Genomic DNA, 1,153,433 nt, shown 5'->3' on the forward strand with positions numbered 1-1,153,433 from the left:
GGTTTATAAATATGGGTTCAGATATTTCATTTCCAATAAACAAAGCAGGGATGTCTCACTATTAAATTAAGATCTAATTTTGACTTATGAAATGAGTTCTAGGTATTATTTTTCAAAGTAAATATATTTATTATGTTACTGACATAAGTAAGGATGAGGGTAATTTTGATAGTTTTAGTAATAGTACTACCACTAATAATAAACCCTGAAAGTTCATGTTAAATGATTCAGAATTTGTCATATGCTGTACTTATGCAAAAGGAAATAACAAAATTCAAACATTGTATTCAACAGTTTATTTCTGATGCCAAGGATGGGTTTTAATAATATAATGATTTTTCCTTAAAAGGGTAGTAACACTTATGTTTTCAATTTTTATACAATTATTAGTTGAAAGCTGATCACTTTACTTTTCATCTAGAAAATCACAGACTGCATGTTTCAGAGGTACTAAGAATACAAAGAAATTGCTTTTATTCTAAAATTTAGTAATCAAGCATTTAGGATTATTATATAAGATCAAAAGTAAATTTCTTCTCTTCAATATTAATTTGAATATATTCTCAATACTATTTACATTAGTCCAATATATAATTCATTAAAATCACCTCATTTTCATATATATTTAAGAAATAATACTTTTCAAAATTTTTGCAATAATGCTAATACATACAAGTGTACCATGTTACAAAGCCTCTTGGAAATATTCATACATCTGTACTCATTATTTTGAAGCAATATGCCAATTGTGTAAACTATATAGAACAACAAACATTCTAAAGAGAAGTATTATTCAAATCAGCCATATTTAATTTTTTTTTTCTGCACACAAGTCAGAAAAAAAGTAGTGTAATTAAGATATTAGATTAAATAGGGGAGAGAAGGATGACAACAGTATTTTTGAATATATATATATCTAAGGAGTTAATATTAACTAGTACTAGAGATAAGCTTAGGTTGCAACAAAATAAATATCATATAGTATGATTAAAAGCAGCCATGCAATCATATTTTCTATGTATATCTACTGACAAATTAGGTTTCAGCTTCAGTTAGAAAGTTGGCAAACAACATGAGAAAAATATCTAAAGATATTTTTGGATACTTATGTCTGGATATCCATTACATCTCACATGAGGAAATGATCATTAATGATAGGAAAATAGTGTGAGATTTTCAAGCAATCAAAAAGTTTTCTGGAAAAGGATATAAATGCTTTTGTAATGACTTGTAAAGATGATCAAAATTATACCTAGAATAAATGCTGGTTGTATTATATATTTAAATTGATGGAAGAAATAATATAAGACAAGGAAACAAAATTTTGTCTCATATCAAGGACAGTTCAAATTCATTACAGAAGTGTTAATATTTTAATATTTTATCAGATGATTGTGTTAATTTTAACTCTGGCAAGCTTAGCCCTGTTTCTTTTATTGACTAAGTTGCCAAAAGAAAATTTCTATACAACAATAAATATGTAGTAGTCTGTTACTCTATAATGAAACAGATCCTAACAATTAAAACTAAGTATAATAATGTATCCAGTATAATAGAGGCTATTTTTGTTTATTGTACACATGTCACAGTTAATTATTATTGTTATACAGGTATCTCCATGGAGTAAACACTAATCAAGGAAGACCCACATTAACCATTATACAATGCTTATCATACCTCTCCTTAAAGTTATTCACTATTGGGGCACTCACAACTACCTCCAACAATCCAATTATTTGCCTCTCCAAGCAAAGAACCTAGTCCATACACCCTTACACAACTTCTCTTGCTCTCCTCCACCTGTCCACCCACAAACCTTCAATCTATTCTCATAGATAGCATTCCACAGACCTGTCACAAGCTTGATTCCTCATCTCTGAATCCTCTCCACTACTTCTCGATCTCAGGAGGTGGTGGAGAGGACAAGTAGCCAATTTGTTATTCAAACTGATTCTCACACTGAAATTGAACATGAGAGAGTGAGATCTTTAAGGAGCGTGAAATAACGTTCAAAATCCTGATCCATATTAAAGATGCTGATGAAATTATTCTCATCCTTATTGAAGAATAAGATGGAAAGTGTACAGTCAGCAGAGCCATGGATAGGATTTTAGGTTAAGATTATGCCAGAATGAGTTTCCTCTAAACTATGCATTTTTGTTTTCTGTTCAGTATGCTATTGAAATTACCACATTATACCATGAAATATTCTAATTCAGTAAAAACTGGTGTCTGTATCTTTTATGTTGTGTCTTCTAATCACACTGTTGGTATACTGTGTTGATAAAAAACAAAACTGCTTAATTCAGCTTTTTAATTGTGATATGTGAAATTAAACACCAATGGAAATATTTCCATTATATAAATATATAAGTAATGGGGTGGCTAAAGGGTCAAAGCCAAATAATTGCAAGGAGACCTCCACATTGCCCTTCAAGAATGCAGGGAACTGACTGGGGCTTCTAACCTTATGTCCAATCTTCACCTTCATGTTGTGAGCCCTGTTAGTAGGTATCTACTGGGTACTGAACGAACAAGGATGGGCTGGCAATTTGGGACTTAGCTGACCAAATTGCAAATTGCTTTTTATTGGCTTAAACCATAAATGCATATAATGGTACAACATGAGATTTCATGTCAGCTGGGGGTGTCATCCAGTTAAACAAGGCCCCATTGTTTTTTGTCAGGAACCCAGGGTGAAAAGTCAGCTACTGGAACAAGCTCCAACTCAACATCTAAAAGAAGAAGAATAAACCCAACATCAGAAGAACTGAAGATAGGAACCATCAATACAAGGAATATTAATGGAAAGGAAATCGAACTTGCAAAAAAATTGGAAAAGTACCACATGGACATAATTGGCATTACTGAGACAAAAAAAAAAGACAAAAAACAGGTGAGATATTACTAAATAATAAAGTATAAGATGCTATTTTCAGGCAATAATGATCAAGGAAAGGAAGGAGTAGCAATAGCATTCAAAACTAAACATGAAGATAAATTTCCTGATTGGAAAGCAGTTTCAAGTAGAATTATGTGGGCAAATTTCAAAATGGGGAAATGAACAATGAAACTTATTTGTGCCTATGGTCACACAGAAGGTTCTTCTAAGGAAGAAGTGGAGGAGTTGTTTTTTTAGTCCTTAGAATAGGAAGCTGACAAAGAAAATGAAAAATGTGGTACTTGTTGGAGACCTGAACAGCAGAATAGGAAATGAATCTCACCAGGCATGTAGGAACATTTTGGGAAATTTTGAAGAAAAGGGCAAAGCTAATAATAATAATGGTAGGTATTTGCTGGACATCTGCTCAGGGCATGGACTAGTCATTATTAACACCATACATAGATATGTGCACAAGTTCACATGGAGAGAAGACAAAAAAATAAGAAAAGCCTCATTGACTACGTCATCAGTGATAGTGATATCATAAAGCTGGTTCAGGATACAAGAGTGTACAGTGGATTCGAAATCGGAAGTGACCATTACTTTGTACCAAGCAGGATAAAAATGGATATCACATTGAAAAGAATAGTATATAAGAAAGTTTTAAAAAGAAATAAAGATGAGTAGCTTTTACAGGTAAGTAAACTCAACTATGTAAACATTTTTGTAGCAGTTTCAAAACAAGAAAGCATACAAAAGTTTCTTGCAAATAAGCCAGCAGATGCCCTAAAAGAATACAGGGAAAAATGTAAGTGAGCTAAGCTATGTGTAAGAGTATCTAAACAAAGTCATGGGAAGACTTGCGTTAGAGTATGGAAAATAAATATCAGGAGGGTGGCAAAATGTTATGGAGGCCATTGAAGAAGCTAAGAAATGGAGGAAAGAGTACTGTAAAAGGAATCAAAGATGATAAAGGTGACATGAAAACTAAAGATAAGGATATTGTAGATGTCTAGAGTAATTACTTTGAAAGACTGTTAAACAAACCAAGCAGTGACAGAACCATACTAAAAAATTTTCAAGAAGAGTACATATCAATACTGAGGTAGAAAAAGCTGTCAAAAACTTAAAATGTGAAAAGGTAGCTGGAGTAGATGATATTCAACCAAAAATACTCAAGTATGGAGGTTTAAAAGTTTTGCAGTGGCTACACTGCATAATTCAGAGGGCTTGGACAGAAGGTCAAATTACTAATGATTGGAGTAGAGCTCTCATCTATAAAAAAAAAAAAGGGAATAAAGCTGAATATGAGAATTACAGAGGAATTTCTCAACCTCTTTTCAAGTATGCAAGCAATACTTGAAAAGAGGTTGGGAAAGATCGCAGAAGAACTTGGAGAATTATAAAACAGGGTTCAGGCCGAATAGAAGTTGTCAAGATCAGATATTCAGTTTAAGACAAATAGTTGAGAAATCATGTACATGTAATCATATGACAAGGATCTGAACTTAAGTTTTGTAGATCTGGAATAAGTATATGACAAGGCGCCTAGAGAAAAGTTTTTCAAAACACTACAATTATATGGAGTGAATGGAACATTATACAGAGCAATCCATAGTCTATATTTAAGTTGTCAGTCAGCAGTTAAAATTGAAGGAGATACAGGAAGATGGTTTGATGTTAAATCAGGGGTAAGAGAAGGATGAACATTATCTCCACTCTTATTTATCATCACATTATGAAAAAAAAAGTGGCATTAGGCTTGATATTAGAATTGGAGATATCAAACTTAGCTCTTTGCTTTATGCAGATGATGTACTCCTAAACACATCTAGTGCAAGTCTCCAGGATTTGCTAACTAAATTGAATAACAGCTATAATAAATTTGGCATAAAAATCAGCAATAAAAAGACCAAAACTATGAAAATAGGCAGGAACATAGAAAACTTAAGCTGCATTGAATTATGAATGAAGATTAAACAAGTAAAATATTTCAGCTGTTTAGGCACAGTTTTGAGTGAATATGGCAGGTTAAATCTCTGGAAATAAACAACAGAATTAGCAAAGCTGGTATGGTGGGTAGCCATCTGAATAAATTTATATGGAATGAGAACTTAGCCAAAACACCAAACTAGCAGTATACAAGCCCGTGTTCAAACCAGTTTTAAGTTATGGATCTGAGAATTGGGTTAGAAATAAAGCACTCAGATATGAGGGCTCTGAGAAATTTTAAGGAGTGAACCGATTGCATCATTAGCAGAATCATATTAATAATGAAGATATTAGAAAGGAACTTGACATTATTAGCATTCAAGAATGTGTCAGCAGAGCTAATCTAAGGTGAGAAAAGGTTAGCAAAATAGGTGTTCCAAGATGGCAGGAAAGAGATCCAGAGGAAGACCAAGGTCTAGGTGGATTGATTCAGTCAGAACTGCCTTAGAGGAACGAAATGTTAGATATGACAATATCAGGGTACTTAGAAGTAATAGACTAATTTGGAGGAAAATTGATGGTAGTGTAAACTTAACTATGTAGTGCTGTCATAGTGATCTGAACATCCCTTGGGAGCATATATCCACCAACTTGATATATATCGAGTTGGTGGATAGGGAGCACATTGCAAAAGTAGCTAAATCGGCTCACTTGGTTATTGAAAAATACCTTGATGAGCAGAGACAAGCAATTTATTGTACCTCTGTACCGAGCCTTGATAAGACCTCATCTCGACTTCTGTGCCCAGATTTGGTCACCTTGGTTCCTTCTTGATGGGGAGGAGGTGGAGAGGATCCAGAGGCGAGTGACTAAGATGATAACAGGTCTATGGAATGAACCATATGAGAACAGGTTGAAGATTTGTGGGTTGCAGAAACTAGTTGATAGGTGGAAAAGGGGAGATATGATTGAGACATTCAAATTGCTAAAGGGATTCTATAGGATTAATTCAGAGGATATTTTTGAGATCAGGACTGGTGGTGGGAGAACTAGGGGACACCTATGGAAGCTGGGCAAGAGTGTGGTTAGCAGGGGTGTTAGAGCTGGGTTCTTTACTTTTAGAGTGGTAAACGAGTGGAATAAGATGCCAGAGTCTGTTGTGGGTGCTATGATGGTGAACAAGTTCAAGGCAAGGTATGATAGATACTGTGAGAATGAAATCGCATAGTTGTGTGGACATGATGTTTAGGGCCTCCCTCGATGAGTCTAAGGACTCCTGGAGTCGCCCGAAATAATAACAATAATAATAATATATCAAGATATTGATGATATAATTAAGTGAGAGTACTGAGAAGTAGATTAGTGCAAAGGATGAATTTAAGTGGTATAGATATATCAAAAATGGAAAAGGTCTGTGAATACAATACTCGCATGTATGCTTGCCAAGATGTATATGTTGAGGATATCTTGGTGGAGAGGACCGAGAGGATTACTAGGCGACATGAGAAAGTGCAAGTGTGTAACATGCTCTAACTATGTAGATCGAGAATATAGCTATGGAAGAAAGCAGGGCTAATAATGTGGTAGCAGAAAGTAACTGATGAGATGAAAGCAGAGTTGGTGATGAGGCAAACAAAGTATATATAAGGAGTGATATGAGGAGAATTATGGAGTTGGTGAGGAAGAATGGGATGAGAGATAGGCATTCAAAATAGTTTTAGAATTATTTGAAAGTAGCACTGTATGGGGATTCAATTATTAGAGGTGTGAAAAGGTGCACAAGGTTTGTTTCTCTGGAGGGAGAATGAATAGAGTGAAGTATTGAATGAGGAGTAAGCAAGCAAAAGAGTTGGTGGTAGTAGGCATAGGTGATTTGGTTGGTAATAAGGAGAATGTAAGGATGGATATGAGGAGGTTACTGAGGACAGTAAAAGATAAGTGTTGTAGGAAAGGTAGTCAGTGCATTGCCCATGTATGAATGATATGCTAGTGGAGTTTTGCAAAGAGAGAGGATTTCATTTTGTAAATGTGCAAGAAGAATTTGATGAATGGATGGAGCTGTATAAAAAGAGAGGCTACTATATTTAGATCGATATGGTGTGGGTCAACTGAAGAAAGTGTCGCTACAAAATAAAGTAATGACAGAGGCGAATAGAAGATCTGAAGAAGAGCAAGAAAGTAGGGTAGGAGAGCTTGTGAATGGAAGGCATAAAGGAGTACAAGAAAGGATTGAGGTGACAAAGAATGTGGGGGGGGGCAACATTTAGGTCTAGGGAAGACCAGTGATGTTACAGAGGAATGGTCAAGGGTGGAAGGTGATATCTGAGTAGTGGGGACTTGTCGAATGCCAGAAGTATTTGAAATAAGGGGAATGAAATTATAGTGTTGATAAATTCATAAAATCATTTGCCCCAAAATAGTCAGAATATGTGAGATGTGGTTGGGATGACATTTTGACAGGAATAATAATAAATAAATATATTATTATTTTGTAAAGACAGGGCAGAAAGGGAGGAGTTGTGCCCATCTAAGGTGCATCTTTTCTTATTATTACCCATACTAAGAAAAGGGGTGATCATTATGGGTAATTTTAATTATGGCAATATAAATTGGGATGGAGGGGAAAAGAGAATTAATTTATTGAGTTTTTGAGGAATAACTATCTCAGGCAGTGTGAACAGAAGGTACATGAGGATCAAGGGTCTTATGTTTGATTACCTCATCAGAGGATGTTACAGCAAAGGTATCAAATCTTTCTCCAGTTGGTGAACATGACTATTAAGTGATTGCTTGGGTAGTGGTCAGCCAGATCAGACCTTCTGTGAGAAAGGGATATAAGTGAAACTACACGCTTGGTGATTATGACAAACTCAGGAGATGGTTTGCAGCTAGATCATGGAAGGAGATTGATGTTGCTTGGTTTCCACTCAGGTGCTATTTGGCAGAAGAAGTTATATAAGGTAAGTGTGAAATAGTTGACTGAAGAGATAAAGCATACCATCTGGAGAAAAAAGGAATTGTGGAGGCAGCACAAAATGAGTAGCAATAATCAGTTGCATGAGGAATAAAAAGAGCAAGAAAGGCAACTTGATTGGTAAGAGAAGTAAAAGTGCAGTATGAGCACAGCAGCTAGCTAATGAGGTCAAAAGAAACCCCCAGGGAATTTTTTGATACATGGACAAAATGGAAGAAACTACTGAGGAGGATATAGTTGAGACATTAAATAAACATTTCATAAAGCTATTTCATTCTTACATAACATCAGAGTAGTGGGGAGGACTGTAGGATTTGATGGTATATCACCACATATGTATCTTGAGAGAATGTTTCAAGTATTGGCAAGTTGTGTATGGGGTGGGGGGGAGAGCAATATCAAACAAGAGGAAAGTCACTAGAAGTGTGCTTCAAGGGTCTGTTTTAGGACCATTGTTTAATTTGAACATAAATGACATTGGAAAGAGTTTGAATGGTAACATACAGTTGTTTGCAGATGATGTGAAGAACTATGAGGAGTAGAATGGATGTTGTAGCCTTACAAGAGGACTTGAAGACACGGCAAATGAGTGAAGTAACAGTTCAATGTAGTAAAGTATAAGGTTTTAAGATTTAAAAGGCAAAGATGAGATGCAGAATATAAGATTGGTGGGGATATCTTATGAAATTTTGAGACATTTTTCTAAAATTGTGAAGGCAGTACAACAGATTATAGCAATGATGTGTAGGACACTGATGTAGAAGTAAGGATGTTAGAATTCCATTGTATAAGGTGTTGATCAGACCACACACGATTACTGTGTGGTGTAATCACAGATTTGGTCACCTGGTTTTCAAATGAAGAAATGATCAAGACATAAGTTGGTAAGGTGAGTAGTAGATTTTTTTTGCATGGACAGTAGCTGATTGGAATGTATTGCCTGAAAGTATGTATGGTGAGTGCAAGTCATGGTGTGAATGTAGGACTTTGCATGGAGGTCTGATGATAATAATAAATCATGAATTTATTATACATGCTGACTTGCATTGTTTACAGCCTGCAGAACAAGAAAATATCACTGCTGACATTGGGAGTCTGAAAATTAACACCACTACTCTTAAGCATAGCCAAAACATAACTTTCAACACCTTTTAGAGTGATTCTGTAAGTGTCTACATTCAAACTCCATTCATGGCAAAAAATCATCTGAGTATGTTTTCAATATTCCGTGTTCTTGACTCAGAAGATATATTCATGTAACAACAAGTACTGTACATTTTGAAGAGTGAAAATATAGACCTAATTTATTTTTTATGTATCATGTAAATTTTTTTTTTATGTCTCTTCCACCCATAAACAGTTGTAAACTTATGTATTAGCACTGTTGGCAATATATGGCATTTTGTATTTTTTCCATAGTTAGAAAACCCAGCTCATGAGATGAAACTTTTTCAAGTCACTTCAGACCTCCAACAGCAAGTAGAATGATGTTGCACTAGTCAATGAAATTCAGCTATTACCTAAAGACAAGTATTCAAATTCATAGCTTGTTGGTGGGCGAGCAGATGCATTAACCACTTATTAAGTATCTCTTTCTCTGTTAATTTTTTTAATGTTTTCCTGAAATGAAAATAACTTTGTCATACTAAATGGACTTCATTCTTATATATGGGGGGGGTCCAAAATTCTTTGAGCTTCTTCTTTTAACATTGGTTACAGTTAAACCTGAAGGTTGCTATATAAAATTATGCTCGCATCATTAATGTGAAAGAAAATCACTTTAAATGACTCATCACAGGAGACCCAAAGTATCTGCACAACATCTATCATACTTCTTGAACCCATTAACAGACAAAGCACTTACAACTGTCTCTGGCAACCCATTCCATTCATTCACCACTCTCCAAGCAAAAAGTCTAGTCCTCACACCCCCTACTAACTACACTTTTACTCAGCTTCCAGAGATGATTTGTTCTTCCCCACTCCCATAGCCAAGTGCTGAAACACTTACTCTGCAGTAATTCCATAAAACCATTTAAGTAACTTACATTTTTCTATCAATTTTTGCATCCTCAACCTATCCTCATAGAGAACAATCCACACACCACTCACTTCACTTGTCTCTGCATCCTCTCTACTGTTTCTTCATCCCCTAGAAATCACAGGTGACTAGATCTGAGTGCAATAATCTAGAGATAGATGTAACAAGGCCTTATAAAGAGGAATAACAACTTCCTTATCTCTGTTTTAAGTGTATTCTTCAATAGCCAAAAAAAATGGTATGAGCTACCTTAGCCATATGCCCTGTACCCTACTACCACCCCCAAAATCCCTAGTTTCATCTTTCCTGGACACAGTTTCCTCAGTGCAGTACACAGCTTGTTATCTATTTATCCCAATATGCATAATTTTATATTTCTCTATATTAAACTGATACCCATTATCTTTGGCCCATATGATTGTTAAATAGCCTATTTAAAGTATCCTGCAAACTTTCCACATTCACAGTTAAGTGTCCAATTTTGTCCTTATGTCACCTTTTTCCTTATATTCTCTCTACAACAATTTCTTTTTTTTACAGCTCATGCTTAATAACACTACTCATCCAATTACTACCTGATTAACCTCCGGACCTTGGGTATACAATCAGATACTGCTTCCTCCAGATGCCCTTTAACTATCTCCCATGCACTACAAGCATCCTTCCCTTGCAGGTTTTTATGTCATGGCAGAGCTTCAAGCTTATCATAATCATCTGTCTTGTAGTCATTTTTCACAGATTATTCCTTGGGATATTTTACAACATCCCAAGCCAGATTGCATGGTCAGTCTCCCCAACAGAAGGCAATGTGACTGCCTTGTTATGGATAGCGCTTCTGATCCTATTAGCAAATCATCTTTGAGTATGTGTATAAATTCCATTCCTTCCTGCTATGTGATCCTTCTTTCTTTAATCTATATCTCCATAACTACAGTTGCCCATAATAATAATTACTCAACCCGCACTCATTGTACTAATTTGTTGATGCATGTGTTCTTAATCATTTTGGAAACCTCTAGCAATCAACCATATATTTTGTCTTATTGACCTCAATCTCACACTAGACTGCTTCAAAAGAACAGCCATCCTCCTGCCTGTCTGCTATTCTTTATGGCTACAGTTCATCTACTATCATCAGCAGCATCCCTCAGCCCATCCTATCTTCTCTATTCTACCTGAAAATACTAAACCCTTCACATTCTATCCCTGTAACTGCATCATTTGCTGTTAGTGAAGTCTCACTAATGCTTATAACTTTTGGTGAGTCTGCACTAACCAATGCCAAAAATTCCTCCTTGTTCCTAATACTTCTTGCATTACTATACAGAAATTGTAGCATCACTTTAGGCCCCCCCCCCATCCACTTTCACATCCTATATTGATTACCATATTCGATATAAGAGACTAGATTCTGCATTTGTTGGTCATTCTCGCACTCACTCACTTACCTTGTGGTTTTCACACACGCATGTGCTCCAACTGTTTAAGTTTTCCTGACTTTGTGCTTCAGCACTCTCAGTAAATAAACCTCTATACACACACCTTAATGAATAAATATATATTTCTGTATAATAAATTGATATATTTGATCCATATGCATGTTGGTGTGGTTAAGTTAGATGATGATCCATCCAAATGACGAAGCACTGAAATTCCTCTCCCAACAAAAGATATGCACAAACATTCATCCCACAGTGAGATTTTGAATTCGCATACTACTGGTTTAATAGCAAATGTGCTATTCATTTTATCAACTGTGGTTATTCTAAAATGATCCACATAATATTTAGTAGTATCAGACAGTGGCAGATCCAAGAGTGGTGCTATCACATCTTCCTCAGAAATTATAAGGGGAAAAAGAAAAATAATAATAAACTATTGTAAATTTTAGATAAACACATAAACTAAATGTGTTCATATATTATTATTATTTTTTAAAATTATAATAAATTCAACACAAAATACGAGGCTAATCTTCTTGAATGGCAGTCAGTCTCAAGTAGAGTAATGTGGGCAAATATGACAATGGGGAACTGGACAATGAGACTTATTTGTGCCTATTGTCCCACCGAAGGTTCTACTAAGATAGAAGTGGAGGAATTTTTTGATGCTTTAGAAAAGCAACTGACACGATGAAAAAGGAAAAGCTGATCCTTGTCGGGGATCTAAATAGCAGAGTAGGAAATGATTGTGAGACATACAAAAATATTTTGGGAAAATTTGGAGAAAAGAGCAAAGTTAATAATAATGGCAAATATTTGTTGGATTTCTGCTCAGGACATGGACTGGTTATTACTAACACCGTGTTCCAACATAAAAGTGTGCACAAATTCACATGGAGAGAAGAGGCAAGGAATAAGAAAAGTCTCATCGACTATGTTATTGTTGATAGTGATGTTTTCTCCCTGGTGCAGGACAGAGTGTACAGAGGATTTGAAATCGGAAGTGATCACTATTTAGTCCTGAGCAGGATAAAATTGAATTTCATATTGAAAAGAATAATATGTAAGAAAGTTTTAAAGCAAATAAAAGTTGAGCAGCTCTCAGATGTGAACTGTAGACTAAAATACACAAACATTATTGAAAAAAAAATGAAAGAGTTTGATAACAGTATTCAAACCTTGGAGATTCAGTGGCAAGCCTTGAAGAAAGCCCTGATTGATTCAGCTAGAGAGGAATGTACTGAAGTTGTCTGCAAGGTTAGAAAAATTAGCACTCCATGGTGGACACAGGAAGTTAAAGAGGCAGTGAAGGAAAAGAAGAAAGCCTATCAAAAGTTCCTGGCAAATAAGTCAGCTCGTGCTCTTAGAGAATACAGAGACAAATGCAAGAATGCTAAACACTGTGTAAAACTAGCTAAAAAAAGTAATGCGAGGACTTTGGCAAGAATATAGAAAATAAATATTGAAAGGTGGCAAAATATTCTGGAGGTTGTTGAAGAAGCTTAGTAATGGAGGAAAGAGTGCGGTAAAAGGAGTTAGAGATGATGAAGGTGACATGAAAATGGGAGAAAAAGATATCGTTGAAGTATGGAGTAATTACTTTGAAAAACTGCTAAATGAAGCAAGCAGTGATGACAGCACAGTGGTAAGAAACACTGACCAGGCATGCAGTCAGGAATACATATCCATACTTGAAGTAGAAAAAGCCATCAAAGGCTTGAAATGTGGAAAGGCAGCAGGAGTAGATGAAATTCAACTAGAAATGCTGAAGTATGGTGGTATAAAAGTCTTACAGTGGCTGCACTGCATGGTTCAGAAAGCCTGAACAGAGGGACGAATTCCTGATGATTGGAGTAGATCTCTCATAGTACCCATATATAAAATGGGAAATAAAACTGAATGTGAGAATTACAGAGGTATTTCCCTACTGAATGTTCCTGGCAAGATCTATGCAAGTATACTTGAGAAACGGTTGAGAATAATTGTGGAAGTAAAACTGGGTGAAGAACAAGCTGGATTCAGGCCAAATAGAGGCTGTCAAGATCAGATCTTCACTTTACGACAAATAGTTGAGAAATCATGGGAATATAACAAAGATCTGTATTTAAGTTTTGTTGATCTGTAAAAGGCATATGACAAGGTGCAAAGAGAGAAGCAATTCAATACGCTACAGTTATATGGTATCAATGGGGCATTATATCAAGCAATATGTAGTCTTTATTTGAGTTGTAAGTTAGCAGTTAGAATTGAAGTACAGGAAGATGGTTTAATGTTAAATCTGGTGTGAGACAAGGATGTACATTATCCCCCCTGTTATTCATTATCTATATGGATCACATTATGAAGGAAAGTGGTATTAAACATGATATCAAAATTGGAGATGTTAATGTCAGCTCTTTGCTTTGTGTGGACGATGTTATACTTCTAAATAAATCCACTACAAGTCTGCAAGATTCCCTGACTAAATTGAATAACTGTTGTAGTAGATATGGTATGAAGGTCAGCAATAAAAAGACAAAGACAATGAAAATAGGCAGAATCATTGAAAATGTCAACTGTGTTGTGAATGGAAAACCTGTGGAACAAGTAAAACATTTCAGCTACTTAGGCACGATTTTTAGTGAAGATGGTAAATTAAATATAGAAATAGACAACAGAATCAGCAAAGCTGGTATGGTGGGAAGTCAATTTAATAAATTGATATGGAATAAGAGAGAAATTAGTCAGAACACTAAATTAGCTGTATACATGACAGTGTTCAAACCAGTTTTAACTTATGGATCTGAGAGTTGGGTCAGAAGTAAAACACTTGACCAAAGACTAGAGACCGCAGATATGAGTCATTAGAAAGATTATAGGCCTGAACAGATGGCATCAATGGCAATATCATATTAAAAACAAGGATATTAGGAAAGAACTTGACATTGTCATCATCCAGGAATGCGTTAGCAGAGCAAATCTCAGATGGTATGGTCATTTGAACAGAATGGGAGAAGAAAGATTAGCAAAACAAGTGTTCTCTGTCAGGTTGGCAGCAAAACGACCCAGAAGAAGACCAAGATATAGGTGGATTGATAGGGTACAAAGTGCCTTAGACGATAGAAATATAACATCTGATAATGTTGGAGTCTTGACAAGTAACAGACTGATTTGGAGGAAAATTGTGGATAGGAAGTTAGTAATGATGTAATTTTTTTTTTCATGTAGTACTATCATATCCTGTACACGGCAGGAATCTGATGATGATGAAATAAATGTTCTTCATGAAAATCAAATTACATTATTTAAGAATCATATGTCAGTCCACCCAAGTAAAAAGGAAGTTGCATAACATGTTATGAGTATTTTGGATTTTTTTTTTTTTATTGTTAATTTTCATTTTATTTGTGTACTTTTGATTTCATTGCCATAACTTATAATTTAGTTATTTATTGTAAAACATTATTTTACAAATTTATCAAAATTTTGCTTCTCCTTCTCATGATGTATTCAGCTATGACTCAATTACTGTCTGGGGAGCACCCTAACTTATGAACATTTGTGCAGAAGTGTTCTGCAGCTAGAAACATTAACAGCTGTCATGGAACATGCTGTAGAAAGAGCCCATCTCTGTGTAGTCAAAAATGGAATGCATTTAGTGATGTGGTTTTTCATAACTAATAAAAATAAATCTCCAAGTTTCGTATTTCATTATAACAACAAGAAAAAAATAATTCTTAAACCCCTTTGTGACTTACAGGCCACCCTATATAAAAAAAAAAGTCCATACATGTTCCACAATAATAAGAGAATGCAGGACAGTTTCTAATATATGAAAAAGTCAGTCCATTTACATTTGTGGAACATCTGTTTGCATCTCCCATGTCCAGTCCTGATCCAGTTAAATGTAGACCTCAGGTGTCTTAAAAAATCAAAGGCCTTCAGTCTGGTAGTTAGAAATGTGCCCAATCAGTAAAGTTTTCAGGCTAATGTGATATCAAAGGCCTCATACAACATTTGCAAAGTACTTCTGCAGACAAGAGAAGTCACTGTTCCCAATAATTTCCTCCATAATGAAGAAAAAGGGTTTTTATGCAACTTGTTTAAAATTAAGAGTTGGATGCCTTTACAGTGGTTGACATTATTCCAGAGATAAATCTCAGGCTTGATTGAGAACATTAACTAGTGAAGTGCGAGTACTCGTAAGCCACAATGGGGTATACTGCTGTGGAATCTACTAATGCTAGAGCTGTTGTGCATAATGTGCTGATATCACATCTAGGGCCTACTAGTTTTTGAAGATGTTACTGTGAAGTTTTCATTTGTCAGTAATCTTACAACAATAGGAAGAATAGAAACTGTTTCACATCTTATTTAAGAATTTATTTTTAGATGTAAGATTTTAAATATACGATAGCATATAAAGATATGGTAAGACAAAGAAATTGAACTCAATCAGAACAACCATTTATATTTGATCCCCCCACCTTCCATAAAATATTTCTGTATATAATCAATCCCTTGTCCAAGTTGTTTTCATAGTAGAGCAACATTCAAACATTCTTGGCCTTGTGTCTTCTGGCATTACAAGGTTGATAAATGAATGATTCTAACTTCTCCTTTACATGGCCCAATATTACTGATTCTGTTCTGAAAACTATGCTGCAAACTCATTCCCTATTCAAATGAAAGCTGAGGTTTCTGATCCCTCGTCAAGACTTTTTTTTTTTTGGGTGCAACTTTTGCCAATCTATGTTTCCACTCACATCTATGTCTATGTGGCACTATTGTAACACAATAAGGATGCACTGATGATCAAAGTGAAGTACCCCCCCCCCCCCCGCTTTACCAAGGGCTACTCACCTGATGCTACTGCTAAGTTGTACTTAGACACCAAGTCATATGGATCTGATATTACCTCCCCATGTCACTCCCATCCCTATTGTGCCAAAGACCTGCACTCCAGAATTAACACCTATCCTGTATATTGCCTCTTCAATCTTTCTGCTCAACTAGCATCTAATATACATACAGCATAGAAACAAGCTTGCATTCAGCTCATTCCAAAAAAAGTAATGTCAGCCAACAAACTACTGACCAATTGCTATTACTTCAGTTCTCTCAAAAAACCACGGAGAAGATTATCAATGGCCTACTTTACCTAGAGGTTCAACAGCCAGTTAGTAACTGGTAATATGGATTCTGCCATTTTGATTCCACTAGCTTTTACTGTCCACCTTTGAACACAGGGTGTGGAAAAACACACATTGCTGCTCTTGACATTTCCAGGGTATTTGATCTGGTCTGGCTTCTGTGCCAGACCTCACCAAATACCCTAATTAGCACATCAAATTATCATTCTATGACCTGCATTCTACCTTTTGCAAATGAGTTGCCAGGTTTCATTTTGGCTATTCACTGCATGTCATGTTAGGTGGTTTTCCTCTTCCCACTGCCAGCCTGGTTGGCCAAGCAGTTAGCATATCCACTCTCCAGTCAAGGGAATGGATGGTTGTGATTGTCCTACTAACCAATTACTATATGTACTGCTGCAGTATGACCCTTGATGTCTTTGTGCAAAAAAACACCTCTCTCCACTAATGACAGAGCTTAATATTCTCACTCACTCTCTTTTTCCTATAATCTACTTTCACTGACTTGAAATCACATTCATAGCTTTGCTGATGAGAGTACATTCCATTCCTCTTTTGACCAACAATGTAGTTCATTCACTAGAAGCCTCAGCATCTTCTATAACCAATGGTGTCCGAATTCATTTGATTTCTTTTTATTGAAATACAGAGGGAGCGTGTACTGATGCCATGTCATGTTACCATTGCTCTTATATCCAGATGGGTATCATAGTGACATGGCATCCCAAGATAAGGCTGACTTACTTACATCACTATTCTCCTCCAATTCTTGCCCAGATTATAAAGCACTGTCCACTTTATCAAGAACTGCTCAATCCAAGCTTCCTCTGCCTTTCAATAGAAAGACAGATGAATTCTGGATAGCTTGGACATCAACAATTATCTGGTCCTGATGGTAAACTCTTGCTATACTAATAACTTGTACTCCAGAACTAGCACCACTCTTATATTGCCTCTTCAATCTTTCAATACTTGACTGGCATCATATACCCTTAGCATGGAAACAAGCATACATTCAGTCCCTTCCAAAAAAGTATTAAAAGTCAACTTAAAAACTACTGTTCCACTGCTTTTATTTTAATTCACTCAAAAAACCCACGAAGAAGGTCATCAACAGTCCAGTTCTTCACCACAGGAAGGCCCATTAACTAAATGGTGACTATCAAAATGGATTTCACCACCCTCAACCTGATTATCTACTTTCACTTTTGGAAACTCAGTTGATTGCTCTTGACATGTCTAAGGTATCTGATTGGATCTGGGCCTGCTTAGCGCTGTACATCCCATCATCTGCCTTTTATCCTTTGTTGAGTCAGCAGCTGATGTCATGGTAGATGGATTTCTCTCCTCATATTTTCCTACTTATGTAGGAGCATCCCAGGGCTCGTATTCTCACCCATTCTCTTCTTCCTTTATGTAAACAATCTTCTCTCACTGACTTTAAATCATATTCGTTACTTTGTTGATGACAGCACATTCCATTACTCTTCCTCGTTTGACGAATCTTATAGTGCTATCCATAGAAGCCTCAACATCTTATGTCCCCTAAATTCTGATATCCTTGCGAGCCATCCCATCTAATTTCCTGTAAAAAAAATCTTGCTAACTTCTGATAACGTTGAAATCTCCAAACATGATCAGATTGCAATGTTTACTGGCACAAACAGATCTCAGCCAGCCATAGCTTCTACAGTCTACAAAAAACTGGGTGTCTTTTTCTGCTCAAGACACTACTTCTAACCTGTACAACTTCTCACACTGTAGAAATCCCCAATCCATTCAAACATGGAATAAATATTGCTAATGCATTTGGGGTGGTGCACCCAAAACCTCTCAAGACTGCTTGATGTTTATAAGCATCATACAGAAGAAGGCACAATTCATTTAGTATTGGTTTCTTTTGTTCCATCTAAAGAGATTAAATTATAATTTAGAAATAAATTGATGGCCATCATTCCACCTCCTCCTCTTTCTTCCAAGACTGTAATAAGAAACAGTTACTAGTCTATATCCAATTTACTTTTAGCTCTAAACTTACTGGATTTCTTCTGCCTCTTTACCAATTACATCTGTGCTTTGAAACAGCTTTCCTCATTATGTCTTCTCCAAAGAATACACCCTTCAGCTGTCTGACACATGTCAATCAATTCCTTCTTTTTTCTTACCATCCTTCCTGCACCTGCCACTGATGTGCTATAGGTCCTGTGACCCTTTGTGTGTAGTTCAGATACATCTAATAGAAGCAAACAAAAACACTTGTATCAGCAACATCTTCAGATGAGAGTCTACTTAGAATAATTTGGTGTGGGTAAACACAATTCCAAATTTCTAAATTATAATTTAATCTCTTTAGATAGAACAAAAGAAATCTCCAATAAATAGGATCAGAGATTAGTTTACAACAATTAGCTACAAAATGAACCTTCATATTCTTACTCAAGAAAATAGCAAAGAGTAGTGATGGTGGAATAACATTAGTAGTCTATTTTCAATATCATGTTAAAGTTATTATCAATTATAAAAATGCATCGCATAAATACAGACTAAACCTGAGCATCAATAATGAATGATACACCTGCATCAGGTGTATCAGAATTAAAGAAATGTTGTTTTAGAAAAAGGAACTCTGCTTAAATTGTTTGTTGGTGCTTAAAATTAGACTTTAAATTTCATTTATTTCCAATTCATTTTTGTATTAATATTAATGCACAACCTGTTCAGTTTAATATATGACAATGAATGGAAACTTTACAGTAAACACTGTAAAGGAAAGTTTATTGCTGATAGTCATGTTTTGAGGAAATCAAAGGCTCATCTTACAAAATGGAGAAGCTATTTGCAGCAACCTACTTATGCAGTGTTAGCAATTTGTTGGTAAATAATATAATTCCAGGAAATAAAACAAAACGTATTAAACTCTTTTCTAATTTTGATAGGTTGGGTTATCCATGAATCCTATCTTAGATTAGATTCAGATTTCATTTATGATCCAAAGACCTCATATGCTAATGAGGAAATAAGCTAGTTCAAAAAATTAACATAAGTTTAAAGAGCGATGAACAACACAGACTGTATGAACATATTATGGTAGCTGATGAAGCAGAGTAATTTAAAACTGTTGATTCAACATTAGTAGATATAACAATCCAAACCAAATTATACCTTTTTTTTTTTAAGAGTTAAAGTGACTATGGTACTGTTACACCTGATATCTTAGGAATATAGTATTCTCAGCTATCATGGTGTAACATGAAGAATAAATATAAATTAAAACCCCTGCATAAAAAAATGAATTATTTAATGAAAAATTTCTTGCATCCAGTAAAATGTATAAAACGTAAGGGTTGTTGTTAAAGTAGCTGATAAAGGAAGGAATGTATTAATATTGTAATATGACTTAAAATAAGGAATTCTAACTAAATAAGTAGCTAACAAAGGAAAGTATAGATTAATATTGTAATACGATTAAAAATGAGAGAGTTAAGTAAATAAGTAGAAAGAGGAGAGTCATAAAATACGTTATGTGAGAGATTAAGTTATTAAGTAGAATTCATAGAAAAAGTTTGAAAGGAGATTAAGTCAGGCTAGCACAAGAAAAGCAAAGCTATCGCTTAGGGCCGATCCCCGGATTGAAACATTGAGAACGGGCTTGCCGATCAAATGACGTTTGGCGGGAAAACGCCACCCTAATTGGTCGATGATTAAAAAACAAGTAGAAGGAGGAGAAAGGAAGTAAGAAAAAGGTGCCGTTAGGGGAGCAGCTATAAAAGGGTTGGTAACCCCCCCCCCCACACAAGGACCCTTTTGGATAGTCGCTTTTGGCCTTGGAGTTTGGTTTTGGTTCCGGTGGAGTTCACGGGGTTTTCCTGAGTGGCGACAGGGGTGATATCTCCTCGTCACAACATGGAAACGAAAGTGAGCGGGATTCCGATTCCCGTTTTCCTGAGTAGGAAGCAAAGGAAAAATTGCCAAAGAGTCCTAGAAAAGGAGGGATCTTCTTCGTTTTGACGCTAGTGATAACTACACAAAGCAGACAGCTGTAAAGAGATCGATGCCCTCGTTGCTGATAGTAGAGCAAATATATGTGTGTTAAAGTATTCCAGAGTTACGAGAAGTTATACCAGAGGTTCGTTTGGAAAAGAATAAAGGCCCATACAAAAAGCTCAAGAAAGGTACTGTAAATGATAACCTATGTTAGCTAGAAATTTGTCTGTGAAAAGTATCGTGATTCCAATACAGAACTGTTAAAGTTATACTAGGACTTTAGTATATGATAGAATGTGTTATGTGTAGATTGACCAGTGTTAAAGATTTATGAATGGTTAAGAGTCCTAAGGTATTTTTGCATGTCTATTATATTGCACAAGATATTTAAATGACATAATTGTGTGTTAGTGCATTTAACGGTATAACGGAATAGTGTGAATTAAATAATTACGTATCCTAAGAATTGAATGCCTAATGTAATGTATAAAATAATTGAAATGTCACAAGTATGTGTTAGCAGTGAATAATTTGTTAATCTACTTCAGTATGAATAATCAGATAGTGTGAATTGATCTAATTTGTTCATATCAGGTGAATTTATGAATTAATGTGTATGGCGGCATAATCACAAATAGCCATATTGCTTGTAATAATTTAATGTTAGTCTACTATTTGAATTGTACCATGTTTAGAAACTTAATAAACCTTTTGTTCAGTGATAAAAGAGTTGTCTGATGTTGCTAATCCAATGCACCGCTTAAAATCATCGTACCTAATCACGCGAGAAAATTTAATGTTGAGGAAAGAGATTAAGAGTCACAACTGCAATAATATTTAAATACTAAGAGATGACTTTCTCCCTATTTATGACAACATAAATGGTGCAGTTGATTTCCACTTGAAAATATTGTACTTAGTCACGTGGAAAATTTAAGTTGAGAATCGAGTTAAGTGTCACGACTGCAATAGTTACACTTTCAGATATATTTGAGTTCTTTCTCCTTGTTTATGTATGTAATATCCTAAACTAAATATCCCAAAAGGCGCAGTATAAATACAAATATTAGGGGTACTATGGGGAACAATAACTTAGATATTGGTATAAGTTTTGGGCATAGAAGTTTGAAGAATATAGATAAAAGGAATTTGTAAGATTAGAGTAGAAATCGTAAATTGGGACACAACAGTACTATCATTTTTCAGTGATTATATATATATATATATAAATAAAGATACACAGGATATATATTACTATTAGGTTCTTTTCCCCAACATTTCACATTGGAACACATCAAATATAAAATAGTTATTCTTATAGTTTTTAAAGCAGCTCAAGCCAAATTACTTTTCTTTTTTTTTTTGAAGTTTATTTCTCTCATGTTAGTAACTGTTTCAATATGGAATGAAAAGTAATACATTTTGAAGAATAATGAAGATGATAATGATAGAACGAGAATGCAAGATGGACAGCTGAAACAGAGACAGTATAAGGAGAGTGGATGTGTGTATGGGGATGGCCTGGGATGTAGGGGCATAGTTGACTCTGAAGAGATAGATAGGGTAAGTGGTTATAAAGACAATTGGGAATGGTTGGGTGTGGGGCAATCACAACCTACAAGTGCCATGGGTAGGTCTGGTCATAGACCTAGATGTGAATTGCTGTGTTTACAAATGCCAGGAGCATCAGAAATAAGGGATATGAAATGGTTTTGTTGATCGAGTTTATTTGAAGCAAAATTGTTGGAATAAGTGAAACACAGTTGGATAAGGATGATATCCTGACAGGAATAGAAATAGAAGGGTATGATATTTTCTGTGAGGATAGAAATGACAAGAAAGAAAGGGGTGTTGATGATAGGACAAATTATGTCTACACAAAGTGGAGATGCGAGATGTAAATAGTTGCAGTTTTGAGTCAGTATGGTGCGAGGTGGAAGTTGACAGGAAGAAATATTTAGTCAGATGCTGATATAGGCCAGGGAATGTGGAAGATCATGATGATGAAACATATAAGCAACTCTGGTTAGGGAATAAGGGAAGGGTAATTTTAATTATGGCAGTATAGATTGGAATGAAAATACAGCATTTCTGAATAAGGAAAATGAATTTCTTGAGAGATAACTATCTCAGGCAATATGTAAAGGAGGGCACATGAGGATTAAGAGTTTTAGATCTGATCATTTCATCAGAGGATGTAATTGTGAGTGGGATTTTGCATTTTCCTCCAGGTGGTGAGAGTGATCATGAAGTGATCACCTGGGTTATGGCTAGCCATATGAAGACTTCTGTGAGGAAAGGATATATGAGGAATTAGAAGGCTGGTGAATTATGAAAAGTTTGGAACTATAGCATGGAAGAAGTCATCATAAAGTCAAATGATGAATAAAGGGATTAAGCATAAAATTTGAAAGAAGAGGATACTGTGGACACAGAGCACAAGATGAATAATGGTAGCAATCGATTGCATGAGTATAAAGAGCAAGCCAAAAGTTGATTCAGAACAGCAAAACTACAGTATGAGCAGAAATTAGCAAATCAGGCCAAGAAAAACCCTAGAGTTTTTCAGATATGTAGCAAGAATCGGAATGACTTTTAATGGGATTATATTGATCAAGTGCATATAATAAACAACTATGTTATACCAACTAAGGTTGTTGACATCTTCAGGGTACATAACTGATGTAAGGCACTAAAAAGTAAAAAACTGTTACAAACTATAATCAACCGATTCCAATTATATTAAACAAAGAACAGAGTGCGTACAATACATGCATAGAGCATGCATGATGTCACTTATTATTTAGGAACGTTCTATAGTTGGCAATGTAATTCAGTTCTGGCGAGTTGAGAGATCTAATAAGGGTCTTCCAGATCACGGGCAAGATTAGTCCTTGGTTCCTGTTAAGGTTTTGTATACAGCGGGCAACTGTTGTGGCATCTTTAAAAATTCAAAAATGGAGTTTATAACATACTCTGCTCATGCGGCTTGAATTACCTCAGCCAAACTTCAAGGAGCCTTGAAATTAGGCAAAAAGAACACATAAGTGACGTCAATAATAACAGAGAAGAAAAATCAGGGTTAGCTTTTCATTTCTCAAGAACGAACCATACCATAGAGTGGGACAGAAGCACAATTCCTCACATAGAGGAGGACTTCCACTCCCGAATTTTTAAAGAGGCCACAACAGCTGTATACAAAACCTTAACAGGAACCAAGGACTAATCTTACCTGTGATCTGGAAGACCCTTATTAGATCTCTCAACTTGCCAGAACTGAATTACAGTGCCAACTATAGAACGTTCCTAAATAACAACAAGTGACATCATGCACGCTCTATGCATGTATTGTACGCACTCTGTTCTTTGTTTAATATAATTGGAATTGGTTGATTATAGTTTGTAACAATTTTTTACTTTTTAGTGCCTTACATCAGTTATGTACCCTGAAGATGCCAACAAACTTAGTTGGTGAAACCAGTTGGTATAACATAGGCTGTTTATTATATGCACTTTGTCAATATAATCCCTGTAAGGACTTTTGTAATGACTGCTTGTGAACTCTCTTCCAATTGTGCACTGGCGGCGAGGAGGCGCGGCTGACGTCATTTGTTTTTGCGGAGGGGAGCGTCGGTGAGAAGGAAAGATATAAACAGTTAGAGTTTTTCTGTAAGAAGAGTGCGGAGTGTGCGGGCTCTATAGTATGGCTACGTTTAGTTGTGAATGTATTTTCATTTTTTTTTTATCCGTTTGTACTGTGCTGCTATGTGTTTCATGTCAATAAAGGGTTAGTAGCTAATCTCAGTGAGCATTCATTCTGCGTAATGATTAGCACTTTCACCAGCTTTACCACTCACCACGAGTTTTACTGGCACAGTCGGTAGGATCTACAAGGTGAGAGCAATTCGTTATGTAAATACATGCTATGCTCCCATACTTTAAAGTTCTATTTTGATTGTTTAGGCGAAAATCTGTTTTAATACAAAAAAAATGGTGTTCAGAGGTTGTTCCATCCTGGAACAGTAGTAGTTTTGATTTCTTGCCAGAGAAAGAATACATCAGCATTCAAGTTTTGTTCCATCCTGGAACAGTAGCACAATAGAAAAAAGGATAATAGAAAAACACGCCAGTGTTCAAGCTATATTTTCGTCCCAGATAATTCAGAATAGTTGTTTTTTTTTTTTTCATTTTAAATTTATTTTGTTCTGTTTTGCATGTTTGTTCTATCTTGGAACAGTCAGTACTTTTGATTTCTTGCCAGAGAAAGAACACAACAGTGTTATCATAGTTAATTTTTGCATACTGTTTTGAGATTTAAGTTATTATATAGTAGTGGTGTAAAATCGAAACTGTTTTTTTTTTTTGGTTTTGGTTTTATATATCCACACACATATATATTTGTGTATTTGAAATTGTATAGTTGAAGTTTTATCTGATAATATTGTAAGATTTATCTATGTGTTTAGAAATGATATGTTGAATTTAATTACGAGTCCCATAATCGCCAAATATATACATCTCTATTTGGGCATTTAAAAAAAAAAAATTTTTTTTTTTTTTTTTTTGCAATTGATTTTTTTTTTTTATTATCAGTAAAGAGGGTTATTGTTAAGCACCATGGCTTATTTAACCAACGGTAGAAAGGAAGATTTACGTAAATTGGCTGAAGAATTGGAAGAGAAGCCAACTGTTGAAATGAAAGTGATAGATCTTAAAATGATTATTACGGAAAGTAAATTTTATGAAGAAGAATTTGTTAAAGGGATGTTAGAGACTATTATTAGTACCAGACTCGAGGAAGAAAGAAGAATTAGAAGCCCAATGCTGGAAAGATGAATTGGGAGCCCAAAAGAAAAGAGAACAAATGGAGTTCGAGTTGAAGAAACTGGAAATTGAAGCGCATGTTCAACCAACCTCAACTCCAGTATCCAGTGACAATAAACCATATTGCCTTGAACTAATTAAGCTAATGCCTAGGTTTAGATTACAAGAGGATGACATTGTGATATACCTACCTCTGTTTGAAAGACAAGCTAAGAGAACCAAAATAGATGTTAAAGACTGGATATCATGTCTCTTGACTTTGTTACCATTTGAGATATTATCCAGTTAATTGGTAGAGAGTCAGAAGAAAATTGCAAAGATTATGAATATATTAAAACAATTCTACTAAAGAGATTTAAACTGAATCCTGAAAGTTTCAGAAAAAAGTTTGTGATGCACCAAAAGGTTGCTGAAAAATCTTGGAGGGATTTCTGTTATGAAATAACTAATTATTTCGAAGAGTGGATTGGTGGCCTTGATATCAAGGATTTTGAAGGGTTAAAAGATCTAATTATTACGGATCAACTGAAGAAGAAAGTACCACATGAAGTGAGAGAACATCTCTTAGACGACTGAGCAAAATTCGTTTCTCCAACCAAGTTAGCGGACAGACTGGACAAACACAACAGTGTTCGTAGTACATTGAAGAAGCCCATCGGAGCTATTCCGAAAGACAAAGTTACTGAAAAGTTTAGACCTTATACTCCACCTCCTGAATGAACATTCAAGAATAAGTCATTATCTCCCTCTCAAAGTCCACCGAAATGATACCAACCGCGGCGAAATGATGATTCATACAAGCCTCACTACAAACCAACTTGTTTTACTTGTAGAAAGGAGGGTCATATTGCCAAGTTTTGTATGAAAAATAGTCAATCAAAAGGTACTCCTGCTACAGCACGCAGTAATCTAGTCCAGACGTCTACCACTGGGGATGACGATAAATCAGGTATGTTGACTGCCAAAATTTCCGTTCCAGTATCCAAATCAGTGGACATTGATCAAAACGTAGATGATTTGAAGGTCGTCAAAATCAAATGTGGAAGTAGGGTTTTAAATGGAATAATAGATACGGGAGCGCATGAAGATTTAGTGGTAGATACGCCTCATGATGGAGAAAGTAAGATAGAAATATCTTCTGCTTTCAGAGAAAATGAAACAACACTCCTAAGGATTTTTGAAATGAAAATTGATGATAATTTATATGGTAATGTTCCAGTCACCTGCCGTCTCAAGAAGACTGGTTACCAATCTGCTACTGAGCTCCTCTGCCTATGAAATGCTGGTCGAAAGTGTCGAGCTACATGAGAGTAATCACCACTGGGAGACACCGGTTTTGAAATCCAAAGATTTAAGTGATAAATGGTCAGAAGATGAAGACGAAGACATGCCTTCGAAAATAACCAGTACAGTATTGGCAGTAAGTATGATAGAGTCTTAACCAGGTGCAGAAAATGAGTGTATACCAGATAAAACAAAATTCGAATTCGGCAAACTTCAAAAGGATGATGAGATGCTTCGAAGGTGTTTTTAATGGGCAGAAAGGCAGGAAAATTCTTATGCATTTGACAATGGTGTTCTGCTTCATAACGAACATATTTGTGGCGAGAATATTAGACAAGTAGTGCTACCGTGTGTGAAACAAGAAAATGTCTTAAAGATGGCACATGAAATCCCGCTTGCTAGCCATCTCGGCAAAAAGAAAACCCGTCAGCGAATCAAGTACTCATTCTTTTGGCCTACCATTAAACAAGATGTGAAAAAATACTGCGAAAGTTGCAAAGAATGTCAAATGAGAAGGACTGCTAGATATAGAGATAGAATCTCCATACGACCTATCGTCAGACCAGAAACTCTGATTGAGGTATGGAGCGTGGATTGTATCGGACTGTTAGAACCTCCATCGGGAAGAGGACATCGATTCATAATATGTGCTGTTGATATATGCACTAGATGGGCTGAAGCCATATCTGTCAATGAAATAAGTGCTAAAACTACATGTAACGTTCTGATGAGGATTTTTACTCAGACTGGATTTCCTAAAATAGTCTGTACCTACCAAGGTACGAATTTTACATCTAAACTCACTCAAGCTTTTGAAGATCTGCTAGGCATAGCTCCACGTTTTTCCACTCCAGGACATCCTGAGAGTATGGGCGCTGTTGAACGTTGGAACAGAACTTTAAAAGAGACGATGAATAAGAATATACAGGAACATGGAAGAAACTGGGATTTACATCTTCTATTTGCATACCGAGAAGTACCACATAGCACTACTGAGTTATCACCTTTCCAGTTGGTATATGGAAGATTACCTCCAGGCCCCTTATCTTTGTTAAAGGAAATTTGGACCGATGAACAAGGCATCCCAACCGCTGCCTCTTGCTCGATTGAAAATTATTTACAAGAGCTCATGAAATTGCATCCGAGAATGCCAAAGGGTCTCAAGAACAATAGTCCTCCAGATATAATCTTCGTTCCAAAGAAAAATTCTTCATTGTTGGTGAAAAGGTTTTAGTATCGTTACCTTCATCCTCTCATAAGCTTCTAAATACTTGGACAGGACCTGCTACAGTCGTCCAACTTACTAGACCACATTCTGCGAAGGTTGAGACGGAGGATGGAAGTATCAGGGAGCTCCACATAAATAAGCTTTGACCATATATTCAAAGAATTAATCATGTCGGTCTAGTTTTCGAACTACATGAAGATTTCTGAACACTCCACTATGCACCCGCTGACAAAATGAATAAATCAGTTGAAGATATTAGGAAACACCTTAAGGATATGAAAGCTCTCTTGATGGGAGAACAAAAACAAGAACTTTTTGACATCCTCCGGAAATATGTAGATGTTTTTAGTTCCAAACCAGATCATGCCAAAGTTGACGGATACTCCAAAGTTACAGAGAACTGTTCGCCTAAAAGACTCAAACACTATATGGTGCCAATCACTCTACAAAAGTAGATCGACAAATCAAAGAACTGTTAGATATGGGTCTCATTTAACCAAGTGTCAGTGAATGGGCTCACCCCGTGGTTTGTGTGGCTAAGAAAAATGGAAGTGTCAGACTATGCACTGACTTTAGATTGCTAAATAGTTTTACTATTCCAGATGCTTATCCAATGAAAATAGCTAGAGATTTATTATTTGAGGTAGGACATTTATCACTGTAGTTGACCTCACCAAGGGATATTGGCAAATCCCTATGGAAAAGGAAGCAAAGCCCTTCACTGCATTCGTGACGCATTCTGGTCACTATCAATGGAACGTATTACCATTTGGAATGATAATGATTTCTGGAATAATCTTTATCTAATGATTTCTGGAATTTACACATTCCAGAAATCATTAGATAAAGCACTAGCCCCTCATAAGGCATACTGCCAATCTTATATCGACGATTTGGCTATATTTTCTAAAACATGGCCTGAACATCTCATCCATATCGATGAAGTCTTCAAAACATTAAGAGAGGTGGGTTTAACAGTAAACCTAGAAAAATGTGAATTCGGGAAAAATCAAGTGAAATTCTTAGGTCATTTGATTGGATCTGGTCAACATTCCCCGGACCCAGAGAAGGTTGAGGTTATAAAAGGTTTAGTGAAACCAGCTACAAAGAAGAAAGTAAGAAGTCTACTTGGGCTGGCTAGCTACTACCGTGACTACAAGCCACGATTCTCCCAAATTGTATTACCGCTGACAAATCTGACCAAGAAAAGTGTCCCAAACAATATTCCTTGGACTACTGATGCTGATGAAGCATTTATGAAACTCAAGGAAGAGCTTATAAAAATGCCTTCTTTGCATACTCCAGATCTCGACAAACCGTTCCAGTTGTATACGGATGCATCAGCAACAGCAATTGGCGCATGCTTAGCTCAAAACAACGAACAAGGGAAAGAATTGCCCATTGCTTTCTTCAGTAAGAAACAGTCAACCATTGAAAGGAAAGCTTTTTGCGTCTTGTAAGCGTTGAAAAAGTTTGACACATGGGTATTTGGTGCTGAAATACAGATAATTTCAGATCATAACCCTCTGACCTATCTAACTAAAAGTGCCCCTCATGGTGCCAAGTTGTCCCGATGGGCTTAAGCCCCACAACGTTATAACATGACCATTACATATAGAAAAGGTAGTCGTCATGGTAACGCCGATGCCCTTTCCAGATTAAAAACTGACATAATTAATTAATGTTATTGACTTGTTTCTTAATAATGACTGTATATTTTCTTGATGTTTAGTTAATGATGATTATATAGTTTTTTTTTTGGAGCGGCATCACACCATGAAGCTCTCACCTCATTTCTTGTATTTTAGAGTCAATTACTCGCCCTGAGTTTTCTTTTAGATGCAACATCGACACTCCTGTGACAGATGTGCTTCCCCCAAAGGGAGTTGTAAGGACTTTTGTAACGACTGCTTCCGAACTCTCTGCCAATTGTGCACCGGCGGCGAGGAGGTGCAGCTGACGTCATTTGTTTTTGCGGAGGGGAGAGTCGGTGAGAAGGAAAGATATAAACAGTTAGAGAGGTTTTCTGTAAGAAGAGTGCAGAGTGTGCGGGCTCTGTAGTATGGCGACATTTAGTTGTGAATGTATTTTCATTTTTTTTATCCGTTTGTTCTGTGCTGCTATGTGTTTCATGTCAATAAAGGGTTAGCAGTGTTGGATTCTGATTATATAGAGATTAGAGTAATTATTATTTGGTTCAGAATCCAACATGATCTTCCATCATAAAGGCTAGACTTGTAAATATTATTTAATGTAAACAACTTATTTTACAATTTAATATTCATATAACTACTTTAATTTTGTCTAATATCTAATTATTTAATCAAAGATATATGTATTAATAATGATAAGACTGTATTAAATATTATTAAGCTATTTTAAATATTACTATGTTAATATTATAAGAACTTGTATTTGATAATTTAACTGCACATTATTTGAAATGTAAATATTCTCTATTTATTCCTGTTTGTAAAGTTTAACGTTATGTAATAGCTCAACTTTATTATATTTTGTTTTGTTGTCATGGAAACGTATGTAAGTGAGCGAGCACGTTTTGGAACACCACGTGAGGTTTATTGAAAAGAGTTTTAGAAAGAAATCATGAGACGAACTTAGGCGGGAAGAATGGATATAAAAAGGGAAGAACGCTGAAATTATTTATTATATTAGAGATTTATAAGAGAGAGATTGGCATTAGGTTGGAATCGGAGCATTTGGGAATCACAGTGCGATAATAGCGAGTCGGCAAGTCACTCAAGCAGCTAAATAAAGTCTACTAGTCGAGAGGCGGTTAGCTAATAAGTTGTAGAATAACAATTATAGCTACGGAAAACAGCTGAGTGACTACTAAATAGACTAGCAATACTTGAGTTGAGATTTAATTTCAGGGCCGACCTTTCAAGGACACACGGAAACTTGAAGCATAGCACGAAGTAACTAGAGAATAATTAGAGGCAACAAAGTTGAGTTTAATGATAGCGGTGTTAAGAATTATGGTACCTAAAGGATTAAATTGATGTCGAAGGAGTAGGCAACTGTGCATATTAAACTTCAAGTTAAGGAATGTGTGTTACCTTAGTACAAGAATTGTTAGTAGAACACTGAATTAGTTAAGTGATATCAAATGTAGTGCAAGCGGTTTGATCTATGCAAGAACGTTTGATTGTGTGTGTATCGTGACCGTTAATTAATCCAGTTATTTCTAAGATTTTTTTTTTAAATGAGTGCCGTTAATTGATTAAAGCGTATACAGTTACAAAAGTGTTCGCACATAAGTATATGAAGAAGGAAAATTGTCGGTAAGAATATTCCAACCATTAATATTCCTATGCAGAGATATGAGTGCGTTTCTTCCTAGAATATCCCTATACTAACAGTAACTGTTGTGGAGGTTAGCTGAAGCGTAGATTTAAAAGTGTAAGCTTGTGAAAAAGTATTGCCACCAATAAATTGTATTTGAAACTAAAAAAAATTATGAGATGTTAATGTGAATGATCATTAAGGAATTTTATGACATTAAGCTTTATTAAGTGTTAAGTGAACTGTGTGAAGACTGTATTTCAGATAACTGACCAATGCCTGAGTTTGTATGACTGTATCATCAGAAGAGCTAAAGCGTTTGTAATATCTTAATTACTGATTTGAATTTAAGTGTAAAATTTATGATTCTAAAATTAAATGTTTGTTTTTGTTAATCAAAAGATGCATTTTGCCTGAATCTCTTTTACTGCACCATTCATAAAATATTCAAACCAAAGCGGGTAAATTAAGTAAGATAAATATTCTCAGCCAGTGTATATATAATATTAACACCTAAAAGGAGAGATAGTTGTGAGTTGGTTTATCTTCAATTCTTGAACTAATTCAGATATAAAGTGGCACAGTCTTTAAATATAAATTTTCTTTATATTTGAATTAGAAATCAACTAGCAACCTTCTATTTTGTTCAAGAACACCATAGTAAATAACATGTCAGATCCAAGATAGATTAAGACGAAGTAGGATCCAACAGCAGCTAATCTCAGCGAGCATTCATTCTGCATAATGATTAGCACTTTCACCAGCTTTACCACTCACCACGAGTCCCGAGTTTTACTATCCCATTAAAAGTCATTCCAGAGCTTTTTTGATCAAGAAAATTAAACGTTTTTTTAACATGAGTAGAAAGAATGATTATGGTAAGATGATGTTAATGGTAGAATAGTAACTGCTGCAAAAGACATCGTTGAGATATTCAGCGAACAATTTATAAGGATTTTTCATTCTCATCAGGGTGAAATCATGACAAAGTCAAGTGTAGAGGAGATAGGAAAGAATGGCTTAATTGTGTGCAGGAGGTGTATGAAGAAATATATAGCTTGATGAACATATCACCACGTGTCTTAAGGGAATGTTCCAGGGAATTTTCAGTAGCATTGGCATGCCTTTTTTAAATAAGTTTTACAACAGCACAAGTTCCAAGTGGGTGGAAAGAAGGTAATTGTTTCACTGCATAAAGATGGTGATAAGGCTGTGGATACAAATTATAGCCAATCTGTATATCCAGAGTTATGGTTAAGGTACTGGAGAGATTGATGAGAAGTAGGATACAGAAACAGGTTGATAACAGCAGCAATCTCTGGGCTTGTAAGCATAGGTTTGTTAAAGAGAGATCATGCTTTACTAACTTACTTACGTACTTAAACAAAATGACATGTCTTGGACAAGGGAGATGCATGTGCAGACGTACACTTAGATTTTGCAAAAGCTTTTGATAGACTGCCACATGACATGCTGTTAAATAAACTGAAACAGATGGGATTGGATAACAGACTAGTGTGCTGGATCTGCAACTGGCTGTTACATAAGTATCAGAAAGTTGTATGTGGGGGTGCAGTATCATGAAAGAGGAAAGTCACTTGTGGTGTGCCACAGGAATCTTGTATTGGGGCCCATTGTTGTTCTACTTGTATATTAATGATATTGGGACAGGTTTACCTGGAGATGATGCAAAATTGGCAAGAACAATGCAGAGTCAAGCACATGTTGTAACTTTACAGGAGGACTTGAATAGCTGTATGGATAGGCAGGTAATCGGAACTGTCAGTTCAGTGTTGCAAAGTGTAAGATTTTGAAATATGGGAAGCAAGGATAGGATGCAAAGTATACATTTCATGAGGAAACTTAATTGGAGGTAGAAGAGATGAGAGATCTGGGAGTGATGGTGATTCAGGGGCCACATTCCATAAACTGTGAAGTGGTCACATTGAATAATGGCAATGATGCAGAGGACCTCGACCTACAGAAATAAGGAGATTATGATTCCATTGTATAAGGCTCCATATGGATAATTGTGCACAGATTTAGTCACCAGGCTTTCATGGTAATGAAGGTAATCCAAAATGTGGTAACAGGTCATTGGAATGTTGGATATGAAAACAGATAAAGGGAATGCAATTTGCAAAGCCTTATGAAGAAGAGGAGGAGGAGGGAGATATGATTGAGACTATTAGTCAGAGGTTGTCAGGTTAACATGGAAGAAATTTTTCACAGACTGGAAGTGGGGGAGTGGAACAAGAAGCCATCCCTGAAAACTGTTAAGGAGGTATGAGCAGAGGAGTGCAGTATAGGTTCTTTGCATGTGGAATGCATTGCCTTAGTGTCATGAATATAGACACGGCGAATCAATTTAAGGCAAGGTTGAATGAGTTTTGTGTCTGACGGTGTGTACTTCCCATGATGGGTCTGAGACTCCGTGGAAGTCAGATGCTAATAAAAAGACATATAATAACTGCCCTTTGGCTAATGAGATTCACAAGTAGGTTGCTGTTATTCATGAATAATCCCACCAACCAAAGGTAATCCATTATATGTCTTTGTCTTTTTTTTGCGATTCCTTATTAAAAGATAATACTGATAAGGAAGCTGAATGAAAACTAAATGATTTTGCAAGACCCACTTGCTAAAACCCTTGAAAAAAAAATTTCTGTTTGTAGATTATTATAAGAAAAAACAACACAAATGCAACATTCAGAAAAGGTGAAGATTTTTATCACTGTTTAAACCCCACATGAGCAGAGACCTTCTAATTTATCAGTTTTGTAAAATTAAGAGCTAAGAGGATGGACAGCCATAACCACTATGAGTGAATGCTTCTTAAAACACTGATACCAAACAGAGACAAATCATTTCATGTTGTACTTATATATAGGATGGGACAATGTTGTTTTATATTTTCTGTTTACAGTCTATTTGGATAGAAAGGTTTCTTACTGAAACACCAAAGCAAGACAGAAGGAAAAGAAATAATTAAACAAATTTTCACAACATTAACTATCAGCACACAAACAATAATACTGTTTGTGTACTACCTACAAGTTCACTATGGTAAAAGTTGATTATCCCTAAAAACTTACAAGATTTTTTGTATATGAGTAAACTACTATAGGATGAAATCAATATGCATTTATTATGATCATTCAGGAACAGAAAATATGAGGAGAGGGATTCAATGTACAAAAAAAATAATCATATCAATATGCAGAAGAGCAAATATAGATGAAAGATGATTCATCTATGTGATATAAATTGTGTATGTGTTGGTAAGACACATACACAATTAATGCATAACTCAAAACATTTAGTTGGGGAGTTTATTTACAAGAACATGCTAACCGTTTGATCTTATTTTTGAAAATCATCTACAGTAGAAGAATGGTAAAAATAAGGAATCTTAAATCTATGAAAATCTGAATTTTGAAACTAGTTAATGCACACCAGAGAGTAAAATTTGACAAAAAAATTCTCGTTAATGTCACAGAAAATTTTGAATTTCATTGAATTTTTGTTATGTTAAAAAAAAAACCAGGTATAATAGGGAAACAATAGTAACTGTGTTTGCACATAATGTTTCATTCACATTTGATGGTTATATTGGGAAGGGATAGGAAAGGAACATGTCCCCTGAGTTTACTGTTTGTAATGAACAGCTTATTGAAAAAAGGGACTATTGCAATGGTTATCAGTTCTCTCTCTTAACTGTATTTGAACATCATCATATAATTAAAAATTGTAGTCTTTCTATGCATATGTAGGTATTTTTTACTAGGTGAAATAGGGAAACAATAGTAACTGTGTTTGCACATAATGTTTCATTCACATTTGATGGTTATATTGGGAAGGGATAGGAAAGGAACATGTCCCCTGAGTTTACTGTTTGTAATGAGCAGCTTATTGAAAAAAGGGACTGTTGCAATGGTTATCAGTTCTCTCTCTTAACTGTATTTGAACATCATCATATAATTAAAAATTGTAGTCTTTCTATGCATATGTAGGTATTTTTTACTAGGTGTGCAAAAAAGATTCCAATAATAAAATATTTTAAAGATTAAATAGCGTTTTTAATTACTTGAAATATTGCATTATTTTTGTGACAGTTTTCTAAGAAAATAAATCATTCAGATTTTTTCAAAAACATTCATTAAATACATGAAAATGCTATTAAAAAAAAGTGAAATGGGTTTTTATGAATGTTCACAAATTTGCAAAAATAAGCCTACCTGATACAGAATGTGGTTAAGGAAGCTCCCACCTTTTGGGGAATTTACAACCTGGCATGAATATGTTAAGAAACATCTCGTTAAAAAATCTTATTTTAATCAATGAAACGTTTTTGATTGTATTAGCAGCTCACATACAGAAAAATACTAATACATTTTATGCAGCCATATTAATTTGTTTGTAGAGCACTGCAATATTAATGAGTAATGACAATGATTTACAGCCACATATCAGATACAAGAATGCTTAAAAAATCATCATAAAACTGTTCATAACAGAGGATTTTATATATATATTTACTTAAACTAATTGGAATATTGCTTCTCTGTAATCATAATCATGTGATGATAAACTTTAATAGTGTATTATTGAAATTTGTAGCAAAACTGTTGCAGATAATGCAGAAATTATATTTTCTTTAAATACAGCCATTTACAAAATTCATTCATTTACTTAGCACTTTGTGGGAGAACCAAAATTTTACAGAAGAAAATTCCTCTGTATGATGTGATTTAACAATTTGAATTGAAAACATTCATATACAGGTGCCATGTACATATATACAAATTTTGTGTGCGCGTGCACACACTAAAATTTTCACCCATTCACCAATCTTGATATACAAAGGTACAGCAAAGGTTTGAAAATGAAAATGATCTAACATCAACTGCATCTGAATAAGAATGATGTACTCAGTTGTGAAAAAAGTGAATCTAATGCACTACACATAAGGAGCATAATTTACAAATGACATCAGAATAAATATACAACATATGTAAAACTCTCTCACTCACACACACACACACACATGTGCACAGGGAGAAAGCGAAAGAGTTAAAATGAACACTGTGTGTGTATGTGTGGGTGGGTTGGTGTGTAATGAACAGCACACAAGTATTTAACAGCACACAAGTAAAATATATTGCTCTTGCCCAACAAATAGCTTTTACATTAAAGTTGGTTGCATTTTACTGAATGCTAACCATTCCCTGGCTACTTTAACAGGTCACATCACATACAGGGAGAAAAAAAACAAAGAGAAAGAGCACAGTATAGAAGTGTCAAGAAAGGAACTAATTCTGCAAGTCACAGAAAGCCCTCTAGCAAGGCACATCTGTACACCATTCCACCAGGAAAGCTTGTGCATGCAACAGAAGCACAATTACGTCTGTGCTAAGCTGCTTCAGAGTATAAATGAGGCACATTATAGTGTAACATTTTATAAGCCATGGTGCACGTACACACACAGAGAGCTCTTTTGCAGGCTTAAGGAAGATTCCCAGTCACGTGGGGGAGGGAAAAATATAACATCTCAAAATGAACATTAATTGTATCAAGTAATAGAAAAAAAACATTCCAACTGTTCATCAGGGAGGTTATAGAAAACCTGGCTAATGTTGAAGGACTTGCGGATTGCCACGAGGTCATCAATGCTAACAGGATGTCCTTTTGCTGACCACACAGCCAGGGAACTATTAGGAACTTGAAATAATAGTCTCTGCATTTCAGGAATGGAGTACTTTAATAAAGATGCATACACAGGAAATATGACAGGTTGCATAAGTGTATACTCTTTAATAAGGGCCACCATGCGATCTATCATTTCACGGGTATACCTAAAAAAAAAAAAAGTACATAAAGTAAGCAGAATTAATAGTTTAACTCAGAAATATTTTTCTCTTTAAAACTGAGAATACTACATTTAAATCTTTCGAAAAAAGCATTCAATATCACACACACACACACACGAGGTTAATGACATACAATTATTATTATTATCTGAGACCTCCAGGGAGTCAAGGACTCTTCAAGGGACATTAAATTACCCATCCCAGCTATCATACCTTCCCTTAAATTCATATACACTAGATGCACTCACTACCCCTAAGGGCAAATTATTCCACTCACTGCTCTCTGGGAGAAAAATCTAGCTCTTACCCCTTTCTTGACTGAGAGCAACCATAACTTCCATGGATGCCCCTGTGTTCTCTCTATATATTTTTGTTTTATGCATGGCAGGAAGTTGTTTAATCCTTTATCAAAGTGTAAGCAAACTTAGTTTGTGCATGAAGAATCTTCATGACTAGGTTACTTGCATATAGATGCTAGTGACTTCACATTAATCGCCTTAGTATCCCATAATGTGGTAAGAAAAGCAAAAATGGATTACGAAAGAACATTGGCGATGCAGGCTAAAGACAATCCTAAACAGTTTTTCGATTTGTTGCAAGTAGAAGAAAAAATGTATATGGCAGAATGATTTTAAAGAATGCTGATGGTAGGGAGGTAACTGAATCAGTTGATATAGTTGAATTACTGAGCGAGCACTTTGCAAGAGTATATCATCCAGGTGGTGACATTGCAGAAATGAATGAACCAAAAGTTTATATGGGAATTGTGGTGAATGAGGTGGAGGCGAGTAATCTATTACAAAAACCTCAATATCAATACATCTGTGGGATGGGATGGTATACCAGCTCGTGTCGTACGTGAAGCGGCTAAAGAATTGTCAGTACCCTTGACCATTCTGTTTAATCTGAGTCCCGAGGGGGGTGGAAAGAGGGGAAAATAGTTCCACTGCATAAAGGAGGTTCCAAGACTGCTGTTGTAAATTACTGACCAATTAGCATATCAGGAATCGTTGTCAAGAGAAGAATACAGGATTGGATAGATGAAAATGGGATACTGTATGGGGGACAACATGGTTTTGTGAAGGGTAGATCATGCCTCAGTAATTTGCTCACGTTTTATAACACAGTAACAACTGAACTGGATAAGGGTAATGGGTTTTCAGTGATTCTACTGGACCTTGCCTCAGTAATTTGCTCACGTTTTATAACACAGTAACAACTGAACTGGATAAGGGTAATGGGTTTTCAGTGATTCTACTGGACCTTGCCAAGGCCTTTGATAGGATACCACATGAAACACTAATCAGTAAACTGGAGCAGATGGGGATGGATAGGAGGGCAGTTGATGGAAAGATACCAAAGAGTGATTTATTCAGGAGTGGAGTCCAAAAGATGGCTTGTGACTAGTGGTGTGCCGCAGGGTTCTGTTCTTGGACCACCACTTTTCAATTTGTTCATTAACGATATAGGAAAGGATCTGAGAGAAAGTGTTCACATGTTTGCTGATGATGATGCAAAGTTGGGTAGAGCAATAGTGAGTGCACAGGATGTCAAAATTTTGCAGGATGATTTGGATAGTTTGGAGGACTGGGCTAAGGAAAATGGATGTCAATTTAATGTGGCAAAGTGTAAGGTTATGCATTTTGTAGTGAAAAGATTAGCAGCAGTATATCACGTTGGTGGAACCATACTCAAGGAGATTGTTGAGGCTAGGGATTCGGGATTTGGTTACTGAAAAATACTTTAACGAGCAGAGACAAACAAGTTATTGTTCCTCTATATCGAGCCCTGATAAGACCCCATCTGGACTACTGTGCCCAGATATGGGCACCAGGGTTTCTTCTTGATGGGGAGAATCCAGAGACGAGTGACCAAGATGGTGGCAAGTCTGTGATATGAACCTTATGAGAAAAGATTGAAGATTTGTGGGTTGCAAAAATTGGTGAAAAAGGGATGAAATGATTGAGACATTCGAATTACTGAAGAGTTTCTATAAGATTAATCTAGAAGATATTTTTGAGATTAGAGCTGGGAGGACTAGGGGCCATACATGGAAGCTGGGCAAAAATGTGGTTAACAGGGGTGTTAGAACTAGGTTCTTTACTCGGAGGGTGGTAAACGAGTGGAATAAGCTGCCAGAGTCTGTTGTGGATGATATGACCGTGAATGAGTTTAAGGCGAGGTATGATAGATACTGTGTGAAAGACGAATAGTTGTTCTTGACATGATGTTAGGGCCTCCCTCGATTTTAATTATTATTAATTAAATTATTAATTAATAATTACAGGCAACAAGGAGTTGCCTGTAATAATAATCATAATAAATAATAATAATAATGCAAAGCACACATCCTCTTGGGTGTGTAAGATGCTATGTATTATTGGAGGGATCACCATCCAGACCAGTTTCAACCTTTATTGAGGTACTATTCAGGTGCAAGGTGATACCTCTTTTCAAAAACTCTGATGATTTAAAAGATCACTCCTAAACTCATCAAAATCTCATCTCTACTCAGTGATAAGCAAAAACTATCAGCAAGCAGAACCGCTCTGCTTCCTGGAATCAAGTCCAAAGACAAACATTATTAAAATGTTATCAGTGGGAGCCTGACCTAGAAGAGATACCCAAGTAATGCAGAAGTCATATTTTCCATATAAAAGTAGCAAAAAGGTGTCATACCTTAGTCTTGTTGTCCTTTATCCAAGTATAAGCAAACATAGTTCAATGTGAGGTCACTAGCCTCTAAACACAAGTAGCCTAGTTGTGAAGATGCTTCATGCAGAAACTTTGTTTGCTTACACTTGGTTAAAGGATTAAACAAGAACGTAATTCTTTGGCATCTTTAATTTAATTAGATTTGCATTAATTTGCTAAAACTTGGGGATGGTCATTTTATGATCAATTGCAATCCAAAACTTCCATGTATGGAATGTTAAATACCACTAAGTTAGGACTTGGGATTTTGTCCATTACAATCTAAATTATGACAAACTCATGAGAATACTATCTTTAATGAATAGGAAGATCAGCAGTGTGTGTGTGTGGGGGGGGGGGGGGGGGGGGAATATGTTTAAATAATGTGGCATCTGAATATGTCCTAGAGTTCAAAGAACAATTAGGATGTGAGTGAAATGGATGTACAACAACCTTATTAAGCAAGACATTCATAAGATGCATGGGAGGAATATTGTAAAACAAGAAAGAGAAGAGTTATGAAATATATAAAGCATAGTCACATGTACGGTATGTAAAGGCTAAAAACAACCCAACAGCATTTATCATGATACTGCAAGTAAAAGAAAAAAATGAATGTGGAAGAATATCTTTACTCAATGCAGACAACACCTTTGTGTCAGAAGAATAGACTTACTAAAGGGAGGTCATGTACTATATCCTTTTTCACTAATGTCAACAATTTCAGGTCACATTGTATTCACCAAAGCAATGAACTCAACTCCTTGTTCCTATGCTTTGGTGTATAGAAATAAATTACCACCCAGTTTTATCTAATACTCAAATCTACAGCCTGCTTGGCCCAGTTGGCAAACTTTCTTTGTGCTCCTTAGATACACTCAAAAAGTTCTAACCCGAAGTTCATATTTCCACCCCTTTACCATATACATAATGCTCAGTGACATTCATATCATTATCATGTTTGCATACCATAGCTGAACTTACACACACATACATTTTCACCATTCCTCCCATGATGATTAAATTTCCTTGACTTTCTGCAGGGGGTGCTTAAGGGTCAAAGCTGTATAACTGAGACGAGACCTCCACATAGCCTTTAAAGGAATGCGGAGAACTGACCAGGGCTTCTAACCTAATGTCCAATCCTCACCTTCTCGTGGTGCACCCTGTTGGATATCTACTTGGATACTGAACAAACAAGGATAGGCTGGCAATTTGGGATTTACCCAACCAAATTGTATTCTAATTGGTTAAACCAAAATGAAAAATGATGGTACAACATGAGAAAATTTCATGCCGGCTGGGGCATCGCCTGGATAAACAAGGCCCCAGTTGTTTTCACCAGGGAACCTGGGCATACAGCGAAAAATCAGCTACTGGAACAAATCTGAAAACACATCCCCAACTCAACATCACCAGAGTTAAAGATCAGTACTATCAACATAAGAAGCCTGAATGGCAAAGAAATGGAGCTAGCTGAGGAATTGGATAAGTAGCAGATCGACATAATAGGAGTGACTGAAACCAAAAAGACAAAAACTGGTGAGATCTTTCTGAGCAATAAATATAAAATGTTATATTCAGGCAATGACAATCAAGGAAAAGAAGGAGTAGCCATAGTATTCAACACAAAATACGAGGCTAATCTTCTTGAATGGCAGACAGTCTCAAGTAGAGTAATGTGGGAAAATATGAGAATGGGGAACTGGACAATTTTGTGCCTATGGTCCCACAGAAGGTTCTACTAAGGTAGAAGTGGAAGAACTTTTGAAGCTTTAGAAAAAGCAACTGACACAATGAAAAAGGAAAAGTTGGTCCTTGTTGGGATCTAAATAGCAGAGTAGGAAATGATTGTATGACATACAAAAATATTTTGGGATAATTTGGAGAAAAGAGCAAAGCTAATAATAATGGCAAATATTCGTTGGATTTCTGCTCAGGACATGGACTGGTTATAACTAACACCATGTTCCAACATAAAAATGTGCACAAATTCACATAGAAAGAAGAGGCAAGGAATAAGAAAAGTCTCATTGACTATGTTATTGTTGATAGTGATGTTTTCTCCCTGGTGCAGGACACCAGAGTGTACAGAGGATTTGAAATTAGAAGTGATCACTATTTAGACTTGAGTAAGATAAAATTAAATTTCATATTGAAAAGAATAACATGTAAGAAAGTTTTAAAGCGAATAAAAGTTGAGCAGCTCTCAGATGTGAATTGTAGACTAAAATACACAAAGATTATTGAAGAAAAAATGAAAGAGTTTGAGAACAGGAATCAAACCTTGGAGATTCAGTGGCAAGCCTTGAAGAAAGCCCTGATTGATTCAGCTAGGGAGGCATGTCGTGAAGTTGTCTGCAAGGACAGAAAAATTAGAACTCCATGATGGACACAGGAAGTTAAAGAGGCAGCGAAGGAAAAGAAGAAAGCCTATGAAAAGTACCTGACAAATAAGTCGGCTTGTGCTCTTAGAGAATACAGAGACAAATGCAAGAATGCTAAACACTGTGTAAAACTAGCTAAACAAACGTCATGGGAGGACTTTGGCAAGAATATAGAAAATAAATATCAAGAAGCTGGCAAAATATTTTGGAGGTTATTGAAGAAGCTTATGAATGGAGGAAAGAGTGCTGTAAAAGGAGTTAGAGATGATAAAGGTGACATGAAAACAGGAGAAAAAGATATCCTTGAAGTATGGAGTAATTACTTTGAAAAACTGCTAAATTAAGCAAGCAGTGATGACAGCACAGTGGTAAAAAACACTGACCATTCATGCAGTCAGGAATACATATCCATACTTTAAGTAGAAAAAGCCATCAGAGTCTTGAAATGCGGAAAGGCAGCAGGAATAGATGATATTCGACCAGAAATGCTGAAGTATGGTGGTATAAAAGTCTTACAGTGGCTGCACTGCATGGTTCAGAAAGCCTGAACAGAGGGACGAATTCCTGATGATTGGAGTAGATCTCTCATAGTACCCATATATAAAAAGGGAAATAAAACTGAATGTGAGAATTACAGAGGTATTTCCGTACTGAGTGTTCCTGGCATGATCTATGCAAGTATACTTGAGAAACGGTTGAGAAGAATTGTGGAAGAAAAGTTGGGTGAAGAACAAGTTGGATTCAGGCCAAATAGAGGCTTTCAGGATCAGATCTTCACTTTACGACAAATAGTGCAGAAATAATGGGAATATAACAAAGATCTGTATTTAAGTTTTGTCGATTTGGAAAAGGCATATGACAAGGTGCCAAGAGAGAAGCTATTCAATATGCTACAGTTATATGGTGTCAATGGGGCATTATATCAAACAATACTTAGTCTTTATTTCAGTTGTAAGTCAGCAGTTAGAATTAAAGGAAGTACAGGAAGGTGGTTTAATGTTAAATCTGGTGTGAGACAAGGATGTACATTATCCCCTCTGTTATTCATTATCTATATGGATCACATTATGAAGGAAAGTGGTATTAAACATAATATCAAAATTGGAGATGTTAATGTCAGCTCTTTGCTTTATGCAGATGATGTTATACTTCTAAATAAATCCGCTACAAGTCTGAAAGGTTCTCTGACTAAATTGAATAACTGTTGTAATAGATATGGTATGAAGGTTAGCAATAAAAAGACAAAGGCAATGAAAATAGGCAGAATCATTGAAAATGTCAACTGTGTTGTGAATGGAGAACCTATGGAACAAGTAAAACATTTCAGCTACTTAGTCACGATTTTTACTGAAGATGGTAAATTAAATATAGAAATAGACAACAGAATCAGCAAAGCTGGTATGATGGGAAGTCAACTGAATAAATTCATATGTAATAAGAGAGAAATTAGTTGGAACACTAAATTAGCTGTATACATGACAGTGTTCAAACCAGTTTTAACTTATGGATCTGAGAGCTGAGTCAGAAGTAAAACTCTTGACCAAAGACTAGAGACCACAGATATGAGCGTCCTGAGAAAGATTATAGGCGTGAACAGATGGCATCAATGGCAATATCATATTAAAAATGAGGATATTCGGAAAGAACTTACATTGTCAACATCCAGGAATGCGTTAGCAAGCTAATCTCAGGTGGTATGGTCTCTTAAACAGAATGGGTGAAGAAAGATTAGTAAACAAGTGTTCTCTGCTAGGTTGGCAGCAAAACGACCCAGAGGAAGACCAAGATATAGGTGGATTGATACAGTACAAAGTGCCTTAGACGATAGAAATATAAGATCTGATAATGTTGGAGTTTTGACAAGTAACAGACTGATTTGGAGGAAAATTGTAGATAGGAAGTTAGCAATGATGTAAATTTTTTCATGTAGTACTGTCATATTCTGTATACCCCTTGAGGGTGCATGGCAGGAATTTGATGATGATGATGATGATGACTTTCTGCAGATCTCACTTACAATAAATAATTTCTGCAGGCTCCTAATGTCAAAACCTCATTCAAGTGTAGGCTGAAATGTCTTTATAATTTGATTCTCGGTTCAGGAAAGATGCCACAATAATGGAAAGAATGGATGATAATTCTAATGCACAAGGGTGGTGCAAAAACTGATGTGTCTGACTACCGACATATCAATATGTCCTGAGTGGTGAAGATTTTAGGTATGTTGGTAAGAGGTTGCATGGCTGAACAAACAAGCTATATTTTGCAATGTACATCATAGATGTACTAAAGGGAAGTCATGTAATAATGTTACAGCTGAGTTGGATAAAGTGAATGGATACACTATGATACTGTTGAACTTTGCAAAGGAATTTGATAGGATACCACGTGAAAAGCTTTTGCATAAACTGGAAGAATATCGGATTGGAATATAAATTCCTGACTTAGATAAGCAGATGATTGATGGACAAGCATCAGAGAGTGGTACATGGTGGGGAATCAGCTAGCTTTAAGATAACCAGTGGTGTGCAGAGATCACTCCTTGGACTGTTGTTTAATCTATATCTTAATGAGAGTATGAATGGCCTGATAGGATATTTTCAATTGTTTGCTAATAATGCAAAGATAAGCTACTAATAATGGCCTATTATTTCTAGCCACTTTATCACCAATTTTATGCAGTGGAACAATTTTACCCCCCCCCCCAGGACCAGTGCTATTGTAAGACATATTACATAAGCATGTCAATGCCCACTGCCAACTTCCTGGAACATTCCCTTAAGACCTATGGATACATTTATTAAATCCTATTGCTTTACTGGCATCAGGCTTATTTAATCCTCATACACCTCCTTCTCACTAACAATTAAGCCATCCTGATGAGAATGAAACACCCTTATAAATTGCTTGCAGAATACCTCAATCACATCCTCTGCAGCAGTTACCATTCCACCATCTTTATCCTAACATCATCTTACTATAGTCATTCTTCTTTCTACTTGCAACATAACAGAAAAAACCATCTAGGATTTTTCTTGGCCTGATTTGTTAATTTATGTTCGTACAGCACTTTTGCTGTCCTTATCAAATGAGTCACCTTCCTGGCCTGCTATTTATACTCCTGATGCAATTGATTGTTACCATTATTCATCATGTGCTGCCTCCACAGTATCCTTTACCACCTTTTGCACTTAATCCCTTTATTCATACATTTGACACCTATCTTATTCAGTCTTTTGACCACTGGAATACATTTCCACATCGATGTGAAATATCTCTTAGTCAGTTCCCACACAGCATTTATCTCCCTCCTGTTTATTTCCTCATTCCATGCTATAGCTCCAAGCTGCTTTCCTAAGCTTCTCATAATCACCATCCTTGTAGTTCACCATATATGTAACTGACCACATATAGTATGTGTGTGTAACTAATGAAATAAAGCATTTATTTACATCAGTTATGCAAATGAAAAATTTAGAATAATTTTTGCAAACAAACATTTTTGGTGAAATGAATTTCTCCCTTTTAGTAATGATTGTCACACTTACAGATAACTATAATACCAAAAGCATAGAGGTTGCCCCTCAAAGGACTTGAGGCTTAAAATAAATTTTTTTTTCACTTGTTGTGTGTGTTATTACAGTTTTAATATTTATTCCTGAAAATGTCTCTGTGATAGAGATGAATATTGTTTAATTATGGAATTTAGGTAGCTAATTAATTTTTTTTTTTTTCAATAACCTTTGATTTCATTTCTGTTACCTCCTTTAAATAATGGAAGAACAGAAGCAAACTAAGTGTTCTACAAATTTCCTGTGTTCAAAAGATTTATATATAGCAGGTGTAAATAACTTAAACTTATGTTTAATTATAGTATGTAGTTTTTTGACATTTATGATCACATTCCATTCTTTTTAATCTGATTATAACCCTCTTTACCTCATATAGATACATCGATTATATCTCTTTTAGTTTAATTGTGACCAAGGGTCATAATTAGACTAAAAGAGCACTTTCTTGGAGTGCCGCACTGCCAAAATATCTTTGCTTTTAAATTTAATTTGATATTAAAGGATTAGAAGCATCATGATAACTTATATTAATACATTGTTTCTTTGCCATTTCAATACTCCTTTTCTTAGGCTATCTTAAAATTTATATTTCTTCTACATACTCCACAAGAAACTACACTGAGTTTGTTGTTTCCTGCTACTTGCACAAACCAATGTCAACAGTAATATACCAATATGATTTTAAAATATTACAAGCAGAAACTACATATACAATTTTTAAAGAAATGCCTTTCACGTAATGTTATACAGAAATTTGATAGAGTACAGTGTCATAAATCCATTCCTGGTAATAAATTTGCTACCATGTTTTCTAATCTAATTAAACAGGTGCTACATACAACATAAAAGCACAAACAAATAACTATATCAGGAATAAAAATAGTCCAAAACATATTTTAGATTTGGAGGAATGGCAAAATTTCTTCAACAGATTACAATTATTAATTAGCAGGAATTCCTACAGAATAGAAGAGCATCATAATAATAAAAAATGGAAAAATCTTACAAACAACCATATCCCACCTTCACTTACTCCATACCCAAAGAGAGTAAATATAACAATTTTGGCTCTATGTTTCTTTGCTTTCTCTATAAGAAATGGACATTTTAAACAAATGTTTAAATTATACTATTTCCCTTTAAGGATTTTCTTAGAAAATGATCCTAAGAAAATGTTTTTCAAAAAGATATCAGAAATAGTAAAATAATTCCAATACCTAATCTCTCACCACAGCTTTCACATGCTATAAAAAGATTACAAAACAACCCCAGCATTATTATCATTGTAAAGTTGATATTACAGTAATAGTAAACAAAACTGATTATTATAATAAAATTCTATACTTTGTTGATGATTCTCATACTTACAAAATAATACTGAAGACATATACTAGAAGAAATATAATTCATATTTCTTCTACCACACAACACAACAGTCCCTTTATCCAAATTTATCTCATTACTATTACAACTATTCCTAAAATATTCAAAATTTATGAAAAAAAATACAATTAACTCTTCCAACATATCAAACAAACCACCATATTAATTAGTGATATTTTATCACTTCTTTAGATGCCTCTTTATTTTATTATTATTCTGTGACCCCCTCCAAGGACTCATCGTGGAAAGACACTCCACTCTACTCCGCTGCACACATCTCTCCATCTCCCCTACTACTTAACTTTCCACCTACACACAATGACACTACTACCACCACCAACATTATTTTTTGTCCATAAATTGTGTGTTCTCATGGCCGAGTTGTCTGTATGTGGGATGAAAAACCTAAGTTTCTGGGAGGGAAAAAACTATGCTACCTCCATATGGGATTAGCTAACTCACCTTCAATTGAAAAAGCCATATAAAGATTCCCTTGTCAAGCCGAGAATCAAACCCAGGTCTTTTTCAATCAAAGGTCGCAATGATTTCTTCTGTTGTTCTTCCAGTTGTGCTACGGAAGCATTACCTTCATCTATACTAATGATGATGTGCCCAAAACCCTAGACATTGTCCATGATACACTGCTTATAAATAACTAGAGCCTATTTGAACATACAAAATTATCTCCTACTGATATCCTTTCACTAACACAATTAATAATCTCAGTTAATTTCTTTAAATGATGATAGCTTTTATGAACAAATTTTTGGTCTTCTGATGAGCCAAAACATTAACAGTATACTTGCTGAACTTTTTCTAGCCCAACATGGAAGTAGAACTCCTACAGCCCCCACCCACCTCTATACCTATTGGCATCTCTAACTATGGTAGATATGGGGACAATGTTCTGGGCATTAGAAATGCGAATGCCATACAATGGTTATTTCAAAATACCAATTAACTATTCCAACATATCAAACAAACTACCATATTGCCTAGTAATATTCTCTCGTCTTTAGATGCTAAATTTAGAAACATATCAGATTAAAATTCTCCACTGAAGAAAATAATTTACCTTCTATCATCCTTATTGTATCAAAAAATCTGTCATATTTGCACAATTCATTAATGTCTACAAATACTCATCTTCTGTTATGGCTTTAAACTAAGAAATTATTTGTCTGAAAGAGTTCTTCCACTTCTTGACAGTATCATGAACAACTCACAAAGTATGTTATTCACTCAGCCCAAAATCATGTACCATCTTAAAACCACGTATCAAATCATATATAGTACTAAAATTTCCATATATCCAAAACATTTCTGAAGTCATAAAGCAAATCTTTAAATATTAAAATTATAAAATTGTTCCCATTGCCAGAAACAAACTACAAAATCTACTAAAACACAGAATCACAATAGCTCAGTCTGATGTGTTACTATGCCATAATGCTCTTTATAAGTTTAACTGACAGTCAGAATGCAATATTTATTATACTGAATCTACCATAAAGTCAAGCTTAATCAAACATTATCAAGATTGCAATATTCCCATACCAGACTACTTACTTTCTACAACAAAGAAAAAACTCAAACAAAAACATACCAGCAAAACAAAACTTCCACCACTGAGATTTCCTTACATTATTATTATTATTACGGGCAACTCCAGGGAGTCATTAGACTCATCGAGGGAGGCCCCAAATCATATTCATCACAACTATTCGACATTCATACAGTATCTATTTTACCTCGCCTTAAACTCATTCACTGTCACAGCATCCACCACAGACTCTGGCAGCCCATTCCACTCATTCACCACTCTAAAAGTAAAGAACCCAGCTCTAACACCTTTACTAACCACACTTTTGCCCAGTTTCCATGGATGTCCCCTAGTCCTCCCACAACCAGCCCTGTTCTCAAAAATATCTTCTGAATTAATTTTATAGAAACCCTTCAGTAATTTGAATGTCTCAATCATATCTCTCCTCCTCCGCCTATCAACCAATTTTGGCAACTCACAAATCCTCAACCTGTTCTCATAAGGTTCATTCCACAGACCTGCTATCAACTTGGTCACTTGCCTCTGGATCCTCTCAACCTCCTCCCCATCAAGAAGAAACTTAGGTGACTAAATCTGTCACCTAAGTTTCTGAGAGGAACAATAACCTGCTTGTCAACGTATTCTTCAGCAACCAAGTGATTTGATGAGCTGATTTAGCCACTTTTGCAATGTGCCCCCCTAAACTTCAACTCCTTATCCACCAACACTCCTAAATCTTGTGCCTCATCAATTTCCTGGAGTAGAGTTCCACCGATGTAGTAAACTGCTACTAATCTTTATACCCCAAAATGTATAACTTTACATTTTGCCACATTAAATTGACATCCATTCTCCATAGCCCAGACCTCCAATCTATCCAAATCATCCTGCAAAATTTTGACATCATCTGCATTCACTATTGCCCTACCCAACTTTGCATCATCCGCAAACAAATGAACTGTTCCTCTCAGATCCTTTCCTATATCATTAATGAACAAATTAAACAGCAGTGGTCCAAGAACAGATCCTTGTGGATCTGTTCAAGCACCACTAGTCACAGGCCAGCTTGTGGACTCTACTCCTGAATAAACCACTCTCTGATATCTCTCCATCAACCACCCCCTCCTATCCATCTCACCAACCCTATATCCATCCCCATATGCTGCAATTTACTGATTAGAATTCCATGTGGTATCCTGTCAAAGGCCTTAGCAAGGTCCAGTAGAATCACTGTAAACCCATTACCCTTATCCAGTTCAGCCATCACTGTGTTATAATATGTGAGCAAGTTATTGAGGCATGACCTACCCTTCACAAAGCCATGCTGTCCCCGATACAGTATCCCATTTTCTTCTATCCAATCTTGTATTTTTCTCGACTATTTTCTCCAATCTTGATAATGATTCCTGTTATGATGATTGGCCGGTAATTTTCAACAGCAGCCTTGGAACCACCTTTATGCAGCGGAACTATTTTCCCCTCCCTCCATCCCCTTGGGACTGACCCAGACCCGAGGCTCAAATTAAACAAAATGGTCAAGGGCACTGACAATTCTTTAGCTGCTTCACGTACGACACGAGCTGGTATACCATCCAATCCCACAGATGTATTGACATTGAGGTTCTGTAATAGACTAGTTACCTCTACTTCATTCATTACAATTCCATAAGCTGTTGGTTCTTCCATTCCTGCAATGTCACCACCTGGATGATATACTCTTGCAAAGTGCTCGCTCAGTAATTCCACTATATCAACTGATTCGGTTACCTCCCTACCCTCAGCATTTTTTAAGCTCATTCTGCATGAATATTTTTCCTTTTACTTGCAACATATTGAAAAAACTGTTTGGGATTCTCTTTAGCCTGCATGGCCAATTTTCTTTTGTAATCCGCTTCTGCTTTTCTTACCACCCTTGTTACCATCTTGGCCTGAGCTTTATACTGTTCCTGTGCCTGCTGGTCACCTTTCTCCTTAAATTCCATCCACAATTGTTTCTTTTTTTGCAGCTCAAGCTTAATAGTGTTATTCATCCATTTAACCCCTACTTGATTTATTATTCAGACTCCTGGTATACAGTCAACCATTGCCTCCTGCAAATACTTCTTAACCACCTCCCATGCACTATCACAACATCCAGCCCTTGCAGTTTTACATGCTATGGCACTGAGCCAAGAACACACCTAAGCTTGTCATACTTACCAGCCCGGTAATTCCACATGTACCCTGTCTTAATTGTAAATTCCACTTCCTTTAACCACCTCCCAAGTCATGACCTTATGGTCACTCTCACCAATTGGTGGCAACATGGTCATGTTCGTTACAGCCACATTCTCAGTTGCAATTACTAGGCCAAGCACTCTCTGCCCCCCTGGTATTTTCCACTACATGCTGCCGCAGATAGTCGTCCCTTAATAATCGCATAAAATCCAATTCCTTCCTCCCATGTGCCCTCTTCTCTTTCCAGTCAATGTTACCATAATTGAAATCACCCATAATAATTATCCACCTTCCACTCATTTCTGCACCATAAACACAAAAAGACCCTATTTATTGTCCTTCTGGCAATTAAACAAAATAAATTACTCCCAACTACTCTCGAACCAACCAAACTCCTCTTAATATGTTGTTTCATAAATACCATGTGGCAAGCTCATGGTGATATTTTAAATGAAATGTCTAGAATCTGTCAGGTTGCTGGCTTGTTGTGTATGTATAACAGATTTTTGTCCTTTTTTTTTCGTTATTTGGTTTTATTCATATTTTTTGACTATTTCATATGTAATTCTGTGCTTGGTTATTGGTTCCTTATGTTCAGCACTTTGTTTTTTTTATTAAAAATAAATTACTCCCAACTACTCTCGAACCAACCAAACTCCTCTTAATATGTTGCCACATGGTATTTATTTCATAAATACAATGTGGCAAGCTCATGGTGACATTTTAAATGAAATGGCTAGAATCTGTCAGGTTGCTGGCTTGTTGTGTATGTATAACAGATTTTTGTCCTTTTTTTTCAGTTCTTTTGCATTCATAGTTTGTATAATTCCTTTTTTTTTTTTTTTTTTCGTTTTTGGTTTTATTCATATTTTTTGACTGTTTCATATGTAATTCTGTGCTTGGTTATTGGTTCTTTATGTTGAGCACTTTGTTTTTTTTAAATAAAAAGCCAAAGTTTATAAACTCAAGGAGCTATACAAGCTTGTCCAGAGCAGACTTTACAAACATTCATGCCTACAGTGGAATATGAACCCACAACCTGTTGGTTAGAGAGTGGTAATGCTAATTACTTAGCCTTCTAATTATATATCATCTCAGCTAATTATATTAATCTAATTTTGTATATCTAATTTATATATTAATTTTAATTATCTACTGATCTAATGTAATCTAATCATATATCACCTATACTTCTAATTATATATTATCTAGCTTTGGTCAAATCTCATACCAAGTTATTTACCATCTTTACCTTCAAAAAATGTCAAATTAATAATCCTTTAATTATATCCTTTTTAACCTAACTGTGACCAAGGAACTACTCCATTGCCAAAATAGCTTTGCTTTTAAATTTAATTTAAAGTTCCTTATTATCCCTAGATATGTATTTTTCCTCCAAACAACATGACCTTGATTTATGGATTCATGTTAATCCAGTGTATAAGCTTCTTCTAAATACATTTGTGAGATATTCTGGTGTTTGTTTTCTAGTATTTCCCTTCCTTTTATCCCAATACTTTCTTTTATAATAATATGACAATTATTTAATATATATAAGCATACCCAGTCTTTAAGTAACTTCCTGGAATGATATCAGTGGTCCAACCAATTGAAATGATTGACTTGGGAAACCTTGTCCTACACAGGGTAAGGAATGTCCATGCATCCACTGGTAGCAATGATGGGTTGTTAGGACCAGGTAAGATGTCAGCATTCAGAACAATCGGCCCCCGCAACTAAAATACAATATATAAAACTTCATTCTCTTACGATTCAAAGAAAAATACATTTTATTTCATTTTAAGTTGTCTTTAAACTTGTATTTATGAAATAACAAATGAGGTAGATATTTTATGGTAAAATGAATTTTTAACATCAAGTCAAAATCATTCATTTGGAATTGATGACTAGGGTAGAAAATTTTAATATTTAAGAACTGATTCAGAGTGAAAAATCTGATTTTTAAATTTTGCCTCAAAATCTTATATATCTTAAGCATTTATTATTATTATTACCCCAAGACCTCATGGAGTCAAACACTCATCTGGGAGGTCCTTTTATCACACACACACACACACAGCTCATCATACCATGTTTTAAACACATTCAAACTCTTTGCAGACACCACACTCTCAGACAAGGCATTCAAATCATTCACAGCTCTGCATGAAAAAACCTCCCTCTCACACCCTCTTTATACAGTTTCCAACCCCTTAATAACTTGTAGGTCCCTATCATATCTCCCCTCTTCCTCCTATCCACCAGACTCTACAATTTGCATCTTCTCAATCTTTTCTCATACTCGACATTCCAGAGGTCAGAAACTACCTTAGTCAATCGCCTCTGGACCCTTTCCAACATCTCTTCATCCTTCTGAAAATCAGGTGACCAAATCTGGGCACAATAGTCCATGTCAAAGTCATAGTCATGTCATAGTCCTAATCAAAGCCTTATACAATGGAACAAGAATCTCCCTACTTCTACAAGTCAATGTCCTCTGCATCATTCACAGAAGCCTTTGTGTTGTCTTCACAATTTTGGCTATGTGTCCCCTAAATTTCAGATCCTTATCCACTATCACCTCCAGATCTCTTATTTCTTCCATCTCCAACAATATATCCTCACCAAACATAAACTCTGCATTCCATCTTTGTTTTCCAAATTTTAAAACCTTACATTTTGCAACATTGAACTCACATCCCTATTTCCGTGCTCAATTACTCAATTTATTCAAGTCTTCTTGTAAGGCCACAACACACAACATCTTCACTACTCTTCATGGTTCATCCCAACTTTCCATCATCTGTAAACAACTGAATATCTCCATCCAAATCTTCACCTATATCGTTAATATACCAGTTAAACAGTAATGGCCCCAAAACAGACCCCTGAGGCACTCCACTAGTGACTTCCCTTTTTCTGGATATTGCTCCCCCATACACAACTTGTTGATACCTATCAGATAGCCAGTCTCCAATCCAATGCACTAATCTAATATCCAACCCCACCTGCTCTAGTTTGACTATCAATTTATCATGAGGTACTCTATCAACAGCTTTTGCAAAATCCAAGTATATTACTGTGTATCCTTCTCCTCTGTCCAAGGAAGCAGTCACTTTATTGTAATAAGTAAGTAGATTACTAAACCATGACCTCCCTTTAGCAAATCCATGCTGTCCATCAAAGATAATACCATTGTTGTCAACCCAACTCTGGATCCTAGTTTTCACAAGCTTCTCCAACAACTTAACCACAACATCTGACACACAGATAGGCCTGTAGTTTGATGCTCGAGTTCACTCACCTCCTTTATGAAGTGGCACAATCTTGCCCTCCTTAGGGACTTGACTGAGTGCAAGACTCGTATTAAAAAATGTCAAGACAGGTGTCAACTCCCTGGCACATTCCTTCAGAATACGTGGCGATATATTATCAAGTCCCACAGTCTTATTAACATCTTATTATCAAAGTCACATTCACAAGATTGAAAGACCTTTATGAAATGCTCATTAAGTATCTCCACCACACATTCTGCAACAGCTGTCTTTATACCATTTTCTGCAATCAATGTCATCCTTCCATAATCATTTTTTCTTTTGCATGGATAGTCAACCATGCAAAAAAGACAAAAAGACATTGCATCTACTAGATAGTTTTCAAAAATCCCCAAGCTGCATTGATCTCTTTTCCAGCTAACTCCTCATTCCATGTTACACTCGCAAGCTGTCTCCTGAACTCTCGATAATCACCTCCCTTGTAGTTCCACATATACCCTTTTCTCACAGAGGTCCTCACACTGCTGGCAACAACCCAGGTAATCACCTCATGGTCACTCTCACCAATTGGTGGATGATTTGACACCTCATTTATAATTACATCCTCTGATGAGATGACCAAATCCAAGACCCTGAATCCTCGTGTTGTGCTCTCTGTTACATACTGTCTGAGGTAGTTATCCCTCAAAAACTCATTTTCTTTACCACCATATTGAAAGAACTCCTTAGGATTCTTTTTGGCTTCATTAGCTAACTGCTGTTCATACCTCTCTTTAGCTACTCTCACCAACCAAGTCACCCTCTTTGCTTGTTCTTTGTAGACCTCATAGAATAGGTTATTTCCACTTCTCTTATGCTGCCTCCACAATGCCCTCTTTCTCTGTATCGCATGCTTAATCTCTTTATTCATCCATCTCACACCTACCTTATTTAACCTTCTCACCCTTGGAATACACTTAGACATTGCATCTACTAGATAGTTTTCAAAAATCCCCAAGCTGCATTGATCTCTTTTCCAGCTAACTCCTCATTCCATGTTACACTCGCAAGCTGTCTCCTGAACTCTAGATAATCACCTCCCTTGTAGTTCCACATATACCCTTTTCTCACAGAGGTCCTCACACTGCTGGCAACAACCCAGGTAATCACCTCATGGTCACTCTCACCAATTGGTGGATGATTTGACACCTCATTTATAATTACATCCTCTGATGAGATGACCAAATCCAAGACCCTGAATCCTCGTGTTGTGCCCTCTGTTACATACTGTCTGAGGTAGTTATCCCTCAAAAACTCATTTTCTTTACTTCCAGTTGCTATCTCATCATTCCAGTCTATATTGTCATAATTAAAATCGCCCATTATGATCACCCTTTTCTTATTTGCTTGACTAATTTGATTATACAGTTCATTATCACCACCATTCACATTACCTGGTCTATAACAACATCCATCCAAGTATTTGATTCCATTCACCTCTATCTCACACCATACTGCCTCAAAACCACTGGCACTATTTCCCTCTTGCATCTCTATTTTGTATGGACATAATTCTTTCTCTATCATCAACAGCATTCCCCCTATTTATTATAAAACTTTGTATATAAATGAATATGATACAGCCAACCCTCACTATAGCAGTATAGTGAAATCACTCACTAACAAACTGGTGAGAAATCTTGCTTGAAACATCAGCAATGAATGCTATGGTAAAGGGAAGTTACAATCTCTATGTATATTTAACTTCCAAATTCAAGACATAAAATATTTTTGCTATATTTGAAGCTACTACTGAACAGTTTTGATGACTATAAAATTATTTTCTAATTCACAGCATCATAACAAAATATATCCTTCCAACAATAATATTCAAGTTGTTAAATTTCAAGCAGTTTAACAAAAATGTTCAAGTAAATAAATGTGACCAGGCTGTATCATAAGCAATAAAAAAAACAGTTCTACTTAAACCAGGTAAATTCAAAAAACTTATTTTTTGGATACCATTTCTACTCCAGAAATGCTGGCCAAATTATTGCATTCTAGTTACTCGATTATCGGTTTTTAGCATATAAAAGTAAGGATATGATCATACACAATCAAGAAACAAGTGTATTTCATAATTACATTTTTGTATAGCAATATCATTTACTGTAGACATAATTTAATTTTAATTAATTTTTTTACTAAACAAGATGGAATTATTGTGATAAAAAAATTACTTCAAATCGTTTTGCTAATAAAAATTGAATTAAAACCTTTCTGCAAGCAGCAGCTTTGAACCAAGAATTAATTTAGTAAGGAAAACAGCTACCCATTATCATATTCATTCTGCTGCACTAATGCTCACATTATAATACTTCTTGCAATTGTTTATATATACAATGCATATATTACTGATATTCCAATTGTTTTTGCAAGAACAGTTCTCTGTTAAGTGGTGGCAGATCTTTTGCAAAAAAAGTCACAAGTGTGTGTGTGTGAAAGTTATATGTGTATGACACATCAGTCCATTTTAAGGTCTATGTATTTTAGACAATTTTATTCTGCAAAAGTTTGATAACAAATGGTCTAACTATAACTAAAATGGAGATGATTTAACAAATTTCATTAAATTCCATTCAGCCAGTGAGGAATATCTGTGAAAGATGTGACTTTCACTGATATCATTACACTTCATTCCAGCAGCAATCTTCCCAAATGACTCACTCCAGATGCATTCCATCACTCTTATCCAGTTCCATTTGTCCCTCAGACTCGTCCCACATGCTCACAAGTTGCATTCCTTTCTCTTCACACATTTCTGCTATTCCATTCTGCTTCACACATTTCATTCAAGATCTTTGTTCTCTGCCACAACTCATCATTACCATACCTGGGCAACACACAAACTATTCTTCCTACCACACTGTTGTCTTTCATTCTCCTCAATAATCTTGTGATATCCAATCACACATTCTCCCTATGTCTAACTAAATAATTTGCTCCAACCATAACCACTAACTCTCTCACATGCTTACTTTTCATATCCAGTACCTCAATCACACTTCATTTACTAGGTGAGACTGAGGTGGTTATAAATGGAGAACAGAATGTGAGAACAGGAATGCAAGTTGGATAGGTAAATGTGGTAGGCCAAGGAGACACGGTGTAATGAGAGAGAATTTGGAAGTGGTAATGAATGCACATATGTAGATGGTCAGCATAGGAATGGAATGGTCTGGAATAAACATATGGAGTTGGATCTGAGGGGGGGGGGGGCAGAAGATGAGCAAACAAGAGAGGTCACAGATGGGGTGACAGCATGAGTAGGTCTGGTTATAGACCAAGAAATAATTGTTTATTTCTAAATGCCAGGAGTATCAGAAATAAGAAATAAATTGTCGCATTGATTGGGCCTGAAATAGTTGGAATAAGTGAAATATGGCAGGATGAGAATGACATTTTGACGGGAATAAAAATGGAGGGATTTTTCGTGAAGATAGGAACGGCAAGAAGGGAGGGGAGTGCTGCTGATGACAGCAGGGGAATTATGTCTGTGTAAGGTTGAGATACATGAAGAAAAAGTGGCAGTAGTTTTGAAGCAGTTCTTGGTGTGAAGATTGATATCATGATATATTTGGTGGGGTGTTGCTACAGGCCAGGGAATGAGGAAAGCGGAGGCAAAGAAATGTATAGGCAACTTGGCTTAGTGAGTTAAGCAAAGGGTGATCATTATGGATGATTTAAACTATGACAATATCGATTGGAATGAAGGATAGCATCAGGGAATAAGGAGAATGAATTTCTGGAGTTCTTAAGAGACAACAATCTTAGGTGGCATGTAACAAAGGGTACATGATGGCTAAATGTCTTCGATCTGGTAATATTATCAGAGAATGTGACTGTGAATGGAGTGTCTCTTCCCCCATTTTAGGGAGGGTGACCATGAAGTGATCACCTGAGTTGCAACCAGTTACATGAGAACTTCTATATATATATATATATATATATATATATATATATACACACACTGTCCAACCACAGAACCGAGACCCTGGTCTGACAACGTGCCAAGAAGAGTCAAGTCATGTTGAAGGGGAAAAAGAAATAAGCTGATGTATGAATTGGTCACCAACATGCAAAATTACGTGCTTTATATATAAAATTTTCCAACTATTGTTACAAGCAAAATATTTACCACTTTAAAAATTACAATGTTCAGAAAAGAAAAGTTAATTTTATGATGTGTAATAATAAACAACTCATCCCACAAGATGGATTGATTACCCCTATTATCAGAATGGATTCTCCTTCTTCTGACATGTGCACAAGTGTCAAAGGGTCTCATATCTGTGGGCGTACAGTATGTATGTGTATATATATATATAAATAAATAAAAGGATATATGTGGAACTACAAGGCTGGTGATTATGAAAAGCTTAGGAAACAACAGAGAGCTATAGCATGGAAAGAGGAGTTGAGAGAGGGTGGTGAGCACTAGGATTTAGAAGTGGGTTGATAATAGCAGAATTTTTTATGATGGTCTGCATGGGTTTGTTAGGGCGAGGTCATGCTTCAGCAATATGCTTACGCATTATGAGGTGCAAATTCACTCGATAAAAGAGATGCATATATGGTGGTGTACTTGGATTTTTCAAAGGCCTTTGATAGACTGCCAAATGACAAGCTAGTAACTAAACTAAAACAGATGGGATTAGATAACAGACTAGACAAGATGCATAGCTGATTGGCTGTCAGACAAGTATCAGCAGGTTGTATATGGAGGAGTGGCATCCCAAAAGAGGAAAGTCATAGTGGAGTGACACAGGGATTTGTTTTGGGGCCATTATTGTTTAACTTGTACGTTAATGACATTTGAACCGGCTTAACTGGAGATATGCAGCTGTTTCCAACTTTGCATCACCAATGCTATTATGCAGAGTATACAACTGGAGAAATTTTGGGAGAGGCAGAGGATATGAGAGATCTGGGAGTGATGGTGGATAGATATTTGAAGTTTAGGGGTCACCTTGCTAAAATTGTAAGAACATTCCAACAGATTATAGCAATAATGAGGACACTGACATGAAGGAGCAAAGAGGGTTATGGTTCCTTCATATAAGGGCTTTGATCAGACCACATATGGACTATTGTGCACAGATTTAGTCACCTGGTTTTTAGGGGTGATGAGGATGTATTGGAGAGGATTCAGAGAAGGTTTATTAATTTAGTGTCAGGTCTATAGAATGCCAGATATGAGGAGAAAGAGAGATTGAGTGAATGCAATTTAGGGCATTTTTTTTTTTTTATAAAATGAAAAAACAATTTACAAAGCCTTGTGAATAGAAGAAGAGAGGATATGACTGAGACATACACTACTTGGAAAGAAGTCAATGAACACCATGCATAAGATAAACAAGTTTTATGATGTGTAATAATAAACAACTCATCCCACAAGATGGATTGATTACCCCTATTATCAGAATGGATTCTCCTTCTTCTGACATGTGCACAAGTGTCAAAGGGTCTCGTATCTGTGGGCATACAGTATGTATGTGTATATATATATAAATAAATACAAGGATATATGTGGAACTACAAGGCTGGTGATTATGGAAAGCTTAGGAAACAACAGAGAGCTATAGCATGGATATGACTGAGACATACACTACTTGGAAAGAAGTCAATGAACACCATGCATAAGATAAACAAGTATATCAAGCAGAACCACATTGTTCTAGTTGCTTATCTTCAAGCGACCATTAAATCTGGTGGATTAGGAATTCCTGCAATGAGATGGATGGTTCCTTGCTTAAAGTATCTAAGGTTAAATAAACTCCAACATTCATCTTCACCTTTTACCACAGCTGCCTTTAGAACTCTTGATTCAACAAGAATTAATTAAAACACTATGTTGGACCTTTGATAATGGATTGCACATTGTTTCTAACTCTCTTGAAAGGAAGAGACGGGAAAGATTTCTATATCTTTGCAGTTGACAGGAAGCTCTTCAGTGGCTTGGAGAGGTTTCCATCTTAACATCTTTGGATCTATGAAGTATACAGATCTGGTTAGGGCTTGGATAAATGTCCTTCCTACCATGACTTGTATACCCATAATGTAGCCCTACATGTAAGGCTGGATGTGGGTTCAGAGAAACTATGACATATCTCAATGCTGTTTTAGAACCCACAACATTAAAGTTAAAAGACATGATGCAATATGTGCCTTCATAAAGAACTGACTAGAACAGAAAAGATGGTTAGTCAGTTATAGGTATATAGACATTATGGTTAATACCAGGACTGAGGTAGGCATAAGAAAGCCTAATCTTCATGCATCAAGCAATGGTAGTGTTATTATCCTGGATATCCAAGTTTGTGGGTTGAATTGAGATCCTGATTGGATGAATGAAGATAAGATCGATTATTATGCTTTAAACTGGGTATTAAAAGACAATAATTTAGAAGAATATGGCTCACTACAGGCTTTTTTGCTATAACCATCTCAAATAGAGGTGTGTGTGTGTGTGTGTGTGTGTGTGTGTGTGTGTGTGTGTGTGTGTGTGTGTGTAAAGTCCAATAAAGATGCACAGGTGTTAGGTCTTAGTGCCCAAGACATTAAAATATTTTCTCTCCAAGCCCTTCAATAAACACTGGTTGCATGGAGGATGCATCAGCAAATGACGAACAAGATATCTAGGAAAGATGTTGGTCATGCTTTGACATATATTTGTAAAGCATGCAGTTGATGTGTGCTAGTTATTGCCTTAGCATTAGGGTACAGTAACACAAAGAATAAAAAATAGAAATAAAAGAATCCAAGTTAACAGCACAAACATGGAACTATTTGCTGTTGAAATTGAGGAAGGTGGAAGAGAGGAATGGATAATCAGTGGATAGCTTATACAAAGATGACTGGCTGACAGAAGCCAGTGAGTTGAGTCCCAACAGTGAAAGAGGACAGGCAGGGAGGCACAGATTTTGTCCTTTAGCTGCTGTTGTTTAATTTATATACTCCTGATATAATTCAAGGTTTTAAAGAGATATTAGGTTATCTGCTGATGGTAACTTGCATAGGACAATGTCCAGAAGTTCTGATGTGACTGGTGCTTTAAGATGAATGGAAATAGCAGTTTAATGCTGCTAAGTGTAAAATTGGCACGTACTCACCAGAGAATATGGAATGAGGCATATTAGAGGAATTTTCCTCTAGGAGAGAAGGCAAGGTAGATGGGATTATGATGGATACAGAACTGAAGTTAAGGGTTACATTGCAGAAACTGTAAAGGTTTTGCAAAAAAAACTGCTGCCATAATATGAAGGACATCAACAAGTAGGGATAAGGAGATGAGAGTTCCAACTGTACAAGGCATCCATTAACACATTCACTGCCAATTGCGCGATGCGAGTTCTCACCAAACGGCCGATCACGCGTTATCGTGTGGACGTCACTAACTAAATTAAAAAATAAAAAAAATTTGGCCACCACACGAAATTCCAATTTTCAGCTTGGCAATGCACGATATCGCGCGATCACACGATGCGAGTTCTCACCAAACGGCAGACCACGCGTTATCGCGTGGACATCGCTAACTAAATAAAAAAATTGGCCACCACACGAAATTCCAATTTTCAGCTTGGCAATGAAATCATACCACATTAGAGGGGCACAAAAGTGAGTGACTAAGACTATCTTATGCCTCTGAAATATTGATAATGAGGGAATATACTCTGCTGAGTTTGATGGATAGAAGAAGAGGAGATAAAAAAAATTAATACACGAGTTGTAGAGAGGAGTCTATCAATTAGATACAGTGAAATATTGCATATAGTGCAATAATGAAACATAAATACTGACAGTGACACTGTAACTAAAATAAATCGCCATCAAAAACCAATCCCAACAAAAATACAGACAATCATGCCAGAATCCTCACAAAAAAAACTCGCTTCTGCATCCACTTTACCAAATTCAGTGACATAAACACCTACACAAATGATGTTCACCATTACTTACTGTGTTATCCATACCAGACCACCTACTTTGGCAGAAATCCAAATTACAACTACCTTCACTGTCCAAATTACACAATTCCTTTTGCAAAAAGGATGGCACCTGTGCCTTTGTAAGATTATCTGAATTTGAGACAGTGGCTAATTTAGAATCCCCTTGCTTTTGACCTCCTCTGACTGAAGGTTTCCATGCCCCATTTAGTATCATTCATTTGCTGTATTTACTGGTCTCGACACTCCAGAAACCACTCTGACCTCTTCACCTTCCTCTCCATGAAGCTTGAACATCTGCAATTAGCTATCCAAATAGTGGTCACCCTCCTAGGTGACCTTAATGTCCAAAACTCCAACTAGCTCCCCTTTTCAGCCACCATTGACCAAGCTGGATGAGATGCTGAAGTTTTTGCTTTATGCAATGAAATAATGTAAATTGTTCATCTACTAAATCTGAATTTTTGATTATCCTGTTTACTCTCCTAACACTAGATATCTTTTTAACCAGTTCTCCTTTCAGATATACTGTAGAAATCACCTCACCACTCTCATAGAATGCATTTCCTCCAACCACTTCCAACCTTATGTCCTTTGCTGCTACAAAGATACTAAATGGGATGACCTCAAGAATTTCTACTATTGCTTCTGCTCTTCTGACCCAAACACCTTCTCTGAGCGAATCACAGAAATCTCCCTCACTGGTAGGAATGCTTTTTCATTTCCAGTTTTACCAAGCCCTGGTTCAAAGAAGTTGGAAAAAAAAAAAGTTTATTGCAGGTGGATTATATCAAGAACTTAACCATCATACTCAGCCTATGCTGAAGCATGCTATTAATGCAAAACAATCATCACTAAATCTAAATCTGACTTCATAAAGTCCAACTCCTATCCAAATGGAAGTTGTGCCTGCCAGTTTCTTCCCAAGGTGATCAGATGCAAGTTCTGCTAACCTGTAATTCCACTTCTCTCTCATTCAGATGGCACCAGTTACAGAACCCAAAGATAAAACTGACCTCCTGGCATCACTCTTTTCCTCAAACTCTTGCACACATGACCAAGCACATCTCCTACCATATCAGAATCTGAGCACCATATTCCTCCTCCTGCAGTTTTTGAGAGGAAAGAGATATCAGAAGAACATTAACAACTTGGACACTAAAATATCTTCTGGTCTTGATGGCATCTCTTCAACTGTACTCCAAGATTGTGTTCCAGAGCTAACACTTGTTCTGTATTGTCTCTACAATCTTCTATACTCAGCTAGCACATATCCTGAAGCAATCATATATCCAGCCTATTTCAAAAAAAAAAAAGGAAAAAGAAAGCTAATGTCAAACTACCGACCAACTGTCATCACCTTAATTCTCTCCAAAATAATGGAGGAAGTCATCAATCAACTTCACCACCACTACCCACAGACACAACAGTTAATTGGTAACCACCAGTATGGATTTCATGGTCGACTTCCTAGTCTACATCATCCACCAGGACACATCATGGAAAGGTTTAGAGCAAGATATGCTGTTCTTGACATTTCCAGAGCTTCTGATCCCATCTGGCATCAAGGCCTATTAAAAAAATCGCCATCTTTTGGTCTGTATACCACCCTCTGTAATCTCTCTCTGCCTGAACTGACATTTACTTCCATCCTCTGTAGTATAAACATATCACATCGATAGTTCCCTCAGCATCTCAATAAGAAGGCATTCTCTTCTGCTCAAGATGCTATTTTTCACTCAGACAGAGAAGCAGGTTCAGTGTAATTGCAAACACATGAACCTGCTGCTACTCTTTTATTCATCTACCGCTGTTGTCTGGAACAGCCCTACTCACAAAGTATTTCCAAACAATTACAGCCTGCAACTCAACAAGGAAAATATCAATAAACTTCTTTCTCAATTCCCTCTCCCCAGCACTGATGTGCTTAATGTTTTCCTTTGATGACACCAGCAAAATTTTGCTCATGATTGTTTACTGATGATTTTCCCTTCAAATATTTTTATGTATAAATTAAAGCTGTACAATCACAAAGCCTCTTAGACATACTAGTAGTCACTTGCTTTCTCCTGAATTTTAGTCTTCCATATACTGCTCTCTGGTATCTGTCCTTATCACCAGTTTCACATCCATCCCCATTTGTTCCAATTTTCATAAAAGTTTTATGTGGTTTCCTGACAAGTTCCTTTGCAAAATCCAGCAGTATTATCATGCAGCCATTCTGTTTATCCAACCCAGCTGTCATTGTATTACAAAAAGTTAATAAATTATTAAGGCATGTCCTATTTATCCTTCACATAGCCATGCTGCTCCCATCCCCAATAGATCATCATATTCTTATCAAACCATTCTTAAATACTGTCTTTGACCAACTTTTCCAATACTTTTACCATCACCCAAGATACTGATTGGGCTATATAATTTGCTACTGAAGTTTTTGAATCTCCTTTGTGCAACAGAACTACAGGGTGATCCAGAAGTTGCACACACACACACATCAAAGTGTTTCAATTCTAATTATCTGTTTTATCTACAGATGGCACCCTAGGACTACTGGCTACTATTGTGTAATCTATCTGCCACGTGTTGGGTTTTGGGCATCTATTGCATACTAAAAACACATGTAACTACAGTAATGACAATTTAATTCGTAAATATTTCATCCCAAGTATCTTGGGACATCATCAGTATAGTAGTTCAAACAATACTAGGAATAACATACAGTTAGGGTGCATGATTACAATAGAATCTCAATATGCATGCAGTAACGAGTTATAGAAGTAAATTAAATATAACTTGGGAAAAAAAAAAATATATATATATATGTAATTATTGACTTCTATTTGGTTGTTTTGATACATTTTAAAAAAGATTTAATGACTTAAACCGAGATAACTTATAAAGTTTTAATGAGAATAATACAACTAGTTTCGGTTTATAACAGCCTTCATTAGGTATTCATTAAAGGAAGAGTATAGTAATAAACATTGAAGTATCTAAAAGACTGGGAATTACAGGTAAAAATTGCCACATATAATTGAAACAAAAACGTTGTATTTTTAAGTTGTTCTAACTGGCGCACTATTGTTTATTGCGTGTAAGCATGCAGGCCCTTGTGAACTTTCATTCTCTCACCAAAATTTATCCCTAAAGAATCTTTTCTTACAAAAATAGAAAAAACAAGTTCGCTCATTCCTAATCATTTAGCAAAACTTCTCCGTATTGAATCGATTTTCATTATCAATAATGCTAAACCTCCAACAGATAATATTTTGCTTTATTAAAACATTGCATTCATTCTGGTTACTTTCGATATTGGGATTCTATTTACCAACAAAACCAAGGCCTGGCAATGGGCAACCCATTGTCCCCAGTTGTAGCTAACAATTTCCTAGAAGATTTTGAAACGAAAGCTATATATTCCTTCTCATTTAAACCAAAACTTTGGAAACGTTATGTTGATATTTTCATTATATGGAGTCACGGACGCACATCTCTCATGGATTTTCTTCATCATCTTAACAACCAACATCCTAATATAAAATTTACTGCTGATCTAGAACAAAATAACTCCTTACCATTCCTGGATGTAATGATTACACAATGCTCTGAAAGATTAAAAATCTCTATATATATACAGAAAACCCACTCATACCAATAGATATCTAGATAGTCATTCTCATCATTTCCCACCACAGAAGCTTGCAACTATATCTACCTTAGGACACAGAGCACGTTCTCTTTTGAATGAACCAGATGAACTCCAGAAAGAAATAAATCACCTCTCTCTTATCTTTAAACAAAATGGATACTCCGAAAAAACAATTAAGAAATTTCTTCTGGATCCTCCTAGGCAGTGCACCACAGAAACTATTAATTTTAAAGGTAACATCTCAATTCCTTACATTAGCACAGTCTCTAACAAATTGGCTAAAGTCCTTAAAAAATACATCAAGACATTCTTCACCACACTTCCAAAAATCTGTTCTCTTATCAGTCATCCAAAACCTATTCATCACAACCTAAAATATCCAGGTGTATATAAATTATGGTGCGATTGCAATATCCCTTATTTTGGACAAACCAACAAATCTATTGAACAACGTATAGAGGAGCATAAGAGCGACATCTCCTATAAAAGATCACGTGCAACTGCGTTGTCCAGTCATGTTCTTTTTTCAAACATTCCTAATGATGATCTCCAAAGTCACTCAGTTTGCTGGGATAAATCAGAAAATATTTTTCGCTGTGGTGATGAGTTTGAGAGAAAAATTGTAGAATCAAGGGAAATCATCCTGAATCCTGAACATTTAAACAGCAATTTGAGTTATAACATCCCAGATAACCATACTGCAGTTATTCAGTATTGGCGTTCACGAGGGCCTGCACGCTTACACGCAATAAACAATAGCATGCCAGTTAGACCAACTTAAAAATACAACTTTTTTGTGTCAATTATGTGTGGCAATTTTTACCTGTAATTCCCAGTCTTTTAGATACTTCAATGTTTTTATTACTATACTCTTCCTTTAATGAATACCTGATGAAGGCTGTTATAAGCTGAAACTAGTTGTATTATTCTCATTAAAACTTTATAAGTTATCTCGGTTTAAGTCATTAAATCTTTTTTAAAATATATATATGTAAAGATTATTTTGCACAATTTTGTATGACAATTTCCCATACTTTAGGAATAGTAAGAACATCATTGCGGTTTAAATTTGGTCTGTGTAGTAGGGCTTCAGCACTTTCTTTATATAAAGCCTTCATATTTATATAAAGATCTGTGTAAAAGTTTCAACTTCTCCCAATGGATCCTATGGTTAGGATTTTCAACTCCGTGTTGGGAGAGACCATATTTTCTGCGGTAATCTGGTCTCTCCCAGATCTACTTTTACACAGATCTTTATATAAATATGAACGTTTATAAAAGAAAGTGTTGAAGCACTACTACACAGACCAAATTTAAACCACAACAATGTTCTTACTGTTCCTAAAGTATGAGAAATTGTCATACAAAACTGTGAAAATAATCTTTATCATAATCTTCCTTATACCCTCTTTTACTATGCGGTGTCGAGGGTCCATTGATCATCGGACCTCACTCCGTTTACAGGATAAGGTGGTCAGCCTTATGCCCCGGTGTATCCTATGGCCTGTAATATTGAGTTCTCAAGGCCAGTTTGCCTGCTTTGCGGGATTAAAACCCCCAGAATAAACTGGGGAAAAAACCCTGCTGTCCACGCCCAAGACTGGCTAACTTGGCTATGGCTGAGGAAGATCCTTCAGCTCCTCACGTCGCTGATGGGAATCGAACCTAGGACACTCCTTCACCAGGCATATGGTTGCGAAGAGCATAGCCACTAGGCTAACCGCACGGATCTTTATCTTTATAATCTATATTATATAATCTATAATCTTTATAATCTTTATATATATATATCTTTTTCCAGTTATATTTGATTTACGTCTATAACACGTTACTGCACGCATATTGCGATTCCATTGTAATCATGCGCCCTAACTGTATGTTATTCTTAGTATTGTTTCAACTACTGTACTGATGATGTCCCAAGATACTCGGGATGAAATATTGACGAATTAAATAGTCATCACCACAGGTTTCGTTATATATATATATAAAAATCTATTGCATAGTTCTGTTTATGAGGAAAGCAAAATAGTACTATCCAGGAGCAATGAGTTATTTTGCCTGTCTTTCTTATGCAAATGTTGTGAATGAGTTTCACCTGAAGCATCCTAACTCTGTTGTTCCTCAAAATTTGACAATTATGAGATTAATCAAATGCTTTTGAGAAACTGGACCAGTTGCAGACAAACTACAGCATGGAAAACCTTCCATTTTGACTGAGGCTAAAGTGACTGCAGTACATAATGTGTTGCAACATTCACCTTCAAAGAGTCTTAGAAAACTCTCTGCATAGACAAGTACGTCATACGGCAGTACTTGAAGAGCACCAAACAATTAAAGCTTCATAGTGTATTTACTCAGTTCAGGAATTGAAGCCACTGGTAAGGAAAAAAGTTGTGTTCTTTAGATGGTTTCGATCATTTGTTGAAGAAAATGGAGTTCACAAGCTGGACAATGTTTTCTTCAGTGATGAAGCATGGTTCCACCTAAGTGAATACATCAGTAGGTGAAATAACATAATTTGGTCATCAGAAAATCCTCATGTTTTCCATGAAATGCTCTTGCATTCTCTGAAAATCAGAGTGGTGTGCAATACATGCTGTTGAATTGTCGGAGACCAATTTTCTTTGAGACAACATTGAACACTGCACTGTACCAAGACATCATCACCCAGTTTGTGGTTCTCCTCGAGACTGAAGAACATGATTGCTCAAGGAGAGCCACAAAATGAAACAATGCAATTTTAGCAACAGACTGATTTCTACAGGATTCTGGCCCCCAAGATCGTCAGGTTTTACACCTACAGATTTCTTCTTATGGGGTTACCTGAAAGGTAAGGTATATAAAAATAATCCTCACACGATGAACAAAACAAACATCACTGAAGCAATCAGTAATTCCATGTTTTGAAGAGCTGCCCCAATTTGGTAAAAAGATCACGTGCCTGCTTTCAAGAGCGAGGCACCATTTTTAACATTTGCTTTAGTCATATTATTTATTTTTGCCTTTGTAAAAATATAGTTATAAGCTTTGTTTGTAGCAATTTAGCTCTATAAAGCTTGTCACTAATATTGAAATCAAGTTTATTTTACAATGTGTGCAACTTTTGGATCACCCTGTATTTTGTCCCCTTCCGCTTACTTGGATGACAGATCCTTCCAAAGTGGTCGCTTGCTCGATAACTCAACTATTTTATCTACTTCTGTCACATCCCTACTGTCAGCACTTATTAAAGTTATCCTTTCAGAATCATTCTTCCTTTTACTTACCACACGGCAAAAAGAACTTTTTTGGGAAATTCCATTTGTCTGCTTGGCTAATTTCTTTTCATAATCTGATTTTGCTTCCCTTACCATGCTGGTCACCTTTCTTGCACGAGTCTTGTATGGCTCGTGTTATAAAGCAGCTCTTGCTTTATAACAATATTACTCATCCATCTAACTCCTACCTTCTTTATCCTCCTGACTTTATACAGCCTGATACCACTTTTATTCCCTTGAATATATCGCATATCACTGCTAACTTACTTTCCATGCAGATTCTTTTGTCATGGCACTGCTCAAGCTGCTTCCTAAGCTTGTCACAAACAAATATGTGGAACTGCCCTGCAGTTCCACATATTCCCCTTCTTAACTGAACATTCCAAGTTTCACAACTTTCCAAGTCAAGACTGCACAATCACCTTCCCATTTGGATGCAAGGTGATCACTTTGGTAATGGACAGATCTAACACTTGCTAACCCTAAGTCCTCTCTACCACATACTATTCAAGTATGTGAATGGCATGCGATTTCCCTCCCACCATAATAATAATTACTCAACCTGCACTCATTGTGCTAATTTGCTGATGCATGTCTTCCACATCAACTCTTTACCCTCCCCCATTCTCCCCAGCCTATAGCAGGAAGCAATTGTATATTTTATTCCTATTGCCTTCTATCTCACACCAGATTTCTTCCAATGAACTGCCAACTGCATGTCTATCTTCCTGATCTACTCTTTTTGTCTACAATTCATCTGCTGATAGCAGCAGATGAATTGTAGACAAATTGTAGCTATCAGCAGCACCTTTCACCTGCCCTATTTTCTCTCTCCTGTCTGAAAATGCCATACCCCCCCCCCCATTCTAAACCCTGTAACTGATCCTTTAGGTACTCCAACCACCTTCACATTCCAGCTTGTATTTCTATGATTAATTTTATTATTTCGAGTTAATCAATGTTCCAAGATATCTGATGGAAGTGGCACTTTTAAATTTCAGATTATCAATCGTAAACTGGTTATTTTCCCCTTGGCTGTGATTTCTGCATACTTCTAAATATTCAGATTTATTTTGGTTGATTTGTAATCCTAGTTTTTCATCAGTAGTTCTGAGTTTTCTAAATGTTATTCTTATGTCTTCAGCATTTCCTCCAACTAGGCAAATATCACCTGCATATCCCAATATCACTGTTGTTTCTCAGATACATTTTTCTAAAGCTAAATCACAAAGTATCGGCAAAAGGGCATTGACTTACTTCAATCCTGTGTAATATCAAAAGGCTCATATCTAATTCCATTAGTCAACACCATGCTCGGGTGTCAGTGGTGCAAATTTTGATTAAACACATTATCTTATGAGGTATTTCCAGTTCATCTAATATTACCTAAAAGCCTTCTCTATGAATGCTGTCATATGCTTTTCTAGAATCAATGAAGAAAATATAAACTTGCTGATTACATTATCTTTTTTTCTTTTCTAATATCTGTCATCATCATCAAATTCATGCCATGTACCCTCAAGCGGGGGGTGTACAGGATAAATGATAGTACTACATGAAAAAATTACATCATTACTAACTGCCTATCTACAATTTTCCTCCAAATCACTCTGTTACTTGTTAAGACTTCAACATTATCAGATCATATATTTCTATCGTCTAAGGTACTTTGTACCGTATCAATCCACCTATATCTTGGTCTTCCTCTAGGTCGTTTTGATGCCAACCTGGCAGAGAACACTTCTTTACTAATCTTTCTTCACCCATTCTGTTTAAGAGACCATACCACCTGAGATTAGCTTGCTAACGCATTCCTGGATGTTGACAATGTAAGTTCTTTCCGAATATCCTCATTTTTAATATGATATTGCCATTGATGCCATCTGTTCACGCCTATAATCTTTCTCAGGAAGCTCATATCTGCGGTCTCTAGTCTTTGGTCAAGTGTTTTACTTCTGACCCAGCTCTCAGATTCATAAGTTAAAACTGGTTTGAACACTGTCTTGCATACAGCTAATTTAGTGTTCCGATTAATTTCTCTCTTATTCCATTGAATTTATTCAATTGACTTCCCACCATACCAGCTTTGCTGATTCTGTTGTCTATTTCTATATTTAATTTACCATCTTCATTAAAAATCGTGCCTAAGTAGCTGAAATGTTTTACTCGTTCCACAGGTTCTCCATTCACAACACAGTTAAATTTTCAATGATTCTGCCTATTTTCATTGTCTTTATCTTTTTATTGCTGATCTTCATACCATATCTGTTACAAGTTATTCAATTTAGTCAGAATATCTTGCAGACCTGTAGCAGATTTATTTAGAAGTTTAACATCATCCGCATAAAGCAAAGAGCTGACATTAACATCTCCAATTTTGATATCATGTTTAATACCACTTTCCTTCATAATGTGATCCATATAGATAATGAATAACACAGGGGATAATGTACATCCTTGTCTCACACCAGATTTAACATTAAACCATCTTCCTGTACTTCCTTCACTTCTAACTGCTAATTTACAACTCAAATAAAGACTAAGTATTGCTTGATATAATGCCCCATTGACACCATATAACTGCAGCGTATTGAATAGCTTCACTCTTGGCACCTTATCATATGCCTTTTCCAAATCAACAAAACTTAAATACAGATCTTTGTTATATTCCCATGCTTTCTCGACTATTTGTCATAAAGTAAAGATCTGATCGTGACATCCTCTGTTTGGCCTGAATCCAGCTTGTTCTTCACCATGCTTTTCTTCCACAATTTTTTTCAACCGTTTCTCAAGTATACTTGCATAGATCTTGCCAGGAACACTCAGTAGGGAAATACCTCTGTAATTCTCACATTCAGTTTTATATCCCTTTTTATATATGGGTACTATGAGAGCTCTACTCCAATCATCGGGAATTCGTCCCTCTGTCCAGGCTTTCTGAACTATGCAGTGCAGCCACTGTAAGACTCTTATACCACCATACTTCAGCATTTCTGGTCGAATATCATCTACTCCAGCTGCCTTTCCACATTTCAAGCCTTTGATGGCTTTTTCTACTTCAAGTATGGATATGTATTCCTGACTGCATGCCTCTTCAGTGTTTTTTACCGCTGTGCTGTCATCACTGCTTGTTTCATTTAGCAGTTTTTCAAAGTAACTAATATCTGTCTTAGTGTAAAAATGTGGTCAACTGCAGACTTATTTCCTTGGAATCTTCCTTCATATTCACTATATTTTCTTCAGCTATAAAGTAAGAGTCTTTTTAGTATAATATTAGATAAAATTTTGTAGATTACTGACTAGAGAGATATCCTTCTGTAATTTCCACATTCATTTTAGTTTCCCTTTTTATATATTGGAATGATTAATGCTTCTTTCCATTCTGACAGTATCTCTTCTTTTTCCCAAATTATTTACATGTGTAGTTAATTCACTATCACCATATTTGATAAGTTCAATTACTATTTCATCAGTACTGATGCTTTGTTTTGAGCTGCTTTATACTTTCTTTTGCTTTGGCTAGTGAAGATTTTGAATATTTGTTAGTGATAGGTATGATAAATATTTAGTTTAAAAGTCTCTACAGGTTCATCACAGCTAGGAGTTTGTTAAGGTAAACCCTCCATCTGTTTGCTGTTTCATCTCTAGTAGCTAATATATCTATCCATTACAACTGCTATTATTGTTGTCTTCATGTGTAGACCTGTTTTTTGGTTCCTAATTTCATAGAAAAAAATTTTAAGGTTATTTAACAAAGTACTGTATTCAGATTTCTTCAATCTGTTCATGTAAAAATTTACTTTCTGTATGAATACAGGCTTCCTTATTGCTCTGTTTGAATCGTTGAGCAGCAGGAATATCAACTGGGTTATTAAGCCAAATGCTTTTTTGTTCTTTTTCTTTACGGCCAGTTTACATTCTTCATTAAATCACTTTTTTCCTACATTTTACTTTGAATTCCAATCAAGTTTTCTGCTAGTTCAGAAGGCCTGGACAGAGGGACCAATTCCAGATAATTGGAGTAGAGCTCTCATAGTACCCATATATAAAAAGGGAAATAAAGCTGAATGTGAGAATTATAGAGGTATTTCCCTACTGAGTGTTCCTGGTAAGATATATGTAATTATACTTGAGAAACAGTTGAGAAGTATCGTGGAAGAGAAGCTTGGTGAAGAACAAGCTGGATTCAGGCCAAATAGAGGCTGTCAGGATCAGATTTTAACTTTACGACAGATAGTTGAGAAAGCATGGGAATATAACAAAGATCTGTATTTAAGTTTTGTTGATTTGGAAAAGGCATATGACAAGTGCCAAGAGAAAAGCAATTCAAAACGCTACAGTTATATGGTGTCAGTGGGGCATTATATCAAACAATACTTAGTCTTCATTTCAGTTGTAAGTCAACAGTTAGAACTGAGGGAAGTACAGGAAGGTGGTTTAATGTTAAATCTGGTGTCAGACAAGGATGTACATTATCCCCTCTGTTATTCATTATCTATATGAAAATCACATTATGAAGGAAAGTGGTATTAAACCTGATATCAAAATTGGGGATATTAATGTCAGCTCTTTGCTTTATGCAGATGATGTTACACGTTATACTTCTAAAGAAATCCGCTATAAGTCTGCAAGATTCTCTGACTAAATTGAATAACTGTTGTAATAGATATGGTCACGGCCGGACTAAGACAATTTTGTGCCCCGGGCAAACTCCTTCTTTGGCACTCACATTTTTTTTTTTTTTTAAATATTTAATACTTCCTGATTGTAGGTAGGTATAGGTTTTCTCAAATGATTAATAATTTCATAACTTCAAGATTTCTACTTATTTCTATTCACTAACAAAAAAATTACTAAATTATTGGTTATTAAAAATATTATGGATTTTACACTTTGATTTTATCAATTATAATTTACATATACATTTTACTTGATTTTAAATCTGCAAAAGTTTTTATTCTTTCACTAATGTCAATTTTCTGAACTGCATTTTCAATAGATAGTAAGGCTAAAGAATTTAATCTCTCACTCCGCATTGTTGATCGTAAATACGTTTTGATAAGTTTCAATTTGCTGAAACTTCTCTCAGCTGTTGCTACTGTAATAGGAATCGTCAGCAGAATTCTCGATGCAACCCACGTATTTGGAATTATATTCTGCAAATTATTTGCTTTTCTATGATTAAAAAAAAAATTGAATTAACAATAAAATGCACCGCGTCGTACCAATATTCAACCTTTTGCATACACTTCCACCTCGCCTACTGAATATTATGTACATTTTTTATTTGTTTGCTAAACTTTTATAATTCAAGCTTCAATTAAAACAACTTTATAGTACATGGCATTTTTAATTTAATTTCTTTGCAATCCATCCTATCTTAAAGATTAAAAAAAAAACACAAAATGAATAGTGATGATGACTGTTATAAAAAGAAGTCCCTGCTATATAGCGGTGGTTTATTTTACTCTTGCTATCAATACTTTCTTTACTCTCCCACTATCCCTATGGACTTTTAATAAGAAATAAGACCCTACTTCGCCTTTTCAAAGTTGCATAGATATAAGACTCTATTGCTGGCCTTAGTTTTGGCATGCCGAGCAGCTGCCCAGTCAGCCCGCCCCTTAATCCAGCACTGGATATGGTATGAAGGTCAGCATTACAAAGACAAAGACAATGAAAATAGGCAGAAACATTGAAAATATCAACTGCATTGTGAATGGAGAACTTATAGAACAAGTAAAACATTTCAGCTGCTTAGGCATGATTTTTAGTGAAGATTAGTGTACAAGCTATGGAAATTTTAACGAAGGGCTCGCATCAAAAAAAAGAGCTGTATTTCACACAAAAACTTTTATTAATACAGCTTGTGTACAAATGCCAATCAAAAAGTATGAGGGGGCAATCAACATGTAAAGGCTATAATTTTTAAACAAATATTTCATGATCTAAACATGAAATATCTGCACACAGTCAACTGTGCTAATTTATCTTACATAAGAAAAACATTTTTTAACTATAAAAATATAATAAGAATAAAACCTTTTATAATCACACATATGCAATAATCTGCATTTTTTATAAACAAAATAATTTTGTTTTGTTTGATATAGAAGTTTTTATGACAAACAATCTATAAATAATAAATAAATATTATCTAAACACAATAATATTGAAATAAGCTATATTTCTCTTTTGTTTTTATACTTCAAGTGATATCAACAGTACCAATCAAGGGGCATTATTTTATAGTCCTATTGATTTATATGTGATTACCAAAAGTGAATTCTTATTTGTAAAATGATAGTAACAGTAGTATAATATTTTATTTAATAAAATCACTTTGTTAGGTTACCGTACGAGTTTGTCGCTTAATATATTTCAAAAAATAATGTTTTTTTTTTTTGTTTGCTAAAAAACTTCTAACCTAACAATAAGAACAAGGGGCTCACCAATTTTAGAAAAAATTAACAAAGGGCTCACACGAGCCCCTTATAGCTCACCACTGGTGAAGATGGTAAATTAAATATGGAAATAGACAAAAGAATCAACAAAGCTAGTATGGTAGGAAGTCAAATGAATAAATTTATGTGGAATAAGAGAGAAATTAGCCAAAACACTAAATTAGCTGTATACAAGACAGTGTTCAAACCAATTTTAACTTATGGATCTGAGAGCTGGGTTAGAAGTAAAACACTTGACCCAAAGACTAGAGACAGCAGATATGAGAGTCCTGAGAAAGATTAGGGGGTGTGAACAGATGGCATCAATGGCAATATCATATTAAAAACGAAGATATCAGAAAAGAACTTGATGTTGTCAGCATCCAGGAATGCATTAGCAGAGCTATACTCAGGTGGTATGGTCACTTAAACAGAACAGGTGAGGAAAGATTAGCAAAACAAGTGTTCTCTGCCAGGTTGGCAGGAAAAAGACCCAGAGGAAGACCAAGATATAGGTGGATCGATACAGTAAAAAGTGCCTTAGAAGGCAGAAATATAAGATCTGATAATATTGGAGTCTTGACAGGTAATAGACTGATTTGGAGGAAAATTGTCGATAGGAAGTTAGTAATCATGTAAATTTTTCATGTAATACTATCATATCCTGTACACCCTTTTAGGCTATAAATATCAGGAATTTGATGATGATGATTGAGTTTTATGCTGCTATGTTTATGCTATCCTCGATATGGTTTCACCAGATGTTTTCAATATACAACTTATCAGGGTATAACACTTATTTTATAAATAAGTGTTATACTCTGATAAGTTAGAAACATGAGATATTTCATCTTATCATTGTATAACAGAGCGAAAAAAAAAAAAAAAAAGAAACATTATAACATGCTTGTCTCTAGGTATTAAAATACTGCTTTGTAGATAAATATTTCAAACTAAAAGAAAACAAATAGTTATTTATATAATATTTCAACAAGGGATCACTCACTAGTTAGTATAAATAATAGTGGAAGTGTAAACATTTAACATTTTGTTAGAGCAATAAGTACTAGAAATTATAGAATGACTTGCACAAATTCTAAGGGGGATGTAAGTCCAAAGGTCAGGAAGAGTAACGCGAGGGGAGCGCTTTGCCTCGGGCATTCGCGTGCCGACAGCGCACGAAAAACGTAGCGGAGAAGCCTGGACACTATGATGTCGACCTACATGAAAGTGCGAAGTGCGAGAATCGCCAGGAACTAAGGCAAAATATAAGGGTCAAGCACCCCCCCCCCACATACACACACAAGGCTTTTTTGGTGTCGTGAGCGGGTGGAGGGTGGCAGCGTAATAGACTGATCTGCATCACATTAAGAGCTCATCAGGAATCAGTCTCTCCTTAATCGAAATATCCATGGGTTTCGATAGAGGCATCGCCAGAACTAGAAGGTCGTATCTCCGCGGAATGCCCGGCCACCCACAGAAAGCCAGATAGGAACCCATAGATATTTCGATTAAGGAGAGACTGATTCCTGATGAGCTCTTAATGTGATGCAGTTCAAGATAGATAAGTAGACTTTATAGTATTTGTTAACTATGAATGAAAAGATTTGTACCACGCTGAATCTAAGAAAGGAACATTAATAATATTATATAGAACTGAACTGCAGTGATCCCGAGAAAATTATCGTATATTAACTGTCGCTTACTATGATCGAATTATATGTTAAAAGAGGTTATGATAAAGTTCAGAGTAAAGAATTGCTATTAATGACAAGATTGAAAAGAGATAGATGCTATTTTGTGTGGTTTGATTGAAAATGATTTAGAAAAGAATTACTGATATTGTTATGCATAATTTAAGTGTTTTAATGTTGATAAGATTTATACTGAGTAATTAACAATAGTCAGTCTGAGTATCCTTGTGAAATTGGAATGTTTTAATATTAACCTGATTGTCAAACAATCTAACTCTCTTAGATTGTTAAGTTTACATGTACTGTATGTATATAATTATAGTATCTAATAAACCTTGCTTTTGAATACAATTAAGTCTATCTGTGATTTTGGAATCGGATGCACCGCTTATAAAAACTAACACGAACCTAGGTGGGAAATTAGAAGGAAGAGGTTTTGGCCACGTCTGCAAAGGTCAAGGTATCGCTAAAATACTATCTAGAGATCGCCTCTTGATTGATATTATTATTTAATCTAAAAGCGCTAAGTGACACAGCAAAAAAATTAATTTCTTAGCATTTCATGAGAGGTTGATCTCAGATACTCTAGTATTGGCTCGACCCTGGGACAATTCCATTGTTATACAGGGGTACCACGTGATACCTGAGAGAGAGCTGAACGAGAATTTGAATAAAAGACTAAAAAGAGTAATTATATTAGAGATAGAGACACATCATAAGCAATTAAAGCAATACATATTTTACTTGAATAATGTTCAAGAAATACATATATGGAACATTGATCAGTATCCTTTTCTGTAGGGGGGGGAATGGAGGATACTCAATGTTCTCTTGAATTTTTCTCTTATTTTATGCATATGCTTTCTGTCAAAAACAAGTCATAAGAAATTATATATTTGGTTTAATCCTTTATCCAAGTGTAAGCAAACAAAATTTGCACCTGAAGTATTTTCAGGACTGGGGCAACATTAAGGTCTTATCATTAAGACCTTAATAAAGTTCGAAACCGGTCTAGGTAGTGACCCTTCCCTTAATGCACTGCATTATACATGTCCGCAAGGATATGTGCTTTGCATTATGGGATACTAAGGCAAGTGATGAGAACTTATACCACCTTTGCCATGAGTTGCCCCAGTCCTGAAAATACTTCAGGTGCAAACTTTGTTTGCTTACACTTGGATAAAGGATTAAACCAAATATATATATAGGGGTGCTTAAGGGTTAAAGCTGTATAACTGAGAGGAGACCTCCACATATCCTTTAAAGGAAAGCGGAGAACCGACCAGGGCTTCTGACCTAATGTCCAATCCTCACCTTCTCGTGGTGTGCACCATGTTGGGTATCTACTTTGATACTGAACGAACGAGGATGGGCTGGCAATTTGGGATTTAGCCGACCAAATTGTATTCTTTTGGTTAAACCAAAATAAAAAATGATGGTACAACATGACAAAATTTCATGCCGGCTGGGGCGTCGCCCAGTTAAACAAGGCCAACATTGGCCAACGGGAACCAAGGCAAACAGCGAAAAGTCAGCTACTGGAACAAATCTGAAAACAAACCCCAACTCAACATCACCAGAGTTAAAGATCAGTACTATCAACGTAAGAAGCCTGAATGGCAAAGAAATGGAGCTAGCTGAGGAATTAGATAAGTACCAGATCGACATAATAGGGGTGACTGAAACAAAAAAGACCAAAACTGGTGAGATCTTTCTGAGCAATAAATACAAAATGTTATATTCAGGCAATGACAATCAAGGAAAAGAAGGAGTAGCCATAGTATTCAACACAAAATACGAGGCTAATCTTCTTGAATGGCAGACAGTCTCAAGTAGAGTAATGTGGGCAAATATGAGAATGGGGAACTGGACAATGAGACTTATTTGTGATTATGGTCCCACAGAAGGTTCTACTAAGGTAGAAGTGGAGGAACTTTTGAAGCTTTAGAAAAAGCAACTGACACAATGAAAATGGAAAAGTTGGTCCTTGTTGGGGATCTAAATAGCAGAGTAGGAAATGATTGTGAGACATACAAAAATATTTTGGGAAAATTTGGAGAAAAGAGCAAAGCTAATGATAATGGCAAATATCTGTGGGATTTCTGCTCAGGACATGGACTGGTTATTACTAACACCATGTTCCAACATAAAAATGTGCACAAATTCACATGGAGAGAGAAGAGGCTAGGAATAAGAAAAGTCTCATCGACTATGTTATTGTTGATAGTGATGTTTTCTCCCTGGTGCAGGACACCAGAGTGTACAGAGGATTTGAAATTGGAAGTGATCACTATTTAGTCTTGAGCAGGATAAAATTGAATTTCATATTGAAAAGAATAACATGTAAGAAAGTTTTAAAGCGAATAAAAGTTGAGCAGCTATCAGATGTGAGCTGTAGACTAAAATACAGAAAGATTATTGAAAAGAAAATGAAAGAGTTTGAGAACAGGAATCAAACCTCGGAGATTCAGTGGCAAACTCTGAAGAAAACATTGATTGATTCTGCCAGAGAGGCATGTGGTGAGGTTGTGTGCAAGGATAAAAAAATCCGAACTCCCTGGTGGACACAAGAAGTTAAAGAGGCAGTGAAGGAAAAGAAGAAAGCATATCAAAAGTTCTTGGCAAATAAGTCAGCTTTTACTCTTACAGAATACAGATACAATTTGTAAGAAAGCTAAACAGTGTGTAAAACTAGCTAAACAAAAGTCATGGGAGGACTTTGGCAAGAATATAGAAAATAAATATCAAGAAGGTGGCAAAATATTCTGGAGGTTGTTGAAGAAGCTTAGGAATGGAGGAAAGAGTGCTGTAAAAGGAGTTAGAGATGATAAAGGTGACACGAAAACAGGAGAAAAAGATATCCTTGAAGTATGGAGTAATTACTTTGAAAAACTGCTAAATTAAGCAAGCAGTGATGACAGCAGAGCGGTAAAAAACACTGAAGAGGCATGCAGTCAGGAATACATATCCATACTTGAAGTAGAAAAAGCTATCAAAGGCTTGAAATGTGGAAAGGCAGCTGGAGTAGATGATATTCGACCAGAAATGCTGAAGTATGGTGGTATAAGAGTCTTACAGTGGCTGCACTGCATAGTTCAGAAAGCCTGGACAGAGGGACGAATTCCCGATGATTGGAGTAGAGCTCTCATAGTACCCATATATAAAAAGGGATATAAAACTGAATGTGAGAATTACAGAGGTATTTCCCTACTGAGTGTTCCTGGCAAGATCTATGCAAGTATACTTGAGAAACGGTTGAAAAAAATTGTGGAAGAAAAGCATGGTGAAGAACAAGCTGGATTCAGGCCAAACAGAGGATGTCACGATCAGATCTTTACTTTATGACAAATAGTCGAGAAAGCATGGGAATATAACAAAGATCCGTATTTAAGTTTTGTTGATTTGGAAAAGGCATATGATAAGGTGCCAAGAAAGAAGCTATTCAATATGCTGCCGTTATATGGTGTCAATGGGGCATTATATCAAGCAATACTTAGTCTTTATCTGAGTTGTAAGTAAGCAGTTAGAATTGAAGGAAGTACAGGAAGATGGTTTCATGTTAAATCTGGTGTGAGACAAGGATGTACATTATCCCCTCTGTTATTCATTATCTATATGGATCACATTATGAAGGAAAGTATTAAACCTGATATCAAAATTGGAGATGTTAATGTCAGCTCTTTGCTTTATGCGGATGATGTTATACTTCTAAATAAATCCACTACAAGTCTGCAAGATTTTCTGACTAAATTGAATAGCTGTTGTAACAGATATGGTATGAAGGTCAGCAATAAAAAGACAAAGACAATGAAAATAGGCAGAATCATTGAAAATGTCAACTGTGTTGTGAATGGAGAACCTGTGGAACAAGTAAAACATTTCAGCTACTTAGGCACGATTTTTAGTGAAGATGGTAAATTAAATATAGAAATAGACAACAGAATCAGCAAAGCTGGTATGGTGGGAAGTCAATTGAATAAATTCATATGGAATAAGAGAGAAATTAGTCGGAACACTAAATTAGCTGTATACAAGACAGTGTTCAAACCAGTTTTAACTTATGGATCTGAGAGCTGGGTCAGAAGTAAAACACTTGACCAAAGACTAGAGACCGCAGATATGAGAGTCCTGAGAAAGATTATAGGTGTGAACAGATGGCATCAATGGCAATATCATATTAAAAAACGAGGATATTAGGAAAGAACTTGACATTGTCAGCATCCAGAAATGTGTTAGCAGAGCTAATCTCAGGTGGTATGGTCACTTAAACAGAATGGGCGAGGAAAGATTAGCAAAACAAGTGTTCTCTGCCAGGTTGGCAGGAAAACGACCCAGAGGAAGACCAAGATATAGGTGGATTGATATGGTACAAAGTGCCTTAGACGATAGAAATATAAGATCTGATAATGTTGGAGTTTTGACAAGTAACAGACTGATTTGGAGGAAAATTGTAGGTAGGAAGTTAGTAATGATGTAATTTTTTCATGTAGTACTGTCATATCCTGTACACCCCTTGAGGGTACATGGCAGGAATTTGATGATGATGACCAAATATATAACTGATAGCATAGCCAAATGAAAAGACTTCCATCAAGTCCTAAGAAACTTTGCCCCATCATGTGTTAAAGAGTGCATTTTCAGTAAAGGTAGACACCGACACTTTTGTCTACTAAAAACCTGAACCCATTATTAAGAGCTCACGAAGATATATGATCAATTGCTTGCCGAAGATGTCTTTTAGCGACTTGTTTTATAGAAATGACAGAAAATGGTAATGTCATCAACATAAAAAGAACTGTCCATAGTGGAAGAAAATTATTCTAATGATGGGACCTCCCTTAATGAGTTTTGGACTCATCAAAGGAGGCCCCATGTTTTCAGGGAGAGATACATACAGGGTGTTCGGGATAAATTTGACATATTTATAACTAATTATATTTTTCCGTAAGTTACATGTATTAACACACACTTCTCTTCATTTAAAAGTTTGGACCCTTCTTCATTCATATACAAGATGTCAGAAAGGATGGATAGCTGGAACCCACCTGAATCATGGAAGAGAATAACTTGTATCATGATGATTCGTGCCCGCCATCAAAATAAGGATATTACGACTGCTGCCCAATGCTCCCTGAATACAGTAAAAACAATCAGGCATGAACTAGAGACTTGCAATGGTGACTACGAGGATGCAGCAAGAAGAAAGATCCCTAGCAGACGATCTGATTGCGTTCGTACAGCAGAATTCCTCGCAAATCTGCAGGAACAGGTGTTGAAGACCCCTGGCATTGGAATTCGGGCTTTGTTCGTGGAGTTGCTAACTGTAGTCAAGCCCTGGATAACAAGGGTAGCCAATGGTAGGCCGTATGTATGGCAGCAGGATTCGGCCCCTTGCCCCACCTCTGGGAAAAGTCAAAAATGGTTGTCTGAAAATTTCTACGACTTCACCAGTCCAAATGTTTGGCCTCCAAACTCCCCAGACCTTAACCCCATGGATTATTTTGTATGGGGCGCAGTTGAAAAAGACACCAATCGCACTTCCAGTAATACAAAAGCCCAGTTAATGGATAAAATTAAAACAGTTTTTGCGGCCCTTCCCAGGGAGACTGTAGCATCAGCTTGTTCGAGGTTTCGAAGCAGAATTGAAGCTGTGATCGATGCTAATGGTGGTTATTTTGAGTAAATCTTGTTGATAGTATTGTAATTAACTCTGCCTGTAATGTTTTTTTGTCAATTCATTAAATTTAATAGATACAAAGAAGATTTTCTTTTTCCTTACGAAACTGTCAAATTTATCCCGAACACCCTGTATATCTCTCCCTGAAAACATTTACTGAAGAGGCAGACACAGCATGTAATTACCTATTCCACAGACCAGAAAAAAGAGGAATTTGGACCTCATCTGTTTACTAACAACACCCCTAGCCAGTTACCATGGATGATCATAAGTTCTACATCCATAAAGTATGTTCCAAAAGTTCCTAACAGAATATCTTTGCTTTCTTGCTGAACTAGAATGACTGTTTCCTTACCAAAAATTTCGAAAGTCTAATAATTATTATTTAAAAAAAAAAAAAAAATTTAAAAAAAATGTAAAGCTGTATCAAAATATATATATTTACTGTACTATATAACTCGAGGACATGAGATTTATCTCTTTTGAAATCCACTGTTGATATTCTACCTTTTTGAATCATCAGGATAATATTTAAATTGAAATAATTAGATATATATCATATTAATAAACTTTATGTCTAGGTGTTCCTATATTGATTCTGCAATCATTCTGACGTTTTTTTTTTGGAAGTACTTCATTCTAATTTCATATGGAGAAATTATTTTTATGCAATTTTTCCCTATGAAATTTAAAAAAGCATTTCTTTCCTAATGAAACAACCTTTTCTATTAATTACACTAACTAGATTTTTTTTTCTCCTTTGTTTTGTTCCCTTAGCCACTTTTGTTCCTTAAGAACATACTGATATTCAGCTATTTGAATCTCACATATCTGTTCCCGTGATTCAAAGAGACCAATGATGAGGCAGAAGCTTCACTTAAGTTCAGAACAACATATGTTATTATTTATTATTATCCGAGACCTCCAGAGGTTTAAAATGAGGAAGGCCATACCATACATCAATCACAACGGCTGTCATGCCTTCTCTTAAACTCATTCAACACTAGATGTACTCACCATTTCAACATGCCAGTTGTTCCACCAACTACTCTGCAAGAGAAAAATCTAGCTCTTACCCTTTTCTCAACTGTTACACAAACTTTTCCTGTTTACCAGTATTTACACAATTCACATACTTTCAAACTGTCCTATAATCTAAATAACATAATCCTGATGTCATTTTTGTTACTCTTCCTTGTACCCTTTTCACATATTCTTTATTTCCTCTGAAATCAGGAGTGCAAATCTGCACATGGTAGTCCAAGTGCAGTCTTATAAACAGGCAAAATGACTTCCTTATCCTTATACGATAACACATGACATCACAGTTATTACCCGAGTTGTATTTGCTACTTGACCTTTGAACTTCAAATTCCTATCCACTATAACTCCAAGATTTATCAGTTTCTTGCAGCATAATTCACCAATATAATGTCATTCAAAATCTCATCAGGCCAAAGTGCATAACTTTATGCTTATAACATTAAATCGACAGCCATTATCATTTGCTACAGTTCCAGCCTACTCAATTCATTCTGTAAATGTTGTATATCAGTCACATCCCTGATTTCTCTGCCTACCTTTGCATTATCATCACTAAAAACAGAACATCTCCTGTCAGATCCTTCTCAATATCATTATGTATAGACAGAACAACAATGGTCCAAAGACTATTCCCTAAGGTACACCACTGCTCATCTTAAATTGGGTGGATTCGCACTTGCCATGTCCAACTTTCATATACCTCTTTGTCAACCACCCACTCACCCAAGTCAAATAGTTTATATTCCCATCTCATATTCTCCAGTGTAGGCAACGGCCTTTAATATGGTATTTATCAAATGTCTTAGCAAGGTCCAAGAGTACCATAGTATAACCATTCCCTTTATCCAAGTCAGTCATTATACAATATGAGCAAACTACTAAAAGATGACTTCCCTGTAATAAACCCATGCTGTTCTTATAAAGCACAGCTTATCTGTCAACCCATTTTTGTATATGAATTCATACTAACTTCTCTAATATCTTCACCACCACTCCAGACAGTGGTTACATAAACTGATTTCTGCACCACAACAAAATTGCATTCTTTCCATTCCTATGGGATTCCTGTGCTGAGACTCAAATTATAAAAACATGTCAAACCAATTCTGATGTGCATTCCTTTAGCAACATGCTGATATCTATCTGTTGCTATTGCTGAATTGTTTTTCAGGTTATGCAATAGCTCTTTATCTTATTCACATACACTTCTATCTCTTCATCCTATGTAGTGGTAGTACTGTGCACAATGTTACAAACACCTGATCGATAGACCACAGCAAGGTTAGCACACGTTATTTGAATGATCTCATCTTCTACTGACACAAAGGTGCTATCTGCATTCACTTAAGTTATCCTTCTACATTCATTTTTTTCTTTTACTTAGATACACTGCTTGAGAAAGTTGTCTTGCAACAGCTGAATAAAAATCTCAATTCTTCTCTTGTGATTTTTCTTACTTACTTAACTTAATCCTCTTCACTCCATCTGGGAGCATAGGTCTTCCACCACCATTTTCCACCGGACTCTGTTTTTTGCTTCTGCTTTTATTTGGTTCCAGTTTTTATTAATATTTGTTATTTCTTTCGGTATTGTTCTTTTCCATGTTTCTCTTGGCCTTCTTCGTCTTCTTTTACCCTGTGGGTTCCAATCTAGAGCATGTTTTACTATTATTTTATCTTCTATCTTCAACACATGCACCAACTATCTCCATTTCCTTTCACGTATCTATTGCAACATGGGTTTCTGGTTTGTTCTCTGCCATAGTTCTTCGTTTAATATTTGTTTTGGCCAATATATTTCCAGTATCATTCTTAAACACTTGTTTAGGAAGACCTGGGCACTGTTAACTATCTTTTTGTTTAACATCCAAGTTTCTGATCCATACATTAGTATTGCCTTTACATTTGAGTTAAATATTCTCATTTTAGTTTTTATAGACAAATTCTTGTTTTTCCAAATATTTCTAAGTTGGTTGAAAGTTGAATAAGCCAGCTGTTTCCTTCTATTTATATCTTCAGTGGTTCCTCCTTTTATTGATACTATTGAACCAAGGTATATGAATTGTTCTACTTCTTTAAGCGATATTTCTTCTATTGTTATTTATTTATTTTGCTTTGCATTTATTTTCATCAACATTGTTTTATTTTTATTTATCCTAAGACCAATATTTTTTGGCTGTTTCTACAAGTGTTGTTGTTTTTTGTTCTATACGTTGGTGCTTCTGTGAAAGTAAGCAGATATCATCTGCAAAATCAAGATCACGGAGTTGGTTTTGAAGTAACCATTGTAATCCTGTATTTCCATGAGATACTTTTCTCATCACCAAGTCTACGACAATTAAAAACATAGTAGGGGAGGTATACAACCTTGCCTTACTCCTGTCTTTGTTTTAAATGGTTCTGAGAGGGTATTTCCATGTATTACTTCAATTTCAAAATCTTCATACATTTTTTAATTATTCTTATTTTTTCTAGGAGTCCATAACTTCTAAGTAATTTCCATATGGAAGATCTGTTTATACTGTCGAAAGCTTGTACAAAATTGATAAAATTTAAATATAAGCTTGCTTACCATTCCAATGATTGTTTCATGATAATTCGTAAAGTAGCAATGTGGTCAGTGCATGATTTATTGGCTCTAAATCCTGCCTGTTCTGGTCTTAGTTGTTTTTCTATTTCTATTTTGATTCTTTCTAGTATTATCCTTATAACACTCAGCAATGTTATATCTCTCCAATTTTTGTATCCAGATAGGTTCCCTTTTTTTGGGGGTAATTTAACCAGTAATCCAGTATTCCATTCCTTGGGCCACTCTTCTTTCTGCCATATCTCATTTAGTAAGGGATATAATATCTCTGCTATAAGTTTTGGATTTGCTTTTAGTATATCGCCTGTTGTCTGCTTCCGGTGCTTTACCTGTTTTGATCTGAGTTATTGCTTTTGCAATTTCGTTCAAATTTATATCTAATGATGCATTTTGTTCATTTAATTCTAGGCTCTGGTCACCATCAGTCATTTCTTGAAATTTCTCTAAGAAGAATTCCACCCATCTATTTATCTGTTCTTTTTCATTTAATAATAGTTTCCTTCTTTATTGTATATAGGAACTATCCATTTGTTTCTTTTTCCACTTAATTTCCTTGTAATATCATACAACTTTCTAGTATCATTTGTATATGTAGCATCCTCTGCCTCTTAGTTGCTAGATTCTCTATGTATTTTCTTTTATCATTTCTTGCACTTCTTTTTATTTCTTTGTTAATTGTTCTATATCTTTCTGCTTGTTCTTGTTCAGCATTTTCGCCAATCTGTAACAGTTTCTCTTTTATTCTATCTCTCTCCTCTATTTTTAATTTGGTGTTTTCTGATATCTATTCCTTGTCTGTATTAGTTCGAAATCCCAATATCTTTTCTGATGTGCTTATTAGTATGTCTTTAATCTTAGTCCATTTTCCCTCTATGTTATCTCCTCTTTTTTCCACGTTTATCCCATTTATCCTGTAGAGTTGTTATAAATTTATTTCTAATCTCTTTGCTTTTGAGTTTTTCAATTCTAAACCTCTTCCTATTGTGCACTGTTTGTTTATTTTTAAATATTTTTACTTTCATGGTAGCTATTAGGAGAAAGTGATCTGAATATGCCTCGGCTCCTCTTTTAACTCTGACATCCAGGAGTGATTTCCTCCAATTCTTTGATATAAGTACATGGTCTATTTGATTCTTTGTCTTTCTATCTGGTGCTATCCATGTCCACTTGTGTATTTTTTTATGTTGGAAGAGACTCCCTCCTATTACAAGCTGATTGAACATACAAAAGTCTATAAATAATTCTCCATTTTCATTTATTTCTCCTTCTGCATACTTTCCCATAATAGTTTCTTTATTAGTATTATCATTTCCAACCTTAGCATTAAAGCCTCCAATTATAAGTTGCATATCTTTTTTATTTGTTGTTTCTATACTTCTCTGTAGCATGTTATAAAAATTATCCTTTTTCTTCCTGGATCGCATCATTTGTTGTTGCATATATAGCAATTATTGTGATGTTCTGCTTGCCAGCTTTAAACCTAGCATTTAGTATTCTTTCAGATATTGGGTTCCACTCCATTAGTGCACCATGAGCTTTCTTTGTCATCATTAGTGCAACTCCCTTTGTGTGGTCATTTGTATTTTGGTTCCTAGAATAGATTAAGTAGTGACCAGAGTTTAATTTGATTTTTCCAGTTCCTATCCATCTCGTTTCACTTAATCCCATTATTTCTAGTCTGTATTTTTCTAGAACTCTCGAGACTTGGTATGTCTTCCCAGTTTCAAACATGGTTTTAACATTCCAACATCCCAGTCTAAGCTTGTCTTTTGGTAAGGTGTCTGTCAGTTTCTTCTGCACCTCTGCTTCCCCAGAAGGGCTTTCGCACAGTTGCCTCGTGTTCGTGGCAGTTCGTGTGTTCTATTTTCTTCATCCGGTATCACATTTTGGAAGGTTTCTGTTTGCATAGCAAAGATTTTTTTCTGAGACTGGGTTGCTAGCCCTGTGCTCAACCTTGCCCATTTATCCGGGCTTGGGACAGGCATGTCAAGTTTTCACTAAGCATGGCTGGGTTTGTGATTTTTCTACTACCCAAATAATGTTCAACCATAATGATTACTCATTCAGTACCCATCACGGTAGTTTGCCAATGCATTTCAACATCCACAGAAGTTGAACCTCCAGATCTGTAGCAATGTCTCACCATATACTGCATCTTGTTAGCTTTAACTTCATGCCAGTTCATCTCAAACTTACTGCTACATGGAACATTGTCAGTATAATTGCTTTCATGAGGTTCTATTCTAACTCAACCAAAATCATCAAATATCATCAGTAGTATTCCTCCTTCCTATCTCTTCTGTCCTTCCTAAGAATACCATATTCTTTGCACTTGATTCCAGTTACTACATCTGGCTCAGAGTCAGGTTTCACTAATGGCAATAATCTTAGGCGCAAACATATTCACCAAGGCAATGAACTCAATCCTTTGTTTCTGTGCTCCTGGAATTTGTGTATAAACATAACAAGTTACCTCTGGCTTTTCACTTTAATTACATCTATAGTCTGTTTGGCCAACTTTCTCTTTTTCATTCTCAGACACTCAAAAAGTCTCAACCCTTCCAATCTTTTTCACTCCTTCACCAGATTCATAACCATGCTCAATGACATTTATATGATTATCATATTTGCATACCATATATTTTTATGTTTTTATTTTTAGTATGATCTACACCTTTTGTCCAAAAAGAAACCAAACTTTTGATAGAAAATAAAGCACAGGCAAATTATAATTATTCAAATAATTAATTTCAATCAATATACTCTCCCTCAGCTTCGATACAGCATTTGGCATGGTCAATTAATTCGTTAAATGAGGTTATATATATCGGTTTTTGGGATACTGTTAAGGATTGTGGTTACTGCCACTTGAACATTTTCAATGGTGTCATATTGCTTTCCTTTCATTGGCAAATGAAGTCGGGGAAGAGAAAGAAGTCACAGGGTGATAAATCAGGTGAATACGACCAGTGATCCAACAAACAAACTTGGTTTTTGCTCAAAAACTGTCTAGATGTTCTAACGATGATATGGTGAATTATAGTGCTATACGCCACGAATTCTTGTTATCAATCACTTCAAACTTTGAGATAAAACTCACCATTGACCGTTTGGCCAGTCTGAACAAATTCTTTGTGGACTGGAATCATAGAAACAAACCAGCATTGTCTTTACTTTTGACTTCTCCAAGCGACTTTTTTCAGATGCCCCTCTTCTGGTGGTCTCCACTCAGCACTCTGTTTCAGGCTCATACACAAAACACCATGTTTTGTCACCAGTAACGATCATTTCAAGGAAGTTTGAGTCCTTCCAAGCAGTTTTAATGAGGTCCTTGCAGTTTGATACATTTTTTGGTTGTTGGTCAACTTGTGGGGAACAAATCGCGAATTCAATTTACAAAGGCCCAAACTCTCAGTCAAAATGTTGTACACAGTTTATTTTGGAATCCCCCAATTCATCTTCAATCAATCTCATGGATGATTTCGGGTTTTCTTTGATGAAATCACGCACTTTTTGGATGTTAACTTCGCTCACTCCAGTTTTTGGATGGCTCGGCTTTATGTCATCCTCAAGTGTCTCATGACCACTTTGAAATTGCTTAAACCACTCGTCAACTTGAGTACGGATAAGCATTCATCACCATATGCTTTTTGAAGTATTTCAGTAAAACATTTACCAAGTTTAACAAAAAAGTCAATCGCAGCTCTGTTTGAAACTAATTTTCCGACCGTTTATCAAAACACACTGTCACTCTTGGCACTATAACTCAGCTTCTAATGAAACAAATGTCAAACAGTTGATACAACACTAAGGAAGGTTGCCGCTTTCGACAACAAAAAGATACAACAGGTGGCCACTAGTTTCTTCTATTTTTAAAAAGTTTGGTTTCTTTTTGGACAGAGGGTGTTTTTCAAAGCTTTTGCTCATACGTTTCTCTTACTCTTCCACTTCATGCTTCTACTCTCATACTAACATTCTTCCTAATGAGGGCTCGTTATTTAAAACTTTTTATCTGTCTCTTTTCTTACTTACTAACCCTAGGAAATGGTCCTCCATTCTCCCTGAAGCTATTAGAGTATTCGAGGGTAGGGTTGTTTCCTCCTCTTTCAACTAACCACTAACATTCCTAGTAGTGGGCAGCAGTGCTACTAGTATTAACCTTTGTAGCATGCCTGCTACAATACTGCAATGTGGTAGGCAAGGGGGAACCACCACATTATATTCCCAAGTAAAAGCAGCAATGGAAATTAAAAAGGAAGTCAAGATCGGCGATGGAACCATCACTGGAGGAGCGCCTGGCAGGAGAAGTAACCAGGATTCTCAGGTCAACAGCTAATGAAATCCTGGTACTTATTCAAAAATGAAGAGAAGAAATAAACTGAATATTGGAACAGGGAATGCAAGAACACTTACTAGAATCAGGTAAAATATAACACGTGAAAAAAGAAATGGAAAGACTTAAAATAGACATTCTGGGCATTAGTGAGACGAGATGGTGAGATGTTGCAATAGTGCTTCAGAAAAAAGTTGGAAATTTAACTACAATAATTAACCACAGTGACAGAATCATGGCTATGAGTATTCAAAATGAACCAGTAAACCTCAATATTATAATGGTCTACATTACAACATAGTGATGAAGAAATAGAAGAAATTTATGAACACATAGAAGAAATCTAGAAAAGCTTTAAAGACAGAGACAATACAATAATAATGGAAGATTGGAATGCTATAGTGGAAGAAGAGGGTAATGATAATGTTTCAGGAAGATTTGATCTTGGACATAGGAATGAAAGAGGAAAGCAATTCAAGAATTTTGTACATAAAACAGTTAATTATAGCAAATACACTATTTCAAGTTCCAAAAAGAAGAAGATACACCTGGAAGGCACCAGGGGATTCAAATAGATTATATATTCATTAAGAAAAGATACAGAAACCAAATAAGAAAATTGCAAAAGCTATCCAGGTGCCAACATTAGTAGTGACCATAACCTTGTTTTAATGAAAAAAAAAAAACTTAAACATAGGAAACAAATCCCAAGAGACAAACCAATAAGATAGAAGCTTGAAAAATTAACGAGTAAAGAAGTAAAGAGAAGGTACCAAGAGGCAACTGATCACAACATTCCAGAAAACATAAACAGTAAGAATAATATTGAAAACCAATGGAATATGATTAAAGAGACTATTACAAATGCATCAAATCAGTTATTGAAAAATACAGAAAAAGAAAAAAGAAAACATCGGATAACAGACGAAATATTTTGCCTTATGGGTGAAAGAAGAAAATATAAAAATGATGTTAAAGAAAAAGATGTGGCCAAATACAAATATCTTAAAAATCAAATTACAAGGAAATGTAGACAAGCTAAAAAAGAATACCTGGAAGAACAGTGTAATGACATAGATGAATTATTTAAAAAAGATAACATAGAGAGAGCCTATAAAGAAATTAACAATTTGATTTTCAAATTTAATAAGATTAGCAAAAACAATGCCATCAAAGACAAAAATGGAAACTTACTCATAGAATCTGAGGATATATTAATGGAATGGAAGAATTATCTTGAAAATCTCTATAATGGCAACAAATGGCAGCAATATTAGCATAGAAAATCAAAATGAAGATAATCTAGGACACCCAATAATGCGAGAAGAATTTGATAAAGCACTATCCGAAATGAGTAAGGGAAAAAGTCCAGGTGTAGACAATATTCCTATAGAACTACTATAAAATCTAGGTGATGAGACAAAAACCTTACTCCATCAATTAATAGCCCAAATCGATGATAAAGGAGAAATACCAAAGGAGTTCATGAAATCAACTATAATACCAATACCCGAAAAGAATAATGCTAATAAATGCAGCCAATTCAGAACAATAGCTTTAATCCCACATGTTAGCAAAATTCTACTAAAAATTATTCAAAATAGAATTTATTCAAAAATAGATTGTCTACTGAATGAAGATGAATTTGGATTCAGACAAAATAAAGGAACAAGAGAGAGAATACTCTGTTTAAGAACAATAATAGAGAGAAGAGTAGTAAAAGCATTTACATTTGCTTCCTTGGTTTAGACAAAGCATTTGATAAAGTAGACCAGCAAATACTCCTAAACTGTCTAAATAATATTGACATAGACTTGAGGAATAGGAAAATACTTTATCAAATTTATAAAAATAAAAATGGACTGATTAAAATCAATGATAAGGAGAAAATAATAAATATAAGGAGTGGAATAAGACAAGGATGTATACTTTCACCACTTTAATTTATATATTGAAAATGACATTCAGGAAAACTAAAGATAAAATAAATAGCAGCATAAAGATAAATGGTGAGCAAGCACGTGTATGAGATTTGGTGATGACATAGCCCTTGTAGCAGAAAACAGAAGAACGGTAAAAACAATACTAGACTTATTAAATAATATCCTTGAAAAATATAAAATGAAAATCAACACAGATAAGACTAAAATCCTTACTACAGGCAAAACCCCTATAATATAGAGTACATAGACATCAATGGGAAACAAATAAAACAAGTAAAAAGCTTTAAATACTTAGGAAGCCTAATAACAGAAGATGGCAGAACAAGAGAAGACATAAGGTTAAGAATAAACAATGCAAAAGCCCAATTCTCTAAGATGAAAAACATTTTAACAAGAAACCTCAACCTACAATTGAAAAAAAAATTAATAAAGACATTGATATGGAGCATCGCACTGTATGGATGTGAAACCTGGATTCTAGGCAGAGAAGACATAAGAAGATTGGAGGCTTTTGAAATGTGGCGCTGGCGTCGCATGAACATAATAAAATGGACAGAGAAAAAATCAAATGAACAAATCCTGAGAGAGAAGCGAAATAAGAAGTATAATTAGATCGATCAAAATGAGAAGGGATAGGTGGTATGGACATATACTTCGGCATGATGGACTTGTGAAAAGAATAACTGAAGGCAAAATGGCAGGGAAAAGAAGAAGAGGCAGACCAAGGAAAAGCTTTGTTGACCAAGTCAAAGAAAGCACGGGCCTGAGGAGCTACCAGGAGATTAAGAAGAAAGCCAATGGCAGGACGGAATGGAGGAAATTGTTGCTGAGCTACCAGTCCCAAGACTGATGCAACTGATTATATTTTTATCTGTTCTGATTATCATCACCTTTTACTCAAACTTGCATGTTATTGACTCAGTTTTATTAAAGAAACAGAACTTTTTTTTTTATTTTATATGCACTTGAATTATTTATGATTTTCAAATATTTTTATGTGGTTCAGTTGCAGATGTTAAGAAAGACATTAAGATTTTTAAAAACAGTTTTATTAATTTTTTGACATCCTTGAAATTGACTTTGATACATGGCTTGTAAACCAAGTGGATACAGAAATTGCTTGTGTTATTATTTTTTTTACTCAAGTCATTTCTGATTGTTTTTGTACAAAAACAATTTCTGTTTTTGTTTCTAGTACTGTATTGTATCAAACTGTATGATTCCAGAAACACACATGCTTAAATTAAACTTAAAAAGTCACTTACATGATCAGCTATTCGAGCAAGAACTCGGCATGCAGGTTCCACAACCTCAGTTGATTTAAAGTCTAATTGAATGCCCTTGTTATTATGATGTAAAACTTCATGAAGCCATTCCTCAAGTGTGACATCACTTGTAATTGCTGGAGGCTGAGCCATAATAGGCACAGGAAATCGGCTATTGCAAGACATACTAATATCTCCCTCTAGAATCATTGCAGGGCCTACAAAAGAAAGCTCAAAATTTCTCTTTACGTATGCATCATTATGTATTGATAAACATAAAAATAATAATATAAAAATTAAACTTGGCTAATTAATAATTTCATAAAATTATATTCCTGAAATCACCTAGTAACAAATCAAATTAAAGATTAAGTTATAAGGGACGTGATTAGTCAAAATTTTCAAAATAACTAAGGCTTTATTTTAGTATAGTGAAATTAGAAATTAGAAATTTTAAATTCATGTTATTTAACTAGGAATAATGGTTAGTATCCATTACAATACTGATATTGTAATGGATACTAACCATGGAACTAGGCAAATCTTGATAATTTGAAATATAAACTTATAATTCACTCGAAACAGTTAAAATATATATGATTAATTTATGGAGCAAGAGCATGTGGTATACCTAAATATCTATTAAATACTATGTTATCACAATGGAAGTCCCTAGAGAATGTGCAAGGGGGTGAGAGAGAGAGAGCAAGAGATACCTCTAACTTTCATTCAACAGCATATAACATGACAGTAATTATGTGTTGAAGTTAGAAGTGATAAAAACATGCCTCTCCCAAACTAAAGTTAGTTAAATTTTCTTTGACTTGGCGAAGGCATTTGACAGGGTGCCACATGATAAGCTGATATTTAAGTTACAGCACATGGGTCTGGATGTCAGATTGGTCAACTGGATTCAGGATTGGCTGTCTGATAGGTATCAGAGAGTTGTGTATGGTGGAGCAGTTTCCAGGAGGCAGAGGGTTACAAGTGGGGTCCCACAGGGCTCAGTACTAGGACCTATATTGTTTAACCTTTATATCAATGACATAGCCAGTGGATTGCAGGGGGATATTCAGTTGTTTGCAGATGATGCGAAGCTTGGAAGGATTATTAGTAATAGTGCAGATGTGGTAGCCCTGCAAGAGGATTTAAATAAGCTAGATAGATGGGCAAATGAATGGGGGTGTCAGTTTAATGCAGCAAAATGTAAGGTCTTGAGGTTTGGGAAACATCGATGGGATGCTGCATACTCTATGGGAGGAGTTATACTGGAGGAAGTAGGGGAGACAAGAGATCTGGGGTTGATGATTGATAGAAACCTGAAGTTTAGGGGACATATTGCAAAGGTGGTGAAGGTAACACAGAGGATTGCTGCTATTATGAGAAGGACACTGACCTGCAGAGATAAGAGGGTTATCATTCCGTTGTATAAGTCTCTGATCAGACCACACTTGGACTATTGTTCTCAGATTTGGTCCCCAGGATTTGAAGGGGATAAATTAACCGTGGAAAGGATACAAAGACGGATGACAAAGATGGTTTCAGGACTGTACAAGGATAGTTATGAGGATCGGCTGAGAGAATGTGGACTGCAGAGTTTGGTGGATAGAAGAAGGAGAGGTGATATGATTGAGACTTTTAAACTGTTGAGAGGTGGTTACAGGGTTGACACTGGGGAGTTCTTTCGCTTGGTTGATCAGCGGGAAGGAGTGATGACAAGAGGCCATCCCTGGAAGTTACGAAAGGAAACTGTGAGCAAGAGGGTAAGGAGTGGTTTCTTTGTGTGGAGGGTGGTTGAGCCGTGGAATGCATTGCCTGATGGAGTGGTGGGAGTGAGAACGGTCAGTGGGTTTAAGGAGTGGTATGATAAACTTTGTGTTTCTCAGGGGGGGACTTCCCCTCGATGAGTCTTGACAGACTTTATGTCTTAGAAAGGACCTCCCTCGATGAGTCTTTTGACTCCTTGGAGGCCTGAATAATAATAATAATAATAATAATAATAAATTAAGTTTAACTCATTCCATTCCAGGAAGTATGTCAACATATAATGTAACTATATTTTAAGAAATTACTTTAAGCTGGCTAGGCAAATCATTACAGAGAAGCTAAGCATAATTTAAATCCTATATTAATGATTTCCATTAAAAAAAAAAAAATTATGCATTTGGCTCAATGACAAATTACAATAAAGTGATTTTATGTCTTATAAAGCCAATTTTTAGTGACATGATGATTAATCCTCTCTCTCTCTCTGTTTTTCAAAGTATATATTCTCTGCTTGGTTTGTCCATTTTGCAGAGGAGAAAACTAAAGTTTCTAGAAGGAACACCATACAACCTAAAACAATGAGAGCTAACTCACTGTCATGAATTAACTTCTTCACGGTACAAACAGCACCAGAAGAATGAAATTTATTGACGTTATTGAGCGCTAGTTACGAATGTAGCATTTAATTAGGCTGCTGTAAAGTCAATTCAAGTAACAACTGAAAAGAAACTAATTCTCTAAACTTAGAGAATTTATAAAAACAAAGTTAATTCAGAGAAGTCAGGCTTTTGTCATATACATCATCTAGGTAGCCTAGCTAGACTGTTGATTTATGTGTAGCAGAGCTTGGTTTTCTAGAAATTCCACAGAGAAACTGACTGGTGAGAGGCCCACTGCAGTCCCATCTAGCTGCTCATGAAAAATAACCTCAATATGGTGAATTTGAATAATTCAAATATGGCAGGGGAGAAATGTGGTCAATGGTACTATATTTGCAATACTTTTTTAGTCAATGTTACATGGCTCGCAAAATGTATCAAAACCTAAGAAGAAAAAAAAAGCAACAACTTTCATTTAGTGATAAAATGGCAAGGTTTTGGGTATAACATGAGAATGCAAACTTTCCTCAAACTACTTCAGTATCACTATTTAAAACCATACACAAAGGCGTTTTGCAAGTAATGCTTTAATCGTTGATAGCTACCTATCCAAAAGAGATATGTCAAGGAAATAATAAACAGATAGTTTGAAGTCTCACTTTATTTTCATACACTACCTCTCATTATAATCACCCTCAGTTCAATATATTTTCTCCACTGCATGACAAGTTTTTCAAAGCCAATGGTTTTGGAGCCATTTTCTTACCTCTAGTTTAAAAATTTGATTATGGAATACAGTATATTCTTGATTTAAAGGACCATCCAGTTTTAACAGATGAAATTTTCCATTGGATACTGTTGGGCATGTCTGAGGTAAAGATACTTTATATATTTAGTATGTAAATAAATATGCTGTGATATCTGTATATTGTTACTCAACTTAATTAGGTTGTAACAACAATTTTTGGCTTAAAGGAATCATCAAAATATGAGAAATACTGTGGTAATGCATAAAGTGGAAACTAGCAGCATATATGTAGGTTGGTATTTCCTCATTACATGTATGACAGAATATATGTCTGCCACTGGGTATGATACTGTAATCGTAAGACAGTTACAGTAGGTTTGTATACATATGTAAATTCTTGTATTTAGTCTGTTCTGTGTTTTTTTTTTAATCAGTCCATGAGGAATAGTCAAATGCCTTCTTTTCCTTTGTCTATTCGTCATGGACTATATCCGGAGTAACTGCCCTGCATGCTTGAAGAATAGGGATGTGGAAACAAATTGTGACAAATATTTACAAAGCTCAAGATCAATTAAAACAGTAAAAGTAATGCAATATTATGATTATGTACTGTGTAATGAAGTAGATATATTATGCAATATCTGTGTATTACATATAGTGAAATTTGTTTTGCACATAAACAAGGACAATGCTGTGTATCAAATTATACCTATGGACCTCTGATTTCACATAGATGACAATTTTTTTCAGCAGACTTTTTGATTTTATGGATATTCCATCCCATAAATTAATCCATTATGTTGAGGATATGCCATATCACTATCCTACTTCATTAAGGAACAAAAGATTTTTCTAAAGGCCACTTGACTTAATCACAGTTCTAGTTATATCTTAAATAAGATACATCTTAATTGTGAGCATTTTGAAATTGATAAAGCAGATGTGAGAAGATGGCTCAACTGCCTATAGAGCTTTACTGTGATGGCTATGAGATATTTATCAACAAAAATCTTGAGTGAGGTAGGATTTCACCATATAGTCCTGGTGAATGATGCAAAGGCATTCACTAGGATTATGATCACTTAATCCTAGTGAGCACTTAGCATGCTTTCCAGCAGAAGGTTGAGTTGTGAACTTTTTGATCATGGTGAGATAGGATAGTAAATACAGTATATTCGTGTAACAGACTAACTGGGTGAAGAGGGTGTTCATAAAGTCAAGGATATACGGTATCACCATCTTACCTCACTCAACTTTCTGTCAGAAAGTGCACTATGACTGTATATCCCTTTTGCCCAGTTCTAGACCTTTTCTTAACCAGTTCCTCTTTCAAATACACTGTTGAGATGACCTCTCTTCTTCTTCACTGACACATCTCTTATGTGAGGCATTACATTCAGAATACCTCTCATATTATTAACTATTTTGAAACATTTTAAGATTTAGTAAAAATCCCAAACTAATGCATTCTATCATATCAACCAGGCAATATATGCAAAAGAGAATGGTTGCCAGTTTAATGTGTCAAAATGCAAGGTTCTGCATTTTGGGATGAAAAGATTACTAGCTCTATACCACACTGATGGAACTGTACTCTAAGAAAATGATGAATAAGAGATTTGCAAGTGTTGGAAGACAGGGAGTTGAAATTCTGAGAACATATTGCAGAAGTGGCCAGAACAGCTCAAAGAATTGATATGATGGAGATTACTTAATGGTTTTTATAGGCTTGATGCATAGGATATTTTACAGGACTTCATTTCTATAAGTTGTAGCATTCATGGTTCCACTAGGAAGCACATAAAAGTTGGTACATCCACCCAATGAGATGCCTCCTCCAACCATCTTGCTACCTCTACCATAAGCATCTCTTTCAAGGATATTATAGAGTCAATAATGTGTCCCTGGTTCTCTCCAGATCACAGCATGCTTGGTATCACTTTGTAGAGCAAATGACTCATCTGTAAACAGTACCAACTTCCCATTTGTCTTAGGTTCAGCTGATGTGGAGCCTGGCCCATTTCAAAAGGTCTCTTCTGAGGTTAGCTAAATGCAAAATACCTCATCTAGCATGCAGACCAACTTTGTGAAGCCGTCTGTGCACAGTGGAAGCAGATACCGATATTCCTGTAGCCAATGCAAAATCAGATCATAGCTGATTTAGTGTAGCACTCCTGTTTCAGCGAACAGATAATTGGAGATAGTCACCTGCCTCTGGTTTTGGCCCATAGACTTCTCTCAATGCATCTCCAGGGATGTTGTCTGTGACTGCTGAAATTGGTTTCACAATCTGTGAACCACAGTACGACTTGCATGCAACCATCTGACTATTTACAGCACCTCCATAGTGCAATTGGAAGAATGACGGTATGTTGCGCCATTCGATTGGAAAAGGTCTGAGTTCAATTCTTGTCATGACGGGAGGAATCTTTATATGGACTTTTTCAATCGAAGGTGACTTACCCAAACTCATACGGAGGTAGCAGAGTTTTCCCTCTCGAAACTTGGATTTTTCATCCTGCATACAGACAAATTGGCCCTTCAGAACACACACAATTTACAGACAAAAAATACTAGCTGTGGTGGTGGATAGTAGATGATTGGTAGTAGAGGATCGGTGTAGTGGTGGAGACAGAGAGTTGTACAATAGGTGTCCTCCCGTGACGAGTCTTTGGACTCCTTGGAGGTGTCAAGAATAATAATCATCATCAAATTCCTGCCATCTACCCTCAAGGGGTGTACAGGATATGATAGTACTACATGAAAAAAATTATATCATTATTACCTTCCTATCTACAATTTTCCTCCAAATCAGTCTGTTACTTGTCAAAACTCCAACATTATCAGATCTTATTCTATCATCTAATGCACTTTGTACCGTATCAATCCACCTATATCTTGGTCTTCCTCTGGGTCGTTTTCCTGCCAACCTGGCAAAGAACACTTGCTTTGCTGATCTTTCTTTGCCCATTCTGTTTAAGCGATCAAACCATGAGATTAGCTCTGCTAACGCATTCCTGGATGCTGACAATGTCAAGTTCTTTCCTAATATCCTTGTTTTTAATATGATATTGCCATTGATGCCATCTGTTCACGCCTATAATCTTTCTCAGGACTCTCATATGTGCGGTCTCTAGTCTTTGGTCAAGGGTTTTACTTCTGACCCAGCTCTCAGATCCATAAGTTAACACTGGTTTGAACACTGTCTTGTATACAGCTAATTTAGTGTTCTGACTAATTTCTCTCTTATTCCATATGAATTTATTCAATTGACTTCCCATCATACCAGCTTTGCTGATTCTGTTGTCTATTTCTATATTTAATTTACCATCTTCACTAAAAATCGTGCCTAAGTAGCTGAAATGTTTTACTTGTTCCACAGGTTCTCCATTCACAACACAGTTGACATTTTCAACAAATCTACCTATTTTCATTGTCTTTGTCTTATAAATGCTCACCTTCATACCATATGTATTACAACAGTTATTCAATTTAGTCAGGGAATCTTGCAAACTCGTAGCGGATTTATTCAGAAGTATAACATCGTCTGCATAAAGCAAAGAGCTGACTTTAACATCTCCAATTCTGATATCATGTTTAATACCACTTTCCTTCATGATGTGATCCATATAGATAATGAATAAAAGAGGGGGATAATATACATCCTTGTCTCACACCAGATTTAACATTCAACCGTCTTCCTGTACATCCTTCAATTCTAACTGCCAACTTACAACTCAAATACAGACTAGGTATTGCTTGATATAATGCCCCATTGACACCATATAACTGTAGCATATTGAATAGCTTCTCTCTTGGCACCTTGTCATATGCCTTTTCCAAATCGACAAACGTAAATACAGATCTTTGTTATATTCACATGCTTTCTCCACTATTTGTCGTAAAGTGAAGATCTGATCCTGACAGCCTCTATTTGGCCTGAATCCAGCTTGCTCTTCATCAAGCTTTTCTTCCACAATTCTTCTCACCCGTTTCTCAAGTATACTTGCATAGATCTTGCCAGGAACACTCAGTAGGGAAATACCGCTGTAATTCTCACATTCGGTTTTATTTCCCTTTTTATATATGGGTACTATGAGAACTGTACTCCAATCATCAGGAATTCGTCCCTCTGTCCAGGCTTTCTGAACTATGCAGTGCAGCCACTGTAAGACTCTTATACCACCATACTTCAGCATTTCTGGTCGAATATCATCTACTCCTGCTGCCTTTCCACATTTCAAGCCTTTGATGGCTTTTTCTACTTCAAGTATGGATAAGTATTCCTGACTGCATGCCTGGTCAGTGTTTTTTACCACTGTGTGCTGTCATCACTGCTTGTTTCATTTAGCAGTTTTTCAAAGTAATTACTCCATACTTCAAGGATATCTTTTTCTTCCGTTTTCTTGTCACCTTTATCATCTCTAACTCCTTTTACAGTACTCTTTCCTCTATTCCTAAGCTGCTTCAACAACGTCCAGAATATTTTGCCATCTTCTTGATATTTATTTTCTATATTCTTGCCAAAGTCCTCCCATGACTTTTGTTTAGCTAGTTTTACACAGTGTTTAGCATTCTTGCATTTGTCTCTGTATTCTCTAAGAGCACAAGCTGACTTATTTGCCAGGAACTTTTGATATGCTTTCTTCTTTTCCTTCAGCGCCTCTTTAACTTCCTGTGTCCACCACGAAGTTCTAATTTTTCTATCCTTGCAGACAACTTCACGACATGCCTCTCTAGCTGAATCAATCAGGGCTTTCTTCAAGGCTTGCCACTGAATCTTCAAGGTTTGATTCCTGTTCTCAAGCTCTTTCATTTTTTCTTCAATAATCTTTGTGTATTTTAGTCTACAATTCACATCTGAGAGCTGCTCAACTCTTATTCGCTTTAAAACTTTCTTACATGTTATTCTTTTCAATGTGAAATTCCATTTATCTTGCTCAAGACTAAATAGTGATCACTTCCAATTTCAAATCCTCTGTACACTCTGGTGTCCTGCACCAGGGAGAAAACATCACTATCAACAATAACATAGTTAATGAGACTTTTCTTATTCCTTGCCTCTTCTCTCCATGTGAATTTGTGCCCACTTTTATGTTGGAACATGGTGTTAGTAATAACCAGTCCATGTCCTGAGCAGAAATCCAACAGATATTTGCCATTATTATTAGCTCTGCTCTTTTCTCCAAATTTTCCCAAAATATTTTTGTATGTCTCAATCATTTCCTACTCTGCTATTTAGATCCCTAACAAGGACCAACAAACGAATAATAATAATAATATAACTCCATCTGACTTTGGTTGGCCTCTAGTTTTATGATGGCTCATGACCTGAATTCATTGGTTAAATACTGTCTTGAAGCCATATTCAAGAATTTTGATATCACAGTCTTTTTTTCACTTCAGACACAAAATGGAAAACCACTCCAAAACACCCGCTTTTATGCCAGGGCTCATTTGCATATACCGATGACAGCAGTAGTAATTTGTATGTGATGTGTCGCTTTTTACATGATGTACTTGACATACACCCCTCCCTCAGTTATTGATATTTTTCTCTTTGTTCATTTATTTATGGAAATCAGTGGAGCTAGAGTTCTATGGTTGAATGTTCTCAGTTGAACATTAAAAGAACAGTCAACATTAAATGTTGAATGTTCTTTAAATGTTTAAAGAACATTAAAAACTTGACTTTTGGGAGGACAAAACCTACTTGCTGGGTCAAAAAAAAAGGATCAGAGGTTAGAATCAAGCCTATAACAATCTTCTAGTGGTCTAGCAAATTGCGAAACCAGTAATGTTGCAATAAAGCTACACAAGCCTAAGTAGATCAAAATCTAAATAATTTATATTCTTGAAAAGTAATATTAGAATATCAAACAATTATAAATCTACAAAGAATATTTAAAACATAACTTGCTAATATAGTTTATTTAGTTGTAAGTTTTACCTCTCAATGATGCAGTAAGTCTTGCCTTACTGTTAATTGTTCTTGCCCAGGATACACGCAGTCCATCGCCTTTTGCTTCTGGGAAATAGTCTAGCAGGTTTGGAACCATGATTACTCTACATGAGGAGAGCAAGAGAGAAACTTATTAACTGATGTTTAGTAGATTTTGAAACTATATATATTGTATAAGAATGCAGTCCATTCACTTCCACTATATATTTGGAATCATATTCTAACATTCCATTCCTCTAGAAGAGAGTACTCCCAATGCCAAAGCTGATTATTCGGTTGTTGGCAAACCAAGAAGGCAATAATTTTAATTTTATTCACACCTAAAAGATCCCAATGTTATTATTATATGAGGATCTCCATGAAGTCCAGAGCCTCATAGGAAATATGAAACTGACAAAAAAAATGAGAATATAAACAGATTTAATAAATATTAAAGGTGACATTTTTATGTTATCATCAGGCTCAGTGAAAAAACCTGAAACGGGAAAAAAAAAAAAAATACTGAATGAATCAGGAACAAAAGCACATGAGTGATGATTTAAAACAAATCATTCATCTCCCAAACAGGATCCACCTCCACACACTCAATAATGGATCTTATCTTAACCAGTTTTCCTTCCAGGTACACTTTGAAGGGGACTGTTCCTCTTGATAATTCAGATCACAATCTCATCCTCTCATCTATAACTTTGAGTAGCTTGGCATTACAACAATACCAAGTGGAAAGATCTCCATGAGTTTAACTCCTTTCTATGGTCAAGACCACTGTTTCCATTTTTCAGATCCAAATCTTGTTAATGAAATTATCTATGTCAGGGCTGGATTAAGACCCATAGAGGCCCTAAGCACTTAAAAGATTTTGGTGCCCCATATATATGTAATTAAATTCAAACTATAAACAATAATAAACCATAAAATAAATTTTTATTTTTCAAAATGAAACAAAACTATAGTAAGATGGAAAATAATGTTTATTTTTGTATACTACAACTTTATTTAGATTTGAAAAGTTTTCTCCTACTTTTTTTAATTGCAAAGTTTTTGATCAGATCCTCAAAATTAATCTTACGTAACACATCTGCTTCTATACTTAGTAGAGATAAGGCATTCAACCTGCCTTGTTGCATAGTTGTTCTGATGGGATTTTTAATATACTTCAACTGAGAAAAATGGAAGTTCAGCTGAGCAATTTGTGATCATTAATGTTAAAAATATACCAAAGGCAATGTCTACATTTGGAAAGACACACTCGATATTGTCTTCTACAATTATTTTATAAAGTTCAGAATGACAATCTTGTTTTTACATTTTTTTTTGCACTGAAATTATGGCACACATATGAGTGAAACTCTCAAGCTCAGCTGAGAAATTAGTGTTCAAGTCCTCTGGGTAAGCATCAATCAGCTTTTGACAACACTGAGAATACCTTTCAATTTCAGTAGATGATGAAGTCACTGAAGTAGCATTATGTAGCACATAACTTAGAAAAGAAAATTTCTCTCTCTGATATTTCTTTGTATATCTCTCCTCTTCTTCTCATCTCAGTTTCAAGTTTGTCAACAATTGTGTAAAAGGTGGTGATACAAAATTTATCTCTGGCATTCAGATATACTTCTGGAGCATCTCCATCATTAGGTACCTTCTTTCTGATATGTTGCGAGTTTGAGCTGCCTTGTAATCAACATCTGGTAGCACTTCCTTTGTAGCTGCTTCATATCTTTCCAATTCATTGCGTGAAGTGCACAACTGGTCAGCTAATGATCCATACAGATCTGCACGTTTTTAAGTTGACATCCTCATTCTGTAGAACTTGGCTTACTCTATGAAAATTTTGCAAAATCTCATCCAAAAATTCAACATAAAAATGAATTCTAGCTCTTGCATCTTATTTGCAATATTATCTGCTTCTCTTCTCGTGTCTCCCTTTTGTGACTGGTCTTCAGCTATACAGTCTAATGCTTCTAAAATTTGAAGGAAAGATTTCAAAATTGCTGCTGTTGCCATAGCATGTGCCTCCCATCTGGTATCAGAGAGGGATTTTAAGACATTTTAATTTCCAATACAACCTTTAACAATTGTTCACTGGCTGGTTGAGGCTGAAAAAAAGGTATAGAGCAACCACACTGTAGAGAAGAAATTAACCGTCTCTTGACAGCAGTCAACAGCACTTCGGCCTACCGAATTTAGTGAATGAGCTGCACAGGGCACATACATATAGCAAACTTGTTTCTAAAATTTTTTGCTGCATCCCCTTATAACGTCCAGACATGTTAGCAGTGTTGTCATAAGACTGACCCCTACATTTTGAAAAGTTTAGCTGACAAACTTTACGTAAGTACTGCAACACCTGATTTGCCATTTCCTCACTGGTATGGCTTTTCATTTCCAGAAAGGTTAAAAAGTGTTCAATAGGCTGTCCATCTTTTGAGTACCTAAGTACAATACTTAATTGGAAGATTTTACTTTTATCAATACGTGGACCTTTTTAGCCATCAGTTGAATGAGTTCCTCACAGGCGGCTTTGGACAGATAAGAAGGATTTCCTTTGCCACAATTTCCATATTTCGCAATGTGACCTGCTAAAAATGGATCAAACTGACTTATGAGCTCAAGCAGCCCTAAAAAGTTCCCATTTTGCAATGATCCAAATCTTTCTTCTTTTCCTCAAAAAGCCAAGCCATGTTCAGCTAACGTACAAATAACAGCTACGACACGCCTCAGGCATGTTCTCAGTAATCACACTCTTCCTGAATTTGTTTTTCCAACTGTTGTCCCAACTCTACACCTTGTCTGCGAGTTAAGTATGTTAGCATAGAGTCTCGGTGAGTAGTGCTTTTTTCATGTTGATCAATTACAATAGTATTTCGCCAGTCACTGAACCCTTCTCTTGTGACAAAATGTGAGAAATTTTTAGGAGCAAAGAGTTTACAAACAAAACAATAAACTGATCCCGTTGATGGTGAATACAATAACCACTTTCTTTTGTATTCCTCACCATTGGCTTTTGTCCCAACAAAAAGTTGGGACAAAAGCCAGTGAACAGTATCTTACTGGTTTGCCACTACTGAAATGTCGGTAAGACTTGTCAAATGGCCCATTGTGGTGTTGACAGTCACTGGGCCCACTAGCAGTCCAATAAGCCACGTCATCAGCAGAGAAATCAAGCCATAACCCTGGATCTTTTGCTATATTTACTTCATCGTTTGCAGACTGAATCATTTCACCACCATCACCATGGCCCACTAAACTTTCATTTCCAGCAATTATTTCAACCTCAGAATGTTTTGTAAAGCAACTTACATCAACATTTGCAGTAGAGATATCATGAGAATTCACAGACAAAGTGAGGTCAGTAGTGAGACATGTGCTAGATGAATCTGCTTGTGACACCTTTATGATTCCAACATTATCATATTTTGATTTTGAAGTGATCAAAGTTGTGTGCACTTCTGATGACGGAGATTGGCTCTGATCAGGAATTGGTATATAATGTTGTGGAACTTGTGTGAAGAAATCAGTCAGCTTTGCAGTCTTGGAATCTAATTCCAAAGTCTCCTCTTGTTTCTTTTTTGATAGTTTTCGCTTTTGTGCACCACTTAACTGAACACGTTTCATCTTGGTTCTTGGGATCTGTTAAATACAGAAATAAAAAGATTATTTTGTTGAATATTAGGTGGCAATCAACACAGTTACACATATAACAGGCAAAATTATATGAACAATTTAATTTTCGGCTTACAGCTGAATCTTGTGCTTTCGTGCTTTAATTAACTCTTATTTTACTGAAGTCGCACTTCTGTGACAGCTAGGCCTTTTACTCAGAAATGGAGGCGCATTTCTGAGACAACCACATGATTTGTTTTATATTTGCTTCTGGAGCCTTTTATAAGACATAATTTATTAAAACAAGACCTTAAACAGACAGGAAAATAAAAAATAAAATGGTTACATTAATTATAAAAAATTAGGGCTTTAGGGCTGCCTCATTTGTCGCAATGGTAGTGCCAGAAAGCGTCATGAGCGATAATACGGTGTAAACGAACTGTCATGCACGTGGTTAGTTTTATTAGGCCTTCTACACGTTATTATTTATTGAAACAAAGTAGATAACAGTAAGAAAAGATAAAAACAATGAAAAACTAATTTAAAGTTAATTTAAATTAAATTTGTCATCTAACTAAAGCAGAAATTCTGTGGTGCCCTCCTTTCCATGATGCCCTAAACACATGCTTATTTTGCTTAATGGTTAATCCAGCCCTGATCTATGTTGGAATAGAGGTTTTATTCCTCACTCTGTTCAGAATTCCCACCCTATATCTAAACCATAGGTGGCCAACAGCAGGCAAGTGGGCCGCATGCAGCCCACAACATGATTTTATGGCCCACGGCAGGATAAAAACTATATTAAATTATATGTATTATCAATTTAGCCATTAGTTTCGACCACAGATTTTCTGATTGACATACTAGTTATATTCATTATTTCTGATGACGGAAACAATTTATATTCTCAACACGGAATCAAAATTGCTTTAAAAAGATTACTCAATTTATAAAATCTACTGTTTCTCTGTGCGAGTTGTAGTAGTGGGAGTGGTAGATTTCTATGTGCTCCAGAGTAACGCATCGTTGAAAGTCACTTGCTCTGCTCTGGTTACAGTGACCAGTTTCAGAGACTTAGTTTCAAGTATTTTTTATTGTTCTCCCAGTAGTAAAATGATTTAACAAATATAGTAATTCAATACATATAACTATTGCCTTGAAAAAATGCAGTTTATTTTTATTTAAGTTCTGTCTAAAAGTATGCGGCCTGTGACGCTACCACTCATCATATATTGGCCCTCGTATAGAATGAAGTTGGACACGCCTGATCTAAGCCATGCTTTTTCAAAAAAAGCATGCTAGGGTGGTCTAAGAAAAGAAAGCAACTTATCAGGTGTAGCTTGAGACAAAGACTGTGCTAATGCCAGCTATGCCTTCCGATCTTTTACGAAAATCATTGGGCATAACTTTTATCCATCTGTGCTTCCACCTCTTTCTCATTAAAATGCCACTGCAATGTCACCTAAAAGAAAAGGTGACCTCTGGCAACATTCTTCTCATCCAACTCCTATGTAGATGAAGGCAAATCACCTCCTGGAACATTGCAACACATGCCTCCTGCCAGAAAGACATCAAAGATTCTTTAACCTGGATTAAAAAAGGTTCTGATGGAATTCCATCAGTTGTGTTCAAGAAATGTGCTACTTAACACCTATTCTTTATCATCTATATACTACATTATACTTAGCTGGCATCCACCCTATAGCATAGAAGCAAGTCCACAGATATTCCATTCCAAAAAAGGAATGTGTCTGCCATCCAACTATCGACATATTGCTCTCACCTCAGTACTGACCAAAGCAATGAAGATGGTAATCAGCAGTCAACTTTTTGATATCTGGAGAATTGTCAACTAATCAACAATGACTAATATGAAATTTGTCAATCAAGATCCACAGTAGACTGCCTGGCCTACACCACTTACTTCTGGATATGTGCCATCGAAAAGTCTGAAGAAACCTGTGCTGTTGGCCTGGACATTTGCAAAGCATTTTGATAGGGTCTTGGCATCAAGGGCATCTTAACAAATCATCTTATGGTCCACTTTCCTCCCTATGTAATTAGATTGCCACTTTTCTCTCAGGTCATTCACAATGTATAATGCCAGAAACTGTTCTTTCTTTTCAGATTTTCATCGAGGTTCTGTTATTTCACCAACCCATTTCTGCATATATATATATATATATATATATATATATATATACACACGAGGGTGGTCTGAAAATTTCTCGGTCTTGACCATAGATGGCAACAGTTTTTATAAGTTGGTGCATCTGTCATAAGCATCCATGTGAAATTACAAGTCATTCTATCAAGTAGTTTGTTTTATACAGCTGTTTGAAGCAAAAGTGTTGTCTGAACCTCTTCAAATAGATAAAATTGAGTATCGTGAGTTTATAAAATTCTTTGTAAAAGAAGGTTTAACGCCAAAAGGAATTCATTCTAAGTTCATAAGAGTTTATGGGTACTCTTCTCCTTCATTTTCAACAGTTAAGAAATGGACTGCCGAGTTTAAACATGGCCGAACTAGCCTTAAAGATGATCCACGTGAAGGACGTCCAAAAAAGTGTAACACCACCAGAAATCATTGATTCAAATCAATGATTTCTGGTGGTGAGTCAAAGTGAATGAAATTGCTGAGACTATAGGCATTTCAAAAGAATGTGTAGGATATGGAGATGTGAGTTCAATCGACAAATATGCAAATGGGGATGCAAGTTCAATGTTGCAAAATGTAAGGTTTTAAAATTTGGAAAACAAAGATGGGATGCAGAATTTATGCTTGGTGAGAATATATTGTTGGAAGTAGAGGAAATAAGAGATCTGGGAGTGATAGTGGATAAGGATCTAAAATTGAGGGGACACATCACCAAAATTGTGAAGACAACACAAAGACTTCTGGGAATGATGTGGAGGACACTGACGTGTAGAAGTAGGGAGATTCTTGTTCCATTGTATAAGGCTTTGATTAGGCCACATGGACTATTGTGCCCAGATTTGGTCACCAGGTTTTCAGAAGGATGAAGAGATGTTGGAAAGGGTCAAAAGGTGACTGACTAAGGTAGTTTCTGACCTCTGGAATGTTGAGTATGAGGAAAGATTGAGAAGATGTAATTTGTAGAGTCTGGTGGAGAAAAGGAAGAGGGGAAATATGATAGACCTACAAGTTGGTAAGGGGTTGTTATAAGATCAATGGTGGAGAAGTTCTACAGAGAATAGTGGGATATCAGGGGAGAACCAGAGGTCATCCCTGGAAACTGTATAAAGAGGGTGTGAGAGGCAGGTTTTTTTCATGCAGTCGTGAATGATTGGAATGCCTTGCCCTGAGAGTGTGGTGTTTGCAAGGAGTTTGAGTGTGTTTAAGACATGGTATGATGAGATGTGTGTGTGATAAAAGGATCTCCCAGATGAGTCTTTGACTCCATGAGGTCTTGTTTAATAATAATAATATATTTTGCATGAAGAATTGCAAATGAAAAAGCTTTGCGCAAGATGGGCGCTGCACTTTCTCACAGCAGATCAAAAACACACTCGCATGAAAATCTCTGAACAGTGCTTGGAGCATTTTAGCAAGAATAAAACTGATTTTGTGCATTGATTTATTACTATGGATGACACTTGGATTTATCATTACACACCAGAATCCAAACAGTGGACAGAAGCCGGTTGTTCAGTGCTAAAGAAGACAAAGTCGGTTCCATCAGGAAAGGTAATGGCATTGGTGTTTTGGGATGTAAAGGCATTTTGTTTATGAATTATCTTGAAATGGGTAAAATAATAACTAGGGAATATTATTCCAATCTTTTAACCAGAAAAAAATTCAATAAGAAAAGACCCAGTTTGCAGAAGGAAAAAAAAATCATCTTTAATCAGGACAATGCACCTGACCACAAAGGTGTTTTGGCAATGAAAATTAAGGGATCTGTACTATGAATTGTTGGACCATCCACCCTATTTCCCAGATTTGGCTCCCTCTGACTTCCCAAAACTAAAACTCTTCCTTGCTGGTCGGCGTTTTTCTTCGAATCAAGAGGTGATGACTGCAGCTGTAGAGGGAGTATTCTACAGATCTTACTGAGAACCACTACAGGGATGGGATAATGGCACAGGAGCATCGCTGGAATAAATGTATTAGTCTTAAGGGAGATTATGTTAAAAAAAAATAAAAATAATTTTGAAATTATAAATTCATTTTTTCATTGTTAGGTCAAGAACTTTTCAGACCATCTTTGTACATATATAGATGATCTGCTCTTACTGACAACAAACCCTTATTCACCTTCACACCATCCTGCAATGAGGCAACAATAACCTTATCAATTCTTCCAGAAAATTTGGCATGCATTTTTACTCAAAATGTGACCTCCCCATTGTCCAGCTGCTTACTCTATACACATCTCAAATTTGTCCAACCTTGAAATATTGCTCTCACATTTGAAGTGATGCACCTAAGACTTCTCTAAAAATTCTTCATGCAGTTCAGAAAAGGATGGCTTGATTGACTGCTTACCCCCAGACTCTCTTCAGCCCACCATCTCAGACAGTTTCTACATTATATCTCTTCTACAGATATTTCCATGTTCAATGTTCAGCAGAAAAAAAAAATATCGACAGATTACTTCACTCCTGACACCAGCCTACACAAGGTGTTTATTTCTATAGGCCTTGTAGCTTCTCTTGTGTGAGAGGGATATAAAGAAATAATTTTTAAAAAATGTGGTGAAGTTGTCTGCAAGAAAAGAAAATTCTGAACTTCATGGTGAAGCGAAGAGGTCCTGAAGAGGGGGGGGGGAGAAAGAAAGAAAGCTAAGCATGTAGCTTTGATAGAAGGCAGCAAAATGTTTTGGAGGATACTGAAAAAGTTTAGAAATAGGAAAGAACTGGACATGATAAAGGAGATATAAAAGTGGAAGAGATGGATATTCTGGATGTTTAAAGTAATTACCTTGAAAAATTATTAAATGAAATATTCATTAGGAGTACAGTCATATGTTTCAATACCAGAGGTCAAAAATCAGTCAAAATTTTGAAAGTGGGGAAATGCTCAAATAAAATATTATCAGAACTCCATGGAGGCATGGACCCTGGGATGTCCTCACTGTTACACAGAAGACTCATCAAATCATGCTTAAAATTTGATACTCACTCTTCTACTCACATCCATTTTATAGAACTGTCAGTTCTATTCCTGTTGCACTTCATTATATGAAACATCTCTTCCATGTTAATTTAATAAAAATCTCTCTCTCCAATTCAGATATCTAAATCATTCCTCCTCCTCCACCACATACCACCAACCAGGACAGGGAGGAGGAATGATATAAATGAAGTTCTTCAAATGGTATTTTATCGATATGTGCTAATATCATTAGAGATACCTAACATCATCTTAGTGACTCTTTCCTGAAACCGTTCTAAAATACTTTCATACCGTGAAAACCAGGTGACCTAATCTGTGCACAGTAGTCCATATTTGGTGTGATCAAGGCCATAAAGAGTGGAGCTATAATCCTTGCTTCTACATATTAATATCCTCATCATTACCATATCTGTTGTGCTATCCTTGTGATTACTGTAATATGGTCCTTAAATTTGACTCCTGTACAGGTGGTCCCTTATTTCCTTCACCTGTTTCAACAAATTTCCATGAGACAGGTATAAAGTATCTCATTATCATCCTTTGCAACCATGAAATGGCAGTTCCACTAACTTTTCTATCTCACTGTTATCCTTCCTTTTCTTGAATACTCTAATATCCATCTCAACATCCTCCTTCTATCCATCTGTTCCCACAACAACCACTAACTGTCTCACTTTCACTCTATAATCCTCTTACAGTCACACTATTCATTTCATTCCTCATAGTTCTCAACATTCCATCATCTGCAAAGTTGTGGAGAACTATTATCTTTTCCCAAATCCAACCACCAAAAATGTATCCTAGACCTTCCTTTTTATGCTCACTATCCTCAGCATCCATTCTTCTTATATGTCCCTGTCAAAATCACTTATTCAATCTCACCTAACTCATTTTTCTGTTCTTTCATATCTCCTTTTATTTCCACAAATGTCTACATCCATCTTTGGTTTTCAATACCATCCAACAACGGCATTTCCAGACTCCATTCAAATATAATTCACTGATCATTCCTTTGTTCAAATTCATTCCATTCACAAACTGCACATCTTCTCCTTCAACAGTTCAGCCAACATACTATTCATCATTGTTATACCTGGTTAGTGTGCGTCCCAGGTATAACACCTTTCTATCCCACTGTTACCTTTTTCCTAGAATAATCATGACCTCTGGTTCTCAGGGGAGAACCAGAGGTCATCCCTGAAAACTGTATAAAGAGGGTGTGAGAAGCAGGTTTTTTTCATGCAGAGTTATGATTGGAATGCCTTGCCTGAGAGTGTGGTATCTGTAGAGAATTTGAGTGTGTTTAAAGCACGGTATGATGAGCTGTGTGTATGATAAAATGACCTCCTAGATGAGTCTTTGACTCCATGAGGTCTTGGGTAATAGTAATAATAATAATAATAATCTACTGATATCCATCCCAACTTTCTCCTTCTGTCCATTTGTTCCTGCAACAACCACTAACTCTCTCTCTCACTTTTTATTTCTCATATGCAAAACTTCTATCACTACTTTGCTCATCTTTCCTCCTGGAAAATAAACCTTGTGCAACCTCCCATTTATCATATTTCGATTAATGGAAAACTCCATAGAGTAGTGCTCTTGAATCATTCATTATATCTATCCCATGGCTATCTTTAACTTAGTTCTTTCAAGCCCATCATTTATATCCACCAAGTGTCTGATTTCATATGCTTCATCTCATCTTTCATCATTATCAACTACTTTCAAGTTTAAATTATGTCCCTACATTCTGACTCATGCTTATTGCATGTCATGCCCTCTTACTGGCAGAGATACAGAGGAATAAGTTTTGCATATACACTGCATAATTGGATGAGTGAAGTCAAGTTGTCGTGGTACCCGCCTATAAAACTGATTTTTTTTTTTTTTTTTAATATTATTCCACACACAAGAGACTATAAGGCCTATAGCATATCATTGCTAAGTGGGCAGAGGTGAAGGGAAAAGCAATTTTGCTGATATTCTTTTTGAAGAGTCAGAAGTTGTAGTCCTTGAAGAATACTTAATGGGTAAGGCTGTTCCATAGAATAGAGGCAGGAGTGAAAGAAAAATGGAAGTAACAAGTCTGATAAATCAGCGATTCAAATGTAATTGGAATTGCTGATTTATCTGCAATATCTAGCTGGTGAACTGCAGGTTTACCAGCCAGAAATGAAGGCATGATGGATACCAGTACTGCTGAATAACACTTGTGGAAATATCTATGAATGAGGCACTGCGTGGAACCTGATTGGAGTGAGGTCGTCGGAGAGGACCACCAATTAGGCAAATTGTCCTCTCCTAGACATCAAGAAATTTTAGAGGTTTCTGGTGCACCATCCATAATGCAAAAGCAGTATTCCAAGATGACTAGGTTGTTACTATCCCACTGAAGGATGATATGAAGATCAGTTTTAGGAGTTACTAACAGTGGATGATCTTGAAGCTTGAGATGTCTGAACATGGAGCATTCTATTGCAAAATTATAAGAGATGTGAGAGAGAGGTTGTTTATGTATATGAGAAAGAGAGTGAGTGAAATAACTGAGCCCTGAAGAATATCTGCATTAATAACTTAAAGATCTGACAGAAAACTAGCAATCCAATTACAAAAGATGAAGAGCAAACCATAAGACTGCCATGCCCTCAATGCTAAACACTATCCAATGCCCTGAAAATGCAACAGCAGAGGTTTCTCTAATTCTTTCCATAGCATGTTGAGTGGTGGCTGATAGTGAAAAGATCTGCTGTCAGTTTTCCAGGTGTTGAAGAAGTTGACCACAGGAAAACATTCTTCATCACTTCAGACAGCACTGATGAGAGAAATAGCATTGCCCCTGCCCTTTTTTTTTGAATGGGCTTGTACATGTTTTACTCAGTGTAGATGAGTAAAATACAGATGTTAAAGGACAGCTATTAGTTCAGGAGCACATCTCTGCAGCACAATTGGTGGATACCATCAGGACCAGAAGACTTTCTGGGATTCAGATTGATCAAGATTCTTATGATGCTCTTCTGGCTATGGTACAAGAGATAAGCAGTGCAGTGTTCCAGACAAGGGTAAGATGATTTGCCTTAGTCATCCATGCAAGTGTGAAATAAAAAAAGATGCCAGTCAGCTTTATCTTGAGGTAATTTGCAATACTGCCATTTATAGTTCAGGCAGAGGGACAGGAGCACAAATGAACAGAATCTGTTACTTACAGCTTTTGCTAGAGACCAGAAGGAATGACTGCCATTGGTCTAACAAGTGAGTTTACTACATTTTGTGCTTTCAAACTCACACTTAACCATGTTGATCAATGTTATCAGGGGTTGTTTGCATCAGGTAAGCTGTGAATGAAGCTGGAATTTTTTTCTCAAGCCACTTATGATATACTATTTATTTTTCATGGACCAACTTGCTACAATTATGTTCAAAACATGGCATGGAGAGGATGGGAATTTTGAACAGAGTGGTAAAACAAAGGCCTTCCAATATGAATTTCTGTAACAGTTCCAAAAAAAAAAAAAGTATCTGAATACGTCCAGAAAGTAAGGTCCATTCACAATTTAGTGCCAAATAAGATATGTGAGGGGGAGGGGGGTCACGTATATGTCATAGCATAGAGTGACTCATTAGCTAGCTGTTGGCCATTTTACTTTTGTCGTGTTATCATTTGTTGTCTTCTACGAATAATTTTATTGAATGCTGTAATAAAAAAGAGGTTCATGGTGTGATATAGTTTTTGTTGACAGAAAACAATAGTGCTGCAGAAATTCATGATGACTGTGTAAGGTTTATGGGCCTAACATAATGAGTGACAGTAAGTTTAGGCAATGTAGTCATGTTTTAATGAATAGCACAATAGTGTTCACAATGAAGAATGCAGTGCCAGCCAAGTGTGGTGACAGACAATTTTATGGAAAGAGTAAACATGAAAGTTGGTGAGGATTGTTGTTTTACAATTACGGAACTTTCTTTTGAATTCCCAGAAGTTTCATGCTCAGTTATTCATGAAATTGTGACAGTAATGAGTGGAATCTGCTCAAAAATTTTTGGAGCATTACAAAAATGAAGGAAGTGAACTTTTTTCTTATATCATGGCTGGTGACAAAACATGGATTTCGTGTATAAACTTCAAATCAAAACAACAATCAATGCAGTGGCACCACTTATCATCTCTGGGGAAAAAAAAAAAAAAAAATCAAACAGAAGAAACTTAGACAAGCAATTCCAACAAATTCAGAAGTTTAGGTGGGAACTTTTGACTACCCCCCCTCCCTCACACACACACACACACACACAGCCCTGACCTCGCACCCAGTGACTACCTCTTCTTCCTGCAACAGCATGACTCAGTGGTTGAACTCATTGGTGATAGACTTTTTTTTTTTTTTTTTGATGGTATGAGATGTTGGTGCCACAATACCAACAATGCCTGGAAGTCAATGGTGACTACGTGGAAAAATAAAGTATATATTTAGGTATTTTAGTGTATAATAAAACTTTTTCTTCTCTACCAGTTTCTTTCTTAATTCTTGACCGGACCTTACTTTCTGGATGTGCCTTGTATCATAACAAAGAAAGAAAAAGAGAAGTAAGATCTCACTTGGCATTGTTGTAATGCAATGGATATGGCACTGCAAATGCTCAAGGAGAGGGAATTTCACTACAGACAAAACTTGTATGAGATTATGGTGTGAGTTAAGAAGAAGAGAGGTCACCTCGACAGTGTATTTGAAAGGGGAACTGGTTAAGAAAAGGTCTAGAACACTGGACAGAATTGTCTAGTTTGTAGATGAACAATTTGTTTTAGGTCACTGCCAACACCAAATATTTCAGCCTCTCTGTCTTCCAACTTGGTCAATTGAATTAGAAAAAGGAAACCAGTTGAAGTTGTAGACATTAAAGTCACTAAGAAAGATGATATCAATTTTAGGGTGGCAGGAGACCATGTCTCAAGAAGTTAAAGAGCTCTTAAATGATTTTCAGAATTGATGGTAAGTGGGAAATACAATACATGAATGATACATGAGGCAAGGAAATCTTAAGCACCACAGTGGTCAAGATAAGGTCCAAGATTGGGTATCCTGTGGATATCCAATGGCATTTATGCCATGAATGTTGGTAAAGTGGATGTGAAAGAAATTTTTACTGTAAGGTTTTTTAGATTATTTTATTTTATTTTATTTATTTTTTTGAAGTAGGTTTTACAGTGACACTATAGTTAATTCAGGTTGTTGTCATGTTGATAATAGTGGTAAAAAGAAAAAGAGAAGGGGAAGATGCAACTGGAGGAGATAAGCTCTTAGCCATACTGCCATCATGAAGTCTCTATATGATAATGTGCTTCAGTAGTGTCCACCATATCACTACACACCCTCCCACAAGCACACAATAGAAATGTAGAAGGCGGCAAGATTATGAGCCTGCTAATTCGGAAGGCTTCTAAACGAGTTGCCATCATGTTAAATACCACATACTATCTGGTTGGCAGCCTCTGGAATTGCTTTACTGCTGTACCTTTGAAGATGGATGGGAACTTTGGATTTTTTTTTATGTTGAGACCATACATAAGAGGTTGGTTAATCAACCTATAGTACATTAGTACTGTGTATGGGTAATGGGTTTGGTAAGGAGAAACTTGTTTACATTTGATTTAAAAGCCTGTATATTGTATTCCTTGGGAAACACATAAGGGGGACAACTGGTCCACAATATAGCAGGGATGAAGGAGGAGAAAAAGAAACTTGTTCTGTGGGTTTCAGGGTGTACTGTGAAGGGATGTTGGATGGCAACTGCATGTGTTCTAATGGCCTTAGTATGCCATGGAAATATTTATAGAATACACACACACATATACTGCACAAATCAAATGCCTGTGTGAAAGTGGGAGGAGTGAGTTGGTAAGAGATGGCTTATTAATCAACTTAATTGCCCTCTTCTGTATTGAGTCAAGCATTTTGAGGGAGCTCTTAGGAGTCCTGCTCCAAATGTGAGAGCAGCATTCAACAGCTGGGCAGATTTGTATAAGGTTAACGGCTATTCAGAGCTGAACTAACATCTTGAGCAAAAGAGAAATCCTAGTTTTTTAGAAGCTGAGGATGAAATGGTTGTGATGTCTTTATGTCAGGAGAGGCTTGATGTCAGGGTGATTTCAAGAAGAGAAATCTCATCTTGCCTGGAAATTTGAGTGTTGTCAAAGGTAATACTGGAAAAAATGGTTCTTTTTTTTTATATGAGAAATAGGGCAGAACTGGGTTTTGCTAGCATTGAAATTGATGAGGTTATCTGGTTATAATTGAAGGATGACTTGTAAAGGTGAGAGAACAGAACCTTGTGGAACCCCACATTAGTGAATGGTGAGAGGATAAGGTACCATCACACATAGTGTGTCTAGACAGAAAGCTGGCAATCCAAATGCAGAAGGCCTGAGACAGACCAAATGATGGGAGTTTGTTTAGTTAACCTTTGTGCCAGACCTAGTTAAAAACATGGGAAATATCTAGTGCAACCACTTGAGATTCACCAAACTTCTCCATGGCATCTGTCCAGATGGGTGATATATGTGAATAGATTTCCTGTTGATCAGCAGCGATGGACTCCATACTGGTGGTCATTTATTAGCTGGGTACCTTCGAGGTAATGTAGGAGTTGAGAATTGATGGTTCTCTCCATTACTTTAGACAGCACTGAGGTGAGTGAGATAGGGTGGTAGTTTGATGGCAGTGATTTGTCACCCTTCTTGGGAATGGGTTGAACATAGGCCAATTTCAAGGCTGTGGGATAGATACTAGTGAAGAAAGAGAGCACATACAGGTGACATAGGATAGGAGTCAGTTCTGGTGCACAATTGGAGGTTTGTCATCAGGGCCAGGAGACTTTTTTGTGTCTAATTAGGACAATATTTTTCTGATCTCTTTCTGACGAAAGGATATAGGTGGCATTGCATATTTGGCATCTGGAATGGTTGGGGGACATTTACCAAGGTCAGTTATGAATGCATTGGTGGCAAAGTGTGAAGCCAGGAGATTGGCTTTTTCTGTGGGTGATGATGCAATAGAGCTATCTGGGTATGATAGGGGTGGGAATAGTGTTGGGCAAAATTTATGACCAACTTCTTTGGCAAGAAACCAAAAGGCTCAGCTGCCATTTGGACAGGCTGCAAGTTTCCTGCTTTTTGCAGCTATTTTAGGCTTGAGTATAAGCACTATAATAGTATAAGAGTATAAGGATGATAGAGGATTGTCAAAGAATGTGTGGCATGCTCTTGAAATCACAATGTAGTGCATGTTAGAAGATTTCAGGTTGTAGGTGTTTCGGAATACTTCTTGCAGAAGGCTGTTCCAAAGGCAGATGGAATAAAATAGGAGAAGTAGGTTCAATGTGCTTGCAGATGCATAGTGAAGAGGTGCTAAGCAGCTGCTGCTCTTGTATTAATAAGTGCAAATAGAAAGTGGAGGAATAATGGTTGGCAATTCAGTGGAGAAATGACCACTGAAGTACCCGCAAAATATACACGGTGCTAAAATATTGTGTCTGTGAGACAGAGGTTGAAGTGTAAGAGAGGGCTCACCTATGAACTGAACTGCTATCCTCTAGAAAGTGTTAATTTTTAGAGTTTTAGTTACACTAACCCAAACATGAGAGCAGTATTCTAAGGATGGGCAGATTTGGAATTTGTATAAAGTTAACGGTTGGTTTAAAATAGCATCTTATATGACAGAGGATGTCTAGTATTTTGGATACTGAGGAAGTTATTGATGTGATATTTTTATGCCAGGAGAGACTGGAGGTAAGTGTAAGTCCAAGCATTGAGAGTTCTGATCTTGTCTGGTGATTTATGTTTTGCAAGAGAGGAGACAAGACTATATTTTGAAAGTTTATTTTTCACTTGGTTAGAGTATAATAAATTTAGTTTAATCCTTTATCCAAGTGTGAGCAAACAAAGTTTGCACCTGAAAGTATATTCAGGACTGGGGTAAGGTGGTACAATACCAGGGCAACTCATTGTAAAGGCAAAGCAAGCTACCAACACTCCTGTCTCAGTATCTCCAATAATGCAAAACACATCTCCTTGCGGATATGTCTAATGTTATGCATTAAGCGAAGGGCCACTACCCAGACTAGTTTCGACCTTTATTGAGGTCTCTTCAGTGGGAGCCAGGCCCAAGCTGAGATACCAGGCAGAAGCATTCGCAGGTCATCTCTACCTATAGGAGTTGCCAAATGGTGTGCCACCCTTTTTTAATGAATTACTCTGGATTTAGAGAAAGATGTTGAAAGTTTATTTTTCACTTGGTTAGAGTACAATAAATTTAGTTTAATCCTTTATCCAAGTGTGAGCAAACAAAGTTTGCACCTGAAAGTATCTTCAGGACTGGGGTAAGGTGGTACAACACCAGGACAACTCGTTGCAAAGGTGGAGCAAGCTACCAACACTTCTGTCTCAGTATCTCCAATAATGCAAAACACATCTCCTTGCGGATATGTCTAATGTTATGCATTAAGGGAAGGGCCACTACCCAGACTAGTTTCGACCTTTATTGAGGTCTCTTCAGTGGGAGCCAGGCCCATTTGGATAAAGGATTAAACTAAATTTATTATACTCTAACCAAGTGAAAAATAAACTTTCAACACCTTTCTCTAAATCCAGAGTAATTCATTAAAAAAGGGTGGCACACCATTTGGCAACTCCTATAGGTAGAGATGACCTGCGAATGCTTCTGCTTGGTATCTCAAGCTTCGGCCTGGCTCCCACTGAAGAGACCTCAATAAAGGTCGAAACTAGTCTGGGTAGGCCCTTCCCTTAATGCATAACATTTTGGAGATACTGAGACAGGAGTGTTGGTAGCTTGCTTCGCCTCTGCAACGAGTTGCCCTGGTGTTGTACCACCTTACCCTAGTCCTGAAGATACTTTCAGGCGCAAACTTTGTTTGCTCACACTTGGATAAAGGATTAAACTAAATTTATTATGACTATATTTTGGTAGCATTGAAGGTAGACCAGATTGTCCATGCTCCATTGAAGGACAGTATGTAAATCAGATGATCTTGTAGCTGAGGATGTAAAAGTACTGTGCAGTTGTCAAATGAATAGAGAGTAGTATTGTCTGTAAAGCTGCAGAGAGGATTAGTGGCAATTGAGAGTAGGCCATTTATGTGTACAGGAGAAAGAAAGTAGGTGACAGGACAGAGCCCTGAGGTACTCCTGCATTGGTAATGAAGCTCGGAGAGAGGAAGTAACCATGACACACAGTGAATGACCAGCGAGGAAATTGGCAACCCAATTATAGAGGGTGGCAAGTAGACCAAAGAATGGCAATTTATTCAGCATGTCTCGATGCTTAATTCAGTCAAAAGCTCTGGAAATGTTGAGAGTGACAGCACAATTTCTTGCAGACATCCAGTGGTGGGCAACAGCTGTGGATCTTGAATGGTAGAATCCATTCTGGTGGGCCTCTAGATAGTGGAGCAGTTGGCTATTGATGACTTTTTCCATTATTTTGAAGAGGACTGAGGTGATGGCAATTGGTTGGTAGTTTGATGGAAGATGTCTCCCTGTTTTAGAACAGGTTCGATATGTAATTGCTTCCACACATTCCTCTTCAACCTTTTGGTTCTGTCCACTGCTGGACGAAGGTCTCCCCCATGATTTTCTGCCTCTCCCATCGATCTCACTCCTACACCTTCTTCTCGGTTTTCCTTTTTTGTCTTGCTAAATCCATTGGTCTCCACTCTGTTGTTTTTCTAGTCCATCTCGAATCACTGCATCTACCAATATGGCTAGCCCATCTCCACTTAGCCTGTTTAATGTATTTTATAATATCCATGACACCTGTTTGAGATCTTATCCGGGTATTTGTCTTCCTATCTCTTAATGTTATTTTTAGCATACTTTTCTCCATGCGATGTTGTGTTGTTCTCAGCTTTTTGTTTAGGGCTTTTGTTAAAGTCCATGTTTCTCTTCCATATGTTAGGACAGGAAGTATGCATTGGTCTAAAGCTTTCCTTTTGGGACTCATAGGGATGTCACTTCTGGATGTCTCTCATTTTCCCATAAGCCATCCATCCAAGGTGAATTCAATCTCTTTTCTTTGGCAATCCTCAAAGGATATAACAATTGGCCCAAATATACATATGAAGTAACTTGTTCTATTTCATGGTTTTCAACTTTGAAAGTTCTATGGTTTATGGATTTATTCATCATTATTTTTGTTTTTTCTCTATTTATTTTTAATCCAATTACTCTGGAGGCTTCATTTAGCTGATTTAGCCTTTCTTCCAGCTTCAAGATTATCTGCTATTAGGACAATATCATCTGCAAATTTCAGATGATGCATTCTTTCTCCATTTATGTTTATTTCCCAATCAAAGCTTCTAAAGACTTCATCTAGTGCAGCTGTAAATAATTTGGGAGATATGGTGGTGTTGCCTTGCCGGATGCCTTTTTGTATTGGGAACTTTTCATTGTTTTTATATAATTTAATTAGAGAAGTTGCATTATTATAAATATGTTTTAGTGTTTCAATATATGGTTTCTCAGTTTCCTGGGTTTCAAGTGCTTTTAGTTTTGCAGATGTTTTAACTGAATCAAATGCTTTTCCATAGTCTATATAGGCCAGACATAAGGGTTTATTGTATTCAATTGATTTTTCAGTGAGCTGTCTATGTGTGAATATGGTCCAAACTATTGTAATTCTTTCTAAATCCAGCTTGTTCACAGGATTGCATTCCCTCTAGTCTAGATTTTATTCTATTTATAATTTTTGTGAAGACTTTATATATGGTCGGGAGTAGGCTTATAGGTCTGTAGTTTTTAATTTCTTCCTTATTGCCCTTTTTTAAAAAATTAATATTAGAAGTGAATCGTTCCAATTTTTTTGGAATTTTTCTCTGTTTTAGGCATTTATTAAAGAGTTTAGTCAGCTGGTTGATGACAGGGTTTCCACCCAGTTTTAAGAAGTCTACCACAATTTCATCTTCTCCTGGAGCCTTTCCATTCTTCATTTCCTGCAGTGCCATTTCACTTTGCAAGATCTCAGGGGCATCATGTTCTTCCTCACCCGAGTTATCAATAGATGATTCTTGGATGTCTCGGTCTTTGTCTTCATAGAGTTCAGTATAAAATTCTTGAATTCTTTTGATTATTGCATCTCTATTTTTTTTTTTTTTATAAGTTCACCATTTTTTCCTCATACAGCAGCTATTTCCTTTGTTCCAACTGATAATGTCCATCTTAGGACCTTTATATTACATTCGTTTTCTATTGTTTCGTTAATTTTCCTAGTATTATACGATCTAATTTCATGTTTCATCTTTTACGTATAGTTTAAGAAATTTCCGCATATTCTATTTTATTGGTGTCATTCAAATCTCTTCTTTTCATATCAGAGTTTCATATCAGAATTTTCTAAGGTTTCCTGTCATAGTTTTTCCTCTTTGGTGCCTTTTTACACCTCCTATTTGTATTACTTTGGTATTATTTATTATATATCTTTACTATAAATCCACTTTGGTATTATTTATTATATATCTTCTGTTGGAGAGGATGAAGTCTATTTCATTGTAAGTTTATCCTTTTGGGCTTCTCCAAGTCCATTTTCGGTTGATTTTCTTCTTGAAAAAGCTGTTCATAATAAAGAGATTATTTTCTTCTGCAAATTCAATAAGTCTTTCTCCTCTGTCCAAATCCAAATTTACCAATGGAGTTCTGATGGTCATCTCTGCTTCCAATCTTGGCATTAAAATCACTCATTATAATTATGTAGAATTCTTTAGAATTATTTAATGTGCATTCTAATGTTTCATAGAAATCTTCTATCTCTTCATCTGGATGGTCCGTAGTTGGGGCATATATTTGTATAATTTTCAGTTGATATCTTTTATTTATGAAGAGACTTAGTTCAGCTATTCTTGATATTATTTTATTAACAAACAGGACATTGTCCTTGATTTGAGATTTTTGAGTTTCTGACACATTCACAGTGGTAGAGTAGATGACCATCTTTTAATCGCATGAGAGTTTCTTCTTTCCTTCTTATCTCTGAAAGGTCCACAACATCCCCATTTTATATGGTCCAATTCTTTCATCAGTTCTTCTAATCTATCATCATCACATAGAGATCTGCAGTTATATGTTCCTACTAATATTTTTCTATCATTGTGCACTGTAGGTGGACTCATTGTAGCTAGTGGAGATTGTAGCATATTTTTCGACCTAGACCCTCTGCCTAAGTCCAGGACACGTCCCTTTTTATGCTGGGCGACAGATGAGCCAGTGTGTAATTTTCCTACTTTATTCATCATTCCACACATTGGGATAGTATAATAGATCATTGAGATAATACAGGACAGGTGTTAGTATGGAGCACAATGTTTGAAAACAATTGAAGAGATGTCATCAGGACCAGAAGACTTTTCAGTGTCCAAGTTATTTAGTAATTTTCTGATGTCTTTTTTGTCAAAAATCTACAGGAAGCACTCAGTGCTCCGATTCCAGTAAGGCAGGAGGCAATTTCCCTTAGTTATCTATGTAGGAGTTTGAGGAAAATAGTGATGTTAGGAGGTCAGCTTTATCTTTGGGTGAAGTAAAAGTGGTGCCATCAGGATGAATGTGTGTGTGAGAGAGAGAGGAGGTGGGGTGGAAGTGCAGGTGAGCAGAAGGAATAGCTTCCATTTGGATAGGAGCCAAGTTTTCTGAGGTCATCCATCTGCCTCCAGAAAAGCATATGAAATGACCACCTGGCAAGGACTGGTGTAGCACATCACTAAAGAATGGAGTGACCATAAGGTATCTCAGGATATCAATTAATAGATGAATGGATGATTGTTTTGCAATTGTTGCATGCTTTGGTATAGGTAGAATATGAAGTTGGGGGATTTTGATGTGAGTCAACTGTGACTACTTTGATACTTTCACTATTGAACCAGGGCTTGGAAAGTGAATGAAGACTTTGGGTAGAATGGGGGATGAAAGACTTCATGCCGCTGAGGATAATTTCTGTGACTCATTATTCAGAACAGGTGTCAGGATAAGATTAGCAGAAGTAATAGTCAAATCAAGGAAAGGAGTAGAAATTCCAGAGGTTATCCTATTTAGCACTTATGTGGTGCCAGAGAATGCGAGGTTGGGAAGGGTTTGAAAGGCATTCTGCGAGAGAGAGAGAAGATTGCACAAGATTATAGTTTGAGTTGCTGAGAGAAGAGGTGACCTCTATGGTATATTTGGAAGTAGAACTGGTGAAAAGAGATCCAGAGTACTGGGAGAGTGAAAAAGGTTTATAAAGAATTTATGTAGGTAGATGTACAAGCATTAGGTCATTGCTTATAACAAAAACTTCTGCATGCTAATCAGCTTGGTCAAAGGTGTTGGAAAAGGAAAGCAAGTTGGAACTGTGGATGTTGAGGAATTCTAGGAAGATGACCTCACTATCTGGATGGCAGGACTGCAGATGGTTGAGTTTGATGAAAAGTAATGTGATGAGGTCTGAGTAGTTATCAGAGTTTGGGAATGATAAATACATCAGATGAATATTACTAAATGAGATAAGGAAGACAGAAGAAAGTGAAAGCAGGGGATTCTAAATTTGCCACTCTCTTGTATGTAATGTCTGATCTCACAAAGGCACAGGTGCCACCCTTGTGGCAAAAGGAATGTGAAGTGTGTAATTTAAACATTGGAGATGGATATTAGTGGATGCAAATGCTATTTAAGGTTTCTGTCAAGAATAGGCGGTACGGTCTGGATGACTAAGTGATGGTAAATGGCATTTATGTTAGTGTTAATGTCACAGATTGTGAGTTTATAATGAGGAGATTCCGTATGTTGATTGGTTGTTGTGGAAATAATTTATAAGGGGGAGTCCTCTTTGTCGCAGTGTTACTATTATTGTTTTTAAGATCTGTCTGTTCATTTGTGGTTAGATGGCAAAATAGAGTGGAGATGTGCAGTGAGAGGAGACATGACATCCATACAGAGAGTGACCAGTCTCTTGGCCATAATGTGGCCTCAAGCATTATCTACTACCTAGTAGGTTTAGCATTTCTTCCAATTAGGATATATTCCTCACAGAAATCTCACTCAGTCCTTGATTGGCATTTTGCTTTCAGCTCTGAAAGTGAAGCACCTGTCTAATTTATTATATTGTCTATCCAGTTTATTCTAGGTCTTCCCCTTTTTTAAGCTCCTGGAATAAGTCCTTCAAGAACTTGCAGTGACAGACCATTCGATCTGCTAATATAACCAGGTCCCATAAGCTGTTTCTTTTCAATCTTAGTTATGATGTTATCACTTGGATTAGCAGAAGAACTGATTATTTATTATTATTCATGCCTCTATGGAGTCAAGAGACTCATCATGGGAGGTCCTTCTTAGGAAACACAAAGTCTATCATACCACTCCTTGACCATTCTTGCTCTAACCACCCTCTCAGGCATGTCTATTCATCTTCCAAGTCAAAACCACATGGTCACTCTCTCCAACTGGTGGGAGAAATGTCATTTCACTTATTATCAGCTCTTCTGATGCTATGACCAAATCCAAAATTCTTGAACTTCTTGTTCCCTCTATTACATGTTGCCTAAGACATTTGTCCATCAAGAATTCTAGAAATTCTATCCCCTTATAACTACATACATTTCCCTCTTCCCAGCTTATACTGCTATAGTTAAAATCTCCCATAAACAATCATTCTTCTTGCACTTGCAAAGCTCAACTGCCAAAACATCTCCTGCTCCCAACCTCTGTGCTCCTTGGTTTGTAACAACACCCCCACTAAACATCCTGTCTTGGCCACTTCTACCTCACACCATATACTTTCAAAACCATTGGTGTCACAGCCTTCCAAGAGCCTCCACTCTTAGAGGACATAAGTTATAGCTTATCATAAGCAGTACTCCACCACCACATTTTCCTTTCCTATCCTGCTGAAAAATGCTGTACCCTGCTACTTCAATTGTGTTATTATATCATCCTCCATCAACTACGTTTCAGAGATCCCAATAATCTTTGGCCAGGCTGATGCTATCAGCACCACTAATTCATCTCCTTTATTTCAGATACTCCTGGCATTAGTATAAAGCATAAAAATGTCACTGCTTCTATACCTATCATTATCCCCTCTCGACCACACTGCACTCAGTGTTACCTGATGTCCCTCCTTCCCCCAAGAGGTCACCCCCTGCTACCATCTACCCTGGGAATTCTGGTTTCCCTGTATTAACACACTGACTCGTTCAGAAAACAGCAATCTCTCCAGATGTCTTCGTTCTTCCTCGTTCAAATGCAAGCGGTCTCTTTTGTCCTCAAATGCCCTCCAAGCATCCACATATTCCAATCCAATCCTCTCTTCTGATATATTCTGGCTATTATGTTATTCAGTATTACTGCTCTCTTGTCACTATCATACCTGGGCAACACGCACACACAATCTTTCCTCTCTGCGTTTTCTTTTGCACAACCTCAAGCAAAAATCTCAGATCTCTCGCCACCCGATTTACATAGCCTCTCAAGTCATTCGTGCCCACCATCACAATCATTTCATCCACCCTTTCACCCCTCTTAATTGCCATAGCCACACTTTCTATTGTCCCTCCAGGCAAACACTCCTCTGGCATCCTATCTTACAGTCCACAAAGCCTCATTTGCCTTACTTCAAAATATGTGATGTGGTCAGTGTAAAAAAGCAGTCTTGTGACCACTTATAAGCTGCACAAAAAGTTAGCTTTTTTGTGCAGTTTATAAGGAAGTAATCTAATATCCTTATCTGTCCCCAAAAGACCAGCTACAACCTCTGGATTTACCTGGAGTATACCAGGTAGCCTGCAGCTGCACCCATTCATACTATGGATAAACAGGTAGGGCTGCCAACATCTGTATATCAGGGCACCAGGATTACAACCATTTCCACTACACTATGGCCACTCAGGATTAGCAGACCATTCCCTAGATACCAAGCACAGGATCTACTTTAGCAAATTTAAATTTGAGAGCATTTCCTGAAATCTGCTGCAGCTCTTACCAACTATCACAACCTAAACAAACATGGTTTATCAACCTACCTCTCATATGGGAAACCCTCATTGGCAGACAGTCAGCCAAGAACACCCAAACAAAGCCAATAGATGGCATAATTATAGGACTTTAGTACATCCTGAATCTCTCCTATTCCATTTTTGTTACCGAAGTGTGCCTGCATGCATGTGTTTAATACCAGTGTATTAATCGCTAAGGATGCTGATTTAACTTCAGTAAAATATAGGAAGCAATAATTAAATATTTTTAGTTTTCTAGTCTAGGTTGTTAATTTCTTGAAACAACATGATGCTAGAGAATTTATGTATAAATCTAAATACCAGGATTAAAGAACTCCAATATTTAAAAATCATTTTTGCACAAAATAGCTATAATCTTGGGGAGCTACAAACCTAAGATATAATGTAGGGACAGGGGATATTGACAGTGTTGCAATGTGCTTTAACTTCAACAGCTTCTGATATTCTTAACTTTGTTTCATTTTTGGAAGTTAAGAATGCTTCCTTTTTTCTATTTGTGAAATGTGATTGTAATCTATTGTATATGCTGCTATATATGTACTTGAAGCTTTTCAGGTTTGGTTAGTTTGTTTTTTGGTTTTCTTTTAGTAAAAATCAGGTATGGGTATACTGCTCATACAAATGGAATGAAGTGGTCTGATTGTAGACCTAGCATAGGTGACAATGCAATTTGGTTGGCAAGGGAAGTGATAAAAACATTGCAACACTGTAAAATGTCATGAATCTAACAGCAAAAATAAGAGCTACCAACCCTTGGGAGAAAATAAATATTTCCTATAATAAAATTTCCATATATACAAAATATATATAAAGCTATAAAACATATATTCAACCATTCTGATTACAAAATTATTTTTATCAGTGACTCTAAATTATAAAATCAACAAAGAATAACAGAAAAGAAAACGATCCACAGTTTTATCGTTTTTTAATTTTTATAACATCATCTTGCAGATGATGATGCAGAGTTGAGAAGAACTATGAGGAGTATAGCAGATGTTATGACCTAACAAAAAAAAACTTGAATGAGGATGCTATTTCAATTGCAAAGTATAAGGTTTTAAAATTTGGAAAACAAATATGGGACAAAGAGTTTACACACTTGATGAGGATATACTGTTGGAGGTGGAGGAAATAAGAGATCTTGGGGTGATGGTGGATGAGGATCCAAATTTTAGAGGAGACATTGCCAAAATTGTTAAGATAACATAATGAATTCTGGCAATGATGCGGAGGACGCTGACTTGTAGAAGTAAGGAGATTCTGGTTCTATTGTAATCTTAGTGTTCTTCTAATACAATCTTGACACTATTATAATTATATGGAGATAGAGAGATCACATATTGGCTTATATTAATTAGCCTGGCTTTCTCTGGCTTCTGTTATTTGTTCAGTTAAAAAGAAAGTGTAAATAAAGAAATGTGGTATAAAGTATAAAATGTGTAATTTCCCATAATATAAGCATTATGAAATGATATATTTATATTATTTTATTTATTTTTTTAATTATCCAAGCTATAAAATGACAGCAGCATCCATGGTTGAAGTGAAACCTGGAGTCCTGGTGCAGTCTTATCAAGGGCTTGTAAAGAGGCAAAATAACTTCATTATCCTTACATGTCAAGGTTCATTTCAACAATGCAATTATCCTGTAAGTTGTATTTGCAATTTTTGCTATGTGACCTTTGAACTTCAAATTCCTATCCACCATAATGACTTATGGGAAGAAAGATTCTATAAAGTTTAGGGAAGTAACCTTGCAAAAATATCCTGACCACTGTGGTGTTGGAGTATTTCACACATTTTTTATGTGTCTGTTACAACTGAGTTTAGTATGTTTTTTTAATTTTTACTTTGAGAGCTAATGGTATTCAGACTGAGCTCTCCTTATACTTGTAACACCTCATATTCGTAACACAAGCGTTCTCGTATATTAATCGCTATTCTCGTCTCTTTTTAAACCTTGCTGTTTTGAAAATCGTCATGAAACACGGCTTTAACTTCTGCTTATAATTAAAATTTATGTAAGTTTGTCCCTTTTAATTGTTATTATTATACATGGGAATTGTGACGAAATATATACTGAGTGTTGTACAATTATCATCGCCAAAATTTTTAAAGTTAAAAAAAATGTAAAAAATGAGTATGTTAATAACTGAGTTGTAAATGGCAGTAATTTTAAAACACTGGAAAAAATGGTCCTCCCCCCATTCCCTTACACAATATGTGTGTGCGTGTGTGTTATTATAAATTGAAGGGTCATTCAACTCTGATCCAGTTACTGAATGCAACTTTAGACCCAAGTTTTGTAGAGGGGGGAAAAATAATACAAGTTTATAAATATTTAAAAGAATCTATAAATCTTAATACATTAATGCGCTATTATCATGAAACTATTAAAATATTATTACCTGTTTTCAAAATTCCGCTTAGTAGTTCTTGATCGAAAATATCCCTGCAGACTGGAAAAACAAAATTGTTTTGATTTACTGACCGTTTGTACTTTTGTTAATAAAACCTTAAAACAGCTGAAAAACGACTAAGGAAACATAGCCAAATTATAAAACAGTATTTTCATTTAAAATCCATTTCAACAACCTCTAGGGTGCAATAACCAGAGTAGTGCAAACAGCTATACTACTGATCAGTGATCGAGAGGTCATTGACACGAAGAGTGCTTACGGTGATAGGACTTGTAACAACGTTAGAGACACTGTATATACTAAACAGAGAAAATATAGCAGTACTAGTCATATTCCTCAAATAATATCGCTAGAATCTATTGAATAGTTTATCTACGCAACACTAAACTATATCTATTCTTCCACGTAAGTTCTTCTTGACAGAACCACAAGTTGGCTCGACGAACTCAGCGATAACATTAACAATATTTTGTCGGTGCATTGCCCTCTCGGTTGTAAGATGATTTCCGCAAACTAGGGAGCGCTACTATCGCCACAATGAAAAAATATCCATGCTAATAGAGGGCGCCAAAGTTCTTGATTGAAATTTCATTGATATTTCAAGATTATTAAACGGCCTTTGGTGCAGTAATGTTTGTTTCTGTTTGTGCGTGTTTGGACGATGTGGGATGTCATTTTGAATATTTTTCGTTTTCAGTTTAAATTAGCAGTTTTTATTTTTTTGGGGTGCTTTTTTACAATAAAGTGATAATGCTGTGTAGTCAGTGAATTAAGAGAATTTTTTTAAAAAAAATATTAGTACCTTTGTCACTGTACGGCATCATTGCCGATTGTATTAATTCAAAAATTAATCCTTAGAATGCCCCTAGATTTTAGTGTTGCTACAGTCGAGAGGGTAAGTTGTTTTGTGTATTTGTATATCTTTGAACTTGAAGTTTTGACTGTAGATAAAATACCTTCACGCTTGATTCCTGTTTGAATATTATTTAGACATATTTACTAGTTTTGTTAACTCTGGAGAAACTAACACCTCGAATAAAATGATTTTTGTGTCCGTACATAGTCATAGAATAACAAACCCGATCACCTTTACTAGATTTCACCTGATACAGTCACAACAAACAAGCCATGCTTTCAAAGGGTTTCAGTCATTCGAATGAAAAATAACCAAGAAGATGGCACCTGAAAAAATAGTATAAAGACGTGTATGGAAAGTTACTGTTTGCTTGGAGCAGATGTGGGTATTTCAATCGCTGAACGGAAAACGAAAAATTTATTTCGCATGCCAGGCTTAATTTCCTACTGCGGCCAAGTCACATGGCATTTAATCAGATGCCAAGATAGGATAGTTAGTCCCATCTGCATATGGCTCTCAGTTGCCCGTTTTGCTGAATGAAAAACGTTTTTTCCCCCGGAGACCTGAGGGAGGGAGGATCCTTCCACACTCCTCCAAGACCGGCTAACTTACCCAACTGAAAAGCTATGATTAGGGTTTTCATCCTGGACAGGATTTGAGCCAATTAAAAGGACTCGTTGAAACTGACTAATGGAGACTTGAATAGTCTTAATTTTGTATTATATTTTAAATTATAATACAAAATATTTGAAATATATTCCTACCTGTTAAATTATGTCAGAAATATTAAAAAACTAAGTATTTGTCAAATCCCCCTCCTCCACACACAGATAAACATCCTTTGGACATGTTTACATAAATGGCTCTTTTGGCATACCTGAATGAAAATGAATATTAGGTAATTAAGGAAATGCCATAGTTGAAGAAAATCACTTTTTTACAGGGAACACTTCATGTAATTCTTTTATTCATGAAGAAGTGCACAAGCAGTGTTGCAATATGGTGAAAGTGGTATTTTGACAGTAAAATAGTTATAATGTATAGGTTGATTTATACTACTTCTAGTTTTTTGGAAATTCTTTCACATTTATGTGTTTAGTTTTGGGTGGCCTTAACCTGTCTCTGTCGGTTCCTGTGGTCACTGTTGATAGTATGGTTATCCAGACTCCATTTGCCATATCTTCATTTTTATGAGTATTAAGTTTATAGCATCCAACATCGACAGAATCAATGCTTGTTAGTAATAAAAGTAAAAAGTACTAGTTTTGTTTATTCCTGGGTTGGATAGGCATACCAAATTGTGGGATGAATGTGGACCTTGACTTTTTGATTGATTTAAACATGTTCTGATATCATGCATTTCAGCAATCCCTTTAATGTATAATAATGTAACATAACTTTTAGAATGACAGAAAAGCTTTCTTTTATTCAATCTGCATGACCAGCATTGTTCATCAAAGAATTTGCTAAAATTTTATATTAATGATTTAATAGTTAATTGTTAGAGCAGATGTTGTTGGTACTAGCTGTTGGGATGCTAACCATACTGTCGTTTTTAGGCAAAAATGATGGTGAGCATAACTTCATGCAGCCTATGGTGTTTTATATTCAGGGTGTACTAAAAGTCTGGCCCCAAAGACAGTTTATTATATAAATTACATTAAATGTCCAAATTCATTGCTATTTACTTCGAAACACTTTCTTTATTTGATGCAAGAGCTTTGAATATTTGTAAGTAGCATTTTCTCTGATTTGCTAGTGTGATGGGGCTTTAAATTGCTTATTGTTGTGGATCGATTGACATAAGCCACAATTTAAGATGGCCCTATAAGAAATCATCCAAAGGGGTTTAGCCTTGGAGACCTTACATGGGCATTCACTGGGCCTACATTGTCCAATCCATTTCAGTGGAAATATTCCTAGCAAAAAAATTGGACGTTAATTGAAAAATGAAGCTCCCCATCTTGATGAAACAACATAGCTACTCATTTTGACAATGGGATCTCATCCAATTCAAGCATCAGAAATGTTGTTATTGAGTCCATTGAAGAGCTTCTAGATATGACTGTGAGCCTGTAGAACTGCTTTGACAGTCTGTTGAACTTTGGCATAGAGCTTTTCTATAGGGTTATTAAGTTTCTGTAGAACAGCGGCAATTGTTGGACAAGAATAGATATGAACAGGTGTTAGTTCAACTCCTGGCCAGTTCTTGCTTATTTCATAGCTTCTAGTACTACCATCCAAATGCATTTTCATGGCTTTAAAATGTTCCGTCCTTAGTCTAGTGATGATTGTGGTTATTTCTCTATTTTCATTAATTTTGCTGGTTTCATGCTTCTTCTTGATAGTTTGTTTTAACGATCTCATTTTTGCAACAATCAGCATCAGTTAGTGATAGTGGGTGTAATTTTTGAGGTGAGTATCTTGCTTCTTTGGCTAGTCTGTCTGCTCTCTCATTGGCTTCAGTATTTGCATGGTCTGGTATCCATTGCAGTGTATAGTTATTTTTCAAATTTAAAGTTGCTAAATGTTCATTAATTTCCTTTGTCAGTTTTGTTTTTCCATTTTTTAATGCTTCAAGTGCAGATTTTGAGTCACTGTAGATGGCTATTCCTTTTGTAATGTTTATTACTCGATTAGGGAGATAGAACTTTATAGCTGTTAATTCACAAGGGAAGTTTGAAGCTAATTTGCCATCTGGGATTTGATTTGCATTTCCTTGCCTCCAGGTAGAATTAACAAAAAATCCCCGCTCCTCCTCGATTAGCCCAATAAGTTCATCAGTGTAGGCAATGACATGGTTTAGATTATTTAAGTGATGTATAGTGTGTCCTTTTCTTTTATTTTAATGTTGTGAATCCTTTTTTCGAACAAGGTTCTAGGAGATTTAAGTTACTTGTGTTTTGTAGTGGTATAGTGGGAAAGAATGTCTCTTTGCTTATTTCAATAGACAAGTGCTAAGTCGATCTGTTTTCTAATTTCATGATCATATTGTAAAGTAGATTTCTTTAGTCTCTAGATTTTCCTATCCAGTCATCGAAAATCCTGACTGAGATGTGATCCTGTTGTTGGCTCCTGATTCTGTTAGAAAACAGAAGAAATTTTCTTCTGTCTTTTAGCATGTGAAGTCCACATTCTTGTTGAGCTTTTCAATCAGGCATCAGAAATGTTTTTCAGCATATAAAAGTATGTTTTGCCTGTTACCATGTTGGGAAAGAAATGAACATATAATTTACTAACAGTTCTATGATCAATCGGAAGCTTATCAGGATGCTTGGAATTAAACTCATAAACAACTGAGTGTTGTGTGATGCCACCTTTTGGATACATAAAACCAATCTGTTCTTTTTTTCTTTCATTAATTTAGGTTCCATGATACAACAAATCTAAAAAAATATTAATAAAACATATTGTCATTGGCTTATGAGCACTGACCAAAAGTCAGTGCTTATAGGTGTATGTATACACATACAGTTCAGTGTATGTGTATACATACACCCTGTATGTATACACATACACTGAATTGTTGTACTCTGTGGGTGCATAAGGCATTGTTATTGTTTACTTTTCAGATATAAATTTGATATAGCTATTCCAGTTATTTAAGTAATTAATATAAAAAGAAACATGTTTAGAACTGTGACGTAAAATGAAAGATGCCATATATTGATCAAATGAAAAGCCTCTTTCATTCTTGGTGTGAGAAATTATGTTGATTCTCTCTCATCAAATCATGATGTGCAACACACACCTGAACGAAGAGTCACAGCATATCTTTGCCTTAAAAACATGCCATAATCAGCACCTTTTGTTAGCAGCATTTGTTTTTACCTTTAGAATCAAAAATATTTGCACAAAGTCATTAAAAAGATAACCCACTATGTTATGAAAGCTAGCTCATATTATTAATGTTTCAGGTACAACTATTACTATTTAGTCACACCCTCCAAGGACTCACTGAGGGAGGATTTTCTACTCCACTATACAACTTGTTGTCTTCACTGCTTGCTTAATCCACCAACTACACATGGCATCTGTTCTAATTATATTCTTGGCATCTTTAATTTATAGTATAACCAAGTGGAAAAACTTTCAATATCTTTCTCTAATCCAGAATATTTCAATAATAAGGTATGACACCTTTTGACAACCTGTATATGGAAAAGTGACTTCTGCATTACTTCAACCTTCTTATCACCTCTGGGTCTGGATTCCACTGAGACTTCAATAAAGGGAGAAACCGGTATAGATAGTGACCCTTCCCATAATGTATAGCACTATACATGTCCATAAGGATATGTGCTTTGCATTGTGGGATACTAAGGTAAATGATGTGAAGTCATTAGTCTATATATGAGTTGCCCAGTCGTGAAGTTACTTCACATGCAAACTTTGTGTGCTTACACTTGGATAAAGGATTAAACCAAGAATATAATTTTTTGGCATCTTTAATTTATTTTTACATTGGATTAAGTTTTCCAAGGGAGTGGAAAGAAGGCAGGATTGTACTGGTTCATAAGAGAGGTGACAGAACTCTAATTCAAATTATAGGCTAATCTGTCTGTCAGGTGTTGTTGTTGAAGTGTTGGAGAGACTAATGAGAACTAGGATCACTGGTTAAATTCAGCCAGGGCCTCTCTGGGGCCCAGCCCTGGAACTTTTTTATGCACAGGGCCTGGACAAGGAACATTTTTCTATTTTTGTGACTTTTCTCCCTTTACGGTAATTAAACCTAACACGAAACAGACAGCAATGGTAGGTTATTAAGATGTGCATGTGATTAGTGCATTATTTACAAAAGATCATGCAACCAAAAGATAAAAGCGTAGCTGACAATTGAGTTGAAATGCTAACTCTCTTCAACCGGATTTCATATGTGAAACTGCCATAACAACATTCACTATATATATATATTTCTTAGTTTTAACATGTTCGATTGACTTTTATTGCTGCTTTGATGCATGCAAACTCACACGCATCTAATTAATAACAATAGTTTTTAGTTAGATACTGTGTTTCCCTGGCAACATATGGTTTTGCTTGAGTCTATACAGCATAGTTTCTGTATGAGGGGACATGTGATTCATTAGTCTTTTTTTTATTCCAGTTGTCTCTAATTGCACTATTTGTTGAGAAATATATTACACAGAGTACTTGTACTTTCTTCACTGACATGATAAAAGTACTTGTTTTTCTTGCCTCTGCAGTATAGTGGCTATTGGAGAAGGAGTGTTAACCACGGAAGCAAGTTACTATTGCCCTGACGTGAATGTGTTTAGTCTTTTTTTCATGTGCGAGGTATATATATGCAAAATTTTTTAATTTCTTTTTTCGAAAAGTAAAATCAGGGGGGTGAGTTATATTCGAGTAAATATGGTATTTCAACTATGGATAAGTACATTGGTACCTTCTTTAAACAAGAAAATAGCTCGGATGACAGTGATAATACAAAATGAGTTTGTAATAACAGTTTGTGTGTAGTTTCTGTCTGTAAGGAATCCACAGAAACACAGAATTCCCATCAGTTGCAATGCAATAATATTAATACACTGAATGAAAGGAAAGATTTCCTGACTTGCTGGACACTTGACCAGTGGATCACCTTCAAAGGTAAATACAATTGATTTTTGTAGGAACATTTTTCTGTTTTGTGACTTTTCTCCCTTTATGGTAATTATGTCTTCATTATTGTGTTATTATTCAACAGTTATTTACAGTTTTGAATGTGTATATAAAGTCAATATCAACAGTCACCCGATTACAAACGCTTGATGAAAAGGACGGGGAGGTTTGGAGCTTCCCCGGATAGCATCCAAAGGTAAATACAATTGGTTATTTTGTATAGGGCCCCGGAACTTATTCGTTTAGAGTTTAACCACTGACTAGGATACAGAATTGAGTTGATACCGAATGGTATTATCTTTGATGGACAGCACAGATATCTACAGGGAGATCATGTTTTAGTAATCTACTTACTTATTACAATAAGGTGGCAGCTGCATTAAATGAGGGAGATGGATACACAGTGGTATACTTATATTTTGCAAAGGCTTTTAATAAATAACTGCATGATAAGTTGATAGTCAAACTAGAGTGGATGGGGTTGGATATTAGACTAGTGCAGATTGGCTATCTGATAGGTATAAGCAAGTTGTGTAGGGGGGGGGGGAATATCTCAGAAGTGAGAAGTTGCTAGTGGTGTGTCTCACAGATCTGTTTTAGGGCTATTGCTGTTCAGCCTGTATGTTAACGGTATTGGGGAAGATTTGAATGGAGATATTTGGTTGTTTTTCAGATGATACAAACTTGCGAAGAACTATGAGGAGTACAGATGTGGCCTTACAAGTAGACTTGAATAGACTGAGTAAATGGGCACGAGAGTGGGGATACAAGTTCAGTGTTACGAAATGTAATATTTTAAAATTTGGGAAACAAAGATGGGATGTAGAATTTACTTTTGATGGGGGTATATTGTTGGGGATGATGGTGGATAGGGATCTAAAATGTAGAGGACACCTTGCCAAAATTGTGAATAGAACAACGAATTCTGGTGATGATTTGGAGCACACTGACTTGTAGAAGTAAGGAGATTTTGGCTACATTGTAGAAAGCCTTTATTAAGCCACATATGGATTACTGTGCACAGATTTGGTCACCTGATTTTCAAAAGGAGGAAGAGATATTTAAAAGGTTCAGAGGTGGTTGACTAAGATGATTTCTAGAATGACGAATACATCTGTACCCCCCCCTCTCTCTCTCTCTCTCCCAGCATTAGGTCTGTTATTGTGGTATAGGAAATAGTTCCTGAGCTTTGTGTTGTCAGTTGGTCAAAGATACATTTTGTTTACATGGATTGCCTCGACACTATAGTGTCGTAAATTCTTTTAGTTTGTGCATTTTGTTTCCCAGACCATTAGCTTTTCAGAACATAATCTGTAGAGAGTTTAGCTTTCAATGTTTGTTGACCAGTGCAGGAATGATTTGTGTATGTCTCACAAACTTCTTTGTGGAGTCCTGGCTGAACTCGATTAACATTTCACTTAGAGTGGCTGCTACAACCACAGATTTGTTGGATGGAGTTGCACATTCGAGTTTTGTTTTGTCACTTTTAAAGCCATCGTACTGCATGTGAGACATGCTTCAGTGGTTGTACTGTTGGGGTGTTATTGGTATTTGCTGTTAATGGGGCTCTTCGGTTTTGTTTTATTGATTTTTGGGTGGCCAAGAATTGCTTGCACCCTCTGTAGTTGATGGGATGTGGTCTGCTGCATTTGGTGTATGTAGCTGGCTCTGTTTTTTATTTTTATTTTTTTTATTTATTTATTTTTTTATTTATTTATTTTTTTTTTTTGCAAAGAGGTTTTCTGAAGAAGGGAGAAAAAAAAAACAGAGCCAGCTAAATGTACCAATGCATGGTTTTCTCTACATTAAACACAGAGATACCAAGGTTGAAGTAATGCAAATGTCACATATCTACCATATAAAAATATTGAAAAGGTGTAAGTCATTATTAAAATAAGGAGTTACACCTTTAATAAAATATAAAAGTAGCAAAAAAGGTGTTACACCATTTCGCTACTTTTATATGGTAGACATAGACTTCTGCATTACTTCCAACTTGGTATCTCTTCTAGGTCTGGCTCTCACTGATGAGACTTCAGTAAAGGTTAAAACTACTCTGGTAGTGGCTCTTACCATAATGCATAGCATTATAGACACCTGAAAGGATGTATGCTTCCCATTATTGGAATACTAAGGTAGGGTGACCAGAAGTCCCTTTTTTAACGGGATTGTCCCGTTTTTTAGACTCTGGTCCCGTTGTCCCGACAAAACCTTGATGGGATGCTAACTGTCCCTTTTTTTTTTTTGAATTAGTGGCATGACTTCATTCTTGTGTGTTCAAATATGGAAAAGATAATGTCTCTGATGGTGACTTGATAGCTTGAGATTGAAAACATGCATGCTATGATTATTATCAACCATTATGAATGCATTCTCTCTGCGATAGGATGAAAATGCTGCAACCAGTGGCAGCACTGCTGCATCATGGCGGTAACAAGGTTACTTTGTCTACCATACCATTGTTTTGCTCTTATGCTGGTTTGTTAGTAATTGTGACAGTTAAAGTGAGTATATATATTGTGAGTGGTGATATTTCATCCAGATTTTATCATGCTGAAAAGGAATTGTAGTTTCACTCGGGATATAAAAGAAGAATATCCCTTCTTGAAAGATGATGAAATAACAAAACAAGTTGTAATGTACTGTGTGTCGTTTGGTTTTTCATTTGAACATGGAGGCCATTCTGATACAAAACAGCATTTGACAAAACAAAAACATAAATTGGCAGCTGCTGCTCACAGTTCAAGTCAAGATGTTACATGATTTTTCACAAAAAATTCAAATGGGAAATTAACTGATGAAGTAAATGTCTTGCATCTCAAGGTTTGTTTGCATTTCAGGCAGCGAAACATTGCCTTTCTTTGAGGTCAATGGATTGCACCTCTGCAATAGTGAGAAATTTATTTCAAAACAAATTTACATGTGGGCTAACAAAGTGCCAATCGGTGAATGTCCTGGCACCTTATGTGTTAGTTATAGATACATCAAACCAGAGATTTGAAGTTGGTGCCTGTCCTTGTTAGGTACTTCATCCTGAATAAAGGTATTTTGGTTAAAGTGATAGATTTTCAGAACATAACAGGAGAAACAGCAGCTGACTGAGAAAATTATTGCATTTTCTGCAAATAACTGCAACACCAACTTCAGTGGATACAAACGAGGTGGTTCCAACAATGTATTCTGAAGATTCAACTAAGAGTTAAAAATGAACATTCATGCTATTGGTTGTGTTGCTCATTATGGTGTATGGACAAGTGCTCATATTTTGCCTATTGATATCGAAACAAATGTAAATAAAATATTTCAGTATTTACACCGTGAGAGTAGAGGAATTGAAAAATTTCTGCACATTTACAGAAATTGAATACAAGCGTGTTCTAGGTAGTGTACAAACAAGATGGTTATCGTTACTACCAGCTGTGAATAGGATTATTGACATGTATGATGGACTCAGATCTTACTTTTTATCACAAGATAAATGCCCTACATTGTTGAAATCATTTTTCAGTAACCAACAATCAATACTTTGGCTCCATTTCATACAAAGCCAGCTGAAAATATTCTCAGCAACAATAATGAAAATAGAAAGGGAGAATATTTTTGCAACTGAAGTGGTAGAAGAATTGGAATTGCTCAGATAGAAAATTACAAACAAATAGGAAAGCTGAAAATTTTCAAACATTTAAAATGTCATCAATTATTTCAGAGTTCAAAGATGAGGGCATCTCTTTGATGAAAAAGAATTTTTAGACACTACAAATTTATTTTATGATATGTTCCTTGAATATTTAAGCAAATGGACTTATCGTTTCCAGCCATTGAAAGCATTTCACTGGATTAAGTTGCAAACTCCATTAACCTGGGCTGAAGTTGCAAGCAGCCTAAAAGCAATGAGTGATGTTGACAGCAAAATATTCAATGTTGTTGATGAAGATGAATTATTTGAAGTCAGTCATATAAATAATGTTGTGAACTCCAAGATGGAAGAATGAAAGGACACAAAAGGTGAAGTGGAGGAAAAGTCGTGTGACCGGTCTAAGGTGCTCCAAGAAAAAAACATCCACTACAAAAGCATACTGCCAGTTGTTGTGTTTGTTATGGCAATCCCAGGAACAAATGCAGCTGTAGAGAGAATTTTTTTTCTCATGAGTTCTTTGTGGTCTGATGAAAAGAACCACTTCAATACCAAGACTGTAAAAGCAATAATTGTGATCAAGACATACTTTGACATTTTATTAGTGCATCTTGAAAGAACCAATACATTTTGGAGGAAATAATGTCTTCATATAAATATAATGATAATGCTGATATTCCATAATTATAATGCACACTTCATTCCTGTGTACTGTAATTATATTATTCCATTTTTATGTAGAGCATACCAGAAGTATCCTGTTTTTGTCCCTTTTTTTTAATTGCTGAAAAATTCATTTTTTTTTTTGTTTTGAAAATCTGGTCACCCTAAACTAAGGCAATTAATGTGAAGTCATAAGCCTCTATACACAAGTAGCCTAGTCATCAAGAAACTTCACATGCAAACTTTGCTTACATTTGAATAAAGGATTAAACAAGAATATTTTTTTTTTTTTGCATCTTTAATTTAATTAAAAAAAATTCAGCAGTGAGGTAATGTTTCACACTTTTCTTTATAAATATGTTCTGCAAGGAACTTGTCTTGTTCCGGTGAATTTTGTTTAGTGGAGATGGCATGTTCAGTAAGTACTGACTGTTCAGGCTCATGATGTTTAATTCAGAGTGATTGTGAAGTCGTTCAACTTAGAAATAACAGAGATCTGTTTCTAGGTTAATTACAAGTATATGAAAAATGAAACAGCTACAGATACAGGTTATAATTGGACCTTTATAACAAAAGAATAGGGACCTCATTGTAACATATGTTGAAAGTGGCCACCTCCTTTGTGAATGTAAACTCGCGCTCTTTTCACCAGGTTTGATGCCACCTTGTGAAGCACTTGTACACTATTTTCAATCGCTGTTGAAATGTTTTTTTTTTTTAATTTATCCAGTGTGTGAGGATTATTCCGATAAACAACGCTGTGGAGATACTCCCAAAGTAAAAAATCTGGTGATGATCTTGGAGGCCATAATTCCTTCAAGATGATAGTCACCAAAAATTCTTGCAAAAAATGTGCGGTGCTATTCGACATGTGGCACTGTCTTGCTAGAACCAACAATGGCGTTTGCTGACATCAAGGAGTGCCACGAACTGTGTGATGTCTTGGTAGCAGAATTATTCACCATTGTTTCGAAGTGTATGGGTCCCACTATATGATGTTGTGATATTGCACACAAAATTCCAATTTTTTGAGAATGCAAAACTTTTTCATGAAAAGCATGTGGATTTTCACATCGCCAAATCCTATTGTTTTGACTTTTCAAATACCTACTGAGGTATTATTAAAACTCTAACCAATAGAGCCCACAATCTTTGTTTCAGTGAAACCACCCTTTCAACTGAACTTAAACACATACACAACACCTTCCTTTCCGATGGCTACAGTGATTACAGAATCGAAAAATAATCACTTCCTTTCCCATTCCCCGACCATCTATTCAGAAACGCCCTCACCATACTTTACATCCGTGGCACATCAGAAAAAATAGCCAGGTTGTTAAAGTACAACCTCCATACAGTGTTTAAGCTTGTGGTCCCTAATTCTAACACTGTTTACTATCTGAAATAGTGTTGGTTCTACAGTTGACTTTCTTGAGTTTACGTGACAAAAAAAAAGTTTCCAGGAGCGAAAAACCTTCTGGCCCATGCTAGCATTCCACTAAAATGGGAACTGGTCGAAGAATCGTTTGGAAAAGATTACTCTAATCAGTGACTAGATTCGAACTGAGGATGCTGTTTCTTCAAGCAGCCTGGTACTATAGATGCACAAGGCACTTCCACTGAGCTAAACAGGCTGAAAAAAAATTTTCACATCTAACAAGTTATGACTATTCGTAGAAGCAACAAAAACAGAATGACTATACTAAAGTGTTATTATAGGCTGTACTAAGTTTTAGAATGAATCAGTGAACTTCCAAAGTAGTCTTTTACAGAACTTAAAATGAAGCTGCAGATAGCATTGAAAACCTGAATGATTGTTCATGTGCTGCTCAATTATCAGGAAAGTGCAGTCAGTTTGTGTGTAATACCAATTTCCAAGTTAGGAAAGTAATTTCTCTTAATACCCAGATAAAGAGATATGGATATGAAAATAAATGTATACGCAACTTGTTAGCTCATTTAATGAAGAATTTTACATTCTTAAGCATGGATCTTGTAACAGTAAAAATAAAACAAAATTAACACAGGAAGAAAGTTTTTTGAAATTTCAAGTTCTGGATGCCAGGGATTTGTTGATAGGTTAAGGTGATAATAAATACAGTGCATATTCATGATTTAGAATTCTAAAAAAAAATATATTTTTTGGTATAGCACAGTAAATTGTCAAGATCTGAAAAGTGGGGGAGAGGGAATAATAAAATAGTAGTGAGGCCAATGAGATTGGAACATTTAATGAGCTTTCAACCAAATCAGCAGCACATTTTTTGCTGGTGAAATCTGTTTCCATAAATGGAACTCTGATGGACACTGTATCGCTACAATATAAAAGCATAATCTCCCTAATTAGTTACTAACTACATCCCTAAGTGGTGGATGATTTCATGTAATGAATTTTCATCTGAAATTAAGTTAGCTGATACAACTGTGGCAGGATTTTTCATCCTGCAAAACATGTAATTAACAGTCACAATACATTAACTTCACATCCTTAGTTGCCTTGGCTGTAGTTAATCCAAACCAAATCCATTGCACATTGAAACACTACCAATAATGTTGGTGACTTGAAGTGGTGATTTGTAAACAGAATGTGATTCTTTGTGGTTTACATACTTGCAGATGGAAAAGAACCTTCTCCATTTGAAGGTATAGCAGTAAAGTAATTCTGCAGGCCAGCTGCTAAACAATGATTATTGTTATTATTATTAATATATAGCTTATTGGAGGCCTGAAGTAGCCATGGTATTGAAAACATACCATGTTTGTAGAACAGTTTCCAGATTAATAAATAAAAATATTTTTAAAAAATATTAAAAATAAAAAAAAATCCTTAACTGCATACGATACTAACATACTATAGGTATACAGTTTTTCATTAGCCTGTCTTATTAACTGTCTCCAATGATACAGATTGGTCTGTAATTGGAAGTTTATATTCATGGGACTGAACCTGATGATGCATTTAGAATGCTTCCAGATTAACTAGAAAATCTTATTGTCATTTACTCCTTCATTGTCTTCCTGGAGATGTCCATGTATAAGGGGGGACCGGAAAGTAATCAATTATTTTTAATAGGTCATTTTTAGCCAATTGTTTATTTTCTTAAATAACACATAAATTATTAAATTTGATTTTTATCTAAATATTAGCATTACTTTTCTATTTAAAAAAATCTGTTTTTTTTTTAATATGGCGGACTTTAAAGTTGAAGAGCACCATTTACGTCATTGTATGCTGTTTTTGTTTCGCCAAGGAAAGAATGCTACCGAGGCTACCAAAAGCATTTGCTCAACTTATGGAGACGTATTGAAGGTTAACAAATGTCAGCGATGGTTTAGGAGATTTGCAGAAAAAAAATTTTGATCTCTCTGATTGTCCTTGATCTGGAAGACCTCTTGCTCTAGATGATGATGCTCTTAAGACTCTCGTTGAATCGGATCCAAAACAAACCATACAAGAATTAGCAGAGAAACTTAATTCATGATGGTCAACTATCCAAGAGCACTTACATAAGAGTGGCAAGGTTCTTAAACATGGTGTATGAGTACCGCATGAACTGTCAGAAAACAATAAAGCACAGAGACGGGCAATTTGCAATTCATTGTTGACCAGACAACAAAATGACCCCTTTTTGGAATGAGTTATAACTGGTGATGAAATATGGGTGCTGTATAAGAATAATAAATGCAAAAAACAGTGGCTTTCTCCAAATCAAACTCCAATTCCAATACCTAAAGATGGACTTCATCCACAAAAGATTCTGTTGTGTGTTTGGTGGGATTCATGGAATTATTCATTACAAACTCATGGAACAAGGTAAGACTATCACAGCAGCCATCTACTGTGAACAATTAGAGCGACTACATCAAGCATTGTTAATCAAACGTCCTGCGCTTGTCAATCGAAAAGGGGTAATTTTACAACAAGATAATGCAAAACCAAATTCTGCAAGAATGACTCAAGAAAAAGTTAGGCAGTTAGGATGGGAACTTCTACCACATCCTCCATATTCGCTGGATATTGCCCCTAGTGACTATCACTTATTCAGGTCCTTAGAACACAGCATAAGAAATAAAACCTTCCGTTCGCAAGATGATGTCCAAAGGAGTTTGATATCATTTTTTGCCTCCAAAGAAAAACTTTTTTCAAAAAAAGAATTCTAAACTTAGTAGATTGTTGGAATAAGATTATAATTAACGATGACGATTATAGAATTGAATAATTTTAATTTGTTCTTTAATAAAATTTATATTAAAAAGGTAGTTCAAAAAATTGATTACTTTCCTGTCCCCCTTATAGATTAGCATATGTGTGTGTGGAGGGGGCAGAAAGAGGATACTGTTGACATGATATTTATTATGTTCATGAGACTGGATGCTTTCTGTATGGGGGATTGTGGTGAGTCTGTCATCCTCCTTTAGGATGTGTATAATTGCTGTGCATTATGCAAATAGTCACTAACTAGACTGGCTTTTGACCTCAACAAAGGTACTGTTAAAGTGCAGGGAGTACCTCTCCCAAAACTGAGCGATCTATATCATCAATCTAAATCTCGCTGAGTGACCCTAAAGGATCACTACCGAACTCACCGCTCCTAACCTGAATCACTCCAGGACAGGGAATGCAGTGGTGACTCCACTCTGTAACAGGCAGAAACCTGCCACTGAGCAGAGCCACTCTACTCCCCAGGAAGCAAGTCGAGAGACAAACATTATTAAATGCCACCAGTAGGAGCCAGACCAAGAAAAATACCAGGCTGAATTTATGAAAAAATCATATTTTCCATATACAGATAGCGAAAAAACGTATCACCTTATGCTCTGAATCAGAGATGGCCGTAAAAAAAAAAAAAAAAAAAAAAAAGTTTTCTTCACTTGGTTACAACATAAATCATACTTGTTGAGAAATTCTATTCTTGCTTAATTCTTTATCTAAGTGTAAGCAATTACCTCAGTATCTCATAATACTATATGCACTTCCTTTTAGACATGTACACTGCTATGCATTATATGAAGGGTCACTCAGATCAGTATCCCACATCCCAGTAAAAGTGAAAACTGGTCTGAGTGACCCTTCACATAATGCATAGCAGTATACACGTCTAAAAGGAAGTGTATATAGTATTATGAGATATTGAGGTAATTGGTGTGAAGTCAACAACCTCTATAGTGCAAGTAGTCTAGTTGTGAAGATACTTTTTTTGTAAGCAAAGCATGTTTGCTTACATGTAGATAAAAGGTTCAACAAGAATATAATTTCTTGGCAAGTATAATACACAACCTGTAGTTTTTTTGTTTTTTTTTTCCCGTCCTGAAATGCATAACTTTGTACTTTGACTCATTGAATTGGTAGTCATTAACCTTTGCTTGAACTACCAATCTATTTAGATCATCCTGCAGGATCTTTACATTATTTTTATTAACTGTTGCTCTTCCTCAGTGTAGTGTCATTGGCAAACAACTGGATATTCTTCATGAAATCAATTCATATTGATCAAATCATGTTACAACTTAAAATCTCCATCCCTATTTGCTCCAGTTTGTGTGTGTGTTCATCATTTATATCATATCTACATTGTTTATCAATATTTACATCAGTTAAATCATTGGAATGCCACACATGCATGTGTGCGAACAAATTTCATGCATGTCCGTGCGTGAATTCCTTATATTGGAACATTTGAAAATAGTCTGGGAAAAATACCATCTGAAACTGAAAATTATGGAAGAGAGATATTTTCTTAATTTGGAGCTCACTGATAGCCTTTTTTGTTTTGTTTTCAACAATCAACATAAGATTCACCTATTAAGTAGTCTAACTGTTCACATCCGTTTTTGGATTTAAACCTTACCAAAGAATCTGATTTATTGAGAATTTATTTTCAGAGAATAAACTCATACAGATATTTACATTAGACCTCAAAAACTGGGCAATGTTTCGATGCTAGAAGCATGAGCCTATTTTCTCATTATTGATGAAAGAACTAGCCAAAGAACTCCAATTTCTAAAAAAAAAAAACGAAAAAAAAAAACACTTTTTAAGAAACTTTTTTTTCTGGTTGAAAAATTTGCAGTAATAAAATTACTATATACACTTGTGAATACATGTGCATAATAAATATTATAATGGCACAAGTGCCATTAAAAATTAGTTTATGAAAACTAAAGCTGTTAGGGTAGATGCAGGTGTGTGTGTGCGTACACGCACGTATACATGCACATGCAGACACTTATGAGGCAAGTGAGTGCAGGAATGACCAACAAAAAATATAGAAGCTAGTCTCTCCAGCAACAATATGCAGAGTCAGTGAAGAGCTAGATTATTATGATTGTAGTAACCACCACAGGCTCACTCATCCTGGAATGTCCACTCACCTAGCAACATGTCTATCACATTGAACCTTGAAATCATTTACACCTGCATTCACTGTGCGCTCTGGCAGTGTTATTGGTGAGTTCCACTCACCAATAACTCTCAGTGTAAAAAAATCTACTTTTTGCACTGTTCTTCATATCTTTATACAACTTCTAATGGCTTCTCATTCTTCCTATCTTATCTCGTGCTCTTTTAGTAATTCATTCTCTATTAGTCTGGGCTATATTAATGATGAAAATGTGCTTAATAATGGAGGTGATTATGTTGAAAGAGTGATTCTGTGTTCATTTGGTCTGGACTTTAAGGTGTCATGTAGACCACAGAGGAGAGTATTCAAAATAGCATAGAGATAACTTATGTCTGTACACAAATGTTTGAGTATAAGGGAAAAAAGTATTGAGTTTGTTACCTTAGTACATATGTTATCTCGGATATTGGTATTAGATAAGACCTGCCTTTCAGAGGCACATGTAATAACTAATATTGACTGCAAAAGGTTCACTATTTTTAGAAAGGGTAAGCAAGATAGGAGAGGAGGGGGATGATGCAAATAATATCAGATGATTTGAGTCCTGTTAGAGTAGATAGCTCTGATTGCAATATTAATAACAGTTTTCCATGTAGCAGCGAGTCAGATGCTGTTTGGTGCGATGTGGGGTCTAACAATATCAAATAAAGGGTGATGTGTTGTTACGTACCTAGTGGATCAGCTTTTAGTGACAATTAAATGAGTCTCCAAATAAACCTAATGGGTATTAAATGATTAATCATCTTAGGTGACTTCAATTATCTTAATATTGAGTACCAGTGAAATTTCATGAAAAGAATGAAGTTTGAATTTATTCATCTGTTGTGTGACATCTTCATTAAGCAGCATGTGACAGAAGGAACTTGAGGTCAAAGAATATACACTTTATTATAATGCTGCCTCCCACATTAGTAAAGCATGATTGCAACAATGCGTTACTAATGTGGGAAGCAGTTAAGTGTGTAGATATTCCATGTAGAAAAGGTTAAATGATGAACTTCAAACCAGTAAATAATGATCAACTGAGGAGAATAGTAGGTTTGATCCCATGATATCAGTTGCTAGATGGGAAAAATATTGGCAGTGCATGGGAAGTACTTTGAAAATTAAATCAATAATGCAGTATTGAAATGTGTCCCTAAAGTTCTAAGCATAAACAGGTTGGTAGTGAAATGGATATGCAATCTTATTAAGAGATTATTAAAAAGATGTGAATGGTATTCCCACATCTTTTTTCTTCCTGTACTGAGACAAATTATATAGCCAGGTCAATGGAACAGACTTCTTATATGACTAATGATCTTTGTTTTAGCTTAACCTTGTGATTATGTTGATATGATGTACTGATGATGACCACTTGGTTTCTGGCAAAAAATTTGCATTAATAAAGTTATTTCTCGCCTTAAAATAATTAATTTTAATAACTTTATTAATACAAATTTTTGGCCAGAAACTAAGTGGTCATCATCAGTACATCATATCGGCATAATCACAAAGTGAAGCTAGAACAAAGATCATCAGTCATGTTTCCAGAACTGAGTAATATGCTGTAGTGCCACCATACGGGTGGTTAGAAAAGAAAATGAGATTCCAATTAAAAAATAAAACTAAAATTAAAATAATTAACTTTGAAATACAACAAAATAACAAAAATTAGAAATTTAAAAAAAAAACGGGAGAGTAAGAAGGGAACTACACTATTGCTTATCATTTATGATGATCAGACTCTCCCAAATCTTTGCAATAGATTGATTTAGTTGGTTGGTTTATAGTTTATTTGGCACAAAAACTACAAAGGTCATACTGTGCCATACTAAGGTTACAACTATACATAAGCGGTTAAAGAAAATTGTAAACAATATGCCTGTACAAAAATTAGGTTCCACAAAGCAGCATCTACATAGAAAGAGAACTGCTGCAGAGGCCACAGCAACACACAAGGTTAAAGGTTATAGTAGTACAAAAATTGTCAACAATACAAGTTAAATAAACAAAATGTGTGTACAAGCCAAGGAATGCAGTATCTACATATAGTTAAAATTATAACAGATGTTTTTATAGCCATATATAAATAGGCAAAAAGGAATTATTATACAATATGCATGCATAAAAATAAAATTTGGCAATGTGGTATCTACACATAAACAAAATTACAAGAAGGTTACACAAATATACAAGGTGTCCTACAGCAATACATAATTAGTCAAAAAAATTAGTAAATAATATGTATGCACAAAAGTTAAGCTGGGCAATGCAGTTTCTACATATAAACAAACTTACTGCAACATTTAAAGCTGTACATAATTAGACAACAATATAAGTTAATAAACAAAATGCATGTACAACACCAAGCCAAGGAATGCAGTATCTACATATAAGATTACAACAAATGTTATTACAGTAATACATAGAGTTAAAGAGGAATTATTATACATTATGTATACATAAAAATTAAGTTTAGCAGTGTGGTATTTATATGTTGACAAAATTACAACAAGGCTACAGAAACACGTGATTGGTCAGAAATTAACCTAATGAATAATATATACATTAGTACTCAACTCTTGCACATATACATTAAATATTTCGTAATATATACGTACAAAAGTGAAGTGAAGCAATACAGTATTTACATATAAACAAAAATTAGTCAAATGTATTTGTGTAAATTCTTTGTAAAAAATTAAAAACATCGTGCAGTCTGCCTGAGTGTATATGGTCTTGCCAGGTAGGTAAAAAAGTGCTGGCACTCTACCAGTATATGATAAATAGTGATGTGTATTGCATTTTTCACACATGGGAGGGTCATTAGCTCTCAGTAAATAAGAATGCGTAAGATGACTGTGACCTATGTGGAGCCTAGTGAGAACAACATCCTCTCTTCTCTTTATTCGTTGACTAGAATGGCAGTGCTTAATTTCAGGTTTAATGTCATGTAATTTGTTTGTTAATGCTTCTTGCCATGATGACTGTCATTGAGCAATTAGCTTTGATCATATAAACCATCTGTAGTCTGTATATGGTACTGTCAAACAGTACGTGGAGAAAGTTTGAGCTGATTTAGCAGCTGCGTCACAGCCTAATTTCTCTTAATTCCAATGTGGCTGGGAATCCAGCACAACTGAACATCAAAATTAAGGATTTTCATTTTGTGAAACAGGTGTAACACCTCAAAAAGTACTGGATGTGGATTATGCATAGGAGAGGAGATAGACTTTAAAGAGCTCAATGAGTCTGTATAAATTATACACTTTTGGTCAGTTTTCTTTTATATGAACAAATGCAAGCTGAATGGCACGTAACTCTGCTGTATAATTACTGCAATCAGGTGGGATCTAGTTGAAGATAATATCAGGAAGCACAGCCAACAGAGGTATTAATTCTTGAACTGTCAGTATAGATAGGCAAGAAATCAGAGTGTACTGCTCTGTGCATTAAACAATTGAAGGTAGACAGATGATGGAGTATGAGATTTCTGTAGCTGACAAAGTGAGAGTTTGCAGGATGGTGTGCAAACCTGCCATGGAGGGATGTGTTATGTTTAGTGTAGGCATTGTTGTCAACATTTATACCAAGAGCTTGCATAGTCTCTTTAATATGCATACCAGAAGAACGTATGGCAGTTTGAAGTGTGTGGTATTGAGCTTTTCAGTGCAGAGAAAAGAGACTAGTCCATGTAGGATGATCTGGGAGAGACTTTATCTTTAGGGCATAATTAAGAGACAACCGTTTCTGTCGAAGTGATAGAGCTGGTTCATTGCTTCAACATAAAGACTCTGAGTGGGTGATGTGCGAAAGGCACCAGTAGCTATCCATATACCCTGATGATGGATGGAATCCAACTATTGCAGGTTACTCTGTGTTGCAGAACCATATACCCTGATGATGGATGGAATCCAACTATTGCAGGTTACTCTGTGTTGCAGAACCATATACCCTGATGATGGATGGAATCCAACTATCACAGGTTACTCTGTGTTGCAGAACCATAGACTTGAGACTATAATCCAGCTTTTGAACGTACAAGTGCACGATAAAGATGGAGCAATGAAGCTCGATCAGCACCCCACTCAGTAGAGAATAGAGTTAGAAGGTTCAATGCTCTTTTGCACTTTTCTCTTAGTTGATGAATGTGTGCTAGAAATATAAGTTTACTGTCAAAGATCAGCCCTAAGAATTTGGCTTCTGTAGCTACTAGAATAATAGTGCATCCCATTCTTAATTCAGGATCTGGGTGAAGAGTGCATTTTCGACAGAAGTGTACACAAACACTTTTTTTTTTCTGTTGAAAACCTAAACCCATTACTAAGAGCCTGCAGAGAAGCATGATCAATTGCTTTCTGAAGTTGTCTTTCAATTACCCCCATGTTACGGGAGTGGCAGTAAATTGTGAAGTCATCAACATATAGAGCATTGCCTACAGTGGGAGGAAGTTAATTCGGCGATAGAATTAATTTTAACAGCGAAAAGTGTCGCACAGATCCTTGGGAACACCCTGTTCTTAATGATATGATTGAGATAACATATTTCCCACTCTGACTTGGAAGAAAGCTTTTAATAAATACAGGAAGATGTCCTTTAAGACCCAGGTTATAGAGTGTCATAAGCTTTTTCCATGTCAAAATAAACTGAAACAAGGTGTTCTTTCTTCAGAAATGCATCTTTTATACAAGTTTCTAAACTAGCCAAATGGTCTAAAGTTGAGCGATGTCTACAGAACCCACATTGTGTATTGGAGAGAAGATTGTTGCTTTCTAAATACCAGAGAAGTCCGGCATTAACCATTTTCTCTAATATCTTACAAAGACAGCATGTCAGAGCAATGGGTCGATAATTATTTACTTCCGTTGGATCTTTTCCTAGTTTTAGGATAGCAGTGACAATTGCCTTATGCCAAGAATTTGGAAACTCTTCCTCTGCAAGTATTCTATTGTATAGTAAGAGAAGGAGATCCATAGAAGATGATGGTAGATGTTTTATCATTTCATAATGGATGTCATCAGGCTCCTACTGCACTAGGGTGAGATAGGAGAGCTCTCTTTAGTTCCTCCTTGACAAATGGTTGATTGTATGACTCAAGAACATTGGTAGAAAAATTTAGCCTTTGTTTCTCTTGCTGTTCTTTCAGAATTAAAAATTCAGGAGGATATGAAGCTTTTGCTGAGATTCTGGCAAAATTTTCTCCCAGAGCGTCTGTAATGGCTTGGGATCAGCAATAACACTTCCATTATGGTCTAAGGTAGACAAACAATGTGTGCTATATCTGCCTTTCATTTTCTGGATTTTATTCCATACAATTTTTGGATGGAATAAAATCTGGTCATTCGATTAATTGATATAGTAACTTGGATCCACAATTGTTTTTGACTCTGATGCCTCACATAGAATGCTTTGGCTCAAGCACCTGATGGAAAGGAATATGACTGCCCACTAGGATAGCTTCTCCATGAGCAGGACCACCTCCAGTTCTGTCCTTGCATACAACAGTGAAATTCCTAAAGGTAGGGTCCTCATTGGGTCTTAAGTACGTCTCCTGTAGATAGAAACAGAAAGGTTTGTTTCTGCAACAAAATCTTGACATCATCGATATTCTGTCAAAATCCATGAAAGCTCCATTGTACAAATTTTCAGGAGGTTGAGGGCTTACCTTTTGTCATATTTATATTTATCAATTGTTTTGGGGAAGTATCGACGGCCAGTGTCCATCTCTTCCTCTGGTAGAGTATTCAATATGTCTGATGTGTTAGGGTTAGTTGGTAAGTTTAGTTTACTTTCACTGGGTATTGAAGTATCCATTTTTTCTGTGGGAGTATCTGATGTTTTATCTTTAAGTGATATCTTTGCCATAATTTTTTTGACTAGTGGGTTTTTCATCGAGTGGGATCATTTTTGGAGTTGTCTCTGGAATAAGGTCATAGGTCATGTGAGTGTGCTCAACAGAGAAGTACCTGTGATCATAAAGTGCAGGTATGGTGAAATTAGGATACCAACTATCTGGAGGCATGCCAAAGTGGTGGCCTTTCTGAAACCAGGGAAAACTCCAACAGAAGTAAAAAAAATTACAGATGTATATCACTACTCAGCAACCTTTTTTAAACTCTATGAACGATTAATTTTGAATAAGCTACAACCCCTAATCGACCCCCATCTTATTGCTGAGTAGGCTGGTTTTAGACCAGGCAAATCCTGCACATCACAAATTCTCAACCTCACTTAATATATAGAAAATGGTTATGAGCAAAAACTAGCCCCAGAGCAGTCTTTGTACATCTAACTGCAGCATATGATACCATAAGCCATCTCACACTCAGAAATAAAATACACAGAATAACTAGACTATCGCCTTGTCCTTCTGATCCAATCACTCTTAGAAAACAGACACTTTTACGTGGACCTGGGGGGGGTAGGAAGAGCCACTGGCAACTTCAAAAAATTAGCCGTCTCCAGGGAAGTGTGTTATCACTTACTTTTCAACATCTACTTCAATGATCTCCCCATTTTTCCAGGAACTAGAAATTTTATATATGCTGATGACCTTTTTCACCTTAACAATAAGGAAGCCAACAGGAAGCTACAGATTTCTGGGAAGGCTCTAATATAGAACATTCCTGGAACCCAATCTACCTCGGTGTGACTGTTGATCGCACCCTCTAATATAAAACACACATAGAAAAAACAAAGGCAAAAGTGAATGCGAGAAACAATATACTAAGAAAGCTTATCTCTTCCAAATGGGGGTGCAGACCCTAGCACACTGAGATCTTCTGCCTTGGCCCTTTGCTATTCTTCTGCTGAATATGTCTGCCCAATATGGTCCAGATCCTGCCATGCTGAAAAACTTGACCCAGCATTGAATGAAAGCTGCTGCTTAATTGCAGGATGCCTGAAACCAACACCACTAAAAGACCTGTATACTTTGGCTGGTATTGCACCCACTTCAATTCGAAGATCTGCATTCTCAGCTAACGAAAGAAGCAGATGAATGATGAATGCCACCCACTATTCGGCCATACTGCAGTGCTCCGAAGACTAAGATCCTGACATAGAATTGCCAGAAAGACATAGTTTCCTGGCAACTGTTGAACCACCTAAAAACCTGGGTAAGTGTTATAAGAATAACACTTTCCCAGAGACAAGACTTCAACAGTGGTCTGCACTATATCCTGAAAATAATACTGGTATTCCAACTGCCGAACATCTTCCATGTGGTGCCCACTTGGACTGGAATACTTAGAAAAGCCTCAACAGACTTCGAATGACAGGATGCTGCAAACAAAACCTCATCAAATGGGGCTACCTCACTGGCCCAGATAACTGTGAGTGTGGGACAATCCAGTCCATGGAACACCTTTTTCTTGTCCCTTTTTTCCATCACCTTGCACAAAAGATTACCTTATATCCTGCACAGAAAGAGCAGTTGATTGTGCAAGATACTGGAGGAACATCTGACCATATTTATTGTATATAAGTTATGTATAGTTACATTTTTCATATTTAATTATTATTTCCTGTATAATTCACCTACCAAATTTAAGCTGTTCTCATTTGTAATGTATCCTAATTTGTTGTAAATAATGTTGTACCACTTACTTAGTACTGTACCACTTGTGTTTGGATACAAAATAAATAAATTAGGGACACAAAACACACGTGTTGAAAAGATTATTTTACTGATTAATAATAAAATAACTTTATGTTTTGACCCCTGTATTGAGGTCATCTTCAGAAGGATTCATTCAGAAGTATAAGAACAAGCTACATGCTGTTGCACTCTATACAAGTAAATTACATCTACGTTGTTAACTAATCTTTTTTTCTAAGCCTGCCCTCTAGTGGAAAAAAATAAAAATAAAATAATACCTCCACTTTGGAAAAACCGGCCTTTCTGACCATGCACTCCAAACATACCACAGAATTGACTGGAAAGGTACCAAGTCCCTAGACCGCACCAACACCTGGTTCGAGCGGAAATTCAAGGAAGCATGTGAAATGCTCAAACATGATCGGAATAAAAATGGTCTAACAATTCCAAGAATGTGGAGGACTCATCTACAACCTTCATTGCAACCACGAAGAAAAATCTCAATACAAGACCTAGTGAAGCGTTTTTCTTGAACATTCAATAGCAACCTGTACTGTACAAATCCAGAAGATAATCGTAATATAACTGTATAATTCCAGAAGAATCTTAGTATGCGAGGACTTTAGCAGAGTTTATTGTAGTTTTTATTTTATTTTTGTTTATTTTATTTTATTTATTTATTTATTTTATTTTATTGTTTTTTCCACTAGAGGGCAGGCTAAGAAAAAAGATTAGTTAACAACGTAGATGTAATTTACTTGTATAGAGTGCAACAGCATGTAGCCTGTACTTATACTTCTGAATGTATCCTTCTGAAGATGACCTCAACACAGGGGTCTAAACGTAAAGTTATTATTTTATTATTAATCAGTAAAATAATCTTTTCAACACGTGCGTTTTGTGTCCCTAATTTAACAAATATGAATGCTGATCACCGTCTAACAGATAAGGCGTTGATGGTTATTCATGACTTATTTTTCACGGTATTAACAACACCACAAACACTTATATCAACAAGGATGTTTTATTAACGCTAATATTTCGCTGATTTTCAACTCGGCATCATCAGAGCACAACACACATGTAAACGCGACAGTGAGTGAGTGAAACAATATATGTACGTGTAACCTTAAAAGAAAAAATAAATAAATGGTGGAACAGACAAGTTTGAGTTGCTACTGTCACCTTCTTAATTGTTACCTTCTCAGCATAAGAGGATCTCAGAGCAGGTGTGATAGTGGCTGGCTTTCTTTTTGCATCCTGGTATGTTAGGTTTTGCTCTGTTTTCATTCTTTGTATTTCTTTTTCATCTTTCCATTTCTGACATGCACGAGAGTAAACTGGATGATCTCGCTGACAGTTGATGCATTTAGCTTTTCTTGCACAGCAAGATTTGTTATCATGCTCTTTATTACCACATCGAGCACAGGTAGTAGAACCACGACAGGCAGTTTGGGCAAGTCCATATCTCTGACATTTAAAGCATCTCAGTGGGTTAGGGATGTACATTCTAACAGGATAGCTGAGATACTCTGCTTTTACAGATGTTGGACACTTAGGTGTATCAAAAGTAAGGATGATGTTCTTGGTTGGAGCTAGGCGACCATCCCTACGTATCAGGATGCGCTTCACACCTGTCACTCCTTGATCTTTAAGTTCTGAATATCTCCTCATCAGGAACATCAAGGAGATCCCATTCTGGTATCACTCCTCTACAGGAGTTATGAGGTGTTACTGTAATTGTTGTTCCACCCAACTTAAGAAATTGCATTCTGGTGACGTCCTTGTGGAAACATTATGTCAGCCACCAGAATGCAATTTCTTAAGTTTTGGGAGGTCCTGCCAGTTTTTCTAAACTTTTTTGAATAAAGAAGGATGACGTTTCCCTATTGGTTTTTCACCTGTAGCATGAATGATTAAAAATGTTGGTACATTAAAGTTGGCATCATGTTTCTTAATTCTGTTTCCATATGCTGTATCTATGGTATCAGTAGATACAGCATATGGAAACAGAAGTAAGAAACAAAAGACATATGCTGTATCTACGGTATCAGTACTTGTTTGGGACTTTGTTACAGCCTCTGAAACATTTGAGGATGAAGGATTCGTGATTCCTGGGATGGATACCTTAAATCATGCAGACAACACACACATCTTCCATACACCACTTTATGATATCGGCCACTCAATTATCCTCTTATCGAAATTAAGAATTTAAAATCCAATCCCATAACCTTCCCAACTTATGCAACAGCCTTCCATGCATGAATCCTGTCAAAAGCTTGAGCAAAGGCCAAAATTATCATGGTGTTTCGTTTTCCCTTGTCTAACTCAACCGTGACATTATTATGAAATGTGAGCTAGTTACTCACACATAACCTTACCTTAGTAAACCCATTCTGTTCACTGAAAAGCATAGATTCTCTGTCAGCCCCTTTCTGTGTACGATATCTTAGTAACTTTTCCAAAATCTTCAACACCATTCCAGAGATACTGATAGGGTGATAATTAGACATATCAGTCTTTGCACTACCCTTGTACAATGGGATTACCATGCATTCTTTCCACTCCTATGGAATGTTTCCTGTAATGAGACATTATACAACCAGGTCAAAGGAACAGACTGCTCTCCTGAACACTTGTGTTTAGTATTTATAATGAACTATTATGTATCCGTAGTGCAATTGGAAGAATGACAGTACGTTGTGCCCTTCGATTGGAAAAGGCCTAAGTTCGATTCTTGTTGTGACAGGAGGAATCTTTATATGGACTTTTTCAATCAAAGATGAGTTAGCCGATCTCATACGGTAGCAGAGTTTTTTCTCCTGGAAACTCGGGAGAAAAATTTGTCTGTATGCAGGTTTTTCATCCTGCATACAGACAAATCGGCCCTTCACAACACATGCAATTTACAGACAAAAAATACTAGTTGTGGAGGATGGCATTGATGTGGATGATTGGTGGTGGAAGTTCGGCGTGGTGGTGGAGACAGAGTTGTACAGTGGGTGTCCTCCTGCGATGAGTCTTCGGACTCCTTGGAGGTGTAAAGAATAATAATAAAAATATATTATTTATACAATATGAGCAGTCTGTTAGTTGAACAATCTCTTATGCATCTGCACTGACAAGAGTTATTCTTTCACATTCATTCTGACATTTATTTGCAACATAACAGAATTCTTTTGGGTTGTTTTTAACTTGCAGACCTAGATTCTTTTCATACTTGCACTTAGCTTTCCATACACTAGTTGTAACTCTTCTGGCCTGAGCATTTTAATTTTCATAACTGACATCCTTATGCACATGGGATACCATGTTCCCTCTAAGCTGTGCACACACAGGTCAAAAAAGCAGCACACATGCATACACAAAAGATTTGCTTTCAGAATTTCTAATTTAGTCAATTTTTGAACATACTATAAAAGCAAATATAACAATAAATCATACTTTTTATTTTATTTAGTAATTTCTCCAATGTCTATTCCAATATTATTCTGACTCATTCCAACTTAATACGTTCTAACTGGTTACTTTTACCCTGTACTGTGTGCGCAAACTAACAATAACATCAGTTAGCAAAGTTGCAGGAGCATATTTGTTAAGAGTGTCCACTGCCCAAGACTTGGACAGTCACTTGAATTCATAAAAGATGGATTTTTGTAGCTACTCAGATTTAAGTGAATTAATTTAGTACTCACAATTTTACAGGTTGTAGCTAGACAAAAAGGGAAACATTAATATGAGAAATATTACATTCGCATGTTAAAAGTTTTAGTATGTTAAAACTGCTATTATGGCAATCCCAGGAACAAATGCAGCTGTAGAGAGAATTTTTTCTCTCATGAGTTCTTTGTGGTCTGAATAAAAGAACTATTTCAACACCAAGACTGTTTAATAACTTTATGTAAAAGGAATTTTACATAAAGTTATTAAAATTAATTATTTTAAGGTGAGAAATAACTTTATTAATGCAAATTTTTGGCCAGAAACTAAGTGGTCATCATTAGTACATCATATCGGCATAATCACAAGCCCATGTGCACATGAAAAACATTTTATATGCAAGTTTCCATTCTCAGATAGTGTGTGCGCCTGTGCATGTTTTTTTTTTTTTTTTTTTTTATATTGGCATCGCTGTTTCAGCACATGTCCAGTCCTTGTACAATGAGATTACCATACATTCTTTGCAATCCTACGGAATGTTTCCTGTACTGAAACAAATTATATAGCCAGGTCAAAGGAACAGAACTGCTCATCTGAAACTCGTTTAACATTTATACTGAACTATTGTATATGCAATGAGAAAAGAGTTGTTAGAAGCAAAAATGAAGAGTAAGAAATAAGAAATATGATAGAATTGAGAAGGGTCTTCAGAAGATTGCAGCAGGAATGGTGTGCAGGTTATAGATGTGTGGAGTTAATTATAAATTTTGGATGTAAGGACCTGTATGTGCCTGATGTACTGCACTTAAATGGTTTTGGAGTGGAGAAAATGTTCAGTGAGTTTGGAAGTTCAAAACCAGGGAAACTAGAGATTTTTTTTGGCGGGGAGAAAGCAATGAAGCATGTGGCTAGCCACATAAGATAAGTATGAGTGCAGAAATGATTATGAAGAGCTGGGAGCACTTTCCCAGGTTTCAAATCTGAATGGGCTTGTAGTGACTTGATGTAAGGATAACTGGTCCCAGAGGATGTTGAAATGCATGTACACAAATGCCCCAAATATCAGAAATAAAGAAGTTTTTAGTATTGTCCAAAAATTATTGGCATCTCAATGATGTCAAAAATAATTTTCTGGTTGTCAGAGAATGATGTAGTTATAGGGATGCAATGTAAAGGATATTCTATTTTCAGAGAAGATAGAAGAAATAGGACAGGAGGAGGGGTATTAGTAATGATAGCTAAGAACTTCAACCAACAAAAATAGAAGTTAAGGAAGATGGTAGATCTGATGGAAATGGTTCATTTGAGGCTGTCTGGTGTGAGATAGAGGCCAATAGGACAAATATTGTTGGTTGCTGCTATAGACTTGGGGGTCCAGAAGTAGCACAATGATTGCAGACTGAGCAATTATCATGGGCTTCAACTATGGCGATATAGATTGGAAGGAGGAAAGGGCACGTGGCAAATTGAAAATGAAATTTATGTAGTTACTAAGGGATAATTACCTAAAACAGTACATGATGGAAGGAACAAGGGGGTTTCAGAGTGTTGGATCTGGTAATAGCATCAGAAGATCTATCTATAACTGCAGTAGAAACTGATCAGGGAAAGTGATCATTCAGTCTTGTCCTTGGAGGTTGCTCAACATGTGGAAATTTCAGTCAAGAAAGGGTTTATGTAGAACAAAGCTGGCAATTATGACAAACTTAGGGGGGTACTTGGAGCAGTGTTGTGCCATAAAAAACTACATGGAATGAATGTTATTAGTCCATGAGTCAAGATTGTTTGAGGCAGAATTAGAGTGCATACCCAGGATCAGGAGGATAAACAGAGTAGGGATTAAGTGGATGACTAGCAATATAAAGCTGGAGCTGCAAAAAACGAAAAGAAAAAAAAATAAATAGAGCATCGTGGAAGGAATATAAACAAGGTGATCAGCATGTCCATGAGAAGTATAAAGACAAGCAAGAAGGGTACCTATTAGTAAAGATTGCTAAATCATATTTCAAGAGAAAATAGATTTGAGAGGAATTAGAGACAAGTGATCAAGCTGGTGACACATATAACGTTGCCTATGAGAATAGATTGAGGGTGTGTAGATTGCAGAGTTTAGATGACAGACAAAGAGAGGGAATATTATAACTTATAAGTTACTAAAAAGAAATTATAAGATTGACACAGAAGAAATTTTTTAATACATGGGGAGTAGGTGGAAAACAAGGGGGGGCACACTTGGAAGCTGTCTAAGAGTGTCATTAGTAAGGGTGTGCAGACTAGGTTCTTTGCTTGGAGAGTAGTGAATGAGTGGAATGGATTCTAGAAGTGGTTGTCAGTGCCCTAACAGTGAATAGGTGTAAGATATATGATAAATGTTGTGTTTATGGGTAGAGTAGGTCTCCCACAATGAGTCTTTTGACTCTATGCATTGCTCTTATAAATAAGAATAATCTTTATTCTTGTGAATTGTCTAATAATCCTATGTAAATTTTATTTTGCTTTGTGTTTTTTTTTCCTGTAAAATTGCTAAGTAATTTCCATAAAACTTAATTATCATTGTTTTGTATATGAATTTAATTTCTTTCTTTCTTGCAGACTTTACAACAGTTCTATTTTGATGTTCATTCTCAGTCTCAGGCCAATCATTATTTAACTGTTGCTCAGGTATCCCCTGAGGCTTGGAATTTTGCATGGGAACTTTTAAATCCTTCCAAAGTAGGTATAATGAAGAATTTTTCATACCTATTTATTGCAACTTTAATTAAATTATTTAAAATATTATTAGTAGTATTAGCGCTGGGGTTAATTTTTGGTGACCACAGAGAAGGCTTTCTGTGGGACGTTGCCCTCTGGTTAATTTATTGTCTGTCTTAAATTCATTCAATGCTCTGCTCTAGTATATTTACTATTACTGCTTTTGTCTTCACCTAAGATGATTTATTCTCTTGGTATTTTTCCATAACTAAAATAGAGGTAAAATATCTCCTCTGTTTCTGTTATGGCAGAGTTTGTTTTGCTAACTTAAGTCTAAATCATGTGATGCCATTTTCTTCTATTTTTCCAAGCTCTGTAATTAGCCTTCTTTCAGTGTATCTTCATAATTCTGTTGATACTGCTTTAGTCTCTAAATCCTCTCAAGCATTATTTTATCTCTTTCCAAAATAGTCAAATATATGTACAGTAGTCTTTAGATGTAAGAGTAATCATTACTTGACACATTAGAACCAGTTCTTTATCTTTTTTGTGAATCTGTTCATGATGGGATTTAAACTTATATTGTACATTAATATTAGTATGTCAACAGGTTAAAGGAGAGATAATTTGGAAACTCTCCTCTAGAGTACAAACAGGAAACTTTTCCAAGAAATTCTTTGAAGTGCACATCTAGTATATTTAGGTATGATTTTTACAGTAATACTGAAAAATCAGGTATATTTAAGTTATATATAACTTTAATTATCTGATCAAAACATCTGTACTTTATCAAGAATGATAGAAAAATACCTGTGATATGTCACTTTATGTAATAAGTCAAAATGTTTTTTTTTTTTTCCTTCCCAGGTATTGTCCTTGCATGGTAATAGTGTAGTATAGGTTCCAGAACTGTGTCAGTGAGTTTCTGTGTGTGTGTGTGTGTGTGTGTGTGTGCGTGTGTGTGCACACGCATCATCAAATTCCTGATATATATCCTCAAGGGGTGTATAGGATATTATGATAACACTACATGAAGAACTTACATCATCACTCACTTTCTATCAACAAGTTTCCTCCACATCAATCTGTTATCTATCAAAACTGCAACATTATCAGATCTTATATTTCTGTCTTCTAAGGCAGTTTTTACTGTATCAATCCACCGATATCATGGTCTTCCACTGGGTCTTTTCCTGCCAACCTGGCAGAGAACACTTGTTTTGCTAATCTTTCCTCTTCCATTTTCTGCTTAAGTGACCTTACCACCTGAGGTTACTTCTGCTAACACATTTCTGAATGCTAACAATGTCAAGTTCTTTCCTAATATTCTCATTTTTAATATAATATTGCCATTGATTGCATTTGTTCATGCACCTAATCTTTCTCAGATTCTCATATCTGTGGTCTCTAGACTTCGGTCAAGTGTTTTATTTCTAACCCAGCTCTTGCATCCATAAGTTAAAATTGGTTTGAACACTGTCTTATACACAGCTAATTTAGTGTTTTGACTAATTTTTCTCTTATTCCATATAAATTTATTCAGTTGACTTCCTACTATACCTGCTTTGTTGATTCTATTGCCTATTTCCATATTTAATTTACCCTCTTTACTAAAAAATTGTGTCTAAGTAGCTGAAATGTTTTACTTGTTCTATAGATTTTCCATTCACGATGCAGTTGATATTTTCTATGTTTCTCCATATTTTCATTGTCTTTAATTTATTATTGCTGATTTTCATACAAAATTTTGTACAACAGTTATTCAGTTTAGTCAAGGAATCTTGCAGACTTATAGAAGAATTGCAGAAGTATAACATCATCTCCATAAAGTAGAGAGTAGAGATTCACAGCTCCAATTTTGTTATCAATACTGCTTTTATTCATAATATGGATGCTTCATTACATTTCCTTCATTGCCTGTATGGATCATATGTGATCCATATAGGTAATGAATAACAGAAGAGATAATGTTCATCCTTGTCTGACACCAGATTTAATATTTAACTATCTTTCTGTACTTCAATTCTAACTGCTGACTTATTCGAATAATGCCCCATTCACACCATACAACTATAGCCCTATTTTTTAGTGTATTAATGACCCCTTAATACACTAAAAAACAGAGCTTTGAAGATTTGCTCCAATGAACAAGCACTTAAAGATGGATTAAAAGCTATCAGCAATACCATCCTAAAAAATGGTTACAGCCAAAATGCCATCAACAGAATTCTGTCAAAGACCTCACTTAAAAACAAAAATAAACTATACTACGATAAAACTGTAACCATTCCATACATTAAAGGGATGTCAAAGAAAATAAACAGAATACTACAAAAATACAACCTCAGTGCCACCTTTTAAACCTCCTGCAAAAAACTTACTCAACTCATCCAAGGTTCCACTGGCCCACCCTGGAGTATACCATACTCATTGCACCTGTAATTTGCCCTATATAGGGGAGACAGGATCCACAATTCCTATTAGAAAAAAGGAACATAAACAACATATTAAATATAATAACTATTGTCAAACTGGTCTTTCTGATCATGCCCTGAACTTTACATAGAATTGACTGGAAAAGCACCTATTGTTTACATCACACCAAAACATGGTATGAACATAAATTTAAGCAGTGCTGTGAGATTCTCATCAATCACCCTAATCTTAACAATAATGATGGTCTAAAAATTCCAAACATATGGAAGACACATTCTACCCACTTAACCTTTTTCCCTAAGAGTTAATTTTAAATAGAACCATAGGTAATCCAGGATCACCTAATCTAATGTAACAATTGTCATGTTAAATTAGGACATCATTTTTACTGTAAAAAAACTATATGAAAGAATGTTCGTTTCTCTGATGTTGTCTTAAATAGAATATAGCTTTGATGTAGTTACTTTATTTTATTTCATTTACTTAAATATAAAGAGCTAATAAGCTTCATTTCAGTGATATAAACATTATTTAAATTAAGGGGATATTAAATCCCACATTGTTTTAAAACTGAATAAGAAACTCAAAGATTGAAATCAGAGAGTTTCATGCCAAATATAGTAAACTATAAAGTATCGGCGACCACTAGGTGAGCTAATGCAAGTGACACTAGTACATAATACAATACCGGAGAACTCGCAGCAAATCAGAACTTTACCGACTTTGCTGCGAGTTCTCCGGTATTGTATTATGTACTAGTGTCACTTGCATTAGCTCACCTAGTGGTCGCCGATACTTTATAGTTTACTATATTCGGCATGAAACTCTCTGATTCCAATCTTTGAGTTTCTCATTCGGTTTTAAAACAATGTGGGATTTAATATCCCCTTAATTTAAATAATTATTTCATTTATTTATTGCAATTTTATTTTATTTTCACTAGAGATCAGACCAGTAGAATAAACATTGATCAAATCATTGTCTCTTCAGCATACTATATGAAATGCAATTTAGCTCGTCTCTGTATATATACATGTGCATACTTCAGATGATGACCTTAATATGAAGGACGAAATGTCAGGAAATTAAAATAATTATTTATAACATAGTTGTGGAGTCCATAATTTGCATAAAATGAATGCTGATCACCTTGTAACACTAAAGGAAATGATTCAATTTTATCCTGCTCAAGACTAAATGGTGATCACTTCCAATTTCAAATCCTCTGTTCACTCTAGTGTCCTGCACAAGTGAAAAAACATCACTATCAACAATAACATAGTCAATGAGATTTTCTTATTTCTTGTCTCTTCTCTCCATGTGAATTTATGCACATTTTTATTTTGGAACATTGTGTTAGTAATAACCAATCCATGTCGTGAGCATAAATCCAACAGGTATTTGTCATTATTATTAGCTTTGCTCTTTTCTCCCAATTTCCCCAAAATATTTTTGTATGTCTGACAATCATTTCCTGCTTTGCTATTTAGATCCCCAACAAGGACCAACTTTTCCTTTTTCATTGTGTCAGTTGCTTTCTCTAAACCCTCAAAAAATTTCTCCATTCCTTAGTGGAATCTTTTGTGGGATCATAGACACAAATAAGTCTCATTGTCCAGTTCCCCATTCTGATATTTGCCCCCATCAATTTATTTGATATTGCCTGCTATTCAAAAAGATTAGTCTTGTATTTAGTGTCGAATACTATAGTTACTCCTTCTTTTCTCTGATTTTTATTGTCTGAACAGTTTGTATTATTGCTTAGAAAGATCATCAGTTTTTGTCTTTTTTGTTTCAGTCACCCCTATTATGTCGATCTGGTACTTATTCAATTCCTCAGCCAGCTCTATTTCTTCTTCCTTTGTTGATAGTACCAATCTTGAACTCTGGTAATGTTGAGTTGGAGTGTGTTTCAGGATTTGTTCCAGTAGCTGACTTTCGCTGTTTGCTCTATTTCCCTGGCGAAAACAACGGGAGGCCTTGTTTAACTGAGCGATGCCCCACTGTCATGACATACCATGAAATACCATCATTTTATTTGTGGTATAAGAATACAAGTTGGTTGGCAAATTCCCAAATTGCAAGGGTTAGTTAATTGAAGATTTATTGTTTGAAGGTTGGATAAACAGTAGATTACTATATACAAATGCAGTGCATATCTAATAGTGTTCATATATATCCAGAGTCCCTCTTCTCCCCTACCTCATTTTTTTTATATAAGCATGAATCCTATGCATGCAAATGGAGCTTTTGTATGAATCTTGATATAATTACAGTTAAACTTTCCAGATGTTAAAATTTTTCTACTAACATTTTCTTTTACACACATTTATTTCATTCGATTCACATTTAGTGAATGCTTTTACATTGTAGATGTGATGTTTAATGTGCATAGAGTAATAAAAAAAAAAGAATATATTTGAAGTTTATTTTTTAATATAGCCTCATGAGATTCAGTTTTTTGGAGCAAGCACACTTCAAGTGAAAATCTCCCGATTTTGGCACGAACTACCTAGTGATCAGCATGAATCACTCAGAAACAGGCTGTTGGAAGCAATTATTACTTATGCTGGAGGTCCAAAAATTGTTTTAACCCGTCTTTGCATTGCTGTAAGTTGTAATAAACGCTACATTATATATAACCTGAGTTTTTATTTACTTTTTAAATTTAAAGTATTTGTACTATGTTTTCCTGGAGGTAGAATGAGTAGAGTGATTGAGACATTTGATATGAGAGGTAAGCCAGCAAAGGAGTTAGTAGTTGTAATTTGGGACAAATGACTTGACTGGGAACAAAGAACACGTTAGATTGGATATCAGGTGGTTGTTGAGACAGATAAAAGACAATAGTGTGATAGGAAAGGTAGTAAGTGTGTTGCCCAGGTATAACAGTGGTGAGATTAGGCAGAGAGCAAGGATTACAAGCAAGCACCTCGTATTTTGAAGGAATTTGCCAGGGAGTTGGCATCTGCCTTGATGTATTTTTTTAAAATATGAGTCTTGCACTAGTTCAAGTTCTAAAGGAGTGGAAGGAGGGCAAGATTGTGCTGCTTCATAAGGGAGGTGATAGAATTTAAGCACCATATTATAGGCCTATCTGTGTGTCAGATGTGGTTAAGGTGTTGGAGAGGCTGGTGAGAACCAGCATCCAGAATCGGTATTATCTTTTGATGGACAACATGGATTTGCTAAAGGGAGGTCATGTTGTAAGATAATGGCTTCATTGGACAGAAGAGAGGGATACACAGTAGTATACTTAGATTTTACAAAGGCTTTTGATAGATTACTGCATGATAAGTTGGTCAAACTAGAGAAGATGGGTTGGATAATAGATTAGTGCATTGGATAGGAGACTGACTATCTGATAGGTATAAGCAAGTTGTGTATGGGGAGGGGGGGCACCTGTGGTGTGACTCAGGGAGGGTCTGTTTTAGGGCCATTGCTGTATACCTGTATGTTAATGATATTGGCAAAGATTTGGATGGGGATATTCAGTTGTCACATGATGCAAAGTTGGGATGAACTGTGGCATTACAAGAAGACTTGAGTAGATTGAGTGAATGGGCACAGGAATGGGGAATGGCAGTTCAATGTTACAAAATGTAAGGTTTTAAAATTTGGGAAAAAAAGATGGGATGTAGAATTTGCATTTGGTGGGAATATATTGTTGGAGGCGGAGGAAATAGATCTTATTTTGGGGTGATAGTGGATAAAGATTTGAAATTTAGGGGACACATTGCTAAAATTGTGAGGACAACACAATGAATTCTTGGAATAATGTGTAGGATACTGACTGGTGGAAGTAAGCAGATTCTTGTTCCATTGTATAAGGCTCTGATTAGGCCACATGTGGACTGTTGTGCACAGATTTGGTCACCTGGTTTTCAAAAGGATGAAGAGATGTTAGAAAGGGTCTGGAGATAATTGACTTAGGTATTTTCTGATCTGGAATGTTGAATATGAAGAAAGGTTGAAAAGATTCAATTTACAGAATTTAGTGGATAGGAGGAAGAGGGATGATAGTGACCTACAAGTTACGGGGGTTGTTATAGTAAGGGGTTATAGGATCAATGTTGAAGAGGTTTTACAGAAAACGGTGGAAGATCAGTGGAGAACCAGAGGTCATACTTTTGGAAGTTGTATAAGGAAGGTGTGAGCAGAGGAATGAGAAGCAGGTTTTTTGCATTTGGAGTTGTGAATGATTGTAATTCCTTGCCTGAGAGGGTGGTATCTGCATAGAATTTGAGTGTGTTTATGGTGCCGTATGTATGACAAAATGATCTCCTAGATGAGTTTGATTCCATGAGTCTTAGGTTAATAATACTATACAGTATTATTATTTTAGTCATAGTCTAAAAATGCTTAAAATACAGTAATGAATTTTTTGGATTTGTGTGTATTTTTATTCAAGTTTTTAAAGTTATATATTAATAAGTTTTTCTGTTAAAGAAATAATGAGAATTTATTATTCCATATCAAAATTCAAGAATGAAAGTTAGTATATTAATCTAGAGCTGAAGATTTTCATGGTTATCTCTTCATTGTTAATAAATTTAAAAAATGCATTCATTTTAATATGTAAAGCCTATTATCTTTTAACAATAATTAATATTTGTATTATATGAAGTTGTTAAAAATTGCAAGTTATAAAAAAAATCTTATTTTTATGATTTACTTCAGTTATCATCCTATATTCTTTATTCAATTTCTGCGACTTGGCCAACAGCAATAAATGATGTAATATCTACATTACAGCCGGCAAATGTTCCGACAGTATCTGTAAGTACATATTTTTAGTGCTAAAGATAATTTGTCTTCAGAAAATTGAAATATGTGTACTATTTCTTAAATCATATCCTTTCATTTTAACTTTTTACGCATAGTACTTATCACTCGACTATGTCCACTGTGAGAGTTTGATAATATTACAGTGATAATCCATGATTACTTGTGCTTTCTTAAGGTACTTGGATTACCCTGTCTGGTTACCTATTCAGATTTTTAATGCTTTTAAAATGAGTAAAAAAGATTATCTACTATAGTCTTAAGTTTTAGAGATCTTTGTTGTTTGGAACACTGAATTTTAATTGAAATGACTGACTGTATGTCTTTCTCCAACTTTTGACAGATAGCCTTGTCCAATTAGCTTGTTGGTCTTTCATAATCCTTCTCCCCAAGATATGTTATTGTTTGTTGTACTGTGAGATATTTCTTTGGATGTTTTTTTATTTTTTATTTTCCCCTTCAGTGAAGTGTATTTAACCTGGAAGAATACAGTGACAAATTATTATTCTTCATAATCAAAGAGGAATTGAGAGGTACACACATTGTTATAACTTGAAACACAAATGAGACAGAACTGATAATGAGAAGAGTTAGTCCTTCTTCCAACCTAGCATTAACACATTCACCCCAGGTGATTTATCACATGCTTCCCTCAAGCGGGAACTTGCTTGATGGCTCTGCACCATTACCTTGTTAATAGCATATTGTAATTGAAGTTTTGAAAGTGTACTCCTCCAAGGAAAATGTACTCTGAAGCATTGAGAAATGCTGATGCTGCTAGAATTTCCTAGGATCAATTGATCAGATGTTATGAAACAGCTAGCTTTCAAGATTGTGATATAGAAAGTGTGTAGTGTGACTAGTCACTGTTTTAGTGGCTAGAAATGAAAACAGAATTATTTGAACAGTGAGGCAATGCAGTTAATTGCTGAAAGAGGTTGGAGCAGCATCCAGATAATGAGACTAAGGTACAAGAAAATTAATAAACAGATTAAAAAAACAGCTGAAAATAGATAAACACCTGGTTTAAGACTTCAAGAGAATGCAGCTAGAGAAAATAATCAAAGGACTCATCATCATCATCATCATCAAATTCCTGCCATGTACCCTCAAGGGGTGTACAGGATATGATAGTACTACATGAAAAAATTACATCATTATTAATTTCCTATCTACAATTTTCCTCCAAATCAGTCTGTTACTTGTCAAGACGCCAACATTATCAGATCTTATATTTCTATCTTCTAAAGCACTTTGTACAGTATCAATCCACCTATATCTTGGTCTTCCTCTAGGTTGTTTTGTTGCCAACCTGGCAGAGAACACTTGTTTTGCTAATCTTTCCTTGCCCATTCTGTTTAAGTGACCATACCACCTGAGATTAGCTCTGCTAACACATTCCTGGATGCTGACAATGTCAAGTTCTTTCCTAATATCCTCGTTTTTAATATTATATTGCCATTGATGCCATCTGTTCACGCCTATAATCTTTCTCAGGACTCTCATATCTGTGGTCTCTAGTCTTTGGTCAAGTGTTTTACTTCTGACCCAGCTCTCAGATCCATAAGTTAAAACTGGTTTGAACACTGTCTTGTACACAGCTAATTTAGTGTTCTGACTAATTTCTCTCTTATTCCATATGAATATATTCAATTGACTTCCCACCATACCAGCTTTGCTTATTCTGTTGTCTATTTCTATATTTAATTTACCATCTTCAGTAAAAATTGTGCCTAAATAGCTGAAATGTTTTACTTGTTCCACAGGTTCTCCATTCACAACACAGTTGACATTTTCAATGATTCTGCCTATTTTCATTGTCTTTGTCTTTTTATTGCTGACCTTCATACCATATCTATTACAACAGCTATTCAATTTAATCAGAGAATCTTGCTGACTTGTAGCGGATTTATTTAGAAGTATAACATCATCCGCATAAAGCAAAGAGCTGACATTAAAATCTCCAATTATGATATCATGTTTAATACCACTTTCCTTCATAATGTGATCCATATAGATAATGAATAACAGAGGGGATAATGTACATCCTTGTCTCAGACCAGATTTAACATTAAACCATCTTCCTGTACTTCCTTCAATTCTAACTGCTGACTTACAACTCAGATAAAGACTAAGTATTGCTTGATATAATTCCCCATTGACACCATATAACCGCAGCGTATTGAATAGCTTCTCTCTTGGCACCTTGTCATATGCCTTTTCCAGATCGACAAAACTTAAATACATATCTTTGTTATATTCCCATGCTTTCTCAACTATTTGTCGTAAAGTGAAGATCTGATCCTGATAGCCTCTATTTGGCCTGAATCCAGCTTGTTCTTCACCAAGCTTTTCTTCCACAATTCTTCTCAACCGTTTCTCAAGTATACTTGCATAGATCTTGCCATGAACACTCAGTAGGGAAATACCTCTGTAATTCTCACACGCAGTTTTATTTCCCTTTTTTTATATATGGGTACTATGAGAGCTCTACTCCAGTCATCGGAAATTCGTCCCTCTGTCCAGGCTTTCTGAACTATGCAGTGCAGCCACTGTAAGACTCTTATACCACCATACTTCAGCATTTCTGGTCGAATATCATCTACTCCTGCTGCCTTTCCACATTTCAAGCCTTTGATGGCTTTTTCTACTTCTAGTATGGATATGTATTTCTGACTGCATTCCTGGTCAGTGTTTTTTACCACTGTGCTGTCATCACTGCTTGTTTCATTTAGCAGTTTTTCAAAGTAATTACTCCATACTTCAAGAATATCTTTCTCTCACGTTTTCATGTCACCTTTATCATCTCTAATTCCTTTTAGAGCACTCTTTCCTCCATTCTTAAGCTTCTTCAACAACCTCCAGAATATTTTGCCACCTTCTTGATATTTATTTTCTATATTCTTGCCAAAGTCCTCCCATGACTTTTGTTTAGCTAGTTTTACAGTGTTTAGCATTCTTGCATTTGTCTCTATATTCTCTAAGAGCACAAGCTGACTTATTTGACAGGAACTTTTGGTATGCTTTCTTCTTTTCCTTCACTGCCTCTTTTAACTTCCTGTGTCCACCAGGGAGTTCTGATTTTTTTATCCTTACAGATAACCTCACCACATGCCTATCTGGCAGAATCAATCAATGTTTTCTTCAGAGTTTGCCACTGAATCTCCAAGGTTTGATTCCTGTTCTGAAGCTCTTTCATTTTTTCTTCAATAATCTTTGTGTATTTTAGCCTACAGTTCACATCTGAGAGCTGCTAAACTTTTATTCGCTTTATAACTTTCTTACATTTTATTCTTTTCAATATGAAATTCAATTTTATCCTGCTCAAGACTAAATAGTGATCACTTCCAATTTCAAATCCTCTGTACACTCTGGTGTCCTGCACCAGGGAGAAAACATCACTATCAACAATAACATAGTCAATGAGACTTTTCTTATTCCTAGTCTTTTCTCTCCATGTGAATTTGTGCACATTTTTATGTTGGAACATGGTGTTAGTAATAACCAGTCCATGTCCTGAGCAGAAATCCAAGAGATATTTGCCATTATTATTAGCTTTACTCTTTTCTCCAAATTTTCCCAAAATATTTTTGTATGTCTCACAATCATTTCCTATTTTGCTATTTAGATCCCCAACAAGGACCAACTTTTCATTTTTCATTGTGTCAGTTGCTTTTTCTAAAGCGTCAAAAAATTCCTCCACTTCTACCTTAGTAGAACCTTCTGTGGGACCATAGGCACAAATAAGTCTCATTGTCCAGTTCCCCATTCTCATATTTGCCCACATTACTCTACTTGAGACTGACTGCCATTCAAGAAGATTAGCCTCGTATTTTGTGTTGAATACTATGGCTACTCCTTCTTTTCCTTGATTGTCATTGCCTAAATATAACATTTTGTATTTATTGCTCAGAAAGATCTCACTAGTTTTGGTCTTTTTTGTTTCAGTCACCCCTATTATGTCGATCTGGTACTTATCTAATTCTTCAGCTAGCTCCATTTCTTTGCCATTCAGGCTTCTTACGTTGATAGTAGCGATCTTTAACTCTGGTGATGTTGAGTTGGGGTTTGTTTTCAGATTTGTTCCAGTAGTTGACTTTTCGCTGTTCGCCCTTGTTCCCTGGCGAAAACAACAGGGGCCTTGTTTAACCGGGCGACGCCCCAGCCGGCATGAAATTTTGTCATGTTGTACCATCATTCTATATTTTGGTTAACCAATAAGAATACAATTTGGTCGGCTAAATTCCAAATTGCCAGCCCATCCTCGTCCGTTCAGGACTATATAAAGTTATTAATAAGATATATAGTCCTTTTGATTTTCTCTGTGTTGAGTGGGTGCATTTTTGCAAAGTTTTCAACATATTCAACATACTAGTTCAAGTGTTTTTTGGTTAAATTTTATTTGTGAAATTGGTATTTGTGAACAGTCTGTTTTTCTATGATATAGAAAATATCAAATAAAACTTAATAATCCTATCTTTTTATAAGAAAAGGACTGTATCTGGTAATCTTCAACAAAATATCAGCATAGACATGACATCCTTTAAAACTCATAAAATAATATGAATTTTTAACATAAAATGTCTGCATGAAAACAAATTATTTATGTATATATTGCATAAAGAAAGTGTACACTGATCATAACAATGCTACTGGATTGAAGAAAATTCTTTCTTAGAAAACAAATGCAAATGAAAATAAAATCTGTAGTCATTTACTAAACTACCAGTTTTATACAGGCCCTGTTTATTACTGGATAGTTATTCAATTTTTTAATTATGCCCATCATAAATGCAATTGTGCATGTCTAGAGATTATTTGATGACATAATTTGTTTATGTAACTGTAAATTATTAGTAATTTATATGTCTCTAATGAAAGTATTTCTGTTCACAATTGTTCTTTTCCTCCCTTATGTATGTCGGCCATTCTCAGATGGCTCACATCCTGTTAATGTTAGTTCACATATTTATAGCTTCTAGCAATTCAAAGGTCATAAGGGATGATCAAGTGCGAAATATAGCCTCTCTTGGCCAGTTTCCAACTCTGCCTTCCAGTGGTATCACCTGTTATCACAAAAGAGGCTATAGTGACTCAATATTCTCAGTATTAAGTATAACATCTGTTAGGAGGAAATGCCAACTACCATCTACTATTGATATACTCTGCTGAGGGGTGGTTAATTTCACAGGGATCTGGCCAGACCAATTAAACTGACTGAATTTGATTAAGATTTTGAATTTGGATATGGAATAAACATTGTTGCACTGATAGGCCTTTGTGAAAAGACTGTGTCCTTCTGTTTGCTTGGGCTACCCAATCCTGATATACAGGATACTTAACATCAGCTAGTGACTAATTTGGAGCAGAGGTCATTACAAGTACCTTGACTCCATTGCTTCTAGAAACATTATCTAAAGTGTCATTACATGTCTTAAGCTGAAGACATGTAATGACACATTAGGTTTATCTACCTTAAGTTGAAGAGAGTTGAAAGATAGGTAATTTCCCCATGTTTGCAATTATAGAGGCGATTTTGCTGTGACCTGAAACAAATGAGAAGTAATTTTTCTACAGACTTCGTGAAACTTTTTCTTTCTATGAGAACTTGGAGCATAGGGGTACTGAACAAAGACTTTTTGCTTGGTATGGTATCCCTATGTCGTCACTGATTTCACAGGTGCAAGTTGAAAATTCTTGCTCTCCAAGAAATAAGATGTATAGGAAAAGGTGACATTCAGAAGAGTAGCACTTGATTTATATACTCAGGATGGGAGAGTGGCAAACATATGTAAACTGACTTAATAGAAATGCAAGTAATACTTTTCTTGTATATAATTATTAATGCAAGGCTCCTAACTGCTAAATTTAAAACTGAGATTAAATCTCTTAGTGTAGTTAGTGGCTATGCTCCTACTGAAGATTCAGAAAATGAAGCTGGTTAAAGAATGCTTCTTTAACCAGCTAGAAGACTATGCAGTTTTAGGAAAGGTGATATGATTAATTATTTTAAGGTTTGAAGGCTAAGGTTGGCATTGATTCCAGTTAATGGGCAGGAATAATTATACCATTTGAAATTGGTAATGTAGTGACAATGGCAAGAGACTTCTCTAGTTATGGAAGCTAAATGAGCTGAGAATAATCAATGCTATTTCAAGCATAGGAATATTTCTACAAGAACATGATTATATTCTAATTAATAGCAAATGGGCAAGTTCTGTATAGTATATTAGGACACAGAAGTGTAGAGATAAGCTCTGCACCATTACCTTGTTAGTAGCACATTGCAATTAAAGTTTTGAAAATGTACTCCAAGACCTCCAAGGAAAATGTATTCTGAAGCATTGAGAGATGCTGATACTGCTAGAATTTCCTAGGATGAGTTGATCAGATGTTATGAAACAGCTAGCTTTCAAGATTGTGATGTAGAAAGTGTATAGCATGATTACCCACTGTTTTAGTGGTTAAAAATGAAAAAAGAATTATTTGAACAGTGAAGCAATGCAGTTAATTGCTTAAAGAGGCTGGAGCAGCATCCAGATAATAAGACTAAGGTACAGGAAAATTAAAACAGATTAAAAGAACAGTTGAAAATAGATAAACACCTGGTTTAAGACTTCACAGAGAATGCAGCTAGAGAAAATAATCAAAAGACTACATAAAGTTCTAAATAAAATGTATAGTCCTTTGCTTATTTTCTCTAGCTGCATTTTCTGCCATGTTGTTGATCATCGTCATCACATCTTGGTGATTTATGAAGTTTTAATTTAATTATGATCAATGTGAGCTGAGTAATCTTCAAAATCTTTCTAAGCAACAAATACAAGATGTTATATTTAGGAAATAAAAATCTAATATCACAATGGGAAACTGGACAATGAGACTTATGCTTTTAGTCCTAAAGAAGATTCTACTAAGGAAGAAGTGGAGGAATTTTTGAGGCATTAGAGAAGGCAGCTGAACACAACGAAAAAAGAAAAGTTGGTCTTTCTTGGAAATCTAAACATCAGAGTAGGAAATGAGTAATTAAAATGTTTGGGGAAGATTCTGAGAAAAGAACAAAGCTAATAAGTAAGTGCCTGCTAGATTTTTGCTAGGACATGGACTGTTTATTACTAACACCATGTGCCAACATAAAAATGTGTACAAATTCACATTGAGAGAAGATGCAAGGAATAAGAAGTCCCATTGACTGTTATTGTCGACAGTAATGCTTTCCCACTGGTTCAGGGTACAAGAGTATACAACAGAGGATTTGAAAGAGTACATGATCACCATTTAGTGTTGAGCAAGATAAAATTAAACTTCATATTGAAAAGAAGGGTGTGTAAGAAAGTTTTGAAATGAATCAAAGTTGAATACCTATCAGATGTGAACTGCAGGCTCAAATATGTAAACATTATTGAAGAAAAACTGAAAGAATTTGAAAACAAGAACCAGACACTTGGAGATTCAGTGGCAAACCCTAAAGAAAATGCTGATTCAGCCAGAGAAACATGTCGTCAGGTTGTCTGTGAGGATAGAAAAATCAGAACTCCATGGTGAATTCTGGAAGCTAGAGGCAGTGAAGGTAAAGAAGAAGCATATTGAAAGTTCCGTGCAAGTAAGTCAGCTTGTGAACTTAGGGAATATAGAGGAAAATGTAAGAAAGCAAATCATTATGTGAGATTTGCTAAACAAAAGTTGGGAAGGCTATGGTAAGAACATAGAAAATAAATATCAGGAAGGTGGTAAAATATTCTGAAGGCTATTGAAAAAAGCTCAGAAATGGAGAAATTGGAGATGGTAAAGAGGACGTGACAACTGAGGATAAAGATTTTCTTTGTGTATGGAATAATTACTTTGAAAGATTGCAAAATGAAACAAGCAGTTGACAGCATTGTGCTAGAAAGCACTCAACAGAAAATCTATCTTGAATATATATATCTGTACTTGAAGTAGAAAAAGCTATCATGAACTTGAAATGTGAAAAGGCACCAGGAGCAGATGATTCAGCCAGAAATGTTAAAATATGGGGGTATAAGTTTGTGGCAACACTACATAAAACAGAAATCCTGATCAGAGGATTGAGTTACAGATGATTGTAGTAGAGCACTCCTAGCACTTATCTATTTAAAAAAAAAAAAAAAAAAAGGAATAAAACAATGTCAGAACTGCTGAGTTTTTTGCAAATACTCTTGAGAAACTGCTAAGAAAAATGGTGGAGGAGAAGAACAAGCTGGGTTCAGGCTTATTCTTCAAATGGAGGTTGTCAGGATCATATTTTCATATTAAGGCAAATAGTTGAGAAATCCCATGAAAATAACAAGAATCTGTATTTAAGCTTTTAGATCTGGGAAAGACATATGACAAGGTGCCAACAGAAAGTTGTTCAAAATGCTCCAGTTATGTAGTGTAAATGGGATATTACATCAAGTGATATCAGATTGAGACTATGTAAATAGGATATTACATAGTCTCAATCCGAGTTGTAAATCAGCAGTTAGAATTAAAGGAAGTACAGGAAGATAAGTCAAGTGTGTGACAAGAATGTGTTATCTCCACTGTTATTCATCATATATATGGATCGCATTATAAAGGCAAGCAGTATTAAACCCGATATAAAAATTGGAGATGTTAATCTCAGCTCTTTACTTTATGCAAATGATGTTATTCTAAATAAATCCAGGACAAGTTTGCAGGATTTCCTGAACAAATTGAATAACTGCAATAATAAATTTTTGAAAATCAACATTAAAAAGACAAACTGTGAAAATTGGCAGAAACATTGAAAACATCAACTCCATTCTGAATGTTGAACCTATAGATCAAGTGAAACATTTCAGCTATTTAGGCATGATTTTTAGTGTAGTTAGGAAATTTGTCAAATTAGTTAAAACACTAAACTAGCTGTATACAAGAGTGTTCAAACCAATTTTAACTTATGGATCTGAGAGATGGGTTAGAAATAACTGTTGATCAAAGACTAGAGACCACAGACTCCTGAGAAAGATTAGAGCATGAACAGATGGCATCAATGGCAATATATTATTAAAAATGAGAATATTAGAAAAGAACTTGCCATTGTTGGCATTCAGGAATGTGTTAGCAGATCTTATCTCAGGTGGTATGGTCACTTAAACAGAATTAAATATAATATGATTTTGATGACAGGATTTTTTTAACCAGGTTTAAATAATTCTTTTCTTAATGACATAATTTCATTTACCTCATAATAGTTAATAAAGGTAATCCTGCAGAACAATTTAAATAGATAGGCAGTTTAAGCTAAGAACAATGTTGCCAGTACTTGTAGTGCTTAAATGGAAACCAGCTACAAGAAATTGGTGAGACAAGGAATATGTAGTTATGGTGGAAATATTGAAATAAAAGTAGTCAGAAGCGCTCAAAGGATTTCTTCAATATCAAATAATATTTACAATCAGGGATAAGGAATTTATGCTCCCCCCCACACACACAAAGCTTTAACTTCATCTGGTAGGTAAATTTGGTTGCCAGGGTTTTTTTGGAGATGGAAAGTGATCCAGAGGCAAGCAACAAGTGTGGTGACAGATTTGTGGAATGCTCCCTGTGGAACTGTGGAACATTTGTGGGTTGCAAAATTTAGTTGATAGGCAGAAAAGGAGGATATAATAGAAACAATTTACTAAAGGGATTTTATATGATAGGCAAAGAAACTTTTTAATTCATTAGAGGAACAAGAACAAAGTATCACTCCTGAAAATTGTGTAAGAGTAAGGTTGGCAAGGGGCTTTTTTCTTGAAGAGTGTTGAATGAGTGGAATTGATTGCCAGAAGTACTTTGCAAGGTATATGCATCATGCAAATAATGGTTAGTATGGACTTCTTGCAGTCAGTCTTTGGACATTCACGAAGATGTCCAAGTTAATAATATTTAATTTAAAAATGAAGTAAATTATCAGTAATTAAGTCCAAATTTCCATGGTGGACCTATTGTTTCATTCTGGGTGTCTCCACGAATGCAGGTTGCAAAGTTTCCAGCGATGGCAATCTTGAGCCATTCTTAATTTGTTTCCTATCACTTGGTTAGAGGGTCTTCCCATCCAGTTGAAGGTCTACTGAGTTCTTTCTTAGTTGATCTTGGATGCCAATTTGAGACATGGTAGGTCCACCTGTTGTTGAGTCTTACAATATAACCTGCCCAATGTGCCTTGTTGTCATATATGGTTTTCACTATTTCTTTTACTCTGGTTAATTTTCTGATAGTTGTATTTTGTGATGTGGTCTTTTTTACTTATCCCTAAGATACTTTTTTCTATGGCATGCTAGGTGATTTATAGACTAAGTTCTTTTCTGTATGATGCTCCAAGTTTCAGAGAGTAAGTTACAGATAGAAGGACATAGCTGTTGAACATGATAGCTCTTATTTTGATATCTAGCTTAGGATCTGTGATTATGGATTTGATACAATTAAAGGACGCCTGCAGCTCTTTTTCTTTTTGATATTTCTTCAGAAATATCATCCATGTTTATTGTTTGACCAAGGCATGTATAGGATTCTACACTTTCTATGGTGAGATTATTTAATTGGATGGTGTGGTAGTAGCATTTGTTTTTCATCCATTTGGTTTTGTCAAGGTTAATTTTTAGGCCTATTTTATTACAGGCATGATGCACTTGATGAAGCATTGTTTCAAGTTGCAGAGGGTCTTGAGTTATGAGTAGTATATCATCTGCAAACATTAATATTTGGAGCAGCTCTCCATAGATGTTTATGCCACCTTTTAAGTCGATTTTTCCCTGAGATGTTCCAGAGTACACATAAATAGGTTTGGTGATATGATATCTCCTTATTGCATACCTCGGTGTATGGTGATAAATATAGGGTCATCAAATAAGGTTATTTGTGTAGAGCTACCAGTGTTAATTTCTTTAATTAGATTGATGTAGACTGGATCGATGCCTTGTTCTAGTAGCACCTGTAAAACTGTATGTTCTGTGGTGTCGAAGGCCTTTTTTAAAGTTGATAAATAGAAAGCAAAGAGGGATTTAGTATTCTTTGCATCATTCACTAAGTTGGGTGACTACTTGTATGTGATCTATTGTAGAATAACCTTTTCTGAATTTTGCTTGTCCTTTACTATTATTTTCTTGAAGGGTGGCTTTGATTCTGTTTGATATAATTTTTGTCATTAACTTATCTATGTGATAGCAGACATATAGAACAGTAATTCTTGATGTCTTCTATGTTTGCTTTTTTTGAAGAGAAGAATTGTTTCTGATATCTCCCATTTTGATATTTTTCCTGCTTTTAGGTACCAAGTAAATCTTTTGAGCATGAACACAAGTAATGATCCAGAGCTTTATAAATTTGTGGTCCTCCTTGTTGAATATCCTCAGTTTTTATCTGATCGATGCTGAGAGCTGTATTTCATGTTTTTGAGTGCATATTCTATTTTGTCTGGGAGCACCTCGGGTACATCTTATATATAACCCTTTACAGAAACCAAAACTTGGTTTCGGTAAAGGGTATTTTGATTCAAAAAGATCATTGTAGAAGTCATGTACTAACTTTACCATTTTTGTTCTGTTTGTGTGTCTTTTTCCCATCTTGATCTAGTAGTGCTGTTGGGATTGGTCATAGTTCATTCACTTTCAACTCTTTTTAGATTGTGGTGTTTCCCAGTCATTTTTTCCCTGTAAGTTTGATAGTCCTCTAGGATCTTCTTAATATAATAATATAAAGAAGATCCCAGAGGACTATCAAACTTCCAAGGAAAAAAAGACTGCGAAACGCCACAATCTAAAAAGAGTTGAAAGTGAATGAACTATGAACCAATCCCAACAGCACTACTAGATCAAGATGGAAAAAGACACACAAACAGAACAAAAATGGAAAAACTTAGTACATGACTTCTACAATGATCTTTTTGAATCAAAATATATATTTAATTTTTAAATTCAAGTTGTCAGTTTGGTTTATCCTTTAGTTTTCTTCTCTTTTTTTTTTTTTAGTAAATTCAAAGTTTACATGGAGAGTCTTTCTTTAAATAAATAATTTAATTTTAACTTTAAATCTCAAAGCTGTATAACTGAGAGGAGACCTCTACATAGTCTTTAAAGGAATGCGGAGAACCGACCAGGGCTTCTGACCTAATGTTCAATCTTCACCTTCTTGTGGTGCACCCTGTTGGGTATCTACCTGGATACTGAACGAATGAGGATGGGCTGGCAATTTGGGATTTAGCCGACCAAATTGTATTCTTATTGGCTTAAACCAATATAGAAAATGATGGTACAACATGACAAAATTTCATGCCGGCTGGGGCGTTGCCGATTAAACAAGGCACTTATTGTTTTTGCTAGGGAACCAGGATGAACAGCGAAAAGTCAGCTACTGGAACAAATCTGAAAGCACACCCCAACTCAACATCACCAGAGTAAAAGATCGGTACTATCAACATAAGAAGCCTGAATGGCAAAGAAATGGTGCTAGCTGAAGAATTAGATAAGTACCAGATCAACATAATAGGGGTGACTGAAACAAAAAAGACAAACACTGGTGAGATCTTTCTGAGCAATAAATACAAAATGTTATATTCAGGCAATGACAATCAAGGAAAAGGAGAAGCCATAGTGTTCAACACAAAATAAGAGTCTAATCTTCTTGAATGGCAGGCAGTCTCAAGTAGAGTGATGTGGGCAAATATCAGAATGGGGAATTGGACAATGAGACTTATTTGTGCCTATGGTCCCACAGACGGTTCTACTAAGGTAGAAGTGGAGAAATTTTTTGATGCTTTAGAAAAGCAACTGACACAATGAAAAAGGAAAAGTTGGTCCTTGTTGGGGATCTAAGTAGCAGAGTAGGAAATGATTGTGAGACATACAAAAATATTTTGGGAAAATTTGGAAAAAAGAGCAAAGCTAATAATAATGGCAGATATCTGTTAGATTTCTGCTCAGGACATGGACTGGTTATTACTAACACAATGTTCCAACATAAAAATGTGCACAAATTCACATGGAGAGAAGAGGCAAGGAATAAGAAAAGTCTCATTGACTATGTTATTGTTGATAGTGATGTTTTCTCTCTGGTGCAGGACACCAGAGTGTACAGAGTATTTGAAATTGGAAGTGATCACTATTTAGTCTTGAGCAGGATAAAATTGAATTTCATATTGAAAAGAATAACATGTAAGAAAGTTTTAAAGCGAATAAAAGATGAGCAGCTCTCAGATGTGAACTGTAGACTAAAACACAAAGATTATCGAAGAAAAAATTGATGAGTTTGAGAATAGGAACCAAACCTTGGAGACTCAGTGGCAAGCCTTGAAGAAAATCCTGATTGATTCAGCCAGAGAGGCATGTGGTGAGGTTGTCTGCAAGGATAGAAAAATCAGAACTCCATGGTGGACACAGGAAGTTAGAGGCAGTGAAGGAAAAGAAGAAAGCATATCAAAAGATCCTGGCAAATAAGTCAGCTTTTGCTCTTAGAGAATACAGAAACAAATTCAAGAATGCTAAACACTGTGTAAAACTAGCCAAACTAAAGTCATGGGAGGACTTTGTCAAGAACATAGAAAATAAATATTCTGGAGGTGGTTGAAGAAGCTTAGAAATGGAGGAAAGAGTGCTGTAAAAGGAATTAGAGATGATAAAGGTGACATGAAAACAGGAGAAAAAGATATCCTTGAAGTATGAAGTAATTACTACAAAAAATTGCTAAATGAAACAAGCAGTGATAGCACAGTGGTAAAAAACACTCAACAGGCATACAGTCAGGAATACATATCCATACTTGAAGTAGAAAAAGCCATCAAAGGCTTGAGATGTGGAAAAGCAGCTGGAGTAGATGATATTCGACCAGAAATGCTGAAGTATGGTGGTATAAAAGTCTTACAGTGGCTGTACTGAATAGTTCAGGAAGCCTGGACAGAGGGATGAATTCCTGATGATTGGAGTAGAACTCTAATAGTACCCATATATAAAAAGGGAAATAGAACTGATTGTGAGAATTAGAAGTATTTCCCTACTGAGTGTTCCTGGCAAGATCTATGAAAGTATACTTGAGAAACGGTTGAGAAGAATTGTGGAAGAAAAGCTTGGTGAAGAACAAGCTGGATTCAGGCCAAATAGAGGCTGTCAGGATCAGATCTTCACTTTACGACAAATAGTTGAGAAAGCATGGGAATATAACAAAGATCTGTATTTAAGTTTTGTCGATCTGGAAAAGGCATATGACAAGGTGCCAAGAGAGAAGCTATTCAATACGCTGCGGTTATATGGTGTCAATGGGGAATTATATCAAGCAATACTTAGTCTTTATTTGAGTTGTAAGTCAGCAGTGAGAATTGAAGGAAGTACAGGAAGATGGTTTAATGTTAAATCTGGTGTAAGACAAGGATGTACATTATCCCCTCTGTTATCCATTATCTATATGGATCACATTATGAAGGAAAGTGGTATTAAACATGATAACTGAATTGGACATGTTAATGTCTGCCCTTTGCTTTAAGCAGATAATGTTATACTTCTAAATAAATCTCTCACAAGTTTGCAAGATTCCCTGACTAAATTGAATAACTGTTGTAATAGATATGATATGAAGGTCGGCAATAAAAAGATAAAGACAATGAAAATAGGCAGAATCGTTGAAAATCTCAACTGCATTGTGAATGGAGAACCTATAGAACAAGTGAAACATTTCAGGTACTTAGGCTTGATTTTTAGTGAAGATGGTAAATTAAATATGGAAATAGACAACAGAATCAACATAGCTTTTATGGTAGGCAGTCAGTTGAATAAATTCATATGGAATAAGAGAGAAATTTGTCAGAACACTAAATTAGCTGTATACAAGACAGTGTTCAAACCAGTTTTAACTTATGGATTTAAGAGCTGGGTCAGAAGTAAAATGCTTGACCAAAGACTAGAGACCACAGATATGAGAGTCCTGAGAAAGATTAGAGGCATGAACCGATGGCATCAAAGGAAATATCATATTAAAAACGAGGATGTTAGGAAAGAACTTGACATTGTCAGCATCCAGGAATGCATTAACAGAGCTAATCTTAGGTGGTATGGTCACATAAACAGAATGGGCAAAGAAAGATTAGCAAAACAAGTGTTCTCTGCCAGGTTGGCAGGAAAACGACCCAGAGGAAGACCAAGATATAGGTGGGTTGATATGGTACAAAGTGCCTTAGACGATAGAAATATAAAATCTGATAATGTTGGAGTCTAGACAAGCAACAGAATGATTTGGAGGAAAATTGTAGATAGGAAGTTAGTAATGATGTAAATTTTTCATGTAGTACTATCATATCCTGTACACCACTTGAGGGTATATGTCAGGAATTTGATGATGATAAATTAATTAAATCCAAATGAAACATGAAATTAAAAAAAAATTAAAGTTTGTTGTACATCTGCTAAAATGGCATTTTTTAACTCTCCCTCAAAAGGTTACAAACCTATAGTACATTGATATTTTGTTGAGGTAGGGATTTTTTCCTATTTTTATTTTTAATTTGTTCAAAGTATTATAAATAATTAAAGATATTGCTATATCTTTAAAAAAATTTTAAGTGAAAGAGAAACCTATCTTTAGGGGTTGGGGTGTTGAAGTTGCTGAATAAGTAGAAACATCAAAAACATGAACCACATCCTGAATGGAGAACTCTATAAAACAAGTAAAACATTTTGGCTATTTAAGCATAATTTTTTTTATAAAGATAGGAATTAAATATGGAACTAAACAGAATTAGCAAAGCTGGTGCGATGGAAAGTCAACTGAATAAAGTATGGAATGGAGTTTTGATAGAAGATAAAAAAAAATCCAGATTTTAAATTTCTTGAGAATTTTAGGTAACTTGAGTGAAATGAAGCTGATATATAGTAGAGATATAAAGCCTTTATATCTCTATTGTTTAGAGAAGAGATATAAGGCCTTTTACATCAGTACAGTGAGCTCTGGATTAAATAGTAACTTATGAACAGTCTGTTTAGGATAGCCATTTTTCTGAAAGGTTGTAAGAAGAAACAGTAATTCTTTGCTGATCTCTTTTTCTTACTGAGGAATAAGAAATCACCTAATGCAGAATGATGCTAAGCTTTTGTGGCAGATGATGAGATAGCGCATGTATCTGTTGGTATATGTGGGTTTTCTATAAATAGAGATCTTCAGTTTTATCTGACACATGAGTGAGGTTGACATCCAGGAATGGGATGGAACCATTAACTTCCATTTCCAAGGTAAACTGTATTTTTTGATGTTGATTGTTAAGATGGTTCTGGAACTTCTTTAAAGAATCTGGTCCCTGGCTCCAAATTAAGAAAACTTCATCAATATAACTTTTCCATAACCTTGACTTTAATGGGAAAGAATTGACTGCTTTTTCCTCAAAGGTTTCTAAATATAAATGTGCTGATATAGGAGACAGTGGATTGGCCATGGCCAAGCCAAAGTTCTGTGTATAAATAGTATTTTTAAAAAGATAGTAACCAGAATTTATGCAGTGGGTCAGGAGTGACATAACTTTTTTGATAACTTATCTTTTATAAGAATTAAAGCTACTTCTGTGTAGACACATTAGTAAAGAGATGAAAAACATCGAAACTTTTCATAATATCTTTTTGAAGATGAATGTCTTTAATAATGGAAACAAAGTGTTCAGAATTCTTCAGAAAGGAGATGGTTGTGCCTATTAAACTTTTTAAATCTTTGGTCAAATGTTTTGAAAGCTTGTGTGTGGGAGAATCAATGTTTACTCTGATGGATTTTAGTGAAGTGTGTTTTTGTTATGTATTTTAGACAACCATATAATTGTGGAATGATAAGATGAAGTGAACAAAGAGAATTTTACATTTCTAGGAAAATCTGTAGTGGTTCTCAGTCTTGTTAGTACGATTATACGAAGTTCATGAGTTGGACCCCTTTCATTTCCTGAAAGGGGTCCAAGTCTTCTAAGAAGATGAAACTAGTTGAGTTCAAATATTTTTTTCTATTTTGGTATCTCTTGTCTTCTAGCTAATAAATATCTTTAATTATGTCATATGGACAAGTACATAATCAGCTAGATGAACTAAATAATCAAGTGTATATTGGTCTTTTTCAAGGAAAAAACATATCCAGGCAATCTACCAGAAATTAGAATTGTATACCAGAATATGCATAAAACCAGGTCATTTTACCTGCTAACTAATTCCTTGTGTACGAAAGAAAGGAAATCCAAACGACTAAGAGGTGAAGATAAAAATAGCAAAATACTTGAGAACAATTTTGAATAATTATGAATAACTCACCAGTGAACTTTGTTACGGATGCTTTATCAAAAAGAATAATCCATAAAAGAACTTTCATTGAGTGTAACAGTTTTATAATATGTGATGAGAATTCGAAAGTGCACCAGTATTGAATGGTATAATGATTGGGGAAAAGAGTTTTACAAACAGTTACTAAAATATCTGTAGCATAGCTCTAGCTACATCCAAATTGAGGAATGGCCTAGTAATACCGGTATTCAGGGAGGGTCATCTCCTAAATAATCCAGAAAATTATGAGTCACTCCAGAAAATTAGAGGAGTTACAACTTCCTACCACACTACTTTCATGCCTTGTGGGAATAGAATTCTTCTAAACTGAATTGAACCATATACCATATTTGCTCAAAAATCAAGTAGGTTGCTTGAAAAACAGGTTGAGCATATCCATTGCTTGTAAAGCAGTGGATATGCTCAAAAGGAGCAAAAGATAAAGCCTTCTTTAATCTTCATAGATTTCTCCAAAGCCTTTTTAATGCAGTTAATAGACAGATGTTCAAAACTCAGTTATTATGGCATACCCTTTCAAATAAGTGAAGCAATTGCAGAACTATCATGCAAGGTCACTGGAGAAATATTTGAGAGCTTTTCTGTTTCCACTGAGTTTTTCAGAAAAAATCTTTTGCATGCCTTTTTATTATTACCCTTGACTACATTCAGGCTTGTAGGTAATAGGTACAGAATAACTCTTGAAGATTCAACAGGAATGTACATAAGCAGTCTTTGCTTTGCAGATGATTTTACATGTATATATACAGGGTGGTTCAAAATTCCACGTACAAACTTTGAGGGAAGGTAGAGAACATCAAAATCAACCATTAGAAATATATACACGTTTACACAAGAATAATGTTTAATTTGCCAAATATTTCAAAAAGGAATTCAAGAGCATCAATCATCAATTCAACACAACAAACCCTAGAAATCTGGATTAGCTCAGCATGGATATTAGAAACAAGCCACAACATCCTTTGGTCCAAGACTCTCCTCCTACACAGATGTCGCTACAAATTTGAATGTTTATTTAAAGAAAGTGTAGAAGCCTTACTTCAACGTCCTAACTTGAATTGTAATGATTGTATATCTATATCAAAAATTTGGGAAAGTTTAATTAGGATAACACAATAAATTTTTTTTAATTTATTTTATTTTTATTTTTAATTTCCTTTATTAGTCTAATGTTATTTAAGATTATATGAATTGCTGAATTAATATCTTTAATTTTGACTTTAAAAATGTTTACTCTTCTAATACTTAGCGATATGACATTGCGCAGCTCGTTCTATGTGTGAATGATCAATTGTTCGTATTCCACCTTGTTTTTTAAAACCATTCCTATGTAGCCACTGAAGATGGTCTGTAATATTCAGACCGAAATATTTGGCAAATTAAACATTCTTGTGTAAACGTGTATATATTTCTAATCATTATGTCACAAGTATCGTTAAAAAAATCAACCATATTCACATAGGAAAGCATGACTAGAAATGCCACCTGAATGTGATAGGTGGCACTGTTTGCCAGCACTTTAAGTGAGCAATTATGGCTTCCTCATTCAAGCTTTCGGCGAAGAGCACGTCGTTTTACAAATGCTGAGATGGCAGACATGCACCTCGTTTACCATATTATGTATCCAACTACTATTGAACTGTTCAGTTATGCCTATTAAAGTTTTTTTTTAAACTACTTGCTGCCTTGTGTTATTTCTGTATCTTTGTGTCCCTGTTAGTACCATCCGGGGTATTTCCGGTCATGCTTTCCTATATAATATATAGTGAATAGAAATTGCAAACCTCTTCAGTTTCATAACAGCCGAACTAATATCAGGAAATCTAAAGTTGTCATCAAAAACATGAGAATTTGTCTGCACAGTACCACCACTCGAGCCATATTTACATAAAACTCTTAAACCACCACTACTCAGTGTGTGTGCAGTTAATTTATTAATAGCTTTGGGACAACATAGTTTCAATCAATATTAGGATAGATGTGACAGTGTTGGGGATATGGCAAGACATTTCTCCCAACATTTTCATCCTTGAAGAAAGCTGGCAGATATCTGTAATAGAAGCAATTCAGATACGTCAACTAAGGCGGCTGGCACACCAATTTAAACATCCATTCTCACCTGTGTTCACTGTCCTTGCTTTCCTGCAGACCAAATAAGGGGAAAGAAAGAGTGAGGTCAAGCAAACAGTTTTGGCAATACATAGTTTTTTTGAAGATGAACTCATGTGCCAACAGACATTTATTTGTACATTTTTGTATATGTTTTCCTATTCACACCTGAATAAATTGATGTGGAAGATGCTAAAATTATTAATTTATCATGCATAAACTTGCAATTTTGTATTTATCCATGCTTAATGTATGACCCGATTGTTTCTGTTGGAAGTTATTGCTAAAGACATACCTAATGTAAGGCAATGCAAACTATATTACTAATCTGTTTTAAATGTTAGTGAAATCATAATAATGTTATCATGTATAAAACTTTTTTTTTGCACAGGCATTAGCACAATAATATTCTAAAAAACCAGTAGCAGCATCTAGATCTATTCAAAGTACCCTTGTGCTCAATGTTTTGTGGTTTCATCATCATATCTGCACCCTAACTTGAGGAATGAATATAAGGTAGCTACTTGATCATGGATTGGAAATTCAGATGTGGCTTTAATTCCTCCACCATTTTTTTTCATAACAAAACTGGATTATAATATGCTCATTCTCTGGCCAAATTACTTATTTCTTTTCACTGAAAAAAAAAAAAAAAAAACTTATCTGAAGAATAATTGGAACAGTCAAGTTTTCTTTACTACTTCATCATTCTATGAGGTGGTATCAAAAAGTTTCGTGACTAGCTCTGTTTATGAGAAATTACTTTATTTATCTACGTTTACACACTATCACCTTAAAATAGTCTCCTTGCATATCAATACAGCGCTCCCAGCATTCTTTCCACTTCTGGAATGTGTCCTGGAAGTCTTCTTTTTGAAGCATGTCACGCACCTTCTGCGATTTGTGCTGGATCTCCGCAGTGATGTCAAAACTGTGACCTCTGAGCTGGATCATCTTCGGGAAGAGGGCGAAGTCTGCAGGAGCCAAATCTGGCGAGTATGGTGGGTGCGGAAGTGAGATCATGTTGTTTCTGGCGAGAAACTCGTGTGTGAGGAGAGCTCAGCGACAGGGTGCATTGTCATTGTGGAGCATCCAGTTTTTCGTGCACCACAGATCTGGTTGCTTTCGCTGAATGTCCTCCCTCAGACGCCTTAAAACCTGGCAGTAGAACTCGCTATTGACAGTCTGGCCCCTGAGGACGAATTCTCGATGCACAGTGCGGCGAATGTTGAAAAAGATGATGAGTATGCACTTGGTCGAGCTGTGGACCTGCCTCGTCTTTTTCGGTCATGGAGATGATGGGCTCTTCCACTGTGAAGACTGTTGTTTCGTCTCAGGGTCGTACCCCATACACCCAAATTTTGTCACCGGTAACGATCCTCGACATGGATGGGTCATCCATGACACACAGTCGAAGTTCTTGGATGACTTCGACACGGTGTTCCTTCTGCTCCTGGGTCAGCAGCCTGGGGACGAACTTGGCAGCAACACGGTGCATGTTCAAATCACACGTGAGGATTGCCTGGACTGTTCCGTATGACACGCCGACAATGGTAGCAATGTTGTGGAGTGTTCTCCGACGATCCTTATGCACAAGTTGCTGAATGATTTCGACAATTTTGGGGGTTGAGCTCGTTGAAGGTCTTCCTGATCTCTCATCATCTTCCAGTGATGTTCTTCCGCTCTTGAAGCATGTGTGCTACTCAAAACACCTCAAACGACTCATTGTAGCATTGCCGAATCATGTCAAATGTCTCTGTGGCAGATTTGTCCAGTTTTGTGCAGAATTTCACGTTTGCTCTTTGTTCTAACTTGCTGTCCATGATGAAATCGCAAGTGGTCAGAATAGCATCAGTTGCACAACTCCCGATGTACATGTCTTTTGGCACACTGACTTATGAAGGTAGGTGCTCCCTGTGACTGTGCGTGCAGCCTTTTGCTGCCATCTGTTGGCGTGTTACAAACCTAGTCTGGAAACATTTTGATACCACCTCGTATGTTATTGAACCTTTGTTGACATTTGTTACTGGCTTATACTGTTGATATTTTTTCAGATTAATAAATTGGTATCTTTTAAATATAAATGCTGTTGCACTTCTTTTGTTTCTTTACAGTCTGATCAAGTTATGCATGTTTTGCTGGAGCTGTTAACTGTGCTTCCTGAAGAAGTAAGTGATAACCAGATAAGTGAACATCAACCAGGCAAGAGAATTTTTATATATATATCCGTTTTTGTTTAATTCCATTAATTCTAATTTCAATAGCTGGCAAAATTTCTCCTCTCTCCTAGTTGTAAAAATCATTTATTACCATTGAGTGTGGATTTCATAGTACAACTCTAGCGTCTTGCCAATGCTTTGGACCTTTTATTTGGGAACTAGTAAACTATGAAAAATTCTCACTTGTTACAGAAGACAGTATGCTGAGAATAGCAGAAAACAACCAAAAGGTAATAAAATGTATTAACGTTTATGACAGTCCTTCGCTAATCTCATGTTTAGAGAATAATACCTGAAAGTCAGCATTCCTCTTATTTCTGTTATAACATGATCACAGAAAAATACAAAGAAAAAAACCTAACAGGAAAAAATATGAAACCATTTCTGTGGTTAAATGAATTTTGTTTGGTTGATTTTTAAATAGTGACTGTTGGAGACTTATTGGCTCATGCTATCTTTGCAAGTGTGCTCTTGACAGTACTTATATAAACTGATTGCATGAAGTTCCAATTCTTTGCATTGTAGGAAGATAAACAAGTAGTCTAAAAGCTGTTTGGTAAAAATTCATCCAGAATATCTTATTTTCCTTCCATATGTTAAGCTCAGTAGTCTGTCATGGTCAGGTAACTTGGCTTGAACAGAAACCTAATTAATTATTATTATTATTACATGACACCTCCAGGGAGTCCAAAGACTCATTGAGGGAGGACACCTACTCTACAACTCTCCGTCTCCACCATTCAATCCCCCAACTAGAACTAACCACAACTACACCATCTACCCTGGAATGACTTCTGATGGGACTATATTGATAAAGTACATATAATAAACAACTATGTTATACCAACTAAGGCTGTTGGCATCTTCAGGGTACATAACTGATGTAAGGCACTAAAAAGTAAAAAACTCTTACAAACTATAATCAACCGATTCCCATTATATTAGACAAAGAACAGAGCACATACAGTACATGCATAGAGCGTACATGATCTCACTTGTTATTTAGGAACGTTCTATAGTTGTCACTGTAATTCAGTTCTGGTGAGTTAAGAGATCTAATAAGGGTCTTCCAGATCACGGGCAAGATTAGTCGTCAGCCACCACCACTAGTATTTCCACAAACAATCGCAAACATCCATGCCCACGCATGGATTCGAACCTGTAGCCTTTTGGCTGAAGAGCAGATATGCTAACTGCTTGTCCAACCAGGCCGGCTAATTAGTGATAATAGAGTAGTTAATTGTTTCTGTATTTTCTGAGAGGAAAAATCCACATCTTTACGAGCCTGCCCAACTCACCTTCATTTTAAAGGCCATTAGAAAGGTTTGGAAAACTCTCATATTATCCAGGAAGAAAGTTAGTTCTCTTAGATAATTCTAGGATGGATTTTGTCATGAAAACATACTAAGAAATTCAGTGAAGTCATAAAAACGTTGGCTATATACGGATCTACTGCAAATGACATGAATGTAGAGCTTTGGCTAGGGATAATCTGAGGAACAAAGCACCTAAATCTGTACTGTGGTTGTCTGGGCAGTAGCTGAATTGGAGCCTAGGATATTGGAAACCTGTTCTAGATGGAAACTGATTACGAAACCATGAATAGGAACCTGAGGTAGGAAAATGCCTAGGTTACTGATTGTGGCACCTAATCAAGGACTACTTCAGTATCCTCCCATTCAGTAATCAGGTATGTTTTGACTTTTGACCATAGTAAACTCAAAGGGACCACAGAAATAGTTTGTTATAAAGGATAAGTTGCTATAGTGAATTTTATTTAGAATTGTGTGTGTGTATGGAACTTTGGCTAGTATGTTGTGGCAGTTTGTTATAGTGAGTAACTTAGTTATGATGCTGTTTTTCATAGTGATCTTCAAGGACTACTTTCCTTTTGTACATTAGGCTAGAAATTTTGTGTTTCTGTCTTTCATTGGCTCTTGGCCTTGCCTGTGTCAACATTATTTACTTTGTACAAATGCTCTCTACTTGTTTACTTAAAGTTTGGTTCTTGGCCTTGGTTTTTTAACAAGGGTGCCAACCATCTTCAAGATAGGAATAAGCCATATCTAGAGGCCAAATATATATCTGCCATTTATTTCTATGGTGAAGGGTGACAATATTTGCAAACTCATTAACAATGTATTAAAAACTGACTTTAAAAGCACAAAGTGGAAACAAATGTCCAGATGACGACAATGCTTTCTGGTCCCTTTCCAAATCTATTTAGATATCAGTTTTTAACCTGTTTCCACTTTTTTGCACAAACCACTCTTCTATGTTATTACTTCTATAAATCCCTCTGTCAGTGATTTATTTTTGCCTTGTTTGATCTTCAAAAAGATAAATATTAGATTCCTGTTTATTAGTCCAGATACCAGTCTCCTTATTTTGAGGCTTTTCTCTGATTATTCTCAGTGTTTTGTGTTCCAGAGTTGACTAATTTGCATCACCCTTTTACATTCTTCTAATCCATCAGAACTAATCCTGTTAGCATCCATCCCTCTTCTTAGGAAGTGCAACAAATCATTAATATCCAATTACTCCCACCTGAATTCTTTCTTGAGTAATGGAGAAATCCTTTAAGTCAATATCTGGAAAACTTTCAGCTAATGCTTTTTTTTTTTTTTTTAGCATGGATTCTGCAACCTTTTGGTGATAATTAAACAATTTAATATGATTCAGTTGCCAATTAAAATGCTTATTTAGCCAATAGCTTGTTCTTGCTTGTGCAAGAATTCTTGTTTATATCCTCACATTTCTTGCTTATGTCCTCATAGTACCAATCTATAAAAAGGCAAATAAAGCTGATTGTGAGAAGTACAGAGGATTTCCCTATTGAGTGTTCCTGGTAAGATTTATGCAAGTATACTTGAGAAACATGGCTGAGAAAAATTGTGGAGGGGAATCTTGGAGAAGAACAAGCTGCGGTCCAAATCGAGGTTTCCAGCATCGGCATTTAACTTAGACCAATAATTGAGAAATTATGGTAAATACAACAAGGATCTGTATTTAAGTTTTGTAGATCTGAACAATATACTTCCACTCATAAGATTAGAGAATGCAGATATGAGAGTCCTGAGAAAGATTAGAGGCATGAACAGATGGCATCAATGGCAATATCATATTAAAAACGAGGATATTAGGAAAGAACTTGACATTGTCAGCATCCAGGAATGCGTTAGCAGAGCTAATCTCAGGTGGTATGGTCACTTAAATGGAATGGATGACGAAAGATTAGCAAAAACAAGTGTTCTTTGCCAGGTTGGCAGGAAAACGACCCAGAGGAAGACCAAGAATTAGGTGGATTGATACGGTACAAAGTGCCTTAGACGATAGAAATATACAGACTGATTTGGAGGAAAATTGTAGATATGAAGTTAGTAATGATGTAAATTTTTCATGTAGCACTATCATATCCTGTATACTACTTGAGGGTACATGCCAGGAATTTGACTACAGAATTATCTGTTGAAATGTACAGGATAAAGATTCTATTCATCATGTTATTAGAGAGAAAATTAGTATCTTTCAAGTATTTCTGTCTGATTTATTTGTTGTGTCTATTGCTCCCTTAATACTACCAACCATTTTGAACTTTTTGATTTCTTTTCTTAAATGTTCATTATCTCTAGTCCAGCTCTCCTAACAGTGAGGTTATCTTCTTTGGAGAATTTAATGTTCTCGACTCTAGCTGGATTTTTTAACTGCACAGATCAAGCAAGTAGAGCTGAGACATTTGCTATCACCAGTGATCTTATGCATATACTGGTCTGGTTGGCAGAGTGGTTAGCATACCCTCTCTCCAGCCAAAAAGGCTGCAGGTACGAATCCTGCTATGGATGTTTGCGATTGTCTGTGAAAATAGTAGTTGTGGTAGGCAGTAGATGCCATCGGTGTAGATAATGCAGTTTGCTGTAGTTGGTGGATTGAGTAGTGGAGATGTAGAGTAGGTACCCTCTCTCAACAAGTCTTTGGACTCCCTGGAGGTGTCACATAATAATAATAATGTTCACATGCCTACCAGTTTACCTAATCATTTTCCAAATACTCTAGATCTCTCCTTATATAGTGACTTCTACATATACTGTGGATTTTTTTTTTTTCCCCCTAGGTAATTGTCTACAGTTGAGTGATTTCTTTTTCTATAGGAGTAACTTGCACTCACTCGCATTCATGTATCTGGTATTATAAGATGCCAAGTGTATGATTTCTGTGACTGCAATGCCTCATTTTTTTGGTTGGATTTTTGTCATTTCTCATCCCTTGTTTGAGCCTTGATTCCCCAAAATGCCAGTATTCTGGTTCTTTGCTCGCCTCTAATTCTTGCATAGATGAGATTGGTAAATGCCTTTCTACCACTCCAAATCCACATTCATTCTCCCCCTCCCCCTGGATTTTCTCCAGAAAAGTGATCAGAAGAAATCTTGCCCAGACTGGATACCAGAATGTCTATTTCCTGATGGTATTTCTCCAGTTGTACTGAAGGTTTGTTTACTAGAATTGACTCCTGTTCTGTTCTTCTCTTATTCCATTGTTATCTGTTCTGCAACATGGAAGTTAGCTCATATTCAATCTATTAGTAAAAAGGCAACAAATCCTTGCTATATATTGCTATCCATTTTCACTTAGAGTGAAACATGCTGCTTGATATTTCCTGACTTCTGCAACTGGGTTGTCAGTTTTTCTCTAGATGCACATTATGTTTAATGGATATTTCTCTTCAAACTTTGTTACTAATGCTAGTATTCCACGACTGTTCTTTCACCTAGTCTCTTCCTTCTGTACATCATCGACCTTCACAGTTGACTTGCCATCCCAATAAACAGATTTGTTGATCATGGTACATTGCACTTCTCATTTGACAAACCTTGCATGACACAAATCTCAAAAAATTTCAGAATATTAATATCTGCAGTCTTAAATTCCGATCTCCAAAGCATTCTTCAATGGGTTTCTAATCTTTAATTTCAGTCGTAAAACTCAATCCTGTTTTTTGGAAATAAGAACTTTTTTTCTTCTAATTCTAATCACTCTTTGGAAACACCCAAATCTCTAGACAAGATGAGATTTTTTTTCATGTAATACTCTGACTTCAAATCTCTGCATAAACATGTTACAAATATTGCCTCATCATCATCCAAAGATGTAGGTTTACTCTTTAGTTCAAGTTCTTACTTTACCTACCAACAAGGAGAGTTTATTTTATTTTTTTATTTGCTTTTTATTTATATTAAATATTTAAAAAAATTTTTTCTATTTGCTTTTTATTTTTATTTATATTAAATATTATTATTTTTATTGAACTATAAAAATTTCAAATCCGTCCTATTATTGAATATTGTTCTGACATTTGGGGTGGTTCACAGAAGAATTCTATAAAAATATTTGACTCAATACAGAAGAGAGCAGTTAGTTCATTAATGATTGCTCTGTTTCATAGAAATGTTTGATTTCTGCCATTTCCATTTTCTACAAATATTTCTGCAGACACCATTCGTCAGAATTGACATTGATAATTTCCCACTTGCATTCTAAAATGCATGCAGCAGCTATTTCAGTAACCTTTTACAGTTGAACCCTAATATAACAGCTTTCTTATTTTATTCACACCTCTCTAACCCTTCATAGTACTAATGTTCTATAGTTGAACAATCTCTTGTGGGATTATCATTAAAAAAAGAAAAAATTCCCACACTGTTTTAAGATAATCTGCAACTTCTAACTCATCATAGAAGAAAGTTTTCTTCTTCTTTGTTCATTACTTCTACTGATCTCCTTTGTAAAACCTTCTCTTCCATTACATTTCCTAAAAATGCATAATTTGTCGAGTTTCAAATCTAATGTTAACAAGTTTATTCTGTATTTTGTGCATTGGTATTGTTATACTATAGATAATATAACATTGTCTGAATCACTAATTGAGGAAAGAAAGAAAAAACTTATTATTTTATGTTTATTTTTTCTCTCTCTGAAATTCAGAATGTATTCTTGCAGAATATTTGCAACTCTGTGGTCATTTTCAACAAATAAGTACAATGATATGTTAGCACTCATTAAAGATCTTACTGTACATATCCATTCTAACTCGATGTTAGACTGCGTATATAGTCTAGCCTTACTACTAGTCCATCTAGTTAAATATATGAGACACTTTTTTTTTTTTTGGAAATGATTTAGTTGACAAACTTTGGCTTAATTTCATCTATGTATGAATCTACTGTCACCCTAAGTTTCATGGGTTTGGCGTATTTCTGATTCAGTGGAATTGGTTCTCTTCGCTTTCTGGTTATTTAAACATTGTACACAAGGAAAAATTTGTTCGCTGCACATAAATCTTAGCACTTTATAGTGGGGAATGTATTTTGCTTATGTAAAAAGTCGGTTTGGTTGTTGCTTAGCTTTTTACAAGCATATCTCTAGCATATATTCCATAATTATTAATTATAGACTTTTTATCTGATATGTATAGCTAACAGTATTTGTAATGAGCTCTTTATTTCACTTAACAAGGTTTTGGTTTTCTATTACAAACATATAAAAGTAACTAAGGATTTGCAAATAAAATAAACTCTCCTTATTCCTCATAAATAATATTTGATTTATGTATACTGGGTTTCAAAGCTTACACTCCTTTCCAGCCAGTAATTCTGTCTTTTCTTTGTTTTTCAAGTGAAAATTAGCCTTAGAAAAGGATAATGACTAATATTTTAAACAGTGGAAATTTGTACTGAGAAAGAGTATTGAGGCTCAAGTGCTCTAAGAAAAGTTATCATGCTCCATCATAGTAAATACAAATTTGAAAGACTTTTTTTTTTTTTTAATCAGTAGCAGATTTAAAAAACCAGCCTAATCTTAATAAATATGGTTATCTTAAACTATGCAAGATTTGGGAAACTTTAATTCTTAGGCCTCTCACTCAGCATTTATGGCTAGCCAACAGCACCTGTGGAGGACACTCCTCATATGACTTTAGTCTTCATTTAGTATAATTTCATTTCTTCTGCTTATTTCTTGCGTGTTTTTGTGTGTAATGTTAACATTGTATTCCTAATGATGTCTCTGTGACAGAGACGAAATATTGAAATGATTAAACCTACTCATTAATTATTTTTGTGCTGTAATTATTCCATTATATTATATTATAGTGTAAACTAGCTCCTAATCCTAAATACTCCTTCCATTTTTCCCTCCTTTACCTTGCAGTGTTGAGGTTTTTCTATTCATTTAACCACAAAATACTTGTTTATTAATTCTGCATGGAGATATAGCATACAAAGCTAAACAGTATGGTAAATGGAAGCCATGTTTATCCCAGAAACTTAATGGCTAGTCTTCCTTAAAAAGTGTATGTATAATGGAATTATATGTACCAGTGTTAAGTTTAAAGCTAATTTTCACTTTCAGCTGTGCTTTACTTTGTGAACAAATCACCACTACTTGCATAAATTATCTACTATTAATACTTCGATTAGCTCTCTTCAAGTTGAACTTTACTCTATTCTTAACCTGGAACTTTGAAAAATTCTGTTTGATAGTTATGAGAAATCTGCCCATAAAGAAGATAAGAGATCAACATTAAAAAATTTATTCATCTTCATAGTTCTTCATAGTTCTTCTTTTCAGTTGCAAAGTAAGCCACTAAAATTTGTTGTTAATCTGTTATCAAAAAGACTCGAAACGGTCGTTAGTGTACTTAGCCTTGGTCACAACTTTGCAGTAGTGCCTCAGTTCCTAGATTAGAAATCATGTGGCATGTGCAACATGCCTCCTAATATTACTAACATCTTATTACCAACGTCGCCTCAAAAAAGAAATCTCTCCAATAGCCTTAATGGCTGGCCTTCCTTAAAAGGTGTATGTATAATGGAATTATACGCATTCCCATGCACTACATAAACTGCAAAGGCAATAGTGTAATCATTAATAGAGCCAACAAAGGTGATGCTACTGTTTTCCTTAATGCCAGTGATTATAATCAGAAAATGAATGTTCTGCTCAGTGACTGCACCACTCACACTGCTAGATTATGATCCTACAAAGTCTCAGGAAAAAAATGTTAAAAATCTTCTAAAAGGTTTGCATTTTTTTTTTTAAGGCCAAGATGTAATCCCCCCCCCCCTTCCCTGATATACAGATTGTCAAAAATTCATAAACCCAATTACTCTCTCTGTCCCATAGCAAACATTATTGACCCCCCATCTTTAATTCCATTTACTGGCCACATCTCCTATATAAAAACTACCACACCTTTTAAATCCTTAATTCATTATTTAGTTTTAAACAGAGATATCATGGTGAGCTTTGATGTCACCTCTTTATTCACAAATGTTCTGACACTCTACTAGAAATGTTTTTTTCCCTTGATATTATTGCTTTTTTTAATTTTGTTGTCCATACTGGTTACTTCTCTTGGAAGGATGCCGTATATATATATAAACAACAGACGGTACTTCCATAGGATCCCTTCTCCTCCTCCTCTTCCCCCCCCCCCCCCCCCGGCCAAGTTCTATATGGAGCAATTTGAAAAACATGCTCTTGATTCTACCAGTCTCAAATCGTTAAGATATTTTCATACATGTTCTCTATTTGGCAACATGGCTCAGAACACATTACTCTTTCTTCCTCCACCTCAGCAGCCAGTACCCCAGAATCTAGTTCACTGTTGAAAAAGAAAATGGTTACTTTTTTTAGATATGCTAATCACACATCTGCCTAATGGCACCATTTCTTTTGCAATTTACTTTACATAAATGATATAAGAAATAACCTGAAAGGAAATATTCAGTTAATGTAAATAACTATTTGGGAACATTGATCAAATGTAATGGATAAGTATTTTAATACTGACTAGTGCTTCACCAAACTTAAGCTGTTGGCATCATCAGGGTACAAGTACTGAGGTTAAAACATATTACAAAATAGATCTTAACTGTAAATTCTAAAAATTATAGTTACTTGAGTTTGTAACTATAATTTTTAGAATTTACAGTTAAGATTTATTTTGTGATATGTTTTAACCTCAGTGCTTGAACCTTGACGATGCCAACGGCTTAAGTTTGGTGAAACTAGTTGGTATTAAAATACTTATCCGTTACTCTTGATCAGTGTTCCCAAATAGTTATTTACATTAGTTCTGTGATCAAGAAAATACACGCTCATTATGAAATATTCAGTTATTTTTTGATGATGCAAAATTCATCATCAAATTCCTCATATATACCCTCAAGAGGTGTACAGGATACGATAGTACTACATGAAAAAAATTGCATCATTATTAATTTCCTATCTACAATTTTCCTCCAAATCAGTCTGTTACCTGTCAAGACTCCTTATCGAGTCTTATATTTCTGTCTTCTAAGGCACTTTTTACTGTATCAATCCACTTATATCTTCCTCTGTGTCTTTTTCTTGCCAACCTGGCAGAGAACACTTCTTTTGCTAATCTTTCCTCACCCATTCTGTTTAGGTGACCATACCACCTGAGATTAACTCTGCTAACGCATTCCTGGATGCAGACAACAAGTTATTTCCTAATATCCTTATTTTTAATATATTGCCATTGATGTCATCTGTTCATGTCCCTAATCTTTCTCAGGACTCTCATATCTGAGGTCTTTGGTCAAGTATTTCACTTCTAACCCAGCTCTCAGATCCGTAAGTTAAAATTGGTTTAAACACTGTCTTCTATACAGCTAATTTAGTGTTTGGGCTAATTTCTCTCTAATTCGACACAAATTTATTCAATTGACTGCCTACCATACCAGCTTTGTTGATTCTGTTGTCTCTTTCCATACTTAATTTACCATCTTCAGTAAAAATCGTACCTAAGTAGCTGAAATGTTTTACTTGTTCCACAGGTTTCCCGTTCACAACACAGTTGATATTTTCAACAATTCTAAATATTTTCATTGTCTTTATCTTTTTAATGCTGACCTTCATACCATATCTATTACAACAGTTATTCAATTTAGTCAGGGTATCTTGCAGACTTGTAGCAGATTTATTCAGAAGCATAACATAATCCACATGAAGTAAAGAGCTCAGATTAACACCTCCAATTTGATATCAGGTTTAATACCACTTTCCTTCATAATGTGATCCATATAGATAATGAATAAGAGAAGGAATAATGTAGTTCTTTCAATTCTAACTGCTGACTTACAACTCAAATAAAGACTAAGTATTGCTTGATATAATGCCCCATTAACACCATATAACTGTAACGTATTGAATAGCTTCTCTTTTGGCACCTTGTCATATGCCTTTTCCAGATCGACAAAACTTAAATACAGATCTTTGTTACATTCCCATGCTTTTTCAACTGTTTGTCGTAACTTGAAGATCTGATCCTAACAGCCTCTATTTCACCTGAATCCAGCTTGTTCTTCCACATTCCTAGCTTTTCTTCCACACACTTTCTCAAGTATACTTGCATGTATCTTACCAGGAACACTCAGTAATGAAATGCCTCTGTAATTCTCACATTCAGTTTTATTTCCCTTTTTATATATGGGTACTATGAGAGCTCTACTCCAATCATCTGGAAGTCGTACCTCTGTCCAGGCCTTCTGAACTATGCATTGCAGCCACTGTAAACTCTTATACCACCATACTTGAGCATTTCTGGTCAAATATCATCTACTCCTGCTGCGTTTCCACATTTCAGGCTTTTGATGGCTTTCTCTACTTCAAGTATGGATATGTATTCCTAACTGCATGCCTGTTGAGTGTTTTTTTACCACAGTGCTGTCATCACTGCTTGTTTCATATAGCAGTTTTTCAAAGTAATTACTCCATACTTCAAGGATATCTTTTTCTCCTGTTTTCATGTCATCTTTATCATCTCTAATTCCTTTTACAGCACCTCTTTCCTTTATTTCTGTCCTCTTCAACAACCCCCAGAATATCTTGCTACCCTCTTGATATTTGTTTTCTATGTTCTTGCCAAAGTCTTCCCATGACTTTTATTTAGCCAGTTTTACACAGTGTTTAGCTTTTTTACATTTGTCTCTGTATTCTCTAAGAGCACAAGCTGACTTATTTGCCAGGATATTTTGATATGCTTTCTTCTTTTCCTTCACTGCCTCTTTAACTTCCTGTGTCCACCATGGAGTTCTGATTTTTTTTCTATCTTTGCACACAACCTTGCCACATGTCTCTCTGGCTGAATCAAACAGTGTTTTCTTCAGGGCTTGTCACTGAATCTCCAAGGTTTGTTTCCTGCTCTCAAACTCTTTTTGTTTTCTTGAATAATATTTGTGTATTTTAGTCTACAGTTAACATCTGAGAGCTGCTTAACTTTTATTCTCTTTAAAACTTTCTTACATGTTCTTCTTTTCAATATGAAATTCAATTTTATCCTGCTCAAGACTAAATGGTTATCACTTCCAATTTCAAATCCTCTGTGCACTCTGGAGTCCTGCACCAGTGGGAAAACATCGCTATCAACAATAACATAGTCAATGAGACTTTTCTTATTCCTTGCCTCTTCTCTCCATGTGAATTTGTGCATATTTTTATGTTGGAACATTGTGTAAGTAATAACCAGTCCATGTCCTGAGCAGAAATCCAACAGGTATTTGCCATTATTATTAACTTTGCTCTTTTCTTCAAATTTTCCCAAAATATTTTTGAATGTTTGACAATCATTTTCTACTCTGCTATTTAGATCCCCCAACAAGGACCAACTTTTCCTTTTTCATTGTGACAATTGCTTTCTCTAAAGCCTCAAAAAAATTCCTCCACTTCTACCTCAGTAGAACAGTTTATGAGACCATAGGCACAAATAAGTCTCTTTGTTCAGTTCCCATTCTGATATTTGCTTACATCACTCTATTAGACTGCCTGCTATTCAAGAAGATTAGCCTTGTATTTAGTGTTGAATACTATGGCTACTCCTTCTTTTCCTTGATTGTCATTGCCTGAATATAACATTTTGTATTGGTTGCTCAGAAAGATCTCACCAGTTTTGGTCTTTTTTGTTTCAGTCACCCCTATTATGTCGATCTGGTACTTATCGTGTTCTAAATCTATCTAGTCACTTTTGACTGTCCAGTTTCCTTTTATCTGATTACGGCATTAACCTTTCTTCATAACAACAGCCGATTTCGCCTATAATATTAGGCCTTATGATTCACTACTTATTGGTTCACTTCCGAACACTATTTTCATAAATTCCTGCCCTAAGGATTCTATAATCTTCTTTTACTCCTTTACTTGTACGCTACTTTCCTACTGGTTCCGCAAAACTCTCTCCTCCCTCGCTTAATAATAATTCCTCTCTTCCTTCCCTCTGTCTTATCTATCTATGACCTTCCTTCTCCTTTTTGTTTCTATCTCTGACCTTCACTCCCACCTTACGTTCGAACGCCACGCTCTACTCCACTCGTGGTTGTTTACGCGTGCGTCTCCATGACAACAGACTAAACGTAAACATTTCGCTAATGTATTGTATGCTCTCTTACTACTACTACAGTGATTACATAACATTAAATATTTCACAAATAAGAACAACAAAATATTTAAGCTACTTCAACTTTTTGATTACGTATACAGTTAAATATAAAATAACACTTTACGTTACACCATATATATTTGGTTATACAAAATTCTATACATTTTAATATTTTATAAAATTAATAGTAGGTCAGGTTTTGAATAAATATTTAATTGGTAATTCTTAATTAAGGAATAACAAATAATTTTATATAAGCCATGATTAATATTTAATAAGCAATGTTAAATGTGAATGAAAAAAAATAAATTACATAACATAGCTTCATTCACAATTTAACATAGGCTCACCCTTTCTTTGAAAAATTTTTATTATAAGAAAAATTTTTCTTTTTACACTAGGCTCCTTTAAAAAAAACTTGATTACATATTTCCTTTTCGATTTCTCAAGCAATACCAAGTTTTACTGAATCTTGGTTCCTTATTATGTTTTGTGCCTTTATTCTCTTCCACATCATCATCAATTCTCTTATTACTATTATCATCAATTTCTGTATGTCTTCTAAGTTTGTAGTATAGGATTCTCTCTTTTGAATTAAATTCACGTTTTCCATTATTAGAATTAAGTTTTTGTTGTCTCAAAACTTGGTGGTTTCTTCTACGATATAGATTAGACATTTTACCAAAATTGACTTCAACCTTTAGTTCACTATTAGTGGTAACTTCTGATTTGGGTTTTGTCACTACTACTTTTTGTTCATCAGTAAGAAAAGGAGTATCAGATTGAATGTGTACATGAGAGTTATCATCACTATCTCTATTAGATGATTGATTCACAGCTGATTTTTCTTCAGTAGATGGTCCTGATTCAAGTGGCAATCTAAACCGTTTTGTTTGATACTTAGTCTTAATACAATCATGAATTTCATTTCTTCTGATATATCTCCTTTTGTTCATCAGGGTTATTTCTTTCTTAGAAAAGTCAGAAGAAAATTGATATCTTGCTAGGAAGTTTGTTCCCAAGATAATGTGAGAATCTAGATTGGAATTAGTGGGGACAACAAGTAGGTCTTGCCACACATACAGTCCAAATTCTGGTAGGTATATTCTTGCTCGAAGCTTTTCATATGCCACAAAGTTTGAGTCTGAGAGAGAAGTAATCCTTACAGGTTGTCTCAGCTTGGCAGTGCTCTTCCACAGTTTGTTTTTTAATGTTAGGAAATAATCCATCCTGATGGTAGAGGCATTGCATCCTGTATCTAATAAGATGTCACATTTAGAACCCAGGATTTCTCCTCTAACTGTCATCATTCTTTCATTAGGTGCCTGGTGTTTCTGAATTCCATTATTTCTTCTGTGGTTCACATATCCAAATTTTGAATTCCATCTGTTGTTATAGTAGTTTTCTTTGTTATGGAAGCAGTTCCTGGCATAATGTCCAACTTTGTTGCAATTGTAACACCTAAGAGGATTTCTTTGCTTTATCTCTGTCTTGGATTGAGGAATAGCAGACATTTGTTGTCTAACATCATTTAATCCACGCATTACCCTATCTAGACGACTTAAAATAGGTTGACTTTGTTGTTCAACTTGATGTTTGATCATCTCATCAATTTTATTTGTAGTGGGATTTTGATTTTCTTGAGATTTCAGAGTAATAGCTGATAACTGTCTCACAACTTCATTAAGACTATCCATTATAGGCTGATTTAACTTATTCACTTCTTGGTGAATTAAAGTTTTTACTTCTGTCATCAGTTTCCTGTCCAATTGCTCTTTACTCTCTGTCACGTAGTTTACACTACTCGAATTTTCTCCAGTATTCTTTGCTTTTTCCTTTTTAACTTTACTTCTCCTTTCTATTTCTGATTGGTTGAATGAACTATCAGTTTTATTCACGACATTCACAAGACTTGCATTAGTTGAGGGATAAAGGTCTCCTAGTATTTGTTCTTTTTCCTTAACACTTTTGAGACACTCTTCTAAAGTAGAAATTTTCTTCTTGTAGGCTGTTTCTCTTAATTCTTGCCTAACACCTTGTCTAAATTGTTGGAACACAGCCCAATCTAAGTGAGGTTTATCTTCACCAGTAACATTCAAACTGTTGGCCAATGTTAATAACCTATTGTAAAAATCAGTAACAGTCTCTTTATCCTTTTGAACAATTTTCTGTAATTTCCACAAGTTAGGACCTACACTTCTAAGTTTACAAAATTGAGACAATAAGGTGTCTTTAAATTTGGAATACTCAAAAGTTTCTCGAAGTATTGGAGAAGAATGCAAAAATGTTTTTGCTTTACCTACCAATTTACTTCTAATCAGAACTAGCAATTGAAAATCAGTCCAACCTGCAATTTCTCTAAGTTTTTCAACATAGGTAAAGAAAAATAGTACATCATCTGATTCTTCACCTGAATATTGGGGAAAAACCTGTTGCGGGTTTACCGTACGAAAGAATTCACTGTCATTCATTTCAGAGCTTGATGTGACAGCCATAGTGATTAATAAATTACTATCTCAATTAATTCAATCTTTTTACTTTAAAATTAACCTTTATCTTTGCCTGAGTCCAAATTATAACCAGATCACTGTGATTTAATTATTTCACTTTCTAAAATTTTAGGGAGTAATTCTATGATTATTATCACTAAACTTAAATTCAATTTCTTATCTTATAGTTGTCAAATTTAATTCCTACCTATTAAATCACATCCTGCCGATTAAATCACATCCTGTCGGCTGCGCCATTTGTCGTGACGGACCTTTTCTGTCGTGTTCTAAATCTATCTAGTCACTTTTATGAATAATATAACTAATTGCGAAATGATCACCGATCCAAAAGTAGGGAAATTTATATTTATACTGCGCCACCCTATTCTTAGATTAGTCTATATAAATAGTAGGATCAGTTCTAAATTAAGTTAGCAGTCATCTCATTAGGCCGAATCATCTATTATCATTTTTACTTGGGGTTCCCGCAAGATTTGAATGTTTATGAACGGTGCAATAATAAGGAATTCAGGCAAACACAATATTTAGATCAACAAAATAAAACATTTAATATATGATATGGTTAACAAATACAAGAACTCTATTTTAAAATGGAACTATACAATTAACTTAACACATCTTCTTAGGTCACTGATGCTAATTCAATGTTCTAACCTTCATATACTATTCACAGTCTCAAAAAAACAAATCTTCTTATCTCAAGTTAATATATCAATTTCACATTTAATCAGTCTTCACAAATCTATCAGTTCAATGTTTATATTCACAGCAGGCAATACTCTATGTAAGCAATATTCCAAACAAATATATTCCGGTCCTTGAGCATCAGAGATATATCACAGTTAATGCTAGAATAGACAAACTTATACAACTACTCTTACCAGACAAATCTTCAATACATCAAATTATTGAGAGAGCACTTATGAATTAACTTAATTAACATTAGCGGAACACACATGATAAAAATTCTCTAAGTTTAAACTGTACTAGTGTTAGTCGTACTTCACTATTCCAAACAACAGTAATTAGGTACTGATATCTTCTCTTGTTCACTTTTCTCCAAGTAATCAATATAATCTTTTTCTAGGGCAACATAGAATTAAATCGTAATCCAGATTAACTGGAAATAATCAGAATTTTCGCATTGACTGTCCAGTTTCCTTTTATCTGATTACGGCATTAACCTTTCTTCATAACAACAGCCGATTTCGCCTATAATATTAGGCCTTATGATTCACTACTTATTGGTTCACTTCCGAACACTATTTTCATAAATTCCTGCCCTAAGGATTCTATAATCTTCTTTTACTCCTTTACTTGTACTCTACTTTCCTACTGGTTCCGCAAAACTCTCTCCTCCCTCGCTTAATAATAATTCCTCTCTTCCTTCCCTCTGTCTTATCTATCTATGACCTTCCTTCTCCTTTTTGTTTCTATCTCTGACCTTCACTCCCACCTTACGTTCGAACGCCACGCTCTACTCCACTCGTGGTTGTTTACGCGTGCGTCTCCATGACAACAGACTAAACGTAAACATTTCGCTAATGTATTGTATGCTCTCTTACTACTACTACAGTGATTACATAGCATTAAATATTTCACAAATAAGAACAACAAAATATTTAAGCTACTTCTTCAACTTTTTGATTACGTATACAGTTAAATATAAAATAACACTTTACGTTACACCATATATATTTGGTTATACAAAATTCTATACATTTTAATATTTTATAAAATTAATAGTAGGTCAGGTTTTGAATAAATATTTAATTGGTAATTCTTAATTAAGGAATAACAAATAATTTTATATAAGCCATGATTAATATTTAATAAGCAATGTTAAATGTGAATGAAAAAAAATAAATTACATAACATAGCTTCATTCACAATTTAACAATCTGGTACTTATCCAATTCCTCAGCTAGCTCCATTTCTTTGCCATTCAGGCTTCTTATGTTGATAGTACCGATCTTGAACTCTCGTAATGTTGAGTTTGGGTGGGTTTTAGGATTTGTTCCAGTAGCTGACCTTTCACTGTTTACCCTTGTTTCCTTGGCAAAAACAACGTGGATATTGTTTAACCGGTGACGTCCCAGCCGGTATGAAATTCTGTCATGTTATACCATCATTTGAAATTTTGGTTTAAGCCAATAAGAATACAATTTGGTCAGCTAAATCCCAAATTGCAAGCCCATCCTCGTCCGTTCAGTATCTAGGTAGATATCTAATAGGGTGCACACCACGAGAAGGTGAGGATTGGAGCTTAGGTCAGAAGCTCTGGTCGGTTCTTTGCATTCCTTTTGAAGGCTACGTCGAGATCCCTCAGTTATATAGTTTTGACCCTTAAGCACCCCGGATGCAAAATTAGGTAGATTAATTGTTAATCAAGGTAATGTGGAGAGCTTGCAGGACGATTTAAATAGGTTGTCATTATAAGCAATAGATAATGGGTGTCAGTTTAAGGTGGAGAAATGTATTTTGGGATGAATAGATTGCAAGTTGTGTATCACATTGATTGCACTATACTCCAGGAATTTTAAAGGACATATTGGTAAAGTAGTCCATAAGATTACTTTGCTATTGAAGAACACCATTAACAAGTAGGGATAAGGAAGTTGTTAAATCTTTTTATAAGGCCTTGATACATCCACACCTGGAAGGTGGATGTATAAGGCTTTGAAACCAGATAAAGATCCTCACATCATCAACTGGAATCGAACCCAGGTCTTTCTGATCAAAGTGTTCATCTATACTGACTGAGCTGTGGGGACTCAGGTGATATGATAGAAATATATAAGTTGTTTAAAGTATTTTATAATTGATGTAGGAAAATATTTCAGCATGAAATATTTTCTTTAAAATAAAGCCTTAGCTGGAGGGATGAGAACAAGGGCTCATACCTAGATGTTGAATAAAGGTATGGTTAGTAGGGGTGTAAGGACTAGATTTTTTTGCTTAGAGAATTGTGAATAATTGGAATGGGTTGCCAGAAACAGTTGTGAATGCTTTATCTGTTAATGGGTTCAAGGAGCGGTATTCATAGATTGTGGGGATAGTTTGGGTCTCCTGCGATGAATAATAGCAATGCTATAACCTTTCCTATATCCAGAGCACTTCAGAAAAAGCCAGAACTTTCAAGGAATATAATCTCTGCACTGCTTTCAAACCTCAGGTTGCTTCCCTTCACTTTCCTGAAGACACTCTTCCTCACCTCTCTGTTCGAGGTCTTTACATGGTTCCTTGTTCTTGCAACTTATCATATTTTGGTCAAACTGGGAGATCTGCTAACCTAGATGAACACAAGAAATATATATGTGGCAGTCTGCTGCCAAAACTATGGGTAGTCAGGTTTAGTAGACCACACTTTGGATACCTTGCACCGAATTAGATGGAAAAAATTGTCATGCTCCATGACAGTAAATTCAAACTTGAAACACTATTTTTAGAATCAGTAGCAGATTTTTTAAAATTTTATTTTTTATTTTAAACTAGTCTGTTCTTAATAATTCTGATTGTATTAAGCTTCCCAAGATTTGAGGATAGCCAACAGCACCCATCGAGGGCACCCATCTTCATTTAGTTTTATTCCATTTCTTCCATTTATTTATTTTTTTTTTTGTGTATTATAATTTTAAAGTCGTGTTCTTGAAGATGTATCTGTGGCTGAGATGAAATATCGAAACGATTAAACCTGCTGGTTAATTATTTCTATTTGTGCTGTAATTATTCCATTAAATTGTATCATGAGTTGCACTAGAAATGTGAAAATGTAAATGAAGTCCCGAGACAGTGCAGAAATGAATTTCAAATAGAATCTCCAATGCAAATTACAATTTCACATGTTCACAATAAATTTCAAACTGATGTGCTGTGCATAATGTATACAAACAATCTGGAATTTCTCAAGTATCTATGAGCTCAGGAAGTCAAGAGGCAATAATTCCCCCAGTTGCCAAGGAAATCTGTCTGACAAGCTGCTTATGAAACATGAATTTCAAAATCAAGTGTTTATTACATTTTAAAGCCTGCAAAATTCAAAAGCTACATTCCAAAATTAGTGCATGCCCTGAACAAAGATGACCTTGATTATAAGGTTAAATTTTGTGAGTGGTTTCTATAAATTTACAGAGAATCCCCTGTTTATCAATAGGATCATTTGGAGTGATGGAGCAACAATAAAGTTGAATGGTATAGTTAAATGTTCACAGTTGTACATACTGGTCACAGAGAATCTACACATTACTGTGGAAAGGCATGTAAGTTTATCGGGTCTTACAGTGAAGTGTGGATTATCGTCCATGATTGGACCTTTCTTTTTTGTTCAAGCAGTTTCTGGTCTGTTGTACCAAATTCGTCAGTTATTTAAGGATGAGGAGGATTTTTATTTCCAATGGGGCACCAAAAATGTGGTGTAATCACAGAAATATATCTTTTGAGCCACTAATACATTTTATAGCTCAGTTAAAAACTACAGGGAGAGGTTAATCCAGTGAACTATTAATGTTGATCAGGTGATTCATTTAGGTACAGTAGGAATACATATAGTTTGATGGAGCAACAAATCATCTCATAAAATTTGTTATATATGTGTAATGTATATCTATAGTTTATCTTTATTTTGCTTAGTTTTCTAAGAATTTTCTTTTGTGTATTGAGACTCAGTATACATTTTATGCAATAATAGGATACATAATATCCAATTATTATCGTAATTATTCACACTTTCGGGAATCCTACATTCATTAGTTTTATTTCTTTTATTTTTTTTATTTAGTGTCATTTAGGCTCTTCTGTCTTATCACTAGTCAATAATAGCTATCTCTTGCATGCTAATATTTTCATTCATTTTTATTCAGGAATAGATAAGTTTTTACATCTGTTTCCAAAAACTACAATAAAAATGTTCCTATACCATTAATAAAAACTTTCCAACCACAACAGATGCTATACTGCACAAGCAAAAAAAAAAAAAAGACAAGTTGCTTTGTTTGTTACTAAATACAGTAAACAGACATTTAAAATCGGTATACTATATTTAAGAACATTTAATGTAATTAGAGACAACTTGAATGACACACTCTGATCCCATAGACTGCTGCATGCATACAAACAACAGATTTATTGTAGCAGTAAACATAGCAGCTAACTAAACATATTTGTCCATTTTGGAATTTTCAATTCCAGAAAATGCATAACAGCTGTTTTTAATACAGTTATTGGAAAATGAAAGTGCTCAATTCATGAGAAAAAAAAATATGTAAAACTTGAAATCAGTTTGAATTTCATTTGAGATATCACAGACACTTAAATGTGTTTAGTTAGCTGCTATGTTTACTGCTACAATAAATCTGTTGTTTGTGTGCATGCAGCAGTCTATGGGATCAGAGTGTGTCATTCAAGTTGTCTCTAACTATCATGCCATATAACATCTTTAACCACATCAGATATAGCTCTAATGATATCATTTTGAAATGTGGAGGAAGTTCCTTGAAATACAGTTGAATCCTTTAAATCGGGTCAGCAACCTTTTCTGACTCGCGGGCCACATTCAACTTTATTTTTAATAATCGAGCCACAAGCGTTTAATTAGGAGAAAATAGTGAGTGAAAAAATACTTCACTTATCAATTTTTAATATATCACTCTTAAAAAACACAGAAATATTTAAAGTATGAGATATGAAACAAGTATGAAAATGAAACTTATTGAAAACTTATTATCATGTAAAAACAAAGTAATATAGTTTATGCATCACAATGTGTCTCCCTGCTTAATGTGCCTTTTGTGATTGTTTTCCATTAACCAAATTATCTATATTCACTTTATAACCTGATGTGCAAATGTTCATCAGTCAGTCGAGGAGAAAATTTACTTTTCTAAACCACATGGCAGAAAATGCTTGTTCGCAAATGTGTGTGCTTCCAAATGTGACCATCATCTTCTTTTCGAAACTGATTAATCCTTCAAATTTGTTTGCTTAGTATCGACAAAATTTTTCGACATTTTCTAACGAAAATGCGTTCTTCAATGTTTCATTCTGTTCCAAAACTTCCATCTTTAGTTGGTTTGATACGTCATCGATGTCGACATTAAAAAGGTTCAAAAATAATTGCATTTCGATGCTATTTTTATGAAAATCCACATATCTTGTTGAAAATTCCATTTGTAAATCTTCAATAATACCAAAAAGTTTCCTTTTGTGTTTGCCATCCAATTGTAGATGCAGGTTTGCAACATATATACTGCTGTAGATTTTCTTCCATCAAATGTTTCTTCAACAGACATAGTTTGCCCTTGAAAAGCTTTTACGTCAGAAAACAGTTCAACTAGTAATTTACCTTGGCCCTACAGGTTCACATTAATTTCATTAAGGTACGTTGTAATATCTACCATAAATGCAGGAGACATAATCCATTTTTTATCCGATAGTCGTGAGCAGTATTTTCATGTTCTCTCATGAAAATATCTATTTCTTAATGTAAATTAAAAATTGTTTTTAGCACAGCACCTCTACTTAACCATCTAACAGCTGAGTAGTAGATAACGTCCTAACACTGATTCTATTTCTGTCAAGAATTCTTGAAATTGGCGGTGTTTCAGACCGTTGCGTTGGATGTATTTTACAGTTGTATCATGATGTCCATAACATGTTTCATTGATAGAAATAGAATATCCCCATTTTCAATAAAGAAATACTTGCTGTTCTATTTATCATTGAACCTTCTTCCTACATCTGCAATTTTTTTTACTTGAACCCATTTTTGAAATTATTTTTGACAAATATACATTCTCTGAAAATAATAGTTGATGTTATTGAATTACATTAAAAGACGGACCAGGAACATGACTGCAAAAGTGCCCCAAAATCTCTGTTGTCGTCTTTGTTATCACCACTCATGATGACTCACACGGTTGACTTGCACCAAGTTGCACGGCGATATCACGAAGTATAGGTATAAAATTATTTTTAATTTATTCATATTATAAAATGTATAGTTTAAATAATTCAACATGCAGGCCACATGCCATGTAAGTATGGTCAACCTATTATGAGCTACCAAAAATGCACGTTTGGGCTGTATGCAGGCCATCGGTTGCTAACCCCTGCTTTAAATGACTGTCTAAAAGCGGATCATACCCATGGAGCACATTTAAAAATTCTATATACAGGTATCCCTTGATACATGCAGTTTTGATTAGTGCACAAAAAATTACTGTGACCATAAACTTGATATATGCGGCATCAAATTTGATTAGTGCGGCCCAAAAAGTTTGAAGCGTTAGACTTGGTCAATGAAACCGATCAGATCATGTGGTATGAGTCGTGCTCCAACGTTAGTAACTCACTCTCGGCCTCAGTCCCAGTGCTTCAATTTATCAGCAGAGTGTGGCACTTACAGATGTATATGTGTATGTATACTGTGTACGCTTACAGCCTATTCGCATATCACGTAATTTTCAAATTATGTAAAATGTTATTACCCTTCATAATCATGGCCTCGAAAAAGAGTAATAAACGAAAACTTATTACTTTAGATACTAAAATTGACATTATTGAAAGGTTTGATAATGGAGAAAGCAAAACAAACATTGGAAGAGTTCTAGGCTTTGGTGAATCAATTATACAAGTTGAATAAATACGAAAAAAATACGATTAAATAAAGCAACTGAGTACCGCGAACAAGGCAAAGTGGCATCTGCATCTTTGAGTATGCAGAGTAAAATCATGGAGGAGGAAAAAAAGCTACCACTGTTCAATTTACGTTAGATAAGTTTTTTTATAAAAAATAAATATTTAGATAAGTTTTTATATAACAAATATGTATAAATAAAATATAAATACATGTCACCTTATAAAATAAATGTTTAAATTTTTATATTTTGCAGGATTCATTATAATTATTCCCATTAATTCTTAACATTGAATAATGCGGTTTTGATATATGCAGTGTCCATAGAGGATTAATTAACCGCATATATCAAGGAATACATGTAATTTCTTTGATTAGCTGAATCCTCACTCATCATGACCTCTCATAGGGGAAGCTCTTGCTTAGCCAAATAGCATACAGCATCAAATAATCTTTATAAAATGTCTTTATTTTTCTTTACCTGTTCATTATGATTGGTAACTTTTTCTACATTTTTATTTGTTTGGAAGTTAATGATAATTTCTTGTTTTCCAAAGAGCTTAAGATTTAAAAATGACTGAACATGTGATTGGAAGTGTTTTTGCACTGCTGCTGTTAAATGATTAAGGTTGGAATGTCTATGCTTATTCCAAATGCCTTTTTCTGAAGAATAATAAACAAAGCCAACAATGAGGTCTTGACCACACTTCACATCCAGTTAATCATTCTACTGCATTGTATTGTGAAATAGAGAGGTACCATATTTACCGACTTATAAGACGTACCCCCCTTTTTTGTACACATTTTTTAGGGAAAAAACTTTATCACTGAATATTATAATGAATTTACAGTATTTCAACTTTCAACAAATACCTAATCTAACTAGGAAAGAGTACCCACCTTTTAATCTTCTTCATGAAAACCCAGAAATTCATCTCCAGAGCTAAATAAGAGACACTTGAAACCTCTTCTAAATCAGAATCTGAGTCCTCATACAACAAATTGTCCTCTGTACCAACCAGTGCATTACTAATGCCACACTTCATAAATGATTTAACCACTGTCTCAGTTTTCACAGCATCCCATGAAGCTTTGACCCACTCACAAACTTGCGAAATACTAGGCTTCTTCCTGATGACGTAACCTCAAAATCTGAAGACTGCATCCAGCAATCTTCTGGATGCAGTGTTCCACTTCTCCTTCATAAATCCCTTAAATGGTTTATTAATACAGATATCTAAAGGTTGAAGCTGACTAGTTAAGACCTCCTGGAATTATAACTAACTGAGTTTTCAATTCCTTGAGTTTATTTTTAACATCTTCTGATCTGTGAGAACAAAACTGATCCCCTACTAGCAGGACAGGCTTCTTCAACAGTCTGCCAAAGCACCTAGACCAAATGTTATCTATCCATAACTGGAATACTAGAATGTATTCCAATAACAGGAATACATAACTGGAACACATAACTAACGTAACCGGAATGTTCTCACACACACTGCAAGGAAGCAAGAAAGAAATCACGTAACTCGGAACAGAGAAAATTTCCAGAAATGAAAGTAATAAAAAAACTGAGTATCGGCATGTAAGATGCACCCTGTTTTTCAGACCTATTTTCAAAGAAAAAAAGTGCGTCTTATACGCCGGCAAATACAGTACTTAGTTTTTTTCCATCATTTGCTTGCTCAATAAATTTGGAAGAGGAAACAAGGCTTCATCAAACAGGACATTCATTAGATCATCAGCATTGTTTCCCACTGTAAATATGGGAAAAAAGTTATACATTTATAGAAAATTATATATTAGAAACGTGTCTACATATATATATATATATAAATTTGCCTACTATGTTCTCAAGGCCAGTTTGCCCGCAAGGAGGCAAACTGGCCTTGAGAACTCAACGCTACAGGCCATAGGATACACCGGGGCATAAGGCTGACCACCTTATCCTGTAAACGGAGTGAGGTCTGATGATCAATGGATCCTCGACACTGCAAGGTAAAAGAGGGTATAAGGAAGAAGATAAATTTGCCTACCATGTCAGTTCACACTTCATGCATGCAAAACAAATGAAACTCGGAAAACAAAAACAGCAACTCATGACATGAGAACAGCCACTGATTTCTAGGTGCTAGTGTCTCAGCACTCACCTTCTGGGCGGTTTTAAAACCATTGGAATACTAAGAATTTGACCTGCTGTATGTCTGATCAAAGGGCTCAAAGGTGTATGTATTTTGAACATGTCAGGCTATTAATGCAAATGTGATTCAATATTTATGTATCAAAGTATCCTCTTCATGAAGCATTAGTATAGTGTGTTTTAATGTAGGAATCACACAAAGCCAGGAAAATTAGGTGAGTCTTTAGCAGGAATAAATGCAAAAATATAATATCAGTGATATTGATATTCCACCGGTGTGCATTGTACATCTAGCACACCCAGAACGTTTACTCCAATATATATAAAATGTGTGTGTATTATTTTCCCTTTAATATAGCCTTAGTGCCCTGTTGAAGCCAAGTACCAAGGAACTTGGCTTCTTAGAAACCCAATGCAGTTTATGATAGGGTGATTACTCTTGTCTGTGTATATGTATATATATATATATATATATATATATATATATATAGCCATCCCTCGATTTATGTCTGTTCGAAGATACGTGGGTGGTCTGAAAAGTTTTCGGCCTCGACCATAAATGGCAATGCTCTCAGCAAGATTTTTTTTGTTCTAAATTGGTACATCTGTCATAAGCATCAATGCAAGTCATTCTATCAAGTAGTTTTTATTTTGGATGACCGGCGAGTCAAAGTGCATAAAATTTCTGAGAACATAGACATTTCAAAAGAACATGTGTGATAGATTTTGGATGAAGAATTGCAAATGAAAAAGCTTTACGCAAGTTGGGTGCTGCGCAGATCAAAAACTCACTCGCATGAAAATCTGAACAGTGCTTGGAGCATTTTAACAAGAATAAAACATTTTGTGCATTGATTTATTACTACGGTTGGGACTTGGATTCACCATTACACACCAGAATCCAAACAGTGGACAGAAGCCGGTTGTTCAGCGCCAAAGAAGACCAAGTCGGTTCCATCAGCAGGAAAGGTCTGGCAACGGTGTTTTGGGATGCGCATTTTGTTTATTAATTATCTTGAAAAGGGGTAAAACAATAACTGGGGAATATTATTCGACCTTTTAACCAGACTAGACGAAAAAATGCATGAGAAAAGACCAGGTTTGCAGAAGGGAAAAAAAAAATCATTGTTCATCAGGACAATGCAAAAGGGAAAATTAAGGGATCTACACTATGAATTGTTTGAACATCCACCCTATTCGCCAGATTTTGCTCCCTCTGACCTATCTCTTCCCAAAAGTAAAACTCTTCCTTGCTGGTCAGCGTTTTTCTTTGAATCAAGAGGTGATTGCAGTTGTAGAGGGGTATTTTGCAGATCTTACTAAGAACTACTACAGGGACGGGATAATGGCACTGGAATGAATGATGTATTAGTCTTGAGGGAGATTATATCGAAAAATAAAAATAATCAAAATCATAAATTTGTTGTTTCATTGTTAGTCAGAGATTTTTTCAGACCACCCATTTACGTCCATGAACCCATAAGGGAATAAATAACATTTTTGACTATGCTTTCGAACAAGACACAAGCAAGTGTAGAGTAAAAAGGTTTCTATTTAGCAACAATTCATCATGCGCAGTGGCTACAACGCATTCAGCGGAAGGTTCAGTCAGGAAATCGGCACTCATCTTCAGCAGTTCCTCTGTTGATTTTGTTTGAGAAATAGGTCATTTCTGTGTTTATCATTAAATATTTTGTGCAACATGGCCCCCTACATGCCAAATCAAAAAACCTAGTGAAGAATTGCAGAAAAAGAGGCAAACAATTGATCTTGAAACAAATTTGGAAGTTATAAAGCAACATGAAGCTGGTAAGCCCATCAATGTGATCACACATAACTTTGGTTGGTCTCATTCTATAATGACTGCCATTTTGAAAAATAAGGATAAAATCGTAGAGGCTATTAAGGGATCTGCTGCCATTACATCTACAATAATGATGAAGCAATGACAAGGTCCTATTGGTGATATGGAAAAGCTACTTGCAGCATGGATAGAGGACCTGAACCTAAGGCACTAAATCTCTTCAACATTTTGAAGGAAAAAGCAGGGCTAGATTATGACTATGAATTCAATGCTTCTTCCAATTGATTCATGAGATTCAAGCAGAGTTTTGTGTTGCATAATGTGAAAATGTATGACGAATCTGTAAGTGTCGATGAAAAGCCTGCCAAGGAGTTTGTGGAGAAATTCATCATCATCATCAAATTCCTGCCATGTACCCTCAAGGGGTGTACAGGATATGACAGTACTACATGAAAAAATTACATCATTACTAACTTCCTATCTACAATTTTCCTCCAAATCAGTCTGTTACTTGTCGAGACTCCAACATTATCAGATCTTATATTTCTATCGTCTAAGGCACTTTGTACCGTATCAATCCACCTATATCTTGGTCTTCCTCTGGGTCGTTTTCCTGCCAACCTGGCAGAGAACACTTGTTTTGCTAATCTTTCCTCTCCCATTCTATTTAAGTGACCATACCATCTGAGATTAGCTCTGCTAACGCATTCCTGGATGCTGACAATGTCAAGTTCTTTCCTAATATCCTCATTTTTAATATGATATTGCCATTGATGCCACCTGTTCACCACTATAATCTTTCTCAGCACTCTCATATCTGCAGTCTCTAGTCTTCGGTCAAGTGTTTTACATCTGACCCAACTCTCATCTGAGCCATAAGTTAAAATTGGTTTGAACAGTGTCTTGTATACAGCTAATTTAGTGTTCCGACAAATGTCTCTCTTATTCCATATGAATTTATTCAATTGACTTCCTACCATACCAGCTTTGTTGATTCTGTTATCTATTTCCTTATTTAATTTATCATCTTCACTAAAAATCATGCCTAAGTAGCTGAAATGTTTTACTTGTTCCACAGGTTCTCCATTCACAACACAGTTGACATTTTCAATGATTCTGCCTATTTTCATTGTCTTTGTCTTTTTATTGCTGACCTTCATACCATATCTATTACAACAGCTATTCAATTTAGTCAGAGAATCTTGCAGACTTGTAGCGGATTTATTTAGAAGTATAACATCATCCGCATAAAGCAAAGAGCTGACATTAACATCTCCAATTTTGATATCAGGTTTAATACCACATTCCTTCATAATGTGATCCATATAGATAATGAATAACAGAGGGGATAATGTACATCCTTGTGTCACACCAGATTTAACATTAAACCATCTTCCTGTACTTCCTTCAATTCTAACTGCTGACTCACAACTCAAATAAAGACTAAGTATTGCTTGATATAATGCCCCATTGACACCATATAACTGCAGCGTATTGAATAGCTTCTCTCTTGGCACCTTGTCATATGCCTTTTCCAAATCGACAAAACTTAAATACAGATCTTTGTTATGTTCCCATGCTTTCTCGACTATTTGTCGTAAAGTGAAGATCTGATCCTGACAGCCTTTATTTGGCCTGAATCTAGCTTGTTCTTCACCAAGCTTTTCTTCCACAATTCTTCTCAACCGTTTCTCAAGTATACTTGCATAGATCTTGCCAGGAACACTCAGTAGGGAAATACCTCTGTAATTCTCACATTCAGTTTTATTTCCCTTTTTATATATGGGTACTATGAGAGCTCTACTCCAATCATCGGGAATTCGTCCCTCTGTCCAGGCTTTCTGAACTATGCAGTGCAGCCACTGTAAGACTCTTATACCACCATACTTCAGCATTTCTGGTCGAATATCATCTACTCCTGCTGCCTTTCCACATTTCAAGCCTTTGATCGCTTTTTCTACTTCAAGTATGGATATGTATTCCTGACTGCATGCCTGGTCAGTGTTTTTTTACCACTGTGCTATCACTGCTTGTTTCATTTAGCAATTTTTTGTAGTAATTACTCCATACTTCAAGGATATCTTTTTCTCCTGTTTTCATTTCACCTTTATCATCTCTAATTCCTTTTACAGCACTCTTTCCTTCATTCTTAAGCTTCTTCAACAACCTCCAGAATATTTTGCCACCTTCTTGATATTTATTTTCTATATTCTTGCCAAAGTCCTCCCATGACTTTTGTTTAGCTAGTTTTACACACTGTTTAGCTTTCTTACATTTGTCTCTGTATTCTGTAAGAGTAAAAGCTGACTTATTTGCCAGGAGCTTTTGATATGCTTTCTTCTTTTCCTTCACTGCCTCTTTAACTTCCTGTGTCCACCAGGGAGTTCTGATTTTTTTATCCTTGCACACAACCTCACCACATGCCTCTCTGGCAGAATCAATCAATGTTTCCTTCAGAGTTTGCCAGTGAATCTCCAAGGTTTGATTCCTGTTCTCAAACTCTTTCATTTTCTTTTCAATAATATTTCTGTATTTTAGTCTACAGTTCACATCTGAGAGCTGCTCAACTTTTATTCGCTTTAAAACTTTCTTGCATGTTATTCTTTTCAATATGAAATTCAATTTTATCCTGCTCAAGACTAAATAGTGATCACTTCCAATTTCAAATCCTCTGTACACTCTGGTGTCCTGCACCAGGGAGAAAACATCACTATCAACAATAACATAGTCAATGAGACTTTTCTTATTCCTAGCCTCTTCTCATAATGTGAAAATGTATGAAGAATCTGTAAGTGTCGATGAGAAGCCTGCCAAGGAGTTTGTGGAGAAATTGGATAAAATTATTATGGGGGCAAATTATTTGCCACAGCAAATATTTAATATGGATGAGGCTTCCTTGTTTTGGAAAATTTTCAAGTGGACATTCATCCCAAAAGCTAAAATCTTTGCCTGGTTTCAAGCTCTTAAAGACCATATTACAATTCTGCTACGAGGTATAAACTGAAACCATTTTTGATATGGCACAGTGAGAATCCACGAGTCTTCAAAAACATTAGGTTCATTATTGGAGCAATAAGAAGTCGTGGATGACTCAAAAATTGTTTGAGGGTGCCTTAATCAACTTTTATGCAAGTGAAATGGAAAGCTATTGTGGGAAAGAAAATGCAGAATTTAAAATTTTATTAATTCTAGATAATGTTTCAGGTCATCCACCTTACATTGGCGATCTTCAACCAAAGATCAAGGTTATGTTTCTCCCTCCAAACACTATTTCATTGACCGATGGAACAGAGAACTTTTCACAAGCCATTTCTGCTGCTGAAGGAAATGATCATACTCTCATGCAATTCTGCAAAGCATTCAATATTTATCATGCTATTAAAAATATTGATGTAGGTTGGGATGAACTGACCTCTCAGTGTGTGAGTGGCATATGGAAAATAATCTTAAAAATGTTTGTGCATGATTTTGGAAGTTTTGAAAAAAAAAAAAAAATGAAAACCTTTGTAAATTGAGTGAAGAAATAGTGGGTGTAACAAACAACCTGAATCTCAAAGTGAATGATGACATAGTTCCACTCAGAAAGTGCTTATGAAGAGTTGACCAGTGAAGAACTGAAGGAACAATGAAGAAAAGGAAGAGGGAAAAACAGAAACAAGAAGAGGTAGTTAAACAATTCACAGTGAAGGGTCTTGCAGAAATGTTCTCAAAATGGCTGGTGACATGGACTCCAATGTTGAATGCTGCTTATTAGTAGAAAGGAAAGTATATGATGTTTGTTTGCTATAAACAAGTTTATGATGAAAAGAAGAAGAGGAATAAGCAAAGCACATTGGGCATTTTCATCAAAAAACAAAAGGTTACACCAGAAGAGCTGCAGCCTGGTCCTTAACATAGGGAAGGTAATGAAGATGCGATTGTGGAGGAAGAGTTGGGTGATTATTCTCCTGTTTTATAGTGGCAGTAATGCACATTACAGTTTTATAAGGTTTAAAAATTAAAACTACAGTATACTTATTACAGTTGAGTCCCTTGCCCCTATAACTCTGTTTTGATTTAATGTATCGACTTACGTCCTGCTGGATGGAACGGAACCTCGATGTAAGTCGAGGGGATGACTGTGTTTGTGTGGATATATATATAATCTTATTATTGTGTTCTGCCTTATAAACTCTTAGTCACATACTCATGAACCAGCAAAGTCTACATACTTATATACTAGGGGGATACCCAAAATTAACTGAATCTGAATTTGGTTTATGCGCATTTTCTAGTTATGGATGATGCCACTAGGCATTGTGAGCATGCAGTTTTCCCTGCCAGTCTGGCAAGTGGTATTATCTTGTGTGAACTGGCTGCTTTTTGGTTAGTGCTTGCCAGCAAGTTTGCTGATTTTATGATGGTTGACCACAAGGAACGGTGTGCATGAATTTTTTTCTTTTGGGTAAAATGCAGCTGAAACTATTGTAGGCTTTGGCAACCCTTTAAGGACAATGCTTTTGGGAAAATGAAGTCTACGAATCTGGTCAACTTCAACAAGCAGAAATGATGAGAACATCGAAAAGGTTTGCCAATAGCAATGAGCGAAGATCATTGAAAGGCCATTGAGCAAGTTTCTTAAGAGACAAATTTGTCATGTAGTTCGTGCAAGTGAATTTTAACAGATTTTTTGTCAAAGTGCAGGAGGGCCTTTATTGGGTGTGAAAAGCTAAACCAGATTTGTTTTTCTTGACATTTTTAAGATATTCTGACATGCAGATTCCTCTGGAACAACGTCTTTGACCAGCATAGCAAATGTACATGAGGAGGGAAATCTTGTAGATACCTCCCTTCTTAAGGGGAAGGGTGATATTTCTGAAGCTCTAAGAATCTGAATATCTCATTTAACATGACTCCTAAGCAACAGAGAAATTTTGTCCATAATATTGCAGATGTAAGGAAAGGTGACTGTACTTTTGAGGCCTTGTTTATTAGTCTTGTATGTAGGAGTGGGGAGATTGCATAATTTTGTTGATTGTCTTGCACCCATATCCATTAAGTTAAAGAGTGTATGTAAGGTAACTAAGCTCTTGATTGATTTCTCTTCTGTTCTCTGTTGTTGGAGATCTAGTTGAGTATTTTAGGTTTAAGGAAGTTTTCTTTATATAAATTCTTGTAATGTGGTCTTACTTGTAATTTGAAGAAAGTTTTTACAACCATTAAAGTCTAAAAATTTCAGATATATGGTATTTTGGCTAAGCTATGTTAAACAGGCAGCCTACTTACATTTGTGGACTTGCAGTTAATATTCTAGAATACAGTTCAGGGGAACCTTTCACTTTTAGATGTCCTTATTAATAATGATTCAAATGGCTACCTTTTAATTATTTATCAAATTTGGGCCAATAGATACATAATTTTTATCATTGCTTATAATAGGAATTCTTCTTCAACCCATCCATTCCCTAGTTTAGTCTCCTTATTAGGGGTCCCAGCGAATTAATACAGCAGACATACCACTCTTCATTATCTAAGAAAAAGTATTTATACTTGTAGATTTGTGTTCATAGAAATGTTTTTCCTGTTTTGAGTGAAAAACTAATGTTTCTGAGAGAACTCCCCTACCTCTGTACAATACTGGCTAATTGACACTTGGATTAAGAAGACCTGATAGATTCCTCATGTCATAGACAGGATTTGAACTTGGGGTTTTCCTAACCAAAAGACTCATCTATACCTGAGCCAGGGACTTTTCATAACAGAAATTAAGAGTCATTAAAACCATTGTTCACAGAGCTAGAATGTTTGTTTTGAAGATTATCTATATAAAAATACTTCACATGTAATGTATCATAATCAAGGATACCTCTCAGAAATGGAATGTTATCTCCCATCACATCTGTATTCAAAGAAGTTTGAATACAGAACAATTATAGATAATCTTCGTTTTACATGGGTAGATATTTCAAGAAATCCATGTAAAGCAGACGTCTTAGAACACATTTTTCACATCTTTTTACTGTTTTTATTGATTTATTTTTCTATTTTTTTACAGATAGAGCTTTATTTTTTATGATTTGTGTGTTGATGGGTGTTGACTTTTGATTTAAATTTTCATTTTCTATGCAATTAACAATGTTTTCAACTCTGGGAAGTTTCACTCCTAGAATGGGTACTTTTCTTTCATGAGAAGGGAGTAGGAGTTTCACCTGTTTCTCTGATTTTATTCTTATTTTTAAAGATCGTATTGTTGACACACTTAATTTAAATTCATGTGGGACATCAACAATCTTAAAACAAGACTTATTTGTTTTTTTAATGACTTAACGTTGTATCCAAATTGATAACGATATACCTCTTTTTATGTGCTAGCATATCCTCATTGTTGTTTCCTTTGCTAATCTTATTGACTTGTTTAATAAAGCTGCAAATAAAACCTATCATAAATTATGTGTGTGTGGAATCAATAACATTGAGTGTAAATTAAAGATACCAAGAAATTATATACTTAGTTTAATCCATTATCCAAGTGTATAAACAAACAAAGCTTGCACCTGAAGTATCTTTCAGGACTGGGGCAACTCTATTGGATACTAAGGAAAGTGGTGTGAACTCGTACCTCCTTTGCCACGAGTTGCCCTAGTCCTGAAAGATACTTCAGGCACAAACTTTGTTTGCTTACACTTGGATTAAACGAAGTATATAATTTCTTGGTATCTTTAATTTATAATATAACCAAGTGAAAAACTTTCAACAAACATTGGCATATCGAACCAATCTGCTTTTAAAGGCCCTTCTTCATCCAGACCATAGGTTCACAAACTTTTTCTGGTCACCGCCCACTTTGCAAGACATAAATTTTGTAACGCCCTCCCATTATAACAGTTTTTCGCGTTTTTACTCGTAATATTAAATTATATAAAATTGGGTTTATTTTTGTACAAATCAATTAGAAAAGTGGTTTTATATATTTTATATATATTTTGAAATGAAATATAATGAATATGTTTGCTACTGTAAACATAACCTATTATACACACATATATACATGTTCTATTTTCTCATTGACATAGAAAATTGACATCTATTTCTATATGACATGGTAAATTTTCAACTGATTAAATAATTGAAATAGAAAATTGATTTAAAAAATTGATTGTGTAAGATGGGCATAAGATGAATTAAAATGCAATATTTAAATTTTAAATGGTTATCTAATCGCAAAATCACAAATAATTAATTTTTAAATATATATTAATTTCTATAAAGAGCCATCGACCACTAGAGCACCTGAATGCCCTCCAAATGCTTCTGATCCCACTATAGCCCCCCTAGAAGGCTTCACTGCCCACTTTGGGAACCTATGATCTAGACCTTTCCAATGTTATGATGTCTGATAAAGGAATATTAGTAAATAATGAACACAATATCTAAGGTCTGATTGAATTCTTCCAAGAAGAATTTCCATCATATATTGTTAACTATGGTCAAACTTGGTAATAAGGAGTACCAGGGGACAGACAAAAATTTCTCACTATATCATCAGTGATGTATTAAATCTACCTTATGTGTGTGTGTATATATATATATATATATATATATATATATATTTTTTTTTTTTTTTTAATTTAATTCTCAGTGATTCCATAAACAATTGATACAAAAAAAAAGTATGAGAGGGAATAAAAAAATTGCATAGATATTTTACCATTCACTATGAGTAGATTTGCTTGATTGATAATTACCAGGTTTTTAAACTTGTATACAATTGTTTGTATATACTACTTTTTTTTCTACATGTTTTGCTGTCTATATGGCTAACAGCATCATCTGGAGATTGCTTAACATAAGTAAAAAATGACAAAAATTAAATGTCTTCCAACAGCAGTTAATATCTGTAAGTTGAAATGGCTGGAATGATACAAAAAACAACAACAAAAAAATACAATGGAATGATAGTTTAATCATGAGTATCATTAGGCATGTTATGCGCATTCTCTCTATTGTTGTGCAAACTCGGCATGTGATTGATGGCATAGGAGAGGCCTTTAATGCTACATATGTTAATTAATGACTTCTGGATGTTGTGTAGTGTGCCTTTTGAGTGAATGACCTTGGAGGACTCCTTGAACAACCTGTTCAAGTAATTTTCTTCTAAGTAGGATATGGAGGATTCTTGCCAATTTATTATGTGATGTTCTTTAAGGATGTGTGCTACGAGTCTGCCTTTTTCTTCCAGTTTGTTTTCAATATTGCCTATATATTCTTTGTGGATTTTGAAACTTCTCCCAGTCTAATCTACATATCTATCCACAAGAGCACAGAATCTTGTATATACGGATGTTTATAAAATGGAAGAAGTTTCAGTTTGTGTTTAGTGTAGAAAGTTTCGTGAGGTGTTGACTGGTTTGAAGGCTATTCTGATGTTTGATTGCCTTTAATATTTTAGCTGTTTTTCTTGATACATTGCAATGTATGCAATAGACACTGTGCCTTTTTGTAATTAATTTCTGGGTTATCACAGGATGGTTCATCAGAAAATAAAAGTTTCTTTAGTACCTTTTTTTTTTTTTTTTTTGAGTATCCATTTTAGAGGAACTGATGAAAGAAATGGGAAGAAAAAATAAGATTCATAGCACACATCCTCAAGGAAAATACATGGTAAATTGGCAAGCATCCTCCCTGCCCTACTTTGAAGAGAATTACTTCGACAGATTGTTCAAGGGTCCTCAAAGGTCATTCGCTCAAAACACCATAGAACGATCCGCCATCTGGAAGTCATTAATTAGCACTTGTAACATTAAAGATCTTTCTCTCCTATGCAGCAGAGAAACATAACAGAATTTACACAACAATGGAGACACTTCACATAACATGTCTGGAATGATAGTTTAATCATGAGTATCATTAGTCTTTTTAACTTATAGATATTAACTGCTGTTACAAAACGTTTTTTTTTTTTGTCCTTTTTTTAATTATGTTAAGCAGCCTCCCACTGATACTGTTAGTCATATATAATGGCTAACAGCATCATTGGGAGGTGAAATATATATAGAGAAAAAAATCTAGTATAAATAAACAATTGTACAATGAGTTAAACTTGGCGATTATCAATCAAGCAAATCTGCTCGTAGTGAATTGCAAAAAATGTAGCATCTTGACTGGGAGAGATAGTTAGATATTACTTGTATGAATATGCTACATTATACAAAATAATGTAGCATGCATTATTTTGTATGCGCTGCCTACAAAATTGTGAGCTCGTTTCCATTGCTGGCACTGCACAGCCAACATTCATGTATTTATCAGTAGAGGGAGTGGGGGTTGTCTAGCTGTATGGGTTAACATGCAGTGGGGAGATTATGAGAACAATGTAGCTGTAATTGCACTTCACAAGGTTAAAGTGCAACAATCTGTTATTTTTAACATGCTAAAAACACTTGGGATCAGCAGGATGTTTATGTATTGGACTATTAATTGTTACAATAATAATACAGGTGACATCTGACCTCCAAAGAACTGAAAGTCGACCATGTTGTATCAGGATACAACAGCTTGTAAGGGCTGGGAAAGCATGCTTTCCACCATAATCCTATGAGAACACAAAGTAACGATTTACTGATAGGTTATAGGTTTATGTGCTGTTCAAGTTGTAACAGTATTTCTGACTAGACTAGGTAAATTATAATATTTAACACTTTATTTGTCCACAATTTTAAAACCACATACTCAATATTAAACAGTTTATTTCTCTATAATTAAAAACAATACTAATAAACACAATCTCATTTATCTAGTCAACTGTTTTTACATACAAAATCATTGCTTCCAAATTGTTTTGCAAATTTTTCTGCTTGAGTCTTCAAGATCAGACCGTCCATTGAGAATCCAGCACTTCTTTGTGTAGCGAACTTTTGAAGCAATGCATAATTGAAGTTTGTAAGTTTTCACTTTCTAAATTGTTTGTTTTGATTATGTTTTTCAGTGCCAGTATGTAAACATCTTTATTCTTTCACAATGTTGATATTGTTGAAGAGTACAAAGAAAACTTTTTACAAACTTCAAGATTTTTTGCAGTGTGTTCTAACTTGCAAATAATTTCAACTTTTTTTTCAAACAGAGTGATGCTTTCTTTTAGTAGCTTGTTTCTAATAGAAGGGTTAGTTTATAACTGATTTTAGTCATGGCAATGTTTGGGTAAAGTGAGAGCGGGAGAGGATGCTGCAAGTTAGACACTGACGAGAGAGAGAGAGAGAGAGAGATATGTAGAGTTAGGATGGTTCCTAAGAGTAAGATTAGGTTGTAGGCTGGCCCATAATCTGATGCATGTGGTTGTAAAAGCTAAGTCACTTTTTTCGGTTTTGTTTTTTCCAAGAACAACCTGAGCAATTAAGTATTTACATAGTTACCAAAATTTGCATGCTATATCCATGTAGTATACTTGTCATACTACATGACAAATAAAAGTGAGTAATTGTATTAGAATATGCATAAATTAAAATCATAATGCCTTTAGCTCATTACAGCCATGATCTTACTATTTCTGTGCTTGTTACAACCATGCTCTACTGTATTTGATTTTGTTATACACTCTGGTTATTTCAACTTTCAAAACAAATTATATCAGCAGCTGTTGATATAATTTGTTGTGGGCAGTCCTATTTTTCAACCATTGCCAACTTCTTCATGGAACACTTTGAACAATGTCATGTTTTATGTTTCATCTAGACCTATACATTCATACAGATATGCAGATGATATTTTTGTAATTTGGGATGCTTTTCCCTCTGAGTTACAGAAGTTTCTTGCCAAATTAAATGCACTTCATCCTAGGATTCTTATCTTTTAAAAAGAAATAGTTAACCAAGTGGCCTTTTTAGATCTATTAATTCTTTGTAAACTACATGGCAGTTTACAATTTTTCAGTTTTTAGGAAGAAGACTCATAGAATGTTATATCTATGTTGAATTTTACCACTATCCTAGTCAAAAGGCTGGGACTTTCAAGACCTTATTACATCTTGCCAGTAGCGCACTCAGGATTTAATCTTGGGGGGTGCCCGATTTGAGAATACACACTATGTATCGCATAGTAGAAAGTGAGCATCTGCGATGATCGCTAATTCATAAGTAGTATAGACATAGAAAACGTGATACATCATAAATTTAAAAAAAAAAAAAATAAGTAGTATAGACATAGAAAACGTGATACATCATAAATTTAAAAAAAAAAAAAAATGAATTTTAATTAGGAAAAGATTTTTAGAAAATTTTTCAGTGTTTTTTCTTTGGAGTTATTCTTTGTTTTACTTTTACAGAAAGAATTACAACATATTAAATCCATCCAGGCATCTACCTAATTCTTTGTTCTTGCAGCTCTGCTGCTGGTTTACATTTGTCCTATTTATGGGAGATGGTACATCTTTCGTATCTTATATATATAATTTTTTTTTTTTTTAGTTTAGAAAATATTAACCTTTAAGTTATCTAACATTAGCTACTGAAGTGACACTTTTTTGTATTAATCTTTGAATGCCATTCTGTAGTGAAGGTGTCTAAGAAGAAACTTATTCTACAAATAAGTTTTAAAGTGAGTTTTCCTTAGTTTTATGGTTTTATTATGCCAATTCATAGAATTCCACATTGAAACAAACATGGTGTTTCCATCATAGTAATAATGGAAACACCATGCAATACTATCGTAGATCTTCTTCATCAGTTGTCAACTATCTTCTACATAATGACTCCATTGTCAGGTCGTGCCTTGTGTGTAGTTCATTTCACATTGATGAGATATACACACTTACGTGGGTTGGAGCTAGTGTAAAATTGCATTATTTTTTGACATAATGATTTTTGTTTCAAGACCTTACTATTTATATATTGATGGCTTATTTCATTTGCAGAGTAAAAAAAAAAAAACCTCATTCCTAAATATGAACGCTTGTTTTATGTTTTAAATTAAAAAAAAAAAAAAAGATATTACTCAATATTCTGTGTCTCAGGTTGTAATTTTTGTCTATTAAGAGTTAAATAATAAGTCTTCCTATTTATAAATCATGCATGAATTGAAGTAAATGAAAAATTCTGTAAGTAAATATGTAGGCATACTGAAAATTAATGTCTCCACTTTTATTTTTTCTATAACAAATCTATGTAATAATGCTAACTACTACATGGATTTGTAGAAGTCTCTGAAATCATAGCAGTGAAAACAGTGTAAATGAATGTTTGTACAGATGAAAGACCATTCCATGTTTTTCTTTTTGTATGTTGACCACATAGGTAATGTTGAGAAATCGTATAAAATTTTAGGAATAAATTTTCAGCATGCTCCCAAATAATTCTGTGTTAATGTAAATTAATCATAATACCACAGCAGAAAAGTATAACACTATTTGGTTCCTTAGTTTCAGACTGTTCACTTAGCAAGTTCTCAGCGGGGAATTGTTCGAAATGCTCTTCAGTCTTCACTTCGTCAAGTAATCAACTTGAGTCACCACATCCTATCTCAACCAGATACAACTAAATCTCATAGTTTACATCAAATGGCTCTAAAATGTTACTCTAGTTGGTCACAGTTAAGTTCTTCAGTGTTGGAATATGAACCAATGTTGCTGTGCATATTGAATGCAGTATATAATCTTGAGTTGTGTCAAACTGCATTGGAAACTCTTACTAATGTTGCAACCCACCCTGATTCACACAAGTAAGTCACTTTAATAAATTAGTTTTCTTTTGAGATAAGTTCACTTATTTTGAGAGAATTTTTCCTTCAAGAAATTTATATGTAAACAGTTACTAAAATAAAGAGCCAAAAGGCTTCAGTTTGGCGATGTAAAATTATATGTCAAGTGGATATTAGATCCAACATTATTTCAGAGCCTAATGTGGAAACTATGATAGTTTCATATAAGTTGCTCTCTTAAGGTTTCAGTTCAAAACAGCTGTCAGGTCAGTTAAACCTTATCAAAATGGACCAATAAAAGGTGAATATATAGACACTTCGGCTGCCCTTATGTCTTCTATATGGCCCATGCTAAGACAACTCATGAATGCTGGTGAATGTATTCCTGTAAGCTCTCTGGTCAACTTACCTTACAAAACTGTCATAGTTTCTACATTTAGCTTTGCAATAATGTTGGATCTAATATCCAATCAACTTCTACAATGTAAACAGTTGGTTCCTTTCAACTTTCTCAGAAAATAATATAGTTAATAGCTATTTAGTCATTGCTTAGACACATTTTTTATTTAAAGTTAAAAAAATGAATTGGTGATAAGTTTTTCTTGCACCTTAGTTTTCAGGTCTTTGGTTTGGAGTGTAGAAAGGTAATTATTTTTTGTAAGAACAACTATTAGTAGTAGTGCTGACGAGCAGTTGAGGGTGCCTCCATAGTGCATTCAGGAAGAATAGCAAAAGTTCTGTTAAGGTCTAGGTTTGAATGTTGTCTTTATTTAATGGCATTTCCACTCACAGAAGGGTTGTACTGTGGGTGGGCTAAGGATTAGATCTTCTGGAGACCAAACATGGAGCTTTTGAAACATTCCATGTCTGGTCTCCAGGAATTTCAGTTCAAGGTACAAAAAAATCAGTAAGTTATGATTTGCCAATGATAGTCTGTTGAAGACAATGAAGAACAGTGCTGAAGTTAAGTGAAGAAGGAATGAGATATAGATTGATATGACATTGAAAAAAAAACTAAAATAATATTCAGATTGAAAAGGATAAAGTTCAAGGGCACAAACTGAAGAGGTTAGTTTCATGTACAACATGCTGCATGATTTAGACTGTAAAAAAAGAGATAAGATCTTGTATTACAGAAGCAAAAGTAAACATACAGGTAATGAAATTATATGTAAAAGGAAATCGGTGAGCCTTGCCACAAAGCAGACACTACTGGAAGCATGCATATTCACAAGTGCTCTCTGCTGTTGTGAGACATGGGAAATGGTTAAAGACTGAGATGAATGTTGGCATTCATCTCAGTCTTTAACCATTCATAAGAACATGTTATAGAAAGTTCTATGAATTGGTTGGATGTAAAATGTAATGAACAAAGAACTGTATAGAACAGTAAACAGCAAAGATAATCTAATGAAGGAAATAATTCAAAGGAAACTTAAACTTTTTGGACATATCTGCAGGATGGATAAAAGCAGGAAGATCATAGCTTTAGCATTTGGCACAACAGATGATATAAATAGAAGATGATGGCTATGAGAATAGGTAAAGGAGTGGTGTAGAAAGAGTTTGCAGAATTTGAGTGACCTGGCAGTAAACAGAGGAATAGCAAAGAATGGTTAAAAACTGCATCAGGCATAATGAATATGAATGAACTGGCAATTTGGGACTTAGCCAGCAAACACGAAGTTTGCATTGGATTAAACCAAAGACAAATATACTATGTTGTGATCATATATTATGCTGGCTGGATATCTCAGTTATATAAGTCCCTTACTGTTTTAGTCAAGGAACCAGGATGAACATTGAAAGTCAGCTGCTGAAACTTGCCATCTTCAGAATTGAAGATAGATACCATCAGCATGCTTGTATTAGAAAAGTATTGTGTTTCTGTACTTGATGGTGCTGAAATAAAAGAAGACTAAAATTACTAAGATATTGCTAAATAATAAATACTTGTTGTACAGGGTGATCATACAGTTGTGCAACCCAGAAATAACACACACCTGTTTCAAGATTAATTACAAGTATATGAAAAATGAAACAAGTATATAATTGAACCTTTATAACAACAGAAGAAGAATAGGAACCTCATTATAACATGTTGAAAGTGGCCACCTCCTTTGTGAATGCAAACTCTTGTGAAGCACCTGCACACTGATGTTTTCAATTGCTGTTGAAATGTTTTTTTTTTTAGTTTATCCAGTGCATGAGGATTATTCTGATAAACAACAACTTTGAGGTACCCCCAAAGGAAAAAAAAAATCTGGTAATCTTGGAGGACAGTTCTCAGATGAGACTGCCACCAAAAAATTCTTGTAAAAAAAATGTATGGTACTATTTGACATATGGCACATCGTACTGTCTTGCTGGAACCAACAATGGCATTCGCTGATATCAGGGAACACCACGAACTGTGTGATGTCTTGGTAGACAGAACTATTCACCATCGTTTCAAAGAAAATGGTTCCACTATATGACCACTTGATATTGCACACCCAAACTCCACTTTTTAGAGAATGCATGACTTTTTCATGAAAAGCTTGTGGATTTTTACATGGCCAAATCCTATTGTTTTGACTATCCACATACCCACTGAGGTGAAACCAGTCCTAGTCACTGAAGAAAACTGTATCAAGCATCTCTATACCACATTCTTCAATGATTGAGCATAACCATCTGCAAAAGATTATTCATTTACAGATTATCCAGGTCATTCATTTCATAGACTGAGTGCACACGATATGGATGAAGGTGTAACAATCTTACAATTTTCTGAGTAGTACTGTATAACGTTGATGTATGCATGCCAAGTTTCCTGAGGCTTCTTGTTGGGAACTGCTGCAGTGGCATGCCCGGACAATTCATGGGGGGGAAATTGATTGCCGACAATTCTTCATGGATATAATATATGTGGAGAAAAAAAAGATATTTTAAATAAAATATTTCTTTTAAAAATTCTAAGAAATATTTCATATATTTAATATTCAGATTATATTTAGCTTTCTGAAAATTTTTATTTCGTATACAGTTATCAATATTCTTTCTTACTACAGGCTCTGTAGCTGGAATTATAATTGCTACAGAACTGGGATAGGATGGTTAGGGAGAAAGATCACCATATTTAAGAATATTTAGGGAGAATAATTATATCCAACTAATATTTATAGTTAACTATTTACATATTCCTATTAACTATTCTATTAATAGTTAGAATAGTTATTAGGGAGAATAAAATATTTAAGAATAGTTAAGGAGAACGAGCACAATATTTAAGAATATTTATTTGTCTAACCGTTCACTATTTTTCTGTTCTGCGCATTTAGACATCCATCCACGTGTGATATATTTTTTATCGGAATTAAGGAAAAGTAAGGAGATATTTTTATGGTGATACTGTGATAAGAGTAGTAGTTAATGAGATCTTGACTAAATTTTGTTTTAGTTTTGTTTCACTCCCTGGTGTGAAAATGAATAACATATTTGAGAAACTATCAAGATACAAAATGAAAAAAAAAAAGTTGAAAGAGTTGATTATTTTGACAGACATTAATAATTTAAAAGGTGAAAACATTGTATCAGTGAAGACATGAGTTATTAAAGGAAGTGAACAGAATGAGAGAGAGAGAGCAAAGATTATCAGCCTACTGTCATATGCTAGAGCCCAGTTAAAGAAGAGAACAATGATTGCAAATGAATCAACATAAAGGTTGTTCCTTTTTTTTTTTTTTTATACATCTCTTGAACCAGGGCTTGGAAAGTCAGTGAGAACTTTGGGTAGAATAAAGGATGAAGGCCTCCATCCCAGTACAGATGATTTCTGTGACTCTTTCAGTTTAGGTGTCTGGATTAGAAGAGCAGAATCAATAGTCATGCCATGGAAAGGAAAAATAGTAATTGTGAAAGTCATCCCTGTTGTTACCTTTGTAGTATCACGAGGTGATCTGCTAAGAGGACAGGTGACCTTGTGTATCTGGAATCTATCTGTAGTGTATTTGGAAGGTGAACTAGTTTAAAAAAAAAATCCAAGGATATTGGAAAAGTTGAGGGGATTATTGGGAATTTAGGTAGGTAGATGTATGATTTGCATTAGTCATCAGTTATAGCAAAGATCTCCACATTATGTCAAGCTTGATTAGTAGTGTTGGAGAAGGGGATACAATTGGAGTCATGGATATATAGCACCTAGGAAGATGATTTCATTGTTTGGATAGCTGAATTGAAGATCGTCAGATTTCATGGATAGGAAGGTGAAGAAGTTCCAGTGGTTTTAGAGTTTGGATATATGTAAATACAGCAGATGAATGTTACTAAGTAGGGCAAGGAAATTTTGAGACAGAGGATGCCAAAAGCAGAGGATTCTAAATTTAGTATTCTCTAGTACGCAATGTCAGATTGGGCAAAACGAATTGTGAAGAGTATAATTTGAACATGCATTGAAGATGAACTGTAGACGTGACTGCATTTTGGGGTTCTTTTAAAAGTAGATGGTCTTGGATGGATGTCTGTAAGTGATGATGAACATCATTCATGTTGAAATTTGCGCCACAGATGTTTGTAAAGTGGATGCAGAAGTGATTTTGAGTAAGGATTCTGGTATCTTTGGAATAAGCTTTGTTTGATTTGTTTGGATGACTTGGTTGTTGAGGGAGATTTATTTTGATTGCAGCATTGCCATCACTGTACGATTTTATTTTTGGTTTATTGTTAAATTACTGACAGGTTCTGGCCTGTATACTGCATGTCAGCTGGCCTGCAATACCATCATTTTAACTGATATACCGTCAAAATGGAGGAAGTTCTAGGTCTATAAATCGGATAAAAATCAGAACTCCATGGTGGACACAGGAAGTTAGAGGCAGTGAAGGAAAAGAAGAAAGCATATCGAAAGTTCCTGGCAAATAAGTCAGCCTTGTGCTCTTAGAGAATATAGAGATAAAAGTAAGAAAGCTAAGCATTGTGTAAAACCAGCTAAACAAAAGTCATGGGAAGACTTTGGTAAGAACATAGATAATAAATATCAGGAAGGTGGCAAAATATTCTGATGGCTGTTGAAGAAGCTCAGAAATGGGGGAAAGAATGCTGTAAAAGGAATTAGAAATGTTAAAGGTGAAATGAAAACTGGAGAAAAAGATATCCTTGATGTAGAGTAATTACTTTGAAAAATTGCTAAATGAAACAAGTAGTGACAGCATAGTAGTAAAAACACTCAATAGGCATGTAATCAGGAATACCTATCTATACTTGGAGTAGAAAATGCCATCAAAAGCCTGAAATGTGGAAAGACAGAAGGAATAGATGATATTTGACCATAAATGCTCGAGTAGCACTGCATAGTTCAGAAGGCTCGGACAAAGGGACAAATTCCAGGTGATTGGAGTAGAGCTCTCATAATACCCATATGCAAAAAGGGAAAATAAAACAATAAAACTACTGAGTGTTCCTGATAAGATTTATGCAATTATACTTTAGAAATGGTTGAGAAGGATTGTGGAAGGGAAACTTGGTATAGAACAAGCTGGATTCAGGCCAAATAGAGACTGTCAGGATCACATTTTCACTTTACAATAGATAGTTGAGAAATCATGGGAATATAACAAAGTTCTCTATTTAAGTTTTGTAGGCCTGCAGAAAGCATGACAAGGTGCCAAGAGAAAAGCTATTCAAAACGCCTACAGTTATATGGTGTCAATGGGACATTATTCGAGTAAGTCAGTAGTTAGAATGGAAGGAAGTACAGGAAGATGGTTAAATATTAAATTGGGTGTCAGACAAGGATGTACATTATCCCTTCTGTTATTCATTATCTATATGGATCATATGTGATCCATATTGATAATGAAGGATCCATATTATTGTTGGATTCTGAATGAAGAGAAATTAAAATTATTAATACTCCCTTCAGAATCCAACATAATCCACCATATCATAGGCTACATTTGTAGATATTATTTAATGTAAATCTCTTATTATAAACTATTATTCATATAATTATCTTTGAGTTTTTTTTATTTAATTCATTAATCTAAGATATGTATTAATAATAGAAAGGACTCTGTATAAAAATAATGTTCAGATTGTTTTAATTATTCCTATATTGATAGTAGAAGAATTTGTGTTCATCATAATTAATTATATATTAATTGAGTTGAAAAATTCCTTTTATTTAGTTTCTGTATATAAAGGTATAATGTTATGTAATGCTTATGCACTGCTCTAATTGTTGTCATGGAGACGGAGTTAAAAATAGAAGGCGCGAGCGTGTAGCGCGTGAGTTATGGACGTGAGATGGAATTGATATGAGCTAGACGGTGAAAACATGTTTTGGTGGGATAAAGGAGTGAAGGTATGAAAACGGAAAGCGAGAGAAAAAAGAGAGGATACAACAGTCAGTCAGTATAGCACTGGAACTAGGGACTGAGTACAATTGGAGCACTCAGCACAGTAACTACACTGAGAACAGTACAATAGAGATGAGGAAATAATTTAATAGCAGCATGGAGTTAAGAGGCTGTAGTACAAAGAATTAAGTACTGTAATCAGATTACGAAGGATCGAGATGTAAATTGACAACTCAGAATATTGATATGGAATTCTGAAGTTAATGTTGTATTCCAGAGCTTTCAAGGAAGATTAGTGGAAAGCTGATTCTATTGAAAAGTAGTATGTGAGGAATAAGTGAATTTTCTAGTGCAAGTGTGTCTGCATATGTGATGTGCTGAAATTAAAGATTAAGTTAGTTTAAAGAAGATTACTTTTAAAATGTGTAGCTCCAGTGTGATAATTATCTAAAGTATTATGTGTGCCTCAGTGAATAAAATGCGCAAAGATTTATTCCGGTAAGAACAGTTGTACTTTATAGCATTTTAGAGTGAAGTTATAAGAAATTATCTCCTTCTGTTAAATCCTAACATTAACTGTGGTGTTTATGTTGAAATTAGCCAAAGCTAGAAGATTAATAGTCCCCCCCACCCCTTAAAGTGATAGCTATCTCTAGACTGAACTATGTGATTTCTGACTAAGGGATAGATAAAGAATATAATTGTTAAAATATTTGCTGTGAATTTCAGTGGTAATGAACTTTAGAACTATCTTTGCCTATTTGGGAGAAATTAGATTTTGAAGCTCAGTGTTTAATACCAAAAGTTAAGTGAATGTTATGTATAGTTGAACTGAGTTAATTTTGCATTATCTTGTATCCAAAGTATGCTTATGTATATATTATATAACCTTGAATTAAATGTTTTGTTTTATTGATTTCAATTTTTTGTTAGCCTGATTCTTTTCCACTGCACCGTTCATAAAATTATTGGACCTAGTGGGAACCTCAAATGTTAATCTAAAATTCGGCCTATATATAAACATTAGACTGCTAAAGTTAATTAATATTTGATTACACTATTTTGCATAGACTAATCTGAATATAGGGTGGCGCAGTATAATAGAAATTTCCCTATATTTGGATTAGTAATCAACATACAATTCATCATCATCATCATCATCATCATCAAATTCCTGCCATGTACCCTCAAGGGGTGTACAGGATATGACATTACTACATGAAAAAATTACATCATTACTAACTTCCTATCTACAATTTTCCTCCAAATCAGTCTGTTACTTGTCAAGACTCCAACATTATCAGATCTTATATTTCTATCGTCTAAGGCACTTTGTACCATATCAATCCACCTATATCTTGGTCTTCCTCTGGGTCGTTTTCCTGCCAACCTGTCAGAGAACACTTGTTTTGCTAATCTTTCCTCTCCCATTATATTTAAGTGACCATACCATCTGAGATTAGCTCTGCTAACGCATTCCTGGATGCTGACAATGTCAAGTTCTTTCCTAATATCCTCATTTTTAATATGATATTGCCATTGATGCCATCTGTTCACGCCTCTAATCTTTCTCAGGACTCTCATATCTGCGGTCTCTAGTCTTTGGTCAAGTGTTTTACTTCTGACCCAGCTCTCAGATCCATAAGTTAAAATTGGTTTGAACACTGTCTTGTATACAGCTAATTTAGTGTTTCGACTAATTTCTTTCTTATTCCATATGAATTTATTCAATTGACTTCCCACAATACCAGCTTTGCTGATTCTGTTGTCTATTTCTATATTTAGTTTACCATCTTCAGTAAAAATTGTGCCTAAGTAGCTGAAATGTTTTACTTGTTCCACAGGTTCTCCATTCACAACACAGTTGACATTTTCAATGATTCTGCCTATTTTCATTGTCTTTGTCTTTTTATTGCTGACCTTCATACCATATCTATTACAACAGCTATTCAATTTAGTCAGAGAATCTCGCAGACTTGTAGCGGATTTATTTAGAAGTATAACATCATCCGCATAAAGCAAAGAGCTGACATTAACATCTCCAATTTTGATATCAGGTTTAATACCACATTCCTTCATAATGTGATCCATATAGATAATGAATAACAGAGGGGATAATGTACATCCTTGTGTCACACCAGATTTAACATTAAACCATCTTCCTGTACTTCCTTCAATTCTAACTGCTGACTCACAACTCAAATAAAGACTAAGTATTGCTTGATATAATGCCCCATTGACACCATATAACTGCAGCGTATTGAATAGTTTCTCTCTTGACACCTTGTCATAAGCCTTTTCCAGATCGACAAAACTTAAATACAGATCTTTGTTATATTCCCATGCTTTCTCGACTATTTGTCGTAAAGTGAAGATCTGATCCTGACAGCCTCTATTTGGCCTGAATCCAGCTTGTTCTTCACCAAGCTTTTCTTCCACAATTCTTCTCAACCGTTTCTCAAGTATACTTGCATAGATCTTGCCAGGAACACTCAGTAGGGAAATACCTCTGTAATTCTCACATTCAGTTTTATTTCCCTTTTTATATATGGGTACTATGAGAGCTCTACTCCAATCATCGGGAATTCGTCCCTCTGTCCAGGCTTTCTGAACTATGCAGTGCAGCCACTGTAAGACTCTTATACCACCATACTTCAGCATTTCTGGTCGAATATCATCTACTCCTGCTGCCTTTCCACATTTCAAGCCTTTTCATGGCTTTTTCTACTTCAAGTATGGATATGTATTCCTGACTGCATGCCTGGTCAGTGTTTTTTACCACTATGCTGTCATCACTGCTTGTTTCATTTAGCAGTTTTTCAAAGTAATTACTCCATACTTCAAGGATATCTTTTTCTCCTGTTTTCATTTCACCTTTATCATCTCTAATTCCTTTTACAGCACTCTTTCCTCCATTCCTAAGCTTCTTCAACAACCTCCAGAATATTTTGCCACCTTCTTGATATTTATTTTCTATATTCTTGCCAAAGTCCTCCCATGACTTTTGTTTAGCTAGTTTTACACTGTTTAGCTTTCTTACATTTGTCTCTGTATTCTGTAAGAGTAAAAGCTGACTTATTTGCCAGGAACTTTTGATATGCTTTCTTCTTTTCCTTCACTGCCTCTTTAACTTCCTGTGTCCACCAGGGAGTTCTGATTTTTTTATCCTTGCACACAACCTCACCACATGCCTCTCTGGCAGAATCAATCAATGTTTCCTTCAGAGTTTGCCAGTGAATCTCCAAGGTTTGATTCCTGTTCTCAAACTCTTTCATTTTCTTTTCAATAATATTTCTGTATTTTAGTCTACAGTTCACATCTGAGAGCTGCTCAACTTTTATTCACTTTAAAACTTTCTTACATGTTATTCTTTTCAATATGAAATTCAATTTTATCCTGCTCAAGACTAAATAGTGATTACTTCCAATTTCAAATCCTCTGTACACTCTGGTGTCCTGCACCAGGGAGAAAACATCACTATCAACAATAACATAGTCAATGAGACTTTTCTTATTCCTAGCCTCTTCTCTCCATGTGAATTTGTGCACATTTTTATGTTGGAACATGGTGTTAGTAATAACCAGTCCATGTCCTGAGCAGAAATCCAACAGATATTTGCCATTATTATTAGCTTTGCTCTTTTCTCCAAATTTTCCCAAAATATTTTTGTATGTCTCACAATCATTTCCTACTCTACTATTTAGATCCCCAACAAGGACCAACTTTTCCTTTTTCATTGTGTCAGTTGCTTTTTCTAAAGCCTCAAAAAATTCCTCCACTTCTACCTTAGTAGAACCTTCTGTGGGACCATAGGCACAAATAAGTCTCATTGTCCAGTTCCCCATTCTCATATTTGCCCACATTACTCTACTTGAGACTGACTGCCATTCAAGAAGATTAACCTCGTATTTTGTGTTGAATACTATGGCTACTCCTTCTTTTCCTTGATTATCATTGCCTGAATATAACATTTTGTATTTATTGCTCAGAAAGATCTCACCAGTTTTGGTCTTTTTTGTTTCAGTCACCCCTATTATGTCGATCTGGTACTTATCTAATTCCTCAGCTAGCTCCATTTCTTTGCCATTCAGGCTTCTTACGTTGATAGTACCGATCTTTAACTCTGGTAATGTTGAGTTGGGGTTTGTTTTCAGATTTGTTCCAGTGGCTGACTTTTCGTTGTTCACCCTGGTTCCCTGGCGAAAACAACGGGGGCCTTGTTTAACCGGGCGACGCCCCAGCCGGCATGAAATTTTGTCATGTTGTACCATCATTTTTTATTTTGGTTTAACCAATAAGAATACAATTTGGTCGGCTAAATCCCAAATTGCCAGCCCATCCTCGTTCGTTCAGTATCAAAGTAGATACCCAACATACAATTAATTAACCTTAATCAGAACAATGTTAAAGCGAGATGGCGAATCAAAAGACAGGAAGGACGATCCAACATTATGAAGGAAAGCGATATTAAACCTGATATCAAAATTGGAGATGTTTAATCTAACTCTTTACTTTATGCTTCTAAAGAAATTCAGTACAAGTCTGCAAGATTCTCTGACTACAATTGAATAACAATTGTCGTAGATTTGGTATTGAAGGTTAGCAATAACAATGATGAAAATAAGCAGAAACATTGAAAATATCAACTGCATTGAGAATGGAGAACCTATAGAACAAGTGAAACATTTCAGCTGCTTAGGCATGATTTTTAGTGAAGATGGTAAATTAAATATGGAAAATAGACAACAGAATCAACAAAGCTTGTATGGTAGGAAGTCTGCTGAATAAATTTATATGGAATAAGAGAGAAATCAGTCAAAATACTAAATTAGCTGTATACAAAACAGTGTTGAAACCAATTTTAACTTCTGAGAGCTGGGTTAGAAATAAAGCACTTGACCAAACACTAGACTATCTAGGAATGTGTTAGCAGAGTTAATCTCGGGTGATATGGTCACTTAAACAGAGTGAAAGAGCAAATATTAGCAAAAGAAATGTTCTCTGCCAGGTTGGCAGGAAAAAGATCAAGATGTATTGTGTATTGATAGACTATTGATAGAAGACTGAAATATGAGATCTGATGTTAGTCCTGACAGGTAACAAATTGATTTTGAGGAAAATTGTAGATAGGAAGTTAGTAATGATGTAAGTTTTTCATCTAGTACCATCATATCCTGTACATCCCTTGAGGGTATATGTCAGGAATTTGATGATGAGTTGTTCATGGAGATATTGAATGTGTTAAGTGTTTCTTTGGATTCTGGCCAGATGAAACATATCAACATAATGTAGCCATATTTTAGCTTATTGTGGTATTTTTTTATGAGCTCATTCTTAGTTCTTGCTACTGATAGCCTAAGTATCTTTGAGTTAAAAAAAAAAAAAAAAAAAAGGTTTTACCTAGAAATTATCTGAAAGAGTTGTGGGGTCTTGCTCTTTTCATTGGACTTTTGTTCCTTCTCTGGATACATTGTCTACACTTGTTAATGTCTTTAGAATCTAGACGAGTATACTTTATTTTGGTAATGAAGTGTGTTGAGTGAATGGCAAAGATATGTTGATATTTTTTTTTATCATCTGGCATGATACTATTGCCCAGTTAGAAGATTTCATTATCCACCTGAACAGTATTCATTCTTATAATAAATTCACTGTTGAATTAGAAAGAAACAGGTCATATTTTTAGATAGACTAGTTGAGGTACCCAAACAAAACCTACTTAACTTCTCAGTCTATAGGAAACCAACCAACACAAGACATTACCTACATGCAACTTCTCATCACCACCAATTGCAAAAAATAGGCATAATCCATTTGTTATACAATAGATCTATCCTATAGGATTTCCACCAACATAGATAAAAGAAATCAACAGCTACAGTATCTTAGTTCATTCCTTCCAAAAAATGGCTACAATCAAACGTTATTAAAAAATAATTCTATTTCATCCTCAAAGCAATCAGAAGAATAAACACACCAAGACTATAAAGGAGCAGTGAATCACCCCCCCCCCCACACACACACACACATACACACAATCAGTCACAAATGAAATAGCAAGATTGCTTAGCTAATATAACTTAGTCACCTTCTATCCAATCAACAAAATCCCTAATAAAATAAAAAGGTGACACACCTTTTGGCAACTCATATAGGTAAAGATGACCTCGCTATTGCTTCTGCCTAGTATCTTTACGTCTGGGCCTGGCTCCCGCTGAAGAGACCTCAATAAAGGTCAAAACTAGTCTGGGTAATGGCCCTTCCCTTAATGCATAACATTATACATATCTGCAAGGAGATGCATTTTGCATTATGGGAGATCCTGAGATAGGAGTGATGTTAGCTTGGTCCACCTTTACAATGGGTTTCCCAGTGTTGTACTACCTTACCCCCAGTCCTGAAGATACTTTCAGGCGCAAACTTTGTTTGCTCACACTTGGATAAAGGATTAAACTAAATTTATTAAAATCCCTAATCATCTGAAACCTCTACATCTGGCACTTAAACCAGGTGCCTATTGAGTTGAGGTCTACTCTATCCAGTTCAGGTCTACACTACATAAGTAGTGTAGACCTGAACTGGATAGAGTAGATTTGTAGGTCCAATTGTGACCTACACTACATAAGTAGTGTAGATCACAATTGGACAGGCAGATCTGAAGAGTTATGGCAATGGGAACAATTCAAGGACATTGAGAATGAAAGAAATTGCAAATCAGGGTTAGCAGTGCATACAACAGAAACAAAACAAGTAGAGAGCAGCAAACTAAAATGCTCCACATAGATGGTTTTATGTCTGTGTGGAGAATCAGCTGAAAGGTGAAGCATCCTCTAGTGCAGTGTTTCCCAACCTTTTTGAAGTCGCATATCCCCTGCAGTGAATGTTCATATGTCGTGGATCCCCCGTAGCGAATGTTAATTCAGCACGGCCCATAAAATCCAAAATGGAAATTTTTTATATTTTACATATAAAGATGAAGTAATAAATTACAATTTTACAACACTAAATGTGTCATTTATGACAATGTAATACTGTTATAAATGGAGATATTCGGAAGAATATGAACATATCAATTAGGCCAGGTGTGAGCAACATGATAAGATAAAGTTTAATGAAAATAAACTATCCTGTGGACCCCCCTTTGAATTACTCGCAGACCCCAGGTTGGGAAACACTGCTCTAGCGTAACAAACAAATAAATACAAGGGATGATTTTGCATCAAGTTTGGAATTTTAATCCATCGGGCACTCTCAGATCCACCAGTAGTATACAGCAGCCCAAGTATCAGCAGTCAGCATAATAGTAAATGCACATATTCCATTGTTTAAGTTAAAATATTTTTCATGAGAGATGGTAAATGATTTTTATTTGCTTTCTAGTTTTTTAGTTTATTCATGTTATTTCCTGCGAAGTGAAAATATTTCACAAAACTATTCAAAATAAAAAGATAGTTTCTGTTTGACATTTTTGTTTATGGTTAAATACCAGATAAAATATTTCTAGATAAGTTTTTACCTTCATACTCATAAATGGTTATATTAAAATTATTATGATCAGTACAGCAATCCTGTCTTATTACTCAGAATAATGATCCTAAGTTACTCTCTCTAACTTTTCATAGGGTTTTAATTTTGAGTCAGGCTCCTAATGTTTCTACCATTTCCATATACATTCAGATAAAGTAGCCTAAATCCTTCTATGGGACTACACTTTCTCAAGAATTTATAAAAACACAAATTGCATTTGGCCTATATCTCTACACAGTCCAATTTGAAAAGCAAGCTAAAACAGTTTTCTCCATTTTTATTTAATTAAACAAAAAAAAAAGTTATGGCATTCTCTAAGGATTAAATTCTTTAGCTGTTTAAGACACATTCATGAATAATAAATTAATAGTTTTTCTATAATATGTGATTTACTTTTTTGTTGTTAATCTTGTTAAATTGTTTTAGGTTTTGTGCACATTTGAAAAATACTATATTGTTTAATCTCTGTAAACTATATTGCTTTTGAGCAATATAATTTCACTAAAATTAATTTATAAATTATGTTCTTGGGGGGGAAAAAAAGCAATTTATAGAATTTGAGCATGCCTATTTTCAGATATCCAAATTGTGTCTTTAAGTTAATTAAGCAGTTTGTCAAATTAGAAGATTTCCTTTCAAAAGCAATTCAAGGAAAAGATTTGGTAAGTTTCTTTCAACTTTAAAGTAGGACAGTAAATGATAAGACCAATCTTATAGAAATTTAGAACGTGTATGAAGTGATAGAAAAGGTAGCAAAAATGAGCAAATATCGGTATTTATTCACCAATTTTCCCATTTCCTCCAAGATACATGCTGAAATAAGTCTACATACAGTTTCCATATCTTTTTCAAGCGCTGAGATATTAGCCATTTTTCCAAAATATTCAGCTGTTTCCAGTTTAGTGTTTGCCTGCTCTTTAATTATTTGTGGGGATTTATACATGTTATGGTGTCTGCTTTCCTAAAATTCATTCACTTGTTTTTACCACTAGTTTCAGCAATTACAAATATTCATTACTAGTTTATTCTTTTAATTGATAAGGTTGCCTGTTTTCTTTCCATTATTGTTTAATCATTTTTATCGTTCGTATTTTTAATGAGTTTTATGATATTTTCTAAGTTATCTTCGCTCCATTACCAGTTGAATATTTTTCCATATTGATTCTTTCTTTGTTGCCTTGATGTCAACATTACCTTCACTTCATTCCTTTGGAAAGAATTAGAATACATATTAATCATTCCCTTGGAAAGAATTAGAATACATATTAATTGCATAAGCCATTCAAATCACATGAGTGCTTGTTTGGCTGTATGCTTTTCTGTAATTATTTCCATTGTATTTTCTATATACTCCATGTTTATAATATAAATTATTCATAATATTTTTCTCTCTCCATCTTCTACCTATTAAACTTGAGTGATTCACCATGACAGTTGCTAGTTTTTTTTTAATTTTTTTTATTTATTTATTTTTTTATTTTAAACATTCCTGTCTACCAAAGATTGAAAATATGTAGCCCATTACTATCATAGGTGGACCAGATTAGATAAATCAGGAATTCTGTACTTGAATCTGAAGATGGTCTTTTTCATGCCAACGATAATCTTTCATCCAATGAACTTGCAGACATTCATGCCCATATGGAATTTAGACCTGCAGCAAAGCAGAGACACTTTCATTTGACCATCAAGAGTGGCAAATCTGTTTGGATATATTACTGTGCATTACTTAGGAGAAATAATGATAATACAATTAGAAATATAGTCTTATCCCCTCAATTTAAAAATATAATATATTTTTAATTATGTCAATTCGTGTATTTGTTCTATGATGCCTAGTTTATCTGCATTGCAAGAGACTCCTTTCCTGAAAGCCTCAGGAATTTGCATTTACTTCCAGACAGTGGTTAATTGAACTGTCAGTCTGTATATAGTTTTGCTCAGTAATTTATTGTATTTCCCCCAATACGCTTAAAAAATTGTTTTTAAGCAGTCACGTACTTGGCATAAATAATGTAAATAAAGCACTTAACTTAAACCATTTTGGCAATAAAACTGTTGCATTTACAGATAACTGTAAGGTTAGCACTTTACGCTTCACTTACAACTTTCTCTGTTTTTTAACAATTCTAATAACAGAAATGTGACCTCTGGTTGGATACACTATTGTGACTAAATTTAATTTTAATCTTAGCATATAATTAATTATGTCTTCTTTTCACTGAAGCAATAGCTCCCTTACTTTGAATTTTATTTGCCATTAGTAATAGCAATAAAATAATACTTCTAAACTTCTTTTATAATAAATAAATAATACAACTAATCTTCTTTTATAATTCACTGCAAAACACCAACACATTGAAAGATGTAGTGAACAATGACAGAAATAAACTGAGTTTATTTATGTCAAACACTGTATGTCAGTTGATACATGACAGCATCATATTTCTGCAACTGTCGTAAAGTTAATCGTAAGGCAGAGTATTAATTTATACTGAAGTAGAAAGATAAGCATTGCATTAAAATTTTGGAATTAATATTGCGCATGAGGTGACAGTCCATTTTGAAAGATTAAAGACATGTAAATCATAAAATTGTGGGATATTCATTTTTAAATGTATAAGAAAAATACTTAGAATCTAAGTACAGTGTTTAGTTTTCCCATCCAAAAAAAAAAGAGCTTATAGATGTTTAAGCAGCTGTGCTGAGATGTAAATAAAAGAATTGAAAGTTTACATGAGGGAACTTCACTCTTATTGATATCACAAAGATGCCTTGATTGGTTGGTTGGAAAATGGAATGGTATTTCACTTTGTTTAGTTGTCAGACTAACAAGATTATATAGGATCTCGGAGTTTAATGCGCTAAAATCTGTTCAGAAACTCTCACCATATCCTTGATCTGAAAACCGAAATCTTGAGCTGAAAAACCTAGTAATAGGTCATCATCACCAATATCCCAAGATATGTGAACTACTCTCTCATCTTTTTATTCAAACTTGACAAGAAAAGAATTCATTTATACATTGCTGTTACTTACTACTTGAGATAGAAAAATTCATTAGAAACATCGAAATGCAGCAAGGCAACTGGAGTAGATTACACACTACCTGCAGTGGGAGAGGCCTTCACCCTGTAGTAGGTAGAAAACAGGAAGACATCATCAGAAATATTCCCATATAAAAGTAAAAAAAAAAAAAAAATCTTTTAAAGAGGTTACCATATATAATTCAAAATGCCTGGGTAGAAGGTAGAATTCTAGATGACTGGAGTAGAGCTCTCATGGCACCCACATACAAAAAGAAAATACATCTGAATTTCAGAATTATAATGGAATTTCTCTAATGGGTGTTTCAAATAAGATATAAGATTTCGACAAGCATACTTGTGAGAAGGCTAAGAAAAATTGCAAAAAAAAAAAAAAAACTTGAACAAGCTGAATGCTTCACAATAGGGATGTGAAGATTAGTTAGGAAATAATGAGAATATAACACATTCAGGAAATCATGGAAATATAACAAGGATATTTCCATGTCCATTATTATTAGACCTTCAGTGAATCGAGGACTCGAGAGGTCATACCTTATCTACATTAGCTATCTTAAACTCATTCACACTCATGCATTTACTACTTCAACAGGCAAACTGTTCCACTCACTCACTCATGCTTCTGCAAAATAAAAATCTAGCACTAACCCCTGTCTTAAATCCCGTTTGCTTCCACTTAACACCAGATAGCTTCAAATTCATTAGTGCACAAGACATTACCATTATTGCTTTCATATATTTCTGTCCTAACTGGACTTAAGCCACCTGATTATAATTAGTAGTACTCTCCTATTTCTTCTGTCATTCCTAAAAATGTCTATACACAATTTTAGGAATTTATATATAGGCAAGTTACCTCCTTGCTTTTTCTTATATTTAAATCTTGGCTCAGTTGGACATCTCTTCAGCAGATTTGTGAACTCTCTTTTTATGAAAGAATGAATTCATAATAAGAAATGTTATCTTCAGTAAATTCCAGCAGTCTTTCTCCTCTCGTTTCTCCTTCCCTTTGAATTCGGTGATATTGGACAGTGAGAACTTAATTGTGCATATGCAGAAGGAAGAAGTGGAGGAATTTTTCAGGTCATTAGAAACATAGCAAATGAAATAGGAAAAGGTTACCCTTCTTTGAGATCTAATATACATGGAATAATCATCACTAACACCATGTTCCAACATGAAGAAAGGCACAGATTCATATGCTAAGCAGACCCAAAAAATGGGTCTCATTGACTATGTTATTGTTAATGGTTGTATCCTCGTACTGATTCAGGACACAAGGAAACAGAAAAGTAATCACTATTCCATAATTCCACATTATTTTGGTACCATGCAGAACTATAAATGACTAGGGTTCAATAAATTATGCCAAATCCTACTCACCATGCAAAAAATTTACACATCCAAATTGCCCAGTATTTTAATGACATGTCCCAAAAATGTCAATAAGAGTTCTACACAATGATTAATAGTGCTGTACTGTGGTTGGAGAAGTTATTTATTAAATAACAAATATTATATTTTGTTCATTCTGTAGCTAGTTGTTAGCTAGCATAATCTACTTGCCAAAGGCAAGTGCATTTGTTGAGCCCTGCAGATGACAGTTGATTTTTATGTGAATTTGGAATTTGGACATAACTGCTTCCTTGCACTGAAGAAGTAATGCACATTACAAAATATTTTTTAATGTTAATTAATAAATTTTAATTTTTCCATGGTGGCATGGTTATAAGTGAATTTTTCCATAACCAAATTTAACTATCTTATCAGCAAAAAATGCTTTCATTTTCGCAGAATAAGAAAAGGTGATGTTGGAATCGATGGAGCAAGTCATTAAACAATAGATAATTTTTTAATCATTGAATAGAACTATTTATTAACTTCATAATTGTGCTATCTCTGTTATTTTGGATTTTACTAAAATGTTGTGTATGTGAATAGTACTTCTACTTTTTTTTAACAGGATGTATGCTGTAGTATTTACAACCTGTTCATTTCAGTAGCAGAAGCCCATTCAAGAATGTTGTTGAATTTAGTTCTTGAAACACCATCTCGTAAAAAGACTGTTCTTAAATTAATGGGATTAATACTAGTAAGTATTATATTACTGACATTGCTATATTTCTCTTTAGTACTTAGATTGCTGACTATGAGATGATTTTTAGTTAGTCATTTGTCATACTGAACTACAAGATGATTTATAACAGATACAGGTATTTCAAATGGAAAGGGGGTGGGCTTGAATACAAAGTATCAAAAAATTGAACTAAATACTTTTTGCAAATGAATAAATGGAAGAAGTAACACAACAGACATGTAACACAAATACATCAATTGCAATATTACCAAAGCTGTACTAACACATTTTTGGAGCATGCATGCATGTTTATATTGCTGGTTTGTTTCTAAATTTATGGGGAATGGCGTGTTCAGCTCATTAAAAGCAAGTGGTATCAAGATCTCACTAACATAACACACATGCATCATATGCTGCTTATCATTTTTATAGGCATAAACTAATTTTCCTTCAAGAGCCTTATATACAAGATAATTTGGAAAATTGTATGCTAGGTTAAAAATATATTCTTATTACCAGAGACCGGCAGGAAGTCAGGGACTCATTCATGGAGGCCATATATGTCATACCTTTACTTGAATTCATTTACACTACCTGCACTAATCACCAAAGACAATCCATTCCAATCATGCACCACTCTGAGAGAGAGAGAGAGAGAGATTCCTCTCTCTTGACTGCACTCATTCTCAATTTTCTTGGATGCTCTTTTGTTCTTTCCTCACTTTCCATAAAATTAAAAATTCCATCTTAGACCATTTTAGAAGTTTGTAGGCATCTAGCATATCATCTCCTTTCTCCTGTTTGCTGGTGTCTGCAGTCTACAAATTCTCAATCCATCCTCATAATCTATGTTTCACAATCCCAATATCATTTTTAACATTCTCCTTTTCACTTTCTCACTGAATCTGATCACCATAAAATCAGGAAACCAGATCATATTCACAATATGAGATTATATCAAGGACTTGTAAAAAGGCAAAATGACTTTCTTATCCTTACATTGCAAGGTTCATATCAGCATTGCAGTCATCCTCTCAGTTGTATTTGCAATCTTTCCTGTATGGCCATTGAACTTCAACTTCCATTTTATTAAAACTTTAACATCCTTTACATGATCAGTTTCTTCTAGCAAATCCCACCAATATGATACATCATTTGATATTACACCAAAGTTGCTTAGCTGTACATTTATTAACATTGAACTGATATTCATCTTCACATGGCCAAAATTCTAACCTATTCAAATTACTCTGTAAGTGATGAATGTCGCTCACCTTCCTGATTGCCATGGTACACCCTGGTAGCTTTAAGTCTTACTCTCACTCCCTATATACCATTTTTTGATATGTCAGATAATTATCTTATCCATGCCAGTAGTTTCTAATCAAATCCCAAATCCTCTAACTTATGCAACAGCCTTCCATGCTGTATCCTGTCAAAAGCCTTTGCAGAGTCTAAAAGTATCATGGTGTATCTGCTATCCTTGTCTAACTCAACTGTAATGTTATTGTAAAATGAGAGCAGTTACTCAAACATGACCTTCCCTTAGTAAATCCATGCTCTTCTTAACAAAGTATAGATTCTCTGTCAACCTCTTTTTTGCATGTGAATTCTTACCAGATTTTCCAAAATCTTCACCATCACCACTCCTGAAATACTGACTGATGTGTAACTAGGTCAATAATTACAAATCAGTCTTTGCACCACCTTAGTGTAATGGAATTATCATACATTCTTTTCATTCCTGCACAACTTGCCAGGTCTATGACTCATATAATCCAGTCAAAGGCACAGCTAGCTCAACTGCATTCTCTTAGCATCTGTGCTGATATCCCATCAGCCTTTATTGCTAAATTTTATGCTTTATACAAAAGAACCAGTTTCTTTCCTATTCTGACTTAGCTTTCTGCACAATACTTGGAATTTTTCTGGCCAGTGCAATATAATTTTACAGTTGGTATCATCCTTAAGCATACACTATTCCTTCCACATATTCTTTTTCTTAAGATCTCCTACTTAATAAGATTACACATCCATTTCACTCTTACTTTATTTATTCTCCAAACTCTAGGGACACATGCCAATATTATATTATTATTATTAAGAGACCTTCAGGGAGTCAGGGACTCATCAAGAGAGGCCTCATGCTACATGCACCAGCTATCATACTTGTTCTTGAATTCATTCACACTCCTTGTACACCATTGCTCACACCATTTCTCCTGTACAATCTGTGCATTGACTCATTTGCAAGTATAGCTCTCCATTTGCTTGCCTCTACTATACTGTGGCAACAGACTCGCAACTTTTACTTTCTCACTCTTTCATGTCTTCTTGCATCCACCTGCTAGATCATGAAAGATGTTTATTTTGTCACCAGCCAAAATAAACATCTTTCACTTTAGTTCTCTGCATACTTACACCATAACTGATATTCTTTATCTTTGCTCCAGGAAAACACAAATTCATCAACCTCTCCCTAGGACTCATCATTGAATCACCATACAAAATCGGATACTTATTTTCACACTTTCGTTCTTTTGTTCTCTGCTTTCTCTCCCCTTTCTTTTGCATCTGTGTCATACCATCCAGTCATTTCTCCAACCACTCAATCTAACATTTTGTTCTCTGAAGAACTCCACATTAGTGCGCTATCTTTTCCATTACCTCCTGGTTATTTTCTTCATTTTCCATTGCATCATTCACTCATACTGCTTGCAAAATAACTAAACCAATTGCATTATCAGGCATTTTATCTTTCAACTCGCCACTATCACTCTTCTTTCACACTTCTAGCATTCACACACAAAACACTTTTGACAAACATGTTCTCCAGTTTCATTCTCCTTCCAAAAATCTATCATTCTTTGAATGCTATGTATTTCACACATGCTGCAGTGAACATAATCATGCATGTTAAAAGTACCCACCATTGTTTTACTTATTGGTGCCATGCCACACAATAAAGTGTATAAGAAAACAAATATTAAATCTTTAAAATGTTGGAAATTTATTTTGCACTTGGTTAGACTATAATAAATTTAGTTTAATCCTTTATCCAAGTGTAAGCAAACAAAGTTTGTGCCTGAAAATATCTTCAGGACTGAGGTAAGGTGGTATATCCCTTGGCATCTCAGAGCAAAGGTGAACCAAGCTCTCATCACTCCTTGTCTCAGTATCTCCCATAATGCAAAACACATCTCCTTTGCTGACATCTATACTGCTATGCATTAAGGGAAGGGCCACTACCTAGATCGGTTTTGACCTTTATTGAGATCTCGTCAGTAGGAGGCAGACCCAGAGTGGTGATACTAAGGCAGAAGCAATGGAGAGGTCATAATTACCTGTACGAGTTGCCAACTGGTGTACCACCTTATTATTAAATTACTCTGAATTTAGAGAAATCCAGAAAGTTTGCACCTGATGATATTTTCAGGTGCAAACTTTGTTTGCCTACACTTGGATAAAGTATTAAACTAAATTGATTATAAATATTTAAAAATCAGGAAATTGCACACACTATCTTTTCAGTTAATCACAAAAACACTCATTAATATAATGATGCAAAAAGAATGACTTAATTAACGTTAAAGACTTTTGAAAAGAACTTGCATTTCAGCACTGATATTCACCACGTTGCACTCTCTTATATTCTTAAATAATCTTTAAATAATATTTCAGAGTATCTTATACTCTGAAATAATTCTTGTACAAGTATGTAGAATTCCCTTACTAAATTGAATAATGGAAATCGCCAATAAAAAGGCAGGCTATGAAAATAAGCAGGAATACTGAAAGCATCAGCTGCATTCTAAATGGAGAACCTGTAGAACATTGCAGCTATTTTAGAACAATTTTTAGTGAAGATGGCAAATTAAATATATAGAAATAGACAACAGAATTAGAAAAGCTGTCATGGTAATAAACTGAATAAATCTATATGGAATAAAAGAGATATTAGTCAAAATATTAAACTAGGTGTATACAAGACAGTGTTCAAACCAATGCAAAACATGAATCTCCAGAGCTGGGTTAGAAACACTCAACGAGAGTGCAGATGACAGGTATGAGATTCTGAGAAAGATTAGTAAAGTGAACAGATGGCATCAATGGCAGTTTTATTTATTAAAAACAAGGATATCAGGAAGGAACTTGACAATATTAGCATTCAGAAATTTTGAAGCTTATTTCAGGTGGTATATGGTCACTTAAACAGAATGGAAGAGAAAAGGTTTGCAAAACAAGTATTTTATTTGGAATGGCAGGAAAAAGACCTGGAGGAAGGTCTAGGTTAATTGCTACAGTAAGACATTGCCTTGCAAGACAGAAAAAATATAAGATGTAGCAGTATTGGAGTCCTGAAAAATAAGATTAATTTGGAAGATTAATTAACAAACTGTCATAGAGTCGAGAGACTCATCGTGGGAGATCTCACTCTCACATGCACAGCTCATGATTATTAAGAGAGACCTCTAGGGAGTCAGGAACTCGTCAAGACAGACTATACTATTCGCTTCAGCTGTCATGCCTGTCCTTGAATTCAATTCATTACCATTGGATGTACACACAGCATCCAACGGCAATCCATTCCAATTACACACCACTCAATGAGAGAGAAATCTAGCCCTATCCCCCTTCTTGTCAGCATTCGTTCTCAACTTCCAAGAATGCCCTCACATCCTTTCCTCATCCCAGATAAAATGAAAAATTCCATTTACTGAAATTCTGTATAAGCCTTTCAGAGGTTTGCACCTTTCAATCATATCACCCTTCTTTTTCCTGTTTCCTGCAACCTACAAATTCTCAGTTTGTCTTCATAATCAGTATCCTACAATCCTGATATCATTTTTAACACTTTTGCACTTTTTACGTTTTAACGTTTGTACTCTCTCCATAGTATTAGAATCATAGAGATAAAAGGAGACCAAACCTGCACACAACAGTCCAAGTGAAGTCTTATTGAGGCCTTGTAAAGAGGCAAAATGACATTCTTATCTTTACATATCAAAGTTCCTTTCAGCATTGCAATTATTCTCAGAGTTGTATTTACAACTTCTGCTATATGACCCTTGAACTTCAACTTACTGTCTAAAACTCCAAGATCCCTAGCCTGATCAGTTTCTTCCAGCATAATCTCATCAATGTAATATGACATTGATATCGAATCACACCAAATGCATGAGAACTGAGAACCATTTTCAGAAGCCCACAATTCCTGCCTATTCAAATCATTCTGCAAATCATTCACATCAGCTGCATTCCTGATTACCCTACTTATCTTTGCACCATCAACTAATAGCTGTATGGCGCCTGTTAAGTTTCATTAATGTACAGATTGAATAACAGTGAACCAAGGACTGATCCTTGTAGTACACCACTGGTTACTTTAAATCTTGAAGACTTGCATCTCTTCCCATATACCACTTTATGATATGTCAATCAGCCATCCTCTTATCCATCTAATATTTTATTATCCAAACTCATATTCTCCAATGTATGCAACAGTCTTCTGTGCTGTATTCTATCCAGTGCCTTAGCAAAATCCAAAATTATCATGGTGTATCCATTCTCCTTGTTTAACTCAGTGGTAATATTATTATTGAATGTGAGCAAGTTGCTAAAACATGATCTCCCCTTAGCCAACTTTTCCAAAATCTTCACCACCACTCCTGAAATACTGATTGGTCGTTAGTTGGATACATCGGTCTTTGCATCCACCCTTGTGCAATGGGATCACCCTGCATTCTTTCCAATCTGTGGTATCTTCCCTGTTTTGAGATTATATAGTCTGGTCAGAGGGAATAGCCAGATCAGCTGAACACTCTTTTAGCACCCATGCTGATATCCAATGTTCCTGTTGTAGAATTCTTATTCAATTTGTGCAATAGCTTAGTACTTTCTCCTCATACACGAGTTTCCTCATACAATGAAAAGGTAGCACTGAGTTCAATGTGGCATATATCAGATTGATAGCTTTAACAAAATGACTACTCATTAGTTGAACAATCATTTCTGCATCAGTCACATGCATACCATTTGCATTCAGTTGAGTTATTCTTTCAAAATCATTCTTTCTTTTATTTGCAGCATAACGATAGAATTCTTTTGGGTTGTCTGTAACTTGCAGAGCTGGTTTCTTTTCATACTTAGCTTTTTGTACAGTACTTATGACTCTTCTGGCCTGCTGCTTATAATTGTAACTTAATCATCCTTATGCACATGCTATTCATTCTACATCATCTTTTTCTTACATATCTCTTGCTTAATTAGATTACACATACATTTCACTACTCCTACTCTTTTTATTTATTTTTTCCGAACTGTATGGACACATTCTGATATAACATCATTTAAATATATTTTTAAACACTTCCCATGCAATGCCAATATCCTTCCCATCCAACAACTTATAGGTAGTACTATCAGTTGTTATGACTATCTCCTCAGGTAGTCATAATTTCCTGCTTTGTAGTTCAGCATGTAACCTTTTCTGAATAGAACATTCATAAACTTAGTCTCTTCTCAAGTGAATACTGCATGGTCACTGTCACCAACCAGAGGCAGAATAGTTACTTCTTTAACTGAAACCCCCCCTCTGTCCCTTTTGCCTATCATGTTTATTTGGTGATGCATTTCGTCACTAGCAACCGATCCAACAGATCTGTAACGTAACAACACCCCACTATTTATTTAATCTTTGTAGACTTCATCTCACACCAGATGGCTTCAAACTCACTGCCACATAAATCTGTGACTAGTATTAAAATCATAGGCCTCAACACTAACTGGATTCAAGTCATCTGATATTATTAGCAGCATTCCGCCTCCTATCCTGTCTATCATCATCATCAAATTCCTGCCATGTACCCTCAAGGGGTGTACAGGATATGACAGTACTACATGAAAAATTTACATCATTACTAACTTCCTATCTACAATTTTCCTCCAAATCAGTCTGTTACTTGTCAAGACTCCAACATTATCAGATCTTATATTTCTATCGTCCAAGGCACTTTGTACCGTATCAATCCACCTATATCTTGATCTTCCTCTGGGTCGTTTTCCTGCCAACCTGTCAGAGAACACTTGTTTTGCTAAACTTTCCTCTCCCATTCTATTTAAGTGACCATACCATCTGAGATTAGCTCTGCTAACGCATTCCTGGATGCTGACAATGTCAAGTTCTTTCCTAATATCCTCATTTTTAATATGATATTGCCATTGATGCCATCTGTTCACGCCTCTAATCTTTCTCAGGACTCTCATATCTGCGGTCTCTAGTCTTTGGTCAAGTGTTTTACTTCTGACCCAGCTCTCAGATCCATAAGTTAAAATTGGTTTGAACACAGTCTTATATACAGCTAATTTAGTGTTCCGACTAATTTCTTTCTTATTCCATATGAATTTATTCAATTGACTTCCCACGATACCACCTTTGCTGATTCTGTTGTCTATTTCTATATTTAGTTTACCATCTTCAGTAAAAATTGTGCCTAAGTAGCTGAAATGTTTTACTTGTTCCACAGGTTCTCCATTCACAACACAGTTGACATTTTCAATGATTCTGCCTATTTTCATTGTCTTTGTCTTTTTATTGCTGACCTTCATACCATATCTATTACAACAGCTATTCAATTTAGTCAGAGAATCTTGCAGACTTGTAGCGGATTTATTTAGAAGTATAACATCATCCGCATAAAGCAAAGAGCTGACATTAACATCTCCAATTTTGATATCAGGTTTAATACCACATTCCTTCATAATGTGATCCATATAGATAATGAATAACAGAGGGGATAATGTACATCCTTGTCTCACACCAGATTTAACATTAAACCATCTTCCTGTACTTCCTTCAATTCTAACTGCTGACTCACAACTCAAATAAAGACTAAGTATTGCTTGATATAATGCCCCATTGACACCATATAACTGCAGCGTATTGAATAGCTTCTCTCTTGGCACCTTGTCATAAGCCTTTTCCAGATTCACAAAACTTAAATACAGATCTTTGTTATATTCCCATGCTTTCTCGACTATTTGTCGTAAAGTGAAGATCTGATCCTGACAGCCTCTATTTGGCCTGAATCCAGCTTGTTCTTCACCAAGCTTTTCTTCCACAATTCTTCTCAACCGTTTCTCAAGTATACTTGCATAGATCTTGCCAGGAACACTCAGTAGAGAAATACATCTGTAATTCTCACATTCAGTTTTATTTCCCTTTTTATATATGGGTACTATGAGAGCTCTACTCCAATCATCGGGAATTCGTCCCTCTATCCAGGCTTTCTGAACTATGCAGTGCAGCCACTGTAAGACTCTTATACCACCATACTTCACATTTCTGGTCGAATATCATCTACTCCTGCTGCCTTTCCACATTTCAAGCCTTTGATGGCTTTTTCTACTTCAAGTATTGATATGTATTCCTGACTGCCTGCCTGGTCAGTGTTTTTTATCGCTGTGCTGTCATCACTGCTTGTTTCATTTAGCAGTTTTTCAAAGTAATTACTCCATACTTCAAGGATATCTTTTTCTCCTGTTTTCATTTCACCTTTATCATCTCTAATTCCTTTTACAGCACTCTTTCCTCCATTCCTAAGCTTCTTCAACAACCTCCAGAATATTTTGCCACCTTCTTGATATTTATTTTCTATATTCTTGCCAAAGTCCTCCCATGACTTTTGTTTAGCTAGTTTTACACACTGTTTAGCTTTCTTACATTTGTCTCTGTATTCTCTAAGAGCACAAGCCGACTTATTTGTCAGGAACTTTTCATAGGCTTTCTTCTTTTCCTTCGCTGCCTCTTTAACTTCCTGTGTCCATCATGGAGTTCTAATTTTTCTGTCCTTGCAGACAACTTCACGACATGCCTCCCTAGCTGAATCAATCAGGGCTTTCTTCAAGGCTTGCCACTGAATCTCCAAGGTTTGATTCCTGTTCTCAAACTCTTTCATTTTCTTTTCAATAATATTTCTGTATTTTAGTCTACAGTTCACATCTGATAGCTGCTCAACTTTTATTCGCTTTAAAACTTTCTTACATGTTATTCTTTTCAATATGAAATTCAATTTTATCCTGCTCAAGACTAAATAGTGATCACTTCCAATTTCAAATCCTCTGTGCACTCTGGTGTCCTGCACCAGGGGGAAAACATCACTATCAACAATAACATAGTCAATGAGACTTTTCTTATTCCTAGCCTCTTCTCTCCATGTGAATTTGTGCACATTTTTATGTTGGAACATGGTGTTAGTAATAACCAGTCCATGTCCTGAGCAGAAATCCAACAGATATTTGCCATTATTATTAGCTTTGCTCTTTTCTCCAAATTTTCCCAAAATATTTTTGTATGTCTCACAATCATTCCCTACTCTACTATTTAGATCCCCAACAAGGACCAACTTTTTCTTTTTCATTGTGTCAGTTGCTTTTTCTAAAGCCTCAAAAAATTCCTCCACTTCTACCTTAGTAGAACCTTCTGTGGGACCATAGGCACAAATAAGTCTCATTGTCCAGTTCCCCATTCTCATATCTGCCCACATTACTCTACTTGAGACTGACTGCCATTCAAGAAAATCAGCCTCGTATTTTGTGTTGAATACTATGGCTACTCCTTCTTTTCCTTGATTGTCATTGCCTGAATATAACAATTTGTATTTATTGCTCAGAAAGATCTCACCAGTTTTGGTCTTTTTTGTTTCAGTCACCCCTATTATGTCGATCTGGTACTTATCTAATTCCTCAGCTAGCTCCATTTCTTTGCCATTCAGGCTTCTTACATTGATAATACCGATCTTTAACTCTGGTGATGTTGAGTTGGGGTTTGTTTTCAGATTTGTTCCAGTAGCTGACTTTTCGCTGTTCGCCCTGGTTCCCTGGCGAAAACAACGGGGGTCTTGTTTAACCGGGCGACGCCCCAGCCGGCATGAAAATTTGTCATGTTGTACCATCATTTTTTATTTTGGTTTAACCAATAAGAATACAATTTGGTCGGCTAAATCCCAAATTGCCAGCCCATCCTCGTTCGTTCAGTATCCAGATACCCAACAGGGTGCACCACGAGAAGGTGAGGATTGGACATTAGGTCAGAAGCCCTGGTCGGTTCTCCACATTCCTTTAAAGGTTATGTGGAGGTCTCCTCTCAGTTATACAGCTTTTACCCTTAAGCACCCCCTATCCTGTCTATCCTCCCTAAAAATACTGTTCCCTCTTTACCCAATACCAGTTGGTATGTCTGCTTCTAATAGCCAGATCTCATTAATGCCTACAATATCAGGTCCCAATATATTGCCTTAACCAAGGCAAAAAACTTTACTCCCTTGTTTCCAATATTCCTAACATTGATGTACAGACATTACAAGTTACCTGTATCCTCTTGTCTGTGTTCTGCAGACATCTTTACACATGATTGATAGGTCTGAACTGGAAGAACGCAGAACCGTTCTCTCTTCATAATTATTTCCGTAATAATAACCATTCCCCATCATTAACAGTTGCTTAGCATTGTTGCTGTTACACACAGATTCTCATGACTCCTCCCATCAGGAGTCATTCTCATGACTCCTCCCATGAAGAGAGAACGCAGAACCGTTCTCTCTTCATAATTATTTCCGTAATAATAACCATTCCCCATCATTAACAGTTGCTTAGCATTGTTGCTGTTACACACAGATTCTCATGACTCCTCCCATCAGAATTCATTTTCCCTGACTCTGCGTTAGGTCTCATATCAATTAATAATTTTTCAAGAGTCCTGATGTCAATCACATTCAAGTGCAGGTCATCTCCCTCTTATACAACTTCAATCTTCCCCCAGACTCACTCCACACATCCAAAAATTTGCATCCATTCCTTCTAACAGTGTATGCGCCGAATTTTTTGCAATCATAGTCTTTTTTAGTAATTCATTTCCATCGCATCTAGGTAATATACTAATAGTTTTGACTTTTTTTGACTTGCTCTTCACTCTTGCTTCTTCCAACAACCTTTTCATATATATATATATCTCACTGAATTTATTGCTAGTTAAGTCATTGGTACCTAATAGAATTATGGCTTCTTTTGCTTTTCCTTTCTGTTTTTCAGTTGCTTACATTATATTTTTAATTTTTTTCTCTGGGAAAACTTGACATAATATACTTGCCATTCCAATTCTCCTTCTTAATAGAACCTTTTGTGGGGCATAGGCACAAATGAGTTTCATTGTCCATTTCCTCATTGTGAAGTTTGCATATGTAACTACTTGAAACTGCCTTCCAATCAAATAGCATTGTTCTTTTTACAATCAACTTTACTTACCAGATTTTTGTTATTATGCACTAACTTAACTGATTCAGTGCTTCGTTGTTTTCCTATTTTGATGCTGAACTTTATTCTTCCTGTGTTTCTCTAAATACTACTTGGCTTTCTGCAATTCACTCATCTGTCTGATCTGCTTTAACCTAGCAATTTCAGAGGTTAAATTATTTTCAATATCATCTTTAGTAAAGAAAACCTTGTTCACTACTTCGTTGTTCTTGTTAGTGTTCCGCTTTTGCGTTTTGGCCCCATTTTTCAGCTGTATTTAATATTATATCACAATAAAAATGTTACAAAGACGATACTCTTAAAACATTAAAATCTACTCTAATATACTATAAAACATTAATTTTCTAAGGAAAAAACATAACAAAACAGTTATGTTGTCAAATTTACACGAGCGCTAAATTACATTGACCACCCATCTTGACTTAAATGCATTCGCTATCCCTGCACTCACCATATTCTCAGGCAGTGCATTCCAATCAGCCATGACTCTCCTTCCAATTTCTCATCTCCCCCCCCCCCCTAGATATTCTATGAAAAATCTCATCCATCTTAATGTGGTAATTACCTGCTTATCAATTTATGTCTCAATCATGTCTCTCTCCCCCCCCCCTCCTTCTGTCCACCAGCAGTAATCTGCCTTCATATTCCACATTACAGAAACCAACATAGTCCATTGTCTCTGAACCTGCTCCAACATCTCGTCGTCCTTTTGAAAACCAGGCAACCAATTCTGTGTACAGTAATCTATATGTAGTCTGATCAAAGCCTAGTAAAATGGAATCAAAACATCATTACTTCTACACCCTCTGTCCAAAAAACCGAACTTTTCGAAAATAGAAAAAACTAGTGGTGCCACCTGTTGTATCTTTTCGTTGTCGAAAGTGGCAACCTTCATTAGTGTTGTGTCAACTGTTTATGACATTTGTTTCATTAGGACCTGAGTTATAGTGCCAAGAGTGACAGTGTTTTGACGAACGGTCGGAAAATGTGTTTCAAACAGAGAGCTGCAATTGACTTTTGTGTTAAACTTGGTAAAGGTTTTACTGAAATGCATCAAATGCTTTAAAAAGCATATGGTGATGAATGCTTATCTTGTACTACTCAAGTTTATGAGTGGTTTAAGCGATTTCAAAGTGGTCACGAGACTCTTGAGGATGATGAAAAGCCAGGCCGTCCAAAAACTGGACTGAGCGAAGTTAACATCCAAAAAGTGTGTAATTTCACCGAAAACCCGTCTGTGAGATTGATTGAAGATGAATTGGGGATTCCAAAATCGACTGTGCACAACATTTTGTCTAAGAGTTTGAGCCTTTGTAAATTGAATTTGCGATTTGTTCCCCACAAGTTGACCGATGACCAAAAAATGTATCGAATTGAACACTGCAAGGACCCTGTTAAAACCACTCATAAGGACTCAAACTTCCTTGAAACGATCATTACTGGTGGCGAAACATGGTATTGTGAGTATGAGCCTGAAACAAAGCACCAGAGTGCTGAGTGGAGACCACCAGAAGAGGGGCATCTGAAAAAAAAAAGTCGCTTGGAGAGGTCAAAAGTAAAGACAATGCTGATTTGTTTCTACGATTCCAAGGGCATTATCCACAAAGAAATCGTTCTGCCTGGCCAAACGGTCAATGGTGAGTTTTGTTTTGAAGCGATTGATAGCGAGAATGCGTTGCATGCGGTATGAATATCGTGATGCAGGCAGCTGGTCGCTTTTGCACGATAATGCACTATCTCATTGTTCAAACATTGTGAGACAGTTTTTGAGCAAAAACTCAGTTTGTGTGTTGGATCATTTGCCATATTCACCTGATTTAGCACCCTGTGACTTCTTTCTCTTCACCCGACTTCATTTGCCAATGAAAGGAAAGCTATACAACACCATTGAAAACATTCAAGCGGCAATAACCATGACCATCTACAGTATCCCAAAAACCGATATAAAAAAAACTCATTTAACAAATTGACTGTGCCAAACGCTGTATCAAAGCTGAGGGAGTGTATATTGATTGAAATAAATGATTTGAATAATTATAATTGGCCTGTGTTTTATTTTCTATCAAAAGTTTGGTTTCTTTTTGGACAGAGGGTGTACATGTCAGTTTTCTCTCATCATTCCCATAATCTACTGTGTTGTCCTTACAATTTTAGCAAAATGTCCATGAAATTTACAGTCTCTATCCACCATAACCCACAAATCCTTGTTCTCCTCCACCTCCTACAAAATATCCCCACCAATCCTTATACTCTGCATCCCATCTTTGCTTCCCAAATTTTAAAACCTTGCACTTTGCTACATTAAACTGACATCCCCCACACATTTGCTTGTTCAGACAGTCTATTTAGGTTTTGCAGAGCAACATCTGCTCCACTTCTTATAACTCTCCAACTTTGTATTATCTACAAACAACTGTATGTCACCACTTAAGCCCTTTCCAATGTCATTTACAGTGTAATGCAAAATCTGATGTAACGATATAAAATTTTTATGTAGTACTATCATAATATACCATACGCTTTGAAAAGGTACATATCATTAGTTTGATGCACGCTACTTGTAAGAAACAAACACAGAAATGTTCACAAGAAAGTTAAGACAAAAAAATCATTATTTAAACAACACATTTTAGATTTGATTATCATTCGGAATTATTATTTCATAAATGCTGAATAAATCACCTTAAAGCTTTTTATGCTTTTGTGATGGACTTATTAGCTAGAATCATTAATATGTAGTGTCTAAGTGGTTAATTACTATCTGTTGCAAGCAGAATTCCAGCATATATAAAGTTATTTTTTCCCCCTGTCATTTCTTTCCAATTTCTGAAATTTCTTAGGTCTGGAGTTGATTTCTTATTAGTTCTCCAGTAAGATAAAGTTCTTCTACCTCTTTCCTCTTTATATTTTCCATGTGAGTGAGCTATAAGTTGAATTGAACTGTGTTTTTCCCTAATTTTTATTGTCTAAGTCAATCATCTTATATTTTAGGAGCTAACCTATTTCTGCAATCGACATTAACTGTTTTCACTAATATCATTTGTGTTGATATAGTATTCCTGTAATTTCTCTTGTATGTTCACAGTGCTTAACTTAGATATCTGTCAGATACCCTAAGTCCATTTAATTCTTGAACATTCCTAGTAGGCAGGCATTATCTCATTGTTAGTTATTTATTGCAAAATGTATATGTGCCAATAGGCTGGTTTATATACATTTATAATAAAATTTAATGAAATAGCATGTAAAATTTCATGTTTATGATTTTTTTAAAAATTTTTCTTCTAATTGTAAACTTTTCTGTGTAAAATAACCTGAATGTTGTTGTTATTATTATTAACCAGGCCTCCATAGAGTCGAGACTTATCGTGGGAGGCCGTTTTTAGGAAACACAAAATTTATCATACCACTCCTTGAACCCATTGATCATAATTCACGTGTATCTTTTAGGAAGTGGAATTTTATTAAATCTTAGGGTGCCTATTTGTGATATATGAATCAACCGAAGTAATAATAGAATTGCTCATGCCTGAATTTTTAACGATGGATTTTTTTTTAATATATATTTTAAATAAGTGGAATTTTCTATAAAGGAGTTGGAATTTACTCTAGAGGGGCAAGTGAATTTTCTTACTCCTTACATATTTGAGGTCTTGTTTAAGCAGACTCCATCAAATTCCTGATGTACACCCTCAAGGGATGTACAGGATACGATAGTACTACAAGAAAAATTTACATCATTACTAACTTCCTATCTACAATTTTCCTCCAAATCAGTCTGTTATCTGTCAAGACTCCAACATTATCAGACCTTATATTTCTATCTTCTAAGGCACTTTTTACTGTATCAGTCCACCTATATCTTGGTCTTCCTCTGGGTCGTTTTTCCTGTCAGCCTGGCAGAGAACACTTGTTTTGCTAATCTTTCCTCTCCCTTTCTGTTTAAGTGACCATACCACCTGAGATTAGCTCTGCTAACACATTTCTGGATGCTGACAGTGGCAAATTCTTTCCTAATATCCTCGTTTTTAATATGATATTGCCATTGATGTCATATGTTCATACCTCTAATCTTTCTGAGGACTCTCATATCTGCTGTCTCTAGTCTTTGGCAGTAGTTAGCAGATTATAGCTGATTAATCTGCCATCCTGGGGATGGCATTTTATTCTGTTACATTTCCGTGTGGTTTAAGCCAGTCGCCACTTAAGTACAAAACTGTTGTTCCATTCTCATTTGTTCAGTATCCAGGCAGAGATACTTTAGGTTGCTGTATTCATTAGTCTCTGTGATGGTCTCTTACCAGTTCCTTACTCTTTAGCAATCTCTTTCCCTGGGTTGCGATTAATAATTGGATCTGTATGTTTCTTGTGTTTGGTTCTCTGATAGCTGTTTGGCTTTCTTTTTTAAAATTGTTTTCAGTATCATGCATATTCTTGTTCTCTTCAGAACTAAATGTTCATTTCATATTTCAGATCTGTATTCTGAACCACTATGAAGGTAACACTGTAAACAATAACGTATGTTGTAGGACTTCTTTTTTACGTGTTCTGGTTTGCTGAGGGGATAGTATACCCACTTTCCTACCAGTAGGTCGTAAGTTCAAATCTCACTGTGGGCATGGATGTTTGTCGATGCTATAGGTGAAAAATGTATTGCACTGTCCAGTGCAAGACCACTATCCTGCTTATGTGAAGGCCTGAACTGGTTTGAAGCTCCTTGTGGTCTTTATAGTGCAGCAGGACCGCATTTATACTTTTTGAGGCCCCAAAAGAACAAGTCTATTTCAGTTAATCAAATTCATACTTTTTTTTTAATTTATTGAAAATAAAAGTTGACATTTCCAAAATAACTCATTTTAATAACTAAAAATAACACAAAATTGGTATACATCTATTTGCATTTAAACACACACACACACACACACACACACACACACACACACACTAGGGGGGCTATGAGACTAGTTAACTTACCTTGAGTTGAAAAGTCCATACCAGGATTCGGGCCTGAGTCTTTCCACCACAAGGCACTGTGATTACTGACCAGGCTACAGAGACTATATATAAAAAAAAATGAAACTCTAAAAAGATTTAAAATTCTTTAAAATCTTAAATCCCTTTAAGATTAAAAAAAAATGTTTCTTTAGTCTTTTCCATCTCAAACACATTCTCTTAATCTCTTCAGAAAGGAAATTGCGAAATATCCTACCTGAATTATCTCCTCATTACATTTATCATATTTCTGGTTGATAGCTCTACTAAGAAAATTTCTATTTTAAATTGGAAATGTACATTTTAGTCATGACTCTTGTAAACCCGTGAAACATTCTTTGACACAGTATCATATTATAAATTAAAGGTGCCAAGAAATTATATTCTGGGTTTAATCCTTTATCCAAGTGTAAGCAAATAGAAATTGTGAGTGAAAAAACCAGTCTGTGTAGTGGCTCTTCTTACAATGCATAGCTTATACACATCCAAAAGAGGTGTGTTTTTCATTATGGAATACTATTCGAATTTGACAGACTTTTTCATTGAATCAGCCTCGGCCCTAAGAAACATGCTAAACCTCAACAAATTTGGTTGCATGAGACTGCTCCAAATTTGGGAGCAGTCTCATGCAACCAAATCCATCAGGATTTGGTACCATCAGGACTTTTAGGATCATCAGGATCCTAAAAGTCCATTTCACCATCAGGAGAAATGATAGCTTCCTGCTTCATCCTCATTTACTGTGTGCATGTGTCTTTATTGTAAGTTCCTTTGAAAATGACAACGTGACGTTGCCAAAATATCAGAAATATATATTAAAGTTTAATTTAATTATATTCTATTGTACGTTGTGAATTCCTTAAGTCTATTAATAATTATGTATAACCTGCATATAAGCCTTTCTACGAGAATTACAAAAGGTTATTTGTAAACCTGTAGTACATTTTGTATCATGGGTAGGCTAGGGATATTTTTTATTTATGTAGTCCAGAAACCTTGGACTATATAAGTTCCAAACATGAAACTTTTTTTCAAGCTACTTCAGGTGATTAATAAGCATGGTGGTGGTCTCACCGGGCAATGACATTCATCTCCTGCTTAACTTAGTTGTGAAGAAACTTCACATGCAAACTTTGTTTATTTACACTTGGATAAAAGGATTAAACCAAGATTAAACAAATTTTGAAAGTCTGATAATCTTTAGTTCTATACTAAACTGAGGGAATGCATTTAATTTCCTTCATATAATTACTTGATTCAGATTTTCATTCCTAAAATCTTTTCAGGTATGTGGCCTAAAAGTGTCACATTAAAAATTAGTAAATCCAATTCAGAACAAAAGGGATGATCTTTATGAACAAATATCAATAGTGGCTTCTTTCTTTTTTGATAATCTTTTGTTTAATATTCTTTAAAAGAAAAATGTCTGAGATCAATTCAGAGTGTAATAAACTATTATTTCCCCCCTCCCCCATGCAACTTTAAAATAAAATCCTAACTCTTTCCCTCACTGTCATTGACTTCTTACCCCCCCCCCCCCAAAAAAAATCCCTGATTTAAAAATAATAATAATCAGCACACAAAGAGTCCGTATATGATTTTGCTTTTATTGCTTTCTTTCTTTGCAACACATACCACACACTCAAAACTGCATATATTGTTTCTGGTTTTTAGATGCTCTGCTTTGATGACTGCATAAATCATTAAAAAAAAAAGTTACAAATCATATTTTGGTCTAGAGTTAAGTACTTTTCTTTAGGTAAACTGTTGCTTGGTTTCAAATCATGAAATAGGCTAACATATACTGATCGCCAATCAGTATGTTAACCTATTGTGTAAAAAGTTCATTAAAATGTTTTTGTCAATATATTAAATAATCATAAATACTGTTCACATTTTAAGATAGTGATTATATTATGATTTTGATTACTATGGTTAACATCATAATACAGTTCATCTTTTTGAATAAACTTCTTCACATTTCTAAGAGTACATACAATTGATATACATAGCCAACTATATAGATAGAATTAACTGCCTTTTGAAAGTGTTTATTAAGTTTTTATGAAGCCCATTTACTTAACTACTACAGGTCATTGAGCCTAACATGTTAAGATGACGATGGAATGAAACATTTTAGGAGTGAATTTGAACAAAGTTCATTGAAAATTGTATGGCTTCACAATGCAAATTTATAGATTGTTTTCCTTACCTGTATAATTGTACCAACAAACTTGTTATGCTTACAGAAAAAGTAATTATAATTAAAATCACATACAGAAATGGGTAGATAAACAAGATATACTCTGCAAGGAACAGCATTGGTTTATTAAAGGAAGGTCATGTTTTAGCAATTTGCTCATATTTTATGAAAATGTTACGGCCGAGTTGGATAAAGTGAATGGATATACTATGATAATGTTGGATTTTTCTAAGGTATGTGATAGGATACCACACGAAAGGCTGTTGCATAAACTGGAGGATATGGGTTTGGAATGTAAACTTTTGACTTGGATCAGGGGATGGTTGACAGATATCAAAAAGTGGTATAGAGTGGATGTGAATATGCCAGATGTAAGGTGACCAGCGATTTACCTCAGGGTTTAGTTCGTGGGCTAATATTGTTCAATCTATACATTGACATCAGGCAGGGTCTGACATCAGATGTGCAATTGTTTGCCAATGATGCAAAGATAGGCAGGACAATTAAGGATGCCTGATATTCAGCACTTAATGAATAGGCTGGAAATTTAGGCAAACGAAAATGGCTGTCAATTTAATGTTAATAAGTGTCAAGTTATAATCTTTGGCATGATTAGAGTTCTAGCAGCATATTATATTAGCAGAATTATGCTACAAGAAACTGAGGAGGCAAGGGATCTTGGCGTATTGGTGGATAGGAATTTGAAGTTCAAAGGTCACATAGCAAAAGTTGTAAATACAACCTAGAGGACAATTGCGATGTTGAAGCAAACCTTGACATATAAGGAAGTCATTTTGCTTCTTTATAAGGTTTTGATAAATGCACACCTGTATTATTGTGCACAGATTTGGTCTCTCTGGTTCCAAAGAAATAAAGAAGCTGTTGAAAAGGGTACAAGGAAGAGTTGCAAAGATTCTGGATTATGGGATTTAGATTGTGAGGATCGATTGCGAGTATGTGATTACAGACTGGTTAATAGGAGAAAGAAGGGTGATGTGATGGCCTATAAACTTTTGAATGACTGTTATAGGATATCGGATGAAATTTTTCATTATATGGAAGGTGGGGAGAGAACATGGGGTCATCCATGGAAATTAAGTTTGTTCCCAGTCAAGAAAGGGCAAGAACTAGTCCTTGTTCTTCTCTTATAGAGCAATGAGTGGAATAGTTTGCCTTTAGGGTAGCGAGTGCATCTAGTGTGAATGAATTTAAGGGAAGGTATGACAGCTGGTTTGGGTGATTTATAGCCTCCCTCGATGAGTCCTTGACTCCCTGGAGGTCTCGGTTAATAATAATAACCATGAAGTGTGAGGTAGGATGTTATGCATATGATCATCAAGGAAGTGTATTCATATATAAAGATATTTATTAATATCTTTCTAAACATAATGATTTACTGAGACCATTCTGAAATCTTCAGCATTGTTGATTGGAGTGTTTTTTTTTTTTAATACTGAAGAGTAATATGTATAATTAAACAAAGGGATGTTTGAAAATTATTAAAAGTACTTGTATTATTTGGCATCTGGGGTTTAACCCCTTTTCTGAAACATGCAGAGCCGATCATTTTTGAGACTTCTTACATAGGCAAGCAGGTGTGGATGGGGGTGGGGGGATATTTCACTTATTAAATTGTCCTTGTGGAGGAAGGCTATAGGGAAGAGGTTCTATAGGTGTTCCAACAGTGGCTGCCATTGCCATGTGTACTGTATGTGAGCACTCATTGTCTTTGAGTAAAAATTATTTCATATGAAATATCACATCTTCATTGAATATTAGATTTTCGACTAAGAAGATTGCATTATGTACACACAAAGGGGAACACAAAAACGAGTATACAACTGACTCGTTCATGCTGCAAGTCAATGCATGTGCCTTTGGCTATAATCAAGACTATTATACCTAGATAGTGTTGTCACTTTTGCTGCTTTCCACATATCCCAAATAAATTAGTTATATATGGGGGTGCTGTATCTCAAAGGAGGAAGGTATGCTGCAGGGGGGTCAATTTGGGACCATTGTTATTCAATCTGTATATTGATATTGGGATGGGTTTAACTGGTGATGTGCAGTTGTTTGCAGATGATGCGAATTTGGGGAGAGCAATGCAGAGTCAAGCATATGTTATTTCTTTAGGAGGACTTGAAGAGATTGCATGAATGGGCAGGTAAGTAGATCTTGCATCTCCTCTACCTTTAAAGTTTCCCCACCAAGTGTGGGGAAACTTTAAAGGAGGTAGAGGAGATGTGAGATCTGGGAGTGGTGGTGGACACCACTCCCAGAGTGGTGTCCACTCTGAAATTCAGGGCCACATTACATAAGTCGTGAAGACATCACATCAGTAATTGCAATGATGCAGAGGACCCTGACATGCAGAAATAAAGAAGTTATGATGTCATTGTATAAGATGGTATATATTATATACCATCTTATACAATATGTATATATTAGATACATATATACATGGTATATCATCATCATCAAATTCCTGCCATGTACCCTCAAGGGGTGTACAGGATATGACAGTACTACATGAAAAAACTACATCATTAATACATGGTATATATGTATAATAATACATATGAGGCCTGATGAAGTGTTGCTTGATCAGGCCTCATAATGATTATTGTGTACAGATTTGGTAACTGGATTTTCATGATGACAAGGGTATGCTAGAAAGGGTCTAGAGAAGATTTACAAAAATGGTAAATGGTCTTCGGAATGTAGACTGAGGACAGATTGAGAGAATGTAAATTTCAAAGCCTTGTGAATAGGAGGAGGGGTGGGATATGATTGAGACATATAAGTTAGTCCAAAGTTATCAGGTTGACATGAAAGAGATTTTTCATAGAATGGGAGAAGGGAGGGTAGAACAAGAGGCCATCCTCAGAAACTGTATGGTGTTGAACAGAGGAGTGAGAAGGTTCTTTACTTGGTGAGGGGAATGTGTTGTGAATGTAGATGCACTGAATCAATTTAAGGCACAGTTGGATGAGCTTTGTGTGCAATAATGTGTACCTTCCATGATGAGCTTGATTCCATGGAGGTCAGATGTTAATGATAATAATCCCTTTTCAAATATCTAAGGGAACATTAACCAATATTACTTTAGATGAAATAGTTGCTTTCCTCAAGTAACTTTTTGGCAGATGTTGTTCACCTATTTAACTTTCAAATAGGTGAACAACACTTGTCAGAACAAGCTTTATAACAAATTGAAGATACAGCAGTGAGTAGTCCTCTTTCTCTAACACTTCTAACTACGGGGTGGCCCATAACTCGCAGAGGAGTTTAAAATAGGAATAACATTTTTGATTATTAAAAAAATCTCCAGGTTCCATATTTCATTATAATAAAAAAGAATAAAAATAATTAATAAATAAGTTATTAAATGTTTAAATCCCTTCTTGACTTATAGGCCACCCTGTACTTCATGAAATGATTTGAACAGTAGATACTGAACAGCAAGTTTCTTAAATTATCCTCATGGTACAAATATATGGATGATACTCCACATATCACTATTGTTTGAACAGTGTTATGAAAAGTATTTTTTTTTCCCTTAATTATATAATTTAGATTTGTATAATAGTGCCTTTTTGTGGTAGTCAGACTGGATATAATCATTGTATTGTGGTTCTAAAAGTGTTTGCTTCAATTGTTATTTTGATTAATGTGAAAGTGCTAGTATTTAATGTTATAAAAATGGCAGTAAAGAAGTGTACGCCAGCAATGCAGGTCTCAACTTACAGGTCAAGTTTTTCCCCTGACTTTTTGCAGTGGGTATGATATGACAATTGTTTTATGTATGCATCTAAACACATTAAATATTTATTAGAGATTTATCATCATTAAAGATTAAACAATAAAAAGGAACATATTATATATAGTATGTGAGAAATGTGATGGAAGGTTAGGTTCCAAAAATGAGAATGGTGTTACTAGGAAGGATGAAAGTGCTTGCGACGGTAATAATATAAGTGATGTGGATGAGCTTAGGTAAAAGTTAATGAAAATGAAGAGTCAAGTTAAATGTATGGAAGAGGAATTTGAAACTTTAAAGAAGAGAATCCTTCCTCCTCTCATCTGTCCTTTAGGGTGGGTTGAGTCCCATCCCCCTAATGAGGAGGGGTTTACAATGAATTAATACAGCCGGCTCGTCACTCCTCTGCTGCATCCCATAAGGGCAAGTATTTTATGACTGTAATCCGTGTGTGTTCACATGGCTGGTTTGTCTGTTCTGAGGGATGAAAAACTTGAATTTCTCGAAAAAAACTCTGCCTCTGTATGAGACTGGCTAACTCACCTTTAGTTGAAAGAGACCAGATAAAAGTTCCTCACATCATGGACGTGAATCGAACCCAGGTCTTTCCAACCAAAGGGCTTCGTCTATACTAACTGAGCTATCTATACATAAAAATATAACGGAAAAACTCACGTAGAAAAATTATTTAATGGTATAATTTTCGCCCGTGTGTCACAGGCATCTTCAGTACAATTAGGCACAAAAATTAAACATTAACTGACAATTCCAAAAAGCGCCACCTAAGTAGCTGGTGTAAGATAACTAAAAAGGTCAATAACTTTCCTATAAAAAAAAATAAAAAATAAAAATAAAAAAAAAATTAATACAATAAAAAGTTAGGAAAGATTAGCTGATTTGTAAAGTACTATCTCCCATAAAGGGGATAGACGTAAGCCGTCGGATCTGTTTAAGTTAGGAGAATGAAGTAGAGTTTCACATGCTTCTTTATAAAGGCGTTCCATGAGAAACTGACTTTTGTGAAGAACTCTTGTCTTTTTCCAATGAACTCTGTGTCTAGTGAAGATGGCATGTTCTGCAAGTCCAGACTTTTCAGGTTTAAAGTATTCAATATAAGATTGGTGTTCTTCTAGCCGAATGGAGGCAGATCTTCCCGTTTGTCCGAAATAACATAATCCACAAGAGCACGGAATCTGGTAGACACCTGGATGATTGAGATGTGGAAGCTTGTCCTTTGGAGAAGCGAGAAAGGTGGAGATTTTTCTAAAAGGTCGAAAGGCAACAAAAATATTCAGTGGTTTTAAAATTTTTGCTATACGTTCACTGATGCCTTGTATATAAGGGATGGTAATGTGCGTTATTTCCTCTGTGTTTGAAGAGGGAGACATATTAAATCTACTCAAAGTTCTTTTAATGAAGCAATTCTTATAGCCATTAGATAGAAAGGAAGAAGTTATATATCGTATTTCTTTCTGTAAAAGATCGTCTGTAGAACAAAAGGAGTGGGCCCGATGAACCAGTGTTTTAATAGTTCCTGCCTTTTGACTGGGATGGTGATGAGATTCCGCATGGATATAATGGCCTGTATGAGTCTTCTTTCTATAAACTGAGAAATGTAGGTTACCATCTGGTTGGCGAAGAATTAGAAGATCTAAAAAGGCTAACTGCTTATTTGATTCTACTTCTAGGGTAAACTTGATCCTAGGATGAAATGCGTTTAACTTATTGAGAAATTGTTGAAGTTCATCAGAAGAGCCATTCGTTACAGCAAAAATGTAATCGACATATCTGAACCAATGAGTAGGTCTGGGAGAAATATTGTCAAAGATCTTTGACATCAGAAGAGCCATTCGTTACAGCAAAAATGTCATCGACATATCTGAACCAATGAGTAGGTCTGGGAGAAATATTGTCAAAGATCTTTGACAATATTTCTCCCAGACCTACTCATTGGTTCAGATATGTCGATGACATTTTTGCTGTATGGAATGGCTCTTCTGATGAACTTCAACAATTTCTCAATAAGTTAAACGCATTTCATCCTAGGATCAAGTTTACCCTAGAAGTAGAATCAAATAAGCAGTTAGCCTTTTTAGATCTTCTAATTCTTCGCCAACCAGATGGTAACCTACATTTCTCAGTTTATAGAAAGAAGACTCATACAGGCCATTATATCCATGTGGAATCTCATCACCATCCCAGTCAAAAGGCAGGAACTATTAAAACACTGGTTCATCGGGCCCACTCCTTTTGTTCTACAGACGATCTTTTACAGAAAGAAATACGATATATAACTTCTTCCTTTCTATCTAATGGCTATAAGAATTGCTTCATTAAAAGAACTTTGAGTAGATTTAATATGTCTCCCTCTTCAAACACAGGAAATAACGCGCATTACCATCCCTTATATACAAGGCATCAGTGAACGTATAGCAAAAATTTTAAAACCACTGAATATTTTTGTTGCCTTTCGACCTTTTAGAAAAATCTCCACCTTTCTTGCTTCTCCAAAGGACAAGCTTCCACATCTCAATCATCCAGGTGTCTACCAGATTCCGTGCTCTTGTGGATTATGTTATTTCGGACAAACGGGAAGATCTGCCTCCATTCGGCTAGAAGAACACCAATCTTATATTGAATACTTTAAACCTGAAAAGTCTGGACTTGCAGAACATGCCATCTTCACTAGACACAGAGTTCATTGGAAAAAGACAAGAGTTCTTCACAAAAGTCAGTTTCTCATGGAACGCCTTTATAAAGAAGCATGTGAAACTCTACTTCATTCTCCTAACTTAAACAGATCCGACGGCTTACGTCTATCCCCTTTATGGGAGATAGTACTTTACAAATCAGCTAATCTTTCCTAACTTTTTATTGTATTAATTTTTTTTTTTTTTTTTTTTTTTTTTTTTTTTTATAGGAAAGTTATTGACCTTTTTAGTTATCTTACACCAGCTACTTAGGTGGCGCTTTTTGGAATTGTCAGTTAATGTTTAATTTTTGTGCCTAATTGTACTGAAGATGCCTGTGACACACGGGCGAAAATTATACCATTAAATAATTTTTCTACATGAGTTTTTCCGTTATATTTTTATGTATAGTTATGTCTACTCACGGTTTACCTCTTTTAAAACTTAACTGAGCTATGGAAGCTCGAAAGAAGAGAAGTGATATAAATAAATGACAAGAAGGTTAATAAGAAGCAGGTATTTAAAGACAATAGTGTTGCTTTATATGGCAACTCAATTATTAAAGGTTATGGTAAAAAAAAAAAAAAAAAAAAAAAAAATTCATTAGACATGTTTTACAGGTGGTACAATAAAACAAATATCAGATGCTTTGCATAGAAGGAACAGGTGTCAGAATTAGTGATAGGCACAAATGACTTGGATAGTGAGACAGTGGATATGGAAAAGGATTTAAAGAAGTTGTTGCTGGAGGTGAAGGATAATAGTGTCGATGGGAACGTGGTTAGTTTGTTGCTCAGATATAATAGTAGTGAACTGAGAAGGAGAGCAGTCATACTGAATGACAAAATGGCTAAATTGAGACAGGCAGAGAGTGCTCATTTTGTGAATGTGTGAAATTCGAAGGGAAGTTTGAATGGTTCAAAGCTGATAGTTTGCATTTGAATGGGTTTGGTGTTGGTCATTTAGAACGATTGTTTACTAAGAGTACACAGGGTTCATGTGAAATTAGTATTGCTAAGAGTCAGAGCGGTTGAGAAGCAGGTTGTGAAAGGATAGAAAGAGGATGGATACAAAGATGAGGAAGTGGTTATAGCAGGGCAGAATGATGCATTGCACAATGGTGAGGATGATGACATGAATGAAAATCACTCAGGATCAAGGAAACGGGTATGATAAGAATGAAGAGATAAATGCACTATAGCACAGAGTGACTGTGTTGATGGGGGATGGCCTCAAAGGGTGGAGAATTGTTATTCTTGTATACTAATGTACAGGATATGAGAAATAAAGAGACTGAGTTTGTAACATTGATCAAATCAATATGCCCACTGAAACTTGGTTGACTGAGAATGATATACTTTAAGGACTTGAAATGGTAGGGTATAGAATTTTCTGAAAGGATAGGAAGATGAAGATAGGAGGGGAGTATCGTAATCAGTTCAAAGCTAATACAAGGGAATTTTTCTGCTATGTAGCAAGCAAAAGGAAAAATAATTATGACAGGTTGACACTGGTGGATGGTTATGGTTGCAGAGTAACCATAAACAATGATATAGTAGAATTATTTAACAAACACTTCATTGTGTATCATAGTGGTGTGAATGATGCTGTGCAACATGTAGAAGGAGAAAAGAAATAAAGGTGAAGGAATCAAGTGTCGCTTGGGGTAGATGTTAATAAGCCATTGGGAATGGATGACATATCACCAGTTTTTAAAGAATGTGCAAAAGATTTAGCAATACCCTTGACTTAGTATTTAATGAAAATCTTGCAGTGGGGGAATGTTCTTAAGGAGTGGAAAGAAGGCAAAATAATACCTCTTCATAAGCTTGGTTTGAGGTTTCCGGTTATAGACCAGTCTGTAGTCTGCAGTTGTGATCAAAGTATTGAAAAAATTGGTCAGAAATAGGATTGGTTTGGTGGACATAAGATTCTCTATGATGATCAGCATGATTTGTCAAGGACCAATCCTGTTTTAGCACTGTATTTATGTTTTATCATAAGATGATGAGCATGTTGGATAAGGAAGAATCATATGCAGTGATGTTTTTGACTTTGCAAAGGCGTGATAAGTTACAAGCTGCAGAATAGGAATAGATAGTATATTGGTTAGATGAATTTGGAAATTTGGCTCTCTGAACAATACCAGCAAGTTGTGTATTATGGAGCAGTGTCTCAGAAAAGGAATGTGACCAGTGGCAAGCCTCGGGGTTTTGTTCTTCATCAGCAAATGTTTGATCTGAATTCTCTACAGGAAGATTTGAATAGACTTTTAGTTTGGACAAATGAGTGGGGGTTGCAGTTTTAATATTAATAGATGCAAGATGTTACACTTTGGGATACCGAGATATAAGACTACATACTGTATTGGTGGAACTGTCCTTCAGGAAGTGGTGAGATTCAGAATCGTGAAGTGATGGTAGACAGTGAACTGAAACTTCTACTTCACATCTCAAGTGTTGCAATGACCACATCATATTGCTGCTACGAAAAAAAGTACATTGATATGTTGGGATAAGGAAGTGATGGTGCCTCTATACAAGGCATTGATCAGACTACATGTGGACTATTGTGCTTGGGTTTGGTCACCTGGTTTTAATTGTGATGTGGAAACACTAGAAAGGGTTCAAAGATGAAAAAGGTGATATTAGGACTCTGGAGTGTTGTTTATGAAGAGCATTTAAGGAAATGTGGATTACAGAGGGTGTGTAGGAGAAAAAGAGGAGATATGATAAAGACCTTAAAGTTAAGGGATTTTATTACATTAATACAGAAGGAATCTGTATTAATCTGAGTGGATGTTAAGATGGGAAAAACGAGAAGCCATCCCTGATTATTAAAATACAACTGAAAGTTGTATAAAAATGTGTTGAAGGACACGAGGAGTAGACTTTTTTGCATGGAGAGTTGTTGGTGAGTGAAATGCATTGCCAGAGTTCATTGTGAATGCAGGTAGTATAAATAATTTCGAAGCTCAGCTCATTGTGATAGACATGTTACTGGTTGAGTGGGCCTCCCACTCAACTGTCTAACTCTCTTGTTGAACTGTCTAAGGTCAACAGAATTCACCATCACATCCATTTCACTCTAGAGGTAGAAGAGGATAAATGGATTGCATTTTATATCTTCTTCTACCTTGTCAACCAAATGGTAGCCTTCATTTCTCAATTTTTTAGAAAGGAAATCCATAATGAACTTTAAATTTATGCTCTTTTGCATCATCATCCTCGTCAAATATCTGGCACCATTAAGACTGGTACATCAGACTCACTCTCTGTTCTCTACTGAAATGCCTGCTCTCTCCAGAAATAAATTACATCAAGTCCATCTTCCTTGCTAATGGTCTTATGTCAATAAAATCATTGATAGTTAGTTTCTTGTTATCTGCCTCCCAAGGGATGGTCCTTCATGTCACATTCCTTATGTTAAAGGTATCTCTGAAGGTATCAGAGGAAGAACTTCGATCTTCCCTGACCTGCAAGTGTCTTTTCATCATATTAATAGGTTCTGTAAAAGATAAACTTCTGCCTTTGGCACACCCTGAAGCCTATCAAATTCCTTGCCAGTGTGGATTATCATATTTTGGCCAAAAATGGTAGATTGGCAGCCATCAATTCCATGAGCCTGAACAGTCTGGACTTGTATAAAATGCCATCTCCATCAAATATTGAATACTTTGGAAGAAAATTAAGAGTAACATCTTATGGAATGCATATATAAAGAAAGTTGTAAAATCTTGGTACATTGTCTGAACCTAAACAAAAGTAATTGACTGAAAATATGCCTTTATGGGAAACAGTACTTTTACACATGTTCTACAAGTAATTTTCATGGAACATGAGTAGGAGTACTGAGGTGAATAATCAATTGGTGGTCTCTTGTTTAAAGCTATTTGGTTAGAACTTTAATGTATTTAAGACCATGTTGCTTGATATCATGTGTGTAGTTTATGTATATTCATTGTTGAATCTTCCACTTTCTGTTCTACTTGTTTAATTTGAAAGTAACACCAGGGCACAAATTCTGTGCTTGTTAAAATAAATAATGTAAGTAAAATCCATGTTAAGTTATATTTACTTATCATGGCTTATGTTCCAGTTCGTCAAGTTATTTAGGTTTTAAATATCCAGTATTATCATAATATTATTGTTTTTCAACATTAAAAGTTGCCAAAAATTATGAAAAGTGGTTTTATTTATTTATTTTATAAATATGATGAACTTTTTGCAGCAGTGTAGTGGTACTCCCGGTCAGTATCCTGTTGATGAGATATGCAGTGAGCGGGCTTTTGGTTTTTGGTATACACTCCAGGTGATTTTAAGTTTTTAGTTTTTTTCCCTCTTTATATTTATTATCATTTAGTTAAGATGTTGATTTCTACAGCAGTGCATTTTGTATCATTACATTTGCAGTTCCAGTGTATTATATCTTCAGTTACACACTCAGTAAGTTGAATGGGAAAGTGGCATTTCTGACCCCTGAAATTACTTCTTCATACCTGTTGAAATTAAATAAAAATCCTTCCTGTTCCTTGGGGGTTTTTCACTACTTCTTCAACCTGTTACACAAGCAGGATGATAGAGTGGATTTGTGGATGAGAATAGGACAATGAGAATATTTGTTTGAGAATACAACAAGTTTGAAAACTTGTTATTCTCAAACTTCAAAGTGAGATAGTAATATGCCATTGTCTTTATCTTGTCATGACATGATCAAGAAATATACAAATGTCCAGACAAAATGCACAGAGACAGCTGGAATATGATTAAGTGAAGTTTTTTTCTTAATTTTACTTACCTCTCACAAAAACTGATAAACTAGCTAGGAACAAATGCCACCAAGACAGTTGAGAAACAATATTTCTGCTGTCTTGGTGGTAATTATAAATATTTCATCAGTTGGAAAGTTGCACAACTGTGTTACTGCAATGTATTCTCTTCCCAAATAATTATTTCTCCACCATATACTTAATCTGTTGGAAACATTGCATGTCAGAAATACAATCCTCCTCCTTTAGTGATCACCAGTCCACTAGTATGTCTGTTCAACATATGCATTTGCATATGTTGGTGAATGTAAGTCCATAAACATGCCTTGCATTTTGCATTAGTAAATGGACATCTCTGTAGAGATAGATGCTCCATATTCTGTTTTTTACTGTTACCATTGCTAATCAGGTAGGTATGGTAATGTTTGCAGGGTAGGTTGATTTTTTATCATGATTTTCAAGTTATTCCCTACCAGAGATGCATTTTGAGGAGGCTAGAATGGGAAAAAGAAAAAAAAGTTGTTGAAACAAAATTATTATTATTACCCAAGACACCATGGAGTCAAAATTATCAGCTTATTTTACACTTGCCTCCCACAACAGTAATGCAGTTATAGGTGTGTGTGTGTGTGTGTAATATAGGATATTTTTTTTAAGCTGGTACACATACTTGAAAAAATTGTACACGGGCAAAAGTAAAAAAAAAAAACGTGTGTGTGTGTGTGGGGGGGTAAAATAACAGTGCTGTGCATTGACCATTTCAAATTTCAGGTGTTTTATTTTTCTTCCCCTTTTCACTATTAGAGTAATTGTTTTTGAAAAAAAACTTACTTCCTGTGTTGCACATTCATGGTGTGACATCCTTTCATTAGAAAGATTTGAACATTTATAAGGAGTTTTCAACTGAAGATGGGTTAGTTACTCTCTCACACAGCTGTAGCAGAGCTTTTTGTTCTAGAAGCACCAAAACACAGACGTGCACATGCACACACACTGAGAGAGAAATATGCCCGTTACTATAAAAAAACCTCAATAAACTTTGTTGAGGCCATCTGATGAGTCCAGTGGGACAAAATAGTCTTTTGTAGCTGTAGGCTTGGAGGTATAAAGGAAGATATAGAGAAATGCATAATCAGGATATCATCAGTATGTGGAAATTAGTTAAGGAATGTTGAAGTATAAATTATATATTTAGTTTAATCTTTTATCCAAGTGTAAGCAAACAAAGTTTGCACCTGGAGTATCTTCAGGACTGGGGCAACTCATAGCAAAGGTGGACAAAGCTTCACATCACTTACCTTAGTGTCCCATAATAGCATTATACATCCACTGAAGGAGATGTGCTTTGCATTATGGGATACTAAGGTAAGTGATGTGAAGCTTTGTCCACCTTTGTTACAAGTTGCCCCAGTCCTGAAGATACTTCAGGTGCAAACTTTGTTTGCTTACACGTGGATAAAGGATTAAACTAAATATATAATTTATAGTCTAACCAAGTGGAAAAAAACTTCCAACAAAATGTTAACGTATCAGGCCATATACCTAGGGAGATGGATAAATCAGATAGGAGAGTTAGATTAATGCATAATATCAGTATGCAGACTGAAGGAGATTCCAAAGTTCTTTTTTTTTTCATGTAGCAAGTAAAAGGAAGAATGAATATGGATGACAATTTTAATGAGTGCTTATGGTAAGAAGGTGGAGGAAGCTGAAGAAATATATTTGAGTTACTGAGTTATTTCTGTGCAAGGCTGTTCATCTGGATGGAAAGTCTCTAATGCTAAATTTCCATCCTGTTGCAGTTGCTCGTGTGACAGAAGAGAGACTAGATTTAAATTCTTTGGAGCAGTTCATATTTAAAACTGCTTCTTTTTTTTTGGGGGGGGAACATGACTGAAGGGTAGATCATGCCTTAGTAATTCACTAACTTTATTGTTTTATTTTTTATATTGCTCTCGCACACAAAGGTCAAAAAACCTATAGTAACTTGGGCATGTTTAGGAGTAGAATAACTGTTGATATTCTTCTTGAACTATTGGAGATTATAGTCCTTTGGAAATGCTTGAGGGGGGGGGGGGGAAGGACTGTTCCTCAGAATTGAGGTGGAAGGATTGAAAGATGACTAGGAGTAGCAGATTCAGTGAGTATGCAGTTCATCTGTAAAGGGATGTTGAGTATCTGTTGCTAGAGTTTCTATAAATCTGGCAGAAATGGGAGGCATAATGGATGCTAATTCTGCTGAACAGTGGCCATGAAAATGTATGTAGAAGAGACAATGCAGAAACTGATCTTCTATGGGAAAGTGGCTGAAGAAAGTTGGTGTGAGAGAAGTGTCATTAATTAACCAAACTGTTCTTTTTTGAACAGAATCAAGAATTTTCAGGGAGGTCTTAGGTGCATTATCCCCAAACATGAAAGCAGTATTCCAATGTTGGTTAGATTTAGGATTTATACAGAGTATGTAAGAGGAGTACCATTTTGAGCAGAAAAGGATGCCAATTTTTTTATGGAAGCTGATGTTATAGAAGTGATATGATTGTGCCAAGAAAGGTTTGGAGTAAGAGTCAGTCCAAGAAGAGAAATTTGATCTTGACTGTTGAACTGAACATTATCAAATGTAAGTGGAGAAAATCGGAGATCTTTTTTTTTAAATAAGAATACAAGTGATGTGAAGCTTTAGGGCACTTATGAGAGATGCTTTCAAAGCTCGATGTTTGAGCACTGCAAGACTTGTTATGCGAGTAGGATGAGTGGAGTGTGCAGTCATCAGCAAAACTGTGATAGGATTTATAGTCAATGAGAGCAAGGTCATTTATATAAATCAGGAAGAGGATGGGTGAAATGACAAGCCCTGAGGGACACCGGTATCGACAGAAAAGTCTGAAGAGAGAACACTATTCCCCATTACATGTAAGGATCGATGTTTTTTTTCTGTTGAGCCCATGCACGAGAGGTTGGTTGATCAACCTATAGTATGTTAGTATCGTATATCAGTAGTGGGTTGGGAAAGGAGAAAAAACTTGTTTACATTTGATTTAAAAGCCTGTATATTGTATTCCTTGGAATGGGGGAAGACTGTTCCACAGCAGCAGTACAGGGATGAAGGAGGAGGAAAAGAAACTTGTACCGTGAGTTTCAAGGTACTGTGAAATGGGCTTAGTACTGAATGGGAGAATTATTGATGTTATTTCAGATGAACATTTGCCATGGAATTTATACAATACACAAATTGCAGAGACCAAACGTCTGTGTGAATGTGAGGAGAGTGAGTTGGTAAGAGAGAGGTCATTTATCAATCTAATTGCTCTTCTCTGTATTGAGTCGAGCATTTTGAGGGAGCTTTTAGGATCCCCACTCCAGATGTGAGAGCAGTATTCAATCTGAGAGAAAACTGGCAATCCATTTACACAATGATGAAGGTAACTTGTTGAGAAGCCCTTGATGCCAGACGTTATCAAAAGCCTTCAAGATGACAAGAGGAGTGGCACAGGTTTCACTTTCCATGGAATTGGTCCAAAGGTACGTGATATAGGCAAGGAGAGTTCCTGTGGATCTAGATTGGTGGTCACTAATTAGATAGCAGTTCTCAAGGTGCTGAAGTTGACTGTTGATAACCTTCTCCATTACTTTAGACAAAACTTAAGTGAGAGCAATAGGTTGAACTTGAACAAGAGCTTGAACATTTATAACATTTATCTTTATTTTTTTTTAATTTTTATTTTTTTAAGAACTTCTTGTATATGGGCTTTCTTACATGCTGTAAGGAGGATGCCGGCTCAATATAGTGATTAAATGATAACAAACAGGTGTTTCAGGAGCACACCTATTATAAAATGACAGGATGAAGGAAAAAGCAGCATTATGAAATTGCTGGACTTTACAAAGGTATTTGATAGGATACTGCTTGGAAATTTATTGAATAAATCAGAGAAAATGGGGATTGACATGTCTAATGGAAGACTTAGTATATGTAGTAGAATCCAGAGGAAGGTGAGTGAACAGTAGCTTCTATTATTTAATTTGAACATCTGAATCTGATTTGAGAGGGAATATTCAGTTGTTTGATGATGCTAGACCGGAGTGATCAGTTCTTAATAAACATGATGTAGAGATCATGAAGAATGATTTAAATAGACTGATATTGTGGGTGAAGGCTAATAGTTGTCAGTTTAATGTGTGTAAAGTGTTGAACTTTGGGATAAAAAAAAAAAGTATAACATACAGGTTGATATATCCTACATCTTATATTAGACAGGCTAAGAAACCATTAGAATACTCCAAAACTGTAGGTTCTTTATATCCAAGGATTATTTGAAAAGATTATAAACAGTAAAAAATAAATACCAGTTACAGATTTATTATAAACCAATATTTAAACAACCTTCCTGCATTCATTCTACAAAAGATGTTCACCCATTATCTGTTACTGGTATATATGGGATACGTTGTCAGCATAAACTCCCATATTATGGAAAGCAAGATATTAAGACTGGCAGATCTGCATCTAAAAGGAAACAAGAATACCAGAATTATGTTGTAATAATTCTGTGTAGTAAAAAGACTGCCTGATTAGCAAATCATGTATTCAATATCCGAAATACAGTTAGATGGAGAAGACTATTACTTTTAAAAGTCTGATTCACAAGTGACAGATGAATCTGTTTATTCTTTGTAGAATACTCCTCTAATCTAAATAAGTACATTACTAAAAAAATAAATAAATAAAATTAAAAATGTGGAAGATTAATTCTACATTTAAAATAATATTAATAATAATAAAAAAAAGAAAAAAACTGACTACCTTTGCCCCAGAGATGCTGTCAAAATAATTGAATGCTGGTTTGATGTTCTGTTATTCAAATTACTTTGCCTTCCATGTAATCTTTTTCCTTGATAATCCCTCAGTTACTGTTAAGTGAAATACTGAAATAAAATTATTCCTTTTTTTTTTTTTTTTTTTTTTTACTTTTGTTTTTTAGCTAACCATTAAATCTCTTTGATAGCATATACTACATTGATTGGAACTAGACTGCAGGAAATTGATAAATCTTGGGATTTTGGAGTGATAAACCTGGTGGACAGAGATTTGAAGTTTAGAGAACATATTGCAAATGCATACAAAAATAGCTGAAAGGAACACAAGTCTAGTGACAAGTGTAGAGAGAGATGGGAAGTTATCTCTTTATAAGGCTTTAATATGGGCCCCATTTACTACTGTTCACAGATTTGGTCAGGTGACTTTGGGTTTATTGGAGGAGATAAGGAAATGGCGAATATTCAGATTTGTGAAGATGTAGCAGGTCTCTGGACTCCTGTGAGAATAGATTAATATGCATGCTGAAAAGTTTAGTTGATCTAACAGAAAAGAGGGAATTTCATAGAAATCTAACTTATTTTAAAGGGGTTTTTATGACTGATGCAGAAAAAAAAAGTTTTAATGCATGCGAAGAAGGGAAAGAACAAGATGTCTCCCCTGAAAGTTGTGCATGAGTATGGTTAGTAAGGTATGAGGACTGATCTCCCTCCCCATCTTGTAGAATAATGAATGTGTGGAATGGGTTACCAGAGGCAGTCATGAGTGCCTTTACAGTGAAGTAACAGTAAGGAGAGGTATGATGGATAATTTGTAATGGCTAGTGGGCCTTCTGCCATGAGTCTTCAGACTCCATGGAGATGTCCATATAATAATAATAATTAATAATAATTTATGATGATGATATATAAAATATGGTAATTTCTTCATATTTCAATTTAGGATGACATTGTATCATCAGACTCCAGTAAATTTGAAACATACCTAATGATCTTTCATCCTTTATTTCATTCTTTGGTGGATACGTATCTGTTGAAGGTGCGATATCCTGTTGAGGAAGCTTATAAGCAATGGAACACTGGTAAGCGTGACTTTTATACCATATTTATTTATTCTTTTGTACCAAATATTTATAGTAACTTTAGAAAATAATTAGGTCTTTAATTTTTTGCAACTTCTCCATCTTTAGTATGTTTACTTCTTTTTTTTAAGAAAATTAACTAAATGCAATTGAAGATAAATGGGATTGATATTACCCAAGAAGTTTATACCACAGAGCAAAATAATACATGGCTCTACACTTTATCCAAATAAGCAGTTTAAAGGATTTTTTCTTGTTGGATATTTTGATAAAAACCATTTAAAATTAACTGTTGCAGTTAATTTTAAATGGTATGCAGTAGCGAACAAATTAATCCAAACACTAACATTTTAGAAAATAAATACAAAAATTAAATTCCAGCTAATAAATTTTATGTGCTCCTCTGTTCCTAACAAATTCATTAATTTGCTTAAGCATGGGCTCTACCAATGTAGAACACATTTTTCTTATTTCTGCATCTCAAACCGTACTTCTATAATAGATTGTATTAAGTTATCCTTTGTATCACAGTTTAATTTTCCAAGTTTCTTTTTCACTATGGCCCACAAATTTTCTGTTGGATTAATATTAAGAGCATTACCTGGCCACTGAAGCAATACATGGGTGTGATTTTTGAGGAACTTTTTCACTCTTTTGAAGTGTGGCATGGAGCAAGATCCTGTTGGAAGATGAGTTTTGTCCTTCTAGATCTGTGGTACCACTGTTTTCTCCAATATTTTTATATATTGATCATTTTTCATCATACCATCAACAGGCACAAGTGATCCTGGACTGTCATCTGTAAAATAACTCCAGAACAACTCCAGAGCATGTTGATGGTGGGTAGGAGAAGTCTTCTCGGCTGCTGATTTGCAAACATAGATTACTTGCACTCCTTGGACAAAGAAATAGCTCATCTGAGAATACGGCCTTCTTCCACTTGTCAACAGTCCAATCTTCGTACACTTTTACCCACTGGAGCCTCTTTTTTTCTGCATAACCTTTGTCAGCAGATGTTTCTTTCTTTCTTGGTTTGTGGGCAGTCTTCCCAGTCAATCTGAAACAGACTCACGTCAGAAACATTTAACCCCACTAGCTGCTAGGTCTCTAAGTCTACAGTAGACAATCTTGGATTCATTTTGCTTTTCCTAACTACTAAACGATCTTGAGTAAGTGTAGTTTTCCTTTTTCTCACACATTTTCCTTTTCTGTCAGGAGAAAATACCTGTCTCCCTGAACCTCTTTAAAATTAACAGTACCCAATCCAAGTGGCAGGTATGGAGGGGCTGAATCTAAGAGGAGGGTGACCAGTGAATGAAGTATGACAGGTTTTGTACTGAGGCTGTTGTTTAACTTGGATGTTAATGATATCGGAGATGGTCTAAGGGGTGATTTCCAGTTATTTGCAAATTACGCTAAGTTCGCGAGAGTGACATGGAACCTACATGATACAGAATCCCTGCAAGCTGACTATCATTTCATTGTGGCCAAGGTTCAGTTATGCATTTTGGATAGAAGACATTGCAGACAGAGTATTGTATTAATGAGAATTTGATGTAAGTAGTTCATTGATTATAAAGACTTAATTTATGTCCACATTGCTAAACATGATTAAGCCATCACCTCAGATGACTATAGTGTTGGAAAAAAATCACTAACTTGTAGGAAAAAATAAATAGAGGCAGGAGAACTTACATAAAATCAATTCTTTATTAGTAAAACTTTTGCCTGTGTATCAGTTATGTCAGTACAAAAATGGAAAGTGTAACAGAAAAAAAAAATTCAAAAATGCACTGTGATAGCTTTAGTAAGGTGACAAAAGGTCAATCAATTTCTACAGTAAAAAAAAAAAAAAAAAAAAAAAAAAGGTCAAAGCTGTATAACTGAGAGGAGACCTCCACATAGCCTATAAAGGAATGCAGAGAACCGACCAGAGCTTCTGACCTAATGTCCAATCCTCACCTTCTCGTAGTGCACCCTGTTGAGTATCTACCTGGATACTGAACGAATGAGTATGGGCTGGCAATTTGTGATTTAGCCGACCAAATTGCATTCTTATTGGCTTAAACCAATATAGAAAATTATGGTACAACATGACAAAATTTCATGCTGGCTGGGGTGTCACCCGGTTAAACAAGGCCCCTGTTGTTTTCGCCAGGGAACCAGGGCAAACAGAAAAATTCAGCTACTGGAACAAATCCTAAAGCACACCCCAACTCAATATCACCAGAGTTAAAGATCGGTACTATCAACATAAGAAGCCTGAATGGCAAAGAAATGGAACTAGCTGAAGAATTAGATAAGTACCAGATCGACATAATAGGGGTGACTGAAACAAAAAAGACCAAAACTGGTGAGATCTTTCTGAGCAATAAATACAAAATGTTATATTCAGGCAATGACAATCAAGGAAAAGGAGTAGCCATAGTATTCAACACAAAATACGAGGCTGATCTTTTTGAATGGCAGGAAGTCTTAAGTAGAGTGATGTGGGCAAATATCAGAAGGGGGAATTGGACAATGAGACTTATTTCTGCCTATGGTCCCACAGAAGGTTCTACTAAGGTAGAAATGGAGGAATTTTTTTCATGCTTTAGAAAAAGCAACTGACACAATGAAAAGGAAAAGTTGGTCCTTGTTGGAGATCTAAATAGCAAAGTAGGAAATGATTGTCAGACATACAAAAAATATTTTGGGAAAATTTGGAGAAAAGAGCAAAGCTAATGATAATGGCAAATACCTTTTGGATTTCTACCCAGTACATGGACTGCTTATTACTAACACCATGTTCCAACATAAAAATGTGCACAAATTCACATGGAGAGAAGAGGCAAGGAATAAGAAACGTCTCATTGACTATGTTATTGTTGATAGTGATGTTTTCTCCCTGGTGCAGGACACCAGAGTGTACAGAGGATTTGAAATTAGAAGTGATCACTATTTAGTCTTGAGCAAGATAAAATTAAATTTCATATTGAAAAGAATAACATGTAAGAAAGTTTTAAAGCGAATAAAAGTTAAGCAGCTCTCAGATGTGAACTGTAGACTAAAAAACAAAGATTATTGAAGAAAAAATTAATGAGTTTGAGAATAGGAATCAAACCTTGGAGATTCAGTGGCAAGCCTTGAAGAAAACCCTGATTGATTCAGCCGGAGAGGTATGTGGTGAGGTTGTCTGCAAGGATAGAAAACAACTACATGGCAGACACAGGAAGTTAAAGAGGCAGTGAAGGAAAAGAAGAAATCATATCAAAAGTTCCTGGCAAATAAGTCAGTTTTTGCTCTTAGAGAATGCAGAGACAAATGTAAGAAAGCGAAACACTGTGTAAAACTAGCTAAACAAAAGTCAGGGAGGACTTTGGCAAGAACATAGAAAATAAATATCAAGAAGGTGGTAAGATATTCTGGAGGTTGTTGAAGAAGAAGGTTGTTAGAAATGGAGGAAAGAGTGCTGTAAATGGATTTAGAGATGATAAAGGTGACATGAAAACAGGAGAAAAAGATATCCTTGAAGTATGGAGTAATTACTTCAAAAAATTGCTAAATGAAACAAGCAGTGAGACCACAATGGTAAAAAACACTCAACAGGCATACAGTCAGGAATACATATCCATACTTGAAGTAGAAAAAGCCATCAAAAGCTTGAAATGTGGAAAGGCAGCAGGAGTAGATGATATTCGACCAGAGTGCTGAGTATGGTGGTATAAAAGTCTTACAGTGGCTGCACTGCATAGTTCAGAAAGCCTGGACAGAGGGATGAATTACCGATGATTTTATAGAGCTCTAATAGTATCCATTCTATATTACTTTCCTGGCAAGATCTATGCAAGTATACTTGAGAAATGGAGAAGAATTGTGGAAGAAAAGCTTGGTGTAGAGCAAGCTGGATTCGGGCCAAACAGAGGCTGTCATTATCAGATCTTCACTTTACGACAAACAGTTGAGAAAGCATGGGAATATAACAAAGATCTGTATTTAAGTTTTGTTGATCTGGAAAAGGCATATGACAAGGTGCCAAGAGAGAAACTATTCAATATGCTACAGTTATATGGTGTCAATGGGGCATTATATCAAGCAATACTTAGCCTTTATTTGAGTTGTAAGTCAGCAGTTAGAATTGAATGAAGTACATTAAGATGGTTTAATGTTAAATCTCGTGTGAGACATGGATGTACATTATCCACTCTGTTATTCATTATCTATATGGATCACATTATGAGGGAAAGTGGTATTAAACATTATATCAGAATTGGAGATGTTAATGTCAGCTCTTTGCTTTATCCGGATGATGTTATACTTCTAAATGAATCCGCTACAAGTTTGCAAGATTCCCTGACTAAATTTATTAAGTATGGAAATAGACAACAGAATCAACGAAGCTGGTATGGTAGGCAGTCAATTGAATAAATTTGTGTGGAATAAGAGAGAAATTATCCCAAATACTAAATTAGCTGTATAGAAGACAGTATTTAAACCAATTTTAACTTATGGATCTGAGAGCTTGGTCAGAAGTAAAACACTTGACCGAAGACTAGAGACTGCAGATACAAGAGTCCTGAGAAAGATTGGATGTGTAAATGGCATCAATGTAAATATCGTATTAAAAAAGAGGACATTAGGAAAGAACTTGACATTGTCAGCAATCCAGGAATGCATTAGCAGAGCTAATCTCAGGTGGTATGGTCACTTAAACAGAATGGGTGAGGAAAGATTAGCAAAACAAGTGTTCTCTGCCAGCTTGGCAGGAAAACGACCCAGAGGAAGACCAAGATATAGGTGGATTGATATGGTACAAAGTGCCTTAGACGATAGAAATATAAGATCTGATAATGTTGGAGTCTTGACAAGTAACAGACTGATTTGGAGGAAAATTTGAGATAGGAAGTTAGTAATAATGTAATTTTTTCATGTAGTACTATCATATCCTGTACACCCCTTGAGGGTACATGGCAGGAATTTGATGATGATGAAAAAAAAAAAAAAAATTAGAAAATTTGCACATTGAAGAAGTACTATTTCCTATAAGGGAGATAAATGAAAGCGACTTGTTTCGAGTTAGTATAGTTTGATAATGTTTCATTTTTTTTAAGCCATAAGGATCCTTCTTTTATGTAGAATTTGTTTTCTTCTACTGGACTCGGTGTTTACTAGAGATGTCATGTTCTGCAGGTTTCGGAAAACTCAATGGTCTGTTAGCAAAGGTCTTGTTGAATCCATTAGAGAACTTGACTTAATGTATTGTAACTCCTGATGTCATCTGTACAACAAAGATGAGCACAGTGTATTAAGATTTTAATAGTTACTCTTTTCTGATAAGGATTATAGAGTGACTGTGCATTAGTGTAATTTCTGTATTAATTTTTTTTTTTTCAGTATGGCAAGTGAAGACTACCCTCCTGCTGACTATGAATTAACAGATCTTAAAACAAAACATTCCTTCGACATTAAGAGGTGTAACACAAGTAATTTCTTCTTGACTGTATGAAATCCATGAAATATACTTTATTTCAAATCAGTTTTAAATCCATAGTGATTTCAAACTATATACACGAGATAGGTTCCAAAATTTCCTGCCTGACATACAAAATTAATGCCAATTTTAAAATGGCATACATGACAGATGGTACCATCTCAGTGGAGGTTAGTGTACTAGTTTCAACTCTGTACCTGTGTCATTCAGTTGGAGGCATTTATTTGACTAGCTAACTGGCTGTAATGTTAAAAATTGAGTCTTTTGGGATTGCCGGGAAACTCTCTTGATAGACTTCAAGGAAAGGAATACCACTGTGAATGCTGAATATAATGCTTCACTCCTGAACAAACTGAGTGATGCTTCAGTCCATACGGCTGTTGTTGCGAAGGCTGCAGTTAATGAGTGTGGCTTTCAGGAGATTGAGCACCCACTACTATCCTGCTCCAAACTGAAGAAAGACAGACCTTAGAGGAAGGAAATTTTCAGATAACAATGTGGTGAAAGATGCAGTTTTAGGCCATTTTGCAGACAAAAACACACTCTTATTTCATGGGCTTAGAAATGTTAATTCAAAGATGTGAAAAGTGTATTGAAGTAAAGTGAGATTATGTTGAAAAGTGACACAACAGTTTTCTTTCTATCACCTCTGAAAAGTCAGACTGGAAACTTATTGAACCACCTTTGTATATTCATCAGTGGCATTCCCATTTCGGTTGGGTGTGCTGTTGTGTGGTTTATTCAATCTGTGCTACAAAATTCATGTCAATTTGACTGTATGATTGCATTTTTATCAATGTATAAAGGTTTTAAGAGTGCATAGCATATCAGTGCTCAACTTAATTTCTTCAATGCAGTTAACTTTAAATGCTTTAATTTGTCAATTAATTGTAACCAAATCTGCATAGAGTGAGAGACAATGTTTAAGATATATTAAAAACAATAATGAAGGAGAATGCTATATTTGGTTGATATATTTGAATTACTCAAAGGTGCAATTTGGAAGAGGTGGACAAGGCTTACTTCCTTAGACTACGATCATACAATCTGCAGAAGCTCTATCAGAAAATGGGACATTCAGTAGATCATCAACCATGGCCAAAAAGTTTTATAAATTATTTATAAAAAATTACATATTAAAAACTTGTTGGTCGCACTGTCCTAAACACATCAGTTCAGAGAACAAAACCAGCAACTCATGACAAATGACAATGTTCAGATGGATTAGTTGACACAACCAGTCACAGCCATTTATTTTTGGGTGTTATTGTCTCAGTGGGCTAAAACGTGTTGGTGTTTGTGACCACAAACCCAGGCTATTAACGTGAATACGAAGCAATGATTATGCGTCAAGTGTCCTCGTCATGTAGCATTAGTATACTTTGTTTAATTTTAGGAATCATGCAAAGCCAGGAAACAATTAGGGAGTCTTTAACAGTAATAAATGCAAGAAATATAATATTGGTGATATTGCTATTCCTTGGGTGTGCACTGCATACCTAGCACACCCTGAATATATGCCCCGATATATATATTTTGTTGGATCCCACCCACAAAAGGTTATTGTGAAGTTATAGTATATTTTGTACCATGAGTAGGCCAAGGCTTCCCCCCCCCCCCCCATTTTATATATTTTTGTCCATTTTATATTTTATTGGTTGGTTGGAGAGCAGGTACTCTAGCCAACCAGGCCAGCTTTTCTAATTTGAAATTTCTAATTTCAAGCCAAATTAATTTGAAATAAAGAGCCAAGAGGCTTCAGCCTGGCATGGTAAATTACAGATTATACTCAATTTCAAGACTTTATAGTTTCTATCTTAACTGTCTAACATCAATGTATTAATAATATCCTTATAATCTATAGCTAATTGATTAGTTTTTTCTCTAATGGGAAATATATTTTAGAATGAACTGCATTAATTGTTGACACATAATTTTCTAGATCAGAGGAAGGACCATACTGCAAAGATGTTAGAATTGCACAAGAATTGTAGGCTTGGGAGACATTGTTCAGGAGATTTTATGCATTCCATAAAATAATTTGCACAAGTGGGTGAGGGGAGGATGCCCACTGCAATACCTACAGTTTGTTGATACAACTTATTCTGAACCATAAACTATCCAGAATGAATTACAAAATCAAAAATTGTAACAATATTAACCAGTCAATCCTGTTCGAGTAATTCATTGGTGTCTTTTAAGGGTGTGTTGGTAAAAAGTGAAACTATATCTAAATTGATCTTAATGTGAGACAGGCCCAGATGAGAGTACAGGTTTTGTACTTGATCTTATTAAACGTTTTCTTAATATTGAGAAGTAGGCATATCTGTGAGTCTTGTATTTTGCAATGTGTCCTGCCCATTTCTATTTCTTACCAAGAATGTTTTCTCCAATATCTAAAAATTTTGTTTTTGCAAGACTTGAGGACAATAGATGGACAAACGTTTTACTGGAGTGGTGGTAATGAAGGTAAAAGATCAGCTGGAAGACCTGAAAGAAGATGGTCAGGTGATATAAGAAAAACAATGGGAACTCTTTGGCACTAACAAGCTCAGGATAGAAATAGATAGAGAGAATTGGGAGACACCTATAGCCAGGAGTGGCTATAAAAAGGGTTAAAAGAAAGAAAGGCATCTCTGTGAAAGAAATCAAACACATCAGGTTCCTTGATTATGGAAAATCAGATTTTTTTAAGATCATGTGCTTGAAGCATGCCACTGAAATGTTCGGATAGACCCATTCCTTACATTATAATATAACTTGGTACAAAATTCAGAGAAACCTGTGTGATGCTAATCCATCACCTCAATCTATCAACAAGAATGACACCTAAGAGTCCCAATGATATGCTTGGTCTATCTGCAAGCAGCATAACATCTGGTGATAGTGATATAAAAAAAAAAAAAAAAAAAAGTAAAATTTGTAGAACGACAGCAGTTTCCAAATACCAAGATGAAAAATAAACTGATATTGTGTTTGCTTTAATTTTTGTGTATTTATCTTTTTAAATGCTAACATGCTAACCAGGATCATCCATAGGGATTGCTTTGATGATCCCTGACTCAGTACAAAGAAACCTTACCTTAATTATTTTGGTGGGAGTCAGAAATTAATCAAATTATATCAGAATAAATAATTTATTTGGATATATCATCTTTTATTGGTCCAAGGAAAGAGGCCAGTGAAACCTCTTCACAATGGACTAATAAAAGGCGAATATATAGACGCTTGGGCAGCATCTGTGCCTTTTAAGTACCACACACTAAGGCAATTTTTTACTAAATAATTTAAGGAAATTGCAACGTAAACTAGGATATACATTAAAATAAATTTTAATATACTTCAATATTTCAGCAACATCACGTTGCCATTTTCAAGGAACTTAAGAACAAGACACGTGCACGCAGGCACAACAAACAGTAAGTGAGGAAGAAGCAGGAAGCTATTATTTCTCCTAAAGTCCTGATGGTGCCCCCCAGCAGACAATGTTGGTATTCTTGGGCAATTGGGCTGAAGGTCTTCTGATGTAGGTTTCCCAAATTTGAGGCAATCTCATGCAGCCAAATTTGTTGAGGTTTGGATTGTTTCTTAGGGCTGAAGCTGATTCCATGAAAAGCCTTTCATATTTGTATTTACTATGGTGTATTATCGTGGCTTTCTCCACCGTATTCTATGGCAGGTATCCAGCGCATGGTCAGCAAGACCAGAGTGGCTGTATTGGTGAAACCGGATGTAGTCCTTGTGTTCTGAAATTCTGATATTTGTTGTTCTGCCTGTTTGGCCAAAGTAGGACTGCTTACAGCAGCAGCAAGGGACCTGGTATACACCAGGTAGGTCTAGGGGGTTGGTCTTTAGTAGAGTGGATAAGGGATGCCAATTTTTTATATGGTCTGTAACAAGAAGTTAGGATTTTTGTAATTTTTATGGTGTTGTCATCCGAACAGATAAGTTTAGCCGTGTTGTGTAGTGTCTTAATGACTCCATATTGTTGCAAGGAGGGGTGGTGGGATTGTTGGTGATTGTATCTGCCTGTATGGGTCGGTTTTCTATAGACTGAGAAAACCAAGGTTCCATCAGGCTGCCTTCCTTTCTCAGACACTAGTGTGTCTGAGAAAGGAAGGCAGCTTTCGTGGCTTAAGGTGCTTGAAAGGTCATCTTCGAGTGTCTGGATAGCTAAGTTAGCTAACTTAACCATACCTGCTGAAGATATTATGATAAGAATTGAATGCAGGATACGACACCTTCCAAACCATGTTGCCAACGATATTAGACTGGATGTGGCTTGTGTTCTGACCAAAGCAAAACCACCAAAAGCCAACATGCCCAGTAAGGAAATTAAATCTCTACTAGAATTAAAGAAAAACAAGAAAATAATAATCACCAAAGCTGATAAAGGGAACATCACAGTATTGCTTAACCAAAAGGATTACACAGGTAAGCTGAAAGCTCTATTGTTAGATCGGGCTATTTACCTCCCTTTCGAGTACAATCCCACCAACTCGCAAATTAGAAACTCCACAGGCTCCTTAAGAAGGTCACTTCTTGGCCTGTGGAAATCACTAACAAATTAAATCCATTTAACTCCATACCTCCCCCCCCCCCCTCGTATTTATGGACTCCCAAAAATACATAAGGAAAATGTGCCATTACGTCCCATAGTAGATGGCATTGATTCTCCCACATACAAACTAGTTAAACATTTGGCTAAAGCTCTCTCACACTATAATGGCGCAAACACCTTCACACATAAAAAAAAAAAAAACAGCCCACTTCAAATCCAGCATAAAAAACCTTACACTCCAACACACTGACATAATGGTCACTTTTGATGTCTCCTCCTTATTCACAAATGTCCCAATCAAAGAATCCTTAGAGCTAATCCAGGCTAAATTTCCTCTCAATATCACAATCCTATTTCAGTTCACAATGAACTCAGGCTATTTTGTTTGGCAAGGAAAATTCTACAAACAAATAGAGGGGACAGCCATGGGTTCTCCACTCTCCCTACCCTTGGTCAACTTTTATATGGAGACTTTTGAAGAGAAAGCCTTAAACTCTGCCCCACAAAAACCAACCATTTGGCTTTGCTATTTGGCCACATGGCTCCGATACACTCCTCTCCTTCGTAACACACTTAAACAACCAACACCCCAGAATCAAATTCGCCCTGGAAGAGGGAAAAAACAACTGCCTTCCTTTCTTAGACACACTAGTCACCTGCCAGCCTGATGGAACCTTGGTTTTCTCAGTCTATAGAAAACCCACCCATACAGGCAGATACATTCACCAACAATCCCACCGCCCCTCCTCACAACAATATGGAGTCATTAAGACACTACACAACAGGGCTAAACTTACCTGTTCGGATGACAACGCCATAATCACATAACTAAACCACATTCTCAACACTCTCAGCCAATGGCTACTCCCTCAAAAAAAATCCAAACAATATTGAAACCAGTTAACCACAACCCCCCTCACAACAAGATTGCTCTAAATCCATACCCTATATCCGAGGCACCTTGGAAAAAATTACAAAAATCCTAAAAAATCATAACTTCTTGTTACAGACCATATAAAAAATTGGCATCCCTTATCTGCTCTACTAAAGACCAACCCCCTAGACCTACCTGGTGTATACCAGGTCCCTTGCTGCTGTAAGCAGTCCTACTTTGGCCATACAGGCAGGACAGTAAATATCAGAATTTCAGAACGCAAGGACTACATCCGGTTTCACCAATACAGCCACTCTGGTCTAGCTGACCATGCGCTGGATACCTGCCATAGAATACGGTGGAGAAAGCCACGATAATACACCGTAGTAAATACAAATATGAAAGGCTTTTCATGGAATCGGCTTCAGCCCTAAGAAACAATCCAAACCTCAACAAATTTGGCTGCATGAGATTGCCTCAAATTTGGGAAACCTACATCAGAAGACTTTCAGCTGAATTGCCCAAAAATATCAACATTGTCCACTAGGGAGCACCATCAGGACTTTAGGAGAAATAATAGCTTCCTGCTTCTTCCTCACTTACTGTTTGTTGTGCCTCCGTGCACGTCTTGTTCTTAAGTTCCTTGAAAATGGCAACATGAAGTTGCCGAAATGTTGAAGTATATTAAAATTTATTTTAATGTATATCCTAGTTTACGCTGTAATTGCTTTAAATTATTTAGTAAAAAATGCATAACCAACGTCTAAGCCTTTCCACGAGAACACTAAGGTAACTCGTGAATGTTGGAGAGTGTATTCCCATAAGCTTTTTGGTCAACTTGCCTTACGAAACTTTCTACATTCAGTTTTGAAATAATGCGGGATCTAATATCCACTTTGCTTATATAATTCATGGTAAGATTTGTGGAAGGGGAAGCGTGGAGAAGAACAAGCTGGGTTTTGGCCGACAGAGGTTTCAGGATAAGATTTTCACTTCAAAACAAAATTTGAGAAATCATGGGAAAATGATAAGGATTTGTCTTTAAGTTTTATAGATCTGGAAAAGGTTTATGACAAACGACCAAGAGAAAAACTGTTCAGAATACTACAATTTATGTGGTGTAAAGGTAGGTTATGTTGAACATTACATAGTTTACATTTGAGTTGTAAGTCAGCAGTTAGAATTGCAAGAGGTACAGGAAGATAGTTCGATGTTAAATCAGGTGCAAGACGAGTGTATATTATAACATGGGCATGTTGTATATTTGTTTTCATACACTTTGATAATTTTTAGCATTTATGTGCTCTTATTAGAGTATAATCATGAATTGGAAAAAGTGAACCCATGTGTAAATGCATGTAAATTGATCTGGAGATGAAAAATGGAAGTTATAAAGAAATGTGTACGTGGACAAAGCTTAATGGCCAGAGGACATGACCTTGGTCTCACACCATGATTACATCCTTGCACTGCCTGTTACTGATGTGTAATACAATCTCCAGTTCTTTTAAGAAACTTACTTTATTAAAATTTCTTTTCAATGCTGAACTTGTGCATTAACTAAGAATAGGCACCATAGTGCAGTCATATTTATGCATAAACAGCTGGCCTACAACTCCATGTGCATATTTCCGAGTTTTCTGTTACAGTTCTTGCTATATCCTGAAGCTTTGTAGTTTAGCTCTAAAAAAACATACTTAAAGAATTTAAAATTGTGGATTTTAAATTCTTTAAGAACTCTGCTCACCAAATTTGGTATACATTTCTCTCAATGCATAACTTAGTCTTGTAAGGCTTTTACTTCCTTCGCTAACCACATACATCCATGGACTCAAACCAAACTGTAAAGAATTTGATCTAAACAAAATGAGCCATGATCTCCAAATTTAGTACACAGCTTAGTTCTTCATAATTTAAAGAGTATATTTAGGTTTGGCTGCACTTCTTAGATTCCTTGATACCCTAACAAATTCAGAAATTTTATCTAAACAAAAAAACAGCTACAGTAACCAAATCACAGCTTTGTCTTATTGTAACTTAAAGCACAATTAGTCTTTTATTGCTTTACTTATATTGAGGGTGGGGGACACACTGAAAACAGTCTTGCAGATTATATTTAAACAGAAATTCAGTCTACTCTTAACTTAAAAAGCCAGTCCATTCAAACAGAACTTTTTAAACTGCAGGCCCAAATAAACTCTTGTAAATTTTATCCTAATGATAAAATAGGAGCTTGTTCATTTCCCTACTACAATTATTATCCTTTCCTTTAGTGTTATGTGATCAGCATTCATTTCAGACAAATTATGGAGACTGTAACTGTGTTAGAAATGATTACTTTAATTTCCCAACATTTTGACCTTCATATTAAGGTTATCATCTGTAGTATACACACCCACAGAGAGAGAGAGAGAGCATGATTTGTTCAACAGTTATTCTACTGGCCTGATCTCTAGCGGAAAAAAAACTACATCAAAGCTATATTCTATTTATAACATTATCAGAGACCAAATTCATATAGATAGTTTTATTACAGCAAAAGTGGTGTCCTAATTTACCATGAGAGTTGTATTAGATTTAAGATCCTGGATTACTTATTCCTATTTATAATTAACTCTTAGCTGGGTAGAATATGTGCCTTTCATATTCTTGGGATTTTTAGATCATCATTATTGTTAAGATTAGGACAGTCAATAAGAATTTCACAGAGCTCCTTAAATTTATGTTCATACCACGTTTTCGAGTGATGTAAACAACTGGTGCCTTTCCAATTAATTCTGTGTAGAGTATTCATGGCGTGATCAAAAAGCAAAATTTACCATAGTTATTAAATTTAATGTGTCATGTATGTTACTTTTTTCTGTGCATCCTGTTTCATCTATAGGGCAAATTACAGGTGCAATAAATATGATATACTCCAGGATAAACCAGTGGAGGAAGTAAATCCTTGGATGTATTGAGAAAGTTCTTTAATTTTGCAGGAGGTTTAAAGGTTGTAGTATTGTGTTTATTTTATATGATATCCTGTTAATGTACGGAATGGTTATAGTTTTATTGTAATCTAGTCGAACAAAAAAAAAACTAGGTCATGTAAAAATAAACTGGTAAATTAGGACACCCCTTTTGCTGTAATAAAACTATCTGTATGAATTTGTTGTTGGAAGTTTTTTCACTTGGTTATACTATAAATTAGAGATACCAAGAAATTATATACTTGGTTTAATCCTTTATCCAAGTGTAAGCAAACAAAGTTTGTGCCTGAAGTATCTTTCAGGACTGGAGCAACTCATGGGAAAGATGGTATGACTTCACATCACTTGCCTTAGTATCCCATAATGCAAAGCACATCTCCTTGCGGAGATGTGCTTTGTATCTCCGGGAAGGGTCACTACCCAGACTGATTTCCCTGTATTATGTGCGGAGTTACCTCTCCAAAAACTCGTGATCCCCCAACGAATGACCCGAAGGATCTTTTAAGTCATCATTGTTCCACTCGGCAACAGGCTCACCCTGTCACCGAGAAGAACTCTCAGCGTTGGCTCTACCCAGTGGCAGGCCCACTCCACCACTGAGCAGAGCCATTCATATCTCATCTGAGGGGTAACAGCATAGCCGAGCCTCAGTTTTCAACTTTTATTAAGGTCTCTTCAGTGAGAGCCAGACCCAGAGGTGACACTAAGGTTGAAGTAATGCATAAACTTCAAACTATTAACCGCAGCACTATTGATTTTTAGCATCCAACCAGTCAAGTGTAAACGTTAGGCTGAATTACCTTTCACCTAGTGATCTCCTTTCATATGTTTGTGACAGCACAGCAGATAGATGTTGCTGTTGCACTAATTTCTGGACAGATAAAGTGAAAAATGTCTATTTTAAGCAGTTAAAAATTGTGGAGAATAAATAAATGCAACATCTGCTAGGAAATTTGCTTTATTGGAGCAAATGTTTTGAACTATGTTGCTCAAAATAGTGAGTTCTTAAAATTGCATTTTGTTCTTAAAATGCTATAGGACAGCAAATGTTTGCTGTATTAGTGTTTACTACAGTAAACATCTATTGTATAGTACTTCTTTGTGCTAATAGTGATAATGTACTTTCTTTGTGTGTGTGTGTGTGTAATTTTAAGTATATTTAAATAGAATACTTATGTTAGGTATATTACAAATAACTATTGTAATATTCCAAATTACAGTAGTAATTTGGAATATTACAAATGGTTATGATGAATATTCATTTCTCATTAATGATTGAATGAATATTCGTCATATTCATTGTATTTTTCTTCTTTTCAGATGAAAGAGAATCATTCAGATGTTACAGGCAAGATGTTGGAGACTCCTTTGTAAGTTCATAATGTGTGCATACACATGCGCACGCACAATTGAATATATAGTAAACTGTAGCATTCAACCCTCCGTTGAGATTAAAAAATGATAGCTGCACGTTTCCTTTGCTTATCCATGGCAACAGTTGGAACATAATTAACAAATGTTTTGGCTCCATTAATTTTACTGTATTTTCAATAAAATAATTACTAAAGCTAAAATTAATTTCTGGAACAAGAAACTACATGGAACTAAATGAAAATAAATATTGTACTAACTAAATTAATCATTTATGCACCGTTTTGCCACTACAAGCATTATCAAAGGCACTTGAATGAAATGACTTGAAGAACGAAGACAATCATGTGCATGGAGAGCTACAGCAGCATTCTTTGCACTGATCTTCTGTAATTAATGCTGACTAGAGGATAGAGCAGTACACCAACATTTGTGTGGGATCATGCCATTGCAGCTAACTGGATTCTGTCGAATTTCAGTCACTTTCAGAAAGAGTCTGATTAAATTGGTAATAGTGTATTAGCTTGGCTTCATCTGATGAATGTTCTTTATCCAAGGCATGTTGTACAAGTCCACTTTTTATGTTCTTTGCTTCTTGCTAAAGTGCATATATTGATTGGGTGTGTGTGGGTGTGGGGGGGGGGGGAATTGTTCTTTTAAGGAGTGTAGACTCATCTTGTAATGAAGGTATCCAAGAAGGCTAGAGTCACTCCTTTTTCTTCTTCAATGGTAAAACTAATTGGGGAATGGATATTGTTGAGGAATTGTAAAGAGCAAGAGAGTCTGGGGGCCATGTGGTGAAATGGCTAAAGTCATAATTAGCTATCTACTTCAGCCATACTTTGGGTTTTATTTGGGTGGGGCACAAATTAAGTGCCAAAGTTGCAGAAGATCCTATGTATAAGTTTGCAATGGGAATGAAAGTGGGAAACCTTGCTACGACTTCATTATGTTTTAAAGAGCTGGTTGTTCCACCTAAAATAATCCAATTGAAGACAGCACTTAGAGTATTCAAATATCAGGGGGTGAATATTTTGGAAAGGAGCAAGTGTTGAATGGTGTTTTGCTGATCTGCTTGCTGAGTTCAGCTGCCAAATGTTTAGCAAGTCTATAAGTTGGACATAGTTGGGCTCCAGGTTTGTGGACCTTAAGTAGCACATATAGCCTTACTGTGTTCAAGTAAAAAGTTTTTAATTTGGACAAAGTTTCTGCTGGCCAACTTATAATATTTAATCCTTTACTATGGGAATATATGCTGATATATCTGATAATTGTTTTATCATTGTAGTCACCGTATTTAAGATTACCATGACATTTTCCTTCACTATAACTTTTTTGTTTAATTCATTCGTTAATTTCATTCTCAGTCTTTACTGAGTGTCTTGGTAAAGTGCTTTTGATGATACTAGCTTGAACTGGTAAAACATCAGCATGAAAATAATTTAGTTATATGTGAATTTCATCAGATGAAATTTGAATATAGAAATAATTCTGAAATGTATTATTTTCTTTATTGTTGTTATATTTTAAAGTTGAAGTATATCAGGGAGTAGCATCAGATGTTGATTTTCAAACATGCATATAATAATATGCAACAGAAAATTAATGAAATAGTTTAGATTTAAAGTAACTGGCAGTAGAGACAATCTAACCTTGTATGTTATTTTTGGGATTTTGATTTCTGCATGCTTCTATAGTTCTTGCATGAATCACATATTCAAAGAAAGATGCCATAGGACTTATGAAACATCATGTAATGAAATCAGGCATTGTATTTTTTTATGGATTTTTACACAGTATAAACTATAGTAATGTGGACTAATATATATTGATGACGTGGAAGTTTAAAAATAATGTTACCATGCTATGTGATGAAGCTGTGTATATGATCCAGCAAGACATGCATATATGAGCAAAATTGCTTTAACGTACAGTAAGCTTATATTCCTCTTAGAGAATCAAAGCATACACTTTGCTGTGTATGCTTTGATTCTCTATTTCCTAGCTATAAAACCAACCATTAAGATTGCCATGGGCCATAAATAAGCACTGTTGCTATTAAATTAACACCTGGAAAAAAGAAAAGATAAAAAAGTTTTAGCCTTCCCAACAGTAAGCAACATCACCATTTTACATGTCCTACAATCAATGTAGAATTTGGAATTATGCAGTATGCTACAAGTATTTGAAAAACTTTCCTTTTCCGTATCCATTAAGAATAAACAATTATGATTAGGAAGGTTGGTACTTTATTAATAAGAAACAAGGAAACAAAAATAAGTAACAACTGCTGTTTGAAAAAAATTGCCGTTAATAAATCTGACTACAGTTTGAAATCACAAGAACTTAGCATTTTGAGCAAAGGTTTCAATTTTGCTGTTATTACTTATAAAGCTATGCTCAAACTGAAATTATTAATGTGTGTGTGTGTTGGGGGGGAGGGGATTTAAGCTTTCATTTTTAGGGATGCAAAAGATACCGCATAGTAATAGTACCCTGAGGAACACAAGCATCAAGGTATCACAAATAACCATAACAAATTAGATCCTCTGTGTACAAATACACATAACAATTATGGAATCAAACCTTGCAAAAATTTAGAATAGAAAGAATGATCTTGTTAGTACATTTAGCTTATTTTATATTTGCTTGTCATTCCTTAATTCATAGACTGTGTGATAGCTTGAAGATTCATAAAGAAGGCATCATGTTGAGACCAGTGGTGGACACCATGGATGCATACAGCCTATAAGCATGCCATGTAAACTGCAGAACATCTTAGTCAACTGAACATATGTCAAGAAATCTGAAATCTTCTACATTTCAGCTGTTAACCTGCTAAAGCTGCTTCTGTGACTGTGTGAATGTGGAATTCAATGAAAGGGGCTGTTTTATTGATATATATATATATATATATATATATATATATATCAATAAAACATTTGTATCTGGGTTGGCTAAAGATTTGATAATCTGGAAACTGATAACAGACTAAACATGGAAATTTATTTTCAAATCACTTCATGCCCATAATAAGCAGGGTAGTGGTCTTATGCCAGGCAGCAAAAATCACCTATCACCTAATGACTTTCATAAATATTCATTACCATGGTAGGATTTGAACCCATGACCTCTTAGTTTTTGAAGAGTAGGAATGCTATCCACTTGGCCAACCACTCCTCCTTTTGCCTCAGTTCTCCAGAATAACTTTTATGGTGAATTATTCCCAGAGACTAAAACTGCCACTGTTAAAATAGAATATTAATAGTTTCCCTGTCTTAATTTGTTGCAGGTTCTGAAACCTTTTTTGTGGACTATTGAAGACGTGTTAGAAACTGTGTGTGTTTTTCAACTGAAAATGAGTTAGCTGATCTTGTTGGAGGTGACAGTTTTTCATCCCTATTAAAAAAGACAACCAGAGAACATAAGCAGTTAATTGATACTGTACTCTCCTCACAGACTTAGTTTTTTAAGCCTCAGTTACAACAAAATCAAATTGATGTATAACTGGCATTATAGTAAAGAAAAGAACCAATTCATCTATAGCAGTGGTTCTTAACCTTTTAAATTCAGGGAACACTTTTGATTAAAAGAAAATGGGGAGCACCAAAAGCATTAAGGTCATAAAACTAACATTAAAAATATAAATGGACTTGCCTGTTATAAAAATGGAACTTATTTTAATGCGATACTTGAGCTTTTCGGCTTTCCCAGATTTCAGCTATATCAGGTCTAATATGTAATATAGCTACCCTCATCTGTTTGTCTATATTAGGGAGTCTTTCACTCTTTTTAGTATTTATATGGGTTAATAAAGAAACTTAGCTCACCCAAATATGATGTTGGGTATTGGGCTTGGACAAAAATCCAAAATTCTTCAAGAGTTATTTCAGGGAATTTCATTTTTAGAGTATGATCTGATGACAAGGTAACTAATTGTTCTTTTGTTTTTTTTTTGTATCGAAAATTCAAACTCAATGTATTGACTACGCCAAATGGATTTCGTATCCAGTCATAATTGTATTTATTTAAGGAAGAAAAGTAACTTGAAATCTTTTCTTCCAATATTGTTAATTGTTCTGTTATAACAGAAATAATTCCCTCGACATTTTTATTCAGAGTAGCCAATTATGCTCAAAACTTTGTCATGTGACTTCTTTCACCGCTGGAACACTTGTAACCAGTTCACAGAACACAAGTGTTCCGGGGAACATCGATTAAGAACCACTGATCTATAGCTTCCTGATTTGGATAACAGGTGAGAGAAATTTCATAGTAAATTGTTTCATTAAATCTTTGTGGATTTGATTTTACTTGATTATAGCCAAATTCTGGAGTGCTCAACTCAATTTTACATAGCATTTTTTTCCCATTAAATTCTCTGATTTCAGATGTATTGCTACAACATCCTTCATGAAGCAATGCTTGCTAATTTGATGGCTCATCTGAATATTGCCATAAGCAATGCTGTCAAAGAGGCTTCTAGTTGGCAAGTAAGTATGGGTGAATTATATTTACTATATCACTGTGTGTATTGAGGTGTTGGAACTATAAATAATGGTTTTTATTTTCTTTTTAGAATGTACATGTATGTTTTGTTGATGTTCAAGAGGAATTTAAACATTAAAACTAAAATAAAGACGATGTAGTTTATACATTATATACACAATAGTAAAGAGCAACTTGTTGGTATTACATTTTGCTTTTTGCTTTTCTTCAGTCTTATATCTGATTAATATCTAATCAGATATACTGATCCAGTTGATTTACTGAGAGGTAAATCAAATCTACTTCAAAGCTAGTAAGTCTCTTTTAAATATTCAGCTACATGAAGCTAAAAAATCTCTTGCCATCTTAAATAGAGAGATTATGGATATAAAAAATGCTCTGGAATCTGTTTTAACTGTTGAAACTTTTACTACTGTAATGCGCATATCTTCGAGTTCTTACTTAAAGGTCTTTAATGATTCTCATGACAAACTAAAACACAAATTTGAATCACTAGTCAGCTTACCTAGATCAAGTAATAATACTATTGATATAGATAAAGTAGACATAAATGTTTCCGGACGTCCACTAACAGACTGTGAACGTTTTGTTTCATCAAAAGGATATGATTTCGCTGTTATGCCAAATAAGGTGCCAATTATGGATTTTTTTCATAACATAGACAGGGGTATAAGTTAAAGGGATAAAAATCCCTTATTGTGTTTCAGCCAGTAAGCGAAACTACGATCGAAAACTACGATCTGTAACGTTTCATGCCGACGAACTGTCAGCGTATCCAAGCGTAAGTGACCACTTAGTAGTGCCACACCACGGCAACTCGTTGCAAAGGTGGAGCAAGCTTCCTCACTGTTCTTGATATTTTCTCATAATGTAAAACATACAGCTCTTAAGAGATGTAGTACTGTTTTACATTATGAGGAGAGGTCACTACCCAGACCGGTTTCAACCTTTTTTGAGGTCTCATCAGTGAGTAGCTAGACCTAGAATATATCAGAGTTTAAGTGAAGAAAACTTATATACTTTTGCTATACGATTGCCCGAAAGGTGTGTCACTATGTTATTATATTATAACATAGTATAACTAAGATGAAAAGCCAAATGGCTATTTTTTTCTAGCGAGGTTGATATAAGTTAAGGGGATAAAAATCCTTTGTTGTGTTTCAGCCAGTAAGCGAAACTAAGATTGAAAACTACGATCTGTAACGTTTCATGCCGACGACGAACTAGCTACTCACTGATGAGACCTCAAAAAAGGTTGAAACCGGTCTGGGTAGTGACCTCTCCTCATAATGTAAAACAGTACTACATCTCTTAAGAGCTGTATGTTTTACATTATGAGAAAATATCAAGAACAGTGAGGGTCTTGCTCCACCTTTGCAACGAGTTGCCGTGGTGTGGCACTACCAAGTGGTCACTTACGCTTGGACACGCTGACAGTTCGTCGGCATGAAACGTTACAGATCGTAGTTTTCGATCTTAGTTTCGCTTACTGGCTGAAACACAATAAGGGATTTTTATCCCCTTAACTTATATCAACCTTGCCAGAAAAAAATAGCTGTTTGGCTTTTCATCATACACAGCGGTATTCGATCCTTATCCCAAAAAACAGCCAACAGATTAAGTTTTGAATGTGCACAAATTCTTTTTCATGCCAAGCCTCATCGTCCTAATCTTTCTTACTCTGAGTTTAAAGCATTGAAATCACTGAAGGTCAAAGCTGTATAACTGAGAGGAGACCTCCACATAGCCTTTAAGGGAATGCGGAGAACCAACCAGGGCTTCTGACCTAATGTCCAATCCTCACCTTCTCGTGGTGCAACCTGTTGGGTATCTACTTGGATACTGATCGGACGAGGATGGGCTGGCAATTTGGGATTTAGCCGACCAAATTGTATTCTTATTGGTTAAACCAAAATATAGAATGATGGTACAACATGACAAAATTTCATGATGGCTGGGGAGTCGCCCGGTTAAACAAGGCCCCTGTTGTTTTCGCCAGGGAACCAGGGCGAACAGCAAAAAGTCAGCTACTGGAACAAATCTGAAAATAAACCCCAACTCAACATCACCAGAGTTAAAGATCGGTACTATCAACGTAAGAAGCCTGAATGGCAAAGAAATGGAGCTAGCTGGAGGTTTAGATAAGTACCAGATCGACATAATAGGGGTGACTGAAACAAAAAAGACCAAAACTGGTGAGATCTTTCTGAGCAATAAATACAAAATTTTATATTCAGGCAATGACAATCAAGGAAAAGAAGGGGTAACCATAGTATTCAACAAAAAATACAAGGCTAATCTTCTTGAATGGCAGTCTGCCTCAAGTAGAGTAATGTGGGCAAATATGAGAATGGGGAACTGGACGATGAGATTTATTTGTGCCTATGGTCCCACAGAAAGTTCTACTAAGGTAGAAGTGGAGGCATTTTTTGAGGCTTTAGAAAAACCAACTGACACAATGAAAAGTTGGTCCTTGTTGGGGATCTAAATAGCAGAGTAGGAAATGATTGTGAGACATACAAAAATATTTTGGGAAAATTTGGAGAAAAGAGCGAAGCTAATAATAATGGCAAATACCTATTGGATTTCTGCTCAGGACATAGATTGATTATTACTAACACCATGTTCCAACATAAAAATGTGCACAAATTCACATGGAGAGAAAAGACTAGGAATAAGAAAAGTCTCATTGACTATGTTATTGTTGATAGTGATGTTTTCTCCCTGGTGCAGGACACCAGAGTGTACAGAGGATTTGAAATTGGAAGTGATCACTATTTAGTCTTGAGCAGGATAAAATTGAATTTCATATTGAAAAGAATAACATTTAAGGAAGTTTTAAAGCGAATAAAAGTTGAGCAGCTCTCAGATGTGAGCTGTAGACTAAAATACACAAAGATTATTGAAGAAAAAATGAAAGAGTTTGAGAACAGGAAACAAACCTTGGAGATTCAGTGGCAAACTCTGAAGGAAACATTGATTGATTCTGCCAGAGAGGCATGTGGTGAGGTTGTCTGTAAGGATAAAAAAATCAGAACTCCCTGGTGAACACAGGAAGTTAAAGTGGCAGTGAAGGAAAAGAAAGCATACCAAAAGTTCCTGTCAAATAAGTCAGCTTGTGCTCTTAGAGAATATAGAGACAAATGCAAGAATGCTAAACATGGGAGGACTTTGGCAAGAATATAGAAAATAAATATCAAGAAGATGGCAAAATATTCTGGAGATTGTTGAAGAAGCTTAAGAATGGAGGAAAAAGTGCTGTAAAAGGAATTAGAGATGATAAAAGTGACATGAAAACGGGAGAAAAAGATATCCTTGAAGTATGGAGTAATTACTTTGAAAAACTGCTAAATGAAACAAGCAGTGATGACAGCACAGTGGTAAAAAAACACTGACCAGGCATGCAGTCAGGAATACATATCCATACTTGAAGTAGAAAAAGTCATCAAAGGCTTTAAATGTGGAAAGGCAGCAGGAGTAGATGATATTCGACAAGAAATGCTGAAGTATGGTGGTATAAGAGTCTTACAGTGGCTGCACTGCATAGTTCAGAAAGCCTGGACAGAGGGACAAATTCCTGATAATTGGAGTAGAGCTCTCATAGTACCCATATATAAAAAGGGAAATAAAACTGCATGTGATAATTACAGAGGTATTTCCCTACTGAGTGTTCCTGGCAAGATCTATGCAAGTATACTTGAGAAACGGTTGAGAAGAATTGTGGAAGAAAAGCTTGGTGAAGAACAAGCTGGATTCAGGCCAAATAGAGGCTGTCAGGATCAGATCTTCACTTTACGACAAATAGTCGAGAAAGCATGGGAATATAACAAAGATCTGTATTTAAGTTTTGTCGATCTGGAAAAGGCACATGACAAGGTGCCAAGAGAGAAGCTATTCAATACGCTGCAGTTATATGGTGTCAATGGGGCATTATATCAAGCAATACTTGGTCTTTACTTGAGTTGTAAGTCAGCAGTTAGAATTGAAGGAAGTACAGGAAGATGGTTTAATGTTAAATCTGGTGTGAGACAAGGATGTACATTATCGCCTCTGTTATTCATTATCTATATGGATCACATTATGAAGGAAAGTGGTATTAAACATGATATCAAAATTGGAGAGGTTAATGTCAGCTCTTTGCTTTATGCGGATGATGTTATACCTCTAAATAAATCCGCTACAAGTCTGCAAGATTCTCTGACTAAATTGAATAGCTGTTGTAATAGATATGGTATGAAGGTCAGCAATAAAAAGTCAAAGACAATGAAAATAGGCAGAATCATTGAAAATGTCAACTGTGTTGTGAATGGAGAACCTGTGGAACAAGTAAAACATTTCAGCTATTTAGGCACGATTTTTACTGAAGATGGTAAATTAAATATAGAAATAGACAACAGAATCAGCAAAGCTGGTATGGTGGGAAGTCAATTGAATAAATTCATATGGAATAAGAGAGAAATCAGTCGGAACACTAAATTAGCTATACAAGACGGTGTTCAAACCAGTTTTAACTTATGGATCTGAGAGCTGGGTCAGAAGTAAAACACTTGACCAAAGACTAGAGACCACAGATATGAGAGTACTGAGAAAGATTATAGGCATGAACAGATGGGATCAATGGCAGTATCATATTAAAAACGAGGATATTAGGAAAGAACTTGACATTGTCAGCATCTAGGAATGCGTTAGCAGAGCTAATCTCAGGTGGTATGGTCACTTAAACAGAATGTGCAAAGAAAGATTAGCAAAATGAGTGTTCTCTGCCAGGTTGGCAGCAAAACGACCCAGAGGAATACCAAGATATAGGTGGATTGATACAGTACAAAGTGCTTTAGATGATAGAAATATAAGATCTGATAATGTTGGAGTCTTGACAAGTAACAGACTGATTTGGAGGAAAATTGTAGATAGGAAATTAATAATGATGTAATTTTTTCCATGTAGTACTATCATATCCTGTACACCCCTTGATGGTACATGGCAGGAATTTGATGATGATGATAATAATAATAATTACGAAAACTGATAAGGGGAAGGCTATAGTGATTCAAGATAGGAAGGAATATGAGAGAAAAATGTCTCTTTTACTTCGCAACTATTCAACTTATAGGCCTTTTACATCGGGTCCTACCCGGAGTCAATTGAAGAGACTTAATTCTCTTATAGATAATGTATCTACATGGAATGAAGATCATAAGAAAAAACTTAAAACCTTCTTCGGTCGTCCACCTAGATTGTATGGTCTTCTGAAAGTTCATAAACCAGGCATTCCGTTGAGACCAGTCATAGATTGTATAGGTTGCCCCACTTACAAAATCTCAAAATTTTTATCAAATTTACCCTGCTCTTTCACTAGAAGAACTGATACTTGTATAAAAAATACTTTGGATTTCAAAAATAAAATTTCAGATCTTCATTTGGACGTTTCTGATATCATGATTAGTTTAGATGTTGTTTCTTTATTTACAAATGTGCCTCTTTCGGAAAGTATTGAATTACTACAACAGGAATTTCTTTCGGACATTGCAAACGTATTTGATTTTGTAATAAATTCTGGTTATTTTTCCTTTAAAAATAAGTTGTATCAACAAATTGAAGGAACAGCAATGGGTAATCCTCTTTCTCTTGCTATCTCCAATTTCTTTATGGAACATTTTGAACAACGTATCTTTGACAACATTTCTCCCAGGCCTATGCGTTGGTTCAGATATGTCGATGACATTTTTGCTGTAATGAATGGCTCTTCTGATGAACTTCAACAATTTCTCACTAAGTTAAATGCATTTCATCCTAGGATCAAGTTTACCCTAGAAGTAGAATCAAATAAGCAGTTAGCCTTTTTAGATCTTCTAATTCTTTGCCAACCAGGTGGTAACCCTACATTTCTCAGTTTATAGAAAGAAGACTCATACAGGCCATTATATCCATGCGGAATCTCATCACCATCCCAGTCAAAAGGCAGGAACTATTAAAACACTGGTTCATCGGGCCCACTCCTTTTGTTCTACGGACGATCTTTTACAGAAAGAACTACAATACATAACTTCTTTCTTTCTATCTAATGGTTATAAGAATTGCTTCATTAAAAGAACTTTGAGTAGTTTTAATATGTCTTCCTCTTCAAACACAGAGGAAATAACATGCATTACTATCCCTTATGTACAAGGCATCAGTGAACGTATAGCAAAAGTTTTAAAACCACTGAATATTTTTGTTGCCTTCGACCATTTAGAAAAATCTCCACCTTTCTCACTTCTTCTAAGGACAAGCTTCCACTTCTTAATCATCCGGGTGTCTACCAGATTCCGTGCTCTTGTGGATTATCTTATTTCGGACAAATGGGAAGATCCGCCTCTATTCGGCTAGAAGAACACCAATCTTATATTGAATACTTTAAACCTGAAAAGTCTGGACTTGCAGAACATGCCATCTTCACTAGACACAGAGTTCATTGTAGAAAGACAAGTTCTTCACAAAAGTCAGTTTCTCATGGAACGCCTTTATAAAGAAACATGTGAAACTCTACTTCATTCTCCTAACTTAAACAGATCCAACGGCTTACGTTGGATCTGTTTAAGTTAGGTAAATCCAGTTAAAGTGAATAATTCCTAGACTAGTCTAGGAATTATTCAAATAAAATAAAACTAAATAAAATGTTTTATAAAAAATATTTTATTTAATAGCAGAAAGAATAGGAGATAAATACATTATTATATGATTATGTTATTCTCCGGTAAAAAAACAAATGACTTGTTTTTGCAGGAAAGACCTCTGTGGCACTTGGAATTACAAGGGATTTCTGACTTTTTACATTTGCAGCGATTTGAGTTACAATGGGCTGTACAGTCGCAATATTGGAAACCTTGACTACCTAAATTAGAATTCTTGCAGACACATTCTCTTAGACTTATCTCAATATCAGGAACTTCATTAACTGAAATAAAAGTTTACTTACAAATGGTAAATTTGTTCCTCGAATACAGTTTGTTTAAAATACCATATTTTGTACCTAATTTATATAGGTTTTCATTCTCAATGGAAATTATAACAGCTATAATATTCCGGTTATCGGGCTTAGCCCTATCTACCTCTGGAATTCTTATCCGAACATTTTCTCCTTCATTTGCAATTGGAAATTTAGTCATTGAAAGCCGTAACATTTTTTCAGCTTGCTTCTTAAGTAACTGTTTAGCAGAGTTTAGAGATTCTTGAATTTTTTCTGTGATTTCATTATTTTCTAATTCAACATTAGTTATATTTATTATTTTGTTATCTTCCTTGTCGATCATTCCTGTTTCAGAAGAATGTTGTGTTCTTTCGATTTGGCTAACACTCTTATTTCTGTTTTTGTTTGGATCTCCAACAAATAAGTCTTCACTCGTATCATCTATTTCCACTTCCACATTGTCACCATTCTCTGTCCTAATACTGCTTTCCCTCTCTGAGATAATCTTCTGACATTCAACATCCTTATTAGTTTGATCTTTTAATATCATTTCAAGATCTTCTTCACTTGTAATTTCTGACAAGGTATCGACTGGTAAATATGTTTTCAAAACTACCTTAGCTTCATAGGGACTGCAATCGATTCCAGAGTGATGTGCTCTGTTTTTCATAAATTGAATAAATTTTATCCCTTCCAACCATTTTGTTGTTTTATTTGTTTCAAGCCATGTGGATAACATTTTTTCAATGTTTTGGTTTGCTCTTTCAACCGAGACTTGTGATTGACTTTGCCGTGGTTTCCCATGAACAATCTTAAGCTCATTCCACAGACTTCTTCAATAATTTTATTTGTGAATTCCTGGCCATTGTCACTTTGCAAGATGCATGGGGCTTCAAATATTGTGAATACATCCAATAGATGATGTCCCACTTCTTCAGCTCGTTTTGTTTTTTCAAAGCTCTAAGTTGAACAAATTTTGTAAGATGGTCTTGATAAACCATTATAAATTTATAATTGCCATCAGCTTGTGACTGCATATCAATTAAATCAATCTGACATATAGAATTAAATTCGCTGCTTTTAATTGGTTTAACAACGAACCCGTTTTTTGGAATGCCCAATTTCTTTTGGCAGGGTTCACAAAGATTCATATATATCATAACAATTTCAACTGTGATGTTCTTATGCTTTTCTTGAAGCTCTTTCATCATTCTGTTTTGTCCTCCATGACTGATGGCAATATGAGTGTCATGAATTAACTGAAAATTTTCCTCCAAGAAAGTGTAATATATAATCTGATTTCTTTCATTTTTAACAGGTACGACGAGTTTTTCAACATTTCCAATTTTTACGATATCAAATCATGATAACCGTTGATAATCTTCTGGTGTTTTGCCGGAAACTTTCTTTTTGTTATTTTTAACTTTCGCTAAAAACAAATAATACTCTTCTCTTGTAAATAACTGATTATTTGTCCCTTTTTTTCGATCTCAACATATTAACTTGGTCGTTAAATCTTGTTCTCATTATTTCTAAATCTTCCATTATGCTTATTGGTACGTAAAATCAATGAAAATGTGGAGAAATATACGCACTTAGTAGCGACTGATGTAAATAAGAAAAAACGCAACCTCTTCTATTAACATAGTAATCAGTACTTCTTCCAGGGCTTGTCAATTATGGTTATCTTCAGCAGTGCTGCTTCCCAAACTTATTGTATTTATATTCAATACAATTTATATTCAAGATTTTGCATTTGTAATCTTTGTGTTTCTTATCATTACCTTTGAAATTAAACTTATATGAATAAGCATATATTTACTAATATTCAAAAATCGCCGAAATATGCAAGAAGCAAAATTTGTGAAACACCAATGTGTGATTTTTTTCCATTGAAATATAAAAAGAAATAATAAATAATAAAAATTAAATAAGATTTTTTTTAAATTAAAAAACGTCTAGTCTTAAAACATTATAAATTTGTTTTTATTATTTCACGGCCCTCAAGGTGGCTGCGGCCCACAGTTTGGCAAGTGCTGATCTACAGGGCCGGTCCGAGAGTATTGATGCCCCTAGGCAAAGAAAATGAATGAAAACCTATATATAAAACCTATAAACATGTTTTTATTACATTTATCAGACTCCTCTAGGAATTATTCACTTTAACTGGTAATTATTAATAATAACCGGATTTATCACTTTAACCATAATATATATATATCTTGTACCACACACACACACATACATATATACACACACACACACACAGGGTGATTCAGAACTATTGGGCCAAACTTTAAGGGGTGATAGAACACACTTAAACAAGCGCTTTTCTTCTTCATACAATGCATGGTCCGAACTCAAGCGGTGAAGCGCTAGGGGTTAGCAACTACTGTGTCAGGAAATGAAGAAACACAAGATTGACAGAGGAGATTTGAAACAATTGCAGAAATTACAGAACATAAATTAAAGAATTCTATTGAACAAATTACAGAAACTGGTCAAAAGAGCGACCACCAGCATTAATGCAGGCTTCACACCTTCGACGTAGTGATTGGTGTACATTGGCGAAAACACCAGGCATTTCTTGTACAGTGGCAGCAGCAATAGAAATCCTGGCAATAAGGTCCTCATTGGAATCGATGGGGCTATCGTAGATCAGGCTTTTCATATTGCACCATAGGAAAAAAAGTCCAGACATGAGAGATTGGGCGATTGTGGCAGCCAAGCAATGGGACTAATCCATCATCCTGGAAATATTGCATCCGAGGCATTCTGCACATCCACGCTGAAATGGGGTGTCGCTCTGTCGTGTTGGAACCACATACGTGTTTGAATGTTTGCTGGAACAGGGTTCAATAATTCTGGCAAGACCTCTTGTAAAAATACAAGGTACATTCAGTCATGCTGGCAGAAGGTATGGCCCAATCAAATGGTTATGTAGGATTCTAGCCCAAATATTTATGGAGAAACACCACTGGTATGAATGTGGATGTGTGGCGTGCGGATTTCTTCTTACCCACACAAGATAATTGTGGATATTAAAAATGCCCTCACATGTAAAGGTGCATTCGTCAGTGAATAAGACATGCATCAAAGTCCTGCTGCAAGAACCACTGTGCAAAATTCACACGAGGCCAGTAATCTGTAGGTGTTAAGGCATGCACCCTCTGTGCATGGTAGGGGTGTAATCGCTTGTCTCATAGAACTCGCCACACCGTCAATTGGGGCACATGTACAGCATAGGAAATTGCTCTCATGCTGCATTCGGGATGATCTGAAACCCTACATAGAATTTCCTCTGTAACACGTGACATCCTCACACTCCTTGCATACCCTGTATCCTGCATGCTGCTGACAAAAGAGCACATTTCACATAGATACTGATGCAATCACTGAAAGGTTTTATGATCAGGCACGCATCTGGTCAGAAAGTGCTCTCGGTACACTCTTTGGGCTTCCCTCGCATTCCCATCCACAGCTCCATAAATGAAATGAATATCAGCCTTCTCCTGATTTGTGAAAGAATCCATCCTTTTTGCACTCCACGATAGAAATAACGACTACTGTAAAAACCACAACTTAAAAGTATTCACTGAAAAGCACTTCACCCTCTAGCACTTCACTGCTTGAGTTCGTACCATGCATTGTATGACGAAAAGTGCTTGTTTAGGTGTGTTCTATCACTCCAAGTTTGGCCCAAGAATTTTGAATCACCCTGTGTGTGTGTGTGTGCGTGTGTGTGCATATATATGTAATAAACTTTTTAACTTGGGGATATTGTATATTAGGATAACTAAGTTATTTTATAAACTTGGTTATTTTAACTTAAAGTTAAAATATCCTTAATTAAGTTAAAATAACCAAGTTTATAAAATAACTTGGTTATCCTAATATATATATATATATATATATATATATATATATGGTTTGTCTGTTAATATATAATTAGTTTTTTCTTGTTAGTTGCATTTCAGGTTTCTTTTGAAAAAAGTGTTCATTATTTTTATATTTCTTTCTTCTGTAAATTCCACTAATATTTTTCTGCTTTCATTTCTAGTGTCAATACCATTAATTCTCACAATGATTCATTTGGATTTTCTTTTTTTTTTTTTCTTACCCTTGCATTGAAACTCCAATCAAAATATTAAAATAGTGTCATTTTCTAGATGTGATGTATTTGGCTCCAAACAAGTTCTATTTCATCCATGTAGTTACTTATAGGTAGATAGCCAAGGACATAATTGTACTAAAATATCCATTAAAAAAAAAAAAAGAAAGAATATTTAATAAACAAGTTGAAATGAATAACATTTTTGAAGATTTCAATTAAGTAGGATGAATCTGAATAACTAAAACAATTTTGTTTTTCAGTACTTAGAAGCTTGCTTATATGCATTCCAGTCAGTTGCTGAAAGTGTTGACCTCGAGGAAAACAATTACCTCCCACAGTTTATGGCCACTCTTCCTAACATTCCTTTGCAACATTTTAGAGTTGTGTCTACAGCAATGGATGCAGTTGGTAAAAATTAAAATTATTTTGATGAATTTCAACAGTACTCTTTTTTAGAGAATTTTTAAAATCAAATAACGTAATTGAGGTCATTTCAAAATATTCTTTGGATTTTGATAGGAAGCATTTTGAATAGTTCTTTTAAAATCAGATACTCTAATGATTATTTTTTTTCTTATAAAGCTGTATTTAATTTTATTTAACCAGAATTCCTTACAATTGCATATTTATTTTCTTTGCACCATTTTGTGGTGCAGTTACCTGAAGACTCTTTCAGGATATGGTTAATATGCAGGTGAATTTATTTTTTTAACTTCATCTAAATAGCATAACAGTTGTGTTGAAGAGCAGTATACCAAAGCAACAGATGTGAAATTATGTTACTACATGTTACATGGTGGATTATTTCCACATAATATTTGTGGTGATTAGCTGCTGAAAAATCAACTTCTCAGAATACAGTTTCATTGTAGCAATACTATGAATAGAACAAAATTACAAAAAACTATGAATACCATAGAACAAAATTACAGTTGAACAGTTTTGAAACCAAAATTTATGGTTAAATATAGCATAAGAAAGATTTTAACTGGTATCAAAATTAAGACCCTAATGGTGAAGTTGTCTGCAAGGATAGAAAAATTAGAACTCCATGGTGGACACAGGAAGTTAAAGAGGCAGTGAAGGAAAAGAAGAAAGCATATCAAAAGAACTTTCTGTCAAATAAGTCAGCTTGTGCTCTTAGAGAATACAGGAACAAATGCAAGAATGCTAAACGCTGTGTAAAACTAGCTAAACAAAAGTCATGGGAGGACTTTGGCAAAAATATAGAAAATAAATATCAAGAAGGTGGCAAAATATTCTGGAGGTTGTTGAAGAAGCTTAAGAATGGAGGAAAGAGTGCTATAAAAGGAATTAGAGATGATAAAGGTGACATGAAAACAGGAGAAAAAGATATCCTTGAAGTATTGAGTAATTACTTTGAAAAACTGCTAAATGAAACAAGCAGTGATGATAGCACAGTGGTAAAAGACATTGACCAGGCATGCAGTCAGGAATACATATCCATACGTGAAGTAGAAAAAGCCATCAAAGGCTTGAAATGTGGAAAGGCAGCAGGAGTAGATGATATTCAACCAGAAATGCTGAAGTATAGTGGTATAAGAGTCTTACAGTGGCTGCACTGCATAGTTCAGAAAGCCTGAACAGAGGGACGAATTCCCGATGATTGGAGTAGAGCTCTTATAGTACCCATATATAAAAAGGGAAATAAAACTGCATGTGAGAATTACAGAGGTATTTCTCTACTGAGTGTTCCTGGCAAGATCTATGCAAGTATACTTGAGAAACGGTTGAGAAGAATTGTGGAAGAAAAGCTTGGTGAAGAACAAGCTGGATTCAGGCCAAATAGAGGCTGTCAGGATCAGATCTTCACTTTACGACAAATAGTCGAGAAAGCATGGGAATATAACAAAGATCTGTATTTAAGTTTTGTCGATTTGGAAAAGGCATATGACATGGTGCCAAGAGTGAAGCTATTCAATATGCTACAGTTATATGGTGTCAATGGGGCATTATATCAAGCAATACTTGGTCTTTATTTGAGTTGTAAATTAGCAGTTAGAAGTGAAGGAAGTACAGGAAGATGGTTTAATGTTAAATCTGGTGTGAGACAAGGATGTACATTATCCCCTGTGTTATTCATTATCTATATGGATCACATTATGAAGGAAAGTGGTATTAAACATAATATCAAAATTGGAGATGTTAATGTCAGCTCTTTGCTTTATGCAGATGATGTTATACTTCTAAATAAATCCACTACAAGTCTGCAAGATTCTCTGACTAAATTGAATAGCTGTTGTAATAGATATGGTATGAAGGTCAGCAATAAAAAGACAAAGACAATGAAAATAGGCACAATCATTGAAAATGTGAACAGTGTTGTGAATGAAGAACCTGTGGAAGAAGTAAAACATTTCAGCTACTTAGGCATGATTTTTAGTGAAGATGGTAAATTAAATATAGAAATAGACAACAGAATCAGCAAAGCTGGTATGGTGGGAAGTCAATTGAATAAATTCACATGGAATAAGAGAGAAATTAGTCGGAACACTAAATTAGCTGTATACAAGACAGTGTTCAAACCAGTTTTAACTTATGGATCTGAGAGCTGGGTTGGAAGTAAAACACTTGACCAAAGACAAGTTCTTTCCTAGGCATTGATGCCTAGGAAAGAACTTGACATTGTCAGCATCCAGGAATGCGTTAGCAGAGCTAATCTCAGGTGGTATGGTCACTTAAACAGAATGGGTGAAGAAAGATTAGCAAAACAAGTGTTCTCTGCCAGGTTGGCAGCAAAACGACCCAGAGGAAGACCAAGATATAGGTGGATTGATATGGTACAAAGTGCCTTAGACGATAGAAATATAAGATCTGATAATGTTGGAGTCTTGACAAGTAACAGACTGATTTGGAAGAAAATTGTAGATAGGAAGTTAGTAACGATGTAATATTTTTCATGTAGTACTATCATATCCTGTATACCCTTTGAGGGTACATGGCAGGAATTTGATGATGATGTTGAGATTTATTCTTAGGTTCTTACATCTCTTGAGGGTACATGTCTGGAATTTGATGATGTTGAGATTTATTCTTATGTCCTTGCATGCAGTTGTACAGTAAATAACTTGACATTGCTCTTGAACACATTCAGTCTCAAATCTTCTCTGCATTCTTGTTGCCTGCAACTGCCTTAAGATATCAATAATGATCTGCTTGATAATATTTCTTACATTTTCTATCCATTTGAATTTTTTTGTGCTTCTATCTAGCAGAATCCTGTGTCATTTACATTATTAGCTCTGGCCATTTCTTAAAATTTTCTAAAAACTATTTCATTAACGTGTGATTTATATGCAACTATGTTTCTGGCAAGTAAAGATTGTTGATTGTTTTTTCATTTTTAATGACTGACTTAATTGCTTTTCACCTTCATCGTGGACATTGTGGGGAGCATAGTGATATATAGCTTATGACTATTTTTCATTTTCAATTGTTCACATCCCATTGATTCTGCTTCCCATTCAAGAAGTTCTTTATGATTAATTACTCTAACAACTCATGCTTTCCAATCTAGAAAAACGGGGTGGGGGTTCTCTGAAAAAAATCATTTTGTTTTCAATAAATATATTTCCAAGTTTCTTATCGTTATCAGGAATACTGAAATTTCTTTACTGGAATATCTGTATCATAATTTTATTACTTGAATAACTTTGTTAGTAATATTGGCATGTTTTTATGTTAACATAATTTTTATGTTTACAGGTGCTTATGCCGAATGGATAAATACACATCCCAGTGTTCTTGGTTATGTTGTGCCTTTGCTCATGATGGGAATACAGAATGTTGATATTGCACCTTCTGCAACTATGGCTTTGAAGGATATCACTCGAGACTGTCAAGCATGTTTGCAGCCATTTGCTGAACAGATACTCTCTACAAGTCAGGTAATTATCCAAAATAAAACACTTGCACACTAGAATTTTTAAATAAGTACTAGAACAGCACTTTTTTTCTGTATTATTAGATAACCTTGAACTTCATACAGTGTAATCTCCAGACCTTCCTTTGATTCTTTCCACTCTTTTAGGCATACTCTTTACCAATTTGTTAGTTAGATAATTTGGACCATTCTTCTTTCAACATGACAGTTTTATGTACTATGGTTTGGTGTGCTGGTATGGCCAGCATCTGACATTTCAGTTTGTCCCAAAAAAATAATCTATTGGATTGTGAACATTACTATGTGTTTGCTACTTAAGTTTTACCACATCATTTTTCTCAAACCATGTCACAACAGTACCTGCAGTATAACATGGCATATTGTCTTGAAAAAGATGCGTTGGTCCCTTAAAACTTCCAAAAAAAAAAAAAAAAATAGAAACCATTGCATTATCCAGAAGTGTTGCCTTGAAGGATGAACACCAATGGCATTCATCTTTCCAGGTATAATCACAGAACAAAGTCTATATTAGGAGAAACATTTCCATATTTTTGAACCTTTTCCACCACACTTCATAATTGGAACAATGCACTTGTGCATTAAGGCATTTTCCATACATCTGTGATATTTGTTCATTTAGTTGGAAAAGTGTGTAGTATGATTTGTCATTCTGTATCACGAACTTCCAATACTGAAGATTAGTTGTGTTCTTTACACCAAGTTAGTCTGCACTGTTGCAATGGTTGATAATTGGCTTATGTGAAGCTGCCTATTCTTAGAAAGTGTGACTGTGACCTTTACATAACATTATACTAATCTAAGAATATTTGAACTCCTATTTTAATAATTTCCATAATGGACTGCAGAAATTTTTGTGTTACTCTTCCGGTCACCTTTTGGTGGTCCTGTGATGTGAGCTTCCTGGGTCTTCTTGTGTGTGTTGGACAAATTAAATACTTGCATTTCCATCAGCTGATAATGTTGCCTGCAGTTGATTTTGGAAGATGCAGTCTGTGTTCGGTATCATGGAACAAGTAGCCCCCACGATACAGTATCATTTGATACTTTTTTTTTTTTATTTGGTCCATATGTTTTTCTCTGCTTGTCATTGATAGAATACAAATGTGCAGTTAGCTCTAGGGGATTAACTGTTTACCTTACATAACAGTTTGTGGTGACAGGCAGGAATGTATTTTGTGTGTGTGTCATTCTAAAACAGGAGATATCACTATACTTATTTTAGTATAGTTTGTTTTATATACATATAGATCTATAGGCTTTATCACCAATCCTTGAAGAGTTATATAAAAATGTTTTCATATATTAGATAAAAATTTAAGATTTAATGATCAGTAACTACTTAAATTATTTGTAATGGTAACACTTATTATATAGGATTGGATAGAGCATTGTGTTCTTCTCCTTCTGATTACTTTTTTTTTTTGTGGGGCTAATTCCCATTTTCACTCAGTGACAGGAGAAAATATAACACCCAATTTTATTGAGGGAGCTTAACTACTGTATGTTTTTAAAACATTTCACACATGTGAAAGATTATAAAAGGTTATATGAGAAGAGGATCTTCAAAAGAAACAGAGTTGTGAAAATAATGGAGAAAGGTGTTTTAAAGAGTAGAATGCAGGAATGTATGAATATAATGAGTTTGATCAGGCTGCTGCTGATTTTATGACCATTGGACAGAAAGTAGTGGATTCTGATACCAGTTCTTATGAACATAAACTTAAGGCTTAAGGAATTTTCGGCATGTGTACATTTCCAAATATGGTAAAAGTATTTTGATATAAAGCAGATTTGAGATTTATAAAGAGTAAGTAGTTCATCACAAGATAAACTGAAGTTTGCTTAAAGTTGAGGCACTTGCACATATAATGGAATTATGCCATAAAAGAATGTAGGTTAGAGACTTAATTGTCTCAATGAGACTTATTTGTGCCTATGGTCCCACAGAAGGTTCTACTAAGGTAGAAGTGGAGAAATTTATTGAGGCTTTAGAAAAAGCAACTGACATAATGAAAAAGGAAAAGTTGGTCCTTGTTGGGGATCTAAATAGCAGAGTAGGAAATGATTGTGAGACATACAAAAATATTTTGGGAAAATTTGGAGAAAAGAGCAAAGCTAATAATAATGGCAAATATCTGTTGGATTTCTGCTCAGGACATGGACTGGTTATTACTAACACCATGTTCCAACATAAAAATATCGACAAATTTACATGGGGAGCAGATGCTAGGAATAAGAAAAGTCTCATTGACTATGTTATTGTTGATAGTGATGTTTTCTCCCTGGTGCAGGACACGAGTGTACAGAGGATTTGAAATTGGAAGTGATCACTATTTAGTCTTGAGCAGGATAAAATTGAATTTCATATTGAAAACAATAACATGTAAGAAAGTTTTAAAGCGAATAAAAGTTGAGCAGCTCTCAGATGTGAGCTGTAGACTAAAATACACAAAGATTATTGAAGAAAAAATGAAAGAGTTTGAAAACAGGAATCAAACCTTGGAGATTCAGTGGCAAACTCTGAAGAAAACATTGATTGATTCTGCCAGAGAGGCATGTGGTGAGGTTGTAAGGATAAAAAAATCAGAACTCCCTGGTGGACACAGGAAGTTAAAGAGGCAGTGAAGGAAAAGAAGAAAGCATACCAAAAGTTCCTGTCAAATAAGTCAGCTTGTGCTCTTAGAGAATATAAAGACAAATGCAAGAATGCTGAACTAGACATGGTATGAAGGTCAACAATAAAAAGACAAAGACAATGAAAATAGGCAGAATCATTGCAAATGTCAACTGTGGTGTGAATGGAGAACCTGTGGAACAAGTAAAACATTTCAGCTATTTAGGCACGATTTTTAGTGAAGATGGTAAATTAAATATAGAAATAGACAACAGAATCAGTAAAGCTGGTATGGTGGGAAGTCAATTGAATAAATTCATATGGAATAAGAGAGAAATTAGTCGGAACACTAAATTAGCTGTATACAAGACAGTGTTCAAACCAGTTTTAACTTATGGATCTGCGAGCTGGGTCAGACGTAAAACACTTGACCAAAGACTAGAGACCGCAGATATGAGAGTCCTGAGAAAGATTATAGGTGTGAACAGATGGCATCAATGGCAGTATCATATTAAAAATGAGGATATTAGGAAAGAACTTGGCATTGTCAGCATCCAGGAATGCATTAGCAGAGCTAATCTCAGGTGGTATGGTCACTTAAACAGAATGGGCGAGGAAAGATTAGCAAAACAGGTGTTCTCTGCCAGGTTGGCAGCAAAACGACCCAGAGGAAGACCAAGATATAGGTGGATTGATACGGTACAAAGTGCTTTAGACGATAGAAATATAAGATCTGATAATGTTGGAGCGATGACAAGTAACAGGCTGATTTGGAGGAAAATTGTAGATAGGAAATTAATAATGATGTATTTTTTTTCATGTAGTACTATCATATCCTGTACACCCCTTGATGGTACATGGCAGGAATTTGATGATGATGATGATGATGATGATGAAGAATGTAGGTTAATGCTAATCCAAAAAAGAAGCCGTTCAGATTTGCTTGATTTTATATTTGCTGGATAATTGTTGGGAAAAAGATTTTCATAGATCACTACCTTTCTGTATTAATAACAATAAGGTAAGGAGAGAAACAAAGAAAATCTTCATATGTAGGAAAAGAATAGAAATTTTCAATTGAAGAAATGTAACATTGAATAATTAGGTGAAAATCATGTGCTTATATGGAGGTGAAGCTTCCCTTCCAATTCCAACCTGTCAGCCAAAAATTAAGTTTTCTAATTAAAATTTCTTATATTTGAAAGAGTATTAATTGAACATAACTGGATAATTTTAAAGGTAATGATGACATTAATGCAAAACTTGATAATTCAGCTGAAAATAATGTGAGATTGGAATTAATGTCAAAAATTGAGAAACAATAAACAAGCATAGAAATATAACAAAAATAAAACTATTAACAAACATAATAATATTAAAAGCTTGATCATCATCAAATTTCTGATATATACCCTCAAGGGGTGTATAGGATATGATAGTACTACATGAAAAATTTACGTCATTACTAACTTCCTATCTACAATTTTCCTCCAAATCAGTATGTTAAATGTCAAAACTCTAATATTATCAGCTCTTATATTTCTGTATACTAGGGCACTTTTTACCATATCAAACAACCTATATCTTGGTCTTCCTTTGGGTTGTTTTCCTGCCAACCTCCCAGAGAACACTTGTTTTGCCAATCTTTACTTGCCCATTCTGTTCAAGTGATCATACCACCCAAGATTAGCTCTTTTAATGCATTCCTGGATGCTGACAATATCAAGTTCTTTCCTAATATCCTCATTTTTAATATGATATTGCCATTGATGCCATCTGTTCATGCCTAATCTTTCTTAGGACTCTCATATCTGCAGTCTTTGATCAAGTATTTTCTTCTAACCCAGCTCTCAGATCCATAAGTTACAATTGGTTTAAACACTGTCTTGTATACAGCTAACTTAGTGTTTTGAATAATTTCTCTCTTATTCCATATAAATTTATTCAGTTGACTTTCTACCATACCAGCTTTGTTGATTCTGTTGTCTGTTTCCATATTTAACTTACCATCTTCACTAAAAATTGTGCCTGAGTAGCTGAATGTTTTACTTGTTAAATTCTCTATTCACCATGCAGTTCATATTTTCAATGTTTCTGGCTATTTTCATTGTCTTTGTCTTTTTAATGCTGACGTTCTTACCATATTGATTACAACAGTTATTCAGTTTAGTCATGGAATCTTGCAGACTTGTAGCAGATTTATTTAGAAGTAGAACATCATCCACATAAAGCAAAGAGCTGACATTAACATCTCCAATTTTGATATCATGTTTAATACCACTTTCCTTCATAATGTGATCCATATAGATAATGAATAACAGAGGGGATAATGTACATGCTTGTCTGACACCAGATTTAACATTAAACCATCTTCCTGTACTTCCTTCACTTCTAACTGCTGACTTACAACTCAAATAGAGACTAAGTATTGCTTGATATAATGATCCACTGACACCATACAACTGTAGCATTTTGAATAGCTTCTCTCTTGGCACAGTGTCATTTGCCTTTTCCAGGTCTTCAAAACTTAAATACAGATCTTTATTATATTCTCATGATTTCTCAACTATCTGTCATAAAGTGAAGATCTGATCCTGACCACCTCTGTTTGGCCTGAATCCAGCTTGTTCTTCACCAAGCTTCTCTTTCACAATTCTTCTCAACCGTTTCTGAAGTATACTTGAATATATCGTACCAGGAACACTCAATAATGAAATGCCTCTGTAATTCTCACATTCGGTTTTATTTTCCTTTCTATATATGCATACTATGAGAGCTCTACACCAGTCATCTGGAATTCATCCCTCTGTCCAGGCCTTCTGAACTATGCAGTGCAGCCACTGTACGACTTTTATACCTCCATACTTGAGCATTTCTGGTCAAATATCATCTATTCCATTTTCTGCATTTTCACATTTCATGCTTTTGATGGCTTTTTCTTCAACAATCTCCAGAATGTCTTGTTACCTTCTTGATATTTATTTTCTCTGTTCTTGTCAAAGTCCTCCCATGACTTTTTGTTTAGCCAGTTTTACTAAGTGTTTTTAGCTTTCTTACATTTGTCTCTGTATTCTCTAAGAGCACAAGCTGACTTATTTTCCAGGAACTTTTGATATGCTTTTTTCTTTTCCTTCACTGCCTCTTTTAACTTTGGAGTTCTGATTTTTCTGATAATTAAAAGCTTAATTAAAAACTAAAGAACTAACATCCTGTGATATATACAAGATACCTCGTATTGTCCACCCCTAAGCAGTGTTATATATTGAAGCGCATGCCAATATTGCAATCTGTTTCCGTACATCTTAACATTTCATTTGCAAACTTTACATTAAAGGTGATTTAATGTAGCAAAATTTTAGCTATATATATATATATATATATATATATATATATATATATATATTAGGATAACCAAGTTATTTTATTAACTTGGTTATTTTAACTCTTAATCCCAAGTATGCAAACAATTAAGTTTGTGCCTGAAACAATGTTCAAGTCTAAAAATGGTGCAACACCAGGGCAACTCATTGTAAAGGTGGGTAAAACTCTGATCAATATTATTAGTATTTTCCCATAGTGTAAAGCACATCTCACTAGAAGATTATATATATATATATATATATATATATACTGCAATGCATTATGGGTGAGGTCACTACCCAGACTGGTTTCAACCCTTTTTGAGGTCTCCTCAGTGAGTAGCTAGACCCTAAATACCTAGGTTATAGTAATACGGAGCCTTATCAACTTTAGCATTACTAGGTTATTACTATAACCTAGGTATTTAGGGTCTAGCTACTCACTGAGGAGACCTCAAAAAAAGTTGAAACCAGTTAGTGACCCCACCCATACTGCATTGCAGTGTGTATATATATATATGTCTATATATATATATATGTATATATATATATATGTATGTGTGTATATATATATATATACACACACACACACACACATCTTTTAGTGAGATGTACTTTCATTATGGGAAAATACTAAGAATATGATCAGAGCTTTACCCATCTTTACAATGAGTTGCCCTGGTGTTGCACCATCTTTAGACTTGAACTTTGTTTCAGGCGCAAACTTAATTGTTTGCATACTTGGGATTAGGAGTTAAAATAACCATGTTTATAAAATAACTTGGTTATCCTAATATATAATATTCCCAAGTTAAAAAATTTATTACATGTGTGTGTGTGTGTGTGTGTGTGTGTGTGTGTGTGTGTGTGTGTGTGTGTGTATATATATATATATATATATATATGGGGTGCTTAAGGGTCAAAGCTGTATAACTGAGAGGAGACCTCCACATAGCCTTTAAAGGAATGCGGAGAACCGACCAGGGCTTCTGACCTAATGTCCAATCCTCACCTTCTCGTGGTGCACCCTGTTGGGTATCTACTTTGATACTGAACAAACGAGGATGGGCTGGCAATTTTGGGATTTAGCCGACCAAATTGTATTCTTATTGGTTAAACCAAAATAAAAAATGATGGTACAACATGACAAAATTTCATGCCGGCTGGGGCGTCGCCCGGTTAAACAAGGCCCCCGTTGTTTTTGCCAGGGAACCAGGGCGAACAGCGAAAAGTCAGCTACTGGAACAAACCTGAAAACAAACCCCAACTCAACATCACCAGAGTTAAAGATCGGTACTATCAACGTAAGAAGCCTGAATGGCAAAGAAATGGAGCTAGCTGAGGAATTAGATAAGTACCAGATCGACATAATAGGGGTGACTGAAACAAAAAAGACCAAAACTGGTGAGATCTTTCTGAGCAATAAATACAAAATGTTATATTCAGGCAATAACAATCAAGGAAAAGAAGGAGTAGCCATAGTATTCAACACAAAATACGAGGCTAATCTTCTTGAATGGCAGTCAGTCTCAAGTAGAGTAATGTGGGCAAATATGAGAATGGGGAACTGGACAATGAGACTTATTTGTGCCTATGGTCCCACAGAAGGTTCTACTAAGGTAGAAGTGGAGGAATTTTTTGAGGCTTTAGAAAAAGCAGCTGACACAATGAAAAATGAAAAGTTGGTCCTTGTTGGGGATCTAAATAGTAGAGTAGGAAATGATTGTGAGACATACAAAAATATTTTGGGAAAATTTGGAGAAAAGAGCAAAGCTAATAATAATGGCAAATATCTGTTGGATTTCTGCTCAGGACATGGACTGGTTATTACTAACACCATGTTCCAACATAAAAATGTGCACAAATTCACATGGAGAGAAGAGGCTAGGAATAAGAAAAGTCTCATTGACTATGTTATTGTTGATAGTGATGTTTTCTCCCTGGTGCAGGACACCAGAGTGTACAGAGGATTTGAAATTGGAAGTGATCACTATTTAGTCTTGAGCAGGATAAAATTGAATTTCATATTGAAAAGAATAACATGTAAGAAAGTTTTAAAGCGAATAAAAGTTGAGCAGCTCTCAGATGTAAACTGTAGACTAAAATGCAGAAATATTATTGAAAAGAAAATGAAAGAGTTTGAGAACAGGAATCAAACCTTGGAGATTCAGTGGCAAACTCTGAAGGAAACATTGATTGATTCTGCCAGAGAGGCATGTGGTGAGGTTGTGTGCAAAGATAAAAAAAATCAGAACTCCCTGGTGGACACAGGAAGTTAAAGAGGCAGTGAAGGAAAAGAAGAACGCATATCAAAAGTTCCTGGCAAATAAGTCAGCTTTTACTCTTACAGAATACAGAGACAAATGTAAGAAAGCTAAACAGTGTGTAAAACTAGCTAAACAAAAGTCATGGGAGGACTTTGGCAAGAATATAGAAAATAAATATCAAGAAGGTGGCAAAATATTCTGGAGGTTGTTGAAGAAGCTTAGGAATGGAGGAAAGAGTGCTGTAAAAGGAATTAGAGATGATAAAGGTGAAATGAAAACAGGAGGAAAAGATATCCTTGAAGTATGGAGTAATTACTTTGAAAAACTGCTAAATGAAACAAGCAGTGATGACAGCACAGTGATAAAAAAACACTGACCAGGCATGCAGTCAGGAATACATATCCATACTTGAAGTAGAAAAAGCCATCAAAGGCTTGAAATGTGGAAAGGCAGCAGGAGTAGATGATATTCGACCAGAAATGCTGAAGTATGGTGGTATAAGAGTCTTACAGTGGCTGCACTGCATAGTTCAGAAAGCCTGGACAGAGGGACGAATTCCCGATGATTGGAGTAGAGCTCTCATAGTACCCATATATAAAAAGGGAAATAAAACTGAATGTGAGAATTACAGAGGTATTTCCCTACTGAGTGTTCCTGGCAAGATCTATGCAAGTATACTTGAGAAATGGTTGAGAAGAATTGTGGAAGAAAAGCTTGGTGAAGAACAAGCTGGATTCAGGCCAAATAGAGGCTGTCAGGATCAGATCTTCACTTTACGACAAATAGTCGAGAAAGCATGGGAATATAACAAAGATCTGTATTTAAGTTTTGTCGATTTGGAAAAGGCATATGACAAGGTGCCAAGAGAGAAGCTATTCAATACGCTGCAGTTATATGGTGTCAATGGCGCATTATATCAAGCAATACTTAGTCTTTATTTGAGTTGTGAGTCAGCAGTTAGAATTGAAGGAAGTACAGGAAGATGGTTTAATGTTAAATCTGGTGTGAGACAAGGATGTACATTATCCCCTCTGTTATTCATTATCTATATGGATCACATTATGAAGGAAAGTGGTATTAAACATGACATCAAAATTGGAGATGTTAATGTCAGCTCTTTGCTTTATGCGGATGATGTTATACTTCTAAATAAATCCGCTACAAGTCTGCAAGATTCTCTGACTAAATTGAATAGCTGTTGTAATAGATATGGTATGAAGGTCAGCAATAAAAAGACAAAGACCATGAAAATAGGCAGAATCATTGAAAATGTCAACTGTGTTGTGAATGGAGAACCTGTGGAACAAGTAAAACATTTCAGCTACTTAGGCACAATTTTTACTGAAGATGGTAAACTAAATATAGAAATAGACAACAGAATCAGCAAAGCTGGTATCGTGGGAAGTCAATTGAATAAATTCATATGGAATAAGAAAGAAATTAGTCGGAACACTAAATTAGCTGTATACAAGACTGTGTTGAAACCAATTTTAACTTATGGATCTGAGAGCTGGGTCAGAAGTAAAACACTTGACCAAAGACTAGAGACTGCAGATATGAGAGTCCTGAGAAAGATTAGAGGCGTGAACAGATGGCATCAATGGCAATATCATATTAAAAATGAGGATATTAGGAAAGAACTTGACATTGTCAGCATCCAGGGATGCGTTAACAGAGCTAATCTCAGATGGTATGGTCACTTAAATAGAATGGGAGAGGAAAGATTAGCAAAACAAGTGTTCTTTGCCAGGTTGGCAGGAAAACGACCCAGAGGAAGACCAAGATATAGGTGGATTGATACGGTACAAAGTGCCTTAGACGATAGAAATATAAGATCTGATAATGTTGGAGTCTTGACAAGTAACAGACTGATTTGGAGGAAAATTGTAGATAGGAAGTTAGTAATGATGTAATTTTTTCATGTAGTACTGTCATATCCTGTACACCCCTTGAGGGTACATGGCAGGAATTTGATGATGATGATGATATATATATATATATATATATTTTAAAAGAATTGAATGACATAAACCGAGAGAAAAGGGAAAAGGTTTAATAGTATCACATGACTTGTTTTGGCTTTTTACTGCCTTCTTCAGGTGTTTTTATAAAAGAAAAGAAAAAACATTAAACATTGAAGATAAAAACTGTGAACAGCACAGGAAATCACTATACATATTTAATGTGAGAACGTTGTAGTTAACGTATTCAAGGCTGTATGATTATTGTTTTCATCATTGAAATTGGCCGAAAAAAGGATATGTCTGGATAAAGCGCTGGCATGTGTTCTCTTGTAAGCGATGCCCCTCCTGTGCTCTTCCATATGCAATTCGATAGACTTATCTGTCTGGCCAAAGTAAGGAATGTCGCAGTCACATCATATCTTGTAGACACTGGGATATTTTAGATTATGATTGCTAGGCTTTGGACGGCTCACCAGAGAACGGGTCTTAGGAAGCGGAGTAAATAAAGTTCTAATGTTATATTTTTCGAGAACCTTGGCCAATTTTTGAGAAACTGAGATTTGGATGATGAAAACCATAGTCATATAATCCTCTGGGACAGATCTAACAACATTTTCATTTGCCATGACAAATTGGAGAGAAAAATTGTAGAATCTAGAGAAATCATCTTCAACCCTGTACATTTAAATAATAATTTAAGCTACAACCTCCAGACTGTCATTCTACTGTGATCAAATACTGGCGCTCACGAGATGCTATACACACGCACTCACCCAACAATGTGGCCAGTGAAGGAATAGCTTTGAATATGTTAACTTGAACGTTTTCACGTTAAATATGTATAGTGACTTCCTGTGCTGCTCACAGTTTTTATCTTCAATGTTTAATGTTTTTTCTTTTTTTTTTTTTATAAAAACACCTGAAGAAGGCTGTAAAAAGCCCAAACTAGTTGTGTGATATTATTAAACCTTTTTCCTTTTCTCTTGGTTTATGTCATTCAATTCATTTAAAAAATATGTATAACAACCAAGTAAATGAACCTCCATGCACATATATATATTGCTCAGTACAATATCTCATTTACACAATATAACTGAAGCATTTTCAGTAGCTTTTCTCTTGACACCTTAAAATATGCATTTTTCACATCTGTAAAACTTAAATATGTACCTTTTGTTTATATTTTCTGTGATTTTTTTTTTTGTTTGTTGTAAAGTAAAAATGTGATCTGACTCTTATTTAACTTGAACCCAGCTTGTTCTTCCTTATCTATTTAAGACAAATTAAACAACAAATCAGCTTATGTTTTAGTTATGAATCAGATGAACTCATTTATATGAAAAAAAGAAGTGAGCTGAGAATAAGACAGTATTCAAACCAATTTTAACATACACATCTGACAGTACTGATGTATATCAGGAGACTTTTCCATTTTTTAAAGAAAACTAAAGGATTGAGCAGATACTACAGCAAAGCCATATTACAAATGAAAAGGTTAGGAAAGAATTCTAATTTTCAAGAATATGTAATCAAAATTTATCTGAGATGCACTGTCACTAAAACAGAATAGAAAATGAAAGATTAACAAACACAAGAATGAAAAATAGTAAAAGGCCTCTGTAAAAGACAAGATATAGATGGATTGATACTTTGATTCTTAGGATACTTAAAACAACTGATAGAGAACATGGCTAAAAATAAAATTGAAAAAAAAAAAAAAAAAAAAAAACCTTAGTACATATATCATTCAGATTTCTTTTTTTTAAGTATTAACTATGATAAAACCTTAAATGGTTCATCTTCACATCAAAAGCTATTTAAGAAAATGAATGGTTGCCTTCAAAACTTGAGTTTCATAATGACTGAGAGATTGTGGAATACTGCCTTCAGCTAGAGTTGCCTTGGTTTTGTATTGTTTAAGCAATGGGCTCTACCCAGGAGCAGCATATTCACTTTTTCTTAAATAACTTTTGAATAAAGGTTTCATATATTTCAGATGTTTCAGATTGTTGGGTCTTGCCAAAAGCACTAAAAAAAAATTTTTTTTAAAAATTGGCACATTACCAGAGTTTACTATTTTAAATAGTACAATACTTTGAAATCTTAGATAGATGAGGTAGATTATAATCTAGTAGCTTCTCAATCACTTTCGAAGCAAGTTTCAAAATATCAGGAAGGTAGTAAAATATTCAGAATGCCTAGTCAAAGGGTCTTGAAGTAGAGCTCTCATAATACCCATCTATAAAAAGAGAAATACAACTGAGAATTACAGAGATATAGATATTTTTCTACTGCATCTTCCTGGTAAGATTATGGAAGTATTATCTTGCAGAAGGGGAAACTTGAAATAGAATGAGTTGGATTCATGCCAAATAGATATTGCCAGGATTGGATTTTCAATATAAGACAAATTGCTGAGAAATCACTGGAATATGACAGTCACCTGTATTTGAATTTTGCAGAGCTGGAAAATGGGGGATGCTTTAGGGTCAAAGCTGTATAACGGAAGATGAGACCTCCACATAGCCTTTAAAGGAATGTGGAGAACCGACAAGGGCTTCTCACCTAATGTCCAATCCTCACCTTCTCGTGGTGCACCCTGTTAGGTATCTACCTGGATACTGAACGAACGAGGATAGGCTGGCAATTTGGGATTTAGCCGACCAAATTGTATTCTTATTGGCTTAAACCAAAATACAAAATGATGGTACAACATGATAGAATTTCATTCCGGCTAGGGCATTGACTGGTTAAACAAGGCCCCCATTCTTTTCGCCAAAGAACCAGGGTGAACAGTGAAAAGTCAGCTACTGGAAGAAATCCAAAAACACACTCCAACTCAATATCACCAGAATTGCAAATCGGTACTGTCACCATAAGAAGCCTGAATGGCAAAGAAATGGAGCTAGCTGAGGAATTAGATAAGTAGCAGATCGACATAATAGGGGTGACTGAAACAAAAAAAACAAAACTGGTGAGATCTTTCTGAGCAATAAATACAAAATGTTATATTCAGGCAATTACAATCAAGGAAAAGAAGGAGTAGCCATAGTGTTCAACACTAAATATGAGACTGATCTTGAATGGCAGCAGTCACAAGTAGATTGATTTGGGCAAATATCAGAATGGGGAATGGACAATGAGAGTTATTTGTGCTTATGATGCCACAGAACATTCTACTAAGGTAGAAGTGGAGGAAATTTATGAGGCTTTAGAGAAAGCAACTGACACAATGAAAATGGAAAAACAGAGTAGGAAATGATTATCAGACATACAATTATATATTGCGAAAATTTGAAAAAAAGAGCAAAGCTAATAATAATGACAAATACCTGTTGGATTTCTGCTCAGGACATGGACTGATTATTACTACTACAATGTTCCAACATAAAAATGTGCACAAATTCAGATGGAGAGAAGAGGCATGGAATAAGAAAAGTCTCATTAACTATATTATTGTTGATAGTGATGTTTTCTCCCTGGTGCAGGACATTAGAGTGTACAGAGGATTTGAAATTGGAAGTGATCACCATTTAGTCTTGAGCAGATAAAATTGAATTTCATATTGAAAACAATAACATGTAAGAAAGTGTTAAAGCGAATAAAAGTTGAGCACCTCTCAGATGTGAACTGTAGACTAACAAAAACAAAGATTATTGAAGAAAAAATGAAAGAGTTTGAGAACAGGAACCAAACCTTGGAGATTCAGTGGCAAGCCTTGAAGAAAACCCTAATTGATTTAGCCAGAGAGGCATGTGGTGAGGTTGTCTGCAAGGATAGAAAAATCAGAACTCCATTGTGGACACAGGAAGTTAAAGAGGCAGTGAAGGAAAAGAAGAAATCATATCAAAAGTTTCTGGCAAATAAGTCAGCTTGTGCTCTTAGAGAATACAGAGACAAATGTAAGAAAGCTAAACACTGTATAAAACTAGCTAAACAGAAGTCATGGAGGGATTTTGGTAAGAACATAGAAAATAAATATCAAGAAGATGGTAAGATATTTTGGAGGTTGTTGAAGTTAAGAAATGGGGTAAAGATAGCTGTAAAAGGAATTAGAGATGTTTAAGGTGACAAGAAAACAGGAGAAAAAGATATCCTGAACGTGTGGAGTAATTACTTTGAAAAATTGCTAAATGAAATAAGCAGTGATGGCAGTACAGTGGTAAAAAACACTGACCAGGTATGCAGTCAGGAATACATATCCATTTCTGAAGTAGAAAAAGCAATCAGAGGCCTAAAATGTGGAAAGGCAGCAGGAGTAGATGATTTTTGACCAGAATGCTGAAGTATGGTGGTATAAAAGTCTTACAGTGGCTGCACCACATAGTTCAGAAAGCCTGGACAGAGGGATGAATTCCCGATGATTGAAGTAGAGCTCTAATAGTATCCATATATAAAAAGGGAAATAAAACAATGTGAGAATTACAGAGGTATTTCCCTACTAAGTGTTCCTGGCAAGATCTATGCAAGTATACTTGAGAAACGGTTGAGAAGAATTGTGGAAGAGAAGCTTGGTGAAGAACAAGCTAGATTTAGGCCAAATAGAGGATGGCAGGATCAGATTTTCACTTTACAACAGATAGTTGAGAAATCATTGGAATATAACAAAGATCTGTATTTAAGTTTTGAAGATCTGGAAAAGGCATATGACAGGGCACCAAGAGAGAAGCTATTCAAAATGCTACAATTGTATGGTGTCAGTGGATCATTATATCAAGCAATACTTAGTCTTTATTTGAGTTGTAAATCAGCAGTTAGAAGTGAAGGAAGCTGGTTTAATATTAAATCTGGTGTCAGACAAGAAGGTACATTATCCCCTCTCTTATTCATTATCTATATGGATTACATTATGAAGGAAAGTAGTATTAAGCCTGATATCAAAATTGGAGGTGTTAATCTCAGCTCTTTGCTTTATGTGGATGATGTTATACTTCTAAATAAATCCGCTACAAGTCTGCAATGTTTCCTGCTTAAAGTGAATAACTGTTGTAATAGATATAGTATGAAGGTCAGCAATAACAAGACAACGAAAACAGGCAAAAGCATTGAAAATATCAACTGCATTGTTAATGGAGAACAACATACAGAACTACTAAAACATTTTAACTACTTTGGCAGAATTTTTAGTGAAGATGGTAAATTAAATATGAAAACAGAAAAAGAATCACGAAACTGGTATGTTAGGAAGTCAACGAATAAATTTATATGGAATTAGAGAGAAATTAGCCAAAACACTAAATTAGCTGTATACAAGGCAGTATTCAAGCTAATTTTTAACTGATAGATCTGAGAGCTGGTTGAGAAGTAAAACACTTGGCCAAAGACTAGAGACTGCAGATATGAGAGTCGTGAGCAAGATTAGGGTATGAACAGATGGCATCAATGATATTAGGAAAGATCTTGACATTGTCAGCATCCAGGAATGTGTTAGCAGAGCTAATCTCAGGTGGTATGTCACTTAAACAGAATGGGAATGATTAACAAAAGAAGTGTTCTCTGCCAGGTCGGCAGGAAAAACAGCCAGAGGAAGACCAAGATGTTGATGGATTGATACAGTAAAAAGTGCCTTAGAAGATAGAAATATACGTTCTGATAATGTTGGAGTCTTGCTAGGTAACAGACTGATTTCTAAGGAAAATTGTAGATAGGAAGTTAGTAATGATGTAATTTTTCATGTAGTACTATCATATCCTATACACCCCTTGAGGGTATATATATCAGAAATTTGATGATGATTTCTTATTTCATAAACATTTATTTATTCTTCTAGTAATAAGACTTATACGTTGGTTAGACATAACTGGTAATTAATTTACGGAATTGACAACACATATAAAGTAAATAAATTAAAGATAACTTTAATGAATCACTTCTTATATTTCGGCAATGTCACATTGCCATCTTCGGGAACATAAAGATATGGTATGTGCACTAAGGAACTAACAAAGCAAATGAGGAAGAAAATAAGAACTAATTTTGTTCCTAAAGTCCTAATGGTGCCCTCTTGCGGGCTAATTTGGTAGTCTTGGCCGTTGGGCTGAAGTTCTCAAAATGAAAGTCTCCCATATTTGGGGCAGTTTCATGCACCCAAATTTGTTGAGGTTAGGAAAGTTTTTTAGAGCTGCTGAAGAAGCTTTGAATAGTCTTTCGTATTTAAACTTGCTGCGATGGATTATTTTTGTCTTCTTCCAACGAATTTTATGGTGGGTATCTAAGGCATGGTCTGCCAGTCCAGAGCGGCTGTACTGGTGAAACCGGATGTAGTCTTGGTGTTCTGAAATCCTGATATTTGTTGTTCTGCCTGTTTGGCCAAAGTAGGACAATTTGCAGCTGCAAGAGACCTGGTATACACCAGGTAGGTCTAGGGGAAGTGGTTGGTCTTTGGTAGAGCGGATAAGGGATGCCAACTTTTTATATGTTCTGTAACAGGAAGTAAGGTCATATTTTTTGAGGATATTAGTTATTTTTTCAGAGGTACCCTGGATGTAGGGGATAGTGATAGACTTGGTGTAGTCTTTATTGTGGAGGGGGGAGGGGGGTTGTGGTTTACAGGTTTTAGTATTTTTTGGATTTTTTTTGGGGTTGTAGCCATTGGCTAAGAAAGTGTTGAGGATGTGGTTTAGTTCCATAGTCAGGGCCTTGTCATCTGAGCAGATTAATTTTGCCCTGTTATATAGTGTTTTTATCACCCCATATTGTTGTGTGTGTGGGGGGGGGATTGCTGGTGAATGTATCTGCCAGTGTAGGTGGGTTTTCTGTAAACAGAGAAAACCAAAGATCCATCAAGCTGGCAGGTGATTAAAGTGTCTAGGAAGGGGAGGGTGTTGTTTTCCTCTTTTTCTAAGGTGAACTGGACTCTGGGATGTTGGTTGTTTAAGTGTGTTAGGAAGGAGTGGAGTGTATCTGAGCCATGTGGCCAAATAGCAAACACATCATCCACATAACGAAGCCAAATAGTGGGTTTTTGTGGGGCGGAGTTTAAGGCTTTCTCTTCAAATGTCTCCATAAAGAAATTGGCCAAGGGTGGGGAAAGTGGTGAACCCATGCCTGTCCCCTCTATCTGTTTGTAGAATTTTCCTTGCCAAACGAAAAGCCAAACCTCCAAAATCCAACTTATCCAAAAACGAATATACAGCCCTACAAGAATTAAAAAACAACAAAAAAATAGTAATCACCAAAGCTGATAAGGGAAGCGCCACGGTGGTACTTAACCAAAAAAGATTACAAAGGTAAGTTAATTCTTTAATACGAGACAGTACTACTTACCTCCCCATTGAATATAATCCTACCAACTCTCAGATTAGAACTATCCACAGACTCCTTAAGAAAGTCACTTCTTGGCCTGTGGAAGTCACCAACAAACTTAAACCTTATAACTCTAGACCCCCCCAATTATATGGACTCCCAAAAATACATAAACAAAATGTGCCATTGCGTCCCATAGTGGATGGCATTGATTCCCCCACATATAAATTAGCCAAACATTTAGCCAAAACGCTTACACACTACACTGGCAACACACCATCACACATAAAAAAACTCGGCCCACTTTAAAGCCAGTATAGAAAACCTCGCACTCCAACACACTGCATAATGGTCAGTTTTGATGTCTCCTCCCTATTCACTAATGTCCCACTCAAAGAAACCTTTGAGCTCATCCAAGCTAAGTTTCCTCCCGATATCTCGGCCCTATTTCAGTTCACAATGAACTCAGGCTATTTCGTTTGGCAAGGAAAATTCTACAAACAGATAGAGGGGACAGCCATGGGTTCACCACTTTCCCCTCCCTTGGCCAATTTCTTTATGGAGACATTTGAAGAGAAAGCCTTAAACTCCGCCCCACAAAAAACCCACTATTTGGCTTCGTTATGTGGATGATGTGTTTGCTATTTGGCCACATGGCTCAGATACACTCCACTCCTTCCTAACACACTTAAACAACCAACATCCCAGAGTCCAGTTCACCTTAGAAAAAGAGGAAAACAACACCCTCCACTTCCTAGACACTTTAATCACCCGCCAGCTTGATGGATCTTTGGTTTTCTCTGTTTACAGAAAACCCACCCACACTGGCAGATACATTCACCAGCAACCCCCCCCCCCCCCCACAACAATATGGGGTGATAAAAACACTATATAACAGGGCAAAATTAATCTGCTCAGATGACAAGGCCCTGACTATGGAACTAAACCACATCCTCAACACTTTCTTAGCCAATGGCTACAACCCCAAAAAAAATCCAAAAAATACTAAAACCTGTAAACCACAACCCCCCTCCCCCCTCCACAATAAAGACTACACCAAGTCTATCACTATCCCCTACATCCAGGGCACCTCTGAAAAAATAACTAATATCCTCAAAAAATATGACCTTACTTCCTGTTACAGACCATATAAAAAGTTGGCATCCCTTATCCGCTCTACCAAAGACCAACCACTTCCCCTAGACCTACCTGGTGTATACCAGGTCCCTTGCAGCTGCAAATTGTCCTACTTTGGCCAAACAGGCAGAACAACAAATATCAGGATTTCAGAACACCAAGACTACATCCGGTTTCACCAGTACAGCCGCTCTGGACTGGCAGACCATGCCTTAGATACCCACCATAAAATTCGTTGGAAGAAGACAAAAATAATCCATCGCAGCAAGTTTAAATACGAAAGACTATTCAAAGAATCTTCAGCAGCTCTAAAAAACTTTCCTAACCTCAACAAATTTGGGTGCATGAAACTGCCCCAAATTTGGGAGACTTTCATTTTGAGAACTTCAGCCCAACGGCCAAGACTACCAAATTAGCCCGCAAGAGGGCACCATTAGGACTTTAGGAACAAAATTAGTTCTTATTTTCTTCCTCATTTGCTTTGTTAGTTCCTTAGTGCACATACCATATCTTTATGTTCCCGAAGATGGCAATGTGACATTGCCGAAATATAAGAAGTGATTCATTAAAGTTATCTTTAATTTATTTACTTTATATGCGTTGTCAATTCTGTAAATTAATTACCAGTTAAAACATTTAATTTAATTTCTACCATGCCAGCTCTGGTAATTCTGTTGTCTATTTCCATATTTAATTGGCATCTTCACTAAAAATTGTGCCTAAATAACTGAAATGTTTTTTCTTGTTCTATAGATTCTCCATTCAGGGATGCAGAAGATGTCTTTGTTTCTGCCAAATTTCATTATACATGTCTTTTTGTTGACTTTCATACGAAATTTATTACAGCAATTAATCAATTTAGACAGGGAATCCTACAGAGTTGTACTGGGAGTATAACATCATAATCACAAAGTAAACAGATAATATTAACATCTCCAATTTTTATATCATGTTTAATACTCACTTTCCTTCATAATGTAATCCAAATAGATGATAAATAACAGTAGAGATAATGTGTACGTTTGTCTCTCACACCTGATTTAATATCAAATCATCTAAATAATAAATTCTAACTGCTGTCTTATGGATGAAATACAGACTTGTGTATTGCTGACAGAATGTTCCATTTACAACATATCAATGTATTAGAGTTTTGAACAGCATTTCACTTGGCACCTTGTCATATGAATTTTCCAGCTCTCATCATCATCAAATTCCTGACATTTATGCTGAAGGGGTGCACGGGATATGATAGTACTACATGAAAAATTTACATCATTACTATTACCTGTCAAAGATACAACATTGTCATATCTTATATTTATATATCCATCTATAAGGCACTTTTTATATCAATCCACCTATATCCTGGTCTTCCTCTGGGTCTTTTTCCTGCCAACCTGGCAGAGAACACTTGTTTGGTTAATCTTTCCTCTTCCATTCTGCTTAAGTGACCATACCATCTGAGATTAGCTCTACTAACACCTTCCTGGATGTTGACACTGTCAAGTTCTTTCCTACTATCCTCGTTTTTAATGTGATATTGCCATTGATGCCATCTGTTCACGCTCCTAATCTTTTTCAGGACTCTCGTATCTGCTGTTTCCAGTCTTTGGTCAAGTGTTTTACTTCTGACCCAGCTCTCAGATCCATAAATTAAAATTGGTTTGAACACCGTCTTGTATATAGCTAATTTAGTGTTTTGACAAATTTCTCTCTTATCCCATATAAATTTATTCAATTGACTTCCCACCATGCCAGCTTTGTTGATTCTGTTGTCTATTTTCATATTTAATTTACCATCTTCACTAAAAATTCTGCCTAAGTAGTTAAAATGTTTTACTTTCTGTATGTTGCACTCCATTCAAAATGCAGTTGATATTTTCAATGCTTCTGCCTATTTTCATTGTCTTATTATTGATGACCTTTATACTGTATCTATTACAACAGTTATTCACTTTAGTCAGGGAATCTTCCAGGCTTGTAGCAGATTTATTTAGAAGTATAACATCATCCGCATAAAGCAAAGAGCTGAGATTAACACCTCCAATTACGATATCAGGTTTAATATCACTTTCCTTCATAATGTTGATCCACATAGAAGTTGATCCACTAAGAATTCTATCCTTAGAACCTCATCACATGCCTCTCTGTCTGAATTAATCAGTGTTTTCTTCAAGTTTTGCCACTGAATCTCCAAGGTTTGGTTCCTGTTCTCAAACTGTCCTTTTTTCTTGAATAATGTTTGTGGATTTTAGTCTACAGTTCACATCTGAGAGCTGCTTCAACATTTATTTGCTATAAAACTTTATTACATGTTCTTCTTTTCAATATGAAATTCAATTTTATCCTGCTCAAGACTAAATGGTGATCATGTCCAATTTCAAATCCTCTGTACACTCTAATGTCCTGCACCAGATAGAAAACATCACAATTAACAATAATATAGTCAATGAGACTTTTCTTATTCCATGCCTCTTCTCTCCATCTGAATTTGTGCACATTTTTATGTTGTAACATGGTGTTAGTAATAACCAGTCCATGTCCTGAGCAGAAATCCAATAGGTATTTGCCATTATTATTAGCTTTGCTCTTTTTTTCAAATTTTCCCAATATATATTTGTATGTCTGATAATCATTTCCTACTCTGCTATTTAGATTCCCAACAAGGACCAACTTTTCCTTTTTCATTGTGTCAGTTGCTTTCTCTAAAGCCTCATAAATTTACTCCACTTCTACCTTAGCAGAACGTTCTGTGTCATCATAAGCACAAATAAGTCCCATTGTCCATTCCCCATTCTGATATTTGGCCACATCACTCTACTTGTGACTGCTGCCATTCAAGATCAGCCTCATATTTAGTGTTGAATACTCTCGGTACTCCTTCTTTTCCTTGATTGTCATTGCATGAATATAACATTTTGTATTTATTGCTCAGAAAAATCTCACCAGTTTTTTTATTTTTGTTTCAGTTACCCCTATTATGTTGCTCTGGTACTTATTCAATTCCCCAGCTAGCTTCATTTCTTTGCCATTCAGGCTTCTAATGTTGATAGTAACGATCTTCAATTCTGATGATATTGAGTTTGAGTGGGTTTTAGGATTTGTTCGAGTAGCGGACTTTTCGCTGTTTTCCCTGGTTTCCTGGCAAAAACAACAGTGGACCTTGTTTAACTAGGTGACACCCCAGCTGGCATGAAATTCTGTCATGTTGTACTTGCCATCATTTTTTATTTTGGTTTAAGCCAATAAAAATGCAATTTATTGGCTGAATCCGAAGTTTCCAGCCCATCCTCGTTCGTTCAGTATAACAGGGTGTGCCATGAGAAGGCGAGGGTTGGACATTAGATTAAATAGAAGTCCTGATCCGTTCTCCACATTCCTTTAAAGGTTATGTGGAAATTTCCTCTCAGTTATGTATCGTTGACCATTAAGCACCCCTGAAATAAGAGATAAATCATTCAAAACACCAAATTAGCTGTATACAAGGCAATTTTCAAACCAATTTTAATTTATGGGTCTTAAATCTGGGATAGAAGTGAAACACTGGATCAAAGACCATGGTCCAGATGGTACAATAAAATAATACAGTAAAGCTTACAAATAGGGGTTATGAATAAAGTTAGGGGAGTGGACAGATGGTGTAAGTGGCTGTATCATATTAAAAATAACGATATTAAGAGGGAACCTAACATTGTTGACATTCAGGAATGTGTTAGCAGAGTTAATCTCAGATGGTATGATCACTTAAAAAGAATAGAAGAGGAAAGGTTTGCAAGACAAGTTTTTGCCAGAATATTAGAAAAAAGTCTCATTGGATGACCAAAGTCCAGGTGGATTGATACAGTAAAATGCATCTGAGAAGACAGAAATATAAGGTCTAATAATATTGGAGTCTTCACAGATAACAGGTGAATTTTGAAGAAAATTGTTGATGGGAAGTTAGTAATGATTTACATTTATCATGTAGTACTGTCGTAAATATTCTTTACCCCCCCCCCCCAGGGTACATATCAGGAATTTGATCATGATGGAAATAGACTACTATACTTTTTTTGGTTAGATATAAATTTTAGTGTGTAAAAGCCCTGACTCTGTGAATTAAAGAAAAAAAAAACCTGTTTAATCCCTTTTGTAGATGTGTAAGATCTACAAAAGGGATTAAACAGGTAGTTTTTCTACAAAATTCAATTTTGTAGATCTTATATTTAATCTGAAATATCATTTGAAATTTGAATCATGTTAGCAGTGGAAATATATATAATTAATCTTCATAGCAGTGTGTGCTATTAGTTTTTAAATATATTTGGGTTTGAATTTCATCTAGGAGTGAGGGATATTTAAAACTTGTTTCAGCTCTGAAAAAGAAACTTCTCCCCCCCCCCCCCCCCCAGTCCTGAAAGAAAGGCAAATTGGTTGTTGAATGCCTGCAGTGAGATATTTGACATTGGATATAGAATTAACCAGTATAATAATTTTAAAAAAAATAAAGTAAATCCTCTATGACCTTTATTTCCCAAAGGGCCTTGATGAGGCTGTTTTTTTTTTTTAATTCATTACTGACTTCTTAAAAAGTGGTAGGTAGCTAGTCTCCACCTTTAGCTATTAATAATAGCTGACTGAAGGCTATCAGTGATTTCCATAGACATCCAGGAAGGCAGACTACTGTCTTGGCTTCAGATTCTAACACTATATTATTGTCTGAAAATGTGTTCCACGGTTGATTTCCTTAAGTTACTGGGCTGAAAACTAGTGTTACCAGAAGAACAAATCCTGCTTGCTTGAACCAAAGATCTAATCAGGAACTCATAATCGATTTCCTGATATGCACCGTAAAGGGGTGGTCATTCTATTATGACATCACTATTTGAATAAGTTTACATTATTAATAATCTATCAAAAATTTTCCTCCAAATTAGTCTATTAATTGTCAGTATTCTAAAGCCCTTCTGACTAAATCAATCTACCTAGTCTTTGGCCTTTCACTGGGATTTTTTTTTTGCCACCTTTAGCATTAAACACCTGTTTTGCTAACCTTTCCTCTTCTATTCTGCTTAAGTGACCCTACTACCTTAGATTAGTCCTGCTCACATGTTACGGAATACAATGTCAAGTTCCTTCCTAATGTCTTTATTTTAATATGATTCTGCCATTGATGTCATCTGTTCACTCCACTAATCTTTCTCATAACTCACATATCTGTGGTCTCTAATTTTTGATTAAGCGCTAACATAATTCTCAGACCTATAACCTAGAACTGGTTTGAAATTGTCTTGTATACTGCTAGTTTGATGTTTTGTCTGTTTCCAAACTTAATTTGTCATCATCACTAAAAAAAATGTGCCTAAGTAACTAAAATATTTTACTAGTTTTATATAGGCTCTCCATTCAGAATGCAGCTTAAGCTTTCTATGGTTAATGCTTTGGTCTTTTTATTGCTGATTTTCATGTCAAGTTTTCTTATAGCTGTTATTCAATTTATTATTAGTATGGGCAGCTCCAAGGAGTCCTTAGACTCATCGAGGGAGGCCCAACATCATGTCAAGAACAACTATTCAACATTCACACAGTATCTATCATACTTCACCTTGAACTCATTTACAGTCATGGCACCCACAACAGACTCTGGCAGCTTATTCCACTTATTTACCACTCTCCAAGTAAAAAACCTAGCTCTAACACCCTTGCTAACCACACTCTTACCAAGCTTCCACGGATGGCTCTAGTCCTCCCACTGCCAGTCCTATTCTCAAAAATATCTTCTGAATTAATCTTATAAAAATCCTTCAGTAATTTGAATGTCTCAATCATATCATCCCTTTTTCACCTATCAACCAATTTCTGCAGCCCACAAATCTTCAACCTGTTTTCATAATGTTCATTCCATAGTCCTGCTATTATCTTGGTCACTCGTCTCTGGATCCTCTTCACCTCCTCCCCATCGAGAAGAAACCCTGGCGCCCGTATCTGGACACAGTAGTCTAGATGGAGTCTTATCAAGGCTTGATACAGAAGAACAATAACCTGGTTGTCTCTGCTTGTTAAATTATTTTTCAGCAACCAAGTGATTTGAGCTGATTTAGCCACTTTTGCAATGTACCCCCTAAACTTCAACTCCCTATCCACCAACACTCCCAAATCTCTAGCCTCGTCAATCTCCTGGAGTACAGTTCCACCAATGTGATATACTGCTGCTAATCTTTTCACCCCAAAATGCATAACCTTACACTTTGCCACATTAAATTGGCATCCATTTTCCTTAGCCCAGTCCTCCAAACTATCCAAATCACCTTGCAAAATTTTGACATCCTGTGCACTCACTATTGCTCTACCCAACTTTGCATCATCAGCAAACAAGTGAACACTTCCTCTCAGATCCTTTCCTATATTGTTAATGAACAAATTGAACAGTAGTGGTCCAAGAACAGAACCCTGCGGCACAACACTAGTCACAGGCCATCTTTTGGTCTCTACTCCTGAATAAACCACTCTCTGATATCTTTCCATCAACCACCCTCCTATCCATCTCACCAACCCTATAATCCATCCCCATATGCTGCAGTTTACTAATTAGAATTCCATGTGGAATCCTGTCAATGGCCTTAGCAAGGTCCAGTAGAATCACTGTAAACCCATTACCCTTATCCAGTTCAGCCATCACTGTGTTATAAAATGTGAGCAAGTTACTGTGGCATGATCTACCCTTCACAAAACCATGCTGTCTCCTATACAGTATCCCGTTTTCATCTATCCAATCCTGTATTTTTCTCTTGACTATTTTCTCCAAGACCTTGACAACGATTCCTGATATGCTGATCAGTTTGTAATTTACAACAGCAGTCTTGGAACCTCTTTTATGCAGTGAAACTATTTTCCCCTCTTTCCACCCCTTCGGGACTAACCCAGACCTGAGACTCAAATTAAATAAAACGGTCAAAGGCACTGACAATTCTTTAGCAACTTCTCGTACGACACGAGTTGGTATACCATCCAATCCCACAGATGAATTGACATTGAGGTTTTGTAATAGACTAGTTACCTCCACTTCATTCACCACAATTCCCGTATAAGCTGTTTGTTCTTCCATTTCTGCAATGTCATGATGATATACTCTTGCAAAGTGCTCACCAGTAATTCTACTATATCAACTGATTCAGTTACCTCCCTACCATGGGCATTCTTTAAAATCATTCTGCCATATACATTTTTTCTTTTACTTGCAACATATCGAAAAAACTGTTTGGGATTCTCCTTAGCCTGCATGGCTAATGTTCTTTCATAATCCGCTTTTGCTTTTCTTACCACACTTGTTACCCTTCTTCCTGGGCTTTATACCGTTCATGTGCCTGCAGGTCATCTTTCTCCTTGAATTCCCTCCACAGTTGTTTCTTTTTTTGCAGCTCAAGCTTATTGGTGTTATTCATCCATTTAACCCCTACTTGATTTTTTATTTGTACTCTAGGTATACAGTCAGCCATTGCCTCCTGCAAACACTTCTTAACTGACTCCCATGCACTGTCAACATCCAGCCCTTGCAGTTTTACATGCCATGGCACTGAACCAATCAAACTCCTAAGCTTGTCATACTTACCAGCCCGATAATTCCACATGTATCCTGTCTTAATTGTAAATTCCACAACTTTAGCCACCTCCTAAGTTAAGACCCTATGATCACTCTCACCAATTGGTGGCAATGTGGTCATATTCGTTAGTCGGATCCTCAGATGTAATTACTAGATCAAGCACTCTCTGACCCCTAGTATTTTCCATTACATGCTGTCGCAGATAGTTATCCCTTAATAACTGCATAAAATCCAATTCCTTTCTCCCATGTGTCCTCTCCTCCCTCCAATCAATGCTACCATAGTTAAAATCTCCCATAATTACTCTCCTTCCACTCATTTCTTCTATTTGCTTGTGTATACTATCTCCACCATCTTTTCCATCACCTGGTCTATAGCAGCACCCAATTGTATATTTTGTTCTGCTAGCCTCAATCTCACATCAAATGGCCTTAAATGTGCTCTTTTCTCTATCCTGCAATTCATCTTCTATTCTCCTTGGCTGCAGCTTATCAACTATCATCAATAATACTCCTACCCCCATTTTATTCTCCGTGTCATTCCTGAACACACTATACCCCTCACATTCAATCCCGCTAGCTATATCATCTTCAGTCAGCCATGTTTCACTAATGCCAATAACCTGTGGTCTGGAAGTGCCAACCAAGGCCAAAAATCTTCTTTCTTGTTCCTAATACTCCTAGCATTAGTATACATGAATTGCAGACCTCCGTTGGCCCCATTCCAACCTTGATGCCTTATACTAACTATCCCATTCTGATTTGTTGTTTTTATTTGCTCGGGCATATTATACTCATTCATACACTCAACTGCCTCTCTAAGGTCGGCATATCTACTTCCCCCACCCCTTAATAAATCTAGTTTCCCTACATCCACTTCATTCAACAACACTCTTTCAAGTCTCCTTACACCGAATCGATTCAAATGCAAACCATCCATCTTATATAGATCCTTTCACCCATCGAACTCACTCCACACGTCCACGAATTCCACATCACTTGTCATGTATAACCCACGCATAAAGTCATTTGCAATTATGGCCTTCCTTCTAAACTCTTCACTGTCATCATACCGTGGAAAAAGACTAATCATCCTAACTCTCTCACTCTTTTCTTTTGCTACCTGAAACAATTCATTCAGGTCTCTATCATTTCTATTTTATCTCCTTTCAAATTATTCATACCTGTCACAACTATCATTTCTTTCACTCTTTGCTTTTGCTCCCTAATAGACTCACTGACATCCTTAATGGTTGCACCAGGTTGGTATGATTTTGTCAAATTCTCTACTATCACACCTCGCACTAACGAATCTCCATACAGTACTCGCTCCTTCATTTTGTTTACGTTCACAATCATACTCTTATTTTTCCTATCATACTTTTTTTTATTGGCTGGTACACTCGGTAGACATTTGTGCATACGCTCCAGCTGCCACTTTGCTCTATGTATCTCTCACTCATTGCATCTATCTCATCTTTTTTATTATCTGTTAAACCATTAATTTGCTCTGTATTAATACCTTCATTCACACTTTCTACATTCACGCTCTCACAGCTCTCTGGTACAACCTCCCTCGCAATTTCTTATCATATTGCTATTTTCTACATTCTGAAATTTGACAAAAATATCACTCATGACCCGAAACACTTTAATTCCTCATTTTCCCTACATTTTCTGCACACATTCACTCCACTATCATTATCTAACCATATTCCAACTGCTCTCTGCAGCACATACATTTCGCAGATAGTACACTGAATAATCTCCTTTATGTTGCCGTTATTGAACAAAGATGGCGAACCATTATTACTAGCTGCCATTTTCTTCTTACCGGAGCCATGTGCTATCGTATCTTATTGAATTAATAATTGAAACAACACCAAAATACACAAACAGACACACTAAGATACAAAAAGCAAACAAAACTACGTAATATTCAAGCAAAATTGTCAATGATAACTTAAAATAACATTTATCTTATCAGGAGCTCTCAACAAACGCTACACACCACGAGTCCCTCTAGCGGCCAAGGAGATTTAGTTAGTGAATCCTGGAGACTTGCACTAGATGTGATTAGGAGTACAGTATCATCTACATAAAGCAAAGAGCTAAGTTTAACATCTCAAATTCTAATATCAGACCTGATGTCACTGTTTTTCATAATGTGATCCATATAGATGATGAATAAGAGTGAAGATAATGTGCATCGTTTAGTTACTGCTGGTTTTACATGAAACCACCTTCCTGTATTTCCTTCAATTCTAACTGCTGACTGACAACTTAAAAATACTGTGAATTGCTCTGCATAATGTTCCATTCATTGCATTTAATTGTAGTGTTTTAAAAAGCTTTTCTCTTGGCACCTCATCGTGTCTTTTCCAGATCTACAAAACTTAAGTACAGATCCTTGTCATATTCCCATGATTTCCCACCAATTTTTCGTAAAGTGAAATTCAGATATTGACAGCCTGTATTTGACCTGAACCCAGCTTGTTCAAATTTTTCTTCCACAATTTTTGTCAACCTCTTTTCAGGTATCCTTGCATAAATCTTACCTGAAACACTTAGTAGAGGAATTCATCTGTAATTCCCACATTCAGCTTCATTCCCTTTTTTGATAAATATGAACTATGAGAGCCAACAATAACATAGTCAATGAGGCTTTCTTTCCTGTCTCTTCTCTCCAGCTGAACTCATGCACATCTTTGTGTTGGAACATGTTAGTAATGACCAGTCCATATCCTGAGCAGAAATCCAGCAGATACAATTATTATTAGCTTTGTCCTTTTTCTGGCAATGACAGTCAAGGAAAAGAAGGGATAGCCATAGTATTCAACACAAAATACGAGGCTAATCTTCTTGAATGGCAGGCAGTCTCAAGTAGAGTGATGTGGGCAAATATTGGAATGGGAAACTGGACAATGAGACTTATTTGTGCCTATGGTACCATTCCTCCATTTCTACATTAGTTCTACTAAGGTAGAAATGGAGGAATTTTTTGATGCTTTAGAGAAAGCACACAATGAAAAAGGAAAAGTTGGTACTTGTTGGGGATCTAAATATACCAAGTAGGAAATGATTGTCAGACATACAAAAATATTTTGGGAAAATTTGGAGAAAAGAGCAAAGCTAATAATAATGGCAAATACCTGTTGTATTTCTGCTCAGGACATGGACTAGTTATTACTAACACCATGTTCCAACATAAAACTGTGCACAAATTTACATGGAGAGAAGATGCTAGGAATAAGAAAAGTCTCATTGACTATGTTATTGTTGATAGTGATGTTTTATCCCTGGTGCAGGACACCAGAGTGTACAGAGGATTTGAAATTGGAAGTGATCACTATTTAGTCTTGAGCAGGATAAAATTGAATTTCGTATTGAAAAGAATAACATAAGGAAGTTTTAAAGCAAATAAAAGTTGAGCAGCTCTCAGATGTGAACTATAGACTAAAATACACAAAGATTATTGAAAAAAAAATTAGAGTTTGAGAACAGGAACCAAACCTTGGAGATTTAGTGGCAAGCTTTGAAGAAAATCCTGATTGATTCAGCCAGAGAGGCATGTGGTGAGGTTGTCTGAAAAGATAGAAAAAGCAGAACCCCATGGTGGATACAGGAAGTTAAAGAGGCAGTGAAGGAAAAGAAGAAATCATATCAAAAGTTCCTGGCAAATAAGTCAGCTTGTGCTCTTAGAGAATACAGAGACAAATGTAAGAAAGCTAAACACTGTAAAACTTGCTAAACAAAAGTCATGGAATGACTTTAGTAAGAACATAGAAAATAAATATCAAGAAGGTGGTAAGGTATTTTGGAAGTTGTTGAAGTTAAAAAAAAATGGAGGAAAGGGTGCTGTAAAAGGAGTTAGAGATGATAAAGGTGGCATGAAAATGAGAGAAAAAGATATCCTTGAAGTATGGAGTAATTACTTTGAAAATCTGCTAAATGAAACAAGCAGTGATGACAGCATAGTGGTAAAAAAACACTGACCAGGCATGCAGTCAGGAATACATATCCGTACTTGAAGTAGAAAAAGCCATCAAAGGTCTGAAATGTGGAAAGGCAGCAGGAGTAGATGATATTCGACCAGAAATGCTGAAGTATGGCGGTAAAAGTCTTACAGTGGCTGCACTGCATAGTTCAGAAAGCCTGGAGAGAGGGACGAATTCCTGATGATTGGAGTAGAGCTCTCATAGTACCCATATATAAAAAGGGAAATAAAACTGAATGTGAGAATTACAGGGCATTTCAATACTGAGTTTCCTGGTAAGATATATTCAAGTATACTTGAGAAACGGTTGAGAAGAATTGTGGAAGAAAAGCTTAGTGAAGAGCAAGCTGGCCAAATAGAGACTGTCAGGATCAGATCTTCACTTTACGACAAATAGTGGAGAAATCATGGGAATATAACAGAGATCTCTATTTGAGTTTGTAGATCTGGAAAAGGCATATAAGATGTCAAGAGAGGAGCTATTCAATACGCTACAGTTATATTGTGTCAATGAAGCATTATATCAAGCAATACTTAGTCTTTATTTGAGTTGTAAGTCAGCAGTTCGAATTGAAGGAAGTACAGGAAGACGGTTTAATGTTAAATCTGGTGTGAGACAAGGATGTACATTATCCCCTCTGTTATTCATTATCTATATGGATCACATTATGAAGGAAAACGGTATATCAGAATTGGAGATGTTAATGTCAGCTCATTGCTTTATACAGAGACAATGTTATACTTCTAAATAAATCTGCTACAAGTTTGCAAGATTCCCTGACTAAATTGAATAACTGTTGTAATAGATATGGAATGAAGGTCAGCTATAAAAAGACAATGAAAATAGGCAGAATCGTTGTAAATGTCAACTGTGTTGTGAACGGAGAACCTGTGGAACAAGTAAAACATTTCAGCTTCTTAGGCAAGATTTTTAGTGAATATGGTAAATTGAATTTGGAAATAGACAACAGAATCAACAAAGTTGGTATGGTAGGCAGTCAATTAAATAAATTCATATGGAATAAGAAAGAAATTAGTCAGAGCACTAAATTAGCTGTATACAAGACAGTGTTCAAACTAGTTTTAACTTATGGATCTGAGAGCTGGGTCAGAAGTAAAACACTTGGCCAAAGACTAGAGACCGCAGATGTGAGACTCCTAAGAAAGATTAGAGGTGAACAGATGGCATCAATGGCAATATCATATTAAAAACGAGGATATTAGGGAAGAACTTGACATTGTCAGCATCCCGGAATGCATTAGCAGAGCTAATCTCAGGTGGTATGGTCACCTAAACAGAATAGGCGAGGAAAGATTAGCAAAACAAGTGTTCTCTGCCAGGTTGACAGGAAAACGACCCATAGGAAGACCAAGATGTAGGTGGATTGATACGGTACAAAATGCCTTAGACGATAGAAATATAAGATCTGATAATGTTGTAGTCTTGACAAGTAACAGACTGATTTGGAGGAAAATTGTAGATAGGAAGTCAGTAATGATGTAAATTTTCATGTAGTACTATAATATCCTGTACACACCCCCTTGAGGGTAGATGTCAGGAATTTGATAATGATGATTGTCCTTTTCTCCAAATTTTCTCAGTACATTTCTGTATGCCTAGTGGGATTCACTTTCTACCTCTACTCAACTGTATCTCCATCCAGCTGAGGACTGGCTGATTTTAAAAAAAAAAAAAAAAAAAAAAAGACTAGAATTGAACTCATGGTCCAGTACTGTAAAGCAGATAACTGTGAAACAAACACCATTTCAAATGCGACTATACAGGCATCAACTATCCACTGTATTATTGTGAAAATTAAATTTATAAGGAGCTAGTTTGGTATAAAAGTCAGATTTATGTTGACTAAAAATATTATTTTGCTATCTGTGTTTCAGGAAACTCAGGAGATAAATGTAAATCGATGCATGTGAGACAGGAGCAGCAGCCAGAATTCTGTATTCTAGCTGTGTACGATACTGGATAATTCTTAATGTCATTTTGCCTCATGTAATCTTTATATTCAGTTTTATTATGGTTTGCAGTTGTCCTCATCACAGTATTTTTAATCACTTTCTATGCATTTTTTTCTCTGTCCATATTAGTATAAATAACTTAGTTTTTGATTACATTAACTAACCTTCAGTTTAATTTTTGGTGATTCTTCTGGATAAATCTTTAAATATAAATTATTTTGTGTAGTATTTATGGTGATGTTATGTTCAGGAACCAGTTGTTAATATTTTTTTCCATCCTTTCTATTATAGGAAGTATTTAATGGAAATTCACTTAAGTCCCGAGAGAGAATAAGGTTGATGAGCACAGTTGGACAAGTGTTATCAGTCATGCCTCTTGATTACATTATGACTTATATGAATACTCTGTTAGCACCAATGCTCCAGGATCTTCAACATGCAGTTTCTGAGGGTGTATGTATACCTTGTTATATTCATTAATTATCCAGAAATGTCTCACTAGTCATAGGGCTGTTGTTATTTTTATTGTAATTAGTTTGGATCTTTTTATCAACTACAGTTGACTCTGACTATAGCAATTACCATTATACAAAATTGCTCATAATAAACAAAAAAAAAAACAAGAACTTTCATATACCCTACTATGAGAATTGCCAAGAAGGTGTCCTAATAAATTATTAATTATATGAAGAGCCAAAGGCTTCAATTCGGCAACATAAACTTATTTACATTAAGGGATATTACATCCCATTCTTGGCAATTCTCATAGTAGGGTATATGTAAGTTCTGTTTGCTACAAACTTGGTATTTCTAGGTCTACCTACTCACTGATGAGACTTCAATGAAGGTTGAAACCGGTCTGGGTAGTGACCTTCTCTCACTCATAATGTAGAACAGTAATATAGCTCCTAGGAGCTGGGTTTCACATTATGAAGAAATATCAAGAATAGTGATCGGAGCTTGCTCCACCCTTACCATTTGTTGCCTCGGTGTTGCACTCCCTAAAGGGTCAGTTGTAACACTATCCAGGTATTTGCTTACACTTGCACTCGCCGAACTTTATATATTTACTATATTTAGCATGAAACTCTTTGAGTTTCTTATTCGGCTATGAAACAATATGGGATGTAATATCCCTTAACGTAAATAAGTTTGTCGCCGAATTGATGCCTTTGGCTCTTCATATAATTAATAATTTATTAGGACACCTTTTTGGCAATTCTCATAGTAGGGTATATGTAAGTTCTGTTTGCTACAAACTTGGTATTTCTAGGTCTACCTACTCACTGATGAGACCTCAATAAAGGTTGAAACCGGTCTGGGTAGTGACCTTCTCTTACTCATAATGTAGAACAGTAATACAGCTCCTAGGAGCTGGGTTTCACAATATGGGGAAATATCAAGAATAGTGATTGGAGCTTGCTGCACCTTTACAATGAGTTGCCTCAGTGTTGCACTCCCTAAAGGGTCAGTTGTAACACTATCCATATATTTGCTTACGCTTAGACTCGCCAAACTTTATATATTTACTATATTCGGCATGAAACTCTTTAGTTTCATGCCGAAGTTTCTTATTTGGCTATGAAACAATATGGGATATAATATCCCTTAACATAAATAATTTTTTTTAATTTTTAAAAAAAATATATAAAAGTTTTTTTTAAAAAAAGGATGAGAGTCATGCAGTTTCTAGAATTGAACTGTAGACCATATGCTATTAAAAAAAATAATAAAAATTGAAACAACCTGAAAAATCTTCTCCATATTGAAGAACATATGGAGTGATTCAGCCAAGGTGATATGGGGAAATTGTTTACAAAGGATTGAAGAAAATCTAAACATCATTGACTCCAGAAAGCTGGGGTGGGGTGCTGATAAAGAAGAAACATATCAAAAGTTGCCAGCCTTGGATGGCTGGGTAAATAGTATCAGTTTTCCACCCAATGGTTTGTGGGTTCAGTTATCACCATTGGCATTCATGTTTGTGTTGCTTGGACACAGATGAATTTCATTACTTGTTGCTGTGAACCGTTGTTGTTTATTAGAGACTTGAATTGGCTTGAAAAAATTTCATGTTTGTTATTATCTTGGAAATTGGAATTGAAACTTCGTATCCCTTCTGGGTCTAGTTCCCACTGATAAGACCTCAATAAAGGTCAAAACTGGTTTGGTTTGGTAAGTGGCCCTTCCCATAATACATAGTAATACATACACACCTGAAAGGATGTGTGCTTTGCATTATGGGGTATTAAGGCACTTGATGCAAAGTCATTAGCCTCTCTATACAAGTAGCCCTGCTGTAAAGATACTACATGTGCGAACTTTGTTTACTAACACTTAGATAAAGGATTAAACCAAGAATATAATTTCTTGGCATCTTTAATTTATAGTAAAATAAAGTTAAAAAAAAACTTTCAACATACTTGAAACTGCTGATTATTTTCCTTTCAAATCTGTAAATTCTCCTATCTTGAACCAAGATGGAAATACCACAATCAAAAATAATGACTTTTCTTAGTTCTTGTGTTTCTCTCCATGTGAATTTGGGAATATCGTTATGAAACATGGTATATTAATGACTAATCCATATCCTGAGAAGAAATCCATCAGGTGCTTACCATTATTACTAGCTTTGCTCTTTTCTCTAATTTTCCCAAAACATTTCTATATGTCCTGCATTTATTTTCTTCTCTGTTACTTATATCTCCAACACGGACCAGTTTTTTTAATTTGACAGCTGTCTTGGTTCTAAAAAAAATTCTTCCACCTTAAAATCTCGAATGGGATCACAAGAACAAGTATCACTATCCAATATTCCATTTTAAAGTTTCCTCCAATATCAAACTTCTTCATTAAGTTAAAAAAAAATCTTGGAGACTCATACAAGATTTTATTTTGTCATTTTTTTAAAAAAAGCCAAGTCTTATGAACTCAAGGAGCATAGAAGCTCATTTAGAGCAGGCATTTATGAATATCATAAATCACAGTCGTCACAGTTCTACTTTGTGCAACCAGGACCTTTGTTCTAATCTTCTAAACATTCCTTACAGTACTGCACACTGAGATGCCGACTAACTACTTCTCCACACAAGGACATGTCAGAATGAACTGTGTCACCTTGTGCTCATGTACATTATATACAAATTAGTGCCTCTCTCTGTCAAGAGTAACATTTCAGTTACCAACTGTCTCCTGACAGTGTGGCCACTACTTTATTTACAACCCTCATAGGCCTAGAATCCATCTGGAATGATACAAAAATGAAGGAGATGCATTCCTGAATAATTGTATTGTGGCCACCCAAAACATTTTGCCACGTTCTTCATACAATTTCTCTATATGCTCAAAGGACACTTGCTGTGCTTGACTGACTACTGTTTATATCACTCCTACTTGCAAAAGGTTGCAAGGCTAAAGCACATTTGTGAGGAGTCATATAAACAGTAGTCAGTCAAGCACAGCAGGTGTTCTTTAAGAATAGGGAAATTGTATGAAGAAGATTTCAGAATGTTTGTTTTGGGTGTTGTGAAAAAGTTTAGAAATGAAAGAAAGAGTGCTGTAAAAGGGTAGTCAGATGATAGAGGTGACATAAAAACTTAGATATGCTCAGTGTCTATAATTACCTTTTCATTATTAAATGAAATAAACAATGATAGAAGAATGGTATGATCTGTTCAAATTGAATGTAGCCATTAGTATATATCGGTACTTGAAATAGAAAAATCTGTCAGAAGCCTAAAATGTAAAGCAGTTGGATATGTGCTGCTTGATCAGATAAATAATGTTTAGATATGGAGGTCTAAAAGTTTTATAGTGATTGCATTGCATAATCAGAAGTTTGAATTTCAGATTATTGAAGTAGAGCTCTCAGAGTACTCCTCTATATAAACTGAAATAAAACAATGTGTGAATTGCAAAAGAATTTATTATTTAACATTTCAGATTAATGCAAGCACATTTGAGGCTATGAAAAATTATGGAAGAGAGAGACTTGAGAATAAATAAGCTATGTTTAAACTAAATAGGTATTGTTAGGATTAGATTTTCACTTTCATATAAATAGTTAAGAAATCTTTGGACTATAACAAAGATCTGTCTTTAAGTTTTATATGAGGGTTATAAATAAAGTAGTAGTGACAATATGTGCACAAAATGTAAAATGGTTTATTTATCAAGTCTATACAAGTACATCTCTTCAAGTGCAGCTATTTCCAAATTTGTGGTAGTCATTGGATACCCCATCCAATGGCTAGATAGCCATTGTGTTGCCTATTGATATCAGTGATAGTTACTGCTCGAAGAACCTCTTGCATATCTGGCTTCTGAGAGGTTTTCATTTTGCGAAACAAGTCAAAGTCGCAAGAACTCATATCCGGTGAATGCGGAGGATGTGACAATACTTCATTTTGCCACCTGTCCAACATCTCTATCACCAATTGTGACACATGGCATTGTGCATTTGTCATGCAACTAACATGGTGGAGAACCCATGAAAAAAAATGTAGTTGATTTCTCTTTAAAGCAGGATGCAAATCCTGCTCAAACATTTTGGTGGCTCTAGAAATTGTCAATACTACTACTTCAGCAGCATGACTTTAACTCTGGATTCCTGCCAAAGTTTTTTCAGACTGAGTGATTCTGAATGGTGCCATTTGTTGGATTGTCTCTTCAGTTCTGGCTTATAAACCTTTGGCCAAGATACAGTTATTCAGTAATGTATCTCCTTCATTTTTGTATCATTTCAGATGGAGGCCAGCAATCGTGTATCTGTGCTATTTTTGCATCTCAGACAAGTGATGTGGAACCCAACAAACAGAAATTTTGCACTTAGTGAGCCTCTCTTTTAGGATGCCAAAGTTGCAAGGACTCATATCCAGCGAATGCAGAGGATGTGCCAATACTTCTCTTTGCCACCTGTCCAACATTTCTATCACCAATTGTGACATACGACATTGTGCACATGTCACCGAAGTGTGCTCAAACACTGGTGGTTTATCTCAGTTTCTTGGACCAACTGACTTGCAGTCCATCGCCAATCAACCACAAGTAGTCATCAAACAAGCTCACCATGTTCATCTGAAATGGCAGGTTATCTTGCACCTAAGTTATCATCCAGGTGATCTTGTCCCACATGAAATGCACTGACCCATCTTGCGGTAGTCATTGTGCACATTTTTATGTTGGAACATTGTGTTAGTAATAACCAGTCTATGTCCTGAGCAGAAATCCAGTAGGTATTTTGCCATTATTATTAGCTTTGCTCTTTTCTTCAAATTTTCCCAAAATATTTCTTCCTATACAAAATATTTCTGCATCTGCCTGTACTTCATTCAATTCTAACTGCTGATTACAACTCAATAAAGACTAAGTATTGCTTGATATAATGCTCCATTGACACCATATGACTCTAGCATTTAGAATAGCTTTTCTCTTGGCACCTTGTCATATGCCTTTTGCAGGTCTTTTACCTATATGTCTGACAATCATTTCCTACTCTGCTATTTAGATCTCAAACAAGGACCGACTTCCTTTTTCATTGTGTCAGTTGCTTTCTCTGAAGCCTCAAAAAAAATTCTCCATTTCTATCTTAGTAGAACTTTCTGTGTGGGATCATAGGCACAAATAACTTTCCTTGTCCAGTTCCCCATTCTGATATTTGCCCACATCACTCTGCTTGATATTGCCTACCATTCAAGAAGATTAGCCTCATTTAGTGTTAAATACTATAGCTACTCCTTCTTTTTCCTGATTGTCATTGCCTGAATATAACATTTTGTATTTATTACTTAGAAAGATTTCATCAGTTTTTGTCTTCCCTATTATGTCGATCTGGTATTTATTCACCAACTTCAGCTTTTCTTTTATTGGTACCTTCCTTTTTTTTTTCCACTTTTGACAGATCTCCATGTTGGAGGCTTAATGGATTGTATACAGCACTCAGAAAGGATTAAAACAGATTTTTATTAAATCTGTTTTAATCTGTGATCGAAATGAATATTCCTATATTAATTTTGATCACAGAGACATCTTCAGGGATTACAAAAAAACTAATGTAACATATATACAAATACTACACAATATTAAGCTAACCACGTGGGTGACTCTAAAGTCCTATAAAGTCCTATTTCTAAGAGCTGCTGCAGATTCTAAAAATAGTCTCTCTTTTTTTGAATTTACTGTGGTAGAGCATGGTGGTTTTTTTTCCAAGAGATCAGAAATCAACCAAATCTAAATAAATACAGTTGCGTTAAACTTCTGAAGATTTGGGAAACATTAAATCATCAGAGATCCCACCTTACATTTTAGGCCACCTACAATTGCCCATTGAGGGCGCCTCACCTAGATAGGACTTTAGTCAACCAAATGGTTAGCCTAGTATTGTGTGGTATTTGTGTATATGTTACATTAGTTTTTTTTGTAATCCCTGAAGATGTCTCAGTGACTGAGACAAAATATAGGAAGTATTAAAAATCTGTTTTAATCCTTTCTGAGTTCTGTATACAATCCATTAAGCCTTCAACATGTCTTCGCAGCACTTAAGCCTCAACACACAGGTTTTGACAGATCTCTAAATGCCTTAACTCACCCTGAATTGACGTCATTTATTCTTTATCCTTATCATTTTACTCCTAATATATATATTTTTTGTTTAGATATCCATGTTTTGACATATTTCATACTAACTTCATTACTAATCCTTATTTATCTTTCTGCTGTTCTACTTTTCCTCCTTTCTTTATTTTTTTTAATCGGTTTCCCTTGATATCATTCAGCACCAATATACCGTATTTTCCAGTGTATAAGACACACTTTTTTACCTTAAAAATTCATCTTAAAAATTGGGTGCGTCTTATATAATGAAGGTAAAGATTGTTTCCTCTTTTCAAAGTCATACGCACTCTCCCTTTTATATTCCAAGATCTATGTAGGCAGTTAATGGTGCAATCAAATTGATGTGTGACCTTCACATGACTTCTAGCACGTCATTGGCTAAGAACGGGGAGTCCCTATTCAAGTTTCATAATATCGTATCCGAGTAATCAGTTACCGACGTTTATCAGTATTGAGTTGACGTGTTGAGATATTTTGTGTTCAGTTTGATATTTCCTGTAGATTTTAGTGATGGAAAAAAACAGGCGACATTCGTATACTTCAAGTTACAAATTGCAGGTTGTAAAATATGTGGAAGAACACGGGAATAGGGAAACTGAAAGACATTTTGGACCTCCGCCTACAGAAAAAGTTTTTTTTAGGTTTTTTCCAGAAAATTTTATTAAATTTCTTGGGTGCATCTTATACACCGGAAAATACGGTAGATTTATTCTATCCCAGTATTGTCCTAGTTTCTATATTTTATTTGTTCACACTAAAAATGCATTTATATAATGGCAAACAACAACTATTGTGTCCCACGAATTATGTCTATTATTACTCTGGCCCATTTAGCATTATTGGTATACAAATAGTTCTGTGCATATGAATCTTGATCTGTAAATCTTTGTTATTCAGAGATTATATAAGAAATGAATGTGTGTGTGTGTGTGTGAAAGAATGATTAGCTAAAGTTCACTATTTTATGCAAACAAATACAATCAGTTATTCTCATGTTTATCTATCTCTATTACAGCCATGCCTTACAACAAAATCAACAGTGGTGCTTCAGTTAAATATGCTGTCTATGCTCTTTGCTACATTAGATATTCGATGTAAAGAGAGAGAAAAAGAATTACAACAGGGGGATGCAAAAATGCAACGTCCAGATACAGAAGAGCAAAATAGTTTTACTCCTCAACCAGTATTTCTTATATTACAGCAAGTTTTACCTGTGTTAGTAACTGTAGGAGCAAGATGGACATTTGATGAGCAAGTCACAGAGGTAATAATGAACTCTTAGGAGAAATGAATAGTTAATTAATTTATCAGACTGACCAGGATCCAGGTGATTCATAAAGAAAATTATGCTGTGTGTGTGTGTGTGAACATGCATATTGAAAGTTATATGCTTTTGTAAAGAAATAGGTACTTGCATTATATATTTTTATTATAACTGGTAATAATAATTTGCAAGTTTGCAGGGTTCATTTGTGTATTTTTAAGAGAATTAGTTGCAAACTGACCATTGATTTCCCAGCAAAAATCAGTTTTCTTTCAACAGGATATTGTTTGAAATAGTTCATCAGAATAAAACATAAAACTGTAGTAGAACCTTAAGAAGGTTAATATTATGTAATCCCCAAAATTTATCCATAAGATAAAAATTTCCATAATTTTTTTTTTTGAGATTAATTAAAAATGAGAAGTACTTATTACTATATAATATTAGTTAATTTTGTTAATGTTTTTCATCTAATGATATACTTGTATATGTTATGCATATTTATATATTATACACATGACAATATTTCTGAATTTTAAACTGTTTTTATTTATTTTTAATGTGAATTTCTTCCATGAAATGCTGTATGCCTATGGCACACCTATATTAGTACCTTGGGTGGAAAATGGATAAGGGTTCCTAGTTTTATGAATGGTTTTAAAGTGATGTGAAGATTATATTTATTTAGTTCTGACAGTTTTTCAGATAGTACCCAGATATAAAGGATGGAAATTCTTTCATTAGGATCTTATGCATGAAGGAAGAGAGGGAGAGGTGGTGGGGTACATTTATGCTATTTTGAAGGATTTTATAAGTTGGAACAGATAATGGAAAGAGAATCAGCTAATTCTGTCATATTCTGTGACAAAAAAAAAAAAAAAAAGATTTATGTTGATCATGATTGTTTTGGAAGAAAATTCAATTGCTCTCTGAAATACAATTGCAGTATTTCACAGAGCAATAAAAACCAAGGCCTGATACTGCACCAAGTTTGGGCTTCAGCATAAAGCATTTCTGGGTTTAAGAGCAAGTGTGGCAGCTTCAGGGGTTGTTGAAATCTCAATCTTGTAAAGCAAAATGAAAGCCACTTCAATATCCTAACCATGTAGTGCTTATGCGATTTTGTCAGTTATATTATGAGTGTACAGTAAGATTTTATCACTTCCGGATTTTCCCTTATTAGTAGGAACCTTGGGAAGTGTACTTAATTTTGTTGATTATCTTTAGCCCATACCCATTAAAGGAAAGGATATGTTTGAGATGATGATGAAGACCGTTCTTTGTTCTTCTCTTTATTAGTGGTACTGGAAATGTAAGCTCTGTCTCTTAATGTTTTTATCATACCCGTCTTCTGTATTTGGATAATGGTGTGAAGAAGCATGCAGGAATCTCCCAGTTGGATGGGCTTTTTTTCTTTAGATACTTTAAGTTCAAGCTTCAATTTGATGTTAGATTGTAAGATACTAATACCTATACCAAGACTTGGATCCCACTTGGCACATGCACACTTACACATAATCAAACCAGTAAGTTAGTCAGTTGGTCAGATTTTATGAAAGAAATCTAACATCAAAACATCCTTTAGTTTCCATAATTTATATAGTCCCAAAAATTCACAAATCAGAGATTACTTTATATCCTATCAGAGTCTCTTGGGCCTGACCTAGCAAATACCTGTCTCAGCTTGTGATGCTGCTTCTAAGAAAAACAAAGTTGTACATGAGTAAGGGTTAAAGATTTAGCAATAGAACAATCAGACATCATACATTTAGCAAGTTTAGATGGTGTTTTAACCAATGTCTGCTAGACAAAACATTAGCTCTTCAAGAAAATTTTCCTCCAGATATGACATTCAGATGTTTGCATAGAGTTCAAATTCTCTAGATTCCAGAATAAATACTAGAATAAATCTGCTAAGACCAGTGAAGGGAGTTGATATAAGACCTCTTTGAGTTCACTCCCCTTCACTGGTCTTAGCAAATTTATTTATTCAAACCTTAGAGAATGGTGGTGGTGTGATATAAACATAAAGAAACAGAGCCTACAGCATCATCAATAAATGAACAGAGAACTTCAAACCTCAAACATGTCCTTTCTCTTAACAGATCTTTACTGAAGACAACCTCCCAAAGTTCCTGCCATCAAGCAATAATTGAGAAGTGTTATAATCTTATCCTACATTCAAAATGTAACTGATAAAATTGCCACAGTGATTCATTATAACATAAAAGCGGCATTTCTAGTTGGTTGACTTTCTGTAAACTGAAAAAAAAAGACACATAATGATCCATTTGTGATGACAGTTATAAATATATGAAGGCTGTCAAGAAGGTTGTAACGGCTAGATTTTTCTCTCAGAGAGTGGTGCATGATTGGAATGGATTGCCATTGGATGTTGTGAGTACAAGCAGTGTGAATGAATTCAAGAATAAATATGATAGCTGGTTTGTGTAGTATATGGCCTCCCTCGATGAGTCTCTGACTCCCTGGAGGTCTCTCTTTAATAATAATAATAAAATAATAATAAATGCATGTTATGTATCTTCATCTGTATAATACATCTAGAACTTAGTTTTGAGTGTAGATTGTGTTTGCTATTGAGTCTCATGGCCCAGTAACATTAGATATGTTTTTAGTGCATTTAAACAGTTGATATCTTGATGATAGACTTCATACCAGATATTAGTCATATGTTTCAAATGGGCTGAAGAATGTTTATTTCTTTGCAGTTATCTGAAGTAGTTGCTGGCATTTGGTGTGCTCAATGTTGTTTTGTATGAACAGAAGAGAATGTTACAGACTTCATTTTGCATCAATCAACTGTGTTGGGGAAAGTAAAGAATCATTGCAGATTCTTTTCAAGTATTTGATTTATGTCTAGTTAGCAAAGCATAATTAGCAACTTATCTGAATTATTAGATAAGCGTGCCCACTAAAATCTGTTGCAGGTGACAGATTTAAATATAGAAGCTTTTACCATAAACCAGTCATGAGTGTGATGACCTGAATGTGCATTTGTGATGATGATGGAGTAGTGTGCTGTTATTTCTATATATATATATATAAATATAGAAATATAAGATCTGATAATGATGGAGTCTTGACAAGTAACAGACTGATTTGGAGGAAAATTGTAGATAGGAAATTAATAATGATATAATTTTTTTCATGTAGTACTATCATATCCTGTACACCCCTTGAGGGTACATGGCAGGAATTTGATGATATATATATATATATATATATATATATATATATATTCTTACTATTCTTTCCCTTCTCTTTTACTGGGGGACGAAAAACCCGAGTTTCTGTGTGAAAAAAACCTTACCTCCATATGAAACTGGCTAACTCACCTTTAGTCTAAAGAGACCTTACATCACTGACAGGAATTGAACCCAGGTCTTTCTGACCAAATGGCTTCATCTATAGTGACTTGAGCTACAAAGGCTCTTTATTTGTGTGTGTGTGTGTGTGTGTGTGTGTGTGTGTGTGTGTGTGTGTGTGTGTGAGAGTGATATTCTCCTATATATGAGAATGTGATGAGCTGCATTCGTTTTGGGAGATATTTGTCATATTTGCTTTGTATAATTTTCATCTTGAATTGATATAACCTACTTTGTATTTAAGGGAATGGTGTTATGTTGAAAATAAAATAATTGCATAATTTTTATTTTACTACAGTCAGCAGATCTATAATAAAAAGAATATGAAAAACTATAACCCAGTATGAGATCTCTGGCCTTGTTTATTATACGCTGCTTGGAAATAAGTCAGTGGATCCCCCCCCCCCCCCAATGGGCAAGATGCATCGTGCTATGTGATGAATTGTGTTTGCAGCCAGTATAAATTGGAGGGATATGATACTCCCAAGTCAATGCAACTGTATCTGGATGTAATGGCTGTGGGAAGGGAACTGACTGAGTTTGAAAGAGGTGTTGTGATAGAATGCCATGTTGCAGACCTATCTGTTCATTACCTGAACCAACAACGAATCACGCATACTGAGTAGACACAAGTGTGGGTGTGGCAGATGCCCAATGAACGTCTCTTACCAGAGTGCATAACCCCAACTATGAAATTAAATTTAGAAGTATAGTATGCCCACAGATAAGAGACCCTTCGACACTTCTGCGCATGTCAAAAGAAGGAGAATCCATTCCAATAATAGGGTAATCAATCTGTATTGTGGGATGAGCATTTATTATTACACGTCGGAAAATTAACTTCTCTTTTATGATTATTGTAGTTTTTAAAGTGGTAACTATTTTGCTTGCATAACAGTTGGAAAATTTTACATATAAAGCACGTGATTTCGTGTGTTGGTGACCAATTCGTATTGGCTTATTTCTTTCTCCCATTCAACATGAATTGACTCTTCTTGGCAGTCTGCCAATGATAGCTCTCGCTTATGTGGTCGGGCTGTAGCAGTATGATATTTTCTTGTTTTTCCTGGTTTGGCCTCGGACCTCTGTAGTGCCATAAACAGAATGTTCAAATACCTGTTGAACTCCAACAGGTATTTGAACATTCTGCACAATGCACCATGTCATAAGAACTGCTGCTGTAACTGTGTGGTTTGTGGATATGAATGCCACCACACTTGACTGGCCTCCGTAGAGCCATGATCTCAACCCTGTGGGATGTACTGGAGTATCAGGTGAAGTCAGTGGGATGTCTGCCCCACAAAAGTTCAGGACCTCATCATTTGTGTAAAATGAATGCTGATCACCATGTAACTCTAAGGGAAAGGGTATTCTTGTGGAATGTCTCAGCTGTGTGGCATACTAAATGGGCCACCTGGCATGACCATTTTGGTTGGCAACTAACTGCTGACTCAGAACTGGCATGGACTAGGAGAATCTATAACAAAACATTGTGATGGCCATTAAGGTATTGCTGCTTTGTGATTCTGCCCATTGTTCTTGAGTGGTAAAAATGAATTTTTTTTTTTTTAATGCAAAAATTAATTTAAAAAAAGTCTTGGCACACCTATGGTACTATTATACTGTAGGCTTATAATCTTTCATGAGTAGCAATCAAAAAAAATAAAAGTTCACATAGTCCACCAGTACCGTATGTCTTCATAGTGTCAGTGTTAGCTGGCTGAGTGGTTAGCGTATCTGCTCTCCAGCCAAAAGGCTGCTGGTTTGAATTCTGCCATGGGCATGGATGTTTGTAATTGTCTCTGAAAATACTAATGGTGGAGGTTGGCGGTAGATGGCATTGGTGTAGATGACGAAGGTAGTTGAGGTTGGTGGAGACGAAGAGTTATAGAGTAGATGCCCTCCCTCGATAAGTCTTTGGACTCCATGGAGGTGTTACGTAGTAATAATAATAATATGTGATAACAGGAGAGGCAAAAGCTTACTTGAAAACTGAAGTAAATGAACTGGAGGTGCATAGCATATTACAAAACCTTTGTGAATACAGTTGTGGGATTAGATGGTATACTAGCTTGAATTTTATGAGAGGGTGCTAGGGAATTGGCAGTGCTGTCAACCATGTTTAGTCTAAATCTCTGCTCTGGGTTAGTCCCGGGGGGAGGGGGGCAGAAAGAGGGGAAAAATAGTTCCATGCAGGAGCTCTAAGACTGATGTAGCAAATTACTGACTGATCAACATATCAGAAGTCATAGTTAAGGTAATGGAGAAGTTGGTCAGGAGCAAAATACAGGAATGAATAGACAGAAGTAGAATACAATATGAAGGGGGGGGTGACATGGTTTTGTGAAGGGTAGGTCATGTCTCAGTAACTTTGTTTTATAATACAGAGATAGCTGAATTATATAGAGGTAATGGGTTTACAGTGATACTGCTTGAATTTGCAAAGACTTTTGACAGGATACTGCATAGAATTCTAATTAATAAATTGTAGCACATGAGGATGGATGTAAAGTTGGTGAAGTGGATAGTAGCTGGAAAGATACCAGACCATAGTTTATTCGGGAATAGTCCAGTAGAATGCCTGCGACTAGTGGTGTGCCACAGAGCTCTGTTCTTTAGCTGCTACTATTCCATTTGTATGTTAACGAATATAGGAAAGAATCTGAGAGGAGCTATTGATTTGTTTGCAGATGATGCAAAATTGGCAGGGCAATAGTTAATATGGATGAAGATGATGTTAAAATTTTGCAGGGTGATTTGGATAGTCTGGCTGTTTGGGCTGAGGAGAATGGATGTCAGTTTATTGTGGCAAAGTGTAAGGTCATTTTGGAGCAAAAAGATTACCAGCTGTGTACTACATTGAAGAAACTGTACTCCAGGAAATTGATGAAGCCAGGGATTTGAGCGTGTTAGTGGATATGGAGTTAAAGTTTACAGGGCATATTGCAAAACTGGCTAAAGCAGCTCATTAGATTACTTGGTTATTGAAGAATACCCTGACACATGGGTTATTATACCTCTTTATAGAGCCTTGGTAAGACTCCATCTTGACTATTGTGCACAGTAGTCAAAATGGGGGGGGGGTGAGGAGGAGGGGATCCAAATGGGAGTGACCAAGATGGTAGCAGGTCTATGGAATGAACTTTATGAGGACAAGTTGAAGTTTTGTGGGTTACAGAAATTGGTTGACAGGCAGAAAAGGGATGATATGATCAAGACTTACAAATCACTGAAGGATTTTTACCAATTAATACAGAGAAAATTTTCCAGAACAGTTTGGTGGGAGAACTAGGGCCATAGATTTTATGCTTGGAGATTGGTGTATTAGTGGAATAGGTTGCTGGAGTCTGTGGTGGGTGCCATGACTGTGAATGAGTTAAAAGCAAAGTATGATAAATACTGTGCATATGTTGGACAGTGCTTGGCATGATGTTTAGGGCCTTCCTCAATGAGTCATGGAGTTGCCCATAATAATAAATTTTGCTCTGTAAAAAAAACTAAATATGTCAAGTGGAGGTGTCCGTTTAGCCTACTCCTGAGTTGCTAGAGGTTGGATGAAAAAGATAACCTAATCTGAACATCTTATATTAGGATACAAAGAGGAAACTAGCCACCACTACTACTGTCATTAAATTCTCTTATGCTGTAAGAAGGCAGCAGTTTAAAAAAAAAAAAAAAAAATCGATCAATTGTGACACAAATCTGTATGTTTATTCACCATCCAATAATTTCAAGAAATCTAAACTTTATGATTGTCAGTAATTTACTTTGGAACTCATCAATCATCCATGCTTTTACAATCTCACTTCTTCAACTTCTGAAATGATCCTGCTAAAGGAGAACCCACTTTACAAGAGCATCACTAGAGAGACTGTTTTTTTTTTTTTTTTTTTGGAGTTGGCAGTAGCACCTATGAAACATTCCCAAAACCCTAACAAGTTTGTGTAATTTGCCAAAATTATAAAATTTCTTGTATGACTTTATCCAACAATAGTGCCAAGCTAAGACATTTCTTTTTCATTTTTTTGTGTTTAAATTTTAAACCATTCCAACTGTCAACTAATTGTTATTTGTGTACTGTGATCAACTGTTTGTTCTCTGAAAACTACCAAAATCAGAAGAATATTAGTAGCTAAATAAATATTTATTTTTATACTAGGGGCCTGCCTCGTACCCCCCCCCCCCGTGTTCCGGATTAGTAAGCCGGTTTTCCGTGAATTCTGATGACTCAAATTTTGAAGACTCGACACTGAGAGTAGTCCCTGAGTTTCAAAACACGCGACATAAAAAGGCTTATCATTTTATATATATAAGGTAGATTTATTTTCTCTGTGTTGTGATTGAAACTGCAACAAATCAAAGATGAATAACTGCTAACACCCTAAGCAGCTTTTTTATACTTGAACTAAATCTTAAACTAAAAATAGTTATTCGAATAACTATTTTTGCACTCAATTGATCATTCTCTTGAATCTGAAAATTATCTTCAAATTCAGACTTCTCATTCTGACTAGTCATGTGCTCTGTGTTTTCTGATTCATTCCCCAACTGTTGATATACATGGATGGTCTGAAAAGTTCTTGGCCTCGACCATAGGTGGCAACACTCAGCAAGATGTTTTTTTTTATACAGCTGTTGGAAGCCACTGTATCCCTTGAAATGGATAAAATTGAGTATTGTATAGTTATAAAATTCTTTGTAAAAGAAGGTTTAATGCCAAAAGAAATTCATTCAAAGTTCATAAAAGTTTATGGGCACCAAAAAGTGCAACAACACCAGAAATTATCGATCGAGTGCGCAATATATGGTATTGGATGATCGGTGAGTCAAAGTGTGTGAAATTGTGGAGACTATAGGCATTTCAAAAGAATGTGAGGATATATTTTGTATGAAGAACCTCAAATGATAAAGCTTTGTGCAAGATGGGTGCCACACTTGCTCGCAGCAAATCAAAAACGCACTCACATGAAAATTTTAAACAGTGCTTGGAGCATTTTAACAAGAATAAAACTGAATAAAACCAGTACACCAGAATCTAAACAGCAGTCAAAAACAATGGACAAAAGCTGGTTGTTTAGCGCCAAAGAAGACAAGGTCACAGCATCGGTGTTTTGGGATGCTGAAGGAATTTTGTTTATTAATTATCTTAAAGGGTAAAACAATAACTGGAGAATATTATTCAGATCTTTTAACCAGACTAAATGAAAAAATTCGTGAGAAAAGACCCAGTTTGTAGAAGTAAAAAATCATCTTTCATCAGGACAATGCACCTGCCCACAAATGTGTTTTGGCAATGGGAAAATTAAGGGATATGCACTATGAATTCTTGGAACATCCACCCTATTCCTCAGATTTGGCTCCCTCTGACTTCTCTGTCTTCCTAAGACTAAAAATCTTCCTCACTGGTCAGTGTTTTTCTTCGAATCAAGAGGTGCTTGCAGCTGTAGAAGGGTATTTTGCAGATCTTACTGAGAACCACTACAGGGATGGGATAATGGCGCCGGAGCATCACTGGAATAAATGTATTAGTCTTGGGGGAGATTATGTTAAAAAAATAAAAATAATTTTGAAATTATAAAGTCATTTTTTCATTGTTAGGCCGAGAACTTTTCAGACCACTCACATACGTAGGTAGGATGTTTGAAATGAACAAACTGGTGGAACATTAGTTTCTACTGTTATACTCTTGAGTGACGATTTCTTTCAAGGCAGATCCTGATGTTATTACTGAAACATAGGCTTTGGAGAGCTTTATGTGGAATCCCTGCTATTAAAACATGTATCAATTTAATGGTTTTACTTCCAAGGAAACCAAGGTTGTCTAGAATTCAGACTCAAGTCAGCTAGATAATCTCTCAAGTTGAGATCTATCTTTTTGATGTCTGACTTTTTGTAAGACATCAAATCTTTATAATTAGAAATCTTATAAAAGAATTAGAAATCCTTATAATTAGATATTTTCTTAGTCTTCCTTTAATTAGGAAGACTTGAAATTTGAACAGTGTATAACCTAGAAATGTGCTCTAATTTATGACACCTATAACACTTGTTCTTCATTGAGAATAGATCTTTTCTTTACAGTATCAAAATTATCCTCTATTACCTTCCTTCTCTTGAATTAATTGATAAACATTCTCTTATTTCAGCCAACAATTTTTTTTTTCTTTTACTTTTAATATTCAAATACAGTGTCAATTTCATGAGTAAATTGCGATCTTAATTCCTCTGCATGCTTATAAATTAATTCAGAAGTGGGTATTCTGATTCTTTTGGGTCCTACTCGTCTAGAACTTTGTACTGTGTGCTGCTGCATCTGTGAATATTTAATTGTTAATGATCACTAATTATCCTTTTCCTGTGCAATTTCAAATTCTTGTGTTATTGCATCTCATCTTATTTATAGCCTTTAGCTCCTGTTTTAATCAATGCCTAAATTTATGAAATAGCATCCTAATCATTAATTCAGTATTAGATTGTTAGATGTTAATTTTGAATAGTGTAGTCAATTTATCATAATATAGACATATAGATTCCCTAGGGCCCTGAATGCAGTTATTAATCCTCCATAAGTTTGATAATCACGCCATCTAGAGTATACACATACATACAAAGAAACAAGCTACAAAGAAATAAGTTTTGCCTTCATATCAAGGTCATCATCTGGAGTATACATGTATGCAGAGGTAATATCAATGAAATTCTTCATGAAACTTCACCAAAAATGCAAATAGCTATCCCATGCATTAAAGAGTTATGAGATAAAATAAATATGGATTCTTCACCATTGCAATCTTAATGCTACTTTTAAAACCACCTATAAAATTGAAACACATTCGGTTCCTCCAAGGATCTTCCCCTTGGCTTACCCGCAGACACATAGAATCCATTGTACCTGTAACTTAGCTTATGTTGTGAAACTGAATGCACAATTCCAATTCGTAAAAAAAAGAACACAAATGATATATTCAAATAATTTTGGTAAAGCAGGCTTCTCAAATCATACTTTTAATACCTTCAACCAAATTTATTGGAAAGGTACCTGTTCCTTACATCATACAAAAAACTGGTATGAACACAAGTTCAAGGAAGCCTGTGAAATTTTGATTAACCACCTTAATCTAAAAAATTATTGGTGGCATAAAAATCCCAAAAATTTGGATTGCACACATTCAGCCCATGTAAGTTCTGTCATGTTCACAACCCTTCTGTCATGCAAACAACCCTTACTTTAGAGCTCTAAGCAATAATTTCAGCACTTATTGGCCAGCATCTATACTGGTTTATTATAATTTATCTGTGAGTAATTAGAATAAACCAGTATAGATGGTGGTCAATAAGGGCTGAAATTATTGCTTAGAGCTCTAAAGTAAGTAATAATAAAGTAATATATCTCTTAATGATTTGTAACCATATAATAGGACTCTAGCTTTGTAGTAAGTTTCAATGCCTGTTTTAAAGTTTGTATCAATGCTACCAGTAGCATTGAGATTGGCCAAATTAGTGCAACTTTAGCATACTCTGTAGATTGTAATGTGTATATACATATTTGTATATGTGTCTGTACGTACCGAGGAAAAAGTAAAATTGTTTGGAAATTAGTAATAATGTTAACTTAATCATAGTAGTCGGTACACCTCTTGAGGATACATATCAGGAAAATGATATCACACACTTTCATTTAGTTTAAAAATGTTTATAAACAAAATGATATCATATTGATGTATTAAATGGCATTTGAAGCAAAACTGAAAGAATTATAAGTTAATTATTTATTGGTGAACTAAAGATGGCAAGTAGAATTAATCTCTATACTATAATCTCATTCAAAGTTTGCTTGTAATCGTCTGTTTTTCCTTCAACAAGAGATGATTTGATTGAAGAAACAAAATAGTCCTATCCTTCAGTAGTAGAGAATGTTCATCAATGGGTTTAAATACTTACTTTCATGCAGCATGAAGAATAAGAGTTCTTCCATAAGATGACATTCAAATTCGGTTTAATAGGTCAGAGATTTGATACAAAACTGCTAGCTTACTAGTTTCACTACTCTAACTGGTGGCTTCGTCGAAGCAAGATAACTCTACACATAACAGCTTAACAAACGAAAACAAGTTAAAGGTACAAATTAATACATTAAAAAATATCAAATTCATAGGAACCATTACATAAACACGTGGAGCGTGTATGTTAGCACTTGGTCAGTCATTGTTAAGCAGGTGCGTCCTATAATTGGCTGTGAAGTTGAACTCTGTGTTGAGCGATCTTATGAGTGATTTCCAAATATCACAAAGGATCATCCCTTGGTTTCTGTTTAGGCTGCCTCTTGAGCAGATAACTACTGCGGCTTCCTTTATGTTGCGGGAGATGTAGTAGTCTTCTATGTATGCCACAGTACTTTTATCCCATTCATTGTTGTGGTTTGTGTTGAAAAAATGGAAAGCTAAACTAGAATTGTCTTCTCTGTTGTTGTTTATGTCTCCAGTGTGCTCCTTTTGTCTTATTTCTAAACTTCTAGAAGTTTGTCCTATGTGATTCAGGCTGCAAGAACAAGGAATGTTGTATACTCCAGGGTGTTTATTAAAAGCATTCTTGTCTTTGGGTGACTGTAACATATTGCAAACTGTCTTAATTGGTTTGAAGGTAACCCGATTGTTGTGTGGCCTTAGTAGGTTGGCAATTTTTTGTGAGACTGTGCCAGCAAAAGGAATGGAAATGGAAGTCCTGTGATGAGTTTCTTGGATTTGCTGTTGAGAGGGGTTGGAGAAAAGTATCCTTTTTATTAATTTTCTTGGGTATCCATTGTTTGTTAATGTTTGGAGAATAAGATCTAATTTGTCTGTTAAAACTGTCATCTCTTATGATAGAAGTTGCTCTGTTTTTCAGCATATGTATAATGCTTAACTTTTGTGAAATATGATGCAATGAGGCATTTATTTATTGTATGGCATATACTTTTAACCATATGTATGGCATATGGTTAAAAGGAAATAAAATAAAATACGTATGAATATAGATAAGACAATATATAAAATTATAAATAAGAAGTAAAACATAAATAAGCATATAAAATATAGGTATTAAATTTATGACAAACATCAAGCAAAAAATTTAGTCATATTTTTACATTTAGATTTTTAATTCAATTGATCGCCTCTTAGGGGATAGGTCAAAAATGTCCTTTAAGTTCACCTGGATGTGCCATTAACTCACATTCCTGAACTATATGACGAATGGTTTGGCTCTTGGCTCCACAAGGGCAGTGGGGGATTTGGTATCTTTCCCCATTTTGATAGTAAGCTTCAGCATACACCATGAGCTGTATGGATCCTGTTAGCAGTCTTCCATATATTCTGGGCAGGTCAAATCCAGATGGTTTTTGAAGAATATTTATGTAGTTACAGACTTCAGGTGATACTGCTTGAGTCCACAGTACATTCCACTTATTCATCAAGCTGGCATGCTGACTGAGAAGATTACAGGTGGTTTTAATGGCAGGTCCTTCTGGATTTTAATCTGTCAGATAAAGCATCTGGAATAAACTCGTGTATTGGGAGATTTTGGTTATTTAGGATTCTTTTATATTCATGAAGCAGAGCTTCCTGTCATCGCAGTTCTGGAGGAGAAATGTGGCTCAGAATGGGGAGCCATTGTAAGAGTGTGCTTCTGATACAGCCCGTTATTAAGTGCATAGTGAGATTAAATTGAACATCTAATTTGTTGACATGGTGGCTATTAAGCCAAACAGGGGCACATACTCAGCTACGCTGTAGACCAGTCCCAAAGTGGTACACCATAGAGTTGTGGCACTTGAGCCTCATGTAGTACTGCAGAGCTTCTGAACTATATTATTTCTAGTATGTACTTTAGCAGCAATATCAATCATATGTTGTTTATATGACAGAGTTCTATCGAAGGTTATCCCTAAGTATTTAGGTTTCGGATTAAATGAAATTAATCCCATTAACATATATCTTTTGATTTTTGATTTGCAAGTCCGTTATTAAGTTGAAAACAAGAACATTCAGTTTTACCAGGATTTGGTGTTAATCTCCATTTTTTATAGAACTGCCATAAGGCTGACATATCATTTATCAATATTTCTTCAGTTCTTTGTATAGATTTATCACTGATTACAAAGCTAAATAATCTGCATAAGCAAACTTTCTACTAACTGTTTCAGGTATGTCTGCGATGTAAAGATTGAAAAGCAATGGTGCTAGCACTGAGCCCTGTGGTAGCCCATTTTTAAGCATTCCCTGTCTACTGATACTTCCCCCATTTACCACTCTGAAATATCGACCACATAATAATTCACTTATGAGATGCCCCAGTGTTTTACATGGGATAATCTCAAGGAATTTGTATGCGTCTCTCCCTCCAGACAATATCGTAGGCCAAAGACTGCAGTAGTCTTCAATCATCTTTGAAATCCTGCTTCAATGTAAGTTATTAAGCTAAGGATCTGATCTGTGCAGCTGCAATCGCTTTTGAACCCTGCTTGTTCTATTGGAACACATTCCAATATTTTCTCACTGATCCTATTCAGAATCAGTCTCTCCAGCAGTTTGTAGATTGCACTTTAAAAGGGCTATGGGGCAATAGCTTTCACTTCTGTCTACTGGCTTACCAGGTTTTAGCACAGCGATGATTTTTGTCCTTTTAAATTCCCTGGAAACGCAACCACTTTCGAGTATGCCGCTAAAGAATTTGGCCAACCACAATCTAGTATAAGGTCCACAATCTATCAGGAATTCATTATGAATATTATTGAATCCAGGAGCCTTCCTTGTTTTGAGGTGCCAAAGATTTTTCCTCACAAAAAAAAGGGCAATTGTAGGTTCTTTTGAATTACAGCTTTCATAGCCTTTAATTCACATTTTACCTCTCTAGTATATTCTTTGTCTATAGGGGTTCCAGAAAGTGAAACAATATGAGAAGCTATCTGATTTGAGTCAACAGGTGAAGATTTCTTTGGTATAAAGGGGCTTGGGCTGAGCTTCTTGTCTTGTGTAGCGATCATGCTTTTCTGCTAGAATGTTTAAAGTTTATGTTCTCAGTTCAATGGATCCACTTTTCCCTTCAAGCAGCATTAAGACTATGAAGCAGTACTTCTCCTGTCTCAGGATCCTTACTCTCAAGGAATTCCCGATACAGAGATTCGCTTTTGTTAGTCCATTCAGACACATATTCTTTCAGTAGCCTCGGGGGATGTATCTTTTTTGCCACTGTGCTATGACTACTCCAATGAACCTTGTATAATTTTTATGGGTTGGGGAAATTCTAAGATGTGCATCTAGGTCAACAGTAAAATTTTCCCGGTCAGCTTTTTGGAAATTACATCTTGCTCTAGGACAGGGGTCACAAACTGGTGGCCTGCAGGCTGGATATGGCCCATGAAGGCTTTATATCTGGCCCATGGCATCAGGTTTCAGGATCAAAATCGAATTAAAAAAGGACTCGTAGATAAAAATCTTTATTTTTGTAAGTCAAAATTATGTATTTAAATAATTTTCTTAAAGTATGAATAAAATGTAATTGAACTTGTATTTTCTAAGCTTGTTATATTTTTAAAATTTAAATGGTGGTGTAACTGTTTACGTAAGTTGTAAAGGCCCGGCAAAATAACGGTCTTTGTTTAGAGCCTTTCTTTTTTTAGTTTGTTTTGGTTCACAGAATAATAATAATATTGAATATGGTCCGTGTCTGATATACATCTAATTGACTGGCCCTTTGCTGAGTTTGAGACTCCTGGTCTAGGAAATGATGTTATCACTGGAATTTGGATGCCTGATTGCATTAAGATGGGACGGTGTTGACTATTTGAAAAACCCTCAAATACATCTGGAGACCTGTAAAGGTTGATTTTCACTATCTGTGGGGACAGATATCAAATCAGAGTTCTATTCCTTATTCCAAACTCTTGATCTAAAGGTGCCTTTTTTCCTTGGGGACTATTAAAATCTCCAGAGTACACTGTTGGATGGAGGTATATCTATAAAACATCATTTGGCCAAGAATATCATAACCAGGAATTGTTGCTCTATATTTAACTTGGTCTTCAGATTCGATATGTGAGTCTTGAATAAGAAGTAGATCAATGTTTTCATTTCGTAGGAGTTTAGAAAGATATTGACACTTTGTTGTGCTAGTACCCTCAATATTTAACTGGAAGATATGGATACTATGTCCCAATGTTCCTTGTCATCTGGTTCTGGGAGATGGTCAGGAGATTGCATGATTGCACAATGGTCTGGTCACCAGTTGCTCTAGCTCTTTAGCGTGATCCAAGGTGCACCACGAGGCAAGCTAGAATTGCAAAATGCGAGTAACAGCCTGTGTGAGTCAGCTTGCAGTATACATTAAGATTAATGCTATTTTCCGTTTGTTTTTTAATTAATATGTCCAAAACAGATAATTTCCCTTCATTTTCAAGTTCTAAGTGAACTTGATTTTTTGGTGAAATGAGTTTATGGAAGTTAGGAAATCATATAGTTCTGCCTCGCTATGTTTCCATATGATAAATATGTCATCAACATATCATTTTCGAACTTTTCCATAAATAAATCTGCACATGGAGGAGATAAAGGACTTCCTATTGCAAGACCTGAAAGTTGTTTGTAGATCTTTCCGTTATCTTTCTGTTCCATCTGAACAAATTCAAATTGAGGCAACGTCTATAAAGTTGAGCGATGTCTTGAGGAAACAGATTGTCTATGAGAGTCATGACTTCATTCACTGGGACATTCGTAAATAAAGACACAACATCTAGGCTAGCTAGAATGTCTGTTCTTGTTATGGAGATATTTCTTAGCTTTTCAATAAAGTGTTGTGTATTCTTGATATGTGTCTGTATTTTTAATGTGTGCTTTTAGAAGACAAGCAAGATATTTGGATAATAGATAAATTGGAGTTTATCCAATCCACTATTGGACGAAGAGGTATATCAGTTTTGTGTACTTTTGGTGATCCATATAAATGTGGAGTTAATGGATGCATTGACTTCAGTTTCTTTAAGATCTGTTGGCCATGTGTCCATGTTACTCAAAAGGTTGTTAGTTTCTATATGGTTTGTCCAAGTAGGGTCCGTGTCTAATTGACAATAAGTGGATGTGTCGGAAAGTAAAACCAAAATTTTTGATACATAATCTCTCATATTTAAAATGGTGGTAGAATTGCCTTTGTCTTCTTTGAGGATAATTATCTCATTGTTCTTCTTTAAATTAGTTAGTGCTCTTTTTTCTAAGGGGGTGATGTTCTTTTTTGGGGGTTGGGAACATGAGAGAATGATCACAGTCTTTAACCTTATATCATTTGCAACAGGTTCAGGTAAAAAAATAGAGAGCTTTCTCAATATTGCACATAATGTCTATTTTTGGTATAAATTCTGGAGTGACTGCAAAGTCAACTTTTTTTTTAGGATGCTAGCTTCTGCTGATGTTAAGTTTAGTCTGAAAGGTTGAAAACAATTTTATTGTCAGGAAGGTTACGTCTTGAATTGCAACTCTTTTCATATAGAGCATTCAATTTTTTTGATATGTTTGTTCTTGCTATTTAAGAATGTTCTATTAAAAGTATCATTAATTATATTTTCCAAACAGGACCATAGGTTAGCTTCTATTTGATACAGTTTTTGTATCAAATCTCTGACCTATTAAACCCAATTTGTATGTCATCTTATGTAATATTTAGTGGTCAAAAAAAACATTATCATAATAAGAGTTCTTATATAATATAATGGAGCACACGTTCATTTTCACACATGCTCTCTTAATTTTTATTCGCCCAAGACCAGAAATATCATCTGGCATTTCTTTCATCATTCAATTACAAAAACAAAAATTCTGTAAGAAGTACTTTAAAATGGCAACATATCAGTTGCTTTGGATAGACTATGTCCATGTATTTCTTTATAAAACTTCCATTTTATTCCTTAATTTTCCAGAAAGTCTGGATCTGTATTAACCTATATCATTTGAATTTTCAGTTTTATCTCCCCTCTTCTGCTATCTGCTTCTGCTTGTTGTTAGCATTCTCTCTTTTTGCCAGTCAGTGCATACTACTTGACATCAGAATGCATTATTGCATATGTATTCTTCACTCCTGTACTTGCCAATATTGCTATTCTGCCTTTTTTGAATGTAAATCATTTTTATAACTTCACAAAAACATTATCATTTTTAACTTCAGTATTTTATTGTTCTATGTCTAAATTCTATTCCATGCAGAAAAAGGAATTTACTTTCAGTTTTGGAATTATGATACAGTGTTGTGAGCACTCATTTCAATTACATAGGCTCTGAATTACCTTTATTTTTGGACTTGAAGGCCTCCCTTCAAATCCTCCATTCAGTTCTATCTTAAGCTTTTCTATACCACTGAATTAATATTAATATTACAATATATATTACAATAAAATAGAATAACCTAATAATTAATTAAAACAGTGCATTTTATTTGAATAAATATTCAAGTAATGCACATGATGAAATTCATTTATCTGAACATCCACATTGTGGTGGGATTTACACCACCAGCCTGTTTGGTTAAAGAGTGGATATGCCAACCACTTGACCAGTCAGCTCAACAAATTTATTATGTGACACCTCCAAGGATTCATTGTGGGAGAGTACACTACTCACAGCACAGTCTCCCCTACTTAATCCTTCAAATACACACAGCGACACTACTAACATTAACATACCATGCAATCAACAGTGTCTGTATATATGCCTGTAAATTGTATTTGTTCTCTACAATTTGTCTGTATATGAAATGAAAAACTTGTTTTCAGGAGAAAAATCTTTGCTATTTCCATATGAGATTGACTAGCTCACCTTCAATTAAAAAAAATCCATATAAAGATGTTCATTACCTTTGTTTGCTTCCTTATCCATGTATTGTTCTTTTTTTATCTAACTTACTGTGTTCTTCCCAAAATGGCTCTTTCCATGTTAGTGTGTTTTCAGTTTCTCTAGGTGTTTTTTAGTCGGGTTTCACTATCATAGGTCATTGTTAGGAGCACACTGGTTTTCTTTTGAAGTAGTTTTTGGTCAGGTGCCTTGAAATATATCTCCAAATTGGTTAAAAACTTTCCATCCTGTTGTTATTCTAGCTGAAATTTCATTGTCAAGTTTATGGTTATTTGTAATGATTTGTCCTAAATATTTGTATAAACTCACTATTTAAATCTATCTTTAATTTATTTCTGTTTGTTTTCATTCTGGACTATTTTCCCTATATACATTATTTTTGATTTATCCATATTTATTTGCAGGCCTATTTCCAAACTTAATTCATTTAATTCAATAATCATATATTCTAATGCTTTTGGAAGTTCCTATTAATGATATTATCAGTGAAGGAGAATAGTTAAGTATTCTCCATCAATATTCAGTCCTCTTTTCTCCCAGTTAGTTTCCATTTTCCATTTAATAATTCTTAGCAAATAATGAAATGAAAGGAAATATCACATTTTAAAAAAGCAGATTGAATAAATGAAATGCTTTATGTATTAGAATAAACTAATAAATGAAATGCTAATTTAACATACATATATTTAATGATTTTTAATATACTACTGAGTAAATATTTCATATTAAAGGAGAATAATTCATTTACAGATTTAATCATTTCAAAAATTTTACTTATACCTGTGCTGCTTCCTCAGTACATATTTTAAATAGTTAAAAAATTATTTCTTTCTTTTCTGGGGAAGTTCTCACTTATAATTTTTATTACTGTTGTTATTATTAGGCTCTTGCTGAAGTGCTGAAACGAGCAATAACAACATTGCTTGATGATTGTTCATCACTTGTGCCAGATATTTTACAACTAATGCTTCACTTGTATCAACAATGTCCACATATTGCTGTTTTGGATGTTGTTAAGCAGGTATGACTTTGAAAACTTATTTCTTGTAATTTAATTGTAACTTGTGCCCTTGGAATTACACAGTAATAATTAATAATGCATTTCTAATTTTCACGTCATCCTGCTGAATAATTCAACTAATTAATAACTCTTTCTCTCTCTCTCTAGATACATGTTGAAAAATACACATCATTAGTTTGCATTGTACAGTATAGTGCAGTAATTTCATTTTGCTGCTCTACTTAAAGTTGCCAGATGTTTGTTTTGTAATATTGTTGTTCTGTAGTAAATGACAATATGGATGCATTGTGTACTTATGCAGATAGTTCAATTCATAGGTATACAGTTAGACACCCACTAAATTATAGCACAACCAAGAGAAAAGGTGGAATTGTGTCTATTACTAAGAGTTTCATATAATTATTTCTTGGTTTCCATGGGATTATTACACTCATCATAAAAGAGGTTCTTTCGTCCCAACCACACAATTTTTTCATCCTACTTGGAATAACTCACCATGAATTCTTTCAATTTTGGTGCACTCACTATCCACTCTAACATTCCATTCCACTTTCTTACTCTCTGTACAAGAATCTTCATCTCACCCTTGCTCATAACACTCATACAGTTTCTAGGGATGCTCTTGTTCTCCCACACTTCTCCTCAACATCTATCTGATAAGCTCTTCTCACCACATATAACTGTTATTATATCCTCCTCCTTTTTCAGATTGCCATACTGCACACAACTACTCAATTCAGTCTAACAATACCATATCCCTACTGTGTTTATTCTCATTTTCAACATTCCATAGTCCTGATATCTCTTACTCACCTTTGGATCCTGCCTAGCATTTATTATTTCCTATTTAGTCAGCTAGATCTACACATAGTCAGTCTTATCCTAAACTGTCAGTCTTCTGGGTTACTTTAACTGTTGAGTGTCTCCTAAACTATACTGCATTGTTTCTTTGACCAGAGTGCATGGTCAAGATGCAATGAGATTTTGGTTTCACACTAAGCAGTGTTAAACTGAAATCTCTTTTCATCTACCTATTGAATCATCCTGAAGTGATATCACACATGAGAATTTTCTTCTTACTGGCCCTAATTTGCATATCTCTATTCAAACCCTGGACTATATTGTCACCATATAAATCAAACCTCTTGCTTTCCTGGCTGATTAAGTGAACAGTATCTCTGCTCTCCATTTTGCTGGCTGTGGGTTTGAATCCCTTTGAGGCATGGATGTTTGAATGTCTTTATGTGGCAGATTATTTTTATTGCCTGTTGTTAGACTTCCATCCTGCTTATTCATGGCCTGGAGTGACTTGAAAAAAGTACCATACTTCATTTCTAGAGTAGATTCTTTTGTTGATTTCCTTCAATGAAAGGTTGGAAATAACATGAAAAGCTTAGAGCACAACTTGGCACCTACCTCTTGCTTGGCTCCCCACACCTATGCCACAATTCTACTATTCATTTTGATACTACTTTGTCATTGGTATAACAAATGGCCCTGCAAAAATTCAGAAACATGGCTGTCTGTCATCTTTCCAGTGTAATTGTCTCTCTCTATGAGAGTGATTATATTACTGAAACAATATGCTGTCCCTTGTAGCAGTTTCTTCTAGTCACTGCTTTGAGGAATAGAGAGATCCTATCTGGAAATTGAATACAATGAAAGTGCATGACAGGCAAAGAGAGGATTAATCACCGCCAATGCATCAGCAAATACTAGGTTTATAAAAGTCAAATTGCATGGCCTTAATAAGGTCACTAATTTGGTAGTTTAATCAAATGAAGAATTAAACAGATTTAATGATTTCAGTATTTCATCAGAGGCACATCATCAAGGATACAATATAAAAATGCTAACATTCACAACCACACAAAGAATAAATGAAGATTAAACTTAAAAGTCTAAAGTCCTAAGAAAGGCATCCCACCCCACACTGGATTCTAGTAGGTGGCTTGGATCTTAGATGGGAGGTCTAATAATTATCATTTCTCATCATGGTAAATACAGAATCATTAATTCAGGCTTAGTTAATTTTTGATATCTGTTGTTGATTCCATAAGTCTCATGTTTGTGATAACTGCAGTGAAGCATAGTTGCTTTGTTTTTTCATTTGATTCTGTACTGTGTCCAAAGCATGGTCTGCTAGACTTGGCTAACCATTATTTCTTACCTTCTTCAAAGCATATGTTGGCATATTTTCCAGTTTATCCATAATGTGACAAATTACAAGAACAAGAAACTTTGTAATACACCTTGGAACTGAGACTGAAGGGAATTAATTTCTAGGAGAATATATAAGAATAGCCAGCTTCATATGAGGTTTGAAAACAAAACAGTACACAGATTATATTTCTTTAAAGTTGTAGCAGTAGTTGCTAGTAAGATTTATTGCATAAATCTTACCAGCAACTCAAAAATAAAGGTAAAGCTCAGCTGTGTTGGAAGTTGCTTGGAACAGAATTTAATGTTGTTTGAGGAGGTGGATAAAGTGAAAGTTCATGAATATCTACCTGTGTATGTAGATACATTTTTAGATTTTATGTAGACTAATAAATAAATTGTGCCATTAGGAAGACATGATATAAATGTCTAGATAAGACTATTGTTATTTTCTTTTTTCTGTGGTAAACTATATTGTAGGGTGTTGGATGATGTGGACGATCTGAAATGAGTTTGTTGCATCTGTCATCATGTGACCAAATGGAGAACACATCATCAATGTATCTTAGAAGGTTTAAGAGCAGTGGTATTTAGAGTATGTTTTTCAAAAATGTTTCATATAAATTGCATATATTATCTAACTGAAGCAGGCAAAATAGTCGTAATTATAATAGTTTCAAATAAAAAATGGCTGAGATGAGAATTGCTATGCCCTCTATTTGTATATAGTGGCCTTCCAAGTGAAGTAGATCGATGAGTGAATAAAGAAGAATAATGAAACAGTGAAACAAGAGTATAACATCATCTGGATAAAGTAAAAAGCTAAGATAAAGATTTCCACTTTTGATATTGGGTTTAATGCCACATTTCCTTCATAATGTGGTCCATATAGATGTTGAATAACAGTAAGGATAATGAACTGCTGACTCAGCATAAGCTATTTTCATGTACCTCCTTTAATCCTAAATTGCTGACTTACTACTGACATGAAAATCAGCAATAAAAAGACCAAAAATATGAAAATGGACAGTAACACAACTTCAGCTGCATTCAGAATCGAGAATCTGTAGAATAAGTAAAATACTTCAGCTATTTAGGCACAATTATGAGTGAAGACTGTAAATTAACTATGGAAAAGTAGACAAGAGAATAAGCAAAGTTGGTATGATGGGGAAGCAGTTGAATAAATTTATATGGAATTAGAGAGAAATTTGACAAAACACCAGACTAGCAGTATACAAGACTGTTCAAACCAGTTTTAATTTATGGATTTGAGAGTTGGGTTAGAAATAAATCACTTGATCAAAGACTAGAACATATGTATGAGGGTTCTGAGAAGGATGAGGGGAATGAACAGATGGCATCAATGGCACAATCATATTAAAAATGAAGATATTAGAAAGGAATTTGACATTATTAGCATTCAAGAATGTGAGCATAGCTAATCTAAGGTGGTATGCCCACTTAAACAGAATGGGTGAGGAAAGGTGTTTGATGCCAAAATGGTAAGAGATCCGGTGGAAGACCAAGGTCGAGGTGGATTGATTCATTCAGAAGTGCTGTAGAAGCATGAAATGCTCACAAAGACTGATTTGGAAGGAAATTGTTGATAGAGATTATTAATGTAAACTTATTCATATAAGTGCTGTCATAGTAGCCTTACATCCCTTGAGGGTGCATATCAGGAAATTGATGATGACCTGTTCTTGAAATCAACTACATGTTGCTCAATATAATATCCCATTTACACCATATAATTGTAGTGTTTTGAACAGCTTTTCTCTTGCTATCTTGTCATATTCCATTTCCAGATTTACAAAACTGATTATAGATCTTTGTTATGTTTCCACGATTTCTCAACTGTTTGTCTTAAAGTGAAAATCTGATCCTGATAAACTCGCACACACTGAGAGGCAGCAGAGCTTATTAGCAAATTAATGTCGTGTGGGCAAATTTGGCTTGAATCAAACTTTTTATTCTTCAATTTTCCCCTTCCACAATTTTGCTTTTGTTAAGTATGATTGCATAAATCTTACCAGCAATATGTAGTAGTAAAATTGCTCTGCAGTTCTCAAATTCAGTTTTGTTTCCCTTTTTATAAATGGGTACTATGAGAGCTCTGCTCAATTCATCTGGAATTCAACCTTCTGAATTATGCAGTGTAGCCACTGTAAAACTGTAAAACTTATACATCCATATGTAAGTATTTCTAGTCAAATATCTACTCTAGCTGTCTTTCCACATTTTCTATTTCACATGTATATCCTTGATTGCATTCCTCTTGACTATTTTCGACTGTTCTGTTACTTCTTGTTTCATTCAATAATTTTTGCAGTGTGTCATAATTTTTGAAACAGTATGTCAGGAAATATTTTTCTAATTAGCCATTGTAGTTATGGACAAGTCTGTTGAATTGTTGGTTGATTTCACAATGAGCAGTTAGGCTGGATTTCTGGTTTCTCTTTTCTGTTATGAGCCACATTACTATCAAGATCCTCCTCCTCATTGACTTAATAACATTTGGTCAAGATATTTGCCCAATAACAATCAGGGAAAATAGGGAATAGCTGTAGTATTCAACACTAAATATGGATATAATCTTCTTGAATTGCAGTCGATATCCTGTAGATAGATATGGGCAAATATCAGAATAGCGAACTGGACAGGAGTCTTATTTGTGCTTATGGTCCATAGAAGGTGCTACCAATGAAGAAATTAAGGGATTTTTTTTGAGGCATTAGAGAAAAAAGGAAAAGTTAATCTTTGTTGGAGATCTAAACTGCAGAGCACAAAATGATTACCAGACATATAGAAATGTTTTGGGAAAATTTGGAGAAAAGTACAAAACTAATAATAATGGTAAATGCCTGCTGGATTTATGTTCAGGACAGGGATTAGTAATTATTAACACCATGTTCCAACATAAAAATGTGTAGAAATTCACATGGAGAGAATATGCAAGAAATAAGAAAGTCTCATTAGCGATGTTATTGTTGATAGCAATGTGTTTCCACTGGTTCAGGACACAAGGGTATACAGAGGATTTGAAATAGGAAATGATCATTATCTGGTTTTGAGCAAGATAAAATAGAATTTCATATTGAAAAGAAGAGTGTTTAAGAAAGCTTTAAAAATAATCAAAGTTGAGTAGCTCTCAGAGGTGAACTATAATCTCAAATACACAATCATCATTCAAGAAAAAAAATGAGAGTTTGAAAATAAGAACCAAACTTTGGAGATTCAATGGCAAACCTTGAAGAAAACATTGATTGATTCAGCCAAAGGCATGTGATGAGGCTCTAAGAATAGAAAAATCAGAACTCCATGGTGGTCTCAGGAAGTTAGAGAGGCAGTCAAGGAAAAGAAGAAAGCATATCAAAAGTTCCTGTAGTGTCTAATTCAGAAAATGTAAGAAAGCAAAGCACTGTATAATACTACCTAAACAAAAGTCATGGGAAGACTTTGGTAAGAACATAGAAAATAAACATGAGCAAGATGGTAAAACATTCTGGAGGCTATTGAAAAAGTACTGAAGGAATCAGAGATGATAAAGGGACAGGAACACTGAAGATAAAGATATTCTAGCTGTCTCGAGTAAATACTTTGACAATGCAGTGGTAAAAAAACTCCCAATAGGAATGCAGTCAGAAATACATATCCAAACTTGAAGTTGAAAAAGTCATCATAAATCTGAAATGTGGAAAAGGCAACTGGAGTAGATGAAATTTGGCCAAGAATGCTCAAATATGGAGGTATAAAAGTTTTACAGTGGTTGTATGGCATAATTCAAAAGGCCTGGTCAGAGGGTTGAATTCCAGATAATTGGAGTACCCATCTATTGAAGGGAATTAAAATGGAAGGGGAAAATTAGAGGTATTTCCCTGCTGAGTGTTCCTTGTAAGATTTATGCAAGTATACTTTAGAAATGGCTAATAAAAATTGTGGGAAGGAAGTTTGAAAAAGAAGTTGCAGGCCAAATATAGGTTGTCAGGATCAGATTTTTACTTTAAGACAAATAGTTGAGAAATCTTGCAAATATAACAAGGATTTGTATTTAAATTTGGTTAGTCTGTAAAAGCATATGACAAGGTGCCAAGAGGAAAGCTCTTCAAAAAGCTACTTATATTTTGAGGAATACATAGTCTCTATTTAAGCTGTAAGGTCAGCATTTAGATTTGAAGGGGGTTCTGGAAAGATGTTAAATCAGGTGTTCGACAATGGTGCACGTTATCTCCACTGTTATTTGGATGACATTATGAAGGAAAGTGGTATTAAATCTGATATCAAATTTGACTGTTGGCCTTTACTTTATGTAAATGATGTTATACTTCTGAATAAATCCAGTACAGGTCTGCAAGATTCCCTAACTAATTTCTAATAAAAAGACAGATGAAAATAGGCAGAAACATTGTAAACATCAACTACATCCTGAATGCTGAACCTATAGAACAAATTAAACATTTCAACTATGCAGGCACAATTTTTAGTGAGAATGTTAAATTAAATATGGAATTAGTGAAGATGGTATGGTAGGAAGTCAGCTGAATAAATTTGTGGTATAAGAAAAATTAGTCAGAACACTAAATTAGCTGTATACAAGGCAGTCTTCAAACCAAGTTTAACTTATGGATCTGAGAGCTAGGTTAGAAACAACACTTGATCAAAGACTGAAGATCTCTGATATGAGAGTTCTGAGAAAGATTAGTGGAGTGAGAAAGCAGCATCAATTGCAGTATCACATTAAAAATGAGGATATTAGGAAAAAACTTGCAATTGTTAGCATTCAGGAAGTGTTAGAACTAATCTCATCTGGTATGGTCACTTAAACAGAATAGGAGAAAAAGGATTAGCAAACCAAGTATTCTTTGCTAAGTTGGCAGAAAAAAGATCCAGAGGAAGACTAAGATGTAGATGGGTTGATAAAGTAAAAAGTGCCTTAAAAGATAGAAATATAAGATCTGATAATGTTGGAGTCTTGACAGATAACAGATGAATTTTGAGGGAAATTGTTAATCGGAAGTTAGTAATGGTATAATTTTTCATGTAGTACTACCATAATTATCCTGTACACTCCTCTGAGGGTACATATCAAGATAATACAATGTTGACTTATATTTGCTAGTTTCTTATATATCTGAAGGATATACATGACTACATAATTTACATAGCTATTTGTGCAAAATAGCTTATATAATAAGCTGGTATACTAATAATAAAATACTAACAGAGAGGAATAAAAATTAAATCATAACTATTCATTGTAAAGATTTTGAGGAATGTGAATTCCGCAAGTGTTTTTACATTAAATTCTGATGTTTGAATATTTTTTTTCTTTTCCTTAAAGTCAAATATAATATTTCTTGTTGAGAGGTTTATACGCTGGTTAAACATGATAACTAATATTTAAGGAATTGACAGCGTATACTAGGCATATAGATTAAATAAACTTTAATATATACTTTCCGATATTTCAGCAAACGTCACGTTGCCATCTTCTTGGGAACTTACTACAAAGATACGTGCACACAAGTACTAATAACAGCAAATGAGACTGAAGCTAGCGTTTTCCTAAAGTCCTGATGGTGCCCCCTGGCGGTCTATATTGGTAGTTCTTGGCCTTTGGGCTGAAGTTCTTCTGATAAAAGTTTCCCAAATTTGGGGCAGTTTCATGCATCCAAATTTGTTGAGGTTTGGCATGTTCCTAAGGGCCGAGGCTGATTCCATGAATAGTCTTTTCATACTTGAACTTGCTGCGGTGTATTACTGTGGCTTTCTTCCATCTTATTCTGTGGCGAGTATCCAGAGCGTGGTCTGCAAGCCCAGAGTGGCTGTACTGGTAAAATCGGATGTAATCCTTGTGTTCTGAGATTCTGATATTTGCTGTCCTGCCTGTTTGGCCAAAGTAGGACAGTTTACAGCTGCAGGGGACCTGGTATACACCAGGTAGGTCTAGGGGAAGTGGTTGGTCTTTGGTGGAGCGGATAAGGGATGCCAGTTTTCTATGTGGTCTGTAACAAGTGGTCAAGTCATGTTTTTTTAGGATTTTATTGATTTTTTCCGAGGTGCCTCTGATGTAGGGAATCGTGATAGATTTAGAGTAATCTTTTTTGTGAAGGGGAGGGGGTGGTGTGTTGTGGATAACTGGGTTGAGTATTTTTTGGATTTTTTTTTGGAGGGGGTAGCCGTTGGCTGAGAAAGTGTCACGGATTCAGTGGTTAGGGATTGATCATTAGAACAGATTATTTTTGCCCTGTTGAATAATGTTTTAATAACCCCATATTGTTGTGAGGGGGGGGGGATTGTTGGTGAATGTATCTGCCTGTATGGGTGGGTTTTCTATAAACTGAGAAAACCAAGGTTCCATCAGGTTGGCGGGTGACTAGTGTGTCTAGGAAGGGGAGGTTATTGTTTTCCTCTTTTTCTAGGGTGAATTTGATTCTAGGGTGTTGGTTGTTCAAGTGTGTTAGGAAGGAGAGGAGTGAATCCGGGCAATGTGGCCAAATAGCGAAAACATCATCAACGTAGCGAAGCCATATGGTAGGTTTTTGTGGGGCTGAGTTTAAGGCTTTCTCTTCAAACATCTCCATGAAGAAGTTGGCCAACGGTGGGGAAAGTGGTGAACCCATGGCTGTTCTCTCTATCTGTTTGTAGAATTTTTCCTGCCAAACGAAATAGCCTGAATTCATTGTAAACTGAAATAGGGCTGAGATATCGGGAGGAAATTTAGCTTGGATTAGCTCTAAGGTTTCTTTGAGGGGGACATTCGTGAATAGGGAGGAGACATCAAAACTGACCATTATGTCATTATGTTGGAGTGTAAGGTTTTCTATACTGGCTTTGAAGTGGGCGGAGTTTTTTATGTGTGATGGTGTATTGCCAGTATAGTGTGAGAGCGCTTTGGCTAAATGCTTGGCTAGTTTGTAAGTGGGGGAATCAATGCCATCCACTATGGGACGTAATGGCACATTTTCTTTGTGTATTTTTGGGAGCCCATATATGCGGGGGGGTCTGGAGTTATAGGGTTTTAGTCTGTTGGTAATCTCCACAGGCCAAGAAGTGACCTTCTTAAGGAGCCTATGGAGTTTTCTAATTTGTGAGTTGGTAGGATTGTAATTAATGGGGAGGTAAGTGGAACGATATAATAATAAAGCCTTGAGCTTACCTGTGTAATCTTTAAGATTAAGTACCACAGTGGCGTTTCCCTTATCCGCTTTGGTGATCACTATTTTTTTGTTTCTTTTCAATTCTTGTAGTGCCTTGTATTCACTACTGGATATGGTGGATTTTGGAGGTTTTGCTTTGTTGAGAACACAGGCTACCTCCAATCTGATATCGTTGGCGATGTGGTTAGGCTATTGGCGAATCCCGCATTCAATTTGAATCATTAATTCCTCGGCCGGTAATTTCCTAGGAGCAATGGCGAAGTTGTGACCACGTGACAGAGCGTGGAGTGCTTCTGGCTTTAAGGTAGCTGACGATAGGTTAACAACAGTGTTGGTTTGTAGTTTGGGCGACGAGTTCTTTGTTAATTTATCAAACTTGTTGATATGTTGGCTTCGTACTCGTTCAAATTCTTTTTTAGCTGCCGTACACGAGACGTCATGTAGTACCGACCAAAGCTCGTGATTCAGCGTAAGTGAAAGCTCCTTTTCTAGCGTTGATATAGCGCTGTTTATGTCGGCTAGGGAACCACGTGTGGCAGTAATTTGCCCCTGAAGTAATGCCTGGCTAGTGCGGTTGTGAATACGAAGAGCTTTCTGTGAGATGAAGCGGTGTTTAAATTTGACACATTTCGGGATGACATGATTATCCCGGCAGCGTTTTAGGAATGCCAGACGGAAAAGGAAAGGACTAGAAAAGGAGCTTTCACAACGTGGGATTCGCCAACTGCCTAACCACATTGCCAACGATATCAGATTGGAGGTAGCCTGTGTTCTCAAAAAAGCAAAACCTCCAAAATCCAACATATCCAGTAGTGAATACAAGGCACTACAAGAATTGAAAAGAAACAAAAAAATAGTGATCACCAAAGCGGATAAGGGAAATGCCACTGTGGTACTTAATCTTAAAGATTACACAGGTAAGCTCAAGGCTTTATTATTAGATCGTTCCACTTACCTCCCCATTAATTACAATCCCACCAACTCACAAATTAGAAAACTCCATAGGCTCCTTAAGAAGGTCACTTCTTGGCCTGTGGAGATTACCAACAGACTAAAACCCTATAACTCCAGACCCCCCCGCATATATGGGCTCCCAAAAATACACAAAGAAAATGTGCCATTACGTCCCATAGTGGATGGCATTGATTCCCCCACTTACAAACTAGCCAAGCATTTAGCTAAGGCGCTCTCACACTATACTGGCAATACACCATCATACATAAAAAACTCCGCCCACTTCAAAGCCAGTATAGAAAACCTTACACTCCAACATAATGACATAATGGTCAGTTTTGATGTCTCCTCCCTATTCACGAATGTCCCCCTCAAAGAAACCTTAGAGCTACTCCAAGCTAAATTTCCTCCCGATATCTCAGCCCTATTTCAGTTTACAATGAATTCAGGCTATTTCGTTTGGCAGGAAAAATTCTACAAACAGATAGAGGGGACAGCCATGGGTTCACCACTTTCCCCACCCTTGACCAACTTCTTCATGGAGATGTTTGAAGAGAAAGCCTTAAACTCAGCCCCACAAAAAACCTACCATATGGCTTCGCTACGTTGATGATGTTTTCGCTATTTGGCCACATGGCCCGGATTCACTCCTCTCCTTCCTAACACACTTGAACAACCAACACCCTAGAATCAAATTCACCCTGGAAAAAGAGGAAAACAATAACCTCCCCTTCCTAGACACACTAGTCACCCACCAACCTGGTGGAACCTTGGTTTTCTCAGTTTATAGAAAACCCACCCATACAGGCAGATACATTCACCAACAATCCCCCCCCCCCTCACAACAATATGGAGTTATTAAAACATTATTCAACAGGGCAAAAATAATCTGTTCTAATGATCAAGCCCTAACCACTGAACTAAATCACATCCGTGACACTTTCTCAGCCAACGGCTACCCCCTCCAAAAAATCCAAAAAATACTAAACCCAGTTATCCACAACCCACCACCCCCTCCCCTTCACAAAAAAAGATTACTCTAAATCTATCACTATTCCCTACATCAGAGGCACCTCTGAAAAAATCAATAAAATCCTAAAAAAACATGACTTGACCACCTGTTACAGACCACATAGAAAACTGGCGTCCCTTGCAGCTGTAAACTGTCCTACTTTGGCCAAACAGGCAGGACAGCAAATATCAGAATCTCAGAACACAAGGATTACATCAGATTTTGCCAGTACAGCCACTCTGGGCTTGCAGACCACGCTCTGGATACTCGCCACAGAATAAGATGGAAGAAAGCCACAGTAATACACCGCAGCAAGTTCAAGTATGAAAGACTATTCATGGAATCAGCCTCGGCCCTTAGGAACATGCCAAACCTCAACAAATTTGGATGCATGAAACTGCCCCAAATTTGGGAAACTTTTATCAGAAGAACTTCAGCCCAAAGGCCAAGAACTACCAATATAGCCCGCCAGGGGGCACCATCAGGACTTTAGGAAACGCTAGCTTCCTAGCTTCAGTCTCATTTGCTGTTATTAGTACTTGTGTGCACGTGTCTTTGTAGTAAGTTCCCAAGAAGATGGCAACGTGACGTTCGCCGAAATATTGGAAAGTGTATATTAAAGTTTATTTAATCTATATTTCTAGTATACGCTGTCAATTCCTTAAATATTAGTTATCAAATATAATATTTGTGTGGATAAATACAAACTTTATACAAAATATAGAAATAACCAAAATGGCCTTTTATCTCCCCAAGTGTACTTTTTGGAAATCAGTAGACAGCTAGTCCTGGGTAATGCTGTTATTGTTAGACATTGAGCTCTTTCTTATAGCATGCTAAATAAGACAGTATTTCCTAGTTGTAACTTATTTATTTGTGCTCGTGTGTGTATATGCATATGTTTTGCAGTTGATTAGAAAAACTTATCAATCAAAATATTCCTTTTTGGAGTGAAGTAAACCTGTAGCCTGCATGAAAATGCACATTGAGAGGATATGACCTCTATAACATATGTACAAATTTACAACCCACATGAAATAAGTAAAATCATAAAATACCAAAAAAAAAAAAAAAAATTTTTGTCAATAGTTTTAATACTTCTGAGTGGAAAAAACGTATGAGTAACTTTTATGAAAAATTTTTGATTGATTATATTTAAAGTTTTATCTTATTTTATTTTTTTTAGTATGCTTTTTTAGAATTTTATGATAAATATCAATGAATGTATCACTTTATTTGCTTTCATACCTAATCATTATGGGGGAAATGCAATTTTTTTTTTTTTATATTCCATATATATATATATATATATATATATATATATATATATATATATATATATATATATATATATATATATATAGTTTTATGAAAAAAATTGAATGACTAGAACCGAGATTTAATTAAAAAGGTTTTAATATAAACACACTACTAGTTTCGGCCTGTAACAGCCTTCTTCAGGTGACATTATAAAAGAAAAAACACTAAACATTGAGGGTTAAAAGACTATGAACATCATAGACAGTCTTTATACATAATTAGCATTAAAACGTTGTAGTTGTATTTGAAGCTGTTCTTTCATTTGTTGCATTGTTGGGAGAGTGCGTGCTTGCTGCATCACGTGAACGCCAGTACATGATTACAGCTGAATGACTATCAGGGAGGTTGTAGCTTAAGTTGTTATTTAGATGAACAGGATTGAAGATGATTTCTCTCGATTCCACAATTTTTCTCTCTATTTCGTCACTGCAACGGAAGATGTTTGTAGATTTTTCCCAGCAGACTTTGTGACTTTGGTTATCATCATTAGGATTAGCCGAGAAGAGGATATGACTTGATAATGCACTTGCTCGCTGTCTCTTGTAAGTAATGTCTCTCATGTGTTCTTCCATACGCATTTCGACAGATTTGTCTGTCTGCCCGAAATAAGGAATATCGCAGTCACATAATATTTTATATACGCCAGGGTATTTGAGTTGATGATGACAAGGTTTTGGGTGGCTAATTAAGGAACGGATCTTTGGAAGTGGAGTGAACAAGGTTCTGATATTGTATTTTTTTAGAACTTTTGCTAATTTATGTGAAACAGTACTTATGTAAGGAATAGATATATTGCTTTTGAATCTATTTGTTTCTTCTGAGTGATGTCTGGGAGGATTAAGAAGGAATTTGTTAATGATTTTCTTGGAATATCCATTAACTTCGAAAGAAGTTTTCAGATGGTTTATTTCTGTAAGCAATTCATTTGGATCATCAAGAAGAGAACGGGCTCTATGTCCCAAGGTGGAAATTATTCCAAGCTTATGAGGAGGGAAATGATGGGATTGACTGTGCAGATATCTGTTGGTATGTGTGGATTTTCTATATATCGATATTTTTAATTTACCAGCAGAAGAGCGAGTCAGTTTGACATCAAGAAAAGGCAAGGAATTATCCATTTCAAGCTCAGCAGTAAACTTAATACTTTGATGTCGGCTATTGAGATGTTCGAGGAAAACCATAAGGGATTCATGTCCATGGCTCCAAACAATGAAGACATCATCCACCTAACGTTTCCAAACTTTAGGTGTTAAAATAAAGGAAGAGATAGCTTTGGTTTCAAAATCTTCTAAGTAAATATTTGCAAGAACAGGAGATAAAGGATTACCCATAGCAAGTCCATGATTTTGTTTGTAAATATTATCTTGAAATTTGAAGTAACCGGACCTGATGCAATGTGTAAGCAAGGCTAACATTTTTTTGGATAACTTGTCCTTGAGTAATGTTAGGACTTCATCTTTTGGGACATTAGTGAACAAAGAAGTTATGTCCAAGCTAGCCATGATGTCATTTTCATCAACTGTAATATCCTTGATGTATGTAACAAATTCTGTAGTGTTCTTGATAAAGGAAGGTGTTTTCCCTGAAAAACTTTTGAGGTATTTGGCAAGGTATTTTGAAAGATTGTATGTAGGTGAATCGATACCTTCTACTATTGGGCGTAATGGGGTGTTCTCTTTATGGATTTTAGGAACACCATATATGCGAGGAATTAACGGATGGAGAGAGCGAAGAGATAAACGGACGTTTCGGGATAATTCAGTTGTTGTTTTTAATAAGTTGTTTGTACGATTTTGAAGTTCACGAGTTGGATCTCTCTCAAGTATTGAGTAGGTATCATTATGTAGTAAATCAATCATTTTATTCTTGTAATCTTCGGAGTTCATGATGACTGTTGCATTTCCTTTATCTAAATAACAACTTAAGCTACAACCTCCCTGATAGTCATTCAGCTGTAATCATGTACTGGCGTTCACGTGATGCAGCAAGCACGCACTCTCCCAGCAATGCAACAAATGAAAGAACAGCTTCAAATACAACTACAACGTTTTAATGCTAATTATGTATAAAGACTGTCTATGATGTTCATAGTCTTTTAACCCTCAATGTTTAGTGTTTTTTCTTTTATAATGTCACCTGAAGAAGGCTGTTACAGGCCGAAACTAGTAGTGTGTTTATATTAAAACCTTTTTAATTAAATCTCGGTTCTAGTCATTCAATTTTTTTCATAAAACTATGTATGTTAACCGAGTCAATGATCATTCTGTCATCCATAACCTTCATGACGAGGCTTCTATTATCAAAAATAAAAGAAACTTCAACAAGACACTAAAGAGGATTGGACTAAACATTAACAGGTTGGACTTCTTAAAACGTTGCAAATTCCATGCTATCTTTCCTAAATTTCTATGCTTTAAAGAAAACATAACAACTGAACGTGCGAAGAGAATCTATCATAAAGCTAAATTAGACCTACTGTTGGAAAGAATATCGGATACTAAACGCACTCTCGCTTTTCTTTTCAATAAAAAAAGAACCATAGCTGAAATACTGGAAGAATCTCTAGATAATGAAAGTTGGCATACCTTTAATACCTACTGTGAATCTCAAGCAGCCAGATTACAATATAATAACAAAGTAAATCTTATAAGAAAATTTGAAATGTTAAAGAGTTTACAGAATAATAGGAACTCAAAACCACACATCAATATTGACAAAGTCGTTATCAACAAATCCTCCTATATACTTTCAGATGTAGAACAAAGCATCCTTAGTAAAGGTCTAAACTTCATTCCTTCACCAAAATAAATACCAAAGGAAACACTACTTACAAAAATAGAAAGAGCTGCTTCTTTTCTCCCTCAACAAGATGCAAACCTTCTACGTATTGAATCAATCTTTATTATCAATAACGCAAAACCACCTGCAGACAACATTACTTCAACTGAACGCAAAGCTATTAAAAGTTTAAAAAACAACAGATATAATCATCCTACCTGCAGATAAAGGAAATGCAACAGTCATCATGAACTCCGAAGATTACAAGAATAAAATGATTGATTTACTACATAATGATACCTACTCAATACTTGAAAGAGATCCAACTCGTGAACTTCAAAATCGTACAAACAACTTATTAAAAACAACAACTGAATTATCCCGAAACGTCCGTTTATCTCTTCGCTCTCTCCATCCGTTAATTCCTCGCATATATGGTGTTCCTAAAATCCATAAAGAGAACACCCCATTACGCCCAATAGTAGAAGGTATCGATTCACCTACATACAATCTTTCAAAATACCTTGCCAAATACCTCAAAAGTTTTTCAGGGAAATCACCTTCCTTTATCAAGAACACTGCAGAATTTGTTACATACATCAAGGATATTACAGTTGATGAAAATGACATCATGGCTAGCTTGGACATAACTTCTTTGTTCACTAATGTCCCAACAGATGAAGTCCTAACATTACTCAAGGACAAGGACAACTTGGCGCGAGTTTTAGTTATAATGTGAAAAAATATTATTGATCTAAAGTATGTCATGCATGTAGTTTGATGATCAGATTTCAAATTGTCTACATTTAAATAAACTTCTAAAATATTTGTTTCTAAAATAAAAAAATTTCATTTTTAGATTTTGCTTCTGTTTGGTAATAATGAAAATCAAAGAGAATATTTGTTAACATTCTTTGCCCAGATCTGTAATCATACTCTCAATCTTTGCCAGAAAGGTAAGTACCTTTTGCAAAATAAGCTTATGCTGTATCTTAAATATAATGAAAATTAACTGAAATGGAGAAGATGAAGAAAAAGATAACTTATATTTCAATTTACATTTATTCCCTGTATAAGATTTTGTATTTTCTATCATTTGGTTTGGAATAAGCTAAATAGCTTTCTTTATATATATATATATATATATTTATATATATAAATATATAAAAAACAGCACCACTTCCACTGAGCTACACAGGCTATTTTATATATATATATATATATATATAAATAAAGCTATTTATATATATATTTTTATATATATAAATATATAAAAAACAGCACCACTTCCACTGAGCTACACAGGCTATTTTATATATATATATATATATATAAATAAAGCTATTTATATATATATTTTTATATATATAAATATATAAAAAACAGCACCACTTCCACTGAGCTACACAGGCTATTTAATATATATATATATATATATATATATATATATATATATAAAGAAAGAAAGCTATATATATATAAAATAGCCTGTGTAGCTCAGTGGAAGTGGTGCTTGCACTCCTCAGTTCTAAACCGTTCAAAATAAGAGCATCTCCAGTTTGATTCTACTCGCCGACTAGAGGAACTTTTTCTAAGCCTTTTGTTAGTCAATCTCTGGCACATGGAAGAAAGTTTTTTCTCCTGGAAACCCGGGTTTTTCATCCTGTAAATACAAGAAAATTGACTGTAGAACCCACGCTACTTTCAGGGATTAAAAATATTGTGTTAGGGGTAGGGATCACGAGATGGTGGCACTTATTGAGCCATCTCTTCACTGCAGGTAGCTTAAATTAGTGATAGCATTTGGCCAGCTATCTCTGATTGGCTACCAATGGAGATTGAACTGCTCACTCAGTCTCAATAAAAAAGGGGGGGGGGAGTGAATAACATCTTGATATTGTATTTCTTAAGAACTTTGGCCAATTTGGTTGAAACAGAGCTGATATATGGTAGAGAAATATGATCTTTTATAATATTGGTGTCTTCACTGACTTGTGAGAGGATTTAAAAGTAATTTATTAATTGTTTTCTTGGAATAACCATTCTGTTGGAAAATATATAAATGTATGAAGAAATTTAAGCTATTTATTAATTTCCTCCTCTTCAAAAAGAAGGGAGCGAGCACAATTTCCTAGTGTCGAGATGATTCCAAGTTTTTGAGGTGGATAATGGTGGGACTGAGTGTGAGGAAATATCTATTCATGTGAGTAGGTTTCCTGTAAATCAAGATTTTTAATTTTTCAGAGAAGTGAGTGAGTTTAACATCTAAAAAAAGAAGAGAACCATTAACTTCTAATTCAACAGTGAACTTTGGGTGTTGACTATTCAAGTGGTCTAGGAAGTTCTGAAGAAATTCACGTCCATGACTCCAAATTAAAAAAAAAAAAATGTCATCAATATATCATTTCTCTCATTCCTTTAAAAAGAAGAATATGGAAAAGATATATTGATGACATTTTTTTCATTTGTAGCCACAGCTAGGAAGCTTGGTGAAGAACAAGTGGATTTAGGCTAAATAGAGGCTGTCAGAATCAGATTTTCACTTTACGACAAATAGCTGAGAAATCATGGGAATATAACAAAGATTTGCATTTAAGTTTTGTAGATCTGGAAAAGGCATATGACAAGAGAGAAGCTATTCAAAACACTACAGTTATATGGTGTTAATGGAGCATTATATCAAGCAATGTGTGCTTATGTTCCATCGAGTCATTTTCGACTCCTGGTGATTGTATAAACATATTGTCCATTCAGATCAGTCCCTGGCCACATCTTTCAGAATTTCCAGGCACATTCCAGTTGTTTCTTTAGCTCCATCCACCCGTCTAATTCTTGGTCTTCCTCTTCTCCTGCTTCCATCAACTTTAGGAAGCATCATCATCTTCTCCAGACTGTCATTTGCTTGTATAATATGTCCAAAGTATGACAATTTTTGCTTGATGATCATAGCTTCGAAGGAATAACTGCTTTTATTATATCTATCACTGATTTATTGGTTTGCTTTGCAATCCATGGTATTCTTAGTAAGAGTTTCCTAACCCATAATTCAAATGTATCTATCTTCCTTCTTTCACTCTTTCTCAGGGTACAACTATCACATCCATACAGTGCAACAAGGATGTACATTATCCCCTCTATTATTCATTATCTATATGGATCACATTATGAAGGAAAGTGGTATTAAACCTGATATCACAATTGGAGATGTTAATATCAGCTTTTTGTTTTATGCAGATGATGTTATACTTCTAAATAAATCCACTACAATTCTGCAAGATTCCCTGACGACATTGAATAACTGTTGTAATAGATATGGCATGAAGGTCGGCATTAAAAAGATAAAGACAAAAAATAGGCAGAAGCATTGAAAATATCAAGTGCATTGTGAATGGAGAACCTATAGAACAAGTAAAACATTTCAACTACTTAGGCACGAGTTTTAGTGAAAATGGTAAATTAAATATGGAAATAGACAACAGACTCAACAAAGCTGGTAGGTAGGAATTCAACTGAATAAATTTGTATGGAATAAGAGAAAATTTAGCCAAAACACTAAATTAGCTGTATATACAAGACCTGCTGTGTTCAAACCAATTTTAACTTATGGATGTGAGAGCTGGATTAGAAAAAGAAACACTTGACCAAAGACTAGAGACCACAGATATGATAGTCTTGAGAAAGATTAAGGGCATCAATGGTAATATCATATTAAAAACAAGGATATTAGGAAAGAACTTGACATTGTTAGCATTCAGGAATGTGTTAGCAGAGCTAATCCCAGGTGGTATGGTCACTTACAGAATGGGAGAGGAAAGATTAGCAAAACAAGTGTTCTCTGCCAGGTTGACAGGAAAAAGACCCAGAGGAAGACCAAGACTTTGGTGGATTGATACAGTAAAAAGTGCCTTAGAAGACAGAAACATGAGATCTGATAATGTTTGGATCTTGACAGATAACAGACTGATTTGAAGGAAAACTATTGATAGGAAGTTCTTTATGTAGTACTATCATAATATCCTGAACCCCCCCCCCCTTGAGGGTACATGTCAGGAATTTTATGATGGAGTATATCTCTCATAGTATCGATCTATAAAAAAGGGAATAAAACTGAATGCGAGAATTAGAGAGGAATTTCTCTATGAAGTATTTCAGGTAAGATTTATTCAAGTATACTTGAAAAGAGGTTGAGAAAGAATGTTAGAGAAACTTGAAGAACATGCTGGGTTTAGTCCAAATAAAGGTTATCAAGATCAAAATTTCACTTTAAGACAAATAATTGAGAACTCATGGGAATATGACAAGGATCTGTACTTAAGTTTTGTAGATCTGGGAAAGGCATACAACAAGGTGCCCAGAGAAAATCTTTTCAAATCACTATAATTGTATAGGATGAATGGAACATTATACAGAATAATACATAATCTAGATTTAAGTTGTCAGTTGTAATTGAATCAATTGCAGGAAGATGTAAAATTAAAGATGCCAAGAAATTATGTTTGGTTTTATCCACATGTAAACACATTTGTGCATGAAGTAACTTCACATCACTTGCTTTAATATCCCCTAATGCAAAGGACATATGGAAAGTGTCACTACCCAGATCTGTTTCGACCGTTATTGAGGTCTCATCAGTGGCAGCCAGACTCAAAAATGATACGAAGATTGAAGTAATGCATAAGTCATATTTCCATATACAAGTAGCCAAAAGGTGTCACATCTTCTTATTAAAATACTCTCACTTAGAGATAGATGTCGAAAGTGATAAGACCTCAATAAACATTGAAACTGGTCTAGGTATTGAAGGGTCCATAATATGCATTATGGACCCTTCCCATAATGCATATCATTATACATGTCCTTAAGGATATGTGTTTTGCATTATGGGATATTAGGACAAGTGATGTGAAGTCATTATCCTCTATAGACAAGTTGACCAGTAATGAAGTTACCTTGCCTAGAAACCTTGTTTGCTTACACTTGGATAAAGGATTAATCCAAGAATATAATTTCTTGGCATCTTTAATTTATATTATAACCAAGTGGGAAAACTTTCCACATACAGGAAGATTGTTTGATGTAAAATCAGGGATAAAGTAAGGATGTACATTATGAAAGAAAGGGGCATCAAGCCTGATATTAGAATTGGAGATATTAAACTTAGCTCTTTGCTTTATGCAGATGATTTTGTAGTCCTAAACACACAGTGTAAGTCTCCAGGATTCATTAACTAAATTGAATGACAGCTGTAACAAATTTGGCATGAAAATCAGCAATAAAAATACCAGAACTATGAAAATAAACAGGAGCATGTAAAACTTTAGCTGCATTCTGAATGGAGATCTTAATGAGCAAATAAAATATTTCAGTGATTTAGGCACAGTTTTTTTTAGTGAAGATGGCAGGTTAAATCTGGAAATAGATAACATAATAAGCAAAACTGGTAGCCAACTGATTAAATTTATATGATTAACCAAAACACCAAACTAGCAATATACAAGACAGTGTCCAAACCACTTTTAAATTATGGATCTGAGAGTTGGGTTAGAAATAAAGCACTTGATCAGACTAGAGACCACAGGTAATGGTTCTGAGAAAAATTAGAGGAGTGAACTGATGGCATCAAAGAACTTGACATTATTAACATTCAAGAATGTGTCAACAAATTAATCTGAGGTTTTATGGCCACTTAAATAGAATGGGTGAAGAAAGGTTAGCAAAACAAGTGTTTGATGCTGAGATGGCAGAAAAGAGATCCAGAGTAAGACAAGGGTCTAGATGAATTGATTGTCAACAGTGCCTTAGAAGCACAAAATGTGAATATGACAATATTAGAGTGCTAACAAGTAATAGATTGATTTGGAAGAAATTTGTTGATATGAGATTAATAATAATATAAACATAATTATGTAGTGCTGTCATAGTACCTGAACACCCCTTGGAGGCAATATTAGGAAATTGATGATGATGGTTGCTGGTTTTCAAATCCATGTTTCTTTTTAACCTTCCATAAATGGTCTTTTAATTCATTAATTATAAAATTCATTATTTTTATAATTTATGCCACCTCTCCCATTGCTGCTAGGTGGCAGCAATGGGACAGGAAGTACTGAAAAAAAAAAAAAAGAGAGAAAACATGTTCTATTGTAAATAATGGAATTCCCAATGCATTACATAAACTGTTCCAAATATGCAGAGTAAAAGGTCAGCTGTAGAACGCGTGTTCTACTGTTTCCAACCATTAATAGGTGGCACAAATTGGATCTCTGGTGCTAAAGTACCTCACTTGGTGGCATTGACCTGAAGGCAACATATGCAATTTTTCAGTCAAGATCCCTCCTGTTATTGTATCCTTTGAACTTCAGTAAATTATGAAACAAAGTATTTTTGCCATTACCCAGCTGTGGAAGTTGATGGAATTTTTCTTTTATTAATGGAAAGGATGTTGTAGCAATCTTTGAGTTAAGCACAGAATGTTGTAGTATTCAGGAATAGTCTCAGCTTTTGAACCTTTATAATCGTTTACTCCAGATAGGAGAAGATGAAAAACCCAGGTGTACTGAAGAGTCTGCACATGTGTGATTGGTCCACAATATTTCACAGATTTTTGAATCTGTATTGCTTAAATAAGACCTTTAAGACTTGCAAGCCCAAACCCTCCATGCTTCTTTGATAGCTGAAGAAATTCCTTTTTAACTTCTTGGTATTGTCTGGACCAAAACAAATTGCACAGGGTTACTATATAATTGCTTTTCTTCAGCTTATGTAATGTCTGTAATATTTATTATGTACAATTGAACAGGGAAGATTATGGTTTTTAAGTACTATGGCTTTAGAAGAAAAGGAAAATGGTCCTATTTTCTAGTCTCCTGAGGTTTCAATGCTTTTGTATAATTTCTTGAACTGGTAATTTTGGGTAAGTGGAGAAGGGAATTCCAAGTATAGTGAGGAGTTCTCTCTTAGGTGGTTAATCCAAAAGGAATGCTTCTAATATCCCACTTTAACAGTCTATCGTTCTCTATTCTGTCAAAAGCCTAAGCAAAATCCAAAAGTATCATGGTGTATCCATTCCCCTTGTCTAGTTCAATGGCAACATTGTTATAGAATGTGAGCAAGTTACTGAAAAATGACCTTCCCTTAGTAAACCCATGCATGTTGCTCATCAAAGTAGAGATTCTCTGTCAACCCATTTCTGAATGCAAGCCCTAACAAACTTTTCCATAATCTTCACCACTACTCCTGAGATACTGATTATCCAATAGTTGGATACATCTGTCTTTGTATCCAACTATCAGCCAATCAGTATCTCAGTTACCTTGTGCAATGGGTTTACCCATTGCACAAGGTAACTGTGTTTACCATACATTCTTTTCACTCCTGTGGAATCTTCCCTGTTCTGAGAATCAAATTGTATAGTCTGTCAAGCTCTTCACAAATATGAACGGTGAAGCCATTCATGTATTCGTGTTCCAATAGTTAGAATTTCCCATGGTACTATTGCCTTCAAACAGATTTTTATAGTGTTTTTGAAAGGAATCAAGGATGTCTCGAGTGGTGAACAACTTTATCATCAACATAGATTTAAGTGATAGTCCTTTCTTAATGGAATTTAGTGAATTGTCTATTGAAGAATTCAGGCTGAAGCACTAAGTGCTGCTGTATTCTTATTTTAAAATGTCTTTCTTTCATTCTTATTTCTATGCTAATGTTTGTAACGATGTTGCTTCATTCTATACCATTGCATTGGTTTGCTATGAACCAGCTTCTCTGTTTATACAGGTCTTTCAACTTTTTTCTTTTGAGGAGAGCATCTTCCTCTACTTCAATTGGTCTGTCACTGGAAGCCAAACCCAGTAAAGATACGGAGGTTTAAGTAATGCAGAAGTTATATATTTCCTGGATAGAACTAATGAAAAGGTGTATCATCTTATTATTAAAATACTCTGGATCAGAGACAGATGTTAAATTTTTTTTCAATTAATGATACCAAGAAATTCTTAGTTTAATCCTTTATCCAAGTGTAGAATATTTCACATGCAAACTTTGTTTCTTACACTTGAATAAAGGATAAGCTAAGAATATAAATTCTTGACATCTTTAATGTATAGTCTAACCAAGTGGAAAAACCTTCAGCATCTATTTCTGATCCAGAGTATTTTAATAAGATGATTCATCTTTTCACTTGTAATAAGTGGGATTCATCTACTTGTAAGTGGGACATCGAACTATAGTAGGTTAGCTCACAAGAATAAGTCTAATTTCTTGCAATTATTAAATGAAAGGATATGCACACTAAGAAATCAGTTAAGAGTGTTTGTTATGCTTATGCTCATTCATGTCCTCAAGTTTAATGGACTCTCCAGCAGTGATAAATCAGAAGTCTTATTATAATATGGTATTTGAGCTGCATGTAAGTTCATCATCAAATTCCTGACATGTACCCTCAAGGGATGTACAGGATATCATAGTACTACATGAAAAATTTATATCATTACTAACTTCCTATCTACAATTTCCTCCAAATCAGTCTGTTAGTTGTCAAGACTCCAACATTATCAGATCTTATATTTCTATCGTCTAAGGCACTTTGTACCGTATCAATCCACCTATATCTTGGTCTTCCTACGGGTCGTTTTCCTGCCAACCTGGCAGAGAACACTTGTTTGCTAATCTTTCTTTGCCCATTCTGTTTATGTGACCATACCACCTGAGATTAGCTCTGCTAACGCATTCCTGGATGCTGACAATGTCAAGTTTTTTCCTAATATCCTCGTTTTTAATATGATATTGCTATTGATGCCATCTGTTCATGATATAATACAATAAAATATTTCAGCTAATCTTTCTCAGGACTCTGTTATCTGCAGTCTCTAATCTTTGGTTAAGTGTTTTACTTCTGACCCAGCTCTCAGATCCATAAGTGAAAACAGGTTTGAACACTGTCTTACAGCTAATTTAGTGTTCCGACTAATTTCTCTCTTATTCCATACGAATTTATTCAATTGACTTCCTAACATACCAGCTTTGTTGATTCTGTTGTCTATTTCCATATTTAATTTACCATCTTCACTAAAAATCGTGCCTAAGTAGCTGAAATATTTTATTGTTAAACAGGTTCCACGTTCACAACACGGTTGACATTTTCAACAATTCTACCTATTTTCATTGTCTTTGTCTTATAAATGCTCACCTTCATACCATATGTATTACAACAGTTATTCAATTTAGTCAGGGAATCTTGCAAACTTGTAGCGGATTTATTCAGAAGTATAACATTGTCTGCATAAAGCAAAGAGCTGACTTTAACATCTCCAATTCTGATATCATGTTTAATACCACTTTCCTTCATAATGTGATCCATATAGATAATGAATAACAGAGCGGATAATGTACATCCTTGTCTCACACCAGATTTAACATTCAACCATTCTTCCTGTACATCCTTCAATTCTAACTGCCGACTTACAACTCAAATACAGACTAAGTATTGCTTGATATAATGCCCCGTTGACACCATGTAACTGTAGCGTATTGAATAGCTTCTCTCTTGGCACCTTGTCATATGACTTTTCCAGATCGACAAAACTTAAATACAGATCTTTGTTATATTTCCATGCATTCTCAACTATTTGTCGTAAAGTGAAGATCTGATCCTTACAGCTTCTATTTGGCCTGAATCCATCTTGTTCTTCACCAAGCTTTTCTTCCACAATTCTTCTCAACCGTTTCTCAAGTATACTTGCATAGATCTTGCCAGGAACACTCAGTAGGGAAATACCTCTGTAATTCTCACATTCAGTTTTATTTCCCTTTTTATATGTGGGTACTATTAGAGCTCTATTCCAATCATCGAGAATTCGTCCCTCTATCCAGGCTTCCTGAACTATGCAGTGCAACCACCATACTTCAGCATTTCTGGTCGAATATCATCTACTCCTGCTGCCTTTCCATATTTCAAGCCTTTGATGGCTTTTTCTACTTCAAGCATGGATATGTATTCCTGACTTTATGCCTGTTGAGTGTTTTTTACCACTGTGCTATCACTGCTCATTTTAATTAGCAATTTTTTGAAGTAATTCTCCATACTTCAAGGATATCTTTTTCTCCAGTTTTCATGTCACCTTTATCATCTGTAATTCCTTTTACAACATTCTTTCCTCCATTTTTAAGCTTCTTCAACTACCTCCAGAATATCTTACCACCTTCTTGATATTTATTTTCTATGTTCTTGCCAAAGTCCTCCCATGACTTTTGTTTAGCTAGTTTTACACAGTGTTTAGAAGAGCAAAAGCTGACTTATTTGAAAGGATCTTTTGATATGCTTTCTTCTTTTCCTTCACTTCCTCTTTAACTTCCTGTGTCCACCATGGAGTTCTGATTTTTCTATCCTTGCAGACAACCTCACCACATGCCCCTCTGGCTGAATGAATCAATGAGGGTTTTTCTTGAAGGCTTGCCACTGAATCCCCAAGGTTCGGTTCCTGTTCTCAAACTCTCATTTTTTCTTCAATAATCTTTGTGTATTTTGGTCTACAGTTCACATCCGAGAGCTGCTCAACTTTTATTCGCTTTAAAACTTTCTTACATGTTATTCTTTTCAATATGAAATTCAATTTCATCCTGCACAAGACTAAATAGTGATCACTTCCACTTTCAAATCCTCTGTACACTCTCGTGTCCTGCACCAGTGAGAAGACATCACTATCAACAATAACATAGTCAATGAGACTTTTCTTCTTCCTTGCCTCTTCTCTCCATGTGAATTTGTGCACATTTTTATGTTGTAACATGGTGTTAGTAATAACCAGTCCATGTCCTGAGCAGAAATCCAACAGGTATTTGCCATTATTATTAGCTTTGCTCTTTTCTCCAAATTTTCTCAAAATATTTTTGTATGTCTTACAATCATTTCCTACTCTGCTATTTAGATCCCCAACAAGAACCAACTTTTCCTTTTTCATTGTGTCAGTTGCTTTTTCAATAGCTTCAAAAAATTCCTCCACTTCTACCTTGGTAGAACCTTCTGTGGGACCATAGGTACAAATATGTCTCATTGTCCAATTCTTCATTCTGATATTTGCCCACATCACTCTACTTGAGACTGCCTGCCATTCAAGAAGATTAGCCTCGTATTTTGTGTTGAATACTATGGCTACTCCTTCTTTTCCTTGATTGTCATTTCCTGAATATAACATTTTGTTTCTATTGCTCAGAAAGATTTCTCCATTCTTTGTCTTTTTATTTTCAGTCACCCCTATTATGTCGATCTGGTACTTATCTAATCCTCCAGCTAGCTCCATTTCTTTGCCATTCAGGTTTCTTATGTTGATAATACCGATCTTTAACTCTGGTGATGCTGAGTTGGGGTGTGCTTTCAGATTTGTTCCAGTAGCTGACTTTTTGCTGTTCGCTCTGTTTCCTTGGCGAAAACAATGGGGGCGGGGCCTTGTTTAACCGGGCGACACCCCAGCCGGCATGAAATTTTGTCATGTTGTACCATCATGCATGAAAGTTTTATTTACTTATTTTATTAACATGTTGACTGCTGTTTGACACATGTAAACTTGCCACCAGTGTTGCATGGTTGTTAGTATTTTCTCTTCAAAAATGTATAATTGTTGATACTGTTTTCAGTTTCTCATAACTAGAACTATTTGAGAGGTTTTTTTTTTTTTTAAAAAAAAAAACAGTTTTCAGAGCTAGTGTGATTATATTATTGGTTGAATGATTCTAGTTCTGCTCTGGTGGGGAGCACTCAACTAGTATACTAATATTCAGTAAAACTAGACATGACGTAACTCAGCTGTTATCCTGATATAGATGCCCACTACTAGTTATCTCTTAGTTGGCAGTCAAAGTTTTAAAAGTAACCTGTTTTCTCTATCTCATTAAATGCTTCATTTAATTGTATTTGAGATTTAATAGTAAAACTGAATTGACTCAAATATATAACTCACTTGATCTGGCATACCCAAATCAAGTGAGTTATATCACAGAGTTAAATTATACCTAAATTTTGTTTATTAAAAATGGTAACAAAATAATGACTAAAATTTGTAAAGTGCTTCTGTAGTAAAGAGTTCATTGTCGCATCATGCGAATACTCTACAGTCATGTTTTCCTTTAAGTATAACATGCAGCATTTATTATAAGATAATATTAAGCATGTATCTATGTGGATATCATCTGTTAAATTTACATATAGTATTGTCAGTTTTACTCATTAAAAACATAAATATTTATACTATACTAATATTTTTAATACTGTGCAGTTAAATCATTCTTTAGTGAACTTTAGGAATAAAAGGAACACCACTTCAAATTTGGTTAAATAGATTTTTGATTTATATATAGTTAGTTGCTGTTCAGATACAAAATAATACCTTGAGAGAGAACTTAATTTCTTGGATGCTGTTGTAGATTTTTTTTTTTTAAGAATAGCATTATTTGTATTCTGAAAGAGGAAAAAAGGTGCATGTCATTTCAGTGATTTATGAAAATAATTAAGTTCACTATAATGGGTTATGTTGTAGTCACAGTTGACTGTAGTACTTTTTCTATTACTATGAAACTGAAGAAAGTAAAAAAAAACAAAAAAAAAAAAACAGATAAATTTAATATTGTGCAATGATTTTAGATCTTCGAGAGCATACTGCAGTGGCTGATATCTTCTTCCAAACATTTGCTCAAGTAAGTTTTACTGCTAATGTTATCTTATTGTATTTTAATACACATCTAGTTTTCCTCGAAGCAGAATCACATGATATGACATGTTATAAGCAAATTAAAAATTAATTTGCATTATGACATTAACTATTATTTATTATATAGTTTTAAAAAAATCCAATATTTTGAATCATTATTCAGGTACTTTACACCAAACATTGTTAGAAAAATTAAACCTATCTTATTTAAACTTCAAAACATATTGCTTTTAGAATTAGGTGACTTAAAGAAGTTGTTTAACCTATAGTATATTAGCACCATGATTGCAGAAAGTTGGGAGGGGAGGGGAAAAATAAAGCTGTTTACTAACATTGGATACAAAGACCTGCTAACTAGTCTTTAGAAAATACATGAAAGGGAAGACTGTTCCAAAATGCAATAGTAGAAGAAATAAATGAAAGTGAAGAAAAAATTTATTCTTTGAGATGAAGGGATGGTGAATATATGCTGCTCCTGCTTTAACATATTTAAAGGAGAATAGGAAAATGACTGATACAATCAGTGGATGAACATTATCATGGAAATATTTGTTGTTGAAAATGCTAGCCACAGAAAATGCCTGTATCACATTCAGTGGATTTGTGAGAGATGGTCATTAAGCCACCTAATTGCTTTCTTATGTACTTAATCAAATGTTTTTAGAAACACCACCTCAAATTTGGTTGGATAGATTTTTGATTTATATAGTTAGTTGCTGTTCAGATACAAAATAATACCTTGAGAGAGAACTTAATTTCTTGGATGCTGAGGAGCCAATATTTCTGTTTTTCTAACAAGAAAGATTGGAGATAGTTCTCCCTAGAAGAGAAGGAAAATTTCATCTGATGCAGAAGTTTGAGTTTCATTAAAAGCAAGATAAAAAGAATCCCAAGAAGGAATAGTTTGGAGATCAGAATTTATCATTATTATTATTCAGGCCTCTCCATGGAGTCAAGAGACTCATCACAGGAGGTCCTTCCTAGGAAACAGTATCATACCACTCATTGATCATTCTAGCTCTCACCACTCTATCAGGCAATGCATTCCACGGTTCCACCACCCTCCACTCAAAAAAAACCACTCCTCACCCTCTTGCTCACAGCTTCTTTTCATACTTTCCAGGGTTGGCTCCTTGTCATCGCTCTTGCTACTCCACCAAGTGAAAGAACTTTGCAGTGTCCAACCTGTAACTGCCTCTCAACGGTTTAAAAAGTCTCGATCATTTTGCCTCTCCTTCTATGTACCAAACTTTGCAGTCCACATTCCCTTAGCTGATCCTTATAATTAACATTGTGCAGTCCTGAAACCATCTTTGTTATCCTCCTCTGCACCCTTTCCACAGTTAATTATCCCCTTCGATTCCTAGGGACCAAATTTGAGAACAGTTGTCTAATTGTGGTTTGATCAGGGTCTTATACAACGGAATGATAACTCTTCTATCCCTGCAGATCAGCATCCTTCTCAGTATTGCAGCATTCCTCTGGGTTACCTTCACCACCTTTGTAATATGCCCCTGAATTTCAGGGATAGAAGAGTTATCATTCCGTTGTATAAGAGATCTCTTGTCTCCCCTGCTTCCCTCCAGTATAGCTCCTCCAGTCGAGTATGCAGCCTCCCATCGACGTATCCCAAACTTCAAGACTTCAGGGTTGCAAAGTTTGATATTCTGGAAATTTTTGTGATTTGGTGTAATGAAAGGTTTGTCAAATGCAAAAGAAGTGTGCAGTATACTGTTGTCAGTAAAAACTGGATTGGATTTTTCATCTACTGATGGAAAAGAATATCTGAAAGAACAGAGCCTTGTGGAACCTCAGCATTACTTGCGAAGTTTGAACATTAAAGGTCTGTCCATCACTACATGTGCATGATCAGAGAGCCATCAGACAATCCTGTTGCAGAGTCAGAAGATTTGACCTATGATAGGAGTTTATTTAATAAGCTTTTTGTGCTACACAAAATCAGTTTGAGGTGTCAAGAGCAACCACTTATTTCCTAAACTTTTTCATACCTTTTGTCCAAAGGTGGGTATCATCAACAGAGCATCCCTGTTGTATCCATCTGCTTTCAACCATTTGTTTATATCTATCTTCATGGGTATAAACAAATACTAAGCACAAGCACACAGCAGGAAGAGATACACAGACTGATTTCAAAAGGCCAGCTCACACAGTCCTAACTGACACCCTGTATGGGTACAGTGGTGGAATTTTGCTGAGGATTGATGGCAATGTTCTCTCTATGCTGTGTGCATGCACACCAGCCAAAAAGTGAGGAGAGTGCACACAAAATATTTGCTTTCAGAATTTCTAATTTACAGTCAATAATTTTTGAACATACTATAAAAAACAAATTATATGATAAATCATACTTAGTCACTTATTTTATTTAGTAATGTCTCCACTACAATATTACTTTTACCCATCTAACTTAATACATTCTGGGTTACTTTTAGCCTGCATCATGTGGGCAAATTGATACTGGTGTTGCAAAGTTGCTGAGATACTCTAAACAGAAATGCCTCAGCAACTTTGCAACATAACTAATAAATACATAGCTCATGGCAAAAACATGATGTTAAAAAAGAGAATCATGATGTCATTATATATTAACAGAATTGAAGAATTTAAAATATTTTAAGTTAAAACTTTGAAGGAAAACACAGATCTAATCCAAGAAGTTGGAAAATTAAAATAAGAGTTAAAAGTAAAAGTCTTAATATGTTATAATAAAGAAAAGAAACATATATGTCATTATAAATTCAGATCTAAGTTCGTAATCCAGGTCACAGCCTCAGGAGCTGCATGTTAAAAGTCATTCTGTTACAATATGTTGCATAGTCTGTCGTAGAGCACCACAGTCACATTCTGGAGATGTTTGTCTGTTCCATTTATAGAGAGTATCTCCACATAGGCCATGATTTGTCTGAATTCTATTTAGTACCATCCATGTTTTGCGAGGTAGATCTGATCCTGTGATGATTTGATCACCTTTAAAGATGTTATGCAAATGTTCTTTCGTATTTTCCTTCCATGTTTCTTCCCACCTTGATAAAGGATTAAAATTATTTAAATTTAAAATTTTAAATTTAAATTTAAAATTATTAAATCATTAGTTCTTCTGCTGCTCATAATGATGGATGGCGAGATTTCAATCTATTGACGTTAAGAGTTGGGAGATCCTGATGAATAGGTAGGTTCAGATTACCAGCAATTTTTTGGAATTCACGGACTAAAGAATTCAATCTACGTAGTTCTGTAGGAATAATGCCTGCTAAAAGAGGTAACCAATATGTTGGGGTTGATCTAATAGAGCCTGTAATTAATCTCCTTTATCATACCAAGAAGTATATGAAGTGCCCTATACTTGTAACCTGGTGTACTATGGATATACAGGAAGATTTGATGACATATGGAGAACATAAGAAATACATTAGCTACCATTATTAAGCTAAGTTGGATCTGGCCAACCATTCTTTGGACACACTTTCATATAGAATTAGATGGCAAAAAATGCATTTTATATAGAAGTCAGTACAAGTCAGTCTGTTTTTGGAATCAGCAGTGTTTATTGAAACATTCCCCAAACCTCAAGAAGTGTGGCTGCATTGGTTTTCCAAGAATCTGGGAAACAGTCATTTTAAGATCTAAGTAATATATGTAAAATGTTCTCTTTATCCAATAACAGATGTTGTTAAATTAGGACTAGCTCTTTGTGTTATTTCATTATAATTTTAAACTGTTCCCACTATTAAATATTTGTTGCTGTTTGCATACCATAACAGATTTTATGCTGAAGATGCTGGGTATAAACGAGCAAAGTATTAGCAGCGGAATATTTTCTGTTGTGAATTAAACCACAAAAAAAAAAAAATATCAAAGATGAACATAACCTAAGTGGAAATCTGTGATATCCTTCTTCAATAACAATATTCCTTCTTCAATAACAAATAGAAAAGTGGGAAGTTTAACCTGTAATAATTCATCATTATTATTTCTTATTCTTGTAGAATCTAGAGCACATTTGGAAAAGACAGTAAAAATTTCAAATGAAGAGTGTAAAACTTCTGAAATGAAAATCAGTCTAAATAAAACAAAAACAATGAAAATAGGAGAAGATGAGTAAAAAAAATTCAATAAATTTAGAAAATTGTATACTTGAACAGGTAAAGCTTACATATCTTGGAAGTCTCGTCACCCATTATCTCAACAACACAGAAAGAGTAAAATACAGACTTAACACAAGATGGTCTAATATGAATAAATTAAACAAAATATGGAAAAAATAGCACTTCAAAAAGCCTCAGACTATAAAACTATTATTATACCTATGGTAACATATGGAGCCCAAGATATGAAGACTTGATCAGAAAGAAGTACAGAAAATCTTTCCAAATTCCAAATGAAATGCTGAAGAAAAATAACTCCCTAGTCAGAACACAAAACATGAATTAAACCATGGCATTCCAAATGAAATGCTGAAGAAAAATAACTCATTGGTCAGAACACAAAACATGAATTAAACCACAGAGAAGATATCATCATCAAATTCCTGCCATGGTACCCTCAAGGGGTGTACAGGATATGATAGTACTACATGAAAAATTTACATCATTACTAATTTCCTATCTACATCTTTCCTCCAAATCAGTTTGTTACTTGTTAAGACTCCAACATTACCAGATCTTATATTTCTATCGTCCAAGGCACTTTGTACCGTATCAGTCCGCCTATATCTTGGTCTTCCTCTGGGTCGTTTTCCTGCCAACTTGGCAGAGAACACTTGTTTTGCTAATCTTCCCTCGCCCATTCTGTTTAAATGACCATATCACCTGAGATTAGCTCTGCTAATGCATTCCTGGATGCTGACAATGTAAAGTTTTTTCCTAATATAATCGTTTTTAATATGATATTGCTATTGATGCAATCTGTTCACACCTCTAATCTTTCTCAGGACTCTCATATCTCCAGTCTCTAGTCTTTGGTCAAGTGTTTTACTACTGACCCAGCCCTCAGATCCATAAGTTAAAACTGGTTTGAACACTGTCTTGTATACAGCTAATTTAGTATTCTGACTAATTTCTCTTATTCCATATGAATTTATTCAATTGACTTCCTACCATACCAGCTTTGTTGATTCTGTTGTCTATTTCTATATTTAATTTACCATCTTCAGTAAAAATCGTGCCTAAGTAGCTGAAATGTTTTACTTGTTCCACAGGTTCTCCATTCACAGACGTTTTCAATGTTTCTGCCTATTTTCAATGTCTTTGTCTTTTTATTGCTGACCTTCATACCATATCTATTACAACGGTTATTCAATTTAGTCAGAGAATCTTGCAGACTTGTAGCAGATTTATTTAGAAGTATAACATCGTCCGCATAAAGCAAAGAGCTGACATTAACATCTCCAATTTTGATATCATGTTTAATACCACTTTCCTTCATAATGTGATCCATATAGATAATGAATAGCAGAGGGGATAATGTACATCCTTGTCTCACACCAGATTTAACATTAAACCATCTTCCTATACTTCCTTCAATTCTAACTGCTGACTTACAACTCAAATACAGACTAAGTATTGCTTGATATAATGCCCCATTGACACCATATAACTGTAGCATATTGAATAGCTTCTCTCTTGGCACCTTGTCATATATCTTTTCCAAATCGACAAAACTTAAATACAGATCTTTGTTATATTCCTCTGATTTCTCCACTCATTATTCTAGTATTGTTTCTAATTATACAAATTTCATGACTATTTTTATATATGATCAAATACCTAATATGTATCATCATGTACTGTATTATATTATGAAAGTGCTATATGAAAAGGTTACATCATTACTAATTTCCTATCGATAGTTTTCCTATGAACTAACTAGTAATCTATCCAATATTGACAAATTTTGTTTTATAAGGCACTTGATTCTGTGTGAATCCACCTTAGTCTTGCTTCAGTATATGAGATCTTCTTCTGGGTCTCTTTGTACCCATTCAAACAGAAAACACTTGCTTTGCTAGTGTTTCCTTTGCCATTCTGTTTAAATGACCATACTCTGAGGTTAACTCTGCTCACATAATCCTTAATGCCAACAATGTCAAGTTCCTTTCTGATATCCCCATTTTTAATATGATTTTGCTATTGATGACATCTGTTCACTCCTCTAATCTTTCTCTGAACACTAATATCTTCAGTCCTTTGATCAAATTTTATTTTTAACCCAGCTCTCAGATATGTAAGTTAAAAATGGCTTGAATGTGCTTATATACAGCTGGTTTGGGTACACAACTGGATGATGGAATAAAAGATCAAATATGCAATTCTATTCCGTTAATCTATTACCAGGTAAATTTAAATAATATTTTTTTGAAAAATGAGTTAAAAGATCGGAATAAACATAAAATTTGAAAAATCTCACTTATAATTTAGTTTATTTTTATTGTGTAGAATTAAGAATTGTATAGAAATATTGAAATTTCTCATACAAAACATGAGTCAGCTAGTTAATAAATATTTATATTATATATTTTCTTTATATCATATATAAAAATTTGTAGGATCATTTAAGAAAGAGATGGTTAAAAAGAGTGGTCCAAAAATGATTTTGAAATGAAAAGGCATGATTGCACAATATTAAAATAAAGAAAAAAATTGTTTTTTAATTCATTTATTAATATTATTTTGTAATTAACAAACATAAATTGTAGTTTAATTTGTAGTAACCTAACCTAACGACACAATAAAAATAAACTCAATTATAAGCGAGATTTTTCAAATTTTATGTTTATACAGTTGTTTTAACTCATTTTTACCTAGTAATAGATCAACAGAATAGAATTGCATATTTGATCTTTTATTCTGTCGCCCTGTTGACAGTGTCCCGTTGGTTTAGTGGTTTGACTAATTTCTCTTATTCCAAAAAAAAAAAAAAAATCCATTGACTTCTTACCATGAAAGCTAATTCTCTTGTCAATTTCTATAATTAATTTGCCCTCTTCACTAAAAATTGTGCCTAAGTAGCTGAAATGTTTTACTTGTTCCATAGGTTCTCTGTTCAAGATGCAGTTGATGTTTTCCATGTTTTTTATTGCTAATTTTCGTATTCAGTTCAGGAATCCTGCAGATGTACTTTGGATTTATTAGGAGTGTAACATCTACATAAAGTAAACAGTAAATTATGAATGACAGATAATGTGCACTCTCACACCTGATTTAACATTTAATCATCTTTCTGTATCTCATTCATTTCTAACTGTTGACATGCAAATTAGATAAGATCACATCATGAATACATAATAAATTATGGAAACAACTACCGTGTTACAGTAAAGTTTAAGTTTAATATGAATCAAAATAAACACTGGATGTTTCGACCTTCATATTAAGGTCATCATCTGGAGTACACACACACACACACACACACACACACACACACACACACACACACACACACACACACACACACACACACACACACACACACACACACACACACACACACAAAGAAACAAGCTGTACTACAATCTACATGGCATGCTAAAGTTACTGACTAACCGTTAACTATTGCCCTGACCTCTGGTGGGAAAAAAAACCTTACTACACTAAAGCCTAGTGTCCTATTATTTTTGTCTATTAGGGTTACAAAATTAAATTAAGCTGGAGAGCAACATTTTTACAAAAAGAAAAAATTAATAAATAAAAATAAAATATTACTTATATAAATTACAACCAACTGGTATGGATAGTGGCCAATAAAAGGCTGATAAATTGCTTAGTCCTAAAGTCAGGGTTTGCTGTAAACTAAGTGAGCTGAAGGTGTGCCATCCAAATTTTTGGGATTTTTATGTCACCGTTATTGTTAAGATTAGGGTGGTTAATCAAAATTTCACAGGTTTCTTTAAATTTCTGTTCATAGGTTTTTGTATGATATAATGAGCAAGTACTTTTCAATCACTTTGGTGTAAGTAGGGTGTTAAGAGCATAATCTGAGAGGCCTGCTTCACCAAAACTGTTATATTTAATGTGTCGTTTGTGCTCTTTTTTACTGATAGGGATTATATGTCCAGTTTTCCCAGTATAAGTTAAGTTACAGTTGCAATAGATGCAATAACTCCAGGATGTGCCAATGGGGGGAAGAGGATCCTTAGAGGAATTGAATATGCTTTTTAATTTTAAAGATGGTTTAAGATTATAATGGTGTAGGATTCTATTAATTTTTTCTGATAACCCTTTAATGTATGGGATAGCTATGATTTTACTGTAATCTATATTATTTTTTGATGAAGTTTTATGAAGAACTTTATTAATAGTATTTTTGCTCTAGCCATTATTTATAAATGTATTACTAATAATTAATTCTTGTTTAAGCGCTTGTTCATCAAATATCGTTATAGCTCTGTTTTTGAGGGTATTAATGACTCCAAATTTTTGTGAAGGGTGGTGATATGAGTTAGCATGTATATATTGGCCGGTATGTGTAGGTTTGCAGTACACAGTGAAGGATAGACAGCCTGAGGGAAGACATGTGACTAGTGTATCCAGGAAAGGGAGTGAGTTCTGAGTTCAATTTCAGTAGTAAATTGTATGTGCTCATGTTGTTTGTTCAGGTAGCTAAGGAATGTGTTTAAAGTTTTGCAACCATGTGGCCAGATAATAACGAAAATATTGTCAATGTATCTAAGCCGAGGTGTAGGTTTTAGAGTAAAGGAATCGAGAATGTTGCTCAAAAGCTTCCATATAAAAGTTAGCAATCGGGGGTGGGAGTGGGGGGGGGGAGTAGAGGTGAGCCCATGGTGGTACCTTCTTTTGTAGGTAACATTTATTTTGCTACACGAAGTAACTGGAACATAGTACATGGACAAAGAGAGCTGTAATGTCAGGTGGAAATTTGTTCTGTAGGAGAATTGTCACTGATTGGGATAGATATAGACTACATTTTGCCAAGTATGATCTCCCATTGATACTATATAATTATAGTATTTTGAACAGCTTTTCTCTTTTGCTGTGTCATGTTTCTTTTCAAGCTCTACAAAACTTAAATATGGATGCTTGTTTCATTGCCATTATATCTCAACTCTTTGTCTTAAAGTGCATGCAGACAACTTCTGTTTTGCCTGAACCCAGCATGTTCTAAGCTTCCCATCTACAATTTTTCTTAGCCTTTTCTTGAGTATAAATCTTACCAGGAACATTCAGTTTTATTTCTCTTTCTTTATAGATGGGTTTTATGAGAGAGCGACTTCAATCATCTAGAATTTAAACCTCTCACCAAGTCTTCTGAATTATGTGTCTGTAAAACTTGTGCCACCATATTTGAGCGTTTGTCAAATATCATTTACACCAGCTGCCTTTTCACATTCCCAGAATTCTCATGGCTTTTTCTATCTCATGTATTTATTGATAAGTATTTCTGATTGCATCCCCCCTCCAAATGTTTTCTAACACTTCACTGTCACTGCTTGTTTCATTTAACAATCTTGCAAAGCAATTACTCTGTATATCTAGAATATCATCAGTTTTCATATCATGCTTTTCATCTCTGATTTCTTTTACAGTACTCTGTCCTTATGTCTAGCTTTTACAATAGCTTGCAGAATATTTTGCCATCTTCTTGATATTTATAAGTATTTGAGTCTACTATTCACTTCTGAAGCTGCTCAATTTTGATTATTTTAAAAACTTTCTGATACATTTCTTTTCACTATGATATTCAGTTTAATCCTGTTCAAAATTAAATGGTGATCAATTCCTGTTTCACATCTTTTGTATACTTTTGTGCCCTGATTGATATAGTCAGTAAGACTTCTTATTTTTTGTGAATTTCTTTCCATGTGAATTTGTATGCATCTGTATGTTGGAACAAGGTATTAGTAATAACAAGTCTTGAACAAAAATCCATTAGTTACCTACGATTATTATTAGCTTAGCTCTTTTCTCAAACATTTTTCAAAAATGTTTCTATATATCTGGTGATCATTTATTACTCTGCTGTTCAGACCTCCAACAAGGACCAACTCTTCTGTTGTGTCAGCCACATTCTCTAATGCCTTGAAAAATTCTTCCACTTGTAGAACTTTCTGGAGGACCATATGTACAAATAAGTGTTATTGTCCAATTCCCCATTCTGATATTTGCTGACATCACCGTACTTGATATTGCCATTTATGAAGAGTATCCTTTATTTATTTTTTAAAACCATAAATGGTCATTCTAGTTAAAGCATATTTTTTTTCTACATCACTCCCACCCTAGAAAGGTTATATGCTTATTGAATATAAGTACTGTGAAAGAGCTAAGTTAATATGGGAACTGTGCTCTTTCAGACCTCCAGTAATCAAAATTTTGGCCTCTTGTAATAATGAAAATCACCTCTTTCTTGATTAGCATTGCCCTATCTCAACAATATCCCCAGATATGCCTTTTCCACCTCATTGAGTGAAGTTCCATAAATGCAATACATCTTGTTTCATCTTCTTCAGCTAAAGTGCATGACTTAGTAACATCGAACTATTATTCCCATTTCTCTGCCAAAAGTAACAATCTATTTTACTTATACTTGTAGTGAAATATTTTCACATCCACCAAATGGATGTAAAATTAATGCAGTTCAAGTAATAACATGGACGAGAAGTATAAGCCATAAGTTACTTCCATTGCAAGATAGATAATCTTTTGCAAGGAGAACACTTTACCTGATTAACTTTCATTCATAGTTATATCTCAGTCACTACTAAGTAAGAAACACATGGTTCTTCCTTACTAGAATGCAGGTTAGCTCTAATTTTGAACACAGATTTTAGACGGACTAAACATATACAATGTTTTACATTTTCTTAGTCCTTCTGTCATATAATTATTCTCTTAGTCTGGAAAAAGAGGAAGGAGTAGACCATCAATGAGATGAATGGATGATGTGTGTGAAGTGACTGATCTTAAGAGGAATGAGGAAGGTTGTTTTCAAGGAAGGAGATAGGTGAAATGAAAGAGCAACATTAAATGTTAAGTTTGAAGCTGAAATTTGTATGGGTGTTGGCCTGCAGATTCTCGTGTCTTTAGAGGAAAGTGGAGGAATGGTAGCAGCCAATTTGGTAGAATAGTGCCTAGATTCAAGTGTCTGTGATGAATCTGTGAGAGCAGATCATCTATTAAGTGGCTGCTCTTTACTGAATAGCATCCAGCATTTTTAAGATGGTTTGATTCACTTCCCTAAATGTGAGACAGATTTAGGATTTGTAGAAATTCCAAAACTATTTAGTTTTAAGAATTATATAAGCAAAAAACAGCATATTGTTTGGCAGGTGAGAAGGCTATGGATGTGGTGTGATTATGCCAGGAAAAAGGCAAAGTATAGGTCAGATCAAGAGACTGGATATCTGAATATTATCAAAAATAAGTGAAGTGAGATCTTTTATCTGAAAAATTAAGATTGTTTTGTAGCATTGCCGTTTACTTGATTATCTTTACTCCCTATTCAGAATGATAAGGAGGTTACTGTTTAAGATTGTTGTGGAAGAACTCGAAGCATTAACCCAAATGCTTTGAGATAGGGTTTTTCGAAGATGAGTGAGTAAGTGTCCTGTCATCAGAATGAGATTTGATATTTTTCGCTGTCATTAACATATAAGGAAGAAATTGTTGTAGAAAGTACAGAGTCCAGGAATACTGTGGCATTGATAGGTGAATCTGAAGAGAGAAAACCATTCACCATGACACAGCAAATGACAAGAGAAGGAACTTGGCATCCTGATGGCAAAGGGTGAAAGGCAGACCATATGGGTTTCTCGAAATCTTTTCACAGTTTGCATTCAAAGGCAAGTAAATTTGGCTAGGATGCTATTGATCAATACTGTTAAATGGCATACCTCAAGATAGTGAATTCGTGCGTAGAGGCTTAAGTGCTGTGAGGACATCATGTTGGAGGCTTAATGGATTTTTTACAACACTCAAAAAGAATTAAAATAGAATTTAATACTTCCTATATTTTGTCCTAGTCACTAGGACATGTATGAGGATTACAAAAACAATTAATGTAACATGCACACAGAAATCTTACAATACTAAGCCCAACCACATGGGTGACACTAAAGTCCTATCTAGGTCTTTAGTGTCATATAGATAGATAGGACTTTAGTGTCACCCACATGGTTGGGCTTAGCATTGTAAGATTTCTGTGTGCATGTTACATTAATTGTTTTTGTAATCCCCGTAGATGTCCTAGTGACTAGGACGAAATATAGAAAGCATTAAATTCTATTTTAATTCTTTTTGAGTGTGGTAAAAAATCCATTAAGCCTCCAACATCAAGATGAAGTTTACTTGATGACTTGCTCCATAGTTTTCAAGAAACTGAATGGAGGGCAGTATGGGGCAATAGTTTGATGTTGACTTAGTTTTCATGATTTGGATATAGGCCAGACAAGTATTGACAGCTTGTACAGATGTAGCAGCATAGGTGTTTATTCTGATGCACAGTTGAGTGGGAAATCTTGACCAGGAGATTTATTGGTACTGAAATTATTAAGGACTTTTCTGATATCCTCTTGTTAAAGATGTGGGGGAGGGGGCACTGCAATCATCTGTTCTTGGTATACTGAGAGGCAATTGCCATGGTCAATTTTCTTTCTCTACATGGAAGAAAACTGATACCTTATTTTTGGGTGATGTTGCCCCAGTGTACCATCCAGCTGTGAGGTAATATAAAATTGGACACAAGAACAGCTTTCACCATTTGGATTTTTCATAATTGGATTTATATTTGATGATGGTTTCATTGTATGTTCGATGTGAAAACTGCAATATTTAATATCAGCTATGCAAATATATTTTGTGATTTTTCTTTTTTATATATATATTTTGCCTGCTTGTTGAAAAACCAGTGCTGATGTGTGGTTTTGAATGAGGTGTGTGTGTGGGGGGGGTAACGAAAGTTGTCATTCCATTAAGGATTATTTTGATGATTTCGTTGCATTAGGTGTTTGTCAGGAGAATTGAAACAATCGCACAATGAAAGTAGACGCCTGCTTTCACTTTATGAACATTGAAAATGATCTTACTGTTTGGTAACTAAATTGTGGAAAAGTGAAAGATAAATACAGTTAACCCTCGTATAACATGGTCTACAAATTGTAGTATCCCGTGTTCAACGCAGTCTACAATTTTCTAGTAATTTTATTTTATTTTTTTCATATTTTTCACTGCGGGACTTAAAAATTAAATTTTATCTTCGTTAAATTTTTGTCTGCCCGCATCGCGCAAGTAGTTGCAAGTATCGAATTTAGTTTTATTGTAACACTGAATAAGGTACTGTACAGAGGCTTTTGCAGTCTGTGCCATTCTCAACAAATAGTGCAATTAGAGACAGATGGAATAAAAATGGCGCTAACTAATAAATCGCATGCCCCAGCTCTCAGAAACTATGTTCATCATCATCAACAAATTCCTGCCATGTACTCTCAAAGGGTGTACAGGACATGATAGCACTATATGAAAAAAATTACATCATTACTAACTTCCTATCTACAATTTTCCTCCAAATCAGTCTGTTACTTGTCAAGACTCCAACATTATCAAATTTTATATTTCTATTGTCTAAGGCACTTTGTGCCATATCAATCGACCTATATCTTGGTCTTCCTCCGGGTCGTTTTGCTGTCAACCTGCCAGAGAACCCTTGTTTTGCTAATCTTTCTTTGCCCATTCTGTTTAAGTGACCATACCACCTGAGATTAGTTCTGCTAATGCATTCCTAGATGCCGACAATGTCAAGTTCTTTCCTAATATCCTCGTTTTTAATATGATATTGCCATTGATGCCATTTGTTCATGCCTATAATCTTTTTTCAGGACTCTCAAATCTGTGGTCTCTAGTCTTTGGTCAAGTGTTTTACTTCTGACCCAGCTCTCAGATCTATAAGTTAAAAATGGTTTAAACACTGTCTTGTATACAGCTAATTTAGTGTTCCGACTAATTTCTCTCTTATTCCATATGAATTTATTCATTTGACTTCCCACCATACCAGCTTTGCTGATACTGTTGTCTATTTCTATATTTAATTTACCATCTTCAGTAAAAATCATGTCCCTAAGTAGCTGAAATATTTCACTTGTTCCACAGGTTCTCCATTCACAACACAATTGACATTTTCAATGATTCTGCCTATTTTCATTGTCTTTGTCTTTTTATTGCTGACCTTCATACCATATCTATTACAACAGTTATCCACTTTAGTCAGGGAATCTTGCAAACTTGTAGCGGATTTAAGTATAACATCGTTCGCATAAAGCAAAGAGCTGACATTAACATCTCCAATTTTGATATCATGTTTAATACCACTTTCCTTCATAATGTTATCCATATAGATAATGAATAACAGAGGGGATAATGTACATCCTCGTCTTACACCAGATTTAACATTCAACCATCTTCCTGGACATCAACTGCCAACTTACAACTCAAATACAGACTAAGTATTGCTTAATATAATGCCCCATTGACACCATATAACTGTAGCGTATTGAATAGCTTCTCTCTTGGCACCTTGTCATATGCCTTTTCCAGATCAATGAAACTTAAATACAGATCTTTGTTATATTCCCATGCTTTCTCAACTATTTGTCGTAAAGTGAAGATCTGATCCTGACAGCCTCTATTTGACCTGAATCCAGCTTGTTCTTCACCAAGCTTTTCTTCCACAATTCTTCTCAATCGTTTCTCAAGTATACTTGCATAGATCTTGCCAGGAACATTCATTAGGTAAATACCTCTGTAATTCTCACATTCAGTTTTATTTCCTTTTTTATATATGGGTACTATTAGAGCTCTACTCCAATCATCGGGAATTCATCCCTCTGTCCAGGATTTCTGAACTATGCGGTGCAACCACTGTAAGACTTTTATATCACCATACTTAAGCATTTCAGGTCGAATATCATCTACTCCTGCTGCCTTTCCACATTTCAAGCCTTGGATGGCCTTTTCTACTTCAAGTATGGATATGTATTCCTGACTGTAAAATTGCTAAACATTTAGCAATTTTTCGAAGTAATCACTCCATACTTCAAGGATATCTTTTTCTCTTGTTTTCATGTCACCTTTATCATCTCTAACTCCTTTTACAGCACTGTTTCTTCCATTTCTAAGCTTCTTCAGCAACCTCCAGAATATCTTACCACCTTCTTGAATATTTATTTTCTATATTCTTGCCAAAGTCCTCCCCTGACTTTTGTTTAGCTAGTTTTACACAGTGTTTTGCTTTCTTACATTTTTCTCTGTATTCTCTAAGAGCAAAAGCTGACTTATTTGCCAGGAACTTTTGATATGATTTTTTCTTTTCATTCACTGTCTCTTTAACTTCCTGTGTCCACCATGGAGTCCTCATTTTTCTATCCTTGCAGACAACCTCACCACATGCCTCTCTGGCTGAATCAATCAGGGTTTTCTTCAAGGCTTGCCACTGAATCTCCAATGTTTGGTTCCTGTTCTCAAACTTTCATTTTTTCTTCAATAATCATTGTGTTTGTTAGTCTATAGTTCACATCTGAGAGCTGCTCAACTATTTACTTTAACACTTTCTTACATGTTATTCTTTTCAATATGAAATTCAATTTATCCTGCTCAAGACTAAATAGTGATCACTTCCACTTTCAAATCCTCTGTACACTCGAATGTCCTGCACCAGGGAGAAAACATCACTATCAACAATAACATAGTCAATGAGACTTTTCTTATTCCTTGCCTCTTCCCTCCATGTGAATTTGTGCACATTTTTATGTTGTAACATGGTGTTAGTAATAACCAGTCCATTTCCTGAGCAGAAATCCAACAGGTATTTGCCATTATTATTAGCGTTGCTCTTTTCTCCAAATTTTCCCAAAATATTTTTGTATGTCTCTCAATCGTTTCCTACTCTGCTATTTAGATCCCCAACAAGGACCAACTTTTTCTTTTTCATTGTGTCAGTTGCTTTCTCTAAAGCCTCATAAATTTCCTCCACTTCTACCTTAGTAGAACCTTCTGTGGGACCATAGGCACAAATAAGTCTCATTGTCTAGTTCCCTATTCTCATATTTGCCCACATCGCTCTACTTGAGACTGTCTGCCATTCAAGAAGATTAGCCTCATATTTTGTGTTGAATACTATGACTACTCCTTCTTTTCCTTGATTGTCATTGCCTGAATATAACATTTTGTATTTATTGCTCAGAAAGATCTCACCAGTTTTTGTCTTATTTGTTTCAGTCACCCCTATTATGTCGATCTGGTACTTATCTAATTCCTCAGCTAGCTCCATTTCTTTACCATTCAGACTTCTTATGTTGATACTACCGATCTTTTACTCTGGTGATGTTGAGTTGGGGTGTGTTTTCAGATTTGTTCCAGTAGCTGACTTTTCGGTGTTCGCCCTGGTTCCCTGGCGAATACAACGGGGGCCTTGTTTATCCGCGCGACGCCCCAGCAGACATGAAATTTTGTCATGTTGTACCATCATTTTTTAATTTGGTTTAACCAATAAGAATACAATTTGGTCGGCTAAATCCCAAATTGCCAGCCCATCTTCGTTCATTCAGTATCCAGGTAGATACCCAACAGGGTGCACCACGAATAGGTGAGGATTGGACATTAGGTCAGAATCCCTGGTCGGTTCTCTGCATTCCTTTAAAGGCTGTGTGTGTGTGTGGAAGTTTTCTCTCAGTTGTACAGCTTTGACCTTTAAACACCCCTGGGTTTACTGTATAAAGTGTTTATTGTTGAAAATTGTCTTTGTTTTCTGCCAGGAAAGCGCATTTAAATTCATGTGTTATTTTCAAGTTGTGGAGTTTATTTTCTGGTGAGTTGCATATGTAATACTTTTTTTTATGTAAAAGTTTATTTTTATTGCCACTAAAACTGCAGCAAAAGGGGAAAAACCAACACATTGTAGAGGAAATTCATTTCTCTCGAAGAAAAAATTAAAATCTTGGATCGGTTGAAAATTGGAGAAAAACCATGAGTTGTAAGGACTCTGAATTTAAATGAATCAACAATTTGAACAATCAAACAAAATGAACATAAAATCCAAGAAAATGTTATTGCTGGGTCAATGGTAAGTGCAAAGCGCCTTGCTCGTGTTTGCAATATTCTAATAGAAAAATTCAAAATTCTTCTATCCAAATCATTAGAGAAATCTCTAATGATTTGGATAGAAGATTGCACTCAAAAGAAAATTCCTTTGAATGGACACCTTATTAAGCAAAAAGCTCTCAAAAAGTTTATAAACATTTAAAAGAACTAGATCAAGATTCTTCTGAAGAAATCTCTTGGCATGGATTTTGTGCCAGTAAAGGTTGGTTCGAAAACTTTAAAAAGTGGTGTTCTTTGTATAATCTTAAAATCCAGGGAGAATTAGCATCAACAGACCTTGAAGCTGCCCGGAAATACCCAGCAGAACTTTTTAAAATCATTAAAGAAGGTGGTTACAGTGCAGACCAGGTGTTCAATGCGGATGAATCTGAGTTATATTGGAAAAAAATGCCAAAACGCACCTATATTTCGAAAAATTAAAGATCGGCTCCTGGATTCAAAGTTTCCAAAGATAAATTACTTTACTGTTTTGTAGTAATGCATCAGATGATTACATAACAAAACTAATGTTTATTAACCGATTAGCAAATCCTTGTGCGATGAAAGCGCTCGACAAGTCCATCCTACCTGTTTATTGGTGGGCCAACCAAAAGGCATGGGTTACAGCTAGTATGTTTGAAAATTGGTTTTTCAAGTGTTTTGTACCCAATGTAGAAAGTTACACAAAGTAAAAGAATATGGACTTCAAAATTCTACTAATTTTAGATAACGCACCAGGCCACCCAACAAATTTAAGCCATCCGAATATTAAATTAACTTTTTTTGCCGCCTAATACTACTTCACTTATTCAACCAGTCGACCAAGGAATAATATCAACATTTAAGTTATATTATATTCGGCGAACATTTCAATTAATTTTGGAAAAAATGGAATCTAATCCAAACATGACACTGCCTCAAGCATGGAAAGAGTTTTCAATATTGAATTATGTAAAAATTATTTCTCTGTCCATTAAGGAATTACAACCCTTTATGCTGAATGCTTGCTGGAAAAAAATATGGTCTGAAGCCGTTCTTGGAACAAAATTTCTTGCCTCCAGTGTATGCTGAGCTACGTCGTATAATAAACGTCGCACACATTTTTGGTGGAGAGGACTTTTGCGATATGGTTAAAAACGAAAGTAGTGAATTAATTGATGGAGAAACAGATTTAAATGAGGAGGAACTGGTACAATTAATAGATGATGTCGAACCAAATGGCAGGGAAAGTTCTGCCGAAGATTCTGATTGTGATGAATCCGTTAAAGAATTCAGTTTAAAGAAATTAGCAGAAATTTACAGATAATGATCCCTCAATGGAGCTCTCATGAAAATTCACAAGACAGTTGGATATTTGTTTAGCTCCATATTATGAACTTAATAAAACATTACAGCATAGTGGAAAGCAAAGCCTTATTATCGACTTCTTGATGACTAAACCAACCGAAGTATCCAATGAGAATCATATAAATGATGTCCAAGAGATTTCAAGTAGTGACGACCTCCAGCCACTTAAAGAACATCTACGAAATGTTATTTCTGAAGACAGTGATGACGATTAAAACATGCGCTTTATTTTATTGTGTCTAAAACATTTATGCATTAGGTGCAATGAAATTTATGTATAATTTGTAAATTTTATAATTTTATACTACGTATTTGTTTCATAGTTTATATTTTCTTAACTTGCATGAATTACCTGAATTATATAAAAATATTATTTTTGTTTGATATGTCGTTGTTTATATAATTAAAAAAAAAAAAAACGATTTCGGAACTTAACCCTACTTTTCCTATGTGATAACGTGATTTATATAACGCGGCATTTCCGTGTTATACGAAGGTTACCTGTACTCAAACAAGTTAGAGTAGTTATTTGGAAAGTAATAATGAGAGAAACAAAGTATGATAAGGGAATTTTTTGTGAAAGCAAAAAACGCATTCTAAGTTTGAAGCTATCTCAGATATAAATCAAATCTTATTACAGACATAATCTTAAAATACAGTTTGGGTAGTTGAGGTGGATGATAGTTATTGATGTTCTTTAAAAAAATTAAAAGTAGGTTTCAATGCATGTAAGTGGGACTGCATGTCATTCATGTTTATGTTAAAGGTATAAATGTTTCTTATTATTTTGTTTTTGTTGGGAAGTTTTCTGGTGAGAGGTCTCTGATCTGTAGTGTCACTCACAATTTTAATAGTATTCTTTCTGATTAATAATATCAGAAACTTAGAGCAGGGATATGCAACATGTACTCAAAAATGTATGAATAATCATTATCTTTCCATCCATGGCTTCAGCAATATTTTTTACATACTGCTATACTTGCATTCCCTCCAGCATGATTTGTCACTTAAGTGGCAGCATCATTATTTGCTATAGCTGTTGGAAAACCTCCAGATATGTTCTCATTAGGTTTTGTCTCATTACTACATAGCAGCCATGCTGTTTTATTGATCCATCCTAAAAGAGGGGTGATATTTGTTCCCTAATTAACTGCAGGTGTTAGACATGTCTAAAAGTTAAGTGATTGGATTACTGAAAGAATGAATTTATGACTTAAGAAGGAAAATTAGATAGTTATGGCTGTAGAATAGGCTACTTAAAAATGTATGAGTAATCATTATCGGTTCTTAGCAACAAACAAAACTCAACTAGTCTCTTCCCTGTAGTGTTATGAATACCTAAACCAAAACAACCTGTTATTCCTTGTTCCTGGGTTTCTACTACTTATAATACAGGATACCATGATAGTATTACATAGTTAAGTATACATTATTAGCCTACTATCAACAGTTTTCTTCCAAATATTAGGTCTTCATTATTGTCAGATTTTACATTTGTCTTTTAATACATCTCTAACTGTACAACCCACCTACATTGATAGGCCACTTTATTAGGAATACCTCCCCATGTTCATAAATAGGGAGATATTCTTATTAAAGTGGCCACTCAGTGCAAATTTTGTTTATCCTCTGTCTTTTTCCTGCCACCTTGGCATCACACACTTGTTTTTCTTACCTTTCTTTTCTCATTCTTTTTAAATTACCATACTAGGCTAAATTAGCTCTACTAAGATATACTTGAATGCTAGCAATGTCAAGTTCCTTTCTTATATCTTTTACTAGAATCCATTTGTTAAAATTTGTTTAAGCATTTTCTTTTATGCCCTAAGTTTTAATGTTTTGGCTAATTTCTCAACTATTTGATGTAAATTTATTAATCTAGCTCCCTGCCATTGTTCTTTGCCCACACTGCCAGTTTATTTAAATAATTCTGTAAGATATCTACATCACCATTATCAACTACTGCCCTCCTTAGTTTTTGGCAAACAACTAAATGTTGCCCTTAAAATCTTCCACTGTATCATTAATATACAAATTAGAGAGAGTAGTTTTCCTAGTACCGAGCCCTGGGGGCACTCCACTTATCGCCCTCATTTGCCTGATCCCATTGTTTTCATTGTTGAATCTTCCAGTTTCTGTTCTAGCTGTTTAATTTGAAAGTCATACTTGAAGATGCCCTTGACACTAGGGCAAAAATTCTATGCTAATAAATTACATAAAATCTGTATTAAGTTTAACTCTTTTCTATTACAACTTTCAGTTGAATGTATGATTAATATGCTTATTCTTGTAGATAAACTTATACATTGGTAATACATAACTGTCAGATTTTAGGGAAAGACAATGTATACTAGAATATTAATATGACCTGACAACTTGTTACAAACCATATAAAAAAAATTGGCAACTCTTATCCGTTCCACCAAAGACCAGCCACTTCCCCTAGACCTACCTAGAGTATACCAGGTTCCTTGTAGTTGCAAACAGACAGGACAGCTAATATCAAGATATCTGAACATGAGGATTATATCTGGTTCCACCAATACAGCCACTCAGGACTTGCTGACCATGCTTTGGACACTCACCACAAAATATGCTGGAAGAAAGCCACTTTACTGCACTGCAACAAGTATAAATATGAGGGATTATTCCTGGAATCAGTCTCAGCTCTAAAAAAAAAACTCCCCAAACCTCATCAAATTTGGATGCATGAGACTGTTCCAAATATGGGAAGCTTGCATTCTAAGAACTTCAGCCCTACAGCCAAGACAACCCAATTTAGCTTGCAAGGGGGAACCTTTAGGATTCTAGGACCAACTTCAGTTGTTTTCTTCAGTCATATTTGTTTAGTGTTAGTGCCTGCGTGCACATATCATTATTTTTGTTCCATGAAGATGGTAACGTAACATTACCACATTACCGAAATATAGGAAGTATTAATTAAAGTTATTTAATTAATATTCTAGTATACGTTGTCTTTCCCTAAAATCTGACAGTTAATATGCTTATTACTTTCAATTTGCATATAAAGAAATATTCTTATCTCTTACCATTCTTGTAAACTATAGTTATTTGCACTAAAACAAATTTTCTTCATAGTTGATTCGAAAAGTTCCATCATTTTTGGAAGGTGATGCCATCAACCTACCTGCAATTTTTCAGTGTAGTAAGTATAAAATGTCTCGTGTTTCCCTTTAATTCATTTATCCTGATTAGCTGAGATTTATTTAAATTGCAAAATCAGATGATACTATAGATTTTTTTTTATGTTGCCTACCTATGAAAAGTTATTAATAAATCTATAGTACATTGGTACCACAAGTGGACTGAGGATTTTTTTTTTCTATTTTTATCAATATTTTTGTAATTTCATTTTATTTTTACATAGTTCAGAAACGCTGCTCTAGAGCCCAAACATGGAACTTTTTCAAACCACTTGAGGCCTCCACCAGACCTGAAGTGGCTTGGCATTGCCAATCTCACACCAGGTGATGAAATTCATCTCCCACCTAAAGACAATCACAAACATCCATGCCTACAGTACACATGGATGTTTGTGACCAACAGGTTGAACTCGTGATTGGTTGTAGAGCAGATACGCTAACCACTCTGCCAAACAAGGCGGTGTCAAAAAGTTTCAAGACTAGCTCTGTTTACGAGAAATTACTTTATTTATCTACGTTTACACTATCACCTTCAAAATAGTCTCCTTGCATATCAATACAGCGCTCCCAGCATTCTTGCCACTTCTGGAATGTATCCTGGAAGTCTTTTCAAAGCACCTTCTGCGATTCGTGCTGGATCTCCACAATGTTGTCAAAACGGTGACCTTTGAGCTGGATCTTCATCTTCAGGAAGAGGGCAAAGTCTGCAGGAGCCAAATCTGGCCAGTAGGGTGGGTGCGGAAATGAGGTAATGTTGTTTCTGGCGAGAAACTCTCATGTGAGGAGAGCTCGGTGACGGTGCATTGTCGTCATGGAACATCCAGTTTTTCGCACGCCACAGATCTGGTCGCTTTTGCTGAATGTCCTCCTTCAGATGCCTTAAAACCTGGCAGTAGAACTTGCTATTGACGGTCTGGACCCTGAGAACGAATTCTCGATGCACAATGCCATGAATGTCAAAAAAGACAATGAGCATGGACTTGGTCGAGCTGCGGACCTGCCTCGCCTTTTTCGGTCGTGAAGATGATGGGTTCTTCCACTGTAAAGACTGTTGCTGCATCTCAGGGTTGTACCTGTAAACCCAAGTCTACAGGTACAACCCTGAAAAAAAACTGGTAATGATTCTCGACATGAAGGATGGGTCATCCACAGCATGCTGATGGAGTTCTTGGCAGACTTCGATGCCGTGTTCCTTCTGCTCTTGGGTCAGCAGCCTGGGGACAAACTTAGCAGCAACACGGCACATGTTCAAACCACACATGAGGATTGCCTGGACTGTTCCATATGACACACCGACAATGGCAGCAATGTTGTGGAGTGTTCTCCGACGATCCTCATGCACAAGTTGCCGAATGGTTTTGACATTTTTGGGGGCTGAGCTCGTTGAAGGTCTTCCTGATTTCTCATCGTCTTCCAGTGATGGTCTTCTGCTTTAAGCACGCGTGCCACTCAAAACACCTCGAATGACTCATTGCAGCATCGCTGTAAACTTGCTGAATCATGTGAAACGTCTCTGTGGCAGATTTGCCCAGTTTCATGCAGAATTTCACGTTTGCTCTTTGTTCTAACTTGCTGTCCATGATGAAATCGCAGATGTGGTAATGCAGGTGGTCAGAATAGCATCAGTTGCACAGTTCCCGATGTACACAGGACCATGTCTTTTGACACACTGACTTATGAAGGTAGGTGCTCCCTGTGACTGTACATGCAGCCTTGTGCTGCCATCTGTTGGCATGTTACAAACCTAGTCGCAAAACATTTTGATACCACCTCATATACAAGTTTGACTTGACAGTAGTGCTTTAAAAGTATTAATGGATATAATGATCTAAAACAATTAAGATTTCATAGTTCTGCTCCACAACTTTCTTCTGTGTTGGTGTCTGATTTTATCACTTTTTACATTTCACTTTTAAAGCACTCGTGTCAAGTTTATTTTATACTTCTTGTGAATATTTTGCTTGCCATATTTTCTTCAAACACTTGTTTTCTTAATATTTCATTAACCATTTGGTTTAAAGCGAGTAGACCATCTTAGATAGCTCTGGTCACACACACCTGTATATTAATATCAAGTTCTTTTTTTGAAATCTTCATTTTTAAAATAGTTTTGCTATTTCATTCCTAATTTTTTCATAACTCTCATATCCACATTATTCAATCTTTGATCAACTGTTTTATTTCTAATCTGGATCTCATTCTGTCTAGATTAGAAATAAAATATGAAGATTTGTTAATTAAAATAGCAAACAAATTGAAGCCAAAAGAGAGTGAAAGTACATTGGAGGACAGGGATGTAGAGGGCATGTCATTTGAGGCTATCTGATGTGAGTCTGTTTTTCAGACCAACAGGGAAAATTAGAAAAAGCAACTGACACAATGAAAAAGGAAAAGTTGGTCCTTGTTGGGGATCAAAATAGCAGAGTAGGAAATGACTGTGAGACATACAAAAATATTTTGGGAAAATTTGGAGAAAAGAGCAAAGCTAATAATAATGGCAAATATCTGTTGGATTTCTACTCAGGACATGGACTTGTTATTACTAACACCATGTTCCAACATAAAAATGTGCACAAATTCACATGGAGAGAAGAGGCAAGGAATAAGAAAAGTCTCATTGACTATGTTATTGTTGATAGTGATGTTTTCTCCTAGTACTAAAGCATTGAGCTTACCTTTGTTAGCTTAATGCTTACAAAGTAACCATTAAGACCATACTACTTACCTCCCTATTGAATATAATCCTACCAGCTCTCAGATTAGAACTCTCCACAGACTCCTTAAGAAAGTCACTTCTTGGCCTGTGGAAGTCACTAACAAACTAAAACCTTATAACTCTAGACCCCCCCCCCCATGCAATTATACGGACTCCCAAAAATACATAAACAAAATGTGCCATTACGTCCCATAGTGGATGGCATTGATTCCCCCACATATAAATTAGCCAAACATTTAGCCAAAATGCTGACACACTATACTGGCAACACACCATCACAGATAAAAAAAACTCAGCCCACTTTAAAGCCAGTATATAGAAATATAGAAAACCTCTCACTGCAATATAGAAAACCTCTCACTCCAACACACTAACATAATGGTCAGTTTTGACGTCTCCTCCCTATTCACTAATGTCCCACTCAAAGAAACCGTAAATCTCATCCAAGCCAAGTTTCCTCCCGATATCTCAGCCCTATTTCAGTTCACAATGAACTTGGGCTATTTCGTTTGGCAAGGAAAATTCTACAAACAGATAGAGGGGACATCCATGGGTTCACCACTTTCCCCACCCTTGGCCAATTTCTTTATGGAGACCTTTGAAGAGAAAGCCTTAAACTCCACCCCACAAAAACCCACTATTTGGCTTCGTTACATGGATGATGTGTTCGCTATTTGGCCACATGGCTCAGACACACTCCACTCCTTCCTAACACACTTAAACAACCAACACCCCAGAGTCCAATTCACCTTAGAAAAAGAGGAAAACAACACCCTCCCCTTCCTAGACACTTTAATCACTCGCCAGCTTGATGGATCTTTGGTTTTCTCTGTTTACAGAAAACCCACCCATACTGGGAGATACATTCACCAGCAATCCCACCAACCCCCCCTCACAACAATATGGGGTGATAAAAACACTATATAACAGGGCAAAATTAATCTGCCCAGATGACAAGGCCCTAACTACTGAACTAGACCACATCCTCAACACTTTCTTAGCCAATGGCTATAAACCCCAAAAAATACTAAAACCAGTAAACCACAACCCCTCTCTCCCCCCACAATAAAGATTACACCAAATCTATCACCATCCCCTACATCCAGGGCACCTCTGAGAAAATAACCAATATCCTCAAAAAAATATGACCTTACTTCTTGTTACAGACCATATAAAAAGTTGGCATCCCTTATCTGCTCTACCAAAGACCAACCACTTCCCCTAGACCTACCTGGTGTATACATACCAGGTCCCTTGCAGCTGCAAATTGTCCTACTTTGGCCAAACTGGCAGGACAGCGAATATCAGGATTTCAGAACATAAAGACTACATCCGGTTTCACCAGTACGGCCGCTCTGGGCTGGCAGACCATGCCTTAGATACCCACCATAGAATTTGTTGGAAGAAAACTAAAATAATACACAGCAGGAAGTTTAAGTATGAAAGATTATTCAAGGAATCATTAGCAGCTGTAAAAAAAAACATTCCAAACCTCAACAAATTTGGGTGCATGAAACTACCCCAAATTTGGTAGACTTACATTATGAGAACTTCAGCCAAATGGCCAAGACAACCAAATTAGCCAGCCAGAGGGCACCATTAGGACTTTAGGAACAACATTAGTTTCTTGCTTTCTTCCTCATTTGCTTTTGTTAGTGCCTGCGTGCACATAACATATCTTTATGTTCCTGAAGATGGCAACGTGACGTTGCTGAAATATAGAAGTTATTCATTAAAGTTGCCTTTAATTAATATACTTTATATGCATTGTTAATTCCATAAACTAATTACCAGCTTGTGCTCTTAGAGAATACAGAGACAAATTCAAGAATGCTAAACACTGTGTAAAACTAGCCAAACAAAAGTCATGGGAGGACTTTAGCAAGAATATAGAAAATAAATATCAAGAAGGTGGCAAAATATTCTGGAGGTTGTTTAAGAAGCTTAGGAATGGAGGAAAGAGTGCTGTAAAAGGAGTTAGAGATGATCAAGGTGACATGAAAACGGGAAAAAAAGATATCCTTGAAGTATGGAGTAATTACTTCAAAAAATTGCTAAATGAAACAAGCAGTGATAGCACAGTGGTAAAAAAACACTCAACAGGCATACAGTCAGGAATACATATCCATACTTCAAGTAGAAGAAGCCATCAAAGGCTTGAAATGTGGAAAGGCAACAGGAGTAGATGATATTCGACCAGAAATGCTGAACTATGGTGGTATAAAAGTCTTACAGTAGCTGCACTGCATAGTTCAGAAAGCCTGGACAGAGGGACGAATTCCCGATGATTGCAGTAGAGCTCTAATAGTACCCATATATAAAAAGAGAAATAAAACTAAATGTGAGAATTAAAGAGGTATTTCCCTACTGAGTGTTCCTGGCAAGATCTATGCAAGTATACTTAAGAAACGGTTGAGAAGAATTGTCGAAGAAAAGCTTGGTGAAGAACATGCTGGATTCAGGCCAAATAGAGGCTGTCAGGATCAGATCTTCACTTTACGACAAATAGTCGAAAAAGCATGGGAATATAACAGAGATCTGTATTTAAGTTTTATCGATTTGGAAAAGGCATATGACAAGGTGCCAAGAGAGAAGCTATTCAATATACTACAGTTATATGGTGTCAATGGGACATTATATCAAGCAATACTTAGTCTTTATTTGAGTTGTAAGTCAGCAGTTAGAATTGAAGGAAGTACAGGAAGATGGTTTAATGTTAAATCTGGTGTGAGACAAGGATGTACATTATCCCCTCTGTTATTCATTATCTATATGGATCACATTATGAAGGAAAGTGGTATTAAACATGATATCAAAATTAGAGATGCTAGTGTCAGCTCTTTGCTTTATGTGGACAATGTTATACTTCTAAATAAATCCACTACAAGTCTGCAAAATTCTCTGACTAAATTGAATAACTGTTGTAATAAATATGGTATGAAGGTCAGCAATAAAAAGACAAAGACAATAAAAATAGAATTATTAAAAATGTCAACTATGTTGTGAATGGAGAACCTCTGGAACAAGTGAAACATTTCAGCTACATAGGCACAATTTTTACTAAAGATGGTAAATTAAATATAGAAATAGACAACAGTATCAGCAAAGCTGGTATGGTGGGAAGTCAATTGAATAAATTCATATGGAATAAGAAAGAAATTAGTCGAAACACTAAATTAGCTGTATACAAGACAGTGTTTAAACCATTTTTAACTTGTGGATCTGAGAGCTGGGTCAGAAGTAAAACACTTGACTAAAGACTAGAGACTGCAGATATGAGAGTCCTGAGAAAGATTATAGTCATGAACAGATGGCATCAATGGCAATATCATATTAAAAACAAGGATATTAGAAAAGAACTTGACATTGTCAACATCCAGGAATGCGTTAGCAGAGCTAATCTCAGGTTGTATGGTCACTTAAACAGAATGGGCGAAGAAAGATTAGCAAAACAACCTGCCAGAGAACACTTGTTTTGCTAAGTGTTCTCTGGCAGGTTGGCTGCAAAACGACCCAGAGGAAGACCAAGATATAGGTGGATTGATATGGTACAAAGTGCCTTAGGCGATAGAAATATAAGATCTGATAATGTTGGAGTCTTGACAAGTAACAGACTGATTTGGCAGGAATTTGATGATGATGAGATTTGTCTTTGTTACCTCGTATCTATGACAAATCATCTTAGATACAAGGTCTGTCTTAGATCTGTTGTAGATCATTGGATTAGAGTAAGAAGAATGATAGTGGTGAGTTGAAGGAGAAAATGATTGGTAATGCAATTGCCAAGGTTCGTATTACAAGCAGTATAAGTGCAAATGGAGTTGTGGAAAATGATGAGAATGACCAGTGGAATTTTCCACAGAACAATATGTGAGATTTGAGTGGTTGTAGAAATGCACAGCAGATGGTATGACACAAAGCAAAAGGAGGGATATGCAAATAGAGAGAGAAAGCAGAGTATGAATGAGTGAGAATAAGGATCAGATTTTGTATGGTGATTCATCGATAAGAGGATTGCTTGAGGAGAGTGTGATGAAATCATGTGTTTCTAGTGCCAAAATAAAGGATGTTAGTGATGCTGTGAGGATGCACAGAGTGAAGGTGAAAGAAATGTTTATTTTGGCTAGTACAAATGATTTAACAGGTGACAAGCATGGTAAATAAGATGTGAAACTTAGTGGTGCATGCAAAAAAGAAGAGCGAGAAAATAAAAGTTGAGTCTGTTTTCCACAGTATGATCAAGTACGAACTGAGAAAGAGAGTGATTGCGAAAAAATCATTGTGCAGATTGTTCAGGAAGAATTAGGTGGAGTTTGTAGATATGTAGAGTGAGTTTGATGGAAAGAAGGATGTATACAAAATGGATGCCTTGCATTTAAATGGATTTTGGGGTCAGCAATCTTGAGAAAATTTTTCAGGGGGTTCAGAAGTGCAGAATCAGGGAAACTAATGTTTGGGGGGGTCAGGCAACCTAGAGGTTTCTAACTTGATGCTAAGTGTGAACGCATGTATGCTAATGCAAAAGTATTCGAAATAAGGGTGAGGAGTTTTTGGCATTGGTTAGCTCAACTTGGTCAAACTTAGCCGACTCAGGATGATATAGTCGTAAGAACATAATACAAAGGCTATAGTATCTTCAGAGAGGATAGAAGGAACAGGGATGGGGGGGGAGTGGAGAGGGTTGCTAATGATAGCAAACAAATTGAAGCCAAAAGAGGGTGAAAGTACATTGGAGGACAGGGATGCAGAGGGCATGTCATTTGAGGCTATCTGATGTGAGTCTGTTTTTCAGACCAACAGGGCCAAATATGTTATTGGTTGCTGTTATAATCCAGGGGGTATAAGGGAGAATGTGGATGATGTTCACTGGCAAATTAGCATGATGAGTGTATGAAGAGTAATTTATGGGGTATTTCCACTGTGGCCTCATAGATTGGGAGGAGGAATTGTCTCAGGGAGGGAAAGGAATGGAATTTATATACTTGCAGAGAGATAATTACCTGAAGCAGCATGTAAAGTGAGGGGACACAAGGTTTGAGAATACTGGATCAAAGCATCAGAGAGCTTAACTGTAACTAATCTAGCTATGCTGCCTGTACTTAGGGAAAGCAATCATGTAATTTTGATCTTGGAGATTGCCAAATGTAGAATTTTCTGTTAAGGAATATATGTGAAATTACAAAGCAGATGATTATTACGAGCTGAGGAGTTGGCAAAAGTATGCCATTGCCTGGCTTTCAGCAGGGCAATGGCATAAGAATGTGGAGGGGAGAGATGGTGGTGATGAATGGGAAGTGAGGTGGTCAGGGGATGTTTTGAAGAAAGTAGTATCAGAATGTCGAATTTTTTAATGGAACTTGTGCCATTATCACAATTATTATGCACACATATTCACAAGAATTTAGTAATTTATTACTGCAAATATTTCAACCAAAAACTAACTGGTCATCCTTAGTGCATCAGCTTGATCACAAAGTGAAGCTACAACAAGAATGTTAATCCTATTTACAGAGTTGAGCCATGTTCCATGAGCCACCTAGTGGGTGGTTCTAATAAATAAGATTACAATTACTGCCTAAATTTAAAATTAAGTGATTTGAAATAAAATTAAATTTAATTATATATAATGGACACAGCATTGTATTAAAAAATAAATGAGCACTCCTGTAAAGTTGGAGATTTCTGTCTGTTTTTATTGTGTTTTCCCTTAGAAAATTATTGTTTTGTAGTATACAAGTGTAGATTTTAGTGTTTTATAGTGTATTTAGTATTTTATCACATATTTTTATTAAGATATTTCAATATTTAGTATACATTTAAAATGGCACCAGAAAAGGGGCAAGAAATGTAATGCTTAATTGCAGGCGAGAAAAAGGTTAGCCCTGTAATGAGGTTATTGTACGCATGGAGTAGGAGGTTAATGAAAATGAATTAACTGCCAAAATAGTGAAGTTGATGCAGATATCAGAGAGATGACACAGGAATTGCAAAAAGGTTGAGAGGCGTTTAAATGATCATAGGGAGAAAAAGAAAAATGCACAGGAAAATAAGAAACAACAAAGCAAGGAAACAGGTAAGTCAGGAAATAATGTAAGTGATGTTAGTAAAAAGAAAGAAGTTATTTGGTATGGTGGCTCTATAATAAAACATGCTATAGGTGAGCAAGTTATAACATCAAGTTTTCCTGGAGTGAAAATTAAAAATATAATGCAAACAATTCAAAAACAGAAAAGTAAATGAAATCGTAGTTGTAGTAGGTAATAACGACTTAATTGGCAATAAGTTCAGTATGAGAGAGGATATGAAAAGGTTGCTGGAATAAGTGAGAGCAGAGAGTAAGCAAGTGAAAATCATCAGTATTTCACCTTGCTATGATAAAAATGAATTAATAAGAAGGGCTATGATGGCAATTGATTCAATGTGTATGCTGTGTAGAAGGAATTGATGTGGGTTTTTGGATGTGTGGTGTGAGTTTGAGGGAAGACTGGATTTGTATAAGAGGGACAGCCTACACCTGAATGCATTTGGTATCAGGAGTCTAGAAAGACTAATAACTGGTATGAGACCTAACACAAGAGTCAGGGAAACTAAATTATAAAGGGAGGAATGGTGTGAAATGTGAGTGTAAGAACAACAATGTTATATAACTGTGTTAATGATGCAAATGGCTTTGTCATGGAAATGTTGACGAGGAGAGAATGATTTCGCGTTTGTCTTTGTCTGGTTCAGACCCATCAAATGTGAGCAAAGATGTCTGCATGTGTAATGCATTAGAGAATTAGAGTTCTGCAAGTTGTTCAATTGTGTCAGGCAGACTGCAGACTAGACAATACAAAAGAACAAACAGATACATTATTATATCTGTACACAAATGCTAGGAGTATCAGAAACAAAAGGATAGAGTTCGTTGCCTTAGTCAATATGTTGCGACCTCAGATTGTAGGTATTAGTGAGATCTGGCTATCAGAATCAGGCCTACTAACTATTATTGAGTGTAAAGGGTACAGTATTTTTAGGGAGGATAGGAGAAGAGGGAGTGTGCTGCTTGCTAATGATATTGGATGACTTGAATCCAGTTAGAGTTCAGACCTATGATTGTAGTACTACTGCTAACAATATTTCATGTGGCACTGAATTTGAAGCCATCTGATGTGAGGTAGAATCTAACAAGATCAATTACATAGTGGGATGTTGTTACAGACCTGTTGGATCGATTGTGCTAGTGATGAAGAAATGCATCAAACAAAAATAGAAAAGATGAGCATGAAAAGAGTAATCATAATGGGAGACTTTAATTATCCAAATATTGATTGGGTAGCAGTAGTATCTCATGAGAAGAATGAAAATGCATTTATTGAGCTGTTGCAGGACAGCTTCCTAGCAGCATGTGACAGAAGGAACTTGAGGACAAAGAGTGTTAGATTTGATTATAGTGTCAGAGGGCACTTCAATTAAAGACGTAACTATTCTGCCTCTGGTTGGTGACAGTGATCATGCTGTACTCACTTGGGAAGCAACTAAGTTTATGAATGTTCCATTCAGAAAAGGTTATATGCTGAACTACAAAGCAGGAAATTATGACCAACTGAGGAGTATACTGAATTCAGTGGAATGGGATCAGTTGCTGTATGGAAAGAATATCGACAGTGCATGGGAAGCATTAATGCTATATCAGAATGTGTCCCAAAATGTTGAAAGTTTATTTTTCACTTGGTTAGACTATAATAAATTTAGTTTAATCCTTTAACCAAGTGTGAGCAAACAAAGTTTGCACCTGAAAATATCTTCAGGACTGAATATGGTGTTGTACTACCTTACCCCGGTAAGGTAGTACAACACCTACCTTAAGCTTTTGCTTCTGCCTGGTATCTCCACCTCTGGGCCTGGCTCCCACTGAAGAGACCTCAAAGGTTGAAACTAGTCTGGGTAGTGGCCAATCCCTTAATGCATAACATTATACATATCCACAAGGAGATGTGTTTTGCATTATGGGAGATACTGGGATAGGAGTGATGTTAGCTTGGTCCGCCTTTGTTACGAATTGTCCAGTGTTGTACTGCCTTACCCCGGTAAGGTAGTACAACACCATATTCAGTCCTGAAGATATTTTCAGGCGCAAACTTTGTTTGCTCACACTTGGATAAAAGATTAAACTAAATTTATTGTTAGCATCCCAAGAGTTCGAAGAATAAATAGAATAGGAGTCAAATGGATGCTTAATCTTATTAAGCAAGAGATTCCTAAGAAAATGACGTTGTGGAAGGAATACTGTTTGAATAAGGATGATATCTGTTATGAACGTTATAAGCAGCAGGCTAAAATAGTCACAACTGTTGTACAGAAAGCAAAGTCTGAGTATGAATATAAACTGGCTCTGTGTGCTAATGACAACCCACAAGAATTCTATTGATATGCTGCAAGTAAAAGAAAGAATAAATATGAAAGAATAACTCTTCTAAATCCAGGTGTTAGAGATGCGGAAGAGGTTGTTCGGTTAATGAGTGCCTATTTTGTTAAAAGCTATCAATCTGATGAACACAACATTGAGCTCACTGTTACCTCTTCACTAGATGAAGAAATGCAGGTGTATGAGGATGAGATATTAGAGCTGTTGCATAAATTGAATAAGAATTCAGCAATAGGGACTGATGGAATATAAGCACATATGCTAAAATAGTGTTCAGCTGAACTGGTCATTCCTTTGACCAGGCTGTTTAATATGAGTCTTAGAACAGGGAAGATTCTGCAGAAATGGAAGGAATGTATGCTAATTCCATTGCACAAGGGTGGTGCAAAGACCAATGTATCCAACTATAGACCAATTAGTATCTCAGGAGTGGCAGTGAAGATTTTGGAAAAATTGGTTAGGGCTTGCATTCAGAAATGAGTTGACAGTGAATCTCTACTATGCAATGAACAACATGGGTTTACTAAGGGAAGGTCATGTTTTAGCAACTTGCTCATATTCTATAACAATGGTACCATTGAACTAGACAATGGCAATACCATGATACTTTTGGAGTTTGCTAAACTTTTGACAGAATATAGCATGGTAGACTGTTGCATAAATTGGAGAAAATGGGTTTGGGTTATACAATATTAGCATGTGTAAGAGGATGGCTGACTGACAGATATCAAAAAGTGGTATATGTGGGATCTGAGTCTGCAAGATTTAAGGTAACCAGTGGTGTACCACAAGGATCAGTGCTTGATCCACTGTTATTCAATCTCTACATTAATGATATTGTGAAGGATTTGACAAGCGACATACAGCTATTTGCTAATGATTCAAATATAGGTAGGGTAATCAGGAATGCAGCTGATATGCAGTACTTGCAGAATGATTTGAATAGGCTGGAATTGTGGGTATGGGAAAATGGGTGTCAGTTCAATGTGAGTAAATGTCAAGTCATTCACTTCAGCATGATTAGATATCCAATGTCGTATTATATTGGTGAAATTAGGCTAGAAGAAACTGATGAGGCTAGGGATCTTGCAGTATTAATGGATAGGAAGTTGAAGTTCAGGGGCCATGTAGCAAAGATTGCAAATACAACTCAAAAGATAATTGCATTACTGAAACGAATGTTCACATGTAAAGATAAGTTTGTCATTTTGCCTCTTCACAAGGCCTTGGTAAGACACTTGGACTATTGTGTGCAGATCGTTTCCTGGTTTCCATTGTGATTCTGATATATTGGAAAGCGTAGAATACTGATTATGAAGACAGATTGAGAATTTGTAGAACTGCAGACACTGCAGTTCTGCAAAGAGGGATGATATGATTGAGACTTACAAACTTCTGAAAGGGTCATACGGGATTTCAATTTATGGATGGTGTAGAAGGATGAAGGGCATCCTTGGAAGCTGAGAATGAAGGCCCACCAAGAAGCGTGTGAGGGCTAGATTTTTCTCTCAGAGGGTAGGGCATGATCGGAATGGATTGCCTTTGGATGCTGTGAGTGGAAGCAGTGTGAATGAATTCAAGAATAAGTATGATAGCTGGTGCATGTAGTATGTGGCCTCCCTCGATGAGTCTGACTCCCTGGAAGTCTCTTTCTTTTCTTTTTTTTTTTTTATTGTTCTTTCAAATATTTACATAATTTACAATGATCATCTATTCAGTATATTATTTTACAAGGTTCAGCACTTTGTGCTACATATAATGAGATTTAAATAGTAATGATGATAACAGTTTTTTTTTATATAACAATCATAATAATTATTTACAATTATATTGTTCAGAGTTACATAAGTTGTATTATATTACATGTTGTAGTTTACTATTTTTTTTTTTTTCCCAAGTTTGAAAAGGTGTGATTATACAACAGTATTTACACATATGCAATCTAAATATTATATTTCCTTATTTTCACAAACATACAGCATAAACTCATGATTTACTTTTAAAAGAATTTTTTTTTTTTTACATTGCATACATTGGTTAGTTGTTATATACATTACATACATTTATTTACATATGATACATTACTTACATTTGTTTACATGTGATATTTACATTACGTACATTGGTTTACATATAATACATACATACATTGTGTTTACATATAATACATACATACATTACATACATTGGTTTTCATGTGATACTTACATTACCTGCATTTTGGTTACATAATATGATACATCTTGGATGAGAACTAATTTCTTTGCTTTCATCCTCGAAGCTTATATGTAAGCTTATCTGAGGATGACACCAGTTGGTTATTATGTATTGGTTTTTTTTTTTGTGTTGGGAAGCTACGAAATCTATGATTAAGAAATTCATGCGCGCGCGCACGCACACACTATAACTTTGAATGTCTTGATGTGTTTGCTGAACTGGAAGCCTGAACGAATATATTTTGTTTCATTAAGTTTGTATGGTATTTTGGGTGCGTGTTTCTTGTTCATAGTATGTCTTTAGAGCTCTTTTCAGGCTGTTGTAGTTTGTAAGGTTTCTGTATTCAAAAGGTAATTTGTTTATCATGTCTGGAATGTAGAAGTTTCGCATGGCCTTTCCGTAGTGATTATTGTATTTATATGTGATATAATTAGTAGCCAGAGGTCTTGTTATACGGTATGTATTTCTAACTGTCTTGTAGTTGGCATTGAAATAATGTTTTAGCAAGGCTGCATAGTGACATAAATGTTTTGCTGTCAGTATTTTGTGTTCTGACATTGCAATGTTTATAAGGTCGTGATTTTCTCTTTGTTCTCAAAAGATCAGTTTTGTCATTTTGTACTGTAGCAACATTAATCTATTTAATTTGTAGGGTGCACAGAAAGCATACGTTGTTATAGCGTATCTTAGTATATTTTGGCAAATAATGTTTTAGCAAGGCTGCATAGTGACATAAATGTTTTACTGTCAGTATTTTGTGTTCTGACATCGCAATGTTTATAAGGTCGTGATTTTCTCTTTGTTCTCAAAAGATCAGTTTTGTCATTTTGTACTGTAGCAACATTAATCTATTTAATTTGTAGGGTGCACAGAAAGCATACGTTGTTATAGCGTATCTTAGTATATTTTGGCATAGTGCTTTGTATATTAGTGTTTTTAGGCGTATGGGAACTATGTCTTTTAACCTTTAGAGTTTGCCACTTATTGGTTGGAGTTTGTTGTGTAGATGGTTTATGTGACTATTCCAGTTCATATCTGCATCGAAGTAAATTCCAAGGTATCGTATTGTTTCAACCTGAGTAATTGTAATGGTTTTGCTGTTCTGTGTGTTTTTTATGTTGGAAAGTGGATGTTGGATGGTTATATATTTGTTATCAACTGGTCGAGTCAGTGGATTTCTGAATATCATTAATTTTGTCTTTTCTGAGTTTAGATGTATGGAGTTTTTCGTGAACCAGGCTATGATCAGATTTATATCATGTTGCATATTTGATTGGGCTATGCTTGCGTTATTATGGATGGATATTATTGCTGCATCGTCTGCGTATTGGAATATCTTGCCTTTGAGTGGTAACTGATTAATATCGTGCGTGTAAATGTTGAATAGAGTTGGGGAGAGTACAGCTCCCTGTGGCACTCCACAGGTTACTGGTAGCTCTCTGCTTCGGTTTGACCCGATACGTGTGATATGCTTTCTATTTTGGGGTTAGTTTGTAAACCACCTGTGAAGAGGCCTGTTTATTCCAACATTCCTCAGCTTTTCTAGCAAGGTTTGGTGTGTAATTGTATCAAATGCTTTTGTTAGATCTATAAAGACTACCATGGCAATTTTGTTTTTGTCTAAGGCAGTATTAATTACGTCTGTAAAGTCTTCCAAGAGAGATGTTGTTCCCTTATTTTTCTGAAAACCATATTGTGTTTTGGGGATAATATGAAAGATCTCAGTGTATGCTGCGAGTTTTTTCAGTATGATCCGCTCCATAATTTGATTGATAATTGGTGATGTTGCTATGGGTCTATAATTGCTGATTAAATTTCTTTTTCCTTGTTTGTATATGGGTGTGATTATGACGGTCTTTAGCATACTTGGTATCTGTCCTGTTTTAAATATTTTATTTATTAGTTTTAGTAGGATAGGACTTAAACTAGTTGCATGTTGCTTTATATCTTTAGGTCTGATACCATCTATTCCTGGGCCTTTGTTTGGTTTGATTTGATGTATTGCTGAGAGAAGTTCTGCTTCTTTTATGGTTGGGAACCATAATGTCTGTTTTGATTGTTGTCCAAGTGGAAGGTCTCGTTTTGTAATTGGGGAAATATTTCTGTGCAGTTCTTGGATGGAGTCTGCAAAGTATTGGTTAAAGTCATTTTCTAGTTGTTGGATAGGTTTTGCGTCTTTCATGAATTTGTGTTTTATGATTTCGGAGGCGGTGGTGTTGGGAACAAAATCTAGCATCTCATTGATCAGATGCCAGGTTTGTTTCATGTTTTGTGCGGAGGTTAGTTTGTCTCTGTAGTAGCTTCTTTTTGCATTTCTGATTTGTGTTGTAAGGCGATTCCTTGTTATCTTAAATTCAGTTTTTAAAGCTGTGTTATTTGGATATCGCTTTAATTCTTTCCATAAAGCGTCCTTTCTGTGTATTTCTAGGATCAAGTTTTGTGTTATCCAAGGATTTTGTTGTTTTTGAACGAATTCTGACTTTCTTTGTAGCTTTCTTATATATTTCCTCCAGTGTGAGTTTAATGTTGTTGTATAAGATATCTGCTGAATCTGATGCCAGGTGTTCCCAGTCTGTTTTTCTTATTTCGTGGTTGACTATTTCTTTGTCTATTATTGTTTTCTGTCGCTTTTCTTCTGTGGGACATTGCATGGATATTGTCTTGGTGTGCAGGTTTATAGCGGTAAAGTAATGGTCTGCTACTTTGCACTATGACTGATGCAGTGTAACTATTTGGTGGTGCTCAGACGTTTATATGATCTAGACAGGAGGCAGTGATAGTATTTCCGAATATTTCTTCTCTAGTACATGATGTTATTGTTGGTATTAGATTATACATGGATAGTGTGTCTAGGTATTGTACAGTGTTGTTCTGGTTTTCATTTGCAATATTTATGTTTATATCGCCAATTATCATTAGGTGTTCGGTTGAGCATATTTTTTGGCTTGAAAGCCAGCAATTGAGTTCGTGCAAGAATTTTATCATGTTTAGGTTTGGTGGCCTGTAAATAGCATTTAGTATTATGGGATGCTGTGTATTCGTGGTATTAATGATTTCGAGGCAGAGGGTTTCAGCATGCTCAAACTGATAGGCCATTTCTTTTGCTATTAATTTTTGTTTGATAAATATTAATATTCCACCCCTCTTTTTGTTTGGTGGCATGATCTATGTTGTTGGAAGCCTGGAATTTGGAAAGCAGTCGCTTCGTCATTAGTTATGGATACTTCTGTAAGTATCCATAACTAATGACTAAATTGATATATTATCAATATATCAATAATATCAGTGTAATTCCTCAGATAAGCCTGTAATAATAACCAATGTTTTCGGATGCTTCTGATGTTAATATGCAAGATTGAGAGACCTCTCGCTTGTACTGTGTTTTGTTTCCATGCATCAAGTGATTCGAAAGTACAATTACTGATGTATTCTGGTGTAATTACATCTATCTGATGATTCACATTCATTTTTGTTGTGTTGAGATCTTCTTATTGAACTAAGTTGGAGTCTTTTGTTTCACTCTGTCAACCTGTCCATATCTTCCGAGCTTTTTATTTGTACAGACTTTGAAGTCTGTGACTTTCTCAAGAATATTTTGCCATCTTTGATCCATAAAAATTGATACTTTTTTTCTATTTTTTCTTTTCTTGCTTGGTACAAAAGATTCTGATTGAAAGGTGTTAAATACTCAGATAGAAAGATTGGCATATTGTCTTGCGATGCATTTAAATCCTTGACTACTGGTTTTTTCAGTCTGCTGGCTTTTATGAGATTGTCTCTTGTAGCCTTGCTTGTCAGACGAACTATGACTGATGCGGGTTGTGGCGAGCCTTGTTTTCTGTTCTTCCTGGGAAACCGATTTATGGTCTGAATATCATTATGCTGTAGGGGGGGGGGTGTCAATTGCATGGCCTAACTTTAAAACTACGTCTCTGAGATTTTCTGTGGATTCGGTTTCTGGAAAACCGTTTATGACAAGATCTTCTTTATGTTGTTGTTGTTGGTTTAAAACTTCGTATTGTAGTTTCAGGGAATTAAATTGTTGACGGAGTTCCGATGTTAATAATAATAATCATAATAATAATAGTTAACATTAAAATGGGAAGGCGGACATTGTTGTTATATTCTTGTGAATATATGTGTATAATAATTGTAATGGTATCAGAATGTATACTCTGAGTCAGAAGGATTAATCAGGTAGCAGTTAAATGGATGAATAACTTCATTAAGCTAGAGTTGCAGACTGAAAAAAATTGTGCAAGGATTATAAAGGAAAATTTGAGCAATACAAGGCACAGCAAGAAGAGTGACCTGTATGGTAAGGAAGGCAAAAATTAATTATGAGAGAGAGTTAGCTGATAAGGTCAAAAGAAATAATGAAGAGTTCTTGCACTATGTGACAAGTAAAAGGAGGAATGACTTGGACAGATGACTTTTAAAAGTGCTGATTGTGGGGGGAGGTAACAGAGGCAAACCAAACAGTTGAATTACTGAGTGAACATTTTACATGGGTTGTATTATCTTGGTAGTGATGTTGTAATGCAAAATGTGATTACATTAGTGGGGGAAAATGAATGTTGAAGAAATGGAGGTTCTTAAAATATTGCAAAACCTCACTTTGAACGCAGTCATTGAATTAGATGGCATATCAGCCAGTGTATTATGAGAATATACAAGGGAATTATCAGCTCCTCTGACTAAGCTGTTCAAGTCTCAGCACCAAGAAGGTGCCAGTGAAGTGGAAAGAGAGCATAATAGTCCCACTGCATAAAGGAAGCTCCAAGACAGAAGTAGCAAATTATAGGCCAATCAGCATCTCAGGAGTGGTGGTGAAGGTATTAGAGAAATTGGTAACAGACAAAATTCAAGACTGGGCAGATAGGAGTAGATTTTATAGAGCAGTGCTTCCCAAACTTCAGGATGTCAGGGCCCCCTTTGGAAAAATTAAAATGTTTCCCCCTCCCTCGAATATAGACATATATTATTATAATATTTATTGTATTTATATTCAATACAAAACATACACAGTGAATATTGCAAAAATCAAATGCAAATATTACATTTTTAGCATCTTTCATACACATTTGACATGGCACATTATCTCATATTTTTATATAGATTGATATATTGTTATTGAACATTTGCAGTATAAGCACAAGAAATGTAAAATGATTAATAATAAAGAAAGAATTATAAACATAAAAGAAGTTTAATAACAATTTAATGTGATGTGTTTCAATACTGCTACACAAAAAGTCAATATCAAGGGAAATATTTGAAAGTGCAATTCTTAGATTTCTGCTTTGAAATGAAACTTATATGAATAAGCATATATTTACTAATATTCATTAAGCGTCAAAATATGCAGGAAGCAAAATTTGTGAACCCGCATCAGTGTGTGATTTTTTTTTCCATTAAAATAAAAAATAGAATAAAAATTAAATACGTTTTTTTTTTAAGATAAAAAATCGACTTAGTCTTAAAACATTTTAAATTTGTTTTCATTATTTCACGGCCCCCAAGGGGGCTGCAGCCCACAGTTTGGGAAGCGCTGTTATAGAGGACAACATGGTTTTGTGAAGTAGGTCTTACCTTACCTTAGTAAATTGCTTACTTTTTATAATGTGATTTTGGAGTTGGATAAGGGAAATGGCTAATCAGTGATGTTGCTAGACTTGAGAAAGGCATTTGATAGGATTTGCTTAAATTTGCATAAATTGGAGCAAATGTGGATATGAATCTTGTGATTTAAATTAGAGGATGGCTGTAGACAGATATCAAAAAGCGATTTGTGGAGGAGTTGTCCAAGAGAAGGCAGGTGACCAGTGGTGTACAATAGGGCTCAATACTTATTTCTCTGTTGTTTAATTTGTACATCAATAATATAGGAAATATTCAGGGAATATTTCCTATATTATTGATATAGGAAACTATATCAATAATATAGGAAATAAGAAAGGCTAAACTGGGAAGAGCAATAGTAAATGAAGATGAAGCAGAGATCTTGCAGGAAGACTTAAATTGACTAGCATTATGGGCGAAGGTAAATGGCTGCTAGTTTAATGCAGCCAAGTGTAAGGAGATGCACTTTAGGAAGAAAAGATCACAAGTTCTGTACTGTAATGATGAAACTGATGAGGCCAGGGACTTGGATGTGATTGTGGACAAGAAGTTTAGAGGGCATATTGCAAAGGTTGCAAAAACAGCACATCAGATTATGTGATTGTTGAAGAACAGACCAACAAGCAGGAATAGAGAAGTTATTGCTCCCCTATATAAGGCCATATTTGAACTACTGTGGATTCTGTGGGGATGAAGTGGTGCAGAGGATCCAGAGGCAGGTGACAAGGATTATGGCAGGTCTGTGGAATGCTCCCCTATAAGAATAGATTGACAGTTTGTGGGCTTCAAAAACTAGCTGATAGGTGAAAAAGAGGAGACATGATAGAAGCATGTAAGTTGTCAAAGGGGATTTACAGGATTGACACTTAAGATTTTTTCTGTATGCAGCAGTAAGAGAGAGAATGAGGAGTCTCCATTGAAATTGTGTAAGAATGTGGTTAGCAAATATGTTAGGACAAAATGTTTGCTTGGTGGGTGATGAATGGGTTGCCAGAAATGGTTGCGAGTACTTTGTCAGTGAATGTGTCTAAGGAGAGGTATGATAGTTATTTTGTGAATAATGGATCTCCGGTGATGAGTCTTCTTACTCCATGGAGATGCCTGTATAATAATAATGCCATAGACTATTTTTTTGCTGATTTCCTTCTTGTTCTACATAAATTCAGTTAATTTGCTTTGCACTGTACAAGCTTTACTTACTGTATTTTCATATTTAGTTTTCTGATAAAATTTGGCCTAAACAGCTAAAATATGAAACCCATTAGTTTAACTACTGAGATTCCAATCGTTTTCTGTTTATCTGCCTATTTCAATGTCTTTATTGCTGATACCAAATTTTTCACTAGAATTATTCAATTTAGTTAAAGATTGTAAAGATTTGGCAGAGATTTATTCAACAAAATAATACCATCTGCATAAAGTGAAGAACTAAGCTTAGCATTTGCTGTTTGAATATCAGTCTTATGGCACTTCCTAAATTATATGATATGAGTAACAGAGATAGCATCTCAGCCATAGATCCGATTTAACATCAAATTATCTTCACATGCATTCTACTGTTTAAAGTATGTGTTGTTCTCTGTGATGTTTCATTTATACTATACTGAATTTTAGTGTTTTGAATACCTATCCATTTTCATACCCTAATTGATTTTGGAAAAGCATGTGATAAAGCTTGAATAAAAAATCCTTTATTATATCCCCATGATTTATTAGGCATTTGTAGAAAGGTAAAAATCAGGTCTTTCACAACTCCTCTTGCCTTAAATCTCTTATTCTTCACTAGTCTTCCTTGGAATTAGTTTTCTTATAATTTTCTCATAAATCTATTCTAGATTACTAATGTAATTTAATAAATTTAGTTTAATCCTTTATCCAAGTGTGAGCAAACAAAGTTTGCGCCTGAAAGTATCTTCAGGACTGAGGTAAGGTGGTACAACACCAGGCAACTCGTTGCAAAGGTAGAGCAAGCTAACATCATCACTCCTATCTCAGTATCTCCCATAATGCAAAACACATCTCCTTGCGGATATGTCTAATGTTATGCATTAAGGTAAGGGCCACCACCCAGACTAGTTTTGACCTTTATTGAGGTCTCTTTAGTGGGAACCAAGCCCAAGTGGAGATACCAGGCAGAAGCACTAGCAAGGTCATCTCTACCTATAGGAGCTGCCTAATGGTGTACCACCTTTTTAATAAATTACTCTGGATTTAGAGAAAGATGTTGAAAGTTTATTTTTCACTTGGTTAGACTATAATAAATTTAATTTAATCCTTTATCCAAGTGTGAGCAAACAAACTTTGCACCTGAAAGTATCTTCAGGACTGGGGTAAGGTGGTACAACACTGGGCATGCATAACATTAGACATATCTGCAAGATGTGTTTTGCATTATGGGAGATACTGAGATAGGAATGATGTTAGCTTGCTCCACCTTTGCAATGAGTTGCCTGGTGTTGTACCACCTTACCCCAGTCCTGAAGATACTTTCAGGTGCAAACTTTGTTTGCTCACACTTGGATAAAGGATTAAACTAAATTTATTATAGTCTAACCAAGTGAAAAATAAACTTTCAACATCTTTCTCTAAATCCAGAGTAATTTATTAAAAAGGCGGCACACCGTTAGGCAGCTCCTATAGGTAGAGATGACCTTGCTAATGCTTCTGCCTGGTATCTCCACTTGGGCCTGGCTCCCACTGAAGAGACCTCAATAAAGGTCGAAACTAGTCTGAGTAGTGGCCCTTCCCTTAATGCATAACATTATACATATCCGCAAGAAGATGTTTTTTGCATTATGGGAGATACTGAGATAGGATTGGTGTTAACTTGCTCCACCTTTGCAACGAGTTTCCCGGTGTTGTACCACCTTACCCCAGTCCTGAAGATACTTTCAGGCGCAAACTTTGTTTGATCACACTTGGATAAAGGATTAAACTAAATTTATTATAGTCTAACCAAGTGAAAAATAAACTTTTAACTACTAACGAAATTATTCTGCCACATTCAGTTTTATTCTGAACTTTAAAGCTTTTGTACCATTATATTTCACACGTTGAATACTGAATGCACTATCTGAAATCTGGAATGTTACTTTTCCACGTGGTTCCTGGTGTCTTTTTTTTTTTTTTTTTTAATCAGAGGTGTTGATTCCTTTTATGATTATTCTTTCCTCCATATCCAAGCTTTTGTAGCAGTATCCAAAGCATTTTGTTATTTTCATATATATTCTCAACAAAATCTTTCCATGACTTGTGTATATCCATTTTCTACAAGTCACTTAGCTTTCCTGCATTTTTTTTTTCTTAGTTATCGAATGGTGCATGTTATTTTATTAACCAGGAGCTGTTTATTCAATTATTTGTTTCTATAGAATTCTTAATTTCTCTGTCCACTTTGGAATTCTTCTTATTTTTATTTATTTATTATTTTTTTATTATTATTATTTTATTTTTTTTTTTTTTTGAGACAACTGTTGCATCCTTCCAAAAGTTACTTAGTATTTAGTTAAGGTTTTGCTACTCATTCTCCGATGTTTTTGTTTTCAATTGCTTTCTCTTTTTCCTCCAATAGTGTTTGTGTATTTGATATTCACTTTCTCTCTTTCACTTTCTTCTTCTGCTTGGCTTCGATTATTTTTAACTCTCATATATATGTATTTATTTATTAGGGTGCTTAAGGGTCAAAGTTCTATAACTGAGATGAGACCTCTACATACCCTTTAAAGGAATCCGGAGAACTGACCAGAGTTTCTGACATAATGTCCAATCCTCACCTTCTCGTGGTGCACCCTGTTGGGTATCTACCTGGATACTGAACGAATGAGGATGGGCTGGCAATTTGGGATTTAGCCGACCAAATTGTATTCTTGTTGGCTTAAACCAAAATAAAAAATGATGGTACAACATGACAAAATTTCATGCCGGCTGGGGTTTGCCCGGTTAAACAAGGCCCCGTTGTTTTCGCCAGGGAACCAGGATGAACAGCGAAAAGTCAGCTACTCGAACAAATCTGAAAGCACACCCAAACTCAACATCGCCAGAGTTAAAGATCAGTACTATCAACATAAGAAGCCTGAATGGTAAAGAAATGGAGCTAGCTGAGGAATTAGATAAGTACCAGATCGACATAATAGGGGTGACTGAAACAAATAAGACAAAAACTGGTGAGATCTTTCTGAGCAATAAATACAAAATGTTATATTCAGGCAATGACAATCAAAGAAAAGGAGTAGTAGTCATTGTATTCAACACAAAATACGAGGCTAATCTTCTTAAATGGCAGGCAGTCTCAAGTAGAGTGATGTGGGCAAATATGAGAATAGGGAACTGGACAGTGAGACTTGTTTGTGCCTATCGTCCCACAGAAGATTCTACTAAGGTAGAAGTGGAGGAATTTTTTGATGCTTTAGAAAAAGCAACTGACAAAATGAAAAAGGAAAAGTTGGTCCTTGTTGGGGATCTGAATAGCAGAGTAGGAAATGATTGTCAGACATACAAAAATATTTTGGGAAAATCTGGAGAAAAGAGCAAAGCTAATAATAATGGCAAATATCTGTTGGATTTCTGCTCAGGACATGGACTGGTTATTACTAACACCATGTTCCAACATAAAAATGCGCACAAATTCACATGGATTTCTGCTCAGGACATGGACTGGTTATTACTAACACCATGTTCCAACATAAAAATGTGCACAAATTCACATGGAGAGAAGAGGCAAGGAATAAGAAAAGTTTCATTGACTATGTTATTGTTGATAGTGATGTCTTCTCCCTGGTGCAGGACACCAGAGTGTACAGAGTATTTGAAATTGGACATGATCACTATTTAGTCTTGAGCAGGATAAAATTGAATTTCATATTGAAAAGAATAACATGTAAGAAAGTTTTATTGTGAACTGTAGACTAAAATACACAAAGATTATTGAAGAAAAAATGAAAGGGTTTGAGAACAGGAACCAAACATTGGAGATTCAGTGGCAAGCTTTGAAGAAAACCCTGATTGATTCAGCCAGAGAGGCATGTGGTGAGGTTGTCTACAAGGATAGAAAAATCAGAACTCCATGGTGGACACAGGAAATTAAAGAGGCGGTGAAGGAAAAGAAGAAAGCATATCAAAAGTTCTTGGCAAATAAGTCAGCTTGTGCTCTTAGAGAATACAGAGACAAATGTAAGAAATCTAAACACTTTGTAAAACTAGCTAAACAAAAGTCATGGGAGGACTTTGGTAAGAACATAGAAAATAAATATCAAGAAGGTGGCAAAATATTCTGGAGGTTGTTGAAGAAGCTTAGAAATGGAGGAAAGAATGCTGTAAAAGGAGTTAGAGATGATAAAGGTGACATGAAAACGAGATAAAAAGATATCCTTGAAGTATGGAGTCATTATTTTGAAAAATTGCTAAATAAAATAAGCAGTGATAGCACAGTGGTCAAAAAACACTCAATAGGCATATATTTAGGAATACATATCCATACTTAAAGTAGAAAAGCCATCAAAGGCTTGAAATGTGGAAAGGCAGCAGGATTAGATGATATTCGACCTGAAGTATAAAGGTCTTACAGTGGCTGAACTGCACACTTCAGAATGCCTGGACAGAGGGACGAATTCCCGATGATTGGAGTAGAGCTCTCATAGTATCCATATATAAAAAGAGAAATAAAACTGAATGTGAGAATTACAGAGGTATTTCCCTACTGAGTGTTCCTGGCAAGATTTATGCCAGTATACTTGAGAAACGGTTGAGAAGAATTGTGGAAGAAAAGCTTGGTGAAGAACAAGCTGGATTCAGGCCAAATAGAGGCTGTCAGGATCAGATCTTCACTTTACGACAAATAGTTTATCAATCATGGGAATATAACAAAAATCTGTATTTAAGTTTTGTTGATCTGGAAAAGGCATATGACAAGGTGCCAAGAGAGAAGCTATTCAATACGTTACAGTTACATGGTGTCAACGGAGCATTATATCAAGCAATACTTAGTCTGTATTTGAGTTGTAAGTCAGCAGTTAGAATTGAAGGATGTACAGGAAGATGGTTTAATGTTAAATCTGGTTGAGACAAGGATGTACATTATCCCCCCCCCCTCTCCTTTCATTATCTATATGAATCACATTACAAAGGGAAGTGATATTAAACATGATATCAAAATTGGAGATGGTAATGTCACGGATGATGTTATACTTCTAAATAAATCCGCTACAAGTCTGCAAGATTCCCTGGCTAAATTGAATAACTTGTAACAGATATGGTATGAAGGTCAGCAATAAAAAGACAGAGACAATGAAAATAGGCAGAATCATTGAAAATGTCAACTGTGGTGTGAATGGAGAACCTGTGGAACAAGTAAAACATTTCAGCTACTTAGGTGCGAATTTTGGTGAAGATGGTAAATTAAATATGGAAATAGATTACATAATCAATAAAGCTGGTATGATAGGAAGTCAATTGAATAAATTCATATGGAATAAGAGAAAAATTTGTAGGAATACTAAATTAACTGTATACTAGACAATGTTCTGACCAATTTTAACTTACAGATGTGAGAGCTGGATCAGAAGTGAAACACTTGACCAAAGACTAGAGACCACAGATATGAGGGTCCTGAGAAAGATTAGAGACGTGAACAGATGGCATCAATGGCAATATCATATTAACCCTCTCATGCACATGTCCACTGTGGTGGACGGCTACTATTGGTTTTTTAATCACCATTTCAGAAATTAATGCATGAGAGGGTTAAAAACGAGGATATGAGAAAAGAACTTGATATTGTCAGCATCCAGGAATGCGTTAGCAAAGCTAATCTCAGGTGATATGGTCAATTAGAATTAAACAGAATGGGTGAGGAAAGATTAGCAAAACAAGTGTTCTCTGTCAGGTCGGCAGGAAAACAACCCGGAGGAAGACCATGATATAGGTGGATTGATACGGTACAATGTCCCTTAGATAATAGAAATATAAGATCTGATAATGTTAGAGTTTTGACAAGTAACAGACTGATTTGGAGGAAAATTGTAGATAGGAAGTTTGTAATGATGTACATTTTTCATGTAGTACTATCATATGCTGTACACCCCCTTGAAGGTACATGCAGGAATTTGATGATGGTTTTTATTTATTTTTTTCACTGTGATATTCATTCTGCTTAAAACTAAGTGGTGAATTCCACTTATTTCAAATTCTCGGTATACTCTTATAACTACTCTGAATATTATCACTATCAACAAAAATCATAACTTCATGTGAGTTTATTCACATTTGCATGTAGATATATGCAAATGTGAATGTTCTTAATGACTACTCCATGTCCTGAATGGAAGTCTAGGGAGCTTGGTAGTAGCCAATATTATTATTCATCCTGCTTTTTTTTTTCTATTTTCCCAAAATATTTCTGTGTGTGGGATTAATTTCCCACTCTTCCTTGTTTAGATTTCATTGTATCAGTTGCCCTATCTAATTAATAAAATTTCTCTGCTTTTTCACAAGTTGAACCTATTATGAGAACACAGCACAAATTAGTCTCTTGCAATTCCATTTTGAAATTTCTTTCCATTTCAGAAGTTTATCTTTGTGCTTAGTGAATATTATCCTAATGGCAACACGAATAAATCACTTAATATTCAGAAGAATCTGGCTTGTTTTCATCTTGGTATTTTTTCATCACTTACATGTTGATCATATTTCTATAATTCCTCTACTAACTCAGCTGTTATGTTTCTTACACTGATGGTGCTAATTTTATTAGTCATCTTAGTAGCCAGTTGTTTGTCCTACTTTTTCTTGATGCAAACAGCAGGGGCTTTGTTACTAGACAGTGCTCAGTCAGTATGGTATGTTTATTTTTGTTCCTACTACTTATGCAATTCCAGCCATTATATAGCCTGTCCTCTTTATGTTGGACCCGTCTATGAGAGGTTGGTTGGTCAACCTCTAATCAAAGTACAATTAAATGTGCTGTACCAAAAGTCGGTTAACATATGCAGGGGGGAGTAATTGAAGGGCTATTGTTTTGAAGGTCAGATAAATGGCAGATTACTGTACTTCTTTCAGTATCCTTTCTCCTTATGCTATGCTCCCTGCCCGTCCTAACTAAATAGATGGCCCTACATGGAAGAAATAAGAAAAATACTAAAAAGCTAAACAAAAATAAATCTCCAGATTTAGTTACAAATGAAATGTTAAAATAAAATATTAAAATTTAGAAGATACAGTTATTGTGTCTGATAAACAAAATTAATTTAATTTATGATTATGGTACCTTCTCTGAAACTATAGAAAACTTGATAATCATTATGATATATATATATATATATATATATATATATATATATGGGGGAGGGGGGCAAATTCACTGATATGCATTCAAGACATTAATGTACTGAACAGTAGATTAATGTCTTGAAGTTATTTCTTAGAATAATCTTGGATGCATGTCAAGACCTGATAAAAGAAATAATGGCTGACAAACAGCATATGGATTCAGAGATGGAAAACACACAGGTGATGCAATATTAAACATAAAAATGATGTGTGAAAAATTGTTTGCTGTTTAAAAGCAGATCTACCTTCATAGATTTGGGGGGGGGGGGCATTTAATTCTGGAAATCTCTGATGATACTTATATGGATCTTAGAAAACATTACACTGGACTTAAAAGATTGCAGGATAATAATAATAATAATAAAATCTAAGAACACAGTATACTAACAACTGAGAATGAAGATTATCTATGTGGTTAATGAATTAACAGAGCTATGATAAATTCAGTCTAAAATTAAATATAGGTAGTTCCTAACTTTAAGAGTTAGTTGGTTCCTAGTGCACACTCATAAAGTGGGAATTTATTTCTTGTTGACATAATGTAAAAATCGGAGGTTACATTCTCAGTAATGAACTTGACCATCATAAATGTTAAATGTGAAGAACAATAATTTATCCAAATAAATGAAAACGTAGCCTTTAAAATCGAGCATGCATAAGCATTTTTTAAATCTGTTGTAACTTTTCTAGTTCACTTGAAATTTGAATCTTATGACTCAAATCTCAGTTACTTCTTGATTATTACTTTTTATTAACATGCCCATAATATTACTTCATTTTAACATACTGTACACACTAATGGGGGAGTAAAATAAGATGTGAAAATGAAGTGCAACAGGACCATTCTTTGTAATGCAACTATGATAACTGCTTTGTGTTATGCATGTGAATACTTAAAAAAACAGAACTCTTAAGCCCAAGAACTTGTAAAGTGGGAGGGGGTGGATGATAATTGCAGATAAAAGGTTGGATTAAAACAAGGCTTTAAAAAGTCACCTCATAGGAACAAGTAGAGACAGAATGATATATCCTAAAAGCCTAATCACTTATGGAAGATGTCAACAAGAAATAAAAAAGAATACAAAAAAGCATTTTTTTAACATAAAGCAAATACTAAAAGTCACTGCAAATATAGGAATGTAACTGAAAACTGCTGTCTATTCTGTGTTAATGTACATCTCAGAAACATGGCCAATTGTAAAGCAATGGAAAAAAATGACAGTGCTGTGCAGATTTGTTACTAAGTAGAATGTTGCAGATTAGATGGATGGTAAAAGTTACAAACAAATACTTGAAAGAGGAAGCCAGAAAGAAAAGTTTACTGAATGAGATTGATAAGAATAAAATGAAATTGTAGTATGTTTTAGAGAAAAGCTGACCAATACGATCATCAAGGCTGAAGTATAGGTAAAAGTACTATCTGCATCTTTAAAGATGCACAAGCCAGCCACTCTGTGAAGTGGAGCTGATGCCTGAATAAGTGAATGAATAGGAATTGGTTGATTTTTATGCCTCAGGATGTGTGCATAAAGAATGCTTTTATAGTATTACTTCTGAACCTCTTTTGAATCCAAAGACTTATTGTGTGAGATTGAAAACTCACAGTGGTATCATATCTTGCCTTGAAGACATTCGTTGTTGAGGTGCTCACCACTCTGACAACACATTCCACTCATTTCAAAACTCCTCTTTACTTATATGATCTTTGTACACTTTGCAGGAATGATTTCTTCCTCTCCCATTACCCTGTCCAATAATTCCCTTTTCTCTGATAAGTTTCTCTCACCAACTTATATATCAATCATATCACTTCTTCTACTAAGCCCTGTAGACCACATTCCCTTAATCTATGTTCATATTTCAACATTCCAGAGTCCTGAGGCAGTCTTAGTCTCAGGAATGTTGAATGTGAGCATAGATGTAGGGAATGTGGTCTACAGACTTAGATTCTCTATCCACCAAGTTCCTCAGATCCCTTGTTTCCTCTTCCTTCTGAAACCCATTTCGTCAAATATGATACACCTCATTTCATTGTCTCTGGTCAGAGTACATAACTTTACACTTAGTAATATTGAAGTGGCATCCCCATTCTTCAGCCATAAACTATCATCTAAGAGGGAAAAAATTATTACATGTGAAGTTTCAGCCCCCAAGTTGATGTCTTCTTCAGAAATACATACACTCAAGCTTATAATATAGCAAGAGGTAAACTATAAATATTCTACTTTCTAACCACAGGGACACACCCTGCTTCCCAGTCAGTTGTGGGGAGGGAGAAAAAAAAAACAGTCGTGTTGAGAAAATTTAACTTTCAATTACTTAATGTATACAATAAATAACCTCGAAGCCTATATGTGTAAACCTATCAAGGCAGTCTGGATGACGTATGAATAAATATAAATCTGAAGAACAATGATTACTGTGAATTATAATAGACTAAATTATGTTCTTGTTTTAATCCTATATCCAATCATAAGCCAATAAAGCTTGCATGTGAAGTACCTTCACAACTGAGCTGCTTGTATATATATAGAGACTGTAGCCTTCATCAGGTTACCTTAGTATCCCATAAAGCATAGCAAGTATTCCACAATGCAAACATCCTTTCTGAAAGGATGACAAACATCCTTTCAGACTTGTATACTGCAATGCATTATGGAAAATCCTCTTACAACATCACATCAAAACTTCTTTGCATTGCTCTTCCTAATATAGCATTGTCAGTGAATAACCATATATCTTATTTTACACCCTGAACTATATCATTCATAATCCTGTGGTAACCCCCTTTTTTTGAGACACTGCAACCTCACTCACAACTCTCTGATTCATATCAGTTAACCATCCTTGTAACGAAGCTATCCTGCAGTTTATTATCTGGTTAACTATATCAAATGTTTTTTCAAAATCCAGATACATCACTATAAGCACCTCTTCTGTTCAGTACACTAATCACTTTATTAAATGCAGCCAAGTTATTAAAGCAAGGCCTTTCCTTAACAAATCCATTTTTGTATTCTATCTCTAACACCTTCAACACTGCACTTAACAGGTACTGTCCTATAGTTAGACATCACTGGCTTGGATTCTTCCTTACAGTGGTGATATTTTTTCTTCTTTCCACTTTTCTGGGAATGCTTATTTGTCAGACTGTTGTTGAACAACCAAGTCAAGGACATTGCCAGCTCTTTTGCAGATTCCCCTAATAAATGTGGTGATATCTCATTCAGTTCCACATCCTTATTAAAATCATGGTTATTTAATATTCTAAACACTTCTCATTCTTGAAATGTCAGTCTTTTGTCCCCCTTCCTGTTGTTATTCAGCACAGCTACTACTAACCAACCTCTAATTACACTAAACCAGTGCTTCCCAAAATGGGCTGTACCACCCCCCCCCCCCTTGGTGACACTGGAATGATCCAGGGGGTGGTAGTGGCCTCATGAGCAAAAGGGAGTGGTGAAAGCATAAAGGACAAAAATTAGGTGTTGGAAAAAAAAATTATAAGTTTTGATGATATAACTCTTGTATAATGTAAGTAAATATCATAACAGTTGCTTTATTTTCCAAGGAAATGTACAAAATGCAAGTTACAGCTGATCGGCATTGAAGTCCAATGACAGGTTTAACGAGCAAAAGTGGTGGATGTGCACTTTCAAGTGATCGAGATTTTACGTCTAGTATGCATCGACAGGAACGTGCCGATGTTATGACTTATTCACTGTATGATACTATAAATATGTGAGACATATGAAATCACTTTTAGATTGTTCCTGAATTATGTGACAAGCAGTTAGCAATTTCAGGTAGTGCATAAAAACTTTAGTGCATATTCGATACCTAGTTAGTACCTTACTTACACGGATTACACACAAAGCAAATTATTGTTGTTCAAATGATACAGCAGATTTCACGTGAATATTTTTATATTCTTGCAAAAATAAATTGGTTTAGGTATGTGAGAAATTGCACATTCTAGCATTATAAGTTTAACTTTTTTTTTACAGATAATATCATAGCTGAACCCAAGAAGAATTGTAGGCAATATAATATCGAATATTTGAAATACGGCTTTATTCAGTCTCCTACATAGGTCATTACATTATGTAATTATTACAGCAGTCAACAAAATCAAAAAGTCATTCATTGAATGATTATTTGGACAATTTGTATTGAAAACAATGAAGAATTCAATCACTTGCTGTTCCATACAAATGTTCATTGACTATCAAAAGATGCCTGTTTGAATCTAGTTTATAAACTCTGACTCAGTGCTACAGCTTCTAGAAAACTGATGATTCTTTACGAGCCAACTTGATTAATTTCAAAAGTGACATAGCTTATTTGACCGACTTGTTTAACAAATTTAATGAAACAAATCTACAGCTCCAAGCAGATGAGCTGAATTTAATAAAAACAAAAGTTGTTATTTCTGTGCATGTGTCAAAACTTGTCCTGTACAAACAGAACTTAAGATGAATAGAATTCATCCGCTTTCCAATCTATCAACAGTGGAAAAATGTGATGAAGACATGCTCAGCTATTGTCAACATGTAGAGGCTCTCCATTGTGATTTCAACCAACGATTTAAAAATATATTTGAAATGAAAATACCAGATTGGGTTTTTGATCCATTTTCAAGTACAAACCCAGAAGAATCTTTACAATTTCAAGAAGAACTGATAGAAGTAACAACAAATGAGGAATTTAAATTAAAATTCAAAAACGGATACCAACAGTTCTGGTTGCAAAAGCAGATGCCCATACTTTATCCTGGATTGTGGGTTGTAGTAAAGTTTTTAATTGCATTTCCATCATATTTAGTGGAATGTGGGTTTAGTGTGGTCACAAATTTTTTTTAACTAACAAAAGAAACAGACATTCTTAGCTCAGTGATTTAAGAATGCTGCTGACAAATATAGAGCCAAATATCAATAAATTGATAGCAGTACACCTGGTTCATCCTTCTCATTAGGATTGTTTTTAATATTACTGATAGTTATTTACTATTATGTGCAATTTATATTTTTTCTTAATTTTAATATCGTTATTAAATTTTCAGCTCCATCTTGTCCTATGTTTACATGCAATTTGTTTCTTTTGTTGATATCAATAAATAGTTTTAAAATTTCAGTTCCAAGGTGTTTTATTTTCAAACTTGAAAAAACTCCACTAGATGCATAATAAAATGCAAATTTGTTTCTGTATCTTATTTGCTTAAAACTCGAACTGCTGATCTGATTTTCATACGAATTTCTTTTATATATTCAGGTAGATCTGGTTAGGTTTTAGAAAGTAGTTTCCAGGGTGGGTGGGTGCTCAATAAATTTTTTTTTGGAAAAGGGAGCAGTAAGCCAAATAAGTTTGGGAACCACTGTACTAAACAAATAGTCATTGAGCATTTCTACTATATTTTCAGTAGATATGACCCATGTTCTGTCTCCAGCAACTAAAATCAATCTTCCATATTCATCCATTCTTCTACTGGTGATATATCTATAGAATTCTCTAGTAGGGTTTGGTTATGCTTTACTGCTTCAGCCAATTTTCTTTCCTCACTGCACTCATCACCTCCTTCACTTGTGCCTTATACTTCTCATGTTAAATTCTTTATATCTCCACCATAACGTGATTTTTTTTCAGAAGCTCCTGTATAATTCCATGAGTCTCCATTTCACTCCTACTTTATTTATCTTCCTAACTTTCGTAATACAATCTGACATTGTCATAAGTAACTGATTTCAGATAATCCCAGGTGCTGCTGTTTCTCTCCTCTTCAATCAATCAAGATACTGCACATTGCCAATCTGTTTTTTTTTTTTTTTTAATTTATCATAATCCTCTGCTCTGTGATTCCACACATCTTTTGTTTTATGTACCTGCCTAGCCAATCTCCACATAAAACCACATGATCACTCTCCCAAATTGATGGCATCATGGTGATATCTTCTATTATCACTATGTGAAATATTATTAAATCTAATACTTGCATCCCATGTAATGCTTCAACTACATGCTACATAAGGTAGTTGTTTTGTTCCTAAGTAGTTCAAGAAATTCAATCTCATTACTCTCATGTTATTACTTGCTTCCATAGTTAGTCACCCATTATTATTACCCTCCTTTTACATTTCTTGGCCTATAGCAACACTCCACTAAATATCTGAAATTTGTGTTTTCCTCAGGCAGTTATCACTACTGCTTTGTTCAATTCCTTATCTTCAAAATCATTAGTAATACCTCACCTCCTTATCTTTCATCTCTTTTCACAAAATGTTATGACCATCATATTCTATTCCCATTAGGACATCATTTTATGTTAACCATGTTTCACTGCTTTGCAGACTGACTATCAAGGCCACAGACTATGTATACTTATACCTAATACTTCTTGGATTGGTGTGTAAAACACAGTAGCTTTACTGGCCTTTCCACAACTCCTTACCACATTATTTGAGTCTTTTGACTCTGCTGCTCTCATTAAGACAATCTTGTTCATCCTCATCTTGTTCTTCATTTATCTCATACTGATCTTGGTATCTTGCACTCACAGTCCCACCATCTAGTTTTTGTTTCCTTGACTAACTACACACACTTTCTTCTCATCAACAATCTATTTAGCTTCACACTGCCACATATCACTCAGGTGCATACTGTCTGCAGCAGTCCTCTCTCTCAGCTGCATTTAAATTTATCTCATACATCCACAAACTGTGAAGTCCTGTCTTCCTGCACATCCTAGCTATCATGCCATTCATAATCACCATTCTCCTCGGCTCCCCCCCCTTTCACACTCTTCCTCTGCACTGTCTCTATCAACACCAACAAATTTCATGTTACCTCATCAACTCTTCTGCATTTCCTCTCCTTCACAGCTTCAGTCACTCTTCCTATCATTGCTCCTCTCAGATATACTTTTGACACCTGCTCCATTGTCGCATTTCACCACAGAGTTCCCATACAGTACTGCACTACATTCCACTGCAGCCATTTATCTTTGGCTCATCTACCACTGTCACACCTTCTTACACCTCTAACCACCACTCTCTTTTCTAAATGTTCCCTAAATGTCCTATTTCACTCTGCACACCTTAATTCATTCCTTACCATTGCTAGTTTGTGTCCACATCTTTCATATTAGCATCTTGACTACCTTCATTCATCTACCTTCCACTGTCATTTGCATCTTCCTCTGGCCTGGTTCCTAGAATATATCGGGTCCCTAAGCTACACAACCAAGGCTTTTCATTGAGACCTATTGTTGATGCAAGATACTTTCTCTCCAACTCCTTTGCTATCAAAATATGTCAAACCTACTAAGCCCTTGCTATTCCTGACTTTTTTTTTTGCCATACTTTTATTGCTTATGTCATTCATTCATGCTATCAGAGATTGATAGCATCTTTCACCATAATGCTTACCTGCTTTTTCAGAACTTTCTTACTGCTCACTTGCTGCTCTTTCATGTTATATCTCTTCACTATCAGACAAGCACTCATTCTTTTTTGTTACATTCTCATTACTCTCTGTCACTGATAATCATCTCTGCATTCAGGTTGCACTTTCCACACTCCTTCCATCCATCCACATAATCCAACCATTACATGTAACATACCTTGCATTTCACAGAATAGACAAAGCAATCACCATCTTGCTTTCAATTCCTGTTAGTATTTGTCACTCTGTGTTTAAAGATTTTGTAAGAAAACTGAAACAAGCACGCAACTTCTACAGCACTCACACTTAAGTATGCAAAACATGATTAACAAAATTACATATAAACACAAGTTAAAAAAAAAAAAAAAAAAATATTATTATCCTGCAGTATTCCTACTGAAGTCTTCTTATGAAGAGGTCTCTTCCAGGACATCTTTAACATATCCGGATATGACTGGATATTGCATAATCTTCAAATGCAGAAAGAACAAATACACTAATTGCAACAATCACTATTATTTCTTTTTAATTTTAATTAAATTTTGACAATATTTGATGTTACACTATTATTTATTAGTAGAACAAATTCCAATAATTACTCTTCCCTGCTATTAATAAATTATTTTAAGAAGTGCAAATACTATCCCCCTTGGACAGAAACATTAGTATATGTCTTATAATTATCAGTGTTCATTGACAACTTTGGATGCTGTTGACCAGTGTTAAACTGATGACTGCAGTTATCTGCCCCCCCCCCGCCACCACACACACACACTTCCACTCCACCCATTAAAAATACCATCAGATATTACAAAAATGCTTTTCACAAAAATACAACAGTTGATATATATCTCATCTCATCTTCCTTATACCCTCTTTTACCTTGCGGTGTCGAGGGTCCATTGATCATCTGACCTCACTCCGTTTACAGGATAAGGTGGTCAGCCTTATGCCCTGGTGTATCCTATAGCCTGTAGTGTTGAGTTCTCAAGGCCAGTTTGCCTGCTTTGCAGGATGAAAAACCCCAGAACAAACTGGGGGAAAAACCCTGCTGTCCACGCCCAAGACTGGCTAACTTGGCTATGGCTGAGGAAGATCCTTCAGCTCCTCACGTCACCGACGGGAATCGAACCTAGGACATTCCTTCCCCAGGCATATGGTTGCGAAGCGCATAGCCTATATATATATATTTTTTTTTTTTTATTTTTTAAATAAAATTATTTTTGTTTGTCTATACAATCGAAATTCTCTCAGAATATGACATTTTGTTTTTGTGTGTATGCATGTGTACACACTTTTGTCTAGAACAGGAATCTAGATTTGACATTTACTGATATGATACATTGGATTACACAAAGGCATAAGTATTGAACATGTGGCAGAAAGAATCATATGGGGGTGTAACTGACATTGATATTTGTGGTAAGGTCAGAAATAGGTTGTCAGGTCTTGGATGTCTGTAAGTGGTAATGCACATCAATTATGTTTATGCTGCAAATGTTGAATTGGATGTGAAAATGATTTGTTTTTGAAAATGTTTTTCTTTTCATCAAAGATTTTTTTATGTTGAATTTTTTTAGACTTCTTTTTTTTAATAACCACATTGACACTGATTATTTATTATTTTCTTTGTGGTTAATTTTGGTAATTAGTTGAAAGAAAGTAATAACATGCAGTGAAAAGAAATGCTGTGGGACATGCCACCCATACATAGATCATTCAATCTACTTGCTATAAAGAACCTTGGAAGTGCTTCTATGCACTATTATTAGAACACCCTTCCAGGCATGACTTGGGAGAGTATGTGGCAGCACCAGCTATTCATTGTCTTCTGGTGTGACATCATCCAGTTCATTCCTATACCTTATCTAGCAGCTGGCCTGTGAAACCACTTTACCTGTTCTTTCTAGTATGTTCTTGAAGAGCATATTGCATGGAAAACGGGAGGCTTCAGAACCCATGTTCTGCAGACTAAACTTCAGACTTTGAATAAGCAAAATGCTGGTGGTATTTCACAAGGCACTCATGGTCATTTAATTGGCATTCTTGCCAAGTAGGAGGGCATCTCTTTTGAGCAGGAATACTTGCTTAGTTCATCTGAGCTCATTTTGTGGAAATGATCCACATTATGAGAAGACAGAATTTGATATGGAGAGGTTATATTTTGTTGCTTTGTTTTCAGACAGAAATGTAAATAGATAAAATAACAAAATGGATGACTACATGAAATTAATTATTTAATAGAAAATTTCTGTCATGTATCATAGGTATTGTCAGTATAAAAAATAGAACAGGATAGCATTCAGCTTAACAGAAAAAACAAAGCATCACCAAAGCTTTAAGATAACAAACAGAGTAAGAATAACTCAGAATAAGAAAAAAGAGCATGACAAAATGAGACAGGAAGATGAAGTATGTAAGTTAACAATGAACAATAATAATAACAAAGTAAATTAGAACATAAGAAAAAAAGAAGTGATACCATATGGTGATTGTCATAAAATTATGCTTACCGATGGAGTCACTACATTGAGCTTCTGAAGACAAAAAAAAAATTAAAGCAGTATTTGAGCTGATTTAAGTAGTGATAAATACAGTATGAGAGAGGATGTGAAAGGATTGTTCAAAGAGGCAAAAAAGAAAAGTGAGAGAGTGAAAATTATTAGCTTATGATTGAGATACCACTGAGGCTGTGTCGAAGAAATGGATTGAGTTTTTGGATGTATAGAGTGAGTTTGATAGTAGAAAAGAGTTGTGTAAGAAGGTTCAGCCTGCATTTGAATGGAGTTGGCATCAGGAGCTTGGAGAAATTATTTATTGGAATTGATACCTAATGCAGAGAGTCAGGGAAACTAGATCATCATGAGAGGAACAACATGTAAGTTCAGATATGGTATGCAGATGTAACAATGATACGAATGTCTTTGAGCATGGTTATGAATCTAGTGAAGGCATGAAATATTCTAAGTTAATTCTTTGAATATTTTGTTTGTCACTGAGACATCTTCAGGGTTTACAAACTAGCACTTGTAACACACACAAAAGCAACAATACTAAATGAAACATGTAGATATGACTCTAAAGTCCTCTGTGGGTATTTGTAGAAAGTTGAGATTGTAAATTGGGATCTTTGAGGAGTAATGTTTTCCAAATTTTGGGGAAGTTTCTTGCATCCACATTTGTTCAGTTGATTTTTGAGTGCTTGCTCTGCTGACATCATCCAGCTGTATGTAATATGGTACACAGTGCACTCACTACTTGGATGAAGTGATAAAGGGACATGAGAATGAGGTTCAAGAGCTGTTGTATAGCCTGGATAAGAATTCAGCATTAGGGACAAATGGGATATCAGTATGTATGCTAAAGGCATTTTCAGCCAAATTGGCCTAGCATGTTTGTATAACTGGAGTCTCAGCTCTGGTAATCCTATAGGAATGGAATGAATATATGATAGTTGTGTTGTACAAGGGTGGTGAAAACCAATGTCTAATTACCAACCTATCAGTATCTCTGGAGTGGTGATAAAGATTTTAGAGTTGGTAAGAACTAACAAACATAAATGGACTGAGAAACAAGCTATATTTTGCAAGGAGCAGCATAGGTTTACTAAAGATAGGTCATATTTTAGCAATTTGCTCATACATGTATTGGCCACTGAATTAGAAACTTTTATTTAATACTATGTTTGATCTCCTTTACTCCAAATTACAGCGCACATGCAGTTTGTAGATTCCACAGTGTTAGATTGCATCTATGTCTACAACATACCAGGAGTTCAGACAGTTCTTTAACTGGGCTCAGATTAGATGAACTTTGCTCTTGGATCTTTTTTTTTTATAACATGTTTCATACGTTCTTGATGGGGTTCAAATCCTGGCTTTGTGGTGGCCATGAAAGATAGTGGCTATCATGCTTGCAGAATCACTGCTGAACAATTCTTGCACAATAGACTGTAGCATTGTCATCCACAAAACAACTGCCACCTGCTGGATGAAAAGTCAACATTGCAGGATGGACTTGATTGGCAACAATTTTCAGATATTCCTTGGATGACACCTGATCTTCCAGCAACATCAAGGGACTTGTTTCTTACCAACAGAACCTTGCGTTGTGTTTATAAGGCAAGATGGGTTCATTGCTTCATGAGGTTCCCACCAAACTCTCTGCCTACCATTGGCACAGAACGAGGTGTACCGACTTGTTGGACATGACTTTTTTTTTCCAGTATCAATTAGTGTTCCTGACACTACAGTAAATAAATGTTGCACTTCTTCACAGAAGTCATGCAACTTCCAATACTGACTCTCTTCCATGCACATAGTTCAGTGAGATAGGAGTCTGGAACAGCCTTCATTGAATGCTTCGGTCAGTTCTGTTTGTCCATACAAGCCTTCTCAGACGATGGCGATCTCATACCTGACACTGTCTTAGGACTACAGTATGACTCTTAGACATGCAATATGGGTTATTTTTCCACTGATTAAACACCCAAAATGTTTCACCTTTTGAGAAACCAGTCAGCTCTGCTGTTTCACAGAATTGCGGCTCCGGCCAGATGGGCACCGGCAATAAGCCCTTTTTTTTAACTCTGAAAGATGCTTTGCTTTTCCCATTTGTGAACAACACTATTGCCAGTTACTGATTAGCAACATTTTTAAATAGTTGCCTAAAACATGCATGTGACCAAGTATTTTGCATATACATTGCATAAGTGACATTTTTGTACATCTGCATAAAGATTTCTAATTCAGTGGATGGCATGTGTATTTTTATAATAATGTTATGGCTGAGTCAGATAAAGGAAATGGATATCCTATGATACTAAAATGAGTGGAAAAGCTTGTGTTGGCAGTACATGTTAGTTTATTTTAACAGTATTGATTTCAACACAGAATGATAAGAAAATAATTAATATTTATTAACTTATTTTATTGGCTGATATTTTGCTGGTATTATATCCAACATTTTACAAGAATAAACAGAGTACAAGAACAGTTTACCACAGTACATGAAACAACAACAATTTGGTATAACAGTGGGACTAGATTAAAAAATTATAACAGACAACTCAAGTCCTAATTAATTAGATCTTAAAATGACTGGCTCCCAGGTTTTTGGTAAATTTATACAGACATACTTGTTAAGGTTTGAAGTATGTATCAAAGCTGTGCTGTTGATTCCAAAAACAATCTCTCACTTATGACTTCTGTGTCGCACTTTTGCTTTCTTCCTGTATGAAAGGGTATCCAAGGCATAGTTTGCTATAAACCCCACACATACAAGAAGATATTTACACACCACACCATCATCCAGCTAAACAGTATGGTATCGTAAAGACACTAATTCACAGAGCTAGAGCAATCTCTTCCAATAACAGTGCTTTTACCACTGAACTCGCTTATGTCACACTTTCTTAGTCAATGGCTTTAATTCCCATAGGATAGAAAAAATACTAAATGCTCCTTAAAAATGCCCTCCATTGCCTATCACACAAGACTACAGCAAAACTGTTACCATCCCATACATTGAAGGCACATCTAAAAAGATATCTAGAGTGCTTAATAAATATCAGCTATGCACCATTTGTTCACTTAAGGACAAACCCTTTATCACATCCAGGAGTTTATGAAGTGACTTTTTTTTGTGACCTGGCTTACTATGGACAGACAGCAAGAACTGTTGACATCCACCTCGATGAACATAAAATATACATTCAGCACTGTCTTTATGGTAAGTTAGGTCTAGCAGACCATGCCTTTGATCTCTTTCACACAGAATCAATGACAATTAGGATCTTACTTATAATGACCCCTGCCACTTTTTCTAAACCTTTCTTCGACCAATTCCTGAGTTAGTCAATCTCTGGCATGGGCAAATGGATTTTTCCTCCCAGAAACTCAGGTTTTTTGTCCTGTAAACTCAAAATCTACCATAGGATTTGCATTGTTTCAGACAATAGCACATCCTGATACTCCATACCTCAACAAGTATGTATGGCTGTATAAATTTACCAAAAATCTGGACAACAGTCATTTCAAGATTTAATTAATACTTGTTTTCTCTCTTTTTTCCAACATAGATGGTGCTAATTAGGACTTTAGTTCCTTGTGTTGTCTTATAATTTTTTAAATTTAATCCCACTGTTATACTAAATTTTTGTCGTTTCATGTACTGTGACAAACTTTTGTTGTTTCATGTACTGTTCTTGTGCTCTGAAGATACTGGATATAATACCAGCTAATAAGTTAATAAATATTATTTTCTTATCATTCAGGTACTGCCAACACATAAGTCTTTACACTCGTTTGAGAATTCTTCATGGAGACGATATCATACTCAAGGCACGACAATTCGGTAAGTGGAAGTTAAAATTGGCACATGGCAGCTAAACAGGTTAGCCTTTTCAAAGAGGTGCTAAGACACTAATATAATACCAAAGTGTGTCAGAATTAAAAACAAGGTTCACCGAGCCAAACCCTAGCATATTTACAAACAGGTGAGTTTAGCACTTGGTGTGAACAGATTAGCACTACCCATATGGAGCTCTCATAAATAAATGCAACTATCAATTCTCTACACAACGAACTGTGTATATATTAAATTCGGAACTGTGGGCTATCCTTCAGCATCTCTGATGCAACAGCAGATAAAGAAATCATTCAAGTCAAAAACTGACACCAGAAAAAAAAAATTGTAAATCCTCCAACACTGTAGTGCAATGGAACTACTGCAATTACAATAAATCATGTCATTGTCAATTTATCATCAGTAGCCTTAATAGATGATGCTGTTATCATGTTAAGTTGAGGACATAATTTTGCCGTAACTCCCAAGTTCCAAAAGCCAAAATAATGGCCTCCATTGAACAGGGAATGTACAATCTGCCTCCAGCAATAACCATTCATTTGTTTATGGCTAACATCTTAATCCAATTCAAGCCCCCCCCCCCCAAAAAAAAAAAAAAAAGAAATCAGTGCTTTAAAAGAGCTATATACTAATAACAATATTATAACTAAAGCAGACAAAGGTAATGCAACTGTAGTGATGAATTTAGCTGAATATGAAAGCAAAATGCACACTTTTACAAGATCATTCTAAATACCAAATCATACATCATGATCTTACTAACTCTCAAAAGAATAAAGTTTGGAAATTATTGAAGAAAGTCACTTCCTGGCCAAAAGAAACAGTTAAAGAACTCGAGCCTTTTCATGTTAAAACACCCAGAATATGTGGAGCACCTAAAATTCACAAACATGATACACCTCCCTATGCCCTATTGTGGATACCATAAACAGTCCTACATACAAACTTGATAACTGTTTAGCTAAATTACTAGACTCCCCCCTCCCTAAAAGTTCTATTCAATAAAATAGCTAACACCTTAAAATCTACTTTATAATGGAACAGTAAGCTAATGACTGTCTGTCCTTCCAAGATACACTAATCACACTGTTTCCTGATGATTCATTATCTTTTTCTTTTTATAGAAAATTTGCACAAACACCATCATTCACACTATCATCCAGCTCAACAGTATGGTATCGTAAAGACACTAATTCACAGAGCTAGAACTATCTCTTCCAATAACAATGCCCACTGAACTCACTTGTCACACTTTCTTAGTCAATGGCTATAATCCCCATAGAATAGAAAAAATACTAAATGCCCTCCATTGCCTATCACACAAGACTACAGCAAAACTGATACCATCCCATCCCATACATTCAAGGCACATCAGAAAAGATATCTAGAGTGCTTAATATATATCAGCTATGCACTATATGTCAAATTGGCAACTTTCATCTGTTCACCTAAGGACAAACTCTTCTTTATCACATCCAGGAGTTTATGAAGTGCCCTATTTTTGTGACCTGGCTTACTATGGACAGACAGTAAGAACTGTGACATTCACCTGTGAACATGAAAAAATACATTCAGCACAATCTTTATAGTAAGTTAGGTCTAGCAGACCATTCTTGGATACAAAACAAAAGTGCTACACAGAAGTCATAAATCAGAAAGATTGTTTTTGGAATCAACAGTAGCTTTAAACTTCAACAAGTATGGCTATATAAATTTACCAAAAAATCTGGGAGAGTACTTTTAAGATTAATTCTCGTTTTCTCTCTTTTCCATTTAGATGGCACCAATTAGGACTTTAGTTCCTTGTGTTGCCCATTATAATTTTTTAAGCTAGTCCCACTGTTATATCAAATGATTGTTGTTGTGCTGTGACAAACTGTTCTTGTGCTTTGGAGATGGTGGGTATAATACCTGCAAAATATCAACTAAAATAATTAATAAATATTAATTACTTTCTTATCGTTCTGTGTTGTAATCAATACTGTTAAAGTAAATTAACACATACATTATGATACTGTTGGACTTTGCTAAGGCATTTGATAGTATACCACATGAAATGCTGTTGCATAAATTGGAGAATATGGGGATTGGAATATAAACTATTGACATGGATAAATGTTTAGCTGATGATCAGGTATCAGAAAATGGTATATGGGGAGGAATGTGAATCTACCAGATTTAAGATGACCAGTGATGTTACCCCAGGAATCAGTACTTGGACCATGTTATTCAGTCTATACATCAATGATATTGGAATAGACTGGACAGGAGATGTTCAACTGTTCTCTGATGTAAGGATAGGTAAGGCAATCAAGGATACTACTGGTATAGTACTTGCTGAATGATTTGAATAAGCTGGAAGAGTGGAAAATTGATAATGGCTGTCAATTCATTGTTAGTATGCACTTTGGCATGATGAGATTTCCAGTGGCATAAATTATGCTACAAGAAACTAATGGAGCTAGGGATCATGGAGTTATGGTGGGTGGGAGTTTGAAGTTCAAAGGTCGCATTGCAAATACAGCTTGGAGGATAATTGTGATTTTAAAAAATATATTGATGCGTGTAAGAATAAGGAAGTCATTTGCCTCTTTACAAGGCCTTTATATGACTACACCAAGGTGCAGTTGTAATTGTGTATAGATTTGGTTTGGAAGTAGAAAGGATAAAGTAGTTGTAGAAAGAGTTCAAAGAAGAGTGACAAAGATTCTATCTGGATTATGGAATGAATTATGCGAGCAGATTGAGAGTTTATGAACTGCAGATCGTGGTAAACAAGAGAAAGAGTGATTATTTGTTAGAAGTGTATAAACTTCTGAAAAAGGTGTTATAGATTATCAAGTGATGAAAATCATTGTTAGAACTATGTTAGTATGAAGTTATTAGAAAAGAAGTTGACATCATTAGTTTTCATGAATGTGTAAATAGATCTAATCAAAAATGTCATCAACATGTTTGATACCAGGAAAAACCATCTAGAAGATTTAATATCAGGAAAATTCACAAAGAAAAATCCACCTAGACTCCTGGAGGTCTCACAGAAATACCAGCATCTAAGTGGATGTGATTATCAACACTTATGTGACTGATAAGTAAGATCTGTTTAAACATTAAAATTCCAAATAACAGATTGAGTGGTAGGAAATTGTTGATGTGAGACTAGAAGTAATGCAAATTTGAGTTGAACTGCTATATCTTACAAACTTTTTCAGAGTTTTTATCAGTAAAATGATGTGAATATCTCAATATCATCTGTTGAGTAAATGTAATTTTATTTGTACAACTCTGTTTTGAACTTTTTTTAGTAAGATTACTCCTGAAAAGCTAGATGTTCCTTAGGCATAAATGTATATTAAGTTACTAGTGTCTCTAGTAACTCATTACTTGAATACTTTTATCGTGTAGGCATTGCAGCACTAAGCCTTCCTGAAAAGTCCACAGTTAAAGCTTCTTCCTCATTCATTGTGAGTATCTTTTTTTTGATTCTGCTAAATTATTTTATACTGCTTTGTTTGCATCTTTTTCAAATTATTAAAAAAATAATGAATTGATTAGTTATAAATCCATCCTTTTATATTTGCATAAAAGTTAAGCAATCTGGTTAAAATAGTGTGTTTTATTGTAACCTTGTTTCAGATTTAATATCTGATAAAAAGCAGTGTGCTTGAGGTGCTCAGATGTGGACAGTGGAATGGAGATAAGTTACCCATATCAAAATGTGTCCTGGAGATATATCGCTCTCTTTTTAAGAGGAAAATTTTTAGACTAGCTTGTCAGTCTAAACATAAGAGCATATTTTCATGGTATTTTGCAGTTGCATCATGTGATCTTTTTCTGTGTATATAGAAAAATTCACACACACTACCATTATTGATACAAAATGCCTGTCATATCTCTCCTTAATCATTTACTGACAATGCATTCATGACTGGCAACCCATTCTATTCATTTACCACTCTACAAACAAAAAAATAATCCTTGTAAACCATACTTCCACAACTTCTACTGATGATTTCTTGTAATATTTCAGTTAAAATTTGTTATCCACAAACCAGTCTCCATTTTTGTCACTTTCCTCTGAATCTGCATCACCACTTCCACTTTCCCAAGAAACCCAAGCAACAAAATCTATGCAAAAATAGCCTAGGTATGTATCAAAGCCTTAAGAAAGAGGGATAACTTCCTTATTCCTGCTTAGCTTCAAATGATCCTGTGAGATATTTAGCCAACTTTTACAATATGTCCTCTGAACTTCAACTCTGTCCACCATTATCCTAACCTCATCAGTTTTTTGCAGTGCAGTTCCATCCATGTAATACATCATCTCAGAGTGCATAACTTTACACTTAGACACATTCAGTTTGGCAGCCATTATCCTCTGGCCAAACTTCAACCTGTTCAGATCATCCTGCAGATCTCTACATACCTTATTAACTGTTACCCTCCCCAGTTTAGCATCATTAACAAACAACTGGATATTCCTCCTCAGATCATTCCCAATATTAATTAATGTATAAACTGAATGTTTATACATTAATTAGCAACAGCTCATGAGCAGAGCCCATGGAACACAGCTGATTATCCCTTCATTCTCTTTGATTTATCTCTACTATATACTACTCTGATGTCTATTCATCAACTGTCATATTATTCGTGTTCATCTTCTTTTTCTCCACCTTAATGGAATTCCATGCAAAAATCAAATGCCTTTTGAAAAAAAAAATTATCATGGTGTAGTTATTTCTTTTATCCAGCTCAGCTGCCATTTAATTGTAGAAAGTAAGTTACTAAGAGAAGACCTCCTTTTCACAAAGCCATGCTATCCTCATGCTGTATATTCCTTTTCACAATTCCTGAATTGCTCTTAACCAGCTATTCTAATGCCTTAATCACTACTTCTGAAGTACTAATTGGCCTATTATTTGCTACCCTGTCTTGAAACTTTGTTTAAGTAATGAGACATTCTTAACGTCTTTCTGTTCTGTTGGAACTTTGCAGAGCTGAGACATAAAGAGCTTGTTCAGGGACACTGCCATTTTTAATTTTAACTTTCCTGTAATATTATATAGGCTGGTGCCTTTATATCCTAAACACTGCCAGTTCATTTAGCTCTGTTCTCATCCCTATCCCTGTCGTGTTGGTCACTGCATCTTCTCCACCTATATGATACACAAAGTGATCACTCAGTAATTCAACTATATCTCCCAACTATCAGTGTTCATTAAAGTTTTCCTTCCATAATCATTCTTCTTTTTGCTCACCACTTAGCAAAATAACTCTTTGGATTTCTATTGATTTGCTTGTCTAATATTCTTTCATTTAATTTTACCTTCATCGCCATGCAGTCACCTTTCTTCCTTTGTGTTGTTCACGAGCTTATTAATCATCTTTCTTCTTATATATTCTCCATACATTTTCTTCTTTTACAATTCTTGCTTAATTGTGCTACCTATCCATTTAACTCCCAAAGAAAGGTGATAAACGTCAACCAACAAACTACTATTCAATTGCTCTCACTTGGTATCCTTGGAAGCTGGGAATGAATGTGGTCAATAAAAAGATGAGAGCTAGATTTTTCTCTAATAGAGTGGTGCAGGATTGGAATGGATTGCCATTGGATGTTGTATGTGTAAGTAGTGTGAATAAATTCAAGAACAGGTATGATTGTTGGTGTGTGTGCGTAGTATGTATCCTCTCTTGATGAGTCCCTGACTCCCTGGAGGTCTCTTAATAATAATTATTACTATTATTATTATTACTATTATTACGGGCAACTCCAGGGAGTCATTAGACTCATCGAGGGAGGCCCCAAATCATATTCATCACAACTATTTGACATTCATACAGTATCTATCATACCTCGCCTTAAACTCATTCACTGTCACAGCATCCACCACAGACTCAGGGAGCGCATTCCACTCATTCACTACTCTAAAAGTAAAGAACCCAGCTCTAACACCTTTACTAACCACACTTTTGCCCAGTTTCCATGGATGTCCCCTAGTCCTCCCACAACCAGCCCTGTTCTCAAAAATATCTTCTGAATTAATTTTATAGAAACCCTTCAGTAATTTGAATGTCTCAATCATATCTCCCCTTCTCCGCCTATCAACCAATTTTTGCAACCCACAAATCCTCAACCTGTTCTCACACGGTTCATTCCACAGACCTGTTATCATCTTGGTCACTCGCCTCTGGATCCTCTCCACCTCATCCCCATCAAGAAGAAACCTAGGTGACCAAATCTGAGCACAGTAGTCTAGATGGGGTCTTATCAAGGCTCGATAGAGAGGAACAATAACCTGCTTGCTTAATTAACCAAGTAATTATAATATAATTATAATAATAATAATTTTGGTGTAAAACAATTATATATCAAGGGAAAAAAAGTTAGGATTACAATAACAGTTTTTATCCTCATCTACACAGCTAGACAAATTATCTTCTGTATTTGAAACAGTTATTGCTTTCTTCAAACAAAAAATCATCTTCATTGTTTTTGTGGCCACGAGTTTTAACAATAATACTTTTTTTTGCACCTTTAACATCCTCTGTTTTGTTTGAAAGAACATCAGATATCATAGGTACCTCATCCATATTTCCTATTTGTGATAGTTCAAAGTTCCCTTGTTTCCTAGCATTAATAATATACTTATGAAAGGCAACTTTATTTTCATACTCATTTGTTATCTTTTGTGATTTTTTTGTGTGCATGCATAGGTTTGTGATCTTGTTGTCTAATACCCCCATTTTTAATTCTTCCTCAGGTTTTGGCAATTTTACAATTCCTTTATAGAGATTATGTTTATTATTACATTTAGTCTCATAAGTTCTGTTCTTGTTTTCTCCAGTTCATGTCTTTTTGGTTGGTGGCCCAAAACACTGTGCTACTACTCTATTGCCATTTTCCTTTGCATAAGCAATGATGTCAAGTTTTGAAATCAGTACTATAGCAATGTCTGTGTTACTTTTGGGCCATGGGTTAATAATAAAAAATAATCTTAATCACTAGAATATCACTAATTCTCTTGCACCCGAAAGACCATTGAATGTGTGACTTGTCAGTTGCTGTTATGAAACTGTGCAAGTGCAAGCTGTTAGTGTCAGATTGACAACTGTCAATTGCCATGTGCTGTGTTTAAATTAAACCAGATACTTTAAGTTTCATTTTACATGGAATGTATCTGTTGTCTTCTTTAATTAGTTATAGTCATCTATATTTTAAATTTCTTACTTAACTCAAAATCATGTATGACAATAGATGAGACTACAAGCATAAAATAACAAATTTTGACTGATCAAAATTCTAACTGAAATGTCAATCTTGCATACAAGATTTTGAGACAAATGTCTCAAAACCAAGATTTTGGTTTTGAGACAAATTTTAGGGAAAAAAACGTGCATCTTATATGGCAGTAAATATGCTTTAAAAAAGTAAATTGCACAATAAAATAGTTGTAGTTAAATTCCTCCCCCTCCCTTCACATTCTCATACTAAATAGTTTCTTTACTATTTTCATGTGGAAAATATGACTTCTGCACTGATTTAACTTTAGTATATTTCTCGGTCTAGCTCCCACTGATGAGACATCAGTAAAGATCAAAACTTCTGTACATAATTAACTAGTCATGACGACTCCACATAAACTTTGCTTAAACTTGGGTAAAGGATTAAAACAAAAATATAATTTATTGCGAAGTATAATATACTTTCTGCTATACTATAAGCTTAAATGATGTCTGCTTTAATAATTAGCATTTGTAATTATTAAAGCAGAAATAAATTATACACACAATATTTGCTTATTATAACCTAATATTCATGAAGGCAGTATTATATTCATTAAATATCAATATTCCTTTAATTACTTTGAGAATTTATTATTAACCAAACTACAATCTGTATATAAATCTTTATGTAGTCTGAATTTGTCAGTCGCAGCAGGGAAATACCTATTATGCTGAATACAGTCAATAGTCAAGGTGAAGCACTTGTTGGTCAAGTGTTAAGGGTAAGTTTTTTTTTTTGTTAATTTCACAGTTAGGTTATGTTTAATTGTATAAATTAATTTGTTTGCATTCTGAACAGTTTAAAAAATTTGATCTTTTTTTTACAACATGAATATTATTATTATTATATTATTCATGAATATTAGTATATAACATCCTGATTTTAAGATTTCTCTTAAATTAATGACAGAATTTTTTACAAGGATATTGATGTATATACAAGTTACTTTGAGTTATTACCTTCACAGTAGGATCTTTTAATTATATACAGATATTCTTCTTTTGTTTGGCATTAGTGTTTTGGAATGGCCTAAGGGGGCAATGTTGTATTTAATTATGCACATATTTTAAAATTAAAAACCCTGCACACCAAAAAAGTTATGAAACGTAACATGTCAGCACATTGCATGAGCAGGAAATTAAGCTGTGAGTAAGTATTTGTTGATATGTTTCTTGAAAAGTTAGTGTTTGTCGTTTTTGAAGAATATTAATTTGAAGTAAGTCAAGGAGGCTGCTCCATAGAACTGGAGAACCCTCTTAGGGAAAAGTAGGGATGGTCGTACTCAGTTCGGTAGAAAATTATCCTTGAAAATAGAAGAGAATGACAATCTTAATGCTTATGATAGTGAATTTTTATGTGAGAGAAAGGGAGATTATTTAATTGAATTGCGATCTTCTAGATAGTATCAAGCATTTATAGTTGGGGTTCTTGATGTGCTAGACAAATCTGGGAGATTCCAAGTTGGATAGATTTCTGACAAATCTATCAGATTTGTCATTGGGATTTACATAGTGTAGGCAGTTGTGCAGGGAGGAGGTACGGGTAGTGTTATTTTGGAGGATGAAGAGACTGTAGCAGAAGTTTGTACCAGGAAAGGTTACATATAAGTCAGCACAAGGACAAAACATCTTGTTGATCTGAATATTATTAAAGATAAGGAAAAGTGAAGTTAACAAGATCTTTTGTTGTGAGGAATAAAACAAACTGCATTTTGTTAGTCTTGAAGTTCAAGAAAAAATGAATGAGTGAAAATAAGAACCAAACCTTGGAGATTCAGTGGCAAACCTTGAAGAAAGCATTGATTGATTCAGCCAGAGAAGTATGTGGCGAGGTAATCTGCACTGATAGAAAAATCAGAACTCATAGAAGTTAAAGAGGCAGTCAAGGAAAAGAAGAAAGTGTAACCTGTGCTCATAGAGAATGCAGAAAAAAAATGTAAGAATCAAAGCTAAATAAAAGTCATGGGAAGATATTAGTAAGAACATAGAAAGTAAAGAAGTAAATATCAGGAAAGTGGCAAAATATTCTGAAGGCTATTGAAACAGCTTAGAAATGGTATTATAAAGGGAATTACAGGTGATATGAAAGGTGACATGAAAACCGAAGATAAAGATATTCTAGATGGCTGGAGTAATTACTTTGAAAGATTGTTAAATGAAAGAAGCAGTGACAGGAATGCAATGACTCAAATACTGATAAGAATTGAGAATTCTTATCAGTATTTGAAGTAGAAGCCATCAGAAACCTGAAATGTAGAAATGCAGCTTGAGTAAATGATATTTAACCAGAAATTCTCAAATATGGAGGTATAAAGTTTTACAGTGGGTGCATTGCATAATTCAGGAGTTTGGGTCAAATTCTGGATGATTTCAGCAGAGTTCTCATAGTACCCATCTACCAAAATCGAAATAAAATAATGTGAGAAGTCAAGTTCCCTACTGAGTGCTCCTGTAAGATATATGCAAGTATACTTGAGAAAAAAAAAAAAAAAAATTTAAAAGGTAAGCTTGGACAAGAACAAGCTGAAATCAGACAATACAGGTTGTCAGCAGTGGAACAGCTGCCAAAAGGAAAGCTCCTGGAACTTGGAGTGTTAGCAGAATTATGAGAGTAGCTAGGAATAAAGTAGTTGAATATATTAGCTGAAATTTGTCAACAGGTTTGGAAGAAAATACAGTGGCCTAGAGATCGGAAAACATCAATATTCATCCCAATTCCAAAAAAATCAAATTGCAGAGATTGTGAGAATAACATAACAACAACATAACATAACCTAATTTCACATGCAAGTAAAATAATAGTGAAAATAACCAAAAAAAAAGACTAGAACCATATGTGAATGGAGAAATGCCAGAAGAACAGGCAGGAACTAGAGACCAAATAGCAAAGAAAGAACGAGAATTTCAGATGGAAGTATTAGTCTGTTTTATTGATTATAAGAAAGGTTTTGATTGTGTGGATCACAAGACTATGGAATGTGATGAGATCAATGGGAATACCCAAGAATCTAACTCTCTTGATGAGAGAGCCATATAACAACCATATGAAGCTTCAGTAAAAACAGTCTTTGGAAAAACAGACTGTGTTTGAGTGGGAAAAGGGGGTTGTATACTGTCTCCCTATGGCCGAGTTAGACAAAGACCCAGCAGGAATTAAGATTGGTGACAAATAAATAATTTAAGATATGCAGATGATACAACACCCATAGCAGAAAAGTAATGAAGATGTGGAGGAGTTGATTCTGGTTAAAAAAAAAAAAAAAAAGTGAATTGAATGTAATTTAAATATCATCAAAACAAAAGTGTTGACTTCTGGCAATTTGGATGAATTTAAGATTGAGGGAGATAAAATAGAGATGGTTGAAAGTTATGATTTACTGAGATCCAGAATAAGAAATGTTGGTTCAGTGTGAAGATAGAAGAAAGATAGCCATGGGTGTGGGCCGGGGGGGGTATGTTAAACCTGACAAAAATTATGAAAGTTAGAGATGTTAATAAAGTCACAAAAGTTAAAATTGTCAAAGCAATGGTATTTCCTGATGTACGGATGTGAAAACTGGATTATTAAGAAGAAAGAAAACAAATTGCTTCATTTGAATTCTGAGTATGGAGGAGAAGATTATGAAATATCTCATGGACTGCAAGAATGACTGACAAAAAAGTTTTAGAGACCATAAAGACTACTCCATGGAGGCAATGATTGCTAAATAGAAATTAATGTGCATTGGGCATATTATGCAAGCAAATGAATCATTGAAAAGGCAGTTATGTTGTGGAAGATTTAGGGAATGAAAAGGAGAGGAAGAGTGCAAAAGAATTGGATAGACAACATAAGGGAACTTACCAACTTTGAACTTACAGTTGTTGAAAGAAAAGACAAGAGGCCAAGTGAGATGGAGAGTCTTTGTTCACATGATCACTAAGAGTTGGAAATGACTGGATGGCACATAACAACAGAGTATAATTTAGTTGTAAGCCAGCAGCTAGATTTGAATATGAATGTGAGGTGCGCATTATCTCCACTTATTTTTTCATCTATATGGATCACATTATGAAGAAAAGTAAGTAGTATTAAACCCAATATCAAAATTGGAGATGCTAATCTCAGCTCTCTACTTTATGCAGACAATGTTATACTTCTAAATAATCCAGTACAAATCTTCAGGATTCCCTGAGGAAATTGAATAACTGCTGTAATAAATATGATAAGAAAATCATCAATAAAAAAGACAAAGAAAATTATAATAGATAGAAACATTGAAAACATCAAGTGCATCCTAAATGGAGAACCTAGTAAAATGTTTCAGCTATTTAGGCACAGTTTTTTAGTGATGATGGCAAATTAGTATAGATGAATTGTTGTGGTTGGTGGAGTGAGTGGTGGAGACGGAGAGTTGTAGAGTAGGTACCCTCCTTCAGTGAGTCTTTGGACTCCCCTGGAGGTGTTTTGTAATAATAAAAAATATGAAAAGAGACAGCAGAATCAACAAAGCTGGTATGATAGGGAGACAACTGAATAATGTATATGGAAGAAGAGAGAAATTAGTCAGTACACTAAACTAATTGTATACAAGACTGTATTGAAACCAATTTTAATTTATGGATTTGAGAGTTGGGTTAAAAAAAAACACTTGATCGTAGATCAGAGATCACGGATGTAAGAGTTCCAAGAAAATATAAGATCTGATAATGTTGGAATCTTGACAGTTTGGAGGAAATTTGTCAACTGTAAATTAGTAATGATGTAAGTTTTTTATGCAATACTATCATAATGTCCTATACCCCCCCCCTCAGGGTGTATATCAGGAATTTGATGATGATAGTTTTGAATTTCACATGATTATCTTAGTACTTATAGTTTAAAATATTGGTCAGTATATTTTGAAACTTCGAATGACAGTGGTACGAAGTTTGCCAGGGAAAGAGATTGTTCTGTCATTAGAAAAACTATGGATGTGATTTGAGGTCAGCAAGACTGTCATTTAGGTATATGGAGTGGATGAAAATATAGTTTGCAGGAGAGATAGGGAAGAGGAAGCTAGTGATCCATTTGTAGTAGTTAGAAGGTAGAGCATAAGATGGTCTACCATCTTATGATGGTAATTTGGTGAGTAGCCCTGTGCCAGAACAGAATCAAATCTCACAAATGACCACACATATTTCTCTGAACCTTTTTATCACTTTTGTCCAAAAGGGTGGTGAGAATAATCACTTGCTGGTCACTTCATTGATTAGTTGGGTGTCCTACATCTTGGTAAGAAGAAGACTGTTGATGAACTCCATGATTTTTGGGTGACATCACTTTTTTTTTTTTTGGAATGGGCTGAATATAGGCTTGCTATGCTATAGACAAGCTGTACTGTGCAAGTAGCAAAGTTTGAATAGGTGTTAAAAATGAGATATTCTATTATTGATAATGTGGCAGGTGATTTGCTGAAGTTGTCTGTGTGAGTGGGAGGAGGAAAATAATGGGCAAGATTTTAGTTGATGTTATGATGGTACAAGCAGAATGAGTTAGGTAGCAGGAACATGGAAAGGAATTGATTACAACAGCCCTTTCAAAATTAGATTTCAACTTGTTGCTTTATTGCAGCTGTTGTGAGCTCAGTGTAGCGTAAGTGTGAAATTGAAGTTTTTGTCTTAAGCCATTTGTGATATGCTGAATGTTTTTTCTTGGACTGTTAGAAAACAGCTTGGATAGTGTTTGGAATTTTGAGTGGAATTATAAATTAAGGCTTTCATGCTAGTTAGAAACCTTTCTGTTATTTATCAGAGAAGGTTTTTAGATCATAGAGTGGAAATAATAATCAGACCAGGAAAAATAGAATATGAGGAATATCTTTTCTTTAAGTTACAAATGTAATTCTATTTTGTAGCATTGAATGAGACTTGCTGGATGAAGAATATTCCAGTCTGTGGTCCACATTACCAATAGAACTGACATCTACAGTATATTTGGAACGATATCTGAAAAGAAAACCACAGTTATTTGCAGGATAGCAAAGATTAACTAGCATCCTAGTAGCAGATGGGCTATCCGTGTTAGGTTATTGCTAACAGCAGATTTGGCATGCTTTCTGACTTGATCACTAGCATTATAGAAGGGAACCTAGTTTGTCATTTCTAGAAGATAATCTTATGGGAAAAAAAAAACAAAAACACCATGCTCCATCATAGTAATTTGGAAAAGAAAGACTGGAATCTGCAGCTGCCCTCAGAAATCAGAAATCAACGAAATTTTAATAAATACAGGTGCAAGAAACTTCCCAAAATTTGGGAAACTAATCCTTGGAGATTCCAATTTACAACCCCACCTAGACAACTTTAGCGTTATATCCATGTATTCAATTTAGTATTGTGTTGCCTTTATGCATGTGTTACAAGTGTTAGTTTATACTCCCTGAAGATATCTTAATGACTGAAATGAAATATTGGAAGAATTAAAATAGTTTTTAATCCTTTCCCAGTGCTGTTATACTTCATTGAATGTTTCAACATGTCTTCCCAGCACTTAAGCCTTAACACATCGGTAAGTGGAAGTACACATTATTTGTTACTATTAAGACCAAGAAAGTGGGTGTGGATTTTTTTTTTCCTAAACAATAATTATTTCTTTGTTTTCATTCATGTCTAGCTCTGATCCTCTATCCTTCATATCAAAGAAAAGGATCAGCATTTCCTTACTTTTTATTTTTGGCTAAAAGATGGTCAAATGTAACAATTTCTTATAATAGTTTTATTTCTTGACATACTGTCAGTTTTGCAGTAGAACTTGTTTATATGTGACTTCTTGAACATTTCTTTCACAGCATGATGTAGAAAACAATATGCTTGCACTGTAATCAACTTAAGATCAAGTAAAGCTGCCCTCTTGCTTTCGATAGGCAGTATCAGTAAGGTTGAATCATATCTCCTGTTTGATTGCTTCTCCGGTAATGTTAGTACAGTTGATTTTCACTGCAACAAATGTTTCATAATCTCTGAGTTTGATTTAATGAGTTGGCTGTAGTTGTCCTTAAAATAAATTCTAATTAGTTGTAAACAAAATGACATTTTAAATATTACTTTATTGTTGCAAGTTTAGACATCTACTTCTTCTCTGGATATTTGTCCCCCACATTGAAACATTTGTCATATTGTTATCTTGTTAAAACAGTCTGCCACCAATATTTTGATTCCGTCCTTCTTGAACATCTTCGTGCTATCATCACTGTTAAGCCTGCTAAAAGTCTCTTCCAATGAAGAAAGAGATGAAAGTTGCTGATTAAAAAATCAGGCAACAATGTGGGTACTTTGTAGCCACATTGTAGCCTGATGTAGCAGTGTGGTGTTTGTTATTGTGAATCAGAACGACTCCAAAGTTGAGAATTTGTCTTTTGTTTCAAATAGATTTTTGCCATTTTTGTAACTCACAGTAAACATCTTTGTTTATTATTGTTCCTAGCGGCATGAAGTCACTGAACGAGATACAGCATCAGTCCCAAAACATGGTATACAGGGTCTTAGAGGAAGAAAGCATCTGCCTGAATTTCTTTGCCTTCGGAGATCTGCTCTTGCCATTACATTGATTGCCACTTAATTTCTGGTTAGAAATTCGGGTCTTGTCTCATTTCCTGTTGTTGCATGCTTCAAAGCTTCATCACCTTCATTATCATACCATTCCAAAAAAAGTTCAGTGCTACCACCCATGCATTTTGTTTTGTCATCATTGGTGAGCATTTTGGCAACCATCTTGCACACGGTTTTGATAGTGTAAGTCAGGGGTGTCAAACTGGTGGGCCGCATGCGGCTCCCAAAGCAATTTTGTGCGGCCCATGATGCCTCAAGGAATTTTTTTAAAAAAAAGGATGGTTGCTTTTTATAATAAAACAGAAATACCGTATTTACTCAATATAACTCTCTTTCGCATATGACTCACACCCCCTGTACCCTGATTTTACTTAAAAAAAGAAATTAAAAAGTTGTACTGTGCATTGCATGTACTGTACATCGCACACGAAAATAAAGTTTAACCACTTTCGCTTCAGGACGATAACTCGCTCCCCACAGTAATAAACAACACACCTTCCCCAACTGCCATTATACTACAGATGCAAGAAAAACTAGTAGTTTTTTTGTACCACTGAATAAAGTACAGAGACATTTGCTGTCTGTGTAATATATTTCTCAACATGTTTAATATATTTCTTTAGTGCAATTAGAGACAACTGGTATAAAAATAACACTAACTAATGAGTCACATGTCTCCCCCCCCACACACATTAACCATGCTGTTTAGACTTAAGCAAAACCATATGTTTCACTGGCAAACACAGTAACTAAAATGTATTGTTTTTAGTTAGATGTGTGGTGTGTGAGTGCCCCACTAACTCAAACACAAAGCTGCAATAAAATTTGTAAATGCGTTAAAACTAAGACATATAGAGTGAATGTTGTTATGACAGTTTCAGATAATATGGAATTTGGTTGAAGAGAATTAGCATTTCAGCTCAAAAATGTCAACTTGACTTTTTGTTTTGGTAACGCGATATTTTGTTAATACCGTACCAATCATATCCACATCTTTATAGCTGTTCTATCTCTATTGGCCTACCATTGCTGTCTATTTTACGTTCTGCTTTCACTTCTCAGACATTCATGAAGGGTGTTCATTATGTATCTGAAATCTTGTAAATCACTTGTAATTTTTACTTGGAATAATGGGAAAGAAGATGACAATGCACACAAGGAAACCGCGCTTGAGGCCAGAAGTAGCTATAACGGAGAGGCGATTTTTGGTAAGTCATCCACATTTTCATTTTTTTTTCTTGAAAACTTTAGTTTCTAAAAATCCCCACATATATTCACACCATGATTTTTTAGCTTTAATTTTGGAGAAAAAAGGTGCAAGTTATATTCGAGTAAATACAGTATCGATTTGTTTTTTCATACGACATTTATAGTTACAATATGGATGCAACGACCTGCTATAATGTAATTGCAGTAATAAAAATTTATATCACAATTTCATTAGATCCGATCCTAAACAATCGTAAACTATATTTATGCTTTCATGGTTAATTTATAGCACGCTACTGGTAGCATACTGAAAAAGTTGAATTCTATTGGCTACCAGCTGTTCACGTGACGCGCAGCATATGCACTCATGAAAATCCAGCTATGAGTTTATAATTGCCTGCTACAGTCGATCAGTGATATTTGAAGTTCATTGCGCACGATTCAACGACAACCTAGCACTGAGAGAATTCCTTTTATTATTATTTTTTATTTTTATTTGCAATAGTATCGTGCACTGGTCTACAGTTTCGTACATTTTTATTCAAAAACATTTTTATAAAAATTGTTAATAATATATTTATTCACTGAGGCAATGTCACTTTCCAAGCCAAAAAGAAAAATTGCTGAAAGAAGAAAAATGAGAATTAAATTACTTCTGCCCTGAAACAAAGGACAAAATTGTGTGCATTATTTGTAATGAAATAATTTGTGTCGCCAAAGATATAATATAAAAAGGTGCTACGATAAAATTCACAAAGAACAATATTCACACTTTGAGGGTAAACTGAGAGAGAAGAAAAATTAAAAAGTATGAGGAATTCATTTCAAAGTTATCATAAGTATTTTCAAAACTTATGAAAGATAATGAATCAGCAGTGAGAGCCAGTTATGAAATCAGCTATTTATTGGCGAAACATTCCAAACCTTTTAGTGACGGTTCCTTGGTTAAGGAGTATATGATAAAAGCAGCCGAAAACGTATATCCCAAAAATGTGCAAGTATTTCGCGATATTTCTTTGTCCAGAAATACTGTGATGGAAAGAATAACCGAAATGGCAGATAATCTGCATGACCAGTTGCAAAAAATATCCACAAACGTACAGTGCTTTTCAGTTGCACTTGATGAAAGTTTCGATATTCACGACGTGGCTCAAGTTGCTTTGTTTCTTCGGGCTTGTGGCGACAATATGAATATTAATGAAAAGTTCTTGGAAATGATTCCCATCCATGGAACCACTACGGTGGGAAGACATTTTTGATGCCATGTGGAGCATTTGTGAAAAATACCAACTTCCTCTGAACAGGCTCATAGCAGTGAAAACCAATGGCACTCTAGCAATGACAGGCAAAAATAAAGGTTTTGTGTCAAGACTTGCAGCATACTTAAAGGAAATGTATCCAGACATTCCAAAAATGCAATCTTTCCACTGCATCATTCATCAGCAGGTCCTGTGTTCCAAAGTGTTGGAAATGAGCAGCGTACTCAAGCCTGTGACAAATACTGTGAACTTCATCCGATCCAGAAGCCTCAATCACCGCCAGTTTGCACAATTTCTAAAAGACTTGGAGAGTGAATTTGAAGGGCAGTATTACACAGAGATTCGTTGGTTATCTTGACACAAGGTTCTAAAAAGCTTATTTTTACTTTTAAAGGAGATCAAATTGTTCCTAGAAATGAAAAATCATGATGTTGCATTTCTTAATGATCAGACATGGGTACAAGATCTAGCATTCTTAGTTGATATTACAGGACATTTGAATGATTTAAATGTCAAACTTCAGGGGAAAGATCAGTTAATAATACATGTATGATGCACTGGCAAGTTTTAGATGTAAGTTAGTTTTGTTTCAAAATCATTTAAAACAGAATATTCTAAATTACTTTCCTATGTGTGAACAGTTAAACAATAAGAATCAAAGTTTTACCTTTTCTCAATATTGTCCCAAACTAGAAAAGATAAAAGAAGAATTTGATAGGCGATTTAAAGATTTTAAGGAGCAAGAAGTTTTTTTGCTTTTTACAGATCCTTTTTCCTTTAATTTTGAAAAAGCTCCTTTTTGGATTCAAATGGAACTTATTGATTTCCAAAATCATTCCATTCTAAAAGCGAAATACCAAGAAGTTGGTGTACCAAAAATATCCAAAAATAAAAAAAGTTTGCAGCAAATATTCTATGTTATTTTGGTAGCATCTATTTATGTGAACAATTATTCTCATGTATGAAAGGTAGCAAAACAGCCCACAGATCAAGATTGACTTGCGTTAACCTTTCTGGCATAATGAAGGTCATATGCTCACAATCTTTGAGTCCAAATTTTGGCAGGCTGGTTAATAATAAACGTTGTCAAGTGTCGGGAAAAAAATAAAATACTGAAATTAAATTGCTGTAATTATATTATGCAAGTGTGTGTGTGTGTGTGTGTGTGTGTGTGTGTGTATATATATATATATATATATATTAACCCAAAAATATTATTTTTCCCCAAAATAATTTCAGTAACATTTCAAAAATTCCCCAAAATATAGTTCTTCCCCCCCCCCCAAAAAATATATATATATATTTTTTTTTTATTTCAACACAAACACAAAAAATTTAAAACTGACAGGAGGCTCTGTATAATACTTTTTTTAGAATGTATAAATATATAAATAAAATACTGAAATTAAATTACTATAATTATATTATAGTAATTTAATTGATGGTGGTGACAGTATGCACAAGCAAATAGAAGAAATGGGTGGAAGGAGGGTGATTATTATGGGAGATTTCAACTATGGTCGCATTGATTGGAGTGAGGAGAGGACACACGGGAGGAAGGAACTGGATTTTATGCGGTTATTAAGGGATAACTATCTGCGACAGCATGTAATGGAAAATACTAGGGGTCAGAGAGTGCTTGACCTAGTAATTACATCTGAGGATTTGGCTGTAACAAATATGACCACATTGCCACCAATTGGTGAGAGTGATCATAGGGTTTTGACTTGGGAGGTGGATAGAGGTGTGGAATTTTCAATTAAGACAGGGTACATGTGGAATTATCGGGCTGGAAAGTATGACAAGCTTAGGAGTTTGATTGGTTCAGTGCCATGGCATGTACAACTGCAAGGACTAGAAGTTGATAGTGCATGGGAGGTAGTTAAGAAGTGCTTGCATGAAGCAATGGCTGACTGTATACCTAGAGTCCGAATAATAAATCAAGTAGGGGTTAAATGGATGAATAACACCATTAAGCTTGAGTTGCAAAAAAAGAAACAACTATGGAGGGAATTTAAGGAGAAGGGTGACCGACAGGCACATGAACGGTATAAAGCGCAGGCCAGAAGGGTGACGAGTGTGGTAAGAAAAGCAAAAAAGGATTACAAAAGAACATTGGCCATGCAGGCTAAAGAGAATCCTAAACAGTTTTTTAGATATGTAGCAAGTAAAAGGAAAAATGTACATGGCAGATTGATTTTAAAGAATGCCGATGGTAGGGAGGTAACTGAATCAGTTGAGATAGTTGAGTTACTGAGTGAGCACTTTGCAAAAGTATATCATCCAGGTGGTGACATTGCAGAAACGAATAAACCAGTAGATTATACGGGAATTGTGGTTAATGAAGTGGAGGTGAGTAGTCTATTGCATAACCTCAATGTCAATACATCTGTGGGATTGGATGGTATACCAGCTCGTGTTGTACGAGAAGCAGCTAAAGAATTGTCAGTACCCTTGACCATTTTGTTTAATTTGAGTCTCAGGTCTGGGTTAGTCCCGAGCAGGTGGAAAGAGGGGAAAATAGTTCCACTGCATAAAGGTGGTTCCAGGACTGCTGTTGTGAATTACCGACCGATTAGCATATCAGGAATCATTGTCAAGGTCTTAGAGAAAATAGTCAAGAGGAAAATACAAGATTGGATAGAAGAAAATGGGATACTGTATCGGGGACAGCATGGTTTTGTGAAGGGTAGGTCATGCCTCAGTAACTTGCTCACGTATTATAACACAGTGACGGCTGAACTGGATAAGGGTAATGGGTTTACGGTGATTCTACTAGACCTTGCCAAGGCCTTTGACAGGATTCCACATGGAATTCTAATCAGTAAATTGCAGCATATGGGAATGGACATAGGGTTGGTGGGATGGATAGGAGGGTGGTTGACGGAGAGATATCAGAGAGTGGTTTACTCGGGAGTAGAGTCCACAAGACGGCCTGTGACTAGTGGTGTGCCACAAGGATCTGTTCTTGGACCACTGCTGTTTAATTTGTTCATAAATGATATAGGAAATGATCTGAGAGGAACAGTTCATTTGTTTGCGGATGATGCGAAGTTGGGTAGGGCAATAGTGAATGCAGATGACGTCAAAATTTTGCAGGATGATTTGGATAGATTGGAGGTCTGGGCTAAGGAGAATGGATGTCAGTTTAATGTGGCAAAATGTAAGGTTATGCATTTTGGGGTGAAAAGATTGGCGGCAGTTTACTGCATTGGTGGAACCGTGCTCCAGGAAATTGATGAGGCACGAGATTTAGGAGTGTTGGTAGATAAGGAATTGAAATTTAGGGGACACATTGCAAAAGTGACCAAAACAGCTCATCAAATCACTTGGTTGCTGAAGAATACGTTGACAAGCAGAGACAAGCAGGTTATTGTTCCTCTCTATCGAGCCTTGATAAGATCCCATCTAGACTACTGTGCTCAGATTTGGTCACCTAGGTTTCTTCTTGATGGGGAGGAGGTGGAGAGGATCCAGAGGCGAGTGACCAAGATGATAGCAGGTCTGTGGAATGAACCTTATGAGAACAGGTTGAGGATTTGTGGGTTGCAAAAATTGGTTGATAGGCAGAGGAGGGGAGATATGATTGAGACATTCAAATTACTGAAGGGTTTCTATAAAATTAATTCAGAAGATATTTTTGAGAACAGGGCTGGTTGTGGGAGGACTAGGGGACATCCATGGAAACTGGGCAAAAGTGTGGTTAGTAGAGGTGTTAGAGCTGGGTTCTTTACTTTTAGAGTAGTGAATGAGTGGAATGCGCTCCCTGAGTCTGTGGTGGATGCTGTGACAGTGAATGAGTTTAAGGCGAGGTATGATAGATACTGTATGAATGTCAAATAGTTGTGATGAATATGATTTGGGGCCTCCCTCGATGAGTCTAATGACTCCCTGGAGTTGCCCGTAATAATAGTAATAATAATAGTAATATTATGCAAGTGTGTATATGTATATATGTATATATATTAACCCAAAAATATTATTTTTCCCCAAAATAATTTCAGTAACATTTCAAAAATTCCCCAAAATATAGTCCCCCCCCCTCAAAAAAATGTATATATATATATTTTTTTTTTTTTATTTCAACACAAACACAAAAAATTTCAAACTGACAGGAGGCTCTGTAAATTTTTGTGATGGTTATTAATGAGAGTCTATACTTTTTTCCGAATGTATAAATATATAAATATTTGATTTATTCAAATAAAATTTAATTTCACTTTAATTTGGAATCTATTGTGAATGTTAATATAATAAAAATATTCTTTATATTATTTTTTTTGAGTTGTCATAATCATTATACTATTATTTTATGTCTTGTAATGACTTAGAATAAATAAAATTTTTGTTATTCATTTTCCAATTTATTTACACTCATTTTTTTCACTTCCCTTCGATTCTAATTAGTGCAGGTTTTTTTAGTCAAATTTTTTGCGGTCCACTTGAGATGCACTTTTATAGCAAATGGCCTGGGGTCCAATTGAGTTTGAGACTCCTGGTGATTTTGAGTTTGAGACTCCATGACAATTTCTGTTAGTAAATAATGAGAATTGTGCAGAAAATGTTTAGTCAACTTAGGAATGGTGAATTTTCTGTTGTCACAATTCTTCTTATTTACCTGGTCAAGCACATCACTAGTAAACTTCATCTGCTGCATTTACTCTTCTTCAAACTCCAATAACTACTCAAGCCTCTTCACATTCTCTCCATGAAACTTGACCATCTGCAACGAAGCCATCCAAATAGTGAGGTCATCTTCGTAGTTGACCTCAGTATCCATAATTCCAACTAGCTCCCCTTTTCCAACACCATTGACCATGTTAGATGATTGTTAGATGAGATGCAGAAATTTTTGATATAAGTAATGACTTATCACAAATCATTCATCTACCTATGCAAATTCCTGATAACCCTCTTCACTCACCCAATACTTTGAATATCTCATTAACCAGTTCTCCCTCCAAATACACCACAGATGCCACCTCCCCTCTCAGCAACTCAGACCACAATCTTGTACATCTCTCTCTCACAGAACACCCATGATCAAGCTGCTTCCAGCCACACAGTCTGGCACTACAAAGACAGAAAATGAGATGACTTCCAGAACTTCTCCTCCTCCTCCTTTCCATGGTTGGACTATGGCTTCAGCTCATCTAACCCTAACACCTGCTCTGAACAAGTCAGAGAAATTATCTTTCCTGACATGAAGACCTTTATCTCCCATTCTGCTTAGAATCCTCATCCACTTTCCAAGTCCCGGTTCAACAGAAAGTGTAGCAGAGCCATTGAAGAAAAAAATTCAGCTTACCACAGGGGACTTGCATCAAGAACTCCAGCTTCATACTTTGCCTATCAAGCACGCAACAAATGCAAAGTAGTCATCAGCAGATCCAAATCCAATTTCATTCAAGCCAACAGCAGATAACTTTCCTACTGTCCAAAGGGAAGCCGTTCTTTCTGGTCCCTTGCTAAAGCCATTAGACACAACTTCTGCTCATCTGCCTCCCTCCCTCTCTCTCTCTCTCTCTCTCTCTCTCTCTCTCTCAACACACACACACACACACTGATGGTTCCCACTGTTACTTCAGCAGAAGATAAAGCTGACCTCCCAACATCACTCTTTTTTTCAAACTCCTGCATTGATGACCAAGCCACCTACCAAACTGGAAGCCAAGAACTGTATGCTTCCTGTAGTTTTCCGACAGAAAAAAATGAGGAAACTACTAAAAAAAAGTTGGGTACTGAAAAGTCTTCTGGTCCTAATGGCATCTCTCCAGTTGTTCGCAAATATTGTGCTCCAGAGTTAACACCTGTCCTGCATTATCTCTACAATTTATCTGTATGTATCTGTATCTCTACAATATATATGTATCTTGTACTCATCCTAATGTGTCTAAGTAATCTCATATCCATTCTATATCAAAAAAGGGCAATAGAGGTCTACTGTAAAACTACTGACGAATTGCCATCACCTTAGTTCTCTCCAAAATAATAGAGAAAGTCATCAATAGTCAACTCCTCCATTACTTAGAGGCCTACCAATTATCCAGTGGCCACCAATATGGATTCTTCCATTTAAGATCCCCTGCTGACTTCTTAGCTCACATCACCCGCCACTGAACACGTACAATGGAAAGGTTCAGCAAAACTTGTGTCTGGGATCTAAACAAACCTTCCATCCTTTGGTATACTTTCCCCCTCTGTAATTGGCTTACTAGCTTCCTTTCTTGTTGTTCACTGCATGTCCTGGTTGATGGTTCCCTCTTCAAGCTTAACAGCCAATGCAGGAATACCTCAGGACTGTGTCCTATCACCTGCCCTCTTTCTCATTTACATAAATAACCTACTGTGTCATCACTAATCCTATCCAGTTTTGTAGATGATATCTGACCACAACTTTTCATACTGCTCATTTGACAAACAACACATTGAATAGTGTTGGATCCTACTTCTTAATTTATACTTTGGATCCGACATTTAGTTATTACGATGTTCTTAACCTAAAAAATAGTTGCTAGTTGATTTCTAATACAAATATAGAGAAAATTTATATTTATAGACTGCGCCACTCTATATCTGGATTAGTTCAAGAATTGAAGATAAATCAACCTTCAACTGTTTCTCCTTAAAATATATACTGGCTGAGTATATTTAACTTTCTTAATTCACCCGCTTTGGTTCGAATATTTTATGACTGGTGCAGTAAAAGAGATTCAGGCAAAATACAACTTTCGATTAACAAAAACAAGCATTTAATTTTAGAATCATAAATTTTACACTTAAATTCAAATCAGTAATTAAGATATCGCAAACATTTTAACTTCTGATAAATTCAATCATACAACTCAGACAATGATAAATCTGTTATCTCTAAAATACAGTCTTCTCACAGTTCTTTAAGTTCCAAATACAACAAAAATTGCAGTAATACCTCTTCACAAACAAACACTTTTAAATTTACACTTCAGCTAACTTCCTCAATAGTTACTGTTAGTATAAGGAAATTCTAGGATGAAACTCTCACACTTTTCTGTAAAGGAATATTAATGGTTGGAATAATCTTACCGATAATCTTCTATCTTCATCAATTTATACATAAACACTTTTAACAATAAACGGCACTCTTTTAAAATAATTCTTCTAAGCAATAACTGAATTAATCGTCAGTCACTATACACATAAACAAACGTTCTTGCATAAAGTACTACTGATCACTCATGAAATAAGGCAGCACACAACAATTCTTAACTTGAGGTCTTATATGCACAGTTGTTCATTCTTCCTGCATTCAATTAATTCTTTAGGCACTATAATTCTTAACACAGCTAACGGTAAACTTCAACTTTACAGCTCTACTATTCTCTAGAAACTTCGTAATTTGCTTCAAGGTTCCGTATGCCCTTGAAAGGTCGGCGCTGAAACTAAATCTCAATTCAAGTGTCTCTAGTCTATTTAATAGTCTCTCAGCCTTTTTTTCGTAGCTATAATTGTTGTTCTACAACTTATTAGCTAACCGCCTCTCGACTAGTAGACTTTATTTAGCTGCTTGAGTGACTTGCCGACTCGCTATTATCGCGCTGTGATTTTCGAATGCCGAATGCTCAGATTCCAACCTAATGCCAATCTCTCTCTTATAAATCTCTAATGCTCTCTCTTTTCCAGTGTTCCTCGCTTTTTATATCCGTTTTTCCTGCCTAAATTCTTCTCGTGATCTCTTTAACTAATTCCTTTTTAGTAAACTTTCAGCTTTCTCCCCACGTTCTGTTCCAAAAACATGCTCGTTCACTTATGTTTCCATGACAACCAAACAAAATATAATAAAATCGAGGTATTGCATAATGCTAAACTTCTACAACCAGGAACAAAATAAGAATATTTAGATTTCAATTAATGTGCAGTTAAATCATCAAATACAAGTTCTTATAATATTAACATAGTAATAATTAAAATAATAATTAAAATGAATAATAATATTTACTATAGTCTTATCACTATTAATACATATATCTTTGATTAAATAATTAGATATTAGACAAAATTAAAGTAGTTATATGAATATTAAAATGTAAAATAAGTTGTTTACATTAAATAATATTTACAAGTCTAGCCTTTGTGATGGAAGATCATGTTGGATTCTGAAGCAAATAATAATTACTCTAATCTCTACATAATCAGAATCCAACAACAGATACCCTAAGCATCAATGCTTATTTTAGATTCTGCCAAGAATCCAATTTTTTATTTTTCAAATAGTTTCATTTTTTATTGAATAATATTTATATAGTTGAGTCTATAGTACACTTGTAAGAGCTGCTTAGTTTTAATTTAATTTTTTTACATTTTTCTTTTCAGTGTAATGTCAATTTTATACTGCTTAAAACTAAGTGATGGCCACTTCCAATTTCACATTCCTGACAATTATGTTCTTGTATCCTCTAACATGAAGATATTATTATATAATATTGTCAAAAGAATTTTCTTTCTTATTGTGTTTTCAGTGTGAATTTTTGCATATCTCTATGTTGAAATATGATGTTAGGGATGACTGTCTATTTGTGTCCTAAGAAAAATCCAGCCAGCACTTACATCTTATTTCTATATGCCTAGAATTCATTTCCTACCTTGCCATTTAGATTTCCAATGAAGTCCACCTTTTTTGTTTTTCCTGTGTTCAGCTGCCTTCTTTAATGACCTGAAAATTCTCCACTTCCTTAGGAGAACTTTCTGGAGACCATAGGCAGAAATATGTTGCATTGTCCACTTCCAATCAAAAAGTTTATCTTCGTGTTTGCTGCTGAATATACTATCCTTACTCCTTTCTCTACTTGATCACTGTTCAAATATAACATTTCTATTTATTATTTAGAAGGATTTCATCTGTTTGTCTTCGTCTTCCAATTATATCCACATGCCAGCTTGGTTATCAGAGTGGTTAGCATGCCTGCTCTCCAACCAACAAACTGCAGGTTTGAATCTGCCATGGCATGGATGTTTATGATTGTCCTTAGGTGGGAGATGAATTTCATTGCCTTGTGTGAGACCACTGCCCTGCTTACTGGAGTCTTGAAGTGGCTTGAAAAAAATTCCATGTTTGGTCTCTAGAGCAGGGTTTCCAGACTGTATAAAAAAAAAAATTAAAAATAATATATAAAAAAATTAATAAATAAAAAATAGGGGAAAAAATACTTAGCCCACCCATGGTGCAAAGTATACTATAGCTTTGCAAATAGCCTTTCATGGGTGGGAGCAACATAAAAAAAAAAGTAGTTCTCTAATCCTTTCAACTGCCTTTGAAAAATCCAGCAGCATTATGTAGTCATGCCCTTTATCCAACTCAGCCATCACTCTGTTATAAAAAGTAAGAAAGTACTAAGGTAGGCCCTACTCTTCAGTGCAAGTAAAGGTATTGTTCCATAAATTGCTACTGCAGTCTTAGTGTTTCCTTTATGCAACAGAACTATTTTTCCTTGCTATTTTCCCTTCAACTTTACTGGAATTGAGATGCAAGTTAAACAGCCTCATCAGAGGCCATACCAGTTATTTTTTTACATTCTCTTACCCAAGCTGATATCCTATCTTATCTTATGGCTGTGTTTACATCAAAATTCTGCAGTATCCTAAGTACTTCTAATTCATCACCTTTCAGTCATTAGTACCTACCAAAACAATCAGTTGTTTTACTTTAATATCTTTCTGCATCCTGACAGCTTCACTAATATTAATTTTTGCTCCAGGGAAATAGAATTTACTCACATTCTCATTAAATACTCATCTTATCATAGGATCACCATAAAATTATTTTTCCTTATTCTTTTCATGTTTCCTGTTACTTTTCACCTCTTGTTTTGTTCTCTTCTCAGCTTTACCAACTTGGTTTCTGCAGTTGTTCATTCTCATGCTTTGACCTATGAAGTACTCCATGTAAATATGCTATTTCTTTCATAACATCCTCTTCATTCTCCTGACCTTCTACTACTGCACTTTCATCAACAATGTTGCTTACCCTTACATTTTTATGACTTATCAGGGTACTCTTCTTTGCTATGTTCATACAAATGGCACTCATTCTAAACACTTTTCCTACATATTATTCATTCACCTGTCTTGCTTTCCTTCCACAAATATTTGACATTTTCCGATGAATGCATTTCACACATGCTACATCAAACAAAATCTTGTATATTAAACTCCTCTAATAAAGATATCTCTGCCCATATTCTGTTATGCATTGGCATCATATCAACAGTATCTAGTATAATACAAAATATACAACTTCTTAAAAAGTACTTTATCATGAGTAATGGCAGTCATCTGAACCATATTTCCTGATTTTCATAAACAGTAAAACAACTTTGTTGTCTTGTCAATGTTATCTTAGGATAGTGATATTTGGTAGACCTAAAGGTGTGGTGGCATTTAGTTTATTTCAATTTATCATCATCAGAAAAAGAAAAAAAAAACTCGATGAAAAATGAAACGTTGATTGTTACTTGCTTAATGTTAAGTAAAGTGATTATTCTAACACGTGTGTTATGTCTCCATAAATTCTTTGCTATTGAATGCTGAACACCACATAACCTTAAAAGAAAGAATTTCATAATCCATGGAGATCTGACCCACAAGCAATGCAGTCACTACAGTAAGATGAAATTTCGTGTTTCTATGTTAATTAATCAGCTAGCCTTTCTAAAACGATGTAGAGACATCTTCTTGATACTGAACTGCATTAAAATAAAAAAGAGGTTTACTTCAGCCAAAGTGCTCCATATTTATGCCCATATGGAAAAAGCTTTGTTGAGAAAACAGATCCATGGGTCTTGCAAAAATTTCACAGTTATTCAAGCTAGCATGTTTTACAACAAAAATCAGAGATGTTGAGCTACTTAAATCCCGATATTTTTGGATATTCTAGAGAGGATTACGGATGACTCTGCAAAGCACATTTTACTTAAAACAAAGAAAAATTAATAGCGAAGTTTCAAGCACTAAAAGAACAAAGCAACAGACAATCCAGACACCATATCCAGAGGAACAGCCAATCACCTATGAGCGAAGTTAGAAGCCACCAACTGACCATGGCCAAGTGATCAACAAATCCATACAACCTTAATGCTGGGGAGCTCTCGCTTCTGCAAAAAAGGCCTGAACTACGCTATTGCACCAAGGTCAGTTAACAAATTAGATTTTATTTATCATATTGAAAGAGGTCTAAAATCCCTCCATCCCTTCTAATTTAGCCAACAAAATATGAATGGAAACATCATACGTATTAAACTCTAATAAACAACTAAGTTGCAACCTAATCAGGACAGAAAAATTAGCAATTAAATCACTAAAAATAACTTAGACATTGTGATTACAAAAGGAGATAGATAATGCTCATTGTCCTTGATTGGACAGCATACCTAGATAAAATGAACCTATTGGTATCTGACCACAATACATACCAAATGGTGAATTACAACCCTACAAACCGCATCAAAAAGAAAACAACAGAATTAATCAAATCGGTGATCACATGGCCAGAGGAAACAACCAAAATACTTATACCACATTATGCCCATGCTCCTAAAATTTATGGCCTGCCAAAAATACACAAAACAAACACACCACTACGACTGATAGTTGAAGGAATCGACAGCCCTAATTTCGGTTTGAGGGCAGATGGTCCAAGATTTTTTTGTCCTTTTATTTATAAGTTTGTCCAATGAACACTCGTCCAGTCGGACATTTTGTCCAATCTCAATTTGTCCCATCGATGTCAACTGACTATTATTGTCATCTTTGTCAACTGACTAACCTAACTCAATCCACCTGACCAACCAGTGTGTCAACTGACTTACCCAACCTGACTAATTTGACCAACCAATGTGTCAACTGACTTACCCAACCTGACTAATTTGACCAACCAATGTGTCAACTGACTAACCTAACTTACTAACCTGACCAAACAAGGTGTAAACTGACTAACCCAACCAAACTGACCTGACTAACCTGACCAACCAATGTGTCAACTGTCTAACCCAACCCAACCAATGTGTCAACTGTCTAACCCAACCCAACCAATGTGTCAACTGACTAACCCAACCTACCCTAACGTGTGACGATGGACCATGCATATTGTCTTGCACCCTTCTCATTTGTGTCAACTGACTATTATTGCAAGCTGTGTCAAATGACTACTGTGCCAACTGACTAACCTAACGTGTGAGGGTGGACCATGCATATTGTCTTGTATTTCGTCCAATTATTTTCAATTGTACAAATAGAATGTAATGATAGAAAGTAGGATGAAATGTCCTACTGGACGAGAAAAGTAATGAACTGTCCTGAAACCCTAATTTCACTTAGCCGTGAAATTAGTGGCCACACTCAAGGAGCTGGTAGGTCATTCCCCACCCTACATGAAAATTGCACAACACTTCATAAACAAGATTAGATTTCTAATATTCTCATATTAGAAACATTGCACTCAACAACAAAGATTTATTAGTCGGCTTTAACATAACTGCCCCTTTTCACTAATGTCCTTATCAATGATATTATTCTTCTCTTACAAAACATATTTCTACCTGATGGCCCTCTTTGCCCACGTACTCCACTCTGGGTATTTCGTGTGGGAAAATAATTTTTATATACAAAAAGAAGGTACAGCCATGGGCTCGCCACTTCTCCCCCCCCCCCCTTTTCCCAGTACCTAACTTTTCCATGGAAGGCAATGAGCTGTAGATTCAGCCAGCCTAAAACCCAAAGTCTGGCTCAGATTATGTTGATGATATTTTTTCCATTTGGCCCAACGGCCACGAAACATTAAATACATTCTTAAGCCACCTGAACAAACAAAACAAACATATCCAATTCATCATCAAAATCAAAAACAACTCTCTTACTTTTTTTTTTTTAGATGCACTTGTCACACATCTTCCCTTAGGCTGCCTCTCCTTCACTGTCTACTGCAAACCTACACATGCAGGCCAATACATACATAAAAATTCATACCACCATACAACACAAAAACTAGGGGTCATCAGCACCTTCAAACACAGAGCCCTAAGTTTTCTCCAATGACAAGCTCTGAACCTAGAATTTGAAATCATTAATCAAACATTTGTCAAAAAAAATTGCTACAATAAAAAAACAGTTCATAAGATCCTCCATAAAAATGCCATTAAAAGCAAAAAAAAGATTACAAGAATGCCATAACCATGCCCTACATTATGGGCATTTCAGAAAAAATATAGAACACTACTTAAATACAACATCAAGACAACCTTCAAACTCCCAGCAAAACTAAGAAATTTACTTAGCTCCTCCAAAGATCCTCTTCTATACTTTGTCTACCCTGGGGTTTACAAAATTCAATGCATCTGTAACCTACCTTATATAGAGGAAACAGGATGCACCATCCCAATCAGAAAAGATGAACACAAATGACACATTAAATACCTCCACTATGGTAAAACAAGCTTATCAGACCATGCACTCTAAACATGCTACAGAAGGCACTAAGTCCCTACATCGCACCAAAACCTGGTATGAAAGAAAATTCAAACAAGTTTGTGAAATGCTAGAACGTCATCCAAATCTGAACAAAAATGATGGATTAATTATTCCAAGAATGAGGAGGACCCATCTTCAACCTTTAACCAGAACAACCCCAGACAGAAGAAAATCTCAATGCGAAAGGACTATCATCATCCAATTCCTGCCATGTACCCTCAAGGGGTGTACAGAATATGATATTACTACATGAAAAATTTACATCATTATTAACTATCTATCTTCCTCCAAATCAGTCTGTTACTTGTCAAGACTCCAACATTATCAGATCTTACGTTTCTATCGTCTAAGGCACTTTTTACCGTATAATTCCATCTATAACTTGGTCTTCCTCTGGGTCGTTTTCCTGCCAACCTGGTAGAGAACACTTGTTTTGCTAATCTTTCCTCGCCCATTCTGTTTAAGTGACCATACCACCTGAGATTAGCTCTGCTAATGCACTCCTAGATGTCGACAATGTCAGTTCTTTCCTAATATCCTCATTTTTAATATGATATTAACATTGATGCCATCTGTTCATGCCCCTAATCTTTCTCAGAACTTTCATATCTGCAGTCTCTGGTCAAGTGTTTTACTTCTGACCCAGCTCTCAGATCCATAAGTTAAAACTGGTTTGAACACTGTCTTATATACAGCTAATTTAGTGTTCTGACTAATTTCTCTCTTAATCATGCAGAGGTTTCTGTGGGTAAGAAGTTCAATCGAATCATTCCATTTTTTTTGACCACATTTTTATAAAAGACCGTTTTTTAAAACTAAACAAGTACTAAAAAACAAACCCGACAAGTTTCGTTAGTCATCAGACTAACATCTTCAGGGGTAAAGATAACTAACAGTTTAAAGCACAAACTATAAGAAATTACAAAAAAACAAGTTCATTTATTGGTATTATGAACATCAAAAAAAGTTCGTTAAAAAACCGAATAACAGATCTATACAACCGTTAATACACATTAGCTGGAAACAATGCTATTTGATATCACGTTCTGTGGTTCACTTTCACTCTGTCCGAGGTCTGAACTGGGTAAATTTTTAATAAACGCTGACCAAACTTGATTTAAAATCAAGCCTTGATTTTTGTTGCATTTGCGTAGGTTTTATCAATTTAGGACATGTTTGTTCTGTCCCAGAGTACATCATGACCAGTAGAAGCTGTGTGAAATGCCAAGCCAGACTTATTTTCTCTCTTTTTTTTTTTTACGTCCTTTTGATGTTCGCTCATGTAGATTTCTCCCGATCTCCCCATCTGGCCTACTTAGCAGATGCCACAGGAATAGTGAATATTATAAACTCCTGGTTTTTTCATTGGGTGATGTGGGTTTTGGAGGATGAAGAGATTTTGATATTTTTTTTCAAGTGGCAGGAAAGTCACTTTTATGTTGTACTTGTAGAGAAGTTTGGTTAATTTATCTGTTACATTTTTGATATAAGGAAGGGTCTTGAAGTCTTGTTTATTTAAGTTTCTTGTAGGTGCTGTATTGAGAATTTTTCTTAATTGTCTTAGTTTTGAAACCATTCAGTTGCAGGATCTGTGTTAAGTATTGTATTTCTTCTTTCCGCTTTTCTTCTATACTGGAGATGCTGTATGCTTTATTATCCCTTAAGGTTTTGATGAGGCCTATTTTTTGCTTGGGATGGTGGTGTGAGGTAGCATGAAGGAATCTTCCTGTGTTTGTTGGCTTTCTATAAATGGAGAATGATAATCTGTTTTTTATTTCATTTATTTCTATAAGGATGTCTAGGAAAGGAAGTTTTTTATTTTCTTCTAGTTCAAGAGTAAATTTTATGTTAGGATGTAAGTTATTAAGATAGTCTTTAAATGCAATCAGTTCTAGTGTTGTTCCTGGCCAAATGATAAAGATATCGTCCACATAGCAGAGCCAAATTTTTGGTTTGATGTGCCAGGTTTGTAGAGAATTATTTTCAGAATTTTCCATATAGAGGTTTGCTAGAGCTGGTGAGAGAGGTGAACCATTGCTAGTCCTTCTTTTTGTTCCAAGAGTTTGTCTTGGTAAAGAAAGAACGTGTTTTTATGCAATGTTCGTAGAACTGTACAATGTCCAGTGGGAAGAGATTTTCTAGGATGTTTACTATTTCATTTCTTGGAATCTTTGTGAAAAGGCTGACCACATCTAAACTCACTAATATGTCTGGAAGATCGATGTGTATATCTTTTACTTTTTCTATGAAGTCAATGAACGATAGTGTTTTTCCTATATGTGGTAAAATCAAGTTTCTAAGGTGCTTTGCCAGATTTGAGGTAGGAGAGTCCCTTCCATCTACTATCGGTCTTAGTGGTATATCTCATTTATGAATTTTGGGAACTCCATATATTCTAGGAACTAGTGGGTAGATTGTAAATTTCTTTTTAGTTCCTCAGACCAATTTGGTATATTCTTGATAAATTCATTGGTTTTGTTGTGAGTTCACTAAGTGGGTCTCTGTCTAATGCTGTGTAGGTGTTGGAATCTTCAAGAAGGCTTTTCATTTTTTCGTTATAATCTTCTGAGTTTAAAATCACTGTTGCATTTCCTTTGTCTGCTTTTATTATGATTTTATCTGATTTGAGTTTATTAAGGGCTGCAAATTATGTTTTTTGTAGTTTTTTTAGTGGTAATGTGTAATTTAATAGTAATGCTGTGCTTTGAATGCAGATCAGATCTGCTATTTCTCTCTTATCGATATGAATTTATTCAATTGACTTCCTGCCATACCAGCTTTGTTGATTCAGTTGTCTATTTCCATATTTAATTTAACATCTTCACTAAAAACCATGCCTGAGTAGCTGAAATGTTTTACTTGTTGTATAGGTTCTCCATTCACAATGCAGTTGACATTTTCAGTGAATCTGTTTATTTTCATTGTCTTTGTCTTGTTATTGCTGACCTTCATAGCATATCTATTACAACAGTTATTCAATTTAGTCAGGGAGCTTGCAGACTTGTAGCAGATTTATTTAGAAGTATAAATCATCTGCATAAAGCAGAGAGCGGACATTAACATCTCCAACTTTGATATCAGGTTTAATACCACTTTCCTTCATAATGTGATCTGTATAGATAATGAATAGCAGAGGAGATAATGTACATCCTTGTCTGACACCAGATTTAACTTTAAACCATCTTCCTGTACTTCCTTCAATTCTAACTGCTGACTTACAACTCGAATAAAGACTAAGTATTGCTTGATATAATGCCCCATTAACACCATATGACTGTAGCGTATTGAACAGCTTCTCTCTTGGCACCTTGTCATATGAATTTTCCAGAACTACAAACTTAAATACAGATCTTTGTTATATTCCCATGATTTCTCCACTATTTGTCGTAAAGTGAAGATTTGATCCTGACAGCCTCTATTTGACCTGAATCCAGCTTGTTCTTCACCAAGCTTTTCTTCCACAATTCGTCTCAACCATTTCTCAAATATACTTGCATAAATCTTACCAGGAACACTCAGTAGGAAAATACCTCTGTAATTCTCACATTCAGTTTTATTTCCCTTTTTATAATGGGTACCATGAAAGCTCTACTCCAATCATCGGGAATTCGTCCCTCTATCAAGGCATTCTGAAGCATGCAGTTCAGCCACTGTAAAACTTTTATACCTTTATACTTCAGCATTTCTGGTCGAATATCATCTAATCCTGCTGCCTTTCCACATTTCAAGCCTTTGATGGCTTTTTCTACTTCAAGTATGGATATGTGTTCCTGACTGTATGCCTGTTGAGTGTTTTTTACCACTGTGCTATCACTGCTTATTTCATTTAGCAATTTTTCGAAGTAATTACTCCATACTTTAAGGATATCTATTTTTCTCCAGTTTTCACGTCACCTTTATCATCTCTAATTCCTTTTACAACATTCTTTCCTCCATTTCTGGGCTTCTTCAACAACCTCAAGAATATCTTGCCACCTTGTTGATATTTATTTTCTATGTTCTTGCCAAAGTCCTCCCATGACTTGCTAATTTTACACAGTTTTTCGCTTTCTTACATTTGTCTTTGTATTCTCTAAGAGCACAAGCTGACTTATTTGCCAGAAACATTTGATATGTTTTCTTCTTTTCCTTTACTGCCTCTTTGACTTCCTGTGTCCACCATTGAGTTCTGATTTTTCTATCCTTATAGACGACCTCACCACATGCCTCGCTGACTGAATCAATCAGGATTTTCTTCAAGGCTTGCCACTGAATCTCCAATGTTTGATTCCTGTTCTCAAACTCTTTCATTTTTTCTTCAATAATCTTTGTGTATTTTAGTCTACAGTTCACATCTGAGATCTGCTCAACTTTTATTCGCTTTAAAACTTTCTTACGTGTTATTCTTTTCAATGTGAAATTCAATTTTATCCTGTTCATGACTAAATTGTGATCACTTCCAATTTCAAATCCTCTGTACACCCTGGTGTCCTGCACCAGGGAGAAAACATCACTATCAACAATAACATAGTCAATGAGACTTTTCTTATTCCTTGCCTCGTCTCTCCATGTGAATTTGTGCACATTTTTATGTTGGAACATGGTGTTAGTAATAACCAGTCCATGTCCTGAGCAGAAATCCAATAGGTATTTGCCATTATTATTAGCTTTGCTCTTTTCTCCAAATTTTCCCAAAATATTTGTGTATGTCTGACAATCATTTCCTACTCTGCTATTTAGATCCCCAACAAGAACCAACTTTTCCTTTTTCATTGTGTTAGTTACTTTCTCTAAAGCCTCAAAAAAAAAAAAAAAAAAATTCCTCTACTTCTACCTTAGTAGAACCTTCTGTGGGACCATAGGCAGAAGTAAGTAAGTCTCATTGTCCAATTCCCCATTCTGATATTAGCCCACATCACTCTACTTGAGGCTGCTTGCCATTCAAGAAAGTTAGCCTCGTATTTAGTGTTGAATACTATGGTTACCCCTTCTTTTCCTTGATTGTCATTGCCTGAATATAACATTTTGTATTTATTGCTCAGAAAGATCTCGCCAGTTTTTGTCTTTTTTGTTTCAGTCACCCCTATTATGTCGATCTGGTACTTATCTAATTTTGCTAGCTCCATTTCTTTGCCATTCAGGCTTCTTATGTTGATAGTACTGATCGTTAACTCTGGTGATGTTTAGTTGGGGTGTGTTTTCAGATTTGTTCCAGTAACTGACTTTTCGCTGTTTGCCCTGGTTCCCTGGCAAAAACAATTGGGGGAGGGGGGGGGGCCTTGTTTAACTGGGCGACACCCTATCCGGCATGAAATTTTGTCATGTTATACCATCATTTTGTATTTTGGTTTAAGCCAATAAGAATACAATTTGGTCGGCTAAATCCCAAATTGCCACCCCATCCTCATTCGTTTAGTATCCAGGTAGATACCCAACAGGGTGCACCATGAGAAGGTGAGGATTGGACATTAGGTCAGTAGCCCTGGTCGGTTCTCTACATTCCTTTAAAGGCTATATGAAGGTCTCCTCTTAGTTATACAGATTTGACCCTTAAGCACTCCAAAAGGACTGTAGAAATTGTTTAATGTACTTCAGTTTTTTTTTTTTTTCCCACTAGATGTCAGGCTAGGATAAATGATTAACAAACATTTAGATTCATTTGACTTTTCTATAGTGCAATATGTGTTTACTAAAATAAAGAGCCAAAAGGCTTCATTTCAGCAATGCAAAATTTATAAAAATCAAGTAGATATAATATCCAGCATTATTTCAAAGCTGAATGTAGAATCTATGAAAGTTTTGTAAAAAAAAAAAAAAAAAAAAGTAGATCAGAGAGCTTACGGGAATACGCCTGCTGGTATTTACAAGTTGCCTTAGTGCCAACCACCTAGGTGTCAATATGTAGACTTTTAGATATACATATTTATATGTATATCGGGCATACATATGTATATTTCCTGATGATGACCTCAATACAGAGGTCGAAACATCGATTGTTACTTGCTTAATGTTAAGTACAGTAATTATTCTAACATGTATTGTCTTCATAAATTCTTCACTATGAATGTTGACTACCGTGCAACCTTAAAAGAAAGAATTCAACTGATATATGTTTAATATTTTATATTTTTTTTCAGTAATGGCTTTCACATAAGGTATTTTCACTACGTTGGCATCAGATCAATTTTGACGGATGTCGCTTCAAAAGTTTTACATAGTGCTAAAATTCAGTTAGCAGATAGCCTTCTTTTAGTTATTCCTTTTAATTTTATTTATTTTGTGTGTGTGTGCTTGTGTACACACATGCAGGTATTTAGTATATCTGTTAGTATATGTGGGTTTATAGTAAGTCATTAGAATTATAGTTTAAACTACCCAGAAAGGACAAGAATTTTTTAATGTAAATTTAATTTGAAATGGGGGGCATATGATTATTTAAATGTACAAAAAAATTGTCAGGGTGTGTATAGGACAGACGACCATTGAGAAAAATTATCTGGTTTTGTTCTTAAAGCTTTACATTTGCATTAATGAAATGTCGAATATATTTGTACAGACTAATTACTGATCTGTGTATATTTTCATCCATTATACATTATACTGTTAATAAGAGCAGGCAACAATCCTTTTTTGATTCTCGTATAAATGTATCTTTGAACATTTCTTGCTCCTTTCTCGGAGTAGAATATATCTATATTATGTGACTTTCATTCGCAAAAGGGTTTTAAACCTATAGTACATTAGCACTATAGGTTTCAAACTACTCTAGGTGGCTACAGATTGTTTTTCAACATTTTTGTGTATTTTTTACCTAATTTGGAAACCCTGCTCTAGAGACTAAATGTGGAACTTTCTCAAGCCATTTCAGGCATCCAGCAAGCAGTTCAATATCCCACACTAGGCAATGAAATTAATCTTCCACTTCTAAAGACAATTGCAAACATTCATCCCAAATGTTGAGATTCCAGACTGCAGCCAGTTGGTTGGACATCAGATACGTGAACCAGTATAAATTTTATAATTTTTTTTTAGTAACTTTCAGAAGTTTATGCATGAACTGACTTTCAACAAACATCCAGTTTTTTATCAGATTTCTAAATTATCAGTCCTTGCATGCTAGATTTTGTGTATATCTGTCATAATCAGTTTCATGTATACCCCCACAGTGGTGCAGCCAATTCAGATATTTATTGATAAATAGTATCAGTACATTAAGTAATGGGGAGTTGGTAGGCAAGTTTGCATGCAAAAATATAGTAGATTAAATCCATGCCACTGTTAATTGACTAATGAGCTCAGTATGCTAAAGAATACTAATTGGCAAGCTTCTGTGAGGGGGGGGGGGAGACTGATTATAGAATTTTTAATTTAATATATTAAAACACAGTTGAAATATTTTAATAGGTGATAGGAGGAGAGGCTCCAAGAACTGTTGTTGAGCACATGCCGGATATTCTAATGGCTTTAAATAAGAAATACTTTGACAATTTATGTCGCTGGATGTTCACATATTTACAACAACAAGGCTTCCCTTCTCCTAGAGTAAACAGAGAGCAAAAGGAGCATTTTACAAGACTTGTATTAAAGTGAGTATTTTTCTTATATCATTTAATTAGATTTCAAAAATAACAGTGAAGCCTTAACTTTTTCCTTTCCTAGACCCATTATTCATAAGTTCTATAAAAACACAATCTTTGGGGACGGGGAGAGTAAAAGAATTCGACATCCATCATTCAAAGTCATGGACACAAAGTGAAATTTGGGTTGGGAATTTATTTGACTTTATTTGTACTTAGTTGTATTTCAGTGTCATTTCAAATTTTCTTATCTTAGCATAAGCAAACAAAAATTTGCACTTCCACATGATGAGACTTATATAGTGATGTCTGACAATAGGACCAAAGATATCAAGTATCCTGGAGTAATTCATTTAAAGAAATTAGAGATTGTTTTGGATAGTTGTAAAGTTCTTAAGAGCAAAGACTATTACTTTTATTGAACTCTAGGAGTTTTTGAAACTCTGGTATTGGATTTTTAACAAATTGTTTCCTTCTTAGTGAAAATTAAACCCAATCTGGGTGATTTTCATCATAATGCATGACTGAGAAGGGATGATACCAGGTATTATCAGATACAAAGAGTAACATGATGTCCAGTCAACTGTTTTTCTGTATACAGGGTGATTGTATTAAGCTCTTGTGCAACTTGCATAAATTAGGATGATAGAAATATACAGTAAATTGTATATAAAAGCTTATTTCATAGAAATTTTATATATTAGTGTTTTCAGTTTTTTTTGTTAATGAAGTTTAATTTATTCTCAGATCCTTTACCCAATGAAAAATGTCAACTGTGGAAGAAAAGGTTAACTGTGTGTTGCGGCTTGCAGATTGAAGTCTAACAGCTATGAGAAAAAGATTCACTTCTCATTACACGAAAACAATATAGGAACTCAATAAATATCTGAATGAAAAGTCTTAGAGAAACTGAGTCAGTGAATGACAAACTATGATTCAGATAGCCACCAATCACTGAGGAGGCTGTTAAAATTTTTTTCACTTGGCTATACTTATAAGTTAAAGCTGCCAAAAAATTATATTCTTAGTTTCATCCTTTATCCAATTGTAAGCAAATAAAGTTTGCACATGAAGTAACTTCAACTGGGCTGCTTGTATATAGAAGCCAATGACTTCACATGAATTGCCTTAGTATCCCATATTGCAAAGCACATATCCTTTACTGACATGAATAATGCTATGCATTATGGGAAGGGCCACTACCCAAACTGGTTTTGACCTTTATTGAGGTCTTATCAGTGGGAGCCAGACCCAGAAGAAATACTAAGGTTGAAGAAATGCAGAAGTCATATTTCTCCTATACAAGTAGTCAAAAGGTGTCACACCTTCTTACTAAAATACTCTGAATTAGAGCTAGTTGTTGCAAGTTTCTCATAATGCATGGCATTATATACGTCTGTAAGGATATGTGCCTTGCATTATGGGATACTAAGGCAATTGATGTGAAGTCATTAACCTCTATATACAAGTAGCCCAGTCATGTACTTCACATGCATACTTTATTTGCTTGCATTTGGATAAAGGATGAAACTAAGAATATAGTTTCATCCCTCTCTCTCTCGAAGTGGCATGTGGAATTCAGAGCATCCTAAAATGATTTCAAACTTTTAAACACCACTCCAGGAATCTACCTTGAGTTGTGACCTGTGTATGCCTTTTCTGGCAGGCATCTAGTGACATCACGCTATTCAGTAAACAGCTTTATTCATGTAGTGATTTGTTTAAAGTCAGAGTGGTGAGACCACCTGAAAAAAATGTGTTCAAATTTTATTTTAATAACTTCATTAGAGCATCTTTGAAATACTGTCTTTTTTGGTTTCAAGTTATAGCCAATTTAGGTATGCATCTTTAAAAAGGTTTGTCACCCATGTTCTAGTGTGCCCTCATTAAGTTGTGCATTATTGGTCCCTTCTTCCCTTAAAAAGCAAGTCAGTGGTGAGTATTTTCTTGTAAATAGTACCTTTCAGCAACATAGCACATCCTGCCCTTGAGCATTGAATATACAATGGTTTTGAATGATGATTTTCCAGATAGGTGGATCATTAGAGTTGGACTAGTTGCTTGGCCACCTCGTTTGTCTAATCTCACTCCATTTTACTTTATTTTATGGAGTCACATGAAAACATTTTTTCTACTCGTCAGAACCACATTTTTAGCATCAATTCATGAAATCACTGAGCAGCAACTGAGAATTCAGTTTGAAAACTATTTGCAAACTGAAAGATAGCAGCTATGTTTTAGGTTAAAATTTTCAAATGTATTGAAGTAAAGCTAAGAATTAAGCTTTATAATGAAGGAGACTTTCAAAAATCAGACTTCTAGTGCAGGGATGGCCCATGTCTCCCCATTTAGTCTATTTCTATCATGCATACATAAATTAAAGTCAAAAGTTGAAAAGTCGTTATAATTACACTGTATACAAACCAAGCTGCAAAGATATTCTCACATGAAAATGATATAATTTCTTGGTAAATGTTATTGCTTTCAACTCTGTGAAAAAAGCTTACTACATACATACTGAAATCTTTGCTTGAATCAAGCCACCTGGATTGAAGGTGATATTTTTATGCCATGACATATTACCTTCCAGAATGAACCTCAGTGGATATTATTATTAGGGAACCATATATATGCTATCTACCAATAATTGTCTGGACACTTGAGCAAATTACAACTGATATCAGTAGGCAAACCCTAATATCGAGTATGTCCACTTTTGTCCTCATGCACCCCTTTCAGGGAGGCTTTCCACCAATGTGCAGCAAACATCAGGTGGAGTTTGTCTCATTTCGCCATCAAAACAGCACTGAGTTTATCGACAGATCAAGGATGTGCTGCTCTGGACCTCAATCACCTCCAATTCGTCCCACAGGTGTTTGATGGGGTTGAGATCAGGACTCTGCACAGGCCAGCACAGTCATTTAACAGCCATCTCTTCATACCATTCCATAATATTTCATCTTTGTGGCATGGGGCATTGTCTTGATAGTAACACAGGTCTGTTCCAGAAAAAAATTCCACAGTGTAGGCAGCACCTAATTATCCAGAATATCAAGGTTACTGAGCTGCCTTCATGGAACCATTGACAACAACCAGTAGTCCCACTCCAAACCAGCTGAATGCACCCCCACACCACCAAACTTGACTGTGGGTACAACACACTGTGGTAACAAGCATTCACCAGGCTGCCTCCACACCAACACACTGCCATCAGACTGGAAACAGGGAATGTTGATTCATCACTCCAGAGTACCATCTTCCACTGGTCAATTGTCAAGTTCACCAGTCCAGACGAGCCGCCTTGTTTGTTGTTGTGATGTTCAGCTTGTGTATTGCTGCTCTTCTCTGGAAACCTAGTAAATGGAGTTCTTTTTATACAGTATTAGTGCTCACCATGGTGTTACTGGCATTCTGGAACTCATCATGGATGGTCTATGTCGATTGTAGCTGTTTTTGCATGCCACCTGTTTTAACACTCTCTTGTCAGTCATTTTTGGCGGCCACCTTGGGTGTTTTCCTCGTGATGCTAGAACATCTCCGTTTGTTGATCACATAACCAACCATTGATTTTGGATGTTCTAATTGAGTGGCAATGGCATGTATGGACATGTCACTAATGTGACAGCACATAATGACACTTCTCTCATACTCACTGAGTTCACATCGTGTTGCCATTCCACCTGTATTCAACTGCTATGATGAAATACTGCTTCCTACTATATGTATGCTTGCTTTTATGTTATTAACAAACCTGGAATGTTTCATAACTTCAAATAACAGGGGTGTCCAGGCAATTATTGGTAGATTGTGTGTGTGTGTGTGTGTGTGTGTGTGTGTGTGTGTGTGTGTGTGTGTGTGTGTGTGTGTGTGTGTGTGTGTGTGTGTGTTGTATTTTTTTTTAATTAGTTAAATTACTATAAGCTGAGAGGTAAAAATAGAAACATTTTAATTAAGTAATCTGCACAACTAATTTCGTCTTCTTAGAAGACTTCTTCAGGTACATAACATGAGGGAACTACCAACAAACATTGCAAAATAAAACAATATATGTTAAAGTGTTAACATATTAATATTTGAAGCTGTTCTGTGTATCTTATCTCATCATTGTTGGGCATGTGCATGTGTTTAAGGTCTGGAATGCCAAAGTGTCAAAGCAGTGCAATGACAGTCTGAGAGATTATAGCTGAGGTTAGTGTATATGATATGTCTATGAATGATAGCTTTCATCATTAGCATCAGCAGAATTCAGGACATGGTTTGACAGAGCACTTGCTCTGGTTCTACCAAATACATTAACTGCTGGAATATTTCAAGTTATTGTGTTTTTTGCTTGGGCATACTGAGCAAGGAATGGAGTTTAAGTAGAGGAGCGAAAGAAGTCCGGATATTATATTTTTTAAGAACTTTGGCTAATTTTGGCAAAACGGAACTGATATATTGTAGGGATATGTAGCCTTTTTCACTATTTCTGCCTTCAATAACTGTTTGTTTTGAATAACTATATTAAAATAGAATTTTAATTTCTGAGATATGCGAGTGAGTTTGACATCCAGGAACACAAGAGAGCCATCAATTTTCATCAATATATCTTTTCCACAATCTTGGTTTCAATGGGAATAATTTGCCAGTATGGGTGATAAAGGATTACCCATGGCTAAACCAAAGTTTTGTTTGTCCATAGTGTCTTTAAACTGGAAATAACCAGAATTAACAGAATAGGTTAATAAAGACATTACTGTTTTTTTGATAATTTATCTTTTAACAGAGTAAGAACTTCTACTATAGGCACATTCATGAAGCAGAAACAGCTAAACTAGCCCTGATTTTTTTTATTTTTATTATTTTATTTTTATTTTTATTTATTTTTTTTTTTTGAGTATGTATGTTTTTGACACTCAAAATAAAGATTTTTTTTCTTTTCTTTTGCAATATTTGTTGGTAGTTCCCTCATGTTATGCACCTGAAGAAGTCTTCTAAGAAGACAAAACCAGTTATGCAGTTTACTTAATTAAAATAGTGTTTCTATTTTTATCTTTCAGCTTATAGTTATTTAATGTATTTTAAAAAATGTGTCTCTCAGCCAAGTAAATCAGCTATATCACACACAATACTACCACTAATAGTACCAACTAACAATGGATATTAACAGATTATTCAGGAGCCATATATATATATATATATATATATATATATATATATATATATATACTGTACTATGAACTGAAATGCATAACAATGTCCTATACATACAGCTGTTATTTGCATAGAGTTGAGGTGCAACTGTTCATACATGGTGGGGCTTATGCAAGGTGAACTTATGTATGTTTGCAAATTAGAATATAAACATTTATTAAATCTGTAGCACATCTTGGTCAGAATGGGATCATCATTGTTTGCTGTTATTAGAATTTTGGAGAACATGTATTGCTTCTGACCAAGCCTTCAGGATTTAAATCAAAAGGGTCCATTCAGGACCCTTTTGATTTAAATCCTTCTTTTACATTAATAAATTACTTTAATTTATACAGAACTTTGACCAAGTCTTTTCCTATAGTTTATGGATTTTATGGATAATGAACTAATCATGAATTAGTTCATTATGTTAATTTTTACTGAATATTTTTTATTACTTTTTTTGGAAGTTAACAGATTACTTCTCCATTCCTAAAATAAGACAGTTATTGAAACTTGTTTTAGTTTTTTTACATCAGTAATGCTGAGATGAACAAGCAAAATTATTAATTAAGTAAAATAAATATAATTTATTAAATGGATAAGAATCCTATATTGTTATATAGCCAGTAAGTGAAACTCAAGATCGATAACTACGATCTATGAGTTTCAATGCCGAAAAACTATCGGCGAAGGCAATTCGAAGCAAAGGTGGAGCAAGCTCCCTCACTATTCTTGATATTCTCTCATAATGTAAAACACAGCTCCTAGGAGAGAATATCAAGAATAGTGAGGGAGCTTGCTCCACCTTTGCTTCGAATTGCCTTTGCCGATAGTTTTTCAGCATTGAAACTCATAGATCGTAGTTATCAATCTCGAGTTTCACTTATTGGCTATATAACAATATAGGATTCTTATCCATTTAATATCTATTCAATTGCCAGAAAACTAGCCTTTTGGCTTTTTATTTTAATTATAAATATAATTTATTTACCATTCTTACCAGTTTTCATAAATGGAAAACTACATTCTGTGTATGTACTTAAGTGTTTTTGTACAAATCTGTGCTTGAATAAAATGATAATTTCTTGATATACAGGGGTGTGTTGGACGCTAAATATCCAGTACAGCAGACAATATCCTCTAACCCATTCAGACCTCAACCACATTGCTCCTCTTTCTGCTGTTTACTAGTGTCTGCATTCCGCATACTCTCAATCTATCTTCCTAATCCATATTAGGAAGATAGATTGAGATAATAGGAAGCTATTATATAGAGGTATTGATAGAAGCAGCTTCTTTATCTCCCTCTGAACCTAGGAGACCAAATCTGTATATAGTAGTCCAGGTTTAGTCATATCAGTACCTTGTAAAGAGGCAAAATGACATTTGTAATTTTTGTTATATGACCTCTGACCTTCAACCCCTATCCATCATAATTCCAAGATCCCTAGCCTCATCAGTTTCTTTTAGCATAATCCCACCAATCCATTCTGTAAGTGCTTGAATATCTGTGGTATCCCTGATTGCCCTGCCTATCTTTGCATTATCAGCAAACAGCTGAACATTCCTGTCAAGCCTTTCCCAATATCATTAATAATATAGATTAAACAATGGTTCTAGGACAGACTCCTGGGATTGCCTTACATCTGGCAGATTCGTATCCACTTTATATCACTTTATTGATACCTGTCAACCACTTATACAAATTAGTAGTTTATATTCCCTATCCCCCATTGTACAAAAATATCCCATAATTTAAACACTATACCAAAATAAAATAAAAAAAAAAAAATCTTATTTGTGCAGAATTGCTAGATAGAAGTTTGATAGTATTCTTTCTCCATGCCCCTTTGAGCTGTAAAGTAATGTCACTGCATGTCAAAAAAAAATAGCATCGACATATATGTACATTCATCAAACTTTAATTACTGTAGTAGTAAAGGCATAAATTTACATTGGTTTTTGAGTTTTTGCAGAGAGTGATATGTGTATTTTTAATTCACCACTTAAAGCATTACTGCAATGCAAATGCAGTTCTACAAAGATAGTCTTTTAATATATATATATATATATATATATATATATATATATATATATATATATATGACCATGGATCAGAAATGACAGTTGTTATGTATAGTACATTGTAATACATAACAAACTTTTTTAATATAATATTGATGTGTAATTTAAAATATTATTATCCTATCTTTTAAGGTTACACGGTGATCAGCATTCATATTTCCGAATTTAGGGACACAAAACACACGTTAAAATGATTATTTTACTTATTAATAAATTTTATTAATAAATAAAATAATCATTTCAACACCTGTGTTTTGTGTCCCTAAATTCGGAAATATAAAATATTATTATTATACGGACACCTCCATGGAGTCCAAAGATCCATCACGGGAGACCCAACCCTCCACACTATCATACCTCTTCTTGAACCTGTTAACAAAGCACTCACAACTGATTCCACTCATTCATAACTATCCAAGCAAAAAAAAATCTAGTCCTCACAGTGATTCCTACTAACCACACCTTTATTCAGCTTCCAGAGGTGACCCCTTTTTCTGTTCCCTCTAGTCTAGTGCTGAAACATTTCCCCCTGCATCCTGTAAAGCCCTTTTAAGCAACTTAAATGTTTCTATCATATCCCGTCTTTTTCTCCTATCAATTAACTTCTGAAATCCACAAACCTTCATTCTATCCTCACAGGGAACATTCCACAGGCCACTCACTATCTTGGTCACTCGTCTCTGAATTCTCTCCACTGCTTCCTCATCTGCAAGAAACCCAGGGGACCAGACTTGAGTACAGTAATTCAGATGTGAGCATCGTAAGTCGTTATAAAGAGGAATGACAACTTCCTTATCTCTACTTGTGTTCTTCAATAGCCAAGTTATCTGATGGGCAACTTTACCAACATATCCTCTATACTTTAACTCTGTCTACCACTACCCCTAAATCTCTAGCTTCATCTATTTCCTGGAGTACAGTGCCAACAATGTGATACACAGCTTGTAATCTATTTATCCCAAAATGCATAACTTTACATTTCTCGACATTAAACTGACACCCATTAACTTTTGCCCATACTTGACAGCCTATTTAAATCATTCTACAAGCTCTCCACGTTGCCTTGATTAACTATTACTCTACTTAATTTAGCATAATTAGCAAACAACTGAATGTTTCCTTCCAGGTTATTTCCTATATCATTTATGTACAAATTAAACAGCAATGGTCTCAGCACTGAACCTTGCAGCACACCACTAGTCACCTTTTTTTTGCCTTGATTCTGCCCTTCCATATACCACTTTTTGATATGTGTCTAGCAGCACCCTCTTATCCACTTAAGCAGTGTCATAACCATCCCCATTTTTTCCGATTTGCATAACAGAGTTCCATGTGGTATTCTGTCAAATGCTTTTGCAAAATCATCCTGTAGCCATTTCCTTTATCCGACTCATTTGTTACTCTATTATAAAAAGTTAGTAATTTACTAAGGCATGACTGACCTTTTACAAAACCATGTTGAGCCTCATATAGTATCATATTTTTATCTACCCATTCTTGAATTCTCTTTTTTACTAATTTTTCTGTCAAATGCTTTTGCAAAATAACTTTTGCTTTTTTGGGGTGCTTAAGGGTCAAAGCAGTATAACTGATAGGAGACCTCCACATAGCCTTTAAAGGAATGCGGAGAACCGACCAGGGCTTCTCACCTAATGTTCAGTCCTCACCTTCTCGTGGTGCACCCTGTTGGGTATCTACCTGGATACTGAACGAACGAGGATGGGCTGACAATTTGGGATTTAGCCGACCAAATTGTATTCTTATTGGTTAAACCAAAATAAAAAATGATGGTACAACATGACAAAATTTCATGCTGGCTGGGGCGTTGCCCAGTTAAACAAGGCCCCGTTGTTTTTGCCAGGGAACTGGGGTGAACAGCGAAAAGTCGGTTACTGGAACAAATCTGAAAACACACCCAAACTCAACATCACCAGAGTTAATGATCGGTACTATCAACATAAGAAGCCTGAATGGCAAAGAAATGGAGCTAGCTGAGGAATTAGATAAGTACCAGATCGACATAATAGGGGTAACTGAAACAAATAAGACAAAAACTGATGAGATCTTTCTGAGCAATAAATACAAAATGTTATATTCAGACAATGACAATCAAGGAAAAGGAGTAGCCATAGTATACAACACAAAATATGAGGCTAATCTTCTTGAATGGCAGTCAGTCTCGAGTAGAGTGATGTGGGCAAATATGAGAATGGGGAACTGGACAATGAGAATTATTTGTGCCTATGGTCTATGGTTCTACTGGATCTTGCTAAGGCCTTTGACAGGATACCACATGGAATTCTAATCAGTAAACTGCAGCATATGGAGATGGATATAGGGTTGGTGAGATGGATAGGAGGATGGTTGATGGAGAGATATCAGAGTGGTTTATTCAGGAGTCCAAAAGACTGCCTGTGACTGGTGGTATGCCGCAGGATTCTATTCTTGGACCACTACTGTTCAATTTGTTCATTAATGATATAGGAAAGGATCTGAGAGGAAGTGCTCATTTGTTTGCTGATGATGCAGAGTTGGGTGGAGCAATAGTGAGTGCACAGGATGTCAAAATTTTGCAGGATGATTTGGATAGTTTGGAGGACTGGGCTAAGGAGAACGGATGTCAATTTAATGTGGCAAAATGTAAGGTTATGCATTTTGGGGTGAAAAGATTAGCAGCAGTATATCACATTGGTGGAACTGTACTCCAGGAGATTGACGACGCCAGGGATTTGGGAGTGTTGGTGGATAGGGAGTTGAAGTTTAGGGGACACATCACAAAAATGGCTAAATCAGCTCATCAAATCACTTGGTTGCTGAAAAATACTTTAACAGGCAGAGACAAACAGGTTATTGTTCCTCTATATCGAGCCTTGATAAGACCCCCATCTAGATTACTGTGCCCAGATATGGGCACCAGGGTTTCTTCTTGATGGGAAAGAGGTGGAGAGGATCCAAAGACGAGTGACCAAGATGATAGCAGGTCTATGGAATGAACCTTATGAGAACAGGTTGAAGATTTGTGGGTTGCAGAAATTGGTTGATAGGCAGAAATGGGGTGATATGATTAAGACATTCAAATTACTGAAGGGGTTTCTTTAAGATTAATTCAGAAGATATTTTTGAGAATAGGACTGGTGGTGGGAGGACTAGGGGCCATACATGGAAGCTGGGCAAGAGTGTGGTTATTAGTAAGGGTGTTAAAGCTAGGTTTTTTACTTGGAGAGTGGTGAATGAGTGAAATAAGCTGCCAGAATTTGTTGTGGGTGCCATGACTGTGAATGAGTTTAAGGCGAGGTATGATAGATACTGTGTGAATGTCGAATAGTTGTTCTTGACATGATGTTAGGGCCTCCCTCGATGAGTATAGACTTCTTGGAGTTGCCCGTAATAATAATTCTCGTCACCTAACAGACACTTTTAAAACACTTTCTCTCTCTCTCTCTCTACTTTCAATTTCCTTCTACATATTCTTTAATTTTCTCAATGTATACATTTCACATACACTGCACTGAATAATATCCCACAAATTGAAATTGCCCAACAAGTGGTCTTTGCCACCATTGTTCATCTTGGTGCTGTGCCAACAATATCACTATAAATATTACAATAAAAATGTTATAAAGATACTAAATACTCTAAAGCATGGAAATCTACATTAATACATTCTTCTTCTTCATGTAGCTTCTTCAGTGAGAGGGGGTGCAGCACCATGTCCTGTCAATGATCTTATATCTTCAAGCCATGACCTGCATTTTTTTCTCTTGATCCTTTTCCCACAATTTTTCCTTCTAAAATTGTTAGTATCCTCTGTCCTGCCCATCTCATCTTTCTCTGGATCATTTCCTGTAATAAAGATCTCTGTGGGACATCTGTATTTGTTACATGTTCTGTCCATGAGATTTTCAGAACTCTCCTATAGCACCACATTTCAAAGGCCATTATCTGTTGTCTTATGCTCTTCTTGAAAATCCAGGTCTCACTTCCATATGTGAAAACTGGTCACACTAACGTTCTTTTCTGCTTGATACCTACAGAACTTCTGAGCAGATCTTTATTTTTCCAGAAGGCATCTTTAGCTATGGCTGTTCTTATTTTTATTTCTTTATCTTGCTTTCCGTCTGCAGTAAAGTAGGTGCCTAAATATTTGTATTCTGTTGTATGCTCAATTTTCATATTGTTTATGAATATTTCTGCCTCGGATATGTTTTCTTTTGAGATTTTCATAAACTTGGTCTTTTTTGCATTCATATCTAATCCAAATTTTTTACCTTCTTCAATTAGTAGCTGCAGTAATTTCATTAATTTGTTTGTTTTCTGCTATTAGAATGATATCATCAGCATATCTAAGATTGTTGTATTTTATACCATTGATACTAATTCCTATTTTTTGTTTTTCAATCTTTTTCGTTACAGTCTTACTGTAGATATTAATCATTATAGACATTAATACATTATAATATTCTAATTTTCTGTGGAAAAAATACAATAAAACAGATAAAAATCCCTAATTGTGATTTGATGTGTAAAGAAATTATAATATGATATGAGATATACTGTCTGTTAAACTTAAAAGTTAAAATTCTATTTGCATAAGTTCTATTGTGATAGACAAACTATTTGTTCTTATTGTAGGGAAAGAAGCAACAAAAGAAAATTAAGAGAGACTGTCACTGAATTTAGCCTTATCTGTAGAGGTTTGATTGGTACTGAATATGCAGCACAAGCAACAAGTCTATGATAGGGTTTAAACTAGCATAATAGCAAAAAATAAAATAAAATAAGCAGAACTGTTATGACCATGGATGATTAATCAAGGTTGAATTTCTTTTATAAGGGAAAAAAATTTTCCTAGTAGCCCTTTCAAATATTATTTGCTTACAGATCTGTATTGCATTTTAACTTATTTCCATGAAAAAAAGTAGCCCTAAGATTAAAAAAAAAAAAAAAAACATAATAAACGTATTCCCATGTATTATTTGAAGCCATGTTTTTCAAGTCATTTCTTTTCTTCTTGTAATGTCATTTAATTGTGAAAAACAAGAATTACTGTGATACAAATGCAGTTCTACAAAGATATAGTCTTTTAATAATTATAATATATATGTGGCCATGGATACAAGATCAGAAATGACAGAGACGTTATGTATAGTACATTGTAATATATCACAAACTTTTGGAATATAGTATTGATGTGTAATTAAAAAAATAGAAAATATTCTAATATTTCTTGGTGTAAAGAAATTATTTGTATTCATTTTATATTGCAATATATATATAACTTGAGAATAAGTACTCTGTGCAGATGTATTGAAGACATCATTCAAATTACATGACATCCCATATTCATCAAATGAAGAGGTTAGTTAATTTTTGAATACAAAACCTATAACTTCTCATATTCTTAATGAAAATATTGTACACTATTTTAATGTGATTTCAGGTTTTATTATCTTTTTAATTTTTTGTAATATCCTGTATAAAGTTGCCAAAATATGTCATTATTCAGCAAGGTCCATGTTGTAACATAAAGAAAAAAAAAGAACAATAAATGAAAATATACATTTTCTGACTTTAAATTCATAGTTGATCAATTGATGCAATTTTCAGTGTGTTGTGAGAAATAATCTTTAATAGTATGTCATGTAAAAATTATATACAAAGTTTGTTCATGAAATTCCCACACTTTTTAAATAAACATTTTCCTGTCTAACTTAGAAGTTATTTGGCCTTATCGCCTTCAAAGTATTTTCCTCCACTTTGTATACACCAGTGCCAGTTATTTCTTCCATCTTTTGAAACACTTCTAGAATGCTTTTTTTTTTGTATACTGTGCACTTTCACCAGCATTTTTTTTTTTTTTCCCTTCTTTCTTTAGCCAAAACTGCTGGTGTTGAGGTCAGGTGAGTAAGCAAGCTGTGAAACAACCATTGTTTCGTAGATTAGTTGATGAATTAGTAATGTGCATGCAGGTGCATTATCACGAAGCATCTATCGGTTTTCCCTCTAAGCATGAAGCATTTTATTATGATAGCCTCACAAACACGTTGCATCACCTCCTTGTTCACTGTCCTGCCTTTGGAAGCAATTCATGGTGAACAGTGTCCTCAGAATTGAAAAAAAGCTGTCATCACTTTGATGTTTGACTGCTCATCTCGATTTCACCAGCATTTAACTCTTTTATAGTGTGCCACCCACTGATGATTGATCTTTTGTTTCAATGGCATAGTCGTAAAAAAAAAAAAAAAAAAAAAAAAAAAAATATCCCTCATAAGCTCAACTAAAAAGCTCTTGTTTTTGCAAAAATCTGAGACTTGCAAAAACATTCACAGCATCTTCATACCCCCCCATATCTTGCCCCCAAAAAATAAAGCAGAAAAACAAATCCAGAAGAGCACAGAAGAATACCATAGGCCATTTGCCAAAGAAGAAATGAAAGCTGCTTTACTAAAATGCCATCCAACTGCTGTTGGGCTATGAGTATGAGAATACTCTTGACTCTGGGTTAGTCCCAAAGTGGTGGAAAGGAGAAAATAGTTCCATTTCACAAAGGAGGCTCTTAGACTGATGTAGCAAATTACCAACCAATCAACATATCAGGAGTTGTCATAGTATACTGGAGAAATTAGTTGAGCAAAATACAGTAATGGATAGATAGAAATGGGATACTATATTGGGGTGGGGGGAGCATGGCATTGTGAACGGTATGTTGCACCTCAGTAACATGCTCACATTTTATAATACAGTAACAGCTGAGTTTGGATAAAGAGTTTACTAAATTTTTGTAATAAATTAAATTGAAAACCTTTATAAATAGACCTCGAACAACGTGGTTTTGCATAGCGCGGACGCTTCTTGGAACCAATTAACCATGCTGTTCAGATATTCCTGTACTTTGACAAGCAAAGATAACAGTTATTATTCCTCTATTGAGATTTGATAAGACCCCATCTTGACTACTGCATGAAAATCTGATCACCTGGGTTTCTAGGCAATGGAGAAGTGGAGAGGATCTAGAGGCGAGTGATAAGGATGATATCAGGTCTATGGAATGCACATTACGAGAACAAGTTGAAGATTTGTGGGTTACAGAAATTGGTTGACAAGTGGGAAAGGGGTGAGATATGTAGAGACATACAAATTACTGAAGGTTTTTACAAAATACAGAGAAACTTGAAATAACAGCTCTGGTGGTGGGAGAAGGGGCATCTATGGAAACTGAGCAAGAGTGTAGTTAGCAAGGGTATTAGAACTGGGTATTTTGCTTGGAGAGTGGTGAATGAGTGGAATTGGTTGACAGAGTGTTATGGGTGCCATGACTGAGAGTTCAAAAAGTATAATAAATACTGCGCAAATTTTGGATAGTGCTTGGTATAATGTTTAGTGCCTCCCTCAATGAGTATAAGGACTCCATGGAGTAGTCAGTAATAATTAGACATCTGTCAAAATCGTTAATGGATCATCTGCATACCTTTTTGCAGATACTTTGCAAAAGGTATCAGGAAATAAAATATGCTTAATCTGGAAACGTGTTTAACTTAGCAAGCTCTATACGAGTGGCAGCAAGTTGTTCTCATAGGAGTGCTAAACTTGCCTGTCAGTAAATATGATGTAACTTCTTTGAGAGCTTGCCAAGTTAAACAGCTACATGAAGAACTATTTAATGTTTTAAATCCTGAACTGTGGACCATCCTATATCACAGCTCCAAAGTTTCTGTAGGAAAAGAATTGAAAAAGGCACTTGATGAGTACTGCTCATCAAGTGCCTTTCACACAGTCGATGAGATTCCGTGGTCATCAATTGATCGTCACAGGCAGAACCGGCGCTAGGGTCTTTGCCTCCCGCACAGTTTCTATCTAAGCGTCTCTGTAACGATCCGGGCGTGTGGGGTTCTTTTACGATAATAATTTAAATTATTTGAAATTTCTTAGCCTGTGTAGCTCAGTGGATGTGGCGTTTACACACCACGGCGCTTGGCCGCACGAAGGAAGACTTGGTTTCGAGTCTAGTCGGCGACTAGAGGAAATTTTTCTAAGCCTTTTTTTCGACCGGTTCCCAAGTTAGTCGATCTCTGGCACAGGCAAGTGGGTTTTTCGTCCCGTAAACTCAAGAAAATCGACCGTAGAGCCCACATTATTTCAGACGTTAAATATATTGTGTTAGGGACCATGAGATGGCCATCTCTCTTCACTGTGTACCGCTTAATGTGATGGCTTTGGGCCATCTATCTCCGATTGGTACCAGTGGAGATTGAACTGCCCACTCAATCTCCAAAAGTTAGATAGGGCTAAATGGCCTCGCCTACTCCCCGTATACGGGAATAAAAAGGCGTTAGATGATTTTTTTTTTTTTTAATTTCTTAAATAAATTTTGACAGAACAGCCACATGTTGGTTCACTAAATGTAACGAACCAGGGGTGTTGACTAGGCAGGATAATCGTTAAAAATCCGAATTTTCAAAAAATTCTCAAAAGTTAAAGCAAATTTTGATAAAGCCACTTCACTTTAATCGTTGAATATTGATACAGGGATTATAGCCTTCTCACCGACCCGAATTGCTAACAAAATTAAAATGAATTTTAATTATAAAGTTAAACTTTATTTGAACTAAAGTTTAAAAATTCTTGCATTTTACACGTTACTAAATTCTTAGTAACTTTTAAAAATTTTTTAATACTTTTTATAAGTGGAACTATCTTTTAGAAAAATAAAAGAAACGCGAGATAGATGAGAAAATAAAAGAATTCAGAAATAATTAGAACATTTAATATAAGTATTCAAAAAATAACAAAATAAATTAAATTACATAAATATACTTGAAATTTTTTTATTAAAATTTTAGGATTTTTGATTTCATATTCACAAAATTAGAAATAATGGTCTTAACATCTAATTCTGCACATATATCATTTTCAAGAGCTATTAACGCCAAACTAACAAGCCTTTTTTGTAACATACTTGTTCTTAAATAGGTTTTAATAATTTTAAACTTGGAAAAGGAATGTTCACCGCTCGCTACACTAACAGGTAAGGTTAATAGTATTCTTAAAGCAATTTAAAAATTAGGGAAAGATAAATTATTAGACAATAAAATTAAGAATATCGAAAGGGTTCTGAATATTTAAATTATCCTTCCGAAAAATATCCTGGAAAGCACATAACTCGTCATATAGTTCTATTGTATTTACGTCTTTATTGTCGCCGTCCTTCAAGAGAATCTCTAAATCGTCACAATTTTTTCGTAAATCTTCGTTATTAATTTATAGTAATCTATACAAGAAATCGAAATTATCATATGTTTTTTTAGTATAATTAGTAGCATAGTCAAGTGAAAAGACTTCCATAAACTTATCTTATAGAATTTTAATAATAGGGTGGCAACTCGTATAGGAAAATATGACTTCTCCATTACTTCCGCCTTAGTAGTACGACCCCTAGGTCTGGTTTCCACTAATGTGCTTTTGTGCAGAAGTGGTTGCTTTCCCTGAGATGTGAGAGGATCCTTCGGGGTAGGTTTTTGCCCGTCTCTGAGTGGGGCCGCTGAGATTATGGCACTGCTTCATGGTGGGGTGAGCCTGTCACTGAGTTGGACGGTCCATCGGTCACTTGTAAGGAGTGGTCTGGGGGACCGCCTAATTTTTAGAGAGATATTTACTTAAACAGCACCTCAATAGAGGTCGAAACTGGTCTGGGTAATGGCCCTTTCATTAATGCACAGGATTATACGTCCGCAAGGAGACGTGTTTTGCATTATGGGAGATACTATAATCCTATACTATATATTATAGTCCTGAAAGTATACTTCAGGTACAAACTTTCTTTCCTTACACTTGGATAAAGGATAAAACCCAATAAATAATTAGTAGGAATAGTGGTGTTTTGTTCTTGAATGTTGGAGGAGAGGGGAAAGTAAGAGGGTCATGGTATTTTAGAGGAGCTGTAGCCATTGGCTAGGAAAGTATGATGAAGATATTTAAGTTTGATGGAAAGAGCTGGAACATTTTAGAATACCATGTTGTAGGGCAGGATGATGTGATTGTTTATTTATATAATAATAATAATATATTCTTATTGTTACGTGACACCTCCAAGGAGTACAAAGACTCATCGAGGGAAGTTAAGTACACTGTCTACCACTAACATCGTCATTAGCATTTTTTTTTTTTGTAAATTGAGTTTTCTACAGTGAACCAGCTAAAAGCCCGATGACTATTTGAAAGGCAGATTTGTCTGTATGCGGGATGAAAAGACCGAGTTTCCGGGAGGAAAAAACCCTGCTATCCCCTATGAGATCCGTTAACTCACCTTCAATTAAAAAAAAAAAAAACATTAAGATTCCTATCGTAACGACGAGAATCAAACTTAGATCTTTTGCAAAAATCAAAGGGCGCCACGTATCCTCGTTCTTTCAATTGTGCTACAGAGGTACTCAACATATAGATGTCTTCCTGTGTGTATTGGTTTTCTATAAATAAAAAAAAAAAAAAAAAAAAATGAACCAGCTGTAAGCCAGGTGACTAATGTGCCTGGAAAACGCAGTTATATTTTCCACCGTGAAGTGAATTTTGCAGTGTTGGCTTTAGTAGGTAATATGTCAACATAGCGTCACCGCACTGAGGGCTTGTATGTAGCTTTGGTAAGTATTTTGTTTTCGAAGTGTTCCATGTAAGTTTTGGCATAAAGGGGGAGTGGGGACTCAGAAGTACTATTACTCTGTAGATTTTTCCTTGCCATGTAAAGTAACCTCATGCATAATAAATTTGAAGATATTGTGTATGGGGAGAGAGAGAAATTAGACTTCATTAAATCATCTGCATCTATTAGTGGTACATTAGTAAATAAAGATATAACATCGAAACTAATAATTGTCTAAATTTTTAAGGATGTGATTTTCAACTAGTGATTTGAGATAGGCAGAATTTTTTTTTTTTTTTTAATATAAAAGTAGAAGAGTTGCCAGCAAGGGAGGGTAAGCGATTTAACTGTTGATAGCATAGACAGTCCTAGTTATAAATTTGCTCAATTATAGGGCATATGGGGGTATACAGAAGCCCCAACTTATTCGTCAGGTTAGCGACAGAACCAGCAAAAACCGGAACCTAGCCTTTATTTAGCTTGCAAATACATTTTTGGCCGCTTAAAAACATCACACTATATCACTTCTGGATGCATGGGAAAGCTAAATAACACACTAGAATATACATAAAAGTACAGCTAAAATGAACACATCGAAGGCGAGTCAAGAGATGCGCGTGGAAACATGGAGGGGTGAAAGAGCCGAACGCCGAAAGCGGGGACTACTGTATTAGATTTGTGAAGTTCAGTTACTCCATAAATACAGGGTTTAACATGAACAAGTTTTATTTTTTGGGTCAAGAACTCGCTTTTTTTTTTTAATAATTTATACTTTTTTTCCTTTTGAGATATAGTGGGGTCTCAATCAATGATTTAGTAAGTAGAACTGTCACTTAGGATAATCTCTCTCTCTCTTTTTTTTTTGGTAATCCTCTTGATTGATCACTGTGGCATTACCCTTATCAGCTTAAGAATTCACAATATTTCCATTTTTATAACTGTTTTAAAACAGCTGTTTCATCATGTGGCTAGATTGGTTTAGAGCAGGCGATTTAAACCTTTCAGACAGTGCGGTGCGGGCCGCATTAAAAATTTCAATGAAGCCCGCCGGCCACTAAGCTATACTGCGGTATTTAGAATTGTAAGATGCTTTCCAGATTCACAAGGAATGCTGTGCATTTGATACTTTACATAAAATCCTATAAAAATAAACAAACTCTGCTTTAAGAGCGCAGGTAGCTGTCAGGTTCATGATGAGTAAATACAACCAATACTTGAAAAAAGATAATGAAGAAAATTTTCATTTTTTCCAATGTCAATGGACAACTTGGCAATGTTTTTCCTTGACCAGCTTGTCGACCAACATTGACCATCAATATTGAAAGTCGCCATGCGCAGAGTATTCTCGATATGTTGGTCCGTAATCTGAGTTCTTGTCTTGAACTTCACATGCTTCATTCCGGAGAAGATAAGCTCACATAAGTATGTGCTTCCTAAAAAAGCGCACGTCTTCCAAGCATGCCGGCGAAGATTAGGGAATGCGTCCTTAGAAATGTAGCCTTTGTAAAATGTAAGCAAGGGCACACTGAATAATTTTTTTTCTCAAAGAAGAGTTGTTTTGGAGTTCAAGTAGCTCCATTTGTACTGAGCCTGCATTTCGACAGCATTGACACTGAATGGCATTAAAAATAAATCTAAAGAAGACTAAATCTCTCTCGAACTCTTCGCAACACGACTAATTTTGTAACGTATTCATCAAGAGACGAACAGTTGGACTCAGCAAGCTGAAAATGAGTTATCTTTCTTTGCTAGTTGTGCCTCCCAAAGTTCCAGCTTGGCCACAAAAGCTTTGATGTGATCAAACAGAGTGTGCACCGGTTGATCTTTGATTGTAGCAGCGTATTTAGGTCGTTCATATGCAACGAGATATCGGTCACAAAGGCAAAGTATTTAATCCACTTCGGATCGTTAAATTCCACAATCGGATTCCCCTTGGTTTGCATGAACTGCTGTATTTCGCTCCTTAAGTCAAAGACTCTTTTAAGAACCTTCCCTCTGTTCGACCAACGCACATCACTATAATATAATATAAACCACATCGACGTGATCCGCTTCGCACTCTTGGGTCAAAAACTCTTGGAATTGATGATTCAATCCTCTTGCCCTAATAATGTTTACGACAGTCACAATAACTTTCATGACATTCTCAAATCCAACAGTTTTCGCGCACAAATTCTCCTAGTGGATTAAACGGTGGTAATGGACGAAATCGTTTCGTTCTGGTTCTTTCCGTAGCAGCGCAACAAACCCTTCGTTCTTTCCCACCATAGCAGGGGCACCATCAGTTATCACACCCTCGATGTTGGTTAAGATGAGGTCAAAACGCTGGAACGTTTTCTTGGCGGATTCAAGAATATCAGTGCCTTTCGTAGTTCCCTTCATAGGTACAAGTGCAAGTAGTTCTTCTGTCACATTGAATTGTTGATCATTGCCACAGACAAAGATAGCCATTTGTGCTGTATCCTTCACATCTGTGCTCTTATCTAAATAAAGCAAGTGAATATGACGTAAATTCGGTCGACCGTTTTTTTAAGTTCCTTCAGTTCTTCGACACGTCGTGCTACAGTTACTACAGACAAACTCGGTTTATTTGGGCACAGAACATTTCCCCAGCAGCGATGAGACGCTCTTTCACAAACTCATCGTCCAATGAGGCTTTTGACTTTTTAGCAATTTTTTTCAGCTATTACATAACTTACTTTGACGCACGCTTCGCTCTGCCTTTTAAGCATACCCTGCTGGCATTTTAAATCAATTTGGAGACGGTTCACTTTGTCCACATGAAGCCATCCTTGAAGGTGATCGAAACTGGATGCATTCTTTGTCTCAGTGTCGTTTTAGATTGTATTCTTTTGATGCTGACACTGACTCACGACAAATTAAACACCCTGGCGTATCATCGATTGACACAAAAAAGTACAAATTGGTCCACTTTTCATTAAAAACCCGACAAGAATCACTTGATTTACGCTTTTTACTTGTAGACGCCATAGTGATGGAAGTTGAACCAAAAAAAATGTCCAAAATAGAAAAATGTCCAAAATAGCCGTGTAACGGTTATTATCCACTGAATATGTCTCACCCTAATGAAAAGTCTGACAATATATGAAACCACAATAGGCTATGGCTGACACAACGAACCTGATTGTACTTATGCACATCTGACTGTGGATGAGATCTTGTATTTTTTATGAAAACGAAGTATCTGAAAGGCACTAGACAGCGCACTCGAACTACTGCTTCAGCCATCTACCTGCGACGTTAGTACTAGTACTTAAGTACCGCTTGGCTCTGGTAGATGGCTGTAGAAGCATGTCTATTTAATATTTATTTTTATAGGATTTTATGTAAAGTATCAAATTAAATAATAAAGTAATACGGAAAAACCACAGTGATATCTTTAATTAGTAAAAGGTCAGATATTTCATACTAAAATTAATAGTACATCTTCAGTGTCAGTAATAGGAATGGAATACAGGCAAAACGTTCGGTGGATCACCTATTACAATACAATTGTTACCATGTGCTAGGAAATAATAGAAATAACAAATTTAATCTATTAAGATAAATGTTTTTTTTACATAAGATAAAAGTCTCCCAGATCTTTGAGACAGACATACAGTCATTTCTATTTAAATTCGGCGGGTGTAAGATAGTTTCACAACTTTCTTTGAATAAGCGTTCATATTTGAATCTGCATCTATGGAGGAGAACTGCTTTATCCCACTGTACACTATGAGTAGGGTCAATAGTGCTGCACCGGACCAGACTTCAGAGGTTTGTTATAATTAATTTAATATTGATGTTCTTTTATTCTTTTTTCCAAAGAACGGCCAGTTTGTCCAAAATAAGAGACATCGCATTCCCAAGGTATTTGGTAAACGCCAGCCAAAGATAGAGAAGAGTTTATCCTTTGTAGAAGGTAATAAAGAAGAAATTTTGTTGATAGGAATATATGTTGGAATCAATTGATACTTTTTTAGAATTGTACCGATAGGTTCTGAGATTCCTGGAATGTACGGAATAGGAACTCTGCAGACTGTTGAAGAAACTGTAGGAGTTGGAAAATAAGAGTCAAGTATCTGTTGGATTTGATTGGAGTTGTAATCATTTGATTCCATTAAATTTTTAATGATGGAAAGTTCTTGTTGTAAGATTATTGGGGAAGAGCAAACTTTATGTGCTCTATGAATTAGAGATTTAAGAATGCCAAATTTTTGAGACGTGATGCACAAACTTTTTGTGAATGTATCTGCCAGTAAATGTGGGTTTTCGAAAGACGTTCTAGTAAGGAGGATGTCCAAGAATGGTAAAGTAGCAGAGTTTTCTTTTTCCATTGTGAATTGGATGCGTGGGTGAAGGTTATTTATCCGTTTGTAGAAAGGTGGAAAGTTCATCTTCAGTGTGTGGCCAAACAGCAAAAGCATCATCAAGTAACGGTACGAAAGAGATGGTTGAGGATGAATGGATGAGAACATAGTATCTTCGAATTGTTTCAAATGGTAGTTTGCCAATAGGTGGAGACAGAGGGCTACCCATGGCAGTACCTTCTATTTGTTTGTAGATTTTGTTTTTCCAACTGAAATAACCTGAGTGGATGACATATTCGAATATCCTTGCAATATCTGGAGGGTAATCTTTATATAAAGAATTAACTGTGTCGATTAATGGGATATTGGTGAACAGAGAAATGATGTCAAAACCGAACTAATATTTCAATCTGTAATTTTTATATATACTTGATTTTTTCAAGGATATATATAAAAATGGAATCCATTTGAATTGAAAGCTCAATTCAAGTGGATTCCACACATTGAAGCCTGTGATGCCATGAATATGTGATCTGGAGTCCTGAAAAATGGTATAGTTACGATCTCTGATGAGTCCCGTTTTAGCTTGCAGACAGATCCTAGAAATTGTTTCAACTGGAGAGGAAAAGGAATGCGGTTACCATCCCTCCAACATTAGAAAAAGGGGACACTTATGGTAGAGACATTTTTCGTGTATAGGACAGATAATGATCAACAGGTGCACTCCTCTTTGTGTTTTTGATGATACCATAAATAAGCAGATGCACCGAGTGTCATCTTCAATTCTTATGTGCGACTTTGTAGGGGTGCAATTGGCGAGATTTTGTTTTTCATGCATGATCTTCCCCTAGAGCTGAAGTGGCACTGCCTGTAGAGTTTAAGTAGTGGAAGAGTATCTTGAAACTGAAGATATCCAGTACTCTGGCCAGCACAATCACCAGACTTAAATCTGATTGAACATATCCTTGGACTCTGCATTGCAGGAAAACATCCACAGCCTTAGTCACTTTGTGGGCTAAAGTCTGCTTTGGGGAAAGAATGGGATTTATTACTAGAATTTATGAATGCCTTTATATTGAGCATGGTCAACTGTTGTCATACCTATGTAGCCGTTAGAGGAGCTCCCTACTGATGTTATGTGACTACTGTTGTTTTAGAGATACCTGTGTCATAAGGTTTTATAGAGTTAATACCGATAATATAAGGAAAGGAGTGAATATCATTTATTCAAAGAATAAATTTTTGAATCTTTGAATTTTTGAACATGTTATGTCGACTTCTATGATGTGATCTTTTTGGTAGAAGTGATGCACTCTAATGAAATATCCATTATACATGCCTGACGTTTCTCGCTTTCCTCATTTCATTGTTATTTTGTTGTTGCACCACTATCGCAAACTACTATTTTCGAGTTTATACTCGAAAATATGGTGATAACATATACTGCTTGACTTTTTTTTGTCAAGCAGTATATGTTTTCTGCATAATGTACATTCTTCAAGTTGTGATATTAGATTCCATTTAATTTCTCTCTTTATTCCTGTAACTTTGCTCATAATCAATAATTATGCTACAAGTAATCTAGACATCACACAACCCAGTATCACATTAATCCTTACCTCAAGCCATTCTGCTATTGTTTGATGTGCAATAATATGACTGACTGACTGACTTTATACATTTTTATTATTCTCACATATTTTTCAAGACTTATAGTTTATAATAATTATCCATAATGTATCTCTATCAATATTGTCAAAAGACAATACTGATAGAGAAATCGATATTGTCGAATAAGGTGGGTGAGGCAGACATTGAAAGCCCAAGGTGTGTATTATCCGTTGGGTTTCATCAGCAGTGTGAGTAGGTGCGTTGTACTGCAAAAGCAACACGCCTCTGCTCAGGTTCCCGTGGCGTTTTCCTTCAGTATCTCTAATTCCTTCAGAACTGTTGAATAAACTACTGCTATGACATTTCTCCATTTTTTGAGGTACTTGGTAAGGATTACATCATTCATATCCCAAAAGACAATGGCAAGAACCTTCCCTGCTGACGTTGGATTCGGAACTTCTTTGACTGTGGAGAACCTTTGTCCCCCACTCCGTTTACTGTTGTTTGATATCTGGATCATAGTAATGAAGCCATGTTTCGTCAACTCTCACAATACGAGCCAAAAAAATTTGTACCTGATACCTGATACCTGTTAGTTCAGGAGCACATCTCTTGCACAGAATGGATGGGATCAAAGCAGGACCGTTTATGGTATCCAAATTATTCAATTATTGATATGGTCACAGAGCGTCAATGTTCTAGGCAAGGGAGGTAATTTGTCATTGTCATATATGTGGAAATTGGAAGAGAAGAACGAAGCTAAGACTTATCAGCTTAGTCTTTATTTGATGTTACAATGCTACCGTTAGGGTGAGACATAGGAGGTAACATAGATGGACAAAAATTGCGCTGAACAGTTTTAGCGAGGATCTACAAGGAAGAAGCAGTGTGTTTTCTACATTTATCCTTGTTGAATTTAGGCTTTACCCTTTTGTGATTTTACTTGTGTTTTGGTCTTAAGCCATTTGTGATAGACAGTTTGTTTTTCTTGGACAGCCCTAGCACACTTCTTGGAGAACCTTGGTTTAGATATATGGGGTTGGAAATTTGAACAAAGGGAGGAATGAAAATTTTCATTCCAATATATATATATATATATATATATATATATACAGGGTGTTCGGGATAAATTTGACATATTTATAATTAATTATATTTTTCCGTAAGTTACATGTATTAACACACACTTCTCTTCATTTAAAAGTTTGGACCCTTCTTCATTCATATACAAGATGTCAGAAAGGATGGATAGCTGGAACCCACCTGAATCATGGAAGAGAATAACTTGTATCATGATGATTCGTGCCCGCCATCAAAATAAGGATATTACAACTGCTGCCCAATGCTCCCTGAATACAGTAAAAACAATCAGGCATGAACTAGAGACTTGCAATGGTGACTACGAGGATGTAGCAAGAAGAAAGATCCCTAGCAGACGATCTGATTGCGTTCGTACAGCAGAATTCCTCGCAAATCTGCAGGAACAGGTGTTGAAGAACCCTGGCATTGGAATTCGGGCTTTGTTCGTGGAGTTGCTAACTGTAGTCAAGCCCTGGATAACAAGGGTAGCCAATGGTAGGCCGTATGTATGGCAGCAGGATTCGGCCCCTTGCCACACCTCTGGGAAAAGTCAAAAATGGTTGTCTGAAAATTTCTACGACTTCACCAGTCCAAATGTTTGGCCTCCAAACTCCCCAGACCTTAACCCCATAGATTATTTTGTATGGGGCGCAGTTGAAAAAGACACCAACCGCACTTCCAGTAATACAAAAGCCCAGTTAATGGATAAAATTAAAACAGTTTTTGCGGCCCTTCCCAGGGAGACTGTAGCATCAGCTTGTTCGAGGTTCCGAAGCAGAATTGAAGCTGTGATCGATGCTAATGGTGGTTATTTTGAGTAAATCTTGTTGATAGTATTGTAATTAACTCTGCCTGTAATGTTTTTTTGTCAATTCATTAAATTTAATAGATACAAAGAAGATTTTCTTTTTCCTTACGAAACTGTCAAATTTATCCCGAACACCCTGTGTATATATATATATATATATATATTGTGGAAGTTTGAGTATGAAAAGAAACTGGCTCTGTGAGATAAAGACAATCCAAAAGAATTCTCTCGTTATTCTGCTAATAAAACAATGAATGAATGTGAAAGAAAAATTCTACTGAATGTAGATGGTGTGAAGATGACAAATGCATCAGAGGTTCAACTAATGATTGCCCATTTTGACAAAAACTATTAAACGTTGTATGCAAAGTTGAGCTCACTGCTACCAATTCATTGGATGAAACCACTCAGGTGTATGATGAGGTGTTAGAGCTGTTGCACAAACTGAATAAGAATTCAGCAATAGGGGCTGATGGGATATCAGCACAGATGATGAAAGAGTGTTCGACTGAACTGACTATTCCTTTCAGCCTCAGAAGGAAGATTCCACAGGAGTGGAAAGAATGTGTGGTTATCCCATTGCACATGGATGGTACAAAGACTGATGCATCCAACTGTCGACCATTGAGTATCTTAGGAGTGGTGGTGAAGATTTCTTAGGAGTGGTGGTGAAGATTTTGGAAAAGTGGATTAGGGTTCGCACTGAGAAATGGTTGACAGAGAATCTCTAATTTGCAATGAACATCATGGGAAGGTCATGTTTCAGCAACTTACATTCTGTGATAATGTTACCACTGATTTAGACATGAGGAATGTATACACGATACTTTGGATTTTGCTAAAGCTTTTGAGAGAATACAGCATGGAAGACTGTTGAATAAATTGGAGAATATATAACGTATAACAATACAGTATGATGAGCCTACTTTACCAGGAAATGAAGCCTTACTTTTAGCATGCGTAAGATACATAAAAGAAGAAGAAAAAAATGCCAAGACTTGCTTGCTAAAAATTTGCTGAAACTAAAGGACAATCAATATTTCATGCACTGGAAGAGTTTTTTTAAAGAAAAAGAAATCCGTCTGAGTAATATCTTGTCAGTTGCTACCGATGGTAATCCAGCGATGGTAGGGCGCAATCGCGGGTTTATTGCATATTTCAAAGAGGCGGTGCCAAATGTATTCACTGTACATTGCGTGATTCATCGTCAACATTTAGTTGCCAAATGCCTGAGTGATCGCCTACACACGTCATTACATTATGCAATTACAGCAGTCAACAAAATCAAGTCATTCATTGAATGATAGATTTTTTGGACTTTGAATTGAAAACGATGAAGAATTGAATTGCTTGCTGCTCCATGCAGAAGTTCGTTGGCTATCAAAGAGTGCCTGTTTGAATCGATTTTATAAACCCTGACTCAGTGCTAGTTTCTAGAAAACAGAGATGATTCTTTACAAGCCAACTTGATTAATTTCAAAAGTGGCATAACTTATATGACCGACTTGTTTAACAAATAATCTACAGCTACAAGATGGGCTGAATTTAATAAAAAACAGAAGCTGTTATTTCTACATTTGTCAAAACTTGTCCTGTACAAACGAAACTTAAGATGTGAATTCAGCTAGTTTCCAAATCTATCAACAATGGAAAAATGTGATGAAGACGTGCTCAAGTATTATCAGCACTTGGAGGCTCTCTATTGTGATTTCAACGAACGATTTAAAGTTATTCTTGAAATGAAAATACCCGATGGGATTTTAAACCCGTTTTCAATTACAAACACTTATTGCTTGCATCAGCGTTGCAGCATGTAAAAATGCAAGGGCTGGATGTTGATAACGCACGGGAAGTAGTAAAGAAGTTTGAGGGAGGCAAGACACTGAATACCTAGTCAGGAGAATAAATCATGCGGGAGTTAAATGGATGAATACCATCATTACGCTGGAGTCACAATAATAAAAAAATGTGGAGGAAATTCAAGGAAAAAGATCACCAGCAGGCACATGAGCAGTACAAAGCACAGGCCAGAAGGGTTAACTAGTGTGGTAGGAAAGAAAAGCAGAGTGTAGGAAACCATAGGAAATTAGCAAGCCAAAGATAATCCCAAAAAATTTTATGGCAGAATCATTTTAGTGATTGCTGATGGTAAGGAGGTAACTGAATCAGTTAAAATAGCAGAATTACTAAGTGAACACTTTGAAAGAGTATGTCATCCAGGTGGAAATATTGCAGTAATGAGAGATAAAGGGTTATATGGATACTGAGGTAAAGGAACTGGAGATGCGTGGCATATTACAGAACCTTGACGCGAATTCAACTATGGGACCACATAGTATACCAGCTCGAGTTTTACGAGAGGGTACTAGGGAATTGGCAATGCCACTGACAACATTATTTAATCTAAGTCTCAGTTCTGGGACTTAATCTAAGTCCCAGAAGAAGCAGGTGGAATGAGGGTAAAATAGGTCCATTGCATAAAGCAAGCTCCAAAACTGATGTAACAATGACTCCAATATGCTAATCGGTAGGTAATTTGCCACATCAATTTCGGAGCTTCTTTTATGCAATGGACCTGTTGTTCCCTCTTTCCACCCCGCTTGGGATTAACCAGAGCTGAGACTTGGATTGCTGCAGTTCATTGATTAAAATTTTATGTGGGATCCTGTCAGAAGCACTGATGAAGTCTGGCAGTATCGCTGTAAACCCATTACCTTTATCCAACTCAGCTGTCACTGTATTATAATACATGACCAAGTTACTAAAGCACGACCTACCCTTCACAAAACTGTCTCCCACAATACGGGAATGGATAAGACAAAAATGGGATACTGTATTGTGGGAGAGTTTTGTGAAAGGTAGGTCATGTATATAATACAGTGCCAGCTGAGTTGGATAAAGGTGATGGGTTTACAGTGATACTGCTGGACTTCATCAGTGCTTCTGACAGGATACCACATGAAATTTTAATCAATAAATTGCAGCACATGGGGATGGATATAAAGCTGGTGAAGTGGTTGATGGAGAGATTCAGAGAGTAGTCCAGTAGAAAGCCTGAAACTAGTGGCATGCCACAAGACTCTGTTCTTGAGCTGCTACTATTTAATTTAATTTGTACATAACGATATAGAAAGGATCTGAGATGAGTTATTCAGCTTTTTGCCAATGAAGCAAAATTGGTTGGAGCAATAGTTAATATGTTAAAAGTTAGCAAGATTATTTTGATAGACTGGCAGTCTGGGCAAAGGAGAATGAATATCAGTTTTATGTGGCAAATTGTATGGATATGCATTCTGGGGTAAAAAGTTTATATACCAGCTGTACTACATTGATGGAACTCTACTTCAAAAAACTAACAAAGTCAGGAATTTGGGAAGTGGATATGGAGATATGGAGATAGAAGTAGCTCATTGAATTACTTAGTTACTGAAGAATACTCTGATGAGCAGAGACAAGCAGGTTATACTTCTTTATCAACCCTTCCAAAAACATCTTGAGTACTGTGTGCAGATCTGCTCACCTGGATTTCTTTGCGATGAATAGGATCCAGAGATGAGTGACTAAGATGGTAGGTCTATGGAATGAACCTTACAACAGGTTGAAGATTTTGGGTTGACAGGCAGAAAAGGGGTGATATGATAGAGACACAAATTACTGAAGGATTTTTACAAGATTAATGCAGAGGAAATTTTTCAGAACCGATCCAATGGTGGGTGAACTAATGACCATCCTTGGAAACTGTGCAAGATGGTAGTTAGCAGGGGTATAACGATTAAACCTTTTGCTTGGAGAGTGATGAATGAGTGGAATAGAATGCTAGTCGGTTGTGGGTGCCATGTGAATGAGTTCAAAGCATGATAGTTATTACTGTATGGATGTTGGACAGTGCTTGGCATGATGTTCAGTGCCTCCCTTGATTAGTCTAAGGACTGTGCAGCAGTCCATAATACTAATTACTAAGAGGACCGAGAAACATTTTGTTGCCATTTGCTGAAATTGTGCAGATCTAAGAAATGCAAGGGCATACCTGATATATAAGGAACTATATGGTATATGGTAGGAAAGAGAAAGACAGAAAACAGCATAAAGGAACATCATGGGGAGGGCAACATGAAGGAAAAGATTAATATATGGAAGATGGTTAGGTGATGATAGTAATAATGTATATCTTGTTCTAAAATGATGGAAGAACAGTGAAAGTAAGCAAGATTTATAGGGAAGGAGTGAACAATTATATGAAGGCTATGAAAATAGTACTATGTAAGGGTACTATGTAATATTATATGAAACACAGTCTAGAAGAGTGCTACATAATATTATATATTAAAGATAATTTGCAAAACTGACTATGGAAAATTCCATATTTTCTGCTCTTGTGAAAATGACCTGGGGAATTGCTTTGTTAGTGTTAATGGTAAATAACCAAGGCAAACCATAACTTAAAATAGTATGATATAATTTTGCCTTGAATAAAGGACAGCACTTTTAGTAAAATTAATTCTTTATTAGTAGAATTCTTATTAATATATCATTGGCATCATTAGTACAAAACATAACATATAACTTAACAGAACAAAAATTCCAAGTACCACGACAGCTTTGTATAGTAACAAATGATCAATAAATGCTTAGTTAATTAATGAGAAAGGGTTAGAAGTATAGGAGATAATTATGAGTCATTAGATCTGTTTAAGTTAAGACAACACAATAATATTTCACAACTATTAAGCCCAAAATTTGATGTACGCTGTATCTTCTTTGTGACAAACAGATGCAGATCTTCTGCGAGTGTACAAATTAAGCAAAGGGATCGTAGATGCCTGGTAAGCTTAATGGAGGTTTATATTTTGGTGAATATTTATTTTGTTGAAATACGTAAAACATTTGCTATTCTTTAATTTTTTTTAATAACTTTTGATTAAAAAAGGAAAAAAAAAAATACTAATTCTATATTTTATAAGGAAAAAAAACCCCTTTAGGAATAGGTAAGGTTTTTGCACTGTTTGATTACGTGTTTCATCGAAAAGGTTAAACTACACTGTACGAAATTATGACCAATATTTGAGTGCACCCCTACAGTTCAAAGATATAGAGGAGTAGTATATTATATTCTTGGTTTCACCCTTTATCCAAGTGTAAGCAAACAAAGTTTGCATGAAGTAATTTCACGACTGGACCACTCGCATACAAAGGCTAATGACATCACTTGCCTTAGTATCCCATAATACAAAGCACATATCCTTATGGATATGTATAATGCTATGCATTTGGGAAGTAATAAGGTGCGATGCCTTTTGGCTATTTGTATATGGGAATATGACTTTTGCATTACTTCGACATTTGTATCACTTCTGGGTCTGGCTCCCACTGATGAGACTCCAATAAAGGCCAAAGCCGGTGTAGATAGTGATCCTTCCCATAATGCATAGCATTATACATGTCTGTAAGGATATGTATTCCATAATGCTTTGTATCATGGGATACTAAGGCAAGTGATGTGAAGTCACTTAGCCAGCAAAGGTTGGTCGACTGGTAGAGTCTCTGCTACTAATGGCTCACGCACAAAGTTAGGCAAGTTTGAGCGCAGTTAGTTGGAAGGGTTGAATCGTTCGATGCTGTTGGCACACTCTCCCTCAATGAGTCTTTAGACTCCCTGTGTGTGTGTGTATATATATATATACACAAGTTGTTCCAATGGTGAAATCACACGAAAACTTTGTTTGCTTACACTTGAATAAAGGATTAAACCAAGAATATAATTTCTTGGCATCTTTAATTTATAGTATAACCAAGTGGGAAAACTTCCAACATTTATCACTAATCCAGAGTATTTTAGTAATAAGGTGCGACACCTTTTGGCTACTTGTATATGGAAATATTATTTCAACCTTGGTATCACTTCTGGGTCTGACTCACACTGATGTGCTTAAGTGTTAAAATGGTTGCTGTGCTGAGAAATATGAGCGTCTCTGCTTGGGGTTGGGCTTTTGCCTGTCTCTGAGTGTGGCTCTGATTTTTTTTTTTTTTTTTGGGGGGGGGGGGGGCAAGACTGCATTGAGCGCTGTCAACACTGAGAGCTCCTCTCTGAGTAAAATGATCCTTCAAGTTGCTTGCACTTGCTGAGTTTAGTGATCTGGCAGGGATCACAGAGTTTTTGGAGATTTCCCTTCACTTATATAGTGTAACCAGTCTGGGTAGTGACCCTTCCTATAATGCAAGCGATGTCAAGTCATTAGCCTCTATATACATATATAGTCATTATTAGCCATTGTCAATCCACTGCTGCTGTATCTATACATATAGGAGTTGTCCAGTCATGAAATTACTTCACATGCACTTTGTTTGCTTACACTTGGATAAAGGATTGAACCAAGAATATAATTTCTAGGTATCTTTAATTTAGAATGGGATGTGCAAATCAAAACATTCTACAAAAAAAAAAATGTGGAAGGAATTCCATGTGTATAAGGATAATGTCAATTGTGAAAGTTATAAGGTACAGGGCCAGAAGAGTTAAAAGTATTAAACAGAAAGCTGAGCAAGTGTGGAAAAACAACGGCTCTATATGGCAAAATAGAACATAAAAAAATTCCATCATTATGCTGTACAAATGAAAGAATTATTGGATGCAGAAAATATTCAACTAATGTGCACTCATTCTGCTAAGAGATATCAACTAGATGTATGCAATATGGAGCTCAATGCAATCTCTACGCCAGATTAAAAAAAAATCAAGTTTATAAGGGGGTGCTAGAGCTGTTGCATAAATTAAATAAGAATTCGACAAGTCTGATGAGATATCAACAGGAATGCTAAAAGAGTGTTCAGCTGAACTGGCTGTAATAATCAGTCACCTTGGAGAAGATTCCCCAAGTGAGATACCACTATTCTAAAATAATGGTATCTCATTTTGTAGATTGATGCACAACTATATCAACTTATCAGTATCTCTGGAGTGGCAAGTGAAGATTTAGGAAAAGCTGGAATTGTAGGCATGCCAAAATGGATGTTCATTCAATGTTAGAATTATGCTAGAAATCTTGGAATTTAAGAAGACAGGAAAGTTTAAGTTCAAGGGCCACATAACAAAGATTGTAAACACAACTCAACAGTAACTGCAATGCTGAAACAAACACTGACATGTAACAATAAGGAAATTATTTTTGTCTCACTATGAAGCCTTGATTTTTACTTCACCTAAACCAAATAAATACAGATCTGGTTTCTGAGGTGATGCATACACAGTAGAGAAGGAAGAAAGGAGTGCATTAAAGATACTGGCCTGTGGAATGTAGATTATGAAAACGTGGACTGCAGAGATTATTAAACAGGGGAGAGAGAGTTGGGGGATGATATGATAGAGCTACAAACTTCTGAAAAGGATCATATTGGATATCAAAAGATGGAATTTTTCATTGTATGGGATGATGAGAGGGCATGGGTGAAAATTGAGAATGAATGCATTCTAGAAAGGAGTGAGAGCTAGATTGCTATCTCAGAGTGGCAGTGTGTGACTGAATGCATAGCCTTTGGAGGTAGCGTGTGTAGGCTATGTGAATGAATTCAAGAAAATGAATGACACCTGGGTAAGAGTGATAATGTGGCTTCTCAGAATGAATCCCCAAGATATCCTTTGGCAACAACAGTAATAAATTTATTCATAAAAAAAAAACTCATCTGAAATTTTCCTTTGATTTCTGGAACATAAGAAATATTCAATTTTCATAAGTTTTTAGGCAACTGAAGTGGCCTTGTTTACAACAAGCACAGGTTTTACTTTCATTTTCACTGCCATGGAACCAGGAAGTAGTGCACATGTATAAAAATGTATTTATGAATTGAAAGTTTGATATAATGAGTGAGAAAAGCCATTGATTAGAAATATAGTCTGGAAGATGAATGTGGTACAGGCAGAAGAATGTTTTTCAAGTCAGAAAGGAGAATAAAATTGTTAAGAGAGGCAATAGTTTTCTCAGATTAACAGATACAGATGAATTTCCTTCATATGCTCTAGTTTTGAATAAATGCCTGAAGGATAGTTAGATGAGCTACCACAAGAAAAGAGAACTTTTGTTCAGCCTTCAAGGAAACAAAAGAGAACATATGTTTAAAGGAGAAATATATTCAAGATATGGGAAAAACATGTATGAGTTATCTGGATTGAATTCAGTGACTCAGCACGAAGGGAGGAATAAATAGTGCTTATAATGTTGAAATTAATTAGCCATGAAATTCTGTTAGTTCCAAGGAAAAATCTCATAATTCTATAGAGAAATTAGAAGTTATTTTTATATCATGTTCTTAAAAATATTAAGGATTTTAAAATTTTGTCTTTATAAGAAAGACAACCTGGCTAATATTCTGCTGATATTCCAATTGGCAACAGAGCACAAATTGCAACTGTGGTGACACAAACAGACTGTTATGAAAACAATTTAGATGGTAATTGATGGGGCCAGATAACAGCAAAGTTTGGAGAAGTTTTGTGCTACTGTGGTGGTCTTAGAATGATTGTCTCTCAGATCTTTAGCAAGTTATACTTCAGGTTGGGGGGGGGGGGTGCTACGAGAGTGGTCAGAAAAGTTCTTGGACTAACAATGAAAAAAACAAATTTATAATTTCAAAATTATTTTTATTTTTCAACATAATCTCCTTTAAGACTAATACATTTATTCCAGCGATGCTAGAGCCATTATCCCGTCCCTGTAGTGGTTCTCAGTAAGATCTGCAAAATATCCCTCTACAGCTGCAATCACCTCTTGATTCGAAGAAAAATGCTGACCATCAATGAAGAGATTTAGTTTTGGGAAGAGACAGAAGTCAGAGAGAGCCAAATCTGGGGAATAGGGTGGATGTTCCAACAATTCATAGTGCAGATCCCTTAATATTCCCATTGCCAAAACACCGTTGTGGGCAGGTGCATTTTGTTCTGATGAAAGATTTTTTTTTTCTTGCTTCTGCACACCGGATCTTTTCTCACAAATTTTTTTGTCTAGTCTGGTTAAAAGATCAGAATAATATTCCACGGTTATTGTTTTATCCTTTTCAAGATAATTAATAAACAAAATGCCTTTAGCATCCCAAAACACCAATGCCATGACCTTTCCTGATGATGGAACTGACTTTGCCACTGAACAACCAACTTGTGTCCACTATTTTGACTGCTGTTTGGATTCTGGTATATAAAATGGTGAATCCAATTCTCATCCATAGTAATAAATTGACTCACAAAATCAGTTTTATTCTTGTTAAAACACTCCAAACACTGCTCAGAGATTTTCATGCGAGCGCATTTTTGATCTGCTGTGAGCAAGCACGGCACCCATCTTGCACAAAGCTTTTCCATTTGCAATTCTTCATGCAAAATATACCCTACACATTCTTTTGAAATGTCAATAGTCTCAGCAATTTCACACACTTTGACTTGCCGGTCATCTAATACCATATCATACACTTGATCAATGATTTCTGGTGTTGCTACACTTTTTGGATGTCCTTCATGTGGATCATCTTCAAGGCTGGTATGGCCACGTTTAAACTCGGCAGCACATTTCTAAAGTGTTGAAAATGAAGGAGAAGAGTGCCCATAAATTTTTATGAACTTCGAATGAATTTCTTTTGGTGTTAAACCTTCTTTTACAAAGAATTTTATAACTACACAATGCTCAATTTTATTCATTTCAAGGGATACAGACAACCCTTTTGCATCAGACATCTGTACTATATAAAATAAATTACTTGATAGAATGACTTGCAATTTCACATGGATGCTTATGACAGATGTACCAACTTAGAAAAAAAAAATCTTGCCGATAGTGTTGCCATGTATGGTTGAGGCCAAGAACTTTTCAGACCACCCTCGTATATAACTGATGCCAATTCTAAATAACTTTTCAGATCCGTAGTAGTGACTTCTGTTTAGCACAGTTATCTTCAATTTAATTCTTGTGTTTATCTACCAGTCCCATTTGGCATACAGATGATCATGGATTCAGTTCTTAGGTGTTAATAGATTTACCAGTCTGTCCAAAATAAGCCAAGCTACAATCACAGGGAACTTTATGCTCCAGAATATGCAAGAGGATGAAGTTTGGTGGCAAGTTTGAATGTGTAGATTGAAGGTGGAGTGAAGATTATATTTATACAGAACTTCAACTGTCATTTTAGATATATACATCTTAAACATATGACATGAGAATAGTTTTGTTATGACCTTTTGGAAATGCAATATTTTATAGGGGTTGTAGACATTGGAAGTTCAGTAGCAAGAGATATGTCAATTTAACAAATAGTCCTAGCTCTGTGGTGAAGTGTTTGAAGATACTATGCTGTTGGGATGGGTGATGATGTGATTTGCTTATGAATGCTTACCTTCCAGTGTGTGTGTGTTTCCTATAAACAGAAGAGAATAGTGAACTATTTGGTAGTCATGTAACTAGGGTTTGTGTCTAGGAAGGACACAGCTGTTCCTTTTTTTTTCCCTCTATGGTGAAGTGTATTTTAAGATTTTGGCTGATTAAATGTGCTAAAACATGTTTAATACTGCTAGGTGCTTGGATTTCTTCAAATTCCATACAAAGGCTTGAGGGGAGGAGACCCCATAGCAGTCCGGTCTTTTCTTTTTCCTTTCCATGAAAAATAACCTGAATAAATGATGAATTTGAATAACTCTGAAAGATATGTCAGAAGATGAATGCTGCTTTAAAGTAAAGTGCTCTGTATCAATGGCACACTGGTAAAAATAAAGTAATATCAAGGTTGACTATGATGCTGAATCTTTCAGCTGAAGATTTTAAAATTAATAGAATTTTTGATAAAGGAGGAAAAAGTTTGTGAGAAGTGATTTTGCTAGTTGTTTGGCAAGTTTGTAAGTGGGCTGGCTGTGTCACCAACTACTGGATGAAGAGAGTTTGTGAACTTTGGTAACCCATATGTCTGAGGAGATTTGATCTGATAAGATTTAAGTTTTTGGTAATTTTTTTTGGCCAAGGTGTAACCTCTTCCTTTAATAATTTATGCACTTTTTTCTTTTGAAATTTATTATGATCCTGGTAAGAGTCTAAAATTGTTAATTTTTCTGATATATTCTGATCCATAATGACAATGTTTCCTTAGTTGGATTATTGCTTTTGGGAGGCTTAGATTATGTATGAATTCCAGTCATATCCACATTAATACCAATCAGTCACTGGGAGGGGTGGTGGGGAAATAGATCGTAGATAAAATTCAATACTGATCATAATTCCTGGGACAGATACTTGTGTAAGGTGATGACAAAATTATGACTTTGACTGAGGACACTAACAGCATAAGTGGCTACAACAAATTCACAACTGGGTGATCTTGATGTAGTTGGGATCAGTGTTTTTTTACTGCTGTAGAGCCCCCCCTCCCCCAAGTAATTGACTTATTTTGAATTCTTTAGCACTTTTGGAGATGGTGTGGAGGATTGACCACAATTCTGGATTTAGTATATCAGATAAAACTTTTAACTAAATATTCTCCTATGGTGGTGTTTATATTGTAAAAGCACTACAAAAATAAAAAAAGTGGTAATTGCATAGAGTGCTTTTAAATGTAGAGATTGCAAATATAAGTAATTTCCTAATAAGCATAAATTACTTCTGTGATATTTCCATCCTGAACTATTTTAGGTACAAGAATTGTAACAAAAATGTGCTCAAATACATCTAAAAAATGTCAACTTTGAACAAGAGATTAAAAAAAAAAAAAAAAACATAACAGACTTCAAATTTGCAATACTAAAAACAATTATTTTATTCATCTGTTATTACACAGATAATGAATTTAATGCCTGAATTAAACAAGCATTCTGATTAAATCTTGTAATATATATTTTTTCCCCTTTTCTTTTTAGAGAATACTGATTTGAAATGACGTTATAGTTTCTTTATACAATGAAAATCATAGACTAAGCAGCTACTTTCAAGGCAGAAAGTTGTTAAAAACATTCCAATTATAAATTACCAATCAATAACTTTATAAGAAATTTGAAAATGCAGAATGGATATAGTATATAAAACAAGTTATGTGAACATTATTAATTTAGACTGAAAAAGCTCAGTTCACTCATTGTTTTTTTTTATGTTTAAAAAAGAATGTAAATATTTAACAGATTAATACACTGGCAGTTGTTTAAACATATTTCTCAAAAGTTGAGGGAGAAATTCTCTCAAAACATAGAATACAGATAGTGAAATGTCACTAAAAATGTCATGAAATACATCCAGCACTAAGTGCTGGAGATTTTCAATTTTGAAATGTTCTCTCTCAGCAAAAATCAAAAGAATATATTCATCAGTGAAATGACTCGATGTCAAGTTGTTTTTTCTTTTAAATTATTTAATAGGTACACAGCTAGTTTAGGAGACTAAATACACAAACTACAATTCTTAATTTTTTTTTGGCCATTTAATATTAATATACAGCCTAGATATATTCATTACAAGATATCACAATTTATCTCAGTATATTCAAGATTTCTCTTTCAGTTCATAAAAGAAAATAGTTTTAACAAAAATATATGAGGGACAATCACAAAGTCTGCAGACTTTTTATACAAATCATTATTTTGGAAGTGTATAAATCATAAAAATCACTATTACAGTAGTAGCAATTAATAATCTTGCATGCATGCCACAATGAACACTATTCAGTGGAGAAATATTGAAACTCCCTGACATTAAAAACCTGAGTTAGTCACATTGCAAAATATGATGCTTGTGGGATTTACTACAAGTACCATTATTTTCATTTCAATGTTATCTGTAATGAGCACAATATATGCTTAACTAGACAGACTACTGGTGTAGTTCATCTGTTTGCTGCCAATACGAAAACTGTTCAATAATTCATCCCTTTTAATACAGGTAAGAGTTGTAGATGTTTTGCATGGATATAGAAATAAAGCACTTCCTTTTTTTCTTTAGCTCTGAAGATTGCTTTAACTCTGAAAAGCAATTTCTACTAGCAAAGGGAATATGCCATTTAAAAACAATTACAAGTTCTCCCCAGTACTCTGCATTTAAATGTTATTACAGGAGAAACTACTGAAAAACTTTACAGAAGAACATTAGACAAGACAACACTTTTTCGATGTATGTATGTATGCATGTGAAAACAATGACTTCATGATTACCCCCCATATAATTATAATTTCCAAATTATCATTTTATAAATCCAATTTAGCAAAATGTAATCATATTGAATGTCACACTTTTTTTTTCCAATTTTTAATAAGCTAGATGTACTGCTGTATCAAAATTAGAAATACTCCTGAATAATGTCTATTAACAAACTGTGACTAAAAGAGAAGATTGTGAACTTAAATGTGGCAATATATATATGTATATAGCCTTTTGATTTCAAACAAGATTTGGTCCCATTTTTCATTAAACATGACAATCCATCTAAATCATTGCTGCAAAATTTAAAGGAAGAAAAAACTAATATAGTATGCATATCACACCCTATAAAGAAAACTCTTTAACCTGCTGGCATATATAAAGCTTAATAACCTTACAATAATAGTTGCTAAAACCTGAAAAATATTAAATAGGCTTAAAGGAAAACTGGCTCAGTTGTGCACAGCATTACAACAAAACTGTAATATTTGATATAATGTCTAACATATATTTTAAACAAAATTCTGTGTGGGGGTGGAAGTGATACTTTACTTCCATATAGTCATGATTATTTCATTTTCTCCACATGGATAAAATCGCACAGTTGATATCAAGAATGTGTTTCTAATATGATAAAAGCAAAATAAAAATAATAATCTCAAAACAAATTCTGCAATCACAATACATAAGGTGTATCTCAAAAATACATGACATTTTATATAACTCAAAAAGAAAAAAAGGCACAGAAAAATAATGACACTACAGATAAAGGCAATCCAAACTTCTTAAAAGGCAATGCTACATGAACACCACCACATTAAGTAATTTATAGGCAAATACATAAACACACCTAGAACATCTGAATCACTGACATCAATTAGTTTTATTGCTACTTCAAAAAAAGCAAGTCGTAGCTAAAGATTGTCTGATGCACTGATGTAGTGAAAGGAAAAGGCATGAATCAACTATCGGTTATCCACTGGTAAGAAAACTGTATCAATTCTTGCTTCTTACTGAGCAAGTACTATTCCTCACAGCATTATGATATGTTATAAGACATCCAGAAGAAACAAAGCACATTTCTGTTAACTGTTGAAAAATGACAGTTGCAAAAATTAAATTAACATTTCTCTTCAAAACTGACACTGGCTCTGAAAAATCAGTGAGAAAAATAAAGAGTTCTAAATGAACTGAGATGAGAATGACATTACTGCCCACATGCAGTGATGATTGTTAATGGTTCCACAAACAATTCCTTGTTTACAGTTAATCTTTTGCAGCCTAAATTAATCATTTTGAGCTTATAATTGATAAAAAATTGAGGTCTCTGGGTTAGCACTAAAATTCATAAACCACAAAACTGTCATTTTCACAAACTCTCTGTCCACGGAAGCCTCTCAACATGCTGTACATTAATTCCCTTTAGCACATAAACCTGAAAATGAAATACACAAGTACACCCATTAAAGAAAGGTTAATTCAATGACTGAATACATGTTACTAATATGCAATATTAAATCGATAATATAATTTATAATAAGCATAAAATATATTTTATGTATAATAAATAGCACAAGTATTCCTGGATCTTAAAAAAGACAAACCTGTGAACACACCCTAGAATGTTCATTGATTTATCTTCACACACTTCATGATTTTATCGTGAAGTGTGTGAAATCAATAGCCATGCCTGCAAGCTCAAATCACATCTGAGAAATAAACTTATATATAGGCTTAAAAATACTTTGTTTCTCCATAATGACATAAGTAAATGATAATTCCATGCTATTATAATCAACAATAACTTCTGTGATTTGCCCTATGTTTTGTTAGTAATCATGCCTTCATCAGGGACAAAAAAATAAATAAAATAAAAACAATACAATAAGTTATGTAAGAAATTGAAAAATTACTATATAGAACACTCAGTGTGAAGCAAAGATTTACAGAGTCCAAATTTCATGATTCAGATTAGTGCTTTATGCAAAAAAGCAGATCTGTTCAGGAACTGCAACAAAAAATCATACTTGAAGTCATCAAAAATGAGGCCAATGTGGATGAACATATACATGCTACTTAAAGTACTCTATTATTCCAATTTAGTGTCCTTCAGCATATTATGAGTACAAGTAAGGGAGAAGATAAAGTATTATCATCATGTGACTTTATAGCACATGTTTGCATACATGACATTTCTTTTTATCCCTTTCCTTAAATGCAATGTTTGCTTTATGCTCTTTCTTCTTCACCTCAAACAAGGCAATTCTAGTTATCTGTTCTGCAGGGTGCTCACTGGCTTGTAGGTCATCTGGGAAATCTTATTTAAGGGAGTTATTTCGGAGACATATCCGAAGATGCATTTTGACATAAGGAATACAATATTATCTTGATCTCTGAAGTGCTGTTAGTAGAAGTGGGATTTTCTGAGATCTGTTGTACTTGAGGAGGGGGGGAAATGCTATAGCAAATCATGTAATCTTCAGGACACTAATTCTTGTGTTAGAGAATCCACAATAGAGCAGAGCAAATGCACTCAATTGGCTATGGACTGCATAACTTCAGATTTTCTAGCACGGCAATCATAGTACTATGTACTTGTTTCTACCCATTGCAAATGTGTTAAAGTGTCCAAGTATTTTAATATTTTTGATGTTGTACGTAGGCTGTTCAATAAGTAATAAGACTATATTTATACAGGAAACAGATTACCTTTAATCGTCATCATTTACATGGTCTTTTTCGAAGTAACTACCGTGAGACTATGCATTTGTCCCAACGTTGCGTCCACTTCTTAAACACATGCGAGAGTCCGTTTTTTGAGAGTTCTTTCAAAACACAGTTTACAGCTGCAAGGGAAAGTGGCTGATCTTTGGTGAAGCAGAAAAGGGATGATGGTTTGTAACAGGTCATATTTTTAGGATTTTGGTGAACTTTTCAGAGGTGCCCTGGATGTAAGGAATGGTGATGGATTTAGTGCAATCTTTGTAATGAAGGGGAGGGGTTGTGGTTAATGGGTTTTAATATTTTCTGGATTTTTGGGGGTCTATAGCTATTGGCTAAGAATGTGGTTCGGTTCAGTGGTTAGGGCATTGTCATCTGAGATTAATTTTGTCTTGTTATATAGGGTTTTTATAACCCCATATTGTTGGAGTTGTATGGGTTGGTTTTCTTTAAGCACAGAAAACCAAGGATCCATGAGGCTGGCATGTAATCAGAATGTCTAGGAAAGGAAGACTTGTTTTTTTTTTTTTCCAAGGTGAACTGGATTCTGGAGTGTTTATTGTTTAAGTGTGTTAAGAAGATGTGAAGTGCATCTAAGTCATGTAGCCAAATAGCGAACACATCATCCATAGTGTAGTCAAACAGTGGGTTTTTGTGGGCTGAGTTTAAGGCTTTTTCTTCAAAGTCTCCATAAAGAATTGTAGAATTTTCCTTGCCAAACTAAATAGCCTGAGTTCATTATGAATTGAAATAGGGCTAAGATATTGGGAGGAAATTTGGCTTGGACAAGCTCTACGGTATCTTTGAGTGGGACATTTGTGAATAGGGAGGAGACTTCAAAACTGACATTATGTCAGTGTGTTGGAGTGAGAGGTTTTCTATACTGGCTTTGAAGTGGGCAGAGTTTTTTTGTGTGATGGTGTGTTGCTAGTATAGTGTGAGAATCAATGCCATCCACAATGGGATGTAATGGCACATTTTGTTTATAGATTTTTGGTAGTCCATATATTCAGGGGTGGGGAGTATAGAGTTAAAAGGCTTTAGTTTGTTAGTGACTTCCACAGACCAAGAAGTACCCTTCTTAAGGAGCCTTTGGAATGTTCTGACTTGGGAGCTGGTGGGATCATATTCAATAGGGAGGTAGGTAGACTGATCTAACAATAAAGAAGTAAGCTTACCTGTATAGTTGTTTGGTTGAGAACCACAGTGGTATTTCTCTTCTCCACTTTGGTGATTACTATTTCTCTATATAATGTGGAATCCACAACCTTTCCAACAATATCAGACTGGATGTAGCTGGTGTTCTTACCAAAGCAAAATCACCAAAAACCATCCTATCCAAAGAAGAATATAAAGCTCCAAGAAATGAAGAACAACAGAGAAATAGTAATCACCATAGCAGATAAGAGAAATGCCACTGTGGTTCTCAATCAAACAGACTATACAGGTAAGCTTACTTCTTTATTGTTAGATCGGTCTACCTACCTCCCTATTGAATATGATCCCACCAGCTCCCAAATCAGAACACTCCAAAGGCTCCTTAAAGAAGGTTACTTCTTGGACTGTGGAAGTTACTAACAAACTAACGCCATTTAACTCTAGACCTCTCCAAATATAGGGACTACCAAAAATCCATAAACAAAATGTATGCCATTATGTCCCCACATACAAATTAGCCAAACATTTAGCCAAAGTGCTCTCACACTATACTGGCAACTTCAAAGCCAGTATAGAAAACCTATCACTCCAACAAACTGACATAATGGTCAGTTTTGATGTCTCCTCCCTATTCACAAATGTCCCACTCAAAGATACCTTAGAGCTCGTCCAACCAAATTTCCTCCCAATACCTCAGCTCCATTTCACTTCACAATGAATTCAGGCTATTTCGTTTGGCAAGGAAAGAGTGAAAAAAAATTAAATTTTGCTTTGTGAATAGTGTTATCAGCGTAATTATTAATAAGTTATAACCTTTATGCATGCATGCTATTGCCATTTTCATTTTTGTTTTCAGTGGATAAAAAAAAAAATATATTGAATGCATGACTTCTGCATTAAACTTTCTGTGCCTGGCTCCCATTGATGAGATCTCAAATTAAGGTTGAAACTAGTCTGGATAGTGGCTGTGGTGCTTCTCATAATGCAAAACAATGTACACATCAGAAATGAAGTGTGCTTTACATTATGGGATGCTATGGCAACCGATGTGAAATCATCAGCTTCTACGTGGGCTGTTCAATAAGTAATAAGACTAATTTTACTGTGGCGAAACCATTCATCACAATATTATTTTCTGTGGAATAAAGAAATGTTGCTGTATGTATTAACAAAAGAGGTTGCTAGATGGCATATACAGGCTGATGTGCCAGAGTGTCACGTGACTAAACGCAAGTGCTTATCAGTGCGCCTACGAGGTGCGCCAGTCTTAAAAATGGAAGCATCCTTGAAACAGCGTTATGCGATTAAATTTTGTGTGCGTTTGCAAAAATCGGCATCGGACACTTTTAACATGATACGCGAAGCTTTCCACGATGAAGCAATGTCGAGGGCAAGCGTTTTTTGCTGGCATAAAACTTTTAAGGAAGGAAGGCAAAATGTGGAAGATCGTGAACGTGAGGGAAGACCTTCAACGTCCATCACAGAGACAATGATCAACACAGCAGCGATTATCATCAAGCACGTCAAAAGGAAGCGTCCATCTGAAGAATGGCTTCTTATTGCACCACGATAATGCAAGGCCACATATTGCTGGCCGTGTAGTGGACGTTTTGCAGAAGAACAACACAGATATCCTACCACACCCTCCATACAGCCCTGATCTCGCATCGTGTAATTTCTGGCTGTTTCCTCAGCTCAAGAAATCACTAAGAGGCCGCCATTTCGAAAGCAACAAAGCATGTGTAAAAGCTGCAGATGCGGTTTTGAAAGAACTCTCAAAAAACGGACTCTCACGTGTTTAAGAAGTGGACACAACGTTAGGACAAATGCATCGAGTCTCACGGTAGTTCTTCGAAAAAGACCATGTAAATGATGACGATTAAAGGTAATCTGTTTTCTGTATAAATATAGTCTTATTACTTATTGAATAGCCCACGTGTATATATATACACACACACGCACGCACACACACACACACAAGTAGACCAATTATGAAGACAGTTCACATATAAACTTTATCTACACGTGGGTAAAGGATTAAACAAGAATATAATTTCTTGGCAAGTATAATTTACATTCATCATTAGCATGTCATTTCTACCAACAATTTGTAGATTTACAGGCAAAAAGACTGTCACAGAAACACTTTTGTGTGTTCTTAACCCTAACTAGTATTATTGTGTGAAAATCAATTTAAAGAACTCACACTATTTTAAAATTTGAGTTGGGGGGAGGGGAATTAGAAGTAAGCTTGAGTTTCAAGGAGAAATACTTTAATTTCCTACATCAGAGAACAACTAATTCAGGAAGAAGCGGGAAAAAAGTTCCTCTAGTTAGATTTGAACTTGTATTGGTTTTTATTCTACTAATGTAGATTGTGGAAGATACTATGAGTCAATGCAAGCACCTATATTAGTTGCAATGTTTAGTTAATTTATTGAACTTATATCATCTATGTGTTGTGCTTTACATCATGGGATACTATGGCAACTGATGTGAAGCCATCAGCTTCTATACACAAGTAGACCATTTATGAAGAAGTTCACATGTAAACTTTATCTACACTTGGGTAAAGGATTAAACAAGAATATAATTTCTTGGCAAGTGTAATTTACATTCATCATTATCAAGCATGTCATTTCTACCAACAATTTGAAGATTTACAGGTAAAAAAACTGGCACACAAATACTTTTGTGTGTTCTTAACCCTAACTAGTATTATTGTGTGAAAATCAATTTAAAGAACTCACACTATTTTAAAATTTGAGTTGGGGGTGGGGGATTAGAAGCTTCAGTTTTAAGGAAAAATACTTCACTTTCTTGCATCAGAGAACAACTAACCCAGGAAGAAGGGGAAAAAAAGTTCTTCTAGTTAGATTTGAACTTACATTCGTTTTTATTCTACTAATGTAGCATTGTGGAAGATACTATGAGTCAATACAAGAATCTAAATTAGTTGCAATGTTAAGTTAATTATTGAACTTATATCATCTTTGTGTTGTGTTTGTTCTCATAATTTCTAAATAACCTTGAAATAATATGGTTCTAATGATAAAGTAATTAAGGGATAAATTTTCAGTAATTTAATCAGATAAATCACTGGACAAAATGCACTACAGCTTCAGTCCTATACCCTAATAAACATGGAGAACTGCCTCAATTTTAAGTTGTAAGCGATTTCAATAACCTAATCAATCTCAACAAGAAATGGCTTCAACTAAAATAAATTCCAGATAATACCAGCACAGTCCATTCAAACGAATTAGTGATTTTAAAACAGTATCATCTGACACAAGTTTTTCCAATGATGCTAGACAAGATGCGTGGGCAACATTTTATAAAAGATATTAATATTTAACATACTAGAGGCATTCTTCTTAGTATACATAATCTTTACCAAATAATAAATCCTAAAGGATGATAGACAATATTTAATCACATAGCATCTTTCAGAAATTTTGCCACAACATCTACAATTAAAAAAAAAAAAAAAAAAAAAGGAACAGCAAAGTTTCAAAAATGATTTACCTCTTTCCATTTACAGAATAATGCATCTTCGTTTCCTGCCCTTATCCTTTTTCTTTTTGTCTTTTCCCTTTCTGTCTCTCTGAAAACAAAAATTATCATTTGAAACAAACAAAATATACTACATAATAAACAAATGTGCTTATTAACACTTGTTTATATATTATTATTACAAGATACCGCTAAAGAGTCGGGTACTCATTGAGTAACACCTCATATCATACCTTCTCTTGAATTCATTCACACTATGTGCACTCACAATCTCCAAAGCAAGCCATTCCAGTCATGCATTACTCTATGAGAGAAAAATCTAGCTCTCAAGCCTTTCTTGAATGCATTCATCCTCAACTTCCATGGTTGCCCTCAGCCATCTTTGTCTAAACTAGTAATTTATAATTTAATCCTACATCCTCCAACTTATCCAACAGCCTTTCATGCTGAATCCTGTCAAAAGCTTTAGCTAAAAAAAGGCCAAGAGCATCAGGGTGTATCCATTCACCTTGTCTAATTGAACTAATTCAAATATGAGCTATTTGCTCAAACATGATCTTGCCATAGCAAATCCATGATGTTCATTGCATATTATAGATTCTCAGTGAACCAAATTCTGTACGTGATCTCTTGCCAACTTTTCCAAAATGTTCACCACCACCTCCAGAGATACTGATAGGATGATAGTTAGACACATCTGTCTATGTACCACCCTTGCTGAATGGGATAATCACATTTTTTCCACTCCTGAGGAATTTTCTGTGTACTGAGACTCAAACTACATAGCCAGATCAAAGGAACAGCCAATTCAGCTGAACACTCTTTAAGCATTTGTGCTGATATCCCATCTACACCTGAGTTTCTTTCTTCCAGGATAGAGATAGCTTATCAACCAGATTCAGCATTTAAATTGGCACTCAATAGTTGAACCTCTTCTGCATCTGTCAGCACATTAAGAGTTATTCTTTCACATTCTTTCTTGTACTTACAACTTAACAGTTCTTTTGGATTGTCTTTAGCTTGTAGAGCCAGTTTCTTTTCATACTCACACTTAGCTTTCCATGCCATACTTTTAATTCTTTTGGCCTGGGCCTTATAATTTTCATAATTGACATCATCCTTGTAATTTGTGTATACATGGTATTCCCTCCATGTTATTTTTTCTTAAGAATATCTTGTTTCTCTTGAATCTCTAAGACTGCATATCCATTTCATTCCCAACCTGTTTAGTTTGTGAATTCTACAGACACATTCCAATACTTCATGACTGATGTAAATACTTCCCTATGTATCACCAACATCCTTCTCATTAAGCAACCAATACCATGAGAACGAACCTAGTATTTTCCTCAAAAATAGTCATAATTTCCTGCTTTACATCATGTAACCTTTTTCTAAATGGAATATCCATACACTTTTTCCACACTGTTTAAAATCAACCATGATGATTAATCATTTAGTACCCATTAGGTATATCTGGCAATGCATTTCATCATCACTATTAGCTGATCCACTAAATCTGTAGCAACATCCAATGTGTATTTGATCTTTTCAGGCTTCACCTTACTTCATATAGTCCCGAACTCAGTGCTGTTGGTTCCTACTTTGTACTCCGATGTATATTCTAGTTGTTGATTGACTCCTCATTCGAACACAGATAATATTTATTTTTAACTGTGCCACCTTATGTTCAAATTTGCATGAGCAAATTTGAACATAGGGTGGCACAGTTAAAAAAGAAGGAATTACCATAGAATGAGTAATTGCAGAAAGAACACAAATAATACAAAACAACCAAAACACAATAATAGCAACGGAGAACAGGAATTTTATTCTGAGGAGACATTCTCATACTACAGGTATAGAAGACATGCTGACTTTGATAATAAGGGTAGTAATTCAAATGAAAAAGTAGACGAGAATAAATGCACAAATCATAATAAGGAAACAAGTTTTATCCAAACGAGATATGATCTGAGACCTAGAGAAAAAAAATAAGAAGTCTGAATCCTCTGCAGGAGTGACCCGTGTGAAAGATTTTTCAGAGGAAGAGTTAAGCCTTTGTTGGATTCTGAATGAAGAGAAATGGAAATTATTAATACTTCAATCAGAGTCCAACATAATCTACCATTCCCTGAGCAAAATTTGTTTTTTTTAAACTAATAGTCTCATGCTCATAACACTGCTACATGGGAAAACCATTACTAATATTGCAATCAAAGCCATCTATCTACCCTGACTAGACTCAAATCATTCAATATCATTAGCATCACACCTGGTCCTCTCCTATCTGCTTATCCTTCCTAAAAATGCTGTACTCTTTACACTCCAGTTAGTAGATCTGCTTCTGAGAGCCAGGTCTCACTAATGCCAATAATCTGAGGTCACAACATATTCACTAAGGCAACAAACTCAACCCCTTTGTTTCTCATACTCTTGGCATTTACATACGAACATAAGTCACCTCCATACTGTTTGGTATACTCTTCTCAGTAGTCTGCATGACCTAGCTGGACAATTTCTTTTCATAGTTAATGCTTCACTTATGCAAACATCCTTACACATACACCTTAGTCATTCACTTAGTCACTCTTACACATCAGATTTACACCATTCCTCCCTTAGTAATCTAGTTCCCTTGATTTTCTGTATTAGGGCAGGCACATCTATTAAATTTCTCAATGATATTATTTAATCATTTAATAATAATCAGCAGCAATAATCATAATCAGTCATAGATAACTAGAAAATGCATCTTTTATGAAATATCTAAAAGGAGCAAGAATAACAGAAAAAGAAAAAACAAATCAGATCTCTGGGAAATAATTTTGAATCTTACTATTGCTAATAATGAAGGAATTAAGTATATAGAGTGTATATGTATAAAATGATCAATGATTAACATAGGGACAAAAAGGTGTGTTGGAGCAATTAATTTGCTTACGATGCCTGGACCTCTATATCAAGGTCATCATCAGGAAAACATACATGAACAAGACACAAGCTACACGACACTACACATAAGTATGCTAAATCTAACTGTTGTTAACCATTTACTAGCCTGACCTCTGGCAAGAAAAAAAAAAAAAAAAAAAAGAAAAAAAAAAAAAAATATATATATATATATATATATATATATATATTGCACAAGTTGTGATGATATCACATCAGATAATGGCAATGATGGGGAGAACCCTGACATGCAGAAATAGAGGGGTTATGATTCCATTGTATAAGGCCTCATATGGATTATTGTGCACAGATTTGGTCACCAGGTTTTCATGGTGATGAAGATATGTTGGAAAGGGTACAGAGAAGATTCACAAAGGTAGCCAGTGGTCTTTGGAATGTGGACTACGAGGAGGAGATATGATTGAGACATATAAGCTGGTCAGGGGTTGTTATCAGGTAGACATGGAAGAGATTTTTCATAGAATGGGAGAGGGGAGTAGAACAAGAGGCCATTGCTGGAAACTGTATAAGGAGGGTGTGAGCAAAGGAGCGAGAAGCAGGTTCTTCGCATGGAAGGTGGTTGGTGAGTGGAATGCACTGCCTGAGTGTGTTGTGGACACATTGAATCAGTTTAAGACACGGTTGGATGAGCATTGTATGCAATAGTGAGTACCTCCCACGATGAGTCTCTGACTCCATGGAGGTCAAATGTTGATAATAATAATAATATATAATAAGTATAATATACTGAGGATAAAAAAGAAAATTACAGTAAACTAACATCAAATGCATCTCTACAGTCCAGCTATCTTAGAAAAAAAAAAACTTAAATTTTTTTGCATTGTGGATCAACATGGCTTTATGAAATCTAAATACTATTCCTGCATTTGAATGAAAATATGGATGTAGAACTATGAGAATTCCATGCAGAATTTCAATCTTTTTGATTTTGAAAAACAATGCCATTTATCACATTAATGACAATGTGTTACATTAGGTATATGTATTTTTTTTTCCTTTGTTAAATAATAAGGAAATGTAAAATATGAATCAAAATATGTAATTTTTATATTTAGGTACACAAATATAATTTAATTTTTATCGCAAAGATAGTACTTTGATAATATCTTTATTATTCACCAAATTGCTGGCCTGATTGGATAAGTTGTTAGCAAATCCACTCTCCAACCAACAGGCTGTGGGATTGAATCCTGCATTCAGTATGGATGTTTCTGATTGTCTTTAGGTGGGAGATGCATTTCAGTACATTTCATTTCATCATAGTGCAAGTCCACTGCTCTATTTACAGAAGGCCTGGAGTGGTTTGAAAAAGTTTCATGTTTGGTGTCTTTTGCAGATCTACATAAAAAAAGTATGAAAACTACACCACTCTTTCAAAAAAAGAAATAATCTGATATTTGATTATACAGGGTGATCGTAAAGTTATACAACCAAAAGTTTGAATTTGTACCAATTGTTTTCAAATCATATAATCATTCCTTACCCCACTAGATGTCACCATTATATATTTACAAACTATTGGAGACACCAAATTCATTGTGATGTGTACAGGTTGCTCTCAGTGTAGTTTTGTTCACCGTGGAAGTTTATTTATTCGTGCAAGGTTCACCCCATTCTTCCACCATCCCTTAGCACTGGTTGAGCCTTTCTAATGAGGAATAAAGTATGTATTTTGACTGTAGATCAGTGTGTGTTCACAGGTCAGTTTGCCAGTTCTGAGGAATGAAAAACCCGAGTTTCCAGGTGAAAAAGCCTTCTACCTTATGAGGCCAGCTAACTCACCTTTAGTTGAAAGAGACCTGATAAAGGTTCCTCAGATTATGGATGGGAATTGAACCCAGGTCTTTCCAACCAAAGGGCTTGTCTATACCGACTAAGCTATGGAGGCTCTTGTGGAAGTGAAATGTCTTTTCCCCCAGAGCTGCGAGTTTTTATTTTGGAAAGTTATTTTACTAATTTTCTAACACGTGTTGCTGAGGAATTTCGCGAAAAATATCTGGGTACAGCAATCTCTCAGAAGTTGACGATAAGATTAGCGCAGCATTTTCAGGAAACTGAATCTGTTTCAAATTTCAGATCTCCAGAAGGCCCTCCATTTTGACTGATGATAAAATGATGAAGTAAAGAGAGCACTGCAGTGGTCCTCTCCAAAAAAGCCTCAGGAAACTTGATTTGCATTTATGGTCTATCACAGGGGCGGCAGCCTTTTTGGAGTAAAGAGCAATTTTTAAAATTATATCTGTTAAAAAAAAAAATTTAGAGAGCCGCACGCAGTGATGAGCAACCAATGGTCCACGGGTTGCATGCAGCCCTCTCAAGTTTTTTGTGTGGTCCATGGTGTTGTTTTGTACGGCAGAATTAGTATATTTTAATTAAAAATCTATTTTATGAATGTTGATATTTACATTGTGGATTTATTTGTGCAGATTAAAAAATTAAAATATACCTAAATAATGGAAAATAAATTAATACTTTCTTATCAAAGAAAATATTCTTTATGCGGATCGAACCAAGTATTTGATTTACTATTTAATTGCTCATCACTGCTTTAAATTTAGAAACTACATTGAAAAATATTATAATTAAATTATTTATTCAGGTTTTTTTTACAGTAACACATTATCATACCTGTAAAACACAGGGGTGGCATGTCACACGAAATTATATGGGATAGTTTCTCAATATGCGCCGAATAAGTTGTAATTTTCATTTTCAAACATGACGAAAGACTCATGTTGTTTAGTTGGTTTCTCATCTTACTTAAATAAAATTTATATTAGAAAATATTTGCTCAGAGAAATATGTCAATCCGAAAATCGATAGAAGTCCAAATGAGTGTGTTTTTAACTGAATGTAAGTGTCCAGTAAACAATTCCACGTGTCAAATACAATCTGATCTTGCTTTTTCAGACCATTTGTGTTGTATTGCAAGGTAGATTTTGTCTTTCCAACTCCTCCAGGTCAGCTTCAAGATTTCTAAATTTTGAATTCCACAAATCCTTGGTTTTCAAGGTCCTCTAACTCAAGTTGAAATGCACCCTCATCAATTCCAGCCAAAGGTGAAAAATTTAATTTGGTAGGATTAATTTCAAGTGGTCACAATAAAAATGAAATAGTTGATTTGTTCTTTCTAAACTCCTCAAATCTCCCATTAAATTCAGATCACATATTTACCACAATTTCTTTGAAAAAGGTTAAATTTATAGAATTATTATCAGCTTGTTCTTGTTGATATTTCTTCAACGTAGGAAAATGTAATGATGTGCCTTTCTCTAAGTCTGCTGCAAACAAATATAATTTTGTGCAAACGAAATCTTCTTCTAAAAGCAAAACTGCTGTTTTTCCCTTTCCCTGTAGTTTCTTATTTAGTGTGTTTAAATAGAAAGTCATATCCACCATAAAGTAGAATTTTTTGTAACCAACGAGTATCTTCTAACTGTGCATATTCAAAGTCTTTTTGTCTTAGAAACAATTTAACCTCTCCAAGGTAGGTGGCAAATCGCATCAAGACCGCACCTCTGGAAAGCCATCTTATTCTGTTATGCAAAAGAAGATCGGAATATTCACAACTGATTTCTTTAAGAAGTTCACAAAATTGCCGATGATGTAGTGGTCTTGCCATTATTTTGTTAACAATTTCTACAACCAAATCCATCACTCTGTTATCTCTTTTGGAAAGGTTTGTGCACAAAGTATCTCTTGATGGATTATGCAGTGAAAGGAAAACACGTCATGCAAAATTTGTTTTTTAAATAAAGAAACAAAACCTTTTTTTGTATCTTTCATGCTCGGTGCCCCATTGGTCGCAATAGATATTATTTTGTTAATATTAATACCCTTACTTTTCAAGCAAGTGGTAACAGCAGATTCAATGTCTTCTCCACGAGTTTTTCCTGTAAGTGGCAGTATATTGACTAATTCTTCCTGAGGTCCCTGAGAGTTTATGTATCTATGCAATGTCATCCACATCGCATGGTTCGTCACAGGCAATGCAGAATCCTGGTGTTGAATTTAGATCCGTAACCTGCTGATTTGTTATATCTTCTGCCATTCATATAGTTCTGTCCCTTACAATCTTAGCAGATAATGGCAAGTCTTTTATTTTTGTAATTATTTCTGCTTTGTTTTTAAAATCGCAAAAGAGAAATTCTGACATTTTAATAAAACATTCTTTCACATATTCGCCGTCTGTAAAAGGTTTTCCTCATTTAACAACTTCTTGAGCGGCCACAAAACTAGCAATAGTTGTATTTCTTGATGCTTTTATCCATTTGGAAGATGAACATTTAGTTAGGTTTACTTTGCGTTGCAGCTCCTCTACTGTCTTTTTTCTTTTATCTCCCAGTGGATATGCTTTGTCAAATGTATCGTGTTTATTTAAAAAATGTCTTAGTATATTTGATTTTTTATTGTTTGAAAGCTTTTCATGGCATATTAAACCCATTGGAAATCTTGCTGTATTTGCTACAAATGCGTAGGTTTTGGTCCATTCACTTTTAAACTCCCGATTTTCTTGTTATCTTTCTCTTCTTTGCTGACATTTTAAATACTATAAAGATATTTTTATTTTGTTAATATTTAATTTAATGTTACAATCAATATTCACGTTACCTAACACAATCACCAGTAAATGAAAGCACTGCAATGTCCACTACAAGCGAAGACAATGGGTGCGTTCAAACAGGCAAGTGCTACCGTAGCGCTACATATGCTAGCCTAGCGTGATGTATTTGGTTTAATAAATTAAAACAACATAAAACATAACTCAAGTAATTTTAATTTGCATGAATAATTAAAACAAATATTTGACCAATCGGTGGGTTTATGAATTCTTGCATTATCCATGATAATCCAAGACAAATGTAAAGAAGGATTATCGCGTATGATTTCAAAGAGTTTAAACATGAAAGTATTAAATTTTTCAACATCACATGTACTATTTTCAATTGTAAAATATCCTTGACTTAATGTAAAATGTCCTTAATTTATTGCAAATGCTATATTTAGGGTTTTAGTTTCTAATTTAATAAATAACATTCATCTTGTATTATTAAAAAATAGATTGTTTAATAATGAAAAGAGCTGCAATTATTTATTCATAGAGCTGAAGGTTGCCCACCCCTGGTCGGCAACCTGCGGCTTTTGTTTAACCTTCTATCAGAAGGTTAAACAAAATAAATTTTTTGTCGTTAATGTCAAAAAGTTTATTGAAGATCTAAACAGCAAAACAGGAAATGAAAATCAGAAATACAGAAATGTGCTGGGAATATTTAGAGAGAGAGAGAGAGAGAGAGGAAAAAAAAAGAAGCAAATATAAAAATAATGGTAAGTACCTGCTGGATTTCATTTAGAATATACACTAAACAAAGATATACATAAATTTACATGGATCAAAGATACAAGGAATAATAAATCTCACTGACTTGTTATTGTGAATGATGTATATTCATGTTGGTTCAGGACATAGGGAATGTGAAACAGGTAGTGATCATCTAGTCTTTGGAAGAATAAAATAGAATATCATATTAAAAAGAAAAATATATACGTAAGTTTCAAAAATAATTCAAGTTCAGTGGCTTTCAGAGGTGAACTGTAAACTTAACATGAATATCATTGAAAGAAAACTGAAGGAGTTTGAAATCAATCAAGCCTTGGACATTCAGTGCAGATTGGAGAAAATACAATTCACACAGAGAGGCATGTGACAAAGTTGGCTGCAAGGACAGAAAAATCATAACTCCATGGAGGAAGAATTAAGCGAAAGGTGTATTCCTTGAAAAGTAGAAAGCATATAGAAATTTGCAGCAAAGCAAGTTAGCAAATGCCATAAGAGAATACAGAGAAAAATTAAGAAAGCCAAACAGTGTATAAAAGTAGCTAAAAAATGTGTTTGGAATACTGGTAAGAACACAGAAGAGAAATATCAGAAAGATAGCAAAATGTTCTAGAGGCTATTGAAAATGCATAGAAGTTGAGGAAATAGTACTGTAAAAGAAATCAGAAATGATAAAGGTGGCATAAAAAACTGAATACAATGATTCTTGTATTCAGTTTTTTAAAAGATGTTTTGAATAATTAGTTTGAAAGACCTACACGAAACAAGAAGTAACAGAATAGCCAGAGAAAAACCATCAAAAACCTGAAATGTGGGGCAGGTTAGCAGATGCCAGCTGGAGTAGATGATATTCAACCAGAAATGCTAAAGTATGGAGGCATAAAAGTTTTACAATTTTTGAAAGCATTGTCAGAAGGTCAAATTCCAGATGAGTGGAGCAAAGCTTTCATAGTACCATCTATAAAAAGAGATAAAATGTGAGAATTAGAGGAATTTTCCTTGAGCATATATCAGGAATATGGTGATGAAACTGGCTGTCATTTAATATGTTAATCTTCAAGTGTGGTGTTATATACTATGAATGTACTTTCTTTTCCATTATATAACTGATACCTCTCATGCTGATCCTATCTATCTTTAAACATAGTAATGTTTTCCATTACCTGAGTTTTTAGTTCCTCTGATGAAAGCTAGGCTCTGATGGCCTAGGCCAGGGGGTGTTCAACCAGTCGATCGTGATCTACCGGTCGATCTCTTGTGTATTCCTCCTTACTTACAAATTTAATTAAAACTGAAAACATATTTTATTTATCATTATTTTGTATTATTTTTAATTCGCTTTAAGTGTATTGTTATTGTTTATTTATTTTTCGTTAAAATTGTCAAATCAATAATTTTCTTATAAGTCCGGGTAAATGAATTAATTTGGATCAGTGGAAGGCAAACAATGAGCCGAGTGAAAACGATTATAAGCAAAGTGTAAAAACTCGATTGTAGCTTAAATATTAAATATTCCAAAGCACATTACATTGATTTTTTACTTAGGTTAAGTCCCATTTGAATATCGTAAAAAAATAAACTTTGTTTGTCTCGGTATAGTTTGTATTAGATGTTTTTGTAAATAACTCTTTTGAAGCTAAATGTATATACTGCTTTAATAAGAATATGTTAGAGTGTTAAAAACAAATGCAATGTTTTTGTCGGCGAAGGTGTACATGGCGGCATTAGAAAGATTGTAATTGAAAGTTGTATGAGAAAGGCTTGCAGGCTCTAAGTGTAAACATCTCCGAAGTCAGTCAGAAAGAGTTCAAACAACTTTCTGATGGCCGTCAACTTACAATCAAAAGAAAATGGAGGAGAACAAAAGGCGTGCCGAACTTGAAACTTAAGATGAAAGACTCATACCGATTCTTTGGGGGGTTGCCAAACTTCATGCGAGGTCTCAGAGGAGGCCTAATAAAAAGGGACTAAAGCAAGCAGAAGGGGTCCCAGTTCCAGAATTGCTGTCAGAGAGACTACTCGGATTCACAGTGCTTGAGAGAGGAGTTTCCCCGCTTCCAGAAAGGAGCTTCTCGGTTCGAGGCTACTTCTAGGCCGCATACAAGGTTTCAAATTGCTGAAAGGAAGAGTTCCAATTGCCGGAGAAAAGTTTCCAGGCCAGGTTAACGTCAGACATTCACCAGTGTGTTGCGTTTTCATTACAATTTGATGAATCAAACGACTTCACTGATATTGCTCAGTTAATGGTATTTCAAGATTATTCAAGTAAAGAAGAACTTTTGAAAATTATACCATTATTGGGAAGGACTAGGGGAGAAGACATTTTTTCAGCATTTGATGAGTTTGTGAAACAACACAAACTTCCGCTTTTTAAACATGTGTCTATTGCTACTGATGGTGCTCCTGCAATGATAGGTAGTAAATCTGGATTCATTTCATTATGTAAAAATGATGACAAATATCCAGATTTTTTAACATACCACTGTATTATTCACCAACAAGTACTGTGTGGTAAAAGATTAAATACAAAAGATGTTTTCGATATTACATTTAAAATTGTAAATTCTGTTCGACGAAAAGCCCTACAACGGCAGTTATTTAAATTACAGGCAGATGATGATAGGGAACTTCTGTTGTACAATAATGTTTGCTGGTTCAGCAGAAGTTAATTTTTAGATAGATTTCTCGTATTAACGATATAAAAATTTTTCTTGATGAAAAACGAAATATTTATCCACAATTGAGTGATAAAAGATGGTTGTTACACTGTAAAAATAATCATATTAAAAATTCTGAATATTTTTACGTATTAATTATGCTTGTTAGTTTTTGTTTTCATACACGCAGTGTCTGCACTTGTGATGTGCTCGTTATGAAAATGTTATATTAGAAGTAACATGTAAAGAAGTAAAAATATTGAAGTACTTACTAAACTGATTATTTGTGTTACTTATAAGAAAGTTTGTTGTATTTTAAAATGTTGAGTTTTGTGTTTGTGAAAGACTTTCTTTAGCGCTGATGGATACAGCGAGTCAGCCATTTTATTGCAGTGCGTAGTTTCTGACTTTTGTGAAGTGCGCATGCTCCTGGAGAGAACTTGATGTGTGATTGACAGCTGACAAGGAAAGCATTGCGTATCCAAGTTACAGTTGTAAACAAGAGAGCGTTCGGAAGTTTTTTTAGAACACTGGCCGAGATATATTCAAGTTGGAAGGAACTTGATTTTTTGTGTGCGGCAGTCAAAGGAAGTTTTATAATGTATTCCGAAAAGGGAATAGTGAAAATAATAGGTTTCAAGTAGGAATAAGTAAAGAATAAAAAGGAAATCTTGAAACTGTAAGTTTTTATAAACTGGCCGGTAAATATTCAAGTTGGAAGGAACTTGATTTTTTTTTGTGTGTGTGGCAGTCGGAAGAAATTTTATAGTGTATTCCGAAAAGGGAATAGTGGAAATAATAGGTTTCAAAGAGGAATAAGTAATGAATAAAAGGAAATCTTGAAACTGTAAGTTTTTAAAGTGGAAAAGGTTACGACTGTCATTTATTATTGTGAATGTTTTTCTTAGAGAAAATATTGATAAGGAAGTTTTATAAGTATTAAGAATGCCTGAAAGTGAAAGTTTAGAAAATATATTGATTAAGAAGATTTTTAGGTATTAAAGGTGCCTGATCTGATGACTATTACTACTAAAAGGAAAACAGGATATAGTCAAGAAGACTTTATGTGTGTTATATTGATTGATGAAAAGGATCCTGATAATGAAGTACAGAGCCTTGTAACTTCTGGAAAAGAGCCTTAACAGAAAGAGAAAAAGACTATGAACATTTTTTTGTGATTGTGAAAGAAAAAGTGTTTAGTCTTAAGAGTAAGTTTATATTTTTAAATAAGGCCTTGGATCCATATAATCTGTAGTTATAGTTATGTATTATTACTAGAAATGTATATATATTGTTTTAGTTTTATTAAATGTGAACTTTGTACTTGGTATTGAGTCAATGATTAGTTGGATTCTGAAAGAGTGAGTTAAAGTCATTGCACCAATTGGAGTGAACTCTTTGTGCAAATATAATAACATATAGGGACACTCGGAGTCAAAATAAAAATAATTGTTAGTAAAAGAGATTTATATAATAAATCACCTCATAAGTAAATAGTATAATTATTAACAAAGGCACAGCCGGTAGATTAAATAGTTAATAATATACTATATATATAAAAAAAGAGGGAATATAAAGTAATAAAAAATAACAATGGCGCAGCCTACAGAGTAATTGATTATGATAACTAACAACACTTATCATTTTTAGTAGATTTCTGTACAAAATTAAGCAATTTAAATTTAGAGTTACAAGGCAGGGATAAAAATTTAATTGACATGTTAAGTTCAATAAAAACTTTCCAGCAATACATACTTCTATTAAAGAAAAATATAAATGACCGCAAATTTAGACATCTCCCATATTTATTAAAATTTTTTGAACAAAATCAAGAAATGCTTCGCTATGATTTAAAAGAATTTATTCGTGAAATAGAATTAGTTGAGGAAGAAATAAATTCAAGATTTAAAGATTTTAATAAAACTGAAATGATTGTATCTTTTATCAATAATCCATTTCAAGAAAACTTGAACATCACAGAAATTTCAAATAAAATTAGTGGGCTGTTTGATATAAACCAAGCTGAAACGGAACTTGAGATAATAAACATTCAGAATAGTTTACATTTAAAATCAATAAATGAAGTCATTTGGAAGCATGCACATGAAAAATTCCCAATATTAACTGATATTGTGCGAAAAATTCTGTCGTGTGTCGGATCGACATACTTGTCAGAATCCGCTTTTTCAAATATGACTGTTATAAAAAATCAATTAAGAAACCAAATTACAAATGATCATTTGGATGATTGTCTGCGATTGGTCACTTCTTCATATCAACTTGACTATGAAAATATTGCGAGGTCCAAACAATGCCAAATTTCACATTAACTCTTTTTTCTTTTATCAACCAGCATTTCCTGTAACTTGTGAGTTTGTAATCAATCTGTTGTTTTTTCTAACTTTGGTTTTCCAAAATAGAGAAATAAATATTTTATTCCAATATATATATATATATATATTTTTTTTTTTTTTGCTGGCATTTTTCATTTTTAAATACACAAATAAAGGTTTTAGTTGTTTATTTGTGCGTAATCAGATATCAGGATGGGGGAACGTGATCTATATAAGAGAGTAGATCGGCGAATAACTTTTTATAGAAAGGTAGTTCACGTAGTAAAAAAGTTTGAACACTGGCCTAGGCTATAAAGTGGGACCTCTGATAATTAATGTTTTCCAAATTTTGAGAAGTTTTATGCAACCGTATTTATTTGAATTCAGCTGATATCTGAGTATCACCACAGATTCTAAAAACAGTTTCTCTTTTTTGAATTTACTACGGAGTATGGTGGTTTTTCTCTAGGTGATCCTGTGGGTTGTAACCAAAACTTGATCTGCAAGGCAAGATTGACCATAATCGTGACTGTAGATATATGATTTGCATTTTTACATGGAAAATTTTGAAAAATGAGCCATAGACTCCATCCCTCTCAAACCTTCTATCTGGCTAAGATATGTATATGATGTGTTCTCTATTTGGCTTCATGACCCAGACTCCTTCCTCAGTCACTTCAATAGCCAGCCTACATCCAAGAATCCTGTTTATGATGGAAAAGGAAAATAACAATAGTTTACCCGTTCTAATGGTAGCCCTTCCGTCACTGTATACAGAAAAACCCACTCATACAGGCAGATACATTCACAAACTCTCCCACCCCTCTCAACAACATGCCATTATTAAAACTCTAACCAACAGAGCTCACATTCTTTGTTCCAGTGGAACCTCCTCCTTTTCCAATGGCTACAGTGATCACAGAATTAAAAAAAAAATAATTAGTTCCTCCCCATTTCCCATTTCTGAAATCGTTCTTCAGAAGGATTTCAGAAATGCCATCACCATCCTCTAAATCCATGGCATATCAAAAAAAAAAGCCAGGTCCTTAAAAAAAAAGTACAACCTCAACACAGCTTTCAAGCCTCACTGTAAACTTGTTCCCCTTATCAATTCCACCAGAGATCAGCTCTCTCTCTCTCTCAGTACCCTGTTCCTGCAAGCTGGCTTACATCAGACAGGTACATCAGCAACCACTCGTTTAGAACATCGGTTCCCAACCAGTGGTATGCGTATCCCCCCCACGGGGGGGTACGTGCTGGGCCGTTCAGGGGTACACGAAAAAATCAGTAATGGGAGAAAAACAAGTAAACTATTTTACATTAAGATAGGCATTGAACAAAAGTGTCAGTATTTAAAACATTATCAAAGGTCCCACTTTATATACCAGGGCAACTACAAATGCACATCACCCAAATAGGACTTTAGAGTCACCATGTTTCACTTAGTATTGTTGTATTTCAGTTGTGTTACAAGATTTATTTGTAATTCCTGAAGATGTCTCAGTGACAGACAAAATATTGGAAGCATTAAAATTAGTTTTCAATCCCTTCCTAGTCCTGTAAATATTCCATTAAACCTCCAACATGATGTCCTCCCAGCACTTAAGCCCAAACACACGTAGCATCATATATTGTACCACGATTTCTACTTTGGGGTTAAGGCAATATAAAATATAATTTGATTGGCTAATCTTAAGTGTTAGCCCATCCTTTTGTTCAGTATCAAAAGTGGACAAGTAATACAGCCTTTCTAAGCCTGTTTCAGAAGGTCTTGTGGGTTCTCTGCACATACCTTACATGCATGAGAGTATCTTCCCAGTTATCACATGTAGTTTGATCCTCAAGTGATCACCTAGGAAATGCCAAGAACAAATACATAAGTTTCTCCAAACATTTTCATGGTTTATACTAGAGGCAGGTGATTTCGATGAAGATTTGCAGCGACCGAGAGTAGCTGAATTCATAATGCCATTAACTAGTCATCCTCCAAGAGGTCAAGGGATTCCAGAGTAGAGTAACTCTTGGCCTCAGGATTAGCAATGCATCCACAACAAACAACTTTAACCAACTTTCTTAACAAGAACAAGCTAGTTCCCATTATCAAAACCAGATTTTATATACACACACGCACACCATATTCTTCCTTATCTTATATTAAACGAAGCACAACAGACAGATCATGCTATTACTAGTCTGTGCATTATTCCGATCATGGATACGCTACAAACTGATGTTAGTACCCACTTAAAAAAGCATATCAAAGACTAATCAGGATCCCCTCTCTTTTCTTGATGTCCTCTTCCTCTGAGTGTAATACCCAGACATCTAGAAGTTTCCAAACTTGACCTTAAGTTATTCCTTGACAAAATTAATAACATAAATCAATGCATCAAATACAACATTAATTTCCAGGCTGCTTGTCATGAAACTTTCCTGTGTTTAGGAGGACACCCACAAGGACTTTACATAATCTAAAATGTCTAATCCCAGGCATGGTAAAACCTTTGATACATCTACTATTTTGATGATTTTCTATCCAGCATCTTCAGAGCACAAATTATTATTATTTGTATGTGAGCCCTTCAGGGAGTCCAAAGACTCATTATAACTGTGAGCTGGATAACCTGTTTTCTCCAAATTAACTTAATGGTTATCTGGTCTCAGAATGACTACCTTCCAGACCTTTTGCAAATTAATGCAACCATACTTGTTGAGGTTAGAGGAGTGCTTCATAGCTGTTGCCAATTCTAAAAATAGTCTCATAGGCCTATGGCAATTTCTTTGTAATACCAATGTCTTCTTCCATTTAATCGCACGTGAAGGTATCCAGAGTGTGGTCTACCAGTTCTGACTTGCCATAGATGATCACGGATGTAATTTTTGTTTTTGAAGGCAGATGTTAACTTATTTATCAGTCTGTTCAAAGTAGGCTAAACTTCAAGCACAAGTTTGTACACTTCATTTGATCTTTAGGATAACATATGAAAATAGCTAGCAATGAGTGGTTCGAAAGATCTGCAGAGAACTTTAGATATCTTTTCAGATGTGCCCCTAATATATGGTATAGGAATGGTTTTACTGTGATTCTGTGAGCTGGTGTCAGGAGGGATCAAGGGGGGAGAGCAATGGTATTTATTTTGTATGGGTTGCAGCCAGCAGCTGAAAAGGTGTTGTGATGGACCCTAGTGATCTGATGATGCCATACTGTAGGGATAGGCAATGTGATTGCTTATATAAATACCTTCCTCTTTGTGAGAGTTTTCTATAAATGGAAAAGGGTAATAAGACATTAGGAAGTTTGTGTATCTAGAAAGGAGAGACAATTGTTTTTTTATTGAATTAATTTGGCCTATACAGGGCCCCAATCTTAGGACATTAGTTCTGTTTCAGTTACAATTTAAATCGATTTAGTTGAGTGCCTGTGTTTGTCACAGTTATAATTTGTGCTCTGGAGATGCTTAGCGCAAAACAAGCAAAAATATTGATAAGTTCAATAAATTAATCCCCCTTCCCTTGTAGTATTGTTTATACCATGAAGGACCATTCTGAACTTCAAGTAAAAAGTTGAGTTGCATATCTCCAATTAGGTTTAATGCCACTTTCCTTCATAATGTGATCCATATAGATCAGGCCTGCACAACTTGTCCTTGAGGGCCAAACCCAACTTTGACCACCTGACCAAGGGCCAGATAACTTCGGACCTAGAATCTTACACTAGTCCACTGTAGCTAAACTTAAGTAAATTTGTTAGTAGGTCTACAGTAAATACTAATTAATATGCATATTTAAATTTTTTAGAGAGTTACAATTAAAACTATAATCAAAGTTATTTACAATAACTTTGATTATAGTTTTAATTGTCAATAGCTGCAAAATTTCTCAATAAAAACTACTTAAACAAACACAAAATTTACTAATAATTTCACTGAGAATATCACACTTATTCTCAGTGAAATATCAGTGACCGAATGTCACAATGTGATACATTGCATTTCTTTGTTGCCACTATTTTATCAAAGTTTGGTGTCATGTTTGAAGTGGCCATTCTTAATATGGCCTCTAAATTGATATCACTTAAAGATGAATGCTGTTTGGTTTTATTCAAGTGTTCATGACCGAAAATGTTTGTTCACAAGTATATGTGCTCCCAAACATACAAAATACTGGTAGGCAGTATCCAACAAACTTTAAAATTTATCCTGATCCAGAATAGAATAAAACTCTTGTGAAGTACTCTTCCTATGCTTGACCCGATAATTTTCAGAACACTGGAGATCAACAACTTCCATCTGGAATTCGACAGGTAGACTTCCTGCTTAGACAGAAAATGAATCCTCAACCACTTACATGCGGACTTCATCTTCATTACTCAATGGCATTCTTTTCTGAAACTCCTCACTTAGAAGTGATATGTGCATGTGCTTCTTATATTTTCCACCCACCATTGAATGATATTCTGATGGAATATTCTGTCGACAAGTTAAGAAAAGTGACATATCTCCCTTTGCAAGTTGATTTTTCAAACAAACTTAATTTCATTTTGAATGCCTTTATAAGAGACATTAACTGAAAAACAAACTTATTTTTTCATTGAAGCAGTAAGTTAAGGTCATTCAAGTGACCCAAAATGTCACACAAGAAAAATAAATCTTGATTCCATTCTTCATCCATTATTTCTGGGAATTTTTCCATATCTTCTTGAGATTCCAAAAATTCAACCAGTTCATTTTTTAGAGCGACAAAGCATGACAAAACTTTACCGCGGTTCAGCCAACGTACATCAGTGTGGTGTTGTAGATCCTCATACTCAGCATCATTTTCTTCTAGAAACGCCTGAAACATTCTGTGTTTCAAACCTCAAGCTCAAATATAGTTGACCAGAGCAAATACTACTTTAATCACATGATCAAACTGCAAAACCTTTGAACATAACGCCTGCTGATGAATTAAGCAGTGAAATTTTGTCAATGGTTTACCTGCATACTGTTCAATAAATGTTACAGCACCAACATTTTTTCCACACATAGATGGGGCACCATCAGTGCAAACTGCTATTAAATTCTTGAAATTTAAGGATAGTTTTTCAGTTACACACACATCTTTACATTTTCTGTGATCTCCTTTCCTGTTGTTCTTCCTTTCATTGAACACCAACCAGCAAGCTCCTCTGTCACCTCAAAATTCTTATTAATGCAATGCCTCTTACATATATTAAAAGCTGTGCAGTATCTTTAACGTCAGTACTTTCATCCATAGCAAGCGAATAACAGACAAATTCACTAGCCGATTTTTGTAGGTTATCTTTAAGATCCTCGGCAATATTAGTCGCCCTACGCTGAACAGTCATACTGAACAAACTGATATTTTCAAAATCGTTTTCTTATCAGGACACAATTCGGAAATGGCAATTATCAGACACTTTTTTTTTTTTTTTAAATCAACCCTCCCTCAGTAAATGATTTGCCAGCACAAACTATTTCTTTGATATTTTAAAGCTTACCTTTGTGGCAACTTCATTTGCAGATGTCACTTTTTTTAAGGGCTTGTTCCTCACCACTAAGGGCTTTTAAAAACTTTGCTGCTTTTATTTGCTTTTCACTTGCATCAAACTTGCCAAGGTTAGGATCTTTCGATTCAAATTGACGTCTCAGATTGTACTCTTTCGGTACAGCGATAGATTTCTGGCAAACAATGCACGTTATTTTGTCCTTAAATAACATAAAAAAAAATTTATTTGTCCGCTCAGGGTTAAATGCTCGATTTTCTGAATCTATTTTACGCTTTTTACTTAAGCTCATCGTGTCAAGATTGACAATATTAATTACAAAAAACTAATGATGAAAAACTCGCAATGATGCAGATTATGATAACAGTTATGTAATGTATTGCTCCAGCTACAACCAACAACCACTGCCAAAGCCAGTCAAGGCACGGCCAACTTTGTGTATGATTCGTTCTCAGACATTAAGTCGTTATCATGGAGATGTAACTTTGAATTTCCCTGCAGTGACAGTAGCGCTAAAAAACCTCGAAGCGATTGTAATATTTTGTTATTAAACACGACAGTGGGAATATCTCCAATTGTAAATTATTGTCAAGTTGAAAGAAACATGATTTTGACATTAATCGCATGAACATAAACATGCAGAGTCTTAGTAAAAACTTAATTCAATGCTAGGAAAAAATAGTCTAATTTCATACCCCCCCCACCCCCGTATGATTAAATAATTCAACCAGGCAGACGGGCCAAAATAAATACCATTGTGGGCCGCATGTGGCCTGTATGTTGTGCAGGCGTGATATAGATGATGAATAAGAGTAAAGATATCATGCCCTCTTGTTATACACCTGATTTTACATCAACTCCTCTTCCTGTACTTCCTTTAACTTCTGACATAAATTAAACATACACCAAGTATAATGTCCCATTCACTTCATATAATTTAATTATAATGCTAGTGTTGAACAACTTATCATGGCACCTTACCATATACCTTTTCCAGATCTACATGATTTGTATATATATATCCGTAATACATTTCCATGATTTCATAGCCACTTGTTTTAAAGTGAAAATCTAATCAAGTTTATCTTTTCACATATACCTGCATAAATCTTATCTGAACACTCAATATGAAAATTCCTCCAATTCTTACATCGATCTCCCTTTTTCTGGATAAGTACTATGAATTAGTGCATATCAACCTGGATGCTGAACAAATTAATATGGGCTAGCAATTTGGAATTTATCTCACCAAATATATTCTTATTGGTTAAACCAAAATAACATGATGGTACAATGTGGTAGAATTTTGTGTCAGTTGAATAGGATCCCCATTGTTTCATTGTTTACATGAAGAACAAATTCCAACTTAACATCACCAGAGTTCAAGATTGCAACCATAAACAAAAGAAACATTAATGGAAAAGAATTGCAACTAGCTGAAGAACTGGATAAGTGCCAGAATGACATAAACAGGCATTATCAAAACAAAGAAGGAAAAAACAGGTAAGATTTTTCTGAACAACAAATACAAGATACTATATTTAGGCAATAATGATCAGGGAATTGAAGTCACTATAGTATTTAATACTACATATGAGGATAATCTTGAATGGAAGTTCTGGATAATGAGACTTATTTGTGCCTATGGACAGAACATAGAAGGTTCTAATTGGAAGAATTTTTTGAAGTATTAGAGAAGGCAGACAAAGAGAAAAGAAACGTTTGTCCTTAAAGATCAAAACAGAAGCATAGGAAATGATTACCAGACATAGAAATGTTTTGGGAAAATTAAAAGTAGAGCTAATAATGATAAGCATTTGCTATTTCTGTTATTACAAACAGCTGCTCCAACAAAAAAAAAAAAAAAAAAAAATGTGCACAAATTCACATGGAGAGAAGATGCAAGAAATAAGAAAAGTCACTGACTATGTTACTGTTGATAATGATATTTTCATGCTAGTTTAGGATACAAGAGTATACAGAGAACTTGAAATCAGAAGTGTTCACCATTTAGTTTTGAAATGGACAAAATAAAGTTTTCCTGTTCAAAACTAAACTTATACTGAAAAGAGAAGTGTTTAAAAAGAATCAAAAGTTGAACAGCAGACTCAAATACACAAATAGTATTCAAGGAAAAAAAAAAGTTTGAAAACAAGAACCAAACCTTGGAGATTCCATGGCAGACCTTGAAGAAAAGACTGACCAACTCAATTGATAACCATGTGATGAGGTTGTCTGTAAGGATAGAAAAATGAGAACTAACATGGGGTAACTCAGGAAGTTACCCCATGTTAACTTCCTGAAAAAGTAAAGAAGTGCATTAAAAGCTCGTGGCAAGCAAGTTAGCATGTGCTCTGAGAGAATACAGAGAAAAATGTAAGAAAGCAAAGCAATATATAAAACAAGCTAAATAAATGTTATGGGAAGACTTTGGTAAGAACATCAAAAATAAATATCAGGGAGGTGGCAAAACATTCATTCTGGAGGCTATTAAAAAAACTTAGAAATGCTAAAAGGTGTACTAGACAGTGTTCAAAGCAATTTTAACATATGGATCAGAGAACTAGGTTAGAATTATTATTACATCATCCACCATGGCAGATGTAATAATATGCCCTCCATGGAGTCAGCAGACTCATAAACTGACAACATATTTATCATACCAAATCTTAAAATCCTTAACACTCATTGCATTAACAACATATTCTGGTTGTGTTTACGTTCACTGACAATTCTCCATGTAAAAAGTCTACTCCTCACCCCCCCCCATTCACCACATCCTTACATAACTTCTAGGAATGGCCTCTGGTTCTTCCCCTCTCACTTTCTACTCTTTTTATAATTCCCCTTCTGGATTAATCCGATAATATCCTCTCACTATCTTAAAGTCTCTACCACATCACCTCATTTCCTCCTATCCACCAAACTCTGCAGTCCACATTTTTTCAACCTCTCTCCATAGCCAGCAGTGAAAAGTCTCTTGATATTGTTTTAGTTATTCATCTCTGCACACTCTCTATAATATTTCCACAACACATTGAAAACTAAGTGATGACCAAATCCGAGCACAATAGTCCAAGTGTGGTCTGATCAGTGCTTTATGCAGTGTAACAACCACTTCCTTATCCCTACATGTTAGAGCACTTCTTATCATAGCAGTACTACAATGTGCAGTCTTTGCAACACTTGCAACATGCCCTCTAAACTTCTAAACTAAGTCTAGTGTCACCCATCACTCCCAAATCTCAGACGTCACCCACTTCCTGTAGCAGCACCGTCAATATAATAGTACAGAGCCTTATATTTCTGCACTCCAAAATGCAACACACCTTGCACTTATTATTAAAACTGCAACCCCACTCCTTTGTCCAAGTCAAAATTCTATTCAAATCTTCCTGTAGGGAATTAACACCAGCAGTGTCTACTTATAAATCTCCCTAGCAAACAACTGAAGATCCCTAGTCAGTCCACATGATATATCATTTACAAACAAGTTAAAACAGCAGGGACCCAAGAACAGAACCTTCGGACATCTTGAAACTCTGCTCCATCACACACAACTTGCTGGTAGATGGATTGATGATTGGCTCAGAGAGCCAATCACCAATTCACCTAACCAATATACTATCTATTCCCATTCTCTGCAGCTTGTACACCAGTTCATGTGGTAATTTCTGAAACGCTTTTGCAAAGTTCAAGAATATCAATGTATATGATTCTCCCTTATCTAACACACTAGTTACCTTATCAAGTAAACTGCTAAAACAAGACATATCCTTTACAAATCCATGCTGACCGTCATAAAGAATGCTATGTATTCTATTCCTAACCAATCCAATTCCTCTCCAATACCTTGACTACAACTGTAGTTATACATACTGGTCTATAATTGGAAAATTCTGACCTAGAACCATGCTTATGGAGTGGTATTATTTTGTCTTCTTTCCACTCTTTAGGAATCCAACTAACTGCAAGACTTTCATTAAATAACCAGATGAAGGGCATAGAGCTAACTGTTGTGCACATTCCTTAAAAATACATACATGGTGATATGTCATCCATTCTCACAGCCTTATTAATATCCAACCAACCGACACCTGATATACCTGTGATTCTTTTGCTTCCAAATCTCGTAATACTTGCTTCTTTCCATATACTGCAGAGCATCATTTACACCAGTATGACACACACACACACACACACACACACACACACACACACACACACACACACTCACTCTGATAAAGTACTTGTTCAATAATTGGACTATACCCTTTGCAATGGTGACTCCACTACCATGAGTTTCAAATTCACTGCATAGATTACAAACTGAATCCCCAATGCCTCACACAACTGAGCCATCTTACTATTCTTTATCTCTGCTTTCCTTCTCAATTCACAGTTGTCATATCTAGGCAACAACCTAATGATTTTTCCAGCAGCATTATTATCCTTTACCAGATGCAACAACTTCCTCAAAACTTTATCAACATTATTTTTTTAAACCAAGTGATTTGATGCCTGTTCTAATTTCTTCTGCGAATTTTGATGCCTGTTCTTTTCTTCTCCGAAATGCACAAAACAACATGCTTTCCATCAGGAAAGCATGTTTTGTGCACTTAATTAGTCATCATGCCTCTAATGATCATGTGCCCATACAATGATATATGATTATCTTTTGACTCTTCCTTCATAGTACTAACTTCCTCCTCATTCTTATCAACTAATCTCCTATTTAGATGTCTAATATCTTCCAGATGTTTTATTCCACTTTTCATTTCCCTTAACTCTTGCTTAAGCTCTTCTACTATGGTCTACTCTCTTCTACTCTTGTTCTTAATTGTAATCGCTCTAATTTATGAACATAATGATGCTTTTTTCCTTTTCTTTTACCCTAACAGTCCACAGATCTCTAACATTTTTTCAGTGCACATAAGAAGCAATTTTTGCAATGCATTCACTTGGAAAAATCCAACGCAGAACTCTATCTTCATGTTGATGCTTTATGTGCCACCAATGTGCGCTTCTTCATGGACACAAATTTTCAGAAGCAAAAAGAACCAACAAGTAGCAAAACACAATATAAACAAACAAAAATTCCCTTGAGGGTGTGAACAATTCTGTTGTTTATTGTGATTTGATTATCAGGTCCTCTTATTTTGTCTATCCATCTAATTCTGGCCCACCCTTTGGATCTTTTACCTTCCATCGTTGTATTCAGGGCTTTAGATGGCAATCTTTCAGTTCCCATTCTGGTCACATGGCCAAACCATCGCAGCTTTCTTTCTTGATTTTGTCTACTATTGTTATTTCTTGTTTTAGTCTATCCAGCAGTGATACTCCAAGTAATCTTCTTAGCCAACCCATTTCAGTAGTTAAATTTTCTCTCGTCAGCCTTTTTGAGATTCCAGCTTTCACTTCCATAGAGGAGTATTGGAAGGATCATTGTTTCATAGATTCTTACTTTTGTTGCTTGTTTGATGTCTCTTGACTTCCATATTTTATTAAGTCATGTAAAAGTTTGGAATACTTGACCGATTAGTCTGTTTATATCTTTTGTAATTTCACCATTGTACTCAATTACTCCTCCAAGGTAGGTGAAGTTTTCTACCTGGTCTAGATTCTTACTATCAAATTCAATTTTCAGATTGGTGTTTCTTTTTCCTATTTCCATAATATTTGTTTTGTCTATATTTATGTTTAATCCAAATTTTATACATTATTCCTTTATTTTATCAGAAATTCGTGGTAGATCTTCCATGCTTGCAAGTAATGCAATGTCATCTGCAAATTTTAAATTTGTTATATTTTTCCCATATATTTTGATTCTGGAGTCTTCTTTGTTTAAAGCCTTACTGGGTGCTTCTTTCAGTGTATGATTGAACAGGTCTAGTGACAGATTGCATCACTGTCTTACTCTGCTCTCTGTGTGGAACCAGTTGGTTAAAAGTGTCCTCCATTCGTACTGCACTTTCAGATTTCTCATACAGATTCTTTATTATTCTTATTGTTTTGTTGGGAATTCCAAATTCTTTCAGAGTTCTTTTCTGCAGATTGAATCAAATGCCCGACGAAGGTCTATGAAATTTATATAGCAACTTTGGTTGTACTCTAGTGTCTTTTCTATTAGCTGACTTAAGGTGAACCAGTTGATCAATTGTGCTTCGTCCTGGTCTGAATCCTGTTTGTTCTATATATGGTTTAATTTGTTTTTGGAGTATTTTCATAAAACCCTTACTTGGAATACTGAAGAGGCTAATGCCATTGTAATTATTGCATTCTGTTTTATCTCCTTTTTTGTATATAGGAGTTAACTGATTTGGTCCAATCAGTAGGCAATGCTTCATTTTTGTAGATCCTTTCAAATAATGTTTTTACTGGTTCCAAAAGTTGTTCCTTTCCTGCGTTTAAGAATTGTGCATGTATCTGATCAATACTAGGTGCTTTTCTAATTTTAAGTTTATTGATGCTGTGTGCTATTATTTCTTTGGTAAAGATATTTGTTTCTTCTTCCATTTCATTGGCTAGAATAGCAGTATCCTAAGGCCTGTTTTTATTATATAAGTCACTAAAGTATTCTTGCCATATGGCCATTCTTTTTGCTTTACTTTCAATTAGTTGTCCTTCTTTGTTTTTGATCATTAGCATTTTGGTTGTCTGTATCTTACTAATTTGGTCTATTTGTTTATATAATCCATGTAGGTTATTTTCTTTTGATAGCTTCTCTGCCATTTTGCATTTTTCTTTTAACCAGTTATTCTCGTCTCTCTTAACTAGTTTCCTAATTTCTGTAGTTAATCTATTATATTCATTTCTGTTATAATTTCATGCTTTCCTTTGATCGCTTAACCTTTTTACTTCATTTGAGACCCAATCCTTTTTACTTTCTCCTTCAGTGTAACCTATTGTATTTTCTGCCGATTTTAATATTATTTCCTTTAATTCGCACCAATGTTCTTGAATGTTTATGTTCTGTTTCGGTAGTTAATTCAGTTTTTTTTTTTCTAGTTGATATTTTCTTAGAATATTGTTGTCTTGTAGTTTTTTTTTTACATTCAGCCTCCTTTTGATTCTAAAAGTGCTTTCAGATTTTTACTTTATTCTTAGGTTTGCTAATACTAGCCTATAGTCTGATCCACAGTCTGCAGGAAAGGATCTGCAATTTAGGATACTTGATTTCCATCTTTGCCAGGGAACCAGGGAGAACAACAAGAAGTCAGCTACTGGAACAAATCTGAAAGCACACTCCAACTCAACATCACCAGAGTTAAAGATCGGTACTATCAACATAACAAGCCTGAATTTCAAAGAAATGGAGCTAGCTGAGGAATTAGATAAGTACCAGATCGACATAATAGGGATGACTGAAACAAAAAAGACAAAAACTGGTGAGATCTTTCTGAGCAATAAATACAAAATATCATATTCAGGCAATGACAATCAAGGAAAAGAAGGAGTAGCCATAGTATTCAACACAAAATACGAGGCAAATCTTCTTGAATGACAGGCAGTGTCAAGTAGAGTGACATAGGCAAATATGAGAATGGGGAACTGGACAATGAGACTCTTATTTGTGCCTATGGTCCCACAGAAGGTTCTACTAAGGTAGAAGTGGAAGAATTTTTTGAGAAAGCTACTGACACAATGAAAAAGGAAATGTTGGCCCTTGTTGGAGATCTAAATAGCAGAGAAGGAAGTGATTGTCAGACATACAAAAATGTTTTGGGAAAATTTGGAGAAAAGAGCAAAACTAATAATAATGGCAAATACCTGTTGGATTTCTGCTCAGGACATGGGCTGGTTATTACTAACACCATGTTCCAACATAAAAATGTGCACAAATTCACATGGAGAGAAGAGGCAAGGAATAAGAAAAGTCTCATTGACTATGTTATTGTTGATAGCGATGTTTTCTCCATGGTGCAGGACACCAGAGTGTACAGTGGATTTGAAATTGGAAGTGATCACTATTTAGTCTTGAGCAGGATAAAATTGAATTTCATATTGAAAAGAATGACATGTAAGAAAGTTTTAAAGCGAATAAAAGTTGAGCAGATCTCAGATGTGAACTGTAGACTAAAATACACAAAGATTATTGAAGAAAAAATGAAAGAGTTTGAGAACAAGAACCAAACTTTGGAGATTCAGTGGCAAACCTTGAAGAAAACCCTGATTGATTCAGCCAGAGACGCATGTGGTGAGGTTGTCTGCAAGAATAGAAAATTAGAACTCCATGGTGGACACAGGAAGTTAAAGAGGCAGTGAAGGAAAAGAAGAAAGCATATCAAAAGTTCTTGGAAAGTAGGTCAGCTTGTGTTCTTAGAGAATACAGAGACAAATGTAAGAAAGCTAAACACTGTAAAACTAGCTAAACAAAAGTCATGGGAGGACTTTGGCAAGAACATAGAAAATAAATATCAAGAAGGTGGTAAGATATTCTGGAGAAGGAGGTATGATATCCTTGAAGTATTGAGTAATTATTTTAAAAAATTGCTAATTAAAACGAGCAGTGATAGCACAGTGGTAAAAAACACTCAACAGGCATACAGTCAGGAATACATATCCATACTTGAAGTAGAAAAAGCCACCAAAGGCTTGAAATGTGGAAAGGCAGCAGGAGTAGATGATATTCAACCAGAAATGCTGAAGTATGGTGGTATACAAGTCTTACAATGGTTGCATTGCATAGTTCAGAAGGTCTGGACAGAGGGAGGAAGTCCTGATGATTGGAGTGGAGCTCTAATAGTACCCATATATAAAAAAGGGAAATAAAACTGAATGTGAGAATTACAGAGGTATTTCCATACTGAGTGTTCCGGGCAAGATTTATGCCAGTATACTTGAGAAACGGTTGAGAAGAATTGTGGAAGAAAAGCTTGGTGAAGAACGGTGAAGAACAAGCTGGATTCAGGCCAAACAGAGGCTGTCAGGATCAGATCTTCACTTTACGACAATTAGTCGAAAAAGTGAAGATCTGACTCATGGGAATATAACAAACATCTGCATTTAAGTTTTGTCAATCTGGAAAAGGCATATGACAAGGTGCCAAGAGAGAAGCTATTAAATACACTACAGTTATATGGTGTCAATGGGCCATTATATCAAGCATTACTTTGTTTTATTTGAGTTGCAAGTCAGCAATTAGAATTGAAGGAAGTACAGGAAGATGGTTTCTTGTTAAATCTGGTGTGAGACAAGGATGAACATTATCCCCTCTGTTATTCGTTATCTATATGGATCACATTATGAAGGAAAGTGGTATTAAACATGATATCAGAATTGGAGACGTTAACGTCAGCTCTTTTATGCCGACGACGTTATACTTCTAAATAAATCCGCTACAAGTTTGCAAGATTCCCTGACTAAATTGAATAACTGTTGTAATAGATATGGTATGAAGGTCAGCAATAAAAAGACAAAGACAATGAAAATAGGTAGAATCATTGAAAATGTCAACTGTGTTTTGAATGGAGAACCTGTGGAACAAGTAAAACATTTCAGCTACTTAGGCAGGATTTTTAGTGAAGATGGTAAATTAAATATGGAAATAGACAACAGAATCAACAAAGCTGGTATGGTAGGAAGTCAATTGAATAAATTCATATGGAAGAAGAGAGGAATTAGAACACTAAATTAGCTGCATACAAGACAGTGTTCAAACCAGTTTTAACTTATGGATCTGAGAGCTGGGTCAGAAGTAAGACACTTGACCAAAGACTAGAGACTGCAGATATGAGAGTCCTGAGAAAGATTAGAGGCATGAACAGGTGGCATCAATGGCAATATCATATTAAAAACAAGGATATTAGGAAAGAACTTGACATTGTCAGCATCCAGGAATGCATTAGCAGAGATAATCTCAGGTGGTATGGTCACTTAAACAGAATGGGCGAAGAAAGATTAGCAAAACAAGTGTTCTCTGCTAGGTTGGCAGGAAAACGACCCAGAGAAAGACCAAGATATAGGTGGAATGATACGGTACAAAGTGCCTTAGACAATAGAAATATAAGATCTGATAATGATATTGGAGTCTTGATAAGTAACAGACTGATTTGGAGGAAAATTGTAGATAGGAAGTTAGTAATTATTTAAATTTTTCACGAAGTACTATCATATCCTGTACACCCGTTGAGGGTACATGTCAGGAATTTGATGATGATGATTTCCATCTTTGGTTTATAATAATATGGTCTATCATATTCTTGGTTTGTCTGTCTGGTGATATCCATGTCCATTTTCTTTGGGGTTTTGGTTGTTTAAAGAGAGTGTTGGAAGGGCCACACTATACTATTTAAAAACATTTTTTTTTTAGTGCAGCTCAAATCAACTGCTATGTTCACTCGCAACACTAGCAACATTTGATCAAAGACTGGAGACCACAGATATGAGAGTTCTGAAAAAGATTAGGGAGTGAATAGATAACATCAATTGTAACATTGTGTGTTAAAATTGAGGATATGGGAAAGAACTTGACATTAGCATTCAGTAATGCATGCTAAGAACTGATCTCAGGTGGTCACTAAAATAGAAAGTGAGAGGAAAGGTTAACAAAAGACCCCCCCCCCCCTCCCAGGATAGCAGGAAAAAGCTAGCAGAAGACCAAGATCTAGGTGAACTGATGTAAGAAATGTCTTAGAAGACAGTAACATAGATCTGATATTGGCATTTTAAAGGTAACAGATTAATTTGAAGGAAAAATTGTCAATAGTAAGTTACTAATTATGCAACTTTATCATATCATACTGTCACAATATCCTATACATCCTGTGAGGGTACAAAGCAGGAATTTGATTTTACACAATGACAGCTCTTCTTTAATCATTCAGGATTCCCTTCAAGACCAGGCCTTCCGAAGTATGCAAGGTTGCCACTAAAATTTTTATAACTCCATCCTCCATATGTGAGCATTTCTGATAAATATCTCCAGCTGCCTTTCTATATTTCAGGTTTTGGATGGCTTTTTCTACCTGAAGTATTGATATATACACTCCTGTTTGCATGGCTATTGAATGCTTCGTACTACTGTTCCATTACTCTGAATTAGATCCTTTCAGAGTAATTTCTCCAGATATCCAGAATATCTGGAGAATTGTGGGAAGTCAAAAAACAAACATAAATAATCCCTCACGCAATTTCTTTCTTTGTTAAACATTCTCATAATAAGCAAACAGTTTTGTTTGCTTATTATGATTCATTTTGCAAAATTTTCTTTCCCTCATTAATGTTTACTAATAAAAATTTCATAAAAAATCTAACAAAATTAAATTTTTTATCTAGAACTAATACACATAATGTCACTTAACTATGCTTTCAGCTATATATAAAATTATGCCTTGTTTCCTGGTATTCTTTATGTAGAGTAACTTATGCTCAATAAGAAAATCTCTTACTGAAATGTATGCACTATTCTATTCTGAAATGGTTAATTATGTCTCTTCTGAGACTTGCTCAGGCAATGTATAAAGTAACAGCAGTAAGTGAAATAAGCAATTATATCTGTATGTTTTTAATTCCTTATGTAGTTTTCATAGCTATCCTAAAACAGAATTTGGTTAGTTAGGTATTTTAAAAACATGCATCATTAATAAAGAGATTAAACATACAAAACTGCAGAAAGTTAACTTGGATTATGAATGATGCATGGTAGATTGTTTTGAGGGATACAGTGTAAAGTCGTGTGTGTGCACACATGCAAAAGAGAGAGAGAGAGAATTCCCCTTATTAGAGATATATGTCATAAGACTGTTGCTGCCGTAACTGCATGCTTTGTGGACATGAACATCAATACACTTGACTGGCCTCCACAGAGATCTGATCTCAACCTTACTGAACATCTGTGGGATGAACTGGAGCATTGGATGAGGGTTAAGGGACATCCATTCCACAACAGTCCAGGACCTCATTACTTGCCTGAAGGAAGGAATGGTCCAAAATTTCCACTGATTGCTATAGTACACTTGTGGAAAGTATGTCCTGTAAGATTGCTGCAGTCATCGCAGCAAAAGGAGGTCATACATCTTATTAAGTTAGTCACCATGGTGTCCGTTGAATTCTTTCCAAGCAGTGTGTGTGTGTGTGTATCAATGATAAGGATTGAAGTGCTGGAGACAAAATGCAAAATTATCATAAACGTTCCAAAACTGTAAATGACATTTAAAATAATTGTCTTTAATGAGGCCCATGCAGCCCTTTGGAAGTGATATTTGCATCCATAATACTAGACCACCCAAAGAAAGACATTTGTAGTTCAGTTTCAATCACTGACTAGAGAACTTTTCTAACCCTTTCTTTGACCACTTCTCAAGTTAGTGAATCTCTGGCATGGACAAGTGAGTTTTTTCCTTCCAGAAAATTGGGCTTTTCATTCTGTAAACTCAAGAAAATCAGCCATAAAGCCCGCACTATTTCAGACAATAATATACCATGTTGGAATTAGGAGTCGCAGGGTGGCAGTACCTGTGTGCGTTGTCTCTTCACCAGATGCCATTTAATAGTGATAACCTTGGGCCAGCTATCTCCCATTCGCTAAGTGGAGTATGACTACCCCTCAGGCTCAAAAGTTAGAAGTAAAATTGTCTCACCCACTCCCTACGAGAATAAAAAGGCAGTAGTTTTTTTTTTTTTAAATCTTTTGATGTAGTAATTAATCAATAAGCCATTATTATACAAAAAAGATAAGTAGGAAAAAAAAATATTTACATCTTTACGAATTTCTCGAACAAGTGTGTAAAAGGCATCATCTACTCCCATCCTGGTCTTTGCTGAAGTTTCTATAAATGGAATTCCATAATTTTTCGCAACCTCAGCTGCCTGTTTCATATCTACAGCTCTTGTTGGTAAATCGCACTTATTTCCTACCACTGCAAATATATTGTACAAATCAAATTAGGAAAGAAAATCTAATTCTGCAAACCATGTAAAATTTTAATATACTGGCATTTCATAATAAATTTTATAGAAAGAAAAAATAATTCTTGAGTTGCAAGCATGTGTGTATGTGTTCAAATTTAATTACCTGAAAGCACCTTGAATACAAAATTACACACTAAGTGTTAAAAAAAAACTACAATGCCACCTTTACAAAGTACCAGGTTATGAATGAAAATAATGTTATTGAGTACTTCTCTATAAGATATAAAACACAAAAATTGGCACTTGTATATTTGCAAATAAAAAAAGTACAAAAATGAAGCAATACAGTGTGAAGTTTAATAGCTCATACTTCTAATTTTATGTTATATGGGCAGCAGCACTGAACATTAAAAATGCAGTAACATGCAGAAATAAGAACTACAATTCTGTATGACCAAGGTTGTTTATAGTTTCTGAAATGCTCCCCCCCCCCCAAAAAAAAGATGTATACATATGTTAGTCTTCACTGCATTTCTCTTTTAATTTGAGGATGAAAACTTAGCACACCAGTGCCACATGTAGTCTTTTTGGAATTAACTCCTGCACCATTTTTTTTATTTATTTATTTATTTTTTTTTTAGAGAATCATACTTAAACATAAACGTGTGGTACAAATTTAGCAAATTTGAGTATATTTCAGTTCTCAGAGAAACTAATTGGTGGTTGAAAGACAGAGATTTCACTACAAATTTTGGTAAGTTTTAATTTTAACACTACAGATGTTACATTTTATCACGATGTGTGCAAACATTTTTATAAAATTTTGGAATCCAATAAATTTAACAAAGATGCACATCACAAATCGAAAACTATTTTTTGAATTTGTCACCCATTTTGAAACAAGTGTAACCCCTGAACTATTTTTGCATACTTTTAGACACACATCTCCATTATCAAATATTTGCAGCCAAAATTCAATAGACATTATAAAGTGTCTTAGATGATTGTGAGAAGTCTGAAGAATTATCAAAAATTTAAAGAAATTTTTAACAAGCCTTCTTTGCAGCTTCAAAATTTATAATGATGTCTTAAAAACTAGAAAAGTCTTTGCTGAAACCAATTTTACAGACAGACTTTAAAAAAAAAAATTCCTGGAGAAACAGGTTTCAATAATAATCAGCAAAATTCAAAAGAAACTCATGACTGTGATGGAGCAAACTACTGCTACTGAAAATTGTAAATCCTACAAACCATATACTGAATATCATAATAATGTCATCAGGTTTTAATTTAAATTTAAACACTGGCATAATGGCACATTTTTTAGCCTTTAAATATGTATCAACCTTATCTTCAAATCCAGGAATCCTGTGGGAGTTCTCTCTCAAAACTAAAATACATTCAAAGACTGAGAAATTGTACACAATCATATCTTGTTCATGTTAATGCCATGCAAAAAACCTCAATAAAATAAAAATAATAAGGATATTTTTAATCTAACATCAAAAATCGTTTTCTTAAAAAATGAATTATAATATGTACCATATCGTGTTAATGGCATGTCAAAAAAACCCAATAAAATAAATAATGAGGATGTTCTTAATGAATTAGCATAAATTTTTTTTTTTTAAATATTTTATAAGATAGTAGGTTCATGGACCACTGAATATGATAAGGAAGGCAAAAGCAGGTAAGAGGAAGCTAGATGAGCATGCAAGAGAAAATCCCAAAGAGAAGTTCTTTTAACTATATGAAAGAACTCTTTGGGATTATCTGTGGTGTGCACTAGGGAAGAATAATTTTTAATGAATGTTGATAGCAAGGAGGTGATAAAAGCAGAGATAGTAGTTATTAAACGATCACTTTGCAAGGTGATCCAGGTGGAGATGGTACAAGGACAATGACTGATGTGAGAATAGGGGTTGGTGTATTTGGGGAGAGGGGATTTGCAGAATGTTTAGCATAAATACAGAATTCTACTGGTAAGTTGTCCTAAGGAGTGAGTGGAAAGAGGGCAAAATAACACAAAAGAAGTAAGAAATTAAAGATCAATTAGTATCTCAAGAGTATTGGAGAAGTTGATCAAAAGCAGAATTCAAGAATCTGTGGATGGGAATATGGTATTCTATGGAGGGAGGGGAGGAAACAGAATGGTTTTATGAAGTGCAGATCCTGCTTTAGTAATGTACTTCTAAAATAACAGCTGAGTTAACCGAGAGTTATATAATGTTACCACATGCAACTATTTCCATAAACTGGAGAAAAACAGGACTACATAATATGAATCTGATCACATAGTTTAGTGTGTTACAGTTGGATATCAAAGAGTATATGGGGATGGGATGGGAAATGTATTAGAAGGCTGGTGACCAGAGGCATACCACAAGGCTCTGTATGTGAGTTACTGCTATCTAATTTGTACAGGTTTGCATAGGAAATGAAATAAGGATAAATATCCAGCTATCTGCTGATGACAAAACTGGGTGGGATGGCAATAGTAATAAAGATACAGAAATCCTGCAGGATAATTTCAATAGATTGGCAAAGATGGAAAAGAATGACTAAGATAACAGTTGCAAGTTTAATGGGCAATGTATGGTTATGCACTTAGAACTGGACTGCAAAAAACTCATGAGGGAGGATTTGGGTGTCACTATGGAGAGGGAGTTGACATGCAAACTGTTTGCTAAAACAGCGAGTTGTTTTTAGCAAGAGTGTAAGGGCTAGATTTTTTTGCTTGGAGAGTGGCAATGAGTGGAAGAGGTTGCCCAAGTTGTTTTAATGCTGTGTTGGTGAATGATTCAAGGAAAAGTATGTAAGCATTGTGTGAAGAATAATGCAGTCTTCTCTTGAGTCTGACTCCTCAAGACATGCCTGAGAAATAATAAATCTAGGAGTAAAAGGGTTAGTATAGTAGTGGCCAATGTGTGCCTGCCAGCAAGGGCAGGCCACAGCAGCATTCTGAAATTTTGCCTCCTATATAGAAGGTATTCTTCTATCGAGGAGACAGGGAGGGATAAATGTTAGTGACAATGTGAAAATAACATACTTTTAGTTGGTTATCATTGGAATTATCATAAATAAATGCACTTTTTTTTAAATTAATGACACCATTTAATTATGAATAGTAGTGACTTTCAGGATGATAATGGCATTAGCTATGAGTATTCCTTGTAAAACCATTATTAAAATGGCTAAGTCTGACTTTGATAAGACTAAATGTAGAAAACTAGCCACCTGTGCCAATGACAGTCACTTCATCTAGTCCCTCGTAAAAGCTGTTGGGCACGACTTCTGTCTAACATGTTTCCTTCTAAAAACAACAAATTACACAATAACTACAGTAATTAACTTTAATAAAAGTACAGACATTTCATACTTTCATTAAAGTTAATTACTGTGGTTATTGTGGAATTTGTTTATAGTTATGCCACCTTTAAAGATTAGATTTCTTCCTCTTTCTCACATTGCTTCATCACCTAAAGATGTCACCCTTTTCTGTGTTGATAAGGGTGACATCCTGACTTCATTCTTCTCTTCCAACCTCTCCATAGCTGACCAACGAAAATTACCGTAATTGCCTAGAACATTCATGTTTGAAGTGGGACACTAAGACTTTTCCTTAAACATTCTTGCCACTGTTCAGAAAAGAACATTTTAGTTGATTAATGAGACCTTGCTTACAGACTTTCTTCAGTCACTTTTTCATAGAAGATTTTCTGCAATGTGTTTCTCCTATAGGTATATTCATGGCTGCTGTTCAACGGAATTAGCATCCATTATGCCTTCCATTTCTGAGAGATCTATGGGAACTCAAGCAATAGCAGCCCAACATCCCTTTATAGTCGAATTGCATGCTAACTGAACCTGATATTCCAAGTCATCTTTCATTCCAACCTTAGGATGTCAATAACCTCTTCCATGAAGTATTTTCAAAGGACCAGTTGAGTACCATGCTAACAAAAACTATATGGTTGATATCTGAATTTAAGAACTGGATGAGTTGGAACACAGAATTACAGAGGAAATCAAGAAAAATTTTACTGGTTCTTGACAACTTCTTAAGAGGCAAACACAAAAGTTAATCTTTTACAAACAATACAGTTTATAGCCAATAGCTGGTGAGGAAGAAGCAACAAGACCATTCAAAACTGTTTTGCTCACTTTGGCTTAAGCATTCAATCAGAAATAAGCCAGATGTGGCCAATAGTGAAAATGATGTTCCATTAGATGTGAACCACATCAGAAGAACCTCATCAATTTCAATGCTAATAAAACCCAGTTCTGTCCTATTTCCCATTACTCTGCTCCCAACCCCAGCATGCACATGGCATTGATGTACTATAGTCTTGCTGCTTCATATGTGTGGAAATGATAAGAGAGAGAGAGAACAGTTGAGCAATCCTTGTATCCTTTAATCTTGATAAAAAAAAGCTTCACTGAGTCTAAATTCCATCTTAGTCATGTATGGTGAAATTCAATATGTAAAAAGATTAGTTCTACTGAAGTAAATTCCACTTGGAAAGTTTGTTTATTCATTTTAATAGAATAGTAGATGAATATTTAGTCTTTTAAAAAAAAAAAAAAAAAAAAACAAGTAAAAACGTGTAGCAGATCTATGTGCCATAATTTAACCAACATAACAATAACATTTCACAACTCAATTATATATTCAAGGCAGGATAACAGATGTAATCCTGCTTTGCCACTGATCCCGTCCCCTAATATTTTGAAATAAAAATAAAACTCTCTTCATGAAAGAGGAAGTGCAGCACTCTCGTGCTGTGTTGATGATAACACACACTAGTTGACAATAAAGGTAGTGGCTGCAGCCTTGATGACACAAACTATTAGAGATAACATGATCAATCACTCTTATTGCATCATAAAGAATCATAACTTATCATTTCTGTTTTTGAATATACAGTAGATCCTAGTTAACTGGTCCATCAGTTAATGGGCAGCTGTTTTATTAGGATAAATCTAGAACATAAATAAAATGAGAATATAAGAATTTGCCTTGTTAATTTGGGAAACAATGCTGTTTAACTGGGTCAGCCAGTAACCTCTACCTCATGGAATGTTAGAAAAATTTGGCAATCCCACTTCAAAAATTTAGAGTTGATGAAACAGGGTTATTTTACTGTGTCACACTGTTTGGATCAAAGAAAGCAATGAATTGTGTAAGTATTATGCTGCTCATATATGTCAAGAACTGATAAATGATAGTTGTTAGTTATTGAAAATAAGTGTTAAGAATGGAGATTTTACCACGCTAACAAAAACTACATGGTTGATATCCGATTTAAGAACTGGATGAGTTGGAACACAGAATTACAAAGGAAATCAAGAAAATGCATTTTTGAAAATTATGGAGACAACTACCGTGTTTGAATAAAAACTTTAGTTTAATATAACTAAAATCTACATTTGACGTTTCGACCCTTATGTCAAGGTCATCTTCTGGAGCATACAACTATACACAGAAAACAAGCTACACTACAATCAAACCGATTTGTTAAAGACACTGAACAACTGCTACAACAATTGTTGGCCTGACCTCTGGCGAAAAATAAATAAAATAAAAAATTATACATCAACGCTAGAGTCCTATTATTGGTGTTATCTGTTGGTTATAGAAATACATTGGGCACAACAACAAGTATCTATCTATATACATATATTAACATCATGTACATTCCAGCCAGTTGGTATGGAATGGTTTCTAATACTAGCTGAAGATTGCTTAGAGTCCTGGCTGGATCTTATATATTAGGTAGGCTGAATGTGTGCCATCCAGATCCTTGGTTTTAATATAACCTTTAGTTATATTAAACTAAAGTTTTTATTCAAACATGGTAGTTGTCTCAGTCCGCGCAGTTAGCCTAGTGACTTTGCGCTTCGCAACCATATGCCTGGGGAAGGAGTGTCCTAGGTTCGATTCCCGTCGGAGACGTGAGGAGCTGAAGGATCTTCCTCAGTCATAGCCAAGTTAGCCGGGTTTTTTCCGCCAGTTTATCTGGTGTTTTTCATCCCGCAAACAGGCAAACTGGCCCCTTGAACACACAGGGATACAGCCAAGAATACCTTGAGGCATAGGAGTGACCATTCTATCCTCGTATTTCGGTTACGAAATCCAAGCATGCTTGGAAGGTTGTGGGCCTTAAAGGCCTGTTAAAGCCATTGGGATAGATGGTAGTTGTCTCCATAATTTTCAAAAAATGCATTCGGATCACCGTGTAAGCTTAAAAGAAAAGAAATCAAGAAAAATTTTACTGGTTCTTGACAACTTCTTAAGAGGCAAACACAAAAGTTAATCTTTTACAAACAATACAGTTTATGGCCAATAGCAGGTAAGGAAGAAGCAACAAGACCATTCAAAACTGATTTGCTCACTTTGGCTTAAGCATTCAATCAGAAATAAGCCAGACGCAGCCAATAGTGAAAATGATATTGCATTAGATTGAACCACATCAGAAGCTATAAAGAGTTTGCATCTATTGATGTTAATTATGGAGTAAACTGCAGCAAAGTAAATTGAGGGTAGCCGGATATGGAGTTCTCAAACAGCAATTGCATTGGGTGAATCAGCTGAAAACAGCATAGGAGCGGCGGAATTCGGGTCAAGGAGTGGTGGTTGACACTTGACAAAACCTAACCAACTTAAAGATAAATACTGGCTTGACTGTCGCCCAGTCAAATAAGAGTCATGCCCAATATCAGGAAACCAAGATAGTGAAGGCAAAAAATATGCTATTGGAACAAAACATCACCTGGTACACAGGAAAAACAAACAAGCATAGGAACATGGAATGTAGGAACTCTTCACTAGGAAGGAGCATTGTAAATACTACTGCATGAATTAGAGAACTACCAATGGGAAGTGATTGGACTCTGCAAAACCAGATGGATTGGAAAAGGAGAATTTCACCATGGACAGTACAAAATCTTAACTTCAGGCAGGGAGGACAACAAACACCAAGAAGGAATAGGACTTATACTAAAACCAAAGGCTCAAAACTCTCTATTGTCTTACAATCCTATCTCACCTAGGATAATTAAAGCAAGATTTAAAACATCAATTGGATCACTGACTATTATTCAAGTATACTCACCAACTTCGACATCATCAGAAGAAGACATTCAGGAGTTCTATATAGATTTGCAAAAAGAAGTACAGCAGACATCAAGTTAAGATCTCCTAATTGTAATGGGGGACTTAAACGCAAAAGTAGGCAAGGACTGGGATACCTGACCAAGAGTAATCGGACAGTTTGAGTATGGAGAAAGCAATGAACGTGGTGAAAGACTGCTAAACTTCTGATCAAATAATAACCAACACTCTCTTTAAACAACCAAAATCCCAAAGTAAATGGACATGGATATCACCAGACAGACAGACAAACCAAGAATCCTAAATTGCAGATCCTTTGCTGCAGAGTGTGGAGCAGACCATAAGCTAGTATTAGCAAATCTAAGAATAAAGTAAAAATCTGAAAGCACTTTTAGAGTCAAAAGGAGACTGAATGTAAAAAAAAAACTACAAGACAACAATATTCTAAGAAAATATCAACTAGAACTAGATAAAAACATTAAGGAATTACTGAAAAAGAATATAAACATCGAAGAACATTGGTGCAAATTAAAGGAAATATTAAAATTGGCAGAAAATACAATAGGTTACATAGAAAGAGACAGTAAAAAGGATTGGGTCTTGAATGAAGTAAAAAGATTAAGCGATCAAAGGAAAGCATGAAATTATAACAGAAATTAATATAATAGATTAACTAGAGAAATTAGGAAACTAGTTAAAAGAGACAAGAATAACTGGTTAAAAGAAAAATGCAAAATGTTAGAGAAGCTATCAAAAGAAAATAACCATCATAGATTATATAAACAAATAGACCAAATTAGTAAGACACAGACAACCAAAATGCTAATGATCAAAAACAAAGAAGAACAACTAATTGAAAGTAAAGCAAAAAGAATGGCCACATGGGAAGAATACTTTAGTGACTTATATAATAAAAACAGGTCTTAGGATACTGCTATTCTAGCCAATGAAATGGAAGAGGAAACAAATATCTTTACCAAAGAAATAATAGCACACAGCATAGAAAAACTTAAAACTAGAAAAGCACCTAGTATTGATCAGATACATGCACAATTCTTAAACACAGGAAAGGAACAACTTTTGGAACCAGTAAAAACATTATTTGAAAGGATCTACAAAAATGAAGCATTGCCTACTGATTGGACCAAATCAGTTAACTTCTATATACAAAAATGGAGATAAAACAGAATGCAATAATTACAGAGGCATCAGCTCCTCAGTATTCCAAGTAAGGGTTTTATGAAAGTACTCCAAAAACAAATTAAACCATATATAGAACTAGCATTAGGAGAAAAACAAGCAGGCTTTAGACCAGGAAGAAGCACAATTGATCAACTGTTCACCATACACTAGAGTACAACTAAAGTTGCTATATAAATTTCATAGACTTTCGTCAGGCATTTGATTCAATCCATAGAAGAGAACTATGGAAAACTATGAAAGAATTTGGAATTCCCAACAAAACAATAATAAAGAATCTGTATGATAAATCTGGAAGTGCAGTATGAGTGGAGGACACCTCAGCCAACTGGTTCCACACAGAGAGCAGAGTAAGACAGGGATGCAATATGTCACAAGACCTGTTCAATCTTACACTGGAAGAAGCAACCAGTAAGGCCTTAAACAAAGAAGACTCCGGAATCAAAATATATCAAATTTAAAATTTGCAGATGACATTTGCATTACTTGCAAGCATGGAAGAAGATCTACAACAAATTTCTGATAAAATAAAAGAAGAATGTATAAAATTTGGATTAAACATAAATATAGACAAAACAAATATTATGGAAATAGGAAAAAGAAACACCAATCTGAAAATTGAAATTGATAGTAAGAATCTAGAGCAGGTAGAAAATTTCACCCCTTGGAGGAGTAATTGAGTACAATGGTGAAATTACAAATGATATAAACAGACAAATCAGTCAAGCATCCCAAACCTTTGGACGACTTAATAAAATATAGAAGTCAAGAGACATCAAACAAGCAGTAAAAGTAAGAATCTATGAAACAATGATCCTCCCAATACTCCTCTATGGAAGTGAAAGCTGGAATCTCAAAAAGGCTGAAGAGAAAAAAATTATTAACTACTGAAATGGGTTGGCTAAGAAGATTACTTAGAGTATCTCTGCTGGATAGACTAAAACAAGAAATAACAATAGTAGACAAAATCCAAGAAAGAGGACAGCGATGGTTTGGCCATGTGACCAGAATGGGAACAGAAAGATTACCATTTAAAGCCCTAAATACAACGATGGAAGGCAAAAGATCCAAAGGGCGGCTCAGAATTAGATAAACAAAATAATAGAGGACCTGAAAATCAAATCATAACAAGGAACACCAAACTGGACAGAATTGTTCGCACTCTCCAGGGACAGACAGAAGTGGAAAGAGTTCATTCGGCCTCATCATCATCCATATAGATGGAAGAGAGAAGAAGAAATTGCAGCAAAACATCACAGGACATTAGAAGAACAAGAAAGTGATGCTTTCTTGTTCTGAGATTGAAAGAGTGACTACTCAAGGAAGGTAGAAAATTTATTGATGGATTACAACATTATTTCATGCAAGAAAGCAAATAGGGTAGGGCTATATCTGCACGAGATACTTGTGCTGGTTCTGTTCAATTGTAGTCCATCAAAAAACCCTGAGGGACTAGTGTTGCCAAATGAAAATTACTAAAAACAGCTAAATCTTAAAAAGAAAAGAGATAAAAATAAAAATCTGAAGCTAAAATTTTTAAAGTAGTAGCTGATACTTATAAGTTACTTACTTTATTCAAGTTGAAGTGATACTTGCATATAAGTGGCTAAATACATCTTCCATGTGGTCTTCTGTGCTTAATTTATCCAAATTTTCACTTAGATTTTCAGCTTTATTATATGTGGCCATCGTTCCAATATTACTCAGTTTAGATGCTGGTAAATGATAGTCTGTACAGCACTTGTTGTTACGCCTGAGGCCATACTTGATTGACAAATAGCTGTCAGCATTGGCAATTTCATCTTGTTTCTTAATTTAGCTTTAACTACATTCATAGAACTAAAAATTAGTTCAATTTCCACATTAGAATTTGGCAGTATATTAATAAATATATTGCACACTGAGCAATCTCTTTAAATGGATTCATTCCAGATGCATCTTTATATTCTCATACTTCAGTCCAGAATAGCGTAGTGTTTTCTATATTTGTCCATTTATTTAAGTGGATAGTATTGTACCGGTATTCAGCAGCATCTTTTTCTGTTTTCAGCATTATTTCTAAGATGGGAGTAACAGGTTCTTTTATATGTTTTAGGGTATTGTCAACAGAAAAAGAAGACACCATTCTTAAAATATTCAAGTTTTCAGGCAACCTTTGCTTAAGCTGTTTGAGAGACCAAGAAGAAACTGTCTTGCTCTACTTCTATTTCACTCATCAACTCTGAAATTTTTCTTGCAAATCTGTAACCAAGATTTGGATTGGGATTCAAATAGTCATCAATCTTTGACTCTAGAGGATCGACTGTGGATGATGGTAGCACTAACATATTAGCAATAGAGCAAATCAAACGAGAAAGGTCTTCCAATAATCTCATCTTATCCACACTGTTAGATTCAAAAATTTGGTTAACTTGCTGAACTTAAACTAGAACAGGATGCAAAAATAAAACATACAACAGATTCCTTTCATCTCTGTACATCTCCCACAAAATTTGAGTGTTTTAATATTTCTCAGTCACACTCACGACTTCGAAGTGAGTTTTTAATTTCAACCACTGGCTGAGAATTCTGTCTACTGCAGGTTCAATGGAGAGCCACCTTGTTGCACAATTGCTTACAATTTTCAGAGGAGCATCATTTTCGTTGATACAACTCTTTGTACGCTGCTTGTCTTAAAGAAGAATGTGAAAACCACTTATATACATTTCGGCATCTAAAAATTCTAATTTTTTTGGGAGAGATTCTGCACAAGTGTGAGACATTGCCAGTTGTAATGAATGGCATACACAACTAATTAAAATTAAGGAGGGAATATATGCCTTCAGTTGTTCATAAACGCCATTACTGACACCAACCATAACACTGCCGTTGTCTGCACCAATTGCAATGAGATTTTTAATGTCCAGTTTCTAGGTCAAGAGCTCTTTTTTTCAGTGCAGCCACAATGCCACTAGCATCACACTTTTCTAGAACCACCATGCTCAGAAATGTATGCATCATTTTGTTGAATTTCTTCTTATAATAAATGATGGCCATTCCTAAAATCTTATTCACTGTGATATCATTCGATTCGTCTATTAGCAAGCTGAAATTTTCATCTCCAATGTCTGCAATTAGATCTTCTTCAAAATGCTCACTTAGAATATTCTTTACAATTGCAGAGCACTTAGTTCGGTGCATTTTTACCTTTGGCATAATTTGACTGTCTACTAGATGATCGCAACTGTTGAATGATGAGTGACAACAGAGAAATAATGCTAACCTATCTTCAAAGTTTGCAGTCTCAGACTTTTTCACAAGCATATTTGTAATAGGAACATCATATGGAACTGCAGCAAGATGTTTCTTAGTTTCGCTATGCTTTACATGCTGACAATATTTAGCAGCTATATCACATCTGCAAAACTTAGTGGCTTTTGTAGCATCACCAGGAACTTCACACAACCATTTGCAACCACTCCCTCCTAATTTTTTGCTTGTAAGCTTTATTTTTTTTTTGCTCATTTTTGAAGACGGGTATACAACTCTTTACTGCAACGAATTACGATCAGTCTTTAAAAACTTCTCACTCGCTATCATAACTACCAACCAGAACACTGTGCAAAGACTAACTTGTAGCGGTGCTATCAACTTTAAGGCAGACTGTTGGGCACGTGACTGACTGACGTCAATATGCGTTTGAAACATGTACGATGCTCGCACCAAACATACAATACCTTATCAAATGCGAACATCTAGAGAACTTTTAAAACAATTTCTTTAACAGTAAGTTATAAAAACAACTAAAAAGAGCTGAAACTGGTTCTGAAGGAGCTAGGGAAGGAAAAAAAGAGCTAAATTGGCAACACTGTCTCCAAGTTGCCTTAGTGTGAACTACTTAAAAGACATAGGTACTGTCCAGGCATCTATACATTGACTTTTTATTAGTCCATTTTTGATAACGTATCACATATCAGAGAAATGTATTTTTTGTAAGCTAACTCTTGGTTGATGCATAAAAGTAATTACTAAAATAAAGAGCTAAAAGGCTTCAGTTCGGCAATTTTGATAAGGTTTGAAATAATGCTGGATCTAATATCTACTTTGTTTATGCAATTTTACATTGCCTAACTGAAGCCTTTTGGCTCTTTATTTTAGTAATTACTTTTTTGCATTGGCTGAGAGTTTGCTTACAAAAAATAACCCCCCCCCTCTAATACTTATTTTGTTTGTTTTAATCCTTCTGTTTTTTTAAAAAAAATAGGAGCTAGATTGATTTAACTCACTGATATACTGAGTAACGGTTATGAGGAGCTTTTGTGAGTCCCCCCCGGTATTTGTTATAACAAAAATGAACTATATTTACTGTACTCTAGTAAGTGACATCTCTTTTGTTGAAATCCACTATTCCACTTTTTCTTTTTTTTTTTTTAAAGAGTTGTTGATACAACTCAAATTTTTAACCATCTGTTAATAAAACAATTCAAAATAATGTTGAAAGTTTATTTTCCACTTGGTTAGAGTATAATAAATTTAGTTTAATCCTTTATCCAAGTGTGAGCAAACAAAGTTTGCGCCTGAAAGTATCTTCAGGACTGGGTTAAGGTGGTACACACCAGGGCAACTCGTTGCAAAGGTGGAGCAAGCTACCAACACTCCTCTCCTATAATGCAAAACACATCTCCTTGCGGATATGTCTATTGTTATGCATTAAGGGAAGGGCCACTACCCAGACCGGTTTCGACCTTTATTGAGGTCTCTTCAGTGGGAGCCAGGCCCAAGTCGAGATATCAGGCAGAAGCATTTGCAGGTCATCTCCACCTATAGGAATTGCCAATTGGTGTGCCACCCTTTTTTAATAAATTACTCTGGATTTAGAGAAAGATGTTGAAAGTTTATTTTCCACTTGGTTAGAGTATAATAAATTTAGTTTAATCCTTTATCCAAGTGTGAGCAAACAAAGTTTGTGCCTGAAAGTATCTTCAGGACTGGGTTAAGGTGGTACACACCAGGGCAACTCGTTGCAAAGGTGGAGCAAGCTACCAACACTCCTATCCTAGTATCTCCTATAATGCAAAACACATCTCCTTGCGGATATGTCTATTGTTATGCATTAAGGGAAGGGCCACTACCCAGACCGGTTTCGACCTTTATTGAGGTCTCTTCAGTGGGAGCCAGGCCCAAGTCGAGATATCAGGCAGAAGCATTTGCAGGTCATCTCCACCTATAGGAATTGCCAATTGGTGTGCCACCCTTTTTTAATAAATTACTCTGGATTTAGAGAAAGATGTTGAAAGTTTATTTTCCACTTGGTTAGAGTATAATAAATTTAGTTTAATCCTTTATCCAAGTGTGAGCAAACAAAGTTTGCGCCTGAAAGTATCTTCAGGACTGGGTTAAGGTGGTACACACCAGGGCAACTCGTTGCAAAGGTGGAGCAAGCTACCAACACTCCTATCCTAGTATCTCCTATAATGCAAAACACATCTCCTTGCGGATATGTCTATTGTTATGCATTAAGGGAAGGGCCACTACCCAGACCGGTTTCGACCTTTATTGAGGTCTCTTCAGTGGGAGCCAGGCCCTTTCTAAACTTTCAACATCTTTCTCTAAATCCAGAGTAATTTATTAAAAAAGGGTGGCACACCAATTGGCAATTCCTATAGGTGGAGATGACCTGCAAATGCTTCTGCCTGATATCTCGACTTGGGCCTGGCTCCCACTGAAGAGACCTCAATAAAGGTCGAAACCGGTCTGGGTAGTGGCCCTTCCCTTAATGCATAACAATAGACATATCCGCAAGGAGATGTGTTTTGCATTATAGGAGATACTAGGATAGGAGTGTTGGTAGCTTGCTCCACCTTTGCAACGAGTTGCCCTGGTGTGTACCACCTTAACCCAGTCCTGAAGATACTTTCAGGCGCAAACTTTGTTTGCTCACACTTGGATAAAGGATTAAACTAAATTTATTATACTCTAACCAAGTGGAAAATAAACTTTCAACATCTTTCTCTAAATCCAGAGTAATTTATTAAAAAAGGGTGGCACACCAATTGGCAATTCCTATAGGTGGAGATGACCTGCAAATGCTTCTGCCTGATATCTCGACTTGGGCCTGGCTCCCACTGAAGAGACCTCAATAAAGGTCGAAACCGGTCTGGGTAGTGGCCCTTCCCTTAATGCATAACAATAGACATATCCGCAAGGAGATGTGTTTTGCATTATAGGAGATACTAGGATAGGAGTGTTGGTAGCTTGCTCCACCTTTGCAACGAGTTGCCCTGGTGTGTACCACCTTAACCCAGTCCTGAAGATACTTTCAGGCGCAAACTTTGTTTGCTCACACTTGGATAAAGGATTAAACTAAATTTATTATAATTCAAAATAATATAAAATATTATGCCAATAATCATAAATTTTGCAAATATTAAAAACTGTCAATAGTACATAAAAATAGAATAAATATCTATAATATGGAAGGATGTCAGTACATAATGTTATAGCAAAATCAACCATTTTATTACTGTCTTATTACTAAATTCTACACTTGTTAACTAGTACATCTTTCCATGTCCTCAAATTGGTGACATGCCTCAGATCACTGGCTGTTTTTGTCTTCATATATGCCACATATGAAGACAAAACTATTTTTATGGAGAAGACTAACTTTATTCAATAATAAAAGTTAGTTTATCAATTAAATATGGTGCCTCAGATTTACATAACACAGAAGCAACAGTTTGGTGGAGGACATCTCCAGCTGACAAGCAGGTTTGTTTTGGAAAAGTGATCATTTAAATAAATGTACATATTTATTTTCCTTTGTTGTTTAAAATTGTTTATTTTTTGCAAATAAGAGAAAATTATAGTACTTACAAACCATGGGTACATCATCTGCATCTTTTACTCTCTTAATCTGAAATAAATTAATATCTAAGTGAAATAAGATCAGTAAAATTATTTGATATTTTGCCAATACATTCATCTACAGTTAGTAATTACCAGAGAGTGTAAAAACATTCTTAAAAATATTAGACTGTCTTTAATACAACTTTAAATGTTCATTATAATTTTTAAATATCCTCATCATCAGCACCCATGGGTCTAATACCCACTGGTGTCTGATGAAATAGTTTTTGCCATTTTTTGCATTCCCATGTGTCCATTGCTAGGTAACTCAAATCCTGCAAACTCTTTCCACTCTCTTTCACATTATTTGCCCACTCTCATCCTGGCCATCCTCTTCTGTTTATGCTGTCATCAATGCTGCAGATATATTCAAAAAGTTTAAGTTTCCTATGAACTCTTCTGCATTAGACTGTCTCTGCAGTTTACGTTCTATACGTTTTTTCATTACTTTTTGCATCTATTCAATTTATAGAATCTTTAAAAAATGTTAGTTCAAATGCCAACATCTTTGACCATTATTCAAGTCTCACAACCATAGCATGCTTGTAAATAGGCAATTTCCAACAATCTCAAATTTGTGGTAAGGCTCACTGATTTACTTTTCTATATCTTGTCCATTGCTAGGTTTACTTGTGCTATCTGATATCTTTTTTTTTTTTTTTTTTTTTTTTTTTTTTTTTTTTTTTTTTAAACAGTCTAAACCACATGTTCTCTAGGTACATAAAGCTCCCAAACTTTTCCAGCTCATGTCCACTGACCACTTGCGTTTTCATCCTCTTCTCTCTCAACAGAACTGTTTAGTTTTCTCAATGCTCATTATTAACCTTTATTCCCTTCCTTTTTCACTTCAGTACATCTTTCTATCTCTTAAATAATGATTGTCATTTGCACATCTTGAACTATTGAGATTTATACTTTCAATCGAAATTCCCCTAATATTCTTTGACATCCATTGTTCTTTCCAAAAGCATGACAAAGATGCTCAGGATTATTGTGCCTCTTGTTGTCCAGAACTACTTTCTGGTTTTCTTGATATCTCTTCTGAGCCTCTGCATTATTGATATTCCATAATAGATATATCAGGTTCCAGTCCACTTAATAAAGATTTGAGTAGACAATCAATGCAACTGTCTGATCTATACTGTTGAACATTTTCTGAAAGTCAACAAAACTGGCAGGAACATTTTTATAAAATAAAAATGTTCCCGATAGCTCATCTATATTTTCTTCCATTAGTTTCCTTATTCATTCTGTTAATATCATCATAAGTACTTTTTAACATGACTTGCTAGAGCAACTGAAGACTTTTGAAGTGGAGAAGGCTCAATTTTTTGTTCAAAAATTGAGTTACAGGTTGCACTGTATGTATTAAAAAAAACCTAAATAGATTGGTATAAGGCTGAGATAAGCCAGTACAGAGTTTTGATTATGGTACTTTCACCCTACACCTTTGTGACTAATATTCATGATTTCCTGTAAATATTTCATTATAATTTTCATGAAATTGTGTTGCTTGATACTTTTTGATATATACCCATGTAGTAATAAACAGTTGTGTAACAACATTTTGTTACTCATTTTAATTATTCATCTTAAGTGTATTTTAAGCATCTCTAAATTTTAAAAATTCATCCAGGTCTGAGGAAAAAGGATTTTACCCTAATAATAAGTCTTTAAATGTAATTTTTTTTTGGAATAGCTTTTACTTAATTTCCAAAAGCTGATAAAATTGGAGCTGCTCCCTAATTGCCAAAGTCTTCAACTGTTCAGTAATTTTTGAAGTCCATTTTGTTTCATTTGTCAAAAAGGAAGCAAAATTCTCTCTCACTCTCACACACACACAAAAAAAACAAAACAAAACAAAAAAAAAAAAAAAAAAAACAGCAAATTTTCAAATATGTGAAATGTAAAATATGATGTAATGATTTCAGAAGTACTCAAAGTTTGCACATTTTTCAGAAGGGACATATGTCATGCATAGTACTCTTGACTCTTCTGACTACTGCTAGATCTTCTTCCATTATTTTCCATTCTTTCTGTTATCATAAGTATTATGCATTTTGAAACAAATGCACAAACTTAGTTTGCTTTCACTTGAATAACGGATTAAACAAGAATATATTTTTCTTCACATCTTTAATTTAATTTAAAACCAAGTGAAAAAAACTTGCAACAACTGGCTCTGATTCAGAGTATTTTAATAATAAGGTTACACCTTTTCATTACCACTATACGAGGGTGGTCTGAAAAGTTCTCGCCCTCGACCATAGATGGCAACACTATCGGCAAGATTTTTTTTTCTAAGTTGGTACTGTCATAAGCATCCATGTAAAATTGCAAGTCTCAAGTAATTTGTTTTATACAACTGTTTAAAGCAAAAGCGTTGTCTGTATCCCTTGAAATGGATAATACTGAGTATCGGGCGGTTATAAAATCATTTGTAAAAGAATGTTTAACGCCAAAAGAAATTCATTCAAAGTTCATAAAAGTTTATGGGAACTCTTCTCCTTCGTTTTCGACAATTAAGAAATGGATGATCCATATGAAGGACGTCCAAAAAGTGTAACACCACCAGAAATCATTGACCAAGCATGATATGGTATTGGATGACCAGCGAGTCAAAGTGCGTAAAATTGCTGAGACTATAGGCATTTCAAAAGAACGTGTAAGATATATTTTGCATGAAGAATTGCAAATGAAAAAGCTTTGTGCAAGATGGGTACCGTGCTTGCTTACAGCAGATCAAAAATGTACTACTCATATGAAAATATCTCTGAACAGTGCTTTGAGCGTTTTAACAAGAATAAAACTGATTTTGTGAGTTGATTTATTACTATGGATGAGAATTGGATTCACCATTATACACCATTTCTAAATAACTTAGGGAATTGAAACAACGTAGATCCGAATATAAATTAAATTATATTTTAATAGATATTTCCGATATTTCGGCAATGTCACATTGCCATTTTCTAAAGGAACTTACAAAAAGGCAGGTGCACACAAGCAATAACAATACAGCAACTGAGAATGAAGATTTGAAGCTATCGTTCTCCTAGAAGTCCTGATGGTGCCCTCTGGCAGGCTAAGTAGGCGTTCTTGGCCGTTGGGCTGAAGGTCTGCTGATGTATGCCTCCCAAATTTGGGGCAGTCGCATACAACCAAATTTGTTAAGGTTTGGAGAGTTTCTTAGGGCAAAGGCTGATTCCATAAATAATCTTTCGAATTTATATTTGCTCCGGTATATTATTGTTGCTTTCTTCCACCGTATTCTGTGGCGAGTATCCAGAGCATGGTCTGCAAGACCAGAATGGCTATACTTGTAAAACTGGATGTAGTCCTTGTGTTCAGAAATTCTGATATTCGCTGTCCTGCCTGTTTGGCCAAAGTACGACAGTTTACAACTGCAAGGGACCTGGTATACACCAGGTAGGTCTAGGGGAAGTGGTTGGTCTTTGGTAGAGCGGATAAGGGATGCCAATTTTCTGTAAGGCCTGTAACAGGAGGTGAGGTCATGTTTTTTTAGAATTTTGGTAATTTTTTCTGAGGTGCCTCGGATGTAGGGAATGGTGATGGATTTAGAGTAATCTTTTTTGTGGAGGGGGGCTGCGGTTTGTAGGTTTTAATATTTTTTGGATTTTTTTTGGGGGGGGGGGTAGCCATTGGCTGAGAAAGTGTTGAGGATGTGATTTAGTTCAGTGTTAAGGGCTATGTCGTTAGAACAGATTAGTTTAGCCCTGTTGTATAGTGTTTTTACCACTCCATATTGTTGTGAGGGGGGGGGGGGGATTGTTGGTGGATGTATCTGCCTGTATGGGTGGGTTTTCTGTAAACTGAGAAAACCAAAGTTCCATCAGGCTGGCAGGTGACTAGTGTGTCTAGGAAAGGGAGGCAGTTGTTTTCCTCTTTTTCCAGGGTGAACTTGATTCTGGCGTGTTGGTTGTTTAAGTGTGTAAGGAAGGAGAGGAGTCTTTCGGAGCCATGTGGCCAAATAGCGAACACATCATCAGCGTAGCGAAGCCATATGGTTGGTTTTTGTGGGGCAGAGACTAAGGCTTTTTCCTCAAAGGTCTCCATAAAGAAATTGGCCAAGGGTGGTGAGAGTGGTGAGCCCATGGCTGTCCACTCTATTTGTTTGTAGAATTTTCCCTGCCGAACGAAATAGCCTGAGTTCATTGTGAACTGAAATAGGGCTGAGATATCGGGGGAAAATTCAGCTTGGATTAGCTCTAAAGTTTCCTTGAGTGGGTTATTTCGTTTGGCATTTTCCCTGCCAGAAAAAGAGGAAAACAACTGCCTCCCTTTCCTAGACACACTAGTCACCCGCCAGCCTGATGGAACTTTGGTTTTCTCAGTTTACAGAAAACCCACCCATACAGGCAGATACATCCACCAACAATCCCCCCCCCCCCACAACAATATGGAGTGGTAAAAACACTATAACAACAGGGCTAAACTAATCTGTTCTAATGACATAGCCCTTAACACTGAACTAAATCACATCCTCAACACTTTCTCAGCCAATGGCTACCCCCCCCCAAATCCAAAAAATATCAAAACCTACAAACCACAGCCCCCTCCTCCCCCCCTCTACAAAAAAGATTACTCTAAATCCATCACCATTCCCTACAACCGAGGCACCTCAGAAAAAATTACCAAAATTCTAAAAAAACATGACCTCACCTCCTGTTACAGGCCTTACAGAAAATTGGCATCCCTTATCCGCTCTACCAAAGACCAACCACTTCCCCTAGACCTACCTGGTGTATACCAGGTCCCTTGCAGTTGTAAACTGCCGTACTCTGGCCAAACAGGCAGGACAGCGAATATCAGAATTTCTGAACACAAGGACTACATCCGGTTTTACAAGTATAGCCATTCTGGTCTTGCAGACCATGCTCTGGATACTCGCCACAGAATACGGTGGAAGAAAGCAACAATAATACACCGGAGCAAATATAAATTCGAAAGATTATTTATGGAATCAGCCTCTGCCCTAAGAAACTCTCCAAACCTTAACAATTTTGGTTGTATGCGACCGCCCCAAATTTGGGAGGCATACATCAGCAGACCTTCAGCCCAACGGCCAAGAATGCCTACTTAGCCCGCCAGAGGGCACCATCAGGACTTCTAGGAGAACGATAGCTTCAAATCTTCATTCTCAGTTGCTGTATTGTTATTGCCTGTGTGCACCTGCCTTTTTGTAAGTTCCTTTAGAAAATGGCAATGTGACATTGCTGAAATATCGGAAATATCTATTAAAATATAATTTAATTTATATTCGGATCTACGTTGTTTCAATTCCCTAAGTTATTTAGAAATGCATAACCAACGTATAAGCCCGTTTACGAGAATCAACATTATACACCAGAATCCAAACAGCAGTCAAAATAGTGGAAAGAAGCCAATGGTGTTTTGGGATGCTAAAGGCATTTTGTTTATTAATTATCTTGAAAAGGATAAAACAATAACTGGGGAATATTATTCTGATCTTTTAATCAGACTAGACGAAAACATTTGTGAGAAAAGACCCGTTGTGCAGAAGAAAAAAATAATTTTTTTTAAGTTAAGTAATATTGCATCCCATATTGTTTCTTAGTCGAATAAGAAACTCAAAGAGTTTCATGCCGAATATAGACACTATAGAGTTAAATTTAAAATTAAACTTAGCTGCTAAGCTCACATTATGGGCAAATACCAAGAATAGTGATCGGAGCTTGCTCCACCCTTTCTATGAGTTGCCTCAGTTTGCACTACCAAATGGGTCAGGTGCTGCACTATCCAGGTATTTGCTTACGCTTGGAATCGCTGAACTTTATATAGTTTCTATATTCGGCATGAAACTCTGAGTTTCTTATTCGACTAAGAAACAATATGGGATGCAATATCCCTTAACTTAAATAAGTTCAGGTCGCCGAATTGAAGTCTTTGACTCTTCATATAATTAGAAAAAAAATCATCTTTCATCAGGACAATGCACCTGCCCACAAAGGTGTTTTGGCAATGGGAAAATTAAGGGATCTGCACTATGAATTGTTGGAACATCCACCACATTCCTCAGATTTGGCTCCCTCTGGCTTCTGTCTCTTCCTAAAACTAAAAATTTTCCTCGCTGGTCAGCATTTTTCTTCGAATCAAGAGGTGATTGCAGCTGTAGAGGAGTATTTTGCAGATCTCACTGAGAACCACTACAGAGACAGGATAATGGCACTGGAATAAATGTAATAGTCTTAAGGGAGATTATGTTGAAAAATAAAAATAATTTTGAAATTATAAATTTGTTTTTTCATTGTTAGGCCGAGAACTTGTCAGACCACCCTCATATATAGACATAGATATCTTCATTACTTCTACCTTGATATCTCTTCTGAATCTGGCTCCTACTGATGACATTTATGATATATATTATGACAATTATTAATGATCATCATTGGGTTTGCTTACTGCATTGGTAAGTATACAGGTTCCACCACTCATTGACAGGCAGGTTTGCCTGTCAATGGGTGGAACCACCACTGAGTTTCCTGTCCTGGAGCAAATCAGGTCAGGAGTAATGAATTTAATAGTGAATCTTTAGGTCACTCAGTGAGATTTAGAGTAATCTTGTAGAACAGTCAAGTTTTTGGAGAGGTATTCCTGCACTTCAAACATACCTCAATAAAGGTCAAAAGCAGTCAGCTATTCAAGACTGGTTTCTATGATTCTGCTGATCGGTAGGGTGAGCCTGTCACTGTGTAGAACCACCACTGTGTAATGAGTGAAATGGTCCTTCGAGTCACTCATTGATTGGGTGATCTCAGGGATCGCTGAAGTTTTTGGAGGTCTATTCTCCAAATTCTCTGCTATTCTGATTATAAAAGTCCAAAAGCTGATTGTTCTTGATGTTCAATATCATGGCATTGACATTCTTTCCATTAATAACAGCAAAATTGTATAAAGATATCTTTAACTTTTATGTCACAAATTTCCACAGTTGGGTACTGATAACATTATTTCATAACTTACTGAAGTTCCAAGGATACCCTAACAAGAGGGATTTTGCATAAAGCCACCTTCCAGTAAATGCCATCAAATAGAGGTATTTTAACATTGGAGATCCACTATAAGTGGGCTAATTATTTTTTTATTTTAATTTCACAATCTGGAAACTGTTCTAGAAATCAAACATGGAAGGTTTTCAAGCCACTTCAAGTTTCTAAATGGCATGACAGTGGTCATACACCAGGCAAAGAAATTCGAGAGATGATGCAATGTTTACATAAAAAGGTTCTGCTCTAAGAATGAAATAAACAAGCATCACCAGGTAAGTATGTCTGCCACAACTTCTAAATGCTCTGTGCTTAAGTCAAATGTATGACACCAGAGAATAGAACAGGCAATAAATACCTGTTAAGTTTCTTTTCCCCTTTCAAAAATATGATGATCCAAATAAAGTCAAATGACAAAACAGTTTAATTTCAATAAATTTTATTCTGTATTTTCATCTGAAATACAGTTATTCTATATTTATCACTACCAAAATGAATGAAATTACTCTGAACTGAAATACCAGCTAAAGTCTCACAACAATAGCAAACATAGGCCATAATAAATTCATTATAGTAAATTTCTACTATAACAAATTGTTCCTTTCATCCCAAGGAATTTCCTGTTATAACAGTTGACAGTAATTTCATTCTGTTCAATTTTTACTTAAACTATTATAAAGCTAAATGTTAGTTATTGACTGGATCATTACCTGTTCCCTGTACATACTAATATCTTCAAATGATTTTGCATTATTCACAGCAAATACTAAGAGAAATCCCTCACCAGTTCTCATGTACTGATCTCTCATAGCACTAGAAAGATAAGTTTTAAAATGCTGTTTAGAATACACACACATACACAAAATATAAACAAATTATGATGACCAATGCAATTCATAAAAATAATAGAATTTCAGTGTATAAACATGTTATGGAGTGTTAGTTATGATAATCATAACAGTTAAGCCCAGAGCTGTTTTATACTATACTAAAGGTGCATGTACGTACACCTTTAGTATAGTATAAATTGCCTATACTATACACCTTTAGGATAGTGAAGGCAATCCGATTTTGCCTTTCCAGTGGTTAAAATGAAACCAAAATTTTAATAGTGACCATTCCTATTAACCATTAGACCACACACTACAACTATTCTTTTAATTATTTTGTGATCACATATATACGGGGTTGATTAAAAAAAAAAAAAAATCAACAAGAAAGGAATTTGTTTCAAATTATGTCAACAAAACCTAATTAAAAAAAAAAAAAAAAATACACCATCCCAAATTGTGTTCAAATGTAATTATAATAAACAAAAAGTCTTTCATTAACCATTCTTGAATTTAAGACTGGTTAATGAACTAGTCTTAAATTGAAGATTAACAGAACTCAATGTAAGGCTTAATGGAGTGAATACAGAATAAATAATTAAACACTAATTTAATCCTGTATTCTATTCTCCATATGAGAAACACCTATGGGTGCTGTTGGCTAGCCTTAGCTATTAGGCGAGAGGCCTAAGAAGTTTACAAAATCTTGGGAAGTTATACATAACCGTATTTATTAAGATTAGGTTGGTTTTTTTAAATCTGCTTCTTATTCTAAAAAAACAAACAAACTTAGAAATTTGTATTTGTTGTGATGAAGCATAGTAATTTTTTTCACATCTGTTTGTGTGCAAAGTATCCAAGGCATGGTCAGCTAGACCTGATAGATCATACTTGTGGCAGTGGTGGATGTCAGTAGAGCTCCCAGTTTGACCATAATATGATGTTGCAAGAAAACAAGGAACATCATAAACAGCTTAAACAGAGAGAGAAGGTAGAGAATCCTTGGGAGAGGATTAGCCAGAACTATTAAAAAAAAAGTACACCCTCTGTACAAAAAGAAACCAAACTTTTTGAAAATAGAAGCTAGTGACGGCACCTGTTGTATCTTTTTGTTGTCGAAAGCAGCAACTTTCATTAGTGTTGTGTCAACTGTTTATGACATTTGTTTCATTAGAAACCAAGTTACAGTGGCAAGAGTGACTGTTTTGACGAACGGTCAGTCGTCACGATATTCATGCCATAATTAAACATAAGTGATTGATAGCAACGAATTCTCGCTATCAATCACTTCGAAACTGACAAAACTCACCAGTGAACGTTTGGCCAGGTGGAACGAATTCTTTGTGGATAATGCCCTTGGAATCGTAGAAACAAATCAGCATTGTCTTTACTTTTGACTTCTCCAAGTGACTATTTTTTCAGATGCCCATCTTTTGGTGGTCTCCACTCAGCACTCTGGTGCTTTGTTTCAGGCTCATACTCAAATCATACCCACATTTCGTCACCAGTAACGATCGTTTTTAAGGAAGTTCGAGTCCTTACGAGCGGTTTTAATGAGGTCCTTGCAGTGTTCAATTCGATACATTTTTTGGTCATCGGTCAACTTGTGGGGAACAAATCGTGAATTCAATTTACTAGGATCCAAATTCTTGGTCAAATTGTTGTGTACAGTTGATTTTGGAATCTCCCCATTCATCTTCAATCAATCTCACGGACGATTTCGGGTTTTCTTTGATGAAATCACACACTTTTTGGATATTTTTATTCAGTCCAGTTTGAAATCGCTTAAACCACTCGTAAGCAGCAACCTTCATTAGTGTTGTGTTAACTGTTTATGACATTTGTTTCATTAGAAACCGAGTTATAGTGGCAAGAGTGACTGCATGGCATAAGCATTCATCACCGTATGCTTTTTGAAGCATTTGATGGGTTTTAGTAAAATTTTTACCAAGTTTAACACAAATGTCAATTGCAGCTCTCTGTTTGAAACTCATTTTCCAACCATTCGTCAAAACATGCTGCCACTCTTGGCACTATAACTCTGCTTCTAATGAAACAAATGTCATAGTTGACACAACACTAACGAAGGTTGCCACTTTCGACAACAAAAAGTTACAACAGGTCGCACCACTAGTTTCTTCTAATTTCAAAAAGTTTGGTTTCTTTTTGGACAGCAGGTGCACAATCTTTGCACCGCATTCAAACCTTATCTGAAGAAAAGGACATAAGAGGATCCTTTTTCTTGTTCTTGGGTAAGTTTCTTCTTACCCATATATACAGAACTGATGTGCTATTGGTGATATGACCATACATCCTGTTGTGGGCATGGATGTTTGTAATCGTACTTGGGTGGGAGATCAATTTCATTGCCACTGCTTCGCTCATTGAGGGCCTGAATTAGCTTGAAAAACTGATGTTTGGTCTCTAGAACAGAGTTTCAAGACTATGCAAAAATAAATAATATAAAATTGATAAAAAAAATGGGGGAAAAATCTTTAGCCCATCCATGGTACAAATGTACTACAGGTTTCCTATTCTCGTGGAAAGGCTTAGATGTTAGTTATGCCTTTTTAATAAATAGCTTAAAGAAATTACAACGCATACTAGGATATACATTAAAATAAATTTTAATACACTTCCAATATTTCGGCAACATCGCGTTGCCATTTTCACAGGAACTTAAAAACAAGACACATGCACGCAAGCACAACAAACACTAAATGAGGAAGCTATTCTTTCTCCTAAAAGTCCTGATGGTGTCCCCTAGCGGGAATGTTGGTATTGCTTGGGTGATTGGGCTGAAGGTCTTCTGATGTAGGTTTCCCAAATTTGGGGCAGTCTCATGCAACCAAATTTGCTCAGGTTTGAATTGTTTCTTACTACTGAGACTGATTCCATGAAATGCCTTTCGTATTTGAATTTACTATGGTGTATTATCATGGCTTTCTTCCACCACATTCTATGGCAGGTATCCAGCATATGGTCTGCAAGACCAGAGTGGCTGTATTGGTGAAACCGGATGTAGTCCTTGTGTTCCGAAATTCTGATATTAGCTGTCCTGCCTGTTTGGCCAGATTACAGCTGCAAGGGACCTGGTATACCCCAGGTAGGTCTGAGGGGGGGGGGGGTGATTGGTCTTTAGTAGAATGGATAAGGGATGTCAATTTTTTATATGGTCTGTAACAAGATGTTAAATCATGTTTTTTTTAGGATTTTCTTAATTTTTTCCAAGGTGCCTCGGATATAGGGTATGGTGATGGATTTAGAGTAATCCTTGTTGTGAGGGGAGTGAGTTGTGGTTTATTGATTTCAATATTTTTTGGATTTTTTTTTTTTTTTTTTGAGGGGGGGTAGCCATTGGCTGAGAAAGTGTTGAGTATATGGTTTAGTTCTGTGGTTAGGGTATTGTCATTTGAACAGATAAGTTTAGTCCTGTTGTGTAGTGTCTTAATGACTCCATATTGTTGTGAGGTAGGGGAGGGGGTTGTTGGTGAATGTATCTGCCTGTATGGGTGGGTTTCCTATAGACTGAGAAAACAAAAGGTTTCATCAGGCTGGCAAGTGACTAGTGTGTCTAAGAAAGGAAGGCAGTTGTTTTTTTTTCTTCCAGGATGAATTTGATTCTGGGGTGTTGGTTGTTTAAGTGTGTTAGGAAGGAGAGGAGTGCATTGGAGCTATGTGGCCAAATAGTAGCTGTACTATCTGTTTGGCCAAACAGGCGGACAGCTAATATCAGAATTTCAGAACACAAGGACTACATCTGGTTTCACCAATACAGCCACTCTGGTCTTGCAGACCATGCGCTGGATACCCACCATAGAATATGGTGGAAGAAAGAAACGATAATGCACCGTAGTAAATTCAAATATGAAAGACTTTTCATGGAATCAGCCTCAGCCCTAAGAAACAATCCAAACCTCAACAAATTAGGTTGCATGAGACTGCCCCAAATTTGGGAAGCCTACATCAGAAGACCTTCAGCCCAATCGCCCAAGAATACCAACATTGCCCGCTAGAGGGCACCATCAGGACTTTTAGGAGAAAGAATAACTTCCTGCTTCGTCCTCATTTACTGTTTGTTGTGCTTGCGTGCACGTGTCTTGTTTTTATGTTCCTGTGAAAATGGCAACATGACGTTGCCGAAATATTGGAAGTGTATTAAAATTTATTTTAATGTATATATCCTAGTATACATTGTAATTTCCTTAAGCTATTTAGTAAAAATGCATAACCAACGTCTAAGCCTTTCCACGAGAATTATGATCCACAGAGATGCCACCGCACGTAAGGCCTGCCATTACGGTAAAATGAAATTAAAGCTATCAAGACAACTGAATCATCTCGCCTTCCTAAAATGCTGCCAGGATTACCAGGTAATCCCAAACTGTGTCAAATTTAAGCATCGTTTCTCTTCGGAAAAGGCTCTTCGTATTTATAACCGCAACAGCCAAGCTTTGCTCAGGGAACAAATCGCTACGACTCGCTGTTTCCTGAATGATGCTAACTTAGCTATCCAGGCACTCGAAGATGACCTTTCAAGCACCTTAAGCCACGAAATTTGGTCTATTTTATACGACATCTCGTACACTGCTGCGGAGAAAGAATTTAAAAAATTAAGAGATCGACACATCAAAAATTTTGAAAATTTAAAAAAGAGAACTCGAAACCACAACTTCCTACCGAAACAGCAGTCAGCCTTTTGTCAGTTAGTGTGAAACCCGAAGCACTTGACGCTCTCTCACGTGGCCACAACTTCATCATTGCGCCCAGAAGAATACCTGCTGAAGATATTATGATACAAATTGAAAGCGGGATATGACACCTTTCAAACCACGTCACCAACGATATTAGACTGGATGTGGCTTGTGTTCTGACCAAAGCAAAACCACCAAACACTAACATGCCCGGTAAGGAAATTAAATCTCTACTAGAATTAAAGAAAAACAAGAAAATAATAATCACCAAGGCGGATAAAGGAAACGCCACAGTATTGCTTAACCTAAAGGATTACACAGGTAAGCCGAATGCTCTATTGTTAAATCGGGCTACTTACCTCCCTATTGAGTACAATTCCACCAACTCACAAATTAGAAAACTCCACAGACTCCTAAGAAGGTTACTTCTTGGCCTGTAGAAGTCGCAAACAAATTTAAACGATTTAACATCATACCCCCCCACCCCCGTATTTATGGACTCCCAAAAATACATTAGGAAAATGTGCCATTACGTCCCATAGTGGATGGCATTGATTCCCCCACATACAAACTAGCTAAACATTTGGCCAAAGCTCTCACAGACTATACTGGCAACACACCTTCATACATAAAAAACTCAGCCCACTTCAAAGCAAACATAGTAAACCTTACACTTAAACACACTGATTTAATGGTCAGTTTTGATGTCTCCTCTTTATTGACAAATGTCCCACTCAAAGAATCCTTAGAGCCAATCCAAGCTAAATTTCCTCCCGATATCACAGCCCTATTTCAGTTCACAATGAACTCAGGCTATTTTGTTTGGCAAGGAAAATTCTACAAACAAATAGAGGGACAGCCATGGGTTCTCCACCCTTGGCCAACTTTTATATGGAGACTTCTGAAGAGAAAGACTTAAATTATACCCCACAAAAACCTTGCTATTTGGCACATGGCTCCGATGCACTCCTCTCCTTCTTAACACACTTAAACAACCAACACTCCAGAATCAAATTCACCCTGGAAGAAGAAAAAAACAACTGCCTTCCTTTCTTAGATACACTAATCACCCGCCAGCCTGATGAACCTTGGTTTTCTCAGTCTATAGAAAATCCACCTATACAAGCAGATACATTCACCAACAATCCCCCCCCCCCTCCTAACAATATGGAGTCATTAAGACACTACACAACAGGACTAAACTTATCTGTTCAAATGACAATACCCTAACCACAGAACTAAACCATATACTCAACACTTTCTCAGCCAATGGCTACCCCCCCTCAAAAAAAAAAAAAAAAAAAAAAAAAAAAAAAAAAAAAAAAAAAAAAATCCAAAAAATATTGAAATCAGTAAACCACAACTCACTCCCCTCACAACAAGGATTACTCTAAATCCACCACCATTCCCTATATCCGAGGCACCTCAGAAAAAAATTACGAAAATCCTAAAAAACATGACTTACCATCTTGTTACAGACCATATAAAAAATTGGCATCCCTTATCCGTTCTACTAAAGACCAACCTCTCCCCCCCCCTCCCCCAGACCTACTTGGGGTATACCAGGTCCCTTGCAGCTGTAAGCTGTCCTGCTTTGGCCAAACAGGCAGGACAGCTAATATCAGAACACAAGGACTACATCCGGTTTCACCAATACAGCCACTCCGGTCTTGCAGACCATGTGCTGGATACCCACCATAAAATACGGCAGAAGAAAGCTAAATTAAATTAATTAATAATTAAACCTAACTAAATCTAAATTAATTGCATCCTGGGTGAATGGGAAAAACTGGTTAAGACAATTGTAAAAACTTAATTTGACTATATTCTTTGAAACAGCAGTAGATCAGGCATACAGAGGTGTGGACCAGCACCTGCAGACTATAGAAAAGAGGAATGGTGGTGGCCAATTCAGTGAAGCATCACCTGTAAAAATATGCACAGAAGAGACTGCAGAGATTGTGAGGAAAAGAGAAGGTGGGCTGCATCAAGCAGTCCTAAGGTGGTCCTCAGAAATCCCACAGAGGTAAGAAGAAGCATCTCTGAATGAAAGAGGATACATTCTCCTGGAACCTGGGAAGTCAAGTGTACTCTGCCAGTGTCAAGGAAGATCAGAGGTGAAAGTCAGCCAAGAAAAATATGATCCCAAGCAAGATCACTCTCATGAGAGATCAGGTAGGATTGTGTAGTAGCAACAACAAAGTTCACACAACTATGTGCCTAATGTAGAATGGCAAGGAGATCAGTGCCCAAGACCATGGATGTGCACCACAGACCTGTTTGAATGAAGCACATTGTCATTAGTGTCAACTTCTCAGCATTCATGATAAGTGTGGAGTTTTATGGATGACTATTACTGTTCTTTTCTCCACATTAAAGATTCTCTATAAAATACAAGATTAAATATAAATGTATGAATTAATAAAGTCATTTGCTGTGGCATGTGTTTCAAAATAATTTACTGATATGGCAAAATCTGAATCACAGCCAGCTGGGATTGCTAAGGTTACTCCAAAATACTTTTATAGATATGTAAAAAAGGATAGGGATAATGGACAAAATAAGTATAATCAAGTTCTCAGGATTCAGATGTGGTTGGTTGTAGAAGAATTTAACAAGTATTTATGTGAACAATGGCAGAAGAGGAAACGCTTCCTAAGATGCAAGATTTACATTTTCAATCATTTGATTGGTATGTTGGAGGCAAGGATGATATAATTCCTCTGGTGGTACACAGAGGTAAATCAACTACTGTCAAACCACATATGCAAGACCCTTCGACAATTCTGTGCATGGCAGAAGAAGCCAAATTCATTCCAATAATAGGATAATCAATGCATTTCATTGGATGAGTGTTTATTGTTATATGTCAGAAAATTAGCTTTTCTTTTATGAAATTCTAGTTTTTCAAGTATTAACTATTTTGCTTGTACAACAGTTGGAAAATTTTATGTAATAAAACGTGATTTCGCAAGTCGGTGACTAATTCCTACATCACCTTATTCCTTTCTCCCCTTCAACATGAAATGACTCTTCTTGGTAATCTGTCAGCCAGGGATCTAGCATATGTGATCAGACAGTACCTATATTTCGCCAATGTTACATTGCCAAAATACAGGTAGTTAAGTTTTTATAATTAATAATTTAGTTTATGTTTGCCATTTCTTAAAAAATGAGAAGCTTATTTTAACGTATAAGCTTATCTACAAGAGGTAAACCAAGTTTCTTGATCATCTTCAATGAATCGGAGATTAATAGTGGTCGAAATGGAATTTTCAAATTATTTCAATTCATAACAGTGGTTTGTCACATAAAGAGAATTATAATCTAGTGGGTCATTTTCGGGTAACAGACAAAACCAAAAATAATTTAGGAATTGTTCCATTCAGGATAGGGAAGTATTACTAGCTATGGCATGCTTTATTTGGATTACAACAAAACATTCAGTGAAATTTAATAAGTCAGAACCTACTGAGCAGTGTGCTAAATAGGCACTGATCTTCTTAGCTTCCCATCTTAGGCAATTGTTTGCCTGTAACGTTTTCAAGGGTTTAAAAAGTCTTCTGCCCATCTCCTCCTAGATCTTCCTCTTGATCAGTGTCACTCTATATTTCCAGGCAATATTTGGCCATCTGTCCTCATTCTTTCTATGTGGTTTTTCCAGTTCTTTCTATAGTTTGTGATGTCTTCTGTTATGTTAATTATGGATAACTGTTTTCTTATTTCTTATGTCTATACTTTTATAGCCTACAAGTGGTGTTAGGAATTTCATTTCTGCAGCTTCCACTTGACTGTTATCTCATTCTCCCCAAGTCCATGTTTCACTGCCATATTTCAGAATTGGTTTTGGCTATTATTTTATAGTTTTATTTGGGTTGTTCTAGACACCTGTTTACTATTCAAAGTTCCAATGACTGCTAGGAATTTTTGCTTTTTATATGCAATGTCGATTTCTCCATTGGGCTTATATAATTTCCTAGATATTTCAATTTGTTCATTATTTTGTTGTGGATGTAGTTTGCATTTTTTAATTTCTCTATCGTGAAATGCTACCGATTTTGACCTCTGGGGGGGGGGGACTCTGTTACCCCTAGAGAGCGCGTCCCCTGGGTGGCAGATAGGGGAGCCCACCATGTGTGTGTATGGTGGGGTGGTCCGAATATATTGAATAAGGACTCGTGGACCAACAGGGCCAATCATCTTGATTGTAAGGGAAGCGGCACTCCCATGGACCCTAGCTGGATCTATCCTCTAATTCTACTTTGAGGAAGATTCACTTACTTTAATCTTTCCTATAAGGCCTTATCAGCCAACTCTTCTTATTTTATGATCCTTATGCTATTAGAGTACTCGAGGGCAATGGGGTCATTTCATTTCTGGCCTTACAACTATGCCCTCTCTATAAACCTTACTTTAATTCTTCTATAATCTACTCTTTCCCCCTTCAATATACCCTATTCCTCCTATGGGTTTAAATTCAGAAGAAGCCTTAAGGTAGCAGCCGCTGAACTATTCCATTGTCAGGCTAGTCCCCTGACATGGAGACATAATTCTACTTGTTCAACTTGTAAGCTGACAGAAAAAGATAATCGGATTGAATCTATGGGAAACTACCCTGGAATGGAAAAGGTAAAACAAAAATGGAAACGACAAAATATAATACACATAGCAAACTGGAATGTAAGAGAAACAGCATATAAAGAAATAGAATTAGACCAATTATTAAATGAAAGAAATTTTAAAATAGCAGTAATCACTGAAACAAAAAAGAAATTAAAAGGAACTACGAGAACCGAAAATTTTAATGTGATATACAGCAGAGTCGACAGAGACCAAAGAGCACAAGGATAATTTATAATACATTATAAATTATGGAATGAAAGAATAATAGAAGCTAGAATAAATATAGATAGAGGCTATTTAACAATAATTGGTTTATATGCCCCAGGAAGAAGGAAGAGAACAGGATAATATTGATTTTTATAATCAGCTACAAAACATATTTAATAAGATAAATAAAAATGATTACGTAATTTTAGCAGGAGACTTAAATGCAAGAATTGGAAACACGAAAATTAATAATAATATAGGAATACATGGAGAACATACTCTAAACAGAAATGGTAAAAAATTGATTGACTTTGTAGTTTATAATAACCTAAAAATAATGAATTCCTTCTATAAACATAAAGACATACATAAATATACTTGGGCAGCAAGAGGATGGAAATCAATATTAGATTACTTCATATTAAATGAAAAGACATCAAAATTTTCACTAGCTGTTAGAGTTCACAGAGGATATAAAATAAGCAGTGACCTCTTCCTTGTTAAAATAAAATTAAGATTACCACCTAAATGGCTAAAAGTAACAAGAACAGAAAGAAAAGCTGAAACATTTGTTTATAAAACTAGACTATTGAATGACACAAATGTACAATGACTATATGAACCAAGAATTAACCAATATCTAGATAAAATAAAACAAAATGAAGAAATAGAAATAGAATGGCTTAATATAAAAACGATACTAAATGCAACAGCAAATGAAAGCTTAGGAAAGACCAAAAAATTCAATAAAAGAAAAAAAAATGAAGATCTGGGATGATACAATCAAAGAAATAATCAAAAAGAAACCTATCACAAATGTTTAAGCAGTAAAAGATTAGAAGATGAAATAGAATATAAAAGAATAAGAACCATAGCTAAAAGAGAAGTCAGAAAAAGATAGAGAATCATGGAACAAATTTGTTTCTAATTTAGAACATGATTTATATAAAATAAGACCCAATGTATATAAAATTTTGAAACACTTAAATGCAGATACCAAAGAAAACAAACACCGAATTGAAATTAGAAGAATTTCTAAATTACTACACAGAATTGTGGACAGACAAATATTTTAAAAAAGACAACTGGCAAACAATTAACGAAAATGAAAAGGAAATAACTAAAGAAGAATTAGAAATCAGTCTGAAAGAAACAAGAAATGGAAAATCACCTGGAGAAGATAAGCTAGGTTCAGAACTATATAAATACGCAGGAACAAGATTCAAAGAAAGACTCTTATTATTTTAAAATAAAATTTATTCAACTGGTATCCCCCCAATAGAATGGAAAAAAGCAATTGTCAATGCTATCTTTAAAAAAGGTAAAAGAGATGACCCTAAAAACTATAGAGGTATCAGTATACTAAATTCCTGTTACAAAATATATAGCAGAATCTTAAATAGCAATCTAATGAAATATTCCGAAAACTTTATTTTAGAAGTACAGAATGGATTTAGAAAAGGACGATCGTGTATAGACCCGGCCTTTTGCCTAAAATTAATAATAGAGAAAAGAAGAGAATACAATTTAGAAACACATATTGCATTTATCGACTTTGAAAAAGCATTTGACAAAGTTAAAAGAAACATATTAACATATTAAAAGAAAAACAAATGCCAAATAATATCCTAAAAGCTATCACAAGTATATATGAAAATAATCAAATACAAATAAGATTAAATCACGAGCTATCATATACGAGAGAGACTAACCAAGAGGTCTGACAGGGATGTTCCATCTCAGCAACTCTTTTTAATATCTACTTAAATGAAATAATAATAAAATGGAATAAAAATTTACATCAAGGAATTAAACTTTCTCCTACAGTAAACTTAAACACTCCCCTCTTTGCCGACGACCAAATAATAATTACAAATTCTGAAGATAACTTACAGTAAGCTATTTTAGATCTAAATAAGATAGCCAAAGATTATGTTATGATAATATCAACAGAAAAATCAAAAACTATGGCCTTTAAAAGACAAGATTCAGCAAGAACTAAAATAGTAATAGATAACAAGCTCTTAGAACAGGTGAATTCATTTAACTACCCAGGAGGCATGCATGATCACATATGAAAATGAAAAAGATAAACGTAAAAATTGCAAAATATTTAAAAATAACAGGTGTAATTAACTCTATATTTAAACCAAACCTAGTTCAAAAACAAACCAGACTAAAAGTATACAATACATTAGCCCTACCAGTCTTAATGTATAGAAGCGAAATCTGAACAATAAAACAAAAAGACAAACAAAGACTAACAGCAGCAGAAATGAAGTTTATGAGAAAAACTGCAAAGTATACCTTATTTGATCACAAAAGAAATGAAGAAATTATGAAAGAATTAAACCAAGAACCAGTAATAGAAAAAATTAAAAAATATAAACATAAATGGATGGAACACATTCAAAGAATGAAAACAGAAAGATTACCAAAACAAGCCATTAGGAAAAAGAAAACCAGGACGTCCTCTTAAACGATGACTTCTAAGGCAGGGATAGGCCATGCTAGGCCTAAATCCTTGATACGCATCATGATGATGAATTTATTTACAGTGAAATGCTATCGAGTTCGTTTTTTTTTTTTTTTTGGGGGGGGGGGGGGGATTTTCATGTCATGTTGTTCTATTATTTTGTTCAATATGTGTAGACTATTCTGTAATTGGTCTTCGTTATCAACAAAAATAACTTGATCGTCAGCATATATATATATATATATATATATATATATATATATATATATATATATATATATATATACATACAGGGTGTTCGGGATAAATTTGACATATTTATAATTAATTATATTTTTCCGTAAGTTACATGTATTAACACACACTTCTCTTCATTTAAAAGTTTGGACCCTTCTTCATTCATATACAAGATGTCAGAAAGGATGGATAGCTGGAACCCACCTGAATCATGGAAGAGAATAACTTGTATCATGATGATTCGTGCCCGCCATCAAAATAAGGATATTACGACTGCTGCCCAATGCTCCCTGAATACAGTAAAAACAATCAGGCATGAACTAGAGACTTGCAATGGTGACTACGAGGATGTAGCAAGAAGAAAGATCCCTAGCAGACGATCTGATTGCGTTCGTACAGCAGAATTCCTCGCAAATCTGCAGGAACAGGTGTTGAAGAACCCTGGCATTGGAATTCGGGCTTTGTTCGTGGAGTTGCTAACTGTAGTCAAGCCCTGGATAACAAGGGTAGCCAATGGTAGGCCGTATGTATGGCTGCAGGATTCGGCCCCTTGCCACACCTCTGGGAAAAGTCAAAAATGGTTGTCTGAAAATTTCTACGACTTCACCAGTCCAAATGTTTGGCCTCCAAACTCCCCAGACCTTAACCCCATGGATTATTTTGTATGGGGCGCAGTTGAAAAAGACACCAATCGCACTTCCAGTAATACAAAAGCCCAGTTAATGGATAAAATTAAAACAGTTTTTGCGGCCCTTCCCAGGGAGACTGTAGCATCAGCTTGTTCGAGGTTCCGAAGCAGAATTGAAGCTGTGATCGATGCTAATGGTGGTTATTTTGAGTAAATCTTGTTGATAGTATTGTAATTAACTCTGCCTGTAATGTTTTTTTGTCAATTCATTAAATTTAATAGATACAAAGAAGATTTTCTTTTTCCTTACGAAACTGTCAAATTTATCCCGAACACCCTGTACATAAGTAGAGGTGATATTCGAAATAATCAACAACTGGTACATTTCAAAAAAAGTATTTTAGACATTTATTTACATGTCATGTATATAAATGTACTCTAACAATTTCCACATCACCCTTCAATGTCAGTAGAATATAAAATCAGCAGTTAAAAGAGTTAAAGCATAATTAACCACATGGTTTCCTTGTATGTATTCTAATTCCTAAATTTTATTAAATTCCATCCAGCCAGAGCAGGGTTATTGAATATGTAACTCTGACAAGTACTGCTCATTTGTGTCACTCAAATGATCTGATTGAAACAAAAAAAAACTGGTATGCTTTAATACATTTTTCTAAGCATTCCAAATGGAAAATTTGAATAAAATAGCCAATAAGGTTCAGAAAAACTGGTATGCAAATATACATAAGTAGAGGTGATATTCGAAATAATCAACAACTGGTACATTTCAAAAAAAGTATTTTAGACATTTATTTACATGTCATGTATATAAATGTACTCTAACAATTTCCATATCACCCTTTGGTTTTGGCAAGGTGTAATAGGGACTTCTTTTACTTGTTTATCACTTGCTAGATGATGTCCTTGTTTCAAGCAGGATTTAATATGCAGAATAGCATCAAAATCTTCTATAGATTTTCCCATTAAATTAATTCTATTAGTACAGAATTTCTTTTAATTAACATCAATAATGTTATTCATTGTAATGAACCCTCTTTCAGCTTTTGCGGAATCAACAGCAATTACATTAAATTATTTTAGCTCTCAAAATACTATTTGGAATCTTTTTATGTTTTATATCTCTGCCATCAACAAAATCTCCAAAGTTGTTTACTGAAACAATGTATTTTATGATTTTATTTAACTGTTTTAATCTATTTTCACCTTCAATCCATGGTGCTTCACAAATTTCATTTGGCCAAATTTTAGGATTTAATAAATTAAAATAATTCAAAGGATCATTATACTTTTCATTTTTATTGTCAAACAACAACCGCATTCTCATATGTTTTTCTAAACAATCAAAAAATTTTTCTCTCAAAAATACAACTAATGATTTATTTCTATTAACTTCAAATGGAATATTGTACTTTTTCATTTTAATAATATCTTCTGTTTCTTTTTCATTTGTTCCTTTATTTAATTTTAAATGCTCAATTAGATTTATTGTCCACCTTATTAATCTGTCAGCTCTAATAACAGAAACATTTCTTTCTTGCAAGGCTGTACAAAGTGTAGAAATTTCTTCTAGGATGTAGTTTATTAAAGCTAAAGCTTTCAAAAAAAGTTTTCATTTTTAAAATATTAAACTATTCGAACTTCATGATTTTGATTAAAGTGAATATACAAGGAATGATATGATTTCCAAACTGCTTTTGCTTTCCTAGCACTAAAGGATGCCCATCCAAATATTCTTCCGATTTTAAGTACTTCAGTTCCAACTTCCTTAGAAACAACACTATTTAATTCTCTGACGTTTATTTGCAGTATAACAAACAAATTTTATCAAGAAAATGTCTCAAATGGTTTACTTCTTTGACATCTTTGATTGCATTATCTCAAGACAACTGAATGCAATGAGCTAGACAATGCCAAAAGCAAATGCATGGAAATTTTTCTTCAATTTTTGCTGAAAATCCAGACTTTTTTCTTAACATTACAATGGCACCATCTGCACAAAATCCAATAAGATTTTAATGTAAATGATTTTCATTAAAATCATGTTTCTCGAGAACCGAAATTAAAGTATTAAAAATTATTTCTGATGTTCTTTCTAACTCGACAAGATCAATAAAAATTGTTATGCTTGTGTGAAATAGTTGAAGCTTCAACGACAATTGAAATTTTACAAAATGTATTCATCACAGTTTTCCAAAAATATTTCTTTTTATTTCTGTAGAGACATGCTTTGTGACAAGTGGAACCATAAATCTTGAATATAAAGCAACTCCCAAATCTAGATTATTTTTTTCCATAAAGCTATTAAATTTTTAAAATCACTGAATCATGTGTTTTTAATTATGAAATAGACAGTATTAAAAATGTTTACTGTGCTGTTCAAGTACATTTCATTAGCCACATCGAAAGTTTTGAAATAAGTTTTTTTTTTCTTCCTGCTGTTTTGATTATTTCCCCCTGCTTTCTTGTGTGATGCAGATTTGTTCATCATCATCAAATTCCTACCATGTACCCTCAAGGGGTGTACAGGATATGATAGTACTATATGAAAAAAATTACATCATTACTAACTTCCTATCTACAATTTTCCACCAAATCAGTCTGTTACTTGTCAAGACTCCAACATTATCAGATCATATACTTCTATCATCTAAGGCACTTTGTACCGTATCAATCCAGCTATATCTTGGTCTTCCTCTGGGTCGTTTTGCTGCCAACCTGGCAGAGAACACTTGTTTTGCTAATCTTTCCTCGCCAATTCTGTTTAAGTGAATATACCACCTGAGATTAGCTCTGCTAACGCATTCCTGGATGCTGACAATGTCAAGTTCTTTCCTAATATCCTCGTTTTTAATATGATATTGCCAATGATGCCATCTGTTCACGCCTATGATCTTTATCAGATCCATAAGTTAAAACTGGTTTGAACACTGTCTTGTATACAGCTAATTTAGTGTTCCGACTGATTTCTCTCTTATTCCTGAATTTCCCTCTTATTCTCTGAATGTAGCTTGTTCTTCATTAAGCTTTCCTTCCACAATTTCCTTCTCGCCCATTTCTCAAGTATACTTGCATAGATCTTGCAAGGAACACCAGTAGGGAAATACCTCTGTAATTCTCACATTCGGTTTTATTTCCCTTTTTATATATGGGTACTTTGAGAGCTCTACTCCAATCATCGGGAATTTGTTTCTCTGTCCAGGCTTTCTGAACTATGCAGTGCAGCCACTGTAAGACTCTTATACCACCATACTTAAGCATTTCTGGTTGAATATCATCTACTCCTGCACAAAGGCTTGAAATTTTGGAAGGCAGCACTTCCAACATTTCAAGCCTTTGATGGCTTTTTCTACTTCAAGCATGGATATGTATTCCTGACTGCATGCCTGGTCAGTGTTTTTTTACCACTGTGCTGTCATCAGTGCTTGTTTCATTTAGCAGTTTTTCAAAGTAATTACTCCATGCTTCAAGGATATCTTTTTCTCTCGTTTTCATGTCACCTTTATCATCTCTAACCCCTACAGCACTCTTTCCTCCCTTCCTAAGCTTCTTCAACAACTTCTTCAAGAACAAAATATTCTCCAGAATATTTTGCCACCTTCTTGATATTTATTTTCTATATTCTTACCAAAGTCCTCCCATGACTTTTGTTTAGCTAGTTTTATACAGTGTTTAGCATGCTTACATTTGTCTCTGTATTCTCTAAGAGCACAAGCCTACTTGTTTGCCAGGAACTTTTGATATGCTTTCTTCTTTTCCTTCACAGCCTCTTTAACTTCCTGTGTCCACCATGGAGTTCTAATTTTTCTATCCTTGCAGACAACTTCATAACATGCCTCTCTAGCTATGAATCAATCAGGCTTTCTTCAAGACTTGCCACTGAATCTCCAAGGTTTGATTCCTGTTCTCAAACTCTTTCATTTTTTCTTCAATAATCCTTGTGTATTTTAGTCTACAGTTCACATCTGAGAGCTGCTCAATTTTTATTCACTTTAAAACATTCTTACATGTTATTCTTTTCAATGAAACTTTTCTTGTTCCTTGCCTCTACTCTCCATGTGAATTTGTGCACATTTTTATGTTGGAACATGGTGTTAGTAATAACCAGTCCATGTCTTGAGCAGAAATCCAACATTGCCATTATTATTAGCTTTGCTCTTTTCTCCAAATTTTCTCAAATTATTTTTGTATGTCTCACAATCATTTCCTACTCTGCTATTTAGATCCCCAACAAGGACCAACTTTTCCCTTTTCATTGTGTCAGTTGCTTTTTCTAAAGCATCAAAAAATTCCTCCACTTCTACCTTAGTAGAACCTTCTGTGGGACCAGCACAAATAGTCTCATTGTCCAGTTCCCCATTCTCATATTTGCCCACATTACTCTACTTGAGACTGACTTCCATTCAAGAAAATCAGCCTCGTATTTTGTGTTGAATACTATGGTTACTCCTTCCCTTCCTTGATTGTCATTATCTGAATATAACATTTTATATTTATTGCTCAGAAAGATATCACCAGTTTTTGTCTTTTTTGTTTCAGTCACCCCTATTATGTCGATCTGGTACTTATCTAATTCCTCAGCTAGCTCCATTTCTTTGCCATTCTGGCTTATGTTGATAGTACCGATCTTTAACTCTGGTGATGTTGAATTGGGGTGTGTTTTCAAATTTGTTCCAGTAGCTGACTTTTGCCCTGGTTCCCTGGTGAAAACAGCGGGGGGGGGGCCTTGTTTAACCGGGCAACGCCCCAGCCGGCATGAAATTTTTTCATGTTGTACCATCATTTTTTGAGTTAGAGATGATAAAGGTTACATGAAAAAGGGGGAAAAAATATCCATGAAGTATGGAGTAATTACTTCGAAAAATTGCTAAATGAAAGAAGCAGTGATAGCAAAGTTCCAAGAGAGAGAGAAGCTATTCAATACACTACGGTTATATGGTGTCAATGGGGCATTATATCAAGCAATACTTAGTCTTTATTTGAGTTGTAAGTCGGCATTTAGAACTGAAGTACAGGAAGATGGTTTAATGTTAAATCTGGTGTGAGACAAGGATGTACATTATCCGCTCTGTTATTCATTATCTATGTGGATCACATTATGAAGGAAAGTGGTATTAAACATGATATCAAAATTGGAGATGTTAATGTCAGCTCTTTGCGTTATGTGGATGATGTTATACTTCTAAATAAATCCACTACAAGTCTGCAATATTCTCTGACTAAATTGAATAACTGTTATAATAGATATGGTATGAAGATCAGCAATGAAAATAGGCAGAATCATTGAAAATGTCAACTGTGTTGTGAATGGATAACCTGTGGAACAAGTAAAACATTTCAGCTACTTAGGCACGATTTTTACTGAAGATGGTAAATTAAATATAGAAATAGACAACTGAATCAACAAAGCTGATATTGTAGGAAGTCAATTGAATAAATTCATATGGAATTAGTCGGAACACTAAATAAGCTGTATACAAGACAGTGTTCAAACCAGTTTTAACGTATGGATCTGAGAGCTGGATCAGAAGTAAAACACTTGACCAAAGACTAGAGATCTCAGATATGAGTCCTGAGAAAGATTAGAGGAATGAACAGATGGCATCAATGGCAATATCATATTAAAAACGAGAATATTAGGAAAGAACTTGACATTGTCAGCATCCAGGAATGTGTTAGCAGAGCTAATCTCAGGTGGTATGGTCACTTAAACAGAATGGGAGAGGAAAGATTAGCAAAACAAGTGTTCTCTGCCAGGTTGGCAGGAAAAGGACCCAGAGGAAGACCGAGATATAGGTGGATTGATACAATACAAAGTGCCTTAGACGATAGAAATAAAGATCTGATAATGTTGGAGTCTTGACAAGTAACAGACTGATTTGGAGGAAAATTGTAGATAGGAAGTTAGGAATGATGTAAATTTTTCATGTAGTACTATCCTATCCTGTACACCCCTTGAGGGTACATGGCAGCAATTTGATGATAAAAGATCCTAAACACCAAATTTCATCTAGCTAGTTGTATGAAGTGTTCCAAATTATGTCAATAAAAATGATCTAACTGAAATCAAAATTGAACCATGCAGATAATATTAAATTACATGTTATTAAATTCCATCTGGCCAGAGAGCAATTACTGCAATAGATATTTTTAAGTTTTGTATCCTCCCCATTTTTTTTTTATTCCAAGGTCATCAATTTCAACAGAGCACTGCATAAGCTAATTTTTTGAGATGATTCAGCAAGTTTTGAAATACCAAAATTTCAATAAAATCTCTCTAGCCAGTAATGGCTAAGGCTGTTCAGAATTATGGTAGAAGCAAATATGGCTATAAGGCCTGTGTGTGTTATATCTGCAAATCATGCGTAGCTGGTCCAATTGTTGAGAATGATGAAAAGCTGTTTATGGGATGAAGCTCAGATAAAAACTCTTATAAAGAATCTTTGTGTCCTAGGTGGAATCCAAACCTGGGTCTTTCCAATCAGTGACATTGTCAATTGTCAATACTTAATGGGCTACACAGACTTCAGTCAGCCAGTAACAGAAAAACTGATGTATAGCTAGATAAAAAATTATTAATAAAAAAAAAAAATTACAATGCAATTGTTTACACTGGTAACTGGCTGCAGACTTCAGCATTTGAGAGATATACATGGTCGTAAATAACTGGATAATCCATATATCAAGATATCAGATCCTTTCTAATGTGCATGCAATTCATTTTCATCCAAAATAAAATTACTTTTAGTTCAAAATCTAGACAACTCCAGGAAGCATGATATTAATTTTGCCTGTTAACTGATCTAAAAATAACAGTCAACTTCAACTATAAACAAACTACCAAAAAGTCTGAAATCTAAGTTCCACAGGCACAATGCTGAAGAAAATTCACTAAAGCAAACTATCCACTACTAAGAGTTGTCTGTACAACAGTTCTAGACATTGAAAAAAATTATATATTAATTTATATAAAATTAAACATTACATATTATATCATCATCATCATCAAATTCCTGCCATGTACCCTCAAGGGGTGTACAGGATATGACAGTACTACATGAAAAAATTACATCATTACTAACTTCCTATCTACAATTTTCCTCCAAATCAGTCTGTTACTTGTCAAGACTCCAACATTATCAGATTTTATATTTCTATCATCTAAGGCACTTTGTACCGTATCAATCCACGTATATCTTGGTCTTCCTCTGGGTCGTTTTCCTGCCAACCTGGCAGAGAACACTTGTTTTGCTAATCTTTCCTCTCCCATTCTATTTAAGTGACCATACCATCTGAGATTAGCTCTGCTAACGCATTCCTGGATGCTGACAATGTCAAGTTCTTTCCTAATATCCTCATTTTTAATATGATATTGCCATTGATGCCATCTGTTCACGCCTCTAATCTTTCTCAGGACTCTCATATCTGCGGTCTCTAGTCTTTGGCCAAGTGTTTTACTTCTGACCCAGCTTTCAGATCCATAAGTTAAAACTGGTTTGAACACAGTCTTGTATACAGCTAATTTAGTGTTCCGACTAATTTCTTTCTTATTCCATATGAATTTATTCAATTGACTTCCCACGATACCAGCTTTGCTGATTCTGTTGTCTATTTCTATATTTAGTTTACCATCTTCAGTAAAAATTGTGCCCAAGTAGCTGAAATGTTTTACTTGTTCCACAGGTTCTCCATTCACAACACAGTTGACATTTTCAATGATTCTGCCTATTTTCATTGTCTTTGTCTTTTTATTGCTGACCTTCATACCATATCTATTACAACAGCTATTCAATTTGGTCAGAGAATCTTGCAGACTTGTAGCGGATTTATTTACAAATATAACATCATCCGCATAAAGCAAAGAACTGACATTAACATCTCCAATTTTGATATCAGGTTTAATACCACATTCCTTCATAATGTGATCCATATAGATAATGAATAACAGAGGGGATAATGTACATCCTTGTCTCACACCAGATTTAACATTAAACCATCTTCCTGTACTTCCTTCAATTCTAACTGCTGACTCACAACTCAAATAAAGACTAAGTATTGCTTGATATAATGCCCCATTGACACCATATAACTGCAGCGTATTGAATAGCTTCTCTCTTGGCACCTTGTCATATGCCTTTTCCAAATCGACAAAACTTAAATACAGATCTTTGTTATATTCCCATGCTTTCTCGACTATTTGTCGTAAAGTGAAGATCTGATCCTGACAGCCTCTATTTGGCCTGAATCCAGCTTGTTCTTCACCAAGCTTTTCTTCCACAATTCTTCTCAACCGTTTCTCAAGTATACTTGCATAGATCTTGCCAGGAACACTCAGTAGGGAAATACCTCTGTAATTCTCACATTCAGTTTTATTTCCCTTTTTATATATGGGTACTATGAGAGCTCTACTCCAATCATCGGGAATTCGTCCCTCTGTCCAGGCTTTCTGAACTATGCAGTGCAGCCACTGTAAGACTCTTATACCACCATACTTCAGCATTTCTGGTCGAATATCATCTACTCCTGCTGCCTTTCCACATTTCAAGCCTTTGATGGCTTTTTCTACTTCAAGTATGGATATGTATTCCTGACTGCATGCCTGGTCAGTGTTTTTTATCACTGTGCTGTCATCACTGCTTGTTTAATTTAGCAGTTTTTCAAAGTAATTACTCCATACTTCAAGGATATCTTTTTCTCCTGTTTTCATTTCACCTTTATCATCTCTAATTCCTTTTACATCACTCTTTCCTCCATTCCTAAGCTTCTTCAACAACCTCCAGAATATTTTACCACCTTCTTGATATTTATTTTCTATATTCTTGCCAAAGTCCTCCCATGACTTTTGTTTAGCTAGTTTTACACACTGTTTAGCTTTCTTACATTTGTCTCTGTATTCTGTAAGAGTAAAGGCTGACTTATTTGCCAGGAACTTTTGATATGCTTTCTTCTTTTCCTTCACTGCCTCTTTAACTTCCTGTGTCCACCAGGGAGTTCTGATTTTTTTATCTTTGCACACAACCTCACCACATGCCTCTCTGGCAGAATCAATCAATGTTTCCTTCAGAGTTTGCCACTGAATCTCCAAGGTTTGATTCCTGTTCTCAAACTCTTTCATTTTCTTTTCAATAATATTTCTGTATTTTAGTCTACAGTTTACATCTGAGAGCTGCTCAACTTTTATTCGCTTTAAAACTTTCTTACATGTTATTCTTTTCGATATGAAATTCAATTTTATCCTGCTCAAGACTAAATAGTGATCACTTCCAATTTCAAATCCTCTGTACACTCTGGTGTCCTGCACCAGGGAGAAAACATCACTATCAACAATAACATAGTCAATGAGACTTTTCTTATTCCTAGCCTCTTCTCTCCATGTGAATTTGTGCACATTTTTATGTTGGAACATGGTGTTAGTAATAACCAGTCCATGTCCTGAGCAGAAATCCAACAGATATTTGCCATTATTATTAGCTTTGCTCTTTTCTCCAGATTTTCCCAAAATATTTTTGTATGTCTCACAATCATTTCCTACTCTGCTATTTAGATCCCCTACAAGGACCAACTTTTCCTTTTTCATTGTGTCAGTTGCTTTTTCTAAAGCCTCAAAAAATTCCTCCACTTCTACCTTAGTAGAACCTTCTGTGGGACCATAGGCACAAATAAGTCTCATTGTCCAGTTCCCCATTCTCATATTTGCCCACATTACTCTACTTGAGACTGACTGCCATTCAAGAAGATTAGCCTCGTATTTTGTGTTGAATACTATGGCTACTCCTTCTTTTCCTTGATTGTTATTGCCTGAATATAACATTTTGTATTTATTGCTCAGACAGATCTCACCAGTTTTGGTCTTTTTTGTTTCAGTCACCCCTATTATGTCGATCTGGTACTTATCTAATTCCTCAGCTAGCTCCATTTCTTTGCCATTCAGTCTTCTTATGTTGATAGTACCGATCTTTAACTCTGGTGATGTTGAGTTGGGGTTTGTTTTCAGATTTGTTCCAGTAGCTGACTTTTCGCTGTTCGCCCTGGTTCCCTGGCGAATACAACGGGGGCCTTGTTTAACCGGGCGACGCCCCAGCCGGCATGAAATTTTGTCATGTTGTACCATCATTTTTTATTTTGGTTTAACCAATAAGAATACAATTTGGTCGGCTAAATCCCAAATTGCCAGCCCATCCTCGTTCGTTCAGTATCAAAGTAGATACCCAACAGGGTGCACCACGAGAAGGTGAGGATTGGACATTAGGTCAGAAGCCCTGGTCGGTTCTCCGCATTCCTTTAAAGGCTATGTGGAGGTCTCCTCTCAGTTATACAGCTTTGACCCTTAAGCACCCCTTACATATTATATTATATATAAATTCTCTTAAGCATTGAGACCACATTATTATATAATTAAAGAGTTTAATAAAAAAATAAGCAATTAAAACCCAACAAGTTTCGTTATGTCGTATGACTTACATCACCAGGGGTACTGGTACTAAACGTTTTATACAACAAAAGCCTATTAACAATTAATTACACATTAGATGTTTTTGATAACTTCACAACTATAACATAATTGATAAACCAGAATATAAATGGCAAATTCGTCACTGTATGTGTGTTTAAACATTGCTAGTTATTGCTGTCACATTCTGTGGTATCGTGTGTTATAGGTTTGTGGCAGTTAAATTTTTGATGAAAGCAGACCATACTTGATGTAAAATTAAGCCTTCATTTTTATTGCACTGTATAGAGATCCTAAGCATTTGCAAAGCTTCTTTAAATTTTCTTGTAAAACAGTTATGATCAATATATGACATTTTTGTTTGTTGCCAAAGTACTTGATGGCCAATAGTTGTGCAGAATGCCAGGCCTGATTTATGCTCTCTCCTTTGATGTCTTTTAAGTGTTCAGACATGCAGATCTCTCCTGACTTTCCTGTCTGGTCTACATAACAAATCGATACAAAATAAATAACGGAAAAAGCTCATGTAGAAAGATGATTTAATAGTATAATTTTTGCCTGTGTGTCACAGGCATCTTCAGTACATTAAGCTCAAAATTAAACACTAACTGACAATTCCAAAAAGCGCCACCTAAGTAGCTGGTGTAAGATAACTAAAAAGGTCAATAACTTTCCTTAAAAAAAAAAAAAAAAAAATCAATACAATAAAAAGTTAGGAAAGATTAGCTGATTTGTAAAGTACTATCTCCCATGAAGGGGATAGACGTAAGCCGTTGGATCTGTTTAAGTTAGGAGAATGAAGTAGAGTTTCACATGTTTCTTTATAAAGGCATTCCATGAGAAACTGACTTTTGTGAAGAACTCTTGTCTTTCTCCAATGAACTCTGTGTCTAGTGAAGATGGCATGTTCAGAAAGTCCAGACTTTTCAGGTTTAAAGTATTCAATATAAGATTGGTGTTCTTCTAGCCGAATAGAGGCAGATCTTCCCGTTTGTCCGAAATAAGATAATCCACAAGAGCACGGAATCTGGTAGACACCTGGATGATTAAGATGTGGAAGCTTGTCCTTAGGAGAAGTGAGAAAGGTGGAGATTTTTCTAAACGGTCGAAAGGCAACAAAAATATTCAGTGGTTTTAAAACTTTTGCTATACGTTCACTGATGCCTTGTACATAAGGGATAGTAATGCACGTTATTTCCTCTGTGTTTGAAGAGGAAGACATATTAAAACTACTCAAAGTTCTTTTAATGAAGCAATTCTTATAACCATTAGATAGAAAGGAAGAAGTTATGTATTGTAGTTCTTTCTGTAAAAGATCGTCCGTAGAACAAAAGGAGTGGGCCCGATGAACCAGTGTTTTAATAGTTCCTGCCTTTTGACTGGGATGGTGATGAGATTCTGCATGGATATAATGGCTTGTATGATTCTTTCTATAAACTGAGAAATGTAGGTTACCATCTGGTTGGCGAAGAATTAGAAGATCTAAAAAGGCTAACTGCTTATTTGATTCTACTTCTAGGGTAAACTTGATTCTAGGATGAAATGTGTTTAACTTAGTGAGAAATTGTTGAAGTTCATCAGAAGAGCCATTCCATACAGCAAAAATGTCATCAACATATCTGAACCAATGAGTAGGTCTGGGAGAAATGTTGTCAAAGATATGTTGTTCAAAATGTTCCATAAAGAAATTGGAGATAGCAGGAGAAAGAGGATTACCCATTGCTGTTCCTTCAATTTGTTGATACAACTTATTTTTAAAGGAAAAATAACCAGAATTTATTACAAAATCAAATACGTTTACAATGTCTTTGAGTAGTTTTAACGTCTTCCTCTTCAAACACAGAGGAAATAACGCGCATTACTATCCCTTATGTACAAGGCATCAGTGAACGTATAGCAAAAGTTTTAAAACCACTGAATATTTTTGTTGCCTTTCGACCATTTAGAAAAATCGCCACCTTTCTCACTTCTCCTAAGGACAAGCTTCCACATCTTAATCATCCAGGTGTCTACCAGATTCCGTGCTCTTGTGGATTATCTTATTTCGGACAAACTGGAAGATCTGCCTCTATTCAGCTAGAAGAAGAACACCAATCTTATATTGAATACTTTAAACCTGAAAAGTCTCGACTTTCTGAACATGCCATCTTCACTAGACACAGTTCATTGGAGAAAGACAAGAGTTCTTCACAAAAGTCAGTTTCTCATGGAACGCCTTTATAAAGAAACATGTGAAACTCTACTTCATTCTCCTAACTTAAACAGATCCGACAGCTTACGTGTATCCCCTTTATGGGAGATAGTAGTTTACAAATCAGCTAATCTTTCCTAACTTTTTATTGTATTAATTTTTTTTTTTTTTTTTTTTAGGAAAGTTATTGACCTTTTTTAGTTATCTTACACCAGCTACTTAGGTGGCACTTTTTGGAATTGTCAGTTAGTGTCTAATTTTGAGCTTAATGTACTGAAGATGCTTGTGACACACAGGCGAAAATTATACTATTAAATAATCTTTCTATGCGAGTTTTTTCCGTTATTTATTTTGTATCGATATGTCTACTCACGGTATACCTCTTTTAAAACTTACTACATAACAAATGCCACAAGAACAATGAATGAATCTCACAGATACCTGGTTTTTTCATGGGGGTGATGTGGAGGCTTTGGTGGATGTATGAATCTTGACATTTTTTGTAAGGGTAAAAAAAGCCACTTTACGTTGTACTATTGGAGCAATGCAGCTACTTCGTCTGTAAAATTCTTCATGTAAGGCAATATGATTGCATTCTTGAAATCATAAGTGAAGGAGTTGAGGGAAGATGTATTAAGAATTTTACTGATCATCTTGGGTTCAAAACCATTAAGTACAAGATTCTGTCTGAGGTAGTGCAGTTCTTCATTCCTTTTAATTTATGTGCTTGATATATTGTATGCCCTGTTTCCTAAAGTTTTAATTACACCTATCTTTTGCAGTGGATGGTGGTGTAAAGCAGCATTTAAAAATCTACCATTGTGGTAGGTTTTCTATATAGGGTAAAGGCTAACTGTTTTCCCTTATCATTTATGACAAGGATATCAAGGAATGGCAATTTATTATTTTTTTTTGTGTTGTTCTTGTTCAAGAGTGAATTTTATATTAGGATGCAAGTTGGTCATATAATCTTTGCAAGCAATCAGCTCATTATCCATTGTTCCTGACCAAATGACGAAAATATCATTGTTGTAATGAAACCAAATTTTTGGTTTCTTCTGATAGTTTTTTTTTAATGCATTAGTTTCAAAATTTTCCACAAACAGGATGGAGATAGGGGGGAACCCATGCCAAGTTCTTTTTTGTACTCAATATTTGTCTTGAAAATTCTCAATATTTGAAATATGAAAAAAAAAAAGTGTTTTCCATGTAGTGTTCTTCAAATGTACCCAGAAATGACACAGTGGATCTACTTGTAAATCTTTTCCCACCGGACACTAGTACTATCCAAACATTGTATGGAAAACACTTTTTTCATACTTCCAGAGAAATATTAAGACAAAAAGAAAGACTTGCAATAGGTTTTCCCCCTTTCTCCAGCCTTAGCCAACCTGTTTATGGAAAATTTTGAAACTAATGCATTAAAAAAAAAAACACAATGATGATATTCTCATCCTTTGGTCAGGAAAGAACATACACACACACACAAAAAAAAAAAAAATTACCATTCCATGATATCTCTTGTCGAAGTAAAAAATGAGGAAAAAAGATTATCCTTTACCCTATATACAGAAAATCTACCACAATGGGAAGATTTTTAAATGCTGCTTCACACCATCATCCATTGCAAAAAAACAGGCATAATTAAAACTTTATGAGACAGGGCATACAATATATCAAGCACGTCAATTAAAAGGAATGAAGAATTGCACTACCTCAGACAGAACCTCGTACTTAATGGTTTTGAACTCAAGATTATCAGAAAAATTCTTGACACATCTCCTGCAACTCCCTTACTTAAATATCAAGAATGCAATCATGCTGCCCTTACATCAAGAATGTCAACAGACAAAGTGACTGCGTTGCTCCACAAGTACAATGTAAAAGTGGCTTTTTTATTTTTACAAAAAAAAAAAAAAAAAAAAAAAAGATCGATTCCTATATCCACCAAAGCCTCCAACATCACCCCCATGAAAAAACCAGGTGTCTATGAGATTCTGAACACAAAAAGACACTGAAAAAAAAAAAAAGAAGAGCATAAATCCAGCCTGGCATTCCACACAACCACTACTGGCCCAGTACTTTGGGAACAAACAAAAATGTCATATATTGATCGTAACTGTTTTACAAGAAAATTTAAACAAGCCTTGCAAATGCTTAGGATCTTTATACAATGCAATAAAAATCAAGGCTTAATTTTACATCAAGTATGGTCTGCTTTCATCAAAAATTTAACTGCCACAGACCTAGGATATAACACGCATGAAACCACAGATCATGATAGCAACAACTAGCAATGTTCCAACACGCCTCCAGTAACAATTTGTCATTTGTATTCTGGTTTATCACTTATATGTTACAGTTCTGAAGACATCAAAAACATTTAACATGTAATTAATTGTTAATAGCTTTTGTTGCATAAAACTTTTAGGTACTAGTATCCATGAATGATATAAGTTTTACGACTTACGTAACTGGTTGGGTTTTAATTGCTTATTTTTTATTAAACTCTTTAATTACATAATAATGTGGTCTCAGTGATGAGAATTTCTCAGAGAACTACTAAATCATAGAAACTTACGTTTGCATAAGAATTAACTTATTACTATAATCAAATGGTATTTAAAATAATTTTTACATTAAAATTTTTCATTTATTGTTTTTTTTTTCTCTTTAAAGTTATTGAAAGAAAAATAAAAGAAATTATGTTTAAATCATTTATAATTGTTTCTCTTAACTATTTGAAAAAGATTTTTGCTGAGCAGTTCTTACCTATATTCCTCCTGTCCTGCAGTATCTAAAATATCAAGAAGGCAAGTTTCCCCATCAATGACAACTTGTTTTCTATAGGAATCCTCTGAAATCACAAATTCAGAAGTTAAGCACAAAAAATATGAAGATCTCATGAAGTTTACATGTATTATGCAATGAATACGATGAGATATTGATACAACAGTCCTCAGGTATGTATTAAAAATTTCCCTTGGAAATCTATACTGCTACTTTGTGATTTATATTTATGATGATGACTATCCCTCCCACTGAGTGATTATTGATCACGTGATTTAAGTATTTCCAATTTTTCTTCGTATATAAACAAAATTTTTGTGTTTAAAACACATTTGCAATCCAGTCCAGCTATTTTCCAGACTGGCTCTTTTAATCACATATATCCATAGTTTTGACTCTATGCTTTTAAAGAGCTATGTTCTTTCATTGATGTATCATCCATTTCGACAAAATTATCAGCTTCAGATCACATTCAATGAGATGCATCACACTGAATTCTCTTCATATTAATCTATATCAAGAAGTGCAGTCACAATGAACACCCCCCCCCCCAAAAAAAAAAACAGGATAACTCTTGCTGTTGGACAGAGTGATAAGTCAAGGTATGGAAAAGTTGGTTAAAGGTAGAACTCAGGAATAGGCAAATAGGAATATGATATGCTAGTGGACAGCAGTTCTGTGAAGGGTAGGGTCCAGTCATGGACAATTGGAGAAATGCCATCAGGACCAGGAGATTTTTTTGTATAATAAAACTTCATACAAAAAAATATATCAATAATTAATATACAAATTAAACAGCACTGGCTCGGTACGAAGTCCTGAGGCATGCTTTAATCACCGTCATTCTCCTGGATTATACTCTCCAATATAATTTCTGAAAGACACCCTTATCCATGCTACCAGTATCATTTATTCCCATTTGCTTCCACTTAAGCAATAGTTTTCTGTGCGATAGTCTGTCAGATGACTTTGCAAAGTTCAGTAGTATCGTAGTGTAGCATTTCTGTTATCTCAGCTCCCTGGACAAATGCCATGGAGAAATATGATGAATCTCAAATGGCACTTGATATCTCCAGAGCTTTTGACCATGTTTGGCACAAAGGCTTATTAAGCAAACTTCCATCATCTGGTCTGTCTCAGGACTTCTGCAGTTGAATTGCCAGCTTTCTGTCTGGAAGCACACTATGTATGACGGCAGATGGTTTCTTATCCTCTCACCAACCCTCTTCCTGCTATATATCAATGACCTATTTCAGTTGATCTGCAACCCAATACACAGTTTTGAAGATGACCATTGCACTCCTCCCTTTCATTTGACACAACTCACCTCAACCTACAGAACATCAACCACCACTGCCCACAATTCTGATTTCCAAGATGTCCTCTGATGGGGTTCAGATAACCTCATCAATTTCAATGCTAATAAAACCCAGTTCTGTCTTATTTCTCATAAAAACAAACCAATGCATCCTCAGCTTCTAAAAAACTAGAATTTCTCTTTTGCTAAAGACATTACTTCACCTCTGAACAGCTGTAAAGCTTATACAAATCACAAATCTGCCCAGCTATTGAATATTGCTCTCACATTTGGAGTGAAGGCCCTACAAGCCCCCTCACAAAATGCTTGACTCAATACAGAAAAGGGCAATTAGATTGATTAATAACCCATCTCTTACTAATTCACTCCTCCGACTTTTGCACAAGTGTTTGGTTTCTGCAATATGTGTATTCTATAAATATTTTGATAGCAAATGTTCATCTGAAATAGAATCAAAATGCAAAACTAGTTTCTTTTCCTCCTCCTTCATCCCAGCTACTGTTGTATGGTGGAACAGTTTTCCTCCTGATGTTCCTCAAGGAATACAATATACATGCTATTAAATCAAATGCAAACAAGTTTCTCCTTTCCTATCCCACTAATGATACACGGTACTAATGTACTATAGGTTGTTTAACCAAACTCTTATGCATGCGCTCAACAACAAAAAAATAAAAATAAAACAGAAATAAAAATACTTGAGATAAGCTAATATACACAAAGCTTTGCATTAGGAACACCCACCTAATAACGCATTAGTTCACCACTCTGTGCAGATTCCACAAGGTGTTGAACATCCTCCATGTGTAACTCAATCCATGTCTGCTGCATCAACACCATCAGTTCACGCTCATTCCATGGACGATCATCAGTTCTCACACCTCCACACATGCTCAATTGGGTTACAGTCATGTTGAACATCCTCCATGTGTAACTCAATCCATGTCTGCTGCATCAACACCATCAGTTCACGCTCATTCCATGGACGATCATCAGTTCTCACACCTCCACACATGCTCAATTGGGTTACAGTCAGGGGAATTTGGAGGCCAAGGCAATGTGGTGAATTCCAACCACTCAGTAGTTGTATGAGCCTGATGACAAGGTGCATCTTCCTGTTGAAAGATAGCACTGTGGTCAGGGTAGATCTCCTGCAGATATGGATGGAGATGGTCAGCTAAAGTCCTTGTAGTATTCACGATTCAATGTTTTTGGGATGATAGCCAATGGCGCTAAGCTGTGCCAGGAATAAGGTCCTCAGACCATAACACCACCTCCACTGGCCTATTGAACCCCAACTGTGCAAGCAGGGGGAATAAGGCTTTGTGTTGTTTATGCCAAATGTGAATCCGGCAATCAGCACGGTGCAATAGGAAATGGTCCAGATGACCTTCTACCTGCTGAGGGTCCATTGACAATGTTCCTAGGCCCATGTAAGGTGTTGTTTGCAATGCTTGCCATCATCATGGATATCCTTGTTGGTCTCTGGCTGTGGAATCCCAAGCAAAGCAAGGTACAGCACATGGTACACGCTCACCTCTAGGATAAACCATGCATGGCTGACTAATGCGAGCCCTTCTGCTGGATGTATGTTCATGTTTAATCCCGTATTGGTACACTCTTGATACAGCAGTATGGGAGCAATCAACAAGAGTGGCTGTTTCTGAAATACTGGCACACGCCCTCTGGGCCCCAACTATTTGCCCACGTTCTAACTGGCTTACATTGTCATGTTTCTCCATTACTAGCAAACATTTACTGATTACATACAGAGGATAAATGTGCCCACTTATAGTAGTCACACATGACTTTGAGATCACGTCAGGAGGGGTTTCTAATGTAATTATACACAAAGTATTACTGAAACTGCCACGTGGTTAAGAGGTAGCCATACAAAGGAAACTTAAATGTATTTAACTAGTAAACTTGCGTATCATATGTTATAACCCTTAGATTTACATAGAAATAATGTTGCAAGAATGTTATGTCTGTTTATACTGGTGTTCTTATTCCACACATTATTACAACATGCAAACACTAGTAATGGCAGCCATGTTGTCACTTGAATTTCGCTTTGAATCTCAGTAATCCACATGAGCATTAGTTGCGAGTTTTATAACAGCTGTTGCTGGATAACAAAAATGCCATCAAGTAAGCAAGAAGAGGAGAGTTGGAAGGGAAGAAAAACTACTGACGTTAATAATTTAAAGACAGTATAATGTATCAAGCCTTCATATATTAGTGAGAATTATGTGCTTAATGAAAAGCAAGTAGAACATGTTCCATGGAGCAAGATGAAATCTGACTAAGTTCTTTTGAATAGAAGTGCTTTGGAACTATTCAATTACATATACTCTTGTTGCCAGAGCAATTACCTTCATTCCCACTTCAGCAAAATGAAGAAAAGATGCGTTTAAGGAAACTTGTTTACTAGAAGAAAAAACATGTATATTAGTCAATGAGATCTTTGCCTTCTTTTATTGTGATAGCAGGAATTTAAGAGATAAGATAGGCTGAATTACTGAACAGAAACTAAAAAAAAGGAAATAGAAGAAAAAGAGAACAAGAAGTTCCTGTATAGATATGAGAAACTACAGAACTTTTAGTTGAATGCCATGTTCTTGTTTTGTATAATATTTATTCTCTCTCTGAGAATTGAATTTAACTGTGAATCAGAGAATGACAGTTTCTTTGAGGTCAGTTGTCCTCTATATTTAATTATAATTTAAGAGTTAGGTATTATAAGAAAGTACAGTGTGCCCATTATGTAATGAGATTGATTTTATAGGACAGCCCATTTATTTATTCATATGGAGTTTCCTCCCTTTTCTCCCCCATCCCTATTGGGGTGAGTTGGTTAAGTATTTATGGCTGTAGATCCATGTGTGTTCACGGGGCCGGTTTGCCTGTTTGCAGGATGAAAAACCCCAGATAAACTGGGGGGGGGGGACCCTGCTGTCCATGCCCAAGACCGGCTAACTTGGCTATGGCTGAGGAAGATCCTTAAGCTCCTCATGTCGGCGAAGGGAATCAAACCCAGGACACTCCTTCCCCAAGCATATGGTTGCGAAGCGCAAAATCACTAGGCTAACTACGCAGGCAGGACAGCCCATTGAATAAAAGTAACAAACATGTTCACAGTTTTGACTACTAGAGTGTGTTGTAATTGCAACTTTCGAGTCAGGTGATGCAGCAGGTTTTGTATGGCAACCATTGAAGTAAGAGTGTGTGAGTGGAGCGTGTCAGAAGTTTTGTCATGGAGTAAAGAGCTATGATAAATTTCCATAAATTAGGATAAACTGCCACAGAAGTGTACCAAGACCTAAAAAAAGTTTATGCTGATGACTGACTGAGCCGTGCACAGGCGTTGCGCTGGTTTCAACATTTAAAGAGGGGAAGGAGTCCCTGAGGATGAACCACACTATGGACAGCCATTTTTTTTCACAAACATATGAGAAATATAAAAATGAAAGCTAGGGAAATTGTTGCCCATGACACGTGAATAGAGACTAGACTACTTGCTGTACAGCTTGGTGTTGGTAAGAAAATGGTCAGATTAAACTTAGAGATTTGCACAAGAGGGAGATTTGTTCAAGATTTGTGCTACGTGTCACATGAACAGAGAGAGAGAGAGCACCAAGTTGAATGTTGTCAAAATTTCAAAAAGCACCAGAGCATGAACTACCATGGAACATCTTCTCCCTGGCAGAAGAAAGTTAGGTTCCAAAAATAACACGATAAGACAACTGGCACTGTTTGTTTGTTTTTTTTGACACTGCTGGAATTATCCATGGTGAATTTGTTTCTGAGGGCACAACAGTCAATGGTCAGTATTATTTAAGAGCAATGCAATGTCTCTGTATGCTTGCATGCAATGCGTCAGGAAAGAACTGTTCCACAACAACTGGTTTCAGTTGCAGGGCAATGCACACTGCCTGTCAAGTAGTTTCTGGCTTTAAAGTTGATCTGTGTGATTGAATATCCCCCTCCCCATTTGCCAGATTTGGCTCCCACATACTTTCCTCTTCCTAAAGATGAAGTGTGCCTTGAAAGGTGAGTGCTTCAGCAACATTGAGGACATCCAATATGGTGTGATCCAGACAATGAAGGAGGTACCACAGGACTTCTACAGTGCTTCGAACCTGTATGACAGATGTAAACATTGTATGGAGTTGGAGGGAGATTATTTTGAATCTGTTTAGAATTTACTAATTGTAATTCTATAGAGAATATGAATGCTGGATCTCAGAGAGAAATAAAGAGAGCTGTTTAATATACAATATTGAATCTATTGTATATTTTTAATTTTTTTTTTATAAACTTGAGCTTCATTCTTACATAAACACAACATGTTCATTTTGAAGTCAATGCTCCCCCCCCCATACTGTCTAGTATGAATCTGAAACATTCTAACCAGTCACTAAACAAAATTAAATTAATATAAAATATTGTTATATCTTACTCTCCACAACTGACTATAAAAAGCTGGATATACAGACAAGGTGAGGAATAACATCACTGATGCAGTAGATTCACAGGAATAACACAACTGGTGCAGTCTCTTTATAGTATATGCAGCAATGATTTGAGGGAGGTGTCCAGTTCTTTGTTGATGGTGCAAAACTGGGGAGGACAATAATTAATAAATGTAATGTAGAGATACTGCAGGGTGATTTAAGTGAATTGGCTATGTGAGCAAAAAATAATGGGTGTCAGTTTAAGGTTATGCACTGTGTGATGAAAGATTACACTATCTGGTGGTAAGACTTATACATTGGCTATTCATAACTGTATTTGCTAAGGAAATGGATAGGTAATTGGTAGATTAATATATTAACTAAAATAAATTTAATTGATGATGTGTTCCCCATTTGGCCAAGTGAACTGATGCTCAACATATTTTTAACACATCTAAACAATCAACATCATAGGCCCCAGTGCACATTAGAAAAAGAAAATGACAACAGTGTCCTCTTCCCAGACACTTTAATTACATGCCAGCTTGGATCCCTGGCATTCTCTGTTCACAAAGGAAAACCCATATGCACACCAACCAGCAGGAAGGAATTATTAAAACTTTATATAATAGGGCTAAATTAATTAATTCAGATAACAGCACCCTCTCCACTGAACTTTCTTAGTAAATGCCTACAATTCCTACCATACCCAAAAAATATTAAACCCCAAACCTACACACCCTTGTCCCCCCGTCCTCTCAAGAATGGATACCACACCAAAGATATCACTATTCCATATATCCAAGGCACATCTGAAAAACTAACAAAAATCTTAACCTGGCATTAGTAAGATGGGGTGTCACAGTTATTTCTATATCTTTGGGGTCTGTGACACCCCACTTTACTAATGCCGGGTTAAGAAAATAAAACCTTTCAACCACTTGCAGACGATATAAAAAATTAGCATCCTTCATCCACTTCACCAAAGACCTACTACAGTCACTAGACCTGCCAGGTGTTTACCAGATCTCCTATAATTGTAAATCCTAATAAGGCTAAACAGACAGGATAGCTGACATCAGAATTGCTGAACATAAGGACCATATCTGTTTCCATCACTACAGCCAATGAGGACTTGCTGACCATGCTTTGGACACAGCCATAAAATTAGCTGGAAGAAAGTCACTCTACTCCATCACAGCAAATATATATACAAAAGACTTTTCCTTAAATCTGCATCGGCTTAAGAAACTATCCTAGTCTCAAAAAATTTGGTTGCATGAAACTGCCCCAAATTTGGGAAGGCTCTCATCTTCCACGCTTCAAGCCAAACTGCCAAGGATGCCCAATTTTGGACTTGAGGCTTACTCTCAGTTGACAGGCTTCATCTTCATTACTTAGTGTAGTACCTGCATGCACATATATTTTGTTCCCTGATGTTGGTAATTTGATTTTACCAAAATATTGGAAGTATCAATTAAAATTTTCATTAATATATTAAGTGACATCGTAATTTCCTTAAAAAATGCAGTCATGATTACACACTGTATACACTGATGGAACTAGACTCCAGATTTGGCTAAGAATTTTGGAATAATGGCAGACAGGGAGCAAAACAGCTCAAAGGATTACCTGGATGTTAAAGAATACATTGACAAGCAGAGACAGGGTATGGTATAATATGACATGATGTGGCTTCATCTTTTGATCAATCGAATTCCTTGGGAATGAGGAGGTGATGGAGAAGATCCAGATAAGAGTGATTAAGATGGTCATCCATGAAGACAGATTAACCACCTTACCGGCCATTATGGATCAAATACGCATCCTCATACGCTTTGCATCCATGATAATCTTGATGTCTATAGACGTCTTGGCCAGTAGCATGGTTAAAAGTGTGTGGATTGCAAAGTTTAGTTGATAGGCAGAAAAGAAGAGAGATGGTAGAAACATGTAAGTTACTAAAGGGGTTCTATTAGATTAACACAAAAGAAAATTTTTCAACACATGATGACTAAGGAGAGAATAAGGAGTCAACACTGAAGTTATATAACAGTGTGATTAGTAAGAGTGCAGACCAGATCTGTTGCTTGGAGAGTGGTGAATAACTGGAATGGACAAGAGGCAGTTATGAATATTCTGAGTATGATGGAGAATAATAGTTAGTGTGAGTCTGCTGCATTAATTTATAACCCATGGAGATGCCTGTGTTATAATAATAATTATGCTGAGCATGGATATACTACAGGTAGGAGGACTTCCGGAGAATTTCCAGGAAAAAAATTTGTAATTTTAAAATCCCCAATTACTGGGAATAGGATAAATATCTCCTGAGAATTAGATTTTTCAATAATCTTGGAGGGAAATGTGTTTTTTTTTAAAATAATCTAGTGTAATTAAAAAAATAACCTCTCTGGCCCGACTTCACTTTACTTCTATTCCCTTTATACGAGTCTATTCATGTGCAGTGTATCTAATAATTATTTCCAAATAAACACTAATTTCCCTTTATTGTAGCTAAACCTACAATATGCATAAAATGTACATGCAATGTTGTCAGTATTTTAAAAAATATAGCAAAAATTAAAAGACAGCTCACTGTGAAATGTGTTTCAAAGCATTATTACGAAGTAATCTTAAACATACTCATGGCATGAAAAGAAAGGAAAGCCATAAAGTGAACTGCATAAAATGTACATGGAATGTTGTCAGTATTTTAAAAAAATATAGCAAAAATTAGAAGACATCTCACTGTGAAACGTGTTCCAAAACACTGTAATGCAAAGCATTATTATGAAGTGGACTTGGTCATCTCAAACATATTCATAGCATGAAAAGAAAGAAAAGCCATGAAGTGAACTGCATAAACATGATCCACTTCAAATTAAAAAAAAAAAAAAATGAATGGAGCACCAGAAACTGAAGATACAGCAATCTTCACACATATTTACAAGGAAGGTTCATTAACTAAAGGCCTAGTCTTTATTTAGGATACTATGATACAATGGCCTGTTACAAACTGTGCTTACCTACCCATGTGGGCAGGTACAGCACAATCTTATGAAATCAATATTAAATTACTGGTTGTAATGTTTTTTTTTTGTCTATCAATTACATGCATTCTCCTAGTCAGTTGGCCTAATTGCAGAACAAAAAAAATCCAAGTTTTGTGGAAGCCACAGAGGTGGCAAGGTTCTTGAAGCAATCACGACATATCTGCTAATAACTGAAAGAATTTGATTCTTCTTTCATAATATGAAGAAAAAAAAATTCTGTTTTGTAGGTAATCAAGCTCTGAAAGAAAATAAACAGCAACCTTTTAAAACAAAGAGATAGCCTTGGTATCATTAATTAAATATCAAAATAACCAAATTGTTTAAACGAGGTTAATGAGTTTTGGTTATGGCAAATAAAAATTAAATCTTAAGATTTTGAAATTGATAATGGAACAAATTTTCAAAGGAAAGTGAACTTCAATAGAAGAGTGATGCATAAAACAATACAAATGAACAAATAGAAAATTATGAACTTATGCAATTAGAAGGGGATTTAAAAACAGGGAGGAGGAGGAGGTAGAGAGAGAGAGACTCATTTTGAAGTCTGACTGAATCAAACAAGATATTTCTATTGTTAAGAAGAGAAATAATTTATATTGAAGAGGAATTCATATTGACACCAAACCAAAAAATTCTGTTAAATACTAACATGACTAATAATTAGACCTATGCCAACCTAAAATGAAATTTAGGTCATCTAAACAAAAATCCAGACGAGCAATCTTCTTTTCCTGTCTATGTGTTAAGCCTACTGGCTTGTTACAGAGCTATCTTAAGTCCTTCTAAGTCATACCTATCCTGAGGATAAAGTGACTAGCCCTATGCCTCCTGACATATTCAATGGCTGTAGCTGTTCATGGAGCCAGTTTGCCTGCTTGCAGGAGGGAAAAAAACCCAGATACACTAGGGAGAAAAACCCTGCTGTCCACGCCCAAGACCGGCTAACTTGGCTGTGTCTGAGAAAATTCCTTAAGCTCCTCACGTCGGCAACAGGAATCAAACCGAGGACACTCCTTTCCAGGCATACGGTTGTGAAGTGCATAGCCACTAGACTAACTGGCAGACTCAGATGAGCAATTAAATTTTTTTTTAATTCCATTTTTAACAATAAATGTAAATGTTAAATTGGTAATAGTTTATTTTTATTTATTTTTGTTTACAATATTAGCATACATTTGAATTTCTTATATGTTAATCTCAAACTATTTTTCAACAAATTCCTAATGTCTGTATGCTGTAGCAATGTAATAATTTTTCTGTGTGATTAAACACAAACATTTATTCCTTTTAAGAGAAATAGTGAATATTAAATCAATAAAATCAAATTTTCAGGAATAACTGAATTCTCGAGGAATGCAATTCCATATTCTCGATTCCTGAAGATCAAAAAATATTGAGAATCAGAAACCTCAGCTATAGATTAGAAGATGCAGAAACATTCTAGAGACCAAATGTGAAAGTATTCATTTAGAGCTGTCAAAAGAAAAAGTTCATCATCGTACCATTCACGAACCAAGTCTTCAAAATTCACTGTAAAATGTTATGACATCATGTTCAAAGTTTTTTCACTTGGTTACAAAATAAATCAAAGATCCCGAGAAATTATATTCTTGGTTTTATCCTTAATCCAAGTGTAAGCAAACAAAGTTTGTTTGTGAAGTAGCTTCATGACTTGGCTACTTGTATATCGAGGATAATGACTTCACATCAATTGCCTTAGTGGCGTGAATAGCGAATCATGTAGTGTAAACAGGATATATATCTAGTAAAACATGATCTATATTTGAGTTATAAGTCAGCAGTTGGAATTCAATGGAGGAAGACGGTTCAATGTAATATTAGGTGTGAGATAATGGTGCACACTATTCAGATATTCAGCGAGAAAAAAAAAAGTCGATGTGCCAGCCTGGGTGGCTGAGTGGTTAGCATATCTGCTCTTCGGCCAAAAGGGTATGGATTTGAATCCCGACGTGGACATGGATGTTTGTGAAAATACCAGTGGTGGTGGTGGTGGTGGCCAGTAGATAATGATGATAGTTGAAGTTCACTGTAGTTGGTGGATTGAGTGGTGGAGACAGTTGTAGAGTGGGTGCCCTCCCTTGATGAGTCACATACGAGGGTGGTCTGAAAACGTCACACCTAACAATGAAAAAACAAATTTATAATTTCAAAATTATTTTTATTTTTTAACATAATCCCCTTAAGACTAATACATTTATTAAAGCGATGCTCAAGTGCCATTATCCCGTCACTGTAGTGGTTCTCAGCAAGATCTGCAAAATACCCCTCTACAGCTATAATCACCTCTTGATTCGAAGAAAAACATGCGAGGAAGAGTTTTAGTTATGGGAAGAGATTGAAGTCAGAGGGAGCCAAATCTGGGGAATAGGGTGGATGTTCCAACAATTCATAGTGCAGATCCCTTAATTTTCCCATTGCCAAAACACCTTTATGAGAAGGTGCATTGTCCAGATGAAAGATGATTTTTTCCTTCTGCAAACCGGCTCTTTTCTTGTGAATTTTTTCGTCTAGTCTGGTTAAAAGATCAGAATACTATTCCCCGATTATTGTTTTACCGTTTCAAGATAATTAATAAACAAAATGCCCTTAGCATTGAAAAACACCGATGCCATTACCTTTCCTGCTGATGGAACAGTCTTTGACACTGAACAGCCAGCTTCTGTCCACTGTTTTATTATTATTATTCGTGACACCTCCAAGGAGTCCAAAGACTCGTCGTGAGAGACCAGTCATCTACATCAATGGAACCTACTGCCCACCACCACCACCACAGCTAGTATTTTTTTGTCTGTAAATTGTGTGTTCTGAAGGGCCGATTTGTCTGTATGTGGGATGAAAAATGAGAGTTTCCGGGAGAAAAAACCCTGCTACCCCTCCCCCATATGAGATTGGCTAAATCATTTCCTTTGATTGAAAATGTGCATATAAAGACTCCTCCCATCATGACTCAACGTAGCGTTGTTCTGCAAATTGCGCTACAGAGGAATAAATAAAAATTCAACTGCTGTTTGGATTCTGGTGTGTAATGGTGAATCCAAGTCTCATCCACAGTAAGAAATGAATGCATAAAATCAGTTTTCTTCTTATTAAAATGCCCCAAGCACTGTTCAGAGATTTTCATGTGGCTGCGTTTTTGATTTGCTGTGAGAAACGTGGCACCCATCTCGCACAAAACTTTTTCATTTGCAATTCTTCATGCAAAATATATCCTACGCATTCTTTTGAAATGCATATAGTCTCAGCAATTTCACGCATTTTGACCTGCCGGTCATCCAATACCATATCGTGCATTTGATCAATGATTTCTGGATGCCCTTCACATGGATCATCTTCAAGGCAGGTACAGCCACGTTTAAACTTGGCAGCCCATTTCTTAATTGTTGAAAATGAAGGAGAAGAGTGGCCATAAACTTTTATGAACTTCAAATGAATTTCTTTTGGCGTTAAACTTTCTTTTACAAAAAATTTTATAACGACACGATACTCAATTTTATCCATTTCAAGGTATATAGACAACACTTTTTGCTTCGGACACTGTATAAAACAAACTATCTGACAGAATGACTTATTTCACATGGAGGCTTATGACAGATGTACCAACTTAGAAAAAAAAATCTTGCCAATAATGTTGCCATCTATGGTCAAGGCCGAGAACTTTTCAGACCACCCTCGTAATAATAATAAAGTTTTTTCGGAAGAAGAGTTGAATTTTTGATATGATTAATTTTTTGTTGAAATTTTTGGAAAATGTTTTGTGAACTGCAGTGTCGCTTATTTATGCTGGTAGCTTATAGTTTTTGAAAACTTTAAAAGCTTACAGATGAGACCACCTTGTGGGAGTGGAAGAATTAATGGGAAGAGATTGCTTTTTTACAAAATGCTATACTCATCTCAAAAAACATGCAAACAGGCCAGAAGAGCACACACAAATAATGAACATGATACTTGCACTTGCCATAATTCTGAACACCGTAATTCAGACTCCATTTAAGTATTATCTGCTGGCTGGAAAGAATCCTGATGCATTTATATCGGTTTTGGTTCTATGTGCTAGCTAGTAGCTGACATCAGTCTGACATAGTGGCTGGAGGGTAACCTCCAACCATGACTGAGAGAAGACTTCCATATAACCTTTAAAGGAATGCAGAGAATCGACCAGGGATTCTGACCTAATGACCAATCCTCACCTTCTCATGGTGCACCCTGTTAGGTATCTACCTGGATACTGAACAAATGAGGATGGGCTGGCAATTTGGCATTTAGCTGAACTATTTGTATTCTTATTGGTTTAACTGCAATATACAATGATGGTACAACATAACAGAATTTCATGCCGGCCGGTTAAACCAGCCCTTCTCCCACCCCCACCCCTGTTGTTTTAGCCATGGAACCAGGGCAAACAAAAAGTTAGCTACTGCAACAAATCTTAAAACACACTCCAACTTAACATCACCAGAGTTCAAGATTGGTACTATCAACATAAGAAGCCTGAAAGGGAAAGAAATGGAGCTAGCTGAGGAATTGGATATGTACCAGACTGACATAATAAATTTAGTTTAATCCTTGATCCAAGTGTGTGCAAACAAACTTTGCACCTGGGATAAAGTGGTACAACACCAGGCAACTCCTTGCAAAGGTGGAGCAAGCTACCAACATATTATACACAAACAAGGAGATGTGTTTTGCATTATGGGAGATACTGAGATAGTAGTGTTGGTAGCTTGCGCCACCTTTGCAAGGAGTTGCCCAGTGTTGTACCACTTTACTCCAGTCCTGAAGATACTTTCAGGCGCAAACTTTGTTTGCACACACTTGGATAAAGGATTAAACTAAATTTATTAGTCTGAACAAGTGAAAAATAAACTTTCAACATCTTTCTCTAAATCCAGAGTAATTTAATAAAAAGGTGGCACACCATTTGGCAGCTCCTATAGGAGGAGATGACCTTGCTAATGCTTCTGCCTGTTATCTCCACTTGGGCCTAGCTCCCACTTTACCCCAGTCCTGAAGATACTTTCAGGTGCAAACTTTGTTTGCACACATTTAGATAAAGGAAACTAAATTTATTATAGTCTGACCAAGTGAAAAATAAACCTTCAACATCTTTCTCAAAATCCAGAGTAATTTAATAAAAAGTGGCACACCATTTGGCAGCTCCTATAGGAGGAAATGACCTTGCTAATGCTTCTGCCTGTTATCTCCACTTGGGTCTGGCTTCCACTGAAGAGACCTCAATAAAGGTCGAAACTAGTCTGGGTAGTAGCCCTTCCCATAATGCATAACATTATATATATCTGCAAGGAGACGTGTTTTGCATTATGGGAGATACTGAGATAGGAGTGTCAGTAGCTTGCTCCACCTTTGCAAGGAGTTGCCCGGTGTACCACTTTACCCCAGTCCTGAAGATACTTTCAGGCGCAAACTTTGTCTGCACACACTTGGATAAAGGATTAAACTAAATTTATTATAATCTGACCAAGTGAAAAATACGCATGGATAGGCTTATGTGTTCGTCAGACATGTTGTAATAGGTTTCATGGTATTATAAGAACACAGATGGTTAAGAAAATACCTATTTATTAACTTAAAAGCTAATAATTCGCTGGTATTATATCTTCTAAAATACACAAACAAGGTACACCTTTGCATCCTATTGTAGATAGTATAAACAGTCCTAATAAACTAGCTAAACATTAAGCAAAATTACTAACCACTTACACAAACAATTCTCCCTCTTTTGTTAAAAATTCTACCCACTTAAAAAGTATTTTAGAAAACCACACCTTAAATAGTTCAGACCTAATGGTGAGTTTTGATATCACCTCATTATTCACTAATGTACCACTGATTGAAACACTTAACTTACTAAATTCACAATTTCCCCCAGATATATTTCAGCTATTTAAATTCACAGTACAGGCAGGTTATTTTACATGGAAAGAGAAAATATACAAACAATTAGATGGGACAGCTATGGGTTCACCCCTTTCTCCCCCCTTAGCCAACTTCTACATAGAACATCTGGAAAAATTAGCTATCAACACAGCCACTCTCAAACCTAGTCTCTGGCTACGCTATGTTGACGATGTGTTTGCTATTTGGCCACATGGCTCAGACACATTGAATATACATTTTTAGTGCATCTAAATAGCCAGCACCCTAAAATCCACTTTACAATGGAACTAGAAGCCAATGACTGCCTGCCCTTCTTGGACACACTGATCACACATCTTCCAGAAGGTTCCTTATCATTTTCGGTTTATAGAAAACCCACACATACAGGGAGATACTTAAACAATCACACCATTACCCTTCTCAACAATATGGTATCTTAAAAACACTAACCCATAGAGCTAGAGCAATCTGTTCCAATGACATTGCTCTCACTGCTGAACTTTCTCACCTACGTCAAACCTTCTTAATCAATGGTTATAATCCCCATAAAATAGATAACATACTAAATGCTACCCATAAATCCCCTCTATCTACCACAGAAGACTACAACAAAACCATCACCATCCACATTAAAGGCACATCTGAAAAGATATCTAGGGTGCTTAACAAACACCAAATATGCACAGTATTTAAACCTTATATAAAATTAGCAACTCTCATCTGTTCACCTAAGGACAAATGCACTCCTTTATCACATCCAGGTGTCTATGAAGTGCCCTGGTCTTGCCATCAAGCCTACTACGGACAGACATGAAGAAAAGTGGACATCTGCCTCAGTGAACACAAAAAATATATCCGACACTTTCGCTATGGTAAGTCGGGTCTGGCAGACCATGCTTTGGATACCCCTGCACACAGGATCAATTGGAAAGAAACAAAAGTAATGCACAGAAGCTTCTACAAGTCAGAGAGGTTGTTCCTGGAATCAACAGAAGCCTCAAAACATACTCCAAACCTTAACAAGTATGGCTGTATAAATCTACCAAAGATTTGGGAGACAGTCATCCTAAGACCAAATTATTATTTATTACTTTTATTTTTTAATTTATATTTTTTCAAGCTTTCTAAGACTATCACATTTGGACTACTATTTCAAAACTTGAAAAAAAATTTTTTTTTTTAAACCTAGATAATATTTATTACTTTTATTTTTTAATTTATATTTTTTCAAACTTTCTAAGACTATCATTTGGACTACTATTTCAAAACTTGAAATTTTTTATTTTTTTTTTTTAAACCCAGATGGCGCCATATTAGGACTTTAGTCTTGTGTTGCATGCTGCAATCACTTATACTACCCCCACTGTTACACCGGATTGTGGTTGTCTTGCATTTGTAACAAACTTTGTGTTGTGTGCTCTGAAGATGCTGGATATAATACCAGCAAAATATTAGCTTTTAAGTTAATAAATAGTTATTTTCTTAATCATCTGTGTTCTTATCATACCGTGAAACCTATTACAACATGTGAAAAATAAACTTTTAACAGACTGACATAATAGGAGTGACCAAAACAAAGAAGACAAAAACGGGCAAGATCTTTCTGAGCAATAAATATAAAATGTTATATTCAGGCAATGACAATCAAGGGAAAGAAGGAGTTGCCATAATATTCAATACAAAATATGAGGATAATCTTCTTGAATGGCAGGCAGTCTCAAGAAGAGTGATGTGGCCAAATACGAGAATGGGGAACTGGACAGAGAGACTTATTTGTGCCTATGATGCCACAGAAGGTTCTACTAAGGTAGAGGGGTGGAGGAATTTTTTGAGGCTTTAGAGAAAGCAACTGACAAATTAAAAATGAAACAAGCATCCAGGTCCTTGCTAGGATCTAAATAGCAGAATAGAAAATGATTGTCAGACATACAAAAATATTTTGGAAAAATTTAGAGAAATGAGCAAAGCCAATAATAAAGGCAAATACCTGTTGTATTTCTGCTCGGGACATGGACTGGTTATTACTAACACAATGTTCCAACATAAAAATATGCACAAATTCACATAGAGAGAAGCAAGGAATACAAAAAGTCTCATTGACTATGTTATTGTTGATAGTTTTCTCCCTGGTGCAGGACACCAGAGTGTACAGAGGATTTGAAATTGGAAGTGATCACATTTAGTCTCGAATAGGATAAAATTGAATTTCATATTGAAAAGAATAACATGTAAGAAAGTTTTAAGGCAAATAAAAGTTGAGCAGCTCTCAGATGTGAACTGTAGACTAAAATACACAAACATTATTCAAGAAAAAAATGAAACAGTTTGAGAACAGAAACCAAACCTTGGAGATTCGGTGTTAAGCCCTAAAGCAAACATTGACTGATTCAGCCAGAGAGGCATGTGGTGAGGTTGTCTCCAAGTATAGAAAAATCAGACCTCCATGGTGGACACAGGAAGTTAAAGAGGCAGTGAAGGAAAAGAAGAAAACATATCAAAAGTATTGCATTGTATCAGGCAATACTTAGTCTTTATTTGAGTTGTAAGTCAGCAGTTAGAATTGAAGTACAGGAAGATGGTTTAATGTTAAATCTGGTGTCAGCCAAGGATGTACGTTATCCCTCTGTTATTCATTATTTATATGGATCACATTATGAAGGAAAGTGGTATTAAACCTGATATCAAAATTAGAGATCTTAATCTCAGCTCTTTGCTTCTGCAGATGATGTTATACTTCTAAATAAATCCGCTACAAGTCTGCAAGATTCCCTGGCTAAATTGAATAACTGTTGTAATAGATATGGTATGAAGGTCAGCAATAACAAGACAAAGACAATGAAAATAGGCAGAGCATTGAAAATATGAACTGCATTGTGAATGAAGAACGACATATAGAACAAGTAAAATATTTCAGATACTTAGGCATGATTTTTAGTGAAGATGGTAAATTAAATATGGAAAGAGAAAAGCGAATCAAGAAAGACGGTATGTCAACTGAATAAATTTATATGGAAAAAGAGAGAAATTAGTCAAAACACTAAATTAGCTGTATACAAGACAGTGTTCAAACCAATTTTAACTTATGGATCTGAGAGCTGGATCAGAAGTAAAACACTTGACCAAAGACTAGAGACCGCAGATATGAGTCCTGAGAAAGTTTAGGGGCGTGAACAGATGGCATCAATAGCAATACCGTAGCAAATTAAAATATGAAAGATTGTTCATGGAATAAGCCTCAGATCTAAAAAACTTCCTAAACCTCAACAAATTTGGGTACATGAGACTGCACCAAATTTGGGAAGCTTGCATCTTTAGAACTTCAGCCCAACAGCCAAGACAACCCAATATAGCCAGCTAGGGGGTACTTCAGGACTCTAGGAACAACAGTAGATTTCTGTCTTCTGCCTCATTTGCTTTTTGTAGTGCCTGCATGCACGTGTCATAGTTGTATGTTCCCAAGAAGATGGCAATGGGATATTGCCGAAATATAGGAGGTATTTATTAAAGTTTCTTTTAATTAATATTCCAGTATATATTGTAAATTCCTTAAACAATTGAATGGTCAATGGCAATATCGTATTAAAAATGATGATATTAGGAAAGAACTTGACATTGTTAGCATCCAGGAACCTGTTAGCAGAGCTAATCTTAGGTTGTATGGTCACTTAAATAGAATGGGAGAGGAAAGATTAGCAAAACAAGTGTTCTCTACCAAGTTAGCAAGAAAAAGACCCAGAGGAAGACTAAGGAATAGGTAGCCATCTATTTCTTAGGATTAATACAGTAAAAAGTGCTTTAGATGATAGAATTATAAGATCTGATAATGTTGTAGTCTTAACAGGTAACAGATTGATTTGGAAGAAACTTATAGATAGGAAGTTAGTAATGATGTTAATTTTTCATGTAGTATTACTATAATATTCTGTATGTATCAGGAATTTGATGTTGAGTTAATGTAAGATTTCAAAATTTAAACATATTCTGCATTTTCATATTCTTCCAGTTCTTTATATTTCACATAGCTGCTTAGATTTACACACTTTTTTCTTTTTCATGTTTTGTGCATTCTTCAATGTATGATTTCCCTCAATTTTCCTTTCTTTCATGGGCTATTTGGCCTCAGTCATTCTGAGACCTAATAACACGAATTCTCAAAATTAGCTTTATAGGTATCTGGCTCCTAGAGGTGCTATGTTAAGACAGTTTCTTTCAGTTACAATTTGAAATGTTTCTACAAGTTTAATGTGACCAAGCATTAAGCTGATGCACTTTGGAAAGAAGATATCACCAGATGTGTACTATATTGATGGAACTGAACTGCACTGCTGGAAATTGATGAGGCAGAGATTTGAAACTTACTGCAACACCATTGCCATTCCAGGCAAGCCCACCAGCTGACTGATCCAGACCAAGCCATTACAGGACCATCTATCCTGTTGAAATAGCAGTCAAAGTAATGCAAGAGTACCCCTTTCCACATATCCACAGGTCACATTGTATGGCACACACCAGAAGCATTCCAAAGGACTCAAGCTAAGACAAGAAAACAGGAAGAAAAAGTATAGAAAACGAGGAAGGAAGGGCCAATACCATCACTGGGAGGTCCCTTTCACCATAGACAGGTACCTAGCATAGGTGGGCAACTTTGAGAATGAAGGACAGGTATCCCGAATATCTAGCATAAGTATACATCGTATATAACTCAGTGTTATAAATGTAGAAATACTCTAGTTGTTGTTGTCTTGTCCTTTGAAGAGTCTTAGATGTTTCCGTGCGCTCTTTGTACTGCTTTGGCTATGTCTGTGATTTTGTTTGTATAGAGCTGTTGTTCAGGATTAGGATCTATTTCTTGCAAGGCTGCTGTAATTGCTGGACAGGTAAAGATGTGAGTGGGTGTCAGTTCAGTATTGGGGCAGTTGTTGCAGTTTCTATATGTTCTCGTATCATCTGTATTGATCTTCATTCTTCTATAATGTCCTGTTCGTAGTCTTGCTATCGTGGTGGAGGTCCTTCTGTCAGCATTGATCTCGGGAATTTGATGTTGTATCACTGATTTCAATGGAATTAGTTTAGCTTTTGCTAGTGCATTGGCATCAGCAAGAGTTATCATATGAGTTTCTTGGTTGAGTTCTCTGGCCTCTTTTGCTAATTTATCAGCTGCTTCGTTGTGATCAATGCCTACATGAGCAGGAATCCATTGTAGAATGCAACTTTTACCTAAACACTTTAGATGATTTAAGAGTTTATGGATGTCTTGTGTGAGCTTGGTATTGCCATTTTTGATTGCCTCCATAGCTGATCTTGAGTCACTGTAAATTATAATTCCTTCAGATTGTTGAGATGATGATAGATTTAAGTAGGCTTCTAGTGCTTTAATTATTGCGTAGAGTTCGCTGGTAAAATTGGAAGCGATTCTCCCAGATCCAACTTTTATTGAAAGTTTTTCACCTTTCGGGAGTAGAAGGAGAACATCAGCGCCTCCATTAATCATATTGGTGTCTGATGATCCATCGGTATAACAAATAACCTGTTTGGAGGATGAAAGAAGGTTGATGGTATTTAGGCCTTTTTCTTTAAGCATTTCTTTTGGTTCTTTTTTTGTACAGAGTTTGGTAAGGTTTAGATTTATGAAGGTATTTGAAGGTAAAGGACTGGAAAATAGAGGTTCTTTGTTTATGTGGACATTTAGCTGATCAAGACCTATTTCTTTCCTGATAGTGTCATCATATAGTAAAGTCGATGATCTGTGAAGTCTGCAAATTTGGTTCCAATGTTCATAAGTTTTTAGGGAGATATGATCACTTTGGTAGCTTCTGATATTATTTATGAATTTTATGGTGGCAAATTTTCGTCTGTCCTCCAGCAGGTCAAGCCCACATTCCTGTTGGGCTCTGATGTTGTTAGTGGATGAGACTGCACCAATGATAATCTTGGATGCTTTTGCTTGTATTTTGTCGTTTTTTCTTTACCGATGAAGCCGAAGGTGACCAGATAGGTGCTGCATATTCCATTATTGGCCTTATTAGTGTAGTGTAAGTAGTTTTGAGGATTTTTGGCTTTGCACCCCAATTTGTTCCACAAAGCCTTTTCAGTATATTTAATTTTTTTAGAGCTCTGTTGGAAGTGTTAGAGATGTGTTGTGCAAAACGTAATTCCTGATCAAGCGTAATACCAAGGTATTTTGGATTTGTGACTTTTTCAATTAGCTTGTTATTGATCATGACTTTGGGATTGTAGGAATGTCTATTTTTCCTGTCTGTACTAAATGTACTTAGTTTTGTTTTGTCTGGGTTGATTTTAAGTTTGAGTTCGTCTGACCATTTTTCTAATCCTCTCATGGATTTGTTTAGAATTTCCTCTGATTCTTTGATTTTAGCACTAGTGTGCCAGATGGCTATATCATTTGCATAGCAAGTTACTTTTGTGTCTTCTGTAAGGTAGGGATGAATATTATTGACATATAGAAGGAACAGTAAGGGACTGAGTACTGAGCCCTGGGGAACACCAGCCCAGGTTCTCCGCTCTTTTGATATTGCTGCATTGATTCTGACTTTGATCTTTCTTCCTCTGATGAAATCAGCAATCCAGATTAAAGCGTTTCCTCTAATTCCAATATCATGTATTGTTTGTATTAATTTTTTGATCCAAACACGATCGAAAGCAGCAGTCATATCAAGGAATATGGAGTTGTCTTTTTTGTTGGTTTTTCCTGAAATGAGTCTATTATTGTTTGGCAGAAATGGAATAATTGATCTGTTGTCGAATGACGAGTTCTATAAGCAGTTTGGTAGTAGTTGATTTTCTTATTTTTTGTCAGCCAGTGCATAAGCCTGGAGTGTATGATTCTTTCAGTAATTTTACAAAGTATGCTAGTTAATGCGATAGGTCTGTAACTTTGACATTCTGCAGCATTTTTGTCAGGTTTCAGGATAGGTACAATAACTGATTTTTTCCATTCTTTTGGAAGTTTGCCTGTTCGCCAAGAGGTATTGAGAATGCCCAGAAGTTGTTCTTTGGCATTTTTGCCAAGGTGTTTGACCATATGACCAAAGATAAGATCATTACCAGGGGATTTATTAGGTGCAGTTTTCTCGATTGATGAATTTAGTTCACTTAGTGTAAATTCTTCGGAGAAGATGTCATTAGTTTGGTATGTTCTTGCTTGTTTTAGCATTTTACTTGCGAGTTTATTGAGGGGCTTGTCCTCTCTGTTATACTGAAGTTTGGAGTTGTTTGAATAGGTTTTTGCCAGTGTGTTTGCAATTTCTTGATCTGTAATAGCTTGTTTGCCAGCATTTATGATGAAGTTTGTTTTCTGTTGGTTCTCTTTTTTGATATTGTCTAGGATTCTAATAATGTTCCAGTGTTGGCTGTCTTTTCTTGGATCCAGGTTACTGCAAAGTTCCGCCCATTTCTCTTGTTTGCACTTCCAAATTTCCTGCTCTATTTTGTGTGTTATGTCCATTAATTTCTTTCTGTAATCATCAGTTTTATTAATTCTGAATTGTTCATTGATATTGTCTCTTTCTGTAATCATTGAATCAATATTGTGATCTTTCCAGTATGGTATCCAGGTGTTTTTCCACTGGCCTCTTGGTATTGTTGCTTTGGCAGCTTTACTGAAGTGTGAAGTAAGGATTTGTAATTTTCTGTCGAGGTTTCCAGAGACAGGTTCATCTTGACAGAGGCTCTCCAAGGTTTGAGTAAACCTTGTCCAGTCAGCTTTTCTGAAGTTCCACGTCCTTTTGGTTTGCTGTTCTTGTTCAAATTCAAATTTTCGTCTGGAGGACAGACGAAAATTTGCCACCATAAAATTCATAAATAATATCAGAAGCTACCAAAGTGATCATATCTCCCTAAAAACTTATGAACATTGGAACCAAATTTGAAATACTCTAGTACCAAAGCAGAAACAAGCGTCCTTGTTAACACAATGATTGGACTGCATTAAAAAAAAAAAAAAAATCATGAAAACTTCTATAACAGCAAAAAAGTTAATTCTATTTAGATGAATGTTAGGGAATTTAAGTCTTTTTTTTTATGCTAAGAAATATGGTTAGAGATAGTGGTTTATTTCCAACTGTGTTTTGTATTTAGTCTTTTCGATGATGCCAAAGCAGCCAATGAATGAATAATTCTGGTGACAAACTCTTGCAAGCATTTTGAGCTAGTTTATCTCACTTTGTATAATGCTAAATTTTATTTTGACATCCAAAATTTAATAAAACAATACAATTTTAAATTTGTCCAAAAAGAAATATATCTGAACTGATAGATACCAAAATCAATTCAGACAGTGTTGAAATCTCATAAGAACATGGGCTATTTGGAGTTATGGCAAAACAATTAAGACAACTCCTGTATATTGTGTTAATTGCATGTGTTCTTCTGTCCAGCTTATATCTTTTGTAGAATGAAAATCATACAGAACAGTCCAGGCAATCCCCATGTGTGATTTGAACATGCAGCATGTTCCTGTCAAGTTTGTCCCCAGGCTGCTGACCAAGGAGCAGAAGGAACTGTGTCGAAGTCTGCCAAGAACTCCATCAGCGTGCCGTAGATGACCCATCCTTCATGTCGAAGATCATTACCGGTGACGAAATATGGGTGTACAGGTACGAACTTGAGACGAAGCAACAGTCTTTCACAGTGGAAGAGCCCATCATCTCCATGACCGAAAAAGGCGAGGCAGGTCTGCTTGACCAAGTGCATGCATCGCCTTTTCGGCATTTGTGGCATTGAGAATTCATCCCGAGGGGCCAGACTGCCAATAGCAAGTTCTACTGCCAGGTTTTAAGGCATCTGAGGGAGGACATTCAGTGAAAGCGACTGGATCTGTGGCACGCGAAAAACCGAATCTCCATGACGACAATGCACCCTGTCACCGAGCTCTCCTCACGAGTTTCTCACTGGAAACAACATGATCTCACTTCCGCATCCACCCTACTCACCAGATTTGGCTCCTGCAAACTTTGCCCTCTTCCCAAAGATGAAGATCCAACTCAAAGGTTGCCGTTTTGACACTGCGGAGATCCAGCGTGAATCGCAGAAGGTGCTTGACACACTTCGAAAAGAAGACTTCCAGGACACATTCCAGAAGTGGCAGGAATGCTGTATTGCTATGCAAGGGGACTATTTTGAAGATGATAGTGTGTAAACGTAGTAATTTATAAAGTAATATAAATTACTTTATAATAAATAAAGTAATTTATCATAAACAGAGCTAGTCTCGAAACTTTTTGATACCACCTCGTATATGTTACATTTTATTTTCTAATAATTTTCTCTTGTATATCTGTAGTGGTATACCACAGATTATTATAATCTAGAACAATATTTAATAACTAATTTTCAAACAGTTTTATTTAAAGTTGGTATATAATTTGTGAGATTTCTTTGTAAGAGTTGAACTGATTAATCTGTTAAAGAATTAGAATTCTTAATTCCATCTATCAACTGCATCTGATATTCCTCTAGTCTTTTTCCTGCAATTTTTGTTTAAAACACTTTTTTTTGCTAATCTTTGATTCTGTTTAAGTGACTATACAATCACCGATTAACTCTACCCACATTCTATAGAAATGTCAAGTTTGTTTATTAACAGCTTAATTTTTAACATAGCTGTGCCATTGATGCCATCTATCCAGTACCTTTATTTCAGCCAAAGTTCATATTTGAAGTCTACAGTCTATTTTGTTTCTAATTCAATTTTTATATCATCATCAAATTCCTGCCATGTACCCTCAAGGGGTGTACAGGATATGACAGTACTACATGAAAAAATTACATCATTACTAACTTCCTATCTACAATTTTCCTCCAAATCAGTCTGTTACTTGTCAAGACTCCAACATTATCAGATCTTATATTTCTATCGTCTAAGGCACTTTGTACCGTATCAATCCACCAATATCTTGGTCTTCCTCTGGGTCGTTTTCCTGCCAACCTGGCAGAGAACACTTGTTTTGCTAATCTTTCCTCTCCCATTCTATTCAAGTGACCATACCACCTGAGATTAGCTCTGCTAACGCATTCCTGGATGCTGACAATGTCAAGTTCTTTCCTAATATCCTCATTTTTAATATGATATTGCCATTGATGCCATCTGTTCACACCTCTAATCTTTCTCAGGACTCTCATATCTGCGGTCTCTAGTCTTTGGTCAAGTGTTTTACTTCTGACCCAGCTCTCAGATCCATAAGTTAAAATCGGTTTGAACACAGTCTTGTATACAGCTAATTTAGTGTTCTTTCTTTCTAATTTCTTTCTTATTCCATATGAATTTATTCAATGGACTTCCCACGATACCAGCTTTGCTGATTCTGTTGTCTATTTCTATATTTAGTTTACCATCTTCAGTAAAAATTGTGCCTAAGTAGCTGAAATGTTTTACTTGTTCCACAGGTTCTCCATTCATAACACAGTTGACATTTTCAATGATTCTGCCTATTTTCATTGTCTTTGTCTTTTTATTGCTGACCTTCATACCATATCTATTACAACAGTTATTCAATTTAGTCAGAGAATCTTGCAGACTTGTAGCGGATTTATTTAGAAGTATAACATCATCCGCATAAAGCAAAGAGCTGACATTAACATCTCCAATTTTGATATCAGGTTTAATACCACATTGCTTCATAATGTGATCCATATAGATAATGAATAACAGAGGGGATAATGTACATCTTTGTCTCACACCAGATTTAACATTAAACCATCTTCCTGTACTTCCTTCAATTCTAACTGCTGACTCACAACTCAAATAAAGACTAAGTATTGCTTGATATAATGCCCCATTGACACCATATAACTGCAGCGTATTGAATAGCTTCTCTCTTGGCACCTTGTCATATGCCTTTTCCAAATCGACAAAACTTAAATACAGATCTTTGTTATATTCCCATGCTTTCTCGACTATTTGTCGTAAAGTGAAGATCTGATCCTGACAGCCTCTATTTGGCCTGAATCCAGCTTGTTCTTCACCAAGCTTTTCTTCCACAATTCTTCTCAACCGTTTCTCAAGTATACTTGCATAGATCTTGCCAGGAACACTCAGTAGGGAAATACCTCTGTAATTCTCACATTCAGTTTTATTTCCCTTTTTATATATGGGTACTATGAGAGCTCTACTCCAATCATCGGGAATTCGTCCCTCTGTCCAGGCTTTCTGAACTATGCAGTGCAGCCACTGTAAGACTCTTATACCACCACTTCAGCATTTCTGGTCGAATATCATCTACTCCTGCTGCCTTTCCACATTTCAAGCCTTTGATGGCTTTTTCTACTTGAAGTATGGATATGTATTCCTGACTGCATGCCTGGTCAGTGTTTTTTATCACTGTGCTGTCATCACTGCTTGTTTCATTTAGCAGTTTTTCAAAGTAATTACTCCATACTTCAAGGATATCTTTTTCTCCTGTTTTCATTTCACCTTTATCATCTCTAATTCCTTTTACAGCACTCTTTCCTCCATTCCTAAGCTTCTTCAACAACCTCCAGAATATTTTGCCACCTTCTTGATATTTATTTTCTATATTCTTGCCAAAGTCCTCCCATGACTTTTGTTTAGCTAGTTTTACACACTGTTTAGCTTTCTTACATTTGTCTCTGTATTCTGTAAGAGTAAAAGCTGACTTATTTGCAGGAACTTTTGATATGCTTTCTTCTTTTCCTTCACTGCCTCTTTAACTTCCTGTGTCCACCAGGGAGTTCTGATTTTTTTTATCTTTGCACACAACCTCACCACATGCCTCTCTGGCAGAATCAATGTTTCCTTCAGAGTTTGCCACTGAATCTCCAAGGTTTGATTCCTGTTCTCAAACTCTTTCATTTTCTTTTCAATAATATTTCTGTATTTTAGTCTACAGTTCACATCTGAGAGCTGCTCAATCAATTTTTACATCTATAGGTTATTAGTGGTGTGAACCAGTAATAACATATAGATCTAAATATATAAATTTTATATATTGACTACCTTAATGTTTTGGTTCGTTTTGTTCCAAAGAAATTTATGGATTAAATGATATAATAATATTATTTATATTAAAGCAGTTAACATCAAGAAAAAAAAATTACAAAAAATCAACCAAAAAATTATGTCATCTTCCAAATTAAAGATGAAATACAGAATACATCTCTCATATATACCTAGTCTAGCCTTAAATACTATTACAATTTGACAGTGCATAAATCTTTAATCTATCAGTAAATCATTTACAGCTTTCAGAATATACAAACCACATGTATAACATGCATATAGCAGCACTCAATGCTCAAAATGTCGCTTTTGGCCTTCACACATTCTCAAAGTCTGAGGCCACATATCGATGGCAACATGCACAACATCCAATGGAAACGCTGCCAATGCTCACCCCAAATCCACGTTTGGGATTGTGATGCTGAGATGTCATTTCTTGCAGGCTACTCTCTCAATCTGACCACAACTTGAAGTTCAACGGATTCAGATCAAGACTTCCAGATGGCGACAGGCAGTCAGGCACATTCACCTCCAACTACTGTCCTGGCCTTGTGTGCAGGGGGCTGAGCCCTGTTGGAAGGTCCGCTGCATACTGTGAAACAAGGTGTTGTTCAGGAGCCCATACCACAGGTTCCAGCATGGTGTCTTCTTGATACTTTGATAGAGGAAATGCAACTTGGATAGCTCCTCATATGTCCCCCCCCTTCACTGATGAAGGGGTGGGTGGGACATATGAGGTGTATGGCCTGGATGGTCGCAATCAGGTGTATGGCCTGGATGGTCGCACAGCACGTGCCATAGCACCCAGCATTCAGAGGTCATCACCTGATTGTTTTGGCAGTTTTCTCTTCAATGTGAAAATCTTCTCACCTGTGAAGAAGATGTGTCTGTTGTTCATGTACCAATGGAGAAGTGACTGATTTTATTACCTTCTGTCGCATAAATTATGGCATTAGGAAGTATCCAATAGAACAATGACAGGATCTCGCTCCCAGGTCATCACAGGTTCCAGTCTGTGATGACCTGAGAAATGTGAGATCATTCTCTATGAAATATTCATCTCTTGCGACATCACTTTGCGTTTTCAGAAGATTGCAGTGGATGTGTGCCTTCACAGTCCTCACATGCTGTTGCATCTTAACACAGCATGGTCAAACTGTTCTTTGGCAGATAGATACGGCTTCTGTATCATTATAACAGTTAATAGTCAGATAAACATTGAACTGATCCCTAGTGTTTTTAGCATGTTGAAAATAACAGGTGGCTGCATTCAAACCTTGTGAAGTGCTAATACAGCTACATGGTTCTCATAATCTCCCCACTGCATGCTAACCCATAGTTAGACAAATATTTCCCTCTACTGATAAAAACACAGATATTGGCTGTGCACAGCACCACTAACAGAACTGGACTCATGCAGAATTTGTAACAGTATTGATGGCAAGACTGTATTTTCACTGTTGCATCATAAACAAATGCCACAGACCAGTAATATTTAAAACAAGCCTATGGTCCCATTTCAAAAATCTTGCACCGCACATATAATGTACATGTTTTTCCAAAAAAGCATTACAGATGATAAATCACTGTAATGAATGGCAGAGAAATTCATTATAATTAAAGATCCATTACAAACAGGCTATAGTCAGTTTTATAGATCATGGAACAAGTAAATCTGCTATAACTGAAAATCTATTATAAGTTGACCATGTTGTTGTTGTTCTGGTTATATCCTTTTGGATGTTTAGGGGCAGCTATACACACACACACACACCACACACACACACACACACACCATCTAGAGAAATTACTATGAGCAAGGTGGACTCCCATTGCCATACTATATCCTGTGTGTTCATGGGGTTGGTTTGCCTGCTTGCAAGATGAAAAATCCCAGATAAACTGGTGGAAAAAACCATGCTGTCCATGCCCAAGACCAGCTAACTTTGCTATGGTTGAGGAAGATCCTTAAGCTCCTCATGTTGTCGATGGAAATCGAACCTAGAGCACTCCTTCCCCAGGCATATGGTTGTGAAGCGCATAGCCACTAGGCTAACCACGTGGACAATTGACCATAACACTATAATTAAAGATCAACTACCACACAAGCCAACAATTCAATAAATTTTCTATAAAGAAAATAGGATGGTGCTAATATTTACATATGGATCAAATCATATGCTGTTCTTACAATCAGAGAAAATATGCAAATATACAAGTTCAGTCATTAAAAACACCATAAAAAAAATCAATTTTAATGCAATGTACTGAAAAATATTTTAAATTGCATTGTAAATAATATTTAATACTTGAAAAATTAAAAAAAAAAATACTGCTATGGACAGGTAAATCAAAATTAATATTTACCAGCTTAAAATGCTGAAGTAGTAGTTTTAACTTATATTTAATCTTTTTTTTTTTTTTTTCAAATCAAGAAAGACAAGAACCTATAAATTACTTACCTATAGTTGGATCATACTCATCAACAAAACTAGAAAATAAATTCATTGTTATTTGTTTGAGAGCAGAAAACTTAAAACTGCATAAAAGATATTTTATATAATATTAAGTATTATAAAATGAATTTGGTCAATGAAATACAATTCTTGTATATAAAAATTCATTAAAGCATGGAATAACATAGTATACTGACTAATATGATACAATCAACTCTTGCTAAAGCAAACTGCAATAATATACTGGCCAAAGACCCAACAAAAATCATGCTCTTCTAAAAGAACTTCAACTGTTAGCACCTCTGGTTCTTGTAGGGTTTCACAGTGAGTGAATTGTATATCAAAACTACTGAATAATAATGTGTTTTATCTCGTGTAAGATGAAAATATAATTCATTAGAGCATATCATAGACTTTCTCAAAACTATTGTGCAACCCCCCCCCACCAAGAGAATACATGATACCTGAACTTTCAAACTAAATTAATAATTTATTTTAATGGTATTATAACACAACACAAATTATAAAAAGACATTAATTGCCTTATATTTTGCCGAATTTCAAACTATCATCTTCAGAGAAACAACACGTTTGCTCTGAAAATGAAAAACAAAATGAAGCATGCTTCAGCTAACTTTCAACAGCAGTATATTAAACTACAGATTATTACTCATTTGCAGTTACAGAAATTTCAAAGGATTCCAATAAGTGGTTAAAAGATAGGAAATATTCTGATTTCTGTTGTCAAGTAAACCCAATTCGATACACGAGCATAGAATATCCTTAACTGAATACAATCAGCTCTCACTACAGAACACTCAAAGGACTTTAGAAATTATAATCAATAGTTTGCTATAGTGAATATAGAAAGTTACAGCAATGTTCTTAAGAGCTTTGGTCTGGACTTTCTAGTAGTGTGTTATAGTGAGAGTCAGGTATATAGAATTATTAAGTTTTAAAAGAAAGGAAATTGCTGTACCACAATTTTATTCAAATAATAAATTAGACTTCACTGATAAATAAAAGAATGTACCTATGGTCCTTATAAAAATGCAAACTCAAAACTAAGCAATACAGGAAGTTCTCGTTTCACAATTTTTTATTTTTGTTTTCAAGCAACAACAAAATCAAAAATATGAGGATTAATTGCAACAAATAAATGCTAAACATTTATAAATCTGGCATTTCAAACCATGTGTATAGCTATACGATAAAGTACTATTGCAAGTGCCAACTTTAGCTAGACAGGAGAGTCTCATCAACTCATATTTGTTAATTTTCAGTGTCTTAAATTTATCCTTCTTATTAATATAGTACTGTACAGTATGCCAAAATGAAGTGCTACTATGGAGAGTATAAAGAAACAGTGAACAGCAATATAACAATTAATACAAAATAGAACATTATTATAAGCAAATGTTGGTTGGAATGACTTGACAGAGCACTGTGTAAAATATTTCCTAATATGTTTACAATTTTAAAGGCCATGTCTTAATTAGCCAAAGAATCATTTCTTTGGCTAATTAAATTATTTAAGAATAAACTATTCTTATATTTAACATTACTACAGTCAAATTTCATTTCTGAGAATGCAAACCCTATTTTTAGCATTAATTCTATGAGAAATAAATTATTGCTTTATGAGCAAACACTAGGAATGAATGAACTCGTAAAGTCAGGAACTACCGCATTTAAAATAGCTGTTGCTGAATGCATTTCAATTTGGTTTGAATTTACAGCTAAAGAAAGTAAAAGTACAAGGCCAGTGTGTCTCTAAATTGTAATGTTCTTTGCCTCTGTGTATGTTTTGAGGTCTGAAAAATCAGACTTAACAGAAGAGAAACCTTGCTACCTTGATATAAGACTGACTAACTCATCTTCAGTTGAAAAACCATTTGTAAAGCTTTTTTATAGTGGTGGAAGGATGTTTGGAATAACTGCAAGAAAGATAAGGAAGAAGTCAGTTCTATCAAACTTTAAAATCATATTCTACATCTCTTTTCCTTTAGTTACACTGTGATCTGCATTAATTTCAGACAAATTATGGACACAACTGTATTAAATTTAATTACTTTAATTTCCCAACTTTTTGAACTTCATATTGAGGTCATCATCTGGAGCACACACACACACACACATATATATATATATAGAGAGAGAAGCTATATTATTTCAAACAGTATGTCAAAGAGACAATGATTTGATCACTGTTATTCTACTGGCCTGACCTCTAGAGGAAAAAAAAAACTACATCAAAGCTATATTCTACTTATAACATCATCAGCAAACAAATTTCATGTATAGTTTTATTAGAGCAAAAGTGATGTCCTAATTTAACATGAGAGTTTTTATATTAGAGTTCTGATCCTGGATTACTTAGTCCTATTTATAATTAACTCTTAGACGAAAAGGTTATGTGGGTAGAATATGTGTCTTCCATATTCTTGGGATTTTCAGACCATCATTATTATTAAGATCACAGGCTCCTTAAATTTATGCTCATACCACATTTTTGTGTGATGTAAACAACAGGTGCCTTTCCAGTCAATTCTATGTACAGTATTCAGGAAATGATCAGAAAGTTGTAGACTCTATAATTTGTCTGAAATGAATATTCTACATCTCAAAAACAATGAAAAGTTCCAAAAACAACATAGGTGAGGAAACCTCTTGCTTCTGAGATATTCCTTTGTAGTCACAGCACAAACAATTTACAAGCAGATAGAAGACAAAATGTCAAAAAATGATAAAAGTGTATCATTTTTTTCATATAAGCCTTCTGAAAAGTGACCAATTTTCACTTTACATTTTTTCACATGGAGCAATATGTATGTATGTGTATATATATATATAGGAATGCAAAGATTTTATTAATTTTATCTAGAGTAACATAAAATTAATTAGCTCTTGCAAACTGATGGGCACATGCTTTTTTTTTTTTTTTTTTTTTTTTTTTTTTTTTTTTTTTAAGGGTTATACATCCATAGACTAAAAAACTCATTTATTATAAATACATTCAAAATAAATGGTCCCTGTTCATTTTGCTAGAAAATCACACTGGAAAACTATGACTATTAGAAAATATACAATACAAAGTTTTGAATTTGAAATATCTTATTGCAATAACTTCCAATAATTACTGACATTACTGTAACTGGAATGTATTTTATTCAACAGATCTTTGAACTTTTAATTTCTAATATGTTGTGTTTTTAATCTGGAAAATTCAAAATTTTCCAAGCTTTTATTCCAGTTGTCTCTAATTGCATGATTTGTTGAGAAATATATTAAACAAACTGCAAAAGCCATCTTACCTTAATCAGGGATACAATAAAATTACTTGTTATTCTTGCAGTATAATGGCTGTTGGGGAGGATGTGTTGTTAACTGCAGGGAGCGAGTTATTATCACCTTGACGTGAACATGTTTAAACATTTTTCTTGTGCAAGGCATTGCAACACTTTTTAATGTATTTTTTTGTAAAGTAAAATCAGAGGTGCCAGTTATACGCGACGGAGAGTTATTTTTGAGTAAATATGGTAACTGTTTCGTCAACAAGCTGACATCCTTCTGCTGCTTCCCTTGCTCAGCTAACTTCGATGGTAAGTTACAATGCATAAATATTTTTCTCACTACAGTTTTTTTTTTTTTCAAACCAACATAATGAAAATCAATTTAATAACAATAAATATTATAAATAAAATAAAATATTTATAAAATTATAATTATTTATAAAATATAATAAATAAATATATATTATGAATTTATAAAACAAAATTTCATGCCGGCTGGGGCATTGCCTGGTTAAACAAGGCCCCCGTTGCTTTCGCCAGGGAACCAGGATGAACAGCGAAAAATCAGCTACTGGAACAAATCTGAAAACACACCCCAACACAACATCACCAGAGTTAAAGATCGGTACTATCAGCATAACAAGCCTGAATGGCAAAGAAATGGAGCTAGCTGAGGAATTAGATAAGTACCAGATCGACATAATAGGGGTGACTGAAAGAAAAAAGACAAAAACTGATGAGATCTTTCTGAGCAATAAATACAAAATGTTATATTCAGGCAATGACAATCAAGGAAAAGAAGGAGTAGCCATAGTATTCAACACAAAATACGAGGCTAATCTTCTTGAATGGCAGTCAGTCTCAAGTAGAGTGATGTGGGCAAATACGAGAATACAGAACTGGACAATGAGACTTATTTGTGCCTATGATCCCACAGAAGGTTCTACTAAGGTAGAAGTGGAGGAATTTTTTGAGGCTTTAGAAAAAGCAACTGACACAATGAAAAAGGAAAAGTTGGTCCTTGTTGGGGATCTAAATAGAAGAGTAGGAAATGATTGTGAGACATACAAAAATATTTTGGGAAAATTTGGAGAAAAGAGCAAAGCTAATAATAATGGCAAATATCTGTTGGATTTCTGCTCAGAACATGGACTGGTTATTACTAACACCATGTTCCAACATAAAAATGTGCACAAATTCACATGGAGAGAAGAGGCAAGGAATAAGAAAAGTCTCATTGATTATGTTATTGTTGATAGTGATGTTTTCTCCCTGGTGCAGGACACAAGAGTGTACAGAGGATTTGAAATTGGAAGTGATCACTATTTAGTCTTGAGCAGGATAAAATTGAATTTCATATTGAAAAGAATAACATGAAAGAAAGTTTTAAAGCGAATAAAAGTTGAGCAGCTCTCAGATGTGAACTGTAGACTAAAATACACAAAGATTATTGAAGAAAAAATGAAAGAGTTTGAGAACAGGAATCAAACCTTGGAGATTCAGCGGCAAGCCTTAAACAAAGCCCTGATTGATTCAGTTAGAGAGGTGTGGTGAAGTTGTCTGCAAGGATAGAAAAATCAGAACTCCATGGTGGACACAGGAAGAGGCAATGAAGGAAAAGAAGAAAGCATATCAAAAGTTCCTGGCAAATAAGTCAGCTTGTGCTCTTAGAGAATACAGAGACAAATGCAAGAATGCTAAACACTGTGTAAAACTAGCTAAACAAAAGTCATGGGAGGAATTTGACAAGAACATAGAAAATAAATATCAAGAAGGTGGTAAGATATTCTGGAGGATGTTGAAGAAGCTTAGGAATGGAGGAAAGAGTGCTGTAAATGGAGTTAGAGATGATAAAGGTGAAATGAAAACGGGAGAAAAAGATATCCTTGAAGTATGGAGTAATTACTTTGAAAGGCTGTTAAATGAAACAAGCAGTGATGACAGCACAGTGGTAAAAAACACTGACCAGGCATGCAGTCAGGAATACATATCCATACTTGAAGTAGAAAAAGCCATCAAAGGCTTGAAATGTGGAAAGGCAGCAGGAGCAGATGATATTCGACCAGAAATGCTGAAGTATGGTGGTATAAGAGTCTTACAGTGGCTGCACTGCATAGTTCAGAAAGCCTGGACAGAGGGGCGAACTCCCGATGATTGGAGTAGAGCTCTCATAGTACCCATATATAAAAAGGGAAATAAAACCAAATGTGAGAATTACAGAGGTATTTCCCTACTGAGTGTTCCTTGCAAGATCTATGCAAATAAACTTGAGAAACAGGTGAGAAGAATTGTGGAAGGAAAGCTTAATGAAGAACAAGCTGGATTCAGGCCAAATAGAGGTTGTCAGGATCAGATCTTCACTTTACGACAAATAGTCGAGAAAGCATGGGAATATAACAAAGATCTGTATTTGAGTTTTGTCGATTTGGTATAGGCATATGACAAGGTTCCAAGAGAGAAGCTATTCAATACGCTACGGTTATATGGTGTCAATGGGGCATTATATCAAGCAATACTTAGTCTTTATTTGAGTTGTGAGTCGGCAGTTAGAATTGAAAGAAGTACAGGAAGATGGTTTAATGTTAAATCTGGTGTGAGACAAGGATGTACATTATCCCCTCTGTTATTCATTATCTATATGGATCACGTTAGGAAGGAAAGTGGTATTAAACATGATATCAAAATTGGAGATGTTAATGTCAGCTCTTTGCTTTATGCGGATGATGTTATACTTCTGAATAAATCCGCTACAAGTCTGCAAGATTCTCTGACTAAATTGAATAGCTGTTGTAATAGATATGGTATGAAGGTCAGCAATAAAAAGACAAAGACAATGAAAATAGGCAGAATCATTGGAAATGTCAACTGTGTTGTGAATGGAGAACCTGTGGAACAAGTAAAACATTTCAGCTACTTAGGCACGATTTTTACTGACGATGGTAAATTAAATATAGAAATAGACATCAGAATCAGCAAAGCTGGTATGGTGGGAAGTCAATTGAATAAATTCATATGGAATAAGAGAGAAATTAGTCGGAACACTAAATTAGCTGTATACAAGACAGTGTTCAAACCAGTTTTAACTTATGGATCTGAGAGCTGGGTCAGAAGTAAAACACTTGACCAAAGACTAGAGATCTCAGATATGAGAGTCCTGAGAAAGATTATAGGTGTGAACAGATGACATGAATGGCAATATCATATTAAAAATGAGGATATTAGGAAAGAACTTGACATTGTCAGCACCCTGGAATGTGTTAGCAGAGCTAATCTCAGGTGGTATGGTCACTTAAACAGAATGGGCGAAGAAAGATTAGCAAAACAAATGTTCTCTGCCAGGTTGGCAGCAAAACAACCCAGAGGAAGACCAAGATATAGGTGGATTGATATGGTACAAAGTGCCTTAGACAATAGAAATATAAGATCTGATAATGTTGAAGTCTTGACAAGTAACAGACTGATTTGGAGGAAAATTTTAGATAGGAAGTTAGTAATGATGTAATTGTTTTCATGTAGTAATATCATATCTTGTACACCCCATGATGGTACATTGCTGGAATTTGATGATGATGATAAATTTATAAATAAATCAATATCATAAATTTATAAATAAATAAATTAAGTTAGATTAATTTTTCCCCTATTAAAAACTGCCCGGCACGTCAGCAAATCGATTTGTAAATTTTGCCTAGGTATGATAATGATGAGCTGAGCAGAAGAGCGGTGATATTGAATGGCATAATAGCGAGAATGTGTGACAAGAGAGGACTGGTATATGTGGATGTTTGGAGTGCATTTGAGGAAAGAGAGGAGTTGTATGCGAGAGACCGTTTACATTTGAATGAGGAAGGACGTAGGCATCTGGAGAGATTGCTGTTCTGAACGAGTCAGTGCATCCCAGGGAGGATGATAGCAGGGGTGGCCTCTTGTGAGAATGGATACTTGGGAGAAGGGAGACGATGTCAGGTAACACTGAGCCCAGTGGAGTCTAGAAGGGATAATGCTGGATATAGAAACAATGGCATTTATATGCTTTATACTAATGGCAGGATTATCCGGAATAAGGGAGAGGAATTGGTGGCACAGATAGCATCAGCCTGGCCAAAAATTATTGCGATCACTGAGATGTGGTTGACAGAAGGGGATATAACAACAGGAATAGAAGTTGCTGGGTGTAGCATTTTTCATCAGGATAGGAGGGGAAGCTTTCGAAGGTAGTGAGACAAATGATTTTGAGAGCGTATGGTGTGAGGTAGAGGTAGGCAAGACAGGATATTTAGTGGGGTGTTGCTACAGACCCAGGAGCACAGAGAATGGGGACCAAGAGATGTTTAGACAGCTAAGTTTGGCAAGTGCAAGAAGAATGATTGTTATGGGAGATTTTAACTACAGCAGTATAAATTGGAGAGAGGAAGATGCATGTAGCAATAGGGGAATGGAATTTCTAGAATTTTTGAGGGACAAATGTCTTAGGCAACATGTAACAGAGGGAACAAGAGGTTCAAGAGTTTTGGATTTGATCATAGCATCAGAAGAGTTGATAATAATTGAGCTGACATCTCTCCCACCAGTTGGAGAGAGTGGCCATATGGTTTTGACTTGGAAAATGAATAGACATGCAGGAGTATCAAAGAGACAGGAACTTATGTGGAATTATAATGCAAGTGATTATAATAGTCTTAGACGTCAACTTCGGGAAGTTTCATGGAGGGAGGAATTGGAAGGACAGGATATCATTAGTGCATGGGAAATTGTGAAAGAATATTTGTTAGCAGCAATGGTAAGTTGTATACCACGAGTGAAGAAGAGGACACAATTTGGAGTAAAGTGGATGACAAACAATATTAAACAGGAATTGCATGCGAAAAAGAGGCTATGGAAGAGATATAAGGAGACAGGTGAAGAGAAGATGCATGAAGAATATAAGACACAGGCCAGAAGAGTGACTAGTGTGGTAAGGAAAGCAAAACTGGAATATGAGAGGAGATTGGCCCCTAAGATCCAAAGAAAATCTTAGGGAATTTTTTAGCTATGTGGCCAGTAGGAGGAGAAATGACTGTGGAAGAATGATATTGTGGGATAAAAATGGGAATAGAGTGACTGATGCAGAGGACATAGTGGAATTGTTCAATGAACACTTTATTGGAGTATTTCATCTTAGAGGAGCCAGTTTTAATGCTAGAGGGATAGGGCTGGTTCGAGGTTTAGAGGTAGTACAGGAGGAGAGTGTGTTTCAGATACTGAGTACTCTGGATGTCAGTAAAGCTGTGGGACTGGATGGTATTTCACCATGAGTTTTGAGAGAATGTGCTAAGGAACTGCCAGTGCCTTTAACCTGGCTTTTCAATGAAAGTCTGGCTTCGGCAAAGGTGTCCAGGGAATGGAAGGAAGGCAAGATAGTGCCATTGCATAAGGGTAGTAACAGACTGGAAGTGTCTAATTATAGGCCAGTCTGTGTGTCATCAGTAGTTGTTAAGATCTTGGAGAAAGTAGTGAGGGACCATATACAGCATTGGGCAGATGAGGGTAATGTTATCTGTGAGAGTCAACATGGATTTATGAAAGGGCACTCTTGTTTTAGCAATATGCTAGTCTTTTATAATAAAGTTACAAGAACATTAGATGAGGGAAAGGCATATACTGCAATTTTCTTAGACTTAGCAAAGGCATTTGACAGGGTGCCACATGATAAGCTGATATTTAAGTTGCAGCACATGGATCTGGATGTCAGATTGGTCAACTGGATTCAGGATTGGCTGTCTGATAGGTATCAGAGAGTTGTGTAAGGTGGAGCAGTTTCAAGGAGGCAGAGGGTTACAAGTGGGTCCCACAGGGCTCAGTACTAGGACCTATATTGTTTAACCTTTATATCAATGACATTGCCAATGGATTGCAAGGGGATATTCAGTTGTTTGCAGATGATGTGAAGCTGGGAAGGATTATTAGTAATAGTGCAGATGTGGTAGCCCTGCAAGAGGATTTAAATAAGCTAGTTTTATTATTTATATTTATAAGCTAGTATTAGTTTTAGTTTTATAACATGCATTGTCGGCACTTGTGATGTGCCCGTCATTGAAATTGTTTTGTCAAAAATGATATGTAAAGAAGTTAAAAAATTGATGTACTTACTATTTTTGATATTTGTATTACTTACAAGAATTTTATTGTAATTTAAAATTAAGTTTTGTGTTTATTATGAAGACATTCTCTCGTCGCTAACGGAGACAACGTGTCAGCCGTTATTTATACCTAACCTCTTGCTTACAAGTTTCATGGAGTGTGCATGCTCGCGGAGAAGTTTGATGAGCAATTGACAGCTGACAAGAAAGCGTTCGGAAGGAATTTATAACACAGGCCGGCAGATATTTAGATTCAGAGGAACTTAAATTTTATTGTAACAGTCGGAGGAAAATTAATAGTATATTCCGAAAAAGGAATCGTGGAACTATTAAGTTTTAATGTGGAATTAGTATGTGGATAAATAAAAGGGAAATATTGCTATATGCGTTTTAAACGGAATATTGGAGGAAACACTAATTGAAAGATTTATAGTAGATTCCAAAAAGGAAATCGTAGAACTAAGTTTTTTTTTTTATTGGAAGAGTTAAGACTGTAAATAAGCATTTAGTAAATAAAAGAACAATTTGCTACTTACGTTCTAAAGGAATGTTCGAGAAAACTGATTAGGAAGTTTCATCTGTATTAAGGACGTCGGATCTGACTATTATTTCTACTGAAGAAAAGAGACAGAATTAAGTTCGGAAGAATTAATGTGTGCTACATAAGTGATGAGAAAGGATCCTGTAAAAATGAAGAATAAAGTCATATGTCTTTGGAAAAGGGTCTTGACAGAGAGAGAAACTGGCTATGAACATTTTGTCATTTTGAAAACAAAGTGTTTAGTCTTAAGTGTTAAGTTTATTTTAAAAAGGCCTTGGATCCAATTAATTTGTAATGTTAGTTATGTAATACTGTTTCAAGTGTATATATATATTGTTTTTGTTTTATTAAATGTGTTCATTTTGTATTTGGTCTTGAGTCAGTGATTATTTGGATTCTGAAATTAAGAGTTAAGGTCATTGCACCAATTGGAGTCAACCCTCGTGCATATAATAATATATAGGTACACTCAGAAATAAAAAAAATAACTGTTAGAAACAGAGATCATTTCTATGGTAGGATTAATATTAAGATAATATCTATGAATATTCTGAAATATAAAAATCCCCACCGATTATTAACACTGGTATGGTAGGAAGTGAATTGAATAAATTCATATGGAATAAGAGAGAAATTAGTCGGAACACTAAATTATCTGTAACTAAGTCAGCTACATATTGTACACTATTAGTGTACAATGTGTGGGCACTGGTAACAACAGCCATGTCATTGGAGTTTCACTTCTTGGTAACGGACATGCACGTTGTTTTTAGAACAGTTGCTGCTGGGGTAGCAGTAATGCTAGCTAGCAAAGAATAGACAAGTAAGGAAGAAAAGAAGATGGAAAAGCCTAATAAACTACTGGGTCAAGTTCTCTAATATCAGAAAAGTTTTTACATCCAATCTTCAATTACTTTCCAAGGATATGGAATTTTGAAGTTAATATTTGCCATCATAGATGAGAGAGAATATTTTATGCTTAATGAAATACAAGTCATATTCCAAGGAGCAATACTGAATTTGCATAAAATTTAATTTCATTGGAAATGTATTTGGAACTGTTCGATTAAATGCATTCTTATTGCCTGAGCAACTATTCTTCATGCCGACTTAAAAAAAAATGAAAGATAGATGGCATTAACTAGAAGACAATATTCAAGTATGTTGATCAAGGGAGATCTTTAGCTATTGTATTTAAGGAATTTAAGAGATAAGATACACTAATTGAGTGAGTAAAAATAAAGGAAAATATATAGAATAGTGATAAAATAGATGCTGTAAAGGATTCCATTTCTTTTGATTTTATCTGTGTTAATTTTGTTGATGTTAATTTACCTACATATACAACAAGGCTATTTTATTTTCGAATCCCACTTTGAATTTTATGAATTTGCTTTGTTTGGAAGAGTTCAAATCATCTGAAATGAGACTGTTCCCTTTCTTATTAAAAGCCTGAAGAGAATTAAAAAAAAAACATGCAAGGATTTTAATAATGCTAATCATCATCATTACAGAACTTTCAGCTGAATGCAGTGTTCTGATTTTTTTTGTAGAGCGTTTAATGTTACCTCTCAGTATTGAATTTAACTGTGACAGTCTGAGTATGAGAAATTATTACTGAGCTTATACTGAGTAACTGTTAGAAAGGCTATGTAATTATTTGTATGTCTTAAGAAGCTAGAAATTAATTTAGTACTTTTAATTTAATAAGGAATATTAGATATATTTCAAGAGATACAGTGAAGCACTAAGAATTTGTATACATGTTTACAGTAAATAGTTTAATTTTTTTTATATCAGAGCTTCATTCTTTATAATACACACGTTGATCCTTGATCAATGAACTTGTTAATAATTGGTCGATTTTTATATTGAGGAGATATTCATAGATATTATGATCATATTTAATCCTACCATAGAGATGATCTCTGTTTCTAACAATTATTTTTAATTTATTTCCGAGTGTACCTATATATTATTATATGCACAAGGGCTCACTCCAATTGGTGCAATGACCTTAACTTATTCAGAATCCAAATAATCACTGACTCAAGACCAAAATACAAAATAAACACATTTAATATAACATAACTAATTACAAAATTAATTGGATCCAAGGCCTTTAAAAAATAAACTTACACTTAAGACTAGACTAAACACTTTGTTTACACAATCACAAAATGTTCATAGCCAGTTTCTTTCTCTGTCAAGGTCCTTTTCTGAAGATATATGACTTTATTCTTCATTTTCACATGATCCTTTATCATTACTTACGTAGCACACATTAATTCTTTCTGACTTAATTCATCATCATCGAATTCCTGCCATGTACCCTCAAGGGGTGTACAGGATATGACAGTACTACATGAAAAAATTACATCATTACTAACTTCCTATCTACAATTTTCCTCCAAATCAGTCTGTTACTTGTCAAGACTCGAACATTATCAGATCATATATTTCTATCGTCTAAGGCACTTTGTACTGTATCAATCCACCTGTATCTTGGTCTTCCACTGGGTCGTTTTCCTGCCAACCTGGCAGAGAACACTTGTTTTGTTAATCTTTCCTCTCCCATTCTATTTAAGTGACCATACCACCTGAGATTAGCTCTGCTAACGCATTCCTGGATGCTGACAATGTCAAGTTCTTTCCTAATATCCTCATTTTTAATATGATATTGCCATTCATGCCATCTGTTCATGCATCTAATCTTTCTCAGGACTCTTATATCTGCAGTCTCTAGTCTTTGGTCAAGTGTTTTACTTCTGACCCAGCTCTCAGATCCATAAGTTAAAACTGGTTTGAACACTGTCTTGTATACAGCTAATTTAGTGTTCCGACTAATTTCTCTCTTATTCCATATGAATTTATTCAATTGACTTCCCACCATACCAGCTTTGCTGATTCTGTTGTCTATTTCTATATTTAATTTACCATCTTCAGTAAAAATCGTGCCTAAGTAGCTGAAATGTTTTACTTGTTCCACAGGTTCTCCATTCACAACACAGTTGACATTTGCAATGATTCTGCCTATTTTCATTGTCTTTGTCTTTTTATTGCTGACCTTCAGACCTTATCTATTACAACAGCTATTCAATTTAGACAGAGAATCTTGCAGACTTGTAGCGGATTTATTTAGAAGTATAACATCATCCGCATAAAGCAAAGAGCTGACATTAACATCTCCAATTTTGATATCAGGTTTAATACCACATTCCTTCATAATGTGATCCATATAGATAATGAATAACAGAGGGGATAATGTACATCCTTGTCTCACACCAGATTTAACATTAAACCATCTTCCTGTACTTCCTTCAATTCTAACTGCTGACTTACAACTCAAATAAAGACTAAGTATTGCTTGATATAATGCCCCATTGACACCATATAACAGTAGTGTATTGAATAGCTTCTCTCTTGGCACCTTGTCATATGCCTTTTCCAAATTGACAAAACTTAAATACAGATCTTTGCTGTATTCCCATGCTTTCTCGACTATTTGTCGTAAAGTGAAGATCTGATCCTGAAAGCCTCCATTTGGCCTGAATCCAGCTTGTTCTTCACCAAGCTTTTCTTCCACAATTATTCTCAACCGTTTCTCAAGTATACTTGCATAGATCTTGCCAGGAACACTCAGTAGGGAAATACCTCTGCAATTCTCACATTCAGTTTTATTTCCCTTTTTTATATATGGGTACTATGAGAGCTCTATTCCAATCATCGAGAATTCGTCCCTCTGTCCAGGCTTTCTGAACTATGCAGTGCAGCCACTGTAAGACTTTTATACCACCACTTCAGCATTTCTGGTCGAATATCATCTACTCCTGCTGCCTTTCCACATTTCAAGCCTTTGATGGCTTTTTCTACTTCAAGTATGGATATGTATTCCTGACTGCATGCCTGGTCAGTGTTTTTTTTATCACTGTGCTGTCATCACTGCTTGTTTCATTTAGCAGTTTTTCAAAGTAATTACTCCATACTTCAAGGATATCTTTTTCTCCTGTTTTCATGTCACCTTTATCATCTCTAACTCCTTTTACAGCACTCTTTCCTCCATTCCTAAGCTTCTTCAATAACCTCCAGAATATTTTGCCACCTTCTTGATATTTATTTTCTATATTCTTGCCAAACTCCTCCCTTGACTTTTGTTTAGCTAGTTTTACACACTGTTTAGCTTTCTTACATTTGTCTCTGTAATTCTGTAAGAGTAAAAGCTGACTTATTTGACAGGAACTTTTGATATGCTTTCTTCTTTTCCTTCACTGCCTCTTTAACTTCCTGTGTTCACCAGGGAGTTCTGATTTTTTTATCCTTGCACACAACCTCACCACATGCCTCTCTGGCAGAATCAATCAATGTTTTCTTCAGAGTTTGCCACTGAATCTCCAAGGTTTGATTCCTGTTCTCAAACTCTTTCATTTTCTTTTCAATAATATTTCTGTATTTTAGTCTACAGTTCACATCTGAGAGCTGCTCAACTTTTATTCGCTTTAGAACTTTCTTACATGTTATTCTTTTCAATATGAAATTCAATATTATCCTGCTCAAGACTAAATAGTGATAACTTCCAATTTCAAATCCTCTGTACACTCTGGTGTCCTGCACCAGGGAGAAAAAATCACTATCAATGAGACTTTTCTTATTCCTAGCCTCTTCTCTCCATGTGAATTTGTGCACATTTTTATGTTGGAACATGGTGTTAGTAATAACCAGTCCATGTCCTGAGCAGAAATCCAACAGATATTTGCCATTATTATTAGCTTTGCTCTTTTCTCCAAATTTTCCCAAAATATTTTTGTATGTCTCACAATCATTTCCTACTCTGCTATTTAGATCCCCAACAAGGACCAACTTTTCCTTTTTCATTGTGTCAGTTGCTTTTTCTAAAGCCTCAAAAAATTCCTCCACTTCTACCTTAGTAGAACCTTCTGTGGGACCATAGGCACAAATAAGTCTCATTGTCCAGTTCCCCATTCTCATATTTGCCCACATTACTCTACTTGAGACTGACTGCCATTCAAGAAGATTAGCCTAGTATTTTGTGTTGAATACTATGGCTACTCCTCCTTTTCCTTGATTGTCATTGCCTGAATATAACATTTTGTATTTATTGCTCAGAAAGATCTCACCAGTTTTGGTCTTTTTTGTTTCAGTCACCCCTATTATGTCGATCTGGTACTTATCTAATTCCTCAGCTAGCTCCATTTCTTTGCCATTCAGGCTTCTTACGTTGATAGTACCGATCTTTAACTCTGGTGATGTTGAGTTGGGGTTTGTTTTCGGATTTGTTCCAGTAGCTGACTTTTCGCTGTTCGCCCTGGTTCCCTGGCGAAAACAACGGGGGACTTGTTTAACCGGGCAATGCCCCAGCCGGCATGAAATTTTGTCATGTTGTACCATCATTTTTTATTTTGGTTTAACCAATAAGCATACAATTTGGTCGGCTAAATTCGAAATTGCCAGCCCATCCTCGTTCGTTCAGTATCAAAGTAGATACCCAACAGGGTGCACCATGAGAAGGTGAGGATTGGACATTAGGTCAGAAGCCCTGGTCGGTTCTCCACATTCCTTTAAAGGCTATGTGGAGGTCTCCTCTCAGTTATACAGCTTTGACCCTTAAGCATCCCATTTTCACAGGATTCTTCATTTTCACAGGATCCTTTATCATTACTTATGTAGCACACATGAATTCTTTCTGACTTAATTCTGTCTCTTTTTAGTAGAAATAATAGTTAGATCCGGCGTCCTTAATACAGATGAACTTCCTAATTGCAGTTTTCTCGAACATTCCTTTAGAACGTAAGTAGCAAATTGTTCTTTTATTTACTAAATGCTTATTTACAGTCTTAACTCTTCCAATAAAAAAAAAAAACTTAGTTCTACGATTTCCTTTTTGGAATCTACTATAAATCTTTCAATTAGTGTTTCCTCCAATATTCCGTTTAAAACGCATATAGCAATATTTTCTTTTATTCATCCATATACTTATTCCGCATTAAAACTTAATAGTTCCACGGTTCCTTTTTCGGAATATAATATTAATTTTCCTCCGACTGTCACATAAAAAAAACTTAAGTTCCTCTGAACCTAAATATCTGCTGGCCTGTGTTCTAAATTCCTTCCGAATGCTTTCCTGTTTACTCTCCCGTTGCTTTGATACCGAACTTGTCAGCTGTCAATCACACATCAAACTTCTCAGCGAGCATGCGCACTCCTTGAAAATGGCAAGCGAGAAACTAAATACTGTATAATGGCTGACACGGTTGTTTCTGTTAGCGACAAGAGAGAATGTCTTCATAAAAACACAAAACTTAATATTTTAAATTACATTAAAATTCCTGTAAGTAATACAAATATCAAATCCAGTAAGTACATCCATTTTTTAAGTTCTTTACATATCATTTTTGACAAAACAATTTCAATAACGGGGACATCGCAAGTGCCGACAATGCATGTTATGAAACTAAAACTAATAGACATTTTAACAAACAATTTGTAAAAATCTTCAGAATTTTAATTATGATTATTTTTACAAACTATCATGGATACATCCAAAGCATTCTAACCAACTAAAATGAAAAAAATATATATATAATGGTCTTATTTCACAACTAACTTTAATGTATAGGTTGAATATAAGTAGGGAATAACATACTTGGAGCAATCAAGCACGCTCTTTCAAAATAACTGTGGTAAGTTGCAATAGTGTTTCATGAAACTTGTGTTTCAGTTTGCTATATATGTGTGCGTGTACAGGGTGATGTAAAAATATACTTCTTATAGTGGGTCATGGTCAAAAAAAGTTTGATGTCAGAGGCACTTCAGAAAATTCAGCTGGAATCTTAAATACAACTTCTGCATGGCCTCACTTGAAACTAGCTACCTTCATCCACTCCACTAGGGACAAAATTCCTCTTCTCTCAGTTCCTGGTGCATACAGAGTTCCTTGTTCTTGCAAGTTGGCCTACTATGAACAGACAGGAAGATCAGCCACCATGGTTGATCTTCCTGTCTGCAGTCATGCCTTGAAGACCATGTTTTGGATACAGCTCATAGAATCAAATGGAAAAGACTACCATGCTCCATCACAGTAAATTTACAATCGAAAGATTGTTTTTAGAATCTGTAGCAGCCATCAGAAATCAGTCTAATTTGAATGAATATGATCACATATTCATTCAAATTTGTGAAATATGGGAAACACTGATACTTCGGGATCCCAGGTTATATCCTAGGCTGCCAACAGAGGGCACCCAAACTAGTTAGGACTAGTCTTTCATCCATGTTTTATTTGGTTTTCTGTTTCTCAGTGAGTGAGACTAAATACTGGAAGAATTAAATATTACTTTTAATCCTTTCTCAGTGCTTTTTGCTCCATTAAGCCTCTAACATGAGTTAAGTAGGAACACCACCAAAAAGGAAAAAAAAAAAAAAGGAACATGCAGACTTTGGGAGATAAGGGGACTACCACCTCTGTATGAACCAGCTAACACCTTAAAATCTTATAAATGTTCCACTCACACCTGAGATGAAATCTTAAAACCTTTCTAACAAAACCAGGTCTGTCTGCAGGTGCTCAGTTTATCAGATATATAGTGTCAATGTACTGAATTCCAGTTCATTACACACAATGCATGAAATTCTCTTGTGGATATCTTCAAGTATAATAGTCAAAATAACACTGAGATAATTAACTACTCTCCCCCCTCCTTAGATCCTTGGACAATGGTATAAGCAAGAAATCTTATGAAAGATGTCAGTCAAATACATGATTTAAAACTGTTGAGTTAAGATAGTTTTAAAATTATCATGCAAATGAAAAATAAAATATATTTGAAACTTACTGATTTTGTATTAACTGGATAGTCAAGGCACTCTTTCCTACACCACCAGCTAAAAATACAATTAAATCAATTTGTTATGAATCAGTCTTTCATGGTTATATATCACATATATGTATTTAAAAATATATATGATAGAAATTTAAAAATTACAGTTTTAATTAAATTTATTGATAAATTAACAGTAACAATTTAAACACATATCAGTACCCTTATTATTATTATATGGACACCTCCATTGAGTCCAAAGACTCACTGCAGAAGACCCAATCTATTATACCTCCCCTTGAACCCATTAACAGACAAAGCACTCACAACTGACTCTGGCAACCCATTCCACTACTCTTAAAGCAAAAAAATCTAGTCCTCACATCTCTATTCAACTTCCAGGGAATGATCCCTTATTCTGGTCCCTCTATCCAAGTGCTGAAACACTTCCCTTGCACCTATCCTATAAAATCCTCTAAGCAACTTAAATGTTTCTATCATATTCCCTCTTTTTCTCCTATCAACCAACTTCTACAATCCATATCCCCTCAATCTATCCTCATAGGAAACATTCCACAGGTCACTCACCTCTGAATCCTATCCACCACTTCCTCATCCCCCAAGAAACCCAGGGGACCAATGAGCATATCAAGTCCTTATAAAGAGAAATGACAATTTCCTTATCTCTACTTGTTAATGTGTTCTTCAATAGCCAAGTAATCTTATGGGCTACCTTAGCAATATGTCCTCTAAACTTGAACACTCAGTCTACAACCACCCCTAAATCTCTAGCTTCTGTTTCTAAATCTATTTCCTGAAGTACAGTGCCAATGTGATACATAGATTGTAATCTATTTATCGCAAAAAATGCATAACTTTACATTTCTCATATAAACAATTTAAATTCCTTCTTAATATTTTAATTTTTCCTATGATTCTACTATTCATGTCACATGTTCACTCTCCCTCCCTATCCCTCAGTTTCATTTCCCATTTTATAGATTTAACTATTATGAGGGAGTTTTTAACTCCCTCAATGAGCAGACATGCAATGTGAGAGAGATGGATTCTTGGACACATGCATAATCAAATATGCAGTTACCATGCAATGATATTGCCACAGCAGTTTCCCTACATATCATACTACTTAGACTCCCTCTATACATGATCTGAGAAGTGTAAGTGGTTTATATGAGAAATGTAAGTGGTATAGAGATTTATCTGCCAGCTAATGAGAAAGCTTCTTGATGCATTAACATCAGGTGTGCTGTCTAGTGGCCAGCCTACATAAATGCTTTACTACTACATAGATGGTAGCAATGCATCCTCAGAATTATCCTTGAAGAGTAAAACTAACACTGCATGTATTTGAAAGACAGTAGCCAAACATGGCATCATCCTTCAGACCTCCAAGAGTCTAAGTCGGTGTTCTCTCAGAGCATACAGATAATAATTTGTATCAAATCTAGCTTCTACTAAAAATACCTTTCATAAATGGGGAATATACTATTTGGAGAAACTATGTGTATGAATGAGGACAGTATCACTTTTGAGGACTGACTCACCAGTTATTACATCTAGAAAAGGCATTAATTTTTCTGTATTTAACCCAGCATTAGTAAGGTGGGGGTGTCACAGGCCCCAAAGATAGAAATAAATAACTGTGACATCGCCACCTTACTAAAGCCGAGTTAATAATTATTAAATTTATTTTCTGACATGAGTAAACAGTGTCAAGTTATTTCTTGTACAGATTTAAAAAAAAAATTTTTTTATTAAACTATTGTGCATGTAACCATTCAGTGTCATATTTCCATTAAGATAATTTAGAAAAATTTTTAATAGGTACTGCAAAAAAATTGTATAGGGTTCCATAGTCACAAAAAGTTTAAGAAACACTGGTCTAAGGGGTTATTTTGCCAGACAATAAGGCTCCTGATCTTAGTTTTGAATCTCTCAATTTCCTTGTTCAGGATGGTTAGTTGGCATTTTTCTTCTACTTCTCACTCTTCCTTGGGGAAATTTCTATATGTAACAAAGAACAAAAGTTAACACTAATCCTGAGTCTTGCTGCGCCAAATTAACATTAACACATCTAACAATGCAGAAAGTGACATGCCTACAACGATAGCAAAGGCTATTCACATGCCTGAAAGGAACATAAGAAATTATTATTACGTAACACCTACAGGGAGTCCAAAGACTCATCAAGGGAGGGCACCTACTCTACAACTGTCTGTCTTCACCACTCAATTCACCAACTACAACGAACCACAACTAAGCCAATGCCATCTACCACCAACCACCACTAGTATTTTCACAGACAATCACAAACATCCATGCGTGTTTGTGATTCAAATCTACAATGGGATTCGAACCTGCAGCCTTTCAGCTGGAGAGCGGATACGTTAACCACTGACATTCAAAAATTCTAATGAAGTGTATTTTAGAATGTATGTTGTCTTAATGCACTTTGGCCATATGACCAACAAAATATACATCCAGAACATTAGTGCATTTAGACAGCATAATTCTAAAATACACTTTACAGAAAAGAAAGAAAAAATAGCTATCTGCATTTCTCATACTATATCCAGTTTTTGTATCCTTCAACCTTTATGAAAATGGTTAGATTTTTTCTGTTAGAGAAAGCCAATGCACACGACACAAAATGGAAAAGTATTATGACCAAAGATCTCCAGGATACCATATATCACCCTCAACAGCAAATATATCTTCTCTTAAACTTGTTCATACTACTTCAACTAACAAACCTTTCCACTTGCTCATTGTGGTGAGAGAAAAATCGAGCTCTCACTTATTTGACTGTGTGCAAACTTGATTTCAACAGATGCTCCCTTGTACTCTTCCACCTTCTATATAATGAAAAATTTTATCAACCAATGTCCCATGACACCCTTTCAGAAGTTATCTATCATATCATCTCACTTTCCCCTTTCTACAATTTCTGCAATTCACATACTCTCAACCTCTCCTCATAACCCATTTTAAATTATTTTGGTTGTATACTCTTCTTGATCCCATTCCACAGCTTCTTTATCCTCTAACCAAGGAGACCAAATATACAGATGCGATTGTATCAGTCTTGTAAAGAGGCAAAATATCTTCCTTATGTTTGTTTCAACATCACAATTATCCTCTGAGTTGTATTTGCAATTTTGCTATGTGACCTTTGAACTTCTAATTCTTATCTACCAATATACCAAGATCCCTTGCCTCCTCAGTTTCTCTAAGCATGCCACCATGAATATAACTTGCCATAATCTCAGTATAAGTGCAAAGTTATGCAAAAGCGCCTAATTTTATGCTTACTAACATTGAACTGAGGTCAATATTATTTGCCCAAATTTCCAACTTATTCAAAATCATTCTGTAAGTGCTGTATATCAGTAACATCTCTCATTGCCCTACCTATCTTAGCATGATCATCAAGCAACTGAACATTTTTTGTCAGGTCCTTCACAATATTAGTAACATACAGATTAATCAACAATGATCCAAGGACTGATCTCCGAGGCACACCACTGGTCACCTGAAATCTGGCAGATTTGCCCCTTATCAATATACCACTTTCTGAACCTATCCTTCAGTCATTAATTTATCTATGTCAGTAGTTTTTATTCTAATAACATTATCCAGTTTATGCAAAGAGCCTTTCATGTAGAATACTATCAACTGTCTTAGCAAAGTCCAACAGTATCATAGTATATCCATTCGCTTCATCCAAACTCAGTCTTAACATTATAAAAAAAAAGCAAATTTCTCAGACATGATCTCCCATTAGTAAACCCATGATGTTCCATGCAAGGTATAGCTCGTCTTTCAACCAATTTCCATAATTAAGTTCTTACTAACATCTATTTATACATCTATAGTTGACAGTACAGACTTTGTACCATCCTTGTGCAATATGTTATCATGCATTACACTCCTTCCATTCTTGTGGGATCTTTCCTAAGCTCAGACTAAAATTATACAAAACAGGTCAAGGGCCTAGTCAATTTGAAGTCTGACCACTGTCACCAATTGGTGACAGTGGTCATGGATATATACGGATCATTCCAAGACCCTTCTGAGGTTTTATAATCAAACCTAACACTTTTTGGCCTTGAGTTCTTCCTTTCACCACATGCTATCTCTCCATCTGACTCTGACAGCTAGGTTTAACTAATGCCTGCAATCTTAGGCCAGAACATACTCACCAAAGCAAGAAACTCAGCCTTTTTATTCCAGATGCTTCTAGCATTTGAGTAGACATAAGTTAGTTATTACCTTCTTTGTATACCTACATCTAGTCTGCTTGGTCTAGTTGGGCAACTTTCTCTTTTCCATCCCCAGACACTCAAAGCATGCAGGTCCATTCAAATTCATAACTATGCTCAATGGTATTCCTATCATTATGGATGAATAATTCAAACATCATATTTTATTGTGCTTTACAAATGTAACATTTAATGCTCCAGAGATTCTGTGAATGAGGAATATGTTAAGTTAATGTCCAGTATATTTACCATATGAGACAAACTAAAGATATTCTGGATATCAGGAGTAACTGCTATGAAAGACTTAAATAAACAAACACATAGGAAATTGATAGAAAATACACTAATCAGAGTACATATCAATATGTGAGATTAAAAACAAAAGACAAACAACTGACTGAACCAGACTGAAAGGTCGAAAGGCAGCTTGAATAGATATTATTATTATACAGGAACTTCCATGGAGTCTGAAGACTCATCGTGAGAGACCCAATCTATACACACAATCTATCACATCTCTCTCCTTGAATCCATTAACAGACAAAGCACTCACAACTGACTCTGGCAACCCATTCCACTCATTCACAACTCTCAAAGCAAAAAATCTAGTCCTCACATCCTTACTAACCACACCTTTATTCTACTTCCAGCCATGACACCTTGTTCTGGTCCCTCTATCCAAGAGCTGAAACATTTCCCTTACAGCTATCTTATAAAACCCTTTAAGCAACTTAAATGTTATCATATTCCCTCTTTTACTCCTATCAAGAAACTTCTGCAATACACAATCTATACTTCAATACTTCAATCTATCTTCATAGGGAACATTCCACATGCCACTCACCATCTTGTCACTTGTCTCTGAATTCTCACCCCAAGAAACCATACTTGAGCACAGTAATCCAGATGTGAGCATGTAAAGTCCTCATAAAGAGGAATGACAACTTCCTTATCTCTACTTGTTAATGTATTCTTCAATAGCCAAGTAATATTATGGGCTACCTTAGCAATATGTCCTCTAAACTAACTCTCAGTCTACCACCACTACCCCTAAATCTCTAACTTTATCTATTTTCTGGAGTACAGTGCCATCAATAGATGTAGATACACAGCTTATAATCTACATCTACAAGGGTTGTTTGAAAAGTGTCTGCACGGATAGCCTAGTGGCTTTGCACTTCGCAACCATATGCCTGGGGGAAGGAGTGTCCTAGGTTCGATTCCCGTCAATGATGTGAGGAGCTCAAGGATCTTCCTCAGCTATAGCAAAGTTAGCCAGTCTTGGGTGTGGACAGCAGGGTTTTTTCTGCCAGTTTATCTGGTGTTTTTCATCCCGCAAGCAGGCAAACGGGTCCGAGGACACACACAGATTACAGTCAGGAATAATGACCCAGCGATAGGTCTGATTCGTCAGCCTATGCCGGTTTCGTTGCTGGATAAAATTTGGGGGGACTAGATGGTACCGTGAACTCTCGTATAAAAGGGGGAATGCTGTATCATCACAAGGAATTAATTAGTTTGAAAAGTTTGATAAATTTCCAATAGACTGCGACAGAATTCGTTCATTCATACCAGTGTCAGCAAGATCATCATTTTCATGACCCCTGACAAAATTTTAGTCACGTGCGACATGTAGTTCTGGTTTGGCAAACATTTAAAATGACCATGTTTGAATTTTTCATAAAAATGGAGAAAAACAAGTTTCATGCAGTGATAAAACACTTTCATTTGAAGAAGTGAACGGCTGTACAGATCAAAGCTAAGTTAGATGCAGTTCATGGGGAATCTGTACCAGTATTAAAGACTATTCATTTTTGGATAAATGAGTTTACACGTGGTCATAAATCCATTGAAGATGAAGTGCACTCCAGAACCTGACCGAGGTCACTACAAAGGAAATGAGTGACAAAATCCATGGTATCATTATGGAAGACCACCGAGTGAAAGTGTGTGAGATTGCAGGCATCTCAATTGAACGGGTGTATAATATCCTGCACAAAAAATTGCCAATGAAAAAGCTGTGTGCGCGATGGGTGCTTGGATTATTGACTGTCGATCAAAAATGCAACCATTTCAATGCAGTATTTGGTGATGTTTAATCGCAATTCACAGGATTTTTTGCATTAATTCGTGACTGTAGATGAAACTTGGATCCACCACTACACACCTGAGTCCAAGCAGCAGTCAAAACAGTGGACAATGCCTGGTGAAAGAGCACTGAAAAAAGCGAAGACCGTTTTGTCAGCTGGGAAGGTGATGGCCACTGTTTTTTGGGATTCCCAAGGAATTATCATGATAGGCTATTTGGAAAAGGGTAAGACAATAATAGGAGTCTATTATGAGTCATTGTTGGACCGTTTAAAAGAAGAACTGAAGAAAAAACGGCCAAGATTAGAGAACAAAAAAGCGCTCTTTCATCAAGACAATGCACCATCCCACACATCGGCCATCGCAATGGCAAAATTATTATTATTATTACAGGCAACTCCAAGGAGTCCTTAGACTCATCGAGGGAGGCCCAAATCATGTTCATCACAACTATTTGACATTCACACAGTATCTATCATACCTTGCCTTAAACTCATTCACTGTCACAGCACCCACTACAGACTCTGGCAGCTTATTCCACTCATTCACCACTCTAAAAGTAAAGAACCCAGCTCTAACACCCGTACTAACCACACTCTTGCCCAGCTTCCATAGATGTCCCCTAGTCTTCCTACCACCATCACTGCTCTCAAAAATATCTTCTGAATTAATCTTATAGAAACCCTTCAGTAATTTGAATGTCTCAATCATATCACCCCTCCTCTGCCTATCAACCAATTTCTGCAACCCAAAAATCCTCAACCTGTTCTCATAAGGTTCATTCCACAGACCTGCTATCATCTTGGTCACTCGCCTCTAGACCCTCTCAACCTCCTCCCCTTCAAGAAGAAACCTAGGTGACCAAATCTAGGCACAGTCGTCGAGATGGGGTCTTATCAAGGCTCGATACAGAGGAACAATAACACTTGACTCTGCTCGTCAAAGTATTCTTCAGCAACCAAGTGATTTGATGAGCTGATTTGGCCACTTTTGCAATGTGCCCCCTAAACTTCAACTCCTTATCCACCAACACTCCTAAATCTCTTGCCTCATCAATTTACTGGAGTACAGTTCCACCAATGTAGTAAACTGCTGCTAATCTTTTCACCCCAAAATGTATAACCTTACATTTTGCCACATTAAATTGACATCCATTCTCCTTAGCCCAGACCTCCAATCCATCCAAATCATCCTACAAAATTTTGACATCATCTGCATTCACTATTGCCCTACCCAACTTCGCATCATCTGCGAACAAATGAACTGTTCCTCTCAGATCCTTTCCTATTTAATTAATGAACAAATTAAACAGCAGTGGTCCAAGAACAGATCCTTGTGGCACACCACTGGTCACAGGCAGTCTTTTGGACTCTACTCCTGAATAAACCACTCTCTGATATTTCTCTGTCAACCACCCTCTTATCCATCTCGCCAATCCTATTTCCATCCCCCATATGCTGCATTTACTGATTAGAATTCCATGTGGTATCCTGTCAAAGTCCTTAGCAAGGTCCAGTAGAATCACTGTAAACCCCAGCCATCACTGTGGTATAATATGTGAGCATGTTACTGAGGCATGACCTACCCTTCACAAAACCATGCTGTCACCGATACAGTATCCCATTTTCATCTATCCAATCTTGTATTTTCCTCTTGACTATTTTCTCCAAAACCTTGATGATTCCTGTTATGCTGATTGGCCGGTAATTTTCAACAGCAGCCTTGGAACCACCTTTATGCAGCAAAGTCTATTATGCGTCATTGTTGGACCATTTAAAAGAAGAACCGAAGAAAAAACGGCCAAGAATTGCAAGAAATGAGATTCAAATTGGCTCCACATCCACTGTATTTTCCAGTGGACTTAAAAATCTGGCTCCGTGGGAAAAAATTTTTCTTCGGGCGAGGATGTCATCAAAGCTATCAATGACTATTTTGCACAATTTGACAAATCCTGCTTTTTAGATGGGATGAAAAAAACTCGCTAGACCAGATGTGTAGACTTCAATAGAGACTATGTTGAGAAATAAAGGTGATTTTTTCCAAAAAAAAGTGTTTAACTTTTTTTTTACTAAACGTTTCAAACAATCGTCATATTTATCCCAAAATACAAACTTTACATTTCTTGACATTACACTGACACCAACTGTAATTTTTGAAGTCGGGAAACACGGTTTTGTCACACTTTCATTAAGTACTCCCCTGATCATTGAGTCTCCATACATAACTTTCTCCTTAACTTGTTTGCTCAGTTGGTCTTTATTATTCCTTCAGATCACATGCTTCCTTTTTTCAGCCCTGCTTAACTCTTGTCGCTTCTGCAATTTTTCAATTTCCTGCTTTGTCTTATGCAGGATAACATTTAAGCATGCTATTTCTTTATTAATATCCATTTTGTTTTGTATTTCCAGGACCACACTTTTGTCATTAATAACATCATTTTCCATCTTACTGTCGGTATTTGTTGGGTTCTCGTCACCTAACAGACACTCATTTTTTTAAACACTTAATACATACTCTCTCTCTCCAGTTCCAATTTCCTCCCACATATTCTTTAATTTTCTCAATGAATACATTTCACAAACACTGCAATGAATAAAATCCTGCAAATTCAAATTGCCGAACAGCATGGTCTTTGCTACCATTGTTCATCACATTGGTGCCATGCTGACAATATCACAAAAATTGTTATAAAGATACTAATACTTTAAAAACATGAAAATCTACACTAATACACTAACACATTAATTTTCTAAGTAAAAAAAAAAAAAAAAACACTAATTTTACAAGAGTGCTAAATTACATGACCACTCACAACGTAACCTTGAACCAATCTCGCACTTGATATTGAACCAGAAATGCTGAAATACGGAGGTGTAAAGTATTACAGTTGCTATTTTGCATACGTATGGACTAGTCAGAAGTGCAAATTCTGAATGATAGAGAAGAGCTCATAGTTCTCATCTATAAAAAGGAAAAGAAAATTCAATATGAGAATTATAGAGAAATTCTCTACCAAGCATTGCAAGATGAAAACATGCTTGAGAACAGGACTAAGGAAAATTGGAGTAGTAACTTAAACCCAGCTTGAGTTCAAGTCAAATATGGAGTGTCAGGATCACATTTTCACTTTATGACAAACAGTTGAGAAATTTTCTCCCATATAAGTATCCCACACAGTAGAGGTAGAAGAATCTACAAGCATAGTGAACAGTTTCCGCAATACTATTGAGGAAAGAAGAAGAAGAAATCTATTGATATTTTTCTTGAAACCTAACAGATTGTAATTTGCAAGTACTTCATGAGAAATGAGGCTGGTCCAGAGAATTGAATTAAGCTGAATAAAAAGAGGAAAAGGAGAAGCAGGTTGTTTGGTGTCTTTCTTTACAGTTTAGTTGTCCATCAGTAAGCAGAAGAATGATGTTTGCCATTCACTGGAGCAGTGACCATGAAAGTAGTATCTTTAGATGACACAAAGCTGAAGTAATGAGACAAACAGTTCTCCTCTAGACAGGATCAAGAATTTTTATGGAAGTTATAAGCACACTACCAAAAGATGAGAATAGTATTCCATGGATGAATCAATTTGGGATTTGTATAGCATAAGAAGTTGGGCAGATGAAAAATAGCATCCTGAGTTTTTCAGAAAAGAATACCTAGCTAGTTTTTTTAGAGGCAGGTGAAGCTATTGATGTAATGTGTTTATACTAGGAGAGGATGGAGTGAATGTCAGTCCAAAGTGAGAGGTCTGATCCTGTCTGGGTTCATCTTCACTCTTACTCATCATGTAAACAAATCCACTGCAAGTCTCCTGGATTCTTTAATTAAACTAACAGCTATAACAAATTTCACATGAAAAATTTGTAATAAACAAAACCCATGAAGATTGAATGCAGTTAAGTGTTCCTGCCAATGGAGAACCTATGGAACAAGTAAAATATTTTAGCACTGCAATTTTTTTTAGTGAAGATGGTAATTTATACATAAAAAGACAATAGAATATGCAAAGCTGGTGGACCACAATCTAGGTGAAGTCAGAAATAAGACCTAACGATACTGGAGTGCTGATAAATTATAATCTAATTTGGAGGAAAATTGTTGATAGGGCAAAAATAAAAATGTGTGGTACTGTCACTTATATATACAGTAATACTCCAATAACCTAATGATGCTTCATTTTACAATGATTCACTCACAGGACACCTTTCAATTATGAAAAATGTTCATTTATATGATGCCACATTCATTCATACGATGGTTTTAGCACATGACACTCCACGCATCACTCAATGCACAGGATTCGTGAATGTAGTTTATTAGTGTTGTTGCTTGCTATATCTCTGTGATTTGGTGTTTCACTGTGAATTATAAACTATTTATAACAATAAGTTTATTTTTTGTTAATAATGGCAGATAAAATTCAATGTAAGGGTACCAATGCTCCAGTGAAAAGAAGACAAATAAATGTATAATCTACTGTTTCTAGAGTTGTTAAAAAAAATTTCTATGTGAAGTGAAAAGTGCTACATGTTAATACTACAGTTATCTGTAAATGTGACAAACTTGATGAAAAACTTAATGGTGTAGACTGACAACCAAACTGGTTGGCATGTTTCATTATGCCCAGCGATTTAAAATACTTTTGTTTGCTAAAATTACTCTAAATTTTTCATTTGCATATCTAACAAATAAATGCTATATGTTACTTATGCATATGACTGCTTAAAAAACATTATTAAACCACTATATGTCTACAAGTAAATAAAATAAAAATAAATAAGTTGTTCAATACCACACAAGTTATTCAATACCAGTCAACCTGAATTCCTGATAATCCTCATTCTCTCTCTCTGTCCTGGACATTTTCATGCTCAGTTCTCCCTCCAAATATACTGCATATGTTAGCTCTCCTCTTGGTCAGTCTGATCATGACCTTAGCTGCATTTCCTTTTCTACAGTCATCCTTTTCCCAGCCATTCTCAGCCTCGTGTTCTGTGACTACAGCAGTGCCAGATGGGATGATGTTCAGGATTTTGCAACTCGTTGCCATAGTCTGATTCTTGCTTCCACTCTTCTGATCATGGCACTTGTTCTTACCTAATAGCAGAAATTATTCTTGCTGGAATGAGTGTTTTTGATCTCCACTCTTGACCCTTGTCTAAGTCCTGGTTCTATAGAGCAGATGTACTAAAATGGCCAGGGATTCAGCACTGATCAATGGCTCAGATTAAGAGTTTCAGCCTCTCAGCAATATAATAAAAAAAAAAAATAATCAACAAACCCAAAGCAAGCTTTCTGGGGACAATATGCACTTTGTGCATATTGTCCATATGCAATATTGACAATATGCAATTTGTCTCCTGTTCAAATGGCAGTCAAGACTTCTGGTCCCTTGATGAGTCTATAGGGTATGGCTTCTATCCTTACATGTTTCTGCATCTAACATCCAGTTGGTACAGCAGTCACATCTCCTAAAGATGGGACACACCTAATGGCATCAGTTTTCTCCTCCAACTCCTATATAGCTGACCAAGGCTGATCTGTTCCATAAGCCATCCATATGTGCCTCCTGTGAAATTTTGCCAGGGAGACAGAAAAATACTCAATAGCTTTGATACTAATAAGTCTCCTGACCTTGATAGTATTCCTCCAGTTGTATTGGAAACTTGTGCTCCAGAATCACACCCATCTTGTATCCCCCTCTATAAGCTGCCAGATAGCAAGATATCATACTTATCTGGCAGCTTGGGGGGGGGGGGGATAGGATCTTATCCAGCTTATTCCCAAAAAAGGAAGAAAAGTCAACTATCCAACTACTGTCCTATTGCTTTGATCTTAGCACTCTCCAAAATAATGGAAGTTATTAACAGCCAACTGCTTCACTACTTAAAGACTCGGCAACTACTTGATCACCAATATGGATTCTGCCGTTCTAGTTCCACAACAGATCTACTAGCCAACCTCACCACAGCTCAGGTTTACACTCTTAATATTTCAGAACATTTGATCAAGTCTGGCCTTGTGGCTGTCTTACCAAGCTACCATTCTTATGGTATTCCTCCTTCCCCTCTGTGAATCGATTACCAGCTTCTCCAGTCATACATTGAGGGTCATGGTGGATTGTTTCCTTTCAGATTTTTCAATCAGTGCTCTATACTTTCACTTGTGCTCTTGCTCCTATACATGAATGATCTCTTTCTGACATCCAATCCTATTTATAGCTTTCCTGATGACAGTATTCTTCACTCTTTCTTTTTCATTTTCTAAACCTTGTAATGCTCTTCTTTAAGATATTCTTTAGCCAATGTGCCTTGGACTCTTGATTTCTTTGCCATTCTCAGGTAAGAATAACTTGGTGAACTTCAATGCCACAGTCCTGTCTTATTTCTGGGGAGGAGCAGGAATGCCTCACTCAGTTTTCTCCTCTTGGTTCAACTGTTGCATCTAACCTATCTGGGCATAAGCACATTAGATCTATAGCCTCTTTAACCTCAAAAAGGGTTGGTGTTCTTTTTCATTCCAAACAGTACTCTGGGCTCAACTCCTGACACTTTACGAAGCTCAAATCCACCTGACTATACTGTTGTCGCATTTTAGGTGGTGCACCTAAGACATACCCCAGAATGCTTCCCTGTGCCTTCCTCTCAAGCAGCTGCTGGTCAACTCTTATACAGATCAATTACAAACTCAATGAACCAATTTCTCATCCTCTGCTTTCCTTTCTTATACCATTGCTCTTTAGAAGTCCTCCACACTGTTTTCTCCAATAATTATAATCCTCAAGTCTTCAAGAACAAAAAATTTCTTTCTTCTTTCTAGCCCTATGTCCAAACACTGCACTGCTGTGTCATAAGAACCTCCATGTGTGCTGATTATATGTATAGAAAAACCTTGAAGGTACATATCAGGAAATTGATGAGGAGGCTGTTAGTTGAACAAAATAAAAATTACTTAAGATCTATTCGTTTCATGTGTATTACTGCATTTATTCAGGAAAAAGTGAAATCAGATAACAGTTTACAACAGGCAAGCTAATGATATCAGATAGCATAGAAGACTTAAAATTGATCGAACATGCCATGCATGCTAGATTCATGATGTATATTTTATCTAGCATTATAATGCATAACAATGCCTGAAATCTGGGTGTACAGTTTTTGAAAACCACACCTGATGGATATTTTTTTCTCCACTGACTGTTTCAAAGCATTTTCAACTAAATAGGATTTCTTACTATTTGCAATAATTCCTTCAATGACATGACAAAAGAATTATTATCTATCTATATGTTCACTGGACATCCACAGATGCTGTATGGTCACTCCAATGCTCAGTGATGTGCCACAGTAGGCCTCGCCATGTAGTCCTGTTGTTTGCTTTTCTGGAGACTTCAACTCTCTGAAGATTAGTTGCTCCACACACACCATCCACCTCATTGATGGTCTACCCCTTCCTCTTATTCCAGGAACTTTACCTGCTATTACTGTTCTGAGAAGTCCCCCTTCCATCCTTTCAATGTGTCCAAAATATTTTAACTTTCTTTTGTCAATATCCTTAAGGAACCATAAAGTTCTACTGATCTTTTCTAACACCCAATCATTTGTATGGGTAGCAAACAAATGAATGGGTGTCAATGTTATGCTTTCTTAATGTTATGCATTAAGAAAAGGATAAGCAGATATCCTTTTCTTATCTGACTTCTTTAGGTTCCAAGTCTCACATCCATAAGTCGCTGTTGGAAAAACAACTGCATCCAAAATCCTCAACTTTGTTCCCATGGAGATAGATCCATCCTTCCAGATTTTAGACAAGTCTCTAACTGTTGTTTTAGCCATTCCTAACCTCCTGATGTCTTCTGAACAGCAATTCTTCACATTAATAATGGATCCCAGGTACTCAAATTGCTGACTTTCTCAATTCTTTTTCCATTAAGGTAAACTTGTTTCTTAAGCTTCTCTGTTTGTATTTCATTTGAGTGTCTTGCTAGGATTTAGTTGAAATCCTCTGTTATTACTGATCTTGTTAATTATGTCAAAAATTTGTCCTAGTTCTTCCATGTCATTACAAAGGAGTACTGTATCATCAGCATATCTCAGATTACTGATCAATCTACCTCCTATCCTAACTCCTGTCTTGAGCTTATCCAATGCTTCACACATGACATCCTCTGTATATATGCTAAACAAGTGAGGAGAAAGTACATATCCTTGCCTTACTCCTTTTCCAACCCAAAGCCAATCAGTCAATCCAACATTTGTTCTTACTGTGGCTTCTTGCTCCCTGTTCAAGTTGGAAAAATTATTGGAAGTGATTATTAAATCACTTTATAGGATGTAAATCCCATTGTAGGATGTAAAGAACCTTTAAGGGTTTTTTTTTAAATAGTATATGTGGTAAATACACCACACTAACAAATATAACAGCTTATTCTAACTATACTCATACTATATATCTCTTTTTTTTTTTTTGCTTGTTTGAGACATTTTACCTGGGGTGTACATACAGAAAAATCATTATCATTATTATTATTATGATGATGATAATAACTGACACCTCCAGGGAGTCCCAGACTCATCGAGGGAGGGCATCTACTCTACAACTCTCCGTCTCCATCACTCAATCTACTAACTACAGCGAACCACATCATCATCATCTACACCAACGCCATCTACTGCCTACCACCACCACCACCACCACTACTAGTATTTTCACAGACAATCACAAACATCCATGCCCATGGCAGGATTCGAACCCGCAGACTTTGGGTTGGAGAGCAGATATGCTAACCACTCGGCCAATCAGGCCAGCAAAAACAAAATTTTTAGCAATGAGTGGTTTCGATCCACGGACCTCTGGGTTATGGACTCAGCACACTTCCACTGTGCCACTCTGCTTTGCATTCATCATGGATAACAAGAAATCACATCACTAAATAATCACACCAACAAAGTACACTGAATGCTCCTTTACAACAAGAAACACATTTGCCATGTGTTTCAAACTCCTTAGTGAACACCAGATGAGTCAGAGGGATTATATCCACTTTTATGAACCAAAGATTCTGTATAAATGATAGGTGTTATTTTAATAATCACTTGGTAAATCAAAGAATCATGCATGAGATCACAGATGGACAAATAGTGTAAGTTGTTATCACAATCCCCACACATGAAACAATAATGCTCCATCCTTAGTAAAGTCTCCTAGTGTCTCCGTAGCATAAACGAAAGAATAATGATATGATGCATTCATCGAATGAAAAAGGCCTAAGTTCGATTCTCATTGTGATGAGAGGAAGTTTTATGTTTTTTTTCAACTGAAGGTGAGTTAGCTGATCTCATATGGAGATCAGCTAACTCAGACAAATTAGCCTTGAGAATACATGCAATTTACAGACAAAAAAATACTAGTGGTAGTGTGCACTAGATGGCATTGATGTAGATGATGATGATGGTAGTGGCAGTTCGCTGTAGTTGGTGGATTAAGTGGAGAAGACAGCTGTACAGTAGATGCCCTCCCTCAAGTCTTTGGACTCTTTGGAGGTGTGATGTAATAATTAGTAAATAGCAGGGAGAATCTCTTTTTATTATTATTTAGCAATAGCAAATGACACCATTTTTATCCAATATTTTTTAATGGAAAGCAAGGAAGAAAAAAGTTGCTAAGCAATGACCTTACACTTCATCAGTAACAAAGGGATTAAAGAAATTCATTAATCAAAATACTGCCAAAATTAAATGTGTTTGTAGATGAATGCATCTGCCTGCATATGTGTAGGTTTCCTGTAAATTGTGAATGCCAAGGATCCATCAAATTGGCATGTAATTAAAATGTCCAAGGAAGGGGAGTGTTGTGTTCTTCTTTCTACAAGGTGACCCATGTGGCCAAATGGGGAGCATATCAACACAGCACATGTAAGTCAGTGTGATTAAAGCTTAATTTTCAGAGGCTTCCACTGAAATAGTTGGGTAGGGAGGGAGAAAGAGACTTAATGGCTATCCCCTCTTTTTTTTTTTTTTTTTTTTTCGTTTTCCTTGCCAAATGACACAGTTCATAATGAACTTAAACAAGGCTGAAACAAGGATCCTCTCTACTTCCTTCCCATCACCAAGAAACCCCAGATTTGTGCACAGTAGTCAAGATGGAGTCTTATCAAGTCTCAATAAAGAGCAACAATAACCTGCTTTTCTCTGCTCGTCAACATATTCTTCAAGTAACCAAATGATCTGATGAGCTGCTTTAGCCACTTTTGCTATGTGCCACCTAAATTTTAACTCCCTATCCACGAACACTCCCAAGTCTCTGGCTTTGTCAATTTCCTGGAGTATGGTTCCACCAATGTGGTATACTGCTGATAATCTTTTCACCCCAAAATACAAAACCTTACCCTTTGCCACATTAAATTGGCATCATTCTTCTCAGCCCAGTCTGCCAATCTATCCAAATCATCCTGCAAAATTTTGACATCATGTGTATTCACTGTTGCTCTACTCAAATTCATCAACAAATAACTGAATAGTTCCTCTCAGATCCTTATCTACATCATTAATGAACAAATTAAACAGCAGTGGTCCATGAACAGAACCCTCAGAGCTGTCACTGTATTATAAAATGTGAGCAAGTTACTGAGGTGTGATCTATCTTCATAAAACCATGCTGCCCCCTATATAATATCCTATTTCCATCTATCCATTCCTGTATTTTGCTCCTGCCAACTTCTCCAATACTTTGACTACTCCTGATATGCTGATTGGTCAGTAATTTGCTACAGCAGACTTGGAGCCTCCTTTATGCAATGGAACTATTTCCCCTCTTTTTACCCCCTTGGAACTAACCCAGAGCTGAGACTTTGATTAAACAATATGGTCAAGGGCACTGACAATTCCTTTGCTGCTTCTCGTAAGACCCGAGCTGGTATACAATCCAATCCCACAGATGTATTCACATTAAGGTTCTGTAATATGTTATTCACCTCCATTTCATTCACCTTAGTTCCTGTATAAGCCATCAGTTCACTCATTCCTGCAATATCACAGCCTAGATGACATACTCTTGCAAAGTGTTCACTTAGTAATTCTACTATTTCGAATGATTCAGTTACCTTCCTACCATCAGCATTCCTTAAAATCGTTCTGCCGTATACATTTTTTCTTTTACTTGCAGCATATCGAAAGAACAGTCTGGGATTCTCTTTGGCCTGCGTTACTAACTTACTTTCATAATCTGCTTTCACTTTTCTTACCACACTAGTTACCCTTCTGGCCTGTGCCTTGTACTGTTCATGTGCCTGCAGGTCACCTTTCTCCTTAAATTCTCTTCACAATTGTTTCTTTTTTTTTTTTTTTTTTCTTTTTTGCAATTCCAGCTTAATGGTGTTATTCATCCATTTAACTCCCACTTGATTTACTCTCCTGACTCAAGATGTACAGTCAGCTATTACCTCCCTCAAACACTCCTTTACCACTTTCCATTCCCTATCAGCATCTAGCACTTGCAGTTTTACATACCATGCCATGCCACTGATCTAAGCAATCTCGTAAGCTTGTCATACTTGCCAATCCAGTAATTCCACATATACCCTGTCTTAACTGAAAATTCCACACATCAGCTACCTTCCAGGTAAAGATCATTCTCCGGCCATAGATCGTTACCCTCACTACTAATTCTCACCAATTGTGGTAATGTGGTCATATTTATTATAGACAAATTCTCAGATGCAATTACTAGATTGAGCATTCTCGAACCCCATAGTACATTCCATTATATTATCTGTCTCAGATAATTAACCCTTAGTAACTGCATAAAATCCATTTCCTTCCTCCCATGTGTCCTCTGCTCCCTCCAATCAATGTTATCATAGTCAAAAACTTCTCCCCATAATAATTACCTGTCCTCCAATCATTGAGTCTATTTGCTGATACATACTATCTCCATCTTTTCCATTCCCTGGTGTATAGCAGCACCCAACTGTATATTTTGTTCTGCTGGCCTCATTCTCACACCAGATAGCCTCAAATGTGCTATTTTCACTGTCATGCAGTTGAACTTCTACTCTCTTTGGTTGCAGTTCACTGGCTATCATTAATAACACCCCTCTCACCATTCTTTTCTCTCTATCCTTCCTGAACACACTATACCCTTCACATTCTATCCCACTAACTATATCATCTTCTGTTAGCCATGTCCCACTAATGCCAATAACCTTTGGCCGACCCACCCAAGGCCAAAAAATTCCGCCTGCTTGTTCCTCCTGGCATAAAGTGTAAAAGCCCCCTAGGCCCACTCTTACACTAACTATCCCAGTCTGGTTTGTTACCATTAGTAACAACTCAGGCATATTATACACATTCTTACACTTAACTGCTTCACAGAGTCTGCATATCCACTTAACAGCTACCCTCTAGTTTCCATGATTCTGTAATCCACTTTCACTTCATTCAACAAGTTTTCCAGTCTCCGAACAGCAAATCCCACTATTATGGCCCCTCCTTCTCAGCTCTACTCTGTCATACTGTGGCAACAGACTCCCTATCTTAACTCTCTCTTTTCTTTTGATACTTCCAGTAATTCTTTCAAGTCCTCTCTCTCTCTCTCGATCATGCCATACTTTTCTCCTATTAAATCATTCGTTCCAGCCACTACAATCATTTCTTTCACCCTACGCTTCTGTGCTCTAATAGCCTCACTAACATCATTAATTTTTGCACCTGGAAAGCACAATTTGAGTGACAAAGCTAGTGAAAGGTGTGTGGAATGCTTCCTATGATGACAGACTGAAGGTATGTGAATTACAATTTAGTTGACAGGCAGAGGAGAAGGTTTGGTTTGGTTTATTTAGGTTTATGGATGAAGCAACTCAGGCTACAAGGAAAGTGTATTATGTATGTTTTAATGGCCTATTTGAATGTTCTTCTGAAGGACAAAAAACCATCTACCTCTGACTAACTCACCCTCAATTGAAAAGCTCTGATAAAAGGTTCTTTGCATCGTAGATGGGATTCGAACCCAGGTCTTTCCAACCAAAGGGCATTGTCGAAACTGACTGAGCTATAGAGGCTCTGTAGAGGAAAGGGGACATGATAGAAACTAAAGTTACTAAAGGGATTCTATAAGATTGATACAAAAGAAATTTTTTAATACATAAAGAGTAGGGGAGAACAAGGGACCACCCCCTGGAAGTTGTGTACGAGGGAGTAGTAAAGGGTTGAAGACTAGGTACCTTTACTTGGAGAGTGGTGAATGAGTGGAATGGATTGCCAGTGGTAATCCATTCCACTGGATTACCACTGGCAATCCAGTGGTAATCCAGTGGAATGAGTGCCCCAATGGTGAATAAGTTTAAGGGCAGGTATGGTTCTCCTTTGATGGGTCTTTTGACTCCAAGGAGTTACTATGACTAAAATATTATAATATATAAAGCATATATATGTTATAATGACTATTAGAAAACCAGATATCTCATACTAAAAATAGCTGAAACTAATGAGCATGCTAACATAAAAACAGCAGAACTTAGTAGGTAATGGAGCTACCCTGCTTCTCCAACCAGAGGTTAAGTTGACTAATGTAAAATTTAATTAACATAGAACCAGATGTCTCTTAAATTACTCTTTAGTATTAATTAAATTTTATATTAATTTTTTTTTTTTAACTTAGCCTCTGGTCAGGGATATGGGTGGCTCTATTACCTACTAAGCTTCAATATTCTTATACTATCCAATATCACAAGTGACAAAATCTTAATGTCAGAAAATCCATGTACTAATGAACAAGTTATTCCTGAAGATGATACAGCAATGCAAAAATATTGACAAAATATGTGGTAGAAGAACATCAACAGATACAGTCTTAATGATATTTTGGCAATATTAAAAGCAATTAACTCAGTGGTTTCCAAACTTATTTGGTTCACTGTGCCCTTAATGTATTTTTTTTATTGGATAACTCACCTTCAATTTATCAACTGAAGGTGAGTTATCCAATCTCATGCAGAGGCAGCAGGGCTTTTTTTTCACCCAGAAACTCAGACAAATGGCCTTCAGGACATGCAATTTACAGACAAAAAATACACATGGTGGTGGCCAGTAGATGGCATTGGGGTAGACGATGATGACAGTGGCAGTCCAGTATAGTTGATGGGTTAAGTGATGAAGATGGAGAGTTGTAGAGTAGGTGCCCTCCCTCAATAAGTCTTTGAACTCCTTGGAGATGTCACAAAATAATAATAATGAAGAGACTGTTTTCTTTCCAAATGTCCCTACAAGGCTGTATCATTCTACTGTTTTTGACAAAATTTAGAATATAATTGTTTGAACTCTATAGAAAATGCAGACCGATCAGACTAAATTGAAGGGAGTAGGATTTTTTTTTCACTCCTTTACAAAGTAAATTATACTTGCAAGAAATATTCTTGTTTAATCTTTTACCCAAGTGAAGTCAATTCTAAATCCAAGTATTTAATTGTGAAAATACTCTACACAAAAACTTTGTTTGCTTATGCTTGGGTAAAAGATTAAACAAAAATATAAGCTGAAGGGAGTTGCGATGGGTGTGTGGAAGGATAGCATTTGCTTTATCTACATACATTCAATCAATTTTACTAATCTCAGTGCTTAAGATCCTCTAGCAATTTCAGCTCTGTTAGACCAAAATGGAGAGCGAGTTTATAAAGTACGAAAGAAGGACATAAAATGTTTATTTTTATGTCCTTACATCAGGTCACATTTCAACCATTTCTAGTTATTTTAACTATTTCATCTAAAAAAAGAAGTGATATCTCAAGTGAAAAAAAAAAATCGCATATGCAAAAAATTTGTGCTGATATCTGGTCACTTGAGTTTGGAGATGGATGAGGAAGTGGTGGAGAGGAGTCAGATGCAGATGGTAACAGGTCTGTAAAATGCTTTGTGTAAGGAGAGAGTGAAGGTCTGTGAGATATGTGGCTGACAGAAAGAGGATATCACAGAAACATGAGTGAGTAAAGAGATTTTATAAGAACAAAAATTTCAATACATGAAATAAAGAGACAGAATAAGGGGTCACCACTGGTAGTGAGCAGGAGGAGTTTAAAAGCATGAGGAATAAGTTTTAACTAGACTGTGTTCACCAGGGGTGAATGCTGGTCTTGAAATTCATGCTTGCTCTTGTTATCATTCAGGGAGTGAGAGGTGTGATTGAAGTCTGATTACTGGAATAATGAGTTACTGACCATTTAAAACTATATATTTAGAAATTTATGTACATTTAATCATACAAATACAACATTTATTTTACAAAGGATATTCGATCTTTTTCAATTTAGCTGCTTGAATACAAATTCTACCCTACTGTTCTTCTTTATGACCTGGTCAATAACATTGTCATAAAAAGTTGGTTGTAACTTAATTTTCCAAAGCAACTTGTAAAGGCTGGCTGAAACTCACTGGCTAGAGCTACGTTGACTGCGTATGGCCTGTGTTTAAGCAACAGAGTGAGATGACGTGAAATGGCTATGCGCACACATGAAATCACAGTGCTGCTGTGAGGACCTGGAAGCTCCTACAACCGAGCAAGCCAAGGTAGCTTTGACTAGATGAGCAAGCATTAGCCTTTGATACACAATGCAAAGCAATTATTGCCACGCAAGCTTAAGACGTCTTCTGTCTACAAAAAATAAAAGCCTAAATGGAATGCTTATAAATGCATGCATTTATTAACAAATAAATATTACTTCTTTCTCAATGTTTCTCATGGAGAATTCGCCCATGGTGTTCACCCAACTAATTTAAGGCATGGCTGGGTGAGCACAGTCTGATAATAAAGACCTTCAATAATTTTGATTCCATGGAAATCTGATGATTATAATAAGAAATGAATCATGTACAGAGAAGACAAGAACTTGGTTGCAATTTAGTAGCAGTTATTTGGCTGATATTGTTTGCTGTCAGGGTCGATCCGAGAGTATCTGATGCCCCTAGGCAAAGAAAATTTAGGCGCCCCTATACATTGTCTCTCTCTATTTTTTTTTTTCACACTCACACACAAGCACACGTACACCTACACAGGTATTACTTACAGAAATACTACTCTATGGAGAACACTGGCTATTTTGGCCACAAACGTTCTTCAGCCGCTGTAACAATGTTAGATACACAGGTACCATAACTATTTGCCATCGGACTCAACTGTCACCTACGAAAAAGCTTGACCGAACTAATCTGAAATCGGTAGAAGAATGCCGGAGTGGGGATGATGACAAGTAAAGGGAGCAAAGAGAGTGACCCAATCAGAGGTCTTATTTCACGAATACTACCAATTAGAATCCCTGCCACTGCAATTCTATAAAAATTCCCACGACATTCATATATTGATTTAGAATAAACTGAATTAACAAGACAATTTTTTGAGAAAATGAATGACGTAATCCCCGACTTCTCAGACCTCAGAGAGCTTGCAAAAACAGGGCTTAATCTAAAAATCAACAGAATTAAGTCTATAGGGAATTGAAGATAAGAAGTGAGAACAGTCAGTTAGTCATGACCACTGATTGTTAGTTTGAAGGATACCCCGGAACTTCCCCACTCATCTTGGGACAGATGCCAGGAGGAGGAAAAATCTCTGCACTTGAGGTTAAGTATACAAAGAGCAGGAGAGTGGAAGAAATAGAGAAAGGTAAAAATAATGTAGGATCATCAGCGAGCACCAGGATGGCTCGACTTATTTCAGTTTTTTATTATTAAGCAAGGTTTTACTAATTTTTTTTGAAGGTTGTAATTTTTCCCCAGATTATATAGCAAAATCTGGTGCACCGAAGTCTTACTGCCCATAGGCGATTGCCTAGGTTCGCCTAATGATAAAACCAGCCCTGTTTACTGTGAATGCCACCCATGCTAAGCTGTATGCCTAAAATGGATTAATTAGTTCACACAGGTTTATATAATCCAGAAAACCTGTTCTAGACCAAACACAAAATACTTCAGGCCTCCAATTTAATTTGCATACAAGAGGACTGCAAGACTTACAGCACCTCAAGTACAATGTGGGCAAAATTACCACTTTCTTTTAATTTTATGTAGATGTTAAATGAGTTAATATAATGAATTCAGCAATACAAGAACCGATGAGAAAAGAAACCAGGAGAGTTGTATGCTAAGGAATATGAAGAGCTTGAAATTAAAAAAAAAAAAAAAAAATTAAAAATAATAAAATTGAAGCTAGAATAAATAAAGAAAAAAAACGCATTTTAAATTTTAGATTCAACATGAACGGATTTTGTTTATTCATTTTTCATGTTTATGAAATTTGATATTTCATAAACATGAAATATCAAATTATTCAATGTTTATGAAATACATACTTTTTTTTCCTGCCATTAATTTTCTTTACTGAAATTCGATAATAAAAATATATATCTTACAATAAAGACGTAGGATTTTTTCAAATTATATTTTTTGGCCATATTTTTTTCCATTTCTTTAAATAAGAACGTCTGGAAACTGAATTTTTCGGCATCGCCCTATGCTTTCATTTTAACAAAAATTCCAATGCAGAGTTTAAGATGTCAATTGCGACTCAAATCAGAATATGTGAAACACATCTATTACCCTGGAGCCATCTAAGCCTAAGCGACTTCCTAAACCACTTACCACCAACAACCACCAGTTTGTACTCGGTCATTCTTCACCTGTCACCGAAACGTCCACTTGTGTCCTTCCTTATGTTATTCTCTATACTTAAATTCACTATATACAGAAAAACTGATGGACGATTCGGTTTAAAAGAAAAGTTTCTGAACTAACTATACTGGCGTAAAAGTACACATTTAAAAAACTCAACGACAAAGCTTCAAATAACACCACATAAAAAATATTATACACCGCCGCCACAACCTTAAGAAACTAGACAATCTTACTAATCATGAGCTCCTACCGCCCTCTAACATCAAATATTGCATCTAGTCAACTAAAACTTGACAATCTCGAAAAACATAGGTGTCAATAAGATCACGAAGTGTTAATTTAAAAAAAAACGCGAACAGGAAAAGAATATCGGAAATCATAAAAATAATTATAAAAAGATCAATCCGCTGAAGCTTTTTATTCTCCAAAGGGATAGACAATACCGTTTAGCCTAACTAACTTCTGAACTTCGGCTAGCCTTCGCCCTAAACCAACCAGAACAGCAGACTCAAGACTATCAGTGAATTTTAACTGACACCCGCAGAGGCGAGTAAGGCGGATATCTATTGCCAACTCGCATTCCTTAACGTTATACATTATTGTCAGAAATATTGTTTGTTCTATGGTACATTTTCTTGAGTTTAAGGGATTTATGGGAGAAACAGTTACTTGCAAGTGCCAAACCTTGAATAATTCAAGACCACAGGAAGAAAGGCTTAGAAAAACTTTCTCTAGTAGGCGATTCTAAGTAATAATGAATTATTTTAAATTCAAAACCCTTTCAAATTTCTTTACGCAATTCTTTAAAATTAAATAAAAATCAAATTAAAAATAAATTTGTTTAAAGCACAGTTATATGTCTAGTGTTTTACAGGAGAAATATAAATTATTTTAGAAACTCATTTACCATAATAAGGCAAGAATAAAGGGTGGTGACTATATATGGAAGTATTGACTGGAAGACGGAAGGAGTATTTGGGAGTAATGCAAGTGACTTTTCTGAGCAACGAAGGGGCAACCATCTTAATCAGCACATAGTTGAGGCGCCAAGTGGAACAAGAGTGCGGGATTTAAGAACATCATTTCATTCAGTGCTTTAATAGTTGTCTCTACAATGCCACCAAATGGGAAGAGTCATCTTCTGCTTTTGACGCGAGGAGTGGTTATGCATATATAAGCTTCATGAAACAAAGATGGTTGGAATTAAAGAGCTGGAAACTATAATAAGTTAAGGATGCAGCTTGATGATGTGCAGTGGCTTAATTAATTCAAAAAGAGAAATATCAGCACTGTCTGGAACTTGATTTTAAATCAGTTACTTACTTACAGAAGTGTCACATTGCATTCCTAAGCATAATATGATAAATAAAATATGAATGAAATTGATCAATCATGAAATTCTTCTTCTTCTAATTATTATTATTATTAAGAACGACTTCTAGGGAGTCAATGACTGATTGAGAGAAGAGTCCGTGACTCCCTGCGTTTTCTTGAATTCATTCGCTCTGCTTGTACGTACCACATCCAAAGGCAATACATAACCTATGAAAGAAAAATCTAGTTCTCATCCCTTCTAAGCGGCTTTCATTCAGCCTCCAACAATGCCTTCATGTGCTTTCCCCACTCTCCATAAAATGAAAATTCCATCAACTAAAATTTTGTATAACCTTTTAATAAGTTTGTAAGTCTCAATCATATCACCCCTCTTTCGATAGTTGAATACATCGGTCTTTGCACCACCCTTGTGCAATGGAATTTCCATACATTTTTGTGGGATGTTTCCTCTTCTGAGACTCATAATAAACAGCCTGGTCAAAGGAAAGGCCAGTTCAACTGAACACTCCTTTAGCACACATGCTGATATCTCATCAATCCCTATTGCTGAATTCTTATTTAATTTGTGCAAGCTCTACAGTGGTTGATATATACATGTACAGTGGTTGTCTAAATATACAGTGATTCCTAGCATAGGCCAGGGGGTAGCAGCGATGATCTGGAAGACATGCATCGACAAATTACTAAAATCAGTGCAGGTCAGGTGATTATTAAGGGGGACTTCAACTATGGAGATATAGACTACAAAGAAGAAATATCACATGACAGGAAGGAAATTTAATTTAATTTACACACCTACTGAGAGATAATGACTTGAGGCAGCATGTGTGGCGACAAGAGCTGTGAAAGTATTGGACCTGGTCATAGGATCAGAAGAGCTATTCATAACCAAGGAGACCACAATGCCTCCAATTGGCGAAAGAGACCATGCGATCTCGATTTGGGAGATAGTAAAACATGAAGAATATTCTGTTAAGAAGGGGTATATGCAGAACTACAAGGCAGATGATTATGAGAAGCTTGAATCTATGCCCCTGATATAATAGACTGCAAGGGAAGTATATTGGAAGTGCATGGAAGATAGTTAAGGGGCATCTATAAGAAGCAATATTTAATTGTATACTTGAGGTAAGGAGGATTAATGATATTGGAGTTAGGTGGATGAGTAATATCGTCAAGCATGAGATGCAGAAGAAGGAAATGTTGTGAAGGGCATATAAGGAGAAAGGTGACTAGCAAACTCATAGTACAAGGCTCAGGCAAGAAAGGTGACCAGCATGGTAAGGAAGGCGAAATCAGATAACTAGACTAATCTATCCGAGCAGGCAAAAGGAAATTCTAGAGCGCTTTTGTTCCGTGGTAAGTATGAGCAAGAAATACTATGGATGATTAACTTTAATGAGTGCTGATGATGACGACGTGAGATAAGCATATCAAATAGTTGAATTACTGAGTGACCACTTTGCAAGAGTATATCATCGAAGTGAGGTTACTGCTGTAACATATGTGATAGACTTGATCTGGGAACAGGAGAATGAATTGGGGGTTTTCGGGATATTGCAAAATCTCAATGTAAACACAACTGTGGGATTAGATTGGATATCAGCTCAGGTTTTGGGAGAATATGTCCAAGGGAAATTCTTTCTCCATTTAGATACACTTGTTTATGAAGAGCTTCCCTGTCTGTATTTCCGTTTTGAATCATAATCCAAGTCTTGCTAGGATTGAGCTGAAGTCCTCCATTTATACGGATCTCTTTAATTTTGTCAAACATTTTTCCCCTTGTCATTGCAGAGGAACAGTTTATCATTAGAATACCTCAGATTAATGATGAATCTGCCGCGTATCCTAATTCCTGCCTTGAGCTCATCCGCTTCACGCATGATGCATCCAGCATAATAAGAAAGTGAGGAGAAAGTAGACATCCTTGCCTAACTGTATTTCCAACCTGAAGCCAATCAGTTAATCCAACACTGTTTCTTACCATGACTTCTTGCTCCCTGCACAAGTTAGCTATCAACCTGATAGTGTGTTAAGAAAAACCGATTCTTTTCATTACTTCTCACAGTGTCACATGCTGAACACAGTCAAAAGAGTAGTCTATGAAACACATTACCATAGGAAGTATAAATTCTTTATACTTTTCTATGATCTGTCTAAAGCAAAGAATCTGAACCAGTACCCCTACCGTTCTGAAAACCTGCTTGTTTCTTGGGCATCAATCCTTTTAACACGATCTTCAACAAACGTTTCCTTGCATGAGATATTAAACTAATAGTTCTATATTTCTTGCAATCCTTCATATCTGCCTTCTTATGGAGGTCTGTGAAAACCGACTTCTGTCGCTAGGCCATGATGCTGTCTCACATATCCTTGAAATCAATCTCTGAAACACTCATATCTCTCTATCCCTTGTGGCCTTAATTAATTCAGGTGGGATTCCATCTGCATCAGGAACTTACTGTTATTAGGCTGTTTATCTGCTCTTTCAACTTCATGTCTACGCAAAGGAAGTTCGAAATCGAAATTTTCCTGATGAGGGCTTCTTCAAATTTTCTTTATTCACTCTGTTGTGCAGTTCCTCAAAGTATTCTTAATATTTGTTTTTGATTTCCAATTCTTCTGTTAGTATGCTTTTCCTGTTTTTGATGGCATTCAACTAGGGCTTAAACTTGTGCTTTAGGTCATGAATTAAACGAAACATCCTTTTATAATTGGGCTTCCTCATCTGGACCTCTATATCTTCTCATTTTTAGTATAGAAACATTTCCTTGTACTGCGTGATGTCTTTCTGACTTCTCTATGTAATCTCTTATGTTCTTCAGTCCCTTTGTTTTTCCAACCGCCTTCTTTGAATTAATTCCCATGTTGATTCTGGTATCCGTGGGTCTCTTAATCATAATCATTCCGCCGAGATACTTCTTGGCTGTATCCAGTATTATAACCTTGACTCCTTCCCAAGCATTTCTCGTGAGTTCTCCTCATTGGTCTTCAAAAATTAATCCAGCAGAGTCAAAGTTTCTCCTGTGAATCCACTAGGAATTACACTAACAGCCAATCTAGTGGGACATGCCTGAATTGGAAGTTTCGGAGTCTTAGGCTTACTTTCGCTCTTAGTAGCTGATGGTCTGTACCACAATCTGCTCCAGGACATAGGAAATAACCTGAAAGGAAATATTCAGTTGTTTGTGATGCAAAATTAGGTAGAGTAATAGTTAATGAAATCAATGTGGAGAGCTTGCAGGACGATTTAGATTGGCTTTCATCGTGTGCGAAAGAGAATGAGTTTCAGTTTATTGTGGAGAAATGTTAAGTATGCATTTTGGGATAAATACATTAGAAGCTGTGTACCATATTGTACCATGATGGAACTGTACTCCATGAAATAGACGAAGCTAGAAATTTAGGAGTGATGGTAGACAGAGTTAACGTTTTGAGGATATATTGCTAAGGTTGCTCAGTTAGCCAATATGATTACTTGGGTATTGAAGAACACACTAACAAGTACAGATAAAAAACTGCATTATTCTACTTTACGAGTATAAGGCTTTGATGCGTCCACATCTGGATTATTGTGCTAAGATCTGGTCTCCTGGGTGTTTTGGGGATGAGGAAGCGGTGGAGAAGGTTCAGAGGCAAATGATGGTGAGTAATGTGAAATGTTTCCTATGAGTGATAGAAGAAAAATAGGAGATATCATTAAAAAAAACATTTAATTTACTTCACAGTTTTGCAGGAATGATGTAGGGAAAGTGATTTAGCAGTTGGGTATAGGAGCCATAACAAGAGGTCTTCTCTGGAAGTTAAATAAAAGTGTGGTTAGTAGGGGGTGTGATGACTACATTTTTGCTTTTAGAGATATGAATGCATGGAATGGGTTGCCAGCGCGGGTTGTGAGTGTTTTGTCTGATACTGTGTTCAAAGAGGATTCAAATAGATTGGGTTGATTGTTTGAGTCTTCTGCAATGAGTCTTCTGACTCCATGAAGTATGCTCACAACAAAAACAACAACAAGTAGTATTCAGAATAAGGGAGAGATGCTTTTGAGAATTATTAGTTCTATTTTATCCACTGGTATAAGCATTAATTAGACTTCAGTGATGGATGATGCTATTGTGATAGGAATGAAATAGTGTAGAGCATTTTCGGAGAGGACAAAGGGAATAGCAAGTGAGGAGTTTTGCTAATGATAAAGAACTTTATACAATTAGAGCCATTATATGAAATTAGTGGAATCAGAGACACTACTAATCCAAAAGGATAAAACATGGCCTTATGAAAGTTTGGATTTTCCTCAGTAATTTCCATACTTTTTCAATACAGTGGCAATAGATTTAGATAAAAATGGTTACGAGATATACTGCCGGGTATTGCAAAGGCATGTGACAGGATTGCACATGGAATACTGTTGAACAAACTGGAACAAATTGGGATGATTTCAAGCTGTTTGTTTAGATAAGAGTGTGGCTGATGGTCAGATATCAGAGTAATATCTCGAAGAGGAGAGTTTTGTACAATAACTAGTGGAATACAACTGAGCTCGGTTTTACTCCACTAATCAATGATATACGAAAAATGGTTCAAGGGAAAATACTCAGCTTTTGCTGATGGTATAAAGCTTAGAAGAGCGATGCTCAATTACAATGATGTGAATTTGTCCTGGATGACTTAAATAGAACAGAAATATGGGAAATGTATTAATCAGTCTACGATCAATGATATACGAAATGGTTCAAGGGAAAATACTCAGCTTTTGCTGATGGTGTGAAGCTTAGAAGAGCGATGCTCAATTACGATGATGTCAATTTGTCCTGGATGTCTTAAATAGAACAGAAATATGGGAAAAGTATTAATCAGTCTACTACCTTTCACTTCACTAAGAACGTTATATTTGTTTATAACAACTGTAACAACTATATTAATATTATTGTTGTTGTTGTTGATTACAATTGTTGCAAAATAAAATGCTGATACTGATATTCTAGGAACTGATGTTCCTGGAACATCAGTAACAAAGTGAACAACTCACAATTATAAAGACCCCAAGGACACAAAATATTTACGGTGAAACACTCATGCCACTACACAGTCATGGTAAAACATTACTTCAGTCCAACCTACAGAGTTACCAGAACAACTTATCAGATAACAAGACCATAGTCAACAAACTACACAACCTAGAAGTATAATAATTACTACGGAAAAGCCACCCGAAGCTTCTACATACCTGACATGATCAACAAACTGCCATTCAACGAGAGAAACCTAGGAACTTAGAGAGAGATGATGTAGGCGGTATATAAATATTATAGAGGGACTGGAAATTAGAGGGAAATTATATAAGCACAAAACCAATAAAGAATTCCTCTCAAACACCATTAGAAGAACAACACATCGGAATCCAAATCGAACTCCCCACTTTAAAAAGTTAAACCATGCTCATGCAATGGTAATCCATGGGCACGTTTATTCCCCCCCCCTAGATGTTAACCGGAATAAAGCATTTATATATGTACCTTCATATATAAATTTCGAAGCACACACATTTAAATACTTAAATCTACACCCGGCTCGCGACGGGTACTGAAACAAATCCACGAAACCACCGCCATCTATTATCTTTCTGAGATAAGCTCTGCAGAAGCTTCGAGGAAGAAAGCAGAAATGCTACCCAAACAAACAAGTATACAAAAAGAATGTACTCGATAACTTGCATACTGAATTTTTGTAGAGTAAAATATCTGTATTAAATACAGAATCTATTAAAAAATATATTGAAAGAAATAAAAAAGACAAAATGCAGAAAACGTATTATTATTATTATATATAAGGTGCCTCCATGGAGTCAAAAGACTCATCGCGGGAGACCCAACATTGACCTACTAACCGTTATTCACACAATACCTGTCATACTTCCCCTTAAACTCATTCACAGATGAAGCATTCACAACCACTTCTGGCAATGCATTCCACTCATTTACAACCCTCAGATAACAAGTAAAATATCTAGTCCTACCAACCTTGTTAACCACCCTCCCACACAATCTCCACGGATAACCCATAGTTCTCTCCCTTCCTGCACTGGTCTTAAAAAAGTTATTCGTATCAATCCTATAAAACCCTTTTAATAATTTATATGCATCTATCATATCTCCTCTCCTATGTCTAACAACTAGTTTTTGAAGCCCACAGACCTTCAATCTATCCTCGTAAGTGACATCCCACAGGCCTGCAACAATTTTCGTAACCTGCCTCTGAATCCTCTCCACTATTTCCGCATAACCAAGAAATCCAGGTGACCAGATCTGTGCACAATAGTCCAAAAGAGGTATTATTAATGCCTTAAAAAGTGCGACAATCAGTTCCTTATCCCTGTTGTTAATGTGTTCTTCAATAACCATGTAATCTGATGTGAAGTTTTGGTAGCCTTTGCAATTTGCCCTCGAAACTTAAGTTCTCTGACCACAATAACTCCCAAGTCCCTAGTCTCATCAATTTCTTGCAGTTCAGTTCCATTAATATAGTAAACAGTATCTGATCTCATCCTTCCGAAGTGCATCACCTTATACTTGGCCACATTAAACTGGCAGCCACTTAGTTTAGCACAAACAGTCAGCCTATTTAAGCCATCCTGCAAGATATCCACATCATCTGAATTAACTCTCACTCTTCCCAGTTTTGCATCATCAGCACACAACTGGATATCTCCTTTCAAAGTATTCCCAATATCATTGATATACAAATTAAATAATAGAGGACCAAGCACTGAGCTCTGAGGCACATTACTAGTCACCTGCCTTTTACTGGACTCCACTCCGCCATTAACCACTCTTTGATATCTATCCAATAGCCACCCTCTAATCCAAATCAGCCTCGGATCCATACCCATTCGCTCCAATTTATGCAACAGAGTTAAATGCAGAATCTTGTCAAATGCCTTTGCAAAGTCCAGCAGGATCACTGAAAAAGGATTTTCTTTATCCAACTCCATTGTTACTTCATTATAGAAAGTGAGCTTGCTAAGGCAAGATCTACCCTTCACAAAACCATGTTGCCCCCATATAAAGTATCACATTGCTCTCCACCCAGTCCTGAATTCTAATTTTAGCACTTTCTCCAGAACCTTAACCACTACACCCTATATACTGATTGGTCTATAATTTGCTACCTCAGTCCTGGATCCCCTCTTATGTAGTGGAATAATTTTTCCCCGCTTTCGGCTCAATTGGGACTTTACCAGAACTGAGGCTCAAATTAAACACCCAAGTTAGAGGAGATGTTAATTCTCATGCGCATTCCCTTAAAACATGGGCCGATATTCCATCTAACACAATGGCAGTGTTAGCATTAAGGTTCTGCAATATACTAAGACCTCAACTTCTTCTATTACTAGACTCTCATCAGTCAATGACACAAACTGCACTGCAATATCACAACCAAGATGGTACACTTTTGTAAAATGATCACTAAGCAATTCAACTATTTGATTGGTTTCTGTAATTTCATTACCATCAACAATTTTTAAAGTCATCCTCCCAAAGTTATTCCTTCTTTTACTTGCTACGTAGCGAAAGAACTCCTTACGATTTTTTTGGACTAATCAGCTAGCTTCCTCTCATAATTAGCTTTGGCCTTCCTTACCATTCAGGTTACCGTTCTGGCCTGTATCTTTTACTGCTTATGGTAATACTCATTACATTTTTCTTTATACTTATACAACAACTTTCTCTTTATCTGCAACTCTCGCTTAATAATATTATTCATCCATCTTACTCCTACCTGATTCTTCCTCCTGACTCTGAGAATACAGTCAGATACAGCTTTCATTAAATACTCCTTGATAATCTCCTATGCACCATCACCATCTCTTCCCTTTATATTCTCATGCCATAGCACTTTTGAAAGCTGACTTCTCAGCTTGTCATAATCAGCAGCCTTGTAATTCCACATATGACCCTTCTTAACAGAATATTCAACACATAATACAATCTCCCAAGTCAAGACCACATGATTACTTTCCCCAAGTGGAGACAGTGTATCTAAATAACTTACTGATATATTCTCCGATGCTATGACCAGATCAAACACTCTCAAATCTCTTGTTCATTCCAATACATGCTGTCTGAGGTAGTTATCTCTTAACAATTGTATAAACTCCAATTCCTTTGTTCCTTGTGACAATTCCTTCTCCCAATCTATGTTTCCATAGTTAAAATCGCCCATAATAATTACACATCCTCCACTCATCTTACTATTTTGCCAATGCTTACCATCAACATTCTCCCTTATACCCCTACGATTATAGCAGCAACCAATTACATATTTCATCCTGTTGATTTCTATCTTACACGAAAGAGCCTCAAATGAACTACCCTCTACATGTCTGTCACCTTGAGGCACTTCTACCATTTTGGCTTTAACACTTCGTCTGTCAATAGTAAAACTCCCACCCCCTCCCAATCTGTCCTCTCTATCCTTTCTGATGATACTATATCCCTTACATTCAATCCCAATGACTAAATAATTCTTAGTTAACCAAGTCTCACTAAATACATAACTAGCATAAAAACTACAACGTTTTCATGCTAGTTATGTATAGAGACTGTCTATGTTGTTCATAGTCTTTTAACTTTCAATGTTTAATGTTTTTTCTTTCTTTTATAATGTCACCTGAAGAAGACTGTTACAGGCCGAAACTAGTAGTGTTTTTATATTAAAATCTTTTTACTTAAATCTCGGTTCTAGTCATTCAATTTTTTCATAAAATTATGTATGTAAATCAAAAAACTGAATTATGTATGGTAACCGAGTTAATGATCATTCTGTCATATATATATATTAATGACACACGCAATTTACAGCCAAAAAAATTACTGTTGGTGGTGGTGGGCGATAGATGGTGTTGTGTTGATGATAGTAGTAGTGTGTAATTTGAGGATTAAGTAAAAGAGACAGAGTTGTATAGTGTGCCCTCCTACTATGAATCCAAGTATTCCTCGCAAGTGGCAAGCAATAATAATAATAATAATAATAATAATAATAATAATAATAATAATAATAATAATAATAATAATAATAATAATGATAATAAAAATCATTGATTATTAGGATATTATTGATCATTTATTGCATAATAATTTGCTGATGTGTTAGCAGTTGTTCAGATATATACCCTTGAATCGACTTCACACATACGCACACACTTTTCTGCCTGAAAATTAAAGAATTATCTCTTATATATGAAGTCACTTTTGCAAGATATAATTCAAATTCCAGCATTAATCTAAATTGCTATTTTATTACAGTATGTGCCTTCTCCCAGCATAGAGAACATATATTAAGGAGAAGGAAACCTCTGAAAGTGACAACTTCCATATACACTGACGGAAGCAAAACCGAAGAGAACGTCGGTTGATCTTACATTGCATATAAGAGAAAGTCCATTATACAAGAACGCTGCTCTAGACTGGACAATTTACTATAGTTCATTCACTTACATATCTCCAGGAATTAGAATTCAACACCTCTCTTCAAAAGACAGCAACAATTTAGAGTGACAGTAGAAACACTATAGACGGCATAAAAAAAAAAAAAAAAAGAAAAAACCCATTTAAAAAAAAAAACCATTCAGAGATTCAAGTGCAGGGAGTCAATTATAAGTGCTACCTGCAGTGAACAACTCACCACACTCACCGAACGTGACTGTATGGTGCTATGAAGGTTAATGTGCGAAACCAGCCATTCGTCAGCCGACGTTGAATGCGGTGTTTCGGGCATCGACTGGAAGACGAATCTGCATAAACAAATTTAGCACTGAAGCTCACAACATGGGTTTCTATTGTAGGACCACAATATTCAAGCCCCACATTACTCTAACCAACATTCAGCATCTTCGTCACTGGTGAAAATAGCGTGTATGGCGGGACATGGAAGCGCAGCCGATTATATCAGAGGCACAATCGGACGACAAACCGAACAGACAAAAAATACAGGTGAGTCCAATAATTTGAATTCTTTAAATATGCTAATAGAAAATGGTTTATAGACTATAAAAGCCACCTTAATAAATCTTGTCCGAGAACTCTTTGATGAACAGAACGAGCAAATAACAAAAAAATCTAGCGAATAGGAATATTTTGTTGAACATAATAATTGGTGTAATTGCGGTCAGTTGGTGGATTGTGAGTGGTGGAGACAGAGTTGGTAGAGGCCCTCCCTCGATGAGTCTTTGGACACCCTGGAGGTGAAAAAAAAATAATATTTAGCAGTGAAAGAAGCCTTGCAAACGGTAAAAGCTATCAAAAATAGTGTTCAGGTACTAACGGACAGGCAACATAATTTGTTGAAAGAGACATCCGAACTCCATCAAGAACTTAATTCCCTTAAACTACAAGACGAACTTTTAAATCAGCAACAATATAAAGATCTTGTCATAAACGGTCTTCCTGAACCTGCACCTACAGAAAATCTCAGCTACGTAGTTTTAAAATTAGGCCATGCAATCGACATCCCTCTACAGCATAACGACATTCGGATCGTAAATCGGATTCCCAGGAAGAACTAAAAACAAGGCTTGCTACGACCCGCAACAGTCATAATTTCACTTACAAGCAAAATAAACAAAAACAAACCAGTTCTTAAGGACTTGAACGCATTGTAACACAATACATCAATCTCCCTATCTGAATATTTAACACCATTCAACCAGAATCTATTGTACCAAGCAAGGAAAGCAAAAACAGAAAAAATTCCCGATTATTGTGGATCAGAGATGATAAGGTATTCTTGAGGAAGTCATAAACTTCAAAGTCGATACAAATCAAAAGCTTAGATGATATAGATAGACTGCCAATGAAAAAAAAAGACTCCTAATTAGATCAAGAGACCACAACAAAAAATGAATGTGAACCATCAGACAGATGTAATAACACCAGAATATATTAGCAATTTCACTTTGACATCTCAAATAGCAGCATATTGCTAACACAGCAATCAAACCAATAAACAATAACTAACCGGTGTCATTCTCAGATAACCTTACTAAAAAGTTTCGAGGATTCAAGCTGAGACATTACGTCGCAATGTAATGTCTCAGCTTGAATCCTCGAGATCAACACAAAGAAAAAAATACATTTATTATATTGAAGTGCTGTAGTTCTTCTTCTTATCATTATTAAGAGAGACCTCCAGGGAGTTAGAGACTCATCGAGGGAGGCCACATACTACACACACCAGCTATCATACTTATTCTTGAATTAATTTACACTTCTTGCACTCACAACATCCAATGGCAATCCATTCCAATCATCCACCACCCTCTGAGAGAAAAATCTGGCCCTTACACCCTCCTTCGCAGTCTTTATTCTCAGCTTCCAACGATGCCCTCTCGTCCTTTCCCCACCCTCCATAAACTGAAAAATCCCATTAATTGATATCTTGTATGACTCTTTCAGCAGTTTGTAAGTCTCAATCATATCATCCCTCTTTCTCCTATTTCTATTTACTAGTGTCTGCAATTTACAAATTCTCAACCTGTCTTCGTGATCAGTATTCCACAATCCTGATATCATTTTTAACACTCGCCTTCGTACTCTCTCCAATATATCAGAATCACATTGGAAACCAGGAGATCAGACCTGCGCACAATAGTCCAAGTGAGGTCTTATCAAGGCATTGTAAAGAGACAAAATAACATCCTTATCTTCAAATGTGAACGTTCGTTTGAGTATTGCAATTATCTTTTCAGTTGCATTTGCAATCTTTGCACATGGCCCCTGAACTTCAACTTCCTATCTATTAACACTCCAAGATCCCTAGCATCATCAGTTTCTTCTAGCCTAATCCCACTAATATAATATGACATTGGATATCAAATCTTACACTTACTGACATTGAAATGACACCCATTTTTCCATGCCCATAATTCCATCCTATTCATATCATTTTGCAAAGACTGCATATCAGCAGCATTCCTGGTTATCCTACCTATCTTTGCATATTCAGCAAATAACTGTATGTCATTTGTCAAATCCTTCCCATTAATCTACTGATTGAATAACAGTGAAACAAGTATGTTTAATTTGATCCTTGTGGTACACCACTTGTTACCTTAAACCTTGCAGATCAGCTCCTGCATATACATTTTTTGATATCTGTCAGTCAGCCATCCACTTATCCATGCTAATATAGTATAACCCAAACCCATTTTCTCCAATTTATGCAGCAGTATGCCATGCTGTATTCTGTCAAAAGCCTTAGCAAAATCCAAAAGTATCATGGTGTATCCATTCCCCTTGTCTAGTTGAATGGTAACATTGTTATAGAATGTGAGCAAGTTGTTAAACATGACCTTCCCTTAGTAAACCCATGTTGTTCATTACAAAGTAGAGATTCACTGTCAACCCATTTCTGAATGTAGGCTTGAACCAATTTTTCTAAAATATTCACCACCTCTCCTGAGATACTAATTGGTCGATAGTTTGATACATCGGTCTTTGCAACACCCTTATGCAATGGAATTACCTTACATTCTTGTGGAATCTTCCCTGTTCTGAGACTCAAATTAAACATTCTGGTCAAAGGAATGATCAAGTCAGCTGAACACTCTTTTAGCACACATGCTGATATTCCACCAGTCTCTATTGCTGAATTCTTATTCAGTTTGTGCAACAGCTCTAATATCTCGGCCTCACACACCTGCGTTTCTTCATCTAGTAAAGAGGTAACAGTGAGATCAATGTTGCGTTCACTAGGTTGATAGCTTTTAACGAAATGGGCACTCATTAACTGAACAACCTCTTCTGCATCTGTAATCCTCACTCCATCTGGATTTAGAAAAGTTATTCTTTCACATTCATTCTTTCTTTTACTTGCAGCATATCGGTAGAATTCTTGTGGGTTGTCTTTAGCACGCAGAGCCAGTTTCTTTTCATAATCAGACTTTTCTTTCCAGCAGTTGTGACTATTCTAGCCTGCTGCTTATGACGTTCATAACGGACGTCATCTTTATGCAAACGATATTCCTTCCACACCGTTCTTTTCTTACGAATCTCTTGCTTAATAAGATTACACATCCATTTGATTCCTACTCTATTCATTCTTCGAACTCTCAGGACACATTCTGATATCGCATCATTTAAATGCTTCCAATACACTGTCGATATCCTTTCCATCCAGCAACTGATCCCATTCCACTGAACTCAGTATACTCCTCAGTTGGTCATAATGTCCTGTTTGGAGTTCAACATGTAACCTTTTCTGAATGGAACATTCATAAACTTAGTCACTTCCCACGTGAGTACCGCATGATCACTGTCACCAACTGGAGGCAGAATAGTTATGTCTTTAACTGAAATGCCCTCTGATATCTAGCACTCTTTGACCTGGAGTTCCTTCTGTCACATGCTGCCTGAGGAAGTTGTCCCGCAACAGCTCAATAAATGCATTTTCATTCTTCTCATGAGATTCTACTGCTACCCGATCAATATTTGTATAATTAAAGTCTCCTATTATGATTACTCTTTTTGCGCTCACCTTTTCTATTTGGTGATGCATTTCTTCATCACCAGCAACCGATCCACCAGGTCTGTAACAACACCCCAATGTGTAATTTGTCTCATTAGATTCCACCTCACACCAGATGGCTTGAAACTCATTGCCACGTCAAATATTGTTAGTAGTATTACTACATTCGTAGATCTCAACTCTAACTGAATTTAAGTCATCCAATATAATTAGCAGCATATCCCCTCCTCTCCTATCCACTCTATCCTTTCTAAAAATACTGTGCCCATGACTCTCGATATCGGTTAATATGTCTGATACTGATAGCCAGATCTCACTAATTCCTACAATATGAGGTCGAAACATATTGACTAAGGCAACAAATTCTACCCATTTGTTTCTGATACTCCTAGCATTCGTGTACGGACATAATAATCTACCTTCATGTTCTTTAGTATACTCTTGTTTGCAGTCTGCCTGATCCAATTGGACAACTTGCAGATCTCTATTTTTCTCTAATGCTTTACACATGTAGACATCTTTGCACACATATGATTGGTCCGAACCGGACGAACACAAACCCGAAATCGTTCTCACCTCGTCAACATTCCCATCATTAACACAGTTATATACCATTTTCTCTCTTACACTCACATTCATATCATTCCTCCCTTTATAATTTAGTTTCCCTGACTCTCTGTGTTAGGTCTCATAACAGTTAATAATTTTTCCAGACTCCTGGTACCAAACGAATTCAGGTGTAGGGCATCTCTCTTATACAAATCCAATCTTCCCTCAAACTCACTCCACACATTCAAAAATTCACATCCATTCCTTCTACATAGCCTACGCATTGAATCGTTTACCATCATAGCCTTTCTTTTTTATTCATTTTTTCATAGCGAGGTAAAATACTAACGAGATTCACTTTCTCACTCTTCACTCGTGCCTCTTCCGGCAACCCTTTCATGCTCTCTGATCTGAACTTATTACCAGTTAAATCATTCGTACCTACTACAACTACCTTTCCTTTACTTTTCTTTTCTGTTTTTTAATTACTTGAGTTATATTTTTAATTTTTACTACAGGAAAACTCGATGTTATTATTATTATTACTACTACTACTACGGGCGACTCCAAGGGGTCCTTAGACTCATCGAGGGAGGCCCTAAACATCATGTCCACACAACTATTCGACATTCTCACAGTATCTATCATACCTTGCCTTGAACTCATTCACTGTCATAGCACCACAATAGACTCTGGCAGCTTATTCCACTGATTTACCACTCTAAAAGTAAAGAACCCAGCTCTAACACCTTTACTAACCACAGTCTTGCCCAGCTTCCATAGATGTCCCCTAGTCCTCCCACCACAACAATGTTATAACTCTCTCATCTATAGCATGTTTTATTATAGAGTCACCATACCGAATAATTTCTTTCTTTTTATAAACAACGTCACTTACCTGGTTTTCGTTATTTTTTGACTTACCTGTTTCCTTGCCTTGTTGTTTCTTATTTTCCTATTCATTTTTCTTTTTCTCCTGTGCTCATTTAAACACCTCTAAACTTTTTTTGCAATTCCCGCGTTGTCTCTCTGATGATCTGCTTCAACTTTGCTATTTTGGCGGTTAATTCATTTTCGTTAACCTCCTCCATATGCACAATAACCTTGTTGACAGGGCTAACCTTCATGTTCTCGCCTTCGGTGCTTTTTTTAGCATTACCGTTCTTGCCCTTTTTTGGCACCATTTTAAACGTATACTAAATATAAAAATGTTACAGCACTTAAATACATTAAACGCAAAATTATAAAATATATATAATTTATTGTTATTGTATAAATACTGTTAAAAATGTAATCTTATTCAATAAAAACTATAAATTACCATCTATAGTAAACTGTTATGAATACATTATATAAAAAAAGGAAAATTCATATGAAATTCATTGTTAAAAAATATTATTTACTTTATCTGAGAAATAATAGTGTTAAAATATGTAATACATATGTATATATATAATAACAATATATACGGATATATACAGAATATACTAGTATGCAAAAAAATAATATTACTTTTTTTAAAAAAAAAATTATCTGTAAATGTAAATATTTGTATGCAGATTAGTGTGGAAGTATGTGTGAATAATAATAATGTTTGAAATTTGAAAAAAAAAAAATATTATCACGAGGATGGATTGAAACGTTCTCGGCCTTGACCCTAGATGGCAACACTATCGGCAAGGTTTTTTCTTTTCTAAGTTGGTACATCTGTCATAAGCTTCGACGTGAAATTGTAAGTGATTCTACCAAGTAGTTTGTTTTATACAGCTGTCTAAAGCAAAAGTGTTGTCTGTATCCTATCCCTTGAAATGGATAAAATTGATTATCGTTCTTTGTAAAAGAAGGTTTAACGCCAAAAGAAATTCATTCAAGTTCATAGAAGTTTATGGACACTCGTCTCCTTCGTTTTCAACAATTAAGAAATGGGCTGCCGAGTTTAAACGTGGGCGTACCAGCCTTGAAGATGATTCACGTGAAGAATGTCCAAAAAGTATAACAACACCAGAAATCATTGATCAAATGCACGATATCGTATTGGATGACCAGCGATTCAAAGTGAGTGAAATTGCTGAGACTATTGGCATTTCAAAATAACGTGTAGGATATATTTGCATGAAGAATTGCAAATGAAAAAGCTTTGCACAAGATGGGTGCCACGTTTACCAGCAGATCAAAAACGCACTCGCATGAAAATCTCTGAACGGTGCTTAGAGCGTTTTAACAAGAATAAAACTGATTTTGTGAGTCGATTTTTTACTATAGATGAGACTTGGATTCACCATTCCACACCAGAATCCAAACAATAGTCTAAACAGTGGACAGAAGCCGGTTAATCAGCGCCAAAGAAGACAAAGTCGGTTCCATCAGCAGTAAATGTCATGGCATCGGCATTTTGTTCATTAATTATCTTGAAAAGGGTAAAACAATAACTGCGGAATATTATTCCGATCTACTAACCAGACTAGACGAAAATATTCGTGAAAAAGACCTGGTTTGCAGAAGAAAAAAAAAATCATCTTTCATCAGGACAATGTACCTGCCCACAAAGGTATTTTGGCAATGGGAAAATTAAGGGATCTGCACTATGAATTACTGGAACATTCGCCCAATTCCCCAGATTTGGCTCTCTCTGACTTCTATCTCTTCCAAAAACTAAATTTCTTCCTCTGTGGTCAGCGTTTTTCTTCGAATCAAGAGGTGATTGCAACTGTAGAAGCGTATTTTTCAGATCTTACTGAGGACCACTACAGGGACGTGATAATGGAGCTGGAATAAATGTATTAGTCTTAAGGTAGATTATGTTGAAAAATATAAATAATTTTGAAATTATAAATTCGTTTTTTTTTATTGTTAGGCCGAGACCTTTCCAGACCACCTTCGTATTATTAAATGTGAATACAAATATTAAGAGGAAGACCAAGAACAACAAATTTGAAAATGGTGATAACAAGTCGTCCTGAAAAATGGAACCTTTATATGGGATTTTTTAATTGAAGCTGAGTTATCCGATCTCATACGGTGGTATGAGAATTTTTTCTCTCCACAGAACGTAGGTATTTTATCCTGCCTACAGGCAAATTGGTCATAAGAATACACACAATTAAAAGTCAATATATACTGGTAGGTGGTAGATAGCGCTGTGTGTGTTTATTGTAGTATCCTGTAGTTGGATGATTAAGTAAGAGAGACAGTGAGATGTATTGGTGTAGTGTGTCCTTGCAAGATGGGCCTTTGAAGGTGTTGTATAATAATAATAATTTTTTTATACATTTTATTATGTCTCAGATAAATTACTTACATAGACACAATAATAGTTTGTGTGTGTGTGTGTGTGTGTGTGTGTGCGTGCGCGCGCGCGTGCGTGCGTGCGTGCGTGCGTGTGTGTGTGTGTGTGTGCGTGCGTGCGTGTGTGTGTGCGCGCGTGCGTGCGTGCGTGTGTGTGTGTGTGTGTGTGTGTGTGTGTGTGTGTGTGTGTGTGTGTGTGTGTGTGTGTGTGTGTGTGTGTGTGTGTGTGTGTGTGTGTGTGTGTGTGTGTAATACATTACAGCGCGTGTGTATATATAATACATTCTTCTTCTTCTTCTTCTGCAGCTTCTCCCACTTAAGTGGGGTCACTGTTTATTATGAGTCTCCTCCACACCTTCCTGTCTTGGGCTGTCACCACATCCAAGTTCTTCATCTTCAAGTCCTCTTCTACCAGCTCTCTCCATCTCTTCTTTGGCCGCCCACGCTTCCGCCTTCCTTGCACATCCATCTGCATGACCCTTCTTCCCACATATTCGTCCTCCCTCCTCATCACATGACCAAACCATCTCAACCTTTCCTCCTGTATTTTCGCTCCTAAGTTCGTAACTTTCACTGTTCCCCTGACATAGTCATTTCTCAGATGATCCTTTCTGGTCACACCGCACATCCACCTAAGCATTCTCATCTCTGCTACTTCCATCCTGCTAATGTTATTTTTCCTCAGGGCCACAGTTTCTATAGCATATGTCATAGCTGGCCTCACTACTGTCCTATAAATTTTGCCTTTCAGATTGATCGGCACCCTCTTATCACATAACACTCCAGCCATCTCCCTCCAGTTCCTCCAACCTGCTTGTATCCTGCATCCCACTTCCTTCTCACCTCCTCCATCTTCTTCCACTGTCGAACCTAAGTATCTAAAGTCTCTCACCTTCCTGATGACATTTCCTTCCAGCTCCAGGTCTGTCTCCTGGCCACCGCCCACTGCGCAACACATATACTCTGTCTTACTTCTGCTCAGTCTCATACCTCTCTCTTCCAGTACTTTTCTCCATCTTTCCAGTTTAGTTTCCGCTTCTTCTCTTGAATCTACACATAGCAAGATGTCATCTGCATACAGCATTGTCCAAGGTGCATCTTCTCTCACCTCCTCTGTTACCACCTCCATCACAATATTAAACAGAAACGGACTTAATGCTGACCCTTGATGCAAGCCAACTGTTACTTGAAAACTTTCTGTCTGTCCCAAACAGGTCCGAACACTTGTCTTCACATTTCTGTACATTTCCTACACCAACCTGACATATTTCTCCGGCACCTTCTTCTCCCTCAGACACCTCCAGACTTCTTGCCTTGGCACTCTATCGTATGCTTTCTCCAGATCAATATATAAATTATACATACATTGTAATGTATATATAATACATTACAATGTGAATAACAGATACTTGAGAGTTAATAATATTTTTAAATATTATTAATATTTTCAATTCAATATTAATAATAATTCAATAAAATGAAGAATTCTTGTAATAGTTTTTGAAACCCATAAGTGATGATATCTCTGTTAATAACTAATTATAATATTAGGAATTTGATTGTCTCACACACACACACACACACACACACGCACGCACACACACACACACACACACACACACACACACACACACACACACACACACACACACACACACACACACACACACACACACACACACACACACACACACATTATTCTGTAGGATATCTATTTCACCAATAGAAGAATTCGACAAACCAGTTTATTCAGATTTCACTGATGCAGAAAAACCTCATAAGATTCTCTAAATAATACTGTTAAACTTATAAAGATCTTGATGTAAAAGGACCCTATCCTGCCAATTAATATGGTGGACACTTTTAATCACAACCACTATTTTAGGCTATTTTATGTTTATGGAGGCAGTTGGAATTCACATGTTCGTCACACCTTACTTCAGCATAACTATCAGTCTGATTTCATAACAGTTTGACCATTATAGTTGTGGCCACATATGAGAAAGGAATGTTGAAAATAGCGAGATATCAAATGTACCTCTGTCGAATGACGTTATTTCTCGCTGCATAGAAGATCTATCTTCTGATGTAGTCAAAAAAGTATATGATGGTAAAAAATCTTCACTTCATCTGGATGAGTCTACAGACATAAGCCAAAATGCCAACTACTGAGTTACATAAGATTTGCAGACGGAGATTCTGTTGTTGAACAGTTCTTATCATGCACGAGATTACCTGTTACGTCAAGTAGACCAGACATATACAATTCTATGACAGCCATGTTAGAAGAAAATAAGCTATGTTGGAGAATTTGTATTTCGATGTGCACTGATGGTGTGCCAGCAATGACTAGTAGAATTAAAGGGTTTATTTCAAGATTAAAGCAAGATTTTCCTAAGGTAGGGTCCACTCGTTGTTTTTTTATATCGAGAAGGTTTGGTAGCTAAAACGATTCCTGAAGGAGTGTAATGGGCTCAGTAATTGTAATAGTTAATTACATTAGAACTAGATTACTTAAGATAACTTCTCAAAGTCATGTGCAAGAAAGCGGGAATTCGTCATGAAACGCTGGTCCTTCTCGCCGATATTCGCTGGTTGTCCAAAGGCAAGGTACTCTACAGATTTTATGAACTGAGGAAGGAGTTATTAGAATTTTTTCTACAGAGAAACCTGTGTTTGCTGTCCTGATTAATGACGATACATGGCGTTCAAAAGTTGCACACCTGGATGATATTTTTGGACATTTTAAACAGCCTTAATGCACGTCTGCAGGAAACGGAAGGAAATCACTTTACATAAAGTGCTGAATAGGTTCTTACAAAAAATAAAATACGGAAGGCAAAAGTTGAAAACTGTGATATGGAAATGTTTCTGTTTCCTCTCGCAGCTGATAGTGATTAGGAGATTACTTGATTTTAGAAAATCTCTCGGTTTTGGAGGATAAACTACAGCAATACGTTCCTTCCCTCAATGTGAATGAATATGATTGGGTCCACAATCCCTTTGCCATTACTATGTTACACAAAATATCTACATGTATCGTTAAAAGAAGCATAAGACTTGGAAGAACTTCAGGCAGATCGAACTCTTTTCAGCTCAAGTTTATAGAAACAACACTACTTCAATTCTGGAATTTGGCAAAAAGAGAAACATCATCATCATCATCATCATCAAATTCCTGCCATGTACCCTCAAGTGGTGTACAGGATATGATAGTACTACATGAAAAATTTACATCATTACTAACTTCCTATCTACAATTTTCCTCCAAATCAGTCTGTTACTTGTCAAGACTCCAACATTATCAGATCTTATATTTCTATCGTCTAAGGCACTTTGTACCGTATCAATCCACCTATATCTTGGTCTTCCTCTGTATCGTTTTCTTGCCAACTTGGCAGAGAACACTTGTTTAGCAAAACAAGTAGCAAAAGAGAAACAAAAACAACAACAACAACAAAAAAAAAACAGAGTTCTCAGTATTATCAGAAGACTTATCTACAGTACTACATTTTTCGTAGTACTGTATATAAGAATTACGGGGTGTGTTTGTCTGCAATTCGATCCCATATTCAAGAATTGTGCAAAAGTAAGCTCATATTTCTCAATAGATTATAAAAATTATCTAATTATCAACTCAATAATTTTAACCGTTCCAGTTTGTATCATTTACAACTTACTTTTTCCTCTTGTATTAATAAATAACACTGTTGAAAATATTTAATATCTGGTAGGGCTTAAAAACGTCCTCGCCTACTCCCTATAAGGGAATAAAAGGCATCAGCTGATTTTTTTTTTTTTTAAATATTTCCTGTTATTTTCCCATTTTAATAAGAATACTCTATTTTTTTTTTTCTGGCGACACAGTAATGTAATTTCGTGGCACATACTTTGAGAAACACTGGTCTAGTGAGTTTATATACTGATATGGCTTACAACATAGTGTCACTGAACAAAAAACTAATGCCTCCGCGCAGTAACGGACTTGGTTATGGTTATGCTGGGATGAGGTTCGGCTTGGTTATCAAGTGGAGTTTGACAGATTCCAGACAGTGATCCTTTTGGGCAGTGATTAGTTGTCAGCTACTTGGGACAGTGATTCGTTTTCGGGCACTGACTAGTTTGCAGATACTGGACAGTGGCCTTTTAAACGTCACCTGTTCCAAGTTTTTGAAATTTGGGCGGTTTTGAACATGCTGTTCCTGCATTTGGAAGCCGCTCTTATTTATTTATTTATGCTAGCAGTTTCATATGAGCCATACAAAGCAGTGAGCACAGCAGGTATGCTTTGCAATTTATGTACAGTACAGTATTTGATTGCACTCTTATCCTTCGACTGTTTTCAGAACTAAATTTTGTGAGTCTTCACAGCATTTATCATTTGATTTTTTTAATGCAATTTCCTGATGGTACCATTAGATGTTGGAGTTGGGCGTATGCTCAAAACCTCACTTATTTAAACGCGGTTTTTTTTTTGGTTTGCCTATATGGCGGCAGTTGGTGAGCGGTCTCTCTTCACTGTGTGCTGCTTAATTAGTGATAGCCTTGGGAAAGCTATCTCTGATTGGATACCAGTGGAGATTGACAATAGGGATTAAAAAGGCGCTAGCTGATTTTTTATATTTAACTGCCGGCTTGGTTGGGCAAGTGGTTAGCTTATCCACTCACCAGCTAAGATGCTGTGGGTTCAAATCTCGCCATGAACATGGATGTTTGTGATTGTCCTGCTAAAGCTGTGTTGAAATGGCATCTGTGACCCTACCACTTTTCTAGCAGAAGACTTCACCTCCAAAACCCAGTACGGGAGTGATTGTATGGCGTCACGGACGTCAAATGTGATTTTTGTTTAATAATCAACTCCACCCCCCGCCTCTCCGGCTCCAAAGGTTTGGGATAAAACTACCTAGCCTACTCTCTATAGGAAATAAATAAAAAGCGTTATACGATTTATTTATTTTTTAATTTTATGTTTACTTATTAATTTTATAGCTCAGGTCATGCGGTTTTCAGTCATTGTGAATTTTGATCAAGTAACCTGTACGTATTTTCAGAGTAAGGCACAATTTGCTCTCCATGATACTTTTGGAAAATGCATCTTTGACCTTTGAAAAAGTTAAGAACAATAGAACAAGTTATTTATGCTTCTTAATTTTTTTAATATTTTATTCACATATCTACAACTAGAAGCCATTTCTTATATTAATACAGTAATCTTTTTTTGTCTGACACATCATAACCTTTTTAAGCACTGCATTCAGCCTTCTTTCTCTCTTTAAATGCAAAGTAGGATATTTAGTCTACAATAAGGAATAGCTCGGGTTCTCTGGAGTTACTACTGAATACGAAGTTCTATATCAAGAAGTTCTAAGGAGTTGTTCTAAAATAATCTGAACAGTGATGTTTTATGGACAATTTCTTGCAATATAGCTTGGAAGATCTAAATATTTTGAAATGTCTTAATGGTTACCATCCCAAAATGAAATTCACAATAGAAAGGGAAAACTGTTCTCCTTTTTATTGTTCTCTTTTTTATTGTTCTTGTTGTTTAAATATTTTAAACAACAAGAACAATAATAAACAGGATGTTGATTTAATTCGATGCTTATAGAATACCCACCCAACTTTCATGCTAGCTTTTTAATACCATATTAAAGATAGAGAAATCCATATTTTACTGGGAGGGCCTGTGTAGTTCAGTGGAAGTGGCCCTTGTCTTCTGCGCTTGGTCGCTCGAAGTTAGACTTAAGTTCAAGTCAATTGCTGACTGGAGGAAGCCTTTGTTCGACCGGTTCCCGAGTTAGTTAGTCGATCTCTGGTACAGGCAAGAGGGTTTTCTCTCCCGGAAACTCACGAAATTCGACCTTAGTACCCAACAGGGCCGAGCCGTGCGGTTATGCATATTGTGCGCCGCACAAGGGCGCTTGAAAATAGGGGCGCCATTTCACGACGCCAAATAATAAAAAAAAATACATGTATATATATATATATATATATATATATATATATATATATATATATATATATATATATATATATATATATATATATATATATATATATATATATATATATATATATATATATATAAATTTTCTTGTTCTTGAATTATATCGTACTATATAAATATCAAAATTACAAATTATAATTAACGCAATAAAAATGAAATTTTAAATCAGTCAAATTATTATGAATTCTAAATAATCTAACAACATTTTTAACTTAATACATCACCAGTTTTGTATAATTTGTTTGAAGTGAAACGTTATTAATATTACCACAGATTTTATTTCACAGAGTAAGCATCGACTCAGCGAAAATTGTATAAATATTCTCGATTGTTTATTATATTTTAGTGGAAATTGTTAGTTTTAGACAGACCGTGAATTCATACCGTCGACAGGGTGTACAGGGCCGCATTTATACTTTTGGAGGCCTGAAGCGCAACATCATTATGAGGTCCTCAAAAATAAGCATTTTTTTAGTTTATTGAAAATAAAAGTCAACATTTCCATAATCACTCATTTTAATAACACAATACAACATTGGTATACATATATTTGCATTTTAAAAAAGTATAAAAATAAATCAGTTCAAATTTAAATAAAAAAATTAATAACTAAAAGTTTTTTTTCTGGCTTTGGTTTTAGCAAATATATCTATAATGTCTTCATAATTGATTGAGTCCATTACATCTGATTCAATGCATAATAACGACAGATCACTTGTTCTATTTTGGTGCAAGTTGCTCCTTAAATAATTTTTTATTCGTTTGAACACTGAAAATGAGCGTTCAGCACTTGCATTTGAAATAGGCATCGTCAAAAATATTTTTAAAATTGTTTCTACGTTCGGAAAAGTAGATCTTAACCCATCGTTTATAAATTTATACATATTTTTAATTGAAGAATTTTCTTCCTTCATCATTATTAAAAATTGCTTAACTTCATCAGTAAATTTTTCTGGATTAATATCAGTCCCATAAGTTTGAAAATTTTATCAATACTAGTCTTGTACTTGTCTTGATCTATATCTTCCTTCATAAAATGTCAAACATATCTAATATGTCGAAATAGCGTTTTGTTCTTTAATTTATTTCCAAAATTAGCTTATCGCAAATGACATTAAAAGTGTTCACAGCGAAAATTTCTTTCCCATGTAATATAATCTCATTGTTAGATTGTGAAACTTCGTCACTCATTCATTTTTTTTCGTTTTTTAACTCTTTCCTTTTCACCTTTAAATTTTGTCTCATCTGTTAATAAATACGCTTCTTCATTTACAGCAGCAAAACTATTTCTTATATCTAAAATAAAACCAACTAAAGAGTGTAACAAATTATTAGTTAATAACAAATCCATATCGAGATCTTGTAGAGATTTACTAGTAGCATTTATTCGTTGTAAAATTTTGTCCCACACAACTGTTAAAATTGCTGTTTCTGTTTGTCAAAATGTTCAGCCAGTGATGAGCTCTCTAATTTAGAAATAGGTTTTTCATGAAGAGAAATGGATAGTTCAAGTAATCCGTCTTTAATTTCTTTATATCCACGTTTCAAAGCCAATATAGCGTCAGCTCTTGCGGACCACCTCGTTTCACCTAGTCTTTTAACTGTTAAAGATTTTTTTTTCTAAATGTTTAAGGAGTATACCCCATCTTCTTGTTGAAGATGAAAAGTAATTATATACATTTTGAATAAAACAAAAATATTGCACTGCTTCCGGACAAGATTCCGCAGCATAGTTGCCAATTAAATTTAAGGAATGACTAGAGCACGGTATATAATGTGCAGAGGGACTACGTTTTTTCAGCCTAGCTTGTAAACCTGTATAGATACCTTTCATATTGGCAGCGTTATCATAGCTTTGCCCTCTGCACATTTTTATATCCAAAGATAATTCTTCTAATTTTTTTAATACTACCTCTTCTAATATAAGGAATTGTGTTGTGTAATTCTGATGAACCCGATAAATGTTTCTCTAATGTAAGAATTTGCGGCAATATACCTAAATATCATAGCTAGTTGGTCATTATGGGCAATGTCTGGCGTTGAATCGAGTATTATTGCAAAATAAGCAGTTTCCTTCATTTCTGATATTAATATTTCTCTTGTTTTTTTTTTTATCTATTAACTCTATGAATTCATCACAGGTATGATAAGAAAAATAATTTGATCTGCCAGAACCACAGTTGGCGTACATTTTCATGTGATGTTTTAAAAAATCATCAAATTCATTTAAATAATGTAAACACGATAAATAATTTCCGCAAGAATCAGAAAAAATATCATTTGTATTTCCTCTAAATGCTAGCCGTAGCTTACTCAGTAACTTAATGGTAGCTATTATTCTTTTTAAAACCTCTCCAATAATGTTCTTCAGATTGTATTTGTTTGATCAATTCGACTATTTACAGAACTTGATTTTCTTTTGCGATATGTGCACATCGCTCGTATATGCTCAGTAGAATGTTCGTGATCACATAAGGTTCGTGTTATATTTCCCCAATCATTAAAACCCTTCATTAAGCTATTATTTGACTTAGAAAACAATTTACAAACAAAGCAGTAAATTGCTTTGCTGGTTTCTGAAAAAAGTAGCCACTCTCGTTTCTCCTTTTTCCATTCGCCTTTTTAACTAAAAATGTGATATATTTACATTTCTGACATATATTCTATTGCGTTCTGTGTATTCTTTTTTAAATTTTCGATTTTACCAACATTCTGGGACATATTTATTAAAATATGCTCGATAAACTGTTCATTAATAGTAAGTGGACACACTGCTATATCGGTAGGATAAGAGATAGCTTGCTTACTGGTAAGTACAGACCCCGATTGAAAATTTTCTTCAGAATCCTCTTGATCTGTTTCATTTACTTCTTTCTCTCCTTCTATGTTTTCCACATCATTTTGATGTTCTTCATTTTCACTTTCATCTCCTCCTGATAATGATACCAATGTTTCGTTTTCATTCCGAGAACTGTGAAGTACAACTTCAGTTCTACGAAATTCTTCATTTTCAGAATGCAAGAAACACAAAATTTCCCCCTTCTGACTATTTAGCTGTTTCTCATTTTCTCTAAGTCGTTTTCTTTTACTAGCTCCGGATTCAAATTTTCTTGGCATCATTATGTGTATTAATCTATCAAAAGCGAAATAAATATTTATTAAATCCAAAATAAATATATAAATAAAATAAACAATTACGTTAATATATTAAAAAATACAAAAATAGAAACAGTAGTATCTTGGTTTTGTTAAAATAAACGAATAACAGTAAATTAAGAATAATAACTAATTGAATAATATATTCTTACCGACTGCGACAACTACTTTAACCATATATTAGGTATATACGCTTGTATACAGTATACTGATTTACAAGTACTCGCCAAATAAGTAACTAAATTATCAGTTTAATTACCGTTTTTTGGAATTTCCTTTACTGTTCTACGATATTTGACCCTTTTTGGTGCACAATTTATTTATTGTGTCTCTTCCCAAAAATATAAACGAATTTCACATGTATACAATAAATATTAATATTAAACAAACTTGGTAATATTAAACTAGCAGCCTTGTAAGTAATTTTATTTAAATAAATGACTAACTTATATCGATGGATTATAAATAATTATGCAACTTCTACGATACTTTATATTTAATATTAAATTTTCTAAATAGTTTAAAATCTTTTAATGTAATTCTAAATATATATATTATTTACACTTTTAAATATTCCATGTAATTAAATCATAATTAATTTAAAGAAAGATGAAATTACAATCTATCTGTGAAAGATTTCAATTACAGTGTTGATTGTTGATTTTGAGAACGTTGATTTTGTTTGACAAGCTTCGTTGACAAGCATCATAGTTGCTACAAAAATTCTGAATACCGAAAAAATATTAAAAGATATGGTAATAATTTAGTATAAGGATAAATTTATTTATTTATTTATTTTTTTTAAAGAATTGGAATGCAATCAAATTAAGCTTGCTAATCAAGGTAAAAATTGGAACTTCATGAACTGTAAAGTTCAGATATTCTCACAAAAATTAAAAATTTTGAATTTACGGCAATAAAAATTATAGCAAAAATCATCATATTTATGGAATTACAACATTTATTTATTACAAGATTTATTCAACTCCAGCTTTGATTTTTTTAAGTTGCAGTAATAAGCATAATAATTCCTGCTTTAGTTAAAATGTAGAGGCAATAAATAGTAAAGATAACCTGCAATGCTTGCTAACATCCACTTTTTTACTCGACATTTTATCCTGAAATGACTAGAATCTTGATGCACAAAAAAATGAACTGAAAAATCAATTTAATTTATAAATAATAATAAACTTAAAATTCAAATGCTCTATTTATGTGATATAGAAACTGCTCTTACCCAACTAATTAATACAAATAGCAGCAGCACACAAAAAACCTCTGTTGTCCCTGGAACGTGTTTCAAAATGATCGCAAAAATTTTTTTTAACTCAAAACTTTTTTACTCTGTTTACAATTTCCACTTATTAAACTTCTAGTATATTTGCAAAGAGGTTAGCTAACTCTCTATTAAGTTTCTTTTACAAATTGTATATCAACTTCAAATATGCCAATAGATTCTCTTAATGACACTTTAAAAAACATTATAAGAGGAATTGTACGAAGGTATATAACTTGCAAAAGCTCTGTATCGCACATTCAGTCAAAGGTCTTGCACAAAAAGTTCTAAGGCAATTCTCTCATCTCAGATCTTGGGCTTCCTTCAGGAAATCTGGCTTCAGAAAAATCTCATCGGGAAAATAGCGGACTGTGTACTGCGACCTGCGGTACTCACATATAGCTCCGGCAAAAAGCTATTCTCCCACGGTGAAAAGAAAAACTTCCGAGCGAAGGTGCTTTGGGTAATTTGTCTTGCATTTTCTCCTCTGTTTGGGCTTGCCAAAAATGCCTGGACGACTACCTTCTTTTTCTGCCGCCTCCACTAACTCGAATTGCCGCCAACTGTCAACCGGGATTCCTCTCTGGCCTGCAAGCTTTTCTCCGGCAATTGGAACATCTCCTTTTGGCAACTCGAAGTCTTCTCTTAAGACTGGAAACGGGAAGCCCTCTCTCTCTCTCTAGCGACTTCTGGGTCCGGGAATCCCTATATGCTTGGCTCTATCCCCTTTTATTATGCCTTCTCTGATACCTCGCACGAAGTTTGTAACCCCCCGAAGAATTCGGCATGATTCTTTCATCTTAAGTTTCAAGTTCGGCCCGCTCTTTGTCCTCTTCTGTGCCTTCTTTTGATTGTAAGTTGCCGACCATCGGAAAGTTATTTGAACCTTTCTGACTGACTTTGGAGGTGTTTACGTGCAGAGCTTGTAAGCCTTTCTCATACACACAAAATTTAATAAACAACCTTTCTAATGCCGCCATGTAAATCTATTACATACAGCTCCAGCGAAAAACATTGCCTTTGTTTTTAACACTCTAATATATTCTTATTAAAGAAGTATATACAGTTAATTTCCAAAGGGTTATTTATAAAAATACCTAATACAAAATATACAGAAACAAACAAGGTTATGTTTTACAACATTCTTATGGGGCTTGACCTAAGTAAAAAATCGACGTAATGTGCTTTGGAATATTTAAGCTACAATCGAGTTTTTACAATATTAATAAGAACAATAGTATAAAGTCCAGGTAGTCCAGTGAAAACCATCTGTGACAAAATGAAACTAGTTTATTTATTTAAAAACACAAAAATACAAATTTATTAAGTATATCTTTATAGAGTTCATAATTAAAAGGACTCTAATAATAATAATAATAATAATAATAATAGATTTCTACAGATATGTCTCATCTTGTTTTGGTATTATCAAAATTATCAAGTTATTCTGAAGTATTATGAATTTTGCTATTTTATTATTATGCCGCTAATATTTCTTCAAATGAGGCACTTTTTACAACAAAACTGACTAAGTTATGTTGATATATCTGTTCGCAAATATACTCAAAATCCCTTTGACCTAATAAAAAGGCAGAATGCTGATGAAAGCATTCTATCTGTTAAAATGCAATTACCCTCCCCCTCCCCCCACCGTTAACGGATTATTGTAGTTATGTGCACTGTATTTCTTGGAGTGACCCTTTTTTGCTGCACAATTTACTTATTGTGTCTCTTCCCAAATAGAAATGAATTTCACACGTGCGAAAATAAATAATCAAAATGTTTGTATGCATTGGAAATATGTCAAATATTTATATTTTTTAAATAACATTTATTGAAATAAATATTATTATTATTATTATTCCTGATACCTCCAAGGAGTCCGAAGACTCATCGTGGGAGGACATCTACAACTGTCTCTGCACCTAACCTCTACTACGAATCATCTCTATCAACGCCATCTGCCGCCCACCTCCAACACCACCACAACTAGTAATTTTTGTCTGTAAATTGCGTGTGTTCTAAAGGGCCGATTTGTATGTATGCGGGATGAAAAACCCGAGTTTCCGGGAGAAAAAACCCTGCTACCTCCGTATGAGATCGGCTAACTCACCTTCGATTGAAATCGACCAGATAAATATTCCTCCCGTCGCGACGAGAATCGAACTTAGGCCTATTCCAATCGAAGGGCGCAATATACCGTCGTTCTTCCAATTGCGCTACGGAGGCGCAATTGGAAGAAATATGATATTTTGCTTCCTTTCCTTGAAAAATAAGATTATATAGGTCGCTTATTTCAATTTTAGAAACAATTTTTTTATTTATTTATTTTTATTTATTTATTTTTATGAACAACAAATGGTGTTAAACTGCATTACTCGGGGTTTCCGATTGCGAGTCTTTTTAATTTATATCCAAATGTATTTTATCAGAGATTCTACGCCTTTGTCTTTCGCTTAAAACTACAACAGTACAATTACTTTGGAAAAATAACGAATTCAAACAAAACGAAAGTGCGCACATGTTATCTAGCAGTATTTGTGTGTGTGTGTGTGTGTGTGGTGATAATAATTTTGGGATAGGGGAGTTAGCCATTAAAGGCGAATTAATTCCGTTATGAAAATTTTGGAAATAAAATTTCATTTTGACACATGCACCTACACATGTTTCAAAAGATAAACTGTAGGGAAAATATCACTACTTCAAAACTGCTGCATAATATCGAAATTAGCCAAAATATGTACATAACAGTTGACTTCATAACTGCCGTTTATTTTGATTTGTAGTGAGTGATTAGGGGGAAACCAAGAAAGTTGAAATGCAAAAACCAACAGATTACGTTATAAAAATTATGAATTACATGATATGATTCAAGATTTACGTATGATAACTAACCTTGGAACTAAGATTATGAATAAAATAGGAAATTTAATTTGGAACAGATGGAGGCTGCGTTCATTTTTATATTCGGATTTTCATGAATTTATAAAATAATTGTTTGACAAAAATAATTATCTTCAATCGAGTTCTTGGAGAATTTTAAAATGTATTGGCGATTAAAATAATTAGCAAAAAAATTGATAGTACATTGATCTTCCAAAGTGATACAATATGAAGTGAAGAAAGTATGAAAGGATTTCTTATTTTACGCTGGCATTAAAAACTATAATTATAAAATAAAAACAAGCAGCAAAATGAATATAACTCATAGGTATTTAGTCTGATATAACTTAGATTCCGGTTACCGAGCAAACGGCAAGCAATTGCGTTTCTTGCTGTAGGCCACAGAACGTAGCTACTACGTACGCCTGGTAATGTAGTTAAGTGTTATAATTACGGCTATTTTGCCTGCTTCAGTTTAGGAGTACCCCTGTTTAAATGGGAGTTTTCCCAGAAATAATATACGTAGTTAAGTGTTCTTTTCAGCGTGAAGGATTATCGCACCTTCTAATGGACATGACGGTCAAACTACACTTCTTATCCATGTTCTTTCAGCAGATGGGCAGAATATTATCCAACTTTGCTGGACGTGTATATACGTCCAGCAAAGAAATGGTACGCTTACATACATGAATTTTATGGAATACAGGAATTCCTGTTAGTTTTATATTCTAAGGAAAGAACGATGCATTTCAAATGGAAGCGGGAAGCCTCAGAAATTTTTCAGCGGCCTCTAGTTTTTATATTATGAATTTAATATTTAAAAATAAGTATTTTATTTTGCAACTATAACTACGCTGTCTTTTTATTGTTCTTTGTGAGGAGTAAGGTTTTAAAATGAGGCCCCCCTAGAGAGTGAGGCCCACATCTTGCGCCTCATGCGCCTAATGGTAAATGCGGCCCTGAGGGTGTAGCATAGAGGCAGCCTGCCTAACGACGCTGCTTAATAAGGGCGATCGTTCAGCCGTATTACGGCAACATGATATTTTTCAAAAATACAGTGTTTAGTTTAGCGAATAAAAAAGGCGCCAGTTCCCATTGACAGTTAAATATGTGCTTATTATATTTTATTAATAAAAAATTACAGTCATACATACTAAAACTAAATATTTTAGAACCCATTTATTAGATACTTAAGGAAACAAGCCATAAAGTATCATACGATGTGAATTTCATAAACTTTTAAAGTCTCTCTCTCTATATATATATTAAATTATATTATGCATGAATTCTCCTACTCAAATTGCGAATCGCTATCGCCCCCGACTTTCACATCTTACTCCCTGATGTAAACAGTATTGTTTACTCCCTGCAGCAAACATACGCCCTCCACAACAGCAACTATATTGCAAAAACACGAAAAGCAATTAGTTTTATCATGTCACTGAATAAGATTCACAGACATTTGCAGACTGTTTAATATATTTCTCAATAAATAGTGCAATTAGAGATAACTGGGAATATATAAACACTAACTAATAATCACATCTCCCCTCCAACAGAAACTGATGTATAGACTGGAGCAAACCACATGTTGCAGGTGCAACATTGGTTTTGCTTGACACTATCGCCCTTCATGAACGTGTTAAAACTAAGAAATATATAGTGAATGCATTTCAGATATTATGGAAATCGGTTTAAGAGAATTAGCATTTCAATTCAATTGTCAGCTGGTTTTGTTTGGGTCGCGCGATCTTTCGTTAATATCGCACCAATCATATGCACTTCTTAATAGTGGCTTTTTCTCTACTGGCCTGCAATCGCGCACATCTTTCACTTAACATTAGTAATTTGTCAAGGATTGTTCATTACGTATCTCAAGTCTTAAATTACTGGTAATTTTTGCTGATATAATGGGAAAGAAGATGACTCGATTTGGGTAGATAACTTTGATTACACACAAGGAAACCGCTCTCGAGGACAGAAGTGATGGAGAATAGAAGCTTCTTGGTAAGTCATACCCATTTTTAGTTTTTTTTTTTTTTTTTTTCTGAAAACTTTAGTTTCCAAAAATCCGCACATATATCTCGCACCACGATTTTTTAGCTTTAATTTTGGGAAAAAAGTGCGAGTTATAGTCGACTAAATACGGTAATTTTTTTAGCTTTCAAATTCTTAAGTATGGATCATTGGTTAAAGATTGGATTTATAAAACGCACAAAAGAGAGCAATATAGCAGATATAGAAATAGACAATTTCAGTTGTCTCATTGATGATAAATTATTTATATTAAGTAAAAATGTATAGTATCTTTATAAATTTTGTTCTATTAAAACAAATCTTTTTTTTTTTGTTTAAATGTACATCTAAATTCAAATAAAACAGACATTTACATTGAAATGTATTTTTATTTATTATTATTATTATTATTATTATTATTATTATTATTATTATTATTATTATTATTTTGATAAGGATATTTTGATAAGGTACTTGGTAATAATGAAAATTAAAGAAGGGGTACACGGATATCTGAAGTTTCAGAAACACTGATATATCCAAATATTTAGTCTGTACGATATTCGTTTTCTTAAATTCAACTTCGAATTTGGATAGACGAAATAGCGTCTATCCAAATATGCACTTACATTTTTTTCAGCGTCATTTTAATTTTGAATGTGAAACATATTGAGTGTATTGCGTATTCTGTATTTAAGTGACTTTGGACAATTTTTAACTTGTTTTTGTGAATTTGGAGTACGTCTATTATATTTTTGCTAAGTTTGACAATCAGTTTCATTGTTTCATTTTAGTTAATTATCTTATTTTGAAAACAAAAGATTTTTATCTTATGTTGGGTAGACGTCTAGAAAATAAATAATTTTCAATAACAGATTTATTTATTTATATATTTGTTCTTGTTCTGGTTGGAAGACATTGGGGTTGGGGTCCTTTTACTAATTTCTTTAATAAATAATTTTAATATTCTAGAAATTTCTTAATTATTAAACAATTACCAGAATGTAAAAAAATATTAAATAAATATCACTAAAAAATCAATCAGTGCCTAATATCTCTGCATGTTAATTTTCAAAAAAATACCTAATATAAGCATATTTATTATTCAAAACATCTGAAAAATCAAATTCTGTAGTAAAAAAATAGTCAGTTTTGGGCCATTCACCTTAAAAATAATAGGGGTCAAAAAATAAGTTTAAAGGAAAATTTCAGCAATTATTATTTATTTTGGTAGACAACTTTTAACGCTCTTCTTATTTTAAAGTCTAACCAAGTGTGTTAACTCGCAGATGTCGGGAAAAAAGCCAAAGAAGTTATCTGGTGCAAAAAACAGGAAAAGACAATTGCAACGAGTACAACTGGAACATAAACTGGCTGGATCGCTGAATAAATTTTTAACTTCAGGACCACATAAAAAATGAGGAACAGAAAGTTTTGACGAAGCAAGTACTCCGTGTAGCTCTACTACAGAAAAAGAGAGGACACAAGATAACTATAAAGAAACAAATGTTAGATGCGAAAATGAAACTGGCCTCACTAGACTGTCTACAGACGTTGCAGCAGAAGAAATAATAAATTCCGATTCAGCGAAACACGAAACTTCAAATTTTACTTTAAATTTTAATATTAATGATCCAGGTACTTGGCTGAATCATGTAACTACCAAAGTTAGAGATTGTTTAGTTGAGCATTGCCCGCATCAAGTAGTTAATAAAGAATTTATTTAAGTTAAGGGATATTACATCCCATATTGTTTCAATTGGGATGTAATATCCCAATTGAAACAATTGGGATATTATAATTGCATTGAAGCCTTTGGCTCTTCATATAATTAGTAATTTATTTGGACAACTTCTTGGCAATTCTTATAGTAGGGTATGTAAGTTCTGTTCGCTACAAACTTGGTATTATCTAGGTCTACCTACTCACTGATGAGACCTCAATAAAGGTTGAAACCGGTCTGGGTAGTAACCTTCTCTCATAATGTACAAAGTAATACAGCTCCTAGGACCTGGGTTTCACATTATGGGTAAATACCAAGAACAGTGATCGGAGCTTACTCCACCCTTGCTATGAGTTGCCTCAGTGTTGCACTACCAGAGGGACTATGTGTAGCACTATCCAGGTATTTGCTTACGCTTGGACTCGCCGAACTTTATATAGTTTCTATATTCGGCATGAAACTCTTTGAGTTTCGTATTCGGCTATGAAACAATGTGGGATGTAATATCCCTTAACTTAAATAATTCCACGTCGCTGAATTGAAGCCTTTGGCTCTTCATATAATTAATAAGTTAATAAAGAATTTCCAAAAAGATGAATCTGGCCTCAAGTTTTCCGATTCATACTATTATCGAACTTTAGCAAATGGAGAAAAACTTTTACGAAGTTATTTAGTTTATTCAGAATCGCAAAATTCGGTTTTCTGTTATTATTGCAAAATATTTGGTAGTCAAAATTCCCAACTAACTAAAATAGGGTTGTAACGATTGGCAACATTTGAGTCATATACTAAAAATACACGAGACAAGTTCCGCGCACATTAAAAACTGTTCAAAATACAGCGAACTTAAAAGGTCGTTGATTAAGAAATGCATTATTGATTGCACACAACATAGATTATACGAAACTGAGAAAAAATATTGACAATCTGTTATAGAATGGTTAATCTACATAATACAATATTTATCAAGACAGTGTATAGCTTTTAGGGGTTCTTCACAAAAACTTTTTGAAAATGATAACGGCAATTTTTTAAAGTTAGTAGAAACTGTCGCTAAATTTGATTCGATAATGGCGGAACACTTGCATTGCATCCAAACATCACAAAAACGGAACATTGCTCATTATTTAGGTGATAAAATACAAAATGAAATCATCCGTATAATTTCTGAAGCTATAAAACACAAAAGTTTAGAAATGGTTAAAGAGGCGAAATATTATTCATTAATTCTTGACACTACTCCGGATATAAGCCACACAGAACAATTATCTATTGTTATTAGATTTGTTAATCAAAATAAAGATACAAATATAGCAGAAATTCATGAACATTTTTTGGGTTTTCAATCTGTAGAAGATACCACTGGGCAAGGACTATTTCAATTTATAAAAAATTATTTAAAATTATTGAATATTAACAATTCTGATTTACGCGGCCAAGCTTATGTTAACTGTTAACTTATGTGAGGTAAACATAATGGACTGCAGAAAAAAAATCCTTGAAATAAATTCAAGTTTTTTTTTTTATTCGGTGTGCTGCTCATTCATTAAATTTGGTAGTTAATGATGCAGCTAAGATATCCTGTGAAACTGTAAATTTTTTTATGCTAATACAGGAATTATACAGATATTGAAAATTATTTTTCAATATCTGTGAAGCGTTTGGATATATTAAGAAAAACATATCCGTGTTTTAAATTTGAAACCACTTTCTGCTACTAGGCGGGAAAGTAGAGTAGAAGCAATAAAGCACTTAAAAATAATATCAAGGAAATTAACCAGGCTCTTTTTGATATTACGGAAGATGAAAGTAAAGATATCGACTCTAGAGTTCAGGCAGACAACTTAATTTCGAAGATTTATTCGTTTAAATTTATTTGCTCTGTTCATGTTTGGTACGAAATCTTAAGTCTCGTAAATGTTGCAAGCAAAATAATGCAGAATCCGACATTTGATATAGGAAAAATTACAGAAAATCTTGATTATGTTATACAAGAATTAAATACTCGCCGAACAGACCAATATTTTGAAAATATTATTAGCACTGCAAAAGAAGTAGCAAACTATCTTAATATTGATCCTATTTTTCCAGACATTCGCTAAAGAACAAAAACAAAAATGTTTGGTTACGAAGTATCAGATGAGACAACGCATGATCCTAAACAAAATTTTAAAATAATTTTTTTCTTCGCGATTTTCGACACGACAATAACTTCCGTCACGAAAAGATTCATACTCTTAAAACAGCATAGCGAGGACTTTAAAGTTATAAGAGACATTAGCAAATTAAAAGATTGGAGCCATGAAGATTTAATGAAACATTGTAAAGATTTGCACTTAAAACTGAGCGACAATCAAGATTCCGACAATCGCGACATTGATGGTATTACTTTATTTGAGGAATTAAAAACTTTGCAATGTTTTATTAAAAAAGAGTCGGCTCCTCAGGATGTTTTAAATTATATATAGAAAATAAATTAACCGACACGTTTCCGAATACTGCGATTGTGATACGTATTTAGTTAACATTACCAATATCCGTAGCATCAGGGGAAATAAGCTTTTCAAAACTGAAACTAATAAAAAATTATTTGTGGTCAACAATGTCTGGAGAGCATCTAACGGATTTATCAATTATATCAATTGAAAATAATATTATGGATTCATTAGACATTAAAGATATTAAAAATTTTGTGGCGCTAAAGCAAGACGAATAAATATGTAAAATCAATCTACATTTATACTTTATTTAAATTAAGGGGATATTAAATCCCACATTGTTTTAAAACCGAATAAGAAAGTTAAAGATCGGAATCATCAGAGAGTTTCATGCCGAATATAGCGATCAGAACCAATATCAGAAGAATAGCGATCATGCCAAGAATAGCGATCAGAACTTTACCACCTTTGCTGCGAATTGCCCGAGATTGTACTACGTACTAGGACTACTTGCATTAGCTTACGCCAGTAATCGCCGATACTTTCATAGTTTACTATATTCGGCATGAAACTCTCTGATGATTCCAATCTTTGAGTTTCTTATTCGGTTTTAAAACAATGTGGGATTTAATATCCACTTAATTTAAATAATGTTTATATCGCCGAAATGAAGCCTATTGGCTGTTTATATTTAAGTACATTTATACTAATTGTTATATAGTTAAAAGCATATCTCCAAATTATCTCTGTTATGTAATATTTCTTTTTATATTAAAATAAAAGTTCTGTTGTATTTATATATTAAGGAATAAACATTTTTGAAAACTTTTATTATTAAAAATTCCTTATTAATGAATTTCAGTGATTACAATGTTCTACTACTGTTAAATAAAATTTATTTTTATGTATGCGTATTTATGTATAAACTGTTTTGCACTTTTAACAAAGTAAAATTTTTAGCAAAATGTTTTCATGGAAACTTATTTTATGGGGGCGATGAAAAACGTTTTGCACAAGGGTGCCTCCTACCCACGGTGCGGCACTGGTACCCACATTATTTCAGACAGTAACATATTGTTAGGGTTAGGTACCAAGAGATGGCAGCACTTGTTTGCCAGCCTCTTCATCGGTGTCTATCACTAATTACAGACATGGGACAGCTGTCTGATTGGCTACCGGTGGAGATTGAACTGCCTACTCAGTCTCCAAAAGCGAGATAGGGTATAAAGACCCCACCTACTCCCTATAAGAGAATAAAAGGTGTCAGTTGATTTATTTATTTATTTTATAAGATAATTGCAATGTATCAATAAATCGCCCCAGATCCCGCCTACCTCAGAAAAAGGGGAGGTACGGCTCTGCCCAAACCCTTGGCTTCATTCATTTTCTGAAGTACAATTCCCTCAATGTGGTGCATAGCTTGTAATCATCAGCAAACAATTGAATATCTTCCTTCAAATTATTTCTATATCATTTATGTACAAATTAAACAGCAGTTGTCCGAGCACATATCACTGCAGAATATCACTAATCAGCAGAACCCAGGAGAAGACACCTGTCTTCTCCTGGGTTCTGCTCCGCCATATACTACTTTATGGTATCTCTCCATCACCCACCCTTTTGTCACCAGTTTTATTTCCATCCCATTTGCTGTAGTTTGCATAATAGAATTCCATGTGGTATTCTGACAAACGGCTTTGTAAAATCCAGCATTAGCATCGTGTAGCCATCCTAATTATCTAAATCTGACTATTATAAAAAATAATAATAGATTATTAAGGGTATCACTTACCCTTCACAAATGCTGCCTCTAATACAGTATTATATTCTTACCTACTTACCTATTCCTAAGAGCCTGTGTAGCTCAGAGGAAGTAGTATTTGTACTCCTCAGCACTAGACCGCAAAGAAAGAGAGTTGCGAATTCGATTCTACTTGCCGAATAGAGGATCCCGTGTTAGTCGATCTCTGGCAAAGAACAAGTGGGGTTTTTATTATTATTATTATTATTATGATTATGATGATGATTAAGAGAGATCTCCAGGGAGTCAGAGACTCATCGAGGCCGCATACTACATACATCAGCTATCATACTTATTCTTGAATTCATTCACACTGCTTGCATTCACAACATCCAATGGCAATCCATTCCAATTACGAACCACCCTCTGAGAGAAAAATCTAGCCCTCACGCTCTTCTTGGCGGCCTTCATTCTCAGCTTTCAAGGCTGCCCTCTCGTCCTTTCCCCATCCTTCATAAATTGAAAAATTCCATCAATTGAAATCCTGTATGACCCTTTCAGAAGTTTGTAAGTCCCAATCATATCACCCCCTCTTTCTCTTCTTTGCTAGTGTCTACAGTCTACAAATTCTCAATTTGTCTTCATAATCAGTGTTCCAATCCGGATATCATTTTTAACACTCTACTTTGTACTGTCTCCAATATATCAGAATCACAACGGAAATCAGAAGACCATACCTGCTCACAATAGTCCAAGTGAGGTCTTATCAAGGCCTTCTAAAGAGGCAAAATAACATCCTTATCTTTACATGTGAACATTGGTTTCAGCATTGCAATTATCTTATAAAATAAATAAATAAATCAACTAACGCCTTTTATTCTCTTATAGGGAGTAGGCGGGGTCTTTATACCCTATCTAGCTTTTGGAGACTGAGTAGGCAGTTCAATCTCCACCGGTAGTCAATCAGAGACAGCTGGACAATGTCTATCACTAATTATAGCAGCCACAGATGAAGAGGCTGGCAAACAAGCCTGCCATCTCTTGGTACCTAACCCTAACAAGATATGTTACTGTTTGAAATAATGTAGGTACTAAGGTCGATTTTCTTGAGTTTACGGGATGAAAAACCCGAGTTTCCGGGAGGGAAAACCAGCTTACCTGTGCCAGAGATCGACTAACTCGGGAACCAGTAGACGAAAGGCTTAGAAAAAATTTCCTCCAGTCGGTGACTAGACTTGAACTTAAGTCTAACTTCGAGCGACCAAGCGCAGAGGATGCAAGCACCACTTCCACTGAGCTACACAGGCCCTTGCAATTATCTTTTGTTCGTTTCCGGGAGGGAAAACCAGCTTACCTGTGCCAGAGATCGACTAACTCGGGAACCAGTAGACGAAAGGCTTAGAAAAAATTTCCTCCAGTCGGTGACTAGACTTGAACTTAAGTCTAACTTCGAGCGACCAAGCGCAGAGGATGCAAGCACCACTTCCACTGAGCTACACAGGCCCTTGCAATTATCTTTTGTGTTGCATTTGCAATCTTTGCCACATGGCTCCTGAACTTCAACTTCCTATCTATTAACACTCCAAGATCCCTAGCCTCATCAGTTTCTTCTAACTTAATCCCACCAATATAATATGACATTGGATATCAAATCATGCTGAAGTGACAGTTAGTGACATTGAAATGACACCCATTTTTCCATGCCCACAATTCCAGCCTATTCATATCATTCTGCAAAGACTGCATATCAGCAGCATTCCTGGTTATCCTACCTATCTTTGCATATTCAGCAAATAACTGTATGTCATTTGTCAAATCCTTCCCACATATCCTTCCCATTAATCTACAGATTGAATAACAGTGAACCAAGCACTGCTCCTTGTGGTACACCACTTGTTACCAACAAGTACACCACTTGTTAAACCTTGCAGCTCAGATCCTGCATATACATTTTTTGATATCTGTCAGTCAGCCATCCTCTTATCCATGCTAATATAGTATAACCCAAACCCATTTTCTCCAATTTATGCAGGAGTATGCCATGCTGTATTCTGTCAAAAGCCTTAGCAAAATCCAAAAGTATCATAGTGTATCAATTCCCCTTGTTTAGTTGAATGGTAACATTGTTATAGAATGTGACAAAGTTGCTAAAGCATGACCTTCCCTTATTAAATCCATGTTGTTCATTGCAAAGTAGATATTCACTGTCAACCCATTTCTGAATGCGAGTCCTAACCAATTTTTCCAAAATCTTCGCCACCACTCTTGAGATACTAATTGGTCGATAGTTGGATACACCGGTCTTTGCACCACCCTTATGCAATGGAATTACCTTACATTCTTGCGGAATCTTCCCTGTTCTGAGACCCACATTATACATCCTGTCAAAGAAATGGCCAGTTCAGCTGAACACGCTTTTAGCACACGTGCTGATATTCCATCAGTCCCTATTGCTGAATTCTCATTCAGTTTGAGCAAACACCATAATACCTCGGGCTTCCACACCTGCGTTTCAATATCTAGTGAAGACGTAACAGTGAGCTCAATGTTGCATTCACCAGGTTAAAATGGGCACTCATTAACTGAACAACCTCTTCTGCATCTGCAACCCTCATGCCAACTGGATTTAGAAGTTATTCATTCATTCTTTTACTTGCAGCATATCGATAAAATTCTTCTGGGTTGGCTTTAGCACGCAGAGCCAGTTTCTTTTCATAATCAGACTTTGCTTTCCGTACAACAGTTGTGACTCTTCTAGCGTGCTGCTTACAACGTTCATAACAGACGTCATCCTTGTGGAAAAGGTATTCTGTCCACATCGTTCTTTTCTTACGAATCTCTTGCTTAATAAGATTACACATCCATTTGACTCCTACTCAATTTATTCTTCGAAATCTCAGAACACTTTCTGATATCGCATCATTTAAGTATTATACAAATGCTTCCCATGCACTCTCGATATTCTTTCCATTCAGCAACCGATCCCATTCCACTGAACTCAGTATACTCCTCAGTTGGTCATAATTTCCTGCTTTGTAGTTCAGCATGTAACCTTTTCTGAATGGAACATTCATAAACTTAGTCACTTCCCAAGTGAGTACTTCATGACATTGTCACTAACTGGAGGCAGAATAGTTGTCTTTAACTGAAACGCGCTCTGACACTATAATCAAATCTAACACTCTTTAACCTCGAGTTCCTTCTGTCACATGCTGCTTGAGGAAGCGGTCCTGCAACAGCTCAGTAAATGCATTTTCATTCCTCTTGTGAGATTCTACTGCTACCCATTCAACATTTGGATAATTAAAATCTCCCATTAGGATTACTCTTTTCGCGCTCACCTTTTCTATTTGGTGATGCATTTCTTCATCACCAGCAATTGATCCATCAGGTCTGTAACAACACCCCACTACGTAATTTGTCTTCCAGATGACTTCAAACTCACTGCCACATAAATATAGTTAGTAGTATTACTACATTCGTAGGTCTCAACTCTAACTGGATTTAAGTCATCAGTATAATTAGCAGCAAACTCCCTCCTCTCCTATTTACTCTATCCTTCCTAAAAATACTGTACCCATGGCACTCAATACCAGTTAGCCAGGTCTCACTGATTCCTACTATCTGAGGTCGTAACATATTGACTAAGGCAACAAACTCTACCCCTTTGTTTCTGATACTCCTAGCATTCGTGTACAGACATCATAATCTACCTGCATGTTCTTTTGTGTACTCTTGTTTCAGTCTGACTGGCACAGTTGGATATATTGCAGATCTCTATTTTGTCTGATGCCTTACACATGTTGACATCTTTGCACACATATGGTGGGTCCGAACCTGAAGAACACAAACCCGAAATCGTTCTCTCCTCATCAACATTTCCATGATAAAAGTCCATTCCCATCATTAACACAGTTATATACCGTTGTCACTCTTACATTCACACCATTCCTCTCTTTATAATTTAGTTTCCCTGACTCTCTGTGTTAGGTCTCATAGCAGTTATTAGTTTTTCGAGACATATGATACCAAACGTGTTCAGGTGTAGGCCATCCCTCTTACACTAATCCAATCTTTCCTCAGACTCGCTCCACACTTTCAAAAACTCACATCCAGTCCTTCTACATAGCCTATGCATTGAATCGTTTGTCATCATAGCCCTTCTTTTTAATTCATTTTCATCATAGTGAAGTATATACTAACGATTTTCATTTGCTCACTCTTCTCCAAGTAACATTTTCTCGAAGAAATTTGATTTAGGGTTAGCAATCACCAGACAGCGTCACCTGTCATCCGTCCATTCTCTGCGTGCCACTTAATAAGTGATAGCTTTGGGCCAGCTATCTCTGATTGGCTACCAGTGAAAATGTTACTGTCCACGAAATCTCCAAAAGTTAGAAATGGTTAAACCGGCCTCCACTGTCCCTGTAATGTAATAAAAGATATACCATCCAATTGCACATAAGTATTTGAATTCAGATTCTACAATATCCTAAATAATTTCAGTCCATGAACCTCTGTTATCTCTGTCATAAAAATATCTGCACTTGGATGATATTCTCTTGCAAAATGATCACTCAGTCGCTCAAATATTTTGTCTGCCTCTGTTACCACTCTACTATCTGCATTCATTAAAGTTATCCTTCTATAGTTATTCTTTCTTGTACTTGCCACTTAACGAAAAATCTCTTTGGGATTTCCTTTCAGCTGTTCGGCAATTTCTTCACATAATCTGATTTTGCCTTCCATACCATGCTGGGCACCTTTTTTGTCTGATCCTTGTACTCTTCTTGAGTTTCTCATCCTTGCACTCTTTCTCCTTATATGCCCTACACAATATTTTATTTTATTTTTCTTTTGCAGCTCATGGTCAATGATAATACTCATCCATCTAACTCCTGAACGATTTACCCTTTCGATCTTCGGTATATAGCGTAATACTGCTTCCTCCCGATATACCCCTTGACTATCCGTCATGCATTGTGAACATCCCTTGCAGAACTTTATACCAAGGTAACACATTAAGTTGCCTTCTAAGTATATAATAATGACCTGCTTTATAGTACCAGATATACCCTTTCTTAACTGGAATTTCTAGATGTTTTGCTATCTCACATGATCAATTACCCCAAATGGAATCTATGTAGCCACCTTAGTTATGGTCAGGTCTTCTTACCCTATAACAAGATTCAACACTCCTATACCCTGAACCTCCTACTTCACTTTCTGCATCAAGTAATTATCTCTCAATAAGTGTACTGATTCCATTTCTTTTCTGCCATGCGATATATTCTCTTTCAATCTATGTTTCTAAAGTGGAACTCCCCATAATCATAACTCGACTTGCACACACTGTACTAATCTGCTTTCATAGCCCTTCTTCTCAGTTTGCTTGTATAAATATACGAGTTGTCAAAAAGGTGCCCCATTAAGTTACTTAAATATAAAGAGCCAACAGGCTTCATTTCGGCGATATAAACATTATTTAAATTAAGGGGATATTAAATCCCACATTGTTTTAAAACCGAATAAGAAACTCAAAGATTGGAATCAGAGAGTTTCGTGCCGAATATAGTATAATAAAGGATAATAAATAGTAATATAGTATAATAAATAATGTTTATATGGCCGAAATGAAGCCTGTTGGCTCTTTATATTTAAGCAATCTCTTTGGCATTTTAAGCAAGTATTCCGATCTGATAATAGACGGATGTTTGTATGTCGCGCTTTTTATTATTATATATTAGGGAATACAGTCTTACAAGAATATTTATTCAGTGTCAGTGCTGCTAAATATTGTTAGACTTCCCCATCTTAGACTATGCTTGTAATTATTATACATCCGAGACCGGTAACCATGTAAATTATATCTCATCCCATCTTTTTTTGTCTATTGTGCAGCTATAATTTCGCAAAATCACCATGAGCATATATTTTTTTTCTAAAAGCTATAGCCATTTTGTTGAATAGAACAGAAGAAATGAAAATGTCCATTTAACTTTGCAAAATTTAAGATGTTTTTATTTATCTCTTTGGCACTTTTAAGCAAATATTCCGATCTGGTAATAAGATGTTTGTATGTTGTGCTTTTTTATTATTATTATTTTATTTTAGGGAATGCAGTCATGCAAGAATATTCATTCAGTGTCAGTGGAGCTAAATAATGTTAAATTTCACCAGCTTAAACTCTACTTTTAATTATTATACATCTCGGACCGGTGATCTTATAAATAATATATCTCATCCCATCTTTTGTCTGTTGTGCAACTACAATTTCGCAAAATCACCATGGGGATACCCCCCCCCCCAAAAAAAATATCAGTAGCACCATTCCGTTGAATATAATGCGATATGAGCTTTTTAAACAGAAGAAAATGAAAAGGTTCAATTAACCTTAGCGATATTTAAGATATTTTTATTTATCCCTTTGACATTTTAAGCAATTATTACGATTTGATAATAGAAGGATGTTTGTATGTCGCGCTTTATTATTATTATTTTAGAGGATACAGTCATGGAAGAATATTTTGAAAGTTTATTTTTCACTTGGTTAGACTATAATAAATTTAGTTTAATCCTTTATCCAAGTGCGAGCAAACAAAGTTTGCGCCTGAAAATATCTTCAGGACTGGGGTAAGGTAGTACAACACCGGGAAACTCGCAGCAAAGGTGGAGCAAGTTAACATCACTCCTATCTCAGTATCTCCCATAATGCAAAACACATCTCCTTACAGATATGTATAATGTTATGCATTAAGGGAAGGGCCACTACCCAGACTAGTTTTGACCTTTATTGAGGTCTCTTCAGTGGGAGCCAGGTCCAGAGGTGGAGATACTAGGCAGAAGCAATGGCAGGTCATCTGGGCCTGGCTCCCACTGAAGAGACCTCAATAAAGGTCTCTTCAGTGGGAGCCAGGGTAATTTAATAAAAAGGTGGCACACCGTTTGGCAACTCCTATAGGTAAAGATGACCTGCCATTGCTTCTTCCTGGTATCTCCACCTCTGGGCCTGGCTCCCAATGAAGAGACCTCACTAAAGGTCGAAAGTAGTCTGGGTAGTGGCTCTTCCCTTAATGCATAACATTATACATATCTGTAAGGAGATGTGTTTTGCATTATGGGAGATACTGAAATAGGAGTGATGTTAGCTTGCTCCACCTTTGCTGCGAGTTTCCCGGTGTTATACTACCTTACCCCATTCCTGAAGATATTTTCAGGCGCAAACTTTTTTGGCTCACACTTGAATAGAGGATTAAACTAAATTTATTATGGAAGAATATTTATTCAGTGTCAATATATCTAAATATTGTTAAACTTCTCCAGCTCATACTATGTTTGGTAGTATTATACATCTGAGACCAGTAGCCTTATAAATTATATCTCATCCCATCTTTTTGTCTATTGTGCAACTACAATTTCGCAAAAGCGCCATGCAGATTGCCCCCCCCCCCCCTTCCTTCTCAGGCTCGGTGGAAACGTTCTCGGAGTTCTCTAAAAACTACACAATGGCTCTTCTAATGTTCACCGTGAACTAGTTGCAGGTAGGGAAATCTGATTTTGGCTGTGGTTACATTTCGAATTCACAAGCACGTTCGTAATTACCACAGAGCAGGAGAGAGGAAAAAAAATTCATGTTAAGGGAAGAGCTGACAAGTAATTATTCGTTTTTTGTTTCTGTTTTGCTTGATGAAAATTTACCCAATCCCATTTTCACTTAGGTTATGGTTAAGGGTAGTATTAAGATACATCGGATTGAAGATAGTTTCTGTTGATTCCACAATTCTTCTCTCCTGCTCATCGTAGCATCTAAAAATGTTTTCTGATTTGTTCCAGATCACTGGATGAGTGACGGAGTCTTCATTTTTAGAGTGAACAGAATTACGAACGTGATTAGATAGTGTGATGGCTCTACTTCCGCAATAGGTAATTTCCTTCACATGTTCGTCTATACCAGTGGCGGCCCGTACATAAGCACTGTGACACTGCAGCACCCCCAAGGAAAAAATGAAAAATTTAAATTTTGTTTGCGTTTATAAATACTAACAATGCTTACAACATTATATAAATGCAATACAACATGTTAAAGGTTACAGCTTATGTTTTGAGATTGATTGAATATTTAATAATTGGAATTGTTCGATTAACGCTTTAGATTTCGAAACAGATACACTGCGATCTAACACTGATATTCGTTTGCGCTTGTCATTGCACGTTACGTCATTCCCACACTGCCAAAACTGCAGTGTATCTTTAGTATCCGTATGCACGATATTTCTGTGAGATTGTTGTTGTTGTTATGATCCATCGAGTCGTTTCCGACTCCATGGACATACACTCTCCATTCCGATCTGTCCCTGACCATGTCTTTCAGAACATCCAAGCACACTCCAGTTGCTTCTTTAACTCCATCCACCCATCTAATTCTTGGTCTTCCTCTTCTCCTGCTTCCATCAACTTTAGCAAGCATCATCATCTTCTCCAGACAGTCATTTGCTTGCATAATATGTCCGAAGTATGACAATTTTTGCTTGATGATCATAGCTTCGAGGGAGCAATCTGGCTTTATTCTGTCTATCACTGATTTATTGGTTTGCTTTGCAGTCCATGGTATTCTTAGTAAGAGTCTCCAAACCCATAATTCAAATGCATCTATCTTTCTTCTTCCACTTTTTCTCAGGGTCCAACTTTCACATTCATACAGCACCACAGGGAATACCATTGCTTTCACGATTCCGATTTTTGTTGTGAGGCTAATATCTTTATCTTTAAAGATCTTGCTTAAATTTGTCATTGCCTTTTTTCTGAGTAATAATCTTCTTCTAACTTCTTTGGTACAATAACCATCTCTATCAATTCGAGATCCTAGGAACACAAAATTGCTAACTGCTTCCATTTTCTCCCCATCTACTTCAAAATCATTAAGTTCACATGTTGCTATAACTTTTGTCTTTTTGAGGTTAAGTTGAAGACCATATTTAGCACTTTCTTCTTTAACTTTCATAATAAGTTCCTTCAAATCTTCTTTGCATTCTGCTAGCAAGGTGGTATCATCTGCATACCTCAAACTGTTAATATTTTTTCTAGCAATTTTAATTCCAACTGGAGACTTCTCCATCCCTGCCATTCTTAAAATGTATTCGCTGTACAAGTTAAAAAGGTACGGAGATAAAATACATCCTTGTTGCATCCCTTTACCTATTGTAAAATATTCAGTTTCTCCAAGATCTGTTCAGACAGTAGCTTCTTGTTCATAATAAAGATTCCTCAAAGGATAATGGAATGCTCTGGGACTCCCATTGTTCTTAACACATTCCACAGTTTCACATGATCTACTGAGTCAAAAGCCTTGCTATAGTCAAGGAAACAAAAGTAGACATTATGGTGATATTCCTGTGCTCTTTCTATTATCCATCTGACATTGGCAACTTGATCTCTTGTTCCTCTGCCTTTTCGAAATCCTGCCTGTTCATCTGGCATTTCTCTCTTCATGAATGGTTCCAGTCTTTTCTGAATGATCTTAAGTAAGACTTTACTTGCATGAGGAATTAGCGCTATAGTTCTGTAATTTTTGCACTCTCTTGTATCGCCATTCTTCAATAAAAGTATATAAACTGATTTTTTCCCTTCCTAGACCAGGGGTTCTCAACCTTTTCCAGTGGCGTGCCAATATATTTAATTCAAGATATTAGATGTAACAGTAAGGCAGCGGCTCACGTACCACCCGTGGTACGCATACCATAGGTTGAGAATCCCTGCCCTAGGCCATGTAGTTTTGATCCAAATTCGTTGACATAGAACTATCAAAATTTTAACTCACTGAGATATAATATTTTAACTCAGTGATATTTTAACTTCTGTGAGATATGAAATGTTTATTATTTGTGCATGTGCCTGGTGAACTATTTTTTGTAAATCTTATTTTATTTTGTTAAAATAACATATAATTATTTATTTATTATAGATACAAGGCTGAATTATGACGAGTGTCACTGTTGAAAATATGAAATTAATTATATTTTTTCAATTATCGTTACACGAAACAAATGCACTGCGATCCAACGCCGATATTCGTTTGTGCTTGTCATTGCTATTGATACGAAACTTTTATTATTGGTGTTTGTTCGTGGTGAGGATGAAATATTTTTAATAAAGCAATTTTTAATATGTAAATTTATTTATTAATAAATTCGTTACTGATTAGAAAAAAAAGTTTATTTTATTTTATTTTATTTTTTTATTATTTTTTTTTTTATATGCAGCATCCCCACTTAAAATTTTTACCGGCCGCCACTAGTCTATACACGACTTAATGGATTTCTCCATCTAACCAATATAGGGCACATTGCAGTTACAACTAGGATGATAAACTCCTGGATACCGGCTTAGGCTGTCATGTTTTGATTTAGGTGTACCAAATAAATAAAATTTCTTGATAATTTTAGTTAACTAACGTGAAACGGAGCTGATATATGGTAGAGATATAAAGCCTTTTACATCGCTATTGTCTTCAGTACAGTGAGCAAGTTGATTAAATAGTAGCTTAAGAACAGCGTGTTTATGATTACCATTTTTCTGAAAGGTTCTACACATTTAAGAAAAAACTGTAGTTCTTTGGTGATCTCTTTTTCACTGAGGAGAAAGCAAGCACGTTTGCATAATGTAGAAATGATAGCGTGCTTTTGGGGTGTATAATGATAAGATTACACACGAAGGTATCTGTTTGTATGTTTCATTTTCTATAAATAACGATCTTCAGTTTTTGTGACATATGAGTGGAACGAGCGAGAACCGTTAGCTTCCAATTCCAACTTAAATTGCATTCTTCGTTGTTGATTGTCCATAACTCAAAACTAAGACAACATTATCACTATATCTTCTCCATAATCTTGGCTTTAATGAGCATGAATTGATTGCTTTTTCCTCAGAGTTTAGAAATATAAATTTGCTAATTTAAAATATAATGGATTGCCAATGGCGAAGCCGAAGTTCTGTCTGTAAATAGTATTTTTTTAAAAAGAAACTAACCAGAATTTATTCAGTGAGTCAGGAGTGCAGTGCCGTAACGAAGACGTGGCAAAAGAGGCACAACTAGGTTTGGGGCGGAAAACATAACATTTTTGTCATTTTGCGTTAGAGGGATGCAAGTTAGACACTAGCCACAGGCGTTTCATACACTCGTTACGTCACTGCATGAATGACATACATTTTTATGATGATTTTTTGAAGAATTAACACCCCCTCTGCAGGCACATTAGTAAAGAGGGATATAACATCGAAACTTGAAATAATTTCATCTTTTTCAAGATGCGTGTCTACAACAATCAAAACGAGTTGTTCAGAAGCCTTGAGAAAGGAGGTAGTCGAGACGTTTAAACTTTTTAAAACTTTGGGCAAGTGCATAATGTTTCGAAAGCTTGTATGGGAGAAAATCGATACCTTCTATGATAAGAAACTACTTTATATATATACAGGAGTCGGTAAATCTGTAACTCAACCCTGTAATTCTACAGTATCCAGTTTTGCCACTTCTATTGGAAATGGCAATAAAGTAAAGGATTCTACAATGAAATCTCTAGAAACGTCGCCAAATACTTCTAAGGATATCGGAATGGACGTCTTGAATTCGCTAAACCTACCCGAAGAACCTGACTCGACAAAAGCCTGTATATTGAAATGCGATCCTGTAGGTGCCTCATACACAGAGGAGGATATAATGGAAGGTTTAAAATCAAAGGTAAGAGGTTCTGATGTATGGCACCTAGGGCGCTAAAATATAATTATGTGTTTCTAATATCTTTTAAACATCTATCTGTGAAAGACAATTTTTTTAAATTAAGAGAAATTATTGTTCGTAATTTAAAATGCGAAATAATACCCATTAGTAAATGCCGTAAAACTGACATTGTTGCACACTGGTTACATTGTAAACCCCCAAATATCAAACAGATTGGTAGCTATGCACTTTGAAAAATTCGGGAAAATTGAAATTTTAGAAAATACCCCCAGTTTTTAAGATAAAGGGTAGGCCCATGGTCTCTCTAATACGAAAAAATTAACTATAACTCTGAACGAAGATACAAAAGTAGAAGAAATACCGTACGTAATTAAGGTTCAAAAATGACCGGAATAGTCATAATTCCAGGACGACCTCCGGCATGTTTCAGATGCAGGAAAATTGGACATTTGAGAAAGTAGTGTACGACACCTAAGTGTGATAAATGCAAAAGAATAGGACATGATACGGAAGACTGTAAAGGAAAAACTTATGCATCAATGTTGGTTAAACGACCAGCATTAAACCAACCTAACCAAGAAAAAGAGCTAGAGTCAGTAGATGATGATGTACAAGAAAATGATGTTGTACATCATCTAGAAGAAAAAACCAAATAGGCACCAACGAGGATGAAATGGAGCAGGGTGTTTCTCAAAATATATCAATTGTGCCATCAAAACCAGAGGATCCCGATGGAGAAAAAACAAGGGAAGTAAGAGAAAGGGATAGTACTGGTTCAGAAACAGATAAAGATCAGGTATCTATGAGAAAAGAGGAAGAAGAGAATATGACACCTGACGAAAGGGGAAAATATGAAGCAAACAGCAGCGCTTCTACCCCAGTGAGACGTAAAAAAATGAAGTTCGTACCTAATGTAAAAGCAAAAAGGAAAAATAAAAAGATGATGTTTATACAGCCTCTTATAACAGGTCTTATATATATATATAAGACCTGCTAATATATAAAAAAATGAAGAATAAGCCAATTAAGATAATTACAATGAATTGTAATGGATTGAATAACCAGGTTTCACAAAAATTGCTAATAAACACAATATACCAGAACCAAGCAGATATCGTTATGCTACAGGATACCAGATTAAAAAAAAAAAGCATGACTTATTGAAATGAACGGGGAGTTGGAATCAATCGACCGATTCATTCAATCCAATACCCTTGGAGGGTAATGGATGGCAATGCTGTAGCCAGTGAAGTTTTAACCGAGGCTCGGCTATTGCTGTTACCCTCCTGCCATGATCAGAGCTTTCATAGCTCCATAACACCTTATCCATACACAGTCCTCTACAGATAACGGGGAAGATGAAAAGCATTGTTGCTTCGCCCCTTTAAGCCAGTCCTTATAAGGATAAGGAAAAGCATGACTTTTTGGATACGCATTACATATTCGATGATGAAAAAGATGGCGGCTCGTGTGTTAGTGTTTAGTGTCGTGTATTATTGATGATGAATTGTGTATTCGATTGATATGTTTTTAGCGATTTATATTTATGCTTATTCATTAGTAATAGTAATTAATTGCTTGCTACCATAAACAGTCACTTCATTTTCCATAGTGCTTTATCCAGGAAAGTCATTTGTAATTACAAGGGCGATACGCTAGGCCTACAGCCGCTAGTATCGCCTTTGTTTGTTTCTTATAGTGACATTTTATTGCTATTATAGTGTGGCGCCAGACTCACATTTCACTCTTTCGCTGTTGTTTTTCTTCTTCCAACAACTCATTCACATTCTCGCTCATGTAATACTTCTCGAGTCTTTGTTCACCAAAAACAATAAGTTCTTTCACCTTCGTTTTCTGCATTCTGATAGAATTATTAATATCGTTAATTTTCGCACTAGGTAAACAAGACTTTTCAGTGTCTTTCATTCAGATCTCCCCCATATATCATAGAATCGCTGTAAAAAATTATTTGCTTACGCTCATTGTCAATTAAAAAAAAACGCAGCGAACACCTTTTATTACTGTATAGGGAGTAGGAGAGGACTCTTTAGTCCTATATATATTTTTGGAGACTGAGTAGGCAGTTCAAATTCCACTAGTAGCCAGTTAGAGATAGCTGGCCCAAGGCTATCACAAAGTTAATTGCCACGCAGTGAAGAGACGGTTAAGAAGTGCTGACATCTCGTGGTCCCTAACCCTAATACAATATTTTTAATGTCTGAAAATAGTGTGGGTTCGACGGTCGATTTTCTTGAGTTTACGGGTTGGAAAATCTGCGTTTCCGGGAGAAAAAACCGGCTTGCCCGTGCCAGCGATCGATTAACTCGGGAACCGATCAGAAAAAAGCTTAGGAAATGTTCCTTAGTAGGCGACTATACATGAACCGAAGTCTTCATTCTTGCGGTCAAGCGTCGTGGAAACGCCAGTTCCGCTGAGCTACACACCCTCTCCTTGTCTATTATTCTTACAATTTTCTTTTTGGCTTCCGACGTTTAACCACGCTACCAGCCAAGACGTCTATAGACGTTATCAAGGTTATCATGGATGCGAAGTGCATATTAAAATTGTAATACCATTGATATTACATTGAAATATATGATGGATACGAAGCTTATGAGGATGCGTATTTGATCTATAATGGCCTGTAAGGTGGTTAATATTATTTTTTTCAGTTCAACTGATGTTTTGGTGTTTTTCTGCTACCTTACAATCTCGCACTTTGTCCTGTGAAGGACTACATGCAAGGAAGCAATTTCTTTATTCGGGTCTTCTACATATTCCTAAACTTCCTCCACCGCACTTTCAGTATTAGCCTTTATTCACCGATATTTACATTTTCCTGTATGGTACCGACTATTCTACTTTCACGTAAGTTGTAATCTTCGCGTTCACTTCCAAAGCATTTATTATTCATTCTACGACCAGTTTCCCTATCATTGCAAAAATCTTACTTCAAATCAAATCAAATATCAAAAATGTTCACCAAATATCTTCGAATCAGGATTCCTTGCAGTCTTAATGGAAATTGAATCAAAATCTTAATCTGGCGGTCACGAGGAACATTTCTTCAACAAGAAACAGAAGTGTCATCGTGATGGCGTAGTGGACTGTAAGTAACGAGTGTGGAGTGAAAATATGCAATAAATTATGGATTAAATCGACCATATCGATATTGTTTGTCTGTTAGAGGGAAGAAGTGGATAGATGATTGCAGTTGCTGTCAAAGAGTACTTAAGAGTGGACTTTTTTGGAAAGATAATCGCTCAGAAAAGAACGAAAAAAAATACAGGATTCAGTGCAGTAAACAAGTCCTTTCATAAAAATATAAATTCTCGTTTTTTTGTGTTTCTTGAAAAATGGTCATTTAGAAATATTTTGGTTCATACTTTGACTATTTTAAAAATCACATTAACTCCATGTGCACTAGAAGACCACACCATTGTAGAAAATCAGTTATCTAGACATTTTGTTTTGTGCATTTTGCAAAACACCAGGACATTTAGATCATTTTATCTTTCAAAATAAATGCTTAAGATTCCCCATTCTGGATGAATACATTTTATTCAGATTTCAAATTTTCATTTTTTGGCATATATTGTTCTCCTTTTAATGGCACTTGTCACATAGTAAAGATTTTAAGATACATGTATACAAAGAATAACGGTTTTTTATTATTGTAAATGTTTCAGCCAGAAATTCCGAGCTATGATCAGTGCAACTGCATAACCATAAAGAACAATAATCTTACAGAACCGAGACGTGCGAGAACGTTAGTTAAAAATGATTACAGTTAAAGCCAACACTAAAACTAAAATGATTTCAAATACAAAAATTAACAAAATTTACAAATGAATTGAATGACATAGCATTATGTTTCAAAAAAGTTGCAATGATCCCACTATTGTGAACAAGTTAGGGGGGATGAAGTGGTGGTGATTTTTCCCTTTCAGTAGTTTCCGACCCTGGGGAACTTTCTATGCTTACCCACAAAGTGTTCTTGATGAGATTTTTATAACGGCGTATGGCTGGGGCGTATACATGACTGTAATCCATGTGTGTTCACGGGGCTGCTTAACGGTGTGCGAAGAACTTTATGGAGAACAGATGTTCTAAAGATTTCAGATGGGATAAGAGAAAGAGAATGTTCAAGGATGGTAATTTTCCATCCTTTTTATTTTTCACAGTGAAGTTGATGCCTGGGTATATGGTGCTGATTTTGGTTAAGAAAGTCAGTAGATTTGGCTCTGACTATGGCCATATGGCAAAAACATCATCCACATAGCATATTCAAAAAGGAAGTTAAGGCGGATTAAATAGAATAGGGAGTCTTAAAAATACTCTAAGTAGAAATTGGCAAGTGCAGGTGACTTCCCAGAAGAGTTCCCTCGATGGCGTTGAAGAATTGGTTTTCACAGGTGAAATACCCTGAGTTTATGACAAAGTCTAATAGTTCGACTATGTCTGGAGGGAACTCTTCTGATAACAGTTGGAGGGCGTCAGCCAGAGGTACACTCTGGTATATAAGGACTGGATGTAAAAAATGACTATGATGTCGGTAGGCTGAAAGATTTTTTTTGTTAGAAATTCTGATGAATTTTTCAGAAGCTATTTGTGTGTGTGTGTGTGTGTGTGTGTGTGTGTGTGTGTGTGTGTGTGTGTGTGTGTGTGTGTGTGTGTGTGTGTGTGTGTGTGTGTGTGTGTGTGTGTGCGTGCGTGCGCGCGTGCGTGTGCGTGCGTGCGTGTGTGTGTGTGTGTGTGTGTGTGTGTGTGTGTGTGTGTGTGTGCGTGCGCGTGCGTGCGTGCGAGTGTGTGTGTGTGGTGTGCGCGCGTGTGTGTGTGGCTTGTATGGCTGCTTTAAAGCTAGGTGAAATGTGAAGGTATTGTGAAGTCAACTAGGTGTCAGATTTGGACTCCATCGCTATGAAGTTTTGATTGGCCATAGAAACATGAATTTCTTCCAAAATGGGTCTCTAGTTTGTTGATGATGTCGTGCTCTCAGCTGATCACTTTATCGAGTAAGGAATTATATTTGCTGATTTGGTTAATGGTTGGAGTTTCAGTAATCTCCTGATATATGGTTTGATTTTGTAATAGAATGGAAACTTTTTCTTCAATACTCAGCAGTGTACATGATTACCATAGAATTTCCTTTGTCTTCTTTAGTTATGGCGAGCAGTTGGTTGCGTCCGAAGGAATTCAGGGCCTTATTTTAAGTTTGAGGGCGGAAGTTTGGCTGTAGGTAGTAGTGAGGAAACTTCTACTGAGGGTTTATTAGCATCATTATTTGCGAGGGAGGTTAAATGAGTTTTTCTCAATAATGTTTTAATATTTTTTTATTATTGCAAATATTCGGGTCATAAATCAATGACAGGCAATATTATTCTCACCTCTAGTTTATATATATATATACAGGGTGTTCGGGATAAATTTGACAGTTTCGTAAGGAAAAAGAAAATCTTCTTTGTATCTATTAAATTTAATGAATTGACAAAAAAACATTACAGGCAGAGTTAATTACAATACTATCAACAAGATTTACTCAAAATAACCACCATTAGCATCGATCACAGCTTCAATTCTGCTTCGGAACCTCGAACAAGCTGATGCTACAGTCTCCCTGGGAAGGGCCGCAAAAACTGTTTTAATTTTATCCATTAACTGGGCTTTTGTATTACTGGAAGTGCGATTCGTGTCTTTTTAAACTGCGCCCCATACAAAATAATCCATGGGGTTAAGGTCTGGGGAGTTTGGAGGCCAAACATTTGGACTGGTGAAGTCGTAGAAATTTTCAGACAACCATTTTTGACTTTTCCCAGAGGTGTGGCAAGGGGACGAATCCTGCTGCCATACATACGGCCTACCATTGGCTACCCTTGTTATCCAGGGCTTGACTACAGTTAGCAACTCCACGAACAAAGCCCGAATTCCAATGCCAGGGTTCTTCAACACCTGTTCCTGCAGATTTGCGAGGAATTCTGCTGTACGAACGCAATCAGATCGTCTGCTAGGGATCTTTCTTCTTGCTACATCCTCGTAGTCACCATTGCAAGTCTCTAGTTCATGCCTGATTGTTTTTACTGTATTCAGGGAGCATTGGGCAGCAGTCGTAATATCCTTATTTTGATGGCGGGCACGAATCATCATGATACAAGTTATTCTCTTCCATGATTCAGGTGGGTTCCAGCTATCCATCCTTTCTGACATCTTGTATATGAATGAAGAAGGGTCCAAACTTTTAAATGAAGAGAAGTGTGTGTTAATACATGTAACTTACGGAAAAATATAATTAATTATAAATATGTCAAATTTATCCCGAACACCCTGTATATATTCACACACACACACACACACACACACACACACACACACACACACACACACACACACACACACACACACACACACACACACACACACACACACACACACACACACACACACACACACACACACACAATGCTGTCAATTAATCATTTTATTTATCTAAATTTTGGTAATTTTTGTACTGACTTTAATTGTAATCTCATTTCATTGTGTAACCACCCGTATGGTGGAATTCCAACACCTGGTTCAGCTTTGTAAATAGGATTAAAGTTCATTATTATAGTTTTACATTGTGATCATTGTAGCACAATGATAGCTGTGTAATTTTTGACCGAAATATTTGCAAGAACGAGTACTGGGAATTTGTGACAGCTTGCGTTTCCCCTTATTCGCCCGAAGCAATGGCCAGTATAAACCACAGCATATCACCACCAGCAGCAGCCGGTCCACGCCCGAGCTCAGCAGGAATCGGTCAAAGGTCGCGGAATTCCGATCAAGGAAAAGACGCCAGCCACAGCCCCAGAGAAGGAAAAGACATCAGTCTCACCCCCCGGACAACAACGGACAAAGGTCAGTACTCTCTGTCTCCTATGCTAACATTGTAGCTAATACTTCAGCGCGAATAAATACTACTGCAACAACGACCACCGCGCGCACAAACGTTCACCCAGCCAACCGCTTTTCCCGAGATAACGGAATTGTAATTTTCGCAATCGAAAATACCCCACTGGAAAAGTATCTAGACACAGTAGCTCAACATGTTCCCCCAAAAAATATAACTCACATTTCAAGAGTTGCCGGAACCGTACAAATGTACTTTAACAACGCATCTTGGTCTGAGACATTAATTGAAAAGGGAACTGACATCGGAGCATGCCATGTGAATGTCTCACCAATCGCAATTGCTCCCACAAAAGTAACAGTGTCAAATGTCCCACCGGAAATAAGCCATCAAATGCTTCGCGGATTACTATCAAAATACTGCGTAGTGACAGGTAAAATTCGAACGCTACGTGCCTCTACAACTAGGCCTGAATTCGCTCACATCAAGAGCTTTAGAAGACAGGCTCTAATGCACTTTGGCGACAATACAATCGGCTCCATACCCAAAATAATCAACACAGAAATAGACGGAGTACCCTACACCTTTTATATTACTGTTGCTGCTCAGTGCTTTTACTGCCACGAAGAAGGCCATGTAAGAAAGCTATGCCCGTATATACCCAGAAATGAGAAACCGGTTAACAATACTACCAACCCTAGCGGATCAGAGAATCAGAAGCAGCAAGCAGCCAACCCCAAAAAACAGAGCATCCCTAACAAACAACAAAGATCTCAAGGAAACAGCTCTCAGTCCAGTACCGAGGAGACAAAATCAAGTGGTAGCACTAAAGAAACCCAACTTTCGAAAGAACCTCCACCAACATCGATTAAAAGCAATCCTAGAGAAAAGGAAACGGAACACAGACAATTAACTAACTCGGATAAAGATACAAATAACGAAGAGGAGCAAGAAACAAAAACGGAAAAAAAGCCAAAGACAAACCAGCGCAGCTGCAGCAGGGAACCTTTGCCTCCATAGCATTCTGGAACCCTCCCAACAGCCTGTAGAGGGGAGATGAAGAGATCGAGCTTCTTGAGTCCTCAGATGATGAAGAGGAAACTGGAAATGCAGGTCTTCCTCACACTGAAGGCCCACTTACAAATGAGCAGCTTCAGAGCTTTCTTAAAAAAGTTCGAGGCTCTTCACAAAAACTGCTGACAGCCTATGACTACACCACTGACATCAGTGGCCTTATCACCCAGCTGGAAGAATTAAGAACTATTCTGGCAGGAAAAAGAGGGAGAAAAACCACCAATCTCAGGAAAAGGATATACTACCTGATAAACGGGCTTGAATCCCAGCGGCAGCGTAACTATCCGTAAAGGAATTGAGGATTACCGCACCAAATAAAACTAAACCATAAAAATAATGAGCACCTCAATAAACCTTCTCTCACTAAACGCTAGAGGATGTGCCACACCACTGCGAAACAGGCTGGTCATGCAGCATATCCTTGCCCACCGGACAGAAATAGTTATGCTGCAGGAAACAAACTTCCATTGCAACAGCAAAGCTTCATATCAACACTGGAAGAACTGGCCTTATACCAGAAATAATCGATACAAAGATATCGATTATTTCTACTTTTAGAGCGCTGTTTTGGTGAATTCCGATGCTGACTCCAGATGTAGAAATAATCGATACCTTTCCTAGGTGTGCAATATATGCACTCATTACAACTCAGACAGGAAAGAAAATATATATCATTAACATATACATCCCACAAAATGACCAGCTTGCAGTGCAGGTACTGGAGTTTGTGCGAAACCACCTCAGCAAGGTCAATGACCACATCATACTGGCAGGGGATTTCAACTGCACTCTGGATCCTGCAATGGACAGACAGAAATGCCAAGAACATCGACACTCACTAGCTCAGCTTCTCTAGGATGTAATAAATGACTTCGAGCTGACTGACACCTTCAGACACTTGCACCCACATGAGAAAATTTTCTCCTGGAGAGCCAAAGGTGGTCCTACCAGTGTCCTATACCAGGCACGGCTCGATAGATACTACACATCGATGCACACAATACCCTACATCAGGAGAGTCACATACCATCCATCTCATGCATCAGACCATGATTCCATCCTTCTTAACATTTGCTTTCCTGGACACACCAGATACAAAGGAGAAGCATACTGGATATTTAACAACAGCCTACTAAAGGATACAGAATATCTCATAACCTCTAAAATCTATATCGAAACTCTTATCAGAGATAATATACCTACTTCACAATCAATTTCCGAGTGGTGGTCGCTTTTTAAATCCAAAGTTAAGGTATTCACCCAAAAATATAGTCACCGAAGAAATTTGAATAAGCATTCAGCCCTTAAAAATTTGCACAAACAACAGCAATTGCATCATCCAGAATCTGAGGAATACCAGTGCCTAGAAGCCACCATATGCTCACACCTAGAGCACTCTGCAAGAGGAGCACTAATAAGAGCACGACGCAAACATATTAACTTCGCAGATGCCCCTACAAAGTATTTCTTTTCACTAGAAAAACGCCAACAAGAGTGCACCACTATATCTGCTATTGAAACAGATAATGGAAACATCATAGAAAATCATGACGAAATCCTCTTATATACCTTGCAGTACTACAAAAATTTGTACCAAGCCAACCCAACATCTATGGAGGCCACGAATATAATTCTCTCAGATGTGAAAAGACTCTCACCAACAACAAGGAGTAACACAGAACTCTCCATCACGTTACACGATCTGAAAACTGCCTGCACCTCCTTACCTAAAGATAAATCTCCTGGCATAGAAGGGCTCACCACTGAATTTTATCAGTCCTTCTGGGAACAGCTTGGACCTATCCTCTACAGAGTATTTGTCGAAGCGAATACCAATGGCTTTCCACTCAATATGACAACATCAGTTATCAAACTCATTCCAAAGAAAGGAGACGCGACGAAACTAGGAAACTGGAGACCCATCTCTATCACAAACACCGACTGCAAAATTATATCCAAAGCCATTGCCAACAAACTGAAACCCGCTCTGAGGGAAATAATAAATAGGCATCAGAGCTATTCCATCCCTGGAAGATCTATCCACGAAAACTTACACCTCATAAGGGATCTCATAAGCATAGCGAACAACAACAGTGAAACAATGGGTCTTGTAACACTAGACCAAGAAAAAGCTTTCGACCGCGTTGAACACCTTTACCTCTTCAACTGCTTGAAAGCATTTGGCTTTGGCTCAGGCATCATTCACTCTATTAAAATGTTGTATGCCAAGGCACAGTTTTGCATGAAAATAAACAACAAGCTTACCATAACTGCACGATACAGCAGAGGTATTAAACAAGGCTGTCCACTCTCCAGTCCTCTTTACATAATTGCCATCGAACCCTTTTTGTGTAGACTCAGCATGCTGCTCAAAGCATGCCGGCCTAAACTTCCCTACTAAACCATAACCCTGACAGCATATGCTGATGATGTTACAATCATAGCCCGCAAAGAAGAGGACTTTCATAACATACAAATGGCATACCAACAATATCAGGCAGCCTCAGGAGCCAAACTAAACACACATAAAACCATAGGACTGTGGTGTGGCAAATGGAAAAACCGAACCGATTCCCCAATGTCTGGTACCTGGTCCACAGAGGGAAACAAATACCTGGGGATTTACCTAGAAAACACACCCTCTTATGTGGATAAGAACTGGGAAACACTAAACAAGCGTTTCAAGCAAGTTCTAGGAAAGTGGGCAGCAATACGAGCCTCTGCCTCCACAAGAGGGAGAACAATAATCGTTAACCAAATAGCCACCAGTGTCCTTTGGCATACACTAAAGATTCTTATGCCACCAGTGCAATTCATCAAACAAATAAAGTCAACCATATGGAATAAAACAAACTGGCTTTCCTACTCCCAGCTATGTACTTCTCTCAAAGATGGAGGACAAAAGTTGGTCTCCATTGACAACAGGATAACAACGTTCCGCACTCGATTTCTCATAAATGTCCTACAACAGGAAATATCACACAAATGCACCACTGAGTATATTTTCACTTCTGCCACTAGAGGTCTCTCTCTCTCCACCACCTTAAGAATGACAACAGCTCAAGTGCCTGTAAATTTAACAAACTTCTACAAAGATGCCCTTCGACGATGGAAGAAGCTAAACCTTCAGCACACAGTGAAGACAGCATCCCTACCTGAAATCCTCATGGAACCCATCTTTCACAACACAATGGTAAGAAGCCGATCACTCAGAAAGAATTTTTCTTTCCTCCATGGAGCTGGTGAAACGTGAGGATCTTGGGTGACATTCTTTCTCCAAGCCTCACCTGGCGCTTTCCAAATTCGCTCGAAAACCTGGAATATGGGAATGAGTCTGAGCAGATAGACACCGTAAAGGCCGCTTTTCAAGCCGCTATGCCTGATAGCATAACAGAAGTGGGGCTTAGCCCTCCAAACTCAGAAGTTTTGGCGGCTATCTTTCTGATAAAAACCAATAACTCATGGGAGAAACTTACACCCAGCAACACCAACAAGATCTACAGCACACTAACACAACAGTCGAACCAAAGCACTTTGTTGGAAAATCCTGCATCATCTGATCAAACACTATTTCAATGGGATCTACCATATCGCACAAGAGCCATCAAACCTGACGCAGATATTCAGTGGAGAATGTGGCATAATATATTACTTACTCCTACTATATTACGAAAATTTAACTCAAAAGTCTCAGATAACTGCCTCTTCTGCTACCAATTAGGAACGGTCCGGCATATCTACTTGGAATGCCCAGTCAACACTAAATTAATCAGTTTGACTCGGGAAACGGCAGCTCTTATCTGTGGTAATCTTCATACAGAAGAGGAATATTTCAATCTCGTCCATGTGGAGTCAAATAACCATTCATTCTGCAATTACCTTTTCATCACCGCAAAAGCGGTAATATACAACTTCTACCTCAGACATACAAGACCAGACAGCACAGCAACTTCACAGAGAGAGGCAACTGACCAACTCACTGCAGCCTTCCAACAAAAGGTGAGAAGTCGGATCCTACACGAGCATCACCACCATAGGCAAAACAACACCTTAGATCTTTTCCACCAAGAATGGAATCCACGGAATCAACTCCTGGCTGAGCAGGGCGACTGCATTATAATCCACTTTCCAGCATAGAAGCGACACCTTTACCCCTCCCTAAAAAAAAAAAGAAAGGGAGAAGAAAGAAGGATTGTTGTGCTTAACAGCGCGAAAATTAATCAGCTGGCACTCTCATGTTAATAGATAATATTGTGCAATAGTAACTTCTATGTTCTTCCACATTTATGTTCTTATACAGTATCATGTTAAAATAACTCTTAATGGCTTTAATTTATTTTTAAAAAAAATGTAATTAGCCTTATAAGTGACTTCGATGTAACATATCTCAACAAGAGTATGAGCATGTAACCTCTCTGTCTGACTGCAGAGAACCAAAAACCGGTTAATCCTGTATATAAGATTGTTATGTTCACAATAAAAAAAAAAAATATATATATATATATATATATATATATGTATGTATATATACGTGAGGTACTTGTGAATACGTGAATCTAATAATCTTTACTATATCAGAAGTGCCATTAAAACTCGTTTAGTTATTCTTCACCGGGAAGAAATGACCTAGAAGGCCGTAATTCGACAAACTTTCACTTCAGTAAGGTAAGCTACGATCAAGGATTTCCTTTTTAAAACAATGCCGCAACACTAAGATAATTTCCCTAAATTTAAAGAAACCATGAAATCCCCGGGTATTTGTAGTTACATCAACGCTACTCATTTGCTCGTATACAATCAGTTACGAGACACCAAATGATCCATCTACATTACCAACATCTCCGTTCCACAAGAGTCAATATACTTGATCTTAAACACCGATGTTTACAACATGGTTTTAGACACATCTAGACATTCTCTATAACAATCTTTGATCAAAATAGACGTATCCTCGACTGTAAGTTTGACCCACTTGTTCAAAAGCAAAAACCAACTAAGGTCAAATCGGCAAGAAACAGATGATGTGTCAATATATCTGGGCATTTCCTAACGCACGCAGAAACTTCGGTACTCCCCAATGGATATGATTATGCTATATTCCCCAAAAATATCCATAAGTAGATTACCTGCATAACATCGAGAGGAATTTAACCACCCTCTCATGTGATGATGCTTATAAACTATGACTAGATGTCTCCTCTGTGTTAAGAGCCAAACTTTCATCCCCTAAACTTATGCCCATATGAAATAATAAAGGCACTAAAATCCTTAATAGTTAACCAGTTCACCATAACTAAAGCAGACAAAGGAGACGCTATGGTAATCATGGGCACAGCTGAGTATAACAGAAAAATTTCCTCTATATTCCAAGATCAAATCACTTATCAGGAGATTACTGAGAACCCTACCAATAGCTAGATCACCTGGGATGAAGACCCATTTTGGAAGAAGTCCACATTTCTATGGGCTGCCAAAAATCCATACAGACGGAGTCCCATTCAGACCCATAGTTGACTGCATGGATATCTTTACATTTCGCATAGCTCATCTTTTAAGCACCTTTACAGACCACACATGAATCTGAAAATTTCATCAAATTTCTGACCAAAAACTTAACTCTACAGCCTACAAAACATCACGGTCAGTTTTGACATCCTCTCCTTGTTTATCAACGTATCTGTGGCTGACACTCCCAAGCTGTTATTACAAGAGTTCCCTCCAGATACGGAGGGAAGAATTCCCTCCAGAGACTTAGATTAAACAATATGGCCAAAGGCACTGACAATTCCCTCGCTACTTCATGTAAAACTCGAGCTGGTATACCATCCAATCTTACACCTGTATTCACATCAAGGCTCTGTCAGTTTCCATATAGCTCAGTTTCCATATAAGTCTTTGGTTCTCTTATTCCTTCAGTATTACCACCTGGATGATATCCACTTGCATTGTTCATTATGTACAACTGAGCAGGAAAGATTATGGTTTTAAATACGATGGCTTTAGAAGAAAAGTGGCACAATTTTCCGGTATTCTAATGTTCCAATGTTTTTCTATATAAGTTCTTGAACTAGTAATAGTGCGTAAGTGGAGAAGGGAATTCCAAGTATACAGTGAGGGGTTAGTCCAAATGGAATGGCTCCAAGATCGCACTTTCCAAAACTTTTAACTTTGTCTTGTCTATATTAAAAGTTAATCCACTGATCTTGTTCATTTTTTCAAACTGGAATTTGGTCGAAAAGTTCAACAGAAAATTTGTCGGAAGCCTGCATTGTCTAGATCTGACCTCTACTTGTTCCATGCAGCTGAATTTAAGTAGACTGGATTATGATTTGACATGCTGATGTCAAGATGTTTGATCTGAATTGTGCTATTTATAAGGGAAGAAGAGCTATAAATTCGATCAATACGGGTACCAATACCTTGGTTCACGCATGTGTGAGAGTAGTTGTGGAGTTGGAATCAGAAGCAGTTCTTGGTTTACTGGAGTCGAAGTTGGTAAAAAAGAACCAACTCCAACTCCTAATGAATTTAAGTTCTAATGTAATATAAATATGTTAAAATTTATTATTTCACATATAATAATATGAGTAACCTGTTTTTTTTCTAGGATATATTTTAATTTCAAGTTGTTTGAAAATTTCAAAATAAAACATATTTTATGATAATTTATATATTATATTAGTGAATGTGATACCCGGTGGGAAAAAAAAATCATAATGGCAAAAAAGGTGTCTACAAACTCCACTGTTTTTGAACACTTGACAATAACAACAGATGGGAAATATTATGTGTATCAATGTATTATCGACCTGAAACACCTGAACTACTGGATGAAGCTAGAAGCATTGGTAACTCAGCATCATCCTATTCAAGGTACAAATGAAGAATGAATTAGACTTTAAAGTCTGCTTGGACAAAATGGAAAATTCAAAAGTAAAGCAATGTTGTTTATGCATGGGAAAACCAGTAAATGTTTAAATAAAGGAATTTCAGCAAGAGTTTTTTAATAGATTAAAAGAAGTCGAAAGTATTACTGCTCATCGAAACTGACTATAGAAGATGACATCCTTATTTACCCAGAAGTTATTAGTGATGTAGAAAACGGCCATGATACCCACCCAAGCCAGTGGTGAAAGACTATTTTCGGCACTGAAAATAGTCAAATCAGATTTAAGGGCTTCCATGAAAGAGAATCTGGCAAAAGCAGTTCTTTTTCTAAGAACAGCATGTTAGTAAATTTTGGATTTTATTTTTGATTTAACCTATATTCTGTGTGTATCTTTAAAAATTTTTGTAGGAATCAAAGTTTCAATCTTCTACAATATAAATTTTATTTCATCTAAATGTAATGTTTCATGTCCATTCACTTAAATTTTATATCCAAATAATACTTTAATCTTGAAAAGGAAGGAAACTCGTAGAGAAAGATGTTCATTATTTTCTTTTATAGTTTCTTTGTTTCATATCCTATAATCCTATTACTTTATTATTTATTTATTGCTTTTTTTTATAAAAAATATAACCTCAGTTGATCAATATTCTCATTTTCTAAGTTTTGTCTTTTGTTTAAAATTTAAGGTTACTGAATGTTTGTAATTTCTTTAATAAATAGAATAAAAAAGCCACAATGGCATAGCTATAATCTTTAGACCCAAACTTGAACAGGTTCGAGTTCTAAAATGGTAATTCACGTTGGCAGTGATGAAATGGTTTGTATGTTGAGTGCTTTCAATCAATGTAGGAAATAAATAATTAGTATATTTATTATTTATATTTCCTATATTGATATATAAATAAAGGAGTTGGAGTTGAAGGTAACATAAATTGAGGAGTCGGAGTCAAAGGTTTAATGTACCAACTCCACAGCCCTATTACATGTAAGCCTAGGATTAGGACTGCGAATCCTCCATGTCTACTAGTTGAGCATTGTCGAGACGTATTTTTAACTGCACATATCCCACTTTTCCACTGCTGGGGTGTCCTATTTTGTCTAATGTGGGGGTTTTCAATATATTTCCAGTCTCCAGCTGCTACGATGTAATGCACCATATAAATATGGCTGCAATTCCTGGAAGAATTTTGGTCTATCCGTTCTATTAGATGGAGCATAAACATTTATAAATTACAGATCCACAGTATTTCCAGTCTACTGTCAAAATTCTCCCTTCTGCATCCCTTTGGATATTACAAAATGATCCAAGGAGAGGAAGGGGAAGAATAATCTTCAAATCTCCAATAAGAAAGAAGTGGATATCTATCTGTTAATGTTTTTATATCTTTATATCCGCAGAAGTAGGTTTCTTGGAGAAACAAAAACCTGATATTATGGCAGAGCATGTATCCATATAGCTTCCTGTTTAACTTGCCTATGGAATCTTCATACATTTAATGAGTGAATGCAGGAAAAAATATGATTAGTGAAGTGTCACTTGTAAGTCTTTAACTTCTAGATTTTGGATGAACCTGATGTCTTCAATCTGTGAAGGGGCAATTAGGTAACCTGTTTCTTGTAAATTCTTTTCTGTATTTTTTACACTTGCTTTCCATTATTTCAATTTCATGCCTATCGTTCTTGATTTTGAAGCTAGTTATTTTCTTATCATGTAGATCAGGGCTTTACAAAACACTGCCCGCAGGCAGGATGCAGTGCGATTTTGTGCAGCCCACCTGTGGGTTTTGAGTTTCACTAGCGAAAAAATAAAATAACAAATTGAATCGAATGCATATTAAATATTGTAATTCTATCACTAATCGATAACCTAGATGTTGGGAATTTTATTTGGTGTTTTAACATCATTATAAACCCACGTGTTTTACAAATGTTAGATGTGTCAAAGAAGTGTAAGAACGCTTCTTTGACACCAACTGTTTTGTTCCAACGCGCATGCTCCGGGAGCTCACGGGGAACGTGAGTGCGCGATCAGTGTTATTTATTTGTTCAGGTATCCAGGTTGTATCGCTGCTGCTCACCAAATTACTATACGCATTATGATGCGACCCTCGGATATTTTTTTAAATGCGGCCCTCGGATTACCTAAGGTTGGACAGCCTGATGTAGATGATAATCGTACTGAGAAAACTTTGAATCAGTAAACTTTATTTTATTTTTTTTTTTAATTGTATCTCCTGCTTTCCTTTTATTAGCATAAGATGGTTCCACATAGTCCATATACTCTTCTGAGCCTGAGTCTTCTTTTGACGATCCACAACCTTCTCCATCTTTACATTTTTTTATTATTTCTTCTTTTAGATTTAGTTCCTTTGTTTTTTTAATATGTCTTTTAATTTTTTTTTGTTTATCCTCATTTTTTTTATTAATTCATCATTTCTTTTTTTATGATCTTGTCCGCATATTAAGTTCTTTCAGTTGTCTTACTTGCTTTTCTGTTTCTTCTCCAGTTTCTCCTTGAAGAACAGTTTGATTTGTTTGTATTTCTGTTAAGTTGTAATAATAGGTTCATTATTGATGGTTTCAACTAATGTTGTTCCATTCATATTTAACTGGGAAAGTGGGTCCTGCAGTTTTGGTATTTTGGGGCTAATTTCTTGCTGATATTGTCGTGCACTTTTGGGATTTTACTATAGCTTGTTTAAAAGCATCTTCTTTACTAGACTGAACTGGATGATCTTGGAATTCTTTATGCCTCCAACATATCTTCTTCTTTTCAGCCATTTTCTCTGCACTGCTGGACGAAGGCCTCCTCTAGTTCTTTCCACCTTTCTCTGTTTTTGACAATGGTTGACCAATTTTTCCGAACAAAATCTGACAATTCATCACTCCACATTCTTTTCGTATGTCCTCGGCCTTGTCTGGATAAAAATTAAGTTACTACACTCAATGGACCAAACATTAAAGAGTTAAGGGAAGTTCACACTGGCATCCCCCCATGCAGAGTGTACCATACCCAATCTAAACAAGGATAATAAATAAGCAGACATCAGGGTTCCCAACAGTGTAAACAAGGATAGTAAATATGGGGATCGTAGCGACTTAGATCATGGATGTATTATCAGCTCAAGACAGATGGATCATTCTATCACCCAGGTGGTAAGAACCCTAGGGTTCTCAAGGGCAACCGTATCAAGGGTCCACTGCCAGTATACCATCAACGGATTCGCCAGAACTTGGCAAGCAAGTGGTGGCCGACACATGTCATTGATGACCAGGATCAGCGTAAACTGTTCAGGCTCGTACAGACCAACTGCACGGCAACAGTGGCACAAATCACATCCAGTTTCAATGTCAGAGAGGTCCAAGCAGCATCAGGGAGTGAACAGTATTTTGTATTGATCATACCGTTGTGTACCCTAATCAACACCCTAATTGTGTACCACTGTTGACAGCTCGTCATCAGAAGTTGTGCCTCGACTGGTGTCGGGAGCATCAAAACTGTACCTCTTCAGAGTGGACCAAAGTTGAGTGGTCTGATGAATCCTGTTATCAGTTATACCAAGCTGACGGGAGGGTGCAGGTGTGGCATTGACAGCATGAGGCCATGGGCCCATTGTGCCAGGTCAGCTCTGTTCAAGGAGGTGGTGGCGCTGTGATTATTGGGGAACCCTCTTATGTGACACTTTAGGTCCTTTAGTGTGTCTTAAATGCTATGAGCTACCAGACTGCTGGTTGATCACCTACACTCTTATGGCCTTCATGCATCCTGAAGCTGATAGTCTTTCAGCTCGAGAAAGTTGCAGTCATACCTGCATCTTCTCAGGTATGACTCATTGTTATACCTGGGAAGATGTTGTTAAAGGGACTGATAACAGAGACTGATATTGGAAAGAGGTTCATGAATTGATAGTACTTAGGATATTGCAGAATCTGAATGCAAATATTTATGTGCGATTGGATGGGATATCCGCTCGCATTTTAAGATAATGTGTAAAAGATCTGGTGATGTCTTTGATTAGGATCTTTAATTTGTCTTAACTCTGGTAAAGTGAGTGGAAGGAGAGCAAAAGAATTCCTTTGCATAGAGCAGGATATAAGCCTGTGGTAGCAAATTATAGACCAGTCAGTATCTGAGGCATTGTGGTAATGTTGGTGTAAAAGAAAATTCAGGAATGGGTGGATAAGTATAAAATACTGTATGAGTGGTAGTATGGCTATGTGTCATGCTTAGTAATCTATTAATTAAAAAAAAGGATGACAGCTGAGTTGGATAATTAGGATGGCTACACGATGCTACTGTTTGATTTTGCAAACCCATCTGACAGAATACCAAGGAACCCTATTACGTAAATTGCAGCAAATAGGGAGAGATATGAAAATGATATGGGTAAAATGGTAGCGCATAGACCAAAAAAGTATAATATAGAGGAGCAGAATCTAGAAGAAGGCAGCTGACTAGCGGTGTGTCGCAGGGCTCTGTGTTTGGACCACTGCTATTTAATTTGTAAATAAATGATATAGGAAATACTTGGAAGGGAGGTATTCAGTTGTTTGCTGATAATGCAAAGTTAAGTAATAGTTAATCAAGGTGATGCAGAGAGCTTTCAGTATGGCCAAGCAATAATGGATTTCAGTTCAATGTGGAGAAACATAAAGTTATGTATTTTGGGATAAAAAGATTAAAAGCTATTTATCATATTGTGGGAATTATACTCCTGAAAATTGATGAAGCTAGGGATTTGAGGGTAGTAGAAGATAGAGAGTAGAAGTTGAGAGAGCTAAGGTGGCACACGGTGTTACTTGGCTATTGAGGAATACACTAACAAGCAGAGATAGGGATGGGTAGATAAGAATATAATACTGTATCCATGGCACTATGGAGGGTAAGTCATGCTTTAGTAATGCCTATTAACTTTTTATAATATATTATAAGGTGACAGCTGAGTTGAATAAAGAGGAGTTATTATTCCTCTTTAGAAAGCCTTGTTAAGACTACATCTGGATTAGTTTGCTTAGGTCTGGTCACCGGCGTTTCTTACGAATGAGGAAGTGATGGAGAGTATCCAAAGTTTAGTGACCACGATGAGAGGTCTGTGGAATGCTTCTTAAAAGAACAGATTTTTGTTGTAGAAACATTTATGTTACTTAAAGGAGGATTCATGCAGGAGAAATATTTCCACACTTGGCTACAGTGGGCAGAACAAGAATAAACGAGAAAAGGGAATACTCTGTTTATTCCCTATTAGTAATTTCTGGAAGTTTGGTAAGAGTGTGGTTAGCAGTGCACGAGGACTAGATTTTTCGCTGAGTCAGTTGTTGCTTTTCTGTTAATGGGTTCAACGAGAGGTATGATATATATCGTGTTGATAGTCTGGGCTCCCACAATGAGTATTACATCTCCATGGAGGTACCCTTGTAACAACAATAATAAAACATCTGAACTGTTAAACTATTGCTATGACATCACTTAGAGAAGAATTAGGGAAAATCTTTAGAAATAGCATTGGATGCAAGCTATCTAAATATAAATCTAAGTGTCAACTTGTCAGAATACACCCTGGCCATAATTAGCCAAAAGCGTGTATGTAAATGCGTAAACTCGCATAAGTTGCTCAACGATGTAACGCACAAACAGAAATATTTTTAATGTAATCAGACTCTTATATAACTGCATAGTTGCTGTCACGTTTATTAAATTTTACTGTTTTTTTTTTTCAACTAGTTTTCGCTCTTATACCTGTGAAGAAAATCCTATGTAATTAGGATGATACGGTTTGCTTTTAATTAAAGTAATTGATAATATGTAATTCTAGTTTTCTGCTTCATGAACTCTTGCTTACTTTATCAGCAAAAAAATCAGCCGCTTTTTTGTTAGCTTTTACCACCTCGCCTACTCCTGTATAGGGAGTAGGCGAGGCCATTTAGCCCTATCTAACTTTTGGAGACTGAGTGGGCAGTTTAATCTCCACTGGTAGCCAATCAGAGATAGCTGGCCCAAAACTATCACTAATTAAACGGCACGCAGTAAAGAGGCGGCTCAACAAGTGCCGCCATCTCAATGTCCCTGACCCTATCACAATATTTTTAATGTCTGAAAAAAGTATGGGTTCTACGGTCGATTTTCTTGAGTTTACTGGACGAAAAACCCGAGTTTCCTGGAGAAAAAACCCGCTTAGCCGTGCCACAGATCGACTAACTCGGGAACCGGTCGAAAAAAGGCTTAGGAAAATTTCCTCTAGTCGCCGACTAGATTCGGAAGCAAGTTTTTCTTCGTGCGGTCAAGCCCCGTGGAGTGCAAACGCCACATCCACTATTTTTTATTTTCTCAAAAGTATCTATGCACATTCGGAAGAAATATTTACATGTCTGCAATAAGTACATAGCATGCTTATTTCAGTTAACAACTTTCATTTACAACATCATAATATATCCAATAAGATAATACAATATACAATAACATATATACAATAAGTACATAACACGCTTATTTCAGTTAACAATTTTCATTTACAACATGATAACATGCCCGATATCTATTTTCACCTAGAGTCCTGTGCAATCTTTTGGGCAGTTATTTTGCCATTTAACATAAGTTACACTTTGAAATATTACAATATTTTTTACCTTATCTGAATATCATAAGTTATGCAAATAGATATATTCATTACTATACAATATTTCCATACTTATATATACATATTTACATTATGTGTTTAGTTTTCTATTCCATTATTTTCCCTTTCAGAGTGAATTGTATTGGCTTGTTTTCATGTTTTTTCTTTATGGTGGGCCTTTTATTTCCATTATTATTTGTATGTTTTCTTCATATTATTCAGAGATAAGACCTATCTTCTGCCATTGGTATTTTGTTATCATTTTTCTGTTTATTGTGTCTGTTATGATTTCATTTAGTTGTTTGTTGAGTTTTTGCATTATATCTGGGCTAGTATCTCTTCCATAAATTCTGTCACATCTATATGTCCAGATGGAGTACACCGTAATTATAATTGCTTCAGTTATTGTAGTGTTTCCGTTCTTTGGCCAGAATAGTGTGTTCTGTGACCAGTTCTTGGTGTTTTATGAATTTCTAAACAGTGATACATATTGCAGAGGTATGGGGGCAGTATAACATTATGTGATACAGTGTTTCAGGTTCAGGGCGGAAGTAGCATTTGGCTGGGGCTTGAAATGGATTACCTTTGTATGTGCACCATATTCTGGTGGGTAGGCAAGCATGGTGAGCTTTGCAATAAAATGTTTTTAATTTCGGGTGTATAGGTAATCTGAATGCCTTTTTTGAGTACATTGGATAATTTAATTTTAAATTTTTCAAATTCTGGGATTTGAGGTGGTGGTATAACTGCTCGCGTGAGAGTGATATGTAAATTTTTGGTTTCATTTTGAGGAAATCTTTTATTGCTATATGATTATTAATGAATTTGTACCCTTCCGCAATTTCCATGAACATTTTTGGTATTTTGCCATTCGATTGCGGTAGGGAACAAATTATTTGGTGGGGCATTATTCTTTGCATGTAGTGTATTATATATGCACTCCATGCATTGTGTTCCGAGTAAGCTCTCTCTATGGTTTTTGCTCTTGCACTTAGAGTTTTTAAATGTACGTTTATTAAACCAAGTCCTCCAGCTTCTATATCAAGAAATATTGCACACCTTCGTATGGGTTCGCATTTCGAACCCCAAATAAATTTTGCACATTCTCTGTGAATTTTGTCGACTTCGTTGCCATTGTAGTTAATGTTGGCTACAAGGTACCATATTTTTGATAGTAAGAACTGGTTACATATTTTTGCCCTTCTTAATTGTCTGGGTCTGATTCGTGAATTTGTTTTTTGTAATTCTCTTATGGGCTGCTTCCCATTGCTTGTTATGATGGGTTTGGCCTCCTATGGTGATTCCTAAAAGAGGGAGGTGTTCATTGATTTTAATTTCGTTCGGCAAGGTTGGCTTATTTGCCCACCTGCCGACGAACATCGCGTGACATTTTTGAAAGTTGAGTTTTAATGCGGATGCCTTTTCAAAAGATTTAAATACATTACAAGCAATCTTGAAGGACTCGGCTGTGGTTAGCGTTAACGTAACATCGTCGGCATAGGCTAGTATTTTTGTTTTACCTTCTTCTCCTATATGAGTACCCGCTATGCCGAGATGTTTCGATATCGCTTCTATCACTGGCTCTAAGGCAAGAGCAAATATGATCATAGATAAGTTGTCTTCCTGTCTGACCGAGCAGTCAATTTTAACAGGTGCAGACAATTTCTTGTTGATAATGAGTCGTGACTGTGCAGTGTTGCACATGTTTGACATTAAATTTTGAAATTTCTTCCCGAAACCTGCAACTTTAATGACTTCGTTCAGGTAGTGGTCACTAACCGAATCGAAGGCCTTTTCTATGTCCAGACTTACCAACAGGCATGGTTGTTGTGTTGCCTGGTAGTATTCATATATGCATCTAACTCTCAGAATATTATGTTCTATTTTCCTGTTTTTAACTCCGCAGGTTTGGGATTCTGATATTATTTTATGTATGTGTATTTTAATTCGTTGTGATATGATTTTGGATAAGATTTTGTAGTCTGTATTGAGGAGTGTAATGCCTCTCCATCGTGAGTTTGCGTTGGTTGTGGTGTCTTTATTTTTATGGTATCAGTGTTATGTAACCGAGGTTGAAATATTCTGGGATGCTTTCCGAATTCTGTTCATCATTTTCACAAATAGTGTCTCAAACAGGGGGTAGTAAGCTTTCTAAAATTCCTCAGTGAGACCGTCGGGTGTTGGAGATTTGTGTAGTGACAGGGACTTTATAGATTTTTGCATTCAGTTTTTGTAATGGGTGAATCTATAATTTCAGCTTCTGTCATTGTTAAGCTCGGTGAGCTTCGTAGTAATAGTGTTTTTATTTTGTCACTTTGTTTTTGAGAGAAGGTACTTATGCATTGTGAGTGGAAGAATCAGAGGAGATTTGCATCCCCTTCGACCACTATCACCTCATGTTTTATTTTATGAATGGTGTTTTTTTGTTTTCTCTGCTCTTCAAAGAGCCAAGCTGCTTTGGACTTCCCTTCATTGTTCCATTGTTCTGATTTTTGCACGTATCCAGGCCTCTTCAGTCTCTTTTATTTCTATTTGTTTCAATTTTGCTTTAAGAGCGTTGATAGCTATTTTATTTTCTGGGAGGGTTCTGTCTGTGTTGTACTGCCGTGTTAGTTCTTTGATTATGCTTCTTTTTTCTTGGTTTATTGTGTATTTCTTATGTTTTCCTATTTGTATAGCAACCATTTTAAAATGTATTTTGAATTGGTTCCAGGCGTACACTGGATTTTCTATTTCTGTTATGGTGTCTAATATTCTTTTTATTTCTCTTGTAAATGTGTCTGTGTTGATTATACTGTTATTTATCTTCCAGAATGGGTAGTTTCTGTTGGTGTATTTCTGTCGTTAGCCTCATGGGAAAGTTTGACCTTGACTATCTAGTGGTCACTGAAGTCAATGGTAAGTGAAAAACCTCCGGTTAATTCCATATATCGGCTTATGTAAATTCTATCTAGCCGTAAGGCATTGGTGGGGGAATAATGAGTATAAGTTTTACATGTTGGATGTAATTCGCGGAATATGTCTTCGAGCTGACATCCCAGTATAATGTTGAAATTTTTTTTTTTTTTGTTATAGTTTTTTTTACCTCTATGTCTAATATATTGTTTTCTACAAAATTCATGTCTCCGGCCGCAGTTATATTTCTTCTGTTTGCCAGTTTGGTTTCTAGTGTCTCCCAAAAGTGTTTTTTTTTTTTTTTTGTGTGTGTGTGTGTGTGTGTGTTCGCCGGACCGTAAATGTTAATTAACGACACTATTGATCTTCCCAGACAACTTCAACCTCTAGCATTCTGTGTTCTATTAAAGTAGAGTGTGATAATAATTGTATGCTACTTCTCTTACTTATCAAAATCATTAAGCCTGCAATACCATTACTTTGGGCTTGTTCTCCAAGAATGTAGTAGTGGAACTACAGATTTCTGTGTAGTTTTTGTTCTGCTTCTGAATTGACAATTTACAATTGACATTTATGACTTTAGGGATGAAGCAAGATGCTTTTCATATTCCCTGCTATCTGCTGTGGTTACAGTGAAGGTAAAATTTATGAGCAGATTGCTCGCCCTGAAAGGGCATGGAGATTATGCATCACTAAAGGAGGCTAATATATCTTTTGGTCTTCTATATTTGAATATGTCCGTTGGATCGTATGCTGCAGCTTGCTGAACCAAATCGTTGGGATGTGTGGACGTCTTTAGGAAAAACTTGGATGCTAAGGATTGCAGAAAAGAGAAAATATAGGGAATATTTATGTCTCTGTGGAGTTGGTTGTTTCTAACATACCACGGGGCGTTCAGAATCATTCTCAAGCACTTGTTCTGCACTCGCTGTATTTTGATAATGTTAGCATTAGAGATGTGGCTCCAGGCCGGAGAGGCATAGGTGATAATAGGACGAATTGTCATCTGGTATAGTTGCAATTTGATTCTGTTGCTGAGCTTGCTATTTCTATTAATTAGCGGATAGATTGACATTTATGAATATGTCCGTTGGATCGTATGCTGCAGCTTGCTGAACCAAATCGTTGGGATGTGTGGACGTCTTTAGGAAAAACTTGGATGCTAAGGATTGCAGAAAAGAGAAAATATAGGGAACATTTATGTCTCTGTGGAGTTGATTGTTTCTAACATACCATGGCGTTCAGAATCATTCTCAAGCACTTGTTCTGCACTCGCTGTATTTTGATAATGTTAGCATTAGAGATGTGGCTCCAGGCCGGAGAAGCATAGTTGATTATAGGACGAATTGTCATCTGGTATAGTTGCAATTTGATTCTGTTGCTGAGCTTGCTATTTCTATTAATTAACGGATAGATCTGAGCTATGGCTTTAGATGCCTTTGTGCACGCAGACTTAGCGTGCTGATTGAAAGATAGCTTTTTGTCGAGAATCACACCCAGGTAATTTGTTTCTGTCTTCCAGGGAATTTTAGTATTGAATAGTAACACATCTCCTACAGGAGACATTGGCCTTTTTGAGAAAAGAACGGCTGAGCTTCTCTCGGGGTTGACTTCCAGTTTCCACTTAGAGAACCAACCCTCCAGCTTTAGAATGTTTTCTTGAAGGCTTTCTGGTAATGAAATGGGGTTTGAGAGATCTGGTTAGTATTGCCATATCGTCTGCATACAGGGCCAAAATGGAAGTCATCGGATTGTGTGGGATGTCTGACATGTATATAGAGAACAGCAATGGAGCTAGTAGAGATCCCTCCGGCGCTCCAGCAAAGATGTGGCGCTGGGAGGATGTAGAACCGTTGATTTTTACTTGCATTGATCTATTCTGAAGATATGAATGGATTAAGTGAACCAATATTAGTGAGGTACCGGCTGAGATAAGTTTGTGCAGGAGACCAAAATGCCAGATTTTGTCAAATGCTTTGGATAAGTCTAGGAAAACAGCGCCTGTGTACTGGTGCAAGTTGTAGCTGGTGGTGATGTATTCCACATTTCTGTGGATTTGCTGGGTAGTACTATGGTGTTGGCTAAAACCAAACTGTTATTTAGGAAGGATGTTTAGGTCATTTACTGAGGTTTGGAGTCGTGAGAGGATGACCTTCTCTGCAACCTTACCCAGATTTGAGATAAGACTGATTGGACGATAATTTTGCGGTAGGTGTGGGTCTTTGCCTGGCTTATGTATGGGAATTACGTCAGCCAGTTTCCATGTGGAAGGAAAATAGTGAAATCATAAAATTGCATTTATTATACTGGTCAGGTGCACTACTGCTTTTTGGGACAGAAGTTTAATCATCCGATTAGTAATGCCGTCTGGCCCAGGAGCTTTTTTGTTCTTTAATTTCTTAATAATGTCATATAACTCAGCAGGTGATGTTGGTGCAATATGATCAGTGCTGGAGATAGGAAGTTTGAGTGAGTGTCTGACCTTGCTGTGAGTCTTATATATGTGGTCAAAGTCAAGGTTTCCATACAAAGGCCTGCATTGCTCCTCTAAGTTGTGTGCTATAACTTCTGCTTTGTCTACATCTGTGTGAGCAAGGCCCTGGTGGTCAGAGAATATTGGAGGAAGGGATCTGTCTTTGTTTTTGATATTTTTCAGTAGTCCCCAGTTGGAGTGATCAGTAGATGAAATGGAGGATAACTTTTCATCCCATACTTGGTCTCTATGGGCTTTGAGTGCATCTCTTACTGCCCCATTTAATCTGTTTAGATTTATTTTATCTTGTGGTGCGGTATCTTTTCCTAGCTCTATTTTTGTCTCTGATCAAGTTCATGATGTCTTCAGGCAAACAATCTGGCTTGTGGGCAGATTTGTAGGAGGAAGCTACCTTTATAGCAGAATTAACTACTTCATTAATTAACTACTTATTAACTGCAGTTTCTACTTCTTCTTTTGTGCGTATGTGAGGAACAGGTCCAATATAATCCTTCAGTGCTGCTGACAGTCTTTCCCATGCAATGTAGGAGTGAGAAGGAGGACATAGGTATTCTTGATTTCCCAGCTATAGTAGAATTTGATTGTGATCGGATGATAGTTCATCCATAGATATGATGCTGAATTGAAGTTTAATATCCTGAAGGATAACTATATCCAGCATGTCAGCAGTGCCGAACGTACTGAGATGAGTTGGTTCGGTGGGCCCTGCCACAACAGCGTTGCTTGATCCTAAGTAATTGTAAAGGATGCAACCATTCTTGTTTGTGGTTGTACAATTCCATGCAGGATGCTTGGAATTCAGATCCCTGGCAATAATGGTGGGCTCTCTGGTGCATAAGATGGCATTTAGATCAGAGTGAAGTAGAGATTTTTGGGGAGGGTTGTAAGCTGAGTAGATTTTCAGTTTGCCAGTGGAGCTGGTGACTACTTCCACTCCTGTGATCTCAAGGCTAGTTGTTGAAGGAATGGTCACAGAGTGGTGCTTAATGTAGATTTAATGAAGATGGCAGTGCCGCCGCATCTGTAGAGTAGTCTGTCATTTCTGTATAGGTGACAGCCCCTTATTGTAGGATTGTCTGAGGGTTTTAAATGAGTTTCACTGATTAAAATAACATCTGGTTGATACCTAGATGTAAAGTGTCGGAGTTCCAGAATTTTGTTTTTAAGGCCATTTGCGTTCCAAGCAAATCTTTTAGTGGAGGTTTCAGTAGGGTTTGATAGGCTGAAATTTTGTAGCATCTTTGCTAGTGAGGCCATAATAACAGCTGTTAGGTTTTTAGGTGCTGTTGGTTGATTTTGTTCTGGAATTGGTCTAATTGTACAGGTCACATCGGCATAGCTTCTTGTTTGCTTTCGGGTGTCTTTATTATTGGAGGTCTCCAACTGTGGCCGCTGAGTCTCCGGTTTTGATGTCTGGGCCTCTGGTGTTCTTGTACTGAAGGAGGAGGGCTGATTGATTGCCTCCATCCGTCTGTTCTTTGGGTGCTGAGTACATCCTTTGTAGTTCGCAGGATGAGGGCCACTGCAGTTGGCACATTTGGCCGAGGTAGTCCTCGGCTTTGTGCAGGTATTGGTTGGGTGGCTGTCTCCACATTTTAAACATCTATATTCAGCTCTGCATAGATTCTGGGCATGGCCAAACTTCTGGCACCTGTGGCACTGCCCAGAAGATGATCTTTTATGGAGTGATTCCGGTGTGACGATGAGACCACAGACTGTTTTTAAGTTGTAAATATCCTTGTATATTTTATGAATCTCAACAAGCACTAATGGCATGGGAGTCTTCTCTGCTTTGTACATTCTGCTGACTTTGACTGGAGGCAGATCCTGAGAATTTAGGTCAGCAGCTATTTCTTCTGTGTCAATGTCTTCACAGACACCACGAAGGACTACTTTTAAGTTTTTTACGGAGCTGAGCGCAAAGGTATGATACAGGATGCCTCTGTCTTCCAGTTCTTTGGTCAATCTTCTATAGTCTGTCACTGTTGCTGGCTGGATCTTTATGCCTTCATCCATGTTTTTGGCCTTAATGAAGCCAATATGCAAATTGGATATTGTGGATCTTAAAGCTGCCCACTTATGCTTTTCTCTAAAGATGATCGGAGGCACCTTTTCTTTGGGAGAAATAGCGGCGTCCGAACCCTGAGAATCCTGTTCCATTTCAGTATTGTCATTGTGCGGTTCATCTGTTGTTCTTCGCTTTTTGCCTGCGCGCACTTCTACAAAGTCTGAAGGAGTAGAAGGCACCGATTCTAAATGATCTTCAGCGATAACGTCTGAGACACATTCGGGGGGAAACGTGTCAAACAATTTCACTTTTCCCGGCCAATTATTACTCAGCAGCTTTCCCAGTCTGAGGAATTCCTTGTATACTTCCTCGAATTTGGTTTCATTCACAAGTTTTGCCATTTCAAGACACAGATGGAGAAAGAGTAGAGATTTCTCAGGTGTCCCGAGCTGGTAAAGATAATCCTGTGGACATTTGACGGTCCACTAGCAAATGCCGGAGACACTCTTAGGTGTCTGTAGTTCGCCCACCGATTTGTGGTCCCTCGACACTTCTGCGCATGTCAGAAAAAGGAGAATCCATTCCGATAATAGGGTAATCAGTCTGTCTTCTGGGATGTAATAATAAACAAACTGAGTTTGTTTATTATTACAGGTCGGAAAATTTAGCTTTTCTTTTATGAACTATTCTGCTTGTATAACAGTTGGAAAAATGTACGTAGAGTGTTAATACATGCAAATACTGCGTTCTACATAAAACAATGTCACTTCGCTCCATGATAAGTTTCCTTTTATTCTGGGACTTTTTAAAACAAAATCCGATTTCATGAAGTATTTTCCTTAAAGTTTCTCTTTTCCAAGGAAAATTAATTTTTTTTCTTTAAGCACAGGAATCAATTTCGGAACAGTTGGCACTCTTTTCTCGACCACGTAAAATTCGTGAATAGCTCTTCTTATAACGTCTACATCAAAATCATTCAAAGCTACGGTTTCGATGGGTTTCTTTCTCTGGCACTTTTTTTTTAGGAGATTTAAATTATGGCTTACCTTCACCTTTTGCTTCCCTACGAATTCTTTTAACAGTCGACCCCGATACACCCGCAATTGCACTTGCACGTTTTATGACTTGAGAAAGGGGAACAAGAAGACGCCCTTCTGACGATTCTTTTTCGCAGAATGTCAGCACATTATTCAATATTCTTTTGCAAGAGCTACTGAAACGTGTAACAATAGAACTTGTTGACTGTACTGGATCCATCATACGAATTAATAATAAAAAATAATGCAAAAAGAGAACAACAAAAATCAAGCTAGTACTAGTACAGCGACAGACAAGAAAGCACGTGATTTCGCATGTTGGCGACCAATTCGTACATCCTTCATTTCTTTCTCCCCTTCAGCATGAATCGACTATTCTTGGCACCAAGCCAATAAGGGATCTAGAAATGGTGGGCGAACTATAGCAGAGTATATAAGTTCTTTTTGCTACACCCTTTGGTATTATTAATTTGGTTTAGCTACTCACTGATGAAGCCTCAAAAAAGGCTGAAACCGGTGAGATGCTAATATGAGTTCGCTCTCTTAAGGTTTGTGCCTTAAGGGAGCAATTCGAGTCTCCTGGGAAAGTGTTTTCCTGCACGGCCCAGTGAGGGGCTTTGTCGGTGAATGCTTTTCTTCAGAATATGAGCGGTTCTGCTCGGTGGTGGGTGGAAGGCCATCATTGAGTGGAGGCAACGCTGAGATGGACGGTCTTTCGCCCACAATTGAGTGGCCTAGGGATCGTCCGAATTTTTAGAGACGGCTTTACTTATTCATAAGGCTGAAACCGGTCTGGGTAGTGATCTCCCACCGTAATGTAATAACAGCATACATTTCCTAGGAAATGTGTTTTTACATTATGGAAAATACCAAGAATAGCGATCAGAACTTCAACACCTTTGCTGCGAGTTGCCCGAGATTGTACTACGTACTAGGACTACTTGCATTAGCTCACGCTAGTAATCGCCGATACTTTTATAGTTTATTATACTATATTCGGCATGAAACTCTCTGATTCCAATCTTTGAGTTTCTTATTCGGTTTTAAAACAATGTGGGATTTATCAAATCAAAAATCAAATCAGCTAACGCCATTTTATTCCCGTATACGGGAGTAGGCGAGGCCATTTAGCCCTATCTAACTTTTGGAGACTGAGTGGGCAGTTCAATCTCCACTGGTACCCAATCAGAGACAGATGGCCCAAGGCTATCACTAATTAAGCGGTACGCAGTGAAGAGAGACGGCTCAAATGTGCCGCCATCTCGTGGTCTCTAACCCTAACACAATATATTTTAATGTCTGAAATAATGTGGGTTCTACGGTCGATTTTCTTGAGTTTACAGGACGAAAAACCCGAGTTTCCGGGAGGAAAAACCTGCTTGCCCGTGCCAGAGAATGTGGGATTTAATATCCTCTTAATTTAAATAATGCCAAAGAGATAAATAAAAACATCTTAAATATTGCAAAGGTTAATTTCACTTTTTCATTTTCTTCTAATCTCATTCTACTGAACGAAATGGTGCTATAGATTTTGGAAGAAATTATATTCAGTCATGAAATATTAAGAATAATAGTTGGTACATACATAATGACCACCGAACAAATTATCTAATCTATGAAGCATATCCCCAGGTTAGGCGGGGTGTATCATTGAGGCAGAAAGTATTTGCTCGCAGCTTACGATGACCCCGCCTTCAAATGATTCTAATTTGGCATTTGAGGAGGTTGGTCACGTGGCTTCAGTATCGTAGTAGAAATTCAAGCACGACTATATCATCAGTGTATGCTTCTATGTCAGTAAGGATAAGCAGGATAGTGCAGTGTGGATCGTGTGTAAAATGACGTTAACATAGCACAATTTAGTTAAAGTTTATTATTTTTATATTTTTGTTGGGGGGGAAATGGCAGACGAAACGAGTGTTAAAGTTGGTGTACGGTATGTGAATTACAAGTCCTACATTGAACAGTTGTTAACTTTTCTACGTTCAGTGCTTTTTTTGATCTCTGTTCTCAGTTATTTTTGTAGATTCGTTTTGGATAAATCTTTTTTTTAATAATGTACATTGCATACTTTTAGCAAATTCCTTATGTTACAAATTGGTACAAATGTTTTGATGTACATCATATTAATATAGCTTTTAATGATTTCTATATGTTTGCGTTCTCTCTTTTTGATATGCAAACGCTTATCTTGGTAAGTCTAACTTGCTTTTAAACAAGTTGCCGGCATTCCAAGTATAAACTCAGAAAACTGATGTTGTTCTCTCATCGAATCGTTTGTAAAAAAAAAAGCTGCATCTGTGCATACTTTTACTGTCCATTGAATAACCTTTATGGAGAATGACATTTTTATATTTTATTTTGACTGTAGATTCTGAAATTGCTGTATTTACATCAGTATTATGCTAAATATTTTATGTGCACTTTTGTGCGGTACCTTTTTGTTTCACTTTAATTCTGTACGCATTAAAATCATCTAACTAGAACTCGAAATTTCCTAGTAGTGGTAGATTATTTCATGTTCCCTTCTTATATACTTTGGAGTGCTAAAGGGATACGGTATTCAGTTGTTGGCTGATGATGCAGAGTTGAGTAATTAATCAAGCTGATGTGGAAAGCCGATGAGCTGACGGATGAGAAGGATAGGATAGGATAGGATGTGGATAGCTTGCAGGACGATTTAAATAAACTGGCACTATGGGCAAAAGATAATGGATATCAGTTCAATGTGGAAAAGTGCAAAGTTATGCATTTTGGGATTAAAAAATTTACGAACTGTGTGTACCACACGGATGGAACTGTAGTCCAAGAGATTTATTGAGGCTGGGGATTTGAGGGTGTTGGTGGATAAAGAGTTGAAGTTCAGAGGGCATATTGCTAAGGTGTCCAAGATAGCTCATAGGATTACTTGATTATTGAAAAACAGGCTAACATGTAGAGATAAAGAAGTCATTATTCCTCTTTATAAAGGCATTGATACATTCACATCTGTATTACTGTGCTCAGGTCTAGTTGCCTGGATTCCTTAGATGAGGAAGTTTTAGAAAAGATTCAGAGGCGAGTGACCAAGTTGGTGAGTGGTGGAAGAAATGCTCCCTGCATTGATAGATTGAGAGTCTGTGGGTTACAGAAGTTGGTTGATAGGTGGAGAAGAGGGTATATGATAGAAACATTTAAGTTACTAAAAGGTTTTTACAGAATTGATGCATGAGAATTATTTCAGGAGTGGGCTAGTGGCAGAAGAACAAGAGGTCAACATTGCTTCCACTCTAGTTTGAATATCAACTTTTCATATGGTGAACTATCAGAAGCCTTGGCAAAATATACAAATTGGCAATATAATTACACTACTGTGTATCCATCTTCCTCATCTGGTGCTGTCACCTTATTGTAATAAGTAAGTAGATTACTAAATCATGACCTCCCTTTAGAAAATCTGTGATGTTCATCAGGGATTATATCAATTTTGTCAACCCAGTTCTGGATCCTGGTTCTCAGTAGCCTCTGAACCAGTATAATCTTCCTTCTACTCCTTTGGAACTTGACCTAATGTAAGACTCATATTCAACAAATATGCCAAGGAAGATGACAACTCTTTGGCACATTCCTTCAAAACTTCCAAGTTCCACAGCCTTATTAACATCAAGTTTGCTCAATTCCCCATATATCTGTTATTAACTCACAGTTAGTCTATCCTCATCTACTGCTCTCCAACTTCAGTGTCACATTCATTAGGATAAAAGACCTTTGAGCTGCTCGTTAAATATCTTGACTATATTCTGCAGCAGTTGTACTTATACCATTTTCTCCAATCAGTGTTGTTGTACCATAATTCTTTTTTTTTTTTTTTGCTGGCTACATGTCAAAAGAACTCCCTAAGTTTTTTTTTTTTTTTGCTATGCTTTGAGTTGCCCTCCTTTCCTGTTCTTTGCACTCCTCATTGAATTGATTATTTATTACCACTCATCTCATGTTGCCTCCATAAAGCCTTTGTCTGTATTGCATGCTTAATCTCTTCATCTTTTTCACACCAATCTTATTTAACCTTCTGACCTCAGAAATACATTTAGACATTGTTTCTACTATATAGTTCTTGAATTTCCACCCAACTCCTCATTCCATGCTACAACTGCAAGCTATCTCTTGAGCTTCTCATAATCACCAACCTTGTAGTTCGACATTATATCTTTTCTTCACAAATGTACTCACATGGTTGGCAATTATCCAGATAATTGCTTTGTGATCACTGTCACCAACTGGAGGGAGATTTGACACCTTATTTATAATATTTTTTAATTATTATTATATCCTCGGATGAGATGATCAAATCCAAGACCTTTCCTTGCGTACCCTCAGTTCCATGCTCTCTGACATAGTTATCTCTCAAAAACTCAAGAAATTAATTTCTTTACTTAAGATTGTTATCTTATCATCTCAGTCTATATTGCCATAATTAAAATTACCCATAATGATCACCCTTTTTCTATTTGCTTATACTTTTCATGGTCACTATCTTCCACATTACTAGGTCAGTAGCAACATCTAAAGAACTATTTCATTATCTCACTGCTTCAAAACCACTGCCACTATTTTCCCCTTGCATTGATACCTTGTATGGCCATAAATCTTTTTGTATCATCATTAATACTCCACCTCTCTTTTTACCCTTTCTATCTTTACGGAAAGCATCATACCTTTCTATCTCTGTTCCTGTCAGGATGTCATCATCATTCAACCATGTCTCAGTTAAACAATTTTTAAGTGAACAAACTCAATGCAACCATTTCATTTGTTTCTGATAATTTTGGTATTCGTATACAAACATAATAGCTCATTATGTTTGTAACAAGTTTCACTGATACCACTTACTAGATGTGAATTAAAGATAACAAGAAATTATATACTTGGTTTAAACCTTTATCCAAGCATAAGCAAACACAGTTTGTGTTTGCTTATGCAAACACAGATTGTGGGGATCATGAAGTATCTTCATGATCCCCACAATACATAACATTATACATGTCCAAAAGTGGGGGTGCTTTGTATTATAGGATGCTTAGGTAATTGATGTGAAGTCATTGGCTTCTATATACAAGTAACAACTTGTGAAGATATTTCATGTGCAAAATATGTTTGCTTATACTTGGATAAAGGATTAAACCAAGAATATAATTTCTTGGCATGCTTAATTTTTTATAATCTAAGTAAAAAAAGGTGATACACCTTTTCATTACTAAATCACTTAAGGAATTGACTAAGTACATAAGAATATAAATTAAATTATACTTTAATAAATATTTCCGATATTTTGGCAACATCAAGTTGCCATCTTCAAAAGGAACTTACAAAAAAGGCACGTGCATGTAGGCACTACAACACAGTAACCGAGAATGAAGTGATGAAGCTATTGTTCTCTTAAAAGTCCTGATGTGCATTACAAAATCAAAGGACACACCCTTATTCACACTTAATCATATCAGGACTTTTAAGAGAACAATAGCTTCATCACTTCATTCTCGGTTACTGTGTTGTAGTGCCTACATGCACGTGCCTTTTTTTGTAAGTTCCTTTTGAAGATGGCAACTTGACATTGCGAAATATCGGAAATATTTATTAAAGTATAATTTAATTTATATTATGTACATTGTCAATTCCTTAAGTGATTTATTATTATTATTATTACAGGCGACTCCAGGGAGTCCTTAGACTCATCGAGGGAGGCCCTAAACATCATGTCGACATTCTCACAGTATCTATCATACCTTGCCTTGAACTCGCTCACTGTCATAGCACCCACAACAACAGACTCTGGCAGCTTACTCCACTCATTTACTACTCTAAAAGTAAAGAACCCAGCTCTAACACCCTTGCTAACCACACTCTTGCCCAGCTTCCATAGATGTCCCCTAGTTCTCCCACCACCAGTCCTGATCTCAAAAATATCCTCTGAATTAATCCTATAGAAACCCTTCAGCAGTTTGAATGTCTCAATAATCATATCTCCCCTTTTCTGGCTATCAACCAATTTCTGCAACCCACAAATCTTCAACCTGTTCTCATAAGGTTCATTCCATAGACCTGCTATCATCTTGGTCACTCACCTCTGGATCCTCTCAACCTCCTCCCCATCAAGAAGAAACCTAGGTGACCAAATCTGGGCACAGTAGTCGAGATGAGGTCTTCTCAAGGCTCAGTACAGAGGAACCAATAACTTGCGTGTCTCTGCTCGTCAAAGTATTTTTCAACAACCAAGTGAGTTGATGAGCTGATTTAGCCACTTTTGCAATGTGCCCCCTAAACTTCATCTCCCTATCCACCAACACTCCCAAGTCCCTGGCCTCATCAATCTCCTGGAGTACTGTTCCGCCAGTGTGGTATACTGCTGCTAATCTTTTCACCCCAAAATGCATAACCTTACATTTTGTCACATTAAATTGACATCCATTCTCCTTAGCCCAGAACTCCAATCTATCCAAATCATCCTGCAAGATTTTGACATCTTCTGCATTCACTATTGCCCTACCCAACTTTGCATCATCAGTGAACAAATGAACCGTTCCTCTTAGATCCTTCCCTATATTGTTAATGAACAAATTAAACAGCATTGGTCCAAGAAGAGAACCCTGTGGCACACCACTAGTCACAGGCTGTCTTTTGGAATTTACTCCTGAATAAACTACTCTCTGATATCTCTCCATCAACCACCCACCTATCCATCTCATCAATCCTATATCCATTCCTATATGTTGCAGTTTACGGATTAGAATTCCATGTGGTATCCTTAGCCAGGTCCAGCAGTATCACTGTAAACCCATTACCCTTATCCAGTTCAGCCGTCACTGTGTTAAAAAAACTTGAACAAGTTACTGAGGCATGATCTACCCTTCACAAAGCCATGCTGTCCCCCGGTACAGTATCTCATTTTCATCAATCCATTCCTGTATTTTTCTCTTGACCACTTTCTCCAAGACCTTGACAATGACTCCTGATATGCTGATCGGTCAGTAATTTGCAACAGTAATCTTGGATCCTCCTTTATGCAGTGGAACTATTTTCCCCTCTTTCCACACCTTCAGGGCTAAACCAGACCCGAGACTCAGATTAAACAACATGATCAAGGTCACTGATAATTCTTTAGTCGCTTCACGTAAGACCTGTGCCGGTATACCATCCAATCCCACAGATGTATTCATATTAAGGTTCTGTAATAGACCATCCACCTCATTCATCACAATTCCTGTATAAACTAATTCCTTCATTCTTTCAATGTCACCACCTGGATGATATACTCTTGCAAAGTGCTCGCTCAGTAATTCCACTATATCGACTGATTCAGTGACCTGCTTACCATTGGCATTCCTTAATCATTCTGCCATGTACAGTTTTTTTTTTTGCTTGCAGCACATTGAAAGAACTGTTTGGGATTCTCTTTAGCTTGCATAGCTAGTTTCCTTTCATAATCCTCTTGTGCTTTTTTTACCACACTCGTTACCCTTCTGGCCTGCAATTTATACCGTTCATGTGCCTGCAGGTCACATTTCTCTTTAAATTCCCTCCACAGTTGTTTCTTTTTTTTTTGCAGCTCAAGCTTAATGGTGTTATTCATGCATTTAACCTCCTACTTGTTTTACTATTTCGACCCTAGGTATACAATCAGCCGTAACCTCCTGTAAATGCCCCTTGACCACTTCCCTTGCTCTATCGACATCCAGCCCTTTCAGTTTTACATGCTATGGCACTGAACCAAGCAATCACTTAAGCTTGTCATACTTCCCAGCACAGTAATTCCACATATACCCTGTCTTAATCGAAAATTCCACACCTTTAGCCACCTCCCAGGTCCACCTATGATCACTGTCACCAGTAGGTGGCAACATGGTCATATTCATTACAGTCAAATTCTCAGATGCTATTACCAGGTCAAGCACTCTCGCGTTTTTGATTAGTGTGTGTTGGGCCTTCCGACTGATATATTTAGAGGTAAGGTTTCTTCGTTTTGACTATTTTTGTGATTACACATTGCTTAGCTGGTAGACTCTTGCATGAGTGTAAGGGATTTGTCAATAGACCCTCCTAGGTCGTCAGGAATAAGACATCGGAATATTCCTTCATTGTAAAGGATGGAGAATGTAAAAGATATTAAGGACGCCATTCAACATTTAAACAAAGATATGTCACTTGACATTCTCAAATTCATTCTAAAGAAATTTGAAATGGAATATCCTGGTCGCTTGAATCTCTTCACTCAAGTAAATGGCACCGAAGACGATGATGTGGAAATCGAAGGGGACTTTACACCTGTTCCACCTGCAAAGACTCCCTGACAGTTCGATTGTTCACAGGAAGAACAATCTAATAAAAGACGCAGAACATCGGAAGATGGAATGGAAGAGGATGTAACAACTCATGAAAATCAAGTCACCTAAGATAGAAAAGAAAAGGTCCCTCCAGTTATCTTTTGAGATAAAGATAAATGAACCTCAGTCTCAAGATCCCTAGGGGAACAAAATATCAATTTCTCTGGCAAGAAAGATCCACATCTGCCTGCTGATGTGGATCTGAGCTTGGTGAGATCATCCAAAAAACTGTGGATCAACAAGAACGAACCATGCTCCTCCAAGCAATGACACAAACAACCAAGCAGGTCGCCCTCCAGATCATAATACCTCATATTCAGCAGCACAGGAAGGCGCTTGACCTTCATCCATGTCCAAATCATATGCGGAAGCGGTAAGAACTCGGACTCCTTCATCGCAAGAGCAAACAAGCTCCAAACTCGCATCAGCTTTAACCTCTTCACTTGCAACAATACTGCACGAATTCAGCAAAGCAAGCAGCTCACCATCTTCCAGAAAGTGATTTTAGAAACCCAAACCATATTAACAGCTCTCTATAATGTTTAAAAAATTTAAACCGAATTCCCTCATGATAACAGCATGGAATGCCAATGGCTTAATAAAATAAAATTCTCGAGCTGCAAGAATTCGCAAAGAGATACAATTCAGGCATAATCTTGATCAGTGAATCTCACCTCAGACCATCAAACAACCCAAGACTAAGAAGTCCTATTTTATATAGGACAGACAGACTTAACTCTAGTGGAGGCGGCACAGCTATTTTTATTAAAAATTATTGGAGCCACAACTCATTGACCAGCCCCCAAACTCTAAACCTTGAAGTGACAGGTGTAGAGGTGCACACTAATAACGCAGGCAAACTCAAAATCTATGCAGCGTACAATCCTCCTAGCATTCCACTATTGACAACAGACTTGGACTCCATCCTTGGCTCCAAGGATTCCATAATTATAGCAGGAGACCTAAACTCCAAACATATAGCTTAGTTCAGTTCGTCAATCAACTCCAAAGGCTGTACCTTATTCAACTACACGTCACTCAACTCATCAATAGTAGCTGGACCCATTGAGCCCACTATAGCCCATCAGGATGTTCTGATGTATTAGACATAGTTATCCTCAGAAACATCAAATATCAATACCAGCTGGAGACATTAGAAGAGCTTGACTCGGATCATAATCCCGTCCTGCTCAGACTAGGATTTCAAGGTAAGCTCTCTCCCCATCATTCTTTCTTACCATGGGACAAGCTCTCTAAGGTTCTCCCAGTCCACATCGGTCCACCCCTGTCATTCGTAAAAAAGAAGACATAGACCAAGCTGTAAGCAATTTAACTAGGCAAATCAACACAGCAATAGCATCAGTCACTCAAACCACTGTCTACCACACTTCCAACTGGATCCCAGAAGAGATAATGGACCTGATTAGGGCCAAAAATAAAGCCAGAAAGTGATATCACAACATTGGAGCCCCACAGGACTAAACAACCTGAACAGACAGGTTCGAGAAGCCCTCCAGATACACAGCAATTCCAAATGGGAATCCAAACTCATGGAAATCAACATAGAAGATAACTCCATGTGGAAATTTGTAAAATCTCTTTGTACCAAAAGACAACCCCTTTCCCATTTGAAGACCAATCTTGGAATTGCACACTCAGATGAAGAAAAAGTCATCATCATCAAATTCCTGCCATGTACCCTCAAGGGGTGTACAGGATATGATAGTACTACATGGAAAAAATTACATCATTACTAACTTCCTATCTACAATTTTCCTCTAAATCAGTCTGTTACTTGTCAAGACTCCAACATTATCAGATCTTATATTTCTATTGTCTAAGGCACTTTGTACCGTATCAATCCACCTATATCTTGGTCTTCCTCTGGGTTATTTTGCTGCCAACCTGGCAGAGAACACTTGTTTTGCTAATCTTTCCTCGCCCATTCTGTTTAAATGACCATACCACCTGAGATTAGCTCTGCTAATGCATTCCTGGATGCTGACAATGTCAAGTTCTTTCCTAATATCCTTGTTTTTAATATGATATTGCCATTTATGCCATCTGTTCATGCCCATAATCTTTCTCAGGACTCTCATATCTACATTCTCTAGTCTTTGGTCAAGTGTTTTACTTCTGACCCAGTTCTCAGATCCATAAGTTAAAACTAGTTTGAACACTGTCTTGTATACAGCTAATTTAGTGTTCTGACTAATTTCACTCTTATTCCATATGAATTTATTCAATTGACTTCCCACCATACCAGCTTTGCTGATTCTGTTGTCTATTTCTATATTTAATTTACCATCTTCAGTAAAAATCGTGCCTAAGTAGCTGAAATGTTTTACTTGTTTCACAGGTTCTCCATTCACAACACAGTTGACATTTTCAGTGATTCTGCCTATTTTCGTTGTCTTTGTATTGCTGACCTTCATACCATATCTATTACAACAGTTATTCAATTTACTCAGAGAATCTTGCAGACTTGTAGTGGATTTATTTAGAAGTATAACATCATCTGCATAAAGCAAAGAGCTGACATTAACATCTCCAATTTTGATATCATGTTTAATACCACTTTCCTTCATAATGTGATCCATATAGATAATGAATAACAGAGGGGATAATGCATATCCTTGTCTCACACCAGATTTAACATTAAACCATTTTCCTGTACTTCCTTCAATTCTAACTGTTGACTTACAACTCAAATAAAGACTAAGTATTGCTTGATATAATGCCCAATTGATACCATATAACTGCTGCGTATTGAATATCTTCTCTCTTGGCACCTTGTCATATGCCTTTTCCAAATCGACAAAACTCAAATACAGATCTTTGTTATATTCCCATGCTTTCTCGACTATTTGTCGTAAAGTGAAGAGCTGATCCTGACAGCCTCTATTTGGCCTGAATCCAACTTGTTCTTCGACAATTCTTCTGAATCATTTCTCAAGTATACTTGCATAGATCTTGCCAGGAACACTCAGTAGGGAAATACCTTTTGTAATTCTCACATTCAGTTTTATTTCCCTTTTTATATATGGGTAGTATGAGAGCTCTACTCCAATCATCGGGAATTCGTCCCTCTGTCCAGGCTTTCTGAACTATGCAGTGCAGCCACTGTAAGACTTATACCACCATAGTTGAGCATTTCTGGTCGAATATCATCTACTCCTGGTGCCTTTCCACATTTCAAGCCTTTGATGGCTTTTTCTACTTCAAGTATGGATATGTATTCCTGTCTGCATGCCTGGTCAGTGTTTTTTTACCTCTGCTGTCATCATCAGTTTTTCAAAGTAATTACTCCATACCTCAAATCTTTTTCTCCCGTTTTCATGTCACCTTTATCATCTCTAAAGCCTTTTACAGCACTCTTTCCTCCATTCCTAAGCTTCTTCAACAACCTCCAGAATATTTTGCCACCTTCTTGATATTTATTTTCTATATATGCAGAAATTTCTATGTATGAAGAAAAATTAGAAGCCCTAATTGACAATCTGGAAAATCAATGCAGCCCATCTTATGGAAACTTAAATATCAATCTCATTTACAAAGTTCATCGTAAAGTTAGAAAAGCATTAAGACAGCCTAAGGATGATTCAGAAACCATCATCCTCACATCTCCAACAGAAATAATAAATATTATTTCCCATCTGAAAAACAAAAAGGCCCCTGGCCCTGATGGCATTACCAATAGAATAATAAAGCTACTCCCATGGAAAGCCATAATTCATCTAGTTAATATTACCAATTCCATTTTAGGATTCCAGTACTTTCCCACAGATTTGAAAATCGCTGACATTATACCTCTGAAAAAGCCTGGTAATAACCCACAACTTCCCCAAAGCTACAGGCCCATCAGTCTTCTTTCCTGTCTTGGCAAAGTAACAGAAAAGGTCATCCTATCAAGACTACAATCAGCAGTGGACAAACAGAAAATAATCCCAAATGAGCAATTTGGGTTTCGCAAAGCTCACAACGCAGTTCAACAAATTCACCAACTAACAGAACATATCACCCATGGTTTTAACTGGAACCTTCACACTGCTGCTGTATTTTTAGATGTTGCCAAGGCCTTTGATACGGTCTGGCATCAAGTCCTTATCTTCAAACTAATTGAAAACAATATCCCAATTAAACTAGTGAGACTCATATATTAGTGAAAGATACATGCAAGTAAAACTCGACGGAATTGTGTCATCAAGGCGCAAAATTCTGACGGGAGTACCTCAGGGTTTTCTTCTGGGCACCAATACTTTTCACAACTTACGTAGCAGATATTCCTCTCAAACAAGAACAACCACTATGGCTCTTTATGCCAACGACACCGCTATTCTAGCAAGATGGCTCAGCCCTCGCCTAGCAATCACCAGACTCCAAGGAAGTATCAATGAGCTAGCAAATTAGTTCACCAACTGGAGGATTCAAGTGAACCCCCTCAAAAGCTCAGCCATGCTGTTTTCTAGGAGGAAGGTCTGCAATAAAGTAGACATCCCCTGCTCTCTGGTCATAAGATCCCATGGCAATCTTCTTCTTCTGCAGCTTCTCCCACTTAAGTGGGATCACTGTTGATAATGAGTCTCGTCCACACCTTCCTGTCTTGGGCTGTCACCACATCCAAGTTCTTCATCCTCAAGTCCTCTTCTACCAGCTCCCTCCATCTCTTCTTTGGCTGCCCACGCTTCCGCCTTCCTTGTACATCCATCTGCATGACCCTTCTTCCCACACATTCGTCCTCCCTCTTCATCACATGACCAAACCATCTCAACCTTGCCTCCTCTATTTTCGCCCCTAAGTTTGTAAATTTCACTGTTCCCCTGACATAGTCATTTCTCAGACGATCCTTTCTGTTCACACCGCACATCCACTTAAGCATTCTCATCTCTGCTACTTCCATCCTGCTGATGTTATTTTTCCTCAGGGCCACAGTTTCTATAGCATATGTCATAGCTAGCCTCACTACTGTCCTATAGATTTTGCCTTTCAGATTGATCGGCACCCTCTTATCGCATAACACTCCAGCAATCTCCCTCTAGTTCCTCCAACCCGCTTGTATCCTGCATCCCACTTCCTTCTCAGCTCCTCCATCTTCTTCCACTGTTGAACCTAAGTATCTAAAGTCTCTCACCTTCCTGATGACATTTCCTTCCAGCTCCAGATCTGTCTCCTGTCTGCCGCCCACTGTGCAACACATATACTCTGTCTTACTTTTGCTCAGTCTCATACCTCTCTCTTCCAGTACTTTTCTCCATCTTTCCAGTTTAGTTCCCGCTTCTTCTCTTGAATCTGCACACAGCAAGATGTCATCAGAGACCAAATATCTTGGGGTATTATGGATAAGAAACTCCTTTTTAACAAGCACATCAATCTCATTGGCTCCAAATCTTCCAAAGTAGTAGCACAGCTCTACCTATTGATCAAGAGCAAATTGAACTTGCATAATAAATTGCTACTTTACCGGATGGTAATACGTCCAGTCATTACCTACACCTCACCAGCATGGGGTCACACTTCACGATCAAACATTTCAAAATTGCAGAGAATCCAAAATAAATGCCTTAGGATGATCCTGGATGCACCGTGGTTCATCAGAAATTCACCGAGAAACCGGCACTCCATACATCTCCTCCCTTCTTCGTGATCTTGCAGAAAAATTCTTCGTGAAGTCAAGTTCACATTCAAACCCAATGATCGTACAAGCTATCAATTACAATGAAACTGATTACTACAAACACACAAGACCGAAGGCTATTCTTCTCTCAACTGATCATAGCTAACACAACTGCCCCCAGAGGGTGAGCTTAATTGCTCACAAATCTCCCATTCCCAAATAACTCTTATTACAGATAAAGGGGAATATGAAAAGCACTAGTGCTTCACCCATCCTGTCAATAACGTTAATGGTAATGTTAATAATCTTGGTATCTCGAACATAATGCAATAATGTTCGTCTTTGGGCTTCCTTCATGGGCTGTATGAAGGTTCTGCTTCGTGGCAGATTTTTGCCTGTCACTCAGTGGAGCCACTCTCAGTTTCCTGTCTCGGAGTGATTCAGGTCAGGAGTAACAAGTTTAGTAGTGATCCTTTAGGGTCATTTAGTGAGATGCAGTGATCTTGTAGATCACTCAGAGTTTTTGGAGAGGTATCCCAAAAGCAGTCTTGGCAGTGACCCATACCACAACGTGTAGCAGTGTACATATTTAAAAAGGGGAAGGGGGGACATTCTTGCATTATGGGATACTAAGGCAGTTGATGTGAATTCATTACTTTGTATATACAAGTAACCCAGTCTTGAAGATACTTCATGCAAGTGTTTTGCTTACGTGGATAAAAGATTAAACCAAATATAATTTTTTGACATCTTTAATTTATAGCCTAACCGAGTGAAAAAATTTATTAGATATGACTTCTTTGTAACTTTCTCAAGCCATTACTTTTCTCTTTACCCATCCCAGAACCTTCTTCATATCCAGCTACTCTCCATATCTCAGTCTGTCGCATTCTCTTTTTGTCTACACACAATTTCACTTCATCTTTCAGCATCAGTCTTTCTCATGCTTTCTCCTCCTGACCACCCTGAGTCTCCTCATTTCTGTGTTTGTCTTGCACAGTTGTTCTCTCGCTCTCTACATTCATGCTACTAACTTTTCCATTCATAAGCATCACTTCAAGCTCAGATTCATTCTCTGCACTCATTATTCTTTCTTCCAGCCATACTTTCCAAATGACTTGCACCAGAACCATTTAAATGCAGTCCATCAGTGTTATACAGTTCAATTCATCCTTCAGACTCATTCCGCACATTAACAAACTGTGCTCCTTTCTTGTAACACTTGCTAATATATGAAACAAGAACAAAAACTTAGCTTCTAAAATAGAATATGCAAAACAACAATAAGGAAAAAGATGAGAAATGAAATAAGAGCTTATAACACTAAAAAAATAAAAGAAACAATTGAAAACAATAAAACATATGAAAAAAGTAAGAAAACGTTTATCAGTTTGTAAACGTTTACAAACTGATAAACGTTTGTAAACGTTTATCAGTTTGATAATAATGAATAATGAATTAAGAACAAATCCTAAACAGACTAGAAGAATTTTATAAAGACCTCTGTAGTGATCCTTCAATAGATAAATCAAATATAAATAACTCTTCTCCATTGCATATAAAATTCATCCTCCCATTCACTTCAGATAAAATAAAAACAAGCATTAAAACAAATGGAAAATGTCCGGTGAAGACCTAATTCACATAGAATTAATTAAATGGAGAGGAAACAGCATAGTTCACCATATTACAAACTTACTAAATCTATGCCTAGAAGATACCAGAAAAACTGGAAAAACGGTATCTGATACTATTATTTAAAAAAGGGGACAAAGAAGAAGTAAAGAACTATAGACCAATTAGTATTCTCTCTGATCTGTATAAAATTCTCACAAAAGCAATAACAAACAGGTTAACCCCCTCTTCTAGACTCAAATCAACCAGTAGAACAAGCAAGATTCTGTGAAGGCTGTAACATGATCATATTCATGCAGTAAAACAAATAATAGAAAAAGCAGAAGAAAACCAATTGCCTCTCTGTTTAGCCTTTATTGATTATGAAAAAGCATTTGATTCCATCAGAACTAATGCAATAATCAAATCACTCCAGAATCAGGGAGTTCCTGGAGAATATATGGATCTCCTACAGGAAATATACTACGCTGCAACAACAACAATCCAACTTCAGACGAGTAGCCATAAAATATCAGTTGGAAAAGGAGACTCTCTATTGCCCAAAATCTTTACTGCAGCCCTTCAAGAAACATTTAATAATATGAACTGGATGAACCTTGGTATAAAAATTAATAACAGAAACTTAACACACCTTAGATATATAGATGATATAATTTTTGCAAACACTCCAGAAGACCTTAATATAATGGTAGAAGACCTATGTCATGAAAGTAGAAAAGTCAGTCTAAAAATAAACAGAGAAAAAACTAAAATCATGTTTAATCATTTTGTAACAACAAAAAAACAAAACAAAAAACATAATAATAGAAAAAAATTTCTTGGGAAGAGTCTCTTCATATACATATTTAGGTCATCTCATTGATCTAAACTATGGACTCCAAAAGGAAATAAATAGGAGAGTTCAACTTGCCTGGAGTGCATTCAGAAAACTGAAAAGCATTTTTCAAAACAATGATGTCCCACCTTGTTTAAAAAGGAAGACATTTAACTTGTATACTTCCAGTCATCACATACGGTTGTGAAACTTGGTCTCTAACAAAAGCACTGACAAAGAAACTAGCAGCAACTCAAAGAAAAGTGGAGAGGCTGATGCTAGGCATCACATTAAAAGATAAGAAGCGAAACATCTGGATAAGAAGCCAGACTCGTATCACTGATATCATTCTTCACCACAAGCGACTAAAATGGAAATTGGCTGGACATATATCCAGAAGAGAAGATGAGCGGTGGACCACCATACTAATGAACTGGATTCCAAAAGAAGGGAAACGAGGCAGAGGACATCCTGAAAAAAGGTATAGTGATGGATTGTCAAATTTTGTTGGAAAAAACTGGTCAACCATTGCCAAGAACAGAGAAAGGTGGAAGGAACTGGAGGAGGCCCACATCCAGCAGTGGACAGAAAATGGCTGAAAAGAAGTGTGTATTTACTATATTACAAGTATTTACTTATAGCAATGACTAATGCAAATCATATGCATACCAACCAAAATAGCTAATGATACTCCCTTCTTGACTGTAGAGGTCACCTCGCATCTTGGTCACTTGTACCACAACTTTGTGCAAGTTTTCTCTCATGAGATGCCTTTCCTCCTGCTACTTCCAACCTTGTGTCCTTTAGCACTATAAGGGCATCAAGTAGGATGACTTTGAGAACCTTTTTTATTTCCATGGTCAGCTACTGCTTCCACTCTTTGATCTAAGTCACAGAAATTGTGCTCCTACAAAGGTCTTCATTCTCCATTCTGTCCAAAATATTTCTACTCCACTTTCCAAGCCACGTTTTTTTTTTTTTCCCCCTCTCCCAATTTATCATATCACCAAGAGGCTTGAAATAAGAACTCTAGCTTCATACTTTGTCCACACTGAAGCACTCACTAAATGCATTACAACTATCAATAAAGCCAAATCTTTGTTAGGACCACTAGCAAAATATTTTCCTCCTGTCCAAATAGAAGTTGTACCTTTATGGTCCCTTGCAAAGACCATTACATGCAAGTTCTGCTCAGGTGAGCTTCCCTTTCTTCTCCAGGTGGCACCACTATTACCACCCTTGAAGATAATATTGATATTTTGACATTAATCTTTTATACTCATCTTGCACTTATCCTGGCATATAAGCAAGTATGTCTAACATATTTAAAAAAAAAAAATTCTACCATCAAACCTACTGCCCAGTTGTCCTGCAATTGCACTCTGATTAGTAGTTGAAGTGAGTTTTCCTCACTAACTTCTACCTCCAACTTTCCAAGAAAAATGTCAATAGATTTCTTCTTTCTTAACCTCAACCTGCACCTTATACATGACGTCGATATGCTTAAATCTCTCTCTCTCTCTCTAGATATATATAGAAAGAGATGTGTGTGTGTATATATATATATATAGAGAGAGAGAGATATGTGTGTGTATGTATATGTATACACACACACATATTCTTCACAGAATTAACTGGATTATTTTGTAATACAACTATAATAAAAAAAAAATTAAGTTTAAAGCAGAATGCTTTTTTATCCACTTCAGGATATATCTAGCTGTATAGTTGCCTCCTAGAAAAACATCTCAATTCACTACTAGCAGGTGTTGCTTAACACAACCTCTACAAGTCAGTCATAAGAATTGTTACCCTTAATCTAATTATTGGCAGGTGTATGTTTGTGCAGTGTTCAATAGTGATGTCAGAAATAACTTTTCTGCAAAATATTGGAGTTAATCATAGTTTACTTTATTTTCAAAGCTAGTCATATCTTAATTGGTGTTATTTAAATGTAAAATTCAAATGTGAATCAAATATTACTTAAATTCATATATGCAAATGATTAAAGTTAATTTATAGATTTCAATAAGAACTTATTAGGTTGGAGCATGATATTTTATGTATTTCTCTTACTTTTTTTTTTATAGAATCCGTCCAAAATTGCCATGTGAGATCATAGATATGTGCCACATATGCACATCAGTGACACCTGGTGAACCACAAGTCTGGCTTGGAAAGGACAAGGCATTTACATTCGATTATGTTCATGATATGCGGACTAGTCAGAGTGACATATATGAAGCTTGTGTATATTCACTTGTTGATGGGTAAGAATGGCTAGAAGTCTATAATGTAATTAATATATCTGTAAAAACTTAGTATACTTTGATGTTGAAATATTTCCTTTCCTTCTTCCAAATGGAATTCCCTCTCTTGTACAACTGTTTTTAGCAAAAGTCATTTCCTGATTATAATTCCTGGAATTTATCAATACTGTGATAGTTTTACATAATTAAGTTTGTTAATACTTACTAGCTTCTAGTAAACAATTTTCTTCAATATTAATGTTTTACATCTGGTCTCCAGTATTGTCAAATCTTACATTTTAAAATTTCTAAATCACTATTAGCTGCATCAATCCATCTAGATTTTTCTTCTTCCTCTGGACCTTTTTCTTGGCATTAACATTTCCTTTGTTAACCTTTCTTCCTTCCCAACCTTAGATAGCTCTTCTCTTTAATTTTTGAACACAGATGTCAGGTTCCTGTCCTTTTTGTTATTATGATCTCCAAGGACTCATCGAAAGAGAGAGGGCACTCTACAACTCTTAGTCTCTACCATTTAATCTACCAACTACACAGAATCACTACTACCATCATTTACACACAGTTCCATCTACTGCCCACCAATACTAATATTTTCTATATGTGTGTTCTCAAGGCTGATTTGCTTGTACTTGAGATTAAAAACTTGAGTTTCCAATGTAAAAAACTTGACATCATAGACTGAGTCTTAATCTAAATGACTGTCTCACTATTCCAAAAGTCTGGGAAACCATTATCCTCATTTGTATAAAATAAATTTATCTTTTATATTTTAATTCAATTTAATTTTAATTACAGCCCAATAGGTTTAATCCCTAAACATGCTACTGTATACGTAGAGGAATTGCAATTTAATCATGTGCGCTAATCTTTTCTTTTATATACCTGATGTATAATTCCCCCCCCCCCCCCCAGACGTCAGGCCAACAATTGGTGTAGCGGTTGGTCAGTGTCTTTAACAAACCAGTTTGATTGTAGTGTAGCTTGTTTTCTGTGTATAGTTGTATGCTACAGAAGATGACTTTGACATAAAGGTCGAAACGTCGAATGTAGATTTTAGTTATATTAAACTAAACTTTTTATTCAAACACGGTAGTTGCCTCCATAATTTTCAAAAATGCATGCGCTAATCTTTCTTTGAATTTAGTTCCTATTGTTGTTTATTAATTGTGCTGATGACATTTTATGATATATAAGGCAAAATATTTACACATTAAGCTAATTATTGTGGCATATGTGTGATTTTATAGTTATTTTTGTGTTAATTTCTCATCCTGACTAATATTGCGTTTATTTGGAGAAATGCAAATTATACTTTCATTGAGCAGAAAAACACCATTGTCCTACTTATTGGAGGTTTGAAGTGGCTATTTTGCCATGTTTTATCTCTGGAGTAGTTTTTGGTTTGCTTCCTCAGTTTCTTCACATATGCAGTGGGAGCAGTGGCCTTGCCAGGTGTACTCTCCATGCCATAATTATTCATCTAGAAAGCCAGCACATTTACTGCTGCACGAGGGTGCAGCAGTAAAGTGGTTTCCACAGGCCAGCTTCCAGATACATAGGATGCTTTCTGATCAACTGGTGAATAATTCTGTTGCCACTTACTCTTTCCAGATTGTTGTGCCTAGAGAGAGTCAGCATATAACAGCTTGCATGGGAGCACTGTTGATTAACCTGGTTTGCAGTCTGTCCACTTCTGGTGTGTGAGTTCTGTCCACATTCATTCACTCAGGACAAAAAATGCAGCATGTACTTAATGGCTCAAACACTCTTTTCTTATTTGTTACATTATAGTCTATAATGATTAAAGAAAAAAAATCAACAAATATAAAGCAGAAAGGTTAAAATGCACTAATTTTTCCCTCCTGCTCAAATGTCAGTTAAGCCTTGTGGTCCCTTACCACAAGACTCTTGGGTAAAACTTCTGCCCTACCATGTTTTCACCCCCCCTCTCTCTCTCTCTCCATGTGGTAATATCTCTTGAAGATATATAGAGCAGACCTTTCAGTTTCAATCCTCTTTCAACACTTGTTAAGACAACCAAGGCAAATCTCCTCCTACTATTCTACAAACCATCCATAGTATGCCATCTCTGATCTTTCATCAAAAGGATGGCAGAGAAATACCCAGATAATTTTTTATACAAATAAGTCCCTTGACCCCAATGGTGTCCTTCTAGTTGTACTAAGAGCTTGTGTTCAGAACTAACACTCGTTCTGTGTCACTTATAAGTTATCAGTCATACTCTTCTGGCATTTATCCAACAGCAGGGAAGCAATCAGCCTATATTTATCTCCTGTTCCTAAAACAGGAGATAAATATTATCCATCAAACTATCATCTCACTGCACTCATAAATGATGGAGAGGGGTCATCAACAACTATCTTCTTCACTACTTAGACTTATCAGTTAATGTGATCACCATTATGGATTCCATCATTCTCATTTTGCAGTAGACCTACTCACCAACCTTGCTTGCATTGGATGAAGATCACTGAAAGATTTGGAGAAACTTGTGGTCATCCTTCATATTTTCAAGGCATTTTATCAAGTCTGGCATTAAAGCCTTCCTATCAAGTTGTCATCTTCCTCTTACCTATCGTGAGTGGATTACTAGCTTCCTCTGTGGTGCTCAAGGTTGTGTGTTTTTTGCCTACGCTCTACCTCCTATATGCTAATGACCTCTCTCACTAACATCTAATCTTATTCATAATTTTGATGGTAGTATACTCCATTCTTTATTTACACCACCTTGTAATGCTCATCTGACTTGAGCTTCAAGGTTTTCTGTGGCCTTTGCCTTACACACTGATCTACCAGCCATTTTCATGTTGGGTGAAGTTAATTTAGTGCATTTTAATGCTAAGAAAACACAAATCTGTTTAATTTTCCAGAAAAAAAGACCATGCCTTGAATCCTTTCCTTCACTTTTAACAATATTCTGCTCATCATTCAAGGTATTTTCTCTTCTTGATTGTGGCTTTCACAAGTAGTCTTTCCTGGCATGAATGCATTATGTCCATATCCTTCCCCCCCCCCCTCCAAAGTTGGGTATTCTTTTTGTTCTAAAAAAATACTTCCTTTCTCTTCAGCTCCTATCATTTTACAAATTCCAAATCACGATGGAACATTATTGCATGGAACCTCCATGGGAGCTGGGAGATTCAAACTATCCACACAATATCTATCTTACTTCTCCTTGAACTCAACAGACAGAGCACCCACAACTGCTGACTATGGCAACGCATTTCACTCATTCACCACTCTCCAAGTGAGAAATATATTCCCCACAACACCCTTTCTGGCCACACTCGTACTCAGCCAGGGATGGCTGAGTACGAGTGTGTCCAGAAAGGGTGTTGAGTATGGCGCTTGTTCTTTCCCCCCTCCTATTCCTCTGCAGACCAAGTGCTGAAATATTTCCTCTGCATCAAGCCTATAAAATCCCTCAGGAACTTAAATTTTTCTTTCACATCCCTCTCTCTTCAACCTGTCAACCAACTTTTGCAATCCACAAATCCTCAATCCATCATCATAGGGAGGATTCCACAGTACACTCACTGCTGGATCCTCTCCACTTCATCTCCATGAAACCCAAGTGATCAGAGCTGTGCACAGTGATCCAGACCATATTAAGGCTGTATAATAAGGAATGATACTGTCAATTCATACTTTCAGCCTATTTAAATCATTCTGAAGCTCTCCACACTTGATTAACCATTGTTCTATTCAATTTTGCATCATCGCAAACAAGTCAATATTTCCATTCAAATAATTTCCCATATCATTTATATCAAAATTAAACAGCAATGGCCCAAGCAGATAACCTTGCAACACATTGCCGGTTACCTGCTTTCTTCTGGATTTTGCTCCTCCATATACTATTTTGGTATTCACCCATCAGTATTTATATCACTCGTGTATCCATATCACAAGTTTCATATCAATCCCCATTTGTTCTGATTTGTGTAACAGAGTTCCATGTAGTATCCTTTCAAACAGTTTTGCAAAATTTATTCTTGCATCTGGGCTAGCCACCAAAAAGTTCCTTTAGAAACTTGAATATATCCAAAAGAGCTATTTCCTTAATAGATGGATCTCTTTCCTCTTGTTGATTCTCTTTGATTGCTTTCCTGTTGATGCTCTGTTTCAGCATTGTTATCTTTTTCATGGATATTTCCATGAGAAAGACAATGCTGAACTTCCTGGTATCATTCATCCACTTTCTTCGATTAAAGTATGAATACAGTTGGCATTCATAGCTAGTTTAGCTCCAAACATTTCTGGAGCTTTGTTCATTCTATATATCTCTGACCTTTGGAACAGTCTTCTTTCTACCATTTTCCTTAGTGAATACAACTGGATAGTGTAACACTCAGATTTCTTTCTCCTCCCTAACCACTTGCCCATAATATAGGTCTTGATGCCTGTGGTGTGCATGTAGCATTGATTTAAAAAAAAAAAATTCAAACATTTCACTTCTTTTATAGAATTTCAGTTGAGAATGCTGTTGATGTTTTCCATGTTCACTGCCTATGTTCATTGTTTTTGATTTTTTATTGCCGATATTCATACTAACTTTGTTACAACAGCTATTCATTTTACTTAATCCTGAATCTGCATAAAGAGAGAGAGTTTAATGCCATGTTTTTTAAAAATGTTCATGATGGTAGTCTTAGTATGTGCATATTCTTTTCAGGAGATCATTACTGATGATTTGCTTAATTATTACTACTTTTTAGTGCTTATACTTAGCATATATTACAAGAAACTGTAATAATTACTAGTGATCTTGAAGCTTATTTTATCAATATTTACAGTATGTTTCTTGAATGTCAGCAACTTAGACTGGAAACTTTGGGTTCCTGGCATATAGGAAATGTGATTTTATTTTTCATTGGTTTATGATATTGTCATATCTGTTCTCACTTTTTTGTGGCTGATTATGCTAATTATCCAGTTGGTCTGAAGTACACCAGTATACAGGAGTGGAGATTCTGTAGGATCTTGGATACTTACAATTTTATGAAATAACAGTATATTAAAATAGATTCTTTTAAAAAACAGTAAGAGCTATGATTGTTTTCTAATAACAAAATAGAACCTTCCTTCTATTATATTAACATAGGATCTTAAAAAATGGATTTAGATAGATTTAGGCATCTAGAAAGCAGTTTTAATTTCTAGCACACGTCAGGTTTTTCAGATTGTGATCCTTACCCTGTCTATCATACACTCCTAATGTATGATATGTTTATTGACTATTCATAAAAAATCACAAGAAATAATCTTCTAAGGCTTATATAATTTGGATATAATTCATGATTTCTGGTATGTAGACTGGAAATCATTGCTGTTGCAGATAAAAACTGCTTTATTATCACATTCCTGATAGGTTCCCTGAAGAGGCGAACATTATTGTGATAGTACTGCATGAAAGATTTACATTATTACTACTTATGATTCCTGCAAATTAGTTTGTTACATGTCAGAAGTCTAATATTGTCAGATCTTATATTTCTGTCTTCTAAGGTAGTATTTCATTATATATATATATATATATATATATAGGCTAAAATATATATATGGGTTCACTTAATTGGAGCCTGATTCATGGCAATATATAATGAATGGTAACATTCCTGTGAAATTAGTGATTTTTATTATGTAATTTTCTTAGAATAATTAGTTTTTTTTTATAGTAATATTACTGCTGATTTTTGTGTATTTATAGGATTTGATATATTTCTTGATATTTGGTGAATACTGTAATATTGTAAAATGGCATCAAAACCTTGCATGAACCATACAGCAACAATTAGTGTTAAATTTCATAGGATAGTGAAATTCTTAACAAGGTAGTTTGCCCCAATGACCGTAATCATGCATTTTGGAAACTAACAAAGATAATGAGTATGAATTAACTTTGGAAATATTTAGACTAAAGTAAATCATTACATGGATGAAGAGAAAACCTGAAAAAAGTTGGGAAAAAGTGGTTTAAAGAGGCTAAGATACAAAGAAACCAGCTGTTCATGACATAGCAACATATTTTATTTTATTTTATTTATTTATTTATTTTTATGGTAATGGAAAAAAGCCAATTATCAATAGGCAAAATTGAATCTAATTTGAATAGAGATGGCATATGCAAATTTAAACAATTAATAGTGGGTATTAAAACTAGGAAAGATGAGAAAGAAGTACATATTAAGTTTTTTTTTATATTTTTCTAAAATATATAATTTTTAGAAAAATTATTCTAATTTTCTAATCTTCTATTGCTTCTAAAAAAAAAAAAAAAAAAAAAAAAAAAGTAACCTAAATGCTTTTCAAATATTTTTTCAGTTATCTTGAATCATATAACACCATGCCCTGCCAATGGTTTGGAACCAATTAGAATTCAGAAAATCCACAGTTTTGTTAAATATGTATGTAGATTTAAGGGTTTGGTTTTATTGAGAGTTTTTATGTTGATGTTGATTTGTTTTTAACCTCAATATTTGTTTATAATATTGCAGAGAAAATTGTCTTAAACCATTCCCTGAAAAAAATGTGTTATAAACAAAGGTTGAGGTCTAAAACATGTTAGAACTGAGAACATGTGTGAAAGTGATTATGTATTATTATTAAATAAATAATAATAAATGGGGGAGGTGCTTAAGGGTCAGAGCTGTATAACTGAGAGGAGACCTCCACATAGCCTTTAAAGGAATACAGAGAACTGACCAGGGCTTCTGACTTAATGTCCAAACCTCACCTTCTCGTGGTACACCCTGTTAGGTGTCTACCTGAATACTGAACGAACAAGGATGGACTGGAAATTTGGGATTTAGCCGACCAAATTGTATTCTTATTAGCTTAAACCAAAATATAAAATGATGGTACAACATGACAGAATTTCATGCCGGCTGAGTATCGCCTGGTTAAACAAGGTCCCTGTTGTTTTTGCCAGGGAACCAGGGCAAACAGCGAAAAGTCAGCTACTGGAACAACTCCTAAAACAAACACCACTCAGCATCACCAGAGTTCAAGATCAGTACTATCAATGGCAAAGAAATGGAGCTAGCTGAGGAATTGGATATGTCCCAGATCGACATAATAGGGGTAACTGAAAGAAAAAAGACAAAAACTGGTGAGATCTTTCTGAGCAATAAATACAAAATGTTATATTCAGGCAATGACAATCACGTAAAAGGAGTAGCCATAGTATTCAACACTAAATACGAGGCTAATCTTCTTGAATGGCAGGCAGTATTAAGTAGAGTGATGTGGGCAAATATCAGAATGGGGAACTAGACAATGAGACTTATTTGTGCTTATGGTCCCACAGAAGTGAAGGAATTTTTTGAGGCATTAGAGAAAGCAACTGACACATTGAAAAAAGTAAAAGTTGGTCCTTGTTGGGGATCTAAATAGCAGAGTAGGAAATGATTGTCAGACATACAAAAATATTCTGGGAAAATTTGGAGAAAAGAGCCACGCTAATAATAATGACAAATACTTGTTGAATTACTAACACAATGTTCCAACATAATGTGCACAAATTCACATGGAGAGAAGGGGCAAGGAATAAGAAAAGTTTCATTGATTATGTTATTGTTGACAGTGATGTTTACTCCCTGGTGCAGTACACCAGAGTCTACAGAGGATTTGAAATTGGAAGTGATCATTTAGTTTTCAGTAGGATAAAATTGAATTTTATATTGAAAATGTAAGAAAGTTTTAAAGTGAATAAAAATCTAGAAGCTCTCAGATGTTAACTGTAGACTGAAATACACAAACATTATTCAAGAAAAAATGAAAAAGTTTGAGAACAGGAACCAAACCTTGGAGATCCATTGGCAAGCTCTGAATAAAACACTGATTCCTCCAGAGAGGCATGTGGTGAGGTTGTCTGCAAGGATAGAAAAATCAGATGTCCATGTTAGTCACAAGAAGTTAAGGAGGCAGTGTAGGAAAAGAAGAAAGTATATCAAAAGTTCCTGGCAAATAAGTTGGCTTGTGCTCTTAAAGAATACAGAGAAAAATGTAAGAAAGCGAAACACTGTGTAAAACTAGCTAAACAAAAGTCAGGGGAGGACTTTGGCAAGAACATAGAAAATAAATATTCAAGAAGGTGGTAAGATATTCTGGAGGTTGCTGAAGAAGCTTAGAAATGGAGGAAAGAGTGCTGTAAAAGGAGTTAGAGATGATAAAGGTGACATGAAAACAAGAGAAAAAGATATCCTTGAAGTATGGAGTAATTACTTCGAAAAATTGCTAAATGAAACAAGCAGTGATAACACAGTGGTAAAAAAACACTCAACAGTGATGCAGTCAGGAATACATATCCATACTTGAAGTAGAAAAAGCCATCAAAGGCCTGAAATGTGTAAAGGCAGCAGGAGTAGATGATATTTGACCAGAAATGCTCAAGTATAGAGATATAAAAGTCTTACATTGGCTACACTGCATAGTTCAGAAGGCCTGGACAAAGGGACGAATTCCAGATGATTGGAGTAGACCACTCGTAGTACTCATATATATAAAAAGCGAAATTAAAAATGAATGTGATAATTACGGAGGTATTTTTTGTACTGAGTGTTCCTGGTAAGATTTATGCAAGTATACTTGAGAAACAGTTGAGAAGGATTGTGGAAGTACAAGCTGGATTCAGGCTGTCAGGATCAGATTTTCACTTTATGACAAATAGTTGAGAAATCATGGGAATATAACAAAGATTCGTATTTAAGTTTTGTAGATCTGGGAAAGGCATATGACAATTTCCAAGAGAGAAGCTATTCAAAATGCTACAAATATAAGGTATCAAAGAGGTTATATCAAGCAATACTTAGTCTTTATTTGAGTTGTAAGTCAGCAGTTAGAATTGAAGGAAGTACAGGAAGATGGTTTAATGTTAAATCTGGTGTACATTATCCCCCACTGTTATTCATTATCTATATGGATCACATTATGAAGGTAATTGGCATTAAACCTGATATTAAAATTTGAAATGTTAATCTCAGCTCTTTGCTTTATGCAGACAAAGTTATACTTCTAAATAAATCGCTACAAGTCTGCAAGATTCCGTGACTAAATTGAACAACTGTTGTAATAGATATAGTATGAAGGTCAGCAATGACAAAGACAATGAAAATAGGCAGAAGCTTTGAAAATATCAACTGCATTGTGAATGGTAAACCTATAGAACAAGTAAAACATTTCATCTACTTAGGCACTATTTTTAGTGAAGATGGCAAATTAAATATTGAAATAGACAACAGAATCAACAAAGCTGGTATGGTAGGAAGTCAACTTAATAAATTTATATGGAATAAGAGAGAAATTAGTCAAAACATTAAATTAGTGTATACAAGACAGTGTTCAAACCAATTTTGACTTATGGATCTATGAGCTGAGTCAGAAGTAAAACACTTGACCAATGACTAGATACCGCAGATATGAGAGTCCTGAGAAAGATTACGGGCACGAACAGATGGCATAAATGGCAATATCATATTAAACATTGAGGTTATTAGAAAAGAACAATGTTAGCATTCAGGAATGTGTTAGCAGAGCTAATCTCAGGTGGTATGGTCACTTAAACAGAATGAGAGAGGCAAGATTAGCGAAACAAGTGTTTTCTGTCAGATTGGCAGGAATTTGATAATAAATGGAGATGCTTAAGGATGAAAGCTGTATTACTGAGAGGAGACCTCCACATAGTTTTCAAAGTAATGCAGAGAACCAAACAGGGCTTCTGACCTGATGTCCAGTCACTACCTTTTTGTAGTGTACCCTGTTCAGTGTCTAAGTGGATATACTGAACAAACGAGGATAGACTGCTAATTCAGAATTTAGCTGACCAAATTGTATTCTTATTAACCCAAACCTCAAATAAAATGATGGTACAACATGACAGAATTTTATGCTGTTCGGGACATCTCCAGAAACAAGACCCCTCCCCCATTGCTTTCGCCAGGAACCAGGGTGAACAGTGAAAAGTCAGCTACTGGAACAAATCCTAAAACACACCCGAAGTTAACATCACCAGAGTTCACAATCAGTACTATTAACATAAAAAGCCTGAACGGCAAAGAAATGATGTTAGTTCTTCATTTAGTACTGTCATAACATCCTGTACACCCCCCTTCAGGGCACACGTCAGGAATTTGATAATAATAAATGAACATGCATCACTAATAAATGTATGAATTTCTTCCTTCATGTGTCCATAGACTAACACAGGGTTTATCAAACTATGTTCCATGGAACACTGGTGTTCCGAGGAAAGTGAACAAGTGTTCCTTGAAAAATTATCAATGGTTTCAGTGTGGAATGGTTTTAAATGCTGCGACAAGTTCAGATATGTTTGAAAATCAGGTGCTTCTCACTTTGCATGTGTATTGTGCTATTAAGGCCAGCATATGTTGGCCTTGACTCAGCCACCCACGGTCGTCGACACACCTCCGTGAAGTAAGGCGGTATCTGTTCTAGGAAAAATGCGGTCACAAGCAAGGTCAATGCAATGCACTGCGGCCCGGCATGCCTGAAGTGTGCGCTGTTGCATTTTTGCGATGCAATATAGCCTGCTTCGGGGATAGTGTGTGCTTATATTTACATTGAATACGAGACCGATAATACTCACTGCTAACCAAGATGTTTCGTTAAAATTTCAGGCTTTGTGAAATGTTCCATCGTAGGAAAAGTTTGAGAAATGCTGGACTAAGATACAAGTATCTGACAAATTGGTTTAAATATTGGTATTTAATAGAATGAAAATTAATTCCTGACCAGTACCCTCAAGGGGTATGCAGGATATTATGATAGTGCTACATGAAGAACTTGCATCATTACTATTTACAACTTCCTGTCAACAATTTTCTTCCAAATCAATCTGTTATCTGTCAAGACTCCAACATTATCAGATCCCATATTTCTGTCTTCTGTCACTTTTTACTGTAATCAGTTCACCTATATCTTGGTCTTCCTCTGAGGCAGAGAGCACTTGTTTTACTAATCTTTCCTCTCTCATTCTGTTTAAGCTACCATATATACTACCTGAGATTAGCTCTGCTAACACATCCTTGGATGCCAACAATTTAGAGTTCTTTCCTAATATGCTAATTTTTAATACGCTATTGCTATTGCTATCTGTTCATGCCTGTAATCTTTCTCAGGACTCATACCCGTGGTCTCTAGTCTTTGGTCAAGTGTTTTATTTTTAACCTAGCTCTTAGATTCATAAATTAAAAATTGGTTTGAACACTGTCTTGTGTAGCTAATTTAGTGTTTTAACTTATTTTTCACTCTGATTCCATATAAATTTATTCAGTTGACTTCCTACCGTACCGGCTGCATTGATTCTGTTGTCTATTTCCATATTTAATTTACCATTTTCACAAAAAATTGTGCCTAAGTACCTGAAACGTTTTACTTGTTCTATAAGTTCTCTATTCAGGCAGTTGATATCTTCAATGTTTCAGGCTATTTTCATTGTCTTTAACTTGTTATTGCTCAATTTCATACCAAATTTATTACAACAATTATTCAATTTCTTTCTTTCGTAATCCTCCTCTTCTACCTTCTTTTATGGTGTTGAGGTTTCTTAATTTTGCAACAGCATCCGTCTTGAGGATAAGGTGGTTGGCTCTATGCCTCAGCTATTCAATTTATTCAGGGAATCTTGCAGACTTTTATTGGATTTATTTAAAAGTTTAACATCATCTGCATAAAGTAAACAGCTGAGATTAACATCTCAAATTTTGATATCAGGTTTAATACTGCTTTCCTTCATAATGTGAACCATATAGATAATGAATAACAGAGGGAATACGGTACATCCTTGTCTGACACCAAAATTAACATCAATCCATCTTCCTGTACTTTATGAGTCAGTGCAAGCGAGAAGCACATTCGGTCTCTTATCAATCCTGTGTGTTTTCTAGCATGTAGGTACCTATTCATTCATTAATATGAAAAGTTTGTATGCTTTCTCAGCTAAACTCCACTTTATGGTGATCGTAATTTTTGGGAAGAAGATTACTCCTTTATTTCAGGTTGCAGTCGATAGTTTGAGCAATCGATTTTTGTCATTTCATCAATTTATTAGTTATGTCGTTACAAATTGTGCATTTAGGTGTTATGTATTTATGAAAGTTACTCAAAATAAATGATAATTATATTTAAATAATATTATTAATTACATTATTTGGTACTTATGCATTAACGGAGGCCACCCGATTTTTCATGATTGTTTGTTTAATTTCTTTTTATTATACTTTTCTATTATATTTTTATTAATTTACTAAATATTATATTACTGACATAACTGAATCTGTTTTTTAAATTCATTTTCTCAGCCCTTTTAATTTAACCAATTTTTTTAAAAAAACTAATACCTTTAATGATAGTGTCGCATGTATTAAGTATTTTTATTGTTTCAAGACCATTTCATTTGAGTTACACAGCAACCATTGTTAACTAACCTATGTGAAAATATATTCACACTTTCAATTCGATATATCGATAGTTTGTTCTGAATGGTGAATAAGGTTACATAAGTGCTTTGCGTGATGTAAACCAGTGCTTCCCAAACTTCTGGATATCAGGGCCCCCTTTGCACAAATTAAAATATTTCATGGCCCCCTCGAAAAAAAATCATAATAGAGACATATATTATTATAATATTTATTGTAGTTATATTCAATACAAAACATACACAGCGAATATTGCAAAAATCAAATGTGCATATATTACATTTTTTTTGCCGTTTGGTTCTGAAGACTATGCGGGCTGTTCTGGTAAAATATGAAATACTGTCCTTTTTTTTTGCGTCTGTTTCTGATTGTTCGCGGGATTTTTTATTTTTTTTTTAAATCAGCCACTTATCCATCTCAGGGTTAAATTTTTTAACGTAGAATAGATCAAATAATAGCACCACTTACTGACACTGGCACACCACAGACTAACAACATAAAATTAGTGAATATTACCTGAATAAGGGAATATCCAGACCAGGAACATTTTTCTCTTTTGTGACTTTTCTCCCTTTACTGTAATTAAGCCTAATGCGAAACAGACAGCAATGATATTAAGAAGTGCATATGATTGGTGCGGTGCACAAAAGATCACGCAACAGAAAGATAAAAGCATAGCTGACAATTGAGTTGAAATGCTAACTCTCTTCAACTGAATTCCATATGTGAAAGTGCCATAACATTCATTATATATATATATATATATATATATATATATATATATATATATATATATATATATATATATATATATATTACTTAGTTTTAACACTAATTAAGAGGGAGATGTTAAATCTCGTTTTATTTTATAGCCGGATACGAAACTCAGGTCGAAATTTAACATCTCCCTCTTAATTAACAAATTCGCTGGTAAAATAGCCTTTCGGCTTATTATCTTAGTTTTAACACTTTTACTAATTTTAACACGTTTGCAATTTTAACACGTTCGGTTGAATTTTATTGCTGCCTTGGGAAATCTTACTCTCTCACATCTAATTAATAACAATAGTTTTTAGTTAGATACTGTGTTTGCCCATGCAATATATGGTTTTGTTTCAGTCTGTATAGCATAGTTTCTGTATGAGGGGACATGAGATTCATTAATTAGTGTGTTTTTATCCCAGTTGTCTCTAATTGCACTATTTGTTGAGAAATATATTACACAGACTGCTCATACCTTATTCACTGGCATAATAAAAGTACTTGTTTTTATTGCCTCTGCAGTATAGTGGCTGTTAGGGAGGGCGTGTTGTTTACCACTGCAAGTGAGTTACTATCTCCCCACATGAACTTGTTTAAGCTTTTTTTCATGTGTGAAGTATATGTGAAACTTTTATTGGTAACAGAAAACTAGCTTGGATGACAGTGATAATATAAAACTAGTTTTGATATGTATATAAAGTCAATATCAACAGTCCCTGATTACAAACGCGTGATGAAAGGGACAGGAAAATTTGGAACTTCCCTGGAGAGCATTCGAAGTAAATACAATTAACCACTGCTTTGAAATGAAACATATGAATAAGCAATATTTACTGATATTCATTAAGCGCTGAAATACGCAGGAAGCGAAGTTTGTGAACCAACACCAATGTGTGAATTTTTCCATTAAAATATAAAAAATAACAAAAAAGAAATAATAAATAATAAAAGTTAAATAAGTTTCTTTTAAAATAAAAAAAAAATCTACTTAGTCTTAAAACATTTCAAATTTGTTTTCATTATTTCACGCCCCCCCCCCCCCCCCCAACAAAACCTACGGCCCCCCAGTTTGGGAAGCGCTGATGTAAACAACGATCACTATACTGGAATTGTTCTGTTTTCTCTTTCTCTCTCCCCGTTTTTCCCTTGTATTTCTTTTGTTTTCCTTTATTTATGTTTTGTGCTTTGGTTTTATTAGTCTAATTTTGATTTATCATCTTTTTTACATTTTTTATTTTATAGAAATTTCTAACCGTGAAAATGTGGAAATTTTTGAAGAGAAAAAATCCAGACAATTCTGTAGAGGCTAGTGATGAAGAATTAGAATCTCATACCGAATTTCAAAATACAAAAACTAATATAAAAAAGTTTAGTCTTTACAATGAAAATTACTTATCAGTGGGCTTTACATTGACTGGTGATCCAGATTGTCCTCTTCCACTGTGTCTCATCTGTGGCAAACAACTTTCAAATACAGCAATGGCTCCAGCAAAATTGAAAAGACATTTCACGAAAAATCACAATGATATGGAAAATAAAAGTGCTGATTATTTTAAAACGCTATTGCAATCTCGAAAGAAACAGAGTGCAATTTTTATGAATAAATTCAGTGTCCGTGAAAAGGCTCAGGAAGCAAGTTATTTGGTAGCAGAAATTATTGCGCAGAAAAGGAAAAGTTACAGTTGGTGAGAACCTAATAATGCCAGCATGTAAAATGCTGGGACAAGATGCAGTACGAGAAATTGAAAATATTCCACTTTCAAACAGTACGATAAGTTGATGTATCCATGATATGTCAAATGACGTTGAGGAGGTTTTGTGTTAACCTGATAAACTGAAAAATAGCAGTTTTTCCATCCAAGTTGACAAGTCATCAGATCTTACCAATAACTGTTGCATTATAGCTTTTGTAAGATTTGTTAATGAGGATGAAATTTAAGAAAACTTTCTCTGTTGTAAAGAATTACCTAAGACAATCAGAGGAATAGATATATTCAATAATTTATCCTTATATCTGAAAACAAAAGGTCTTTCTTGGAAGAACTGTATTGGCATCTGTACTGATGGTGCTCCATAAGAGGTTTTGTTTCTCATGTAAAAGAAGAAAATGCTGATGTTGTCTCAACAGACTGTTTTAATCACAGAGAAGTGTTGATGTCAAAATCTCTTGGAGATGAACTGAAAAAAGTTTTTGATGATGCCACAAAAATGGTTAACTTCATTAAAAAGGCCAGTTCACTCCAGAATGTTTAAAAATCTGTGTGAAAACCTGGACAAAGAGCATATAAATCTTTTGCTTTATACAGAAATCCGGTGGATAAGTAGAGGAAAAGTTCTAAATAGGGTGTTTGAGTTAAAAGATGAATTGCAAAGATATTTTCAAGAAAACAATAAGCAAGATTTTGCCAAGTGTTTTGAATATCAAATGTGGGTGCAGATGCTAGCCTATTTAGCGAACATTTTTCATTACATTAATATGCTGAACAAGTCACTGCAGGGCCCTAGAGAAAATATATTAACTTCAAGTGACAAGATTCTTGGATTTAAAAGAAGACTGAATCTTTGGAAAAATCATGTTGCAAAAGGGAATCTTGATATGTTTCAATTACTGGTGGGGCTTAAAAGTACAGGATATCATCAAATTTCAAGTCTTATTGTAACCCACCTGGAAGAACTGCTGATAATAATCGAACATTATTTTCTGACCCTTCCAACACAAATGTATGATTGGGTGAGAGATCCATTCTTAGAATCTTCTGCTCATCCTGAGAACTTGATTTTAAGAGAAGAGGAAGAACTTTGTGGGTTGCAGTCTGATTGTACATTCAAGATGAGACCTATTCCTGGACAAGTTCTGGATTTCTGTTAAAGAAGAGTATCCTACTATTCATATGAAAGCAATAAATATATTGCTGCAGTTTTCAACGTCTTACATGTGTGAGCAAGCTTTTTCTTGTTTGACAAGTATTAAGAGCAAAGACAGAAATCATCTCCTTTCTGTTGAAGATGAAATCCGTGTTTATCTAATATCTGATTCCAAATTAAGTATTTGTGTACCAAAAGACAAGCACAGGTGTCACATTAGAAAATTAAACTTTATTATTCATATTTGTTTCAAAAATAGTGTTTCAAAAAATAAGGAAAGATAGTGTGTGTGTTGCCTAGGTATGATAGTGACGAGCTGAGGAGAAGAGCGGTGATATTGAATGGCATAATAGCGAGAATGTGTCAGAAGAGAGGATTGGAATATGTGGATGCTTGGAGTGCGTTTGAGAGCAGAGAGGAATGTATGTGAGAGACCGCTTGCATTTGAATGAGCTAGGACATAGGCATCTGGAGAGATTGCTGTTCTGAATGAGTCAGTGTGTCCCAGTGTGGATGGTAGCAGGGGGTAGCCTCTTGTGGGAATGGGTACTTGGGAGAAGAGGATGACATCAGGTAATGCTGAGCCCAGTGGAGTCTAGAGGGGGATAATGCTGGGTATAGAAACAATGGCATTTTTATGCTTTATACTAATGCCAGGATATTCGGAATAAGGGAGAGGAATTGGTGGCACTGATAGCATCAGCCTGGCCAAAGATTATTATGATCACTGAGACGTGGTTGACAGAAGAGGATATAATAACAGTAATAGCAAGTTGCTGGGTACAGCATTTTTTGGCAGGATAGGAAGGGAAAGCGTGGTGGTGGAGTACTGCTTATGATAAGTGACGACTTATGTCCTCTAAGAGTGGAGGCTTTGAAGGCTGTGACACTAATGATTTTGAAAGCATATGGTGTAAGGTGGAGGTGGGCAAGACGGGATATTTAGAGGGGTGTTGTTATAGATCAAGGAGAACAGAGGGTGGGGACCAGGAGATGTTGAGTGTGACAAGTGCAAGAAGAATGATTGTTATGGGAGATTTTAACTACGGCAGTATAAATTGGGAGAGGAAAATGCATGTAGCAATAAAGGAATGGAATTTCTAAAATTCTTGAGGGACAAATGTCTTAGGCAACATGTAACAGAGGGAACAAGAGGTTCAAGAGTTTTGGATTTGGTTATAGCATCAGAAGAGTTGATAATAACTGAGATGACATTTCTCCCACCAGTTGGAGAGAGTGACCATATGGTTTTGACTTGGAAATGAATAGACATGCAGGAGTATCAAAGATACTGGAACGTATGTGGAATTATAAAGCAGATGATTATAATAGTTTTAGACGTCAACTTGGGGAAGTTTAGTGCTTGGGAAATTGTGAAGGAATATTTATTAGCAGCAATGGTAAGCTGTATTTCACGAGTGAAGAAGAGGACACAATTCGGAGTCAATTGGATGACAAACAATATTAAACAGGAACTGCATGCGAAAAAGAGGCTGTGGAAGAGATATAAGGAGACAGGTGAAGAGAAGATGCATGAAGAATATAAGACGCAGGCCAGGAGAGTGACTAGTATGGTAAGGAAGGCAAAACTGGAATATGAGAAAAGATTGTCCCTTAGATCCAAGGAAAATCCTAGGGAATTTTTAGCTATGTGGCCAGTAGGAGGAGAAATGACTGTGGAAGAATGACATTGTGGGATAAAAATGGGAATAGAGTGACTGATGATGCAGAGGACATAGTGGAATTGTTCCATGAACACTTTATTGGAGTATTTCATCCTGGAGGAGTCAATTTGAATACTAGAAGGATAGGGCAGGTTCGAAGTTTAGAGGTGCAGGAGGAGAGTGTGTTCCACATACTGAGTACTATTGATGTTAGTAAAGCTGTGGGGCTGGATGGTATTTCACCATGAGTTTTGAGAGAATGTGCTAAGGAATTGACAATGCCTTTGGCCTGGCTTTTCAATGAAAGTCTGGCTGCAGGAAAGGTGCCCAGGGAATGGAAGGAAGGTAAGATAGTGCCATTGCATAAGGGCGGTAACAGACTGGACGTGTCTAATTATAGGCCAGTTTGTGTGTCATCAGTAGTTAGTAAGGTCTTGGAGAAAGTAGTGAGGGACAGTATACAGCATTGGGCAGATGAGGGTAATGTTATCTGTCAGAGTCAACATGGATTTGTGAAGATGTGCTCTTGTTTTAGCAATATGATAAAGCCTTTATGATAAAGTTATGAGCATTAGATGAGGGGAAAGGCATATACTGCCATTTTCCTAGACTTAGCAAAGGCATTTGACAGGGTGCCACATGGTAAGCTGATATTCAAGTTGCAGCACATGGGTCTGGATGTCAGATTGGTCAACTAGATTCAGGATTGGCTGTCCGATAGGTATCAGAGTTGTGTATGGTGGAGCAATATCAAAGAGGCAGAACGTTACAAGTGGGGTTCCACAGGACTCAGTACTGGGACCTATATTGTTTAACCTTTATATCAATGATATTGTCCGTGGATTGCAAGGGGATATTCAGTTGTTTGCGGATGATGCTAAGCTGGGAAGGGTTATTAGTAATCGTGCAGATGTGGTAGCCCTGCAAGAGGATTTGAATAAGCTAGATAGATGGGCAAATGAATGGGGGATGTCAGTTTAATGCAGCAAATGTAAGGTTTTAGGTTTATGACACATCGATGGGATGCTGCATACTCTATGGGAGGAGTTAAACTGGAGGAAGTAGGGGAGACAAGAGATCTGGGGTTGATGATTGATAGAAACCTGAAATTTAGGGGACATATTGCAAAGGTAGTGAAGGTAACACAGAGGATTGCTGCAATAATGAGAAGGACACTGACCTGCAGAGATAAAATGGTTATCATTCCGTTGTATAAGACTCTGATCAGACCACACTTAGACTATTGTTCTCAGATCTGGTCCCCAGGATTTGAAGGGGATAAATTAACTGTGGAAAGGGTACAAAGGCAGATAACAAAGATGGTGGTAGGACTGTACAGTGTGAGTTATGAGGATTGGCTGAGGGAATGTGGACTGCAGAGTTTGATGGATAGAAGGAGAGGTGATATGATTGAGACTTTTAAACTGTTGAGGGGTGGTTACAGGGTTGACACCGGGGAGTTCTTTCGCTTGGTTGAACAGCAGGAAGGAGTCATGACAAGGGGGCCATCCCTGGAAGTTACGAAAGGAAACTGTGATAAAGAGGACGAGAAGTGGTTTCTTTGCATGAAGGGTGGTTGAACCATGGAATGCATTGCCTGATAGAGTGGTGAGAGCAAGAATGATCAATGCATTTAAGGAGTGGTATGATCGACTTTGTGTTTCCTAGGAGGGACCTCCCTCGATGAGGTGATAGACTTGTGTTTCTTAGAAAGGGCCTCCTGCGATGAGTCTTTTGATTCCATGGAGACCTGAATAATAATAATAAAAAAAAAACAATTCTTTGGCACATATTTTTGTTTATATGACATTTTACTTTGATTTATCCTATTATTTGTTTTCCTCGTGATCTTTAAATTCATAAATAATAAAGAAAGATACTAACAATGATATATAATAATTATTATGTAGGAGTTCCTTACAACATGGATATTATTTCAAGGGTTCCACAAGGGCAAAAAGGTTGGGAAACGCTGGTCTATACTGACTGAGCTACAAAGGCTCGTAATTCTCATATTCAGTTTTATTTCCCTTTTTTTGTATATGGGTACTGTGAGAGCTCTACTCCATCCCTTTGCCCAGGTCTTTTGAACTATGCAGTGCAGTCATTGCAAGCCTTTTATACCTCCATACAATAAATACAAAATGTTATATTCAGGCAAGAACAATCAGGGAAAATGATTGTCCTTGTATTTAGTACTCAACACTAAATACAAGGATAATCTTCTTGAATGGAAGGCCACATTAAGTAGAGGGACTTATTTATAAATTTATATTATATTCATAAAGGAGACTTATTTATGTCTATGGTCCCACCGAAGGTTCTTCCAAGGAAGAAGTGGAGGAATTGAGGCTTTAGAGAAAGCAAATGATAATGAAAAAAGAAAAGTTGGTCCTTGTTGGGGATCTAAATAGCAGAGTAGGAAATGATCAACCTTCATTAGCATGAAAAACATTCTGACCTCAAGGGAAATTCACACAAAAGCAAGAATCAGGCTGTCCAGCTACATATGGTCAACACTGCTATATGGAGCAGAAACCTGAACAATATCAAAATATTGCAAAAAGAAACTAAAAGCCTTTGAAATGTGGATCCTCAAAAGAATCCTTAGTTCCATGGTGTACAAAAAAAAACTAATTTAAAGATGATTGGAGAAGATAGGACTCTGTTGAAAACCATTAAGAAAAGGAAAACCACCTACCTTGGTCACATACTAAGGAGAATCTGGGAAAATTTGGAGAAAAGAGCAAAGCTAATAATAATGGCAAATATCTGTTGGATTTCTGCTCAGGACATGGACTGGATATTACTAACACAATGTTCCAACATAAAAATGTGCTCAAATTCACATGGAGAGAAGAGGCAAGGAATAAGTATAGCCTCATTGACTGTTATTGCTGATAGCAATGTTTTCTTACTAGTGAAGGACACTAGACTGTACAGAGGATATGAAATTGGAAGTGATTATTTAGTCTTCAGCAGGATAAAATTGAATTTCATATTGAAAATAAGAACATGTAAAAAAGTTTTAAAGCGGATGAAAGTTGAACAGCTCTCAGATGTGAACTGTAGATTAAAATACACAAATATTATTCAAAAACTCAGTTTGTGCTCTTAGAGAATACAGAGACAAATGTAAGAAAGCTAAATACTGTGTAAAACTAGCTAAACAAAAGTCATGGGAGGACTTTGGCTAGAACATAGAAAATATATATCAGGAAGGTGGTAAAATATTCTGGATGCTGTTTAAAAATCTCAGAAATGAAGAAAAGGATGCAGTAAAAGGAATTAGTGATAAAGGTGACATGAAAACTGGAGAAAAAGATATCGTTGATGTATTGAGTATTAACTTCAAAACATTGCTAAATGAAACAAGCAGAGACAGCATAGTTGTAAAAAAAAAAAAAAAAAAAAAAAAAAAAAAAAAAAAAAAAAAAAAAAACACTAAACAGGCATGCAATCAGGAATACATACTTGAGGTAGAAAAACCCATCAAAAGCCTGAAACGTGGAAAGGCAGCATGAGTAGATGCTATTGGACCAGAATAGCATCTACTAATGCCCTAGCCAGATATACATTATTGTTATTATTATTAACATCTGACCCTGCATGGAGTCACTCATCATGGGAAGTACACACTATCACATACAAAGGTCATCCAACAGTGCCTTAAATTGATCAGTGTATCTACATTCACAATGCACTTAGGCAATGTATTCCACTTACCAACCACTTTCCATATGAACATTCAGTTATGATATATCAGGTGACCGAGGTTGACATCTGACTAGTAAAATAATTGCCTGACACTTGAGCCAGTGCAAAATTTTTCAATTTGGAAAATTTTAATTAAATTCAGTGATTGCAAATTAATTTTTTTTTTGCATTGTCATGTTATTTTTTAAAAACACATTCCAAGATATTTTACAAGATGTATCAGTTATCCAGTAGCACCTGACTTTAGCTTTCCATCCTGAATTGGGTAAATCTTGAATTGTCTGCCTTTTGAAAATCTGAAGTTACAGGAGAACCAGAAGTTCGAAAGTTAAATTCCAGTATTTTATCAAATTTAATACTAGCCTAAAGTCTCATGTTAAATTTAACAAATATTCACATCATGCTTTTATGATCCTTAATACCATCATTGAAATTGAACATTTCCAAGTAGTCATAGAATTATAAAGCAAATCAGAAATTTATATTTGTGTTTATATATGCAGAAAATGGGAAGAACTTTAATTTAGAGATTAGTGTGGACCATGACAGCATTATGTCAGAAACAGGAGAATACCAACTGAGAGAGACAAATCGAGGGTATTGAGGTTGAATGTAATTGAGGATAAGGATAACGAGCAGAATGTAAATGGGGGAAAGAAAAAAAGATGGGAGTTGCAATTTATAATCATTGTGAAGTTTACGAAGAGTGTTAATTTCGAGAATGAATGGTGATCAAGAGTAAGTAGCTTGCAGAGAGAGAGAGAGAGAGAGAGAGATGCACTGAAAGAGGAAGTTGAAGGTCTCTGAAATGAGTTGAAGCATGAAAGAAGAGATTAAATGGCTGGAAAAGACAAATGAACAGCAAATCAGAGTAGGAGTGAGAGTTGAGTTATGGGTATGATAGAAGAGGAGAGAATAGAAGAACCAGTAAAAAAGAGGGAATGGAAAAAAATCTGAGAGTGCTGGAACCACTGACAGAGAGATGCCAGGACAACAGGTGAGTAGGGGGAACGAAGAAAGTGTTAGAAGAGAGAGAGAGAGAGTGAAGGTTGTAGGTGAGCAAGGAAGATACGAAGTGGCAAGATGTGTGTGTGATGTATGAAGACTCGATGATCTGGATAGAATGTCTGAGGAGTGTTTGCCTGAAGGAATGATAGAAAATGTGGCTATGGCAATTAAGTGAGGCTGAAGGGTGAATGAAATGATTGTGATGGTGGGCATGAATGATTTGAGAGGCAGTATGAATGGGGTGGCAAAGAGATCTGAGGTTCATGCTTGAAGTTGTATGGAAAAAGACTGAAAGAGGAAAGATAATGTATGTGTTTCCCAGGTATGATAATGTAGAGCTGCAGAGAAGAGCATCAATAATGGATAGTATAATAGCCACAATGTATTGAAAGAGAGGCTTGGAATACACAGATGCTTGGAGGGCATTTGAGGACACAAAGGAACTGCATGGGAGAGACGGCTTGCATTTGAATGAGGAAGGATGTAGACATCTCAAGAATGCTGTTTTCTAAAATGAGACAGTGTGTCATTACAGGGAAACTAGAATTATTAAGGTGAATGTTTGCAGGAATTGCCTCATGTGGGAATAAGTGCTTGGGAAGGGGGAGGGGGCTACATCAGGTAATGCTGAATCCAATGGAGTCTGGAGAGGATAATGATAGGTATAGAAACAGTGACAATGCCTTGATTCTTTATACTAATGCCAGAAGTATCTGGAATAAAGGAGATGAATTGGTGGTGCTGATAGCATTAGCCTGTCCAAAGATTTTTGGGATCTCTGATATGTAGTTGACAGAAGATGATATACTAATAGGAATAAAAGTAGTAGGGTACAGCATTTTCGACAGGATAGGAAGGGAAAAACTCGGTAGTGGAGTACTGCTTATGATAAATGATGATTTATGTTCTCTCAGAGTGGAGGATTTGGAGGGCAATGGCACTAATGGTTTTGAAAGCATACACTGTGATGTAGAGGTGGATAGGACATTTAGTGGGGTGTTGCTACAAGCCAGGTAGTATAGTGGGTGAAGAGCAGGAGATGTTTAAGCAGTTGAGCTTGGCAAGTGCAAGAAGAATGATTGTTATGAGAGATTTTAACTACAGTAGTATAAATTGGGAAGAGGAAACTGCATGTAGTAGTAGTAGGTGAATGGAATTTCTGGAATTCTTGAGGGACAAATGTCTTAAGTCAGCATGTAATAGAAGGAACACGAGGTTGAAGAGTTTGTAGATTTGATCATAGCATCAGAAGATCTGATTATAATTGAAATGGTGCCTCTGCCCCCCACTTGGGGAGAGTGACATATGGCTTTGATTTGGAAGATGAATAGACATGCAGGAGTATCAAAGAGAAAGCAATGTATGTGGAATTATAAGGCAGGTGATTATAATAGTCTTAGATATCAACTTGAGGAAGTTCCATGGAGGGAGGAATTAGAAGGGCGAGATATCATTAGTGCTTGGGAAATTGTGAAGGAATATAATTAGCAGCAGTAGTATACTTTTAGATTGCAAGTGAAGAAGAGAACACAATTTGGTGTAAAGTGGATAACAAACAATATCGAACATGAGCTGCAGGTGAAAAGGAAATTATGGAAGAGATATAAGGAAAGGGGTGGAGAGCAGATTGAAGAATATAAGATTCAGGCCAGGAGCATGAGTAGTATGGTAAGGAAGGCAAAACTGGAATATGAGAAGAGATTGGCCCTGAGATCCAAAGAAAATCCTAAGGAATTTTTGAGCTATGTGGCCAGTAGGAGGAGAAATGATTGTGGAAGAATGACATTGTTGGATAAAAATGGGAATAGAGTGACTGATGCAAAGGGCATAGTGGAGTTGTTCAATGAACACTTTATTGGGACATTTCATCCTGGAGAAGTAGGTTTTAATACTAGAGGTATAGGGTGGTTCGAGGGTTAGAAGGTTGTTTCAAATACCAAGTACTCTGGATGTCAATAAAGCAGTGTCACTGGATGGAATTACTGCATGGGTTTTGAGGGAATTGGCTAAAGAATTGACAGCTTCCTTGACCTGGCTTTTCAATGAAAGTCTGGCTAAGGGAATAGTACCTAAGGAATGGAAGGAAGGGTAAGATAGCAGCATTGCATAAGGGTGGTAGTAGACTGGAAGTGTCAAACTATAGATTAGTTTGTGTTTCATCAGTAGTTGTTTAAGATCATGGGAAAATTAGTGAGGATCATTTACAACATTAGGAAGATTATCTATGAGAGTCAACATGGATTTGTTAAGGTTCACCCTTGCTTTAGTAATATGATTGCCTTTTACAATAAAGTGATGACAGCGGTTGATGAGGAAAGGCATATTCTGCAATTTTTTTTTGAGTTTTACAAAGGCATTTGACAGGGTATGACATGATAAGCTGATAATTAAGTTGCAGTACATGGGTTTAGTACATGTCAGGTTAGTGAACATTGGATATCACAGAGTTGTGTATGGGGGAGAAGTATCAAGGTGGCAGAAGGTTACAAGTGGGGTCCCACAGGGATCAGTACTGGGAGCTGTATTGTTTAACCTTTATATCAGTGACATTGTCAATGGATTTGTAGAGGAATATTCAGTTGTTTGCAGATGATGTGAATCTGGGAAGGGGTATTAGTAATACTGCAGATGTGGTAGCCCTGCAAGAGGATTGAATAAACTGGACAGGTAGACAAATGAATGGGGTTGTCAGTGTAATGCAGCTAAATGTAAAGTCTTGAAGTTTGGGATACATCGATGGGAGGCTGCATACTGTGTTGGAGGAAGTAGGAGAGGCAAGGGGTCTGGGGGTGATGATTGATAGAAACCTGAATTCAGGGAACATATTGCAAAGGTTGTATAGGTAACCCAGAGGATTGCTCCAATACTGAGAAGGATGCTGACGTGCAGAGATAAGAGTTATCATTCTATGATAATTCTTATCTCTGGGATAAAACTTGCCTAGGTTGTTGAACAGAGGAAATAGCAGGAAGTCTTGTATTTACAACAAAGGATCGGCAGGTATCATGCATATAGTACATAAATGACAACTTAAAAAGTACAAATACAAACAATAATAGGATACAAAAGAAAACTATCAGAGTATGAAATTATAAAAATGAAATTCCAAAATGAATGTTTACATTTTAAAATGTTACAGTAGCTTAATGATGGAAAAGTACAAATACAAACAATAATAGGATACAAAAGAAAACTATCCGAGTATGAAATTATAAAAATGAAATTCCAAAATGAATGTTTACATTTTAAAATGTTACAGTAGCTTAATGTCTTCTAATCCGCGTGGTTAGCTTAGTGGCTGTGTGTTTCGCAACCATATGACTGGGGGAAGGAGTGTCCCAGGTTCAGTTCCTGTCGAAGACGTGAGGAATTTGAGGATCTTCCTCAGCCATAGCCAAGTTAGCCGGTCTTGGGCGCGGGCAATAGGGTTTTTTCCGCCAGTTTATCTGCTGTTTTTCATCCCGCAAACCGGCCCCATGAACACATGGATCCACAGCCATAAACACTTACCCCCCCATGAGGGGGCTCAACTCACCCCAATAGGGACAGGGGGGGAGGAAACTCCATACTAATAAATAAAATAATTAAATGTCTCCTACCTGAAATCTTAATAATGAACTAAACATTTGCCTAGTGATTTCCTGTGCAAGTTCTCTGTTTGACTTTAGCATATTATTCTTTTTTTCCTCCTTACTGTAAAAAAATGTTTTAATTATGGCTTATTATATTTTAGGTGTTTTGATGGATATAATGCCACTGTTTTAGCATATGGTCAGGTAAGTATGTAATTTTTTAATACTTTGTAATTATAAAAGTATTGATTTGATCCTAACATGTAATTGGTGCTGTTGAATATGCTAATATTGTTTTTGTTGTATGTATATAAAAAAAAACATATGGGAAGTGCCAAAGGGACATTATTAGGAAACAAGCCTAATTCTAGTTTGTGGATAGATTTGTGATAAGAGTATTATATTAAGTGTTTTGTCTGTTTCCACAGTGGTATTTGGCATATGACTTTGGATATTTGGAGGTTAGTTTTCCCCTGAGTTCTCTGGTTTTCCTCTCTCAAAATACATGAATACAAGTGCACTCTTTTTTTTTTTTTTTTTAATTTAAATAATTGTGAGTTAACCACGTAACCGGCCATTATGGATCAAATACGCATCCTCATATGCTTCATATCCATCATATATTTCAATATAATATCAATGGTATTACAATTTTAATATGCACTTCTCATCCATGATAATCTTGACATCTATAGACGTCTTGGCCAATAGAGTGGTTAATGCTGTATCCACCCTTAGATTTAGGACTCCTGGTGGAAGGTGGAAATAATTACTTTTTTGTATTCAGATAACTTTCTAAATATCATTTTGTTAACTATTACATAGAATTATAAGATCATTAGGAGGCTACATTAGAAAATATTTTTTTTTGTTTTTAAATATTTTCTTGTCTTGGTATGATGGTGGGGGGAAAAATCTTTGTTATTTGGCAAGATGAAGCATACATATTCATCTTTTTCTTTTTATCTTTAATTACTTTGGAAGTTGCAGTATTGCAGAGGATGACAGGTTCCTACCTGTCATCCTCTGTCTTTATTTACAGAAGACAGTCTTCACTCTTTTTTATTCCATCATCTGAAAGCCTGTATATACCAGTTAGTATGAACAGTACCCTTTGGCTGGAAAAACCTGGATTTGAATCTCTAGAGATTGTCCAAAGAACCCCTTGGATGGGATTCAACACAAATAACTTATAAGGGCTCTTCACCTGATGGTAGGTTAGCTGGTCTCATATAGAGGTGGAGGGTTTTCCCTTCCTGGAAACTCAGGTTTTGCAGAACAGACACTGTCCAGAAAACCACATACAGTTTGCAGATCTAACACTCAGCACCAATTCCAAACAACTGCCATATATGCATAACTATAGAATACCACATAAATAACTTTATGTAAATATTTTGTCTTATGTACCATAAGACATAATCAGCATAATTATTGAACAACAGTCGGAATTGAATTTGAAAAACAGTAGCACTGATGTTTAAATTGGAATTGCTTTATGTATATAGTTGCATGTTCAGGGATTAATCTTTTATCTACTGAAAACCAACTTTTTTAGGTTGTTATATTCACAGTATATAAACAGCTTATCAGCCATCTCAAAAACATGGTATCATAAAATCTTAAGTATCTAGATCACACACAAGATTTGTTCTTCTGAAGAATCTCTAAAACAAGAATTACAAATTGTTGAAGAAACAGCCTTATTAAGTGGATATAATCCAAAAAATAATGAACCACTCTCCTACAGTTCGACCCAGACAAGAAGTCCACAGGACTCCTATAACATATATGAAAGGCATCTCTGAATGTGTGGCAAAAATTATGAAAAAATATCAACTCATTGCTACCTGCAAACTTATCAACCAAATTCACAACTTGCTACCTTCTCCAAAAGACAAACACTCACCATTGATGCTACCTGGTGTATACGAAGTACCATGTTTGTGTAACTTGTCTTACTATGGACAAACAGGAAGATCTATAAAAAAAACATATCTCTGAACATCAAGACCACATCTGTCTTATCAAACCTCACAAATCTGGCCTTGCACAATATGGAATTGAAAACACTAACCACAGGATCCAATGACAAAATGCTAAGCTGTTACATAGACATGAACATTTGTATAAAGAAAATGCTTAAGACCTTATAGATTTTATAGACCAAATCTTAATCAGAACAACTGTCTCACTGTTTCAAAAGTTTGACAAATTATTATCAGTTGTATTAAACAAATTTATCTGTTATATTTTAATTTCAGCCCATTAGTTTTAATCCATGAACATGCAACTGTATACATAGAGGGATTCCAATTTAAGCATGTATGTTTTTTTTTGTAATTCGATTCCTATTGTTGTTCGATAATTGTACTGATGATGTCTTATGATACATAACACAAAATATTTACATAATAAAAAAAAGGTTATTTACTGTGTCATTCTATAGTTATGGGTACTTCACAGGGTTTACTATATAAGAATGCCATATATGCATTATCGGAAGGCTACTACCCAGACTGGTTTTTTACCTTTATTGAGGTCTCATAAATGGGAGCCAAATCCAGAAGGGATACCAAGGTATCCCTTCTGGATTTGGCTCCCATTTATGAAGTAATGCATAGCATTATACATATCCAAAAGGATGTATACTTTTCATTATGGGATACTAAGGCATTGATGCAAAGTCTTTAGCCTCTATAACCAAGTAGCCCAGTCGTTTATACTTTAATCACAAACTTTGTTTTATTACACTTGGATAAAGGATTAAACCAATAACATAATTTCTTGGCAGCTTTAATTTATAGTATATAACAGAGTCAAAAAAAAACTTTCAGTACAGTATGATACTGTTGGATTTTACTAAAGCATTTAATAGGATTCCACAGGAAAGAAAGGCTGTTGCAGAAATTAGAGAATATGGGATTGGAATATAAACTATTAGCCTTGGATAAGTGGGTGACTGATTAATGACAAGTATCAGAAAGTGAGTGATATATATCGGAGTGCAAATCTGCCAGATTTGAATGGCAACCACTTTTATACCACAGGGATCAGTCCTTTTACCATTGTTATTCAATCTAAACATTAATGATATTGGGAAGGCTCTGACAAGAGATGTTCAGTTGTTTGCTGATGATGTAATAATGGGCAGAGCAATCAGGGATGCTACTGATATCCAGTAATTGCAGAATGGTTTGAATAGACTGTAAATATGGGCAAATAATAATAGCTGTCAGTTCAATATTAGTAAATGTTAAGTTAAGCACGCTGGTGTGAAAATAATATTTCCAATGGCATGTTATATTGGTGGGATTGCTATGAAAATCTGATGAGGCTAAGGATCTTGTAGTTATGCTTGACAAAAATCTGAAGTTCAAAGGTTAAATTGCAAATACAACCCAGAGCATAATTGCAATGTTAAAACACACATTGATACATAAGGATAAGAAAATCATTTTGTCCCTTTTCAATGCCTTGATATGATCACATCTGGAATGCTGTGCACAGATTTAGTCTCCTGGGTTCAGAGAGGATAATGAAGCTGTGGAAAGGATGCAAAGAAGAGTTCCAAAGATTATGTGGATTATGGAATGTAGGATATGTTGTGTGTATATTTGTCACAGCCACTGGTAAACAGTAGAAAGAGGGATGATATATTCAATTAAGTTTCATGACTTACACTGTAACAAAAAATTATATAGAATTTATTCAAAACCTCCATTATATTTCATCCAATTACATGGATGTCATCAGGGAGATAGACCGTTTAACTACATTCAAAAGATGAATCAGAATAATGAATATTAATCATGCATGTAGTAGCTCGTATCTCAGTTGCAGCTGAAATATGCCATACCTTACCTATCATCTTTTGCTCCCTGCAGAGCATAGGTCCTCAACCATTGACTTCCATCTGACTCTATTTGGTGCTTCTTTTTTTGATCTCTTTCCAGGAACATCTCAGCTGCCTTGTTTCTGTCTCTAGTTCTCTTCTGTATGTTATTCTGGATCTACCACTTTTCATCTTGTCCTGGGGGATTCCATTCTAGTGCAATTTTTGCTATTTCTTTGTCTGGGTTCCTGTTTGTGTGACCTATCCAGTTCCACTTTCATTTAGAGATTTCATTTCTGATGCTGGCTTGACCTGTTCTCTCCCAAAGTTCTATATTTGTTATTTTATTTGGCCAGTATATTCCTAGTATCTTCCTGAAGCATTTATTTATGTAGACCTGTATTTTATTTATGCTTTCCTTAAATCATGCATTTAGTAGCTCGTATATCTCAGTTGTGACTGAAATATGCCATACCTTACCTATCCTCTTTGCTCCCTGCAGAGCACAGGGCCTCAACCATTTTGGTTGAGGTTTTGGGTGATGATAATATGCAACAAAATATACAAAACTGGACACCTGCCAAAAGATTTTAAGCACTTGACATTCATACCAATACCTAAGATAATCAAATGTGAAGAGTACAGAATAATCAGTCTGATCACTCAGATACCATAAGTTATGTTATATATCATCCTAGAAAGAAATAAACATAAAATTAAATTGGAAATTAATGAAACAGTCTGGTTTTCAGGAAAATAAAAGAACTACAGAAGGACTCTTCAACATTAGAACTATTATAGAAAGATATCTATAGAAGCAGAAAGAAATCTACTTATGTTTTATTGACTATACAAAGCCCTTTGACAATATACAACATGAACAACTAATAGAATGCATCAAAAAATTAGGAGTAGATGGTAAAGATATCAGATTACTGATAAATCTATATTGGGAGCAAACTTGCCTCAATAAAAATATCAGGAGACACTCGGAGGAATTCCCAGTAAAGAAGGGTGTCAGACAAGGCTGTGTTCTTTCTCCTATATTGTTTAACTTTTATACTGAAAATATTTTCCAGCAATTAGCAGAATTTAAAGGAGGCAGAAATATCAACTATATAAGATATGCAGATGATACGGTACTGCTGGCTGAAAAAAAAAAAAAATCTTCAAAACCTACTAGAAGAGACTCTGAAACTAAGTGAAAAATGTGAACTTAATTTTAACTTCAAAAAAACCAAAACCATGCTGATAACAAGAGAAAAATGGAAAATACCTGATATAAATATTAAGGTCAGAGGAAATACCTTAGATCAAGTAGAGAGTTATATATATTTGGATCAACTAATTATAGTGAATGGAAAGTGTAATAAGGAAATATTAAAAAGGATAGAAATTGCTAGATCAACCTTCATTAGCATGAAAAACATTCTGACCTCAAGGGAAATTCACACAAAAGCAAGAATCAGGCTGTCCAGCTACGTATGGTCAACACTGCTATATGGAACAGAAACCTGAACAATATCAAAATATTGCAAAAAGAAACTAAAAGCCTTTGAAATGTGGATCCTCAAAAGAATCCTTAGAGTTCCATGGTGTACAAAAAAAACTAATTTAAAGATGATTGGAGAAGATAGGACTCTGTTGAAAACCATTAAGAAAAGGAAAACCACCTACCTTGGTCACATACTAAGGCTACAAAAAACACTTCTAGAAGGAATGATACAAGGAAAAAAATGAAGAAGAGAAAGACAAAGAACAGACTGGATGGGAAATATTAAGGACTGGATGTTTTTGTCTTACGAACAATGTAAGAGAGAAGCACAAAACCATACGTGGTGGAAGCTCATGGTAGTCCTCCTCTTGGGAGGAGATGACATCTAACATGACAAACCTTTTTTTTCTATTATTCATTCATATCCCACATTACTATCTCCTACTTTTGCATTCATGTCCCCTATAGTTAGAAGCATATCTTTTACTTTTTACTTCATCCACTTCTTTTTTGCAGCATATCATAGAAGTCTTCTTTCTCTTCTATTTTTGCATTGTTTGTTAGTCCATATATATTTATTATAGTCACATTTCTGTATTTTGTGTTAAATCTAACTTTGATTCCTTCAGAAACTGGTTTCTTTTCAATTAGTGCTCTTCTAGCATCTGTTGTTAGCATAAAAGCTACACTTTTGCTATGTATGTTATCCTCATTCTGGTTTCCAGAATATAAAAGGCATTTGTTTGTTAGTTGGATTCCTCTGCTACCATTCCATCTTGTCTCATTTAGGCGCCTAGTATTTCTATTTTGTATCTGTCCGTTTCTCTGGTTAGTAAATTAGCTTTTCCACTTTCGTACAAAGTTCTAATATTCCAACATCCAATTTTAGTTAAACGTTTTGGGCTAAAGAGGCTTTTTCTTGGGGTTTTCTGCCTACCAGCTTTGCCATGGGGCTTTCACTGACTTGCTTCATTTCTCCCAGTACTTCTCCTTCTTAGTTTTGTGTTAGTTTTTCAATAATGGTTGAGGTTCTATAGCAATATGTTTTTTATATATTGTGGTTGCTAGTCACAAGTAAAACTCTCCTCCTTTCTCATCTGGGCTTGGAACTGGCATTGGTGGAGTTAGCTGAAGTATAGGGTGATCAAAATTAAAGTACTACTGTTTAAGGCCTTGTGGAGTGCCACCCATCGATCCAAATACTGCAAAACTTTGCAGGAATACATTGTGCATTGGATTGATATCCTCAACAGCCTTCTGTAACACCACATCTCAAAAGCAGATATTCGTTTCTTATCTGACTTCTTTAGGTTCCAAGTCTCGCATCCGTAAGGAGAAAGTGACACAAGCATTTATATGTTCACTGGGCATTTACAGATGCTGTATGGTCACTCTGACTTGATGTGCCACACCAGGCCTCGCCATGTAGTCCTGTTGTTTGCTTTTCTGGAGGCCTCAACTCTCTGAAGATCAGTCACTCCACACACTATCCATCCATCTCATTGATGGTCTATCCCTTCCTCTTTTCCCAGGAACTTTACCTTCTATTACTCTTCTGAGAAGTCCCCCTTCCATCCTTTTTATGTGTCCAAAATATTTTAACTTTCTTCTGTCAATATCCTTAAGGAGCGTTAAAGTTCTACTGATCTTTTCTAACACCCATTCATTTGTACGCCTTTCGGTATATAATAACCTCAACAGCCTTCTGTAACACCACATCTCAAAAGCAGATATTCTTTTCTTATCTGAATTCTTTAGGTTCCAAGTCTTGCATCCATAAGTCACTGTTGGAAAAACAACTGCATCCAAATTCCTCAACTTTGTTCCCATGGAGATAGATCCATCCTTCCAGATTTTAGATGGGTCTTTGACTGTTGCTTTAGCCATTCCTGACCTTCTTCTGATGTCTTCTGAACAGCAATTCTTCACATTAATAATGGATCCCAGGTACTCAAACTTGCTGACTTCCTCAATTCTTTCTCCATTAAGGTACACTTGTTTCTCAAGAGCTTACCTGTTTGTATTTCCTTTGAGAACCATAATCTTTGACACCAGCGTAAATAACACATTTTATTCACCTCCGTTATGCATTCAGGGGCTGTACTATTCAATTGCTGCCCTTCCTTGTATCCCACAAACTTCATCCTTTTCTCAGTGTGTTCAACAGCAGAATGCAGCTGATTGGGACTAATGTGTGCACATGTTGTGTTTCAAGATTTAAAAGTTATCAGGATGATTCCGATAGACCTGTCTACAAGAATTTCCCAAAGCCAGAAGTCACAGGTTGCAGTGAGAAATGCACGGCTGATCACTCTGGATTCTGTGAAATGTTTTCAAAGAACCTCCTGCACGGATTGACCGATGTGTGTGGAGGGGGGGGCCCCATCTTGCATAAAAATTACTGAATCCATCACAGGCACTGCTATAACTGCAACAAGGAATTGTTTATCACATCGCAATACCTTTCGGGAGTAACTACCAACTGGCAAATGTCCTCAAAGAAGAAGAATGGTCAAGTGATAAACGAAGATGTAAACCTGCACCAGACCATGACTTTGGGTGAATGCAAAGGAATTTGTTGGATTGCATGCAGGTTTTGCATAGCCAATACCTGGCATTTTTGGTATTAACTCCATTTAGGTAAAAGTGAACCTCATCCATGGTCATGCATCATCCAACTCCACTTGAGCAAGGAATATTAAAGCGAATGTCAGTTGATTTTCAAGGTCTACACTAGCCTGCTAGCGCAACTCCTGTGTCAGGGTTATCTTGAATGGGTAGAAATGTAGAATTTGCCAGTAGTAAGTCACATTCATGAGTCTTGATACAGTACATGCACTGCACGAACGAATGCTGTTATTCATGGCCTGCTTCACAATAGCAGTGGCAACTTCATTCATTTTTTGTGAACTAATTAGTGCCATTACTGTGGATGGTGTTAACAACCAGAACGAAAGGAAAAATCCTCTGTCCATCTTTTTAAATCCTCCTGTCACCCTGCAGAGTTGCATGATATGCTTCTTCCATGTATTTGGTGTTTAAAAGGCTCTCTGATGGTGAATTTGGCCCCCCCCCCCCCAATATCACTTTCTCATGACGTACAATATACTCCTGCAAATTTTCGAAGTATTTGAATCACTGGGTGGTGCTCCACAAGGCCTTAAACAGCGATGCTTTAATTTTGAGTTGCATAGATTAAAAACATATATAAAAATAAAATAAAATGATAATTAATTAATTAATATAAAAAACTTATGAACAATTACTGATGTTTTTTATGGACAGATATATGAAGAATATATAGGGAAAAAAATGTAGAGGAAGAAAAAACCGGACTATGCATTGGAGAACCAACATGCATCACCACTTTACAAACATCCCTTAACGACTTCAGCAACAGGCTAAAATTCACCATAGAAACAGAACACGAAAAATCCATCAATTTCCTTAACTTAACATTAATTAGAACAAACAACAAAATAGTCCACAAACCCACACACATATCGGAAACTACCTCCACTTCAGCTCATACCATCCTTATTCTATTAAGAAGTCAGGCATCCTAGCACAGTTTATAAATGCTCGCAAGTTTTCGACTACACACAATTATCTCAACACTGAGATAAAGAAGTTAACACAGATTTTTAAAAATCGAAATTACCCAACACAGCTAATAAATTATGCCAACAAAACAGCAAAAACCTGTCAAAACAAACTTCCCAACACAAAAATCATCAAACTGCCATATACCCAGAACACATACAAAGCCTACAAATACATTTTCAAACACACTGACTAAAAGCTGGTGTTCACAATAAACCAAAAATTGGCAACACTTCTAAAACCTACTAAATCTCTCTCTCTCTCTCTCTCTCTCTCTCTCTGTCACACACACACACACACACACACACACACACACACACACACACACACACACACACACACAAAGAAATATTAGAACACCACAATGTGGTTTACAAATTTCCTTGCCAACAAGATTGCGATGTCACCTAGTAGAACCTTATTAGGTTCTACTATCAGATCTTTGTGGGCAAGACCACAAGAACACTTCCGTGACTGCAACATCCCAATTCCAGAACATTTAAACAATAAAAAAAATGCAACAACCAAAAGAAAAGCAGAATATAAAATGCAGAGAAAAACAGAAATTGCTGTCCACGCCCTTGAACAGAAACATACCTCACAAATCGACAAGGTCATAAGACATACAGGAAAATGAAACAATGCTTAGAATATCAGAAATGATAGCTATAAAATGTGAAAAAAATTCAATAAACGTCCACCGGCCCTACATAATTTCCAAGAGTTGGAAGGTCCATAACATAAAAATTAGGTCACGACTCTGACCAATAGTATACAACACAGATACACCAAAGACAGAAACACCAAGCTAGCATGACATAGCCTCTACTTCTCTCACGAGCTTCGAAGACGATGCACTGTTGAAACAGCTCCCACCCCTGATCTTATCCCATAATATCCTTCTCCTTCCCCAAAAATTTATATGTTCATCCTCTATCCCAAAGTATTCTCTGCCCACCCTTAATAATTTAAAAAAATATAAAAAAACCTGGGTTTTTCAAAAAAGTTAAAAAAAAAAAAGTTCACATGCCTCTTGCCTCACCAATAATTCTCCCACATCTCTCAAACCCCACTTTTCCGACTCCCCTTCCATTCATTCATACTTCCTTCAATAATGAATGCATATCGCCATATGCCGGGATGGCACTGAAAAAGAAGACAGCCAGCAACATCCCACAAAGGTATGTCTGGTTTTTTCCTTCCTATATATATATAAATCTATTTTTTTTATTTTTTTTTCTTCTTATATATTCTTCATATATCTGTCCATATAAAACATCCGTAATGCCCTAAAATTTGAATAAAAACCAATGACATTATAAAAAAAGGGTACTGCTAAACAAAAATAAGCTAAAATAGCCATAAAAATAATATTTATTTAGGGAGTAATATGGGAATTTTCCCAGAAATAATACTATTTCATTATTATGAACAATTAATAGTGATCACTTCCCAAAACTTGGATATTGGCATACAGTCTGATCGGTTCAGACGATTTCTTAACGTTTCATGTTTCAAGGAAAAGACAATTGAATTTGAACTTGCTGGAGCAAAATTTTGTCTGGTTCCTAAGAACTCTGTACCTAGCTGGTGTCAATAGCATTGAAATTTTGTCTGAAATTTTATGTAGAGCTGTGAAACTTACTTTAATAAGCCGGCCTGGTTGGCCGAGTGGTTAGCTTATCTGCTCTCCAGCCAAAAGGCTACGGGTTCGTATCCTGCCTAGGCATGGATGTTTGTGATTGTCTGTGAAAATACTAGTGGTGGTCGGCGGTAGATGGCGTTGGTGTAGGTGATGAAGGTCATTGTGGTTGGTGGAGTGGTTGAGCTGGAGAGGTGTAGAGTAAGTACCCTCCCTCGATGAGTCTTTGGACTCCCTGGAGGTGTTATGTAATAATAATAATAATAATATGTGTAGTGCACATGTACATCTTCCATTATATAAAGAGGGGTGATATGATAGATTCTATAATTTGTCTGATGGAATTTTTTGTTACATAGGTGAGGTAAGGACACTGGGAGGGGGGGGGTGAGGATATCCATAGAAGTTTTTGTGATTAAGAAAGGGGTAAGATTTTTCTCTCACAGAGCAAGTGGAAGAGTTTGCCTGTTGAAGTGGCGAGTGCATCTAATGTGAAGGAGTTTAAGAGAAGGTATGACTGCAGATGCAAGTGATGTATGGGTTCCTGTTATAAGTGATCACTTATAACAGGACTTCTTGGAGGTTTCAGATAATAATATGGTTGGGATATTAATTTTGTATGAAGAATACAAAAATCTTCTGGGATGCTCTTTTGATAACAGATGCTAAACAGAAAATAGAAAGGAAGTGTTTGGAGCTTCAGTCAAACCTTGCCATCATTTGAAAAGGCTGCAAATTTAAAGAAAAGATGAGTAGTGCTGTAAATTGATAGAAGAAATAGAGGAGAAAAAGAAACCTTGAAAACAGAAATTCATTTGCATAGCGATAAATAATGAAATAGGTTTAGTACTAATGAAATCATTATAGTAGAAGAGAAACTTATGATTCGACTTATCACTCAGGAACAAAATAATTTGTCAAATACGAATCAAAAAAACAAGATGAATGTACATATTGCAGAGTTATATCTGCAATCTAATAATCAGAAAAAATTCACAAGCTGCAAAACCAGAGCAAGTGAATTTCATGCAGTTAATGAAATTATTTATCAAAAATAGTCTGGCATGTTAAACAACTAATTTTGACATTAATTTGGCTAACCAGAGTAGCAGATTAAGTGTCATGCTATGATTTTGCTTATGACTGAACATATTATTATATTCAATTACATTTTAAAACTCAAGTTATCTCAGGTCATAGTTTATTTTATGACTGTTTTGTGTTCCAAGATTAACCACCGAACTGGCATTGATGTGTGTGCACGTCAATAATTACATAGATGAGAGGTGTCCATGAAGTTGATATAAGATTTGGATTCTTTTGAAATAACGGAGATATGAAGCTTATATTTTTGATATTTTTCATCTGGCCATTTGGGTGGTTAAATGTCACTTTTTTTTGGGGTGCTTGTGGATCTCTTTCTCTCTCATTTATCCAGTATGTCAGATTTCCTCCCTATTCAGCTGCTTTCATTTGATATATTTATCATGTCTAAATTTAGATAACTACTCCTTTTTTCATTGTCTTTGACATTCATGTCAAACTTAATGGAATAGAAAGAATAACAACATGCTATACAAATTAAGTATGAAATTAAACTGTGAAGGGCTTGCAGAGAGGAAGTTATTCCACTGTTCTACATAGACCACTGTCATTTTACATACATTCTTCATATAAAATGCAATGACATGTGTAATATGCGAGTACTGTAGTTTTTCATTAACCATTATACATTTTTTAATTAACTGCCTTGATTGCATATGACTTAGGATGATTTTTAAGAAACGTTAAAATTCCTCCGATTCCTCTGATATATGTGTTATACATTTTTAAAAAAAAGCTAACCATTATATACAGGGTGTTCGGGATAAATTTGACAGTTTCGTAAGGAAAAAGAAAATCTTCTTTGTATCTATTAAATTTAATGAATTGACAAAAAAACATTACAGGCAGAGTTAATTACAATACTATCAACAAGATTTACTCAAAATAACCACCATTAGCATCGATCACAGCTTCAATTCTGCTTCGGAACCTCGAACAAGCTGATGCTACAGTCTCCCTGGGAAGGGCCGCAAAAACTGTTTTAATTTTATCCATTAACTGGGCTTTTGTATTACTGGAAGTGCGATTGGTGTCTTTTTCAACTGCGCCCCATACAAAATAATCCATAGGGTTAAGGTCTGGGGAGTTTGGAGGCCAAACATTTGGACTGGTGAAGTCGTAGAAATTTTCAGACAACCATTTTTGACTTTTCCCAGAGGTGTGGCAAGGGGCCGAATCCTGCTGCCATACATACGGCCTACCATTGGCTACCCTTGTTATCCAGGGCTTGACTACAGTTAGCAACTCCACGAACAAAGCCCGAATTCCAATGCCAGGGTTCTTCAACACCTGTTCCTGCAGATTTGCGAGGAATTCTGCTGTACGAACGCAATCAGATCGTCTGCTAGGGATCTTTCTTCTTGCTACATCCTCGTAGTCACCATTGCAAGTCTCTAGTTCATGCCTGATTGTTTTTACTGTATTCAGGGAGCATTGGGCAGCAGTCGTAATATCCTTATTTTGATGGCGGGCACGAATCATCATGATACAAGTTATTCTCTTCCATGATTCAGGTGGGTTCCAGCTATCCATCCTTTCTGACATCTTGTATATGAATGAAGAAGGGTCCAAACTTTTAAATGAAGAGAAGTGTGTGTTAATACATGTAACTTACGGAAAAATATAATTAATTATAAATATGTCAAATTTATCCCGAACACCCTGTATATAGATTTATATACATTACTTTTAAAGAGAAATGTTTTATTTATTGATTTTTACATTATTCATGTATTTATATTTTTCTTGAATATACACTATCTACCAATAATTGTCTGGACACTTTAGCAATTTACAATTGATACCAGTAGGCAAACCCTAATACTCAGCACTGAGTTCAGCAACAAATCAAGAACGTGCTGCTCTGGACTTCAGTCGCTGCTCCAAATCATCCCACAGATGTTTGATGGGATTGAGGTCAGGACTCTGCACAAGCCAGGGCAGTAATTTAATTTAACATTCATCTCTTCATACCATTTCATAACAGTTGCAGCTGTGTGGCATGAGGCATTGTCATCTTGATAGTAACAAGAGTCCATTCCATAAAAACTACACAGTGTAGGCAGAACCTGATTATCCAGAATATCAACATACTGAGCTGCCTTCATGGAACTTCACGAGCTGTCTTAATGGTGTAGGGTGCCTGAATGTAACCCCCACCATTACTCCTCCACCATCAAACTTTACTGTGGGTACAACACACTCTGGTAACAAACCATTCACTAGGCTGCCTCCACACCCTGTCATCAGACTGGAAACAGATGAACCTTGATTCATCACTCCACAACACTGATCAGTTGTCCAGTTCAAATGTTCTTTGTACCAGGCCAGACAAGCCGCCTTGTTTGTTGTTGTGATGTTCAGCTTGTGCCGCTGCTCTTCTATTTTCCTGTATTGTGATGCCAAAACGTCTTCATTTGTTGATCACTTCACCAACCATTAATTTTGGATGCTCCAGTTGAGCAGCAATGGCATGTATGCCACCAGTGTGACAGCCCATGATGACACCTCTCTCAAAGTCACAGAGTTCACGTCGTGTTGCCATACCACCTCTGTTCAACTGCTATGATGAAATACTGCTTCCTACTATTATACCAGTTTGTATGTTATTAACAAAACTGGAATGTTCCACAGCTTCAAATAACAGGGGGTGGCTGGACAATTATTGGTAACATAGTGTACCTTGACTTATAATTTATAACATTGTCATGGTGCATCATAGTCTAAGTTGTCGATGTGTCACAACAGTTAACAATATTCTACTTAAATTCTATCAATTTTTATTTTAGGATATGAAGTGAGCACATACACGTCACTAATGTTCATGTAAATATAGAATAAAACATTAAAACAAGATAATTTCTTATTTTTCTAGTTTGCAAAGAATAGGAAAAAAAACAGCATGCATAACACTTAAAACATCATCTTGAAAAAAATTAGATTGAAAATACAAATAAGGCATAGAGTACATACCCTGACTATTAAAATGGCAGTAAAAAAAATTAGAAATTGGACAATCTTAAAATAAGCCATGTTTAATTTTAACTCTCCAAAATTGTAAAAATTCTGTTGTTTTACTGAAAAAACAATAGCTGCCATAATTAATAGAATCCAGGAAAAATCTAAAAAAAATTTTTTTTTCTCTTCCATCTAAAGCAGTGGTTCTTAACCTGGGTGGTAGCATCCCTCTAGGAGCACTGTGAATGCTGAGGTGGAGGGATACTAGTAATATAATAAAAGCAAAAAAATCTATATTTAATCTAGCATCCCTTTTTGTATTGTATTGTATTAACAGCGTTGACGACACTGTTCAGAATATTGTATGTCTGGCAATACTGTTCAAATTTATTCGCTACTTATTTCTTAGAATTTTTACATTGAAAATTAAGTAGTTGGGGTACTTTTTGATCTGAATTTTTTTACATTGAAAATGATTAATTTTGGTTATTTTTAGCAGAATCCACTACTTTTATAAGCTTTATCTGCTACTGTTCTTAACACCCATCTGACAACTCTGGTATGCAGTTTATCTAGCTCGTGGTATCGTGTGGTGCACTTTGTTGATATTGTGTAGCGTTGTAGCTTATTAAAATGAGTCTAAAAAGAAAGTGTCATCAATATTAAAGTGAATATTTAAAATAGGGGTGCTTAAGGGTCAAAGCTGTATAACTGAGAGGAGACCTCCACATAGCCTTTAAAGGAATGCATTAAAGGAAAACTGACCAGTGCTTCTGACCTAATGTCCAATCCTCACCTTCTCGTGGTGCACCCTGTTGGGTATCTACTTGGATACTGAATGAACGAGGATGGGCTGGCAATTTGGAATTTAGCCGACCAAATTGTATTCTTATTGGTTAAACCAAAATACAAAATGGTACAACATGACAAAATTTAATGCCGGCTGGGGAGTCGCCTGGTTAAACAAGGCCCCCGTTGTTTTCGCCAGGGAACCAGGGTGAACAGCAAAAAGTCGGCTACTGGAACAAATCTGAAAACACACCCCAACTCAACATCACCAGAGTTAAAGATCGGTACTATCAACATAAGAAGCCTGAATAGCAAAGAAATGGAGCTAGCTGAGGAATTAGATAAGTACCAGATTGACATTATAGGGATGACTGAAACAAAAAAGACAAAAACTGGTGAGATCTTTCTGAGCAATAAATTCAAAATGTTATATTCAGGCAATGACAGTCAAGGAAAAGAAGTAGCCATAGTATTCAACACAAGAGTATAAGGACTTACCCCAGTCTTGAAGATACTTTCAGGCGCAAACTTTGTTTGCTCACACTTGGATAAAGTATTAAACTAAATTTATTATACTCTAACCAAGTGAAAAATAAACTTTCAATATGGAGTAATTACTTTGAAAAACTGCTAAATGAAACAAGCAGTGATGACAGCACAGTGGTAAAAAAACACTGAACAGGCATGCAGTCAGGAATACATATCCATACTTGAAGTAGAAAAAGCCATCAAATGCTTGAAATGTGGAAAGGCACCAGGAGTAGATGATATTCGACCAGAAATGCTGAAGTATGGTGGTATAAAAGTCTTACAGTGGCTGCACTGCATAGTTCAGAAAGCTTGGACAGAGGGATGAATTCCCGATGATTGGAGTAGAGCTCTCATAGTACCCATATATAAAAAGGGAAATAAAACTGAATGTGAGAATTATAGAGGTTTTCCCTACTGAGTGTTCCTGGCAAGATCTATGCAAGTATACTTGAGAAACGGTTGAGAAGAATTGTGGAAGAAAAGCTGAGTGAAGAACAAGCTGGATTCAAGCCCAATAGAGGCTGTCAGGATCAGATCTTCACTTTACGACAAATAGTCGAGAAAGCATGGGAATATAACAAAGATCTGAATTTAAGTTTTGTCTATTTGGAAAAGGCATATGACAAGGTGCCAGAGAGAGAAGCTATTCAATACGCTACAGTTATATGGTGTCAATGGGGCATTATATCAAGCAATACTTAGTCTTTATTTGAGTTGTAAGTCAGCAGTTAGAATTGAAGGAAGTACAGGAAGATGGTTTAATGTTAAATCTGGTGTGAGACAAGGATGTACATTATCCCCTCTGTTATTTATTATTTATATGGTCACATTATGAAGGAAAGTGGTATTAAACATGATATCAAAATTGGAGATGTTAATGTCAGCTCTTTGCTTTATGCGGATGATGTTATACTTCTAAATAAATCCCCTACAAATCTGCAAGATTCTCTGACTAAATTGAATAACTGTTGTAATAGATATGGTATGAAGCTCAGCAATAAAAAGACAAAGACAATGAAAATAGGCAGAATCGTTGAAAATGTCAACTGCATTGTGAATGGAGAACCTGTGGAACAAGTAAAACATTTCAGCTACTTAGGTACAATTTTTAGTGAAGATGATAAATTAAATATAGAAATAGACAACAGAATCAGCAAAGCTGGTATGGTGGGAAGTCAATTGAATAAATTCATATAGAATAAGAGAGAAATTAGTCGGAACACTAAATTAGTTGTATACAAGACAGTGTTCAAACCAGTTTTAACTTATGGATCTGAGAGCTGGGTCAGAAGTAAAACACTTGACCAAAGACTAGAGACCGCAGATATGAGAGTTCTTGAGAAAGATTGTAGGCGTGAACAGATGGCATCAATGGCAATATCATATTAAAAACGATTATATTAGGAAAGAACTTGACATTGTCAGCATCCAGGAATGTGTTAGTAGAGCGGATCTCAGGTGGTATGGTCACTTAAACAGAATGGGCGAGGAAAGATTAGCAAAACAAGCGTTCTCTGCGAGGTTGGCAGGAAAACGACCCAGAGGAAGACCCAGATATAGGTGGATTGATATGGTACAAAGTGCCTTAGATGATAGAAATATAAGATCTGATAATGTTGGAGTCTTGACAAGTAACAGACTAATTTGGAACAAAATCGTAGATAGGAAGTTAGTAATGATGTAATTTTTTTTCAAGTAGTACTATCATATCCTGTACATCCCTTGAGGGTACATGGCAGGAATTTGATGATGATGATATTTAAAATATGGAGTTATTCTGTCCATAAATAATGAGCAGTTACCAGTGTGCTTAATATGGGAAAAAACTTTCTCAGACAAAGGAATGACGCTTTCGAGAATGATTGAGCATTTAAGAACAAAGCATCCAAATAAACCCAAAAAGAATACCAGAGTATTTAATTTTGCGAATTAAAGATTGAATTTAAAAATCGTCCTGGACTTAATTGCAAGACGAGATTTTCTGCATTTCCCAAGTCTACAAATAATAGATGATTTAATATTAGATACACATTTGGATTGTTATTGTTTCCATTTTCTGACACTGAAAGAAGCTTGTTGATCAGATTCAAAGACTTTGATGAGCTTAAAAAACCCGATTGTAGCATGAATTCATTTCTTTCTGATGCCACTTCTGTTCATCCAAATTTGTTTGAAGAATTTATTGACTTAAAAAATGATTTTGAAGCTCAAGTACAATTTCAAAAGTGTGGGTATGAAAGATTCTGGCCAAACATGCAATGTAAGTATACTCAGCTTTGGCAAGAAATAAAATTAATGCTCATTGTTTTCCTTCTTCATACTTGGTCAAGAAAGGATTCAGCATCTTGTTGCAATTGATAATTAGGAAGCGAAATAGATTGAAGTGAAAGAGGAGATTTGAGACTTCGTTTGTCAAACATTGAACCTGATATTGAAAAATTAGCAGGATCTCATCATGCTCAGATTAGCTATTAATAATTGACTTATTAAATACAGTAAGTGTACATCTTTTTCAGTAAATTAATTTGTGTCAGTCATTAATTTTTAATTAACTATCAGTTCAAATATGTCGGTGGTAATTTAGGTTTGCATAATAATATATTATAATTATCTTATTGAGTCAACCTAGTATAAAATTGAGTAGGGACACCAGGTCTTACAAATAGTTGAAAGGGGGCACCAAGCAACAAAAGGTTAAGAACCACTGATCGAAAGGATACGGTATACATATAACTCGCTTTTATCAACATACAAAGTTTGCAGCTTTAATTTAATTTCATCAGTTCACAAGGAGTGATGCATAAAGATGAATACCACATAAATTCACATGGTGTGAAGGATATGAGAAGTTTTGTTGGCTATGTTGATGTTTATTGCTATATCTTCATGCTGGTTCAGAACATATAAGCTTCAGAAATTTACTTCAGAGCTTATGTTCTCAAATAGGAGATGTTTAAAGCGCTTATTTCATATCAGAATATATATATTCTGAGAATCGTTAAGAACACACACACACACACACATATATATATATATTAGGGTTACCAAGTAATTTTATAAGCTTGGTTATTTAACTCCTAATCCCAAGTATGCAAACAATTAAGTTTGTGCCTGAAACATAGTTCAAGTCTAAAGATGGTATAACACCAGGGTAACTCATTGTAAAGGTGGTTAAAGCTCTGATCACTATTCTTAGTATTTTCCCATAATATAAAGCACATCTCACTAAAAGATGTATACTGCAATACATTATGGGTGGGGTCACTACCCAGACCGGTTTCAACCTTTTTTTGAGGTCTCCTCAGTGAGTAGCTAGACCCTAAAAAAATATATATATATATATATATATATATATATATATGTATGTTCTTAACGCCTGATGAAGTCAATCCCGACAAAACATGTTGCATTTTCAAATAAATCTCAATTTGTTATAATTCTCAGATTTTTAGTCAGTTTATATTAAAATGAATATATATAAACAAACTTGGATGGTTTCGAATAAAGGCATAGTTAAGAGAATACAATTCTTGGCATCAGAGCTGCTTTTGCTTGCGCTATTGAAGAAACAAATTTATTTATATTCAGCTATGAAATATGAATTTTATTTTATAATGCCAAAATGAAGCCTTTTGACTCTTCTTTGATAATTACTTTTTAATTTGACTGCTGTGCTGTTTGCTTATGAAAATCAACTGTCTGTAAACGGGATTGCTTTGGTGTCGATTGAGGTTTCTTGCCATTTTAAGGGTTATATGACCGATCTCTGATAAGAAACAACAGTTTTTAAACATTCTGAATTAAATTTTATAAACAAATATTTTAAACAAAAAAAAAATCCACCCATTAATTTTTTTATAAATTTTTAATTATGTAATTTTTAATTAGTAAAATGTTTTCTCAAAACATTTGTTTATAAAATTTAACTCAGTATGCTTTGGCTGAATATTTGGTGGTTCAGCAAAATTTCAAAATGAATATTCAATGCTCTTTGGCCAAATCATGGTATGGCACATCCCTAGTTCGAAATGCTTGAAGCCATCTAGAAAAGAGTAGTGTGGTGAATTGATAACTCTCTCTCTCTCTCTCTCACGTTTCCTCCAGTTGCTTTCTCATTAGCATTCCTTTCTGTTTTATACTTCTGATGTATTTTCATGTGATATTGTTCTGCTAAACCACCACATCTGTTGCTTTAAGCAACAGGTGTGGTGGTTACTGTTGAACATTCATTTATTACAGCTACTGTTCAACATTCATTTACTCTATAGCTTCAAACGTACCAAAGAAATGTTTCTTCTTTCATTTTCTCTAGGCTGTGCAACAGCCTTCCCTTTGCTGTTTTTTCTAGACTTATAACCTTCAGCTGTTGCAAGAAACACATACAGATTCCTACTTTCTTCTTAACTGCACATAGCACCAATGTGCTACAACAGCTATTATGTGTGAATTGATTTAAAAAAAAACACAAAAAATTTAGTTTTATGGAAATGGATTTCTGAATTAATCCTTGGCCTACACAAGTGACCAAATTCATCTTTTTCACAGTATAATATATATATATGTATAATATGTATATAGGGTGATCAAAATTAAAGTATCCCTGTTTAAGGCATTGTGGAGCATCAGCCATTGATCCAAATGCTGTGAAACTTTGTAGGAATACATTGTCTACTTGGTTGTCTGAGTGGTTAGTGTATCTGCTCTCCAACTAAAAGGCTGCAGGTTCAAATCCTGCCATGGATATGGTTGTTTACAATTGTCTGTGAAAATACTAGTGGTGGTGGTGTGGACAGTAGATGGCATTGGTGAAGATCATGAGGTTTGCTGCATTTGGTGGATTGAGAGGTGGAGACAGAATTGTAGAGTAGGTGCCCTCCCTTGGTGAGCCTTTGGACTTCTTGGAGTATTCACATAATAATAATTGTGCATCATGCAGAAGCAATATCTGAGGAGAGGGAAAAAAGGTAGTTCCAAAATTCGCCAGCAGGGCATTGTAACACCAAATGCATAGAATTTGCATATCACACAACTCGGCAACTGCCAGCAGGGTTTATAATGGACACAGGATATTTCCCTTCATTCTGGTTGTTAGTGCCATCACTGTCCACAGTGATGATCCTAACCTTTCCCCAACATGCTTTGCTCGTGAAGCTGTACTATCTAAGCAATTGCAATGTTGTTACTGCATTCCACAAATTTCATCACCTGAACAATTGTTGATGAGTTCCATTATCTCCATGTGCTATGCAATGAATGATCAGTTGTTTTGAACAAATGGAATTGTTGGAGCTGGACTTGACAGAGGTCACAAACTGATCAGTTCACAGCAAGTGAATGAAATTGCCACTGCCATTGTGGAGCAGGTCATGAATGACAGCACTGCTTTCTGCAGTGCATGTGCTGTATCAAGACACATGGATGTGCTTTACACAACTATCTGGAAAATTCTATGGAAGATTTTGCATTTCTAACACACATAAGATAACCTCGACATAGGAGTTGCACCTGCAAGAATTTGCAAACTCAACTGACATTCACTTTAACATTCCTCGCTTGAGTGGAGTTAGGTGCTGCGTGGCAGTGGATAATTTTGTGGAGAGATGAGGCTCACTTTCACCTGAACAGAGCAAAGAATACTCGCAAATTGCCAGGTATGGGCTATGCAAAACTTGCATGCAATTCAACAAATTCCTTTGCATTCATCCAGCTTCATTTATCATTGGACCATTCTTCTTTGAGGACATTTGCCTGTTGGGTCCTGTGACCTGCTCATGCTAAGATGTATCATGATGTGATAAACAATTTTGTTGTGTGAAAGTTACAGCTGTGATTGTGCATGGAGTGAATCATATTGATGCATGGTGGGTCCTTCCACACATTGGTTGATCCATACGAGAGGTTCTCTGAGAACGTTTCACGGAAGCCAGAGTGATCAGCCATATGTTTCCCACTGCATGGCTACCTTGTTCACCTGATCTAACCCCTGTGACTTCTGGCTCTGGGGATTTCTCAAAGACAGTTTTATCAGGATCATCCTGACAACTTGGCAGCAAGTTATCAGGATGATCCCAAAAGTTTGCTGCCTCTCAGTGCTGCCACTGAAAGGCAGAAAAATACAGCATGTGTGCAACATAAGTCATGACCTGATTTGTATTCTGCTCTTGAACACACTGTGCAAAGAATGCAGTTTGTGGCATACTGGAAAGCACTGCACATTGAACAGTACGGTCTGTGAATGCATAATGGAAGCTAATAAAAATGTGTTATATGTGCTTGCCATGTCTCTCCTTCTTACACACAGAAAAATTACCTACATTCAGTACACCACAGTGCCACATGTTGGTGTATTTTGGAACTACTTTTTTTCTTGCATATCACTTCTGCATGACACACAATGTATTCCTACAAATTACTTGCTTATATTTTGCAGGATTTTAAACCCTGCAAATATAAGCAGTATCTTTTACAGCACATATTCTGGTCCAGTACAAACACAATGAAGAAATTCAGATTGCAACAGACAAAAGATCTAAAGTCAAATTTAGCATGCTCTAATGTTGTTAGTTTTTACATTTGTTAGTTTTGCACATGCAGCTTTCTCATGGAAGAGCGGAGAAGGCTCGTGGACCAACTGACACATGCTATGGGCTAGAGCTGCTTCCTTCCTATTTTTTTTCCCCTTGTAAAACTCTCATTTGAAAATAAGTTTGAAGTTGATTTGTGTACATAGGTATTTCAATAATGGTAATTAGTGAAATAAGAATAGAATTGTACAAAACATTAAGGTATATCTGTTTCAGCTGATCATGGTATGTCACGACCATTTAAATTTTTTTTTTTTAGACTGGATCTGGCAAAACCTACACAATGGGTACAGGATTTGATATAAGTGTTACTCATGAAGAAAGAGGCATAATTCCCAGAGCAGTAGAACATCTCTTTCATGGAATTTCTAAAAGGCAGCAGACATCTAGAGAAAAGGGTGATCCAGTTCCTGACTTTAAAATTAATGTGCAGTTTATGGAGGTATAATAACAGTTAGGGTTAAATTTTTGATTTTGCAAGGGGGAAAAAAAAGGAATTTGATACAAATTATTTTATTTTATTTTTTTTTAGCTGTATAATGAAGAAATAATTGACCTGTTAGACCCAGTGAAAGAACTAGATGAAAAGGTAAATTTCATTAATTTGAATGATCAAAACTTAAAATTGAAGTAAAAAACAAATAGGAAAATGTCTGTGAGATGGTAAACCAGGCTAAGAGAAGCGGGGGGGGGGGGGGGGAGGATCTGGAAAGTTCTGATAAACACCTAGAACAAAAATGATATTAAAGCAACTGATAAGAAAGAACATATATTAAAACCCCATAACCCCAATGTTTCATCAATTTGTAATAGTTTGTTTTTCTTTTAGGATATATAAGAAGACATAAAATTAATCAATTTTTGCTCTAGGTGTTTATCAGAACTTTCCAGACCTCCCACCCTCTGATATATATATATATTAATAAAAGCTTAATTACAATTCTTGTGAAGTTCAGATTTATTTTTTGACGTTCACCTTCTGCACTTTTTTTAAAAATTAAAAAAAAAAAAATCTATGAAACATAGATACTGCTGCTGATTAGATTGGATGTTTTTAAACCATTTCTTTATTCATACAAGTGTATTTATAATCTCAATTTAATTTTTAATTTAGTACATTCTGTGAATTCTCTTGAAAGCCAGTCATAGTAAATCACTATGACTGGCTTTCATGTTAGATAGTATAATGAGGCAAATATTGGACACTGGAAATAGTGGACAGCCACTGTCCACTATTTCACTTTGTGATTGCTCAAAATATTTGTTTTAAAAATTTTTAGAATTTTTGACTTTGTCTGTTCCAACAATCTCATCTCCATGTTGCTTACCATGCTAGGCAGTAGTGCACTTGCACAAAGTCTGTACTTCCAAAAAGGTATTTGAATTAATGAGAGAGAATAACAGAACAGCTGTTGCCTTGATTAGAATGGAGATGATGTTCTTAAAAGTTTGGAAGCTTAGGGAGAAATAGTTCAAAGGAATTCTTAAGCCAAAAAGGTTGGAAAGAGTGTTATGAAGGGAAACCGTTTTCCCAAAATTATCCAATGAATTTCTTTTAAATGAAGCTAAGATGTAGTTTTATCTAACTACATCTTAGCTTCATTTAAAATAAATTCATCTAAAAGTGATTTATAGTTTCTCCCAAAGCAGCAGATAGTTCCTTTTGATATGTTAAGCAGCAAATGTATAGTTAAGCACTGTAAACCTGAAAGAGATGGATTCTTTTTGTATTCAAGGATAAGGAAGTTTCTACAAGGAAAAAAGAACTTTGAAATTATCCTTGTATTTCAACGAAATAGAAAAGGAACTGATATTGTCAAGAAGTGTACTTTCTTTTTTTAAGAAAAGTTACTCACAAATTTTCTTTTTGTTTTCAAAGAAAAACAGGTATGAGCTAATTAGATTTCTATGGTTATCTTTAAGAGCAGAAGAAAATCTGCCTCATAAGTTTGAAGTTTGTGTGTTCTCATCAAATCCTGTGATCTTGCAGAGAAGCAATCTTGCGTGATGTTTATGTTCTTTGTCTGATATTAAGTTTGTGGGCCTTTTTCTCTTTAGGAGATAAGATTTTATTTATAATGCAAATTTGTGTATAGCACTTGTGAAACATAAATATATTACACCACTTTTAAAGTAATAGCATAAATTTATACTAACATTAATGGTTTGTAAATAAAGATATATTATTTTTATAATTTCTTTGTCTCTCACTCAATCTCTTAAGTTAATTTATTATAATAACTAAGATCCCAGATCTGAATCTGTGATATTAACTACTCAGGCAGGTCAACTTTATATAATGACAACCAGGGAAAAGCCACAAAACATGCTTTAAGTTAATCTCAGATTGCATCTTTCCTAAGGTCATGCTTTTCTATGCATACATAGTGATTTAAATAATGGCGTTAATCTCGTTTTATTTGATTATTTTAGGGTAAAAGGTCACATATTAAAATTCATGAAGATGCTAGCGGATGTATTTATACTGTTGGAGTTACAACTAGATCAGTTCTTTCAGTTGAAGAGGTAAGTTTTTTTTTTTTTTGCATGTAAATATGTCCTTTGAGAAGTATTGAATTAAGTATTATAATTTGTTACGCTACTCATAACATTGTACTTCATCTGTTAATTCTGTTTAGCTAACATTCAAATTCAGATTGATATTTACATCAGCAGTACATTTCTTGTTCTTAGTTTGTAATCCCTCTGTATATTGTTATGTAAGATAGTGGTGTTATACAGTTACATATTAGTCCCTTAATGCCATTCTCAGAGAAGATGGTGCTGATACTGTTATGTATTGTCATTTTCTTTGGCAACAAGTAAACATCTAAGATATTATGTAGATAGATCAACAAGAAATATCCTTTACAAATGTTATTTCTTGTTAATTTTGCCTTAAAGTGGTCCATTTTGACATGTACTATTTTGCAAATGTACACATCAAGTATTGATACAAAATAACTCTTTTCTGACTACATAAAATTTATTGACTTCTTAAATTTGTCTAGTCATCTCAATACGATTTAAATTGGACCACTTTTAGGCAAAATTATGTTACATATAGCAACAGGCTCTCTACATTACTACATAAACTTAAAATGGCATTAGTCGTTGCTGCAATAATTTTTTATACATATATTAATTCTATTCCACACATGGTATGTTAGTATAGAATCTATAATACTGAATCATTAGTAGGGCAAGTTGGGAAGGGAATTGAGACAGCCTTCCCGTGCCCCCCTGCCAGTAGTGTTACCTTGTGGTACATTGTTGGTGCTTCAGACAAAAGAAGCCCCAGAGATGAATCACAAGTAATATGAAGCAAATGTCTCAAACAAGGCATCCAAAGATGCCAAGCCTCCTGGACCACTTACAACAACTATGATGAATACAAAGCTTAAAAAGCTCCATGCCGGCTCGATCGTCGCCCAGAATAACAAGGATCGCGTTGCTTGTTTGGGTGGAGGGTAAGCTTCGAAAAATAAGTACAGTCCCCCTAAACAACATTCTCTCAAGATATGTTCCCTAAACATAGGACTATCTGAACCCGAAGTCATTGCCAAAATAGCCAAAGACAAAGCAATTGATGTCTTCGTTCTCCAGGAAATCCATGTGGCTGACACACCACTCAATAGACTTAAAACCCAGACCTAATTCTCATGTCCTGTAACTGTCATCCCAAGCATGGCCTAGCAGCCTACATCTGGCCTGGCCTCAAGGACATAACCCAACATGTACCTGATACAGAATACTCCATAGGGTATTAAAGTTCAAAATACCACCATCTACAATGTCTACAAACCACCATCACAATCCTGGCCTGATCAGATGGACCGGCCACCACCTCACTCTGCTATCTATGTTGGTGACTTCAACTCTCATCACACCATGTGGGACTATTCCTCTAACAATCGAGACGGTGATAATCTAGTTAATTGGATGGATACATATAACCTGTATTTGATTTACGATGCCAAGCAGGAGGGCACTCTTCACTCAGCCAGATGGAACAGAACCTACACCCCAGATCTGTGCATAGTCAGTAAAGACTCTGAAGACCATCCTCTGACAACAACCAGAACCATTCTCAACAGATTCCCTAATAGTCAGCATTATCCTACACTAATCCCAGTCATCAGTGGAACACCAATTGTTAGATGGAACCTTCGCAGGTCCAACTGGTATGCATTTCAGAAACAAATCGAGCAGACCATTAGAGCAATTCCACCCACTCCTAATTGCTATCCTAGATTTGTTAAACTAATCAAACTGCAGCCAAAGCCTCTATTCCTAGAGGCTACAGAAAACAATATATCCCATGATGGAGTAGAGAAACTGAAGAACTTTTAGCCAAATACAAGGAAACCGAAGACCCAACTGTTGCTAAGGAGCTCATAGCAACCCTGGATAAAATCAGAAGGGAAAGCTGGATCTCAACCATCCATGAACTAGATTTCACCACATCTAGCCGGAAAATCTGGTCACTTCTGAGAAAATTAGGTGGGGCAGAGCCAACAACAACAAACAAAACAACAGAGATAACTCCTGATCAAATGGCTAATCATTTATTGAAAACCTCCATGATTGCCGTGCAGTCTTCCATCAGATAAATCCTGAAGATGGGACCCGAGCTTCCTGAACTTGTACATCCAGTATCTCGGGAAGAGGTACAGGTAGCCTTAAAACTCGCCAAGAATGGCAAGGCTGCAGGAGTGGATGGTATCCTCCCTGAGTTTCTAAAACATCTTTGTCAACAAGGCCAAACATAGCTTTCCGCCCTTTTCTCAGACATTATGACTGGTAAACTACCAAACCTGTGGTGGGAATCCAAAATAATTGCCATGCCCAAACCAGGGAAAGATCCAAATGAAGTAAAAATCTACGACCTATCTCCTTGCTTTGCTCCACCTTTAAGCTCTTTGAAAGAATTCTCCTTAAAAGAATTTCACCACTCATCGAAAGAGCACTCCCGACTGAACAAGCTGGCTTCAGGCCAGGAAGAAGTTGCTGTGACCAGGTCCTGGCCCTGACAACATAGATCGAAGCAGGCTTCCAGAAGAAACTGAAATCTGGAGCTACTTTCATTGACCTAACATCAGCTTATGACACACTCTGGATCAGGGGCCTCCTCCTAAAGCTAGGAAATATAATAAGGTGCAAAAAAACTTTCCAGCTTTTTGAATCCATTCTCTCCAACAGAAAGATCTGGGTCCATATTGGCAGAAAAAAGAGCAGGCCCAGATTCCTTCACAACAGTCTCCCACAGGGCTCTGTGTTATCCCCTTTACTTTTTAACATCTACGTGTACGACTTACCACATACCAGCTCAAGCAAGTATGTGTACACTGATGACCTAGCGATCCTACATCAATCTACCTCCTTTGCCAACCTGGAATCAACCTGACCTGAACATCCTGGAAGAGTACTTCAAGCAGTGGTACTTAAAGCCAAATCCAACAAAAACTGTCCACAGTATTTCACCTGAACAATGCTGAGGCGAATTGACACCTCAACCTTTCTTTCTGTGGAAAAAATGGTACAACATGAGCCTCGCCCGGAATAACTTGGAGTGAGCCTGGACAGAAGCCTAACCTATAAAAGGCACATCGCCAACCTATCCAACAAAATTTAAACAAGAAACAATATCATTTCAAGGCTTGCTGGAACAGCCTGGGATTGTGGTCCAGAAGTCCTAAGGTCGTCTGCACTAGCCCTTGCATTCTCTGCAGCAGAATATTGTGCTCCTGTCTGGGAAAGAAGTGCACACACTAACATTATAGACCCCTAGCTAAATTCTACCATGCACACAACTAGTGGGACAGTGAGAAGCACCCCTCTCTCCTGGTTGCCTGTCCTATCTAACATTGCTCCACTAAACATATGGAGAAGACAAGCCTCGATTAAAGAATTTAATAAAGCATTGAGCAACCCACTCCTGCTTCTGCACTAGACTCTTATTAATCCACCTGGTCTTCGCCTAAAATCTAGAAAGCCTCTCTGGTCCATGGACAAACTCTCTTCAGCTGCCCTGACATGTGGAGAGAATACTGGTCCAACAATCTCCCAACAAACAGCTTCCTGGTAGAAGATCCCTGTGCTCTGCAGCCTGGTTTTACTCTTCCTATGAAGATTTCGTCATCAATCAACAGGATATCAGAACTAACCAGGGCAGATGTGGCTACCTACCACACAAATGGGGGCTGTTAGACCATCCTTATTGTGATTGTTCTCCCTCGGCTCAGACGATTACTCCTATTGCGTACGACTGCTCAAGGTGCCAATTTCACGGTGGCGGCCTATGGGACATCCACAAGGTGACGGATGAGGCCTTGGATTGGCTTTCCAGACTGGATGTTGATCTCTAGTTGTAATTACTTTTTACTTTTTTTAAAAAGGAAGACTTGGAAAGCAGTTTGTGCCTTTTATGTAATGAACTTTTACATGTTAAGATTTTCATCATTTGTTTCTGGATATTATGATTGTATATTTCACTTGCCAGTTTTACAAAGCCATATGCATAAATAAATTAGTAGGGCAAGTTGGGAAGGGGAGGAATCAGATAATCTGGAACCCTTGCTCTAGATCAGACATTGAAATTTTTCAAGCCACTTTAAGTCCCCGATAAACAGTTTGCTGGTGATATTGCATATGTCAATGAAATTGATCTAATCTAATGAATGATGTTACTCTGCAAGAATGCTATTGTGAAACACCTTTTTTTAACGATTGTCTTAGGTAATTTTGATAAGTGGCATTTTTTTAAAATGCCCTTTTACTTGACTGAGCTTTGGCACTATGGGTAACCTAAAAAGATAGATGCATGAAATATATTTGTTCATCTTAAATGTACAGTGACACAAAATGGGAAATTTTAAACATAATTTGTCTTCATTTTTGAGGAAAAAGATTGGGAATGACATGTTAAGAGACTTAAGTGTTGCATAAGAAATTGGAGAGGTCATCATCAAATTCCTGATATGCATTTCATTTTAGTGTTCCTGCTTTTTTTCCTGCTGATTTTCATACCTGAAGACTTGTACTGGAGTTATTTAAGAGTATAATGTCATTTGTGTAAAGAGCTGAGATTAAAATCTCCAGTTTTGCTATCAGGCCTAATGATACTTTCCTTCATAATGATCTATGTGTTGATTAATAGTAGTAGCGACTGTGCACTCTTGCCTCACAAGGTTGTGAGAGATGGCATTACTGTAAATAACATCTGCTAAATGTTTTGGCAGATTGTGCAAATTCTGGATAATTTTTCTGTTTTAAAGATGGATCAATATCACTTTGAAAGCAATGAGTAAAAAATCACTATAAATTGCTTATTTAGACAAGTAACAGAAGATATCACAAGAATTTTCTTATGGTATGCATTTAAGCAAAGATTTTTATGATAAGAAAAGTGTCTGCAAAATTTATTACATGACCTCTGACATCAGAGCAAACCAAATATCACATGTCCATAACACTTTGCTTTACTTGTTTGTGGTAACCAGTGAAAGTTTAAGTATCTGAAAGTTTAAGTATCATAATTGATGATGAAAAGATAATTATGATACGATTCCAAAACTAGACAGGTCATCACACTAGAAACACCTCATCACCATTATAAGAGCCTTCTTAGCTCAGTCGGTATAGACAAAGTCCTTTGTTTGGAAAGACCTAGGTTCAATTCCCGTTTATGATGTGAGGAACCTTTATCTGGTCTCTTTTGACTAAAGGTGAATTAGCCAGTCTCATACAGTGTTAGAGGGGTTTTTCATCTGGAAACTTGGTTTTTTTTTCTCTCTCAGAACAGACAAACCAGCCCTATGAACACACATGGATCTACATTCATGAAATACATATTTAATCCCTCAGGAGGGCTCAACCCATCCTATGGGATGGGGGGGAACCCCATATGAAATAAATCGCCATTATAAAAATAATCCGAGAAAGAACATACAACAATAGGTAAGGTAATGTTTTGCCAAAATATATAACTTGGGTGAAAATAAAACATATGGCAGGGAAAGGAAATTAATGGAAATTGATGGGTAGTGACAGAAATATTATAAATTCTAGTTGTTTAAAAAGATAGTTGGATTAGAATTATTACCACTTAATCATCATCATCAAATTCCTGCCATGTACCCTCAAGGGGTGTACGGGAAATGACAGTACTACATGAAAAATTACATCATTACTAACTTCCTATCTACAATTTTCCTCCAAATCAGTCTGTTACTTGTCAAGACTCCAACATTATCAGATCTTATATTTCTATCGTCTAAGGCACTTTGTACCGTATCAATCCACCTATATCTTGGTCTTCCTCTGGGTGGTTTTCCTGCCAACCTGGCAGAGAACACCTGTTTTGCTAATCTTTCCTCTCCCATTCTATTTAAGTGACCATACCATCTGAGATTAGCTCTGCTAACGCATTCCTGGATGCTGACAATGTCAAGTTCTTTCCTAATATCCTCATTTTTAATATGATATTGCCATTGATGCCATCTGTTCACGCCTCTAATCTTTCTCAGGACTCTCATATCTGCGGTCTCTAGTCTTTGGTCAAGTGTTTTACTTCTGACCCAGCTCTCAGATCCATAAGTTAAAATTGGTTTGAACACAGTCTTGTATACAGCTAATTTAGTGTTCCGACTAATTTCTTTCTTATTCCATATGAATTTATTCAATTGACTTCCCACGATACCAGCTTTGCTGATTCTGTTGTCTATTTCTATATTTAGTTTACCATCTTCAGTAAAAATTGTGCCTAAGTAGCTGAAATGTTTTACTTGTTCCACAGGTTCTCCATTCACAACACAGTTGACATTTTCAATGATTCTGCCTATTTTCATTGTCTTTGTCTTTTTATTGCTGACCTTCATACCATATCTATTACAACAGCTATTCAATTTAGTCAGAGAATCTTGCAGACTTGTAGCGGATTTATTTAGAAGTATAACATCATCCGCATAAAGCAAAGAGCTGACATTAACATCTCCAATTTTGATATCAGGTTTAATACCACATTCCTTCATACTGTGATCCATATAGATAATGAATAACAGAGGGGATAATGTACATCCTTGTCTCACACCAGATTTAACATTAAACCATCTTCCTGTACTTCCTTCAATTCTAACTGCTGACTCACAACTCAAATGAAGACTAAGTATTGATTGATATAATGCCCCATTGACACCATATAACTGCAGCGTATTGAATAGCTTCTCTCTTGGCACCTTGTCATATGCCTTTTCCAAATCGACAAAACTTAAATACAGATCTTTGTTATATTCCCATGCTTTCTCGACTATTTGTCGTAAAGTGAAGATCTGATCCTGACAGCCTCTATTTGGCCTGAATCCAGCTTGTTCTTCACCAAGCTTTTCTTCCACAATTCTTCTCAACCGTTTCTCAAGTATACTTGCATAGATCTTGCCAGGAACACTCAGTAGGGAAATACCTCTGTAATTCTCACATTCAGTTTTATTTCCCTTTTTATATATAGGTACTATGAGAGCTCTACTCCAATCATCGGGAATTCGTCCCTCTGTCCAGGCTTTCTGAACTATGCAGTGCAGCCACTGTAAGACTCTTATACCACCATACTTCAGCATTTCTGGTCGAATATCATCTACTCCTGCTGCCTTTCCACATTTCAAGCCTTTGATGGCTTTTTCTACTTCAAGTATGGATATGTATTCCTGACTGCATGCCTGGTCAGTGTTTTTTATCACTGTGCTGTCATCACTGCTTGTTTCATTTAGCAGTTTTTCAAAGTAATTACTCCATACTTCAAGAATATCTTTTTCTCCTGTTTTCATTTCACCTTTATCATCTCTAATTCCTTTTACAGCACTCTTTCCTCCATTCCTAAGCTTCTTCAACAACCTCCAGAATATTTTGCCACCTTCTTGATATTTATTTTCTATATTCTTGCCAAAGTCCTCCCATGACTTTTGTTTAGCTAGTTTTACACACTGTTTAGCTTTCTTACATTTGTCTCTGTATTCTGTAAGAGTAAAAGCTGACTTATTTGCCAGGAATTTTTGATATGCTTTCTTCTTTTCCTTCACTGCCTCTTTAACTTCCTGTGTCCACCAGGGAGTTCTGATTTTTTTATCTTTGCACACAACTTCACCACATGCCTCTCTGGCAGAATCAATCAATGTTTCCTTCAGAGATTGCCACTGAATCTCCAAGGTTTGATTCCTGTTCTCAAACTCTTTCATTTTCTTTTCAATAATATTTCTGTATTTTAGTCTACAGTTTACATCTGAGAGCTGCTCAACTTTTATTCGCTTTAAAACTTTCTTACATGTTATTCTTTTCAATATGAAATTCAATTTTATCCTGCTCAAGACTAAATAGTGATCACTTCCAATTTCAAATCCTCTGTACACTCTGGTGTCCTGCACCAGGGAGAAAACATCACTATCAACAATAACATACTCAATGAGACTTTTCTTATTCCTAGCCTCTTCTCTCCATGTGAATTTGTGCACATTTTTATGTTGGAACATGGTGTTAGTAATAACCAGTCCATGTCCTGAGCAGAAATCCAACAGATATTTGCCATTATTATTAGCTTTGCTCTTTTCTCCAAATTTTCCCAAAATATTTTTGTATGTCTCACAATCATTTCCTACTCTACTATTTAGATCCCCAACAAGGACCAACTTTTCCTTTTTCATTGTGTCAGTTGCTTTTTCTAAAGCCTGAAAAAATTCCTCCACTTCTACCTTAGTAGAACCTTCTGTGGGACCATAGGCACAAATAAGTCTCATTGTACCAGTTCCCCATTCTCATATTTGCCCACATTACTCTACTTGAGACTGACTGCCATTCAAGAAGATTAGCCTCGTATTTTGTGTTGAATACTATGGCTACTCCTTCTTTTCCTTGATTGTTATTGCCTGAATATAACATTTTGTATTTATTGCTCAGAAAGATCTCACCAGTTTTGGTCTTTTTTGTTTCAGTCACCCCTATTATGTCGATCTGGTACTTATCTAATTCCTCAGCTAGCTCCATTTCTTTGCCATTCAGGCTTCTTACGTTGATAGTACCGATCTTTAACTCTGGTGATGTTGAGTTGGGGTTTGTTTTCAGATTTGTTCCAGTAGCTGACTTTTCGCTGTTCGCCCTGGTTCCCTGGCGAAAACAACGGGGGCCTTGTTTAACCGGGCGACGCCCCAGCCAGCATGAAATTTTGTCATGTTGTACCATCATTTTTTATTTTGGTTTAACCAATAAGAATACAATTTGGTCGGCTAAATCCCAAATTGCCAGCCCATCCTCGTTCGTTCAGTATCAAAGTAGATACCCAACAGGGTGCACCACGAGAAGGTGAGGATTGGACATTAGGTCAGAAGCCCTGGTCGGTTCTCCGCATTCCTTTAAAGGCTATGTGGAGGTCTCCTCTCAGTTATACAGCTTTGACCCTTAAGCACCCCTTAAGTATTACCACTTAAGTACATGTAAAACAGTTTGCAGTATCTTTTAACCTTCTAAATAGAAAATCATAAAATATTATGTAATAGTTAGTATTTAACATTATCAAGATGCATATGTGCATCTTGATAAATATGCATGTATGGAGAGCACAGTGATTAATTACATCATGATGAGTTGTTGAAAATCCAGTGTACTCATAACTATGACAAAGTGGGTCACCAACCTGAAAAACAGTATATCGAGGGATAATAACCTTATCTCTGCTTGAAAGTATTTTATTGAACATCTAAGTACTCTGAATGCTATTTCAAGGATGTACAATCCAAGTGGAGATTGATGAATTTGAAGTGTTCAAGATGTTGCAGAATCTTGCTGTGAATACAACCATAGGATTACATTATTATTTCACCCGCCATGGAGTCAGCAGACTCATCATGGGAGGTTAATTCAACTGACAACATATTTATTGTACTGAATCTTAAAATCTTTAACACTACTTGCATTAACAACACATTCTGGTAATGTGTTCTATTCGCTGACAGTCCTATATGTAAAAAACCTACTCCTCTTCACCACATTCTTACATAACTTCCAGGAATGGCCTCTGGTTTTTCTCTCGACCTCTACTGTATTTATAATGCTATCTAGATTAATCCAATAAAATCCTCTAACCAACTTAAATGTCTCTATCATATCACCTCTTTTCCTCCTATCCACCAAACTCTGCAATTCACATTTCTTTAACCTATCTCCATAGCCAGCATTCCAAAATACTGATATTGTGACCAAAGTAGTCTAAGTGTGATCTGAGCATTGCTTTATACAGTGACACAACCTCTTCATGTTAAAGTACCTCTTATAGAACACCACTATGATGTCTTTGCAACATTTGCAATATGTCCTCTACACTTCATTCTGTCAACCATCACTCTCAATCTCATCCACTTCCTGCAGTACGGCACCATCAGTATAGTATGCAACATTATATTTCTGAAATCCAAAATGCAACGTCTTGCACTTATTAATATCAATACTACAGCCCCACTACTTTGTCCATGTCAAGTCTATTCAAATCTTTCTGAAGGGAATTAATATCAGCAGTGCTACTTATAATTCTCCCCAACTTTGCATCATCAGCAAACAGCTGAAAATCCCCAGTCAATACACATAATATATCATTTACAAAGAAGTTAAACAGCAGGGCCCAAGAACAGAACCCTGAGCCACTGGTTACCCTATTTTTTGAGATACTGCTCCATCATACACAACTTGCTGGTATTGTTCAGAGAGCCAATTTCTGCTCTATCTAACTAATATACCATTTATTCCCATCCTCTGCAGCTTGTACACCAATTTAGCATGTGGTAATCTATCAAACGCTCTGGCAAAGTCCAAGAATATCACTGTATGTGATTTTCCCTTATCTAACACGCTTGTTACCTTATCATAAAATGCAAGTAAATTGCTAAAACCAGATGACCTACCTGTTAGAAATTCATGCTGGCCATCATAAAGAATGCTATGTCCATCAACCCAATCCTCTATTCTATTCCTAACCATTCTCTCTAACATCTTGACCACAGCTGCAGTTATACTGACTGATCTATAATTGAAAACTTCTATCCTAGAACCATGCTTGTGGAATGGTACTATTTTGCCTTATTTCCACTCCTTTGGAACCCTACCCACTGCAAGAATGTCCTTAAATAACCAGGTTAGGGGCATAGCCATACGTGGTGATATATTATCCATTCCCACAGCCTTATTAATATCTAACCCAGTCAACACCTTATACATCTCTGATTCTTTCACTTCCAATTCTCCTAATATTTGCCTCCCTTCTATATATTGCTCTGCATCATTTAACCAATATAATATACATCAATAAAGTGCCATTCAATAATTCCACTACATCCTTTGCAACTGTTATTCTATCACCCTGCCATAATTATTCTTTATCTTGCTTTGTCATATAGTGGAAAAATTCCCTTGAATTAACATTGGCCTGACCAGCCAATCTCATCTCATACTGCAGCTTTTATTTCTTTACCATGCTTGTCACCTTCCTAGCCTACACTTTATACTTTTCATGGATCCAATCATGGATCCATTACTAGCTGTCTTGTAACTTCTCCATAGCATTTCCTTTTCCAACACAACTTGCTTGATTTCACTGTTCATCCTTTCACTACTACTCTGTTTACTTGCTTAACCTTGGTCATTATACATTGCTTGTGTCAGATACAACCTTGTGAATTTCCATGCACTGTCAACATCTTTTCTGTTCAGCTCATCTACCCAATATACTGATGCTAACAGACTATAGAGCTTCCTATAATTGCTTGCTTTATACTTCCACATATATCCATTTTTGGCAGTAACCTTTTCTTCTTTCACCACCACTTCCCAAACAAATACCTTGTGATCACTCTCTCCAACTGGTGACAGTGTCAACACATCATTAACAGCTACATCCTGTGAAGTTATCACCAAATTCAAAACAAATTAAATTTTCTAGTTGCTTCAGTCACATGATGCTTAAGTTTTTTATCTCTCAGAAATTCAACAGACTTACTCTCTCTTTGTTCCCATACACTATCTCCTCTTTCTTCCATTTGTATTCCTGTAATTAGTCTCCCATCAGGATCACCTTCTTTTTACAAGCCCAACCAATTTGCCTAAACATTTTCAGTATTCTCTACATTCCCTGACCTATAACAGCATTCTATTAGATATACTAGCCTGCTGATTTCAACTTTACACCACAGAGAATCTAAATCTGTGTCTGCATTATCAACTTCCACACTTCGTGGACACAATTCCTCTGCAATCACTAACAGACTTTCCCCCTCTTCTTTTCATATTCCTATCCTTCAGGAAGATTATATATCCTTCCATTTCTATTCCAATTATCTTTGGGCATTCTGACTCAATCAATGCAACAAATACTTCTTACATTTGCATACAAACATAACAATCTGTGTCTTTGAGGCCATTCTGCCAGTACCAACATTCTCTATTCTAGCTGCTATATCATGCCTCTCTTTGATCTGATCACTCCCATTTTTCTCTGATCCTGACTCTGATTTTCATTCCTAACTGTTTCATCCTCACCTTTGTTTATTCCATCATCTTGTGCTGCTGTGACCACATCTTCAACCTTGTGTCCATCTTCCTCCTGTTGTACAATCAGTTTAGTTGTACAATCCTGCTTCACAAGTAGACTCTGATCATTTACTGCATTAACTTCTTGATTCTGTGGCTTCTCAGAAAAAAAACCACCAAACCCATTCAAATGTAATCCATCAACTTTAAGCCATTCCACCTTTCCTTCAAATTCACCCCATAGATTTGTAAACTGTGAACCCCTTTGCCTTACATCGGATACCTTTTACTATTCATTATCTCTGCTTTCCTTCTCAGTTCACTATTGTCATATCTGAGCAACATGCTAATGACTTTTCTAACAACACTTATCCTTTACCTGCTGCAACAACTTCAAGTCTATCAACATTCTTTTTTTCCCTCAACTAAGTCATTTGTGCCCACGAATACCACTAATTTTGATGCCTACTCTTTCCTTTTCATTCTGCATCAGTTATTTGTTATATTTTTCTACCAGGAAAGCATGTTTTGTGCACTTTATTAGTCATCACACCTCTAATGATAGTCCCCTTATAATGATATACGACTATCCTTTTGACTCTTTCTTTGCAATATTAACTTCCTCCTCATTCTCATCTGCCAATCTCTTCCTTAGATGTTTATTATCCTCTTCCAGATGTCTCATTTCACTAACTCTTACCTAAGCTCTTCTACTATGGTTCCGACTCTTGCTCCCATTTCTAATCGCTGTAATCTATCAAGACACTTTTCGCATATGTTAATGCTTTCCTTCTTTTCACCAAACAATCCACAAATCTTTCACATTTTTCGGTGCATACATATAGCAATTTTTGAAAAATCCAGGAGAACTCTCTTTGTACTGAAGCTTTCCATGCTGCCAACACGCACTTCTTTATGGATGCCATTTTCAGAAGCAGAAGCAATAAAAACAAACAAATAGCAAAACACAATATAAACAGCCAAAATTCCAACAACAACTGCTGAAAGAGACGCATCCAGACTGAAAAAATGCAGCACAATTTGTGATAAAAAGCTACACTATACATTAATTAAAAAATACTTTTTTAGCACAGTTCAAATCTACTGCTATGTTCACTAGAGCCATTCCTTGTTTTTTTTTTTGTTTGGTTAGTATTATTATACTTGCCAATAAATTATATTTTCACTTTAATCCTTTACCTAAGCTTAAGCAAACAGTTTGCTTGTTAAGTATCATCACCACCAGTCTACTTGTATATAGAAGCTTTTGCTGCAGCATGCCATCTTACCTTGCATACTTCCTTTTTGGAATGGGTATATTGCTATCAGTAGGATACTACATGGAACTCTGTTGCATAAATTGGAACAAATGGGAATAGTGTAAAGCTGGTAATATGGATGAGTCTTGCTGATGGACAGACATCAAAAAGTATATATGTGGAAGTTGAATCCAGGTGAAGTGATCAGCAGTGTGTCAATGGATTATGTACTTTGGTCATTTTTTTTTTTTATGTGCCTCCCACCCATGAAAAGTTGTGAACCTGTGGCACATCAATACTGTAGATGGGCTAAACATTTTTAAAATTATTTTTGTATTATGTTTATATTGGAATTTCTTAGGATCAAAGCTAGATAACTGGGAGATCTCTATTTGTCCTTTTAAAGAATGCAAAGAACTGACCTGGGATTCTGACTTAATGTCTAGTTCTCATCTGGTGTATGCCATTCTCCTTCCTTTGTTATCTAGGCAGGCATCTACTAATGGGATACACCAGATGAGAATTAGACATTAAGTCAGAATCTCAGGTCAGTTAAATTTGCAATTTAGCTGACCAAAAACAAAATGATAATACAGTATGATGAAATTTCATGCCAGCTAAGGTGTCTCCTGGTTCAACAGGTTTAGCACTATTTCATCAGGTAATCAGGAAAGCGGTTAGCCTATTGGCTATGTGCTTCGCAACCATATGCTTAAGAAAAGAGTGTCCTAGGTTCAATTCCTGTCGATGATGTGAGGAGCTCAAGGATCTTCCTCAGCTATAGCCAAGTTAGCTGGTCTTGGGTGTGGACAGCAGCCCCCCCCCCCCCCCCCCCAAGTTTATCTGGGTTTTTCAAAGCAAGCAGGCAAACTGACCCTGTGAACACACACACGGATTACCAATCATGAATTGTTCTTAGGGGATGCAGCAGAGGAGTGGTGAACCAGCTGCATTAATATGCCAGGAAACCCCTCATTAGGAGGGGACTCAACCCATCCTAGACGGATGAGGATAGGAATCAGGGAAAAACAATGAAAATTAGCTACTGCAATTCAACATTCACAGAATTCAAGGTAAAGTACAATCAGCATAAGAAGTATCAGTAGCAAACAAATGGAACTGGCAGTTGAAAGATGAAAACAGACAAGATTCCTCTAAATGACAAATGTAAGATGTTATATTCAGATAGTAGTGATCAGGAAAAGTAGTTGTGCTATTTATGCAGGCAATATCAAGTAATGATGTGGACAAATATCAAACTGGGAAATTTGAAAATAAGACTTATTTGTGCCTATTTTCCCACAAAGTTCTTTCAAAGTTCTAAAAAAAAAAAAAAAAAAAAAAAAAAAGGACAGAAATGTTTAAAATCATTAGAGAAGGTAGCTGGCATAAAAAAAGATCTAAAGAGTAGAATAGGAAGTGAATATCAGATATGTATATATAAATATATCTAATTGTATGGCCTTCCAAAGATACATAAAGAAAATACTTCTTTAAGGCCCATAGTTGAAAGTATCGACTCCCCTACATATAACTTTTTGAAATATCTCGCTGTCTCCTTGAAAGGCTTCACAGGAAAATCTTCTTTCATCAAAAATTCAGCTGTCTTTGTTTCAAAGATAAAAAACCTTAAACTCAACAATTCATACGTCGTGACAAGCTTCGATGAAGTGTCGCTCTTACTAATGTATCCACCCTCTTACTCTTCTTAGAAACAAGATTTCAAAAAAGATGTTCTCTTTACTTTCACATTGTATTAATTCAGGCTACTTCAGATTTGAGGGCAAAATTTACAAACAAAATAGCGGATTAGCCATGGGTAATCCACTGTCTCTGATACTAGCAAACATTTTTCTCGAATATTTCGAAAAAAAGATATTTTTTCTGCTACGCTGAAACCTAAAATTTGGCTCCGGTATATAGATGATGTTTTCCTGATATGGGAGCACGGCACAGACAACCTTCAAGTTTTTCTAAATCATTTAAATAACTTTCATCCCAAAATCAAGTTTACTGCTAAACTTAAAGAAAACAGTTCTCTGGCCTTCCTAGATATGAAGCTTATCAGGATGACTGATACTTTAAAAATCTCAATCTTCAGAAAACCTACACATACAGATAGGTACCCACATGCGTCCTCTCACCACTGTATACCACAGAAATTTGGCATCATATCCACTCTCGCTCATCATGCTAGTTCCGTATTATTAGATGAAGAAGAGCTCCAAAATGAACTGAAACATCTTAAAAGGACCTTCATAAATAATGGTTAATCTTCAAAAAGTATTAACAGACTACTATATCACCGTCATCAACATACTAATGAGGTTTCTACTAACCCCAGAGCCTGCATCTCTTCACCTTACATCAGTTCCCTCTCCTCCTAAATTGGCAAGAATTTTAAAGAGATTCAATATCAAAATGTGTTTCTCCACTTTACTAAAACTCCAGTCAATCCTAAGCCACCCCAAAGAGAAGCATCACCATCTTCACTTTCCAGGTATCTACAGAATAGTGTGTGATTGTGGTGAACCGTATTATGGCCAAAAAGAAAAGTCTGTCTTTCTCCATCTTGAAGAACACCAGAGAGACATCTCATATAACAGAACCCAAGCCAGTGCCCTCTCCAGCCACGTCTTGTTCTCAGTTAACTCCGATGATGAAGGCTCCAACATTAAATAGACTGGAATTTAACATCCAACATACACACGTTACGATGAACTAGAACGTTGCATCTTCGAATCAAAAGAAATAATCCTTGACTCCTCCCACATGAACAGCAATCTCAGTTAGTTTGCCAGACTCTCATAGGTCTGCCATTCAGTATTGGAGAACACGAGAAGTCATATGCTTGCATATGCATGACACTAGAACTCTAGCTCAGACTTCAGTTCAAACATAACTACAGTTTTTTTTTTTTAATGCTCTGTTATTGTAGAAATGCAATGTTTTTATAGTCTTTTATTTATTTTTATGTTATTATACTTGATGAAGTCGGCATTCCGACGAAACTAGTTGTGTGGATATATTAAATTTACTTGTTTCCTTATAATCTCGGAGTTCAGTCATTAGATAATAGTTAACATATATACACAGCAGAAATATTTTGGGAAAATTTGGAGAAAACAGCAGTACATAATAATAATATGTACCTGCTGGATTTCTGTTAATAACATGGACCAGGCATTACTGACGCCATATTGCAACATAAAGATGTTCAGAAATTCACATGAAGTGAAGATGCCAGAAATAAGTCTCATTGACTGTGTTATTGTTGGTAGTGATAACTTCATCCTGGTTTAGGGGTGCAAGAATACACAAGGGATTCAAAATAGGAAGTAATAACCAATGTTATTTCAAAGCCAAATATAGGAACTGTAAAAGTTTCGTATGAGATTTGACCAGAGAGCTTATGGGAATACGCTTTCTGCATTTACAAGTTGGCCTAGCTGGACTTTATATGAGAGATGATCACTATGCCCAAGCAGTCCATATATTCTCCTCCTGTCGGTCCATTTTGAAAAGGTTTCACTGGCCTGACAGGTATTTCAAATTGGTTGTTGTCTGAGACTGGTGTTTAAGTAAAGGCCTCTCTAAATAGGCGATCCTCCGGACCACTCCCTATGAGTGACCGAAAGATCATCCAACTCAGCATTGGTTCCACTCAATGACAGGCTCACCCTACCACTGAGCAGAACTGCTCATATTCCAGGGAAAAGCATCCACTGACAATGCACCCCACGGGCCATGCTGGAAAACACTTTCCCCGGAGACTCAAAATGCTCTCAAGGTAAAATCCCCCAAAATCTTAAGCTTCCTCAGCCGAACCAGATTTGGAAGAAACCTTCAGAGAGCAAAAACTCTCTGTACTAAGGAACTTGAAACATTGGAGAGGTGTATTTTTCATAAGCGAACTCGCTGTTGGTGCATAAAAGTATTTACTAAAATAAAGAGCCAAAAGGCTGCACTTCGGCGATGCAAATTTATAAAAATTAAGTGGATATTAAATCCAGCATTATTTCAAAGCCGAATATAGAAACTATAAAAGTTTTGTATGAAATTTGAAGAGAGCTTACACCTGATGTTTCAAGTTCCTTAGTATTGAGAGTTTTTGCTCTCTTAAGGTTTCTGCCTGGTCTCTGATGAAAACCAACACCAGTTTGAAACATCTGTCAGGCCAGTGAAACCTTTTCAAAATGGACCAATAGGTGGGGAATATATGGACGCTTGGGAATAATGATCATCTCTCCTATAAAGTCTGGCTAGAGTAACTCCTAAATATCGGCGAGTGTATTCCCATAAGTTCTCTGGTCAAATTTCATACGAAACTTTTATAGTTTCTATATTTGGCTTTGAAATAATGCTGGATTTAATATCCACTTAATTTTTATAAATTTGCATTGCCGAAGTGAAGCCCTTTTTGACTCTTTATTTTAGTAAATACTTTTACACACTGACCAAGAGTTCGCTTATGAAAAATACACCTCTCTGATGTTTCAAGTTCCTTACTACTGAGAGTTTTTGCTCTCCTAAGGTTTCTTCTGGAATTTCGCTCCTGGTGAGGGGGGACTTAGATTTCGGGGTGGGGGGTGCCTTGACAGAGCAGTTTGAGTCTCTGGAGAGAGTGTTTTCTGGCGTGGTCTGTGTGGGTGTTGGTAGGAAAATGAGTGGTTCTGCTTGGTGGTGGGGTGAGCTTGTCACTGAGTGGAACCAACACTGAGTTTGACAATCTTTCAGTCACTTGTAGGGAGATCGCCTAATTTTTAGAGAGGCCCTTTACTTAAACACCAGTTTCTGATGAAAACCAACCAGTTTGAACTAGCTGTTCAGGCCAGTGAAACCTTTTCAAAATGGACTAGTAGGAAGGGAATATCTGGACACTTGGGCATAGTGATAATCTCTCCTATAAGGTCCGGCTAGGGCAACTTGAATATCTTCGACTGTATTCCCATAAGCTCTCTGGTCGTATTTTATATGTAACTTTTATAGTTTCTATATTTGGCTTTGAAATAATGCTAGATTTAATATCCACTTAATTTTTATATATTTAGAAAGTTTTAAGAATCAAATTGAGCAGATTTCAGAGGTGAATCGTAGACTGCAAAGATTATTCAAGAAAAAAAAATGCACGAGTTAGAAAACACGTACAAATCTTGGAGACTGATTGGCAGACTGGCTGAATATATATATATATATGAAAAAATTAGTTTGAATGACGCTGAGATACTACTACTTTCGTTGAACAAAATTCAACTTGTTCAGGTATCAAAGACAAAGAATTTTGTAAAATAACAGAGACATAATAAAATTACATCAACAGAACTAATATAAAAGACCGAAGTACAGTTTAAAACAGAAATGCGTGCTGGAATTCCAATTAAAGTTGACTACATGCGAGAGTTGAATGTAAAGTAACAGAGACATAATAAAATTACATCAACAGAACTAATATAAAAAACCAAAGTACAGTTTAAAACAGGAATTCCAGCATGCATTTCTGTTTTAAACTGTACTTTGGTCTTTTATGTTAGTTCTGTTGATGTAATTTTATTATGTCTCTGTTATTTTACATAATTATTTGTCTTTGATACCTGAAGAAGTTGTTGAATTTTGTTCAACGAAACTAGTAGTATCTCAGCATTAAACTTTATTCTTTTTATTCTCGGTATTATAGTCATTCAAACTAATTTTTTTATAACATTATCTACCGAGTAAATATGTATGCCAATATATATATATATATATATATATATATATATATATATATATATATTTTAAGAATGGGAAACATAGTGAATATAGCTGAAGGATAAAAAATCAGTACTCCATGTTAGATTCAGGATGCTAAAGAAGCAGTTATGGAAAAGACGAGTGCATATTGCAAGTAACTAAGCACATGGTTTGAGAGAATACAGAAAAACACGTAAGCAAGTGAAGTGATGCAAGAAATAATGAAATAAAAGTCAAGGGAAGAATATAAAAGACCAATATCATGAAGGTGACAGAATGTTTCAGAGGCTATTGAAAAAAATTTGTGTTCAGGGAAGGATATTGTAAAGGAATCAGAACTGATAAAGGCAACATGAAACCAAATATATTCTAGATATCTGGAATGTAATTACTTCGAATATTGCTAAATGAAACAAGAAACGATGACACACTGTATAAAATATTCAAAAGGAATGTTATCAGCTATATATATTAATATTTAAATTTGAAATGTCGAAAGGCAGCTGGAGCAGATGATATTTGAACCAGAAATGTTCAAATATGGAAGTGTAAAATTTTTTTATAAAAGCTGCACAGTATAAGCTTCAGTTGTTTGCTGATGATGCAAAGTTTGGAAAAATTATAAGTAGCATTGCTGATGTTAATTCCCATCAGGAAGATTTGGATAAAATTTTGCACAAAAAAGTGGGGTTGTGGTTTTAATATTAATTAGTGCAAGGTGTTGCATTTTGGAGTGCAGAAATATAAGGCTATGTACTATATTGATGATGGAATATTGTAGGAAGTGGATGAGATTTCTGAGTGATGGTTGACAGTAGTCTAAAATTTGAGAGGGCATATTGCTAGTGTTGCAAAGGCTGCACGTTGTAGTGCTGCTATAAATACTCTAACATGTAGGGATAAGGAAGTGGTTATGCTGCTGTATAAGGCACCAGGCCACACTTGGACTATTGTGCTCAGATCTGGTCACCTGGTTTCTAGTGTGATGTGGAAACATTAGAAGAGGGTCCATAGGTGGACAATATCGGGACTTTGGAATTCTGGATATGGAGAGAGGTTGAAAAAATGTGGATTGCAGAACTTGGTGGATATGAGGAAGAGAAGGGATATGATAGACATTTAAGTTAGTGAGAGGATTTTATCGGATTAATCCAGAGGGGATTATAAAAAGAGTAGAAGGTGAGAGAGGAAGAACCAGTGGTCATTGCTGGAAATTATTTAAATGTGCGGTTAAGAGGGGTGTGAGGAGTAGATTTTTTACATGGAGAATTGTCAGTGAATGGAACGCATTACCAGAATGTCCTGGAACAGACTGTGGTATGCACCATCAACTAGTAAGAGCCAAAGTAAGACTAAAACTCTGAAACCTTCCAGGTCAGGCACATCGTACTAGAGTGGATGCCAGAGTAATTCCTAGTGGGTTCACAGAAGAAACATTAACTTTGGAAAATTTTTTGTAGACTAGTGAGGAGAACTTCCCAGAAATGCTGTGGGAAGCAGTGAAGGTTATAACACAGAATACAGCCAAGAAATATCTCTGCCCAATAAGAAGACTAAGAGACCCATGCATATCAGATTCATCATGGGATATAATCAAAAGAAAGCAGTTGGAAAAACAAAGACACACGGACTGAAGAATATGAGATTGCATAGAGAAGTCAGAAGAGCCACTAGACAGGAAAATGCAAAGAGTTAGAGTTCCAGATGGGGAGGCACAATTATAAAGGGATATTTTGTTTAGTTCATGACTAAAGTTTAAGTCCAGATTGAATGTCTTCAAAGACGGGAAAGGAGCGGTACTAACAGAAGAATTGGAAATCAAAAACAAATGGAAAGAATACTGTGAGGAACTGTACAACAGACAGGATAAAGAAAATTTAGAGGAGCCCTCTCACTAGGAAAATTTTGATTTGGAACCTCCTCCATTTAGGCATGAGGTTGAAAGAGCAGTTAAATAGCCTTAATAGCAATAAGGCGACAGGTGCAGATTTAATCCCATCAGAGTCAATTAAGGCTGCAGGGGATGGAGGGATAAGAGTGTTTCATAGATTGATTACAAGGATATGGGAGACAGAATCATAGCCTAGAGACTGGAAGAAGTTGATTTTCATATCACTTCATAAGAAGGGAGATATGAAGGATTACAAGAACTACAGAATACCTTAATATCTCATGCATGCAAGATTTTATTAAAGATCCTTCTAAATAGGATTAAGGCCAAAGTCGAGGCAGAGATGCCTGAGGAACATGCAGGTTTTAAGAAAGGTTACCATAGATCAAATCCTTTGCCTTAGTCAGATCATAGAAAAGTATAAAGAATTTAGAATATCTATGGTAATATGTTTTATAGACTACTCTAGCCTTTGACTGTGTTCAGGATATGAAACTGTGGGAAGTAACAAAAAGAATGGATTTTCCTCAACACACTATCAGGCTGATAGCTAACTTGTACAGGGAGCAAGAAGTCACAGTAAGAATGGGTGTTGGATTAACGGATTGGCTTCAGGTTGGAAAGACAGTTAGGCAAGAATGTCCTGCTTTCTTCTCACTTGTTTAGTATCTATGTTGAGAGAATCATCAGCTCATCCATGCATGCATGGATGAGCTCAAAACAGGAATTAAGATAGGTGGTAGATTGATCAATAATCGGAGGTATGCTGATGATGCTTATGTAATAACAAGGAAGAACTAGGACAAATTCTTGACAAATTTAATGAGATCATTAAGATCAGAGGACTTCAGCTCATTCCTAGCAAGACAAAGATTATGGTTCTCAAGGATAGATATATCTCCACAGGAACAAAGTTGGGGATTTGGATGCAGCTGTTTTTCAACAGAGAAGCTCCTGAGAAACAAGTGTACTTGGTATCCATCATCAATGTGAAGAATTGCTGTTCAGAACACATCGGAAGAAGATTAGGAATGGCTAAAACAAGTCAGAGACATGTCTAAAATCTGGAAGGATGGAGATATATCTCCACAGGAACAAAGTTGGTGATTTTGGATGCAGCTGTTTTTCCAGCAGTGACTTATGGATGTCAGACTTGGAACCTAAAGAAGTCTGATAGGAAAAGGATAGCTGCTTTTGAGATTTGGTGTTACGGAAGGCTGTTGAGGATATCATATACTAAAGGCAGACAAATGGATGGGTGCTAGAAAGGATCAGTAGAACTTTAAGGCTTCTTAAGGATATTGAAAGAATAAAGTTGAAATACTTTGGAGGCATTGAAAGGATGTTCTGAGAAGGAGGACTTCTCAGAACAGTAATAGAAAGTAACATTCCTGGTAAAAGAGGATGGGGTAGACCATCAGTGAGATGGATGGTGTTTCTGGAGTAACTGATCTTAAGAGAGTTGAAGCCTCCAGGAAAGCATACAAATAGGATCACATGGCGAGGATTGGTGTGGCACATCACTGAGCATCTGAGTGACTATATGGCATCTGTTAATGTCCAGTGAACAAATGAATGGAACTGACTTTTCACTGTTCACTCTGGTTCTCTGATGAAAATAGTAGGGACTGTTTTTAACCTGGCGACATGAAATCGCATCATATTGTACCATCATATGTATTTCTTGTTTAAGTCAATAGAGAGAATTCGTTTTGGTTCTCTGACGAAAAGTGCGGGAACCTTGTTTCATTGGGTGACACTACAGCCAGCATGTAATTATGTTGTGCCATCATATGTATTTCTTGTGTGAGCAATAGTGCAATTTGGTTGGCTAAGTCTCAAATTGTGTGAAATTTGTGAAAGCAAGATATCTAAACTGCCCAGTTAAGCGCTACGTCATGATCCTTCACTCTGCTTTAAATGTCACATGCATGGTTATTCTCAAACTGCCTGTTGTGCCTCTGCCGTCTGTGGCAGTAAAGATTATGAAAACACACTGTAAGAGCAAGACACCAAAAGTAAGTACAGCAAATGCCCTACTTACTGCTGAGCATGCCAGAAGCCAAGGAAGCAGTATTCTGTAAACATAGCAACATCTAGTGGTAAATCCCGAGAAGGTACCTGCTGAGAACATTCCTAATTGTCATGATTTACATGCTATCTCTTCAGAATGCATAAATGAAAAACTGATATATGCTCACTCCAGTGGACATCCCAAAAATAGTTCTAGTACAAGAATATTCTATAATTTAAAAATTAATGAAATGTGCACCACAGAGAGTCTTAGTATTGCCTCCAGATGCTCTAAGAGATCACATGGATACATCTGTTTCTCCCAAAACAAGATAAAACAATTAATGCCTAGTGCCGTGGAGGGAGTCCAGTTTGATGCCAAAGATATTTTTCCTAATGAAGAATTAATGCATACTGGCCATCCACAATTTTCTAAAAAAAGAAAAAAATCCAAGACTAGTGAGAATAAAACCTCACAAAATTATAAGCCAGATGTTACCTCTAAAAAGAAATAATGAAAACATTCCTACAACTGTGGATTCTGTCAAAACATAGACATAAAGGCTCACTTGCAAAAGTATAATTATTTTTATTATTATCTGACACCTCCAGGGAGTCCAAAGCCTCATCGAGGGAGGGCACCTACTCTACAACTCACTGCCTCCACCAACTACAATGAACTGCAACTACCATCATCTACACCAATGCCATCTACTGCCCACCACCACCTCTAGTATTTTCACAGACAATCACAAACATCCATGCCCACGGGGAGGATTCGAACCCGCAGTCTTATGGTAGGAGAGCAGATACACTAACCACTCGGCCAACCAGGCTGGCAACAATTAATCCTATATGCTTCTGCTTGCAGGAAACATACCTGAAGTATAGTGATGATCGGACATTACAAAATGTTACCATCATTCGTACTGACAAGACAGGAGATGGACCTGACCATGGAGTAATTGCTATCCTTATGTGCAACCACACTTCCTTCCAGCAAGTTCTCTTAATATGAACATAGTAGTGTACTCTCAGCTGGAACTTGAACAGCATACCGCATCTACGTTCCTCATGCTGCAGATATCTCTCAAGATGACCTTGATAATGTCATATTCAATTACCCTCCCCCTTTAATTTATGTGCACTTTTGCCACAGTTGTGGTCTTCATCTTAGCCAATAATTTTAATCCCAGTTGCATCACCAACAATCAGAAGCCTCTCATAAGCAGTTGTGAGATAAGTGTTGTAAAGCAATGAACATGCTTTGCACTCTATCTTCCACCTCTTGGGATGCTGACAATGTTTTTTGCTTTGTTTGTACAGGGCATTGATAAGATCAAAACATGATTATGGGTCCCAAGTCTATGCTTCTACCAGGAAAAGTACCTTGCATTGGCTAAACCTTGTTCACCATCAAGCTATCAGAATTTCAACTGGAACATTTTTGAACTTCACCAACTTTGAATCACCTTTGTCACTTAGATGTCAACAGCTTAGAAAAAATTAAAGATGGAAATTTTAACTTATATGAAATAAATTTATTAGCTGTAAAATTTTCATCTAAGTATTATAGGCATTCTCAATATAATAGCAGCAATGTAACACAAAAGAAAATTACAATAAAATAATCAATTTACTTAGGTGAAAATATTACAACTAATAAATTTATTTTGTGTCAGTTTAAGTTTCTGTCTTTAATTTTTTTCTAAATATGTCAGCTAACATACCTATGTTGAAGCAGTCAATGTCAACAGGTGTCTCTGTTATATATTATGAAAATAAAATTCCTGCCAGACCAACTCACAGGCTAACTATTTTTTTTCCATGATGGGAGAATCTGTACAACATTCAAAGGACTGCCATAAAATCCTTTGGTTTGCAAATAAAAGCTCTCATACAAGCTCTAGTTATTGAATAGACATTACATGGATGCCACTAAATACACTACCACCATGACATTCATGCAAGCCACCATGTTTTCTCTCTGTAAGCTACCAAAATATTCTACTCCTGTTGTTTATCAACAGTTCTTTCAAGCATACAGAAAAGAAGACTCTAATTTTGTGCCTATCCACAGGGACTGTTCAAAATCGGAGGACCTAGTGAAATTTTCTGCTTTCTTTCCAGACAGTTTTATCTGTACAAATCCCACTAGAGTGTAACAACTTTACAGCTGAGCTGTATTCAATAGAACTTGCATTTAAATACATCAGACTGCATCGCTACCAGAGATGCATAATATATTCAGACTCGCTAAACCCTCTATAAATAAAATTTCAGGCAATGAAAAGGTTAGAGCTACAAAAACATCCAGGACTCTCAAATCTAGTGCCTGTCTGTTATGGAAGCTACATTTATATGTATGCTTCTTGGATTCCATGCTGCATTAGGAAAAGAGGAAATGAGGCAGCAGATAATCATCACCATCTTCCCATACCATAAACTAATTTACCAGCAGGTTATCAGATGTAAACTTTTATCCCAGTGGCAGTCATCTTGGAAGTAAGACACTAATAATAAGCTCTACCAAATTAAGTCGGAAGTTAAATTATGGCAGTGTAGTCTGCATAGGGTTCAAACAGAGAAAGTTGTTCTTGCTTGGCTCCCAATAGGACGGACGGACGGACACACACACACACACACACACACACCTTCCTATTGAGGGGCGATGCATGCCTGTGTGCAAGTTTTGTAATGCTGACCTAATCATCAGTCATATTTTAACCGAATGTCCTCATTCATTTTATGAATGAGTACAGTCATTATGACAATATCTTTTACCATATATAGATCACTTACGTTATTTTTATTTATACTGTTGTTTCTTGTATATATCCAAAAGGATATATACAAGAAACACCTTGTGATAGCTTGTTTTTTTATTTATTTTGTGAACTTTTAATTTTTTTCATAGAACATTTTTCACCTGCTTTTTACTCTTCTTTTTTTAATACTTGTTTTTTTATACCTTTCTTTTAAGAACTTCATTTATGTATATTCTTATTTATATCCATTGATGCCATTTTTACTATTTTTAAACTTGTGTACTGCTATGATCATTTTCTGGCAACAATATGAAACTGTTCTTTGCACCATAAAACATCAAATGTCTTTTGCGCTATGGTCTGAGAATGAGCATTTTAGGCAGTTCCAGAAAGTTAACAAATATGCTAAAAATGCAGTCTGGTGATCACATAAAAAATTAGCATCCATATATGTCTTTCCAAAACACTAGTTACAATTTCTGGAATTGAAGGTGTAATTTGTCTTACTATATCCAAACATGACTCATAAAAAAAAAGTACAATTTGTATCATCTCTGGCTCTCAGGACTTAGTCCATGCTTTGGATATCTGTCAAAGAATCTGCTGGGTAAAAAGAAAAAAAAAGTGTACTTCTTACTTCACAGAAAAAAATATATGTATTAAAGACTCCTTGAATCTGTCTCAAATCTGGGAAATAATCATCCCACGACCATCTTTCTAATTGATTAATTTTCTAATTGCTTTTCTTCTTCACTGCAGTTTCATTTAACTATATAGTGCCTGCATGTATGTCTTGCGAATTGTGTATTGTTTCCTGACAATGCTAATTTGAATTTAACAAAATATGGAAAATAATAATTTTAATTATACAGAAGTAGTGGCTATTAAAGATCCAATTATTTCGAAGCCGAATGTGTATAGAAACTTTGGAAGTTTTGAAATGCACCAGAGTGCTTATGAGAATACATTCCTATTGCTTCTACATTCATTCGGCTTTTAAATAATGTTGTATCTTAAATATCCCACTACTTTTATATAATTTAAATTGCCAAAATGTAAATTATATAAAAGTAGTGGGACATTTAAGATAATTTGATAATTTAATTATATCTGGATTATCTCCTTCCTAAATATACCACAGCGGCAGTAATATGTACGAAAATTGTAAAAAGAAAGAAAGTTTGAGCAACTTTCATCCTTTTTTGTTTGTACTGTATAACTCAAATATACAAATATTTTTGAAGAAAAAGTCTGAAATCAAAGAATTAAATCATAGAGGCTCATTAGCAAAATCAGAAGAAAGGAATTGATTGATTTGTCAGAGAAGTAGACAGTGAAGTTGGAACTGCAAGGATTTTAAAAAAAAATCAGAACCTCATGGTGGATTCAGGAAGTTAAGACACTGCTGGAAAAGAAATATAAGTTTGTGGCATTTAAATAAGAATTTCCCCGAATAATAATAATACAGTGAAATGTAAAGAAGCTAAGTTACTGTGTAAAAGCAGGCTAAACTGCATGATATCTGGTGTTTAGCCTTCATTGAACTGTTTCGGAAAGAATGTAGAATTTCACAAGATATTGTGAAGCCAGAAACTTCTGCATTCATTGAAAAGCTTAGGAATGGAGGGAAGAGTAGTGTAAAAGGAATCAGAGATGATAAAGATGACATAAAAATTGCAGGTAAGGATATTCTGTATGTTTGAATTGGGTGACAGAAAAAAATTTTGAAAAATCTGAAATGGAGAAATTCGGCTAGAATGATGTACATTAGAAATGCTCAAAGGAGTTATAAAACTTAAGGTGTATATGAATTGCATCATGTTCATATATAGCACTGCAGGAATGCAGTTTGGCAGTGCTATTGAAGATTGAAAGATATGTTTGGGACAATTTTCAACAAATTGAACAATACTGCATTCCTGAAAAATAGCTTACTTTAGAAGAAAATTTGTGTTGGAAGCTAGTAATAATGTAAATTATGCAGAATGATCATGTATGCTCCTTGATTTTACATATATATATGTGTGTGTGTAGAATTTTTTTTTTACTTGGGTATACTATGTTAAGGATACCAAGCAATTTTATAAGCTAGGTTTTAATCCTTTTTTCCCAAGTAAGTAAACAGACAAGTAAGTCAAATTTGCACCTGCACGTAGTGCAAGTGTGAGGCAACTCGTGTTAAAGGTGGAGTAAGCTCTGATCACTTTCCTTAGTATTTTCCCCTAATGCAAAGCACATCCCCTTGTGGAGATGTATGATGCTATGCATTAGAGGCAAGGGCCACTACCCCCAGACTTGAAAATACTAAGGAAAGTGATCGGATCTTAATCCATCTTTACCACGAGTTGCCTCAGACTTGCACTTGCAGGTGCAAATTTGACTTACTTGTCTGTTTGCTTACTTGGGAAAAAAGGATTAAGACCTAGCTTATAAATTGCTTGGTATCTTTAACATAGTATACCCAAGTTAAAAAAAACTTTCTACATATATATAATATCTTGCTCTCATCTGGAGATTTTTATTTAATAAGGTCAAAGCATCTTGTGCAACTTGTTTAGGTAAAATTTATAAGCTCTGCATTACTTCACCCTTGGCATTTTTTTGGTCAGGCTCCCACTGATGAGACCTCAATAAAGGTCAAAACCAGTCTGGGTAGTGGTGCTTGCCATTAATGCATAGCATCGTACATCTGTGCAAGGGGATGTGCTTTGCATTAGGGGAAAATACTAAGGAAAGTGATCGGAACTTACTCCACCATTTCCACAAGTTGCCTCAGACTTATACTATGTGCAGGCACAAATTTGACTTACTTGTCTGTTTGCTTGCTTGGAAAAAAAAGGATTAAAACCTAGTTTATAAAATTGCTTGGTATATATATATATGTGTATATGTATTATTATTTGAGACCCCCAGGGAGTCAAGGACTCATTGAGGGAGGCTATAAATCACCCAAACCAGCTGTCATACCTTCTCTTAAATTCATTCACACTAGATGCACACACACTACCCCTAAAGTCAAAATTCCACTTACTCACTGCTCTCTGGGAGAAAAACCTAGCTCTTACTCCTTTCCTGACTGCAAATAAATTTAACTTCCATGGATGCTCCCATGTTCTCTCCCCACCTTCCATGTGATGAAAAATTACATCAGATGATATCCTATAACAAACCCATTCAAAAGTTTATAGATCTCTATCATATCACTCCCCCCCCCCCTTTTTTTTTTTCCTGTTACCCAGAGTCTGCCATCTACATACTCGCAATCTGTCCTCATAATCTAAATCCCATAATCCGAATATAATCTTTGTACACCACTGGTCACCGTAAATCTGAAAGATTCACACCAACTACATACCACTTTTTGATATCTGTCAACCATTGACCGATTCAAGTCAAGAGTTTATATTCCAATCCCATGTTCTCCAGTTTATGCAACAGTCTCTCACATGGTATCCTATCAACTGCCTTAAAAAATACAATATTATCATAGTGTATCCATTCCCGATTTTAACTGATGTATCCATTCCCTTTATCCAACTCAGCTATAGCATTGTTATAAAATATAAGCAAATTGCTAAAGCATGACCTTCCTTTGATCAACCCATGCTGCTCTGTAGAGTATTGTTTGTTTGTCTACCCATTTCTGTATGAGAGTTCTTACCAACTTCTTTAAAATCTTCAATACCGCACCAGAGATACTGATAGGTCGGTAGTTAACACATCAGTTTTTGCACCATGCTTGTACAATGGAATTATCATACATTCCTTCCATTCCTGAGCTGAGACTCAAGTTATATAAACACGTGAAAGGCCTGGCCAATTCAGCTAAACATTTCTTTACAAACGGGCTGATGTTTTATTTATCCCTGTTAACAAATTCTTACAGGTTATGCAACAGCTCTTCAACCTAATTTCCATAAATTTCTAACTCTTCATCCAATGCAACAGTAGCACTGCACATCATGTTACATACACCTGGTTGATATATCTTAGGAAAGTGAGCACTCATTAACTGAACAATCTCACTAGCTTCCAACACTCAAGTACCATCTGCATTCAGTCAAGTTATTCTTCCACATTCATTCTTTCTTTTGTTTGCAGTATAATGATAAAATTATTTTTATCATTATGCTGCCTTTTTAGCTTCTTTTTATACTCTGATTTAGCTTTTCTCACAACACTCGTTACTTTTCTGGCCTGAGCTTTATATATTTCATAACTCCTCTCAATCTTATTCTCACAATATTCTTTCCACATCATCTTCTTGTGGATCTCTTGCTTAATAAGGTTGCACATCCATTTCACTCCCAACCTATTTATTCTTCAAACACTAGGGATATATTCAGATACTGCCTCATTTAAGCACTTTTCAAAGATTCCCATGCATTGTGACATTTTTCAAATTCAGTAATTGATACTATGGGACCAAAGATAGTATTCTCCTAAGTTGATCATAATTTCCAGCTTTGTAGTTCAGCATGTAATCTGTTTTAATGCACATCAGTATGATTAGATACTTCCCAAGAAAGCACAGCATGATCACTGTCACTAATTAGTGGTAAAATAGCCATGTTCTTAACAGAGACCCCTTCTGACACTATGAGCAAATGCAACACTCTTTGACCTCGAGTTCCTTCTTTCACATGCTGCTTGAGAAAGTTGTCTCATAAAAATTCAGTAAATTCCCCTTCTTTCTTGTCACGAGATTTCTTCTGTACCCAATCAATGTTTGGAAAATTAAAGTCGCCCATAATGACCAGGCTGAGATTTCTCTGATTTAGCCAGAAAAGTCTTGGAAGGCATTTGCTTCCAAAAAATGCAGGTTTCATTGACATTAAATATTTGTTAGACACAATAGCCCCCCCCCCCTCCCCTTCCACAATTTTCTTCAAAAATCTCTGGATAATTTGCGGCCACCTCCTTATCTGCGCTTGCAGCTTCGCCTGTGATTAAACATTATGTAGGCTATTTCTCTTTTCGAAACCTCAAACCACCCAGCACTAACGTGGAATTCTTCTTTTCCATCATTGATAGCCCTTTCTTTCAAGGTTGCAAACAGCTTAATGCTTTTGATTTAATTAGGTCAGTGCTTAGCAGAATGTGATTTCAGTTACAATCTTTGATCCATGTAGAAAGAAAGTCTCTAATTCAAACATTATAATTTGATTTTGAGTGCATGCATAATGAACTTGAAGCAGCCTTACCTTTCTCTTTTTGCATTCAGTAGCTTTGCTTAAAATTCCTCTTATAGTTGATTCACTCATTTTGTGTTCTTGTCCTATCTTTGCTCTGGACTCGCCTTGTTCATTTTTCTTTATTATTTCAAGTTTTTCTTTCAACAAGATTACCTTTCGAATCTTTTTTCACACTTCTACTTTTCTGCTCACTTATTCTTTTACTCGTGATGAAAGATTGGGAAAATACTTGAAAATAAAAAAGTAAGGAAAACAATTGCGAAGTAGGCACGAGTTATGATCAGCAAAATTTTTCATGGTAAATTTGGAACATAGTGTACATGGAAATAGTGTAGTATACTATTAAAAATAACTTTGTAAAATGTTTTAAATCAATAACTAAAATATTTCATCCTGGTGAGTGATTTTTTTTAAAATAGCTAGTCATAAAAATGTATAGATAGAAAATGTTCAAAATCTGTAATGTTTATTTTGAAGATGTATATAGGCGCACTAATCGAATTTGGGTATAGAAAAAAAATGACACACTAATCGGGGGAACATTAATCGAGGGATTGCTGTATATCCGTTACACTCAATCCCACTTACCATATCTGATAGCCAGGTTTTGCTAATGGGTTTCTACCCTAACTGGACTCTTATATCATTAGTAGTACTCCTCATCTCCTATTTCTTCTGTCATTCCTAAAAATAGTATACCATTACACTCGATCCCACTTACCATATGATTCTGATAGCCAGGTTTCACTAATGCCAACAATCTTAGGCCATGTTGTATTCAAGAAAGCATCGAACTCAACCCTTCATTTCTAATGCTCCTGGCATTTGTGTATAGACATAATTAATTACCACCTTTTTTTATTCTTATAATTAGATATGCAATCTGTTTTGGTCTGTTTCTAGAATTTTCTCTTTTCTCTCCCCAGATACACTTAAAAGGTCTTAACCCAAAGCATATTAGATTAGTGCATTGGATTGGAGATTGGCTATCTGATAGGTATCAACAAGTTGTGTATGGGGGTGCGATATCCAGGAAAAGGAAAATCACTAGTGGAGTGCCTCAGGGGTCTGTTTTAGGGCCATTACTATTTAACTTGTATATTAATGATATTGGCGAGGGTTTGGATGGAGATATTCAGTTGTTTGCAGATGATGCAAAGTTGGGACGAACCATAAAGAGTAGTGAAGATATTGTGGCCTTGCAAGAAGACTTGAATAAATTGAGTGATTGGGCAAGCAGATGGGGATGTGAGTTCAATATTGCAAAATGTAAGGTTTTAAAATTTGGAAAACAAAGATGGGATGCAGAATTTATGCTTGGTGAGAGTATATTGTTGGAAGTGGAGGAAATAAGAGATCTGGGGGTGATAGTGGATAAGGATCTAAAATTTAGGGGACACATCGCCAAAATTGTGAAGGCAACACAAAGACTTCTAGGAATGATGCAGAGGACACTGACGTGTAGAAGTAGGGAGGTTCTTGTTCCATTGTATAAGGCTTTGATTAGGCCACACATGGACTATTGTGCCCAGATTTGGTCACCTGGTTTTCAGAAGGATGAAGAGATGTTGGAAAGGGTCCAAAGGCGACTGACTAAGGTTTTTTCTGACCTCTGGAATGTTGAATATGAGGAAAGATTGAGAAGATGTAATTTGCAGAGTCGAGTGGAGAGAAGGAAGAGGGGAGATATGATAGAGACCCACAAGTTGGTAAGGGGTTGTTATAAGATCAATAGAGAAGTTCTACAGAGAATAGTGGAGAACCAGAGGTCATCCCTGGAAACTGTATAAAGAGGGTGTGAGTAGGGGAGTGAGAGGCAGATTTTTTTCGTGCAGAGTTGTGAATAATTGGAATGCCTTGCCTGAGAGTGTGGTGTCTGCAAGTAGTTTGAGTGTGTTTAAGACATGGTATGATGAGATGTGTGTGAGATAAAAGGACCTCCCAGATGAGTCTTTGACTCCAGAGGTCTTGTTTAATAATAATAATAATAATAATAATATTTTCCCACCCCTTTGCCACATACATAACCATGTTTTGAAGACATTCATATCCTTATCATGCTTGCAAACCATAATTGAACTTTCAACACATCTTTCCCATTCCTCCCTTGATGATCTAGTTTGTTTCCCTGACTCTCTGAATTAGGTCTCATACCAAGAAGTAATTTCTCAAGGTTCCTGATGCCAAATGAACACAGTCTGCACATGAAATCATTTGCTATTATTGCCTTTCTTCTTAACTCATTACTATCATATCTGGGTAACAAACAATTTTTACTCTCTTACATTTCTTTCTCACTTCTTCCAATAGACCTGTCTTATCTTCTCTCATACTATATTTGTCACTACTTAAATTATTAATACCTATCAGAACCACCATCTCTTGTACTTTTCTTTTTTGCTTTTCAATTACATTTGTCATATTTTTAATTTTTGTCCCCAGAAAACTAGAACTAATTCCTCTTCTTTTCAGCCATTTTCTGTCCACTGCTAGACGAAGGCTTCCTTCAGTTCTTTCCACCTTTCTCCGTTCTTGGCAATGGTTGACCAATTTTTCTTAGTAAAATTTGACAGTTCATCACTCCACCTTCTTAAAGTACATCCTCGGCCTCGTTTCCCTTCTTTTAGAATCCAGTCCGTTAGTACGGTAGTCCATCGTCATCTTCTCTTCTGGATAGATGTCCAGCCCATTTCCATTTCAGTAGCTTATGTTGAAGAGTGATGTCAGTGATGTAAGTTTGGCTTCTTATCCAGCAGTTTTGCTTCTTATCTTTTAATATGATGCCTAGCATCAACCTCTCCATTTTTCTTTGAGTTGTTAGTTTATTTGCCAGTGCTTTCGTTACCGACCAAGTTTCACAACCATATGTGATGACTGGAAGTATACACTGGTTAAATGTCTTCCTTTTTAAACAGAGTGGGACATAATTGTTTTGAAAATGCTTTTCAATTTTTCTGAATGCACCCCTGGCAAGTTGAACTCTCCTATTTATTTCATTTTGGAGTCCACAGTTTAGATCAATGAGATGACCTAAGTATGTATATGGAGAGACTCTTTCCAAGAAATTGTTTTCTATTATCATCTTTTTTGGTGTTACAAAATGATTAAACATGATTTTAGTTTTTTCTCTGTTTATTTTTAGACTGACTTTTCTGCTTTCATGATATAGGTCTTCTATCATTATATTAAGGTCTTCTGAAGTGTTTGCAAAAATTATATCATCTGCATATCTTAGATGTGTTAATATTCTGTTATCAATTTTTATACCAAGGTTTGTCCAGTTTATATTATTAAATATTTCTTGAAGGACTGCTGTAAAGATTTTGGGTGATAGTCTCCTTGTCGAACACCTTTTTCAATTGATATTTTATTGCTACTTGTGTGAAGTAGGATTGTTGCTGTTTCAGTGTGGTATATTTCCTGAAGGAGGTCCATATATTCTCCAGGAACTCCCTGATTCTGGAGTGCTTTGATTATTGCATTAGTTTTGATGGAATCAAAATGCTATTTCATAATCAATAAAGACTAACAGAGAGGCAATTGGTTTTCTTCTGCTTTTTCTATTATTTTTTTACTGCATGAATATGATCAATTGTGTTAAAGCCTTTACGGAATCCTGCTTGTTCTGTTGGTTGATTTGAGTCTAGAAGAAGGGTTAACCTGTTTGTTATTACTTTTGTGAGAATTTTATACAGATTGGAGAGAATACTAATTGGTCTATAGTTCTTTGCTACTACTTTGTCCCCTTTTTTAAATAATAGTATCAGAGTACTGTTTTTACAGTTTTTCTGTATCTTCCCATCGTCTAGGCATAGATTTAGTAAGTTTGTAATATGGTGAACTATGCTGTTTCCTCCCCATTTAATTAATTCTATGTGAATTAGGTCTTCACCGGACATTTTTCATTTGTTTTAATGCTTGTTTTATTTCATCTGAAGTGAATGGGAGGATGAATTTTATGTGCGATGGAGAAGAGTTATTTATATTTGATTTATCTATTGAAGGATCACTATAGAGTTCTTTATAAAATTTTTCTAGCCTGCTTAGGATTTATTCTTGGTTCCTTATTATATTTCCACCATTCTTATCTTTTATTGCAGTTATTTGACTTTTGCCAACTGATAAATGTTTTCTTAGTATTTTCATATATTTGTTGTTTTCAATTGTTTCTTTTATTTTTTTAATGTTATAAGATCTTATTTCATTTCTTATTTTTTTCCTTATTGTTTTGCATAGTTCTGCATATTCTATTTTAGAAATTAAGTTTTTGTCTTGTTTCATATTTCATCTCTCTTTTCGTAGTTCTAAGCTCTGAAAAAAAAATACCATGAACTCTGAAAGTTTATGGTCTTTTTGTTGTTCGTTGCTTTTGTATTCGTTGGTTGCTGAAATAATTACTTCCATTAGGTTTCTGCTTATTTTATTTATGTCTTTGTCTTAAAATATATATATTAAGTATAGTTTTTGATTGAGTTTTTCTTCGTAATCCTTCTTCTTGTTTTCAATAGGTTTTAAGTCAAACTTCTTAATTTTTTGTAGTTTAGCCATTTTATTCTTTCCAGTTCTGGGTTTATTTTAATTTTGGCTCTCACCAGTCTGTGGTCACTTCCTGTTTTTACTTGATTTAGTACTGAGGCATCTTGAACTATTTCTTTATTATTACACAGTATATAATCTATTTCATTGTCTATTTCTCCATTTGGACTTCTCTATGTCCATTTTCTTTTGAGGACTTTCTTAAAAAATGTATTCATAATGTAAAGCTTAGTTACGGATAGAGAATTCTGTAAGAGCCATTCCTGAGTTGCTGCTTGTACCATATATGCATGGTCCTATTGTGTCTATTTGGTAAATGGGATGACCTACTTTGGCGTTAAAATCGCCCATTACTATAGTAAAGTTTTGATTGCTATTTGTTTTTTTGTCTAGAGTGTGCTGCAGTGAGTCATAAAATGCTTCTTTCTCTTCATCAGTGTGGGATGAGGTGGGAGCATATATTTGGATGATCCTGTTTTAAGTTTGGAGTTTATTTTAAGTGTGATTTCTATAGAAAACCCACCCATACAGGCAGATACATTGACCAACAATCCCACCACCCCTCCTCACAACAATAGGGAGTCATTAAGACACTACCTAAACTTATCTGCTCGAATGACAATGCCCTAACCACAGAACTAAACCACATTCTCAACACTTTCTCAGCCAATGGCTACACCCCCCCCAAAAAAAAAGAAAAATCCAAAAAATATTGAAACCAGTAAACCACAACTCCCCCCCCCCCCCTCACAACAAGGATTACTCTAAATCCATCACCATACCCTACATCTGAGGCACCTCGGAAAAAATCACAAAAATCTTAAAAAACATAACTTAACTTCTTGTTACAGACCATATAAAAAATTGGCATCCCTTATCCGCTCTACTAAAGACCAACCCCCCCCCCCCCCAGACCTACTTGGTGTATACCAGGTCCCTTGCAGCTGTAAGCTGTCCTACTTTGGCCAAACAGGCAGGACAGCAAATATCAGAATTTCAGAACACAAGGACTACATCCATTTTCACCAATACAGCCACTCTGATCTTGCTGATCATGCGCTGGATACCTGCCATAGAATACAGTGGAAGAAAGCCAGGATAATACACCGTAGCAAATACAGATATGAAAGGCTTTTTATGGAATCAGCTTCAGCCCTAAGAAACGATCCAAACTTCAACAAATTTGGTTGCATGAAACTTCCTTAAATTTGGGAAACCTACATCAGAAGACCTTCAGCCCAATTGCCCAAGAATACCAACATTGCCTGCTAGAGGGCACAATCAGGACTTTAGGAGAAATAATAGCTTCCTACTTCTTCCTCACTTACTGTTTTGTTGTGCCTGCATGCACATGTCTTGTACTTAAGTTCTTGAAAATGGTAACATGACGTTGCCGAAATATTGAAATATATTAAAATTTATTTTAATGTATATCCTAGTATGTTGTAATTTCCTTAAATTATATAGTGAAAATGCATAATCAATGTCTAAGCCTTTCCACGAGAAGTGATTTCTATTATTCTTTCATCTGTATAATTAAATTCTTCTATATGGTGTGCAATTGTTTTCTTAATTAGAAATCCAACTCTGTATTATCCTTTAGTTTTCCCATAATAGTATAAGTAGTCTCTATTTTTTAGTTTTATTAGATGTTCATCTTACCCGCGAACTTCATTTAAACCTATGATGTCCCATTTAATGTTTTAGTTCTTGCTGTAAGATGGCAAGGTCTTCCTCTTCTTTAAGTGTTCGACAATTAAATGCTCCTTTATATAAAGGAAAAGAGGATTGTATGGATTACTGTTATATTTATGAATTCTTTGGGCTATTCCACTATTGCTTATTATTTGGGAAAGCTTCTCCACTGCATCATGTTCTGGTCTCCATAAATGGTTTCGATCAGAGTAGTCATATAGTTGGGGAAATTTAGTCACATCTAGTGTTTGCTCATTCTGGCCATAGGCTTTACAGCCTTTCTTTCTTCTTGGCATTGTAGTGGAGGGGTTGTGGCCTAATCTTCCACGCTGGCCATATAACGTCTTGGGAGATGCATTTTATAGCTTTCTGTCAGCTCTTTGCTCAGTATCAACTTTGCCATGGCTCATTACGACACCATGTTTCCTGGGGGGGGGGGATCCATGTGGAGGCATGATACAAAGACTTCCTGGGTATGGCCCTCCAGACTTCACCGAAATATTGGCATTGCCATCTGTATCAGTTCCATTAGGGTTTTTGACCGTGTTGTAGGTTGCAGCGCACCATGGAAATCCATCCCATGCTTAACCGTGTTCAACACGCTGCAAGCATGACTGATGGCCAGTCAGCCAAGATCCTGGTTGGAGAACACAGCTAATCCTCCCCCCTAGAACTAATTAATATATATATCCAGAAATTATTTCTTGATATATATATTTTGATATTTACAAAACTTATGTTTTGCCAACTGGAGATGGGTAATTTGGGTCTAGAACGGATGAACTGTGATCCCCTTCCCTACACAAGCTCACTCAATAAACGCACATAGTGAAATGGCTCAAGACATTAAAGATTTCAAATTGAATACCTAAAACTAATTGAAAGTTTGGAAGAAATGTTGATAGGAAATGTGATGAGATTGTAATTATGTTTAATTGCCTTTTTTATACCACTGGGAGTTTCATTCTAGGTAATTATAAACATCATAGTGGGATGTTGGTAAGTAAAAGATGATGTGTATGAAGTGAGAGTGATAAGGATTTTCTTGTAGTATTTGAATAAGGGAACAGTTTTTCTTCTGTTGTTTCCTGGGGCACATTCTTAATGCATTTTGATGGGTAAGCTGGTGTCTAGAATAGAAATCAGTTAATTGTGGAGTTCATCTTGTTGCCACCATTAGATAATAATTTAGATAACTTCCAGCAGATGCTTTGAAGATCCTTCACTTTTTATGTAGAATTATGAAATACGGTTTGAACAGTCAAATGCAGAATGTTAGAGTATTATTAGGCATTTTTTCCAGGTAGGGCTGAAATAGTGGGTTTTTCTTTATTCTCACAGTTGTTAAACAGGCAAACCAGTTGATGAATAGTCACATAATTAAAACTGTGCAATTCCTCAGTGCATCAGGCATGAGGTCTTCTGTTCATACGAATTAGAACTTACATAATCTAGTATTTATCCATTTTCATTTTATTTGCATGTCCAACTTGATGTAAATTTTAGAAATTTGAAAAATATCTGGTAAACAACTTATACAAAAGTCTGCTTAGCTGATGTTTCATCCTCCATTCAGTGCTGTGTGATCTGCTTAATATTCAGTCCTTTTGTTATTAATCTCTTCTGCTAATGTTTTATTTTTTGTGACTTTTAATAGTATTTCATATAAATGTAAATTAAATTAAGAGGGCTATAATTGTGTGTATTTATGAATTATTATTATTAGACAAACTTCATAGACTAGCTAATTACCACTGCATGACTAACATCATGCACTGCTGATTATAACATTATGTGTAAGATTTTTTGGTATTCCTGCTTTATTGGCAATAATAAATTTTTATTAATATAAAGTGAGTTTAATAAATTAATGTTTATTGATTAATTCAGTTATACAATTATTCATTACACGAGGATTCACTGGAAAGCATATATCACATAAAGAAAGGACTTGCCATATGTTGAATAGATGTGAGAATTTACAGATTATGATATTATTAAGGCCAATTAAATATTATTTTATTTTACCTTGGACTTTGTAAATAATTGTTTAGTTAATTAGTTGTTTAATTGTAACTTAGATACTTCACAGTATTGGGATTATATTTAAGTTTATCTTGTAATTTGTTCATGTATGTATCCTAAAAATTTCTATTTTTTTTTTGTTATAGACACTTCAGTGTTTAAAAATTGGAGCCCTTTCTCGAACTACAGCAAGTACAAGGATGAATGCACAGTCTTCAAGGTCTCATGCAATTTTTACATTGCATATTAAACAACAAAGATTGATTAAAGTAGAGGTAAACATTTATTAGTTTAGTGTGGATATTTTAAAATGCTGATTTTCATTTATGTTGTTCCTTAATGGAAAGAAACGTGCATGGAGTAATTAAATTTATTTAATTATTATGCTGATATAGACTATCCACTTTCACCATACTTATTTAACATATATATTATTTATTAGTAATGTTGTCAGAGAAGCTCTAGAAGAACATACTGGCTTCTCAGTGAATGGAACCAACATCACCCATCACTTCAGTAAATGGAACCATCACCCATATCAAATATGCAAATGATATAGTCCTCCTTATTAACAGCAAAGAAGATCTGAAATCTATGATCAGCAAAATAAACCAAATTAGCAATAAATATAATATGAGTATAAATTTCACTAAAACTAAAATAATGACAATAGGGAAAGAAAAGAAACTAGTTAACATTGATAATAAATATATTGAACAAGTAACTCAGTTTACCTATTTGGGATCACTCATCACTGAAGATCTAAATTATATGAAAACAGTAAATCATAGTATAGGTTTAGGTTGGTCTGTAATAGGAAAGCTAAATAAGGTTTGGAATAGTAATAAAATAAGTAAACAGTTAGAGTTTCAATACATTCAGCTATGAAATAAGAATGGATTTATAATGTCCCATAGTAATTCCTCTACTTCTTCTTTAATTGAATCTTCTGTCTTGAACACATGTCTCATTGTCTAATTCCCCATTTTAATGTTTGTACACATCACTCTTGATATTGCTTTTCATTCAAGTTTGGAAGTTTGGTATCATGCTATAGCTACTCCTTCCTTTCCCTAATCATTGTCTAAATTTACCCTCTTGTATTTGTTATTGGGAAGAATTTCACTAGTTTTAGTCGTGTTTGTTTTTGTAACACCAGTTATGGCAACCTGGTACTTCTCCAGTTCATCTGCTAACTTCACTCCTTTTCTTTTGATGGTGGATATCTTATTCTGCTGATGATGTGGAGTTTGTTCTGCAAGCTGACTTTTTACTTTTCTCCCTGGTTCCCTTGAAAAAATGGCAGGGTCTTGTTAACCTGGTGAAGCTTAACCATCATAAAAATTCATGATGTTGGTGTGATAATATTCCTACCTTAAGCCAATAAAAATACAGTTTGGTTCGCTAAATCCTAAATTGTTCAGTCCATCATCATTCATCAGAGCAGTATCCAGGTTGATACCTACTAACAGAGTACACCATGAGAAAGTGAGGCATAGACATTAAGTCAGAAGTCCTGGTCAGTTCTCCACTCCTTGAAAGGCAATGGGAGTTCTCACAGTTATTAAGCTGTGACCCCCCCATATGTAAGAATATTAGATCTGCTAATAACATAAAATTATATGACTGTAAATGCAGTAACTATTATTCTACCAGTTGAGAGCAATCTTATAGTTTTAACTTTGTTAGCAAATCATCTTTTTCCTGTCATGGATTTTAGGCCAAGTGGCCTGCTCCAGTTACATGCCATTGCTTTTTTGGTCTTCCAATGCTTCTTTTCCATTCATTTTTTATCTGTATGGTATTTTTGGCATCTGCTATTGTAAGTAAATATATACTTATATTTATTTAAAAATATAAAAATCAACTAAATGATACTGCAACAGAAGTAATCAAAGAACTAGCAGAGATCTTTGAAAATGACATCTTGGAAGAGGAGGTGAATAAGGTTGTAAAACATATCAAGAACAACAAGAATCCTGGAAATGACAACATAATAGGCAAGATGCTAAAATATGGGGGAGAATCATTTGTAAAAGAAATACATAAACTATGTAGTGTAATATGGAGATCAGGGTATGCCCCCGAAGAGTGGAAAAAAATCGGTCTTGGTTGTTCTTCATAAGAAAAGCAGTGCTTTAGAAATCGCCATTTACAGAACTATTGCATTAATGAGTCATCTTGGCAAAGTGCTGATGAAAATACTCACAAAACGCCTGAAGGGGCATATGGAGGCACATCTTCCGGATGAGCAAGCCGAATTTTCACAAGATCGAAGTACAGTGTAACAAATACTCGCACTAAAACTAATAGCAGAGAAAGCTTGAAGAAAGAACAAAAAGATATATTGCTGTTTCGTGGACTTCCACAATGCAATATTGACCAAAAAATAACATGGGCTGTCTTGGAATCTTATGGTGTGGACAATAAATTGATCTGCCTGCTGAAAGATATAAACAGCCAAGCACAAGCAAAAATCAGAATAGCAGGTGAGACTGGAGATTGGTTTGCCACTAATCAAGGCACAAGACAAGGGGACCCAATATCACCAATCATCTTCATCACACATCTGGGAAGAACACTAGATAAGATTAAAGAAGAAGGTGGAGGCATTTCAATAAATAGCATGAGAATAAACTACCTCTACTTTGAAGATGACATCGTCCTGATTGAAGAAGATGCAGCAAGGCTGGAACTGACATTGCAAACACTATACACAGAGGGAAAAAGATATGAACTAAATGTCAACTTTGAAAAAACTAAATCAATAATATTCGGACAACAGGAGTTACTGAACAGAGTTACAATAGACAGATTTCAACTGGAAAATATGGAACACTTCACATATCTTGGATGCCACATGACGCATGACTTGGATCCCAAAAAAGAGATACAAATTAGAATAGCCAGAGCAACAACTATTTTAAAAGCCATGGACAAAATATGGAAGAGCCGAGCTATTAAGATGCAAACTAAACTGCACATTGTAGAAACCTGTATCTTCAGCAGCATGCTCTATGGATGCGAGGCCTGAGAGAATCTGAAAGGAGGATATTGGCATTTGAGAGGAAGTGCTATAGAAAGATCTTGAGAATAAGCTGGATACAGAAAGTGAACAATGAGGAAATCTACAGATACAGATATAATACAACCAAAAGAAAACCTGATCCAGAAAATAATCAAAAGGAAACTACGTCTATTTGGCCATATATGTAGAATGAATGATGAGAGAAAATTAAAAACGTTGATGTTTTGAATGATTGAAGGAAAGAGCAAAAGAGGAAGATCGAACAGAGAATGGGGTGAGGACATCATCAAATGACGTGGAAACTCTATACACAAACTGAGTCATCTTGCACAAAATAGAATGCAATGGAAGAATCATTCAAGATGGCAGCAGACACCTACTGGCATTGGACCCATGGTTGTTGATGATGATGATGATATTTATTTATATATTGGTTAATTGGTTTTATATTCAGGGATTATAAAATTTCTTCATTTGTTTTATGGCCCCACTTGGTATATCCTGCTGTTTTTCTGATTCTTGATTCAGAAAAATTTTTTTGCATTTTTTGTACCAGGGATGGCTTAAATATATTGTTTATTATGCTGTTCACTTTAATAAAATTTGCTATTTTAATGTCTACATCTTTTTCATCTTCATATGATAAGTTACATCCCAGATATTTCAAAGTATCTACTTGTTCTAATATTTTGTTATGTCATTTTACTTCTTATTGGGTTTTCTTCTTTGAAAGCCATTATTTTTTTATCTTTACTTTTGATATTCTAATATTATTTTGTTCTGAAATTTCATTTAATAATTTCACTGATCTCTGTAGATCATCCTCTGATGTTGCTAATACAATCTGATCATCTGCAAATGGTAGTGTATATGTCTTTATTTGTAAGTTATGTTGTTTCCAAATTGTTATATTAAAAAGTACAGGTTATAGCATGCATCCTTTCCATACTCCTCTTGATATGTCTTTCCATTCTGATATTTCTTCTAATTTGACTATTTTATTTCCTGTGTCAATTACTTGAATATACTGTTAATAAATTAATAGACTATTTATTAGAGCTGGTTTTGTATATTTCGATTGGTTAATATTTAAATTTTTTTTTATTAATTTTATCAAAGGCTTTCAGTTAATAAAGGCCACATATGTTTCTTTTTGAAATTCTCTTTTCTTTTTGATTAATAATTTTTGAGTGAAAACTCAGTGTTTTGCAAGACTGGCCTTTTCAGAATCCATTCTGTTCTAGTAGTTTATTCTCTGTAGTACCATTTTTAGTTTCTCTTTTATTAAAAAAATATTCCTGCATATATTTTGTACTTTACATTTAGCAGACTAATTCCCCTAAAATTATTGCAGACATCTTTATTTCCTTTTTTTTTTAATTAGGGATAACCAGTACGTTTTTATCAAGGGTTTGGAGTTTTTCCACAAATCCAGACCATGCTAAACAATTTCAGAAGTCTTGCATTAACTTTCTCACCTGCATTTTTGTGCAGTTTCATGTTTATATTGTCTTCTCCTGGTGTTTTCCTATTTTTCATCTTATTTATTGAATTTTTAAGTTCTGACATTGTAATATTTTCTGCTAGATTATTTTGTTGTGAAATTTTACTTTATTATCATCAGTCCAGAGATTTTGAAAATAAGTTACCCATTTTTCTAAATCTGTTGCTTGTATTTTTATCTTTTCTTTTATTTCTTTTTACACGTATTTTATTATTTCTAGTTTTGCTACAAAATTTTGCTCTCTCTCTCTCTCTCTCTCTCTCTCTCTCTCTCTCTCTCTCTCTCTCTCTCTCTCTGTGTGTGTGTGTGTGTTTTTGCCTTACTTCTCGTTTTGCAGTTGCACTGTTTTTTGTACTCTATTTATTTTTGCTTCTGTTTTGAAATTTAGCCATTTCTAGTAGTTCTCTTTTTTTTATTGTTTCTATTTCTTTGTCCCAGTTTTGTAGTCCTTTTTTTTATTATTTACTCTTTATTCCTAAGCTTTCTGTTGCTGCTTTTGTCAGGAGTTGTTTCAGATTTTCCCATTTCTGTTCTGTATCATTGAATTCATGTATGGTTTCTATTTTTAAATCAGTGCATTTGTGATATTGTTGCCTATCATGGAGATTTTTTAATGCAGAAATTTTATATATTGGTTGATAGTTAGTTATTTTCCACTTTATTTATTTTAACCATTTTGGTTTAAATCAAACTTTTGCCAATACCACATAATGATCATGTGTTAGCAAGTCATATAGGGGATTTTGTTAAGAGGATGTATATGTTGACCTGTACTGTGATTCTAATAAAGTGAGATGTCAGCTTATAGCTGTGCCATTGGAACTGAATAGTAGAGGAATCAGTGTATGGGGAAGTGGTTAAGGGATGTTCTGAGGAAGTTACAGCTGACTGCATTCCTCAGGCTAAGGAGAATATTTTATAAAGCAGTTTAAATGATAGAATAAAACTTAAGAACTATTTGAGTGACAGTCATGGTGAAGGTCAAATCAGGCTATGCAAAGAAATTGGCTGTACGAGCCTAAGGAAATCTGATGGAATTCTTTTATTATGTGACAAGTAAAAGGAATGATGAAGAATGGCTATGACACTGTATCTTAGTGAATACAGATAGGATTTTGTTGAAATAGGAAAAAGAGCTGAGTTATTAAGTAATAGCTTTAGTGAGATATATTATTTAAAATACAAATATGTAAGTAGTAGACATAACTATTAATATGTTATCACTAGTAGTTTTGAAGATAATTAGGTTTTTATTGGTTGTTAAATAAATTATATACAAGCTTTATTTCATTCCAAAGAAAATGTCAGATTATCACTGGGAGTGCAGTTGTCATATTATAAGTTTGTCATTAAGCATTAATTCTCTTTTTTTCTATGGAGCCCTCTCCCCATTCAGAAAATTCCAACATGAATAATTTTTTTATGATCATGATACTTATAGTGGTGATTTTATGAACTTATGATTTTGCTAGTCAAATACATTTTATTAAACTTAAAACAGGTGAAATCCTAACATTTTATATTTAGTCAACCTGACTTTTTTTTCTTTGAATGGACACCTCTATAACAAATATGAGGACAGTGGCACATGTCCTTTAATTAGAAGGACCTAGGCCTGAATCCTCCCTGGGATGTGTAAAACTTTTGAGAGCTTTTCAGCTGAAGGTGAGTTAGCTAGTTTCATACAAAGGTAGCAGTTTCCCTTCCTAGAAATGTGATTTTCTCCTTTCATGAAATTTGTATGAGAGGTAAGCAAGGGAAAGCAGTTTTTTTTTTTTTTTTTTGCTTGGAAAAAAGTGGATGAGTACAATTCATTTCCTAAGAATGTGGTGAGTGCAACAGCAGTAAACCAGTTTAAGGTATCTTTGAGTATTGTGCTTGATAGTGAGAACCTGTCACAATGAGTCTTTTGACTCCACAGAGGTCTCTGATGATAATAAAACACATTCATTAAATTCAACTTAGTTGTCATTACCATAATTCCAACCAGTACATTTATTAGAATTTTTAATCAAGATCAATAATTTCAGTTTTAAAGTTTGTTTAGCATATTATTTCATTTTTTATTTTTGTTCTATTTTTGTCAAATTATTCCTTAGCCTATTGAAGAGGAAACATGCAGAGATGCCAATCAAAAGCAGACAGAAGGAGAACCTCTACATGAATTTGAAACATTAACTGCAAAATTTCATTTTGTAGATTTAGCTGGCTCAGAGAGGCTAAAAAGAACAGGTGCAACTGGAGAAAGAGCAAAAGAAGGCATTTCAATTAATTGCGGTCTAGTAAGTTTTGATTTTCTGTACTAAATGTGATACTTTAAATAATAGTAATATTTAGTATAGCTATGGTAAACGGAATTACCGAGGACGTGTTTTAATTATGCATAATTACTGTAGTGGTTTTAATAGATTTGATAATACTAGCTAATGAAGAAAAGACTTTAATACTAATTTGTTTGCAGCCTATTTGCTGGAACACAGGTATCATAATACCTGATGGAGATGCAATGGAGATATAGTTTTATTAAACTGACATTTGTACTCATAATAACATAACATAACATTTTCTGAGTTAAGTATATTACCAGACAACTACTAAACATAATTTCCACTAATAGACAAAGATTATATAACTTAACCTTATTGATAGTCTTATACTTTGGCATTTATTTCATTAGACGATTTTTGGATTATACTTTAATAATTGAAATTTGTTAACTGAAGAAGTAGTACAATGAAAATATAATACAATAGATGCAACAAGTATTAAGAACAGTACAAGTGATAGTAATAGTAAAAAGTAATACTACATATGTTATAAAAAAAATCCTATAATTTTTTTCAAGTGGAATATAGAGATTGATAGTTAAAGAAAATACTTAGGAATAAAGAACAGAAAATGGAAATAGATTGGAATGAACTGTACAATGTTTGTTACCATAGCCATGCTGGTTACTATAAAAGTACAAATAAATAACTGCCAGTGAAGGCACATGTATAAATACAAAATATAATTGAGACATATTATAAAATATTTAGAGTAATTTCCTGTAATATGCATTTAAATTAAGTTAACATTATTTAGTCCCATGAGATAGTCTGTCAATTTTTTTCTAAAAGTATCCTGATGTTATAGACTTTATTTAATTAGGCAGTTTATTGTAGTAACTTGGTGCTAAATATTCAAAAGATTTATGAAAAATTTCTTTGTTTGCCTTGGGAACTACCAGCAAGTTCTACAATAAACTGCCTAATTAAATAAAGTCTATAACATCAGGATACTTTTAGAAAAAAATTGACAGACTATCTCATGGGACTAAATACTGTTAACTTAATTTAAATGCATATTACAGGAAATTATTCTAAATATATATAGTGTATAATTATGTAGATAAAGTTTCTGTAAAGGCAAAAATGTTAAGAATAGCAAACAGGGCACTAGTTGAATATGACCCATTTTTTCTTAGTGTACCGTGATACACTAAGAATGGTTGGACCAGATCTTCTAACTAGAATTCAGTATTTAAATTAGTAATTGCTGTGACTCTGATTATTCTATTTTGTATTTGAATCTAAGGAAGCAGATTGTTGTAGTAATCTCCATCCTAACAGGTGATGCCATATTGCAGTGAAAATCACCTGAAATCAGACCTATTAAACCTGAATGCCCAAATGACAAAATACTCAGAAATACTGAATTGCCTATACATAACGACATATCAGAACTACAGTTTAACAGATTGAAATCAAGAAAGCCCCCTCTTTGTGAAGCTAAACATCTGAGAATGATTAACTATATTACCAAAGATCACTGGAAATGAGTGTGGAGCATAAATACTAATGGCTAACTCGAAATTTGGTTTGATAGGCTCTGCCTCAGCATCCCAGGTATGGAATTGAGCAGAAAGACATGGCTAACACTGAACAGGATTTGTACCAGCCATGGAAGATGTGCAAGCTTTCTGTACGAGCAGGAGAAAATTCCTGGAGTGTGACTGTGGACACCCAAACCAATTAATCCATCATATTTCCACTGAGTGCAGTCTTTGCTCATATACGGGTCAAAGAAACGACTTGCTGGAGGCGACACCACCACCACCTGTTATAGACTGGATCATGGAACTTGATCTTAACTTATAAGTGCTTTGTCTGCCAAAAGTGTAACTGCCTATGTTTTACTTTAATTGCTTGTTATTTACATTTTTTATTTACCTTTTACGTAAATATTTGTACTGATTTATGTACATGCACTTTTATAACTATATGTAGATTGCCATGCGATAAATAAATAAAACGATGTAGAAAAATTGATCATAGTCTTCTTCTGGGTCTTTTCTGACTGTCCTGATATCAAACACTTGTTTTGCTAACTTTTCCATTTTGTCCTGGTGGCTACACCATCTTAGATTAGGTCTGCCCAAATGCTAATAATGTCAAGTTCCTCCTTCCTATCTTAATTTTCAGTATGACTCTACCATTGATGCCATCTATTCATTCTCTTAATTCTTCTCTCAATTCTCATATGTTGTCTGTAGTTTTTAGTGTTATGACTAATTTCTTTCCAGATAAATTTATTCACATTTATTGACTCTCTGCCATACCAGATTTTTTTGTTCTGTTGTTTATTTTCATATTTAATTTGCATTATTTTAAAAATTTTGCCTAATTTTGTAATGCAGCTCCTACCCAAAAGGTTCTTTAAACTTATAGTACATTTGTGCCATGGATGGCCTAAGGATTTTTTATTTTTTAAAAAAATGTAATTTTATAATTTTTTTGTATTTTTTAAAAAATTTATTTTCTGCATAGTCCAGAAACTCTGGTCTGAAGACTTGATACTTTATGTATCTGCATAACATATCTGGAACTTTTTCAAGCAACTTCAGACCTCCAGTAAGCAGAATGGTGGCTCACACATGACAATGAAATTCATCTCCTGCTTAAAGGCATTCACAAATATACATGCATGTGGGAGGATTATAATGTGCAACCTGTTAATTGGAGAGTGGATACAGTAGCCACTCAGCCAACCAGGCCAGCAAATAGCTCAAATATTTTGTTTGTTCTATAGCTTCTCCATTTAGGATGCTGCTAATGTTTTTAATTTTCCATCCTGTTTTCATATTTTTTTGTCTTTTGATTGCTGATTTTCATACTAAATTTGTTACATTTATTCAATTTAGGAAATTCTGCAGACTTGTAGATTATAGCATCTGCATGAAGTAAACAGCTGAGTGGAATTTCAGTATACTTGATTTTACACGAAACTGTATTCCTGTTATATCTTTTATTCTAATTGCAGACATCCATATAATTGTATTATTTTGAATAGTTTTTCTTGACATTCTGTCATATGCCTTTTTCAGATATAGAAAACTTAAATACTTGAGCCTTGTTATATTCCCATGATTTTTCAGTTATTTGTCTTGAAGTAAAAACATGATTCTGACCACTTCTATATTGGCCTGAACCCAATCTGTTCTTGCCATTCTCAAGTATGCTTACATAAATCTTACCTGGATCACTCAGGGGGCAATTCATTTATAATTCTAACATTGAGTTTATTTCTGTTTTTGTTATACATGGGCATCATGGCTGCTACTTCTTTCATCCAAATTTAACCTTCTGACCATGAAAGAATTTAGGGCAACCATAAAACTTTTATACCTCCATATTCAAGCATTTCTGATTAAATATCATCTACTCTAGTCGCCTTTAAACATTTGAGGCTTTTGGTGGCTTTTTCTCTCTCAAGCATTGATACATACTCCTGATTAAATTCCTGTTGAAAGTATTCAATCAACTTCTTGCTTCTTTTAACACTTTTAAAGTAATGACCCCAAACATCTAGAATACCACTTATGTCATTTATCATCTCTAATTCCTTTTAGAGTATTCTTTCCTCATTATCTCGGCTTTTTGAATAATCTCCAAAATGTAATATCTATGTTCTTATCAGTCTTTCCATGACTTTTGTTTAGCTATTTTGATGCTCTGTTTTGTTTTCTTACATTTTTCTCTGCATTTTCTCAGCACACATGCTGATTTGCTAGAAAATTGTGGTATACTTTCTTTTTCATGATTTTTTTAAATTTCCAAGTATGCTATGGATTACTGATTTTTCTGATCTTATAGACAGTTGCACTATATTTCTCTCTGGTATCATTCAATGCTTTTCCTTCATCACCACCGACTCCAAGGTGTGATTTGTTTTTAAACTCTTATTTTTTTTTTCTTCAATAATATTTGTATATTTGAGTCTCGCTTCACCTCTGAAAGCTGCTCAGCTTTGATTCCTGTTAAAACTTTCTTACATAGTTTACTTCTCAGTTTGATTAATTTTTCTTCTGCTCAAACATAAATGCCTATTGCTCCATATTTCAAATTCCCTGTGTTGTGAACCTGCATTGAAGATATTGCTATGAACAGTAACATAGTCATTGAAAATTTCTTATTTATTGTGTCTTCCATGCGAGTTTGTGAATTTTTGTTCATGAAATGGACTAGTCATTGATATTACCATGTTCCAATAGTTTTATGTTAGATCATGAAGTTATTAATGACCAGTCCATCTACTGAACAGAAATCCAGTTAGTACTTACTATTTTGAGCTTTTCTCTTTTCAAATTTTCTCAAAAGATCTCTCTAGTATTCATTTCTTACTCTGCTGTTTAGATCTCCAACAAATACAAACTTTTTTTTGTCAATTTGATTCATTACAATTCCTTTTTTGTAATGAATCAAAAAATGGTACTTCTTCCGTAGCCAGTAGTTATGTCTTTCATTTGATACCTCTTTATCGTCCTTCTTTTATTAATACCAGTTATGTTGATGTGATACTTCTATAATTCTTCTCTTTCATTGCTTTTTATGTTGATGGTGCTATGCCTGTTTTAAATTCTGTTGATGAGTTTGCTCCATTTGTTGACTTTTCACTGTTCATTGTGGTTTCTGATAAAACTGGGTCCTAGTTAAGCTTGGTGGAGTTCTACTTGACATGACATTTCATCATATTGCACTGTCATTTTGTTGGCTAAATCCAAAATTATTATCTTGCCCATATTCATTCAGTATCCAGTAAATATCTGCTAACAGGATGTACAGTATCAGAAGGTGAGGATTGGACATTGTCTGGAGCCCACATCAGTTCTCTCCACATAGTAAAAAGGCTATATGGAAGTCTTGTCAGAATTATGTTGTGATGAAGGGTTTTGGTTTACTCTATATAGTGTTAACAAAATAGGAATATTTGAAAAAGGGAAGCGAGAATCTTTCCTCCCCCAACATACACATTTTGCTTATGTTGGATAGATATACAGGTACTCTTCTTTAGTAATAATTCAATAGCTTAATTCATAGACTGTTTGAGGTTCTTTCTTAAGTTGCTTATGTAGCTGTTAGAGTAATAGCATGAACAAACATAAGTGCAGATGACTCTACAGCTCTGCCAAAGAAAGACAAATAACTGGCTCTAAAAGGAATCGGCTTCTTGAAATTATATCTCTGATCATCTAATGGATAAAACCTGACTTGCAAGAAAGTTACTCCAAAGTGTTGTTAATGGATTCTTCATTAAAACTGAAGAGTCTTCTGTTTTAATGAATTTTGGTTTTCTTCATCAGTATGTTTATCAGGCATACTCTGTTAAGGGCAGCATGTCATCTTTTTATTTTATTTTATTTTTGTTTTAAGTGGTTCAGAATGAAAGAGAGAGACAGAGCAAAAGTAGATTTAAAGAGTGATCCCTGCTGCACTCTTTATACATGGGAACAGGCTCATAAAGGATTTTGTTCACTGAAATTGAGTTAGATACAGTAGCCATCACCATAGATGTTCTTGAGTAGCATCTACAGACTGTTTTACATAACTTCTCATGTATGTGATGCAGGAATCCATACTCTATACCTCCAACTTCCAAACTATTGAGGCCTGAGAAATGTAGGTGATAATTTCTTATTACAAGCAAGGCAGATAAGATTCTGGAGAAAGAAAAGGTCTGGGATCCACCTGAACATCACAGATCTGAGAGTTTAACAGCATTCCAAATACCCAAATTCAAAGAAGAATTTTGAATAATTTTCATAACTATCTTATTATCTGTTTCAGTAAGGAAGATGGTTGCCAGTTTGCTCGAATGAAAGCTGTAGCTACTAGTAAAATCTGCTGGTAAAAATCTTGTTAGAGAAGTATTAAAAATTGTAACTAAAATATGCAAATGAAAAGTTTCAGATAAGTTAATTGCATTCAGTTACCAACCAGTCTGAATTAGGGATATCCCTTGCCTTAACTGGTTTGCTTTGCTGGCATTAACTTCCCAAGAGATATTATCTCTTGTGATATGGTTAAAAAAAGTTCAGGAAGACTTGTACCATTGTTAGTCTCTTGCCACTTGGTGTCCTTGGAATGCCCTTAAATAATGACTGCGAAAATATTGCAGGATGTTTGAAAGCTGTAGTACTTTCATTTTCTTTATCATTTTTTATAATTTTCTGTATACATTCTGCAGCATACAGCAGTTTATGTTATGTCCAGACAATTCATTGCGGAGAAAATTCATCACAAGGAAATTTAATCGTGGGAAAAATTAATTGCACAGAAAAGAAATATTTTATGGATTATTTATTATTTCAATTATATTTAGCGTTCTGAAATTTTTTATTCTGTATAAAGTTATTAATATTCTTTCTTACTGCAGGCTCTGTAAATGGAATATTAATTTTTACAAAACTGGGATAGGGTGATTAGGGAGAAAGAGCACCATATTTAAGAATATTTAGGGATACTAATCATTTCCAACTAATATTTATAGTTAACTATTAACATATTCCTATTAACTATTCCAACTATTTATAGTTAGAATAGTTATTAGGGAAATAAAAAATTTAAGAACAGCTAGGGAGAAAGGGCACAATATTTAAGAATATTTATTTTTCTATCAGTTCACTATTTCTCTGTTCTGCACATTTAGACACCATCAAGGTATGATATTTTTTTGTCTGAAGTAATTCAGAAGGAGAGGTGTTTCAGTTATGGAATACACAAGTATTTAGAAAATCATTGCACTTTTCCTGCATAATAAAGACATCTTGTATGCTGCTATTGTTTGCAGAGCTAGTGTAAGATCATAGTTGTACTTTTGATTAATTATATTAAAGAAAATGATAATAAAATTACATAAATTCTATCATCATTATATAAATCAGCATAAGTTAAATTGCCATCTGTGGCTGTATTACTACTCTGTACCTTTTCCTCCAATACAAGTATTTTATGACACTAAGAAATTTTTGTATACCATGTTGGGGCCTACTAAACAGATTGAAACCATTTTTAGAATTTGTTTTTTCCAGTATGAAACCACAGACAAAGATGTCATTTAGAAATTCACTAGTTTTGTGAACTCCATGGTGGAACACAGGAAGTTAAAGATGCAGTGAAGGAAAAGAAGAAAGTATATCAAACGTTCCTGGCAAATAAGTCAGCTTGTGCTCTTAGAGAATACAGAGATAAATGTAAGAAAGCTAAACAAAAGTCATGGGAAGACTTTGGTCAGAACATAGAAAATAAGTATCAGGAAGGTGGCAAGATATTCTGGAGGCTGTTGAAAAAGCTCAGAAATGGAGGAAAGAATGCTATAAAAGGAACTATCATAAACTCCATCCATCAAGGATATCAAGAAAAAGATATCCTTGATGTATGGAGTAATTACTTCGAATAATTCTAAATGAAACAATCAGTGACAGCACGGTGGGTAAAAAACACTCAACAGACATGCAGTCAGAAATATATATCCATACTTGAAGTAGAAAAAGCCATCAAAAGCCTGAAATGTGGAAAGGCAGCAGGAGTAGATGATATTCGACCAGAAATGCTCAAGTATGGAGGTATAAAAGTCTTACAGTGGCTGCACTGTATAGTTCAGAAGACCAGGACAGAGGGACAAATTCCAGATGATTGGAGTAGAGCTCTCATAATACTAATGTATAAAAAGGGAAATAAAACTAAATGTGAGAATTACAGAGATATTTCTCTATGAATGTTCCTGGTAAGGTTTATGCAGAGAATTTTATAGAAAGAATTAAATGAGAATTTATAAGAAAGGAGATAAGTCTCATTTCAGCAACTATAGGGGCATCTCACTGTTGACGACTGGCTTCAAGGTGCTGTCTAACATCATACTAATGCGCCTCACACCATATGCAGAAGAGTGCCTTGGTGATTACCAGATGGGGTTTTAGAAGGAACCGTTCTACAATAGTCCAACTCTTCACGCTCCGCCAACTTTTTGAAAAGTGCTGGGAATATAACTGGGAAGTCCATAATATTTTCATAGGCTTTAGAAAAGTCTGACTCAATTATACACCCAAAAATGTGGCAGGTGTTAGAAGAGCTGGGAATTCCTCGAAAACTCCGAAAAATGGTGCAAGTGTCTTGTAGCTGGTTCGAGAGCAAGAGTGAAAGCAGAAGGTGACTTATCGGATCCGTTTCAAGTGCAGACCAGTGTGAAGCAAGGTGATGGGCTTTCTCCAATTCTCTGACATTCAGGTCGGCTACACAGACGATCTGAATGTCATGGTGCACCAACGGGACGATGCAGTGGCACTGGTTACTGCTATTGAGGATGTTGGCCTGAAGATAAACGCCGAGAAGACGAAGTACCTTTTCATGAGTCGCCATGCTGCTCAAGATATAGAGGGAGCTGCTCAGTTTGAGAGGGTGACAGAATTTAGGTACCTGGAGTCTATTGTGACTGAAGACAACAAAGTCGAAGCTGATGTCCAGAGTCGGGTGAATGCCACGAATGTGGATTACTACCAAGTGCTTCCCTTTTCACCTCACATTTGCTGTCTTGGACTACAAAGGTGGGACTACATAAGACTTTGATCAGACCTGTTCTCCTCTATGGTGCCGAAGCGTGGACTCTCATGGTGAGGCAAGCTGACCACCTGAGAGTATTCGAGAATAAGATGCTACGACGTACGTATGGAGGGGTCATGGCAGACGGAGTTTGGAGGAGGCTGTCTAACGCTGCCATACATGTTTTGTACAACTCGGCAGACATCTTGACGGAGCTGCGAGCCTGGTGTCTTCAGTGGCTGGGGCACCTATACCATATGGGCCCCGAAAGGACTGTGAGAGGCCCCGGCCCAATCACGGTGACTGAGAAGGAGATGGGCAGATCAGGAGAAAGAGGATCTGCAGGCTGTTGGGCTGGAGACTGGAACGGTGGCAGATAGTCGCAGAAGACCATGCCCAGTGACGTCACCTGGTGCTTGAGGCCAAAAGTCATTCCGGGCTGACAGTGCCTAGATAAGTCAAGTCAAGTATCATATAATTGAGAAATGGTTGAGAAGGATTGTGGAAGGGAAGCTTTGTGAAGAACAAGCTGGATTCTGGCCAAATAGAGGCTGTCAGGATCAGATTTTCACTTCTCAACAAATAGTTGAGAAATCATGGGAATATAACATAGATTTGTATTTAAGTTTTGTAGATCTGGAAAAAGATATGACAAGATGCCAAGAGAGAAGCTATTCAAAACGCTACAGTTGTATGGTGTCAGTGGGACATTATATCAAGCAATACTTAGTCTTTATTTGAGTTGTAAGTCAGCAGTTAGAATTGAAGAAAGTACAGGAAGATGGTTTAATGTTAAATCTGGTGTCAGACAAGGATATACATTATCCTCTCTGTTATTCATTATCTATATGGATCACATTATGAAAGAAAGAGGATTCCCTGACTAAATTGAATAACTGTTGTAATAGATATGGTATGAAGGTCAGCAATAATAAGACAATGAAAATAGGCAGATGAAAATATCAACTGCATTGTGAATGGAGAACAAAACAACATATAGAACAAGTAAAACATTTTAGCTACTTAGGCACGAGTTTTAGTGAAGATGGTAAATTAAATATGGAAATAGAAAAGAGAATCAACAAAACTGGTATGGTAGGAAGTCAACTGAATTAATTTATATGGAATAAAAGAGAAATTAGTCAAAACACTAAATTAGCTGTATACAGGACAGTGTTCCAACCAAATTTGACTTATGGACCTGAAAGCTGGGTTAGAAATAAAACACTTGACCAAAGACTAGAGACCTCAGATATGAGAGTCCTGAGAAAGATAGGGGCATGAACAGATGTGATCAATGGCAATATCATATTAAAAATGAGGATTATTAGGAAAGAACTTGATATTGTTAGCATCCAGGAATGTGTTAGTAGAGCCTCAGGTAGTATGGTCATTGGCTGAGGGTTTTGCAAAGTTTTTACTAAAAGATTAGCAAAACAAGTGTTCTCTGCTAGGTTGGCAGGGAAAAGTCTCAGAGGAAGACAAAGATATAGGTGGATTGATACAGTGAAATGTGCTTTAGAACAGGGCTCGGCAACCAGCGGGCCGCATGTGGCTGAAACGTGCCTTTTTTGCAGCCCATAAAAGGTTGACCATATTTACATGTTATGTGGCCAGTATGTTGAATTATTTAAATAATACATTTTATAATATAAATGATAATTAAAAATAATTTTATACCTATATTTCGTGATATTGCCATGCAACTTTGCACGCATCAATCGTGTGAGTCATCATGAGTGGGGATACCAAAGGCGACTTCATCTGACAATAAACGAGATTTTGGCACACTTTTGCAGTCGCGTTCCGTCTTTTAATATAATTCAATAATTCAAAAACATCAACTATTGTTTTCAGAGGATATATATATATATATTTGTTAAAAATAATTTCAAAAATGTGTTCAAGAAAACTTAAAATTGCAGATGAAGGAAGAAGATTTAATGATGAATGGAGTAGCATGTACTTCTTTATTGTAAATAGGGATAAGCCCCTTCATCTTATTTGTTATTAAAGTGTTGCTGTTATTGAAAGAATATATCAGACATCATTACGAGAATGAAAATGAAAGCTAATACAAGGATTTGATCTGTGAACTTAGAAAAAATCAAATTAATAAATTCAAGCTTCTTTGACTTCTCAGCAAAACATATTTAAGAAGCAAAGTATTCATAATGAATTGGTTGTTCTTGCTAGTTATGTCTTAGTGGAACTGGTTGCGAAAGAAGGAAGGCCTTATACAGATTAAGAATTTTTTAAACGATGTTTATTAGCTGTAATTGAACAAATATGCCCAAAAAAGAAGACATTATTTCAAGATATTAGTTTATCTGCCAGGATTTGTACAAGGTGAGTAGAAGAAATCAGTACCAATTTATTTGAGAAGCTTAAATTTAAAGCAAAATGATTTGATTGTTATGCTCTGGCAGTGGATGAAAGTACTGATTTAAATGACACTGCACAGTTAATGATATTTATTCGTGGCATCGATAGTGACCTTAATGTTCATGAAGAATTGGCCAGTTTGTGTAGTTTAAAAAGTACTACAACTGGCAATGATTTGTTCGTAAATGTAATTATTGATTCTTTAGAATGGGACTGAAAAAAAAATTAAAAAGTGACAATCGATGGTGGAAGAAATATGTGGGGCTCTAACGGGTATAGTAGGTTGAATTTGTACATAATTACAGAATTTATTATTATTATTACCTCCAGGGAGTCCAAAGACTCATCGAGGGAGTCATCTACTCTACAAATCTCCATTTCTACCCCTCAATCCACCAACTACAACAAACCACAACTACACCAACATCATCTACCACCACTACCAGTATTTTCACAGACAATCGCAAACATCTATGCCCACAGCAGGATTCGAACCCACAACCTATTGGGTGGGGAGCGGATATGCTAACCACTCAGCCAACCAGGCCAGCATTTTTTAGATTATGATAATCTAATGGTGCTCAATTGCATCATTCATCAGGAAGCGCTTTGTTGCAAAATTTTATCATCAATGAAAGACGTTATGCTTGTCTCATATCTCATACTTTAAATATTTCTGTGTTTTTAAGATTGATATAATAAAAATTGATAACTTAAGTATTTTTTACTCACTATTTTCTCTTAATTAAATGCTTGCGGCCCGATTATTAAAACTAAAAGTTGAATGTGGCCAGCGAGTCTGTAAAGGTTGCTGATCCCTGCCTTAGAAGACAGAAATATAAGATCTGATAATGTTTGGAGTCTTGACAGGTAACAAATTGATTTGGAGGAAAATTGTAGATAGGAAGCTAGTAATGATGTAAGTTTTTCATGTAGTACTATTATATCCTGTGCACCCCTTGAGGGTACATGTCAGGAATTTGATGATGATGATGATAGTTTTGTGAAATGCTTTGTTTCATTTCTTCAGGAAATAACACGAGTAAACTAAAAACTAGATGATAAGTAATAAGTTAACCATGCAACTATGTCTACAAGAAAGATTACTTCTTTGTAATTCAGAACACTGGTTGTGATCTGTTGAATCCCAGAAGGAAAGGTTCCAAGAATTACAAAAATTCTTACCATTGTTGAGTGATGTTGGATACATAAACAGTAGAGGAATGGTGGTTCTTTCACCATACTTCCAATTTCCAAAACCTACATATCATGTAGCATCTTTCCCTCTTTTTTACAGCTAGAATATGCCAGTTCAGAATGTCTACTTCTTTTCTACTGATTTCATTGAAGAACTAGTCACATTGTATTGGGAAATTTCGGAGAAAATTCTCAACATCCTAGTTTTTGCAAAAATGAACACACATACACACACACACACACATACATATGTGTGTGAAAGAATGATCATTAACTCGGTTAACATACATGTTTTTTAAAAAGAATTGAATGACTAGAACCGAGATTTAAGTAAAAGTTTTAATATAAAAACACGACTAGTTTCGGCTTGTAACAGCCTTCATCAGGTGACATCATAAAAGAAAGAAAAAACACTGAAGCTTAAATAAACTGTGAACATCATAGAGAGAGTCTCTATACATAATTGACATTAAATCATTGTGGTTGTATTTAAAGCTGTTCTTTTGTTTGTTGCAATGTTGGGAAAGTACGTGCTAGTAGCATCTCGTGAACGCCAGTACATGATTACAGCTGAATGACAATCTGGGAGGTTGTAGCTCAAGTTATTATTTAGATGAACAGGATTGAAGATGATTTCCCTAGATTCCACGATTTGTCTCTCTAGTTCATCATTGCAACAGAAGATGTTAGTAGATTTTTCCCAGCAGGCTTTGTGACTTTGGCTTTCATCATTAGGATTAGCCGAAAAAAGGATATGACTTGATAATGCACTGGCTCGCTGTCTCTTGTAAGTAATGTCCCTCATGTACACAATTCATCAGATTTGTCTGTCTGCCCAAAATAAGGAATAGCACAATCACACAATATTTTATATACACCAGTGTATTTGAGATGATGATGACGACAAGGTTTTGTGTGGCTTATTAAGAATCTTTGGAAGTGGAGTGAACAAGGTTCTGATATTGTATTTTCTTAGAACTTTTGCTAATTTATGTGAAACTGTACTTATGTAAGGAATATATATATATATATATATATATATATATTTTTTTTTTTTTTAATTAAAAAAGCTACATAAAAACTATATATTGCAACATTTATCTTGCACTGCATTTACTTTTCACATATCAGTGCAATATTGTTTCAATTTTCTAGTGAGTAACATTTTCAGCAAATATTCTCTGCGAATTTGGAGACTAATGTTGATTCTTCTTTCTTTTAGAGAAACTTGTGCCATAGCTTTATGAATTATTTATACATAACCACAAGGTAAAGGTAATAATTTATTATAAGGCCAATTCATATCATTATCAAATTTGCTATGAAAATTGAAAAAATACTGCAAATTATCTTTTCTAGACATTTTTCTCATCCACTTACCTGATAGTGAGTGGATGAGAAGGTTACAGCCAATAGCCAAAAGCTGTTGGACTTCTGCCCAACACTGCTCCCAGCACTATTACATCCATATAGTACTATTGCATCATCACCCACAGATAAAGCTAACCTCCTGGTTTGCTACTTCTCCAATTCTCATATATCTGATCATGGTAAATCTCCACCAACCATTCCAAACACTCAACACTCAATGTCGCATTTGATCTTTTAACTAGAAAGAGATCAGAAAAATCTTGCTCAAACTGGATGCCAAAAATGTCCTGGCCTTGATGGCATCTCTCCAATTGTTCTTAAGGGCTGTGCCTCAGAGTTGACTCCCAATGTATGCTTCGTATTTCACTGGTATCTATCCTGTAGTCTAGAAAACTTCCAAGCTATTCCTAAGAAGGATGATAAATCTTTACCCTCAAACTACCATCCAGTTTCTTTCACCTCAATTCTTTCTAATTTAATGGAAAGAACCATTAAGATCCAACTCCTAAGCTACCTTGAAGACTCATCTAATAAATGACCGACAGTATGGATTCTGTCACTGTCGATCAACAGGGAATATGTTAACCTATTTCACCCATCTCTGGACAAACATGGAAAAGTATGGTGAATCTCAAGTGGTTGCTCTTGATATATCTAAGGCTTATGACAGAGTTTGGTACAGAAGTCTGTTAAGAAAACTCCCACACTTGTTCTGTCCCCGACTTCTACAATTGGGTAGCTGGCTTTCTGACTAGACATTTATTTCAAGTGATGATGGATGACTCCTATTCATGCAACAAATGCTGTGGGGGGGGGATCCCACAAGGCTCTGTTCTTCTCCCACCCTCTTCCTTCTATACAAAAATTATCTACTCCAGCTAATACCAATCCAGTACACAGTTTTGCTAATGACAGCACATTGCACTTCTCCTTTTCGTTTGACAAACCTTGCAAAGTACTGTCAACTTTCTGATCCCTAATCTCTACTTCCTTAAATTCTGATCTTCAAAACATTCATCAGTGGAATTTGGGTAACGTTAGCAATTTCATTGCTAGCAAAACACAGCTTTGCATTAAAAAAGAATCCACACAAAAAAGAATACTGTCCTTCCAGTCTTACCCTTGACAATACTCAAATCCTCTCTTCAAGATGAGATTCACTTTCTCGGAATAGCATTAACTTCGAATCTCTCTTGGCACAAACACGTTACAAATATCGCCTCCTCGGCATCCAAAAAATTAGGCTTTCTCTTTCACTTGAGGTGTTACTTACTCCAAACAACTCCTAATTCTATACAAATTGCAAATCCACCTGACCATTGAATACCATTCTCATATTTGGGATTTTGCTCCTAAGAGTTCCCTGAAAATACTGGAATCTATACAGAAAGAACAGTTAGATTGATTGGACCCACTCTCTCAATAATACAGTCCACTTACTTTCGTGCAGGTGTTCGGTCTCTGCAGCCTGCATCTTCTAGAAATACTTCTATGGCTGCTTTTCATTAGAATTGTTCATCAATAATTCCCCACCCTCTTGCAAATCCATCCAAATGCAAACAGCTTTTTTTTTTTTTTTTAATAAAAAGAATATAAATATAGAGGTGCTTAAGGGTCAAAGCTATATAACTGAGAGGAGAAATCCACATAGCCTTTAAAAGAATGCAGAGAACCAACCAGGGCTTCTGACCTAATGTCCATTCCTCACCTTCCCATGGTGCACCCTGTTGGGTATCTACCTGGATACTGAACGAACAAGGATGGGATTTAGGACTGGCAATTTGGGATTTAGCCGACCAAATTGTATTCCTATTGGTTAAACCAAAATACAAAATGATGGTACAACATGACAAAATTTCATGCCAGCTGGGGAGTTGCCCGGTTAAACAAGGCCCCGTTATTTTCGCCAGGGAACCAGGGCAAACAGCGAAAAGTCAGCTGCTGGAACAAATCTGAAAACGCACCCCAACTCAACATCACCAGAGTTAAAGATCAGTACTATCAACATAAGAAGTCTGAATGGCAAAGAAATGGAGCTAGCTGAGGAATTAGATAAGTACCAGATCAACATAATAGGGGTGACTGAAACAAATAAGACAAAAACCGGTGAGATCTTTCTGAGCAATAAATACAAAATGTTATATTCAGGCAATAACAATCAAGGAAAAGAAGGAGTAGCCATAGTATTCAACACAAAATACGAGGCTCATCTTCTTGAATGGCAGGCAGTGTCAAGTAGAGTGATTTGGGCAAATATCAGAATGGAGAACTGGAAAATCAGACTTATTTGTGCCTATGGTCCCACAAAAGGTTCTACTAAGGTAGAAGTGGAGGAATTTTTTGAGGCTTTAGAAAAAGCAACTGACACAATGAAAAAGGAAAAGTTGGTCCTTGTTAGGGATCTAAATAGCAGAGTAGGAAGTGATTGTCAGACATACAAAAATGTTTTGTGAAAATTTGGAGAAAAGAGCAAAGCTAATAATACTGGCAAATACCTGTTGGATTTCTGCTCAGGATATGGACTGGTTATTATTTAAACCATGTTCCAACATAAAAATGTGCACAAATTCATATGGAGAGAAGAGGCAAGGAATAAGAAAAGTCTCATTGACTATGTTATTGTTGATAGTGATGTTTTCTCCCTGGTGCAGGACACCAGAGTGTACAGAGGATTTGAAATTGGAAGTGATCACTATTTAGTCTTGAGCAGGATAAAATTGAATTTCATATTGAAAAGAATGACATGTAAGAAAGTTTTAAAGCAGATAAAAGTTGAGCAGCTCTCAGATGTGAACTCTAGAGTAAAATACACAAAGATTATTGAAGGAAAAATAAAGTTTGAGAACAGGAACCAAACCTTGGAGATTCAGTGGCAAGTCTTGAAGAAAACCCTGATTGATTCAGCTAGAGAGGCATGTGGTGAGGTTGTCTGCAAGAATAGAAAAATTAGAACTCCATGGTGGATGCAGGAAGTTAAAGAGGCAGTGAAGGAAAAGCAGAAATCATATCAAAAGTTCCTGGCAAATAAGTCAGCTTGTGCTCTTAGAGAATACAGAGACATATGTAAGAAAGCTAAACAGTGTGTAAAACTAGCTAAACAAAAGTCATGGGAGGACTTTGTCAAGAACATAGAAAATAAATATCAAGAAGGTAGTAAGATGTTGAAGAAGCTTAGGAATGGAGGAAAGAGTGCTGTAAAAGGAGTTAGAGATGATAAAGGTGACATAAAAACGGGAGAAAAAGATATACTTGAAGTATGGAGTAATTACTTTGAAAATTTGCTAAATGAAACAAGCAGTGATGACAGCACAGTGATAATAAAAAAAAAAAAAAACACAACAGTGATGCAGTCAGGAATACATACCAATACTTGAAGTGGAAAAAGCCATCAAAGGCTTGAAATGTGGAAATGCAGCAGGAGTAGATGATATTCGACCAGAAATGCTGAAGTATGGTGGTATAAGAGTCTTACAGTGGCTGCACTGCATGTTTCAGAAAGCCTGGACAGAGGGACAAATTCCCGATGATGATTGGAGTAGAGCTCTCATAGTACCCATATATAAAAAGGGAAATAGAACTGAATCTGAGAATTGCAGAGGTATATCTGTACTGACTGTTCCTGGTAAGATATATGCAAGTATACTTGAGAAATGGTTGAGAAGAATTGTGGAAGAAAAGCTTGGTGTAGAACATGCTGGATTTAGATCAGATCTTCACTTTATGACAAATAGTGGAACAATCATGGGAATATAAAAGATCTGTATTTAAGTTTTGTCGATTTCGAAAAGGCATATGACAAGGTTCCGAGAAAGATGCTATTCAATACGCTCTATGGTGTCATATATGGTGTCAATGGGGCATTATATCAAGCAATACTTAGTCTTTGTTTGAGTTGTAAGTCAGCAGTTAGAATTGAAGGAAGTACAGGAAGATGGTTTAATGTTAAATCTGGTGTGAGACAAGGATGTACATTATCTATGGATCACTTATGAAGGAAAGTGGTATTAAACATGATATCAAAATTGGAGATGATGTTAATGTCAGCTCTTTGCTTTATGCAGACGATGTTATACTTCTAAATAAATCCGCTACAAGTCTGCAAGATTCTCTGACTAAATTGAATAACTGTTGTAATAGATATGGTATGAAGGTCAGCAATAAAAAGACAAAGACAATGAAAATAGGCAGAATCATTGAAAATGTCAACTGTGTTGTGAATGGAGAACCTGTGGAACAAGTAAAACATTTCAGCTACTTAGTCACGATTTTTAATGAATATGGTAAATTAAATATGGAAATAGACAACAGAATCAACAAAGCTATTATGGTAGGAAGTCAATTGAATAAATTCATATGGAATAAGAGAGAAATTAGTGAGAACACTAAATTAGCTGTATACAAGACGGTGTTCAAATCAGTTTAACTTATGGATCTGAGAGCTGGGTCAGAAGTAAAACACTTGACTAGAGACTGCAGATATGAGAGTCCTGAGAAAGATTAGAGCGTAAACAGATGGCATCAATGGCAATATCATATTAAAAATGAGGATATTAGGAAAGAACTTGACATTGTCAGCATCCAGGAATGCGTTAGCAGAGCTAATCTCAGGTGGTATGGTCACTTAAATAGAATGGTAGAGGAACGATTAGCAAAACAAGTGTTCTCTGCCAAGTTGGCAGGAAAACGACCCAGAGGAAGACCAAGATATAGGTGGATTGATACGGTACAAAGTGACCTAGACGATAGAAATATAAGATCTGGTAATGTTGGAGTCTTGACAAGTAACAGACTGATTTGGAGGAAAATTGTAGATGGAAGTTAGTAATGATGTAAATTTTTCATGCAGTACTATCATATCCTGTACACCCCTTGAGGGTACATGGCAGGAATTTGATGATAAATAAATATACTTGGTGTGGCAGAGGAACAAGGCCTGGAATTGATTATATCATTACTAATTAGAAAATAGCTCCACGTGTGTGAGATGTACATGTTAACAGAGGGATGTGAATTTTTTTAGATAATTATTTAGTAGTCTCTTTAAATAGAAATACCAGAAAAATGAAGAAAGGAAGTAAATAAGAAAAAACAAGAAATAGAGCAAGTATCCAAAGTATCAATCATAATCAACACGTTATCTAAAGAAGCCCAGATTAATGAAGATATAGAAGAATGGAAAACTTTAATAAAGATAATCCATAAAGCAGCCTCTGAAATACTTGGAAAGAAAACTAAAATATTGAAAAGAAAAACAGAAACTGGAAACTGGGTGGTTAGCGTATCCACTCTCCAGCCAAAAATTGCGGTTCGAATCCTGTCGTGAGCATGGATGTTTGTCTGTGAAAATACTAATGGTGATTGTTGTTGGGTTGGTGTAGATGATGAAGGTAGTTGTGGTTGGTGGATTAGTGGATATGGAGAATTGAGAGGTAGGTACCCCTCCCTCGATGAGTCTTTGGACTCCCTGGAGGTGTTATATAATAATAATAGTATCTGGAACACAGATATAGAAAATGCAATAAAAGAAAAACAAATGGCATACAAATCACTCCTCCTTTAAAAATATACAAAAAAACCAGAAAAAATATACAAGACCAAAAGAAATATAGCTAAAACCATAGTACAGAAAGCTCACCAAGGTTCTTGGGACAGATTTATTAATAAAATAAAAGGCAGACATGGAAGACAAGACATGGTCTACAAAATATTAATGAAATTAAACAACTAAGAAAACGCAGCACTTTCAGTGTAATACAAGAGAAACATGATAAAATATTATAAGAATTTAGGGTATGACCCAAATTTAATAACGGCAAATAATAATGAAGAAATCAGTACTGATATAGAATTAATAAAATTAGAAAAAGAAGCAATAAAGGTATCAAAAAATAGAAAATCAACCAGATTAGATGGCAGAAATACAGATCTTTGGAAATATGGCAGGGAATATTTACATGAGCTTCTTAAAATTGTTAAATAACTGTTGGAGGAGATGTTGAGGTTCCGTCAGATTGGTTAAAAGCTAAGATTATATCTATATTTAAGAAAGGAAACAGAGATTATTGTGGAAATTACAGAGGAATAAGTTTATTAAATACAGGTTACAAAATTTACAGTAAAATCCTGAATAAAAGACTTGGGAAATATTGCAAACAATCTACTCTAAGAAGAACAAAAGGCTTTTAGACATGGAAGATCATGTATAGACAATATTTATGTATTAAAACAAATTATTGAAAGAAAAAAAAAAGAGAATTAGAGACTTATATGGCCTTTATAGATTATGAGAAAGCTTTTGATAAAATACACATAGAAAAACAATGGAATATAATGGAAAAACAAGTATATCCATTACATTTGGCACATTTTTGTATTTTTATACAAACTATACAAAGTTTATATAAAGATACAAAAATGCAGCTAGTTAGGTAATAAATTAACAGAAGAGACTGAAATAAATCAGGTTGTCAGACACGGATGTAGCTATCTCCAGCTCTATTCAATATTGATCAAATTATTAAAATATGGAAAACAACAAAACAAGGTATTCAGTTAACCAGAAGAACTGTTATCAATACAATGCTGTATACAGATGATCAGATTATATTGCAAAACAATGAAGATGACCTTCAAAAATCAGTTTATGAATTAAACAAAATAAGCTAACAATACAATTAAAATTTTACAAAAGAAAACCAAACTCATGACATTTAAAGGTCAAGATCATGCTAGATCAAAAATAGTTACAGAAAATAAAATAATATTACAGATGACAATTTAATTATTTAAACTACATAATAACATATCTTAAAGATATAGATGAAAAACTAAAGAAATTTCAGAAAATCTGTGGAATAATTAAAAGGACACTGAATAAAAAAACATGACGAGAAACTCAACTAAAATTTTATAAAGTAATTGCCACTCCGACGCTACCATATGGTTCAGAAACATGGAGAATTAGAAAGAAAGATGAGCGTAAAATACAAGCTATAGAGAAAGAGATTTTTAGGAGCAATTATAGGATGCACAAAATTGGACCATATAAGAAATGAAGATATCAGCAAAGAACTAGCCTTTCCACTAATCTATATCAAGGAATATAGAGATTAGTGGAAAGAACACCTATGTAGAATGGAAAGATATTGGCTACCAAAAGAGGCAGATTGATATACATCAAAGGGGTGGAGAGAGAGAGAGAGAGAGAGAGACCAGCTGCATGCCTGCCTGGTTGGCTGAGTGGTTAACGTATCCACTCTCCAGCCGAAAGATTGGCCGTTCGAATCCCGCCATGTGCATGGATGTTTGTGATTATATGAGAAAATGCTAGTGGTGTCGGGCAGTAGATGTCTGTGTAGATGATGATGGCGTTAGTAGTTGTGGTTCATTGTAGTTGGTGGATTGAGTGGTGGAGATGGGGAGTTGTAGAGTAGGTGCACTCCTTGGAGGTGTCACGTAATAATAACAACAACAACAACAACAATAATAATAATATATAAAAAAAAAGTGAAAGACCAGAAGTGAAGCCAGACAGAACAGACAAATGCCTAATCCTTGAAAGCGATATTAGCTCATATGGAATATTGAGAGAACTAAAACTTCCCTAATGCTGGCTTTAAATTAATCCATAAGCGATAGTTCAGCTTGTAGAGGATACCAATATACAGAAACACAATGATCACCTTGAATCAGGACTAGATTAAAAGAATAATCAGATACTATTCAAAGAAGAAACTATGAATATACAGAATGACTATTATTCAAGTTATCAGTTGATTATTCAACCATTCAACAAGTGTACTGTATTCTACATATCAAAATACTAACAACTATTAACAAATGCTATAGATAAATTATCAGCAATTAAACGTGACTAAGCTTTATACAAAGTTTTTCTACTTAGTTACCAATTAAACTTGTCAAGAAATTATTGTTTAATTCTTTATCCAAGTGTAAGCTCTCCTGGTAGGTTGAGTTGTTAGCATACCCACTCTCCAACCAACAGATCATGGGTTTGTCTTTAAGTGGGAGATGAATTTCATCACCTAGTGTGAGACCACTGCCCTGCTTATTGGTGGTCTGAACTGGCTTGAAAAAGTTCCATGTGTGGTCTCTAGGACAGGGTTTGTGGGCTATGTAAAAAAAAAAGTAAAAAAATTACAACCCCCCCCCCCATGAAATTGATAAAAAAAAATGAAAAAAAAAATCCTTAGCCTACCCATGCTACATGCATACATACTATAGGTTTACTAATAACCTTTCATGGATAGGCTATTTGTATATAGAGGATAATAACTTCTCATCAGTTGCCTTAGTATACCATAATGCAGCATGCTTCCTTTTAGATGTGCATGATGCTTTTCAGACCAGTTCTGATCTTTATTGAAGTCTCATCAATGGTAGACTGACCCAGAAGAGATACCAAGGTTGAATTAATGCAGAAGTCATATATATTTCTTTATTTATTGCAAAAGTTTTTTCACTTGGTTACAAATTAAATTAAAATTGGCAAAGTGGAGTGAATATGAGGAGGGAGGGGCTGAAAAGTTCTGATAAACACCTGGAACAAAAATGATATTAAAGTAACAGATATAGCCACAAGAAAGAACATATCTTAAAATCCTTTAATCCCCATGTTTTATCAAATTGTAATAATTTGTCTTTTTCATTTAGGATATATAAGAAGACATGTCAGAGGTGTTGAAGAAATTCGAAGAGACAGAGGTGCTGATCGTCAACAAGTTTTTTTGTGCTCCAAGAAAAGTCCACAACTGAGATTTACCAAACTTTGTGTGGGACTTTAGGGGACTGTGCCCAAGTATATCTAACAGTTGCCAGATGGGTGGCCAAGTTTAAAACTGGGCATCCTGCAACAACAGATACCCAGTTCAAGAAGATCTTCCACAGCGATCACACTTGAAAATCATCGATGCAGTGCATGCCATGATCCTTGATGATATCCAAAATATTGCATAGACTTTGAGGATATCCATCATCTGAACATGCAGAAGCTCTCAGCAAAGTGGGTCCCCAAACATTGTTTGGGGACCCACTTTGCACAGAAATTGTTTGTTTACACTTTGGGTAAAGAGATTAAACAAGAACATAATTTCTTGGGAAGTTTAATTTAATAACCAAACTTTGCTATAGTTATGTAGAAAAAGGGAAATAAAAATACAGTATGATCCAAATGAGTTGCTTAACAGACCAAAATATAGGAATCCGTCATCTTATTTTTACTTGTGGTATTTTTATTATTTTGTTTTGTTAACTTTGAATGTTTGCTTGCCGTTATCTCCACTATAAAAGTGATAAATTATTTATTAATCCTATTAAATTTAAGAGCCTCATTTAATTCTGTTACATTTAAGAGATAATTAATAATTTAACTATTATTATCTATTCCCTGTTAAAAGTTGTGCCATCTTATTATTATTATTACATGGCATCTCCATGGAGTCCAGAGACTTGTCGTAGGACAATCTAACTACACACACACACACACACACAAAGTTATTATACCTGTCCTTAAACTCATTCACTCTCAGAGCACTCACAACTAATTCTAGCAATCCATTCACCACTCTCCATGTAAAAAATCTTGTCTGCACATCTCTATTAACCACACTCTTACAAATCTTCCATGGATGACCCCTAGTTCTCTGATCATTTGCCATATAGTAAAAAATTTCCTTTGAATCAGTTTTATAAATCCTTTCTAATATCCTAAAAGTTTTCATCATGTTCCACTATTTTCTGCTTATCAATTAAGCTTTGTTACCCACAAACCTTCAGCCTATCCTCATAACAGGTCTGTGAAATGCTCCCTATGAGGGAGCATTTCACAGACCTGTTACCAGCTTAGTCACTCATCTCTGAATCTTTGCTACATTGAATTCAAGAGGTGATTTGAGGTCATGATTAGTATTAGTTTTTCACAATAAGTTTTTGGACTCCATGGAGATGTCCCCATAATACAAAATGAAAATATATTCTAAATTCACTTTTGTGATATTCTAAACCAATATTAAAAGATAAAACATGCACTTCAAGGATGAAGGATAAACAACAGAACACGTAGTCGTCATTATTTACTTTTTTACATGTTTAAATAAAAATGTAGAGTTTGACAATTTATAGTGTCATGAAGTGAAACAATTTGGGCAAGAGGTAGCGCACAGGTTCTTCCCCAAATCATTTTAATCCATAACACTATAAATTGCCAAACTCTGCATGTTTACTTCGGTTTATGCATGGGCATCTCCATGGAGTTCAAAGACTTATTGTGGAAAATTGACACAAATAGTGAATCATATGATGTGAATTATCTCTTCTCAGACTATTGTTCACACACAAACAAATTTAGCAATGTAACAAAAAAAAAAACTTGACATCACACTTGCACAACTTCCAAGGGTATCCTTTGATCTCTACAATCTTGTTATGTACTGGAAAATTTCTTCTGCATCTATCCTTTAAAATTTGTGTAGAAACTTAATGTTTCTATCATATCCCTTTTTTAGCACTTCACACACAAGTTACAATATTGGTCACTTGCTTCTGGGTTCTCTCTACTACTTCCTGAGAAACAGTTGGCTCCTTTTGTGGTTAAGTTGGTTATTTTGGATTTATGACTGAAGTAACTCAGACTATAAGCCCTCAGACTATAAGTGTATTATGTCTGTTAATTACATGTGTTTTTATGGCTGGTTTCTGTTTTGCAAGATTAAAAACCCTTCCATCTCTGTATTTTTCAGCTATATTTCAGCTCCTTTTATGAACTGAAAAAGATCCTGTTAAGAGACAAGCCTTTCAAACAGGAATCTTATTGAAGGACCGTAAATTGATTATCCATTATTATTAACAGGAGACCTTCATGGAGTTTTATCAATGATTCAGTATAGAGACAGTAAACAGCAATTTACTTGGTGATTTCATATGTTAATAACAATCTTCAAGTTCATAAATTGAATTACAGTATATTTATACTTCTCTTGGTACAAATATCCAAACAAAAATTGCTATAAAGTTTGTACATACTAATAGTATAAGTAAAACTTTGTTACTGAGTTCATATTAAATTTATTTTTATACCTAGTCTAGCCATAAATACTGTTATAACTAACTTAAACAGTGCATTAACCTTTAATCTATCAGTAAATCATTTGCAGGCGTTCATCAATACAAACCCCATGTATAACATGTATATAGCATTGTTCCAAGTGTCCCCCCCCCTTTGCCATCACACATGCCTGAAGTTTGTGAGACCAGATATTGATAGTAGCATGCACAACTTCCAATGACAATGCTGCCTCTGCTTGCTCCAAATCCACCTTCACATTGGCAATGCTGTCATTTCTTGCAGTCTACTCTCTCAAGCTCTGACCCCAATTTGAAGTCTAACATATTCAGATCAGGACTTTCAGACCGACAATCAGATGGTGATATGTGATTGGGCACACTTGCCTCCAGCCACTGTTGTGTGGTTCTCGCGTTGTGTTCAGGACTAAGCTCCTGCATACAAGATGAGAACCTTGTTTTTCAGGTTCCAGCATGGTATCTTGATACATTTTTGCAGAGATTTGAGCCCTTTCTCTCACTATAAAGTCCCATCCCCTCAAAAAAAAAAAAAATTATGTTTGGACCAAATAAAAATTTGAAATTTTAATTTGGTCCCCGCATAACTTTTAACCCTTTGATAGGTGATTGTAAAGCAAAATTGTGTTACCTGTTATGTTCATTTTTTGCAGTGTTATATATATTGAGTGAAAAATTTCATTAATAAGGAATAAGTTGTTATATGATAAAGTACGCTTAAAAATATGTTTGCATTTATTAATTCACTTGTATACATTATTATTATTATCGGAACTGCCATGTGGTTAAGCAGTAGCTTAACAAAATGAAACTTAAATGAATTTAAGTAATAAACTTGCTTACAGTATATTATAATCCTTAGGGATTAACACAGAAATGTTGTATGTATATTATAAATTAATTTGTTGTTTACTATAGTGTTTCAATGTCAAACGTTCGTAGCATGTAGTCGCTGTATTAATGGCAGCCATTTTGTCACTTGAGTTTTGCTTTGAATCTTGGTAACAGGTATGTGCATTAGATGTTTTCAGAACAGCTTTTGATAGATAACAGGAATGCTAGCTAGCAGAGTAGGCAAGGAGGGAAGAAGTGCCGAAAGATCTAAGAAACTACGGATTTAAGTTCTTTAATCTCTGAAAAGTTTTTATCATCATCATCAAATTCCTGCCATGTACCCTCAAGGGGTGTACAGGATATGACAGTACTACATGAAAAAATTACATCATTACTAACTTCCTATCTACAATTTTCCTCCAAATCAGTCTGTTACTTGTCAAGACTCCAACATTATCAGATCGAATATTTCTGTCGTCTAAGGCACTTTGTACCGTATCAATCCACCTATATCTTGGTCTTCCACTGGGTCGTTTTCCTGCAAACCTGGCAGAGAATACTTGTTTTGCTAATCTTTCCTCTACCATTCTATTTAAGTGACCATACCACCTGAGATTAGCTCTGCTAATGCATTCCTGGATGCTGACAATGTCAAGTTCTTTCCTAATATCCTCATTTTTAATATGATATTGCCATTGATGCCATCTGTTCACGCCTCTAATCTTTCTCAAGACTCTCATATCTGCAGTCTTTGGTCAAGTGTTTTACTTCTGACCCAGCTCTCAGATCCATAAGTTAAAACTGGTTTGAACACTGTCTTGTATACAGCTAATTTCGTGTTCAAATAATTTCTTTCTTATTCCATATGAATTTATTAAATTGACTTCCCACCATACCAGCTTTGCTGATTCTGTTGTCTATTTCTATATTTAATTTACCATCTTCAGTAAAAATCATGCCTAAATAGCTGAAATGTTTTACTTGTTCCACAGGTTCTCCATTCACAACACAGTTGACATTTTCAATGATTCTGCCTATTTTCATTGTCTTTGTCTTTTTATTGCTGACCTTCATACCATACCTATTACAACAGCTATTCAATTTAGTCAGAGAATCTTGCAGACTTGTAGCGGATTTATTTAGAAGTATAACATCATCCACATAAAGCAAAGAGCTGACATTAACATCTCCAATTTTGATATCAGGTTTAATACCACATTCCTTCATAATGTGATCCATATGGATAATGAATAACAGAGGGGATAATGTACATCCTTGTCTCACACCAGATTTAACAGTAAACTATCTTCCTGTACTTCCTTCAATTCTAACTGCTGACTTAAAACTCATATAAAGACTAAGTATTGCTTGATATATTGCCCCATTGACACCATATAACTGCAGCGTATTGAATAGCTTCTCTCTTGGCACCTTGTCATATGCCTTTTCCAAATCGACAAAACTTAAATACAGATCTTTGTTATATTCCCATGCTTTCTCGACTATTTGTCGTAAAGTGAAGATCTGATCCTGACAGCCTCTATTTGGTCTGAATCCAGCTTGTTCTTCACCAAGCTTTTCTTCCACAATTCTTCTCAACCGTTTCTCAAGTATACTTGCATAGATCTTGCCAGGAACACTCAGTAGGGAAATACCTCTGTAATTCTCACATTCAGTTTTATTTCCCTTTTTATATATGGGTACTATGAGAGCTTTACTCCAATCATCGGGAATTCGTCCCTCTGTCCAGGCTTTCTGAACTATGCAGTGCAGCCACTGTAAGACTTTTATACCATCATACTTCAGCATTTCTGGTCGAATATCATCTACTCCTGCTGCCTTTCCACATTTCAAGCCTTTGATGGCTTTTTCTACTTCAAGTATGGATATGCATTCCTGACTGCATGCTGGTCAGTGTTTTTTACCACTGTGCTGTCATCACTGCTTGTTTCATTTAGCAGTTTTTCAAAGTAATTACTCCATACTTCAAGGATATCTTTTTCTCCTGTTTTCATGTCACCTTTATCATCTCTAATTCCTTTTTACAGCACTCTTTCCTCCATTCCTAAGCTTCTTCAACAACCTCCAGAATATTTTGCCACCTTCTTGATATTTATTTTCTATATTCTTGCCAAAGTCCTCCCATGACTTTTGTTTAGCTAGTTTTACACACTGTTTAGCTTTCTTACATTTGTCTCTGTATTCTGTAAGAGTAAAAGCTGATTTATTTGACAGGAACTATTGATATGCTTTCTTCTTTTCCTTCACTGCCTCTTTAACTTCCTTTGTCCACCATGGAGTTCTGATTTTTTTATCCTTGCACACAACCCCTCACCACATGCCTCTCTGCCAGAATCAATCAATGTTTTCTTCAGAGTTTGCCACTGAATCTCCAAGGTTTGATTCCTGTTCTCAAACTCTTTCATTTTCTTTTCAATAATCTTTCTGTATTTTAGTCTACAGTTCACATCTGAGAGCTGCTCAACTTTTATTCGCTTTAAAACTCTTACATGTTATTCTTTTCAATATGAAATTCAATTTTATCCTGCTCAAGACTAAATAGTGATCACTTCCAATTTCAAATCCTCTATACACTCTGGTGTCCTGCACCAGGGAGAAAACATCACTATCAACAATAACATAGTCAATGAGACTTTTCTTATTCCTAGCCTCTTCTCTCCATGTGAATTTGTGCGCATTTTTATGTTGGAACATGGTGTTAGTAATAACCAGTCCATGTCCTGAGCAGAAATCCAACAGATATTTGCCATTATTATTAGCTTGCTCTTTTCTCCAAATTTTCCCAAAATATTTTTGTATGTCTCACAATCATTTCCTACTCTGCTATTTAGATCCCTAACAAGGACCAACTTTTCCTTTTTCATTGTGTCAGTTGCTTTTTCTAAAGTCTCAAAAAATTCCTCCACTTCTACCTTAGTAGAACCTTCTGTGGGACCATAGGCACAAATAAGTCTCATTGTCCCGTTCCCCATTCTCATATTTGTCCACATTACTCTACTTGAGACTGACTGCCATTCAAGAAGATTAGCCTCGTATTTTGTGTTGAATACTATGGCTACTCCTTTTCCTTGATTGTCATTGCCTGAATATAACATTTTGTATTTATTGTTCAGAAAGATCTCACCAGTTTTGGTCTTTTATGTTTCAGTCACCCCTATTATGTCGATCTGGTACTTATCTAATTCCTCAGCTAGCTCCATTTCTTTGCCATTCAGGCTTCTTACGTTGATAGTACCGATCTTTAACTCTGGTGATGTTGAGTTGGGGTTTGTTTTCAGATTTGTTCCAGTAGCTGACTTTTCACTGTTTGCCCTGGTTCCCTGGCGAAAACAATGGGGGCCTTGTTTAACCGGGCGACGCCCCAGCCGGTATGAAATTTTATCATGTTGTATCATCATTTTTTATTTTGGTTTAACCAAGAAGAATACAATTTGGTAGGCTAAATCCCAAATTTCCAGCCCATCCTCGTTCGTTCAGTATCAAAGTAGATACCCAACAGGGTGCACCACGAGAAGGTGAGGATTGGACATTAGGTCAGAGGCCCTGGTCCGTTCTCCACATTCCTTTAAAGGCTATGTGGAGGTCTCCTCTCAGTTATACAGCTTTGACCTTTAAGCACCCCGAAAAGTTTTTATATGCATCTTTAATTATTCTCCAAGGATATGAAACTGTGAAGTTTAAATTGAAGGACAGCATCATGCTAGGGTGGTCTGAAAAGTTCTTGGCTTCGACCATGGCAATAATATCGTTAAGATTTTTTTTTTTTTCTAAGTTGGTACATCTGTCATAAGCATCCATGTGAAATTGCAATCATTCTGTCCAGTAGTTTGTTTTATACAGCTGTCTGAAGCAAAAGTGTTGTGTGTGTCCCTTGAAATAGATAAAATTGAGTATCGTGCAGTTATAAAATTCTTCGTAAAAGAAGGTTTAACCAAATGAAATTCATTTGAAGTTCATAAAAGTTTATGGGCACTCTTCTCCTTCGTTCTCAACAATTAAGAAATGGGCTGCCAAGTTTAAACATGTCTGTATCTGCCTTGAAGATCATCTACATGAAGGACGTCCAAAATGCGTAACAATACCAGAAATCATTGATTAAGTGCACGATATGGTATTGGATGACTGGCGAGTCATTGCATGAAATTGCTGAGACTATAGGCATTTCAAAAGAATGTGTAGGATATATTTTGCATGAAGAATTGAAAATGAGAAAGCTTTGCTCAAGATGGGTGCCATGCTTGCTCACAGCAGATCAAAAACACACTCGCATGAAAATCTCTGAACAGTGCTTGGAGCGTTTTTAACAAGAATAAAACTGATTTTGTGCATTGATTTATTACTATGGATGAGATTAGTATTCACCATTACACTCCAGAATCCAAACAGCAGTCAAAACAGTGGACAGAAGATAGTTGTTCAGCGCTAAAGAAGACAAATCGCATCCATCAGCAGGAAAGGTCATGGCATTGGTGTTTTGGAATGCTAAAGGCATTTTGTTTATTAATTATCTTGAAAAGGGTAAAGCAATAACTGGAGAATATTATTCTGATCTTTTAACCCAACTAGACGAAAAAATTCGGGAGAAAAGACCCGATTTGCAGAAGAAAAAAAATCATCTTTCATCAGGACAATGCACCTGCCCACAAAGGTGTTTTGGCAATGGGAAAATTAAGGGATCTGTACTATGAATTGTTGGAACATCCACCCTGTTCTCCAGATTTGGCTCCCTCTGACTTCTGTCTCTTCCCCAAACTAAAACTGTTCCTCACTGGCCATTGTTTTTCTTTGCGTCAAGAGGTAATTGCACCTATAGAGGGGTATTTTGCAGATCTTACTACACCACTACAGGGATGGGATAATGGTGCTGGAGCATCGCTGGAATAAATGTATTAGTCTTAAGGGAGATTATGTTGAAAAATAAAAATAATTTTGAAATTAAAAATTCTTTTTTTCGTTGTTAGGCCGAGAACTTTTCAGACCACCCTCGTACTAGAGCTTTATTCTTTGAATATACACAACATATTGATCTTTGAAGTCAATGCACCATGATGGATACAAATCTGAAACATTCTAACCAACTAAAATAAAATTATATATGTTACAATGCTATTTTACTGATTTTAATATGTAGGTTTGAATATAGGTGGGGAATAACATAGTTGGGGCAATCAAGCTCTTTCTCTCTCAAAATATAACAACTCCTTTTAGTACCCTTCTACAGTACATTTCAAATGCACCATTTCATCTTCTGCTGTTATTAATAGTTCATGTCCCACAACCGTATAAGAGAAGCTCCAAACAAATGTTTTTCTAAAATTTTTTTTTGTGTGTCTTTGTGTTACTTGTAATAAATAAATTATTTTTTTCTTTTTAAAGTTTCTCACGTGTGAAAGGTTATTAGTAAAACTATAGTATGTTTGTACCGTTTTTGGGCTAAGGATCCCCCTCCATTTTAAATTTTTACAAATTATATATATATATATATGTGTGTGTGTGTGTGTGTATGTATATATGTGTGTGTGTGTGTGTGTGTGTGTGTATATATAGTCTGGAAAGTCTGATCAAACATTGAACTTTTTCTTGGGCCACTTTAGACCTTCCATAAGTGGGGTGGTGGTCTCTCAGCAGGCGATGAAATTAATTTCCCACCTAAAGACAATTACAAACATCCTTGACCATAATGGGATTCAAACCATGACCTGTTGGTTGGACAGTGGGAATGCTAACCAATCGGCCAACCAGGCTGGCAATTTTTTTTTTTCAGAGGAATTTATTTATTTGAATTTTCTTTCTTTTTTTGTTATTGATTAGACCTAATAAAAGCGTTTTTTTTTTTTTTTTTCCATGTTTTTGTGGTACTTTTATTTACATTTTTCTTAATTTTATTTGTAGCTTGCCCTTGGTAATGTAATCTCAGCTTTGGGAGATAAGTCTCGCAAAGTCAGTCATGTTCCTTATCGAGATTCTAAACTAACGAGGCTGCTTCAAGATTCCTTAGGAGGTAACAGGTAAAATTTCTTTTATGAATCAGTTGGAATATATAAATGTTTTCCGAAAGCCAACTTCATTACAACATTTAAAATGCATACTAATAATAAGTAAGGAAATTATTGAACTTAGACCTCCATGAAGTTGAATCATCACAGGTGGTTTCTGCTTTCACATACAAAGAACATTGAATTGTACATTACCTAAATGCTCATTCACCATTTTGTGTTCCCATAAAAAGAACCTTTTTATCACCCTTTGCTTACATACAGCCTCCTGGGATGGTCTCTTGTTCTACCATTGTCTTCTTCTATTTTGAAATTCTTCCAGTTCATGTTTAAATCTCATCTTCCTTCTTCTCTATTCACAAGCCTCTGCAAATGGTATTCTTTCAATCTGTGTTCAGATCCCACATTCCAGAGCTCTAGCTCCACCTTAATCCTCTCTGGTTCCTCTACAAGATATCCTCATCCTCTCGCAAACCAACAGCCATATCTTTGTGTTATAGTACACATGTGGCCTGATTGAGATCTTTTATTGTGAAGCCATAATCCTCTTTGCTTCTAAATGTTATCATTGCCATAATCTCTTGTTGATGTCCTCACAGTTTTAGGTGTAATTCCTAAACTTCAGGTCCATGTTCACCACTCCTGACAGATCACATCTTCTCTGTCTCCTTCACAATTTTCCTACTAATTTTATATATTCTGCATCCCATCCTTGTCAAATAAATTTCACAGCTATACAACATTGAACTGGAACAGTGGTTAAATTCAGCCAGGCTCTCCAAGGCCCAGCCCCAGAACTTTTTTATGCACTGGACTCGGAACATTTTTCTGTTTTGTGACTTTTCTCCCTTTACGGTAATTAAGCCTGACGCAAAACAGACAGCAATGGCAGGTTATTAAGACGTGCATATGATTGGTGCGGTATTAACAAAAGATCATGCAATCGAAAGATAAAAGCATAGCAGACAATTGAGTTGAAATGCTAACTGTCTTCAACCGAATTCCATATGTGAAACTGCCATAACAACACCACTATATATATATATATATATATTTCTTAGTTTTAACACGTTTACGAATTTTAGCATGTTCAGTTGAATTTTATTTTGCTGCTTTGGGGCAGGCGAACTCGCATGCATCTAATTAATAATAATAGTTTTTAGTTAGATACTATGTTTGCTGGTGCAACATATGGTTTTGCTTGAGTCATACCTTAATTCACTCACATAATAAAAGTACTTGTTTTTCTTGCCTCTGTAGTATAGTGGTTGTTGGGGAGGACTGTTTACTGCTGCAAGCGAGTTACTATTGCCTGATGTGAACGTATTTAAGCTTTTTTCATTTGCGAGGTATATGCGAAACTTTTTAATTTCTTTTTTCGAAAAGTAAAATCAAGGGTGCGAGTTATATGCGAGGGCGAGTTATATTCGAGTAAGTATGTTGTTTCAACTTTGGATAAGTACATTGGTATCTTCTTTAAACTGAAAAATAGCTCAGATGAGAGTGATAATACAAAACAAGTTTGTAATGACAGTTTGTGTGTAGTTTCTGAAGAGAAAGAGGTCTGTAACAAATCCACAGAAAAACAGAATTCCCATCAGTTGCAATGCGATTAATATTAATACGCTGAACAAAAGGAAAGATTTTCTGAGCTGGACACTCGACCAGTGGATCGCATTCAAAGGTAAATACAATTGGTTAATTTGTAGGAACATTTTTCTGTTTTGTGACTTTTATTCCTTTATGGTAATTATGCCTACATTATTGTGTTATTATTCAACAATTGTTTACAGTTTTGAATGTGTATATAAAGTCAATATCAACATTCACCTGAGTACGAATGTGTGATGAAAGGGACGGGGAGGTTTGGAGCTTCCCCGGATAGCATTGAAAGGTAAATATAATTGGTTATTTTGTATAGGGCCATGGAACTTATTCGTTTAGAATTTAACCACTGGAACTGGAAATTCCACTGACTTGCTTACTTCATCTTTTCAGATCATCCTGCTGTAAAGCCACATTATCTTCTCTCCCTCTTATGGCTATCTCCTTTGTATCATCTGCAAACAGCGGTATATATATCTCCAAATTAAGCAATAATGGCTTCTAAAACAGACCTCTACTTTGTACCACTTATGACTTTCCTCTTTCATGAAAAACTGCACCTGTACACACCTTTTTTAATAATCTATCTGACAGTCCATCATCTGCCCAACTTATTAATCTAACTCAATGAGGTATCTCCAGAAACTAAGTTCTAAGTATGTGTGCAAACTAAGTTCTGGTTGCAAGAAAATTGAAAAGCCCACCAGTTGAGATATGGTCAGCAATAAAATTTTTGAGTGCTAAAAATGTTCACTTGGTGAAGGTAACAGGTAAAATTTCTTCCATGAATCAGTTCAAAAGTATAAATTTTTCCATGGTGAGGGAATGGCGAGAAGGTGGTTGTTCAGTGAAGAGAGGATGAATGTGCAAGATGAAGACTGAGTTGGCTGCCTATCATTTATCATTGCCATCCTACTTGAAGAGATGAATGAGAAGATTTGAGAAAACAGAACATTCACTATTTCTGAGTTGAATTGAGTGCACATTTCTGGCACATTTTGATTCCTTACTGCACAAAATCACACAGAACACTACACTTCCAGTTTCACAAATTGTGTGCAAGTTAGACACTTGGAATGTTCACTGATCACAAAACACATGGTAGCAATACTGAACTTTTTTGGAATGGTATCGTAATGAAGGTGATGAATTTTTTTGAACCATATTGTTATAAGACGTGTATTTCTCTTGTAACACCAGAGAAATACACGTCACATAATACAGGAGTAAGCAGCAGCAATCAGTACAATGGAGGCTTAATAGATTTCCAAGGGCAAAGAAATGCATGCAGACACTTTTTTCAAGGAATATCATGTGTACCGTGTTTTGGGACAGTGTTTTGCTCATTGACTTTATGCCTTGAGGAACAACACACAGATGTTTACTATGGGACTGTAAAAAAATTTGTGTGCTCTGTTTGATACAAAAGACAGTCTTCTCAGAAAATCTCTAGTCTTCTGGAGATTTTCATGATGATGCGGCTGAAACAACTGAACTGCTTGAACAATTCAATGAGGACGTCTTCTAGTATTCTTCCTATAGCTCCAATATTGTACCAAGTAACTTTCTTCTTTTACTCCACTTGAAGAGATTTTCATGCCATTACTTCAACAGTGCTAATGGCATGAAGACAGGATTGGGTCAAGCCTGGCAGCAAGACTACTTCCACAAGTGGCATTGGATTTGAGCTGTGGTAAAAAAAAAAAAAAAAAAAAAAAAAAAAAAAAAAAAAAGTGTTTTTTAAACAGTGTATAGTGTGAATTCTTTTGTGAATTGTGCTACATTTTTTTCTCAGTAATATAAGTGTTCTTTAGTGGTTCTGCTTTTGGAGTTTTGTTGTTATATATTGTGTTATTTTTGGGTTACTTGCACACATCCTTTCATGCACACCAAAAAAACTTTTGGTGTGCAAGATAGGATGCCAGAGGTGAGTTTGACTGGAGGGATGATAGAAAATGTGATTATGGCATGAATGACTTGAGAGGCAATGTAAATCAGGCAGCGAGAGATCTGAGATTCTTGCTTGAGATTGTGCAAAAAAGGATTGTGTGTGTGTGTGTGTGTGTGTGTGTGTTGCCTGATATGAATAGCATCAGAAGAGAGGATTGGAATATGTGGATGCTTGGAGGGCGTTTGAGGACAGAAGGGAACTGTATGCAAGAGACCACTTGTATTTGAATGAGGAAGGATGAAGGCATCTGAAGAGATTGCTGTTTTCTGAACAAGTCAATGTGTCAATGCAGGGGAAACTAGAATTCCCAGGGTGGATGGTAGCAGGAGTGACCTCTTGGGGGGATGGGTGCTTGGGGTGGGAAGGGGGGTTGACATCAGGTAACACTGAGTCCAATGGGGTCGAGAGGGGACACATATTAGTATAAAGCATAAAAATGTCACTACTTCTATAGGTATAGAAGCAGTGACATTTTTATGCTTTATACTAATGCTAGGAGTATCTGAAATAAAAGAGATGAATTGGTGGTGCTGATAGCAACAGCTTGGCCAAAGATTATTGGGATCTCTGAGACGTGGTTGACATAGGATGATATAATAACAGAAATTGAAGTAGCAGGGTACAGTATTTTTCGGCAGATGACTTATGTCCTCTAAGAGCAGAGGCTTTGGAAGGCAGTGACACTAATGGTTTTGAAAGCATATGGTGTGAGGTAGAAGTGGCCAACACAGGATATTTAGTGGCGTATTACTGCAAACTAGGGAGCACCGAGGGTGCGGAGCAGGAGATGTTTAGGCAGTTGAGCTTGGAAAGTGTAAGAAGAATGATTGTTCTGGGAGATTTTAACTACAGCAGTATAAGCTGGGAAGAGGAAAATGCATGTAGTAATAAGGAGATGGAATTTCTAGAATTCTTGAGGGATAAATGTCTTAGGCAACATGTAATAGAGAGAACAAGAGGTAAAAGAGTTTTGGATTTGGTCATAGCATCAGAATTACTAATAATAAGTGAAATGACATCTCTCTCTCACCAGTTGGAGAGAGAGTGACCATGTGGTTTTGACTTGGAAGATGAATAGACATGAAGGTGTATTAAAGAAAAGGGAACGTATGTGGAATTATAAAACAGGTCATTATAATAGTCTTGGGTATCAACTAGGGGAAGTTCAATGGAGGGCAGAATTGGAAGGCCAGGATATCATTAGTGCATGGGAAATTGTGAAGGAATATTTGTTAGCAGCAATAGTAAGCTGTATTCCATGAGTGGACACAATTTGGTGTAAAGTGGATGACAAACAATATCAAACAGGAACTGCAGTTGAAAAGGAGATTATGGAAGAGATATAAGGAGAAGGGTGGAGGGCAGATACACGAAGAATATAAGATGCAGGTCAGGAGAGGAGAGTGACCAGTATGATGAGGAAAGCAAAACTGGAATATGAGAAGAGATTGGCACTAAGATCCATAAAAAATCCTAGGGAATTTTTTAGCTGTGGCCAGTAGGAGGAGAAATGATTGTGGAAGAATGACATTGTGGGATAAAAATGGGAATAGAGTGACTGATGCAGAGGACATAATGGAGTTGTTCAATGAGCACTTTATTGGAGTATTTCATCCTGGAGAAGGTTTTAATACCAGAGAGATAGGGCAGGTTCAGAATTTAGAGGTGCAAGAGGAGAGTGTGTTCCAAATACTGAGTACTCTGGATACCAGTAAAGCTGTGGGACTGGATGGTATTTCACCACGGGTTTTGAGAGAATGTGCTAAAGAACTGACAGTTCAATAAACCATTGACCTGACTGTTCAATAAAAGTCTTGCTGTGGGAAAGGTACCCAAGGAATGGAAGGAAGGTAAGATAGTGCTGCTACACAAAGGCAGTAGCAGACTGGAAGTGTCTAATAGGCCAGTTTGTGTGTGTCATCAGTAGTTGTTAAGGTCTTCGAGAAATTAGTGAGTGACTATACACAGCATTGGGCAGATGAGGGTAATGTTATCTGTGAGAATCAACATGGATTTGTTAAGGGGTTCTCTTGCTTTAGTAATATGATTGCCTTTTATAATAAAGTAACGAGAGCAGTTGATGAGGGAAAGGCATATACTGACATCTTTTTGGATTTTGCAAAGGCGTTTGACAGGGTGCCACATGATAATCTGATATTTAAGTTGCAGAACATGGGTTTAAATGTCGGGTTAGTCAAATGGATTCAGGATTGGCTGTCTGATAGGTATCAGAGAGTTGTGTATGGCAGGGGAGCAATATCAAGGAGAGAGCAGAAGGTTCCAAGTGGTGCTCCACAGGGCTCAGTACTGGGACCTGTATTCAACCTTTATATCACATTTATGACATTGTCAGTGGATTGGTGGATTGCAAGGGGATATTCAGTTATTTGCTGATGATGTGAAGCTGAGAAGGGTTATCAGTAATAGTGCAGATGTGGCAACCCTGCAAGAGGATTTTGAATAAACTAGACAGATGGGCAAATGAATGGGGGAAGGGTTGCTTTAATGCAGCAAAATGTAAAGTCTTGAAGTTTGGGATCCATTGATGGGAAGATGCATACTCGATTGGAGGAGCTATACTGGAGGAAGTAGGGGAGACAAGAGATCTTGGGGGGGGGTGATGATTGATAGAAAACTGAAATTCATGGAGTGTATTGCAAAGTGGTGAAGGTAATCCAGAGGATTATTGCTGCAATACTGAGAAGGATGCTGACCTGCAGAGATAAGAGTTATCATTCCATTGTATAAGACTCTGATCAGACCACACTTAGACTATTGTTCTCAAATTTGGTCCCCAGGATTTGAAGGGGATAAATGAACTGTGGAAAGCTTACAGAGGTGTATAACAAAGATGGTTTCAGGACTGTACAATGTCAGTTACGAGGATCGACTGAGGGAATGTTGTGGACTGCAGAGCTTTGTGGATAGAAGGAGAGGTGATATGATCGAGACTTTTAAATTGTTGAGTGGCAGTTACAGGGCAGACATTGGGGAGTTCTTTCACTTTGTGGAATGGCGGGAAGGAGTGATGACAAGGGGCCATCCCTGGAAGTTAGGAAAGGAAGCTGTGAGCAAGAGGGTGAGGAGTGGTTTCTTTGCATGGAGGGTGGTTGAACCATGGAATGCATTGCCTGATAGAGTGCTGAGAGCAAGAATGGCAATGAGTTCAAGGAGTGGTATGATAAACTTTGTGTTTCCTAATCCATGGAGTCTTGGATAATTAAAATAAAATAAAATATTATTTTATAGGGGTGCTTAAGGGTCAAAGCTGTATAACTGAGAGGAGACCTCCACATAGCCTTTAAAGGAATGCGGAGAACCGACCAGGGCTTCTGACCTAATGTCCAATCCTCACCTTCTCATGGTGCACCCTGTTGGGTATCTACTTGGATACTGAACGGACGAGGATGGGCTGGCAATTTGGGATTTAGCCGACCAAATTGTATTCTTATTGGTTAAACCAAAATATAGAATAATGGTACAACATGACAAAATTTCATGCCAGCTGGGGCGTCGCCCGGTTAAACAAGGCCCCCATTGTTTTTGCCAGGGAACCAGGGCGAACAGCGAAAAGTCAGCTACTGGAACAAATCTGAAAATAAACCCCAACTCAACATCACCAGAGTTAAAGATCGGTACTATCAACGTAAGAAGCCTGAATGGCAAAGAAATGCAGCTAACTGAGGAATTAGATAAGTACCAGATCGACATAATAGGGGTGACTGAAACAAAAAAGACCAAAACTGGTGAGATCTTTCTGAGCAATAAATACAAAATGTTATATTCAGGCAATGACAATCAAGGAAAAGAAGGAGTAGCCATAGTATTCAACACTAAATACGAGGCTAATCTTCTTGAATGGCAGTCAGTCTCAAGTAGAGTAATGTGGGCAAATATGAGAATGGGGAACTGGACAATGAGACTTATTTGTGCCTATGGTCCCACAGAAGGTTCTACTAAGGTAAAAGTGGAGGTATTTTTTGTAGCATATCAGAACTTTTGATATGCATAAGAAAGCATATCAAAAGTTCCTGTCAAATAAGTCAGCTTGTGCTCTTAGAGAATATAGAGACAAATGCAAGAATGCTAAACACTGTGTAAAACTAGCTAAACAAAAGTCATGGGAGGACTTTGGCAAGAATATAGAAAATAAATATCAAGAAGGTGGCAAAATATTCTGGAGGTTGTTGAAGAAGCTTAAGAATGGAGGAAAGAGTGCTGTAAAAGGAATTAGAGATGATAAAGGTGATATGAAAACGGGAGAAAAAGATATCCTTGAAGTATGGAGTAATTACTTTGAAAAACTGCTAAATGAAACAAGCAGTGATGACAGCACAGTGGTAAAAAACACTGACCAGCATGCAGTCAGGAATACATATCCATACTTGAAGTAGAAAAAGCCATCAAAGGCTTGAAATGTGGAAAGGCAGCAGGAGTAGATGATATTCGACCAGAAATGCTGAAGTATGGTGGTATAAAGGTCTTACAGTGGCTGCACTGCATAGTTCAGAAAGCCTGGACAGAGGGATGAATTCCCGATGATTGGAGTAGAGCTCTCATAGTACCCATATATAAAAAGGGAAATAAAACTGAATGTGAGAATTACAGAGGTATTTCCCTACTGAGTGTTCCTGGCAAGATCTATGCAAGTATACTTGAGAAACGGTTGAGAAGAATTGTGGAAGAAAAGCTTGGTGAAGAACAAGCTGGATTCAGGCCAAATAGAGGCTGTCAAGATCAGATCTTCACTTTACGACAAATAGTCGAGAAAGCATGGGAATATAACAAAGATCTGAATTTAAGTTTTGTAGTTCTGGAAAATTCATATGACAAGGTGCCAAGAGAGAAGGTGTTCAATACGCTACAGTTATATGGTGTTAATGGGGCAATATATCAAGCAAAACTTAGTCGTTATTTGAGTTGTAAGTCAGCAGTTAGAATTGAAGGAAGTACAGGAAGATGGTTTAATATTAAATCTGGTGTGAGACAAGGATGTACATTATCCCCTCTGTTATTCATTATCTATATGGATCACATTATGAAGGAAAGTGGTATTAAACATGATATCAAAATTGGAGATGTTAATATCAGCTCTTTGCTTTATGCAGATGATGTTATACTTCTAAATAAATCTGCTACAAGTCTGCAAGATTCTCTGACTAGATTGAATAGCTGTTGTAATAGATATGGTATGAAGGTCAGCAATAAAAAGTCAAAGACAATGAAAATAGGCAGAATCATTGAAAATGTCAACTGTGTTGTGAATGGAGAACTTGTGGAACAAGTAAAACATTTCAGCTAATAAAGCACGATTTTTACTGAAGATGGTAAATTAAATATAGAAATAGACAACAGAATCAGCAAAGCTGGTATGGTGGGAAGTCAATTGAATAAATTCATATGGAATAAGAGAGAAATTAGTTGGAACACTAAATTAGCTTATACAAGACAGTGTTCAAACCAGTTTTAACTTATGGATCTGAGAGCTGGGTCAGAAGTAAAACACTTGACCAAAGACTAGATACCGCAGATATGAGAGTTCTTGAGAAAGATTAGAGGCGTGAACAGATGGCATCAATGGCAATATCATATTAAAAATGAGGATATTAGGAAAGAACTTGACATTGTCAGCATCCAGGAATGCATTATCAGAGCTAATCTCAGGTGGTATGGTCACTTAAACAGAATGGGTGAGGAAACATTAGCAAAACAAGTGTTCTCTGCCAGGTTGGCAGCAAAACGACAAGATATAGGTTGATTGATACGGTACAAAGTGCTTTAGATGATAGAAATATAAGATCTGATAATGTTGGAGTCTTGACAAGTAACAGACTGATTTGGAGGAAAATTGTAGATAGGAAATTAATAATGATGTAATTTTTTTCATGTAGTACTATCATATCCTGTACACCCCTTGAGGGTACATGGCAGGAATTTGATGATGATGATGATAAAATATTATTCCAAAGTGACAGATTTCTTAATGTAGGGAATGAATATGTGGAGAAGTAGCTGACAGTATTTTTAAACTTATGAGAATAAAGTACGGTGTTTCCCCAAAAATAAGACCTAACCGGAAAATAAGCCCTAGCATGATTTTTCAGGATGCCCGTAATATAAGCCTTATCCCAAAAATAAGCCCCATTAAGATCGTCAGCCAGACGGACGTATTTATTACATCCGTTGCAACACACGACGGATGTATTGAATTATAAAATAATAATATTAATTTATAATTAAATGTAGTAAATAATATTATTGACATTAATACTTAAAATAAATGATAATATAAATTATAATTAAGTATTTGTAAATACCCAAGCGGGCACCTTTGGAGAGAGGTAAATGCCTATGTTAACAGATGAACTCGGGACTTATTGCTGAATGACCAATCAGAGTACAGACACAATGCACGAATAATGCACATTATTCGTGCGTTGATGATGACATGACTGTATTTGAATAAATGTAGATTTTTGTACATGAACAAATGAATAAATGTAGATTTTTGTACATGAACAAATAAGACATCTCCTGAAAATAAGCCCTAATGCGTCTTTTGGAGCAAAAATTAATATAAGACCCGGTCTTATTTTCTGGAAAATATGGTAATATTGAAAATGCTGTCATTTTATTCATTTACAAAAAATCTGAACTTAGTTTCTGGATGTACCTCATCATTACCAACTTGTATATCATTCTCTCAAAGCATTTGCAAAACTTGAATATACTGCTCCATATGCATCTCTCTTTTCCATTGCATTTGTTATCTTACAGTGCATAAGTAGATTTCTATAACATATCCTCTCTTTTTTAACAAAGCCCATGCGGACCATCAAAGGGCATGCTACTCTTCTCAACTTAATTCTGGATCTGGTCCTCACTCATTATCTACAACTTGAGACACACAGATATTTCTAATTCATAGTCAGTCTTATTACTTTTTGGTAAAGTGTAAAAATTTTACCCTCTTTCCACTATTTTGGAGATTGTCAGAGTTGCAAGACTTGTTAAAGGTGATGCCAAGGCCAGTGTTACCTCCCTAGAACATTTCCTTAAGACACCCTTTGATATGCCATAGTCTTGCATATTTACTTCATTCCTCATGCCTCTTCATACCTTTTGCTCACTTGCCATCAGTCTCTTCTTGACATACTCACTATGCTCAAGGTTTTGTGGTATCACACTTGTGAAGATAAAAATTTTGATCATTCTTATTAAAATGCTCAACTATATCCTCAGCAGCAGTTTTAACACCTACAGTTTTCATCTGCTAACATTTATCTCATCATCATCAAATTCCTGCCATGTACCCTCAAGGGGGTGTACAGGATATGACAGTACTACATGAAAAAAATTACATCATTACTAACTTCCTATCTACAATTTTCCTCCAAATCAGTTTGTTACTTGTCAAGACTCCAAATTATCATATCAGATAACATTTATCTTCCCATAATTATTCTTTCTTCTACTTGCCACACATTGAAAGAACTCTGGGATTTTTCTGACCTGCTTGCTGATTTCTGCACATGCTGTACTTTTGCTGTCTGCACATTCCTCTGTTCTTTGTACTCCTCATCCAACTGAATATTCCATTATTGATTTATGTCAGAATTTCTTTAACAAAAACTATGTGAAACTGAAATGATATTTTTTAACTCTTAATTTTTTAAGCTGAAATGAAGTTTTCTTTCCAGTTTTTGCTCCAGAAACTTCAACATGAATCAGTGCAACAGTTTCAGAAATTTGAATGTTGAAGAAGGCATTATTACGTAATGCTTCTTCACTTCATTCATCTGTTTTACACCCATCTTATTTTCTCTGTACTCAACTCCTTATTCCAGAAACTAAGATATCTCCCTAAGATTTTCATAGATACTGACATTTTAATTCCATATATGTTTTTTCCTTATAGAAATATTCATATGGCTGGCCACTTACCAGGAATATGATGATTGTTCCTTAAGAACTCAAGAAATTCATTTCTCTTATTCCCAGATGTTATAGTATTCTGCATTCAATCTGTATAATAACTTAAAATCATTGTTTTTCATCTTGATCATCTCCTTCAAGTCTTCTGGTAGTCATATTCTCTTTTGTATTGGCAGTTATGTTTGATGGTTAAACTGCCTATTTTGTACCTGTTTCTTTATTATGATACTCATTCTCTGAACTTGTATTTTCTCACTTCTCATTATTATTACCACTCGCAATCATATGCTCCTCATTATCTTCTTCCTTTGATATCATTTACTCCTTGTTTCCTGCTTTCATTTAATACTTTACATCCATCAAAATTGTATGCTTTCTGCTGTTACATTTGGCTCTTCTCTTGTTTAGTCTCTCCACAAATACTTTCTCCACATTTTTGCACGAAGAATTGTGAATGAATAGAACACATTACCAAAAATGTGAATGTAAGGATTTTAATGTTTAAAATTATCAATATGTTGTTAGTTGAATGAACCTCTCACGATGAGTGCTTCCCCCCATGGAGGAGTGTTAATAATTTTTCCATGCATACTTACTACACTGACGAATGAACAATCCATGAGAAATCTTACATTCGATGGTCTCATTTTCATGATCTTTGTTCAATGTAATGTACAGTTATATATAAATGACCAAACCTATAGTCCGCCCACCGATTTCAGGTCCCTCGAAACTACTGCGCATGTCAGAAAAAGGAGAATCCATTCCGATAATAGGGTAATCAGTCTGTCTTCTGGGAGGTAATAATAAACAAACTGAGTTTGTTTATTATTACAGGTCGGAAAATTTAGCTTTTCTTTTACGAACATTGTTGTTTTTAAAGTGTAACTATTTTGCTTGTATAACAGTTGGAAAAATGTACGTAGAGTGTTAATACGTGCAAATACTACGTTCTACATAAAACAATGTCACTTCGCTCCATGATAAGTTTCCTTTTATTCTGGGACTTTTTAAAACAAAATCCGATTTCATGAAGTATTTTCCTTAAAGTTTCTCTTTTCCAAGGAAAATTAATTTTTTCTTTAAGCACAGGAATCAATTTCGGAACAGTTGGCACTCTTTTCTCGACCATGTAAAATTCGTGAATAGCTCTTCTTATAATGTCTACATCAAAATCATTCAAAGCTACGGTTTCGATGGTTTTACTCTGGCGCTTTTTTTTTTTTTAGGAGATTTAAATTTTGGCTTACCTTCACCTTTTGATTCCCTACGAATTCTTTTAACAGTCGACCCCGATACGCCCGCAATTGCACTTGCACGTTTTATGACTTGAGAAAGGAGAACAAGAAGACGGCCTTCTGACGATTCTTTTTCGCAGAATGTCAGCACATTATTCAATATTCTTTTGCAAGAGCTACTGAAACGTGTAACAATAGAACTTGTTGACTGTACTGGATCCATCATACAAATTAATAATAAAAAAATAATGCAAAAAGAGAACAACAAAAATCAAGCTAGTACTAGTACAGCGACAGACAAGAAAGCACGTGATTTCGCATGTTGGCGACCAATTCGTACATCCTTCATTTCTTTCTCCCCTTCAGCATGAATCGACTATTCTTGGCACAAATCCAACAAGGGATCTAGAAATGGTGGGCGAACTATACCAACAACTTTGATTAAAAAAATAAAAATAAAAAAATATGCAGTTAGACTCAAGTATCACAATTTAAAATTTTACAAAAAAGATATAAATAAATAAATAAAAGACAGCTTTGCCATGTATTACCAAAATAGAACTTATCTTGATTCACTATTTCCGTCTCTGATCGAGAAATATGTCTTTCATAATGTCATTACATTACTGTACAGTGGCAGTGTTCATTAATACAGAATAAACCTAGAGCAATATTTTTGATATACTGTTTCTGATTTTCTGATACACCTTGTTTTGCTCTAAATATGGTCTAGTGGAAACTAAAATTGAGACTCACTGGACATATTGTCGGGAATCTAAATACACATTTCATTTAATTCTATCAATCCAGAGAGAGAGAGAAAAATGGAGTTAAGTGGAATTTTCATTATCATCAAATTCCTGATATGTACCTTCAAGGTAAGTATAGGATGTTATGATAGTAGTATATGGAAAATTTACATCAGTACTAATGTAAATTACATCAGCAAAAAAAACCAAAAAACAAACAAACAAAAAAAAAAACTACATCAGTACTAAATGCAAGCCCCTGTACTTAGGGACTTGCATTTGTGAGTATGGGCATGGCAAATCCAAGATACCTGAGCTAGACCTGATCTTATTTCCTACAATATACAGTTGGTATACACGTAGGTTTCTGTGGTTAAGCAGTTCTGTAGGTAGTTTTCGGTATTGAGACCACATTGTAATACAAAGAGTTTATTAAAAATAAACAAATTAAAACCCGACAAGTTTCGTGCATTGTAAGACTTAAATCATCATCAGGGGTAATGGCACCTAAAAGATCTACACAACAAAAGCCTATTAAAGATTAATTACACATATTAGATGTTTTTTATAACTTCACAACTGTTAAATAATTGATAAACCAAAATACAAATAATATATTCTTTACTCTATACGTGTTGGAAAATTGCTAGTTGTTACTGTCACGTTCTGTGGTACCACGGACCTAGGTATATACTAGGTCTGTGACAATTATATTTTTGATGAAAGCAGACCAAACTTGATGTAAATTTAAGCCTTGATTTTTATTGTATTGTGTATGGATCCTAAGCATTTGTGAGGCTTCTATAAATTTTCTTTGAAACAGTTATTATCGATATATGACATTTTTGTCTGTTGATGGTCACCACTATTTGATGGTCAGTAGTGGTTGTGTGGAATTCTAGACCATATTTATGTTCTCTTCCTTTTTCAACATCTTTTATGTGTTCAGAAATGCAGAACTCTCCCAACCTTCCTTTCTGGCCTACATAACAAATACCACAGGAGTAATGAATCTCATAGATGCCTGGTTTTTTCAAGGGGTGATGTGGAGGTTTTGGTGGATGTAGGAATCTAGATATTTTTTGTAAAAGTAAAAAAAGCCACTTTTATCTTGTACTAACAGAGCAATGTAGCCACTTGAATTCTTGAAATCTTGTTTAAGTAAGGGAATTGCAGGAGATGCATTAAGAATTTTTTTTATCATCCTGGGTTCAAAACCATTAAGTGCAAGGTTCTGTATCAGGTAGTATAGTTCTTCATTTCTTTTAATTGGTGTGCTAGATATATTGTATGTCCTGTCTCATAAAGTTTTAATTATGCTTATCTTTTGCAATGGATGGTGGTGTGAAGTGGCATTTAAAAATCTTCCTATTGTGGTAGGTTTTCTGTATATGGAGAAGGATAACTTTTTTCTTTTTCATTAACTTTCCTTGATATCCTTGTTGAAGTAAATTTTTTATGTTGTTTTAGTTCAGTAGTAGATTTTATATTGGAGTGCAAGTTGTTTAGTTTACTGTTGAATAGAACAACACAAAAGATTGCCTTTCCTTGATATCCTTGTTATGTTTTGTAACCTTCCTGATGTTTATTTTTGAAGTTCTACCAGTCTTCCCGTTTTTGTTTAATTATGTATTAAACATTGCTTTGTTGTTTTTTTTTCACATTTTTGTCCATCTTCTCTCAGAGCATATGCTTACTTACTTGCCAGGAACTTTTGATAATCTTACTACCATGGAGTTCTGATTTTTCTAATCTTAGTGATAAACCACACTCAATTCCTCTTTGACTGAATCAATGTTTTCCTCAGATTGTGCCTTTTAATCTCCAAGGTTTGGCTTTTGTTTTCAAACTCTTTCATTTTGAATGGCTTGTTGACCGATACATCCAGGGGCTGTAGACAAGGTGTAAGGTCACCAGGAATAATTGCCACATCGTTCTTCACATCCAAAAGTTGTTTTATTAATACTATTTCAGGTCCTAAGTGTCTACAGACACTATCCCACACGAGGAGAGTCAGGCTTGGAAATAAGGCTCTTGGCTGTTTGTTCCAAACTGTTATAATTCTGATCTTCTTATATATGTATTTGAGCACTACTGAGAGCTTCTTGTTTTTGATTATTTTTAAAACTTTTTCATGTACATTTGCTTTTCAAAAGATATTCAATTTTATTTTGCATAAAAGTAAATGGCGATCACTTTCTGTTTTAAATCCCCAATATATTCTTGTGTTCTGAACCAGCATGAAGTTATGCTGGTTCAGAAGCTATGCTTAATAACAGTCATAGAAACTTTTCTTATTTCTTGTATCCTCTCTCTCTCTCACTCACTCACTCTATGTGAATTTGTGTACATCTTTATGTTGGAACAAGGTGTTAATAATCACCAGTCCATGTCCTGAACAGAAATACTGCCATGCTTCACATAATGAGAGTTTGATTAATGCATTTTTCCATTATCGCAATTCGAAAAAAAAATGCCACTTTTTACTTTACACTATGCAAATTTCCAGTTAATGATTTTTTTTTTTTTTTTATGTGATAGTTGAAAAAGAATTGAATTGTGTGCTAAGCTTACTGTGCATTGGTAGGCAATAAGCAAGCGATTCTGCTTGTGTTCCATCGGCCTTCAGAAGCAGACATATAACTTATTTGATCCTGCTAATAAAGTCATGCAGACTTGGATTAAAAATTCTAATTTTCTTCCCCTGTTAATTATAGATAAAAGAAAGTGAAAAATAAAGTGACTGCAATAAAAAAAAAAAGTCAGTTTATTTTGGCTGAAAAACTTGCAGGAATTTCATGTTTTTTAATAACTTCAAGCTCTGCAAAAATAACAAGATATCACAAGGATAGAGCTAGTCCAGTACATGGTATACAGTTAAATGATTAAAAGATTATTATTAAAATTCTTTATGGACAATCTTGAAGGTCACCGACCAATTATAATTTTTCATATTGTATTTAATGCATTTCCATTTTGCACAATGCATAGTAATGAATTAATTGCATTAATTGAAGCCATCCTGCAAAGCAGGTATTTATTATTACCTTGCTCTTTTTTCCAAATTTATGAAAAACATTTCTATATATATATATATATCTGAAATGATTATATATACATATATAATCATTCCTTCTGTTTGTATCTCCAACCAGTCTGTCTTCTCTTAATGGAACCGTCTCTGGGACCATAGACACAGATAGGTTTTTGTACAAATTCCCATTCTGATGTAGACAGCTTTTTTTTACTTTGTTATAAAGTAAATTATGCTTGCTCAGAAATTAAATTCTTGTTTAATCCTTTATCCAACTGTATGCAATCAAAGTATGTGCATGTATCTTCATCACTAGGCTACTTGTATACAGAAGCTGTTGACTTCATTTTAAATGCCTCATTATCCCATAATGCAAAACACTTCCTTTCAGAATTATGTTGCTATGCTTCCATGGAATGGCCATTACTCAGAATGGTTTGACCTTTATTTGAAGCACACTTTTGAAAGGAAGTGTGCTTTGCATAATAGGATACTGAGGAAATTATGAGGGTGGTCTGAAAAGTTCTCAGCCTAACAATAAAAAAACAAATTTATAATTCAAAAATTATTTTTATTTTTCAACATAATCTCCTTTAAGACATATTTATTCCAGCGATGTATCCTGTCCCTGTAGTGGTGTAGTAAGATCTGCAAAATAACCCTCTACAGCTGCAATCACCTCTTGATTCGAAAAAAAAAACTCTGACCAGTGATGAAGAGTTTTAGTTTTGGGAGGGAGCCAAATCTGGAGAATAGGGTGGATGTTCCAACAATTCATAGTGCAGATCCCTTAATTTTCCCATTGCCAAAACACCTTTGTGGGCAGGTGCATTGTCCTGATGAATGATGATTTTTTTTCTTCTGCAAATCGGGTCTTTTCTCATGAATTTTTTCGTCTAGTCTGGTTAAAAGATCAGAATAATATTCTCCAGTTATTGCTTTTCAAGATAATTAATAAACAAAATGCCTTTTAGCATCCCAAAACACCGATGCTATGACCTTTCCTGCTGGTGGAACCAACTTTGTCTTCTTTGGCACTTAACAACTATCTTCTGTCCACTGTTTTGACTGCTGTTTGGATTCTGGAGTGTAATGGTGAATACTAATCTCATCCATAGTAATAAATCGATGCACAAAATCAGTTTTATTCTTGTTAAAAACGCTCCAAGCACTGTTCAGAGATTTTCATGTGAGCGAGTTTTTGATCTGCTGTGAGCAAGCATTGCACCCATCTTGCGCAAAGCTTTTTCATTTGCAATTCTTTATGCACTTTCTTTTGAAATGCCTATAGTCTCAGCAATTCGACACACTTTTTGACTCACCGGTCATTCAATACCATATCGTGCACTTGATCAGTGATTTCTGTGTTGTTGCACTTTTTGGACGTCCTTTATGTGGTTCATCTTCAAGTCTGGTATGGCCACATTTAAACTCGATAGCCTATTTCTTAATTGACAAAAATGAAGGAGAAGAGTGCCCATAAACTTTTATGAACTTCGAATGAATTTCTATTGGCGTTTTAAACCTTCTTTTACAGAGAATTTTATAACCTCACGATACTCAATTTTATCCATTTCAAGAGATGCAGACAACACTTTTGCTTCAGACAGCTGTATGAAACAAGCTTCACATGGATGCTTATGACAGATCTATCAACTTTGAAAAATAAAATCTTTGCCAATAGTGGTGCCATCTATGGTCGAGACTGAGAACTTTTCAGACCACTCTCGTAATGTGAAGTGAACAGTCTATACATACAAGTAAATACTTATGGAGACACTCCATGCACACACTTTGTTTGTCTTTTACACTTCGGTAAATTATTAAACAAGAATATAATTTCTTGGTGAGTATAATTTATTTTGTAACCAAATGAAAAACTTTCTACATGTATCTCTGATCCAGAGTATTTTAATAAGGTGATGCTTTTTTAACTTTTATATAGAAATTGTATGACTTCTGCATTAATTTAATCAGGTATATTTCTGGGTCTGGATCCCACTGATGAAACCTCAATACATGTTGAAACTGGTTTTATGTAGTGATCCCTCCATTAATGCAAGTGATATGCTTCTTGAAGGAAGCGTGGTTTCACATTAAATTCACATTAAACAAGAATATAATTCTTGTTTAATGTGAATTCAACAGCCTCCATATAAAAGTAGCCTAATTTGAACATTGTTTGTTTGCACTTGGATAATGGATTAAACAAGAATATAATTTCTTGCAAGTATAATTTTTCCATTCTTATGTTTGACCAAAAAATTTTCTACTTGATATATCCCTCCATTCAAGAAGATTATCCAGGTATTTAGTGTTGAGTACAATAGTACTACTCCTTTTTCCTGATTATTATTGCCTGAATGTAACAATTTATGTGTTATTTAGAAGAATCTCTCCCAGTTTTTGTTTTCATTTCAATAACATCTATTACGTCAATCTGATGTTTTTCTCCATTTCTTTTGCTAGTTTCACTTCTTTTCCATTCTTCACTTATTATGTTGATGTTGCTAATCTTGAAGTATGCTGAGTTGAAGTTTGTTACAGTTGCTTTTCACTGTTTGCCTTCCTTCCCCGACAAAAACAGCAGCATGGATTTTGTTTAACTGGATGATTGACTAGCTGGCATGAAATTCCATCATGTTATATCTTTTTTGATTTGGTTTAGGCTAATATAAAATAAAATTTGCACAGTTAAATCTCAAATTGTAAGCTCATCCTTGGTCATTCAATTTAATAGTAGATACCTAATAATGGGGTGCTCAATGAGAGGGTGAGGATTGCATATTAGGTCAGAAGCTCCAGTTACTTCTCTACATTCCTGTGGATGTTTCCTCAAAATTTAACTCTGACTTTTTAGCAACCCCTTTGTGTAATTTTGAAACATCTTATCAAATTTTGTATGTGTAAACAATGTTCCCTCTAAGCTGTGCCTATGTGCACACTGGTCAAAAAGGCAGCACACATGCCCAGTAACTGCACAAACAGAAGTTTTGTTTTCAGAATTTCTAATTTACAGTCAGTAATTTTTGGACATACTATAATAAACAAATTATATGATAAATCATACTTGTCATGTATTTTATTTAGTAATTTCTCCAGTCTCCACTCTAGTATTACTCTAAGCCATCCCAACTAAATTTACTCTAATTAGTTATTTTTAGCTTGTGCTGCGTGGACAAACTGATGCTTTGGAGTTTTGAGTTTTGGAGGCATAGTTGTTTAGCATCTACTGTCTAGACAGTACAGTTATTTGAACTTGTTCAACAGTGATGGATTTTTGTAGCTACACAGATTTAAGCAAATTAATTTAGTACTCTGATATCTCTACTTACTCCATTAGATTATAACCCTATTTGGACAAACCATATAGAAACCAATAACCTTTTACACAACATGACTATGTGGCCTATGGATCTTAAAAAAATAACTCCATGATTATGTGGAATGCCCAAGGTACACAAGACTAATATTTCTCTTTGGCCTGTTGTAGCTTGTCTACTTTTCTTTTGTTATCAAAGCATCTGGCTAATCTTCTAAAGGAGCACATTGAACACACATACTCTTTCATCAAAAACTTGCAACACTTTGTAGAATAAATAAGAGAAATTCGTATCTTACCAACATTTCTAGATAGTCTAGGTATTGTATCTTTGCTCACAAATGTTCCTGTAGATGAAGTTATGGCACTTGAAGATGATCTGTTCCCTCCTGACATCTCCCAACTATTTAGACATTGTCCTAATTCAAATTATTTCCAATGGAATGGGAAAATCTACAAACAACTATCTGGCCTTGCAATTGGAAGACCTCTGTTTCCTTCATGTGTTGACTTATTCATGGAAAACTTTGAAAAAGGTTTCCTGCTATCTACAAAATCCAAAACTCTCACTTTGATGGAAACATATTTGTAATCTGAAAACATAGTGTGCCTGAGTTATATGATTTTCTTTCATCTATTTACTCCTTCCATCATAAAATTAATTCACTTCAGAAACTTAAAAATTAAAGAAAAGAAAATCACCGTTCCTAGATGTTTTAATTTTGAAAAAAAAAAAAAAAAACACAAGGAGGCATATAAGCCCACTCTTATCATATAAGTGTAATATTGAGTCGACTGTGCCATTGTATTATATATGTATATATGATACTTATTTCTATAAGTTTTGATTGTATACTTTGTTCAAAATATGTACTTATTTATCTTGTTTATTTCAACTCACTTAACTTATTATACTTAACAGTCGTGACTCCGTTGTTCTTAATCCGTTGCTTGATTTGGTCGACTAGAGTTAATCCTTTCTTTCAATTAGACCACCCTTTTTTCTCAATGTCATAACTATGCTTAATCACATGCACGAATTTTTATAGCATAGGAATTGCCTCTGGCTAGAGTCGATCCCTTTGTCTAAATAGCAAACGTTTTTCTATACTGATTTCTGAAAATTTATTTATTACAACTGCGCCATCAGAAATTGCAGATATGACTTAAATATCCTTCCATAAAAAAAAAAAAAAAAAACACTCAGCAAAGCACAGAAATATCTCTTACACTTATTACTATATCAAGCAACGCAATACTCTATCCTTCAGTCGTAGCTACTTAACTCCCTAGGTCACACAGGTTCGGTCCTTTTATGAGAAGTTCATTGGTATATAGGAATCAGGCAAGTTATTTGACAAACAAAACAATTTATTCATGCTAATTAAAGTACAATAAAGTTAACACTAAGCACACAATCTTTTTCCCGAATCTATACTTCTCAGCAATATTAACTTGGAACTTAAATTATCCAATCCAGTTCAGCAATTCTCCTTTAAGTAAACATATTAAGTTAATATTTGTACCTACACTTAAGTCATACAAAATAACAGACCTACACATACTATACCACAGGCAAGCTTGGACAATAAATAACATTATGCACATCAACTTTTACCTTGTAACAATGCTATCTTATCTCTCACAACTAAGCAAGTTATTTCTCAATGGTTAGCTAATTGCCTTCAGTCCTGAAGTAATACTAACAAAAAAACAGCTAGAGCAATCTCAGCCACAATTTCTGCTTCTAGTTAAATCACATATAATAGACCTTACTTGGTATTTAGTCATCTAGTCCACATCAGTAGATCCTTGAGATCGTTATCATCTTCTTCCTTTCGATATTGCTTACACACACGGGCACCGTTTTCTGATATCGATGAGGGCACTTCCACAGGCAGAAATCATCAGGAACCTTGGCGGCTGGAAATCTGGAACTTACTTTCTTCACTGCTTAAACGACCCATCTAGCATCTTCAGGCGTGTGTTGGCTGGAACAGGGTCCCTTGACCTAGAATCGGCAGGACATACTCGAACCGGGAGCTGGAACAGAAACTGGGTGAAATCAAACTTATTCAGTGACGATCATCGAAACGACCTCTCCTCCTAAGCGGTCATATAGCTAACTACAACTGACCTTCTCTGCAACGAACCCTCTTCATGATGACTCTAAAAAACTTCTCTCTCCATGTCTGTGTGTCCACTCTCTCGATGTCCCCCCTTTTATGCTGCTCAATCAACCTTGGGTCTTGCTACTATTTTATTCCTCTGGGTATTCATAGAGGTCTTTTTCCCCCACCTTTTAGGTCTCTGCGTTAGGATGGGAAACTCTATACATTCTTGACCTTTGTGTGTGTGATGGCCTTAGGTCTTATTCTTAATCCTGTCTGGGATATTTTTTTTTGTCTTAACAATTTATTGTTACAATTCATTCAGACATTTTTTTCTTTGTCTTTTGTTGTTGTACAGCAAATCAATAGTTAAATATTAACCAAAATTACAAGTATGTTAAATTAATTTGAATTCCTAAGTAAAATCGGTATAGCATATCATGACATACAAGATTTTACATAAGCCCACTCAGACAGGTCATTACCTACATTTCTCTTCATTGCATCATATATCACAAAAATCAGACATTTTACACACACTGAAAAAACGGTCAATCTATTACAGGACATGATCAAATACTGAAAGAAGATTTACATTCTGCTCTCCAACTACTGATGAGCAATGGACAGTCTGAGAAAATGGTACCAAGAATACTATTCTGTACTCCTGCTTCACAACAGATACCTGACATCTACTACAGAGCTTTGGTTCCCATCCTTTACATAGGCGATTTTGAGAGAAAGTCTGCCAATCTCCTGAAATCTCATGACATAAGAGTAGCTTTCAAGCCCATTGTGACTATACAAGCTCTGTTACGTTCACCTAAGGACTTCAACCCTTTCAACAAATTTCCTGGAGTTTACAATATTCCATCTTCTTGTGACTATACTTATATAAGTCAGACATCTAAGTTTCGAAATTAGACAAAAAGAGCATATTTGAGATGTTAATAACAATAGAGAAGACAACTCATTCCCAGCTTCCACTTCTCCCATACTCACCACAGTATTGAATGGGACAAGAGCTCCATGCTTTACATAGAAGACAACTTCAGTTCCTGCAACATCAAAGAGGTTATGATGGTTATCCACTCACATGGCTCACTCAAATCAAGGAATGATTTTATGTGATATTTGGAAGTCATTTATTAGATCTTTTTACACATCAGACTTTAACTTTTTTTTCTGCCAACTATCATGTACACCTGCTTGAATAATCACTGACCTGTGCCAGCTTCCACACTCCACGTGTTTCTGTTTTTTTACTTTTGTGTAACAGTTCCTACATGTTTGGTTTTAGTAATGTAATGGTTTATATTTACCACTTGTATTTTTTTTTGTTCTTTTTAATCTAGAAGCCACTAACAGATGTGGTGAAACTAGTCAGTTTAACTATCTATATTATCATGACCTATTAAACCCAGTATTAATTAATTAATTTTTAAAAAAATTAAAAAATTAATTTTTTTAATTAAAAAAATTAAAACTATTTTAATTTTTTTACATAATCCAGAGATTCCACTACAGAGACCAACCATGGAACTTTTTTCTAGCTACTTCAGGCTTCCTATTAATAAATGGGGTGGTTCTCTCACACTAAGCAGTGACTTTCTTATCCCACCCAAAGAAATACATTCCAAACAATTATGCTAATGTGGATTTGAACTTGCAATCTGTTGGACAGGAGCAAATATGTTACTCACTTGGCTAACTAGCAAATGTTACAATGGCCCAGTTTTAACCAACATTGAGTTCAGTGGTCATATTATAGTGTATGCCTGAATACCAAATTTCATTTAATTCCAGCTGGCAAGAGAGCAGAGTTATTATTTTGTCTAATTTCAGAATGTCTTATTAAAGCTAGCATATGCAAATGATCAGATTGAAATGAAAATTAAGCTGCCTTTACTAAGAAGACCACTTTGTTTCATTAAGAGGTAACAGGTACAATTTCTATTGAAAAGCATGACTTTTTCCAAACTGTAAGCATACATAAAATTCTTTGAAAAAAATACAATTTAATATAAGTGAGAATAATCAGAGACATTCATAGAAAGGAATATTTCCTGTATTCCTTGTCTAGTGACATTATTCTTTATCTGAATCTTACTTACTTACTGTCCTCTTCCGTCGGGGATGGGTTGAGTCTTCCATGTTTCCACAACAACCTCCAGGAGTCTCGGTTTCTTGCGTGGTTGGTGAGCTGTCTGTATGTTTGTAATCCAGAGTTGACCTTTATTGTTGTTATCCATTTAGTTCTCGGTCTTCCTTTTTTTTCCTTTTTTCTTTTATTCTTGCATACAGAGCAAGGTTGGGTAGTATCTAAACCTAGAGCCATATAAATTAAAGATTCCAAGAAATTATATTCTTGGTTTAATCCTTTATCCAAGTCCAAGTGTAAGCAAACAAAGTTTGCACCTGAAGTAACTTCAGGACTGTGCAACTCGTATATAGAGGATAATGATTTCACATCACTTGCCTTAGTATCCCATAATGCAAAGCACATATCCATACAGATGTATAATGATATGCATTATGGGAAGGGTCACTACCCAGACCAGTTTCAACAATGCAGTGGGGCCAGACCAAGAAGTGATACCGAAGTTGAAGTAATTCACGTCATATTCCCATATATGAGTAGCTAAAAGTCATACCTTATTATTAAAATATTCTGGATTAGAGATAGATGTTGAAAGTTTTTCCACTTGGTTGTGCAAACTTTGTTTGTTTACACTTGGATAAAGGATTAAACCAAGAATATAATTTCTTGGCATCTTTAATTTATAGTATAGCCAAGTGGAAACACTTCCAACATCTAGAGCCATGTTTTGACTCATACTGTGGCAAAAAAAAAAAAAAAAAAAGTTGCTAGTGTCAAATCTACTGCTAGTGAATGTAGCAATAGATTTGAGCTGTGCTAAAAAAAGTATTTTTTAATTAGTGTGTAGTGTGACTTTTTGTTGCAAATTGTGCTGCATTTTTTCAGTTTGGATACAAGTGTCCTTCAGTGGTGTTGTTGAAATATTTTATTGTTTATATTGTGTTTTGTTACTTGTTTGTTGTACTGTTTCAGCTTCTGAAGATGGCATCCATAAACAAATGTGTGTCAGTGGCACAGAAGGGTTCTGTACGAAAGTCTGGCTCTGCCTTGGATTTTTCACAGTGGATGCATTGCAAAAACTTCTGTATGTATGCACCAAAAAATTGGAAAGGTTTTTGTGGACTGTTTGGTAAACAAGAAGAAGGATAGCATTAACATATGTGAAAAGTGTCTGGATAGATTAGAGCAATTAGAAATGAGAGCGAATGTCGGGACTGTAGTAGAAGAGCTTCGGCAGGGGTTAGTGAAAATGAATAGTGAAATGAAACGTCTGGAAGAGGATATTAAATAACTAAAGGAGAGATTGGCTGATGATAACGAGAAGGAGGAAGATAATATTATAAAGAAAGAGTTAAAGGATAGTCATATATCAATGTATGGGACTCGATATTAAAGGTGTGATTACTAGTAAAGTGCACAAAACATGCTTTCCTGGTGGAACAGTGAAGCAAATAACTGATGTGTTGCAGAAAAGGAAATACTGGGCATCAAAATTAGTGCTAGTCACAAATGACTTGGTTGGAAAGCAAAAGAATGTTGATAGAAACTTGAGGAAGTTGTTTCAGCAGGTAAAGAAGAATAGTATTGTTGGGAAAGTCGTAGGCATGTTGCCCAGATATGATAACAGTGAATTGAGAAGGAGAGCAGAGATAATGAATAGTAAGATGGCTGAGTTGTGTGAGGCAAAGGGGATTCAATTTGTAAATCTGTGGAGTGAATTTGAAGGGAAGTTGGAATGGTATAAAGCTGATCGATTATATTTGAATGGGTTTGGTGTTGGGCATTTATCAGGTAGACTCTGATCATGTAGCAAATGATCAGGGTCTTCCTATGAAACAAATCAACAGATTGAACAACAAATCAAGAGGTTGAAGATGTAGTTGCAGCAGCACAAGATGATGGAAAGCATATAGGTGAGGATGAGACAGGTAGGAAAGGAAATCACAGTTAGGATCAGGGAAATAGGAGTGGTCAAACCAGAGAGAGAGAGAGAGAGGTGTAGTATAGCAGCTAGAATAGAGAATGTTGGTGCTGGTAGAATGGCCTCAAACACAGGGGGATTGTTATGTTTATACATAAATGTAAGGAGTATTCGAAACAAGAGAGGTGAGTTTGTTGCATTGATTGAGGCAGTATGCCCAAAAATAATCGGGATAAGTGAAACTTGGTTGTCTGAGGAAGATGTAATGTCGGGAATAGAATTAGAAGGATATATAATTTTCTGGAAGGATAGAGATGTGAAAAGAGGAGGGGAGTGCTGTTAATGATTGCAGAGGTATTGTGTCTGCAAAGTGTGGAAGTTGATAGTGCATGCACAGATTTTGAATATGTGTGGTGTGAAGTTGAAATAAACAAGTTTATATATCTGATAGGATGCTGTTATAGGCCGGGAATGCAGAGAATACTGATTATGAAATGTTTAGGCAAATTAGTTGGGTATGTAAAAAGAATGTGATCCTGATGGGAGACCTTAATTATAGGAATATAAAATGGAAGGAGGAGACATTGTGCAGAGTTTGTCGAATTTCTGAGGGATCAATATCTTAAGCAGCATGTGATTAAAGCAACTAGAGGCTTTAATGTTTTCGATATATCTGGAAATTTGGTGATAACTTCACATGTTAAAGTGTTGACACTGCTGCTGGTTGGTGAGAGTGATCATGAGGTACTTGTTTGGGAAGTGATGAAACAAGAAAAGGTCAATGCCAAAAATTGATACATGTGGTAGTATAAAGTAGGTGATTATAGGAAGCTCTGTAGTCAGGTAGACTCAGTACGTTGGGTAGATGAGCTAAGTGGAAATTAATTTTTTAATTTTTAATGCTCTTTAAAACTTTCTTACATGTTCTTCTTTTCAGTATGAAATTCAATTTTATCCCACTCAAGACTAAATGATGATCACTTCCAATTTCAAATCCTCTGTACACTCTAGTGTCCTGCATCATGGAGGAAACATCACTATCAACAATAACATAGTCAATGAGACTTTTCTTATTTCTTGGATCTTCTCTCCATGTGAATTTGTGCAAATTTTTATGTTGGAACATTGTGTTAGTAATATCCAGTTCATGTCCTGAACAGAAATCCAACAGGTATTTGCCATTATTATTAGCTTTGCTCTTTTCTCCAAATTTTTCCAAAATATTTTTGCATGTATGACGATCATTTCCTATTCTGCTATTTAGATCCCCAACAAGGATTGAGTTTTCCTTTTTGATAGTGGCAGTTGCTTTCTCTAAAGCCTCAAAAAAATTCCTCCAAATTTTTCCAAAATATTTTTGTATGCATGACAATCATTTTCTTCTCTGTTGTTTACATCCCCAACAAGGACTAACTTTTTCTTTTTCATTGTGTCAGATGTCTTCTATAAAGCCTCAAAAAATTCCCCCATTTCTACCTTAGTAGAATCTTCTGTGGGACCATTGGCACAAATAAGTCTCATTGTCCAGTTCCCCATTCTGATATTTTCCCACACCTCTCTACTTGATATTGCCTGTCATTCAAGAAGATTAGCCCCGCATTTGATGTTGAATACTATAACTACTCCTTCTTTTCCTTGATTGTCATTGCCTGAATATAACATTTTCTATTTCTTGCTCAGAAAGATCTCACCAGATTTTGCCTTTTTTGTTTAATTTGTTTGTAAATGATATATCACTTGGACTGATATATGGATCTTCAGTTGTGATTATGCATAGTGTTGGGAAGAATTATAAGTAGCACTGCTGATGTTAAATTCCTTCAAGAAGATTTGAGTAGACTTTTTACTTGGACAAAAGAGTGGGTATGTAGATTTAATATCAATAAGTGCAGGTGTTGCATTTTAGAGTGCAGAAATATAAGGCTATGTATTATATCGATGGTGCTGTACTGCAGGAAGTGGATGAGATTAGAGATTTGGGAGTGATATGGTTGACAGTAGTCCGAAGTTTAGGGGGCATATTTCTAGTGTTGCAAATTCTTTCCTTTAGTTTGAAGTAGTTAGAGATTGAAAAGCAGAAGACACTTCTGTTTCTAGTTACGCTTGTCACACGTTTTCCTTCTGGAAGTCTTTCCTTCACTGTTTACCGGAAACTGACACATACTGGCCAACTCCTACCACAACCCAACACAAAAAACTAGGGATCATTAATACACTAAAAAACAGGTCTTTGAAGATTTTCTCCAGTGAACAAGCATATAAAGATGAATTAAAAGTTATCAGCAATACTTTCCTAAAAAATGGTTACAACCAAAATACTGTCAACAAAATTCTGTACAAGACCTCACTTAAAAACAAAAATAAACAAGACTACAATAAAACTGTAACCATTCCATACATTAAAGGGATATCAGACAAAATAAACAGAATACTACAAAAATACAACCTTAAAGCCACATTTAAACTTCCTGCAAAATTAAAGAACTTACTCAACTTATCCAAGGATCCACTCCCTCCGCTGGCTCACTATATTCATTGCACCTGTAATTTGCCCTATATAGGGGAAACAGGATGCACAATTCCTATCAGAAAAAAAGAAACATAAATGACACATTAAATATAATAACTATAGTCAAGCTGATCTTTCTGATCATGCCCTGATCACTTTGCATAGAATTGACTGTAAAAGCACCTGTTTACATCACACCAAAATGGCATGAACATAAATTTAAGGAGGCCTGTGAGATTCTTATCAATCATCCTAATCTTAACAATAATGTTGGTCTAAAAATCCCCTCCCTAAGAGTTAATAAGTTAAGTAGCTAAGTTAAGAGTTATAAATAGGACCATAGGTAATCCAGGATTCTGAAGCTAATATAAAAATTGTTATGTTAAATTAGAACATCATTTTTACTGTAACAAAACTATCTATATGAAAGAATGCTTCTCTGATGTTGTCTTAATAGAATATAGCTTTGATGTAGTTAATTTATTTATTGCAATTTTATTTTCACTAGATCTAGGCCAGTAGAATAACCATTGATCAAATCATTGTCTCTTCAGCATGTCTCTGTATGTGTGTATGTATGAATGGGAAATTTTGGATATTGCATGAGAGATGCCAGAGGAGCAAGGTTAATAAGGTTAATAGAATTTGCAGAAAAAGAAAACTTGTATATCATGAATTCTTTCTTCAAGAAAAAAACACATAGAAAGTGGACATGGAAAAGTCCAAATGGAAAAACTAGTGAAATTGACTTTATCCTCAGCAATAAGAAAAACATCTTTCAAGACTGCTCTGTTATAAACACCTTCAACATTGGAAGTTACCATCGTATGGTATGCAGTAAGATTCAAATAAACTGCCAAAAAGAAAGAAGAAAAATGTTTAGGAAATCAAAGCAAAACATAGATGTACACAAACTCAACATTAAAAAAGATATATACCAACATGAACTGAACAATAGATTTGAACATCTTATTATAGATGACAATGCTGATCTATCAAAAAGTAATGACATTATTATCCAAAACCTTTTACAATGCTCACTTGAAATAGCTGGTACCACAGAACAGAAACAAGACAAAATCTCTGAAGAAACAAAACAGCTTATGAAGAAACGAAGAGAAATGAAACAATCAATTAACCTACAGAATAAAATTGAATACACAGAATTGTGCAAAACAATCAGAAAACTTATCACAGAAGAAATAAGAAAATTCAAGTGTAAATTCATACAACAAACAATTGAAAACAACCATAGTCTCAAAAGAGTCAAATAGCAATTGATGAACAGCAAACAGATGGTTGCAGTCAAACTACAAGACAAGACCATCACCAGAGATAGATATGCAATAACAAAAAGAATTGAAGAATTCTACTCAATATTATACCAGGATGATGAATTAAATGAAGAAGAAGAAGACAACCACAACACAGCTGAAGTACCACAGATTCTATCAGAAAAAGTTATGCAGAGCATCCAAAGCTTCCAAAATGGGAAAGCTGCAGGTGAGGATGGAGTTATAGCTGAACTTCTAAAAACAGGTGGAGAAATAATCTATGAACTCTTAGCAAAACTATTTACTTTATGCCTGAAGAAAAATGATGTACCAACAACATGGAAGAAGGCTACCCTAATTCTGATACATAAAAAAGGTAAGATAGAAGACTTGACGAACTACCAATGACCACGGATAGTAGATTGACAGTCTACTATCAGTGGTCTACTAAGTGTTTACAAAAGTCTTAGCTAATAGACTTTGTGCGACTCTGGACCTAGCACAACCAAAAGAACAGGCAGGCTTTTGAAGGGGCTTTAGTACAATGGACCATATTCAAGTTGTACAGCAGATTATTGAACGGTGTAATGAATATCAATTACCACTATGTCTTGGTTTTATTGACTATGAGAAAGCATTTGATTCACTTAAAACTTGTGCAATACTTAAAGCATTACGAAATCAACAAGTGGAGGAGCCCTACATCAGAACCATCAAATCAGCATACACCAATGCCACAGCAGCAATTCATTTCACTGGAAACATCTCTACTTTGGGAATACAGAAAGGTATAAGACAGGGCGACACAATATCTCCAAAATTATTCACAGCATGTCTAGAAGAAATATTCAAACTTCTTGATTGGGAAGGGAAAGGGCTGAAGATAAATGGAAGATATTTAAGCCATTTATGCTTTGCAGATGACATAGTTATCCGCGTGGATAGGCTTATGTGTTTGTCAGACATGTTATGATAGGTTTCACGGTATAAAAGAACACAGATTGTTAAGCAAATAACTATTTATTAACTTAAAAGCTAATATTTCGCTGGTCTTATATCCAGCATCTTCAGAGCACACAACACAAAGTTTGTTACAAAGGCAAGGCAAGACAACCACAATCCGGTGTAACAGTGGGGACAGTATAAGTGATTGCAGCGTGCAACACAAGACTAAAGTCCTAATATGGCGCCATCTAGGTTTAAAAAAAAAAAAAAAAAAAAATTTCCAAGTTTTGAAATAGTAGTCCAAATGATAAAAAATAAAAGTAATAAATATTAATTTGGTCTTAGGATGACTGTCTCCCAAATTTTTGGTAGATTTATACAGCCATACTTGTTAAGGTTTGGGGTATGTTTCAAGGCTTCTGTTGATTCCAGGAACAACCTCTTTGACTTGTAGAAGCTTCTGTGCATTACTTTTGTTTCAGTGTTGTGTGCTCTGAACCTTTGTGTCTTGTGCTCTGAAGATGCTGGATATAAGACCAGCGAAATATTAGCTTTTAAGTTAATAAATAGTTATTTGCTTAACCATCTGTGTTCTTTTATACCGTGAAACCTATCATAACATGACATAGTTATCGTTACTTCAACTGCACATGAATTACAGACTCGTATCCATGAGCTCCAAATTGCTAGCAGAACAGCAGGCCTAAAGATAAATCTAAAGAAGACGCAAGTTATGTTCAATAGTTATGTCCAACCAGAAATAATAAAAATCAATAATGAGAAAATTAAGCAAGTAGATCATTACATATACTTAGGACAACAGATATCGATGGAACAAAATATCATGGATGAAATTAAAAAGTGTGTGGTGGAAAGCATTTGGAAAATTTCATTCAATATTCAAAAACCAACTGCCATTATGCCTAAAGAGAAAGGTTTTTAACCAGTGTATTCTTCCTATACTGACATATGGCTGTGAAACATGGACACTGAATGCAAAGGAAATTCAAAAACGAAGAACAACACAATTTAGTATGGAAAAAAGTATGTGCTTGGTATCACAAGATTGGATCACAAAAGGAATACATGGATAAGAAATCAAACCAAAGTCTCTGACATCATAGGAAGAGTGAAACATCTGAAGTGGCAATGGGCTGGGCATCTTGCCCGAAGACAAGATCAGCGATGGAGGACAAAAGAAGTATTGGACTGGATTCCACGAAAGGAAAAACAACCAAGTTTCATATGTTTCAAATGACATCAATCCGACCGAAATCACAGTGGATTGATGATATCATCAGATTTGCAGGAGTGACATGGAAAAGGAGAGCCATGGACAGAGAGTGTTGGAGTAATCTTGGAAAGGCCTTCATCCAGCAGTGGATTGATAATGGCTTCTGCTGATGATGATATATATATATATGTGTGTACTCCAAATGATGATCTTAACATGAAGGTCATAACGTTGGGAAATTAAAATAATTACAACACGGTTGTATAGTCCATAATTTGTGTAAAATGAAGACTAGTGTTGCAAAGGCTGCACCCCCATAGTGCTGCTGTGATAAGAAGTACTCTAACATGTAAGAATAAGGAAGTGGGTCTGCTCCTGTATAAGGCACTGGTCAGACCACACTTGGACTATTGGGCTTAGATCTGGTCACTTTGTTTTCAGTGTAATGTGGAGACATTGGAGAGGGTCCAGAGATGAGTGACTAAGACAATATCAAGAGTTTGGAATGCTGGCTATGGAGAGAGGTTGAAGAAATGTGGATTGCAGAGGTTGGTGGATAGGAGGAAGAGAGGTGATATGATGGAAACATTTAAGTTAGTGAGAGGATTTTATCAGATTAATCCAGAGTTGATTATAAAAAGAGTAGAAAGTGAGAGAGGAAATACCAGAGGTAATTCCTGGAAGTTATGTAAAAGTGTGGTGAAGAGGAGTGCAAGGAGTAGATTTTTTACATGGAGAATTATCAGTGAATGGAACATTACCAGAGTATGTTGATAATGCAAGGAGTGTTAACATTCTAAGGATTTTAACATTCTAGATGATAAATATGTTGTCAGTTGAATGAATCTCTCACGATGAGTCGACAGACTCATCATAGAGATTCTCAACCCCATGCAAATGAAAAGCTGCAATATGTATAGCATCACTTTTGTGTGTGTGTGTGTGTGTGTGCGTGCGTGCGTGCATGCTTGCGTGGGCAGGTTTCCAAGAAGAAAGAAGGAACCTATTATGGTTTTTTGAACAATTGGAGGTTGTAGTGACCATCAGACTATCATTAGTTTGATGGTTGGTTTTTATCTCCTTTCCATGTGATAGGTTGAATATAAGTTTGTTTCCATGCTGAGGATGGATTCCATATAAGAATGAAAGTTTGCAAAGACAAGATATAATGGGTGTAGTTTCTGGAGCAAGTTTTAAGTGTAATTAGTGGAGGGAATGTCTTCACAATCAGAAAACTTATTGATATTTTAAATATTTAGGATTCTTCTAATGATCAGAAGATGAATTGCATGGAAGACTAGTGTAGACATACAGCACGTAGTTCTTGGTAAATTGGAGATTATTTTGCTTTGGTCATTAGTTTGCAGGAGTTGGAAGAGAAGAATAGGAAGTCGGCCTTCTCTTTGGGAAATGTAAGAATACCATGTGGATATGAGCAAGAAATGTAAACATAGATAGGTACACCTTCTGGCCTTGGCAAGAGACTGGGGATAGTCAACTGGAGTTTGAGCAGGAAGCAAGATTTCTGTACTTTCATAATAGTGTTTCACAGTATAAATGACATGAAGAGAGGAAAACATACACTTATTTAACTTACCAGTATTTTTCTGTTTTTCTACCCAGCATTGTCAGAGCACCATTATAACTCTGACAAGCACACAGCACTGAACTAAATAACTGGAAAACAATTTTCTGCACTGTGTTCTCTCAAAATCTTGCCACGGATATGCTGATGGTATTTTTGCAACTACTGTATACCTATGCAGAGTTGGATCGTGGAAACTTGGTTTTGAGCCTCATATGCTGAAATCTTTTTATGACCAGCCTTGGCAGACTAGTTGGAAAAACAAGATTTGGACAAAGGCCTGGACTTTTGAGGGGCAAAATGGTTTGGTCTTCATTCCTATAAGAATTATTTCACTTATCAGTTCATGCAGGTGTCTGCCTGAGAAGAGTGAAAGCAGTAAACAGCCTAAGGAAAAGAGTAGAAATTATGTATGCCATCCCATTAGACATTGTTGTAGTGCCAGAAGACCCAACAGCTGAATGTGGATTGGTGAAGATTATGCAGCACAAAAGGAGACTTGTGTGAAATTATGATTTATCAACAAGTGCCTGACATATATTAGGAAAACTGGTTAAGAAGAGGATATGGATATTGTTAGGGAGAAATCTCTGTATCTTCCATCTTGATTGGTGAAATTGGAGAAAGGGAGCTAAATTGCATATGCTAGAAGACCAGAGGAATGTCTTCACTGTTGGGGCATTACTTGACAAATTGATACCTAAGTCAGCCTAATGAAGTAGTAGTAATAATAATTTTTTAATAATTTAATAATAAAATTATTAATTTTTAATTTTATTAACAAAATTATTTAAATAAATAATTATTAACTATAGAATAATTTGTTTATTTAACAAAACATTTTTGCCCTAGTATCTAAATCATCTTTGGTATAACTTTTAAATTAAAGAAGTAGAATACATAACACTCGACAACGAAAACATGTGAACAACATACAAATTAATTTTTTTAAAAAAAAGTTCATGAGATAATTGCCTTTGTGGAAAACTAATAATTTTCCAAAGACTGTGACGCTTGGTGGAGATGGCATGTTCTGCTAGTCCAGACTATTTTAGTTAATGGAATTTAATATAATTGATATATTCATTGAGGGGGGAGGGATTTTAGACCTCTTTTTACAATGTGATAAATAAAATCTAATTTGTTAACTGACCTTGGTGCAGTGGCATAGTTCAGACCTTTTTCCAGAAGCGAGAGCTCCCTGGCGTTAAGGTTGTAGCTGGATTTGTTGATCACTTGGCTTTAGTCCGTTGGTGGTTGGTTGCTCCTGACTTCACTTATAGGTGATTGGCTGCTCCTGACTTCACTTATAGGTGATTGGCTGCTCCTTGTATCGTTGGTTTGTAATTGAGCGAAGTTAGGAGAACCAACCATCAATAGACCATGGTGAAGTGATCAACAAACCCGGCTACATCCTTAACACCTTGGCAACCTTAACAGAAGAAAATCTCAATACGAAAGGACTGTTCCATTTTTTTTTTCCTCTTCTCACCTACAGCCATACTTCAGTCTGCTGGTAAAGTTTATTTTGACGTGTATTGACCATGGCATTACTATTGTTTTGCTATTTCCTTTGAATGTAAAGGTTTGCGATCCTACAGCCTCACAAGCATATGCATGTGAAGAGCTGTCACACTATTTAAAAAAAGGGATGTGTGTGTGTGGGGGGGGGGACTGAAAAAAAGTGGCCACTTGAAACCATAATTAAAGTGTTGGACAAAATACTGAGTTTTAATTTAATACCCTCCAGTGAGAGAGGAGTTATTGCTTTATGTACTGAATTTCATGAAATCTACCAGTTGAAAAAAAAGCCAAAAAAGTTCTGTATATGGAGAGACAAAAAACAAATATAATATATCCTTGCACATTTTGGAAAATGTACATTATTTTTCATGTTTACATTTTTGGATTAAAATCATCACTTTCCTGATATGTTCCCATACAATATGATTGGAGCAGAGCTCTCCTATTACCCACCCTACTGAGTGTTCCTGATAAGATTTATACAAGTCTACTTGAGAAATGACTAAGAACAATTGTGGAAGAGAAGCTTGGTGAAGAACAAGCTGGATTCAGATCTGATCCTGACAACAAATATAGGTTGTCAGGATCAGATTTTCACTTTAAGACAAATAGTTGAGAAATCTTGGGAATATAACAAGGATTTGTATTATTTAAGTTTTGTTGATCTGGGAAAAGCATATAACAAGGTGCCAAACAAGAGCATGCCAGCATGCTCTTGTTTGCTAACTGATTAAAGCTAGAATTATATTCAAGTTTACAGGTATAATAATATGCTCTTTGAATCCCGGATTTTTTTCTCCTGTCATTCTTATCGTAATGGTGGGGCAAGATTTCCAAATCATTTCATAGCTTGTGGTGTTTTTCTGTTAAGGCATCATATGAATTAACAGAAGATAACATGTTATTTCAGAGCTATGTCCTCACATCACATCTCTGTCCTCACAAACTTTGGGTTTTAAAGTAGAGAAATCTAGAGCATATTGCCCCAAAGCATCCATCTAAACGTTTGTAGTAGGAGGGAATAGTAGCAAGCCCATGGTCATAATTTCTTGTTGCAAATAAAAATCATATTGCCACACTTGAGTAACCAGAATGTAGTCAAAAAGAGCCATGATATCAGGTGGATATTGGTCTTGTAAAAGAATTTTTTCATTGATTTGGATGTTTATAAGAAGTACAGAAATGTCAGCCTTGTTGGCAGAGTGGTTAGCATGTTCGTTCTACAGCCAGAAGGCTGCGGGTTTGACTCCCTCCACGGGCATGGATGTTTGTGATTGTCTGTGAAAATACTAGTGGTGGTGGGCAGTAGATGTAATTGGTGTAGATGATGCAGTTCACCGTAGTTGGAGAGTTGTAGAGTAGGTGTCATGTAATAATAATAACAATAAAAGAATGTGTTTACTTATGTTCTTATATCTTAAAATGGAAAATGAGAATAAGGCTTGGAAAGAAACAGGTTAGTATAAATAAGAAAGTTTTAAAACTTCTCGTAATTAATCCCCATCATAAACATCTGACGTGGAAGCAAAGCTATATTCAGTTTATTCCATGTTAGTGCTGTCAACTCTATTCTTTTGAATGATGATTTAAAGAGAAAAAAACTCTACCTTTTTTGCAACCCATGCCCCCCCCGAACCCACCCAACCAAGGCTATGTGGTCTCTCCAAAATCCATAATCAGCGTATTCCCTTACTACTTATTATTGATTTTATTGGTTGTGCTATGTATAAACTTCTTTCACAATGCTTTCATTGTGAAATCTGCATTTTATCTTAAGAACATTCTGGCCCTTAAGAACAAAATCTGTGCTTCATGTCTGGGTCAGTCTGATGTTATGATCAGTTTGGATAGAGCCTCACCTTTTACCTAGCATACCTTTGAAATATGCAGTTGAATTACTTGAACAAAATTTTCTAGCTTGGCGGTTAGCAAATCCATTCTCCAGTCAACATGCATAGGTTCCAATCTAACATGGATGTTGGTCATTTTTTAGAATGACTCTTTAGCAAATTTGGAAGAATGTCAGTATGTTGTCATTTGATTGAAAAGACCTGAATTTGATTCTCTTCATGATGAGAGGAATCTTTATATCGGCTTTTTTGAATTGAAGGTGAGTTAGCTGATCCTGGTAACTTGGGTTTTTCATCTGATGTACAGAGAGATAGGACAGAGAACACATCTGTTTTACTCTACCATCCACTCTACCTCATCCTATATCTACACACAATGATATACAACAACAGTGTTTTTTCATCTGATGTACAGAGAGATAGGACAGAGAACACATCTGTTTTACAGATAAAAAAACACTGTTGTTGGATATCATTGTGTGTAGATATAGGATGAGGTAGAGTGGATGGTAAGCTGTGTGGAGTGTCATCCTGCAATAAATTCTTGGTGGAATTATGTAATAATACTGGTAAACTTTTTGCAGTTCGTTCTGAATATTTTATGATTGAGAATAAATCGTTCCAAACATTTTGAAGCTACCACAATGAGAATCCCCACCCCAACCTCTTTTCCATTATTTTCATCTGTTTTATGGAATGATAATGAACATATCTTGCATTATTTCACCCAAACATATGTCGTGGTAAAGGTATGTTGGTGATGTTATTCAGAATGGGTTCTTCCTTTGATTTAGAAAATTTTGTGTCTACAATTAATATTGTTTACCCTGTAATACTGGTCACATTAGAAAAGGATAAAAAGCTATTAGCTGACTTCTTTTTAGGTCTGTTAATTCTTCACTGAGACCTTCATGAAGAAAGCATTCAGTAGTGATGGGATTCCTGCTTTTTTGGATCAAGTACAAATTACTTGCATTCCACTTCCTTATATCAAATGAATATCAGAATATTACTAAAATTCCTAAGCTGCTTAGTATTTGCATAACATTTCATCATGGCCAGAAAACTGCTACAGAAAATAGATTCTTTATGGAAAGGCTTTATAAAGAAAGCTGTGAAACTTTATTACATTGTTTTAACTCAAACAGGTCTCAAGCCTACGTATATGGGAAATAGTAATTCTTTAATCTGCTAACCTTCCTGCTAAACTCTAGGAATTTATTGACCATTTGTGACTTTACTAATGTCCTCATGGCTCTTAAACTTTTTCCTGCATTAATCTGTATTATGTTGTGGATGTTACTGATGATGCTTGTGATAATTAGGTGAAAACTACTAATGAAGAATGTTGGTTGAAACTACTAATGCAGCCTGGTTGGCCAAAGTGGTTAGCATATCTGCCCTCCAGCCAAAAGGCTGCAGGTTTGAAGCCTGTCATGGGCATGGATGTTTGTGATTGTCTGTGAAAATTATAGTGGTGGTGGGCAGTAGATGGTGCTGGTGGAAATGGAGAGCTGTAGAGTAGGTGCCCTCCCTCAATGAGTCTTTGGACTCCCTGGAGGTGTCATGTAATAATAATAATAAAAGAATGTTAATTAAGTTAAGGGGATATTAGATCCCACATTGTTTTAAAACTGAATAAGAAACTCAAAGATTGGAATCAGAGAGTTTCATGCTGAATATAGTATAGTATATAAAAAAACTATAAAAGTATCGGCGAATACTAGCGTGAGCTAAATGCAAGTAGTCCTAGAATGTAGTACAAACACAGGCAACTCGTTGCAAAGGTGGGGAAAGTTCTTATCGCTATTCTTGGTATTTTCCATAATGTAAAAACACATTTCCTAGGAAAAGTATGCTGTTATTACATTAGTAATAATAGCATGTTTTTATATTTTATAGTTTTATAAATAAAACTATAAATAAAACGATACTTCTATAGGTTTTTTATATACTATACTATATTCGGCATGAAACTCTCTGATTCCAATCTTTGAGTTTCTTATTCGGTTTTAAAACAATGTGGGATCTAATATCCCCTTAACTTAATGTTTATATCGCCGAAATGAAGCCTGTTGGCTCAAAGATTGGAATTAGGCTCTTTATATTTAAGTAACTTAATGGGTGCACCTTTTTGACAACTCGTATAGCAGAGTATATAAGCTCTTTTTGCTATACCCTTTGGTATTAATTTGGTCTAGCTACTCACTGATGAAGCCTCAAAAAAGGCTGAAACAGATCTGGGTAGTGATCTCCCTACCATAATGTAATAACAGCATACATTTCCTAGGAAATGTGTTTTTACATTATGGAAAATACCAAGAATAGCGATAAGAAATTTCCCCACCTTTGCAAAGAGTTGCCCTTGTTTGTACTACGTTCTAGGACTACTTGCATTTAGCTCACGCTAGTATTCGCCGTTACTTTTATAGTTTTTTATATACTATACTATATTTGGCATGAAAATCTCTGATTCCAATCTTTGAGTTTCTTATTCGGTTTTAAAACAATGTGAGATCTAATATCCCCTTAACTTAATTAATGTTTATATCACCGAAATGAAGCCTGTTGGCTCTTTATATTTAAATATAAAAGAATGTGTTTACTTATGTTCTTATCTTAAAAAGGAAAATGAGTATAAGGCTTGGAAAGAAACAGGTTAGTATGAATAAGAACGTTTTTTAAAAATTCTCACTATTAACGCCCATCATATACATTTGACATGGAAGCAAAGCTATATTCAGTGTATTCCATCTTAGCACTGTTCCCTCTGTTCCTTTGAAAGTAGTGTGTCATTAACAGCCAAGTCTTGACCACCATCCAAGTAGGATACAGAATTGGTTTGAATACAGCAGTACATGTTTTACTAACTTATGTACTCTAACAAGGTGACAAATACCTTGGACAGGGAGATGAATATACATTGGTGTACTTGGATTTTGCAAAAGCTTTTGATACGCTCTCACATGACAAGCTTTTAAATAAATTGAAACAGATGGGATTGGATAACAGACTTCTGAGTTAGATCAGTGAGTTGCTGTCAGATAGGTATCAGAAAGTTGTATATGGGGGTGCAGTATCCCGTAAGAGAAAGGTCACTAGTGGTGTACTGCAAGGGTCAGTTTTCGGACCATTGTTGTTCAATATGTATATTAATAATATTGGTAGGGGTTTAACTAGTGATATGCAGCTGTTTGCAGACAATGCAAAATTTGGGAGAGCAATGCAGAGTCAAGCTGATGTTATGGCTTTGCAGGAGGACTTGAATAGATTGAACCGACAGTCAATTTGTAATATTTTATGGTCGTCGTCTGTGCCATTGTAAAATTTCTTTGGTTCGTCTGCACCTTCATTATATTTTTAATTCTGATATTGTCTTGTATCTTAAATTCAACTGCACCTTATACTTGCTGTGCTCCCAGCACCTTATGTCATAACTAACTCTATGCTGCTTTACTCTTAATTTAAGTTTAATCTACTTAACATATATCTCACTAATAATCTTACTTAATCTTATTCCCTGTTTCTACTGCTAGTAAACAGACTTTAAGTTATCAGCCTATCTACGATATACAGGTTACTAATTCTTGCACTTAATCAATTAGAAAAATTTATTTGATTAATGACTGTGCCATTCTAATAGAGTTTTATGTAGTTTGAGAATTAAGGTAAGGAACACAGGCAAGATCATAGTTAATACACATAAATCTAGTGGTGTGTTGGGACCGGCTCGTGCGAGCCAGTTGTTAAAATTTTTCAAATTTAGCAAGCCGGTTGTTAATATTTTTAAGTCAGGCGAGCCGGTTATTAAAATTATTTATGAAAGGATAGATGATGAATGGTGGTATATACTTTTTCTCGTAAATATTTTGAAATTGTATAATAAACACTTACATTTATTATTATTATTATCAAAAATAAATGCATAAAGGAGAATTCACAAAACACAAACTCAATTTACGAACGGGAATTTGGAAACGATTTTATTTACTAAACAATGTCTGTATTCATTAAAACACAAACACGTTATCAAAACTCCTGAACTGGGTATTTGAATAAACAATAATGCCTTATTTTTCGGCAAATTTCCAAGAACTTGCAACATTAAGTTCTTGGAAATGCAACATTGTTGCACTATCGATAAATACAAAAATTCGTTGCGACGGCTACAGTCTCTGGTCATTTGATCGACTACGAGTGGTAATATTAGTGTTACATTTTTTTTGTTCAGGATTTCATTTGATAATAGGTATGTTGTAGGTAATATAGGAAAATTTTCTTTAATATATGTTTTTATTTCGGTTTTTTTCTTTTTTTTTAATTAAAATAATTTTAATCAGGGTTAGAGTTTTGCGGGTCGAAAAAAGAGATAGCCATTAGTTGAAAAAATGAAATAGAACGAAACTTCTTAAACATTAAAAGGACAAAATTTGAAGAAGCAGAAACAAAGACATCTAAAGATACAATAAAAGTTTGTGAAGAATCAAATTTTTCATAAAGCGAGCTGGTTGTTAAGCATAAAGCAAGCCGGTTGTTAAAAATTTACCAACACACCACTGCATAAATCCCTATAGCAAGTCATGGCGATTCTCAATCTTTAGTGCACGCAGGTTCGCTAGTTTTTTAGAGATAGTGCATTGGCAATTGATTAGGCAAGGTAGTTAAACAAAACATTTTATTTTAAGCTAGTAAGAAAATATAATACACACATCTAAGGGGTGAAGAAGTCTCTCTCAGCCTATTCAAGTACACCGTAGGTATAACATACAATTGAATAACTTTATACATAACAATTACATATTCCCATCACAATGCTAACCTATCTATAATAAGCATGTAGTTATTTCCTAAGTTACATCTTAACTCGATTCCTCTCATTATATGTACAAATTTACAATCAGTTTATCCTTTTGTAACTGTAACTCATTATTTAATATTTCATTTAACAAATACTTGTAAGCATCCTCATTACACATACTAATTCCAATTTTACCTTTCCAAAACATTAACAAAGTGTGCTTACTTACCGTAGCCTTTTACATACACCATTCAATCAATTGCACCAAACCTCAGTAATGTCTTCATCATAGGTTATGATCACTGTTTGGATGATGTGGTGGTTCTGGGAATTGCTGGACAAGGTTGGAGTGATTCTTCCATCAGTACTGCTGCTGCGATTTCCCATCAGTAACTGGAAAGGAACTGCTGAAGTCTCTGTTATGACCGCAAGTAGTAGCACTTTCCTAGCACGTCCTTGTATTCTAACAGGAGCTCCATCGAAAACGGCCTCACCTCCACACACACCTGTGAATGATGGTGATGGTAGTTGCGATTCATTGCAGTTAGTCGATTGAGTGGTGGAGACAGAGTTGTAGAGTAGGTACTCTCTCTCGATGGGTCTTTGAACTCCCTGGAGGTGTTATGTAATAATAATAAAATCCAAACTTAACCTCTAGGCAGTAGATATCTTTCATCACCCAGTGAAATATCACCACCTTGCTTATTTGAGACCTGAAGTGGCTGCAGTCGTGTTTGTTCGCTAGTGCAAGGGTTTGGGTTGCTGTACTCCCCACACTTCCCACATGCAGTGAGAGTGATATCCTCAAAGACATACCAATCTCACTTGGTGGGGAGTGGGATGGACCCTCCCCATTTCTTTGGTACAGCAGTAAAATGGTTTTGCAGGGGACCAGCTGCAGGTTAGTGCATGGGGACGAACCAGGTGGTAATGAGTCCTGTAGGTTTCATGATCAGCTAGCAAAAAATCCTGCAACCATGTTGCCAGTTCGTGACTGAAGGGAGACCAAATGCTGTGGCTGTAGGAGGAACTGTCGAAGCCGCATATGAACAGTAGACTGACCCCCCTTCCTCTGTGTGGGTAGAATGTTTGAGAGTCTGTTGCCTCTCACTGTATGCCCCACTTCCTTTTTATTTCTTCCTTACCAAATGCAATGAACCATATCTTAAAGAAATGCATTCTTACTGCAGATCTCAAAAATTCTCTCACACAAAAGAGTTAAAAAAAAAAAAATCATAAAAAACATCAGAAGTCCAACCAAACAATCCACAATACTAATTCTTATCCCCCCCACCCAAAAATTTTCACATCCCTTTCACTCACATTTGTGTCCTGAACAATATAAACAATGTGCATCACCACCACTTTCAAAACCAGAACTACTGTTCCTTTCAGAAACCCAACTGGCAACCTCAACAGACACTGTACACCTCAACTGCCCAAATTACTCATTACATAGCTCTTACCACCACAAATGCACTTGTGCATTTGTCAAAACTGATGTACCTACCAGAGACTGCAAATGACTGAATTCCCACACTATTTAATCTGCATTGGCTCAAAATTCTGTAATGAATCAACCTCCCTTTTCATATGTTCCCTCTATCGTTCTTCGAACTCTGTCAACCACTCTGACTTTAACTTACTTTCTCTTTATAAAGCTCGACTTTCTGCAGTCTGAGTATCCCAATAGTGAGGTCATCCTTCTTGGGGGGGGGGGACTTCAGTATCCACAATTCATATTTGCTTCCCTTCTCCAGTTTCACTGATCAAGTAGATAGGGATGCTGAGGACCTATCTCAGATCATCAACCTTCCTACCAGAATACCAGACAACCCCCTCCAATTCACCAACACACTTGACCTCTTCCTAACAAGCTCTCTTCCAGGTATACTGTGGTTGTTGGTTATCCTCTCGCAAACTCGGACCACAACCTTTTACAATCTCTTGTCCTTTGGCACTACAAGGGTGCCAACTGGGAGGACCTCTGTGACTTCTGTTCTTCCTTCTCATGGTCCATCTGCTTCTTCAGTTCTTCTGATTCAACCACCTGCCCAGACCGAATAATAGAAATTATCCTCACAGGAAGGAAGGCTTTTGTGTGCTATTCCACTCCAAATTTTCAGCCACCATCGAAGTCTTGGTTCTCAAAAGTATGCTATTGCTGTAAAAGAAAAAAAACCTCTACTTACCACAGTTGACTCAAGATCAAAACTCCAGTACTTTCTGCCTATACTGTAACCTGCAACAGTTGCAAAAGAATCATCACCTAGTCCAAGTCAGACTTTGAAAGAGCCAAATGCTGCAAACTTGCCTCCTGCCCAAATGGCAGTTGCTCCCTCTGGTCCCTTGCCAAGGCCATTGGGCACTACTTCTGTCCACCCAGGTTTCCATCTGGATCAGTACTACAGGGAAAGTACTGTAGCCACCTCACCAAAACACAAGCCAACTTGTATTCATCAATCTTCTCTTCCAATTCCTGCATTGATTAGACCTGGGCAAAGTTCCCTCCATTCCACAAAGAATGGCTTTCTTCATGTCTCCCATAGTCTTTCGACAAAAAGAAATCTGAAGATTTCTTAATAACCTGACAAACAAGGCATCTGGGCCTGATGGTATCACACCTATTGTGTTAAAAAAAAAAAAAAAACTGTGCCCTAGAACTAACCTGTCTTGTATCGCCTCTTCAATCTATCCGTTTAACTGGCATTTTCCCAACAACATGGAAACAGGTCAACATCCTACCGTCCCAAAGAAAGGTGATAAAAGTCAGCCAATGAACTAGCATCTGATTGCTTTCACTTCTGTTCTCTCAAAAATTATGGAAAAGGCTATCAGCAACCAACTCTTGAACCACCTAGAGACATACCAACTAATCAGTGACCAGCAGTATGGATACTGCCACTTGCCATCTATAGCTGAACTTCTTGCTTTCATCTCCCAACTATCCACATAATGTCTGTCATAGTCCTCCTTGTGGACTCAGGCCATTGAGAAATTTGAAGAAACTCGAGTGGTTTCCCTTGACATTTCAAAGGCATTTGATTTGGTTTGGCACAGGGACCTACTCACCAAACTGTCATCCTATGCTCTGCCTTCCTCATCCTGCAACTAGATCACCAATTTTCTCACTGGTTGCTCACTATGTGTCATGGCGAATGGCTAACTCTGCTCAAATTTCCCCACCAATGCAGGAATACCTCATGGTTCTGTTCTTTCACCCACTCTCTTGTATATAAATGACCTGCTCTCACAGACTTCCAATCCTATCCATAGCTTTGCTGATGACAGTACATTCCATTTCTCCTTTTCATTCAACAAATCTTTTAATGCTCAAGTATTAGAATCCTCAACACTTATGCAGATCTCCTAGCTATATCCCAGTGGAGCAAGGACAACCTTCTAAACTTCAATGCCAGCAAAACTCAGTTTCTGTCTGATCTCTTGCAAGAAAGAATTTGCATCCCTTCCTTTTACCTTCAGTAATACTGAGATATCCAAACACAATCAGATTTCTCTTCTTGGACTGGCTTGTACCTCTGATCTTTCCTGGCACAACCATATTGTACTCTTTCACAACACTGCTTTGCAGCTGCTAACTCTATACAAAGCCCAAATCTGCCCAGCCATAGAATATTGCTCCCATATTTGGGCTGGTGCACCAAAATTCTCTCTAAGATTGCTCGATTCTTTTCAGTGGAGGGCATTCTGGCTAATTAATGATCCCTCTCTTACAAACCCATTCCAATTCCTCTCTCACAGACATTCACTTTCTGCCTTCTACCTCTTCTATAGATACTTTCCTGGACAGTACTCTGCTGAATTGGCCAATATTATTTCTCCACTCTCCTCCAAAATTATTAAAACAAGAGCCACTGCTAACCAACACCCTTTTACAGTCCATCTTGGAACTCACTGAACCAACTTCACTGCCTTCTCTTTTATTCCATCTACTTCTGTACTTTGGAACAGTCCCTCCCACTATGCCTTCCCCAAAGATTACAACTCTCAGCTGTTTAACACGTTCATTGCCAAGCTGAAAATTGGAAATTCGTGTGGTGGCCAAATTTTTTTTACTTGATAGCGACATCCACGGGATAACACGTGATCGGCCGTTCGGTGAGAACTCGCATCACACGATATTGCGTGATTGGCAGTGAACGTGTTAAGCAAAATGTGAATGGACTCCTCCTTTCTTCTATTCCTCTTGCTCACACACTAGCGTGCTATAGGTCTTTTGTGTGTGGATCAGATTAAAAAAAAAAAAAAAAGAAATAAAAAGACAATATAAAGAAAAGTTGGTCCTTCTTGGACAGCCTAATAGCAGAGTAGGAAATGAATAGCAGATATATAGATATACATTGGGAAAATTTGACGGATAGGGCAAAGCTAATCATGGTAAGTGCCTGCTGGATTTCTGTTCATGACATGGATTAGTCATCACTGATGCCATGTTTCAGACATAAAGATGTGTACAAGTGAACCTACTTTCCACATATTTGTGCACAAATATGTGGAAAGTAGGTACAAGGAATACAAAGAGTCACAATGACTGTGTTGTTGTGGATAACAATATTTTATTCTGGTTCAGGATGCGAGTAAACTGGGGATTTGAAATAGAAAGTGATTGCCATTTAGTTTTAAGCAGAATAAAATTGAATACCATACTGAAAAGAAAAGTATGTATGAAAGTGAAGGGGTTTGAAAAGAATAATTGGACCTTAGAAACTGATTGACAGACTCTAAATAAAAAAATAAAAAAAAACTGATTAATTCAGCCACCAGAGGCATATGGGGAAGTTGTTTGAAGATAGAAAAATCAGTACTCCATAGTGAATTCAACTCTTTTAAAAGAAAACAGCATACTGAAGTTCCTAGCAATAAGTAGGTCAATGCCCTAAGAGAATACAGAAAAAAATGCAACAGAACAGCAATTGTGTGTAAAAGTAGCTAAACAAAAGGCTTGGGAAAACTTTGGTTGGTAAGAATACAGACGATAAATATCAGGAAGGTGTAAAATGTTCTGAAGAAAGCTTAGAAATGGAAGAAAGAGTACTATAAAAAGGAATCTGATATGAAAACTGAAAATAAAGATATTCTAGATGTTTGGAGTAATTAAAGTGAAACAAAGGAAGTTTCACGGTTTACACATCTAACAAAAATTATATAGAATTTATTCAAAAACTCCAATATGTTTCATCCAATGGTACATGATATCAGGGAAATGGATTGTTACATTCAAAAGATGAATCAAATAATGAGTCATAAATCATGTACGTTAGCTTGTGTCTTAGTTGCAGCCGAAGTATATGATATTACATTAATTAGAGTTCAGAGGAACAATTTAAGTTGCATAGATTAAAAAACAAAAAAAAAACAAAAAAAAATGGTGGTTGGCAGCAGGTGTTATTGTGTGTAGTTGGAGGATTGGGCAAGGGAGATGTTGATTTGCATAATGGAGTAGTGTGCCCTCTCACGATGAGCCCTTAGAAGTGTCGCATAATAGTAATAATAGTAATCTGAGATCTTTATGCAGATGATATATTTAAAATAAATTTGGTGCAAGTTGTGGAATTCCTTATCTAAATTGAATATCTTTTATAATGAATACAGTATGAAAATAGTAATAAGAAAGACCAAAACTATGAAATTAAGCAGGAACATGAAGTTTTCTATGTTCCTGCTTAATTTTCTGAATGGAGAACTTACAGAGCAAGTAAAATATTTCCACTAAGGCAGTTTTTAGTGATGATGACAAATTAAATATGGAAATAGATGGTAGAGTTATCAGAGCTGTTATGGTGACAAGTACATTTATATGGAATAAGAGAGAAATTAGTCAGAACACTAAATTAACATTATGAAAGACTGTGTTCAAGCCTGCTTTAACTTGGATCTGAGGGTTGGATTAGCAGTTGATCAAAGACTGGATACTTCAATGGCATCAACAACAGAATCATATTAAAAATGAAGATATTAAGAAGGAATTCGAATTTACATTTAAGAATGTGTGAACAGAACTAATATCAGGTGTATGACTTTAACAGAATAGAAAAGGAAAGATTAGAGAAACAGGTGTTTGATGCCAAGATGTTTGGAAAAAACCAATAGGAAGACCAAGATATAGGTTGATTGATGCATAGATGTGTCTTAGAATAGTGTTTCTCAAAGTTTTCTGGCTGTGGCTCACTTGTACAAAGTACATAACTCAGTGACCCACTAACCCCATACCAATAGGGCTAGTGGGCCATCCTTAAATGATGGTTATGTTTTATCACCAAAGGTGATCCTTCATATGCTTCTTACTGCAAAACTGTGAAATAGTTGGCATAATATATACAACCTCAATATTTTTTTCAGTATAAAATTAAGTTGGAGTTAAAAGTAGAATAATATTGGATATATTGTAATTATACAAAAAAGTAGAAAATATATTAATGGAAAGATTGAATGGCATTGCTTTCTTTTAGACACCAGACATATGTTGGGGTTCCAAGCTGGAGAATTTCCATGAGTCCACATTTAATTAATTTGTTTTCTTTGTGTAGTGTTTTATGAAATGACTGTTGACTGTTAGGCCTCTCTAACTACAGGCTTGATTACAGTTTTTCTAGATTATTGAAACATTGAACATCCTGATTAAAATTGATTCTTTATTTTCTCATTTTAATCGATCCTTATTGTTGTTTCATTGTTTTAAAATTCATTGGTACATTTCTTACAGATTAATTTTGTAGAACTAATTTTATGGGATCCTAATGATATATATTTATTTTTAGTCGAACTCTAATGATTGCATGTGTTTCACCATCTGACCGAGATTTTATGGAAACATTGAACACCTTGAAATATGCCAACAGAGCCAAAAATATAAAGAATAAAGTGATGATAAATCAAGATAAATCTAGCCAGACTATTTCTACTCTTCGTCAAGAAATACAACAGCTACAACTTGAATTGATGGAATATAAACAGGTATGATAACTTGACTCATAACTGTATGTGCTATTTACTTGTTTATTAATATTATTTATTTGTATTTTTTAAGTTATTTATTTTCTTCTTGAATTGCAGTTATAAGTTGAACAGCCATAGTTATTAGAAGTTAGTGAGTTAGTATTTGCCTCTTGAGCATTAAAATTGAAAGACCATCTGATGATTATGATCAGGCTTATATTTTTATCATGTATAAGAATACATATATTCCTTTTGAATTAGAAATTTCAGCTCATTTGCTTTTCCAGTACATGCTGTATTTTCAAAATTCTCGAATGACTTACAAATCAGTTACTCCTCTGCAGTCTTGATGTCACACTATTTTAAAAAAAAGTATAGTACTATAAATAATTCATAATTTTAACTATTAGGCTCCCACATAGTGGTGATCTTTATTTACATGTCATTTGAATATAACCACTGCAGTACAGAACTGCACATTGTAAATGGGTCATTTTTAAAATATTTTACACAATATGTAACCATCTAAATTTTTTTTCCTCTATCTATTATGCAAGCTGTTTCTAGACCTTGCTTGTGCATTTTTTATTGAAATTTGGAAACATTACAAAATGTTGTCACTCCATTACACTTATTGTTTCATTCAGACCATTTTACAAGAGCCCATTTACTTGCCTTCTGTTGGGCAGTCTCTCACTTAACATTTATTGCAAACTTGCATGTACTGGTCAGCTTGTACATATAAACTCCTGCTAGCACCCAACAAAAAAGGAAGTGATAACAATTTGCTTGAAAGAGAACAAACTCAAAAAAGAACTGCAGTGGATTAGAACCATCTTTATTAAAAATTGATATAATACAAAGATAATTGACAAAATACTGAACAAACAGATAATACACTAGGATATATATAAAAAAAATCAGAATTATATATCCCATATACTAAATGTCTTTCAGAAAAAATAAGCAAAAACCTAAAGAAATACAACATAAAAATATACCTTTTAAACCAATCTCCTACATATTAAAACATTTATTCATCACATCTAAAGATCCTCTGCCCCCCCCTTCCCATCACATCCAAGAGGCATCGTCTTCTCTCTTCCATCATCTATGTGGATGATGATGAGGCTGAATGAACTCTTTCCATTTCTGTCTGTCCCAGGAGAGTCTGAACAATTCTGTCCAGTTTGGTGTCGCTTGTTGTGATTTGGTTTTCAGGTCCTCTTTTAGTTTGTCTATCTAATATGTCTATCTATCTAATGTTACATTTCAAACTGAAAGCAATCAAATTATTGTTTCTCTAGCTTTCAGTTTGAAATGTAACACAGCTTGTCTTGTATATTTATGTATGCTCCAGATGATGATCTTGATATGAAGATCGAAACGTCGGGATAATAAAAAGAGTTATTTTAACATGGCTGTAGAATCCATAATTTCAAAAATGAATGCTGGTCACTGTATAACACTAAAAGAAAAGAGTTATTCTTGTCTCTTTTAACTAGTTTTAATTTCTCTGGTTAATCTATTATATTCATTTCTGTTATAGTACTATTTTAGTTTCATGCTTTTCCTTTGATCGCTTAACCTTTTACTTCATTCGAGATCCAATCCTTTTTACTTTCTCTTTCTGTGTAACCTATTGTTTTTTCTGCTAAATTTAATATTATTTCCTTTAATTTGCACCAATGTTTTCTTCGATATTTATATTCTGTTTGGTAGTTCCTTCTGGTTTTTATCTAGTTCTAGTTGATATTTTCTTAGAATATTGTTGTCTTGTAGTTTTTTTACATTCAGTCTCCTTTTGACTCTAAAAGTGCTTCCAGATTTTTAGGTTTGCTAATACTAGTTTATGGTCTGATCCACAATCTGCAGAGAAGGATCTGCAGTTTAGGATACTTGATTTCCATCTTTGGTTTACAATAATATAGTCTATCATTTTCTTGGTTTGTCTGTCTGGTGATATCCATGTCCATTTTCTTTGGGGTTTTGGATGTTTAAAGAGAGTGTGTTGGTTATTGTTAGTCTATTATTTGAGCAGACGTTTAGCAGTCTTTCGACACGTTTATTGCTTTCTCCATACCTGAACTTTCCGATTACTCTTGGCCAGGTATCCCAGTCCTTGCCTACTTTTGCGTTTAAGTCCCCCATTACAATTGGGAGATATTGACTTGATTTCTACTGTACTACTTTTTTCAAATCTATATAGAACTCCTCAATGTCTTCTTCTGATGATGATGTCGAAGTTGGTGAGTATACTTGAATAATAGTTAGTGATCCCATTGATGTTTTAAATCTTGCTTTAATTATCTTAGGTGAGATAGGATTGTAGGACAATAGAGAGTTTTGAGCCTTTGGTTTTAATAAGTGCTACTCCTTCTTGGTGTTTGTTGTTCTTCCTGCCTGAAGTTAAGATTTTGTACTGCCCATGGTGGAATTCTGGTTTTGCAGAGTCCAATCACTTCCCATTGGTAGTTGTCTAATTCATGCAGTAGTATTTCCAATGCTCCTTCCTGGTGAAGAGTTCTTACATTCCATGTTCCTATGCTTGTTATGTTTATCCTGTCTATTAGGTGATGTTTTGTTCCAATAGCATATTTTTTGCCTTCACTATCTTGGTTCCCTAATAGACCCTTGTTCGACCGGGTGACGGTCGAGCTGGCATATATCTTTAGGTTGGTTAGAGTTCATTCGGTTTCAATGGTTAAGTTTTTGTCAAGTGTCAACCACCACTCCTTGACCTGAATTCAGCTGCTTTTTTTAGTAGATAGTGGAAACTGCAGTTTGAGAGGAAAGAGTCACCCCTCGCCCTCGAGTTGCTCTAATAGCACTGTGAGGGAAGTAGTAAGAAGTGAGAGAGAGAGAGTAGAGGGAAAGAAGAGTAGAAGACCAGTCTTCAGATATGATATACAAAGTGTATATTGCATGAAGTAAGATCAGGTCTAGCTTGGGTATCTCGGATATGCCATGCCCGTACTCACCAATGTGAGCCCCTGAGAACCTGAGTATACCAAATTAAATATATATGTAACCTTTTGTACATTGATAAAAGTGGAAGCACAATTGATATTAGAAAGGGGGGGGAATCCAAACCATATCCACTTAATCCACTATGGTAAGACAAGACTTTCTGACCGAACACTGGAGACCTTCCATAGAAATGATTGGAAGGACTTAATTCTTAGACCACACAAGAACAATATGAAAAAATTTAAAGAGGCATTTGAACATCATAAAACAATTAAATTTAAAGAGAAATGATGGGCAAAAATCTCAAAGTTTTAGATGACATATATAGCCTTGATAATAAGCATATCCTCAGATTGCCCATAGTACCTCATGATCTCCATAACACAGATTAAAAATTAGCTAAAGATAATGGCAATGGAAAGTAAAAATAACTTCAAAACCAACAGTAAATCATAGTCCCCCCCCCTCCTTATATATATATATATATTATTTATTATTATTATTAAATTTAATGACTAGAAGCTGAGAGTTACCAAAATAGAAAAAATAATATTTATTATTTGAGTGCACAACTGGTTTCATCTTCGTAGAAGACTTCGTCAAATGCATAACATAAAAAGAGACACAAAAATGTACAAGAGAACAAACAGTTATAAATGAACTTATAATTGCTAACATTTGAAGACTTTCTAGATGCCATGGTATTGTTGGGCACAACTGAAGAATGACAATCAGATAGGTTATAGCCAGTGGTGAGCTATGGAAATTTTAATAAAGGGCTCGCATTGTTGAGCAAAAAAAAAGCCGTATTTCACACCAAAACGTTTATTAATATAGCTTGTGTACAAATGCCAATCAAAAAGTATGAGGGGACAATCAACTTGTAAAGGCTATCATTTTTAAACAAATATTTCATGATCTAAACATATTTGCACACAATCATCTGTGTTAATTTATCTTACATAAGAAAAATATTTTTTATCTATCAAAATATAATAAGAATAAAATCTTTTATAATCACACATATGCAATAGTTTGCATTTTTTATAAACAAAATAAATTTGTTTTGTTTGCGATAGAAGTTTTTATGACAAACAGTTTATAAATAATAAATAAATATTATCTAAACACAATAATATTGAAATACGTTATACTGTATTTCTCTTTTGTTTTTATACTTCGAGTGATAATCAACGGTTTTACCATACGATTAGCTACCAGAAGGGAGAAGGGTAAAGATAGCGCATATGCTTATTTTATTTTCAAACTTGGGCGCATTCGTTATAGAGGAGTTGAAACAATAATTCCAAATAATCTATACACTGCCGAATAGACTAATTTTTTTATAAACAAAATAAATTTGTTTGTATGAGTTTGTCGCTTAATATATTTCAAAAAATTGTCTTTATTTTTTCTTTTGAAAAAATAAAAAAGTAAACAAGAAGAATAAGGGGCTCTCAAATTTGAGAAAAATTTAACAAAGGGCTCGCGCGAACCCCCTTATAGCTCACCACTGGTTATAGCTATGATCAGTATTAAGATGAACTGGATTGAGAACAATTTGTGCTCCCACAGTTCTTCTCTCTGGCTCATTGTAGCATCTAAAAATGTTTTCTGCTTTGTTCTAGATCACTGGATGAGTGACAGAATCTTCGTTAGGTTGAGTGGAATTAAGAACCCGATTAATTAGTACTCTTGCTTTAGTCCTGCTATATGTGATGTCTTTCATGTTTCCTTTCATTTGTGGATTTCTTCATCTGACCAAATAGGGCACTTTGCAGTAACATCAAAGACGTTAAATCCCATGATATTTTGGGCTGTCACGTTTTGGTATAGGTATGCTGAGTATGGAAAGGAGTTTGAATAGAGGAGTTAAAGAAGTGCTGAATTTGAATTTCTTGAGAATTTTAGCTAACTTTGTTGAAATGGAGCTCATAAACGATAGAGATCCGAAGCTTTTTACATCATTACTATCTTCAGTACAGTGAGTAGGTGTAGCAGCTTATGAACAGTCTGTTTAGGATAAGTTTTTTGAAAGGGTGTAGGAAGGAACTGTAATTTATGTTAAGCTTTTTAAGAATCCATGTTATTTTTAAGTATAGATTAAGATGGCATATGTATTTGTGAGCAGGCGTACTGTGACTGAATAGTTTTTGCTTTTGGATTTGTGGTAATAATTGTGTTCCAATTAGTAATTGGTTTGTTTTACTTTTACAGTTCTAAAACTGATTATTATTATTAATAATCAGTTTTAATTAATAATAATTTTAATTAATAATAATTGCACTTGTGTTATTAATAATGTGTCTGTGTAGCTCGGTGAAAGTGACGTGTTGCTCATTGTCCTGGACTGCCCAAAGAAAGAGCATTATAAGTTTTGTTCTAGTTGTCCACTAGAGGAACTCGTGTCTATCCACTGGTATAGTGGATAGTGATGGTGCCAATGATGCAAGTAACATTCAAGAGCATACTCAATTTGAGGAAGTAGCAGAGATGAAACAAGTCCTGCCGAGACATTTTTTTTTTTACCTAGGTTTCTTGGGGGACCAGGAGGTGATCAAGAGGATTCAGAAATGATTTACCAAGATGGTGACAGATCTGTGGAATACTCCCTATGAGGATAGGTTGAAAGTTTGCAGGTTACAAAGTTTGGTTGATAGATGAAGGAGAGCGGACATGATAAAAATTTTTAAGATATTAAAGGGGTTTTATAAAATTAATGCGAGTGAAATTTTTCAATATATGACAAATAGTCAGAGAACCATTGCCATCCATGTACGTTGTGTTAAGAGTGTTATTAGGGGTGTGTGCAGACCAGATTTTTTTGCATGGAGAGTGGTGAGTGAGTGGAATCGATTGCCAGAATTGGTTGAGTTCCCTGACAGTGAATGGATTCAAGGAGAGGTATGATAGGGTTTGTGTGCATGATGGTTGATTTGGATCTTCTGCGATGAGTCTTCGGACTTGATGGAGATGCTGTGTAATAATAATAATTATTATTTCTATATTCAGCTAACAGAGTTCACAGTTAAAGAGTAACAAGAAACACAAAACAGGCATAATAAAATCTTTGACTGGCAAATGAGTCCAATCCAGAATTATCCAAAAGACTACGAATTGACTAGATATCATCGAAAAATGATATCTAGTCAATGGCATCATGAAATATCCCTAAAAGTGGTGTTTTATGGAGTTAAGATGGTATTAGATCTTGGGGGTTAAAGTTTTTGAGATGTTTTATAAATGCCTTTGGTATTGTTCCTGGTGGCTCCTATTTCAATTTCCAGATCCCTATACTTAGTTTTATATGCGATTTTTATTCTACTTTTCTATCCCATGGTGTGTATTTGCACATCAATAAACTACACGTTATTCAGCTACAGTGATGTCTGGCATATTAACAGTAACTTTCCACTCCAAACTATTGGCAACCAAGTTATTTAAACTTCTATAACAGTTCAGACCACTTAGATGTTTCTGTCTATTTCTTTCTAGGTCTTCCTGGTGGTTTCTTTCCTTCTACTCTTGCATTTTCAAGAATTTGAGGAAACCTGTTAGTAGGTATTCTGTACTATACCATAACTGTTTTTCTCTGGTTCTTGTTTTTATTGAAATATTGTAATATAATTCTTCTCTAATCTCCTGATTAGTTTTCATTTCAGTCCATGATATTTTTCTCAAATACACGTTTTTCAAAACCTGTCGATCTTTGCTCTGTTGTCTGTTTGATAACCTAAGTCTCTGCACCATAAAGAACTGTGCGGATACCACTGAACTATATACTCTGATTTTAAGTTCTTTGGTGAGATATGTATTTTTCATATATTTGTGAGTTTGGTCATAGTGGATTATCCTAGAATTTTTTAACCTGTTCCATTTTATTTTCTTCCACTTCTAAGTTAAGAGCTTTTCTATTTCTGCCTGTTGCTTGTTTTGGTTTTATTAAAATTTATCTACATAGCCTTTCCTGTTTTTGTGTAGGTTTTCAATCGTGCACTCAAAGTTTTCTTTATTCTGTAAATAATACTGTATCATCTGCATATTTTATATGATGTAAATTTTGTCCATTCACAATTATTTCCATGTTTTCTCTTTTACTAGTTCTTCCAGGTACAGGTTAATTAAACAAATATGGTGAACATAAACATCTCTGCATGACACCTATTTCCACTGGTATTTCACAAGTCAACTGTTCCAAATGTTATTGTTGCATGTTATTTTTATAGTACTGAAAGATGACATTGAGTATTTTTTCCTTTTATTTTTTGTTCTAAAATTTCAAGCATTTTATTTCTGTTATCGAGTCAAATGCTTCCTAGTCAATAAAACATCTGTAAAGATTTCCTATTTTTTTCCCACATTAATTTAACTAATTGAAAATGAATATAAATTTAATCAGTTTTAAATTTCTTTCTAAATCCCATTTGCTCTTCTCCTAAATGTGGCTCATAAGTTGCTTTAATTCTGTTTTGTATAATTCTGATAATTATTATTAGGTCTGTTTTTTTTGATGTTTGTCTTATTGCATTTTTTTTCCTTTTTCACAGAATTCTTGTATGTTTTCAAGAGTTAAGGCTTCCATTTTTTTCATGTAACACATTTTGTGTTGGAGTCTTTTAATTTTCAGGTATCAAGTCCTTAGAGGTATTTCTTTTTTATCTTGTTTTCCTATTGATCATTTTGAATTTAATCTTTATTTTTGCTGATAGAATTTCATGATCAGAATACATATCTTTTAAGATTTTTACATTTTGAAATAATGTTTTCCATTTTTTGTTGACTAAGGTATAATCTAATACAGTTTTTAGTTTTTCCATCAGATGAGGCCCATATGTATTTATGACTGTCTCTGTGAAAAAGTGTTTCAGTAATCACCAATCCTGCTGTCTTGCAGAATTCAAGGAATCTATTGTCTTTTTCTTTTTTTTCATCAGTCCCAAATTTTTGCATTACTCTTTCCTTTCTTAATTATTATTGAAATATTTTTTATTATTTCAATAATACATTTTCATTTATAATAATGTGGGTCTTCTGTGATATCTTCAGACTCATCTTGCCATAGTATTCCATAATGCAAGGCACATGCCCTTTTGGACGTGCATAATGCTATGCATTATGGGAAGGACCACTATTATTTCAATAATACATTTTCATTTATAATAATGTGGGTCTTCCGTGATGTCTCTAGACTCATCTTGCCATAGTATTCCATAATGCAAGGCACATGCCCTTTTGGACATGCATAATGCTATGCATTATGAGAAGCACCACTACCCAGACCAGTTTAAACCTTTCTTGAGGTACGTGTAAGTGTGCAGGGATACCTCTCCAAAAACTGAGTGATCTAATGATCCTTAAATCTCACTGATTTAGAAAAGAAAAGAATTCTTTGTAATGCTTTGTTAAAGATAAGTTTCTGTCTGATCTCTGAAGATATGCCAATTTGGAGACCATTGGATAACACTTCTGCTTTCCATCCAGTAGACCATGGGTTCAAACCCAGCTGCAAGCATGGCTGTTTTGATTGTCTTTGGGTAGTACTTGAATTTAATTATCCAGTGTCACCACCACTCCACTTATTGGAGACCTGAATAGGCCTACAATAAGTAGGGTGCTCTTATCTAATCCTTCAGCTCATCCACAGTGTTATTGTGTATTAGGTTTACAATCTTTTGTGGGTGGGATCAAACCTTTGAGTCTGGGGGTGCTTAAGGCTCAAAGCTGTATAACTCAGAGGAGACCTCCACATAGCCTTTAAAGGAATGTGGAGAACCAACCAGGGCTTCTGACCTAATGTCCAATTCTCACCTTCTTGTGGTGCACCCTGTTAGGTATCTACCTGGATATTGAATGAATAAGGATGGGATGGCAATTTGGGATTTAACCAACCAAATTGTATTCTTATTGGCTTAAACCACAATACAAAATGATGGTACAACATGACAGAATTTCATCCTGCTGGGGCATCGTCCAGTTAAACAAGACCTCCATTGTTTTTGCCAGGGAACCAGGGTGAACAGCAAAAAGTCAACTACTGGAACAAATCCTAAAACACATCCCCAATTCAATATCACCAGAGTTCAAGATCGGTACTATCAACATAAAAAGCTTGAATGGCAAAGAAATGGAGCTAGCTGAGGAATTGGATTAGTACCAGATCGAGGTGACAAACAAAAATGACAAAAACTGGTGAGATCTTTCTGAGCAATAAATACAAAATGTTGTACTCAGGCAATGACAGTCAAGGAAAAGGAGTAGCCATAGTAGTATTCAACACTAAATACGAGGCTAATCTTTTTAAATGGCAGGCAATTTCAAGTAGAATGATGTGGGAAAAGATCAGAATGGGGATATGTTTGTGCCTATGGTCCCACAGAAGGTTCTACTAAGGTAGAAGTGGAGGAATTTTTTGAGGCTTTAGAGAAAGCAACTGCCAATGAAAAAATGAAAAGTTGATCCTTGTTGGGGATCTAAATAGCAGAGTAGGAAATGATTGTCAGACATACAAAAATGTTTTGGGAAAATTTGGAGAAAAGAGCAAAGCTAATAATAATGGCGAATACCTGTTGGATTTCTGCTCAGGTCATAGACTGGTTATTACTAACACCATGATCCAACATAAAAATGTGCACAAATTCACAGAGAAGAGGCAAGGAATAAGAAAAGTCTCATTGACTATGTTATTGTTGATAGTGATGTTTTCTCTCTGGTGCAGGACACCAGAGAGAGTGTACAGAGGATTTGAAATTGCAAGTGATCACCATTTAGTTTTGAGCAGGATAAAATTGAATTTCATATTGAAAAGAAGAACATATAAGAAAGTTTTAAAGCGAATAGAAGTTGAGCAGGTCTCAGATATGAATTGTAGACTAAAATACACAAACATTATTCAAGAAAAAATGAAAGAGTTTGAGAACAGGAAAACCAAATCTTATAGATTTAGTTCCGAGCCCTGAAGAAAACATCACTTGATTCAGCCAGAGAAGCATGTGGTGAGGTTGTCTGCAAGGATAGAAAAATCAGAACTCCATTGTGGACACTTAGTTAAAGAGGCAGTTAAGGAAAGGAAGAAAACTTATTGAAAGTTCCTGGTGAATAAGTCAGCTTGTGCTCTTAGAGAATACAGAGAGAAATGTAAGAAAGTTAAACACTGTGTAAAACTAGCTAAACAAAAGTCATGAGAAGACTTTGATAAGAACATAGAAAAGAAATATCAAGAAGGTGGCAAGAAATGGAGGTCATTGAAGAAACTCTGAAATGGAGGAAAGAGTGCTGTAAAAGGAATTAGAGATGATAAAGGTGACATGAAAATGAGAAAAAAAGATATTCTTGATGTATGGAGTAATTACTTTGAAAAATTGCAAAATGAAACAAGCAGTGACGATGACAGCACAGTGGTAAAAAACACTCAACAGACATGCAATCAGGAATACATCCATACTTGAAGTAGAAAAAGCCGTCAAAGATGGAAATGTGGAAAGGCAGCCTGGAATAGATGATATTCGATCAGAAATGCTCAAGTATGGATTTATAAAAGTCTTACAGAGGCTGCACTGCATAGTTCAGAGGGACGAATTCCAGATGATTGGAGTAGAGCTCATATATCCATATATAAAAATTTAAATAAAACTGAATGTGAAAATTACAGAAGTATTTCTTTACTGAGTGTTCCTGGTAAGATTTATGCAAGTACATTTGAGAAACGGTTGATTGTGGAAGGGAAGCTTGCTGAAGAACAAGCTGGATTCAGGCCAAATAGAGGCTTTCAGAATCAGATTTTCACTTTACCACAGATATTGAAGAAATCATGGGAATATAACAGATCTGTATTTAAGTTTTGTAGATCTTGAAAAGGCATATGACAAGGTGCCAAGAGAGAAACTATTCAAATGCTACGGTGATATGGTTGTCAATGGGGCATTATATCAAGCAATACTTAGTCTTTATCTGAGTTGTAAGTCAGCAGTTAGAATTGAAGGAAGTACATGAAGGTGGTTTAATGTTAAATCTGGTGTCAGACAAGGATGTACATTATCCTCTCTTTTATTCATTATCTGTATGGATCGCATTATGAAGGAAAGTGGTATTAAACCTGATATCAAAGTTGGAGATGTTAATGTCAGCTCTTTGCTTTGTGCAGATGAAATCTGCTGCAAGTCTACAAGGCTCCCTGACTAAATTGAATAACTGTTGTAACAGAATATGGTATGAAGGTCAGCAATAACAAGATAAAGACAAAGAAAATAGGCAGAAGCATTGTAAATATCAACTCCATTGTGAATGGAGAACCTATAGAACAAATAAAACATTTCAACTACTTAAGCACGGTTGTTAGTGAAGATGGTAAATTAAATATGGAAATAGACAACAGAATCAACAGAGCTGGTATGGTAGGAAGTCAACTGAATAAATTTATATGGAATAAGAGAGAAATTAATCAAAACACTAAATTAGCTGTATACAAGATAGTGTTCAAACCAATTTTAACTTATGGATCTGAGAGCTGGGTTAGAAGTAAAACACTTTACCAAAGACTGGAGACTGCAGATATGAGAGTCCTGAGAAAGATTAGGGGCATGAACAGATGACATCAATGGCAATCATATTAAAAATGAGGATATTAGGAAAGAACTTGATATTGTTAGCATCCAGGAATGTGTTAGCAGAGCTAATCTCAGGTAGTGTGGTCACTTAGAATGGGAGAGGAAAGATTAGCAAAAGAAATGTTCTCTGCAGGTTGGCAGGGAAAAGACCCAGAGGAAGACCAAGATATAGGTGGATTTATACAGTAAAAAGTGCCTTAGAAGACAGAAATATAAAATCCGATAATGTTGGAGTCTTGACAGGTAACAAATTGATTTGGAGGAAAATTATTGTAGATAGGAAGTTAGTAATGATGTAAATTTTCATGTAGTACTAATCATATTCTACACCCCTTGAGGGAACATGTCAGGAATTTGATGGTGATGATGACCTTTAAGTCCAGTATAAAATTCACATGGAGAATTTTGAATTTCATTTGTTTGCTGCTTAACTTTTTTAAAAATTTTATTTCACTCTCGTTATGAAGTGTAGTATAATATATTCAAAAGTAGAGATTTAAACTCAATAAAATTTATCTACAGACAGTCTCCATGTACAATTTAACTTGACTAAAATGTTTGACATGTTCCCCAGTCTCAGAAGTAATGTAGTTTATTATAATTTTACTAGGATTGGGTTCAATTAATTTGTCTAATAATGAACACTAATAAGTATTCATTTCCACTTTTTCAGATTTTAAGCATTAATCCTGTCTTAAAGTTAAAATTATAGCAATGTCTCCGAAAAATTGTCATTATTATTGTTATCTATTACATGGGCATGTTTGTGGATTCTGAAGACTTATTGCAGTAAATCCACAATAACCATTGTTCACACAGCATTATTCTCATACTGTTCATTAATCTTATTCACTTATTGCCACGTCTACATCCCATCTCATTCCATTCATTTACCACTTTACAAGAAAAAAATCTAGTCGTCATGTCCTTGCTAGCCCACTGTTATACCGCTTTCTAGTTGTCACACCTTGTTCTTTACCTATCATGTAAACTTTGTAACCCATAAATACTGAATTCTATTCTCATAGGAATCATGAAGACTAGCCATTGTTCTGATTACTTACTCCTAGATCCCACTTTACATCCTCATCCACAATAAACCTAACAACCAGATCTGTGTAGTTTGATTTGGTCATTTTAAGCTTTTTAAAGAAGAATAACCAAGTGATCCTTTGAACTATTTTGTCTGCTTTTGCAAAGCAATCTGAACTTAACTCTCTATCTGCCATTATCTTCCAAACTGCTTATCATCATCAATTTTCTGTAACAATCTATGTAATACATCCTCCTCCTCCTTTCCTGTAGTCTAGTGACCTGTTACGTTTGTATTAGACATGGTCTATTACGATTTGAAACTGCGACTGCTTTGAGGATAAGGTGTTAGCCCTATGTCTCCCGGTGTGTCCTATGTTCGTATTCACAGGACCAGTTTGCTTGTTCTGGGGGATGAAAAACCGGGAAAAAACCCTACCTCCATATGAGACCGTTAACTCAACTTTAGTCGAAAGAGACCAGATAAAGGTTCCTCACGTCTTGGATGGGAATCAAACAGAGGTCTTTCTGGCCAGAGAGTTTTGTCTATACTGACTGAGCTATGGAGGCTCATTTAATACATAGAGTGTAATAATTTTTTAAAATTATTACATTCTATTAATTATTATTTATCATTTATTATTATTTATTTTTTTTATCACTAAGTACATAACTAGACACTCTGACACACAGTACCAGCAACTGTTATCCTTTGATCAAACTGCCAGTCTATGTCATCTGTAGGCCCACCTTAGTTTATTGTGATTGGCTCAAGGACAGAAACTACTATTCACCTGCTTTTTCTTTGATTCATTTCCATCATATATTATTTCTCTTTCTGTGTGTATATGATTAGCTGCTTATTTAGTTATTATATAAATTGTTCACTATGTCCTAAAGTTTCTAAAAACAAATAAGTTTTTTTTTTCATTACTTTTATGAATTTTTTATTTTTCACAGGGTAAAAGACTCCTAGGTGCAGATGGCTCAGAACAAATAAATGATATGTTTCATGAAAATACTATGCTTCAGACTGAAAATAACACATTGAGAACTCGAATCAAAGCATTGCAGGAAACTGTAGAACGATTAACTATAAGGAATACTGAATTGCTTTCCGAAAAGGCAGCTGGAACATGGATAACATCAGGTGTAGTTTATATTCATAACTTATGCATTTTTCAGTTTTATTTAATATACCAGATCTCTTTTTGTACCTAATTCATGCTGTGATAATCTATAGCTTGGAAGACTGTGGTCTGGATCTAATTTGTCATGGATGATGATTTTTAATATAAATTTTACCTCAGTCTAAAGGCTCTTCAAGCCTCTGTAGCTCATTTGGTTTCAATGTAGCCTCTTGGTTGGTAATACCTGGGTTCAAATCCCATCAAATGATGCAAAGGATCTTTAGCAGGACTTTTCAATTAAAGGTGAATTTGCTAGTCTTATATGGACGGTTTTCCTCTCAGAAACTGGTTTTTGTTCTCTCAAAACAGGCAAACCAGTCCACATGAATAAGCATATCATATCTACAGACATAAAATACTTGCCTTAAGGGGATGCAGCAGAGAAATGACAAGCCAGCTGCTTTAATTGCCTAAAACCCCTAATTAGAGAACTCAACCCATCTTACATGGACAACCATGTTATAGTTCTTACGTGTAACATAGTTACATGTCAGTCTTTTTTTTTATAATCCATAACATTTATAGCATATTCATTATTTTAGAGCAGACAAAAGAAACTTTGCTGTGCATCGGATAATGAACTTCATTTTTATTGAAAGCAGAGACACTCTGGTCTCGCTATAGCACACATGCAAAGACCACAGAAATAATTTACTACACTGGCCACTTTGCTGTCCACTGTAGCAAACATAGCATTGCACATATTAGATTTAGTTGGGATTTTTTGGTAATTTGTTGTATTGAGCTTGTATAATAACACACTCAAAACTGTTTGCTATAATGAAAGTCACTGTAATAATTTCTAATGAATTGCTGTTACATAAATATTATATAAAATGTACTAAATAGTGTTCCATTTTTTATCATGAATGAAAGAATATATAGTTCATCCATTTATACAGTGCAATCTTTGATTCTAAAACTTTTAGGGACTTTTATATAATCCAGCATCATTTCAAAGCTGAATACAGAAACTATAAAAGTTTTGTTCGAAAATTGACCAGAGAGCTTGAAGGAATACACTGGCCACTTTACTACGAGTTGCCTTAGCCAAACCTAATAGGAAGTACGCATGCGCTCAAAGCGCCCATATATTCGCCTCCTATTGGTCCATTTTGATAAGGTTTCACTGACCTGACAGCTGTTTCAAACTCATTGGTTTTCGTCAGAGATCAGGCAGAAACCTAATAGAGCAAAAACTCTCAGTACTAAGGAAACGAAGCATCGAAGAGGTATATTTTCCGTAAGCGAACTCTTGGTCAGTGCGTAAAGTATTTACTAAAATAAAGAGCCAAAAGGCTTCACTTCGGCGATGCAAAAGTATATAAAATAAGTGGATATTAAATTCAACATCATTTGAAACTGCTGCCAGAGCAGTGAAATCTTATCAAAATAGACCAATATACGGGTGCTTTGAACATGTGTACTTCCTATTAGGTTTGGCTAGAGCAACTCGTAGTATGGTAGAGAGTGTATTCCCGCAAGCCTCTGGTCAATTTTCGCACAAAACTTTTATAGTTTCTGTATTCGGCTTTGAAACAGTTGTGTGATCAGTGAAACCTTAACAAAATGGACCAATAGGAGGCGATTATACGGGCACTTTGAGCATGCGTGCTTCCTATTAGGTTCGGCTAGGGCAACTCGTAGTATGGCTGTGAGTGTATTTCTGCAAGCTCTCTGGTCAATTTTTGCATGAAACTTTTATAGTTTCTGTATTTGGCTTTGAAATGATGTTATATTTAATATCCACTTAATTTATATAATTTTGCATCGCCGAAGTGAAGCCTTTTGGCTCTTTATTTTAGTAAAAAAATGTTATATAATTATTATCATCACCACTAAATACTTTTCAGGGATTTAAACCTGATGATGATATAAAAGTTCATCATAAAAGTTTTAGCCAGTTGCCTGTTCCAGCCTCATTCCACCTTTTCACTGTTGTCTTGGGCTTGTATTCTCTAGCTGGGTAATATCTAAGTATCTTTTTGAGTAGTCTTGAATTGTCCATTGGCTGTTTTTTTCCCCCCCTCCCCCTTTCCTATATTCACATATTTTATCTCATACTTGAGTCTATTTTTATTTCTTTACACATTTGTGTTTTTTTTTTCTTTTTTTTTTTCTTTTCTCCCCTAGAGACTATCAGTATAGCCTGCTGTCCTTTCTAGGAAGAATGTCACTTCTCCAGTTTCTATTATTATTATTTATTATTTTTTTTTTTGTGGTCACTTCCATATGCAATTTTTGTGGTCACTTCCATAGAGTAGAGGTATTTCCATAACTTTCATCATCACATTCTTGATATGTTCTCTCAGGGGGTATACAGGATAATTATGATAGTCATCATCATCATGCGTATCAAGGATACGCATGATGATGCTGTCCCTGTTCCTGCCTTAGAAGTCATCGTTGAAGAGGACATCCTGGTTTTCTTTTTCCTAATGGCTTGTACTTTAAGGCTTGTTTTGGTAATCTTTCTGTTTTCATTCTTTGAACATGTTCCATCCATTTATGTTTATATTTTTTAATTTTTTATATTACTGGTTCTTGGTTTAATTCTTTCATAATATCTTCATTTCTTTTGTGATCAAATAGGGTATATTTTGCAGTTTTTCTCATAAACTTCATTTCTGCTGTTGTTAATCTCTGTTTCTCTTTTTGTTTTATTGTCCAGATTTTGCTTCCATACATAAAGACTGGTAGGGCTAATGTATTGTATACTTTTAGCCTGGTTTGTTTTTGAACTAGGTTTGGTTTAAATATAGAGTTAATTACACCTGTTATTTTTAAATATTTTGCAATTTTTACGTTTATTTTTTTTTTTAATTTTCATATGTGATCATACATCCTAGGTAGTTAAATGAATTCACCTGTTCTAAGATCTTGTTATCTATTACTATTTTAGTTCTTGCTGGATCTTGTCATTTAAAGGCCATAGTTTTTGATTTTTCTGTTGATATTATCATACCATAATCTTTGGATATCTCATTTAGATCTAAAATAGCTTTCTGTAAGTTATCTTCAGAATTTGTAATTATTATTTGGTTGTCGGCAAAAAGGAGAGCGTTTAAGTTAACTGTAGGAGAAAGTTTAATTCCGTGATGTAAATTTTTATTCCATTTTATTATTATTTCATTTAAGTAGATATTAAAAAGAGTTGCTGCCCTCGCAGTGACGAACGCCGCCATTGGCTCCTTACAGTCAGAGCTCTCCACAGTTCTTAACCCTGAACTTTGGTCGATTCTCTCTGACATTTCGGAAACTTCCGTACAGAGAGAATTTCAAAAAATAAAAAACAAACACGTCAAGAAATACAGCAACCTGGTTAAAGACAAACCATAACCACAAATTCAACCGCTCCAGACAGTAATAAACCTCTCTTCCAAAAGGCTCAATGAGGATGTTGTCAGCACCCTTGGCCTCGGCCGTAATTTTGCCGTCGCCCCGAAAGAAGTGCTGGTGCTCGATGTAATGGTTAGCATCGAACGGGGGATCGGCCGCTTATCGTCGGAGGTAGCCAACAACATCAGACTTGACGTAGCCAACATCCTCGCTCACTCTTCGCCTCCTAAAAGTAACTTATCTTATGCCCAACGCATGGCTCTCCAGAAACTATGCAAAGAAAAAAGTATCGTCATCACCAGAGCGGATAAGGGTAATGCCACAGTTGTTCTTAATACAAGCGAATACAATCGTAAAATGAACATTATCCTCCGCGATCACGCTACCTACATCCCGCTAGAACACGACCCCACAAAAACACAAGTTAAGAAATTAAAAATCTTACTTAAAAAAGTAACCTCCTGGCCCCCTGAAGTCACGAAAAAACTTAAACCTTTCCGCTCCCGTCCCCCCCGAATATACGGTTTACCAAAAATCCACAAACCCAATTCCCCACTCAGACCTATAGTAGATGCTACCAATGCACCTTGTTACAGACTGTCTAAACAGCTGGCCAACTCTTTGTCCCCCCTCACCGGAAATTCAGCTTCCTATATAAAAAACTCGACCCACTTTAAAGCCCTCACAGAAAATTTAACCTTGAACAATACAGACATATTAGTAAGCTTTGATATCTCCTCTTTGTTTACCAATATTCCCTTAACTGACACTTTATCTCTCTTAGAAAACGTTTTCCCCTCTGACATCTTAGATCTCTTTTCCTTTGCCATCAACTCTGGGTATTTCTCTTGGAATAACAAAATCTACAAGCAGATAGAAGGAACCGCCATGGGTTCCCCCCTCTCACCCCCCTTGCCAATTTCCATATGGAAGATTTCGAAAAACGAGCCATAGACTCAGCCCCACTCAAACCTTCTATCTGGCTAAGATATGTAGATGATGTGTTCTCCATTTGGCCTCATGGCCCAGACACGTTAGACTCCTTCCTCGGTCATCTCAATAGCCTACATCCAAGAATCCAGTCTACTATGGAAAAGGAAAAGAACAGTTGTTTACCCTTCCTAGACACCCTAGTCACGTGCCTGCCTAATGATACACTTGCCTTCACTGTATACAGAAAACCCATACACACAGGCAGATACATTCACAAACTCTCCCACCACCACCCCTCATAACAATATGTCATCATTAAAACCCTTACCAAGAGAGCCCACAATCTTTGTTCCAGTGGAACCGCCCTCACTACTGAGCTTAACCACATACACAGAACTTTCCTCTCCAATGGCTACAGCAAACACAGTATCAAAAAAATAATCAATTCCTCCCCCATTCCTCATCCCTCTCGTCAACAAGATTTTAAAAATGCCATCACCATACCCTACATCCGAGGCACCTCTGAAAAAATAGCCAAGATACTAAAAAAGTATAACCTACACACAGCATATAAGCCCTACCGCAAACTTGCTACCCTTATCCGTTCTACGAAAGATCAGCTCCCTCCTCTCTCTCTGCCTGGAGTTTACAAAGTACCCTGTTCCTGTAAGCTTGCGTACTTTGGACAGACAGGCAGATCAGCATCCATCCGCCTGGAGGAACACAAGTCGTACATCGTTAAACACAACTATGGCCATTCAGGCTTGGCTGACCATGTTTTGGACACCACCCACAGAGTATCATGGAAGAAAACCACCATGCTCCACCACAGCAAATTCAAGAAAGAGAGACTTTTCTTAGAAGCAGCAGCAGCTCTCAGAAACCAACCAAATCTTAACAAATATTATTGCATTAAGCTTCCGAAGATTTGGGAAACACTCATCACCAGAGGTCCCACCTTACATTCCAGGCCACCTACTACCGCCCTTAGAGGGCGCTCCACCTAGATAGGACTTTAGTGTCACCCACGTGGTTGGGCTTAGTATTGTAAGTTTTTGTGTGCATGTTACATTAATTGTTTATGTAATCCCCGTAGATGTCCTAGTGACTAGGACGAAATATAGGAAGCATTAAATTCTAATTTAATTCTTTTTGAGTGTTGTAAAAAAATCCATTAAACCTTCAACATAACAGTTCTGTGTAGTAATTTAGAAATTCTTCTAATTTCAATTCAGTGTTTAATTTTATGTTTTCTTTGGTATCTGCATTTAAGTGTTTCAAAATCTTATATACATTGGGTCTTATTTTATATAAATCATGTTCTAAATTAGAAACAAATTTATTCCATGATTCTCTGTCTTTTTCTGACTTCTCTTTTAGCTATGGCTCTTATTCTTTTATATTCTATTTCATCTTCTAATCTTTTACTGCTTAACCGTTTGTGATAGGCTTCTTTTTTCTTTTTGATTATTTCTTTGATTGTATCATCCCAGATCTTCAGTTTTTTTTCTTTTATTGAATTTTTTGGTCTTTCCTAAGCTTTCATTTGCTGTTGCATTTAGTATCGTTTTTATATTAAGCCATTCTATTTCTATTTCTTCATTTTGTTTTATTTTATCTAGATATTGGTTAATTCTTTGTTCATATAGCCATTGTACATTTGTGTCATTCAGTAGTCTAGTTTTATAAACAAATGTTTCAATTTTTCTTTCTGTTCTTGTTACTTGTAGCCATTTAGGTGGTAATCTTAATTTTATTTTAACAAGGAAGTGGTCACTGCTTATTTCATATCCTCTGTGAATTCTAACATCTAGTGAAAATTTTGATGTCTTTTCATTTAATATGAAGTAATCTAATATTGATTTCCATCCTCTTGCTGCCCAAGTATATTTATGTATGTCTTTATGTTTATAGAAGGAATTCATTATTTTTAGGTTATTATAAACTACAAAGTCAATCAATTTTTTACCATTTCTGTTTAGAGTGTGTTCTCCATGTATTCCTATATTATTATTAATTTTCGTGTTTCCAATTCTTGCATTTAAGTCTCCTGCTAAAATTATGTAATCATTTTTATTTATTTTATCATATATGTTTTGTAGCTGATTATAAAAATCAATATTATCCTGTTCTCTTCCTTCTAATAATAAATTTAGTTTAATCCTTTATCCAAGTGTGAGCAAACAAAGTTTGCGCCTGAAAGTATCTTCAGGACTGGGTTAAGGTGGTACACACCAGGGCAACTCGTTGCAAAGGTGGAGCAAGCGACCAACACTCCTATCCTAGTATCTCCTATAATGCAAAACACATCTCCTTGCGGATATGTCTATTGTTATGCATTAAGGGAAGGGCCACTACCCAGACCGGTTTCGACCTTTATTGAGGTCTCTTCAGTGGGAGCCAGGCCCAAGTCGAGATATCAGGCAGAAGCATTTGCAGGTCATCTCCACCTATAGGAATTGCCAATTGGTGTGCCACCCTTTTTTAATAAATTACTCTGGATTTAGAGAAAGATGTTGAAAGTTTATTTTCCACTTGGTTAGAGTATAATAAATTTAGTTTAATCCTTTATCCAAGTGTGAGCAAACAAAGTTTGCGCCTGAAAGTATCTTCAGGACTGGGTTAAGGTGGTACACACCAGGGCAACTCGTTGCAAAGGTGGAGCAAGCTACCAACACTCCTATCCTAGTATCTCCTATAATGCAAAACACATCTCCTTGCGGATATGTCTATTGTTATGCATTAAGGGAAGGGCCACTACCCAGACCGGTTTCGACCTTTATTGAGGTCTCTTCAGTGGGAGCCAGGCCCAAGTCGAGATATCAGGCAGAAGCATTTGCAGGTCATCTCCACCTATAGGAATTGCCAATTGGTGTGCCACCCTTTTTTAATAAATTACTCTGGATTTAGAGAAAGATGTTGAAAGTTTATTTTCCACTTGGTTAGAGTATAATAAATTTAGTTTAATCCTTTATCCAAGTGTGAGCAAACAAAGTTTGCGCCTGAAAGTATCTTCAGGACTGGGTTAAGGTGGTACCTTCTTCTGGGACATATAGACCAATTATTGTTAAATAGCCTCTGTCTATTTTTATTCTAGCTTCTATTATTCTTTCATTCCATAATTTATAATGTTTTAACTGTTTTGAAAGGGAGTTATGAATCCAAATCATGACTCCTGCTTGTGCTCTTTGGTCTCTGTAGAGTCCACTGTATATCACATTAAAATTTTCAGTTCTCATAGTTCCTTTTAATTTCTTTTTTGTTTCAGTGATTACTGCTATTTTAAAATTTCTTTCATTTAATAACTGGTCTAATTCTATTTCTTTATATGCTATTCCTCTTACATTCCAGTTTGCTATGTGCATTATATTTTGTCGTTTCCATTTTGTTTTACCTTTTCCATTCCAGGGTTGTTTCCCATAGATTCAGTCCGATTATCTTTTTCTGTCAGCTTACAAGTAGGATTATGTTCTCCATGTCAGGGGACTAGCCTGACGATGGAATAGTTCAGTGGTAGGGCTGCTATCTTAAGGCTTCTGAACTAGCCTTCTTCCGAATTTAAACCCATAGGAGGAATAGGGTATATTGAAGGGGAAAGAGTAGATTATAGAAGAATTATAGTAAGGTTTATAGAGAGGGCATAGTTGTAAGGCCAGAAATGAAAAGACCCCATGGCCCTCGAGTACTCTAAATAAGAAGAGTTGGTTGATAAGGCCTTATAGGAAAGATTAAAGTAAGTTATGATAGTACTACATGAAAAAGTTACACTATTAATAACTTCTGATCAGTAGTTTTCCCCCAAATTAATCTGTTATATGTCAAGGCTCCAATATTATCAGATCTTATATTTCTGTCTTTTTACTGTCTCAATCCAACTACACCTTGGTCTTCCTCTGGGTCTTTTTCCTGACCCAGAGGAAGACCAAGAAAAAACATCTCTTTTGCTAATCTTTCCTTTCCCATTCTGTTTAAGTGGCCATAGCATCTGAGAACTCTACTAACACATTCTTGAACTAACAATAGCGAGTTCTTTCCTAATATCTTCATTTTTAATGTGATACTGCCACTGATGCCATCTATTCACTCTACTGATCTTTCTCAGAACTCACATATCAGAGATCTCTAGTCTTTGATCAAGCTTTTTTTTTCTAACCCTGATCTTGGATCTATAAGTTAAAATTGCTTTGAACACTGTCTTGTATACACCTAATTTAGTGTTCTGACTAATTTCTCTCTTATTCCATATAAATTTATTCAGTTGACTTTCTACCATACCAGTTTTACTAATTCTTTTATCTATTTCCATATTTACTCTGTCATCTTCACTAACAATTGTGCCTAAATAGCTGAAATGTTTTACTTGTTTTGTAGGTTCAAATTCAGGATACAGTTGAGGTTTCCAGTGTTTCTGACTTTTCATTGTCTTTGTCTTTTTATTTCTGAGTTTCATACCAAACCTATTACATCAGTTATTCAATTTAGTTGGGAATCTTGCAGACTTATGCTGGATTTATTCAGAATTATAACATCACCGCATAAAGTTAAAGAGCTAAGATCAACAACATTAACTTTGAGAGTTGAGTTAAAAATGAAACACTTGATCAAAGATTAGAGACCACTGATATGAGACTTCTTATAAAAATTAGGGGCCTGAGCAGATGGCATCAGTTGCACTATCATATTAAAAATGAAGTTATTAGGAAGGAACATGACATTGCTTGCATGGAAGAATGTGTGAATAGTGCTAGTCTAAGTTAGTATGGTTGCTTAAATAAAATGGGAGAGGAGACATTAGTGAAACAGGTGTTTGATGCCAAGAGGGCAGGAAAAAGTCTCAGAGGAAGACCAGTGTTTAAGTGGATTGATTCAGTCAGAAGGACCTTAGATGAAATGTTAGATATGACAGTATTGGAGTGCTCACAAGTAATAGACTAATTTGGAGGAAAATTGTTGATAGGAGATTATTAATAATGTAAACTTAATCATGTGGTGCTGTCATAGTAGCCTTGAACATCCCCTTGAGGGTACATATCAGGAAATCAATGGTCATGATGATTATTTCAAGTTTAACTTTTACCTTCTTATATTTCTTAAAATTTTGTATATATTTGGTCTCTTCACTGTAAGATCTTGTTTCAATTTTGCTATGAAGGGATCTTATGTTTCTCCATTTTATTTATTTAATTATTATCGCTCATTTGTGTTTAGAATTAATTTTTGCTCTTGGTGACTTTCTATTTATCCATTGTTTATATGCATCTTTCTTACCTTTTGATTGCTGCTTCATTATTCTCATCCCAGTTTTTTTTTCTTCTTGAGGTGATCATATTCAAAATTCTGAGCTATATCAGGTATAAAAGAATGGAACAGGGAAACAATGCATGATTCAGAAGTTGAACTACTGATGATTGAAGTATAACTCAGATTTTCTGTCTCTAAAAAGAGAAATAAGACTGAATGTGAGAATTACAGAGCAATTCATCTGCTTCACATAAGATTTCTGCAAGCATTCTTGAGAAGAGGCTAAGAATGTGGAAGAGAAATTTAGAATAGAACATTTGGTTCATGCCAAGAAAATCTGTGATCTCTAAAAATGAAAATATTTAAAAATCCATATATAAAAAGGGAAATAAAACTGAATGTGAGAATTACAGAGAAATTTCTTTACTAGGTCTTCCATATAAGATTTCTGAAAGCCTTCTTGAGAAGAGACTAAGAGAAATGGTGGAAGAAAAATTTGGAAAAGAATAATTGGTTCTGGCTAAGTAAGAATGTAAGGATCAGATTTTCACTTTATGAGAAATAGTTCAGAAATTCTGGACATATAATAACATGGATCTGTACTTAAGTTTTGTATACAGGTATCTCTCACTTTACTCAGTTTCGAATAACACGCTGTTGGAATTAACATGATTGATTAACTGATATCACAATTTATTTAACATGTTTAAAATTCATAGAAATACAATTTTATTCATACAGACCAGTTTACAATAAAACTTATATTAAAACCTACCAGTTTCGCCAGCAAACTGTCTGGCTTTTTCAAGGCGTTTAAGGAAGTCACAATAGTGTCAATAACCGGCGGAAACCTCAACAGAATTCAGGGTGTAATTCTAAACAGTTCGTGGAAAAACCTGATCCTCTCTCTCTCTCAATCAATCTGAACTACAGCTAGCCAGTAATCACATTACACGTTTACAACAAACACTCATGCGTGATAATGAATAAGAACAATAAGTCCTCTCTGTCATGTGAATGTGTAACCTTAGCTACTAGTTGGTTTACAACGTTTTTTATGTTCCTTTCAATTTGCATTTACATTTAAAAAGCCAGACAGTTTGCTGGCGAAACTGGTAGGTTTTAATATAAGTTTTATTGTAAACTGGTCTGTATTAATAAAATTGTATTTCTATTATAAAACGACCAAATATGTATAATTTAAATATGTTTAAAATTCACCTAACATGTTCTGTTCATGCCAGATAAAACAACTCAGACTTTCCTTGAATTTGAGGCAATTCTGTATACTACATTTAATGACAGTGTAATTAGAGAAAGTGGGAATGAAAATGACCTTGCTTAACAAAAAATGCCATCCTCTCTTACGGATGCTAAACTACATACATGCAAGTAAAGCAAAGTTTTATTATAGTGCCAAACACAGTAGGTAATAACTAAATATTGTCCTGACATCCTCTTTCTTTCAGATGCAAAATGCGTGTTAGCCAGTGGTGGGATTCAGCCGGTTTGCACCGATTTGGCAGACCGATACTTAATTTTTTGTTGAGTTAGGTGAACTGGTTGTTTAAATGGCACTTGTAATCAGGGTTCTCTTTAAGGTGGGCATGCCTTGGTAGCTGCCCAATGTGGAAATCGCAAATTTACATTCCTTACTCTTTTTTAATTCATCTTCACAACAGCTTATTCTAAGTGCCCGTAGTAATGTTCATTCCATCCATAGGTGAAAAAAATTAGACGGAACTATGCTTGTAATATTTATTTATTCATTTCATAAAACTTGTTATACCTTTGATGAAATACTACATTTTTATTCCCTCGCGTTTGTTACTTCAGTAAACAAACATACAGGGTGTTCGGGATAAATTTGACAGTTTCGTAAGGAAAAAGAAAATCTTCTTTGTATCTATTAAATTTAATGAATTGACAAAAAAACATTACAGGCAGAGTTAATTACAATACTATCAACAAGATTTACTCAAAATAACCACCATTAGCATCGATCACAGCTTCAATTCTGCTTCGGAACCTCGAACAAGCTGATGCTACAGTCTCCCTGGGAAGGGCCGCAAAAACTGTTTTAATATTATCCATTAACTGGGCTTTTGTATTACTGGAAGTGCGATTGGTGTCTTTTTCAACTGCGCCCCATACAAAATAATCCATGGGGTTAAGGTCTGGGGAGTTTGGAGGCCAAACATTTGGACTGGTGAAGTCGTAGAAATTTTCAGACAACCATTTGTGACTTTTCCCAGAGGTGTGGCAAGGGGCCGAATCCTGCTGCCATACATACGGCCTACCATTGGCTACCCTTGTTATCCAGGGCTTGACTACAGTTAGCAACTCCACGAACAAAGCCCGAATTCCAATGCCAAGGTTCTTCAACACCTGTTCCTGCAGATTTGCGAGGAATTCTGCTGTACGAACGCAATCAGATCGTCTGCTAGGGATCTTTCTTCTTGCTACATCCTCGTAGTCACCATTGCAAGTCTCTAGTTCATGCCTGATTGTTTTTACTGTATTCAGGGAGCATTGGGCAGCAGTCGTAATATCCTTATTTTGATGGCGGGCACGAATCATCATGATACAAGTTATTCTCTTCCATGATTCAGGTGGGTTCCAGCTATCCATCCTTTCTGACATCTTGTATATGAATGAAGAAGGGTCCAAACTTTTAAATGAAGAGAAGTGTGTGTTAATACATGTAACTTACGGAAAAATATAATTAATTATAAATATGTCAAATTTATCCCGAACACCCTGTATAATGTAAAGAGAAAAAGTGCCAAACAACCAAGGGGGTGTTTGGTTCAAATAACAAATGACACGCTGTCATTTGTTTCAGCTTTGTGTTATGCCCAAAATTCCCACGAGATATTATGAGTGCGCTGGTGTTCCCTGATCGGTAAAACCAATAGGAAGCTAGGACATAATGAACCAATAGAAATATAGATTTCAAGGGTTATCATATCGCCCATTTCGGAAGCCGTGGATTCAATTTGGAAAGTTTAAATAATGTTGGGCTTACTAAGAACTACCTAGAAAAAAATTTAATAGGATTTTGCTCCGATGGTGCTAGTGTTATGCTTGGGAGAAAATCTGGAGTGAGCACCAGGATTGTAGAAGAGTTTCCAAACATAATAATATGCACTGTTTAAACCAGGGGTTCCCAACCCTATGCCTGCGGGCACCATGGCGCCCATCGACCAATTTGTGTGTGCCCGCCGCTGTTGAACCGTGTGCCGTATAGTTTGAAATAATCACGCAACAATTCATGGCATGCTATATGACGCATGCGTTAATGACACGTGACTAGTATTAAACGCATACAATGTAAAGCGGATGCACATTCGAAGTTGTTCATTACAGTTTATGAACTGGAATATCATCATATTCTCCTAATTATGAAGCACTGGCCAATGAAATGCAATGCCAAAGATCACACTAACTTACATATATAAATTTTTATATAATGTAAACTTTTAAGTAATAAAACATTTGATTATAATGTAAACTTTGTATGTATTCATTTAACAAACGAATTCAAAAAATTTGCTTGAAAAAATAGATGGTGCCCGTTGCCCTATCGGTATTTTAGCATGTGATCTAGGCAACAAAAAGGTTGGGAACCCCGGTTTAAACCATCACCTCCATCTTGTTTTAGATGATTCAATAAAGGAAATAAAGCAAGTAAATCATTTTAAAATATTTATTGATAAGATATATACTGTACTATTTTTCATCAATCCAATAAGAACTAAATTGAACTTTCCAAAATATATATTCTGAACGAGTTGGAATTGAAATTATAAAGATTGGTAGAGTTTTGGGACCAAGATGGGCTGCCTGTGTGGTGCACTTATCCACCTCTACATCACTATTTTTATTCAAATGAAAAGTACTTGGGTATGGCTGCCCATCTTGAAAATATATATTTTATAACTGATTTGGCATTGATGATTGATATTTTAAATGAAATTTCTCTTCTTTCAAATGCACTGCAAGCAAGAAATATAGACATAATAAAGGCTGAAAAACTCATGATAAGACTATTAAAGCATTTCGAATGCTTGGAAAGGTAAAAGGTCCATATGAAAAAAAAGTTAATGAATTAGTTACTTCAGAAACCTTCAAAAATATAAAATTTGTAGAAAATCATAGATTTCTCGGGCTTCCTTGGGAAAGACTTTTAGAAAACATTGTAATGAATTTGAAAAAAAGATTAATGGATTGTGAACATTTAAAAGCAAGTTGCAGCCAATTTCAAGATAGGAATAAATTACAATTTCTCAATTTTTTGGAGCCAGATTACTTGAATATTGAAGAAGTACTAGTTTCATACAAGGCAGCTAAAGAACAATTGCTAATATTTAATGACATTTTTAATTACCAAATGGATATTAATGATTATCGAGATTTCATGGAAAACTTTTTAAAAAATTCCCAGAATTATGCAATTCCTGAAAGTGTTCAAAGAGCTAAAAATATTGTCAGAACAATTGCTGTAAGTTCAGCAGAAGTGGAAAGGTATTTTTTAAAGATGAACATAATATGTTCAGAGAAGAGAAGTAGCCTAACTGTTTCTAATATATCAAACACAAGGACTATTAGTCTAATCGGCCTATCTCTAAAGCAGTGGTTCTTAACCATTTCGAAGTCATGGAACACTTTTGATTATAAGAAAAATTTGAGGAACACCAAAAGCATTAGGGTCATAAAACTAACAATAAAAATATGCATGGACTTGCCTTTTATAAAAATGGAACTTATTTTAATGTGATACTTGAGCTTGTCGGCTTTTGACATTTCAGCAATATCAGGTCTAATATGGGATATAGCTATCCACATCACTTTGTCTATATTAGTAAGTCTTTCATGCTTTTTAGTTTTTATATAGGTCAGTATTGAGAAAAATGAGCTCAGACAAATATGATATTGAAAACTGTAACAAAATTTTCAGTGCCCTTGTGGAGAGAGCTGGGTATTCAGCTTGGACAAAAATCCAAAATTCTTCAAGAGTTATTTCAGAGAATTTAATTTTTACAGTACGATCCGTTGACAAGGAAACTAATTCTTCTTCTTCTTGTAACGAAAATTCAACTCTATGTATTAACTGTGCCAAATGGATTTCGTATCAAGTCATAATTGTGTGTATTTAAGGAAAGGAAGTAACTTGAAATCTTTCCTTCCAATGTTGTTAAATGTTCTGTTATAACGAAAATAATTCCCTCGACATTTTATTATGGATAACTGGTAATTAGTTTACGGAATTAACAACGCAAATGAAGTATATTAATTAAAGGTAACTTTAATGAATCATTTCTATATTTCGGCAACATCACATTGCCATCTTCAGGAACATAAAGATATGGTATGTGCACTCAGGAACTAACACAAAGCAAATGAGGAAGAAAGCAAGAAACTAATATTGTTCCTAAAGTCCTAATGGTGCCCTCTTGCAGGCTAATTTGGTAGTCTTGGCAGTTGGGCTGAAGTTCTCATAATGAAAGTCTCCCAAATTTGGGGCAGTTTCATGCACCCAAATTTGTTGAGGTTAGGAATGTTTTTTAGAGCTGCTGAAGATTCTTTGAATAATCTTTCGTATTTAAACTTGCTGCAATGAATTATTTTTGTTTTCTTCCAACGAATTTTATGGTGGGTATCTAGGGCATGGTCTGCCAGCCCAGAGCGGCTGTACTGGTGAAACCGGATGTAGTCTTGGTGTTCTGAAATCCTGATATTTGTTGTTCTGCCTGTTTGGCCAAAGTAGGACAATTTGCAGCTGCAAGGGACCTGGTATACACCAGGTAGGTCTAGGGGAAGTGGTTGGTCTTTGGTAGAGCGGATAAGGGATGCCAACTTTTTATATGGTCTGTAACAGGAAGTAAGGTCATATTTATATAAGGTCATAGTTTTTGAGGATATTGGTTATTTTCTCAGAGGTGCCCTGGATGTAGGGGATGGTGATAGACTTGGTGTAATCTTTATTGTGGAGGGGGGGAGGGGGGTTGTGGTTTACAGGTTTTAGTATTTTTTTGGGGTTATAGCCATTGGCTAAGAAAGTGTTTAGGATGTGGTTTAGTTCAATAGTCAGGGCCTTGTCATCTGAGCAGATTAATTTTGCCCTGTTATATAGTGTTTTTATCACCCCATATTGTTGTGAGGGGGGTGGGTGGGATTGCTGGTGAATGTATCGGCCAGTATGGGTGGGTTTTCTGTAAACAGAGAAAACCAAAGATCCATTAAGCTGGCGGGTGATTAAAGTGTCTAGGAAGGGGAGGGTGTTGTTTTCCTCTTTTTCTAAGGTGAACTGGACTCTGGGGTGTTGGTTGTTTAAGTGTGTTAGGAAGGAGTGGAGTGTGTCTGAGCCTTGTGGCCAAATAGCAAACACATCATCCACATAACGAAGCCAAATAGTGGGTTTTTGTGGGGCGGAGTTTAAGGCTTTCTCTTCAAATGTCTCCATAAAGAAATTGGCCAAGGGTGGGGAAAGTGGTGAACCCATAGCTGTCCCCTCTATCTGTTTGTAGAACTTTCCTTGTCAAACGAAATAGCCTGAGTTCATTGTGAACTGAAATAGGGCTGAGATATCGGGTGGAAACTTGGCTTGGATGAGCTCAAGGGTTTCTTTGAGTGGGACATTAGTGAATAGGGAGGAGACGTCAAAACTGACCATTATGTCAGTGTGTTGGAGTGTGAGGTTTTCTATACTGGGTTTAAAGTGGGCTGAGTTTTTTGTGTGATGGTGTGTTGTCAGTGTAGTGTGTGAGCGTTTTGGCTAAATGTTTGGCTAATTTATATGTGGGGGAATCAATGCCATCCACTATGGGACGCAATAGCACATGATTCATTAAAGTTACCTTTAATTAATATACTTCATTTGCGTTGTTAATTCCGTAAACTAATTACCAGTTATGTCTAACCAACGTATAAGCCTTGCTACTAGAATCATGATCATCCACGGAGATGCAATCGCACGAAAGGCCCGTCAATACAGCAAATTGAGGTTGAAGATATCGAGACAAAAAATCGTCTGACGTTCCTAAAACGCTGCCGGGATAACAAAGTGATCCCTAATTGTGTCAAATTGAAGCACCGTTTTACTTCAGAGAAAGCTCTACGCATTTATAACCGCACTAGCTTTGCCCTGTTAAGAGAACAAATTACCGCGACGCGCGTTCTCCTTGCCGACAAAAACAAAACCTTACGGGCGCTAGAGGAAGAGCTTTCGGATACACTCGGCCTTGATCTATGGTCGATACTTCATGACATCTCATGCTCATCGGCAAGAAAAGAATTCGAAAAAATACGTAGTCGGCACGTAAAAAAAAATACGAAAACCTGACGAAGAATTCTACTTCCTTACCACAGCCACCACTCAACACTGTAGTCAACCTCTCGTCGGCAGTTTTAAAGACTGAAGCACTCACCGCACTTTCACGTGGTCACAATTTCGCCCTAGCTCCTAAAAGGATACCTGCTGAAGAAATCATGATCCAAATAGAGCGTGGGATTCGCAACCTGCCTAACCATATCGCCAACAACGTAAGACTGGATGTAGTCGGTGTTCTGACTAAAGCCAAACCTCCAAAAACGAATATGCAGCCCTACAAGAATTGAAAAACTACAAAAAAAATAGTAATCACCAAAGCTGATAAGGGAAGCGCCACTGTGGTACTCAATCAAAAAGACTACAAAGGTAAGCTAAATGCTTTAATACTAGACCGTACTACTTACCTCCCCATTGAATACAACCCGACCAGCTCTCAGATTAGAACTCTCCACAGACTCCTTAAGGAAGTCACTTCTTGGCCTGTGGAAGTCACCAACAAACTTAAACCTTATAACTCTAGACCCCCCCGATTATATGGACTCCCAAAAATACATAAACAAAATGTGCCATTGCGTCCCATAGTGGATGGCATTGATTCCCCCACATATAAATTAGCCAAACATTTAGCCAAAACGCTCGCACACTACACTGGCAACACACCATCACACATAAAAAAACTCAGCCCACTTTAAACCCAGTATAGAAAACCTCGCACTCCAACACACTGACATAATGGTCAGTTTTGACGTCTCCTCCCTATTCACTAATGTCCCACTCAAAGAAACCCTTGAGCTCATCCAAGCCAAGTTTCCACCCGATATCTCAGCCCTATTTCAGTTCACAATGAACTCAGGCTATTTCGTTTGGCAAGGAAAGTTCTACAAACAGATAGAGGGGACAGCTATGGGTTCACCATTTTCCCCACCCTTGGCCAATTTCTTTATGGAGACATTTGAAGAGAAAGCCTTAAACTCCGCCCCACAAAAACCCACTATTTGGCTTCGTTATGTGGATGATGTGTTTGCTATTTGGCCACATGGCTCAGACACACTCCACTCCTTCCTAACACACTTAAACAACCAACACCCCAGAGTCCAGTTCACCTTAGAAAAAGAGGAAAACAACACCCTCCCCTTCCTAGACACTTTAATCACCTGCCAGCTTAACACTATATAACAGGGCAAAATTAATCTGCTCAGATGACAAGGCCCTGACTATTGAACTAAACCACTTCCTCGACACTTTCTTAGCCAATGGCTATAACCCCAAAAAAATCCAAAAAATACTAAAACCTGTAAACCACAACCCCCCCTCCCCCCCTCCACAATAAAGATTACACCAAGTCTATCACCATCCCCTACATCCAGGGCACCTCTGAGAAAATAACCAATATCCTCAAAAAATATGACCTTACTTCCTGTTACAGACCATATAAAAAGTTGTCATCCCTTATCCGCTCTACCAAAGACCAACCACTTCCCCTAGACCTACCTGGTGTATACCAGGTCCCTTGCAGCTGCAAATTGTCCTACTTTGGCCAAACAGGCAGAACAACAAATATCAGGATTTCAGAACACCAAGACTACATCTGTTTTCACCAATACAGCCGCTCTGGGCTGGCAGACCATGCCTTAGATACCCACCATAAAATTCGAAATACGAAAGATTATTCAAAGAATCTTCAGCAGCTCTAAAAAACATTCCTAACCTCAACAAGTTTGGGTGCATGAAACTGCCCCAAATTTGGGAGACTTTCATTATGAGAACTTCAGCCCAACTGCCAAGACTACCAAATTAGCCCGCAAGAGGGCACCATTAGGACTTTAGGAACAATATTAGTTTCTTGCTTTCTTCCTCATTTGCTTTGTGTTAGTTCCTGAGTGCACATACCATATCTTTATGTTCCTGAAGATGGCAATGTGACGTTGCCGAAATATAGAAGTGATTCATTAAAGTTACCTTTAATTAATATACTTCATTTGCGTTGTTAATTCCGTAAACTAATTACCAGTTATGTCTAACCAACGTGTAAGCCTTGCTACTAGAATCATTTTATTATGGAGCGAAGGAAAGTTATCTGCTGTATTTTTTGCTGATGTGCGATTTTTTCAAGAAGATACCTTTTTCTGAAAAGCTGACAATTTGTCAGTGGATGTCAAAATATTTTCATTTTTCCCTTGGATACTTGTATTAACTCTATTTAAGTAATTAAAAATATCGGAATAACATTCCATTTTATCACACCAAATATCATTTTGAAGACATTTTACAAAAGCACTGTACCTTCATTTTGAAAAAAGGCCAATAATTCATTCTTAAGTTCTAAAATTCGGAATAGCACTTTACCCCTGGATAATCATCTTATTTCAGTGTGCAAAAGCAAAGATTTGTACTTGGCTTCGATAGATATGCAAAGTTTTTTTAAAAAGGCATGCTTTTAAAGGTTTTGACTTGATGTAATTTACCATATTTACAACTTGGTCTAGTACAAGTTTTAATATTGCCGGTAATGTTTTTGAAACTAGCGATTCTCTGAGCAATAAACAGTGCGTAGATATAATGGTTTATTTTCTTTGCAAGGGTTACAAATCCTTTAATAGAGACTACGATTGATGGAGCAGCACCATCCGTACAAATTCCTACGCACAGCTTCTATGAAATTTTAAAATTTTCTAAATATGACATAATAGTCAAAAATATCTTGTCCTGTTGTACATTTGGTAAGTTCTCTGCAGCATAGAAATTGATTCACTATTTCATTTTCATTAATGAAACAAACAAATCCTAGTATGAGCTTTACAGCTGATGTCAGTGAACTCTTCAATTTGTAAAGTAAGATGTTGTTTGGAAAGTTTATTGGTAACTGTTTTTTCAGTATCTTCTGACATATCTTTAATTTTATTTTTCACTGTATTTCTGAATGAGGAATTTTCATAATTTCCTTTTTTGCTTTGTTGCCAAACATAATGTTTACTATTTCACAACATGCTGGTAAAATAAGAGACTCTGCTATAGTATGTAGTTTTAATTTTACAGCAATTAATTCAACTTCTTTATATGATGCAAGTTGTGTCTTATCAGAAATTTTAACAATCTTTTCAAAATATTTTACTTGTTTAACTTGCATGTCCAGCAATCTCTTGAAATAATCTTTAGTTTTTGAAGCAAGATTGGTGTGCTTCTTAGTAAAGTGGCGTTTCAACTTAGCAGGAACCATTGTGCTATTGGATAGTTTTTCCCCACACTGGGATCCTAACAACTGAAGACATAGCAGTTTTCAGTTGTTAGGATCAGAGTAGCCAATTATACTCAGAACTGTGTCACGTGACATCTTTCATTGGCCGAACACCTGTGACCAGTTCGTGGAACACAAATGCTCCGGAGAACACCGGTTAAGAACCACTGCCCTAAAGGAATGGGATCCTACTCCTACAGTGAAAAGATTGTTAAGGATAAATCACAGCCAATGATGCTCGGATAAAAGCGAAGAAAATTGCAAGTGAGGATGTCCATCACGAAGCAATATGGAAATATCTTAAATAACAGTTTTATTGTTTTTTGTCAGGTATTATTTAATATTTTTTCATTAATATTTTAAAATTTTTTCTTATAACATAATGTAGTTTTGTTTATTTCTTTTATTGTTTATATTTTTGTATTAACTGTATGAAATAATAAACTACCTTTTGGTATAACTGGTAATTAACTTAAGGAATTTATAAAGCATAAAAAAGGTTGGTCGATTGGTAGAACCTCTGCTACTAATAGCTCGCAAAAAGTTAAGCTAGTTTGAGCGCGGTTAGTAGTTGGAAGGGTACAATCGTTCTATGCTGTTGGCACACTCTATCTTGATGAGTCTTTGGACTCCCTGGAGGTGTCACATAATAATAATAATAATAATATTAATTAAAGAAAACTTTAATGAATACCTTCAATATTTCGGCAACGTCACGTTACCATCTTCAGGAACATACAAATATGGTATGTGCACGCAGGCACTAACAAAAGCAAATGAGGAAGAAGGCAAGAAACTAATATTGTTCCTAAAGTCCTAATGGTGCCCTAGCGGGCTAATTGGGTTGTCTTGGCCGTTGGGCTGAAGTTCTCATGATGTAAGTCTTCCAAATTTGGGGCAGTCTCATGCATCCAATTTGTTGAGGTTTGGAACGATTTTTAGAGCTGCTGATGATTCCATGAATAATCTTTCGTACTTGAACTTGCTGCGGTGTATTATTTAGTTTTCTTCCAACAAAATCTATGGCGGCTATCTATGGCATGGTCTGCAAGCCCAGAGTGGCTGTACTGGTGAAACCGGATGTAGTCTTTGTGTTCTGAAATCCTGATATTCGCTGTCCTGCCTGTTTGGCCAAAGTAGGACAATTTACAGCTGCAAGGGACCTGGTATACACCAGGTAGGTCGAGGGGAAGTCGTTGGTCTTTGGTAGAGCGGATAAGGGATCCCAACTTTTTATATGGTCTATAACAAGAAGTTAGGTCATATTTTTTGAGGATATTGGTTATTTTCTCAGACGTGCCTCGGATGTAGGGGATGGTGATAGATTTAGTGCAATCTTTATTGTGAAGGGAGGGAGGGGGGTTGTGGTTTACTGGTTTTAGTATTTTTTGGGGGTTGTAGCCATTGGCTAAGAAAGTGTTGAGGGTGTGGTTTAGTTCAGTGGTTAGGGCATCGTCATCTGAGCAGATTAATTTTGGTCTGTTATATAGTGTTTTAATAACCCCATATTGTTGTGAGGGGTGATGGTGGGATTGCTGGTGAATGTATCTGTCTGTATGGGTGTGTTTTCTATAAACAGAGAAAACCAAAGATCCATCAGGCTGGCGAGTGATTAGAGTGTCTAGGAAGGGGAGGGTGTTGTGTTCCTCTTTTTCCAAGGTGAACTAGGAACTGGATCCTGGGGTGTTGGTTGTTTAAGTGTGCAAGGAAGGAGTGGAGTGTATCTGAGCCATGTGGCCAAATAGCAAACACATCATTCACGTACCGAAGCCAAATAGTGGGTTTTTTGTGGGACAGAGTTTAAGGCTTTCTCTTCAAAGGTCTCCATAAAGAAGTTGGCCAAGGGTGGGGAAAGTGGTGAACCCATGGATGTCCCCTCTATCTGTTTGTAGAATTTTCCTTGTCAAAAGAAATAGCCTGAGTTCATTGTGAACTGAAATAGGGCTGAGATATCGGGCGGAAATTTGGCTTGGATGAGCTCTAAGGTTTCCTTGAGTGGGACATTTGTGAATAGGGAGGAGACGTCAAAACTGACCATTATGTCAGTGTGTTGGAGTGAGGGGTTTTCTATACTGGGTTTGAAGTGGGCTGAGTTTTTTATGTGTGATGGTGTGTTGCCAGTATAGTGTGCGAGCACTTTGGCCAAATGTTTGGTTAATTTATATGTGGGGGAATCACTATGGGATGTAATGGCACATTTTGTTTATGTATTTTTGGAAGTCCATATAATCGGGGGGGGGGGGATGTAGAGTTAAAAGGTTTTAATTTGTTAGTAACTTCTACAGGCTAAGAAGTGACCTTCTTAAGGAGTCTGTGGAGAGTTCTAATCTGAGAGCTGGTATGATTATATTCAATAGGGAGGTAGATAGTACGGTCTAATAATAAAGCCTTAAGCTTACCTGTGTAGTCCTTTTGGTTGAGAACCACAGTGGCATTTCCCTTATCTGCTTTGGTGATTACTATTTTTTTGTTTTTCTTCATTTCTAGTAGAGCTGCATATTCATCTTTGGATAAGTTGGTTTTTGGAGGTCTTGCTTTGGTGAGAACACCGGCTACATCCAGTCTGACGTTGTTGGCGATATGGTTAGGAAGGTTGCAAATCCTACATTCTCTTTTGATCATTATTTCCTCTTCAGGTATTCTTTTAGGAGCTAGGGTGAATTTGTGGCCACGTGAAAGTGCAGTGAGTGCTTCAGACTTCCAAACTATGGAAGAGAGGTTGACTACCATGTTGAGTGGTTGTTGTGGTATGGAAGCAGAAATCTTCATCAAGTTATATTTTTTCGTGTGCCGACTACGTATTTTTTCAAATTCCCTTGTTGCCAAAGCGCATGAGACGTCATAAAGAATCGTCCAAAGGTCATGGCTGAGCGTATCTGAAAGCTCTTCCTCTAGTGCCTGTAAGGTTTTGTTTTCGTTGGCAAGGAGAACATGCGTTGCGGTAATTTGTTCTCATAGTAGGGTAAGGCTGGTGCAGTTATAAATATGGAGAGCTTTCTGTGAAGTAAAACGGTGCTTAAATTTAACACAATTTGGGATTACCTTGTTATCCCAGCAGCGTTTTAGGAAGGTCAGACGATTTAGTTGTCTTGTTATCTTCCAAAAACGATATACCTTTTGGTATATTGTTTTTTTATACTTAAAACGGTCATTAGGGCAGCAAACCAGTTGTTAAATTATTTGAATCCCACCACGTAACCTTGTTTCTAATGTGGTCATACATACACACTGTGAACATAACAAACATTGTGTTTCAATCACCATTAAATAAGTGTGTGCTGACTGTCAGCTGCTTTATATAACAATTTTTATATTAAAAACAATTATTCTTCAGTAGTGATTATGGATAAAAGGAAGAGTGAAAATATGCATTGTTACTTTATTCAGTAAATCATGTGTGATTTTTGCTTTCTTATTACCATGCTCATATCTCTTCAGGTTTCTGTTCTAAGGTGATAACTTGTCATTTTTTATAATTTCTTTATATATATATATATTTTTTTTTTTTCATTTCTTGAATGATAAATTCAAGTTTCTACTCTGAGATAACTTTCATTTCTTTTTATCATTGGTTCTTTCAATAGGGTACTAATGATAAAAAAGAAATGAAAATTATCACCTTAGAGCAGAAACTTGAATTAAGAGATATGAGTGTACCGATAAGAAAGAAAAGTTGCACATTTACTGAATCGAAGCAGTGGTCTACTGTTTTGAAACAAGCTGATGAAGCTTGTTAATTATGATGATTTCTGCTCTGAGATAGCTTTAATTTCTTTTTATCATTGATATTTTCAATTAGAATGTCAAACGGATGATCCTAGATTTGGCATTCGCTAGCACAGAATATTAGACTGTACAAATGCATGGATGTCACACTTGCAACTGAAGACATCATACAGAGTATAGATAGTTTAGACACAAAAATATAACCACAATTTGAAGTCAAAAATATATTGTATCGCTGGAGATCAGTGATGCCGTCATTTATTTTCATTCATGGTTGGATGAAGAGTTTGTTGGAGGAGACTACAGAGATGCAGTTGGAACAGACAGAATTTTCTTATTCATGTCACCAACAGTAGAAGGTATCCATTCTCCTTTGTAATATGATTTTAAATGCCTGCTATGTGCTGTGCTTCCTGTACACTCCTTCCACATACCATCTGGCAGAATTGGTGGCTGCAGATTGTGCCACCTGATGTATTATCTACTTTTGCATATATTATATGCAAAAGTAGAGAAGAGAATGGGACAGACTGAGAACTCCACCTCTGGAAGCAAATATACAATGACATAATCTGAAAAAAACATCATGTTTTTTTCAGATTATGTCATTGTATCATCTGTTATAGTTGTGTAAACCAGCTGGTGATGTTTTATTATATCATGAAGTCATCTTTTGTAAAATGCACCCTTTACAGCAGAAAGACTTCATAATTTTTCTAGATTTCTTTAGGTGGAAATGAATCATACCCCAAGAAGGCATGATTCATTTCCAATTTTGTTTGACATTGGGTTTTGGGAAACTATATACTCTGCTCACTTCCATTAATAGCACAATATTTGTGCTACTAATAGAGGTGAAATAAAGCATTTCTAAATCTATATAAAGATTTTTTTAATCTTTAATTCTCTGACCCAAAATAGTATATTGCCTTCCATCTAGCATACATAAAAACAACACACACAAAATGCCGTTCCCTCCATCTTTAAGCAAAACTTTTTTTTTTTAGTTCAGGCAGAGAAAAGGTCTATTTCAACCCAAATATTCTTTAAAGCATTTGAACTGAAAGATCAAGCAGTCTTTTTGATTCCATCTAGGAGAGGCTTCATTCCATCCCACATTTTGTGTATTAAAAGTATTTAGCAGGTTTTATAGGAATGATACCAATGACTTTTTTAAGACCAGTGCAGGAAGGGAGAGAACGAGGAGCTATCCCTGGAGATTGTGGTTAACAAGGATGTTAGGACTAGATTTTTTGTTTGGAGGGTTGTGAATGGGTGGAATATGTTGCCAGAGGTGGTTGTGAATGCTTCATCTGTGAATGAATTTAAGGAGAAGTATGACAGGTACTGTGTGAATAATGGTTAGTGTGTCAATGTAGAGTCTCTAACGATCTTTTGACTCCATGGAGACACCGTTATAATTATAATAATATTAATAAACAAATTAAAATTAAAAAAAATATGTGCTGATGATCATCTCCAGATATGAACATTTATGCAAAACGGGTACCTCTGAGGCTGAGATATGTGCACCGAAAAAGGTGAAAGTTGAATTGAGCTGTCTGAATTTGCCTTGAATGTCTCTCAAGAGTTAATCATTCCCCCCCCCCCCCCCAAACCTCTTGTCCGAGCATTCAAATTATTCTGGGATTAGATTTCTTAGAGGTGCAAGTTCTCTCTCCTGCTATTTCCAGGTGGGGAGAATTTCCCTAATGGGAGTTGAGTGTGCACCTAATACAGGCAGTGTTCAGAAATCTCTGGCCCTAGAAATTGACAAGAGAACTGAGTGAGCAGATAGAAGCGAAGTTAAGACTAGTGAGCAAAGAGAAGAGAATAGAGACATATCAACAAAACACATCAAACTCTTCCCAAAATCCTTCAATAGGTGAAAGTGTACACAAGGAAATAATGACTAGCACTTACATAATTCTGAGTATTTCACCAGCAGTTAATCAAAGGAAAGAGAACAAGAGCATTGACATTATTTTGAGTGTTACACCAGAAATTAACCAACGGAAAGAGAACAAGATCGACTGGACGATTGATTTGTGTCAAAGAATAGAATTTTGTTTAATAATCAATTGCACTAGACACAAAACATATAAAACGAGGATTGTGGTGAACAAAAGTCTAAGCAAAAAAAAAAAAAAGTTAGGCGAAACAAGAGCTAGAAAATCTGATCAACTTCTGAAAAGGGAGACTACTGGAACAGTAAGTGCAGAAAAAGAACGGAACCTTCAATCTAGAGACTATCTGAATTCAAGAGAAAGAAACTAAAGAAAATCATGATCCTCTCCAGAGAGCAAAGGAAAGAAAAAAAAATGCACCCACGATAGAGACACAAGCGGAGGAAGCCGAAGTGATGACTTCATCATGCAGGCAGGTAATCCTGGAAACTAACATAGTAACAAAGGATTAGAGAAGATATAAAAGAGGAGTGAGATGGGCCAGCAAGGTTCTCGATTTTTTACGTTCTCAGTTTTTCTTCTTTCCCAGAGAACGGTGTTCCAGGTGTATGGAGGCGAGGCCATTTTCAATGGAGCTTCTGTTAGAATACAAGGACGTGCTAGGAGAATGCTACTACCCTTGGTTATAACGGAGACTTCGGCAGTTCCTTCCAGTTACCGATGGGAAATTGCAGCGGCAGTGCTGACGGAAAAATCACTCAGACCTTGTCCGGCATTTCCCAGAACCATCACATTATCCAAGCAACGATCGTAACCTATGATGAAGACATTACTGAGGTTTGGTGCAATTCGCTGAATGGTGTATGTAAAAGGCTACGGTAAGTAAGTACATTTTGTTAATGTTTTGGAAAAGTACAATTGGAATTAGTATGTGTAATGAGGGTGCTTACAGGTATTTGTTAGTGAAATGTTAAATAATGAGTTATGGTTATCCTATCCTCTTCTTCTCGCCTGTCCTAGGATGGGTTGAGTCCCCTCCTAATGAGGGGTTACTGGTGTATTAATGCAGCCGGTTCGCCACTCCTCTGCTGCATCCACTAAGGGCGATATTCATGACTGTAATCTGTGTGTGTTCATGGGACCGCTTTTCCTGCTTGTGGGATGAAAAACCCCAGATAAACTGGGGAGGAAAACCCTGCTCTCCATGCCCAAGACCTGCTAACTTGGCTATGGCTAAGGAAGATCCTTGAGTTCCTCACGTCATCAATGGGAATCGAACCTAAGACACTCCTTCCTCAGGCATATGGTTACGAAGCGCATAGCCACTAGGCTAACCATGCTGACAAGTTATGGTTACAAAAGGGTAAATTGATTGATTGTAAATTTGTACATATAATGGGAGGAATCAAGTTAAGATGTAACTTAGGGAATAACTACATGCTTATTATAGATAGGTTAGCATTGTGATGGGAATAAGTAATAGTTATGTGCAAAGTTCTAAATTGTAGGTTGTAGCTACTGTGTGCTTGAATAGGCTGAGAGAGACTTCCTTTCCCCTTAGATGTGTGTGCATTGTACTTTGTTACTAGCTTAAAATAAAATGTGGGAACAGGGAATAAGACTAAGTAGGATTAACATTGAGATGTATGTTAATCAGATTAAAGTTAAATTAAGAGTAAAGCTGCATAGAGTTAGTTATGACATAAAGTGCTGGGAGCACAGCACGTATAAGGTTAACTAAAGCACAGTTGAATTTAAGATACAAGACAATATCAGAAGTGAAATATTACAATGGCACAGTCGACGACCAAGAAAAATATTACAGCATATCTTTTCTCTACAATTCTGGCATCAAATACTTGTTTTCCTGAACTTTTTATACCATTTCATGTATATTAGCCTCACTCATATTTCTCCTCACACAGTTGCGTAGCTAGAGCAGTTTGCCACCCCTCTCAATACACACCAAAAATACCTACTACAAAAAGTCAAAACGACATATAGGGAAATAAATTACACTATGTTTATTTTTGAAGTAAAACTTTAATTTCAGCATTCTAAAATGTTATTTTTCTTGCTTTTCTGTTAGCAAAATCGTCGATGACATTGACGAAGTCTATTTCATAGTAATGTAGGTAATTACAATAAAGAGCCAAGAGGGTTCTCTACTAATAAAATAATGTAGGTAATTCTTAATCAAATTTTATTTAAAAAAACTCCTCTCACAACTAGCAACACTTACAGCAATTGTGAGGAAAATTCACAGTAGTATTACAATATTTGGAAGTGAATTCTCGAGACTGTATTTTAGAATTAACTGCAAAAGTTCAAAAAGGTTAAAAGTGCCGCCACTTTGAACCCCCCCCCCCCCCCAGCTACGTCACTGTCCTCACATGTTGATGTCAATTTCTTTTCTCTTACCTTAACATGATCTGCCATTGATGTCATCTGTTCACAGCCATAATTTTTCTCAAATTATGGCTGTGAACAGAATTTTCACATCAGCTGTTTTTTTATTTTCTGACTTGTAGATTCATAACTTAAAATCAGTTTGGCTTTTCTGGTACTGCTAGTTTAATGTTGTATTAATTTTAGTGTTATTCCATATAAATTTATTCACTTAGCTCAATATGATTTTGTTTAATTTGTTAATTAGCACAAAGTTTTTGTTTTGTTGACTCTTATTGCAGTAAATTTATAAGGACCAACGTTATTGTTTGGCAAATAGTTACTTCTTTTAAAATAACATCACTTTTCTGATACTAGAGCTAAAACTTTTGGAAATTTGTTGTAATAAAGTTTGAGTGCACAAAGTAAGCAGTCTTGTTTGTCTTTGATTGTAATGTTAACTTGATGTATTAGTAATGTTCTGTATTTTGCAGATGAAGAAAGTGTAAAATCTGATATCAGTAGCCTGATCCAAGGTTATCTAAAGGAAATAGAAGAGCTGAGGTGTGTCATTATTTTCATATATATTAAATTATCTGCTTTTAATTGTTATATAATAATCTTTATATTATTTAATTTGATAATTTTAATGTGATGATATTTAATGATATATATATCATATTAAAGAGATAAATAAAGATTTGAATAACAGTTTGTGTGTGTTATTCGTGTCTCTGTAATAGCTGAGTAAATAAGAGAACCCGCTATTAGAGCTCAAAGGAAACAGTGGTTAATTTATTGTATGGGATATAGTTACATAAATCAATTAAAAAAAATATATATATATATATATATATATATATATATATATATATATATATATATATATATGATCATGGTTACTTCCAAAACTAATATGCATAAAATCAGAATGAATGAGGTAAGGATAGTGTTAGTGAGTTTAATAAATGTATTTTTTCTCTTGGTTTTAGTTATACTGTTCAGCTTTATTATGGATAATGAACTACACCTAAGCCTTTCTTTGCATATTGAGTAAGAGTCAATAAAAGTTGAGGACTAGATTTCATCACTTGAAGAGTGGCGAATGAGTGGAATGCATTAGTCCTTTGTGAGTGCTTTGTCTGAACATCAAGAAAATGTGTAATAAATGTTGTTTGGTCTCCCAGAACAAGTCTTCAGACTCCATGGAGGTTCCCATCTAATCATAATAAAGTGTTATTAATTAAAGTTAATGTAATGTTCAAAATTTACACTTTAATTTTGAATTATCACATTTTATAATGTCATACTCTTTAAATTCTCTTCTTTCTTGTCCCTCGCATTGATTTTCAAATTTGTATGGAAATTTATTTTACATAAAAATTTATGTATGGTTTCTGCCAGTCATTTGCATTCTGTCATCAATGTGCACATTTGATGACATAATGCAAATGACAGACCATTTTATGAATTAATTATAGATTTTTGTATTTTTATTTATTTTTATTTATTTATTTTTTTTACATAATCCAGAAATTCTTCTCTGGAGATAAAACATGAAACTTTTGAAAACTATTTCATGCCCTCAATAAGCAGGGCAATGGTCTTACACCAGGCAGTGAAATTTTTCTCCCACAAAGACAACCATAGACATCCATGCCTGTGGTAAGATTCGAATCCACAGCCTGTTGGTCAGAGAGAGCAGATTATGAGGTGTGACAATTTAATTCCTAGAATGGTTGCGTAGTGTTGCCTGTGTGGTGATTTGGTTGGAGTCGCATGAGTAATCGTGCTTGTACATCTTTTAACTAATATATGCGTAAGCCTCAAGCCAATAGAGCCATTTGCTAGTTAGCTATTGCATAAACAATAGAGATCTGCATGTGAACTTTGGCATAAAAATGTGTGATCAAAATTTAGTCCAGCGTGTTAACATCAAATTTTGTGTGAAAATCTGCAAAACTGATACTGAAATGTTGGAGCTGTTGAAAGTGGCATATGGTGTGGATACTCTGAAAAAGTCAAGTGTCTTTGAGTGGCATAAGAGATTCAAAGGTGAGAAGATGTGAACAATGACCCCAGAAGCGGGTATCCAAAAACAAAAATCTCACTCTCTACTCAAATGTGAATAGAGAGTGAGATTTGGTACGGTCTAACAGACGATTAAGCCTACGATTAATGGCTGATGAATTGCAAATGAATTGAGAAACAGTCAGGGCAATTTTAACTGAAGAATTGGATATGCAAAAGATTTCTGCAAAGTTTATGCCTCAGTTCTTGATGGATGAACAGAAGCAGCAGCAGGTTCAAGCTGTGACTGATCTTTCGACAAATAAGCACATCTCCGAAAGTAATTAGGGGTGACAAAACCTTGTGCTTCCAGTATGATCCTGATACAAAATGCCATAGCATGCAGTGGAAAATCCAGAGTTCTCCACATCTGAAAAAAGGCACGTCACATGTGCAGTTCAAGACTATGCTGGTGTGTTTCTTTGATCACAAGGGGATAGTCCACTATGAATTCATTGAACAGGGACAAGCAGTCAACCAACAATGCTGTTTAGAGGTGCTGAAAAGATTATGCGATTCTGTTCACAGAAAAAGACCTGAATTGTGGCCTGACAAGTGGATCATCCATCACAACAATGGGGGGCAAGCCATAGTTTGCTCACTGAGAGAGTTTCTGGCCAACAAATCAATTGCCCAATTAGGTCATCCTGCTTATTCACCTGACTTGCTCCCTATGATTTCGGGCTGTTTTCAAAATTAAAGATTGTGCTAAAAGGACAGATTTTCTGACATTTCTGATATCTAGCATAATATGATAAAGGAACTCAAGAGTATTCTGAATAAAGAGCCCAGGCTTGTTTCCAAAAATGGGAACACTGTCTAAACTAGTGTATAAATGCACAAGGGGACTACTTTGAAGGTAACAGTAGCCACTAATGTATAGTTCTGAACATAGGTTTTTTACAGGTGCATTCTGTTAATTAAATTGTCACACCTCTTATGCTAACTACTCAGGTAACCAGGCTGGTAATTTTCTTTACTGTCATTTTTTTTTTATTATTTATTTTATTCCATTTACCATCATTTCCTTTCTTCTGTTTCATGCTATTTCCTTTATATTGTGCTTTCTGCCATTTTCTTTATTCTGCCTGTCATATCTTTTGTTTAATGCGAATGGACTGGGATGGGTTAGCCTTCACCCCCCCCCCCCCCATCAATATAATATAGCAAACTTTGCACTATAATAGACAACTTTTTTCTCTTGTCCCTAAGGCAAGAAAAATAGTTGTCTATTATAGTGCAAAGCCACTACTGTTATCACCATGTCACAAAGCTTGGTGGGTGATAACAGGATGGGCTGATGTGTAGATGTCAGATTAGTATATTTTGGTTTTGAATCAAACAGAGTGCAAATAGTCAGTGATTTACCACAAGTCATTGTACTTGGGTTGTTCCTGTTTAATTTGTATATTAAATGACATGGGGTGTAAATTAAATTTTCTGAGAGGAAATAGCATGTTTCACTCATGAAAGGTTGCAAGACCTGTAGCATATCAGTGTTATGTGTGTACAAGAGTAATAATGCATGTGTAAGGTAATAAGAAAGGAGGAATCTGTTCACATTTGAAGAACAGAAGTAAATAGAATGAAAATGGAGGCAGAGAAGTTGGTTTAGCATTTCAAGCTGGACTATAAATGGTTGGTTAACAGCAGCAACTCTTGTTCTTATGATTTTGGAGGAAAATAGAGGAATGATAGTGGTCAGTTCAACAGTACACTCTTAATGTATCTATAGAACAGGCATAAGATGGAACCTGAATGTCTATGAGTGAGATTGAAGTGAATCTGTGATGGATTGCCATCATAGTATTGAGTAATCTTAGAAAGGATTTTAGTGCAAAACATTAACCATGTGAGCAATATTTCAAGGTTTGGTGGATTTGGGATTTTTATAGTTCGTAGCTATAAAGATGTGAAGTAGTTAGTGTCTAGAGTGGAAAAGTACATTGAGTTTTTTGGTGCCTGCAGAAGCTATAGCTGGGATCTGTTTGTGTAAGAAAGTTTGGAGGTGTTGATCAGTCCAAGAAAGAAAATAGGATCATGTTTAGATATCTGGTTATTATTAAAAGTTAGGGAAATGATGTAAAGATTTTCTTATCAGAGACAGGACTGAGTTTTGGTGGCAATGGAGTCTACAAGATTATCCTTACTCCATGGAAATATAGCTAGAAGATCAGAGTTCAAGATGTTGGTCGTGGTGGATCTTGAGAGTTCTCACAATTAAGTACTATAAGGTTTGTCAAATGAAAAGGAGAAATGGAGTGTGCTCTCATCTGTGAAGCTATGAATAGAATTTGGAGTCTGTGAGAACAGGTCATTATACAGCAGGAAGACAATGGACAAAATTACGGAATTCCTGGGGAACTCCTGCATCAATGAGAAAATCTGAGGAGAAGAAACCATCCACCATGACTCAGTGATCAGTGAGAAAGTTGGTGATTCGGTTGCAGAGTGCGGAAAGCAGACCATAGAATGGCTGTTTGGTGAGCAGGCCCCTGTGCCAACATGATCAAATGCCTTTGAAATGTTGACTCTGACTATGTGAGTTTCTCAAAATTTTCCCATGGCTTCAGTCCATGGGTGAGTGGTGAGGACTAGAAAATTGGATTGAGAGTGGAGGAATCTATGTTGCTAGTTACTGATTGTTTGGTGGGTCTCCAGGTGGTGCAACAGTTGATTCCTTTCTTTTAAGCTTACATGGTGATCCGAATGCATTTTTGAAAATTATGGAGACAACTACCGTGTTTGAATAAAAACTTTAGTTTAATATAACTAAAATCTACATTCGACGTTTCGACCTTTGTCAAGATCATCTTCTGGAGCATACAACTATACACAGTAAACAAGCTACACTACATTCAAACTGGTTTGTTAACGATACTGACCAACTGCTACAACAATTGTTGGCCTGACCTCTGGTGAGAATTGATTATTGGTTGAATTTTATCACCTTTAAACTAGCCAAGAAATTATACTTGTTTAATCCTTTATCCAAGTGTAAGCAAACAAAGTTTGCACATTTTCATGATTAGGCTACTTGTATATAGAGGCTGATGACTTGACATCAATTGCCCTAGCATCCCATAATGCAAAACACACTTCTCTTTGGACATGCATAAATGGGAGAAGAACTATGCAGACCAGTTTTGGCCTTCATTGAAATTTCATTAGTAGGAGCCAGACCTCAAAGAGATACCAAGGTTTAATTAATGCAGAAGCCATATATTTCCCATATACAAGTAGTAAAAATGGGTATAACTTATTATTAAAATACTCTGAAATAAAGATAGATGAAGTACTAAGGCAATTGATGTATATTCATCAGCCTCTAGATTTAAGTAGTCTAGTTGTGAAGGTACTTTACATACAAGGTTTGTTTGTGTTTACACTTGGATAAAGAACTGAACATGTATATAATTTCTTGGCAAGTTTAAGTTGCAAAGAAACCAAAAAAATTTCTACAATTTTATTAACTTTCTTTGGAATGAGCTGGATGTGAGTCTGTTTCCATGTTGTAGGTAGATGCCAGTTGAATATGATAGAGTGGTGGAAACATGGGTGGACAAAAGTTGTGCCCAGTGGTTTTGGCAAGGGACCAAAAGGCTTGACTGTCATTTGGTCAGGAGGCGAGTTTGTAGCATTTGACCCTTTCAAAATCTGATTTGGATTTGTTGATAGTTTTTGTACTGCTGTTGTGAGCTGCAATGTAGGCTGAGTGAGTAGCTGGAATATTGCTCTTGATCACTCTTGGTATGGTATGCAAAGTTTTTTTTTTTGTGCATTGGCACACTTTTTTACACTCAAGGCTTGGATGGTGGCCAGGAATTTCCATGTACCATGGAAAGGAGTAGAAGTCACCAAGGTCATCCTGTTTAGCATCCTTGTAGTGCCAAACATGAGCCTGAGACCTATTGGATGAAGGTTGTTCTTTGGCAAAGGAGACTTATGAGGTTGTAGTCTGAGTTACTAAAAGAAGTGACATCCACAGTATATTTGGAAGGGGAACTAATTAAGAGGAGGTTGTCAGGTATTCTGAGAGGGATATTGATGATCTATGTTAGGTCATTGCTAATGGCAAATACCTCAACATCCTTACCTGCTTGATCAGTGGAACAGGGAAGCCAGTTAGAGTTGTGGATGTTGAAATCCCCAAGAATGATGACCTCACTATTAGGGTAGTTTGACTGAAGAAAATCTAGCTTGAGAAAGAGAGTTAGAGATAAGATGGTTATTGGAGTTTGCAAAGCAATAGAGATAGCAAATGAAAGTGATAGGTTCGTTTGGTAAAGAAATTTGATCCAAAGTAGATTGTGTGTGTGTGGTGGTGGTGGTGGTGGGGGGATTTGATTCTCACCAGTCTGCAACATGAAATGTCAGTTCGGATGGGTTGCCCTTGTGGTGGAAGGAATTGTATAATGCATAGCTTGGGCAGTTGATGTTGTCAGCGGGGGTCTGTTAGGAATAGTAATTCTGGTTTAGGTGGTATGGTATGGTGGTGGTGGTAGTGCACATGGTTTATATTGCTGTTTAGGCTGTGGAAACTTTTTTTGGTAAGAATTAATGTTACTGTTTTTGTTTGATTTTTGTTTGTTTTTTAGTTATTTTTTTAAAATAGTTTTTGTGGGAGAATTTTTGATCTGCAGTAAAATCACATTTTGTTGAGTTGTAAGCCATTATATGTGGGAAGAAAGAGATAATAAGGAATAAAAGCATGTAGTGAGTGGTGACACTTGTAACATACCACCCACAGAGAGGGAATTCAGTCTCTTGTTCCTATGTTATTTTGACAGTTTCCCCTGCAATGACCATACTTAATCTCCCTCTCCTCACAAACTGACAAAGTAACTGACAGCAAAATTTCATACTAACTGATTGGAAGGCCTCCAGATTTGTTACTGTCTGGTTCAGTTCTATGCACTATCTGGTGGCTTGCTTGTGGAACCATTTAATTGCTGTATCCTTGTATGGGGAGAGTTTGGGCCTCTTACAGTATGATTGTAATGTCATTGAAGGTATCATTCACCCTGCATGTGGGAGGGGCAGAAACTGGAACCCTTGCTCTAGCTACCAAACATGGCTGCAAGCCACTTCAAGCCTTCAATAAGCAGGGTGTCGCTATTTCATCAGGAATGAAAGGCATCTACCACCTATATTTGTTTGCTAGTTGTGCTACACTGAGGTCAGCAACAGTTAAATACACACTGTTCTCAACTTGTGTAAATTCAGACTTATGCAAGTTATTCTGAAAGGGCTCTGAAAAAATTTTGAGTTATAAAAATTTTACTTACTGTTTATACGTTGCTCACATACCACCTAACACTGGTCATCTGAGGTGGACAGCTTATGCAGTGTATGCATATGGCTTACTTAATATAGAACACAGGCATGCTGTCTATTTGAATTCATACATTCTCATAATGTTTAGTGTTTGTGTGTGCTAGGGTGCAGTATCGTCATGTCTGGAAAAAGTAACAGCAATAAAAAAAGTGAACCCATCTGTAAATGCACCATAAGTGATCTAGAGATGAAAAAAAAAAAAATAGTCTTCCACTTATCTGATATCTTTTAAAAAATTCTGTACCAGGTACATAATGTCCTGCTGCATATTTAGAAGTTTTCAATGTTGATTTGTGTGTGTGTGTGTGTGTGTGTGTGTGTGTGTGTGTGTCATGGCAGACATTAAAAACAGCTTGCATTTAAGTTCCACTTGCTATGGGCATACACAACACTCTTGATTGTGATACTTCCATCATAGCTTAATGCTCTTTCTTGACAAATTTCTGGATAATGCCAATAAATACTTTTTTAAATATTAGTATGAAGGTGGAAAGCATCTGAAGCTCCTAGTGCCTCATAATCTTAAAAGTACAAAGAAAAATTGATGATGTTTAGTCTGTTACCAAGAGCTTTATGAGGAGAAGAAAGTTTCTGTTCAATCATCTTTTGATAATTTCATACAGAAGGTTGGACAGCCAAATTAAATCTTTAGTCCCCTCCTCTCCCTTTTTTTCTCATGCTATTTATAATACTTCATTATGTTACTTGCAATAACAATTACATACTGAAATCTAATTTGTATATGTACCTGTGAATGAAACAAACAGAAAGTCTTTAATACGTGTTAATGCACTACCTCATACACATACTGCAAACATGTAAGCAGCAGAGTGCAATTAATGGGTTCAGTGGTTAAATCCAACTGGAGAAGTTTGCAGAACAATAACTCGTACATAAGATGGGGACACTTTGTATAGGTGATGCAAAGATCCTGCAGGATGATCTAAATAGGCTGACAGTTTAGGTACAAGATAACAATTGCCAGAGAAATGTGTTGTACTTTGGGGAAAAAAAAAATCAACTTCAAGCTATATAATACATACACGGAACTTGATGATGGCAGGAAACTGATACTATGGATTTGGGGGAATATAGTGATAGCTGAGAACCTCCATAGCTCGGTCAGTTTAGAAAAAGTCCCCTGGCTGGAAAGATTTGGGTTCATATTCTGTGTAGGATGCAAAGAACCCTTGTTTGGGTTTTTCAAAATGAAGGTGAGTTAGCTTGTCTCATATGGATATCCAACAATCTGGCAAACCAGCCAGGACACACATAATTTATATACAAAGAATACTTATAATCATAGCCTCACCACCTTATCCTAGAATTATGGTTACAAAATCCAAAGATAGTTGGAAGGTGTTGGTTGTTAGAACCACTGATGATTGATAGAGTTCAGAGGGCTATTGCAAAAACTAGAAAAATATCTCATGGGATCACTTGGATATTAAGCAACATACTGATGAACAGGAATAAGAAAGTTGTCCCTTCTTATAAGATCACATATGGTCATATCTGGATGTTGTGCATGGATTTGGAGATGTGGAGACAATCCAGAGGTGAATAACCAAAATAGTGATTGGTCTGTGTAGTGCTCATTAAATATAATAATATGAAAGTTATATATTTCTTTGATAGATCATAAAGAGGAAATATAATAGAAATGTGTCAGTTTCTAAAAGGATTTTCAGAGAGAGAGAGAGAGAGAGAGAGAGAGCGAGCCAGGCTTGACATAATTTCCATGGAAATTATGTCAAGTTTTTTTGAATGAGCTTAAGGAGAGGTAGGCATCCTATGAATAATGGTTAGCATAGGCCTTCCATGATTAATCTTTGGACATATTGGAGATATCAGCAAATAGACAATAATAAGGATTTGTCTGTTTTCTGCGAACTAGGATGTCCACTTATAATGTCATGTTTCATAGGAAATAAATGAATTGAAATACACGTGAAACAAATTTATAATAAAATTAAAGGGATTTTAGAATTTAAAAGGAAAAAAAAAACTACTAGCAATACAATACACTTGCATATACGATGATTGGAAAATAAGAATACAATACAAAGAATACAACACTAACAACACTTGGATAAAGGATTAAACAAGAATAACATTTTTTAGCAAGTTTAATTTAATTTGTAACCAAGTAACTATAAATTAAGGATGCCAAGAAATTATATTCTCTGTTTCATCCTTTATCCAAGTGTAAACAAACATGCATGTGAAGTCACCTCATGACTGGGTTACTTGTATATAGAGGTTAATGACTTCACGTCTAGTTTGCCTTAGTATCCCATAATGCAACAACGCGCATATCCTTATGGACATATATAATTATTATTATTATTACGTGACACCTCCAGGGAGTCCAGAGACTCATCGAGGGAGAGTGTGCGCCAACAGCATTGAGCGATTATCCCCTTCCAACTACCAACCATGCTTAACTTTTTGTGTGAGCCATTAGTAGCAGAGGCTCTACCAATCAACCAACCTTTGCTATTCAACAATAATCAGGTATTATACTTAATTATAAAGAGCTAATAAGCTTCATTTCGGCAATATAAACATTATTTAAATTAAGGGGATATTAAATCCCACATTGTTTCAAAACCGAATAAGAAACTCAAAGATTGGAATCAGAGTTACTAGGGTCACTTGCATTAGCTCACGCTAGTGGTCGCCAATACTTTATAGTTCACTATATTCGGCATGAAACTCTCTAATTCCAATCTTTGAGCCTCTCATTCGGCATCAAAACAATGTGGGATTTAATATCCCCTTAATTTAAATAAATCAAGTATTATGGTTCAAAATGCACAGAAGCTGGCAGGAGACCCTAAATTGTGCAGGAAAAATCCACCTCCATATTTCTTTGAAAAATGCTTGAGAAATTTTACACAGAAAGGCAAACTACTTGCTATCATTACAGTTTAATTAGGCTGGATTTCTTCAGATAGATACTGCATTTCACCTAATCACTTGAATGAATAGGATGAATGGATTTTTCTGGATGTTGAGCCAAACAATAACATTCCAAATTTTATAAAATTAGTTAAATTATGCAACTGCAAAAGAGGTGATCCCCTCTCCTCATTTAAATTGTAATTTCTCACAGTATCTCATAGGAACAGTGTTGGAAAATCAGAAAAGAAATTCAGAAGAAGAAGACATAGCACTAAAATTGGGAAATGCACTTTACTGGAAATGACCAGATGATGTCAAGCAGAGAGGAGTAGTTTTTTCATACACAAAAGTATAGCAAACAACGTAACTTAAAAATGTGCTGGAATATTAGATCAAGTAGCATATATCATAGCGCAAACATCAGAACAGAAAACCATTAAAACAATACAAATATATGCACCAACCAGTATTTATGAAGATGAAGTAGAAGAATTCTATGGCAGTGTCCAATATAATACAGCAGGATCCCACAGAATGGTGTTGGGACACTTTAATGTGTGACCAGGAAAAAATAAAAATCAACTTAAAGAGCAGTATTCACATTCACAGGGTGGATGACAGCATTATAATGTGGAGACGGATGGTGCTTAATTTTGTGGTGTGCTTCCTAAAGAAGCCTAAGGATATTATTACTAGCTTCTGATCAATAATTGTTGTCCGCATTAACCTGTACTCACTAGGACTCCAAACATTGTCATATTTTTGCTGAAACTCCATCAATCTACTAGAATTTCAGATAACCCTTCCTACTCTCCTAATATCCTTGATTTTTTATAAACAGTTCTTCCAGATACACTACAGAGGTGACCTCTCTAATCAGTAACTCAGATGACTTGAGTTACTAACTTTCCTCTCATAGAATGCTCACCCTCCAGCATCCTTTGGCACCAAAAAACAGAGTAGGATGATCTGTGGAACATCCAGGTGCCTTGCAAGAACCTAGCTTTGCTTCATATTCAGCTTAGGTTGAAACATGCAATAAATGCAAACCAAAATCTGACTTCATAAAGGCCAAAAGCAAACACCCGCCTTCTATCCAAATGAAAGCTGTGCCTTTTAGTTGCTTTTGGCATCCTCTCTTGAGAATGATTTGCCACCAATGCAAGAGTGCCCCTCAGGGCTGTTCTATTAACAAACCTGTTTATGCATCAACAACCTACTCTTGATCACCATTAATCATACCCACGGCATTCCTAATGACAGCATATTTCATTTATCCTACTCATTCAATAAACCATGTAATGGTCAGTCATTCCAAACTTCACATTCACCTACACTAGTAATTATTTGAAAATAATGAATAGCATGGAACATGCTATCTATGATCTTTCACCCCAAATGACTAATAATGTTCTTCTGTATGTGGTTGGTATAGCCAAGAATAACATTCTGCGTAAAGAAATTTGGAAATAAACAAAAGCTGGTAAAGAAAATGCAACTGTTATTATGGATCAAACAGATTACAAGAGAAAAATAAGTCATCTGCTTAAGGACCCATTTTATTATCGGATTACAGATTGGGATCCTACAAAATCCCAAAATAAAAGTGTATACATTTATAAGTAATATCTTGGCCAAAAGATTTACAAAAACATAAACCTTATGTCAAATGACCTCAGATATGGGGTTTTCAAAATTCACAAACCTAATACATCGAATAGTAGACAGCCCTACCTACATATTGGCCAAATATTTATTCAGATCATTTCCTCCCCACATAGCAACTCTCCCTCATCTGTTAAAAATTCTCTGCATTTTAAAACAATTAATAAAAATTGTAACCTTCAGTTTCTGACATCACTATCAATTTTGATATTACTTCACTGTTCATTAATATATGTTTGACAGAGCCCCTTGACCATAAGCATTAGCTGAGCTAATCTCAGGTGATATGGTCACTTAAACAGAACGGGTGAGGAAAGATTACCAAAACAAGTGTTCTCTGCCAGGTTGGCAGGAAAATGACCCAGAGGAAGACCAAGATATAGGTGGATTGATACGGTACAAAGTGCCTTAGACGATAGAAATATAAGATCTGCTAACGTTGGAGTCTTGACAAGTAACAGACTGATTTGGAGGAAAATTGTAGATAGGAAGTTAGCAATGATGTAAATTTTTCATGCAGTACTATCATATCCTGTACATCCCTTCAGGGTACATGGCAGGAATTTGATGATGATGACCTGCACCTTTCCATATGTGATATTTAATAGAATGGTGCAAGCTGCTAATTGACCAGTTTTGCTTCAGGTTATTGGTATGTTCCTACTCATTAATACTGTTCACCTCTGCTGAGTTCATCTAGGTCAGCAATTTTCAACCAGTGTGTGCCGTGGGGTCTTCAGGTGTACTGCGAGATTTATGAAAACAAATTAACTGAAAGAAATAATGTCGTAATTTGCACATTTATTTATTAGTGTCTGGTCACCCAACTTCTTGTGTGTGTAAATCAATCAAAATAATTTAGCACACCTAGACTAATTTTAATAATTAGTCTAGGTGTGCTGTATTATGGAAAAGGTTGAAAATCACTGATGTAGGTCATTTAAATATCTCCTCACATTGGTGTCAGAAACAAAATTTGCATTGAAAAATTGCTGTGTGCATCACTATATTTTTCACTAATATTGGTAACTTGACAAGTTAATTAAAAAAAAATTGCCGATAAGAAGCTTGTGATAACGAAAACAATTTTGTCTTGAGCCATATATATTCCTTCATATTCTTGAGAATGGAAGAAAACAACAAACTGATTAGTCTAAAATGTATTTCATTTAGTAAAATTTGCTCTGTATTTTGATATAAGTGTGGATTATGAATATTTTTTATCTAGACTATCATCCTAGAGTGTGTAGTATATTATCAAATAGGTTTTGAAAATTTTTTTATATTTTTTAAAAAGAAATGCACTTCACTGTTTTCCTTAAAACTGAGAGTTAATTTGTTTTGCTATTAGCAACACTCCAATTAATAAAAATTACAACTGTGATAAAAGGATAAAAAGTCACAACCGGATGTTCTTGTTATACTGAGTTAGGCATTACCAGGAACTCTTGCAAATGCATGTATGGGGGCAGTCTTTTTTTTTTTTTTTTTTTTTTTTTTTTTTTTTTTTTTTTTGACATTTCTGTACAGCAATATTTTAAAAGTAAATGCCCTGCCTCGTGAATATTTAAATTAAAAATATGGCAATAAGATGCAACTCAATATTAATGCTATGCATTATGGGAAGGGCCGCTATCTAGACTGTTTTCAACCTTTATTGAGGTTTATAGATGTTGAAAAACTTTCAAGATCGCTAATCCAGAGTATTTTAGTAATAAGGTGTGACACTTTTTGACTGCTTTTGTATGGAAATATGACTTCTGCATTATTTCAATCTTGGCATCACTTCTAGGTCTGGCTCCCACTGATGAGACCTCAATAAAGGTCAAAAGTCTGGATAGTGGCCCTTCCCATAATGCTGTCCATTATAGGAAAGATATATCCATATGGATATGTGCATTGCATTATGGGATGCTAAGGCAACTGATGTGAAATCATTAGCATCTCGTGAAGTGACTTCATGTGCTAAGTTTGTTTGCTTAAACTTGGATAAAGGATGAAACTGAAAATATAATTTCTTGGCATCTTTAATTTATTTTTACTACTTGTATATATCAGAAATATGAGTGATGACTACACATCAATTTCCTTATCATTCTCTAATGCAAATTGCCTTTCCTTTTGGATGTGTGCTATTGATTTTGATTTTCAGAGGGCAACTATCCAGTGAAGTATTGACCTTTATTGGGTCATGTTAAAGTACGTGTGTGTGTGTGTGAGGGGATGATTGCCCTTAAAAAATTGAGATATCTACACTATCACTCTAAATCTAATTCAAGATTTTACATTCTCTTGCATGAAAACATGAAAATGCCACTGTTGTGGCAGAAGAATCAAATTGCATCAGATCAGTTTGGACAGATGAGATGGGTAGTGGTTGCTGCTTCAATTTATGTTATGAATAGGAGATCAAGTGTAAATAACTAAGTAATAATGAATGTTATTCATATTTATGCTTTGATGCTACATCCATTTTACGAATGTATGTAACGTCAATCAGATATGAGAGGAGGTGGAGATTGCCGTGAACAAGTATAGACTCAGGTTTATTGCCCATCCAGAGTAGCCTTAGTTGCTTTGGCTATAATTTTAGACAACTACTCATTCAGAGATTACGCTCTTGTGGGGTCTCAAGATCCCCCCCCCACCTCACTACTTAGATTATCTTTAAGCATAACCTTGCACAGTGAATAAGCGGTAGCTGATCACCAGATATGTTACTATGGTTTTGACCTATATACTCACTAGTACTGGCCTGCTGAGCCACTTTGCTTCTCTACTCTTTTGTAGAAGTAAGAACCATTCATAGAAGAATGATATACGACAGTTACTGCCACAACAAGCCAGCAAAGGTTGGTCAATTGGTAGAGCCTCTGCTACTAATGGCTCGCAAAAGAGTTAAGCAAGTTTGGGCATGGTTAGTAGTTGGAAGGATTCAATCGTTCGATGCTGTTGGCACACTCTCCCTCGATGAGTCTTTGGACTCCCTGGAGGTGTCACATAATAATAAATTTGATCCACTGTTTCTGTGTCATTGTATTTCTTTGAATTAAATTTGTGCTTTTTTATAGCTGTCTCCTTATTGTTCAGACTGTTTGGACTTTACTGCAGGAGCTCCAATGTTCATTTTCAGATACATATAGAGCTCCCCCCCCCCCCCCCCCAACCATTGTGGAGGATGCAGGATTAAATGCTGTTTGAAGCGATGTGTTGATAATAGAATTCCATCTTGGTTAGGCATTAGTTGTATATTCGTCTCATCATTTTCAAAAGTATGCAGTTGTACTTTGGTAGCTAGTGGTGGTTAGTTAGTTAAAGCGGTCTCTTATTTGCAATAGATGATTGACCGCATAGCTGTATTTTGGTAGTTTTTTTGTAACCATTCACCTAACTAGTGGAATTCATGCTGTTATCAAAAAGGAGTATCCCCCCCCCCCTTTGCTCCCATAGAAATAATTTCATATTTAGTCGGTTTCTTTTTAGGAACCAGATGCAAACTAATTTCAGAAAGGGAAATACTTATCTTATTGATTCCATACAGATTATGCTCTCTCTTACCCATGATGTGACTGCAACAGTGTCTCCATGCACATTACTGATGATACTATTGTCCAGGCCATTTTCTGACAGATTAAGTGTCAGTAGTGGACTAATCAAGAAGTTTTTTGATGCATTCCTATCAGGTTTGGTTCTTGACTAACTATTAGTTGGTCTTAGAAATGCATTACTGCTGCTTTTAACTTGCAGAGATTCTAGATATCTATAGGATAACACTTGCACTACACATGGAAAGAAGATAAATGTATAAAACTAATCCCCTACCTGGAAACCAAATGTAGCATCAATTTCAGGCCTTTGCAAGGAAGCAGTAAATGATATGGTTAAAAAAAATCACACAAATTTTTGGAAAATATTAATAATTTGACAAAAATTATGTGAAAGCTATTGTAGATAGCACTTACCTGTTGATGTACTTAGAATACAAGGGATACTCAAGTTAGTAAGCAGCAAAATGAAGTAGTATGAGTTTAGTAAGATAATGAAATGCGATGGGGAGAAAAGGATACTCCACTTACTTGAACTTATTTTCAGAGTATAAATTAAGTTAAAATGCAACAAAACAATCTTTTGAATATGCATGTCATTCAGAATAGATCTGAGTGAATGCATAGCCCAAAAAATGGTTTCAGAAATGTGCATTAGGTAATGAGTCCCTTGATGGTACATTCCCTAAGAGATAATTGACCACCTTTTGATGACAGTGTGAGGGTCACCATCAGGATAGATTCGAGCCAGGCATGTCAGTTTTACAGAAAAGATCCATTGATTGTGTGAATGATGAACTATTCATTTGCAGCAACCAGAAAACTTATAAGATGGTTTACACAAATTAACAGCTGACAGAACTTCAGAGACTGCAATTTTCTTGTTGCTGCTGTTAAACCTTGATAAGTTTAGAATACTAAGATTCCACTTATTGTCGTTTAACAAGGCAAGGCCCCTACAAGAAAATTAAATTTATGCTTGTTTCTAGGGTAAGTGTTGTTGTGTACTTTGTATAATATTGAATACATTAGTTAATTAGAAAGAATATAGTTCATTAGAAAGAATATATAAGGAAAATATGCCAATGATAAGTGTACGTTAAAAATATTGGTTTAGAGTTGATATTGCCTTTGATGTAAAACAACTTGCAAGAGAAAAGACAAAGATAATCTGTATGAATTAACAAAAGTTCAAAGGTTGGGGGCAAGTAGACGGTCGCCTCCGGCAGTCATGTGCTCATGGGACGTGAAGAAAACTAGCGGAGAAAGAAAAACGGATGTTGAGGTAAGACCCATGTGACGAAAATTTCTGCGTGCCAGGTGAACAACTTAAGTTACAGTGATGGCCAGTAGAGAGGAGATATAAAAGGGTTAGGACCCCCCCCCCCCCCCAACTCTCTTCTCTTTTTGTTTCCCCTCGTGGTTGACTGGCTCCTGGCTCTCTCTGGGTGCCAGGTATTTCGTTGGCTGGACGGTTGCGGGAGCAACTCCATTCCTGAGCGCTCAGACGATGTTTCTGCAGGAAAATCTAGTCACAGACTCCTGGGAAGCAGCAGCAGGCCGTGCCGCTTAGAGTTGGAAGAAATACGCGTCCAGAAGACTGAGAGGTCATGAAAAGATCGCTTGAGCATATCGATGATCGGAGAATTCTAGGCCCTGAAACTGAAGGAAAGTCCAATTGAACAAAAGGCAAACTGATGATGATGCAGCAAGAGTAAGGAACTATCATGTCTGGATAAGTAGAAAATTTGTTCTTTGTTTGTGTATAACCTGAACACTTAATGTTATGTGAAACTTTGATAGTGAAGGACTCAGATAGAATTATGAGACAGGACTAGCATAATTTTGGTTATATAGGAGATTAGGAAAGAATAATCATTTAATGAAATTGAATTATTGTTCCTGTTAATGGATGTTAAGAAGGGGCTACGGAATTAATGTTGATATGGATTGTTAGCTTTAGGATTGTAATGTGAGATTTATAAATTGTGTGAGTTGCATAAGGTTAATTGTGTCTTGATGATCATATCTGTCGAGGATTTTATGTAGATTGATTTGATTTGGATTTTAACTTACATTGAATGGAATCTTTTCTTGTATTACTAGCTGTATATATCATCATCATCAAATTCCTGCCATGTACCCTCAAGGGGTGTACAGGATATGACAGTACTACATGAAAAAATTACATCATTACTAACTTCCTATCTACAATTTTCCTCTAAATCAGTCTGTTACTTGTCAAGACTCCAACATTATCAGATCTTATATTTCTATTGTCTAAGGCACTTTGTACCGTATCAATCCACCTATATCTTGGTCTTCCTCTGGGTCGTTTTCCTGCCAACCTGGCAGAGAACACTTGTTTTGCTAATCTTTCCTCTCCCATTCTATTTAAGTGACCATACCATCTGAGATTAGCTCTGATAACGCATTCCTGGATGCTGACAATGTCAAGTTCTTTCCTAATATCCTCATTTTTAATATGATATTGCCATTGATGCCATCTGTTCACGCCTCTAATCTTTCTCAAGAACTCTCATATCTGCGGTATCTAGTCTTTGGTCAAGTGTTTTACTTCTGACCCAGCTCTCAGATCCATAAGTTAAAACTAGTTTGAACACAGTCTTGTATGCAGCTAATTTAGTGTTCCGACTAATTTCTTTCTTATTCCATATGAATTTATTCAATTGACTTCCCACGATACCAGCTTTGCTGATTCTGTTGTCTATTTCTATATTTAGTTTACCATCTTCAGTAAAAATTGTGCCTAAGTAGCTGAAATGTTTTACTTGTTCCACAGGTTCTCCATTCACAACACAGTTGACATTTTCAATGATTCTGCCTATTTTCATCGTCTTTGTCTTTTTATTGCTGACCTTCATACCATATCTATTACAACAGCTATTCAATTTAGTCAGAGAATCTTGCAGACTTGTAGTGGATTTATTTAGAAGTATAACATCATCCGCATAAAGCAAAGAGCTGACATTAACATCTCCAATTTTGATATCAGGTTTAATACCACATTCCTTCATAATATGATCCATATAGATAATGAATAACAGAGGGGATAACGTACATCCTTGTCTCACACCAGATTTAACATTAAACCATCTTCCTGTACTTCCTTCAATTCTAACTGCTGACTCACAACTCAAATAAAGACTAAGTATTGCTTGATATAATGCCCCATTGACACCATATAACTGCAGCGTATTGAATAGCTTCTCTCTTGGCACCTTGTCATATGCCTTTTCCAAATCGACAAAACTTAAATACAGATCTTTGTTATATTCCCATGCTTTCTCGACTATTTGTCGTAAAGTGAAGATCTGATCCTGACAGCCTCTATTTGGCCTGAATCCAGCTTGTTCTTCACCAAGCTTTTCTTCCACAATTTTTCTCAACCGTTTCTCAAGTATACTTGCATAGATCTTGCCAGGAACACTCAGTAGGGAAATACCTCTGTAATTCTCACATTCAGTTTTATTTCCCTTTTTATATATGGGTACTATGAGAGCTCTACTCCAATCATCGGGAATTCGTCCCTCTGTCCAGGCTTTCTGAACTATGCAGTGCAGCCACTGTAAGACTCTTATACCACCATACTTCAGCATTTCTGGTCGAATATCATCTCTCCTGCTGCGTTTCCACATTTCAAGCCTTTGATGGCTTTTTCTACTTCAAGTATGGATATGTATTCCTGACTGCATGCCTGGTCAGTGTTTTTTATCACTGTGCTGTCATCACTGCTTGTTTCATTTAGCAGTTTTTCAAAGTAATTACTCCATACTTCAAGGATATCTTTTTCTCCTGTTTTCATTTCACCTTTATCATCTCTAATTCCTTTTACAGCACTCTTTCCTCCATTCCTAAGCTTCTTCAACAACCTCCAGAATATTTTGCCACCTTCTTGATATTTATTTTCTATATTCTTGCCAAAGTCCTCCCATGACTTTTGTTTAGCTAGTTTTACACACTGTTTAGCTTTCTTACATTTGTCTCTGTATTCTGTAAGAGTAAAAGCTGACTTATTTGCCAGGAACTTTTGATATGCTTTCTTCTTTTCCTTCACTGCCTCTTTAACTTCCTGTGTCCACCAGGGAGTTCTGATTTTTTTTATCTTTGCACACAACTTCACCACATGCCTCTCTGGCAGAATCAATCAATGTTTCCTTCAGAGTTTGCCACTGAATCTCCAAGGTTTGATTCCTGTTCTCAAACTCTTTCATTTTCTTTTCAATAATATTTCTGTATTTTAGTCTACAGTTTACATCTGAGAGCTGCTCAACTTTTATTCGCTTTAAAACTTTCTTACATGTTATTCTTTTCAATATGAAATTCAATTTTATCCTGCTCAAGACTAAATAGTGATCGCTTCCAATTTCAAATCCACTGTACACTCTGGTGTCCTGCACCAGGGAGAAAACATCACTATCAACAATAACATAGTCAATGAGACTTTTCTTATTCCTAGCCTCTTCTCTCCATGTGAATTTGTGCACATTTTTATGTTGGAACATGGTGTTAGTAATAACCAGTCCATGTCCTGAGCAGAAATCCAACAGATATTTGCCATTATTATTAGCTTTGCTCTTTTCTCCAAATTTTCCCAAAATATTTTTGTATGTCTCGCAGTCATTTCCTACTCTACTATTTAGATCCCCAACAAGGACCAACTTTTCCTTTTTCATTGTGTCAGTTGCTTTTTCTAAAGCCTCAAAAAATTCCTCCACTTCTACCTTAGTAGAACCTTCTGTGGGACCATAGGCACAAATAAGTCTCATTGTCCAGTTCCCCATTCTCATATTTGCCACATTACTCTACTTGAGACTGACTGCCATTCAAGAAGATTAGCCTCGTATTTTGTGTTGAATACTATGGCTACTCCTTCTTTTCCTTGATTGTTATTGCCTGAATATAACATTTTATATTTATTGCTCAGAAAGATCTCACCAGTTTTGGTCTTTTTTGTTTCAGTCACCCCTATTATGTCGATCTGGTACTTATCTAATTCCTCAGCTAGCTCCATTTCTTTGCCATTCAGGCTTCTTACGTTGATAGTACCGATCTTTAACTCTGGTGATGTTGAGTTGGGGTTTGATTTCAGAGCTGTATATATAATGTTTAATAAACCTTGCTATTCTTTAACCAAGACTGTCTGTGTATGGAATCCGATGCACTACTTGTAAAATTGCTACGAATCTGAGTGGGAAAATTCTAGAGTACGATTAAGGTCACGATTGCAAATCTAGTGTTATTTCAGTACATCTTCTTACTCACTTCTTGATTAACATAAATTATTTTAATCTAAGAGTTCTAGGTTTGTGCAGCATAAAAAAATAAATTTCTTAGAACTTTAAGAGAGGTAGATTACGAAGGCTCTGCCACATTGGTTTTGGCTCGACCCTGGGGCTATCCCTTTGTGATCCAGAGGAACCACGTGACACACATAGGAAAGACTTTACATGTAACATTAAGAAGCTATGAAATTTAAAGAAATAGGACACAACACTGCTTTCTTATCTCAGTAATGAGCAATTTTTTTGGAATAGTTGTTGTGTAATAAAGAATTGATAAGCAATGATGAGGTATTACAAGGTATTATGCTATAGATAAGCAGCAACAAGAAAATTGCAGTCTCTGAAGTTCTGTGAGTTGTGTAACCCATCTTATAAGTTTCCTGGTTGCTGCAAATGAATAGTTTCATCATTCACACATTCAATTAATCTTTTCTGTAAAACTGGCATGTCTGGCTTGAATCTATCTATCTATATCTATATGCATACGGTACAGGAATATTGCCTGTATCACTTATCCATTATAAGTTTCCATCCTCTCAGCAAACAAGTACAAAGATCTCTACTTGGCACATCTGTGTTACTTGCAGAGACTGCAGTGTTTTCCTTTGGGACAATATGAAGCCCAGACTGACTCACTTTCCATTTCCTCTGATATCATAATCATAATCATCATGAACTGCCCATTGGTGTCCGATGCCTCCTTCACCATCTTCTTCCACCTTTCTTTGTCCAGTGCACACTCGCAGTTTCTGTAAACTAATTCACACCAGTCCTTTGTCGTCTATCCATTCTCTGTATGGTCTTCCTCTTCTGTTTACACCATCCATAATACCAAAAAACTTTATCTTCTGGTCCTCGCTCATTCTGTAGATGTGTCCAAATTGCAGCTTTCATTGTATAATCTTCTGCATTGAATTCTCTTCTGATAGAGCTCTTCATTTGTGATTTTCTGTATCCATCCTATTTTTAGAATCTTCCTGTAACAAGTTCTTTCAGATGCCAAAATTCTTTTTCTTGATTCCTTATTTATTACCCATGTTTCAGATCCATACAGTACACTGCTAAAGATCCATGTTTCCTGTACTCTTAGTTTTGTTTGCAGGCTGATCACTTTACTTTTCCAGATGTTATTCGTGGCCTTCAGATTTGTTCTTTTCTTTGCAATCCTGATCTTTATTTCTTTTTTATAGTCCAAATCATATGTCATTTTACTTCCCAAATACTTCCCAAATATGTGAATTGTTCTACATTTTCTTTATCAATTCCATCCGGTTCTATCTTTTGTTTCATGTTCTTCTCACCAAATATCATTGTCTTTTTTCCAAGTTCATAACAAGTCCAAATATCTTCCCTTCCTCATTTAACAGTTTCAATGTGTTTTTTTAGTTCTCTTTCGTCTTCTTCATTAATAACAATGTCATCTGCAAATCTCAGATTGTTAATTCTCATTCCATTTACTAATATTCCTTTTACATCTTCCTTCATTTTTATCCATTGCTCTTTCTAAAAGAGCCTCCGTAGCTCAGTCAGTATGATGAAGAGATTTGGTCGGAAAGACCTTGGTTAGATTCCCATCAGTGACGTGCTGAACCTTTATCTGATCTCTTTCGACTAAAGGTGAGTTAGCTAGTCTCATACAGAGGTAGGTGTTTTTTCACCCAGAAACTCGGGTTTTTCGTCCCCCCAGAACAGGCAAACCAGCCCTGTGAACACACACACACACACACATGGACGACAGGACCGGAATATGGCTGGGACATATTCCGGGGGGGGGGGGGGAAGCAATGCCAATTTATGTAAAAATCTCACCAGGAATACTTTGTGGGCAAAAAGCCTACAAAGTCACCTATGGTTGGAAACAACTAAAAGGGAAAATCAGAATCAGCTGTTTCTAAATGTGCGATGAAAATGCTTGGTGATATTGGGTCCCCCTGTCTAGTACCTCTGCTTATTCTAAACCATTTCCCCAAATCATCACCTATTCTAACTGCTGCAACTGCATTCTTATAAATATCTTTTAATATATCTTCTATTAGTTTTCTGTCAATTCCATAGTGTTCTAGCACTGCTAATGTCACTTTCTGGTCGATGCTGTCCAATCTGAAAATCAACGAAGCAAGTATATATATGTTTTTGTTTTTTCTCCAGCTGTCTTTGCTACCACATTGTCAAAATCTGTTGAATTGTAGATCTATCTTTTCTAAATCCTGCTTGCTCATCTGCAAGGTATATTTCAAATTGTGTTCTCAATCTTTCTGTCAGTATCATCATCACCTTACTAAGGTGACTTGTCAAAGCAATTGTTCTATAATTTTTACATTCTAGCTTATTTCCTTTCTTGTATAATGTCACTAATATCGATTTCACTTGCTCACTCTGGCATTTTCCTTTCTTTCCATACCATACCATATTACATAGTTGGTGCATGTTTGTAACCATACTTTTGCCACCTTATTTAATCATTTCTCCAGTGATTTATCATTACCAGGACTCTTGTTGTGTTTTAGCCATCCTATTGATTTTTCTACATCTCCTCTTAAAATGCCCATATCATATTCATTACCTGGCGGTGGTGATATCTGCTTCAATTTTTCAATCAGTTTCCCAACGCTATCTAAATCTAGTTTTTCTTCATATAACTCACTACAGTATTTTATCCACTACTGTGCAATTTTATCTTTATTCACCAGTACTTTGCCTTTTTCATCTTTAATTGTGGTCTGTTTTGGTTGCCACCTTCTATTAATGGTTTTAATCACTGTGTACACCTCCCTAGTTTTATGCTCTTCATAGTGCTGTTCTGTATTATTGCATTAGGCTTGTAACCATTTTATCTTATCCATTCTGACTGCTTTTTTCACCTCATTACACTTTCTTCTATATTGCTCCTCTATTTGTTCTGATATATCCCTTCTTATCTTCAACATTATTTTCTCCAGTACTAACTTCAGTGTTTCTTGTCTAATCCACTTCTTGATCTTCTCTTCTTCTGGTACCGTTTCTTGAACTGTGTCTTCTATTGCCTTCATTACTCCTTTCACTCTTAGATTCGAATTTTTTTCTTTGTCCACACTTTTAAGTTTCTGCTTCACTTATTCTTGCTGTATCTCTTCGTTTCTGATGATGGGGTTTATATTTTCTTTTTAATTTCAACTTGATGTTTGCAATCACTAAACTATGATCCGAATCTATATCTGCTCCTTGAAAAGTTTGACACTGCTGTACTAATGTTATCCATCTTCTTTTAATCATAATCATATCAATCATGTTCTTGGTTTTCCCATCATTTGATCACCACATCCATTTTTCTATACTCCTTTTGCTGGAATCTTGTGTTACAGGTCATCATCTCGTGGTCCACAGCAAATTCTAACATTTTTTTCACCTCGTTCATTTCTTCCTCCAAAACCATATTTTCTGATGACACTTACCCAACCATCATTATCTATTCTGACTTTGGCATTCCAATCTCCTTCAATAATTAGTACATCTTGCTTTGATATTGTTTCTATCTCTGTTAGATCTTTATAAAATAAGTTAATATCCTCATCTGTGCTGTCAGATGTGGATGCATATATCTGGACTATTGATATATTAAATGTAATAAGTTTAGTTTAATCCTTTATCCAAGTGTGAGCAAACAAAGTTTGCACCTGAAGGTATCTTCAGGACTGGGGTAAGGTAGTGCAACACCAGGCAACTCGTTGCAAAGGTGGAGAAAGCTCTCATTGCTCCTATCTCAGTATCTCCCATAATGCAAAACACATCTCCTTGCGGATATGTGTAATGCTATGCATTAAGGCAAGGGCCACTACCCATACCGGTTTCGACCTTTATTGAGGTCTTGTCAGTGGGAGCCAGGCGCAGTAGTGGAGATACAAAGGCAGAAGCAATGAGAGGTCATCCAAACCTATAGGAGTTGCCAAAGGGTGTGCAACCTTATTATTAAATTACTCCGGATTCAGAGAAAGATGTTGAGAGTTTATTTTTCACTTGGTTAGACTATAATAAGCTTAGTTTAATCCTTTATCCAAGTGTGAGCAAACAAAGTTTGCACCTGAAAGTATCTTCAGGACTGGGGTAAGGTAGTGCAACACCAGGAAACTCGTTGCAAAGGTGGAGAAAGCTCTCTCATTGCTCCTATCTCAGTATCTCCCATAATGCAAAGCACATCTCCTTGCGGATATGAGTGAACTCCTTTTATTACCTTCGTAGTGCCCTCTTGTCGTATCGGAGGATCTCTCATTACACTCTCCTATTTGCCCTTACATGGTTGCGTCACACTTCTGCTCCTTGAAGAACGCTCTTTTCGCAGAACACTAGTTCAGCTCGCCTTCCACGAATGCTTTCACTTTGGGCGTTACGTCATTGTAGACAGCTAGCTAGCAACCTTTGCACCTTTGTTGGCACTTAGACATACATTCTTACACAGAGCATATTTAAAATACCAACATTTTCTTAACAGTTACAATTTTACTTACATATAAATTTCACTTCTACTTTACTTCTTTCTAGGGTAATTTTAACATGTTTTCTTTTTGTTTTCCTGACTAAAGTACAAGTATTTCCAGTTGAGAATTTTGTTTCTTGTTAAATCCTGACTGAATGATGCTTTTGATAAAAAGGTCCTCATTCAGGATCTAACACCCTGATCATATGATTTTGCACCCATTTCTCTCCTGATGGTGTCCATTGCATCTCCACCAGTCCTAGTACATCACACCGATATCTCTTCATTTCCTCGCAAAGTCTAGTTTTCTTGACATCCAAAGTGTCCGTACATTCCATGTTCCTACTGATAATAGTTCTGTTAGTTTCAGTTTCTGTTTCCTTTCAGTATTCCATTTTTCGATCCAACCCCGATCGCTTGATTGGTATTAAGAACCTTGTTCATCGTATAGGCAATTCTGTTTTTTTGTTACGGTCAGAGCATTGACACTTATCTGATCCTCTGATATCTTGCCATTTAATTGTCACTTTTTGCTTATTGCTTTACAATCATCTGTACAGCTGGCAGTGTTGAAACTAAAGGACGTTCATTGAAAATAAAGTTATGATTTTTATTTTATTTTATGTTTTTTTTTTTTTTTAATCTCCAATTTTATAGGAGCGATATTTATAAACTTACATCTTGTTGTGGAAAAAATTGATTGTGAATTTCCTTATATTTTCATTTAATGAGCATTTTAATTTTTTTTAACTTAATTTTTTATTTGAATTTTTAACTTAAAAATTTAACTTTTTTTCAATCAGCTAATTATTTATTGAATTATTTATTTAGTAAGAAATTTCAAATACTTTTGTACAGTTAATAATTTGCTAATTTTATTTTTTGTTATGTTTTATTTAATGATTTTTAATTTACCTTCTTTTATTTTTAGAGCAAAATTGATGGAGTCTGAGGAAATGTGTGCACAACTTCGAAAGCATACACAGCGTCCATATTCTCGCCTCTCCAGTAGCCCAACATCAACAGCAGTAGCTGTCTCAGGCCATTATGATATAAGAATGGATTCTTCACCTTCTGTCTATGAACTGCTTGAAGAGGCTAAGCAAGACATTAAAAAATTAAAAAGGAAAAAGAAAAAAGTATTAAAAGTAGCAGTGTGAGTGTTTAGAAGTATTTACTCATACTTTTGGCATTACAAAAATATTGCTTATGTTTAATTCATATGCAGTATTTAAAATGAAGTAGAACATTTTTATATAAAGATAATTTTAAAGCATCACATCAAAGAAGCAGCTAAGACTTCCAGTTATGCTTAATCACCATTATAAACTTTCAATACCATACAGGAAAAATAAACTACAACAACAAAAAAAAAACTAGTTTTATTATGCTGCTTAATAGAAACAACTGGAGACTTACCACAAGATACTACAATCAAGTAATTGAAACAATTAAAATTTGAAAAAGAACACAAGTCCTAGCATTCACTTTTTAAGATTAGATACGTATATAGATAACCTTTGGCGACTAGATAAGGTGGTCTTAAAATAACGATCTCAATTTTGATCATAATAACACATCCTTACTAAGTATTACATCTCTTAGGAGCTGTGTTTTATATTTTACATTATGAGAAAATATCAAGGATAGTGAGGGAGCTTGCTCCACCTTCACTTTGAGTTTCCTTGGTGTTGTACTAGCAGGTGTTCACTTATGCTTGGATTCGCCGATAGTTCTTCGGCATGAAACTCTTAGATCGTAGTTTTAGATCTCAGAGTTTCGCATACTGGCTGTAAAATAATAAGGGATTTTTATCCCCTTAATTTAATTTACTTATTGACAGTCTTAACTCTTCCACTTTAAAGACTCACAGTTCTATGATTCCTTTTTGGAATTTTCTATTAATATTCCACCCACTGTCACATACAACTAAATAAACTTCATAAGAACAAAATTCCTCCGTCTGCGTTCTTAAACTTCCATTAGCTCTCCCTTGTTTTTCCTCCGTTACTTCAATACCGAATGCTCTCTTGTTGTTTCCATTACCTCAATACTGAACATTCTCTTTCTGTCAGCTGTCAATCACCTATCAAGCTTCTTGGCAAGCATGCACACTCCATGAAAGTGGCAAGCAAGAAGTTAGGTATAATATGGCTGACATGTCGTCTTCCTTAGCGTTATGAGAATGTCTTTACAAAACACAGCACTTAATAATTTTAAACCACAATAAAATTTCTGAAAGTAACACAACTCTCTAAATCCTGTAAGTACATAAATTTCATGACAGCTTTGCATTTCATTTTGACAAAATAACATCAATAATGAGCACATTGCAAGTGCAGACAATATGTATTATGAAACCAAAACTAATAATGTACTAACATAAACAATTTGTAAAAATATTCAGAATTTTAAATTGACTATTTTTACAACATGAATGCAATTATTGTCTCCACATTTCTAGGCAATTCATTTCAACAAACAACCACAATGCATAAAGCCTACTTCTCATTCCTTTGCTCACACCCTCCTTATACAGCTTCCACCCATTCTATGAAAAATCTGATCCACATTGATAATTCAGTAATTACTCTTTACCAACTATAATGTCTTGATTATTTCCCCCCACTCCCATCCTTCTATCCACTAGACTCCACAGTTTGCATTCTCTCAATCTGCCTTCATACTCTACATTTCAGAGACCAGAAATCACCTCAGTCAATCATCTGTGAATCTATTCCAACATCTCTTCATCCTTTTGTAAACCTGGTGACCAAATCTCTGCACAGTAATCCATTTGCAGTCTGAGCAAAGCAACAACAAAGGTTGTTGTGATACAATGGAATCACAACAACCTTACAACTACGTGTCATTGTTCTCCACATTATTCTCCATAATTTCAGGTCCTTATCCACCAACATCCTCAGATCTCTCATCTCCTCTAAGATTCCCCACCAGTCTTATACTCTGCATTCAATCTGGTTTTCCCAAACTTTAAAATCATACACTTTGCCACATTGAACTAGTGGCTTTATTCATTTGCCTATTTCAAAAGTCTGGTAAAGTCCACTTGCAAGGTTACAATATCCATTGTACCCCTCATAGTTCTTTCCAACATTTCATAATTTGCAAATAACTGTATATTACCATTCAAGCCTTTCCTAATATCATTGACATACAAATTAAACAGCAATATACCCAAAACAGACCCTTGGGCCACACCACTAATACATATCAGACAGCCAATCTCTAATACATTGTACTAATCTGCTATCAAAACCCATCTATTCCAGTTTATGAGGGTGGTCTGTAAAGTTCTCGACCTTGACCATAGATGGCAACACTATCAGCAAGATTTTTTTCTTTTCCTAAGTTGGTACATCTGTCATAAGCATCCATGTGAAATTGCAAGTCATTCTATCAAGTAGTTTGTTTTATTCAGCTGTCTGAAGCAAAAGTGTTCCCTTGAAATGGATAAAATTGAGTATAGTGAGGTTATAAAATTCTTTGTAAAAGAAGGTTGAACGGCAAAAGAAATTCATTTGAAGTTCATAAAAGTTTATGGGCACTCTTATATTTCATTTTCGACAATTAAAAAATGGGCTGATGAGTTTAAACTGGCCGTACCAGCCTTGAAGATGATCCACGTGAAGGATGTTCAAAAAGTTTAACAACACTAGAAATCATTGATCAAGTGCACAATATGGTATTGGATGACCGGCGAGTCAGAGTGCATGAAATTGCTGAGACTATAGGCCTTTCAAAAGAACATGTAGGATATATTTTCCATGAAGAATTGCAAATGAAAAAGCTTTACGCAAGATGGGTGCCACTCTTGCTCACAGCAGATCAAAAATGCACTTGCATGAAAATCTCTGAACAGTGCTTGGAGCATTTTTAACAAGAATAAAACTGATTTTGTGTGTCGATTTATTACTATGGATGAGACTTGTATTCACCATTACACACCAGAATCCAAACAGCAGTCAAAACATGGACAGAAGCCACTTATTCAGTGCCAAAGAAGACAAAGTCTGTTCCATCAGCAAGAAAGATCATGGCATCAGTGTTTTGGGATGCTAAAGGCATTTTGTTTATCAGTTATCTTGAAAAGGGTAAAGCAATAACCGGGGAATATTATTCCGATCTCTTAAGCAGACTAGATGAAAAAATTTGTGAGAAAAGACCCGGTTTGCAGAAGAAAAAAAATCATCTTTCATCAGGACAATGCACCTGCCCACAAAAATGTTTAGTCAATGGGAAAATTAAGGGATCTGCACTATGAATTGTTGGAACCTATTTCCCATATTTGCCTCTCTCCCACTTCTATCTCTTCCCAAAACTAAAACTCTTCCTCGCTGGTCAACATTTTTCTTCGAATCAAGAGGTGATTGCGGCTGTAGAGGTGTATTTTGCAGATCTTACTGAGAATCACTACAGGGACGGGATCAGTGGTGCACCTAGGGGGGGGGGGGGAAGGGGCCCTGGCCCCCTCCAAAAGAAAAGGACAAAATATACTCGAAAATTTTCAAAAAATCTTTTCCTAATTAAAATTTATTTTTTTAATTTACGTTGTGCCGTGTCTTCTATTTCAATACTACTTATGAATTAGTGGTCACATAAGGTGGGAATACCCTGTAGCTCTCAGATTCACGGCCGCTGTCAATGCAAGGCCAATGAAGTAGCGCTCGGGCAGACCAAGTGCTACTTCGTTTGTCTGAGCCGGGCCAGAAGACATCACGTTATCATGTATTTCATAGGTCGTATTCAATGTGTAGTGTGTATTCTCAAATAGTCTACTCACCCCCCCCCCTTTTTTTTTTTTTTTTACTTGTTGCATTAATGATGAGAAATGCTGGCACATTTATGTGTGTCAGATATCTGTTGTTTTTTATTTCTATCAAATGATGTATCTACATACTTAGTTGGGAGCCTTGGGAGGGCCCTAGAAAATTTGACAATGAAGAATTCATGCTCAAGCTATTTTTTTTTTTTTTTGTTTGGACCAGAGATACCCTGCCTACCACAGAATCATATATGAACTCCCACTGTATGGAAAGCTATGCTATGAATGCACTCAGAAGTGAAATGTCTAGGTTTATGCAGGATGCTATACCAGCACTGCAGTAAGTCTTGGGCCCTGTCTCAGACCATGGCCTAGGAAACTTACTATTACACCGTTGACTGTTACAGACAAGCCCACTAGCCGAATAATGCTGGCTTGGCTATCCAGGACTATCTATCTTGCCAAAGCAGGGGACCAAAGTAATGCATAACCACCAGAATTATCCTTCTGAATGTCCATGGGTCACACTGCATGGCAGTGGGCTGTTGGATCCCAGTGATGGCAGTTGGGAAGACTAGATAGTAAAAAGAAAATTACTCAGAAGAAGTAGATCGAAGAGCATGTGGAAGAAAGCAATGACAAAGAGGAAGAATGAAAAGAACAAGTACCATGACTGGGAGGTCCCCTCCTCCCAGTCATGGTACTTGTCCCTCTTATTCTAAGGTCAGGCATTTTGGACTGAGGACGTCGAAACCAGAGTATTATACACCTAGTCAACAGAGCTAGAGACTTTGGGTTATAATGGAAAGAGAATAAAAGTTTGGAAGCCATTATAAAGATCTCGCATAATTGTAATTTACAGTTTTTTTTCCAGTATTATGTATACATGTAATAAGATTTAATTTCATAAATTTCAAGATTTAAGTTTTGCTACATGCTAATTTTTTAAAAATTATTTGTTTATATTTATTAGCGTAATTGCATGCCTTGGGCTTACTAGAACCATTATATGGCTGTGGTGCCAGAGCAAATGAAACCGAATTGTGTTTAAACAGCAGTTTTCTTACTGAATATTTCAGTCTTTAAGAAGTTGCATAGAAATAATATTGTGTGTGAGAGAGAACATATATATTATCTGTTTCTAATAGTTTTCCTATGCAGTACTACACTGTATAAGCTTATGTTAAAGGCAGTCTTATTGTCAAGGGGACAGGAGAGGAGAGTTTTCTGTGAATCTTAGTAATAGTGTGAATTTTGGAACAGCTGTCCATGGGAAACTAGATAACTAGAGAGAGAGAGAGAGAGAGAGAGCAATAAAGGAAGGAAAAAATGTGGAGTTTTTTTGTGGATTTTTATCCACTCTCCAAATAAAAAAAAAAAAAAACCTAGATTGATATTAAAGGGTAGTAGAAGGTATCAAACCTTCATATATCGGTGCAAATGCTGTGGGCCCAAATAGGAAGCAAAATGCATATACTCCATAAAATGAGATATCCATTGTCATTATCTTGGTGGGATTATGACAGAAGAAACCGAACAAGCTAGGGATCTTGGAGTTTTAGTAGACAGGAAGTTGAATTTCAAGAGCAGTATATCAAAGATTTCAAATACAACCCCAAGGATAATTGCAATGCTGAAATGAACCTTGACATGTAATGATAAGGAAATCATTTTGCTTCTTTACAAGGCTTTTGAAAAGATCACTTTTGAAAAGACTGCATGCAGGTCTGATCTTTCTATGGTGATTCTGATTCAGAAAGAGTAACAAGAAGTGTGTTGAAAATTATATCAGGATTGTGGAATACTGATGAAGTTAAATTGAGCATTTGTGAACCATAGACACTAGCAAACAGGAGAAGAGTGATATGATTGAGACTTACACACTTCTGAAAGGATCATACAGAATTTCAGTAAATGAATTTTTCATTTTATGGAGGATGGAGAAAGGATAGAGGCCTTTGAAGTTGAGAATGAATGCTGGCAAGAAGGAAGTGAGCTAGATTTTTCTCTCATAGAGTGGTATGTGATTGAAATGGATTGTCATTAAATATTGTGTGTGAAAGTAGTGTGAATGCATTCAAGAACAGGTATAACACCTGGTGTAGGTAGTATGTGGCCTCCTTCAATGAGTCCCTTACTCCCTGGAGGTCTCTCTTAATAATAAAAAGGTATGACATGCAGACTTCTTTCAAGCCACACTAAAATTTCTTTACCCTTATCCTTTCACAAAAGAATCTCGATCATTTAGATCCCATCCTAGGGTCTACATCACCTCTTGCTCCTGCAACTATTGTACTTTCGACAAATAGGAAGCTGATATCTCAGTGAACACAGAAATGATGTCTATTTGCATTATAATAAATTTAGTTTAATTCTTTATCCAAGTGTGAGCAAACAAAGTTTGCACCTGAAAATATCTTCAGGACTGGGGTCAGGTAGTACAACACCGGGAAACTCATAGCAAAGGTGGACCAAGCTAACATCACTCCTATCTCAGTATCTCCCATAATTCAAACACATCTCCTTGCGAATATGTATAATGTTATGCATTAAGGGAAGGGCCACTACCCAGACTAGACAAAATGAATTGCCGATTGTGTTGTACTACCTGACCCCAGTCCTGAAGATATTTTCAGGCGCAAACTTTGTTTGCTCACACTTGGATAAAGGATTAAACTAAATTTATTATAGTCTAACCAAGTGAAAAATAAACTTTCAATGTCTATTTGCAATACAGCTATTCAGGTATAGCAGACCATACTATTTTTGTGATGAGATTCCATCAATGCATCCATAGAGGGCACTAGTTAGGACTGTAAAATCCCACTATTCACATTCACTCTTTGTTTGTCTTCACGTTAGTGTGTTTGCATACACATGAATAGTATATTTCTTTGTTCTTGTGAAGATGCCTTGGTGACCAAGCTGAAATATCGTCATCAAATTCCTGACATGTACCCTCAAGGGGTGTATAGGATATTATGATAGTACTACATGAAGAACTTACATCATTACTCACTTCCTGAATTTTCAACAATTTTCTTCCAAATCAGTCTGTTATATGTCCCAACATTATCAGATCCTATATTTCTGTCTTCTAAGGCACTTTTTACTGTGTCAATCCACCTATTTCTTGGTCTTCCTCTGAATCTTTTTCATGGCAACCTGGTAGACAACATTTGTTTTGCTAATCTTTCCTCTTCAGTTCTGTTTAAGTGACCATACCACCTGAGATTAACTCTGCTAACTCATTCCTAGATGCTAACAATATCAAGTTCTTTTCTAATATCCTCTTTTTTGATATGATATTGTCATCATATTAATATGATATTGGCATGAACAGATGACATCATTGATGTCATCTATTCATGCCTCTAATCTTTCTCAGTACTCTCATATCTGTGGTCTCTAATCTTTGGTCAAGTGTTTTATTCTTAACCCAACTCTCAGATCCATAAGTTAAAATTGGTTTGAACACTGTCTTGTAAACAGCTAATTTAGTGTTTGACTAGTTTCTCTTATTCCATATAAATTTATTCAATTGAATTCCTGCCATACTGGCTTTGTTGATTCTGTTGCCTATTTCCATATTTAATTTACCGTCTTCACTAAAAATTGTGCCTAGTTAGCTGAAATGTTTTACTTGTTCTATAGTTTCTCCATTCACATGCAGTGGATATTTTCAATGCTTCTGCCTATTTTCATTGTCTTTGCCTTGTTATTGCTGACCTTCATACCATATCTATAATAACAGTTATTCAATTTAGTCATGGAATCTAGCAGACTTGTAATGGAATTCTTTAGAAGTATAACATCATCTGCATAAAGCAAAGAGCTGAGATTAACATCTCCAATTTTGATATCAGGTTTAATAACACTTTCCTTCATAATGTGATCCATATAGATAATGAATAACAGAGGAGATAATGTTCATCCTTGTCTGACACTAGATTTAACATTAAACCATCTTCCTGTACTCCTTTCAATTCTAACTGCTGATTCACAACTCAAACAAAGACTAAGTTGCTTGATATAATGTCCCATTTGACACCATATGACTATAGTATCTTGAATAGCTTTTCTCTTGTGATTTGCATTTTCCAGATCTATAAAACTTAAATACAGATCTTTGTTATATTCCCACGATTTCTTAACTATTTGTGGTAAAGTGAAAATCTGATCCTGACAGTCTCTATTTGTCCTAAATCCAGCTTGTTCTTCACCAAGCTTCCCTTCCACAATCCTTCTCAGCTGTTTCTCAAGTATACTTGCATGAATCTTACCAGGAACACTCGGTAGGGAAATACCTCTGTAATTCTCATATTCACTTTTATTTCCCTTTTTGTATATGGGTACCATGAGAGCTCTACTCCAATCATCTGGAATTTTTTCATCTGTCTGGGCCTTCTGAACTATGCAGTGCAGCCACTGTAAGACTTTTATACCTCTATACTTGAGTTTCTGGTCGAATAGCATCTACTCCAGCTGCCTTTCCACATTTCAGGCTTTTGATTTGTTTTTTCTACTTCAAATATGGATATGTATTTCAGATTGCATGCCTGTTCAGTGTTTTTTTAACACTCTGATGTTCCTGCTGCAGTTTTCGAAGTAATTACTGCATACATCAAGGATATCTTTTTCTCCAGTTTTCATGTCATCTTTATCATCTCTAATTCCTTTTACTACACTCTTTCCTCCATTTCTGAGCTTTTTCGACAGCCTCTGGAGTATTTTGCCACCTTCTTGATATTTATTTTCTATGTTCTTGCCAAAGTCCTCCCATGACTTTTGTTTAGCTAGTTTTACACAGTGTTTAGCTTTCTTACTTTTGTCTCTGTATTCTCTCTAAGGGGACAAGATAGTTTATTTGCCAGGAACTTTTGGCATGCTTTCTTCTTTTGCTTCACTGCCTCTTTAACTTCCTGTGTCGACCAAGGAGTTGTGATTTTTCTATCATTGCAGACGATCTCCCCACATGCCTTTTTGGTTGAATCAATCATTGTTTTCTTCAGTGCTTGCCACTGAATCTCCAAAGTGAATTATTGGCATAATAATTTGAGATAAATAAAATAAATAAATTTCATAGCAGTTATTATCTCTAGATGTGTATATTCTCCACTATACATCAGCATTGAATGTATTCCTATTGTTACAGTGATTATCTTCATTCCCATTTCATGAAATGAAGAAAGATGCATTTCATCAAAAACTTTCACATATATAATATGGAAATAAGGGTAAAAACACTTAAGTCCCACTATGTTTCCAATGGTAATAGCTAAATATTAATTTTTTTCATTATTGGCAATCATTGTCAGTATTTTCTGTGAAAAGATTTATATCTATCCCCTCGGCTAGCTGAGTGTCTATGCGCTTCACAACCATATGCCTGGGGAAAGGAGTGTCCTGGGTTTGATTCCCATCGCTGGCGTGAGGAGTTTAAGGATCTTTCTCAGACATAGCCAAGTTAACTGGTCTTGGGTGTCAATAGCAGGGTTTTTCTCCCTAATTTATCTGGGGTTTTTCCTGCTGCAAGCAGGCAAACTGGCCCTGTGAACACTCGCATCTACAGACATAGGACATACCGGGAGGCATAGGGCTAGCCACCTTATCCTTGGGACTGGTATGGCTTAGAAGGGCTAAGGATAGCCCTGTAACAGGCCACTAGGCCTAATATGTGAAGGGAAGTAGAGATTTATATCTTATTGGCAGTGTTATGTAAAAATAACTACATGTTCCAGAAAATTCTAGATTATTAGAAACAAAGAAAACCAGCATGTTTCTTTCCCATTTGATAAATAATAAATTATTGAGCTATTTGCTAAAAATGATAGAACACGGGTTTTAATACTGGTTTAATAATGTTTATAATAAATTTCTTTTCACATTTTAAAATACTGAAAAGAATAGAAAAACATTCATCAGTTTTGTCAGATTATAATAGTTGTTTAATTCATGTCTGTTTATCATGCCGACAGTATTAATCCATTGGTAACCAATAATAAAATATAATATCTTCTTTAGGTCTGTAATATTTTAACAACGAAATGTACCATTATGCATTTCTTGTTATTTTATTTTAGAGTCTTCTGAAATCTATAAATATAGTAAAGCAATAATTACGAAATTTTCTTTAAGATTACATCCGAGAATTCTCAATATTGATTTTACTAGCAACAGATTATATATATATTTGTATTTGAGATGCTTACACAGTGAAGCAATTGCTTTGTATCTATGTAGAGTTTAATGAGATGCCTCATTTAGTGTAGACAAAGGCCTTTGATTGGAAAGATTTGTTTGAATCCTGTCTAGACAATAAAGAACTTTTATCAGTACTTTTCATTTGAAGGTGAGTTAGCTGATCTCATGTGGAGATGGAGGTTTTTCATCCTGCAAACTAGATAGAAGAACACAATTTGTAGCCATAGTATGCAGTGCAGATAGGATTAACTATGCTGTCATGAGCAATATCAGATTTCTTAAAAAATGCCAAGTTACTTGGTTGTGACAGGCCATTAAGGCTAATGTATAAGGAAGATGAGACCTTTTATTTACAGTCGAATATCACTATATCATATTCATTTTTTTAACAGGAATAGTTTATTATAGTAGATAGTTTTCTAGAATGAATTCTTTATGTGGGAATTCTTTGGTAGTTATACTATAATGAGAGAATAGTTATAATGATATTTACTGTCAGTTATTCAGATATCTGCTGTTAAGTGCTCGTGAAAAATGTTGAAACTGGACTTTTCTTCTGAAGTGGATCGATAACTCAAACTATTCAGAATGCTTGGAGAGTTAAATATTTTAAATTTATCTTAAGCTGTTTAAAAATGTTTCTTCACTGAGTACATCTTATACCAATTGGATTTTTTTTACTTGGCCAATTTTGTAGAAATCAGATTTGTAGATATTTATATATCTTCAAATCTCACATTACATATAGCTTGTAAATTGTGCAGTGCTATTTAAAGTGGTCTGAAATTCTTTGTTTCCTCTAGAGACAAAGAAACAGGAGGAAGTGAGGATGAAAAACAAGAAAATCAAAAGATGGAACCAGATGAGGAAGATGTGTTAGAAGTAAGAATATTGACTATTAGTTAATCTATTAGTTAACATAAAGTTATTTGATAAATTAATAAAATTTATAGTATATTGGTTAATGCAAAGTTAATGGTGTATCAGTTGTTTGGTTCAAAGCTATTTTTTCTTTTTCTCAAAAGTCAGTATTTCCCTTTTTATTTTTCTCTTACATGTTTAATGTGTTATGCAACATGTGATCTCTTGACAACTGAGCTTCTGTTAAGGACTTAGTTCTGCCTTTAATCTTGAGCATCACTGATGTTTTTATTTTTCCCTTCAAAAAATAACAGATCTCTCTCTCACTCATGCGCACGCACGCACACGTATGTTGTCATAATCAAATTGCAATATGTATACCTTCAAGGATGTATAGAATGTTATACACCCTTGAAGGGTGTATAGATACTATGATAGTTTTAAATGAAAGGTTTACATTATTATTCTTTCCATCAATAGTAGTTTCCCTCCAGATTAGCCTGTTCTTTGTCAGTAGTCCTAGCATTGTCAGATCTTATGTTTTGATCTTCTAACTGCAGTTATCCATCTAGATTTTGGTTTTCCTCTGGGTCTTTTTTTTACTATTGTGTCATCACATATACTTTCTAATCTTTCTTGTCCTATTATGTTTAACATGTTCACTGCCACTCATTTGACAGAATGTTCCCAGGCCATTCAGAATGACCTTGCTGCAGTACCTATATATCCACAATTCAACCACCCAGGGCAGATTGATTTTATGTAGCATAGAAACACGAGTCTTACAATGCTTGCAAGTGGCTGTGGCACATATGAAATTACTAGTTTGATGCTTCAAAGCATCAGTGGCACCGAATATGTTAAGCACCCACACCACCAGATAAAAGTTATGCTCATACGCTCTTCAATGCCAGCAATATCACATTCCTAATATCTTCATTTTATTTGTTTCTGTCCCAGTGTTTCAAATACTACTTAATGTTCATTATAAATTTTTCCTAATGAAAGTCTGTATCTTCCTCATTACTGATAACATTTTCTTGAAATTGCTCTTTTAGTCTGTTTTGATAAAGTATTCTTATACTGCCTTGTAATAATTCCACCCTAAATTTATTTCCTTGTATACACACACGGACAAAGAAATTAGTGCATCTGGAAGAAAACATGGTACAATAGCGAAACTAAGCAAATAGCTAGAGTGCATGGTGGTATGCAAATGATCTGAGTTTGGTGCGATTGCGCATGCCTACATACACCCTGTGGTGGCACTGCAAGCACGAACCGGCAGCCTTATAAAGCCGGCGTGTAGTCGATAGCCGATTAAAGCGAAAAGCACCGGCCGATGCAAGCTAGAGTACAGAGTGACAATAATGCCTGGTAGATGCCAGAGACGTCGATTTAATCAACTTACAGACTTTGACAGAGGCATAATCATCGGCCTGAAAACTGGAGGGTGGTCAGTGCGCCTTATATGTGTGCACATGAACTGTTCTGACCATACCGTCCGAAAGTGTTGGGAGCTGTGGACACGTTCCGGCACTGCCACATGGCAGAGCAGCACTGGTCGGATCAGGAGGGCCAATGCTAGAGAGGATCGACAGATCGTGCGGCAAGCACAGAGGGATCCACGGTGACCCGGTCCACTATACAGGTAGATGTAGGGGCTCCTGTGTGCCCACGAACCATTTCCCAATGCCTCGCGGAGGTGAATCCACGATCCAGCGCCCCTTATGTGTGCTCCCATTAACACCGCAACATCGCCGCCTCCGTTTGCAATGGTGCCAGGCGAGAACGATGTGGAACGCCACAGACTGACGACATGTGGTCTTCAGCGATGAGTGCCACTTCGTCTTGGGGACAGATGATCATCATGTCCAGGTGTGGAGGATCCCTGGTCAAGGACACAATCCCAACCTCGCTATCGAGCGCCACACCTCACGCACTGCAGGCATTATGGTCTGGGGAGCCATAGTTTACGATAGCCGATCACCCCCTCGTAGTGGTACGTGGCGCATTGACAGGGCAGCGGTATGTGGATGACATTCTATGGCCCCACATTCTCCCATTCCTGGCTGGGATACCAGGAGCTCTATGCCAGCAGGATAATGCCCATGTGCACATGGCTCGGGTTGCCCAGGCCTGGCTATCGTATACAGACACTTCCATGGCCTGCCCACTCCCCAGAATTTTCCCCTATTGAGCATGTTTGGGAACAGCTGAAATGCCAGCTCCCACTGTGCCACAGTATCCGGGATTTGGAGCACAGCGTCCAACATGTGTGGGCCAGCTTGCCGCAGGACAACATCAGGTGTCTGTTTGCCACCATGCCAGACTGTATTGCAGCATGTAACGTCGCACGAGGCGGTGCAACATGCTATTGATGATGACCGGATTGCGTACCACAGATCCCTTTGTAATTGTCCTTCAGCTCTGTTTTTGCCATCATGTACATCACTCACCTGTATCATTACACCAATAAAATTTCAGATGAATCCTATGCTTCCTTGGTGTGCTAATTTCTTTGTCCATGTGTGTATTTCTTTATTTTGTTTTTTTCCCTTTTTTTAAATTATTTTGTTGGAGTTGAAATTTTGGAAGTTTCGAGGTTGAAAGTTAGGAAGACTTTGGAAGTGATTATGATATCCAATATTTCATCTGGTTTTGCTGTTCTGTTTGTTATTATATAATTTATGGTAGATATTTGTCCTGTGTTAATACTACACATTAATTTGTGTTGACTCATGTGATTTAAAGAAATTATTTATCTAGAAAGAAACGATGGGAATCGTTTCTTTCTGGGAATAGGAAATGGGAATAAGATGGGAACGCTGACCCCGTTTAACATGGGATAAGGCATAGCGAAAGAAGAAGATTTATCTAGAAAGAAAGAAAGTATTATTTATGTAAAATCATGATCTGTACAAAACTTGAAGTAATCTTATTCCATATGAGTTCTCAGTTATGTTATTGAATCTTTGACATGTTCCTGGTATTACACTGTTTCCAGTCCTTGCATTTAGATCTTCTGCAATATTATGCTGGTGTCCAAAAGCTAAGGACAAACTACATTTTTACCAGTATATGAAAAATGTTTTATGACTACAGACAAATGTGGACATACATTTATTTCTGGCATTCTAATAAATTACATTACACAAAAAATGTGTTGCAAATTTCATACAAAGTAAATTGCAATTTGCTTTTGGCAAAAGTTGCAAATTTCATAAGGATGTAGTTAAGGAATTAATGTACATTGCTCACAGAAAACTATGTGGAGAGTCAATTCAGTATGGAATATGTCCACTCTGAACTATGGTGCAGCTCTCACAATGTTGTACCATGCTTAGCACCAATTTATTCAGGAGTTCTTGGCAAACTGACCCACTGCTCCTTCAGAACAAAGATAAGGCATCATTTGTTTTCTAGAGTGGAATTAAAGCAGCAAGGTGTCTATCTATTGCATCCCAAACGTATTCTGTGGGGGTTGAGATCCGGGGAGCATGCTGGGCACTTGATTTGATTAATATCCCCAGTCTCTAGGAGTATTTTTACTGCTCATGTACGATGTGGTGTGGTATGACATTGTCATCCATAAAAATGAATAATTTATTTTCAGCACCACAGAACAATTGAACATGACATTGAAGAACTTTGTTACAATATCGTTCACCAGTCATAGTCCCTTTTTCCAGCACTTGTAGCTCGGTGTGTCCATTAAGCATAATGCCTTCCCACATCATGATCCCAGCACTGCCATATCTATTCCTTTCAAGAACGTTCTCACAGTGGTAAGCATTACCACTTTCACTCCAGATCAAGTGTCGTCTACAATCGGAGGAACGATTCACCTATAAAGAGTACATAAGCCTATTGTTGTCTCATCCAATTTTTATGGATACATCACCACTGAAAGTGTGCTCTATGATACGCTGTGGATAAAGAGAAGCAAACTTACAGGCCTTCGGGCATATAGACATACTTGTTGCAGATGTCTTGCCACAGTTTGTCGATCTGCGTACTATGCTTGAATGGTACGCTTGAATAACAGCAAAATGTATCAATTACATTTTGCTGTTATAACCAAAAATCTGTCTTCATGCTCCATGGTTGAGCGAGGGCAATCTCTTAGCAAATTTCTGGAACACATTCCATTGGTTTGAACCCCCCCCCCCCTTCCCCCCTAGAGCCTGGATATAACACTGTGTGAGATTCCAAACTATCTGGCAATTTTCCCTATGTGAAATCATCTCAATGATGTCTGGGGCATTACAAGACATCCAAATTTGCAACCTTTATGAAAAGAGCTTCCTTCAAACACAGTTTGCTTAGTGCAGCCATTTGCCTTTTATTCTGTTGTTTGCTAGCACATGATCCCTTTGTGCTTGATTCGAATTTGAATGTGTATCTGCTTTCTGCTTGAAATCATTAGTTATACAAATTACCACAAGCTGATTCATCTGAATTTGCAGTTGTAATCTTAAGAAACAGTGTTCATCCTTAGGTTTTGGACACTAGGGTATTAATGTGTGTGTGTGTGTGTGTGTGTGTGTATATATATATATTTGTATTTGTATCACACAGTGTTATATCCAGGCTCTAGGGGGGAAGGGGGGGTTCAAACCAATGGAATGTGTTCCAGAAATTTGCTAAGAGATTGCCCTCGCTCAACCATGGAGCATGAAGACAGATTTTTGGTTATAACAGCAAAATGTAATTGATACATTTTGCTGTTATTCAAGCGTACCATTCAAGCATAGTACGCAGATCGACAAACTGTGGCAAGACATCTGCAACAAGTATGTCTATATGCCCGAAGGCCTGCAAGTTTGCTTCTCTTTATCCACAGCGTATCATAGAGCACACTTTCAGTGGTGATGTATCCATAAATATATATATATATATATATATATATATATATATATATATATATATATATATATATTGCTTACTTGGGAAATGGAGTAAAACCAGGTTTAAAATTGCTTGGTATCCTTAACATATTTATACCCAAGGTAAAAATACTTTCTACATTTATATCTCCTCCAGAGATTTTTATTTAATAAGGTTAAAACACCTTATGGTAACTTGTTTTGGTGAAATACTTACAAGCTCTGTATTACTAAATCTTAGTATTTCTATTTCTAGCCTAGCTCCCACTGATGAGGCCTCAATAAAGGTCGAAACCGGTCTGGGTAGTGGCCCCTTGCCTTTAATACAAAACATCATACATCCCCTTCTTGGAGATGTGTTTTGGCATTAAGGGTAAATATTGAGATTAGTGATCGGAGCTTGTTCCACCTTTGCCACGAGTTGCCCTGGTCTTGCACTACCTGTGGGATCAGTTAGACTTGCATCAATTGCAGGCACAAACTTGACTTTTGGTCTGTTTGCTTACTTGGGAAATGGAGTAAAACCAGGTTTAAAATTGCTTGGTATCCTTAACATATTTATACCCAAGGTAAAAATACTTTCTACATATATATATGTATATACACACACACAAGTATACAAGATTATGTGTAATTGTGGAAAATCTTACTACGGACAGACTGATAAATCTATCCTTCTCTGTGTTGAAGAGCACAAAAGAGATATATCCTATAACAGAATCCGAGCCAGCACTCTCACCAGCCATATCTTGTTTCTCTATAAACTCTGATGAAGGCTGCCAACATCAAATAGACTGGTCTCAAACTTCTAATATTCACAAATGTTATGATGAACTTGAAAGACATATTCTTGAGTCTAAAGAAATTATCCTCGATTCAACCCACATGAATAGCAGCCTTAGCTACAGTTTACCTGATTCGCACAGCTCTGCTGTCCAGTGCTGGCGTTCTCGTGATATCACACGCACGCATAAACATACAGCTGGAACTGTAGCGTGGACTCCAATTTAAACTGTACTACAGTTTCTAGTAGATATGTTGTTGTTATTATGTAATGTTTCTGTTGGATTATTGTGTATAATTCTTTGTACTTTGACTCCTGAAGAAGTTGGTTTACCTACGAAACTAGTCCCCCATTAAACCTTATTCTTAATTATTCTCGGTGTTTCCGTCATTTAAATTAAATCAAATAACATTCGTTTAACCTAGTAAATCCAAATCCAAATATGCATATATATATATATATATGTATATATATATTTTTTTTTTTTTTTTTTTTTTCCCCTTTTTTCCCAGTTTTCTGTAAGGACTTAATTCTTTGATTTCAGCTTTCTGTTTTCCATCTTCAATAGGCACTGATCATATATAGAATTTTATTTTGCAATTTTATTTTAATTCTCGTTATTCTTTCAGATAGGTATTATTATTAACATCTGACCTCCATGGAGTCTGAGACTCATCATGAGAGGTACACATTATTGCACACAATGCTCATCTAGCTGTGCTTTAAACTGATTCAGTGTGTTCAGTTTCACAACACACACACTCAGGGAATGCATTTCACTCACCAACTACTCTCCATGCAAAGAACCTACTCCTCTGCTCTCACCCTCCTTATACAGTTTCCAGCGATGGCCTCTTGTTCTACTCCCCCCCCCCCCTTCTTCCTATTCATGAGGCTCTGCAACTTGCATTCTCTCAATCTATCCTAGTACTCCACATTCTAAAGACCACTGACCACCTTTGTGAATCTTCTCTGAATCCTTTCCAACATATCCTTGTCACCATGAAAACCCGGCAACCAGATCTGTGCACAATAACCCATATGAGGCCTGATCAAAGCCTTATACAATTGCATCACAACCTCTTTATTTCTACATGTTATGGCATCATAACCTCTTTATTTCTGCATGTTAGGGTACTCTGCATCATTACCATTATCCAATGTGTCTTCATAATTACTGAAATGTGGTCCGTGAATTTCATGTCCTTGTCCACCACTGCTCTCAGATCTCTCATTTCCTCTACCTCCTTTAAAGTTTCCCCACCAAGTGTATACTCTGTATCCCATCATTGCTTACCAAATTACAAAACCTTACGCTTTGCAACATTGAACTGACAGTTCCACCATCTAACAATCCATTCATGCAATCTATTCAAGTCCTCCTGCAAGGTCATAACATCTGCTTGACTCTGCATTGCTCTCCCAAATTTTGCATTGTCTGCAAACAGCTGCATATCACTAGTTAAACCCATCCCAATATCATTAACATACAAATTGAACAACAATGGTCCCGAAACTGACCCCTGCGGTACACCACTAGTGACCTTTCTCTTTTGGGATACCGCATCCTCATATACAACTTTCGGATGCCTAACTGACAGCCAATCACTGATCCAATTCAGAAATCTGTTATCTGATCCCATCTGTTTCAATTTAGTTATCAGCTTGTCATGTGGCAGTCTATCAAAAGCTTTTGCAAAATCCAAGTACACCACTGTATATGCATCTCCCTTGTCCAAGGTATTTGTCACCTTGTTATAGTACATAAGTTAGTGAAAAATGATTTCCCCTTAGCAAACCCATCTGATAACAACAGAGTATACTGCTGTTAGCATCCCATTTCTGTAACCTATTTCTCACCAATCTCTAGTTCCTTCACCACAACTCCAGATATACAAATTGGCCTATAGTTTGAAGCTACAGCCTTATCTCACTTTTATGTAGTTGAACAATTTTATCCTCCTTTCACTGACTAGGAACTTGTGCTGTTGTAAGATTCTTATTAAACAAGCATGCCAGTGCTACTGCCAGTTCCCTGGAACATTCCTTTAAGACGTTGGTGATATGTCATAAAATCCTATCACCTTATTGACATCAGGTTTATTTCCCCAAATACCTCCTGTTCACTCGCAATTAAGCCATCCTCTCCTATGTCCTCTACCCTTAAATTTCTCATGATTCCACCCTGATGAGAATGAAACACCCTTACATCCTACCACATCCATTAACATCTTACCACGATCATTCTTCCTTCTACTTGCCACATATCTAAATAGCACTCCCCCATCCTTCTTGCCCTTTCTATCCTCATCACATCTGTCAAAGCAAGATATTTCAAAAAATACTGTATCCTTCCATTTCTATTCCTGTTATGATATCATCTTCATTCAACCATGTTTCACTTATTCCAATGATTTTGGGGAGAATAAACTCAATCACTGAAACCATTTTGTCACCTGTATTTCTGATAATAATAATGGAATTCTGGCATTTGTAAACAAACACAGCAGTTCATTTTTAGATCTATAACCAGTCTTATCCAAGAGTTATTCCCATTCTTTTAATTTTGAAAATCATTTATTATTATTCTTACACCCACTGTAGCTTTCTTATTTGTCCAATTTTTATGGATGCCACACCACTAAAAAATATGTTGTATTTATTAATTTATAAATTCCTTGCATTTTTTTTTCCTGATATTCATGCTATTTTTATTATTTGTTTATTTTATTATTTTGATTTTGATTATCCAATTCTTCAATTATTGTTTTTGATTGAAGGAATGGATGTTCATACTTCCAATCCTCAATGTGTTCTGTTTCTACACAGTATGCCTGTTAAGTAATAAGAAAATAATTATTATATCAAAACAAAGAACTGTATTTGGAATTGTCAGTTACACAAATTAAAAGTAATCTCCCTCCAGTTCAACAAAACATCTATCGTACAAGTATTTGAAGGCATGGTGGAAATCCTGAACGTGAGCCTGCTTCAGTGTGTGGGTCACACCACGTTGGATGTCCTCAATTTTGCTGAAGTGTTCTTCTTTCAATGCCACTTCATCTTTGGAAGAGGAAAAAGTCTGTGTGAGCCAAATTTGGTGAATAGGGGAGGGGAATGTTCAATCACACATATCGACTTCGAAGCCAGAAACTGCTTCACAAACCTCGAACAGATATTCCTCTTGTGCAGATCTCTTTCTATGATTAATCTGGCTGTTTCCTTACTGACACTGTGCTGTATAGCGAGTAGTCTAGTGGGTATTTGTCTGTAATGGGCAAGTTTTTCTAGCTTTCAGCACATTTTCATTTGTCCATGAAGAAATTGGCCATCCACAGCATGGTTCATCCTCCATGGACTCCCTCCCTTCTTTAATCTTTAAATGTTGGAAACCAATGGAATATCTGTACATCATGGCTCAGTCATCAGCATAAAATTTTTTTTAGGTCCTGATTTACTTTCGTAGTAGTTTTTCCTTATTCACAGTTCTTTGCTTCATGACACAACTTCTGATATTCTCCACTCACACACTTACTTCAACAGTTGCCACACGAAAACTACTGCATCACACGACGTCAAAATTGTAAACACGTTTGTTACTTTATTCAAAGGGCCGTCCTGTAAAAAAAAAAAAAAAAAAAAAAAAAAAAAAAAAAAAAAAAAAAATCAATCTCATTACTTAACCAGCACACTATGTATGCCCTTTCCTGGTCAAATCCGTCTGGACAGTCTGGCTACATTTTTTACATCATACAAACTCGTTACTTACCTTGCTTGCTAATACCCCCCCCCCCCCCCCCCACTGCCAGGCACAGAATAACCAAGATCCATATTTCTATTTGCCCCATCATGGACTGCATAGATTCTCCCCAACTAATCATATATCCACATTTTTAACTATTCCACGTATTGGAAATTCTTCGTTTATCAAAAATTCATCAGATTTTCTAGCAAAAATTATAGCATTCTTCAAGTTACTGATATTATGATCAGGATTTGAAATCATTATTTGCCAGTGTTTCCCTGGATGTTTCTCTTCAGCTGATCATTCTTTCTTCCTGATATATTGAAACTGCGACTTTGTAATTCATTTCATCTACTTAAGTTACAAAAATCAACTCTCCACACAAACAGAAGATACTTACATGGGCAGTCTACTGTTTCCTGTCTTAGCTCATTTTTACCCAGAACAGTTTTAGGGTATCTTATTCTCTTCAGTACATCAATGTGAGCATGATATTGTATTCCCTCACTTCAGAGAATCAAGCTTGGCAATGTGCCAAGAATAGTCAATTCATGCTGAAGGGGAGAAAGAAATAAAGGATGTACGAATTGGTTACCGACACGTGAAATCACGTGCTTTATACTTAAATTTTCCAACTGTTGTACAAGCAAAATAATTACCGCTTTAAGAACTAGAATTTTCATAAAAGAAAAGCTAATTTTCCAACGTATAATAATAAACATTCATCCCACGAAATGCATTGCTTACCCTAATATCGGAATCGATTCTCCTTCTTCTGACATGCACAGAAGTGTCGAACGGTCTCACATCTGTGGGCGTACAGTACATTGATGATATATTTGTAATCTCGCCTGATTCCACAGATACGTGCCCTGTGTTCATAGAAAAGTTAAATAGTGTACATCTTTGCATAAATTTAAGTTAAAAATAGAAGTTGAAAAAGAGGGTAAACTGGCCCTTTGCATTCTTTCTCTTTTCTCTGCTTTTCTTCACATATTCTTTGCTCTAATTCTCCTGAGTCTTTTTTTAGTATCTTATCTTTCTGACTACCATCACTTGGATCCTATGCCTTTGCACCATGTTTGGAGTGCAATGCAGTCCGTGAACATCTGGAAAGGGGGGATCCTGGTAGTCTTGCACTACTTTGGCATCTACTTCAGCAGGATGGATGATCCTGGATGGCCCGGCCAGCATTACTTGGCTGTGAGCTTGCCTGCGAGGGTCAAGGTTGTTAACGTTTGACCCTAGACACCATATAAGCACCACAGAAAGACTTGGACAGGGTCTAATGCTTGCTGTGGTGCTTATATGGTGTCTGGGGGGGTAACCCCAGGCCTTTCACTCTCGAGTGCAGTCATTGTTTGCCAGAGAGTGGGCATCCACGTACGGCTCCATAGAACGTAGGGAGCTCTGGCACTGAACCAAAAACCACTAGAGCATGAATCATTCATCTTCAGTTGTTTTAGGGACCTTAACAAAGTCCCAATCAAGTATTGATACGATTGATACACCTTTTGACAACAGAAGCAAGAAACAAAAGATGTGATACCAGTATAAATGCACCAGTTTTTCTAATCATCTAGGCTCCTGATGAAAAGTCAGTAGGGAAATTGTTACCTTCTTTATTCAGAAGGGTATAAAAGAGCTGGCAAGTTCTCCCAAAACAGTAAAGAAACTACATTATGGCAATGTCCTCATGGAAACATCATGTCAGCAACATTCAGAAAAACTACTCAGAGCAGCACCAGTGAGTGATATAGGAATACCTATAACACTTAAACTCCATTAAACACTTAATTACTGTAGAGGAATGATCTCAGAATGGGACCTCCTAGATGTTCCTTAGGAGATATGTTGCGAGTTTGATAGATCAGGGTGTAACAGGTATTGAGATGCATCATGAGTCGTAGGATGGTCACCTGGTTTCCAACCAGAAACATCATCCTTATATATTTGATACTGCAAGTCTCCAGCATCTGTTAAAGCAGGGTATTTCAATTTTCCTGTTCGACTGTACATCTCTAATCCACCGAGATGCTTCAAATGCCAGAAATACAGACATCCCCAAACTGCCTGTCGTGGTTCTGTCATATGTGTCCAATATGATGTTAAAGTGCATGATAACCATTCTTGCTCTGCCAAGAAAGCTAAATGTGTAAACTCAGGGAGATCACCCAGCATACTCCCATGCATGTCAGAAGTGGAAAGATGAGAAATAAATACAAAAAATGAAAATAGAACATATCATATCAGGATGGCAGAAGAAAGTTAGCCACCATCACCACCACACTTGCTCTGAGATACTCTTATGCCGAGAAGGTAACAGTGAAGAAAATGTCAACAGCAACTCAAACTCGCATGTCTATTCCACCATTTGATAATTTCACCATATCTGAACTTTACAATTGTGACTGTTTCTCTGTTGAGCACATCAGTTGCATATGCACAGCCCTCTCACAACATGGTTCCATTCGATGATAACCCACTCAAAAAAAATAATAAAGAAATAAAAATTGTCAAACCATCAGACCCTTCCACAGAAAAATAAATGGATACCTCAGTATTTTATTATTATTATTATGTGACACCTCCAGGGAGTCCAAAGACTCATCGAAGGAGGGCACTTACTCTACAACTCTCAGTCTCCACCACTCAATCCACCAATTACAGCAAACCACATCATCGACACCAACACTATCTACTGTGACTACCACCACTAGTATTTTCACAGAAATCGCAAACATCCATGTCCATGGTGGGATTCGAACCTGCAGCCTTTTGCCTGGAGAGTGGATACACTCACCACTCGGCCAACTAGGCTGGCTATTCACTGAATCAACTTGAACTGTTGCCCTGTGATGTTGACACATCCGATGATGTATTGGATATTTTTACAGACAAGGAGATGGATACTGGTCGTCATACTTCCCAAAATCTAATGAGAAATATTAACCCAATAAAGGCAAGTTCTCGATCTCCAAGAAACCATACAAATCTATGAAAAAACCTAAACAATAGGAAAATTTTTACAATGGAACTGCCATGGGTTTTGCCAGCATGTTGATGATATCAAGCTCCTGCTGGAATATCACTCTTATATACAAGGACAGAACTGATGATGGGGCCCTGCTCATGGTTGAGTAGCTATTCTCGTGAGTAGTCTACTCCACCATACTCAGATTAATACAGCTCTGGAAGAGGTAGCGATTTGCCTATCTGTGGGGTATCTAATCACAATGTGCTGTGAATATTGCCACTAGGTTCTGAACTAAATGAAACAGAATTCGATAATCTCATAATGCAACTGCCTTAACCCATACTCCTAATGTGTTTAATGGACATAACACTCTGTGGGTTAGTGCAAACATGAATAGATGAGGTCATATCATTGAGCGAATGCTTGATAACAATGACCTCTCCCTTGTTAATAATGAAGCAAATACCTTCTTCCACATGCTTACCTACTCTTAATTGGCAATCGATCTTACAATATGCACTCTGCTATTTTTCACATGGAATGTTGATGAAAACATAAATGAAAGCGATTATTTTCCTCATATCAGTACTGTGTCTTCACAGGAACCATGACTGGAATACATGTTCTCATTGTGCAAAATTTAATACTGAAGCTGGCAGGCCAAATTAGTAAAGCATGTCACAGATTGTATTGTCCATGCAGCAACTGCAGCAATTCCAAAAACATCATCCTGATTTCCACTCTCTCCAAAGCCTAGGTAGAACCAAGATGCAAAGCAGCTGCAAAATATCGATATCTCTGGGATATATTTTGTAGATATCCTGCCACAACAAACTTAATAGCATTTAAATGTGCTCATGCCAAAGCATGTCACATGAGACATCAGAATCAAAAACAATTCTGGATTTAACTTATATCATCGATTAATCAAACAACCAGCACAAAAACTGTGGGATAAATTCTGGAAGATGAAAGGTAGATACTGAACACACAAGTTGTCTACCTTGGAAAATAACGGATAAATTATTGCTGATCTCAAGGCTATTGGAGACACTTTGGGTGAAAACTTTTCCAGAATCTCAGTAACAATCTCATATCCTCCAGAATTTTTAATATTGAAAGAGCAACAAGAGAAAAAGTGATTGAACTTCTGTACAATAACTGTGCAGACCATGGAACCATGCTGTCAGTCATTTGTTAAAGAGGAACTCTAAAGAGCCCTTTTGCTATCTCACTGTAATGCAGTCAGCCCTGATGACATCCATTATGAGATGATAAAATACCTCCTATCATCTTCTGTGGATCTCTTACTATACAACAGAATATTTATAGAGGAGTTTCCAGACTCTTGGCATGAGTTGATTGTCATTGCTATCCCAAAACCATGCAGGGATCCAACCCAGGACAAGTATTGTCCCATTGCTCTGACTAGCTGTCTTTGTAAGGTTTTTGGGAAAAAATTATAAATGCAAGGCTTCTGTGGTACTTAGAAAGCAACAAACTTCTTTCCAACACACAGTGTGTCTTTTGTAGACACTGGTGTTATGTCTTTGCTTTCTCTGTATTTTACTTTATTCTGTCTCTAATTAGCCCGCTATCTAATCTACTGTTGTGCTTCTTAAATATTAATTCAGTACTATTTCCTTTTCTGATACTGGCAAAATTTATTTTTTATGCTGTGCCAGCCAATATCCTATAACAGAAAAGACTCTTGTTCAGGGAACCAATTCTAAATTCAAAAGTGATACACACAATAATTAATCTTACGCTAGCGCTGAGCAGATTCAGTTAGCAGTAGTGACCTGAATCTCACTTAAACTACAATATCTAAATTCCTTCCTGCCAAAAAGATTCTATTTCATAAGTGGTGGTTTGAATTCATAATCAGGCATAAACTCAGGTATAAGGTACAAAAACATATTTATTGGAAAAGCACAAAACATTTTACAGTTAAGAAAATTGAAATATTCAATAGAACAACTCACACTAAGTCAAGGTTCATACTAAATCACATCAATGAAGTTGAGTAAGCTAAATCCTTCAATTACAAAAAGATAAGATTAAGTGTAAGTATAATACTACTAGGTTATAATTCCTTTTACAAGTTATTAGCTATCTTAATTCTAAATTTCATTAGTCAAGCATAGTCATTCTCAATCAAAATACTGCCTACCAACAATTCTTTTTTGTTCCACAGGGTTAAACTAATTCAATCAAATTCTCACTTAAAAGTTCTCTAGAAAAATGTCCTTAGCTTACAGTATACACAAAATTCTCTTTCTTCGAAGCGATCTTAACATAGAATGAATTTCTCTACGGATCCTTTCTGATTGTCATGACGCTATCACATGTAGATCTGGGTTACCTTCCTGTATAGTTGACGGCTGTCTCTGTGCCTGGCAATTCACTACGCTGTCCCTGAATCACTTCCGAACTTTGGCGTGTTTTCTACCGCTTCTCAGGAAACTTCCTCCGTTCTCTTCGATGGGACTTTTTTTCGAAGGCTTGATTCTGCATAGGCCGTCTTATCTTGATCAGCTTTGCTTGGAAATCCTCAAGCATTCTCAGGAATAGGCCTCGTCTTTCGACATCGTTTTAATCAACCCATCGCTCTCTCACGAATCACTGGAAAAACCTCCCAAGACTGGAATCCAGGAACCCAAGAATGAAAAAAGCCCCTGTAATATCGCGAGCATCATCCTTTATTCACCCTTTTGTGTGCCCTCTATTCGATGTGTCTTTTACCACACGAACCTCACAGTTCATGCCCTTTGGGTGATCCCACACTCTCCCTAATCTGTTAGGTTACCATATTCCAGGTAGTCATTCTGATGTCACTTTCCGCGTATTTACAGCCTCCGGCTACGCTTGACTCATACAGATAAATAACTTAACAATTTCCTTACACAATTCTCACTATTCTAACACAAAATTTTCTACTTCAGAGTTCAGTTATACAGGAATAAACTTCAGTATATAGCACATATAGAATACATATTATCACATGACACAAGGAAATTTTCATAATTATGTGCTGATGTGCAGGTATCTCCTTAATTAGTTATATTTAGTATGTTAAATCCTGAATGAAGAATTTGCTTGTAAAGGATCTAACACTGGTCAACCTTGGACCATTTAGAAACATGTATAAGAGATACGTTTTCCTGAAACAAGAAAATGTGGTTTCACTGTTGTTCAACATAGAAGCCCATGACAAAGGTTGGAGATATGTCATATTAAAGGACTTGTTTAATCTTGGTCTGAGAGGGGGGGTGGGTTATACCTTCCTGTTTTTATTAAGAACTTTCTCTCCAGCTGTGTGTTCCAAGTCTGGGTGGGTAGCATGTTATCTTGACCATATCATCAGCAAGAGGGGATTCCTCAAGGCTCTGTCTTAAGTGTGACCCTCTTTGCTATTAAAGTGAATTCAATTACTGAACATCTTCCCACAATATGCAGTTTTCTTTATGTTGGTGATTTCACAATATACAGCAATCCCTCGATTAATGTACCTAATGCGTTCTTTAAAATGGGCATATTAATCAAAAAAACACTAATAAAATATAATAACCTACGGGAAAAAGTATAATTCGTTCCCCAAATTTCTTTTTCAACCTTTACTTTTATTTATAAAGAAATTAGGGTATATCTCAGGGCCTAGTTAAAGGAAAACCATGAAGCTGAAAGATAATAAAGCATATTCAGAATATAAATTTCTTCTTCTTTCTTCTTAACAAAGAATTGAGCTAATGTAATTTGGCAGGTAGTCTGTTTCTTTTTATTCATACAACTGACAGTATGGCCTATTGCCCTACCGTCTTTCCTACTCATCTGCAAATTTTACTAATTCTCTCTTCATCAGGGTCAGTATATGCTTAAAAACTTGGATTGTACAAAAAATATTTTCAATTTGTTTCTGTGAAATCTCTTTGGGCTGACTGTCAATGGTTAAATTTTCTTCATATCCTTTAGGATCTTCTCGCTGTGCATCTAAATTTAGCAGGTTGGAATCACTCAATTTCCTCAAAATGAGATTTAATTAACTTTTCGATTTATCAATCGAATTGTCAATTGATTGATTTTTGAAAATTGATTTATCAATCAATTGTCATTCTCAATGCAATTTGGCAATTTCCTCAACATTATCCATTTCATTTGAAAAGGTTCTAAAATCATTTGCACAATGTGGAAAAACATGTTTCCAAATGCATATTTGCTAGCAGTAACTTCATTCCAAGATTGAATATTTATAATAGCAGATTTAACATTTATTCCAGAATTCTACTAATGTCATAGAATTCTCTCCAGATGTTGCTTCTAATGCCTGTTTAAGTTTTCTTCTCAGGTAGTATGCCTTAAAGGTTGCAATAATCCCCTGGTCCATAAGTTGTATGAGAGAAGTTGTATTTAGCAGTAAAAATATCGCTTGAATGTTGTTTTCACACAGTGAATCAAGAGAAGCAGAGTGATCAGGTGCATTGTCTAAAATAAGCAGAGCTTTAAAATCAAAATTATTTCGTTTACAAAAATTCTCAACTGTTGAATGAAAATAACTTGTGCATCATCGTTCGAATAAAGCTTTAGTAATCCATGCTTTCTTGTTGGACTTCCAAATAACAGGGAGGAAAACTTGATTAATGCCTTTGAGGGCCCTAGGATTTTGTGCCCTATAAACTACCATGGGTTTTAACTTTAGATCACCTTCAGCATTGCCACCTAATAGAAGAGTCATTCTATCCTTTGTGAATTGTAACCAGGCTGAGATTTCTGATTTGGCCAGAAAAGTCTTGGAAGGCATTCGCTTCCAAAAAAGGCCGGTTTCATCGACATTAAATATTTGTTGGTTACAATAGTCCTCTTCTTCTACAATTTTCTTCAAAACACTGGATAATTTGCTGTCCCTTCCTTATCTGCACTTGCAGCTTCGCCTATGATTTGAACATTATGTAGACTCTTTCTCTTTTTGAAACCACTCCAACCACTCAGCACTAACATGGAGTTCTTCTTTTCTGTCATTGATAGCCTTTTCTCTCAAGGTTGCAAAGAGACTTAATGCTTTTGATTTAATAAAGTCAGTGCTTACCGAGATCTGTTTTTGGTTACAATCTTTGATTCATGTAGAAAGAAGTCTTTCTAATTCGATGATTATAATACTTTGATTTTGAGTGATCTGCATGCATGACGAACTGGAAGCAGCCTTACTTATCTCTTTGTATTCAGCAGCTTTTGCTTAAAATTGCTCTTATAGTTGATTCATGCATTTTGTGTTCTTGTTCTCTCTCGCTTTCTCTCTCTCTCTCTCTCTCTCTCTCTCTCTCTCTCTCTCTCTCACACACACACACCAGATTGCCATCTATCCTTTTAATACACATGTTAAAGAGGCTATGGGAGCTATTGGTATGAGTGCTGACAACATTACCAGCATCAAACAAAACAGCATTTCTCAATGGTAGACTTGCATCCCATCCTGCAACCTCTCACTTTTTCAACTAAAGAAGTCTCATACACCCTCATCTGTTTGCCTTCAATTGTTCAGTGCACACAGAGCAGCCCACTCTGATTTGTTGTACATAATTATTATTACAGGCTACTCCATGGAGTCCTTAGACTCATTGAGGGAATCTCTAAACATCATGCCAACATGTGCACAGTATCTATCATACTTTGCTTTGAACTCATTAAGTCATGGCACCCACAACAAATTCTGGCAACCCATTCCACTCATTCACCACTCTCCAAGCAAACACTCTAGTTCTAACACCTTTGCTAACTACACTCTTGCTCAGTTTCCAAGGATGGCCACTAGTTCTCCCACCACCAGAGCTGTTCTGTAAAGAGAATAATAACCTGCTTGTCTCTTCTGGTCAAAGTAATCTTCAGTAACCAAGTAATCTGATGAGCTGCTTCAACAACTTTTGCTATGTTCTCTCTAAACTTTAATTACCTATCCATGAACACTCCCAAATCTCAGGCTTCATCAATTTCCTGGAGTACAGTTCCATCAATGTGGTATGCAGCTGGTAATCTTTTCACTCCAAAATGTGTAACCTCTACCTAATTTTTCATCATCAGCAAACAACTGAAATTCCTCTTAGATCCTTTCCTGTATCATTAATGTGCAAATTAAACAGTAGTGGCCAAAAAACAGAACTATGGCACTCCACTAGTCACAGGCTTTCTTCTGGACTCTACTACTGAATAAACTAGTTTATGATATCTGTCCATCAACCATCCTCTTATCTACCTTACCCTATATCCATCCCCATGTGCTGCAGTTTATTGATTAAAATTCTATGTGGTATCCTGTCAAAGGCTTTTGCAAAATCAATCATTATCACTGTAAACCCATTACCTTCATCCAACTCAGCTGTTATTGTATTATAAAATGGAGCAAGTTGATGAGGTATGATGTACCCTTCACAAAACCATGTTGCCCCCCCCCCCCCTTCTAATACAGTGTCCCATTTCCATCTATTCATTCCTGTATTTTACTCTTTACCCACTTCTCCAGTACCTTGACAACAACTCCTGATATGCTGATCAGTCAGTAATGTGCAATTGCTAAGTCAGTCCTGGAGCCTCCTTTATGCAATAGAACTATTTCCCCCTCATTCTACTCCCTTGTGACTAACCCAGAGCTGAGACTTAGATTAAACAATGGGTCAAGGGGCACTGACAATTCCTCTTGCACTGTCATGTAGAACTACAGCTGGTACCATCTAATCCCATAGCTATATTCACATTAAGGTTCTTTAATGTGCTATGCACTTCCATTTCATTTACCTCAGTTCCCATAAAAGCCTTTGCCTCTGTCATTACTGCAATATCTCCACCTGGATGATATACTCTTGCAAAGTGTTCACTTAGTAATTCTACTATTTTGACTGATTCATTTACCTCCCTACCATCAGCATTCACTAAAATTATTCTGCCATCAACATTCTTCCTTTTACTTGCAACATACCAAAAGAACTCTTTGAGATTATCTTTGGCCTGCACTGCTAATTTCCTTTCATACTTTGCTTTTGCCTTTCTTAATACACCAGTTACCCTTCTGACCTGTGCTTTATACTGCTCTTGTGTCTACTGGTGTCACCTTTCTCCTTGAATTCCCTCCACAATTTTTTCTTTTTTTTGCAGCTCCAGCTTAATGATGATATTCATCCATTTATCTCTCACTTGATTTACTCTCTTGATCTCTAGGTATGCAGTCTGCCATTACTTTCCTCAAACACTCCTTTACCACATCCCATGCACTATAAACACCATGGCACTGATCCAATCTCCTAAGCTTATCATGCTTAAGAGCCCTGTAATTCCACATATATTCCCTCTTAACTGAAAATTCCACACATTAAACAGTAGTGCCCACCTCCCAGGTCAATACCATATGATTGCTCTCACCAATTGTCCTCAATATGATCATATTGGTTATAAACAAATTCTTAGATGCTATCCTGATGCTTTATATTGACTATCCCATTCTGGTTTGTTACCAGTAGTACTGATCTGATCCTGTGGCTTCCTCTCTTTGAGAGGGTTGCAGTTGATTACTAGGGAGATAATGACGCAAGGTGGATTTCCCGTTTGCCTTCCTTGCCGTATTTCTATGACTGTAGCCTGTGTGTTCACGGGTCCGCTTTGCCTGCTTGCGGGATGAAAAACCTCAGATAAACTGGTGGAAAAAACCCTACTCTCCACACCCAAGACTGACTAACTTAGCTATGGCTGAGGAGGATCCTTAAGTTCCTCACATCGTCAACAGGAATCGAACTAGGACACTCCTTCCCCAGGCATATGGTTGCGAAGCGCAATTTTATCTGCATTTTTATACTCAGGTGTATCACTGATAATCTGCATATTCATTCAACAGCTTTCTCCCTAAAAACTTTAGTTTCCCTGCTTTTGCACATCCACATTCACTTCATTCAGCAATAATTTTTCCAGACTCTGAACACCAAATCCATTCAGATGCAAACCATCTTTCTTGTATAAGTCCTTTCACCCATCAAACTCACCCTACATATCCACAAACTTCTCATTATTTCTCCTGCATAGCTGACGCAGCATCGAGTCATTTGCTATTATGGCTTTACTTCTCAGCTCTACTCTGTCATACCTTGGCAACAGACTCACTAACTTAACTTTCTCGCTCTTTTCTTTTGCGCTACCTCCAGTAATTCTTTCATGTCTTCCCTTATACCATAATTTTTTTTTTCAAATCATTTGTTGCAGCTAAAACTATCAAATCTTTCACTTTACCCTTTTGCACTCAAATAGCCTCACTAACATCATTAATTTTTGCATGTAGGAAGCATGATTTTGTCAATCTCTCACTGATCAAACATATTATGATAGAATCACCATGCAAGATTCACTCTTTGATTTTTTCCTTCTCTCTTAGTGAAGCATTCATTTCTCTTTTCTTGCACTTTTTCTTTCTGATATCAGCTGACTGACTCACCAGATGTTTCTGCATTCATTGCCACTCGCTCTTCATCCTGTGTATCACTTCATGTAACTGAGCTATCTCCCTCTACATCCATCAAACTACTATTCTTTCAATCAGCAATTTTGCTCTCTCTCTTTCTCTCTCTCTCTCACTCAATCATATCACTTTTAACTACTGCTTCAATCCTATCTGCTGTTACACTGCCATAGACATTTTCATGCATATTCTTTGTTCCACCCACCACTTCATCTTGCGACCTGACCTGCACTTTTGATCCTTGCTTTCATAGCATTTTCAGCACACATTCCCACCACTATCACTTTCAAACCAAATTCCATTTGCTTTTAGTAATGTATTCATCTCATAGACATTGCACTTTATGAAGTCCCTTCAGTTGAATTCTTTAAACAATGATGCCTTGGGTGGCATTGTTCTGTGCTTTGCATTGGTGCCATGTTCCATGCTATGCAACTTATTGTGCAGAAAGACTATATTGAAAATAATACTTAACTTAAATCTAATTAACACCACAACATAATTTAATTCTAACACAATTTTTAACTAATATTTCTATTTTTTTAAAACTAAACAACTTAGCTTGAACCATCTATACTGATGGTTCAAGGATCAGAGATCTCTGTTGGCTGTGCTGCCGTGTTCCCTAATATTACAATCTCTAACCAGAGCCCACCCAGTTGCAGTAATTATAGCAGAATTGCATGCCATTCAGCTTACACTTGTGCATATTAAAGAAAACTCCTACTAGAAGTATATAATTTATACAGATTCTGAGTTCTTTATAGTGTCTGTCTTTTCTGGAGTATAATCCACATCCAGTGCTTGGTGAAGTGCTTCAACTCTTGTATAAAATAAAACCTCTTAATTTCAACATTTGCTTGTGTTGGATTCTCAGCCACATTTCAATTAAGGGAAATGACATTGCATATACAACTGCTAGGTCAGCTCATACTTTCTCAACCTATGACGGTTTCTTATACTGACTACAAACAGGGTATAAAATCAAAGTTAATTGTGCAATGGCAATACTCATGGCAGGAAGCACTGATGAACAGATTACATGGGAGTAAGCCTGACATTAAGCACTGGCAGTCTGGTCAATTTAGGTACAGAAGAGAGGAAGTTGTTCTTGCCAGGCTTTGCATAGGTCACAGTCATCTTACACATTCTTATGTACTGAGGGCTGATGACCTACCTAGTGTGGGAAATGCACATCTTACCATTAGTCATGTTCTGGTGGAATGCAAATGCTTCACATGAGAGAAATTACATTTTTACTTATCTGGCCGAACCCTATACATTCAGCCAGATGTTATCAGATTCAGACTGATTGCACAGTGCTTTTAGATATTTAGAAAAATGTTAATTTGTTTAAAGACATTTGATTGTGGATTTATATATATGTAGATGCTGCATTGTAAATACTAAACTTTGTACATACATTTTATTTAATAATTTATGTTTGAATGGTTTTGTACATATATTTTATGCTATTCAGTATTTTATCTTCTTGTAACTATTTATTTAACTTTTTTACCTACCAACACTGTGTACTGCTGTAGCCAGTGGCACAGTATGAGGGAAAGGTTTGCTGTCTTTGCTCCAAAAAACCCCAAACCAGTCATTTAATCAAACCTTCCCAGAAGCATATCACTATAAAGAAACTACTAAACTGTGATGTGCACATGTTGCTTGTTCCAACCCTCAAGACATCCAACTAAAACATGAAACACCCAGAATATACTCAGAAATGGTAATACATATGAAGGTGGTCTGAAAAGTTCTCGCCCTCCACCATAGATGGCAACACTATTGGCAAGATTTTTTTTTTCTAAGTTGGAACATCTGTCATAAGCATTCGTGTGAAATTGCAAGTCATTCTATCAAGTAGTTTGTTTTATATAGTTGTCTGAAGCGAAAGTGTTGTGTGTTTCCCTTGAAATGGATAAAATTGAATATCGTGCGATTATAAAAATTCTTTGTAAAAGAAGGTTTAATGCCAAAAAAAATTCATTTGAAGTTCATAAAAGTTTATGGGCACTCTTCTGCTTTGTTTTCGACAATTAAGAAATGGGCTGCTGAGTTTAAATGTGACCTTACCAGCCTTGAAGATGATCCATGCGAAGGATGTACAAAAAGTGTAACAACACCAGAAATTATTAATGAAGTGCATGATAAGATATTGGATGACCAGCGAGTCAAATTACATGAAATTGCTGAGACTATAGGCATTTCAAAAGAACATATAGGATATATTTTGCATGAAGAATTGCAAATGAAAAAGCTTTGCGCAAGATGGGTGCCACACTGGCTCACAGCAGATCAAAAATGCACTTGCATGAAAATCTCTGAACAGTGCTTGGAGCATTTTAACAAGAATAAAACTGATTTTGTGCATTGATTTATTACTATGGATGTGACTTGGATTCACCATTATGCACCAGAATCCAAACAGCAGTCAGAACTCAGAACAGTGGACAGAAGCAGTTGTTCAGCACCAACCAAAGAAGACAAAGTTGGTTACATCAGCAGGAAAGGTCATGGCATAGGTGTTTGGGATGCTAAAGGCTTGTTTATTAATCATCTTGAAAAGGGTACAGCAATAACTGGGGAATATTATTCTGATCTTTTAACCAGATTAGACAAAAAATTCAATTCATGAGAAAAGACCCGTTTGCAGAATAAAAAAATCATCCTTCATCAGAACAATGCACCTGCCCACCAAGGTGTTTTGACAATGGGAAAATTAAGGGATCTGCACTATGAATTGTTGGAACATCCACCCTATTCCCCAGATTTGACTCACTCTGACTTCTATCTCTTCCCAAAATTAAAACTCTTCCTCGCTGGTCAGCATTTTTCTTCGAATCAAGAGGTGATTGCAGCTGTAGAGGAGTATTTTGCAGATCTTACTGAGAACCACTACAGAGATGGGATAATGGCACTGGAGCATTGCTGAAATAAATGTATTAGTCTTAAGGGAGATTATGTTGAAAAATAATAATTTTGAAATTATAAATTCATTGTTTCATTGTTAGTCCGAGAACATTTCAGACCACCCTTGTAATATAGATCTTGATTCCTATATACTAACTCTCAAAGCCAAGAAATTGTTGCATGAGGAGTTCAGATTCCATACATCTTCAGCATTGCTGAATCTATTTCAATAATCTTAAATAAATATAACTTGATACTAATGTTCTTTTCAATTAATAAACTCTCATCTTGGCTATTTTCCTCTAAGGGTTGACAGCTTTCTCTTACCCTTCCAGGCATTTACCAAGTTCCATGTGATTGAAAATGAATATAGAAGTGATACTTCTGTATTCATTTTGTTCAATCTTCTTTCATTTGAATAAAATGAATACAGAAGTATCACTTTTATTTCAGTTATAATAATCCTGAGATGTCCAGCCAGCACAATACTGTGTAGATACTGAATATAGAGTCTTCTGGTCATGAACCTGATTATGTCCTCAATGTTGCTTTAGATATAAATATGTATTTAAGAAAAGTGTTAAAGCCTTAGTATGCCACCCAAACATAAATTGAAATGAATGTATGTGTTTATCAAAAATATTTAATGTCTCATTCTCCTTAGTCATCGCTAGTTTATTTATTTATTTTTAAGTATATTCATTTCTAGATGTAGTCATATCATATGCACATGTGATTGATTTCAATTTGAAGTAATCCATTGTTAGCATTCCACATTGTACAACCATTTCTACACAGAAGATGGTTTCTTAGTTTCAAGCCAAAATATTTGTAAATAAAATAGTATTGTTTATTATAAGTGTTTCTGAAAACTTGTTTTTTCTATAAATTTTTCCTTCTTCTTCCACTTTTCCCAAATAAGTTTTTATTCTTTTTTATAGCACAAACATAAACCTTTTTTAAAATATACACTAGATGTATGAATAAATTCCATTCTTTCAGTTGAACCAGCAGTGATAAAATGGTTTTGGTAAAAATGTTTAATGAATAGTGATAATCATCACTTTAGTTTTAGATTAATTTAGTTTTTCCATTATTTTTCATCTAAATGACCTAAAGTCATCTAAAATGATTGCTTTGCTTTAGATGAATGAAGAAGAGAATATTATTGAAGATGAAAGCTCAGACTCTGAACCTGAAGACCAAGGTATGTATGCACACCATTACAGCATTCAATTAGTAATATAACTGGCTTATAAGATATTGTTGTGAATTTTCAATGTATGATTTACTATTACTTTCTCATGTCTTTTATAATGTTAGTGTCCCTAATCAGTTTGGGAACATTCTCGCTATACAAATATCCAAGATAGATAGGAATACTAATCTATAATAGCATTAACTGGGTCTGATGTAAAGCCCAGTCATTTAACAATGATAGGCCATTAAGGGGAAGATGACCAGATTCCTGATCATACTCATTCTTGTTCTTCTCACAAACTTTTACAGAAAGAATTACAACGTATAATGGAGACAGTGAAGTATTTGTTGCGGAGTGGAGTAGAATGCCCTCCCATGATGAGTCCTTGGACACCTTGGAGGTGTCACATAATAATATTAACCAGCTTTTTTTTTTATCAGATGAGTTGAAGGATTTGTTCATCAAAAAAAAAAAAAGCATCTAATAGTTATGGTACTTCTTCCAGTCCTGAGGAAATGACTCTTATTCCTATCCCTTATGTGCAAGGCATTTCTGAACACATAGCAAAAATTTTAAAACCATCAGGTATTTTTGTTACTTTTCACCCCATTAGAAAAATCTCCATTTTTCTCGCTTTGTCTAAGGACAGGCTTCCCCCTCTAGATTTTTCATGCATCTACCAGATTCCTTGCTCTTGTGACTTATCTTATTTTGGATAAACTGGAAAATCTGCCTTTATTCATCTAGAAGAACACAAATCTTATATTAAATATCATCATTCTTGGACAGTCTGGACTGCTGAATATGCAATTCCAACACTAACCATGTTGGAAGAAGTTTTTCCACTTGGTTATGCTATAAATTAAAGATACCAAGAAATTATATACTTGGTTTAATCCTTTATTCACGTGTAAGCGAACAAGGTTTGCACCTGAAATATTTTCAGGATACCTCAATAAAGGTCAAAACCGGTCTGGGTAGTAACCCTTCCCATAATGCATAGCATTATACATGTCCGTAAGGATATGTGTTTTGCATTATGGGATACTAAGGCAAGTGATGTAAAGTCATTAGCTTCTATATATGAAGTCTTAGCAAACTTTGTTTGCTTACACTTGGATAAAGGATTAAACCAAGTATATAATTTCTAAATAACTTAGGGAATTGAAACAACGTAGATCCGAATATAAATTAAATTATATTTTAATAGATATTTCCGATATTTCGGCAATGTCACATTGCCATTTTCTAAAGGAACTTACAAAAAGGCAGGTGCACACAAGGCAATAACAATACAGTAACTGAGAATGAAGATTTGAAGCTATTGTTCTCCTAGAAGTCCTGATGGTGCCCTCTGGAGGGCTAAGTAGGCGTTCTTGGCCGTTGGGCTGAAGGTCTGCTGATGTATGCCTCCCAAATTTGGGGCAGTCGCATACAACCAAATTTGTTGAGGTTTGGAAAGTTTCTTAAGGCAGAGGCTGATTCCATAAATAATCTTTCGAATTTATATTTGCTCCAGTGTATTATTGTTGCTTTCTTCCACTGTATTCTGTGGCGAGTATCCAGAGCATGGTCTGCAAGACCAGAATGGCTATACTTGTAAAACCGGATGTAGTCCTTGTGTTCAGAAATTCTTCGGAAATTCGCTGTCCTGCCTGTTTGGCCAGAGTACGACAGTTTACAACTGCAAGGGACCTGGTATACACCAGATAGGTCTATTCTACAAACAAATAGAGGGGACAGCCATGGGCTCACCACTCTCACCACCCTTGGCCAATTTCTTTATGGAGACCTTTGAGGAAAAAGCCTTATCCTCTGCCCCACAAAAACCAACCATATGGCTTCGCTACGTTGATGATGTGTTCGCTATTTGGCCACATGGCTCTGAAACACTCCTCTCCTTCCTTACACACTTAAACAACCAACACGCCAGAATCAAGTTCACCCTGGAAAAAGAGGAAAACAACTGCCTCCCTTTCCTAGACACACTAGTCACCCGCCAGCCTGATGGAACTTTGGTTTTCTCAGTTTACAGAAAACCCACCCATACAGGCAGACACATCCACCAACAATTCCCCCCCCCCCTCACAACAATATGGAGTGGTAAAAACACTATACAACAGGGCTAAACTAATCGTTCTAATGACATAGCCCTTAACACTGAACTAAATCACATCCTCAACACTTTCTCAGCCAATGGCTACCCCCCCCCCCCCCAAAAAAAAAAAAAAAAAAATCCAAAAAATATTAAAACCTACAAACCACAACCCCCTCCACAAAAAAGATTACTCTAAATCCATCACCATTCCCTACATCGGAGGCACCTCAGAAAAAATTACCAAAATTCTAAAAAAACATGACCTCACCTCCTGTTACAGGCCTTACAGAAAATTGGGATCCCTTATCCGCTCTACCAAAGACCGACCACTTCCCCTAGACCTACCTGGTGTATACCAGGTCCCTTGCAGTTGTAAACTGTCGTACTTTGGCCAAACAGGCAGGACAGCGAATTTCCGAAGAATTTCTGAACACAAGGACTACATCCGGTTTTACAAGTATAGCCATTCTGGTCTTGCAGACCATGCTCTGGATACTCGCCACAGAATATGGTGGAAGAAAGCAACAATAATACACCGGAGCAAATATAAATTCGAAAGATTATTTATGGAATCAGCCTCTGCCTTAAGAAACTCTCCAAACCTCAACAAATTTGGTTGTATGCGACTGCCCCAAATTTGGGAGGCATACATCAGCAGACCTTCAGCCCAACGGCCAAGAACGCCTACTTAGCCCTCCAGAGGGCACCATCAGGACTTCTAGGAGAACGATAGCTTCAAATCTTCATTCTCAGTTACTGTATTGTTATTGCCTTGTGTGCACCTGCCTTTTTGTAAGTTCCTTTAGAAAATGGCAATGTGACATTGCCGAAATATCGGAAATATCTATTAAAATATAATTTAATTTATATTCGGATCTACGTTGTTTCAATTCCCTAAGTTATTTAGAAATGCATAACCAACGTATAAGCCTGTCTACGAGAATCAAGTATATAATTTCTTGGTATCTTTAATTTATATGCACTAACCTTAGTTCATTTGAACAAGACGAGTCCTTCATAAGTCATTTTCTCATAGAATATCTTTATAAAGAAATGTGTGAAACTTTAGTTCATTGTGCTGACTAAAACAGATTGGATGGTCTGTGCCTGTCCCCTTTATGGGAGATAGTACTTTTAAATTTTGCTAATCATTCCTAACTTTATTTTATTTATTTATATGTTTTATTTTCATATTTTTATTTTTTTAAGTTGGGAAATCATTGGCCATTTTAGTTATCTTACATTAGCTACTAAGATGCTGCTTTTTAGAATTGTTTGTTATTGTTTGATGACAGTTCTATAATTGTATACTGAAGATGCCTGTGACAGTCAAGTGAAAATTTCTACAATAAATAAGTTCAAATGTGAGTTTTGCTCAATTTTTGTAGTTTTCCTCCCACCCTGGCAAAAAAACACGTTTTGCTAACATTTCCTCTCCTATTCTGTTTAATATCAATGTCCGGTTCTTTACTAATCTCGTCAGTTTTAATATGATACTCTCATTGATGTTCTCTGTTCACTCTCCTAATCTTTCTCAGAACTCTCATATCACTAGTCCGATCAAGTGTTTTATTTCTAACTATGCTCTCTCAGATCCATAAGTTAAAATTGGTTTGAACACCATCTTGTATACAGCTAGTTTTGTGTTTTGGATAATTTCTCTCTTATTTCATATACATTTATTCAGTTGACCTCCTACCATACCAGCTTTGCTAATTCTCTTGTCTATTTTCATTTTAAATTCACTAAAAACTGGTCACAAATAGCTGAAATCTTTTATTTGTTCTATAAACTCTCTATGTCAGATTCTGTCAGTGTTTTCAATATTTCTGCCTATTTTTATAGTCTGTTTTTATTTTTTATTTTCATACCAAATTTATTACAACAGCTTCACTTCAGTCAGGGAATCCTGCAGACTTGTACTGGATTTATTTAGAAGTATGACATCATGTGCATGAAGTAATGAGCTGAGTTTAACACCTTCAATTTTGATATCAGTCTTAATACCACATTTTCTTCATAGTGTGAGCCATATAGATAATGTATAACATTGGAGATAATTGGTACCATTGTTGCACATTTGATTTAACCTCATTAATTATATTGTAATATTGTAAGCATCTCATACTCTGCTGTTTAGATCTCCAATCAAGAGCAATTTTCATTTATCGTTATGTCAGCTGCCTTCTCTAATGCCTAAAAAACTTCTCCATTTCTTCTTTAATAGAACTTTCTGTGAGATCATAGGCACAAATAAGGCTCATTGTCCAGTTCCCCACGATATTTGCCCACATCACTCTACTTGATATTGCGTGCCATTTAAGCAGATAGCTTCTTATTTAGTGTTGAATACTATAGCTACTCCATTTCCTGATTGTTATGCCAGAATATAACATTTTGCATTTTTGCTTAGAAAGATCTCACCTGTTTTATCTTAATTGTGATCTGGTTATTGTTATTATTGGACATTGTTATATTGAGCTGGTACTTATCCATTGCTTCTGCCAGTTACATTTCTTTTTCACTGATAATTCTTATGTTGATGTTGCTAATCTTGAATTCTGCTTATGTTTAGTTAGGATTTGTTTCAGTAGCTGATGCTTTGCTGCTGTTTGTCGTGGTTTCCGAATGAATTCATGCTGGCTGGGGACAACATCCCAGCAGGCATGAAGAAATTCTGTCATGTTGTACCATCATTTTGTATTTTGGTTTAAGCCAATAAGAATACACTTTGTTTGGCTAAATCCCAAATTACCAGCCCATTTGTTCAGTATTCATGTATATATCTAATGGGATGTTCCACTAGGTGATGACTAGACATTAGGTCATAAGTCCTGGTTGGTTGGAAGTTTATTTTCCACTTGATTAGACTATAATAAATTTAGTTTAATCCTTTACCCAAGTGTAGGCAAGCAAAGTTTGCACCTGAAGTAGTTCAGGACTCAGGCAACTCTTAGCAAAGGTGGACCAAGGTCTCATCACTCCTTGTCTCAGTATAATGCAAATTATATAATATATATAATGCAAAGCACATCTCCAGTATCTCCCATAATGCAAAGCACATCTCCTTGCGACATGTATTTATTATCTCAGTATCTCCCATTGCATTAGGGGAGATACTGAGATAATAAATACATGTCTGCAAGGAGATGTGCTTTGCATTATGGGAGATACTGAGACAAGGAGTGATGAGCCCTTGGTCCACCTTTGCTACTAGTTGCCTCGTCCTGAACTACTACAGGCACAAACTTTGTTTGCCTACACTTGGGTAAAGGATTAAACTAAATTTATTATAGTCTAACCAAGTGGAAAATAAACTTCCAACATCTTTCTCTAAATCCAGAGTAAATTAATAATAAGGTGGTACACCTTTTGGCAACTCATATAAGTAAATATTACCTCTTCATTGCTTCTGCCTTAGTATCACCACTTCTGGGTTTGCCTCCCACTGACGAGACTTCAATAAAGGTCGAAACCAGTCTGGGTAGTGGCCCTTCCCTTAATGCATAGCATCATACTGTCTGCAAGGAGATGTGCTTTGCATTATGGGAGATACTGAGACAAAGAGTGATGAGACCTTGGTCCACCTTTTGCTATGAGTTGCCTCAGTCCTGAACTACTTCAGGCGTAAACTTTGTTTGCCTACACTTGGGTAAAGGATTAAACTAAATCTATTATATATCCTGGTTGGTTCTCTTTAAAAGGCTACATGGAGATCTCCTCTTTGTTATTCAGCTTTGACCATTAAGCACACTCCTGACAAATGCCAATTTTATAACTAAAATTCTACCAAAAAGTTGCAACTTACATTCTATATAAACTTTGTGAAAATGCAATCACTTGCTTTTTTTTATGTTGAGCCCATGCACGAGAGGGTGGTTGATCAACCTGTAGTACCATATATGCGTAGTGGGTTGGGAAAATAGGAACTTGTTTACTGGTTTGAAAGACTGTATATTGTATTCCTTGGGAAACACAACAGGGGGAAGACTGTTCCACAATACAGCATTTGCAGGGATGAAGGAAGAGGAAAAGAAACTTGTTCTGTTTGTTTCAAGGTGCACTATGAAGGGATGTTGAGCATCAGCTGCACATGTTTCAACGAGCTTAGTATTCAGACCTTGCCAGGATTGAGACTTAGCACTGCATCTGATGAAGTTATTCAATTCTATCACATTCGTGTAACACAAGTTGTGACATGTTGTCCAGTCCCATGCTGTATTCACATTGATATTTTTTTTACCTTGATGATATACCCTTGCAAAGTTATCACTCAGAAACTCATCATCATCAAATTCCTGACATGTACCCTCAAGGGGTGTACTGGATACAATAGTACTTCATGAAAAATTTACCTCTTTACTAACTTCCTATCTACAATTTTCCTCCAAATCAGTCTGTTACTTGTCAAGACTCAAACATCATTACCAGATCTTATGTTTCTATCGTCTAAGGCACTTTGTACCATATCAATTCATCTATATCTTGGTCTTCCTCTGGATTGTTTTCCTGTCAACCTGGCAGAGAACACTTGTTTTGCTAATCTTTCCTCACCCATTCTGTTCAAGTGACCATACCACCATACTCTGCTAATGCATTCCTGGATGCTGACAATGTCAAGTTCTTTCCTAATATCCTCTTTTTTAATATGATATTGCCATCGATGCCATCTGTTCACGCCTCTAATCTTTCTCAGGACTCTCATATCTGCAGTCTCTAGTCTTTGGTCAAATGTTTTATTTCTGACCCAGCTCTCAGATCTATAAGTTAAAACTGGTTTGAACACTGTCTTGTATAATTTAGTGTTCTGACTAATTTCTCTCTTCTTCCATATGAATTTATTCAATTGACTTCCTACAATATCAGCTTTGTTGATTCTGTTGTCTATTTCCATATTTAATTTACCAACTTCACTAAAAATCGTGGCTAAGTAGCTGAAATGTTTTACTTGTTCTACAGGTTCCCCATTCAAAAACACAGTTGACATTTTCAGTGATTCTACCTATTTTCATTGTCTTTGTCTTTTTATTGCTGACCTTCATACCATATCTATTATAACAGTTATTCAATTTAGTCAGGGAATCTTGCAAACTTGTAACAGATTTATTTAGAAGTATAACATCGTCTGCATAAAGCAAAGAGCTGATATTAATATCTCCAATTCTGATATCCTGTTTAATACCACTTTCCTTCATAATGTGATCCATATAGATAATGAATAACAGAGGAGATAATGTACATCCTTGTCTCAAACCAGATTTAGCATTAAACCATCTTCCTGTACTTCCTTCAATTCTAACTGCCGAGTGACAACTCAAATAAAGACTAAGTATTACTTGATATAATGCCCCACTGACACCTTATAACTGTAGTGTATTGAATAGCTTCTTTCTTGGCACCTTGTCGTATGCCTTTTCCAGATCGACAAAACTTAAATACAGATCTTTGTTATATTCCCATGCTTTCTCAACTGATTGTCATAAAGTGAAGATCTGATCCTGAAGCCTCTATTTGGCCTGAATCGCTTGTTCTTCACCAAACTTTTCTTCCACAATTCTTCTTAACCGTTTCTCAAGTATATTGGCATAAATCTTGAGTGGAACACTCAAGATTTATGCCAATATACTTGAACAACAACAGGGAAAAATACCTCTGTATTTTTCCCTGTTGTTGAACCAATATACTTGAACATCAACAGGGAAAAATACCTCTGTAATTCTCACATTCAGTTTTATTTACCTTTTTATATATGGGTACCATTAGAGCTCTACTCCAATCATCAGGAATTCGTTCCTCTGTCCAGGCCTTCTGAACTATGCAGTGCAGCTACTGTAAGACTTTTATACCACCATACTTCAGCATTTCTAGTTGAATATCATCTACTCCTGTTGCCTTTCCACATTTCAAGCCTTTGATGGCTTTTTCTACTTCAATTATGGATATGTATTCCTGACTGTATGCCTGTTGAGTGTTTTTTACCACTGTGCTATCACTGCTTGTTTCATTTAGCAATTTTTCGAAGTAATTACTCCATACTTCAAGGATATCTTTTTCTCCCGTTTTCATGTCACCTTTATCATCTCTAACTCCTTTTACAGCACTCTTTCCTCCATTTCTAAGCTACTTCAACAACCTCCAGAATATCTTGCCGCCACCTTGATATTTATTTTCTATGTTCTTACCGAAGTCTTCCCATGACTTTTGTTTAGCTAGTTTTACACAGTGTTTAGCTTTCTTACATTTCTCTCTGTATTCTCTAAGAGCACAAGCTGACTTATTTGCCAGGAACTTTTCATATGTGTTCTTCTTTTCCTTCACTGCCTCTTTAACTTCCTGTGTCCACCATGGAGTTCTGATTTTTCTATCTTTGCAGACAACCTCATCACATGCCTCTCTAGCTGAATCAATCAGGGTTTTCTTCAAGGTTTGCCACTGAATCTCCAAGGTTTGGTTCTTGTTCTCAAACTCTTTCATTTTTTCTTGAATAATCTTTGTGTATGTTAAGGGATAAAAATCCCTTATTGTTTTTCAGCCAGTAAGCGAAACTAAGATCGAAAACTACGATCTTGAACGTTTCTGAACGTTTCATGTCGACGAACTGTCGGCGGATCCAAGCGTAAGTGACCACTTGGTAATGCCACACCAAGGCAACTCATTGCAAAGGTGGAGCAAGATCCCTCACTATTCTTGATATTTTCTCATAATGTAAAAACACACAGCTCCTAGGAGATGTAGTACTGCTTTACATTATGAGGAGAGGTCACTACCCAGACCGGTTTCAACCTTTTTTGAGGTCTCATCAGTGAGTAGCTAGACCTAGAATATCAGAGTTTAAGTGAAAAGAACTTACATACTTTTGCTATACGAATGCCAGAAAGGTGTGTCACTATATTATATTATAATGTATTATAACTAAGATGAAAAGCCAAATGGCTATTTTTCTGGCGAGGTTGATAAGTTAAGGGGATAAAAAATAGCCGTTTGGCTTTTCATCTTAGTAATAATCTTTGTGTATTTTAGTCTACAGTTCACATCTGAGAGCTGCTCAACTTTTATTTGCTTTAAAACTTTCTTACATGTTATTCTTTTCAATATGAAATTCAATTTTATCCTGCTCAAGACTAAATAGTGATCACTTCGAATTTCAAATCCTCTGTACACTCTGGTGGCCTGCACCAAGGAGAAAACATCACTATCAACAATAACATAGTCAATGAGACTTTTCTTATTCCTTGCCTCTTCTTTCCATGTGAATTTGTGCACATTTTTATGGTGGAACATGGTGTTAGTAATAACCAGTCCATGTCCTGAGCAGAAATCTAACAGGCATATGCCATTATTATTAGTTTTGCTCTTTTTTTCAAATTTTCCAAGAATATTTTTGTATGTCTGACAGTCACTTCCTACTCTGCTATTTAGATCCCCAACAAGGACCAACTTTTCTTTTTTTTATTGTGTCAGTAGCTTTCTCTAGAGCCTCAAAAAATTCCTCCACTTCTACTTTAGTAGAGCCTTCTGTGGGACCATAGGCACAAATAAGTCTCATTGTCCAGTTCCCCATTCTGATATTTGCCCAAATCACTCTACTTGACACTGTCTACCATTCAAGAAGATGAGCCTCGTATTTTGTGTGGAATACTATGGCTATTCCTTCTTTTCCTTGATTGTCATTGCCTGAATATAACATTTTGTATTTATTGCTCAGAAAGATCTCACTAGTTTTTGTCTTTTTTGTTTCAGTCACCCCTATTATGTTGATCTGGTACTTATCTAATTCCTCAGCTAGCTGCATTTCTTTGTCATTCAGGCTTCTTATGTTGATAGTACTGATCTTTAACTTTGGTGATGTTGAGTTGGGGTGTGTTTTCAGATTTGTTCCAGTAGCTGAGTTTTCGCTGTTCACCCTTGTTCTCTGGCGAAAACAACGCGGGCCTTGTTTAACTGGGCAGCGCCCCAGCCGGCATGAAATTTTCACCTAATCAGCATTGATTAGTCATCTTTTCATAATCACTCTTCCCCTTACTTGCTACATAGTGAAAAAACTCTTGGTTTTATTTTGGCTTGCTTAGCTAATTTTCTCCCATAATCTGATTTTGCCTTTATTACTAGTCGCCCTTCTTGCTTGTAGTTTGTACTGCTCATGAGTATGCTAATCACCTTTTTTCTGTATATTCCTTCCACAGTCACTTTTTGCAGCTCCTTCTTTACATCTCTACTCAGCTACTTAATCGTTCTGATTATTTTTAAGTAATCTAATACTGCTTCTTTCAAACAATCCTTGACTACTTTACTTTCCATGTACTTCTGACATTTTTTCTTCGGAGGTTCTTAAGCCTTGGCACTGGCTCTAAGCTGCCTTCTAAATCTGTCATAATGACCAGCTTTATAGTTCAACATAAATCCTTTCTTGACACAGAATTCCACATGTTTAGCAGCCTTCTAGAACAAAACTGCATGGTCATTTTGTCTGATTGGAGACAGAGTGTCTACTATGGTTATTGATACATCATCTCATGCTATTGTCTAATTTGAAACATGTTTACTATCCAAATCTGATATGCTCAGATTGTGCCTATTGCCAAGTTCCTTAGCTTAGCTATGAATATCTAATGTTTATGAATTAGTTATAATTATTTAATGTATATAGCTTTTATTTGATGTATATATTAGATATTCATAACTGTTTATTGTTTTCTAAAGTAGTGTGTTGTCCTTTTTTCCTTGCGACAGATTCATAGCATCTGTGTGCTACATGATGTATTATATTTTGAATATTGCTCTTTATTGTTCTTATTATATTATATCCTCTGATTTTATATTGCACTTTCCCACAAAAGGTTGTAAACATATAGTATGGTGATTTTGTGGGTGTGCTAAGGATTTTTTTTTTAAACATAATCCAGGAATCCTGCTCTAGAGACCAAACGGGAAGCATTTTCAAGCTACTACAGGCCTCATAAGTAGGATGTGGTCTAACACTGAGGAATGAAATTCATCTCCAACCTAAATCTAAATTCTTGTAATAAGCAAGGAAGTATTAGTGGCAGTAAATCTTTTTTCACATGTTAAACCATCATTAATTTTTGCAAGTATAGAATATAATTTTTTTACAGTGGTAACAGAGGAAAATACAGTAGAATTCTCATTACATCAGTTTGTGTTTTAAACTGCATTTTAAAAATCGGCACCAATAATTTTGAAACCACAGTCCTAAACTCAGCACCTCTCAAACTCACAGCATGGTTACTTGGATGATGCATTATTGATTGATTGGGATAATTGTGGAAATGTTTTTAGCACACCTCAACAGCCGACACTGAAATATCTGTTTTACCCTAGATAGGAAAATAATAGTTGTGTGCCCTTCCTTGACACTCTGGTTACTGACTACCTAATGGATCTGCTATCTGCAAAAGACGTACCCACACTGGAAGGTACATACATTACCACTCCTCCCAGCAGTATGATGGTATTAAAAAGTTAGCTGATCAAGCTAGAAATCATTTGCTCAGATCACACTAGTCTACTCACAGAACACTCTGCCTATCCCCCCCCCTCTACACACACACACACACACACACACACACACACACACACACACACACACACACACACACACACACACACACACACACACACACAAAAAGCCAGAACACAAAATCATTTTGCAGATTTCCTACATCTGGAGCATCTCATAAAACATCTCACTAGTTTTAAATTTGAACAACATACAGACTGCCTTCAAAGCATTTCAAAAAAGTAGTTCCCCTTATCTGTTCACTGCAAGATCCTTTCCATCATCTAATCATCTTCACCATCCTGGTTTACAGCATCCCTTGCTCCTTCAAGTTTTTCTATTTTGGACAAACAGAACTGCTCCATTGAGAAAAACACAAACTATGCCCATTATTTGCATTACAGCTACTCTGGAGTAACAGACCATGCCATGGTAAGACTCATCACATCCAATGGATAAAAACCTCCCTTTTATACAGGAACAGGTAAATCACAGAAAGATTAGCAATCTGGCAAGCTGCCACCGAACCAAGTCCCCTCCCCAGAAGTGACAGTAATACATAGTCATTTGTCGGTGGTAGATGAGGCTGCTGTTGGTGGCTGACTTTTTTGTGTTATTGAAAAATAGTTTACAACAGTAATTTTTTTAAGACTTAAATAACATTTGTCATTGTAATACATGCAAAATACTAAAAGAATAGCTTCATCAAGGCTTCTGGTTAACATAAAAAGATGATAGCTGTACAGTGAGTAATAAAAACACTTAACAATGTAAAGTATTGAAACTAAAGTTGGTTGCTTACATTGACTTTGATGCAATAAAAACTCAGTATAATCTGTGAAACATTCTGGTCTTATTACCAGCTTAGTTGGCTGAGTTATTGATATAACTGTGAATTCGAATCCTGTCATGAGCATAGATGTTTCTGTCTTTAGGTGGAAGATAAAGTTCATTGTCTAGTATTGACTTTCCCCATTCATTTGGAGGCTACTGAAGTGTCTTAAAAAAAATTCAGATTGGTCTTTAGAGCAGAATTTCAGATTATATGGGGGGGGGGGAAATGAAAATAAATTAATTAAATTAAAAAATAATCTAAAAAATACTTAGCCTCAGAACTGCTCCACTGAGAAAAACAAAAACTATGCCCATGTTGTAATGTTGTAAATCTCTAGTGCATTAGTATTAGAGATTTCCAACATTTCGTTGTTGGTAGGTACATTAAAAAAAAAAAAAAAAAAAAAAAGAAAGAAAATGTTGCCTTCTGGTAATCATTGGAATAGTTGATGTCTGAAATATCACAAGACCTAATAAGTGATTTTCACATGTAAAATCAGTCTTGATTTCTCTTAATGATTTGTAAGTGAGTAACTTTACTAGATTGATTAAAATAATGTGATAAGAATTTTCCTTTCAGAATGGCATTGTACCTCTTTTTTTTTTCCCTCCCCGTTATGTGCTTTGTAGATATGTAAACTTAAGCCTGACTTCATGTTTTTATTATGGGTAGCTCACTATGATGTTCACCTTCCCTAATCACAGCTTCTCCTAGCCTTATTGATAGAAGGCTTTCTGAATGAACAGCAAATTTTATAGAACCCTGGATATTACTGGAAATGGATCTACCATGTATTTTTTGTACTGGCATATAAGCTACACTGATATTTAATTGTTTACGTCACATAGTATTATGAGTAGAAATTCCACCAAAATATGTTAAAAAGATGTGATACAAGTCAACATACATAAAGCAAGCTCGGAAGGAAGTCAGGAGGGAGGGACATAAAAAAAAACATACCTTAAAAAGTTTAGACGTAATGGTGAGTTTTGATATCACCTCACTATTCACAAATGTACCATTAATTGAAACCCTTGATTTACTAAAGTTACACTTTCTCCCTAATATATTTCAGCTTTTTAAATTCATACATGCAGGTTATTTTACATCATGATCATCAAATTCCTGATATATACCCTCAAAAGGTGTACACGATATGATAGTAATGATGTAATTTTTCATGTAGACTAACTTCCTATCTACAATTTTCCTCCAAATCAGTCTGTTACCTGTCAAGACTCCAACATTATCAGATCTTATATTTCTAAGGCACTTTTTACTGTATCAATCCACCTATATCTTGATCTTCTTCTGGGTCTTTTTCCTACCACCCTGGCAGAGAGCACTTGTTTTGCTAATCTTTCCTCTTGAATTCTGTTTAAATGACCATACTACCTGAGATTAGCTCTGCTAATGCATTCCTGAATGCTGACAATGTCAAGTTCTTTCCTAATATCCTTGTTTTTAATATGATATTGCCATTGATGATGGCAATATCATCAAGGGCTGTTCATGCCCTTAATCTTTCTCAGGACTCATATCTATGGTCTCTAGTCTTTGGTCAAGTGTTTTACTTCTGACTCAGATCAATAAGTTAAAATTGGCTTGAATATATGGTCTTGTATACAGCTAATTTAGTGTTTTGGCTAATTTCTTTCTTATTCCATATAAATTTATTCAGTTGACTTCCTACCATACCAGCTTTGTTGATTCTGTTGTCTATTTCCATATTTAATTTACCATCTTCACTAAAAATCGTGGCTAAGTAGCTGAAATGTTTTACTTGTTCCACAGGTTCCCCATTCAAAACACAGTTGACATTTTCAGCGATTCTACCTATTTTCATTGTCTTTGTCTTTTTAATGTTGACATTCATACCATATCTATTACAACAGTTATTCACTTTATTCAGGGAATCTTGCAGACGTGTAGTGGATTTATTTAGAAGTATAACATCATCTGCATAAAGCAAAGAGCTGACATTAACATCTCCAATTTTGATATCAGGTTTAATACCACTATCCTTCATAATGTGATCCATATAGATAATGAATAACAGAGGGGAACTCTGTTATTCATTTTCTATATGTTAAACTTAATGTTAAATCTGGTGTCTTGTTTGACACCAGATTTAACATTAAACCACCTTCCTGTACTTCAATTGTAACTGCTGACTTACAACTCAAATAAAGACCAAGTATTGGTTGATATAATTCCCCATTGACACCGTGTAACTGTAGCGTTTCAAATAGCTTCTCTCTTGGCACCTTGTCATATGCCTTTTCCAGATCTACAAAACTTATCTTTGTTATATTCCCATGATTTCTCAACTATCTGTCGTAAAGTGAAAATCGGATCCTGACAGCCTCTGTTTGGCCTGAATCCAGCTTTGTTCTTCACCAAGATTCTCTTCCACAATCCTTCTCAGCTGTTTCTCAAGTATACTTGCATATATCTTACCAGGAACACTCAGTGGAGAAATACCTCTGTAATTCAGTTTTATTTCTCTTTTTGTATATGGGTTCTATGAGAGCTCTACTCCAGTCATCTGGACTTTGACCCTCTGTCCAGGCCTTCTGAACTATAAAGTTTAGCCACTGTAAGACTTTTATATCCTCATACTTTAGCATTTCTGGTTGAATATCATCTACTCCTGCTGCCTTACCACATTTCAGGCCTCTGATGGCTTTTTCTACTTCAAGTATGGATACGTATTCCTGATGTATTTTGATGGTGTTATTTTACATGGAAAGGGAAAACATACAAACAATTAGATGAGACAGCAGTGCTCCCCCCCAGCAAACTTCTACAATGAACACTTGGAAAAGCTAGCTGTCAACACAGCCACTCTCAAACCAGTGCTTTTGCTATGTTGATGATGTGCTGGCTATTTGGCCACATGGCCCAGACATATTGGATACATTCTTAGCGTATTTAAATAGCCAGCAATCAAAAATAAACTTTACAATGGAACTAGAAGCTAATGACTGTCTAACCTTCCTGGAAACTAATCGCACATCTTCCAGATAGTTCCTTATCATTTTAAGTTTATAGAAAAACACACATATAGGGAGATATTTGCACAAACAATCACACCATCACTCATTTCAACAGTATGGTATCCTAAAAACACTAACCCACAGAGCTAGAGCAATTTGTTCTAATGACAGTGCTCTCACTGCTGAACTCACTTACGTAACACCTTCTTAGCTAAAGGCTATAATCCCTATAAGATAGACAAAATACTAAATGCTTCACAGAAATCTCTCCCCCCCCCCACTCTAGATATGAAAAGATACCTAGAATGCTTAAGAAACATCAGCTACACAGTATTCAAACCGTATGTCAGATTGGCAACTCTCATCCGTTCACCCAGGACGGAATCTCTTCTTTATCACATCCAGGAGTCAATGAAGTGCCCTTTTGTGTGATTGAGCCTACTATGGACAGACAGGAAGAACTGTGGATATCTGCCTCAGTGAACATAAAAAATACATCTGGCACAATCTCTATGGCAAGTCCAGTCTTGCAGACCATGCCTTGGATACCCCCTGCACACATGATCAATTGGAATTCACGATCAAACATTACTGCACAGAAATTGTTATAAATGAGAGAGATTGTTCTTGGAATCAACAGAAAACAACCCTGAAACATACTCCAAACCTCAACAAATATGGCTGTATAAAATTGCCAAAGATTTGGGAGATAGTCATCTTAAGACTTAATTAATACTTACTTTCTCTCTATTTTTTTCAACATCGATGCCGCCTAATTGTTCAAACTAGTCCCCGATTGTTGTTGTTGTTTTGCATACTGTAACAAACTGTTTTTGTGCTTTGAAGATGCTAGATATAATACCAGGGAAATATCAACAATAAGTTAATAAATAGTTATTTTCTTATCAGTCTGTGTTCTAATCTATACCATTAAAAGTAATCAACATGAACGATGGACACATCAGCCTTTCTACACATTTGGAAAGAAGTCAACAGACCCCCCCCATGAGCAAGGTGCATTGTGCCATGTAACGAGTCGTGTTTGTAGCTACTGCAGGAATAAGATGCTCCCAAGTCAGTGCAACTGTGTCTTGATGAAATGGCTGTGAGAAGGGAACTGATGGAGTTTGAAAGATTCATTGTGATAGGCTGCCATGATGTAGACCTATCTGCTTGGCAAATTGCTGACAAATTAGACCATCTCATTAATCAGCATTACTGTACTGAGATGGAAGCACAGGGAGTCGACTGCAAGTGTTACTGGCAATGGATGGCCCACCATCCTCCATGAATGTGACTGTGGGGTGCTGTGAAGGATAATGTGTAAAAGCCACCATTTGTCGGCCAACACAGAGTTCTGGACATCGACTGGAGCATGAATCTGTACAAAAAAAATTCATAATCAAGACTGACAATATGAGTAACCATGATGGGAGCACAATATGCAGGCCTCACATAAATTGAACTAACATGCAGCATCATTTTCAGTGGTGCAAAGAGCATGTACAATGAGATGTGGAAGTTTGGAAAGCTGTGTTATGGAACGATGAATTGCATTACACCCTCTGAGCAGATGGATGGTTGTGGCAGATGCATGGTGAAAGTCTCTTACCAGAGAGCGTAACCCCAACTATGACATTTGTTTCCTGGTTTGGCCTCTGACCTCTGTTTGTGATGCCACAAATGTGGCATCACAAACAGAGGTCAGGAAGCATTGCGTTGTCCAGAATGTGCAGATATCTCTGAGAGATATCTGCACATTCTGGACAACGCAATGCTTCCTGCTTTGTGTCATTTCTATGGAACTGACCATTGCCTCTTTCAACATGATGGTGTACTATGTCATAAGGGTGCTGCTGTGACTGTATGGTTTGTGGACATAAATGTCACCACACTTGACTGACCTTCATAGAGCTCTGATCTCAATCGTATTGAACATCTATTGGATGAACTGGAGCATCGGGTGAGGTCAAGGAACATCTGCCTTACAACAGTCCAGGACCCTCATTACATGCCTACAAGAAGAATGGTCCAAAATTCTCATCGATCACTATCATATGCTTGCAAAAAGTAAACCCTATAAGATTGCTGCAGTCATTGCAGCGAAAGGAGGTCATACATCTTATTACAGTGGACCCATGGCTGTTTGTTCCTCACACTGTGGTGTCCGTTGAATTCTTTCCAAGCAGCATATATCGATTCCCAGAATACATGGCATATTAAGAAATTGTGACATGAGCATAAAAGTACAGTAGGCCATGCAAAAACACTGATGTACAGGCAAGAGCATTTAAGGATTGATATTTATTCATCTTATGTTTAATGGTATTCAACATTAACACATTTCATAATATAGTTTGCATCTTCAAAGTACAAACAACTTGTTCACAATCATAGCCATTAACAGTTTGTGTTGGAAACAATCAGACTAATGAACAAAATAAACTTGGCACCATCTAATATTGGATAAAAAAAGATATTTACAGCTGTTTGTTTGGAATTGACCTAATTTAAGTACATCTGATAAAAACATAATCCTCTCAATAAAGGACAAATTCCATCTTTAATCACATCCAGGAACGTATTAACTGTTCTGTGTCTGGAATATTTGGCCTACTATGAACAAATAGGAAGATCATTTAACAGAAAACATAAGAAATATGTTGCTGAACAAGTTAGAAATGGCAGACCTTGCTTTGGACATGCCTCTTTACAGAGGGACTTTGGGATTTTGGAGGTTAACAGCAGTAATGAAGCACTCCCCTAATCTCATCAAGTATAGCTGCATTCATTTACCTAAAATTTGGGAGGCAGTCATTTTAAGAAACCTCCAACACAACTGTGAACTTCTTTTTTAATCCAGGATTGGAGGATCCAGAGTTAGTACATTTATTTTTTTATCTGTTACAATTGCATTATTTCCAACATTAATTGTTATTTCTTGTGTATTACGATAAATTGTTTGGGTCCTGAAGATGCTGATTTGAAATCCAGTAAAATATTAGTTACTTCATGTTCAATAATAGAACAAAAGATGAATGTCCAGTAGCTTGAAAGTATGAGATCCCTGATGTAGTGGTTTGCAAGATATGCCACATTTTAGTTAAATTTTAAGGAGGAAGAGAGAGACTGTTTCATTCTTAATACCATAAACTCTCACTGTAGCAAGGTACCGCAATAAAACTTGCCCACTATAATAAACCTCTGAAAGGTGCTGACTTCCATCTCATAACTTAAAAACTAAAAGAAATTTGCTGTATCAAACTGTCCATTATTACACTCTGTTCCTGTGACAAGTTTGCTATAATGAGCATTAGCTGTTATTTATTTATCTATAACCTGTATTGTGTACTTAGTTATTTTTATACAAAAATTTCTTCTTTTTAATATTTTTCACAGATGCTATAATATGTTATAGCAGCATCTGAGGTACATCTGATAAAAACCTAATCCTGTTACTGTTTTATCTCCACTGTCTTTTTTTTTTTTTGTTATAATGTTTGAAACTTTCATTGGCATTTTTCATAAATGATATGGCAGTGTTCTGTTGGTGTCTTATATTCAGATTTCTTCGTTCAAATATGCTAATTTTATTTCAGGACTGTCCTCTTCAGATGATCTTTATCTGTAGGCAGCATCCAGTTGTGTATGTCTTTGTGTTACTCCCCTAATTCACACCAAACCTCTCAAACTTTTCCCACCCCCACATGTATTACCCATATTATCACAATTATTGGAGATTTATACTCTAGTTGAATTTAAGTCTTTTGTAATCATTAGCAAAACACTCCCCTCATGCCTATCTTTGTCTGTCCACCCTGAATACAAATACTCTGAAACCCATAACATTCTATTCATGTAATTATTTCCTCTGTCAGCCATCTTACACAAACATCAATAAATTTTAGTCCTGCCACATCTACCAGTGTCAGGAATGCCTCGTCTTCACTGATATATCTGGTATGCATGCAAATTGGCTGCCTGGCTGAAATATGTTCAGGTTAAACATGATCAGTTTAAATGGAAAGCTGAAGTTGATTACTCAGCCAGTTTCTAGTCTTCTTTCTCACATTTTATTATTATGCTTACAATTTGTACTACTTAATTTAATGTATGGTCCATGCTTCCATGCAGCCACCCAGACATCATTTTCTCTAATTTTTAATATTCACCCTCACTAAACACCTGACACCAGAACCATTCAGGTTCAGTTTATCGTGCAAGCACAAATTCTTATACCCATCAAAGTCACTTTGTACATCAACATAGTGCAAATCATTTCTGCTACACAATCTGCTTTCTAAATCAACTGCAATCACTACTCTCCTCTTCAGCCAATTCCTTTTATACCCTGGCAGTATAAAAGTGGCAGTATGCTTATTACTCTGACTATTTAGTCTTTTTTTTTTTTTTTTTTTTTTTGCCTTGCTCAGTACTCTTGTATCTTCATCAAATCACATTTGTCTTTTCAAATCATTCATTCTAACTGACAATTATATCACTCATTCTTTCTAATTATTTGTGTGTTGTCAGTCACATCAGTTATCTTTACTCCAGGCACAGCTTTCTTGATCCTGCTTATACTTCTTATGAGGAAAGGGGAGAATGTTATTTAATAGTATTGTTTACTTTCTTTCATAGCTTTTCTGCTGTTTAACAAGTTATATATAACTTAACACCTCGCCCATTTCCTAAAGGCACATATCCGTAATTCGGATACCTACATAAAGAATTCACAACATTTCGTTGATAAATTGAAGAACATCTCGATCTCAGAAACAGACATTCTTGCCAGCCTGAATGTAGTATCCTTGTTTACTAACGTTCCAATAGAAGTAATCAGCATTTTGAACAACCTATTCCCTCAAGATATTTTATTTTCAATCATTGCCTAAAATCTAATTTTTTCATATGGAATGGGACGATTTATGAACAATGGGCAGCCCTCTTTATCCTCCCCCCTTGTGCAGATCTCTTTATGGAGAAACTGGAAAATGACATTCTGTCAGTTAGACCCTAAACCCACAGTGTAGTGGAGGTACGTGGATGACATTTTCATTGTATGGAAAAACACGAAAAAAGGTCGTTCAGATTTTTAGCCAAGATAAACTCCTTCTATCACAAAATGAAGTTCACCTTAGAACTTGAAAAGGATAAACAATTGTCATTTCTAGATACCTTAATTAAAAAACAAATGGATGGACATATCAGCCGTGCAGTTTATCGCAAACCAACCCACACTGGTCGATATTTGCACTTCACATCTTTGCACCACATTTCTCAAAAACTGAGCATTGTACACATGCTCAAAAATAGAGCTACTCGGATCACAACAGAAGAAAAAGATCTCAAAGATGAATTATCTCATATACCAAAAATCCTGATAGACAGTGGTTATCCAAAAAATCTGATCCATAAGATACTTTTCTGCAACCCCCCCCCCCCCCCCACACACACAACAACAATCTGAAGAAACACATTACAAATCCACCATTGCATTCCTTATGCTGAGACAGTTTCAAAAAAGAGTGCTACATCATTCTCATTAAATCTCATCAAATAAGAAAAAGAGAACACGTTCGAGATGTAAACAACAGGGAAGATGGCTCTGGATTAACCCTTCATTTCTCGAGTAGGACGAACCATACCATCGAATGGGACAAAAGCTCCATGCTCTATCTAGAGGAAGACTTCTGCTCCCGGAAACATCAAAGAAACTATAGTAGTCATTTGTTCTAAACACAGCCTCAACAGAAATCAAGGATTAATTCTAGCTGACATTTGGAATACCCTCATAAGATCACTAAATATGCCAGAGTTTAATTTTGCTGCTAATTACAGAATGTACCTGCATAACAATAGTTGATATCATACATGCTCCATGCGTTTGATGTACGCGTTCTTCTGAATTCGTAAAAAAAAAAAAAAAAAAAAAAAAACATTTGTATTCGGTTTATTCCTTCATAAACTGTTTCAGTTGTTTGGTATCACTTTTATATGCCCTGACGAAGCCAAACAGGCCAAGTTGGTGAAACTTGTCGATGTTTTTACTTTATTTTTATTATTCAAATTCTTTGGCCAATATGCAACCCAGTTTATGTTCACTTCTTGCATGACTTTCTCCATTATTTTGGAAAAGACAGAGGTGATGGCAGTTGGTTGGTAGCTTCATGGTAGACTTCTATTACTTTTCTTTTTTTTGGAATAGGATGGATATGGGATTGCTTCCATGCATTGGGATAAGTACCAGATATGTATAATAAATTATAGATTATGTAGGATGACTGTTAGCTCTGGAGCACAATGTTTGAGAATAGCCGAGGAGATGCCATCAGAACTGGAAGACTTCTTTAGTATCCAAGTTATTTAGTAGTTTTCTGAAGTTATACAAATTAAGTGGATATTGAATCCAACATTATTTCCAAGCCGAATATAGAAACTCTAAGATAGAGACTCTAAGAGGTTCATGCCAAATATATTATATAGATATATATATATAGATATATTCATTTTTTAAATTAACTGACTTAAACCCGAGAATTATAACACAATGACATTTATTTGAAAAAAACGCAACATGTTTCGTCAAAAATGACTTCTTCAGGCGATAAGAACATAGAAAGACAATAAAAGACACTTAAATTAACATTGACACACTCTAAAGCTATACAACTATAAAGCCATAATATTCGACTGTAAATTACAGTTATGAGCTTGAACTACAGTCCGAGTTAAAGTTCTATTGTTGTACACCTGTGCGTGTGTGGAATCACGCGATCTCCAGTATCTAATAGTAGAGTTGAAAGAGTCTGCCAAATTATAGCTAAGATTATTATTCAAATGAAAAGGGTCTAAGGTGATTTCCCTTGACTCGACAATGCGGCGCTCTATTTCATCATGGCTGATGTGTAGGTTTGAAGTCAATGTCCAATCTATTTCATGTTGGTGGCCTTCGTTGTTCGTGTTTATTGAAAGCAGGACATTGCCCGACAGAGCAGTAGCTCTGGTTCTCTTATAAGCAATGTCTCTCTGATGCTCTTCGAGACGTAGTAAGATAGATTTTTCTGTCTGTCCTTAGAAATCACCTTAGACCCTTTTCATTTGAATAATAATCTTAGCTATAATTTGGCAGACTCTTTCAACTCTACTATTAGATACTGGAGATCGCGTGATTCCACACACGCACAGGTGTACAACAATAGAACTTTAACTCGGACTGTAGTTCAAGCTCATAACTGTAATTTACAGTCGAATATTATGGCTTTATAGTTGTATAGCTTTAGAGTGTGTCAATGTTAATTTAAGTGTCTTTTATTGTCTTTCTATGTTCTTATCGCCTGAAGAAGTCATTTTTGACGAAACATGTTGCGTTTTTTTCAAATAAATGTCATTGTGTTATAATTCTCGGGTTTAAGTCAGTTAATTTAAAAAATGAACATATCCCAACCCCGAGTTAATAGTACGTTTCATATATATATATATTTATATATATATATAGAGAGAGAGAGAGAGAGAGAGAGAGACTATAAAAGTTTCAGCACATCCAAGCATAAGCCAACACCTGGTTCAGGCTAGGGCAACTCGTAGTAAAGGTGGAGTAAGTTCTGATCACTGTCCTTAGTATTTTCCATAATGTAAAACGCATCTCCTTACGGACATGTATGACGCTATACATTATGGGGGGGGGGTCACTACCCAGACGGTTTTGACCTTTGTTGAGGTCTCATCCGGGTCTAACTACTCACTGATTTCCAAGCCGAATATAGAAACTCTAAGATAGAGACTCTAAGAGTTTCAGCCGATCCAAGCATAAGCCAACATCTGGTTCAGGCTAGGGCAACTTGTAGTAAAGGTGGAGTAAATTCTGATCACTGTCCACAGTATTTTCATAATGTAAAGCACATCTCCTTACAGACATGTAAATACCAAGGTGATGTACAGCTTCATACATGTCTGTAAGGAGATGTGATTTACATTATGAAAATACTGTGGACAGTGATCAGAATTTACTCCACCTTTACTACAAGTTGCCCTAGCCTGAACCAGATGTTGGCTTATGCTTGGATCGGCTGAAACTCTTAGAGTTTCAATATTCAGCTTGGAAATAATGTTGGATTCAATATCCACTTAATTTGTATAATTTTACATCACCGAAGTGAAGTCTTTTTGACTCTTAACCTCAGTAATTTTCTGAAGTGCTTTTCAGTTGCTTGTGAGTTATTGGGAAGCACCCATTAAGCCTCAAATTTTTTTAACACAAATGCCATACTATTTTGTTTTTCCATATTGCCTTTCTCGTGTCACATCCTCTTCCATTTTTCACATTGCTATTACCATCTTACACTATAATACCTCCATTCTTGTTCACGTTCTGCCCAATAAGTCACTACTTACCATATCATCTCATCTTGCTTGCTCTCTGATATGAAATTTCACTGTTTTTGAAAATGTCATCCTGCTGATATATCAATGTTCATCAAAGTGAATATTTCGTATTTCACTCCCATATATGCAACTACCTTTCATGTGGAGTCCCATTACATATCTTGGCAATGTCCAGTGGTATCATAGTGTATCTGTTCCCTTTATCCATCTTAGCTGTAGCATTATGTAAAGCAGCAAATTGCTCATGCATGACTTCTCTTTAGTAAAACTCATGCTGTTCCTTACAAACTAAAGCTTGTATGTCAATACATTTCTGTATATGAGTTCTTATCAGCTTCTTTAAAATCTTTACTACCACTTCAGAGATACTGATTGGTCGGCAGTCTTTATACCACCTTTGTTCAATGGGATTATCATATGTTCTTTCCATCCCTGTGGGATCTTTCCTAAGCTGAGAGTCTAATTATACAAACATATCAAGCACCTAGTCAGTTCAGCTGAGCATGCGTGCTGATATCCCATCTGTCATTGTCAAATTCATATCCATGTTATGCAACAATTTAGAACCATCTTTTGCATCACTGTCCCTACATCATCCAGTGTGGTGATGGCACTGTGCACTATGTTAAATACACCAGGTTTATAGATCTTAGCAAAGTGAGTAATCAAAGAGTGAGCATTGAACAGTTGCATCTGCTTCTGACATAAGGATATTGTCTGCATTTTCAGTAAAGTTATTATTTCACATTCATTCTTTCATTTATGTGGCAGCACAGTGAAAAGTTCTTTTGGATTGCCTTTAGCCCCTGCATAGCTAATTTCTTTTTTCATGCTCCAACTTTACTTTCCATACAATGTTCATAACTTTTTTTGGCCTGCACTTTATATATTTCATGATGCCTCTCACACTTATACATTCCTTCCACATCATACTCTTATGGAACTCCTGCTTAATAAGGTTGTACATTTATTTTACTCCCATTCTATTTGTTCTTCAAACTCCAGGGACATATTCAGATACTTTATCATATAAGCATCTGTTCAAAGTTTCCAATGCACTGCTGATATCCTTCCTACTCAGTAATGTCCAAACCAGATGGAACAACCAACATACGAGGGTAGTCTGAAAAGTTTTCACGATAACAATGAAAGAACGCATTTATAATTTCAAAATTATTTTTATTTTTCAACATAATCTTCCTTAAGACTATTGCATTTATTCCAGTGATGCTCCAGCGCCATTGTCTTGTCCCTGTAGTGGTTCTCAGTCAGATTTGCAAAATACCCCTCTACAGTTGCACAATCACTTCTTGATTCGAAGAAAAATGCTGACCACTGAGGATGGGAAAAGATAGGTCAGAGGGAGCCAGATCTGGGGAATAGGGTGGATGTTTCAACAATTCTTAGTGCAGATCCCTTAATTTTCTCATTGCCAAAACACCTTTGTGGGCAGGTGCATTGTCCTGATGAAAGATGATTTTTTTCTTCTGCAAACTGGGTCTTTTCTCATGAATTTTTTCGTCTAGTCTGGTTAAAAGATCGGAATAATACTCCCTGGTTATTGTTTTACTCTTTTCAAGATAATTGATAAACAAAATGCCTTTAGCATCCCAAAACACCGATGCTATGACCTTTCCTGCTGATGGAACTGCTTTGTCTTCTTTGGCGCTGAACAACTGGCTTCTGTCCACTGTTTTGACTGCTGTTTGGATTCTGGTGTGTAATGGTGAATCCAAGTCTCATCCATAGTAATAAATTGACACACAAAATCAGTTTTATTCTTATTAAAATGCTCCAAGCACTGTTCAGAGATTTTCATGCGAGTGTGTTTTTGATCTGCTGTGAGCAAGCGCAACATCCATCCTGCGCAAAGCTTTTTCATTTGCAATTCTTCATGGAAAATATATCATACATGTTCTTTTGAAATGCCTATAGTCTCAGCAATTTCATGCACTTTGACTCGCTGGTCATCCAATACCATATTGTGCACTTGATCAATGATTTCTAGTGTTGTTACACTTTTTGAACATCCTTCACATGGATCATCTTCAAGGCTGGTACGGCCAGTTTAAACTCATCAGCCCATTTCTTAATTGTCAAAAATGAAGGAGAAGAGTGCCCATAAACTTTTATGAACTTCCAATGAATTTCTTTTTCCGTTAAACCTTCTTTTACAAAGGATTTTATAACTGCATGATACTCAGTTTTATCCATTTCAAGGGATACAGACAACACATTTGCTTCAAACAGCTGTATAAAACAAACTACTTGATAGAATTCTTGTGTAGAGGCTTAAATGCTGTGAGGCCATTATGTTGGAGGTTTAATGGATTTTTTACAACACTCAAAAAGAATTAAAATAGAATTTAATACTTCCTATATTTCGTCCTAGTCCCGGACATCTACGGGGATTACAAAGACAATTAATCTAACATGCACACAAAAACTTACAATACTAAGCCCAACCACGTGGGTGACAATAAAGTCCTACTTAGGTGGAGCGCCCTCTAGGGGCAGTAGTAGGTGGCCTGGAATGTAAGGTGGGACCTCTGGTGATGACTGTTTCCCAAATCTTCGGAAGCTTAATGCAACCGTATTTGTTAAGATTTGGTTGGTTTCTGAGATCTGCTGCTGCTTCTAAGAAAAGTCTCTCTTTAATTTATTGTGGTGGAGCATGGTGGTTTTCTTCCATGATACTCTGTGGGTGGTGTCCAAAACATGGTAAGCCAAGCCTGAATGGCCATAGTTGTGTTTAACGATGTACGACTTGTGTTCCTCCAGGCGGATGGATGCTGATCTGCCTGTCTGTCCAAAGTACGCAAGCTTACAGGAACAGGGTACTTTGTAAACACCAGGCAGAGAGAGAGGAGGGAGCTGATCTTTCGTAGAACGGATAAGGGTAGCCAGTTTGCGGTAGGGCTTATATGCTGTGTGTAGGTTATACTTTTTTAGTATCTTGGCTATTTTTTCCGAAGTGCCACGGATGTAGGGTATGGTGATGGCATTTTTAAATTCTTGTTGATGAGAGCGACGGGGAATGGGGGAGGAATTGATTATTTTTTTGATGCTGTGTTCGCTGTAGCCATTGGAGAGGAAAGTTCTGTGTATGTGGTTAAGCTCAGTAGTGAGGGCGGTTCCACTGGAACAAAGATTGTGGGCTCTCTTGGTAATGGTTTTAATGATGCCATATTGTTGTGAGGGGTGGTGGTGGGGGGAGAGTTTGTGAATGTATCTGCCTGTGTGTGGGTTTTCTGTATACAGTGAAGGCAAGTGTATCATTAGGCAGGCCGCGTGACTAAGGTGTCTAGGAAGGGTAAACAATTGTTCTTTTCCTTTTCCATAGTAAACTGGATTCTTGGATGTAGGCTATTGAGATGACTGAGGAAGGAGTCTAACGTGTCTGGGCCATGAGGCCAAATAGAGAACACATCATCAACATATCTTAGCCAGATAGAAGGTTTGAGTGGGGCTGAGTCTATGGCTCGTTTTTCGAAATCTTCCATATAGAAATTGGCAAGGGGGGTGAGAGGGGGGGGCATGGCGGTTCCCTCTATCTGCTTGTAGATTTTGTTATTCCAAGCGAAATACCCAGAGTTGATGGCGAAGGAAAAGAGATCTAAGATGTCAGAGGGAAAAACGTTTTCTAAGAGAGATAAAGTATCAGTTAAGGGAATATTGGTAAACAAGGAGGAGATATCAAAGCTTACTAATATGTCTGTATTATTCAAGGTTAAATTTTCTGTGTGGGCTTTAAAGTGGGTCGAGTTTTTTATATAGGAAGCTGAATTTCCGGTGAGGGGGGACAGAGAGTTGGCCAGCTGTTTAGACAGTCTGTAACAAGGTGCATTGGTGGCATCTACTATAGGCCTGAGTGGGGAATTAGGTTTGTGGATTTTTGGTAAACCGTATATTCGGAGGGGATGGGAACAGAAAGGTTTAAGTTTTTTCGTGACGTTGGGGGGCCAGTAGGTTACTTTTTTAAGTAAGATTTTTAATTTCTTAACTTGCGTTTTTGTGGGGTCGTGTTCTAGCGGGATGTAGGTAGCGCGATCGCGGAGGATAATGTTCATTTTACGATTGTATTCGCTGGTATTAAGGACAACTGTGGCATTACCTTTATCTGCTCTGGTGATGACGATACTTTTTTCTTTGTGTAGTTTCTGGAGAGCAATGCGTTGGGAATAAGATAAGTTACTTTTTGGAGGCGAAGAGTGAACGAGGATGTTGGCTACGTCGAGTCTGATGTTGTTGGCTACCTCCGACGGTAAGCGACCGATCCCCCGTTCGACGTTAACCATTACGTTAATGGTTAACGTCGAACAGGGGATCGGTTATATCGGGACATTATTGCTATCATTGTTTTCATGAGTTTCAACCCTAACTGCACTCAAATCATCTGATATCATTAGTAATATTCCTCCTCCCCCATCTCTTCAGTCCTTCCTAAAATAATATATCCTTTACATTCAATTCTGGTCACTACATCTGACTCTGAGACCTAAGTATCACTAATGCCGATAATCTTGGGCCATGACATATCCACCAAAGCAACAAACTCCACCCCTTTGTTCCTGATACTCCAGGCATTTGTGTTTTGACATAACAGGCTACCTCCTGTCTTCTTTATATGCTTACATCTGCAGTTTGGACTGCTTGGTCAACTTTATCTTATCTATCTCTAGGTACGCTCAAAAAGTTTAAACCCAAAGTGTACAGATTCACCTCTTTACTAGATTCATTATGATGCTCATTGACATTAATATCATTATCACATTTGCATACCTTAGCTGAATCTATTCAAAGATCTAGTATTTCCTGACTTTCTCCATTAGGTCTCACTTTAATAAATAATTTTTCTAGGCTTCTGATGTTAAATTCATTAAAGTGCTGGCCATCCTTATACATGTCTTCTACTATCAGACTCACTTCACATATCCAAATACTTGCACTTGTTTCTTCTACTCAGCTTTGCATTCAATAATTTCTATTACAGCATTCCTTAACTTAGTACCCTCATCTCTTAGTAATAAAGTAAACATTTTCACTCTATCACTTTTCTTTCTTTCTTTTCCTGTAATCTTTTCTTATCTTCTTCTAATAGTACATTTTTAGATCATTTTAAATCATTTGTGATTATAAGCATTGCTATCTCTTGTTTCTCTGAATCTCTGTTGAATTTGTCACACTTTTTATTTTCACTCCTGAGAAGTACACATTTGCATTCAAGTGCAGATTTAATTATTGAATTACCATACGTATTACTTTCTTTTCTCACACCCCAGTTTACTTACCTCATTGCTATTATTCACTGAATAACTTACTAACTCCTGTGCTTTTTCTTTTTCATACTGTTATCCTATTTTTCTTAAACAGTCTGAGTTTTTGTAAACATTTAGTGACCTTTTTTTTTTTTTTTTTTTAGTTGTCTAATAATTCCTTTGAATGTGGAAATTTCATATGTAATTGTTTTTTTCCATTTGTGTCATCAATGTAATGGTTTTCTCAGTTGGACAAAGGGTCTTGACTCCAGCATGTTATTGTTTGCTTTTGATGTTGCTCTATTGTTTTTTGAGGTTTTTGGCACAATTTTTAAAAACTATCTTAATATCTTAATTTAACAGTATGTCTACAAATATAATAGCAGATGAACTAAAGACAACAAATCTAGTCAAAACCAACCACAATAATATACTAAAAAATACAAATATATATACTTTATTTACAGTGTGTGTTAAAAACGACTGGAGAAACTTACATCTCTGCCATTCACCTTTGTTTTTTTCTTTTCTGCACTTATAGTTTTTACTGTTTAAAATATTTGAATTTTCATGATTTGTTTTTCACTTATCTGATTGATTCAATACAGGAGAATCTAAATCCATTTTTGTGTGTGCCAAATGTTTTTCTGTGCAGTTGTTATATTTCTTTTTTAATATGGCTGTATATATTTTGTATTTCAGAATGTAGCCTTCCTCTTATCATGGATTAGGCATTTGGCTGTTCTGACTTCACTGGTCTTTCCATCTTGCAGCTGGTCTCTCTCTCTCCTTCCCCCCCCCTCCTTCCCTTTGGTCTATCTTTATCCACATCTTTTGGTGGCTTTCTCTGCATTCCTCGATCTTCTCATTTACATTATAAATACCTAGCACTCTTCTAATGTTTTATATATATATATATATATATATATATATAGTATAATTTTTCTGCATCTAAATACTTAGATTTTACTAATTTCTGCTGCCTGTATTTTACTTTGATCTTTCTTTTTAATAGTTCATATTTCTGAACTATATAATAGAGTGGGAGTGGCTATTCTCATTTCGTTTTTTATTCAGTGTCCTTTTAAAGTTTCACGGATATTCTGAAATTTCTTTATTTTGTCATCTATTTCTTTGTCTTTTAGATATGTTATTGTGCAACCTAAATAATTAAACTGTCACCTATTATTTTATTTTCTATGATTATTTTTGATCTAACATGTTCTCAACCTTTTATTAAATGCAGTGACTTTTGTTTTCTTTTATGAAATTTTTAAATTGTATTGCTGGCTTATTTTGTTTAATTTATAAACTGAATTTTGAGGGTCATCTTCATTGTCTTGTACTATAATCTGATCATCTATGACTATAAAGGCACACAAGTACTACCACAGTAAATATTAAATTCATTATGCATATATGCAAGATAAAAATCTTGCATACTGTAAGACCACCAGTGCAAAAAGTGAACAACAATAAGGAATTTGAATAAAGAAACAGTAGAGTGCATGCATTAAATTGGAATCCCTCTTATGTATACAGTTGCATGTTCATAGTTTAATAAAACTATTGGGCTGAAATTAAATTAAAATAAGTTAAAAATAAAAATATAAGAGATTACAAATTTATTTATTACAGTTTCAGAATTGGGTTATCGACAGATCCTCCTGTTGGTCCATAGTCCGACAAGTTGCATGAACATGGTACTTTGTATATGCCTGGTATCAGTGGTGAGAGTTTGTCTTTTGGAGAAGGTAGCCGGTTATGGATTTGGTTGATCTTTATAGGTAGTGGTGACTTTTATATTTTTTCGTAATTTTTTTTGCCATCTGTTCAAAAATGCCTTTAATATATGGCATAGGAGTCCTGTGGTCTTCTTCTTGTCTGAGTTTGCTGTGAAGGAGAGTTATTATTATTATTTTTTTTTTAGTTATTCATGGATTATAGCCATTTAGTAAGGCTGGTTGTTTGATTGTTTCCTGTTCTTGTCTAAGAGATGCCATAATTTTGAGATGGATAGATAGTGGGTTGATGTATTGTGGATATAATGATTGTAAAAGTTGATTTTCAGTAGACAGAAGTAGAAATGGACCATCTTGCTTATGTTGGATGTGTGCATCTATATTTATATGCTTTATATTTTTATGTGAAGTAACCAGATGTAATTGTAAATTTGAATAGGTCTGCTATGTTCAATGGAAATTTTTGAGCTAGAAATTCTATTGTCTCTTTATGAGAGATATTTGTGTCAAAGATTACCAACATGTCTATATCTTCTAGTTTTATGTCTTTTGTTCTTGCAGGAAATTTTGTGGAATTTTTTTATTGAAGAAGCTGAGTGGCCAATGAAAGGGGTGAAGGTTACACAGAAATCTTCAGATTTTATTATTATTATTATTATTTCGGGCAACTCCAAGAAGTCGACAGACTCATCGAGGGAGGCCCTAACATCATGTCAAGAACAACTATTTAACATTCACACAGTATCTATCATACCTTGCCTTGAACTCATTCATGGTCATAGCACCCACAACAGACTCTGGCAGCTTATTCCGCTCATTCACCACTCTCCAAGTAAAAAATGTAGCTCTAACATCCCTGCTAACCACATTCTTGCCCAGCTTCCATGTATGGCCTCTAGTCCTCGCACCACCAGTCCTATTCTCAAAAATATCTTCTGGATTTATCTTATAGAACTTCTTCAGTAATTTGAATGTCTTAATCATGTGACTCCTTTTCCGCCTATCAACCAATTTTTGCAACCCACAAATCTTCAACCTGTTCTCATAAGGTTCATTCCACAGAGCTGCTATCATCTTGGTCACTCGTCTCTGGATCCTCTCCACCTCCTCCCCATCGAGAAGAAACCCTGGCGCCCATATCTGGGCACAGTAGTCTAGATGGGGTCTTATCAAGGCTCGATACAGAGGAACAACAACTTGTTTGTCTCTGCATGTTAAAGTATTTTTCAGAAGCCAAGTGATTTGGTGAGCTGTTTTAGTCACTTTTGCAATGTGCCTCCTAAACTTCAATTCCCTATCCACCAACACTCCCAAATCCTTGGCCTCATCAATCTCCTGGAGTACAGTTCCACCAATGCGATATACTGCTGCTGTTCTTTTCAGCCCAAAGTGCATAACCTTACACTTTGGCACATTAAATTGACATCCATTTTTCCTAGCCCAGTCCTGCAAACTATTCAAATCATCCTGTAAAATTTTGACATCCTGTGCACTCATAATTGCTCTACCCAACTTTGCATCATCAGCAAACAAGTGAACACTTCCTCTCAAATCCTTTCCTATATCATTGATGAACAAATTGAAAAGCAGTGGTCCAAGAACAGAACCCTGTGGCACTCCACTAGTCACAACCCATCTTTTAGACTCCACTCCTGAATAAACAACTCTCTGGTATCTCTTCTTCAACCACACTCCTATCCATCTCACCAACCCTATATCTATCCCCATCTGTTCCAGTTTACTGATTAGGGTTCTATGTGGTATCCTATCAAAAGCCTTGGCAAGGTCCAGTAGTATTACTGTAAACCCATTACCCCTATCCAGTTCAGCCGTCACTGTGTTATAAAACGTGAGCAAGTTACTGAGGCATGATCTGCCCTTCACAAAACCATGTTGTCCCCCATACAATATCCCATTTTCATCTATCCAATCCTGTATTCTTTTCTTGACTAATTTCTCTAAGACCTTGACAATGATTCCTGATATGCTAATCGGTCGGTAATTTACAACAGCAGTCTTGGAACCACCTTTATGCAGTGGAACTATTTTCCCCTCTTTCCACCCCCTCGGGACTAACCCAGACCCGAGACTCAAATTAAACAAAATGGTCAAGGGTACTGACAATTCTTTAGCTGCTTGTCGTACAACACGAGCTGGTATACCATCCAATCCCACAGATCTATTGACATTGAGGTTATGCAATAGACTACTCACCTCCACTTCATTCACCATAATTCCCATATAATCTACTGGTACATTCGTTTCTGCAATGTCACCACCTGGATGATATATTCTTGCAAAGTGCTCACTCAGTAACTCAACTATATCAACTGATTCAGTTACCTCCCTACCATCGGCATTCTTTAAAATCATTCTGCCATGTACATTTTTCCTTTTACTTGCAACATATCGAAAAAACTGTTTAGGATTCTCTTTAGCCTGCATGGCTAATTTTCTTTCATAATCCTTTTTTGCTTTTCTTACCACACTTGTTATCCTTCTGGCCTGCGCTTTATACTGTTTATGTGCCTGCCAGTCACCTTTCTCCTTAAATTCCCTCCATAGTTGTTTCTTTTTTTGCAACTCAAGCTTAATGGTGTTATTCATCCATTTAATCCCTAGTTGATTTGTTATTCGGACTCTAGGTATACAGTCAGCCATTGCTTCATGCAAACACTTCTTAACTACCTCCCATGCACTATCGACTTCTAGTCCTTGCAGTTGTACCTGCCATGGCACTGAACTAATCAAACTCCTAAGCATGTCATACTTTCCAGCCTGATAATTCCACATGTACCCTGTCTTAATTGAAAATTCTAAACCTTTAGCCACTTCCCAAGTCGAGACCCTATGATCACTCTCACCGATTGGTGGCAATGTGGTCATATTTGTTACAGCCAATCCTCAGATGTAATTACTAGGTCAAGCACTCTCTGACCTCTAGTATTTTACATTACATGCTGTCGCAGATAGTTATCCCTTAATAACCGCATAAAATCCAATTCCTTCCTCCCGTGTGTCCTCTCCTCACTCCAATCAATGCGACCATAGTTGAAATCTCCCATAATAATTACCCTCCTTCCACTCATTTCTTCTATTTGCTTGTGCATACTGTCATCACCATCTTTTCCATCACCTGGTCTATAGCAGCATCCAGTTGTATATTTAGTTCTGCTAGCCACAATCTCACACTAAATGGCTTCAAACGTGCTCTTTTCTCTATCCTGCAATTCAACTTCTATTCTCCTTGGCTGTAGCTCATCAGCTATCATCAACAATACTCCTCCCTCCATTTTATTCTCCTGGTCATTCCTGAACACACTATCCCCATCACATTCAATCCTACTAGCTATATCATCTACAATCAGCCATGATTCTAATACCAATAACCTGTGGTCTGGAAGTGCCAACCATGGCCAAAAACTTTTCCTTCTTTTAGACAAATATGGCGATCTGGACACCATCTTTATATTCCTCTTTATGGGAGCTATGTTCACAGATAATCGTATCTATCAATGTACTATTAAAATACTCAAAAAACACAAAAATCACCCAGACTCGCTAAAATACTAAAAGTAAACAATACTATGTAAATACTATGCAAATTCATCAATTTTTACTCAAAATATCACTTATCTGTTCAGGAGCTATCCACAAACATGACATACCACATAGCCCTCTAGTGGCCACTTATACATGGGACTGTCTGTAGAATCCACCATAGATCTATATGGACAGTTACTTTTATGTAATTTTAATGAGAAATAACTCTGATTACATCATTTGTGTTGCATGGTGAAGAAGTAAAGAGTCTTACCCTAGAATAGAAAAGTTTTCATCCTCTCCTCAAGAATTCAGTAAGCAAAATGGTGGTTTTACACCATTTGATTACTCATCTATTACCTGTTTATGCCTAATACCATAGAATTTCTTATCTTTCCTTTGAGGGATGTAGACATTAAACTTTGAGCCATGGTGTTAGCTCATTTCCAGATAGTTTTATCCAGTGCATTTTTGGGATGTATGCAACAATATAGCATACTGACACTTTTATTAACAGTGACGTGTGACATAAGACTGTAGTGCATGTTAGAAATTTGTAACATTCAGTAATGTTTTTACACTTTTAACTGTATGCACTACTAAAATTGTAATCTCGCACGCACACACACACCATACTTGATCATAGTTTTTTTTTCCCCAGTTTTAGTTTGTGTTACAGTATTCCTTTATGTAGGGCAAACTTGGTTTAAACTATACTGTCATTTGTTTTCAGATTACCATTACATATCCTGTAACTAACAAATATAGATAGTTTAAAATGTTTGTCCTTATTACTAATTGGTGATAAAATACTTTAAAATCTATGAAAACATCTATATTAAAAAAGCTAAGGGCTGTAATTGTTTGGTTGCATGAATTTGCAACTAAACAATTATAGCCCTCAGCATTTTTTACTGTAACACAAAATGATTCGCAATTTATAATGCATTAGAATTTGTTAATTTCTAATGCATTATAAATTAATTTCACTTCAAAAGAAAAAAAAAAAGTTTAAATTTGTTGAATGTGTATTCAAGTTGGAATTTTATTGTTAGACCATGGGAATGTGGACTGCAGAATTTGGTGGATAGAAGAAGAGGTAATACAATTGACTTTTAAACTGTTGAGAGGTGGTTACAGGGTTGACATTAAGGAGTTCTTTTGTTTGGCTGAACAGCGGGAAGGAGTGATGACAAGGGGCCATCCCTGGAAGTTACGAAAGGAAACTGTGAGCAAGAGGGTGAGGGGTGGTTTCTTTGCATGGAGGGTGGTTGAACCATGGAATGCATTGTCTGATAGAGTGGTGAGTGCGAGAATGGTCAATGAGTTTAAGGAGTGGTATGATAGACTTTGTGTTTCCTGTAAGGGACCTCCCACGATGAGTCTTGATAGACTTTGTGTTTCTTAGGAAGGACCTCCCGCAATGAGTCTTTTGACTCCATGGAGGCCTGAATAATAATAATAATAAACTCACTAAACTGAGTTTTTGGAATTTGTGCTAGTTATGTATTTCAACAGGTTTAGATCTAAGTGGTTAAAGTACAAATGAGAGTTTATAGAAATAAAAAAAAAAATTGATATGATTATTTAAAAAGATAGAGAGGCAGATGGATTTTTAGGAGTTTTAATTGTATTTGTACTTATCCGACGAAAGCATTAGTTGAGAAATGGTATTATCTCTTATTTTATTTCATTAATATTATTTCTAATCAACTCAGTGGACAATAGCGAAACCTGTAAACCAATAGTACCATGTATATTTGACTATGTACTTTTTTTTTTATAACTATAAACAATTTTATGCATAATAAAAACAGATCTAGTTTTCTCAAATCACAGTAATTTTAGAAGTAATGTTAATTGCAGTTAAAATGGTGCTAGTTTTTTGCTTAAATTATATGAATTATGTCTTCTTTGAATTTTCAGAGGATTATAGTGAAAATTTAGCAGAATTGACGTGTGAAATCTCCATTAAGCAGAGGTTAATCGAACAGCTTGAATTGAGTCAGCGTAGGTTGCAGACCATGAGACAGCATTATGAAGAAAAACTAATCCAGTTAAAAAATAAAATTAAGGACACAGAAAAAGAAAGAGACAGAGTTCTTTCTAATCTTAGCAGTGAGTTTGCTTTTGTAAATATTGTATTATTTTTAATGAGGGAACACTTAAAAAAAAAAAAAACCTGATATGTATAAGCACTATAATATTTACATACATCCAGGATTGTCCTATATGTTTTTGTAATTTTGAAATTTTTATCTTATCACTTCATAAAAATAACTGAAAGCATTGGACAAAATATATGGCATCATGTTTTTAGTCATTATTCATTTTTTAGACTTAAAAACCCCTACACAACAAAGAATTACACAAAGTGAATTACTGTGATTGGGAATAGTTCCTTCTGACTGGAAGTTTGCAAGGTTTATTCCAATTCATAAGTGTTTCATTCTTTGTAGTGAGTCTTCTTACTGTCATAGACAAAGTAATGGAAAATTTAAATTGGAATTATATTTAGGATATTTGTCACAGGGATCACTTATTGAGAATGGCAGCATGGTTTCATTAAGGAGAGATTAATTATGACAAATCAGCTTAGTTTTTATGAGCCACAAGAGAAATACATCAGGGTAATGGCTATGATGTAAATGATTTGGATTTTAGCAAAACCTTTGATAACATTCTATATAAGAGTCTACTGATTGAAGTGTATGAAATAGATATTCAAGATCACCTAGTTAGATGGGTAAGAAATTAGTTGAATAGATAGATGATACTGTTTAGAGGAGAGTCTTCTCAAGGTGCTAACATATTGCGTGGGGTACCATACCACAGGGATCAACATTAGTACCTATGTTTAATATATTCATAAATGATTTAATCTCCCATATTAAGAGTAAAATTTCTCTTTGCTGTCAATCTAAAATTGGGCAGAGAAGTCAATTGTCTGATGATCTAATTTCTTACAAGATGATCTTAAAATACTGAAGAAGATTGTTGAAGTAAGATTTATAATTTAATGTGAACAGATGGAAGGATATTGAATTCAGTGATAAGATAATGTTAAATGGATAGGTTTTAGAAAAAAATGATAAATGCAAAGATTTAGGTATTTTGGCTGATATGGAATTTAAGTGTATTAATCATGTTAGTAAGAGAATAAAGTGCAGGTCGTAAGATTCTTGGTCTCTAGTTTCTCATCAATTTTTATTCTTTCTTACCAACTCTCATATCCCTTAAATCATATTTAGTTGGAATACTGCCTAGTATAACTGCTAATATAGTTTTTTAGTAATTTCTAACTGAATAAATTTACTTACATTTTCCCATTTTATTGTTTCTGTATTTAATTGGATATTTCACTAAAATTTTTGTCTAAATAGCTGAAATATTTTACTTGTTCTATAGCTTTTCCATTCATGCTTTCCATGTTTATTGCTGATGTTCATGCCAGATTAGTTACAGTAGAGTTTTTTAGCTTAGTTAAGGAATCCTGCAGACAGCTATTCGATTCCATCATGTTGGAGGTTTAATGGAGTATTGACAGCACTAGGAAAGTATTATATATATGAGGTATTGGATTTATATAAGAAATAAGGTCATTGCATAAAGTAATGAAGTGAGAAAAACAATACTCCAATTTTGATATCAGGATGTGGAGGAGACTCATCATCAACAGTGACCCCACTTAAGTGGGAGAAGCTGTAGAAGAAGAATAAGATCATCTGCATAAAATAATGAAGTGAGAATAACAAAATCTGGAGCGAATAACGAGGGAAGAAATGGTGTAGGAATTGTGGTGTGTGGCAGAATGAAGGGCGAAGTACTGGAAGTAGGTAGAAGGAACGACAGGATCATGCAAATGAAATTGGGTCTTGGAGAAGAGCTGGTGGTCGTATTATGTGTATATGTCCCACAAGTTGGCTGTACAGCAGAGGAGAAAGATGAGTTCTGGAACGTGTTAGATGAAGAAATGAGGGAACTGGAAGGAAACGAGATGGTGATTGTCGGAGGAGACTTGAACGGACACATAGGGAGACAGAATAGAGACTGCGAAAGGGTGCATGGTGGCCACGGAGTGGGAATGAAGAACCAGGAAGGAGAGAGGGTTGTGGACTTTGCAATAGCATTTGATCTGGCAATTGTTAACTCATTTTTCTACAAGAGGGAAGAACATTTGATAACATTTAGGAGTGGTAACAACAGTTCACAAATTGACTACATTTGACTAGAAGAAAACATCTTAAGGTTGACAAATTGTAAAGTAATTCCAACGGATCAAGTGGCACAGCAACACTGACTGCTGTGTGCAGACTGTAAAATAAGATCGAAGATAAGAACCTCTGGAAGCCATGGGATGAAGACAATTAAGTGGTTTGGCTTAAAAGGAGAGAGTGTGAGGAATTGTTTTAGGGAGAGGATTTCGGATGGACTGGAAAGTGTACAAGATTGGTGGAAACATAATTCAAAAGTAATCCTGAGCTGTGCAATCGAGGTGCTTGGTGAGACATCTGGAAAGTTAGAGAGCAGAAGAAGAGTTGGTGGTGGAATAATAATGTACAAGTGACAGTGACAGCTAAGAGGAAGGCAAAGCAGAAGTGGGATGAGTCAAGAGTGGAAGAGGACAGAGAGGTGTACAGAGAGAGAAAGCAAGAAGCCAAGAGAGTTGTGGCACAGGCGAAGGCCATGGCATATCAAGATCTGTATGATCAATTAGAAACAAAGGAAGGACAGAGAAAAATTTACCAACTAGCGAAATTTAAAAATAAAGCAGCTAAGGACATCTTACATGTGAAGCAAATCAAAGACAGAGACGCTGAAGGAAGAGTATTTTGGAGGGATGTGGACATAAGAAGCAGATGGAGAATATACTTTGTGGGACTTTTGAATGAGGAAAATGCAAGGACTCACAGAGAAGATGGGAAGCCTTCTGAGGGGATGGTGCAGAACATCAGTAGAGTGGAAGTGACGGAGGCCATGAAGAGGATGAGGAATGGAAAATCGGTTGGCCCCCAACAGGATTCCAGTGGAGGCATGGAAGGCACTGGGGGAGGAGGGAATTGACCTGCTGTGGGACCTGTTCATGAAAGTTTGCAAACAGGAAAATATACCCGAGGAATTGAGGGAGAGTACTCTTGTCCCCATCTACAAGGGTAAAGGAGATGCACAAGACTGTAAAAATTACAGAGGAATAAAGTTGATGTCCCACACAATGAAAATCCTTGAAAGGGTTCTTGATGGAAGATTGAGGAAGGAGGTGGAGATTGCAAAGGAACAATTTGTCTTCATGCCTGGTAGATCAACAACAGATGCTATCTTTGGGTTATGGCAGATGATGGAAAAGTTTCGAGAGTAACAACAGGAGCTACATCTGGCATTTATTGATCTGGAGAAAGCATATGATAGAGTGCCAAGGCAAGAATTCTGGAGGTGTCTGAGGGAGAAGAAGGTTCCGGAGAAATATGTCAGGTTGGTGCGGGAGATGTACAGAAATGTGAAGACAAGTATTCTGACCTGTCTGGGACATACAGAAAGTTTTCACGTAACAGTTGGCTTGCATCAAGGTTCAGCATTAAGTCTGTTTCTGTTTAACATTGTGATGAAGGTGGTGATGGAGCAGGTGAGAGAAGATGTGCCTTGGACAATGTTGTATGCAGATGACATCTTACTGCGTGCAGATTCAAGAGAAGAAGCAGGAACTAAACTGGAAAGATGGAGAAAAGTACTGGAAGAGAGAGGTATGAGACTGAGCAGAAGTAAAACAGAGTATATGTGTTGCACAGTGGGCAGCAGCCAGGAGAGACCTTGAGCTGGAAGGAAATGTCATCAGGAAGGTGAGGGACTTTAGATACTTAGGTTCAACAGTGGAAGAAGATGGAGGAGCTGAGAAGGAAGTGGGATGCAGGATACAAGCGGGTTGGAGGAACTGGAGGGAGATGGCTGGAGTGTTATGCGATAAGAGGGTGCGGATCAATCTGAAAAGCAAAATCTATAGGACAGTAGAGAGGCCAGCTATGGTGTATGCTATAGAAACTATCCCTGAGGAAAAATAACATCAGCAGGATGGAAGTAGCAGAGATGAGAATGCTTAGGTGGATGTGCAGTGTGACCAGAAAGGATCGTCTGAGAAATGACTATGTGAGGGGAACAGTGAAAGTTACGAACTTAGGAGCGAAGATACAGGAGGCAAGGTTGAGATGGTTTGGTCTTGTGATGAGGAGGGAGGATGAATATGTGGGAAGAAGGGACATGCAGATGGATGTGCAAGGAAGGAGGAAGCGTGGGCGGCCAAAAAGAGATGGAGGGAGCTGGTAGAAGAGGACTTGAAGATGAAGAACTTGGATGTGGTGACAGCCCAAGACAGGAGGATGTGGAGGAGACTCATCATCAACAATGACCCCACTTAAGTGGGAGAAGCTGCAGAAGAAGAATAAGGTCATCTGCATAAAGTAATGAAGTGAGAATAACAATACCTCCAATTTTGATATCAGGTTCAATGCTACATTCTTCATTCTGTGATCCATATGGATAATGAATAACAGGATATGCTGTTCAGCATTTCTTACCCTAATTTTGCATCAAACTATCTTTGTGTACATTAGAGTATAAAGTGCAGGCTAGAAAGGTGACAAGCATGGTAAAGAAAGAAAAGGTGCAGTATGAGAGAAGATTGGTGGGTCAGGCCAAGGTTAACTCAAGGTAATTTTTCCACTATATGGAAAACAAGAGAAAGAATAATTATGGTAGTTGACACTCGTGGATAGTCATGGCAGCAGAATAACAGTTGCAAAGAATATAGTGAAATTATTGAACAAGTTAGAAAGTTTTCCAGTGACAGTTGACCTGCATCAAGGGTCAGCATTAAGTCCGTTCCTGTTTAATATTGTGATGGAGGAGGTGAGCGAAGACACACCTTGGACTATGTTGTATGCAGATGACATCATGTTGTGTTGCACAATCTAGAGAAAGTGTCAGCTAAACTGGAAAGTACTGGAAGAGAGAGAGAGAGAGAGAGAGAGAGGTATGATACTGAGCAGAAGTAAGACAGAGTATATGTGTTGCAATGTGGATGGCAGCCAGGAGACATATGGAGCTGGAAGGAAATGTCATCAGGAAGGTCAGTGACTTTAGATACTTAGGTTCAACAATGAAAGAGGATGGCGAGGCTGAGAAAGAAGTGGTATGCAGGATACAAGCAGGATAGAGGAACTGGAGAGAGATGGCTGGAGTGCTATGTGATAAGGGGTGCCGATCAGTCTAAAAGGAAAAATCTACAGGATAGTAGTGAGACTAACTATGATGTATGCTATGGAAACTGTGGCCCTGAGGAAAAATAACATCAGCAGGATGGAGCTAGCGGAGATGAGAATGCTTGGATGTGCAGTGTGACCAGAAAGGATTGTCTGAGAAATGACTGTGTAAGGGAACGGTGAAAGTTACGAACTTAGGAGCAAAGATACAGGAGGAGGCAAGGTTGAGATGGTTTGGTCATGTGATAAGGAGGGAGGACGAGTATGTGTGAAGAAAGGTCATGCAGATGGATGTTCAGGGGAGGTGGAAATGCAGCCAGCCAAAGAAGAGATGGAGGAGGAATTGAGGATGAAGAACTTGGATGTGGCTGCAGCCCAGGATGTTGTGAAGGAGACTCACTACAAACAGCAACCCTACTTTAGTGGGACAAGCTGCAGAAGAAGAAGAATTGAACAAGCACTTTATCGGCATATACCATACTGGTGTAAATGATGCAGTGCAATATATAGAAGGGAGGCTAGTATTAGGAGAATTGGAAGTGAAAGATCTGATTTGATCCTGTAGCTTCCTCTCTTTGAGAGGGTTGCAGCTGATTACTAGGGAGATAATGATGCAAGATGGTTTCCCATTGCCTTTCTTGCTGTATTTCTATGACTGTAGGCTGTGTGTGTTCATGAGTCCGGTTTGCCTGCTTGCAGGATGAAAAACCCCAGATAAACTGGTGGGGAAAACCCTGCTGTCCATGCCCAAGACCAGCTAACTTGGCTATGGCTGAGGAAGATCCTTAAGCTTCTCACGTTGTCGACGAGAATCGAACCTAGGATACTCCTTCCCCAGGCATATGGTTGCAAAGCGCAAAGCCACTAGGCTAACCGTGCGGACAAAGTGAAAGAATCATAGGTATCAGGTTTTGATTGGGTTAGATGTTAATAAGGCTATAGGAATGGATGACACGTATTCTTCAGGAATGTGGACCACAGTTGGCTATACCTTTGACCTGGTTATTTAATGAAAGTCTTGCAGTGGAAATAAGGCAAAATAGTACCACTCCACAAGCATGGTTCTAGGACAGAAGTCTCCAGGTAAAGACCAGTCTCTTTAACTGCGGTTGTAGTTAAAGTGTTGGAAAGATTTGTTAGGAATAGAATACAGGATTGGTTGATGGACATAGCATTCTTTGATGGTCATTATGGATTTGTAAAGGGTCCTGTTTTAGCAATTTACTTGCATTTTATGATACGGAAAAATGTGTTAGATAATTGAGAATCATAGATTACCATGTAAGTTGGTGTACAAGCTGCAGAGGATGGGAATAGATAGTATATTGGTTAGATGGATTGGAAATTGGTCTCTGAATGATAACAGCAAGTTCTGTATGATGGAGTAGTGTCTCAAAAAATGAGGGTAACCAGTGGCATGTCACAGGATTCTGTTCTTGGACCCCTGCTGTTTGCATCATCAGCAAACAACTAAAGATGAGTTAAAGTTGGAGAGAATTATAAGTAGCACTGCTGATGTTAATCCCTTCAGGAAGATTTGAATAGACTTTTGACTTGCGCAGAGTGGAGTTGTAGTTTTAATATTAATAAGTGCAAGATGCAACTGAAATGTGCAGTGCAGCCACCATTAACTGTTATCCCATAGTTGTACATTTCTAGTTAAATATGTTCTCAATCTCTTTTTCTACATTTCTGGTTTTTGATGGCTTTTTTCTACCTCAAGTGCTGATATGTACTCCTGTATTCTTGAATTTTTCTATCACTGTTCTTTCATTTAACTATCTCTGAAAGTTTGAAAGTTGCCTTCAGGCTTATAGTCTAACATCTTCTACTTATTGTTTCTCTGTTTTTATATGTTATTACAATGTTTATATTGTATTCACGAAAATGACTCTGTGATAGAGACAAAATATTGGAACTATTAAACTTGTAATTATTTTCTTCTGTGTGACCATAGGCATGTATGACTCATTATCAATTTCCAATTTCGATGTTTGCCATCACTCTACTTGATTGATATTGCCTGCCATTCCAGAAAATTATTTCCATGTTTAGTGTTGAGTACTACACTGCATTAGCTTTGCATTAGGAATCCCCCCCCCCCTGCAATTTACATATTCGCGGGGGAGGGATTCCATCCATATCTGCATTGCTAATTGCTAATCTTTCCTCTCCCATTCTGCTGAAGTGACCATACCATCTGAGATTACCTCTACTAATACATTCCTGAATGCTAACAATTCTCAGAACTCTTATATCAGAGTTCTGAGACACTTGATCAAAGACTAGAGGTCTCTAGTCTTTGATCAAGTGTTTTATTTCTAGCCCAGCTTTCGAATCCATAAGTTAAAATTGGTTTGAACACTGTTTTGACTAATTTCACTCTTATTCCAAATTAATTTATTCAGTTGACTTCCTACCATACCAATTTTACTAAGTCTATTTCCATATTTAATTCGCCATCTTCACTAAAATTTGTGCCTAAATAGCTGAAATGTTTTACTTGTTCTATATGTTGAAATCATTACAACAGTTATTCAGTTTAGTCAGAGAATCTTGCAGACTTGTACTGGATTTATTCAGAAGTATAACATCATCTGCATAAAGTAAAGAGCTAAGATTAACATTACCACTTTTGATATCAGATTTAATACCACTTTCCTTCATCATGTGATCCATGTAGATAATGAATAACAGTGGAGGTAATGTGCATCCTTGTTGCACACTTGATTTTACTTCAAACCATCTTCCTTTCCTGTACCTCAATTCTAACTGCTGACTTACAGCTTAAGTAGAGGTATGTATTGCTTGATATAATCTACCATTTACACCATATAACTGTTGCATTTTGAAGAACTTTCCTCTTGGCACCTTGTCATGCCTTTTCCAGATCAACAAAACTGAAATACAAATCATTGTTTTATTCCCAAGATTTCTCAACTATTTGGCTTGAAGTGAAAATCTGATCCTGACAACCTCTATTTGGCCTTAATCCAGCTTGTTCTTCATGAAGCTTCCAACCACAATTTTTCTTAGCTGTTTCTCAAGTATACTTGCATAAATCTTACCAGAAATGCACAGGAGGGAAATACTTCTGTAATTCTCACATTCAGTTTTATTTCCCTTTTTAGGGATGGGTAATATGATAGCTTTGCTCCAATCCTTTCAAATTTGACCCTCTGACTAGACCTCCTGAATTATGCAATGCAGCCACTGTAAAACTAAAAAGATTTCAGTTTACAATTTTTTTTTACGAAAGATTTTAGTTTTACAATTAGCATTTCTGGCCAGATTTCCTCTATCCCAACTTACCTTTACACGTTTCAGGTTTTTGGTGACTTTTTCTAATTCAACTATGGATATGTATTCCTGACTGCATTCCTGTTGGGAGTTTTCTACCATCATGCTGACACTGCTTGTTTCATTTAGCAGTTTTTCAAAGTAATTACTCCAGACATCTAGATTATCATTATCTTCTATTTTCATGTTACTTTTATCGTCTCTTATTTCTTTTACAGCAATTTTTCCTCTATTTCTAAGCTTTTTTTCGATAGCCTCCAGAATATTTTTCTACTTCCCTGATATTTATTTTCTATGCTTTTACCAAAGTCTTCCAACGACTTTTGTTTAGCTAGTTTTATGCAGTGCTTTGGTTTCTTACATTTTTCTCTGTATTCTCTAAGAGCACAAGTTGACTTATTTGCGAGTAACTTTTGATAGCTTTCTTCTTTTCCATCTCTGCCTCTTTAACTTCCTGTGTCCACCATGGAGTTCTGATTTTTCTATCCTTACAACTTCACCACATGTCTCTCTGGCTGAATCAATGTTTTCTTCAGGCTTTGCCACTGAATCTCCAAGGTTTGGTTCTTGTTTTCAAATTCTTTCATTTTTTCTTCAATGATATTTGTGTATTTGAGTTTAAGTTCACCTCTGAAAGCTGCTCAACTTTGATTCATTTTAAAACTTTCTTACATGCTCTTTTTTCAATATTATCCTGCTCAAAACTAAATAGTGATCACTTCCTATTTCAAATCCTCTTGTGTAATTAACCAGTGCAAAAATATCATTATCAACTATAGCATAGTTAATGAGACTTTTCTTATTTCTTGCAAATTCTCTCCATGTGAATTTGTGCACATTTTTATGTTGGAACATGGTGTTAGTAATAACTAATCCATGTCCTAAACAGAAATCCAGTGGGCATTTGCCATTATTATTAGATTTGCACTTTTCTACAAATTTTACCGAAACATTTCTATATTATTATTATTATTATGACACCTCCAGGAAGTCCAAAGACTCAGCAAGAGAGGGCACCCAGTCCACAACTCCCCATCTCAACCAATTTCAATCCACCAACTTCAACTAACTGTAACTACACCAACGCCGACCATCACCACTAGTATTTCCTCAGATAATCACATATGTCAGGCAATCTACTTTGCTGTTTAGATCTCCAATGAGGACCGACTTTTCTTTTTTCATTCTGCCAGCTGCCTCCTGTAATGCTTCAAAAAATTCCCCCATTTCTTCCTTGGTAGAATCTTCTCTGGGACCATAAACACAAATAAGTCTCATTGTCCAAATTCCCATTCTGATATTTGTCCACACAGATCACTCTACTTGATATTGCCTGCCATTCAAGAAGATTATCCTCGTATTGAGTGTTGGATATCATAGCTACTCCCCCTCCTTTCACTGATTATTGCCTGAATGTAACATTTTGTTTTTGTCACTTAGAATGTTTGCGGCTGCTTTTGTCTTCTTCAGTCATGCCTATTATGTCGATCTGGCACTTATCCAATTCTTTTGCTAGTTAGCATAAATCAGGTTTTGCAACTCGCAATTATATCAGGCCATCAAGTAGTTTGACATCAAAGAGAGATGCCTTACATTGATCATAATCATTTCACAAGAAAGTTGAACAAAGCCTCTCAAATGCTTTGGATCTCCACACAATATAACAAAAATCAAAGCTTAATCCTATGTCATGTTTGGTCTGTTTTCATTAAAAATGCAACTACTGTGGATCTAGTGCATGAGAATCGCATGCTACAGAACATAACAGCAACTAGTATTGTCCCAACTTATACAGTAATCCATTTAACATTTTTAATGTTTCTTATATGTACCAATTATAAGTTCTGATAACATCTAATATTTTAATTAATTATTTCTATCTTTTTTGTACAACTTTTGCTAATACCTCTAACATTGTAAATCTGGTGACTTACAACACTTGTAGGGTTATATTTGTTTAGCTTTATTAAACTTGTTTTTTTATCTAAAAACATGCGGTCTCAATACTGAAAGCTGTCTTCATTTTATGTTACTGTTCTGTCATTGCTTGTTTCATTTAAGTCTTTCAGAGTAATTACTCCAGACATCTAGGAATATCCTTATGTTTAGTTTTCATGTCACTTTTATCATCTTTGATTCCTTTTACAGCACTTCATACCTCCATAGCCTCCAGAACACTTTGCCACCTTCCTGATATATATTTTCTATATCCTATACATGAAAGATCACAAGACCTACTAGGTGTGGCTATTAAATAATGAGACTGGTTGCAAAAATGCGGTTTATTATTACAATTGTGCAACTTAATTGTTATCCCCTTCAACATACTCCCCTCCTCTATCTATACACTGTTGCATACGAATTTTCCATTATTGGAAGCAGTGCTGCAAGTCATCAGGTGTTATCTGCTTCAGTAGCACTGCCGTTTTCTCCTTTACCTCATCCACTGACTGAAAATGGGTGCCGTTCAATGCGGTGTTCAACTTTGGAAAAAGGTAAAAACAGTGATGAGCTATGGAAATTTTAACATCATCGAGCAAAAAAAAAAAAAAAAAAAAAGCCTAACTTAGCCCTTATAATACTTATATTGTGGCTTTGTTGAGCTTCTGACAGATATGATAATTCCTGTAGGATATCAATCATTAATGCTAAATCTTTTAAAAATTCCAAATTGAGAAGTCGGTTTAAGAAGTTTCGATGCAAAATGCTTGCATAAAGCTGGGTAATTTCTCCACAAAGCAAGAGCTGTTCGTAAACTGCAAGCTGCCCATTGTGGTCCAAACACACGGCCGATCTTTAAAATTTCGATACCAAGGTCTTTTGCAATTGTATTTAATTCTCGTTGATTTTTTGATGATTTATGATAAAAAGCATATAATTTATGCATAAATATTTCAAAATGATTTATTTCTTTAATGTGTTTTATCGAATCATCTAATGCTAAGAGTAAGCGATGAGTGCAATGCCAAATCACAACGTTGAGAAATTTTTGTAGAAGTTTGATTGCAACACCTGATTTGTTTCCTAACATTACATTAGCTCCATCAGAACAAAATGCAATGAAATGATTTCTTATATAGTTATCAGAAAATCCATATGAATTTAAAGTAGCAATTATAGTAGCATGTATACATTCCATGGTGGTATTTTCTAGTTCTACAAGGTTATTAAACAACACGAACAAGGGGCTCACAAATTTGAGAAAAATTTAACAAAGGGCTTGCGCGAGCCCCTTATAGCTCACCACTGGGTAAAAGTCACATGGAGGTTAGTCTGGCGAGTAAGGTGAATGGTCCAACACTGGAATCTTCTTATCAGCCAGATACTGCTTTACAGACAGTTTGCTGTGGGCTGGAGCATTGTCCTGATGGAGAATCCAAGCGTTGTTCTTCCACAGATCGGGTCTCTTCTTCCTCACTCATTCTCTCAGCTTGGCCAAAACCTCAAGGTAATAATGTTGGCTAACTGTCTGACCCTCTGGTACCCATTCAATCATTACCATGCCATTGATATAAATAAACAAAAAATGATCAGCATTGCCTTCAGCTTTGACCTGCGCATTCTTGCTTTTTTTCATTCTCAGTGATGTGGGAGTTTTCCAGTGCATCGATTGTCTTTTGTTTCTGGATTGTACTGAAAAATCCATGTCTCTTCACATGTGATAATCTTGTCCTGCAAGTCCGGCTCTGCTGTCAGCCATTCCATGATGTCAGTGCAAATTTGTTTTCGGATGTCTTTCTGCCCCTGCCACAAGTTTTTGGGAACCATTTTAGAGCAGACCTGTTCAATTGCTCATGCAAAATTTGTCGTACAGTCTCCTTATCAATGTGCACCATGTCTGCTATCATCTGATTGCTTAATCGGCGATCGTTGCAAACAATTTCATTAATTTTTGCAACGTTTTGTTTGGTTCCTGTCGTGACAAGGCGACCCGGTCATTCATCATCTTCAATATTTTCTTGACCTTCAGCAAAGCATTTGTGCCATTCAAACATTTGCGTACATGACATTACATTATCACCGTACACCTCCTGCAACAGTTTCAAACACTCGTCGGCAATTTCTTCAATTTCATAAGGAATTTGAGATTAATGCGCTGCTTGAGTTTAATGGTAGAAATTATTCCAGCAAAGCGACTTCACACGTTTCTTTAATAACTGCCTACAGACTAACTACAAGCGACAACAAATATTGCTTATTTCACCTGCTTCTAGAACCTTCAAGGTCATTCATGACGCAAGCACATCCCACTGCTATGAGTACACAATTCAAAGCACACCTTGTCTTGTTATTTAATAGCCACACTTAGTATAACACTACAATGTCATGTGTGGGCAAGTGATTAAGGAGATAAATGTAGTCTATTCATATGTTTCTTAAAGAGTGGGGAGGTTATACTCAGGATAAAATACGGCGAAGATTGTTCCATAGAATGGTGGTTGGAATGAATGAAGCTGATGAGAAGTTAGTTCAGTGTGTTTAAAGCTGGACAGTGTATAAGTGTTTGCTAGTGGCATTCTAGTTCTTCTATGGTTAAAGAAAGTGGAAGAACGGTAGCAACCAATTCAGAGGAGCAATGCCCATGAACGTACTTTATAGAAAAGACAGTTCAAACAGAGTGCTTATGATAAAGTGACTAAAGGGAGCCTGTGAGGGAAGGGTTATCTGTTAAACAGATTGTCCTCTTCTGAATATCATCAAGAATTCTTAGGTCTTTGGTTGTCCACGCCAAATATGGAAACAATGCTCTAAAGTTGGACAGATCTGAGACTTATTTAAGAGTTGAGAGGAAGAGAAGTAATGTTTAGAATGGATAAGAACACCAAGCTTTTTAGAGGCTAAGGAAGCTATGTGAGTAATATATTTGTCAGGATAAACTGGATGTGACAGTCAACCTAAGAAGAGAAAGTTGATTTTGAAAGGAAAAATGGAACATTATCAAAAATGAGAGGGGATGAGATCGGATTTTTCTTGCAGTTAATAAGGCAGGCTTGAGTATTTTTGGCATTGAAATTTGCTAAGTTGTCTTCACCACATTTCAGGATGGTGAAGAGGCCAGTGTTCAAATCACTTGCTGTTGGGTAGATGTCAGTAGAATATGAAAGTTTATATAGATGATACAAGATGGGTGTTAAATCTAGAGCACAAGTCTTGAACACAACTGGAGGAATACCATCTGGACCAGGAGCCTTATTAATATCAAGATTAATGAGGGTTTTTCTGATGTTCTGTTGGCAGAAGTTCAGAGAAGGCATGCAGTGAGCAGTTTGTGGAAATACTAGAGATGATTTGCTTTGGTTGTCCAGGCAGGAGTTGCAGGAAAAAACTGATTCCAAGACGCTCGCCTTTTTCGTTGGGTGAGGTTACCATAGTGCCATCAGGATGCAAGAGGTGGCAAAAAAGGACAGAAGTTATGCCCAAGAGCCTTAGTAACAGACTACAAAGCTTGACTGCCAGTTGAACAGGAGGTGAGTTTATTGTGTCTCATTCTTATGAATCTGCTTTGGAATCAATAACTTTTACACATGTTTCTAGTTATTGTATAGGCTGGATGAGAAGCTGGAGTTTTTAATTTAAGCCATTGAACATAAGCTGCATTTTTATCATGTACAGCAGAGGCACATTTTTTTTGAGAACTTGGGCTTGGATACATACAGGTAATCAATAATCTGACCATGGAAGAGCAGCAGAAAAATTCTGGAAATCACCACAGTTGGCACAATTATAGTGCAATAGGATACAAGGCTGTTTAATATCTTGTTTTCGGCATTGTCTTATTTTACTATCTTTGCAGACTTCACCACATGCCATCCTAGCTGAATCGGTGAATGATTTCTTTAAAGTTTACCACTGAGACCCCAAGGTTTGTTTCTTATTTTCAAACTGTTTAATTTTTCTTCTTTCTTCAGTTTACTTGTAAAAGCAGTTCAACTTTAATTCTTTTTAAAACTTGCTTACATACTGTTTTTTTTTTTCTTTTTTATTTTATTATTATCATTCCCAACACGTATACAAGATATTTATATTATGCATTTCAAGTTGTACAATTCAATGTACAATATTATACAATACAATTCAAGTATTACTATCATTTTCAGTTGGTATACTTACACTTATTTTTCGCTATTTATTTTGTTATAGTTAATAAAAAGTTTTCATAAGAAAACTACAAGTAGAGTAAAATAAATTTTGAATAGTTTTCATAGTTTATAATAAGTTACTGGTTTTAGTGATAAAGTAAGTTATTTCATGTATTTATGTGTAACCAAGGGCCGTAGCCATACTGGTTACTAGAGAATTAAATTATCGTGAAATGTGATGCTTTTTTAACATGTCCATTTTTTTCATTTTTGTCCTAATTTGAACCAGGTGATATCACTTCCAGTTTCAAATCCTCTGTACACTCAACAATAACGTGATCAATGAGACTTTTTTTTTTTTGTTTCTTGTGGCTTCTCTCCATGTGAAATTGTACACATCTTTATGTTGGGACATATGTTACTACTGACTAGTCCATATCCTGAGCAGAAATTCAGCAGATACTTACTGTTGTTATTAGTTTTGGCCCTTTTCTCTAAATTTTCTCCAAATTTGAATTCCATTCCTTTCCTAATATCCCTGTTGGATTTCATTTCCTACTCTGCTGTTTAGAGTAGGAAATGAAACTTCAACAAGAGCCACTTTTTTAATTTTCTTTATGTCAGCTGCCTGCTCTAATGACTTGAAAAATTCCTTCACTTCTGTGGGACTGTAGGCATCAATAAGTTTCACTGTTCATTTCCCCATTTTCAAATTTGCCCACATAACTACTTTAAAGTGCTTTCCAATCAAGAAGTTTATCTTCATGTTTGGTGTTGAATGCTATCATTACTCCTTCCTTTTCTTGTCATTATTGCCTGAATGTAACATCCTATATTTGTTTAGTAAGATCTTGTCTGTTTTTTGTCTTCTTTGTCTCAGTAATGCTGATTATTTCTACATGGTACGTTTCATTCTTCTGCAGGTTTGATTCCTTTCCATTAATACATTCTTAATGTTTCCTATTTTCAGTTCTGATGTTGGGATTTCTTATTCTCCTTCTAGATGTTGGGTTGGTATTTGTTGCACTAGCTGACTTTTCACTGATGAAAAGTGCCCTGATGAATCAGCTAGGATCTATGTCACAGATGACCTGAAATATCACCATATTGTATTGTTCCTCTGTATCGAGCCTTGATAAGACCCCATCTAGACTACTGTGCTCAGATTTGGTCACCTAGGTTCTTCTTGATGGGGAGGAGGTGGAGAGGATCCAGAGGCAAGTGACCAAGATGATAGCAGGTCTGTGGAATGAACCGTATGAGAACAGGTTGAGGATTTGTGGGTTGCAAAAATTGGTTGATAGGCGGAGGAGGGGAGATATGATTGAGACATTCAAATTACTGAAGGGTTTCTATAAAATTAATTCAGAAGATATTTTTGAGAACAGGGCTGGTTGTGGGAGGACTAGGGGACATCCATGGAAACTGGGCAAAAGTGTGGTTAGTAAAGGTGTTAGAGCTGGGTTCTTTACTTTTAGAGTAGTGAATGAGTGGAATGCGCTCCCTGAGTCTGTGGTGGATGCTGTGACAGTGAATGAGTTTAAGGCGAGGTATGATAGATACTGTATGAATGTCAAATAGTTGTGATGAATATGATTTGGGGCCTCCCTCGATGAGTCCAATGACTCCCTGGAGTTGCCCGTAATAATAGTAATATTGTACCATCATATGTATATGTGGTTTGCATCAGTTTTGATAGGCAAGTTCCAAGTTACTACCCCTTCTTTTCCTTGATTGTTATTGCCCAAATATTACATCCTATACTTATTATTTAGTAAGATCTCACATGGTAATATTTATAAAAGATTTGAAATGTTTTTATTATTATTATTATTTTGCTCTAACTTTTGTTGCTCTGACATCTAAACCTTAGGCAGACCTCTTTGCATCAGTCTTTTCCTCCAGCTGTTGTTTAGAGATCAGTGCTTCCCAAACTGTGAGCCGTGCCCCCCCCCCCCCCTTGGGAGCTGTAGGTTTTGTTGAGTGGGGCTGTGAAATAATGAAGACAAATTGAAAATGTTTTAAGATTAAGTAGATTTTTTTTATCTTAAAAGAAATGTATTTAATTTTTATTATTTATTATTTCTTTTTTTGTTATTTTTTATATTTTAATGAAAAAAAAAATCGCACACATTGGTGCTGGGTTCTCAGATTTTGCTTCCTGCGTATTTCAGCGCTTAATGAATATTAGTAAATATATGCTTATTCATATAAGTTTCATTTCGAAGCAAAAATCTAAGAATTGCAGTTTCAAATATTTCACCTGATATTGACTTTTTGTGTAGCAGTATTGAAGCACATCCATCATATTAAATTGTTATTAAACACTCTTTTATGTTTTTAATTCTTTCTTTATTACTAATCATTTTACGTTTTATGTGCTTGTACTGCAAACATACAATAACAATATATCTATCTATATAAAAATATGAGATAATATACCATGTCAAATGTGTATGTAAGATGCTAAAAATGTAATATTTGCATTTGATTTTTGCAATATTCGCTGTGTATGTTTTGTATTGAATATAAATACAATAAATATTAACTTAAATATAAAGAGTCAATAGGCTTCGTTTTGGCAATGTAAACATTATTTAAATTATGTGGGATTTAATATTCCCTTAATTTAAATAATGTTTATATCACCGAAATGAAGCCTATTGGCTCTTTATATTTAAGTTACTTAATGGGACACCTTTTTGACAACTTGTATAGCAGAGTATATAAGTTCTTTTCGCTATACCCTTTGGTATTAATTTGGTCTAGCTACTCATTGATGAAGCCTCAATAAAGGCTGAAACCGGTCTGGGTAGTGACCTCCCACCATAATGTAATAATAGCATACATTTCCTAGGAAATGTGTTTTTACATTATGGAAAATACCAAGAATAGCGATCAGAACTTTACCACCTTTGCTGCGAGTTGCCCGGGTTTGTACTACGTACCAGGACTACTTGCATTAGCTCACGCTAGTAATCGAAGATACTTTTATAGTTTATTATACTATATTCGGCATGAAACTCTCTGATTCCAATCTTTGAGTTTCTTATTCGGTTTTAAAACAATGTGGGATTTAATATCCCCTTAATTTAAACAATAAATATTATAATAATATATCTCTATATTAAGATTTTTTTTCGAGGGGAGGGGGCGTGAAATATTTTAATGTTTCCTAATGGGGCCCTGACATCCAAAAGTTTGGGAAGCACTGGTTTAGATGACTAAAACAAACCTCCCACTACTATTCTATGAACTAACCACAGCATGCCTCTTCTTATCTTTCATCAGAAGAACATAAGAAAAGCACTCGATAGCCTTGATACTAATAAGTCCCTTGGTCCAGATGGTTTTTCTCTCCAGTTATGCAAAAAAACGTATATTTCAGAATCAACACTCATCCTGTATCAGCTAATTAAGCTACCTACTTGTCTGGTATCTGCCAAACAGCACAGAAGGAAACAAATCTTTATCTGACATGTTTCTAAAAAGGAAGAAAGTGATGAAGGTCATCAGCAACCAGCTTTTTCACTATTTGAAGCCCTATCACTTAATTGGTGATTGCCAGTATGGATGCCACCATTTGAATTCTATGGTAGACCCCCTCACAAACCATATCCACCTTTAGACTTGATGACATTACTTCATGCTGTTTTTTCCAATGAATACAACCCCCATCCCATCTATTGAAGAAACTTATTAGTAGACTGCTTATTCATTTATCACTTGCCCACACACGTTTCTGCTGTGTTATAAGTTTTTGTGATCTCTTATGTGTGCGTGGTTGAGATATATATATATATATATATATATATATATACACACACATACACACTTCTTCTTATTGTGCTATCTTCTATCGAAGGTCAGCGACCATCTTGGCGAACAAACTGCTCTCTTGTGCTAATCTGCGCAGTTGTGCACTGCTCTTTCCTGTCCACGTCTTGATGTTGTCAAACCATGATATTCTTTTTCTTCCTCTAGTTCCTTTGCCACCAATTCTTCCTATCAAAATAGTTTGTAGAAGTTGGTATTTGCTGTTTCTCATGATGTGGCCAAGATATGATGTTTTTCGTTTCTTGATTATTCGTACAAGATGTTTAGCTTTGCCAATGGATTTTAAGACATCTTCATTGGTAATTTTTTCTGTCCATGATATCTTTAGCATTCTTCTGTATAGCCACATCTCAAAGGCTTCGATTTTCTTGATGGTTGTCGCCTTCAATGTCCATGTTTCAACTCCATAGAGCAGAATAGACCACACGTAGCATTTCAGCATTCGGCATCTGACTTCCATGTTTAGGTCTTTATTGCAGAATAGTGTTCTCATTTTCATGAAGGACTGCCGTGCAACTTCAATCCTTGTCTTTATATCTATTTCTGGATCCCACTGTTCATTAAGCCAGCAACCAAGATATTTATATCTTGACACTTGATGAATATTTTTCCCATTGAGTGTCAGTTTCATTGATGAGGCTGGATGTTTGCTGATGATCATGTATTTTGTCTTGTTGATGTTTATATTTATTCCCATTCTTTGGCTTTCTATGTATACTCTGTCATGAGTTTTTGGAGATCCATAATATTATCTGCAATTAGCATGGTGTCATCTGCATATTGAAGGTTGTTAACAATCTTTCCATTTATTGTGATTCCCTCTGAACATTCTTCCAATGCTTTTTTAAAGATTACCTCTGCATATATGTTGAACAGCAGTGGTGAGAGCACACATCCTTGTCTCACTCCTCTTTTGATGTTAATATCACTGGTGGTAATGTTGTCTAATTGAACGGTAGCTGACTGATTCCAATACAGATTTGTTATTAGTCTTATGTCTTGTTCGTCTAGCCTTATTCGTTGAAGGACTTCTATTAAGTTAGTGTGTCTGACTTTGTCGAATGCTTTTTCAAAATCTATGAAACACATAAAGACAGATTTCTGTTTTTCTATGCATTTTTGTATCATTATTTGGGTACAGAAAAGGGCCTCTCTAGTACCAAAACCATTCCCAAAGCCGAATTGTGTTTCACTTAGAGTTTCTTCACTTTTTCTATAAATACGATTCTGAATTACTTTCAAAAATATTTTTAATGTTTGGCTCATTAGACTAATAAGTCGGAAGTCACCACAGGAATTCACTTTGGGTTTCTTTGGGACAGTGATAAATGTAGATTTGAGCCAATCTGACGGAAATTCATCACTTTCATATATTTTATTAAATAGTTTTTCAAGAAGTTTGATGTTATCTGGTTCTATTAATTTTAAAAATTCTGTTAGCACACCATCTGGTCCACTGGCTTTTCCTGTTTTACTTGTTCTTATAGCATTCTGTATTTCGCATTTCATGATTGCTGGTCCTTGAATGTTATCTTTTATATTTATAGGCTTCTGTCTAGTATCATTGAAAAGTTCTGTTACATATTTTATCCAAATCTGTGCTTTATTCTCTTCTTCTAGAACTATTTTTCCATTTTCGTCTCTTAGAGACACTATTTGCTTTTTCCTCAATTTTCCAGAAATTTTGTTGATTTTCTTATACAGATTGAAATTATCATGTTTCTTCTGAAGCAGTTCAATTTCAGTACATAAATTTTTCATCCAATTTTCCTTGGCTTCTTTTATTTTTTTCTTGATGATGTTATGTGTTTCTGTATACATGGCAAGGTCTTTGTTTTTGTACATTCTTCTTGTATCAATAAGAGAAAGAATCTCATCTGTCATCCATTCCTGTTGTTTTATATTATTCACATAACTTACTTCTTCAATACTTGTTACGATGGCATTGTTTAAGCTATTCCAAAGAGATTCCACACTTTTATTTTCTTCTATGTTAATCTGTTGTAATCGCAGGTTAAGCTGTGTCTTGGCACTTTTATTTATGTTCGGGTCTTTCAGTTTTTCTACATCAATTTTCTTTTTCTTCTTTTGTGATTTTTTAGCTGATTTTAATCTAAGACTTACTTCTGCAACTATGGGATTGTGGTCTGATGAGATATCTGCTCCAGGATAAGTCTTTGCACTCTTTATACTACTGTGGAATCTTTTATTTATCAGTATATAATCAATTTGATTTCTGACAATGTTATGTTGGTTATCTTGAGGCGATTTCCAAGTGTACAGTCTTCTGGGTGGAAGTTTAAACCAGGTATTTAATTTGCTATTGTTAGATCTTCTTCCTGACAGAACTGGACTAGGCGATCTCCTCTGTCGTTTCTGGTGCCTAAGCCATGTTTGCCAACAATTTCTCCATCACCCCCTCTTCCCACTTTTGCATTGAAGTCACCCATCACTATGTTTATATCATGTTTCTTTGTTAGGTTTTTAATCTCTTTTAGGTGTTCATAAAACTCTTCAACATCTTCTTCACTTTTGTCAGATGTGGGTGCATAAGCTTGGATGATATTTATGTTAATGGGGTTTCCCTTAAGTTGTAACAGCATTATTCTTTCAGAAAATGGAATCCAATTTATTACTGATTTATTGATTTCTTCATCTACTATTACAGCTACACCATGTCGATGTTTGTTCTCATCATTCCCAGAGTAATGCATTGTCGTATTATCTTGTTGACACTTTCCAGATCCTGGCCATCTTATCTCGCAAATTCCCAAAATCCGGATGCCCAGCCTCTTCATTTCTCTTGTGGCATTTCTTAATTTGCCAGCTTCATACAGAGTTCTGACATTCCAAGTTGCAATTTTAAAAGTGGACACCATTTTGAGCCCGGAGATTCTTTGTACCCCTGTCCCATTTAAGGGACGCCGGGAACTTGGGGCCAATTGTAAGGGTTTGCTCGCCATGGTGGTTGTTCTGGAGATAAGGTAGAGCAGTAGTTTCTCCGTTTGCTTTCTGCTCTGCAGTATTGCAGACGTACACAATATAATCATATTGCCATCTGCAAATCTCTGATCACAAGCTTTTCTGCCATCATTTGACTTCAACTTTGTGTCAGTACTGACAATGCTGCTTCCGAATGTCAGGGGCGGTGACCCCAGCAGGTGCTTATTTAATGGCGGCACTACTCGCCATGTCACCGAGTTGTCATTAGGCTTTGTGAGGTTTTTAGTGAAACAGAGTTGCCACTTCTGCTCCCCCACGCCCTGATAGCTCAGTCACTGTTGGTCCACGGCTGCTTATTCACCAGATTGCTCTGCTTATATCGCAGCTAGCCTCCATATCTGAAGGCTGTTCCCCAATCCGCCACCTGGGGACGCACCCAGTAGTAGTCAGCTCTGCCTCTGCCTAATATATATATATATATATATATATATATATATATATTAATGGAAAATTTAGGTAACACAGAATTCCATTGCTGACAGCATCCCTTGGTTAAATCGTTGTGATTATGAATGGTCTCACTGTAGATTTATTATGAAATGCATCTTTCCTTTCTCCCTTTGAGGAGGAGAGATGTTTGTTTTTGTAATTATCTGCAATCATTTCCTTCCTTGTTAATTTTTGTTTTCTTCTTTAATATAAAATGTATATATTAATGTAATTTAACTCACTTTTAGAATCATCTGTACTGAAGATATCAGGTAAGTGAATTAACTGAAATTATACTTTTATAGAAATTTTATCTTGTGAAAAAGTAGATTTTACATTAGAATATTTCCAAATGTGTATTAATGAAATATATAATCTTAATAGAGAATACTGAAAATCAGTCTGAAGAAAAAGTTAGAAAGGTGAGAGATGATTTTGAAAAGAAACTGGGTATGTTAGAAAATGAATTGAAAAAAATGCAAGCAGCAAAGAAAGAGCACTCTCATATGATGAAGAACCAAGCTCAGTATGAAAGACAGCTGAAGCAACTTAGACAAGAAGTTGCAGATATGAAGAGAACAAAGGTAAAAATAAAAGCATGCTCTTCAGGATTTGATTATGTAATATTGTTTAATATCAAATTGTAATCATATTGTATGAAAATTTGTGCTGCCAGCCATAATATTTTCTGGTTAGCAAATATAAGCAGAGTCTCTTATAGCATATAACAAGCACTGCTTGCATTCAGTATGAAAACATTTTCGTTCCATGATGCAAGTTTTTGTTTGCATAGTTAACAAAGAAAGCTATGATCATTATTTCTGAAAAGGAACTCTCAGGATGTTTGGATATTAATAATATCCAAACATCTTCTAGCTACCAAGTAGCCTTGCTATATGATCTGAATATAACCTGACTAACAGAACAGAGATCTGTTATTAGTAGTAGAAGTATTATTATAATACAGGCTCCTTTAAGGAGTATCAAGGTAGGGCCTCTTGAAGCTCACACAGTATGGGAAAAAAAGTATCATATTTCTGTTTCAACTCATAACACTCAGCACATGCCATGAGAACAACTAGGATCTCACATTCCTATCCACAATCTTATACAGTTTTTTGGGATGACCCCTCCTTGCTTCTGTCTGATGACTTCACCATATTGAATTCTTAATCATTGTCATTTGCTAAAAAAACAGTTATTTCAGATCTGCTCAAGGAGTTTATATCAGAAATGTCCCTTATTACTCTTTCTAACTTTGCATCACCCACTAAGAATTGTCTGTGGTATATATTATGGTTGTAGACCATAATTAGGCACTGACACCTTAATGACCACTTCACTGATATTGATTGATCTATAATTGGTTCTGTCCTTGCTTCACTCTAGTATTATTAAGGAATTATCTTTCTCTTGTTGTGGAAGGATGGGTACAAAGTTTGGGAAGTGATTATAGCAGAGCAGAGTGATGCAGTTCAAAATGGTGGGGATAAGAATATAAATGAAAATCCGAGTCAGGATTAGGGAAATGGGGATGGTCAGGAAAAAGAGTGAAGTGTATTATAGCAGAGAAAGTAAAGAGTGATTGTGTTGATGGGATATCCTCAAAGAGTGAAGAATTGTTATACTTGTATACTAATGTAATGATGCAAAGTTAGTTAGAATTATCAGAAGTGTTGATAGTAATTTTCTTAATTAATATCAACACTATTAATTAAGTCCTGGATAATATGATTGACGGTATGTTGATCAGCACCACAGTCACATGTTGGGGATTGACACAAGCCCCACTTGTATATCATGGTAGCTGATCTGGCATGATATACAAGTGGGGGTTTGCATCAATCAGGGGCCTCTGTTGTGGGGTCCATCATAAGGTGTCCATTTTTTATTGTTGAAGTAAGCCAGCAATTCTTCCATTCAGTTTCAGGAGAATATGTATCTGGTTGCTGTTGCTGAGTTTTTCAGATCAGGTTGCAGGACTTTTAAGCGAATAGGTGGTAGATTTTGGAGGTCCTCATGGATGGGTAAGTTGTTATTTCCCATACATTTTATCCACTCTCTGTAAGCGGTAGCTTTCCTCCTTATGCCTAGTGGAATGATGTTAGAGAGTAAGAATTATCGACATGTTAGCACAAGAATATTTTAATATTTGCCAAATATTTCAGTCTGAAATTAACAGACTATCATCAGTGTCTTGATGTCTGCGCAGTTAGCCTAGTGGCTTTGTGCTTCGCAACCATATGCCTGGGGAAGGAGTGTCCTAGGTTCGATCCCCGTCGCTGACGTGAGGAGCTTAAGGATCTTCCTCAGTGATAGCCAAGTTAGCCGGTCTTGGGCGTGGACAGCAGGGTTTTTCCCCCAGTTTATCTGGGGGTTTTCATCCCACAAGCAGGCAAACCGGCCCTGTGAACACACATGGATCTACAGCCATAAATACTTAACCCCCCATAAGGGGGCTCAACTTGCCCCAATAGGGATGGGGGGGAAAGGGAGGGAACTCCATATGAATAAATAAATAAATGTGGCATGATAGGGACAGTTTTTACAGGGTGGAATTTAAACAATTGATCATTCAAAAGTAGAACGAGCCACGTGATGTTACATTGCTAAGCACTAAAGGGAGGTAAGTTTCATCAGAGTAATGAATAAATTATAGGTATCAATTCACAATTTCATTTTTTTTTGAGACCTGTTTCTTACATTAGCCTTATGCTATTTTTAATTGAATTTATAAATTAAGATTGTTGTATGAAATTGTGAATTGATACCTATAATTTATTCATCACTCTGATGAAATTTACATCTCTTTAGCGCTTAGCAATGTAACATCAACTGGCTTGTTCTACTTTTGAATATAAATTGTTTGTATTCCACCTTGTAAGAACTGTTCCTATTAAGCCACTGATGATAGTCTGTTAATTTCAGACTGAAATATTTGGCTAATATTAAAATATTCTTGTGCTAACATGTTGATAATTCTTAATTTTATGTTACAAGTGTCTCTCAAGAATAGATGTTAGAGAGTGTTGGTAACCACTCAACAGGTATAGACTTTATGCAACCCGTGATAATTCTCATGGTATCGTTAAATTGCACATCGACCTTGCTGACATGGTGACTCGAATACCACACTGGAGCACAGTTTTCTGCACAAGAGTACACCAGGGCATGGGCAGCAGATTTTAAAATGTTGGCTCCTGTCCCCCCCAGCCTAAACACACAATCTTCCTGATGATATTATTCCTAGTTTTTAGCTTTTGGCAGACATTTTCCAGATGTTTCCCGAAGGTTAAAGAGCAATCTAAGGTGACTCAGAGATATTTTGGGTTGGGGTTATGCTTCAAAGTTTCTCCTTTGAATGAGACCTTCAGCCGTTTATCAACTTGATGATTGTTCAAGTGAAACATGCAGACTTCAGTTTTAGAGGGATTTGGGCAGAGATGCCATTTGGTGTAATAGTTGTACAGAACTTCGAGGTCAGAACTGAGCACAGTCTCTGCCTCTTTCAGGTGTTTAGTCTAAGTTGCCAATGCCAGATCATCTCCGTATGCGAACTTTCGGGAGGAGGTTTGTGTCATGTCACTAATGTATAAATTAAAGAGAAGCAGAGCTAGCACAGAGCCCTGTGGTAATCCATTGTTTAGTACTTTAAAGGGACTATTTTTACTGTTGAAAGTTTATTTTTCACTTGGTTAGACTATAATAAATTTAGTTTAATCCTTTATCCAAGTGTGAGCAAACAAAGTTTGCGCTTGAAAATATCTTCAGGACTGGGGTAAGGTAGTGCAACACCAGACAACTCACAGCAAAGGTGGAGGAAGCTAACATTACTCCTATCTCAGTATCCCCCATAATGCACAACACATCTCCTTGCGGATATGTATAATGTTATGCATTAAAGGAAGGGCCACTACCCAGACTAGTTTCAACCTTTATTGAGGTCTCTTCAGTGGGAGCCAGGCCCAGAGGTGTAGATACCAGGCAGAAGCCATTGCTTCTTCCTGGTATCTCCACCTATAGGAGTTGCCAAACGGTGTGCGACCTTTTTTTTTATTAAATTACTCTGGATTTAGAGAAAGATGTTGAAAGTTTAAAATAAACTTTCAACACTACTGAGATAGGAGTGATGTTAGCTTATTCCACCTTTGCTGTGAGTTTCCCAGTGTTGCACTACCTTACCCCAGTCCTGAAGATATTTTCAGGTGCAAACTTTGTTTGCTCACACTTGGATAAAAGATTAAACTAAATTTATTATAGTCTAACCAAGTGAAAAATAAACTTTGAACATCTCTAAATCCAGAGTAATTTAATAAAAAAAAAAAAAAAAGTTGGCATACTGTTTGGCAACTCCTATAGGTAAAGATGACCTGCCATTGCTTCTGCCTGGTATCTCCACCTCTGGGCCTGGCTCCCACTGAAGAGACCTCAATAAAGGTCGAAACTAGTCTGGGTAGTGGCCCTTCCCTTAATGCATAACATTATACATATCTGCAAGGAGATGTGCATTATGGGAGATACTGAGATTGGAGTGATGTTAGCTTGCTCCACCTTCGCTGCGAGTTTCCCGGTGTTGCACTACCCTACCCCGGTCCTGAAGATATTTTCAGGTGCAAACTTTGTTTACTCGCACTTGGATAAAGGATTAAACTAAATTTATTATGGACTATTTTTACCATTAAGTTGTACCTTGAATTTGCACTTTGATGTCATGTGCTTTAGGCTCTTAATCATCTTTGGGTCTTGTACTACAGATGCAAATTTAAGTATGAGTCCTTTAACCCAAACTGTGTCATATGCAGTGGAGAGATCTTGGAATGCTACTTAGGTTTTAAACCCTTTTTGAAAACCAGTTTCTATATGTGTAGTATGTTTAATAACTTGATCATAGCAGCTGCGAGAGTCTCTGAGTCTGGCTTGTTCATTTGGTACTATGGCTTTAATCAATGGGTAAATTCGATATAGAGTAATCGTTCAAAACATTTATAGGAAATATTTAGTAAAGATATTGGTCGATAGTTTGCTGCATCAGTAGGCTCTTTTCCATGTTTTAGGATGGCTATGACTTCCCTCCTCAGGAATTCTTTTGGGATGTTCCTGCTTTCTAGAATTTTACAGAAAAACTGCAAAAGCCACTTATGAGTGTTACTTCCAGGATGTTGAATGAACTCAGGGTATATACCATCCAAGCGTGCTGCTTTTTTATTTTTCAGTGATTTAATTGCTTGAATCAGTTCCTTTTCAGTGAACCAACTCTCAATGCCATTGAGAGTTGGTTATTTTGATTGACACTTCTATAAACATAGATATATTTAGTCATAATTTCTTTAGAATAGGATGTACTAATCTTTACGTTGTTAGATGTTTACTGTATTCTAGTTGCTGTCTTTAGGAGTGAACTCCATGACTGCTTTCTGCTTAGAAACTTGATGTAGTTCAGAGTTTTCGTAGCAAGGCCAAAGCCTTGTGGGTAGAGTGGGCGAAGTCTAAATTTTTGGTTATGCTTTTTCCAATTTCAGGATCTGGATCTTTTTTTGTATTTTTTGAGTAGTTCCTCAGTTTCAGGAGACCAGCATGAGGTGTACTGTTTCTGGAAACCTCTTGGTATACATCGTTTTACAGCATCTATCGGTACTCCTACAAAACGTTTATAATATTTCATCTTCAGGTTTGACCCAACAGATGTTAGATTCAATTTGTTTAGAGTACTGTTCCCAATTAGCTTTGTGAAAATTCCATCTTGGTCTTTCCACAGATTGTATAATCAGGATTTATGTTCCTATAGTTGCTATAACAGGTTTATGTTGAGATCCTGGAAAGTTTTCAACTACTTTCCTATCAGTGGGTAAAGAATTATCCTTGGTGTTACAAGTGACAAAGCAGAGGTCAGGGTGTGAGTCTCTCTTCTATCTACCTGATTTAAAAGTTCCAGAATCTTTTGTATCAAAAACCAGTGATAACCCAAGGCTTTCAGCCCATTCCATCAGTCTAGTACCATAATAAATTTAGTTTAATCCTTTATCCAAGTGTGAGAAAACAAGGTTTGCGCCTGAAAGTATCTTCAGGACTGGGGTAAGGTGGTACAACATTGGGCAACTTGTTGCAAAGGTGGCGCAAGCTTACATCACTCCTATCTCAGTATCTTCCATAATGCAAAACACATCTCCTTGCGGATATGTATAATGTTATGCATTAAGGGAAGTGCCACTATCCAGACTAGTTTCGACCTTTATTGAGGTCTCTTCAGTGGGAGCCAGTCCAAGTGGAGATACCAGGCAGAAGCATTAGCAAGGTCATC

The 1,153,433-nt window shown here is 35.7% G+C and overlaps 4 protein-coding genes across 5 annotated transcripts in view; 2 read left to right on the forward strand and 2 right to left on the reverse strand.

Moving 5' to 3' along the window:
* Positions 1 to 35,346: 35,346 nt before the first annotated feature.
* LOC150096714 (protein FAM151B-like) lies at positions 35,347 to 130,388 on the reverse strand. Its single transcript, XM_090408426.1, has 5 exons — positions 130,123 to 130,388; positions 102,916 to 103,031; positions 93,852 to 94,069; positions 52,258 to 52,430; positions 35,347 to 36,883 (listed from the first exon to the last, which is right to left on the reverse strand). Exons 2-5 carry the CDS (start codon positions 103,022 to 103,024, stop codon positions 36,601 to 36,603), a joined length of 783 nt encoding a protein of 260 aa, XP_090264552.1. The 5' UTR covers positions 103,025 to 103,031; positions 130,123 to 130,388; the 3' UTR covers positions 35,347 to 36,600.
* A 384-nt stretch (positions 130,389 to 130,772) lies between these two features.
* On the forward strand, positions 130,773 to 519,949 carry cdm (importin-13-like protein cdm). 2 transcript variants are annotated; one of them, XM_090408166.1, is made up of 24 exons: positions 130,773 to 131,029; positions 161,148 to 161,267; positions 166,125 to 166,292; positions 168,363 to 168,461; positions 189,985 to 190,038; positions 229,019 to 229,317; positions 243,739 to 243,823; positions 248,172 to 248,300; positions 277,474 to 277,554; positions 283,767 to 283,905; positions 299,103 to 299,152; positions 303,545 to 303,646; positions 314,983 to 315,130; positions 318,449 to 318,630; positions 351,078 to 351,239; positions 358,414 to 358,662; positions 377,802 to 377,939; positions 394,186 to 394,282; positions 405,961 to 406,013; positions 427,579 to 427,645; positions 472,136 to 472,194; positions 476,653 to 476,742; positions 506,941 to 507,122; positions 519,006 to 519,949. In XM_090408166.1, exons 1-24 carry the CDS (start codon positions 130,994 to 130,996, stop codon positions 519,109 to 519,111), a joined length of 2,895 nt encoding a protein of 964 aa, XP_090264292.1. In that variant the 5' UTR covers positions 130,773 to 130,993; the 3' UTR covers positions 519,112 to 519,949. The 2 variants fall into 2 exon arrangements, with proteins under 2 accessions (XP_090264292.1, XP_090264293.1); XM_090408167.1 differs by having other exon boundaries at positions 283,863 to 283,905.
* Positions 519,950 to 544,539: 24,590 nt separating this feature from the next.
* Positions 544,540 to 707,606, reverse strand: Ras85D (GTPase ras-like protein 1). Its single transcript, XM_090408576.1, has 9 exons — positions 707,349 to 707,606; positions 683,372 to 683,420; positions 665,575 to 665,603; positions 636,371 to 636,455; positions 607,952 to 608,054; positions 600,181 to 600,220; positions 584,859 to 585,019; positions 553,368 to 553,446; positions 544,540 to 547,395 (listed from the first exon to the last, which is right to left on the reverse strand). The coding sequence occupies exons 1-8, from the start codon at positions 707,377 to 707,379 to the stop codon at positions 553,378 to 553,380; spliced, it is 567 nt and encodes a 188-aa protein (XP_090264702.1). The 5' UTR covers positions 707,380 to 707,606; the 3' UTR covers positions 544,540 to 547,395; positions 553,368 to 553,377.
* An 83,152-nt stretch (positions 707,607 to 790,758) lies between these two features.
* LOC150096717 (kinesin-like protein KIF21A) overlaps positions 790,759 to 1,153,433 on the forward strand; it is a 753,433-nt gene continuing 390,758 nt past the window's right edge. The window contains exons 1-17 of the mRNA XM_090408696.1: positions 790,759 to 790,884; positions 807,459 to 807,638; positions 833,846 to 833,888; positions 856,485 to 856,667; positions 856,758 to 856,814; positions 858,659 to 858,751; positions 898,043 to 898,171; positions 904,528 to 904,710; positions 936,082 to 936,197; positions 984,651 to 984,846; positions 998,394 to 998,583; positions 1,027,220 to 1,027,289; positions 1,052,937 to 1,053,161; positions 1,063,799 to 1,063,877; positions 1,088,805 to 1,088,865; positions 1,125,163 to 1,125,354; positions 1,147,520 to 1,147,719. Of these exons, the coding sequence (XP_090264822.1) occupies positions 790,850 to 790,884; positions 807,459 to 807,638; positions 833,846 to 833,888; positions 856,485 to 856,667; positions 856,758 to 856,814; positions 858,659 to 858,751; positions 898,043 to 898,171; positions 904,528 to 904,710; positions 936,082 to 936,197; positions 984,651 to 984,846; positions 998,394 to 998,583; positions 1,027,220 to 1,027,289; positions 1,052,937 to 1,053,161; positions 1,063,799 to 1,063,877; positions 1,088,805 to 1,088,865; positions 1,125,163 to 1,125,354; positions 1,147,520 to 1,147,719 (2,232 nt within the window). The 5' untranslated portion in view covers positions 790,759 to 790,849. The remainder of the gene's footprint in view (positions 790,885 to 807,458; positions 807,639 to 833,845; positions 833,889 to 856,484; positions 856,668 to 856,757; positions 856,815 to 858,658; positions 858,752 to 898,042; positions 898,172 to 904,527; positions 904,711 to 936,081; positions 936,198 to 984,650; positions 984,847 to 998,393; positions 998,584 to 1,027,219; positions 1,027,290 to 1,052,936; positions 1,053,162 to 1,063,798; positions 1,063,878 to 1,088,804; positions 1,088,866 to 1,125,162; positions 1,125,355 to 1,147,519; positions 1,147,720 to 1,153,433) is intronic.

The sequence above is a fragment of the Typopeltis vanoorti genome, chromosome 18 (genome assembly GCF_054136105.1).
Source record: "Typopeltis vanoorti isolate ZY-2024b chromosome 18, IOZ_Tvanoo_1.0, whole genome shotgun sequence".
Lineage (NCBI taxonomy): Eukaryota > Metazoa > Arthropoda > Arachnida > Uropygi > Thelyphonidae > Typopeltis > Typopeltis vanoorti.

Bases quoted from the DNA above. Each gene is read 5' to 3' on its own strand.
- LOC150096714 (XM_090408426.1), bottom strand. From the start codon at position 103,024: ATGGTTCCAAACCTGCTAGACTATTTCCCAGAAGCAAAAGGCGATGGA. The intron at 94,070-102,915 runs GTAAAACTTACA...TTTCTTTTGTAG, and splicing joins ACTTACTGCATCATTGAGAG to GCCCTGCAATGATTCTAGAG. The intron at 36,884-52,257 runs GTATGCTTATAT...TTTTTTTTTTAG, and splicing joins GGAAGTTACTTAAAGACTGG to GTATACCCGTGAAATGATAG.
- cdm (XM_090408166.1), top strand. From the start codon at position 130,994: ATGCCCCTAGATTTTAGTGTTGCTACAGTCGAGAGG. The intron at 190,039-229,018 runs GTAAGTGATAAC...TTGGTTCCTTAG, and splicing joins TAACTGTGCTTCCTGAAGAA to TTTCAGACTGTTCACTTAGC. The intron at 358,663-377,801 runs GTAATAATGAAC...TGTTATTATTAG, and splicing joins TTGATGAGCAAGTCACAGAG to GCTCTTGCTGAAGTGCTGAA.
- Ras85D (XM_090408576.1), bottom strand. From the start codon at position 707,379: ATGACCGAGTACAAACTGGTGGTTGTTGGTG. The intron at 665,604-683,371 runs GTAAGTTTCAAA...TTTATTTTCTAG, and splicing joins ATCCAGTTAATACAAAATCA to TTTTGTTGATGAGTATGATC. The intron at 553,447-584,858 runs GTAAATATTTTT...TTTTGTTTTCAG, and splicing joins TTCGAGAAATTCGTAAAGAT to AGAGACAGAAAGGGAAAAGA.